This window comes from Ischnura elegans, chromosome 7, assembly GCF_921293095.1.
Source record: "Ischnura elegans chromosome 7, ioIscEleg1.1, whole genome shotgun sequence".
NCBI lineage: Eukaryota > Metazoa > Arthropoda > Insecta > Odonata > Coenagrionidae > Ischnura > Ischnura elegans.
In genome coordinates, this window is record NC_060252.1 from 13,644,143 (window position 1) to 14,797,575 (window position 1,153,433).

At 39.5% G+C, this 1,153,433-nt stretch overlaps 3 protein-coding genes and 2 long non-coding RNA genes across 5 annotated transcripts; 2 read left to right on the top strand and 3 right to left on the bottom strand.

The window, feature by feature from the left end:
• Nucleotides 1-22,350: 22,350 nt before the first annotated feature.
• On the bottom strand, nt 22,351-92,669 carry LOC124162474 (branched-chain-amino-acid aminotransferase, cytosolic). Its single transcript, XM_046539020.1, has 11 exons — nt 92,531-92,669; nt 92,337-92,437; nt 88,689-88,725; nt 82,772-82,842; nt 82,287-82,361; nt 42,864-43,067; nt 42,547-42,777; nt 37,508-37,696; nt 36,348-36,462; nt 34,104-34,258; nt 22,351-25,518 (listed from the first exon to the last, which is right to left on the bottom strand). The coding sequence occupies exons 3-11, from the start codon at nt 88,690-88,692 to the stop codon at nt 25,330-25,332; spliced, it is 1,233 nt and encodes a 410-aa protein (XP_046394976.1). The 5' UTR covers nt 88,693-88,725; nt 92,337-92,437; nt 92,531-92,669; the 3' UTR covers nt 22,351-25,329.
• On the bottom strand, nt 87,293-88,674 carry LOC124162476. Its single transcript, XR_006865582.1, has 4 exons — nt 88,433-88,674; nt 88,118-88,313; nt 87,922-88,003; nt 87,293-87,653 (listed from the first exon to the last, which is right to left on the bottom strand). It is a non-coding gene; the product is annotated as an uncharacterized LOC124162476 (long non-coding RNA).
• A 185-nt stretch (nt 92,670-92,854) lies between the features above and the next one.
• LOC124162475 (transcription factor SOX-6) lies at nt 92,855-813,070 on the bottom strand. Its single transcript, XM_046539021.1, is given in 15 exon segments — nt 92,855-96,932; nt 97,781-97,936; nt 104,751-104,801; nt 105,791-106,144; nt 108,099-108,208; nt 108,210-108,670; nt 110,622-110,846; nt 112,403-112,528; nt 254,203-254,476; nt 259,360-260,217; nt 292,524-292,605; nt 406,992-407,030; nt 491,279-491,346; nt 672,567-672,635; nt 811,718-813,070. Coding segments are annotated over 11 exon segments (3,285 nt in total). The 5' UTR covers nt 292,586-292,605; nt 406,992-407,030; nt 491,279-491,346; nt 672,567-672,635; nt 811,718-813,070; the 3' UTR covers nt 92,855-96,324.
• LOC124162477 lies at nt 100,730-101,609 on the top strand. The gene is made up of 3 exons (XR_006865583.1): nt 100,730-101,072; nt 101,186-101,353; nt 101,437-101,609. It is a non-coding gene; the product is annotated as an uncharacterized LOC124162477 (long non-coding RNA).
• Nucleotides 813,071-1,046,529: 233,459 nt separating the features above from the next.
• LOC124162655 (tigger transposable element-derived protein 6-like) lies at nt 1,046,530-1,047,642 on the top strand. The gene is made up of 2 exons (XM_046539248.1): nt 1,046,530-1,046,946; nt 1,047,037-1,047,642. The coding sequence occupies exons 1-2, from the start codon at nt 1,046,610-1,046,612 to the stop codon at nt 1,047,381-1,047,383; spliced, it is 684 nt and encodes a 227-aa protein (XP_046395204.1). The 5' UTR covers nt 1,046,530-1,046,609; the 3' UTR covers nt 1,047,384-1,047,642.
• Nucleotides 1,047,643-1,153,433: the final 105,791 nt, after the last annotated feature.

The window sequence follows — 1,153,433 nt, forward strand, 5'->3', positions numbered from 1 at the left end:
GCACAAAAACTTAATGTGTTCCGTAATAAAAATTCAATTAAAATTTTTTTATTCGTATTTTTATAATGTCCGCACTAAAACTTAGTTCTGTAATAAAAATTCTTTTTTGATGTGTGAGTTCAAATATTAGTCAACTCCGAACCAGAACTGTGTTCTGTAAGGGAAATTAAATGTATATGTGCGAATTCGTATTCTTATCATCTCCGCACAAAAACAATGTTCCTTTTTAAAAATTAAATTTCTAGGTGTCAATTCGTATTTTTATCACCTCCGCATTAAAACTATGTTCTGTAATAAAAATTCAATTTATACATGTGAATTCGTATTTTTATCATCTCCGCACTAAAACAAAGTTCTGTAATAAAAATTTATTTTCTATGTTTGAATTGTTATTTTTATCACATCCCCACAAACTGAGTTCTGTAAAAAAAATTTCTTTTTATGTGCGAATTCGTATTTTTTCATCTCCGCACTCTCTCCTGTGTTCTGGAATAAAAATTCAATATCCATGTACTAATTCGTTTTTTTATCACTTCCGCACTCAAACTAAGTTTTGCATTAAAAATTCAATTTCCCCGTGTGAATTTGCATTTTTATCATCTCCGTGCGAAAACTGTGTTATATAATAAAAATTAAGTTTCAATAAGTGAACTCATATTTTTATAACCTCCGCAATAAAACTGTGTTCTGTAATAAAATTTAAATTTTTGTGAGTGAATTCAAATATTATTCACCTCCGAACGAGAACTGTGTTCTGTAAGAGACATTAAATTTCTATGCGCGAATTCGAATTTTTATCACCTCCGCACTAAAACTGCATCCTGTAATAAAAATTAAATTTCCCTGGGTGAATTCGTATTTTTATTATATCCGCAATTATAATGTGTTCTGTAATAAAAATTCAATTTCTATGTGTCAATTCGTATTTTTATCATCTCCGCCTTAAAACTGTGTTCTGTAATAAATGTTAAATTTCTTTTTGCGAATTCGTATTCTTTTCATCTCCGTAACCAAACTATGTTCTGTAAAACAAATTTAATCTCTATGTGCAAGTTCGTATTTTTATCACCTCTGAAATAAAACTGTGTTCTGTCATAAAAATTAAAATTCCATTGTTCAATTCGTGTTTTTATCCTCACCAAACTAAAACTGTATTCTGTAGTAAAAATTATCTTTCTATACGCGAATTCGTATTTTTTTCCTCTCCGCATTAAATTGTGTTCTGTAATAAAAATTCCATTTTTATTCATGAATTCATATTTTTATTACCTCTGCACTAAAACAGTGTTCTATAATAAAAAATCAATTTCAAATTTGTGAATTAGTATATGTATAACTTCCGCAATAAAATTCTGTTCTCTAATAAAAATTTCACTTCCAGGTGCGAAATCGATTTTTTGTCACCTCCGCACAAAAACTTAATGTGTTCCGTAATAAAAATTCAATTAAAATTTTTTTATTCGTATTTTTATAATGTCCGCACTAAAACTTAGTTCTGTAATAAAAATTCTTTTTTGATGTGTGAGTTCAAATATTAGTCAACTCCGAACCAGAACTGTGTTCTGTAAGGGAAATTAAATGTATATGTGCGAATTCGTATTCTTATCATCTCCGCACAAAAACAATGTTCCTTTTTAAAAATTAAATTTCTAGGTGTCAATTCGTATTTTTATCACCTCCGCATTAAAACTATGTTCTGTAATAAAAATTCAATTTATACATGTGAATTCGTATTTTTATCATCTCCGCACTAAAACAAAGTTCTGTAATAAAAATTTATTTTCTATGTTTGAATTGTTATTTTTATCACATCCCCACAAACTGAGTTCTGTAAAAAAAATTTCTTTTTATGTGCGAATTCGTATTTTTTCATCTCCGCACTCTCTCCTGTGTTCTGGAATAAAAATTCAATATCCATGTACTAATTCGTTTTTTTATCACTTCCGCACTCAAACTAAGTTTTGCATTAAAAATTCAATTTCCCCGTGTGAATTTGCATTTTTATCATCTCCGTGCGAAAACTGTGTTATATAATAAAAATTAAGTTTCAATAAGTGAACTCATATTTTTATAACCTCCGCAATAAAACTGTGTTCTGTAATAAAAATGTAATTTTCACGTGTCAATTTTTGTTTTTATCATCTCCGTACAAAAACTTTGTGTTATAAAAATTCAATTTTTATATACTTATCGTCTCCGCAATAAAACTTTTTCCGGTAATAAAAATTAAAATTCTATCAGTAAAATCGTATTTTTATCATCTGTACACCAAAACTGTGTTCTGTAATAAAAGATCAATTCCTATGTGTGAATTCTCTTTTTTAACATCTACGCACTAAAACTGGTTATTGTAATAATTATTCAATTTCTATTTCAAATACGTATTTTTATCACCTTCAATAGATATGTATTCTGTAATTAAAATTCAATTTTTATGTGTTAATTAGTATTATTATTACCTCCGCACTAAAAATGTTCCCTGCAATAAAAAACTATGCGTTAATTCGGGTTTTTATCATATCCGCACTAAATATTTGTTCTGCAAAAAAAAATTTATTCTATGGGTGAATTCGATTTTTTATTAACTCTCATTTAAACTATGTTCTCCATTGAAAATTCAAATTCTATGTGTAAATTTGTGTTTTTATCATCTGCAAACCAAAATGCGTTCAGTAATAAAAATTCCATTTCCATCTGCAAAATCGTATTTTTATCATATCCGCCCTGAAACTGTGTTCTGTAATACAAATTAAATTACTATGTGCTTAACTATCTTCTCCGCACTAAAACTGTGTTCGGTGATAAAAATTCAAATGTAATGTGTGAATTCGTGTTTTTATCAACTCCGCACTAAAACCATGTTCCGTTAAAAAAATTCAATTTTTATCACATCCGATATAAAAATGTGTTCTGTAATAAAAATTTAATTTCTAGGTGCGAGTTTGTATTTTTTTATCTCCGGAACCAAACTATGATCTGTAATAAAAAAATTCAATTTCTATGTGTGAATTAGTATTTTTATCACTTCCGCACTAAATTTACACTCTCTAATAAAAATTAAATTTCTGTTTGTGAATTCGTATTTTTAACACCTCCGCACTCAAACTGAGTTCTGTAATAAAAATTCAATTTTTCTGTGTGAATTGGTATTTTTATAACCTCCGCACTGAAACTGTTCTGCAATAAAAATTAAATTTCTGTGTCAGTGTTTTTGTCATCTCCGTACAAAAACCATATTGTGTAATAAAAATTTTATTTCTATTTGCAAAATCGTATTTTTATCATCTCCGTACTAAAAGTGTGTTCTGTAATAAAAACTCTAATCTTATCCTTCTATTCGTAGTTTTATCAACTGCGCAATAAAACTGTCTCCGTGATAAAAATTCAATTTCTATGTGCGAATTCTATTTTTATTCATCCCCGCAATAAAAATGTGTTCTGTAATAAATATAAATTTCCTATGTGCGAATTTGTATTTTTATCACCTCCGCACTTAATCTCTGTTACGTAATAAAAATTCTATTTCTATATTTGTATTCGTATTTTTATCACCTACGCACTTAAACTGTTTCAGTTTTTACAATTCATATTCCAATGTGCGAATTCGTATTTTTATCATCTCCAAACTTACTTGTTAGGTAATAAAAATTCAATTTTTATGTGTGAATTTGTATTTTTTCACCTCCGAACTAAAACTGTATTCTATAATAATAATTATCTTTTTATAATCGAATTCGTATTTTTCTCATCGCCGTACAAAAACTGTGTTCTGTAATATAAATACAATTTCTATGAGTGAATTCGTATTTTTTTCATCTCCGCACTAAAACTGCGTACTTTAATAAATATTCAATTTCTATGTATGAATTAGTAATTTTATCACCTCCGCACTAAATTTGTACTCTCTAATAAAAATTAAATATCTATCAATGAATTCGTATTTTTACCTTCTGCGCACTAAAACTGTGTTTTGTAATAAAAATTCAAATTTTATCTTCAATTCGTATTTTTATAAACTGCGCATAAAAATTGTTTTCTGTAATAAAAATTCAATTCATATGTTCGTATTCCTTTTTTATCATACACGCACTAAAACTATGTTCTGTAATCAAAGTTCATATTCCAATGTGTGAATTCGTATTTTTATCATCTCCGTACTAATACCGTTTTCTTTACAGAAAATTCAATTTCTATTTTCGATATTTTGACCTCCGCACTAAAACTTTATTCTGTAATAAAAATTTAATTTCTATGTGCGAATTGTTTTTTTTATCATCTCCGCACTAAAACTATGTTCTGTAATAAAAATCAAATTTCTACGTGTGAATACGTATTTTTATAACATCCGCACGAAAACTGTGTTCTATAATGAAATTTCAAATGCCATTCGTGATTTTATTATCCCCGCTTAAAAACTGTATTCCGTAATAAAAATTCAATTTCTATGCGTGATTTCCTATTTTTATCATCTCCGCACTTAAACTGTGTTCTGTAATAAAAATTGAATTTCTATTTGTGAATTCGTGTTTTAATCATCTCCGAATTAAAAAGCTGATATGAACAAAAACTTAATTTCTATGTGTGAAATCGCATATTTATCATCTCCATAAAAGAACTGTTCTGTAAGAAAAATTCAATTTTTCTGAGTGAATTCCTATTTTTCATCTCCGCACTAAAACTGTGGTCTGTATAACAATTAAATTTCTATGTACATTCTTACATTCGTAGATTCTTACGTATTTCGTATCATATTTTATCTAGAACGTATTTTTTGACATTTGGCATTGACATTGTTATTTATAAAATAAATGTTTTTGATTCTTGAATGAATTTTATGATATAATTATATATTGATGTTACATTTACGATAGAATGAGACATTTTTGTGATTTTTCAGAAATTTTTAATGTAAAAAATTACGAAAAATTGATCACAAACTTATTTCATTAATGGTCAAAAACGCGAAAAATTCAGTTTTATTATCGTATACACAAATAAGTCTTTTGAGTTATAAAAATTTCCTTATTTCCTTATATCCTTATTTCGTTTGTTTCTTATTTCCTATTTTCTTTATTTCCTTTTTTTATTTCCTTTTTATCTTATTTCTTTTTTTTTCCTTATTTCCTTTTTTCCAGATTTACTTATTTCTTTCTAAGGAAAAAAGGAAATATGGATACAAGGAAATAAGGAAATAAGGTAATAAGGAAATAAGGAAATTATGAAATAAGAAATTTAAGAAATAAGGAAATAAGAAAAATGAACAAAAAGAAAAAAGGAAATAAGGAGAAGGGAAATGAGGAAAAAACGAAAAAGGATATAAGGAAATAAGGAAATGATGTAAATAAGGAAATGAGGCAATAAGGATATAAGGAAAAAAGGACAAAAAGAAAAAAAAGAATAAGGGAAATATAGAAAAAAAGAAATAAGGAAATAAGGAATAAAGGAATTAAGGAAATAAGGAAATTAGGAAATAAGGAAATAAGAAAAATGAACAAAAAGAAAAAAGGAAATAAGGAAAAAAGAAAAAAAAAGAATATGAGGAAATAAGGTAATAAGCAAATAAGGAAATGAAGAAAAAAGGAAAAAAGGAAGAAAAGTAAATAAGGAAATAAAGAAATAGGGAAAAAAGGAAATCAGGAAAAAAGTAAACAAGGAAAAAAGAAAAAAAAAGGAAATGAAGAAATAAGGTAATAAGCAAATAAGGAAATGAAAAAAAAAGGAAAAAAGGAAGAAAAGTAAATAATGAAATAAAGGAATAAGGAAAAAAGGAAATAAGGATATAAGGAAAAAAGGAAATAAGGAGAAAAGGAAATATGGAAAAAAAGAAAAAAGGACAAAAAGGAAATAAGGAAATAATGAAAAAAGGAAATAAGAAAAAATGGAAGAAAGGAAAAATGGAAATAAGGAAAAAAGTACGTATGGAAATAAGAAAAAAAGTAGAAAAGGGTAATAAGGCAATAAGGAAATGAGGAAATAAGGAAATACGGAAAAAAGGTAAAAAAGAAAAAAGGAAATAAGGAGAAGGGAAATAAGGAAAAAAGGTGAAAAGGAAATAAGGAGGTAAGGAAGAATGGAAAAAAGTTCCTAAGGAAATAAGAGAAAATAGGAAATAAGGTATAAAGGAAAAAAGGAGAAAAAGGAAAATAGAAAATGAGGAAATAAGGGAATAAAGTAATAAGGAAATAAGGAAAAAAGGACAAAAAAAGGAAATGAGAAAAACGGAAATAAGGAAAATAAAGATATAAGGAAATTTAAAATATGGAAATAAGGGAGTAAGGAAATAAGAAAAATAGAAAAAAAGGAGGAAGGAAATAAGGAAAGAGGCAATAAGGAATAATGGAAATAAGAAAATAAGGAAAAAATAAATAAGGAAAAAAGGAAAAAAGAAAAAAAGAAATAAGGAAGTAAGGAAATAAGGAAAGATAGATATAAGAAAGTAAGGAATAAAGAAAAAAATGAAAGAAGGAAAAAAAGGAAATAAGAAAAAAAGGAGAAAAAGAAAGATGGAAAAAAGGAAATCAGGAAATTATGAAATAAGGAAATAAAGAGAAAAGGAAAAAAAGAAGAAAGGAAGAAAGGAGAAGGGAAATAAGGAAAAAAGGAAAAATACATAAGGAAGTTAGGAAATAAGGAAGTAAAAAAATAAGGAAAAAAGAATAAAAGGAAAATAAGAAAAAAGGAAAAAGAAAAAAGGAAATAAGGAAAAAATGGAAATAAGGAGATAAAGAAAAAAAGAAAAAAAGGAATAAAGGATAAAAAGAAATAAGGAAAAAAGGAAAAAATAGAAATAAGGAAAAAAGGAAATCTGGAAAAAAAGAAATACGGTAAAAGAAATAAGGAAAAAAGGTAATAATTAAAAAAGGAAAAAAATAAAAAAAGAAATATGTAAAAAACGAATTATGAAACAAGGAAGTACGGAAATAAGGAAAAAATAAAAAAAGGAAATGAGGAAAAAAGGAATTCACGAAAAAAGGAAATAAGAAAATAAGAAAAATGGAAATAAGGAAAAAATGAAATAAAAAAAGGAAATAAGGAAAAAAGAAAAAAAATAAAATAAGGAAAAAAAGGAAATAAGAGAAAAAGAAAATAAGGAAAATAGGAAATAAGGAAAAAAGGAGAAAAAGGGAAAAAGGAAATAACGGAATATGGAAAAATAGAAAAAAGGTAATAGAAAAATTAGGAAATATGGAAAAAAGGAAATATGGTCAAAAAGAAAAAAGAGCAAAAAGAAAATAAAGAAATAAGGAAATAAGGAAAAAAGGAAGTAAAGAAAAAAGGAAATGAAAAAAAGGAAATAAGGAAGTTAGGAAAAATGGAAGTAAAGAAATAACGAAAAAAGGAAAATAAGGGAAAAAGGAAATAAGGAAAAATGGAAGTAAGGAAATAAGAAAATAGGAAAAAAGGAAGAAAGGATATAACGAAATAAGGAAAAAAAGAAATGAGGAAAAAAGGAAATAAGGAAAAAAAGATAAGGAAAATAGGAAATAAGGAAAAAAGGAAATGAGGAAAAAAGGAAATAAGGAAAAAAGGAAATAAGGAAATTATGAAATAAGATATAAAGAAAAAAGAAAAAAAGGAAAAAAAATAAGGAAAACTGGAAAAAAGGACATATGTCAAAAGGAAATTAGGGAATAAAAAAAAGGAAGAAGGATATAAGGATATAAAGAAAAAATGAAATAAGGAAATAAAGAAAAAAGGATAAAAAGGAAATACGTAAAAAAGGAAAAAAAGAAATAAGGAAATAAGGAAATCTGGAAAAGAGGCCATACCGAAAAAAAGAAATAATAAAAAAGTGAAATAAGTAAAAAAGGAAATAAGTAACTAAGGAAATAAGGAAAAAAGGAAATAAGGAAAAAAGGAAATAAGAAAACAAAGAATTAAGGATATAACGAAAAAAGGAAATAAGGAAAATATGAAAAAAGGAAATAAGGAAATAAGGAAAAAAAGAAATACAGAAATGGGAAAAAAGGAAAATCGGAAATAAGAAAAAAAGAAAATATGGAAAAATAGAAATATGGAAAAAAGGAAAGAGGAAAAAAAGGAAATAAGGAATTAAGGAAAGGAGAAATTAAGGAAATAAGAAAATAAGGAAATAAGGGAAAAAAGAAAAAAAAATTAGGAAAAAAGGAAATCTGGAAAAAAAGAAATAAGGTAAAAGAAATAAGGAAAAAATGTAATAATTAAAAGAGAAAATAAGTAAAAAAAGAAATAGTAAAAAACGAAATAATGAAACAAGGAATTAAAGAAATAAGGAAAAGAGGTAAATAGGAAAAAGGAAATAACGAAAAAAGGAAATAAGGAAATAAGGAAAAATGGAAATAAGGAAAAAAGAAAAGAAGGAAATAAGGAAAAAAGGAAAAAATAATATAAGGAAAAAAGGAAATAAGAAAAAAAGGAGGGTAAGGAAATAAGGAAATAACAGAATAAGGAAAAATAGAAAAAAGGAAATAAGGAAAAAAGGAAATATGGAAAAAAGGAAATATGGACAAAAAGAAAAAAAGGAGCAAAAAGGAAATAAAGAAAAAAGGGAATAAGGAAAAACGAAAAAAAGGAAATAAGGAAAAAAGCAAATAAGGAAAAAAGGTACTAAAAAAAGGAAATGAGGAAGTGAGGAAAAAAGGAAATATGGAAGTAAGGATAAAAGGATAAAAGGAAAAAAGAAGGTAAGGAAACAACGATAAAAGGAAAAGAGGAAATAAGGAAAAAAGGAAAAATGGAAATTAGGAAATAGGGAATTCAGGAAAAAAGGAAATAAGGCAAAATGGAAGTAAGAAAAAGGGAAATTAGGAAAAAAGGAAGAAAGTAAATAACGAAATAAGGAAAAAAAGAAATAAGGAAAAAGGAAAATCAGGAAAAAAGGAATTAAGGAAAATAAGAAATAAGGAAAAAAGTACATATGGTAATAAGGAAAATAGGAGAAAAATGTAATAAGGAAATGAGGAAATAAGGAAAAAAGGAAAAAAAGGTAAAATAGGATATACGGAAGAAAGAAAATAAGGAAATAAGGCAGTTAAGAAAAAAGGAGAAAGGGATATAAGGAAAGGAGAAAGGCATTTAGGAAAAAAGAAGAAAAAGGAAATAAGGAATTAAGGAAATTAGGAAATAAGGAAGTAAGGAAATTAAAAAAAATGAAAAAAAGGAAAATCGGAAATATGGAAATAAGGAAATAAGGAAAAATGAAATAAGGAAAAAAGGAAAAAAGGAAGAAAGGATAAAAAAGAATAAAGGAAAATAAGAAATAAGGAAAAAAGGAATCTGGAAAAAAAGAAATAAGGTAAAAGAAATAAGGAAAAAAGATAATAATTAAAAAAGAAAATAAGTAAAAAAAAGAAATAAGTAAAAAACAAAATAATGAAACAAGGAATTACGGAAATAAGGAAAAAAGGAAACAGAAAAAAGGAAATAAGAAAAAAAAAAATATAGAAAAAAGGATATATGGAAAAAAGAAAAAAGGAGAACAAGGAAATAAAGAAATAAGGAAATAAGGAAAAAGAAAAAAAAGGTAATAAGTAAAAAAATAAATAAGGAAATGTTGAAAAAAGGGAATAAAATAAGGAAATAAGGTAGGAAGGATAAATGGAAATAAGAAAATAACGAAAAAAAGAGGATATATGGTAGCAATGTAATATGGAAATAAGGAAATAAGGAAAAAAGGAAAAAAATAAAAAAAAAAAAGGGAGAAAAAAGGAAATAAGGAAAAAAGGAAATAAGGAAAAAAATAATTAAGAAAAAGGAAATAAGGAAGTAAGGAAAAATGGAAATATGGAAGGAAGGAAAAAAGGAAAAAAGGAAGTATGGAAATAACGAAAAAAGGAAAAGAGGAAATAAGGAAAAAAGGAAAAAAGGAAATAAGGAAATAGGAAAATAAGGAAATCAGGAAAAATGGAAGTCAGGAAAAAAGAAAATAGGAAAAAAGGAAGAAAGGAAATAACGAAATAAGGAGAAAATGAAAAAAGGAAATAAGGAAAAAAACATTTAAAAAATAGGAAATAAGGATAAAATTACATAAGGTAATAAAGAAAAAAGGAGAAAAATGTAATAAGGAAATAAGAAAATGAGAAAAAAGGAAAGACGGAAAAAAGGGAAAAAAGGAAATAAGGAGAAGGGAAAAAAAGGAAATCTGGAAAAAAAGAAATAAGGTAAAAGAAATAATGAAAAAAGGTAATTATATAAAAAAGAAAATAAGTAAAAAAAGAAATAAGTAAAAAAAATAATGAAACATGGATTTACGGACATAAGAAAAAAGGAAAAAAAGGGAAAAAGGAAATAAGGAAAAAAAGCAAATAAAGAAAACGGGAAATAAGGAAATATGGAAAAATGGAAATAAGGAAAAAAGGAAATAAATAAAGAAAATAACAAAAAGGGAGTAACAAAGTAAGGAAAAATGGAAATATGTAAGCTAGGAAAAAAGGATAAAAGGAAGTAAAGGAAATAACGAAAAAAAGAAAAGAAGAAATAAGGAAAAAAGGAAAAATGGGAATAAGGAAATAGGGAAAAAAAGTAAAAAGAAATTAGGAAAAATGGAACTAAGGTATAAAGAAAATAGGTAAAAAGGAAGAAAGGAAATAACGAAATAAGGAAAAAATGAAATAAGGAAAAAAAGATAAGGAAAATAGGAAATAAGGAAAAGGTACATAGGTACATAGGGACTAAGGAAAGAAAGGAAAAAAGGATAAAAAGGAAATAAGGAAAAGAGGAAGAAAGGAAATAAAGAAATAAGGTAATAGGGAAATAAGGAAATGACGAAAAAAGTATGTGAATAAGGAAGTAAGGAAATAAGGAAAAAAGAAAAACAGGAAAATAGAAAATAAGAAAAAAAATAAAAAACGAAGAAAGGAATTAAGGAAATAAAGTAATAAGGAAATAAGGAAAAAAGGAATAAAGGAAATAAGGAAAACAGGAAATAAGGAAAAAGGAAATAAGGAAAAAAGGAAATAAGGAAATAATGGAAAAAGGAAGAAAAAGGAAAAAAGGTAATATCGAAAAAAGAAAGAAAAATAAAAAAAGGAAAAAAGTATGAAAAGGAAATAAGGAAAAAAGGATAAAAAGAAATAAGGAAAAAAGGAAATCAGGAAAAAGGGAAATACGGAAAAAAGGAAATAAGAAAAAAACGAAATAAGTAAAAAAGGGAATAAGGAAGAAAGGAAATAAGGAAATGAGGAGGAAAGGAAATAAGGGAAATCGTAAAAAAAGGAAAAGAGGAAATAAGGAAAAAAGGAAATAAGGAAATTATGAAATAAGGAAATAAGGAAAAAAGGAGAAAAAGGAAATTAGGAAATTATGAAATAAGGAAATAATGAAAAAAGGAAAAAAGAAAAAGGAAATAAGGAGAAGGGAAATAAGGAAAAAAAGAAATAAGGAAGTAAGGAAAAAAGGAAGTAAGGAAATAAGGAAGTAAGGTAATAGGGAAGTATGGAAATAAGGAAAAAAGAAAAAAAGGAAAATAGGAAATAAGAAAAAAAGGAAAAAAGGAAATAAGGAATTAATGTAATAAGGAAATAAGGAAAAAAAGGAAAAAAGGATAAATAGGAAAAAAGGAAAAAAAGAAATAAGGAAAAGAGGAAGAAAGGTAATAAGAAAATAAGGTAATAAGGAAGTAAGGCAATAAGGAAAAAGAAAAAAAGGAAAATAGGAAATAAGAAAAAAAAATAAAAAAGGAAGAAAGGAAATAAGGAAATAAAGTAAAATGGAAATAAGGAAAAAAGGAATAAAGGAAATAAGGAAAAAAATAAATAAGGAAATAGGGAAAAAAGGAAATAAGGAAATAATGAAAAAAGGAAAAAAAAGGAAATAAGGTAATAATGGAAAAAGAAAAAAAAATAAAAAAGAAAAAAAGTATAAAAAGGAAATAAGGAAAAAAGGATAAAAATAAATAAGGAAAAAAGGAAATCAGGAAAAAGGGAAATACTGAAAAAAGGAAAAAAGGAAAAAAGGAAATAAGAAAAAAAGGAAATAAGTAAAAAAGGGAATAAGGAAGGAAGGAAATAAGGAAATGAGGAAGAAAGGAAATAAGGAAAATCGTAAAAAAAGGAAAAGAGGAAATTATGAAATTATGAAATAAGGAAATAAGGAAAAAAGGAAAAAAGAAAAAGAAAATAAGGAGAAGGGAAATAAGGAAAAAAAGAAATACGGAAATAAGGAAATAAAGTAAAATGGAAATAAGGAAATAAGGAAATAAGGAAAAGAGGAAAAAAGGAAATAAGGAAAATATAAAATAAGGGAAAAAAAAGGAAAAATGGAAATAAGGAAACATAGAAAAAAGGAGAAAAAGGAAATAAAGAAATAAGTAAATAAGGGAATAAGAAAAATGGGAAAAAAGGAAATAAGGAAAAAAATAAATAAGGAAATATGGAAAAAAGGGAATAAAATACGGAAATAAGGAAATAAGGAAAAATGGAAATAAGGAAAAAGGAAAAAAAGGAAATAACGAAAAAAGGAAAAATAATATAAGGAAAAAAAGGAAAAAAGACAAAAAGGAAATAAGGAAAATAGGAAATAAGGAAAAAAGGAGGAAAAGGAAATAAGGAAATAACGGAATAACGAAAAATAGAAAGAAGGAAATAAGAAAAAAAGGAAATAAGGTACATTGAAATAAGAAAAAAAGGAAATATGGAAAAAAGTAAATATGGAAAAAAGGAAATATGGACAAAAAGGAAAAAGGAGCAAAAAGGAAATAAAGAAATAAGGGAATAAGGAAAAATGAAAGAAGGAAATAAGGAAAAACGGAAATAAGGAAAAAAGGAAATTAAAAAAAGGAAATAAGGAAGTAAGGAAATAAGGAAGTAAGGAAAAATGGAAATATAGAAGTAAGGAAAAAATGGAAAAAGGAAGTAAGGAAATAACGGAAAAGGAAAAGAGGAAATAAGGAAAAAAGGAAAAATGGAAATAAGGAAATAGGTAATTCAGGAAAAAAGAAAAAAAGGAAAAATGGAAGTAAGGAAAAAAGAAAATAGGAAAAAAGGAAGAAGGGAAATAACGAAATACGGAAAAAAAGAAATACGAAAAAAAGGAAATAAGTAAAAAAGGAAATAAATAGAAAGGAAATAAGTAAAAAAGGAAATAAGGAAAAGGGAATAAGGAAACAATCAAATAAGGAGAAAAGCAAATAAGGAAAAAAGGAAATAAGGAAATAAGGAAAATAGGAAAAAAGGAAATAAGGAAAATATAAAATAAGGGGAAAAAAAGGAAAAAAGGAAATATGGAAAAAAGAAAAAAGGAGAGAAAGGAAATAAAGAAATCAAGGAAATAGGGAATAAGGAAAAAAAGGAAATAAGGAAAAAAACAAATAAGGAAATATGGAAAAAAGGGAATAAAATAAGGAAATAAGGTAGAAATGAGAAATGGAAAAGAGGAAATAAGGAAAAAAGAAAAATGGAAATAAGGAAAAAGGAAAAAAGGAAATAAAATGAAATAAGGGACTAACGAAAAAAGGAAAAGAGGATATATGGAAGCAAGGTAATATGGAAATAAGGAAATAAGGAAAAAAGGAAATAAATAAAAAAAGGAAAAGAGGAGAAAAAATGAAATAAGGAAAAAAGGAAATAAGGAAAAAAGGAAATAAGGAAAAAAGGAAATCAGGAAAATAGGAAAAAATGAAATAAGGAAAATAGGAAATAAGGAAATAAGGAAAAAAGGAGAAAAAATAATAAGGAAATGAGGAAATAAGAAATACGGAAAAAAGGAAAAAAAGAAGAAAGGAAATAAGGAAAAAGGAAAAAAGGAAAAATAGAAAATAAGGAAAAAAGGAAATAAGGCAGTAAGGAAAGACGGAGAAAAAGGATATTAGGAAATAAGGAAAGAAGGTATTAAGGAAAGTAGTAGAAAAAGGTAATAAGGAATGAAGGAAATGAGGAAATAAGGAAATAAGGAAGTAAAGAGCTAACGAAAAAAGAAAAAAGGGAAAAAAGGAAATATGAAAAAAAGGAAAAAAGGAAAATAAGGAAAAAAAAGAAATAAGGATTAAAGGAAATCAGGAAAAACGGAAATACGGAAAAAAAGAAATAAGGAAAAAAGTAAATATGTAAAAAATGAAATAAGTAAAATAGGAGAAAAAGGAAATAAGGAAATAAAGAAATAAGGAAATAAGGAAAAAAGGAAAAAAAGAAAGAGGAAATTAGGAGAAGGGATATAACGAAAAAAGGAAAAAAGAAATAAGGTAATAAGGAAATCAGGAAATAAGTAAGTATGGAAATAAAGAAAAAGGGAAATAAGGAAAAAAGGAAAAAAGGATGAAAGGAAATAAGGAAATAAAGTAATAAGGAAATAAGGAAAAAAGGAAATAAGGAAAAAAAGAAGAAAGGGAATAAGAAAATAAGGAAAAAAGGAAAAAAAAGGAAAAATAGGAAATAAGGCAATAAGGAAATAAGGAAAAAAAATTAAAAAAGGAAAAAGGGATAAAAAGGAAATAAAGGAAAAAAGGATAAAAAGAAATGAGGAAAAAAGGAAATCAGGAAAAAGGGAATTACGGAAAAAAGGAAAACAGGAAAAAAGGAAATAAGGAAGAAAGGAAATAAGGAAATGAGGAAGAAAGGAAATAAGGAAAATCGTAAAAAAAGGAAAAGAGGAAATAAGGAAAATCGTAAAAAAAGGTAAAGAGGAAATAAGGAAAGAAGGAAATAAGGAAAAATGTACATAAGGAAATAAGGAAAAAAGGAGAAAAAGGAAATAAGGAAATTATGAAATAAGGAAATCAGGAGAAAAGGTAAAAGGAAATAAGGATAAGGGAAATAAGGAAATAAGAAATAAGGAAATAAGGAAGTAAGGAAATAAGGAAAAACGAAAAAAGGAAAATAGGAAATAAGGAAAAAAGGAAAAACGGAAATAAGGAAAAAAGGAAGTTAGGAAATAAGGAAGTAAGGAAATAAGGAAGTAAGGAAATAAGGAAAAACGAAAAAAGGAAAATAGGAAATAAGGAAAAAAGGAAAAACGGAAATAAGGAAAAAAGGAAGTTAGGAAATAAGGAAAAAAGGAAGAAAGGAAATAAGGAAAAAGGGTAATAAGGAAATAAGGATGTAAGGTAATAGGGAAGTATGGAAATAAGGAAAGAATGATAAAAGGAAAAAAGGGAAAAAAGGAAAATGGGAAATAAGGAAAAAAGGAAAAACGGAAATAAGGAAAAAAGGAAGTTAGGAAATAAGGAAAAAAGGAAGAAAGGAAATAAGGAAAAAGGGTAATAAAGGAAATAAGGATGTAAGGTAATAGGGAAGTATGGAAATAAGGAAAGAATGATAAAAGGAAAAAAGGGAAAAAAGGAAATAAAGTAATAAGGAAATAAGGAAAAAAATAAAAAAAGGAAAAAGGGATAAAAAGGAAATAAGGAAAAAAGGATAAAAAGAAATGAAGAAAAAAGGAAATCAGGAAAAAGGGAAATACGGAAATGAGGAAGAAAGGAAATAAGGAAATGTGGAAGAAAGGAAATAAGGAAAGTCGTAAAAAAAAGGAAAAGAGGAAATAAGGAAAAAAGGAAATAAGGAAAATGTACATATGGAAATAAGGAAAAAAGGAGAAAAAGGAAATAAGGAAATTATGAAATAAGGAAAAAAGGAAAAAAGATAAAAGGAAATAAGGAGAAGGGAAATAGGGAAAAAAGAAATAAGGAAATAAGGTAGTATGGAAATAAGGAAGTAAGGAAATAAGGAAAAAAGAAAAAAGGAAAATAGGAAGAAAGGAATTAAGGAAATAAGGTAATAAGGAAATAAGGAAGTAAGGTAATTGGGAAGTATGGAAATAAGGAAGTAAGGAAATAATGAAAAAAGAAAAAAAGGAAAATAGGAAATAAGAAAAAAAGGAAAAAAGGAAATAAGGAAAAAAGGAAATAAGGAAAAAAGGAAATAAGGAAATAAGCTAATAAGGAAATAAGGAAATAAAGAAAGAGAGGAAAAAAGGATAAAAAGGAAATAAGGAAAAAAGGAAAAAAAGAAATAAGGAAAAAAAGAAATTTGGAAAAAGGGAAATACGGAAAGAAAGAAATACGGAAAAAAGGAAATAAGCAAAAAAGGAAATAAGTAGAAAAGGAAATAAGTAAAAAAGGAAAAAAGGAAATATGGAAATATGGAAATGAGGAAAAAAGGAAATAAGGAAAAATGGAAATAAGGAAAAAATAAAATAAGGAAAAAAAAGTAAAAAAGGAAATATGGGAAATAAGGAAAAAAGGAAAAAAGGAAATAAGGAAAAAATAAAATATGGAAAAAAATGAAAAAAGGAAATAAGGTAAAAGGAAATAATGAAAATAGGAAATTAGGAAGTGAGGAAATAAGGAAATACGGAAAGAAATAAAAAGTAATAAAGGATCGAGCAGTTTGATTTGACTTCGTTGGAATGTGTGCAAATTAGTTTCATCGGAAGGTGAGTTCATCAACATAGATTTCCAGAATATATTGGATCACCACAAAAATGAAAAATGGCTGATTGAGTGAACAATTTTGACGCTTCTAGAATGAATTCAAATCTTTTAGCTGTGTAGCAAACGAAGACGATATCACCAACTAAATATCTGAATATTTTAAGTCGTTGGACGTACCTTGCTTACCCAGGCATGATTTATGCTATATGTAGGGTCTGTGTGCATGATTTTTCGAAACCTGAAACAACCAAAACTATCCAACGGAACGCGCTCGGTGATTTAAAAAAAAATTATAATGAATGTGATTCACGCGACTTTACTCAAAGGAAAATTCAAAGCTGAGGAAATTCTAAATTCGAAGATTCCATGATCCCCACTTATACTCTGCCCTTTCGAGCTTAAACGTATTGAATTTCCAATTCGTGTTGCATTCGTGATAACGATTAATAAATCGCATGGTCGGTCTTTCAGTTTTTGTGATGTCTGTGCTCATGTGCTGCTGAAAACCCATAATTTTCTCATGGTCAATTACACGTGGTATGTTTAAGAGTCGGTAAACCGTCCGCTGTATTTCTTCCTTCGCTTCAAAGGCGCTGTTAGGAATTAAGGATAGGGGGGTTTTAGGCACAGCTAATACTACGGGTCTGTAGGGTATAGAAAACTCGCTAAGGTAAGCGAGAGGTGTGGGGGCCCTCCCCCAGTCATTTTTTGAGATAAATGGTTCAAAATAGTGGGTTTTGCGGCTGTATGAATCGTAAAATATGTTTTGTTTGTTACTCATCCGTTTCCCTAATATTAGTAACAGAAGTTTTTATAAAAAATTCTCTGTTCTTGGGGGGGTTTTAACCTCCCCAAAAAAACCCTCGCTGCGTCGTAGCTTCGATTCGCTATATTTATTTACCTTCATCCGCTTTGTCTTGCGCCTGATACCAAAACAAAAACTGTTGCTTATCAGAAGGTGCCTGACGCAAGACATTAAACTCGAATGTATGGGGCACACCATGGTGCGTTTACGCATGCAGCACGTTTACGCAGTGCATTTTTTCTAAACAGATACTATAACTGGCGCGCCTAGTCATTTGACACGAATGCTGCTTCATAATAGGGGCTTTTCCTACAGGATTTTAAGCATCAGTCAAGCGTCGGTCTGGCGTTGTGTTAACCTGCCCCGTCAACGGGCCAAGTTTACGCAACAGACTTGGACCTAAAAACATTTTTTTACGGTTAATAACACAAATAGCCAACAACTGAATGCGTATAATTTTTATTTCATTAACTGCTTTATAAAACCACAATGCCCAAAATTTTTTTACCTATTTTGATATTCATTTGCGTAGTTTTATTGAATTTGTATCCTTATTTTATTATAATAAATTAAACATGATTATAAACGATACAGCCGCTCTTGATTTATAAATGGTGTAACTAAACTGGAAGTTCATTGATTGTTAGGCGGTACGAAGTTCGCCGTGTCAGCTAGTCATATATAATACGTAATTTCACTTTTGAGATGATAAAAATGCGAAATTACGCCTAGAATTTAAATTTCTAATACAATTCGTAGTTTTACTGCTAATATAATAAAAATGACGTCTAGAATTTTAATATTATAATACAATTTTTAGTTTTACAGGTGATATGATAAAAATGCGAAATAAATCCAAAAATTTAAAACTCTTATACCATTCGTAGTTTTTCTGCCGATATAATAAAAATGCAAAATGAAGGCCTAAATATAAAACCCTAAAACAATTTGTAGTTTTACTGCTGAAATAATAAAAATGCGAAATGAAGCCTAGAATTTAAAATTCTAATACCATTCGTAGTTTTACTTCTGACATGATAAAAATGCTAAATGAAGCCTAGAATTTGAAATTCTAAAACAATTCGTAGTTTTACCTTTGAGATAATAAAAATGCGAAATGACGTCTAGAATTTAATAATATATTACAATTTGTAGTTTTACAGCTGAGATAATAGAAATGCGAAATAACGCTCAGAATTTAAAATTCTAACATAATTCGCAGTTTTACTGCTGAGATGATAAAAATGCTAAATGAAGCCTAGAATTTAAAATTCCAAAACAATTTGTAGTCTTACTTCTGACAGTGAGATGATGAAAATGCGAAATGACGCTTAGAATTTAAAATTCTAATAATAGAAATGCGAAATAACGCTCAGAATTTAAATTCTAACATAATTTGTAGTTTTACTGCTGAGATGATAAAAATGCGAAACGAAACCTGGTATTTAAAATTCTAATACAATTCGTAGTTTTACTGCTGAGATGATTCAGTTAATGTTGAGGAAAGCAATCACACATCGCACTGCTGACCTCGGCAGTGAAATGGGTGATTGCTTTCCTCAACTGCATATAGACCGATAATATTATTATAACCGGCATATAAAACCAATTCCATGGTGGCCTTAAGTGTGTACTAATTTTCAATATTTTTCTAAAGTATTTTTGTTTAAAATGAGACGAATTATTGTTGAAAATATGTGTGTATAATAATTGAGGTACATATTTGCAGATTTATCAATTTAACAATTGTGTTTGTAAGTTTGAATAAAAAGTTATAAAATGACCTGCAATTCTCAATTATTAGCATGCGTGTTGTAAGAGATCTTTAATCTCTTACGAGCCCACAATTTGAAACTCAAGCAACCCATGTATTTAATGCTGATATAATTTGCCAATGGCCGACACATCGAAGATAATGTTGTGATGATAATATTATTTGTAATAGGATGAATCATTGAGCCACTGCAAAAACTAAAGTAGAAATTGTCATGGAAGATTTTTTGTTTTGAGGAGGTATGTCTATATCTAGTTATGACAACAAATTGCAATTGCGATTTTACACAGTGCCCATATTTCGGTCCCTCCAACTGTGTAAAATCAAAGTTTTACTGTACAAATGTACACAAAATGTGTACATTGTATACATCCTGTAGAGAAATTGTATACAAAATTTTCATTGGGGAGAGATACATGTATGGAAAATTCTAGATGGGAGAAGATTTCAAGTATGTACAGTGAAACCTCGATATAACGACACCCCACGGTGCACTAATAAACACTCGCTATAGCGAATTGTCGCTTTACCGGAGGTGGAGCAAATAATAGCCAATATACCTGTTGCGAACAGATATACAGGAACAGGAGTGGTGCGGCGACAGATAAACATCTATTCAATAAACGTAAGCATAAATCCAGACGAAAGGCGATGTTTTTTTGCATCACTAAATTTCCTTACTCAAATAACGACTAACTATTCAAACAATTTATAAGCGCCGCACTGAATAAAAATCATGCAAAGCATTGTTTCGTCAATCATTATATTTATCGAACGACAGTTTACCACATAAATTTGAGACTGAGCACTACTTTAACTTCATTTCTAACAGATCGTTAGTAATTACAGAGGTTAAGGAATCTTCATGAAAGTCTTCCGGCGGTGAAACTCTCGCTATGGCGAGAGCCAACACTGAAAGGGTCTCGTATAAACGAATTTTTTAACACGCTTATTATAGGGTCAATTGACGGTGCATCGGCTATCTCTCGTAATAGCGGGGGTGTCGCTATAGCCCGTACTCGCTTTAACGAGGTTCCACTGCATACTAGTCTTGGTGATGCAGAGATTTAGAGACTGCATATGCTAAGAGAAATTTAATTATATTAATAACTGTCAAGAGAAATTTAATTATTAAAACTCTTAGATAGTCCAGGAAATGAAGCTTAAATAAGTGCAAAACCTTGCAATTTTTTTCAAGCTGAATTGATTTTCATAAAAATTTGGGATTAGGCTACTCTTCTTCAAAATCTATACATATTATGCCGGTGGGCACTTTTTATTTTTTGGGCATGCAAATTACTACTAAATGTGAAAAGTTAAAAACTGCATCTAAAAGTGTAAAATATGGGTAAAATTTAGTTTGTATTAGTTGAATAATGCTAGTTTTTTGCTTTGGAACATAATGTCAGAATATTTCTACCCTTAAAATCAACCCTTACTGGGGATTAGGAAGAAATTTCTTTTTAAAAATTATTAACCTTAAAAAAATAAATTATTCACCACAGTGTTTTAGGTTAAGACAGCAACATTGCCTTTAATATGTGCTAATTTCATTTTTCAACTTTTCCCCCTTGAAAACTACCTCAAATAATGGTGCAATACTTATCAATTAATTTATATGATATACATTGGTAAAACTTTAAAATCATACACAAACATTCATTAACAAAAATACAATAAATACATTACTAGACAAAAATAAAACTTAAAAAAACACTGATGAGAATAAATTAGTATAGTATAATCAATATTAATTTTTTTATATAAGTATCGTTGTCGTCATTGTCATAATATTTTAATTGCACATTGAATACCTAAAAAAATATGTACTTTATGAAAAAATGTAAAGGACCTTTTTTTGCTTAGAATTAGCTTTTCCATCAATTCCTATGATCAAAATGCAATAAAAAATTTCCACAGCCGGGGTAAAAGTGCTCATCAGCTCAGGGTAAAAGTGCCCAGATGATATCCTTGGCCCATTCCCTATTTAATGTCAAAACTTCAAGTTAAGTTTGAAAAAATTGTGAGCCAAACCTGGACTAAGAAGGAAGTACAAGATTGCAAAAACTGATGGGTAATTCTAATTAAAATGGTTTCATAAAATCTAATTAGAAAAATCACAATGACACTTAAATACTGACTAATACAAAAATTTGTTTGATTTCAAAAGGTTTCTGCATATAGAGGTCGAAGATCTAGGATAAAAGAGAAATTTTGTGAACCTCAATGAAATGATTCGAGAACAAATTGCAAGGGGTTCTCAAGAGACTCGCAGGACATTTTCCAACGTGCCTCATCAAAAGGTTAGGTTGGTTAGGATTTCTAATAGCTATGGAGAGGTCATCAACAGGATTTGTAAAGTTTTTGAATGTATAAGCATTACAATGGGGTTTTCAAATGTCGTACAAAACCTTTGTAGCCACCTTCATTCAGTGCTTTCACGAAAACTCCTTGGATTCCTCTTAAAAACCAAACAAAATATTGACTTTTGATTTTCATCAGGGTAATATACTTCCTCTGCACAAACACTAAGCAATCACCCACCAAGTCAAATCCGCTCATCTAGTTGTACTAGAGAAGTGCATAAAAATTTGTGTGTTCTATATTCTATTCAAAATTACTAATCTGTCAAAAACTATTCAAAATTAATTCTGAATTGGTGTCATTCTCCTCTTTCCTATCCCATTTCCCAAGTACTTCATGCAATCTGCCACACCCCTTCCCAAGTCTTCTTTCAACCCCTTTTCTATGGCAAAAATGAGGATTTCTGATTTTTCAAAACTTTCTATACAGCACAAAGTAATTTCATGAATCTCAATGAAGCCTCAATGGAGAGAAAAATTGAAGTGAATTTCTAGAGAAAAATTGCAATGCCAATAGGTTTTCAACTGGATTATCAAGGGTATTCTGAGAGGATTTGAAGAGGTTTTGGTAGCCATCAAGGAATCTGTAGTAACCGTATTATATCTCCTCAAATATTATTCATTCTTGATGGAGCACTTCAACAGGCTAAGGAGAGATAACAAGCCTGAGCAACCATGTCAAGCAACCTTTTAAAAAGTCTATTCAAAACCCCCAGCTTGGATCTGATGTACGTAAAAAATATTTCAAACATGGTAACAGGCAGGTCCTCCTCCTCTGGTAACCTTGATTTCCAAGAATTTCCAAATCCTTTAGGGATGACTGCATGGCATCTCTCAATGAATGCTCTTCTTCATGGTAGAAAGTATATCTTTTGGTATATCCTTCTGAATTGAAATCTCTGAATCTGGCCCTTGATTTCTTCTTGATGTTTAAAAAGTATCATTAAGTCAAAATACATCATATGCCACTAAAAATTTGAAAAAAGTGCCATTTGATTTAGAACATAATGATTCATAATTTATGGCTGCAACAGTTACTAATACAAAAGTAGTTAAAATAAATGCATTTTCTCATGATCAAAAAAGAAAAAAAATCATTTTATTCAGTTTCCAGTATTTACAAGATTTGTCCTATGTGCCACAATTTCACCATTCCATTGGCTAATGGTCCAGGAAATAAAAAAACAACACTCCCTGAGGCAAGATCAGCACATCCTTTATGTAGAAACTAATTACACGAAATTTTAACATAACATAAAACATAAACAGCTACAAGACTATGAAAACATCTACGCAAGGTGAAACACATTATCAGAGTATGTGATACACAGAATTCACTCATGCACCCAAATTGAGCATTTATCACTTTTGTACTTCTTAGGCAAACAAAACATAACAAACACACAAGAAATAATAATAATCATTGTCATCTCACAACTTGTCATTTATTGTGTGCCGACTTTTCACCAGCATTGATGCTTATATCATGTCATAATTCACATTAATAAAAGGGGTATAAGAGTTGCCAAAAAGGGGTAGAGGAAAACATATACTCTAAATGGAAATCCGTCATGATATACACAAACCTTGACCCTATTTCATTTTCCTAGCTCATCCCATTCCAAGGAATCAATAATAAATATTAAAAATTTAATCCAGAAATGGAATTATGATATACAACACAACAAACATTAAGGAATGAATGTCTGCAGCCTGAACTTGGGTAGATACTCCAACAATTAGTGCAATACACTTATAGCCAAGAATGAAAAATAATTTTATATGTTCCAGTGATATTAATTGACCAATGTGACACACAGTTTAAAAGTTTTGATTGTCAAAGTTCTCTCTTATTTTAACTTTTTTACTAAAATTGTGCTACTTTCCTCATAAAATGAATTTCATATAAAAATAAAATTCAATAAAAACAACCACCCTCGGGTTTGAGTACTTTTCAAACTTAACAGGATACATCCATAATATTTTTAGAGATACAATTTAATAAATCTGAATTTCAAAATATTATTTACAATAACTTTCATTATAATATCACTACCAAATTAGAGATAATTTCCCATTAAAACTTTAAATTTTGATTTTTAAAATACCAGTGGAAAGGAAGGAATCATTACAACAACCCAGGACTTATGCAAATACCAACTCAGTGTCAATTGAAAGCAGCAAACATGGAAATTAGGATCACAGAAATTAAACAACATGCAAATTTGACATAACTAGTAAATCTAAAAATGACTACTATTATACTCATATCTAATTCGTTGGGAGATTTATTAAGAAACCAGCAATTCTGTGCTAAATATTTCTTCTCATCTACATAAAAAACATTGTTCGATATGACTGTCATACGATCACATATGGTGAAATCCAGCAAGGCAGCAGGACAATATTTACTATCAAAATTAAAGGGTAAAACTCTGAAATATGTTTGAGTCTAAAAAATGGCAAAAAAATGTAATTTCCCCAGCGGGCCATCTGCAAAATTACACTATGGACATGGAAATAGACTAGACTTATACACAATATGGAAGCATTTCTAAGGATCATTCATGTTAGACAGTATTACAATCACCCAGTTGTTTAAAGCTTCACCTTTAAAAGTAAAACAACATAAGCCAGAACGAAAATAATCAGGTAACATTTTTTTAACAAATAAAGAGCAATATCAATTTACATTAAATTGGCCAAAAAGCTTTTAAAATTATACATATATTTTGTGGAAGTAACAAAGTGTCTGTTATTGATAATATGGAGCCCTTCCACCACGTACAAGCATCAAGTTTCGATTCAATTTTTAAAATTAGTTTTCTACTAAAAAATTTGACCAGCGTATACTAAGAATTGCAAACTTTTATTTACCAACAGTATATATTTGAATTTAATGCAACAAATTTTAAAATGCCAGCTGTAATATTTTTACACTTCCAATCATACTGTTGAATAAGTTTAAAAAATATATCCTATTATATACTATTATTGAAAAATATTAACAACATTAGTATGAGCAAAATGTTCCATATTTTACAGTATCTCACTAAAATAGAGATTCATTGCTTGATGATACTAGATAAAACTGAATGAATGGGGAGCCCTAGAAATAAATTTGAGCATCATTTCCTATAATATTTACATATAATCTGCAACTGTGAAAAAGTCACAGCCTCAAGTCACACCTTATTTGCTCAAGGATGCAATTCTAAGATAAACTTGAAAGAATAACAATGTGCCTCTATTACATTCGTGATTTACGAGGAGAAAAACCTAGCTCAATGAAAATGGTCCAAAAAGATATGGTTGAATAAAATATGAACTACACAGCCATAAAACCTCTATTACATAATGTATTCCATTATTAAAATCCCACATCAAAAGCATTGCCCATTTGAAGTCATAAATACTTAATAAATAAGTAATAATAGGTTAAGGCTACGCTCATTAACCTGAGCAAATATCTAGCCAATTTCGAACTGGCTTATGGATACAACTTCAAAGGTCACAAATATCCAAAACAGTAGCACTTTTACAAAGTGTTACATTACAACCACTTTTAGATGTGAATACTTTCCTGCAAAATTATTTGATCTTTTAAAGTATATTTGCACCAAAATTTTAAAGATATGTTTGGTCCACAACCACACAGCTTTTATTTTTACAAATATTTTCAACTCTCAAAAAATAGCAACCACTCTCACTTAGTTAAAAAATAGCTGTGAAACAAATAGCCCCATTCCCTTCATAGCAAAAACCAGCCTAAGGCATACTGCATCGGTCACTTTAATCATACCAAATCATTCAACCGAGTTTGTTCGAGTCTGGCAATGCATTGTCTTGAGAAACATTCTACATGGAAGTCTCAATAAATATGGAAAGGCAGCCCTAATTAATCTCACAAGGTAACTAATTTACCATAATTTCACAATAGAATTTTGTGAAAATCAAAGAGTTACTAGAATATCCAGCAATAATATTGAGCAAGATGGTGTAATCCATGCTCTGCAAAGTTGGAAGGATGAAATAATTTGATGAATCATTCGACGAGTATCGCCCAATGATGTTCCACACGGCCATACTGAATGTCTGAAAGAGATTTAAGGAACTTCTGATGGACTGGCAATTCATGATCCATTGTTGGAATGGTTAAAGTTTTTCCCTCAAAGTATATGGAAGACACAGGCGCCACAATGCAAGCTGTCCCTGCTCCAAAAATCTCTAGAAGCTGAAAAAAAAACAAACAACAGCAACATGAGATACATAGCAAAATCAATACCCACATATCTTTGTATCATCATGCACTTAACACATTGCAATACAATATTTATTTTACATACATGGGATGCATAAGATAAATCTAATTAGTATCGGTTTACCCTGTTATTTATATTCAGCTCACAATTCCAATATGCCTAATTAATAACAATGAAATGAGTGAGCATTAAATTTGGTGGTTCATAATTGCAATTATTTGATTTGCCGTGATCAGCGGTTAATATAAGAACGAAAAATGCATGAATAGCTTCCCGATCCCGTGGTTTCCAATTTTTTTTTTTTATAGAGTTGCTCATGAACATGCACCATTTCAGGATTCGTTGGTTTGTTGCTATTGCCGACATTTTCATGTTTCCGAGGCCGCTTAGCTATGTTCGTCGCAGCACCCGCGTGCTGGGCGTATCCTCCGCGCGGGCAAGGCTGACACAGCGGCCACTTAGGTGTGTGGCAGCCTTTATGCCCCAAGCAAACAAAACCAATTTGTAGATTTACGCAACAAGTATTTTAACACTTGAATTCTTCAAACATAGATAAATAGACATGCTTGTGTCATTTGATACAGTACTCTCGTTAATACAAACAACGTTATTACGAAGTTCTCGTTTTTATAAGCAAATCGTTGATCCCGACGAAAAGGCCTATGCAAGCTATAGTTAAAGAAACGTTATTCGTTTTTACAAAATTACGAACCTCAGTCCCGGTCCCAGCGGTTACAAAATGAACTTTATTACGAAGTTCTACACATAAGCTATGGCATTTAGATGGATATTCACTACGCTAAGTTTTAATAATCACGCCTCGTTTAAGTTCTCCTCGTGTACTGTGACCAAGAGCGTCATTTATGGTTCTTCCTTCACCATACACGCAATGTCATATAATAAGCTTCATTCCTGGGGAATCATGGTGACAGACTCATTACAGCTCGTAAATTTGATGTACAGTTACTTCTCTACCTACGCACATTCGGTTTACGAACTTTCAGAGATGCCAGCATTAAAAAATTTCGAATTTGGCCGTTACTACACGGTGCGGCGTAGAGGAAATCATACTCTGGGCATTATCTGAACAAAGTATCATTGAATCCGGTGTGAAGTTAGGTAGGTAGTCACTGTTCAGTGTTTCGCCTGTTGTTCCTTGCCGCGGAGAGCGATTTTTTTCGGTTCCGGCTGCGTTGCACGCCCAGCTAGATCAGTTGGCCACAATCGCGAGTTAGCGCACAATTGTTATGAAGTGTTGCATTCCGCAGGATAACCATACTCCTCGATGCCATGTATACAGTCCGGCCAGCGAGAGTTGTCCGATGACGGCACAATAGGAGGTGCAGATAACCCTGCGCCAGCACGGTTTGCAGCCAATCGCTGTCCCTCAAACGCACCTCACACCATCGCCTACTCATACAACGTTGTCAAATGCATAAAGAGCATCGAAATAAGCTTGATCCACTAAAACATGCCCTTTCTTCGAATCCCCAAAACAAGTGATTCTTCCTCTGGGTCCTTCACGCTCGTCGTCCTTTCCATCTCCTTTCTTCACGGAGCCCTTTGTAGGCCTTTCACTTTCTTACCTGGCGACGCTGCCTCGACCTAGACCATTCTGCCTGTCATCAGACAACTCTCGGCGGCCGGACCATAGGTTTATCAACTTAGGGAAAAGGTCTTGGAATGCATCTAGTTCGTAAATCGGACTTACTGTACTCGGGAAGATATCAACCCTCGATTACGTCATGCTGCATGCCGAAACTAAAACGAATTTTCCTGTTTATATATATTTCCGCATAATTTAATCGCATTTAACGCATAGGGTTTTTTCTGACGATTCCTAAAAGAAACGTTCATTCGAACTTCGTCATTACGAACCTCAGGTTTTTCGGTCCCGTGAACTTCGTAATAACGAGAGTCTACTGTAATACATAGTTTATTTTGTTTTACGTAGCATTGTGAGCCATGGTATTTAACTTTGCATCAAATGACAACAGAGAAGCCAAAGTCGTAACTTGAAACTTAAACCTTATTGAAAATCGAGAAAAACATAAGTTGGGACTTGGCAGCATGGTATTAGTTGATTTACAGCAAAAAGTAAACAATGTGTGAAATATTGGATTTACGTAACAATTCAATTTAATCAAAAACTGCATGTTAAGAAGAAAAATATGGCTAAGATTAATTGATAAAAAGATGTATTGAATACTGAAGAAAGGTTTAAGCTATTAAAACCAATTGATTATAATAAATGGATTAGGAAACATGAATTGGGGTAACATCTGTGAACATCATTGAATACAGGCGGTCCCCGACTTTCGTACACAATGCGTTCTCGAAAACTTGTACGAAAGTCGAACCATTGGCTTCCATACTAATTAGGGGTTACGTTCCAAAAGAGCGGAATATACGCACTAAAACCTTTTTTTTGCGGATTTTATTACAACTGACTTACTTTTAATAATATGTCAATAAAACTCCTCAAATCATCTTATTTCTTTCGAAAATACGCTGAAAATGCAAATAAAAGTTTAAAAAACAAGAACTCAGTTTGCTATCGAGTGAAACTTCCTCTTGGCGTTTAAGTTGACATTCCACTTATTACGTCCACTATAAATAAAAAGACATATCAAGAAGCATAACAAAATGTAGTTGTTGAACCCGCACTCTGGATACCTTTTAATTTTTACACCAAAATTCGACATTCGGCAGGTGACATTTGTGATCGCGTATGTATATTTCACATGTTATTCAAAAAAGACAAAAGACAAACGGAATTCGGCTGATATTCCGTGCAATATTGTTGCTGAAGGTGTACATGAATTAAACAGCACTCAAACGAAAAAAAAAATAATTAGAGAGAAGATCTTACAAGTTTTATTGAAAGCTATTTGATGATGTCTAGTCAACTTCTTTTGAAAAATATCTCCAATGAAGGCTTGCTTCTTCTCTTGATAAAGGAGCCTATAGCAGGCAGTCTCTCTCCCTAATAAATCACCTAGATTAGAGTCAACTACCATGAATTCCCTTCATTATATACATTCGTGTTGTTCGCATATACTGCCATTTGAAACAATTGAATGTTGGGTTGCGCAATATACATCCCGGGAATTTTTAAAAAATTACAGACCAACTTCCGAAAGTCCGAATTTAGCGTACGAAAGTCAAGTAAAAGGTGTCAATTTTGAACGTACGAAAGTGCAAATTGTACGAAAGTCGAGTGTACGAAAGTCGAGGACCGCCTGTATGTATAAAAAAAAGTCTATATGATAATATAATTAGCGAAATATTTCACACATTTTTTCACAATTTTGTTCAACAAAAAATGGAGACAATGATTTTTCGGAATTATATTATGAATTACCCAAGAGTGTAATGAAAAAAGCAGGGTGAACCATAACGGTAAGTTACTATGCACTCTCAACATCTGTTTCTGCAGATTCCAAATACATATTACTGTATTTCTCCAAATATAGTCCCCCTCTGAATATAGTCCCCCCCCCCCATGATTGTGAGGCTTCAGTTTCGGGAAAAGTTAAAAAAATGCGTTTCAATATAGTCCCCCTCCTTTACTTTTACCACAGGCATTTTTGGAAAAAAAAGGGGGGACTATATTCAGATATATACGGTAATTTAACCCTCACCCCAGCCCTCTCAACCAGTCCTTTTCCTTTCCGATAGATGTCCTCACTGTCATATTTGTGTACTTTGAGTGTAAATATAAGATGCATGCAAGATCAGTCACCTGACGATGTAACCAAGTTACGAAGCCCGGGTCGTGCCCATAATTAAATAACAGTGAACCTTACAAAGTTTTTATTTCTTTAATTCCAAAACTAAGAGAGATCAAATCATTGGTTGAACATACAAAATGAATCAAAACAATTTAGTTATAAATCAAAAATGCAATTTCAACGCATTGTAGTTGAATTTGTCAATTTTTTCCGCAAAATACTAATGTTCCTGAACTCTATTAATACGTCATGTATTCCACGGCTCCTAATGGCATTAGACAGCATGAAATGGACAGGGAACTGCAGTAAGTTCCTTAGTAAGAGTACCAAAGAGGTGAGAATTTCAAAATTAACTTCAGCTGTATTCCATTGATTTAATTTTAGCCTTGGTTCAAGTTACACTTAAAAAATTAACCCATTTATGTCTAGTGTTCCATTTTTGGAACACCTGATGCATCTTTCTAATTTAAAGTCTACGACTCATTTTACACCAATATGACAGTTTTTCTTTCTGTACCTCTTAATAATGACATATACAGGACGTAAATAATTAGTCAGTTTTGCCAACCCATTGCAGTCTGTGTGTTGAGAAATATCGGTCTTTATTTTCTAGGCAGTTTTTCTGAGACTATCTCAAATGTTATGGTAATAACTATTTGCCATTAGGCCCAAATGTTGTAAATTGTTCCATGCATGTTCAGTAATAGTTAACCTATAGTGCTTTAAGAAGAAAATTTTTAAACAATGTATTTTGTTTTAGTTATAACTGTTATAAGCTTTTATTTAACAGTGTTTCATTTTTGGAACGTACATTCAGGCGCACTGAAATATTCACTATAATTTTAAATCAAGTAAGCAATCAGATTTTATGAAACTGAGGGAAACTATGCAACGTCTTGGCTACAATCAGTTTCAACTTCAGTGAAAGAATAAATACATTGATATCCAAATGATCAATGGGGAACTTGCATGGGTCGTCGATTGTTCTAAAAACTATTTTTAATAAATAAAATGGATACATTAGCTTGCAAAAATACCTTAAGTTTCTCAATTCCTCATCAAAAGAAATTTAAAAAATTGACATTAAAATCGAGAAAAATTTCTCTAAGCCGACCGCTGCACGAAGATACCCAAGTGTTGCCGAGGCCAGGCATACACCTAAAATTCATCTACATCTACATAATATCCCGCAAGCCGCCTAAAAGGCTTGTGGCAGGGGGTGTTAGGTCACCAGCCTTTCTTAGGACACCAAAAATTGATGCCACGTCCCTCATGGAATTTGTTATGACAAATTATTGCTATGCATCGGCGGGAAATCAAGGTGTAAAAGAAACTTGAAATACTGGAGGATAACGATCGTAAGCATACGAGCTGTGTTGTTGAGTTTGGGAACACCGTATTAGTGGAGAAGGTAGTCCTATCCGTCCTATGGTGCAAATTCACAGCAAAACAGTCTGCACACAATCCACATGTGAGATCACGAATCAGTTCCGCTGCCAACACACATACAAGCTACAACCTATTTCAATAATATAGGTGAATCCATATACAAAATACTATCACATACCATAAAAATAATGAGGGAAATACAATTATCAAAAACTGGAAGTCACTACCATTCTTATATTCATCACGTACAACTTGCAATAACAGAGCTTGTAATGATGAATACAACTATTTATTCACTGATTTAAAACCTTAAATTAGCCCGTGCAAGTGACAAAGGTGACTTCTCTCACTAATATTCGTTGAAATAACAGAATAACAAACTTCACACACAGTTTTGATCTTGATAGCTTGATATTGAAATGTCATATCTACGGTGAAAAACGGAGGAGAACACGCCACTGACAATTTTTACACTACTGTCAGAAATTTATCGATAGCATAATAGCACTTTTTACAATTCAATCATGATGGAACACTGATAACTCTTGGCCGATATTTTTTAACCATGCCAAACTTTGTGCATTACAACCACTGGCACTTTGCTTATTAGCAGTAGCAGGAGATGTCACGTTAAAAATAATACTATTTTGGCACAAAATATGTTCCTAGATGTCTCCAATCAGCGAGCAAAAGTTGCATTGACTGTAATTCACCTCATAATACAATCACAGGCAGTCCTAAACGACGAATTCTCCAGTACCTATGAATAAATGGATGAAGTTATTGAATATAAAAGCATAGCAGACATTAGTAAACATCACAATCGTTCTAATTACATACTTAAATGAATGATATGCCGTTGATAACATCAACTTACAATTAACGTATCCCCCTTTTAACGGCCGTCTCAGACTCCTCCAACGATGTTATTTAGGTACCTATTATAACATTTTTGGTTTAACTGTTCCAGTTTGTTATGCCCTTACTCAGATATTACTATTATAAATAATACAACATGAGGGCTTCCGAGCCTCTATCATCGGACATTTTGCTTTAAATAGAAAATAATCCACACGTCTCACAAACGAAGCTCTCACAACTGCTGGCAACTATTACAAACAATCACAACAATTGCTTCGTGTGATGTTTAGGTACCTTTGACGTCATCGAGGCTTCATCGGCAGTAGCTTGGAGGGGTGAGGGAGTTTTTGGCACGCTTTAAAATTCGTTATATTTATCACTGAATATCTCACGAAGGAAAACTCAGATTTACATGCGGTTTTCTTTGCTGAATGCAGAAAATAATTTTCTGTCCGCCTGTGGAATAAAAAAAATTCATGAAAGTTCCACATTGTGAACACTAATCAATGAGCGAAGTGCGGCTGCTTGCACTCAATATTCTTCTCCATTTCTTTTTAGCAGAAAGTTCATCGTAGGTGTTCAAGCTACGCACTTGTCCTGCTCAGAATGGCACGTCGCCCCCCCACTCCTGCTGTATCGGCTTGAGGGTTTTTCCCTGGTAATGCTTATTCCTCTTCCTCTCCCTGTCTTAAGGCCGATACATGGTGAACGATCATGCGAATGATCATACGAATGATCATGCTGAATGATCATGTGAATGAAATCATTCGCCGTGCATAACGGAAAAATTTGCGAATGAACCATCATGCTCATGACCATTCAGTGAAAATTAGAACATGTTCTATTTTGCTCGCAAGATCCCATGAATGTTCCCGTGATTATTCACTGGATGCGTGCGCTTGATTATTCACCATGTATAGCAGCCTTAACAAAGGGACTTTTAGCCTTTTATTTGTGTGCAAATGGATGAAAGTCGATATGACTGCCCAGCCAGTAGGAGGAATAGTTTCAGAAGAACAAATCACGAAAATGAAAACAGAATATTTAGAACTCTTTCTGGGTATTGAAGTGATTGATGTGATTATCAAATATTCCAATTTATAAGCTGCAAGCAAGGGTGTAAAACTTGAAATGACTGTCAGGGAGTGTTCGTGATTTTTGGGAATAATTTTCCTGAGTGATTACGTCTCTTTTCTGAAACCGTGTATGTTTTGGGAGCAAAGACCATATTCGCATAATTCTCAAGTTAGCAATGCCATGAGACGAGACCAATTTGAAACAATACTTTCTGATTTGCATGTTGCTGACAATCCTAACTTGAACCACACAGACAAGTTTTCCCAGCTGCGACCTCTCATAGAGCAAATGAACACTTGCCTTATCCAAGAAAAAACCCGAACACTCAATGCCAAGAATATGGTGTAGGTGCTTCAATTGTTTTACAATTTACTGAGGCACTCACAATGCAGCATCCTGGTAAATACCATTTTGTGTTCGACAACTTTTTCACAAGCATTGCACTCCTTGATAAACTTCATTCAATGGGCCACCAAGCAACAAGCACAACAAGAAAAGATCGCGTAGACAATCCTCCTTTACTGTCTGATGCTACCCTAAATAAAAAAAGATAGGGGCAAATTTGGTCACCGAATCGATGGGAAAGGCAATATTGTTTGCAGATGGAATGATAACAGAGTTGTGACTGTTGCATCTTCTGGTGTCGGTGTCAATCCTTTGCAACAGGTCAGTCATTATTCTCAAAAGAAGAAAAGAAAGTACAAGTCACTCAGCCAAATTTAATCAAGGTCAATAATTAGTACATGGGAGGAGTGGACAGAGAAGATGAAAATATTGACAAGTATCACGCATCAATCTGTGGAAAGAAATGGCACTCGAGCCCTCTGTTATTCTGCTTTGAGCTGGCTTTACAAAATGCTTGGATTGCATAAAATAAATGATGTGAATTTTGAATCTTCTTGAATATCTTCTTGAATTTTGTCGCCGTGTGGCCTGTCACTATATAGAGACATATGGTAATACCACTGAGCTTGGTAGGAAACGTAGACCATCTATGAAGCGTAACCTTGACTCACGTCATGACAGCATGAATCATACAATTGCAAAGCAAGGAAAGCCAACTCGCTGTGTCTAATGTCACGAAAATAACACTTATCAATGTAAAAAATGCAATGCATCCTTGCATGTTAAGTGTTCACCTGGATATCACTCTTAAGAGTGAGTTAATAAATGTCTGGATTACATCATTTTCTTGATATCATTGAGTATGCCATGGTAGTGGATTTGCCTAGTGTTCCATTTTTGGAATACCTCGTAATTAATAATTGGCAAGAGATACATTGATTTTCCTTTCGTATATTGTTTGCATATGTATTTTTATCAATAATAAGTATGTATCAGGGTAAAATTCGTATTTTTCAAACCTTCAGCATAAATGGGTTAATAACCGTTCAGTTAAAATTTTGATTAACTGCACACCTATATTAAAAATACAATTTTCTATGTTCGATTCCATTACCTTACCTTCATGAGAGGTAACTAAGTAAAGTACTCACCCGTTTCTCAGAGAGCAATTTCTCCACTTCCGCCATCGTAATGGGTCTCTCAGTCACCTTAAATTCTTTCCATTCACGAGCCAACTCCAATATTGAAAGCCGGGTAACTCCCGGCAAGATTAATCCATTAAGAGGTGGTGTAATTAGTTCCTGCTCTGAAATTCAGAATAATAATGAGCTAGCAATCCATGTTCACCCCAAATTAAGTCATAAAATGAATTTCATGAAAAAGTATAAAATATGCTCTACTATGTTGTGAAGAAGAGCATATGTTTCTTCAGAAATTATACTTTCATTTTACTTTGGTAGGCTAATACCATGGTAATTCATTAGGTAAGGCATATTACACTTCCGTTCAGCATCATCAGGTACAAAATATTATATAATTCACAAGTAATATAAACAAAATAAGTGTGTCACTGCCAATAGTTAGAAAACGAAATTGGTAATAAAGGATAAACAATGCATAAATTGTGATTTAGACAGAACCTTAAATTTTATAATCAATTGATAAAATTTCCAGAAGATATAGCCCATTTAATACAAGAATTTATACAATCCTGAATTTGTATCAGCAGAGGTACAATGCTAAAATAAAATATTTGTATCAAATTAATTTTTAAAAATTACTAAAAAATAACATCCAATAAATTATGGAAATTGAAAGTTTGATTCCCCAAATCCACCTTCAGATCTTCTGACTTTTTCCTGTACATAAAATGGTGACAAAGGCAATGGAAATAGTGCATATATAATTCCATCATGAGCATAATTAGCAACCAATGTAGTAATGATATAGTATTCATGGAGTAGGTTTGAAGAGCAATGAAGCACGCCTGGTTCAATTCACCTTTGCACCCGATGGGGTGTGGTTATAGTAAGGGGGGTGAGTGGAGGTAAAGTATCTTGGCATGTGGCTTTCCCTAAGCCAATCAGAAGACAGCAGGTGTGGATTTGCACTTTGTAAATTCTATTGCTCTCAGACCTTTGCAGCATTAGCATCATGAATATGCCAGCAGTGTAGCTAAGGATTACAGTGCTCTTCTCTACTTCTATCCAAACCTAACCTACAATGTATGTACAGTAAAACCTCTTTACATCGTAATGGAGGGGACCAAAATTTAGGCAATTTGATGAATGGTGGTTAACTGTACAGAGGCACCATTTTATCATATCCTTCACAAATGAAAGGCACTACCATCTTTTAAACCATTATATTTATGTGTTTGAACAAACATGCATGCATTAGTGAACATATAATTATTATTTATTAATAACAGAAAGCGAGCACTATCGCATGAAATTTTTCCATGATTCGAGAGGAAAAGATGTGTTGTCTCATAAATCAACAGTCACTTAAAAAGATTTGGATAGTTGGATGTCTTTTTTCCTTATTTACTGTTACGTATGCTCTCATATCCAACAAAATGGTGGTAACTAATGATTAACGTGAAAACTACAGCACATTAAAGGTGTATAAGAAAAAAACAAGCGTGAAATATTTATCGCTGAAAATGTCATTCCATGCATGTAATTACAGCTCATTAATGGTCTCTAGTTGTCTTGGTACCATTTGCACCTTTATTTCCATTGAAATTTAGTAGACTCCAAAGTCAATTAAAATAAGAATTTTAAGTCTTGGCTCTGGTTTTTTGGTGGGCTATGCAACTCTTTGGTTGAGAACGCGAGATAGGTGACCATTTCTTGGGCTTCTGTGAAGAGTTTATCCCCAATCACCCCTAAATGAGTAGGTATTTAGTCTCGGAGCCCAAAAACTTGTGACCTCCCAATGATTCCTGCATTTTCTTCGACAAACAATGGTGGCTACGTACATTTGGCTAAGTTAAGTTTGATCCAGCTCTTTCTCTCTAGGTCCCACATACGCAAAGCTTATCAACAATGTCTTGGCTTTCACAAAAGGCATCCTCCCCAACTTGCTGCACCCCCTCAGCCGCAAAGATAAATTGAACCAGGCATAGCAGAGATTAACCCTCTTAGCGTCAACTTTCTTCCTAAGGTACTAGTGAGAAAAGTGGAGGGTAAAATGCAGGATTTAAGATAAAAAACATTGTGACGATTTTTTCTTTATCTTATTGCGATTTTTGAAATTGGTTATAATTTTAACTTTAACTTAACATAATTAGTTATAGTAATTTAGGTGCCGATATATAGGCCTGCCATAATAAGAGGATTAAATAAGATACATATATGATATAATACTGAGAGAAGGTTGTAAACACTTACCTCCATCATCATTAATGATAAATGCAAATATGTTCATTGTCCCTACTTCTGTCAACTGATGATCACTTCCATAAAGCCAAACAACTTGCTGCAAATCTTTTTTAAGAGCCACCTCCTGAAAACATACAATATTTGCATAAGACCTAGAAATAGCAACCTTCAAATGTAGTAGTTGGAGATAAGCTGTCATTTCAGGGCATTTCCCCAATTATCATTACATATAATTACATATGTACATACACATTTCCATAACATATACGAGACTTAAAAAATGCTACCAAAGCTGAAAAAATGGATATGAATAAAAATTATCCGTGCACAGGTAGTCCCTGGGTATGCTCCAGAGAATGTTCACAATTAAGACTGCGCCAAACCTTTTATAGATTGTTATAATATTAGTGATGCTTTACTCAAAATATTTTTATTTACTTTAAAAAATCAAATTGCCTACTTAATATAAGTGAATAATGAACACAAACAAGGGAAAATTGGCATTACAAGATATATGAAACAATACCATTGTTTTTAGAAAGAAATGTCTTAAAAATAATTTAATAATTTTAAATATCCTTCAGAGAAGCAATGAGTAAACATTTCCTACAATGCCATTAGTGTGATTTTATCAGTTGAGTCACCAAGAACAAAAGTAAGGGCTCATCTCATAAGAAACCCGTTTTACTCCTTATATGAGACTTAAGTTAAAAGGTGATGTATCTTACATACATCATGCCTGCAAGGTATGCTATTTTCTCCACTAATCAACTGCTTTACGCCTACAGGTAGACCCACAGGGCCAGAAAAGCTTTATTTCTTTTATGTACGATAATTACAAGTAATTTACTAGGGATTCTTCATTAAAAATTTTGTAGGTACATACTCATAATGTTAGGTAAAAAACCTTTTAGTGCTATGTTGCCATATCAATGCTCAGGTGGCCCCCATGCTTCCCAAACAATGCTGGTCACTTTTCCATGCTTCATCAGATTCCAGTGAAAAAGTGATCAGCATAGGTTGGGAAACGTTGTGGCAACTCAAACATTGCCATGGCAAAATAGCCCAAAAGTTATGTAACTAACATAAAAATTTACTAGGGGAGCACCAAAAAAAATGTTTTAGCTGCTACATATATGTATTAGGAAAACAAATTACACATTACATACCTGCACTCTGATGGTTGGAGCATAGTTGGACCCCATCTTACAGTCACCAACACCACCAGGCCAGGCTCTTACGTACTTCGCATCTGCCAGGAGGGAGACTGGTTTAAAGCCAGAAGCAAAATATGGGCCCACAGGGCAAAGCACCACAAACAGCAGGGCTGAGTCGGTCGGTCCGACTCCAAGTGTAGGCTGATCAATGAATGGCAGGAAGAGAGGAATGTTACACATGGCTGGGCAACAAACATTGAGACCAGTGGCTCCACAAACAACAATACCAAGTCAGGGAAGAGGGGAGCCAAAGAGGACATTATTAAAATGGGAGCACACATAAGACACAGGTGAACATTCAACACAGATACAGAAGTAAAAAGATTTCATCGAGCAAGCAAAAATATAATGATTTCCTGAGTGCTTGCTGAAGAAACAGAAGGAACAAAAACAAATGCATCTATTCTACTTCGACATATGACAAATATGTACCAGAAATTATTTATCAAAACTGTCCATAACTTCTACACCAACAATATTCATTGAAATACCAAACTAGATGTGACCATTGAAAGAGTTTCATACATGAAACAAGGTTAATTACTCATGGAAAATGAAACCTGTCATAGTTTCAAAATTATATCCACATCCAATGGACAGGGACTACTCTACTCACAATGATTACTTGATTGGAATTCACCTGTGTAGGCAATGACCATGCAATTTCTTTGTGCAAAAACTTCGGACAACTATGGAAATGATACAAACCACCTACTCCTACGTCCAATTAAGTATTTGAACAATATTTATCATTTACAGAATCAATTATACTTCTGCATTCAAGTGCTTGAATTTAGCGCATCAAAATCATCCAGAACAAGTGCATGAGAAAAGTATGAATGAAGTAAACAGAAGTTATTAATAAGGTGATGTATTTAATTTCAACTCCAACAAAATGAAATATCTTAACAATTGCTTACTTTCATTTTTCATCCTGACAGAAATGATGCTGCATAATTCAGACAAAGGCACAGTGTGCAATTATTGTGCACATTAACAAACACTGCAATACAGGGATACTACGAATACACCCTAGTAAAACTAAGTGAGCAGATTTGGTTCGATGGGCGATTGTTGAGCATTGGTGCAGTGGAGGTATCGAATAGGCTCTCTTTCACCATATATTTACTATAGTAGTTTGCAACAGAGTTAAAAAAAAATAAAGAGACCTATATTTTTCCGTTTTTTGATCTGTCACCAACTTCTAAAGCTAATAACAGTAAAATATTGATGGGCTTATGCCTTTTTCTGAAAAATTCATAACGCCTTTGACTCTTGCCGAGTGGCTCATCACTTCTCAGCTACTATGCAGCCTTTTGGATGCCTTTCATGTGGTTTTTTGTCATAAACACACAAATAAGCAATTCAATCCATAAAACATTGGGTCTCTCTGAACGAATAAATGAACCAGAACTTAAATGAACATCACTAACTCATGAAAGCAAGGCTGAAACTTTTGCATTTTTTCACTTTGAAGTTATGAGAAAATGGCTGAATGAGGAAGACATTTTCCATCACAACCTATCTTCCCGATTCATCTACCGAATTACATATTTTATTAAATAGCAATTTTGGGTCTAAGTGAATGACCTCATTCCTGCATTACTCCCATAAACCCTTGACTATCTCTCTCTATCAAGTTGTGGAATATTCCAACTCTACTAATGATTACTATTTTTCTATTTTTCCTAGAATTCGGTCAGTCACTCTATTGCTCAATTTGCCAACTATCTCTCCTTGAAATGTCTCAATATAAGTACCCTTCCAATATGAACCCAAGTTGAAGTTCAAGAAAATCCAGTGTTACGTAATTACCAGTATGAAACTGATATTTCCACTTTGAGCTCCAACACCAGTGCATTTCTTATTCGAACGAATTCGCTTCTTTTCCTTTGCAGTCGGAAATACATAATAAACAGCAGAGTGTACAAATAATAGAATGAATTAAAATCAAACATTATCATTAGAAAGATAAAGTATCTATGTTAACAGTATGATTGACTGAGTGGACTAGCATTAGTTACGTGAAAAATTCATATACACAGCTTGAAGTCATCAAAATTGTTGTCTAATACATAATACCACAATGTCCAGGATGAAACATCATGCATCCTTCACTCAAATGCAGACAGAGCACACAAAACTTCAACATAGTTTCGGACAAAATCATGCAAGATACATAAAAATACTTGAGGATACTCAAAAGGAATTGTAAATACACAATGATATCATGATGAATCTTATGAGTTTTTCAAACTAAAGCATCACTATTTACTTAAAACATTGGGTCTTTTAAGCAACTTCACCCAACTGGAAACCTAAGAAAATTTCATCATTTGCATTTGCTACTTCAGCGATGTTTCCAAAGGAAAAATGAGAATGACAATTTTCATGTGATTGGGAAAATGCTAGAATTTATAATGAGTAATGGTAAACATAGTAAGAGTAAATATAAAATGTTCACGAATTTACGGAGAAATGGGTAGCTTAGTGCTCTTTTGGCAAACAGACACATCTGTCAGTCAACTTTTAAATTGCATCAATATATGAAAGGCCTTGCACTGGTACCTTACTTAAGAGCACAAACGAGCAATTGAGTGGAGTCAGGAGGGACTGTTGTCTTGGGACTGATATTGCATTGAAGTGAACAACTTTCCTTTCCTGACCAGCAGCGTTCTAGCAGTGCATATACATTTTTCTGTTTGCAACATTTGAATTTGTTTTTTCCACTGCATCATTCACTAACCTCATATCATCAACTAAGTATGTTCCTAAAGGAAATTTCAGTTACAGAAGAGAAGGATATTGAAAATATGGATTTCATAGAATGAGAGAACCGACAACAACTCAATTATAATATGATATCTAAAAATGTTATTGACATAAAGAATTAGGTCTGGCCCATTCCAGGGAAATAAAGTGTTCTACCAGGAATCAAATCATGAATCGTGTCAAATAAATATTCAGATGAAAAATAACATGGATACTATAAAAATAATCTCCATAATGCAATAAGCTAACATTTGAATTTGGGTAGCTAAGGAACCAACTCAATTCAATTTTAGTACAGTTTTTGAACAACATTATGCCAGTAGTACTCAGAAGAGGAATAGATGGTGTCCATAATGTACAACCGCATGAACTATCATATCTGCATTGAAATCCAGAGCTGAGAATATAATTCCTCATGAATTACGTAATGATACTGATATATACATGTATTCAAGTACGATTTGAAAGATGCATTTTTTTCTGGCAAATGCATATGATGCAGCTTTCAGGTTCCTCTCACAGGGAATGCAAGTGAAACTGAACCATTTGTTTAGTTAGCATGATCTGGTGAAGTTTTCAGGAAACACTCATAGATCATGATTAACAAGTCATTGAATTTAGAATTATGGCTCCAAATTATCATGACATGCACATTAACACCAACAAACAATAACAGGTACTTAGTGACAGATGAACAAGTCTACCATTGGTCTCAAGCTGACTGATTACTGAAGGATACTTACACTTAAGCTCATCCACATAAACAGAACTTTCTACTAGTTAAAAACAGAGAATTCTAAAAAAGAAAGACGGCAGCATCTAATAAATTACACTGACAAGAGTTGACATGCAAACTACATTTTTTATGAACAAGTAACCTAAAGTCATGAAATCCTCCTGTTGAGATAGTTTCATCTACATTCAAAATTAGAGGGATATACAACTTCATTAATCATCACACTTATTATCATTGAAGATAAAGCTTTGTACCAGCAATTGCACAACAACACAAAGTATGCCGGGACTAGCCACGGTGATAACTTCATGGAGTCACCCGCAATGCACAAATTGTGGGAAAAATCCACAAAAAATATCATTCGCCTTGACCAGGATATGAACCCATATCCTGATTTCCAGTCGAGTGCTTTAGCCAGTTACGCTACCAAGGTATCATTCTTCTCTATGGAAATTTGAGGACTATACCGAACAAGGTTGTATGGACTGCTGAGCATATTATGCGACAAGCAGTCCACATCATGCACACAGCGCCACAGCCGGAGATCAAAGCCCGAACTTTGAACAAGTCTCTAAGTTCAAGCTCAACAATTTGTGCATTGGGGGTGACTCCGTGAAGTTATCACCATGGCTAGTTTCAGTATACTTATATTCATTAAGAGTGAACACCTCCGTGAGTTCAAAGTTCGGGCTTTGCTCTCTGGCTGTGGCACTGCACAGCACACTCACTAGAGAAGATTTCATATGCAGCATAAGCTTGGGGATCTACATTCTTTGGTCTGTAACAAAATTAATCTCAATCGAAATAGCAACTCCCTACACTTGTAAGACTACAAAATAGCCAAATGTATACTTGAAAATAGATTAAAAAATATTCAACCACTTCTTGCAATAAGCTAGGGCACACTTAATGGACAAATTTTACAATTTACAGAATGATAAACTATTATTGTCCCTTTTGTAGCAAAAAATAGCCATTATGAGTGAAATCACATAAAAGATTACATCAAATTTGTTACCAAACATCCATACTTTTTTCACCATTTTGAAAAAATATGTAGAAATTTTGGCATTTCCAATGTATTGCATAACATTTGACTAATAAATCTACCCTTCAGTATTTTTTTTTCTCCATTCAGCATTTAAAAGATTTAGACTCATCTCCAACAACACAAAAAAGGAATACATATAAGAAATTGCCTAATGCCATAATTTGCAGAAGTTGTTGATCTTCACTATAAACACAGTAGTGAAATCCACACTTTGGTATTTTAATGCAAAGCTACCCGGTATCTGCAGCTCAGAGCCATTTTTCAAGTTGAAAATGGAACTAAGTTATTTTAATTAAAACAAGCGTGGAGTTCACCATAGTGTTTTATTATGAAGAATACAAAAGGGAGTAAATACTAAAATTATATAACCTACCAATGCAATACAATAATCTTCTTCAATGAATAGGTAGCAACAATGTGACAATGACTTACATCTGTTCCTATGAGTGTTGGACGTATGTACAGGCTTGATGATTCAGAATGAGGAACCCACTCCTGGTCTATTTCCACTAGTCTACTTATACATTGGATGAGTTCATCTCCATCAAACGTGGGTAAAACAGCTGCTACGGCTGACCTGTTCATCCTCTCCATGTTCCGATCTGGCCGAAATAACCGAATTTTTCCATCTACTCCTCGATATGCTTTCATTCCTTCAAAGAGCTGTTAAGGAAAATTCTGACTAAAAATACACGCTTAATATATTGAACATCAAGTTTTCCCAGTCACAGGCAAATAGAAACACTCACCTCAAAGGCATAGTGCAACACTTTAGCTGCAGGATGTAAACTTATGTTTTGAAATGGTACAATTTGTGGATGCTGCCATCCTCCCATAGATTTTGAGTGGGATATTTGCAGCATGTGATCCGTGAAGTGTTTTCCAAATACCAGTTCATCAGGTTTGGGCTTCAGCTGTTCTGGCGTCGCAAGCTGCACTTCTAAATCTGAGTACTGAAAATACAAATAACACCCAAACAATCAATGCAGAGCTACTACATCTCATATTCAACACACAAATTATTCTGGGCATCTTCTCAGAAAAGAGAAACCACATAGCCATAGCACATTTATTTGAAAAGTAAAAATGCATATGCACGGTAAGTAAAAATCTAGCAGTGATGGGAGAATGCATGCTAACTCCCACTGCAATTTTATTCCAACGTTGAAATAGAAGAAATCCACATGTTTAAGAATACTCATTACAGCAATTTCACCTGTGGTACACGTAATTGTAGAAAGACTAGATATTGGTAAGGCAGAAATTTAGAATGAAGGCAGATGTAAACAACTTCATTGCACACACAAAGCACATGCACGAGGCTGTAGTAGGAGTAGCTGAGAAATGGTTATTATCAGTTCATGATGTCATCAATGGTCAACATGGTCAATTTTTTGTCATAAATAGCTTGAGAAATGGACAACAGATGGATATGATGAAAAATATTGGTCTCCTTAAGTTACAAATTATCTATGAGATGTGAGTGTAAGGGAGAAAGAAAAATACATTTTTGAATGTGGCTATGGCAAAGAATGGAAAAGATAGAATGGAATAACAAAGTCAGAAATTGAGATGTGTTTATTAAAATTGGGGAGCAGAGATGGAGTTGAAAGAAATTATGTGGAGGAAAAGAGACAAGGGCATATAATAAGAAGGAATTGTTTGCAAGCAAGACTCAATGAGAGAGAAGTCAATGGGAAGTTAGGAAGAGGAGGAAAAAGGAATGGAATGATATTAGACAAGTTAGGAGCAAATGCTATGAGAAGATGAAAAGACATCCAGAGGATGGAGAAGCTTGGAGATGGAGAAGGAAACTTTCCACTGAGATGAAAATAGGCTATGGAGTGGATTATAACAGGGTGACTTGAATGATGAGAACATGACCAAAATGGGTTAAATAGCTTGAATGATTAACATAAATAATTCGAGCAATTCCCAAACACCATAAGTGTGTGTGTTTGTTCTTGAAGCTATCATTAACCTCTAACAGATGATGTGACATTAATGCCATTCATTGTTGCATTCTGTGAAGGTTCGAAAAGAGATTCTCAGCCAAGGCATTGGAATCGTGTAAAAACCATTGAAAAAGTCTTGAGGATCAAGGGCACCATATTATTGAAAAACCATGAGATTTTCTCATGTTCCTGAAGTCAGAGAAAGGATTAAATGGGGGAACAGGACCGGTAACTTGAAAAAGCACATAATTATTTTTTGCTAACAGGCGCTTCCCATAATGGACAATTGCAAACACCAACATGCTGGATGGGTACTGTCTAGAGAGGTTGGACTCGAACCCACTACCTCCAGATTGGCAGGCCAAGAACTTAACACCTCTGTCACAAAGGCCAGGGGAGAGATTCGGTCCTAGGATCCAATCAATCACAGAAGGTGGAAGAGATTACAGGGAAGGTAAAGGAATGATGACAGCCAAATTCAGGGTTCTCTAGTCAGGTTTATTTGTTTATGATTGACAACAGCTTCAAAAGACCATTTTCGGTCCTCCGATCCGATTTCCTCTTCAGGTTGAAAGATAACAAACAACATACGCGGCTCTAGAATCCGCAATTTGGCAGTCATCATTAGCATCACTGTGGAAAACTACACAAGAATTTCAAGATAGCAGAATGAGAAAAGGCATTAGCACAGGAAGGTTTCAAAAATATTTAAAGATATGGCGTTGAGAAATTAGGATGAGAGTAGGTTGTTGGCATTTGAACTTAAGACAAAAAGTAAAGTGAGTTATATAGGATGGACAAAAAAAGAGAGAACAACTGGGAAGAATTCAGTGGATGGAGAGTGAGAGCATGAGGGTGGATAGAGGACACAGTGAGGACAAAGTTATTTTCCTCGAGGGCATTTTGCACAAGTACACACAGATGATGAGAATAAAAATTGAAACTTAGAAATGTATCTTCTAAAAACCAATTAAAATAGAAATCGATTCATCAAAAAACCGGTATAGATAAACTAGTAAATTTCACTTCAGCCACACATTCTAGCAAAAATATCATCAGAACAACCACGTTTTACAATGCAAGACAACCATGGTAGCTCTACGAATGAGAAAAATATGCATCTGCAAAGAATAATAGTACCTACGAATTGTAAAGCAATTTAAAACCTAAATAACATGAAGCATTTAGTGTAGTGTTGATTCGATTAGTTAAAGCGAATTTTTATTCGCATAAATTCATTTTCAGACGAAGAAATCATTTTCAATTGGTCACCAGAAGTTGAGTTCGATAAAAAAAACGATTAATCCTGAAGTATAACGCTAATGGAGTAGTTCAAGGACTGGCAAGTAAATGAATCATAGCGAGAATCGTCTGTGCGAGAATCTAACAGGCGCCCATGAATTTCGAGCGTGTTTTGCTAAGTTCTAGGCAAAGCGTAATATGGGGTTTACGGAGTAATAAATATGGCTCGGGGGATGGAAATCCAATGCCTTTATCCCTTTATCCATCACTCGGCACGTGCCTTTTTCCGTAGTTGAAACCCAAAGTGCGTATAATGGGCACGCACCTTGGTTGAAACCATCGCTGGTACCGTCTTTCAGCCAATCAGAACTTACGGTCGCTAACAGCGATTGCAACGCCCCTCTAGGCTCATAAGAAGTGATTCGTGAAAATCGCATATGCGATAAATGCGATACACGTGAATAAATGCGACATAGGCGCGATGACTGGACTTGCAAGATATTTAAACCTCAAAATTGCCTATGCGATGGCGAAATTAGTAAATTTAGAGACGAGCCCACCCCTCGCTACGCCATTGGACGCTGGGCCGTACTGCTTCATAGATGGTGACGCATGTATTTTCATCGGCAGCTAATGGAGAGGTTGAGAGAGAACCCTGGCAGCTTCTGCGGTGCTAAGCAAATACTTCTTTCCATCTGCCAAGGAAAAACTGAGTTTGGTAATTCTACACTCCACACAATCTGAACACCAGTTAGCAACGTGGATGCAGAGAGGTTTTTCAGCGAGTACAATCCAGTTGTGACTGACAGACGCAACTGGTTGAAGGAAGAAAGTGTTGAAACTTGTTCAATGTTGAACGTTCAACTACTGTAAATGATATTCAGGCTACAAATATAATTTTTAATTATTTACTTTATATCTTATTCCTTAATTTATTATTGTTATACCTCATAATTATTTAAACTATTCCGTATTCTTTCAAATAAATGTTTCGTCCCATTTTGCCGTCAACCACTATTGATACACCATGAAAATATATTAAAAAATAGAAGCTACAAAATGCTATAAACTGTAATTGAAAATGCCATAAAATTAAAATGAAAGTGCTATTTTCACGTATCTCTAGATACTTATAATAGTAGGACTGTAGCAAATACGGTAAGTGACGGAATGATATGGAAAAAGGGACGGTGGGGATGACCGTGAGATTCAGAAAATGATGGGTCGAGCGATTCTTGTTTTGGTCCCTGAAAACATATCGCAGGAGCGATAAGCGAGAAGGACGGAAAAAATTATCGTGTGATTCAGTCTTCATTGTACCCCATCTATACAAAACTTATTTGGCCTGTCCCTCCGTATTTTTCCTTCTGGTTTCCATTGCCACAGTTGCTTCGGGAGTATTTTTTTTACTATCCGTCACACGCGCTCGTATCACTTCGATTGCGGAGTTTTCATTCCATCTACTTTTGATTCATCGAGTCACATCCTTTACCTCTCTTTCTCTTTTTTTTAATTCGGAGACTGTTATTTGCATCAAGTTTATTCAACTCTGTGGAACGAGAAAAAATGATAGTGTAATTCAAGCTTAAATATTCAAGAAGTAAGCGCACATAATCACGACCAATCAGCGCCTTATTGTTCGCCGGGATATGAAGTATGGGCGGATTATTTTCTCTGGGCGTGACTTAAGAGAAGTACCCTTCCAACGCGAAGGAAATACGCGGTGAAATGCCAATGTAAAAAACAAACTTGAGAGAAATGATTGTTCTGCTTCGCTTGGGTGCATACCTATTTTAACGCCACTGAAATCCGAGCTTAAAGTCATTCATTCATCAAAGGATCAAATTCACTGGGGAAGTACAATCACACCAAATTACATTTTCGGCGTCACAATTCAAAACTGTCTTCTTACACTTATTAGTGCATGAGATAATGCAGAACGGAATAGCACACGCATGCACGTCGCAGCGACTCACACACGATACAAATGCCGTATCCGAAAGAGAAAAAAGATGTTATCCTTCCGTACGCAAACTCACCATTGCATCAAAAGCACGTAATCAATGGCAACTTCATAACTATGCTTGTTACTGATAACGTGATTTTGACGCAATGAAGAGACCGTGTACGTGGTGAGGACAACATGTATGACGCTTTAGAAAACGGATTAAGACGGCGTGTCGTCTGAGTACAAGTGAATTTAAAAAAGATATTTCATGGGAATTACTAAAATATGTTTTTACGTAAATTTACAGAAAAATATGCGGAAAAAATCTGCACATGCCCGAGAAAAAACAATGAAAATAACGGCACTCGGGGGCGGTCTGGGGTGTTTCTCATGGGGTGACTCCTAGGCTGGAGCTCATAATATGGCCCTCACTACCGGGATGAGGCGGTCCTCCCCCGGAAATGGATTTTGACGCTATGCCGGCTCTTAAAAACAAGATAAAAGTTAAAAATAGCAATTTCGTATAAAAAATACTATGAATTGTGAGAATTTCAGAGCTTATAAAATTTAATAATGTACTATGGTTATAATGCATATTTAGTGATTTTTTTCTATGGAACTTAGGAGAATACTAAAAAGATAACCTTGTAAATAACCTTTTCGAATAACCATTTCAAAGAAGCATCATGTTTTCTTTTACCTTATGACACCTGTATATAATCTTTTTACTCTGGGCATGTTGTAAAAAAAAAGCAAATAATGAAAACGTAGAATTTTAAAATAGAAAAAAAATTTGGTCCAAGTAAATAGTCTTTTTCATTACGTCTTTAATATACGCTTCACTTTAGACGCGATCGTTGTGGTCCCCTACTGTAAGCTTGTAGCCTTCGGCGATCCCGACCAGCCAACCAGGTCAGACCGCCCCTAATGGCACTTATAGCAGAAAAATCGAGATGCGGTCAGCAATGTTGAATCGACAGAGGTGGACGTATGCACGCGAGTAGGGTAATGGGAAGCGTTACACAATAAGATGAGTCACCCTTTCCTCAATCAGTTGCATGCTCTTACATCAGATCCCTTGCCTGTTAACCATCGCTCCAGTCCTACGTAACAGTAGCATTCGACGATCGAGTAGGAGGCCCTAACTAATGCGATTTGCATGACGCGTCCTCGTTCAATCGCAAGGTCAAACAGAAAGAATTTCAGAGAATCAACGGATAAGGACGACGTGCAAACATTCGCTACCCTATTTCAGGTTGTCTAAGAAACTATTAGCATAAATACGATTTTAATAATACTTTTAAAATATGCTATTCATACTGCACACAATTCATCGACTGATGGCAACAAAAATAGGTTTCTCGAGCTATATTCTAAGGTAATTTCATCAGAAAATCCAAAATTTCTTGTGGCGATGTCTAACTAGTCTAAAAATGTGATTTTTTTCTTAATAATTCAGGAATGTATGTGTCGCTTTGAAAAAATTTATATAATGTTGGTCATGCCTAAAAATCTGGCCAGAGTTAAGATGGCCGATCAGTGGCCATTGCCCAATGGCTCACGCTTAGTTACGTAAAAATCACGTCGTCAATAACAAGGAAAGTCATGAAGTTGCCATTGGTGATGTGATTTTTCCCTAATGATAAGTTTACGTATGGAAAGATAACATACTTTTCTATGTCGAATGCAGCTCGCTTGGCTGCTGATCGAAGACTTCCGGGTTCAAATTATGGGTATCGCCTCCGGTCAACCCCAACAAAACCACCGAATAGGAGGCTCAGGAGAAAGAACTGGCCCCCCTATCTTTTATGTGTGGAATTCACAAGACCGTGGCTAAGTCTGGTGAAGGCTCCACATTCTCTATCCAAACCAAAGCTTAGGGTTGTACCGCTTAGTGATATCTCAAAAATCATGATAAAAAATAAATTTGGGCTGGACAGCGGACTACTTAACTACATAAGTCGGAGGCGACAAGGTCAGATCCCTTGCCTGCTCATACCAACGTATTCGACTCTCAGCGTATCTCAGAGGTACATGGAATACCACGATTGTCCGTCAAGAAAGGAAAAAAACAAATGAAACCGGACGAGAACGCACATTTATCAACACTTAATCTCTTTGCCTTGATGAATGAACATTGACATACATAACATAGACATAAGTTTAATGACTACAGTGCATATCACAAAATATTTCTTACCCCAGAAAAGTTTGGAACAACTGAAAAAAGACCAAGTAGATAACCAAGCGGAAAATAATATAACCACAGATGCTACGGCGGATTGGGTGTTATGGCGGAAAAAAAAATCGTGGCCTCACGTGCCCAATTGGGGCAGCCACAGTTAGGAAAGGCCCAAGCGGGCGGGGATAGGTAAAAGGTTTCTAGTCCAAATCCCCGAAATTATACAGATATCCCGGAGATACAGTCATTAGCGTACCCTCTCTAACTGGCCTCCCCGACCCCGATATGTACCCCTTGCCATAGTGAACCCTCAGAGAAATTATCCTGGCCACTGTCTTTTAATTAAGGAGAATATTATAAAATTAACAACATCATACGTGATACCTAATCACTTAATACAAACGTGATTATTTTGTATTCGGCACTGAATATTTTGTTTTCATCCACGGTGATTGAAAAGCAGAAAAAGCTAATCTAACAAGCAGTCTATTTTCGTACAAAAGCTATTCTTAAAATCGTACCTACTCTCACTTGGCTGCTGTAATTGCGGTATTTTTTTTTTTGCTCTTGGGAACTAGTTCCGGAGTAAATTGGACTTTACTTAGCAATCGCAGTCCGATTCAGTTGGCAGAGGCGTGAATCTCCTCGTGTTCTCGGAGATCAACACTCGCAGGGCCGCCATCTAAAATTAGCAGTACCTACTTCACACTCTTTGACGATTAGCTCGGTTTCAGGACGGCCATCCAATTACGCCACACGCACCCGTGAATTCGATTCTAATGGCCGATTTACACGTGGCACGTCATTGCGCAGGTTTACACTGAAAACATTAGTTGAAATGGCGAGAATGCGAGATCGAAATTAGAGCAGGGGCTATTTTGCCATCTCACATACATGCATTCCAGCAATTCACCCCTTACCACGACGACATTTTGACTGCGCCTCCGTACATACGTCAGTTTGCGCAATGACGTGCGCCGCTTGAAACGGCCTTAAGCATCGGTAGATAAAAATGGGGCTCTAGGGACGGGCTCGGACGGGCCCTGGCGGGCTCTAACGGCTGAAAACGCTGAAAATGTTAACCGGCGTAAACAAAAACCCCTCATCAGCCTGTTTTTTTTTTAGATATAATATTACATTAATAAGGAATGCTGAAGATAAAAATAAATTAATTGCACCGCTACATAATACCAATGTGAATTCAGAATATTCAGAACGGCCTTTTGGAACGGTGTTTTTTGGTCTTCTGTATTATAATTTTGCATAAAGAATTGGTGTTATGAATTATAATTCATTATAAGTAAAATCTTGCCATATATGGAACTCCTTTCCTAAAGATTTGAGGAATATTAAGACAATAGAAAGGTAAAAAAATGTTGATTTAAATTTAACCTCAATAAAATTTTATATTTAAAAAAAATGACGCATGAAAAACGAAAGAATGTATTCAATTTTCCTGATGTAATCACTCTCATAAACATATAATGAATTCGTGCCAGTTTTTATCAAGTCATAAGGGTTTCATTTGATTACTTTGCGAGTATCGTTATTTAGAAGTTTCTAGCAACCGGCCATAAATCTAAATGTGTACAAGACTTTACACCTATTTCATATCCCTAACCCAAATTATTAATGCGTGTAAATCTAACCCATACAATGGACAATATTACACACATGACTTGCTGACATAATTTTTTTAGGAGATTACTCGTACTACATAAAAAATTAAACACTCCAAGAGGTAGCCAAGATATCGATCTACATTGCGGCGTACTTCTTGTTTTTGAAAAGGTATGAAGAAAAAATATAAAAATGAAAAAATTTAGTGTGTAAATGTGCCCTGGTCTCTCCATCGCCGACGGCAGTTGGGAGAAACTTAATTTTTTTAAAGTTACCAGCCGCAAGAGTTCGCTTTATTTAAATCTATGCATCAGAACGGGTAATCACGTGCAAACGTGCCACTATACGTAAAGCTGCTTTCCCGTACGGCGTAGGCTGCAAGCGATAGGGAGGGGAGGTTGGCTGACCGATAAGACACTTGGAGGAAAAAACGATTCGACAGGTTTGAGGATATATCATTGATACTGACAACCGGCTGACCCCTGACCTGCAGCCGTGAGGTTGTGACGGGGATTGCGATTTCCACTGACCCCTGAATTGTTCCGACGAGAAGAGTGAAATCTCGCACTGAAGCCATTTATGCAGAATCCAGGCTGATGCGATTCCAAGTCACCGCCGATAAGTCATTCCATGGACCGATTGGTTGACACCAACCATGACGGCATCATTCATCCTCTGTCCACTCGAGCGGCGGCTATCGCATTCATCCCTTAGGATTATGAGTAATCGTACATTAAACAGTAACCTGAGTATCCTCTCCACGAAACCATGCCTGCGTTAAGTCAAGAAAAAATAACACCACTTCATAGGCACGTGGCCAGAATGTTTCGGGGAGGTATGAGTAGCCAACACTTTTTTTTCAATTCGCTCATCGAAATCCACACCTTTCATTAAATCAGCTATACATTTCGTTTGCATAATGTTGAAATTTAAATTCGTCATTTTTTTAATCAGACGTTACGAAATGTACCCACATCGAAAAATGGAGAGTCATAGATGCCCTTTGGATAATGGTCTCCTCGGAAAATGTATCGCGGGTAGTCACTGCAAAATTTAGTGGGGAAGGAGGTAAGATATGGCCGCCTGATATCCGATACAGGGCTACCTGCATGCCACTTCAATCACCTCGAGTTTTCAAATGACAAAACTTTTCCTTTACCTACACTTCGGAATTAAATTCATTTCAATGTGGAGGAATGGATATTCTTGTAAATCCGATTAAAACAGAAAATACATATAAAATGATAACCATAGGTATTGACATGAGTATTGTACTAATAGTGAACAGTGTATTGTATTGATATAATGTTGCATAGTCCTCATATTAAGTGTATTCATAGTTTTAATTGGATTTTACGATTGATCCCTTGACGAGTGCCAAAAATGGCGACATGTTTAAAACTGTGTCAAACAGCATGCGCAAACTATACGTAATTTTTATTATATTCGGAAAAATTGCCAAACATATTTTCTGAGATTGTTCCATTACGGTCTACCCTGTTGAACATATTCGGATGAACATTTCTCAGACATTCATGAGAAATACTTATAGAAAAAATATACGAAATGGACCACTTTGTTAGGGATGTATCACGAAAATCCACTTAAAAATACCAGCGAGATAAATGTATGAAATATATGAGAAGCCTGAATGAATTTTATGAAACATTTCAGGTCAAGCTGAGACTTTTGAAAGAGTTTCATGAAAACTTCTAGGTCAATGAAATCAGCAATAATGCCATGAGACATTCCAGAACAAGCAACGAAATCAGAAAGTCAAGTCTTTACTTAAGACTAAGCTACAGTGTAGGGTGACAATTATCTAAATTCTATAACATTACTTGTTGTGCTACAACAAAAATTGCAATAGTGATCATAAAAGAGAGCCAAGCAAAAATGTCCTTTCATTCATTTCGTCATTACGTAAACTTCTCAATAGATCTCTCATTGTAAATTAAGTTTTACGTGGCTTTTTCATAACATGCACGCTTAGTGTTGCAATCCAAAGATAGGGAAACTGTAGCCCTCCATTTCTCAATTTCCACGAATACTTCTTTATCTATGCTTGGTACTTGTCCCTTGGTTTTCCTTTGGAGACTTATCAGACAATTTTTCCTTCTACTATTCCCCAGATACTAATTGCATTGACCTGGAACTGAATTTCTGGTAACTAGTTTCCTCATATTACCAGTACGTATGTGAAGAATGGTAAGCAGGAAACTATCCTAACAGCAAATTCTTGCTATAGAAGATATTGTCACAGGAGCTTCCGATAAATGGAGTTTGATTTGTGAGTGAGTTAGAAAAAAAAACAAAAAGCAAATTTTTATTTTTTTCCCCTAGCATACGGAGCGTCGCGGGATATCAACGCATTGGACTAGTTTCCGCCGGATGCCGAAAGCGTAGAAAACCTATTTTTCCCAGGCTTTCTTCGAATTTCCCGTGTTTCTCAAGATGAGCGAAATTCTTCATCTACATCTACATAATACCCCGCAAGCCGCCTAAAAGGCGTGTGGCAGGGGGTGTTAGGACACCAGCCGTTTACAGCTAAAAAAAAAATTAAGTGCTCAAACGAAGTTGGGACTAGCGTTTATTAAAGTCCTTTATGGTTCGGGGGAAAAACGAATTCGCATATCTATCCGTTCGGCAAAACATCTCTCTTAATTTATCACTTCTATCGGACCTGGAAATATAGTGTGGCTCTAATATTATGTTCTCTGTGTCGCTCTTAAAGATATCCATTCTCAATTGTTCAAGCAATCTAAGCCTAGCGCGCAGCCTCCGAGTCTCCAACGGCTCCCAGCCTAATTCGCTTAACATCTGGGTAACACTGTCTGTACGCCCGTAGCAGTTTTTGACGAAACGCGCAGCCTTCCTTTGAATTTTATTCAGTTCGCGGATTAAGTCTTTCTGCACCGGATCCCATATGCTCGCTGCATATTCAAGGTGCGGTCGGACGAGAGCGAAATAGCACCTTTCCTTTACTTTCTCATCCGAAAATCTTCCCACAATACGCTTGACGAATCCTAATTTCTTCAGGGCTGTGCCGCAAATATTCTTTATATGTGATCCCCACGTGAGGTTCGAGGTTATCGTAACTCCCAGGTACTTCACTTCGTCTGTTGCCTTTACATTAATGCCATCCACTGCATAAACATGGTTAGAGTTGGACGAATTCCGCAAGAAATGTACCGCCATGCATTTGCTCAGATTAAGTTTGAGTCCCCACTCTTGGCTCCACAAATGAACGTTGTTTAAGTCAGATGATAGAATTTCATAGTCAGAGTGATCATTAATTTCGCGATAGATGACAGCTTCGTCAGCAAATAAACGTATTTTACTGCTAATGCGGGAGCAGAGATCATTAATGTATATAATGAACAACAGGGGGCCGATTACGCTTCATTGTGGAACACCTGATGTAACGTTTACAACATCGGAGCTAATTCCGTCAAGAACAACTTTTTGTTTACGATCTCTGAGAAAGTCGCGTATCCAGTTTAAAACTGTCTCGTTTAATCCGCATGACTGTAATTTGTATAAAAGTTTGTTGTGAGGTACAGTGTCGAAAGCTTTCTTAAAATCTAGAAATAGTGCGTCAACTTGTCTTTTCGATTCACCAGATTTTATAACGTCGTGAAGAAAGAGCGCGAGCTGTGTTTCGCATGATCTACCTTTTCGGAATCCGTGCTGACAGTCATTCTTCAAGTGTTCCAGGCTTTTACCGATTTTCAAGTTTAGCGGACACCCTGATAAATTGTCTTCCATACCATTTGTTACTCCCACCCTTCCCGTAATAAATTCAAAGGGTATATCCGCTAGCCTCATAAGTCTATGTTTACCCGTACGTCTGTTTATTTCTCCAACTACTCTACTGTTTCGATCCAATTGATCTGAAATTTGGTAAACCAATAGTTCATGACTGGAGGAAAATAAATGCCATTATTTTATTCCGTGATAAAGTCCCCTTGATCTTGGACATTCCAAAATGTTATACCCATCACAAATACATTGAAATCGATGCAGTGGTATTAAAACTAACTTCATAGTTTAAAAAATCATTTCACTCTCAAGTGTACATTAGCAGATTTTTTTACATCCACAAAATTAGATTTATGAATGGGGAATCGAGGCTCATACTGCCTACGATTGAATGTAAACGGGAAAATAATGGTTACTTAGAATTTTTAGGCGCGTTTCTGACTGATGTAAACAAACCTATGAATTTAGCGCACGAGATAAAAAAGAGAGTAGTAGATGGGGATAACGTGTGTACACTTATGACGAGACGTGATGTATCATTGCCCACTGCCGTCCTGGTATTCCTTATTTCAATTAAATGCAGTACACGTAAAACAAGGTTCAGGATTAATAACGGACAGATTGAGTTAAGCCTAACAGATTCGCAACACGGAGAGATAAATGTGAGTATTATGGTTAAATAGAGCTGCCTATACCATGTCATTTTCTCTGCAGAGAAAGATTGGCCATGACATTTCATTCCTTTCCCCTCACGAGGAAACTCATGGACTCCTCGGAGTATCGGCTTACTCGTAAAAAGGACTTAGATTCGGAATTTCAGCAATATCAAACCATTCCAGTTTAACTTCATTATTTCAAAAACGTAGAAACGTGACCATATTGCTCCTAGCGAAAGACGTTGCGTTTAGCTCTTAATTTTGGATTGTAGACGCTAAAAAAAATATTACGGTAACACTTCCACGAACTCTGAGTAACTCCTTTTACAAGTTTTTTGGAATATACAAATCTTTAATATCTTCGAGCCGAATTCACTTACATTTCATTTTGCAAGAACATTAGATACGGTAAACAGATTTTGGCAGATTCTGCTAGGCACAAGTGATAAAAAAGAGGGTAGTAAATGGGGAAAAACGAGTATACCTACAGTAATAGAGCGGGACGTGCTGTACCATTGCCCGCTGCCGCCTTCGTGTTTCTTCGTTGAATTAAATGCAGTACATGTAAAATAAGGTACACGATAATATCAGCCTGACAGAAAAGGTACAGGCCCAAATGGTTTTAGTGTGTATGGAAAGGTAACCGAGCTAAGCTTTGTTATTAATAAAAAAAATCCAGAAATATGCGCAGGAATGTTGTTTTAAGCAATGAAGAGAAGAAATAAAATTGAGAAAGAATGTGTACGCGCGTAGAAGGAGAAATGAGTAGGATGAAGAGAAAAGAGCGAACTGAAAGTAAGCAATCAGCGGATTATTTGAGAGCGGATGTGTTAGCGCATGAGCTGAAGAGGGATAGAGTCTCTCTATTGACCGGGATAAACAAAAATTGCGATTTTAATTCATTTCAGCCGAAATAATAATTTCATGAAAACCTGTCATTTTAAAGCCATCACATTAAATAAGGAAAAAAATGTTGCTGAATCTGGAAGAATTTCTTCCCACAGTTAAAATGAATCGAAAATTATAACTTTACATTGAAAAGTGAAACTATCGTATCGAAAATACACGCAGGGTAAATTTTGGAAATAATGAAACTATTTCAATGTAAATCAACGTGACTTCACTGGTTGATTGGCACACTCATCAACTCACAAGCCCAAGCAACTGAAGATAAGCCACGAAACTTTAAGGATATAATCTTTTGTTGAGCATAGGAGCACTACGAAAGGATTTTTGTCAGAATCAATTTTTTGGGAAGTTAAAAAAAAAAAGCACTGAATTCCATTCGGACCACCTATTTGCTCTTTAAAATTATTTCTACTTGAGATATTTAGTGGACATTGATAGAGTGGAATTTATTTTCAATTTTCCGATAGAAAATGAAGAGAAATGGAGGATGCGTAAGCGACAAACATTTCTTATAACTCCGTAAACGATTTTCAGATTTTTCAGATAATTCCCAACGTTATTATAGTCGTCACGCTTACAATGCGTTTGTTTTTTTACGAAGTTTGATTCTTACACGCTCCGGAAAACATCTGAACTCTTCTTGAATTCCCGACGACTACCATACGTTAAAAAAATGATAACTGTCCATTTCCCCGTAAGATTCAAGAGACCGTTTACCAAATATTGGCGTGCATGGTGGAAGCGTATGCGAAGGGTGTAATCTAGAAGACTATGTACGCGATAGACAACTAATGCGGTGGATCACTACGGTGGCGCACAAATGCCTACTCGGCAGAAACCTCTACAATAAATGCTCACAAATATTCAGGTAATTGCAAAACAGAAGTGCATGAATAAAAACAAAAAAGTTGTCCATCCACTCTAGATACTCTTGATTTATTGTCTGTAAGTACCACCACGTCGCCCTGCATCATTGCGACAGTATACCTAGCTAACCTGCATAAAATTCTAAAGTAACTGCATCATTGCGACAGTATACAAAGCTAACCTATCTAAAATTCTAAAGTAAAATCTAAGTATGAATGAAATAATAACCAAATAACGATGCCTAATCATTGCCATTAAAAAATTGATGTATCAATGGGGATAAGGATAATATTTTATGATCCGTGTTAAGTGTAAGCTTGTGGAGTTCGAACGAGGTCGGGTCTAGCCCATCGTTAAGTAGTTGCATTGCTTTAGGACGGAGCGAAGGGAAGGAGATAAATGTATGCATATCTTTCCCATATAGTTCTCCAGCCAAACTCATTTTTCGGTGACATTCGAGCCAGACATTAAACGAAGATCGAATCATTCCCGGCTATTAGCGTCTTGCAATAACTCCCCACGTTTGCGAGTGCGATAATACTAAATGCAAATTTTGGCGAAGGACGAAGAAAGCGTTTTCCTAAAGCCTGAGACGGAAAAATTGATCGTGTGATTCAGGGTTAAAGAAACTTAATGCTAATATCGGCACATATACGAGCTAAAATCGATAAGGTTTTCGACCTCTAAAAGCATGAACTAAGTTGATTTAATGCTTGGCTGGTAGAAAATTTATAAGACTATTTAAAAAAGGAATTCAAACACCAGGGATAAGATCATCCTCAACGAAAATAGTTCACGACTACACAGTAAATGATCAGAATGAGTTGGGTTCGGATTGAGGCACTGGATTAATTTATCAATTGGCAAATACTGGAGCTCGATAGCCGGTGTTAGGCAATGTTATAGTGAAGGTAATCTCTCGTAGTTTTTTTTTTAGGTCAGTTTTCTAATTGACCTTCCTAACCTTGTGTTCCTCAAAATAAACATCAAATTTGAAGGTCGGTCATGAGAAAGTGTAAATTTTCAGCTAAAACACATATTGTATAAGTACATTATACGCCGATTTGAGTTTTTCACTCCATAATGCTCCTAAGTGTATTGTTTTTATATGTTGATTTACGGCACAATCCTGGGAATTAATTTAATTTCCTGCGAAGCAGCGAAATACTGTTTCCCTTTATTGCATTCAAAACCTATTTACACTTTGATTAAATGAGTAGAAGAACAAATGAATACTGGCCCACTGCACAAGAGAAGAAAAATAATGACGAAGCATGTGATCGCTGTCTATTTATACTGAGCGGTGAATGTATTTTGCATCTCGCGAGACTAAAGACGTACATGAATGCAAAATAACTACAAAAGTAGCGAAATTTGTGTAAAGCGAAGGATCAATGTTATTAAGGTATTCCACCCATTGAGGTAGGCTTCCATAAAGTATTTAACAAAGCATAAGATTCTCTCATAAGCTCCAACCAGTTCACGAACGTCTGATTTGCTGATGCAATTCTCTTCCTGATGTCCTACCTGTTGAATCAGTTTTCAGGTTTCCGAAAAAGAGGTCGGATGCGCCCAGTCCAATTACGTTATCATAAACTTATCCTCTCACGAATGGGAATCGCTTTCAAGCAACTATGAATGCATCACATTATTCCACTTTAGGTAGATAGAGTATTAATTCTGCAAGATGAATGAAAGTAACAATAGCAAAACATATGATATAAACTGACTGTAAGAAAAGGACGAAATAAAAATGCGTACTCCCCACAAAGGAAAATAAAAAAATGCGTTAAGTTCTTCGAAAAACAAATGAAATACCACTAAAACCAAAATTGAAATTTTCCTATAAGTTATTTTGAACACTATGATTATAAAATGTACATTTGTATTATCTTTGGATAGGTCACAGCCGGCCATCATGGGCTGCATTTAATCTTTTTATAATGAACAAAGGATAGATCTACAGATATTTCCCGTTATTTTTCCTTCTGGTTAAGATTTATAAACTCAAGCCTTCAAAAAACCAGTGAGATTCAAAACGACCAAAAGCGAAATCGTATGAGCTCAACCATGGTAGAGACCTTTTGAGGTTCAAAATAACGATTCTGACATCGAACTCCCAAAGTCACGGATCCAAATGGCAGCTTAAAGCATTAAAATGTGCTGAGGTGTTTGAAAAAATATACGATTTATGAGATACGAAATGACCAACGGTAGTGATTCAATTCCCAGAAGAAATACAATACTCGCAATAATTTAAGTTGAAGGATATGTAAACTAATGGTGAATTTCCGGAAAACCAGCTACCTGAACTTTCACCTTTCAACAAACATCAATCCGAAATGACCCGAGATATGAATCAGAAATAGGGCCATTTAAGGCATAAATTATCTATTTTAAGGACTTAATGTCGTCAAAGCGATTTGAAACATTGTACTTTGCATTTTAGCTGGGGATTACCGAAAAACACCCATCGTGTGACGTATGCGCTTCCAAAATCTGCGATCCAGGAATAGACACTGACTTGACAAGAAGGACAGGCTGAAAAAACACAGGGTGCATCGATTGCAAGGCCGTTCGGAACCCTACGTCATTATACTCCGAGAGGGAGTGTCACGAAAATAGTCCCCTCACAAGGCCAACTGCTTTTCCAACACCTCCCACCTCGCCAGTCCTGGCCCGTCACTCGCGGCTGGTGCGGAACTTCAAAAGGTATTTCTGCAGATTAAAAGTTACGGCATCTCCAATAACAATTACGGCATATGCCGACTTTCAACAAAATATCTCAGAGTAAATAAAAAAATAGCGATTTTCAGCCTCTGTGAATGCGGCCATGTTGAAATGGTAAAGCGAGTTCACGCATGGATCTTCACGGGTATGGTTTGCTGATTCAGATGATAGTGTTTGTTTACCATGTCGCATATTTCGTTTTAAAATTTTATACACGTCAATTTAATTACCAAATACGCCGAAACGAGATTTAAAAAAAACTACCAGTAAGTATTTTATCTTCTAATTCTTCCGTCAACAACAATAATACTGAAGTTAGAGGGAAACTATCCTCAGCTTTCAAAAAAACCCCAAGCAGCAACCTTGGGAATTCTTTTTTATACACACTGCGAGCAAAATATAGGTTTCCAACGTATCATTCGGGCGTAAGTTATTTTTCCAAACACCAGACATAAAATAGCGAATTATATTCCGACACTCAAATGGCAAATTGAAAAAAAAACTATAAATTTGAACTTTGGCTATAGGTAAGTCCACTTCTCTTCTGCTGTAAAGGAATTTTTCGCAAACAGCATCGCACGTTCGCTGAAAATATTGATAGGCACAAAAAATTGAAGACACCTGATGATGACAGGATAAGTCCAAAAGAGAGTGTCGTCACAATGTGAACTTGTACAATACTGAATCCAAAAATTTTCAATATATTCACGTAAGTAGTGGGTGAGAAGATCAAATGCAAAAAAATGCAACACCATAGCAATAAAAATCAATAAAGTTTCACGTCCACGGAAAAAATGAAGGATAAATGCTCCGAAAGCGACGATAAGATAACGAGCATACGCAGATTACTCTCGAATATTTAGTAATTTTGAGTTCTTATCGATATAATTTCATTAAAAAATGATATCATTTGTTCCATTGCAACATAAAATTAATCCCTTTCATTTCAATGAAGTTTACATTCAATCGTCTTTAATTGAAGTACACTGGGTTGTTTCCCAATAATTAAAATCTACAATGAAAGGTCTTGAATTCACCGCTGTATGCTCATCGATACTGAGTTTAAATATCGCTGAGAGCCTTCAAAAAATGACTTCAAAAACTGTGAAGAATAACAGCGTCAAAGAAGGCTATCATCCATTAATGGTCATCTCCTTGAAGCTTTCAAACCAATGCAGGCCAAACTAAAGTCACTAATTTCATTACCTTGATATAATTCTAACTCACGAGGATATCCCCTAACATTCTCCATTTCTTATCGAAAATTAGGCACGATAAACGCGCAAAAACCCATAACCAACTCATTCTAACTGGGGGATAGGTCGTAGCCGTCCGTCGAAAACTTAACAGCGCGCCTGAAAGGTATGCAGCAAACCATTTCTCTATCATATCATTTTCGGATTTCGCAATATACACAAAAAATGCAAACGCAAATGGCCGAGCACTAAATATTTCAGTGATTAAAGAAATATTTGGGTTGGAAAACCTAGATTTTCCAACTCAAATTCTAACTGGAGTGATACTACTAGAGTTAGTGATAAACAAAAAAAAACAAACACAATTTTTACATCTATTAGCAGTCAATATAACAATGGGTGGCATGTGATATCTATCGTTTAAATTCTCCGACTATTCACAGACACACAGAACTTATGCCGGCATACAAAAAAAATGAATTTTTTAACCAAAACAGAAAGGCCAAAAGTTAACGTCAAAATAAACGTAAGCGCCTCACTTAACCACATTAATTATAAGCATAATAATGCCGTCGTTGAAATGAGAATACATTTTTGATCATTTAAATTCCAAGAATGAAATATCATTGTCAGAGCGCAGAACTTAATCGCCTTATTTGAGAGAGGCTTGAATATAGTACCCACTTCAAAATGAGGAGGGGGGTGAATACCAAGGATATTCAGCATTTATAAAAAATCGCTGGCTTCGGTGGCGGCGGGGTAAAGTCCTCGCCTGCCAAACAAGAGATCGCGGGTTCAAGTCTCGCCTGGATAAGTTAATAGGATTGTAGAGCGTTTGTGCAGAGGGGGAATCGTAATAGATAAGAGTAGTATTACTTGAGTTATGTTTTCCCTTTGATCGAGTGAAGAGGTGTGCCTACCCGGCAGGATATCCAACCACAAAAGTTGTGTGACGTAACAAACGGTAATGAGAATACGACGCGTCGGACGCAACCGAAAGTATCACTACGGGGTTCGGGAGCATGGAATGCACTAATGCACAAATGTAATAACTTTGGACGCATAACGCGCTGCCGTATAGAAATTCATAGCTGAGAGACAAACGGACATACTATTTTATAAATGTAGATGAGTACTAAAGGTGAGGTGAGGTCTAAGAGGTCTGTAAGGATTGACACGCAATATTCATATCTAAAGCTTATCAGAACGTACGTTTTATTATCCGAGTGATGAAAAGCTTTTTTTCTAATTCTTTAAAAAAAATTTATTCCTATTTTCTACTTTCTAGGAGTAAATCATGTAATCGATTAAAGCAGAGCTGTAATAGAACTTTCCACCCAAAAATTTATAACTAATGCCATGTACTGAGAAATTTTAAAACTATATTTCCATTAGGAAATTTAGTTAATTAAATAGCACAATGGAACAACATTTCAAATGTCTTACCATTGAATACTGTACTGTAATCAGAAACAAGCAGGTGTGCAAAATTTCAAGCCGATCCGAAAATAAAAATTGGATTACAAATCAAAAACAATATTCCATGGATGAAACAGACGAAGCAAATTTAGCGTGAAAAGATGACCCTGTACATCTGTTCCCTCCACACGGTCGAACAGGAGGGGGCGACCCTCGTTAACTGCGGTCCATGTAGGCCAGGGTCTCATCCAACGACGCTAATAGAGCGTTGTTTGGCCTAGTCTGTAACATTACTCGGACAAGGAAGTGAAAACAAAGAGGAGACAGACGTGAGTATCGGGCCGGAGATATCGCTAGACTGCTAACAGCCCGTGGACCTGGGTTTAAGTCCCAGCGGGCGGTAGCAGAAACTTTTCCGAGGTTGTTCGAACCAAACTTTGTGGATGGCACTTCCACTCCGTCCGACGGATAGGACGTTGACCTGTGGTCCCCTTCGCGCCTTTCCTTAAGAGCAAGTTAATGCTGATGCCGGGTTTCTCTCCACCCTTCCCTCCCTACTTTTCTTCATGGCGCAAATAATGTACTCCAAAAACCGTACCTTACAAAGAGACAGATGTCACTCTTTCCTCGGACTATTACTGAAAATATTCTTCCCTACTTGCTCTGTTATCGACTTGAAGTTTGGTTTGGACAGGTGAGGGTGGAGCTCACCTCGAACTAAGCTACAGGCGTATGAATTTCACATAATCAGGGTATGGGGGTCAGTTCCTTTCCCTGGGCCACCTCGCACTTCGAAGAGTTTCTTTAGGGGTGTCTTCACTTGTGATTTGATGCCGGGACCCCTCAATCAGTGGGTCCCGGCATGCGCTCAACCCACTAGGCTCACAAGCTCCACCATATAGGTTGCTTGCCTCATAAAATTATTCCTGCATTTCACATTAACGTCTTCCCAAAGCTCATCTCCTTTATTTCCAGTTGTTTTTATATTCGTATGCAGGGCGCCGTATTGAGACAATAATGGGTCTTTAGGCAATTTAGCATTTAACGGGGCGGATTAATATGGAGGGAGAGGTAGCGACAACCGAATAATACACGGACACACGGCGAGAAATGGAACCACTTTGATATGCTTCTAAAAATCAAACGACCACTTTAGAAAAAAAGACAAGGCACAACTCCAACTGAGCCACCACAAAACAATTATCATCATGAAATTAATCTATGAAGCACTTTTCCAGCTCACTTTCGACGAAATATGCTGAACTATTAATAACTGGAATGCTTTTTGAAAAAGCAAAATCGTCGTCTTCACCCGAATGAAAGCGCAGAATCGACAGTTCGAGTGTAACAATGAGGAAAAGCGAAGACTTATTCGACCAAAAGAAATTCTCATCGCTTTCATCAACAATTTTTTTAAACTGTAAGCTTTAACAGAAGAAAGTTGGCTGTAATGCTTAAATTTCATTAAAAATACTTATTTACACGAAAAACAAAATTATATTATTTAAATTTATCGGGTGGTCTCCTAGAAGGTCTGTCCCTATATTCAACCGTCTCCGCGAGTCATGGAAAAAATACAAAATGGAAAATAAAAAATTCATTAGAGACAGTTACTGAATCGCAATTAGAATAGTCTTGGATTTTCAAGTCAGTCCAGTCGCGTCGCTTCCCAATGGAACACCCCCGCTACGTTCGCGTGTTACCGGTTCAATGAAAGATAATTTCCTTCCCCGACAAAATTTATGAGAAAGCTTCCACGAAACGGTTCATTCAAGAGTCGCGACATCCCCGTCTGGGTCCTCGCAATCCTTACGGGTGCCACGCGGTACCACCTAACGACGAAATGAGCGAGATTAGATAAGATCCTGCGCATATATGCACCATGCGAAGGAAGAATCAACGGGATTCCAAAATCTATTAAGCGATTTCAAGAATTTTTCAGACACTAAGAGATGAAAATGTAATATCCAAATATGTATATTTCTTTTCTTTCCTCGAAATTAAAAGAAAAAATTAAGATGAAAAAGTCCATTAATACATGTCCCTCCATTGATTTCTTCGTGTTTCTCTTTAACAATGATGCATCTTGAAATTGTTGTCTTGAATTTTAAGTATTCGAACTATTATGCATTGTATTTTCACACAATTATCACTCAATTTTTGCTAAAATGTTACGCATTTCATTTACAATAACATGTTTCATGTATATTCTTCTGTACTGTTCAAAGGGTTTATCCTGTAGAAAACGAGAGACTGGGAAACGTGAGCGCCAGCCAACCAACAACTATCCAGTCATGAAAAGAAGGCATGAGCACTATTAATTCCTCACCACAAGTCGATTACGATTCCCCAAAACTAGAACTACAGGAGGAGGTTACGTTATTACGACTAGTTCAAAGAGATCCCTAATTGGAATACAGATACACCTTTAATGCTCATCCAGAGAATTATTTTACGATAATCGAAAAAATACTGAAATTACTGATTTTATTACCAGCGAATCCGGGCCCAAGGGATGTGAAGCCCCCCACCTAAACTGGATCTCCTTAGCATCATTACATTACTGAGAAAAGTCAGGAAGTCTTTCAAGTTTCATTCGGGAATCAGGCATTTAAGATAAGGACAATGGATAGTGCAGTATAGGATCAATCCATGACGACAATAAAATAAGAAAGTACACCTATAGCTTAGTCGAGAATGAAAACACAGGAAAAATACGTAAAAATGCATCACGATGGGGAAAAGAGTGGTGCTTATGAAACCAAAGATTTGGCTATTCATGACGAAAATTAAAAGGATCAAATCTTCTAGGTAAGCCCAAATGCAGACCACGAAGGGAAGCCAAAGCTACAGAAACGATGAACGTATATAACCATAAAATCCAATGAAGGGTTGATGTTGCAAGGGTAAAGACATGCGACGCCAAAATGGTAATGAGAAAATTAAGAGCGAGGAATATGGAACATGGGGAAATGGCCTTCGCTTGCCCGGCGGAAGGTGCTCGATGGAAGAGTTGCCAAGGTTAATGAAACCAATGCACAATGCAGGGTTGGGCATGAAGAGTAGGGGTCTATTAGGGAAAGCTTGCAAGGTAATGTAAGGTTAACTTACGAACGCATAAGATACACCTTTTAAGGGTGACACCTATCGATACTACAATAGAAATAACTGCGAATAAGTCAAAATATATTTGACTAATGTTCCAATCCTGCCGCTTGAAATTCAATGGAATTGTCGTGAGAAAAATTCTCCTGGACCAGGAATGGAACCACGGACCTTTGGCTTTCTAGGCCACTGGGCAAACCACTACGACATCCAGGTTCCTAATTTCCTTGGAATAGTCATGGAAAATCAGGAACCTGGATAGCGTAGTGGTCGGCAGAGAATGTCAACGTTTCCAGAATATCAACGGAATATATATAAATTTTTCGTCCTTATTTCATTATTAAACATGTAATTAAGTAATGCGATTCATCATTCTGACGAGTGGTTACGTTCGAAAGATAAACAGGGAGCCAGGAAGGTCTCTGAAAATACTGCCGCCACACTCAGACTTAAAGATAAATTTTACATTCCCGTTCTCAAATACCTTGCAAGGGAACTTGTAAGACGTAATGCGATCGTTTAGGTTGACAAGATGCATATGAGCCTTGGTAAAAATACTTTTTCATAATCGCCAATGAAGCAGCGATGAGCAATATGATAATCCTAATTGGTCATCAATATAAGGAATTAAATATCTTCGATAGTAAGTATCTGGAGTACGAGGACCGATACAACGAACCACCGCACAGGTCTAAATTAATAATTTCCAAAAGTTGACGAGTCTTCATCGGTAACATATTTATTATTGGGAATAAAAATGGACAAAAGCTAACGTTAAATTTCCAAAAGCTAATGTTGACTGGCAAAACTAATACTTTGAGGAAGTATAACTAGGAAGAAAAAATTTTATACAATAAATATAAGCAATAATGCAGGAGAATATTACCTGCGAAGCACGGTATCTCTTACACATGCCCGCGAATGAATATGGAACATCTTTCGGCTTCCTTTCATTCTCGAAGATCCCCGCGGAATACGACTGATAAAATAAATCTGTACGGAACCCATTATGATTGTACGATGTATTTGAAAGGACAAAGTTAGGAACATTGATCGCCACTAACTCGTCGGAGAAAGGGCGAACTATTGCAATTTTTCGCCGGTGGCAGCCCTCACACCATCCGACAGACACGAAAAGTAGGAGAATGGGTCAATTCAATTTATTCAGCCCAAACGTAATCGAAAGTTAATGAATTTGCAAAAGATGACATCGTTACGCCTCCTAACATGACCATTATATTAATGAATTTTTACTCATTATTCTTCATAACCATACAATTGTTATTCGCATTCAATTACATGTACCTCAAGTGCATTCTTTTGGCTGAACAATTAGCATATGCATCAATGGTGTAAATTGGGGAAATAACGATTTCTGTCAGAAAATATCCTTCACGAGTTATGTTCTGTACAATTTACTTCAAAGATCTTTTTGCTAAGAAATATGTGTATCTTTTCTATTATTACACATTTTGAACATCTCTCCATATAAGGGGGACAAATATCTGTAATGAAGTCCCTTTTTTGTTATCACTGATACCCTAAAGCAAAAATTTTTTTAAAAACTGACCTCCTGAAAAAATAAGACGTGGATAAAATAGGTGCTCACCGATAGCCGAGGAATAGCGGTGGACCCGAAAAAAATAATACAGAGCTAAAAAAATTGTATAGACGGAAGAGCTCAGAGCGATCCATAATTGCTATCATAAACGCACATTCTATTTCACACCTGCAAGTTAATGCAAGCTACTAAAGTGAGAGAAAGCATTTGATGATTAAGCAGAGACCACTTTTCCTCACTCAGGCAACCGCTTTGCGCGAGCTGTGCCAGAATATCCAAGCATTTAAATGCTAAATGGGGGAAACTTAGAACTAAACGCAAACTGGCAAAATTAATTCTCACGCTGCGATACCTGTATCACGCTCAACTTCTCCTATTTCACGGCACTTTGCAAATAGCTTCGGTCAAAAATAGACATATATTCGAAGAAAAGCTGCCAGAACTTTAAAAGCTTACCAGAACTAAATAACAAACAATGGTGTACAGAAAAAAAACTAGACGCTAGTCTAAAATGGCCCCCTTTACCACTTGAATTATATGTGTTTCCACATTCCTAATTCATTGTTAACACTTGCTCACCAAATCTTAAAACTTATGGCGCAAATCCTTTCAGCAAAGAGCTTAAAAAGTTAAATTTACGAGTGCATGCATAACATTGATGATTTTATTGCGTTATTACTACCTGAAATCATCCGAAATGATAAGCAAACTCGTCCCTAAGTAACGTATGATAATATATTAACATTTTATTTTTATTTTAGAACAAATAAGGTCCATAGGATCCAAGTATTCCGAGAAGTTACACCTTTTTGTTCCTGTTCACAAGTCGTAATATTATAAAAATTTGTGCCTTTTTACACTGCTTCTGTAAACATAATTTTGTTATCTGCCGCATTGCATGCGTATGTGTGAAACCATCTGACAAAACCACGTGGCTTAATGCATGTAATAAAAGGATTACATATATCTGGATTTGAAAAACCTACGTTTGCACTTGCTATATTTCCACGTAAATAAAAAAAATAAAATTTAAAATAAGTCAATATGATTACGAAATTTTCAGTTAATGTTTACTCCTTCGCCCTAAACCGTCAAAGTCATCAGCAATAGGATTCATGGCATTGCAACTTCCCAATAACTCAAAATGTAGTACGGTGCGATGAATATGTTTTTTATAACATCACGATTGATAGCACCCCATAGATTTTGGTGAACACATTTACACCAAGGTGCATGCTACACTTTTGATACGCATACACAGGCAGCTTCGGAACAGCCTGGAATGAATTTTCCAAAAAATAAACCGTGGAAAGCTCCAGATTTTTACGGCTGATAGTTACCCACTATGATAAAGAAAAAATTTCTAGGAAATGACATTGACATAGTTTCTCGGAGCAGCTTCCTTAATTTCGTTAAGGTTTCTCCCGCACCTTGCATAGCAATGCATACTCGAGTTTGGACGACGGAAGAATAAGTGTTGCGAGATCAATACTGATAATTCAAGGCGGCGAGGTATACTTTAGAAATAGGGAAATGGAGAGGGGTAAACAATGAGATGACGTAGCAATTAGCTCCTCAAGGCAGCGTACAAAGAGGAGTGCTTAGGCACGGAGAAAATCCTCGGAGAAGTACAGTGAAAAATCGATCGACTCCTTTCGTCCTTGGCCCATTTTCCTTCCATTCTCTACTCTTTTGAGAATGGAGCATCCCCATTAATGAAACCAACACATTTAACGGACTAAATACTGAACATAGCTATCCCAGCTTGATACACACAGGTCAGTGCAATTATGCTTCCAATTTCATTTATAATTAAATAAAAAAGAAGAGATCGACCCATAGACAAAAACGTTTATTCCAGTGAATAGATGATTCCTCTCACAGTTGGTATGGGTCCAAAATGGTCGCCTGTCAGTCACCCATGGGCGGAATTTTGGGGGTACCAAGGGGAGGCCAGCCCCCTAACTAAAATGGGAATCTGTCCGTAAAAATAACGAAGCCTGTATTCAAGTACAATGAGGACGAAAATCTAAAAATTTTATATAAATTTTAATCTTAGATGATTGTATTCCTTAGGCCTTAAACCCCTGGCAGGATTGCTGGCCTACCCAAAATGAACTTCTAAACTTCGCCTATGCAGTCAACTCAATAGCAATACGCAAAATGGCGTCAAAAAATCGCAAAACATCACAAGACGCCGTTTTTAGGTCTAGATTCTATACAGCTTTATACTTAACAATCGCCAGCGTATTTCTGGTTTGGAAATAATCATTATGGAAATGAGCCTCTTAATTTGTTTCTCAACGATGAAATTACGTCCAAAATTCGTAAAAATCCCCCGCTCAGGAAAAAGTTCTCATTCCGTACAATGTGAGGCAGAGACAGAAATACGGTGGACCCCAACACCGGTAAATTATTTGATAAGTCGACAGTGTGAACTAAGTAACATTAAAAACTCTGAAATAGCGTATATGTCGAGATGGTAAACAACAATAGTTTTCAACAAAATATTGCTTAAACATGTAATAAAGATGAGTAACTGCAAGGGTCCGTACAATTTGATGGAGCCTCAATAAAATATTTTTAATAACAATGGGTTCAAACCGCAAGCCTTTTCATTAACACCTGTGCAAAATATTTCAAATTTACTTTAAAATCTATTAGGTAGTATGCATAAAAAGAATATAAACTCACTTAAATTATATTTCCGACTGAATTACTTCAAATGATTGCTAAAAACTAGGAAGTAAATGGACTTTTTGACAGAGAAGTATATTTAGACCCGAATGCTTCTGTTAAATACGCTAAGTTGTAAATTAATCACCCTAGGCGCTTTCCACCACTTAAAAAGGGTACAAAATGTAAACGTCAATATAAATATTATGCAAGCGCATAACCGATACCCGGTAATCAAAATACCTATAAGGTGGGGTTAACAGGCCCGACAATCCTGAATGATACTCTTATCATCTCATTATCTCTCGTTAACTTTTGATAAGGTGCTTCTAAAATGTATTTTTTTGCAATGACCAGTTTGAATAAAATTGTCGACCTTCGTGCCAACGCTTAGCGTACTCAGTAATTGTACTCAAGTAATTGGTCTGGATTCACTTAGGCAGAACTTTGTACCTTTATCATATAAATTAGAAGAAATAAATTGGCCCTATAGACAGACAGGTGTCCATCTTGGATGAATAGTTGTAATTCACCCTTTCCCCAACAACCGCATCCTGAATTATCTCTCCATCCGTAAAAATCATAGCTGTCTTTACTGGTGGCACTCGCCTACTGATACTTAACATCAGTTAAAGTGGTCATCAATGGTCTTTACCATTCCAACCTTAAGCCCCTTTCCTAAATACTGAGGCTTCGTCGGCAGTGGCTTGGGGGGTGAGGGAGTTTTTGGCGCGCTTTAAAATTCGCTATATTTATCAGTGAATATCTCAGGCAAACTCAGATTTACATGCGGTTTTCTTAGTTGAATTCAGAAAATAATTTTCTGTCCGCCTGTGAAATAAAAAAAAATTCATGCAAGTTCCCCATTGTCGAACCTAAAAACTAAATCGCTAAGCCTAAAAACTTTCTAATACTAACAGCGGGACCGGTTTAACTGAAGAGTAAGGAGCGAGTTGCTGCCAGTATTTTTAAACGATTAAAATTGAACTTTATAATTAACCTACAAAGCCCAAATTAGGAAGCGAATGACACTTCCAAGTTCCAAAAACGGTAAGGAAACATATTTTTACATTATTAATGCTTCCATCAAAAAATTTATTCGTGGTTACTAATAATTTGAGGTCAAATGTAATAAGATGTCAAGAAAAAATATTATTCTATAAAATCGTAGCTCTATTTATGTCTTCCCACATATGCCAACAGCACATCCAAGTTATTAACCCACAATTTTCAAATCTAACGCAATAATGAATAAGCGTACTTCAGGACCATAAGCTGCATGAACGACTTATTAAAAAATCAGTCCTCCTTTCAGAGTAACACCCAATATAAATTCGAAATACGAATACCTAGAAACCCTAAACACGTCAATATGATAATTTAAGAATTAAACTAGAAATGCGAGGCGAAAAAAAGACAAAACAAAACGAGTCAATAAGGAGTGATGCGTCCTCTAAATCGAAAAGACATCTAATGCGCACCGTTGCACAACCAGTAGGTACACTAAATTAGGACTTGACAAAAGACTGCGCGGGTGAGAGAAGATCGAGTGTCTCGTATGTCATGTTATCAAGATTCTTTCAATCATTTCAACGATTTACTTCATAAAAATCTCCTTCAATTGGATTTAAACGCATTACGCTGAATTATTCCCACCGTCTTCGAGTTTATTATCCGCAATCAGTACCCGATCACAACAGTAACCAGACGAACTACAATTGAATCATGACTTTTCTTTGATTTGTTCGGTCGATCATGACTGAATTTCCAAGGTTAAAGAGCATGTAAAAGAAATGCGCGTTAATTTTATAACGCCTATCGCAAGTCATTTTAGACCCGGTCTAAACCTATATAAGTACCAAGAACCAAGGATTCTTTCTTAAAGCTAACGACAGAAATATGAAATCCTTCAATATTCAAGGTTTTTGACACCTCGGAAGCAAAGATAGCTGTAACTCAGGCAGAAGAATCAATACACCAACAAAGAAAGATCGATGAGTCCTCAATTATGGAAGCTGAAATACATTCCAATCGAATGAGCGGTTCACCCTGCTCGCGGGATTCGCACTGGGAGATGAAAGGGAGAAAATATATCAGTACGTTAGTTAAACGTGAAGGGGGTCTGCGAGGTGTAAGGCACGTGAGGAAATACATATCGGAGAGACCGGAACAATCAGTTTTAAGAAATAAATACTACAATGAGGAGTTTAAAAGAAGTGACAATACACTTAAAGGGACTCTTACAAGTAGAAATATTTAATTAGAGAAGTCCAAAGGTAAGATGTTCAATTGTTATTTGTCTATTTTGCCGGCAATTTCGTTGCGCATTCCGTTAGATAAAGGTATCAGATGGAAAACTATTGAACAATAAAAAGTTATGGTACTTTTTCACACGATTTATTCTATACGACCGGTTTCGTCGCAGAGGCGACATCATCAGGTACAGAAATCGTTATAATAGCAGTTATGCCTGATGATGTCGCCTCTGCGACGAAACCGGTCGTATTGAATAAATCGTGTGAAAAAGTACCATAAATTTTTATTGTTCAGAATGGATTTTCACTAAGTAAAGCCAGAAACAATCGAATGTATGGAAAACTATTATTTTTTTCGCAGTAGAAGGATTTTAGAATAACTGGCAGCTGAATATTCTAGAGTTAGGGCGGTATGTATAAAACATTAAAAATAAATATAAAATAGGATTAAGGAATAGTTAGCCTCACATCTTCGCGATATTCATAGAAAATATTAGCGAGGACTGGACGTCGTCTATCAAGCTTCTGAAAAACTATAACAACAAACTTATGCAAAATGGCATTGAAATTGAGTCGAGCTGTTTCTTTGACGAATTGATTTCTTTTACGGAGTTTACTCCTCCATTTCATATTAGGCCCAAGTTATTTACATTTCCGGAGATGTCTTCTCACAAGATTCACGGTTATAAATAACAAAATACGATTGAAAAGCGCATTAAAATATTTAATACGACACTGAGCGTTCCAAATTTTAATACTAATTTTTCTGTTGATTTAAAATCGTCCAAACCCAACCTAACTCTCGCGTCAATTGCACCAGGTTCCGCGTTATTTTCTCCGACGAACGCCGTCATTGACATTAGGTTACTAGAATCTCCGCATTAAGTATGTATTCCGAATGGATGAATTAATTTTGTCTATAAACTGGCCTCTACTCCGCGTACATTAAGACTAGAGGTATTCCGACAACTCGGTGCAACTGGACACATTCTAAGGTTTTCGGACGGACTCAACACGGGAGAAATTGAAAGTCGAGGAATGAGCACCTCAAGCGATGCCTTAAATGGTTAAGGAAGATTAGGAACAGCAGGAAAAGAAATTGAGTCAGCGACGCTGGATACAGAACGAAAGAGGGACGTCTACGCCAAAGCAATGAGCTCGTTCAACAACTTTTCTTAATCGTAAACAGAGGTGGAGTTAGATAAATATGGGACCCTATTTTTCCTTTTCTATCCGTCACCTGCATCTTGAGCTACTCACCGCTTCTCAGTTACTCCTAGTCTCAACGAATTCTCCTCGCGAGGTTCGCGTCTGTCTTTAATCTTATGAGCGATCCCTTCCCTAAATATGAATTTCAACCTTAGCGAGTAAATGAGTCAGAACTCTAATAAAGTCACCAACTTACGACAATTGAGCGGCTCACTTCGCGATCTTTCATTTTAAAACAGAAGAGACTATATAGAATGCGGCTAAATGAAGATTTTTTTCGTCGTAACTAATATTTCTCTTTACAAACCGAATTCTGATAGTTAATTGCGACTTTAAGTCTGAGTTAGTCCCCATAGCTTCATAACAAACAAAGTATTGACAATTTTATTCCGAAATCTACTCATTACACTACCCATTATTATAATTACATTAACATGTAACTATTTTATTGACAAAGACGTTTGATATGAGACTGAAGTCACTAAAGTTACTCATACCGCTACGCAGCCCAAAAAACGAGACTCAGCGCAAATTATCAACGCCAACGCGTATGTGATGGCTAAGATTGCGAATAAGGCTAAAATTTAACTTATAAGCGTAAAAAATAAGCTTTATGTCCATATATACCTTATCTTCAAGCAACTATTAATGTAAGTTTTTGAACAACGAATGCTCGCAACTTTCTTCAAAGAACAACAAATTGAACATACGTTTTGAACCTCAAGTCGCTTGACTTTGGAAACGGGAATGTACATTACGCGTTGTTTACAGTTATGTTTACACTCTTGAGATCGGTTACTTCTGTCAGCGAGCGGATCTCTCTGAACGATTTATTAAGCCGTTAAGGGTAGTTGAGAGAAAAATTAGCCATAAAAATAACCTCACTAAAGCTCCAGGAACACCCGTTAAATTTTTTCCTCTCTATATTGTCCCTTACCGCAACAATCCTTTCTTTCCCTCACATTAGCTTAACTTACTTAACGCAACTTTATCCTCAATATGATTAGATCCTCTTAGTTTCGAAACTCGAGCTGATCGCCGTTTAATGACAGGAGACTCTTCATAAATATAATTAATGGAAAAACAAATCATCTTTCTATTTTCTCGCTTCGTGTTTCTTCGCGCACGACGAGGTAGAGTGGCCTATTTCATTGTTTCACCCCCCGCCTTCCTGTCCCTAAACGTTCTGTTATATTCAGACCCCCTTCTTCCATTAACTCCATTTCAAAATGCTCTCCCAATTGAGATCCTTTTTCATCCCTCATCTATCTTGCACCATCTCCATCGTAATTCCCCCCCTTCCCTCTCACACGCAAATTTTTAATACTCGCTGCAGACCAAAAGGCTCGTCGGAGAAAAGATTAGGGGATAATTTTTGTTCGAAATTATAAGCTCTGTTACTTTTTATCTTAAAATTTAGCAGTAAAAAGTTGATGAGTTTTCAGCAAAGCAAGGAAAAAATTATATATACTTCATTTATTACATTTTTCATCACAAAATTTAGTCAACACACTTTAGTTTCAGATTCGACAACCCAAAAAACCAAAGTTAAAGATAAAGCTGCATGTTTAATTGAGTTCAAGAATGTACTAGGTAAGCAATACCAAACCCAAAGAGCTCAAAACTGACCAAGAAGCTATAAAAAATGCCAAGTTCATGTCATATGGGAAACTATTTTTCTTAAGAGGAAATGTAAGAGTTGAAACACATAAAACGATCACATCGCATGAAAAACACAAAGGGAAAACCTGTTTGATTCGTGAATTTAGTAGATACTACAAAAAAAGAATAACTGATTTTGCACCAATAATGAAAACAAGATGGTTAGGATAGCACACATTTTGCTACATAGGTAATGTTAGATGAAATTACTACCAATATTATTATTTAGTGATATCTACGTAAAAGATCAAGGAATTCCATAAAAAAAGGGAATATGGGGATGAAACTAGAAAGATTCATGCCACAACCACTAATCTTTGAAAGATGTATTTGTCTATCCCTATATTAACGGTTTCTTATTTTCTGACTGAACCTGGAGCCTTTATACTCCAATGAACAACAGTGTATTTAGTGCAATGACCTACATAAACTCTTATAACTTGAATGGCCGCACGAACATATGCATAATTCTTAGTGTCATTATATGTACTCAAAGAAACAAACCGCCACATAGACTTTGAACGTGCAAAAATTTGATTGGGATATTCAGTCATGAACAGAATTTTAAGAGAAAACTTTAATCTGATGTGTGGTACCTGAAAACTTATTAAGAAGGTAGACAGCACAGCTGAATCAGAAGTGACATCCCCTTTGGGATTCAATTTCACAGAATAGCTGGAAGGGATAGACCATTGGACTGGTAATCGAAGGGTCAAATCTATGGTTGGAGCCTTTGGATGGCCCTAACAAAAATCCTTGTGGTATGATGGGGCCCAGGTAAAGGTACTCACTCACCTACCCTTTCGACGAGTGAATCATGTACCTCTGCCCGAGTCCACGGTGAGCTCTACCCTAAACAATCCAAGCAAGCTTTCAGCCTGAATCACTGAGTGAGCGATAAATAAATGCATCCTCTTTTTCACCAAATCATATACAAAGTAAACATTTACCTGTCAAGGGACTATGGTTAGCTTTAAAAAAGCCTCCATTACTGTGATTCGATTCAGACATGATCGTAAAATGTCAGTATGATGTCTAAAACATGTTCTTGTAAAAGCAAAAAATCTCTTTTCAATGACAGATTAACAATAGCATTAATACAGCAGAGGCACCCACCTAAACCACTCCCTCCCCTCGCAAGTCTGATACCTATCCACACAGGAAAAACCCTCCGCCCGAACCAAGGCTACTCCCCCTCCTCCTCCATTCCCTGCTTAACCCCCACTCATCCAATCCCTTACGATGGATGTCCTTACTTTCGCACTCAATTATGCATAAATATAAGATGCATGTAAGATCAGTCACCTGAAGATGTAACTACATTACAAAACCTGGGTCGAGCCTATTTAAATACACACGTGAACCTTACAAAGTTTTATCCTTTTACTTCTAGTATCATTGAGATTAGTAAATAAGACTTTACAATATTTCCATTGAGTTTTATTATGACACAACGTGTTTCGTCATTACAAACGACATTATCAAGTGCTGTTTGCAACGACGAAACGCGGAGTGTCATAATAAAACTCGGTGGAAATATTGCAATGTATTATTTTACAAATATTAAGAACTTGCACCATATCATGCCCAACATCATGCATGATAATCATTGAGATTGCTTGATAGCTTTGCATGCTGAAAAAGCCCACTTATATTGAGAAGCCAGGGTAAATAGTGGCAAAGAAACTAAAATATTCATTCTTTTCTAAACACTACTTAGCTAACGTAGCAATGTACCTGAGATGATTTAGATTGATTAACTTTTGATTGCATGTTAACAGAGGGCCTCAGGGTGAAATAAATGCAACTACTACCCTATTGGAAGGACAAATTATTATCATGTGGGCAGTTGTAGAAAGACAACATATAAGCAAGATATATGTACTGTGTAATTAACTCAATCAGTATTAGTAGAAACAAAAATAAAGTCGAATAGTGCCAAGACATTGCTATCCCGAACCATCCAGCCTTGATAGAAAAGAATGCCCACCTCACTGTTCATACGCAGTATTGCTACACTCCCTTCCATTGATCAGCTTTGACTCTGAAGGTTTTACTTGACAATAAACTAATTCCCCTGACATTTCTATGAGTTCTCTGACAGGTAAGAGTCCACATATACTTCTGACGAAGAGAAATGCAATTTAAATTCAGAAATGTATATCCAAATGTCAAATAAATTGGAATTAATATCCCAAAACATGATTTTTGGAGAGGGTAAGGCAACCATCATCAGGCTGGAGAATGCATCTTGACACCCCATATCATGTTCTTGGGTAGGATAAGATAAATTCTTCTTCCAAATGATAGTTGTTTAGCCAACCGAATAACTGGTTTCAGAGATGTTAATTCCAACTTTCATTGGCTTTAGGAGATTAATTGATAAATTTCATTTCAGCCACATGAGCAGCTCCACCCAATTTCGTTTAAAAATGCAAGTCTCTCAGGTACAGCACATGATTATTATCTCAACAGTTTCAACGTTCAAACAGCAAGAAGGCATCTGAAAGTGGCTTTACAAAAAGTTTTCACCTGGACCAAAGACGTTTTCAAAAAAAGAGAAAGTGTAATGTTGTAGTTTACAATGAAATGCATTACTCACCAATAAATTATGTGGAAAATTGTATAATGTTTATGAAAGTAATGTTTTCAAAAAGCATTGATTATTCTTCTCTTTGATTATTATGCTTAAAAGTTTTCTTGATTCAAAGATGGAATATTTAACAATGATTATAATAAGTTGTTGGCATACTATTTCAACATAGTAATATTTTCAAAACACACTGCATATAAAGGATAGTAATTCTGGTAAATAAACTTCCAACTGAAGTGTGCATGTGTGTTCATGAACTTACATCCTTTCACGGGCATAAGTAATGGACCTGACTTGGTATAGTCCTGCATTATTTGAGTATTAGAAATAATCTCTGTTCCTCCCACATTTAGCGTTATGATAACCAAGCATGTTTTCCTCACAGAGCAACAATTTTGAGGCAAAAGTCTTACACACACTTAAATAGTAGGAAAAAGTTCACAAGACTGGATAATTTCTGAATTACGGTTAAAAATGAAATGGAGAATTTTTGAATAAGAGTAGACAGCGTGGCGCTTAAAATTTATCATTCCTAAAATAAAATTTAATAGTAGAGCAGGAATAGCATCTATTTTAAAAAAAAATGCAAAATGTTTAGCATACATTTTGACTATGAATATGCTTCATTCAATTATAACTAATTAATAATAAAATCGCCCAATGTATGCCAAACTATCACAGTATTACAATAGATTTCATCTGTAGATGCAAAATGAGCAAAGAAGGTGCACTAGTGAAATGAAATCTATATGATCCATGTTTCTTAACTTGTACATTACAAATAAGTTTGTGATAGGTGATAGTTTTTGCTGCCTAGTTTGTGTTTCAAAGCAGAAATGATTGCCTACAGATTGAGAATGTTTTGGCATTTGCTGTATATCGTAAAATTAGTTTGACAAGATGCCATTTTCATCAGATTCACATTATGGACATTTGAATCATTTGTTGCAGTGCTTGGGGAAAAAAGATAAATACTGTACATGCTGAACAGAATTTAGCGAGTAGCTTAGTATACAGTCACAAATCCATTAACTCATTTAAAGCAAAATTCATTAATCTAAAATACCTATTATTTCTAAATGACCAACAGCAATTGGTAGAATTGGGTTCAAATCCAGGCTAAGACATAGAATATTTTACGTAGAATTGTGTCCTAAGTTTAAATAATATGTAACATTTGTATTATGAGATGTATCAATAGCTATCTCCAAATTTTACCACAAATGATTATTATAAGAGAAAACCCTGTGATTAGGATACACTGCATGTGTAATGCTCATACTTGTTTCCCAGTGAAAACTTGACAGGACATTATAAATAGGTTCCATGATTCTAAAATTTTTAGAGGTTAGTGCTATACCTTCTTAAGTGATGGCATATGTAAATGGTATCTAACGCTCACATAGTGTTGACAGCAACCAGAAAAATACTACACTCGAAAGTTTTCAGAGGATTGAATTGAACAATGAACCACATGACAGCGATGTGCGAGGCTGAGGAGTAGCTGTAACGCAGCACAGATGGATTGAAAAACTGAAACATGAGAGCCCCTTTACTTTCCAAACAATAGCATAATCAGCGAAAAATAATAAAAAAATATGAAACGGTCCATTAAAAATTTTCAAAACTAAAATGTAAAACTACTCCTGGTGATACTGTCATGGCTATTTCCCAACATAAATAGTCAAATAATCAATAAGGTAAAAATAAATTATAATAAAATTCATAAAAATATTTAATCTATCGTAGATATAAATGAGGAAGGAAAGGCTACAGAACAGATACTACTTTAAATGAGAAAAGTCTAGTTTTGGTGAAGCCTACTTTAAAGCTGCAGTGGGATAAGATTAGAAAGAAAGTGAGGCATTACTTTGCTAATTTCCATATAAACTGAAAACATTTAGGAGGAGAAAGTGTGGATTGAGTACATTCAGGGGAATAAATGAATGAGCAAGGGAGAAAACCTAGCAAAATAAGTGAATTTTAATGTGATGCTTTGTCCTTCGCTTTCTCCTTTGCACATGAAATTGTGCATTGCAAACTTGTGGACCAGGTCAGACTGTTACCCAGTACTTGTACTTTACATTTAAGATACATATTTGCAAGGATATGTACAGAGGAAACATCCAGAAATTTGGCAATCAGACAATTGAGGGGAGAAGGTCTGCTATGCCCGACGCTTCATAGGATTAAGAAAAATCTTTTTAAAAAGTACATATACTGATCATGTAGATGGAAAAAAAGTTTTGCAATTGGAAACAAATGATTTCATAGTTAAAGAATTCCAGAGGTGATTCAAACAGATGGGGAAACAGCATTTGAAAATCAAATCACAGCAACAGGAGAGTACTACAGGAGAGGTGACAAGCTTTTAGAGAAAATATGGAACAATTTTAAATACAGAAAAAAGGATTGTATCAATCAGAGAGAGCCAAAATGTTTGTATTGAGCTGTATACAGTGGGATACAAAAATAATGCCCAGAGACTGTGCACAAATGTGAAAATGAAATGCAGTAGACCCCACTTTACAATGGGTTCGACTAACTAAGGATAGGTCTTACGATCTGAGCTGATTTTGTATGTCCTCAAGTAAAATTTCAAATTTCACCAATCTTATTTCCACTTGCAATAATGTAATCACTTATTTAATTGTTCTTCTTGTTTGTGAACAAAATACATTTTAAACACAGAAAAAATTACATGCTCAGATGCTCTTTAATATGATTCCATGTGTATAAACAATGCACATTCAACGTACGATGGAATTGGCTTTAAGAAAGGTCCTCCAGAATGAATTTACGTTAAAAAGCAAGGATTTACTGCATAGTTTTAAAAGGAACTTTTGGTTTGAGGACTATATACTGTAGAAAGATAAGGCATTCAGAATCACTTGAGGAGAGATACAATGATAAACACTAGGGACATGGGGTGGATTAAAACAGAATGTGTACTTAAATCATTTTATCGAAGTAAACAATCATTTCCTATCTATGTAGGATACAACTCTCCTCATCTTAACCAATCCATCACTAAATGAGATGCTTTACTCAATCTGTGAGATCTTGATATGAAAAATAGATTTTTGTAGAGATTTAGGACTAATGGGATGACATTGTTTACACAACATAGCAGTAATACAGTGAGAGATCAAAATCACTACATCCTACCCTCTGATTTACAGAGCCCTGGCATGAAGCCTCACAAAGTAAAAAGAAGCCTCACAATTTGAACAAACACTGTCTAAACAGCCTCAGCCACCTCATGCAAACTCTCAATATGAATCACATTTTCAAAGTAGGTCGAGGCCATATAAGGTAGAGTAATTATACTGGAAAAACTATCACGGTGGAATAAAATGGGTGTAAATACATCACACCTCCCCTCAATGTAGACGAAAGAAAACACTTGCCGAAATGAATTAAACAATAAATAGTTATTAACACGGTCTGTATCCAAGTATGGTATTAAAAGAAAACAAGAATGTCAAATTAGCCTAAGTCTGAGGAGGATACTGGTAAATGTTGGTAGATATTCACCGGGTTTTTAGCATAAATTTGCATCATCACTGGAAGGACAAAAACAGAGCCTCCATAGATTAACTGTGTCAGTGGAGGACTGCCACCTGATATTATAAGGATATGAGCCATTAAGGAATAAGCAATTGTAGCAGTTGCCCATAGATGCTTTAATTACATAGAGGAACGTCAACTGTAAGTTAGGTGATTATCATTGGACATTACAGACAATACCAAGATAAATTTTAATACAATCTCTTAAATACCTAATCCTGAAATACATTGCACTCGGAAATTCCAAAAAAAAATCTCCCATAAAATCAACATGACTTCTTGATAAATGACAATAACTTGCTCTTTGTCAGCAATTTATACGAAGTTACACCTCTTGCAATAAAGAGGGAATAAATACTTTAATTCGATGTCTACAGCAGTGTATCACCAGATGTTTGAATGTTAGTGCATAAATATACTAACTTCTAAGTTAAAATATAGTATATGAATAAGCATCAAAGCATATTAAAAAGTAAATGCACATACATACAGCCACGGTGATGAGCACACAATACTCACCATAGCGTTATTTTCTCAAATCGGTAAACAGAAATGAAATTGCACGATAGCAGCCACAAACGAAATAGTGCGTGGGACCACCGACCTTAATTGCGCCAAGAACATTAATGGTATGAGGCTTAGGAAGGTAGAAGTGAGAATAACATTGAAAGGACAGCGAAATTTGAACTACCACTTCCACATACGAACTCCTAACACGGTTTTGACGGCAAGTCTGTCATCAGCAGATGTTAAGATTACAAACTGATTATCACAACCAGGGTTTTGGAATTAAGCTAGGTATCAAACAGTTTAAAAATTACATGGCAGTGTAAGAGGTAATAATAAAAATTCCGTAAAGGCATAATAGAAACGATCTTCTACAGTGAGAACTGAGTAACTTAGTAAATTCCTAACAAAAGGAAACTATGGCATTCGGTAAATATGGACATCAGGGCGAAAAATATTTACAAGAGATTGCACACGGGCCTCTTCCTCATTGCATTGAAATGGCGGGAATAGGTACCATAAAAGTTACCAAGTTTATAAATACTTACTTTGAAAGTGGTGTTTAGTTTTGTTGATAGCCATCTACCTCGTATCGATGGATTAAAAAGGGCTGAGCTGAAAAACTAAAATAAATGCGAATAAGCGGATAGTCATTTATAAGATAACGCTAACAAATATTAAAATTTTAGTCGGATTTTTATGATTGGGCGGTTGTCAACAGAAAGTACAAGGCTCAATCACATTTAACACGAAAGGAGATTCTCAAAGGCCAAGGGGTTAAACCACATGGCATTCTTGTTTTCTGATTGGTGACAATGAGAACTGACCCACAAAGATTGAATGTCACTATTGGCTCTTGAGGGAGGTGTGTCAAACTTAAGATGCAAAAAGTATGGGATATTTCCAAGGTCATGATAGTTGTAACACTAAGATAGCAACAGAATTTCAAAATTGCACAAAATCAAGAAGTGCTAAGCTATAACACAACGCGTGTACTACAATATGAGGCGATTAATTACATTCAAAATCATACCTTGCGCTGAAGCAACAACCTCCGTATGCTCACGAATCCGACCATGACTAAAGTGGTAGATTGCTTCGTCCATACATGGGACACTCAATACTAAAAAACGGGACCAGCGTTTGTAGCGCCACTGTGGGCGGAAGGGAACTATCAGCAGTAGAGCAATTTAGCCCCGCCCCCTTTCGTAGTGCAAGATGCCTACTTTATAGGATACCTCAATTGCCGCGTATTTCGAAAGGGAAAATGAGAACACAAAATAACATGTACTTGTTTTATTGCTCAAAAATCACATATCATGTAGTTACAAGCAGGATATCAGAAATAAACCACAAAACATGAAAGCAAACATCCAAATCATGTCGTAACACATGCAAAGTTAAAATGCGGTACAATGAAATCGAGTTAAATTTTAAGAATAACAGTAGTTCATTATACATCCCATAAAGCACAATACTAAGTTTTATCCTAGCGCATCATGAATTTAAGCGCTAATATGAATAAGACTTCTACACCAAATACAAGTAACAGTTAGTAACATTCTTTAGGAAAGTTACATATTACAATACCACCCATAAAATATCACGTATTAAAGTCAGTTATAATTATGGAAGGCCATAAAAGCATATGGATGTTTAAATACAAGGAGGTTTCAGTGTTGGAAAGTCACATCATAACACTCATTACCATTCATAAAAAATACTTTTGAATTAGGCTTATCATGAAAGCCATCAAAGCGTGGATATTTAAATACAAGAAGATTTCAGTTTTGCAAAGTGGTATTTTGATAACACTTTAAACTTACAAGGTAAGTAGCATTCGAAGGAAGGCTTATAACAATAGCATCACAAAGTGGTTGTGAAAACACAACATGCAGGCTTCAGTGTTATCAGCACCAATACTAACTCCTAACATTATAAATCACCAAGTGAACCAGGGATGGCCAACCTATATGACAAATGTAACTGTTGTAAGCCATTTAATTACAAAAATTTAATTATAAAAACTGGCAAAATCCGTCAGTACTCGTCAATTACCACGAGTAAATGGTGAATTATATTGGTTATCGATCATTTTCACCAGTAATAGGTGTATGTTTAAAGATAACTGATTATCTGTACAAGTTTTTTTAAAATTAGTTAATTCTTCTGTATTGATCAGTTTTTAGGTTCAATTTAGTACCACCACTAAAAATAGATTTATTAATGATATTAGATTGGCCACCCATGTTCAAAATTTATAATCCTAAGGAATGTGTCGATGCCTAAAGTTATTGATTCTCGATACCGATACCAAGTATAGGAATCAATGGTATTGAGAATCGACACATCCCTAATCGTAATCCTATGAAACAATTACTTGGGGTAGGACTTGTGAACTACATCTATGACCCACTTGTTTTACATTAGAAATTTAAATTAAATGAAACACAGATATACTCATGATACAAATGATAATAGAATACCACTATTTTATGAAAAATGAAATATATTGAAAACAAATAACCTTTCAATGAAATTGAAATCAAAGTGGAAGCAGAAGCACGACTTGGAAGCACGTTCGAGCATCATATCGAAACCCATATCCCAGGGAGAACACCAAGACCTATAAGACGTCTAGAAGACGTCTTATAGGTCATGATATGGTCAATGGTTTTACTTTGGTTTTGAAAAGAAAAAAAATGACCAGCAAAAATGATGAGCAAAAGTTTTTAAATGCGTCGCTTAGCAGTTCTAGTACATTCTGGAATCCATTTTCATGAAGATTACTCGTTAATTCCAAATTTATTTACTTCATCATTAATGTGGTCTATGTTTGGTTTTGAAGTGGTCTGGAAAACGTCGAATAAGACGTCTTCAAAAGAGGTCGAAAAGACGTCAAAAAAACGTCATTTAGATGGTGAGAAAATCCTCTCGATCTCATATTAATAATGCATATTCCCTATAAATTTTCCCTTCGCAGGAAATTTGCCAGCTTATATCAGGGTCCCGATCTTATTTTTTTCAAAATCAGATATTGTTGACCACTGCCGCTACAGTGGTTTTACTTAGGTATTGAAAAGAAAAAAAAATGACCAGTAAAAATTGTGAGAAAAAGTTTTTTAAATGCTTCGCTTAGCAGTTCTAGGACATTCTGGAATCCATTTTCATGAAGATTACTCGTTAATTCCAAATTTATTTACTTCATCATTAACGTGGTCTATGTTTGGTTTTGAAATGGTCTAGAAAATGTCGAATAAGACGTCTTCAAAAGAGGTCAAAAAGACGTCAAAAAAACGTCATTTAGATGGTGAGAAAACCTTCTCGATCTCAGGTTAATAATACGAGTTCCCTATAAATTTGCTCTGTGAGGGAAAGTTGCGAACTTATATCAGGGCCTGATATGCCATTTTTTTCAAAATCAAATATTGTTAACCACTGCCGCTATCCAAGGGAGAACACCAAGGTCAAAAAGACGACTTCTAGGCGTCATTTAGATGGTCGAAAAAACGTCTTAATACCAGGTCAATAAAACCTATTTCCTTCCCTCCACCGTGACCTAATCACGACGTCTTCTGGTTGGTCAAAAAGATGTCTTTAAGACGTCATTTAGATGGTCGAAAAAACGTCTTAATACCAGGTCAATAAAACCTATTTCCTTCCCTCCACCGTGACCTAATCACGACGTCTTCTGGTTTGTCAAAAAGGCGTTTTTAAGACGTCTTTTAGATGGTCAAAAAAACGTATTAATCCCAGGTCAATAATACCTATTTCCTTTGAAGGTGGATGGATAGATGAAGTCATAGTGCGCACGTGCACCAAAATGCATAGGCAACTTTTCTGGCAAATGTTCATAAAAGCGATTTAAAGTTGGGAAAACTCGTTCTTTAAATGTCTTTACTAAATATATAGCTATGTATATTCTAGAGAATACTAGAGTAGAATAATAGAAATTCTATAGCATATCTATTTTATGAAAGTATGGCTGTTGATTGGACTTCAAAAATACCAATATTTTAGATTATGTAATTAATTTGACAAAAAGATTATTTAAACAAATTATATATATTTGAAAAACAAAAATAGTTATAAGGAAAGAGCAGTCATCAACAATTTAAGCAAAATTTATAATTATTTACTTAATCAAAATTGATACGTAACTATGTACTGAATTAACTTAGTTACCATCAATAAACAAATCCAATTCAATGGAATAACAGGTATGTATCAAAATTCTAGTCTCTTCTTTTTTGTTAATGAACAACAATTCTTTTTTATTTTAATATTATGAATAATATCGCCATAAACTTTTATGTTTCATAATTATGTACTCATATTTATTCATAGCCCTGATGAAGGTGTTAAAATACATTGGCAAAACTTGCATTGAAAATACTTCAAGGCCTATACTGCAAGACATTGAATCAACATGAATGCATTCATTGATAATGCTGCAGATGCCTTTGAGACAGCTAATTAGAGATCTTAAGCTAATCTTAAGATATCTACATTATGTTTAGAAGGTGTCTTCAAGTTATTAAAGATATATTCATATTAGCATAAGATATAGACGCATAAGACATAGACATTTTGTCAATATTTGTGCTCTGTGGGAGTTTTCTACATTTTGTTATACCTTCCGTTTCTCGGACATTAATCTTTGTTTAGTTTTCTGTTGGTTATATAATTAAAAAATTACTTCATTCATTTCATGTTTTATCTCCTATTTTTATCTCCTAAGAGGTTTTCCTTGAATCTTGGTGGAGGGAAGAAAATATGTCTTCTTGGTTCATTTTTGAAAATATTTAAACCATCAAAATGTCGTATTTTTGATCAAAAAGAAAAGGTCGCGATTGGGTCATGGTGGAGGGAAGGAAAAAGGTATTGCTATCCCGGGATCGAGAGGTTTTTTGACCATCTAAATGACGCCTTAAAGATGCCTTTTTGACGAACCACAAGACGTCGTGGATAGGTCATGGTGGAGGGAAGGAAATAGGTTTTATTGACCTGTGATTAAGAGGTTTTTTTGACCATCCAAATGACGTCTAGAAGACGTCTTTTTGACGAACCACAAGACGTCGTGGATAGGTCATGGTGGAGGGAAGGAAATAGGTTTTTTTGACCTGGGATTAAGACGTTATTTCGACCATCTAAATGACGTCCCGAAGACGTCTTTTTGACGAACCACAAGACGTCGTGGATAGGTCATGGTGGAGGGAAGGAAATAGGTTTTTTTGACCCGGGATTAAGAGGTTTTTTTGACCATCTAAATGACGTCTAGAAGACGTCTTTTTGACGAACCACAAGACGTCGTGGATAGGTCATGGTGGAGGGAAGGAAATAGGTTTTTTTGACCCGGGATTAAGAGGTTTTTTTGACCATCTAAATGACGTCTAGAAGACGTCTTTTTGACGAACCACAAGACGTCGTGGATAGGTCATGGTGGAGGGAAGGAAATAGGTTTTTTTGACCTGGGATTAAGACGTTATTTCGACCATCTAAATGACGTCTAGAAGACGTCTTTTTGACCTTAGTGTTCTCCCTGGGTAGCTTCGAATGCTCCCACACTTATTTTCAAGTGGATCTGGATTTAAATTCCTTGGGGTAAGGTTCTTAAATCCAATGCTGTGTAAAGTTTGCCAAAGGGCCTTAATATTACTTCCTAGTCCTACCCCAATTAATTAAAGAGGGAGTCCTACTCTCCTTCTGCCCATGAATGAACACTATTGACTGCAGGAGTTTCTGAGCCTCACCCCAAAATTGCACATGCTGAGATGAAGGAGACACTGCACACCGTAATGGCTCCCCAGCAGGTGGCTTCAGGGAATCACCATTTATGCTATCAAAAAGCCTGTCGAAGAAGTATAGGAGCTCAGCTGTCTCCCCGGCTTCGACTCCCAGATCTCCATTTGCAGCTGGAAAAATAGCATGGAAATTGCCATAAAAATAAGGGACATTGTTGTCTATCAAATAGATATGAGGAGAAAAGGTCTTATTTAGAGGCAGAGTTCAATTGCTACTTCATCATTACAATCCTGAATGCATGTGTGTGATAAAAATTTAATTTTATGGATTTTAAGAACATTTTGTAATTTAGCAGGCTTCCCCACTTTTTAACACAAACTAAAAACAAAACAGACTCAATAATAAACATATGTATTCAAATATCTGAATAATACTCACGCAAGAGAGAAAGTATATATCCCACTGGAGGTGGAAGGGACTTCTTTCATTATAACCTCTCTAGCGGCATCCAATGGGGAATCTAAGAGAAAAGGCAAATGGAAATTTAGCAGGCCTCCCCACTTTTTAAAACAGACTAAAAACCAAACAGACTAAATAATTAACTGATGTACTCAAATCACTGAATAATACTCACGCCAATGCCCGAGTAATATTAAAGGTTTCTTCTTGTGAGAGCTGGGGAGTAGTTTCACTAAATCAAGCCCGATATTAAAAATTGCATTCTTCACTTGATCTTGACGACATTTTTGAAAACTGTCTGCCTTTTCGTCAAATCCATATACTCCCGGCAGCCATGTAACTGCTCCAAATCGGATGGCGAATGTGATAGTCTGAAACGGTATAATGAATAATAAAGATTTCAATGACAATATTTTAGGTTCACGCTTAGTGAAAAGTACGGCCGAATTTCAACGAACCTAACATTGAAACAATACACTGGATCACTTACCTTGTTCACAAATATCTGGCCTCCTGAGATGCTCTCCCTGCTTGAATCCGCCGGCGACCGTTAACGCCGGTTCCACCACCCTCCTTCTCGGCCTCCCAAATTTGAACTGCCTGTTTGTATTACTGCGCATGCGCGAAATTTCCTTCCAAATTCCAAGAGAGCTCATGTAGTACCCTTCCATACGTGCCTACTGCCCTGGCGCTAGCGTCGCGGGGGCAACTTCGGGAAGGGGAGTGCGCCCTGTATGGCTTCGTCCGCATATAGATGGCATTGACGCGGCGATTGCGATTGTCCTTAGACCATTTAAGTAAGTAGACGTGCCATTCGGGCGGAACGCTGTGGCCAACATCGCACGGCGGGGAAGTGAGTGGGATGAGGGAGCGTGACGTCACGGTTGGGACTGCAGACGATATTCCGTATGCGCGCTTGAGATATTTTAACGCTCATTCGCTGCAAAGTCGCCGAAAAGTGACGATATTGGGCACGCAAAATGATTATACACTTAATAAATATATTTTTACGATGAACTAAGGCATTTTATAGCCTTGACTGTGCGCAAAAAGCTAAATAAATCAAGATAAAGCTAGAAGCGATCGTATTAAATAAATTGATTAAGAATGTCATATGTAAACATGGGCGTACCCAGCGAAGGCCAGGGGGAGCAGCTGTCCCCCTAGAAGCAAAAATCGCAAAATTCTTTAAGCAAAATCAGTACTGAATTGGAACGAAAGTATTCAACAAATTTTCTTCAAACCAACGAAAAATGATATGTATTAGTATAAGTTAAGTAACTGAAATAAAACTATTTTTTCAAGGAAATGATCTCCTAAACTAATAAAGCGCTGTTATAATGTTCTTCATTCATCTTTTCCATGCTAAAATGTCTCAACTTGGCTTGCCCCCCCCTCCTAGAACATGGCTTCCCCCCCTAGACCATGGCTTTCCTCCCCCTAGACCATACCTTTTCACCCCCTCTAGGTAAAAAGAAGGGGTCCTGGCAAGTATCTCGTAATTTTTTCCGCAAAAACCAGTTTATTGCGATCTCGGTAATCTTCAATAAAAATAATTAAACAAATCGTTTTATTTATAAGCCCAGTACAATGAAGCCTAGATTAACGTATTTACACTGAAAATACGCATTTTGAAAAGTCCTATGTGAGATTAAAAAGAAGGCGTGGAGCAAAATCCCACGATATTTCACAAAGGGTGAAGGGAGGGGTCCATAAAAGGGCAAAATTATTTTTGAAATATTCCTTATTACTAGTAGATTAACCTAACGGTGACATTCCTAGAAAATGAATATTAAGACTGTCCCAACGGTCGTGTGTCATTTTTGACCCGTAATTTTAGTAACTTTGCATCGAGCAATATTCATAAAAATTGGCACACTTGTGGGGAAAGGTCCTAAGTTTTGTTGAGTTTAAGGAAATTTTTTACAATTTTGACCTTTTGACCTCGCAATGTGGGTCCAAACCAAAAATTTTAATTTGCCTTATGTGGTTTTAATGTAAAAAAATTGAGATTGAAAAATGTCTAAATTTCATTGACCAAAAATGTCAATTCTTGAGTTTTCGGACACAAGAAACCCGAAAAAAAACACTTAAATTTACGAAAATTCAACCGTTGACCCAGTAAGGTCACCGTCAAGGTCATAAGGGTGGCAAAAAGAATAGCATGCCAACAAAGGTGTCGATCCATGGATTTTATAGGGCACCCAAATCATTGATATTGTCCAAATACCCGTATTATTCACTAATTGACCTCCAAGGTTAATACGGAGGTCAAAGGCCGTAGAGGTAAACGTCCGGCCATCGTGACACCCAGGTTTCGAACCATATGTTTTCAAGGGTGCCAAAGTCGATTTTTCTGTTAATAGATCCGTATTGTTGATTTGTTGACCACCGAGGTCTCAATGGGGGTCAAAGGTCATAGAGTTAAATGTCTGGCCATCATGACAACCAACTTGTCAAACCATAGGTTTTGAAGGGTCCCAAAGTCGGTTACGCAGTTCATTCATCCGTGCAACAATTTATTTTGACCTCCGAAAGTCATAATGGGGGTCAAAGGTGATAGAGATTTTAGTCGACCGCTTTGACTTTCTGACCGCTTTTGATTCAGATATTTTAAACTTCATTCGCTACTTCGATTACCAAATTTTATCTCCCTCAATAACTTCAATAGCATTTAAAAAAAGGTGATTGTTTGTTTTTAAACTCTAGCTAAATTTGAGGATTCTTTTTCAAAACTCTCTTCTACAATTCTAGGACATTAAGCCTGATATAGAAAGTAGGAATTCATGGTGTGGTATAATTTAAAAATTCTATCTACAGCTGACGAAAGAGGTAACTAGCGCGTTTTACTGTAACCAAGTATTTTCTTATACATGCGACTTCCGCATTTTCACAAAATTCGTTCAGCATTTGAAGACGCACAGTGTAATGTAGAAATAGAAATATATTTTAATGACAATATTTTCCACATCTGCGGGCAACAAAACAGCAGCTGTTTGAACGGCCTTATGTATCATGTGCGCTGCAAAACCGATTTGATAACTTGTGATGTACAGACCTTAGATCTGAAGGAATGACTATAAAAAATAGAATGGAAATACATCCTTCTGCTAATGCTAGTTTCTTTTCTTCGTTTTCATAAATTGTTTTTACTTAAAATTTCTGTATTTTGGAGGAAGATAGAGCAGTATTTAAATATCTTTTATGGTCTTGCGTCTCCAAGTGCTTCGAAATATCATACTGCCGTGAAAAATAGAAATTTATCCGTTACATTTCACACATTTGACAGAGTAATCGCGTCTGGAATTTTTTAATAAAATGAGATTCACTTCTTAGATGATCTTTGAATCCACATCCTCTTTTCTTACGTATTGTGACAAGAATATAAAAAATTAAATTATGTCGTAAATTGTTTAAAGAATTTAATTGAAAACTCTGTAAGTACATACGTACAAAATTACATAAAAATATTTAATAAGTTATTCAATATATTAAATATAATTGATTGTTATAAAGCAAATTTATTTTTAAAATTATTTTAATCCAATCCTCTCTTTCTTTCTAATTATAAATATGTTAATAGGTATTATTTATTCCCAGAATTTTCCGTAGCGTACGTAAATCGTAGGTGTCACTTGCAAAGCCGGCGCTAGACCTTTTTCCACCATCGCAAAATATATATAACACGAGAGCTGTCTGCTAAGTAAAAAAATTATGCATTTATGAAATAACTAAATTACTTACCTAAATAATATGAATGCTGATTTGTTGACATCCCTTTTTAGTAGCGCTAGCACGCAGCTCAATTTGCATCGCATAATTGACCGTTTAAAAATTACTATATGCGAAGGCGTTGCCGCGTTACTTCGTGGACGACCGGCAAATTCTTTACACCATGACCCTTTTCCTCTCTAAAATTCCCCCGTTTACAACTTTTGTGCAAGATTTCATGTTTTTATAACGATGTTCCGAATGATGCTAGATCGCTAACGAGATAAGAAAAAAATCTGCGGAAGTTTACAAAGGGCTTTGTCTTCATTTTACTGCCACAATATTTTTTCGTCGCTGCCAATGACGAAAAATGCCACTGTTCATTAATTGTAAATTCACCAATCCAACCATGGCTGAGAGGATACTTCTCGTACATAACGCAATATATATTAGTACTTTTAATTGAAAAATCGCGAAGAAAATGGTCAAAATACCGCAGTGATACAGTGAATCCCCATTCGTTGACATGCGCTACGACGATGAGCGTCCCAACCGTGACGTCACGCCCCTTTAAAAGTGGGTGGGGAAGGAAGGGAGCGGAGGGGAGATGTTGGCCACACGGCGAGACATGGGTAGGGGTGGGGAATGGCGGGTCTAGTTCTTATATGGTCTAAGCGATTGTCAAATAACAATTGATAACCGAAATGCGTTCCTCAGTTATTATTTTAAATATGATTTAAAAGACGGATATTATAATTTTTTTAGATTTCGAATATTTTCCACACTGAAGGATATGTAAAAATTAATTATTTGTTATCAACTTATTTTTAGGGGACGACTTTTTTATATTCAGAGGTGCAGATTGTATTATACTTACTTTCTTGCTCCATACAGACGATATGAAATAGATTTCTTAGAGAGGCAATCCGCGAAAAATCTGCCGCTTTTTACCGATGAGTACCTTACCTTTTCCCGCTTGTTGCACTCGTAATGTACTTAATACTTCAGATTTTGATTTCTTTGGTGGTCTATTTATTTATCTTTTGGATGGAAGTGTTGTGCAGTAAATTCTACAACACCGTCACCATGGTCGTGTTACGATGAGCGTTTTTACTGTTCACTTTTGATATTTTAAGCCAACTTTTATTTGAAGTTGATATTTTAACCAATTATAATTTCAGGAAGGGTTAACATTGTTCAATTTCAGTATTTCAAAGTTTATTTACCATTTCAGTTGTACAATACAACAGTAAGACGACTATGACAGTTTGCATTTCTTCGATATCGAACGGCAGAGCTGGCTGATTGTGCACAAATGCTCTATAAGTATAGACTGGTTTAAAACTAAATTGAGTGTCGATGGCAGCTTTTATACCTTGCACTTTTACAGTCATTACATCCAATAAACAAATTATAACTAATGCAATTGTTCACATTACAATAGCACATTTATCACATATCTATTAACTGTTCACTCAATTTTCATGAAGGAAGTAGTATCATGCACGCTCACTCATTCTCTTTGGATTTTGTACATTATATTTCGGCTGCTGTCACTACTGAGTCATTTGGCACATAAACGAGCCTGCCACCGTGAGGAAACATTTCATTTCACCATTCTTGTCTGATGACAATAATGCTCTTCACGAGTGTCATTGAATCACCTATATGCTGAAGGAATATGCAGTCATGATGTAGATAAAGCATTTTCAAGACTGGGCATCACTGCATCATGGGAATACTGTATAAGTTATGAAGTTGCTTAACTATTAACCTCTTTATGTTGGGAACTTTTTACCCTTGCCATTTCAAGGCTTCTGTTGATCCATGGTTGAGTGAAATGAGACGGTAGTTTACACAATCATTTTTAAAATTCCTGAAATAGTAACATAAAGAGGTGCTTCAAATTATAGTTCATCAAATTATAAAGCTTCCATCACTCAAGTAATTTTAAAGTAGCATTTATTTGCTATAAATGCAATCTCTTATTTGATGGGCTAATGTAATGCCTGTTGAACGCCACTTGTAACACAATTTTTGGAGCCACAGACTTTAGCATAGCCCTGTAAAGGTAATGCATGAGCACCAGGTCTAATGATTACTTGGATGTTACTCATATTCCCGAGAACCTGCTTACATTCAACAGATTTCTAATATTTTATAATTGGTATAAGTTGTGGGTTGCTTGTTAGGCTACCAGCTGAATTGGAATCCAAAAATAGCAAATTATGATTCTCATGTAGCTGTTATGTTTAAATTTTCTCTTCACATTAGTTCTGAATGTGAAACTCACCCAAGACATCACACTATGTGTGGCATTTAAAGTGAGTTCCAAAATTATTAGTAAATAGTTTCCTATTGACTATGTCAATGTTTGTGGCTCAAAAATAGTTGATTGCTTTCTCTGGTACATTCAGAGTAGGTATCAACTCGAGATAATTGGTTTCAATTTTACAATGCGTAGAAAAATCATCAGAAAACTATTAGAACTTTTTTGAAAATTCATTTTTAAATAAGTATTTTCAGTTTCCTTGCCTTTGAAAAGATGTGCTAGTTGATTCTATTAGTAGCTGGTTATGATATTTGTATACCATCAATTATGTCAGCATATAGCTTTAGTTGCACAAAACAGTCAAACAGGCATACTAGGCTATATCACAAACATTAATACATTGTTGAAAATCAATATACCTTTGTTCGCCTGGAGCAATAGAAGGAGGAAGCTGTTAGATGGAATTATTTACTGTGTTTTACACCATTAGACCATAAATGCTACTTTTTACAACCATTTCATATAATTATTAGAAACACCAGAATCTCTGATTGCACAATATATAAGGCCATTTGTGAGGTAAATAATTGCATAAAATGTCCAAACTTTGAAATTAAAATTATATTTAACCATTGAAATGGCTGAAATGCGATGCAAATAAAACTCACAAATAAATAATATTTTGGTAAATAATCAATAGAGTGGCTGGGTTGTCGTCATGAATTTAGATTGTAAAAATAGGCCTAGTGACATATTTTTACCTATGTTCTACTCATTTGTCTTGCTTTTGTTGGTTATTTATGTATTTTAATACTTCTGGACACATTTTTTTTCATTCAGATAGCTCAGACAGATTAATTAAGGTTGGATTATTTTTTTCAAAGGAGACTTCTCTGAGAGAGTGCTGCAACTCCCATGCATTTTTGTAGCACAAATGATGAAAGAGGTAAATAATAGAAGATAACTCCATTGTATTCTCCAAGTATGCAAATGTATGTTCTGAGGCTATGAATAAAATGATACCCAATGAAAGTACCTAATTCATGATTGTTATTATAGAAAATTTTTAATGAAAATTGGACGATCATTGGCTCATTTTAGAGAAGTTAAAGCACAATCAACCACAGTGTTATTATATTTAAATACACAAATATGATCACCCTGATAGGACTTTTCAGAGCACAGTATCTAATAAATTATCCAAGAAAATGAACAATTATATATAAATTTCATATAACAGTAAACAAAAAGCTATAAAACTTATGATATTTTCACAAAAGAAAAATATGTACATATAATTTATCGATAAGACTCTTACTTTAATAGTCTTTAACTCAACAACGTCTAGCCTACTAACTTTACCAATTGGTCAAAACAACTAGAGATCTTCATTGGAAGTCATATTAATATTTACATTAGTTCACTCGTTATTTAAGGCAAACCTAATGAGGTGATTATGGAAAGTCAGCCACTTGAGTTTATCCACGGATATGAATGTTTTAGCATACTGTTCACTAATTACTCAATAAGTTATGCTAAAAATTCATTTTGCTCTTTGATATTTATTGTTGATAAATTGTTTTTATTTAATTTGTTCTGTTGAACAGAGCATGGAACTACCACTCATCTATTCCTCACAAGGCTGACATTCTCAAATACTTGAAGAGGCTCCAATTTCAAAGAATTACGCTCTCAGGAGAAAACAACCTATTGCTAAATAATGACAAAAATAAAATATTTGTGTTTACAGACTCTAAAACACCCATGACAGTATAACTTTATGAATCCACTTCTCAAGTTAGCAATATCAAAAAATTCCATCAGTTTCAACATCGCTATGAAAGCATATGCTCCAGATTGATTAGGTATATCAAACTCCATTATTGAACAGTTTCTTCTTGAAAAAAAAATTACGAGCTAAGTAATGGAGTTATCCCGTTGCCTGAAACCCATTCATGCTGTCTAATATAATGTTACTATACAAGATGACTTCATTTTAGAAAGCTAAATGATGAAATAAATAGGTAAGCGTTGTGTACTATACATAGATATTTAGATAAATGCTTTTTCTAGACATATTTTGGATTTCATTCTTCTGAAATCAATACCTTTTTCAGGAATGCGGAGGTTGGGCACTAAATCCACTTTCATGTCAATGACACAGTTTCCCTTTTTCCTTTCATTTAAACACAGTGTCCACAATGCATAAACTCTGTACCTGCCTTCTTGTTCACACAGCAGTTTCTTTTTCACTTTCTATCATGGCACCACTGCAATGTGTGGAGGAAATGCCATTGAGTTGGCCATAGGACATATTACTCCAAGTTTTCATATGACTCTATCCACAGCCTCACATTCCGTCCACTATTAACTATCCACTTCTATGGAAGCAGTCATTTTCAATCGTCTTCGTGTCGCAATGGACTTGAACCGAACACAGATGCAGAACTCCCAGCCGCTGTCGCTGGTGAGTAACCAAGGATATCGGATGGGGGAGAGAGACTGTCCGTAGGGTAAAAGAATGAGGAGGCATTAGCACCGATGCTGCCGTTGGCCATGCCTGAACCGGAACCACCCCCAGACGTTGAGTGAGAACCGGAGGGAGATGAGGCCGTGGAGGACGTTGGAGAAGACGTGGTCGCCGAGGTGGCCGACGCTGTTGATAGGGCTGGGTGGGAGCCTTGGACCATGAGGCCAGACCCCATGTGGTGCTCGCTACCACCAGGCCCCACCACCCCACTTCCCCCCGATAGGAAAGAGGGGGGAGGGAGGTCGGGCATTGGACCATTGTCCCGACACCACAGCTGGCGCATTTCCTGGCGCCTTTGACGCATTAACGACTTATACTCGGAAATTCTCATTTTCTTTCCATCAACAATACAAGTTCGCTTGGGCCTTGGTCTATAACGATAGTCAGGATGTTTCTCCATATGTAATTTTGAAAGCCTAGACTGTTCCTCGTAGAAAGGCTGCTTCTCTGCATTTGTCATGGCTTTCCATCTTGCTCCTGTGTAAATGATTGATTGAATTAGCATTCCAATGAGTGACAACTCAACCAAGTATATGAAATGTATATTAATACTTCAATTTAAAACTGGGAAAACAAATGTTAATGTTATTAAAATAGTGGATGTGTTAGAGTACAGGTAATCCAAATGCCAATCATAGTTGGAAGGAAAGTATGTCTATGGGCTTATAAGCGTTTTCATATTCTTTAAGGAAATCAAAAACAGGGAGGGGAATAGGAGTTAATCCACCATGGGTTTATATGGGTTAAAACTGCACTTGGCAGATTAATTGAAAGTCTAGTTTCCGAGATATTTTCTCTCCAACTTTGATTGTAATCAGGATTTCCTGTCTTTAGCCTTTGACCTTAATCAATTAGTAGGTACCTCAACTTAATAATTCCACCTTAAGTTAGGTTAATATTATTTTCCTTGTGTAAGCTACAATGCGATGGCAATCCATCTTAGATGATTTTAACAGTATATCTTAAAGATTATTGATATCATTTTGTTCTATCTTGATAAATTATATGAGATTTAGATAAAGACTAAGATGATGCAAAATGGTGTCATGAGCAGTGCATTAGTTAGTAGAAAAATGAAAATGTTTCACCATTCCAATAAAATTCCTAGAATAATTTTGAGAACGTATTGAGATTATTAAATTTTTGGAACAGGGAAATATTTCACCTTGTCAAATTTTTCCATTAATTTTCAAAAATTAACATTTAGATGAGATAATGCTGTATTTTTCTGGAAAAAATATCAAAAAGGTCAAAGCGACAGGTAGACCTTGGTGGCATATTTATCTAATGAATATCAAGATTTTATTATTATTAAATTAACTTACCTAGAATTTTGGAAATATTGGAATTATGCATGTCAGGACATGCTTTGAGGATTTTCCGGCGTTCATCTTTCGCCCAGACCATGAATGCATTCATTGGTCTCTTAATGTGTGGCTTGTTTTCACTTTCCCTCTTTTGCTGTCTGACTATTTTGGTTGCTGCAAAAAAGAAATGGCACTTAGTATATTTTATGCTGTTAATTTTACCATTACCTATATTTTCCCCATTGAAATGGATATATGTATATGTGTGGATCTCACCAGCAAGGCTATTGCTATAGGGCTACTTGATTTTTGCAAATGCAAATTTTGGGGATTTGATTATTGCTTACAGTTTTTACATGTGATGGTAAGGTTTGAATACCTTTCTTAATTGTGAAAAACATAATAAATTGCAGTATCAATGCTAAAAATTGATCCAAAATTGCAAACATTATGAAGTTGCAAAAATTTGGGTCTGTGCAAATCAAGGAGCCTCTGCTGCTGTGTCTGTGGTAGGGGCAGGGGGTCATGAGATTCAAACTCCCAAAAGTGATTGAGAGATACGATCATAAGAGTATACCCTCCAAATGAACCCCCATAATTGAATACTAACCCAAACAAGCATCACAAAGATTTCTTGCCAAGGACTCGATAACGAGTAGCATTTAGCTGGTAAATCACTTTGTATAACTTATAATCAAGGAATCAATTAAAAATTTTATTTCGATTTTCAATTGACTAATATAATTCATATGCATTTTTGGTGCATATTGTTAAATTATTCACTTACATAGACCTTATCTGTTTACGATAATACCTAATTTTCATGCGAATCATTGTTTATTTGTTCACTCATGTCTGTTAAATAGAATCATTCCCCTTTTTTGTCTTTATGTGGTAATTATTTATTATTTCAGCAAATTTGGAATTAAAAAAAATTTTGCTTTTTAAAATTTGGATGCACCAAAATTGACAAAAGTGTTATTTGACTATTATGTCTTTTCTTAACCAGTGCCGGAATGGCGTTCCGGAACCATGACACCACTGATGGGGTCGATGATGACATAAACCCTGGATGACCATTAAATCGCCAAAACAAAAACCCGAGAAGTGTATTATTTTGTAAAAAAATGATAGTTGAAATAGGCTGTTAAAGAGTTTCTTTGACAAGGGTTGCCTGTCAGTGGCGCCGACTCCATGGGGCTTGAGGGGGCCCGAGCCCCCTCAATAATTTGCTATGGGTGTGAGGAAAGAAGTGTCAGGCTTGTCGATTTTCCCCGGAGTGTCCAGATATCGAGATTGGAGTTCTCAGTGTTCTAACCCAAGGAGGAAGAAAAGTCAAAATGACATCACTTTGACCTCAAAATGACCCACGAAAAGTCACTATTCAGTCATAACCGTGAAGGTGACTTTTTGCGGGTCATTCTGATGTCAAAGTGACGTCATTTTGACTTTGAATTCATTTGTAGATGTTTTCATTAAAAGTGAGAGCATATAAAAAAATTATCAAATATTGTCTACGATACTCGCTCTCCCTGCATTCCAACCTGAACGTTGGTTTGGAAAGGTGAGGGTAGAGCTCACCCCTGACACTTAATCACACAACCGCGCATGCGAATATCACACCGTAAGGAGGGGGGGCAGTTGCTTTCCATGGGCTAGTTCTACAGATAATTATTAATTTTGGGGAGCCCAAAGCTTCACCCCAGGTTTGAACTCTTGGGACCCATCTCCCAATAGCTAATGGCTACATCCAATAGGCCACTAACTCAGTGGCATAGCCAGGTTTTAGGTCTAAATTTAAAAGCCTTAAAATTCTCCCCTCCTTCCTTTCCCCTATTGATACCCCAAGACGTGATTGCACCACTTGCCCAGGGCGATATGTATCGTGAAATATCGCGATAATTAATCATATCGGGCATACGAATTCGAGTTTCGTACATTATCGAAAAATCATTGTCCGATAAAAAGGGCCCAATAAAAGTATTGGGACTGATAGAATATCGGAACCGATAAAATATCACGATATATCGTCCAATAAAAATATCGGGTGTGATAAATTAACTGAGCCATTAAAAATATCGGAATCGTTAAAAATAGTCTTCCGATAAAATACTACGGAACTACTATTATAAGGTAGAAATATCCTTTCGATAAAATATAAAGATATATCATCCGATAAAAAATATTGGGCCTAATAAAAATCGCCATTTGATAAAATACTACGCTTGATAATCCGATAAACAATCGCCACTGCTAAAATATCGCGAAATATCATCCAATAAAAATTGCTGCTCGAATAAAATATCACGATTTATTGTCTTATAAAAGCCGCAGCCGCGATAAAAATCGTGATTTATCACCCGATCGCGTCGTCGCGCGCGATAAATTATCATGTTTTGGCATAGGGAAATTAGTTTGGGAAAATGTTTATGGCTGGAATATGTATAGGGTTGGCCTTTGTTTAAGCTAGACCATAAATCGGTGCGTTAAAAACTTACTAATGTATGGTATATCGCGATATTCAATAGGAGGTATTTTTTCGTCGAATTATAAAACGTGATATATTTTATCTGAAGGCAAATTTTTATCGGGCTGGAGATTTTTTTATGAAATGATACATCGTGGTATTTTATCGGTAGGCGATTTTTATGGGCCCTGACATTTGTATCGTCCGATACAAATATTGGTTTAGGATATCGTCATATTTTAATGGATATCGGATGATATTTATGATGATTTTTTTGTTCTCGATATTTTTATCGAATTTCGTCCGAGATTTAATGACGATATATGATAATTGTTCCTTAAAAATGGTCTATTACTCGCTTTTACCGCAAGAAAGTCCCCGGGAACGAACCTATTTCGCCAAAATATTTCGAAGGAAATCCGTGACGCGCCATTTCTAAACTAGAATGCGCCGCGGTTTCTTTAAATAACTCATCGTCGCTGATTGCTGTATTTGCGTAAGAAATAATTAAGCTTCTCCTCGTTTTCAATAATATTTTCGGTGAGAGCCCGTGCGTACGTCACTACGGGAATAATAGCCAATAATAAATATCCGTCTTCATTTCAAATCAACAATGGAGCGTTCGTTATCTGCCATTTCTTGATTTATTTACGTTTGTTTTTACAAACGAGACAAGAGATTGCAATCATACAGGAGAGGAAAAGGAAATGAAAATTTGCTTTATATTAATCCAGAAGATGGGATGTTTGAAGCAGCTAATATGCCAAAAGTTCTCTGGATGACGAGAAGGATTTAAACAACTTTGAAGAGCTCCTGAAAACCTCATCTCTCTTCAAATCATTTGTGAGTAAATTGACTGTTATCTGCTCTACATCATCCATCAAATTAACCCTTCTATTTTCCCTTCTTGAGCCATATGAAAAAGTTAAAATTTATTTTTGTTTCCTTTCTCACAGGTTTAACATCTTAGACAAATTGCAGTTGATCATACTGATGGAGTTTTCAGCCCATGCGACCAGATATATGTGTACAAATGAATTTTCTCGCTGCATCAATTGGGATGGAGAGCTTGGGAAAATTATGTTCAACAACCCCTACATCATAATACCTTAAGGCTATATGCAGTTAGTATCAATTTTTCTATTTAATGTATCATCAAAATTAGAAACTTTCAGCTTCTTGATGTTATTTTTTCCTTTGTTTGCAGTCCCACGATGGAAGAATTTCCCTGAGGATAATGTAATGAAAACGAAGGCAAAGATTCAGCGGTGGTTCAAGACAATTGCTTAAGCAACTAGAGGCAACTGAAGGGAAAGGAAATGCAACAGAATCAACTGAAATGGCCAATGTAGATGATTTTTCTCGATTTGTATTTGAAGAGGGAGAAAAGGAACCTTAAAAGGAAAATTAAAAACAAATCCTGAGGAATTTCTTCTTGTAAAATCTATCTGTTTTTTATGTTGCTGGTGGTTTTCGGGTATTGCTGTGTAGAAAACATTTTAACTCGACGTTTCACTCCTCCTACTGGGAGCGTTATCAAGAGAATGGAAGGAATTTATACTCGTCCCGAGCTTATTTATGTTTCAAGCGTTCAATCTCCCAAAGGCTTAAGGAGCACGAAAGGGCGTTAAAATTACATCAGTGGGACGCATCAGCTGTTGCTGAACATTTTGCCTCCAGCCCTGGGCATAGAATAATGTTTGACGCTACACGAGTGTTAGCGAAGACGGAAGAATACCATCCGCGTCTTATACGTGAATCCATCGAGATTGCGAAAAGACCTAATAACTTTAATAGGGAGGATGGGTATAACCTCAGCCGTATATGGAGAGGGTTCCTAGCACAATATAATGGCCAACGGCTATCGGCTAAAATTCAAATCCGGAACAACAATGAGTAGCGAAAAAAAACATAAATAAGCTCGGGACGAGTATAAATTCCTTCCATTCTCTTGATAACGCTCCCAGTAGGAGGAGTGAAACGTCGAGTTAAAATGTTTTCTACACAGCAATACCCGAAAACCACCAGCAACATAGATAAAAGAAGCTGTGAAAGTCTTCAGACGGAAACTATCTGTTTTTTGTTGCAATAAACCCTAATAAAGGTTGAGTTTCATATCTGAAGTGTTTAATTATCCCTAAATGACAATCTAAATACAAAAATTATAGTATGAATTGTCATTAGAAGAACAAATAGATTTGGTCACAAATAGTCAAAGTGAGGTCAAAATGAGGTCAAAATGATAGGTAGTCATTTTAGGTCATATTGACATCATCATGAGTCACGAAGGATGTCATTTCAAGGGACCATTTTGAGGTCACCGTGACTACCAAGCCATGACTTGAAAATGACATCAAGATGATGTCATAATGACTTTTCATTCCTCCTTGGGAATGTTGATCATATTACTCTTCTAAAATGCTTAAAAAACTTAAAACTCACTACTTATAAAATTTCCCGGAGAAAGATCACCGGTTTGGGCCCCCCCAATATTTTTTGTTAGTCGGCGTCCCTGTTGCCTGTCAATGTTCCTAACTACTTGCATATTCTGGAAGTTTAAGGAAAGGGTCATCTGCTAGTAAAATATGCTGCTGCAAGGTTCACACATCACCGCAATAAACTTAGCCATAAATACATTTGCATATCTATAAGTTCATGGAAAAGCTTAATGTTGAAATTCTGCTATACATTGATCCTCCTCATACTTCTGGGGGAGGAGCACCTTTAGAAACTCTAAACATTGCTTTTTGGCCCCATTGCAGAGTGTAACCACAGTGATGAAGAGAGAATGAGCCTGTCAGGACACTTCAGGAACGTTCTTCAAATCAAGTTAGGTGATTTTGGCCCTTCCGGTTTGCCTCTTTCTATTGCATATACTCAGGGTAATATAGTAAATTCTTAAGATGATGTATTGATAACATTATACCGGGGGGCATTGGAGGATTTAGGGGGGGGGACCCTGCCCAGATGCTTAAATAATATGAAAGATTTTTAATATGGTTATCATTAAGTTCGCTTTGTTTTGTGTATAATGGGGTCTCAATCATTTAATTTCATATAACAATTTTGATATTGAAATAAAGATAATATATTTCATACAGTAATTTTTATATCTTGTTTTTAATCTCAAGTATAAGAAAATCATTTACCTGTCAGGTCCTTGTGCCCTCTGCCCCCAGAAAAAATCTAGATCTGCCCTTGGCAGGAGGGCATTATCACGGTGTAGTTGGTTTAGCTCCTTAATAATTAGGGCACCACATGATATTTTACATTTAAAATCATGCTAATAATAACTTAAATGACTGGAGTTTAATTTCTTCCCACTGCCACATCTTGTTCATGTTTCATTGCATTAAATTCAATGCGCAAAGTATTCTGTTTTAAAGGTTGGAAGCTATTGAAGCAGATGATGTGACATCAGCTTTACAAGTATTTCCTACAGAGGCACACTAGATATGATATTACATGACTAAGAACACACCCTGTATCTTTTTGCAATTATTTTAAAGTTAGTTACTTACTTGGGGGGCAACCATTCATCAACTGAATACAAAACTTCTTTCAAGGTGTTACTTTCTTTCTCATTTTGAAATGTGAGAAACCAATGACATGATCTTTTATAAACACAATGGCTCTTTCACCATTTTTTATTATTACCGATTGCGATTTAGTTTGAAAAATAAAGAAACCTGCATTTTTTCGATTTTTGTTCTGTCACCTACTTCTCCAACTATTGGCTGAAAAATATCGATGGGCTTACCCCTTATGCTGATAAGTTCATGACATCATGAATATTGCAGAGTGGCTCATTGCTCCCTCACTACTTATCGGCCTTGTGCATCCATCTCACATGGATTGTTGTCATAAACACTAATGAGCAATTTTTTCCATCAAAGATTGGGTCTCTTTGAATGACTTATCAAACCAGAACTTTAATGACAAACCTTCAAAGTGGGTGGCAACTCTTGCATTTTTTCATATTCAAGTTGTGAGAAAATGGCTCCATGAGGAAGACTTTTTTTTGTTTTAATTTATCTTTCTCATCCATTAATGGAATTATCTTAATGAATCACTATTTTGGGTCCAAGTGAACAACCCCATTAAATTTTCTGTCCCTTGACTGCACAGGAAATTGCACATGTGTACCCACACATATTCTCTTTTTGTGGGGCTGAGACATACTTTATGTCTGTACCAAGACCCAATGGGCCATCGAAGTTAACCCTTTGTGGTCCAATGTCGAGACTGGCTCGACAAGTCTAGTGCTACGAGCGCTAGGCTTGTCATAGCATCAGGCCTAACTTTGAGTTGAGGGCAAATTAGGTAATCTCTTGAAACATTGCCATTGTATAAATCGCTTTGCCTTGATGCCGAGCTCAACTCAAAGTAAGACCTGATGTTATGACAAGCCAAGTGCTTGTAGCCCTAAACTTGTCAAGCCAGCCTCGACGTTGGACCGGAAACAGTTATGTAAATACCAATGATTATTTGATACCTAATGAAAGTATTAAAACCACCAACCTTTTTCACTGCTCTCCTCTGCCATTTTGAATGATGGGTCCTGTCCCCACACTGAAAATTAAATATAATTTGTATAAGAGCATTGATTATATTCACCATTGCATGTGGAATGAGAAATGCTGTTTTCAAAGAAAAAAAAATTGAAGAGCTAGTTAACATTCACGAGTAGATACTTTAAGGCCTTAGCCTAACTCATCAAGGTTGACACATCCATTAGATTGAATCAGATTCAGATATTACATCAAAGGTCATGATCTGAAATTTTACTCATTTTCGATTCATATGGAGGAACTGCGTGTATGATATTAAAAACTTTTACAATGGAATTCAGTTTATATATTAAGATGTAGAGAGAGTAGCATTCATGACCCCACACTACTGAAAATAGAAATGGCAAGTGGAAGCTGTGAATTGATGAGTGTAATTGATGAAGCAATGTCCAAATAGAATGCAATGGTAGCTATGACCAGTTGCTCATTGAAAGAAACACACTACATATATCAAATCAAATTCAAAAATGTGGTCAGAAATTCAAATTGTGACAGAACTAAGATCCCATTTGCGCATGCCATGATATGGTCTACACATATCAAGACTCCACTCCATGATACAACATCATCATTCAAAGTCCCTTTCAAAAAGACTAGCTTTTCCCCTCAGCAAGGAAAAACCACTACTAAAAGGCATTCAAAGAAATAACCATGGACTAGCTGTGGGCTATTTTTTTTATTCCTACCCATTAACAAGAGTAAAAGGGGTCAAAAGTTCCAATACCCCAAAAATATCTAATGAATAGTGTCTACAGTATAACTCCTCAAAATTTGACACCATGTGTCAAATGTACCTGATGGCTAGCTAATGGCCATTTCCTTGAGTGAAGTATTCTCTTTCCTAAAGAAAATACAAATATGTATAACTCCCCCTCAAATTTCTAGCTGCACTCCCTGAGCATTATTTAATGAATCTATCATTCCCATAGAAATGCACCTACGTAAGCTTGGGTGGGATTCATTTTGGACATGATTTGAATTGTGCCTTACTCTGACAAGCAGCAGCCATGAAATCTGCCTCTTCCTTCCTTGCCGCTTCCTCCGATGTCTGCTTCTGGGGTCTCTGGTGATGCGGGTGGTGTGGGTGATGAGGGTGGTGTCCACTGCCCCCCAGGTGGGATGGGGGCGGAGGGGGTGGAGGGGGAAGATACATGTGCAGAGGGAACTGTTTCTCGGCCGCAGCCGCCGCTGCCACGGCTGCCGACATGGCAGCCGAAGTGTTTGATGATGAAGTGGGAGGCATGCCAGTGGGGGGTGGGGGGCCTCCGTGCTGCTGTTGCTGGTGGGGCGGAGGTTGCATCGAGGGCTGCCCCTCCTTGCCTCCGGATCCACCGCCTTTCCCTGCTGCGGGAGCACAAATGGAAATACGGTTAGTTTGTAATTATACCACTGGGAAATGGTAGGTACTGCTGAGCAAACCTATTGCCAGCACAAATAGACAGTTTACCTAGAATTTATTTTTAATGTAATTCATAAATATCAATGGTATCAAGTGATCCCTAAAGGTGAAATGGGGAATGAAAAGAGGAATGGTGGGTTAAAGATTAGACAACATTGAAGAGATAATGAGAAAATCAAGGGAGGAGCTGTGAGCCATATCTGCAAACATGTTCAAAAACTGTTTCAAATAATTGGAGAAACATTGGGACAAGTGTATCAGTTGTAATGAGGAGTGTTGTGAGGGGAATAAGGTTGTTTTGTAAATATTTTGAAAATACACAGATTAAAAAAAAATAATTCCAGTTATTTTGGAGCTCCCTAGTATTGTACGATATGTCGTATATAAAAATTTAGGCACCATTTAACAAATAGAAGGAATTACTTTTTCATCAATTTTTTAAAACTACTTGGTACATTGCTATGAATAACATTAACTATCCAAAGTCTGGCCAGTTACAATTTCATATCCAGGTGATATAACATTTGTTTTTCATCTTTTATAGTGCTGATACCGAAAAGACAGAAAAATCTTTGTGTTTTCCACAGTTTTGTATCTACTGACCCAGGTTTCAACGAACTATATCATAATTAAGGCACAACTGCACATGATGTGAGTTAATTTATACATGTATTTTGGGGGAGGACGCGGGTGTTTCTATATTGGGCAGGGATAAAGGAGTATTGGACATATTTCTCATGGACAAAGAGCTTATGTGTTTGGCTTCAAGTCAAGGAGGCATGACAGTTGAGGTGAAGAGTGGGAAGGGCATCTATAGTAATATGTAGAAAGGTTTTCGGGTTCACCTTCGCGTCGATTCATCTTCATGTCATGACATCTAGATGAATTGATGCAGAGATCAACTTGAAAACCTTGCTACACATGCTACACCACTCTGCGAAAGTCTCCATCAACATCTAAAGTAATAATTAATAATAAAGGAAGGCTATAAAAGTCATTCATCACTCATAATTTTTTGTTTCGAAACACCATAGACATTTTAAACTGCTATTGCTTTTGGGGCAGCTAGAATGATTTTGTCATTACTTTCTGAAAACTGATTTGATGTGTTGCCAGGGAATATATTAACTGGCTGAAGTTTGGCCAGTTATTTTTGCTTTATCAGGCGATATTTTATTGGCATCACATTTTCATCAATTGTGATGATATCAAATTTTGATACACAGGGTTATTTCTCACAATATCTCTTCTTCATCATTTATAGAATTATACTATATTAAATCTTTTTTTTTTTTGACTTCGCTTTGACCTCTCCGTAATGTTGGTTAGGAAATAATAACTCTTTATCCCAGAATAATGCCAACATTTCAGTGAATGTATTTACATTAATCAGGGCATATTTATTTTTTTAAGGTAAAATTTATTTATTTAATTATTGTGAACAATGTGTTGTTTGCTATGGCTTTCTTCAAAGATATCAATAGATTTGGATCAATAATTCATATTACCAACAAATGTTAATTGATCGTTTATGTTAAATGTTTCGCATAAATATCCAAAGGGATATTTAAACAAAATCACTTTTTATTAATTATGAGGTGGAGATGTAAAAGTGACACTAAATTACAACAGTTAGGGCCTGTTTACATGATTCATCAAGCCATACGAGTAAATGGTAGTGCATGAAGGAACACAAAAATGTGCTGTGTAACCACCCAACTCGTGCGAATGCATGAACAAAAAATAGAACCTGTTCTAATTTTGTTCATACATTTGTACATGCTCTGTTCCGGTCCACAAAAATCATTTGAACAGACATTAATTCGTACATGTTAATGTGCAGTGTAACCAAGCCTTAAGAGTAAAATAACGACATGCGACACTGCTTGGGTGACTTACTGGTGGGCGTTAGGGGACTGAGGTGTGGCGGAAGACCGGCATATGGCAGGAACGCCCTCGGCATCACAAAGTTGGGTGGCAGGAGCTTGGGTGCAGTGGCGGCCACTGGCTGCTCTGCCGCACCCATCCCCAACCCCCCGATGCCCTGCGGGTGCAGACCGTGCGGCTGCTGCGGGAGAGGGTGGTGCGAAGACGGCGGTGACTGGTGCTGCTGGTGGTGGTGCACGCTGCTGTTGCCCCCTCCCTTGGGCTTGGACAGGTTGAGCGGCGCGTCTGGGTCTGTGGAGGGCAGGGCGTGGTGCGGGGGGCGATGAATGGGGCGGCATTGAGTGGTGCAGGTGGTGTGGGAGGTGCATGGGAGCGGCTAGGGAAACGGCGGGAGAGGGACAAGGAGAGTGGTGGACCGACTGTGACTGCGACGTCGGAGCCTGCTTGTGGTGCTGTGGGGCGCTGGCGTTTGCGGGCCCTGGCTGCTGTGAGGGTGCAAGGGGTGGCGGGGAGGCCTTGTCCGCGCTGGAGGACATGTGCCCCAACTGCGCCGAGGCTGACACCCACGGCACCTGCGGGATCAACTGCAATTAGGGATGACATGCAGGTGAGTGAGGTGCACAGAGAAGTGAAACATGTAAGAGATTCAAGTTTTGTATTTGTTGATCACATTGCTTTTAGCCTGAATCACACCACCATTTTTTCACGTACTAGTTCAGAGAACATTTTAGGTATGCTTACCCACTTCCACCCACTGGGGGGTCCGGGAATATTTTTGAAAACTTACAAGCCTGGAAATACATTTTACATCATTTTGACTATTAAAATTTCACTTTGAGTAAATTCAGTATTTATAAGTCAAAACTAGACAATAGTTCAAAATCTTTTTTTTTGTTTTCTCTAAGGCTTTGGGGGAATCTATCCCCCTCACCCCCCCATAGTTACGCCACTAAATTTTTCCATATCATACAGTCTTTTGTGGCGTCAGTGGTGGATTTAGGAGGTGTTCAAATGGGCCATGACCCCTCCCCTCAATTTTCTCGAAAATCTTTAATTCTTATTAGTTTAATAGTTGTTGTATCCTTAAAAGTTTGAAATTGTTCAATTTAATATGTTGTTAAAAAAGGGAAATTTTAGTCTCCAAATGCGTAAATAATAAATATTTTCATAAAATTTCCTCAAGGGGGTACTCCATACAAGCCGAACCCAGGTCATCAGAAATCAGGTCACCCTAAAATTTGATGCTGAATCTGCCCCTGTATGGCGTCCTTGACTTTTATTATCATATGGCTCAATGACATCGCCACACCATGCGTTTGGTCTCGTTCGCTAATTGTCTGCTGCTGCATTTCACCTACGTGTTCAGAGATGGAAAACGCGATGACAACAAATGTTCGAAATAGGGGTGGTGATCTCTATTATTGCTGCCATCCCTGAAAATGACCTCATACATCTTTGAGAGTTGAACTCTACATCCGCCATTCCTGAACTTGTACGTAAGAACGATCGAACGAAATTTAGGCTTTGTGGCTATTTTGCAAATTTTGTTTATTATTTATTTCTCTAAGAAGTGAGAGTGAAGCAAACCTTTCTAACAAAAGCTATACAATTTATATTATTTGGGATGTAAAAAACAGATTTACCGAAATTTTTCTTTTTTTTAACTGTATGTAAATGCCTGTAAAATATGGAATGAAGATAACAGTCAAAATTTAACCCAAATCGGTCATTTGTAGAGTTGAATGCATTCATAAATTTTTGGGGATGAACTTCCTGAGAGTGCAGGCAATATGCAACACGTAACTAGGCAACACTCAATGCACAACGAATTTATACTGCTATTTCGATGCAATATTCTCACTTGAGTACAGAGAGAAATGCCTCAAAAATTGTTTATTTTATTTTAAAATATTATTTTATTTTAAAATAAAGTACAACTAATTAGGGATAATTTATTATTGCGTTTGCAAAAGGCAGGAAAAAGCGTTTTGTCGATATTCATTTCACTGTGCGAATTTCAGCGCGTTTTTCAAGTTATGAAATGAATATCATTCAATTTACGATTTAGCAGCAAATCAATGGATTGAGAAATCAAAATTGAATGCATACATTGTAGCTAAAGCTATACTCAAGCAAAATTCCATTTTATCATCTTCGTCAATATTTCGGTAATCCATGAAAATGTAAAACAGCCTTATTTTCTGTTTGGCGTAATCTTCGAAATCGCCGTTTGGACAGTGTTCTTGCTTTCGAGTTCCTCTTTAAGTTTAACAAAAGTTATTTTTGTAAATAATAACCGTAATGGCTGCCTAGGAAACCCGAAGAACCAGTTGGTTGCCCTTGTAAAGCGGGCGATTTTCGACTACATTCAGATGAAATTTTCAAAAGCGATTCGGCAGCGTCAAATATTATGCGATCAACCTGATTTTTAGTTGCTTGTTTTATCACGAAACTAAACAAAAAAAATCATTCGAACTTGAAATTTACAATTTTTTTTGATTCGACTACTGAAATGACAAAAAGTATTGGACTTACGTTGGCTGGGAGCGAGGGTTTGTTCATGGAGACTTGCGGGAGCTGCTGGGGCGGGATGCCGGCGGCCGCGGCGGCGGCTGCAGCGGCTGCGGCGGCCGCACTCACGGGCGGCGGTAGCGTGCGCAACTGGTCCAGGAACGGGATGAACATGAGGGATGGAGGGGGTGGGCCCACCCCTGGGATACTCAGCCCCTTGCTGCCCGCGTATTGCGCCGAAATCTGGCTCTGTGAGAAAGGAAGTAGAGTGATCCCTCAGACGGTAATAATAATAATAATGAATGGGGTAACTTGCAATGTCATAATATTGCACGTAGAGTACGACATTTGGATGAAAAAATTAAGAAATTTTTAAAAAGTAATCCCAAAAAAACACAAAATTCTCGTTCATATTCTAATTAGCGTGTAAAAATGATAAAAGACATAGTTATCTCATTTCTTTATCAATAATCATACTTCTGCTTACAGAAATTTCATTCAACGGCAATGGAGATAGTGAGAACATTGGGCATTACAGCATAGGACAATGCCGAACTAAATTAAGGGAACCGCTTGGCTAAAATGGAAACGTAGAGCACATACGGCGCAGAATTATGAAAACAAATATTTTTCTGCTAAGCAGCATGATAGAACTCTAATAAATATCAGTCAAGATAGTTCGAGGAAAAAAGTGAAACATTTTAGAGAGAAAGCCTGAATGCATATGAAATTCCCTTTTATCTAATAATTTTCGCGTAAAAATAATAAAATACATAGTTATTTCTGTTCTCTATCGATAATCATACTTCTGTCAGGAGAAATTTCCTTCAGTGGCTACGGAGATTACAAAAAATGTACTTAACATTGCGCTCTCGAGCATAAAATAAATGCGATCAATCATGGTTATCGCGGTTAATCTTGAAGTGATAACCATAAGTGAGTCCATGACAGTTAGGAAAAATATAACAAAAGGCAAAAATTGGTCTTAACGCCGGACTAGCTAAATCTGTCTTTGGCTTCGTTACTGAAAACAGGAAGCAAGACCGAAAGTCGTATTTTTTTCCTATTTCTTTCAAATTGCGTATTTTTCATACACATTTGCGTACTTTTCTTAAAAAGATATTTCCTTTTTAGATATTGCGAATTAATTTGGTGATTTGCAATGTTAAATTCAGAAGGCTTGATAATTTGGCTTCATTGAAAAACCCCTTCCATGAAACAAATAACTTTGTACGCAGTAACGGGCACGACTGCAAATTTACAAACACCATTGATGAAATTAATCATAAACAAATCGTTTGGCTTACAATTAACTCAAACTCGAATGCGGATCCTGCGCCCATAAAATGTCTTTGTCGTTATTATTTTGTTTTTCAGTCGGGACTATATTGACATTACACCGGAGAGTGAATCAGTATGATCGCCACAATCACAAAATGAACCACATTTATGGAGATAAAATTTTAGAAGTTTCTATTTTCACAGCGCAGTAATTTCAAGCAAATGAAATTAAGTTGAATTAAAGACATTAAATGGGTTTTTTAAAGCAAGAAGTAAAAATTTCATATTAAATCACAAAACTACACCCTGAAACATAAATAAATATTTAACAGAAAATATTAAATTTTATGCCTGTAAAACTGCATGAGGACACAGTTCAAAGTTGGAACCTTAGAATCACTTTTATTCTTAATCATGAATTATCTGCATAAAACACACGCAAATGATAGAAGAAGTCTATTTAATCAAAAATGATATTATGCAGCCTTTTTGTCACATTTCAAGTGGTACCACCAAATGCCCACCTGTAATTCCTGAATTTTTTGCTGTTGATGAATGATGTGCTCCTGTTGTCTCTTGAGATGCTCCGCTTGCAGCCTCTGCAATTCCATCTGCTTTTGCGTCTCCGAAGAAATATGACTCGCGAACGCCTGGAATATGAGAATAAATGAAGAATCATTAGATAAATTGAGAAAATATTTTTCTACGGTTTGATATAATGCACCACTGATTTAGTTTCAATGGCTTTATCCAAGAAGGCACCAAAACTTGAGTAGTGAATGGGCTCTTCTAATGCAATTCGAAGAATAGTATAAGGATGAGAAAGCATTGGTAAATTCAAAAGCTATTTGTATGAATTACGTGTAGTTGGAGTCAATGATAGCCTATCAAATAACTTCATGTCACGTTGCTCAGCAATGACTCGGAAAGATGCGCCAATGAGGTGGCTACTCATTTCGTTTCTTCCAAAATTTTAATAATTGGCCATCATGTTACTTAAAAATTCTACAAAGCATCGCCGACTGGTTATTTTTTTTTACTCTTGGTCGTTGCTAGTCCCTAAGAATTATTTTATGATACGCATTTGAGGAGTATTCGTGGAAAATAGTCCAATTATGATTTCAATGAATCTCTGTACCCTATAGAGTTTCCAAGTAGGAGTCAGATTGAGATCACTTGAGGCAATTTCACGCATGTTGAATTGAAGATGTACGTGCAAAATATCAATTTAAATGTCGCTAATAAGTCAAATCCAAGTCTGGAAAAAATGGATATGAATCATTTCATGTACCATGCATCATGTGAAATAGCCTGTATTTAAGCCCATTTGATTATTAAACTTAAAAAAGTGATCGAATGAGAAATTTCGGCACAAATTTAGCTTTTCAATTTACGTCTTAAATACTACACTTTGATGCATCATGGAGTGGTCAAGAAAAATACGTACTTAATATTGTCTAGTTTTGACTTATAATAACCATTTCTGCTAAAATTTAAGATCATTTATTAACATCATGACAGTGAGACGAGTCGCTGAATAGTCACCGCTGACCGGACCTCCCGTTGCGTGGGGGGGGGGTCGCCCTCCCAACCCCCTTCATCACCCCAAAGCATATCCCTAGTTACGCCACTGCTACAACTAATATCATCTTTAAAATTTTCAGATCGCTTTTATAGCCGATAAAAATCTACAAAATTAGGAGTTTGAAATATATACTCACAAAAAATGTATTACTTCAAGTGCCTCCTGAGATTTCCTAAGTAATAAATTTCGATTGAAGATGACACAACTCAACGCAAGCGATTACAACGATTGACTACACAAAGCAATGAAAATTGGATGAGTAGGAGCTAAATTCTCTATAACTGGAGAGAGGATTTTAACATGTTGTACAATGTTTCTACATTTTCATTGCTCATGTATTACCTAATCCTAATATATGAAAAATGTGTTTCCGCTGCGACAGAAAGTCTTGTTTGGAGAGCATTTGTGAAGAGGCGACTTTCTCTCTTGTTGCGAATACGGGATGGAAAGATCACAGAATTACAAGCGAAGAAAAAAACAGGTCGTCTGACGATAATGGCGGCGAAAGAGAGGCACAGGAGGGAGGATCGCTAACGAAGGCAGCGCCAAAGGAGAGGCGCGGATTTCGATGAAAAAGCGGCGGCTGTCCGGAGAAGTGGAAGGAGAGGACGAATTTCCGTTTTCGTGTAGTCACAACGTCGAGGACAGACGGTGAGCCACCGAAACCGTTGGAGTGGACAAATAAGTTTCGCAGCCGAGGGCGTGCTTCTTTTTTTCATTTCGGAGGAAAATGGCGAGGTGCGTGAGGGTGGAAGGGGGCTGCAAGAACAACAAAGGGAAAGAAAATGGAGAGCGAGTTCCACAGGGTGCGGTGTTGGGCCCGGCGTGTTTTATTTTTCGGAGTGGCAGAGGAGCGTAGGTGTTGAGTGAAGGAGTGGGTGCTGAGGGGGAGAGGCGCTTTGGAATGCTGGGATCGCCCATATTCCAAGGAAAACAAGATCGGCGGGAATAATAAAAAAATGGCTGCCGCCCGGTCACTCTTTCTCGTCGTCCACGCATTTTGTTAATGAAATAACGAGTCGACTTCATCTTGGCTTTGAGGTCAACCGTCTGCCCACCTCTCGTCCCAGAGCACCAACTTTCCCCCCTCCTCTACCCCCCCCCCCCCCAACCTCCGACTGCTTCTGATTCCCATTCACGTGTTGTTCCCTCATTTCCCTCTGCCCTCCTTTCCATCCCTCCAGCCACTTCGCAAAAGCTGGATCTTCCACTTCCAGAGCTATTTTTAGCCCAACGTCTCGCTCAGGCCGCGTCCACCGCTTCACTTCGTATTTAGCGTTAATTTCCTACGTTGGTTTACGAAAAGTAATAAGTTGATACATCAAACCAAGAAAATAAAATTGAAATCAATGACAGGGAAGGGCCAATAGGACTACTAATAAGGTTATTTAATAATCCAAACAATACGTTAGCATTAGTCACAGTTACTTATTTACTTTAACCATAGGTCGTTCTTGTAGAAATATCAGATTCACTTCCGGCACTATAACGAAGCATTCATTTACCGATGAATAGTCTAATTCCATAGCTTCAAGATTTCTTCTCCGATAGAAAATTTGGATAAGTTATGGGCATTCATTCCATTCAGAAAAAATATGTATTCTCTCTTTAATTGTTCCGATACTAAGAATGGCGGAAAGACTTGGTTTCCATATTAAGTTTACGAAGAAATGTAATTTAGGCCGAGGAAAATCACGTAGAATATCAGTGAAAATATTTTATTTAAATTTCCTCCAAGATTACAATCACCATCACATAAATAAGAATTAAACGAGACGCATCATTATTGATTGACTTCTGCATTTCTTCCCTTGACTGGCACACATAAAATATTCCCAAGTAGCAATATTTGGCGACTAATTTTGTGACTCATCTATCAAAAAATCTTTCTCCAAGAAACGAAAATTTCCTCATTAATGATATCAATTGTAACAATGCTTACACAAAAATATAGAAAGTACGCTACCATCAAGTACGAATGCAAATGGTAAACACTATAATGAGGCATTTTTATGTCCTATTATTATCTCGTATTCATTATTCGTGATATAATGCGTCCACAATATTATTATGCTGTTTAAATCGGCTGACACGGCTTTCTCAGACATCTATTTAGACAATCGATTAAATTCGGATCGATCGAATCGTTTACTGCGGTGCATTAACCTCTATCCATTAAGCTTACTCCACAGGTTATGACACGGAAATAACATCTGTAAGAACACAAAGGCCATTTTATTTATAACACAATGAAAATTTCATTGGACCGTTAAAATATTGAAATTAGTGACAAAAGTAAATGTATAAATGAAAAATTGTGAAGCCATTCCATTCGTACTTTTTCTGCGATTGTAACCGATATTGCCAGCCGTGCACCTCGAAATTCGTTCCTCCCGCTCGCCATTTGATCCCATCTTAATCTCTTAAGGCCGTTTTACACGGGGCACGGAATTGCGCAGGTTAGAGCTGCATTAATTTCTAAAATGGCGTGGAATTGCGCGAATGCACGGACGAAATTAGAACAGGGGCTATTTTGCCGTCTCGCATCCACGCATTCTCGCATGTGCTCTAGCAATTCACCGCTTTACACGACGCAATTTTGATTGCGCCTTCGCACGTACGTCAGATTGCGCAATTCCGTGTACCGTGTAAAACGGCCTTTATCGACAACAATTCTTTCCACTTCGCCTTAAAACTCTTCATTTGTTTCCTCCGCTCGCATTCTCCAATGCCTTCGCCGCATCGACTCACAGAGTGGGCTTCTCATCGCACGACTATTTGACCTCACCCATCCCCCACTTTATCCCCCCCTTCCCCCGTTCCTTCCCGCTCGACAGCTAACCCGTCCGGTTCCATCACGGTAGCCGAAGCCAATTGATTCCTCACTCTTTCGGTTATGTTTTTGATTTACGCTACAGTTAGAACGGGGCGACGCACCCGAAGGACATCTGGTAACGGGAATGCGAAACGGAGTGGGAGAAGCTCACGGCGATTTGAAGACGGAACGAATTAGATTATAGAAATAAAGAAATAAGCCGTCAACCTCAATTTTTTTTTCGATTCCCCCATATTAGCGACCGTAATCAAATTGAACAGATAGCTATTAAGTCTTGAAAATTAAAAGAAAAAGTTTGTCGGTAACACTGAATGTCGCCAGTCTATTAGTAAAAAAAGTTAAATTGCGAATGCAGAATGGTAGGTAGATTTTTAGCCGTGTGACATGCTTTACTTGACGCGATTATTTCACGAGGCGACCGTAAATGGAGACTTTCATTACGCTTTGAAAAATTGGACGGCGCAAAGTGCACGATTGATATCCGAGCGATTACGTAACGCGGCGGTGGCTGCTTTCGGAAACCGCGTTTCAATTTGATTTCCACCGCAATGAATCGAATGGAAAGGCGGCGCGCGTCACTATCGCATTTTTTATGCTCCTCTCATTAATTGTCGTCGAAAAATTTTCATCGCATGTATGCTTTACTCATTTAATTTCCTTTTCCAACGGATTTGTCGTATTGAGAACTGCTGATGAATTGCAAGTCTGTGTATGGATGTTAAAATGCATTATTTGATCATCGCTCGCCGAGAAAAAAAAATATCTTCGAGGTTTAACAGACTACCTCGTACGCGGGTCAGGACGGACCCATTATCAAATACCTGAACAAAATCAATCACTCAAATGTATTCATCCTTTCATGAACTTAAACCAAATGTAAACAGCCTGAATATTCTTTTTTAAATTGAAAAACAGCATTAAGCAGCTTTGATAATTCCATTGTTTCCGTCTTCCTCATTCAGTACATACAAAAGCCAAATAGAAATACGCATGAATGAATCCTTTTATCTTTTTTTAATCTTATTTTTTAACTTACCACGTGGGGCAATGCCGGGCTCAATTAAAGGAACCGCATAACTAAAATGGAAAGGTAGAACACAATGCGGCGCAGAATCCTTAAAACAAATATTTTCCTTCTCAGCAACATGATAGAACTCAGAAAAATATCAGTCATTGTTTTCAAAGCACCCTATGTGGTGTTCACGGCATGTCCTAAACATACTCCTTTCATTTTAAAATTGATAAGTATGAAAGGGCAAGAAAATCCTAATTTTTACTTTTTTCTGGAGTAAACAATAAGTGAAACGTATTGTTTTCATAATTCTAAGCTTACTTATGCTAAGTCAATTGCGGGGTTATCAAGGATAATGCCTTCAATCTGATGACTGTAAAAAGTCGGAAAAGGAAATCATTAGGTATATAATTTTCTTCAGTAAGACCCTTTAATAAGAATTAAATTTTAATAGTTTTAAAGTACATCCCGAGTTTCTCAAGTATTTCATCAGGATGAAGCCCTCTATTTGATAATTGGAAAATAGTAAATGGTAATAAAATCATTATTTATACCACATTTTTCTTGAGCTACCCTTTTAAAAGATTGCCTTGTATATTTTAAAAGTATACCTGCGTCGCTCACGTGTTTCCTACGGATAATGCCCTCCATTTGATAATTGGAAAATACAGAGGGGCAAGAAAATCTTTGTGTATACATTTTCTTGGAGTGGAGTGAGTGTTGTAAGGGGAAACAAGGCTGTGGAGAAGAACCGTGGAGCGGTTCAAAGGAATGCAAAGTCCAGAACACACAAATGGCCGGCCGCGTTCTCGCAAACACGAAAAAGCTCGTCGGATTGACCTTTTACATCACCAAGAATGTTTCTCCTCTAAAAGTTCGGGGGGAGGGGGGGGAAACCCTACGGTCAGCGTGTAGCGTGTAGCTGGCCACTGGATGTCGCAGCAACGGTGTAGAGCGGGGGGAGTACAAAGCAGTTCAATTATCTTAACCTTTCACAGAGAGAAAGAAATCGGTAGGGAGAGGGGTGGGGACAAGCTCGGTTCGCACGTGGAATAAATAATTCCGTCACTTTTGGGTCGACCGGAGCGAAGTTTACGTAAGAAATGTCCAAAGTTGGACGAGGAAAAACGTCCGGGGGAGGAAAGGGGTGTTTTTTAAGGGGGGACAGAAGGGTTACAGGGGGTCCTGGACGGAGAAAGGGCGGGCGAAAAGGGAGTAGGATGGAGGCTGAGCTTGCAGTCAGCAAGAAAAGCTTTCAACAAAATGAAAATCCGAGCGACGTCACTGCTGCCTCCTTGTGGAGGAGAGGAGAACCTCTTTCATCGCAAAGCCTTTGCTCCCCCTTTCAAAGCGTCAATAACCCTTTCTCTGACCCCTCCTCCCTCACGGTCAGCTTTCCCTATGCTGCGTACCTCCTCCCTGCTCTTGTGTTTGGTCCACTTGCTCCCACTCTCATCAACCCTCGAACGAAGCAGATAAATATTCCATTTCCACTAAAATATTGTGACAAAAGGAATAAACTCGAGCGATCCTCCGTATAACATCCGCAAAGTGACAATAAAATATCATGTTTCATTATCATTACTTCTAAAATATCATCGGGATTGAAAGAGCTGTTTATGTAATAAGTATGTAATGCCATGATTTTTTATGATGGTATAATACATCGCGAAATGTAAGGTTCTAAATTTTGAGAGGCATTAAAATTAAGATATTGTAAAGGCCACAATTAGGAGTCAAAACTGCCGATAAGTCTTTTATAATACATAGTCACTTTCTTGCAATTAGGCGTCTTGCAATCATAGCAAATTAAGCAGTTCATATTTTTCGCCAACAGTTGATTTATTGTTTTGAAGTTCATCTCATCCGAAAAAGAAAAGAGAAATATATTGATCAATTGATCAATCATAAGATTTGAGAAATTCCACACGAAGCACAAACTAATTATTGACATGCAGAGAATATGCTAACCCAGAGGTAAGCCACCCAATGTAGGACAAAGTCCATTCGTTGTGAATAAAATGCGGTCATTTCCCTTTCAGATTTATGTATTTTTTATTCCAATAAAATTATTTAGGCAAACAAAAACCAAAAAGAAAGAGGGATAATTAATATATTCCATACATGGGCGTACCCAGAATCAAAACTAGGGGGGAGGGAAAAACTAGCCGTGGTCGTTCAATTTGTACCTTTTTTGCACAGAAAAGGCTAATGCAACCAAAATTTAAGGAAATTATGACAGCAATTTATTAGTTTTTATAATTATTTGCTAGAAAAAATAATGATTTTTATATTAGTTGTATGTCTTATACTAATACCTGTATCATTTTTCTTCAAAAGGAAATTTAATTTGTCCATAACTTTTGTTTTGAACTAAACTTATTTTTGCTTCTAGAGGGGGGCAGTTGCCCTCTTGCCCCCCTCTGGGTACGCCCATGAATGCATAATTAGCAGCAAGTTCAGGAAATGCAGTCCTTGAGAAAATAAGTTGAAAATATCTCGTCGTGCGTTTTTGAATTCCTGAACTTTAAGGCGGGGATTATTCTGTCCGTTCTGCCAACTTAGTTGCTTAAACGCGATAAAAGCACCACTAGCCACGAACAGCAATAGGATCCTAAAATCGGTTAATCCCAGTTCCCGTGAAGAGGACTCGTGCCATTTTGAATATCACGGCTTCGATTACTGAGAATAGCGTTATAGCGTTTTATCTCCTTATAGGAAAAAAAATCTTTATTACTCAAATACAAATATTTATTGCTGCATTTTGAGGCAATTCTATGACATACCCTCAGAGCCCAAAGTTAAGTAAAAAATAAATTAGTGTACGTTAGCTAAACCTGTGAACGCATATGGACCCCGACTTTCCAAAGGAATTTTCCATGCATGCATTCGATGATTCCTTAGTATTTACTTCAATGGGCAAATTAGGAGGGTTCCTTTAGCTTCTACAAACTGTCAAATAAAGATGTATTGGAGACATTCATAAAATTGCATTTCAAGGGCTGATTACTAAGATGCCTCTGGCTCAGAGAATCGGTAAATCTCCTTTGATGTTGGCAGAAACAATCTCAGTCCACGAGACGAGGAATTGAGAGAGCCTCCTTCAAAACTTATAACAAGGATTTTTTTTCGAGTGGTGAGTTCTGTCGCGTAGGAGGTGGGGATATATAGAAAAAGCGAAATAAGATGACGCTGTGAAATGGATATCCGTGGAAGGGAGGGGGAGCGGGAAAAGTTTGAGGGATGAGGGAAGCAAGCGTAAGAGGAGAGGGGAAGAGGGGGATTAAGGAATCAAAAAAATTAAAGCGACGAAAGAAAAAAAAAACTCCCACGGATTTTCAATCAGGCGCAGAGATGAGTTGTCTGTCTTGTTTGCATAACGCTTTTTTTTAGATTGAGAACGTCGTCTCTATGGAGACTGAAGACAATATTATTTACGAAAGGGCCTTGGTTTATTTTTTCATCGGGAGGAATATGCCTTTAAATTTCTCGTTTGGAAGTTTTGCATTCGAAATCAAGAAGAAATTTGTTGAAAACGATTCGAATGCGGCACATTTCTAATGAACCTCTCATGCAAAACCATTAATGATTAATATGTATGAAGAAGATCTTTGAGGAAAGGGAGTTAATCGTTGGAATTGGCACGTAAAACAGATAGAGCAAGCTTTTTCAGTAGCTCAGCATAAATAAGGAGAGAAGGCTGAAAATTTAACGGCGCAGGATTAAAGAGAAAGGAAGGATAATTATGGCTCATTGCCTACGGACGAACGGACAACAGCATTCATCTCCCAGGATAACCAGCATCACCACACAGATCTAGTTAATTATTCCCGCTAACGGATTTCAAGGCATTCTATTCCCAACTTAAACTGACTGATTGCCAAATATGCAGCGCAATGAGATATCTATGGCGGATGTCCAAGGATATTGGTCCGCCATCTCCCTTTCTCGAGACCGAGAAGCAGAACGGGTATCAGGCATTGAATCAATAGAAATTATTATTACACCCGATGGATAGTAGAGATAGGCTTCATAATGTAAAGAGAGGCACGGGCAAGTAGCAAACAGGTAAAATTGTATGATGATTTGTGATTACCTTACCGTCAGCGAATTTCATTCCGACTTGCTCTCGAATTTCAGACCGAACCAGGATATTGTCCATGTATTCGAACGATGGAATTCTCCTAAATATTTCTGGAAGGAATTCTGATTTATGGATGGAATTCTTCGGAGAAATCACACAGAAGATGATGGAAGGTGGAGTACATTCAGTGGAAAAATTGGAAGCAGCCAAAGTCTCTACTTGGCTCAAGAACGATATATTAATTTTTTGATAAGATTATGCGCTAGGCACATACGATCTCGTAAGCCTTCAAACAAAAAGCTGGATAACTATGAAAATGAATGACTTCGTAAACTTACCGATTTTTTTTATTATCTCTATCCATTTCAACGGCTTCACTAGATTTTCAAGAAGTTATCTTTCACCCATTGCCATTATCATTGTGACTGCAACTGAAATCCACAAAGCAACGTCTGCCTCAAACTATACGAGAAGTTCGTAGTTGTACATGTCTCATAAGACCTTAACGACGAGTATCGAACGACTAACATCGGGCATAAAACGTACACGAATCCTTCTCCGCTAGAGAAGGTAGGATGAAAAAGACCCCGCGAGACTTCCGCTTAATGTTTGTTATCACAGAGTCCATTTTGTTTGCTTTCTGCGAATGGAAGGGGGAGTGGGAGGGCGGTCGGCCCGCTTTCAGAAGCCACCGCACTGACACCATTTCCGTTACTAATTCGAGATGTTATTTCTTCTGGCCTCCACCCCGAAAAACGTTTTCCCGAACGGTAATTATTCCCATTTTCGTGTCCGTGCTCTGGCTCCCGAATGCGCGCGCATTCAGTGTCGTCCTTTGTTTTCCACACTTCCGCCGTTGCGGCGCTCGCGAAGTGGCGGGAGGCACGGAGCGCGACGCCCAGGTCGCAGTTCCAAAGAAAACACGCCGGGAGTTATAGTCGCCGGACGGTGATTACGCGGCGGCCATTTGGACAGGGAGCCCCGTGGACCAGAATCTTTTGCAGTCCCTCCCTCCCACGTGGGAGCATCTAGCGAGGAGATATTGCCTGCATCAACTGGATACACAATAAACTCTGCGTTTATTGGACGGTCGTAAGGAGCCCACGCATCGGTCGCGAGCATTCGCATCGCTAATACGGGGTACTCAATTTATCTTGGCATTATCCCACAACACGGATGCACATAAAATATTTTCCCAGGGCATAATAAAAGTTTGAGTCACAAGAAAATAGGAAAAACTAGAAAAATCGATAAAGGGGGCACAAGGCCCGACTCACCGAGGCATAGCGCTCAAATATTAACCCTTTATAACCCAATGTTGCTTCAAAGCAACATCATAAATGTTTAAACTTTCATCTCTATTTAGGAGATATCTAAACTAAATATTAATTTGTAGTGTAAATTTTAATGACGAAATATGTAGCTGCCACGATAATTATCATTGAGTGTTAAATTTTCTAGTTTTCAAAATGAAAAATCTTGAAATTTGATTTCTCCCAGAAACAGCTCTGGGTTAGAAAGGCTTAATATCAGAGGTTGGTCTTCTATTTTTGAATCATGCGACTCTACATTTATAATACAAGGCAAAGTGGAAAATATATCGAAATGGGTTAAAAATTTCATCCATACCTTAGATCACGAAATATTTAGGCTCACAATGCATATTATTATATAACAATGTGCAGTAACGAGTTCGATAACTTCTCATGCTTCGAAGTCGACACGCCAGAATTCTTGTTGTCAAGCGTGTTGCATGCCCCACAGGCGCCAGAACTACCTCAATAAGGTCGACCCTTACCTCCAGTAATTGAAAACAACAGCGAAAAAAACTATTTACGTGTATTTAGATACTTATGACTTTATCACCTTGCATAGTTATATTTTGATTATGCTCATGTTTACACTCGCCTAAACAATGATATATTATTTTGGGGTTTATCCCTCCAACTAACACAGTTATCCATTTCTCAAAAGTGCATACTACGAATTATTTTTAACCTAGGAAACCTTTATCGATACGACTGTATTATTTGTAAAACAAAATATACAATTGTAAAACCAAAACAATCCCATTCATCTACATGTCACTAGAAGGATGAATGACCTTCATGTAATTTCGTACAAGTTGCAACTCTATCAGATAGGCACAAACATGGCTTTAGTGAACACACAATGCTCTACATCCAGTAATGACCATATTACTAACATTAATGACTTCAAAAGAGCATATAAGATTTTTTTACTAAAAAATGGATTTTACTCTGCGTAAGAGTATCTTGTAAATAAAATATCAATATGATTAATGTTTTATTGCGAGATTATTTCCTTTGTTGATACTCTTGCTAACATTTTATGTACGTAATTGTCGAGTTCTAAGCTTGCGTAAATAAATCATTATGAAGAATAAAATATAGGCATTTCTGTTAAGGACCATAACGGGGAAAGGGTAGTACATAAGAAGGCCAGCACTATGCGCTGAAATGAAACAGTTACCCACCCACTTCCTCTTTTTCCCCCATCCCCCATCCAATATAAAATCCTCCATACCCCACCCTCCTCGTATCCACTCGCTCTATTTCGAGAGAGGCACCCCTCCTGTGAAAACAACAGGGGGCTGGTGTGTGCGGAAAAAAGGGGTGGTTGATTATAGCGGCCTTATCACACGCGGCTGTGCCAAAAGGATTCCTCGAATGGGGTGGACGGGGCGTTACTATATACGGGTGCCATGCAGAATCCTTGTGAGAAGAAAGGCTTCTTAGTTTTTTTGGGAGCAGGGGGCGTAGAATTCTGCATAAAACATGTTTCCAGATGAATCCGCAGTGCAGTTATTGGTGATAAAATCCAACTGATAATTTAAAACTGTCTAAAAATTAAAGTGGGGATAGTCTTTTTTAGTATCTCTGTTTTTTATGCATTAATAATGTATGTTATGCAAGTACTACACCAAAATTGGAGCTCTCCGACGACACATTTCGCCATTATCCCGCTGCTGAATTAATTCCTCCAACTTTCCTAATGACGCAATTATTCTCTAAGCATCGCATAAATAAACCAAGACGGTCAGTAGTATAAAAATCACCCTTTTTATCCATAAATGTTACGAAAGTCCTTCAGCGCAACGCAGCGCTAAGCTATTTGTTTTGGTTTTTAGTTCGTAGACGGCGGCATCGGTGCACGAGCGCTTGGACCTTAGGTAGGTACGTTCTGGTTTGCCAGTGCGACCCGAAGATGTACTTGATTAAGTACACGGTATATACTAAGGTGGTACACTTGGATTGGTATTCAGCCCAAGTCAACCATACCCTAATTTGAGGGCGGGTGGTAGATGCAGATCGCAGCATTCCTCAAGATCACTCGTATATTCACTGCCCCACACTGATGACTCCAAAGGCGGTAGGCACCAGAACCGCGATATCCACCGGCCGGCTTGCTTGCAACCCTCCGCTCCTTCCAGTAACGGCTGATAAAGGAAGGGCCGGCCAGAAATAGCAGCCGAGGGAAACAGAGAAAAACACACCCGAGGCTGAGTCGTGCATTCGATCAAGCATTTCCCAAGTGCGCGGGGCTGTTATCGCAATCGGCCACTCAAAAAGGGGGTGGAGCTGCGGGCGGGGGGAGGTTCTATTTTGTCTTCTTTTGGATGGAAGGAAGGGTTAGGAGCGGAAGACATGGGTGCCCATTTATGGGCCAAAGAGCGAAGATACGGGCCTCTTTACATTCGGGAATAATGAAAAAACGGAAATAAAATATTCTAAAAGGATTTAAACATCTTGCTCAGCTTCACTACTTATTTTAATTATTTACAATTCACCAAACCGTTTTATCAGAAACTCCTCCCCTTATTACCGAAAAAAATTATAGTCGAATGTAAGGTGGACGATACAAAAGCCATGCACTAATATATGTGTACTTCCGGTTTACTTGCAATAAAAACGAAGAAGCTAAATGTAATGAAACAATATTCTTGCTTATTTTAATAATATGAAAGAATAATAATAAGATCAAGGAAACCATGCAATTAAGTAAAAATGAATTTAATTCATAAAATGTTACACCAACGATTGGCTTTATACTCGTGTAAAAATTCCACATTGTTTTATCTAATCTAAAATGTCCCAAAAACGTACTCATAAGGCCTTGTAGTTAACCATCCAAACGGAAAGGATTTCTCGGACACCCTAAGCCAAAGACCAAATATTGCGGGTGCAACCATGGCAGAAGTGGAAAATTCAGAGTAAATATATCCAAAAACTTTCAAGTTGGCTTCGTAGTCACCAAAAGCCGAGGCCAATATTGAAACGCAAAACTTAAATTTTAGTTTAAGAAATACGAAAAGTTAGCAAAGAAAATACAGTTATGTGTAGCAGTAATCTTGATACTTCTCCTTCATTTAGCAATAAACTTTAATTAGACTAAAATTTACGATCACAAAAAATGACACGAAAACTGATGCTATCATCGGAATCGCTCGATGAGACCCATCACGTGAACTTCAAGTTGGAAATACAATTAAATTGTACAGAAATAAAACTTAAAATTGTACTAGAAAAACTGTGTGAATAAATGCTAGCGACGAAATCAGCCAAAAAACATCATACCCATCACGTGATCCCGGATTTTTCAATTTTTTAATTACATTATCCCGAATTTTTTGATCTTGATGGTATGCATAGAAGTCCAAAATTGTTCATGTCTATTGCAAACTCTGACGTAGGGAAGAGAGCGCTCAAGGGCAACAATTGCGAGGCTAGGGAAAAAAACGTGGGCATCGCCCCCGCTCTGGCTGCAGCGGAGTTCAAGAATAGAAGGCGTACATCGAGAATAAACAATCGCGGATGCACCCTCAAGTCGAGTGGCCTCTCTTCATCCTCGACAGCCCATACCCTCACTCCTCCCTTATCTTCGTAATAACAATTGCGTTCTCATTCTGTCAGCGACGCAGAGCAGTCTAAATTTTAAGCTAACAAGAACTAGAGATAACTTCAGCAAAGGGCAGAGAATATTTTAAAGACCGACCATTCAATATGCATAGAAAATGCTGTTATTGGCTTAGAAAAAATCGTATGATTTAACTCATATAGTTCAGTTCTGCAGAACGTATTATTACAAGTAAAACATAAGAGAATACTTATGATAAAACATACAAATAATGGAAAAGTACTTGAAAATTTATTGTAAGTAAAACATAAGAGAATACTTATGATAAAACATACAAATATTGGAAAACTACTTGCAAATTGCAGACAAAAATCTATCACAAGCAAAATTTCGCCAAAATGGTTACAAAATTAAAGTTTCATGAGAAAATATATATCTCTGATACAGAAAAAGTCTGTCTGTCTGTCGTGTTAAAAAGATTGCATCTCACATACCTTCCAATTAAGAATCAGGTCGGAAATGGTCGTCTTTCACACCTGTTGTAGAGTACTAAAAATGCTCAGTGGAAAATACAAAACCACAAGTATTCACTGCAGTATATGCCAACATTTATAAATTTGAAATATATTTTACGTAGTAATGAGTTCCTTTACTTTGAATTTATTGATTGAAAACTATCCTAATCTTGAAATGGGCATGCTATTAAAGGATACTTTATCGATAGCAATATGTGTCATCCAGGAGTATTCCAGTAAATATTGGAAAAACGCCGGCCACAGAGAGAAACGAGAGAAATTTTTTTTCCACATCAATGAAATATACCGGAAAAACAATTATTGAGAAGGAATGAGAGAATAAAAGTCACGCACTTACAGAGTCGCACTTCAAAGGAGTTCAGAGATCAGGAGGGAAGCAGTGAAACTCAAAGCATGACAAAAAATGGGGAGTACGATAGATCTTCATAGGACTCGAATAATTACCGTATTTTTGTGTGCCTGGGATTGACAAAAGTTTTGATGTAGCCAGCATTAGGTATTCACGGGCGGGCAAATGATCTACTAAGTTGATGGCAATGACGTGTTGGGCGGGGGCGTTCTAGCCTCCTTACTTCCCATCCCGCGAGCAGCAGCACCGCCCACTTTGCGGATAAGAGAGAAAGAGGTCTTATTTCGCACTTAAGTTTGAATTGAAGAATACATATGACTTCCACTAAAAGTTTGACTTGGAATTTGCTGATTGAAAACCAATCCCTCCTGGAAATGGTCATTGGTCATTATAATCAAGAATGATTTATTGATTGAAATGATGAGTAGTTCATCCAGGATGATTCCTAAAAATATTGGCAAAACTTCGGCTAAAGGATGAAAGGATGAGAGAATATTTCTTTAAATATACCTATGAAAGCTATGGGGAAAAACATTTATTGAGACGGATCGAGAAAACAGAAATGTCACGCACTAAGAGATACACATCAGAGGAGTCCAGAGACCAGCAGGGAAACTCAAAACATAAAGATAATGGGGAGTAGGCTAGGCCTCAACAGAAGTTGAATGATCACTATATTTGTGTCTCTCCGATTGTAATAAGTGTTTTATTCAGTCAAGATATGGTATCCGCGGGCAGTAGATTCAGTCAATAGAGGTGATAGGAATGATTAAAATGGGGAGTGGCCCTGGTCTCATACTCGAATAATCATAGTATTTGTGTCTCCCTGATTAAAGAACGCGTTTTATTTAGCCAGCATAATGTATCCGCGGGCAGGAGATCAGGTCGACAGATTTTAAGGGAATGACCTGTTGGGTGGGGACGTCCTAGGGCTCTCCTTTACTGTCCCGTGAACAGTAGCATCGCAAAGAAGAGAGAGAGAGAGAGAGAGGGGTCCATTCTCCTAGAGTTCACCCCTTCCCAACCCCCTCGTGTCCTCCCAGGGGAGGCCCATTGCCATTCCTCCCGCGTCCTCCCCGCTATAGTAGTGTGTCGCGCTACCCCCACCCACCCTCCCAGCCTTTCTCACCGGATCAAAGGCAGCGTGCTCTGAAAGAGATGCGACGCCGAGATAAGGCGCTGATGACGCCCCTGATGAATAAGTTAGGAGGGGGGAGGCATGCGGGATGGCTTTGGCTGAGGTGGTGAGGGAAGGGGAGGGGAATTATTACAGAATAGGCCTTCCCCTCCTCCTAGGGGTGGGGGTCCATTCCCCCCTCCCTATCAGCATGCGCCACCTTGTGCATTGTGACCCCGTGGCCGAGACGAGAGGGTTTTTTTTTTTACTTTTTACCCGATTCCCTTTAAAGGACACGGGGCTGAATTCGGATGGGCGACCCCTTTCCTTTTCAAGGGCCACACCTTTATCTTGGTCCTTCATCTCCTCCTCTCATGCCGGCCAGATATACAGGCTCTCTCATTGTCCTCAATGGCGATTGAAAATCCGCACTCCGTGCCGCCGAATTAGAATGAGGATCTAATGAGGATCGGGAAATGGGGAGGGCGAAGGAACGGATTGGTGCAACCATGGTGCCGGAGCAACAATGCGGAAGTTATTTGGTCGTCTTCCCGAAATGCCACATGTCGCCGGAATAGTTTGAAAAGATTATATCAGGCATCAAAGTCGAATGTTACATTTCATGGTACATCTCCTATTTGAAACACGACGAAATGATATACTGACTTTCTCCGCGATCGGAAGAAAAAAATTGACTAGTTAGCTGATAATTACAAATTTACGTAATTGGATCATCAATATAACAGAAGCAAGAAGTAAAATTCATGAAACTTATGCGGTTACAGTGAGAGCCCATTCAATGAATTGTGTCGCAGGAATCCGTGCACGTCGCGTCGAAAGGATGGCGGTTCTGACGGTCTTCACCGAGCATCTCCACATATGAGATGATATTTATCCACGAGCAACCTCAAATGATATGTCTCCAGGTCTAACCATTTTAAATGTGAGGAGTAGATGTGGAATAAGGTGGCCAAAAGGTTCTTACCTCAGATTGATGTAGGCACACGATTAATTTTGTCTAGAGGGTCTTGTAGTATAAGTTTTTAGTTGAGGTTTCAATCACTTTTAGAATCACTGTTTTTTCTCAAATAATTTTCCTTGAAAATGGCTCTGAAAATCCGTAAAAATTCAATAAAATATTCATAACGGGAAGTTAACTTCCAAATAACGAAAAATTGTGCTCCGCGAATGAAAATGTTAAGGGAGGTGCAGACTATAAGGCGATGATGGCTTCATTTTCTTTACCCGTGATTTTTATTATCATTTACTACAAAAAACATTAGATAATACTAAAAATTGAATTACTCATCACCTTCCAAATGATTTGACTAACAAAAGCTGTTACTAGGTTAAATATTGACAATTCTGTGTTCTTGTAAGTATCGTTGTTTATAGCTTATTTCTTATCCATTTTAAATTCAATAACCGGAACTTAAAAAATTAAAGTAATGTTCAGCTATCTGAATTTAATAGTGTTCGTAAAGCTCTGCAATACAGTAAACAAAAAATTGGTTTCAAAAATGCACTGACAGTAGAGAAAAACTCGAGCCCGCATTTGTCTTCCGCTGATGAGGATTTCCCGGATACATTTGATAATCCGAGTGTTCATTTTCCCCGTAATGGTTTTGATTCTGGCCGAGAATATCCACCCTACGAATCAACAATTTGTTAACCAACAAATCTCACGCGGATCCCTTTTGGATGACGCGAATGAAACACGGCATGGGGATGGATGTATTACAATCATCCCCGGGTCTCCCGCCCACAGTCATTTGTGAAAGCGAGACCGTAATTAGCGTTCCTTGTGCCGCAGTTGCGAGGGCGGACAATCGAAGACCCATCCCACAGCCGATTAGAGACTTTTGCGGATTGGGACGGGGAGAATAAATGCGAGGGCACACCTACCTATCAGCGGAGCTGAACCATGAATGCGCCCCACGAATTTCATTGATCCGACCGACGACTCCCGAGTTTTCCGGTAAAAGCACACGACTACACACTCACAAATCTGCAGAGACGAACGGATAGATAGATGGATAGGTGGATACTAAAACCCTCTCACCCCCTTTTGGCGACACAACCCCCTTTTGGTTTTATTTTTCCTTAACGAACGCCTAATACCGAAAAGCGGATTTCAATGCGAGGAAGAGCGCGCTCGCACACATGGCGGGAGGAGGAGGCGCAACAAACAAGGGTCTCCATGGCGACCCTTCCTTTCTTTTCCCGCGCGCGCGAGTTTTTGTTTCGCGCCGAGTCCCGCAGAGGGCAGGGCGCTCGCCTCCCATCGTGATGATCCTCTTTCTCCCTATCGGCCCCTATCCATCTGAGCGGGAGCACACCACCCCCTGCCACACACCCAATCCTTCTCCAAGCCCCCCCCCACTCCCCTCATCGTTCGCATTCGCCACAGTGGCTTTGATTTCCCGGCAATGAATGCGCTATGATGAGAGGATGTTCGATATGGGATGAGAAAGAGAGAGAAGGGAAGAGGGCCTCGCGGGGAGGAGCGGCCGGGCGCCGCCGATATGTGGGTGCGGGTGTGAGGGGTGCGGAGAGGAGGTAGGGGATCTTTCCCCCATCCCCCGTGACTGTGGGAAATAGAGCGAATGTAGAGACGACAAAGGAAGGCTTAGAGGTAGAAAGGGACGCTGTTAACTGGCTGTTTAATCCAAACGACCCCCCCCTCTCCCCTTCCCGCTATCCCACACTGCACCGCGCAACTAAATACACCCACATACAGACGGACAAACGTACAAATACATGTGCGTGTGTTCGTACGCAGATACACATGCACTCACGGACTTTAACTCGCGCACGCACCGCTGTATCTCTCTGGGGTCGGGCGTTGCGATCGGAAGCGGAGCCTCTTTTCAATTCATTCTTTCCCTCCCACTAACCCCTTCCTCCGCCGTGTCATCGTGGTCTCAATTAATCCGAAATGAATTATTTGAGCATGTCGGACCCAATTCAATATCAAACATATGATATTGCGAGTGTTAACGGGAGTGCATCAGAGGGAAGCTACAAGGGTTATGGCCATTATTAACATTTGGGAGTAAACAACAATTACTCCATCGGATCCATTTTATTTCGGATGCTTTTTATCTCAATACCCATAATGCACGCTAGTTTTCATAGAGGACGGAGAAAAGGCGCAAACTTCCGATTACGGAGAGGTCATTCAAATATTCTTACGAATGCGCGAAATGAAGAAAAAAATCGACACGAGAAACTACACTGATTTTAATCAATCAGCATGTCATTTCCCTAAAAAAATGCTTATATCAATATCAGCACATAAGGTCTATTTTTCTGGATTATGCGATCAATTACACGAAGAAATATACAAAATAAGTCGATCAAAACTAAGGAATTCGAATTTACTGGGCTAAAAATGGCCTACACAATGATCTCTTGAAAATATGAGCCATCTCCCACCAGAACACAGCAAGTATTTTTCTAAAAACTACTTCTGTTCTGGGAATCAATGACACGAAGAAAGGTACAGGCAATGCGATAAAAACAGAGAAATTCGCATTTACTGGGCTTAAAAAGGAAACTGAGCAATACTTCCTAATACGGAGGCTGACATAAATAAAGCAGTTCCGCAAATATATGCACCTAAGTTTCGGATTACCGCGTGGAAAACTTTTTCTTCAGTGCTTCAGGTAGGCAAACAGATGGCGTCACTATATGCGGTCAATTAATAAACAGGGCACGTGCATTAACGGCACGATTCTATATGGACACAGAGATGGGTTCAGATGACGAAAACATTGCGCATGGCGCACCCTTCCTTTTCGAACGATCAAAATTGACCATGCGTAACACTCATGGACCAATATGTGGATGTGTGGTCACTGCTGTCGATTCTTATCCAGTTTTCAACTCCAATAGCCGCCAAATATACGCAGAGCTCTCTATTCAGCACAATTCAATGACACAATTTAAAATATTTTTTGAATACACTCATATAATTTCAATCACGATTCTGTTAACCTCACGGTGATTTTAAATAGACTACATCCAAATAATAATGCTGCAATTTAACACTCGAAATTGTTAGGGAAGATATTTTGCAGCCTAACTTTTAAAATTCCATGCACAAACAAAATACTATCGGATTATATTAATTTTCAATGCAGTTAATAAAAATGAAAACTAAATGTTACTAAAACTAGAGAGCGTGATCACAAGTATCACTGGAAGAATTTTTAAAGAAATTTAAAGATGTTTTTGAATGAAAATTATTCTTTGACATTCTTCAAAAATAATATTATATCTTACAAGAAGGAAATAATATTAAGGAAAAGAAATTTATTGCTTCTCTTAATTGGATAAAAATCGTAATGAAAGAAAAAATAGTGAGATTAGGATTTTCAAAGATCAATTCAGTATCTTTAAGTACTATTTAATAACTGGGAAAAGGTTTTTCAACACGACATGAGGGAGAAGAAATGCATACCCTCTCGCAAGGAAGAATATGCTTGTTGAATACGGCAGCAGCTGTGCCGTTGGATCACGACACCGCAACATCACGTTCATACAACAACGTTGCAAAATGTTCCGCACCTCATAAGAATTATCGGGGACTGCGAGTGGGGGATGTGTATCCTAGCAACTCTAAATTGAGACGAATGCGACTTTGAGCGAACAAAACTCGAATTTTGCTACGCGTTCACCGAGGCGCACTCAATTTAATTTTTTATTTTCTAGCGATTTTCTTCTTTTTTCCATTTTCTCTATTCACTCCTCCGGAGACAAACACAAGTCGCGGCCCGAAGTCTCGAGGGTGAGCGTTGTTTACGGAAATTCTTGGCTCTGTCGGCAGCGCCTCTCTCTCTCTCGCGAAAGCGGTTCGGCCCTGTTCCATCACTGAAAGTCTTTTCTTCTTCTGCCTCGCGTCTTCCTCGCTTCACTCGAGTAGTATCAACTATGGGGTGCCCACTCACTTTGCTCAGCCGGTGAAAGGATTTTTACGACCTTCTGCTCTGGAACATTCCCACAAACACTTTTCACCGACTTCCCTCACCCCCTCTCCTCCCTTCCCTTTCCCGCCATTATTCCACAGACGCCCCCCAACGTCCCACTCACTCCAAACCAGGGTTACCACCTTTTCAGGTTTGATACCCACGACACAAGACCATCTCCCATCTTCAAAGATTGGAAAGGAAAAAACTTAAGAACGTCATTGATTTTCCTTTGATTTAAGCGAAAAAATCTAACAATGGATAAAAAGTAGTCCGAAAGTATTATGCCAATAGTAGCTTACGCGAGATGATTTAGTCACAACGTTTCCCGCTATTTCAGTTTTGAATGACGAGAAGGGAAAATTAAGAAACTTCAAACAGTGAGAAGGAAATTGGTAATTACGAAAAATGAAAAGCATTCGATTAAACACGGCAGCTTTCACGAATTCAACCATCGTCAGTTCCCTCAAACAAACACTTTACTGTCTTTTAAATCCCCTTCCTTTACTTTCCCGCCATTATTCCAAAGAACCTTCCCTCGCTTGTTCCCACCCCACATTTCCCACTTATTCAAGACCTGGGTCATCACCGTTTCAGGATTGAGGCCCAAGGCAAAAATCCCTCGCCGATCTTCAAGGATTGAACCGGAAAAAATGTTTGTATCCAGCTGAAGAGCACTCCTGATTTTATTCTGATCAAAATAAAAAAATCACGGATGAATTACCTAATAGCGAAAGACAGGCCTAAATTTTGGTATAGATCGAACCTTGCGCTAACCGATTCAGTCAGATTTTTTCATAATTGTTTCGCAGCGTATCAACTATCGGAGATGAATTCGATTCATGGCTCCATGAATGAAAATTATATTAAACCGAACATAAAAATCAAGAAGCCTCAAATACTACTACGGAATAAAACGGAACGGCTTCCGCAAGGGTAGACATTGCGAAAAGCAACGCTCTTTCTTCACGGTGTTCTCAAATCAGGCGAAACGACAACACAAGTCGACTCTTTATTTATAGACTTAAAGAAAGCATTGGATACCGCACCTGACAAAATAGTTGCAGTCATGCGGGTAAAACGATAAAGTTAGTAAAATTGCACATGAAAAGGGATTTAATGTTGTAATCTATGATATTAGTTCTGGCATTCATTGAACATTTGCATTAACTTTTTCAAGTTCACATTCCATTACTAGCTGGTTATTATTATCCGTCTTAATGAGAACGAGCACAGACCTGAAAGTGCTTGCCCACCAATCATACTCGGGGAAACACATACTACAAATACTTACTACAGCACTTTCTGAGTGATCGTTAGAAAAAAGTAATCTTGAATCCCCACCAATTACCAATGACAGTCCCAGAATTTCCTTGTTGAAGGCGAAAACTGCGGCTTGCATTAAAATAATCACAAGTCAGTCTTCTTGGGCGAAAAGAGCGAGGTCTGCCTCCTATAAGCTGGAGAGCACTTTTGATCTTCTTCAGAATGAAACGAATATAAATCATAGACAATCTAAGTGATGAAATATTTATAATTAAGTCAGATAGAAAGGCCTAAATCATAAGTCAATAGCTTTCGATAGGTAACATAACCACAATTTTTTCAGATATTTTTCCATCGCAGATGCCTTTGATACATGATTTATAAAATGCAAAAATAATAATTGCGGAAAAATCCAGAAGCTTCCAGGACGATTACGGAACTACACGAGAAATGAAGGGAAATGGAATAAGTTAGAAGTTCTCCAATGTTCACTCAGTATAATTCCACAAACTCTTTTCATCGTCTTTCGCATCCCCCATCCCTCCTCCAATGTTACCAATTACAACCCCCAAAATTATCAGTGATATTAAGTCCCTGGTACAACGGCTTGCATTCGAGTAGTCTCCAGTCAGATTCTTCGCGTGAGAGAGGACCGCCGTCTAAGAGAATCGTGTGCTCCCCCTCAATTCTCCGCACCTCCCGAAGCCTCCATTTTCTTCCGCCGAAACCGATGTTTGGATGCGCGGGGCGACCGAGGTGAGGAGTGAAGAGACTTGGAGTGAAGGGGAAGAAGCCGTTCCACAGTTATCGACAAAGGAAACAACAGCATCAGCCGACGCGCCCGCCGCTTTATGATCTACACGTGTCCCCGCCCTATTGTTTTTTTTAGAGGGAAAGATGTTCTGGTCTTAAAACGCACTCAAAAGACGCATATCATCACTGCAGCTATCGCTCTTCCCGAAGCAGTTCCTTGTAGACCTGCCGCTACAAGCGTGCCATAGCATGGATAAAGTTATATCGTCGATCACAGAGGGTGGGTGCTGTTAGAACGAAGGAACATAGGAAATTTTCGGCGAAATGCCATACAATCAACTGGATTTCTCACCGGTAGAGTAATAGTCAGGTATTTGTCTCCATGCACAGACCCTTAAACGTAGTTTTATTCAGTCGAGGGCACGTAGAACTATCCTTCAGAGATACCGTGGCCGGTGAAGAGATTTTTCTCCTCCAGAATTTAAAATTATGACTTAAAATCTTACAAAATACATATTTGATTATTAGAAATTGTTTTAACGCGTTACAAAAAAAAGGATGGGTTAAGACCGCACTAATAGGGTAGGTAAAGCTTTAAGATACGCCTGGAGGCTATGCCACACCGCTCGACGGCATTCCGAAAAATCCCAACAGGCACGAGTGCAGAATTATGGAATGAAAGGTTTTTAAAAATATCTAAGAGGATACTACCATAATCGTAACTATTCCCTCTCATAATGATTGATTGATTGACGAACGAAAGAGTCAAGTGGGATAGATTCCATTGCCGAAAAATCTTACGCGATGGAGAAAAAAGGTGAGTGGCTTTTGCAAAAATTATTAAACACAGTATAATAAATGATCTTATTATAGAGGATTTAAAAATATACGCAAAGTATTTCACAATATGTAAAAAAAATTAAGACGGGCAACATTTTCCCATTCAGTTCATAATTTACAAATGACCTCTAATTTTTAAACATATATGCAGACAGATGAACAAGAAGTATCTAGTGGATATAATTTTTAATGTACAAATTGTATAGGATTAAAACAACTGGTAAATATTTCACAACATTTAAAAGCTATAACGGTGGGGAATATTTTCTAATTAAGGGCTTCACAAACTATCAGTAATATTTCAAAACGTGTAGTATAAAATGAACGAAACAGTGATATATATACTGATCTTCTCTTTTGATTCCTTTTGATGTGCCTGGATAAACTTAAAACTCTTAAATTTTATCCGAGAAATTGATTACTTATAACGCTCTAAATAGTTTGATTTTTGTATTTGACGGTAGAGTGCTCCAAAAATTGTAGCAAAAATCAAGGTTGCAATTCGGTGAAAAATGATGACAGAAGATTCAAAGACAGCAAAAATATTTGAATCCGAGTCTTGTGTGAAAGAATAAAAGAGAATTTCAACGGTTTTCAGCAATAACGGCGCAAGGCAAACATCGTAGTGATCGCTTCCGTGGAGCGAGGCAGCTAAGTCATCTGCACAGAGAAGAAAGAGGAAGAAATTCCATTGATTATCACGGAAGGCAGAGTAAAGGAAAAAACAACTGAATCACGAATTTCCTCTCAGAAACGACAGCATACTCAATCAGAACTTTTCACAGTAGAAGTTATTCAAAGGGAACAAAAACGAAATGGGGAAAAATGATGAGGTCTGATAAAAATATGCTTAGAAATTGAATCTCTTGTTGTTCGTAAAATCAAGAAAAATGATGATTAATTATGATGATAGTAATGAAACTTCAAGACATATAATTAGGGGGAAACGAATTAAAAAATAATATTGATTTGCAGCCGCTAGAAAGAGCAATGAAATTTTAGTCACACATTCAAGGGAAATTCGTATTATTATTCTCGGTTTTCCAAACGTTGCTGGCAATGATGTAATCAATGATAGAATAGTAATATAAAAAACTTTTTTGGACAAAATATTGACTTTTTAACGAAAAATAAGAGTTTAAGGATAGGAAATCAGAGATTCACCGAACCGCACCTCCAAGTGCAAGAGGCAAGTGTCTTTAAGTATTTGTGTAAACGAAAGACAGAAGGAAGCTCAGGATTTCCAAAACAGGTCATTAAGAGCAAGTATACCTACTCACGTTGTAGTATGCATGAGTAGAGGTTCTAAATGGAGGAAAGAAAAGGCCAAGAAGTACGGAGGTATAAACAGAAAAAGAAGCACAACAACATTTTGGTTTAATATTATTCATTTCCCTCTCATGTAAATGATCCATTGCTATAATGCGGAGAATTTTATTCCACCAATATAACATTGCACCAAAATAACGTTGCTCGTGGTTCGTTTTGCTTCCTTAGAAGTCGGTAGTTAACGTCACGAACACAAAGTTACCAGTTATTATAATTTTTACGTTATTTGAAGAGAGATAATGGCGAATACACACCATTTAGTTTTTCCTGAGAACTTGAACGTTTTCACCTTGGTCAATATTTTTCCCTTGAAACGTATTCGCTGTTTACGTGATCAAAAGGGTGTAAAGGACTCGTGGTAAAGTTAAAAATATATATATCTACGTAGCACTCCATAAGTCGCGTGTAGTAGGGAGGTGATTACACCATCGTTCACAAAAAAATGAAAGACGCGTACCGAGTTCCTCCTAGCATTCATTGAAGTCCTTAATTGCGCGGAGGAAACGAATTCCTATTCGGCAATATACGCTCCTACATTTATCGTTTCTGCCGATTAAAAAACCTAAAAAATATAGTGAGGTTCTAAAATGATGTTCTCCGCGTTGTTTTGAAAGATATCTACACTTAATTTCTCAAGCAATCTAAGCCTAGCGCATAGCCTCCGAATCTCTAGCGGCTCCCTGACTAGGTAGTTCAAAAACTGTTCTATGCTTTTTGTTCACTCGTAGCAGTTTTTGACGAATCGCGAAGATTTACTTAGTATTCCTTTAAGTTCACACATAAAGTATTTCTGAGGTGGATGCAAATGTTCGCAGAGTATTCAAAGTGCAGCCTGACGGGTGCGAAAGAGAACCTTTCTTTCCCTTTTCCACCCGTAAACCTTCCTACTACACATTTGACGAATCCTAGCATCTTCACGACCCTGCCCGGCCAGCCAGGTAGAGCAGGGTGAGAGAACTACAGGGGACAACTTCGGGCGCGAACAACGCATTCGACCTCTTCACAAGGCAGGGGGCAAGAGCCACACCGTAATGGCCACCGCAGAAAAATAGAACAAACAGTAGGGGCTAAAGAACAGGAAAAAACACACAAAGTACATGCACATCCTTTTGTATAAACAAGGGTGGAGCCGTTGAGTCTAGAGGGAAAGAGTTAAGGGGTCCCTGAAAGATTGTTGGGGAAGATGTCGATGAAGAGAGACGATGGAAGAGATAAGGACGGATGAATGAATATGTGAGGCGAGGACGAGTCAGCTAGGAAAAGAAATGAGTGAGATAAGTGCGCACTCTTGCGGTGAACTGTGAAAGGGAGAGAGGTGATGATTTAGGACAGGATGCGCGAGAAACAAATGAAACTGAAAATGCACACGAGTATTAAAGAAGAGTAACACCTAGTTCATATTTCTGTCTTCCTCATTGACAGAAATAAATTTTGCACAAGCAACCGTCCAATTGCTGGAGAAATCCTAATCATTCGAGAATGACATTATAAAACCAAAATTTGTGGGAAAAAATGATCACCAGTTCAAGATAAAGTGCCGATTACAAAAGGTAATGTGAACCAGTTTTCTTTCTTGACTAGACCCATACGGCATTGGAACGATCTACCACCAAAAACATTTGAGCCCATACCGAAAAAGGAACTTATTTTTAAAATTCGGTTTAAGAAGCAAGGCTCAAGGCTGTCTTAAAATGTTTCCAACAGTTTTCATCACCAGAAAATGGCCTACTTGTTACGATTTACTAATAATAATAATATTCCTATCTCGCTGACTTTTTATCGGTGTGTTCACGAAACGTGTGGATATCAATTTCAAGTTACTTTACCGCGGATCTCAGGACCACATTGCCTATCGGATTATCTGAGCTTTCTTGTGAGGCAAGAATTTGAATTTAAAAATCAGCAGCTCTGTGGCAAAACCCCTGTCGAATAATAACTTGTAGGGCAATTTTGAAGAACTTCATTTTCCTAACTTCTTGAAGCATAAATATCGCCGATAGCTTTAGAGCTTGTAATCGAACGTGACTCCGCTAAATGTCTGGCTTTACCGAAACAGTCCGAACATCCATTCCGTAATGATCTATATGACTTATTTCCAATTTATAAACAACTTAATGAGACATTTAAGTAGTAAATTTGTTACTGACTGTTCAACAAAGAAATTCATTATAACCTGAACATTAGAGCATTTGAAAGAATCATAGATATATTGGGCCCCGTAAATGCATGAAATTAAGAGTAGACTGGAAAGGAAAATTATCCCTAGAGAAGAGAAAACAAATGAGTTAGTATTTGCATCATTACTAAGGTCATCCTCATCAAATGATGCATAAAATTTAATAAGTGTGAGTTCTATCGGCATTGAATGTAAGTTAACTCACAAAAAAAGAATTTAAGGAAAAAAGATCAAGTTTATTTTGATTCGAACTCATTTGGATAAAATGTCCACAGTGCGTTGCGGCAAAACGCATTCATGGAGGAGAGAGTCGTTATTCGGGAAACAAAATTCTCTCACATGAAATTTTTTTGGACAATGAAATCATCCGGTGCGCTCAAATGGAGATAACCTCGAATTATCGAGTGGCTGCCATGGCAAAACTCATTAGTTGACGATCGAAATGCGCTTAAGTGGGAGTGCGAGTGCATAAATCACGGCCGACGCGGGCTTAATGTCCGCTCCCCTGAATGTACCGACTCGGATTCACCCAGATTGATTTAACTGTGACTCATTGCGTCCACAAATAGCGTCTCTGCTGTTACACATTTAATTGACAGGAGGCAATGCAACGCGCCGTCACTAACCTCCCTTCGGCTCAAATATTTGGAGATTGCGTGCTCTATCTTAATCAGCATTTATTAATCCCGAGTACATTGTCCTTGTTTTGCTTCATATTCGAAAAAGTAATATTCGAGCTATTTCCAAGCTTTTAGGATTGAGGCTAAAATTTGGTTAAAGTAGATTTCATAACATGTAAACAAGAAAAATAAAAACTATTTTCGCAGAGCCTGTAGTGGGGACATTATATTTTATTTCAGCCCTCTACATTGTAAAAAATTGAATGCAATTTAGAGCAAAATTACATATCATTATATTGAAATTAAAATCAGAATAATATTTGCGGTAAGTAACTAGTTAGAAATGAGAACAACATAGGGAAAAGTGACTCGACCAAGAGCATGTATTTTCTACTAAATGAAAAAGAAAATTAGATTAATATAATCTCCACAATTTACTGGCTAATAATTCAGAAGTGCTACTCTTTTACTCTGAAAATTTTTACCATTATTTTATAGGTGAAGATATCCTTGGTTATGGTAGCCTAGGAAGCAGAGATGGAAAACCTCACCCAATGTGACACCCGAAAGATCTTCCGCATTATTGCTCGCCCGGAAAGCATAGTACATTGACTACGACTTTCATCGTACTTCCATTTATATTATTCCCTGAAGTTTTGAGATCAATGATAGTTTTATGGTGTATGAAAAGGTATATTAAATGCACCCATAGATATACGACTTAACGCTGAATGAGCCATGGATAATATTTCCACTTCTTTCCTTGCTCTTGTACATGCCTCATTTGACAATTCTCTCGTAAGCAATGACGTCCAATGAGTTGTGAATCTTTCCCGGGAACCAGATAGTTGTTTATAAACATTGGCTGCTATTAGAAATGTTATATGAGCGAGAATTGCATTTCTGAGAGATGTGGGCGGGGACAGAGCTTGTAGCCAATCGGCACAAAGCCTTGACTCAATTGTAAGTCTGATTGGTGCAGAACCCCCGACCATTCGTATCCCGCAGACTTTGTATCGATCAGTTCGCTAAACGCATGGACTGCAGTTTCAAGTGATTTGACCGCGGGTCGCAGGCCCTCATTCTGTCATTACACTCTCATTTCGATACCTTCTCATAAAATTATAATTTCATGTGCTCTCATTCATATGGGAGCGTGGTATCAGAGTGGGTAGAGTGAACTGCTGCAGTTCGAATGGTACTGGGTTCCAATCCCGCGAGAATATTTCGGACGATGAGGTCCCAAAGGATCCCTCACGCTAGCGGGGGTGGGAAACGGGAAATCTGACCGCTTCTAGTACAATTTCTACAACCTATACACAATGTAGCGGAATATTTCAAGTTTTATCATCGCCCTCGTTCGATTGCGATGAAATAAGAGGCGATGAACTGACCGCAAGGTTGTCCCCCACATATTTTACACAATTAATTAAAATATTTTCATATGATAACCTTCTATCCAGTATACAGTGGGAAAACCTTAAAAAGTCCTGTCCGCTGAACCTTTTATCTGTGCCATGGCTAAACCTCTTCTAAAAATAGGCCCTCACATCCCGCTAGCTAACCATGTAGTTCTACATTTACATAACACCCCTCAGGCCGGTTAAATAGATGTGTTAGGGCACCAGCCGTTTACTCTTCAGTGTACTAATAATAAAAAAATTTGCGCGACGAAATGACTTGACTTCCGAGTTCCCTCTAGTAATTAGTGAAGTCCATTTTTGCTCGTGGAAAAAACGGATTGCTATACCTGCCCGTTCGGAAAATTATGCTAACGTTTCTGTCGGATCTCGGCATATAATCAGGTTCCAAGTTGATGCTCTGCGCATCGTTCTGCGTATCAGTCCTAGATTGCTCAAGCAATCTGAGCCTAAAAACTTAGATCCTCCCTTTATATTGGCCCAGTGGCCGTGTGCCTGAAGTCATTGGCTTCCACCATGATTTTCAACTCCCAAATACTGCATTTTTGCCGGCCTCGGTGAGGGCTGGGTGAAATCCTCGCCAGCTAACCCAGAGGTCGCGGTATCGAATACCGCCTGGGAGAGTTTTTTCACCTCCCTGGGTTAGAATGCATGTGCATGTCAAAACAGGTTAAATGCTAGATTTCGATTTAGAAGACAATATTATACTCATTATCATTTATTCCTCGCCGAGAATATTCTAGCCTAGGACTCTGGCCAGCCGGGATGAGAGTGGCTGCAGATCACACGGCGCCTCTCCGGATCTTCCTATGTACTCTTCGCATCTACCTCCGACGTATTGCCCACCCCCAACGCCACGTAGCGGCACAACACACAAACACAAGAGGGAGGGGGTAGCAGATACACACCGCCCAACTCGATGTCCTTTGTGGACGTCCGGAGCTTATTTTCCAACCGGGTGACTCCCATGGGACAAGAACCTCGTTCTCTTTCTCCCGGACACAGTCCTTCCCCGACCTTCCCGCCTCAGTAAACTCATCCTCCGGCTTCCCTCCCCTCCCCGGGAAATATGCTCTTCCCTAATTTCCCTGAAGATGCTCGCTCGCGTTGCAAAATACACTCAGACAAACGATGGGAAAGTCAACTAAAATTAGCTCAAATATTTTGTCAGTTCCTTGCCTTGTATTCCATCCTGTTTTCGGAGCTGATAGCTATTACCTGGGATATCGCGGTAGTGGTTGTGGGTAAAGCGCTTGAATGCTGATCGAAGTGTACCGGAAAGCTTTAGAAACATACCAAACATAATTTATAGTATTTCGGGGTGGAAAGGAACTGGCCTTCGTCCGCTGAATATGAAACAAAATCGTACAATTAGTCTAGTGTGGGTCATATGATGGTTGAATGCTAATCGAAGCGTACCAAAAAGCCTAAGAGACATCCTAAACATCATTCGAAGTATTTTGAGGTGGTACAAGGAAAATACTTGGCCTGCCTACGCTGAATTTGTGACACACTCTCACCTGTGGCTTATCCTAGTGAGCTCTACTCTCACCTATCCAAAACTACCTCACTAAGGGATGATATACTCCCACCATTACTCCTCAATGAATATCAACGGCAACAGTGTAGATTCCATTCGTGTAACATTTCTAACCTTGCCATGTGAATGGCGGTGAATTATACAAGAATTGCCATAAGAAAAAATCCCCTGGAACGGGAATCGAACCACGGACCTTTCGCTTTCCGGGCCAATGCACAGACCGCTACGCTATCCAGGTTCTTTAATTCCCATGTCAATTATTCCGAGGCTCATGGTACTAGGTGTTAGGCCCTCGCGGTCCATCAAGGATGGCAACGCGAGGGAGAAAGGACTTCCAAGAAGCCACAACTAATAAGGAAGAGGAAGATATAATAAGGTGGCACTTGTTACTAGCCGATATTCTAGAGAGTGAGGCTCCAGTGAGGTATTTATAAGTTTCTCCGGATACGGAGGGTGAAAAAATATATAATGAAACAGGAATACAGGGTAGGCACAATCTTGGGGAAATGCTTTGATTTCGCAGATTAGAATCGTCCCTTGGAGTAATGAAATATGATTTATAAATATAAATATCTCCAGATTTTAATCAGATCATAATACGAATGCGGAACGAAGGAAAATACTTCAGCTTTAGGTGGTTGAGACATATGAATAAAATACATTGAAATAACCCGTGCATGTACAGAAGAAAGAGAGGAAAACGTTAGACATTCATTAAAATAACTATGCAAATAAGTGATACGACAAGCACGGATTAGGAGAGATAATACCTTATATCAAGGAAACAAAGATTACAATGCTATTCATATTATACTATGAAATAAATTCACATTTACATCTGCCCATTAATAGTCTTCATTGTGAAAATTTATGGGAATCGTTGCAAAATGAAAGAAAAATTTAAATCAAGCCCCATTGTATTCTAATTTTGTGTATTACCATTAAAATAATCAAGGAAAATAATACACTCTTGAAATAACGCAAACCTCAGGCATGGAAGTGATTTTCATAATTCACTCGAGACAGGAAAATTTCTGGCGTTGAATTCATTGGGAACAAAAGGGAACGGAATGAGGAAAATAGTGAATATTGAATTGAATAAAATGCAGTTCGGTCTTACAATGAAAGCTCATTCCCAATTCAGTCAAGTTTTTATAAAAAGGCTCCATATTATATATCTCTATTGAAATTATTTTCACAAAGGAGATTATTAAAAGAACAAAAACAGTAAGATCAAAAATAATGTCAGACTATTATAGAATACTAATTATGTTATGAATACTGCAACACGAATTCATTATTTCCATAAGCACACTTGAAGCTGGCCGAGTTAGAGATGTAATTTTTTAATCATCATACGTTGTCTGTAATTAAATGTGTGCACAGTATTTGACCTTTCCAGAGTTTCTCGTTGGTAATTGTTAAATGGGGATTCATCAGTTCCCTTAGAGAAAATGGCTCATAATAAGGTTCGCCAAACTTCAAATATCAACTGCGATGAACTCGACATAATTCTTTAAACAACAATATTGCATCACACAAATCCCAGCCCGGAGACAGTGGCGGTTGATAGGGTTAAAAGTGAATTCTATCTCGGGGTCTTGAGTTCGAGTTCTGCTTGGGGTTTTATCATCTCTTGGCGTAATTGATTGAAAACTTCATTTAATTTCTTCCCCTGAGACACCAGAAGACAAGTCAACTTTTGGGTACATGGATCACTAAAATTGCGTGAAAAAAATTAGAATACGAATTATAACGGGATTAGAATACGAAAAGAAAAGGTACAAAGTGAATACTTATAATTTTAAGTAAATGCTGGTTACTTACAAAATGAGAAGCCTTAAATCATCCATTGAAAAAGTAGTAATTCTGAGTTATGGACCACACCTGTTTCCAAGACAGAAAATAATGAACTCTTCAAAATAACAACGTAAGTAGCGTGGAATTAATTAACAATGCCATTCAGTAAAACAGCGTTTTTCAATGAATCATCGATGATTAATAAGATTCATAAAACAAAGCAAAAAAAAAAGGATGCTGATGACGAATGTATCAATGTGCTCCTCATTTAAAGAGAATTCGTATTCCAATGACGACGAAAAGCGTGAATGAAAGCGTCAAGGCGAGAGGGCGGAACACCTTAAAGCGTAGGCGCGGACATTCGAATAAAGAGTGAGGGCGGCAAATGCGCAATGGGAAGAGCAACGGGAAGCCAACTTGGACAGGAGATTCATGGCGTGTAAGGGGATGCCCAGGGAACCAATTTGGACGAGAAATAACAGTCGATGGATATAAATTCAGACAAATCTCGGTCTCAATTCACCGAGCTATCATCCGTGGGCCTTAAAAGAACAACTCCGATTACAGCGGACGTTTCCACGCAATAGCAAGCGGAAACCTGAGGTTTGGGCGAAGCAATTATTTCTTTTTTTTATTCTCACCCGAGATTATTTCCTCCTCGCCTTCCACTCTGGGCCATCCTCGCTTCCAATGATGCCATAAATTCACGCTCCAGCGAAAAATAATATGTATATATCCGTGGTGACACTTCCCTTTCCTTCCAGTGGTTTTGAGACCGAGCTTCCCCCAGTCGCCGCCACATCTCGGTGTCGCCCTCCGCGGGAACAAAGATGTCTCCCCTTCTGCCCGGAGCTCGCCGCCCCCTCCACCAAACCTCCTATTTTGTCGCTCCCGTGGGAATGCAAAAGCTTTCCTTCCCATGGCAACCAATCATGGGCAAGTTATTGGTTTCGTGCGGGGGATCCTCAGTTCCTCTTACTTCTTCTTCCTCCCCACCCCTGCATGTGGGCTTGCCCGCCCGCCACCCCTGGAACCCTCCTCTCCTTCTCCAGAATCTGCCTTTCATCTTCCCCAACCCCGCCCCGGCTATCTGTCCCGGTATCTTCGGTCACAAAAAAGTAAGCAACCACGTGCTCCATAGATTTTATGGAAGGTATATTTAAGAAGGTACCACCGTAACTACGCTGGTGAAATGAATAGGCACGATTTTCAAGAAAAAATGGATGAAATGATTATTTTTTTGAATACCCTATTCTCCTGTACTACAAATAGCAAGCACAGTAACTAGAACTAAGTGTCATAGTCATGGCACAAGTTTAGAAAATTGATGGATTAAATACCGCGTAGCATCAACCAAGACCCTATGTGGCTCAAACCGCGATCTGTATTCGTAAAATCTAAGAGTACAAAGTACGAACTATAATCATTTCAAAATGAACATTTTTTTCAAACATTTATGCCAGATGGATCCTCTTCCATTAAAAACTGCTTAAAGAAATTTATTCATGCTGCGCTGTATTTTTACCGTGACCATTAAATTCTGAAGTCCTATCATATACCTCCTTTTCCTTTGACTTACCCAGATCTTGATAAACTTCATTGCTGTAACTGTTTATCGCAACATCTCAGCGAATTAAGTTTAGTCAAACTTATTTACACACCCTGATCACGACGGACGAGTCGTCCGTTGAAACGTTGGCGAGATACAACGGATTTAACCGGCGAAAATCTCGAGAATATTTCACGCAGAAAAATAGAAAATAATTTGTGCTGACCAAAACTCCATAAGAAAAACGTCATACCGTAATTCTTGGTCAAGAATTACCGCCATTTTTAGAAAAAATATGGACAAATTCTTTTCAGTACGTATAGACACTGAGATAGCACGAAAACCTTTACAAAGGAGGTAATAATATTTACGTAAGATACGAGAGTTCTTGCAAGCAGTGCAGCAGTCGATTCTAGGCGCGCGGAGCATGACAGCGGGTATTTAATAATTGCTGGAGGAAATGGGGCGAGGAAGATTTTGGCGTGGCTTAAAGGGATCACGGGAAAAGGCTCGGGAACAATCTTCCTTGGAGTGCGTGGGAGCGGTGACTATTTTGGAAATCGCGGAGGTGTCCCCAGAGTCACGGCTCGGCCACCACCGACTCTCCTACTTGATATTCTACGCTGCACGAGCACGAATTTGAGCGAAGGCGTGCCTCAAATCTCCTCACTCAAAAAACCTAAGTTTCGAGCATATCCACGACGAGAAATTCCATGAAATGCCCTCCAAAGAGAGGGGTGCAGCTTTACGAAATGGCGAGCCGAATAAGTTCTCGAGTTTAGTCGAGAACTCAAAATGTATTCCGGGAAAAATATTTGGAGTGTGATATCCACCTACATAATATTAAGTGTGCGGGGAAGTTATTAGACGAATGACGATCACAAGATTCTTCATTGGAACATTAATGTTGTACCGCGAAAAAGTATAAATTAGAGCATTAATCAATGCTTCATTCGAGGCACCCATGATGAAATATAAACTACAAATGGCAATTTCCACACTTTAATATAAAACTCGACTACCGACCATGGTTTCGACATTCTATGTCATTTCAAAGCCTTGACAGTGTGAAAATTACCATTTGTAGTTAATATTTTATCATGGATATATCGCATTCCCACCACATCAAGCCTGAAACTATTTCTTTCGTCCATTCAAGGTGCTCATAAATTTTAGCGCAACGCAATCAGGGGGTACTTCCCTTCGGTTCCCGACAATTTTCATTTGCTCCTCAAATTTCTTTCCTTCCCTACCCAATAACAGCCTCACACTCACGATTCTTTAGGCAACTTCATGGAAAAAAATCCCAAAAATCATCACATATTTGTAAAATAAATTACAAATTACTGAATGTTTCTTGTCAAATGTATCATATAAAAAATATATTTCTTCAGGTGCTTTGATAAATGTTGATTATGATTTCGTCGAATCACTAATAAGATACGGTTTGACAGAATGAGGCAACACAAGTAATGAAAATAATTTTTTTTGATAAACTCACAAAATCGAATGTTAACATTAATACGTAGAGGTAAACATAATTTAAGAGATGAAGATGAGACTCCTTATATTCAACTAGAATACAAGAATATTAGTGTATTACCTATTGACAGGCTTCTTGAATACACTTCCACCAATAATTGAAAACTACTCGGAATATGTGAATGGTTAGAATAGAAATGAAAAATTCCATTAAGACAAACATGGCATTAAGTCATACTGAATTGCATGAAATTCCCAAGGCATACAATATACAAAAAATTGTAACAGAAGGGTGAAGGTAATTTCACCTAAATTTTTTAAATGTAAACTTATATAAGGTAAGTATTTCGGAATTAAAGGAAAGAGTAAAATTTTATTGATGGAAAATTAAGATAAGAAAGTTGCAATAATTTTTTTATGATGGTTACATGATTTTGTGATTGACTGTTAGGAGGTTTGCATCCACAAGGGTTATTTTTTGTTTATACAAGCAGCTCCTGACGAGCCAGCGGCTACGGATGACTCTCTGGTGTTCTTTTGTAGATTTAATTCAATTAATGTAGTGATGGGATGAAAATACTTTCCTTTTGCATTTTTGATTATTGATTGATTTGTATTTCTCTTTGAAATGAACGTACACTGTAGTTATAAATAGAGTAGTATTGTACTGTGATAAAAGCGTGTAATTAATACACAAGCGTAATAAAGAGACATTTTAATTATGAGAAATGTATAAATAGAAACGTTGGTGAACCTAAGTGTTTGTGAGCTCATCAACACCCCAAGAGTTAATCTAGAGAGAATATCTGGTAATATATTAATGAAGAGGCAAAAAATAAAAACAATGCTTTTAATCTATAAAAATGCAATGCAAACAAAATAATACAATACAATCCATCAACAATCAGAGGTTCTTCCTCTATACTTGTCGACTGGGTAGGTACTTCTAGTATTTGTTTTTCCAATCAATTTCTTTCACCCTTTCTTTACCTCCTTTTTCCTGACAGGGCGTCATTTTAACTCCGCAGAAGAAGGCGGGAGGGCGGGGCATTCGGGAACAAGAGAACATCGGTTGTGCCCGGGGTCGGGAAGGAGGGAGGGGGAAGAGGGGCGGTAGGGTTCAGGAGAAGAAGAGAATAAAAAAATAAGAAACAGTGCGGGCATAAAGGGATCGGAGGTGAGGGGGACTGGGATGCTGGAGTTATTTGAGGGGAGAAAAGGAAGGACTGAAATATTAACGAACGCCAGGAGTTCAAGTGTGCGGCTGTTGTGGTGCGGCTGTGGAGAGCGCGGTCCAAAGAGGGTGCGGGAGGGGGGTGTGCGGAGGGGAAGTGGGAGAGAGAAAAGGGTTCATTTTTTTACCCCTCTTCTCCTTTTATTTCCACTGTGGCGAGGGTTTCGGGGGAAAGGGGTATTCGTTTCCTCCTTTCGTTGCTGGCTGGGGTGGCGCGGTGGGCGACGGCAAACAAGGAGAGAGGCGGGAAGGGGAAGTGAGGGACAAAAGAACAGCGAAAATGCGAGGGCGCAAGGGCACAAAGCGAGCGCTCTCGGATGCTGAGATGACCCAAGGAAGGGGCAGGGAAGGAGGGAAGTGGGATGATGTATATCGAGAGAGAGAGAGACGTGAGGGGGTGGTCTTTGGAGAAGAAAATTCCCATAAAAGAGCAATGGCTGATGGCACGGGTCAATTCAACGAAGTTACCCCCAAAAAGCCTCCGCGATGTATTTGAATACGATGAAGTCCTTTCTTACCCTGCGAGCGGCCACCGTTCGCGAAGAATCCACTCATTTCGTGGCCACAGTTTGAATAAATGTGATTCCAGTGAATAAATGTGCTTCCTTCAAGTTTTCCTACGAGCGATGGTGAATTTCGAAATGTTTCTAAGACATACAAGAAAAAACTAGAATCTTATATAGCCCAGGGTTGAGATCACGAATACACACTTCTACATCTACATACTACCCCGCATGCCGCCTAAAAGGCGTGTGGCAGGGGGTGTTAGGACACCAGCCGTCTACATATTAAAAGCAGATGCTCAAACAAGGTTACGACTAGCATTTATTTAAGTCATACATGGTTCGGGGGAAAAACAAATCTCCATATCTATCCTCTCGGCATAATATCTCTCGTAATTTATCGCTTCTGTCGGACCCGGAAATACAGTGAATCTCTAAGGCGATGTTCTCCGTGTCTCTTGGTTTTTGCCAGAATGGAGTACAGTATATACGAGTAAGAGAGTAAGTCAGTCCCCACAGTCGGTAATTAATGGGATTCCACCTGGGCCATGAAGTCCAGACGCTATTCACGTTTCTCACTCACTCTTACCCCGTCCTCAGAAAAGTTAACTAACGCTCTCCTCTCCAATGATGATTGCTTAGCCACCCAAAAACAATTTTCGGAGACTTAATTCGAATTTTAATGAGGACATACACTTCTAAATTTCAGGGCACCTACTTACAGTTTACACATAAAAACCTGCCCAACAGTGGCGTAGCCAGGAGGAGGAGGGGTCCGGAGGGTCCGGACCCCCCTCCTCCGAAATATAAAAACACAATTATTTTCTTTCATAAAAAAAACAAGATATTGAAAATTCATGAATTTACACAATATTTTTTAACAAATGAAGTTTTTTCGAATATTAAAAGTGTTAAAATTAGTTTAAAACCCTGTTTTTCAAAAATTTTCCCCCTTGGTTTTGGACCCCCCCCCCCCCCGAACTAAATTCCTGGCCACTCCAAAGCTGGCCAACTAGTGAATATGTAAGCAGAGGAAATACGCATACACCGATGGTGTTTAACCTTCCATGAACACGAAGACTGAGTAAGCTCTCTCATTATTTCGCATTGAAAAAAAATTAAATTTTAGTGAGGACAAAGCAACTAATTACAGGGTCCATAATGGATGAAATGCTAATTAAAAAGACAGAATCTGGTGCTCTCCCGGCGAATAGACTGAATAAGGTTTTCTAAGGTTTCCAACCAGTGACGAGTGTCCATTTCCTCATACGTTTCGAGGTCCGACATGTGCCTCGTCATCAGAAGAAAGACTCAATCCGCGAACTGAATAAAATACAAAGGAAGGCTGCGCGGTTCGTCAAAAACTGCAACGGGCGTACAGACAGCGTTACTCCGATGCTAAGCGAATTAGGCTGGGAGCCGCTGGAGACTCGCAAGCTGCGCGCTAGGCTTAGATTCTTGGAACAATTGAGAATGGATATCTTTAAGAGCAACATATGTATTGTTAGAGGCCCACTGTATTTCCAGATCCGATAAAAGCGATAAATTAAGAGAAATATTTTGCCGAACGGATAAACATGAGGATTCCTTTTTCTCCCGGACCATAAAGGAATTTAATAAATGCCAGTCGTAATTTCATTAGAGCATTTCATTTTATATGCAAATGGCTGATGTCCTTACACCCCCTGCCACACGCCTTTTAAGCGGCTTGCGGGATAGTATAGAGATGTAGATGATGTATATCTGGGAATTAACCGTTCTTTGTAATCATTCCCTGAAGACAGGGAACATTATTTTTTCACAAACATTATTTCTTGCCTCCTCATTCTACTTTATAACCTAAATAAAAGTATCGCTCGCCTTGCATCACTAGATTTATTGTAGCTTCCATCCTTGCAAGCTCCCACTGATTGAACCCGTCGGTGGTTTTGGAAGAAGGCCATGCATTGCCATGGTCAGCACAGCCTCTTTCGCTTCCGTCCGGAACACATTGTTGCTTGCCCGACCGCTGCTGCCAGCGAAGCCACTCGACTCGCCGGCGTCCGATAGCTCTCATTCATTCGTCCGTATTCCGATTCCGCTGAAGAGGGACCAAGGCCTATGAAAAGGCAAACCTCTCGTCCACTTCATCTCCACGACCCACGGACTGAATGCGACTCTGGAGGGAAAACAAAGGGGAGCCCAATACTCGACGAAATATATGTATAAACGACGGCGACATTTATTTTGCCTTATACTGAAATGAGGGGTGTGAGGGGAAAAACACGAGAGACAGGGTTGAGCTTTTGGGCGAGGAGAGATAATTCAACGCATGGAAAATTGGGACAACGCTATTTAAAATGCAGCGCGAGCGAAAGCAAAAAAACAATGCAACGGTATTTCAAGCGGTTTTCTGAAAAAATAGGTATGCACTTTTTGACGGCAGAAGGGGATAATTAATACTAATATGCAGGAGCCAGAAGTTGATTTTTTCTAAACGTAAATAACGCTTGAAAATTTTGATTTTCGTATTGGAAAAGCGAAGTTTTATATGCCATTTACAGAATGAAAGAAAGCAGATAAGGTAAAAAAATCACTTGAATGGATTTATAAATCGAGAAATATAATAAAAGTACATTGTTTTACCATTTGAAGGAATTGTAAAAACTAAAATTTACGACTCAGAATGCGATTTAATTTGTAATCGCTGCGGAGAATTTTCATTTTCTGCCGTTTTTTCAGTGCTTACGGGGAAATGCATAGAGCATGTTAATGGAATGACTGAGGCCACTTAGCTAGTGCTTAGTATTATATCCACTTTCGGTTTAGAGATCTATACACGTAGAAAATCGGAAAATCTACCGGAAAATAGAAAAAGTAAAGGACAGTCCCTGCATAGTGAACATGTGACTTCAGGATAGTGACACCATATGCTTTGGCACATTAAGGGGGGTGGCTGTCGAAATTGTAACATTTGCTTTAGAATTCACAAAATATACGACCATTTTATAGGTGAAATATTTAATCAAACATGTGTCTGACAATAGTAAAAGGTTAAAAAACACACAGAGTTGCATGTAACAGTCGTCACTCAGGTTTTGGTCATCTCGAAGGAACTTCGGAACATGGATAAGGGCTAGTCTAGCAGCTAGTCGCAGCAGCTCTGCTCTGGGAGGCCTCCATTGTGAAATCCCTCTACGACGGGGGATTGTTGGGAAAGGCCAGCTGTATCAGAGGCGACCATCGCATCGCCGAGGAAGCTGTAAAGATGCTCTGCGAAAGTCTCCTTCTGCCCCTCTGCCAAAGAGCGTATATTACTAATATAGCCGGAGGGGAGTGTTTTCAATGCTTCCCTTTGTTTATGCTGTGACCTTTATGCTTGGCGATCGCCAGCGCACAGCAGCACTTAAATCGCATGGGGGAAGTGACATCACAATGGTCTTTTCTCCTCTCGCCAGCCGACTACTCATCATCGGCCGGGAATCGCGGAAGACGTTACTGTGGGAACCAACCGCTTGGCAGTGGATTCCCAAGAGATCTTCAGCGCACCACTGAATGAATGGCAGTTCCTCAAGAAGAAACAGCACTATTGCTCGACTTTCCATGCTTTGCATTGATTATCTGACATTTAACATGCTATTGATAACTTAAGCTACCACGGTATATAGAGCAAATTCATATCAAGGACAGTTTGATCCTCATACACGAACATACTTTACTCCCTAAGCCATGTGTGTTTCCAATTTCCCTCATATGCAAAGCTTCGCTGGCTTGACATTTCATTGAAGCTAAGTATAATATATGTAGTGCGTCTTTCCAATTCACTGTTTGCTATTAAAAAAACATGCATCTCACCAACCTCCTCAATTACCCTGTAAACACAACAATATCAACGAGAGTAGCCTATCAAGACTTTACCTACACGCCCATAGAACAACTATATAACAAATTCCCTTCGCTGTCATTGCAACCAACTTACATCACGACAAAACAAGGGAATTTAAGAGCATTAGCCGGTATTCATTCAAACAAAAATGTTTACAACTCCACTTCTGTCACAATTGAAGCAATAATTCGTGATGAATAGAAATTTTCTCAGTCTGGTTTGTGTCGCTCTGGCACTACTTTCACGATTTACTTGTTTAAAACCTACGCTATGATCTAGAAATTTTCTGGGTACATCAATATAAAAATTTGCATAATAATATTTTCTGCTCTACTGCAGCCAAATTTCCTTCTTGCAGGTGAACCAATATTTTATGCACAACTCCATTCAGGGCAAGGGTGCTTATGCTTCATAAAGCACACGCTTCTAATACGATTTGATACTTTCTCGGCGAATAATGTAGGCAAACTTTTCTCGGGATTCTCACTGGTTTAAATACTCCATTTTAACCAACGTTCCGAGCTCAGAATCGGGCCTCATACTCAGGACTACCATACAAACAAATAGAACGACAAACAAACGACATTTAAGTAGAAGCCAATTGTTGTTTGTCGCTATATTTGGGTGTACACATAAAACGATATTCAGCAGCCCTAAGAATGAGCCCCGGGCTGGAGCTCTAAACGTCGGCTATAACGCACTATTAACCCCGATGGGAATCCCCAGAACAGTTTTTCAACATGCTTATAAAATTCCTGTCGTCAAAATACTCGGAAATTGAAGGAGTTTTCGTCTTATGACCTCATAAGTGAAATATTTCGTTTGGCTAGAGAAAGGGGACTTATTCTAGACATTCTAGCGGAAGAAGAAAGCAAGATACAAATAGGATACAGGGTTATAAATGTGAGGCTGACCGAGTAGAGAAGAATTCATAATCCATCCCAGCTATCACTATCTTTCTCGCCCGGCGAGGTGGGGGTTAGTGTTACGAAACAAACGAAGGCATTATTATGAGTCGGGCCTCCAGGGTTCTCCCTCCCTCTGGACAGAAGGCAGGGATGATATGGCTGCGGTTTTGCTTTTTTTCTCTCCATCGTGAACGGAGCGCCATAGGATATTCATGCCGGAAAGATGAGGCGGAGAGACAAGAGGGCACTTGGTAGCAGAGAGATAGGAATGCCTTTGTTCAAACTACGAGGAGGAGAATATTACAAAGGGCAAACGAGGGACAGGACGTGAAAGATATTAAGGACAAGCAAAGAATGCATCGTCATCATCTATCCAGCATGAGTTCATTTAATTTTCAGTCCATTCTCACAGTACAAGGGAAATGACCAGATAGCGAGTTTCATATCAAAGGCAATTTTTGTGGTGAGCGATTTTACATTCTGAACGCGTTATTTTCGTATTTTATGAAAGTTTCCAACTCTTCAGTAAATATATTTTTGGCGCAGAAGCCGACAAGAGATTTTTTTATTTTCGCAATGTCATATATTCATTGCCAATTTTGCACGCTATTTATCTGCAGCCTATGAGCTAGTTGTAGACGCACGAGAAAAATAAGCCATTGTATCTAACCGAAAACGGGTATTCCCCGGCGAATCATGGAATACAAGTAGGCATTGAATGTCGAATGGAATAGAAGATTTACTCAAGAAATGATTCAAATGAGAATAATTAATTCTGCATTGTTTCAATTCATACGCAATCAGAAGCGTACATTTTATCTTTTTCACAGCTGATATTCCTCGATAAAGCCAAGCCAAATCCTTTGGCATCGAAGACTTCAATTTAAAGAAAATTCAATTTAATGAAATGTTCTTTCATTGTTAATTTCATTAGTACTATGATGATAAATATAAATTAAAAATTCTCGAGTACAACTGCTAAGAATGGTATTAGCGTTGAATATTGATACGCCTATACAGTCATAAAAATGTTTGACTCAGCTTCTAATTGAAAGGCGAAGATGGCTTTATACTTAAGAAGGTGATTATATTTCTTCAATAAATATAAGTGATAGTCCCAAAAATTATTTATGCTCACGGTACCGGAGCTGTGTATTATGATGCAATGATGCAATTAAAAAATGAGAATGATCGTCTTCGCCATAAAAGGATAAAATCTCTTAATAATAAAAGGAGTTAATGTTTTTTACGACAAAAAATACTTTTTTCGTTGAGTACTCACAGACGTACGTCGGTAAAAGGGTAGTCAAGTGTCTGCAACAGGCTTACCTGCAAAAACAAGAAAATAATTTTAGAAACGATTCAAAAATCAAGATTAAAATGAACCGTTATAAATTTAAGAGCATGACACCAACATTCCTCGGTTATAAGAAGCTATTAAGTGAGGAAAACACCAAGGAAGCCAAATGATAACCTCATTCAAACGTAAAAGACTAAAATTTTCGCCATCTTGCAGTCTGAGAGAAAATGCTTCACTGAAAAGTCAGATGAAAGGAAGGAAAATGATCACATGCCTTGCTAAGAAATTAACTAAACACCTTTTAGGCACATAATACAAATTCCTGAAGCATTGACACTGGTTTAGCACAAGCCTTATGTCAATGTAATTACTTCAATACAAGTATTATATTTTTAAGCTAACGGTCATTAAAGATGCGAAACAATTAAATATTACCATTACAATTAAAATTATTATGTTTGACTTTGAATTGAGTCGCTAAATTCGACCGGTCCTTCACAGTTGAAAAGAGTGTTTTTTTTTAAGGCAACGAGAATATTGTATCAGAGAATTCTCAAAGAGATAATTAAATGAGTAACCATTAATAAACGTGTACGGTTCGCTCAGAATACTGTTGCTATTTCCAGTATAGGAGGGGAACCCATGCATGCTTATTAATACTCATTTATTCATCGCTTTCGCAATTTCCTCACATCTCTGCATACTTGCATGTGTATGCTTCCATACATTTTCCTGTCTCCCTGTACCTCACAAAAAACAGATACGCGGCGCACAAATCCATTAATACTAAGGCTCAAATCTTGCTGAAATGTAAATGACAACGGAATATGCATCTCTCCACTCCGCTTCGTCGGGGATGAGATATTCATTCGCGTGGTGCCGGAAAAATTCCGCTTCAGGGGAAAAAGAGGCGCACACGAAAGGTTTTCGGATGCTAAAAAATGGATTCGCTCATCCGAGCATCGCCTTAGACGACGAGCGAAACGTGCATGCGACGTGCTGTCGCGAGTGCACGTCGGGTCACGGAGCGACGGGCCCGCACTGCACGGGCGCCGCGCGGAATGAAGCGAAAAAAGGAAACAAAAGAAGGAGAGAGGGCGCCCGAAAAAAAACAATGCGACTGCGCAGTACATCACAATGTCACCTACGGAGAGCAAATACGTAAAAGAGAGCTCAAGTTGGCTACGGAGATATCAAAAACCTGGACGGACATATATGTCTCCACATTAAAAATTAAAAGGAGAAATGGAAAAAGTTCGAATTAGAAACTCATAAATAGGGTTGGTTAAATGCCAAATATTTATCTTTCTTCGTAGATCGCCAATCAGAACCATCGAGCATTCTGGGATTTTGCCATTTTACTATTGGTCGTTGAAAATCTGAGTTACCTCAAAATCCGAAGCCAAAAATCGCTATTAGTGATATTTACCATGTGTGCCTTGTCAGAGTAAAAACAAGCATTAGTGCTTTCCTGCTTCTGTGCATGTGACCAGGATTGTGATGGAAAATGAATGATCACGTCATAGTTGATAGGTATAATTCGTCTTGCTGGCCTCAAGGAGTATTTACAGGATGCATTTACCTGTGTAAGTAGACGCTAGCAACTTCACCATCAAAATTGAAACGTGTGAACTTACAAAATTATGCAAATGTACGAATGCACGTCCAATAAATAGTTCAATTTATCTAACCGACCATTTGTCCAGCCTTGTAAATACTCGCAAGGGCTAACCTGTAAACAAGGCTTCAGATTTGGTTACTCGTCAATCACCTTATTTTAACTCATTCTGAGAATGTCGCCTTCATTGTTTCAGACACGCATACGTTGCAAACGCCGGAGGTAATGCCACCCTTTTAATTAGCAACTTCAACTTTCGGTTACAAGCTGCTTCTTTGGGGTCGTATGTCGTCGACAGTGGAAGGATGACGTGCGCTGATCAGAGAGGGATGCTCAGTGTGGCGGGGCGTCGAACCCTGAGCAGTATGCTGGAGAGGGGAGGAGAAAAAACAAGAGAGAATCGGGAGGAGAAATGTCCCATTCGAGGCATCCGAGCGTTCCATGTGTGAGTTTCGCGCAGGTGGCGTTCGCGTCGGGTGTGTTCTCACCGGAACAAACAAGGGTGTCGTGGGAGAGAAAGGATAATCCAAGAAATAATAGATTCCCACTGAAGTAACAGCAAGAAACGGGAAACTACTACACTACTTAGCTACATTAAAATAGCTATACTTGACAACATGGATATAAAACGGAATCTTATCTGCGCGTGGAGAAAAATGTAATTTAGCTATGTAATTTTATTTACTTTCCATAAAAAATGACGTATACTTACTACAGGAATTTTTGATGATTAATTAGAATAAGGTCAAGACAAGAGAAAAAGACTGATGCAAATTATTACGAATGAATCAGATAATAATTAAACTGAGGCATCGGAGAATACTACATTATCAAATATTACCTTACTAATCAACGCTAAATTGGAATGCTTCAAAATAAAATAATAATGCTTTAATTAAATGAAAATAACACTATATTAATTCCTTATAGCTCGAAAAATTCTTGGCTGAAACATCATAGATAAAAAATTGACAACGGAAAATGTTTTCTTCAAAATTGTCGAGAGAAAACTACATTCCATGACTAACCTGCATGCTACGTCATTTTAATTATGAAAATCGAAGGATGTCATGTTTGTCATTACCATTTTCACAAAGGTCATACTTAATCAATTTCGCGAGTAGAGCACAGATGAGAAGCTGTTCCTTCACCTGAGTCCAAGAAGGGCGCAGGAGTGCAATACTGATCGAAGAAAGATGGTAAATAAATAAACTGTCCAATAATAATTGAAATATTTTACTTCGGGCCGAACTGGATTCGAAACTTTCTTGGTGTTGTTTTAGGAGACTTGAAACCTGTGGGCACTATATGTGGCGTTCATGAGAAATCATAGAATGTGTTAAATTCACTGTAGCATAATTTCACAAAGTTGCCATGCAAGACAAATAGGATGAGAAGTGGTGATCGTCCTCCAAACCCACCCTGCGTATCGATCCGAAACCAAGTAAATTTGCATATCGTGACACTGAGGTTCTGCATATGAAATATCTCCTCTCAGTGGCCTAGGTTTAAGTGCCCTAAATACCAGATATGAGCTCATCATTATTTTAAATTAACTTATGAGAGCAAGGAGTCAATCCCTCTTCAGCAGATTGAAGACGAGGATTGACGCTAAGAGCATTACCCTCCTGTTGGCCCGGGGCGACCCCTCCAGGGGCCTGCCCCCAACGCATCATAATCCACCCCATCCCGCCCGCTCCATTGCTTTCATATAATCCATTTACGCCGACACCTCCTTCTCTCGCGCCCCCTTTCCCGTCATGCACCGCGCGAAACAGGGCCGCCGCCGCCGCCTGAGGGTGCATCTGCGCCCTTGCTCCCTCCGATGCTCATATTTTGTTTCACGCTCCCGCGCCCTCTTTATTCCTCCGCTCCGGCGGGCGATATGCGCCCATTGTTGTGCTTATGTTCCCAGTCAAATGCCCCCGCTCCGTCGAGCGGAATGAGTTCGATGTAGTGCGGGTGGTGGCGTTGGCCGCTGGTCTTGTACACCTTCCTAAGCGATTCTTAATGGCCGTTTAATTCCATCGAGTCAGCGCCCTGCGACCAAGATTTGCTCGACGATGATGAAGCATAATTTTTGTACAAAAGATAGGCTTTTTCAGCCAAAGTAGCCATCGGAGACAGTTAGCTGGTGCTCTTTCTGCACACTTTCGGATATCCTTCCTTCAAAACTGGCTTAGATACTAGACAGCCGTTTCCCGACCATCATGTCAGCATCTCCAGAGAGTGAGTCGTCAGCTAATCAGAGGGACATGTAATATAAATAACACTCGGCTAATATTCGGACCTCCGACAACAAAAAATAGGAAAGAAACCACTGCACTACCTTCCACCAGAGGAAGATCACAGAAAGATAAATTGTGATTGATTAACGCCAAAATACGCGAAAGAATACCCGAGACAATGCTAAAAGCTTCTGATCATTACTGCTGATATCTTGGAGCAGCCACATTCTATTGCAAGTGAACCGACCACCGAAAGTGCACATCTGCATATCTTGTTGGAATAGGTGACAGGTGATACACCCACAAAGCAAGGCACTAATATACTTTAGAGTAATTTTTATTTGGCCAAACCAGGCCATTATTTCATTTAAGTGCGAGTGACATGTACTACTGCACGCCTTAGCAGTGATTTAGGTGACCTCGCCCCCGAGTCGGTCATATAACGACGACAAAGAACCAGCAAAGCTGTCTTTTTAACTTCGTTATAGTTACGTGAACTGATTTTTCTACGATAACGAAACCGATTCGGAATCATTAGCAGTAGAAATTGACATTTCGAAGGAACAAATAATTCTCCAGTTCTATTGATAAAATATTTCTCACTCTCATTCATCTTCAAAACAATGCCCCAATGTTTAGCAAAAAAATTCTTCATTGTAAAGTCGACTTCCATTGAATAACATCCTGAGAGCGTATTGTTTTCGTAATAAGAGCATTTTAATACAACACTGCTTACAATTCCTCATTGTTCATATACATTTACAAAAATAAAACACACTTTTTATCTTTAGAATAAAATTCGGGGAACAATTATTTCGCTATCACAATACCATCATTTTAATAAAACGTACTTCAAAATTCACATTATGCCTATACATTTATCAAAATAAAATGCTTTTCTGGGTGCATTGAGTTCAGCAGAACTTATCCCATCCACTTGTCTTTATTAAAATATAATAAATTTGGACGAATAAAAGCCAAAAGGCACAAAGAGGACGCTTTGTGAGCGTGAGTACACGAATAATTGCTTTCCACCACGCTGGAGAGCAGAGCCAAAACATTGCGGGTCCCAACTTAAACAAAATTCAGCCGGAGGAAACCGACGAGAGAGCATGACAATCCGCTCAGCCCGCGCGCAATTCCAGACAGGCGCGCTTATTATTTCCGATCGAATATTTTTTTTAAACTTGCAACTCGAATCCACGGATGAAAGAGGACAGGGGACATATAAAAATAGCGCCACAGTGTCCCACCCCTTGGGCCGAAATAATGGTGGGTTTGCTATATTCGCCCCCCGAAAGACCCAAAAATACGTAATAAAATGAGTGAAAACTCGACGGCGGCAACAGAAATATATATATATTCAGACCGGAGAACACTTGAAAAACATGAGGAGAGTTTTCGGGTGAACACGGAGCAGGGGGGAGGGTGGGATAGTGGGGGAGGGAATGGAGGGGTGGTGGTAGGGGGATTAAAAAAAACTGACTGAAGCGTCGAAGAAAAGAATCCTTTGTGGCGGAACGGAAGCCGAATTTTCAAAAATTAATGTCAACCGCTACCACCCCGCGAGGGCTTCGCTCAATTCCGACCCATCAAATTTAAACAGGAGTGCGGAGGGGGTGGGGGGACGGAGGGTGGGAGGGGAAGGAAAACACCTCTCGAACCACCCCCTCCCACTTGCAAGGATGAAACACCAAGCCACGAAAAAATTTACAAAGATAAAAGGGACGCAGAGAGTATAAGATCACGCCTCGGCGATCACACGGCCGTCGGGTATCGGACTAGTCCTGCGCTTATACATATTATACAAATGTACACGCTCACTCACAGACACAAGACTCGAACATATATATATGCATAGGACTCAGCGGGGGATAAATGTGAGCGCTCCAGGCGTCTGCAGAAAAACAACGGGTCTATAAAAGTCAATAGTAAGCATTAATAATACCATAAATATCGATCATTAAATTGAAATGAAAAAAATAGAGGCAAGTATTTAAATATCCAAAACCTACGGTATTATTAAGAGAAATTGAAAAAAATATCACGTAAAATAATGATAAATATCCTTTGAGACAAAATCCCGATCATCCCCATTCGTAGATACTCAGTTTGATGAAATATAGTAACCAATTGAAATAAACAATAATAAAGCAAAGGTATTGTCCTAACCCACCAATCAGACTCATCAGAGATCACGTGACCCCAGATTTTGCCATTCTTACCATGACTGCATGCGCAGAAGCTGAAAATTGTCCTTGTTATCATGTTTACTCCGAGGTAAGGGAATGAAGTGGGGTCTCCTCTCGTAAAAACATGGCCGCCACGCACTGCACGCACGAATATTAAAATTATTGCGATACACGAACAGTAAAAGCAAATGCTAAAAGAATAATTAAAAATCATCCGGCCAATGAATGTGTTTTCACCGCGCCGAAATGGGTTGACAAAAGGCGCCACTCGCATCGCTGACGGGCAAAGTGATCCGATTTCACCGAGAAATATGGTATAATTAGAGCTCTTAGCCGAAATTAAATTCCTGAATTTGTGTCTGTCATGTTCTTTTTTCGTACAATTTTTCAATGCATTTCCTTACAATTGTAAATATAATGCATTGAAGACTGGGAGTAAATGGATCGGACAGGTCAGACATTTTTGCATCACAGATAAGTGCAGACATTTTTGAAAATCGATGACAATGTGCAATAAGTGGCACTCAGCGGTCGAGTTTCGGTAGACGTTGATAGTAGACGTAGACGGTAGAAGGCGTTGATGGTAGAGCGACGCGAATTTCATTGGGAAAGAAACTTTGATCTGGATTGATATCAAAATTTTATGTTTGATGAGATCCGACAAAAAACATAACTTGTCAACGCTATTCCTCGTGATTGAAAATATGTACCAAATTGTAAATATTAAAATAAACACTTGCAATTTTCCACGATTATAAAATTCATTACAACTTCGGTTTCAATATCACTACATCATCTTCAAGGTAACTGATGTAGTAACATTGATACCTAGGTCGTAATCAATTTTATAGCCGTGAAAAATTGCAAGTATTTATTTTAATATGGAAAGCTTCCACTCCATCACGCTTGAATATTTGGACTTCATTCAAATTGCAAATATCGGCAATAAAACAGACCTCTCTGCACTCATTGCCGCGGTGTGGACACTTTTGAAAACCTGATTAAAATGCGCCTTCAGAGGACACATGAATTGAGCTTCTACGGGTCGGACTGGAGCCTCCTCTTATGTCTTAGTTCCTTGGATTGCGCATATCATAAAAACCAGGGTCGGCCAGGCTGAAACCGCCAACGTTGGGGGTTGGCACGTGTTTGCGGCTTCTAAGTGGACGGGTTAGTGGAGAGAAGGGGATGATGACTATGATGATGTTAAAAAGAGGGGAGGGAGGGCAGAAAAAAACCCTCCTCCCTTGCCCACAAACCAAGGCATTCCCTCCGGAGCCACGCGCCGATGACGTAAGCGGAACCACAAAATCATCAGCAATCGCCGGTCGTCAAACAATGTGGTCCCGGGAGGGAAGGCTGCGGCACGTGACCTGCGCTAATACCCCCCCCCCCCCCCCCACAACGATAAAGAGGAGCCCTTCCTCCGACGCCGCCGCTGGCAAATAAGTATCCTGTCTCTCGCCGGAGTACCCTCAGCCATTTCCTGATCACGGTGGTTTGGCCGTTGTCTCATTACCAGCCCGGGGCGAGGTACAAAGGACCCCTGTCGGAGCTTCCGTCGGGCAATACTTAACTCCTTTCCGCACTCTCTCGGGTCGATAACTTCCCTCTAAATCTCCCCCCTCCCTGAACCCTGATTTACAATATGATCCTACCCTACCCCCCCAATATTCGACAACCTGCTTCAGCTTCCCCCAACTCTCCGGCCCAGAACACGATGACAACCAAAACATCTGAACTATGATCGCGAGCACAATATCCCGACCCCTTGATTTCCCTTTCCCCAGGACCCCTGTCGCCCACCTCCAACCTGGCTTGCTGGGTCGACCACTTCATGCTGGTAACCTTCCAACATGAGAACCTTACTTACCTTGCAGTACCCTACTCACTCCAAAGGAAAGTTAATTCGAGTTATCTCGATATATGACAAAGGCTAGAATAACAAATTGACTTACGATGTAAAAAATAAAATTGCCAGTGAATAAGTGAATCAACACTCCATATTTTGATGTTAAAGAGACAAGCATGTGCAAATAATTACTATAAAAATATCTATAATCAAATTTATTTGATCGTGAAAGAGCCGATAAAGTGTGTAAATTAATCACAAATACAGACACATTGGAGATAAATACGAATCAATAAATAAGTAACAATAATTTTAAGCGAGCAAAAAATATATTTCTCACTACGCCAGGTGAAATGGTCCATTGGCCCCACATATTACGCAATTAAGAAGGTAAGTCTGCTTCGATTGGGCAATATTTTCATTTTTATATTATTCCATTTTATTATCCATTTTATATTTTTGTGGTATCACTTCCTGGTCATATAGCTTCCCCAAATGCTGTACACCTCTATTCTCCTCTGATCCCTGGTACAACATGATCCTACCCTACCCATAATATTCGACAATGTGCCTCACCCAAATCCAGTCTGAACACGATGACAACCAAAACAACCGATTCATGATCGTGCGCACAATATCCCAACCCCTCGATTTCCCCCTCCCCCATATACTCCCACCCCACACTCAACCAATCTGGTTTGCCGGGCCGACCACTTCATACTGCTACCCTCCCGAACTGCTATCCTCCCTTCCAACAACGGAACCTTGCACAACCATCCCCACCCTACTCGTCCACTATTCTGCAAATAAATTATTCACTCGCGGGTTTGAAGCCCACCTTGGTCGATCTCGGGATGGGATGTTTGAAATCATTGGTTTGACGGATGAATCTATTAATTCGGACGAAAAAAGAGCAGTCAGGGCTCTCGAATCGAATAAAGAGTGGAAAAATAGCGCAATCGAAAAATATAATGGCTGAGAATAATGTAGTGATAGAAGCTGGTGTGGAAGGTAAGGGCTTTAACATGCCTAAAATTATTGTCAATTCATTGCATCGAAACTTGTTGAAAATAAGATGATAGAAACAAACTAACCCCGTTCAACAACGCTAGGAATATAGGTACCTCCCAAGGTTACGCTCCCTATTATACGCACCTTGGGTGCCTCCACCATTTTCACTGTTGTAGAGTCAACGCAAAGATAAAAAGAGTACAAAAAATGTGCGACAGCAAATGGCAAACATTTTCGATTAAAGATTCCATTATAAAACATGACAGCCGTAAGTAATTTATTATCAACAATTATTGCTATAAATGACAGGGATAATGACGGCTGCGAAGAAATTAAGGGTAAAGGCTTTTGAAATGTGTTGCTACAGAAGAATTGGATCGACCAAGTAAGTAATGAGGAAGCTCCTAGAGGAGTAGGAGAGAAGAGAAGCTTCACGAAGACCTTTATAAGAAGAAGGAATAACCTTATTGGCCATTTCTTGAAACATGATAGCTTGATGAAGACAATCGTCGAGGGAATAATAGATGGCAAGAACGGAAAAGGAATTTCTTGAATAAAGTGTATGAAACAGATAAAGAGAGATGTAAACAGGAAGATTTATGTAGGTGATAAAATATTAGCTAATGAGATAATTGAGCTGCGAGCTGAGTCAAACCAATTATAGGGCTGTAGACAAATTATGATGGAAACAAAAATATAGTGGTATGAGTTGGCCATTGGATTTAGACCTGCATTTTCTTACTCCAAAGATAAAGAAAATCAGTTTTATCCTTACCTTTTATTTATAAATAATAAAATAAATAATATAATAAAATTTCCGTCTGCGTAACAATCTCAATGGAATACCAAAAATAAGGCTGCTTTTCATTTCAAGTCTCCTCTTCTCCGGAGAAAAAATCCGAACGGCTCTCCAATCACGGGCTCAGGGTTTGCCCTCCTTTTACCCCGTCCCCGTGTGGCCTGCGTCCCACTTCATCCAAACACTTTGTCCCTCGATAATGTCCACCATCTACTTCACCTCTGCCCGCGCTAAATTTAATGAGCCGGCCACGTCCCCCACGATTACACTCCCTGCTATTAGTCAATCACTCCGCAAGCCACAATGCTTAGAGCCATCTTTTCCTAGCAAGAGGGGCATGATGATCCAGGTAAATCTTATTGCTAAATAATTGCAGTGAGCGCAAAGGATATATATTAAATGCATGAGATGGTTGCTACATGACGAATATATGACCCTATAAGTGAAAACTTTTCTTCCCTAGAACATAAGGAACTTACAGAAATTTAGAATAATACAAAGCAAAATGAATTCTTCAAACAGTCGGAAATATACGTGGCAGTTAAAGAAAAACACTACATGAATCCGTTAAATTATACAACGGCAAACAAGATACTAAAACATACAAGAGCAAAATTTGAACATGAATATTTTAATGGAAGGAATCCCAAGAACTCCGATAGCAAGTATCTTGCACAAGCATATATATGTACATTTTCGAATTTTAATCAAGTTTCTTTTATTCTTCCTCTCCGAAGTTCGAAAAATAAGTCACTAAGCCACTGAAATCATTCATTTTTCTATAATTTGCAAGCAATGGAATAGCTAATTGAATCTAGACTCCAAGTAATAATGTACCTACATACATTATAATGCATTTGGAAGGGTAATGGCTGTACCGACTTCTTTTTCGAATTTAAAGAATGACCGAAGTTGCCTTCGTTAGGGGTTCACAATCCCCATCACTACCGTTATTATAAATCTAGGTAAGTATACCTAGCTCAGTGATTTCAACATTTTTGGACTCGGTGGACAAAAGAGTTTGGCCTGGAATTGCGGTGTTTCATGATTCAAATTTGACTCAAATTCGACGGAGCAAATTAAGCTCTGCAGAGAAATCATAGCCGCACCAAACAAACGAAATTTCTGGTTTCCAATCATTTCTGCCATTTCGACTCTTCAACGACCACTCCTAGAGGGTACATTTCCAACGGTCGCAGCATGAACATGAGGAGCAGTTCCGCGGATCGCATTTCTTTTGTTTCCCACTCCTCTCAACTTCCACGTGCGTTCCATTCGAGCGTCAAATTCTCCGGGAGACAAAAAAATCATTTCAGCTCCATCCCCTCCACTCCCCTCTGAAAGGTCCAGATCACGTGGTTCTCTAGCGGGCAGCATTTCTATCCCTCCCCGACATTTGCTGCTAATAGAAAATCACTAGTGCTCCTAGGAGTGCGAAGAAAAACTCAGCATTTGAAAATTAATTAATTAATTAATTCGAATTAGTAGGTGCAAATGTTTTAAGCGACCCACGTCCGTCCGAAAAAATCAGAAAAAATATTCAAATCATGAACGCAAGTAAGGGTAATTCGTCCCTTTTAATGACAGCTCCAGCAATAGGTTTTCAGGGACCAAAGGAGTAATGGCTTGACCCTTTATTTTCCGAATTATACGCTCATTCTCACCGCCTCGTTTTGCATCGGTTATTCCGTCACCTTCCGTATTCATCACTGTTGTCCAATTAAAAGCCAATCGTGGCGTTACAATCGCGGTAAGCGTCCGAGCTTTCTGACAGGATGAAAGCAGAATCAGCAATCGTTTCAGCGACGGAAAAAGGGACGTGGCGAGCAATGGAAAAAGAGATATCGCGGAAAATGACAAAGCGTGAAATGGTGAGTGTTCACTCTCATTTGAGCGATCGCACGGAAGGGATGGAAAAGATTAAATTTCATTAAAAATGCATCTGCAACCTGCATTTACTAACTCTGCGCTCGTGAGGAATAATATTGAAACGTTAGTACTTTTGAATGTTATATCATCCAGGGGCGCAGCTAGGAATTAGGGCTAGGGGGGTTTTTAGGCGCAACTAATACTTACGGGAGTGGGGGAATCGCATACCCACCAGGGTAAGCAGGAGTTGCGGGTGCCCTCCTCCAGAAAAAATTGAAGAATAATGGTTCAAAATGGCGAGTTTTACGGCTTTCTAAGGGATCTTTGATATATCCTAGCACTATTCTTTAAGCAATACTGATCCAAATAAGTAAAATGGAGTAAACTAAAAAATTTCTCCCCCCCATCGCTGCGCCACTGATATCATCACAATTTCGATAAACAGCCCTAATTCGCTCGTATTTTCTCGGTATATAGCGTCTTAGCTACTCCAATATCCCGCTGGGTAAATTCGCATCTGAAATCGAATCTGAAAAATCATTTTCAATTAGTTTCAAGTATCGTGAAGTGAAGTTCATTTCATCAGAATCAGTAAAAAACACTCGCGAATTATCTACAGTGTTCGCCACTTGAGTGACAATGAACGAATTTGTTGGGATTTATTTCCATTTTTCCAATTGCTGGCCTTTGATTTGATTATATTTGCCGGTCTCGGTGGCAGAGGTGTAAAGTCCTCGCCTGCCAAATAAGTGGTCGCGGGCTCGAATCCCGCCCCTATCCACGGCATGGTTGTTCGTGCACGAGTTAATGTTATCTTATTAAAAACCCCGATGTATTATACAATCTGACGTTTCAGGCGAGATGGAGTGGAAACGGAACATAACACATAAGCAGGAGCAATTTCCACAATTTCCAATTCCAATTCACGTATTTGTATGCTCGTCATATCTCCTCACCGACTCCTTCGGTTTTTCCAACCCCTAAGCACATATGACTGTACACCCTTCCCTTCCCTTCTTCCCCTTCCTCCGTCTTACCACCCCCATCTTGCCTTCCCATATTCCTTGCCTTTGCACACCTTGTTATATGTACCTGATAATGCTATAATCGAAACCGGTCGTACAATAAATATAAAATTGTGGGAATTGCTCCTGCTTCTTTGTTACTTCCCGACGTATTAGACCATTATGAACTCTTCGGTGGTATGGGAATAAATAAACATAAAAAGATGATCTTGTGATTCTGGCTCACGCGTGAGTAAAAGAGGGTATGATGAAGAATTGTGGAATGATCGGGTGGCACGGAAATTGAGAATGTCGGTCGGTGGCTGGGTTTTTCGATTCTTGGGTCATCTTATCCCTTCCCCTCGACTACTAGCGCCGGATAGGATAGTGGACGGAGCAAACATAAATACAGATCTAAATAAAGCGACCAACTCTCTCTGCCTTTTCACACAAAACCCACGGGAACTTCTCCCCCTCCACTTTTCCCGCCCACCCGTGCTCTCCAAAAGTCCTCCTCTCCTCATTCATTCAAAGCCCTCCCCGCCGCCCCTGCACTTCTCCTCGCCGCTGGCCCTGCCTTCCCCGACAAAGCCCTCGACAGTGGCCTCGCGCGGGCCTTAATTGGAAAGTCCTGCCCGCTGCCGGCTATTGTGTCCATACTCTCTTGATTCCGCTAGCAGCAATTCTCCTACCGCCGCTGACTCCTAACCCCCTCCTTCTCTTCCGATAGAGGGAGGGGAAACACCTCTCCTTCCCCACCCCTTCACGCCATCCCACCAATTCTACACAATCTTTGCTTCCATTTCGCGAAAATCGCTGAAGAGGACGCGTCCCTTCCTCTCGTCCAGTCGCAGTTCGTCATTTTTGAAGGTTGTTCAATTAATCCTGTCAAATATATTCAATATGAATATGTCAATATTAATAATCACTGTTAGATGAGAACAATCAAATAAAACAAATTTCTTTAAAGCTTATGCTGTTAAAAAATTAACCGCGCTTAATGTCAATTATTGTGTCAAATTTTAAATTAATTTCAATCACAAATTTTTCTTTGTAAAAAGTAATCATTAGGATTAGAATTATACATCACGGTACATGATACAATCGCTGTTAATAATTTCTCAAAGACGGTGTGCTAGCATGCAAATCAGCATTGTAATTATTCTTAAATGTCAGTGGATAAATAATAATTAAAACGTTTGACGAAGGCACTTAAGTCTGTGGATGGGGTTGATATTCCTTACGATTCATCAGCGAGCGTGGAATTCTTATTTTCACTTTTTATCACTAAAATGTTACGCTTACTCAAATGTAAAATACGCTTACTCTCACGAGTTTTGGCGCAGATTACTATAAAAAAATTACCGAAGACGTAGTTCTTCGCAGTAATTCGATTATTTTTCACTCCGTTTTATCCTCTCACTGTAAAGAACGATAGACCCCTAACTGTATTTTCGTTTGCGAAAATTCTGATTGATATACAAACATGTTTCCTTCTAATCGTGACTTGGCGCTTTGGTGAAATTCGAAGAAAGAAAAAGAGATGATATGGAGAAAAACAGTTGACTCCCCAAGGATTGAAGCAGCTGAAATGAGCTACTTCGGATGCATTATTTTCATATCAGTCCACCGATGGCTCAATTAGTACTGCTCTGATAAAACTCTTCGACGCCGTAAATATCTCGGGAGAGTTAAAAGGAGAATGCGTTATTGCCTCATTCCAGGAGAATGCATATTAACGGAGTGAATAAATTAATTTCATTTCATTGAATAACAATGTATTATTTCCCTTCTCGATTTCAGAATGGAAATGCAGGCAGAAGGATTTGACACCAGAACAAGGTAAACCTGTCCTTTCAATGAACAACGTCCGTTGCTCGGAGATGGAAAATGGGAGGCAGTCTCCATTATTCACCCCTTAGCCAACGGCTCTTTTCTGTCCCCTGGACCGCAAAACCAACCAAGAACCCGAGTGGCCGCCGGCCCCCAGGCCGATGATGAAAGAAGGGAACACAGTAAGGAAATGATCATTCTCTTTTTCTTTCTTTTTTATTAAAATGGAGGGAGACAAAATGGCCTCCGCTCACAATATGAACAATGCGTTTCTCGGAAGGGCCGAAAGAGGGCAGGGCAAAGGGTTTTTTTAAATATTTTTTTCGAGGGTGCGGGTGGGAGGTTCTAGTCAGGGTAAGCAGGGAGAGGGCGCAAGGAGCGAGGGAAAGCATTGGTGGGAAGGGTTTCCCTTCTTTTTTTATGATTTTTTCTCCCTCTCTCGAGGATAAAAGTCAAGAGACGCTGGGGATGGGGAATAAAGGGAGAAAGATGGTGGAAATAATGCAAGGGACGGAATAAAGAAAGGAAAAAAAACGTACATTGTGATTCTTTCAAATGAGGAAAACCTTCTTGCCCGACGGGGCGCCCGCAAAAAGGCACAAAAACCATCGTCGAGGGGATGATTAGGTGGCGGCGCAAAAGATTCTTTCTGCGATAAACACGTTTGTTCTCCATCTACCCGCGCATTTTCAAGTCTGGTCTTTTGACTTCATGAAAGGAACCGGTTGGTTACAAAGCGGAGAACTGTAAGTGCAGGGGGTGATTGGTCTGCTTGACCAGGATACAATGAGGCAAAATTTGGCTCTCGAAAGAAAATTTCTCTGGAGTTTTTACGTTGGGAGTGGCATTCTTGAAATCAGTAAAGGGGTTGAATCGTGCAATAAACATTTTCCAAAAATAAAAGCATGCATTAACATTATAAAAATAAATGCCTTTTAAGATCAGGAAAATACAGAAAAAAGATTAAAATTGCGAAAGCATATGTAAATGGCTCTGGGGTGGTTGCATTTAAAATAAAGGGATATAAAATGTAGGACCAATTCAGCCAGAGAAGGATGAATAGCGATTTGACCAGAAACTAATTTACCGATAAGTAAAATTACTAACGATGAGACGAACGGCATCAAAAATGGTAGTAATCAAGCCTTCTTTTAGTCAAAATTGCCTATCGGTTTTGTTAATTTTAATTACTCAATGTGAACAACGGGACACGATAAAACAGTAATAATGTCGAAAAGAACATTAAATATGCTCGAACACGGAAAATGGCTTAAGGTTAGATACTATTATATACATTAGGGGTGAAATTCATTCTAAAAAATCAGTTGGCATTGCCGGGATTCGAGCCAGGATCTCCCCGTGCGCGCGAATGCGAGAAAAGCTACTTGTTCAATGAAATGCTTTGGAAAACGTCCCTTGCGGGAGAGCGGCGAAGTAAGATTTACTCCTCCGACAGTGGCTTAGTAAGCACGAGCTCAGTCTCCTGTACCAATGTGGACTTGAGACGTCAACACCTCGTTCAGTTCACCTAATAGGAAGATGAACTGATGCTATAAGTAACATTCCTGACCGGAAATCGAGTAGATTCTGGTTCGAATCCCGGTTAAGCCAGATATTTTTACATGGCGAATTTCACCCCTGTTATAATAATTTTGCAACCGTGCGGTAAAACACTTGCACAGTTGCCTGTTGCTCATGGGTAATATCGAATATTAAAATTCGAATTACCCCTTTGCATCGTTAATGACCTTAAGGCCCTTTTCACATAGACGCGGACGGTCCGCGTTCCGCGCTACGCGCGCTAGACGCGGAAGAGTGGTCGCCTGTCGACGGTCCGCACTCACGTGTAAGGGCAGGCTCGCACTAGCGCGACCGCGACCCCACCCATGATAGCAAAACACATTCACCGTCCACTTGCTCAGTTCGTATGGTCGGGTCGGAGTGAAGTCGGAGTCAGTGCGCGGCGCGCCATAAGAATGTATGTAATTTCTGGCCGCAATGACCGCTGAGTCGGAGTTCACAAATTTTGGTCGGACGACTCGGGTCCGACCAACGAGTCGGACTTGGCCGAGTGCGCGTCGCTCCATTGGTTACAATGCTAAAACTGGTCGTGTGCCGCAGGTCGTGGTCGCGCTAGTGCGCGCCTGCCCTAAGCTTCCATTATCGTCAATGGAACCTTATCCACGCGCGTAGCGCGGAACGTCCGCGTCCATGTGAAACGGGCCTAAATATGTACACTGATCGAGGTGTTAAGAATAGCGATTGATTATTTCAGTTATAAGACGATAAACATATGTAAATGAGGTTGAATGTCAGGCTGGTAGCGTTGTTCGACGTGCGGATTATCCTTTGAGAGACAAGGGGGAGTCGCATCGCTCGCTCTGGCTGGAATGTCCGTATTCCTCCACCCCCTCCTCTCGATACCCCACACTCCCCCTCCTTCTATAAATATAGTTGCACGACGAAGTTTTTCGACATTTACCCCGTATTTTTAGCCGTGCGCTCGAGGGACAGCGAGGCGGGTGGGAGGATGAAGACATGCGGCCGAAATGACAGCGTTTGAGACGGGGTGTGGGTGCGTGAAAGCGGAGGAAATCAGAGTGGGAAGGGACGGAGAATAAAATTATCGACAAAAGTAACGGCGGGGAGTATAAAACATAGCGGAATAACAAAAACGAGTTGAATGTGCAATCGATGATTCATGCCGCTGCTACATCACCGAATCCCAAAAAAATGACTGTTGAAATAGTATGAATAAGGACAACAATAGCATAACCATGACAACACTCATAAACGTCCAATCTTTACCCATCCTTTTCCCTAATTCAGACGTCCGTTTCAAAATTCATATTTTCTTTCATTACGGTTACAATAATCAGATAAGTAGATAATAATTCAAGCCTGATGATGATAATTGCCTGTTTAGATATTCTGTTTCAATGATCGGATGCTTGGAAGAGTATTTCCACTTGGAAAATGGATGTCTTTTTTTAATGCCTCGCCCGGCTGAAAACCCAAGGAAACTATATTCAGTGTCATCGCAGGGCAAGCACCAGATTTTTTTTAAATGTTGAAGTACTTTGAAAACGGAAAAATCCGGGAAGTGCCGTTGATATATTCGTCACTAATTGGTCCATTTTCACCAGAAGATGGTGACGTTCAACAGTTAAAGGCCAATTTACACCAGAATCGTGCGTTTCACAATTCACACCAGAATTGTGTTTCGTTTGCGCTTCTTGCTAATGGTGAAACCTAACCGCAAACATTGATTTGAAAGGAAACATTGATACAGGGTGGTTTTCAATTTCAATTTTGGAATTCGTAAAAAGTAAGGACAATCACTATTTGGCTCAAAGATATTTACGATGAAAATTCATATTTTACATAGAATCAGAATGAGAAACAAGCAAAAATTAAGGGGGAATCCCTCAAAATTTATCGAAATTGTAAGCCAACAAAAATATCTGGAAAAACTGAGATTTAGAACAAGGACAGAAATATAAAAAACAGGAATTATGACAGGAATATTAGATTTGCATAGGAAAATTGAAGGATGAAGAACAGTTCCCATGGAGAAACATAAATTAGATAAGATTGAAAGTGAATTCACAAAGTACTAATGCTGTAATACTAGCATATAGAGACAAAAAATACAATAAACCTATAAGTGACAGCAAGTTTTCATGTGCCAACACCAGTTCAAGCACATTTATTGTATTGATTGAAAGTGATCTTCACATTCTATTAACGGAATAGCAATACCATTACGCAAGTTATATAATGTACAAACATCTGCATATGAAAATGTTGTTTTTTCACGCACAGAATCCTCCTCTCACATATTTTTTATAATATGATAGCTTAATTAAGCTCTAAAAATAGCCCTCAATCCAGCAGTGTACAAGATAGAGACCATTGGAAGAGAAAATGAGCAATTCTAAATTATAGGTTGGGTAGCAAGTCAAAGGAAACGCAAGCGTCTTGCAAGGAACACTTCGCATCAAAAGAGTACATTCACACAAGACACCAACAAGGGATTCACATTCATATGAATGCGAGTATAATGAACTGAATCAACAGGATGGAGACACCAAAAGATGGGAGTGGTTCAAGAATTACAGGGCATCTTAGATGCATGCAGTAGATGTTAGTCTCGAGCAAGTAGTCGTCTTTCAAGCGTTGAGGGGCCGAATAATGATCGCCAAGATGAACAGCGATCACTAGGGCAGAAGGATTCAGAAGGATCCACAGAGGAGGTATGAATAGTTTTAAGAAGACCGTGCCCTTTGATCGTCTGCTAAGAAAGATTTGGGGCGGTCCAGGAGAAAAATACCGTTCTAAGATCCGAAAACCTATTCACCCCAGTGGTCATGGAGGCGGGGAAAAACATTTGGAGGAGAGACTGGGATCAAATTGCAGGGAAATCAACACTGCTCATCAAGTAGATATCAATGCCACACGAGAAGGAGCAACAAACTCTTAGAAACATGTCCGCCTTCGTATTCATTATTTCTGCTGAGGCCGCATGAGAATTTTCTCAGAGGGTTGTGTGAATACTAGACAGAAATTCCAATTTCAGCCCAGACACATGTTTGCAAGTCGCGTTCCCAGCACAACAAAGACTTTGCATAGTGCCCCAGGCTATCTCGTCAAAATTTAGTCATAAAGGATGAAAATAATGCATTTCCTTGCTCCACAAGACGGCTACTGAACGATAGCTCAGTAGGCTTTCATAGCAATCTTAATTTGTGTCACGGCATAAGGGCATTTAATACAACAGGAATGATTATGCATGGAAATTGATCGATCAAAATTAGAGCGACAAAACCGCACACACTAAGAGTACATATTTGATGTGTATAGAATAACTAACTTAACATTGGGCGACACTAAAAGTCATGTTGTGGTGATAACTCGAGCTACCGATACAGATTTCCCTTAAAATAGTCATAGAAACGTCAAGTGATACAGAATTTCGATTGGGGTTTTAAAGGCAAGCGCAAGACAGATCCGAGGACAATGCAGATATTGGACATAACTCCAATCGAACACGAGTAGTGAATTAGGAATTTTAAGGTTGTCTGTGGATGCCAAGGAAAGTGTAAAGAAGCGGCGTGCGGCATCAGGGAGCATTTGGGATCGGGAAAGGTGGAAGGAGGGGGAATGGGGTTGAATGAGTTGAATGGGGGGGGGGGGGAGGGTGAGGACTAACTCGTGGACTGACTCAGTCTGCGTTGGATCGGGCGAAATGGTGGATGTATGCGGGGACTGTTATTAGCAGTGCCGAAGGGACACGGGCTCTATAATAAGAAATCAACGGACCATTGAGGGAAACGCAGGAGTGAAGAGAAGGGAGGGATGACGTCGAATTGTGGGCTGGAGACGATTGGGACTGGATACTGGAATCTGATTGCTTCTCGACACAAGAATTCGCCGTTCTTGCTCTTGGTATAGCTCGAACGACATGAAATTTTTGGAAATCGAAATGCATAAAATTCAATCGGATAATTTATAAATAGAGAGCCCAAATTAAATCTTGATGCTAACTCTCTTTTACAATTAAACATTTGCACCAGGAAAGGTGTAATTAAAATCTTTATCACAGAAAAATTGGTTATTTTGCAAAGAATATGAGTTTAAATGTAACCCACATATCATATGATTGTTGATAAATCTCTCCATGAAGGCCTGAATAAAAATTCGAATAGATATCTAATTACTAAAAAAATATAGCCAATAAAGCACAAATGTTTTGGTTTGCAAACATTAAAGTTCAACCATAAATGTTTATTTGGAAATGCTCATAAATATTATATTTATTCCTTGTCCCGGAGGAACCTTCGTAACTGTTAGGGGTTGTTCCTAGGATAGAGTTCCGGCATCTTCCAAATGCCATTGATTTTCAAACATTAACATAGATTAAATATGTTACAACATTTATCAGAAATGAACCCCAAAAAAGTCAATCATTATTTTCCTTTGCTTCCCAATTACCTATCAACACAAGAATGGATGTAATACTTATACTTTGCTAAATACTTATTTCCTAAATAAAGTTGTTAAAAAGATGCCATTATTCTGGCTGAAATCCGCACTTAAATTAGAAATAGAAAGTCTCTTTTTGTAGTAGCCTGAATAGGAACGAAAATTCATTTTCAAATCACATTTTCAAATGTATAGTTTGAACCGCATTTATTTTTAATTTAAAATTTTTAAGCTTTGCAAGATTAGAGAATTAAATTTTGAAAGGTGGACGAATTCGTTATTCTGGATGCGTCGGCGTAAGTTGTAAGTAAAAGTAAAAGTTTTGCAAGCCGTCCTGGTAGCTCCCACCCGAGAAAGGACCTTCAGAACACAATGCAGCGGAAACGCGCGAATGAGGACGTACCATGAAAATTTCTTAGCAATAACATTTGTCCCGCTTCCCGGTGGAATGTTCTAAACTCATCTTCGAGGTGCTAATGGTTGGGGAGGAGATAGAGAAAGGGTAAAAGCGGGAGGGATTTAAAAAAAGCAGAAACGGAAGATGTTGTGGAGCGGATATCTCTTCTTAGGTCAGAGGAGATGGGGGTGAGGTTGTTCTATTCCGTTCGCACGCTCCCGATTCCCACTTCCGCGGATATCCACGCGTGTGTGTGTGCGTGTGTGTGGAGGGATTGCCCGGCATGAGGCTCGGGGAAGGGGAAACGGAGGGCGAGCGAGAGAATTTGTGATATTTCGGAAAAATACTTCCCCGACCCGAAAAAGAAATTGAGGGCTAAACTCGCCCTTTAATATCTTGGCATCCGGCTATCAAAAAATCGACTCCATCCATTTTGCCTTTTCTCGCGGCATCCTGTGGACCATTTTTTACATGAAAGCCATCCGTTCATAGAATCCTCCCCCGGCCCTAGGGTATATATCCCCATGCCGCAAATGCTCCGTTCCTGTGGCTAATGGGGGAAGGGGAGGGGATGGAATGAGGCAGAATCCAAAACGGGATCGGAAAACTATGAAAAATTTTCATATTCGTTGAATTCGCGTCGTCGTCCACCTGCCAAGCTAAGGGCGGCACGGAAGCGAGGTATTTTTGAGCGGAGGGGAGAGACACCTGGTGTCTCCATTTGAAATCGACACTCCCTGGGGACTGGGGTAATCCTCGTGGGTGAACGAAGGGAGGGGGGGTTGTGGGATCCTAGGGGTTGTGTAGGGGAAGGAAGCTGTAAGAAGATAGCGACTGGCCTCGGGAGGTGATTTTGACGCTGCTTGGAATTATTCCGAACGATATTCATTAAAAAGAATTAATTAAGATTGGTATGCGACGCGATCGAAATTTGTTGTTTCCACTCCTATGACTCACTGCAGGGGCTCATGTCGTCATCGGAATGAAAAAATAACGAATTCCGCACGCATTAAAAATCAATCGGACACAGCCGTTCCGAATAATTAAGATCAGAGTTTGTGGGCCAGGGAACTGATGAATAAGAGATTTGATTGAAATGATGTTACACCATAAATTCCAAAATTCGTGTTGATAATTTTAAAAATGCTGGATGCTTGGTATTAACGAAATAAAAATAAATATAGTTCTAATGAATATAATTGTGGAGGGACTTGTGGATGGCAAGAACGGAAAAGACAGAAGTCGGAGAAAACATACGATGAAATAGATCTGAAGGGTGTGGAAGAGAAGAAATGCCTAGTTTTGAAAAGATTAGATGAAAGGAGAATTGAGTGGAAATGTGTCGCTGAAAAATGTAAAATAAAATTGTTCCAAGTATTCCAAGTAAAAGTATTCCAAGGAAGATTAAGTCAGGGAATTTATACTTTCCGGTTCTAAACCTTAGTATTCGCAGTTGAGCCCATTAAAAAATTTAGAGCGAAAATTAGTTGTGAAGGGAAATAAAAATGCAGGAGAATAAGGGAAGGAGGAAAAACCGAGATGGCAATATTGGACCGATAGGAATCAGATATAAAATTCATGACGCATTATTTCAACTACCATCTGTTCAAAGGAAGAAATACAGGTTGATTGAAGATTAAGAATGATAGGATTTGTTAACAGGAATCAAGGGAGTGATAATTGTATCCAATATTGGATGCTAATGGCCTACATTTAAGCCCACTCATAACTTTAGCTAAGTCTATTAATTATCTCAAGAAATCCAAGTAAAAAGGGCCAAAATAGACAAGAATGGAATGTTGAGCGAAACACAGCGACACTGTGAATAACAATCTGAATAAAACTGTATTCAATATTTTTTTACTGAAGTGGTGCTATTTTGATTGAATGCATACCTAGATACAGCTATCAAAGTGAAGTCACTTGCTATGACTTATTTAGGGCTCCACAAAGTGGTAAACATATGAAATCAATAGATTTATTACATAGAAAAGTAATGCAGTTAATTATTTATTTTTTACAAGCCAACGGAAACTAGTTTCTAATCCAGATCTTTTTAATAGGAACGCACAAACAGTATATTCTTTCACAGAGATGAAATTATATTGACTTGAGACCAGATTTCGAAGATGTCGCAAGCAGAATCTGCAGTTTTGTGATTCCTGTGCTGGTTCGGTAATACCGCCCACGCGTTTATTCTTGATCGCGAAGGCTTAATCGCCCGTGGAACATGAGAGTTTAAAAATACATAAGCGGGTGGAGGACTTCATACGCAATATTAAAAGCGCTGGATCTCACCAATCCACGCCTTCCAGAGCTCATCTTTTGGGACAGGAAATAGTAAAAATATAGAAGACGTTGGGGGAGGAAACAGGAAGAAGTGGGAAAGAGGGGGTGGGGTGGCCAAAAGTTTAGAAGTGGTGTGTGGGGGGATGAGATTTATGTGTGATCAGGGTGAGAGCCAAGGAAGATTAAACTTCATCCCTATTGGCAGGTTAGTGTTTCAGTGAATGACGAAAGAATAACCGTGGGTAATTTAACAGGAATCTAGGAGAATATGGCCTTTTTACTTTATTGTGACTCGAAATTACTAATTGCAAGGAGAATATTGGTCATAATAATTAAAATCTTCTATAGACAAATGCTGGACCATCGGAAAAAATGATTAAGAACGAATGGAGGCCCACGAGACCTGGTGCTTGAGAAAGATGTTGATAAAATGGGCGGATAAGGTGTGAAATGAGGTAGTATATGGAATAATAAAAGAAGAAAGAACGCCATGGATAACTGAGCGCCAAAGACGAACACGGTGGATTGGTCACGCAACCAGACAAATCAGTTGAAATTAAAATTGGTGAAAAGACCCAGGAAAACCAGGGGAAAAGTACTTATGACACATGAAGAAGTATTTAGGGAATAAGAGCTTCTGGGAGGTATAAGAACTAACTTGGGATAGAGAGAAATGTAGCAAAAATCTAGTTGTACGAGTCAACATTAAAAAGAACATAAACTGCATCCTTAGCATATTTCATTTTATATCATTATGATCCACAACATCTCACCTCACACCATCGATTTCATGTGATAATTTTGGATATAAATTCTGTGGTGTATCCAAAGTCTTATCGAAATAAACAATGAATCGTAATCATCATAAATCAGCATGAAATTAGTTCGACGCAGTTCTCTTCGATCTCCCATCTATTAGCCTTTTCATAGTAACATATTTATTCTCTTTCACTTCCTTTATAACTTGCCCTATCTAACCCATTCGGGGTCGTCTCTTACCCTTCCCCCTTTCCACCAGTCCTTCTACGATCGTTTCCATCAGCAATAATGGATAGAAGGATAAAATGTTTGGAGAGACAATGATTAACGGCTTTCCTACATTTTTGTGAGTTCTCAAGAACACGATCAGCTACCAGGAAGCATAGGCGGATTAGGGGGAGGGGGGCACAGGGGCACGTGGGGGAGGGGCACAGGCCCCTCCCCCCCAGACCCCTACAAAATATGCGAGATTTTTAATACGGTCCCATTATCATTGCGTTCGTTTTGTATTACGAGGTATCCTTGTGCCCCCCCAGAACAAAATCCTGGATACGGCCTTGCTTGTGTCCCCCAGAAAGAAATCCTGGATCCGCCCCTGCCAGGAAGCCTCAATGATGGCAGAACCGATTTCGAATTCCAGCTTGAGTCGGTTGGCAACCCTGTGCGTCCGTTCCCGCGTGTCGTCACCGCTGGCACGGGTGGCACATTGGCGGCCTAGCGCACGTGTCCGCTGTCGCGCGGGGAAAGATGAACGGCGGCGCTGAAACGCGAGTGAATGGGGAATTGTGCGTGGAATGGGACGGGATGTGGTGAATGGGAGACGCAATGTCGCAGGGAGGAAGACAGGTGGGCAGCGATCGCAACTTAGAAGTCCTCGCAACTTACTAGACCCATATGCATTACATATAGAAAGTATGGCCACGGTACGACCACAGTCCGTACCGTAGAACCTTTATTTATATTGCAGCTTTGGACGTATTTTAATCTGTATTCAAAAATGTCCACCACGCGGCGCTGAATTCAGAGCGATACATTTATTCCCAGCGTTGATTGAGCCTGAAAGTTGACTGCCTAATTTGAAGCATTTGATATGGGGGAACACCTTGAAGACTTGGCCAATGGTTACCAGAGTTCAATAATGTTAACAAAAATCGGTTTTATCAATGATAACCTGAATTTTGCGAATGATATTTCATTTTTGCTGGACAGCTGTCGATTCTGTACTAGATAAGAGCGAAAAACGCTGAAGCTGCTGATGTTCGTACCCAGTGGAGTAACTAAGGGAGGGATGAGGGGATAGATCCCCTCCAAAGCACCGGGGAAATTTAAAAAAATATTTAAAACCATTGTCTTTTTTTTATATATAAAAACAATTTTAATGTTTACCTCCTCAAGAGAAAGCCGTCAATGAAATCAAGTAGAAAGCTTTGGGTGTCAATATCTACGGAGAAAAAATTAGTATGCTGCGATTTGCTGACGACATAGCAGTCATAGTCAAGACAGAGAAAGATTTGAAGAAGACTTTGACAAATATGGAAAGGAGAATGGCCAGATATCAGCTGAAAATCAACAAAAAGAAGACCGTTCTCCCGAAGAAAGGAGATCTTAGTTTGCAGCAAAGGAGAGGAGGCTAAGGCAAAGATTAACCTAGGAAAGCATTAGCTTGAAGAGGTGAAAGAGTTTTCTTACCTGAGAAGCCGAATTAACCCTGGGAAGAAATACGTCGTTGTAAAAAGGCTAGCGGATAGGAGAGAGAAATTGAGAGCTGCGTCAAACCAATCTTAGGATTGTTGACTAATGATGATGATGGACTAAGTAGCCTAGTCTTCCCCATCCGCTGTGACTAGGAAAGTACGAAAGGCAGATGCGCTGAGGGGCGTGGGAGATTAGCGAAGGAGGGGAGGCTTAAGGGAGGGATGCTGGAGAAAGAGAGAGAAATTGGTGGGGTTGCGCCGTTATTTTAAGTGTGTTGGGCGTGTCCACAGGCAGAGAGAGAGGTATTTTGGTGGGGAGTGGAAGAAAGCCGGGATCCGAAGGGAGGTGGGAGGGGTGAGGGGGCTGCCACCATTCTCATTTGCGCCATAGTGACGTCACTGTGCCAAAATCTTCGCCAATACGAAACCACATGGTAAAGCACCAAATCAGTCGGTCGTTGCAATCCAATGTTTTTGTACACTACTTGCTCGATAACAAACGTACACATAGTTTGTTTATAAGTATTCATTAAGGCATTGGGGTAATTCACTGACTTTACTAAAAACAATATAATCGAAGGAAGTACTATTATTAGAGATAGATTACTAGAAGTATAATTTCTATTAACAACGGAAAAGAATTTTTAATACAAAAATTTTTATGAAATAAATTGGAGAGGGCCAAGGATTGGGGAAACGATGTATTTTATTTTCGCACCTGCCCAAGAAACAATTAGCACACTGCTCGGCTGAATTTATGTTATCTTCCATCACGGCTTGCAATGAATTATCTCAGAGGAACAATAGAACTTTCCTTACCAGAAAATTATTGTAGTCCAAAATATAAATTATATAAATGGAAAATGTTGAAATAAAATACAGAAATTTAAGTATATCCTACCAAATGAAGCTCATCTTATGTGAATTTTATGTTTGTACCGAGATAAATTAGAGGATCGCAAATACACGTTCTGCAATTCTAATCGATCACTAAATTACATCGCTTTTTACTCAAGCTTTGATCAATGTATCGCGGAGCAAACTAACAGACTGAAATATCAAAAATTCCTTTAGGTATATTGTGATCAAATACTTTCACATTGTAGGTGCTAATTTTAAAATGGAATGAGCGATCTTCGAGTAATTGTTTCTCAAAATTAGGTGACAAAATTGTCCAACGCACAGTAGGTATGCCGACGCTCAATAGACTCTTCCACCGATTAGCTATGTAGATAAAAATGTTGTTTTCTCTACCGTGAGAAATCGCCAGGTACTGAACAAGCCCGATTCGCAGGAAAACATGCAGAGGGCGAGTATATATTTTTGTAAGTCACCTGGGGAATGGTTATATTGCGCTCTCATTCCCCGTGTTTCTAAGACCATTCATCCGGGCGAGGGAGAAAAGACACGAATGCGAAGTCTCTCTTTGACGTGGGAGGCATGTTCTCGGCGCTCATAAATTTGAAAGGGATTTGGTGCTGTGAATCTGGACACGGAATACGCCTAGCGGAGGCCAAAATGCTACCTAGTATTAAATACGAACCGGGAGTAGCTCGGCTAATTTCTTTTTTCGCAGATTAAACTGACATCATCCCTGTGTTAGTTGCAGTTAAGTAGTGTCTAGTGGCCACCGACTCGACTCGAAAAAGGCCGACGAAAGGCTCTTCTGTCATGCGATGCTCGTCCAACGGCTGTATTTACCGCCGTCTCTAAAATTATGTTCAAAGGCCCATGTAATTAGCGGTGAGACGTCCTGCAATAACTTACCTTGCGAAACAAAGTCGGCTTAGGATGTCGCTAAGCACGGGACGAGAGCACGCTGCCTCTTTATCCCCTGCGAAGAAATATATCTCAAATGCCAAGCGCTGAAATGCCAGAGATGGTCCGTCCTTTAGCCTATTCGATGGCAATATGTCATCCATTTTAGACAGCGCCAAGTAGCAGTCCTAGCTAGTCTGCATTTTTTCCAACACATTTTAATGCTTCAGTAGTATTAAAACAACACTATTTGAATACTTCATGAATCTCACTCAGTTTAGAGAACCTACAGAATGGCTACAAAGAAATTTACAATGAGAAATTCTTGGCCATTAAAAATGTTGACCGCAGATTTTCAAAGGAAGACTTTCAACAGATGCTTGGTTGCAGTGGCAAAATTCAAGGGTAGGGGAACAGTACGTAATTCTGGCAGATATTACAAGCACCAACGTGCTGCTTCAAAGAGATTCCAAAGTAAAAGATAGAATTAGTTTGATGAAACACAGCTTACAGATTTAAACCATTATTTGTCGAGACAGCAAGCATGGAAAGCGCAAATGCACTAAGAATCATAAGGAATATTTTGTGCTTCAACGTTACGTCGGTGAAATCTTTTCGGATTCGTCTCCAGTTTATCGGGTCCATTTTTCTCAACGTTACAATCAGGTCAACATGAAGACATCACAGCTTTCGGACCCCTGAAGACTATGGCCTAGTCAGCAATCAAAACTGTGAACAGTGGGCTGAAATAAAAAAAAGATAGGCCAAAACCCCCAAAGTCTCAAAAATGTTTTTTTTCCGACCTAAGAAGTGGAAACTTAGCAAAAACATTTTCAAATAAATTTTGAATAACATGCTTAGTTTATTAATTCCTGCTTCCACATGCTATAAATCTATATGAAGTCAAAGTTGAACAAAGGTCGCGATAAACGATTACCTTCAATTGAAAAAAAAAAACTATCAAATTTATCCTCTTGGTGTAGTTCAATGAAATGCTTTGTGGAAAAAATATATATCACAACCAATTAAATATGCAGTTCCTTTTCTTCCATCATTAATACTACCATTTTCTTCATTGATTGATTTACTTCAATTTATTATTAACTTTAGACTCATTTCTGGTCCAACGCGTTGAAAGTAGTGGCCCAGATGAACCGTAGGAAAACCAAAGAAGAGTTTATTTAATATTGTGCAAAATTCGAATGTTATAATGTTGGTAATATAAAGCTAGCTCTGCTCATCATTAATGATTGTATAATCTGGTTACACAGCTTCCTCATTTAGAGAACCCGAACCAGGCCGAGCCCTTCCTAATGGTTTGAAATGTTCAAAGGGACGCAAGCGGGCGTTCAAGTAAGAACCAAGGAGCCTTTGTATTGCGCGAAGAAAAGCGTTCGCGTCATTAAGGCATCTCTCGGAGGAGATAAGGGAAACACACATAGAGTATCTCTCTATATCTCAGCCTTTTCCTCTTGAGATCCCCTCGCCGAGCAAGAAGAAAGAGAGGCTGCCGGGAAGGAGGGGAAGAATGGGGAAGAGGTCAAAGGAGAGCGCCGCCCGAGGAAGGAGGGCGAGCGTCTGCAGCGTCGCGGCGCCTCCGCACGTTCAGCGCGGCTAGCTGAATGGAGTTCCGTGCCTCGGGGCCATCTACGAGCCCTACTTACGTGCCGAGATACGTGAGGGTACACGGGAGACCATTGTGAACTCGACGTGCAGCGGGAATAACGGGAGTATTTCCCTAATAACGAACGAAGTGGCGTAACTATGGGGGGGGGATAGATCCCCCTCATCCCCCATATCACTACTGTATCAGTAATATCAATCCAATTAAGTAAAATGGATTAAACTAAAAAATTTCTCTGAGCACTGGGGGGGGGGGGGGGTTATCCCCCAAATCACCCCCCATCGCTGCGCCACTGGATGAGGGGATAGATAGAAGTCCCCAAATCCTCAAAAAATTAAAAAAATATATTTTAAACTATTGTCTAGTTTTGACATAAAATAACTACATACGAATGCTATAAAGTTAAACATTTTAGTACCAAAATGGAGTAAAATGTATTTTCAGGCTTGTCATTTTTTTAAATTTTACCAGATTTTGCCAAGGGGGGAGAGTTCGCCATCCCATCCCCCCCAAGGCATTTTCTCATTCACGCCACTAAGTTTGTGCTTAAACACGAACGCGGGCAACTGATGCGGACCAAGTAGATTTGCCATTGGTAATAGAGCGAGCTCGTAGGTAACAGTACGAGTGCGTGTTTTCACCATGTATGGTGAAAAGGGAGTGGACATGCGAAAATAATAGTCTACTTTTGACACATAGTAAATTTTAACGTAACCTTTTCATGAAACCCAAATTTTAAGTGCCAAAATTATGTAAAATGTATTTGCAGGCATGTCATTTTTACAAAATTTTCCCAAACGGGGGGTGGGGAAGGGGTGGGAGGTAGCCCTTCCCCATCCCCCCCAAAGTATTCCTGGTTAAGCCACTGAACAAACGGATGAATCCTGCCTAGGAACAATTTAACCCTAAACCGGTTAATAATTCGAATTTTAAGGTTGAAGTATTATTTTATATTTCAGCACAATTAGTATAAAATAAAGGACAAAAAATATTGGTTTTTTTCGAAAAAAGTCTGATTAATTATTAATAATGGAAATTTTCTCCTGAGATTGCCCACTTGGACTTGATTTGCATTGGTGAAAAAGACATTCAAAAGAGACTACAATAAAGATAATACGGGATGTTACGAGAATAGGGTTTCCGCATGTGCATAGGCAATAAATTACTGAAACTAATCGTACCAATTATTCACGAGGTATGGATCTACTCACTGCCATTCTGAAATTCATGAAGCATCAGCGGAGAACGGGAAAACTCTAAGATATGGCGGTAGATTTATACGTCTTTACAACACGTATTTTCTACGAGATAAATATCCTGAACTGCAAAGACATGTGTGATCTCTTATGCTAGCCAGGTTGAATGGTGCATCGCACGAGGTACAATGGCCAATATAGAGTTAATACATTCTATTCATACGCTTTTGGACAGTAAAATACAATTTTTGGAAAACTGAAAGAGAAGAAGGAACCTTGATGGGCTGGCGGTCGACTGTGCGGTTGCAAATAGAACAGTTTCGAGTTCTTATCTGGTCCAAATCACCTCCAAGAGAGTTTTTCACATTAAGAGGAAGAGAATAAAAACTTTCTTTACTCTCAATATGTGGAATTCAAAAACTTTTGGCTGTGTGATGTAAGGTTGCAATTTTAATCGACTTTCACAGCATTACATTAGTATAGAGAAATATTGTACTAAAAGCAGAATATAGGCTACCCAGTGGAAAAACATTCTTGTTGCCAACATACATCAAATCATAGGTGTTAGCAACTTAATAACTGCAATGATATGTAAATTACATTATAAACTCACTATCTTAGAAAATCCAAATGGCGGTCCGTAAAAATATAATTCTAGTTATTTTTCCAAGTCGCAATGTAGTCACTATGAAGAAAAGAGAACGGATGGAAAAACAAATGCATTCCCAAAGAAGAACGAGAGAAATATTTTAAGGAAAAATGAAGAAGGCAATGGGAAATAAAAACGAAATGATTGAAAAACAAATCGCATGTGGCAGGGAATGATGGAAGGCAGCAATACACTAATCATACAATTTGGCGAGTACATATTAATGAACGCAAGAATCAGCTAAGAAGCGCACACTTTTTTTCACGTATACAAGACACGTGGCCGCAACTATTTCATTCATACTCACGATTCGTTCGTAAAAAATACATTCCCCATTCCCTCCATCCTCTTCACATCTTCTCCATTTCCTCCTCCCCTCTGCCTCCCCTCTCCTATCCCACCCCCTCCTCCCACCCACCCACCCCCTCCCGCATCCTGGCAAAGCCCACACGGCCAGTCACGCCCGATGCTAGCGAAAGGGAGCGGGGATGGAAGCCGCCAGGAGACCATACAGCCACCCACTCTCCCAATATACTCACACGAAAATATTACGAAAATCCATGTCGCACAGAAAAGTTTTCAATAAATCCCATCGTCATTACTGCAAGATTGGTTTGACGCAGCTCTCCATACCGCCCTCCAAGCTGCCGGCATTTTCAAACAGACGCATTAATTCTCATACATACACTGTCAATCAGTGGTGCAGCGAGGGGGGGGGGGGTTGGGGGATAAAGCCCCCCCCCAGAGATCAGGGAAATTTTTAATTTTAAATCCATTTTACTTAATTGGATTGATATTACTAATAGAGTAGTGTAAGGATTAATAAAAATCCCTCAGAAAGCCGTAAAACTCACCATTTTGAACCATTTACCTCAATTCCGCAATTTACTAATCTCGCACCTACCGCTTATCCTGGTGGGTATTCCATACCCCCAAACACCCCGGTATTAGTTGCAACTTAGCCCGCCCCCCCAGCCTTAATTCCTAGCTGCGCCCCTGCTGTCAATAACCACTCCTTTGTTGCTAATTCGGAGCCGTCCATTGCTCTTCTTCCCACCCACCTGTTCCTCGTTGATTGTATTCGTCAGGCTATCATGTCTCATGATAGTGCCGACTAAGTTGCCCCTAAGTCACATCGAATGCATTATCAAAAACACGGTCCTGTGTAGAATTTAACCTTCCACAGAAACAGTTGTATAAGTATCAAATCCATTAAAATATAAAACCATTAAAATAAGTAAATAAAGTATGGGGGGGGGGGGATGAGGGGATAGATCCCCCTCCAAAAGCCTCAGAGAAATAAAAAAAATATTTAAAACTACTGACACGTTTTTGCATATAATAACTGCATCAGGTTAAGGTTCAACATTTCGTGCCAAAATGGTGTAAAATGTATTTCATGGCATTTCATTTTTCAATAATTTTTCCAGATTTTGCCTGGGGTGGTTGCCAACCCATCCCCCCAAGGCATATTCCTAGTTATGCCACGGAGTAAATGTGACCTAAAATTTTATGCATTAGTAAGTGAACGCAATCATGAGTGAATTAGTTTATTCGGTACACATATTCTCATAAGTTCGATGTACTTAATCAAGATATTTAGTTCACGAATCCTCATTTTTGCTAAACAGTACGTGGTTGAGCAGCCACTCTGGACAGAAGATACAATATTTTTCCCTAACCATCAAAATGTGTAATTTTACACAATGCAAACGAGTTAGTTGACGAATAAAAGCACATTGTGTGAGGGCCGTCAACTTTAAGTGACTCCAAGTTTTTCAATAGTTTGAAATATTAAAGAAATAATGCATATCAATTTAAACGAAATAAATGTTCTCGATTAACAATAACATCCACAAATCCAGAGACGAATTGAGTGAACCATGAATAATTATTGATTTATGACTCATTCTTTTATTGGTTCGAAAATTATTCAGCCCGTAATGACTGATAAACGATTATAAATGACAGAAAAATAAGTCAAATATCGCAAAACAAAATGGGGAAACAAAACAAGTTATCAAGTTCGATTAAAACAAGAACAGAGGCCGATGAACTGAATTATTTGAAGCGATAATTAAATGAATTTACAGTGGTAACGTCGATGCTCTTTTATCTGATTCAGCTAGCAACTCACAAAAAAATAAAATAAACTTCCCTGGATACGGAAACAATAAAGTAATGTTTGTTGAAATATTATTCATTAGGCTAGTATCACTAGACAAGCCCTAAAAAATGTCAATCCGTTGATGCCTGTAATTTCAATTAATCGGGGTTAAATAACCTTTATTGAAATTGCTGAAATACAAATTGTTCAAATAAAATAGAGCTAAATTTAATTAGTGATGCTGTTTGTGTATATATGTGACATTAAACAAACGTAAAATTATCTTCCAGCTGTTTTGAAAGAGTCTACCATTGAAATATGTAATTAAGAACCGTGAAAATTCGCAATTTTGCATTGAATATCGTAACAAAGCTTTTAGATTTATCAGGACGATATGTAACGATTATAAAGGACCAAAGACAGCCAGATTATTATAAAATTTGAGTGACCAACATTGAATTTGTTTTCACTGTAACAAAAAATTTCTCTGCCTCTTGAAACAGTAAAGGGGGAGGATGGAGGATATAAATTGGCAGATTGCCTAATCTGACAGTGTACTATCACGCCCTAAATTTGGACCATATGTGATAACTTTTTAATGAGATTCATGGGGACCATACCTTAGACCTCATACGTTACAACTTCCACCGTAACAATTTGCCTAAACGATGCCATGAATGAGGTCCTAATCTGATAGCACAAACAAAGTGACATTAGTGTTCTGGATTGTTTCTAGTTCCAATTGTCTCACTGTTAAAGGGAATAAATGATCACGAATGTACGATCGAAAGTTCCTAAGATGGCCGGATGCGCAATTTCTTGGCATCTTCTCAGGAGGAGATATCGTCACTCCACAAAGAGGGCATCCTTTGATTACGAGAGGCATTTGGGGGAGGGGGTTAAAGGGGTCATGCCGATTCTCACCCAATCTCACGTCGGGGAAATAAGGGGATACTGGCAAGTGGCACGTAATTTTTTTCCGCAAGAAACGGTGTAAAAATGTGAAAAAAACTGGGTTGAAATGAGTAAAACCCGATTCTCTGTTAAAAACAATTACACAAATTGTTTTTTAATGAAACATAAATTAGGGTATTTACACTGAAAATACGCATTTTGAAAAATCTCACGTGACAGTAGTGGGAGGGGGTCGAGCCAAATATCAAATGAAAAATCTCACTACGGGGTCCGAAAATCGCCAAAATCATCTCACGTAATTAATAGAAGCCCCCTTGTATTGAGTTCAGTGGGATGAGGACACCGCCGATCTGTTGCCCACATTCGTAAGCAAAGGCGTAAGAAAAAAGTGCAACGAAGAGACAGTGAATATGAATAAGATTTTCTCGGGTTTTCAGCCGGATGAGTGTGTCCATTTTCTTCAACGTTTCGACGTCCGTCACGTTCCTCTTCACCAGGGTATGATGAAGGAAGTGATCTCACCTAGCTGTAAACCCTATAAAACTTTACGCAGTCTATTCCCAGGGAAAGCACCAGATCTTTCTCCACACAGTGAATATGTTCGTGAGAGACAAGAGAAGGGCAGGAAAGAGATAGATAGAAATACATATGTATGAGTAGGAAGGAGTTGGTGGGTGGATCTGTTCTTCGTCCTGTGATTCGGAGCTCACACAAAAAGACTTTTCGGTTGGAATGGGGAGTGGGGGTGGTGGCGAGTGGGTGGGGGATGACTGAAAGGGAGAAGGGTTTTATGGCGTGGAAAAACCTAAGCGTGATCCTACAAAGAGCACGGCCAGATAAAGGAGCCTCTGTTCCTCCGTCCATTATGGCTGACCTCTTCTTCAGAAACTACTGTTGTTTTTTGTGTTCCCACCAGTTCGCTCCGCATTCGGTGATGATTCTTCCTACGCTCAGCACACAAGGGAAAATAACTAAGAGAGTAAAAAAGGAAGGCCTTCCTCTTTCCCATTCCATTCTTCTTTCGTCGAGCTCCGATATCCATAGAAGCCCTTTCAGAAGACCAGGGAGAGAGACACGATCTCTTTGGCAACTGACGCGAGAACTTCCTTCGTATTCATTGACGCTGTTTTCTTTAAGGAGGACTTACCACTCCTACTACATTATTATTTTCGTGACGTTATTCTAGTTTAAAACACATGCCATAATCTCAAAAAATAGATCATATTTCAGGGTGCATAGAGTAGACAGCACTTCAATGAATTGGATTGTGAGGGCTCCTACTGGCATTCTTGTAAAACTCAAATTGCTATGTTAACTCAAATTTGGAGCACGATACAGATAAAAATGCAGTACCAAAACATTTTGAGTGATAATATCATTTATCAATATTGAAAGGTCACTCTTATGAAAACTCCCCTTGTCGCCGTTAGAATCCTGTCAAATAAAGGCTCCAATCTTCCTGTACCTCAAATATGCAATTATTACTCTCTGAGGTAAAATTTTCATATATTTTAAGTGAATGTTGGTAAGAGTCAAATGATTGTATCCTGTAAATTTCAACATTATTGCTCCAAATTTGAAAAAAGAAATTCGTTACAATAAAAAGACTGGATGAGCGGGATTGATGCGTAAAACGAAGCTTCATTCACAAGAATTGAGCTCGGTGCGACTCGATGAGACTGTCAAGCAAGGACTGTGAAAATAACGTCTGCAAGTCTCCTCGACTTCTCTTTTCTTCCGCGATCGCGGGCACGTCGAAAGTGATTGGGAGAGGAGTGTCACAACGCCACGCGAGACAAATGAAGAGCGCCTCTTCAAGAATGGATGGACTTATGGGGAGAGAAAATAAATGAATGAGAAAGGCGCGCAGGATGTGAGTAGGTGGGAGGGAGGGACAGCCTAAGCACGTGACACCGCAGACAGCACGATTTAGACGCACGATCACGCTTCAAGATGTATTGTTCTCAGAAGCATACGGCGCTACGTAAATTCGTCATCCAATGTAAGCATTACCATCTATTTTTATTAATGGTAGAGGATATTACCGCCTGAAATGCCATTGTAATAATAGATAAAAATACTTTGCGCAAATTTAAGAATGTAAAATATATTGCCGGGTCCATATGCAACGCGTTACAGCAGCATCATCAGGAATGTCCTACCAGTGCATCTAAACTAGGATAATCTCTATTGGTTACCTGGTAAGAGTGTGCTTATGCTGCTACAATGAATTTAAGAATGTCAACTCGGCAATAAATTCTATACTGGTATATTAGAGCAAAGTACTGTCCCTATTATTGTCCCCTATTCTATTTTATGACTTGCTACACGCTAGTCAGTTACTAATCCACTCACAAAACATTGCAGGAATTTTTACGAGGCCGACTATTGTATAAACCTTTAGTTTTACTTGGCTTTTTATACGAAGAATACATAGTGCTGCAAATGAATGAGTTACTATTGTTCGCTTAGGTGACAAAAATGTAATTTAAGCAAAAATATACATCTCATATCTTAACAGATGAACGTAACAGTAAGTTTAGACAAAGGATCAAAGCAAACACATGCAAATATATTATAGGCAAAACTTTTTCATTCCTCAACTGAAAATATCGCCATTAAATTACCTACTGTTTACGCGTCTTTCATATTTTTTCATCATAATTTGAAAAAATAGCTGTTTATCCCATTAATTTCCATGAAGGTCTATTTTATGAATCGGTTCCATACTGAACAGCACCTTTGAAAAGACAAAGCCAGGAAACATGCGGGGAGGCTCTCAAGACCCAAAGGTAGCTCAAAACTTGGCCGTCTCCATTTCGAATAACTTAAAAATTTCCCTCCGTCATCCGGATCTTCTTCAAAAGGACTTTCAAAATAACCCCCTCATTCATAAAAGTTCGAAAAAAAGTATCTCGATATTTGCACATCTGGGCTCGATCCGTAAAAACCCCGGCCAACCCTCTGGGGAGGAGAGTGAGAAAGAAGCGGGTTTGAATCCAAGAGACTGCAGTTATTAATAGGATGGGTTTAAAGGGAGTGAAAAATCGAGATAATATTCGGGATATTACAAGGGAGCCAAGATGAGGGCCGAGGGAGAATGAGAAACGGGGCATCAAGGAGAGGAAGAAACAGTGGTTCCTAAATAGATATTCTTCAGAGGATGACAAACTCGAATAGAGAGGGGCGGAGAGGGCTCAAAGACAAGAGGGAGGAGGAGGGAGCGAAGATAACTTATATTTATACGAAAGGGATACAAAAGAAGGCGACGAGAGGTGATGGGAATGCGAGGAGAATGAGGAGATGGCCAGGGACATATCCTAGGGCCGACGACACTGGGGCGCAGGGCTAACTTCATACTCGTGTCAACGGTCGAAATCGAATCGAATCTGCGATACAATAACTTTTCACCAAATATTTTGTTGAGAGATCGGAAATTGGAATGATTAATTTTTATTTAATTCTTTGAGAAACATTCAGGGGAGCGACACTGGGAGGCAGGGCTAACTTCATAGTCTTGTCAACGGTCAAAATCGAATCTGAGAGACAATAACAGTTCATTTAATATTTTACTAAGATATGGAAATTCCAATGATTAATTTTTATTTACTTCTTATAGACATATTCAAGGGGCGACACTGGAGCTCAGGACTAACTTTAAAGTCGTGTCAACGATCGAAATCGAATCCAATCAGAGAGATAATGGCTATTCATAAAATATTTTACTGAGAGATTGAAAATATTAATATTTAATTAATAATAATTATATGTAGATATTAAAGGCACGGGCGACATCGCGGCGCAGGGCTAACTTACTTCTGGTTAAGCGGTCGAAATGGAATCGAATCAGAGAGATGATAACTTTTCATTCATTTTTTTTGCCGGGGGAAGTTCTCCATTTAATTTTACCGAAAATTTGAACCGTCTACAATTTATGTTGATTAATGGTTAAGCATGTACTTATTATTTAGATCGACGAAATTGAGCTAGAAATGGATAATAGGTAAATCACTCGGTGGAATTGACGATAAATGATCATCCTTGGCCAAACGAGAATGCATGTGTCGTCATTCTTTCTTTTCTTCTGGCTTCACCGCGTGGATTTCCGATCTGGAGGTCGTTAGCACCGTCGAAACTGAGTCGAAAATTAATAAAGATAAGAAATAAAATCTGGGCACGAGGACCTCATCTGAATGGGAGAGGGAGAGGGGAAGTGAGGGTGAAGGATAAGGGAGGGGGAAGGGAATGAGTTGGTCGACAGGGAGCGACGAGTAAGATAAATAGGGGAGGGGGACGCCCTCGAAATGAATGGGAGACGAGGTGGGGGGAGGACAGGGGGTAGGAGTACTTTGGAGGGGAGGAGACAGAAATATGGCACCCCTGCGGGTCGGGAGGCTGAAGAGAGGACGCGATCGCATTATTCGGATCCACACCTCCACAGACTTATTATTATTAACAGAATAATTACCCATACCGGAATATCTCAATGACAACGGAGTTTGGTAAAGTGTTGAGCAAAGCACTTATTCTTTGCTCTCACTGATATGAATGCTGTTTTCCTTTCTCATTAATATTGACTCAAACGTAGACTAATTCCAAGAATAGGAACAAATATGGATAAATGCGACTGATGCATTAATTTATACGCAAAAGTCTGGCACGATCGACGGGACGAAATATTAAAATAACGAGAAAGTTCCGATTTTTACTTCTTTCTACTAATATAAAAGAGCGATTTAAATTCAGTTGAGAAGGGTTTTGTGGCGTATTGAATGTGCATACTGAGATTGAGTTCTCCAATGACGTCAGCAAAAGAGGGAACCTAAAATCACATGACAGTCACCGATTTTCCTATTTAGAGTGAATGCTAGGTGGAAACAAGAGGGGAAGATTGAAGCCGTTGAGCCCCGTTTGTTTCATTTTCAGCAGACATCTTTGACTTAAAAATTGTAAAAAAAAATAAATGTTGCGCCCGAACTCCATTTCGGAAATCCAAAGTGTAGAGGAATCGAGAATAATGCTTATTTTTCATTCGTCAGCCGTCAAAAGTCACTATAAAATAGACATAGCAGAGTCGACCCAGTTACAACTTAATTTAGTGCAGTACAGAGCTAATGAACCTCTTTCTCGCTCTCATTACTGCGAATACTGTATTGGTCTCTCATACAGCTTTAATCAATCATGTGTAAAGAAGTAACTAATATTGAAACAACGCATACATAAATATCATTGATGAATTATGTAAGTAGCAGACGTTTGGTACGGCCGACTGAACGAAATGCATAATCAAAACTAGCTTCATTACATTTTAATCTAGTCTTCTCGAATTAAAGAAAAAAATATACTAAGTTTCACGCTGCAAATTTTAACATAACTTAGTAAATTGCACGTGATTACGAAATGAACTTTTCCGTCCAAAGTGTTCATCCAGTTTCTCATTTTTTTGGCTCAGGATTCAGCAAGGCACGATCTATGGGTTCATAAGTTAGATATAGAAAGAAGACTAATTCCCATAATTTTACAATTACTTATCCGTATTCTAATTACCAGAAGTATCTACGATAACATTCTCATTTCTCCTCTCCGTGGGGCTCCAAAATGCTCGTCAACCCCTCCTTGACCATGGGACGTCACCGCGTGGTACCACAGGAGACCAGGGGGATTGAAGAAGTGTCTTGGCGAGTCTTGAGGGCCGCCCCGGGCGGTGGACGGGCGAAAAGGGGGGATTATGCATGGGGAATGATGAATGACAGCTGGAGAGAAACAATTGCCGGCGGGGGATCGCAAGAAGGTGCGAAAGTCCGCGGGCGGCCCAATTTTCGCTGGCCAAGCAATGAGTGGCTTTGTGATTAACTCTGTTTCATGGAAAGAGCATCAAACGAGCTTATAACTTTAATTAGAATTACAAAAAAAAACTCTACACGTAAGGGAAGGGAATTTGGGAAAAAATACTCATGAGAAAGGAAAAGGGATGAATTGCAGCATGTATGAGACACACCAGTTTGAAATGGAAACGCTGTTCAACCACGCTTGGAGCCACAACTAACGATGGCATTGGTAGAGGGGGAAAATTATGGAAACGATGCATTTAATCAACGTAGGTACAGCTAAAGATATATACGAAGATAATATAAAAACTATAGTATATGTAACTGGAAGAATAAATAAATGGAATAACTGACAGGAAATGAAAGGAAATGCGAAATTTACGCTTTCTACTTTCATTTATCGCATTGTGATATATTTTTCCATATTCTGATGTAAAAATAAATGATTAGGTATAATATCCGTATCACTATGCCATAAAATATTCGTAAAATGACGTAAAAAATAATAGATTTTTCGAAACGAGCCAACATAAGATTTTAGAAATAATATACAGAGATAATAGGATATTTAACTATCTTTAACTATAATAGGATATTTTCCAGCGAAGAGGAAAGACGATAAAGGCATTGAGTCACGTTTTCAAAAACTATAAGAGTCGACTTGAAATATGAATACCCGAAAATAGAATACAGCAGAAAACCTTACTCAAATTATGAAATTGGATAAGAAGTCACACAGTGATCCAACCAATTTGTGTCCCCAAGTAACACAGCCATGAAAATGTGATGCATCGTCCCTGGGATTCGTGAGTTTAATTTCTTTCTTCATCGCCACTGGAGGCCCTTGAAAATCTGCAAAAGCTGGGAATAACAAATTGTTTCTCTCAGAACAGTGGGTGGCTATTAATTAGGAAACTAGGAGGATGGAAAGGAGCGATAAGATGCAAGGGGTTGAATTTCCAAAGGGTGGATGTTGAGTGGACCCTCTGTAGAATGTCCGTGAAGGAAAGAGTGCGTGAGAAAAAACATGCGCCAAAGGAAATCGGAAACAAAAGATGAAGGGGTCCACGCGCTGAAATAAAGTTTTCTCAGAAGGCTTTCAGCATTATCGGACCAAAACGGAGACGCGACAGCTTCAGACACTTCGTAAAAATAGTGCTCTGAAAGGACGTCGACCTGGTAGGCTAGGTAACTCTAGGCCATTCAACAGACGCCACTATATTTTTAAGAAAGCTTTTTTCCCATAAAGTACGACAAATCTGGTTCGGCCCTAATTGATGACGATTTTTATAGGCTATATAGAGGTGAAAAAACTTATATGAATACGTAAAGAATTGAATGATTTTATCCAAGGGTAGATAGTTCAAAAATAAATAGGGATTTTTCTATAAAATTAATCCATAAATGAAAACCCTCTTTAATTAAATTCATGCTTATCTCGCGTGAATTCAGGGAAACACAATCTGGCATTTACTTTTCTCATTGCTTCTCCGCATCTTCAAATGATTTGAATGCTCATCACAAAATGTGGGAAAAAGGGAAGAAGATTATACTGAGGGATATAGGAAGCGAGAAAGAGGAGATAAACAGCATGATTCAAGCCTGGTACTTTTCCTCAGCCACCTTGCACTTGAAGAAATATAGTTGGGAGGATCCGAAGGCTTTCCCCGGGATTCGAATTGAGGACTCTTCGATCAGCAACAATGCGCTACCAAATTCCCCCATCAACCTATCGAGATGTATCCATGACCTTTGGGTTTCATTACTCATGGGTTTTTCCCTCTCCAATGTGTTTCAGTAGCTTACTTCGCTATTGTCTTTAGGAATGAAGAGTTCACATAACATCACTAAAAATTATGAAGAAGTCACTGAAAATTATAAGCTATCCACGCCTGTCGAAGAACAAACTTAAGTACCCTATGTACATACCTAGCGGGAAAATCTAGAATATTTCAAACTAGGCATACTGATTTCCTTCTAACTAACCTATGGGTATGAGGCTCTTACAACTTCTCCAATGATTGGGGGAATACCCCAATTAAATCATAATTGTCACGCCGAGTGCCCTTCCACTCTATCGCTTATTAATTTAAGATTTTATTCCCATCGAGCCATCCCCTCATTTTAATTCCATCCTCACTTTCATCCCCTCCCATCCATCCGTTCATTGACAACAGCAGCTAAGACCATCCACTGCCAACCATCCTGTCACCATGACACCCGTCCTCCGAGGGGTGCCGGCTGAGCATTGCTGAGGATCCGCTCGGCGTGACAGTGGCGCTGTTGTCGTTCTTCATTTCGTGGTGTTTCCGGCACGTTGATTTTTGGCGGGAGGAAGGGCGAAGCGTCATAATCGGGAGTTCGCTGGGAAACTATAGGGTGGTGTGCGCCCCACGCGCCATAAGTGTTCGATGAGTGTCTTCGAAGGTATTGTGGTGGGTTCGAGTGTGCGTCAAGCGACTTCATGGGCGAAAGAATAGAGGAGAGTAAAGAATTGAAAGAAAAATGAATTTCGTCATTGGGGTGAATTAGGGAAAGAGAAGTGTTCACTCGAACGCTAAATAATAAACCCAATTTCAAAAGATTGTAAGTTTTGGCAATGTGACTTCAACGATGACAGGATTTTCTAGTGGATTCCAAGCATTAGTTCGAGTGTTTCGATTCGAATTATTCTATAGCACTCTATTATCAATTACTGTAAAATTCGTCCTTATCACCGCCAATGCATAATCTTAAATAACACGAACGGCTTTGAAATAAAATCGAGACACTGCGTGGAATAAGCAGAAAATAACATGAAACGAAAGTTTACAGTGATATCCTCGTCAGTAAGCCAGGAGGGTTAAGAAATATATTAATTTCATCAAAATATGAGTTGACGCAATAACAACACCCATATTTTAACCAAATATGAATATGAAAAATGAGTATGATTGGAAGAAGAAAGATGTTTGAACGCGTATAAAGAACTGCCATGGGCAGAAAATATCAGTCAAAGACTTAAACGGGGAAGACATATTGTTGGTAAACTTAGTGCATCATTATCGGTGACATAGAAACCACATACCACATTGCGATTTTTTGGTGGAATTTGCCCCAAAACAGCAAAATTAAAAATAAAACATTGTATGCAATCGCGTAATGCCTTTCATATGATTCTCTACTTATGCTTACATCGACAGTTTTCGTATTCATTGGGTATAAACACTAACACATGGTTTATGGATGTGCTTTTTTGCATAAGTTGTCCTCTTAACTACCTTCAGCGTGATAATCAAGAGAAGGAAATGTATTCATTACTAAGTTACATGCTTAATATAGTGACATGTTTAGTTAATTTAGCACTTTAAATACGTACACTCTATGTGATCTACATTTTCCCGAGGCTTAGGCAAGTCCTGCTCTGAGATCTCGTAGAATCTTCATTGTGAATAAGAGACAAAATGTTAGGTGGCAAGAGTTATCTTTTTAGAGCGAAACTTCCTTAGTTTCATATCCCTTAGCATAGAAAAATGACGATGTTGTTGACACTCCAACCCAACAAGAAAGACGTTTTTTTATGCACGGGAGTACAATGAATACCCAAAGTGTCGTTTGGAGACGGGAGACATGGAGACACAGAGGATGCTGAGGAGCAAGAGATTCAAAAGGAAAGATGAGTAGAGCTGGGATGTATAAAGGAAGAGTGCTGTGGGAAGGTCCACTCCTGCAGCAACGTGTCCATTGTCGCTGCTGCGCAAGACGCCTCTCCGCGAGATGTCTCTCTCGTCTCTGGGGTTCCTCAAGGGTGCTTCCTCACTCCTCTTCCTTTCTTTTGAGGCATTTTTAATGAACGTCAAATTAACAAAGTCTGCTCACTGCCCTCCACCCCGATTACATGTCCCAATAAGCGTTTAAGGCACTCCATTCCTCGCTCGTCTCCCCGACGTTCTTTTCTTCGGAGACGCTGAGCCCTGAAGTCCGCACACAATGAATGGACGGATTCTTCGAATGCTGCAGCCGCGCTCCTGCCTCCAGAAATGAACAGATTCTGTTCTGAATGCCTTAATTACATCAATGCACGAGCCGGATCGTGCACCTGGAGGACCTTCACGTTGTCGCGACAAGGAGCGGGAGGCACTCGTGCGTTCACTGACGGGATACGTGCATCTGAAGATATTTCGCTTCTTTTTATAGTTCTCGAATTTTAACCACCACTTATTATTTTCAAAATGTTAACATCACAGTATTCCATTTAATGCTACACACAGAGCGACATTTAGATGGGTGATATACCTCCCCTACATGTTCGACATACATGTTTTTTAACCCTAGCAATTTCTCTAAATGTCATACTTACAACACAGTAGTACAACGTGCATACAATGTCAACGCAAAGGTATTTTCATTTTATTATCCAAAAAATTCTGTTCCATAATTTTTCCCAATATTTCTTCGTTTCAGCTCCCAACAAACACATAAACTTAATAAAGAATAATCCACTAATTACACAATATGAGCGACTCAGGTTTTAATTTACACAGTCGTTGTTGAGGATCCTTGGGCACTGATCATGCAAATTGTCCACGGAAAAAATGTTGCAACATTCAAATTATAGTTAGAAAGGTTATATTCTCTGAAACCGGTTTGTCAATTGACTTTGCTCGACAATCATCTAAAAGTAGTGAAAATAAGCGGATTAACTTTCTGAAGCCAAGGCTAAGAGAGCTCGATATTTGGCCATCTCTCGGCTGGTAACACGCAGATAGCCAAAGTGGCTATGTATATAACTGATTTTGGAGATATTAATCATTCAAAACGATAATCAAAATTTTGGATTTTGCTGCCTTCGGACATTTACACTCAAGCTCACTATGAACTCTGCTTAATTATTCTATGAATAATGTAACCGACTATCGGGAAGAAATGGACAATGAAAGTCTCTTCCTTCCTAAGAAGCAGACAAATAAATCGAAAATATATTTAAAATATCAAATCTCAATGAAAATAGCCTGCCAGAATTAACTTTCCACTCGCGAAGACTCCCGGATTTAGGAAAATAGACTCCGACTGCGGAAAAATTGTCCTCTGCACCACGCCTTGTACTCCAGCTAGGACTTGAACGAGTCGTCAATGGCATATATATGTATAGATACATTTTCGCGGGAGGAGGAGAAAGAATGGGAGGGAACCTCTTCAGCGGAGGCAGACGCGAGATAAGCCTCCCTTGAATGCGTGACGACACGGAAAATATTCGCGAGAACTGGCAGCGGGTTGCTTCATTGTCGGGAGGGAGGATAATTGCGTTCAATTAAATAACGTTGCGTCGACAGCCTGAATGGGAGGAAGACAGCGCCGATGCTTCGGGGAACTCCCTCCCGTGGATTGTATTCCTTCCCCACTCACCTCCTCCGGATACCATATTCATGCAGGGATAAAAAAAAAGCACAATAAGAGGCTCTCTTCTTTCCGCTGCCAAGCACAGAATGGCATCTCTCGCTAGCTCAGTTATTTATATTCCACCCATTTTTCTTCTTTTCAAAAAGACGTCCCTGGAATTTTTTAAGTCGAGGGAGAGAGAGACGCGGAGAGATGAGAATGGAAAGAGCAGGGAGGACGTGCGCACTACGCTTAAAGACACTCATTCAAATATATAAATGCATGCCTATTAATGTGTGGTTAAGAATTGATGCATACTTGTGCACACGAGCAGAAAAAGTGATAGTTTAATGAGGTGGTTGGCATAAATAAATACATAAATGCCTTATTTTATCACGAAAGCATACGGAGAGCGGTAAAAAGATCATCCTTAAATTAGCTTAGAATACATTATGCTTGCATTTTATCTTTAAAGCTGCATCCAAGAAAATATAACCGGTCGGCCTTTGCATTTTAAAAATGCTGATACGTACCCTTGATTTCGGATCTGCAATAATTGAAGTCTTTCTGTGAAGTGAGGGCCTTCTTCTTAAACCCTCCAACCACTTTTGTACACTTAAACTACTCGTTAATACTTGTATTTTGGGTGCAACAGCATTTGATTGCTAACTAATGCAGTAAATGCAAGTATACCAGTTAAATTGGAAAAGTGAGTCAGAACGCGGAAGCGAAACAGTTGTCTCAACGGATTACTAAATTCCTTATTTTACATACGTAATTTTCTTTTCTGTTTGATGATATCTGCTATATATTAAGGAATGTACAATTATTATTTTCCTACGCTTTATTTACCCTTTATAGCTTGGCTATCTTACTTAACAAGCAACTAAACTAGTGGGATAGGAATCCAATCATGAAGCTATTATCATACTATATGGCAATAAAAATCGATATCCAATGAAGAGTACGGTCAGGGTGAAAACGATCTTTAAATTCTACCTTTCTATTTCGCAATGAAGGTAAACCACACAATTAGTAGTGTAGAATTGTAAAATAATTTTTATATTAGAATCATTTTTGAACATAGAATTAAAGGTGGTGGAGCCGAGAATTGAACTTAAAAATAAATATGCAAATAACATACCATAAACCGTACATCATGTATAAAACAGCGAAAAATATTCCAAAAGTTTCTTTAAAAAGGGCTAAATTTAAGTTATACGCAATATTCACTTGCATATTAATTAAATAACTAATGGCGTTGACATGTAATGAGAAACTAAATTATTATGAATATTAATGTTTAAAAAAATTAACTTCGCAAAGCTATGCACATATTAAAAATGCGTAAATATATAAATGTGATGGGTGGAGGCGCGTTTAGTTTGAGAGGGGTAATTCTTTTGGCACGGGAGGAGCGTTGGAGGGGAAAAAAAGGACAGGGTGGGAGGGAGGTTTTTCGCATTTAAAAATGAAGAGCGTTGTGTTGGGCAGAGGCTGGGTAGAGGTAGGGTGGGACCCCTTTTTCTAGTGGAAGGGAAGGGGGCGAAGTGGAGGGGTGAGGAGGGTGGCCGAGAAGAGACTCGAGTACTGTTTTAAGGGGTGGTCGTCTGTCTCCCTCCCCCTGTCTCCACCCCCTTTGTATATATATAAAAAAAATTAGGAGGGCGTGGCCCCGGAAAAGAAGGGGAGGGGGGTTGCGGGGGAAGAAAAACAGACGCGCAACCCCCGCGAGGGCCAGCAATACACATCAGAAAACGAGAACAACGCCTTCGATCTTTAATTTTATACAGAAAAGACCACAGCATTTCGATCATCGCAAAGAATTTCACTAAATCACGAGAAATCGCAAGAAAATAGCAAAATGGGACGTGGCGAGGGGATCCACAAATATATAAAAATTGATTTAAAATGGCAAAAGAGTACAAAAAATCGACTCTTGCAAGGTATTACATAAAATTACGGTCCAGCAAAATGCATTACGTTAAAATGCGCACTGAAGCTGCAGGCAAGTCGGACAATATGGAAAGTCCATTAATGTTAACTATTTTTACACAGAAAAACACTAAAATACGTCCATTAACGCAAGGTTATACATTTGACAACGTCAAATGGCATAAGTACCAATTTATATCACCTTTCGTTTATGAGTTCCCAGCGTTTTGAAAAGATAAGGAATAAATCCCAGTGTTAACTTAAGGTTCAATTTTCATAAAATCGATAAACAGGAATTAAAAATGTAATTTCCTTGAAAAAACTGATAAGTAAATGAATCGGTCTATCCTCATTAGCACTGCGCTGTTTAATTTATATCATTTAAAAACGGAAAAACAATCTTCAACTCAATGTCAGGACTCTCCCTTTCAAAATGCCTTCCGGGTATAATGATAGTATTTCATACCATTTATGAACTTGAGGTATTCATGTGTATCCTTTATTTAATATTTTGCTAATGAAACCCAATGCACGCGTCATTTTACGCCATTGTTTATGAGTGATCAATATTTTTACGTATGGTACCCAACATAAAAGTCACGTTTTCCCATCGTCCAAGCAATTGATATCATTGAGATAACTAAATGTTAAAATAATATCAAAGGTTATTTTGGCATACCCATAATAGTAACTAATCGGTATCGATTTTCAATACCTCATATTTGATACAATATCGAATAGCATATTCCCACTCCTATAAGGTGGCACAGAATCGCGCATGGAATACACCACGGACGATGTTTTTAGTTCGCACGATGGCCGCACGGCAGGAGAGAGAGAGAGAGAGAGAAAAACATTGAAACTCTCGCCCCGCATCCGAGAACGTTACGAGTGTCTCCTCGCTACTTTTCATTTCACACAAACAACCTTGGCTGCGCGAACGTATTTGTGCGTGCACGTCAACGGGAGCGCCCAAAAACGCCCCGTAACAAGCTCTTCGTGCTTATTTAATTACTACCCTTTATATTTTCCCAGCGAAGCCACGATATAATAATAACTCCGGGGACGAAAACGCCGTTTTGCGAATTTAATTCCTGAAAGACAAATGCCTTTGTGCCCCGTCCACATTAATTGCGCATAATATTCAGTGCCGACGGCAGGAAAATCTTGAATGCCGGGAGTGGTGCAGCAGGGCTTCCCTTTGTGAGTCGACGTTTCATTATTAACCGAAACGAGAAATTAATTCCGCGGAGAATAAATTTAATCTAGGGACATTTGTGTCACCCTGGAATCGAGACTCCACGTATTTTATTTAGCCCCGCCTGATATATTATATACAAAAATACGACACAAGCAGGAGCTCGCGCTAAAACGGTCATAAATAAATTACTTAAAAGCTAGTTCAATGATGCGCAGTGTTTCAGAGCGAATTCATTACGGGATGGCATTATTTTTTTGGCGTCGAGAGTGCCTTGGTAATCTTTTGTAATGACCCACATGCGAGGAGATAATGACGAACGTCGCCGGGTAAACTGGCTCTGATTCACTGAACACATGGATGGAAATTAGTTGCTTATTAATATTCATCCCTTCATTTCTTTTGGCTTTCCAAATCAGCTCGGGGTTATTAAAAAAATGGCTGACGTTGCCCTTTGCCGTTTTACCCTTCGCTGATATTAATCATTACGGAAATATAATTGAAGCATGACGCGAGGTAAATTGAAAGCTTCCAAAGTTGAAAAATATCGCTTTTTATGGAATTCGTGAAATTAGGTCACTAGCATTTGAAAAATTCTCTTTCACAATGAAGGGTTAATGGTATTTCCGTTCCATCAGGATGGCTGCAGTGGAACGTAACAACGACATAACTGTCATGGAAAAATTTCCAAAGCTGTACTCACGCATACATTCGGCTATCTCCAAGAATGGGAAAGATAAATGCAAGGTTTAACTCAACATATCTCCGAGTCTCAGGGAAAAAAACAGTAAAATGTATGACTGCTTGAGAGACAAATAATATGGTACTCATTACAATATTTTATGCCAGCGCACTGAATCGAATGTTTTGAAAGTTATAGCTAAATGTTGAAAATATTAAAGAGCAACGAAAAGCTGATTAATGCCTCATATGGAGTAATTTTCAAGCTAATGATAACAGCATTAGCTCTATGCAACGACGAGCATTATGTTTCATTGACAGTTCTCAGTCTCATGGTAACATCAACTGAATATAGGAAAAAAATGTGCTAAACAATTTAAACTCGAGTATGGAGAGAACACGTTTAATGAGAGGCTCTCAAGCAATAAAGTAAGCCAACAATAAATGTAATTTCTATAATTTTTGATGAGGCGAAGTAGTTACCACAAAGTAAAGCCTCAAGTCATGAGCAGCTTTCAGAAAATATTGCGTCATTTCTTTCCCTAGTTAACCCTTTTAATAGCAATGATAAGGATGACAATTCTTCTCCATTGCAACTTTTTGATTCTTAAAGGTCTGAACGCTAGCTGGACCCGTTCCCATTAGGTACCGCCCCTCCCGCTTCCCTTGTCTTGGTTGCAAACCCAGGGGTGAAAGACAGAGATGCATCGGGCGGAAACGCGTAAAAAAAAGTCTAGAAGAAGAAGACAGTGAGAAAATCTTCTCACCTCGTCGGCGGGACGCATGGCTGCACCCTGTGACGAATAAATGGCTTCATCTCGGATGATTTCTTGCCTCTCCGAGACCGTTTCTTACATACAAATCACGGGTCACGCCAAAACGCCAAGACGAACAAAAGAAAATCCTGCTGGGCATTTTGCCCCGTACTGAGTACTCGTTGAAGGACTCGAAGTTCACGCCGCGCTGAATTTGTAGTGCTGCTTTTTGGGGTACAAATTGTTTCCCGCGTTGATTATATTCTCATGCGTTCTTGAAAAAAGATTGCAATGGGTTCGGTTCTGACGTACCTTTATAAAAAATACACGCAGCTAATGGGAAGTATAACATCTTTCGTGTTTCCGATTCCTATTTTCTATTGTGGCAATATGCTTTGGCGTAGAGAAATTAGTTTCCCCATGACTCGAGTTACAAAGTAAACCAAAATGTAGTAAGAAAGAGTTATGAATTTTCCCTACATGTAAAATTGATTTGTCGACGGGAAATTAGATGGCTAAAGAGGCAAAATAATTCTAAATGTAGTAAGACAGTGTTTTGAACATTCCCTAAAGCTACAATTGATCCGATTTCAAACTTAACATGCAGTTGATTTTCTTTATTCTATCATATATTGCTCATTAAATTAAAATGTTTTCTTAGCAGACACCGTCTCCCATCCATTTGAACAAGAACCAAATCCCAAAACACGCCCATCCCGTCAGCTTTTACAAAAAATATCTATAGGTCCGTCTTCATAAAAATGAACTCCACAAAGATATAAGAACGCACCCACAGTTGCGTGCATGAGACAGAAATAAATCGAAAATACCCAACGGAAACTTTCAGTACTATCACTTTCCCTCGAGAGCTTATAGAAGAGGAATTTCGCAAATACTTCTCTGTGCTTCGGACAAAAGGTGTAGAGTTCATTGATCGATTCTTCTTTTACATCGTATTCCATGAATGTAAAAGTAAAACGCATAAAAGTGACTTCCTACAGCAGCAAGCCTGGAGATAAACAAATTTTAAATAGGTAAATTATTACTTTACTATATCTATAAATTTATTCCAATAAATTAAATAGTACTAAAAACATGCATTCTGTCATTATTGTGCCTCCATACAAATTTGGAGGATATACAATTCCAATCTGATGATTACTCATGGAGTAAGAAATACGTTTGATACGATCGGTTATAAACATAAAGAAGTATAATAAATATATGTCCCACATCAGTCGTAAGATACCTATCTGAATGGAAATTACCCTCTTATTTAGAATTGGGTGGTAGGTATGCTTCGGTTATCGAGCGGATTTATGATCCAAGGAAAATGAGGAAAGTTTTTGTGGGGAAAGGAATATTTTGCTTAGTGAGCTCCATATACGTAGGGCCAATCAGGGCAATCGCCAATAGCATAAAGATGGGCGGGTGCTGGTAGGGTGCACAGAGTGAGTTACTCCTCTTTAGTCAAAGATCCGCCTCTAGACCTGAATCACACGATCATTTATTTCCGTCCCTCAGAGTGATAGCTTCAGCGATAGGGGCAAAAGAGTGATCGCTCCCGCCATCATTTTCTGAATAACACGGTCATTCTCACCGTCACTTTTTCCATCGCTTTTTCCGTCACTTACCGTATTTAAAAACTGTCATTCAATTAAAAGCCAAGTGTGCGTTATAATCGCTGATAGCGGCCGTTCGTTCTGATTTGCTGAAGGACAGTGGCGTAGCCAGGGAGGAGGTCAGGGGGGAGGTCGGACCCCCGCCCCCCGAAATATAAAACACAGTTACTTCGCTTCATAAAAGAAAACATAATATTAAAAATTCATGAATTTACTAAAGATTTCTTTGAAAAATGAAGTTTTTTTCGATTATGATAAGCGTAAAAATTACTTTAAAACCCATTACTTCCTACCCTTGTTTTTAAAAAAATTTCCCCCTGCTTTTGGACCCCGTACGAAATTCGCCGCTCCTGAAAGACGGACCCAAGGAAGGTTTCAGCGACGAAAATAGGGACGTGACGAATGATGGAAAAGGGATTGGATTTCCTTCACTAGAGTCATCGAGAAAAATGATTGCGTGAAACGGTCATTTTTTCTGACATAATTGAAGCGATCGCTGGAGCTAGCGTTCGGGTGGGTCGGAAAAAAATGAACGTGTGACAGAGGCTTTACCTTCTCCCACAAAAAAGAAAACCACGACCTCCTACCGTCTTTATCTCTCCTCCAAACCCATTCAAGCCACCACGAAAAAATAACCGCGAACCTTTTCAGGATAAGGATAGAGAGATACTGAACCGGAGAAGTGAAGAAAAGGAGTTTTTGTCGAGGAGGAAGGGAGGCAAAAATAAAAGACGTGACACATTTTAAGGTCCCGTGAAAACGGTTAGCACTGAAGACGAGCCCATCAACTTAGGTCATCATCAGCATCACAGTCAACCACATCTCTAAACACACACACACACGAACACAATGTTTAATCAAGAAGAGCAAGGCGACTACTAATGAGGGCGGTCGGTTGGGAAGCGCGCGCGCCCTCTGTACTCGTGTGGTCGCTTAAACGGATCGTAATTATTATCATCATTGCTCGCTCGTCGTCATAACGGCGTCCTCACAACCGCGCACCACTTCTTCCTGAGCCTCTGTCTCCGGCCCCGGCCCCACAGAACACTTTTTCTCCCCACACACAAGATGACGCGAAAAAAAATAAATAACCAACCAAGAGCATCCCTCCTTTTATTCCAGCCCTGCCGTTAAAAGAATATGTATATATAAAATATAATATACACCACTCCAAGGGAGGGACATTTTAATTTGTTTCCTTTTCCGCCGTGGGGCGCTCGAGGAGAGGACAGAACGGGGCAACGCGAGGACGGAAAAAGAATATGACCGTGAAGTAGGGGAAGCGAGGAGTGAACTCCGTGCCTCAATGGAAGCATTTATTCCGAAGAAACGCCCCTCCCCACCCTTCGCCACCCCCTTGGGTAAGCACATCGTCTCAGGAGGGGAGGAGCGCACAAAGAAGAGTTGGAGGAGGGGGAGGATAATTTTTTTCAACCAAAAGTGGGCGTATTTAAAATAAAATTGTTCTCGTGCAGAAGGTAAGGGAGGTGTATTAAAAAAAGAAAACACGAGACACTAAGAGGAGCCTCGTGCATCATCCCTTTTTTATGTAATGCACACGGTACGGAGGCTCGCCAACCCCATCCGCCCCCCATCCCACTGCACCCCTGCAACCCTTATAAGGGGCCGCGGGCGCCCACCCCTGTTGGTGCGGCCCCTGTAAGTCACCCTCGACCTCAACTCGAGATGGAGACACTCCTACACCTTGGAGATGGCCTTTCCCCTCGATTCCCCACTCCACTCTCCGTTCACCCTCCGTGACCTCCCCCACCCCTCTCTCCAGTCCCCCCCCTCCTTTAACCTCTACCTCAACCTCCATTCTCGCGAAACGTCATCTCCTCGAAAAATGCACTGCAGCTTCAAATTAACGGTTGTGTAATTATTTCTCGGGGGAAAAATGTTTTAAAAAATATGACAATTTAATTCGCCGAGGATGCTTTAATTACGAGAGACAAACGTGTCAAGTTTTCTTTTAGCGGGGACGAGAGCGGTAAATCGCGGGATGTCTCCCGCGGAACACGGAGAGGTGCAACCGGGCGGGACTATACTCTCTAGCCTCGCGGAATGTGGGACTCTGATTTGGGGAGACGAGGACAAGACTGGCGGGGAGGAGTCTGAGGAGAGACAGACGCTCGGGTGAAGGACTCACGGGAAATGAGGAGGGGGTCATCTGGTGCCGGAGAAAATCCCATCTTATCACTTCTAACGTAAGATTCCAGCTGACGATGAAAGATTACCCTCATTGCTTTTGCAGCTTCTTGATGAAAGTAGATTCGAGAGAACAAAATAAATCGAAGATTAAATATTCTCGAAATATTGCATCCAAATACCGAACGGAATATAAATTAATCATTTAAATAAAATGCATCGGTACGTTAGCTCAATATACGATTTAACAGATAAAAAATCCTCGGTATTATGACAAGAGTACATAGAAATAATATATAAAGCGTACGCAAAAAAGATAAATATATATATAAATAACAGTGGATCACTTTGATTTGAAAATTTGAAGGGAAAGATTGAATCATAATAAGGAAAGAAAGCGGTTAAATGTGGGTGAGGTGAAATATTATTTATTTCTCATGAATATCCAATATTAGAGAATTTTCTTAAATTATTAAATGAAATATTGGGGGCTGTTTCCTTATTTTCCGAAGAATTGAAGGAAAGCCTACGAGCGATGGAAGTACTGCACTGGATGCACTGCATTAAAAGAAGTGCATATACTCAACGTTTTCATTCTGTAAGTGGCTTAGGACGATAGGAGCCTTGTGCCTTGCAAAATTTAGAGTGCAAGTATAACCATATAAAAGAGCATCATGGGTGGGAAAGATGAGAATGAATCCAGAAGCGATTGCAAGACTTCCTGCGACCCACTCTCGCGAACTCTTGAGGAGAACCTTTCGATTCTCCCGTCAGCTCTGTATCCGAACAGAAGTACGCGCGTGTGAATATGGAGCATTCGACATTCGGACATTGAATCGTGATAAAAGTGTCGCAAACGACGCCACCTCAAGCCATTCATCCCTCTCCCTTCGCCCATTTACAAGTTCCCCGTCTCACTTTGTGTTTCTCCATAGCAACCTCAATAGTCCATTGAGTCGAGCACTAACGTTCATTTTTTCCATTCAGACGAGAACGCTCTTGTCTTCTCCTCTTCAATGATCATCACACTGCAAAGAGAGGATGCACGGTTCGCTTACTTGGCAAGAAACATGGGATATCAAACTCAAATCATTCGAAGAATATCACTCATTTCTCAGGGATTTAACCGGAAGGTTGGGTTGGACAGGTAAGGATGAAGATCACCCTGAACAACTCTGACTCAGATTGGCTCTCTCTTTAAATAGAGCGTGTGGAATACTTCACAAGCACAGGTGAGATCTCGTTATCGCATTTGATAAATTATATTTAAGCGTATACTAAACGTTTCAATATTATCGCCAATACCTATTTTCACGCTCATAATATCCATCATTTCCTTAGACAAGAAATTTGAAAAATCATTGGATAGGGGAAAGGCGACAGCAATCACTACCTTGATTATTGACCTTAATTGATGCAGGCAGCAATGAGCTGTAGACATTTAGAAAAACAACAGAATTTAAAAAAGATGAAATCATCTGAAACCTTGAGTTTTAGAATATTGAAAAAGACAAAAAGGACAGACAGAGTAAAAAACAATAATTTTAACGCCTAAGAATCGTCACGAAAAAATTATTTGGCATTGTGTAAGGACTACTTCACGGCGTACAACATTGGGTAATGATGGAATCATGTTGCGATTGGTTCATATTAAACCAATTATTAATTGTAACATCATGAAGGTATAATAGAACCGACTTCACAGTGCCATTTCTAAAAAAAACTTAAGTATACGCCGGATATTCGTATTTTTTCCTCGAGAGACCGCCGGTGGATATCCACAAAACGAGAAATACCATTGAGTTGTCGATAGCACATCAAGAAGTATCCTCCAGTGTGATCGGCGTGAATGCCTTACACGAAAAAAGGCATTCTAGAGAGGTATCTCGACAGTTTTACACTCGATACCGGAGTGCCACAGCCTCGCATGCAACACTTCTCCATCGCCTTCATATCTTCTACTTCCATACACAAACACAAATACCTTGCTAATACCTACATTGATTATTAACCATTATTGAGACCGGAATCGATGAGCAATAGGCAACTCGAAAAATTAATGAGATGATGAAAGAGCCATTTTTGAAGCATCGCACTTGGTAAGATAAACAATGACAAAAAGTACGATTAAAGTAATAAAAACATCTAGCATAAAATTCCTCACGGACAAAAATGCATAACGCCCGCTCACGTTACTTGGTAATGATGAAATTATGATGAGAGCTGCTCCAGTAAACCAATTATTAAATTTTATCATCCTCTATCATGTAAACTATTTCGATAAATACGACGACTTAGCTATACAATTTCTAAGTTCAAGGAAACCAATTATCAAATTTTAGCACCCCGCAGGTGTGAAAATAGTTCGATAAATAATCGACTTCACTATATCATTAATAAAACAATGAGATACCAAAGTTTTCCTCAAGAGTGTGACGGTAGATGCCAAGAAAAAGAAAAATGCCATAGAGTCGCCATTGTGACTTGAAGAAGTCTCCTCGAGTACGATTGGCGCCAATAATTTATACAGAAAGGGGCATTCTAGAGGGCGGTGGGTGTAATGTCTCGCCAGCACCAATGGGTCCCCTTTCGATACAACTCGATCATTCAGGCGAGAGCACCGCAATCTTGGGATATTGATACCGGAATAGATGAGCTGTTGGCAACTCGAAAAACTAATGGCGCGATGATAGAACCACTTTAAACCTTGTGATTTGGAATATTTAGAAAGATAAAAAGAGCGAATTAGGTAATAAGCAATGATCTTAAAAGCAAGGATGAAATTCCTTGGGATTCCTCAACAATGGGATAACGGATATTCGTATCTTTCCTCAAGAGAGCGACTGTGGGTGCCCAGGAAACGAGAAATGCCATAGAGTCGTCATTGGGACATCACGAAGCATCCTCCAGCGCGATCGGCGTGAATACGTTCCAGAGGGTGTCTCGCCAGCACCATCGGGTTTCCCTCTCGACACCCTCTCTTCTGAGCACCACAATCTCGCGTGGCTCCTCATCCATATATCCTCCTTCCACACACAGACAGACGTACGCGCGCATACATAACAGCCACTTAGTGCACACTCTTTGCTCACACAGTGCACCCCCCTCCATACACCCTTCAATTCACGCCCCCTCGCGGCCATTATGCGAGCGTATCACTCCGTCGCCATTCACGCTGGAGAGGAAAAAATAATAATCGTCGCATTGAAAGGCTCCCACCTGGAAACCACGAGAGAGTGAGAGAGAAGGATATATGCTAACTCCTCTTTTTTTACCATCGCCACATTTTCAGAAGTCATCTTTGGGGCGATAGGTGGGTATACGTGCGGAAATCGCCATTATGCCTCCGACGGGAGACGAATAAAAGGACGAAAAGCGCCAAATAATTGCCTTTCCGCGCCCTCAGCTCCTTTCTCGGGTCCTCGACGAATTGCGGATGCCAGCTCACGTCCTTTTCTTCACTTCAATACGCGCCTCTTTCCCTGCCATCCAATGCGAGCTCCCTGTCTTCTCATCGCAGTATAGTCGACTCAACGCCTGCTCCTGGTCGAAGCCCCATCCACAATTCCCAAAGCTGCAGTGGATAAACTCTCGCGCGGACAGGAGTCGAGAAGCAGAATTCCATTGAAGCACAGACTGTCACTATCGGGAGATTATTTTTCACTGCGGCCCAATCTCGAGTCCCACATTAGGCAGACGCTAATCCTCTCGACATATGACCTAATTCCTGGCTATCCACCTGCGACGGCCTCACTTTTCAAGCTGATCGCTGGTTTATTTCCCGATTTCTGGGAAGGAAAATCCGGAGAATAGCTTTTCGCCCACGCCAAATCCTGATTACAGTGGTGATACTGTCCATTGTTGAAATATCATGTTGAATGACGATTCCGGAGTAATTATTTATGATGAAAAAGCAAGAGAGACAAAAAATGAGATGGATAGCGTAAATCTACTAAACTATGAGATGGATAGCGTAAATATAGTAAACTTAGATCGACGCAGAAAATTCCTATGCTATTCAGGACGCCCTTCTCTCGTACATATTTTGACAGATACCCGGCCACTGCGGTCCGCATTGAAACGAAAAACTTCACTCACTGGCCGTGATTTATTTTGGAACAACTACTTTCGGACTTGGTATATTTTCAACGTGCTCTCGTAACTGGTGTAAGCGAAATGTTTGCTACTAATAAACTTTCAGTAAGGGGAATCGACGACCAACGAGGCATGCAGCTCAGCAGGATAGAACCTATTTCCCGGATAGGAGCATTGAGAATACTTTTCAACGCTTGGAATGGCCCGATTTTCAATTTCATGGGTCGTGTATTCCATTGACTATTTCGTAAGCTTTCGCTGCGGAACACGATGGTAATTCTGGCTGCATCCATTGATTTTTTTGAAAACACGTATAATCCTCCGGAAGGATTACAGAATACACCAATCTCTCCGATGTAGGAAAGATTTTATTCATTTGGTATTTCGGGATATTCTGAGACACATATTTCAGAGTGAACAACCATCATGCGACCATCGTGAAACTTCATGTTAATTCATGATTCCAGATTTATTTTAGCCATGAAAAGGCGGCTCGCATGATAAATGCAGGTATAAACCCAAAATTTTGAAAATGCGACAAAGATGCAGGTAAGTAATTATAAAAATTTGTTGGGGTATTTTGTGAATCATCAATTGCAAGGCTGTTTTAAAATAAATCATCGGAAGCAAGAAATTATCTTACCTAATCAAAGCATTAATTATTAAAGATTGTTCGGCTTCAGATTTACATGGCTGATATCCTTTAAAAATCAAATTATAGCAAGAATTCTTTTCTTGTATTAATGGTTATATTTTAATTTATATACAATACTACAATCAAAATAATATAAGAATAAGATTATGACTTCTTTTTTAATGAAACACCAATGGAGTAAACCTTTCGCAAACGAAAAGACAGGACGAAATGATACGAAAGAGCGATTTAGTTATAAATAAACTCCGAGAACCAGCACACCGAGAAGATTCAACCACGTTCCGCAGTTAGCTATATTTTGGATTGAATACATAAAGGAGCAAACAAACTTGCACCGGAAAAATCATGGTATTATCGCTAATAAGGAACATGAGACGCATGAGAGCGTTTTTGGAAATCCGTCACCGGGAAAGAAACCTCAACCGGTAAATTCCACCATTTATTTTTTCCATTGTTATAACATGATATTACGCCATAAAGGTGTTGGCAATTGCGACCAATGCGAGAAAAATACAATATTTGCAACATACCGAAGGCTGAGTTCTAACAACACGTATCTCGAAAGTAGCAACTTTTCAGGAGAGGAAAAAAACGATTTATTTTTTTAATTGTACAAAATTTTAATTGAAATAAAAAATATATATAACTGAAAAATAAGCACACATTTGAAAGCAAAGAGTTATTTTTTGCTTAAATTTTATTTTTTATTCACAGTATAAGTTGTATTAACTCAGACCGGCCAAATTTTGAAATACGTGTTGTTAGAACTTAGCCATCGATATAAAAGTGAACAGGTAACTTTCACAGAGAACTACAATTGATTCCGGTTAAGAAGCGATAAAATGTAGCACCTTAGCGATCGCGTTCCCTCCTTCCCTGCATGGCGTCTTTATACGAACCAAGGCACCAAGGCACCTGGCGCCACGCTCACCCAACTGAATACGATTGGCTGGTATGAAGAGAGGAAAAGAGACAGTGAGAGCATGAAACTGTAAGCACTGGTCGCGGGTATCTCTTTCAATGCATAGCTAGAAGGGATTTTCATTCACGGCCTCAAAAACGCTCAAATTGTGCGAGAACAGTCTCCAGGAGAGAGAAGAAAAAGACGCATTCACGCACTTCATTTTTCTCTCCCCCCCCCCCCCCCCATCCCATCCCTTCCTTTTATCGTCGATCGTTCGGGTATTAGCAAATGGCGGGTGTCGAGACGGGGTCCTCACCACTCGGGACTCGAGAGGGCTAATGATGGCGAGAGGAAGAGAATGAGAAACTCAAGAACACAACGCGCTCATTGAGAACACATCTGAAATCGAGTGGAAACGGTTTTGCTTGCGGACGTTGTTGAACAACCTCTCTCCATCGCTGTGAAAATTCCTTCGGAGTCCCTCCCCTTCGAGAAAGGCAATGGGATGGGTATGGTGGGTAATGTGAATGGAGGATTTAGAACTACTCCTCCAAAATATGAGGCACGTAGAAGAATGTTCGGCACCTTAGAGCCACAAAATTGAGGATCGACGGATCTATGGTGGACTTATCTGCACTAATTTAATTAAGTATACCGGGATTACCTTGAAAATGACACAAAGTGTCGAAACCATGGTCGGTCGTTAAGTGTAAAATTAAATAGTGTGGAAATTACCAATTGTGTTTTAACATGGATATAGCAATTTTCCACAAAATCAAGCCTGAAACGATTTCATAAGTATATCGGGACTAGCCATGGTGATAACTGTACGAAGTCACCTGCAATGCACAAACTATGCGAAAATTCCCAAGAGAAAAAAACCATTCTCATTGAACGGAATTCGAACCAGGATCCCCTGATTTCCGGTCAAGAGCTTTAGCCACTTAATCTACCGAGGTGTCATTCCATAGAGTAAATTGAAAATTCCACACAGTCGGCAGCTTATCTGGCTTATGCTCTCGACCGGAAATCGGGGGTTCAAATCCCGGTCAAAGTAAATATTTTTTCTCGGTGGAGTTTTCGCACAATTCTTTGCTCTAGTAAACCTTTCGATCAGTAAAACCGATTTAAATTTTTCAATAAAACTATGTAGCATATTTCCGAAGTTAATTCCAAGTGAGTACGCTTGTCATACTTTAATTAATTAATTAATTTTCCTCCTAGAGAAATAACCGGATAGCTCTAAGCTGGTATCTGCGAGAATTTATGTTTGCATGAAAATATGCACTTATATTGCACATAATCGGTAGAAAAAGATATTTATAATTATTTTTACATGATAAAACTTACCGTTACAAAGAGATCATGGCCATGAAAATGACCATGAAATTATTATTCCTACAGCTCCATCGCATGAATTTTTAAATATAATTCTAAACGTAAGTCTTATTCAATTGACTAAATTGAATGAAACTGGATTAACACTGACAAATTTTATGCAAGTTGCCTTCTTCTAGCGATATCTGACTCAAATTAGGCCAATTTTAATTGACACATCCGTAAGCCAATAGGAGATCGTAAATACATCAACCAATTAATAATTAAAGTGATAATTTTACTCAATTTTTAAAGTGTCAAGTGAAAATTTAAAAAATATACGAAAGCTGAATGATTTAATAATTACATTAGTAAGAACATCCGAATCATTTACTGTCAACTTAAATTCTTCCGCAAGACCTCGCGAAAGTAGATTGCACAAAAAAATTGTGAGCGTAAATCGAGATTTAGTGGGATGGTAAAAATTCAGAGTGGATGGGGGAGGTGGCCGGATAAGCGCCTACAGAAGCGCCACCTCTTCGGGGGGGAATCACCGCAGTCGCCGAGGCTTTGACGCGACGCCACCCAGGGGTGCGGTTAGGGAGAGGGGCGCAGGAGGAAGGCCTTATAATCCGATCAGGCGAGTGCTCGCTTCCTCATGGAGAGAACGGGACGCGTTTCTTGAGGTAAGGGCGAGTGGAGGAAGGGTTGGGGAGGGAAATTAAGACGGAATGAAAAAGAGTCAGGGGCCGAAAGGAAGAGGAAAAGGACGCTTGTGCTGCCCTCTCACGATGCTGTTGCGCGTTAAACATGGTCTCAAGACATTTGCCTAGTAGCTCGCCAAATGATCGCAAGCACAAATATTCGAGGGACCATAAGTCTCTGTTCTTCCTACACCAACTGGTACGGTTCAGTGGAATCGAATTCAATGTATCGAAACGAAAAGTTGCGCTGAAGGATACGGAAAGAAATGGAACTGTTGATCATCATGCGCCAAAAACACTAGCTGCCACGACTTGGAACATGAATGGTCGAAAAGTCGAAGCAAACCCCCGAGATAAGAGGAAAACCATCCGTTGCTGCTGTACATGTTTAAAAAATTATTATAACTTTCACCAATAAGAATGAAAAAATGCTATTTTTTTACTCACAGATTTTGAAAACTCGACAGTCGAGGACATTTTCAAACCTGACATGTAGGGAAGCGGAACGGAGGTACACTCACCTGAAAATAACAAGAAAGTATATTATTAAAATTTAAGTATATTATATCACATCGAAATTGACAGACGATAAGGTAGGGCAGGTATCAAAAATCATTATAATCACAGGTGGGCAAGGAGATAATTTGTCATCCAATACATTATATAGAATAAAAAATAGCTGTTAATTAGGTATGAGAAAAATTTAATGTAAATACACGAAAAGAAGTATACTTTCTTGACTCTACCATGCCTAAAACTGTGTGTTCTGTCACATCCCACTTTCTTTGACTTCCGATGTCGACAGATTTCGCCATTTCCTTTTCAACAGGAAGGAGTAAAAACAAAAACGCTGTACAAAAGGGGGGCCACTAGAGTATTAATTTATCTAGCTTACTGCACATAACTGGGCAAGTCTATTGGCCACTTCACTTGAAGCAACTTAACTATAGCCCTAATTGAGAATTGAACAATTGAAGGGAAGTTCACCGTTCGAGGGGGGAATGGCCGCGGCGATTCGCAAAATACTCAGTTTCCTAGCGGTATAAAACTTGGATAAAAATATTGTTCACGTTCATAAACGTTTTACGGAAAGGGAACTCATATGATGAAAGTGATGCCACTGAACTGGTGGAACAATATCGAATTTCACAAGAAAACATTTTCCCGACGAAAATGAAGGAAGGCCATGAACATTACCCGGGCGTCGTCATGTCGTAAACTCCCTTTCCCCTTTTTATCTCTCTCTTTTTCCAGAAGATATGAGTGCAAAAATATACTTGGAAATTGTCAAACTTCAACATATAAGGAATGAAATTTAACATAGAGAGGCCTCTTTTTACAACTTCTACAATTCTACTTATTTCTCATCTCCAACTAGAGATATAGGATATAGACAATTAAGTTAACAGGCGCTTCTATTTATCGAAAGCTATCGTTTGGATGTTTGATTTTCCTAGGTAATTCATCGAAGACATAATAAACTGTAAAAAAAAAGTTCGTTGATAATTTAAATAGCGGGATAAAGTGGAATGACGCACGTAAGAGAGGAATCATTGCAAAGTGATTTATTCAATCTTCAAAGAGAAAAAAATGGTGGCCCACAAGACTGAAGATTGCCAAAAAGCGATTGATCTCTGAGGAAAAGCAATCGACTGTCTTCCGTTAATTCACAAATCAAATACTCTCCCTCATATTCATATCGTGTATCAACCAAATTACACGACGGATTCAACGTAAAACCACACGGCAGTCAGAAAAGAGCTCTCAGATTTTCTAAAGGGCACGTTTTGCAGTCGAGGAATTCGGAGTCGCTGATGCAATAATGGAAATCGTAAGGCTTAAATTAATTTGGCGCCACAGAAGGGTGAATATCCCAGAGAGGACGATGCAAAATTATAGGCCCTCGGTTCACAACTGACGCCGGTAGGAATCAAAGGCTCCATTTCCAAGCATGCAAAACAAATTGCGTTAGCAACAAAATAAACCGCTGGGTGACTAATTAAACATCTGTTGGAAGTTAGGACTAGAAACTTCAACCTCGAAAAAGTATTTAGTTCATATCTACGAGCTATATCAAAGGATAGAGCAAATAGTTCAGTGGTAGAGGTTGAAAAATAGACGAAAATTGAGTTTCCGTACGTATTGCAGACCAGATACTCTCTAAAAATTACTCTATATGATGAAAGGCGAAATAAAATTTGGATAATAATTGACAATTTATCGACTTAAGTAATTTTTCAGTAAAACTTTTAGGAAATGGAAAAAATTGTTATGCAATAAAATGTTGGTAAGAAGTAACCGGTTAACATTCTCGAACCTGCAATGAACATAAGTTATTTCATAAATATGGCAACATGACGGCAAACATTTCCCAGTAACAGTGAGAAGGTGACTGAAAACAGGAAAATAGCATTTTCCACAGAATTAAAATACTAATCTACTCATTAAAAAACACCATGGCTAATTTAGGAAAACTACACGGCTTATCAACACTACTAATTTTGCTGGCACGGGTGGATTCATTTAAAAGGGGAAGCGAAGTCGGAAATGATATTTCTAATACAAAATAACATGCACCCAACGGGCATTCGGTAGAGCTATGTACCGACTACGTGTCGAAGTATTACCTCAGTAAACACAAGTCTATGCAAGACGCAAAGACCGTAGCACACCAGATAACTATCTGTTGGCGGGCTGAGTGAATTCTGGACAGCAGATCGACGCTCTCAAATCGGAGAGAAAAAAGCCCACAAAAGGCAAACACGCTGATAAATAATGCTAAATGCCATTCATCCTGCCGTGGGTCCACCGGACAGGGATCTTAATATATCCTCGACTATAGAGCGCAGAGTTGGGTAATGCAATTAATTGACATCCCTTACGCAGTAATCACTTTTTGCCCCGGCCGCATTTTTCTTCTTCCTCCTGCCGGGGTCCAGGGCACCGAAGAACGCGGCCTCCACCCCCACCTCCCCGGGTGGGAAAAGTTAGCGTTAATCAACGAACGGAAATTCCCTTGGATGTCTAAGGTATCTTTAGCCAACCAATTACCTATCATCCGACGAGGGAGCCGTAATTCGCCTCTCTCTCTCTCTCTATCTATCTACCTCAGCACCGCCTCGCCTCCCTCTGTCGACGAACTTTACTCGCAAACCCACCCCCAAAACCTCCCCCTACCCCCTTGCTTTCGCCCTAACGAAGCTAACGCAGGAAATCGTATTTGGCGGCTCAAGGCCCCCTGTCCTACGAGATGGAGAGATGGATGGGGAATTGCTAGAGGGCCGAAGGGAGGAGTTTAAAGGGAGATAGGGAGCAGGGTGGGAACGAAGGTGAGTGTGTCTGTCTGTGGGGAGGGGTGGGGGTGGGGGTGGATGAGGGTACACCTCTCTCTCCCTCCACACACATTGCGAACTGAGGAGACTGAAGAAAAAAGCCGCATGGGCGAATGAGTAAATAAATATGCATACAGCTGGCACGGGACGCTATTTAACACCATTGGAATGGAGCGGAATCCGGATTATTCGTATAGTAAGGAGCAAGGTAACAATTAGAACTGATAAAAATATAAAAATATCAATACAAATAATATTTTTGTACTTTTCCAAACAATTTTTTATTTAATTTACATTTTTATCGAGTTAACCTTCCTAGAAGGAACAAAAGTTTAAATAAGCTAGGACGGGGAGGGAAAAGAGTAGCATTTATTGTCAGAATGAAAGCAGTTCATTTTAGAGAATTGAAAAGGAAAATTCAATTTGGGACCGGCGTGAGTGATTTTTTAAATGCTCCATAAGAGCATATACAAAAGATATAGGGTAGAATACTTTTTATATGTCCATTGATTTGGTGAAATCCAAGCTTGTGGTACTTGAGAAGAGAGATGATTACTCCAAAAATTTAATACAAGTAAAAAAAGGGATTAAAATACAGACATAAATTGTTAATACTCTCTATAGTAATTGTATTACCAGCAGAAATTAAATTCAGCAATCATAAAATGCATAACTTGTTTCCATCATTTGATTAAAGGAAAATAAAAGACAAAATAATAGTACTTACAAGATTTGCAGGGATAAAGCTGATACTGAACGTACAGAAAGGTTTTAATTTACTATGATTTCGAATGATAACTATTAGAAATGTCAAAAGTTCCTCCAAAGGTTATCACAGGATCATTCAATGCTTAAGAAACACCTGAAATGTGTTTCCGCGAATGTGTTACGAGAACATCAACATCAGAGACATTGGTCAGATAAAACGGGAAAGTTAAAAGCTAGTAAGATGGACATGAAAAGGAGTGCCTCCAAGTGGAGGAAGGGCTTCCGGGTGAATATAATGGTGAAATTGGATTAAAGCGCTCATTAAAAAGTACTTGACGGTTGACTGATGCAATACGAGATAGTATTTACCTCCGGTGAGATCAGAGGGAAAAAATAGTTTTCCGGAATTTATCAAATGCTCTAATGTTTACTTTTTAAGGAGACAATTACCAGATGTGTGACATCGCATTCCTACTACCGCATTCGGTCAGGTATATAACCAAACGAAATGACATTCCAAAATGGAAAAATCGCCGATCACGTCTGAAGCTGAAGTTAGGGAGGCAATGAATCAAGAAAACCGACAAAAAGCCATCTTCGTGAGATTCCCTTTCCCCAAACCTTTAGGATACAATATATGCATTTGGAAGTTACAGAAATTCACTCTTTAGAATAACAAAAATACTCCTCAATATTAAATAAATAACCTCAGTGACTAAAACATAGGATTTCACAGTAAAAATTTATTAAAAAATAACAAACAGTCCTGTGCACTTGCTAACTATGCAATTAAAAACCACACTTTCTATTTTGATGATACCGAAAATTTGATTACAGAATGCAATCCATCAAAATGATTGTTTGAAGAAATAGTTTCTACATGCAAACACACAAAAAATTGTTAAAGAACTGACATAGATGGTTAAAGAAAAGTATTTTGTAAACTAATCACTCAAAATTGATGTTAATGTAAAAATATTATTATTGCAACATTGAAGCCAACGAACACACTACATAAATGGTACACCAAAAATGCTCTTTAATTTGTTTTTTTTTAATTTATTTGTTCAAATATGTTCTTGGATATTTTTCGCACGGTAAAATTAATTTTTTAATACTTGACCTTTTTTTATTCATTATACCTCTTATGTTTCATGTAATAAGTAGAGAAAATGAAAAATCAATATCCAAACTGTCGTTAAACTATGTAAATGTAAAGTGATCTAAACCTCAAGAGTTCACATTTAAATATAAACAAAAGATCAACAGCAAAAGATATATATGTATAATTTTAGAAAGAGTATTCACCCCAATCCTTTACTGATTGTAGACTCTCTCAAATTTCAACTTAACATTTCCAAGCCCATAAAGATGAGGTAGAGCAGTGCTATTTACCCTATGAAACACGGAAATCTAGCCCAGGAGTACTATATTTTTCCTTCAATCCCCTTCTTCCATGTTGAAGTTTCTCGTCCCCAGGGAAGGATTATCGATACTCCGCCAAGCGTCAACAATGTAGTTAAATCAAAGCGAGAAGCAACCACGGCAGAGCACACCGACTGTGAAAACGCATGAGGGATCGACTAGGAAGCCAGGAGGGTCTCTTTCACTTCGTCTCTTTCTAGTGAGAGGGGAAGGGAGATCAAGGAGCTAGGGGGAGATCTTGTGCATCGAGTTAATTAGGATCCACGTTTGCATTCTGGGTCTTAGGGGAGAGGCGAAGGCGTGCGAGGAAGCAAGCAGGCAGCGCCTCTAGTTTGCGCTAGACGTTTAGAGATTCAGATCGGAGATGGATCCAGGGCTGGATGAGACGAGAAATGCGAAAACCTCCCTTCTGCAACCCCCCCCCCCCCCCTCACCAAGGTTTTCCCATCCGGCAAATGGGGATTCGTTTGCGCTAATGGAGCGGTAGGAAACTGCGCGGGCGAAAAGATGTGCGCAGAGGAGCCATGTTGAGAGAGAGAACCCCTTCCGTGGCACGATGCACAGTATTTGCGAGGGTAGGTGAGAAGTTTAGGTGTGGGAATAGATATACACCCGCATAGTACCAGTACACCGGAACTAGCCAAGATGATAACTTTACAGAGTCACACACAATGCATAAATTGTGCGAAAATGCCACAGATAGAAATATTATTCGCCTTGACCGGGGGTCGAACCTGAATCCACCGATTTCCGGTCGAGGGCTTTAGCCAGTGAAGCTACTTAGTCATTGTTACCTCTGTGGAAATTTTTAGACCATACCTCCTATATCACTCGACTTTTTAGACTGGCTAAAGCCTCATACCCTGAACCGACACTTGAATCCCGGACTGCACTATTTTAGCTTTCCGGGCCAACAAGAGACCATTATTCAGGTTATTTTAATTGCACATTGTACACCTATAACATTCAATATATAAATCGAGTAGGCGAGTGATGAAATAAATAGAAGGAATGAATTCAAAATTTTACCATCTGCTGATGATATCATAAACTAGTTAGAGAAATACCTTCAAAACACCATGAATAATTCTTCAAACATATAATAAAATATTAAAAAAAGAAGAAGATCAAGCTCATATTGATCCACCTGGGTAGATGACCACGACCATTTCCCAAGATTTGACATTCATTCCTCCATCGCCTACGCACGGAACAGCGTTAGCTCGCTTCCCACCCGGAGGGATCGGGCGCGATTCTAAGAAGTAAAAGGAACTGATAAACTGACGAGTGAAGTGTATGCTGATTTAAACGGGATATAAATAGCAAGCTAAATTGAAATAAACCGGGGAACAAGAGTAATTAATTTCTTCTATTTGACATATCTCATCCCATCCACAAGTACCAATATTTTTCCGCATCATTCTCTTATGCAAGTCGTAACAAAACCTTTCCATGGAGGTCGCTATGCTTAAGCTGAAATATACGAGTACTAAATGCAGCATTTGATAAAATTCTGCAAGCATCACTTCCTCCTCTTTCGGTGCCACCCATGAATTACAGAATCATACCTATACATCAAAGGAAGTTATGGAGAACGAAAGAGTTGATGTCTCATGCTGAAATGCATAGCTTGATTCCGAGAAGACACCAACATTTCTCGGATATTTCGATCCTCTTTTGGGATTGTACCCCACGCAAACAAGCTTTTTAATAACTTAAAAGTTTTGTTTTTCCAAACAAAAAATAATGTAGGGAGAATGAAGTCAGGAGAATGAAAAAGTCGGGATATATATCTGCTTTATCGTTGTATAGTAGGTCATACTCATCATGTCTCAAGGAGGAGAGAAGAAGTCTATAGAACTTCTCTATATCGATTCTGGAGGCAGTAAAAATAGCAAGATATAATATCTCTCATGCACATTATAAGACTTATATGTGAGCAGTAAAACTGTGCTAAAATGTAATGACAAGCCATTGAAATATTTCACTTTGCTATTTCATCCGAAATGCTGTCCTAATTCTGGAGAAAACAAAAATGTCTGCACTTCCCCGGTCTTTGCATTATATTTTCATCTGGAATAACCAAAATATGAGTTGATAATGAATAAATCTACGCAATATATTAACCCAAGTTTGAAAACTAAAAACTCTAAACAGAAACTAGTTTTACTGAAGAGGCGTTCACTTCCTGTCCTTTGGCTCCAGAAATAGGGATGTAGAGAAATCGGTGTTTCCATTTGAGATCAAAGGCTTCTCTCGACTCCTCTGATCGCCAATGCATCCAGTTATGAATTCCGCATTGTTGAGCGTGGTTGCCGATGGAAGACGGGGGGCATAAACACAGTGCGATGCGGTGCGGGAGGGGGGCATGGGGAAGGGCTTTGCATTCAATCAGCCGTGGGCTCATGAGGGAAGGAGGGGCTGTTATGGATCCCTAGCCGGAAGAGATAATGGAGATGCACTGGTCGGCGGTCACCGCCATTCCACCACGCCACGATATGCTCCTGATAAAGCGTGCGCGCAGGGCGAGCGGCCGAGACTCACCGCTGCTAACACAGAGGCAGCCTCGGGATAACCTTGGAGCTAGGATTATAGCAACTTGAGCATTCGGAAATTTTGCTTGGGCTGAATGCAGTGTGTTTATTTGAGAGGCATATCACGGGTTGAAAAGGAAACGATCCTCTATATTATTTCTACTGTATAGATACCTTTTTCTCAACTTATACGCTACCAAACTCTACGAATGAGGTACCAAAATGCACAGAATTTATCAGAGAACATGCGACGGCATATCTTACTTCCTTAATATTGCTATTGCTTTCTAAAATTGGTTTTTAAATAATAAAAAAACAAAACAAAAAAACGGTAAATATTCCTGACGTTAACGGCGCACAAACTGATACATTTGTTCATTTGCAACAATATCTTGCATTCTTTAAATAACTTTTATCAAAATGCGGCTGATTCCACATTCAAGTCTCCTGTTGATACGTAAGTATGAGTCATCATGTACGTTTAACAGAGGATAGTGTAATTAATTCCAATGTTGTGTTTAAAGAGGTCTTCTGACCTCAATTTGTACATGAACATTCCAATTAAATTTGTACACAAGACCCTGCCTTTTTTTCTACATTTTAAAATTAGTAACGCGCCTATCCCTCTGTGGACCTGCATTGAAACGAGCGGGGGAAGCCCGCTGGGAGCGGGCGCAGCGCGCTCGTAATGTGTTATTCTTATCAACCTCCAGATTAATTTTCCATTATAATTTCATTATTATGGGTAAGCGTAGGTAGCCAAAATATAATTATTTGCCAAAGTTTCGGATTTAAATGACTTCCATTACGAGGGATTAGAATTTTTGAGGAAGAGTAGGTACTCAGTCATTACCAAGTTTCTTATCTTAAGTCAATCCCCAGTTTCTTATACAGAGCGGAGCCACTATTTATAATACCATTTTTAACTGCAAGCTTCAGACAAATCTATATTCCTTTCATTACTATAGTACTTCAACTATAAGATTATTCCCCCAATTCCTAAGTCAGTTCCTTATGATTATTCTCCTTCCTTGGGTATTTATTTACCTTCCCGAGTACTTACTATTTGACCTTCCTCAGGAGATTATTTTACGTTTCAGTCTTAACTTTATGGATATATTAACAGAAAATTAACATGCCGCGTTCTACACCGATAATAATATAATACCGAACACGATTTCGACAGATATCATATTCAATGAGTGGAACGTAGTCAATGAATTTTTTTCCTTTTCTCAGAGGGCTTTTCCTTCAATTCTCGCCAACATTCTTAGGTATTGTTTAAAATTTCTACATCAATAGTCAATATTCAGCGGGGAGATTCACTCAAGGGTGCATCTGCACAACGAGTTGTTATAATGACAACTTTCGCACCAAGGGATGCGAAATAGGTACGTTCTTTGGGGAAAAACTTATCCTTATCCCATCCCCTCACCACGGCACACGCAGCTACTTGAGGCAGGCTACGGAGTGAGTACTGGGTATGCAAATGGAGATAAGCCTGCGGCTCCCGGCGTGTACAGGAGGGGTCGCTGGATATCCCTGGAACGGGGCCTTTATGCAGGGATCTTGTGTTTGCTCTGCCCGCCGTGTGTGCATGGCGGCAGCACCGGCGGATGATGATGATGATGATGTGGTCGTGTATGTATGGCTGCTGAGGGGATGATTTGAGAGCTATGATGTGCTTATTTGTCTCTCTCTCTCTCTCTCTGTGGATATCGGCGGACGGATAGGCCCGGAGCAAAGGAGCTTCGCATTATGGTGGAGGAGGGAGAGTAGAGAATGCACACTCGGGCGATCAATTAAATGCTCTAAGTGCGCTCGAATCGCATCACTCGATTCCTATAGGGTACGTATTCATCAGCCCATTTCCCCATGGATGGCTGATAAAGCATTTCATAACAGCCCCGTAGCTAGGTCCGAGCGAAATAAATGGATGCGAACGCGGGAAAATGTCGATTATCCGAAACAAGGCTGCTGCCGCCGCTGAGCTCAAAGGGCTTTTGCGCGGCAAGGGTTGCGTTGAATGCTCCCGCCATTTATTTGCGGTCGCGTCATACTATAATCCTCATCCGTCGATCGATCGCATACACAAAGCAGGTGTGGCAGACGGTGCACGAGCTGGTGGATAGACAACATATGCAAGAGAGGCGCGGTAAATAATTGGGGAAGAAGAATCGCATCAAGTGCAAATCCATCAAAAGCAATCTTCTTCGTAATTGCATTGAGACGACATAAAATTCAATTGGAAGAGATATTTTTACCACGAACCAAACATTTAACTTGTAGTAAATTTCAGATCTTGAAACTATACAGTGTTTTGGTTGATTATTTGAAACTTTCATTATTCTACACAATATGGAGTTACAATCCTACTTATTTTCGGAACTTTCATCTTATTTTCGAGGCACAAATATGGCTTTTTTCTCTCGGGAATTAATATTTAATTACAGTCATATATACAACCTCTTTCTAGCGAACCGGTAGAATGAATAATTTTTTCCACTATACCTCGAGAGTTGTAATAAAACCTAAACGTAGGACTTGACTACCTTATTTAGTTATCACCAAATCAATAACGAAAACTAAGTAAAAGCATGACCGTAACATGAAAATGGCGCTAGAGTCGGTTAGAACAGATTCATTGAAACTGCAAATCTGACAGAATTAAATGAAAAATTGTTCCCAAAGAGTGGCAACTTGAAATTTAAGCATTATAAACGTTATCTTCAATATTATATATAATTTTGTGACCTCAATCAATTCCGCTAATAATGGTAAATATTTATTAAAAATGGTATATGCGAATAATAGGTATCCGTTTTGAGCTACGCAATAGAGGACATAATATACCTCCTTAAATTCATCGTTGATTTATTTCACACACCACCGAAAACAGCACTGTTCGGCCTTTACATCGGATAAGGGTAACTTACCCAGGCGGGACTCGAACCCGCGACCTTCGGTTTGGCAGGCGAGGACTTTACCCCGCCGCCACCGAGGCCGGCAACAAATGCATCTACATTGAACAGTTCGGAACCCTTAGGTTTGTTTCAAGTACCCCTGCTCCCATTTTGTCTTCCTCTTCCACTCTATCCAGATTACTACCGTCGCAAAGGGGTTAAGTTCGCTAAAATCCCTCACAAGACCCCAAAATGATTCTGACTTCTTTAAATACGTCTACGAATTTAAAGAATGAACTAATTAAGATCAAAGGGAATACTTTTGCACAAAATTTCCATTGTTATTTTATATTATATTCAGTTATTTGCTTAAAAATATCTTTACCATCAGATAGAGAAAGAGAGAGAAGAGAGGTTTCAGATGGGTGAGTGGTTTGAGACAAAACAAAATTTATGCTCGAGTGCGAAATTGAACGTTTTTCAATGGCTTTCGCTAGATAAGACAACTTATTTGTTTAAATAGTAAGATTTGCTCCCTTGAATCATGATAAAGTAACTGTATCGAGTTACAGTTATGAAATTATGAACGAAAATTGAATAAAAAGGTTAAAACTGCAAGGGAAAATGGTTATGAAATAAATTTCAGCAAGAAAAATAAAATCATTAATTTAAACTACACCGTAAGCAATTACCAATTAATTGGTTTCTGGCAACCAGCAGGAATGCAGGCATGCTCGCAGACAAGCAATATGCCGGCCTCGGTGGCGACGGGGTAAAGTCCTCGTCTGCCAAACCGAAGGTCGCGGGTCGAGTCCCGCCCAGGTAGCTTGCGCCTATCCAGGGAATGGTTGTGTGTGATAGTCATTGTTAAACGTTATTTCTCCCGATGTAAAAGGCCTTCAGTGAGATGATTTCGGGGTGATGAAGATAAATGTAAAATAAATAAAAAAATAAAATAATGGAATCCGACTTTGACGTCTTTTTGACTTAGAACATTGGAAACGAAAATGGAAAAAAAGGTTAAAAAACAAGGGAATAAGGTTATGAATTAAATTCAATAAAGAAAAAATAGTCATAAGTTTTTAGTTAACAACCACCAATTGGTTTCTAGCAACTAGCAGGAATGCTCGCAGACATTCATTATAACGGAATCTGACTTCGTCGTCTTTTCGACGTGTCTCCCAAAAATGTCTCCCTCCGGCATCCTTTGGTGCACAGAGCGCGACCGCACCACCACTCCCGCGCAGCACAAAAGCCTTCCCGCTCCCCTCCGCACCCCCATACCCCCCAACCGCGCCCTCCTCGCCAAACGACACCCCAACACCCTCCTCCCCCTTTTTCCGGCCACAATTCGGACTCCACCGGAATCCTTATTCCTCTCCTCCAATCCGAGAGCTCCGTCCACCAAACCCCTTCCCTCCCCCCCTCCCTCTTCATACCCATAGTGCCCTTCGCGAGTTGTGCGGGCGGGGAGGTAGAATATTTCTCTCTCTCCTTCTCCCTCTGCGCAGGAAAACAAAAGCAGGTGGCGGGGCGTTGCGCGGGCGTGGGGAGGGCGTCCCTGGTTCTCCTTTTGTGCGCGAATGGCTTGTGGTTGGGCCAGGGGGGGCGGCCGAGAAGAGGGGCCACTGCCCCTGCTCTCGCGCCTGCGGCCCCAGGCCGAAAAGAGGCAACTGAAGTGAGATATGACCAGGGGCGCGGCTAGGAATTGAGGCTAGGGGGGGTTTTAGGCGCAACTAATACTGGGGAGTTAGGGGGCATGGAATACCCACCCGGGGAAGCGAGAGGTGCGGGGGCCCTCCCCAGATAATTTTAAGATAAATGTTTCAAAATGGTAAGTTTTACGGCCTTCTGAGGGATATTTTTATAATCCTTACATTATTCTATAAGTAATATTAGTCCAATTAAGTAAAATGGATTAAACTTTTAAAATTCTCTCAGCTCTGGGGGGGGGGAGCGTTTTATCCCCCAAACCCCCCGCTCGCTGCGCCACTGATGATGACAAGTGATATTGGAGGCTGCGGAACATGATAAACCAAAGGATATTACAGAGAGGAAGACGCGTCCTTGCAACGCAACTCTAAAAATAATGGATGCAACATTTTTATTTACTTCCAACGTCCCAGTAAATATCCCTCAACGGCCTATTATAACGGGATTTCCGACACTAATAATGTACACCATGACCTGGAAAGAGACCACCAACCCAGACGGGACTCGAACCCGCGATCTTTGGGTTCGTAGGCGAGGACAAACCCCGCCACCACCGAAGCCGGCAAAAACATTGTGTTTCTACGTAATGTTATTACAGTATCTTCCATCGACTTCTTGATTTATATACTGATTAAAAATAACGACTGCAGGTCGTCAGATTGGGTGCTTAAATTTTCATTCCACACCAAAGTTTCGGCATTTAATGAATTCCAAATTCAGGGTCACATAGAAGGAATTACATGAATGTGCAAGACCTACATCTCAATGCTTATTTAACAAAATCGATACAATTTTAAGAGGCATGATTACCTTAGAACTTTTTATACTTGCGGGTACATCATTATTGGAATTGGCTGCTTAAAGAGGCAATGCAAGTATGCGTTCTTAGTTACAAAGTTACGTCTGTTTCAATGTATATGATAGAAATCAATGATAAAAAATGCCCAATTGAACATTATATGGTGTAAAAAAATAATCGTCAAATAACATGAAAAATTGTTCCGGGAATTTCATACAACCATTGAAAAATTGCAGAAATGATGGAAATTATCACACCATTGTTTTTATTTTAAATTCAATTTTTAGTCCTTTAATTAATAATTTGTTATTTTATTTATAATTATCTTCTCTTTGCTTAGAAAAAAATGAGTTCGAGTAATGCTGGAGAAAATCTTTTCGGGGGTGGCAGAAAATTCAAGTCTCAGGGAACAGCCTGAAGACGACCATGGAATGGAGACTCGTAGAGTAGGACGAGCAGGAAGGAAGGAGTGAAGAATGGCAGGGACAAAAGAATACGGTGGAATGCAGTGGGTGGTGGTACTTCGTGGATGGAGGCAGGGTGGGGCAGGGAGCGTCATAGGCTAAGAGGAAGGAAGGGCTGTCATTGGATGAGCGAAAAAGTGGAGTGGGAAAGAGATAAGGGAGAGGGTGGGGATCATCACTGGGATGACGCTGTCGGGTGGGTTTTGCTGGTCGCTTTAAATCCCCGTCTCTAAACTTCCCTTTATCCCGTGTGGGTTGAGGTAGGGGGAGGGAGAAGGCAGCCTCCTCGGTCATAATGGACCCCGCTCCGTAATACTGCTAATCTCCCAAGCGCGGCGCCACCCGCTCCCTTTTGTCTCCTTTTGAATGGCATCCATGGCACTAGCAGCACCTCATCGCACCCCATCCTCTCACTTGCGTGTCAAAAACTTCCTTCCCCTACCACCCGTGGCGCCACAAACATACACAAACGAAAGAGACACACTCGTGCTCCCTGCTACCTGTCTCTTTCTAGTGGACTCGCATGAATAAATCGAGCGTGCACGGCGCCCTCCCTTCTCGATATCGAACTTTACGATACATAAACGCGAGAGAAAGAAAGCAAGCCGTGTGGCGCACGACCAGTTCTCTTCTGTGTCTCATCTTCAGAATCACGCCAAGGGGACATCACACGAAACTGGTGCAGAAAAAGATCCTTTCAGAGAGTGATATTTGGACGAGGTAACCCCGGGGTTACCTTCTTTAAATTCGAATGATCGTCGAGAATCTATACAAAATTTATGTCTTCTATAAACCATACAAAATTACAAAAGAAATGAAAAATAAAAATTACGAACTATAAATGAAGCTCGTTTTTAATGCAAAAAGAGGACTTGGGAGTACAAGGAACTATCGCGGAGTGAAAAGAAGTCAAAGATAACCTAAAATTACGCACAAAATGGTGATATTGGTGCCCTCTTGGTTATAGTTCTACCCACGCATCACTAGGTAAAATTTTTCTCATTTATATGGAGAGGAGAAATTTTCCTTTTTCCTTTCCAAGCGTCAATAAACATGCATGTAAAACCCTGGAGTTGCCTTTAAATATAAATAAAAGCGGTCGTCAGTGAAACCTAGTTTGATGAGCTGCACAATGCAAAATAATCCCTAAGCATCAGTAAACCAGGTTGGCTCAAATGCAGCTGAAATACCAGAAACGATGATGAAATTCATTTCATAGGCAGGACGTTGTAAGAGGTCAAGGGAGTTCAACTAATAACGGAGACGGTGACGGAGCAAGTAAAGACTTGGTCGTAAGGATTGCAGAAAAAAATATCCAACGGAAAATAAAAAAGAGACAGAATGAAACTAGAAACTTAGGTGAGAAAGATCCATCAATACGTTTCATCAGAGATGCAGATAAAATTCAGTAAAATATACTCTGGGAAAATAAATGACGAAATAGCGAGAACAAATCGTGGAATGGATAAAGTTTTCGCAAACATCTTTTTCCATTCAATGTAATGGATTATGAAACGCGATAACATTTAAAGCCACTCTAAAAAATATGATCGATATATCCTACCATGCCAAATTACGATACCTTAAAGTTTCGGAATACATCATGCTAGCAGATGCGATGATTACCAAGAACTGTGGCACTAACAACAAATTTTAGTAAGTACAATAAAAATTATTAGGTAGTGTAAAAAAACAAATGCCATTCTGTGGAGACAATGATTGATTTATTTGAGAAAGCGGTTGATTTATCTGATACCATAGGTTCAACATATCAAAGCTTCACCGAGCCCCTCTAAGTAGATACGATGATTACCCATATAGTACAGCAGTGTTAAAAATTAATGCCATTCCGAGCAGGACAACGATTCATTTATCAGATCCCTCAGCTTCAACATACCCAGGCTCCACTGTTCACTGTGTACAGTAGATGCGAGGATTACCCCAGTTATATTGTACTAATAACACTCTTAAGGTTGAACAAAGGAATAATAATGGAAGTGGTGTTCGAAACGGTACCCCGTTGGGTGTAGGACAACGATCCAGCGGTGGAATGTCACGCCGGTGCATTGTGTACATATTTGCTGTCGTGTGGGAGGGAAGGAAAGGGTGGTGTTAAGGAGTAGGTACACGTTGTCACCGCAACCCCGTCACCACAACGACATCAATGCCGCGCGCCTTCATGCCTCATTGCGGCTCCCCGTGAGCCACCCAAACAACCAACCACCCACCCCTCTTGCACGGGATACAACACAACCACCTCATTCCACAACAACCCCTTTCCGACCCAGCCAACACGAGCCGAACCGCTCCAGCGACGGAGTTCTCTGTACCGCGCGCCTACCCCTCCCACCTCCCATTTGCAACGCACGCCTCCCCCACCCTACCCTAACCCCTCCCCTCTCGCCCCTCCGTCCCTTTTGGAAGCTCCCCCATTATCTCCACTGTTAACGGCAGCCCTCAGCATCCTCATTACTCCGTGCTTTGACACTGTTCCTTTCAGCGTCTCATCACCTTCCGCGAACCTCCAACACCCAACCAACCCCCTTTCCTTTCCTCTCCCACCCCATGTCACTGCGGGAGAGGGTGATTTTTATCAAGTTCGTTCTCCTCATGGGCTGCACCCCGTCGACTGTTAAGGCAAATCACTTTGATACCCATCCATTCTTCTCCATAATATATTCCATTTTGAAATATCAGGAGTAAAATGTATCAAGAAAGCGGATTTTTAAAAATGCAAATCACTTTGCTGTTTGCCTAATTCCCCTCCCAATTGTCCATTGGAAATAGAAAGAATAAAATGCATTTAAAATCTAAGTTTTTCAGCAAAAGTATTCAATTGTAATACTTATACTTATGCATATTTTTGTGCCAGTCTCAAATATATTTGAAACAGCAACAGCAAAACGCATCTAATACCAAAGTTTTGCTGCAGAGGTATGTATAGTAATATTCATATGCATATTCTTACTGTAAGCCTCGAACATATTTGAAATGGACAATATGGGAAAGGATTACATTGCAATTTATTTCGAGTACGTTCTACCAATAGGTTTCACCGTTACTGCAACCCATTTGAATTCCTCTTCAACTCCTATATTGAACACTTCGAATATCATTGAGACCGACAATGAAACAAAAATAAATCATAATACTACTACGTATTTCTGCCGCAAAATGCATCTTACACGACCACTTTTGCGAAATTGGGTCTTCTTTAAATTTAGCTATTTATAATCAACGCTGTCAATGCACTGATCTAATGTGTACCTATTTCTCGTACTGAAAATATATTTGAAGCTGAAAATCGGACAAAAATTATAAATAATATCATTCATGTTACGGCAGAAAAATTCATCCAAAACTTTTTGTGAATAGTGGTACAGTAATACCTTTAACCAGTGTAATATACGGTATGGGTAGGCGGCAACCTTTTAGCTGATAATACAGCCAAATTCGTTATCTATTACCCTCCCCTCTTCGTCCATTTTGTATATAACTGAAATTGACAATGAGGTAATAATAAAAAATACTTCCTGCACCATAAGGCATCAAAGGAGGCGTTTTTTGCGAATGGTGGTCCTGTTTCAAGAAAATATTTTAGGTTAATAATGCGCCCGAAAAATGGGTATTTAGTACTAATACCATGAAGACCAGGAGCGTGGTAGCCTATTGAGTACAGCATTTTAATTCTAATCGAGGGGTCCTAGGTTCAATTCGCGGGAGAAGCATTCGCACGCCCCCAAACACAAAAACTCCAAGTGCGAGGCTGCCCAGGGATGGGGAATACCCTGAATGTGTGAAATTCACACGTCTGTGACCTAGTCCGGGATGAACTCAACCCTCACCTGACCATACCAACCTCCGGATTGAATCACTCCGGTAGATATCATGATGACAAATATGATTGTTCATCATCGTTAACAAGAACAAAGGCTTTTCAGTGGGGATCACGCCGATAGCATTTTGTTGCGCGCACAGGCAAAGAAATAATCTGGAAAGATAGGCACAATAGACTCTGGGATGGGAAAAAAGTCGAGAGGCAGAGAAATCGTATTTTATGAGGCGCAGCGAGCATGGTGAGGGAAAGAGACAAACAAAAGACTGCGTAACAGCGCTGAGCGCATCTCTCACAAAGAGCACCGGGGAATCCAACAGTGCGTTTCATTTGTTCCCCCGTTTCGCGTTTATTTTTTTAGATGCAATTTTCCGCACATTCCTTTTCGTCCTTTGCGTTAAACTTTCGTTGTTGGTTTCACGTTTATTTCCCCGTGAAATCACCGCGACTGGCGTTCGTTTTTTCTTTTTGCTCGTTGGTTGAAAGGGGATGGGGTGTTGGAAACCGATTGGGATTTAAAAAAAGTTTTTTATTTTATTATTTCCTTTTGCACTGACATTGGTGCGGAATGACTGGCTTTTTTGTTTGTGGAATGAAGCGAAGAACAGAAGCACCACGAACTCTCATCGATACGAGTATTTAGCGCGAGGATTAACTCTAAGACTAGTTTTTATTTTTTTTATTTTTTTATCTCGTAGGTACATACGCACTCCCATGAAATGAAATATCTTTGTTATGACCGTTCATCGCAAAACAAAAGAACACGCGAGCTGATACAGTTGGCAGGGGGGTTTCAAAAGGTTTCCTCCTCCACACACCAATACTCATTTTGAAAGCATAGTGTGATTTGGCTTTCAATCCCAGCATCATAATTTAGAAAATGTCGGACAGAGGAAATAAAATATTGGAAGTACTCCAAATGTACCAAGTTTGATGCATTTTTACTTTCTCTGGCTTCATTTCCCTTTGTACTTAGGTTTCATTTTTTCTATTCTGAATTTTGGACGTTATATCTCCACAAAACACCACCGCTACATTCACCGGTGCGAGATGCACATAACACATACAGAAACCCATAAACAGAACATAGGATTGAACTTGTGAGAAGCCACCGCAACGCCGTAACCATAGCGACATCCATGCTTTCATGCTTCATTGCGGGTCCCCGTGAGCCACTCAAACAACCAACCCACCCCTTTCGCACGGGATACAACCATAGAGTACTTACTCAATGATACAACACAACCGCCTCATTCCTCAACAACCTCTATCGTATACCTCCCTTCCTCCCACTTCAATTTCCGAAGAATGTGAATAAATAAAATATAAGGATAATCGACAGAAAAAACGGAAAAATGTAGTTATTATATAAGTACATTGACAAAATTATCCATACTACACGCGACCTAATTTAAATAGCTAACAACAAGGATGTTAAACAGAAAGATATGGTATTTTTAACCACGAAGGCGAGAAGATAGATAAAATATTTTTTCTTAATCTCTTATTCTGCGCTGTAAATCTAAAAGGAATGAATCTATTTCACATTAGTGCCCGAAAGGAGAGTTGCTATGTACGTACTACGTACCTAACAATGCAAACAACCCAGATATATAACGGCGGTGTCGCTACGCGTGTCTTCGTCGGCCCGGAAAGCTTTCACGCGAGAACGACAATTATGTCGGAGAGGAGAGGTTTGTCGGTGCCTGTGTCTTTCGAGGTGAAGTGGATGGGTTTGAAGGGTTGCAGAGAATAACGAGGAAAGGACAGGTGGGGTAGGGGGAGAGAGAAAGGCGTGTTCATGGAGACGGAAAAAAGGAATTAGTGGGGAATGGTGTTGGGTGAGAGAGAGAGAGAGAGAGAGGCCTTCCTTTTTGGGAAACGGAACAAGGTTTGGAGCGAGTGCAGAGGGGCGTAAACACACAAATGTGGAGCTGGGAGGGAAGGCACAAGGGACGCACGGGGACGTGTGGGGTGCGTTTGTCGAGATGGGATATATTCTCTGAGGGACAGTGGCGGAATTGAGACACGACGCTTTCGTCCAGGTGTCGCGCGTTAAGTAGGTTGGAGAGTAAAACGCGCGAGAGGGTAGGTACGCGCCATTTTCATGAAAATTTCAAATAATGAATTTGGAATTGTACATACCAAAACGATTTCCTTTTTGAGCAATACATTTAGGATATAGCATTTAGGATATAGCACAGAAAATAAATATTTATAACACAGGCGATTAATGATAATAATAAATTAATTTAGTGTTCTAAGAGTGAACTTCTTTGGAACATAATATTAATTTGCAACGTGTGCAAGACAATTCATGACGGGAATAACCCAATGAGAAAATCAGGAAACAAATAAAGGAAATCATAGAAATTGAAAACAATAGGCATAAAGGCAAAAACGTAATCATTTAAGAATACGAAGAAAAGAAAGACTGAATTATGGCGAAACTTTGCAGTGTTCTATGACACTAAATCTCAAATTCATAATCAATCTATATAACAACGCTCATAGTAAATATCCAATGTTAATTATTATTTAGAGTCAAAGAATCAATTAGCAAAGAACTCCTAGTTGTCAACCCTTTAACCACTATAGAGGAAATGCATAACACGTGACAAGATAAACGTTAATTACAGCTGGATTTAATTAGTCACTCTGAAATAAATACTGCTAACCCAAGTTTTATTTGCCCTTATTTTTGATTTTTAATCTCGTTGGCTGACGTCCATATTGAATTTTTTTTTTCATTGATGTAGGCGGAAAGTAAAAGTGTTTTAAAAGTTTCAGTGATGACATTTTTTCTTAGCTGGTTTTTACATTTTTGTTTCCGAATCGAATTCGTAAATGTGAACTTTATTAACCCTCATATGGATTCGCTGCGCCTTAGCGGCGCTCGTGGTTTTAAAAGTGGTGTAAAAATTTTCCATTCCAATGAATCATTTTGAAATTTTCAGTAGTCTATTTTTTCTGCTTTGTGCGTCTAAATTTAAAATTTTGTTAGCGTTGTGTCTATAGTTTACATTTTATTGGCCTCTAATGGAAAAAGTTACGTCGTTGGATTTTCGGCGCCGCTGCGGCGCTCAGTATTTCCTCGTCGCTACGTCATTGACTGCACTCTCAATGTTAATGTCAAAGCAATTATGTTTCGTATGAAATGCTATAATATATTTATAATCATATTATTTATATTTCTAAACATTATAAACAAAATAAAATTGTTAAACAAAAGGAAAATATTACCATACCAATTTTGCTTTCTATTTTAGCTAAGAATCAATCTATTTGCCTCGTTATGATGTTCATTGACAAAACTTCATCTTTTTACGAGAATTATTCATAAAAACTCATGGCTAGTCAAAGTTGTTTTTTCATGGGCCTCCGACTTAGTTTTGCTTGGGCCGAGAATTTCCTCGTCGCTACGTCAGGGTCTGCACTCTCAACGCTAATGTCAAAGCAATTATGTTTCATATGAAATGCATTGCACATTTATAATCCTATTATTTATTTTTTTTAACTTATAAACCAAGTGAAATTGTTTAACAAAAGGAAAATATTACAATACCAATTGTGCTTCCTCTTTTAGCTAAGAATCATTATGTTTGCTTCGTTGTAATGTTCATTGACAAAACTTCATCTTTTCGCAAGAATTATTCATAGAAACTCATGGCTAGCCAAGTTTTCCTTGTTTTTTCCGTGGCTTCCGACTTAGCTTTGCTTAGCTCCGCGCCCACGTACCTGCCGTGGTGATAGTCACCTTTGGGTACATCCTAGGGTGACTCTGTTTAGAATTACTCCAAGCCGCAATTCTAAGAAAAATTTAACACAATGCATTATCCGAATTTGTAGAATAATGCTTCCTCACCGTTGTGTGAATATTTCTCGCTGAATGAGTAACTGTAACTTGCCAGGAGATTCAGAAATTTCACCGACTACCGTGAAGAACACATCGCACAGTTATTGTTATATGTCTTGTACCTTTCATTCGAAAAAAAGTCCCTTTGCGTCTAAGATAGTCTATACAAAATTGCAAGCGTTTATACAGTTATTGATGACGTGACAGTTTACCATTGGGGTGAAATCCAGATAACTACCCAACTAATTGTGTGATAGAAAATAATTTCTCTTTCCTGACGATGAGTTTAGACTTTACATGGTAAAAATTGTTTCATTATGAATAGGTGAAAAGACAATTTACCGTGAGGTGAAAATTTGTGAACATATTTCTCGTTTCTTTATGTACTGAAATGCACAGATGTTTTATGCATTGGGGGTGTTACTAACGTAAAGGGGTGAGTGAGGAGAAGAAAGGAGAAGGAATGCCAAGAGGTTGTTTTGAGGTGAAGTGGTGGTAGTATGTCGACTGCCAAGGATCAGGGAATACCCAGATCGTTAGGACAGGTAGGAGTAGAAAATCCTTATCGCGGAAAAGGTTGGGAGTGCAAGGAGGCAATTAGATACAAAAGCATGCTTTTTCTCCTTCCTTCCATCGCTGCACAAGGGACAGGGAACAAAAGCCTTGTCAAAACGCCCCGCGGTGGCCCTCCCTTCATTCCGAGAAGGTCTAGCTCGGGTGGGTCATTAGGGTGGAGAGAAGTTCAATCAAGTTTTGTGGGAGGGGGGAAGAAGGTGGTGAATGACGAATAAGGGAGCTTAGTGGGAAGGTATGGACAGTCTCAATGTTTGGGTCAGTGAAACGCTAAGAAAGAAAACGGAAAGAAAATGTAAGGGAAGTCCTTCCAAAGTGAGGGTATTTTTGTCACCACAGAGCATTCTTTCATTGGTTTCTCACGCAGAGCTGGACGAAAAAAAGGCAGCTGCTCCTTCTCCCCTACCACCAATAACACATACTTCTAAGAATTTATTTTTTTTGGATTTCCCACCAATCCAGGAGTAAAACCTAATCTGATGCACTCCCACGCAAAACATTTACCCGTCCATATCTAAGGAAACCTTTTCCTTGGGCTACACGTCCCCAGTGGGGGAATAGGGCTCCGTGGTAGGAAAAGAGTACCGACTCTTCTAGCTTCAACTCCAAAGAAGCGTAGGGTTCTTTGACACGTCGCTTGTCATCCCATATTATTTATATTTCAAAACCCATAAGACTTGATTTTTTTAATGCAGGACATAAGCTCCCAGAATATTCGTAAGATTTGTCTTGATCGCCAGAATCTTGTAAAAATCACGAAAGTAACACTCGTCTCTTCTCACTTAACCTACAGCTGTTACATTATTAACGTTTAATAACTTTTCCTTCTATATACACTGCAAAGATATAACAAATGGGTGGACGCAGTGAAGCAAAATTATGTCATATGGGCATAAACGAATTTTATTCGGTCATCATTTTTAGTATTTAGATACATAAAATTATAAAAAATATAAACATTAAAAAGCGGAGTTTGTCGAGCTCTGCATGTCAGAAAAATATTTCAAACAACAATAACACATGAAATTAAAACTTTCATTCACAAATAACAAACAAAGGGAACTGAAATAAAGAGCATTACGGCAAGAAAAGGAAAAGAATGCAGCGTTCAAGATTTTTTGTTATAACTTCAACAATAAGGGTTTAAATCTAGCAAAACACGGTAAGAAATAAAGATAATAGATGTATTTACCATTATTAATCGGAAAACTTATAAATTCTGGCTAACTTTGAAAGATAATAGCAAAAAATGACGCGGCGCCGCTACGGCGCCGAAAATCCAACGACGTAACTAATTTTGTAAATCCATATGAGGGTTAAAGGTAGTATGATTCTACCAGAGAAGCTTGAAAAAAAATTATTTCTTGGGCCATAGTATCTCGTTCCACCGCCACCGAAGACGTGAAAGCGAAACTAAAAAGAGAACTCATGACCTGTATCTTCTACAATGGCAGATACAGATGGGGGTACAGGGGGCGCTCGCCCCCCCCCCCTTGTGGGGCCGCCCATATTGCCAAACATTGCATAACCACAATTTCAACTTTTTTATATCATAAGATGGCATTGTCTTGCATTTTTACACAATCACTTCCATTAAAACTTCTTAAACTTTGCATGTGACTTGATTATTTTTTATTACAATAAAGTAAAGGTAACTCAAGTTTCTTTTGCGCCCCCATTTGAGTTTTTTCTGTATCCGCTATTGATCTTCCAGATGTTACATTTTAGAAAGTAAAATCTCATCATAGAGGAACGTATCTTCCGCGTCAATTTTGTAAGTCATCAATCATATTTTCTGGCCGCGTAAGGAAGCTTATTATTCGATTATGAGTAGGAAGAAAATTACAAAGCCTGTCCCCGCAATGTAGCTATTCTCCAGTTAACGGACAGGAATAAGATGAAGAAACACGGACAGACAGTGTGAGATAAAAGGGGAGGGGCACACTGGTGAATTGGCGCACCGGTCTGAATGTCAACGGAGGGCCAATCCCAAGGAGGGATGCCTATTATTGGGCCTTCAAGACGCAGGCCGGGAGGAGGGAAAACGGAACACAATGGCGGCGAAAAGCATTGTGGGAAGGCAACTCCCTTCCCGACGCTCGAGAGATTGGAGGAGAGGCGAGGGAAATGGAGGGGGGAGAGAAAAGGGGGGGAGGAAGAATCTTGGGGGAGGGGTAGCTTTGTATTCTCAGCGGAGGAGTGGAGGGGGAAACAAAGAGGGTAAAGGGGGGGGGGCGCCGCGGCGCCTTGGGGCGTCTGTGTACGGGGGAGGGGAAGCGAAGCGAAGGTCACGCGATGCGAAAGGCGGGCCCCGATTGGTCGAAGGAAACAAACGCCTCCCACGTGACGTCAAGTCCTTCCCGCCCCCTCCCACTTTAACAACCGCCTCCTCCCATTGTGCTGGCAAGGTGCGCCACAAGATATGTTGCAGGGGGGGGGGGGGGGTGGAGATGGGTCAGAGGGGTGGGTTGCGGAGGCCAGCCAGACTCCTCCCCCATTGAAGACGGGACTCGCTCCCCTCCCACGCAGTGAGCCCGGGCACAAGGTCTTTTGTCTTCCCACCTTCCGGCACACCTGCCAAGGCACACACACCTATGATGTGATCTAGCGACCCTCCCTCCCACTGCCATAATCTCTTAGACCTTATGCCTATTCTAGGGCGTTCGGACTGGCATAAAGTGGCGAACAAAGCACACTCGAGCGCTTTGCACCCGACGCAGGTGAGGGAATATCGATTGGTAGTCTTGTCTTGGGATTAAAGAGAGATGTGCATTATGGTTTAAAGCAAACTTGAAAGATCAACATCTCCATACTGATCCGCAAGCCGCCTCAATAGGCATTTGGCCGGGGGTGTTAGGACACTTGCCGTTTACAAAGAAAGAAAACAATGTACGCACCGAGTCTTATCTAAAATTTACTCTCATACATTGCTCGGTGAAACCAAGAATTCCCATACCTATCCGTTCGGCAAAATATCTATGTAAGCTTATCGTTTCTGTCGGAATATAGTTAGGTTCATTGTTCGCGGCATTCTTAAAGATATCTATCATGGGCATACCCAGCGAGGGGCAGGAGGGGGCAGCGCCCCCCTAAGAAGCAAAAATCGCATTAGTCTTTAAAGAAAATCTCACTGGATTGAATCGAAAGTTTTCACTAACTTTTCTTTAATATTAGTATAAGACATGTAACTAAAATTGTTTTAAGCAAATAATTTTATAAGCTAATTAAGCGCTGTCATTATTTTCTTAAAATATAGGTTTCATTCACCTTTTTCCGAGCAAAATGTTACAATTTGAACGACCATGGCTTGCCTCCCCCTAGTTTTGATCCCGGATCTTGATATATATTATAAATTGTTCAATCAATCTAAGCGTAACATGTAGCATAATGTAGCAGCTTCCACCCTAATTTGTTTAAATTCTGTGTAAAGCTTCCGTTTTGCTCTTTGCACTTTTCGACGAATCGCTGCTTTGCTTTGAATTTAATGTATTTTTTTAAAGTTTCCGAAGACTAAACGAGGTGAATTTTCTAAATCTCTTACGTAGGTTGGTATAACCAGCATGGACAACTACCAATGACAACGGCAATCAATAAACTCATTCATCTTTGAATCAAGATTAATGAATAAAAATTTCGCTTGGGTTTGTTTAAATGGTTTCTTTAATACAACTTCTTCACAATTTCCAAATCAGGGTTTTGGTTTTCATAAAATAGAATTTACGTAACCTGTGAATAAAATGTAATTGGAGAAAGATCAGCGAGTGCAGAGTTTGTTCATTTATTACTACTGCTGATGTTCACTCGTAAGTATATTGCTGTCTGGGGGACTGGGTCTGATGATGAATATCCGTTTTCGGTTAAAATTACGGCCCTCCAATGCGCCTGGAAAGTATGCAACACCCATTAACGCATTTGAATGATATGAAACTCCTTATCGTGGTGTTTTGAACTGATGGTACATAACTTGCGCTGAAGAACAACTTAGATGCCATTTCCTTGTTTCTCAAGTACTACGGGGGCCAATGGGGCCATCCTTCCGACCGCATTTCCTCTCAATCGGTGATAAACCCTGCAAAACTCCTCTACGTACCAATAGGGATCAGGCTTTCCATGAGAGCATCTCATCTGTGACTTCATGCGCTCCATTAAGCCAGAATGAATTACCTTCTTCATCGAATGGGATTATAAGACATACCTCCCAGCTGCGTAACTTTTTACCACTTTGTACATCACTCGAGGCGAATAGTTTGTCGATTCTTAGTCGATTTGTGTTCTGATTACCTCTATTTATCCCATGAGAAACACAAGAGGTATTCAAGAAGTCTTCAGTTTCGATTATACATTTTATCCTAAATTTTACGTGATTTTTTTTAAACGAAAATGAAATACCCGTCCGTTAGTTGGATTGGAAGAGTTATTTAGCCGCAGAAATATTATCATTTTGTACATTTCTCGAAACGAATAGTTCATCGGTTCATTGCAGCTTCATCTATCACTACATATATGATGAGAAACCGTGAAAATAGTTCTACGCCAGATAATAATAGTTTCTCAGTTTTCAATTGAAATAACTTCTCCTTCCCTTTAAAGTACCTTTCAGACCGTGAAACTAATAACCCTTCTTCCTTCAGTGAGCTCCTAGAATAGGTAAATCACCCGAGAAATATACAGCGATTACGCACATTTATTTAGCAGGCGTACTTATACGTACTTTTATACAGCAGCATCCATCGTTGCTGGCTTATATAATCTACCTCTACTCATCCTATGATAGACCCTAGTAGGCTCCTGAATCGGATAATCGTTTCCTCGTCTTTGATTAACATCATTACATCCGCACTATTACGCGCCTTTGACCCGTGAAACAATAACCCTTCATCCCTCAGTGATCCAAAAAGAGTGACTCAAAAGATTGATTCAACCACGGACGTTTTATGTATTTCTCTTCTTATTAAACCGAAACTTGAAGCTTTTACGTGGTGGAAGGGCTCCATATTAATAATGAAAAACACTTTGTGGAAGTAACAAAGCGTTTCTCATTATTAATATTCTCTTCTTATATTTCTCGAATATTTTGCCAATACATAGGTGTCTTTCCTATCATTACTTACCAGGTAGGATTTCATCGATAATAATTTTCCAGTAGACAATTCGTATTCGTATCAGTTGCTCTCAATGTTCTCATTCTCTTCTCATTCGACGAGAAACCCAAGACGAATTCTTAGTCGATTATAGTTTCCAAGTTTTCGATTAAAATCACTTCATCCGCACTGTTACGTGCCTTTGAGACCTTAAAAGTAATAACCATTCATAAAAGAGTGACTCCAAAGGGTAACTCAACCACAGAACTTTAACCTCTTTGCAAGTTTCTCGAGGCCAATATTTTGCCAATACATAGGTAACATTCCTATCACAACTTACAAGGTTAAAAATCAACGATAATTGTTCTCCAATGCACAATTCATCCACCTAATAGTTGCCCTAAATGTTCTCTAACCCTTCTTATTCGACGAGAAACTGAAGACGAGTTCTTAGTAGATAATAGTTCCAAGTTTTCGATTAAAATCACTTCATACGCACTCTTACGTGCCTTTGAGCCCGTGAACGCAATAACCCTTCTTCCTCTAGTACGCTAAGAGGAGAGACACAGCCGCGGAAGCTTTTTTTTTTATCCGTCATTTTGTACATAAATTCCTCGAGTGGTGTAGGGGGGCCGTTATTTCCAAACCTCCTCCTTTGCAGAGCGTCGTCCTTTGCGCCCCCCCCCCCCCGAAACCTCCTCTCTCCCGACGCGCCGTTTCCAAAGGATTCTCCCTCCCACCCAGCCATCGATCGGCGAGTTCAACCATGGCGCCTCTCCACCCTCGACACTAGCGCCACCACCTTCTCCTCTTCTCCCCCCCCCCCTCCGATAAACGCCCCTTTCTTTCGACCTGCTCTCGCACCGAAAAATCCACCCCACCCCACCTCCACCACCCTCCGACACACGGATGAACAGGGCTCGGTGTTTGCTCGATGGGAATTCACATCGCGGGTTTCCTGGATTGGCAAAAGGGGAAGAACAAACAGGCGAAGCGTTTAAAAGCGTGTACTCCCTCGCAAAATACAAACACGAGCGTCACTGATACAAATCCGAATGTTCCGGAATGTTGATTTTCTCTTTTCTCTCCCCCCACCCACCGAACCCCTCCCCGTCGCCTCCACCACCCTTGCCTCCACCCTTCAATAAAATCCCTCCCCCCCACCCTGCTAAAACGGTCGCTTACTTTTCCAAAACCTTATCCTTATATGTATAAATCCACCCTGTACCTCCCATTTTCTCTCCCCGAAGCGCCGTGCGCCATTGGCCCTTCACAAACCATCCCTCCCCGCCTCACAGCACCGCACAATCCAGCCATACACCCGAAAAACAACCCTCCTCCCCTCCGCGCGATATCCTCCCCCAACCCTGTCTCTCGGATGGCCAATCAATGAGCCCCGGTCGTCAGGACCGGAAAAGCACATCCACCACAAAACGGGTAATACGCGACGAACCTCTCTCTCTCTCTCTCCAGCTCGGGAGCAGCGGTGTCCCCTCGTCTCTATATATCCTTATCCCTCTAAAACCATGATTTCCACATCCGTGAGCACCCCTTTGAGAGTTCACGTGAATGTGACGAGCTCAGCGGAAGACGGGGAGGATAATGACGGGTGACAAAGAGAGACGATGGAATCCATAGGAGGGCGCTGAGGGGGTATTAGCCGGGATCTCGGACGGACACAAATATTGTGTAATATATTTTTATTTTAAGCTTCCGGAGCTTTGAAGATGGATTGCGTGTGGCACTATACAATGATCTGCAAACTCTCGGCTCAACGTCACCACGGAGGAATAATCGCGAACCGAAAAATGTATTCCTGAGATATGGCGTAAAGAGCCGAACCACGCAACGGAATACGGCTTACACAGCTAAATCAGGACTTATGTTCTTAAAAATGGTCACTCTCTGTTCTTCCGAGGCTTTCAATATGGTTCAGCAATGACACGAAATGTTTCTCTGCAATCTCTTGGTTTACTATAGAATAATAATAATTATAATGGCATTCAAATAGTTGAGATAGGTTTAAATGGAGTATTTTTTTCCGCCGTTGTCCTCTGTCTTCTGGAGGAGAGTCAGGAGGAGGAGTAGAGAGGAGTGGATTTAGCAGAGACATGGAGTGGAGACTCAACGCGTAGCGCCACTGAATACAGTATACCAGAGGATCTTAAATGATTTTTACTTTTGAATCCTTAAAACTTTTACTTGTGAATACGTGCGAACATAAAAAAAAAACATATTCGCAGATAAGACAGAGCATATAGAAAGAGCACATGTATTAATCGCATTAAAGAGCAGATGATATGACAATTTAGGGATATATAAAGAAACCAGTAATCAAATGCAGGAAAAGATATGAACAATGGTGGTACCAATAATAGTAAAGCAAAATTTGTACCTCTGAGACATGGTGTAACGACCAGAATATACTATGAGAAATGGTGTAAACACCGAAATTCGAACAAGTGCCATTTCAAAATGACGATTCTTAGTTGTCGTGTCTTCCTACAATCCATTACCTCATGCAGCCACAATACCGTGTCGATGCAAACAGAAACTAAAACTTTGAATCAGGACAAAAATAACAGATAATGGATAGTGAATTCGATAACCTATTTTTTCAAAAGACATAAATACAGCAGATGTCTAGAAAGAAAAATTTATAAATGGACTGGTATTGGTTATGTAGGTATGTGAAAAAGGCTGACAGCATATGACTTGACGTGAAAATAAATTTCATCGAGATGCTTAAACTAATCACATAGAGTGACAACCTACCACCAATGACTATCAATGCACGCTTGCATTTCATAGATAATTAAAAATGAATGGAACAGATTTATTCAGATATCTTCATGTTACAGATGAACAATTTGTTTTTAAAATAATCATTCCTAAAAATTTCCTCAACAAATTTTGAGGTCTCGCACACTGACAAAGTGACAGAAAATAATTTTGGGGTTAACGAGTAAAAGAAATGTCTAGACTTTAAACAGAATTTAAAATTAATTATCCCTCAATTTATTATATCTAAACGCATTGCTGCACATCCTCCGCTACAGAGATAGAACGTGGAGGATCTCCATTGTCTTGGCGCCGCGCAGTGGATTCAATTCGGTACGATTCCAGTCTGCGAGTTATTGATTTTAGATCGGGAAACATTGAAGTGCTACGGCATTTCTCTCAGCCATACGAAACACGAATTTCTTTAGACTTCCATAATTAGAACAGCAGGCTGGAAGTGATTGTTTTTTCTTCGGCAGCGAAGGCCTTCGAGTTGAAGGGTGGAGGAACGCGATGATTCTGGAGGAAGGTAAACAGCAGGAGGGAGAAGGAATGGCCGTGGACCAATGAAAGAATTACTTGCTCGAAGGGGGTTATAGGGGAATATGGGGAAGGGGGGAGGGGGTGAGGAAGGGCTAGGGGCGGGGCGTGGTGACTTCTAGAGGGAGGCGTAAGAAGCGTAAAGGACGTAATGGGCTTTCAGAGTGGGTGCATGATTTTATCCATTATTTGCAATGGGTAATTAAGAAAAGGCTAGCGGATAGGAGAGCTGCGTCAAATCAATCTTAAGGTTGTTGACTTGTGATTAATTAAATATTATCCAACTTTGTATTTTTTCAATCGTTTGGCATAAAAATTGTCAACAAATTCTGCCTTTTTTGTAGGAGTAAGAATTCTATCAGAGGTTGAATTAACCGTCGTCTTCGAAATTAATTACTCCAAGACTGGAGTCGGGAGAGGGCTTGAAATATGTTTTAGTACTTTACGAGTACAAGAATTCAGGAAAGAAAAATGATGGGTTTAATTTCAGCCATTATTTCCAAGAAGGGACAAGTGCAATCGGCAGTGATCAATGATGAACAGTTAATTTTTTATATCTTAGTTAAAGGTACGGAAGTTGCTTCGAAATTTTTATCATAAAAGAATATTACTTGGATGGACATGACTTACATAGAATTCATGTTCATGTGGAAAAAGAAGAAGTTTCTACTTCCTCGGTAAGTATTTACTCGGTACCTTGCAGCAGGGTCGCATAAATTGATCCTGGCCCCGTGGAGACCGGCAAAAAAATGAATTTGCTAAAGGATTTGTTGTATTTTGGAATTCATAGCTTCAATTCCATTGCGTTAATATGCCAGCTTGCAAGACTCCTCAATATGAGTACGGAAGACGGAGTTAACACCAGCTTTAAAACCCTATAATAGTGGCAATGGCATGCTAAATCCTAGGCGGCTGCAATAAAATTTCTGTGGACATTAAAAAATTTGTTCTTGCGATAGAGCTAGTCAAAAGAGTAACTAAATTCGTGAGAAAGATTGGGAATTGGAGCACGGACATACGACTTCCTCGGCGACTGCGTTGAACACTACGCTATCCTGGATGTAGGACAAGTCATGGTAATTAACGAAATAAATAACTTCAAAAAAAGGTCTCCCGGAACCATGGATACCGGGAGATTTGAATGATTTTATTTAATTTAATATTCGGGTTAATTGTGCTGCAACACGATAATGACGGAATCATATTCGCGCAGATCATTTCAATAATCGCAGAAGTCGCAAAATGCGAGGATGTAGTTATTCAGTAAGATGATTCAATTTTGATTGTCCCTATCCCTCTTCTTCTCGCAGGAAGGGCCCCGCCCAACGTGATTCAACTGTTCGCGAGAGGGTGGTTCGAGGGAGGATGGAGGGAGGGGGGGGTGAGAAATATGTAGTGAGAGGCGCAGAGAGAGAGAGGGAAATCTGGATGGAAAGTGTGGTGAGGATGGCATGTGAAAAGCACGAGCGAGAAAACAAACCGAGTGTCATATCTATTGGGTTGGTGGGGATTGGGAAAATATGGAGGGATACGGATGTGGAGGGAGTGGACGGGGAGACGATTTTGAGAGTAAAAGCAGTATTACTACAGCCCAAAGGTATGGTAACAATTACTTTTCAAGATATTTTTACTCGTAATCTATCATTTATGAAATTTTAACTACCTTACGACTGAGTCCAATTTATGGAAAACCTTAATGAAATTAATGAGGCACTTCTCAAACACTGCTCTTAATTACTCCGGAGAATTTTAAAAATAATTCAATAATGTTCAATATCTTGTGGTTCAGTACACTTTACCCCTGCATCAGGGTAAATCAAGCACTTCATTCAACCAAAAGTTTAAATTTTAAATAAATATTTAATAGAAATACTCTTCATGATAAATTAATTTGGTAAAAGTAGCTATAAAAATAATATGTTTATTAATTTGGCTAATTAAAAATATTTACAACTTGAAAGAATGGATTTGAATGAAATACTTATTTACAGCGAATCAATCTGATAAAGTTCCCTATCGGCTCAGTGTTGCTCTGAAGCAATATGTTGTGAAATATTCATGCGTGAGGGAACACAACTGCATCAACGTATTCTATTGGTTATATTTACACAGCCAAACCACAAAAAATAAATAAAACTCCGGGTAAAACAGTATGAATCTTGAAGAGTTAAATAATTAACGCGGACTAAACACCATTTATCTTCTGAAGCATCATTATTTATTCTTCTGAAGTAATAGCAACATATTGCCGTACACACTGAATTAAAATTGAGTTGAGTTGTTTCTTAAGTACCTCGATTTTTAATTTCTCCATTCCATTAATATTTCCATGTTATTTTCCTTTCCAAACTATCCTCCTCTATAATTCACGTATTGACACAACAAAAAACGGACGAAAAGAGCACGAAAAAAAACGACTGCCACAATGCGCGTTCCAAAATGTCACGCTAATTTTTCCGTTAATTAACTTAGGTTCCACGTTAATTATATATATGAATTCTTTAATTTAAATACAGGAGAGGATTCTTAAGTTAAATCCTACCAACGGCTAATTTAGAGGTAATATTTAACATAAATTGGACTTAACTTGTAATCCCCTCGTTTCAACGAGAATGAGCAACCGAGGAGAAATCGTAAATTCAATCGTAAATTATTTTTCAATTTAGTTATCCCTGAATGTCCACAATCACTCGGAATTCATAGATCTAACGGTTAATAACTTCATCAAGTTATCAGAATGGGTACAAGATTTTAACTGAATTCAACACTTCATATCACATTCGTTTGCACCGATGCCGAGTTAAATAGAGAAAGATGAATGGTATCACAAAGGAGGAGTGATGTTTGCTTTAGACAGTGAAATATTTTTTCTCTTAATGGTCATAATTGCTAGAAAAGACTAATTTCCAGCGTTTCAAACTTCGTCATAGCGCCCGGGAAAGAACGAGGCTTCTTAAATTATCCATTTTAATTTCCATGCTCAGATTCGCCTCGAGAAAATGGAGGAATGGTGATACAGGAGGAAATTACAGTCAGTGAGGGGCGTCTCATTCATATTTATCGCTGGCCGGCCCTTGGCCGTTGCCAAGGCGGAAGAAGTAAGACAAGCGAATGCAAAGAAGCGAATTCAAAGATTTACGCAGACATGTATCTTAGGACACAGGTAAGGATGGGGTGGAATTAATCCCTTGGAGCTCGCGAGAGGAATATATTTCCTTCATCAAAGAGCGGATGCGAATTTGTAATGCATGACGTTTACTTTTCCATTCGGGACTAAAGAAGTCTTGGCATCAAGGAAACGCTCCGACGTAAGATAATACGATAAAAAACTGAAAGAATTACCTACGCAGAGAAAAGGTTGTGTTGGATATGATGATAAATTGAGCTGAAAGAAATTCGCATACATGCATTAACTGGCGTTCCTGACGTCTTTCGGTGCTGAGTATTCCGAAATTTGCCACTTAAAACACCAAAGAGTATTTCCGTTGTCTTATTAGTATAGATGGCACTAAGACTATAGTTAGGAAATAATTCGAGCACAATTACTTGTTCATTGGTAAAATTCATACTTTTTAATGAAAAATGGATGATTTTGCATTATTTTTAAGATTAAGATATATATCATGTTTTAAGATTATAAACGCTCTCTCTGGGGAACTCCACGAATTTTTAATCAACGAATTTAATGACTGAGGTCAACTCTTTTCACAATGATTCTTTGATTTATCAAAGCATTGCATATAAAAATTGCCTAACTTTTACGCAGTCACTCGCACGGGTGCAAATTTATAATAATAAGACGACCATTTATCTACCTACGTTACAAGATTACCATGTAACATTAAGCATACCTAGGCGGCAGTCAGGAGATCCGGGTTTGAATCCTGGCTGAGCCAGTATGACGGTAAAACTCAATTCAGGGAATTGCTCATGACATTACATGGAGAAAATAATAATTTTGGAAATTAATATAATCACCCGGTGCGAGTCACACACCATTGACTCTTGAATTAACAGCTGAGAATATACGTTCCAATAACTCGACACTATTTTAATCAGGTTTTCTTGGGAGAAAGTCCGTGATAACACGAGGTAATGAGTAGAACAGTGATTCACAAACGGCGATCCTCGTACCGCCCGTTTCCGTACTGCCCATTTCAGTATTTATGAACCGCAGAGGATGAAATAAAGTTTGCAAACAAATTTAGATAAATATACCTTACGTTGAGCTGATTAAAGCTAGTTTCATGACGGATATTAACTAAAATTAACTCTGGTGGGAAACTGTTCAATGCGAAAAGAAAACGCAACGAACGAGAATGCATACTGTTACCACCAACGTTGTGCTAACGAACGAACAGAAAATAAAACCCGTTCTAAATTAGTTTGATGCATCCTTGTACATTCTATTCCGGTCTACCAATAATTCTACCATTCACTCGAAGTGTAAAAATATTATTTTTATGATCTTTTCGCCACAAAACTTTCCATAGGAATAACTTAAAATATTTTCCTTAGTGAATGGAGGCTAATAGGTTAACGTACGGTAGGCTTCAAATAATTAAAAATAGACAGTGAAAAAATTAGCTACCGTAAATATTGATGCGTGGAGTTGAAGAAGCGTATTTGGAGGGGGAGGAATTTATACTGACGGAAAGACGGTGGAAAAGAAAGAAATCCAAATAATCCCTCCATTAAAATGGACCCCGGAATTCTTAATCACTCCAAGACCCCTGCCCTTCCTCTCGCGTGCCTGAGCGAGGGGCGATAGGGAACTAGTATCAGGGGGGTGGGTGCTGGTTAGGCACCTCCCGCCATACACTCTCCGATTCCTCACCCCCCTATCCCTATTCGCGACCCTCTGAACATCCACCCCCGCGGCCATACCCTCCTTTTTATTTCCTTGTAATATAAAAGATACACAGTATGTACAAAATCTCTTAAAGAGGGAGCTGAATTATTCAATGGATGCTCATTACCAAGGTATAAGTGGACGCGAGTAACAAATCGAAGCCTAATGCATATCCACGCGCGACGCCCTAAAGAGAATGGCATTAATTTCGAAAGACGGGGAGAGAAAATTAAGGGATAAGAGAGAAAAAAATGTACACAACGGAGACTGCTTCAAATGGGATTTCATTTTTTCCTTTTTTTTCTTCTTCCAGAAATGGGTTCTTACGGATCTTGGATTACTTGGAGGACTTCTACTCCTATATTTCTTTATATTGGACAAACAAGAAGGAAGAAGCGCCCATGGTAGGAGGAAATGTAGACGCAGTGCGCCGTCTTCCCTTTCTTTTATTTCTTTTTTTTCACTCCCCGAGGAATAATGAAGAGGCAGCAGCGACGCCGGTGGCCGGGGGGAGAAACGCGACCTTTCGTTATTTCGCATCACTTTGGAGACATTGAATTAAGGAGGGAAATGAAAAAAAAGATACGACGACATTCCGTCGGTGTTTGTTCGGCTAAAGGAAGAATTCATCTTGCGCCTTTGGAATTGAAGATCGACCATCAAAGGAATCCTTTGATTTCGGCCGAGCTTCAAAAAGAATGCGAGGAATTACTAATTTCGATCAATTAATTATTAAACTTGACATAAAACTCTCTCATTTTTGTACCATTCCTATCAATTCTACGACTTTAAGGAGAGGATTACAAATGAGAAAGCTCAATGCCAACATCTCAACAGTCACTTACGAAAAAAATGAAACGCATGAGGACCCAAAGATGAATCATATCAGGTATTCCAAATGCATAATTTAACTGAGACGGATTAATTTATTTCCCGATGCATAGCAAAATGCAAGCACATGATCCAAACTCTTCATTCGATGTGTCGCGGAGTTACGCATTGAAAGTTGATGTTTGTTCCTCAGTGATCACAAAAATGAACAAACGGATTATGTAGGTACTAATTTTGAAAAATTAGCTTGACGAATATTTCTGTTACTAATAATTATGTTAAGTATAAAGTTTTCCTGCGGGTAATAAAGCTAATGCTAACATGAAAACTAGCGAAAATAAGTATTTGACATCCAACTCATCTACCATGCGCCAATAACAACCTATGATCGTTTTACGCAGTAACTAATTTTATGGAAATGTGGAATAATGAAATTCATGACGACACGGCGCTCGTTGAAGGGTTTCAGAATCTGATTACATTTTAAGTGAAGCTCACAATAGATTTATGCGTAAGACTAAGGTTTTGGATTTATTTAAAGCTACACATTATATATTCAAAAGAACAAAGGTATGAATTTATTATATCAATGAAAAATTTCACCCCATTTATTCGGTCGTCAATTTGGACAAGCTTACATGATTTTCTGTGACGGGTGTCTAACCATACTTTTGAGCAAATGAAGAACTTGAGTTCCTTGTCAGTTCCTGTTGTAATTCATTGTGGATTTGCATCAATCAAATTGATGTCCGCGCTTGAATGTCACAAAGCCTCTCCATACTCCAAGCGTCTTCCGCAAAGGGAAACTGTAAATTCCTCCGAAGAGACTGCTTTTGATTGGTGCAATAATTGATACGACATACAAGACGATGACACTATACACATAAATTCCTTTAATAATATGTATCATCATGAAGAACCATAGCCTACGCTCTCTCCTTCCTGGCTTCGGTATCGCAACGGGAAATTGAAAATGGTTGTTTTTGAAATAAAACAAAACTAACGTCGTTGTCATTCAATCAGATCCGTCAGTATCAACGCGTGATCTAGGATTCGGCATCCAAATCTTGCTCGTACTTCCATAAGCCGAAAATGGCCATCTTTTTATTTAACCTTGAAGTTCCACCTATAGTAAGAGATGAGAACTGCTTTCATTGAGCCTAACCTTGCTCTGCTGCTCCTGCTGCGCCAGCAATTGCTCCCGCACCATCTGCAGCTGCAGGATCATCTCGGAGAGGCGTCGCTCCTTCTCCGTGAAGCTGTCGCCCTGCAGCGCCTCCTGCAGCGACGACGAAGACGCGGGCGCCGACTCGGAAGACGCTGCAGCGGCCGCCTCCGCCGACGAGGAACCGCCGGGCCTCGAAGCCTCCTCGGCCGGCCCCGCTTTGGCCTCCTCGGGCGGCGGCGAAGGGTGCTGGTGTGCAGAGCTGCGGGAGCCGCTGCTTTCATAGGGGGGAGAAAAAAAAAAGAAGGGCTCCGTCATGCACTCGACCAAACTAGGATTCATTCTGATCAACAGATTGCGTGATTATCCACGCTCAAATTTTAATTACCACGACCAATTTCGAACCAAGTCAATACAGAGGCTGTAATCGAGTAGCCGTTTGTCGTAGTCTTTTGCATTAAAATAATTGAGTTTTGGTCGATTTATTTCAAATATATAAGGTTATCTCAAACGGATACTACATAGCAGCCTCTTAAAAATGGGGTTGAAAAAATATGAAACCGGTCAAAGAGAAATAGTTGAAGGTGTGGAAGAGTACAGTGTTTTTACTTCTAAATAAAAATAAAATGTGTTTGAGAAATGTGAGCATGCCAATAACTGCTCTTAAACAAAGCTTAACTTCATGCAAGAGTGATAAAATTATCTTAAAACTTTGAGAAGCTACACAATATTTCATAAACTCAGCAATTAGATTCCGTCTAGATTTAAGAACAGGATTGAATGGTGGAAGTACAAAAATATAATGGAAAAGGCGATACTTATACAAGTTGGATATTTGAAAAGGAAATTTCCTCTTTTTCACTGAAGTTAGGGAGAATATGGAAGCACTCACTTTTGTATAATTCAATGTATTTGGTAAAATATTACAATACATCAGTACGTAGAATTAAAGCATTAAAATATCAAAATATTTCACCCAGCATCAAATTTCAGCTTAATATACTAAAAATACTTGGTCGTATGCCCATTTTCTGTCAAAAATCGCCATCAAATCATTAAGCACTTCGAAAACCACAACAAAGCTTGCTGAAGGATGTTTCGTGGCACCCACGTTATTGCAGTTGCATAATCTCATTTCCTCCGTGAATGAATATTCCTCGAACGAGGAAACTAGATGCATGCAATTTCGTAATCATAGAACCGACGTCGTGCATTTAATTATGACGAGAGTTCCCTTGGACTTCAGAGGAAAAAACAATGTGGTGAGCTTAAGGTGAACTTTGCCCTAACAATTGCGAAAAAATAAAAGCCATTGAAATCGACAGTAAAAGCTGGCTCGTGAGAAATTACGTCAGCCCGGATAAGATCAGAGATGAATGTGTCGTGCACATAACGACCGCCAGATGCAATGTCGCGATGATCGAATAACCAGCATGCTCACACAAGGTGAAAATAACCCCCGGTGTCCTTTCCTCCAATTAAACTCACTTATCGGGGTTTCATTAACGTACACCGCTTAGCACCTCATAGCTTTATGAAACAGGATGAAGTAAAACTAGAAGTGCAAGCTTACTTCCTCCAATTTTTTTTTTCAATTTTTCGTCAAAAATTGAATACAACCGGGCATGTAAAGTTTTACGAAAAGTTAAAATAAGGCAAAATTACACCTCAATAAAGTTTCCATTAGTCCATGTACCTCCTTTCCTTGAAATATGCGTTTTTCATCATTTAAAGTATTCGAGCCAAGAAATGATATTCGGTAATGCACAGCAAATTTTTATGGCAACCGAAATTAATAAAATCCTTCATAATCAAAATACTGACATTGCAACATTTTCATTTTTTTCTTTACAGCCACCGGAAGATGATAGATAAGAAAGCTGAGAAGTTGTTCATTTTCAAAATATTCCAATGTTTTCCAACATAAAGGGAAATACTATATGTTTTCAAGAAGCAACACGGCTGTTCAGCTATCGAAATTGGAGAAATTAATGCTCCCTATTTTCATTCTAGGAAAAAAATTACATCTTTGATGGAACCTGACATCCCCATGAATTATCAATACGTTCGTGAAAAATGGCGAGTAATGGCTAGTATGCCGAAAACTGAACACCTCATCAAAAGGGAATTCTCTCCCATTTATGAATATCAAACAAGTAAACGGTTTGAGACAATAATTTAGACAGTGGTGGAAATATGTTTAATATAAATTACTCGATAAGATATTTTATATGATTTAGTTGATTTTTCTTCTAGCGCAGATGTTCTGGGGAAACATTTGGCAGTTTTAATTAATTCGAAAAATCTATTCTCCTTCACGAGCGGAAAGCCTGGTACTAATTTCACGTGAAAAATGTAAGCACAAACCCCTTACGCTATGGTTCGATGCATTTGAATAAATAATAAATCAATACCTCAACTTGAAACCAAAGATTTACCTGAAAAATGCAAGAAAGTTAACGGTATCCAATTATCCAAATTATCAATGCAAAATAAGAATTGAGAAGAAATGTCCAACGAGTCCATTAAGCCAGAAAACCGTCAGCACGAGTAGCAAGGATGTGGATTAAATTCATTGGAAGACTTCAGAATAGCTGAACAACATACAAGGTGCCGACAATAGGGAGAAAAAACCGAAATAATAAAATTATGATTTTATTTCCAGAGAGAATAACTTGCTTGTAACCCATGAAAGTTTACATTCTGTAATTGAATTAATGTGGGTATAGTTAGAAGGCCAAGTGTCCTAACTTCATCGAGAAAAAACCAATTTTGAGAAGGGTGCCGAGGGTAACGATGACATTGTAGCTGAAAAGTGGCCTTCATTTTCTATTCACAATAAGGAACACTGATTCAAATAATAAAAGTGGAAAACCATATTCAGAATTGTGTTGCTGGGGAAACATTTATGGCAAAGCCAAAGGAAAAATGTAGTTAGACAATCTTCAGTGGCTGAAAATGCTATAACAAACCCAAAGATTTTTCCTTACAAATTGACAGTAATTGCAAGTTTTGTGAAAATAAATCTGAAACTAGCTTCACCACTAACTTCGCCTTTCTGCAGCCAAATATTCTATCCACAAGAAGGTCGTGGCCCAGATGAATAGAAGCCCCATATTGTTCTTCTGTGCTCTTTCAATGTACTTGTGCTGCCAATAAATTCCTTTTAATTAACATTCATGAATTCATCAATGCTCAAGTTAAATTGAAAATTATCTAATGCTATCGAAGTTCTGTCGAGTCGTTACATGTCGAGTTCATTCCTACTGATGACTAAGAGTTAGATGAGGCGGCATTGCAACCGAAGGTAAGTATGATTGATTTTAAATTGATGGAACAGAAGAGATACATGGTGAGTTCTCAGTGAATGTACAGATGCAAAGTGGAATAGATAGAAGTTATCTATCGCGAAGAAGTTATCTGGAATTGCAGCATTCGTGAGAGATGTGCTTTGTGATGAAGCTGAGCGCATCAGAACAAGGCAGTTGCTAAGGTCATTAAGTTGAGAATAGGAGGAGCATCACACAATCACTATGGTCATTATTTCTTAACTCTGACCTTTCATTATCGCTATGGTACAGAGCAAAGACTATTTTCTAAGCCGACGGGTGCTTTGTGGATAGTCATATTGCAGGACTAGACGCGATTTCGTCATGGAAACTCAGAAAATATATTTGAAGAGGGTCAAAGAAAGGACATATAAAGATTTTTCTTCATTTTCTGCGGAAAAAATGGTCATCGAAGCAAAGGCAGTTTGAAAAACGATGTCTAATTCATAAGGCAGCAACAGTTATAACACGAAAGCAGAGATTACGAGAAATTAATCCGTAACTCACCAAGGACTTAAGGTCAAAGTCAAGGCCAAAGGAAAAATGTAGTTAGATAATGGTTGAATATTCATAGATAATGGTTGAATGCTATCTTGTTAACAATTTTGCAATGACGCCAACGTGTTTTAATATGCATAGTAACTAAAGAAAAATTAGTATGTTAAAAAACGCACAAATGCGATAAAAATTTTCCGAAAATATTGTAAGGCCAGCGGTTCATCCGACATAATTAAATGAACCTTTCCGGAGTACAGCACAATGCCAGTCATATTAAAATTTATACTAGGAAACACTTCATGCTGTTTCATTAATATTTCTGCTACGTCATACGGATTTTTTAAATTATGGACTCCTACGCCCTTGACGAATGCTACGATATATTTCTGCAACCGTGGATGGGCAACAGTATGTTAATCCTCACGAAATCTCACGTAAAATGTTTGAATTTGGGACCAATATATCGCAATAACGAAATGGAGTGCCAGAGGATAGATGCCCTGGGATTTTATTCTACAGAGCAGCTATATCGGGGCTTGTCACCACGGAAAGGAAAAATTTCGTTGCACAAAGCCCCCCCCCCCCTCCCGGCTATAACCCCATTAATAATATTAAATAAAATTTGCAGTAAAAGTTTTCATATATTGAGTTCTTATCCTTTTCCTGACCTCTATATATATAATATTAAATTTGAATCTAAGAGTATAGGTCTAAAAATATAGTTGTGGCACCGTGTAGTATAAATTAAATATTGTAGTCAATATAGTAGTCGTGCCATAAAATTAACCGTCAATATAATTTCAAAAAGCACTGATGATGGTTTATAAAAAAAGAAACGTCGGAAAAATTTGAATATCAATTTTAAGACATGCACTCCAAGAATCAAATTTAATAAGTAAAATTTTTCTTCCTTGCTGATAAAACTGTGATTAACATTAATGCTGTTACTCTTTCGTGAGTTGAACGTTTTTTAAACTTTGATCTTTCGCTACCTTTATTCATTGCTTACGTGTGCGCATCGCATTGTCTCCGCCAATTCGGAATATCAATAAGTATGTCAGTCCGTTCCATTAGAGGATAGCCGGGTTGCTGTGCCTGATATCTGCTGACGATAAACAATGTATCGCATTGCCAACTCATTAGATGGAATATTGTTATAAACTGATGGCTGAGTAAAACTCGAAACACTAGTAATAGACCGTAATAATAAAATTAGTGGACCGAGCAATACCTTGTTTACCATTCGATAAGTTCCACGATATCTATCCGCAAAAAGTTGACTTTACCGATATCATCCTTTTTAAATATGAGGGAAGTAAGCGCTACTCACGTGTGCATTGGTCGTGGAGATGGTGAGGACCTTCGCATCTCCTCGGCGAGGCTCGAGCTGTTCATCTTGGAGGTGAGCCTCTTGAGGACGTCGTCCATGGTGCGCTTGGGGTGCGCCCCCGAACCTCCGCCTCCGCCGCCCCCACCGCCCCCGGGGGAGTGCCTCTGGTGGTTGAGATGGTTGCCAACTTTCGACTGGGCCTCCTCCGAGCCCTTCCGACTCTCCGAGCCCCTCTTCCGCTCCATCATCTGCATCAACTGCTGCTGCTGGAGGTGCACCGCAGACAGGGCCGGCACCAAAGCTTCCTCCTCTTCTCCGGCCACCCCTGCCGCCCCTCGCCGGAGACGCTGCTTCTTCTTGCTCGGGGGAGAAGACCCGTCCTCCTCACACTCCTCCTCCACGTCCTCCTCCTCCGCGTCCTCCTCCACCGCCGCGCCGTCTATCGCGCCCTCCACCGGGTCATCCTCGCGGACTTCGCGGTCCTCGTCCTCTCGGACCCTTTGAAGGCCTTCGACCTCTTCGTCGTCCTCAACTTCATCCTCTTCATCTTCGTCCTCGTCTTCCTCGGAGGACCTCGGGGAGAACTTGTAGAAGGCCACTCCTCCGGGGGCCTCGGGTTCCGGTCTCCCGGAGGCCTCCTCCTCCTCCTCCGGGCCCGCTTCGTCCTCTTCCTCCTCCACGGAGGGTAGTTTGGCCACCCCCGAGGCCCGCTCGTCGGGAGCGTGCAGTTGTGCGGCGTCGGCGTATTCCGCGGGGCGGGGTGACTTGTCTCCCCGGGACGAAGGTGAGCAGAAGTCGGCGCTCGCCACGCCGTCAGACAGTTTGGTGGGCGGCGATTTCCTCTTGGAAGACATCTTCCTGCAAATTACAAGGGAGAGCAATTAGCAAATAATGAAATATCTTAGTCAGGCTATCCAAGCAGATAGTATAAAAATCTTTCCGTATTTAGCTGTGGGTTAGGCTATCAATGGCCTTTATGCAAACTAATTTCCTTAAATTCGCTATTTGGGGTGGTACAAAATCGATAAAAATACAAAATATCGTAGACTTTCCCGACGAAAAATATGGTTAAAAAATTCTCGAGTACGACACCGGGATACGGGATTGATCTTGATGACTAAAATTCCGTTAAATTCGTTATTAAGAGTGTAACATATTGAGGTCAGACATGTGGAGTGAGTAGAGCCGGAGTACAATATAAATTACATCACCATTTTGGGAATCACGGTCTTGGGGAATACGGGATAAGTAAAGTAGCTGTAGGAGGTGGTTTTACATCAATTATATTTAACCACTGGGCGGAAATGTCGTCTTGGAATACATTTTCCCGCAATTTAACTGACCGAAGCGAAGTATAACCGGAAGATAGACGATAATGCAGCTTCATACCAACATGGAACACTTTATTGGCCTCATTACTTTACTTCTCAATTAATCAAAAAAGAATCGGATACAGGAATTGTGGAGAAATATACTGCGTTAATCCATCTGACTTATTGAAGAGGTTATAATTCTCCACGGTCCATAAATATGATACTGAACAAACCGTGTAAGTGCTATAGATTACGATCACGCATAGAGTTAGCAAACGTATGATTATCAGCAAAAATGTATTTTTATATATTTCCATTTTTCAGGGTACAACTAAAGGAACGTCTTCACAATAAAACTCTTCAACTAATAATTTTGGATGCTCAGTTCGGTTTGGATGTCTATGGAGTTCCGCTTTTCCTTAAGGAAGCTTAGCCCGAATTTCTCGATTTATATACAAGTACAATGTAAAACTTTTAAACTTTTTCTTTTACGCAGTCAATATGGATTGATTATCTGTCGCAATACGATGAAATTGGACCTATGAATTCTCGTGGAATGGCTTTCAACGAATCATATACCACTTTACAAATGCATATTTCTCGACGTCATTGCGCGTCAACTACAGCCTCTGAGAATCCCTTTTTCCGTGCGAATATTCCCACAAGAATGGAGGTAGCACGTGCAAACGCCACTCCCCTTCTACACCGAAATGTACGAGATGCGAATCAATTAGAATCCGGTTAACAAGTGTTCGGAATGGCCGCGCCATGCATGTCCACGAATCTCGCGCAGCATCTGCGTCCCAGCGTCGGGGGGGCCTTTGTTGATCGGGTCCACCAGGTGGTGCTGGGGTCTTGGTACGTTTTGTCCGCTTATCGTCCACTCCAGTCTCATCCTCACCCTTGGGGCTTAATTGCCACTCGGACCTTGGGCCTCTTAGACAAGAGCAGCCTCTAAGACGAGGTGGGACCGGAGAGGGAGTGGCGAGTGATTCCCTCAAAGATTGGAAAGCTGTCCGAGGGAGAAGGGAGGGGAAGAACGGTTGTGTCCGTCCGTATCTTTTAGCTTCTGCGACCGAATGAAAAAAAAATACATAATTAATTCGATTGGTGCGAGAGTGTATTCCTTAAGGGTTGAAGCACGTTCCATCCTATTTAAGCCCTTATTTTCCTCACTCGCCTGGTGTTGGTGCGATTGTGCACGGGGCGGCAAAAAACTTGAGGAGCAGTACACGGGTCTCGTACGCCGTCGGAGTGCTAAATGAAAGGATTGGCCGAATAAGTCCCGAGAGAGGATCGCGTATAAGGCTTGAGAGTCCTCGGGACCGCGGGTACACGCAAATACTTGAGAGGAATAAATCGCTTAAAGCCTAAATCGCCGCCGACGATCACCATCTTCATAACTCAACACTCCTAAATTGAGGTTTGTTTCAAACCTGCCGCGTCGACGCCGGTGAAAATCGAATGGATTTCCGTGAGGCATAATTGCCATAGGAATTAATGAACATGGATAGTGTTGTGGTCTACATAGTGGTCCGGAAAGTCAAAGGTCCATGATTCGATTCCCGGCCCACGGGGTTATTTTCTTATGGCAGTCCCTGTGCAGCTCTCTATTCCACTCTCATATCCGCTAGAATTTTAATTTTGACGAATTTCTTCTCATTTACATCTTTTATATCCTATGTAACTCATTTGAGGCATGCCCTTACCCTTATTCCCTTCCCCCGTCCTTCTATGATCGTTTTCATCCGGCAATCATGCCTCTCAATGTGGCCAAATAAGTAGTCCCGTCTCCTTCTCAAAGTGTTTAGAAGACTTCTCTTTTCTCCCAATCTTCTGAGCACTTCCGCAACATAAAAATACATTATGAAATTACAGCTTTAGGTTTTACTTGGAAGAATTATTTATATCAATTTTAAAATTTATATTTACTATTCGACAATCTGTGTTTGTCCTAAAAATTAAGTTCGACTAAAGGTGAACCTGATGATGCCAGTATTGGTGAAACGCTTTGTGCTGAATTTAGACCAAACACTGTATAATAGTAAATACATATTTAAAAATGAACATTGTATAAATAAAATATTGACCTTGGATATACAGCGGAGGTCGGACACGAATGGCAGCTAATGTAGAGAAATGTTTGAGGCTTAATCTGGAGGAATTAAAACTCATACAAGTTAAGTTATCATCATTTTACCTTATGGAAAATTATAGTTTTTTCAGCTTCGGTGTGAATTATTCTCCAATTATAAAAATACTGAATCGAAAGTCAATAAAAGTGCATGACGTTATCGCATTACTGAATAAGTAGTGATCACAAGGAGGCTTCGATTTCTCCTTGGATCCTAAAAAAATATAAAAGCAATCATCTCCGGCGGGTTTGTGGGAGTTATCATTCTAATTAATGAAACACAATTGTAAATTACACAATCAAGAGTAATACTGAGATGCGACCACTGTACATTAGGCCGGCCCTTATTTTTCAGAATTGCGAAAAGTTATGTTTTCCTGGTCTCAAAATGATCCAAGTGGTGTTTATATTCACGTGTTAAAATTTGGTTACTTTAAAATAACGGCAACCCGTGCCCCAAGGGCCCTAAGTACTAAGGGCCCTCAATTGATTTTTTGGGGCCGAAAAAGCGCTATTTCTATGTAAAATGTAAAAGTAAAGTCCTTTAGAGCCGATTTTCTGTTTATTTTAACCTATCTCTAAGCGTTTAGGAGATATCGTCCGTCGTAATGCAATCCCCCCTAGGGCGCCACCCCGCACCGAGGCACCGCTGAGGTATGTCCCGCACCACTTACTAGAGACTTCCCCTCAACCCCCTCCCCTCCCTCGGCAAAGACTTTGCTCCTGATGTCAAGATCTAGCCTCTGAAGAAATGTGCTTACCTTAGAAAGAATTTAATTGCCATAACGATACTTCCAATCCAAGAGATCAATTTATTTTCACTCTGTCCATGAATTTCGGTACATTAACCAAAATAAAATATATTTTTCACTGACATCCCATATTTGGCAAATAAAGTGCCTTTCCGCACGTAAGGGTTGCATTGCGATGAAAAGTCACACTTATTGTTAGTAATAAATTTAGAAAGCTCTCTTCCTTCAACGTGACTGCCTAAAAATCTTGAATTAGTTTCACTCCTCTCGCTGCACAATCATTTCCCACTTAATGACCCCGAATAATTTGCAAATCGTTCTTATATGTTCATCACATTCTCACATGTTCACATCAAAGAATGCAATACATATTTACAATACATTAAATAGCTTTCTCGAATTAGTGATGACAAAATTTGGTATAGATACCTTAGTCATGTCTTTACGTTTATAGAATGCCTTCTTCGGTGGATCATATTTTCCTACACAAGACCACATACGGCGTATCACGTTTTTTTCACACCTAGCAATGGATCCGTCAAAGAATGACAGGCATACCAACTCCTCACTCATTTACCACAAGTGGTTTGAAAACCTCTTTTGGGCTGCTTTCGCTATGTCCAGGTTAACACTTTCCTAATTAACAAGTCTTTGTAGGAACTGCGGGTCACTGATGGGAGCTAATGCAACAAAAGGAGCGGAGAACCACATCTTTTCATTTCTTTTTGAATATATTGAAATCTACTCAACCAATAACTAACTGGATTTCGTTCTCCTCTTTATATGCGTAAGAACTTTATTTCTTCAGCCCATTCACATTTATCCGAGAGATTAACTGCACTTTCCTCCTAGCGCGTCAAAAATGCAATGGTACCGCTCCTTGCAATGTCAAGCAAATCATCAAGTTTTGTTACGAAAGATTCTCTTCTCTTCATATCCACTGTAGTTCGCGCTCTCTTTATGCCGTTGCACGTTCATCCATTCTTTGCCTCATTTTTCTAACTTTTCAATCGCCTTATTTTCCGTAACAACATGAATTCTAGTTTTATACTATGGATGAGACGCATTTCTCACGGTTTTTCTCGCACTAAGTCTTACAAATTTCGAACCCATTAGGTGATAGAGAAAACACACAGTACTTCTCTCACTGTGGGTAAATTTGAGCCGAGTATTTCTTCACTTTCTTTTCCAACCAGTTCAATGCCTAGATTTAGTCTTGATTACATGCTTTTCCTTGTTGGTCTATTCTTAAAATGAACGTCACGTTCATGATAAAGTATTTATTTCACCACTTCTCTCCTTACATCCTAAAAAACTTAGCACTTCCTATCCTTTGCACACTATACACAAGAACTATCTCTATCAATCCACAGTGATCTACATCCGTGAACTGACTGCCTCGTTTCTTCTTCCTTGAATATTTCTATCTACTGTTGGAGCCCTGGAAGCCCTGCTCATTCCCTTCATTCCTTTATTATTCATAGACACATTTGTAACACATCCTAATAATATTTTGTACATAAAAAGCACTTTGGAACAAAGCCTGCTGGAATGGTTCGCGGCCGTATGGCGGCAAAAATCAAGGTTTAAGGGGTCGGTACCCAGTACATAGGACGGCGTTCAAGGGTTAAAATTGACATTATAGGCTTTAACAACATTAATCATGACACAAGAGGAACAACCTATTCAATACTGTACCACTAGCATGTAAATCTTGTCATCAGGAGCAAAGTCTTTGCCGAGGGAGGGGAGGGGGTTGATGGGAAGTCTCTTGTAAGTGGTACGGGACATACCTCAGCGGTGCCGCGGTGCGGGGTGGCGCCCTAGGGGGGGATTGCATTACGACGGACGATATCTCCTAAACGCTTAGAGATAGGTTAAAATAAACAGAAAATCGGCCCTATAGAACTTTACTTTTACATTTTACATAGAAATAGCGCTTTTTCGGCCCCAAAAAATCAATTGAGGGTCCTTAGTACTTAGGGCCCTTGGGGCACGGGTTGCCGTTATTTTAAAGTAACCAAATTTTAACACTTGAATATAAACACCACTTGGATCATTTTGAGACCAGGAAAACATAACTTTTCGCAATTCTGAAAAATAAGGGCCGGCCTACTGTACATTCCATGAAATATTCAATATGGTAGCTTAAGTTTTAAAGTAGTGACACGTTGTGCATAAATCAAAATACATCCGGCTGTGTGGAAGTGATAAATAATTAAACACATTTAATGGCAAGCTTATAAGATGGCCGAGTTGAGAGCTACACCAACAAAATTATATCATTGCAGACCTACGATGAGGATACTTATTACATGTATGGAAAGGATAAAGCGACGAGCGGAAAAGTAATGCTTAACCGATAGGTGCGTAATTTATCATCAGGGTCCAAGGGCGGAGAATAAGCAGAGAGTTTCTTGGGCGGTCCATTGAAATGAAGGGAGGGAGGGCAGTGGGGGAGGGTTATATAGGGACTCTCCCGGAAGGGACGAAGGGAAATGGATGGGCCTCTCCTTATGTCCGTTTCTTCCAGAAGACGGGAATGTGCCAATCTCGGGGGCGACGGTCGTCAAAATAGACACTGCAGATGGGATCGCTGATGGAATGCCAAGGCACGGTGTGCATCCGGCCCATAAAGGAAGAAGAAGGGCGGCCAAGGTGATTTGAGACGCTCAAGACTTTGAATCCCGTTAGTCAATCAACATCGGCTCGGACGGGGGGATCAAAGGGCAGCAAATCATAGACGGAGATGATAAAACTACTGAGAAAAGACATATCAATGGATAATCTTTCCATAGTCTTCTGCTTACCGCGTATGAATTAGTTTCAACATAATTTAACGAGACAGTGCGATGACTTAATTTGGAATGGATTAAAATAGCTAACTGAAAGTGAGGAAACACTGTATTTGAGTATAAGGAAACACATTGAGTATAAAAAATGTCATTAATATACATGCACATAGAAACTTTTGGGTGCATATAAATGGAAAAAACACGTATAAAAATAACTACAATTACAAATTTTATGGCGGTAAGATCAAATGAAAAACATCCATTTGGAGTCCCTCCCATATCTATCTAGAAAGTATACTAATGGATTCTCATTCAAAAATTAGTGAAATAAGAAGCATTAAGTCCTATTTCGCTCAGGATGATGTGGCTTGTAAGGATCATGAGGGCAAAGATCATAAAATACTGATTCGAAAAAAAAAAAACTATTTTTTAGCAAAAAAAAAGCTCATTTAAATGTGTATAGAAATTCTTGCCAACAGAAGATTCATATTTATCTGGATATTTCATGAAAATTTTGAAAAGAAGAAATGAGGAAAAAGTTACTGCCACCTGATTCTGAGATCATCGTGATCATTAACCGATTCTCAAATCATTTCTTCTATTAATAATGGTGTTGATGTACCTCTTTAGTGAATGGCGGAGTACAGAAGGAAGATTACGTCTGCATAATGCTATAAGGTATATCTACCATGACCTATAAGCACGCTCGATGCTAATAGCAAGATTCCAATGTTCATGAATGTTATATTGATTTAATAGCAGATTCACTAGAGCGGCAGTAAAAAAAAAATATTATTACAAGAAGGTACGATGCTTGCGGTACACCAGGCTCATTTCTTCAATTTGTGTTATTTTTATGAAAAAATTTATTTTTCGGAGATATAAATTATAGTTTCAAATATCTGGGCCAATGATAATTCACCGCAACGTAGAAACATAACAAGGATATCGCAAATAAGACTGATAATTTGAATCGGGCACGTCCGCCTAAGCGTCAAAACTCACTGATTCGTCCAGCAATTGCCTCGGCCAATCTCAACGTAATTTCATCACCGCCCGGCCCTAAGATCCGCCCCTGGCCCGTATAAACATACTTTTCTCCGCCTTCGAGAGCCATTTCCTCGAGGAGAAGGCGGAGACTGGAGACGTCCCCAATTTCCTCTCTGCTAATGCGATTCCAGAGTCTGAAGGCAGTTACGAAGCAGAGACGATGGAGGACCCTCCGAACGGTTTGGTGAATAATGTTTGAGTTTACGAGATCCAGGCACGAGCATGGCACGGAAGCAGATAAATTCGAGGATTACTTAAGTAGAGGATGAAATGAATAAAAATATTCGTACAGTATACTATTTTTATTCATTAATTCCTAAAAATTAACTGAGTCTTTCATTGCGTAGCATTATCACCATGTCGATTAGTACTCTATCTAACTGACGTGATGATGATGATGCCAGGAATCGAAACGTGTAGTTAATTTTCGTAATAAAAAAAGTGCACATAATACAAACATTTCCATTTAATTCATTCGCCATGTTGTCCTACCACGAAAAATTAGGAGAGGTAAGGAAAAGGATTAGAATTATATAAGGCGTCATTAGAACATTAGGTATCAAGAAGATGAAAGAGGACGCAGTATCTTCTAGAGACAGTTTGCATATGCCTTAGAAAAGTTCACCTCGGAAGAAGACCGCTACAACTTAGCGTAATGATTCTGAAAGCAATTTTCTTTGCAGTCTTCCTCCTCCTGGTCGAAAAATTTAATAGAGCAATGGATCTGCAGAAAATATGAAGTTGTTCAGTCATGAAAGTCTATAGTTAAATCAGGCGAAGCGAGTGACTAACCCAAAAATAAATTGCTCTCTGATAAAATGCCTTTGGTTGCCTATGCACGACCTTGATGGTTAAAGATGAATTTATATCACATATTTATCCGATTAGCGGCTTTACATTTTAGTGGGGCAAAAACTATTTAAGTACTTAATCATTTAGGAGATAAAAAGGATGAATCATAAACGAAATATCTATAGCCAATCGGTGAATTGTTTCCTAAGGATGATGAAACACGGTAACCACTCAAGTTGCCATTTGTTTGGTATCAGCCAATTATGAGCCTCATAATCCAATTTAGTAAAAATCCTTTAGGGAACGCCGGAGAATAAACAAGGACGGAATCTTTTTATCCTTCGGGGCATCGGCACAAAATGTACACGAACTTGGCGAGCAAAAGGTAGAGGTAAAGCAGCTGTGTTTCGGAGAGTGGGCACATGCAATTAAATGCCTGTTTGCCTTTGCGCAATGATGCGCGTAACACTGAAAATGAAGAGCAATCTAGTGGAAATAGTGAATATCTCTCTCTCTCACTCCCTCGATCGCCATTTTGCGCAGTTCCCAGGGGAAGTCGGCAAACAAGAGCTTTGGATTTCGTGCTCCATGGAAACTCACGCTCCGACGGCTAAACATCTACTTTTTAACGTGAGCCGCGAAGCGCTGTCGGACGAAAACGACGCTTTTTTCGGACAAGGCAAGTTTTTTTTATTTCCATGAGGATTTGCGTCATTAACGCGAACAGGGCCAATAGTAAAACTCCCTTTGGAGTAGGAGCTCCCGTCGTTGGGTAATAATTCACGTGCGATGTGAAATATGAAAGGTGGAATCCGTCGAGAAATATTCTGCACACCGGATATTTGACAGCCGCAAAATAGTCAACACACACGTACACACATACACAAAAAATAGTAAAACTGGTACGAAAGAAACGAAAATAAATGGCAAACAAATAAAATTTTGAACAAATAAATAGAGGCAAACACGTAGTATTTCTGTGCGGAATAACGTTTACTTTCCGGTCCAGGAAACAGATGCGATCCTCAAGCGCGCTGCAACATTATGTCCCTTGAGTCCACAAAAGCCGCGGCACCGCACAGTAGAGTTTCATTTTCCTGTTGACTTTCGCTTTTTATGCAGAGCACGGAAGCCGCACGGCTGGGAGTATAACATTCTCCCGAAGTTATTCCAGCATTCGCTCATCGCACGAAAGAAGCGTGCGGTAGAAAAAGTTACTCGGTACGCCTGCATTTCTCGGACCACAGGGTAGGAAGAAATAAAGCATAAAAAAAAGCGGATATAAATTTTCAATCGAACCCAGCAATTAATACAGTAGCATGATTTATCGAATTATAAGCATTTTGGCACATGATACCTTTCCAATAATGCATCAGATCTCAAGAAAATATCGGTCACTAAAAATACTCATGCTGAGAGTACTAAATGGGTAGGAAATTGTAAATTCATAACCTGAATCCCATGAATTATTCTCCGAGAACGCAAAATGTCTAAAGAGGCATTGGGTTAAAGTTTAATTAAACAGAAAAAAGGGGAAAAGCTTTCAACCTTTGTGCGCATTATTTCAAAATTAGGCTTAATTTTTTAAAAAATCTAAAAAATAAATAATGATAATACCATTTTCTGAGTCGATTTTATAAATTTCTTTAATAAAACTTCACTGATAATTGCAATTAATATTAACAAAATATTTGATAAGCATTCCTAAACTGAAACTTTTGCAGTCGTGCTCATTCGAATAAGTATATCTGCAGCTAACCGCTCTACCATCTAGGCCACAGAGCTCATTCATTTCAAACATTATTAGATACCTATTGATGCCTTTATTTATTATAATATTAGAATACCTACAGATAAAGTTGACATTTAGCAAGTTGTTTGGTTTATCTAATTTAAAGCAGTGAAAATAAATATTCCGAAAAGAATTTTACCAAAATGCATTCCCTTAATTGAATCAATTATCAATGGGAAAATGAATAATGAATGGGAAACCATTAGAGCAAGTTAGAAGAAGTATATGTCTAGGAAGCATGCCGACAGAAGACTGGAGGAGTGAGACAGAGATCAAGTAAAGCTATGGCCAATAGCTATGGGAAAGGAAGCTTTTAATTAGAAGATAAATGTGTTATATAGCAGCATGGACTAAGTGCTGAGGAAGAGACTGGTGAAATCAGTGGCGTAGCCAGGAATTTCGTTCGGGGGGGGGGGGGGGTCCAAAACCAGGGGGGGAAATTTTTTAAAAACAGGGTACTAAGTAATGGGTTTTAAACTAACTTTAACATTTTCATAATCGGAAAAACTTCATTTGTTAAAGAAATATTTTTTAAATTCATGATTTATCAATATTTTGTTTTCTACTACGTAGGAAAATGATTGTGTTTTTATATTTCAGGGGGGGGGGTCCGTAACCCCCCCCCCCCCACTGGATACATCACTGGGTGAAATGTGGATTATGTGTGGAGTGCTGTGCTACATGGATGCGAAACGTGGTCATTGGGAAGAAGATATCGGGATGGTATCAACGCTTTTGAGATGAGGGTGTAGAGAAGGATAGATAGAGTGAAGTGGATGGATAAAGGGAGGAATGTGGAGTTGCTGGGAAGAGTTGGGGAGGAAATAACATTATTGTGAACTATACAAAAGAGAAAGGGGAATTGGATGGAGTATATTCAGAGAGGGAAGGGATTTTAAATACAACAATCGATGGAACAGAGGAAGAAGAAAAGAGGAGAAGCTAATGAAGGCAGATGACAGACGAAGTGAGGTAGGAGGGACCCCACAACGCTCGCGTTTATCGTGAAGCGTATATGAAAGGTGTAATAAAAAAGACTCAGGTTGTTTGGACTAAATTTTTTTGGCAATCATAAAATTCTACGTTTTCATTAGCTGCTTTATTTACAACATATTCGCGTAAAATAGTTGTATAAAAATAAGTGAAATAAAGTTGTCAGAAAATTAAAGAGAACTTGATGCTTTTTTTAAAAGTGTTATTCGAAAAGGTTTTTTTTCTGTAAATGTCTGTACAGTTTCAAGGAAAAAACGCTAAATGTATTTTATAACCATATTACGTTATGAAACTATATTATCTGAGGAATTCTCACTTTCATTGTATTTTTCTTATGAAAAAAGTATTTTTTAAACTTTTATCTAGTTTTTGAGAGCTAGAATAGCGTCAAAATCCATTTCGGGGACTATAATATCCTAAGATTTTCCGGGAGGAGGATTTTCCGAAGTGAGGAAGGTACAAGGAAACCAAAAAGGAGAAAGATGCAGAAGCAGGTGGAGTCAACTTTGGTGTTTGTTACCCTGCCAGTGGGCAGAAAACCGGTTTATGATGATACTCATAATATAATACAATCAAAAGATACAAACAGCTGTAGCAATTTTCCACCCTCATTTATTCGCTCAACCTGTTTCAATGTGATACGTCATTATCAAGAGCTGTCTAAATTACTGCAGTGGTTTATATCTTATCACAATGAATTGTCACAAAGTGAGCTCGTTAACAATCCATCTAATAATACAATCTCTCCAATTTTTTAACTTTGCGCTTAGAGACTTCACACGGCCACTGGGCAGAAAACTGGTTGATGATGATACTCTTCATTAATAATACGAGTAATAATTTTTAATAATGTATCTTAATATTTATGTATGTTAATAACTCGAGTACTCGTACAGGAATAAGATGCAAAAAATTGTATTGATCTTCCGCATTATTTTATTCGCTCGGTCGGTTTCAATGTTCACTAGTCATGATCAAGAACTGTCTAAATTACTACTGCTGTATCTATCTTACCACAATTTATAACTGATGACTTCAGGCTTTACTTTGTGAAACCTCTCCATATTGGAAGTAAAAAAATAAAACTTTGTGAGGTTCACTATTATTTTAATATGGGCACGACCCGGGTTTCGTAACGTGGTCACATCTTCAGGTTACCTGGCGATATTAAAATAATAGTGAACCTTACAAAGGTTTATTTTTTTTACTTCCATTATCACAATTTATTTCCACAGAGCGAACTCGTCAACAATCCATCTGATAATGAATATCTCCAATTTTTGAACTCGGCCAGCGCTTTGAGAGTTCACACCGCTGTTCAGCGTATCGGAGGGATTCTTTGGGGAGCAGAGAGGGAGGAGGTTGAAGAAGGGGTGGGTTGCGGAGGGTGGAGTGGAGAAGTAGGGTGAGGTTTTTCTTTTTTGAAGGATTGGCGATCGGATGTCCAGACGGACCAGCAACACTCGCACAGAGGGCGTGAAGGGAGCGTAAAAGGGAAGCGAGGGATGGATACGAGTGTGTTTGAGGAGGGGATAGGGTGGGGGATGAAGGGTTTAGAGTAAGTGGACTGGAAGAAGAAGAAGAAGCAGCAGCAAACCCCCAGCCACGGCCTCAGTGCATCCAGCGATGAGTTAAATTTCCGGCTTTGTCAAAGGGGCACAAGAAACGACCTTTCACTCTTTTTAGACCCGCGAAGAAGGAAGGGAGACACGGATGAAAATACTCATTTGTTTGCACGCGAGACGGACCGCCGAAGAGACTTCACGGATTCTCTTTTCCAACCCCGCCCCCAGCCCGCGCACCACCATTTCACCCAACTCCGACACATCCTACGCTTCTCTTCCGGCCCCGCCTTTTGCGTAGGCACTACCCCGCTTCGTGGATCCCTGCCTCTCTCCTCCCTCAATGCGCCGTGGTGATAAATCGCCTTCTCATCATCGTCGCCATTGCTGCCGTCACAGGATGTTTATCAAACATTTCAGGCGCTAAAAAGAGTTGCCACAGATTCCTACCTACTTATTTTAATGCTTCTGGGGAAACTGGACCTTCATTTCGATAATATTTTACCAAAATCGAGACAAGAAAGGGAATGACGAAATCATTTTCAACTGGTTAACAAAGACCTTTACACTATTCGTTCAGTAGCCAATACGCCGGACATTATGGATTCTGAAATGTCATGATGTATGGCTCGGTGAACAGAGATTGAAAGCCAACGGTAACTATCCCCTTACTGTAAAAATATATATCGTTTCAATGGATGCATATCAAATCGAATTATATATCTCAGCCGTCTCGATACGTGAAGTTGCCCTAATCCTTATCTACTAATTTCAACATTTTTGGGGAAACCTAAACATGCATTTGGTCATTTTTGTCTAAGCACACAGCTTTGCGAGCAGCAGGAGTAAAAGTTCTAAAACAAATTCTGAACTAGATTCGAAGTAAACATTGGAACTTGGGAAAACTGAAAGTGAGGAAGTAGCTTCCAATGATATGTAATACAGTTCAATATTTTCGCACTGCTGTCTTCATGGCTGACATTATGGAATCGGAAATGTCACCATGAGGCGTGGGCTTGAATAAACAAAACTACATAAGCAAAGGTGACTACGCTTAGTTTACGGATGCATAAAAGTGGTTTCATTGCATAACGATTAAACTAACTGCAATTATATTAAGTTATCCCAGATCCAAGGATACAGATTTCAATATTTCTGGGGAAACTGGCTCCTTAATTCGATAATTTTCGACCATAAAACTCCATGAGGGTACCAATTATTCATTATCATGGTTGAATCAAATTCGTGACAAAAGGAATTACCGACAGATAAAAAAAAACAGATTTACCCTAATATCTTACTCGTGAGGTTGTCCACACGGCTGTCATTAAATAATCGAAAATGTCACAATGAAGCTAAGTAAAACAGAGCTCTACAGGCCAAAAAGAATACTAACCTCCTTAAGATATACACCAACCAGTCGTTTCAATGAATGTGTGTTAAGTTGATTATGATGCATTAACCGCATCTATAAGCAAAATCACGCATCTTGTTAATATTTAAGAATGATTCGAAAATATCCCGGTAAATAAATTTACTATTTGACTTTACAGCAAATTGATTTTACGCACAAATATCTCTAAAAATGAGGAAAGGGAACATTTTAGAGACATCTCAATGGAAATGCCACTTTATTCGCAATTCATGGCTGATTTCCCACACCCTATTAGATCTAGCCTCGATGAAACAATCTTTCACCTGCGATAAAGATGCAAACGCGTCAGGTCAATTTGCTTTAATGGAGTACACAATTCACGGTTATTCATTAAATACCGCACAATCATTTCGAGTCTTCATCACTGAAGCGTAAGCGGCTTTTTGCATAACGATTTTTAGCGGGCGAAGCGTAACAAAGTTCGTCATTAAAATACACCGGCCACTCATGAAAAAAAGTCTCGTCACATTTCATTTTTGCAAAACTGATTCTGCAAACTTTATTTCAGATTTTCGGTGAAGTTGCGAGAGCATTTTCGTTTTTCCTCTCGCACGGCCACACTCTCGTATTTTTGCGGGAGCTGGGAGGGAAGTGGATTCAGAGTGGCGAAGGGAGGGAAATTATTTAATTATTTTAGCGTGAAAAAAAAACAAACAAAAATTCACGAAAAAAAATCCTTCGAGGGAAAAAAAGTGATATTCGCGAACCGATTCTGTATCGTGAGAGATAGGATGAGACACAATTAGGCATAGCAAACGATTTCAACTTTTTCTGGAGAATAGTACTGAGGAATTTTTTACGGGTTCTACTCCTGGTTAATTCAGTCGTATACGACGACGTTTCGGAAAACGACTTGTCTTCCATTCTCAAACGTGTTACTGAATGAACGTCAATTTCAATGTATGAAATTGGACATTTATTCGGTAACACGCCTTGAAAATGGAAGAGAAGTCGTTTTCTGAAACGTCGGCCTAAACGACTGAATGACCTTGGTGTAGATCCAGAGAATAATTCCTCATATAGACATAGCTTGAAAGGCAAATCCAGTCGTATACTAATATGGTATTGCAATGAAATGTGAAGATGACATTTTTACTCCTTTGCAAAGAATTAGAGAACTACTTATGGCTAGTAATTTGAGCATTACTGAAAAGTCTCATGGGCTGTTAGATATCAAATTAGAAATCACCAACAAAAATACGTGCACAGAATACATTAGAAATTCAATGTGACGTAAAAAACAGAAAGTATATGTGAAATTATAATAAAATTTTAAAGGAAAGGCGTTCAACCATTTTATTTGCGCTGTAAAAGGTTCATGCACGTTAGAATTTGAAAATTATTCGGTACATAATGATGCAAGATATATTGGCCTTTTGATTTATACATATTTTTCCATACACTCATTTATTTACGCTAGACAAACTAAACGCTTAGTTGAATTGCATTACAGACACTCTTTCCCGTGAAAGGAAGCGAATTTAGAAAGAAAGAGTAAGAAGATAGTGATAAATAATCGACTGGATTTGAAAGCGGAAAGTCAAAACACTAATACAATATGAATAAATACCGCGGAAAAACTATCGTAAGTTAATCACGTGACTAAATATCATACTTCGCCTTCTTTTAATGAAAGGTAGCCATGTTGGCGTGCAAGAAACTCAGTGATAATAAAACTAACTTCATTTTGGGAGCAGAAAGAAAAAATACTATCAAATCGCGAAAATATGAAAGAGTATAAAGTATCGTAGGTTTATCTAGTGACTTGTCCAGGACAGTTTACGAATACAATTTTATGCATGGTGACCATAAGATGTGTATGAAGACAAAGAAGAAAATGATGTATCAGGAATAATGTATTGCGTTATCACATGGAACACATAATTTCTTGTACAATCTTATCAGGAGGTTTTCCGTATCATTCCTCCCATATCACACCCTCCCATCAAAAACACCTTCCGTATCCGTTGCATTCCCTCTATATCCACTGTAGGGTGTCGTTTGTCGCGTGCTGTCCTTGATGCCGAAAGCAGCGGTTTCTATATTTTTTTCGTGGGGAGCGCTCCAGGGCAAAAGGGGTACGTGAACAGGGAACTGGGGAAGGTGGGGGGGGAGGGGGGCAAGTAGGGATGGGGGAGGCATGGAGCAAGCGGAAGACTTTGTGACGTGGCCAATGGGAAAACTGGAAAGGCTCAAAATATAAACCGCCTACAAGACACAGAACCCCACAAGGAGGAGGGGGAGCTGATCCCCTTCCCCTCTGGATCTCTCCCACCCCTTTTTCCGGGACCGGCAGTAATAACATCACCTGGCCCTTCCTTCATCTCGGGTATCCCTCAAAAAACCCGCCTCGCATCTTTTGCACCTCCCTCCACGCATTCAGATTCCAGGCCTCCCTTTTTTCCCGCGCGCGCCTCTGCTTCGGCCTTTCGGCATCTTTTATTACCCGCCGGGTGCGACCTCTCACGAAAGAAAGAGATACTAGAGGGAGAGACACACTGAAAGAGAGACGAGTCTTTCGCTCGAATGGTGTCCGCGCAGACTAAAACACACGCGGAGAGGGTTGGGGAATAAACGGGCGAAGAAGCAGGTGATATTTAATTCGCTTTTCACGCGAATCTGAAACAACACCGCGATGGGTTTGCCATTGGGAGGAGGGGTACTGCAACCCGAGCTGTGATCAGAGAGAGGTCTTTCGGAATCCTTTCTGTCTCTAGTCTCACCTCCGATGACGACATCTGTATTAAACCCAGCGAAACAGGTAAAAAGTTGGCCCATGAATCGTAAGGATGTAGGATGAGGGAAAGCAGATGCGAAATGAATTGAATGACTGTGGGCCCCCCTCTTTTTCTAGTTACATCAAGTCAACCATAATTAGAGTTTTTATATTCTCGCGGTATCTCGATAAGAATTCATCATAGGCTTTACATTAATCAGACGTAATAATGATATGAGGAGAGCAGAGACAACTGGAAACGAGAAATGCTCTATTAAGAAATACTAAAGAATAATAATAACAATAAATACTAAAGAATATAAAATAAATAAAATCACTACAGGAGTTAGGTAAAGTATAACTGATCTCCTATCATAGAACTAATTAATTATTTTACTCCTATATTTTTTATTCCAGTATTTTCGCTAAAAGTACTTACTTCATCGCATGTGCGCGACTCATTGACATTGGCGGCGGTCTATTTTATCAATTTAGCATTATTCCTTCAATAAAAAACATTGAGCCGGACATCAAAAATAATTTTGTCGAGTTATAAAGTGAAATTAGAGATTCAATTTTTCTCAGAGTTAAAAATAATTCCAGAAACGCACGTGACCCCGTGAGGCCGTGAACTTTTTCATTCCACTAACTAGTACTGATTTCTTAAATATTAGTAAAGGTAGCGGTGTTGACTTCGCGGAAGTATTTTTCATTCGAAGTGTGTGGAGAAAATGCAACGTTTCTGTTTCAAAAGGGTTTTATTGTGCCATTACGAAGTGCCAACATCAAGGGAAAAATGAAATAAAAATGAGCAACGTGTAATCTCTCGGAAATTTAAGTAGCGCTTATTTCGGATGCGTTTTACTAGAATTTTCGCCAAGAAATAATGCTCTGTAATAAAACCATGAACGGTAACATAGCAAAACCTCATACAGAATAGCAAAGATGCGATTCCTTCCGACTCATCCACTAATTCTAATTTCATTAATATTTTAGGAACTCGCTCGTTTGGTCAATGGATCATAAATTTGAATATCGGAGAACTTTGACACGGATTGCAAATCAGATGCATTGTTCTTCGCCTCCGCGCTATATTTTAAATAGTGTGGGGATGTCTCTCACCTCCCCTCTTCTGTTGCAGAGGTGTGGGAGTGTGGGGGAGTGGCTGGCGGCAGGGATCACAGGAGAAGGAGAAGTCGTCGCAGAAGGCCCCTTTCAAGCCGCCAACGGGTAAACTTCCTCTCTCCCGCCGCCCCCTCTCCACACACGCACATATATGCATTCCACGAACACGCAAAGGCACGACCCCCCTTCTCCTCAATAACCTTCACCTAAACACCCACCCATCACAAACACCTACATTATTTGCCAATATGTCATCATTTCAACTTCATTTAAAAGTCAACTTTTTGCGGAGAAATGTCGTAGAACAACACATCTAATGATCAACGAAGATTGCTTATTGCATGTGTTACGATTGTAACACAAACATCATCAGGTACTAACAATTGAAACATAAGTAATGCTCTGTTACAATAAAAATTGTGGACAATACGATACCTTTGTTGATCATTTTCCCATTTTAAAGGTTAAATAACTATATCAATAGCCATCAACATACAGATTTTTTGGAACAGCTTCGAGAGCTTTCAGCACTCACGCGTCACTTTGAAAAGAAAATACAACCTTTTCTCCCATCGCGAGTCATAATATTACCAATTTAGTTTTTTTCCTTTATCTTGACCTCAATTTTTAAAGTTTATCAGTGTCTTGGAGTGTAGGTCTTTAAGAATTACATGCCTACAAACTTTTTGGCCAACGTTTTGGTATATATGTATACCTTCATCAGGGCTATTTGCAAATGAATATGAATTATTTATTGATTGAAATCAATAAAGAATATTAGTTACCATCAATAAACAAATCATATTCGTTGCAAAAAATCTTGATGAAGGTATAAATATATACCAAAACGTTGGCAAAAAGTTTAGCAACGTTGCAACGTTAAAAATTACCAATGTTTACGGTGTTTGGAGGAGGAGGCGGAGGGAGGAAAGAAGGTTGTAGAGTAAGAGATTGACTACGGGGGTGAGTCAGGGGGCATACGCGACCAAATTTCTGGGAGTGGGGACGGGGACTTATAGTTAGTATAGAAGAGAAAGGTATAATGGTAACAAGTCGTTTCAAAGTAAGTTGACTTGAAAATTTCATGATATAATTAATTACCTTGCAATCTTTGGCCTCCACGCTATAGCCCAACAACCAGCGGCGGATACATACGGGGGCGCAGGGGGCACGATTAAAGTAATGGTAGCTCAAGGTATCTTTTGCACTCTCCCCTTGAGTTTTTTCTGCATCCAAAACTGCCTATAACCTCCTTCCTTTATTCTCCACTTTCCTCACCCCTTATACATAGGCATATCAATGACTCGCCATTGGTGAAAAAGTTGTATTTCCTCTAGATAATGCCACGGGAGTGTTGAAATCTTTGATGCTGTACGCTGTGTGGAATAGGCAATGTTATCAATATCAAAATTAACCGTTAGCTAGACTCTCGAAGTTAGGCCGCAAAAAGTTGAAGATATTCATTTTAAAACTAACTCGCCAGTCTCTCATCCTCACCAAAGAAAGGCCTCAAACATCTGCTTTTAATACCATAGGGCTACTCGCTATAATCTAGACGTCTGGGGATAAAAATATAAAATATCCAACTAGAATTTCTAATATCTAATCAATATAATGAGAATGGAAAAGAATTCACAGAAAGGTAGGTCAAAATTTTCAGAATATGCAAAACTAAACAATTACAAGGTTGAACACGCATTTTATCCCCTATTTAAAAATACTGAAATAAAATGTTATGCCCTATTTTGGATAGGATGGAGTTGTGATTCTACTGCAGTACAGGATGAAGATAAATAAAATGAATAACGTAGGAAAAGATAAACAATTTAATGAGATAGCAAGTTATGAAAACAGTGTTTTTTTACGAAACTATAGATTTCGCCAGACAAAGTTCACATGGATGAATGAAAGCAACATTCAAATTAACTGAAAAATAGGAAAAATAATTTTCCTATTTTCCCCCTCTTGGTTATATTCGTAGATTTATATGGTGAAGAGACCTTTTGTTACCAGTGTTTTTCAAAACTGCAAGAACTCACAATCGCGAGACAGTCTAAAACGCATTCAAGGGTGAAACGAGGGTCCCGGGGAAGGAGAAATCAAGAAGTGCAATAAGAGAAGCAAGAAGAGAAATAAGAAAGCAATTCGCGAGTATAGTATTCATGAGCAAGTGCCGAACAGAAACAGCTGAGTAAAAGCATGAATAGACGGCAAAGTTCTCCCGCATTGTGGAAGTTTACAAAAACAAAGTACTCAAAGTTTCTTGCGAATATTTCTCTCAACTCCAGAAAAAGAAAACAAATATATTCATCAAAAAAGAGAAAAATACGATGACCGAAAAACATTTATGCCAAGAACTTGACTGAAACATTGATAAGAATTATTTTGAAGGAGCTGGAAAAATATCATTTAGCAGCACGATCTTTTCAAAACGAACATTTTTTGCAAAATGCAATGAAAGCTAACAAATCAAAAATGTAAACCATCAACATTTTTAATCACTTAAATCTTAATTGATGCATGCAGACTGATCCGATATTTCCTACAAAAAACTAAATACTAGCAACTTATGCTTGTGAAAGATAGATGGTGGGTTTCAATAATAGCAGTTTTTGATTGATTTCCGCAATAAGTTTTAATTATGATATCCCCAAAACAATCTTCTGGCTTTGTGACACATGGTTTGATTGGATTTTACTTAACAATTAAATAAAACTTAAAAAACTATTTGTCACTTTTTCCCTATAAAGGTTTATTGGTATATATCTGATAAATAGTCTGAGAGTTGCCAAATGATACAGCTGATTGCGGACCCTTAATCAGAAAATAGTCGAATGTAAGAAAAAAAGGATTGTACAGCAAAAAAGAAAATGGTTGGTTAAATGAATGGCTTGGAACGGTGAAATTCGGTGATCAACGTTCTTTTCAATTCTTCACAAAACTTTAATCACACTATAATATCGGTAAGTACATTTATAGCCTTAAAAATGACATTTACCGCAGTTCGGTGGAAACTGGATATAGACGCGGGTCTCCGGCAAGATAACCACGAGGTGCGGCTTCTCGCCTCGTCACTCGACCTGGGTGCGGCAATGCATTTCGGGAGCGGGCGGCGAGGGATGAGAGATGTGGATGAGGAGGCACTGATGGAAAAGGGATAAGAATCGCTTGGAGGGTGACTGGCAGAGGGTGTCACATGCCACAAAAAGGGGTGGGGTTGAAGGATGTGGGCGATAAAGGGTATCCGATGGAGGTTATCACGTGAAAGGCAATGTATTCTCCTTCTTCTTTCGCGCATGCGCAAATCGGAGCTGGGAGAAAGGGGAGGGTAGGCTACCGTTGGCACCTTGGATCTGCGACGATCCCAACACACAAAGTGATGGATGACTTTTTAATAGCACGGCGCGGCGCCCCCTCTCGGATGGTCTATTTCTCAGCAACCCTCAGCACCTCACCCCTTCCCACCCATCTCATTGCGAAGCCCCCTTACACCTACCCTCCATTCTACACTTGCCTCACCCCTACCCGCGTGGGAAGGTGGGAATGGGTGGTAAAGAACCAGGATTTCCTGATCGCCCGAGCCCGAAGACCCGCGTTCAATATCCCCGAGGGAAGATAAGGTTGTTTCTTTGATAGAGAAGGTTTGGATCAAAATCGTGTGAATCAAAATTTCGAACAAAATGAAAATACGTGACAAAATTTTCCCATTGATTCTGGTCGTCCCTCTATAATCTTTAATTGCATTTCAAAATTATCTCCTGCGCAATCCGATCGAAAAGATTTAGGTATGAATTTGGGTCAGAATTTGCGCAAGTTTTAAGTGTTTAGCATCCGTATTTCACTGATTAAAATTTTTTTTTACTAGTACGAAAATAGTATCCAATATTTTTTACTTCGGATTTAAAAAATATTTATTTAGAACAAACTTTCGCTTAACGTTATTGCAACAGATATGGACAGCAGCGTACAAAATATTCATGAGAATTTTTTGTGATAATACAAATGATTTCGTTTCTCACTTGATATTGGAGCTATTTGAACTATGAGAGAAAATAATGATTGCATGCATTCAGTTCTCTTGGTCCTCAGCTCAGTTCTCCGATCAATATTTAATGTGCGTGAAAGTCTGAATTATATCCATCAGCATTCATTATTAGAGTTGAAGAAAAAATAGATCATAACATTTTATTATTGTTCCGTAGTATTATCTTCACTTGCGGCTTGCTTATGCCGCCATAAGCGTATGAATTGAGGGCCTGAAAAGCAACAGATTCAGGATATTTTTCTGTGGCGGAGGCAGAAGGGTCTGACCGGTCTTCTCATATTCGAGATTAAGAACAAAATACAACATTTACTGTAGATAATATTATCTTTATTTTGATTTAAAAGTTATGAATATTAAATTAAATGATAGAGGTGATGGTTTTCCGGGTTTACACCGCGTTGATACATGTTTTGCGGACGACAGTTTCGGGCGCGTTCCAGCTCCCGTCTTCGGGTCCAAATGATTTGCAGATCTGTGATCCTTATTTATTTACAGTTAGTCAGGCGGATGTTGATTTTTAATTCCATTGTTGGAAAAGCCGTTTGAAAGATGAGGATAAAGGATAGCCGTCTTCCCTATTGAAGTTCTTTGGGTGACTCGCTATTTCAATCGCCTCCCTTATCAGCCTAGGGAAATATTTATTTTCCCTGGCGATGATTTTCGATTCCTTGAAAAGTATGACGTGCCCAGGTTCCGACCATGCATGCTCTGCAACCGCAGAAAGACGAAAATTTTTCACTTAACAATCACTTGCCTTAGACCGAGACGAGCTCTATTAGAAATAAGTAACCGTCAGACTGATACACTGAAGGACTGGATTTTGAATTCAATAATGTAAATAATGCATCAGGAGTCCCGTGTTCTTATCCGTTGTGAAGACATCTCTTCCCACCATCAAATCCTGGGGATGTGGCTTCCTACTTGTCTTAGCCACTAAGCAATTTACTCTTACTATACAAGCCGTGGGTGATACAGGCATATTTGACCCAACTCTTCCCCCATGGCCTTAAAACGCTACACTCAAATGCTAACAGATTATTTACTAAATAATCTAATTTACTAATACTACTAGTAGTGATGATCCCTACCACCTAAAATAAGAAAATCCTTTGATACCTTGGCGTTAGTTTTAAGTCACACATCTATCGAGCTTGTGAGAGTGATTTATCTTCTATCAGCGTGATAACTTCCGAACGATATCCGTGCTTATTTGGAAGCGAGATACTTTCGCCAACAAGTCTTGTCCTGTGTTCTAATGAACGGCATAAATATTAACTTAACTTAACTCTAGACCCATTGTAAGCAAGTGATGCGCTCATTTAAAATTTACTTTACGCACAATTTCTGCTTTTCATGTCATAGAATAAAGTGGAAAATGTACTATTATGATTCAAAATGAACTATTTTGAGAAATTCACCCCGAAATATATTACCTTTTCGGGCGTGGTTAGTGCTTAGGGCAGTGGAAATTTAGTTACGATCATTTCGAGCATGAGATAAACCACTAGCAAATAATAAGGACCGTCATTATTTAGAAGGAAATAGACCCACGGCAAAATGCGTCCCAATGGGTCAGAGTCCCGTAGACTCATAAATCAGTTACGCTTCTTCGGCCTTCCAACATTTGGTGGCATAAAAGTGTGAGTATGCATAAAATTAAAGAATGATTCTAAAGCAGAAAAAGATGTTTAAACAAGGGAAATTGAAAGAATAAAAACAATACTTTTACCTAAGAAGCAATGGTAATAGTATTGTCAAATGAGTAAATTAAAATATGAGACATAATTTACGTTAACTTTCAAGCACATTTCGAGTCACGCATCTATTTTAACTAGGTCCTCCACTCTCCCAAGTAGCTACTCACACATAGTTTTCCATTTTTCCGTTCAGGGTTCAAGGCAAAATACGTTCATGGTGAGACATTTAAAATTGAATGCTTTATCAGGACGTAAACTTTCCTTTGCGTAGGTAGTAAATGTGACATGTTAAAATGAATAATTTCTTCGAAAATAGACCAACCTCCGAAAATAAAAATCGTAAAATGAATGGAAGCCGAGTCAGAAATCGTCATGATTATAAAAACCTCTTTCTTTTCATTCCTAAAATATTCTTTAAATGAAACGTGATGGGCTGATTAAATTTGTACGGAAATGATTTCTTGGATCGTTTTGAAATTGTAAAGATGAGAAATTAGGGCTTCCCTCTTGAAAAAGCAATAATAATAACTCCGGATGCAAATTAAGTATTGCCTATTCGATGCGTGGGTTCTCAAGTCCGCATTAACAATTTGGTCAAATGCAATTAAATGTTGTGTCACCACAGGAGAAGTAAAATAATATTGGTATTATTATCTTCAAATGTATTGTTTCCTTTGCAATAGCTTCTGCGGACTAAACTGGTGTATCACTCAATTAAATCAGGCTTCACGTCTAGGAACTTCGCAACTTTCAATAATGCCTTCCTGGTAACTCTAATTAAAAAAAAAATGAAATGCTAAATTCCAACCTAGATGAGCCGCCAACCATGATTTCATTATCTTCTTTTGCTATCGAAATTTACTGTCGTGTTATTTTTACTTATACCTGATTTGATAAGCACACATTTTTATTTAATGCGTTCCTCAAATATCGGTAGAACAATATTTTTGTAATCACCACCGTAGCTATGGCAATATGGCAGGAAATTGTCAACAACTTAGATCTTTAACCAATTAAGTACCCTCCTTCAACCATACCCTCCTTCCTAGCTTCCCCACCTTGGCCAGCCTTCCACCCCTACTTATATGTACACTGTATAAGGTCATGCTTTTCCTGTATTTGAACCTGGCGATGTCGTACAGGGACGAAACTGGTCGAGATTTAAGTCATCTATGTGAAATCTACTAAATTTTTTTCTACGTGCAATCTACAAATATTCAGCTATTAAATACCCTTAGGTGTCGCAGATTAGTCGCATAGTTTATTAAAATTTTGTTGAACATTATTAAGTCTTTACGATGAACATAATGTCCAACCCCTAAATGGAGGGTTGGGAGCGGTCATCAGGTCCGCATACTAGAGCAAGGAGGTCGGCATTAATTCTCTCCAATCGATCCATAACGCCGAGGTGGGCGGTTTAAGGGGGAGACGCGACCCGGAAGGAGCGGCCCTGATCCCTGGCCAAGAGACACGACTCGCTGGACAAGCGTTCGCTGATGACTCGATATTGTCGTCGCTCATGGGGCCCCGGTGTGGGGGGCGGGGGGGAGAGGATGGCCATGTGGGAAAAAGACGCCAGGATGTGTGTGGGTGAGGACAGAAAGGGGACGATGGAACGGAGCGGCTAAGGGATTAGTCTTAGGACCAAATGGGCGCCCCACGGATTAGTATCTTACGCGAACGTCTTTGCTTTAACCTCACCGGACAGTGGTCGTCCGTCTCTTGACCCATGAGTGATCTCCGGAGAGATTTGGAGTGCTGTGCCGCCAGTGGTCGTGAGAGTTGGGGGGGGGGGGGGGGAGAGATAAGAGGGGGTCACCGCAAGGGTCCGACGAGGGGTTTTTCGACCCTTGTACCCTCAACTCCCCCATTTATCCCTCGCTGAACGTCTTTTGTCGGAGCATCGCCTGTCGAGGCCCCTCTTAAGCGCCCAGAATCGGCGACTTCCTCTTGTAATCCCGCCGCAGTGGGTCGTCATTAATTCGTGCACGCGCTACAAGACCTTTAAATGCGTTTTCGAATCACATAATTAACTCCGGAATAAGGCGATAGCAATGAAGGTGTGATTATGTCTTTATGTAAACAATAAAATGCATGATAGCTAAATATTTAAGCACCTTTTAGGCTCTTGTTATTCTCGTGATGAGGAATGAGAAACGGAAATATTGTACTAAAGCCTTCTGCAAAACGGCAAGCATGATGAATATTTCCAGTTTTAAAACGGCACTCAAATGATCAGTTTACCCTTACCAGAGCAGCACTAAATAAATGATAAAGAAAACCCTCAATTAATTCATTCCCATGATATATATCGGATCGCGTTTGTGTCACGACGTTATTATATCTTATCTGCTTCTAACCACGAAATCCAAATAGCTGTGGCAATCAGATTAAAAGCTGACTAAGTATGACGATTCACTTAGTCAAATCTAACCCATCGTGAGTATCATTTTCAGCTGATTTAATATTCAAAACAAAATTTGAAATTATGCCCACTAATTTTTTTCTGCTTCATTCCGCGGTGCTAAACGCTTACTGTAAGTGCCTTGCTAGCTTTAGTAGTTTGGTTCACTGCGGGAAATCCGGGTCTCTCAATCAATCTAATGCCAATCTTACACCTCTGATTTTCAAAAGTGTGGTTTCCCATTTCTTTTTAATTGCCTCAATTGAAAGATTATTACTCCTGGAGTACGTATTTCACGCTTTTAGATTTTTCAATTACGATATCTATTTTTCGCGATTAACTGAATAGTGAAAATTTTCAAGCGCACGAAAACGCGACGGCTAAGTATGAATGCTGGGAAAAGCCCGTCTGACGTCATTCTGGATCCAGCTGCCTCTGTGTGAGGCCACCTTGGTAGGAGGCTATCAGCGCCTCTACGATGCAGGCAGGTAGCAGAGTACCCGGCTAGCAGGTAGCGCTTGGCTTAAATAAGGATTATTAATACCCTATCAAACGAAGGAAACCTTCTGACATAAGGCTACTTTAATAGGTGATTATTAAGAGTTTATTATTAATTATTATGATTATTAAGAGTTTATTAAGAGAGAGATTATTAATGTATCCCTGAGCTCTTTGCCTCATGCATACATTGGTAATCTCAGACGATCTATAACTTATGACTACTCGTATAGCCTCCGGGCCCCTGTTACTTCACGTGGAGTGGTTTCACATGGGCGGCAATCTGGCCTTTTTCAAATGAGGTTAAAATTGACCATTAACATTTGTCTAAATTGGCATTTATATAAAAAATTTGTATATTATGAATACACTTATGGTGGGTAACGAATCGCAATCAATGCCTTACTTTTTCTTTGATGAAGGAAACTACCCTATTGTGATATGGATTGGCGATTAGGCGTTGTTTGTCTATTTGAGATAGGCGAACCATTAATCCGGCGAGATGGGCCATCGGTTTCCACTCCCTTCCGCGTTTGGTTCGGAGGATGTCGATGGAATAAATAGGGGGTGAGCTGTGAGGGAAGGAAGCGTGGGAGGGGTGGACTACCATTGACGATTCTCAGTGTGTTCCCCTCCCACAGTGGGGGAGGGAGGCACTATATGCATTCAAAAAGTCGCCTCTCTCATGAAAAAATAAACAGGGGTGGGGAGTCTGGATGGGCTGCAGGGGTGGCCCTGATATATGGACCAGCGTCGCGGATGGCAGCAAAGGGGGTTGGAGGGGAAGTCTATACCATTTTTTCTCCCGATATATATTTTTTCCCACCGTATTTTTGATATTGATCCGGCTCGGTAGACCAAAGAATAGAATCCCCATCCCGATGGAAAACAAGACGGAATAAAAAGAAAGAACTGCTTTCGCGTTCGCCTCGGGATTCCTGGAGCGTGACCCCATTGAGCACTGCGCCAGCGAGCATGGCGTTCCGTGTCAGCGGATTATTGTGTGGGCGAAATGTATAGATGACTGTCTGACTGAATGGTGTTCCCTACGTATCCCCGTTGTTTTCGCTGAATGGTGGATCACTTATCGTTTTAAGTGGGGGATATTGTGGGTTGGATTCCTGCGTGATTCACGCTGCCTACAATTGTTTTTAATTCAATACAAGGCCTGGGGATAAAGGAATGCGATATAATGGAATATAAAGGTAGAATGGAACGAATACAATTTCCACCTTTATCGTGCACTAAGCTGGCATATTAAAAAAAGGAGGTAAGTGAAAAAAAAAATCATCACCATAATTAGAGCTGGAATCGGTTTTCATGCATTCATACAATATTTCGATATCGAACAACCTTTTCAATCAGAAAATCAAAACACCCAGCATTTTATGCGCACTAATATATCTTACATCATCGCTTTATATTTTATTATTCATTCACATGCCATGAATTAGACAATGCATCCCTAGTTTTGACCTTATTCGATGCAGAGGGCGATGTTGTTTCGTTGCAATTGTATCTGGAGTTATATTCTCTGAATGTATCCTTATGTACTCAAATCAATTGGAATAAGGGAATAAATATGAATTACAGGTTTACTAGTTATCTCATATTTCGCGGAATAACGAATATTTATGAGAGCAAGTTACCATAAACCTACTTTGCTAACAGCCAATATAATGCAGTTTTATTTTGTTGAAAAGGCTAAAAATTCACGGTGCCATCATAGAAAATAACGAATTAATTGGGAGAGAGGCAGAGCATTCCTTCTCAATCCTCCATCGATAAGAAACCCTAGGGATTAGTATTTCTTTCGACAAGCCCAAATATAAACGCACGAAAAATGAAAAAGTCCGAGAAAAATGATTGGAAAATTTCTACGGATTTATCTGGTAGTATAATCATTAGTTAATAAAGAAGAAAATGTTTGTAATGGCAATAAAATAATCTCAGCAACTCGTGCTGATAACCTAGTAGGATGAAACAAATGGTAGAGGAAAAAATAATGAATAGGACAACATTGCAATTGAGCATTCAATGTAAAAAATGGCGTTACCGTCAGTACAATGGCATGTAATCATCCCTGATAATCGCACAAGTTTGTTGAAACTCGAGTCCGTCGGTAATAAAATTTGGATTTAAAAGACATTTTTCACGTTAAATTCATTTAACTTCCACTGATCATAGAATTATTAGTTTCTTATGTCTTTAAAATAATTAAAACAGATTTTATTGTGTTAACGTAAGTCCAAAAAATAAATTTAAATTAAAAACACAATGAAAGCCAATAATTATCTTTGTGGCTAACGAAAGGAATGAAATTTATAGCTTATGAGTCAGGCACTTAGGTCGATGTAGTGGGACTATTCTATAATCCCATGTTGAATAAAAACATTCCAAAATTAATTTGCAAAAAAGTCAACTTAAAATTGCTAAAAAAGTGAAAAATTGCTTCCATTCTGCAGTGTAACTTTAAGTTTGCCTTCTCGAACTAGTGGAAAGCTGTTTTTATTCTGCAATGAAACTTATGGTTTGGCTTCCCGTTTTAGCCATTTCTGCCCCACCCTCCTTTATCATCGCCATTTCACCACTCCGATCTTCTGCTAAGTCCACGTTGTCTTCCTTGATCCGGCCACTTCCCTTCCCCAAACACCCTCTCGGACCATCCGGCGAATAAGCTCCGTGCTCATTCTTCCATGAAACACGTCTTCTCCTCGTTCAAAGAGTCCTCGCTTCGTCCTCGCGCCCCGTTGCATTATGGACCAGCTTCATCGGGATAAAAAGACTCTTCCTCCCCCTCCCCTCATGCTCACTTCTGTTGACCGGGAACATCCAAACTTCCGGGGGTCTTCCAACTGACCCCCGCGCCCAGAGTGACCGCATATGCGTGTGTTTCCGCCTTTCCGTAGTAGGGAGTGTTTGGGAGGGAGGTTACGATTTTTGCCGCACGTTGCCACGGGCGCCGAGTGTCGGAACATGCATTAACAATGTATGCCCTCCCGGAATCGCCCGTGGACACGCATTCATTCATACATATTGACGCTATTTTTGATCGTACGCCAACGGCCGGGCAAGTTCTTAAATTTTTCGTCGCCAGAAGTCTCACACTATAGCCAAGACCTGTACTTTTTCTCAGGAAAAATACCACGAGCGAAACCTCTCCAGTACCTAAGGAAGATAAGAAGAAGTACGGGGTAAATCTCTAATATGATCTGGTAATTTCCCGGCGCATAAACGGAATATTTTGGCTTCTTCACTTTTTTGAATCCAATCCATCGGGGAACTCACCCCAAGGAGAACCCGGGAGAAATGAATTTGATCAAATGTCGTTTTCGTAAAAATTTCCAAATGCACCTTTCGTTTTTTTGCGGCTACGTTTTTTTCATCCACTCAAACATATTGTGGATGGCCATTTTATTGTGAATAACTAGTGAAAATCCAAAATTCTCACGGCAGCGATTGCCCAAGAGTCAAAAAATATTACTATACAAATTAATAGGTATGCTAATGTAGTTTTCGCTAGCAGGGTATTTAGTGGGGAAAGCAGCCGTTGACAAATAAAAAGAAAATGATAAAACGAAGTTTGGCCAAATATCTATCCAAGTCCTATATTGTTCATGGGAAGTATGGAATTCCCATACTTATCCATTCGGTAACATATCCTTCTTAATTTAACGCTTCTGTAGGATCTGGAAATATATTGGAATTCTAAAATGATGTTCTTCGCGTTACTGTTAAAGATATCCATTCTCAATAGCCCAACCAATCTAAGCCTCCCGCGGTTCCCAGCCGTATTCGCTTATTTACAGCGGGGAGGGGGTTGAAAATTTCTGCGACAAAGGGAAGAGGTTTGGGTACTATAAGTGAGGATGAGGCTCATAAAGATGAAAGCAAAGAAAGCTTGCGTGAGGAAGATAGGTGGTAGAAGAGACAAAAGTCGGGCGTGGGGCAGCGTGGGTGGACGGGGTAATTACGACAAATGAAGGCGCAAGTGAGAAAGGAGAGTGGGAAGAAGAGGGGGAGTGGGGAGGTGGGGACTGTGGGCGAGGTGGACGAGGAGGTGTTGCCATCTATTTTGAGAGGGGACCCATTGGACGGCGCATTGTGTGAAGCGAGAGTCCCTCTGCCTCGCGGGTCGTCCCTCTCGACTCCAGCAAGCACCCGAGTAACTTTCGAATCGAACCAAAATCATAGGAAAAGGTGCCGGCTGTCTCAAATTTCCCTGAAAGCAACTTCCACTAAATAGCCATGATTACATCTAAGCTTCCCTTTGACATTCCCCGATCCTTGTATACGTGAATTGTGAATTTTGACGTTCTTACAGCGTATGGGAGACCGGGGCACGTTGGCCCGAATTTTTTAAAATTTTAAATATTATTTATTTATACATATTTAACTTTATGAAATTATTGCTAAGTTATAGAACAGTCTTTCTGAATCTGGATAATTAAACTTGAATATATGTGTTATAAATTAAAAAAAATAAATAAATACTGGGCATGTGACAGGTGGGCCAATCTGCCCCTACATCGGGGTAAGTTGGCCCAACGGCTGGGGCACGTTGGCCCATGTAATTTTTGATAAGCTGAACTAGTATGATTTTACTACTATTGCTGGGTTTGTTAGTTTTTCTTAATAAATTGTTTAATGTGTCATTGTGTAATGGCAGTATTGCTGTTTGCGACCAAATAAATAAATAACATCCTAGCATGATAAATACGTCTTTCATAAGCATCAGGCGCTTGTATTACCGGTATCTCTTAACCCATAGTCCAATATAACGATTACTTTAGCAATGAAAAACCTAACACATTGCTCAAAGCAGTGCATATTTAACTGTATAAAAGTCAATCAAGAGTAAAGCATATATTTATGGATGTATGTATGTGTACATGCAAATTTTACGGGGCATATTTCATATTTTTTTATTGAAAATTTTGATACCGGATACACGAGTACATTAAAAGTTTATGCATTTAATTTTGTATTCTCATCATTGGTTACGCTTCATTTTTAACTACAAATAATTAAAAAAGCGTATTTATAATCAAAAATGCAACGCCAAATGCGAATAACTGCTCTTGAGATGAGATAACAGTATATATTTACCTGGTAATTGGCAAAAAAGAGAAAAACCTATCACTTAAAGAAGAAATCGGGCACGAAAAATGTATAAATAAACGACAAAGCCAAAAAAGACAAAATAAGGATTACCTCGAGTGTAAAGGTCAGTTGGAATGCTGTCGGTCGTGACTAATTCTGGGAACTCCACAAATCATGAGGGCGGCGCGAATATTTAAGCGTCTCCGCGTGGCACCATTGACAAAATACATCAGGAGCGACATCCGTCTTTACGACGCGCCATCTTTAGCACCCATTAGGGTTGGCTCGCGGCCCGCGAAAAAGGTGTCCAAGCGGCGTGTAATGGCGGTCATTGTCAACGCTGTTAGAACGACCGAGCAATTCTGCTCCGCGGAAAAAAGAAAAGGCAAAGTTCGAGTTTCAAACTATAACGGGTAAGACTGGAAATAATTCACCGAGACACTCATATTTTGGGATGCATTAGCAGACAACAGGAAAACCGAAAAACGTGGTTGACTACGTGAGTGGGACGAAGGCATAACTATGTACCAGGAAATCCCTAGCTTCGTGACGATTAATTTAACTGCGCTCTTCTGACAAATGATCACATTTAATGAAATATTTTATCATACTATAGCTATTGTTAGCAAACATTCAGTGAAATAATTAAGTAAAATAAAAGTGCTTATTTGAGGTCATTAGGGATAAATGCCAAATATGACTTTATGTACAAACAAAAATAATCGCCTAGTTCCTTCATAAAATAAGTCATTGGGTAGCTTTCTAATTAGAATAGAATTAGAATTTCTATTGCAACGCATATAAGTTTTGAACAATTAAATTTAAGTGTGGTTATATTGGTGCCGGAAGCTCAAAACCCTTAAATTATCACTCCGCGGGAAAATAAAATTCTCTAGGGGCTATAATAAATTATGTTAAATACCACATTAAGCATACAAACAAACGTAATTGTACTTACGACACAAGCGGGAGATGAGAGCTCCTTCCCCGTGGCCTCAGGATGACGGAAGATATGCTCATCTATGTGTCGTGGAAATCACCTGGAAGTCCAAAAAGAGTACATGAGAACTCATAAACAAATGGGAAGATAATGGGGACCAATTATAAGAGCATAACAAAAAATCAAAACAAATCACTTTTTCGCGACGGATTAACCATGTACCTGCGGGTTCAAATCAAGGTAGGGTGCCATAAATGTATAAATGACAAAAGAATTAAATTTATAATTGAAGCTAAAAAATTTCAAAATTACCCTGCCATCAATAAATGTTTCAATAACACACCAAAATTTTGATACATTAAAATAGCTGTACAATACATTATATATATGTACAATATATATAGTTAATTTGGAATGGATTTTGGTAGAATATACAATTCATGAACAGGGCAGGAAGATGGTAGAAAGAAAGAAAAGAGGGAAGAAAAATGAATCCTTCGGAAAAAGGATTTTTGGTATGGCACAGAATATTTTCGAGAGGGCTGGAAACAGGATGTTCAGGTGCTTTTTCAAAATCAAGAGGGCGCCGGGGGTGGGTGTGTGTTAGGCTCCGCTCCGACAATATCGTATCCTCGGAGCAACGGGCCAAGAAGTGTATCGGCTTCCCCTTCCCCGGGATTTTCCGTGGATTCCCTTAATGCGATCGGCTGGGAGAATGTACCGAAGCGGGAGTGATGGAGAGGGAGGAAACCATTGGCGTCGGACGATGGGCCGTAAACTTGTGGGCGGGGAAGGAATGGATGGACGGATGGAGTTCTCTTGTGAGCACGGGAAGTGGCCGGAATGGATGTGTGGTCCCTCTTCAGGATTATGACGGATATGGAGACGCTGAAAACCAGGGGGTGGGGGAACGGCGGCGGCGGCAGGGTCGGTAGTAAGGGGTGGAGTGCTTAAGAGGATAGTGGAAGATATGGCAAATGGAAGTGGGTTTCAGGGAGGACTAGAGAGTATATTTATTTATTTTTTCATCAAATGCACATTATGGAGAAGTTAAAATTACAACTTTGTTATTCCACACATGTTCAATGCACAAATATTCAACGACCTAGGTTTAGAAGAAGACGTTCATCATCGGGCACGCTGTGCATAGAAAAAATTGAAAAGTTACACAATAGTAGAATAGATAAGCGTCGAAATCATAGACTTAAATGTAGTTTTAGTGTGAAATTTACTTTAGAGAGTAAATTTGAAACTATTAAGATTATTGTAAGTTAAATTTACCTAGTAAATTTTACTTTCAGCAATCGTGGTTCCACTAACTGAAGTCCGAAACGCTAAAGAGTACGAGGTATAATCCTGGGGTGAAGTATTCGGATACTCCCAATGAAATCCTTGCTTTGCGAGTTAATCCAGCAGGAGGAACTGGTGACCATGAATGCGCCTATCCAATGTAACTGAACTGATTAATTAGAATTATCTGATTATTAGAATCTTAGCGATTAGCATAAATTTATACCTTAGACACCTTCATTACTATGCGTAGCCTCGAAAATTCCACGGAGAACACAATATAGGACTCCAAGTGCATGGCGTGAATGATATGCATAAATTTCGAAAATTCTAAAACATGGTTGCTAATCCATCATCAATTGAGAACCTTGACTGGGGAAGTAAATCCAAAGAAACAGCAAGTTACGATGCTGTGGGATAAAAACATTACTCATATCTTAAAATAAATAATGGAATAAAAATTATATAACTAGTAATTTCCTGTCTTAAAAGTCAATTAGAATACGATATGTCATTTCAAAAAGGAGAAATTTCAAGTTGCCGGAGCATGGAATTACGTGCAGTAATTAATTGAGCACCTTAACCACTCGGAAATTCTGTGAACTTGGAAACCATTCAAATTGAAGGAAACCCACTGTACGAATTCCCTTTAGGGAAGGGCTTTGAGAATGGAAATACTAACGGAATCACGAAATAGATCACCTTAAAACCTTCACTGTGTGCCTGGGATAAAACTCATTATCTCGTTAGTACAAAGTATCTTCTCTCGCAACTCTTAATGACTAAATGGATCCATAACCTTCTCATACAACTATTACGTCGTCACAAAATTAGTAAACCATCGAATGAAATATTCGCAAAGGGTACACAGGCAACTGGAATTTGCTCCTTTGATTAAATGCCATCTATATGTGACTCGGATCCACGCTACAGTAAAAATTGGGCAAAAAATAATCTGGGTTGTTTTCTAAAAGAATTGGAGTGCAGGTTGTTTGATATCGTAGTACCAAGCAATATATAAACGGAGATCAAAAGTAACATTGAAGACATTGATTAACTCATGCTCACTTTATGGAAGAGTTTTCAACGGAACATTTCGGGGAGTGGGTGGCGAGGGTTCTCAGCGCCGTCAAGTGGTCATGAAGGCAAAGCGGAGGGGGAAGGAAGCTGGATTGAAAGGGCTGAAGAATGGTAAGACGTGAAGAGGCAAAAATGGCAAAAGCTTATGGCAACAAATGGGAAGACGTGAAGGAGACAAGTTTAAATCGTGAGTGGAAACTCAGTAGTTTAATTCTGGAGAAGTTTTCCGACTTCGTGACACGAGGATTGAACGGAAGAACTCCAAACTCTAGACGGCAGGAAGGAATTGGTCGATATCGCTGACTCGAAGTCACCCTGCATACTCCTAAAAAGTCTTTTTTAGGAAAGAATCTTAACCTGAGGGGAAAAATACGAGAGCAGATGAACGCAGCGTAAAAATCGGCATCCAGGTGCAACCCACAAAGAGGACTGAAAAGGGAAGCCTTTGTTGCAAGTTCCTGACCAATGTTCCCCAAAAAATTTTCAAGCAGAAATAAAAGTCTCACAATTTAAGCAGCTTATGCATATTATAATCGTTATAGGCAACACATACGCAACCAGTCATATAAGGATTTCAAAAAATATAACTGCTCGCCGAAAACGTATGATCTACTCTTAAGTTAATATGCTTAGAGTAATTATAACGGCCACTATTAAGTGAAAATTAAAAGAAGAGGTGTAAAAGGGTATAAAAATCAATTCAAAATGGTGAGGCAAAAATGCCATAATTTTTTTGCGCGATGAAGGGTTTGAAAATTACCCGCTCAGCTTAACGGATGTGCATGAAAATGCGAATTAAGAGGAGAAAGAATTTTGAGTGATCAATAATTTGACATGATTCCGGAGAATCAAGAAACTAAGTGGGCACTTAACAAGGGAGTAGCCAAGACCTTTGTCTCAGTGCAAATGAATTGAGATGCATCAGGCTTGATTCTCTCAGGTTCTCTTTGACGCGGGCAAAAAGCCAAGAGTAAATGAGGAGTCCACACCTTTGTGATCACAACATCAAGGTTATCCTCAAATGGAACAGAAATAGAGGCAGGCTCTTTGATATTTTGTATTGGCAAAGACAATACAATGCCAACGAATAAGGAGTTAATAAAGGTAACAAAAGATCAAAGTGGAAAAAAACTCAAAAAAGAGCTCACGAACAAGGATAACCAAATATTTTAAGATAAATTTATCAGCCAGGAAGAAAACTTTTTACCGGAGATTTAAGAAAAATAACATAGCCAGGCTCGTAGGTAGGAGGGAGGGGGACGTTTTGGCCTCATACCCCCCGAAATTCTTTCTTTCGTGGCGACTACCTTCGATAGGTCCGCTGTGGAGACTACCACTTGCAAAGGGGTGCCTCTGCCATTCCATTTTCCTGTGTAATCGCATTTCATACAGTCCGCAAAAATCATGCGATGAATTGAATTTATGCATAATGCAAACGGAATATATAGCGGATTTGATGAAATGATAAACATGTACTGATGGTGTTTACAAGCCAATCTAAACACGTTTTTGTAGATCTGTGAAATACATTTTCAGTGGGCAGTACAATATATTTGTTTATTATATGGTATGCTGTTCCTTAATATCTCCCCAGAAAAAGTCAACTTGAATGGTATGGTTTTCACATGCGTGCAAATGGTTAAAAAAAATATGTCAGTGTAGGCAACCCCCATATCATGAAAGCACCCCCCGAAGCAAATTTCTGGCTGCGTGCCTGACCATAGCATGATGCTTCCCTCACACACACCAAGTTTAAGCAAGTGAAATTTCTCTCTCTCGTAGGTAGCCACTGAGAATTCATTCATTATTTCAAAGCACTTTTCTGCGGAGAGGCTTTCTCTTCTTTTTTCAATGATTAAGATGAAAGGTCACGAGTCAAATCAAAGCCGGTGGGAGACACAAACAAAGGCCTAAGGGGTGAAAAACGAGGAAGATACATTCAGCCACAAATTTAGAATCGAGTGAGAGAGCGGAGAAGCTTAATATATAATTCCCATGATTCTCCTTTTGTGAGGACAAACAGAATGGCGACCTGGGTGGCATCCGAAGCAAAAGAAGCGACCACAGAACTTCCTCCAAATTCCGCCGCTGTGGCAAACAAATAAGAAGCGAAATTCCGAGCAAGAAGGATGGGATACACGGAAAATGGGAGGGGGTACAGGGCAAGGAATAAAGAAGGGCGGGTGACGTCACTACCTTGTTCCCAACACACCTCGAGCGTCTCAATGGTAACGCGTTATTGTGCCACGTGGCTTGCGTGCGATTATCGAAATGGTGCACTATAGCTATGAATTGAGTTACCATGAAAAAAAATTCATTTCAATACAGTCACCTTTCATAGGGGAATGAAGCTAAAAATATTTAATTTATACAATACAGGGTCATCATCATAAAATAGTACGCATTCAGTAATTCACGGGAAGATAGTAGGCATTGGGTTTCAGAGGTTTTTCAGAGGCTGCCCGATCCTCCTGAGTGTCTTGAGGAGGGCACTTCAAGTGCACCACTCCGACCGTCGGATGGGACGTTAAGTAGTAGTCCCTTGGGCGCCTTTCGATTGGAATAGGCTGATGTCGACGCCAGGTTTCTCTCTTGTCGATCCACTAAGGGCTCTCAAATTGAAATTAATTAAATATGAAAAAAAAACTGTTTGAGACGTCACATTAGAAAAATAAAATAGGATAATAAACTGGAAGTAATTCTATTTTAATGTTTGCATGTTCAAAACCACACCACTGTTAATGATAACCTGTACTGTATATAATTTTGATGAGTGCATGATATTTCCTCCCAGGCTCACTGATGTGTCAACAATAAGCGATCCATCCCACCGTGTTCTCAAGCTTGCTTCCTCGCTAAATTGCAAATATCGATGGCGAAGTTCTAACCATACGTATCTCAAAATTTGCCCGTTATGAGTTAACAGGGCTAATACTTTTACTAAAGAATAAAATACAAGCAAAAAAACAACTCTTTGTTTGCAAATGTATGCTTCTTTTTCAGTTTCGTGTGTTTTTGGTTTTTAATTTCAAATAAAATCATATACCATTAAAAAATAAATTTTTTTTCTGCTCTCCCGAAAAGTTTCTTTTTTTGAGATACGCGTTGCTAGAACTTATCCATCGATATAAAGGGGTAAAATAAATATGAATCCACCTGTGCGATTTTATCAGTTCTAGATTCATTACGGATAAAGAGCCGCGTTCCACCTTGAACTGTCGCGTAAAATGTAAATTTCCCACGTCACGGGGCACGTAAGATGTGTGCACGTTTTTTCCATGTCTGACACCCCATTTGGACCATGCTCATTTGGCTCACGCAATATATTCCACTGGCCAGGATGAACGAGGTGCAATACCCTAATAAAAAAATTCACACGCAATAATTTTAGGAAAATATTTTGTGGCTTAATTATTCTCAGTTGTTCATTATCCTGTTTCCATTCCTCAGGCTATTGGCGAATGCGAGCTTTCAGGGTACCCCTAATGATCCTTACTCCCCAGGAGTGTGGGGAAGAGCACTGGCGGGAAAGGTCACGTGATCACAAATAGACGTGCCATTAGAAATAATCCCAGTATGCCCCATTCTACGACGAAGCCTTCCGCGAGGTCCACAATATTTATGTCTTCACCACGCACTAAATCTCGGGGAAGACTCTCGAGGGCATTCTTCATCTGAGAGACGTCTAATTATTATGTTTCTTTTTTCTCCCCGACTTTATTCCGAAGGGGTTGGAGGCGCGGTTTCCTGATTCTCACAGCTATGCATACACACATGCGGTCCTGAAAGCGGTATTAATACATCTGTCAGCGGAAACTCAAGGGGTTTAAGTATAGCCTCCGTCTAAACCTCAGCTCACAAAACAGGGGTTCGACCTTTTCTCTTCCCGCTACTTCACAACAGCATTGCGGTCAACGCCACTATTTGCTCGGGGCGACGAACACAAGAACCGCCACTCACAAGCCTGCCCAGAACCGCAGGCGCAGGGGAGAAAGGGGGGGGGGGGGGCATGTGCCCTGGGCGGCAGATTTCAGAGTGCGGAAAATTTTGATAAGTTTATTAAAAAAAGTTATTTCATTTTACTAAATAAATTATTTTCCAATAATTATTACATTATACATTATTGAACAATAATATCAATAAATCTTCTTGATAGCAAACGCATGGTGTGTAATTTCAAATACCGATAGTCAAAAAATAGCTTGCTAAGATATTACATTTGAGGTATTATATTTGGGAAATGATCTTTGCCCCCCTGAAAAAAACTCGTAGTACCGGATCTGATCACAATATCACTTTTGCGTGTGCGCCCAATGGATCATTTCTTTAAACGATGGCGCTCTCTCCTGCCTGTTCTAATCACGCCATTTGGACTATGCTCAATTGGCTCATGCGATATATTACAGTGGTCGGGAAGAACGAGGTGCAATATCCTAATTTAAACATTCACACATGATAATTTCTAGAAGATTATTTCAAGGTGTAAATATTCTAGTTTGTTCCTGATATTAAATTAAATATGGTAATAAACGTAGAACACGATAAAGGATAAAAACGTATAAACGATCAGTTCAAAACGAATGAATTTGACTCTTACGAGCAGCTAATGATATGATGGTGGTAAGAATAGATATAAAGTTTCAAACTAAATTTTTGTCCGAAGAAAACTAACTTTTACAAAATGAATAAATTGTACATACATTATTCAATCCATATCTTATACTTCCTACAGTTTTTTTTATAGAATGTCATCAGTTACTCATGTCTGCAAATAAGTTTAGTCTAAGCCCAGGCCATTGATGTGAAGCCCATGAAGGTGCTTGAAGTTAATAGTTGTTTTCTTACATCAACGCTTGCCTCTAAAATTTTTACTTGCACATATTTTCAAATTTACCTATTTCTTCTTCCTAAACTTGAATATTCTTCCTAACCTTCAGATTACTCATTAAACACAAAATTGGCCGACTAAACTCCTGGAAACACAAAAAGGAAGAAACAATGTGATGATGAAAGGAGCAAAACCGATTTTAATTGTTTATAAGTGTCGCAAAACTTCCCTCCCCACCCTAGTACCCACTCCTGAATACCTACCAACAATTCCATTCTACTCCCATACGCGCTCCACCACCTTCCTCTCTACTTGCGCACCCTTTCGCTTCATTTCTCCCCTTCCGCCATTAATTCTCGAGCGACCGTCATGAGGGCTCCGTCTCCTCTCGTAAAACTTCCATGTCTTCATCCCAGCGAGACCGAGTTCATTATTCTCGGCCGTTTAATAGAGCAAATATGACAGCCGTAACCCTCCTTGGTCTTCCTTTCCCGGTAATTGCACTCTTTCCCACACCACCATACCACGGAATTAATTTCGTCGCACCTTTCAACGCAAGGGCAATTAAGCATCCACGCGAAATGACCCGAAATAATCCGGAGTCGATTTTTTTAAATATTATCCATGCAAATGTCTCCCAATAGCAAACCAATTACATGCCTCCAGATATTAAAGAAATGAGCTCGAATATTTAATTCCGCTTTTAGTCAAGAACAAGAATAAAAAAGTAAATATCCCTGAAATTTTTCTTTCTATTTTGGGATGATCATAAGATAATTGTAAGGTAAACATTACTTTCCATCTATTCGTGATATGCATGCAAGATTACTCCTTAAGAAAACATTTCACTCCTCCTTGAATTCATTGCTTTTGCTATCACCTAAGAAGTATCAAGGCATACAGAGTAGATTTGCTAATAAACAGGAACAAAATGCTTAAATATAAAATTACAATTTTTCTGAGGTAAAATTTACATACTAGGGGCATTATAGGTATTTTATGCCACAGACGTGTATTAAAAATGTAATATAAATAAGGTAAAGTAAGTTTTTAACTACGTAATACTCCAGCAACTTTTACGGAAAGTATGCAAGGACACGAGAGATTCATGAGAAAGTATTTTATGTCAAAACGTATAGCGTAAATTTTTACCCTTAGAACTGGTTAAAAACGGCAAGATGGTCACCAATATTCCAGCGTCATTCATACTATCAGGTCATTACTTAATATTTTCTCCTGCCCGATTTAAATAAAAAAAACGTTGAAAAACCAGACTTGTCTTGCAAGTTCGGTGCGTCCACTTAAGAGCTTGAGGTCGTGTTAATAGTGGTTCTGAGGTCGTGAACGGATAAATGTTGGGAAGGGAAGGGAGAAGGGGTTGGACGGTGGCGAAGACAGGGAAGCGAGTGGGAATGGAAGAAAAGGAATGCGTGCTCTGTGCGGTGCACGGGCGTGTGTGAGAGCGAGCGATTGTGTGCGTGTGAAGTAAAAGATGGAGAAATATGAAGGGACTAGAAATAGATATGAGTAACGGGGCCTCCTGCTTCGGGGGGAGGGGGGGGCGAGAGGGGGCGCAGTTGCCTCGCTGGAGGGATTCACGCTGGAGCGGCCCAAGTCCTGTGATTACAACAAAGAGAGCCAGAAAGTTCACCTACGCTCTATTCACCGCGAATATTAAAAACCAGTATTCTCCAATCGGACACTGGATGTGTTGCCACGTGAAATGGATTTACAGAGGTTGCCGCTTCAGTCGCTGGTGGCAGAGCGATCCGTAATTCACGGGGAAATAATCTATAATTATTAATGCTCAATTTCTATTCGTAATGACGCGATTTATCAAATTCATACCAATCCACCGCTATTCTTCACGATTTCAAATATTATGTGGTAAATTTTTGAATAAATTTTTCACTCATTTTATTTTTAAAAAGAGTGAAATCATTATTTATCAAAAATTTTCACTCATTGTAAATGGATATTATATTTATATTGTAAATGGATAGTTCTCCACTCATCGTGATACTGCGACAATTTTTAAAAATCGATTAAATTGAGCTCTAAGTGGCAACAAAAATCGACTTAAGCGGGATAGACTTATGCCTTCTGTATGTAGCCCTCTTGCTTTTTACTCTGGTTGGTAAATAGCCCGCTTACATTTTGTAGTTGAAACAGCAGCCAGAGCCAACCGTGGCTGAAACCGCTTAATACATAAAAAAGGCAATAAATTGAACTTAATGAGCACTTTCAGTGATATTAAATTTAATGGCGGTGTTCTTAGAAAAATCTTATCGCGGAACCTTGATGAATTGATGGGAAAATAAGCGTGTACTTCGGTTGATTTTGAGATAGAATGAAAGTTTTCGAGTGTCGGTAAAGTTTCAATTGTAAAATACAGTTTACTGTTTATTCATCTGATTGACAATCGAAATAAGTAAAACTTCACTCAAATTGACACTTGCACGCTAAAACATGCAGCGGTCTCTCAATTCTTGATAGGAGCCAGAAATTCGCACTTTATATGAGTATTTCTTACTCTATTACGAGTAATTTTCAAATATGTGATATTGAATTATTCTCCATTGAGAGTACATGCACTAAAAGTACCATGTAATTTTATTTTCATAATTTAGACTCACCACACACATCAAAGGATAAATAAAACAGCCATAATTTCTTTCAGACTAATTCAAAGCGACGGAGGGAACAGGCATACGCTTACAAAGTCTATCTGCTCCCAAATCACTGATAAAATTGGTTTAAGATTCACTTTTGGAGCTAAAATTACGAACTACATAACTTAGAATCCATACGTCTCGGATTCTGAATTTCCAATTGAAAGAAAATATAACTTATATCAGATTTATTTTAAAGATGGGTTGTTTTGAGGAATGGCTAAGGTTGCTTTATTTAATTTCTCGGCAATTGGAGAGGCAAGTTACCCTAACAAATAAGATTTAGAGACACATGTTTAAAATCAATCAGTAAATCTGCCATAAAAAATACCGCTGCACTCCACCGAAAAAATAATGCTGTCAATCCCAGTTTATTGAACTTTTGATTGAAATCCTTTTAATATCGGAGCAGAATCCAAATTCTATAAATCCAATTTTCATATTCCTATTCTTACCTCCGAACTGCCGTAACCAATGGCTCAGAATGCTGCATATCCACGTAATTTTAATCCCCAAAAGGATTCCTCCCCATTCATACGCACAGAGAATGGCGAAGGATGAATTATCACCCAAACCGTTTCCGGATTAACATTCCAATTCCCGATCGCAGCCTCCTTCCCCTCGCTCTCGCATCGCCTGTACATCCTCTCGTTCTGTTCCACTCCAAAGTATCGAATTGAAATCATTCCAGCGTCCCCAAAATCTCCAACCTCCCTCGCCGTCATTTATTTGCTTAGGCAGCATTACGGATTACCCAAATCGTTGCTATGCAACTTTTTATTTGTCTTGTTTGCGAATTCCCATCGTTCTGAATTGTATATTCCACTGCCGACGCATTTTCGCCCGAGTCCTCGGTCCCTAACGGCGAGCAAAGCGATGCGCTCATCCGAATAGGGCTTCTTTTGTTTTCCGTCGTTCAGCAGCATATACTCAGTCATCTCTCGCAATCTTTAAATTATCCATCAGACCCTCTGGTTTCATTTTTCCCTTTCTATCAACGCACTCTGAATCCCCATCTTTTGTTCGAATAAAAGCCAATCGTTGATTTTGGCTTTTCGTTATTCATTTATACAATGCATCGCAATCTTCAAGTAATTTTCAAATGAATTTTCATAGTGGATTTATTTAACCACACTGGAATTACACAAATCTAGTCTGAACTTTTATTTCGCCTCAAAATTACCCTGAAACACTTATGTGCGGGTACCCTTAGAAACAGAAGAATAATTTTCAAATGCAGAAATAATTAATAGATGAGGGCAAAGAACTGAGAGCAGCAAGGTGAGTCAGAATGAGAGAAAATCCTTCCTTTCATTGCATATATTACTATAATAGTAAAACAGAGATGAGGATGAATATTATAATGAATATATTAATGACTTGTGATTGGATTGATGAAAATTATTCTTCTGTTTCTAATAGACAATAACAATAACAAAGGCTTATAATGTCAAGAAAATAAAACTTTAGGCAGAAATATTTGCAGTACAGCTATTCAAATACACCATTCATTGTAATTAATAAATAATGAAGATTTATCAAAAATATGAACGGACCAAAACTGATACAATTTCATTTAGAGAATTATTGCCGAAACACTTTGTATTGAATTTAACTATTTAGCTCAGAAATTTATTTTTTCCACATCTAATATGAGTGGGTTGGAAGCTAAGGGGTACTGATTTCTAAGGGGGCTGATTTCTCTTTATGGAAAAGAAACGACATCAATTAGATGTTAAGTAGTGCATTTGATTTTCCACTTGACATCTGTACAGAAAAGAGACTCACTAGTTTCCCTTGGCAACCAGGTTTTTGTGTATTCTAACAATTAACTTTACCTAACTCTGTTAAAAAAAAACCTTGTACCTCTTGGCCTCCAACCCACTCATATATATTATTTTTAAAATATATTTATTATTAAGTGTCATTTAAACCTCTTACAGGCTATAACCCGCGCTCAAAAATCGAGACCCATGAACTGCTATGTGAGGTGACCGCGTCAGCGCATCGATTCCAGGAAATGCGTCTCAAAGGAACAGAACCTCCTTGATCCTGACGACCGAAAATAATGAATGACCCCAGGTCTCGAACATGGAACCTTGGACAGAGATGAGGATGCTTCAGAAGACACCACCGGCTCAAGGAGGAGAAATGCATACATTGTACTCGCGATGCCATAGTGCGTTCTCTTTCGTCTGGCCAGACGAATGCACTCATGAAGACTTCATTTGTTGACTGGTGGAGACACGCGCGTCCGTCTGGGTGGGAAAGGACTGCGAAGGAAAACGACAGGAAAGTGCAACGCATAGAAAGGATTCCTTTGGGAAGACCTCGGATACAAATCAAAGGGGTTATCGCGACTGTATTGGTAAACCTTATCTCTGAGTGATATTTGGGAGCTATTTTCATTCAAAGGTAGCATTCATGGCAAGAATATGTTTGCAGCTTCTTTCCTCTACCTAGAATAACCTTTTCATATTTATTTTCCTGCACGTTGTATACTTATAAAACTCAAATTATTAACATCCATATTAAGGAAAGTCTTCGAAATAATGGGTATTTTCTGAGCAATATTCCGCTTATGAGATTGATGCCGTTATATTTCTTCTTCTTTTGGGGCGATTTACATATGTATTTGGCTGGAGCCCTGTCTTATCAGTAAAATTTTCGCGTTCCCAAGAGCTGTCTTGAATACGTTCTCCATAATTTGAGTTCACTTTTGTGTTTTTTATTGCAACAAAATTATGAAAACTGGATTTTATCACTTCACAACTCCAGATCTCAACTCAAGTTCATAAAAAGTCTCTCACATTTCATTAGTTTTCACGCTCCATTTCCAATTCTCATGAGTTAAGCGCGGAGTAAGAATTCAGCACTCTGCGCTATTTCTTGAATCTGTCGCAATATTGTCCTTATATCTAGAAGGCGGACCGTAATGGGCGATTGAAGCTCCAAAAATGCATTTAAAAAATCATAGCAAGCTGCCCTTTGCTTCATCTTTCTGCAGTCGTTAACTATTAACCATTATACTTGCAACGTGAAAAGGATGAAACCAAAATTATTCTCAATGATTGGCACAAAATAATTAGACTAATACATTTCAGAGTTGAAAGATGCTACATACATATTAAGAAAACGAGAAATTTCAATGGAAAAGAGATGGCTCCCTCAATGATGGCTGCTAGAAATCTACATTTTCATTAGACTCGTACCGATGAAGTTTCTCTTTACGTCTATGATTTGATTACGAGTTGTTGGAAAGAGATATTTCGTAACCATAATTAATTCTCTTGAATTAAAATAATTTTTCAGAAAGGGTTCGCAAGAAGATTGCACTGATCAACGAGAGATATCTACAACTGTAATTTGAACCTGATTAAAATCGGAATTTATTCAGAGGGACTTTCTCGTCGACAACCTGGAAGAGCGCTCCATTCAATGGCTCTTAGTGTGAGATGCATCCCTGTATGATGCACCCAAAGTGCGCTCCTGTACATGACGCTGTAAGGAGCACTGGAGAGGGAGGAGGGGGGTGGGGAGGGCCAGGAGGGTTTTTTTTAAAGAAATTGGAGTCGGGGTCCGAATCTCAGAGAAATATAAACAAGAATACTTTTCGGCTTCAACGCATGCAATCAATGCAATAGCAAAATATAGATCTCTTGATCCCTGATGGGTATGATTGGCTGATTTCAACAAAAGCGTGAGTTAACTTCGATTGGGAATTTAATTTATGCTGAATTTAATGCTCACTTATGAGAAGTATCAGATTTTTAATAAATCGATTTGGAAGTCGGTGCTGGACACATATAACATCCATGGCGACGGACAATATCAATTTAAGTTTGAATCAAGTTTATTTATTTATGTTTAAATCAATTTTAACATTAAAAATTGAACTACTAGTAAATGAATGACTCATTATAATAATTCAACCAAGGAACAGTTTTTTTTTTAATTTTCCTCATTTTATGCGGAGATCTCCACAAATTTAATTCGCCTCTCCAATGAGAGCTTAATTTGTGTACTTTTCCATTGTCATAAAGATACTGGAGGTGGAGGTTTTAATCCAGGCCTCAGCTTTTGGCTTCTTGCGCAGTCAACTTAGAACACCTCTTTTTTCTCCACTCTGCGATCTGAATCGCACACGGGGGCGGGGACGGTCTGGTGAGTTGTTACTCCATCCTTGTGTCCAGAATCGGTGAGTGAGGGCGGGTGAGAGACGGTGACCTGGGAAATGGAATCCTTGAGTGCGCCCGCCATCTGTGAGTGCGGAGGGGAAACAGCGAGGGGGGGTAGGGGACGTCTGGGAAGCTTCGAGGACCGGAATAAGAGTGGGAAGTGCATCAATGCACCTTGTCTGTGCACTTCTTCTTGCGCAGCCCTTTCGTACAGCCCCGACGATGGCAGTCGACGGGACTCGTGAAACTCGAAGAGAAGAAAAAAAAAGAAAGAACGAAATGCGCCCCAGAAGGATGCCGCCGAACAAATGGAAATGGCCACTCAGGGGCCTTCGTAGGAAGTGGGGGTTAGGGACCCTTTGGGGAGGGCGCTGGTGTCGCGTCTGGCTTGGATTGGGCACGGGAGAGACGTGAAGAGGGAGTGAAGAAGGAGTGAAGGGTCGATCTGGGGACTTCATCACTCCGAAACTTCTCCGCGCGGTCCGCCAATTGGAGTGGCGAACTGCGACTCCCTGTAGAGTTTCGAAGCGGTCAAGTTCCTTCGTCGCGAAGTAGCTGAGAAAATAAACATCACGTAATGCAGTTCGAGATTTATACATATAAAAACAACTCTCTCGGCCTCAAAAGTGGAGCTAAAGTTGGTTCGTTAAGGACAAATTTTGTACCACATCCTCCCATCTTCCTATAGGAGCCAAAGAAGCCGTACTTCTACTCACCATGAATCTCCTCAGACCTCTCAGAACCTATAAATCATGGAGACGAGCATAGAATGCAATTAATTTTGAAATATGAGCATTCAAAAACGGTAATAGAATTCATATCATGTTTTCAGCAGGATGTACTTCAGATTGATATTTGAGGACGAAACGACGGTATATGAAACTGGCATGACACTTAATTTATATTAATGGAAATATTGGGAGCAATAATTTTAAGTTATGGATATAAAATGATACTTTACACATTCCTGCTTAAAATATAGTGCATCAATGCTCAGTATAGGAGCTCAAGTAATCGTACTGTTAGTCATCGGAGAACTTCCAAGGATGAGACCACACGGATAGGTACCTAATATGAATCATAGAAATGAGCAAGAAATTACTTAAATATTGCAAACAGACCATGATGTGAAGAATATAAAGTCCAGGAGACGTCTTTAGCAAAAGAAAAGGAAGAAAATTCGAGAAGAATGGGTCACAGTTGCAACTATGGGTAATTCCTCGGCATGCAATGAGGAGATGCATCAATGGATCATCTTGATCACTGCTTCGCATCCGGAGAAATATGCAATTTTTAACAGGAGTTATGAGAGTAAAATGATTCTGATGTATAATTGCCCTGATATGAACAGAAATTAACAATTTTGGGGACATCTAATAAAAAATCACTCATTAAATTTTGCGCGAAGAACAAAACCCCTAAGTTTTATCACTTTCACATCACTGTCAATACCTAAAATCCATTTTTACAATTGATTTTCATAGTAAATTGGATGGATATTGGGGAAAAAGTAATTGCTTTTTCTATTTTAGGTATATTAGGTAGGTATCTATTTAGTATATTATTAATAACAGAAATATATAGCACCAAAAAAGAAAATAACTGCAGGATGATGGCGAAAAAATCACGCAAGTGAAGCAAATAAGGAAAGAGCGTTGTGAAGAAGTTAAAAAGAAATATGGGAAGGAAGACAGTGAGTAGGATTGATCAGTGAGGAGCGGCAGTGCAACAATCTCAATCAAAGGACTCTATTGTTTCGCTCGATACCGCAGCGAACCTCCTTTCATTGACCTCTCTGTCGGAATCATCGGCTGGGAAGAGGATTGTGAGGCCTGTAAGGGGTTTGGGAAGAGGATGGAGGAATATCATAGGCGAGCCGTCCAGACGGTCCATAAACAATGACTACTTCGGGAAGACGAAGAGGGAGAGAGAGAGAGAGAGGGATACATACATGAAGGAAGCTTATAATCACAGAGAAAGACATTTGCCTACACGAAAAACATCACATATTGAGCTGGGAGAAAGAAAAACTGATGAAAGTAAAGACAACATGCTTCCTTGATTCAAAATAGAATGTAACCTGGGAAAAACTTTTACAATGTACAGGCGGATTACACAATTAAGAATAAATGCGAGTATTTTAACTCTTCTAAAAAAGGAGGCGCAATTTTGTGGTACATAGTTAAAGAGAGAGAAGGTAGAGATTATTCCTCGCTAGATTGACATAGAAGTAATTCAATGATAGATAAAAAAATGTTCGACTCAAAATAACAGAATCACTCGCTTATAATTGGAACTCCCAATAATATTCTACGCAACTTCGTTTATGAACGAAAGTTATCACGATGCATCTGCGATATTCTGTTGTGTTTTAGCTCGCAAGCCAATTTTGAGAAAAAATAAATCTTTTAACTATTACCCAACGATCGGATTTTTAAATTTTCTTTTATAGCAATAGCAATAGACAAAACGTCGTTAAAATTAGAGACGTGGTTAGCACCTCACACGTAAGACTCAACTCCACAACACTCGCAAGAAAGCCACTGAAGCAGGGCGTCGTGATAGATACATTAAGCGAGTCCATCCTCTGGCTTACAATCTCAATTATCCGCGTGACACTCAAGGACCAGAGAATGCCTTGCGTCAGAGCGGAGGTAGCATTATGTCGTCATTTAGCAGCAATTCGTCCGCATAATCCTCTTCCTTCACACGTTCACCTACCCGCCTTATGACGCTAATGAATGTCCTCCGCTGGAAATGGACACTAGAGCGAAAGTTGAACGGCTACGAAGGAGAAATCTGTTTCACAGGAACGGATTGGATAAAAAAAAAGATGCGGTAGAAGTGTGTAGAATGCTTTTACGCCTCAGATTATCATTGGAAGTCTCCCACACTGCGACAAATGGAGAAGTGAAACACTGGGTGACATTAGCGGCAGAAGGAGGAGAAAAGAGAAAAGTTAGTGTCAGGTAATAGAAAAAGGGGTGGATGGAACCAAACCGGAAGGTGACAGTGCGTAGTTTTACAAATTCAATTGGTAATGAGAAGTAATTAGACGAGAATGATGAAAAAAGGCCGCAGAAGAAAAGGCATTTAGCCTAACCTGGACTCGAAGGCGAATCTCCCTAATATGCTCCCAGTTGGTTCATAAACCACTTGAGCTACGAATAAATAATTTACTCAGAGCGAACGCGGGTATCTGGTTTGAGAATATGTCAGAGCAAACGAATTTTTCCTCTTAGCGCTTACTATTAACTTTGTTGAGCCCTCCGCGTAAGGCTACTCCATGGTAACCTGTTCAGCCTGTCTGGTTGACACATGAGTTGTTTATTACTATGCTTTAGTTTATGTAAACTATGAAGAAGGCAGTTCTAGGGCTTAGGAGGGGTCGGTTAGAGAGAGATCAGAGCCTACAGATGCTTTCTTTAAACGATTATGGATACATTAAATTATATCAATGAAGCAAAGATGCAATCTTTGGTAGTTGTTCTGAATTCGAACGAAAGGGTAAAAATGAGAAATAATGGTTTAGTAAAAACTATACAAAGGAATGGAATACACAAGCAACATCTTCTACAATATCACCTCAGGAATCTCTCTGCATTCATGTTAAACTAGTGAACGACGAACACTCCACTACATGGCATCGACTTGAGCCAAAATTCTAAGTTTTGAAATAGTTTTCTCGACCAAAAATACTGCCTTCTCCTGGGAAAACCCAATGGACAAAAAACCACAGAAACTTATAAATGACGATGAATGGCATTTCAAGTTAAGTATAAAAGAAAAATATCTTTTTCTGCTTAGCAAGAAATAATTTCAAGAAATAAAGGTTTTTTTATTGTTCTCCATCCAGCCAAATACGTTTGGCTACGGATGCTAACATTTGGCACTCCTTCCCAGTTGTTCGTAACCAATTCAGCTAAAAGGAATTGGGGAACTTATTCAGAAGCGAGGAATAACTTTCAAGACATTGAAGCGCTCGAAAAACTGGCAAAAAAGTCGGTAAAATAGCTCTAAAAGATCAAAAAATGGATGAGCGTTAAGATAAAATGGGAGGATGTAGCGACTAGGGGAGGGGGATGAAAATGGCCGGGGGTGGGGGAATGGGAGTGTGGCGAAGGAGAGCACGGAAACAAATGAGGGCGCATGGGCGTGAATTTATTCTTCTTGTTCCGCTTCGAGAAGGAGGGAAAAATTGGATTCGAAACCAAAAATATCTGGCGTATCCGAGAAAGAGAGGCAAGCATAACATGGAAAAGGGAGCTCGCGTGTGAGGCTCCTTGGGTGATATCCACCGCTCCATACACTCATCCACAGAAAAGAGAAATATCTGGCTATTAAGGGGAGAGAAAAATCGCAATCCGGTTTTGTCATTAAAAAAATCTCCCGTCGCCGGCGCGCTTTCGGGATTCGGCTAGATAAATTTCTTGTTCCGCTTGTCTAGCGGAGCCACAAGAGCACAAAAAGGATCTGAGGACTAAGGCACCGATTTTTTAAAGTCTCCGTTTATACTCTCACATTAGTGGAGGAGATGAATAGGGAAAAGGAGCTGTGGGCTCATCGCTGGCATCATGTTTCCAGCGCAACGAGCTGCAGATGATCGAGGCAACACATACCACACCAACACACCTAAGTTGTCAGCAACGTTACATGGTGGTCCCATAAGGACGCATTTCAGAGATTGACGCTCAAAATTCGTCCATCACCGTTATCAGACATTCATTTTAATAAAATAGGTTTCTTGTATTAAAAAATGAGTAGCGTCATTGAAGAGCTCGGGCTCTAATGATATAAATTAAAACAAGAGAACATACGTACCACGTACTCATACCAACTTTGTCCTTGAGGATTAAAAAAAAACATCTAGTTGCAGAAAGTATCACTTTAGCAGTTTTAGTTGTACCACATTTCACGCAGAAATTTAAGAAAAGAAATTTTCAAACCGTTACGAGAAAATAAACTTATTTTTTTTCGATTTAAAACAGAAAAATATGGAAGCTCACATGTACTCCATTCGCATACACGCATTTTCAAGGTGTGGCCAGACGAAAGAGAAATAGCGCCTCTCCTTTACTTTTGCATTCGAAAAATTTCTCACAACGTACTTGACGAATCTTAGGTTCTTCAGGACTTAGCCACAAACATTTCTAATATTAAAGTGATTGGTTCTTGGTTCGCATGTAGCATATTCAGGATAAAGACAAGAGAAAACATAAGGCAAATAAAATCTTAATTCATAGATAGTACAATCCGATTTTAAATTATTTCGTGAATAGTAAATCCTCTGTTGGGGTATATTTTGCCACACTGTCAGTTTTCCAACGTTTCATTCATCAAACAACGGATGGGCACTCAAGAAGCTTCGAGCGGTATCGCTTAGCGCTGAAAAACAGCATCCAGGGATGGTCATTGGGCGGCCAGCCGGCGAATCGAGTGATTTGAATGCTCGAATGAGTTTAAATTCCGTATAAGGAATGGAGGGGACGGAGCGGTCGGGAACAGGTTAGCCCCCGGACTGAGTGTGAATGAAGCGGCCTGCGGTGATAGTGGCTGGGAGAAGAGCTCTTCCTCGTCCTACGCCTTCCTCAAACTTCTTCTTCCAGCTCACGTACGAATTGTCCGCTTCGCCTTATCGCATCAAGGACGATCACCAGGAAACGGACCGGAGGAAATAAAAAACATCCTCATTAGACTTTTTTTTTGTATATTTTCCCTATCTCAGTTTTGTCGATCTTGCACCCATCCTTGCTTTATTGTCACCTTAGACTACGCCTTCGCAGGCGCTTAAATTGAGAGCCAGAATTGGATTTAAGCAGGCCTCTTAGGCTGTAGATCGGTTTAGAATTTTAACTCTCGCGCAAGTTTCCCAACAGCTGCTTCCCAATTTGGTATGCTACTGGCTGGAATCTCAAAGTAAAGATCTATGACTGAAGGAAGGAGCCTACCTGCTGGCGGAAAAGAAGAGGAGAAGATTTGAACCAGCAGTGAGCGGTAGCGAATTTCCAAGAAAGTGAACAGAAATACAAACATTCCACAGAAAAACAATTGCGCCTCTTTCACACTTCTTTTAAAGCACGCGCAAGGAAATGACTTAGTCCTGGTTCACGTAGTAGTCACCATCACCATCTTCATAGCGTGCAATGTCATTCAGCAGGATTTAGTTTTTCTTCACCGACAATTTCCCCTCTCAATCTTCAACGCGAAGTGTCCCAGTCTTAACTTCAGCCCACCCTAAATTTTCATACTCCTCCATTCTATTCAGCTCCTTACTTGTACTCTCCCTTCAACAATATTCTCCTCATGTCTCAGAAAGCGACCGACCCACTTGTCTTTTCACTTAAATATCACAACCATCAATTAACTGGCCTACATTAGGGTTTAGCCACCCACTTAGGATAAAGTGAATGCCTTTCTCTCGCAAATATTTTGTCACATGAGTAATCTAGTAATCATTCAGATGACGAAGATGAGTGGAGACTGTATGTATCCTGATAACACCACGTCGCGACGCTTTACTCCGAGAATTTCCGTAGGTATTAAAAAAAAAGATATCAGTTAAATGAAACTAACATTGACGTTGTCACAAAATCATCATCATAATGTTTCTGTAACAACAAAACGCGTCGAGTTCGAATAAATCAAGTGGAAATATTGATATGACTCATTATTAACTATTATGAAGAACTTTCAACATATCGTGTCGCTTACAACACAAGATATTTTTAAAATATAGTTTTACTCTGTTAAATATAAAAAAATCATGTAAAATTAGCGCCTTTACAACACTTAAGAACACTAAAAGTAAGTGTAAAATATTTATGGGGAATGTTCAGAGCAATTGGCATGCAATACAATGAAAGATAAGTATTTGTGAGTGCTTTATAGAAAGTAACTACCACGAAAAACATCATTTTCTTATTTTATCTTTTCTATTTTACCCAACTGTGCGCCCCTGTCTCTGCAACATAAAGGCTTTCTCCCCAATCCTACCGATAGCTGTTTCAACCACAGTACGATCCTACTCCAGCTGCGTCTTTTCCCAGCCTCCGCCCAGTGTTAACAGGCATCGCCAGTTGGTATCTCTCCTTAGATGAGGACGAGGTGAGGGAGGAGTACCTTTTTCCACCTAACATTGGGACTGTTCGTTTGTTAAAGGTCGACGGGGGAGGTGGAGGAGAGCGGGTTGGGGTGGGTCGGGGGTGTGAAGATGCGTGGGAGGACGGGGTGAGAAACACAAGAGGGTGAAGTGTCGCGTCCAGAGGGAGCTTCTCGCGAAAGCCGCTAGAGGGATTTTTTTTTTCAAACATCCCGCCGAACGGCAAACAGCGGTGGCGTCGTAAGTGGGAGACGGCGGTCGTTTTGAGTTGTCACCTGCTCCGTCGTGATACGCTCATTAAAAGGTCGTCTCGGTATGTTCGTACCTTCGAGGTTTCCCAACTGCTCGCTGTCGACACTTCCTTCTGTCTCCGTTTCCCTTATCGAATGACAGAGGCATGCAATTTTTGTCAACATCACATTCCTTTGATTGTAATTTCATACAGAAAAGAATTGATTTTCCATATCCATGATTAATAAATTTATTAAGGGAAAGAATAAACAGAGACTTGTGTTATGAGAAATTGCAGAAGAAAAAGTTACCAATAAAAGAATTCAATATTTTTGTAACAAACTAACGTATTCCTAAGTTTTTTTTAATTTTATAACAGTACTATAAAAATTAATAAACGTACCTATTTTAAGGAAATAAAAATATAAACCGGTATAGTTTAAATAAAAATAGTTTATACTACCCATTCAACTCAATATCTTGAAATAAAAAAAAACCGTTGACTACCAGAAAACAAGGAGTTGGCGAATGAAATAGCGATAGAATTCAGAATTTTTCTCGTAATTTTCCAGAAATTTACATTAAGTAACAAAAAAGTTTACAATTTTAAATTTGTACAGCCGCCACAAGTAACATACCTGTAGACTATCAAATCAAAGAATTATATTTATGATGGATACACTGAGTTTTGGAGAGATTTACGAACAACTACTCCATCAATACTCGGTCAACGAACCGCATACTTTTATGAGGACGTGGAGAAATGAACTACTTTGCCTCCGAAAACGGCACATTGTCATCTCAAGACGTCATCGCGCGGGCGGCAAACAAGTTCCGAATGCAGGAAGTAAAGACTGGAACAGCTGTCTCCACAAAACAATGAGTGAGTGGACAGGAGAGAGAAAAAGAGCCGAAAGGGGGCGCGTTTTCTTTTTCGGCAGCTCCTCACGGGACAAAAATATTGAATTTCCCAACACGTTCTGCGTGGGTATCCAATTTGCTTTGACTCATCAGAATGGAGAGACGAATTCGAGGCTCACGAGTGGACAAACAGCGGAATTAACGGGGAGGCAGGAGGGAGGGATTGGGGGGGGGGGGAGGGAAATAACAAGAGAAGAACGAAAACGCGGGCCTTTTATTTCGGAGTTGGTGGCCAAGCGTGCGTGTCCCGATGCCGAGAACACGGAACACACGTGATTTTGGCGAAGTGTAGTGTTTGCAGGAAAAGAAGATAAAGAGTCGCAGGAGAGGGTAAAATAAAGTTGTCGCACTCTCGGAGTGGATCGAATGAAGGTTTAATTACGGAGGCAAGCCAACCCTTGAAACGAATTAATAAGTTAAAAATATCAGGGTGAAAATCTAAGTTACAGTGCTCTTAAAAATATAAACGGAGTAAATACGGAGTAATAGGCGAAGTAAATAAAATATATTGCTGATGGTAAAATTTATTTAACTCAAACGAAAAAGCAATTAAACGCATTATCCAGATATTTTACAATGGAAACAAAGACAATTAAAACGAAGAAAAATTGTAAATTTATAAGGAGGAGCAAATCGTGAACGAATATCAAGCGAACGAAAACATTCCTGTGAATCTTTCCCATTCCATAATTTTTCTCTCATTCAAGTGTATCAAATTGAGGGAAACGAAGTCCTTTCAATGTATCAGAGAGCTAGTGATTGACATCATTAAAATAGCTTTTACACTCGACACTTTCATTCCGATGTTACGTTTCACTCTGATGCCACGTTTCCATGCTATCTCACTCGTGAGGGATGATGAACGTAACTTGTACGATCCGTGGATCCCGCCTTCAGAAAAATCACGCTCTACTCCCTTTGAAACGATTGTTCCCCGATACACCGAGGCTAGAATGCGGCAAGACACAGAAACCTCCTCGCCAAGAAAAACACGCAATAAACGGGGGTGGAGAGTGCACTGCTGCGAGATGGAATCAAAGGAGTCAACGCTGAAAAAAGGAGCATAATATATATAAAGGTGACGGTATACCAGAAGAAAATTTTCTTCCTCCGACCCTCTGATCTTTGCTTTCTTACCAGCTCATTGACGGAGCAGACAATGGGGAGAAATACGAGTATCAAAGTAGCTAAGCAGAAGAGGTTCCTTTGACAAAAGGCCCTGTTAGACATGGTGATATCCAGCGACCATGTGTAATAAGTGTGCAAGTTAATTAATGTTTCTATTCCTATAACAGAAGGATGCAAGCCTTTCTTCCAAAATTACGCATATGTAAATTCGAAAATTTAGAAATTACTTCTGCGGAAGAAGTGAAAAGACCCATATCTACCGCGATAAATTTTTATCCGTTATTCAACACGTTTAAGATTCTTCTATTCAACAAGTTTAAGATTCTTCTAATCCTCTTCCTCGTACTTCTCATGAAGAATATCATAAAGGATAACTGTTCAATAAAAAGAGGTATTTGACTGGGATTTCAAGTGAAATTTAAAAAATGTATAAAACTTCAGTTGAGCTCCGAATACCTACCCTTTTGCACAAAACGCTTTTGTGGAATATGAAATTGGAAAATATTAATTTTTATGGACCACAGATTCACGACTAAAAGTTATTGTTCTTTAATCAACTTTTTCCTATGCAGTCAGTCAAAACGTAGAATTTGAGACGGGTGCTCGAAAATAAAACTTTCATTTCAGACCAGATTGGACATGTTTTAGACAAAGATAGGAAAGATAATCGACTACACATAATGAAACACGACTTTTCTCGCCTTTTCACAGCGAAGAAGGGGCGAGGGAGTCCTTCGGCACTGATGGTATCGGCAGCGTCCTAGGCCCCCGAGTTCCACCTCATTTGAGTGGAAACCCAAAAACCAGATGGACAAACATCAGCCCTCACAAAAGCACAGGGGGACACCACAAAAATTCCAGAAACAAATGCCATTGTCGAGAAGACTCTCTCCCTCATCCCTCCCTCTCGAGAGGGGTGAAAATGGAGATGCGGTCCAAGGGGCAGGGGGAGGGAGAAGAAGAGGGTTGGCAGGCGTGGAGGGGGCTCAGAAGTTGACCCGACACCCCCTAATCCCTAGCACCCCCGACTCCCTCCCCCGATCAGGCCAGCCAACCTAAAAAACGAGAGCGTTCTTAAACTCAAATCTTCCAAGGAAATCTAAATGCTGACCCAACATATTGAGAAACTGTCATCCATGATCAGCCTTCGAGCACAGTCAACTATCAATTTTCATTGGGGTACCCCAATCATTTCATCAACTGAGACAACACATTGGATTACTTCATGATTCAAAAGCAAATCCTGGACTTTTAAATTCAATGTATCAACAAGGAATGCATACGTACCGTAACTATACATGGATTGTAGAAGCAAAGAATACATTTTTACAGTTGAAAAAACTAATTAAACATGGTTCCCCCCGTTTTAAATTAACCTCCGTCTACAGATATAAACATTTCCAGATTTAGACTGATGGTTACCGGGATTTACATCCTTCTCTCTACATTTGCCTCTACATCGAGGAAATAATCTTCGTTTTTCCTGATGACAGTAATTTTGTGATAATGGCGGAATTCTGAACGTTTTATGTCGCGCTAACATCAAAATATCATCCCTCACGCGTAACATTTTTTGACCAATGAAAGCACCGTAATACGTGGGTAACGAAAATACCTGAATCGTGCATGCCATAGTAAAACGTATGGACGCAGGTACGAAATCGGAGGTAATTTCAGAAAACTACGGCGATTTTTGCGAACTATATTTTGATAGTAATAAGTATATCTTTTAAATACTTATTACTATATATTATTATTATACTTAACAATATTACTATATACTATTATTACTATATATACTTTAGTATATATAGTTAATAAGTATATCTTTCAAGAGTATTTTACGAAAGGGTGAGTGTGAGAGTACGAAAGAGTGTTTTACGAAAGTAATCTGTAATCTGGAAAAAATAGGTTGAAAAAGTGTTTGAAACCATTGATAATAGTGATCTTAGTCGAATAAAAACGAAGACGTAGTCTTCTTTGTGAAAGCTAAAAAGGTTTTTATTCGCAATTTTACGAATACCAACGATCAGTCGAATCCATATTTTCGTTTCTATAATTAAAAAATACTTCCTTCATATGTATAATCCTTCTGAAAAATAAAATTCCTTCTCATGCAAATAGATAAACACTATTCTCGATACTTCAAACTAATGATACAGTTATGAAAGTTATTTTATGAGTTACTAACATTTTCAAGTGGTGATGCATGAAAATTTGTTTCCCGCACGCCTACAGATGTTCCTTCAGAAGCGATAAGGCAATGTCTATTATACTATTAATCTGAACATGAAAATATATTACATTATGCATTACATAATATATTTTAATATAATATACTTTCGTTCATATGTATGCTTTTTTCAATTTTACTCAAATTTTAGTATTCGAAGTGCATTCTAGGGTGTTTTATCATTCTGTTTTTGGCATACATTATTTCTAACCACAAACCAACTTCACTTTAGAGGCCAAAATATCATCGGAATTTACATTTCGTGGATATGTTACTAAGTTTTTTTTTTTTAAGGGAAACCGATTAAGAACAATAAAGAGAGCATTTATTTTTAAATATTCCACGAATATGAAATTCACTCCGTCTGCCGAGGGAGACTGCACAATTATAGATTCTTTTGCACCCTAACATTCCCTGACTCGATGAGTCCTCGTTCCATTCTCTGTTCACCCTAGAGGCAATCTTGTGTGTCCTGGGCGAGGATCGTGCATGTGGTTGCACTTCATCCCGTAAGAGTTCCGCCCCCTCCCCTCCGCCTGGCAACCCGGGGGCCACCGGACACCTCTCTCCCCCCAACCCCCCCACAACCCCCACTGTTACCCCTGCCGCCCCCTGCACGCCACCCCATTATTCCGGCCCTTCATCTTCCTTTCTCTCTTGAGAACGCCCCCTTTTGCCGTGAGACACGGGCGCATTATGGTTTCCATCTTTTCGGGGCGTCTGAATTAGCCCCTCGCCACACTCTTTCTTCATTGACAATCCTTTCTTCGCAAGTATCCGCAGACAGGCTAAGATGATGATTATTTTTAAAGTGGAATTTGCATCTCTTGCACTGTTTTTTTCCTGCAATCGTTTCCGGCATAAGACAGCGCTTTAATTTCGTTAGACCAAAATTTTCGTGACGGTTTGCTCGATTTTAACTTTTAATACTATAATATTTGGATATTTTCTGGATAGTTATATGGTAAACGCACTGGTAAACATTTGGCTGTACTTCCAATTCGAATAGGTTACCTCGATATAACCTTAGTATTGCCTCTGATGTAGAATTCTCACAAATACTAACTTCATAAGCCTTGAATATGTCATGATCAGTGATTCACTATAAACAAATTATGCGTCATGAAAAGACGGGAAAACAGAGACTGGTCGTTCGAGGGTGATGCATTGTCGTAATATAATATTAATCTTCCTAAGCGGATGTTTATTCACTTGAGTTCAGTAGTTTTAAGCCTATAAACTTACGGTTAATAATTAATAAAATTGCTGGAAAAATAAATGGAAAATAGTGTAAAAATTATAAGTGGGCATGCGATTAGAATATCATGCATGAAAAAAAGAATAAAATATACGAATGTTTTATAGTGACACGGCGGAATAAAAAGATTTTAATTAGGAATATTAAAAAAACAAGAATTAGATATCAATAGAAAGATAAAGTTAGTTTAATACGCGTAGTATGGCTTTCCTCGACCCTTAGGTTTAAAATTGCTTCAATTAACTATAAATTGAAACTTAAAATTTACCATTCAACGTGCGTTCCCGGATGATAAAATAGATTTTTAGTACCATATTTATACTTTGCCCGACCCGGTCTCATTCTAACATATTGGGGTAAAATTTTGGCGATTGTGATTTTTTATCAAGAAATATCCGCTGCTAACAACATGTATAAAGGCTGCAGGAAATAGAATGATATAATTTCCAAACATTGAAATTTCGTTCATTTTCAAGTCTATATTGACTTAAAAATCCTTAACTCCTTAAAAATAACAAACTTTGGTATTCAACATTGAACCATTTAAGAAACGCAAAAATGTTTTCGGAGAAATGATCTCATCGTATAAAATAACAACGCAATCAGACAAAAAATCTTTTGTCAGACGTTCGCTAGAGCGTCGCGTGATTGCTGTCTTAATGAAGTCGCTTATTCGGCGAAAAACAATCCGTTTATCACCGAGACCATGCTCATTGAATGGGACACCAAAAACTCCATTCTCCGGCAAATGCCTCGGCCGCAGATAATTACTTTGATGACTTTGGAATTATGAAGGTTTGGGCGGAGGGCGCACTTTCGAAAACACCGGAGCTTTGGCGAATTGGCAGACCACGACGGCGCATTTCGAAGAAGTAATTGATTGGAGAGGAATAAGAACACGGTAAACACAATGACCTTCGCCCGAAATGAGAACGCTAACAGAGGCGCCAATTAAAGACGCACTCGGGTGCAGCAAACTGGCGAACAGAATGGGCGAGGGGGAAAAATGCGATCATCGTATGAGACGAGCCGATTGAATCAGAGGGACTTGTCAGGGACCGGCAAGGAGCAGCGCAGTTGGCTATCCACTACCAGGATAGCAAGAAATGAATTGCATGCTATGACAAAGAAATAGAAAAGATCATTAATGAGCTGAATTTCAAATGTGAAAATATGAGAAAATCATCAAGGATGCCAAGTGGTGACAAAGTGAAGTCAAAAAGTTTGTATGAAAGAACAATATTAATAATTAAATACACCAAAGGATGACGTTAGCCATGAAAAAATGTTTGACTTAGCCGGAATTCGAACCCGGATCTCCCGATTGCCAGTCAGGTATGTAGCCAATTACACCACCAAGCCAGCGAACTTTTTCTTGAACAAGATTTTGACGTCTCAAGTCCACACTGTAGCACATGTGGCGAGGGTCGTGCTTACTAAGCTACTTACGGGGTGAAAACCCCCTATTGTGTCGCTGGTTGGCGACAAGGAATTTCAAAGCACAAATAACTTTGTACGCAGTCACGCGCACGAGTGCAAACCTAAATACACCAAAGGATAAAGTTAGCTATGAAAAATAATGATAAATAATTAATAATTAGATAAATATAGAATAATAAAGTTATTTAAATAAGAGGAGAATGGTGTTAATCGATTCATGCGTAAGTAATTGCTTCAATGACCTCTGAAATTCACATGTTTATCATTTAGAGGGTATTTAACGATGGTATTGCTTTGATATATATTGAAAAATAATGAGCAAATATTTTTAATACCATATAAAAGGTTCGCCATGCCCAGACTCTCATTCTAACATATTAGGGTAACAAAATTTATGACCTCCCCACGTTAAATATCGTATTTAGATCCCTGAGAATGATATTAACAGTAGTAAAAGTATTTGTCTAAATAAAATTCATTATGGAGTTCATGGTGCAACTTTCTTTGTTTGCGAAAACTTCCTCCATTTCTCGGCAAAACGTATTACCTCCGTTTGGCGCTCATATTTGTACCAACTTAAATCGCCGAATGACTCATTGACTCATTACTAAATGAGTCATTCCGCTTGAATTATATGATAACATATAGACCAAAATATCAAGGGTGTAACGCGGGTTCAACTTGGAATGCTTGGCAGATACAATCTTATGCACACACCCTTCAGCTGAGGCTTCCCCCACCCCCGAAATTTACATCGTAAGTTTCTCAAAACCTTTCTCAGGCTACGGCCTTGTCAACTATGTATTGAAAAACATGAAATGTAAATTTATGCAATGTATTAATATATCTGAGAAATTAGCAATCGAAGTTGAGCTTCTTGGAATAAATTTGCGACGGAGTGGTTCGATGCAAGGGCGTCAAAGTAAACTGAACAACCAATCAGCGAATTCGCTCACAAGATGAGGCCAACGTAATCGTGCTAATTGCTCGTAAAATAAGAGATTTCGAAGGCGTTGCTAAATTAACCACCTAGCCATGTGTATTTAGTTTTTTCACACGTGGCCATGGATGATACGATCCCCTTGTCTGGCCTTTGCCAGATATACAGCGGTCAGAACCCAGAAGAGACCAAATCCTTGACTAAGCAGGAGCATGGAACACGACACAATAGATAATAAAACATGGTTCATCCCTTCTCCCATTAAAATTAAAAAAAAAAAGGATCACTCTTTTGATTAGTTTTGGCGGACTCCAACGGAAATAGCCATATCTAAACTCAAAAAGGGTGTAATTATACATATTTACTTAAGCAAAACCGCTAAAAGTAATAATTAATTATTTTATTTTAGCTATCTTGTACTTGTAATTAACAATTGCAATTGAACTTTAGCATACTCGGAATTTAAACCACTGAATATTCATACAATAGAAAAAATAGAGCAATATAGGTCAAATTGAAATAACATCACGATTCATTTCGACGAGATTGAATTGTGCCAAGAATTGAAGAACATTAATATCTCTATTTTAAATAAGTTTTTTTATTGAGCCACAGATGAGTAACCAATTTTTTCATTGGATTGATGGGAATCTAATGTTGTGCATTAGATTTCACATTATTTACACTGATTTAAATTACCACCATAGTAAAGGAGAGCATTTTTAAAAGGAAGAGAGTTTTATTTTTCCTATAATGGAATAAAAAGGATAACGGCCATCTCAGGGTGATACCCATTGGCACAAAATGAGAACCGTCATTGAACTATATCAAATGGTCGAAGAAGGCTGCCAAGAAAGTTTAGAAAAAAAGAGGACGAAAAAATATCGTCGACGCCGCCATATTTTTACACTTAATCGAAAGGCAACGTCTGCACCACGCACCGATTTAAAGAAAAACGAAGGAAGAGAGAGAGAGGCGTAAGGGACCTGAAAAATAGTCACGGCTTGACACTTGGAACAACCCCTCACAGGCACAACGGGAATGGGGGCGGGGGAGGGGGTAAAATGGAGAGGTGGGGGGGGGGGGGCGACCACCGTCCTCTCAATCCTTGGCGAAGACACCGTGCAGACGGCAAGCTTCAGTCAACATGGGGGAAGGGGGAGTGCGAAACACATGAGGAGGGGGAGGGAGCATAATGCGAGGGGACGGGGGAGGGGAGACAACAGTGGAGGGGATGGGAGGAAGAAGAGGAAAAGATTGAGCCGAATGTAGTGCTGAAGTGGGAGCGATGATAATGGTGATGGCGGGACCAGTCGGCAAAGAGATTTTCATCTTTTCGTTTATTGAACGCCAAACAGAAGTTAAGGCCTTCACAATGCGTGCATAACAAAAATAAATGAATCATAAATTATATTTTATATAATGTTGTTTGATAATGCCGACGTGAATAAAATACAAAATTGTGCGAAAAATTCATAGAGAAATAAATCATTCGCATTGACCGGGATACGAACCCGGCATTCCTCCAGGTGCCTTTCCGTCCTCGGTTTTTTTTTCCGATCCATTCGAAGATGCTCCTCAAAATGAATAGTGGTGCGCACACTATGAACGAAGCTGCAAATTTCTCGCAAGTTTACGCCTTATTTTCAATTGGAACGGATTCTTGTCTTTTGATTGCTTAGAGTTCACGATTATTAGGCGAAGTACCGGAAAAAAATATTACCAGCGTAATTAAAGAAATACAAAAGTTTAATATACATATAGACTTAATGCCATATGTATTACACCTACTCGTACCAGCAGGTATGCATTCGAAGTAGGCTATTGCCTGGTGATGCCATGAGGTAGCAAATGGCAAAGAACAATTGAGGAGACAAAGGGCGTGTTCGAAAGGGTCAATAATCAAGCTGATCTGATTTCGGGTTCAATCGGTGACGCTGGACATCGATCTGAAATGACAATTTACGAACTACTTCAAACGGAGGAAGCATCAGGTGATCATCGCTTAGTTAAAAAAAATGAACATCGAATTTCCAAAAGTATCCATGGCACCGAAGTCTTGTCTGAGCAAGTGTACGGATTACGATCCAACAGGCAATAAAACACGTAAAATCCCTTATTTCATATAAAGAAATTAAAAAAAAACATCACTCCTATGATCATTTTTGACGGATGGCTTAGAAGCTATTTGCGCTTGATTATTTCCTATTAATACAAATATGTGTGTATGCATTTGTAAGTGGCTCTCAATGTCTCCAATGTCGAAATTCTTGAATCTACGGACGAATTGAATTATTATTTATAACTAATATTTTTATGTTCTTCACTTAATATTTTGTTATTCTTCATCCTGAGATGACTTCGTAGCTCCCTGGTTGAATTATCAGAACGTAATTAATGTTCTGAAACTAATGACTGCGAAACTACGCACCCAAGAAAATTCATGCCAATTAAAAATCGGTCAAACCTTGCGCTAGTTTTCTCATTAATTTAACCAGGTCCTACGCTTACGTTTTCAATTAAAGCCACCATTGACTTTAGGGCACAGTAATCTCATGCTATGCGCTCATTACATCTAATTTATTGTTTATTTTGCTGCACACCGACATACGCCTTCATCGCACGACGCTTGATTAAGCCTGAGTTCAATAAAAGCTCGATAGTATCTCAGGTTATCGGTATCGGAACTAATTTGGAACTGACTCCGAGAAGTAACGAATAATCGTCGACCAATCACATTACCTTCCACTGCCTCTGTATTGTTTCAGTGCCGATTGGAAAACGTTCCCACTATACTGACACTTCAGGGTACAATTCAATAAATGACTTTCAATAAAGTGAATAATATGCTAAAAAATAAACTTTTGACTTCCAGGACCCTCTAAATAGTTGTAAAAGTTTCCAATGAAATAAAGACCATAAAGGCATCTGATATCTTGGCCCAAAACTCCATAAGCCCGCGGTTGATTTCCCGCAGAACTTAACATGAGCTATCATAACCGTAGTTTTTTAAATACTATAGAGCGAAGACCTAACAGATAAGATTATAAGAGTTCCAACAATTACACTTTAAGAAACAGCCGTCGCATTCATGATTCTATTTTGACGAATAATCGGAATATCAGAGTTTCTTCCCTCGAGAAGTCCAATTTTCCATTGTAACATTTGTATTTTTCCAACCGCAGTCAGACGTGAAGAATGAGTCTAATAAAACAAAATTGTGCAAAAGACTCTTCGTATCGTGGGAACATTCGCTTGATATGAACACAGTGCCTGAATTCGCGTTCGAGACGGGGCCTGAAAGCGAGCCAAATCCCCAATGACTCCGCCATATGGCCCTGCGAGGTGATTCCGAAAGTCATCTCGGTAAATCCCGTCGTAAAGAATCGCCACGATGAAATCTAATGTGCAAACGGAGTTAGCTTGGCCACGCTCACTTCTCCAAAATCCTCACTCAACCCGCTTCAAAGCCCAACGTGTGTGTTTTCATAATTTAAATCCGTATTGTGCGATCAAAATTATTACGGATTGTTCGCAATCAATCACATTTAGCCATAGTATTAAAGTAATAAAAACTAAGCGTTGAGATGAAGTAGACCAAGACAGAATCAGGGAAATTGGTCACTTCAGTGGCTGAGCGTTCATCCACCACTAGACTAAATATTTTTATTGAGTTGTGAAATAAGTTTCCAGCGTTTTATGTTAGCAGGAATAATCTCAAGAACGGTTATCTCCAATATCAGGGTATAATAAATAAATAATAAAATTTAAAGCACGTAGAATATAATGAGAAACTCCTGCCGCCTCGGTTAATTCAGCAGAGAAATGTACTTCAACAAAAAAAGTCGATAAGCAACACGTGAGTCAAATTTCCGAGCTGCTTTTAAGACGGCCCTAGAACAGGACAACTGCCTTGAAAAAAATACTCCCATTCTTCAGGCATTGGATAAATACATGGGCGCCCATTCAGAGAGGCCAAAGGAAAGATGAATGGAGCAGAACGATTATCAAAGTTTTTTTACTTTATATCTTTTTTTTATCAGTCTCTAGGGAAACGTATATGCTTTTATTTACTCTGACAACTTTATATCTTACGAAATGCAACTTCATGTAACACCTTTAACAATATATCAACCCAATGTTTTACTATTACAGGATTAAATCAATTTGGAAAATAAAAAATGCCTTTCAATTAAATTAACTCACTATTTTTCTCTTAACATTTTAGGAGAGGGCTACTGACACCATCTCACACTTTCTCACCGATTACCTGCAAAATGGGCGCAGAAGGAAAGTTAATAGAGCCCATACATCCCTCTCGACTATATTTTGTCTCCAGTAATGATAAGAAACGCATTTATAACTCACGATATCATGTTAAAAATTCCAGGGTATTCTGAGAAGACACTTGCCAATATTTTCCTGTATCTCAAAAATAAAAAAAATTACATGTGAGTAAATACCAAGGAAAATTTTGAGGCGGAGGCAAATGCGACAAGAATCTACAATACATATTGTTAGGAGATGTTAGAAGTTACCATACCGTGAATATGTCACCAAAGATGAACAGACGCGGAATCATGGAAACCACTCCGCGGAAGCCTTCTTTTCAACATATTGTTATAATTGCAAGATAAAATCAACAGTTTTAAGCTAGTAATCCGTCACCAAATATGGCCGGTAGAGCTGGAAGTACCCTAAATCAGTGGAGACAAACAATATTGAATTTAATTCAATCCATCACCTTCGGGGAATGTCTAAGTTGGTTGTGTTTGATGCGGCCCGTTGCACCATCACTCGCGCCAACAACGGACACACCGACAGGGAAGTAAACGAGGCCGTAATTTCATTTTTATTTTTAAGTTCCCACCGCACACGCCTTCGCTTCCAAGCCAGCCTCTTCCGAGGTTTCCAGAGACAGCAGCCCTCAAGAGTTGAGCCGAGGGAAAAAAATCTGAGTCCTAAGAACAAAGGAAGTTGGCCGTCTCCAGTCGCCGCCTTTTCTTTACGGCCTCGGGTACTCGGCGGCGTCTCCCTCAGCATCTGTTTGCCATTACTCCCCTCTCAGCTCACTCTCTCTCTCTCTCTCTGTGAGCAGTTCCGCGGGTGGTAGGGAGAGGGAGTGGTTAGGGGGTGGGGGTGGAAGGGGGTGGGAGGGGCGGGGGGAGGATGTGAGGCAATGGGAGTCGTCTGGAGGAGTCAAAAGCATCGAGATGCACACTGCACGCTTAGCTGCCACCAAGGGTCCCTTCAATATTTGGAACTTTTCGGAAGGGTAACGCATTCCGCTCCTTAAGAGGGCGCGTAACTCCCGCTCATATTATTTATTCGCGGCGTATCATTCGTGTAAACCTTCTGAATTTAATTCTTCATTGACGCTTTCGCGGTCAATGATTTAATTCTTGCCGTCCTCGGTGGCAGCGGGGTAACGTCCTCGCCTGCCAAACCAGAGGTCGCGGGTTCGAGTCCTGCCTGGGAAGGTTCCCCTGCCCAGGGCATGGTTGTCCGTGAACATTTACTCGTTAAATTTCTTGAATTCCCCGATGTAAAACGGCCTATATGAGCTGTATTCGGTGGTTGGAGAATAACATAAAATAAACGTTTCGGGTGTTACCGCATGGTTCAGGTTTTATCCCGACGTTTCGCTACCCCTGCTGGTCGCTTCTTCAGAGATGATTGGTCAATATATCCTTCAATTGAATTCATTTTTCATCACCTCTGAAGAAGCGACCAGCAGGGAACGCGAAACATCAGAGTTAAACTTGAACCACGCGGTACGACCCGAAAACCTTATGATTTTATTAGATTGAGACACCGGGTACGCGCTGAGGACTTTGGGGCAAGTGCTGAAAAATATTAAGTTGGAGGAAGAAAATCGTAGCCAACCAATGGGGAGAGACCACGACTGCGATATAAATATAAATACAGGCCTCGGTCAATTACACAGCCAGCGGTATCCATGCGCCAATTTTTAATCTACCTTTTGTAAACTGGCTGGTTATGGTAAGTTTTGACTCACCGGTACAACTCTGTATACGCGCCTTCGGCGCTGATATTTAGTGGATGATTTATCAAATGCAATCATTACCTGATGATTGAATACCCGGAAAGATAGCGCATGGCTTATAAAGAAGACGCGTCACTCCCACTCAACTTGCATGTCTTCTTTCGGATCGCATTATTCGTGAAAAACTTTATGATGTTTCATGTTAAAAGGGTTTACATTGAACGTATAACATAGCCAAAAGGCAAATTAATGTCAACACAGACGAAGATCGGACCTGGTTTGCTAAGAGTTCCTGGACCCTTAATGAAGATAACACGGTGTATCACGTTTTTTTAAATAACCATTTGCATCGATATTTATGAAAGCCGAGCACAGTTTTTTTTATCGGTCGCTAGATGCTTGCCAATTACGCTTTACTCTGAGACGGTGGTGGGAATTGAACGGTTAGAGGGAAATGCGGTCTTTGCCCTCATTTGATAACAACCGAGAGTATATTTATATTGTTCCCATTCATACTCACTCGAATGCAATAAGAGATGGCGTAAGTCGAAATCAATCTCAGAGTGAATACGCGAACACAATGCTGTGGATGGCCTTGTGAGTACTCTGGGGAAGCTGGCCGATCGGTATGGCGGCTCTCCCGCTATCGCTGAGTGGATGGCATTTTCCTTAACACAGGCAAAATAAGAGACGGAGACTTGTGCAACTCCCCACCATGAATAATTTCATTTCTCACCTATTTTTTACTAACCCTTAACCGGTGACGTGCGGTCTGAGAGACCGCTGCGTTTCTAAAATTATGAATATTTTCAAAATTAAGATTTAAAAATATCTACAATTCTCGTTAGCTTCATATTTTTGCATAACAAGGACATCCCACTCTTAAAATTTAACGTTCCTTTTATTAATTTCTGTAAATTTGCAATTGAACTCGATTAGCGATCTGTGAGACCGCACGTCACTTACAAAGAATGCATCAAGAAAAGGAATAAGCGGGATAAATTTCATGGCTACTTACTACTAAGCCTTTCAACTTTAAAATTTAAGGCCTTTTTTGAATCTGGCGAAATATTGATATATAAATATAATAATTATAACTCAAGTGTTTTTGGCATCAGTTTTTTGATCCTGCTTCAAATCACAATTTTTTATGACAAATTCGTTCGTAATGGGAGTGTAAAAATTTTAATATAAGTTTTAAAATAGTTAAGCATCCAAAGAAAAATTAAACAAAACAATAAAAATGGCGTAGCAATATTTTATGAATTTTTGATTTATTGCGGTGTCCACGACCGCACGTCACTGGTAGTGTAACAAGAATTGCACGTCACTGGTCAAGGGCTAATTTTCAAAGAAGACGCCTGCATGCGGTAGGTACCGCCCGGGCGCCTGGGACCATCTGACCCCCCTCTATGCTCCTGAAGGGTTTGCTGAAAATCAAGGAGCGTCGAACACTCGCAGTGCTGCAAAGCGGGTGGAAAATTTGGAAGCACCTTGTTCCATCCTTCATCCACAACAGCATGGCTCTGCTCAGCGATATCCACGCGTGGAACACGCGACGCAGGGGAAACAAATTTCTGTTCCCAATCCATAGGACCTCGCGTATGGTGGGATCATTTATTATATGCACCTTTTCCCGCTCATTTAACGCCCTCTAGGATGACCAGAGACGCGACCGGTCAAGGACGAAGATGATCCGACTGCTGGAAAAAAAATACAATGTTGCCTAGCTACATAATAATATAAATCATCTACCATCATATTAATTTTTTACTGGTGCCTGTATTCTTTTATATCAGTAAATATAACCTTGTAAGGAGAACCCTGGTCCAGAGGAAGAGGGGGTCGGATTATGGCCTCATCCGGGCCAGGTAAGAGAAATAAATCAATCAAATCAAAACCTAGACCTCAACTTTAATTCCAGGCTGAAGGGCACTAATAATACGCTTATTACAGACAGGCGATTACGATCCAAGTACCCCAACTACACGTACCCTGCCTCACCAAGTTACTCTTCCATGAGTCTTTACTATTTCTTTACCTTCTTTTAATCAAAGTTTTTTATGGATAATTCTTTAAAAAATAACAAAAAAAAAAACAATCATAAAAATATTATAGAAATATAAACGAAACGAAAAAAAATGAAATAATTGAAAAAAGAAAAGAATGAGGGAATAATATTGTACAAACTGTTGATAATTCTTAAAATCGACGGCAAAAATGTTAAATATATAAAATTACTTATTACCAGAATGGTAATGCAAACTTCTGTCTGAGCTTTCTTGGAATATGTAAACAATTCCAGTTTTAAGTATCTACTTCACACAAACAACACAATACACAAACAGCGATACACTTGCGCAGTTTTTTTTTTTTTTATTTACCTACTGCAAACTGGTTGGTTGGGTTGAGTCAAAGCTCACTGGTACAGCGGAATATTCGCGCCATCAAGTGAAAGTAACGGAGACTTGTGCAGATGGTACCCCAATAAAGGGGTCTTGCCATGGCACCAATCGGAAAAATTTAGCAAAAATAATAATTAAAAGATTTTATCAAAACCTCGATACCTTTTCTATACTAATATCAAAATTAATGAACATGAAAATGAATGTAAAGAACATGAAAACTTGTATGATATGTGACACGATAAGGAGAAAGTTAAAGTTACATCAGTTCAAAAAAGATATTTCAATATTTCCACTGGAAATTGCAACGTCCTATTTGACAGACATGGATAATGACGCCATCGTCGTAGTTAGCCAATAAGACTCATTTTGTGATCTGAGACTCGCAATACTTTTCACGCCGCGCGTTCTTAAAGGATTCCCGATAAACCAATGTCGGCCACAACCAGTCATTAAACATGAAAATGATATATATATATAAACATAATAATAATATAATAATATGTACGCGAATATGTCTGGTTTTTGTGGGTATTGTGTTACTCCTTTCAAGACCTACATCTCTCACTTAAAACCTATTGAAATGGTAAATTGTCAACGTAGTTTTTCATTTAGAAAATTTGCAATAGCCAATGTAAATCCCGAAAGACAACTAGTGCATTGCTGAAATGAAATATTGTCAACGTAGCTTTTACAATTTTTCACCTCGAAAATTTGCAATAGCCTGAGTATATCACTAAAGACAACAATTGGATTACTGAATGGATGTTCAGAGGGCTCTGTCATTGCCGATGGACCCTTTGGAATTGTTTCCGAGTGGTCTTCCACTCTCTCTCCGAGCCGATGAGAGACTTTCTCACGCGTCCGAGACCACATTCATCCATCCGTCCCTGCTTAGCATTGCGATTGCTTCTTTTTATCAGTGCGAGGACAAATGGATAGGGCGGATCGGACACTAGCACCCATCACCCCACCCAACGCACCGCACCGCACCACCTACCTCCCACCTTCCCCATACCTCCCGCCTGCCTAATGAGCGCTAGCGAATCACCCCCCGGGGGGAGAGGGGGGGGACAGCGCGGATGGAAAGGGCAAGGGTGGCTGAGATACTGTGGGAAGAGGGAAGAGAGGGAAATTGCGAAAATGAAGAAGTGAACTGTAATTAAATGATGTAATATGGAAACCAAAAAAACATTTAAGAACATTATTTCCGTAAGTATGTTAAAGCAATGTGCGAAAAAGTGTAACATTAAGTTCATATACCTAGCAGTGGCATCCTGTCGTGGGTGCGAAAGGAAATAATCATTGTTTTCTTTAGATTGTGCTTCATCCCACGAGTAAATACGGTGATTTAAGAGAATTTGAATAAGGATATTAAGCCAATGATAGAAAAGAATCATCATTGGAAAAACTGCTTCAATTTAAATCATTATTTTGGACTTTTATCTGTTCATCAATACTTTCTAACTAAAAAAGTTTTTAAACGCATACATTGATACGTATGCATCGAAAAACTAAAAAAAATATTTCCCGCCTTTACAACAGTGAGGGTAGCCTAGGGGGTAGAACACAGTGGTCAGCAACCCACGTATTTCAAATTGCAGACTTCCAGTTTCATACGCAAAAAATAATAATTAATACATTTTATTTCACAGCACGGACACATATTGTTAACAGGATAAAACGATTAATGTAAGTAAGAAGGAGAGAGGATTTAACGTGCCAATAATAACATTTGCGGTTGACAAAATAAAAGCACTTTCGAAATTATATGCTCAGCTGGTTGCATAAATTTTGGCTCCACCATCTCAAAAAGTTGTCGACCCCAGGCCTAGTGGGTACAGCGTTTGGCTGCTTACCAAAGAGCCCCGGGTTTAAATTCCTGCGGACGCCCGGAAACAAATCCTCGAAGTGTGAGGGACAGGAACTGACACTCCCTACCCCCATTTTGCTATTAGCATGCCTGAGCCTTGAGGTGAGCTCTACCCTAACCTATCCACACCAACCTTCGGTCTGAAACACCGAGAGAGTGGGCACAATAATGAATAGAAAGGGTGAAAAATACTTTTTTATTTCCAAAGTAAAAAATGACAAGCAAACAGAGAACTGATGGAGTAACAATTTTGCAGCACAACAGCTTTCTCTCAGCGTAATTCAAGCAAATGATCACAAGAGACTAATGTAACAAGGTACGCGGAGATAAACAAATCAGCTCTCGCCACATTATCGCGACGAAGGGAAGCAAAGCATAGTATGCGCCACCCTTTCCGAGAGGCAGGTAGGTAATTAACGAAAACAAGAAGCTTCCGAGTTCCTTTTGTCCCTTTGCTTGCTAAAATGATGAAATCTCTCCGGGAGTGGCGGAAGACAGCAAGATGGAGATAAAGAGTGAATTTCAAGGCAGAGGAAATGCTTTGTTGGAGGGAGGTATGCATAATGAAGAATCCCAGCCCGAAAAAAACCAGTCAACAAGTTTTAACCAATGAGCCCGCGCGTACAGAAAATCACAGTGACAAAAGAAACTGCCAATTAACACCAGGGTTCTAACAGCGACAAATAATGATATCTCACGGAGTTAAACATTGTTGAGTAGGATCTAAAAGAGTCAGGTGGTGACGAGGAAGGCCAAAAACACAGCTAACAAGAGAACTCCCAGCTTCCGAGGAAAGCACTCGGGAAGGATGAGCTGAAACAAGCCCATCAACGTGAAAGAGAAGAAAATAAAATTTTTACGCATCCGGTTATACCCAAATACCAAATTCCGGAAAAGTGTCTTCCCCCTTCTTTTGTGAACACGATGGGTCACGTGAAGTGGATTTAAAGAGGCGTTCAGATAAAATGTACTTAAGTAATTTTCATTAGGACTCTATATATGGAGTTGTTATAAAAAAACTCAACTTGAATCGAATCTTATAAGGAACGAATGTTTTTGCCATTCTGATAAGGTCGTCAATTTGACGTCAGTCATCTCTGCAGTAAATAAATTCTTTCTATATCCTCTCAAAGATTTGGATGCATTGACGGTTTTAAGACGAGCTTTTAAAACACGGTTTCTTTAAGGATAGTGTTTAGGTTTATTTCATAACTGAATTTTTATGTTGGTCGCTCCCGCTTATATTAACCCGAATGAAAATGCTGATGGAACACTCCGCGTATGAATTTGAAGGCGAATCATGATGTTTTTGTTCACACCTGGCTTTGAAAGAATGGCTATTTCTTTTCACACCATGACTAATGGTATACTATTTTGATAAGTATATTTAAGTACTGATACTTTCAACCATCGAAAGTATTTAAAGACAATCGATGAGTAAAATATAGTCTTCCCACACCCACATCTATTATATTTCCATTGATTCAATAAACACAGAGGAGAAATAAAGTCCACATTATTACGGACCGCATTTAGAATAATTTAGAAATAAATATAAAAAAGGATAAACGAAAAAAATAGCTTCACAGCTTTGGGGCGATTATAGAAAAAAATTAGTTTGGGCTGAACGCCATCTATCATTTATCTTCAGAGCTACAACAGCAAAATGCCATACGATAGGTATTTAATTTTTTTGTTTAAGGGAGGCATACATACGAAAGAATCTCGGCCCGAAAAAAGCAATCGAAAAGTTTTAACCAATAAGCCCGAGAGTATAGAAAATCACAGAAACAAAATAAACTGTCAATTAACTCCAGGGATCTAACAGCGGCTAATAAAGACATCTCACGGAGTTAACTTTTGCTACATCGATGCCTTTTCCGGTATTTGCATCTAAATATCATATACTCTTATGTTACTCATTCCGAGGTGTCTTCTTCCAAGTTTCACGGTTAAAAATAATAAAAATCGAATGTAAAGCTTATAAAAAAAAACCAACGCACAAAGCGTTCTAGAGTTCCACGCTGATGTTCGCGCTAACTGCACCAGCGTCCGTCCTAATTCTTCCTTATACCATCTCTGTTGTCGCACAAGTACTGGAATCTCACGCTTATCACTGCTTCCGGACAATTTACAGCCAATTTTTGATATGAACATCATCACTTTCATTTAAAATCGAGGCTTTTAACATGCAACAATGGACGATTACCCATGTTCGGTATAGGGGCCTAATTCCCAGGCGCGACTCGAACTCGAGACCATCCGTTTGGTCCGCAAGGACTTTACCCCAACGAAGCACAGCTAAAAAAAATACACAATTTCCTTTTGTGCATATACGGTGCGAAAAATTGTAACAAAAAGCTCATCTGCCTAGGAATGGAATTCTGTCACGGGTGCGAAAATAAATAATCATAGCTTGCTTTACATTGTGCTTCATCTCACAAGTTAATGCTGAAGCTACCGAGGCCAGCAAATTAATCATTATTTTATTAATATCTTCCAGATTATTTAAATTTAATCGATGAGTAAAGGATATTTACATTTATATACTTAAAACACATTTCCTTGCCCAGGTCAATTAAATTTCAGTTGATTCCACCGGAGCACTGAAAAGGAATAGATTCCATACCTTACAATCCATCTCCTACATGTTTACACGGACTCTAAACGAATCCCATTCTCCACATCCCCATACCACACATATTCTCCGATCCCCTCACCCCACATCACGGGTCTTAACGCCCACCACAGCCCACAACCAAACCCACCCCTCCAACCTCCCTCTCCCCTTACCCTACCCCGCTATCTGATCCCACTGGGATCCGGTTACCCGCGTTCGAAGCCTCGCTAATTGACGCCCAGTCGAACTAAACCCCTTCCCATGATGCCCTTCGAATCCTCAGCCCCCCCCCCCTCCCCCACACCCTCCATCCTTCGTTTTCAACGAGAGTCCAACAACGATTCAAGGCTGGATTCTCTTTCTTAAACCCCCTTCCTACACACTTACTACACCACTTGCAAGCGGCGCACATCGCATGTGTTTTCGGAGTTGGGCTACAATTCTCTCCCTCGCCACACAGAGGTAGGCATTCGTTTTTTTGTCTTCTCTCTCTCTCTCTCTGGAGGAGGTCTGCTTTATTTTTTGTTCATCCTCCTTCCTGTTTCCAAGGGTCTCCTTGCGATCTTTTTTTTACAAAGAAAACTCATTCCCTCAATCTTTTCAACAGCGCGTCTTGGTCACCTCTCCACGTTGTAATTAATTAAGGTAGCACTTCACACGCATTCTTCCCGATTCGGAGCCACTGAGCAGAATCGAAAGTGGAGTCACACGCATGGAATAATGCTCCCAATCACTCACACAAATGAATATCAAGTGTCATGATTAAAAGGGTATTGCTTCCGGTGCAACTCTGTGGCAAGATGGTAAATATATATTCCCGACAAAAAAACACTAATAAGGCTCTAAATTATTATCGCTATGGAAGAAGAAATACGTATTTCAACACTAACGTTTCTGACGATAAAAATTATTTTTTTCGTCATACATATTAGTCAGTTTCAGACCTAATACCAACTATTTAAATGCTTAAAATCTTTAACTTTTCCAAAAAAATGCAAAGCTACTAGACAATTGAGGCAGTTCAAAAACTACCCTCCTAAAAAAAAGTTTTCCGAACAGCTTCGGAGAAATAAAATAAAATCAAGAGACTAACGAATTGCGACTTTCACTGGAGAATTAATTAGTTAATACTTAACTCAAAAGCTAGAATTATGAGGTGCTTAGTTCTCTTTTGAGCGCAACAAAACGCTTATTCCTTTATGCAATATAGATATATTTTTTCAAAACATCATTCACATCCACGACTGTAACATCTTTTCCTTGCACGGACGCTAGGCAAAAATAGCAAATATGACTATGTATTTTAACGTGAGGTATACAATAAAACGCGGAAAGCCTTCATTCTTCAACAACAGTCAATATAACACAACGACAAGGACATCTTTACGCAAATACGGCTCAACACTCCCGTATAAACTTGGTCCTTTTCCATGAAATATCATGAGTTTAATGTAAATATTTCCATTATCTTAGGGCATACAGAGAAAGGCACTGTGAATATTATCTAGCGTCTCAAATATAATACTTTAGAACTGCAAATAGAAATTAGGGACATTCTGCATATTTGAGGCTCAATAATATGTTAATAAGGCTAACTTCATACTAATTTACATCTACACACTACCCCGCAAGCCGTCTCAATAGGTGTGTGGCAAGGGGTGTTAGGACACTAGCCGTTAATCAATAAAAGGGGATGCTCCAACGAAATTACGCCTATCGTTTATTAAAGGCCTTTACTGCTCAAGCAAAAAACGAATTCCCACACCTATTCCTTTGTTAAAATATTTCCCATTTTTTATGGTTTCTGTTGGACCTGGAAATAAAGTGAATTTCTAATACGATGTTTTCCGTGTCGCTGCTTTCAATTCATTCTCAATAGCTCAAGCAATTGCAAAGCCTATCGCGCAGCCTCCGAGTCTCTATCGTCTACCAGCCTAATTCGTCTAATATCTGTGTAACGCTTCATGTATGCCGATAGAAGTTTTTGACTAGGAAAATACTCCTATACGAACGTTATTCTCTGAAACTATCATCAGCATGATTATCACGTCTCTCAAAATGACTGAGTGAGGAGTGATACGACTTCTTAAGGGAAGGAAACACTCCCCTCTGTTATCTTCCTAATAAGTCGTCGCCATGGTGACTATTTTCCTCCTCCACTCTCTCTCTCTCTTTCGTTCCTCCGAATAACCACTGCCACTCCTTTTGTTTCTCGACATTTTTTTCGCTCATCATTTATCCCTTTTTTATTATCCTCCTCTCCGACCCTCCCTTTCCTCATTCTCCCCCTCCTTCTCCTCTTCTTGTGCGTTACGTGGGCGAAGCCGATGACTTTCCGTTCGCCCCAGCTGCTTTTAATGGAAAAGAAGCGTAGCGTCGCGGGAGTTTTTTTTCCATTTATTATCTTTTTCCCCGAGCAGAGAGAGAGAGAGAGAGAGGGGGGGGGGGGGTATGAGGTTTACTGAGGAGTTGGTAGCATGAGGGAGGAGAAGGATGGGAAGAACAGTTTTTTTCTCATCCTTTTTTCTTCGTTTTCCTGTCCACCGTCCGCTGAATCCCTCTGCGATCGCGATATCTTTTGTCCGCGGCTGCGGGGAGCGGGCAGTTGAAGGCGAAGACTTTTGTTCCCGCGACGCGCTTGCCAATTATTCGCGAGGCCACCAACGCCCCTGGCGGGCAAAACACTTCTCCTTGGCCATTATCTCCCTAATTAATAACATCCACACACGGCCACAATGCGACGGATAACCGCGTCGTTTTCTCCCCCTCATCCCCTCCTCCGAAGATGTGTCATTGTGTGCCATCCTCAATGCGATCGCTGATGCGCGATTTTCTTCCCGCTAAACGCGCTAATACTGGCGTGATGTGAATGCACAGGAAACGGCCCGAACGACTCACCCACATGCTGGACTATATTGATAAAAGTCTCCGTGAGGGTATTAAGAAATAGTGTAATTAATCATAAGCGCATTCAGTTAAATCCCTAACATGTCATTCGACTCATCAGAAGCGTACGCTCACATTGTAATGGCTATTATTTTCCGCTTTTAAGATTATTTTAAGATCAGACATTTTTTAAAGTATTATCATTATTTTTTCTTTTCCGATCAGGAAGAACTTCTGACCTGAAGACGCTAGCACGATGCCTAAAAAAACTTTAGTCGCCTTTAGACAACGCTACGCGGAGGAACGCCCGTAAGCCGTTACTAATTTAATTTCTGATGTGCCACTTTTTGCTATATGAACAGGCTGTTTTTTTAATTTTACTCTTATTATATCATTTTTAACGGTATAATTAATGATAATTTTTATTCCAGAGTTTAGTAGCTGCATAGTCATTAATTTGAACAAATAACTACTTACCTTAAAGCCGTTATATCGGCCCGCGGGACTAAGTAGGTTAATTCAGTTTTACTTAAATAAAAGGAAAATGCATAAGGTTTAGTATAATTGCGTGAAAACGGAGTATATCAAAAAACTTTGTCAGCGTCACAATGTTGTTGCAATGGTCATTTTTTTTATTCATTAACGATGCTGTTGATAATGGGCATGCTTTTTGTCCCGCCCTTTGTAATATCATCACAAATCACAGCTATCCGCGACCTCATCTTTGGCATCGGGATTGCGAAGAGAAAAAAAAGTCGACGACGAAAGAGATCGGTCCCCTCCCCGAGTCCTCTGAATGGGAGGAAGGCGAGACGGGGCGGTCCAGCGGAGATGGAAGCGTGTGCGTGAGAGGCGACTTTTGTTGAGAGAAAACGCTTACCAACACCACCGCAAGACACACACACACGAAGGAAGGAAAGGGAGAAACAAAGGTCCCTCTGTCTTCTCCTCCCCCCCCCCACCCCCTCCCCATCCTTTTAAGGCCTTCTGGTGTGCTCCAGTCACTGTGACGGTGGAAGGGAGACAAGGAGGGTGGGGGGGGGAGGAAAAAAATCCCCTTTGGGGTGGTGGAGGGGTGTTTGATGGCAGGTTGCGTCTGGAGGCGTAGGCAGAGGACGACCCAAGCAGCAAAGGGTGCTGATGCTCCACATACATTGTTGCACCCAGGCCAGGATTCAGACCAAAGGGACAACATAGAGAAGGCACTTGACCGTTCCGTTTAAGCTTGACTGTTGTTTCCTCTTCGGGTGCGGGCAGGCGCGAACTGGCGCGACCACGACCACGACCTGTGGCACACGACCAGTTTTAGCATTATAACTAATGGAGCGACGCGCACTAGGCCAAGTGCGACTCCTTGGTCGGACCCGAGGCGTCCGATTACGATTTGTTTACGAGGCGTGTTTAACGATTTCTTTCGTCCATATAATTCAGCTGGCCAATTAAAACTGTCGCGTAGAGAAAAAAACAACAGGTAACATATTAGGATACTTTTTTAATATTTCAACTTATTTTGATTTCGATATTTTTATTAGAAAAGCTGATGTTAAAAAAGTATTTTTATCAGTAACTGTCAAATATTAAAGGACCCGATCAATAATTCAATTATTTTTTGTGCTTTCCTTCTAAGTCATTATGTGTTCTGGGACTCGTAAAATTTACATACAATATAAATAATTTCAACTGCATCAATACAACCAACTTCTACACATTTAAGGAAAGAAATAAAAAATTAGCAATTATGGTCAACTCTACACAATTGACATACTTTAAATATTGCTGATTTTTGACGCGAAGCCGAGCATTCAACAGTCTACCCGAAAACTGCTTTTGGGAGGCAGATGAGCTGGGATTTGAAATATCAACATGGAGAACATGCATACGTCAAATAAACAGAAGCAACGCGCCAGCAGAAAATCCAGAAAAATAGTTCAGGAGACCAATTTCCAAACTTTTTAGGATCATTTCATTTCAGAGATATATTTAAGATAGACAGTAGAGGTTTCCGTGGAGTCCTTCCACTTGAAGGGCTCAATCCATCCAAACTATCAGATTCGCGACTCGTCAAAAACTGCTCAAGGGCGTACAGAAAGCTTTACACAGATGTTAAACGAATTGGGTTGGGAGCCGCTAAAGACTCAGAAGCTGCGCGCTAGGCTTAGAGAGCTCGAGTAATTGAGGTTGGATAACTTCAAGAGCGGAGATCATATTAGCACCCCACTAAATTTCCAGGTACGACAAAAACGATTTAAAAAATGGAGATATTTAGGCGAAGGGATATTTGCGAGAACTCGTTATCTCTCCTGCACGACAAAGAACTTCAATAAATGCTAGGCGTAATTTCGTTAGAACATTTCATTTACATATGAATATGGCGGGTGTCCTGGCATCCCCCGCCACGCGCCTATTGAGGCAGCTTGCGAGGCAGAAAGCAAATGTAGATGACACCATAAAACTTTTACTAACAAAACGGCCTACTACATTTGCACGGTAGTGTCTTTATTCATCAAATAATTTGCCAAAAACTGCCGTTTTCGAGTCTTAAAAATCCTAAATAAGCGGGGGGCAGTTCCCCAGACCCCCGGTCCCCCGCCCTTTGGTCCAAAGTAAAATCCGCCTTTTGTGTCAGGCGTATCTCTGTAGGTTGTGAAATAGCAGATCGTTTCATTCCTATGTTTGCGATTGGCGCAATACGCATATTGAAAATAGAAACTAACAATAAGTGCACAAAAAAGTAAAATACACGCACAAAACAAACTAAAAAAACGCAATTATGGAGAGAAGAAAGAACCGCACGGAAAGTTCACTCGAAGCGCGTCACAAAAAGGTAGGTATTTTGAAACTACTAAAATGAAAATACGAATATTCCAACGTACCTGAATCTGTATTTAAACTCTCATTGTGTAGTAAATCGATACAGGAACCACTTTTCTTGTTCAACCAAGCACTGAAGTTTTTTGAGATATTATTAACATAAAAGGTTTTTCTTCTTCTCATTTCTTTTCTGCAAACCGCTTCTGTAAACACGTTTCATATTAACACTTCAAAGAGGATAAAACTCTCACTAACCAAACCAGCATTCACAGAACTACTTAGGTGTACTACGGATTTCGCGATCTGTATGTAGGGATGGGCAAAAAATACCGGTATTCGGTAGCACTGAGTACTATTTTTTTCTACTCCGGTAGTACCTGCAAGTATTTAAAAGCGGTACTACCGTATTGGTACCTAAAAATGCCGCTACTGGTATGGCCGGTACTTCGACAGCGTTGAAATGAATGAATTGAAGCACTCACCTGATGGCGTTCCCGAGACAACTTCACACTTATAATACAATAAGTAAAACATCAAAACTTAAAACGTACGCACCGAAATCGTTTGCATGACGTTGCCTTCGACGACGACTACGTCGCTATCACCCTTCTTACTATCAGATAATCGGGCATCCAATATAGTAATTTAATATTTGACTTATTCAGTGTATTCTTTCTACCTGGTATTCTAATTTGCCGAAAGACCGGATAATTAGGGTAATGCGAACGTTTATTGTCAACTTATTAATATATGTAATTATTTACGAAAGTCCCGGTATACCAGTATTTTTTCGCCGGTACCACCGAGGGAGTACTATTATTGCTTTTTAATACTCATCGCAAAAATACCTGTACTTTTTTAAGTACCGCAAATGCCTATCTGTGTGAGCAAAAATAGAGAATACTTGTGTGCGCGCGCAGCTTCCCCCCTCCAACAACGCTTCCTTCCCTACTTCTAGTCCTGGGAGAACTACTTGGCACTGATTCCCACGGTACCCTTTGTCAAAAAAACAACAAGAGAGATGTGTAACTATACCCAGACATTGTAATCTAATATTTTTTCTCGACGAATGAATTGGGGTGTCGACTACCCCTGCGGGGATATCAGGTTTCGCTACGGAACTGGAGGCTTTAGGAAGAGGGGACTAGGGAAAAAATGGAATGTCACATGATCCGTAGTGGTCCCCAAAATATACTGACATATGCACGGTCGCACTTGAGGTTTCCTCCGTGGTCTCATCTCACGAGGGAGATACACACGAGCTCGTCGTCGTATTTGGCCTATGCGTGGGACAAGAGAGAGAGAGGAGACGCGATCAGCGTCCCAGCGCCCAACGTCTCACAACCAGAATGGAAAGCAATTTTCAAGATAGAACAGTCGAAGAAAGATGCTGATTTTTAAGACTAAATTCGTCAACTCGCTGGTTTAAAACGGAATATCATCGAGACATTGAAAAAAATCTGAAGGCATAAAATCACTATGAATATTTTATTGGAATGAAATAAAAATTTCTTCAAAAAGCAGAGCGAATAGTAACTTGGCCGCAAATCGAGGATCTGAGTTCAAATCCCGTTCAGAGCGAATGATTTTTCCTCTCAGAAATTTCGCACAAATCTGCTAATAGATTTTTTCTAGAGGTTTCTGACCCCTATAAGAATGGACTGCATGCTGCCGAAATAAGATTTCCCTCCGCAAACTGGTGTTTTTGGAGAAAATTAGAGATGTGCGAATAGTATCCGCGAATACTCGAATACCTCGAATATTAGAAAGTATTCGACATTCGAGGTTTCGAATAGTTATGTGAAAAGTACCGCCTCGAATACTTTGAATTTCGCGTCATACACTGTCGCACGCACGTCGTTGGTAGTTGACTCGTAAAAATGTGGAGAACTGTAGTCATTTAGTACTCGCAGCGCCGTTTTACACAAGTTGACGAATTACATCAAATTCGTGGATTTTAGCGGTGAAAAGAGTTCGACGAGGGGAACCGAAAATGGTTGGGTGAAAAAATCCGAAAATCCCTGATTCCCCCCACCAGGAGAACCTCACAATCAGTGCCGTGGGATAGCAACCTTAGGGCATTTCCCACGATCCGCTATCCCCCTCCATTCAGCACTCGCCTCACCCACTCTGACGCTTTCCTCTTCTCCGAAATCAAACAAAAGGTCCCAGCTCGCGCAGGGATCGCATTACGAAGACCACTGCTTCGAAAAAAATATCGAGTTACGAGAACAATGAAAACGTGTTTCACGCCCTCCCCCCTTTTCTCACCCACTGACCTTTTTCTGGCTACCTGCTTCGAAGTTCCCCATTTCTGGAGGTCAACTGCTGTGTGAGTACCGTGGGATACTTACATTAGCGCATTTCCCAAGATCCGGTATCCCTCTCCATTCAGCACTACCCCCCCCCCCCCTCTGAGGCTTTCCTCTTCTTCGAAATAAAAAAAGGTCACAGCTCGCGCAGGGATCATATTACGAAGACCTTACAAATGTTAAAATACAGACCTTGTTAGCTTCGAAAAAATACCAAGTTACACGAGAACAATATAAACGTGTTTCCGGCCCTCCCTTTTCTCCCCCACTGACCTTTTTTTCCTACCAGCTTCGAAATTCCCCATTTCTGTGAAGGTCAACCGCTGCATGAGTCATCTATTAGCACAAAAGGTGTCTAAGAATGACTTTCGTCAATTGATGTAACACCTTTATTGAATTGAAATATTAGTAATGTGCGCGTAATTTCAAAAAGAATAAGACCAAACACGACGTATTTCTGAGTTTATTTAAGCATTTTACGCAAAGAAATAAATGTCAAAATACGACGGAGACTTAGCATTCTGGCGAAACTCGATATGAGCAGCAGAGCTTCTCGGAAGTTGATGCGGTATTTTTTTCCGAAAGCATATATCAAGTTACAATTAATGAGTGGTGCTATCAATCTTTATTTTTACAGTCCCAGACAAAGGAATATTTTCTCAGAATATTTGGTTTCTCCCTGATAGCAATTCCAATTCATCTTCTTATCTCGTGAGAACTCCCAAAGATGGACTGAAAATAATTGAAGAAAATCCGGTGGAAAAGAGCTTGTATTTTGCAAAATGCCTCAGATTGTCAGCTAGCACTTGGCAGCAGAAGTGGGGGTAAAGCGATATTAGTTGAATTAATTATACGCCCAATTGTTTCCATAAAATTAAAATATTCATTAATCAGCTAAATTCCTGTTCGAATCATTTAAAGGAAATCAAAATTACTCCCAAAAATCTTGTGTTGCCTGCTGCATAGGCAACCGAGTCAAACATTCCAGCATTCATCATTTAGTATTCGAGGTATTCGAAATTCGAGGTATTCGAAATTCGAGGTATTCGAAATTCGAGGTATTCGAATATTCGAGCAATGATTTAATATTCGAATTCGAGAAATCTGCTATTCGACCCATCTCTAGAGAAAATATTACGAATGAAGTGAGAATGAATGGCAGATGAATAAATGCCAATCGGATGATTCAGTATGGACTTTTTGATTAAATGGACTTTTGGCTAGCAAAATAACTGAAAGGAAAGTCAATTGTAGTTATACTTCTTCACAGTAACATCCTCAACACAATTTAGCGACATTATACTGAGTAACCTCACTAACCTCTGAACATGTGTCATGCAGGAAGTGGTACAATGTTATTTCAATTATAATCCGTATTTCTGCCGAGTTAAAGTGCTCTGCGCAATTTGAAATGCGCCATAACTTTTCCCTAGCAAGCCAACTATAAGAAGGATTGCAAGTGCCGCTGAGCGATACTTTACACACATGCGAGTATTATCCAAGATATTTTGGTCGTAGGAGTATGCAGTGAAAGTTTCCTTTTTAGAAAATAATTCAATTTCTGCAGGATAAATTTTCCAAGGTTACTATCGTAGGAAACAAGGAGAAGTAGTCAGCCATTAACACTCCCTAACATGGCTCAAAAGTCACGTTCATTCATTCAGAAATTGATCTTTCAGCAAAACTTCTTTTTTAAAGTTAGATAATTTATCGAAAAGTTATTGTTTAATTTTTTTTTAAATGTAATGCCTAATGAAAACGTTAACGTTACTTCGTCTTAACAGGAGGACAGTTTTAGGGATAAGCCATACCAAATACCAATTAAGGACATATATCTGCATTTCGAGACTTTCGAGAGTCTCGTGGATGTGGTATCGCCTCGTCTCATAAAAAAGTGGTCTCGTCTCGAATTCTATCCAACGGTCTCGTCTCGAAAGTCTCTCAGCTGGATAATCGGGAGTCGAAAACGAGACGAGACTCGAGACGAGACGAGAAAGTCTCTAGTCTCGCGGCAACACTAATCCCTGCGTTCATATTGATTACCTACGTCTGTTATTATTAGACAAAAAATCAATGGAAAAATATTCAATCGAATTTAAGAGCGATATTAATAAGGGTAAATAATGTAATCAGCAATTTGCTGGTTACATTATTTACGAAATATCCACGAAAAGACTAGAAAAGATGGAGATGATACATGAGACAACCATTCTTGGTAACTTTAAGATATGAAATCCACTACAGTGGATAGAAGAAAATAATTTCATAGGAAAAGAAGACGTAAGTACTCATAAATTGAAAGGGAATGCAATTCTACCGACAAAAAAACTCTTGGAGATATGAGGAAAAATAATGGGACATGCTTAGATATCATCAAGCAGTTCACTCGGCAGCAGTTCCAGAATTTTGCGACGCAAGCTTGAGAAAGCTGTGCAAAGAGTAATAATAAAGGAATAACTGTAAGCATCGGGATAGATAACGGAAGATTACGCAAAAGTCAAGCTATGAACAGCATCTTCAGCTGGAATAGTGGGTCGTGACTGCGATTAAGAATATCTTGAACGTGGAGAAATGAGAAACATAATTTTTTAAATCGCTATCTCTATACACAAAGTATTTGATTGAAATTTTCTGCCTACATGAACACATCCACGGGGAAATGTTTTTAATGATGTTTCTAAATATAAAAAAAAACTCATAAACAAAATTCTTCAGGTTATTTCTTCTATTATTGCTCTCCGTTAATAGATCAAAATTCAGATTACCTTAATCATAAAAAAAATAATAAACTGAGTAAAAAATAATTTGAAACGATTGAGTCAGAACCACTTTAATTAGTTTCAACTTGCGTAGACAAGGAGCAGAATACCACCGTAATTCAGGTATATTTAATATCGTAATATCACTCACTAGCATGCGCATCGCGTGCAGTTCACCTTATCATGATTATCCGTCACCATTGTAGTAAAGGTCCAACACATTATCATTGAGTTCAAGTCATTCGAAGAATGAATATCATTTATTTAATATTGGTAGCTAACCGAAATGTATTGATTATTAAGTTAAATAAACTTAGGTTTTCATTATGAAAATACTAAAAAATACCGAATCGATGAAATGAATCAAATTTTACTCCTACTAATAGGTATTGATAACGATTGTTAATCAACAGGATCTCACTGTCTTTTAAAATATTCTACAATATCAACATTACAATTTGTATCACCCCACTGAATTTGAAATACATGCACTTATCAATATGGCGAAATATCAACACCTGTCGATCCATTTGAAAGGTGACAAAAGAGGAGAGGATACCAACGGAAAAAATAATCACGGTTCAAAACGGTGGGAAGCAGACATCCGCCTCCACAATCACAGGTACGTAGTTATTCATCAAGGCTCATAATCGGAGTCTCTAATTAAAACACGTGGATTCATAATTGAACTCGTCAGGACTAATTTTATCTGAAAAGTAGCCTTGGCGCTCAAAAGGACTGGCGGAGGCTTCTGACGTCTTTCCGGCGAGTGATTCACTGGCCACTCATATGTAAGCGTCCTTCCAAACCGCCCCCTCCGCCCCCGAACTCCGTCCCCTACCCCCCAAAGCACACACCTCTTTTCCAATCTTGCCCCCGCGCGCCCCAATGGAATCTCCTGCCTGCGCGCCGCGGCGACATATTTATAAGCGCTCTTGCGCCCTGGCGATAGTCATTTGCCATTCCGGAACACCGTTTGATGCCGCTCCGCATTTGAATCGCGCCTAAGCCGCCGCCGCCGTTGCATTCTCTGGTGGCCTTTGGGGCGCGCGCGATGCCATCAAAATGAATGCGATGGAAAATGAAGCGGAAGAATGAAATTGTTAGGACTCGGGTCGACCCAATTCCGTTGCGGGAGCATCGCGAATACTCGCGGAGACCACTCGGAGGAATGTGGATGTGTTCTTATGAAAGAATGAGTACCGGTTTTACCAGATTAAGGACGAAAAATTATAAATAAATGAATTCAAGCGCGCGAGGAAAATCATAATTCTGTATTGGTTAACTTCTTTATGATCCAGGAATGTGCGACTAATGACATAATAGCCAATCAGTAAGAAACTATAAAAAGGGGTGCGCAAAGTTCGAGAAGACCCATTGACCACATGGTGGACAACATTTATTTTATGCAATGGTCAAAATCTTGAGAAAAATAAAGGAAAAAAGATAACCATAACCCAAACTGTATGTTATCAACAATTTTAATCAATTCCAAAAATTGTTATGTAAAATATTCCATAGGCTAATCGCAGGATATGAATATCCAATCATACGCTACTTCAAATTGTTAACAAATCTGAAAAACATTTCTAGCATAAACGCCAAGTAGTTCTAGTAGTAGAAAATTGGAGTATTTTCCAAAAACAAATATTTTAAGAGACCACTTCGCAATATACTGTCGTGAATTAATGGTATATTTTTACTCTATCTTGCGTATATTACCAAGATATAATTAAAAAATTACTCGAAAAAATTACCAATTCTGCGTTACATCAAACTATGCTATATATATTCCAATATTTAACCGTATTATTAAATAAGTTTCGAAAAATAAACGGGGAACAAAGTTTTGATGAGTTTGGGATAAATAAATTTCGGCTAAATATTTCCGGACTTCAAAGATAATATTGTGAATCTCTCATACATAAGGCTATTAAAGGGAAAGCATGCCCTAATGTAGCAGCGTTTATCCGTAATAGCAGATGATTTATTTCCCAAATATATCACAGATGCTTAGCAGTTATACTTTCTTTACGTATAATCCAACATATAAAATACTATCAGCTAAATTTCGAAAAATAAAGGGAACAACTTTTTAATGACTTCTGGATTAACTAATTTCGCTGGTTACTGTTCGTGCACCCAATAAATAGAGATTTTAGCCCTCTTTAATCGGACATCAAATACGGCATAAGTCCATACTTGCAATTAGCGTAAGAATTGTAAACTAATTCCATGCAGGATCTTCAATATGTATGCTAATAGTAAGACGTGACAGGGTAAAATGATATGTGCGGTGAATGAGGCTTTTGATACAGATTAGGAAGAGAGATGTAAGAAACATTGGCGCAAAGTCTCCATCCTTAACGCTGGCAGGGCTTTACTTGAGACTGCATGCGACGATGTGAGTCGCCGAGTTCACCGACGAGTCAAATCAGCGTCCAGCCGAATCGGAGAGCTTTCGCTCTTAATGCTCCCGAGATGCGAATGTCATCTCCTCGGATTAAAATTGCCCACGGCATTAGCCGATCTTGGCTCCGTTTCCACGGACGTTTGGTTATGGTCTCATTGCCAGTTGTCTCGATTAGTCTAATCTCCCGAACTACCCCAGCCATTTAGTATTCATCACTCCAATGCGTCGAGAGCATTCTGCGAAACCTCAGAATGCTACCAGGTATTCAGTTTTAGAAAAAAAAACAGAGGAACATTCGCCGAAGGCTTACAAAGTGGCAATTTAAAATATAGGTTACCGCGGAAGAACTGTTAGAAAATCAAGTCATTTCCTCAGTTCCACAAAAATAAAAAACAAAGAAACGAAAGATAGGCAGTTTCAACCATTATTTTGCCAAAACTATGTACATTTCCATGATCCAATTAAATAATAAGCTACCTACTTCACATGATATTGCCTAAATAAAATATCGAGGAGGCATATTTTCTCGTAGAATTCAATTCTGAGGTCCCGGAAGCATTAAGAGTGCACAGATTTGGCATACCATCATGCGTGGGCGTACCCAGCGAGGGTCTAGAGCAAAATTTGCAAAAGTTTTTAAGCAAAATTAGCACTAAATTGAAACGAGAGTATTCAACAAATTTTCTTTAAACCAACGAAAAATTATATGTATTAGTATAAGATATGTAACTAAAATAAAACTATTTTTCAAGAAAATAATCTCATAAACTAATAAAGCGCTGTTATAATTTTCTTAAACCTTTTCCATGCTGAAATGTCAAAACTTGGCTTGCCCCCCCCCCCCCCCTAGACCACGGCTTGCTCCCTCCTAGACAATGGCTTGCCCTCCCCTAGTTATGATCCTGGGAACGCCCGTGGGATTATGACGTGAAGATAGACATTCTGCAGGAGTTAGTTCATTGAAACCTCTCCGAAGGGTGATCTACGGAAGCAAAATAATGTATGAAAGACACTGCTAGAGTAAGAAGGCGGAATGTTCGCAATTTTGGATATTATGGCATCGCCAAGAAACGCTCCACATTACCTGAAAAACCCACCAGAATTAAAATAATTTCCTGAATTCCATCCTCACCATTATGGATTTCTGTTTACAGCCCTAATGGTAGCTTATTTCTTCGTTAAATTCGGAACGCTCTGCTTGTCAGTGGCGATTTTTGTAAACACATTTAAATGCACCGGATTGTTGAGGCCTTGTAGAATTTCATTTTAAGTTAGGAAGAATAACAAACTTGCTTTCTACAACTTAGACTTTCATCACGGACTGTATCATTTTCAAGTCCTAGTTTTGAAAATGATATAGTGCATTGAAATTAGTCGACGATTAATGGTTAATTTGTAGAGAGCAAAGTTGTTATTTTTCCTTACATTAATATTCACGGTTGGTCACAATACTGCTACTACTCGGGAGGCTGCGCGCTAGGCTTAATTTGCTTGAACAATTGAGAATGGAGGTGCGACACGGAGAACATCATCTTAGAGCCCCACTGTATTTCCAGGTCCGACGGAAGCGAAAATTTATAGAGATATTTTGCCGAGCGGATAGAACTCGTTTTTCTCCCGAACCATAAATGGCATTAATAAATACTAGTCTTAATTTTGTTTAAGAATTTTCTCTTTACATTTAGACGGCTGGTCTAAAAACACCCACTGCCACATATATTTTATGCGGCTTGTGGAGTAGTATGTAGATGTAGAACACATCTACAAGTGAAGGTACTACTACCAGAGTTAAAATAATTTTTCCTGAGATTTAAATGCACGGTTGGTCAGAATACTGCAATGGGCGTGCAGATAGCGTTAACCATAGGTTAAGCGAATTAAGCAGGGAACCGCTAGAGACTCGGAGGCTGCGCGCTACTCTTAGATTGCTTGAACAATTGAGAATGGAATGTAAGTGCGACGCGGAGAACATCATCTTAGAGCCCCACTATATTTCCAGGTCCGACAGAAGCAGGCGTACAAGAGAATCCTCCATTGTAATATTCGTCCAGCAACCACTGACGCCTTCGCCCGCCACCGGATGACGAAATGGAAGCACATGGCGACACGGAGGCCCTGGAGGAGAGGGAGAAAGAGAGTGGCGGAGGGTGCACAGCGCGAGGACGAGGGACGCAACAAAAAAAAGAGGAGGGAGCCTTTTGTCTTGAGAACTAGAGACGCGCAGACTGCTGTTGTTGTTCCAGAAGGCAAACAAACTACATGGTTGGGTTGGAGAGGGGGAGTAGGGCGGGAGGGAACGGTAAGGATAGAGGGAGGAGAAGTCTGTTATACTCTGCTGCTGAGGGAATGCGTCGCCTTGTACCAGGGGGGTTGAATGTCCAGCGCATGGAATGCACAGCGGAAGCCACAGGGTAGAAAGCTATCATTGCTTGCAGAAATTCAGAAAGTAAATAGGAAATTTAAAAAAATGCTGAATAATAAATTAAATGCTGGTAAATATGCAACGGTTTCAGCTTTGGCGGTGGATCCTTTGGGGTTATATCTACAAATCTAGTAGCTATCTAACTTGTAACTAGCAATTATAGTTAGGAACGCCTGCAACCATGATACCACCAACAATACGTCTCAAGGCGGCAGTGTGCAGACGTATCTTCGAGTAAATTAGCTCACGCCTAATGATCCGGCTAGCTGAATAGCGTGCAGATGTAAATGAAGGCAGTCGCTAGTTATTCTCTCATTCATCGGCTTCAAAAAATTTCGAAAGTAATTTTTATTTTCGGTTGGTGTGTGAAACCCTCTCCACTACTTTCTATAAATTTTCACATCGCGTTTACAAGCAAAGGCTGCTCTCACAATTCTCACTGCTTTGTCATGGATACTATGCAACTGTATTGAAATTTCAGCGTCTTATTCGGGGTAAAGAAAAATTATAACACGATATTTTATCCCTGGAAAGCTGATGCCAGTAGGAACAAAAATTAACAGTGATATTTAAGTCGAAAACACACCATTTTCAAATAGCTGATACTTTGAATCAAGCCCTCCGATTGGCAGCGAGTTTGCCCTATTGCTAGATGCTCTGGACAAAGAAAAGGGCAAAGGCGAATGCAGGCAAAGCACCGAAGTATAGAATTGTCCATAGCATTCGGTAGCAGGCAAACTCGCGGCCAATTGCAGCACTGGGCTCAATGATTCTGTTGTTTAAAAATTGTGTGTTTTCGACCTAAACATAATAAGTAATTTTCCTACTGAAAGTAGATTCCTACTGACCTCAGCTATCCAACGATCCAACGATTTGATCGGTGGATTTTTCTCTTTAATAGGAAAATATACCAAAATCGTTGGCACATTGATGGCTGATGCCAGATTTCGCTATTTAGTGGGCCCTTTCCGCTTCTATGGCGGTGAGGTGTTTACCCCGTCCCTCCCTTCCTTCCCTATCCCTATTCCAGAGGCGTCTTCGGGCTCCTGTCACGGCGGCGCCTCTTTCCTTGTTCCTTCCCATCCAAACCCCCCCCCCCCCCCCCCCGGGAAAGCGGGCGTATAAGTCTCGGACTTGGTTCTCGGCCCCGGTGCGCTGGAACCCTCACTTTTGTTTCCTGATCTCTGACCTCAGCTATCCAAGGTTAAAAATGTCGTGGCATAATTTTTCTCAACCTTTTATAAGGTCGGAATGAACTGCAGCATAGCAGCAAGCAAGCGATTCACGCGAGTGTGGGCAACGGGAAATAAAGGGAGATGAAGAGGGAGGCTGGGCCCGAGTGGGCGTCTGAAAACCCGCTGGGCAATAATGTAACACGGGCGGCGAGCGTTGGACATGCCGGAAGGAGCGCACAGTAGCGGGAAGCTGGGCCCCGGGCTGGCCGGAGAACGGTCTCCCATCGGCCGGGGTGTGAGTCAGGCGGGTACGGTGGGAGAGGCGCGTGGGCTTGGAGTGACGATTGCCCCAGAACATCTTCCTCAGGTGCGCCGGACACTCAACGGCAATGGCACCAAACGGGAGGAGTAGGCGGTGGGGAGGGAGGGACATCCGATGGCTTGGAATGCGGCGCGAGTGGGTCGCCGCCGAATGTCTGCAGGTTGTTTCTCAAGGGCGGGGCGCATTCCGCCCGAAACAAAAAAAGAACGCCGATTCAAAGCCGAACACGAAATCAGCGCCCTTGTTAAAACACCAACAATTGCCGTGAAAATCGGGCAAGGCCTGACACCCCATAATCTGGACCTCTTGACGATCTCTGCATTTTATTCGGATTCTAAGCGCGTCCGTAGGCTTTTGTTGGCAACAGTTTCGCTGAGATTGGCTGGAGTCGACCTTCGACCTTAAGACACTGACTGCAATGTTAGCGAATTGTTGTGAACAAAAGCCAACGGACGCGGGGAGAGCCCGAAGACAACGTAGAGGTGATCTGATCAACGCCGCGAAAACAAAATATCGAACCTACAAGATCTCTTTACATTTCCTCTACTCGCAAAAGTTCCGAAAGCCAGTGGCGTAGCAAGGGGGGGTCCTGGGGGTCCGGAAATAAAAAAGCAATTCTTTTCCTTCATAAAAGAAAGCAAAATATTGAAAAATCAATAATTTACAAAATATTTCTTTAACAAATGAAGTTTTTTCGATTGTGAAAAGTGTTAATATTAATTTATGACCCATTACTTAGTACCCTGTTTTTCAAAAATTTACCCCCCTGGTTTTGGACTACCACGGAACGAAATTCCTGGCTACGCCACTGCCGAAAGCTGCTATAGATAGAGTGACACCTTTTAAAAAAATAACCATTTTCGACCCTCATGACTAATGGGACATTTATCTCCTAATATTACTGACGCCGCGGGCTACAGTCACACCAGAGAGGGTTTTTCACCACTTAGGGCAAGACTTTATGTAAAGTTCGGTATTTCTTCGGTCTCCAGAAAGCCAGAACAAATTCGACGAATTTTTGGATTCCAAAGGGATTCGTGTCATCAGGATGGGTTGGGATTCAAAAGAAATATGAAAAATATCAACATCACCTCAGGTCACCAACCCTATGAGTGGCTTGATGCAGCTCTTCACTCATCCCACCTATAAATTAACTTTTCTATACAAGGGTGTACCCAGGATGAAAACTAGGGCGGGGGGAGAGCCATAGTTTTTCAAGTTGTAAGTAAGATTTAAGCATGGAAAAGGTGACTGAAATCAACATTATAAGGAAACTGTAACAGCTCTTTATTCGTTTTTAAAATTATTAGCTTGAAAAAATATTATTATTTTCCATAAAGACTTTGGCGATTTTAGCTTCTAAAGAAGGGGGTGGGCAGCTGCCCCCTCCTGCCCCTCGCTGGATACGCCCATGTTTCTATACATAAGTTTTAATTTTCTAAAAAGGAGAAACCCTCGTAGAACATTACACAATTTTCCTGAGAAATGCGCCCAAGTCTGGAGCCGAAGCTCTGGATTCAATGAGATTATTTACCCGGCTGCGAACCCGAGAAGAGTTCCCGAGCAACAATTCCGGGAAACCACCAAGTCGTACGTCGTACGTCATGAAAATGGTCTCATCTGTACCTTACTACGAGCATATTTTTTTCTTACAATGCCGCCTCGGATGTTCACGGTGTGACAACACTCCGATCGTGGCGAGGAGTTTAACGCTGGCGCCGACAATGGTTACGAGTGCGTTGAGAGTGTTGCGAGGAGGGTTGACGATTGTCGCCCCGTGTTTGCCTCGGCCATTAGCCGAGCGCCCGCTGCCACCGCGCGGTCATCCCATCCACCCACAACGCGGCCTGTTTGACTTCTCGCCTCGTGGTGTGCCGACCGAGCCAACACTGCTACACAACGGTCTCATTCTGGACCGCTCAATCGCTGAACTCACCTAATACTCCATCAAATGTATACACCCCTTGTCCACACGCAGCGTCCTGGTAGAGGCAAGCGAAAAGTTATTAATGGTTTCGTGATTACACCCATAACACTTATACTAATGACTACTTCACTCCTTAAATGCATATACGATCACCCCAGAGAACACTGAATGCTCAAATGATTTAAATGAATACACAAACGAGTATCTTGGTAAACTGTTTCCTTTCTAAGTACAATAGTGTTTTCGTTGCGTTCTGATGTTCTCCGCAGTTTATAAATTCAAAAAAATTCGCATTCAATAGTATTTAATGCTGAACCTGAGAACTTGGTTGCTACGTCATTCACCTTGGTGGCAATGGTATTCACTTACGGAATCATGGGATAATTCGAGTCATCTTGTCATTAGGGTATTTAAAGTATTGAAAGGATGCATCACTTACTTCGTCCTTTTGCCTTTCTTTCGCAACGTATTTCTCGGTTATAGGTTGTTCTACCATCTGGAAACTTTCCGAGAGAATAGAGAAGCATAATCATACAATGGCCGATTGTTGAGCGTTTATGCAGTGGAGGTATGGAAGAACAATGCCAAAATCTACCAGTATCTTAAGAATTTCATCGCACTTTTGTTATTCAACCTGTTGACTTGCTTGAATTGGTTTTGATGGAACTCACCCCGAACTGGGCTACAAGTGTACGAAATTCACACTTCCGGGGTGGAGATGATTTTCACTCTTGGCCGCTTCGCACATGGCAGATTTTTGTTTGAGGGTATCCAAAAGTTTCACCTGTACTTGAACCTAGATCACTGCGAGGGGAAGACTAAAGATCTACCCTAAGGCCACAACGCCACCTTTAAACGCATTACATAGGAAAGATAATATCCAGTGACATATTCACTTTCTCAAATTGAGTAAGAGTAAAAAAGTAATTGATCAATGCTTATTTAAGGAAAGTGAAAAATGTAAATTTACATAAAAACTGAATGATAAAATAGAATATAATCGAGGAAAAGATAAATAGAAAGAAAACAAGGGGTTGAAGGATGACAACAAGTAGTCTCATGCTTAAGTTTTGAATAGTTACTCTGATAAGGCGTTGGATAATTACGTAATTATAATCAATTTCATGGTAGTATTACGTTTAACGGCACGTCATGCATATATTTTGAGGCAGTGATTTAGAACCCATTGGATGACATTGAATTTTTTAAAAATATATCTAAATTATATGAATATAGCCGGCCTCGGTGGCGGCGGGGTAAAGTCCTCGCCTGCCAAATCGAAGGTCGCGGGTTCGAGTCCCGCCTGGGTAAGTTACCCTTATCCAGGGCATGGATGTTTGTGATTGTTAAATGTTATCAACTCCGATGTAAAGGCCGAATAGTGCTGTTTTCGGTGGTGTGTGAAATAAATAAACAATTCCGATCAGAACGGTCAATCTCAAAGCATGACCCGTCAGAGACCTTTCACCACGGCCGCAGGGTACAAAGGGCAGCTCCCTTCACGGTGATCTTCACTTGAGTGAGAGTGGTTACATAGGGTGCGAGGGGCGACGACTAAACATGGCATGGCACGGTTCAAACACCTGTGCCGAGTCAAGGGGTCCCGTGAGATATGAGGGGGGAATTGGGGGAAGGGGGGCGGTGAGGACATCCTGCGGAGGAAAAATGAATAATTGGCGCTCTCAGCGAGGCAGGAAATGCGCGGAAATATTTTTAGAAACATCGGGAAACGCGTACAAAGTGTCTTGACCGAGAAGCGAACCAGGCGGAGGCGACCAGAAGGAAGGGTTTAATCTGTTGCTAACGCTAAACTGTTCCGACAAATCACGACTGTCATGATTGATGATAATACTAAGGAGCACTGCATCAATTCCCACCACAAAGGTGACTAAGAACTTGGTGGGCGAAGTAAAACACGAAAATCCGTCAGTATAAGCCCTATTAAAATATCAAAGTCCATAAATTAATCATTTGCACGCTATATTGTTTCACTGGCACTCAACTACCATAAAAATGAAATTGATATCGTTTAGGAGATAATATAGGTAATGCTAATCTATTGGCATTGTGCATTTGTTAATCATAAGATTTTAGTCACTGCACTTACAAAAGCGGGTATTAACAGAGTCGCTTTCATTAATGGCGGAATGGTTGTACCTATTACATTCCACCCAAAACAACTACGTTAAAACGAATCAAACTTTTCTTTGATCTAGAACTCTGATACGTAATAAATTGATGTCTCTACGTTATACTTCTTGGAAATCGCATTGGGAAATCAGAAAAATATTAAGAGCTCGTCTCGTAACGCTCTCGCATCGAAAAAATAAATTCAGATAAGAATTACACCTTCACATACTTTGCCAATTTGATATTCAAATTCTTGAAATACACGTTTCCAACACATTGGCAAACGTCGCTATAATTTCCCTAACATGTTTAGATTTTTAAATATGATTTATATGCAAATATAACGACGAGAAACTGAAATTGAATGAACAGTACCTTGTAGGTAGTGATCAGTAAGAAAAAATAAGAAAAAAATTACTAAAATTATCTAAAAACGAGATTCGTTTGCCTTAAATTGGGCATAGGTCGCACGGGGCACTTTTTCGCGGAAGGGTACGTTTCATAAGGAGACTGGCACTGTCGTTATATCGATGAATTTGGATCGGCGGTGACGGCCACAGGAGACGGGCGCGGACATTCGGACAAGATACTCCCACGTCTTGGTAACGGCGCTGACCGCGGCTTGCAGTGGAGCCCAGCCTCATCCGGCGCCTCGCGCGAGCCGAGAAATGCAGTCTAATGGTATGAGTGGGCAGTGATTTTCCGAGGAGATAGTAAATGTTGAACCAAGAGTCACTTTTCCATGGCTTCGACCACTGGTACAGATATCAGCGTAAATATATATAAGTGCGCTCAATAAGGCTGCGTGGTCGCCTAATGGTGACCCCCCCCACTTATTAAATAGGTATTACTCTGCATAGTGAAAAAAGATAGATAGTCAAATACAGTGGGCGCTGCTTTGCAATGGAGTCCACTTGCCATGCATTCGGTATTTAACCTGAGCTGATTTTACGCGCGCTTTTTGAAATTCCAAATTTCACCAATTTTGTTGTCAATTCTTACGCCTTTTTTTTTCACAAAAGTTTTTCAACGTAGCAGCATGTATATTTACTGATACTCTTGAAATTGATTCTACGTCCGGGAGTAAACCGATTCAACAAAATTTATAATAGAATCGGTCCTCCGGAACAGATAAGCATCATCAGATGAGGGTATATTGCACGAATTATTTGCTTTTATTACCGTGCTGTTACCGCTCCTTTAATGTGAGTATAAGATTTATTGGAAGTAAATCTATGCAATCGAAACAAAAACACGAGGAAAAAAGTTCTGAAATGAATCAATTGCATCCCAGCCCGATGAGTAGAAGTCGAAAATCGCTTTGGTTTGCATTTTTTCTGAGGCAAAAAAGCCAATCCCGACTGGAAACTACTGATAGAAGAGGGAATGTAAGGGAATCGGGTTGCCATGGAAGCTGTAGGATTGGCTTCCAAACCCGTAGGTTTGCGTTCAAATCTCGGCAGTGGCTGATTTGTTTTCAACTGGTCTGATCCCAGCTTGAATGATGCGTGGAGGGCACTTCATGGACAGCACTCTGTGCGTCAGATGCGATGTTAATCCGCGATTCCCCCGGGCATTTCCTTAAGAGCAGGATAATTCTGATGCCGGGTTTCTCTCCACCTTCCCTTCGCTAACCTTCCTCCCTTACTCTGATGCAAACGACCAGAGCTACCGATGGCCTGCTCCCACAAACTAACGCAGAGTCCGGGCCACTGTGGTGAAGTGCATTTGTTATACGGGGCAAGTTACTGGTACTTAATCCGAACTTATCGGGTCCGAACCCTGTTCGGATGACCTTATTGTTCGTATTAGCGAAAATAATGGTAATAAAACCGTTTAGAAACGGAAGAACGAATCACAATTGTACAGTGCATAGGACCGCGTAACTTAATAATATGTTACTCGCACTACCCCTTCTTCGACGCACCACACTGTTGGCACAAGGTGCTTCCGATTACTGTAATTTATTTTAAAGGCAGTGTGGAATATTATTTGTAGTTTATAGTTTATAGTGTGTAATTATTATATTTTAAACTTAGTACATACATGAATTATTGTACTGTGCTTGAGGTCTAAACATTAAAGAAAAGAACTGTAGTGTTGATAACAAAAGAGCTTCGAAAAAAATTTCGTCTCGAGTCTGTTCGGATTTAGCGTATGTTCGGATGGAACGTATTTGGATCGGCGAAACTCCCCCGTGCTTGAAAAGGCATTAATAGTGGAACAACGGCAAGGAGGAGGATGGAAAAGTATACTCAACTGGAGAGAGACCCCGAAACCACAGCTCTCGACTGCTTCGTGCAAACCGAGGCGAGAGCAGAGCTGGATGAGTTGGAGGGACTCGGGTGTGTCTTACAAAAGAGCAGGAGGAGGGAGGGGGGGAGGGGGAGAAAAAATACAGGAGTTGTGGCGGGGTGGGGGTTGTGAGAGCGGCGTTGAGAAAAGATGAGACGGGACGAAGACAAAGGAGAAATAAACTTCTTTATATACTTCCTTCCATCTCGCCCCCCCCCCTCCTCCCATAACACCACCCCCCTACTACATGGCTCTCCCTCCCCCCTCCCTTCTTCTCCTCTATAATTAGCCCCCAGGGCCTTCAACACCCTCCCACCCCTTCCCCTCCATATATTCCCTCCTTTCTCTCCCTCCAGCTCTGTTTTTCCTTCGGAATCGAGTGAGGACCATCCCAAAACCCCCCCGTGGAGCCCTTCAGGATGAACCGGCATATTAGGCAAGCCCGATAAAATCTGCACCATATTTTGCATACGTCGTTTCTCTCTAGTTTCTCACAAACAATATACACATTTTGATATGTTGTAGACCATCGTTGGTTCTTACGGATCTGCGGCGTTGATCGGTTAAGCTATCAACTGTTTCTAGGCCTTCACCGCGTTAGTTCTTTGATTATTAGTCAGTTTTTTTAAATACTTCAGAGCGTCTCCCTGGAGTCAACCTTTAACTTGCATATTCTACTCGAAACCCCAGGGAAATCATCGATATTAACATAGAATAAAAGTTTAGCTTAACCTATAAACGATGGAGGTGGAGAATCTGTCTGTTTTTGCATAAATATACTGTAAGTTTTTCAAAACTGTTGGCTAAGGATTGCTTTGATAAGCCATTTAATTATTCATAAATATATTTGTTATAATGATTTCTATTGTGTTTTTATTGGGCGCTGATTTTGATATTTTTGTAATAACGGACACTTTGCTATGCATAAACTTTCCTTAATTTTGGTTTGCCTGTGCTGCCGTATGTATTGGACGGCAAACGCACCATAAGTGCTTTTCTGGGGTTCATAATTCCATTCTACTTTATCTGATGCCTATTGTATGCTGAGAATTATATAAACGAATGAAACAGAGTAAAGAGTCAGTCAGCGGTGCTCATCCCGTAAAACTCTCCACTGAATGTTCACCACACCGCGAAAGCCTACACAAGGGTCTGGGCTATTTTTCTCCATATTGAAAGGTGCACCCTGGCGTGTAAATTAATCGGAACTCTTATGACGTCAACAACTCACGACAAGTGGGCGGAAACTTTCGCGTTTTCTAACTACTAAACGAGATTGTGGCTGAATGGGGAAGTTTCCTTTTGCTTCATCGAAAATTAACTTTTCCTTCCATCAACCGAATTCGTTTGAGTGCATCTCCCGGATTTCGATTTTGTGTCTAATATATGTGAACGGCCTAATTTTGAGATCACGAATTGGTTACTACGTATTCACCTTCAGAGCTCTTGTATGCAGGTCCGGAACTAGAACATAGCTGGGTGGGGCACGTGTCCAAGACGAATGATTGCAGGGAGCATTTGAAAAGTTTATTAAAATAAATTTTTTTTTCAAAATTATCATACCACTACCTGTATTATATTTGATTTTGTTGCATATTTTCTCCAACTCCATTACACCAACATGGGAAAAAAAATTAACGTAACTCATGGGTCTGGAATGACTTTTTTTACTATCAAATGTACTACTGTTAGGGTGTCGGGGGCGCGAAAACAGTGTATTTTAGTGTATTAATATAAGTATAAGTAATTTGAGTGTCATTTATGTATTAATATGTATAAGTTTATTAATAAAAGTGTCATTAACAAGTGTTTTCCATAAATAAAAGTTTTATTAGCTAACATACATGGAGGAGGGGTAGGGATGTGGCAGGCAAATTGGTTTGCCATCCCCCCCCCCCCGACAAAACTCCTAGCTCCGGCCTTGCTTGCATGCTTTGACTCTGAGGTCGTCACTCTATTGTCTGGAGTTCAGAGGGCGAGGGTTAGGCTTCCACCATTCTGTTTCCCACGGACTGCGCCGCATGAACTATTCTAAGACGGCGAATGGAGAGGGGAATGCCATTGCGTAGCCATCGCCACGGATGCTCTTAGCCACCTCTGCCCCCACCCTCTCTCCCTCCGCCCCCGAACCACGCCCCCAGGCCCACCGAGGGAAGAATTCTCACACCTCGCCCCCAGTTTATTTTCCCCTCTTAAAAAGCCTCTTGGATTCGACGAGATGATATCTGCCGGCCTAGGAGGAAGAGAATCGTGGAGAGTGAAACGCAAAATCTCTAAATATCGGCAGGGCCACTGCGGGAAAGAGCATTTTTTTTCATCCCGAGCGAGTTACTGAGATTATAAACTTGAAAAGAAAATAAATCTCCCTCCCTTCGGAAATAATGGATTATAAAATAACTCGCGGGGGATAGAGGCGGCTCGGCTCTTATAGCGAGAATGCCTCGCCCAAAGTCTACGAATAGATAGAGTCAGACAAGCAGCATCCGAGCCAAAGAGCCTGGGGATAAATCATTTTGCGGCTCGGAAAAAAAGGTCATGGTATGCCCACGCAAAATAGTCGGTTCGGATTACTAGCTCAAAGGCTGCGAACGAATTGAAATCGTGTAGTTGTCCCCTACGATCGCGACATGCTTAAGAGAACGTCCGCATTTTTTTATACGACCGTATTCCGACGAAGCAACTTAGATTACCAGTAAAATTATTTTAACGAACAGGAAAGGGACAAAGAGCTCTCCTCGCACACAGCGGTTTATTTTACAAGCCATCGCCGGATCCACATCAGCAAAAGCGGGGAATATAGAAAACGCGTGCATTAATTAGCGGGTCGAGTTTTACAACGCGTCGTAACGATCCATTCTTTATCACTCCTTGTCCGCGGCTACGACACCGAAGACAGGGCCAAATCCAAGATGAGGTTTATTTTTAAGTGCTCCATCACAATGCAGTAAAAGAATAATAATGCTTAACTGGTAAGGGAGTGATGGGACGCCCTGGGGAACAACACAGTGAACAGTTTAATGCGCTCCCATGTGGCGCGGACAAGGGCAACAGGAAAAAAAACACAATCAAGAGTAAATAAAGGGAAGAGAAACATGTTGAAGGTGTGGGAGAGAAGGAGATGGAGAAGAAGAAGACAAACGAGGTGATAACACCACCACGGAGATGGGAGAAGGGAACTTCATAGTTTGTTTAAGACGAAAACAAAAAGAGTCGCAGCTCACTTCTCACAAAGAGCACTCGCGTGAAGTGTTGACGGTGGATCGAATGCTGTTGATCTCCTCGTCAAAGCATCCTCGCTCGACTCCGAGTGAGGTCCGTTTACGTCTCTGACGATAGGACCCGTGTTTTCTTTTCTAGATGCCTTGTAGCCCCCATATAATACTGCATCAGCGGAATTTGGAAACAGGCTCGCCGAAAAAAACTACAAGAGAACCAGCAAAAACTTTGCAAAGAAAACAGCAACTTTAATCCCTTGGAACGATGGAAATATCATGGAAGAGAGTATAAGAAGCTTTTTTGTTAACAATGACAAGAAATCGGTGACGTCGTTCTCAAAATAAGAATGCAATCAAATAAAGGGGGACCAAAGAAGTGGGATTAATCTGATAATGAGTCAATCGCATATGGATATCACATTTTGGGGGGAAGAGGCATGGTCACCTTGGACCCTCTCCTCATACTTGATTCCAGGGGGAATACTATTAGCAACTCTAAAACTGTTTCGGCCCTTATCTCTCCCGAGTACTTAGTCAGGTAGTGACTGGCATTGACTTACAATCCTTAAAAGTAAGGAGGCTCAATCAACAGGAGGTATATCAATATACGGCAATATACTCAGAGTCTTGATAATGCTGCAGTGCAGCGAAACATGCCAACTGTAGTTTAATAAATTTTTATATGGAAAGTGCAAAGTGTTTTTCTTCATATCTCATAATGGATCTCCACAAACTATCTGCCTCATCCATCCAATTGATTATTTCATTTCAAATATGTACACCTTATGATATTTTTTTCTTAAATTTATACGTATGTGTACATTTTTTTCTTTTCTATAGGGCACGAAAAAAAATTAACGTAACCCACTGGTCTGTAACGAGTGTTTTACTGTCAAATGTACTACTGTTATGAATTAGTTGCCTTAGCGCTCGGCGAAGTATCACTACCTTCAACGGCCATGTCATAGCACATGATTCATTTAACTATTTCTGGCTGCGGAACTTAATATTTTTCTTTATTTTCTCCATTTATCGGGGGAGTGAGTGGGCTCGTGCTTACACACGCTCGTGATCTGAATGCACAGGGGTCTGATTAAGAGAGGAGGAAGCTGGTTAAGGTTGAAGGAGGAGGGACAGAAGAAAACATGCGGTCTCTGAAGGTTTGGTTGGAGCGGGCACTCGGAGACAGTCGAACCGGAAAAGGTGAAAAAAGGAATCGCAAGGCAGAAGAGCAAAGAGAACAAGACGGAGGGAGGGATGGTTGGAGATGTGGAGGGGAGTGAGGGAGCCACTGGGGAGGGCGCCAGAAAAAGAGCACCCCATTGCAGTGGAAAGGGTGTAACAAAGGGAATGCACACACAATAGTGTGGGGGATTCCTTTGCCTCAACTCTCGAGTTCTCCCGGCCCCTTACTTGCTCACTGCACCGCAATTAAAATTTTTAAAGGTGAATTATCCCCACAATACTGCCTGTGCTCCCCCTGCTGTTTAGTGGGGAAACGCGGGGGTCGAGCGGAGGTCGTGAGAGTGGGAAGCGGTTCAAGGATGATGCACAGATAGTGTGGCATACGTAAAAGGAATACGTACTGTCATATGGGAGGAGGTTTGGAGGTTGAAAGGTAGTCACCGAGTTATGGACGATCCAGTTTAGTATTTTACCGATATTGTTTGAGCTAATAATAGTGACTCCAAAGCCAGGGAAATATATGGACAATGCTCTTTTTCTTGACGACTTGTACTTGAGATTACACCTTCTCATTTCTCGGAGGCTGGTCGGTAAATAAATAATCATTTCTTTAACCTAAGTTTTCGTTTTTTTTGAAGTAATAAATAGGGCTACAGAAATATTTTTATTAAAAGACTAGAATGACGGCGGTGAATTCGATTGTGTTTAGGGGAGAAAAAATCCTCTGAATCTCAGAGGATGATTTATATTTAATAGATTAATAGGATAAAAGTTGATTATGAAGTTGAATAAATAAATATCGAAAAACCTAAGATAAGTAAAAAGATGTAATTATTTAAGCATTCTACCGATTAAGGTAAGTTCCCATGGAGTATTGAAGAAGTATTCTGGCAGTCTTCCTTCTATTCATTTCAAAATAAGGTCTACTACCTTTCATTCTATCAAAAAATCCTATCTTCTTCCTTCCTCTTCCTCATTTACCATATACCTAATCCTGTTTTAAAAATCTCCACCCCCGCTCAGTACTCGCTCCATCCATACCTGTTCTTTCCTACTTATCTCATCTAAAAGCTGCCTCTCCTTATCCAATAAATTCAAATAGATATATAATTCATGTTGCTAAATCAGGATCGTAACTAGTCGAGAGAGAGAGGTGTTATCTGTGTGCTGTCGTTAATGCACGGGGGAGATGGAAGGTTTTTTCACTCCATCCATACCTTCAGTCTCTTACGTACCTCATCTAAAAGCTCTCTTTCCTCGCCCACTAAATTAAAACAGATTAAAATTCATATTACTAAATAAGGGTCGTAACTAGTGGAGAAACAGAGGCATTGCCTGTGGTCTGTCGTTGATGCAGGGAGATAGTGGTGGGATTTAAACGGGGGTGAGTGGTAAGCGTGGGGTGGGTTGGCTCGGCGACGGAATTGCCGGCAACAATATCGCCTCTTCGAGGGTTACTTCTTGGAGTGGCGACGTCGGTGGTGCATCGGAGGGGAGCAAAGGGAAAGGGTTTACCTCCGCTTGGCAAGGTGCATCATCACGACGGAGGCATTGTGGGTGGGGCAGGGGGAGCCGGCTACATCAAGGGAGACTGGTGCATGAGGGGTGGTTAGAGGAGGAACAAAAGGGCTGGATGAGCAATGGGAAGGATATCTCCCACCCCCCTCGCTCCGATGATGGAGACATGAGACTGTCAACGACGCGACGGTGGAGTGGAACAGGGAGAGAGAGAGAGAGAGTGGAATTATTTGCTCCGCTCTCGGAGCAGACGCTCATGCGACCTAAAATAACGTATTCCGGGAAAGAAATGTACAATCTGCCTTTTCATTAAAAAAATGCGGCAAATTTTAAGGTAATTATTTTAGGATGCAATCAAAAGTAAGTTCATTATAAAAAGCAAGGAAGGAATTGAAGGTAAGTATATCATAACAAACACGTGAGTTTATCATTAAAAACAAAGCATTCCCGGGAAAGAATTCTACAATCTACCTTTTCATTTTAAAAAGTTGCAAATTTTAAGATAATTATTTTAGGATATTATTTAAAGCATCTATGCAATTAAAAGTAAGCATACTATTCAAAGTAAGGATATTGTTAAAAGTAAGGCTGCCATCAAAAACATGTGAGGTTAAGCAATGCATAATTAGCCGGAAAATAATGCATGAGCATTAATTAATGACGGTTTGCTTTACAAATTTTTATATCAAAGTTGATAATTCTTATCCGTTCTGAATTCTCCACATATAAATTTACTTTTTTCAGATAATCTACCAAAAGCCATGAAGTTTTCAAAGTCTTTTGAGGATTCCCTAAGTTCATCAATCCTTGTCTTCTTTGCAATAAGAATTTTCACCTGATCCGCAATAACATGACTTAATATCCCGTATAGCTTATACGCAGACATGAATTCCAAAAATATAAAGCTTTACGAGAATAATATGGAGCAAGGAAAGGGCAGCACAAAATTAAAAAAAAAACTATCAGGAGCCCATAATTTGGCAATCGAAAGAAAATGGCTATTTTCCGATTGAATTCCGAACTTCATGGAGGCATAAAGATGGATGAAGAGATTATGAAGAAGATAATACTTGGAAATTAATTTTATCCGACGGATACACATAAAAAGGAAATTGCACCGAGTTATGGGTGTTCCGGTTTAGCATTTTGCCTACATTGTTTCAGGTAATAATTGTGGTTCTTTAGCCAGGGAAATGTATATGCAATAGGCTTTCTCTTGACGACTTTTATTTGTAATAATACCTTATTACTTCTAGGGGGTGGGTCGGTATTGTTTAAAATTAATAGTCAATTATCATTATTGTCTCCATGAGGAAATAATTCCATGGAGCTACGGTGGAAACTTACGTTCATCAAGTGGTCTTACAATCCTTATTTCTACGCAAGGGAGGTCCGGTTAAATAAAAAAAAGTGACGGGCCATTACATAAGGTGGACCCAAAATAAAAAGACAGCTTTTCCGGGTGACCTACGCGACATCGGAGCCTCCACAACATGACCTCCCTCACGATGCTGGCGAGGGCAAGGAGCCGCGGGCATTAAGTGCCCCCTTTTCCGCAGGGGTAGCTCGCAGTAAGGCCTCGAGGGCACTGGGTTTCCCACATTCCCACCACGGATTCTTTTGTGTGCAGGCCACCGTAACAAACGAACGCTAATGACTCCAGTGGTGACGAGACAATGAACTCCTCGCTGACGACGGGCAGATTGAGAGGGGGATGGAGGTGGATGTCGTTTTGGCGACAGCAGCGGCGTGGAGCTCCGCGAAACGGGGAACACAAAGACTGGAGGGAGGTCGTAATTGCAAAGCCCCACAATTGTTCCGCCATCTCGTGAGGCGACAATTTGAAACGGAGCCGAAGGGAGAGAGAAAGAGGAATTAGGAAACAAAAGAAGGAGTCAGGAGGGCGAAGGCGGTCGAGTGTTCATTTGAACGTCTCAAAGAAGACGAACGCGCGGAGGTGCTGCCGCCTACCTCGGCGATTTCTTCCGCACGCGCCATTGTTGCTCCCTTTGTCTCCGTTAGAGAGGTGGCTGATGACTGAGGGAGATGAGGGAAGCATTGTCTCCACTGGGTTAAGTACTCCTTCAGCATGAATCTCTGCGAATTAATGAAGGAATTAAGAATTCTGCCGTCATCTGTGTCAACAAGTTTCCCCTTTTTACCCGGACAAATGACTTTCCACAAGTTTTTCACTAAGGCACCGGCGAAGAAATGCATGGATTAATTATGCATCCTTCCCCATTTGGATACAATTGTTGAGGTGTTTTGATCATTCACGACATAACAACGGATCGAAATGGATATGGAACATAAAAAAGCAAATGTTCCTAAGTAAGACCCTCGTTTGTAAAATGAAATTATTACAACATCCGATGAATTTTTCAACACACGAAAAAAATATTTTAAGTGTAATATGTCCGATATTGGTTTTGGATTGCATGATTTCTCATTTCGCAGGCGATAATAAACTACTTAGTTGCCTTTACACTCTAAGTCATGGATCATAAACATATATGTACAAGAAATACATAAAACGCATTTAACTATTGAATCCTTCATAAAAGGAAGACATTTTCTTAATATTAATTGGTACGAAAATTGTGGTTTCGGTAACATCACTGCACAAAGTAATATATTTCCACCAGAAAAAAATATTAATTAATAAGAGTGGAAGAATTAGAAGAGTGTTGCTACCAAAGAATGATGAAAATATAATGGATCAACCGAGTAATTAATCAGGAAATGCTCAGAAGAATGGAAGAAAAGACAAGTATTATGCAAACCTTACGGAGACGATAGGCCAAATCATGAGCCATAATGGCCCAGTGAAAGCAATCGTAGAAGAAAGGTGGGTGGATGGGAATAAGGGCAAGAGACAGCCCCGACTTAATTACGAAGGGCAGATAATAAAGAATGCAAAAGAGAAGAAATACATCGCCATGCAATGACTAGCGGATACGAGATCGGCATGGAGAGCTGCGTCAAACCAAAGTTAGAATTGTTTACTTTGTTTACTTTTGAGAATTACTATTGAGGATATGATGACGAAGAATCTCGCAATAAAAACTAGAGGTTATAGGGCACCTCATAAAACTATTATAGGGAGGCATGCACCGGAGAAAATTCCATGCGAGCAAGATTTGCTTAAGTGATATCCGTAAATGAATATCACGGGGGCATCGGCGGACGTGTCTCGAGCGATTAGCAGCAAGCTCATTCGTGACTCGGGTGAGGACATTCTCCAGCTTACGCCGCTATCATTGTTCCACCGAGGACACTAAACATTAGGACAATTTGTACCGCTCGCTTTCTCGAAGATGGGCGCCACGCAAAACAAACGCATCCCAGCAGCGACCGCAAGTGCACCGGCTGCCCGCATGGAAACGCCATCGCTAAGCTATGCACTCCGACAAGCTAAATCTGATTAAAAGTAGCGGGCGTGACATGTAGTAATTCCTTTATCGTACGAATGAATAAAAAAATTTCTGTTTCAACCATGCGTATTATTCTTCTCCACCATGATTTCTTAAAGAGCACATTATCAAGGTAAAGAGCGTAGAAAAATTGAGCTTAATGTTTATTGAGCAATAATTTCCCATTAGTTCAAAACGGTATCTAACAGTGGAATTCGAACCCTACTTGGAAGGAGGAGTCAAAAGTTCATATCCTAAGATTATAAATAAATTTAAACCTCATAGTAATGCGTGGTTTGCACTTCAAAAACTTGAAGACTGAAGTGAGAGAATTTTGGAGGAACCGCAGAATTGTGTTCTAGTCAATGGACCACACCTTCCGGATGGAATACCAAGAAAAAATAGTTTAGCGGATGTCCCAGCTATTCAAATTCGGCTATATTACGGAGGTATTGTTCGGCCACATGGTATGAAGGATTTACTTGAAGTTTTCGATCGGCGGGCTACTCCCACTCGGTCACCGGGAAAAGGGTGGCCGCAATTTCCTCCTCCACACCATCGCCGGCACATCCGCAAATGAGTGGTCTACCATTCAGCGGAAAGAGGACAAGCGAGTTCGCAGCGGCAGATGATAATGACTGTCCACCCGCCCTTGACCTTGTTAGCGCCTTTGTTGGGGGATGGGGGGACAGTGGAAGTCATTAAGCTTTCTGCGATCACACCCACGGCGCGGGCGGCGAAGGAATGGAATGGTGTCCGCCACCTTCCGTCCGTCTCCCCCGCACGAGCACCAACAATGGCGCACGTGAAAAAATAGAGACGTGTTCGGCAGAGATAACCAGATCGCTGATATGCACCCGTTTACGTTGGAAGGAAAAATAACTCTCGCAAATAACTAGGACCGAGTCCAACGGAAAACAATGTGTGACTGCATTCCGTAAAGTGGTTTTAGTAAAGTTGTGCATTACCTTCTCAGACCACGAAAGAGGAAAGCTTTACGCAATAAATCGAAAAGGGGAATTCAAATCGTAATCATGGAAGATTGAGAAGAAATTATTATTATAGAAGTGAGACTATAGGAGGCAGTGGCGTAACTAGGAATATGCTTTGGGGGTGGGCGGGGGGGGGGGGGGGGGGAGATGAGATAGCCTGGGGTGGCGACCCCTTTCCCAGGCAACGGGATCCAGGAAATTTGAAAAAAGTGACATGCCTGGAAATACATTTTGCATAATTTTGGCACTAAAATTTTATCTTTAAGCTGATGTACTTCTTATATGTCGAAACTGTACAATAGTTTTAAATATTTTTTTTTAATTTCTCTGAGGCTTTGGGAGGGGGGATCTATAGTTACGCCACTGATAGGAGGAATAAAATTACAACAATTGAAACTTTATCCCCTATTACGGATTTATATCTTTGGTGCAATATATTTCCACCTGGGTTACAAAGTTACTCTTTCATTAGGGTAAATTAACTTGCTCCTAGTTGATTGCGATAAAACCGAAAAGTAGGAAACGGTGCTGCGTTGAGGAAATCTGAGTCGGGTCCATTATATTAGTGTGGAGTATAAGTAGAGTCTGTATCGACTTGAATTTAAGATTTTTCCACAAAGTTACGCGACTGCCATGAATGATGTTACCACTGAAGTGAATGAAATGCCTGCGACAGTTTGCAATGATTTCAAATAGCAAGCGGCCCAACTGATGATCAATGCCGTAAAAAGTTTGAGTTAACAGAAAAAAATCAGCAATTATATTAAAAAATTTCAGTAATCATGGCAATAAATACTTTGAATACATCAAACGATGTAATAATTGGCTATTTATTCACAAAATCGTATCTTTACTGTCTGTGGCAGCCAGCCCCTTACGGAGAGATAAAAGGATTTGATCTTACCCAAAGTAATGCAATTTCTTCATCCATGGAATCCAGGCCGCATTACTAATATGTAACTGAACAGTCCACTAATTTAACTGAAGTCGCAGTAATTTCTAGCCATCATTTTGAATAAGAGAGCTAAATAATGAAAATTCCATTATAATTTTGTTAAATATTCACTGACTGAAAGCAAAAATGCGAAAAACAATGGCCGAATGACTAGAGAATAACTAAGTCAAATGATTTTTATGCTATGGAAATTCTAGTTATGAAGTAAAAAAAGGCTAAAAAATTAACTTATAAGATTTACCAAAATCCTGGGAAACAGGAAAATTAGAATAAATATTGCTATGTCTTCAAAATATTTTTTAAACTATTATTCCAAGGTCTTCTCCTTCTTCTTCTAATGAATATTCTCCTTTCGAAGAACAAATTTATTAATGTATCATTATTTTTAAAACACGCAGTTGGCGCTCTGCGTCTCCTTCCGATAGAAAAAGAACAAGGGTTGACAAAAATGTCAACATAGTTTTGGAATGTCATTACCGTTACTTGATGATGGGGTGCATTCTGTTAATGACAGTTTCAAAACAATGACTCCTGGAAGTAATTAAAAGCCAGCATGACAAAATTAATTTTCGAGAGAAAAATTCTCTCTGTCTAACATAAGCATTTGGTCAGTTGGGCTACCGCTTCCAACATTCCAAGAGAACGCTTGGGCAGACAACTCGTTATCGCTTGAATACAAAGGTTTTCCAAGATAATTATTTCACGATAAAAAACTTTGTTTTTTTATTAAGGCAAGCAGAATGGTTTTTCAACGGATACCACTGGTTTACATTCCGACCAGATACTACTCCACTTCCTTCACCCAATGGTTGTACATCAAAATGACAAAAAATACTTAAACAAATGTGGAAACACTCAGTTCCATGCCTTCAAGTTATGCAAAACCCTACGTAGTCCGACTTTGTGGTACACTTTCGCAATGTCGCGGGGTAAAGCTCCTAGTATTCGATGGATAAAAACTGAAGCATCCCCTCTTAGATTCCTTCAAACTGACATGTGGAAATTTATCTCCCATCTTACTAATGGAACCCTGATTTGCTCATTCAACAATACTCTAGGGAATAAAATTTATACGAGCAGAGAAGAGTTCAGCGAGTACGATACGTATATTAAAGATAAAATATGCTTTGTAATTATTCAGCGGACACAGAGACGCCTAAACTCAAATGAAGTGGGGACCACACCTTATAAATCTTGCGATTTGAGGAAAAAATATTTCCGGGATGAACCAACGATTTACGGCAAGCCATGAAGCAGGGAATTTATCCTGAGGATTCAAAAATTGGCACATGATATATCTCTTATTCTTCTATTCAATCTCCAAGAAAACCGCTTATCTGAGGTTTAATCACGATTCACGGAAAATTTCTTTGGGCTGACATTTTAGTATTTTTCTAATTGTTTAAATAAGGAAGCTCATAAGGATAATATTAAGCAATAAGAAGCACAAAAAAGTTATTAAATGACTTTCAATAAAACACATAACTCAAATTTCGGCAGAGAATATTAAAATTTAGTTCCAATGTAATTTTCAGCAACTTCAGTAATGCAACCGCAGGCGATGCAGTTTTACAAAAAAGTCGTTGAGTTTAGGAAAATGAAACAAACGACTCACCGCAGAATTTTTTTTTTTAGTATTGCGGTGAGAAACATTAGGATAATCTCAGGGTTTATACCGCAAATAAACCCTATATTTATTTATTATTTCTGCGATTTGTGTACCATGCATTGTTCCTATGGCAATAGTATCGCAATGCAAATTTATGCCCTGTGGCAGCAATTATTTTTAAGGCGATATGGGATAATAATATCATATAAATTCTCAAGAGTTCCGATAACTTCCGACTTGGGTGTTTCATGTGAAAACTGTCCGTTGTGCGCTAATTTATCAATCTTTACAACGACCCAGCAGGAACAACGCTGACTAAATGGGCTTTTTCGCGTTTCTTTTGGTATCATATCGGACAATGACTCCAAAACAAAATCGCTCGAATTCAAAAGCGCGAACAATGCACTGGGTCCAAAACAATAACATTGATTTGGATGAACGCCATCTCAGCAAGCGACTCGAAAATGAAAATCACTCCACGACCAGAAGCGGAATGCGGTCATTTACGCGCAGCGCTCTTTTGTTTTTTTGTGCGGTCTGAGTCACTCGCATTTGCGATAACCCGGAGGACAAGTGCCCATCGGCGCCCCACATCCCAGAGACAATGGTGTCGCCCTGAGGGACACACACGGTGGAGAAGGGGGGGATTTATACACTGGGTGGGAGGTCGTAGCCTTGGGCACATTCGAAGAAGCTCCCTCACACACCAGCGGAAGAAAAGAAGTCAACGGAGGGAGGAAGTTATTGTTTTGAAGGATAATTTGATGCCTTGAAAGAAAAAGAAACGGCCATAGAGTTTAAAGTGATGAAAAAATCATATGATGTGTGGATTAAAAATTTTAGATCTTCCCAATGAATCACTCCGTTCTTCGAACTGAAGGCTGTTAGGTGTTGGTGAGGGTAAAGATCACCCCGAAAATTTTCAGAGGCATCCCCATTACACACATTCAGGGCATGGCGACCGATTCCTTCCCTTGGAACACATGGCACTTCAAAAACTTCACCCTGAAATTGATTCCGAGACTCTTCGGTCAGAAGCTAAACGCCAGCCGGCGTTTAGAAAGTCCTTGCCTTCCTAACGAAAGGTTGCAGGTTCAAGCCCAGCCAACGCAAGTTGCCTCTATCAAAAGTATGGATGTTCGTGATAGTCCATTTATTACCTATATTCAACCTCCCATATGTATTTGATTAAAAAGTAAGCGGTTCATAGACACTCAGGCTTCGTACTCACGATATTTTCCTCTCCGGGATATATGCGAAGCGGGTCGGAGTCTGTGCATCACCAACATTTCGCTGGAATACTGATTCAACTTTCCGACGGATGAGTGAAGATAAATTCCCGCCTCAGCCCTTGCCGGCCTCGGTGGCGCCGGGTTAAAGTCCCCGACTGCTAACCTAGAGGTCGCGGGTTCGAATCCCGCCTGGGTGGTCTGACCACCATCCAGGGCATGGATGTATGTGGTTTTCAAACAAGTTAATTGTAAGAGAGGACTATCTAGTCCTAAATTCACTTGTGAAATAAAGACGACATTATTATTATTATTAACATAGTGGAAAACGTCTTAAGTGTTAAGACATCGATACTGGATGATATGAGTGTACTTTCTCTTAAGACCGGCGAAGTTATCAACACTCAGCGGTAACGATTACAAATCTTAAAAATATACATACAGAAGAAACCAAGAACAATGAATACCCAACCTTTGATACACGCCTGTAAAATATATTCAATGGATTTTCTTGGAAATTGACTGGGGTTTGACATTGGCGAGTTTACCATTTTTTATAATCGAGGGCTGAAATAAGAGTTTGAAAAATAAAGAGACCCATATTATATCGCATTTCGAACCATTTTCTACTTTTCGAGTTATTAGCGGGGAAATATCGACGGGCTTACTCATTTACCTGAAAAGTTCATGACGTCACTGACTTAACGAGTAGCTCACCGCTCCTCCGCTGCTTCTCGGCCTCGTGCATGCGTCTCGCGTGGTTCGTTGTCATAAACGCTCTAATGAACGATTCTATCCATCAAAGATCAAGTCTCTGTGAACCTCTAAATGAGCTAGAACTTTAATGAAGTCACTAACTCATGAAAAGTGGTTGGCAGCTTCTAAATTTTTTTCATTATCAAATGTCTGCATGTAGAAATTTTTTTTGCGTTATAAAGTATCCTTCCCATCAATGTACCTAGTCATCATATTAAATTGCGATACGGAGTTTGAGTGCAAGACCCCATTTTAACTCATTATAATTGACGCGTTCCTTTCCCTGAGACAACTCGCGCTTCGGGGACTTTTGCTAGAGGGTGTCGGAAATCTTCACCGGGGATGAAAAACTAAATCGTCTCCTAATCATAACAGGTATATATTTAAATTCACGATGCCATATTAATTATGTGACTTCTATCACCTGTATCATGCCCCCATCCCAGTGGAAAATAGCATTGGAGAGAAATTCCATGCCACAATTACTTCTCTATCAATAAATTATCAAAATAATTTCAACTATTAAAGTTTCCCTTTCGGGGAAGAAAACCCTCTGAGGAATAAATATGAAGGGTGCGCATAGCATGCTATTACTTGTGAAGTGGTGCGGGAGGGTGAGTGGGATGCTTGCCGGCGACGACGGCCGCTCCAGCCGAGAGGAGGTGCGGCCGGGATTCGGAAATCGACCGCCGCGCCGGGTGCAGGCCGGGCCGGTACAAAGTCGCTGACCGTCGCTTGAGACAACCCGAGATAAGTGCCCTTGGACTAAAGAAGTAGATGCTCCGCCTTGCCTATTTTTGTAGAAATATATATAATGAGTCATTAAAGAAATAGCACCATATCGTTGGTGTTTTCACGGGCTGTAATCGAAAGAAATAATTATACTATTAATTCATGGCTTACATTTAGACGGGTCACCTACACAATCGGTAACCAGAGGGTTAAGATGACAAGTAGACCTTTCGATTTAAACATTTAAGTCATTTAATCACAGAATTAAATGAAATAATCGATCTCCACGGAAAATATGACATATCTCCATTCAAGAGCCATTACAGAATTATGATCGCAAAAATAAAGGAAAACAAAACACGCCTCTATTGTGGGGAAGAGGGTGCCCGATTGGTAGCAGTGCTTGGTTCCTGACTTAAGGGCCTTAGGTTCAAATCAGGGATTAATTTAAAATATACTACCAAGGAAAAAATCTCGCGGTGCGCAGTGGCCCAGGGAAAGGATATGGCTCTCGTACGCTTAAGAAATTCACGCGCCGGTGTTTGGGTCTATGACGAGCCCTAGCCCCGCCTATACAAACCAACCTTATCGCTTACACATTTGGTGATTATCAATGACACTTACCCGGAAGAATGACTGTAAGACTCGCCTTTACACTGGGTCTAAGGGAGGGTATTAGAGGAAGATATTAGGGTAGAATTCTCTCGTTCCGTGAGAGATATACCATGAGGGGGACTGTGGAATGCGGAGATGACTGGCGAGGGGAAACAGCTCGCGAAATAAAAACTCTTTCCACTGCAAATAATTATCGACAAGCAATTATCTCAGGGTAAAGATGACAAGAAACTACTCTCCTACTCTGAAGGCGTGAAGTTCACATGCTCGTGGCATAGTCCGGGGTGGGCTCTACCCTCTCCTAACTAAATCAACCTTCGGGTTGTATTACTGAATGAGTGAACTCACCAGTGGCGGACCTGGATGATATCATCTCGAGTTCTCAACTGAGTGAGTAGGTGGAAACTATTCTAACTAAAATATATCTCACCCACGATTGAATGACAACGAAGGCAAATGTATGACTGAATCTCAATTGAGCGGCTACCGCGGAAATATGGAATTATTTTTCGCGAATTGGTGACGAATTGAAAAAAAAATTGTGACAGAGTAAACAAGAGATAAATGAGAATAAAATCGATATACCTATGCATGTGAGAATATGACTACGGACTTGGAAAGTGCTTTTCACCGGGAAGCTTGATTTGAATACTGAATTTGATTCTTATGGTCAGCTAAGTTTTGGCAAGAAAAAAATCGTGCTTATAATTAGGGTGAAGGTTTCGTTAAATTTTCCGATTATCTCCTTGTCCAAATTTACCAGCAAGCCATTTAAATGGGCGTTTTGAGGGAGGTGATATGACAACAGCCGTTTTTCTGTAAGAGGATACAAACAAGAAGAAAATAATTAGGTTCGTATTTTGAGTGATCTGACGGCATCAGTTCATTGATTCAGGAAAACGAATTCCTATACTTATCCGAAAAAAATCAATCTCATTTCATCGTTAATGCCTCACCTGGAAATGAAGTGAGGTTCTTGGGAGATGTTCTCCACTCGCTCTGAAATATAACTGTTTTCAATGGGTCCGTTCACTAATTATATTTTATCGTCGATTGAGGTAAAGTACGAAAAATGAAAAGACACGACTTATTTCTATTTTTCGATCCTTCTCCTGTCTCCCGGGATATTTACGATGAAATGTTGACCCTTCGGCCAATAGGTTGATGTCATCACAAACTCATATCAAGCTGGTCACCGCTTCTCAGCTACCGTTAGCCCTTGTGTCTGGTTCCCGCGCTGTTCATCGCCGTCTAGACCCTTATGAGTGATTTCTCCCCCAAAATGAAATGATATTAATGAACTAGTACATAAAACAGAACTGTAAAGACTTCAACGACCAATGGAAATGGGGTGGGAACTTGAGCATTTTCTCATTGTAGACTTCTGAAAGACTAAAATTGAAAAAGGGAAACAGCAGTGAGCGAATTCTGTTATTTGGGAATAAGATGAAACTTGCGATGGTAGAAGCGAGAAACATTATATGTAGATCAGCACAGGTGAAGAGAGCATTCCAAAAAAACAATCTACTTACAGCGAGAAATTTAAGCATTGAAGTGAGGAAAAAAATTATCTGAACTCGCATTTGGAGTAGGCTTGATTAAAAAGTATGCGTATTTACGGAGGCGAGGCATTGGCAATGACAGTATCGGAAAAATCATGGGTAGACCCTTTCGAGCTGTGGTGCTGAAGAGGAATGATGCGGTTTAACCGAGTAAGTAATGAAAAAGTTCTTAGAATAGTACGATAGAAGAGACACCTCGTCGAAATCTTAAATAGAAGAAGGAAAACATTATCAACGATACCTTGAGGAATGATAGCCAGGTGAAGACAATCATCGAAAGACAAGTAGATGGCAAGATCACAAAATGAAGACCTCGTATAAAAGATACGGTACAGGTAAATAGGGATATGAAAGAGAAGAGGTACGAATGAATGGAAAGATAAGCTGAAAGGAGAATTGAGTGGAGAGCTGCTCTAATCAATCCTAGGATTTCTGACCAGTGACTTCTGAGAGAATAGCTGATTGGGCAAAACTTCTTCGTCGTAACTTATCATTCCCTTCCATCGACCAAATTATTCTATTGAGTTTTGATTTTGGATCTTAGTGAACGACTCCATTGCTCGAGAAAACTAAGCCCCGCACTCGACCAATGTGGATGCAGACGCTAAAGTGTCGGAATTAGAGCCCTGCCGTGCTCCTACCAAAATCGTCAACTTTCTCTCGGATGGCAGATGGATCGAATACGTGCATTCGAACCTCGAATTCAAGTTACCCGATTGCGGATGTGCTCGATAACTCACTTGCCCCGAGTCCACGGCCAACCGGCGAGTGTGAACGGCTTCGGGCGACTCGGCAACTTGTCGGGCCTTGGCTATCATATTTGTCAGCTCAAATCTATTAAGTTAGGAAAGATACCAAACTAATTTGCTATCCACAAATTAATTTTTAATTTTCCACTAATTTCAATACACTGTATCATTTTCAAGACTAGTGGTAAGATAAAGTGTATTGGAACTAGCCGAAGATTAATTTGTAGAAAGCAAAGTTGTTATTTTTCCTAACTTCAAATGGAACTCTACAAGGTTAAGGCCTAAACAATTCAGTGCATCAAATCTGTTACTACTAGGAGTATACTGGGGAGGTGCTTAAAGTGAGGTATATATTTAAATATTCGTTTAATAATTCAAAAACGGCCGACGCAGCATTTGCATTGAATATAAAAGTTATAATCAGAAGCTTTAACAAATATAAACTATAAAGAGGATAAAAAAAGATTCAGGAGGATATGGCTTTTCGAAACTTGCATCTTGAATGATCCGAATGGTATTAATAGATCCAGAAAATGATAATTAGACAAAATGGAGTTGAAAAGGGTAGGAAGTCTAAAAAGGTGATCTCTGGGAGAGAGAAAGACGGAATTTAAGTTGGTGTAGTAGGTGGTTATTACGAAAGGCGCGGGTGGGAATGTGGAGTGTAAAGAATTGAAGTATCTCTGAGGATCCGTACATGCCAATTACGGCATTGTAAATTAAATAAAGATCTTATATATTCCTACGAATGGATAGTTGGACCAATGAATAATGCGGCAGAAATCAATCCTGTAGTTATTTCTTTCGATTATGGTCCGCAAAAAACGCCAAAGATATGGTGCTATTTATTTAATGACTTAGTTAATATATTGGTACAAAAAAGGCATTACGGAGGCATTCCGGCATATTCATCGTCACTCTGAGGGCGCTTATATCATGTTGTAGTCTAAAGAGACGGTAATGATGGGACAACGGATGAGGGGAACCTTTCGAGGTTACAACGCACCGGGGCCGGGAACCAAGCCCGTGGCTTATACGCCCGATCACCCGGGGAGGGGGAGGAGAGGAAGGGAAAAGGAAAGAGACGCCGCCGCGATAGGAGCCCGACGACACCTCTGGGAAATGAAAGGAGCGGAAGGAACGGGACGGGGAAAAACACTTCAACGCTATATAAGCGAAGAGGGCCCTACTATAAGCGAAACCCGGGTATACATTAATATTCTAACGATCTTGGAAGATAATTCTATGAGGAAGAATGATCCAACGATCAAATCGTTAGATAGTAATGATGGGACAGACATTATTTCAGAGCGAGAAGAATTACGGAGGTGAGGGAACGCGACTGTATTCGATGATACGTCGTTGAGCGTAGCCGTACTCGGCTGCCGGTTTCCAAATACTTGGGGCTCTTCGTCCAATTTTCCGTAAAAAACCTAGAAAATGTCTCACTTGCAGCCGACCGATTGTGGCCGGGTGCGGAAGCTGTTTTTCTCACCTCAAGTCGGAACGCCGGTCTGTCGGCCGGGTGCGGCTTGAGCGGAGCAGAAGGCTGAGCTCACGAGGCGGCATGGAGCGGTTCCGCACCCGGGAAGAAAGCGTACACTTCTCCCTCATCCCCTTTTGCCTCACCCTAAGCTAAGAGAAGGAGCTGTTTGCCGTTTTTTCTCTTCTGGGCAAGGCGAAGAGGTCTACGAAAATTTGTCCCGATAAAATTTCGCATGAGACGGAAAACCATATCCACTCAAGCGAGAGCACACAGCAGCCGGAAAGAAGCCCAACGAAAATAGCGACGATAGAAAAAAAACTCGAGCAGGCCTCTGACGCAACTCATGATTCTTCGAACAGAGCTATGAAAGTAGTCTCTGATAAGAGAGAATAGAGTGTATAGTTCAAGAGAAAATATGTAAAGCGTTTGAGAAATCAAAAGATGGAACTGACGTTGATCCAAGGGAAACTTCATTGGCATACAAAAGGAAGGGTACATAAAATCTGTGATATGTACACTAGGAACTAATTTATGAATTATCCACAATTATATAACTTTAAAATTTTATCGGATAAAAATGATTCGATTCCCAGATTAGGCATTCCAAGTGTAATATCAACCAATAATTAGGACCATCAACGATGCGTCGACAGTGTAAACCGCATGCATACCAAGTATCAGAGCAGATAAAATATAAATCCATGATATCCATGTATAAATTATAACTATTACATGAGATTTCGTGCAAGCAGTAATATTCAACATGCAGTTATAATTTACGCCTATAATAATACCTCAATATTGTCCAATCATTCAATACTCTTCAGAAATTATCAAGGATGTTATCACGGAGAGTCAGCGAGCTCAAACTTTAAAAAAGTTATGTACTTTATAAACACCCATGTAAAATTTTCAATTCCTCAGTACATCAGGGACTTCAATTGAAATTCAAAAATTCATTCTTTTTATTTCATTAGCCGGCTCGTATTAGGGTAAGAGTATACGAATAAATGATATAAAGGTGGAGTTTTGTGATTTTGGTGACGAAATGTGAGGAAAATGTGACAGACTACGTATAAAATGAAACGAGAAACAACAACGGGTGATGGGATAAAACCGAAGTAAATGAAAATGAGAGAAGAAAACTGCATTGTTATACAATTACGGTGGGAACATCCTGAGGGTCTCATTGGAGAGGTGGACGAAACATACCGGAGAGACACATGTCAAGCTATGGAAGAGATTCAATGCAATAAAATGGGTCTACGAAAATAACAGATCTGAAAATGCTACTAATTTTTTTTGTATGCGTGAAGTTTAACAGGTGGATGAAGATGGAAAATTTTCATCGAAGTTGATCTCTTGAGTCCAAAGTAAAAATGAATACACAGAGGATGCATCGTTTGGCAAGTTATTGTATATTTTTTATTAATATGGAAAATAACTTAAAATTTACACGCAAATAACATGAAAGGCAGGGTATAAAAATTAATAAAAACATGTGACAATTATTTAATATGCAAGCATGCTTTTCATTTGACGATTAGTCTATGACTTTCAATATAAAGGACTCAATAATACTCAATTTCATGAGTTGTGCTCACTCGCAAGAGGTATTACATTTGTCATTACTTGTTCCTATCAACTGAGGAATGTTTTTTAAATTATCCGCCCGTGGATGAAGAAAGGCGAAGGACCTAAACTGGTCACACGATAAACCAACCCTGCCTAACAATATCTAATTGTAAGCCTTGCATCGTGAAAATATCTCATCACGATTAGTGAAATGCTGGTGAAGGATTTCGTGGGATGCAATAATCGAAAGAGATATCTTCCTCAGTTTATCTTTGCAAACGTATACATACATCAGAATCACAGTTTCTCCGACGAGCCCTTGTCAATCGAGGATGAGAATACCGCCGAGAACATCGAAAAAAAATGACGTTCCGGTAAATACGAACGTTCATATAGGAACACCCAAATGATTTACCACTTCAACTTCGGTAAGGGCAGATGATTACATCATTGGATAATCTTTCGCGTAATAAAACTATAAGGAGCTGCTATTGTAACCTTAATGAATCTTATGACGTCGTCAGCAGCTTCAGAGAACACGCCTTTCCAATAAATGTGAACGTTCGCCACAAGACCTGCTTCTTTAGCCGAGCTTGAGGGAGTCTTCTTCAAAACACTCTAATTCTATTGAATATGAACTTTCTAAGAGATGATCACATTTGCGAAAGAAATACTACTGCTGGACTGGTAAAAAAAGACTTCGATAGTTTCTATGGTGGAAATACCAATCTAATTAATATGAACGTTCACAAATACAAAGAATGGCGTCTACAACTGAGGTTATACAAGCCTAATGCCACAACGGATAAGCTGTCGTGTTGATAAACATAAACGTCCTTTAAAAATACCTACAAGACCTGATCCAAGAATCTAATAGAACCTGTGGATGACAGGAGAAGTGTTGGAGGAAAAAACCCATGCGACATATGTCCTCTTAACTATTGACAATAATTGAAGACCAATGACAACTTCAACAACAACAAAAAAAAATTAATCACTCAAATAACCAAGGCTTCAATAATTAGTGCTGTTATCAATATTGCTCAGTCAATAGAGAGATTAATACTGCAAAATAACCCCGGTTTAATTAATACATAGGCCCCTAAGACCTGTTCCTCAAATGGACCACTGTGTCGTATGCGATAAATATTATTTTGCACGGGTAAACTCATAAAAAGTAGTTACTTCAGAGTAGTGGCAGGGCGGAAGGCATGCTAGCTACCGAAGATTGAGGGGAGGACCGACTTACCGGCGACAAGTGACTGGCGGAACCGACGGCAGGGAGAGGTCGCGCACCCCGGGAGGCGAGGGTCCGGCGGCCGGGGAAGAGGGCGGCGTGTGCGCGGGATAGTCCGCCCACTCGACTCGTGCCTTTTGAGCCGGTCAGCCGTGGTGGCGCGAGTTCACACGCGCACCGGAACACCGAGGGAGTCTCCGCACGCGTCCATCGCACCCTCTCAAAAGACACTCAAGGAACACCAACGGATATCAGTCAACACGGTCAGAGAACGGTCAAATGGGGTCTTTTTCGCACCACTGCTACACACTGCCGAAAACTTCGTGATTGTTCCACGCGCTAATCTTCGCACCAAAACTCGACACCTCACGAGAGACACCGGTAGAGGCGTGTGCTTCCGGTCCAGCGTTCTCGAGACGGGTAGAATGGGGTTAAAATTCACCAGGGGCTGGTATCACGGATGGGAAACCTCCTTGGCGTAAGAATAGGGGGCGGAATTGGTCCAGATACTAGGGTGGCGAAGAACGCTGCTGGGAGAAGTCCCAGCGTCTTGAAGACGTGGGGCCAACGGGGAAATCCCCGAAACTACAGCACGGGAGCACTCGAACCCGGCATCCCACCGCCAGAGGCTGCCAACAGCTGATCTATGTCTCGCCTTCGCGATTGGCCCCTCTCACTCGGAGGGGAGGAGACGGAGGCCTTAGAGGCGGGAAGGGAAGGAAGGAAGAGGAGACAGAAGACGATCGCAGAGCGCACGACACCTACGCCCCCGTCACAGAGCTCCTCGCCGGGAACACTGCCTTGGCGACTCCGGAACCCAGAACAGAGAGGGACCCCTCCCCTCCTCCACGGGTACTTCCCCTACCCCCACCCCGCTCCCCCTACCAACCCCTCCCCCCTACCACAAGTCACCTACCCTTCCATACCCCTTCGCCCCCCAGCATCACCCCTGTACCCTAAAACCCTCGCCCAACACACACACACTACTCTCGTCTCCCCCTTCCAGAAGTTGGAGAGAAAGGAAGGATGAAGGAGGGAAAGAAAGATAGAAAAGCGTGTGTGTGTGTGGAGGAGGAGGATGAGAGGAAGGAGAGGGTGGATGTAGGAGAAGAAAGGGGTGCTTGGAGAGGGGAGGGGGGAGTAGGGTAGGATAGGGGTGGGGGTAACGACTGGATGCTCGCGTTGAGTGCGCGCTCCGAACTCGATGCTGATTGGTGGATTCGGAGACTTAGGCCTCTTCCCCCACCTCCTCCTCCTTTCTCCTCCCCCTCAGTATTCTCCGCCCCCCCTCCTTCCTTCCGCTCACTGTTCCATCTCTCTCCATTCTTACTCCAACTTTCCTCTCCTCTCCATTCTTACTTCCAGAGGTCCCTCATCCCATTCCCCTCCCTCCTCCCCCTCAGCTCTTCGCCCCCACTCCTCACCTTAACCACCCCTCCCATCCTCCTTCCACTCCTTCCCCTCCTATAGGGATCTGCTTTGTTCCTCTCCTGAAGAAGACATCCTCATAGTGTCTGAACGATACGCAGTACCCACAGTGGTGCTGCGTAGCAATGTTGGGTCATCCCTCCAATAAGCTAGCACGATTTATCAACACAAATTTATTACAAAAACAATTTCACGAATATTATCTCGTTATTCACAGGTGGGGAAGCGTGTTAGCCTAGTGGGTGGGGCATTTGGCTGATGATCCTGGGTTCGTATACCGGGTGAAGCCCTCGGACACCTCAAACGGATGTCCTGGAAGTGCAAGGTGGGCCAGGGGAAGGAACAGAACCCCCCTACCCCGAATGGATGAAGTTTACCCCTCTGCGGCCTAGTTCGGCGAGGACTCTGCCCTCGCCTAACCAAACCAACCTTCGGGTTGCATAACTGAGTGAGGAAACTCACCGGCGACGAACTTTGATGATGTTATGCAGAGTTCTCGACCGGCTGAGGTGGTAGGAAATGGTAGGTGACCTTTGCAGACTTAAATCGTTCTTCAAGGAGCGGTAGGGATATTATGAGAATCCCCAAAACATGCCAATAACGAAAAAACAACGTGAAGGACAGCCTAAAAGACAGGATAAATCACAAAATTCCAAAATATCGAAGCAAGAATCTACAACTACATTTCGATGGAAATTCTTTTATCGAAAAGAAGAAATTTGTAAATCTAACTTATGGAGTAGGTATAGACGACATCAAAGGGTTTTTAGTATAAAACTATCAATCGCAAATTTACGACCATTCCAAATGAATGATCATCCTTGGTAATCGGCCAGTATCGATATTTTTGTCAATTTCTGACGATCGAAATGGTTTTTCGACCCACACCATCCATATCGAATTTTATTAATAATTTTCACCTTACCCCGCTCGTCCTACTCCTCATAATATACGGTTCTACTTCGTTTTTCCTCAAAGTTGATATCCTCATGGTGTCTCAACGTACGTAAGAAGACGAATGGTGATGGTTAAGCGGCTAGAATGTTTTGGCTATGATTAACCGAATGGTAAGTAACAACTTGTTAGGGAGACTGGGACAAGATGATGAGGTTCACTTTAAACCATTTAAATTACTTTCATTTTTGATATCTAGATTTGAGGTCTAGAAAGATTGACTGTTTTATATCCGTTATTCTTTGGTGAAAAAATTATATGTATTTATTGTGAAATAATGATAACCATCTTTCAACTGATGGGATGAATCCGAGTCTTTTCTTACTCATCATCCTCAATAGCAAATTTAGAAAAAGTTTTAATTTACTCCAAAAGGTCTCGAAATCTCTTTTTATTGTAAAGGTCTAGAAATTTAACCTCTTTTGCACGGAGGACGGTTAGCACTTAGTTGAAGCAACATTGTAGCATTTGCCTTAATCAATATAGTTTCGTTTCGTAGAGATTTCATATTTATCACCATGTTTCAAACTGGGGCGTGGCGATAAAAAATATTTCTGGGGGTTTTCTGGGAAAGGCAGGGTTTACTTGTAAGGGGTACTTTCAAGAATGTACTTAAAAACGTTTCAGTATTTTTAACACCATTCAGCCCACCCCACACTTCGCTACGATACCTTAGTTTCAAGAACCATGCGAATTTATCGTCTCCGTCGGCGACGGACCTTACGGCATAGCAAGAGGAAGAAAGGCTGAGCATTGAAACTTCTCATTTCATTCCTTTCACAATTATTGTCACTTTATCTTCTCCTAGATAATTCTCAGCGCGACCTTTCACGGCTGTTATAAGCCATTACAAGGGAAAAAGGAATTTGAAAGACGGAGCATGCTTTCTTTCACATAGCAACACTGGAAGTGAGAGAAAAATAAGATGAAATCATCCAATTTCCGAGATACATATTTTGTACATCGCTTTTATTAAAGATAGAAGTAAAAGAAATGTGTTACTTTTCAGTTGGATCTCCGCATGAAAACTCGTGGTATAATTACAATATTTTCCCGCATTACTTAGCGTCTAAAAGCCAAAACGATCTGGATAAGATCGCAACACCAAAATTATTTCCCTTGATTTATAGAGTATGAGAATCCTAGCACGTACCAGTGGTATCCATACTACAGATTTTTCCAACGAAATTTAACTTGAAAGACCTTTCGTAATTATTTTCAGTTTTTGGTTGATGTTTTAAGGGAGAAGGGAATACAGGTTCACTCGAAAATTAAGAAGAAGTTGCTCAACACCCAAATTCTCCCTTTCCCGTCAAGTCTTACAGGACAGAGCGCCTTTCTCTAGTGACCTGGTAGCTGAGTGATCCCAGTTGGGATTATCCACCCGACTGCCCCCCTCCTTTCTTCCCATATATCGATCACCTATTAGACCCCTTTTCGGATTAGGACCCTTCCCTTCTGGCCGTGGTGAGCGGCCGCATCCACGGAGGAAACACACTCACCCTGGCCCATAAGCATTCTCTCCGAGTCGAAGCCGCAGTCAGTCGTTCACCCACCACGCGCTTTGCGGTCACTCCGGACTCTGCTGCCGCTGTTTTGCTTTTCCTTTAGGGCGCGCGTACGTCCGCAGGCGACAGAATGCATCGATCCCAAGCCGAGTCGGTGCACAAGACGACTGCCCACACACTGTCCTCCGCAGCTTTCATGCTCCTGCTTATATGCTTCCCCGCATTCGCGTTTCATCAAAATTCGACAACGGCGCTACAAGGAAGAGTACCATCTACGATCCCAGCTCAGATAGAGGATTGCGCTATTTAAATAACAAAATTCCAGAATTTTCGCAAGTATTATTTGAAAGATAATGGATTCACTGACGAGGCATCAGAGCGAAAAGAATCTTTCGAAAATATTAGTATAATAATAAATATAATAAATTTTAAACTCAATAAAACTATGTTGAAATAATTTTTCTTATAATTCACTCTTTTCTCGGCTCCTTGAGGCGTCATTAGCACAATTTCAACTTCATTAAAATAGCCTTCAAGCCTTTAAAATTCGGCATTCGTTCAATTATTTTTTAATATCGGCAAATGAAAGAGAATTCGGCCCACATACAACTCCGTACGACTTTCAGTAGTAATAGTTCATTTCAATGTGAAATGCACTGTGTATGACACAATTTTCAAAGTTGGAAGCCTATTATAAAATTATCGTAGGTGACAATGGATGTCACGGTGTCCTACGAAAATTCCGCCTATCGCGTAGAAGTCAGGACTCAAACATATCACTCATATAACCATGTATATCAGATTGAGGAATAAAAGCAGTTGGTGAAATAGGCAAGAAAAAGCGCTAACCGTCCCTCTCAGGCTAAAGAGAAGCCGATTACTGGCGATGCACTAACGGAGCAAGAAAGTCTTAATAGCCAGTAGAATAGTCCAGCCAAGGACGGCTCTCGACAAAAAAATAAGACTCAACATTTCGCTAAGAATTAAATCCCAGATGCATTGAAACAATTCATCAGAACGTAAATCCGAAGCAGGTTTCTATATTTCTGGTAAGCATGGGCGATATCGGTTGCTGATAAGTCATAGGTCAAAGCACTTGATACACACTGCATCAGGATAATGATGAAACGCAAACGGACAGAACGACATTGAAATGACGTCCTAAGATCAAAATATGAGCGCAAAAGAGAACCCTAAATTTTAATACTGCAATGAGAACTGGAAAAAAATATTAAATGAAATACAAAAAAATCTATTTTGTCTAATCCCTGACAGTTCTTCTTCGCCCTAAGTGTCTAATTGAATAAGAATAATATTTCCAAAGGAAATAAACAACGTGTAAACAAACGTTATCTTCGCAAACAGCCAATCAATCCCATCAGACCAACCACACGATCTGCGATATTTCCTCAGCAAATCAATAGCATGCGCAGAAGCCAAAAACTGTCTTGTTTACCTATATTTACTTAAAACTGAATCATTCGATCATTTTTTCCGTCCAATAGAATGATAGCTCTAGCTATAGGTTCTCAGGGATCGAAAAAGTGATCTATCGATCCTCATTTTCTGAATCACTCGGTCATTCCCACCCTCCTTTTCTCATCGTTTTATTCTCACCGTCTTATTCCGCAACTTTCCGTATTTACAACTGTCGTTCAACCAAAAGCCGAGCGTAGCGCTACAATAGCTGTTATGAGTTAAGCGTTCTGATTGGCTGAAAGACGGTACCAGCCTTGATTTTAGCGACGGAGAGAGTGGAGTGCGGGGTGTTGGAAAAAGGGATACGATTCCCATCCCTAGAGCCATCGCGGGCAATGATCTCTCGAAACAGTCATTTTTTCGCTATCATTGGGGCGATCGCTCGGAAGGGATAGAAAAAATTAACGTGTGATTCAGGCTTTAATACGGAGAGGTTCGTCAAACCTCTCCAAGGATTTCTGACCAATGAGGATGACTATTCTTTGTTATTATTGTTTGCTATTTGCCGGCCTCGGTGGTTGCCAAACAGGAGGTCGCGGGTTCGTCTTCCGCCTGGGTATGTTACCCCCAATCCAGGGCATGGTTTTATGTGAACGTTAAAACTGTTAAAATACTACTAACCCCGTCGTAGAAGGCCGTATGGAGCTGTTTTCGGTGCTATGGAAACAAAAAAGGAAATAAATTAGCAGCATGGATCTGAAATGGCAAGTATCCGATTACGGAGAGGGCAGTAGCACAATGTGAACATAGGAGAGACATCAGGAGGGGGAGTTCGGAGTGTCGCTGGAGGCGAAGACCGCGGCGGCGGGGGGAGGGGGCGGAGGGAGAAGTGGAGGGGGGGAGTAGTCTGAGGGCTTCGGTCGATATAGGGGTCGGAGGGGAGGGTGCGGAGGCGCAGGCGTCGGGTAAAGGCGCCCTCCACACAATCGACTCCTCTCCTAACATCCTACCACAATTTTATTTATTTTCCGCTTTTATTTCAATTATTTTATTCTGACGGCTGTCTTTTCCAATGCATTACTGATGATACCAGAAACTGCCAAATCCTACGGATTAAAATAAATATGTAGTGAAGTGACTGTTTACGCAATTAATCCATGATTGTTGTTCCCGGACGGGGAGATATTAGATGCTGTGTGAACGACTCTGTGATAATATAAGTATTTTATGTTCCAAGTGTAAGACCTTGAAGATAAATTTTGTGGTATTTTGGAGAAGGCGATTGACAGCTGAGGTCATTTGTCCCATTAGGGTTGGGTATGGGAGAAAGGTAGAGAGAAACCTGGCGTCTGTATTAACCTGCTCTTAATGAAAGGCGCCAAGGGGACCACGATTTTACGTCCCAGCCGACGGACGGAGTGCAGTACTTTCCCCAAAAAGCATTCAAGCATGAATCTGGCAGTCTCTGAAGCATCTCTGCCTCCGTCGGTATTTCAACCGGGACCGACTGGGTGGGAAGTCAACACTCTAGCCACCGCACAAACCCCATTTTCAAGCGATAAATTAGTCCATGAAGTCTAATGAGACGTCATACTCCAAGTAACACATTCCTCGTCGTCAATGCATTCGCGTTAAGTTGCGCTGCTGATTAATTCGCTTACCCGCACAATGAGCTGTTTATCAATCGTGTGTTCGTAACGCCTTTTTAAAAAGAGACATTATAACTACATTTCATGCACGCTTTTGCATAGAATTATAAAATGATTGATAGATGGTGAAATAAGGAAGTCCTAAGTGTGAGAGAAAATTGAACTTTCCTGAAACTCCTGCGGATGACACGTCACAAAAAGGATGCCCTGATAGACACTGTCATCTAAGGACATCTTTAAAGGATAAGACTGGCAAACAAAGACCTTGGATTAGATGCACAGAATAGATGAAGAAGGATGCTACAGAGAATTTTTCTGTGAATATGAAACAGTTAAAAGACGGAGAACTATGTCAACCCAATATTAGAATTCAAATGATTATAAACGTACCCGATACTGGACCATAAGAAGTGAAAGCCAATTACTTATAACAAGGAAGCATCATATTCACTACCTCCTTACCCGATCTGTCCTCATCCAAATCTTTCAAACTTATTGATTTTCTGCACAATTATGTCTATTAACCATCCGTCGGTCAAAGCCGGCCGAGGGCAAAGGAATCATTAAGGTGAAAAAGGCAAAGTACCAATTTATTAAGGATCACTTTATAACATTAGCGTGCATAATCCCTTGGCGTCGAGCTTGTAAAGCCTGAGCACTGACTTCATATCTTTGTCCTCCATAGCCGTTCTTTGGGTAAAATAAAACAAAAGAATATCGAGCATAAAAAAAACAAGGAAGGAGTCGGCTTCCTTGATCCCCCCTTCTTTTCATAGGGAGCCCCACAATGAACGGCCGCATCCCATTGGTTGGATGGCTGGCTCGATTGTTCCGCTATGGATGGTGGGGTGAGGCAGGTGCGCGCCGCCGCCCGCTTTTCCATTGTTCTCGCTTCTCCCTCCGACCGCGGTGGCGCCCCGGAATGCGCGCCACGCAACAAAGGACCCAGGGCGCAAGCATTGTGCGCTTGCGAAGAGAGGGGGAGGGCGGGAAGTGATTCCAGCGAAGTGGGGGATGATAGAATTGTGTGTACGGGTTTTCCGCGTAGTTTGCCGAGAAAAGGGTTTCCCGGGGTTGGAGGGAGGGAAGGCATTGGTTGGCTGGATAATAATGGGAGTGAGGGGCGCCAGGAGGGAGCTCGGCCAATGGAAGCCCTCGATTCAACCTCCTCCTCCTCCCCCGCAGCGGAGAAAACGGATGCTTTCGACCCATTGTTGCACGGAGACCTGCGTGCTGGAAGCATCGCCTCCCCCCGCCCCCCATTGTGTCCCCTAGCGACGAAGGAGCCGCCTTTCGCCCGAAAGACGACGCTAGCGCCAACCACAATCCATATCGGGAGGGCTGGGGAGGGGGAAGGTAGAGGAGGAAGAGAAGGGAGGGGCACTTTCGATTGTGGATTGCGGGGGATACTCAGCGGCCACTGAAGGAAAGCTCTTAACAAGAGTGTGCATTCATTGCTTCATTCGAGTTATGACTGTTAAAACTACTTATTAAACTTATTAAACTTATTAAACATATCAAACAATTTTATAAGCAGTGGCGTCGACTCCATGGGGCTTGAGGGGCCCCGAGCCCCCTCAAAAATTCGATATGGGTGGGAGCATAAGATGTGTCAGGCTTGTTGATTTTCCTCGGAGTGTCAAGTTATCGAAGGTCGAGGTCTCACGGTTCTAACGTTGATCGTATGACTCTTCTAAAATGCGTAAAAAACTTAAAACCCACTACTTATAAAATTTCCCGGGACAAGATTCCCGGTTTGGGCCCCCCAATATTTTTTGTAAGTCATCATCCCTGTTTATAAGAGATCTTTATGGCTGGTCGGGTTGGTTGAATTGATATTCTTAATATTTTTATGAACATTTACAATATCTACTCCCACTTATTCAGATTAATGGAAATCCGATCAACGGTCAGTTCCTTTAGAGCCCATTATTTTTACCAACGCTAGGTGTTTCTGGAGACTAGCTCTCCATATTTCATACGTAACAAATTAATAACTATTTTACGTATTTGAACAGTGGTACCTGTATCAGAATAAGTACAAACTTAATTTAACCTTTCGCAGAAATGTCTTCAAGGGTCACCAGGTGAATCATATAACTCGAGAAACAGGAAGCATTGAAGCAGGTGGGCTTAATTAGGACAATAGACGAGAAGGGGGGGTGGTTAAGAAACACAATTCCATTGTTCTCGCGTAACTTGATATTTTACTTCGAAGCAAATGGCAGGTGCTCTCTGTAACATGAAACTTGCGCGAGCCATGATCTGGGTTGCCGGGTGCGTGCTGGGTGGTCTCGGAAAAGAAAAAAGGGTAGGAGATAAGGGCCGAGGGTAGATGGGAGAGGGATAGCGGATTTTGGAAAGTGTGCGAGTATCGCACGGCGCTGAAGTTACCTCGATGGTAGTTCCGTCTCTTGAGGGAGATTCAAACTATGTGCCTGTCGTATATCGCCATGCCATATTCTGTTCCGCCTCCTCCACTGCTTATCTAATATCGTATCTAACAGTTCTTCAACATCCCCTACCCTATTAGCATACGATCCACGTACACCTTCCGTCCTCATTCACCCCGTCTCTAAGTTTCCTCTCCTCATCCACTATATACATTATTTCCTTATTTCCTTCACGCTATATCAGTGCCTGTAGTTGGACCGGTACGGCGTACCCCCTAAAATCCAAATTCGTTATGAGCGTACCGGTTAAACTACCATTTTAAATCTGTAAAAAAATAGCCCCACTGTAAATTTTCCAATGGATTTCATAAAGAAAAATCGGAAATGATTATTTACTTGTTCATAGTTATCTCGGCACAGCTTGGAACTAATGTAAGAGTTGGAGTTAGACATTTCAATCGCGGGCAGATGTATAATACATCTTCAGCTGTTGGCAATTTTTGGTGAGTACCGCCTATTTTTTCCCAACTACAGAACTGCGCTATATCATAGAGAAAATACATATGTAGAGGGCTCACCGCACGTGCAAAAATCGTATCTCTTTTTGATGTAGTCCTGGAAGAATTAGTCAGATGGCGGGGAACAATTTTTTGCAATTGTTTTTTAATTTGCTCGTTTCAGAAGTCTAAAAATATATTCTGAAGCAGAATGGGTCGCTACGTTTAGTGGATACAATAGTTAGTCGATTTTGTTCATAACAATAGTTATAAAAAATATTTCCTTGAATTTCGGCTAGTAACTTGACTTTTCCGAGTTTATATTCCAAATCCAATTTAATGTTGCCGCGAGGCGAGACGAGACTTGCGCCAGTCTCGTCTCATTCCCATTTTCCGCACTCAGGTATCGTCTTGAGTCTTGTCTCGTGAGCCCCAGTCTCGTCTCGGTCTCGAGTCTCGGACGAGACTCTCGTCTCGTCACAAAATAAATTTACGACCATAAAAAGCCGTTTCCTTTGCGAACTTTATCGCTAAATCGGTACCTCGAAATAGGAAAGCCATTGATATAAATTTTAAATTTATATTGATGTGGACACCAATCACGTCAATGTTTGTAAAATTATTTATTTTATTGATACTCAATGAGTCAACTCGTAGCATGAAATGAAAATTTTCTAAAAAGGGAATGTAGACACAAATATACTGCAGAGAAATCCACAGAAAAATATGACACATGACCAGTATCGTTGAAAACTTTTGGAAATATGCGTGATATAATGCGCTACTCTATGATAATTGTTCAAGCCATTTTCATAAATATTTATTGTTTTATATATCTCGTTCTCTAAACTAATGAATAAATTTTCAGTTTTCAAACATTTAAATTTAGCTTAGATTTAGCTGCGAGATCACTAACATTCCATGCATTTTTTTACGATTACTTATATGATGTAATTTAGTGATTTGGGTTGAAAATTTCATAACAATTGGATATTGTAGGTGGGATTACTCGTTTCGCCTACTTGAAAATTCATAACATTGGCCCATTTATTTGAATTTGTTCTATTATAACCGAATATTTCATATAGGTACTTACGTTCTGTTGCGTCAAACGTCAACATGGAAATTTTCAAATGACTTTACTAAGTAATTCTGCTTTGTATGGCATGATTGGAAGAAATTCATGCATACGCTCTCTGCACATTTTTCACTTCAGTACACGCTGTCTCTTATTTTCCCACGACTGACACAAACTGCTCGCCTCATTTGGGGGGGTTTCTTCATAGCAGCAGGAGTTCTCCTTAGGAAATGTCTTTCGGTGAGTCTTGATACTATGCTGTCAAAGGAGTGACGTCCATGTCCAAACTGTCCGTATGGAGTTGCATATTTAAAAAAAATATTACCTCAACCAGCTAGACACGAAGTGATAATAGGGCTAATTTTTTATCGTGTTTTCCCTGACATTTGAGAGGGTGAGAAGCCAAGGGGTACAAGTGATTTCTTTTCTTATACAGAATTAGGTACGGAAAGGAGGTATAGACAACAAACGAGATCAATTAGGTGTTTATTAGTGCATTTCATTTTCCACCGCCCACCGACCCCCGGTCCCCCACCCTTGGGTCCAAAGTTAAATCCGCCTTTTGTATCAGGCGTATCATTGTAGGTTGTGAAATAGTAGATCATTTCTTTTTTTTTGTTTGCGTTTTGCGCAATACGTATATTGAAAATAGAAACTAAGCGCACAAAATATTTAAATACAAGTACAAAACGAACTAAAAAAATAAATGCAATTATGGAGAGAAGAAAGAACCGCACGGAAAGTTCACTCGATACGCGTCACAAGACGGTATTTTTTAAACTATTAAAATGAAAATACGAATTTTCCAACGTACCTGAATCTGTATTTAAACTCTCATTGTGTAGTCAATCTATACAGGAACCACTTTTCTTGTTCAGCCAAGAACTGAAGTTTTTTGACATATTATTTTCATAAAAGAGTTTTTTCTTCTTCTCATTTCTTTTCTGCAAACCGCTTCTCTAAACACGATTCTTTTAACACTTCAAATAGGATGAAACTCTCACTAACTAAACCAGCATTCACTGAACTACTAAGGTGTACTAAGGATTTCGCGATCTATATAAGAAAAAATAGAGAATATTTGTGCTGCGCGCGTGCAACTTCCCCCCACAAAACCTCGCTTCCTTCCCTACTTCCAGTCCTGGGAGAACTACTTGGCACTGATTCCCACGGTACCCTTTGTCAAAAAAACAACAAGAGAGATGTGTAACTATACCCAGACATTGTAATCTAATATTTTTTCTCGACGAATGAATTGGGGTGTCGACTACTCCTGCGGGGATATCGGGTTTCGCTACGGAAGTGGAGGCGTTGGGAAGAGGGGACTAGGGAAAAAATGGAATGTCACATGATCCGTAGTGGTCCCCAAAATATACTGACATATGTACGGTCGCACTTGAGGTTTCCTCCGTGGTCTCATCTCACGAGGGAGATTCACACGAGCTCGTCGTCGTATTTGGCCTATGCGTGGGATAAGAGAGAGAGAGAAGAGACGCGATCAGCGTGCCAGCGCCCAACGTCTCACAAGCAGCATGGAAAGCAGTTTTCAAGATAGAGCAGTCGAAGAAAGAGGTTGATTTTTGAGACTAAATTCGTCAACTCGCTGGTTTAAAACGGAACATCATCGGAACATTGAAAAAACCTGAAGGCATAAAATCACTATGAATATTTTATTGGAATGAAATAAAAATGTCTTCAAAAAGCAGAGTGATTAGTAAATTGGCCGCAAATCGAGGAATTTGAGTTCAAATCCCGGTCGGGGCGATTCATTTTTCCTCTCAGAAATTTCGCACAAATCTGCTAATAGATTTTATCAAGAGATTTCAGGCCCCTTTTATAATGTACTGCATGCTGCTGAGATTTCCTTGCGCTAACTGGTGTTTCTGGATAGAATATGACGAATGGAGTGAGAATGAAGAAATGCCGATCGGATGATTCAGTATGGACTTTTTGATTAAGTGGACTTTTGGCTAGCAAAATAAGTCAAAGGAAAGTCAATTGTAGTTATACCTACTTCTTAATAGTAGCATCCTCGGCGCAACTTAGCGACATTATGCTATAAATCATCAGTAACCTCGGAACATATGTCATGCAGGAAGAGGTATATAGTTATTTCAATTGAGGGGGTGAGAGGCCAAGTGGTACAAGTGATTATTTTCTCGACAGATTTCGGTAAAGTCAATTGTTAGAAGAAATATACAAAAGCTTGGTTGCCAAGGGATTTGAGTGAGTCACTGTTCTGCGCTGACATCCAGTGGAAAATGAAATGCACTAATAAACACCTAATTGATCTCGTTTGTTATCTATACCTCATTTCTGTACCTAACTCTGTATAAGAAAAGAAATTATTTGTACCCCTTGGCTTCTCACCCTCTCAATTATAATCCGTATTTCTGCCGAGTTAATGTGCTCTGCGCAATTCGAAATGGGCCATCATTTTCCCCTAGCAAGCAAACTATAAGAAGGATTGCAAGTGCCGATGAGCGATACTTTACACACATGCGAGTATTATCCAAGATATTTTGGTCGTAGGAGTAAGCACTGAAAGTTTCCTTTTTAGAAAATAATTCAATTTCAGCAGGATATATTTTCCAAGGTTATTATCGCAGGAAACAAGGAAAAGTTGTCAGCCATTAACACTCCCTAACATGGCTCAGAAGTCACGCTCATGCATACAGAAATATATCTTTCAGCAAAAATTCTTTTTTTATAGTTAGATAATTTATCGAAAAGTTATTGTTGAAGTATATTTCAAATTTAATGCTTAATGAAAACGTTAACGTTACTTCGTCTTAACAGAAGGACAGTTTTAGGGATAGAGCTACTTATACCAAATACCAATTAAGGACATATCTATATTTCGAGACTTAAGAGACTCGTGGATGTGGTATCGTCTCGTCTCGTAAAAAAAGTGGTCTCGTCTCGAGTCTTGTCTCAAATCGTACCCAACGGTCTCGTCTCGAGTCGAAAACGAGACGAGACGAGATAGTCTCGAGTCTCACGGCAACACTAATCCAGTTGTCGGCGGACTTTTCGGTGATGGCCAAGAGGGAAGAGTAATGTAAAATAAGGATTAGGAAAACGAATGGAAAGAGGAGAAGCGCTCCCGCTCCTCTTAGCGACTATAATGAATTGGGACGCTCACCCTCTCACCTATACAGAAGTCACGCTCATGCATTCAGAAATTGACCTTTCAGCAAAAATTCTTAGTTACTAAGAAAATGGCGGTCCATAGCATTGACGACGGGACAGATTCTTAAGAATGTAAAATAGAAGAAATACGTCCCTGTGAAAAGGAAAGTAGATTGGAAAGCGGAGTGGAGATTTACGTTAAGCCAATCTTAGGAATGTTGACTTATGATGATGATGATTAATTATTTTTGTCACTATTATTTTGACTGCAATAGTGTAGCAGTCAAATTAGTGGTTGCCAGCACTCTTTCGAGAGTGGAAGCATTCGAAATGCGATGCTACCGAAGAATAATTAAGATAAAATGGATCGACTGAGAAAGTATTGAGGAAGTACTAAGAAGAGCGGGAGCAAAGGGAAGGCTTCTAAAAACCGAAAGCGGAATGAAAAGATGCGTCATACTAATCTTAGGATTATTGTTTTATGATGATGATTAATTATTTTTGCCATAATTATTTTTACCGTTATCATGAAGCAGTTTGTTTTCTACAAATGATTAAAATTAGAAAAACAAGTGTTTGTTGGCAAGGTGGATATGACTTTCGCATTTTGAAGAGAAGCAGAAGACGGGACGACAACTTAGGTGGCCGAATCAGGAGATATGATTGGCCGATGAACTGTGACGTGGCCCGGGGGAGGTCCGGGGGGTCCAAAACCCCCCCGAAATATAAAAACACAATTATTTTCCTTCATAAAAGAAAACAAAATATTGAAAGTTGATGAATTTAAACAATATTTTCTTTAACAGATGAAGTTTTTTCGATTATGAAAAGTGTTAAAATTAGTTTAACACCCATTACTTAGTATCCTGTTTTTCAAAAAATTTCCCTCTGGTTTTGAACCCCCTCCCCCTTAAACGAAATTCCTGGCTACGCTACTGCCAATTAGGACAATTGTTGGAGGAGGGGTGGACGGGAAGTGGGGCAAGGGACGGCCCCGAATATATTACATAAAACAGATTCTTAAGAATGTAAAATAGAAGAAATATGTCCCTGTGAAAAGGAAAGTAGATTGGAAAGCGGAATGGAGATTTACGTTAAGCCAATCTTAGGATTGTTGACTTATGATGATGATGATGAATTATTTTTGTCATAATTATTTTGACTGTAATAGTGCAGCAGTCTATTTTCTACAAATGATGTTAATTGGAAAACAAGTGTTTGTTGACAAGGTGAATATGACTTTCGCATTTTGAAGTGATTGAAAGAATATTTAACAGTTCCCATGATATTATTATACATTAAGATACACGAGTAGGTAAGTCTTAAAATGCACTCTTGATTAAAACGAAATGTTTTGAAAATGTTACTATAACTCTAAAACTTTCTGCAGCCCACAATAGACACAATTATGTTAGCATAACCCGTCATTAAATATCATATCTGATTCCCCCCCCCCCTCGAGAAATGGACCCGAATGAATAGCAAGAGGATAAGAAAATCGAAATTTTCCGAATTAAATCACTTCTCAAAACGCCTCTTGAGGTGAGGGAATTGATTTCCAATAATTTTTCATTGACTTCATTTCTGCCATGTATACATTTCCCTTAAATAGGCTACAAGGAACAATTACAAGAAAACGATGGGGAATAAAAACAGCTCGAAAATAAATCAACGATGGTAAATTTGTATCACCCAAATAAGGGGGAAATATTATAACGTCGAGGTACAACAATTTAAATGCAAGGAGCCATTAAAATGTCAAACCTACATGAAAAATTAGCCAATTAGCTGAAAATAATTTAAAGAAAAGCGAACCACTGAGACTTGAAGGAAACGCGCTAGAAGAACCACTAGAAGATTGAACTGATATCACAAAGCATTCATTTCGCATATCCCTGTGAACCCATTGCATCCCTCGAACGCTTTCAGGTCTTCAAAAGGGATCGAGCTGATATTTCATCCGAAAGAAATCGCACCACTCAGCATAAACATGACGGACAGAGAGGAACCAGCATTATACGCAGAACATTTATTCATCTCATCAACAATTTATGACGACCGCATATCGGGATATAAAGAATAGAAGCCCTATAAACTAATCAATTTGCACAAAAGCCACGGCATATAAACAACAAACAAACAATTCTATAGCCTTACGTGAAAGGGGCACATGCTAATAACAGTGGAAGGGGGTGGGGGCATTCAAAGCCAAAGCTTTTGAGTGCGTTAAAGCGTATTGATCATTGGCGGTGGGGAAGCATCGGGAGCTCACAATGAGGGAAAAATGCCCCATAAACTGTAAACGTAACTCTCTCTCTCTCTCTCCATATATCGCGAGCAAAAATTTCCGATAAATTGCGGAAACCGCCTCGTATTAATTCATGCAGTTGAATCGACAGTGGAAGGGGTGGATGGGAATGATTTGAGGTCGAATGAACAGCCCGTGTTATAACAGACCCCTCCCTTCGCGATATAACGTGCGCGTACATGTATATATAAATCTACTACATGTATCGACCAGTGAATCTTCAACAGCGTAACCCTCTTCTCTCTCTTTCACCCGACGGGCATCCGAGTCCGTTATTAGCGGTCTACCCTCACCGGTGCACCCCACACCACGAACCGACGGTACCAGCACCATTTCCCCCACCCCTCCCCGCCTTTCCAACCCCTCCCCCGTGACGGGTAACTCTCCGTCCAGCGATGCAAAACAATCCATGCGCCGGCGGGCGGCGAGCGACGCCGTAATAATGCCCCGATGGAAATAATATTGTTTGGCGAGCAAACGCATCGGAGTTGAATGCATAAAACCCATCGCGGCGGTCGCCGGATTAAAAGGATATATCAATGGGATATATCTCCTCTCTCCCTCACTCCACTACTCCTCCCCCACCCCCTCGTCAGCACGTTTCGCACCCTCCCCCTTGCAAAATGCACCTCCCTTCCGTGAAAGGGTGCAGAATGCGGGGGAGGGGGAGGAGGGTGCGGCGTCGGATTTGTGTGAATGCCAGTTGGATTAACCTCAAACCGCATCCAACGCAAACTACACTCTCGCGGGGAGTGGACGAGGGGGGAGGGGCTTTTGAATGGAGAAGAAGGGGAAGGTCTGTCTGCCACTGTATGCACGCGAACGAATTTGGGTATATATTCTCATATCACGGCGTATTTTTTCCACATGTTTTGGCCATCACCACCATTGTGCTTATAAATACGTTATTTACGTATTTATAAGCACATATATTTATATTTACGTCTACGTATTTGGGTATACTCGCATATCACGGCGTATTTTTTTCCACACGCTTATAAATACGTTAATATCTTTATCACTATAGTCTCAGGATCAACTTTGTGGAAGTTTATTGTAATTATAAAATAAAAAAAATCGCTTATTCCACCAATTTAGCTAAAGGCATGACTTATTTCGATGCAGCCATGTCATTATCATAACCTGGATCAAATATTAGAACCAAGCCTTGGATTCATCTCATTGTATCTGATTATGCCGCCGCTGCATCGAAACTAATCATACTTACCTTTAAATACTATTGGTGGAATAAATAAAAGTTTTTTTCATTTAGTTATGTTCATATATATTCCCTCCATTTAACATCTCTCCATTCTGGTGAGTGAAAATTATACGGGCATTATGTTTTAAGACACACAAAAAAATATACGAATGGAATTTAATATTCCCTAATATTTCGTTGGATTCAGCCAATCTGTTCATTGAAATGAAAAATATTCAAGTAATCCATTTCTCCTCGATTTATAATTCCAGTGACATTAAAGTAATTAAATGCTTAAGAATTCAATTTACATAGGTAATGATTGGAAGATCATTTGTTATTTCTAGCTAGGATCTTTATTATATAAGTGGAATCCACAAACAATCATTAATTAACGATGGAACGGTTCCACCACACGTATATATGAAGCACACTATTTTAACCAAGTAACTTGCAGCCAACAAAATGCCTGATTTAAGTCTTATTAGTATCATTTCTGTCTTATCGATAAAATAGATTTTATAAATGCATAATAGTCGGTTAACTTTGCATATGTGAGCTTATTGATGATATTCTTTCTCTTTATTTCCACTTTTTATCAAAATTACACAGCTATATGTTTATTCATCAAAGGCAATTCACCAAATTTTGAAGCATAGGTTTTTTTTCGTTTTTATGCTTATCTTCACCGCCCCAAAAACAGAGTATTTAAGGGATTTCCATCGGCGAAATCCAACGATAAACAACTTTGGATAATCATTAAAACCCATATCCTGATATGAATAACCTAACCACGCGGGGCTCGAACGCCCGACCTTCGGCTTGACTGGCCAGGACTTAACCCACTACCACGGAGGCCGGAAATCTTTCCTCTACTTAATTGGTTTATATCCAATCGGTTATCTTTTTTTCAAATTGTTTCACAATTGTTTTCAATCCAACGTGTTATTTCTATGCACTAATTAGTTTCCAACATTCGCTTTTCTTCCACGGACAAATATATTTATATATATCCAGCGGACACATATATGTATTTATATATATATACCTTTCCCTGAGGATAATTGGGGTTGGAGTAGACTTGCCCTCGTTGTAAGTGGAGGTTTGGGATTTTACACAAAAGGCTGGCGAGTTATATTGGAGTGGATGCGATTGCCGGGCGGAAAAAAATAACAGAAAAGAAACAAGTGAAGTGAGGGCAGCGCCCCTTTCGTCTGCGCGCGTATCACACGCACACGGAGCCACACGTGTGCGCGTAATATTATCGCCCACCGCCGGGGAGTGGGGGGGAGGCTGTGCTTTATGAGAATTATCGGCTGGAGAGAGAGAGAGGGGGGGGGGAATGCCTTTGATCACGCCCTCGCTTTTGATCGCTAGGAATTACGCGCTGCTCAAAAAAAGAAAAAAAAACACTAATCGCCAATGACAATTCGGTTTTCCACCTTACCTCTCCTACTCTCTTTCTCTCGGTTGGCCTTATCGACGCGAGTGTTTAACGGTGATTATAATTATCTCCATCGCTAAAACAGCCTGGGTCTATCCAATTCTGTTTTCGATTCCAACTAATCAATTACCATGTTGGCATCGGAATCGCAAGCTGGGCTTATTTTCGAGAATAGAAATTTTATTAACCGAGTCTTTTCACCAACGCTTATTGAAAAGCTCGTTGCTGTGGCAACGAAACAGTTGCAGCGTAATCTCATGTTTAATTTTTCTTGGAGAATAAAGGTTTTATGCATTATACAGGATAATGGTAGGTTCATGTGGAATATTTACCGAAATACCCCGACCTCTCCTAACTTGGAATTTCTACTTCAATTCACACTTACAAACCATTCAATTCAATTCACATATACTTAAGGCCAACTCCATTTCATTTTTTCTAGAAATTTTCCATAAATCCTACTCTCTTCCTTTCTCTTTTTCAAATACCAAATATTCTGAAGAGGTGATTAATAATATTTAAAAATATATCACCTGATCTTATCTCTAATTCCACCTTTATGTTGAGAAGTGTAACCGCTAATTGCGTGAACTTAATTGGGCAACCAAACAGTTTCCCACGGCCACCAAAACTCTAGTTTGTACGCCATTTCTATCATTTTTTTCGATAAAATATTTCAAAGTTGAGTTTTACCTAAACTCAGTACTTATATACTAATATAATAACTTAAAAATTGACTAAATCAACTAAAATATGTACCACAAACATAATTCCCTCCACTGAGTAACTGCACCGAGTAAAACACTGAAAAGACTGGGATATTACTGATGATGCGGTATGCGAAAGTATGCGAATTGGTAGGTATATTTCCCAGAAATATCCCATCTCCCATTCAAATTTACCATTCCTCACTACTTCTTCGTTATGAGTCCTATGAGATAAAATAATTATTTAGGTATATAAATTATATCAACCAAATATTTTAATGTTACACTATTATTCCTCGCAAGTTTTTTCTTCCCTTAGCTTTGGCTGATTTAAAGATGTTTATCAATTAGTCAACATTTATTGCAAAAATCTTTAGGGCTAGAATATATAATGTATTATGAAAATAAATGAATTAATAATAATAAATGCATGAAATCACTGTCAATTTTTCGCCCATGATTCACCAGCGAGTATGCATGGGTAGGTATATTTTTCCCTCAAATAAATACTCTCTCGTCTTCCGTGTATGTGATGCTCGGGCTCCCTTTGGCCCCAGCAATTATCCATTGTCCTCCCCTCTCGTCCCTTCCCCCTCCACCATCGCCCTCTGTCTTTCATTTATTTCAAACGCGTCCCTCGCTCTTCTTAATTCTCTTCTTTGCCCTGCGATACACGCGCCACCCTTGTCCTTCCCCTTCGAAGAAGAGCGCCACACAAAAACCCTTCGACACGACTCACTCGAGACACAAACTGTTTCTCTCCTCCTCCCGTCCTGGCTTTTTTTCACACACTGCTGCGTCGTTCCAAATCCACGTCGTTCATCCCCCTCTTCGGATAATAGTGACGATACATCCACCCCCTCACATCCCCACACCGCCCTCTTTTTCCCATTCTTCTCCTACCGACGGTGTCTCCGACGTCGCAAGGCCCTCCACCGTCCGACTTCGCCTCTCCTTTCCGCCTCGATCCACCGCATCTCTTAACACTCCCATCCAACCCGTAACACTGCTTTCATCTTCCACCTATTTCGCTACCATTCCTCACTATTTCTTCGCCATGAATGCTGGGAAGAAAAAAATTCATTCACGCACATCAGTCCTCTCGACAGAATGTTTTAGTATTCCATTATTATTCCTTGTTATTTTTTTGTAGTTTAAGTTTATTATTCCTTGTTTTATTATTCATTATTATTGTAGTTCCTTCCTACCCTGAGTTTTGTCTGATTTTAAGGTTTTTATCACTAAGTCTACGTTTATTGCTAAAAGGGCTGGGGCGGTAAACTAAAACGTGCAATTTTGTTATTCCTCTGCACATTTCATTAATAGTAACATTGAAATGGGTAAATGTAGCCAACCCAACTCGTCAGAGTACTTTCATCTTCCTCCTATTTTGCTACCATTCCTCGCTACTTCTTTTCCAGAAATCCTGGAATAAAAAAGTACATTCACGAATATCCGTTATCACGACAGAATTTTTTATTATTGCACAATTATTCGTGATTTCTTTCTTCCTAGACTTCTGGCTGGCTTTGAGATCCCACTTCGGCAACGTTTGCTGTTGAAAACCTTACAGTTGGAACAGTATCATACAACAAAAATTGTATGATTTTGGCGCATATTTGATTCAAAGTAAAATTGAAATGTGTGAATATAACTAGCCCATCCAACGCGTAACAGTGCCTTCATCTTTCTCGTATTTTGTAACCATCCCTCACTACTTCTTCGCCAGAAATCCTGGGATGGAAAAAATTCATTCACTCACATCCGTTATCTAGACAGAAATTTTACTGTAAAACCATTATTCCTCGTAGTTTCTTCCTTCCCTTTGTATTGCCTAATTGGAATGAATTAAGATTTTTATCTCCAAGATTTCTACAGTTATCTGGTTGGAAATGTTTAGCAATCGCTTCTCATTATTTTCATTGTCTTTCGGTCGATTTTTGATATTTTCATTTAGTTTTGCTGCTGACATTTTTGGATAAATCATTCAGAACCAAACGACACAGTACCTTTATTTAAATTTTACTACATATTTGATAATTTTTCTTTTTTGTCAAGTGTACTGTTTGATTTTTCATGTGTTTTCTGTTTTAATTCTACAAACATTTATTTTTCAAATATTCACGAACAATAAACCGTATATTCTGGAATTAGTAGAAAAATATGTACCTAAATAACTCGTGAAGAATAAAATTTAAATAGGCATATTTAATGTTAACCTTTACCAACATGTACCTAACCGAATCTTTCACAAACCTGTCCAATCCGAAGCAGAGATTTTTCCTCCCACATATTTAGTTCCTGTTGACACGGCATTCCTCGCGGTACCCACATCTTTCGCCATCAATTTTCGATTAAATAATTCATTTACGATTTGCCGATATCTTGACGGAAACATTTACAATTCAACTGTTATTCCTCGGAATTCCTTTCTTCCTAGTTTTGGTCGAGCTTTATCATCCTTTGTTACCATGTCAACGTTTATCGCAAGAATATTCAGGACTGAAATACAGAGTTTGTAGAAATAAGGTTAAAATTTCACGAAGCGTAAATATAATTGGTTAAATTTTACGTAAGGGAATGTGTAGCCATAGCAGTTCTAGGTAAAGGAAAGGAAGTGAAAATCAAGAGAAATTTATTTTTCATTTTGGAACTCGCTATTAATTTTACAACCTATTGGTACAGGCAAAGTCAATATTAGATAAATTTCATGCTTAGCACATTTCCAGAAGTCCGGGTTTTAGGGTGCTTTCTATCACTTACAGGTATGTGCTTCCAACAACAAACCATATTTCGTGTAGCATAAATGATGACCTCTTTTTGTCCCACAGGCCTAAATGATTTGGAGTCAAACGGTTTCAAACGTTTCTAGAAATCATCAGGAGATGGCTTCAAGATTGGTCAGCTTTAGATCTTTGTCCCCGCCCATTCCCAATTGGAACTACCCCTTGCCTTATGTGGGCTACAGAAATAATTTGATTTTTTACTTTTTCCTTCAGTTTAAACTTTTGATATCAAATAATTTTTATTGAATTTATTTATTAAATTAAATTTTTAAATACCATACAAATGTTATGTTTGCAATATGCCACTGTGTTAATAAATTGAACCTTCTGACAAACCTAATGGGTTAGAGGGCCAACTTTTATATGCAAATTTTGGAAAAGATTAATAATTAAGAAAATAAAAATCTTCTTTTGTTCATGTGGCAATGTCGTAGAAAGCCTGCCCAAGCATTAAAAAAATAAATAATTTTTACACATTGCACAAAACTAATGAGATTACTGATGTTAATTGATGCCAAATTGATTAATGCTAAATGGTAGTTGATGAATACTTATGATATTTTCCAAGCTATTAGAAAAATCACGTTTACCATTGCACATGCTGCAGTACCGCCAAGTAATATCGGTTATTATTTAATATTTGCCAAGACATAACAAAAATCACGTTATCAATTTAAAATGCTAGAGCACTTAAAGTACATAATTAATATCGGCCAGGCTATTTTTCAAAAATCACGTTTTCCATTTCACTTACTGCATCACAACCAAGTAGTGACAGTCCAGTTTAGTCTTGAAAGGGGGTTTGAACGCGGGCAGGGATGGAGAAGGATACGCGACCTCGCACACAAATGGGCACGAGTATTTTTTTCCCCACCTCTCCCGCTAAAGACTCGTGCGCCACCCACCACCCCACCTGGGAGGGGATGTTTTTGGGGGAGGAGGGTTGAAGGACTGCCAGAGAGGGGGAGAGACAAGTGGAAGAAACGTTTAATGACACGAGAGATTTACGCTGCCGGAGTGTGGGGTGCAATGGGAGCAACTGAAAGGTTCCATCCTCCTTTTTACCATCCCTCAGGGTTTTTTTTTTACTGCGGGACTCGAAAATTGTTGAAAACGTGGATACAAGGGAGAAAAGAAAAATCGAGGGGGGATGCCCGTTAAGGGAAGGACGTTATAAGGGGGTTGGTTGGTCTCGAGGGGTTGTGTGGTGTCGAAGGGTTCCTGTTGGAAGGGGCGGAAAAGATATCCTAACAGCTCGTATTGGTCGTGTGAGTCTTTAATGATGGAGCCTTCTCAGCCAAAGATATACATACACACACACACACACTTGCACAAAATCGTATATAAATGTGGTTACGTAAATGTATACATTTCTAAAAGATCACTGAACCATGCCACCGCTAAAGGTAAAAGAAAGCCTCCACTCTGATCATGGGTTTCAATCAATGTCCAAAACATCCGTCGTCACAAATGTGAACCTAACGTCATACTAAACATGAACAAGAGAGATTTTCGAGTTCTGCTCATGCGACCCGATAGAGAGATATGACAAAATCGCAGATCACGTGAAGGGGCTGATGGATCTGATAGGCCAAATCAATGACAGCGAATGCTTATGCAATGTTTATTTCGATCGAAAACTTGATTTTAACGTATTTGGACACTCGTGGAGGATATGAAGTAACAAATATTTAGTAAATTAATAAGCAAGTGTTGAATTTAATAAATTTCCACATCTGCCGTGCTGATGTTGAAAATAGAGGTTTAATGTTTGGCGTTAGCTAATTTTATCTGAGCAGTCCGCAGCCACTTTGAGAACTTTGATTTATATTTACTCAGACTGATAATCAAGCTGCCCTCCAGAAAGAAATTTTCTCACCAAACATTGATCAGTGAGTGTGAAACTGGACTTTTATTGAGTAAAACACACCCCTTGAAAATGAGAGACACGTCTTCCGAAACGTCGGCCTATACGACTGAGTTAACCCGGTTGAAAACCGGAGAAGAAATCATCAATATAATTCACCAGTAGAATATAAATCGTTTATTACTCACCTAACGGCCTGCAAAATCTACGCTCGTCTTTCTACTTCGGACCGAACCCGAACACCACACAATATTCGTTAATAATCACCACTCGTTCACCGAATTCAAAAGTTACTTTCCTGAAAGTGATTATAAAACCATTCTATGGTAATTGTTTATGTAAATTTCAACGCAGCACAAGTCCATTCAGCAATGTTTTGAATTAATAATTGATTTTTTATTTAATTAAAATGCTCTACTTACAATTATGCTAAGCATTAAGTTTATAATAATTCAAAGGCAACGAAACGGGGTGTCTTCTTTTTACTTCCATCATACCTCATTTATTGCTGTGTAAATTACTTCACTTTTGTACTACGGCGTCATGGAATAGGTGGGGTCACACACAGGCTAAGAATAGACACAAGAGTTCGCATGAATGCTTCTATTCTTAAAAATAAAAGGAAACGTAAGGGACGAAACCTATTATAAACGTCAAGTAGTGGGAAAGATAAGATGGCCATATTTATAGATTTTCATGAACTTGATTTTTAGTTTCGACTTTTTTGGGAGAACATCCTCAAGACAAAACTAAGGGATGAAACCTATTATGAACGTCACGTAGTGGCGAACAATAATACGGGCATATTTATAGATTTTCATGAACTTGATTTTTAGTTTCGACTTTTTTGGGAGAGCATCCTCAAGGCAAAACATTTCGCGCCAATTTTCACCCCGCAATCGAGGACTTGATCTCGTGACCTCCAAGCTCGTTCCCCTCCCACTATATAACAGCTTTCGTCCTCATCGGCTCTCAACAGCCAACAACGAGCTTCACAGGTTCATGTCATGGGCTCTTCCCCGCCCATGACCGCTCCATACTTCACCCTCAATCCCGCACGTACGCAGTTTCTGTTCAGCATAATTTTGAGGACGAACGCATGAAGGACAATAGAAAGTTTGGATGGTGAATACCATGCGATGGTCTCCTTTAATACTCTCGCGTGGCTATAATAAAAAGTAATAGAAAAGACGACTACGCGAGATGCCGAAAAATGATCTCTCTAAATGTTTCGATACCTAAAATTTCTCCATAAACTACGATAACTGTAAGAATATCACCTCCAAAATAATAGCTGGCCTCGTTGTTAAGCTGTCGTAGCTAATACTTGCGAAGGGTGCTGAACAACGATGAGTATATTTCTATTTTGCTCTTTTTGAATCTTCTATGACTTCTAACGTCTACGAATACTCCGAAACATAAACACAAAACAAATGGCATGCCTAATTCTCAAGCTGTCTTAGATTCATTTTCACAGTAGCTGAGGATTAGTAAAATATGATATGGATGATAACTTGATAACTTGATATGAATTTTTATTTTAAACTCCCCACTGCCAGCCTTAGTCAAAAACATTGCCCAGGCTAATTGGATTAATCTAAAACTTTGAGTAACATTACTTTTCACGCTTACCATAGTCTGCAGTCTTTTCTAGTTGAAATGCAGCTATACCTGAAAAATAAAGAAAAATACTATTAGTAAAAGCAACAATATACATAATGTAAACAAAAATAGTTTTTATTGTACATTCGACAAGAAAATGTTTACTTCTCGAATTTCATTTTGAGGCTCGAATTGTAATTCGTTCAAGCAAATATTTCCATTTTTCAGATCTTAACAGGGACTTTTCTCATAAAAATTTTTCAACAAATAAAAAAACACTCTTAGTACTTATGAATAATAAAACCTAATGCAAAGTCTCAAAAATCATATGTTTCAAGATTTAAGCCTTCGTACACCTTCTACAGCATTCTAGATAGTATCGTAACTATGGGTGGGGGGGGGGAGAAGGGGATATATCCCCACCCCCCAACAGTCTTCAAGAAATTCAAAAGTATTTAAAACTATTATCTAGTTTTGTCACGTAATAACTGCATCTGCTTAAAGTTAAACATTTAGTGCGAAAATAATGTAAAATGCATTTCCAGGCATGTCATTTTTCAAAGATTTTCCCGGATCCCGTTGCCTGGGGGTGGGGGGTCGCTACCGCAGGCCATTCCACCCACCCCAAAGAGCCTAGATATCCCTTGTTACGCTTCTGATTCTAGAAGCAGGCCAGGGAAAGGAACTAGCTCTCCAACCTTCAAGATTTGAATTGTATACGTCTGTAGTCCAGCCTTGGATGAGCTCTACCCTCACCTATCGAAAATAACCTTTGGTGTTTGGCCCCTTATGAGTTGATGCAGTCTCAGTGAATGAATCTCAGTGAATGCAAAGAACTAGTTGTTATCATGAATTTTGATGGGTTAATATCCATGGGTTATTTTTATGTCGTGGAGGAATGATCCGGGGTAAATCAATTAGTTCAATTTCTCATCCGGTTTGACTAAAAAGCAAACTCAGTCTGGAATCAACGATTGGATAGATGAATGTGTTTCGGATATGACCTCAAGCGAGATATGGACGAGGAAACGCCATGGGTTGGCGTCGACAAAGAATAATAGGGAAGTTTTTTTTCGGATGGAAGGAGTGGGGGGGGGGCGGTTAAATATGGGACGTTTCCCCCTCCCCTCAACCACAATCGGTCAACCGGTCACGGAAACTCGGGCAAGTAGGGTGGAAGAAAGGAAGACGACGAGGGCGGGGTCGCGGGGTTATCGCCGGCCAGTTGTCCACAAAGAAAATATCGAGAAAACACTGGAACTCTGAGGCGTCATTTTTCAAGTTCAAGCCACTAATTTCCAACGCAACGCCAGTATCCCGATGAATCTCAGCTCTATCAGCCCTCGTGTTGCAGGGGTGACTACGCAATTTTGTTCGCGAGGCATCAATGACTGGACTCTTGCGGCTTGACAATGCTGAGCACGCTATTAATCAGATGTGCAAATAGTAGAAGTATTCATTCAAATATCACTCTGAGAAATCACCGCAACTCGTAAATCAGGACAGCTGATCCCAAAAGAATTTTTGCAGATGATGCTGTCATTCTGATTAACTGACTACTGTCGAAACAAATTTTTCCATTGATTCATTGATATTGGCAAAATTTACTTCAAGGCGATATTTTAGTAATCTAATAGCTTTGACGGTGAATACTTTTGAATTATTTTCATACTTGTTTTTTAAAATTATATTTATATAATTTATTATGTTTATAAAACCCAAGATAGGCCTTAGTGCTGTTTTGGGAGTTAAATAAATAAATATATAATTACCAAATCATTTACGACAATTGCGCAATCTTACACTGGATTTTGGATTGACATGAATTTTTATAAGAAGTGAAAAAAGTGCTGGAAATAAAAGACAGAATGTTTATTTGAGGCATTAAGTTCTGATATCAACTATTAACGGCACATAACTTTGGACCAATATAGTTTGGTGACCTCTACTAACTAAAGGAAGCTCAACGTATTTTTATGCATTCATGTTATGATTCATCTCTTCGTGACAATAGCTTTGCCTTCATTACACTGTTTTATCTCTTCAAAACCTCTAAGAACATATCACATTCCTTTGCTCATTGTTTCCTAGTTCTCGTAATTTCCAAGTTGTAAGATTTCCTTAATTAGAATTTTCCAGTGTCTTATCTTCGTGTCGTAGTTACTTTCAATACATATTTAGGTGCTAAACGTCTTTCTATACCAGAATGTGCCTAAATGAAACATGATTTTTGTGCCTACGCCACGTTAAAAAAAATTTAAATGGAGGTTAACTTCTTGACAATAATATTTTCTTGCATATCCCAGTCTGGCCGTTATCATGGAGTGGTATCCCTTCGTAAAGCTTACAACAAACTGGTGAATTTATTTGGCTGCTTAATATTTTAAATTCATGATATATTCACAAAGGGTAAGCGCAATTTTCTAGCAATAATGACCTCAAAATAATCTAAAGACCTTTACAAAATTGGTCATACGACAGTCTCAAATCTTGCAGGAGTCTTTGGAGAAATATTTGTGCGCTGAAAAAATGCAAGGCGGCATAAGATTAATTTTGACAATAAATATTACTTACTTATGGCGAAATGTACTGAATATTTTTAAAAATTTTGTGCCATATACAATGTAAATTATATTTAGTATCAGAATGAATATCTAAGGAATCTGTTACATCACTTCAGCATCAATTGATGTCTCTGACATGATTAAGACCTAGAACATGTTACGTGCCTTATATGCCTTTTTTCTTATCATATCACTATGGTACAATGATCCCACAAATTCTCTGCTTCACAATGAACGCGCTGCTTGGGTTGGGGCCCAAAATTCATTCTTCCGAGCTCGATATCATACTTTATTGACTAACAAATGAATGTGACGAAAGAGCCTCTGTATGATAAGCGAAGAGACGGCGTAGTCCTACTATTATCTGGCGCTGTTCTACATTGAAATGAAAGAAAACACTCGACAATCGCGTTAAATGGCTCACTCCCTAGTGTTTTCTCTCATGGGATCACTTTCAAGAGTCTAACCTTTTCACCTAGCCTAGATTTTTACTGTCTTGAAACAAATAAAAGCAATAAAACAAGAGGAACTCAAGACAAGAATCAAGAGGGGCTTAAGTCTCTTTTCCCATGATTCCTCAAGTATTGTTGCCCCAAGTTGGCTTCAATGAAATGAACGGTAAACACTTATTCTACGATTGATCGAAGGCCACCTTGGATTTAATCAATTCCAGGAAGATATTATTCTTTATTGAATAACCAATTACATCAAAATCACTGATGGGAAAAATATGTACCCATTTCCTTCTACAATATCTAAGTTTTTAAGGATTCTTTGGAAAATGAGGGCCAGCATTCATCACATCAGATGGAAAAAATATGCATATTGCTACGCAATTTTTACATTTTAAGCGGGTCATGAGAAACACTAGGGCCAGCATTTATCACAATAGACTCAGTTTATTTATCATGCATTCAAAAAAAATGAAATGATGGAGCAATACGTAAGGATATCAAGTCAAAATAAGACAGTTCGAGCAGAAAATTCAATCTTTAAGCCGGACAACTACCTATGCATGTCAAATCCTAAGCGTTGAACCTTAAGTGAAGACAAGCTACTTAAAGTTTTGTAGAGGTTGCCTAAAGCACAACACTCGTTCCGTCGGATGGAACGTTAAGCCGTGGTCCTGTTGCCGCTTGTCGTGAAGGGCAGACTAGTTCACTGACGCCCGTTTTCTGTCCACCCTTCCTTCCCTGCCCTTTTCTCATGGCGCAAATGATCCCAGCTGTCGGTCACCTCCTCCAAATAACATACGAGCTACACGAATTCTTTGATTGGATTGTTCTGCAAGTTAGCGACGCAATTAGTGGTGCAACTTTTCGCCAATACAATAACGACAAGAAATGTCTCATTGAGAGATTAACCCCCAATACCCTTCATGGACTAATATATATCCCTTTGGGATGAAGTTGGTGCGGTGGCTCAGATGTTGGCCTCCCACCCTGTCGGTCCAGGTTCAAATACCAGGGTTGGCAAAGACGTTTCAGAGACCGGCCGATCCATGCTTGAGGGCTTCATGGAGAGCACGAGAAATACAGCACACCTTCCGTACAATGGGACGTGAACCCTTTAAGGCCCATAAAGATTGCAGCCATTAGAATGCATAACAAAATAAGTTTCAGGCTAATATCAATGTGAATATTTCAAAAACATATATGTGAAAGCGATAGCTGTAATAGTTTTTCAGATACAGTCTGAGACGTGAAATAATACCAATTCTTGTTCCCATTATGATCCAAAAGGGACATATGTGTCCCTTGATATAAAAACACTAATTTTGTGAAATTTAAGGCGTAAATGGGGATTTTTTCGTACTAAATCCACAGGCTGGGTACAAATGCATCATTAACCGAAAGTCCTGTTGTAATTAACCTTCTCATTGATTTGTTATAAATTATAATTTTTCCATTACGTAAAAAACATTTCAAGGGAAAATTCTTAAGAAAAGGAAACTACAACATCTAAAGGACATCACAAAAAGAATTTAAAACTAAAAGCCAATAGTCTGTTCTTCAATGCAACCAATAGGGTGGTTTCCTATTATTTTTTTATTGCCTAAATCGAAAGATTATTACTACTGGAGTACGTATTTCACGCTTTAAGATTTTTAAACGACATATCTATTTTTCGCGATTCAATGAAAAGTGAAAAATTTCAAGCGCGCGAAAACGCTACGGGTAAGTATGAATGCCGGGAAAACTCCGTGTGGCGTCGCGTCGTTCTCGTTCCCGCTGCCGCAAGTGAGGTGACCTAGGGGCGAGGCTCTGAGCGCTGATACGACGCAGGATGCTAGCAGGTAGCTAAGTACCATGCTAGCTGTTAGCGCTTGGCTTAAATAAGGATTATTAATGCCTTATCAAACGAGGAAAACTTTCCGACCTTGGATAGTTTTGATAGGTAATTATTAAGAGATGTTTCCATGAGCTCTGTGCCTCATGCATGCATTGGTAATCTCAGACGATGTAAAAGGCCTATATACCTAATTGTATAGAAACTAGGTCCCTGTGACGTCACGTGGAGTGGCATCGCATTGGCGCCAATCCGGCTTTTTTCAAATGAGGTTAAAATTGACCATTAACATTCGTTTAAACTGGGATTTCTAAAACCAAATAATTTGTACATTATGAATACACTAATGGTGGGTAACGAATCGCAATCAATGCCTTTCGTTTTCTTTGATGAAGGAAACTACCCTATTCTTACCATCTACACCTTGTAACTTTTTAAAATCTTTGCTGCTTTATAAACAAATAATTCCAATACTATTCGAAACAAACTCTATATTTTGAAACTTAGAGCATAAAACCAACATCAAAAGCCACCATGATATCACAATTCCATTTATATCTACCACCACCACTCTTCTGAACCACCGCCATGAACTGCATCAGCGTGGATCCTGAGTTCCGCTATATTCCTCTCCTCCCGCTCTCTTCTCCTCTCGTAGGCGCCTCCCCTTCTCTGCTTTCTCTTCCTTTCTCTGCTACACCGCCACCTTTCTTAGTTCCTCTCCCGATCCTTCCTTTAAACACGTCTGCCTCCTTCGACTCTCCATACACAACTCCCCGTTTCCCTTCACAACAATCCCCCGTCCCTCACTACCATTGTCAGTTTTAAATTATATAAAAACAATATGGTGGCTTGTTTATGTTATGTTACAACCTTCTCATTTAATTTTGAGAGTATTTTTAAAAAATTGGGACATATATGTCCCTTGGATCTTAAAGGGTTAAGCCGTGCTCCTATTGTCGCCTTAAGTGAGGAGCAGACTAACGCTAACGCCGAGTTTCTCCCACCATTCTTTCTCTGACTTTTCATCATGGCCCAAATGACCGCAGCTATAGGTCGCCTCCTCCAAATGCCATAACATATAAGCTACTCGAATTCAATCACTGCAGGAGAACTGTGGTCACGTCAAGAACCTCCCCTCCAATGCAGATCCAATGCCTCCCCCAACCCTTCCCCCACTGAATCCCTGTGCGTGCGAAACACATACCCTGGGGTCACAGACACAAACTCCGCGGGGCACCCTAGCGGAACCTTCCGAAAAACCCTCTCCTCTCTCGCTGCCTCCGCTTCAAACCCTAACGGCATTACACTATCTCTTGGCTCCTCTCTCCCAATTAAGGGCCCATAATTAAGGCCTTATTTTGCGCCCAGTGGTCGGGGGAGGGGAAAGGACAGACGCTCACCCACACGTACAAACATGCTGCCACACTGGGGACATCGTCGCCGAGCGCCTTTTCTGCCGAATTATCAGCAAAGCGGGCGGAGTGGTGTGGCGGGCCGTGGCGCGGTGGGAAGGGGTCTTCGGCGGGGTTGGGATCGCAATAGACGCGGCAGCGTTCCATAGGGGGGTGGAGTACATATTTATATAAATGTGGAGGGCTTCACAAGGGACGGAGAGTTTTGCGAGGATCCGAAATTTCAGGCTTGCCCGCTTTTCGGCGAGCGGGCGATGGGAAGTAGGTAGGCAGCAACCTGTGCCTGCTTCTAGAATAAGCGACAGTTAAGTCACTCACCACGAAACAGTGGAGCGAATAGGAAGAGCGAGGGCCCAGCACGCCATAAGCGGAAAATCTCTCCACTTTATTCCGTCAACCCTCCGAGCGACGACCTACCCCTTTCCCACCCCACCTCCAACGGGTCATCCACTAAGTGCCCCCGCCCACTTCACCCCGTACCCATAATGCTCCCCTGGATCCTCGTTAGCCGCCGACGAGAGGAGGAGATGACAACAGAGAATCCGAAAGGAAGGAAAATGGCTGTGATGCTCGTGATTAACTTGATCCACTAAATGTCAGCGCCGAAGGCGCGTATACACAAGCTGTACCGGTGAGTCAGAACTCACCCCCACCAGCCAGTTAGCAGAAAAAGTTAAAAAATGGCGCATGCGTACCGTTGGCTGTGTTATGTGTGGTTTGCGTGTAAAAGGAAACTTATATAACTAATAGTGTCGAACAATCCGTTACTGATACGGAATTAACTTTCATTTTCTTTTTGGCATTTTAAATAATTATTTAATTTTATTTATTTTTATACATAATTTTTGTATACTCCTTTTATTTTCGTTGTATTCACAATAGCAACACCGCCTCTACTTAAAAAACTGTCAAACTTCGATGGTATAAAGTGGATGCGTTGAAACAAATCCTTTTTATTGTACTTTCCACTCCTTGTACTGTTGAAATTAAATGCAACCAGGCACATATCCAGGTATTATCAAGCCCTCAAAACCACGCCCACCTACTTACTTACAACGCATTGCGTCGCTAATAGCCGTCATCAGGTAAAGTTTACGTTTATACAGATGCGTTGCTAGGTCAAATCATTGGTCCCACCATCAAAACCTTTTCACTCATTGGGACCTTGCCATGGGCCACACGCTTAATAAGTCACTTAACATCGGTATCAACTAGCAGTGGCTCGGTTTGATCTCAGGACGAGCTGTCTCAGCTATGAAGTTTATGAAGGGGCGTGACTGGTTATGCGCCATGGCAAAAAGAGTTTCCCAACATATAGGACAGCTCAGCATATCCTTATGGACGATTTTTTTTATTTCTTCTATTTCTGTATGTTATTCCAATACCAAGCCCATTAAGATCGTAATTCGAACACCGTAATGTCACATGCTCTATTTCGAAATCCGTAACGTCCACAGTTTATAAAATACCATGTAAACAAGCTCATAAAATAACCCTCATTGGAGCAGTCGTTAGTGAGCTAAAGAGAGTATTTCGGCGGCAAACAAAGTGCTTTATCTTATACGAGTTTTGGTGAGTTGACTAACAAGTTTATACATTTCTACTATGTAACATAGCATTCATACGTGTAATATGTCCTAACTGTGATAAATTCCTGACGCCTTAACAAGACCCCTAAATAATATTCCACGAGGGATGAAGCTGGAATTGCAACGATAGCTACTGTGGCGCCACTCACTTCGTTGGGAAACTATTATGATGCATGGTACAAAGCCATCGATTCCGATATCGAAGGGTAAAATCGTTTTCAATCAATCACTCGATTGAAAACGATTTTACCCTTGATGATCGCTCCACAAGAGGAGTTATGTATGTTTTCAGTTACGTTTAAGTTCTGTGAATTGAAAACTTGATTGACGATACGACTCGGTAGAAATCAAATAGAGACAAAGTGGTCAGATAAAGGTATTAATTGAATAATAATTGTAGCTGTGTTTCCCAAACTGGGATATGCCGGTCGCCACACGTTAATCACGTAACGTAAATTAATTGGCTTTTATGCGCATAAAAGATCATGACTTCCTACTAAGCTAAGCCGAGCAGTAAGCATACAATTCAAGCCATAAACTTTTTTAAGCATGCACACTCTTACTTGCAATGATTTCAAACGATAAGAAAATTAATGAGGAGATATGAAATGCGCGAGTATAAATTTTACTCGCGGCTTGGAAAATAATACCGAACGTTAACAGTCTCCACTTTCGTTTTCCAGCAATTGGGGGAAACCGTTGAAGCATCTTGTGTACCGATGAATCGTGATCATGCAAAATCGGACTGCGAATACGAAAATACCAAACCAACCGATTTTTCTCTGTTAGAAGAAAAAGAGCAACTTGCCAAAAATGAAAACGTGACTGTATCTGTGGAAAAAGAATCATAAAGATATTTCCATAGTGCACGATAGCTGAAATGCCAGGATGTGACATAGCAAGTATAAGAAAGACTATGTGGTCAAAGTAGTGATAGAAAACGAATACGAAATAACTATGATAAGTATGAAGTAACCAAACTGTATTCATTGCAATATATCGAATGAAATGAAGGATAAAGAAATAGGATACAAGCTATAGCTCAAAATTAACTAGGTGATCAATTATAATTTGCATAATTATATAGTCTTATATGGAAACGAAGGAAATAATTGCAGCAAAAGTGAAATTCGTCTTATAAAATTCATATGGCTTAGTCAATATTTGATCCTGGGTCTCAGGATAGCCGCTCATGTACACTGCCAGTTACACCTTACGAAGCCGAAAGTAGGATTGTTTTTTAAAGTTCTCTAAAGTTAATTATCTGGCCTGCATTAATCTCTAAGATAGGAGTTGGATAGAATATTACATATAGTGAATGATCACGAATAAAAATGCGAGAGAACTTCAAAAGATATCTTTTGCAACAAAACCTGATAAGCAGTTAATTAAAAATTTGAAGATATTGAAATACCTTGCCAAAGGCCTATAATTCAAGTCTTCATTGCATACCAATGATAACTATTCGCAATGTAGTACTCAGAGGCTGCGACAGAGGACAGTTTATATCATCAAACTTTAGACAGCAATAAGGTTAGCTCCATTATTCCACTTTATTTTGCCTGCAGTATCTACCTCTCTCTTTCATATTTAACTAGAATATACTGGCTGGATTCAAGCCCTTGATAGCAGAATCATTAAATGGAATTTCCTTTAGATGTTAATTATGGAGTAAAAATTGTAATTTACCGGCAAGTAATCAAGGAATTTAAAATTAATATCGCAGGAATTATATCTACGGAAAGTAAATATAAAATTTCTGCTTGAATTCTAATGCCTAGGCTTACACACCCATTGCTTTGAATGTGCCAGCGATGTTTGAATTTTCCTCTTGAATTTAAATACGGTGAAAATTAGTTATGCCCTTAAAAATGCATAATATTACACCAGATATTCCATATTTTTCGAGGTAATGGACCTTTTTGATGGAAATCCTCTAAAGATAAATCCTCACGTAGCCAGGAAGGCATGCATTTTGAAGGGATAACAAATTAATGAGCTACCCAATGAAAAAGGTTGCTATTTTTATCACCGAGCGGCCATTATTTCGAGATCCCCAAAAAATAAATGGCAATTACGAATTTTCTGGAACGAAAAATCGCAGTGGCATTAAAATTTACATCAATTAAAAAGCTTTTATCAGTTGTTTCGCAGCATCAAATATGAAAAAGCTCCCGCGCGTTTGTGGAACGTCTGATTGAAAAAGAACCGAGTCCGCAAGAAATTAAACTCGGATTAAAATCTCGTTCGACAGAAAAAATCAGGGGGGGTTATATATGAATAAAAAATGAGGGCGGATGGGCGCGGGGATTGGTGGGGAGGAGGAGATGATTCTAAACTTGTTTGGCGGGCTCCGCGGCGCTGGCACTGCGCGGGCGTTATTCACGAAGCTTCACGTCTCCGGCTGGCGAGCGAGTCTATGGCAGATGGTTTTTTGTTCTCCGCAGCGGACTTCACAATGCACGGCGATGCCACCGCCGCCTCCCGTGGGCTGTGTGAAACACATGTGCGAGCACGTATGAAATAAATGGGAGTTCCCAAGGCCCCGCACAAAAGCTGCCGGGATTAAATTAATTTCATGCAGTGGAAATACCACGTATGCATTCAGAGTTGGTTTATTTAATTAGTTGATTTCCCGATGAGTGGCTATGAAAAGGACACGTGAGGGAAAGCGGGGGACGCACAGGAGAGCAGTTACTCCTCTGGCTCTCTCATCCCTCCTCCCCTTCTCCGCCCCCTCCATCTATAAACCCCACTCCCCCAAACACCCCTCCATCCCTCTTCAACCTTCCAAAAAACAGGAAATATATGTGTGCATAAAAAAAGAGACCATCCTAATTTTCTCTCTTTTTCCGTTTATCGCTTCGTCCGTTAGCCTTTTAATTTTCCTCGGCTCTTCCCCGTGGAAAATCCTCGCGTTTCTCGCGGCGAAACAAGAAGGATCCATAGTGGAGGAGAGTCGGAACACGCGGCCCAAAAAACTAATGAACCCTCCGGCTCACTCCTCCGTGGTGCTGAGCAAAAAGGGCCCTCGCCTCCATTCTGATGACCCGTGGTTCAATTACTAGACGGCAAGAGTGATGCTGAAAAGGAAACTGAAGGGGCTGCCCTCCCCGCCAATAAGCTATTTTCAACATTACAGGCTCCACGGATCATTGGCAAAATTACGTGTCCACTGCGCGAACTCTTCAGGTTCAGCCAAGAATTTAACCACCGAAAGACAGTATTAGTAGAACGCATTTGCACAAAAAAGTCAATCCAGTGGAGTCCCGCTAATCTGAACTCTTTCAATCCGAGCATCCGCTTAATCCGAACAGCTCCGAGACCATGTTCAAAGAAAATTAACCTTTAGCTATTTACATCTACATCCAGTGCTCTAGTTGGGCCGGTACGGCATACCCCCTAAAATACAAACTCGTTATAAGCGTGCCGGTTGACTACCTTTTGAAATCTGCAAAAAATAGCCATACTGCAAATTGTCCAATAGAATTCAGAAAGAAATATCGGAAATGATTATTTATTTGTTCAGAGTTATCTCGTGGCACAACTTGGAACAAATATAAGAGTTGGAGTTTGACATTTCAATCGCGGCCAGGCGTATAATACACGTGCAGCTGTGGGAAATTTCGGTGAGTACCGCCTAAATATTTTTCCCAACTACAGCACTGTCTACATCTACATAATAAACTGCAAGCCACCTCTGGGTTGCTTGGCAAAGATTTATAAATCACCAGAATGCAACATGCAACAGGATTCCCACATGCAAACCATACGGACATAAAAATATTACGCACACCAACAGTTCCAAGTTCCAACGCTTCCAAGTTTATTCCAAGGCAAAACTTGCCAATTACTCATGGAGGCAGAACTGAAAATGCCTATGAAGATAGTACATGTAAAACATGTTGTTAGAAATACTAGGAAAATTCATAACCATACATTAAGGAATACAAAGTTAGTCGGCTACACTGAAAGTAAATGACCTATTAGTGAATCCTAACGTTTCGGTTATAGTCTCTTATCGATCGCGGAAAAAAACAACATTCCGAATCAATCTGTTCTACAACTTATCTCTCTTATATTATTTTTATGATGATTGCAGCACAGCTCTTACATCTCGAATTTAATGTTTAAGCCTTAAATACAGTACTATAATTTCTCTAAGTACAAAGTTTTAAATATAGTACACAATATAAATTATAAACTACGTACAATATTCAGTATTGTATTTAAAGTAAATTACAGTATTGGGTATTGACGGCTGTCGAGTTTGCTCGGCTCGCCTGTCAGGCAGCAGCGTGGTTTGTCGAAGAAGAATTAGTTTTTCCGTTTGAAAACGATTTTTTTACTATTATTTAGGCTAATCCGAACAGGGCTCTGTCACAATCGTTCGGATTAACGGGACTCCTCTTTAGTTTGAAGAGTCATTTGAAATTGATTCATTTTAAATTATTACTTGTAATTTGTAAATTTCGCTTACATATATATATATATATATATACTACTTCATTCATTCACACGGCGCCTTAAGCGCAAACATACATATAAATTCAGAGGTAAGGAAAGAAAGGAATAGGAACATGGAATAGAAAATGGACGAGGACAACGGTGCTGTGGTAGGTGGAAAAAAGCCAGAAATCAGAGGGTAAAAATGCGGCCTGACTGGGACTCGAACCCAGAACCTCCTGGTTGCCGGCCAGGTGCTCTACCAGTTGCGCTACCAGGACGCTTAGATTTACCATGATTTTCGGCGGGGGTTTATACACAGAAAACTCCCTTTGCTGTGGCCCACGAGAGTAACCAATAGATGGCACTGGGGCAGCTCACCACTCACCAAGGGAAGGAATGGACGAGGACACAAGGATGAAAGGAAAGGTACACACTCACACGATAGTAGGAAAGAGACAGGAACATGCGTTTCGGGGCACGCAGAGCCCAAGTGAAATAAGCCAATATGGCCGATACACTACTTCATTCATTCACACGGCGCCTTAAGCGCAAACATACATATAAATTCAGAGGTAAGGAAAGAAAGGAATAGGAACATGGAATAGAAAATGGACGAGGACAACGGTGCTGTGGTAGGTGGAAAAAAGCCAGAAATCAGAGGGTAACAATGCGGCCTGACTGGGACTCGAACCCAGAACCTCCTGGTTGCCGGCCAGGTGCTCTACCAGTTGCGCTACCAGGACGCTTAGATTTACCATGATTTTCGGCGGGGGTTTATACACAGAAAACTCCCTTTGCTGTGGCCCACGAGAGTAACCAATAGATGGCACTGGGGCAGCTCACCACTCACCAAGGGAAGGAATGGACGAGGACACAAGGATGAAAGGAAAGGTACACACTCACACGATAGTAGGAAAGAGACAGGAACATGCGTTTCGGGGCACGCAGAGCCCAAGTGAAATAAGCCAATATGGCCGATACACTACTTCATTCATTCACACGGCGCCTTAAGCGCAAACATACATATAAATTCAGAGGTAAGGAAAGAAAGGAATAGGAACATGGAATAGAAAATGGACGAGGACAACGGTGCTGTGGTAGGTGGAAAAAAGCCAGAAATCAGAGGGTAAAAATGCGGCCTGACTGGGACTCGAACCCAGAACCTCCTGGTTGCCGGCCAGGTGCTCTACCAGTTGCGCTACCAGGACGCTTAGATTTACCATGATTTTCGGCGGGGGTTTATACACAGAAAACTCCCTTTGCTGTGGCCCACGAGAGTAACCAATAGATGGCACTGGGGCAGCTCACCACTCACCAAGGGAAGGAATGGACGAGGACACAAGGATGAAAGGAAAGGTACACACTCACACGATAGTAGGAAAGAGACAGGAACATGCGTTTCGGGGCACGCAGAGCCCAAGTGAAATAAGCCAATATGGCCGATACACTACTTCATTCATTCACACGGCGCCTTAAGCGCAAACATACATATAAATTCAGAGGTAAGGAAAGAAAGGAATAGGAACATGGAATAGAAAATGGACGAGGACAACGGTGCTGTGGTAGGTGGAAAAAAGCCAGAAATCAGAGGGTAACAATGCGGCCTGACTGGGACTCGAACCCAGAACCTCCTGGTTGCCGGCCAGGTGCTCTACCAGTTGCGCTACCAGGACGCTTAGATTTACCATGATTTTCGGCGGGGGTTTATACACAGAAAACTCCCTTTGCTGTGGCCCACGAGAGTAACCAATAGATGGCACTGGGGCAGCTCACCACTCACCAAGGGAAGGAATGGACGAGGACACAAGGATGAAAGGAAAGGTACACACTCACACGATAGTAGGAAAGAGACAGGAACATGCGTTTCGGGGCACGCAGAGCCCAAGTGAAATAAGCCAATATGGCCGATACACTACTTCATTCATTCACACGGCGCCTTAAGCGCAAACATACATATAAATTCAGAGGTAAGGAAAGAAAGGAATAGGAACATGGAATAGAAAATGGACGAGGACAACGGTGCTGTGGTAGGTGGAAAAAAGCCAGAAATCAGAGGGTAAAAATGCGGCCTGACTGGGACTCGAACCCAGAACCTCCTGGTTGCCGGCCAGGTGCTCTACCAGTTGCGCTACCAGGACGCTTAGATTTACCATGATTTTCGGCGGGGGTTTATACACAGAAAACTCCCTTTGCTGTGGCCCACGAGAGTAACCAATAGATGGCACTGGGGCAGCTCACCACTCACCAAGGGTAGGAATGAACGAGGACACACGGATGAAAGGAAAGGTACACACTCACACGATAGTAGGAAAGAGACAGGAACATGCGTTTCGGGGCACGCAGAGCCCAAGTGAAATAAGCCAATATGGCCGATACACTACTTCATTCATTCACACGGCGCCTTAAGCGCAAACATACATATAAATTCAGAGGTAAGGAAAGAAAGGAATAGGAACATGGAATAGAAAATGGACGAGGACAACGGTGCTGTGGTAGGTGGAAAAAAGCCAGAAATCAGAGGGTAACAATGCGGCCTGACTGGGACTCGAACCCAGAACCTCCTGGTTGCCGGCCAGGTGCTCTACCAGTTGCGCTACCAGGACGCTTAGATTTACCATGATTTTCGGCGGGGGTTTATACACAGAAAACTCCCTTTGCTGTGGCCCACGAGAGTAACCAATTGATGGCACTGGGGCAGCTCACCACTCACCAAGGGAAGGAATGGACGAGGACACAAGGATGAAAGGAAAGGTACACACTCACACGATAGTAGGAAAGAGACAGGAACATGCGTTTCGGGGCACGCAGAGCCCAAGTGAAATAAGCCAATATGGCCGATACACTACTTCATTCATTCACACGGCGCCTTAAGCGCAAACATACATATAAATTCAGAGGTAAGGAAAGAAAGGAATAGGAACATGGAATAGAAAATGGACGAGGACAACGGTGCTGTGGTAGGTGGAAAAAAGCCAGAAATCAGAGGGTAAAAATGCGGCCTGACTGGGACTCGAACCCAGAACCTCCTGGTTGCCGGCCAGGTGCTCTACCAGTTGCGCTACCAGGACGCTTAGATTTACCATGATTTTCGGCGGGGGTTTATACACAGAAAACTCCCTTTGCTGTGGCCCACGAGAGTAACCAATAGATGGCACTGGGGCAGCTCACCACTCACCAAGGGAAGGAATGGACGAGGACACAAGGATTAAAGGAAAGGTACACACTCACACGATAGTAGGAAAGAGACAGGAACATGCGTTTCGGGGCACGCAGAGCCCAAGTGAAATAAGCCAATATGGCCGATACACTACTTCATTCATTCACACGGCGCCTTAAGCGCAAACATACATATAAATTCAGAGGTAAGGAAAGAAAGGAATAGGAACATGGAATAGAAAATGGACGAGGACAACGGTGCTGTGGTAGGTGGAAAAAAGCCAGAAATCAGAGGGTAACAATGCGGCCTGACTGGGACTCGAACCCAGAACCTCCTGGTTGCCGACCAGGTGCTCTACCAGTTGCGCTACCAGGACGCTTAGATTTACCATGATTTTCGGCGGGGGTTTATACACAGAAAACTCCCTTTGCTGTGGCCCACGAGAGTAACCAATAGATGGCACTGGGGCAGCTCACCACTCACCAAGGGAAGGAATGGACGAGGACACAAGGATGAAAGGAAAGGTACACACTCACACGATAGTAGGAAAGAGACAGGAACATGCGTTTCGGGGCACGCAGAGCCCAAGTGAAATAAGCCAATATGGCCGATACACTACTTCATTCATTCACACGGCGCCTTAAGCGCAAACATACATATAAATTCAGAGGTAAGGAAAGAAAGGAATAGGAACATGGAATAGAAAATGGACGAGGACAACGGTGCTGTGGTAGGTGGAAAAAAGCCAGAAATCAGAGGGTAACAATGCGGCCTGACTGGGACTCGAACCCAGAACCTCCTGGTTGCCGGCCAGGTGCTCTACCAGTTGCGCTACCAGGACGCTTAGATTTACCATGATTTTCGGCGGGGGTTTATACACAGAAAACTCCCTTTGCTGTGGCCCACGAGAGTAACCAATTGATGGCACTGGGGCAGCTCACCACTCACCAAGGGAAGGAATGGACGAGGACACAAGGATGAAAGGAAAGGTACACACTCACACGATAGCAGGAAAGAGACAGGAAGGAATAGGAACATGGAATAGAAAATGGACGAGGACAACGGTGCTGTGGTAGGTGGAAAAAAGCCAGAAATCAGAGGGTAAAAATGCGGCCTGACTGGGACTCGAACCCAGAACCTCCTGGTTGCCGGCAGGATTGTAGACAGGATTGTGATTGTAGACAGGATTCCTCTATTGGTTACTCTCGTGGGCCACAGCAAAGGGAGTTTTCTGTGTATAAACCCCCGCCGAAAATCATGGTAAATCTAAGCGTCCTGGTAGCGCAACTGGTAGAGCACCTGGCCGGCAACCAGGAGGTTCTGGGTTCGAGTCCCAGTCAGGCCGCATTTTTACCCTCTGATTTCTGGCTTTTTTCCACCTACCACAGCACCGTTGTCCTCGTCCATTTTCTATTCCATGTTCCTATTCCTTTCTTTCCTTACCTCTGAATTTATATATATATATATATATATATTTCTGGACGACCGGTTTAGTCGCAGTGCGAGATAAAAAGAAGGAATTGACATAAGTATTGAAAAGTACAGTATCAAAAATGCAGCATTTGGCGCAACCACGCATTTGAATGCAAATTAATTTACGTCGGTCATGATAATCGCAAGAAACGATCATTTGGAATAGCCGGAACTCGAACCCATGTGCACGTTTTGACGGACAGGTACGTTACCACTTACACACGAGGGGACTCTTAGGCGAATTTCAGACAGAATCTTTTTGAGGCCCAAAAAAAACTAATTAACTCTCCGGCTCACTTTACCGTTTCGGAAATTTTAGGTGAATTTCTGACTTTCCCGTCGCGGTAACGTACTAATTCGGAAATTAGTAGCTCCCTGTTTGATTCCCGGCTAAGAAAAATAATTTTTGCGCATAAAATTAAACCCTCGGATTAAAAATGTGATTAACTTTTAAGATTCCAAATGTCTATACAAACTTCGCATTCCCAAGTGTATTATTACCAAGGTCCAACCAAATGAGGTTTAAAAAGCATATCAAGTACCTTTTGGTGATGCTGTGCCATTGAAATGAGAGATACCAGGAATCAGAGGGAATTATTTAGCAAACAAATACAGTTAGAAAGTATTGTGATTCCTTGCTAGCCAAGTCCCCGACGATCACTAACATTTTGAATTCACTTTAATTAAGGAGCACAAATTTGAAATACAGAAGGTAAAATCTCTTCACTGGTTCACTTTTGGTCGGCACCGCTCTGAGCAAAAATCCCCTCATTGAAATGCTTTCGGGTTCAAGCAGAGGGAAAAAAGAGCAACTCTGAAAGGAGAATGGCGGACTCTTCCCATCGACGAATAATCTACCAAAAAAGAGTGTATTTTATTAAGGTCCTTTGAGTGAATGTGCCACCGAAGCTACCAAAAAGATACAACGATTGAAGCAAGCAAACTATAGTTTCAAATTTTTTATGAGTTGAAGTATCATAGGTCACATTTTGTTAAACTTTTACTCCCAGTTCATACCGGAAGTGGCAAATAGTAGATACTATAGATAGTAGTAATAATAATACCGGTCATTTACTGCTCCAACTTTAACAAATGAACTATGTCCTGAATTGTTACCCAGCTCTTATTAGCTATACCTACCCTAGTTATGTACCAGCCATCCTGTATGTAATAATAATAATTTATGTAAATATAGTACTTTCGGCTGAAAGTTCAATTAAAGATTAAAATACTTGCTATTCTGAATGCTTCTTGTTGCACAAAGTTTCCAAAAAAAAGGACCGTTCTTCGCTAAACTAGACCATAATTAAAATTTTGAAGGTTTAACCAGATTTATCAATCAGAAAACGTAATCAGTTCAAGTCAAAAGCCCTTTTCATGTATGCTGATTCCACTCGTTACAAGTATGGAATGCATTTATGCTGCACAGGCCCAGTGCCTTGTACTATCATATAGCTAACATCATGCTCCCATTTCATTCTTCCTTATCCATTCACCTCCAATATCATCTAATCTCAGGGTTATTAAAGCACTTTACATCTTCTTGAAATTTGAATGGACTAGTTTTTAAGATCTAACGTCAATAATTTTATTCACAAAATTAATGACGCAAGATGGTAATAGATGGAATTGACGTAAAATAGAAATATGAAACGGCATGGTTGGTAAGCATGAAAACGTGCGTGTATAGTATGATTACAAAACAGAAAGTGAAACAAAAAGGAATAAAATTCAAGTTTTAACGGACCCTCTTTTTTACTTGCCTATTGTCAAAGGATACATGATGTTAGTACAACATTTAAAGTTCTTTTACTTAGTTTTCCAAGCTCAAATCGTAAACAATTACTATATGCTTCAATTTTCCGCACTCATTGAAAGGCAGAAGCTTTTACGATGTTTCGACACCTGTACGACATACTTGATGGATAAATGTTTACGGAAGTTTAAATTTAATATGTGGGTGTCCTAAGGCTTCTCCTGGGATTTGAACGCGGGTCAGGAGCCAAGTGCTCCACCAACCAGATTAACACATTCCCCAGATCCTCAAGACATGATTAGTCTCGCGGAATAGTGGAAATAAAAAGGCTACGGCCATTAAAGTAAAAAGTACGTTAATGCAAGGGAGAACATGCATATTCGACGCTAGATTTATACGAAAAAAAATTAACACCGTGTTTACTGTGAATGCCATTAAGTCTTTAGGGGAAAGGTATACACTGTGAGATCGTCACTTCTTCCTCGCCTGAGATGTCCTGTCCGAGCGATATAATTTGAAGAATGGGGCTGTAGCATCCATTAAGTTTCAACGATCCATACTTACATATGAGGTACTCTATACGCATTCTATAATTGGAAAAAGCAATATGGCAACACATGAAATACTTCCCATGCAACTGACGTCAGTTATAAATAGAAGAGCTTATTTCTGATTCCGAGATTCAGCGACGTTTTGGCACTAAAATTAGCCAAGATAAAAAAAATAAGGGAGGTGGATCCTAATATTAGCCTTCGTTTCATCACAATTTATTTATTTGAGGTGGATTGACATGCAATCAGAAAAATTAAGATAGATTTCAGTAATGGACATACTGTTTACCTTAGCCTACTAAGGTATCCCGAGAGATAGCCATATTTATTCATTTTTGGCATCAAATTCAATAGAATTTTAGGATGGCGGCCAAAATAGCGCAGAGATTAGGAATGTTACGTAACCATCTGAGACGTCGGACATCTTTGGAGATTTGATGACGGGGGATATATGAACGGAAGTAAACAAGAAACAGATGATAAGCGAAGACCGAAATTTGAAGTGTGACGTTAAAAGGAGTGGAAAATTGTACAATGTATTGCCTTCGTTAAAAAAATTGCGAAGGTATTTCTGCGGGTGTCAACGCCTACTCCATAATGCCCAATAATCTTGCTTAAATGCCTATGGGTCCATCACTGGTACATAAAAAAATATCTCTTGTTTACTAAAATGGCGAGCCTTAATCGACTTAGCAAACCTTATAAAGGATGAAGCCATTCCTTGACACTAATAAATCATGCCACATCACGTATCTCTTACTCAATAGTTATCATTGCACGACGGCTTTACAATGAGCGTGTTTACGTAGAATGGCAACATAGTGACAAGGAGTGCGATTGGCACTCCAATTATAGGGTTTTCATGTTCTAATAGTGGACGACAGGGATCTTAGATAAGAGCAAGGGTGGGTTCAAGATTTTTTCTGGGGAGGACACGTGGATCCGACAGACCAACGGTCTCCTCATATTTGAGTTAAAAAACAGCATATATTTACGAAACAGCAATTATTATACGAAATATTCTCTGTGTTTTAATATGACAGTTATTAATATGAAATCAAATGATTGAGGCTCCGTAATACACAAAACAAACTAATGATAACCATATAAAAAATCTTGTCAATCCCCCCACCAGTCCGGCTGTGGATAAGATCATATGACATTACGGATTTTGAACTTCGATCGTGAAGGAGTGATAGGAGTGAACTAGGAATTACATACAGCAATAGAGGCGATAATAAATCGCCCATATTCCATTTAGGTTTACATACTAACATAGCGGGCCAATCCTTGATCACCCATCAGGCTCTTCTACAATCATTTCTAATAAATCCAAACTGTAACCACGATTTTTTTCTCCGTGCAATGAAAACTTAGTTTTCACTTTTTAAAATGGAAAATTGAAAAAAATGGGAAACATTATTTATTTTTATTTTACTTTAATTTTATTATAATTATATTTTTTTCTTATTTCTCTTAGCTGGTGGGTGTACCTAAGGGATTTTTGTTAAGAGAATATGGATTACGGTGTTCGAATTTCGATCCTCATGCGAATGAACTAGGAATATCATACATAAATAATAATTATAGTATAATTTATTGTTCTCAGATTATTACATCCTATTCGTATATTATTTACAAACATTTGGGAGCTCAGAAATCAGTGCAATATCTTGGTGTACTAATCAATGGGGTAATCAAAAGGTGGGGTTAATTTATACAAAAAAGTGGTGTATTTGTGTACATAAGTGGTGTTATTTTACCATAAAAATCGGTATTATTTTAACGACATGAAAAATTAATATCAAAATGCAGTTGAGGAAATCAAACATCGCCCACAAACGCACGTGGCGCCACTCTTATTTGAGAGGAAATATTTTTGACTATGCATATAGTAGTACATGCACGCATTTATTCCTGCTCCATTAAATATTACGAAGTCCCTTGCTAGTTCGCGAGTAGTTTTCCCGTGGGTGTTCCGCACGCCAGAGGCCAAACCGAAGGGAAGAAAACGCGCGCCCTTCATTTATGCAAATGCATTCATGCACGCACGGGGACACAGGGCAAGCGGGCCGCTCGAAAGCACACACACGCACACGGCCAAACTCTCGCCGACTACACCATTCCATGGGTGCCACCAAATCCTCTCCTCCTCATAAACTTGGATAAAAGGAGTTTCGGGAGTGTATACTGTGTAGCAGGTACCTGCCTTGCGGTTTCGCTCCCTCCAAAGGCATGCTTCCTCCTTGCTTCGCGACTCACAACACACTTCCCGGCATCCTCTTCGCAAAAGCACACCTCCCACCCCCTTCCTTACTTCTCCAAACTTGACGGCGCCCGGCCACAGGGCTAACTCTCCCAGGATACGACGACTTTACCCTGCCCCCTTTTCGAATGGGGCAAGAAATGGTGCTGTACCCTTTCGCCCCACTCACCTCGACACCCTGGCTCAGGATCTCCCCTCCGCACCCCTCTCGGTACACCCTGAGGACTTCGCCCTCCACCTGGAAAACTCTCAAGCGCGATCCGGGGGCTAATGGCCATTTTAACAGTGATACTGCCGTTCGCAATGTGCGCCGCAAGGTTTATTTAATGAACGACTCCTTCTGCGGGGCTTAATGCCTTGAGCTGATTCTGACACCTTCGGACCAGAAATGTCTTAGCGGCAAGAAGTGGAGACGCCGAGGGTGGGGACGGGATCCTCCTCTATGCCAAAGTTCGCGAAGCAGCGCGCATTTTTCAGGACGGGTGACTCTCTCGAGTTTGTTTTGAATAATTCACGCTCCGGCCGCACGGCGCCGCGTCTTTATCTCTCGCTGCGGCGGAGGACTCGTGTAGCGAACTAGGAACGTCGTCGCCTGGGACTCGCAAAGCAAAATGCGGTCGGAGAAATAAGAGCAAATTACGACAAATGAAACTTCAAAAGGGCTTGAATAAGGCCCGGTTCAAAAACTAAAACATCATCTTTAGGTTAACTGTCATATCAAAGAAACCTGTCAGTCGGAGTCCTGAAAGACAAAACGTTGCATTGAACGATAAGATGATTTCCATTGATAAATATAATACATCGACCTAAAAAAAACGGCCGGAACTCGCAAAGCAAAGTTTGGTCGGAAAAATAATAGCAAATTACGAAAAATGGAACTTCAAGGCTTGAATACAACAAAGGGCTTGAATAATGCCCAGTTCAAAAAACTTAAACATAATCTCCAGGTCAGATAAAAGAAACCTAAAATAACCTAAAAGTCGGAATCCTAAAATACAAAAAGTCAAGAAAAGGCAAGAAGATTTCCATTGGTAAATATAATACATCAACCTAAAAGAACGCCCGAGACTCGCAAAGAAAAATGTGTTCGGATAAATAAGATAAAATTACGACGCATGAATGTTAAAAAGGGTTTGAATAAGGGCCAGTTCAAAAACAAATGACACCATCTTTATATAAGTCATATAAAAGAAGCCTATCAGTCGGAGTCCTAAAAGACAAAAAGCTGCGAAACGTTGCATTGAAACGCAAGCAGATTTCCATTAATGAATAATATACTGTATATAGACCTAAAAGAATGTTTTGCAATCACGCACTCAAAAATGTCCCGTAGTGTTTTAATTAAGAGATCATCGAAATAGCTCCCAGTCAAAACTGGCAATTATTTCTTTGAATTCTATTTCTCAAGGGCCATTGAAAATATGACAAATCCGTTAATATCCTCCCGCTAACGTAAACTTGATAGTGTGTTAAATTTTTGCATGGTTCTACAGCTACTTTATAATTTAGAGTCTAATTCACATATCGATTATCATTGCTAAATATATTGAAATGACGCCATACATAGGCGGACTCGGGAGCACGTGCCCCCCCAGACGCTAAAAAAATTGACAAGATTTTTGATACGGTTAACATTACGTTCGTTTTATTTGGTGTATTTCGGAGCCTAAATCATGTCATTTAATACTAATAACTTTCATATCTAAAGAAAGAGAATATATTTCACAGTAATTACAGCATTTTGTTTTAAATCTCAGATATGAGATGACCAATCAGACCCTTGTGCCCCCCAGAATAAAATCCTGGATCCGCCCCTGACGCTACATGTGGTATTTACAGAAAGATCCTTTTTGCATGAAAAATTCGTATTATTGATTGTACTAAATTCTTCATTTTTTTACAAATAACTTGGTAGACAAGTAAGACGAAAATCTATTGTTACTGTATGTTAGCAGCCAGAGGAAGGTGGGCTATAAAGAGACAAAGAATTCAAGAAATCACCGCATCGTCATAATTCAAGTATAATTTGAGAAAAAAAGTTTTTTCCATGGATCTCGCTAGAAGATCCACAACAAACTGACAACTATCACCGCTCCTATGCAAGGCGGCGTACTGGTATCAGAGCTCTCAGAAAACTTAATTAGTAAAGCTAACTTAGTGCTTTAAGTTTATGAATTTCCATTTGATAGCTATGACAGTAAATTAGGAAATAAATAAAATGAGAAAAAAGGAATAAATTGGTCAATGATCAATGCGTGATCGGAGAAAGAAACCGATGGAAAAATGATATTACACTGCAATTAAGTATCAGAATTTTTTACTCTACTGTCAAGTCAAAAAACTATGACGCGATACATCAGGAAGAATAATCGAATCAACCTAACGATGAAGAAGAACTTTTGTTACACAAATTGGTAATTCAAGCGATGAAGTCACACGCAATCCATTGCTTTAGCAATTTTTAATTTCAGGTACCATAAAATACGATGACAGTAGCGAGAGTATCATTCAATTTTATACATCAAAAGTCAATCGCAACTTTTACACATCAATCGTTTGGGCAAGCGAAAATCTCCAGAGGAGAGAAGTACTTTTCAAAAACAGCACGTTAAAACATAATGAAGGAGAATTTTTGCTCGCATCATTATAAAAAGAAAATATCGGCGCTTCGCGAGCGACTTTTGTTTCATCCTCTCTCGTGTTCCCGCAGAATTAAATCCAGGCCTTATTCATAAAATACGGCGGAGTTAAAAAAAAAAAAAAAAATTGCCTCACCCAATGTAACATGTACTCGCTACGAGAGGGGGATGAGAATAAGGGACGAATTAAATTGAGAGGGAGGTGAGGGAGGAGAGAGATATAAAAAAAAATAAAAGGGCGGACTAAAGAGATTTTACGTGGAGGCTGTGGGCATGTGTTACTAATTACCGCAATTCGGAATTAAAACTTTCTACATATGTATAAGTCTATGTGAATAAGCACAAGTGTGTGGGAACGCGAATGTATATTTTTTTTAGGAGAGGAGGTTGGGAAGAGAAAGAGTGGATGACTTAAGGAGAGTGAGACAGTGTAAGGGTGAAGATGAGGCGAAGTGTGGTTGGGTGCAAAATGCAGCCGGGAAAACGTAAAAAAGGAGTACCTGGTATCGCAATGGCGACGACTGCATACATACAGGGGACTTCGCTTATTTGCAGCGAGCGAGGAGACCGCATATAATAAGCATCAGGAGATAAGAAAGGATGGAGAGAGAGAGAGAGAGTATGTAACTTCCTCTGTCCACTAGTTCATGAAAAAAGGACCTCTGGAGGGATATCCTGACGAGGAGGTGGAATGGAGGGGGGGGGAAGGGGTCGCGTAAAGAGGGACAGAGGAAAACCCGAAACATTTCCGGACCGAATGAAATTAGTCAACGTGTTGCCTTTGAAGCAGAGGCAGCGTGCTCGTATGTGCGTTTTTTTTGTGCCTTGCCGTAGTGAAAAAAAAATCAACGTGAAGGGGAGGTTGGGAGTGGTGGCTTGTGGGGAAAGGGGAAGATTCACTCACTCATACAAAGTCGCACACACAGAAACACGCTCGTACACACATACACACAAGAGTAGTCGACGACAAATTTCCGCCCTTTATCATCCTCAGCTACCGCCCAGTCGCATCGTCCTCCTCCCTCCGCTCTCAACGCCATCTCGACGCGCTTCCGTAAACCTGAATATACATATATCGGGTCCCCTTAATGTCCGATTTCCTTGCAATTGCGGGCTCGCCTTAAACCTCTTCCAAAACCCTCCGGCCCATAATTCCCTCCACTCTTTTGGGCCATTTTGTCTCCCCGGACACTCAATTCCTTCCCCACCAACCACTCGAATCTGCAGCTTTGCCCCGTGTCCCCTCGACAATAATCTGCTCGTCTAGGCTTGCCTCTTTTTTTCCCTCTGACATCCTCCCTCAATTAACTTGCGCGTCATCATGAGAAAGTCCATTCTTTTTGTTTCGAGAAACCCTTTTGCTGCTTTCGACCAAAAAAAAGAAAATAACCCTTCTCTTTCTCCCAAGCCCAATTATTTCTCAGCCTATGTTCTGAAGTGGGATCGCGTGAGACCGGAAATTATAAATTTCTACGCCAAGGTTCGAGTGCTACTCTATTTCTTTCTAATGAATTTGAACCTTCAACTTCGAAAGTGTCAATTATAATGAGAGTTGTTTTCACGCTGGCCCATATTTAGTCGAAATGCTACCTTTGCATAGTTTTCTCAGTAACCTGTTTAATATTATTGCTGGATTGGCTATGGGAAACCAATTCTTTATATCATAATAGGTACAGTTAGCAATGACGATTTGCAACATCTTGATAGTTCAACACAAGGTAAAGTTTTATCGTGAAGGGTTTTCGAATAATTAGAGCTGGAGCATATCTACTAAAAAGAGACAAATCATGATTAAATAAATTCTTGGGAAAACATATGAATACGATGAATAAATGAAGAAATTCTTTCAGCAATGTTACCACCGATGGCAGAATAAATCGCGATACGCTTTCAAAAGCCCATGGAATTTGCGCAGTGAATAGTGGTAAATTCTTAAAATTATCTTCGAGATGAACTGACTAGCTTTTGGTAAATAGAATTAACGCAATAGATGGTGACACTTTCTGAAAACATTATACTAGATGAAAATATTGGTCTTGTAAATGGAGCCATTGTATCACTTTTGAATCAATAAATTATTTACTGCTTTATTTGTAATCACTTAACTCTGAAAACGCCATATGATTATGATCTATTAAGTGAATAGAAAGAAGAAAGAGCATTAATTCATCCGTAATAATTCAGTTTTAGCGATAAGTAAAAACGAAAAGGAGGAGCTGATCCTAAATTTTAAAGGCAACTTCAGTTTCTCTGATGAAATTTAACTTTTTTAAGAGAACACTCTTAGCATATAAAATATCAAATGTATGTTCTCTTAATTTATTTACTGATCAAAATTTTTCCCATTATAAACCGTGATTATAATTTAACCAAAGATGTGATTTTTTCCTCGCAAAAAAGGCGTAAAATTTATCATTATAATAACGCTCTTTTAAAATATACTAAAATTAATCATCCATCTTACTCACAGCTCTATAAGTACCCACGCATTGTCCTTCAAGCCAAAGACCTTATCCTTCACCCTAAATGGCCCTGCTGTTCCGGCAGTCTCATAAACACACATACATAGGCAATGCGAACCATATTTGACCGCACATCTTCATAGAGCGACATCCGAATCTCTAAGCCCGGCATCGGCCCTTCAAAGGGGAGTAATCGGAACAGGAGAGCGTGGAGAATGATTCGGGGATAAAAAAAAGAAGGGGGTAGGGGAACGCTTACCTTGAGTTTCGGAATACACAAGTTGAAAAAAAAATGCATAAAAGGAAGCGATTCGCTCAAAACCGTTCGCTATCACAGTCCAACAAACCGTTTAAAAGAAAAAAAAATCTCCGCAAATTAAGGATGAGAGTTTTGGGAGGGACAAAACTCGGGATCGCGAAGGGGTGGGGAAGAGGGCGGAAATATGGGGGTAGGTTGGGGCGATAGGGGGATCAAGGGGAGGGGGTAAGTCCCCCTTTGGAAGGGAGTGGGCAGAAGGGGAGGAGGGAATATAATAAACTGAGCGAGCAAGTAAACATGTTTCCATCCAGACCTCTTTTATACTTTTCAAAATGTTTTATTCGCACTACCCTCCCCCCTTTATATCACCCCTCCTCCCTAATCCTCACCATCCTACCAACCCCTCTTCCCCCCTTTTACGCGCTCCGCTTTCCCCTCCCGCCGTTGAGATCGCCAATGCTCAAGTCAACGCAGCCTCCCATATTAGTCTTCTCTCCCTCCACAACTAACCCCACCAACTCTACCACAAAGCACCTCTCCTCTCTCGCAAGCATGAAAAATCTTCCACCAAGCTTGCTTGCTGTCCTCGGTGGTGTCAGCAGAGTTTATAATTTAATTATACCGGGACTAGCCACGGTGATAACTTCAGGGAGTCATCCGCAATGCACATGTTGTAAGAAAATTCCACAGAGAAACAAATCATTCGACTTGACTGGGATTCGAATTCGAATCCTCCTGATTTTAAGTCGAGTGTTTTAGCCAGATAAGCAACCCAAGGTGTCATTAACCTCTGAGAATATTTTTCCGGTATAGTCCACAAATTTCGGTGGAGGTGAATGACGCCTCGGTGGCTTAAATGATTTGTGCAGTATAGTCCAGAACTCGGGGGGTCCGGGTTCGAATCCCGATCAAGTCGAATTATTTTTTCTCTGTGGAGTTTTTGCATAAGTGTAAGCGAAGGGTCCTCACCTGCTAGAACGAAAATCGTTAGTTCTCATTCCGCTTGGACGAGATTAATGCCATAAAAACGATCCCTTCCATCCGTGAATCGGGAAAGTTAGTCGGTAAGAAATAACGGATAAGGACACGGTGAATGGACAATACACAATAGCGTATAGGAACTGAAAATGAGATGTAATGGCAATAGAAAAGATCAGAAGAAAAATAGGCAATGCGGTTGCAAGGACAAGCCGAGGACTATTTTAAAGAGAATGGCATAAATGTATGTGATGGCAAAACTTGTTAGATTCAAGAGAGGACTGCATTGTCCGATTACGCAGGTGGAATGAAAGGAGCCCAGCAAGAGGTATGCAAATTTAATATTATTAATCACAATCAGAACATTTATAGCTAGGAATATGTAGCATACGGAAGACGATATGCCTCTGGTTTTAACTTCCCATGCCCACATGTGAGAACCAACATAATCTCAAAAATTCCAAGCCGCATGTGAACTTTAAGATTAAAATAACAAAAAAACATTCATCACTCGATTTATGGATAATTATTTTCTCATAAAAATGCTCCATTTCATCAGGAAATAATCAGGTGAAATAACTGAGTGAATGAGCCATAAGTGAAAAAATAATACATCCCAAGGGTGGATAAAAATCTTTCAATGGATAAAAACGAACAAACTTTGTATTAATCCACCAATTTATAAATTTATAATTTTATAATTTATAAATTGGTGGATTGATACAAAGTTTGTTAGTTTTTATTTATTGAAATGAACTTCCACAAAGTTGAGCCTGTGACTATAGAGATTAAAAATCTTTCAAATAGTTACAGGACCCAAAGGGAAAATTTAGCGCAACGTTTGACCCCCTCCTAACGGGTCTTCACTAAGATCACTCACCCAACGCATCAACCCGAAGGTTAGTTTGGTTGGGTGAGAGCAGATTCCAGACTAACAATAAGTCTTCGCTGGTCCACGGTCCTCTGCTGCAACGATCGGGACTCGACCAATCCCACCCCTCCTGATGCCGAGCTTCAACGGTCACTTCAAGTTTTTAATCAGTTTCCTTGAGAATGGTTGACGAGACGAAACCCGAAACGTCGGCTGCCTCATTTTTTCTTACCTGCTCGAAAACCCGAGAGAAGTTTAAACAAATTCTATTAACCCAGCCTTAATGTTCTCACTCTCACAGAGGTTGATGTAGATATATCTAGAGAATTAATTAATATTTAATATTCGAATACCTATAGTTCAGATGGAAATCTAATGGTCAACTGGCATTTGGTCACTAATTTTTAAATGACTTACTGCATTTAAAAATTGACAGTCATGCCCTTCTTGGGATAAAACCCGCACTCTAAATGAACATCCCTATAGTGAGCCGTGATGGGATTAAAACAGGAAATCTGGGAATTTCGTTCGGGGGTATCCAAAATTAGGGGGAAACATTTTGAAAGACAGAGTACTAAGTAAAGGGTTTTAACTAATTTTAACACTTTTCATAATCAAAAAAACTTCATTTGTCAAAGAAAACAGTTGTAAATTCATCATAGTTCAATATTTTTTTTAACTTTTTAGAAAAAAATGTGTTTTTATATTTCGGGGGGGGGGGGGGGTCCGGACCGCCCAGATCACCTGGCTACGCCACTGGACTCAAAACATGGAGCGAAAATTGCAAACACAATCCGAATGAAGGCTTGTGAAAAGTTAATACAGCAGTTAAGTTTTGAACTGTGCAACTAACTACTGAGCCACTTAAGCAGCGATTTTCAATAGTTTACCCATTTAATACTAAAATTAGGAAGCAAAATCTAATGAGATGACAAAATGTAACCCCTACACTCAACAATTTAAGGATGAAAATGATTCCAACTCTCATTATACCGAAAAACTTGAACTTATCAAATGATTTTATCCCAATAAATTCATAAAATACGAAAATCAAATTGAATGACGTCGACGAAAAGTAATAACACAAATACCTACTCTTTATCTCATTAGAACGAATGGGAAATGAAAGCTTCTCATTAAGTACAAAAATCTCTAATACGTATGACACTTATTCATAATTTGCTATAATGCTAAGGTATAAAGTACTTAATGGGATAAAAGAAAATCAGTTTTTGCACAAAATGTATCCACTTGTGATGCCAAGTGAGGTTGTCTTTTACTAATGGTCTTCAATTAACGCCACCAATGCTTTTCAGAGATGGCGATGTTTTTCAGTATTAATTACTTCATAAAACCACACTTCGATTAATTTCCTAAAGCTGTCTCTAGCCTTGGTTCAATAGCCCATTCACTCCGAGTCCGGCTGCTTGCGTAAGTTTGTCTTTCTATATGGAAGGGAAAAAATCCACTTTATTATATGCAGACCTCGTCTTGTGCATTAACTTTTGGACTAAAAAGCTTCAAACCCCTCAGGTACGCCCATAAGTACAGACCCTCGAAATAACTTATGTATCGGAAATGAATATGCATCGAATATAAAAATATCATCGCGATTACCCGCTCTTCAATTAATGAATAACCTGACGCCGATTTCCATTTTACATCGATTGCCAAATAAAAAAAAAACCCACTCACCAATTAATTGAAGCGATACGTATCTCATAGTTTGGAGTAACTCGACGGATTAAAAATTAAACACTTCAGGCAGGTTTTTATATATACACACACAAACTAAATAAAAAGCGGAGGAGAAACAAATCAGCCATGAAATCGTTGACTGTGACACACAGTCCGGACGCGGGCAAAATGTCGAGTAAAACGCTTCGAAAGCTTTTATCGACTTAATTCTGAATGTTTTTTTTATTCACACGCTCTTGTTGGAGAAGCGAAAAAAGTAAACGAACCCTCCGCTCGTAATTATCTTTGACTCTAAAGTTGTCAGTTAATGCATATCAAAGCAAAAGAAGTGGTGCAAAAGGAATGGGGTGAATGACGACATATTCCGAGGAAAAGAAATCAGGAAGGAACGATAAATATTATTCGAATGAATTCAAATAAACGGCTTTAGTTACGAAATCAGCAAACACGAAGATTGATTTCCACCTAAGTTACTCGGACAAATCCAGGAGCGGGTATTAGTATAATTAAAATATTCTCTTGATTTTGTGAGGTATCGATGACACACATGTCCAAAGACTCACAAAGCCAAAAATAAACATTATAAGGGAAGAGGAACTGATATTGGACCAAAACCTATTCATTAGGGGGGACATACCTCAGCCAAAGAGAAGCAATCGTTAATCATCTTATTTTTATCGCCTTATTTATCATCACCATTACAGGATTACCAGTGTTTCAAATTAAGTTTCCATAAAAAAAAGAAGTTCTGATTAGAAAGTACAGGAAACTGATTGTTACCTATAAAACAAACCTTGTCATGTAGGCATAAATTCAATTGGGTTCTCTATTTCTATGAAAAAAGGCATTAAAATATTTGTGTAACCTAATAATTTCTGAAATTCATCAATATTTGAAGATATTTTCACTGACAGTCATGTAAGGATCAACGATTTGTTCAGTTACTGGGAAAACTCAACTCAATTAGTTACAAGAAAAGGTTGAAAATATATTACATAGTTATTGACAACGAAAATTTTCTTGTTTGCTTAAATGATATCCGTTAGATGAACGCTCCAATCTACTTCAAAATTTAAATGGAAGTAAACTACTCAACTACAGCCATGGAATAAAAATCCTTAGTCAATATTAGCATTTTTTCGCCAGTATAAGCATAGAAGCCATGAGGTGACGACGGAACGAAATATTTATCGTAATAATTTTACAGAAGCTAAAATAAAACGGAAAGAGAAAAATAAACAGAGTCATGAAATAGAAATGTAATTTACTCCAAAAAAATTATTGCTTCCAACATATGAAGAGTTTCGATTATTGGAAGATATGGTAGGCAATTTAACTCTCAATATACAAAAAAACATGGTCGAAAACAAAGTTTATGTTTACAATGAATCGAACCGTGTAGTGAGGACACTCAACAATGAACATCTTCATATCAAACGGGACTTGAAATGTACTGCAAAACCTACATTACTACATCCCTGCCAACTCTTATTCTCCACTGTTTGTCCACCCAATTTCAGTTAAGCCCAGGAGCAAATGTGATTCCGTAGGTCCTTGATAATGGAATTATGGCAGCGATGTGAATCATTTTGTTTTTATGGATAGAAAATGACAATGGTATGTAGAGATTTTGCTCAGAGAGCCAAATACAAAATGGCCGCCAAAAGAGCCGCCAAAAGAGCCGCCATGATATTAAAATTCCTCATTTGTGACGTCACTGACATTCTTTTAGCCGAATTATATGAATTCAAATTTTAAATAAATAAGCTGAAAATATTGGAAGAAAATAATTACACTTGATTTATTAGCTATTCAAAATGGCGTCATCCAAGATGACCGCCTCTGTTATGGGCGTAGTATTTATAACTTTAAAAGTTTTCTAGGGCTTAGATAATAAGCTAGGACTAAATTAGTGAAAGCGTAATAAAAATTGTCATTTTCACACGTTGAATTAGATGTGTGAGGAAAAACTCAATAGGGAAATGAAATCGAGTAAAAAATTAGTTCTATTAGGATTTAAGAATCCAAAAATTACATTCCTGAGGTGTAATCAGGATGCTATCACTGTCCACAGTCCTATTCATTCCTCAAACATGTGTTATTCAGTGGAGACCCGTTATTTCGAACTAAATGGGAACTAAACCTGATCGGATTACTTGATTGTACGGAGCAGCCGAAAGAATAGTATAAAACGGTTTGAAACGGAAGGACGTATCAAAAGCTTACGCAGTGCTTAGGAACGCGTAACTTGAAAAGCCTATGCTAACTTTACTTCTTCCGCGACACATAACACTGATGTCCATAGGCGCGCCTGGGTCGTTCGGCAGTCATCACTCCTCATTACTGAAGTTTCCTTTAAATACAGAGTTGAATATCGTAAGTAATTTATAGTTTGTATTTTGCAATATATTTTAAAATTTGTGCATTATTCAGCAGGGAAGAAATCGTTTTAGCATGTTTGAGGGCGGGTCACCGAGTCCTAAACCATTCATACCTCTTCACAGAAGAGAAAATTCAGCGTAGACTGCGATTGTCCACTTACGCGCGACATCTTCTGACGGGCTGTGAAAGATATCTGGGGCCTGATTCTGGTTCTTTCTGGCTAAAGCCAACGCGATTTGTCGAAAAGAACGGTGACTGAATTCGTATTCTCATTTTCATTCGCTAGCTATTTCGCCAGAAAAGCTTCGCTTCGCCCCTTTGGCGACGAAAAAGTAAGGAAAACCGCGAATGAATAAGCAATATTGTGCAACAATACTTAATGTATCAATTTGATAGTTTCACGCAATAAATAGACATGGCATAAAATAATTTATAAATATGATTTGAACTTACCAAATTGCTTCGCGCTCTTCATTTGTTTCGGACTGCGGAGGCAGTGTGATGATTGCTGAAATCATCATGTGCTCATTGACTTACTGGTAATCGTCATTGCCTACGTCACCGTATTTCGCCCAGAGAACGAAGTTACCCGAACTGAAGCGATAGGCGGGGCGAAAAGAACGAGAATAATCGCGGAGAAAATTTTCGCCTCGCTTCAAGCTGCCGTGGCGAAGCGAAGACCCGGGCGAAAGGAGAACGAGAATCACCCCCCCCCCCCTGGTCGCAGGGGTGAGTCATGACCTCGGAGAAAACCTAGCTGAAGTGCTAGAAGGTAACTCTAAACACGTCACTCGACTCATCAGATTTTACGATCAACTCACTCTTCAATAAGATGTGATTGGAATGATCTCAATATTTCTGCATTATTTTAAGACTAGTCTTGTTTTTATAAGAATTATTGTTTTTTTTCATTTTTAATAAGCGGTGCACAATGGGCGTAGTCGCCGACGCACCCTAAAGCCTAAATATTACTACTACTTTCACGTAAAGGTATTATTTTACTCTTCTTGAGCGCTAGATATTAAAGAAAAGAACTCTACTGTAAATAACAAAGGATTATTTTTCTCTTAAACAAATTCGTCTCGGAACTTTTCGGATTAAGCGGTACACCACTGTATGTGGTTTAAAACATGTAAGAAACATTAAAATACTTCTGAGGCCGAGAAAAAGTTCCCATACGCGTGCGGATGGATAGATTAGGGTGATTTGGGCAATGGGGACCAATCGCTCACACGTGAGGGATGGGGACCGGGGCGATGAGAATTGGGGGTGAGGGCGGCCACCCCCCACACAACTTAGGGACCCCCCTCCTACCCTACCTCGCCCCACCCCACCGCTCAAAACTTGCCCCGGAGCCCCGCCCTCTAGCGGCAAGCCACCCAAACTCGCCCCGTCGTGCACTTATCTCATTAAAATTTCGCAACACTGAGCACAGCGAGTGGCGACTGTCGGGCCCATTTCCACCCTTTAGCAGCGGTACATGTGTGTCGAGAGTGCATGGCTTGTGTGTGTCGGTACGTGTGACCCCTGAAGGGTGTGTTTTGCATGTGTTCCGTCAACGTGTGTGTGAGCATTGTAAGTACACGTGAGACGGATGAAGACGGAGTTGCGCGGATTGGAGTGTCGGGGGCAACTCCGACGATTTGAGACTTAACCACCGTCTCCTCCATCGCCCCCACCCCCCCTCAGATTCTACCCCAACCACCCCTGACCCCCCCCCCCTATCATCCACCCCTTGTACTGCAGGTTAAACATCCTCCTTCCCACTCCCCCATCTACAATCCCCTTCCAGATCCTCAGTACCCTATTAATCGAAAAATATAGCCCGACAGTGGCTGACCATTTTCAATTACTCGAAGTGGCGTAGCGAAGGAGGGGGTCCGGATCCCCCCTGAAATATTTGAACACAATTACTTTACTTCATTAAAGAAAGCAATATATTAAAATATCATGAATTAAAAGATTTATTTGTAAAATGAAGTTTTTTCCATTGAGAAATGTGTTAAAATCCGTTTAAAACCCTCTACTTAGTACTACTAGTAGTTTAAATTTCCACCCCATGTTTTGGACCCCCCCCCAACGAAATTCCTGGCTACGCCACTGATTCCTCGCTATGATTCTACTCACGCATTATACAAAGGGGAACACAAAAACAAATTGGGTGACACAAAATTAATCATCGGCTCAGCGGGGCATAATTTTTACTGATACATAAAATGAAAAAAAGTGCAACAGAATCATACGGTGTGGTCTAGAGTAATAATAAATACTGGCTTTTGAATTGCGTGCATTTCAAAATAAAATCTCTTACAGCAGTTACCCGGGAAAATAGACCGATACAATGAGAACAAGTGAGGAATCAATATTCTGATCTAGATGAGAAAAATAGGGGAGGAGTTACAATATCCTTCCAAATGAAGGGTATTCTGATACGGATAATTATCACCTTAGATACGAATGAGTCCGTGCACATAAATTTTACGGACAGAAATGTTACCCATTACGACTCCTTATTGGTAATAGAAGTTGGAAGAAGAAATTATAGAAACCTAGTTTAGTTACGCACAGTAGCGAATCCAGGATAAGGACAAGGAGGGGCTAAGTTGGGGGTTAAAATTCCAGCAGTAGTGCGGGTCGGAAAAAATTACCATTCTATCTAGTGAAAAATTGGATATCCAAGGGAGGGTCTGTAGCCCCCTTAGCCACCCCCGTAGATCCACCAATGGTTACTCATACTGCTGTAAATTTAAAAAAATACACATGAACCAATGTCAATTTTTGTACCAAATTCAATCCTTAACCAGGAAAAAATATTTATTTACAATAAATTTTGAAAATATTCTGTGAGATCAATGCGCGAGCACCCAATGGTGATTTTCTCACAGTTATTATTTAAGCACAATATATTTGCATAGCCAATGAACTGAATGGAATGGGTTTTGTCTAAGACTCCCAACGCAGGTAAAATTATCATATTTCTTCTCGTTCAATTGAGTGAGACCCTAGAGACTGCAGAAAGTAGAATATGTAGTGCATTTGCTAAAATTGAGAGGGAACCAATGAAAAAAACAAGAAAATTAAAAGTACCTCTATTTAATATTAGCCGTTAATATTAAGTATACTGTTGCAATTAGTCACTGATACATTTTCAACAATGTCCACGGATTCTATGATCAAAAACATGATTACTTAGCACAAATTTCAAGAACTTTAGTTACAGTGATGGTTCCATGTACTGTTGCTATTATTTGGGAGCCAATTGCACCTTATTTATGGTATTAGATGCCGTAAATAAGATCTGTATTTTTTTTAGAGATCCCATCCTTTTTTATCTCCGTTTCCACCTTTAAATTCTCAGGGCACTAAATAGCGTAGATAATTCCAGCATTCATAGTCAAAATGTTTCCAGTGAAAGTCCAGCATTCATTATCAATATTCTTACCACCTAATATATGAGAATTTAATCACAATAATTCTCGAATGTAAACTTTTTTGCATGAGATACAAGAAAATTTTCTCCAGGGTTTATCCAATATTCCCTCAAAAACTGAAATGAGGTAGCATACAATTTGAACGATAATACCCGAGAGATACAAAATGCGACCACCCAGCGTGAATGATACTTTCTCCGAAGTTATTCAGATATAGAATATTTTAATTTTGATGCGACAACACGCGACAAAATCGTCCAAAAAAATCAGACGACTGCAATTTTTACGACAATACCAGAGTTCAAGTGAGTGTCTCTCGGAGCGAAAACCTATATTCCATCTTTCCAATCCACTGAGTTTGGTCCTTTGAATCCAGGCACGGATTTTCCGGTTGCAGAGGAATGCGCGTCTCATCAAAGTTACCGCGACGAAGGGAGAGACAGAAGGAGGTTGGGGGTGGGAGATTGCGGAGATGATTCGCTGATGTGGGAAGGAAGAGGGGGGTAGGGCGAGGTGGAGAGGTAAAAGAATAGGGGATGAACAGGAGAAGGGGAGGGAGAGAGAGGCAGGGGGGTGGTGGGAAAGATATGGGCGGATGAGGAGAGGAGTAATCTGGTTTGTTAACCTTTGGGCCAAAGTTCTGTCTCTGTGCTCTGTGTGCCCGCCGCATTCAAGCGAAGGAGGAGTGGTTTAGTGGAAGTATAAATGGGGCTCGGGGTTGGGGGGGGGGTTGAAGAGGTGGAGGGGAGACTTTGGAGACTTGTCTCCAAAGCATCCCCCAACTCCACACATACTCTCCTCCAAACTTCCTCTCCTAATTCCCTGCTAACTGCCACCCCATTCTCCATATGGAGGTAAAATCACAACGGCGCTAAAGCGACATAACACATTACTTTAGTTTAATTAAAATAAGACATTGCAATATTTCCACTGAGTTTTATTATTACACTACGCGTTTCGTCGTTACAAACAACATTATCAAGTGCTCGTGATAATGTTGTTTGTAACGACGAAACGCGAAGTGTAACAATAAAACTCAGTGGAAATATTGCTATGTCTCATTTTAATAATATTAAGAACTTCCACCATATCGTGCCCAACATCATACAAGACATTACTTTAGCATACGTTATCAATAAAATGTATTGTATGAAATCGTTTTAGGCTGGACTTGAGGAAATGCGATATATCCAAAGTAAAATATAAATAACAGATGGTAATTTTCGCACTTTAATGTAAAACTCCGCAGTGATCATGATTTTGACACTAAATTCTCATTCATTCTCATCAATTCTCACTCATGGTTTCGCACTCCTTGAAAATTGACATGTCAAAACCATGGTCGGTGGCGGAGTTATGTGTAAAAGTGTGGAAATTACCATTTGTTGTTAATATTTTATTATGAGCATGCATTGACATCACAGATGAAATTCATTGCATTCAAAAATAATTATAAGAAAAATGTATTAAAGAATATTTAGACAACTATTGGCGTAACAACCAATACAAAAATGCAAATTTTAGAATACAATTTCCCGTAAATATAGCTCGTTTTCGTACCGTTGATTCGATGGACTGCAACTAGAAGAACATATTACAATTTTTAAAAGAAAATAAACAGGGAAAGAAATAGATAAATGAGGAAACTATAAGGAGTTGTACCTAGATACGTAGTTGAAATTGCAGGGTGACTATCGAGTCTCATACATCATCTCTCCCTTTATGCAATGCGGACCTATTTACAAACACCGCTTATTCATTAATTAAATGACTTACAGTAACATGAAACATTAAATAAAAATTATGAAATTTATTTCGCATAATATTTGTATACTATAATTTACATTGTTCAATCATCAAAATGTAATCTTCCCTCATTCTGTTTCATGCGTCGAATTACTATCAACGAAAGGAGTAGGTATTTTTCCAACGATAAATTCGAAAAGTTGGAATAAAGCACTTGATTTGAACTGCGCAGTCGCATGGGGATGTTCCTTACCTCCCTCCTCCAGCAAAACGTCCCAAATACGCCAAAATGCACTCACACCCCTCCCCAGTTCCCTTTAGTTTTCGGCCGAGTACGCGACCCTCGCCTCCTCATGCAAATTCCATGACATTTAATGCACCGCCGGGTAATTGCGTTATAATCTGAGACGAAAGAGGAACATCACAGAGAGGGAGAGGGCGGGGGTGGGTGGGGGGAAGAGGGGGTGTACCTACGGTAGCGCCATCGCGGAATGGCGGTCGTCGGCGGCATTATTGACGGTGGCGTCGGCGCTTGGAGGCGATAGGGCACCGCGGCGCGCGTGACGGACACCAATCGATACACAAATCGCGTAGCACAAATTTGAAGAGGCTCATTTCTCAATTAATAGCTACACATCTTATGAATGATGTAAATTCTGACGCTTACATCTTCTATATTATTTCTACTGTATAGATACCTTTTTCTCAACTTATACGCAACCAAACTCTACAAATGAGGTACCAAAATGCGCAGAATTTATCAGAGAACATGCGACGGCATGTCTTACTTCCTAAATATTGCTATTGTTCCCTAAAATTGGTTTTTAATTAATAAAAAAACCGGTTAATATTCCTAACGTTAACGGCACACAAACTGATACATTTTTTCATTTGCAACAATATCTCGCATTCTTTAAATAACTTCTATCAAAATGCAGCTGATCCCACATTCAAGTCTCCTGTTGATACATAAGTATGAGCCATCATGTGCGTTTAACAGAGGATAGTGTAATTACTTCCAATGTTGTGTTTAAAGAGGTCCTCTGACCTCAATTTGTACATGAACATTCCAATTGAATTTGTACATAAGACCCTGCCTTTTTTTCTATATTAAAAAGTTAGAAACGCGCCTATCCTTCGGTGGACCTGCATTAAAAAGAGCGGGGGAAGCCCGCTGGGAGCGGGCGCATCACGCTCGTTTTCTATAAGACGCCGAAGCAAGTTTAGAGTAATTTCAATCATGATGACTTTTAAAATTCGCGAAGGATTGCATAGAATACAATTACCTCAAAAATTTACTTTATCTTATAGTAAATCAACACATATATGACCACTTTTTTTTAGGAGGAATACTTTAAATTGGTTTAATTAGACTAAAACAAGAACGGATGAACTTGTAAAAAATCCCAACTTTAAATAAAAGCGAATGGATGAGAAAGATTAATTTCATGGTAAAAAGAAAAACCCCATAATTGAAAACTAAAATAATAAACAACAAGGGAATATACGTCTATACTTAGTGCGTCACGTATGTAGCGAAGAAGCAGGTCTAATATATGGGTTTGGTAATAATTTAGATATCCATGGAGTAATGTAATAGATATGAACGGTTACTGATAATAAGGAATGATATTCAATCTGATCATTTTTTGGGGATTACAATTTTTAATTCTATTGTATTGTCGATGCTTGGGTATAAAATTTTTAAAAATATCCTAGAGTCCAACAGCATCCTCTTCGCAAAAATATATGTTGATTAAAATACATGCTTTGAGGCAATGCCGATTACATTCTATACTGGTTAAAAACACCATTAGAGGTTTGAAGCTTCATTACAAGGGAGGTAATCTTGTGATCCTCACCCAAAATCTTTAGGCACAATTTTTTCCATTCAAGCTCTTCTTGAGTTTAAACAGCACTGAAAAGCCTTCTACGGAAAAAATATGCACTCTATTTACGTTAACACTAGTTTGGCTGTGACTTTTTAGGATTGTGTACTTTAACTTTTAAGGTAGCATAGGAGTGCTGATGACTAGAATGAGGTGATTGGCCTAAGTATTCCCAAAATGACTGTCTCTCTCTTAAAGCGAACAAATTTCACAAAACAACAATCACATGAATTATGCTCCAGTTCAAAGGAAATGCATCAACACAATTGGGTAGTAGGCAGGCGAAGAGCACCTTTTGATGGGTTAACTTAATATGTGACCTATGACAAATGAATTAGCTTTCGGAGACCAAAAATGAACGAGAATCAGACGAATAACTGAACTTTATTCTTATCTCGGGTTTTAATCCTGGAATTTCCGGTTTTTATCTATAAAAGTTTATCATCTCTGTATAGATTCAAAAATAAATATTTAACTGAATTAAAAAATTTAAATATTTAACTATTACCCCAGTAAGCACTAACGTTAACAAATTTGATTTTATTTTTATGTTACGTTATCACATTTATGTGGTAAATTTTTATCTTACTTTTTCTCCAATAATATACTTAGTGTATTTTAACTTCGGTGCAATATTTTTATTTCTTATAGCCAAGTGAATTGTGTCAGGTATATTTTTATTTTTATTGTTAGAGCAGAAATTGTTATATGTATTTGTACTTGGGAATTGGGAAACCAGGAGCATAAATAACCTCTGTTCATTCATTCATTTCGGAATGAATGGTAAACCTAATTCTACGTCGTGTTGTTCCAACTACAAGGTCGTGGGAACATAACGAGGCCCCTTCTGAGCATTCTTAAAAGAGCGAGGAAGCACAACAAATACCTGGACTGTTTGTGCATAATCAGCCTTTGTGAAACGCCGGCGCTCCGTCCTGGGGCCCCATCTTCCGCGTACAGCCTCCCCCTTTTCCCCTCCCTTCCACTACCCCCCCCTTCTTTGGCAACAACTGTTTGTTTCCCCAAGTAATCTCCTTCTTAAGACATCAAAGCGATTCATTCCATCCCGAAAAGGGGCTCCTCTCGTACCATCCCTTTCTCACAGTCTTCCACGGTTGAGGCAACCGACGAAGGGCTCTATTGCCACGACTATATATACGGAGGGGGGGGGGAAACCCTAACTACCCCATCCCCTTCCCTCATACACCCCTTCCCCCACATGGCGCAATCCACCCCTGTAGCCCCAACCCCTCTTGGAGAGATAGAACCCCCTCCTCCCCTCCCATTACGACGACTCCACCCCAATTTCACCCCTTATAACCCTTCTCTTACCATTCCGATTTGCCTCCCTCCCTCGACCCCATAAATCAGACCTGTTTAACCCTCTAACTTCACCCTATGCTGATGATGATGCTCCCAGTGTCAATTAACCCCCCATTACGCCTCCCTTCTCCGCGCCTGCTCACAAATTCGAAATCACTCTGCCCCCCTCCAACATATGACTGAATACTATATTTCTCCATCAGTTCTGGGAAAATGGATACGCTTTCATCGTGCTTAGCTGCGATGTTTTTTTTTGAAGTATTACCAAAGCCTATACTGTGGCGTCATCCCATGTAGTTTTCCCCATATCGACTTGCAGTGCGCCGAGCCCAGCGCCTCTGGTGGTGGGCGAGTATAGCCACAATGCACTATATCTATCTAATTAATTTGGGCTAATTAACGCCACCAGTGCCAGCCCCTAATATTCCCTTACTTCAGTGCTGGGAATTTTTCCCAAATTTTAGAACTTTTTGTAATTTTACTACAGTAGATGTATAAAATGATGAAATAAAACTGCCATATTTAAGATCTACCATCTACTGTATTTTCTATGCACTAATTTGTCTAAAAAGAGATTATAGGTAGATATCTGACCATAATATTACGTCGGCAATGTAAAAGACGATCGAAATTAAACAGACGTAATATTACTGACAAATATTTCTCGGGTTTGCATCCAGGTTAAAGCTTTTATGCAAGCCGACGTTTCGGAAGACGACTTGTCTTCCATCCTCAAGGCTGTGTTACTTTATCGAAGTTCAATTTCACACTGAACTGGATCGACCGTTTACCGAGGACAACAATACGGCTCACGAAATTAAACAGACGTAATATTACGTTGCTCACAGTTCTACGAAGTTCACAACTGCTCAAATCTGTAGATTAGCAATAAAATTCAAACATTCATAGTATTACTCGCTCTGCTACATTCCCTTCTTTTGCTTTCACAGTTCGTTTAATGGAGCGATCAGAGAGCTTCCTTGACCTTGCCATCTCAACTCAAAAGCCTTTCTTCTTCTCTCTGTCCCTAAGAAAACACCCCTCCCGGTATTCCACCGCCTAAAAATTTGCGTCTTCACAAGGCCTCTCCTTTTTGTATGAGATAACAAGGCAAAGAATAAAAAAGGAGATGGGTAATTTCATAATGACTGAGAAAACGACAGTTACGGACGATATGCTATGGAGCAGATCTCAACTGGAAACATGAAAGGCTTTGGGGGGAATTGTTCAGCAAAGAATGGGGCATGGATGAAAAAGTGTGGAGGGTGGCTCAGAATAATTTGATAAGAACGGGAGGGAACGCCAAAGGATCTGCTCTTTAACAAGAAGAGGAAACCATGAGCTGGAAGATAGTTGCTGAGAAATTGTCAAAGCGTTACGGACGATCTATTCGTTAAAAACGATATTTAACTCTATGGTGCCTTGCCTCCATACGATTCTTAGTCGCCTGAATTACTATGTGACGTATCTGCATCACAATTAGATTATGTAACGGTAGTAAAACCTCAATACTACTCGAAATATCATTAAGGATTAAATATACGAACGGAGAACGAATGAACGTAATCACTTCCACGGTGATCGTCATCGTCTATTTTGGTATATTTCACCTCGAGTGGACCCAAAACGTTGACGTGGCGAAATAACCCGAATAGTCTTTCATGAGCAATTATAGACCATTTTTAAATATATATGTCATAAGAGTTAAACTTAAGCTAATTGGCAACGAAAATTTCGAATGATAATCGGGAATTATTATTATTAAAGTAAGTATACTCTGGTAGCATGCATATAGCCCATTCACTCGAAAAAAAGATCGGTTGATGGCGAGGTAAATACTGGAGGCAATGCAAAGGAAACACAACGCTTCACTGCAGTATCGAATTACGACCGGCTAATTCTCAGGCTTGCTGAATAAAAAATATTTTCAAGAAAATTGAGTTTCTCAATTTTTGCACCTCTCTCTCTCTAATATTAAATTTCACCTCATCCTGTTCTCAGGATAGCGGACCTTCAAAGGCACAGCAATAAGCGGAACATAAATGAATGGGTTCAAGTCCCACAATTCTTTCAGCATGTCGCCATTCAACCCGCTTTGACCGAAAAATAAAACATGCTTCTTTGGTGCGATTGTTGAATTACAGACGCATCTAAAATAACGGAAGAATATCTTTTGAAGATAATAAAGTAAGTGAAGCGCACCTGTTCTTCGTTGCAATATTTTCGGATTACCCGTTCCCTCAATAATGACACCGTTATCTCTCAAAGTCGCATCTATTCTGCGCAAGCATTTCGTCCCGCGTGTCACGAGCGCGCGTGTCGCGTGAAAAGCCTGAGCCTTTTACGTGAATGGATGCGTTGCGGCACGAGACGGGAAAAAAAGTCCGCGTGGATTGCACTTGATGAATGGAGTGCCGCCTGGTGGGAAATCGCCGAAAGACTTATCTTAATCCCCCTTCACTTGTTTCCGTTGGGACGTCTTTCGGGAGGCGATGCGTCAGTGTTCTGCTCTGCAACGCGATATCTCCAAAACAAAAGAGTTCGAAGGAGCCACCTGGCCGCGAAGGGGTCCCTGGGATATTAAGTCGCCCATGGGAGGAAACAATCGGAGGGGTTCAGTGGCGGAGCGAGTGTAAACAACTGCTCTCTCAAGGGTTGACAGGAGGAAAGCTCACGGATACACTCAGTATGGCAGCGAAGATACAAAGAGAAACATGCACGAAGATACCATGCAATGCCTTTGAAATCAACTTCAATGCGCAGTACAAGACATGGCGCTATTTCGCGTGAAAGAGATAAATAAGTTTCAAAATGGTCGTGGATATTACCTCAATTCCTCCAAGCAAACTTGCTGCTTGCAATTGTGAAGATATTTAGTTACGTTGCTACAAGAGTCACCTCTACTACTCCAGTAAAAATTTTTGAGTTACTTCATCTTTTTTACAGAATGATCCGCGGTCACACTAGGTGTCAGAATCTAGTGTTGTTCAATTTCTAAGAGTGATCTTGATAGGAAAGGTGAATCTTCTGGGAAAGTATACTTTTGGATAAAGGAAGTTAAAATGATCAATGCAATGCCATTTATTGATTAATTTTATGATAATTGTATGTAATTCACAGACAGTAGGCGTTCATTTTGAATTTCATTTTTGCACCCGTCCCTTTCCGTCTTTGGGCTTATTTCAATCGGCTTCAAAATGAACTAATAAGTGGACTAGGTTACTGCAAGCTTCAACAATATATTTGTGACCATTTGACAGAAAAAGAGTGCGGGTTTCAACAAGAGCCTCATGCAAGAACGTACCCAGTGTCATAACTAGGGGGGGGGGGGGCAAGCCGTGGTCTAAGGGTGGGAGCAAGCCATTGTGTAGGGGGGGTCAAGCCATGGGATTTATGAGACTATTTCCTTGAAAAAATAGTTTTGTTTTAGTTACATATCTTATACTTATATATATCATTTTTCGTTGGTTTAAAGAAAATTTGTTGAATACTTTCGTTCCAAATCAGTACCGATTTTGCCTCAAGACTTTTGCGATTTTTGCTTCTAAGGGGGGCAGCTGCCCCTCGCTGGGTACGCCCATGGCCTCATAGGCTCAGAAAGGGAGAAGGTTGCCATATGGCTACGAAGGGCGGAAATGAATTAAACCTATCATTCCATATCACTTTTCTCTATACAAATAGTTCTAGATATACTGGTGCAGCTTGGCTCATGAGATTTACAACGCTTCAGTTAATCATAAAACGACAGTAACTCCGACATTAAAGCAGGGGTTTCGGGGATCGGGTTGGTGTGGTGGTTAGTGTGTTGGCTTCCCACCGGGCGGGCTCGGGATCAAATCCCGGCGGTTGAAGAGAATTTTCAGAGACTGCCCGATCCCTGCTTGAATGTTGTGTGGAGGACATTTCGAGCGCAACACTTGGTCCGTCGGATGGGACGTTAAGCCGCGGTCTCCTTGGCGCCTTTCGTTAAGAGCAGGCTAATGCCGACGCCAGGTTTCTCTCCACCCTTCCTTACCTACCCCTTCCCTCATGGCGCAAATGACCTAAGCTGTCGGTCGCCTCCCCCAAATACCATACCATACCAAGCAGGGATTTTATGATTAGAAGTTAAATGGAGGTAAACTTCTGCATCTTATCTTCACCGGAAACCTGCGCCATTAGAACGGCTCCTAGGAAACCAACCCTTTTTCCTACATTAGTTATACACTACTAGAAGTTAGCCTTATAAAGATTCCTAAACTTATTACAGGTCTTTCTCACTTCAAACAATCACGTTTCAAGCAAACGTGTAATCGAAGTAAAAATAAATCTAAGTTCGAAGGTGCCACGCGGTTGAAAGTTGTCACATTGTCCATAGAAGAATAAACTTAGCCACTTCTTCTGGGTTTCAATTAGCAGTTACGCCATTATCAGGTGGAAATGAACTACAAGACCCCTGTATGTTAGGTTAGGCAGAAAAAAATTCCAGTGTCAGAATTGAATTGCATTAGCAGGGAAAAGTTGGTTCTTCTCGCTCATAAAAAAGGAAAAAAATGAAATCGTGTCATATTACTTGCTCACACAGTTCGATCGAAATTTAGAGAAATCGAAAAACAGATGACTTTTTTCAGTTTTCAAATTACGAGTTATACGGCGTTCAAAATCGTGATTTGGCCTTCTTTAAAGACAATTTGCCTAACCATATTAATTAATCCCCACCTCTCCTATTTTTTAGACGGGCGTTCCAAATGAAAAAGCATAGATCGAAATTTCGAAAAATAGTAAAAAAATTACATTTTCCGCGATTTTATTTGTACGATTTACAACGATAAAGTGTATATACCTACAGTTTGTTTCAGGAGGAATCTGAAATAGTTCAGTAGGTGGTGGGGGAAACAATATTTTTTGTCCATAAACATGGGGTCGCAATTCCTTAGTTACCGAAGTATGTCCACGTAAACATTTTTTGGGTGCACTTATCAGTTACCATGAAAATGGTTTACCGACAGCCTTTTCGTCATTTTATTTAATAGTGTTGATTTTTAAGGATATTAAATAATTGAGGTTGGACGAAAATATGCAAATATACTTCATCTCAAAATGGGTGAGATTACGCAATTGTATTGCTGATACTCGCTCAAAGCTCTCCTTTAATTAAGCTCAAAGATAAATCGTTTAAGACAATTATAATCGCACATTTTTTTGTAACATTAATTATTTAATATCCTTAATAATTCGGTTTAATGAATTAAATGTCGAAAATTCTTGATAACCTTAAAAACAGTATTCATGGTAATTGCAAAGTGCATCAAGTAAATGTTTGGGTTGCCATAGCTTAGAAACTAAGGAGTTACGACCCCATGCTTATGGACAAAAATTTTCTCCCCTAGCACCACCGGAAGCATTGCAGATTCCTACTGAAACACCTTGTATAGTGAGGTTGTAGGGAGGGATGTGAGGTTGCTCAGGGATCAAGGGGGACGTATATAAATGTGATGGTTATGGGAAGCTGATATCATGAACAAGGCAGTTGAAATTCATCGCCAGGCGGATCGCTCGTTCCTCACCTCCGGGTGGAAGTCACCATAGTGACCATATTCAGGAAGGCGATAGCCGAAAAATCATCTTCGTTCTTGAAGCAAGTTTTGTGTTCGTTTGTCATGATGTTAACATTACGCCTCTTTTAGTCAATATCTGTTTCGTTTTTTACATGATATTCAACATAATCCACTTATTAAACATGTTTCGATAGGACCTCTAGCATTGATATAAATACGGCTCAACCTATTATTATTATTAATATTATTATTATTTATTATTATAATAAAAGGATGGATTACAAGTGTCTCCCGAATTGAGTTAAATGTCGATGCGTCCGACCATTATAATCAACAGTCATAAATCCCAGGGTGAGTTGGAGGTAGCTCTCCAGTCAACGCTCTCATTGGCTAATCTTTTCACCTACGCAAAACTCTTCTGCTTTACATCCTTCATCATCTACCCTTCATTAAGTATGTATCTTATCCGTGGTCTCCCTCTGCCGTTATTCCCTTCCACCTGTTCTTAAACGATAATTTTTGATTAAACATAATAATGCCAACAATGAACGTGGTTGAGAGCTGAAATTTTATTCAGCGCAATGGATGCTAAAATAGCTTACTGCAATATTTTTAATGCAAGCACAATTTGAAATTTCGATCGTAATTACAATGAGTGGTAAGGTGAGCAGAGAGTTGGCCCTGGGGAGGCAAAGGAGATCGTAGGTAGGTAGCGAGGTGGCTGGAATCTTGCCAATGGATGACCGGCGTCGAAGGAACACGCGAGAAGACGAAGAGCAGGAAGAACGGAGAAGAGGAGAGCGTGATAAACATGACGAGGATACGGCAAAAGGAGGCGAGAGGTTGGTATGGATGGAAACAAGAAATGCAAGACGAAGAGTAAGTGGAAAAAAAAGCAAAACGATGAGGAGTAAGGTCGGCGAAGAACAAGCACGATTTGCGAATTTAAAGCATACTTTAAGCCACTTTTACAACTTAACTTAGCACATGAAATCAACTGTTTGCGAGATTACTTCTGGGAATCGAGACATAATGGATTAAAAAGTAAAAGTTTGCTGTATTCCACACAATATTTATTAAAAGAATCAATCGGATTCAACCATCTCAGGTCATTATTTACAGTCATTATCAATATTATTTCTGGAAAATGACCTGATATGTCGAAAGCGGTTGATTCTTTTAATAAATATTGTGTAAGATACAAAACATTTTACTTTTTAATCTATCTTATCTTAGCTGAACTAAAATTATGATGAACCAGACCAATTAATAACATATTCCTTCATTAATGTTGTGCCCTATCGATCTAATCAGGCCAATAATTAACCCTCACCTACGTACAGTAATTCTTCTCCTTTATATCCGTATTCACATGCTCTATATACATATCTGATCCTTGACCTACCTCTGCTCTCCCTCTCTTCTACTTGTCTCTCAACGATAAATTTCATTATTCCTTTGTGTCTAATAATGTGGCTGATTAAATTTTCCCCTCTCCTACCCAGTGTTTTCGAAAGACTTTTCTTCTCCCCTACTTTTCTTAGACCTTACTCATTACTCACATGATATATTCACTTCATTTTCATCATTATTTTAAAGCACCTTATTTCGGAAGCATAGAAATTTTATTTCTCCACTGATGTCATCCTCCATGAATAATAACCGTCTAGACGCACGGTTCAAATGTAAGTCCTAAAATGCAAACGAAACAACATTGCCTCCGAAAATGAAGGAATCAAAAATGATCAACTGATTCAGGTGTGATATAGAGGAAGTTTGACGTTTTGAAATAAACGTCTGTTGCACTTTTCAGCGATGATTTAATTCGTACGAAGCGTTTCGGCTCACAGAGCCATCCTCTATTTATATCATAGTGGAAAAAAGTAACCGCCATTTAATTCAATATGAATTAAAAATGTCTGTTTAGTTATCTTGCTCCGGTCTAACATAATAAGCCCCCCTCATATCTAGGCAGCCGCTGAGTGGCATTTGTTGTGGAAAATTCTTCGGGTATACTTGGGCGAAACATGATTCTATTCCTAAAAGAGTTTAGCTGCCCGAGGCTGAAAAGCTAGGGGGCGAAGGGAATAAACGCCATCATATCACCCCTTCCCCTCTCAGACACTCAAAACCTTCCCGCATTCCTTTTTTTCCCTCCCTCTTGGCCACAAAACTACCCCGCCACTACATCCGGCGATACTCGCTCCGGCTTGCTCTATTCTCTTCCCGACTGCTCCTCGTAAACAATTGAGCCTCGTCCCACGCAACGCAAATAAGCGCAGGAGAGAGATAGCGAGGAAGATGATGCGATCATCTTCGAGAGAAGAAAACCACCGTTGTTTGTTTATCGACCACTCCCGAGCACTTTTCCAGCCGAGATAAAACTTCTCGATCTCTCGTGATGAGAAGACTTCGCACTTGAAGATGTACAGGTGTCGTCTGGAGGCTTTGATCACCCTAGACTTTCGATACTGTATTGGGATACATCGCTAAATGCCACAGCGGGATTTCATTGAATGGAATTCTACATAGTGAAAATTTAAGGCTTTCGGATTTGTCATTGCACGTACCAGTACATTCCCTGAGTTACTATCGTACACGATGCAGTTGAAAGGTCAATTCAATGTAATTTTCTTTCAAATGGCTCTTAAGAAATGAGCTTAGAAATATGATGAGTCGGAGTTATAGCTGATTTAACACTCAACCGGCTATGAGAATATCTGGTTTCAGATCCCGTTCGAGTTAATGGATTTCATTAAAGCGAATGACGGGATAAAGCCATCATTACTTTCACCACACTAGAAATGGCTAATGAAGGCATGAGGGTGAAACATGGAGTGGGTACCTACACTGACCTCGCATTTTGCTATTCCAATCTCCGTCTAATTACCTGCAGCTGAATACTTATCTCAGAACACAAATGACAAACATGGTGGAGAGATACGGCTCTAACCAAGGACTCACGTTTTTTGGCGAAAAGCGTCGCTGCTGACCATCATGATTTACGTAAGGATAATTTATGCAGCTATTACAAGACAGTGTATCGTATCGACAGTGTAAGCGCTGATAATGAAAAGAAAGAGATTCAAAACTAACGTTTCCCCTGTTTTTTTTTTTTAAACTCATATCCATGGAGTTTTGACCCAAAAAATTGAAGATAGCTGTTGATAGCCGCAAAAATTCTTCCATTATTGTCGAATGTGGACATAAAAAATCGCTACATTAATGAAAACAAACCCATATCACTGAAAATAGGGATATTTGGAAATTTTTCAGTTACACAGCGTTATCTACTGTATTAAAAATAGTACTTTGCTGACTAAATTTTACATTGCACATTCTCGATATAACTTCTTAGTTCAACGGAGTTTTGAACAAAATGAAATTTGGGGTATTGTCAATTCATAGTTTTGGGTCCTGTGACGCCGCCGATATTTCAGCTGTAGACGTAAAGGCGGTTAATAATCCTTGAAAATACTGAATATTCAACGCTGGATTACAACATTTCTGATAATCGATACATGGAAATTGCGATAGCTATCGCCTTTAAGGGTCCTTCTAATAAAACCGCTATAAATATCAAAATTACCATCCAGTAAAAATTTTCACTCCAGCAATACATCAGGATACATCGGATAATTTTGGGTGAAATATTGTATTTTTATCGCGCGGCAATTTTGTGTCGGATTGAGTATGAAGATATTTTTTTAACACAGACAAAAACTGTAGAAAAGCCATGACGAAGGAAGATGTATTGCCGAAACGACGTCAAAAAAATTGCATTCTATTTTTTTCAACATAAGAACTACACGACAAGAAACACATTTATTACTAAATAAGAGGTCAAGAAAGGAGGATGATGAAACTCATAATAAATATGTTCATGATATTTAGCGTGGTTTTTGTCATCGGACAACATAGGTATCGCGATTTATATCGGATCACCATAAAATTCTAATAGTCAGCACTCACTATCGGGTTCATGATATATGTAAACATAGTTGTGTATCTCAATATTCCAATATATGGCCCAGTAATAAGATACAAACAGCTGTACCAATTTTCCACATTATTTTATTTGCTCAACATTTACATGTCATTATCAAGAGCTGTCTTTTAAGTCGCTTTACACGGGTACGTCATCGTGCAATCTGACATATTTTCGAAGGCACAGTCAAAATTGCGTCGTGTAAAGCGGTGAATTGCTAGAACGTATGCGAGAATGCATGGATGCGAGATGGCAAAATAGCCCTTGCTCTAATACCAAGCTCGCATTCTCGCAAATTCAAAAAAATTTCATTGCTAACCTGCGATATGACCTGCCTCGGGTAAAAGGCCTTTACACCTTAAAACGGCTGTTGATAATGTGATAACGTGTAAAAGTTAGGACCGGTCGAGCGAATAAAATAGTGTGGGAAATTGCTACAGCTGTTTGTAATTTATGGCAATGAGTTTCCTTAAAGTGAAATCGTCAACAATCACTCTGATGACAGTGAAGGTTTCTAGGGGTATACACCGCGTCAGGTCCTCCATATCTCCTTCCAACGTTTCGACAAGCAGCTCGACCATCCTCTTCATGGATTCATGAATGCAATTTTGGATTGTGTTCCTGAATCCCTGAAGACAATAGGAAAGTTGCTGGTCGAAACGTTGGAAGGAGATATGGAGGACCTGACGCGGTGTATACCCCTAGAAACCTTCACTGCCATTGTTCGCCGGGAAAGAACCAAACGTTACATCAATCGATCTGATATAGCCCAGGCTTAGCGCTATTTATTGTCATTCTCCTTCTTGACCCTTGGGGAAAAAGGACTCAGACGATTCCGCCAAGTGATTCTGTCTCAAGTAGCGCGACTGCAGTCCACACACTAAACAACGCCAGCGCCACCATTGTGCGGGACGCAAATAAACACGCGAGAGTGAAGCGTTCCCGCGGTGCGGCAGCCCATTCTATGTCGCCCCCGCGAAGCGTAGACACAGTCGGTATTAAGACTTCCCCGGCACGACTTACGACCTCGCGTCTCGCAAATGAACAATTTAGCCCGGCGATTTATCGTTCGCACCTTATTGAGGAGTCGCCTCGAAAAAAACACGACGGTACTTGCATTTATCACCACCGTATCGACCGTGACTTAGGAGTGAGTCACGGCCATAGTCCGTGGAAATAGAATCGCCGATTGCCGATGCCAATGCTAGACAGGATTCGATGGACCTACTTCACGAAAAGGCCTCGAGGAAAATATTCTAAAATCTTCTTTTTATGCCATATACATCTGAATACTGCCTCGCCTAAGCGCCTTGATAGGCGTGTGGCGAGGGGCGTTAAGGCACCAGCCTTTACAAATAAAAGGAAAATAAAAAAGTAGATACGCGGATTGAGTCCCACCTGGAATTTATTTAAGTCTCTCATTTCTCGGACGATAATTTCAGATGAACATCCGTTCGGCAAAATAGCGCTCGAATTGACGAATCGTAGATGTTTCAGGGCGCTGTCGCAAATATTTCTTATATGCGTTCCTCGCGGTAGGTTTGAAGTTATCCTAATGCCCAGTTATTTCACTTTATATCTCGCCCTTATGCTATCACCATCTACAGCAGATACGTGGGTATAGTTAGACGACATACGAAAGAAACAGTCCACATATGGTCGAACAATAACCGCACCCTACATTTGCGAAAACCATTACACGATTTTTGGTGCATAAATATTAATTACATAGAATCATTTAGTTCAGGTAAATTCTTTTCTTTACATTAAAAATCGTGCCCATTTTAATACTAACACTGGGTTAAGTATATTGCCCTTTTAGTACACACAAAACTTGGGAAAATTTATTCGACAGGGATCAATGCATTCAAAAATTATTTACAACAACTTTTTATTACTGCATTATTGACAGCTAAATTGAACAATACACTGCTGCCGAAAATGGCTGGAAGATAGGGGACATCCTGCCTCAAGATCTTAATGCTAGCTAAATAATTGAGTAATTAACGATGTTCATTCATTACCATTTGTTAGGCAAAGCACCTAAGCATTAAAAAACTACCCATACTCTCATATGTTGCCATCAAATTTTGAAAGTGTCCTAACCCCTATGCTCTACAAGTAATGTAGCATGTGGAACTTAATATAACGTAACGTAGGAAAACAAAGCCACGAATACTCAGAAAAATTAATCCTGAGAATTTCAGAGGTTGCATTCCTCTCAGGTTCTGGCGTGAAGTGCTCAAGACTTATGAAATATATAAATTTCAAACTAAGGATCCAACAATGTGAGAGAAATATTTCGCGTTTCTAGAGACTAGAATGGTGCAACTTGCATGCGTGAGTCTCCAGGAACTAAACACATCTACATATCAGAGTATAATGTCCTAATTCTCAGGAGATATGCCTACGTTCTACCGTTTGTTTACTATGAAACTGGAGGATATCCTCAACTGAAAGTGCAACAATGAAACTTACCTCACCACCTCACTTAGGTACCTCCTAAAAATTAATTAAGTCCAGGAAGAAAGGTCAGGGGAAAGTTTAAGGATCTACCTGTCCATTTCACAATAATTTTAGACCCTCAAATAAATACTAGAGGAAGTGAGCCATACTGGCATCTGTAATTTCTCTTTCTCGTAAATTCGCGAAGAACTAGGCGTGGGTTGTGAGAGGTCCAGCAAGAGCCAGAGGAAGAAAACGGAAGAGTTAGGAGAACAGAATGATATTTACAAGAGGAACGAGAGGGCTGACCTTTCAAAATTAGAGGGAAAATATGTATTACCAAAGAAAAACACGGAAGCAGCTAGAAAGGAAGACATAGGATTGCAAAATAGGGACAACCAGTATCTCCAACTCCTTTAGAACGAAATAAATGAACGAACCCAAAATTACCTGCAATTCACAAAATAAATAATTTCAGAAGAATGGGTTTAAAAAGTTTGCCCACTAAAACTCTTAATTCGAAAGACAAATGTTTGGTCTTTTTCTCATTATGTGAAACCCCTAGAAATAAACCGGGTGAATCGATGGGACAAAATAATTTAAGTTTCCATTAAGTTCATTGATAAATATTTTCTGGAAATTATGAAATATGCTAAAAAACCGATTGCATATTTTTTCGTGGGTATTCAATACTTGGTATTACATCTGTGTCTTGGTTTTCAGCATAGGACCACTTCCCTCGTTCAATATTCAGGGTACAAGGGAAATAAATGACTCGTTCATCAGGATATACGACATTGACCTCTAAGCTACACACAATCAGAATATGTTACCTGTACCTTTCTATCAAAATCATGAAAAGTAAAATGAATTGAGTTTTTTGACAGTGAATCTTATCTCAACTACATGTTTTGTAGGGAGGTTTTTAAATGAGGGGGATTTAGAAATAATATAAATATGGGAATGAAATATTAGTTTTAAATTTATCTTTTCTCAAGTGATTGATGAAGCGTTGTATGTAATTCAAGTTTTTGAATGCAGGATATAGATATTAGGATACTTGTTACTTTAAACGTATTTCAATTGAGACGTGAACTTCCTTTACGCTATGCGATCGAGGAGTAAAGCGTTCACTCAAATCTCCTAACGTTCGCATGAAACGCAGATTAATCTGTGGAATATATTTGCCCATTTCAGTGATTCAGGTGCGCGGTTACAGTGACCGGGGCGAATTAATCTGAGAGGCGTGGGAGACATAAATATCGCGACAGTGCCTACCTCGCCCATTCCACAGGGGAGGCGCGATATATACACTGGCTAATTATTTTACGAGTTCAGCGTTTGAGGAGAGGGTCTGAATTCATTCCTGGAAGTGGTGAGAGGCTGAAGGTTAGTTGGAGGGAATGAAAGATATGTGGAATCGAGATGACCGAAATGATGGCCAGAACGACCGAGTGATGGAGAGGCCGTGGGAATGGATATGTGAATACCTACTGCTCTGTAAGCAGCCTATATAGGCGTTTTGCGGGGGTTGGAACACCACCCCTTACCAAAAAAGATGCGTGTGCGTAAAAAAAATACACGTACTGAGTTCCACCTGGTATCTATTAAAGTAATTATTTTTGGGAGGCAAAACGAATTCCTGTATCTCACTGTTTGGAAATACATCTCACTTAATTTATCGTTTCTGGCGGACCTGGAAATATAGAAAGGTTCTTAGATGATATTCTCTGTGTCGCTCTTAAAGATTTCTATTCTAGATTGCTCAAGTAATTTAAGTCTTTTACGTAGCCTCCGAGTCTCTGGCTGCTCCCAGCACGATGCATTCAAAATTTTGTGCTATGCTTTCTACTCATTCGTAGCAGTTTTAGGCGAATCGAAGAGATTTCATTTATACTTCATTTAGTGCACGGATTAAGGCTTTCTGCACCGAATCCCATTTGCTCGATGCGTAATCTAAGTATAGCCTGACTAGAGCGAAATATCACCTCTCCTTTACTTTTCCGCCTGAAATAACCTCCCATGACACGATTGACGAATCGTAGCTGCTTCAGGTCGTCACAAATATTTCTTATGTTATGCGTTCGTTGCTCAGATGTTTCACTTTATATGCCCTTTATATTAACACCATCCAAATCGCATACATGGGTATTGCTAGACGGCCTACCATTTTGCTGAGGAGAAAGGAGGTGCTAAAATCGTCGCTAACATTTATAAGAATTTAATGATATTTGGCTGCGATGCCGTCCTTTACGGGACTATTTTAACCGAGTGAATGCCACGGTTCCAAAAATGGGAAATAAGCGCGTTGTGCAATATTTGAAGAAACAAAATTGCAAATAATGGATATTTTCCATTGTCTCTATATTTCTTTCCTAAACTTTTATCGCAAAAATTAATACCTTTCGTTAATATTAATTTATACCGGGTTTCTCTTAATTTTGAGATAAATTAGTATCTGCATACTACTTCTTCAAAGCTGTCATGCATACGCCAAGATACTAGAGAGAATACTACCAGAGGTAATGTAATCACAAAGAGTTATAGAATTTATTGAAACCATATTACTTATAGCAATTGTGGCAAAACTTGGAATGGCGAATATCATCAAAATCTTGAGCTAATTTTTTGTGAAATTTTAGCTACTTTGGTGATATTATGGAAACAGGAGCATCTATGGCGGCTATGCCCTTGCCCAAAATGGTTTGAGAACTGAGTAGAAAGGTTCATCAAATGAATCCTAGAATTTCTAATCAACGGCGATGATAAGAATTTCCGTGTTCGCATTATATTGTCCGATTATAACGTATTATAATGATTTAACAATGTTTATATAAGTAGGTAAAATAATTAGGGTTATTAGTACAAAATAATTGGGGTTATAAGTACACTGTCTCAATTGTAGCATCCATGAAGATGAACTTCTTCAAAATCGACAGATTTCACGCGATTGCCATTCTGAATGAACCACATTTGCCGGGTTTCCGTGACCACTTCGAAAAAATTGAAAGCCAAAGAAGTGCGTATTTTGTGGACCATTTCCTGTGGAAATCGAATATACCATTCACTATTTCCCTTCAAACAGTAAAAAAATGACTAAATCCAGCTTTATTCCAGTTGCGTATCGAAGGGTAGGGGTCCGGAACCCCCCCCCCCACCCGAGATAAAAAAAAACAATTACTTTGCTTCATAAAAGAAAAAAAATTATTGAAAATCATCAATTTGCAAAATAATTTATTTGGAAAATAAAGTTATTTTCGTTTATGAAAAGTGTTAAAACTATTTGAAAACCCTCTACTCAGTACCCTGTTTCTCAAAAAAATTCCCCCAAGTTTTGAATCCCTCTCCTGAACTAAATTCATGTCTACCCCACTTCTTCACTCGAATCGGGACCACTGTGCGAGGGATCGGGTTGGTGGCTAGAGTGTTGGCTTCTCACCCCGTGGGCTCGGGTTCAAATCCCGGCGGTGGCAGAGATATTTCAGACTCTGCCCGATCCCTGCTTGAATGTTATGTGGAGGACATTTCAAGTGCAACATTCCGCCCGTCGGATGGGACGTTAAGCCGTGCTCCCCCGCCTTTGCGCCTTTCGTTAAGGGAAGGCTAATCCATGATTAAAGCACGAATGGAAATATCCACACTATTTTATTTATCACTTAACCATTGACCATTGTTTCGACACTTGTCATTTTCAACCTTGAAAATGACACCAAGATAAATAAAATAATGTGGATAATACCATTTGTGCTTTAATCATGGATATAGTATTATTCCACAAAATTAAGCCTGAAACGATTCTATACGTTCGGAAGGCTAAAGCCGACGCCGGGTTTCTCTCCACCTCCAAATACCATACCATAACACGCACTAAGTGGCGAGCCGCGCCACGAGTCACGGGCGAGTCCACCGTCGATCGCGGAGTGCGTGACTCTCGGTCGGCGTGCTTCCAGTCTTCACCGTTGCGTGCGGATAAAGCGCTGTCGGAGGAACTGGGGGAGGTGAAATGGGAGATTGTGGGAAAGGGGGAGAGGGGTAACACGAATACCCCTCCCCCCCCTCGTGGGTGAGAATCCGAAGGTTTTTGAGGATGGGAGAGCAGGGAATTGTGGGTAGGGACGCGAGGAGATGAATATAGGGAAAGATGGGTTGGCACTTATGAATAGCACGGAGGAACTAGGTCTCATAGCATCTAATTTTGTCGTGAGAAGACGTCAAGGAGAGGGGGTGGGTGGGTGGGGGGGAAGAGGGGAAGGGGGTGGTTCCTCTCTTGAGGGCAGCGGATTCATTCATTCATTTGTTCGAGGGAGAGGAGGGGGGAAGGGAGAGGTGGAGAGGGGGTGGGCCTCCCCCGCCGCGGGAGGGGAGGGATCCAAGGGTGGGGGTTGAGGGGAAGTGAGGGGAGGGTGACTGGGAAGGTCCCAATGCGACCACGGTAGGGTGGGTGGCTCACTCGAAGGGAGTCGCTAAACTATTCTACCTCTCCCATTCAATTAATTTGTCCGGTCTTGCTAGGTAACTCATTGTTAGTCCGAAAAAATGTGAAAGGAGTAGTCACCGACACGTTCCCAACATCTAGTGGCATCTACTGGGCAACAATATGTGAAGTGGCTCGAATTTACACGGTCAAGAAGTGGAATGGATAGGATAACTATGGGTTGGGGTTACCACACACCATCCCGTGTGTTTTATGCAATAATTACTCGTTCCAAGTTCACTCATCTCTCCTTAGGATAGACCACCCCTCACGCCTTAAATTCGCGAAATATTCAACCCCAACCCCCATTCATCCAACATATTCCACTTATTGCCCACATTAATTCCGGCTGATTAATATTTTACCCATCAGATGGCACTGGGCTTTGAATCCGGTTCGGTGCGAGTATAATATTTTTATGGACAAAAACCGAGTTATATTAATTATAACTTTCTCTTCCACGGTTTTTTTATAAGTATATCATGACCTTCCACGGTGACAACTTTACGGGAGTCACCCGCAATGCACAAATTGTGCGAAAAATCCACAGAGCCGAATCATTTGCCTTGATATTTTCCACGTTAAAAATTGATACTATTAGGCTTTCACCAAAATATAAAATTTTCTGTGACGCTAAATTGGTCTCAGGAAAGTGCTGGAAAAATACATTGCTGGTAGAGTCATATTCTATGGGTGTAAGTATGGGATGACGTTAAGAAAATATATAATAGGGATTGAGGAATAGGACACGTGGAGGTGGAGAATAATGTGAAATATCAGTTTGGTGGGCTTGAAGTGAAAGATGATGAGGAATTATCTTTGGTGGAGGACTGATGAAGCCGAAAAAGGAATAAAAAATGCCTTGCGAATATATTAAAGATATTGTTTGATGAAAATTAGAGGAGGCGTTGAAATGGTGAAAAGGAAGAGTAAAAGAGATAGAGGAAGAGGGAAAATGACGGATGACCACGTGGAGGAGAGAAATAAGCTTGATAGGGATGAAGAGGGAACCAGAAGTCAGAGTAAACTGGAGGACAGGCTACAAAATACCTGCTGCATAGTACATTGTCGTAGCCACGGTTTCCGGGTGACAATCCTCCCCTTCAGTCTTTAAAAGAGGCACCAAAAACGAGTAAGAAGGCCTCAATAAGTAACTTTTAATAAATAGTCCTACAAAATCACCTTTTTTGAGTCCTGAAAAATCACGTTTTCAGCATCAAAAATTCCAAAATTTTCCGAGTGAGGACCCCCATTTTGTCCTGGGGTGTTTTCCATACACCCTGGAAAGGCCTCGAAATTTCCGTTAAACCCCTCCATTTCCAAATCCTGGGTTCGCCACTGGCATAGCACTCTAGAAGGATGATGATAACCAATGTGTCGAAATAAGTATGAGGTGGAGGCAACCGACAGCTAAGTTAAATTTCATGATAAGGGAGGGAAGGGTTGAGAGAAACCCGCCATTAGCCATCTCTGAACACAAGGCTCCATGGGGACCATAGCTTAACGTCCCATTCGACGGACAGAGAGTTGCACTTGAAGTTCCCTCCACACACCATCCAATCCTCTACTACAACTGGTACTCAACCCCGGACCCCAACGCGGAAGCCAACACTCTCACCCCTAAATTAGTATAGCAACATTCACTGCTCAAAAATTTAAATGTAAAAAATTGAAACGCTCTTTTTCAAGAAAAATTTAATTTTTAATGTAATTCAATCCGCTAAATAATGATGATACAAAATATCAATTACATCAGCTTACGCAGTGGTACATATTATTGCACGGAGTCTCTATAGCCTTTTAATAGAAACTATTGAAGGGAATGACGAGTTAGGCTACTACAAATAAATTAAACGTAAAATTTTGACATCAGGAGTTTCTCCTTTGAATCCACGAATTGGTATATAGTTGTCACAAACCTACGGCAACATCAAAGAGCCAAGTAGAAAGCTTTTTCGCATCAAAGCAATTATTTCGCATTATCACTTCGTGATGACCTAACTCTCTACTGAATTAAGAGACCATTACCTCAAATTCAGGTGATTAAGTACTAGGAACCAATTTGGCTGGTGAGATTGCATGTTTCAAATGATGTGACAGCGTTAGTGTCAGACCAAATGAACATGGCTAGTTTTAAAGACACGTGGCATGGTTACGAGGGGCCGCTTACTTCAAAGCAGGGGCACCCAGCGGGCGACTGGCCTCGGTAGCTAAGCACATCGCGGTTGACGAGGGGAATTAGCCGAGTGCTGATAGGAGAGAGGGGACGATAAAAATGGACCACGCGACGGAAATATGATATCATAAATGCAAACATATTTTAGCCACCACCTTCTTTTTTTCGATGATTCGTGGGCGTGATCACCTGGGCTTTAGAGGATACAGCTTCTCAGGGCTGATTCTCACTCTGGGGACTTATATCTTGTCAAGGGAAATTAATTTGGCCAATACAAGGACTTTAAGAGTGGGTGGAAATGGGGTTCACTTTGAAGAAGAGGTCTGGCTCCCCATAAATAGATGACATGGCTACAAGTAAGTCCAATAACAAAGTATGTTGCCCTATGGTTCAATGATTTTTACTTGGCGGGTTCAGGGCTTGATGCACGTTCGAGGGAATCATGTAGCTGGAGCCGAAACCTAAAGGATGAAACATACGATCATTTTTTTTCATGCCCTTCCGAGCGATCTGATAGGCTGAAAGACGGTACCAACGTTGGTTTCGGAAAAAGGGACATGTCAAGTGATTGAAAAAGGGATGGGGTTTCCAATGCAGGCGGAAAAATGACCGTTTCACGCAATCATTTTCCGCGATTATAATATTACATATGTTATGCACAAAAAAGCCACTTTCACAATTTAGCAGTAAATCTCTTCACTCAATTGTTATTCCTATTCCCTATACCTTACTGTCATTTGACAAAGCAATGACAAGCTAATAATTAATATTGGCTCTGGATAATTATTTTACATGAAGGATCTCTTAAATAAATGTTTCCTAAAAACTAATTCTTCAAATTATTTTCCATATTTATGACAATTTTCGCTACGTAAAACTTACTCTTGTTCTCGATGAAAATTTAGATAAAGTTTGTTTTATGTATTCTAGGTTTCATAAGCGCTTTGCATGCAATCCATACATCCCATGGATGGTGCATGATGATGCGTGATGGTCCTAATTACTATTAGAAAACAGAAGCCTATAGAGATTTTCACTAAGGATTCCACCACTTGACTCGTCCCTTTTTCCGAAACCAACGCTTGCACCGTATTTCAGCCATTCAGAACGTACGGTCGATAACAGTGATTATAATACCACGCTTGAATTTTAATTGAATTAAATTTGTAAGTAATGAAATTTTCCCATAGGAATATATAATGTTCTATGGGAACGAAATTTAAAAAAATCATTAATGAAATTTTCCTATAGGAACATTAAAGTTTTCTATAAGAACATATGTTTCCCATTGTCAAATTACTATTGGAAAACAGTATCCTATGGAGATTTTCATCAGGGATTCCATCACTTGACTCGTCCCTTTTCCGAAACCAACGTTGGCACCGTATTTCAGCCATTGAGAACGTACGGCCGTTAACAGCGATTCTAATACCACGCTTGAATTTTAATTGAATGACATTTGTAAGTACGGAAAGAGACGGAATAAGCGATGGAATAACGGACGGAGGGAATAAAAGTGTGACGATTCCGACAATTCTCCGTAGCATACGAGTGCAAGCTTCGTGATAGAAATGCCTCCATGGATTTGTATACCGTGTTTCAAGGATTATCGCTCCAAAAAGTAATGCTCAATCCGAAATATGCTTTGAAACATCTATCTATACTTTATAATTTTTTTATTTAGTGATATGATTTATGAGGAGATTTGAAACTTTTTAATACTACCTAGGGTTTCATTGCCTCTAAATCCACAGGTATTTTAAGCATAAATCTTTTTTTTCCTCAAAGATAAGCGCCGAAATCGATCTCAAATACCCGCAAGATTTGGGCCCCATAACCGTCCAGCGTAGGAATATGGTTACGGGTCTTTTCTCGAAAAGGGTAAGGTGTATCACCAAAATACTTTTCAGGAGTGCTTTAGGTGGTCATGGGATTAAAATACATACCAAAATATTCGCAAAATTGCAAAACAAGGCGTTTTCTGAGCGGATATGGGTTACAGAATTGCGAGATTACTTCATAGCGCCCGGAACAACCATTTTTAAAGTCGTGGGAAGCGCCGCATTTGCTGTGGACGGTTGAACGGATGAGATCAAAGGAAAGGAAAACCCGGTCCGGGGACCGGATGCAAGCACCTCTCCACCGGAACTCAAGGCTGGCTCTTACCGGGACACGAGGGTGCGCGGTTATGCAACACGTAAATTTGGTGTTTAAAAGGAATCCAGCCGATTTTATAACCCTTCAACCGGATGAAATCCCAAGAAAATACTCAAAATACCCACCAATCATATGAGATTTATCACCTGACGCGAGGAACCTCATTCTGAGCCAACGGGGAGTGGGTTTTTGTCAGTCGATTCCACGTGGGAAATTTAATAAAATTTTTACAACTCGGTGGAATTTTTCTTGTATTTTTCACGTATAAATTTCACATTAAGCTTACCACATATTTTTAAGTTATTTAAGTATTTCAATGCGTAAAGACAATTTCAATGGGTTTAAAAATTTAGTTGAATTTTTTGTGAATCTAAAGATGAAGTTGAATATTATTGTGTGTAATTGAAGATCGCAAACAAATTTCTGATACATATAGTTAAATGTACAACAATTATAATTAATGCTCACATGGCTTATAAGGTTAGGAGTTCAGTTACCGAAGGTAAATTCTTGAGAGAAATATATTCGTAGTTTTCAGGGAATATTTTGCGATCTTTTCCTAAATATTGCACATAAAATTCCAAATATTGCCCTTGAAGGTAAATTTCAAGTCCGGAAAACGAATATACTATAACTTAAAAATCCTTCTCAAACATTTTCTATCATTTTTTGTGAAAATGGATTATACCGGACATGAAAATGGCCTTGAAAAGATAGGATAAAGTCTTTGAAACACTGGCAGTCGTCAATTTAGAGTTTAAAACTTTCAAAATTAGGAGGAATTTTGCTGTAGACAGCGACAAAAATATGGAAGAATTTCTCGCGGATTTGAAAGATTTGATTTGGTGCTCCTCGATCGTATTTTTGCTCCCATTATCATTCCCATGAATAACTTATTCTAGTCAAAATCCTACCATAATTTTCTCAGCGGCTATAACATCATTGCCGTTATGACGACTACTTTTTTCATGTAGGTTTCATGTTTTTATTTGCGTCATTATATTAATGTTCTATAAAACTCATGTACACCGAGAAAAGAATACAAATGCTGTTTAGGAAGAAAACATTTTAAATTACTTAATTACGGAGCATTTATAAGGGGATATTCTTGTTTTCATTTGACCTGTTCCCCGGTGCATCCCCTCACCCCTCTTTGTCGCAATAATAGCGAATGCTCCATCTATACAACACCCCCATCACTTCCCCTTTTCCACCGCTAACCTCTTCAAAGCTGCATGGTGCTTTTAGAACGCAATATTTAGCCTAGGACAACTACTCTACCCTCAAGCGCTTTGTCGACTTAATAACTTTTTTGGATCATCAGGTCATTTTATTGGTATGCTTTAAAATATATTTTCACACATAAGTGACGAAAAATTGATGGGGTGGAAAGAATACATAGTTAAAGACTATTCGATATTTAGTAATATTTCTTCCCTACAATATATTATTAAAATATAATCCCTAACTGTAAAATGCCTTTTGGCGGCTTGCGTGGTAGTATGTAGATTGTATATGTAGATGAAAACAAATCCTCAAATGGTTAATAGTAATCGTACTATTGATATTGCTTTTGGAAATTGAAATCACTTTGTTTTTTCTACCATATAACTTCAAAATCCATTTCCACCCAAAAATAACAAAAATGATACTTTCAATGAAATTTTTTTAAAGTTATCATTTAAGGAATATGCGATCTGAATGATTGAATTTCTGTCCTTATTCTACATTCTCCCCAGTGGATGCCACCCTCTTCCTCGTGGGAATAATGGCGAATACTCAACCCAGCGAACAACGCACCCCTCCCCTCCGAATACTCCGCTAAACACACTTCAGAACCCTGATGTGGTGCTCCTCGACCGCATTATTTGTTCCCATTATCGCTCATCCCCACATTCTCCAGCCTCCCCCATCCCCCGACTCGCCCCCCCCCCCCTCGACATCGTTGAAATAATAAAAGGAAACAAGCAAGCATCGGCCTTCCTCCCCACACAATTCCCTCCGGCTCCGGATCATTATTATTATTATTCTATTCTGCTCGGGAAATAAAGGGCGAGGCCTCTTGATGATCGGAGAGCACTTTAGATCCCCGCCAACCAATCACCGTTCTCCGCTCAGACACGCGCGCACCGGTAATGAACCCCCGTGACTATAACACTTCACGGCCCATTGGCTCCGCTGCGGATTAAAAAAAAAATAAAAAATTAAAGAGAAACGAAAAATAATGAAATAAAGTCCTTGCCTCAGAGATCCGATTGTGGGCAGAGGCTGTTTAAGGGGCGGCGATGAAAGCAGGCAGGGCCCTTGACTCGGCGGCGGCGCGCGCCCAACAACGTCAGTGTAGTATATCTGGAGTGCGGTTGCAACGTAGGTCGCCCGTTGAAGGGATGAGGGTTGGTATTCTAGGGGACGCAGAGATGGCATGGGAGAACAAAGGTGGATGGATTGTGAAGGAGGTGAAGGATTTTCACGATGAAATAGTTATTTAAGCATACCACAGATGGATTATGAACGAATAATCTAACATTTTGTTACGAACTTAGTTTCTGACAGTAGAATTTTCTGAATTGTAAAACAATTCACTTAAAGCTACGATTTTTAAAATCCGTGAAGTCTGATGGACCAGAAATAAGAAATAAAGTTTTGTTATAGCTTCCCGTTACTGCATCATCGTACAAACTCAAACACACTATACAACAAATTACAAACACACCGCTTAATTATACGCCCTATTGACAAAACCGCCAAAACATCAACCAACACACAAACGAATAGCAGCCACGGCTGAACATCGTCACATATGTGCACCAGCACAGCCCAACTGCCTGCCTGCCTGCCGTTACTGCAGCTTTGCTTCGATTATTTTCTAAAATTGGATATTATATCTACATAAAGATGCTACCCCGCTAACTGCCTCAATAGACGGGAGCTGGAGCGACACGATCCGTTCGCCTGTACATGTATTATACAATTAAGTTCCACTTTGGAGAGATTTGATTTAATTAAATTTTATTGTACTAGCCACTTTTTTCATCCTTATTGTCAGCATCTCCACTCTTACCAGACATATCGTTGGGAGTAACTGAACAACTGATCGACTGCAATATCGACTGAAGTGATGTGCATTTCTTTACTGATCTGACGATGAATAACATTAAGCAAAAAGGGAGAGAGGTAATTGATGATTCATCTACATCTACGAGGTGTCGTGCATGCCACCAGTAGGGTATGTGGCACGGGTTGATTCCATCCCTGAAATGCCGCACTCATCTTAGCCTTAATCAGAAACTCGCTCGTTCGCCGAATGCAGGCAATCAGGCCGGACACAGGCAATCAGGACAACGACACGCGGTCAGACCAGAAACGGGGAATAATGCTAAGCAAAAGGCGTAAGTATGGGGGGGAATGAGGGGATAGATCCGCCCCCAAAGCCTTGGAGAAACCAAAAAAGTATTTAAAACTAATATCTAGTTTTGACATATATTAACTGCAGCTGCTTCAAGTTCAATTTTTAGTGCCAAAATGATGCAAAAGGTATATCCTTGCATGTCATTTTTCAAAAATTTTACCTGATTCCGCCACCCCAGGCCATCTCATCCCCGCCAAGGCATATTCCTAGTTACGCCTCGGATGCTAAGGAAATGTGCATTCTACCATGCAAATAAAACTACTAGCTAGTAATAAAAAAAACAAAAAGTTATCGTATTAATGATACATGCATGGGTTATAACATGCGAAAAAATTCGTGGAGACAGTATTTACCTATACAAGAAAATATTAACCACACAAGCAGAGCCCATTTTGCCGTGCACTAATCAAGAGAAATAAAACAATTTTAAGTTTCAAGAAAGTCTCACAGGGTAAAATGACTAATGGATATCCTGAGAAAAAAATTTCTGGCAGGGTAGGCGTGTGTTTAACTGAATTTAGACGGCGGATTGGGCAGCAGAGTTTAGAAGGGATCTATTTCCCGTGATTCTTGGGAAAATACTTTCGTCCCTTCTGCTTTGCTTGCCCTCCATTGTGGCTGGAGTGTTTCCGCAAATAATGGGGGACTCGGGAGTGAAGTGTTTTTTTTCCGGGAATTGTTGAGGGTGGGGAGCGAGGGGGTGGGGAGGGGTTAACGCGGGGGTGACTCAGGGGGTGTGGGTTGGGGAAGGGGAGGGGGGGATAAGTGGAACCAGAGCGGTGTGGAGTGGCGAGGGGTTTTTCTCCCTTTCGTGTGGATTTAGAACTGCCCTGAGTTGACTTCCCACGGATAAATGCTCGCTTCGCAGTGCCATGTGTTCCGAAGGATAGGAAAGGATACCAAACATTATCACTAGATTGAGAGTTCTTCCTCTTGGAAATATCCACTGCTGTAAGGCACTAAGTATATTTTATGTAAGAAGCAGTAATGTGCCTAAAGAAATGGCCAGACATTGTAATCGTCGAAGAGGCTACTTGGTGCGTATGACAATTGTGTGCCTCACGCTTTCAATAGATCCTTTCGGTTCATGGGACCAAACCTGTATAATAAACAGCCAAAAGAATTAAAGAGGAAACGTTTGGCATGAATTTTCTTATATTAGCTAAAAAATGGTTGATGTCTTTCATAAACTTTGAAAATGGGATTCGCTAAGATTTTTTATCCTGTGTTTTGTCGCCAGAATTAAGTTTTATGTTAAATAAATGTTTTTCTGTCAAAATATCCTTGAATATAATGAGATTTACTAGAAATATTTGAGTAATGCATGTAAAAAAACTATTGGTATCATAAAAACAAGTATTTTGTCAAGTAGGGGACCTATCTTCCAAATATATTTATTAATATTAACGAATCCATTTGTTTTTTGGAAGAATAAATAATTATCATGCATAAATTGAGCACAAGGGTTAAATTCTTCCTTAAAAATGCAACATATTGACCAATTGATTGGAAAGGTACTGTCGTACGGAGTTCTGAACCTATCATAAGCAAATAAAAACAAATTGCACAATGTTAATGGAATAATTTTGATAATTTGCATCGTTATTAAATCATCAATGTCAAATAGAGTCGAAATTGTGGTCGGTCAACTTTAGTTAATAAATAAGCCCTCATTTTAGAAGAAGTTGAACGTGATGATAAATTCTACGTCTTTTTATGTTTGAAACACTGAATTTGATACCGCGGCGGAGAATACGACAGTAAACGAAGAATATTTTTCACGTCGTCTGAGAATAAACCTCCCCGGATTTGCTTAGCAAATTAGGCCTATATGTTTCTCTTCGCTGCTGCAAAGATTCTCACGCCCCTATGCAGCCAAAATCAAACTATTTATTAAGCTTTCCTTGTATTAGCAAGCTTCGGTCATTTATATGGACAACCCATGTCCTAGATTCTTGCCATAATTCTGAGAATTGACGCCACCGAGGCTGTCTGATTGGGGCCAAAGCCAACCCGTTGCTGGGGCAGACAATTTCCCTCGCCCTTTCGGTTGAGGGGACGGCTGCGAGGAGCGCGTTCAAGGGTCCAGCTGAGTGTCGAGTGGTCAGGGGTTGAAGAGGGGACGAGCGTCGCTTACGACTCGCGGGCCATTGTCCCGTGGGTATCGCCTTCAACCCCTCCCGGGAAATCGGAGCGACTCCGTGGGAAAATCGACTACGATCGAATGTGCGAGTGAAAAAATAGCTTAGGTTCATCGCAGTTTTACGGAAAATATAGCAAGAAATCATGAAAAACACCACGGCGTCATCCATTGGCAAGTGTGACTCCACTATCGCCATTTTATAATAGGTTACATTTTTATTTCTATGAAAATAATATCCCTACCAACCAATACACTTACCTATTGACATAATCAGAGGTAAACGAAAAGTAGAAAATAATAAAGTCAAAATAAAGTAAAAAATTTGAACATTCGCTGATGGCTCAATCAACAGTCAAAACAATAAAGCCCTCAACTACTAGCAACTTGACATCCTATAACCATAAAAAAAATCGGTTCCTACATTGTTAGATACTGGTTTCCATCACAAATAGGATATTTGTGGGACTTGACTTAATAAGCCCTATTCTAATTTATGGTCATAGTACAGTCTTAAGAAACTTTATTGTTATTAAAAACAATTATGTCCAAGAAGTCTCTTATACGGGAAGAAGCAATAGAGTTGGCGGTGATATTTTATGACAGAATGATCAACGGTAAAAAATAACCACGAGGTCCTACTACGGAGGACGTTCTTCCTTACAGTTACTTTTTAATCATAAAGCTTAGTTTATCCTCGAAACTGATTGAAATAGAAATAGAGTTTCAAAAGTTTGCTGATTCGACAAAATATAGCCAAAAACCATCATCCCAGTTCAAGCAATAAATGCAAATACTACTCAAGATACCTTGGCTGCATATCATATTTCCTTAAATATAATTTTAAACAAATATTAATGCGTACCCTAAGGGGCTAATTCACTGAAGAACCATTTATTACGTTGAATGGTACCAAAAAAAGGTAGTCATCGCTTTAAAACTGGATTATTTATAAATAAAGTGGACTAGTACTGTAACCTATATAGTTTTAATGATCCACGTGACCTTTTATATTTCCAGTTTTCATTGTCCTCTATTTGATTTTACAGAATCAAAGGGCATTGGTGAATCCAGGAAAATGTTAACATGCAGGCTCTAATTGTATGAAAACAGGAGCTCAACCACACGATTATGCAGAAATCGAACAATGGAGATACTTGATTATTGTGCCATAAAACACGGGAAAATACATATAACCTGCGCTCCACAACGGATCCATTCCCCCTCCGATGGATGCGTTCCTTCGGCTGTGCGTCGCGACTTTCAAATGGAACGAGAATAAAGAAACGATTTTTACTCACCCCTCCCCCTATTCGCTCCGCTGCCTTCGCCTCATTGATTTCACCCTGGCCCTGCTGCCGTGAATGGCGACTCCGCGGCAGACCGTATTATTTCCCGAGTGCAGTCAGCCGCGAAACATAACTAAACCAATTATCAAACGCGAACCGAGCGAATGTCACAATGTGTTTCCAGTATGAAATGGTGACTGCAGGGGCGGGAGCCATTGTGGCAAGCACCGGAGCTGATCCCTATAGTTTGCGGTGACAAGTGCGCTTCCAGTTGTTTTACTTTCCCTTCGCATCGGAGCATTTATTTAAAGAAAGGGGCGTTTACTAATGGTGCAGAGCTGTTGACAAAGTTATTGTAGCCACAATCATGGAGATAAAACCTCAAATACATCGGTCGGAACTCACCCGAACATTTGCGACAAAAATTAAAAGGCTTGGATTTCGCTAACAAATAGGACGACGATAGTCAAATGAAAAAAAGCGAGGCACCGGATTTACAGCATTTTCATTATTTAACTTATATTGGTGACCAAGTACAAGAGGTGCTTAGTTCCAGGGGAAAGTCTGCGAAATTTTTCGGGGATGATAATGATAAAATTATACAAATTTCACTAAGAGATTTATTGCTCGGTTGTTTATTAAATCATCTTCATTTTATGTCACTACCTGATAAGTCAATAAGTCTTTTAAGTGAAATTTAATGATAAGCGCAGTGTTACCATCATGAGCAGAAGGGCTGAATTATAGTCGAAGTAAAATACATAGGAAATTTATAGACTAGAAAATTTAACATTAGAATTTTCTTTTTTAAAATTCTAGTTTAGCGAGAATTCAATATTGAAGATCGAAGACGAATTTTTCTATAGGTCTTACCTATATAGAACAGGGCAGTATTTAAAGATGATTCCACTCAAGATATTTTCGCATGAGACAAATTCTAATCCCGAACTACGACAGCCAGTACTGGTTCTTTGAAAAATTACCTTATGTTTCGTGATAAGTAGATAATAATCTTTCATAAGTTGATGACTTACTGATACAATTTCAAAAATAAGCTCTTTTAGGATCCAAACCACAGATTTACGAAAATATGAGCATAACCATTAGTTGACGAGGCATACTTATGTAGCATTATAATTCAGAGCGTATACTTGAGCTTGTGAAATCTTTATTTTCAAGGAAACAGCCAATATTCCTCATTGCTCTATCCAAAAACTCGCAACAAATCTTAATTGAATTCGTCGAGAGGAATAATGCCTGCAGCGGGGCCATTCATAGCTAAAGATGTCTGCTTGAAACCATTATTCCGATAAAGAAACGCTCCATCAGCCATAGAGGGTACGAATAAAGAGATTCTGAGGCTTTTCAAGAAAGCTCACCCGTTATCCTTTCTCTCTGGAAGGAATAGTGAAGTCGAGGGAAACACATCCGGGGTTTTAAACGAGCCGGCAGACTCTGGAACAGATAAGCGAAATCCCTCTCTTCTTATCTGCCGTACCCTTTCATAAGCATCTCTCCCGGCGCGCAATACCCTTTACCTCATCTCTTTGGCCAGGCGAAACAAACGCGCCACACTGAATAAGGACTCCCTCCTTTTCTTCCAGGTTGCCCGCGGAAAATCTCCATCTAATTCACTCCCTCCGGAGAAGTTTTGCCGAATAAAATACGCAGGTATATGCGATGCAAAAGAGGGGGAGAGACTACTACTTTAATTCGGCATCTCAATTTGGGCTTTGGGCCCTTTGTGCGCGCCCCCTCCCCCCCCCTTGTCGGAGAAAAAGAGGGGAGCCTTAAAACCCGGATTACGGGTATCTCATTTGATTACGGGGGTGGTGGGGTCGGGCTCCTCCGGAAGGCTGTGTTGTGCGCAAGGGGATGGCGAGGAGAGACTACAAGGGGGAGAGAGTCGTCGGATGATGGAATTTCTCGGCGAGATGGACGCGGAGAATGGCAGGGGGTGCAAGTTGGGAGAACGGACGCGGGTCAGAGACGCCGGCGGATTAGTGGAAAGAAGAGTGTCCCATGGGATGGACACTAGTCGAAGGAAGTGAAAAGTTTGGAGAGATTTCTAAAAGAGTTTCCAGGATAATGGAAAACCTAGAGGTGGTATTACTCGAGTCTTCCGCCAACACGTTCGTCCAACAAAGTGGTCAAGAGGCCTGTGGCAAAATAAGAGATGTACGGCACAATGATCTAGGTTCTTTCTTGGTAAATTTCTCGATTTTAGAGACAGAACGAGCATTCACAGAGTCCACCTTCTCCTTCTGAAAAAATATACTAATTATGATCATAAGATTCTAAATTATTAATGCTTTTTCCAACTCTCCGTTCATATCGCTTGAAAAGACAACCTTTTGGCATCCATCCAGCCTCCAATGAATAAAATTGTAGGATCAAATGCAGTTTTAATAATCAATATATCGTCCAAAAATTTCTTTCTGATGGCCTCAATACGGTCAGGCCAATCACAATGGTAAAATGAGATGGATGGAAAGGTCAACATCAAAATCCGTGAATAACAGAAGAAAGGTTCTTGAAATCATTTCATATTCTTGAAATGAAAACAGAGTAACCATCACTACATAGAAAAGGTATGAAGGACTAAAAGAGCAAATAATATCTCACCTGCGTCCGCTGTAATGATAAAATGTTGTTTGTTCTTATAAGAGAGCAGATACTCTGAAAGGTGAGGTCTAATATGAATCTACAATTGAGAATCCCTCAGGACTAATGTGTGAACAGAAAATATTCCCAAAGAACTTCAAGAATGTAATATAGAAAAGGCATGATCACTGATGCGGTGCCGGAGTTGTCGGAAGCAAAGAAAAGGAGTAATACCGCAGGTAAAAATCTAGACATCAGTACTGTAGTCCCGTGAAAAGGCCTTCCTTATATTGGAGGGCAGATACTCTGAAAGGTGAAGTCGAATATGAATATACACGCGAAAATCCCTCAAGGCTTATGTGGAGAGAAAATACTCCCGGTGAACTTGAAGAATATAATATAGAAGAGGCACAATAAGGGTTCATACTGAAGAGGTGCCGGAGTTTAGCGGAGGCAAAGAAAAGGGATACGGTAGGCCAAAATGGCGCAGGTAAAAATCAAGACAACTGTTCTGCAGTCCCTTGATAAGGTCTTGTATTGGAGAGCAGGTAATCTGAAAGGTGAGACCGAATACGAATCTACAAGTGAGAAACCCTCAAGGATAATATGTGAAGAGAAAATAATACCGGAGAACTTCAAGAACGTAATAGGGAAGAGGTAGGAAAAGGGGTCATACTGTAGAAGTGTCGGAGTTTGGCGGAGGCAAAGAAGATAGATTTTCTGGAGCGAACCGGCGCTATTTATGAGAAACCTCTCTATCTCTCTGACTAAATCCCTCCTTTAAGTTTGTCACCGGGAAGAGATGCAAAGAGGAGCGGAATGGATGACGGTCCACAATCGCCTCTATAATCCGTTTCCCATTATGCAGACAGAGAGAGACACGAAGTTTTCAGGCGGTGGAGAGGGGGATCTCCTTGGGGATTATGGGAATTTCACGCAGATTTTCACCCATGGGGAGCGGGATGCGGGGAAGAGAAAGAGTGGGTGTTGGATTTGAAATGGGAAGAAGGGTGGATAAGAGGAAAACGGAGGGAATGGCGACAAGTGGAGGAGAGGTTAAGCAGGGGCCATAAAGGACGCGGAGAAGATGGGGTGAGGATGTCCTGAGAGAAGGGAAGGCATGCCGACTTGAATTACTCAAAAAAGTCTCTTATTTTCTGCGCATATAAGAATGCTTTTGAGATACTGATGACAATTTGAAAAAACAAGGTGTATAATATGGAAAAATTAGTACCTCCAGGCACATAATATACGATAATAATACCTAACAGAATCTACCTGATGATAATTGCAAGCTAATCGAAACATGTGTAGTAGAATTTGTGAAATGAAAATTAAGTGGACAGTGCGATATCTTTGCGTATTATTCACCAAATAGAACCACTCGAAACAAATTTAGTAAGGAGAAAGAGTTGAAAATCATAGCAGAAGTCAGCAGCTTTTTCAAAGAGTAAGAAATTACAAAAATTATAGGACGAAATTATACGGTTCACTTTTAAGAGGCTCACAGAGGAATTCCAGGCTCTTCGTGAGATGAAAAATTGAAAACTTTCAAGATAAGCGCCATACAAGTTTAATTCGACCACGATGAATAACCCGGAAAAAGGATCAGCACTTGATTGAAACAATTTCCGCAGTGAAAGCACTAAAACAATAAGGAGGGAAGGCTGGCAAAATAATGGGTATTACTAACATTAAATTGACTCCATTTTACCGTGAAAAAATCTCACCCAGTGATGATAAAAAAAAATAATATCAGGAGTTACCAATTGGCAGCGACATCCGTCCAACAATGCTCACATTTTTGGGAGTAATATTTTCATATCTCGAAGCTATTATCAAGCACGTTTAAGAGAGGGGTCAGCGCGAGGACAATCATGGAGGCAGAAGAGGTCTCAGGGAGAAAGAGGGACCAAAAAACCTCAGACGGCTCTTTTATCTGCACGAGAGACGAGATGGAGACGAGTTCTCGCTCGAATTTCGCTCTTCTTTTGTCACCCCGACGTTAATATTCGACAGTGTCCTCTCCCTTCCATCCTTGCGGTGCCATTGGAGCGTGCGTCTGAATGGGTCGCGCTCACAAGTGGGCGCGGATAATCCATCTCCCCACTCAAAGATTCGAACGGCCGAAAAAAAGCCTCATCCTTCGATTCCAACCACCCACTCTCCCACCCACTCTCCCTCCAAGTTTCAAGCCTCCCCCACAGACTCCAACCCCTCTGAGAATACATACATGAGAATCTCCGGGACCAATCACCCGACTCCAAAGCGGTTCTCTTCCTTCGGTAGCAGTCGGACTTAAATGAAAATGTGAGCTTATGCATTCAAAAACGGTCCTTTGTGTCGACCCGCGCGTTTGATTATTTTCCTACGCATGCATACAGTATATAAATAGGGTTCTATCCTCCTTCATTCTACTACCTCTTCTGTGTCGGATGGGATTAGCGTGCGGTTGGGTGAAATATAATGGAAATCTGAATAAAAGTGTTTCGGTTTCCTACTCGGGCTTTTAGGATGTTAATTGAAATTCGCAGAGGCTTTTTGTAATGTGCAGAAGGTAAAAAACGAAAAAAATATGTTTCTATAAGCCCCCAACGACATGAAATGGATCCGAAAATCTTTCAAGTTTCTAAAATGGATCAGCGAAATATAATAGATCTAATTCAATGGGCTGAGAAGCCTAAAATATGGAATTATTATAATTTAAGCAGTGTTTAAAGAAGGTTTACAGCAGGGTTGGTGAAAGAAAATTATTCCGATGCCTATGCTATGTGTACATTAAACATCTATATTATTTTCTTACGCATATTCTTCATCTAGGATGAATGATTACTGTAGAATCAATTTTAGTGTGGCAAAAATAAATTAATTTTACTAGCTTTCAAGCTAACTATTCAACCTGAAATAAAAACTATATTTTTTCAATCAATGGGATTCAAAAAGGTACCATTGATGGGGAAATAAAATCCAAGTGACATTGCAAAGGAATTCAGAAAGATTTTTGTGGTAATTCATCGAGAGAAAACTTAATATTCACGATAATTTAAATAAATATCGACAATGAAAATAAAATTTTACATAATATCCTTGACCAATATCGAAGTCCATGCATAATTTAAATCAATAATAGTTATCGAGATCTGTGATCTTTGGTGGCAAAACCAAATCATTTGTATCTCACTCACGGGTCCAAGGAGGTTTTGGAGAAGGAGCCAGAGGGGTCGCAGATATTAAAACATTCCAGAGCTCAAACAATAATCCGATCCAGGATTTGTAACACTGAGGGTTAATAGAGGAAAGTATTAAATAATACTTAGTGAGAAGTGGACAATGATATAATTAGTATTTTCTATATCAGAAAAAAATCCCGAGATTCAAACTACTTGCTTCCGTTTCCCTTGCCCACTTCACAGACATTACGCAGTCCTGGTTCATAAATGTCGTGGCTCAACCACGTCAGGTGTACTGGCAGACGAGGATGGGGACGCAGAAGTAATGAAATTCAAGGAGACCAAAGTATAGGACGAACATCAACGGAAATGTAGGGGTGAATGCATACAGGCTAGAGCAGTATTTATTTCGACTTATAATATGTGATTTGAATTGTGATTGAACTGCTGTAGATAATCACGTATAATTATTGGTTTCACACTGTCAGCGGCGTAACAAGGAATATATTTTGGGGGAGGGTACAGGGGGCTTCGGGGGAGGATGAGGAGATTTATTGGGGGCTATCCTCCCCCCCCCCCAGAAAATGGGGAGTTCAGGAAAAAATTTGAAAAATAGCATGCCTGAAAATGCATTTTACATCATTTGGCATTTTAAATTAAATTGAAGCAGATGCAGTTATTATATATCAAGTCCAGACAAGATTTTTAAACGATAGTTCGATTTCTATGAGGCTTTGGGGGTGATATATATCTTCCCCCCCATAGTTAAGCCACTGCACACTGCATTTTATCTATTATTGTGAAGTTTGTGAATAAGATTCAATGAATGATGAACTTATAAATGCCTCTATTCTCCGAAGAGCCGTTTTCTACCAATGCTACTGGTTTTGGGGCCCAATTGAGATAGCCACTGTACAGAGTGAAAGCAGGAGGGTGTCTGTAGCACGCGAAAACCACCAAACTGACCACGACGCGTGGCAAGAGGGTTCTCTCCGCCATCCGCTCGCCCCATTGCCCGCTGCCACGTTGGACGAACCCTCTCAATTAGCCCCTGCAGAGAGGGGGCGGAATTCCAATAAGGATACCTTCAAGCACCCGACTACAACCCAAAAAACATCCCACCTCCTCTCCTGACCAAATAGCTCTCTGGAACTGCGGCGGGCACATCTGAAGGGAGGTAATGGCGCCTGTACGACTAGTAACTGATACTTAAGTTCATATCTTTAAAATACCCTTGTAAACATAGGCGGATCTGGGGGGAGGGGAGGTACGGGGGCACGTGCCACCCCAGACCCTTAAAAAATATGCAAGAGTTTTAATACGGTCCCATTATCATTGCGTTCGTTTTGCATTACAAGGTCTCCTAGTGCCCCCCAGAACAAAATCCTGGATACGGCCTTGTTTGTGCCCCCCAGAAAGAAATATTGGATTCCGCCCCTACTAGTAAACAATAATGTACTCTCATCGACATCTTACCAGAAATAATAAAAAAAAACTCGCGAATATTTAACGCTATTTATCCATAACATAGTTCTTGAAAGAGTAACTTTTCTGGCAGGCTGGAGTCGATTTCAGTTTTGCTATTTATAATATAGGTAATACATTATCATTGTAGTTTAGGAATTTGAGGTATTACTTTGAAGAAAAAATGAAATTGCTCACGTAAAGAGGCTTATGCCTAATTTTTACCTTGGATCTCAAAATGCGATCCACCTATATAAAATATTTCGTCAAAATAACATTTATATTCATTTACATTACATACATTCGTTGAAAGGATTAACATAAAAGCCGGTAGAAATATCGAATTTTAAAACAATTTTTATAATAAATATTGCTCTAGTCTTGCAGGTAATAGCAGTACTGGACAGATCACATTAAGATTATCACATTTACTGTACTATTTTGAGTTTTTACTTTATTTTATGGTAATTTCAGTCCAAATGATAACGCTGCTCAATCAATCGATATGAAGTGGGAAAGAGTACGTGCAATTAATGTTATTATTTGCCTTATTTTCCAACATTGTTATGGTAATGAATGCAATAATATGTATCGAAAAAGGATACTTAAATAGTTTATGATTCTGAGAATACATATTTGTTTGAAAAACCGTTGAATTATTGAAATTGGATTGAAACGTACGTATTTTTCATTTCTCTGCTTGTAATATGATTACTTCGTTTCGTCTTACTCATCCCAGAGCATCATAAAAAGTTAATTCATTCATAGTTAATTTTTATTACCCATTTTCTTTTGTAATGACCATTTAAAAAAGTTTACATAGGCTCACTTTTATACAAAAAATAAATTATTTCTTTTATGCGAAAACGACACATCAACCGGATAGTGCACAATTAAACGTATTTTGAAATATTTTCAAAGACTATGCTCCGTACCCAAATCCGCTATTTTCAATATCGGAGGATGTCACCTTTGAAAAGCAACATATCCGACAATCCATACAAAAGTTTTGGTTGGCGCATTTGTGTCGGGTCGCGCAGTCACGGTGGGAACGCCTTAAAAGTGCCCGTCTCCCATCCATCTATTGCTTTCCTCTCTCTTATCCGCCCTCACATTTGCGCTCCAAGAGCCGAGGATTCATAAAAGGCTTTCGAAACCAAATAACGCGCAGTTGAATGCTTATCGGGCCGGGGGGAGGGGGAGTGGCGGGGGGGGAGGAGAAACAGCCACCCCCTGCTAGCACACATCCATCAAAAGCGCCAAAGCGCCAGGGCTTCTCTCGTTCCATCCCTCTCTCTCCGCGCGGAGAGAAGAAAACGAGGTTCGAACCCCCTCCACCCTTCCCCCCCCCAGACCCCCCACTCTCATCTTCGCAACAGTATTCCTCCACCCCCGAAAGGCAACTTCACGCCTCCCACCCCCTTTAACACAGCATTTCTCCCGCCACCCGACAATGCGACCGTGTTTGTCAATAGCTGTTAATGCCCTAAGCCATTAATCATCAGGGTTTCCCACACATACTCCCCCCTCTCCTCTGCCACACATAGTAGTTCCCCCATCAACCCCTTCCCACCCCCATCCTCCCACGCTCCCTCCCTCCCGACCTAATATCACAACCCCCGCGAAACCACGTCATTCTCCGCCACAAAAACCCTTCCCCCCGCCCCCTTCCGCCGTACCTTTGGCGTACCTTTGCTCCTTCTGAAAATCCTTCCTCCCTTCCAACCGTAGTTTCTTCGGCGATCGACAGAGGCATTCCTTCTCCTTCGCCGTACTTCCTTGTGACTTCCTTCATCCCAACATATTTCCTCGCGTTCAATTGGATGTAGCAATATAATCTCTTTTAACGAGGAAAAGGCATGATATTACCGTGAGAACACGATTAATATAAAATAAATTTTTTCGGTATTCCATTTAATTAATTTTTATATTAAAAATTTACTGCCAAACCACCGATTACAGCTCTATTTCCCTTTAATATCGGGGTTTTCATAACATTCAATAGTTATACTCTCTCAAACATCCATGCCTTAGATAGGGGAAACCTACCTAGACGGGACTCGAATCCGCGGATTGGCAGGCGAGGACTTTATTTTGCCAACACCGAGGTTGGCTATAAAATTTAAATATAATAAATAAAATACACATAAGAGAGGTGCTTCTTCTCACTCGTCCGACCACACCCTGACCATATGCGATGTGGCGCAGAGAATCTAAATCCATCAACCTTATAAAATAAAATTTATATAGAATCACCTGGAAATGGTGCAAAAGACCCTAAACTCAGGTTTTCTTTTTTAATTTCTTAATTTTATAAAAAAGTTGGGGGGAGCGTGGAGCGGGTAAAGGGCATGGCTGCTAACCTAAGGGTTCTGGGTTATTATTATATTATCCCGTGTGAACCTTTCGGAGTCCCTTCAAAAGAATAAATTCTCGACGAGGTTGCCGAGGGAAAGAAACTTGATCGTTTACCGCGAATTCACGATTTCTGTCATTACCTGGAAAAATATATCACTTGATAAAATTGCTGCGAAATACTTTAATTTTCGTAAGCACAACCTGAACACAATAATGACTCTAATTCAGGTTTTGAGGGTTGCAAAAAAACGCAAAAATAACTTGTCTTCGTGGAAAATTCGTCATCAGTTTGGGTGAGGCCACATTTTGTTCAGATGTTTTCATTAATATAGTAAAATGCTTGAGTTTTGGTGTCAACTTAAAATCTATAGTACTTATTCACCTCAATAATTTGGAATCAATTTTATTGAATTTTATTTTCAAAGACTATGCTGCGTACCCAAATTCGCTATTTTCAATATCGGAAGATGTCACCTTTGAAAAGCAACGTATCCGACAATCCATACAAAAGTTTTGGTTGGCGCATTTTTTAAATATTTTTTTTAACATGAATTTGAATTCACCCATTACACTTCTTTCTTAGCGCATATTGAAACGATGCACATTGTGGAAACCTCTTTCCTAACCCCCTGGTTCCAGCAACTTGCAATTCACAAGCACGAGATGAGACAACGTTGAACGCAAAGGTATTCACGAGGGCTCTTCCCTTAATGGGTATTGCTTCCCGGGATGGTGTCGGAGCTCAACTCTTTCATTTTTTGCCAGAAGGAAACGCGGGGAGGAAGTTGGGAGAAAGTTAGGGCGGCTGACGACGCTTGGAATGAGGTCGACCCGTAATTGTTAATTTTCCATCTAGACAAGGAAATGAAATGGGTTACTCGGCCTTTCCATCTTGGAGTAGCAGCCGGAATTTTTTTCCTTCCAAACCTCTTCAAGTTCCCGGTAGAGTTAGCAGGAAACTTAGCATGAGCGAAGGAACAGTTTCTTATAACAAACACAACTACTTACAGAAAATAGTTTTAGGAAAAAGTTATTGGACAAGAGATGTATGATGAAAATGCAATTTTCTTTGCGTAGTGGAACTCCTTTCCTCATCAAGAGAGAGATAAGGCCCATATTGCTAAAAAATTAACCTAGAAACTCGTAAAGAATGTTGACAGTTTTGTAACTCAACCTTTTTTTTTATTTACAGTATCTAAGTATTTAATACGGAAGAAACATGGCATAAATATAAACAGTTTTCAGTCTATTGAACCTACACATTATGGCATCACAATGGCAAACAAACTGCAGAATAGAGCACGGGAAATTGCGCAGTAAAATTTCATGAGTGAATGATTAATTTACCAAAATTGAGGTCGCACCAATTTGAAGGCAAATTTTCCCATTTGGCTGAAATTGGCTCGCTCTTACGAGCATTTGTGTTAGCAAGCACTTCTTAAGCTAATGCCCAAAATGTCTTCTGCCTGTTTTTTCAGCTCACTAGAGGTTATATATAGTGGCATTCATCCACGAAGAGCACTCTTCGCTAATTTTCCCACGCCTACGAACAGCATTCTCATTCTTATCTAACTCTCTCGGTAATTACACCCCACGGTAACTTCTTGATGGCTGAGGCCGCTGACTTCATGAAGCCATTCCGCACGATATCTTCGAAAGCAATTCATTCTCCCATAATTTCCGACTCATCTCCGGCGAAACAATTGCGTTTTCCACTTCAATCTCCTTCAATAAGATCACGAGAACTGAGGAAGATTTAGAGCTCTGGATTCAGTCGCTAATTTGAATCCTGCCAATCCAAACCCTTCTTGAATCACTGCCATGGATAACTAATCCTTCGATTAAATGCATATAAATTAAATTATTCTCAACACTATTGATTTTGAAAATTATAATCATAACATATACATTATTTATTTTTAAAGCTTATACAATGAAAATGGCGGTTTAGAATAGTCCTTACGTTTGGTAAATTTAAAATTATGAAGAAAATTCTTTGCATGGATTTTTAACCAAGTGCTTTTTTAAGTAAATATGCTACAACTAATTAATTGGCAGCAGAAATGAAGCCTAAATAAAAAAAATCAATCAAATCAACCTTTTAAAAACAAAAAATACTATTTTCAATTCTTTTAAGGAAAGCGAAAAGTTTTCATAATATTTTCACAGCCAATCGAATCTACAAAATCAAATTATAGACTACGTTCACTGAAAATTACTTAAAATAAATAGAGCTCAAAACTTAGTTTCGTTTCATTTTTTTACTTTCGTAATAAAATCACAAAGCAATTTCTGAGACCGATTTTCCAATATTTATTTTAACGCATAGAATTTTTGCTAGCGTCTGTTTGTTGGTAATACCTACTATTACTAAGTTTCACCACTACTACTAACGCATTTACAGCAGTAATTCATTAGAAAGCGATTATGTCTAGAATTTAGATAAATTTACGATTCCTTTGAGAATATTTACAGGGCAAAAGAGTTTTTCATTTCAGCATTGAATTGACCACTTTGAATCGAAGTAAATTTAAAAAATAAAATTTCACTCTTTATCTTCACTCCCTATATTGAATAATAACACAAAATTAGGAAGCAATGCAAGCAATGACTTGTGTCGACACTGCTCTCAGGGCAGAAAAGGGGAAAATAGATCGATCCTCCGGAAACCACTAATGACTCAGAACCCTTTTGCTGTCTCCGAAACAATACAACCGTTTCTGGCAGGGAATTGAAAAAAAACAGCCCAGCCGTTTAAATTCATCCCCCACTTGTCCTCCACCGGAGACTCTTCGCAGACAACCCTTTGCGCTTTTTCTCGCAATACCCCCAGGACCCCCCAGCCCACATGACTTCACCAATCGCACGAGGGATATAAGGGAGCTCTTTTTTCGGCGGTGATGGAGCCTTTTCACTTCGGATCCTATCGCCCCCGAGTCGTCCGAAAGGGGGAGGATGAGTGAAAAAAACAGCCGTGTTTGGTGTAGGGGGTGGTTGAGATAGGGAAGGTTGGAAAGGGAGTTTGGACGGGGGATGTGTGAGGCGGGAGGGGAGCGGGGGTTGTGTTGGGATTATCGGCCAAAGGGACAAGCGTGATGATTGAGCGAGGAGCGATCAGAGGCAGGATTGGCGAGGAGAATGGACGGACGACAAAGGTTGCCGGGGATGGATCCAGGATTATTCCGTACTCAAATCATACGTAACTCTTACATTCTGAAATATAAGTGGCAAGGAAAATATTGTCATATTCTATATCTAAAAATTTAATAGCCATGTAAATAAAATTTGACTAAAATTTGCATTTTACAACATAAAATGCATTATATATTGCGATATCTTGTGTATGGTATGAAATTTTAGAGAAATTTTTTATTATTTTTCTCAGGATGAATATAATATGAAATCCCAGCGCTCGAGCTGAGGATTCCAGTTGGTACACCGGTGAAATTGTCGTTACCTACAAATCCCACGCGGTGAAACTTAGAAGGCATGGAGACATTGGTTGACTCCTTCAGTCATGGTAAATTCAAAGCCCTTATGACTCAAAAAGAAGTATATCAATCCCGATATCAAGTAATTGTCTAGATGGTATTAATTTTTCAACTTTCTCGGAAATTTGAAAAGGTCTCGTATAAATCATGGAATTCAGTACAGTACCTATATTAAGGCCTCGCTGGAGTGTGGGATAATAGTGGAAATTATGGGGGGTGAAGAAGAGAAGGGTGTCACATAAGCAGTGGAAGGATTTCCTTGCAGACGGAAGGAAAAGCAAAAGGTTTGTGGCGGGAGGTGTGTCTCTGGAGGAATGGCGGGAAGAAGGGATTTGTGGCGGGAGGGTGCGCAACCCTTAAAAAACAAATGCTCGCGCTAATGCGTATTCTTCCGACGACATGTGCGGCGGCACCGTGGCGTGTATTCTTGGCTGCCTCCGAAACCGGATTCAACTGTCTCCCATTATGACTGGGCGTTTGGGAATGGGCTGCGATGCGACGGGGACCAAAGGGGCGACATTTAGGGTAGGTATATAGGAAGAGGGTGGAAGAGGGGGGAATTTGGGACATTCCAGAATGCATCCCCACGGAGCACGAGTGGATGCGAGTAAATGGAGAATTCCATTCGATATTCGAGAGGGCCAGAGATACGGGCACGTTCCGGATGTCCAGATGCCAAAGGAAAATGATTCTCGATATTTTCTGAAAAGAGAGGAAATCATGAAAAGATCTAATGCTCCTTTTCTGATGTTTCTTTCCCTGTGTATACTTATAGTGCTCCACCATATTATCTCCTCCGTGGCTGCCGACGTTTCGGGGTACGGGGCTCAGCCTCAGCCCTGAGAATGGAGTACGACTCGTACTCCGAAACGTCAGCAACCATTTACATCTACATAACACCCCGCAAGCCGCCAAAAAGTCGTGTGGCAGAGGGTGTTAGGACACCAGCCCTCTACTCATAAAAAATGAAGTGCTCTTCGAAGTTGGGACTAGCATTTATTAAAGTCCTTTATGGTTCCGGGGAAAAACGAATTCCCATATCTATCCGTTCGGCAAAATATCTCTCTTAATTTATCGCTTCTATCGGACCTGGAACTATAGTAAGGCTCTAATATTATGTTCTCCGTGTCACTCTTATAGATATCCATTCTCAATTGTTCAAGCAATCTAAGTCTAGGGCGCAGCCTTCGAGTCTCCAGAGGCTCCCAGTCTAATTCGCTTTACATCTGGGTAACAGTCTGTCGCAGTAGCAGTTTTTGACGAAACGCGCAGCATTCCTTTTGTATTTTATTAAGTTTGCGGATTAAGTTTTTCTGCACCGGGTCCCATACGCTCGCTGCATATTCAAGGTGCGGTCGGACGAGTGCTAAATAGCACCTTTCTTTTATTTTCTCATCCGAAAATCTTCCCACAATACGCTTGACGAATCCTAATTTATTAAGGGCTATGCCGCAAATATTCCTTACATGTGTTCCCCACGAGAGGTTCGAGGTTATCGTAACTCCCAGGCACTTCATTTCGTCTGTTGCCTTTATATTAATACCATACACAGCATAAACATGCATTGTATAAAATGCAGCAAAAAATGTACCGACATGCATTTGCTGAGATTAAGTTCAAGTCGCTACTCTTGGCTGCACAAATGGGCATTGTTTAAATCCGATGATACGAGGAGGGAGAATACCCGGTAAGGCACCCTAGCAGCCTTCTCTACGAGGGGAAATAATAGTCTATCGTTCATATCAGACGGAAATTTCGGTTGGATGAGTCAAACATTTTTTGGATATCATAATGTTAGTGTGGAAATTTGATTTCTCAAAAAATTAGGAGCTGAAATAATTATGCCGATAAATTATTTGAGTTAGTCACGGGAAATTTCGAGAAAGCATGTGTTAGCCCTCAGGAAGCTCTCGTAAAATCAAACTACAATGAAATTAGGAGTACAAGATGGCAGGGGAAATCCTAATAAAACAGCATTTATAAATTCTTTAAGTATCACCATGCTCGATATCAATCGAAGTAGATCTACGAAGATAGTTACTACATTTTTGAGTGAGAATTAGATTCTTCATTGAAATGAAATAGGGAAAAGAATTTTCTCTTTTATGGAAAATACGTTCTAGAGTCTACACAAAGAAGATAGAATTTTAAAGCTACAGAAATGAAAAATATGCTACTGTAAAATATGAAAATAGATTTTGATAGAGCTAAGTAGTGAATTATATGAATGTATACTTGCTGAAAACTTTTCTATTGAATAGCCGATGTAAACTTTACCATGGATTTAGTCTTAAAAAAAGGTAGATGGCTTAGCAGTGCAGAAAAATAAATTTCAATTTGGACCCGAGGACGATTGTGGACGAACCGTAGAAATTTAAGACTACAATTACTGTGGATATATGGAACCATTAAGACTGATATTACTTACCGCATAAGCAGATCTTTATGTCACTTTTGATATCACATAGATGAAGTTGCGGAAGAAGTTCTTGCTACCTGAAAAGTAGAAAAAATTAAAGTTATTTTTTTACACCAGATAGGATATGCTCATTTATCTAACAAAAACATTATTCATAAATTAGAGGTCAATGTTATTTAAAATGAGTTCATTAACTAAGCTTGACTTAACTGCATTTATATACGTAAAATAAAATAAGTGTAAGAGTAATGAGAATAAAATAAATAATACAAAATTATTCCATGCTAATTATAAGTGGTGACTTCTGAATTAAACTTATTATCCTTTAAGGACTACATTAATTTTAGATGCGTTTTTTATATAAAAGTAAATCGCACTTTTTTAAAAATCGACCACATTAAGGTCAACTGCTGTAGGTTTCTAAAACATAACTGAAAAATTACGAATAAACGTACTTTAAGTTATACTCATCCCATATACCAATGAAATTAGTACCCTGAAACATTGTTTGCTAATTTTTTCAAACGCAACTTACTTTCTGGATACGACTCGTAACATGGCACGAATAGGTTAATAACATCCAGCAAGGTGCGAAATTATGAGTAAAATGAGTTGTAGTGTATATAAGCTGCTCTACTTCGATAAATCCTTGACCGCGAAGCCAGATTTGCCAATCAAACCTTGACCACGATTTGCAGGTTAAGCACAATTCTTGGAAAGATAGGCGATGGTAAATTATTTTTACCTAAAAAAACTCGGTAATTATTTATAGCCCATAAAATAAAGATTTTCTTCCGTGATCCCAATAGCAATGAGGCTGAAATTTCACGAGAGTAATCGAATCCTTGGATGCCGTTGTTTGTGAGAGCACGGACCACGTGCGGGCCTCGAAGGGCTCCGTCATCCATCTCATAATATGATCCCACACCAGGCATCCGGCGTCTATTTCCGAAGCCTCGAAAGGAGAAGTCAGGCGTCAATTTTTCCGATACATCCCCTTTTTGTAGGAACTGGGAAACAAGGCGAGGCGAGTTCTATTTGTGCGCATCAGAGACAAAGGCGATATATCTCTTCGAAACGAAACGCTGCCGCCCCGAGTCGAAGATCGCTGTGAGTCGACGCACATGGGTTCAAAATAAAAAGGGAGATGGAACATAACAGGGGTGGATGGGGAATCGGAGACGCATATATGTGAGTTCGTATATGAATGGGGAAGAGACGGGGATATCAAGCGCGGCAGTGGAAACGCGTTCAAAAACAAAATCGGGCGGAAATATCCAGGGAGGAAAATAAAAAACGCGACACAATGAGGAAACGTCATAAAACGGCTAACTCTCGAAGAATACAAATCCAATGCCTATATATAATCTATGCTATGTGTATAATCAATGCTAATCTAATGCCAGTAACAAATCACTGACCACTTACAAAATTATAATACCACAACCTTTTTTACAATAAGAATAACAACAACAATATTTTGAGGAGGCGACCGTCAGCTGAGGTCATTTGCGCATTGTTGTCAACTTCCAAATCATGGAGCGATAGGAATGTCTTCTTGGCTCGTGTTTAACTTGTAACTGTAGATGTATCTTTGTTAACCTTCATTGCTATAACTCCACTCACGACGAATCTAAAACGCATTATTTTTAAAAAACATAAAACTTCAACTAATAACTTCAGGCTTTACTTTGTGAAACCTCTCCATATTGGAAATAAAGAAATAAAATTTTAATATGGGCTCAACCCGGGTTTCGTAACGTGGTTACATCGTCAGGTGACCTGAACCAAACTGACGATGTAACCACGTAACGAAACCCGGGTCATACCCATATTAAAATGATAGTGAACCTTACAAAGTTTTATTTCTTTATCTCCAATAAAACTTCAACTTATTTTGAATTCTTCCTTCTCGTACAATGACAAATCCCTGACCACTTACAAAATTATAATGCCACAGCTTTTTTACGGTAACAATAACATCAACAATACTTTGAGGAGGTGACGGTCAGCTGAGGCCATTTGCGTCACAAGGGAATGGTAGGGAGGGGAGGGTGGAGGGAAACCCAGCGTCAAGGGCATTAGTCTGCTCTTAACGAGAGGCACCAAGGGGATCACAGCTTAACGTCCCATCTGACGGGATGAGTATTGCTCTTGTAACACCATCCACGGAGCCCTCAAGCAAAGATAGGGTATTCTGTGAAAATCTCTGCCACCGTTGGGATTTGAACCCGTACCAACGGGGTGGGAAACCAGCATCCAAGCCACCAACCCGATTCGAGCCCCCGATATGTATTTGTTGAGATTAATAGTAACAAGTCTACCTTAAATAACATAAACATTCCAAATTAAATGCTGCCTTTAAATGCCAAAAACAAATTGTTAATTACTTTTTAAATTATAAAACCATATTTTTGATGGAATAAAACGATTGCAAATTGGTATTACTCAGATTATTTATGCAAAAATATGAACAAGCAATGAATGATGTAGCATTTAAATACTTAAGGAATGTAGTGAAAGGCTGCCCTGTAAAAAGGGCTATTCATAAAGGTCAACTCTGCGAAATAATGAAAAAGAGCTGATAATAACCCAATTACGGTAAAATTTTATGCTGGTCTTATGCAAATTAGGGAAAAATTCTCGTGTAAAATACATAGCATTAATCCACAGAAAATTTATCTGCAAAGAACATTCTGCAATAAAACTGATTGAAAATTTAACTGCAGCGATAGGTTCCTAAAGATGAAGCCACAATAACAGCAATCAGTGGTATATAAATAATATAATCGGCAAATTATATAGTGCAGTATTCCGAACCTATTTGAAAATGAGCGTAGTTCCAGAAAAATCATTTCTTCAAAAGGCAGTCAACTTAGATCTCATCCATTTAGGAGATTTCATACACAGCTATTAAGATTTTTAAGATATATCAATTAGACTAACAAATTTCGCGAGCAAGCGGAGTTTACGATAGATGTTAAAATTTATTAATTCAATTTTACTTACATACTGGACAAATTAAAGCACCAAAAGGAAAGCTAGCTACTGTAAAAAGATGAACTAATCCTAAAAGGCTTAACAATTGAAAGAGATAGTTTGATAGATACGAATCTCACATTTAAACGCGCCCATAAAATTTCCTTTCTAGAAGCTGAACACAGAAACAGCGACCACTCAGTAGCAGAGGAAACGAAATGTGAAGCCCGATGGCTCCAGAGCGTGAGTAATGCTTTGCGCCCAGTTTCTGAATGAAAATCCGAGGATATTTTCTGACTTGGGGAGGGAGACAAAATCCCTCGAAACCAAAAATATTCTTCCTGTCCCTGGAAACCTCTAAAGCCCAATTAAAATGTTCCCTCCCGAAATTCCATTCTTGAAATCTCTTACATCGCCATTGTGGGCGTGCTCCACTGTGGTCAAACGTCAGGAGCGCGTGATTTATGACACGCGGAGGCTGTCAGGCGAATGATTCTGTTTTGACTATGGCAGAATAAAGTCATTTAAATGGCTCCCTTTTAATCACTCATGACGCTTACTAAGACTCCCAGGAATTTTAAGACACGGGAAGTGCCAAGCTCATGGCAGATGTGGAAGAGTTGTATGCAAACAAGTTTTAATTTTAAATTACATTAACGCGGAACTAGCCTGAAATGTTTACATATTTCTGTTAATATTAATGAAAAATTAATTTTTATAAAAGTAATAATCCGAAATAGGAGAATTGATTATCAATTACATGTTTAATGCAGGACAAAAACCGGATGTGTATCATGACTCACAAATAAATAAGGCACTACAAATTGGAGCTCAAAATACAGTTGAATGGATGGATAATGCTTTCCTTCATCTACATATAATGCATTTTTTTAATTGCGTAAAATATAAAATAAATGTATCGTCCGGAGAAATTCCAAATTCTGGAATCGTGCCTTCTATTTACAAATTAACCAAATTTAAAAATAAATATTACACAACTTTCAACCGTCTTGTGTCTTTTTTTGTTTCCAAATCTGTCACATTAGTTGATTAAAAAAATATAGATCCTAATATAAAGCAGGAAGTATCTTTTGTCTCTTAAACTAAAACATCAGAAAAAATGAATATTTTCAGCAGATGCTAAGAATCAAAACGTGATTGATATTCGCAAGCACGCATCAGGATGTAAATAGCCCTTTAAATGATAACAACGACATTAACCACAGCTATAATAACCAACAGCATTAAGAACAAAACGTTCTTAATGCTGCTCGGCCGTTAGAACGAAGCAATAATGACTAAACCGGAGAAATATAGTGCCAGGCTTCTCCCACTTGGGGTTAAGTGGCAAGTGAACATTCAAAGGAGAGAGAGAAAAAGGGAGGGAGAAAGAGAGAAAAAAACATAGGGTAGGAGATAAGGTTGCGAGCACAAAGGCAGCAGAAGGAGACAGCTCGATGGACAGAAGAAGAACAGTGCGCGTTCCAGAGACGCTAATATGGCGGCTCTTTGAGGGAAGATAGTGAAGGGCGCATGAGGCCTGGCGGAGATCCCGTGAAAGCATTTGAGCAGGAAGAGTCTTTTAAAGAAGGCGGCGAAGAAGGAGGGACAGAAATGAGGTTGATGTATGGGGAGAAAGAAAGGAGAAAGTAATCCTAGTTTCAGTAATAAATGAAAGGTTTGATTGACACAAAAACGTTTTCGTATGATATGCTGTGGGGGGAATTAACCCCAAAAATCCCCACTGAGTTTGAATCCTTGAAACTTTGTTCAAAATTTTACTGTTTAAACTAAAAAAGTCGAATTTACTGAATATTTGAAGGTGTAAATTATTGGATAGATATGGTTAGTTTATTAAATTACTATTTTTATTTTTATAAACTTCCGTACATTTCCCCTCTACATGACTCAGAGGAACTCGCCACCCTAGCAAAAAATGTAACATTAACAAGCCTTTGGCTTTGTCCGGGGTGAGCTCTAACTCCACGGCACCTACATACGTATGACGACAATCATCCTGTGTTCCCATAAACATAAATTCTTAACACCGCTCTAAATAACAAACTATGCCCTATGTGTAATGATCTCAAAATTTTATGGACCGCTTCATAAAAGTTAGCAAAGGAACAAAATGAAATTAATTTTATTAAAAAATTGTTGAACGTGTACTATACTTTTTGTGAAATATGCTTCCTTGTATTTCTAAGTGAGTCAACTTTCATTCGATTTTATATTATTTCCCGAAAATAAAAGACATGATGTCGTAAAAAAACAAAATTAATAATTAAAAATATTAACTAGGATTAACTTAAAAAAAAATATTTTATCATTTAACGTATAACGTCTTATCAAAACCACATTATATTTCCAAGTCCGAAAGAAAGGAAAATTTAAAGAGATATTTTTCCGATAGGTAAATTCCGATTTTTCCGTATAGATAAAAGAAATCGTTAATTGTTGCGCGGCGTCTCATAGAGCCATCTAGTAATGGTTAAAGAAAATACACGCCATCATAGATAACTGTTTTAAGTACAAAAAATCATTCATATGATATTTAATTTCATGCATGGGAATCAAATATATGCATAATAATGATGGAGATATTCAAATAAATAACATAATTAAAACTCGTCTTTTTTACAGCATTGATAGTTTAAAAATTCACTTACTCAGTAACTCTATGTGATATTCCAATATAAGTTTTCTTGGAAATCACACTATTACTCATACCACTTCTTTTTTAAAAAGCGCGACCCGGGTTTTGATGAATTATCATCATCTTCAGGCGCAAATTATGATCTATTTATCTTATTCTTGTTACCTAGGTAAGGTGATAATTCATCGAAATCCGTGTCGCACTTTTTAAAAAAGAAGTGGTATGAGTAATAGTGTGATTTCCAAGAAAATTACAATAATAGTTTCATTCACGTGATATATTGATTACAATCATAAATGTGTCGCAAAAAAGTTGCGCAAAGAAAATTTAATGCTTTAAATATTTGTTAATAATGCTTGTATAAATTATTAAACGCACTAAAAATCTCTGCAAAGAATATCGCGTGGGAAATAGCATGCAACGTATTGTACCTAAGTTGTCGCGTGACGTGTATCAGAAGCCAAAAGCAACAAAATATTCGTATTAATTCTAGATATGTGACGAAACATAAAATCATATTGGTGAGTAAATCAAAAGCATAAAATAATAAGATACAAATGGCTCGGCGTCTGGTGGACGCCACGCGACCAACGGGCGGTTAAAAAATGTTAGAAAGAGCTTTGTTTGAGCATTTCCTATCTATTGGCTAAGGGCGGGTGTCCTAACATCCTCGCCACACGCCTAATTAACCCTTTATAACCCAATGTTGCTTCTAAGCAACATCAAAAATGTTTAAAATTTCAGCTCCATTTAGGAGATATGTAAATTAAATATTATTTTGTAGTGTATATTTAATGAGGAAATATTTAGCTGCCAGGGTATTTACCATTGAGTGTAAAATTTTCAAGTTTTCAAAATGAAAAATCTTGAAATTTGATTTCTCCCAGAAACAGCTCTGGGTTAGAAAGGGTTAAGGAGGCTGGCGGGGTGGTATGAAGATGAATGAAAAGGAGAATTTAAAGGCTGCAGAGTACCAATCTTTGGATTGAAGTATACGATGACCTCTTTTACCAGTTCTTCCTAGGTATTCACCTCCTGTGTCCATACTTTCCCAGATGCCAGGTGGAAGTTCGTTAGAGCATTTCTTTTTATTTGTAAACCGCTAGAGCACTAACACCTGCAGCCACACACCTATTTGGGCGGCATTTGAGGTAGTATGTAGATTTAGGTGAAGACTGCAAAATTCCACCGTAACGGACACAAAGTGAAGATAAAAGTTGTAAAAAAAAAGAAGAAAGGAGGGATGCGTGGAAGTGAGATAGGTAGAATGGGAAGGGGTTAGAGGAGGGGAGGGAGTGGAGAAAGGGTGGGGGGAGTAGGGAGGGGAGGGAGTCAACAGTTTTCCCGTGGTTCTTTTCGAGAGTGCCTTCCAAGATGGGGGACCAAAATGAACGGGGGGGGGGGGGGGGGAAGAGAAAGGGGTGGGAGAGGGGACAACCGCAGTGGATTCGTAGAAGACAAACTCCTTCCGGTCCAAATTACGTCCTCCAACCCATTCACCCATACTCTCCCTCCCTCTTCACCCCTCCCCTCAAATCCCTTCCCCTCAGCCCCCCCCTTCCCCCGTACGCACGATCTCCCCCTCCTCCCGTTCACGAAGGGTGCAGTTGTGGGAGTGGAGATGGCATGACTCGCCGGGTAAACTCAAGTGGTGAGCGAGGAGGTGGAGGTACTTGAATGTGGTACTTTGCGGCTGCTTCAATGAGGCTCCGTCGCGACTATGTTAACTCAAAGGAAACAAATAAATTCCAACTTTTCGAACGCATTGTTTAAAAAATAAGTATGTAATCGTTTCTCAGATGAGCCCCAAACCGATTGCTATATGTATCTGGCCCTCAAGTGGGCTACACTGCTGTTACCGGAGAGGAAATTTTCGGAGTTTACATGAAGGATTTTGTAAGAGGATCACTTGAGTGAACACCAATGATATGGTGCTACGAAGTAAAGGTAATCGAATCACCATTAACCACTATATCTTTGGTAATTTTTACTTGTAATTGACACACTTTCAAACTAACTTTTGATTGAAATCTACTTCAAAGGTCGTGCGAATAATCACTACATTTGAGCGATCGTCATATTCCAGATATGAAAATTGAAAAATTTTGAATTCCACGCACGCTGATCTAAGGCAATGCTTGCTACATTAACCTCATCCAAAGGGTATAATTTCGGTTTTCCATATTAATTTATGCCTAAAAACGTAATAAAATATTCCAATTATAATTTTATGATATATCATGGTGAAATAGTGGTATGGTTGAGAAAATAATGACAGCGATCAGATCATGTGCAGGAGCAAAATCAAAAGAAATCGTTCCTAAGGGTGAATTTTTCAAGTAGTAATTTGTGATTGTAATTAATTACAAATTTATCTGTTTTATTGTATTTGATCCCGATCACACTTTTCCAACACTTCTCCCAATACAGATTAAGTCCTCAGAATAGATGCCCATTTTGCGATTTTGCCGTCTTTATCAAAATAATACCCAACAATTCATTTTGCGATCATGGAAAGAGCCCTATATACTCGAGAAAAGTTTGTTAGAGGCCTTTTTCACGCCTATGCGTAAGATTAAAAAAATAAACGTATTCTGCCAATATCAGCTGCTATCTGGCTGAATATTATCTTTTTACTGTTGCAGCGCGCAGTAGGGAGCTTTTCAACGACCAAAATATCGGAATGATTACATTGCAATGAAATCGGCCCCCGAACTGCTGTTTGATAGTAAGTACGACCTTCAGACAGAAATGACAGAAGGAACTGATGCTTTCCAGGTGAACTACTGCGATAAAATTTTCTCCGGCTTTCGACCAGGATAGGCTCTCCACTCCTGCCATAGTTCTGCCATGCACAAATTCTTTGATCCAATTCTTTAACAATCGGCAATCGCCAAGCTCAAAAATATGTGTAACCATGGCGGCTTACACAGATATAGGGAACAATGATGTCAGCTGAAAATTTGATCGCACTTCAGGAGCATGTATAACGAGATAATGAAAAATGTTACAATCCCATTCTCCGAACACGCCAAATTTAAATATTCGCGTTATTTTCCGAACACTTCCTGTACACAGAGCGCACCATGATGTATGTGGAGAGGACTCGGATTTTAATGGACCCCTCCACAAACTTCAGTATCCGATATGCCACGAACTCTTAAGAGATTCTCTCGGCGGCTAGAGATGCGACGACTCCTAACCAACTCCACCCTTCCCCTCCCCCCCAAAACTAACTCTGGAAAGGGGAGAAGCCCCCCGCTCTATTTATACCCTCCGCGCGCATATTCACATCCTCCACACCCCTTTCTCTGATTCCGTGGGCTGGCCTCAACGAGAGGAGGGGTGGATACATGAGCGAGGGTTATAGTTATAGCGGGATATTTGGGCGAGGGGACGGTCGCTGGGAAGACCCAGTGGAACAGCAGGGAGAATAGGAGCAGCGTGTCCACCAGAATCGACATTTAGAATTCCATAAATTTTTCCAGGATATCACCGGAAAACTTGTTAGATACTGCCATCCAGTGACGTCGTGGCAAAATTAGCGGTGCCGTAACGCGCTTTCCTTAACTTTTTTACAATTGAAATACTACTTTGTGTGTTTCAATTATTTCTGCAAATATAGAATAAATGAATCGAAAAATATTTTTATTTTATATTAGAAGCTTTGAGGCAAAAAAATTGATGGAAGTGTTATTTGACTATTATACCTTTTCTTAACCAGTGCCGGAGCGGCGTTCCGGCACCATGACACCTCTGCTGCCATGCCTCTGCTGCCATCACGTAAGTGAAAACTCAGGTAAAATTCCCAAAAAAAGGAGGTTTTACGTATTTCGCCCGCTTTCTATACTTGTTAAGGTATGGTATTTGGAGGAGGCGACCGACATCTATGATAATTTGCGCCATGAGGGAAGGGTATGGAAGGAAGGGTGGAGAGAAACCCGGCGTCGGCATTAGCCTGCTCTTAACGAAAGGCTCACAGGGGACTACGATTTAACGTCCCATCCAACGGACGGAGTGTTGCACTTGTAATGTCCTCCACACAACATTCAAAGAGGGATCGGGAAATCTCTAAAAATTCTCTGCCACTGCCGGGATTTGAACCCGAGCCCTCAGGGTAGGAAGCTAAAACTCTAGCCACCATACCAACCCGATCCCCACTTTCTATACTTAATAAGTACATTCAATGACTCAGTTCGTCCGAACGATAATTTAAGAGAGATATTTTGCCGAACGGATAGGTTTTGGATAGGTTAGTTTTTTTCCTCGATCAATAAGGAACATTTATAGTCGCTAGACGGAATTTCGCTACACCATTTCATTTTTTTGTCCTAGATCACCCCTCCCCCCCGCCACACGCCAATTTAGGAGGCTTGCGAGATACTATGTAGATGTAGATGATTCAATAGGGTGGTTCATTCCGACACGAAATCCCATTCATTAAAAGAACAGACGGTAGATGGGAGGTAGAGATAAGTTCAAGCAGAGTCCTATGGATTGTTGATAATGCACTACATAGTGGGGAGGGAGTAGCGTAGAGAACTGCCATCCAGAGGACTCTGAGTTCAAGTCTTCCTGATTCAGCCGTTTTCTTGTAAATTTAAAATAAGTAAACGCGTCAGCGCGAAAGTTTGCATGAGACGATCGCGTCATTCAAGTTCTGTTTCATTTACTCGTTCATGGAAAACCTTTCACTAAGGATACGAATCGCTCACAAGAGAGTAAATAAAAAGGTACGACGTGAGGCCATGCACAAGACTGAAGAGAATCGGAGAAGCGCTGACCCGCTCGCTATGAGCTCGTGACGACATCAACTTACTGAGACAAGGTTAAGGCCGTCGATTCTTCGTCGCGAACGGCTCATAACGAAAAATGAAAAAATAACAATGAGTCGCCGAATAGAACGTGGTGGCACGGTATTTTATTCTAGACGCCGGCTCTCCTCAATGCTGTCAAATCTATCAGGAAGAATATCGAAGGCAGAGAGGGCTGAAGTAATGGCGAAAAAATACCAGTGCTGATGTTGATGAACTCATAATTTTGATTTGAGTCCCAAGGTTGATGAATTCATCATTTTGTTAAAAAGGAAATATTTTTGGGAACCATATTCTGAAAATGTTCTGTTGGGTAACTTGATTGTGTGTACCAATCGAAACCTTGAAATCAAATGCAACTTCCTTCTCCTCATGCTTCCAAACATTAGGACTATTCTACGCGAAGAGGCTACACTGAATGTCTTCCTCAACACTGGCGACCCTCGGATTGCCATAGCGACGCACACTGAAAACCCGAAGGAGTGGAAGGGGGCGTGGTCCATTCTATTCGAAAGAATGATACACACTTTGAACTCCTCCAAGTGGTCTCCATCCCTGCTTCCCCCCTCTTCACGCTCCCGCGGCAGAAATAGACGGCGCTCGTCCTCTTAAATACGATATGTGCGATCGTTCCGGCTTTCCGGAATAGTCGAAAGTCTTGGCGATCACTTCTCCACAGATTGTCGCGATATCTTAAGCGTTTGAATTGCCGCAGATATCTTCCTGGACACGTCCGGGGCAATTGCCGTTCAGGGAGGGGGATGATTGAATAAATGGCACGAGCTGAATGGGGATGAAGTCATCCCGTATCGAACTTAGTCACGATGCCAATGAGCGGTTAAAAAATGAAGAAGGCTAAAGAAAATGAAGTTATTAGGATCATTTATGAGAATTTGGTAACGGAGGGTGATTGTGAGGCACGAACAATATTGCCCAGCGATAGCAGGAAGTATGTACGCGGAGGGTTTGTAGGTTTTTAATAGGTGGCTCTGTTGGGCATTGCGTGTATATAATTGCATTGCGATTTATAATTTCTCCACCAATAACACTACTCAAATCTAGTTGAAAAAACTAGTCCTTTTACATAGGGAATGTTGATTTCAACAAGATTGCCATCAAAAAGATACTACGTGACATGGCGTGTTATGAATGTCAACAAGATTGCCATCAAAAAGATACTGCGTGACATGACGTGTTATGAATTTTGATTATATAATCAATGAAAGACTTCACTATCACCTATCATATCCTTCTATCACAAATAGGGTGCGAGTGTTTGTAATTCGAAAACTGAACATGGTAAAAAGTTTTCATGGTTATTTTTGGATTCAGCAGAAAATTTACAATGGAATAAATGTGGTTTATATTTAAAACTGAAATTAAACATTTTTGTACTCCAGTGAAACCTCGAAGAGAATTTTATCGGTCACTGTAAAAACAGCGGAATTTGAAGGATGTGATCTAGTGATTACCTTTTTCTAGAAAATTTCCCATGTATTTTAACATAGAGAATCATGTATGCGTACTAGATGGTATATTTTACGTACCAGCATGTGGCAATCAAAAGAAGAGGTTTACCCATATTTTTTAAATAGAGAGGAAAAATTTAATAAATATCACCGATAAAATAATGCATTACTTCTGTTAGAGTTAAAAGAAATATATATTTTGATGACCTTACGATGGAGTAGTGAAATGAGTCCCACAAAATCAGCGATCAATGTCAAATACTCAGTCATAAGAAAATTTAAGTTTACGAATAAAACGCATTTGTGAATAAGCATCGCTTAAGCATGAAACATACCATCAAATATAGAAATAAAAATAATATCATTCAAAATTATGCTTAGGAAGCTCACAGGACATTTTTTTATACCAACACATGAAACAGGGAGGCTAAGTGTGGATAGTTGAAGTGAAGTAGTGTTCACTACGATGCTCGGAAGGCGGGGTCGTTCACTCAAATTCGAGATTAAACATTAATAAAAGAATCCGGTAGAAAGAATAGAGAGATAAAAGATAAACAGGTAAAGTTACCGCCCTTCTCTTATGAGTTGATGGGGATATAAGAGTCTTGGTTCCTAAACTCGTGCTGGGAGAACCGCTGATTGAGGGAAGAAAGCAATCAGAAGAGTGTAACGAACAGCAAACCTCGTGATGCCGAAGGGCAAGGCAGAGGAGTAGGCCAGGAAAGAGGCACGAGTTCGTGACGTCATCAACGGATCTGAGGAAGGGCTCCGGCCGTCGATTTTAGGTATTGAATGCCTCGCGAAATACGATACGGATCGGAAAACGAAAAGCAAATACGTGTCTTTTAATTACATTTATTTATTTGTCCAGTCAGAGGAGTAGGCCAGGATTGAGGCACGAGTTCGTGACGTCATCAAAGGATCTGCGGAGGGGCTTCGGCCGTCAATTTTACGTATTGAATACCTCGCGAAATAGGATCGGAAAACGAAAAAAACACGTGTCTTTTAATTACATTTATTTATTTGTACATTCTTCACATACCGCAGGAACCTCATTGTGCAGTAAAAGTTTCCCACAGCTAGGAAAAATAAAATTTATTGCAATCGTCACATTGAAAAAAATTGGTGAGCGTGGGTATTCTTCCTCCATCACATAATGATAAAAAAATTATCTTCGGTGTACACATTCCTCACCGGACGGTGGAGTTAAAAAATTATAAAAGGGACGCACAGTCGAGCTCCAAACTCTTGGAACCCCCTTTTTAACTCTTTCGGCCGAAGGGAGAAACGCGCTTTTTGGTGTCTCGTCGACGCGACGCCTCGACAATGGTGGCCACATGCACAGACAAGGGTGCGGACAAAAAAGACCAAATCCTCATGACTGAAGAAGTCCCCCTCTCCTCTGGGTTAGCGTCGTTCCCGAGACAAATGCAATCGCAGGGCGGGAAGGGTGAGACTCCCTGCCGCGTCGGTGCTCTTCCAGTGCAGCAGGCAGAGGCGTGCATCCGAATATGATATATGGTCGACAATTGTCTCGTTTCGAGCAACTGATGAAGAAAGCAGACATGATACTTGAAGGAGGCGACCGATCGCTGAGGTCATTGGCGCCTTGAGGGAAGGGTGGGGAAGGAAGGGTGGAGAGAAACCCGGTGTTCACATCAACCTGCTCTTACCAAGAGACGCCAAGGGGACCATGGCTCAACGTCCAGTCCGATGGACGCAGTGCTGTTCCCAAAGTGCCCTCCACAGCTCTGTCAAGCAGGGATCGGGCATTTTGTGACAAATCTCCGCCACCGACGGGATTTGAACCTGGACCCACAGGGTAGGAAACCAAAATTCTAGCCACCACACCAATCCGATCATCAATAAAAAGAGGGAACATGAATTCTGGCACTTTTAATATAAGACACGGTCTCAGGCGTTATTTTGTGGAATTGCTTCATTATAGAATAAAATAAAATAACTTTGTTTTATTCCACACTTTATTTTAAATAGTACGACCCGGGTTTCAAAATCTAGTGTTAGCATCAGGGGGATGTTGAAACCCGGGTCGTACTATTTAAAATAAAGTGTGGAATAAAACAAAGTTATTTCATTTTATTCTGTGATGAATACTGGGTTACAGGTCACGTGAGCCGGCTACTAAATGTGCTGTCACCCGTAAGGTAAGGAATAAGTGTAATTCGTTTAACATCTGTGCAAAGGTTTCTGTACAACTTCCTTCCTTTGTTCTAAGCTAGAAAAGAGAGAAAATTACTCCCGCTACCAATGTATTGCATGTAATCCCCGAAACTTTTTTTTTCAAGAATGAGCGCGGTACTACGCTGTTTTCCTAGTAGAAGTGCCATCGGGGATACTCATGGCCGAGTACCGAATCCGGACGTAGGTGGAAACGATCTTCCGGAAGAAGGGACACGGTTGAGGGTCGACCGGATTTTGGGCCCGCTTGCGCGCATCTTAATTCACCTAAAGCGTCACTCATCACCCCACCACCCACTCCACTTCCTTTCGCTCAACAAACCCTCTGTTTCCACGGCAACGCCAAGAAAAACTCACGCCCAGCTCCCCTCGCCCCCTCTGTCCAAACAATAAAGGACCGATTTGTCTCTCTTCTCCAATATTCACTTCTTCGTAGCCCACTCACACTCCGGGCCCACCCAGGGGAAAGGAGAGTTTGGGAAGACTGAGAGTACATCCACCCCGGGCCACAAAATACACATTTTATTTCTATTCGATGAAATATTTCGGTTGACTCCAAGCATTGTTGCCTTGAGTGAATCAACAATACGTTTACTATACAAGTCAAATGGTCATAACTTTAGCGGTCCATATCGATGGCTAAATACTAAAAACACCTATCTCAAAAATAGCAAATTTTTAGGAGAGCAAAAAAAAACGATTATTATTTTTCTTGTACACTGAAATTAAAAAAACAAAAGTTCATAAAACCGAAAAAGAAGCAGTATTTTGAAAATAAAGAGCTGTTTTCGGTTTGTATTTTATTTTTTCAATGTTATTACACTTTGTTTAAGATACCTGTCTAAAACCGACCGATTTTGAGATACTTGTTTTTAGGACTTACGAGTCATCGATATGCATTTTATGAAAAAGATTTCGGGCTAACCCGTGTTTTGCAGTTTACATCCAATGTTTCCTCTCTTCTGCTGGAAACCTCTTCAGGTCTACTGGGTTTCGCATTGGCCCTGAAAAGGTCTTTAGTAGAGGAGAGGAAACGTTAGACTTTACCTTCAATATGGTGGTTAGCCCAAAAGCTTTAAATTACTTACACGCCACAGTCAACAGTATTACATTCACTTTAACATTAAATTTGCACTGATATAGCATTACTCAAAACGTTTTGAATCCCGCAATAAATCAGCTTGCCGGCCTCGGTGGTGGAAGGGATTGTAACGTGCATTTTTCCAAAAACTCTATTTTCTTCAAATTATAGTTTTTTTTGTTCTAATTTTTCTTCAAATTATAGTTGCCTTCATACTACAAGCAACTTTTCCTACTCCTCTTGTTCACAAATATCTCTCTAACCTCTCCAACAAAACTCCCTGACAACATTAAATAATACTGTGTAAAATATCAAACGCTACAGGATAAATCCTCGCCTGCCTATCCGAAGATTGCGGGTTCGAGACCCACCTGGGAGTCCAACGCATAGGTGGTTGTAAATCGCCACCATAAGTACAAGACCTAGTTAATCAATAATACCTAAAGTTACGTTACGGGCAAAAACCTGTTTATTTTTATTGATATATAACATTTAAATAACTGTTTTGGTTTTTAAATTCATAAAATTCCATTTTAAATATAACTTTTTCAACTGCACTATACGAAATACGAGGTTTTTCAACAAATGGCATAAAAATCTAATTCTTGTATAATGTTTGAGTTACAAAGTTTTACATTTGAGGTGACGAAATGTGAGTTTAAGATACGGTGGAAATGCTGGGATAGGTGACGCACTCAAGTATTAAGAGAACAGTAATGCAGACCACCCTGTGAGAATGGCGGACGGACGAGTGAGGAGATTATCTGCTGAGGAAGAAGAAGAAGAAGAGGAAGAGATGCGAATGGCGGGAGTGGAGGGGCGGGAGGGAAGGGGTGGGGGTGGGGAGGGGAAGGCGCCCGTTTCAGGGTGGTCGAGTGGTGTGACGCGAAACAGACAATAAAGGGGGGTGGGAGAGGGATGGAGTTTCTGCTCTCTCGTGGAGGGATGGAAGGGGGGTTGTGGGAAAATGCGTGGCGCGAGGGGGTGGGTAGGTTGCGAGGGGCGGGCCGAGGTGCCGGGGAAGGATCGCTGGTCGTTGCCAAAGTATCGCTGGGGGTAGGACGGGATGGTTTGCATTGGGATGCTGAGTGGTCGCGATGAATGAGGCGATCGCCGGCGAGCGCAGCAAAGAGAAAAAGAGTTCACCACGGTCCTGCGATGATGGACTCCTTCAAATATTTAGTGCTTTTCCGAAATTTTTTGAATTATTCAGAAGATGCCATTCTGGTATGGTATCTTATTTGGAGGATGAAATTGCTTGGTAAACCCAGTCTAAAATTCGCTTTGGGAGGAAATAGCTTGATACTGTAACTATTGGCATACCTGACCGGCAATCGGGAGATCTAGGTTCGAATTCCCGCTAACTCAAACGATTTTTTAATGGCGAAATTCATCTTTGGTGTACATAATAGAGAGACGATTTATCGATGTATTTTGCATCAAATTGACCGTGTTCTTCCACTAATTGACCATTCGGCGACCGACAGGTAAGGTCATTTACGCCACGAGGAAAGGGTATGTAAGGAAGAGTGAAGAGAAACCCGGCGTCGGCATTAAACAGCTCTAAACGAAATACCTCAAGGGGACCACGGCTTAACGTCCCACCTGACGGACGGAGTGTTATGCTTGAAATTTCCTCCACACAGGGATTGGGCAATCTCTGAAAAATTCTCCACCACCACCATGATTTGAACCCGCGCCCGTGGAGTGGGTAGTCAACTCTATCCACATGCCATTCTCAATCAGCATTATCATCATTGAGAGTCTATTCCTCCCCTACATAGATATAGAGATCGGCGTCTTCAGGTAAAAAATGTTGGCTTTGGTTTTTTTGTCTGGCATTCATAAGGCTAGTGGTCAACGCAAAGTCATTTGATTGGCTGAAACAACTAAAAAATGAGTGATCAATATTTCAAAACCTTCGACGCCCCACGGTAAAACTAGGTACGCATAATTTTTTAATAAATATATAGTATTGAAACTAACGTTGCCAAATTCCTTGCAATGTTGTATTCTTTCTAATAAATTTATTCATTTTTTAAGGATGTTGTAGATTTTTTGTACATGATATGTTCTATATTTTTTATTTACGAAAAATCATGCGTAACTAAGTTCACACTATAAAGTAACACAAACAATAAACAATTCTGTGAGAAAAATGTACTTAATGATGCCACGTAGTGGTGAAACATGTTGTAAATATTTAGGTTTATAGGAAGATTATGAATATAAATGACTTACATAAAGTGAAGCCTGGCGTTTTTAAACATATCCCAGTAAATATTAGCTTGTTATCTAAATTTGAAAACTTGACCTCACTTTTTTCTCACACGTAAGAATGCATACGCTTTGAATGGCGGCTTGTATTGGTAAATGTCAACTCTACAATATTCCCTGAAATTTTCAAGATGACGGTGTAAGTGCTAAATGAGTATTGCATTCCCGTGTTCCTGTTTCTTCTTAGGGGAATAATGGCTGAGGGGATTTTGAATGAGACCGGCAAGGGTTTATCCGTCAGTGGGGTTGGTAAAAATGCTCGTGGAGGGATGACGGCGACGATTGATGTGAAAATAGAATTGCGGCAATGAGAGACGTGGGCTGGGACACGGTCGGATGAGAAGGGGAACGTTTCGAGAGTCAGTGTTTCCCGAAAGCATTGGAAAGGCTACAGGAGAGAAAACAACGGCCCCTAGCCCGTCCGTTCCCCTCGATCGCCCTTCCACTCCGCGTATACCAGTGCTGGAGTGGTTGGATGCAGTCGGCACTCGAGCGCAGCAGACACTTTTCCGGTGACGCTTCCACTCCGGGGGAGTTTTCTTCGAAACTGACATTCAGCGATGTCCATGGATATTTCCCCGGTATTTCCGCTACAAGAAAAAACGGCGCGCGCGTAAGAAATAAGACATTCCCATGCAGGAAAAAACATTATCGGATCGCAGGTGCAATCGTCTGGAACAGAGCTGACATGATATCCAACTTGAGGACATCATAATCATTGCTTGAAAACAGTGTAGCGACATGGAAAAACTATGAATTTAATTTTAAAGTTAATATATTCTATTTATTTAATTAGAATAATAATCGGCTACGGGAAAATTTTAGCTATCCGAATTTACATTTCTTATCATCTTGCTTATGTTTTGTGATGAAGTTATAGTTATTAAAATATGAAGTGCTCAGCCACGCGAAACAACATAAAAGAAAATTTGTAATGAGTATCCGCGCATTTAATGTCTTCAGAAGTATACGGTTACAGTAATTTACACCATTTCATTGCACAGTTTGTGTACAGTGCTACGAACAAATAGATGACTTGAGACCCAACGTCGAAAACGAGGTTGCACCGCTAGTTGAAACATAAAGCATAAATACATCAGGACAGATATCGAGGAATTTGTTACTTTATATCACTTTTTTTCGAGAGATCCAATAGTTTTGAAAGATTGGAAAAATGGCGCATTAGATGGAAGCCAGCACCTATTCCGAGAAGGAAAATAATATCTCAAACAGATGAACATCCTACTACTGGAGTTAATTTTGAGCCTCTCCAGACACTAGCTCAACCTCTCGAAGGAAACGTTACCAAGGACTTTATGGAAATTAGTTCTACGTATTTCCTGAGACAGTGAGTTCTGAAAACCAATAGAATACACGCCCTGATAGATACACGAGCCAAGGGACGAAATGATTCTTTGGAAAGACAATGAAGTATTTTATTTATTGACTCGCTCAACTTCTTGTCATGGGAAAACTTCCAAAAATATGCCCTCTATCAACACATAGTATCCTTTGTCTCTTTTCTTATGAGAAGAGTGGGAGAAAAGAACCGCTTCTAAATAAAGGAGGAGCCGGACAACTTGTTTGGCCACATTATGAGGCATAGTGATCCGATGAAAATAATCGTAGAAGGATAGATGGAAGGGAAGAAGGACAAAAACGGCCACGAATGAGTGTTAAAGAATGTAAAAGAGAAGAAATACGTTACTATGACAACGCTAGCGGATGGGAGAACGGAATCAAATCAAACGTCAAATCAATGTCTATCAACCTTAGCATTGAGAAATATGATTTAATACTTTCCCGGCGAATAATGTGGGCAAACTCTTCTCGGGATTCCCACCGGGTTATTTTATCTATAACGACCAACGTTTCAAGCTCCAACTTGTGGCTAATTCTCAGGACTGAATGTTGTTTTATTATAACATAATAAATAAAACAACGAGAGTTTACTCACAACCTTAGCATTATTGACTCATGATGATGATAATGAACATCTTTTCTGCCATTTAAAAGCTCATCGTATTGCTAATAAATTGAAATAATTCATCACACATTGAACTTGAAACAATTCATCATAAATAAAAGACATGAGACGCCTTTCGTCTCCTAAACAAACCTCATTCTCGGCACAGATACTGTTAGAAAATTCACTTGGTCTCGAACACCTATCTATAAGTGCAGATTAAGAGCAGATGACTATGATCGTCAAGAAGTAGTGGAAAGAGGAGCATTGGTTATCCCAAACGGAGGGGGGTGAGCGTAGAGACAAAGGGAATGTCAGAGGAGGTTGGGGTGAACGTGACACGCAGAAACAAAAGCGAAGCGTTATGTGAAGGGGTAAGGGTTGGCGTGACATGCAAAAAAAACAAAAGCGTGGCGTTTGTGAAGGAATGAAGGGGTGAGTTAACAAGCGATGCGGACGGGAGAGGGGGTGGCAGAAAGAGGAGAAGGGCAGGGGGAGGGGGAATTGCTCGGTAGAGGGACGAGAGAGGAATGGGAGAACAAAGGAAGGGGAGAATGCGAGCGGTCAAAGGGAAAACGCGTGTATAATTGGGGCTTTTCCCGCGAACGATGCTAATGCGGGACTGGTAGCAATTTGTCTCCACGGCGCGCCACCACTCAAATAGCACCTTTTGCATTCTCCGACGAGAGACACTGGAACGAGAGAGCTTACAGTCTTTTAAAATAAAAGAAACGAGGGAAGGATATGGAGAAGTTAAAACAAATGCACATACAAAAGTAGTCCACGATGAATACGATTACGAGAATGTGCATTATCACCAACAGTTATCCATCCTAATATTGGTTTGATGCTGCTGTACACTCAATTCTCCTATCGGCAAATAACTAGTCACGCGATTACCGCGCCGGTGGCGCGAATATTCGGTGAGTCAAAACTCACCCAACCAGTCGGTTGACGAAAGCGTATAGAAATGGCGTATGTGCATCGTTGTCGGAGTAACATGTTGTTTGTGTGGAATAGGAAAATTAAATCTAGTAACAGGAGCAGCAATTGAGCTTTGCGTTACAAATGCATTACATTTGTATTGCATTTCATTTGATTATTTACTTATTTTTTAAAAATTATTTTTATTGTTTTTTAATTTTTTTATTTCAACTCCCCCTTAATACATCTGTTTTACATCATTCATCACCGTGCCTAATTATCTCATGCGAATGTTACTTCTGCCGATCTTCCACCGATTTCAGACTGGGTTTAGCGAATAAGGCGTTGACCTCTGAAGCCCACGTAGTGATACAGCAAACGGAGCTCCTTCTTACTGAGCCACTGTCGGGGATTTAACATAATGAACAGTACTTGTCTATTTCCACACTCATTTTTTCAAACCCACCCAGGTATCGGCACATAAGCCATTTTCAAGGCACTTTTCGGCCTTAACCCATTCTAACCCAGAGCTGCTTCTGGGAGAAATCAAATTTCAAGATTTTTCATTTTGAACACTCGAAAAATTTGCAATAAATCATAATTATCGTGACAGCTAAATATATCGTGATTAAAATATACATCTCAAAATAATGCGTAGTATAGATATTTCCTAAATAGAGCGAAAAATGTATGCATTTTTGATGTTGCTTAGTTAGAAGCAACACTGGGTTATAATGGGTTATGAATGTGGAAATAGACAAGAACTGTTCAATACATAAAACATCAAAGATTTCCATCAAATTACGCCTGTATCTTTTACACTACTTTTTCATGTGTAGGTGAAGTGAACCCCACTTAATATACACAAACGATGAACCTGTTCGGTAAACCAATTCTAAAATTCGCCTTCAAAGAAGATAGCATAGTGATGTAAATAGTAACATACCTGACCGTCAATCGGGGGATACGGGTTCGAATCCCCTATAGTCCAAATGATTTTTTAGCGGCGAATTTCATCCTTGGTGTATTAAGCAAAAGACAAAGCTTAGATATTTTCAACGAGTAGTCCGCGTTCTTCCTCCATAAGAATCGACCGTGGCAACAACGCACAAGCCGTACGCCACCTGGTATGCGGTATGAGGTCAGTCCCAAAGCTAGAGGAGCAAATTTTCAAAACAAGACGTTTCGATAATATTACTAATTGACTATGATGTTGACTGCATCAGCCCCGTCACGCAGAAGTGGAGTTCAGAACCGCCGATGTAATTTTCATATTTATAGGAAATTGGTTTCATTTCTATGGAAAAAGTGACTTCCAGATTTCGCTAGCAGCAGCTCGCGCCACCCGCATCAATGACCCGCACCCTCGTAACCTATCCTAACCCATTAGGAGATTTGTACTGCGCATCAAGGAAAAGCCCTCATTTCCATGATTCTTCCCAAACTGCGACTCCTTCTAAGGATGCAGAATAAAAAAATCCGCGAATTGTATATACTGCCTTCGAATTTGCACCCAGCGAGGTCGAAATACGTTCCATCCCACTGTCGAGGTAATTTGATCTTCGATAATCGCATTCTAGATTTTGATACGCTGCGTGAAAAAGCCTCACTAATTGAGCGTGTAATTCGTTTAATTGGTCAACTTGTGTTGGGTACATGCTCTTCCTGCATACATACATTCGGAGAAGATAACCGGGCACCTGCTCCATACAGCTGGTAGTTGCTTTACCCTTAGCCTCACCATAGGCACGAAGTTCGCATTATATTTACCTAATCCCAACCTGAGTTCGATAATATCATAAAGGGATAGAGATCGGCAAAGCCGTCATAGTCACAAAGTGAAATGCCAAGGATAACCAGGAGAAATATCAATTCGGTAGAACCGAATTGTTTCCTATATATTTGATTACAAATATTATAATGTTTTTATAGATTATAGCGTTTATTGTGATATGTTATTGTCTTAGCAGCTGGCTCTCTGCCACTGCTAGCAGTCAATTTAAAGGAAAAATCAGTTAAAACAAAAGAAAACTAAACTGAAAAATGGAATGGATATTAAAAAAGATAAAAAAATGAAAATAAATTATAAAAAAATCATTTAAAAATAAAAAATATAAAGAAAAACATAAAAAGATCTTAAATTTACTGTTTGTTGTCGATTCGGGCTCTTCCCGATACTATTGGTCGGTTAGGATTAGTTCTTTATAGATTTAGTGAGCATCACACGCGTTCACTAGTAGCCTGCCTTCCATTCCCTCCTTTACTGGCACTGGAAAGGTAACTCTGGTCAATTTACACTTTTTTGTGCTAGAAGTTTCTTTCGTGCATTCTGTTGCACAATCACCTCCGTTGAAGAGGTGGAAAATTTCTGTTTGGTGGCTGGCACACGACCCCCTCTGTATGAGCGGGGAGAAATTTCGAGATGGCCATCGTCGCAGGGACAGGGAAAAAACGACTTGGGTAGCCAATGAGAGGGTATCGGAGATAGATAAGAGACAAAGTAACTGAAGGGAGAGAGGAGATAAGAGTATCGGAGGCGGAACGCGTTAGTATCCGAGGGGGAGAAAGGTGACGAGAGTATCCCGGCGACTGAGTATCATGTTTCTTTCTGTATGATACCAAACTAATGATTTTAAGAGCAATTTGTGAACAACACATTATATTCACTGCAATATTTAAATATTATGATTCTCTTTTAAGTGATTCCTCGTCATTACATAGAGTCGATTCAACGTATGATGGGGATTCGCTTAACGATCGGATCGCCAGAACGGATTGAAATCGTAAACTCAAGTTCTTATCATCATAATAAGTCAGCAATTCTCAGATCGGTTTCTTCTCTTCACATCCGTCATAACCTGTCCATTGCAGTTCATTAGAGGCCGTCCCTCACCCTTCTTCACCATCCACCTGTCCATCTACGATTGTTGCCATCTGGCCACCATGCCTCATAATGTGGCAAAGTAAGTAATTCCGTCTTCTCCGTAAGGATTTTGGAAGACTTCTCTTTTTTCCCAATCTTTGCACTTCCTCATTACTTAATCGGTCGATCCACAATATCTTCATCATTCTTCGGTTGCCACACATATCGAATGCTTCCACTCCTTTCTTCTCTGCACCTGTCGACATCCAAGCCTCGCTCCCCTTGCGAAGTTCTATTGCGCTGAATAGGGTAGTTTCCTTCATCAAAGAAAACGAAAGGCATTGATTGCGATTCGTTACCCACCATTAGTGTATTCATAATACACAAATTATTTGGTTTTTGAAATACCGGTTTAGACGAATGGCAAGGGTCAAATTTTATCCTCATTTGAAAAAGGCCAGATTGGCGCCCATGCGATTCCACTCCGCATGACGTCACAGGGACCTAGTTTCTACACGAGAGGATAGGAGTTATGCATCGTCTGAGGTTACCAATGCAAGAATGAGGCACAGAACTCAGGGAAACATGTCTTAATAATCACCTATTAAAACTGGCTAATGTCGGAAAGTTTTCTTCGTTTGATAAGGTATTAATAAACCTTTTTTAAGCCAAGCGCTACCGTTCAGCAAGGTACTCAGCTATCCGCTAGCATCCTGCGACGTATCAGAGCTAAGCCTCGCCTCAAGGTCATCTCACCGGGCGGGAGGGGGAACCAGAAATACGACGTACGGAGATATTTCCCGACATTCATACTTAAGCGTCGCGTTTTCGCGCGCTTGAAAATTTTCACTTTTCATTTAATCGCGAAAAATAGATGTTGTCATTTAAAAATCTAAAAGCGCGAAATACGTACTCCAGGAGTAATAATCTTTCGATTAAGGCAATAAAAAAATAATAGGAAACCACCCTATTGTTGAGGCCTTAACCTTCTAGAATTCCATTTTAAGTTAAGAAAAGCAACAAACTTTGCTTTCGTGCAACTTAACCTTTAATCTTCCTTTCGCTAAATTTAATTTACAGGTTGAGTTGTAGAAGGCGCAGTTAGTTATTTTTCCGAACTTAAGTTAAATTGCACTAAAATAGTTTCTTGCGGTCGCCGGAGTAATAGTTTACAACCAGCTCCACACTCGCACGCTTTCCGTGAAAAGCAATCTCGGAAAGAAGCGATCTTGGACAGTTTCTCAGCCCGCCACATCCTTTGTCCTCTTTATGTCTTCTGTCCTGTCCTTCCATCTGCTCCATCTCGTCTTCCCCACTCCCCTCTCCGCCGCTGAATATGTGTGTCTCTATATCTCTCTTCCGAACGCCACCTCTTCAGCCAGCCTCCAATCCGGACCGCGGTGCCGCTGCCGTCTCCCGCCAGGCATCGTTTGATGCGGGAGTCGCTTGTCTTGAAGCAGTGCCAATTCCCATTGTTCCCCTTCTCCTTTGTTTTCTCCCGACCCCCTCCTCTACCCACCTTCCCCGCCTGCCAACCCAAGCAAGCCCTCCACAGCCGTGAAAGTGGGCACCGGCTGTCTCCCATCTTCCTCCACCACCGCCTCCCACCAATCCACTCCTCGCACAAGAGATATTCCAAAGGGGTCTGGTCAGGCCTCAAAAGAGGAGGGGGAGAAGAAAAAAACTGGCAGGCATTTCGGTGAATAAAAAAAAGAAAGTGAAGGAATAAGCGATCGCTTCCACACATCACATATTTCGAGCCTCGCTGCTCCGCAAGGAGAGACCCTACCTCATTAACGGCACTCATCAGCGGTCTCAAGGAATTAAAAATGAAATTCCTGCGGCCATTTCTAGTGTGTGTAGCGGTCGTTATTATCCGGGCACAGTTTCTACAAAGAAGACAAACTTGAACTCTTCTATCTCACAAATATGGATGGATTATTAAACCTAATGTTAGCGCTGTTGCTCTTTTATTTGAGGCTATTTATGTGTATATTTACGAATAATGTTAGCAAGTGTTGAAGAAATAACCCCTATTTTCTTTTAAAAGTTATTTTATTAGACAGTTCTTTTTTATAACTAAGTACTTCATTAATGTGGCTAAAGTATTGACTGAATATAATTACGTGTTTACAATTTTTAAGGTTATATTTTAATTAATAAACTTTAATTGCAAGCCTGGTATCATTTACTTAAATCATAAAAATAACAAACAAGAGGTCATGATTTATTTTGTGGCCGGTTTTTATCATGAAAAAGCTAACTTATAATATTCGGAATCAAATTTACTACTAAGGCTCTAAGAAAAGTTATTTCATTGGATTAATTAAGCTATAGAAGAAAAATTAACAGTTTACATGAAATTAGATAGTAAATTAGGGCAGGAAAATATCCTACACAATAAAAAAACACCGTTAACCATCATCATCATCACCATAAGTTAGCAATACTAAGCTTGGTTTCACGTACTTCTCCATTCCGCCAGCCTTTTCATAGTGACGCACTTCATCTCTTTTTCGCCCTTTATAACCCTTTGTCCTACGTAACTCATTCGGGGCCGTCCCTTGCCCTTTTTCCGTTCCACCTGTCCTTCAACGATTTTTTTCTTCAGACCACCATGACTCGTAATGTGACAAACTATGATTCCCCATCATCTCCTTAAGATTTTAAAAGACTCTCCTTAGCACTTTATAATTTCCTACTCTAAAAATTATAAAAAGCAGCACTCTCTTTGAAATAAACCACCACTAAGAGCATGTATTATAATTCCGGGTTTGCTTCAACCTTAGCACGATACGGCTGTATCCTTTACTTGAGAATATTAGAAAGTAATGGGGGAGTGAATTACTTCCGAATAGCGTTTAGTTAAACTCTTGATCTTAAATGGAGTAACTCATTAACTATTATTTTCATTATACGAAATGTTTTAACTAAGTAGGTATAATAGGCCCTAAGACGCAGTTTTACCACCTGTTTTAGTCAATAGCTCACCAGTAGCTCTTATCTCTTTATATACTAGCCAAGACTGCATCCACCCCATCCATGGACCCCTCGCTTCATCTGTGTCTCTCCCTTCTCGACTGACATATCCCCTTACCCCATCGCGCCGAACCAAAAGAGCGACCTCTCGCGTTGTTTCCGAATTTTTTCTCGCCTCATTCGCTCGCCCCGACACAAAGGACACGGACAAACAACACACGCGGCCATTTGGCCCATCTGCCGATCGCTCACTCAACGACGCAGACGGGCGTGACCGCGATATTGAACCGGCCACTCCGTCGTCCTTGGCCGGGTGCGAGGGAGGGCTGGGAGAGGCAAAGGGTGGTCTCATGCAGGAGAGGGTTGGGGCAGGGATGTGGGTGGGATCTTTGCACGATGGCAGCTTCCCGCACCACCAAGTTCACGTTTGAGTTTGCACTACCATGGACCACTGAGAGTCCTCTATCACACTTCTTATTTTGACGAAGGATTTCAGGATTCACCGGCGAAAAGAATTTATGAATTCTTCAAACATTTTATGCCTAGTCAGTGCCCATCTATCCTTACAGTATAGTGACCATTGTGTGGAGAGTGACGCAGAGAAAACCCTACAAGAATTCATCAAACTACTTTTACAATTCGGAAAGATTCAACTGAGAAACTCTCTGGAAATTGATAATCAATTTGATAATATACCAACGATAAAACAAACAAACAAAAGGATATCAAATAAATGAACATGTATTATGTGAAATATGATATGTTGATGAAAAAAATCGAATAAAATTTGACCAAATAATGCCAAAATTGTGGCTCAAAATATCCACCAAAAATATACATACATACAGAGAAATTATCAAAATAAAACCTTATTAAAAATTCATAACGGGCGTAATGAAATAATAATCCCTCGGTACAACAGAAACTGCGAAAGAATGCGTAAAATATTGTAAAATATAGAGATACACGGTGCAGATAATTCCAATTCACTAGCTCACTGAGTATTAAACAACAAGCACCAAAGATTGATCTTAAGCCTCTTTTAAAGATAGACTATGAAATATTTCGATATTATCACATCGATTCCATCAGCCTAGTTAGGCGCTGATGAAGGTTTCTCGAGCATAAAGCCGCCTGACCTTCCCCCGAATAACTCCCGCCTCCTTGGCTTATCTCCTGGAGCCCGCATAATGGACAATTAACTTGATTGGGATTCGCGCTCTTTTCCCACTGGATGAGCGACCGCTGTCACTCCCTCCACTTCGGCTCTGATACGATCGCCGTCGCACAGAATTCTGGGAAGTGCGGTTCCGGGATAGTGAGGCGGATTCGCATGTCGCAGTGTGGCTCGCTTTCTTCTTCCTTAACGCTCAAATGCTCGCAATAATCGTAATTGGAGTTGAAGGGGTGAGGGCGCAACCCTCAACCGTGTGCTGCTACATGTACATGAGGTTGCAAAAAAAATAGAACATCGCAGCCCGTCGGTCAGAATTTCGCCGTCAATTAAGTCCACGCGTACTCACCACCGTGTCCAGAAGTCTTTTCACCGTACCACATCAGAATAGGTATGCAAATGTACTTGTTCTAGATTCAGCTATAAGTAAGGAAAAAATTCCCTTACAGCGCAAAAAAGAAAAAAATAAGTAAAACAGAACTGGTTTCAATTTTCTGCGAGGCAAAGGATTTTGGCGGAAGAAAGTAAGTACAGCACTAGGCTACCAAGTGATTGGCCTCGGGCCTTGATCGAAATAGTCTCAGGACGCCCCCAACCGAAAATTTCGACAATAAAGGAGACACAGGGTCAGGAGGTGGGGATATATAATATTATTATAGAAGTAGTGTGCCTAATAGTTGAAGATATAGTAGTCTTCCGAAGGCGGAAAATCTCTGTTAAATCGAATTCAGATGCTCAGAACTGGAGTACTCCGACGCTGGGCTATGAAACTTTGGGAAAAAATATAAATGCAACCCATAGTCATTAAATTAATTTAAAACATAGTCTTAACTATTTTATTAATCATATTCAGTCTATTAAAAGTTTTCCAGATTATTATTGAACGATAACTATGTCAGGAAAAAATGCTGTGGAATCCTATTATACCGAAAGCGGTAAATAATGCAGATTTCATATTTTCTCTCATTCGAGACCTGGACTTTGACTTTTGTACCATCTTCGGTCGGATTATATTAAAATATTCCAAGACTTTTCCCAGCTGTACCTGTATATATTTTCCCGAAGCCCAATACAATATTGAAAGGGAGGTTTGATCGTTGGGGTCAACCAACGAAATGGCTTCAACTGTTGTCGTATGGAATCATGTTAAACCGGCGGATTCTAGTCCCTGCAGGGCGCCCGACTCATTGTGAAGAGCAAAACGTTTAATAGGGTGAGTGGAGTGGGTCGTATCGCACCCCAGTACGACCACCGCTTAGGTAAGGGGAGAGAGAAGTGGGAGGAGATTTTGATGCAGGGGTTGCTGACAAAAGACCGCATCCCCCCTGAGGTGACACGAACACATCCCTCGAGGGCCAGTTGATAGTCTGCCTCCACTTGTACGTCTCCCTTAAAAGCGACCTCAGACACTAACATTCTGATTCAACCCGAGAACTCGCTTGGTTAGGCAAGGGTAAATCTAATGATGGAAAAATCGATTTAGATTAAAATCGAAATTCAAGTCTTAATTATGAAAGATCGAGGAAATCGAAATCGAGCCGTGATCGTCGAGTTTTGATCGAAACTCGATTTTTCAACTGCGATCTTGACCATTTCGCTTGATCTGACCGGCATCATTATTGGTCTGTGATAATGTCATCCGTACCGATGGAAAGGCTTTTTCTAAGGCCGGAAAAATTGTAAAGGCACGCCCTCCATCACGAAGAAAAAATCGCAATCAGTTGATCTTACTTAAAAAATTTTAGTGAAGGCGAATGGTTTCAAGAGGTGCACCTAAAACTTTAATGTAAGTGCATATGTAAATATTTACTTCTAATAATTCAATCATACATTCAGCGTAGATTTATTTTCAATTATTTTTCTATTGCTCAAATGTGTGTTAGTAGTGCTTTTTAAATAAATAATAAGCATGTTTCTCACGGATCGATTTTTTTTCAAGAATTTGAGTAGAAAGAGGCGTATCGCACTTTGTGCGGCCGCTATTTAGATAGGCTTTGGGGTTTTGATGGAGTGGTTGCCGACAAAAGAACGCATCTCTGGGAGGTGACACGAAGACTTTCCTGGAGGACCTATAGCGACTACTTGAATACTTAGCTTAGTGAAAACTGTAAGACTCACTTGGAAGTATTTAAAAATAGTATCTAAAACTTTCCTAAAAAGTTAATCCATAATTTTAAATCGAAAATAAATACGTCATAATTACATGTTTATATTTGATGATGGCTTAAGATGTTTGCAAAGCACAGATGGAGATGCCTACAGTATCCGTTCGAATAGGAATTCCACGAATGCCAAAATTTCTGAGCATATTTCGCGCTCTAGTCCAAAAGTACATATCCTTTCCCGGATTAAAACATAATTCTTATCAGCTGGAGTAATTAATGTAGTACCCAATACAAAATGGGAATGAGGGTTACATAGTTGGGGTGGCTGTTGTAAAGCTGGTTTTTAATATACTAATCTGCACTGTTATCATGTGGTTTCAGCTTAGAATGGCGGATTATAGCATCTAGAGGGCGTATGATACATTTTAAAGGTAGAAACATATTGAATGGAGTAGGAAGGGTCTTAAGGCATCCTGTGCGGTCATTGTTGCGATAGGAGATGGGGATTTGATGGAGGGGTCGCTGGTAAAAGACCGCGTCTCTGGGAGGTGACGCCAAGACTTCCCTGGAGGACCAGTTGACAGACTGCGACTACTTGAATGCGTCCCTTAGCGGATGGGGGAGACAACGGCGATACAGAATGGTCGGGAAACAGGAAGAGGAGGGTGGGGGCGATCTTCAGCCCCCCTCTTCACAGCTCCCCGTTCTCCTGAGAGGATTCCTTGACCCTGAGAGACCCTTCCCCGTTGTCCAAGCGAAGGAATCGCGTCAACGTGTCCAAACAACCTCACCCCTCGACCCGCAGTATATCTCTATCATTCCCGTAGGTCTCACTGCGTGGATTGCAGCTTACTCTTTGGAACCCTTTACATCAGAGTTATTTTAAAACATAGTAGCACAGGGGAACGGTATGATATGTTGACTGAAATTTCAATATATTCCTTTTTTAAGGTACGAATACAATACCAGGGCCATTCAAACTGAGTTAAATATTGTAACTAATATTCTGGGAAATTACAGAAAAATTATCTCAAAACCAATATGAAGTCTTGAGGCGATGCGCATGAAAACACGAATAACGACTACAATATAGATGTCAATTTGACAGAAAAGACTGATGGTGCATGCGTCATAATATAGGGGTTCATTTTAGAGGGTAAGGGTAAGCGTCTTACAATACTACTATCGACGTTATTAACTCAGAAATAGCGGATTTAAGTCCAGGGACATTTCTAACAAGAAAGTAACATTTAAGTTATCAAATTTTATGAAAAAGAGATACAAAAATAATGTAATTTCAAAAGAATTTCTGGGTAAAAATTTATGTCATTTCAGCAAATTTACTCAATAGAGTAAGGGTGAATGAATAATGGGCGGTTTTCGCTAAGAGGTGGATTCCGCATAGTAAATTTCGAAAATTTCTATTGTATAAACACTGATCAGAGATGAGATGACGAAGAATAAAAAATATCAAATAATATTTCATAAATGAGGAAAGCATTCTACCTCGTTTAATCGTCATGAAAAAATAATTTACACTATGCTTATACTTCCTTCGTAAACGGACAACATGCCATATTTTGCAGACAGTGACTAGCACATGGCTCACAGGTACATTTAAATAATTTACCATCAACTAATATGTCTGAAGGGATGACCAGTCAAATGAAATGTGGATAATTTGTGATCTAGAAATTGGAAATTAGGATGAATGAAAAAAAAGGTAATATCTCGAGATATGCTTTTCGTACAGTCAAAGTTACCTTTATCTGTCGCTGATAGACGGGTGCTATTATTTTTATTATAGTTGTTAACCGCATCATATGATTTTCATTTGCCTGACATTTCACAGCGTAAATGGTTATAATTCATCGTACGGAACATTTAACTAAGTTATTACTGTTGATAGCACTTAAATGCCAACATTCTCTCTATCTCAAATTTGGTTCCGTTATCATGGAAGGCGATTTGCCCAGCTGAAGCCTGTGCAAAATTACGGCCATGTTGTGACACTGCTTACAAATAAAATGAAGCAGAGCGAGTGGCATTGGGATTATAGAAATTCGGTAAAAAAATATAGTTTCTTCTGAGACACCATTAACAAACACGAATCACTTTGTGATTGCCAGCCGTTTCCACGAGAAACAAAGGCACCGTGTGAGGTCTCCTAAACGGTTTAATCACCTGTCACTAGGACTCCCTTTGTTTCCCATAACACTTTCCAACCGAGATTCCCCCAACCTATTGTTTACGTACCACTTGTTGCCTCCAGATTCAAACTTATTTGATTTCCGAAGGGATTTTTTTTAACGCAGGTTCCTTTAAAGAAAAAAATACAACACCACCAAACCTTTCAGTAGTAATGGGAACTTGAATTATGTTCTATTTCAGCAAACCGTCCAAACAAAATTCATCGAACATTTTTTTCTGTTTTCATCCATCACTCCACGAAGGAAAATCTTTTGTTTTAAGAGAGAGAGAGAGAGAGGAGAAAAATAAATAAACAAGGCTCGTCCGATCAACTGTTTCCCTGCGCACACTTGAGCCCGATAAAAAAACAAAAGAATTCTTCTCCATTCTCTTCCATCTGGTTGCGGGGTAAGCCTCCCCCCCTCCTTTTGTGAAAAATATATCCCTCGAAATTTCTCCAAACCCAAGCGGCTGTTCTCGTGTTATCCCGCTGCGATAAAAGCTTCGAATTCCTCCCCCTTTGTGGCTTCTCAAGGAGGGAGCAGGGACCCCTTAGCACCCCTCCCCCAACACAAAGCCCCTAGAGAGTCAGTTCAGGCAGGGGGAAGGGGCTGGGGGGACAAACCTCTCCCTCCTCTGTCTTCTTCCGCATTCCGCCACGGCAATCCATTGTGGCCGTCCCCTCCCCATAGCACACAGTCAGCTCTGACTCCATCCCTCCGAAAGGAAACCCCTTATTCCGGGACATCATCCCCTTGGATAACAGAGCACCCCGCTGAATTCTTCTTCCTCCCCAAAAACGCCCACGTGTTGCTCTACTCGGAGAGAGAGAGAGAGGGCGAAGACAGGGTGTGGGGATGAGGAAAGGGCACTTAAAAAATAAAAGGACGGTGGGAGAGAGTGAAAAAAATGGGTATTTTGACTCGTATTCTTTCCGCTGTCTCCTCCCCTTTCTCCTGTCCTAAAGACCACTACGGATTCCCGCACACCCTGGCGGGAGATGGAGGGACTTTTGTCTACCCTACTCACACGCCCGCCCTCAGTCTTTTGTTTCCCCCTTCCACCTCCCGACCGCATCATTTACGACCGCTTTGTTTCCACTCGCTTTGCGTCCCAGCTGCTCCGATGTCCCGCGCGACTCCGCGGTGGAGGGGAAGGAGGAGGGAAGGAAGAGGGGGGGAGGGAAGTTCGGAGTGTGGGGAATGGAAGTTAGACAGTGGAAAGAGTGGAGAGGCGATCGAAGGGTTGTAAGCGAAGAGAAGGGACGCACGGGATAATCTCTTCGGATAAAAATATAAGGAAAAAATAGTATGATAGCATGTAACAACTTTTTCAACATGGTATGAGTTTAATTTGTCACAATACATGACAATTATTATTTTCTTTTTCAAATATTATCAATTTCTCAAAGAATATTTTTTACCATGCAAAAACACGCTAGATAAATTCATCAAAGTATTCTTTCCGTTAATAATCACGAAAAAATTCAATCAAATTCGGAAAACTCGTGCATGATCTAAACCTATGCTACGCTGGAAATCCAAATCGTTCCCAACCAAACGATAGGTGTCATTTATTCATATAGTTTATAGAAAATTAATAGGTATTTGCAAAGGAAATATTTTCCCCGTGCAAACAAATTCTTGAAACAATCGCTATCTGGCTGTTACAAATAAATGTTAATTGGAATATCACAACGATGAGACTTAAAATGTAGCGTTAGGTACATTCAATTTTCGTTCTATACTCCACTGAATCTACTCTTTTCTATTGACAGGATTTTGTTTTACGATGACTCTATGCTTAGGATGATTTGGCCATAATAAAAAAAAATCACACTGAAATAAGTGAGAAGTGACATGACTGCTACTAGCTAATAAAGTTTTTACCATGACAAATTGGGCAGAAAAACTATTTCTAAAAATAAAGGATACATTTAAGAAATTATATTGACTTCGAGAGTTATAGATGTGTTACACGTACTTAGAGGAAATTTGAAATAAATATAAGATATGGGGAACAGCATAATCTATATTAGGGTAAATAAATGGTGCAGTAATTCTTAAATGAAATAGAGTGAAAAATTCACATTGACTTTTCGTCTACAAATCAATTTTGTTCAACGTCATTTTTAAAGAATCCATTTATAAACAGTCGGAAAAATAATGGAAAAGAAAAGCCTATTATTCAATAAGTCTTCTGGAAATTAATACCAACGAAAAAGGGAATATATTTTTATGAATAAAAATAAACAATAATTTGAGGGAAAAACATTAATTACCTTTAATCAAGAGAATTATTATTAATTAAAAGAAGCAAGGGGCGTACCGTGCTACAAGTCGTCTAAAAGATGATATTACAGAAAAGTGAATAAATATTTATATTAAAAAATTAACGCTAATTAGAGGGAAAATACGTAATGACTGTGGTACGTTGCGCTTCAAGCTGTTACTGTAACAGTGAAGCAAGGGGCGTAACTAAAAAGAAAACCCTCTTTAATAAAAGAAACAAAAAGAAATTAAACGCGTGAATGAGTCGAAACAAGCAGCAGCTCCGAAGACAAAAGACGTCAGTGGTGCGAACAAAAGGGGAGAAGAGAAGAAGGGAGGGGAGGGAAGGCAAGAGGGGAAGTGAAGAGTGAGAGAGAGAGAGAGAGAGAGGGAGAGAGTGAAGAATGTCGAACGAGGGGTTTCGGATTTAAGCGTTGTCACTCAGGCGGGCGTGAGGGCGCGCTTTTAAGGGAGCGGATGGCTTGACGTGGGTGGGCGGAAGGCTCGTTTGGAGGAGTAACTCACGGCAGGGAATGGAGAAAAATACGGCGTGGTAGAATGCGCGGTATGGCTCGTCAAGAAGGATGAGAATGGTAGGGAAGGGAATGAGATAAAGGAGGTGGAATGCGGAGGGGGTTAAAGAATGATGATGGCGTGTGGGGAGGAGGAGATTAAGAGGGGATAACAAAGGAATGACACAATGCGCGAAGGCTTAAAAGGGGGGGGGGGAGTTAAATTGATGTGAAGACGAAAAGTGATTTATACTGTGTCGTCTATATTCTTTCCATTTGCTGGTCGGTGCATCCCTAAATTATGAAGAAACAGGTTCCATAATAAGCTATACAGGTTTATCATACAAGAATGGTACGGTTTTGGACATGATTAAAATGTAAACAGAAATCCTTTCTTTACTTATAGTTTACATTTTTATTTTTCGAATTCGTCGTCTCAAACAGTTTTTTCTTGATTTTTAATAAATTTCAATAGGTATGCCCTTAGTAGCTCCACATGAGATAAACCCGACGTTGGCATTATCCTACTCTGAATGAAAGGCGCCAAGGAGATCACGGCTTAACGTCCCATCCGACGGACGGAGTCTTGACCCTGAAGAGTCCTCCTCAAGGCACTCAAGCAGATATCGGGCAGCCTCTGAAAAATTTCTGCGATCCTATCTCCACTATTTTCCTATGAATTATTGAAACCGCACCATTCTCTTATGATTACCATGTGTCTTTTTCTAATATCGTGTAAACTCAAAATTCGCGCTTTTAAGGGAGGGGATGGCTTGACGAGGTTGGGCGGAAGGCTCGTTTGCAGAAGTAGCTCACGGCAGGGAATGGAGAAAAATACGGCGTCTCGAATCGACTCTACGTCAACATAAAATTGCAAATACTTTTCCTCACTCATTCAATTATTCAAGCCGAAGGTTGGTTTGGATATGCTAGGCTAGAGTTCACCCCTGACGCAACCACAGGAATGTTAATGTCTCACATTTTGGGAGAATATTCTCACATCTTTAGAGTCTCAGAAAGCTTCATCCAGGATTTCAGCCCGGAACCCAGCGATCACTCGCTAAACACTCAACCTACCATGCTACCACACTCTTAAATAAATTTCCTATACGACATTAAATTGAAATAACTTGTTAAAAACTAACGACTAACTAAGTAAAAATTCACCTTTTTTTGCTTCTTTCATTTCGCTATTTCTTAAGGCCGTTTTACACGGTAAACGGAATTGCGCAATCTGACGTACGTGCGAAGGCGCAATCAAAATTGAATCGTGTAAAGTGGTGAATTGCTAGAACACATGCGAGAATGCGTGGATTAGAGACGGCAAAATAGCCCCTGTTCTATTTCGTTCATGAATTCGCGCAATTCCACGCCATTTTAGAAATTAATGCAGCTCTAACCTGCGCAATCCCGTGACCCGTGTAAAACGGCCTTTATAATATGGCCAACTTGTCCCGTTCACCCACAGAAATACCACTCATAAAAAATCTTTTCTGAGTTGTCGGAGCACGATAATGGAGCGGTGTTTCAAAGGACGTGCGCAAATTGTCTGTTTTCAAGCAAATATGTTTTCGCTATTTGCAAACCTTTAAAAGTGCATAGTTTCTGTTATTACTTATATCTTCTCTCTACTTGTCCCTGCTGTTGTTACTTTTTCTCTCTCCTTATTCTTATTTAATTTTCACTACAATGTAACCACTTATCCTTATATTTTCCCCATATAAATTTTTGTTATTTGTTTATTACAAAGACTCGTCATCCCTGCAAAAATTCAGAAAATAATTGTATCTATATCTAACTAGTCGAGACTCATTGATCTTTTCAATGCTCTACTTTCATTTATGTATGCTCTTAAAATTTCAACTGCTGTATGTTTTTATTTGTTAATGATTTTCACTTTATTTCTATACTTAGACATTAAACCCTAATAATTATAGTAATTTTGTTCCTAAGGTAAGACAGGATGTAAAAATCAAATGCAATAAGTTTCATTCTGAAATGTAAAATATTTGCGATTCTTTTTTTGTATATTTTAATCTCTTTATCGATTTAAATTTATAACTATGTAAACACATTTAAATGATTGCTGAGCAGTAAACTAATTATCCAAAACGCTCAATTCGAATGTAAAAATCAGTGAACAATAAATTATATTATAATTTTTATTATGAACCCTGAAATAACCCCATTATGATCTTATTGGGCATATCCAAGACCAAAAAATCATATTATTAAATATATAATTAACGCAAAAAATTCTCCGAATTGCTAAATGGATGTGGAATTCAATGGAAACGAAGAGAAGAATTGTGATAGTGTGGGAGAAGTGAAGATTAAGAGGGGATAACAAAGGAATGACAAAAGGCGTCAGGGGTTTAAGAGTGGGGGGATGAGCTCTTTTGTCCCGCCATCCAACCGCGGTGAGTGAGTGAGTGAGTAGGAGAGAGCCGCGATCATTTACTGCTCTGGGCCGTGAAAGAGAGCAGTTTGACTCTGCCCGCTCGCTTCTCTCGGGGGGTTCAAAGGGAAGCGAATAAACTGGAGTGTTTGTGATTCAAGGTGGCGTGTTATGGGCTGCTGTTCGCCGGCAGTTTTGTCTCCCCTCTCCCGCGCGGCGGAGACGGTTGCGAAAAGAGGAGAAACGCGTAAATCATTGTCGCGCGACGGGGCGTCTTTATGACCGGGGATGGTAATCGGAGTGACAAGACATTAAAATGGGTGCTAAAAAAAACTGTTTTCCACCGGATGCTCCTAAAATGGTTGGGAAGTAAATATAAACTAATTGAGTTCCTAATATACTCCTGTAAGAGGCCTAATTAATTCTCTATTCGCAAAATATTTACGGATAAGCTACACTGATATTCCAGAATAATTAAAATAACATTCACCATGAGAATAATATAACCAGCACAGAGCATTAAACAATGGTAAAGGCATTGGTATCCAGCCAAACTTAAATGATGATAGTGATAAATTTATAAGTACCTACGTATCACATTTTTGCAAACATGAACCTAAAAACCTTATTATTACTTACACATTGAGATTGATGTACCTATATCCATTCTTTGAGTTTATATTTCAAAATTCAGCAAAATTGACAGATTTTAAGTATTAAAAAAACAATTTTCAATGCTCTCAGTGTATTTTCAAATTTGTTCACTGGAATTTTATAAATAAAAGACCTAGATAACTCTGAGAAGAGACTGTATGAAAGAGAAACAAATCGCAATTGCAGGTTTTTTGGCGATATTTAATCACAGTAGTCTTGTCAGATAAAATTTATTATAACTCTAAAGAGTGTCTAATTGACTGTTGTTCTAAAGAACTCAAGAAAGAAACAAAAAATAATAACCTGTGTCAATGGAATTAATTTAGTATATTCATTAATGGATGGGAATTTTATTCAACAAATCAATAGAAAAAGCTACCACCTTAATAAAACAGTCCATAAATGCGTGCAATTGGATCACAGAAATATTAGTCGAGAACCTCAACCTTGTCACGAACCATTATCTCGTTATTTACTAAACATTATTAATAAAATTGAGCATCCACGGCCATTCAATAAAAGCATTAACGTTCCGTACTATCCCGCTAATATTTCGCACGCATTTAGGATTGCTTCTTATCTATCTTATACGTAACCATATGGACAAAAGGGGAATATTTTTGGGTATTCTCGAGCAAGAGTCAGCAAGGATATGTCACTCACGGAGATTATCACAAAGTAATGATGGCTTTCTCGCTTCCTATCTAATAAAATTCAGCTTTTTGATGGATTTGGTCAAGAAATAACAATATATGAGACTCTCTTAATTTCATCCAAAGGAACAATATCCCAAGAACTTTATTAATATGTTAAAACAAAAATAGTCACAAAAGTAAGTCAAAATCTTAATCCAATCCAATTCATAAAAAAAATCCAATAAACATAATGAATAACCGTGGCGACCTTTTCTACTGATCAAAAAGTGAAAGAAAAACAAGAAAAATTAATAATTTAAAATATGGAAGAGATACCCTATTTTTTTGGATAAAATATAGATTACCAATAATAATAACAATGTTTTAATAAATTTATAAAGTCAATGGAAAAATATATTGCACTCACAACTTGAAACAGTGTGGACTAAATAATAAAAAAGATAAATAAATTTCAAAAAAGGTAGTCATCTTCGGTAAAAAGAATGTAGATGGTGGCCAAAGCTATAAAATCCGCAAAAATTGCTTAATAATAGGTTGACCCTGATGAATAAGTCATTGCCCTCGAGTCGTTCCTTTGGTAGTGCACGATCAGCGTCGCTGAAGCTCCTCCGGGATGCGAGGGCGAGGGAGTTTCCTGAACGGTAGGCATCACGCAGCGCAGCGTGCTCCGCGGACGTGCATATTTGCAGGGGCACGTGTTGGATCTGCTGGAGTTTATTCGCACTGTCTGCGGGCGATGCTTTATGAAAGGCGGACGCGTGCATCGCCCAAGACGAGGAACACCTGCACCCGTAAGATACTTTGACGTGAGAAATGATATTTCGCACAGGAATAGCTCCTGATGAGCAAACCCAATGCTCTCGGGCTCTTGTGACGCATAAAAGGCGTAATTATAGCATCCATCGTTTGCACAGCGTCCAGTTCTAAAGGATTGGGCCGAAGATTAAAACCACAAATAACTCAAACAAAGAGTTTAACATAATAGAATGATATAAAATGGAAAATACGAGACCAATTTTCACCAGAATTTCCGCTACTGCGCATTGGCCAATTGGAAAAAAAACAATTTCGTTCTCGCAATTCGTAGATCCATGAATGATAAGGATAATGCTAGAGTTAGAATTGCATATTTTTATAATATTAATAAATATATTCCTTGTCAATTCAGCAACGGTCCAATGAGTAACTTATAATTTGACGGCAGAATTATGAACTAACTTGGACACTACGTCTCACATCTTACAGCTCAGGTTCTCCAACGTTTGGGATGTATTTATGTATACTGACAAGAAGCAGTGCTTCCCTCAATTAATACTGGCATATTGAAAGAAAAATCTTATGAATAATAACAGTAATTTTGACAGTATTCTGTACAAAAAATAGAAGGAAAAAATGGACATTAGAAAACCATTACAATGGTGTTGAGTAGGTTAATCTTCCTCCATGAAGCATAATACGAATTTCACAAAAAATATCAAAATGATTTTTATTTAAATAGTATTTGTTAAAAAAATACAATTACACACATTGAAAAAAGTAAGTAAGATATACTTTTCAAATCCAATACAACGTGATTCCATTTTTTTAACTTTAGAATTCACATCAAACTATATGTGATGCGTAAAAGCTTCACATTTAAAACTTATACTCCGATAAAAAGGATGACATAGTTACTGGGCAAAGAATAAATGTAATATCAGACAGATATTTCAGGATGATCTAAATTTAAGGTTCTCTTTATACGGGTGGCTTACGTGGAATGGCGTTTCTCGCAATGAAAGTGAAGCCACGGAACATTATATACCCCAACCCCCACAGTCTTCCATCATCACTATACACGTACACCTCCCCCATCATACGCCCTGCATTAAGTGCTTCCCCGCCCCCTCAATCTTTCCTCCCAAACCCCACCTAAAACCACGCTCATCAACTTCTTCCCTCCGCCATCAATTTTTTGCCTTAGCGCGCGTGCATTTCCTCCACCAAAATGCTTCGCCGATCCATCTGCCGACGCCATGACTCCATTTCACCTCATTTTCCACAACGAATCACTCCCACCGCTCATCTGCAGTCCTGCCCCTGTCTCCCACGGCCACTCACGCACTTCAAGCGACCATTTAATCACCTAATCCTTTACCGCAATCCGCAATCCAAGACTTGTTTCACACACGGTTGTAAAACGCTAAGAGGGCTAAAGTGATAAAAATACATCTTGGAACATTTCACTTGTATTGCAGTGAAGTACCTCTTCTTTTGGCATGACGTATTTCACTTTGAGTTATGGACTTTCATCATTGCTAAACTTATTGTTGTTAAAGAGAGATTGTGCTTTATTCAAACTCCAAGAGATAGATAAACTGATAAAAATACACCTTGGAACATTTCCCTTGCATTGCAGTGAAGTACCTCTACACATGGCATGACGTATTTTACTTTGAGTTATGGACATTCAAGTTTGCTAAAATTGTTGTTATTCCAGAGAGATTGTGTTTTATTTAAATTAAAAGAGATATGGCGTTGTATCCATTTCCCGTACTTTAAAAGAAAGTGGTTTTCTAAATTTAAATGCCAAGAAATCGATCATTACTTTTAATGCTATCTAATCTTAAATATAGTATATACCGCAGAAATTTAAAAAATATTTACTTTCATTAAACCCAAAAACATTACAGAAGACCTTTTGCATTGGATTTGTACACAAATGGTTAAATAATAAAGTACAAAAAGAAACAACAACAACAACAAAAAACACGAATAAAATACACTTAGATATCACGTAATACTTCACTTGCATGAACGCCTCTTCCGCTTATTTGTAATTTAGGATGGGCAGATATAGTAAAGAGGGATTTAAAGAGGAAATTTCCTGATGGCGTTTTAAATGATGAGGACTATCACTGTGAGGCACGGAAACTATCTCTCAGATCGTCAAGTTCAAATTTTTGCACCATGAATTTTAGCGTAGAATTAAAATTTTTAATTCGCTTGTCGGTAGGGATTATATGAAAGAAGTTCGAATCGTGGCAATACAAAGCCCACTTTCATATTAATTTACGAAACTAACAAATTAAAATCGCCATCCCGATGGATGGAAATACCCTAAACAGGGCGAATAGATATTGCAAATGAAAACATTAATTAAAGTTCAGAAAGAGAAATATTCGTATTCGATAATGGTGCTTGGCTTACACTTTAAAATTCATTGTTATTACCTAAAAAGTTAAGTAAAATGTATATTTGAACGGGAAGTCAAAATGTTTAAAATAAATCTCCAATTTACTATAAAAATAAATCGTAATGGGGTAGATCTTCTGTGAGAGTTTATAAAAAAGCTAAGAATTTCCTTGATAAATCCGTACTTCTATTGTAGTTACGTTGATGGAGTCATTTCTTAACTCATTTCATCAGATCAACTATAAGCCTTATGAGAGCATAATATCATTTAACTTTAATTTCTCAAACATACTTGATCGCGTTTTGACAATGTAGATACTCCTACCAATGTTTGGTTTAAATTTGCCAGTGAATTTTCATGAATGCTTAAGATTCGTTTACTCATAAAATATTTTTTCCTTTCATCTACGATACATTCTGTATAAATTAATTATTTTGATATAAATAAACATATATGAAAATTCTCCTAAGGAAGTTAATAGTATTCAAATCCAGTCGGGTCTTCAACGAAGCTGAAATGTGCAATTTAACTGATAATTTGGATGAAAAGTTGTTTCCCATGCTAAGATAATGTATCGGGTGTGATAACTCTGCCATTGCTCATATACCTTGCATTAGAAATATTTTATATCTATCAGACGGCTTTCATCTCCTTCGGAACATTGGGATATAAACCCAATTCTTTCATGAATCGTGTTCTGCAATAATGCGGAAGTCTTCTTCCGACAACGGTATACTGCTCCATCCTTTAGATTAGCATCACAAAGGGAAGAATTAATCAGCCTCAGTTTCCAACCGGCGAAGAAATTATAAGGCCATCATTAATTCTCCCGGATTGCAAAATAAGTAAGCAAAAAGCAAATTGATAACTATTGATAAGGTGGTAGCGAGTGCGAGATTTTGTGAGTTAAACCCGTCAAATTTCCCTCGAAATATTTGGATGATACGGTCTAAAGCAGTGGTTCCCAAAGTGGGCGCAACCGCCCCCTGGAGGGCGTTACTGTAGTCTATGGGGGCGAAAAATGCCAAGGGGGCGGCAGGGGGGCGCCGGAGGGTCCTGACAATGTGACAAATGCGAAGGTTCCCTAACCTTCCTTTTGTCTTCGTTTTCAAGCTTCGCTTCTAAAGGTTACTTTGTTTCCCGCGTATGGAAGTAATTTAAACCATGTGTTTTCTTACTTTTTAAAGTAAGAACTGTTGAAAAATATTTCCAAGCCTTTCTTGCACAAGGGAAACGTTTGAAGGGATTTATTTTCATTTGGTCTATCGTTGGTACAACTTTACGACACAGAGAACTTAATTATTTATTCGTCATTTAATTAGTCATTGTTTTAAATTTAATTATTACAATGTTCCTCATTTGGTTATTTATTATACGGTTCAGATTATTATTTTAAAGATACCGAATAGGGGGGCGGTGAGTATAGTTTTATGGATCCAAGTGGCTCGAAAAAGTTTGGGAAACACTGGTCTAAAGGGCGTCCACTCCTAAGGAAATCACCTAAATACTGAACTCCAGAATAAGCTACTCTAAGAAAGGGATACATTTCAATATAAAAATCATTACCTGCTCACACAATGACATGTTTATAAATTTCCGAACGGCTTGAGTCGTATCCCCCTAGTTGATGTGCACTCAATCATTTTGTGCTTACCTCGGGAAAAATGTAGGATCTTTCATTCCTTAGATCGCGGCTCATTTCACCTCCAGTGTTCCGACTGCGAAATAATCGCCCTTTAGATTAGTGGGAAGAATTGAGTCGCGTAATATTTTCCTGCAGGCGAGCGAAACACGGAGCGGAGTGTCGATAAGTGCTTCCGGAGATGGCATTATGGTTGACACGCGATGCGGAAGGGGCGTGCGTCAATGGGGGAAGGGGCTAGTATCATGCTATACTAGAGAGAGGGAGAGAGAACCACCCACGCACACATACACAGAATACAGTGGGTGGAAGGGGAGAGAAAGGCCCCCTTACGCCTCCTGTCAGCCGGGTTGATTAATGCGTGTCTCTATGGGAATTGGGTGCCATTGCGGAGCGAGGGAAAGAGTGGGAGAGAGAGAAGAAAAAAGTGTCGGTGGAAGCATGGAGAGATGCCGTAACGAGTGTGCCGCGGGCCCTGATGGGCGGATAGGGTTGTAGTGACGGGGAAGGGGGCGAGATTAGATGGGGTGGAGAAAACACTGAAGCAAAGAACGGGGAGGTTAAGGTGTGTGCCAAATTTATGTGCCTACATACAGGTAATGGAGGACACAGACCATGATCGAATTCTCAAGAAGGAACTCGATTTCCCATATGATGCGACCAATGACAAAACTCATTTTATCGATCGTAACATAATTTAAGGACAGAAAAACTCCCATTTTTATCACAGTTTATTAATGGCATGACTATGTGAGCTAAGTCAAGTTCACGGTAGAATACAGGCGGCCTCTATATATCATTTTATGACAGTAAATATATTACTCGTTCTTTAGTTTTTGTAAGGAAAATAGCAAATAAATGGTATAAATTGTTGAGATGTATTGGATAAAGCCATTTTTTCAAAACGGACATATCATATATTTTTCAGAGTACTCGATCAGCATACGATTTCATAAATACCAATATGCGTTCACATTCCAAATTAACGCTGATACTTACGTCGGAGAAATTCTCTTTGATTGCCGCGGGAAGAAAATTTTCAACATAAGATTCATGCGCGAAATTCTTGAATTTTGAATATAAGAACTTTCATAAACACTGAACCAATTGCGTACAAGCATCACCTATAAAAGTTGTTTTGCAAAATATGCGATAGATTGAGGGTTTTAACTATGGAAAAATTTTCTCTACGAGGAATATCAATCAAAGAACGGGTGACTTTAACTCCATCTATTATTTGCTAGCAGCTTTTCTCGTTCTCATTGAATCAATTCGATTATAACTTAAAGCCAACAACATCATCCCAGATTTATAATGACTGTAACTACCAATAAGAATGAAATGAATAGTTATCTTCAGTCCAGGTCAAAGTGTTGGTCTAGCGATAGAAAGAATACGTTTTTACTTGAAGTAATTCTTTCTCGGCGAATAAATCAGTGAAGTATCCTCAGAATTTCCACCGTTTTTCAACGTTTTTTGTTCGATCAAAATTATTCTTTCACTCTGACAACAATGGACGAGTCGTTCATTGAATCTTTGTTGATATGTAAATCATAGAAATCCTTAGAAGCCTCCTCGCTATATGTTTCAACTATCCTTTCATAATTTAAAGAGTTGGGATTCTAAGAAGACTTATGATAGAAGAAGGTCGTTATACCTACTTCTATGCTGCAAAGAGCCAGCATTCACGACATCATTACACCAGAGAAAGAAAATACGCCTTCTTTCAGAGGATCCAGATGAGATGACCACCTCATCTTTTTAAGCCGTGGATGACCCTGGAGAGGCAAAGAGTCCGCCGATCTGAACCCGAAATAGCAGCGCCCTCGCCCGCGCTCCTGAATACGCCGCTGCAGACAAACAAGAGAAGGCCAGGCGCGCACAAAAGAACTCCATAATGAAATGAGCGCCTCCGTCGGGAGCTTCTCCGGCTCCTCCAAAACTCTTCGCCTTCAAAAGCGCGTTATCTTCGCCCCCTTTTAACCCCAGGACTCCCATATGCTCCCATTTCCTGCACCCACACCCCCAACAACCCCACACCAATCTACTGCTTCCTACAAACACGGTCCAATTTCCCTGAGCTATCCCATCCCCCCCTCAATCTTTCCTTCCTCTTAAACACCTCCCAACAGAGCGCACCCCAGAATTGTGCTGGCGAGAGGGGAATGAGGGGGGTGGACCCCTCCACAGGTTTTGTTTCCCATCCCTCCCCCATCTCAATGAATCATCCATCCCAGATTCGGCGGCGCCCTTTGAGGAGAAATTCCCCGCACGGAAGGCAAGTGCACCGGGCCAATCGCAGCGGTGATGGAAGGGGGGAAAAAATAGGTTTGCGCAGTCAGAATAACGCCGCGTGTTTGCATTTACAAATTAGGCTGTGATTTAGCTAAGAGCATTTAGCGTATTTGGTCCCAAGCGATGCGTCAGGATGGCGTAATAAAGGTCTCCCTATGTGCTCTTCCCGGCTCGGTCCATCCATGCCGACAGAAGGAAGAGAAACACACGCCCCCTTTTCAATGCCTGTGTTTCCTGCGAATCGATTTCAAGTGGAGTGCTTCCACGGGCCTTCTTCTTCAAATTCGAGGAAGGCTACTTTGAAGCGGGCCAGGAAAGTGCCTGCGATCCATTCAGCTAGGCAAAGAAAAGCTCGGAACATTAACGGCCTTGCGACTCCATACATCGCGGAGCGCTCCCGTAATTCTAAGAGGAACTGGACGATGATAGATCAGAATAATGGGGCACTGTTCCCTTGTATACCCACGAAGCAACACAGTGAAACCAACCGCAGTGGAACGAAAACTCTGGTATGTCTCTGCAAATGTAATAATTTAGCTGCTCACTTCATGTTCCGCCAGCAGTCATTTCAACCTTTAAATAGCTTAAATGCTGTACCTGTGTAAAGACGAGAGAAAGCAGCTAAGAGAACAACGAGGACTGCCGGAAAGGACGTCAGGAGAAGGCTTCGATTTAACATTGATGCAAATTGCACTCGAGATATTCGCGAACTGAGACTTAACCATACTATACTTTCCCCATGAATTAATTTTTCTAAGTGTTTCAAAACTAAAGCTATTGAGTATCCATAATACAAAACCGCACCGCATCTTATTCAATTCGTGAGATTCCAAGGCAGTCCACCATGTGCAGAATAGCAATATCAATATTGTTGGTTAATAGTTTGTAGTTCTCAATAGGAATTTCCACATTTCAGAAAGTAGATTTCATTATTAATCAATATGATAATATTCGGGAGTTAAGATCTACCCGTGTGTCGAGCTGTCTGCGAGTAAGAGGCACCAGAGCACAATACAATGCAAAAAACTTTTATATCCCCCATTCTTTAAAAATAAGAAAGATTTTAAGGATTCGCCATCTGAGATGTATCAACTCTTCCACTGATAGTACTTGCCTGCGTTAGGGCTTGAATGGAAATAATTCTAGGCAATAGCGGGAAATTAGATGCATAAGTCACAAAGGATGTAACATAATCTTACTCGTGCTAATCGTTTCATTGTCACTCTCCCGTGGATTGCTCGGAGACTTAGAAGCTTGTAATATTACTGCGGAACGTCAAATCCATCAAGAATTTCCGACAGTGGTTTAATTATTAAGGTAAAAACCACTAGAAAACACAAAGAATGGCATACGTTTGATTTTATAGGCACAAGAGCGTTGTACACGATGTTTTACCACGTAACTTTTAATGGCAACTCGAACCCCAAAATCTACAACTCATCCTAGGACAAGATGAGACAATATCATATCGATGGCTAAGTTCTAACAATACGTATCTCAAAAATTACAACTTTTCAGGAAATGATGTATTTTTTTTCTAAAAACTATTTATTTTTTTAATTGTATATAATTTTAATTGAAATTAAAAACCAAAAATACATAAAAAAGAAAAAGAAGCATACATTTGCAAACAAAGAGTTGTTCTTTACTTGCATTGTATTGTTATTAACAGTATTAGGAATATTAACTCGCACCGGTCAAATTTTGAGACATGCGTTGTTAGAACTTAGTCATCGATATCATAAATAAAATAATTGCCTAGGATACAGAGCTTGTCACAAAGCAATCAACACATGGATATACTCGAATGATAATATGAGGCTAAACATTGAAGACAAAGGGAGAAGTGGAGAGAATCCTGAGAGACACAGAAGACGGAAGTTGAGGAAGAGGAGGCGGAGTGATAAGATATTGGAGCTGTGGGCCAGGCAGGGGGGGAAGAAGGGAGGGGAAAAAGTCCTTTTGGCAGACAACCAATCGAGTTACCATCGGGGCCGTTCCATTTTCCCTGAGTAAGAGGCAAGCGGGATGGCGGGGAAGTTATTTTCGCCGCACGGAGAAAAACGAGAAGAATCGAGATTTGATAAATTAAAGGAAAAATGGAAATATTCTGAAAAGGGGTTCTTTCAACAAAAAGACGGGTAAAAAAGACTCGAGGAGAGTGAGAGGGAAAATGTAGGAAAAAAGGGAGATGGGAAAAAAAATTCAAACCGCCCTATGAATATTAAGGAAAAGAAATCAAATGAACGGTTGCAAAGGGGAATGAAGGAAGTGCTAACAGAAGTAGAGTGAGAAAATAAAGTGTGCGACGGCAAACAAGAAAGGAGGGGGCTGCACGGATAAGAAGTGAAAACCTCTGGCTGAAGACTCAAATTGCTGAGTTGTGTGTTTGTTTCTCCCTGAGAAAGTCGGCAATAAAAGTAGTAGAAATTCGTTTTATGGGTGCGTCGACAACAGATTCATTAGCACCGCTCATTGTTAATATCATCAAGGAAGCTTATTAATTTCTGATGAGAGCTTTCAATAAAAAGGGACCGCACCGGGACAATGTAAAATTATAACAACACATAAAATGGTAATGGAATTTCTGAACCATAGGAGAATCTTTTGATTAATGTACTTCACTTTCAAACCCTTAATCCCTTATTGTAATACGCTGATTTATGAGAAATAACTTCGGACCAGTTAGTGATGAGCCCACATGGAGAAACTCACAAGTATTACTTAAATGAAAAACAAATCCGCAGTGGGCATTTTACTTCACTTAACTAGGAATTGAAAATGAAATTTTAATGATTTTTGCTGAGTACTCCAACTTATTTAGCTAACAATGCGCCTTCATCAGTGTTTTATTTAGAGAACTCTTACTTCTTCTACTACTGCTTGGCATTTAGTAGTAAGTTTGAGATGCATTATGTAAGCTTTTACTCTTCAATATGCACTAATATTTAGCTAATACAAATACTGTGGCAAAATATTTTTGTCCCTTTCTTGGTTTTTTCTTTAACCCAAATAACTAATTTAGTTTGCGATTTGATAATGAAAAATAACTCCGCTCAAATCCACATTTAAATTTAAAAACCGACCCCAGTTTCCACATGGCAGAAAAGCAATACTGCAGCACCAATCCGGGTCGGTATCTAAATTAAAGTTTGGATTTAAGCGAGGTTAATCTTCACGTTAAATTTGACAAGCTTCCTCAAATCTAATCCCCGAACTATTACTTTAATTTATGAATTTTATCAATAAATGTCGAGTCGCGAAACGGTACGTACTCATGCCGCGATTTGAAAAAGGTTGCGAAGCGGTTTTCGTTGGGGTACTCTTTACGGGGGTCATAAGTATCTAGGCTTCCACGAGCGAGGAGAGAAAATGCGGAGGCACCCAATTCCAGGGTCTCAAGAGGTGCCGGGCCGATGAGGTTCTCTCTCTCGACAGAGCAGGGTGCAGGGAATGACGGGGGAATTCAATTCCATTTGGCAGACAAACGAAGAAAACAAAACAGCAGCTCGGGAATAAGATTTGCGAGAGAGAGAGAGAGAGAGAGGCAGGGAGGGTGGGAGGGGGGAAGATTTAAGGTGGGGGGGGGGGTGAGGGAGGGAGTCGGGGAGAGGGGAGGGGGAAGAGAAGACGGATCTGTGGAGTGAGGGAGACACACCCGGACGAGGTGCGGCACACAAGACTTTGCGAATGCCATTTGAGAGCACATTAATGGGAAATAAACCGTAAAGAAAGAAAGGCTTTGAACATTACCTGATTTTATTTTCGTTTCGCGGAATACTCGGCCTCTTCGAGTCACGATGGTGATTTGGATTCCGTGAGAAACCGGTAGTCTCTCAAACGATTAAAAATAAAATTATTTCCTCCAATGTTTTTCACACTGACACCTCAATATATCACAGAATCGAACCTATCACGTTCGTGACATAAATTGTTTTAGCAGGGCAAATTTTACGTCAAAATCGTGTTCGTTTGCAAGCGCAACGGTATTTTGGATAAATCCTCTAATGTCTATTTCGGTAAAAGCGATGAATGGCAAACCAGTATATGTATCAAAGGGCATATAAACTTTGGAAAATTTAAAAAAAACCTGGTGAAGAGTAACCTTCTATTTCCTTTATGTTCCCCAATTAAAAAGCTGAATGCATACGGCTATGATAGAATAAAGGTTGGAGTGCGTAAGTACAGCGGATTTGGAGTATAGATACTGATCATTGGGCCCTGTTTTCATATTCCGCCTTTGGGAATCACCACATTAACATCCTCATTGATCGAAGTGGATCAGGGAAGGGAATTGTTGCCCCTACCTTCAATGTGTGATAATCACACTCCTAAAAGCTAAGTCAGTTGAGCTTCACCATTATTCTTACATTGAGCCTTTAAAATTGAATCACTGACTAAGCGATAAGCACTCAGGTTTTTACCCCATTTAGAAATTGCAAACTGTGAATTCATAAAATTGCAAGTTGAAAATGACCAAAATAGGTAAAAATTAAAGTTTATCATACCATTCATTATTCCATAGTAAACTTAAAGCAACTACTAACATTGAAAAAGGAAAAAATTAAGACATTGCTTGGTTTAAATACCAATACTTAAATACATGCCAAGCATGACACCGAATTGAAAAAAAAATCAAAATAAAATCATTCATTACGACGGCCATTATATTTTAGATCCTTCAATTTCTATGCATGTCAAGGAAAGAGAGGAAATTAAAATATATTACGATAAGAGTAATGGCGCGGCCTATGTCCTTCATATTTATATCCTTCATAGATTTTGGGGTGCCAGTAAGAATGAGAAATTCTTACAGAATTTACTTTTTTATGGCATATTTTTATAACCATAGGTGGTGTTCCAGTTGTGACCATAAAGAATTACCAGGAATAGATAACTATATACACGTGATTTTATATTCGAAGAAAATTTCAATTTACGACACATGTAGACAGGAGATGATTTCATTATTTCACCTTCACCTTTGATGATTCAAAACAAAAAAATATCCTATCTTTACGTTTTAATACAAGTGTTGAAGTTCTACATGCATTCTAGCGAGAGATATTTCAGAGGCATATCAAAACTCAACCATTTTAAGAGGACAAATTAAATACTTCTCGAGGACAAGGAAAAACAAAAAAGATAGGATGAATAGGTTGTTAGAAAACAAAAAAGCTTACGCGGATTTAGTTTCGGAAGGCCGTAAACAAAACAACGCTCCCCTTCTTTTCCTTTTAATTTGCGCGATCAAATCCGACACCCCGCTTAAAATATTCATGGGGACCGCACCCCGTCTGTCTTACGCCACGCTTGGGGCGGAGCGCGAGGCAACGCGGCACATTGCACACTCGCGCATTCCCCCTCCGGGAGGAATCAAATCAGATACAACGGCAAACAAAGCTCATCCACGGCAGCACACACCAGGAAGCCTCCGTATTACGAGAGGAGGCCTCTGTTTTTTAGGGGGGGGAGGGAAACAAGGGGTCAGGGCCGCGGAGGGAGGGAGTGAACAGCAGTTGGGCAGCTTTGAGACCGCCGGGAAGAATGGGTGCCGTGGAAGGCCTATGCATTATTCGTCAGCGGTGGTTTGGCGGACGGGAAACTGGAGGTGGGGGAAGTGAATGTTTGGGACGGTGGGTGGGGTGGGAAATAGGGAGGGAGGGAAGAGGGTGGGTCGGGGGGTTGAAGTTCAAAGGTATTGAGGGGGGAGGAGATCTCTGGTGGCTGGTGGCCGAAGTTAAGGGAAAAGAATCGAAAGGGAAGAGAATATCAAAAGGAATAATTCAGGAGCCACTGGGGGTGGGGTGGAAAAGGGGGTGGTATTGTGGGAGGGGGAGGGGTTGAAGGGTGGGGGCGAGAGAGAGAGCCAGTGTCATTGTTCGTGCTCACTCCCCCGCCCCATTCACCCCTATTTCCATCCCCTCCCCCTCCTTGACAGTGCCTCTCTCTAAAAGATCGATTTTCTAAACATATCGGCCATACGGAACCAATATATGAAAATATATGTACGTACTAATGTTAAAATTTTTATAATAACATGGATATGCTCTTTTAGAGTATCTAATTGGAATTGGAATAATTGGAATAGTTATAATTCTTATTAACAACTTTTACTCGCAAATTTAGTGTTGCCATCCCTCACTAGTATTTCTGAAGGTCCAGTATTTCAGTAATTAATCTCTCGTATTGCATTTGTGGTAAACAAACCTGTCATGCTATCTAGTAAAACTTTTGACCATCCTTTACTTTGTGGACCATTGATTGCAAGTAGATTTTAGATGATTTACATTCCGTTTTATGCTCTAAAAAAAACAATATTTTTCTGGTGTCGATGTGTCGAGTCACTTTTGAGTTTTCTTTAGCAAAATTTTCATTAAATAATACTTAAATATTGGGAAAAAATATTTTATTAAATAAGGATTCATTAGTTATACATCTTTCTCTGCATCATTTTCCAGTACAGAATACTTAGATGAATAATGCAGGAGCTGCGGTGGGAAGGGAAGGGGAGAGGGTTTGGTGGGGCAGGAGTGGGGGAAATAAGGACAGGTGGGGGAGACAGTGTGTTGTACCTGTAAATACAAGCAGTGGAATTCACAAGGGATATTCTTTCCTTCCCTCAAGTCCTCTCCTTTGTGATTTTTCCATAAAGCTTGCATGAGCAAACAAGAGCCTCGTGGATCCATCACCACAATTCAAAGGCGCAGCCATAGATTGGTGTTAGATTATCGGGGAAAGGCAGTGAAAATTTGTATAGTTCACACTTAAAGGGCACCTAAACAAGAGCGTACATGACGGCGGTGCACAGTGGGCAGTAACTAAAAGCCAAAGCCGACATTAAAACCTCATTTTTCGCATAAATTTGGGAAATGAAATGAATGGAAATTAATTTTATTAGAATCCTGTTATTTATCCTTCGAGGTGAAAATTAAATGTTTACAAACATAATTTTTAATCAAAATAAACATTATAAAAAATCAATAACGTAGGGATTAGCCAATCACAGCCATCAGATCTATCAGGTGATCAAGATGTTTGCCATTTTAATCTTAGTCCCTGGCGAAGAAACACGTGCGCGCTGTAATATATTTTTCCTTTGAGAGTACATGTTCTTAACCCCCACCCTCCTTACCCCATCCATTTTGATAGTGTCCCATTTTTAATATTGATTTCTAATCATTTCCTTGAAAAAGAACCAATATATTGCCACGCCTTTTAAGTAAAGGCATGTATTCATAAAGATGTGGCTTGCTTATCCAAGATACACAAAAGAAATCTTTCAGCACAAAGGAATAAGGGCTTGGCAGAAGGAAAATATGGCCTTTGTGAATTACACTGGACGTATTCACAGGTAAGGTTTTGGAAAAAATTGTATTTACACAATCATATTGCTTTATGATCTGTCAGAAGGCCAATCACAAGTATGTTCCACATAAAGAAGACGAAATTATCATCCGTGCCCTGAGTGACATGTGAGACATGTGTGCCGAATAAGAATGTAGAGAAATTGCGTAAATCAAAGTTAAAGTTTATAAATATTTGCTTCCGTTAAGGAAAACTAGACATAGTCTAGATTAATATTATTTTGGATGCATGAAAAATAACCTCGAATATTGCAAATTCAGAGCCTTCTACGGAAGTATTCAATTAGAAGTCAAGTGAATTTATCTCTTGAATTACAAAGCTAATCTCTTCGCTAAAGCTTCCCAGGGACATGTATAATCCGCCGTACTTGAAGCCTAACGCCTTCATTTTTTCGCAATATCCATTTTTCATCAAACGTGAATATTTTTTAAAACATAGTTTAGGCTACTGAGTTCAATGACTAGACATAACCTACCGGGGTAGATTTATTTCCTGGGAAATAAAAAAATTTTGACTCCAGGCGTGGTGATATAATTAAAATTCGGTAATTGGGCATGTAAAATAGTAAAAAGTTAGGTTCTGGTGCGAATGGGATCCTCCAATTATATTCCACCAAAGATTTGAGTAATTTTGAATCCAAAACTGGAACATAACTTTGTACAACTTTGTTGATTTAACTGCTCTAATTTTCCCAAGTAAAGAGGACTTAACCATCGTAATCATGTGCTAGAGGAAATTCTCAATTCACTTCTATCTCGCTCCCAATGCTTCCACCGATTCGCGTCCTTTTTCAAATGACCCCTGGGGTCGGTGGCTCCTCGGCTGAGCCCCCCAACCCTCCAACCGGTCACAATGCCACTCGCCTCAATGACCCCCGGTCATTCAAATATCTACAAACCTCCCCTCGGGGTTCCACCCCTCCCTTGTTCCTTTAATCTTCGGCCGCCCCTGACTGCACAGACTGCGAGCATCACATACATACATCCGCATATCAGGTTCATTCCCACACGGCTCAATTAAACCTTTACTTAGCGCAATTCCGGAGGGGAGGAATACGACAACGCATTCGGCGTCGGCACTCCAAAAGCGACGGCGGACAACTAATGCGTACACTGTGATTGGGGACCGATTCGGAACAACAGTGGAGAAAAGATATAGGTAGAGGGCTCAATTATAGGTAAATATGATGAAATCATTGTTGGTATAATTTCCGCTTCCGATCCACTACGCTGAGCATAATTAGCAAGTAATTTCAAGCAAGATGGCACTCCTACTTCAAAGCGCTCAATCGGCGATCATTTTACGGATAAAATATGCCAAATAATGTGCTTACTCCCGTTACAAATAGAATAACCTTATTTTTTAATTGACCATTGGAATAAACGTAAGGTCATATGCTGTCCACCAAAATTCGTGCGGACTTAATTAATCTCTTCAGCACTCTCACAGAAATACATTAATAAAGTGCCATGAAATCATGTGCAATGATTTAATTGATAACAAACAGCTGGTAGTTCACTAAATTACCGTACACCTGAGTAAACCTTTTCATTACAATCTCCATTTCTATTAGAAATGCTAACAATATTTAGTTTGGAAGGATTTTGTGAAAAGCACTCGAAAATCATTATACACCTAGCATAAATTAAGGATCATCTCCTCTTAGCCTTGAACGTTTATTTTCGTGACAACACTATCATTGATTAAAGTTAAAAATATCTTATAATTTTCGGACTAATTATGATAACAACCACTGAGTACTCTATGCTCTATGCATAGGTTACTCTGTGGTTATATGTTACAATGCTACCGTATCAAGCGGCATTTTCATACATTGGCATTACCAGAAACTACCCGAAAATCAACACCGAATATGACATCAAACAATGGAACTTCGAGCTCAGAATACGAATACATTCGTGACAAAAAAGAGAGGCGGGTCGTGAAGATGAAGATACTGGCTTCGGAGAGAAAAGGCATAAGGTTGGAGGAAAAAATAACGAATTTCACGACTAGAAAAATTGGGAATGCGAATGAAAAGGATTGGGGGAATGAATGTGATGGGCGGGGTGCGAATGAAAGAAAATGATAGAGGGGGAGCGGAGGAAATACGTAACGACGAAAGGCGAAAGGAAAATATTCGGGAAGAGAACGGAAGCATTCCGGCTATTATGGGAGAGGATGAAAGAATTACATTTGCTGTGCGAGGAATCTCCAAAAGGAAAATAATGTGATGGGAAGGAAAAGGCCGTGGACTGTGTGGAAATGGTTGTTGGGATGGGGGGGTTGCGGGGGGTGGAGGTCGAGGGGGGAAAAGGGGAGGGGGGATAGGTGGGAACGGAACCGACGAAGAAGGAATAAAATGAAAATGGTAAAAAAAGAAGAAGAGCGCTTTTCGGGAGTCCGGATAAAGAAGAGGGAGGTTGGAGGAGAATTATGATGAGGGGTGGATTATAAGGAGCGCGGGTATTTGTTATTACAGGAGGCCGTGCCGCGAATAAGGCGAAACAGGGGGCCACCGGGGGCAGATTCAGGGCTGGGTGGGTGGATTATAAGGGGGTGGGGTGAGAGGGGAAATACGGAGGGGAAGGAAACCGTCGCCGGGTATTCCAACAAGTTTGTTTTCCTGAAGTGAAGCCTACCAGTATGTTCTTATGAGTAAATACTAAAGTATATAACCCATTAAGGTAGGTTCCCGTGGAGTCTTTCAATCGAAGGATTTCACATGGTGTAGTATTACGCCCATAGAACGCAAAAAGCCAAATTCCATCGGCGCAAAAAAGTTAAAACGCTGAACTTATAAAGTATTTGTAAGTAGTATGATAGTATTTGTTTGAAAATCTGCCGAGGATTCATACGGTCGTGTAATATATCGTTTTACTCCTTGTAAATTTCACTACAACATCAAATCATTAAAAAGTGTTTAAGCGTAAAAGTTTAGCTTCTAAGAAAAACACGCGATAAATAAGGAGAACGGTGAAACGGTCTTCTTCTTCATCTCGTCACGGTCAAAATATTTGATCGGTGTCCTTTTTTATTGCCTTTTTATAGAGAGAACGAGATCTTCGCATTACAATTAGTTTTTTAATTAAATTTTGCTCATTCCTTAATTTTTTAAATGGTCGAAAGGTAGATTCAAATTTCCGAGGGGTAGAAAAGTACATAAATATCGAAGAAACATGCTTTATGGAAAATATATTTCCAAACTTTTCAAGCAAGATGATGTTGACGTATAGTAGTAAATCTGCCCCGATGGTAGAGAGGGTGGGCGGGGCCAGTATCTATACTATAGAGGCTGTGGAGTGTAGCGCCGGCCCAGCCCAAGTGACAATACCTCGCTACCCGACGACCCCGGTCGCCTTGGCGGCGCGGCAGCGCTTGGAGGTCCCCGCATCACTGCTCCCTCTGTCTCCCGCACCTCTAAGCTCCCGAACTCACATCGATTTTGAACCAACTCCCACACCTCCCGGAGGAAAGCCGCCGAGCCCAGTTCATTTCATCGCAAAAGGCGCTCATTTCATTCGGCAAAACGCAACAGCTCCAAAACCACCCCCTCCCCATTTTATTCATTCCTCTCTCTCCCACGGCTGTGTTCTGTCACCACCAACCCCACCCAGGACCTTCCTGCTTTTGGTGTTCTCCGTTCCAGATCATTGTGTGAGGCTCCCACCGCCACCCTAGCGGCACACGCGGAGAATAAAGGCTGAGTCTGTGTGGAAGGCGGGATGAGAGAGAGAAGGGAGGAATTCCCTCCGCCGCGCTGAATACCTGCATTGACGTCAGAGACAAAACCGCTCCCGCCTTCTCTATACATATCTTTGTGTGCGAGGGTAGTTTTGGGTGCAGAGAGCAAAAGCGACAGAAACAAAACGAGGAAGCCGGCATAAAAGGAGACCTTCGTCAAAGCCACTCAAACGGGATTTTCCCCGAAAATAATGCTCCCCTCCATTTGCCGACAGGGTGCTTCCATATTTCCTCTCCCCGCCTTTATTTCGAAATTAAAGTAAAATAAAATGAAGCGTGGAGGGTGAAGGGGTGGGTAGGAAAAAGCTCTGCCATACCGAAGGCGGAGGAAGTTCGTACATGCGCGAGAATCTCGAATTATCTTATTTTTCCGGAATAATGGCATTTGTGAATTTCTGATTCAATGCAGGGTTCGGTTTTCGGGAGCGGGGGAAGTTGAAACGTTTCGGGGTTTTCCATTCATGGCGTGGAAAGGATTAGCAAGGTTCCCCACCGTCTCTCTCTATCTGTCGACGAAATTCAATGCGCCTGTCTACCTCATTCTCTCAACAGCGGCAAGCAAGCAAGCCTGGCGGCAAGCAAGAACCCTTTATGTCCCGACAACCACGCAGCTCTGCTCGAAGAGGACTCAGTCGGCGAGAGAACAAAAAACATACGACTCCGCGCGACGCGATGATGGCGTAAGGATGGTTTGTTCACGACTTGAGATCGATGTTCAGGCGAGGAAACGAAGAATATTACCGCCATCACAAAAACCTATCACCGCTACACACCACTAAAGTTCACTGCCACGCTAAAAAGAATTATTCCCTACCTTTCATAAGCATTTTCCCTTTAGTAATGTCGAGGGGAGACTGCGAAATTTTAAATCAATCTACGCAAAATGAGGAGAAAATCTAGGGTAGGAAAAGAAATTATTACGCCACTGATAAAAGCAACCATTTTTTTTTTCAAACATGAACACCATTTCTCCTATTTCAGATGAGAGCTACCTAAACATGTCACCATAAAAATTATTTTAAAATTAGCTCTCGTGGTGGAAATTACGACAGGGATCACCAGGATATAATTAAAGTATGATCGGAATATAATGGAAAAAGAAAGTCTCTAGTCACAGTTTTATGTTCTCCTACCGACGCTAATTACGTTAGTCTCTTTCACTAGAGCGACGCGGTTATTATGCTATGGTGACGTGAGGATGTTTTGTCAATGATTTGAGAACGATGCTCAGATGAGGAAGCGAAAATATATTGGCTTAGTCACAAAAATCTTTCTTTATCACGAGTACAGTTCACTGCCACGTTAAAAAATTATTATTACCGACCAGTAAAAGCCACTTCAAAACATTTCCACCTTATTCTTATGGATGATATACTGGGATCGTTTCATTATGTCTTCAATTAGAGAATGAAAAAATAAGGGATAGTCAAAGATATTGTCAAGTCGAGGTAAATTACGGTAGGTATTACAAAAAATTATTACTTTACCACTTACACATATTTTTCACTTCTCGTACATAGATACAGGACATGTATACCATAGTAAGAACATTTAAAAACATATTTATTCTGGCGAATGAAGTTTCAGAATCAATCAAGATAACAATCTGCAGAATAAAATTTTATCAGAGACCACGTGTTTGCTTTTCACATCAAGTTACGTCGGAAAAAGAAAAAAAAATGGGTCGTCAAGAGTTTCCATTATAGGGCAAATGATGGCGTTAGGAAGTTTCTGTTCGAATGAAGTATAAGAACGAAAAAATAAAGCCAACATACGAAACTAGATCCCGTGATGCATTATTGTATGATCATTTTGATAATTCATTGCACCACTAACAATAAAAAATAACTTGTTTCACCTAATCAAATAAAACTCACAACCAATCCATCGTGATAAAGAAATTAGGACCACCTTTTATATAACAGAATGATGGATATCTTCTTAAAACCGCTTAAGACATGGAAAATATTCTTAGATTTTACAACTGCTATTTTACTAATATTTTCAAACGGATAAGAGTTAACAATTACGCTTAAATTCTCAAATAAGCATATCAATTATAGAACATAAAGTTTGATTCAATCAACCATCAATCGGTGTGCTAAGTGTAAGCTCTTAATCTTAGCAGAAAAATATATTTGTAAACTTTGCATTTTTCCTTCCATTTATTAATACGTCTCCGTCGGTTTCAGCGTCTCTCTCAATGGAATACGTTACGTAATGGCAAAATGGCAGGCGGGCATAAGTGGTCCAGAGTTATGGCATAATTAAACAGATAAGTCTACCCATAGTCGGAAACCTACCACCTGATGACGTATCCAGTAGTAGTAAGGTTTCTGGATACGGCCATAGATATCATCCCAATACTACACATATGAACTTAAAATTATTGATGAATATTATTTTTACGAAGAAAAAAATTCCAATATTATAAATGCTATGGTGAGAATGCATGCCAAGTGAGGAAAAAGGTATTAGAACTGAAATGTCAAGACTTAGTGATTACTTACTCTCCAATTTATTCTATTTCATTTTTTTGCACAGTTTTCAATGATTTGGCCAAATTTAAATCTTTGTGCCAATTTGAGGTAGAAAAAATTGCAATGGAGTCCGTGTATGGGAATGTTATCTCCCAAATGATTTCCATGTGCCATAGACGAGGTAATGGACATTTTGATTGCCCAGTTTGCGCCTTCTAGCCGATGGTCGAGCAAGTGTCCGAAATGCTGCCATTAAAAAGTCCGGTGAGGAACCCCTTCCTACTAGTCGCATTTTGACCCTTTGGTACAGTAATGCTTATCAACAATAAATTTATGACTCCAAATTTCTTCAACGTACAACATTAGAAACAACAAAATGAAGGAGTTTTCGGGAACTTCGGTGATTAAAACACCAGAGTGGGAAGAACCATCCTTAAATTTAATGAAATGCTAGTCACATCGAATACTAATTTTTTACACATTAGAATCTCACGCAATCGTCTTAAAATTTTCAGGACAGAATATTTATACTTTTTTGAATTTTCAAATTAGAATAAAGGTCAATTTTTAGACAAGGCCCGCAACGTATACCCTAAAATTTAAATGATAGTTAAATTACTAATAAGGGGATAACACGCTAGAAGACCGACACAGCAGGAAGAATGCGTCCTGTTGACCACAGTGACGTAGGGAATAAAAAGCTAGGGCAGATATTTCAGCTTTCTGCATCTACAAATTGTTTCCGATACAAACACAGATAGAATTTGAACATGGCAGTTGTATTACGATCATGGATTTCAATAAAGGAAAATTTCAAAAATTAACTGTTTATAAATAAAAAAAGTTGTTCCATTCTCCCATGCTATATTTGCTACCGACGTTGTTACCCTCTTCCGAGTCAGTATTTGCATCCATATCTCACGCCGAGCCGTCCATCGAGAATGCACTCGCAAATTACTGGAACACGCGCGCGGTCGGCGAATGAAATGAAAAAAAAAAAGAAAACAAATTCCGCAACACGCAGCGGTAAACCGTGAACTCATTATTAAAAACACGCGCGATCGGGAGCACGCGTGGTGGTGAGGGAAAGGCCGTTTCACTCCGCGGCGTCAATATACATGGGAATCGACACCGCATTACGCCAAGTGGACCGAAGGGAAAAGAGGGGGGTGCGGGCAAATCAAACTTTCACCGTTCTCGCACGCGCTCGCTCCCCGTCACGCAGATAATTTCTCGAACGCGCAACTCATAACCTGATGCGTAGTGTGTGAAGCACGGTGGGCGTGAAAATGGAGAAAAAGAAATCAAAACATCTCGCCATAATAAGAGAATTTTTTATGGTCTTACCGCGCGATCAGGTGGGCCTGCCGTTCCGTGACCGGATGATGACTTGCCACGTCGAAAACTTGGGCGTACAGCATAAAATTGATGTGCAAATATGAAGTTATTTTGCATTTCATTACACGAATATTACGTTCAAGGATTCCGCCACAAGAATAGGGTGGTTTGCTATTATTTTTTTAATGGCGATATTTTTTTAAATATTAAATGACGATATCTATTTTTCACGATTAAATGAAAAGTGAAAATTTTCAAGCGCGCGAAAACGCGACGGCTAAGTATGAATGCTGGGAAACCCCGTGTGACGTCGTTCTGGTTCCCGCTGCAGCAAGTGAGGTGACCATGGCGCGAGGTTTTGAGTGCTGATACGATGCAGGATGCTAGCAGGTAGCGGAGTATCCTGCTACCAGGTAGCGCTTGGCTTAAATAAGGATTATTAATACCCTATCAAACGAAGAAACTTTCCGACCATAGGCAGTTTTAATAGGTGATTATCAAGAGACGTTTCCCTGAGCTCTGTGCCTCATGCATGCATAGGTAATCTCAGGCGATGTAAAACTCCTATCTACTCGTATAGAAACTAGGTCCCTGTGACGTCACGTGGAGTGGAATCGCATGGGCGCCAATCTGGCCTTTCTCAAATGAGGATAAAATTGACCATTGCGATTCGTCTAAACTGGGTTTCCTAAAACCAAATAATTTTTATATTATGAATACACTAATGGTGGTAAACGAATCGCAATCTATGCTTTTCGTTTTCTTTGATGTAGGAAACTACCCTATTGTTGTCGCTCCGCGCGCCATAAAATCAGATTTCAAAATCGCCACTCGCGGCGCTACCAGTCATCGACTTCCGATTTTCAAAATACACGGAAATAATGGGTAACTGAGCCAATAATTTAAATTAACCAAACATTTAATGCGTGCGAGACGATTGTCAACTAAAAAGACACCTTCCACTGCGGTTAATGGCGAGTCACACTGAACAAGATACGGTTGCTTAGAGGCGCCGCCGAAGAAAATGCGCGCGAAACGGAAACAGATGATGAAACTATACCGCCAAGTTCTTGGACCTTCTTTAATAGTCCTTCTTTAATCCTCCTTGGGTTAAACAACGGCACCAGTGACAATTGAATCGTTGCCTCTGAAAAAGCGACCAGCAGAGGTTGCGAAACGTCAGGTCAACCTCATCACGCGATAAAACCAGGAAAACTTTCTTTTAGTAAAACTAAGAACGGCGAGTCGCATGGTGGAATAACATCTCACTCACTTGAGGCAGGCGAGATATAATGTAAGGATATCCTGAGTCAACAAAAAATAGATGGTACTTTTGCAAAAGTTTATTACGAATCGTACAACGCCTTTCGACCTAATTTGAAATAAATTTAGAAATGGCCTAACGGTCGAATATATTCCATTCCAAAAATGAAATTTTTTACGGCTTGACTAACGACTGTTTCAACATCTTGCCGGCATCGGTGGCGGTGGGGTAAAGTCCTCGCCTGCCAAACCGTAGGTCGTGGGTTCGAATCCCGCCTGGGTAGGTGATCCCAATCCAGGGCATGGATGTTTGTGTTGTACTTTGTTAGTATTGGAAACCCTCGTTGTAAAAGGCCGTTATGTGCTGTTAACGGGGAATTTGATAATAAATAAAATAAAATCTTCCGGTGGATAATAGCAACTTTTACTGTTTTCCGAACACATTTTGTGAAATTCAACGCTTACAACTGCAAGTAGCACTATTATTCGGAGTATTTTGCGCAATTGTAAATAACTCGAAAATACACCAAATCATGATATATTTTATCCTTTGGCCAAATTCCGTTTGAATAAACAATCTGGTGGTAACTACTACGTCACAAAACGAGGAAGTTCTAATGGTTGAAGGAAGAAAGTTGACCCTTGTCTGAGGGATCCCATCCCCGCTTCAACGCTTACAGAGGGAACAAGGCATAATATGGCCAAAAGTCATATAAACTAACATCTGGGAGTATCATGACTATACCCCACTTTATTACTGTGGAGTTGTATTTTCCCCATTTCTTTCGCTAACTATGCTCATCATACACTTAATCCATCATTATTTCTTGCCCATTTTCCCAGGAATATTAGCTCCACCTAATGACATGTCGCGATGTACGTCATTCTCCAATCCACTTTTACGACTTCCATTTGCCTCGTCCTTGTTCTGAAATAATAAACCACATATATAGCCGGTAAAATTGTAACTGCAGATGAAATAAAGAGCAGCCCGTCTGATAACGAGCTTGAGAGATGTGGGGGGTTACTAAAAATTAAGAGAAAGAAGTGGTAACACGCTTAAGTTTATGATGGAGATGTTAAAGATCTCCATCGTATTTCCTACACGTTAAAAAAACAAATCCTAAACATCAGCAATACCTTAACATAATTATATGAGAAAGGTAAATAGCTAATTAAACATAAAAATTGGAAAAAATTTAATTAATAGCGAAAAGACTTGTCATGATGTAGATGAAATATTTTTTTTTGATGAAGCAACATATGAATGAATGATACTGCCACAATGAGTGATATTCCTTTTTATCACTGAGCTTTTCAACAGTGCTTGCTTAAAGTTTTTGGAACAAAGCCATTAATTATATGATCCTTGCAATGTCCTGAGTAGCTCATCTGAATTTCGAAAAGTGCCGGAAATAAACGAGCCTTAATTTTAGATAGTATACAAATAGGAGCCTCAGGACTCCCAATAACACTCTTAGGTGACTCTGAAATCATGTCATCAATTCGAAAGTCGGGATAGACAATGTTGAGGTACAACAATAGTATTGAAAAAATATCAATAACAATAGCAGAGCATGAAAAATTAATTACAAAAATTCCGCGGTATGAAATAACGATATGGGATTTAGTAAGTAGCCGAATTACGTTTATATGCGATTCATTTTTTCAAATTAAATGGCACGAATACTCCAAGCTATCAGTGGTGTCAATCTTGACTGCCTTTTCCTTATCGTTATATGATACAAAAACTGAGGGAAATATTTTTCTTGACAAACCCTTTTCTTGGTGCCGAATCGGATATATTTTATGGTTTCATACGGAATAAATTGAGGTAAATATTTCACACTTGGAGTTGGTAGCGAGGACATTATCAGCAGGAACTAGAAATGTAGAGTATATTTTCTAAGCCAACTTTTCCGTGCCTTTGAACACTTTCATCAAGAGAATACCAGGTATTGAAGTTGGTGAACATTTTCAACCTCTAAATGTGACACTGATAGGCTCCTCGTTACCAAAAGTGGTGATAATAGGCAACACTCACAATAGGAGAACAACTATAGCCAAATTTTCGGTGGATTTGAACCCTATCCTAAGGCCTTAATGTTGGCGGTGTAAAAATAGACCAAAATGTTGGCTTATAAAATATTTATACCCTCTGAATTTGACACAGGCGTCGTGATAATGGCCGCGGTCTGCAACAGGAGTACAAATAAATATTGTAGACGACAAATCCCTATTATTTGAGCCGGAAGACCGCAATTTCGCCCGCAAAGTTGAGACGTTTCATTATCGCCGCATCGATCATCAAAGCCGAAAACGCGTCGACGCCTTCCCCCTGAACCCCTCCTCCTTACGACCCGACGGGGGTCAGTTATTACCCCCACCCATCACACCCCCTTCCCCAGCCTCCCCTCAGCCAACACCCATCCGACATTATATCAACGCCCTCCTCTCTACGTGGACGTAAGCCTCTTCTCCACCCCGACGTAATCCTTTGTAAGTAGTTCTGAGAGAGAGGGAGTGGGAAGAGGGGTAAAAGAAAGAGAAGGAGGACGCCTCGGCGGTGAAGAAAAGCCTTCGTAGAGGATGGATTGGTGGTACGGCATTTGGAGGAGGCGATCGACTGCTGAGGTCATTCGGGAGTGTAGGGAAAGATGGGTGGAGAGAAACCCGGCGTGGGCATTAGTTTGCCCTGAAAAAAAGATGCCATGGGGATCGTGGCTTAACGTCCCATCCGACGAATGGCGTGATGTACTTAAAATGTCCCCATTAAAGTGTTTCTTGAATTGTTTTACTGGTAAAACATTTCATATTTGAGATACTAAAATATACTGAGAAAGGCCTACTCTATAATCTCTAGAAATTTCAAAATGATAGCGCAAGTTAAACAATTGATAACGCTGGAGAAACGGCCGATCAAGAGGACATTCTCCACACAGAGGACATTTTTATTTTATACTCAAGATTACGACTTCTTTGCGAGAGATAGTGAGTGCATGATCGGGATTTCTCTGAAAAAATCTGTCACCGCTGGGATCTGAACCAGGGCACACCGCATGAGGAGCCAACAAGCTGGCCACCATACCAACCAGATCACCAGTTTTCGAGAAATTTAATCAGGGATATCTTAGGGACTTGGCGGTTGGGAAGGGATTTAAGACCATGATGAGCAAGACGCTAGAGTTATAATAGGTTTGAAACGGAAGGAAACCCAGCGCAATAGTTTGAAGGTTACTCGTGCCACTATCAGCGAAACCTGGAAGCTTTTGTCCCTAGAGAAATGATTTACCATTCCAGTATTAACAGATGTATTCCAAAAAATTTTCTCACGTCACTTGTCTTTTTCTACGCTTCGCTCTGCACGTAACAAACATTTCTTACCTTGCCCCTGTCACTGAGGTAAATTTTTCAAACGCAAACGCATAGAGGCAATCGCTGAAAAAGGTCTACTCTATACACACCCTGAGAATGTCAAGATGATTGCGTACTTCCACGAGAGTAATATGACAAGAAAAATAAAAGATTTGTCGGGCGGGAAGATGTCGCGGTATTAAGGTGAGATGGAACGGCATTGAATGGACTCACTCTGCGGGGATTGAAGTTATGAGCTGGTGATGTGTGAAAGGGAGCGACTCCCCCGTCCAATGTGTTCCCGTGGGCCGACCGCCCACCAGCCGGCCGCTCTCCTTAAGCTTTATGCTTGGGATTACAACGTCTTCTGTGCGAGAGAGAGGAGTGCGTGGAAAAGATGGGCCGGGTGATAAGACGGAGGAAAAATAAAGAGAGGAAGTCCTCCATTGCCACCGAAGCACTTCTTCTCATCCCATCTTCACCTCTGAAGTCTTCTCTCCATTTCCCTTCTTCCTCATCTCTCACCGTATAATAAACCTTCTCACCGACATCTACAGTATAGGTATATTAATTCTACCCTTTTTCACAATTGCTAATAGTTAACCTCAATGGATAAACGAGATCGTTTCGGCTCATAATAAACTATAAAAGCGTCAATGGAAATAACTTCGATACGGAACTGGCAACATTGCCAAAATTGATTTAACAAACTACAAATCTACAAACCCCATGTCATAAGTATTGGTCTACAGGGAGGAGAAAATATGCGATCCGAAATTTTAACCATGGATAGCTGATGCCGGTAGAAACCAAAATTACCATTGATATTTAGGCCGAAAACGCTCCATTTACAAACAACAGTAACTTTCAGCCAAGCGCTCCGGTTGGCCGTGAGTTTGCCCTGTTGCCGGATGCTCTGGACAACTCGTGACTTGGAATGCTTTACCTGACAGAGATCGCGATGTATCCAAGGCATTCGGCAACAGAGCAAACTCGCGGTTTATCCGAGAGCTTAGCTCAAAGCTTCTGTAGTTTAAAAATTTTGCGCTTTCGACATAAACATCACAGGCAATTTTGGTTCCTACTGGCATCAGCTATCCATCGTTAAAATTTCGAGACTCAATATTTCTCCATCCTGCATAGGTACATAAAATCTACTCTTATTTTCACAGTTGCTATACGTCAATGAGCCTCAATGGGCAAATGAGGTCCTTCCATCGAATAATAAAATAGAAAAAGTATCGATGGAAATAACTTCGACACGGAATTAGCGACGATGCCGTAATTGTTTCAAATACTACAAACCTCTTGTCACACATATTGATCTATATTATGCATCGGCTAATTTCCTAACACCAGGGAATATGTGCACAAAAATACATCGGCCTTCAAACTATGTCAGGCTCGTTTTACTCCCCTTCAACGTTTTGTTCAGAGTTAAGGGCTCCTTTCTTAAACTCGCAGAGGTCAGACACACCGAAAGAGGAACTTCTCCTGACGCCCGGAGAGATGTACTGTATTCGGTAAAATGAGGAGAGATTCCTGGTTATTTCATGGAGATGAACACAGTGGTGAAGCTTGATAGATTTTCACCCATTCAAGTCGCCTAAAAGCACCAGATCGCGAACAGATTTCCAGGAAATATACTTCGCGGATTCTGTCACGAAGATATTTGGCAAGAATGAGCACTAAAGAGTAATATCTTCGGCGGAAAGCCATCAGGCGTGCGCTCCGCGCTTATGAGATGGATCTGGGGGGTTATATGGGGGAGAAAAATGAAGAGAGGAAGGCCCTTATTACCACGTCGCGGTTCTTCCTAATATTCTAAGCTGCCTCTCGGGCCTTCCTTTCTTCATCCGCTCCTTTTCCACCTTCATCTATCTTAAAGGTCCTTCCTCGTTCCACAATCATTTCTCACCCCATGTCCTCCTACCATTTGCTTTGATTTCTCGACAGACGATGGTGATTATCTTTACAATCAAAGATATAATGAAGCAAGTTCATGTAATAATATGTTCCTGAGATGTTTCACCAAAAAGTTTGAAGAATTGGTGACTACACGATTGCTACTCTTATATTAAATGGTACTTTTAAACCTCATTAAGTGAAAATGTTAACCTAACACGACATTATTCATAAGACTTTACTAACAACCCAAATTATGATAAGGCCTATAGCTACATCCTTTCGCGGCGTATTGCAGCCAATATTCTTGCACTATTATTTTGAAATTTATAGTGCATACATAACAGAGCTTATTTAATACATTTCTTGGTGCAAAATAATGACTATATGTATTGGACAACTCACGGCGTGCGTGAATCTGAAAACGGGAAAGCATGACATCATGGCAAGAAGTCCTTCTTGCACGACTGCTATTTATCGGTGACGTATTACTCGCGCAACACTAAAACTATTATCTTGAAAATTTCCGGGTGCGAAAAGTAGACTGCGTTTAATGTTGCATCTTCAAGTTGAAAATTTTACCTTAATATTTTACGAAATTTAAAACTTTAGTGTTCAAGATAAAGTCAAACGTTGGCGAGGGCTCAATTTAAACTTTTTCAAAAATTCAATATGAAATCCCAAATTATAAACAAACAATATTACGAAAAAATATGAACTTCGACCAGCTGAGCGTGGGTGATGCGTCCTCTAGACTAAGACTAAGACTAAGGACTAGAACTGAAGTGCAATATCTTTGGCAAAAATCCTCATGAAGTGCGGCCCGCACCAGCGATTATGGTTTCTCTGTCCTATAAGCACTCATCCATCTCTCTGCGGCAACAGCTTCCGTCGTAATCCACGCGCGGACAACGACTCTTAAGTCCCCAACCATCATTCTCCCCCCATCTCCCTAATCTCCGGACATTGCCCCCCCCCCCCACGACCTCCTCCCTCCATACATTCTCCCGCCAACCCCCTCAACTGTCACTCCACATCTTCCATTTGCGCGCTATATCGCCCACCGCCCCTCGCATCTGCCAATCCACTGCTTCACCCCTTGATAATCGCCCCCGCGTATAATATACCAACCCCCGCCCTTTGTCGCACCGCAGGAAATCCTTCCAATTTGGCCGCAATAAGCGCGACGAACACATAACGCCTCAGAGTCCTCTATATTGAACACTCAACACTACTTCCTACTTTGTAGCTACTATAAGGCAATCCAGAGGACTATCTTTAACACAACTGCATCGGTTCTCTTAAATCTTGATGAGTTATTGAGTGTATAAAGCTTTTAAATAACCACACCTCAACTTTTATGAACTGAACAACTATTTAGTTTGAGGAATAGGTTATATGGATCATTCATACCTCCTCTTTCCTCAACCTTAACCTAAAATTTGGTGAATATCAACGCTTCACTAACTGCTATCCTTATTTATAATACCCTAAGGATAAATAAATTGAGATTCTTCCTCTACTATCCACTGCAAAATTGTATCACCTAAGTTTGAAGAGCAATATCGCAATGACCGATCCTTCGATTTTAAAACATACGGGCGATTCCACGCGTCACGGACTGACCGTCACAATGCGTTTTTGAACTTTTAAGAACGCACGTAACGCGAACGGACTGACATACAAAACTTTTTCAACTTCCAAATTGCTGCAAAATGGTTTGAAGTTTAACTTTGGTCGATACACTGCTTTGTCTTGAAAAATAGAGGACTTACGTGACTTAAAATTCTCTGTCACGGACTGACAAAAATGAAACAAACTTTCAGCTCAGAGTAAAACCTCTAAGGTTTGCTCTGAAACAAAGAGTGATCAGAGTTTCAGTAAAATACATCTCAGAAAACCAAATGCAAATTTCATAATGCTGCAAAGCCCATTACAATAACTGATTTTACAGAGGAGTAATTCCTCTTGAAAAGCATCGTCACGGACTGACCAGAAATGTCACGGACTGACTTTTGTGATTCCCTTCTGGTATAAATTTATTCACTGCCAAAAAAATTTACAAAATAACCTCTTTAATTCAAAATAAACAAAACAAATTTGTGCAAAAACTCTTAAAATCATTCAAAATAATGAACGAACCTCAAAATAGAAAAAAGTTATTAATACAGTGGCCATAAAAATCAATTAGCAAAACAGATGTTTTTTGCTCGTAGATGACTCATTAAATTTAGTATGTGGCTAAAAACTGTGGTGAGCACATAAAAAAATTTCTCTTATCAGAGACACACGCGACTCATGCTAGTGTCAGGACTTAATAACGAAAGTCTAGACTTTATAGCACAAATTTTGATCCATATCAGAGCCTCCAACCACTTTTTTTATTTAACCAGTCAGTATGACATTTACGTGGAATTGCTCATACATCATATTAAAACTGTTTTATTTCTTCGTAGAATGATTGCATGGAATATATTTAGTTGAATATAACAATGCATTTTTCTGCAAGTTTAAAATTTACCAACCCGTTATTCTCACGCTGAACGCTCATTTTTTCTATGAACGTATAGCGTATGGGTAATGAAAGCTACCACTAAATGCTCCGCTCTAATAGTTCATCGCTAATTGCTTCTATGAATCGGCCTTAAGAAGGATAGTCAAATTCTCTCGGGTTCCCTACCAGATGGACGATTCCATCAATAGCAACGTTTCGACGACCGACTCGAGCATCGTCACCGCGGCTGAAATATGCCGTCTCTAAAGGCTGTCTTGTATTTTGTGGATTTCTCTCTTCTAATGCAGACTAATGTCTTGGTTTTCCCAGCTTCTCATGGGAAACATTTTGCCGAACATATGTGACACTAACAGTAAAGGTCCTACCTCAGTGTCGTCCAATTTTCAGAATCTCAATTTATTTATCCTGATAGTGTTATAAATAAGGATAGCAATTAGTGAAGCGATGATTTTCACCAAAATTGAGATTAAGGTTAAGGAAAAAGGAGGTATAAATGACAAATATAACCTTGCTTTTTTTTTGCTAAATAGTTATTCGGTACATAAAAATGTATATGGTTGTTTAAAAGCTTTCTATACTCAATAGCTCATAAAGATATAAAAGAACCGATGTAGTCGTGTACAAGCAAAATTCTCACCCGTCATTTGTGAAATCGTAGGTATTTAAAAAGTTGCTAACTTTTGTAAACGAGAAGGAGCAATCAAAGTTCTTGGAAATATTTCATAAGCTAAAGGCTCCCAATTTCAATTTTGCTTCTGCATTTTCCATTCCTGATACGTGACGAATCCCAAAGAGTCAAACAGATATTTATTTTGATTTTGAGCATTACTGACGATTAAAGCGAAACTCAAGATTTCTAATTGCCTCTAAAAAAATTCAGTGAAAACTTATGGATTTAAATAAACGGAGAAATATTGACCATATACACACGGGCTGATTTTTCAATCACCTACGAGCAGGCAATGTAAACATCCCAATTAGAGTTTATCAGAGGAAAGAGATGTATACTTCAGCTAAATGAATAAGATTTTATATTAGAAATAAATTAAAAATGAGTCACAAAAATAATTTTCTCCGAATATATATTTGGAGGGGTTTTGACATTTTCATGGGTTATATCAGGCATAAGATTTGTCCGAAAAAGTCGCAGATCAATTGACCATAAAGAGAAATTTAAGCCAAAATTGTAAAAAACGACAATTTCAGTGTGTTCGTGCCTGATACGTACAAATAAAATAATCCCTCAAAGAGAGTCCTTTAAAACACAGCAAAATTCTTTGTCACAGCAATTAAGGCTCATGGAAATTCGCGAATTCTTAGAACGAACGGAGAGTCATAAGTCAATTTTATGGAGTAGTCATGACCATGGTTGCGTCATCACTAATCGTAAAAGGAAATGTTGGTTCTTCAATTTAAATGGACGATTTTGCAATCATTCACTTAAACGGCGGAAAAATTCACAAAATATGGGGACTCAAAACAAAATATATGGAGCAAGTAAAGAATGGTGTGAAAAATAAGATATACGTAGGTGTGTAAAGATTAACTGATAGGAGAATTGAGCGGAGAGCTGCGTCAAACCAATATTATGATTTCTGACCAGTGACGATGATGATGATAAAATGCACAGCGAAAATGTGGCCACGTAACACCTCACATTAATGAATAATCTTAAAATCTCCTGTTTTTGTTTCAATACTCCTTTAGATTTTAATATCACAATATTGTTATTGAATTGATTAATGGAATTAAAATTTTGAATGTAATATAAATGTTATACTTGCAATATCCCACTATGTAATATAAATGGAACCTTCTGACAAGCGTTATGGCTTCGAAGTACCAAGTTGTATACGCAAATAAAGGAAATTATTATTAAAAATCGCCTCCAAATTAAAAAACGACAAAACAAGGGACGAAAAACCGTTGTAAAGAAGAAAAATATCCAATCATAATGGCAAGGAACAATTTTTTGCAACTTTCTTTTCGCCGGATCTACCCATCAGTGGGACATCCTAGACAAACAAATTGCGCAATTAAAAAAATCTCGTGGCGGCGAAGTATAGTCCTCGCTATCCAAACTGAAGGTCTCGGGTTCGAGTCCCGCTTGGGTACAATGTCGTTGTCGTTCGCTATATTCCCCCCACTGAAAATGCCTAAAATTCGTTTTTTTCGATGCGATGATGATAAAAAATATCTCAATGGGCGCATTCAGAAAGATAAAAAAAACTGAAGGCGTCATTAAACCATAGTCTAGGTGCGAATGTATCATTATCACACAGGGAATTGGTAGGTACCTCAACCTATCACTATGGTAAAGGTAAGAGAAAGGTAAAGATTAGCTTTGATTGAAAAATACGGAGTTTGTGATGAGATATTGAGCACATGTTGAACCTTGCTCATGTTAAACATCATGGAAACACAACATACCGATATTTTTCCGAGACTTTCCCCGAGTGTAACGTTAAGCATTCAGTATCTGTAACTGAAAGGTGCTTTGGATGGGCCTTTGAAAATGTTTGCTTTGGCCAATACTCGAATAAAAATGTTCGACGTCAAATTTAAAAAAAGAATGGAACAAATGGGAAAATTGAATTCTTATTGTTTTCATTATCATTATTAGTCAACAATGCTGACATTGGTTTGACGCAAGTCTCCATTCCTCTCCCCTCTCCGCTAGCTTCTTCGTAGCGACGTATTTCTCCTGCGTATATCTCTTTTGCATCCACTTACTGTTTTACAGAGCTTAAAATGCCTCCAAAAAGAGCACTGATATTCTATTTTTTGCTTTAAGTCCTCTATCGAGATTCGTCATTGTTATGAGAAAACAAATTCCGCTCCCAAGGCGGCATGGACACCACCAAGCGTCAATTGGTGCTTTGCCGCAGATATTTGTTTGCACATTCTCCAACCATGCACAAAATTTCAAGCCGCTAGTTGTAGTGTTACAGAATTCGAAGGTGACAGCTTCCACCTCTGCGGTACTCATGGTTTGCACGCACGCTTATGACGGCGGAGATACTATTTAAACCGTTCGGGAATCGCACCCATAAGGAGACATCGGGCGCAAACTCGCCACGTTCATGACGGGATGGAGGATGAGAAAAGACGGAATTAGCAGAAGGAGGGGAGGGAGGGTCTCCTGACGATAGGTGGGGGTGGGTGGTTTGGGTATTTCTTTCTCGCTTTGATTGCTCAACTTCCCCTCCTCCCTCCACCCCCTCACAATCCACCCCCTCAGAGACCTCAGTAATGTCACCTCGATCTTTCTCCTCCCACAACGTGAGAAATTACGCCAAGTGCCTGAGGAGCTGCCGCAGTGTGTAAGGAGAGCGGCATAACGCGGGTGTTTGATCAGTCAAGCGATCGGAAGGAATGAATCATGGGAAGGGTAATTAGGGGAGCGTTGTGCGGAGAGCGACACAGTGAATGGAAGTAGACGCAAGGTCTTTCAAAATCCGCCGCCTCACGGCATAAAAGCCTGCAGGATTACCTATATAAACCCACTCCTTGGGGGCACAGTGCGGGCGACAGTTGCGGCGTGGATATTGGCTGAAGCCGCGAGATAAGGGTGCGTTGGGATTAGATGGAGAACCTGGTCGGGGACACAGCGAAAGACAGAGGGTGCGAAGGAGTGGGAGGCATTTGGAGTGGAAGAAGTTCCAAAGCCCTTGTGGCAATTCTAATCCCGAGCAATATTTGCCGCACACCGCCTCAGAAACTCAAGACTTTTTCTCTCCTGTTTGAGAGATTAATATTGGGCTCCATTGAGAAACTCCGATCCGCAATAAACAGTGGTAGTTCAGGCGTGATGAACAGTCGTTCTTGTAGCATTTCTGACATTGATTAAGACTTTGAGGAACAAGATAGACGTCTTCCTCGCTGCTACCCCGTAAGCTACCTCAACAGGCGAGTGGTGGGTGGTGTTAGGGCACCAACCGTTAATGAGAGTACCAAAAAACTTTCGGTGAGCGTTTAAAAAAACTTGATCGCCTAAGTACGATCTAGCATTCATTAGAGCCCTATTTCCTCAGGTCCCTATTTGCTCATCCGATCGGCAAAGTATCTCTTCCATTATACTCTTTCCGTTGGACTTGGAAAATTGGTGTGATTCGGAGATATTCCATTTGTTAATCCAAAATATATCTATTCTTAATAGCCCAAAAATCTATGAGTTCCACATAGCTTCTAGCGGATCCAAATCTCATGCATATAAAAGCTGTGAAACACTCTCTGATCTCTCATTGCAGCTTCAAACGAATGATGTCGCTTTTCTTTGTTTAAAGATATACTTTCATGTTTCTGTTCCTGATCCAATGTATTTCCCGCGTCTTCGAGTAGCGACCTGATAATATCCCACTGTCACCGTGATTGAAAATATGTATAATTTAAATATTAAAATAAAAAAAGAAAAGATTTTTACCTGTGTAGGAAAGTCGTAGTATTAGAAACTTTGGTAGTCTATTTATCCATTTCTGTAATTTATTTGTTAAAATCAGTAGCTCGAGGGCATTGAACATTGAAAAATTTAAGCAAGGAAAAATATTTATCACTGCAGTCTTGAAGGCTAACGACTAAAAATTGGATGCGAAACATTGCGTGGAATTCATTCTAATCAAAAATATTATTTTGCAAAAAAGTATCAGAAGTATACAGCAAAAATTTAGGCGTGGAAATATAAATATAAGTTTTAAATAAGTTTTCATATCATGAGAAAATCAATAAAAAAATTTCAGACTAACCATATTCATTCAGGCAAAAGTAAAACTGCTCGTTCTCCGAAGGAAAAAACTCCCACAATCTATGAGAAGAAAGTAAAAACGTACAGAACTTTTGCTCACCCATAATTATGCTCTGATTATTCTAGAAGTTGGCATAACTATCTTAACATCCTGATAGATTTTGAGCTAACTGGCAGTAAAAGCGGCCAGCACAGTAACCTCTATTGAAGGAATAACCACTGTAATCAGTAACCACTGAAACAGTAACCACTCTTTCATAGGGACACTGATGTTTTGGAGGTTAATTCAATTTTTTTACTGGAAAATGAAAACATTTAAAAATGCTTATGCAGTCAGACTAGGAACGGTTTCAAGGTTGTACATCTTCGGGACTCACTTCACAGGCTACTTTCATCCTAACCAAAGTTATTTCTACGCACTGCCGCAATAAAAAATACAACGAATACTAAAAATAAACATTAAAATCTTATGAGGAAGCAAAAGCCTCCACGGCAATCCATCTAATGAGTAAAAATGTAATGAAAGGGGGAAAAGTGTTGTAGCAAAAAGAGCAGCGGTTCGGAAGTATCTAGCACACCGTTTTTATGGATGCATTCGTTCTGCTACATTGAAGACATCATTTTTCATAACTATATTTCACCCTTCACTGAAGGAATTCAAAAACTAAATAAAATGTAGAATCATGAAAAAAATGAGCCCTCGAATGAATGCCTGGATTTTTTAATGCATGCATTTCTTTTTATTCCAGACTTATGTGAATCAAGTGCCATGATTTAAACTGCAAATGCCCCACCAGTCCACTTTAGACCCAAGGAAGCCATGATATCGGCAAGGTTCAATATCCCGTGCGATATCAGGGTGTAAAATTAATAAAAAAAATATTACTCAATTTTTCTAATTCCAGGAAAGATCGTCCGCAGCACTATGACGACGCTAGGATTTTGATTTTAATGTTAAATTTTTATTTGTTGAAACAGACTAACTAAGTGAATTATACAAGGCAGCCTGAGCATTGGTTGATGCAAGAGTTCCAAAACTAACATCTGAAAGTAATGAACCAGATGACACACGCTATCTGCAAGTACAGCTTAACCTGAACATTTTGAGGAACCAAGCAAAACATTTTCTTGCATATAATTATCACTCACAATTGAACGAAATTTATATGAAATGATACAAGAGACTTCATAAAGTTCCACTGCGCAGGAGTAACAGGCACTCCCTCAAATCAGGAAAGATTCATTTCTAATCGCACTAGAGGACATTACTACAGAATTATTCCCTCCTAAAACGCAGAGTGAAATTTTTTTTTCAGATGAACGGAAATCGATACTTATTTTAAGAAAGACCTGAATTTAAAGAACGCACCTCCCACGCTAGACAAAAATAGGAAACAAATGGCAGCGAGAGGATATATTAACCAATGCTTCGCCTATAAACAGGACATAACTTGGGATGACCTCACTAACGCCCTCTAAATTGGGTGAAAACTGAAAATATTTGGGAAATGAGCAGTATACAAGAGGTAATTGACGCACGATTATCCAGAAGAACGCGGCATTTTTACGGAGAGACTCCCACCGTAAATTAACACCAAACTTTACGATTTCCACTCAATTCACCCCAAAAAGCGGAAGAAGGACCTGCTGTGGGCGCTGCTTATAACATTTTCCCCTCTCTGCCTCTCGCATATCAGCCTCCCAGCGGATTCCTGCGTGACATGACATTCCAGGAGAAGTTATCAACCCAGGAAATTGGACATAATAAGCGGGTGCAGCTCCTCTTCCACGGAAAAAGGGTTTCCACGCGCACGTCGCTTATCCCGACGAAAGATGCATAATTCTGTGAATGGACGATAGGGGCGCCCTCGGACGGATTGGGGAAAAAATCACGTTGGGATGAGGATTGAATGGATGGTGTGGGGAAGGGGTTAAGGGGTGTGGAGGGGTGGGGGGGCAAAGGAGATGAATGAAGGAGAGGAGGAGGATGGGAGAAGGAAAGGTGAAAAGGGAAAAGCATGATGAGCGGGAAGAGAAGAGTAGGAGGAGGAGGGAGTGAGGATGCCTCAGGAGGCAAAGTGTGTGTGGGAAGGATCAACGTAAGCAGAGATGTGGGGAGGGGAATGAAGGAGAAGGCATTACACCCACCTGACCTCTCCCAAACCTCATAGTTAATTAAATATTATCCCTCTTTTTGACGATATATCGGCTTTTACTTCTCAGCGGAGAATTGCCACTAGCCGAACTATCGGATTTTACGTAAAATGGATAGTTTGAGGCTTGACTTCGGGAATTGCTTCACGTCGAATCAAAAAACCTTGTAGATTTCACATTAATGATTTTAATAACGACCAGTTTCGTCGCTGTGCGACATCTTCAGGTGCAAATACAGGATACAGGGAGAGTATGACCTTATATTCATTATCGAAAGGGGTGGAAGGCTGCCCAAGGGGGAGAAGCTAAGAAGGCGGGTATGGCAGTCCTTAAGTCATATTAGAGGTAGTAAATTTTATTAGATTTTAGGTAGTTAATTTTTCAAATTAATAACTATGCAACAACCATACACTTGCATAAAAATCAATATTAGAGTAAATTTAAAAAAAAGTTAAAATACCAAAAATCGCATAATAGAAATGTTTTCCTCGAACATGTAAATTTTTATTTAACTTAATAAAATGTCTAAAAAATTAAATTATTAAGTTAAATAAATTGTTACATGTTCGAGGAAAACATTTCTGTTGTGCCATTTTTGGTACACCCACAAGCTCTTTTATTTACTCTAATTAACTACTCTTGGTATTTCTCGCCAGTGCCATTCCATTTTTAAAGATATAGCGATACCAATGGCGTAGAGAAAACCTACCGGGAGTGAAATATGAGCGTGGACTGGACGCCATCTATCAATCTTCCCCAAAATTATAACAGCAAAGTGACTCATATAAAGAATTATAATTGAATTTTTTGTTGAACACAACGATGTCTTCCGGATTTCACTTCTCAATCGTAGAGTATATCCACGTTATTTTTTCATTTCGAGGTGCCTTATTCCACAATTCACGTTTTGAAATCACAAAACACGGATTGATTGGCGAGATTGTACATTACACAGGTGTTGAGTAAATTAAGATGGGAGCCGCTAGAGACTCGTAGGCCGCGCTTACAAGTGCTTCAGCAATTTAGGATAGGTATCTTTCAGAGGGACGTGGGGAATACCATGTTAGAAACTCACTTTATTTTCAGGTCCGATAGAAGCGATAAATTAAAGGAGATATTTTGACGAACGGATACATATCGCAATTCGTTTTTTCTCCGAACAATACAGATCTATAATGAATGCTGGTGGAACTTCGTTATTCCCTTTCTAATTGCTAACGACTGATGTCCTAACAACACCCGCCACACGTCTATTGAGGCGGCTAGCGGGAGAGTACGTAGATGGGGATTCTACCCTGAAGAAGAGGGCGTGTGTGTGATTGAAGCCGTGGAATATCGGAGCGTGTGGGCTCACAATTCTCCCGGGGGAAGAGAAAAGGCGATGGGATTCGGGCGAAAGGAGAGAAAAAAGACGGGTCGTGTAAAAATGGGAAAGCGTGAGGGATGGGTGGGAGGAGAAGAAGGGAGAAGGAGGGGGAGGGGGTAGGCCACCCATGCTTACTCCCCCGGGAGTGTATTCCCCCACCCCCCATAGGCACAACTCTTTCCCTTCTATCTTGAGAGGTGAAGGGGTGGGAGACTTCCAGTTCCAGCGGGGCCGTGGATGAATTTTGACATGTGCTCTCCATATGAACCCCCTGCCCCTTCTCTCTCCCTCCCTGCCTTTTCCCTTCAATCCATTTCTTTCCTCTTCAAGAGACAGAGCACCCTCCCATCCACCAAACACGCCTCGCGCACCCTCAACAATCGGGAATCCCTTTAACCAGATACCACCCCCCAGCTCTTCCAGTCACGTGGATGCCTTTTTCTCAGTCGTGTCAAGGCGTCGCCTCCGCGTGAAGGGGTCGCTAGCATTCCACTAGTAGAAGATCAATTTGTGCATCGTTAGATTTTAACAGGCAAAAACGAAAACTAACCTGATAAAAAAATCAAGTGACATCGAATGAAGTGAATAAAAATTGTGATTTTGCTTGTTTGTGAAATTGTGAAAGTTTGCCGTAACTTAATGACGAACTTAATTTTTTTAAATCTATCTGGCATTCATACCCTCTGAATGTAGTTAAAATGCGTATCATGATGAAATATTATGTTGATTGTATAGAATGGAAGAGTTGAGCCATTTAATGAACTTTCAAAAACAGGTAAATATATAACGTACATGTACTGTATTCGCCTGTTAATCAGAAAACATCGATGTTATTAAATGATTTGATATTTTCGCGCTTGCAGAATTCGTTTTGAATTGTATCTCAAGGCATCCACTATTAGTTACGTGAAGTGAATCACTATGTAAAAATATATAAGATATTACAAATATAAAAACAAAAGATAACAATCCCAAATTCAAATGAATAAGGAGAGCTATTAGCTGTGAAGAAAAAAATTTCGGTCTAGAAATCTATTCAAACTACACATAAAATACAACAACAATATTTTCCATCTATTGGGAGGTACATTAAGTATTGATCGGGAAAAATTCAGGGGCAGAATCAACTTTTCCTGGTCAGATTACAAATTTTCCTCTCAGTATGGCATAGACAATTGAAACAACTACCCCAGAGATATTATTTCCTTTAAACCTATTGTATATAAGATATTTTTCTATGGGAAATATCCGCTTACAACTTTAATATTCACCAATAAATGGAAATGAGAATGTTGGCGATAAATTTAACGTGTTATAGTCTTCTACGCCCGCGAAAATTCTCCGCGTCGAAGGTCATGAAATTGCGGCGCTTCTTACAACAAGAGTCGGGAAGTTTCTTAACGACGAAAGGCGTCGCGGAAATGGGCGGAGTCTTCTAATTTTGGATTGACTCGGCGTCCTTTATATTCCAGTTTCATCCGAAAGGCCTGAGCCTGGAATCGAACCAAAATCACTCCTCCCACACAGCCACAAGTTCCATTTCCTCCCACCGCGGCGCTGCATTCCACACCGATCAACGATTCGCATTCACATAGCCGGCGTACGAAATTGGTGCCCACATGCAATATATGAGGTAACCCTAAGAAAAAGCGAAGAAGATATTATTTTCATGGTTATTTATAAAGAACCCCACCTTGTAGCAGACATCGGATTCATTTTAAAATACTCTGGCTAACAACGTAACAATTCCAGGAAATTACCCGGAATTCTCAAATTACAAATGATTCCTAAGGCATTCTTTTCCCGCGCGCCAAAAAATTGCCTCTGACCCGTATGAAACATTGCATAATTAAGTAAATACTAGAGTATTTGATTATCAATTGGAATATTGGTGCACAGTAATGAAATAACCACTTTTGAAATAACATTTGGAGGTAAAAAAATTATTCTGGTGCTCAACTCTATATACTATTGGTTTGAATAAAATTTCGCCATTTTCTGCAAGAAGAGCCGAAAAAGGATAAATTTAAAGGAAATGCGTTAATCAATTGGCATGCCATCTCATTTCAAAAATTTTCATTTTATAATCTAATTCCTTATCTGGAAGAGGATAATTATTTTTTTAATCTAACAGAGAGCTGCTTCAACTGCGAATGTTTTTCTTTGAACAGCTCAGTCCTGCTGGAATCTCACTAAATACAAAGGCAGCATACATTTTTTTTTAAGTAACGACCACTTAAAGGGAGAAACGGTTGCCACGACGGAACTATTGGTAATTACCGGGTGTTGAATGGCCACCGGGGCAGAGACTCTGGCACTCACTTCGGGTCTGCTTGCAGAGAGTTTTTAAGCAGATGTTTAGCCTTAAGGGTACCTACGACTTCACCATGCCTCGGTGTAGTAATTGCAGCTCAATTTATCAAGGATTTTACTTAGGTGTACACATAAATGTAGCTAACAAAGTAATGAAAATTTGATAGTGCAAGGGAAACTCTCACGAACGTTGTGAATTATTATACTTAAAGTGCATTTGAACGGGCATCTGCAAAATCAGGAGAGAACGAGGCTATTCATAGCTTCTACCAATTAAAGTAATTACCTTCGAAAATATTATTACCAACAGTTAGTTATGGTGAACTTCAGGTTTCGAGACAATGACAAACCTGACGTCAATTTCAATCAACTCTTTTGATATACTTTGATAATTCAAGTTTACTAGCACGTAAATATCGTAATAACGAATGACATGCTGATAAATACATGTTCTCTAGCTCTAGTTACCAGAACAGAAACTCTCAACTCGACTTAGCCGCGATCATATACGTTTAAAAATCCATCCTTGACTATTTTTTTGCTATCATCATAGTTGTTCATAGAAATCGGATGGACATAAATCATTATAAAACTTTGAATATTTTGCAAGGGGGAAAACAAAATGGGGTTTATTATCTACAAAAAACGCACGTAAAGATACAAGGGGAAACGAACTAAAATGGGATTTAAATGAAGGAAAAGAAGGTCGAGTATATTATCATGCACACAAAGCAATAAAAGTGCTAACTTTAACCTATCGTTTCAAATTTTTAAAGTTGTCAACTGACGTTTCGACCAATTACACTAAATCAATCCCGTCTGTTCCTATTTAAAAACCGGGAATACATGAACGACCAACAATTAATATAAATCCCAGCGACATTTATGTTTCGAGGGAGATATCTCCACTGAAAAATACACACGTTTCCATAGAAATCATGTATTCCGTCGGTCTGCTTCGGTTAAGGGTTCCACAGCAGCAACTGCGAATCGGAGTCTGGACAATACGTTCCCCGAGCTTCGGATAATACACGGGCTAATAAAAACGAATGGGCAGTGTTCTTTCTGTACGGGAATGAGAGGGGAAAAAAACACCGACGGAGCGGTTACGGGAAGCGAAATAACGTCTCAAAATATTAGATGCCGTACATCAGGGAAAAACGCGGCGTGGCCGCGAGGAAGGGGTGGACGGAAATAGAAAAGACAGGGAGTGTTGGGAGGGGAGGGGGCGGGGTGGGGGTGGAAGGCGGGTGGGAGGACTAAAAGCATATACCGATTATGAGGGAAAGAGGCAGAGAACGGCTTATGACAAATGGACACGGATTGAGAGAAAAAGATTGGGAAGGCTCTAGCGGCAAAGTAGTCTCTGCTTTATAAAGAGTTATATCTGGAGGCAGGAGGAAAAGAAGTCTCGAACGATAACCAATCCGGTGTCCGCCGTAATGGAATGAACAGATGTTGAACAGAATTGCCATTTCAATTTTCCGGGGAACATAGAGGGAATTAAATCAACTTTCGCATCTAGAAAACAACATATAAATAATTTGAAATCGTTAAACCCATATTAAGTACTAGACACAGCACATCAGGATATTGACTGAGTGGGGAATAAGATAGCGGAGATGAACGCAGGACTTAAAAGTGGTTACGATAAAAAACTGTAAAATATTAGATTACGATAGTAAAAGTAAAAATATTCCCAGTGGATGATTAACGTGAAGGATAAAATGTTTCATTTTAAAGCCTCGTGCAAAAGTAAAATTGAACTTGTATTACGAGAACGCGCAGAACCGAGCAATAAATCGTAATTCATTTTTTAAATAACACTCATTTGAATTCTTGATGAAAACCAAAGAATTTCACTCAAAATTGTATTTCTCAAATTAACCATGAATTTTCAAAAGTTGAGGTAGAAAGATAACAACTTACTCCAGCTTTGTTTCCCACGATATAGCCCGAAAATATCCCTCGCAAAAAGGAATACGGGAGTATTCACAAAACCACATCAGGTACGTACCTTTTAACAAAGTAGTAAGCAAAATTGGTTGTAACTACATGATAAATCATAAAACTTTTTCCCTTTTATACGTCACTTATGTCAGCACCAAATATCTCATCCACGCGAAATGGAAAAAAACGCGGCTTTACTCGCCGGGTTTGAACCCGGGCGTTTTTGAATTTTGATCAGAGCGATATCGCCAAATCTGACAGCCGAAAGGGAAGCTAGGTCGGAATTTGAATACCTAGCAATAATGGGAAGGGAAGGGCGTTGGGAGGAAGTCGTGGAAAATTTGAAAATATTAGCTTAACTACTTTGATAATCTAAAATAAATTACTTACGTCAACACAAAAAAATGTTAACTAACCTTAAATGCAGAAACAAAACTATTTCTCTACCCACTCGATTGGAACAAACAGCAAAACAAACCACTCTCGAAAATATAACCAGACGGTACAATCCGTCAAAATTAACCAATAATAAAAAAATAACACGTGACTATGAGCATCAGCTTTGAACACATCCGTTCCCATCAGAGCACAAGTTCGAAACCTGACAGCCGAACCAAAAGGCAATGGAACGGAATTGTGGAATGATCGGAAACCTTTGCTAAATCACGTAATTTCTAATCTCAAATACGTAATTTACGTCAACACAAAAAATCTAAACCTACCGTAAATACAAAAACAAATCTCTACTCATTTGGTTTGAACCGGAGCAATCAAGGCACTACGGCAAAAACTGAGTACCAAATCACTTTCAAAAAAATAGCTAATGGCCGCAAAAACCAAATACATTAACCAAAACGGCAAAAAACCACACCCTTTGGGTTTGAAGCCGGGTCATCAGAGTAGTAAAACGAATGCTGACAAGCGAACCGAAAGACACGTTGGAATGTGGATCGAAATAATGGGAACGGAAGGGTTGAGGAAGGAAGTAGTGGAAAGGGTGTGTAGGGTGCACGAAACCCCCTCTATTTCTCCGCCCCCCCTTCTCCCAAAGCATCTGCTCATCTTTTCACATCCTGCGTCCGTGGCCTCTCATATCTGTAACAAATGAGACACCGGTGTCTGAGGACAGCCCATCCCTCTGCAGTGCCGACACCCCCCCCCCCTCCTCAACCCTCAAAAAACTTCCCACTCCACCTACGCGAGAGATGGCAGCCTACTCACTGGGAAGGAGCGGCGAAAAACCTTGGATTTTATTCGAACACTCAGAATACGAATGAAAAATAAGTTGATTCACACTTTATCTGTTGTTATTCTAACGTATTGGTAAACTGAAAGAGACTACCAATTTTCCACAAATACTTTAATTTGACAGCAAGATCAATTTGAACACATTTAGGTTTATCAGTTAATTCATTCACTCAAAGCATTATGCAAGCGAAGAAGTCACCTAAACAGTAACTTTTGAAGTATCGAATACAAATCTATAAATGCTCAAAAGATAGCAGGCAGTTACCTACTTTTCATAGAAATACGAAAAGTTTAAAAATGCATACACAATTCCAATGTCCTCGACAGAAATGTAATGATGACGGCATTATAAATAATTAATTTGTACCTTGATGAGCTAAATAAATGATTCAATAGAAAAAAAAATTGTGACTAAAGAATATGGTGCAGGTGCCAAGATATTTGTATTGCGTTACTTTGCCTACCACTGGATGGAGCAACCTTTTTTCGTTTGTGTTTTTGTCTCTTGTTGATAGTGATCACAGAAGGAAGAAGAAGAATTCACGTTACTAATACAATTCAAAAGTTTATATTGATGTTGAATTTTTCTAAGTTTCTGCCAACTCCTTAACGCGTAAACAAATGGGTACGGTGAAAATAAATCGTTGCTGGCTCTGCAATACAAGGGTAAATTTAAGAGCTCTGAGCCCTCAATTGTGATACTAAAGGATGAATTCCATGGGCTGTAACGTTAAACTTCGATTCCGAAACGTACCTTTGACGACGTTTTAACAGTATGGCCATTGAAGATCACCATTTCGCATTTGAGTAATTTTCTTAAAAATGTATAAAAAAATACCCTGATCTTCGAAATATCCACTGCGCATTTATTGCAACTAAATATTTCATGAATAACGAATTTGAATTACCGATACATTTACTAAAGAGAGATTAATTAAAATCATACTTTTTGCTAAAAATCTGGTACACAACAATACGTTCCCAACAAAAAATGAAATGCCCCAATCATTGAAAATGAACTGGTTTTCAGTTTAAGCGACAAAAGAAAACTTATTCTGTTTGGGGGCCTTTAAATATACCACACACAAAAATGGCTCTCAAACCTTGCCACAATCGAGCACTCCATACGGCGAGAGAGACTGACGGGCAACGCAGAATCCATGGGTTTACCGGCAATTTTAAATCGTACGACGTGAACGAATACCGCTCTCGCTTGACAGGGTCTGACGCCCTGGCATTATTATTTTCTCCCGAAGGAGGAGGCAGATCTCTGTCGAGGGAGCAGCCTCCCTTGTTGGGAGGGCCTTTCCTCGTGAGGGGCGCCCCGGAGCGGACTCTTTCGCATCTGCTTCGAATGAAAACGAGTGGGAAAGGGTTGGTGGCTGCGAGGGGCTATTAGGGGGCGGGGGAGACGTGCCCACGCTTTGCACGCGTGTCATATTTTCCTCCGCCCTCGCGCCCTTCCCCCCCTTTCGAAGACAGCCAATGGCACGCCCATTCAAGACGAACCCACCCACGCTACCCTCGAACCCACCCTCTGCTTTTCTTCCGCTCTGAAGACACCAGTTTGACAGGGCTCCAATGAGACCGACTCAAAGGGATCGTTCATTCAGATTCAAAATTCCATTAATTACAAAACTTTAGTAAAAAGATGAGTATTTGGACAGTACCAATGACTTGGGCACCCTTTAAAACCTATGGATAGACAACTTTGTTGGCATGGCAATGTTTTTGCCACCCCTATGGCCTTAACTGTGACCTTACTGGGTCAATGGTTAAATTTTCGTAAATAAAAGTAACATTTTGGTCAATGAAATTCAGACTTTTTTCGAACTCCATTTTTTTATTTGTTAGAAGAAACACATGAGCGTACCGGGCGAGGGGCAGGAGGGGACATCTGCCCCCCCTAAAAGCAAAAATCGCTAATGCCTTTGAGGAAAACAATATTTTTTCAAGCAAAAAATTTTAAAAACTAATAAAGAGCTGTTACAGTTTCCTTAAAATGTTGGTTTCATTCACCTTTTCACGCTTAATCTTACCGATAACTTGAACAGCCATGCCTTCCCCCCCCCAGTTTTGATCCTGGGTACGCCCTTGAGAACAAATACACAAAAACTTGGTTGCCATGGGATACGAGTGAGTCTCTGTTCTGTACTGACATCGAGTGGAAAATCGAATGCACTGCTAAACATCTAATTGATCTCGATTGTTTTCTATGGCTAATTTATGTGCCTTACTTTGTTTAGAAAAAAGAAATCACTTGTACCCCTTGGCTTCTCACCCGCTCATATACCATGAAGCGTAGAATCCCATCCATAAGTAATTAATTTACGCCGAAATTCATAACTTGAAGAGAAAGCATTGGGCGATTGAATTATTTCTACAATATTCACAACAAATTCACACCAAAACGAGTGATTCACCGGCTAAAGTGAGTTAAAGAATGAATACAAGTTAATACGCATTTCAATAAATGGGTAATGCGCAATCTCATCTTATATTGTTTTTTATTTATCTTCATAGCCCCAAAAACAGCGCATTAACGGCTTCAACTGCCTGGAAATCTAACAGATAGCACTGTAGGACGATCGCAAACTCTCACGCCCTGGACAACCAACCTCGGCGGGACACGAACCCATGATCTGCAGTCTAGCAGGCGAGGACTTTACTCCGACCCCACCGATACTAGCTAGGTTGTCCCTATATTTTTCCAAACTATATTAGGCTTTAAAGCGTTGAAGCTCATCAAATAGGTAATCTATTTCTCTAGAAATTCATAACTCGGATAGAACGAAGGGGAAAAAATGGGACGATTGAATTCTTCCCACTTCCCGCGCAACTAATTCCCACCCGAGCGTCTCAGAGCATGTGGTCTGGTTCCCGGGCGCCCCTCTCACAATTCTTCATACAGTTAGGCTGGCGCACTTTTTCAGCCGCAACTATACCATCCCGCACCTCGCTCCGTTCCTCTCTGAAGCCATCCAAGGGACGTGAACCGAAATAAAGCATAAGGACGGCCGCTTCAGCCCCCACAACCTCTTAACGGCACGGCGGCGCCCCGTCTCGGCGTAGACCCTAATTGCCGATCCATCTCCGCCTATCGCGTTACGCCGCATTAATTGCCCCGAGGCACCCAACGCACACTCCCTGTTGCCGTGAACGTCACTCATACACGAACACGTCACTCGCTTCATATTTTTTTTCCTATCCATTCACCCTTTGGAAAACTCCACGCGCAAGAAACCAACTGCTGATTGATGAGATGCGGGGATGCTGGAAGCAAAATAGAAAGGACCCTACCGTCCCCGTGAAGACTTCCGTGGGTTGAACTGCGTGGAGAAGTCGCCCTTCCGGGTTCTACTACGCGTCTGTCCTTGTTTAGTCAATTAATAAAACTTTTCGGTTGACCCGCGTCTTGTGGCTCTAAAGTCAACGTTTCTTCACCTCTTCAGGACTTATGAAATTAGTCTTGAAGTAATCCCCGGAAGATGGGAAGCAACGTTGATTTTTAAGCGGCAAGACGTGGCTAAACGGAAACGTTACATTAGTTGACTACATATGGACTGAGGAAGTTTTAAAAACTTCATGACCATGGTTATTCCGGACAACAATATTCCGAATTGCCAATTTGCCAACAAACACCGACCATGAAACATTGCCATTGAAACCGTATTCTTCAGGTCGCTGAAGTAACGATGCACCATTCGGCACGGCAGGTATTCGATTCGTTTTCAGTGGCATCCAATATGTGTGAACCGGCGCGGTGTGCTATGATACCTGATAGACACCGCATACTACCGAATGCCCCCACTACACGAAACGGTTTCACAGGACCTACAAAAGGAGCAAATTCGCGCCAATGGCACACAATAAAAACTCGGCGTTCGCGCATACAAAGTTCAGTTTTCATCGTTGCCTGTGATTTCTGCCGTCCATAGGTTTTGCCATTGCTCCCCATAGGTAGAAAAATACTTCTGTATTTGTATCACATCGAAAACTCGAGCCAGCGCGGAAGATGACAGCGTGAAACGGTCATATTCCCTCCATTATTTTCCCTTAAGCTATCGCTCGGAAGCGACCGAGAAAAATGATTGTGTGATTCAGGCATTACGAATTATGCACACAAACTCTCTTGGGATTCACTCCAGTGGACATACGTACCAATTCAGAAATTTTCAGCAAGTTGATGAAAGACGATAATCAAGTAAGAAGTAGGCTGGAACTCACCTGAAAATAAAAAATGGCACTCATGAATGAAGGTATTAAATGAAAAATTGATTAGTTTACATAAGAAACTAACAGTAATTCATTAGTAATCCATTAAAAGAAGAGTATGAGCCTACACAGCAGAAATTTACCACATTCACATTATCATTCTAACACGTATAGGTAAATAGCTCAAAGAGTTAACTTACTCCCTCAAAAGATTCTTTTCCAAATTTATTCATATTCATGGCATATCGTACATAACTCTATCTCAGAACTAGCGGCTTTTTGTTCATACAGTTAAAAACATATAAGACCGGCATTGCGATCTCGATGTTGAACATCCATGGAGTTACACCTTAAGGTAAAAAATTATCATATTTTGGACTGAATTGATATTTGGGAGGATGTGAATATTCAACCATACAGAAATCTAGAAAGACACTCATTGTGCTGAGCGAGCTTTCCATCGTAGGGATAAGAACACACGATTCAACAGCTATCGTGTGCCACGACTTCTATTCACTTCTGAAAATGTTGATAAGCATGAAATTTGGCTATACATTCTGTTTTATACATTAATTAAACTAAATCCTACTACCCCGATAACACAATGGTAGAAATAAAGTTTAATGTCAAGAGTAAGACTGTAAGTAATGAATTAATTAAAATAACCCATCAATGAATATTTACAATAAAATCCAGTGCCTTGCGTCTGAAACCTTTTCAGCACGGTGTATTTTTTCCTTGATGTGTTAACGTCAGATAAGCAATTTTCTTATTAAAAGACAAGGAATCCCCACTCAAACTTCTAGCTTATCAGCATGTAAACAAAAGTTCCGATTCTCCGCAATTGAGTCGCCTTTTGATTGATTTCGATGATTCACCTTGTCCCGCACGAGATGATACCCCAAGATATCCTCGTTCTGTTGTTTGCCGTCTGAGTTTTCCTAAACGACGATGACAGACCTTCCTTTCAAAGCGGCACAACAATCAATCTAACAATATAGGCGGGGCTGCGATAGCGAAGAATATTTACCATTCATTGCAAGATAAAAGCCGCGAGCGAGGTGATAAGATATTCTATGGCGACGGAAAAAGAAGTATCAGCACCCAAGCCGCATTGAACTTCAACGAGTTTTCATTAACTTCGAACGGTTAAGATAACTCACAACTAGAGGGTAAGATAACCCAGTCCATATTTTGTATTTCTTGTGAATTTTTCAGGGTATATAAAAGTTTCTTGTCGGCATTCTTAAGAATTTTAAGCATTACAAATTTACGCACGTTAAAATTTTAAGGCAGAAGTTTCAAATTTTAATTGCATTAAAATACATCTAATGTGTATACCCTGAAATTTTTAAGGTGGTATTTTATGGCTTAAATGATTAATGTGTTATGAAAAAAGACCAATTGAGATCGTGTGATACGTCCTCAAAATAAAGATTCAGTTTTCACGGGGCGTAAATCTTACACCAACTTATTCTGTTGGCATCAATTTTAAAATCAGTTCAACCATCAAATAGTAAAGAAAAGCTTATAAATATAAAAAAAGGACTGCAAATTAAAAATCACAGTGCGTACGAGTTAGTGAAATGCTTTGAATATTTTCCCTATCGTATTTTAATAATATTTTCTTTGTATACCTAATTTCGCCGTAAATTAGAAAATAGGAAGAAGAATTCGATAAAAGCATTGGAGCACATCGGAAGGGATTGCGTTAAATCTGAAGTATACTTGAATTTATGAGTGATAAATAGGAAATTCGAAATCGTGTTTATATCTCTAATGCATTTTTTGTTCTAAGCACATGACAGTTTAGAATAAGGAGAGAGTTGCAAACAAAATCGATCACTCTGCCGCTTGATGTCCTTTTGACAACACCAAATAACGGTTGAAGTTACTTTTAGGATTCTTTGTTTGACTAGATGATAGACAGTCAGCGTATCATAAAAATGACGAAAGGTGTCAGGATAATAGCGAAGGAAATCGAGGCGTTTTGAGCAGAAAAAGTGGGACACAACGTTTTCAAGAAAAAATGGAAAGAGATTGTTTACACTCCGGGGTATGGAAGGCGAGGTTTCTCTGAGCGCAAACACTACACGATCTTTTTCAGTTGTAATCAAGTGATTTCAAAAATTTTCAACCACCAATTATTTACGGAAAGCGTATTTAAACAAAAAAATGCTGAAAAATAAAATAATAAAAGTATATAAAATTCTGTGAATATTTTGTCTTTGACTACATTTTATCAATTAAAATGCCTTTTCCCCACCATTTTGCCGAAAAATAAGGAAATAGGCTGAATTATTTATTCAAATCAATAACGCGACATATTTCTTTAAATCTGCAATTAAGTTGAACTTTTTCGAAAGTTGAAAAATTTATCCTTAGAATATTTAATTCAAGGTTTATACTCTACGGACAACACCGTAAAGGAGAATAAAATTTTTAATAAATTGTCATTAAATCGCATTAACATAGCGTTGCTAAGACGACAAAAATAGGATGACGGACGTACACAAGCAGTTGTTGGACAATATGACATCCAAGTGTACCTAAGATAGTACTTAAACTATCGAAAGAACAGCAAGGAAAAATCGAGACCCATCACGCAAAAAAAAATTGGGACAGAACGTTTCAGGAAAGAATGGAGGAGCTTGTTTACACTCTGGGGTACGGGAGGCGGGCAGTTTGGCTTGACGTGAAATGCCTTCGCGCAAGAGAGACAAGGATAGCATGGGAGCGAATATTTACCTGCCGAACATTTTATCTGGCTGGAAATTCTCTGCCGATGTGATATGACGATAGCTTGTTTGAACTGCAGCACTTAAGTGGCCATTCTTTGCCCTCTTGCCCCACCCACGGCAGTCACACCATTGGCTGCATGTGTCCCATGGACAGGCCGCAGAAAAGTTCAAGACGACAGCGTTAAGTTTAAGACAAGTAATGCGTCATGGAAAAAGACCAATAGACAGAAACAAGAGACGTACCATTACAAAGCATGCATGATTCTCCGAGCACAACATTTTGCTCAAAGATTGCACAATACTTCGTTGAGCCTCCAATTAAATTACGGTAAATGAGCAGACTGAAAAATTACAACGTATACAAAAGATAATAAAATGCTTTGAAAGGCTCGAATTTGATTGAAGTTTATGAAGGATAATAAATGTTTTTCCATAATTCAATTTCAGTAATATGAGGTCGCTCGTACCAAAAAAGGAAAAAAATCGTAAAAAAATTAATAATATCAACAATCACCTTTATAAAAACATAAATAGTAAGTCGTCTTCGTCAGGGGTAATATTCTCGCCTATGTTGCCTGTCAATATACCTGATTGTGGGAGTTAACCTCGGATAAAGGGGTTTCGTAGGGCGATTTTCATGATTTATGCTTCCGTGAGAGAAAAACTAGAGGAGATTACGCGCCCAGGATTAATTCAATAGCGAAGGAAAAGTTTAAAAGTCGAGTTATAGTGTTTTCAAAGTCGCATATCTTCCAGTAAGAATTTTGCTAATATTAGCAATGTGTGATTCCTTTAAAAACAGCTTTCTTTGTCGATTAACACAGGAAAACACAAGGGGGCTCTGTATTTAGTTTCTTTTCTTGATTTTTTTGTCCCATACATGCGGTTGCACCTGCTATCCGAAAGAACCGCAATCTACTGCATTTACTAATAAATATCAAATATAATTTAATAAATGTTCACCCTTTCATTTTAAGATGGCCCACAGTGAGCCGTCTTCGAGGAGTGGAGTCCAGCAACGTCAATCCAGGCGCGGTCCACCTTAATGTATTTTATTATTTTTTATTTTAACGGTTCAACCGGTGAAAGAGGAGTGGGAAAGAGGAGTGGGCAAGAGGACAAAAGACTCGGGAATTCCGTGGAAAGAAGGGATGACCACGATGAGGAAGGACTTATATTTAGGAGCGTTACACCCCACCCATTGCGACCAGTAGAAAGGCGATCCGTTATACACATTACGGCATCGGATGGCAACGGCGGACATACGCTGGCGAAAGTACTGAGAATAAAAAACATCGAATAGCGGAAAGTTACGCGTAAAAGAAGACTGAAATATCATTCTCTAACGTGGATGAGTAAATTTAACTACGGCAGTTACAAAATATAGTGATAAAATTACTATTAAATTTCTTTTTTTGAAAATTCCACTAATATTTTCATCCCTTTCACTGACGTTATCCTTCCACCTGGTGATTTCTTCTTGATGAACGCTTCTTGCGATATTAAATGCGTGCAAATATAGCACAATTGTGATTAACACTGCTTTATGTGAGAAGCAGCTATAATCATAAGTATGCTATATTCTCTATGGCATTTGACGCCATCAAGGATTAATATTATCTGACTAAAAGCAGAATGGAGTGAATATTGAAATCGGCATTGGCATCTAGAGTTCCAAGATTGAATGATCCATTCAAGATATGAGCATTAATGAGGGACAAATGAAAAGGGATGAGGAAACGCTTGACACTAGAGAGACAGAGCCGGGTTCACCCTGAAAAAGAATCCTCCATCACGAGAAGGGGAACGTCAGCGGAAGTGATAAAAATAAGCGAAATTCATTAATAATCAAATGTATTTGTAATCGATAGTCCACGAAACCCTCAATCATTAAATAATAATAAAATTAATGTGTTACTGAAACGTTATGACGACGGAAATGGAAGTGCTTAGAACAACATGTAAGATAATGTATACACCAATATTTGATTGAAGGTTTTGCGAATCATGACCATAAATTTGGAGGGTACATGGGCGCATTGAAGTAACAAAAGAACTGAACAAAGATTCTTCATACCAACAAAAAATTAAATAAATGGCTCAACGGGCGTGCCTAAGAAAACTCCTCCATTGCTGAAGTCAATCAAATTCTTGATAATTTCACTAGTTTTTGTATATTAATAACCATTTCCAATCGTAAAGTTCAAAAAGACTTTATCCACGCACTTAAGTTAATCATCATTAAAACGCTAGTTATGTATCTTTGTCTCCAAATTTTCTCTTATCATATTTTATCATTCAATCTATGTGTCAGCAAAGCATGCGTCAACGCTGATCCCGACAGTAGCCGAGAAAACCAGTACCTCTAGATAAAGAGGTTTACAAGAGCAACTCGAGATAAAGTCAAGAGTTGACAGATAAAATCGCCCAGCTCTTTAGCGAGCGAAGTCAATCAGTGATGGATACACGCACTTGAGTATCCGAGTAGTGTGAAAATTTGTAAGACTATGTCCATAATAGATTCATACCTCGTAGGCCAAAATTTAAGTAAATTACCCGAAGTGAGGAGCGGTTTTAATCACTAGTATGGTACATTCTCTATGGCATTTGACGCCATCAAGGAATAATGGATATTGAAATCGACATTAATATCGGGAATTTTATAGGCTGAATGATGAAATAAAGATAAATAATCGGAATAAATGAAAGAAGATATCATAAGGGAAGAGGAAACGCATGTCACTAGACTGACAGAACCGAAGCGACAGCTGGATGAGGAGGAAACCTATATTCACAGGGAATTTATTGGAAGGAGAAGAATGCCAAGCAAGAAATGTGATCTTCCCCCCTTCCCATGAAATTTTCAAACATGATACATTGGTTTAAAACGAGTGCTCAAAGCAGCCAGGTTTGGAAGTCAAGTAACTACCAGGACACTTAATGCAATTAATGTTTTTCCAAATAGGGCATGAAGTTATTTTGATAACCATTACCAGATTCATATTAACGTCTAATATCGAAAATGCAAATGATTAACCATACAAGACAAAGAATAGGATAAAAATAAACTAAAACTAATGTGTACAATCCCTAGGAGGTGTAAATCTCATTGATAAGAACTTATCTCTAAACTCCTGCTCACTCGAGATCAACTTGATCCCGTTGGGCAGTGACGAGGATATAACTCTTACACGCTCTAATAGTTTCACCTCTAACTATCCAGTTTTGGTTTGAATCCCCCCTCTGATACGATTCCTCTTACTTTTCCCGTTCCTCAAGTCTATGCTTCTCTCCAGCTACTTCGCACTTTGAACATACAATTTTCACAGAATTTACGTAGCTTTAACTCAGAGCAAAGGCCATAGCGAAGTTCCTTTGCTCCAAAAGTAGCCCTACTTGCCATAAAAACGATTTAACAGTCACAAATTCTTACCGCGCAATTGCCGTTATGCAACATTAATTTTGTAACTCAATGTATTTTTTGATATTTCGTGCTTATTTTCTGATTGCGTGCATATGAATCGTCTTTTGGCAAAAATATACTAATTATGCTACTTTCTATTTATTGATATTTATTTAATCATGCCGATTCATATTTCTGTTATCACCTTGTACTATTTATATTTACAGCAAAATTTATATGTAGTTTTTTCTTAGAAAAAGTTGTGTTTCCATGGGCAAGAGCAAGGAGAGCCCAGAAATGGTCAAGCTAAGGGGACTTTGTAATTAAAATTTCTAATATTCTCAAATTAATCTAAAGTAACAAAATAGTATTATTGTTCATAATATGGTACACAGCTATTTCCGAATTTGGAGTCTGGTTCAGTTCATTCCACTAAAGTTTCGCCAATTTTAGAGTGGAATAGAACTATTCACATCTCGATAGTCAACACGATAGTTTTTTTATTTATTAAAATACATTAATACTGAACTGAGCTGGAAAAAGAAGATAAGGTTTAAATTGAAATTTTACATACTCTGAAAGTTTTTGAAATAATATGCATTGGGAATTTTGCAGCCGTGTGGATGACGTAATAAGAATTTACTTTACAACATTAGAATTTTATTCCTCAATTCCTTTGAATGCAAATTATGCAAATCTTGTAATATGAGAACCTAAATAAAATATTTGCCTTACTATTATTAATTCATACGCAAAATAAAATTGAGGGGACAAAATTTACCATAAAATCAATATTCATTTAGCCTACTATAATTCATCTAAATATTTCCCAATTGAATTCCAATTTTTATATGAATTGAAAGAAAAGATTTACCAAGTACGTACGTGCAGCTTAAAGCACATAATTAAGTAATTAAGGCACTTTATTTCTTGCTATATGTATATGTGACTACATCAGAATGTGGATGATGTACTAAAAAGAAAATAATGAATTAATAAATTTTTTACTCATATGCCACAGGAAAGTAAATGAATAACACAAATTTGGCTCCAACCGAATAAGTTAAAGTTATTAAACTAATTAATATTCATGGAAATTAATGCTTTCACAATACATCTGGATTTTAAAATATGTATAGATCTTCACGAATAGACGGTTACCACAGTGAACGATAAACAAAGATGGCGACCACGCGAAACGAGTGGAATCGGAAAAAAGGGCGAAAAGATCCTTTCCCCATCGGTGACCGAATCACGTGGGCGCAAACCCAGCCCGAACTAATAAGCGCGGCCAGAGACGAAACAAAAGGCGACACTCGAGGCGAAAAAAATAATGATGAAAGAATGATAATTAAGGAAGCAAGAATAACTCTCTTTCTTTCCACCTTTCTCTCCTTCACCGAGCGAACAAGTGCAAACATGAAAAGGTGAACCAAAGCGACGACCTCTTTAGTCGACAAAACAAAACTCACTCCTGCCACCCCGTAAAATACTACCCCCACCCCTCGCTTATATTTCCCTCCGCCCTCGCCATTCTCTGAAACATTAAGACGCACGAACGAAAAAAAGGGAGAAAATAAGAGATTTAAGAACAAAAAAAACCGCGGCGGTAAGAAAGGCAGGAAAGTCGAGAGTGCACGGCGTGGAGGGGGAGTTTGTGAGAGAAAAGCCGGGAGGGAGTCCCAGGAGAGGCCGTGTATTTCTGTGTGTTCGCATGAACGTTTCGCTCGTCGTCAGAAAAGGCATCTTTCGCTGGAAAGCCCTCATTTATGGCCGCTTTGTCTCCGTCTCCACGACAACCTTTTTTTTTAATAAAAGGGTCCTTAAGAGCCGAGGCGCCGCGCCGCCGCCGCTTTCCTTTTGCCCGGCCCTGAGTTGAAAAGGGGAGAATTGAAATGAAACCGCCATTCGAAGAACGAGGTGGAGAGGGAGGGAGTGGGGTGTGCATGTCACTTTGTGCTTGTTTCTGCCTCCTCGTGTGTGTTTGTGGGTCTTACCACTAGTGAGGGCATTTAGCAGCAGGACAGGGAGGTCGGCGTGTTGTTTCGTTCGCGAGGGAAGTCCCTATTCCCCGGGTAGTTCTGTTTCCCACCTCCCCCGTGGACCCCTTCTTAGCCGCCCAGGAGAAAAGGGGTCGGACCAGTATAATTGGGTGAGGAGTGGGCAAAATCGGACAACTCCTCCCTTCGGGACGATATTTCTTTTTCGATTTAGATGTCTATTCAATGTATTTATTCATTCTGTTTAACGTATATCCAACGCATAAATCAGTATGCACATGCCAATATTTAGTAGGTATTTCCTGATAAATCTACGCTCACAACAAGATGACTTGACGAAACTTGACTGCTTTCGGACCAGACCAACAAGGGACAAGATCCTTAAATCAACCGGGAATTCGATATTTGAGGACTTGTTGGACTCATATTTGTACTCTTAGGACAGAAAGGTAGCCTGGTGGGTAGGGTTCTTGGCATCTGACTGGAATACCGCAGTTCAAATCTCGGTTGAAGCTTCGAGGCTTCCCAAACAGAAATCATTGAATAGCGAGGTGGCCCACAGAAAGGAACTGTCCCCCACCTTCTTTACCCTTAAAGCGTGAAAATGCACGTGGTTGCGGCTTGGTCTTGAGAGAGCGGGCTATATAGTTCCACGCATTTCTTGCAAGGGATGCCTCAAATCTACCCGGGCCGTTCTGATTTCCAACACCTCCGCTCGGGCCTCCGCTGTAGCTGCCAGAGAGTAAAGGGGTTTCTCCCGCATAATTGGGTGAGGTGAGGGGTAAAATCACCCAATGCCCTCTCTAATTCTTATATTTCTTTTTTTTCAAACGACGAGTTCCTGTATTTCATATTCATACGCCATGCAGAAGATATTTTGGTAAAGCCTCGACAACAATAACTTAACATGACGAAACTTGACTTAAAATGAACCGGGCCAATAAATGGCAGACTCCTTCAATCACGGAACAATCCGCGCGTCAGTCGTGAAGTCGATTTTTGTGAATTTATTATACTTACTTCACTAACCTCGAAAGATAGGGGTGCATGGTAGCCTGGCGGTTAGAGATCTTGGCCTCTTACCGAAGGGTCTCGGGATCAAATCCCGGCTGTAGTCATTGGTTACCCAAACAAACAAACATCCTGGTTGATCAAAGTAAACATCCAGCAGCCCATAGAGAAGAATTCATACATCTTCCCTGAGCGAATGAAAATTCTCACGCCTGCGGCTTGTCCCGAGGTGGGCAGATTGCTTTATTATTACCGGGAAACCTCTATTTCCCCCGGCTCTTCTGTTGAGGTCCAGTGCTATAGCGGCGGGAAAGAAAAGGAGTCGCCCTCGCCTAATTGGATGAGAAGGGGGAGAAATCCTACTCTTCCATTAGCCTGAAACCGTACCATTAGTGCGAAGGCATACGCAGCCACGACAAACATTCGTCAGCCTCTCGTTCCGATCTACATTCTCTTCTTGCGCTCATCATGCGGAGTGAACCTAACTATCTACGAGAATACATTTACGTAAAATACATTTGAAGAATACTAAAAATTCATTTTTCACATACTGGAGTAATCTTTCTCTTATGAAAATGAAAATTCAAAAGATAAAGCATCCCAGATTTTTTAAAAGATTTTTATGAGAGAAAATGTCTATTTCAATGTGAAAATAAAGAAGAAGAAATGTTATGCTAAGGAAGTACCATATATTTTTTATTTGGAAATGCGTTTTCACCCACTGATTATTCAGGCATTCCCCACAAACTCTGTCCAAGTTCTCAAGTTCGTGGCAATCTATTTTAAGATTGCGCCCCAAACATAATTTAACTAAGTTCCTATTATTGTGATGAAATACTTAAATTTCCCATTTTGTAATAGAAGCTATTTTTGTCAAAATTTTACATCATGCTAAGTAAAACGGATATGCATTTTCCATGATGATATATTAAAATAGTCATAACGTGATGACGATGACGAGAATTAAACTTTAAAAATCCTGATTACAAATAAGCAGAAGATTGGTTTTGAATAATTATGAAATTCTTCATGTTTAGTCTTTGCATTAGCATATCATATTAGGATGGTTATACAAAGAAAAAAAACAAGGTGAAAAACTGAAGACTCGATGATTAATGTATTCGACTCGTGTAAAAGTTTTAAGGTTTATTGACGGTTGAATAACCATTCTGTCAGCGCTTAAAATACGCCCTGGAAGGATAATTCCCTACCTTGGGTGCGTCAACTGATTCGAGAATTATGATCCTCAGTTAGAATACCGTTTTATATATGTTCCTTCCTCCTTTATTACTTACGACCCATCCTTTCCGATGGAATCCCACTGTGCGGAGCTTGAATCGCCTCCCATGTACGTACCAGACTGGTTTTCTCATTTCCTCTCCGCGCAACCAAAAGAGTTCCTTTCACCGGAGCACTTCCTACGTCTTCCCCCTCGCTACCGCCTTACCCCTCCCCCGCACTCCCCCAGCATCTACGAAGACGCCGGCGTCGTCGCAAGCCGGAAGAAAAGGCAATGGCAAAAAAAATGAAAAGAGAATGATTTTCAACGTGACCCGGTCAGGTTGAAAGGCTCGCGAATCCGAAGGAAGCGGGGACTCGTATGTCTTTGTGAGTGTAGTAGGGACAGAGAAATTTCCGCCCTAAGCGCATCAAGGACCCGAAGAGCCAGGAGGTGAATAGATTCCCTATTCATTTCGCTGCACCATTGTTTGCACTTTACCACCAGATATTCGAAAGAATAGTGGGTAGGCTGGGAAAAACGATTGGCGAGGAACACGGCATTACACCATCTAGTGCTTCTTGTTCTATCTCTTGTTAATTTTTAACAACCTCTGTGATGCTAAATCTTGCCTTCTTCCCAATTTCATGGTTGTATATTTGTATATCAGATAGAAAAATGAGCTTCCTGTTTTAAGTGGCGTAATGTAAAATTTTTACATCAGTAGAGATGATTGAGGTCAAGAGGACCACAGTTTTAAGTTCCATTCGACGGAAGGAGTGCTTTAGTTGAAGTGGGCTCCACACAGCACTCAAGCAGGGATCGGGCAGCATTAAGAATCTTCGCCTCCACAGGAATTCGAGCTCAGTGTAATAAATATCACAGTGCTCGAGATGACTGGTCGGCAACCGAAACCTGAGGCCAACAATGAAACTTTCAACTTCACGATTATTACGAAGAATGAAAAAGTTTGAACACGAAATATTTATTAATAAGTTTTATTGAAACCTTGATACAGCGAGCTCTTCGTGAATAATTAATGGATTGGGAACAAAATGACAAATTATAAATTTTATAAGTGCAAACTTTCTCCTCCCATGAGGTCATCCACGAGTCACCTTTATGCATATTATATAAATGGTTACGTATTGACTTCTAAAAGAATATGATTGACGCTTGCCTCGATTTTTTAAAGTAATACAAAAAAAGCAGTGGAAGCTAACAGCAATTCCATTCACATGACCAAATTAACCTCGACTAGTTATTCTGTTTATTATTCAGATACCTTCTCATTATGATGAGAAAAGAAATATTCATTGATATACTTTTATATAAAACTCAATACCTTGTATAGAATAATTTTCGTCAATTTTACCATGTTACTTGGATTTTTGGTGGACTGGGAGAGCTTATTCCCATGGATAACACAATCCATCAAGATTGGGTCATATACAGATTACACAACATACTACGCGCTGAAACCCGAGTCGTGATAAAATTGAAATTATAATTGAAATATGAAAGTTTTGTTTACTTCCACCATTCACATTTTTCACACAGTTACCCCTGATATAGTTCGATTTGACAATCATAATTAAAATTTAATGCCTATAAAGATTTTTTACGATTCATTAGTCCTCAATGAAGAAGTGAGGTAATTTTACTTAAAAATCTTAGTTTTTGGGCGAGATATTATGCAAGTAATAGAATCAGAACTGTTTCACAAAATCGATTGAAACGGCTTGGTCTTTTTTTCCTTCTCTGTCGATATAAATCCAATAGCCACCATAGCGAATCGCCAACGCTTATGCCGTTAATCTACTTACACAAGTAACGCGCGCGCTTAAACTTTCACCATTAGTGCGTAAAAGGCTCCGATCGCTATTTACAGAAGCCGAGCATTAACTGGTTGGCATCAGACTCCCCCGGGACAAGACGAGGGCTATGCTGCACCCAGCGGAAGGGACGCCATATCCAATGCAAGGGACTTAATGGACTATTCCACGTCCATACCTATCATTCGGGGGGCCCTTAAAGGAATTCCGTGCGGAGTCCAATCATCAAAATTGCCTCCTCTTGGGTCTTAGGCGCTGGGAGATTATAAACGGGGGATACATACGAGCAGGAAAGGCAAAAGAAGCCGAGGTGGAAGGAACACAAGCGAGCCTGTTGTGCTTATTGGTGGGTGAATAAGGGAATATTCCATAGGAGAGTGCAAATGAGAATGCTTGAGGGTTTATGGCTTGGTTCGTGACTTTCTTACCAGCGAATTGGATATTTTACTAGAAAAGGCATGAGTCAATGGGCCAGAAAAAGCAATTTTTTCACGGAGAAAAGTAGTAGGCTCTAGAGCAATATCCTTAAAAAAAATCGAATATTCTTGGAACATTTGGTGCTTGGTAGAAGTGTTCCTTCGAAATTTATATTATGATTTTTAAATGAAAGTATCTTGTACGTTCATGACTTAGGAATGGAATGGTGGTCTTCCGTTTCGTACTGAGACTAATTTTGAGAAAGAAAGGACAAAAAACAGCATCTTCGAGGGAACTCCTCTCATGAACCCTTCGGAAGTGAACCATTCACACAATTCACACGTGAAAATACATTCGCGAAGTGATGATTACATCGTCAGGTCGTAACATGGTAACATCGTTAGGCCTTAAATCATATGCTATATTTTGAAATAAGCAATATTTAACTAAAGGGATTGCTTTGCACTCAACGCTGCGCGGAAAACATTTTTGAAAACCGATTATATGTAATAGTTTTCGCCGTGATTTATTGGAACCGATACGTCTTATAAATGATCGCAGTGACTTCGTTGTTCCACACGAAAAAGAGTGATTTCCTTTATGTGGAACGACAAAGTTATCTTTAACCTTTTATTTTATTAAAATGCATCCTAAATTGAACTGAAAATCAAGCTTGCACGGGGCGGACTGGGGTTTGTCTTGTAGTTCCCTTGTGTGCAGCATTCTTTAGCGCGATCGATTCGGGCAGCGTACGTGGATAGTCCTTAGGATTATGTCGAAGCTCGGTCATCTCTCCAATTGGACGAAAAGCAGAGAAAATAACAGGAGAGTGACCAATCCGCCTCGTCCACCCGCAATCACAAAAACTCCACCCCCCACTCCCTCCCCTTCCATCCCATTCTCTCCCCTCGCCCCCCACCCCTTGTCCTCCACCCCCAACCCTCACCCAATGGCTTTCTCTCGGCGAGTGTCGCAGTGCGGAGAGAGAGACGAAGGACGACAAACTCCCTTCTCTGCTCCCCCCCACTATTCTGCCCCACCCCCTCCCTCCCCCATCTCCCCAACAGAGCATCTATACACCCACAACAGCCTCCTGCCCGCCCATCGCGTCCCTCTTCTCACCGAGTCCCCACTCGAGGGCTCCTCCTCCGTACATTTCTCCTCGGAGTCAAGCCGCGAGAAATTTTGCCAACCAAATATTTGATTCTAAAAATGTATCTAAGTAAGTTGTAGTAGCGGACGTGACTTGGTGAAAAACTTTATCGCATGAGTTGAATAAATTGAAACTTTAGTGTTTCCACATGGTGTTTTTTTTTCTTTCCGATAATGGTTTCGTTACAGATTTACGTTTTCAAGGTAAAGAGCACAAAAATATTGAGCTGTACAAGGTGTTTATTTCTGGTGTTGTATTCTTTCCGATATGGTGTTTTATTATTTCCGACCATAGTTTCCTTACAGTAAAATTATCGAGGGCACAGGAGAATTGATCTGTATATACAAGGTAGAGAATAATTGTGACACGAAATTTCATCCCTGGACAGCGAATCCAGGAGGAACCAAAATTAATAATAAGCGTAAAACATTTATATGATAAAATAATTTCATAGGGACAAACATTTTTAAAGGACCACTCCAAGAGACGCTAGGACAAAGGATGGCAAAAAGATTATAATAATCGATTAATCAAAGGTGCTCCCAGTCATTTTATAATCGATTTTAGTAGATGCACAAAGGTTAAGAAAACACTTAGCTGTTTCACAAAATAAAATATATTGCGACCGGTTTCGATACAGCGTATCATCATCTGGCAATTACAAGTATCAGTACACAGAATTTATACCCTTGAAGGCGTTAGAGGGGAGGTAGAGTGGAGGTGGTGAGTAGATTATCGGTTCGAAATTGAATCCTACATAAAGAAAAAAACGGCCCAAGGCTTGACGCACTCGAGCAGTTGGAAATTTTAGTGGGCCAAACCTCACCCAACATAACATTAGTTAACGAGCAGTTGTATTCTCACCATTCACCACTTTTCAATGTTTTTTCTGAGAAACCATTACGGATGACACTCACCACTCCATAACACCCCTCCCGGTATTTCGTCATCATACACCAACCCTCGGCTACACCGTGCAGTGACCCATCAGCGACGTACTTCCCAAACCTACCTTCCCTTCCCTTACCCTCTCCACCAAATAATACACCGCAATTCAAGACATCACTTCTCTCACAAACTATCAGCAATACATTGTATGCTTCACAGATTATGATTGATTCCATTGTCGAATTACAACAGGATGAAGGAGCTAAACACAATCAAACTAATTGCATCCAATAATGGGTACTCCGAAGTTCCCCCCTTTCTCCACCTCCATTCTACCTCCCCTCTAACGCCTTCAAGGGTATAAATTCTGTGTACTGATACTTGTAATTGCCAGATGATGATACGCTGTATCGAAACCGGTCGCAATATATTTTATTTTGTGAAACAGCTAAGTGTTTTCTTAACCTTTGTGCATCATGAAGGAGTTTCACCATGTTACGCCAACCACCATCGGATTTTAGTAGATATAATTCAGTTGGGGTAAACCCGCACGATTGTTAATTGAAAAACAATAAAAAATTGATATTATTACAAACAATTACAAAGTAAGTTACTTGAAATTATTTATATTATTACTAGGTGACAAATACAAACATTATGAATTCTTGATCATTTGAAATCTCCACATTAAAAACTCCTCTTTTTATCCAAGAGTTCAGAAACAATATTTTTGTAGTCAGTCTATTTCTTTTTTCATTACCCGTCGTTCCATCCTAGAGAATAATCGTTCAGCTGGCACGGAAGTACCTATAAGGTGGCAATATTTTTGCTAAGTTCATTAAGCCTAGGATAAATCAACTTCATTTCTTTCCGTGCTTCAATGTATTTTCCTTCAGTCCTATCAATGACATTAAGAGAGAACGCAACCTCGTCTTTGGGATGAGTATTTGCATTGCTGTCCAAATTCTTCTTTTTGTGAACGAGAGCCTTGTGTGCTGTCCATAAATCGAAATCCTCAGCACCAGATACTGATGTATCACCTGAACTTTCTGCAACAGCAGATTCGGAATCCGCTATGCCGTTCTGATCTTTTTGAGGACCGACGCTACTGCATGAGGATTGGAGAAACGTATCTTTTTAAATCCGGGATCGAGAATAGTTGCCAAAGCCGGCAGAAACATATTTACAGCTAGGCCAAATCGTCGGTCGAATTCCGAAAGCACTTTCTGTTTAAGAAATGTGGATACTGTTCCAAGCTCATTCCTAACAAATGAAGTACGTAATATGAAGCCACAGCTTAAATAAAAAATAAATAATGATTTGCTCATTCAGATTATTGATTATTTAGATTTATTTTATCAAAGTCGATTAATCATTCCATTAATTGGTTACTTATTATTATTAATCGATTAATCGAAAGGGAAAAATCGATTATTTCTATCAAACGAATAATCGTTGCATTCCCTAGCTGGGACGCGTCGGCAGTTGAACGAAAATTGTCCAATGTCATCGTGGGCTTCTTCCGCACTTGTTAAAGTTTTAAAAAATCTCATCGAAGTAACTGTATCAATTCAATTCACTGGTAGAATGCAAAATAAGGTTTATTTTTTACCTTGTGGAACATTATGGACAGTACAAAACTGATAAGGTATATAATAATAGATTATTAATGCATTCCAGCATTCAATTGATAACTGACACATCTGAACAATTAAGGCCTAGAGATGACGTTACCTCTGTGGGAAGAACTCGCCTTTAGAGATCATTGACTCAAACATTTTCCCAGGAATACTGCATACAACAAAGGAAATGTTACCTTCACGAGATGAAAAGCTACAGCAAAAGCTTTTAAAGTAAAACAAATAAGACTTACGGGTCCTCCACCAGGTTATTGGCTTTATTACCATCGACGTTACGGAAAAGGTCTTCCTATCAATTATCAATGAGTATTTATATCACCGTGTCCTATTTCACGGAATCGACCGTTGGTCACAGTCAGCAATTAAGTTGAGGTGTTGTCTGATTGGCTGATGCTCGTGATTTGCATTATTTTCTGTTTCTTTCCTCATGCGTTTAATAAAATTTACCATTGGCGTCCTAGCATTGTTGAGATGAAAATGGGAATCAAGTCGTTTTCCAAAACGTCTGCGGAAATGAAGCCGAATGAAGATTAAAAAAAAACCTTTGTAAATTTCCACAGAATGTTTTAAAAATTCAGTGAAAATTCACGAAGGCTGTTTATCTCCATTCAGCATGAATTTTCACCAAGTGAAAGCCGAAATTATCGATTTTATATGAAACTGAAGCCAATGACCCGGTGGAGAGCCTGAAAATATTTCCTAAATATTGTCGAATAGACTTTAATGCATACAATTTATTGAGAAATCAAATGAAAACTTCCTTTTTGAAAGAAAGCAATGCTTATTGTGTGTGGTGAAAGGGTGTAATGTAAGGAGAGTATCCTGGAGATGGCTGGAAAAAGAAGAAAGGTTAAGGTTTGAAGGGGGTGGGAAGGGGTGAAGGGTGAGGGGTGAAGAAAGGGATCGATGGGGCCGAGGAATGAAAGAAGGGCCGGCAGGAGGAGAATGCGCGGAGACCACCCCTGCGGCAAGGGTGGGTGGGGTATGGTAGGAGGGGGCCAAGGGTGGAGGGGGTTACAAGCATTCGACCAATCCGAACGAAGCGACCTCGGAAAAATAGGATGGGTTATTATATTCCACCCGGGACGAGGTCTTCTCCGCAAATAATATGGCAAACGACAAAGGAACCTCCATTCACTACCTATTCCTCGTGTTTTTTTCGTTTTTGTTCGGTGCCTCAGATATGAATGACCATTTTCCGTAAATACCACGCTCAAATAAATCCTAAAATTTCATCTACATCATAAAGACGATCTATTACCACATATTACATCAACTGACGTACGCTAATCTTTAAAGAATTGTGGCATTATGGGGCAACATTAATTTTCAGAGAGATGCATCATCTTGAGAATGACGCAATACCTTTAAAAAGGGGTTGGGTGCATAAATACATTTTTATGACTATTTATAGATACATCATTTCTCCCGTTATTGACGCTGATGATAACATACGAATATGTAACGCTATGTTTGATTATTTCATACTGCTCACAAAATAGTGCATCTAAGCATCATCTTCTCATGCAATCACCTTTAGTCACTTTTCACTTAATATTTTATCATATGCAGTGGATACCTTAACAGCAAATGACTCTAAACCTGAGCGGTCCTCAAAGCTACCCTGATATTCAATAAAAAATGATGTAATAAAAGTGAAATTTGAAAGATAAAGAATGTTAATTACTCCAGGTGATGAGTTGAATTGAACCCCCAACAGAACTTTTACAAAACCACAAACGATTAAACATTCAGAGATTATTATAATCGAAGGTTCCTATACCAGAGAGGGTAACATTAAATGGGCTTCTATGAGAATAACCTCGGTCAATTCACTTCCGCATTGACTTTCCTCTTTAATTCATAGCTGGGTAAATATCCTTTCATTGTGTGCGTACATACTGTTCTCTGATAAATTCTGGCGATGGACAGCATAATTTCAGAGCGTCCGGAAGTATAACCACCAGCATTTCCATGACTTTTCTGAAGGGTCTGGCAGAAGGATGAGTTAGTTAATATTTATCTTGACGAGGGGAAATTGTAAGAGAGCTTATAAAACAAGTCAATTATTTATATTGCAAAGATTATCATTAAATGTGCTTTAACTGGCTGCTCTACTTTGGGAGTAGGTAGACAATTACGGGAATCAACTCAATCTGAAATCCTCTCATATTGAGCTTCTTCAATTAACAATAATGCAAATATCTTTCGTTCAATACATAACCTCCTATAAAATTTAGAGGCAGATAATAAAATTTCCAGGGGTCACCTTATGGGGCCACCTTAGGGGTCAAATTATGACCTTTTTCATTTTCAGGCATTGTAGCAATATTATGTGCTTTTCGTGAGGGTTTAGGCGATATAGGAAGGAAAGTTAGCCACGCAAAATCGAGAAGCAAGAAATTTTAAAAAGAACTTTTACATAAATACAATTATTGCAAGATAAAGAGTTTATAATTCTTATATGCACTCTATCTGGCTGTCCTACTCTAGATTTCCATAGATAACTGAGACAATCAAAGCTCAAACTCCTGTCGTATTGAGCTTTCTCTCAAAATCATCTCGTTCTATAAATATCCTTCATTGAAATTTAGAAATGGACAGCATAATTTCAGAGTACCCAGAGATATGACCAATAAAATTTACAGGTGCTTCAGCAATATTCCGTGACTTTTCCGGGTTTTCCAAATCAGCGAAAATCTTCTACAGCCTAAGATATAAGATATTTTATAGACATCATGAAAATATTTTGTGCCGTATGGGTTGAGCGGTCGACCTTTTCGGTGGCCGCACACGAGCAGCGCAGAGCACATACGTAAACATGACACTCGACTCCCTTTTTCGCGGACGAAGATCACATTTGGACCCTGAGAGCAATTGTGGTACGTTTTAGGGATTGAATAAGGCCAGCGGATGGATATACATCGTTCGAGTGGGGCGCGTCCAATTAAAAGCTGATATGGTTTGCCATCCGCGGGGGAGAGCCACGAAGACAGCGCCGTGAGCGATTTGAACGTAAAAATAGGACGGGAACGAAAAAACCCAGAAGAGGAGAGAATCCTCAGTGTTCGCAAATATAAAATGGCATCAAGGATGGGAGGTAACGAGCGGAGGAGAAGGAAAGCGAACTCCCCGAAAATATAAAAAGGGCAAAATATGTATTCAGATGAGGGTGGCTACAAAAAAATTGGTTAGCGCCGGACATATACTCTATACTCATCCCGGGAAGGTAAGAGTGAAGAGGTGGGTTGGGGATGCGTTGGTGGGCTGGACAAAAGAAAGGAGGGGAGATAGGGTCAAGGGGAAGGGGAGATTTTTTTAAATAAAAGGGGGATGGGCACCCTACCTCGCTGTTACTGGAGTTGGTAGAGGGAATTGCGCGTATTACGTGTGAGGGGAAGAGGAAAAAACTCCCTCGCCCCTCCAACCCCCTACTCAAACTCCCTATACCTCAGCCTCTCTCTCTCTCTCCTTCGTAATGAGCCCCTGCCCAACCTTTGTGAACGGGAAAGAGAACGTTATTCTGAGATTCACAAATGGCCCGCCTACGCCCAGATAATACGAGTACATGTGTGCGTGAGTGAGTATATATGGACAGAGAGCTCATATACGTTCCTCGGTTCATCCTTGCCTCACAAACTCCTTTTCAAACCATGCTTTCCACCCCTTGCCCACTCCCCCTGCGCCCCGGTCCTTCAGCCGGGAGAGGTCTCCAGCATCCCATGCACATACATACACATCCCATTCTTTCCACCCTTTCTCCCACATGGCTACGCTGCCTCCGCGGACTTGCTCCTCTTCCTTATCCGTTCCTCACCGGAAAGAGTCCCACTCCAGCGCTCGAGGAGATGAGGAAGACGGAATGAATACGAAGAATATATAAGTATGTGTTCTTGTGTTCAAGGAGGCGATGGACGAGGAGGGTACATTTGTATGGAAAAAGACGGGACTGGTACAGTCCAGTCAGCGAGAGAGGTGGGCAATGGGCAATTGACATTATTAAAATTGTTATTTCCTACAAGTATTCCCTATTTTTAAGAATCAATTCTAAAAATGGACGCTCTTAAGTATTATATGGATTATACTGCTAAGAGGTTAAGTGTAAACATTGGGGGAAGAAAGTAATTTTTCGTTGAAAAGACTGATATAGTGAGTTGTTTCAGGTGTAATCTGTTGAAATTCCAACATATTTTAAATTAAAACATTCCGGTAGCTAGCAATATTCCACACTTATATTAGAATTATTCTGGTTGCTAGCAATATTCCACACTTAATCTGGTCACGCGACTGGTGGATAATCAACAATTAACATTATTACACTGCTATTTCCTTATAATATTGTCAATTTTTCAATCAATTTTAAGCATGAACATTCTTGAGTCATACTGTCACAATGCCGCCTATAGAAACTGCAGAAATTGGCAATAGAAGGTCATTTTTCCCTTGAAAAGATTCCCCTTGAACATTGTCAGTATGTTTCTCATTTATAGGAATCACGCTAACGCCATCTTCCTTTTTATTCAGCAAATTAATATTTGGAATAAGTGCCTGTAAATAAAATAATAATGTAAATAGACATTGTCAATTTTTAATCAGCTTCAGGCTTGGACGCTCTTGACTTTCTTTTCTTCCTTCTGCGTGGAGAAATATTGTAATCGATGGGCCGTGGGAAATCATTTTAAAATATCCCCCTTGAAAATCCATGCTTTTTTTCTTTGAAAGGAATTAACGTGATAACAAACTGTCTTCACTTTTTACCCCATTTATATTTCACACAGATGCCCGTATAAAATTAACATGAATAATATAAATGCATAATTCAACTCTCCACGCGAATAGAATGAATTAATGCTGGCTGCCTTAAATTTTCTTATCCGCGAGCAAACCCGAGGGAAGTTTATTCATTATATGAATGGTTTTCCCCATTTACTCAGATAATTACATCGCTAACATGTATGTACACCTTATACATAACACCTTAATGCCTATACACGTGCTATACAGCCCGCCCATACTCGCTGACTTGACCATCTCCTCTCACGAGCAGTTCTCCACTTTTCAGTCTTTTTCCATGCAAAAGTACCCTCGCCGCCCTGACCACCCACATTCGCACACATCATTCACATTCTCTCTCCTCCTCCTTCACCCTGCCTTCTTCTTCCTCTCCTCGATCACTGGAGTGGGAGTCCGTCCAGTGAGGGCCGCAGACAAGAGAGAGGAAAAATAAGGCGATGGAAAAATGAAGTGAATGGATGCGAAGAACGCGGATGATCATTGTGCGAGGCAGGCACACGAGGAGCGTCTGGCCTCCGCAGCGCATCCCGACGATTCGAAGGAGGATAAAGGATCCCGTTCCAGGATATACCCCTTATCCATTTTAATGGGAAAAATCCATTCACAATATAAGCACATAATAATTACATACAGGACCCTCTCAGAAATATATATTTATATGAGCTGATAAGTGAAGATCTCCGCGTCATTCCTATCCAAAGGAAAACACACACCATGAGGTTTGAATACGTGATCCTCGACATGTAGTCTCGGAGGTTGAACTTAAAATGAAAAAAATGAGGAAACACTGGAATTGATTGTACATTTTCTATAAGCAGTAAAACAAAAAAGGAAAGTTAAGAGTTTTTTAAACTTAAAACTGAGAAAATAATTGGCAATGTAGGCGATAAAGAACAATTGGAATACTGTTAATCTCCCATCGCGTCAACATTGACAATTTTTACTGCTGACATATTAGCATATGATCGCGTACATTTATCTAAGGTAATGCGAGGTAATAACACCATTCTAAACAGCTAATAATTACATGCAAGCACCTCTTTGAACGTGAATATTGAAGTAAGTTAGGTCTCCGCGAGATTTCTTTTAATAGAAATGCAACAAACTTTTCCAAAAGGAGTAATTTTCATGAAAAAAATCAGTTTCCACCGCCAATTGATTGCACCGCTTCTCCCAGACGTTAAATGACAAGAAAATTCAAGAGTGCCAGAGCCAAAACTGGTTTTTTTTTTAAATTGCCAATATAAGCGATATAGAATACTGTAAATAGTCCTTTACATCACCATTAAAATTTATCACAAGTTCAAATTTAAGTATTTACATAGGCAATGGGAAATGCCATACATAAGATACAACATGATTAAAAATGGATAAATTATTTTCCACCCTTTATCTAACGAGAATTATGAATTTTTTTAACGAAAGAAGGAAAAACATACTGTAAGTATACTGTCGATCGTTCAAGAAGGTAAATTCTCTTTAGTTATATACAAGTAGATTCGTGCACTTCATAAGTACTGTAGCATATAAGGGAATGTTTCTCGATTATTTTCTGATTTTGGTTTTGATGATAGAATCTACGCCATGTCATATTTCTTCTAAAATATGAAACTTTTCTCTAAAAAATGACAATATTACATATAAAAAATAGGTTTCCCAACGGACTATAATGATACTTTTCTGATGAAAAGACGAAACTAGTTCCAATTTTTGCAAATCAATTTCCTATTTAGCTTTAGCTTACTATATAAGTAGCGATAAATACGGCCTGTATCTTTTTAACGTGCAATACATTTGGAATTAAAGAAAATGTAGCAAGTAATACAACCACAAAATTTGGTGCTCCCAGGTTGGTGACCTTATTTTGACTCTTCCGAAACGTGGGTAAGACAATATGATCATCAAATTTCAATCCTACATCATGTTTCTGATTTTCGAATGACGCAACTTCTGAGGTACCAGCAGCTAAGAGTGGAAAATACACATTTTGACGGGAATTAAGTTCTTGATGGAAATAGAACCTATAGAATGCGTCATAATAAGAGGGACGGGAAGAAATATGAATGGAAAGAATGGAAGAACGTGGGAGACACAGGAAATGAGCACGGCCACGATGACAGCGAGTAATCATGCCGTGACAAACTGGGGTGAAGCCAAAGAAAGCAAACGTATTCTTCGAGTCTACGTCAAGGGGTGCTTAGAAGAAAGTACCCGAATAGAAGCCCACGCGTGAATGGAAGTCTGCGCCGACACCATATCGTGGGAAACACGTGTAAAAAATATTTGTAGAAGAGTCCTGAAGAAGCTGGGATACGTGAAGCATATTGTGGAAACATTTTCGGATGAAACAGTAAAATGGAGGCGATATTTTGCACTCGTACGGCCACACCTTTAGTATTTAGCAAGCATACGGGATCCGGCGAAGAAACAATCTGTCATCGTAATAAAATACTAAGGAGAGCAGCGCGATTCATCAGAAAGCGAACATAATGTTGAACGAATTAGGCTCAGAGCTGCTAGAGACTCTGAACCTGCCCTCTAGGCTTACATTGATTGAGCAATTGAGAAATGATATCCTTCAGAGCGACTCGGGGAGCATATTAGATATTGCCAATGTATATCATATATTTCCCACTATATTTCCAGATCCGAAAGAAACGATAAATTAAGATAAATATTTTGCCGAACGGTAGGCATGGTAATTACTTTTTTTCCCGGGCAACAAAGGACTTTAATAAATGCTTGATGTTATTTCGTTACATTACTTCCATTGTATTTATAAACGTCAAGCGTCCTAACAAGCCCAGCCGCACGCCTATTGAAGCAGCTTGCGGGGTGATTCGCAGATGTCGATGTAAATATCCGATGCCAGTGGCGTTCACGCCGAACAGAGATCCAGAGACTCCGAAAACAAGAAATAGACTCAAACTCGTTCCGAAAATTTTGAGTAGAATGAAGTTTCAGGGAAATCTCAGGTGTCTGGGAACGTACTAGTCGACATAAACTAGTCTGAAAGTGGGCGCACACGAGACTGCCGTTGTACTCCCAGTGCGCGGCTAAATAAGCCTCCAGTTCAGAAGGCTATAACATCACTGCTAAAACTCATATTTAATTCATGTAAACTGTACACAGAAATTTATTTTTAAATTTGATGCTAAACTACGCGTAATATTCATATATTTACTGAATGTTACGATGAAATGAGAACGAACAGGAGCGAACGTTAAATGTGAACACTTGGAAAAAAGTGACGCGCGATTTTACCTACATCTGCCCTTAAAACTCATTTGGATTATTTTCCAATGTTTTAGCTGTAAAATCCATTTTTAAGAGTTTCAAAACCGTGCCATATTTCTGAAATTATGCTTGAAAATTCAATTCGCAGAACATTTCAATAACCTGATCAAGTTTGAAAAGAACACCACATCAGTGTGGTGCATGATTTGTGGCAAAATGTGGTAAAAATTATAAATACTGGTTAAATTAGACATTTCAAAGTATATTCCAAAACCTATGTGGAGGATGCTTTTTGTAAATATTGTGGCAAGTCTAAATTATTTAGCAGTGCAGTATTTTATGCAACTTCCTTACATGCCCCTTATACGATAGTTTCTCAGCTTGAACGTAAAATATAAGCAATATTATTTCGCCATCATCCTATTCCTTATCACGGGAAGCATCTTTTTCATGATGAGGGACATTACACACGTTTACGGGCGAGGGAGAATATCAAGACTCAGCTTGAAACTGAGGACTCGAGAGCGCGTCGAGGTTACGGAGATAATAAACTCAATTGAGTTTTATTGCACGTTACATAACGGTTGCGAGCCATCCAACTAATGCTTTTAATGTTTATGGATCACTGATCCATCGTAAATTACGCTAGCCGCGGTAAAATGTGGCATAAATCTTTTCATCCACAGTTAAATAATATTTACGCCCACATATTTAATTCATAATGCATATCGTAATTCATTCGTTCCACCTCCATTCGCACGTATATTAATCCATAAATTTCTACTAATGCGCCAATAATTCATGCCTAACCAGAAATGCATCCATATGAACAGATTTAGGTGCTTATGTAATATGTGACAGAAAAGGACAATAAGAATCCATTTATGTCCTATACTTCAACTTGAGTCTGAAAACAATGACCACATTGACTGACAATGAAAATTACGAAGTGTAACCCCTTGTTTCAATCAAACTAATTAAAAATGAATACGTCCCATGGGTCACTCTATGGCGAGTTTACACTCTATGCGCTAATTCAGGCAGCAGGTAAGAAAGGAAATACATACATTTTTTCGAGGTCTTCCTTTTCTTTTCTTTCCATCTACTTGTCTATTGACGATTGTCTTCATCAGGCCATCACGTCTCAAGATAGAACGCAACGTTGACGATGCGACGATTATTATTCGACTCTTACAGTTAATGTTTTATTTATTCTTTATTATGTTTCTTGTGACTTTATTGAACTTATAATTCCTCGTAATGCTGGGAAGATCACAATATTAGGTGTCTTATCTCCTCTTACACTCCCTCTCAGTGGCGGCGGAGTGACGTCCTTGCTTGCCAAATTCGAGGCTGCGGGTATTCGTCCCGCCTGGGTAAGGACAAGGTTTCACTACCTTGCGCATGGATGTGTGTTATTTTTCAGCTTATCACATGTAAGCAAGGGTTCTTCAGTTCTAATTTTGCAAAATAATTGGTATTTAAGTAATTGTGTGATATAAAAGAAAACTTATAATGGAATACCACAGTGTTAATCAAGAGTTAGTGAAGAAAGGAAATCGCCCAGCTATAAGATATCAAGAAACCAAGGAACGTAACAGGAAAAATTGTTAGAAACTAACAGTAATAAAATGAAGCTTGTGGCCCCATGCCAATGAAGGATGAATGAATTCTACCTTCAACTTGATGGCCAAGAAAGAAAGCATATAATTTTATGCTCGCATTCTCCATTATAACTCCAGGGTTTGCCCAAGGAAAAGAGTCGTAAAGAAATACAAAACTTTATTACGGAAACGGACTGTCGCCTGCATCAACTCTTGCGATGCAGTGAAAGAAAACAATTGTGAAACCTAGAAAGGTACGCAAAAGCAATTCGAAGGGAACTTAATTTTTACGAATATTTCCAAACAAACTACTTCAAAGAAATTTCACGTAGCCATGCCTTCAGCACATCTCACATGTGTGTTCCTCTACAACCTATTTCCTTTTGGATGGCATTACCTTGAATTCTGCCCGTTAATCCAAATTTATTCTCGTTTCAGCAATTTAGTTCGTGGTTTTCCTAAGGAAAACAGCGGATAAAAACAAACGTATACCCTCGTAATGTGGTAAAATGAATCTGTATAAGTGAAAAAACTCGTTTGCAAAGTTCTCGGGATCGCCACCGGGTCATACCGGCCATCGTCCTCATATTTCACAGCCCGAGTCGGACATCGAAACACCGGCAGTTTTGCAGTTTCTGACCCGGTGGCGATCCCGAGAACTCTTCACGCAGCCTATTCACCGGGAAAACACTAAATCCTTCTTCGTTTGTGAAGCTTAATTTACTGAAAATTTAACCTAAAACCTACAAAAAAGCGAAAAAATTGGTTTTCATCAGTATATGTACTAATATCTCTCATTCATCGATGGAGCGATACAGGAACCCCTCTTGCGGAATTACTCTCAGGTTGATGAAGTCTTTTCGGGAAATCAGCCGCGTAAGGATTTATCAAGTCCATCATTCGCCCTGAAGACGAAGGCAGAGAAGGCCATTGAAGCGTTGGCAGCAATGTCCATCCTGACGCGGCTGATTTCCCGAGTAGACTTCATCAACGAGATTCGCCGGGAAAGCACCAAATCCTTCATTACTCTCAGGTTTTCTACCGGGTGAGGTTTTCCAAGCACGACACGTCGAGCCCAGCCGCTTATTCTCTTTTTCTTTCTTTTTTTAACCCTTCTTTTTTTAAAGCCCCTCCGAAAAAAAGGGTTCTGCCCCCACTCCTCCCCATCCGTTCACACTTTTTTAGATCAGCAGCACCCGGGGTAATCTTCGCCCGATCCCATCCACTTCCTATTCCACGCAGTCACAACAATATCCCCGTCGCCTCTCGTTATTCCGCTTTGCGTGTTGTTTTGGGGAGTCTTCTTGGCGGAGCGGGGGACTAATTTCTTGCTGCGAACGTGAGGACCGGCGCATACCCTTCCCCTCCACCCTAAGGGTTAAAGGGAGCACAGTGCGCTGCTGGAAAAACAAAAACAGCGCCCGGGACGCATAGTCACGGTACGTTACGCAGAGGGGGTAATGCCTGCCCCGATACACATTGAAATTACTGCCTGTTTAACAGGCATTTTTTACTGAACGTAAAATAAACACAAATTCAAAATTAACCACCAACATTTATAGGAGGATATCTATGTTCAAGAATTGTCAGAAAAATTATCAGAAATATTATATATTTTAATTTTAGAATTACATTTAAGGCAAATGACACCCAACTCAGGATTGACTGCTCAATGTTAAAGAGAAAAACTCCAAAAGAATTAATAACCAATATTGTATATTCAATACCTTGTAATGATTGTGAAACATTGAATAACGGAAAAAATTCACGGTACCTAATAAACAGAAAACCAATAGAGCTAGACAGAGCGGTGACAGAATTGGATAACGAATCATGGTCTCAGTAAAGGAAGGGAGTCACATATTAGCAGTGTTTTAATAAAATTATCATCGAGCTGAAGTAGAAGTAACGTCAGTGCCTATCCTTATGCATTTCTTATTCGTAATCATGATAATGCCTGAAATTTATAAAGGCAGGCCCTCGATCATGAAGAAAGTATCTCATTCAGTCGACCTTTCTTAAAATTTTAGTGAATCCGAATGGTTCCAGGGGTGGATATTAATACTTTAAATTGAATGCATTCGTAAATTCGTAATTCCAACATGTATTCTAAGTAGATTTTTTCTAATACTCAATTGCGTATTTTGTATTTTTAGAATGAATAATTAACATATTTTTCTTTAAAATTTGTTATTTTAAAACGAACCTTCGATTTTTTCGATTAATCGATCTTTTGGTTCGATTTTCGATTTTTGTCGAATAGTCGACATTTTCATTTCGATTAAAAATCGACCGCTCGAAAAATGGATTTTGACTGATATTTTTTCTTGTTTTCTCGTAAATGATCACAACGCGCGCCGCTTTGCCGTCGAGTAGAAAGCTGAGAACGCGATGGAACTTGCTCGTAGACGTCGCCGATGAAGTCGCATGGAAGCCGGCCAAGGATAAAAGTATATGTTCAAAAATATCGCCTTCTGGATGATCCATTCACTATGTACTACAATCTGCAAAAGAAAGTGTTTCACTGTGTGCATATTTACAAGCCTATAAAATAAGGTAAATCACCCCCTCAATAAGAAGGAGCTGTTGCGTGCGATTCAGTATTTCAAGCCAGGATTCAGTCTCATCTGCCATGCATTTAAATTATTCCTGATCAACCCCGATTAGATAAATATATTAATGGCGGGGTACTTGCAGTACATCTATTTGCATTAAAATATTTAATACGTATGTATCCATGAATACTGGAAGCATACAAAACAAGCCGCACTTAATTGAGCTGAATTGGCTATTTAAGAACTAGGAATACCATATTTTCAGGCAGCATTTCAGTCGGTCCAAAAGCCAATATTAAATTTTCTTAGGGATAAAAGAAATTGGCAACATGAAAATCATTTGATTTACAGGGCAACGGTTAAAATACTGACTACTTTAAGGCGGTAGCACCAAGCAGTCACAATGTTTTAATTACTACGTCAGAGTGTCACATAATTTTCAAGATTTCCAGGAAATCTTTAGCGTCTTTCTACAAAGGCGTAGAATCTGGCTGGTGAGAAAGTAATGTATGTACGTCTAAGAGTAATCCAGCGTTCTATTCCGTTAATGGACTCCGTCATGCACGCTACTTGCCCAAAGCCATAATTTTTATCGCCTCCCGTTGGATTCAGCCGACCAGTCGATGGCGGCAACTCTGAAAATTCCAACATTTAATTCGCGAGGAATTTACGACTTCCTAAGAGCCGGGACAGGAGTTATAAGACTGGGTGCATTAAAGAAAACATGTCTGATGGAATAGCTATAGGTTATTCAATTTTGAGGTCAAACAGCGAGGCGGACAAGGAAGGCCGTTGCCCCGAACGGTGGACACCGGCCGCTAAGTGGCACGGTCTCTCCGGTCACATCGCTCGTCTTGACCGGCGGCCTTACAACGTGACTACACAAAATGCGGGTAACTAGTGAAATATCAATCAATATTCGTAACAACTGGTGAAGTTACGTTTCCATGTTAGCTGATGACAAATTTGGGAAATAATGGCTTCTCTTGCAAAAGGACGTAGCTAGCAAAAAGCTATAACATAATGAAAGTACCTACTCGTCTATTTCAACTCTTGTTTATTTCTATCGACCCAGGTTTCGGCTAGTAATGCTATTTTCAAGGTAAAGTTTCACCATGAAAATGGCATTATGAGCCCAAACTCGAGTCGATAGTCGATATAGATGGATACTTTCATTATGTTAAATAAAAATATTTCCAACGAATTAAGTTGGAAACTGTATTTTTATTGAAAAAAATCCTAATCGGGGAAAAATTTAATTTGGTCTTTAATAACTTGCAAAATTAGGAGCTAAGAACCCTCGCTTACATTTATTAAGTTGAAAAATGACACACATCCATGCGCAAGGATGTGAAATCTTGTCTCTACCCAGGCAGGACTAATACCCGCAGCCTCGATATTGGCAGGCAAGGACGTCACTCCGCCGCCACTGAGATGGAGTATAAGAGGAGATAGGACACCTAATGTCGTGATCTTCCCAGCATTACGAGGAACTATGCGTTCAATAAAAACACAGGAAACATAAAAAAGAAGAAATAAAACATTAACTGTAAGAGCCGAATAATAAGCGTCGCATCGTCAACGTTGCGTTCTATCTTGAGACATGATGGCCTGATGAAGAGACTCGTCAATGGACAAGTAGATGGAAAGAACAGAAAAGGAAGACCTCGAAAAAATGTATGGAACAGGTAAAGAAAGATGTGAAAGAGAATAAATGCGTAGGTGTGAAAATATTAACTGATAGAAGAATTGAGTGGGGAGCTGCGTCAAACCAATCTTAGGATTGTTGACCAGTGATAATGATGATACATTGAGATAATCCAAAATGAAAATTTTAATCTGCACACCTATGTCCGCTTTAAGTGATGGAAAAATCGATTTCAATCAGAAAAATCGATTTTTCAACTTCGATCTTGACCATTTCGTTTGATCTCAGCAGAATCGCGACCGGCCTTTGATAACCTCAACATGTGAAATACTTTCCTCTCATGCCTGAAATTTATAAAGGCACGCCCTCGATTATCAAGAAAGTATCTCATTCAGTTCACCTTTCTTAAAAATTTTAGTGAGTCCGAAAGGTTCCAGGGGTCGATCTTAATATTTTAAATTGTATGCATTTGTAAATTCGTAATTCCAGCATGTATCCTAAGTAGATTTTTTCTATTACTCAGTTGTGTATTTTGTGTGCTTTTAGAATGAATATATACATATTTCTGTCCAAAATGTGTTATTTTGAAACGAACCGTCGATTTTTACGATTAATCGATATTTTGGTTCAACTTTATGTTGCGAAAAGTCTAGAGTCTCATTTCGATTAAATATCGACAGCTCGAAAAATCGATTTTGACTGGCATTATTCCTTGTTTTCTCGTAATTGGTCACAACGCGCGCCGCTATGCCGTCGAGTAGAAAGCTGAGAACGCGATGGAACTTGCTCGTAGACGTCGCCGATGAAGTCGCATGGAAGCCGGCCAAGAGCGCCGAGGTGGCCGTCATGAGACCCATCGCCCCAGGGTGCACAATCGCCTTCTGGTCAACTCTTATGTGCGCGCGCTTAGTAAACCGAAAAGGACGTCATATTCCCTTCGGCAAAAAAGAAAGCGCATGGCTACGGAAAAAAGATAAATATATATATATATGATCTCGCCATTACCTGTCACACAAAGCCATGGTAACAAGACAAGTACGTGTCTATCAGAGAGAGAGAGAAACAGGCCGACACTGACTGCGCAAAATAACTTTTATGTTACAGTTTAGGGCTTAATATCACTAAGGCAGCAGATTAACTCTGCTGTTAACTGTTGCCATATTTAAGGAAAACTTCTTTTTTTTTAGGTTAAATTCTGTATATTTTTCCAAGATATATTTGGATATTTTGCTAGCGTCAGAGTAAAAATGGACCAATTAATTTATCACTGGGGCGCCATTCCTATCTTTAGCACCTAGTAACTAAACCGCGAGCGCTTGTTAAGCGCATTATTTATATCAAGGTAGTTATAAGCTGCGGACATTATCATAATCACTGTCCACTGTACCTGTAATCTGTGTCCAGGTACCTGTACTAATGCACAAGCAGAGAGATAGGTATGTCATACTAGCTACATTAATGATAGCGCGTCCATTAAAACGCAGTTCTTTCATCAGTCGTTATAGAAAGAGCATTAAGAGCAGTTAGGGAAAGTAGTGCATGGAAATGGGGTTCGACATCACGAAAATCAATTATGAACATGGCAACAACGCAACCATCTGGCTAAAAGCCATTTTAATGATTCTAGAGCAAGGTATTTCCAGAAGCATCATGTGATCCGACAGATACAGGTATTGTAATACATGTCAATGCGCACATTCTAAAGGCCGCTACAGACGGTGAATGATCATGCGAATGAAATCATTCGCCGTGTATAACGGAAAATTAGCGAATGGACCGTCATGCTCATGACCATTCAGTGAAAATTAGAACATGTTCTATTTTGCTCGCATGATCCTGTGATTGTTCACGTTAATGATCACTCACCGTGTATAGCGGCCCTTAAGGCACAGGTATCGCAGGTATCATGCTATCTTGTTCTCAAATAAATTACCAAACTAAAGAGTATAAATACCTATAGGGAACCCGTTTGAATTCCCTTCGGGCAACAATATTCATTTAAAAGTTGTGTTTTTTACGCATTAGCCAATTCTATACGCTACTTCTGGTATTAAAATTTTGGAAGAGCATTTTGCTACGCACTACCAGCTACGTAAGCCACATATGCAAGTTTTTTTAATGAATGTCAGCTTAAATACGAGTGGAAATAGCTTGTACTACCTAACTTTTTACTTTCATCGAGAAAACACCTGCCTTTATTTCAATTTCGAAAACAAAGAGTACTGTACTGTCATCCTGCAACAAAATATCCTGGCTTAATCAAATATTTTTGACGCATGATCTAATTATGCTCGCAAATGCGGAAATGGCATGATTAGATGGACCTTTTTGCCTCACCGTAGCAACTCAGTCATCATACTATGAATAGCAGCCCAAATAACAGCTGAATTAGTCGAAAGTTCGTTTTTTATTTCTCGCTGCGAGATACAACGTGCTTTTATTACAATTTCTTCGAGACAACTCTAAAGTTCAAGCGAGTGCATGGTGAGATATAAAAGGAGAGTAAACACGACCGCCGCATAAATTCACGCACGTAGGTATAGCCCCCACTTTTCGATCGAGTGCGTGAGCCAATACATTTCATTATATTTACCGCACCCATTACCTTTCGCGCTGCGTAGGAACATTGAACGGGAGCACCTTGTAGATATATAGAGAGTCCCGGAAGGCGAGGTAGGCAGGCACTCAACAATGTGAAAGGGTGCGCTCACATGAATTTATTCAAGAATCTATAAGACCTCGTGTTTACTCCTCGGGAAATTTCAGAATCCGAAATCCAGCGATGGGAAGAAATGGCGCCATCCATTTTCTTCGGTTCCGCCAATGGGCAATGGGTCGGGAATACCAAAAGAGGCTGGCGGGCGTGTATCAGGGGGGGTGGGCGGAGAGGAATTCTTCGAGAGATATATACACAGAGAGGAAGGGAGGAAGGAAGGAAGTTGGGGGTAGGTTGGGGTTTTTTTCAGGAAAAAGGGTGTTGGGGGGAAGTGAGGTAGGGTTGGGGGAAGCAGTGGATAAAAGCGCACGAGGGGTGTGAGGGGGCGAAACGAAGAAATGATGGAGGGGGTGGAAGAAGGGCAGGGGTGGGAATATCTCTCGCGAGGGATGAAGCCTCTCCTTTGGGCGACCCGAGCTCTCCGGTCGCGGTAGTCTGCGGAAGAGAAGAGAAAATGTTGGGGAAGGGAAAAAGAAGTTTCCCAATACCTGAGGGAGAAATTACGGTTATTATCCCTTTGCAGATGCCTCCATTTTTGCGATTGGGGTGAATGGGGAGGCTGTTTTTTTTTTCGTTTTTCTTTTTTTTTGTGGGGTATGTGTGGGATGATGGAATAAAACTTTACGCCCTCCTCCCAGGCCGTATCGATTTTATTTTATTTTGCTTATTCCCTAAACCCTCCTCTTGGGGAAGTTATTTTTACGGGACATCGTACTCATTTCTCTTCGTCCGACCGCCGGCTACTCCCCCTACCCTCGCTCTCCTGCGTGCCGGGACCACAAGAGTATCGGGGGGAAGGGGGGTGAGGCGGACCACCTAACCACACCCACACCCCCGGTGGGCATCCCACCCGCATAGTATTCCGGCGTGTGTATTTTCCGCTTTTTTCCAAACTCCTTTATTTATAAGAGTGGCGTGGTGTGCGTTCCTCCCACGCCATCCATTCTGCATTCTTAGACCACACCACCACCCTCCCAGGCTCTACGCGGTGGGGGAGGGCGGGGTGATGCTATTGGAGTGGGGAGGAGGCTATAGATTGTTGGGAAAGGGTCCATGTTGGAGCAAAGGGTGGATTAGGGTCCGTTAAGGACAACGTATCGGATGGGAAGGGTAAAATTTCAGATACGACCCCGGTATAAAAGCGGTACACCTTTACGGAGTCACTCGCAAGTGCACGCAAAGTACGAGAATTCTATGGATAGAGCATCATTCATGCTAACCTGAATGCGAACTACAATCCCCAAGAAACACGCTGAGTATTCTACCCAATTATGCTACCAATATTTTCCCTCTACGGCAGTGGAGTAGCCGGGACTTTTGGGGGGGGGGGGGGGAGGGTCCAAAGGCAGGGGGAAAATGTTTGAAAAACAGGGTTACTAAGTAGAGGGTTTTAAACTAATTTTAACACATTTAATTTTAGGTAAAGACCAGTTTCGTCGCTGTGCGACATCGTCAGGTTCAAATACAACTCTCCCTGTATTTGAAACGAAACTGGTCGTTAGTAAAATCAGATGTGAAAAGTCCAAAGTTTTTTATTTACAATGAAGCGATTTCAGCAATTCACGCCTCACACCATCAATTTAATTTTAGCACTTTTCATAATCGAAAAAAAATTAATTTGTCAAAGAAATATTTTGTAAAGTCATGATTTTTCACAAATTTGTTTTCTTTAATGAAGGAAAATAGTCGTATTTTTATATTTCGGGGAGGGGAGGGGACTCCCTGGACCCTTCCCTCCGGGCTACGCTACTGCCCTAGGGTGAATTAGTCGCTCAAAGGATAAGGTGATATGAGTCAGTGAACGTTCTTCGGCAGTGAAGTAATTCAGTCGCGTGAAATAATTTCTTAAGCCAAACAAAATATAAGTTTCCGAGAACCACAGTTATTCCTCGATCACATTACTATCGTACCAGCGATCGTCCTAACTAAAGTTGGTGGAGCTAGACGTGTGAACGCAAGTGAGGACAACAGTACACGTACTGACGAATTCTCGTGTCTATAAAATCGCTTACAATTAGTAGCACACGTAGTTTCAAGCATTTGGATGCTCATCGAGGTGTCCCGGGTTTGAATCCAGAGTGAAGTATTCGGACATCCCCAAATGAATATATTCGTAATGAGGAGTTGTCCAGGGAATGGAACTGGCTCCCCTCCCCTGAATACGTGGAATTCTCGTCTGTGGCCTGGTCTAGGGTGAACTCTATCCTCACCTAATTAAACAAACTTTCGGATGGAGTCACTGAATGAGAATATACATTTCGTTCTAACCTCAATGTGTCAAATTCACATGCCTCTGGCCTGGCAAGGGGTGAACTCTACCCTCACCTAACCAAACAAACTTTCGGATAGAATCACTGAGTGATAATATGCATTTCGTTATAACATGAATGCGTGAAGATCACAGGCCTGTGGCTTGGTCCAGGGTGAACTCTACCCTCACCTAACCAAACAAACTTTTTCAATGAGTGAGAATGTGCATTTAGTTCTAATCTGAATGTGTGAAGATGGCACGCCTATGGCCTGATCCGGGTCGAATTCTACCCTCAAAAAATCAAACCAACTTTCTGGTTTAATCACTGTCTAAGAATATGAATTTCGTTCCTGTAGCGAAATTTTGTTTTTATTTGCACAGGAGGAATTCGTTTTTGAAATAATTAATATTTTGTCCGGTATATGATAAGTTGAAATTAAGTATTTGTTTTAAGTCACATAGTCGTGGTAGGTTCTTCATTAAAAGACCCTTCAGCCCCACATTCTGGTTCACTGTTCTCCACCCTCTTCCATGACACCCTATTCCACCCCCTTTCGCCACGCAGCCACTAACCATCAATTGAACTGTCAAATTATTAATATCCTACCCGAAACACATTTCGGTGTAGCCATTAGCAGTTTATGCGTAGGGACACACGCTTCACGATTTTAAGGGAATAACGGCAGAGATAGAGTGGATATCAATCTCAACGAAAAATGCTGCGTGAATGCCACGGATGAAAAAAGGAAAGAAACAACTTGACGCATCATTCATGAGTTGAATATGGGGCGGAGGCCGATATGAAGTGCTGTTTCAATGGCTAATATGCGCCTGAATTGAGATGGATAGATTCATCTCCATTGGAATCTCTGCATGAACTTAAACATCCAGATCGACCTGCTTCTCGACAACTTGGTAAGAAAGATTCCATCCGCGAGGTATGCAGGGGCTATGGCGGAAGAAAAGTATGGTACTTAACCAATAAGCTGAAAAATTAAATATCTTTAGACATGATTAAATGTCAAGCAAAAATGGAAGGGATAAATATGATAGAGATCATAAATATTTTTAGAGGATATATTAAACAAAATGTTGAAGATTAACCTTGCTAAATTTCGTGTTTTTGATTTTCTTGACATCAATTCATTAAAGAAAACTTTGCATTCATTATTATCACCACGTTGTTTATCCTTGTAGCCGATTTATTAGCTAAGTATTAAAAAAATATAAAATATAAAGCTCCTTATGCATGATGTTTAACCGCAACCAATAGATAAAACAAAATTATGGCCTATGATTACAGTTTAGCGGGATGCGAATAGGGGATTGTTACCCCGTGTTCAACTAAATCATCTTAGCAATTAATCAGGAACTATCCATTGAATTCTAATAAATTTCGCTCATAATTTTCCTCTTCATCACCTGCCAACCACCGAAACAGAGTCTAAATCATCAAAAGAATTAGGCGGTTTCCTATTTTTTTATTGCCTAAATCGAAAGATTATTACTCCTGGAGTACGCATTTCACGCTTTTAGATTTTTAAATGACGATATCTATTTTTCGCAATTAAACGAAAAGGGAAAATTTTCAAGAGCGCGAAAACGCGACGGCTAAGTAGGAATGATGTGAAAAGTCCATGTGACGTATTTCTGGTTCCCACTGCCGCCCTCTGAGGTGACCTTGAGGCGAGGCTTGAGCGTTGATACGACGCAGGATGCTAGCAGGTAGCAGAGTACCCTGCTAGCAGGTAGCGCTGGGCTTAAATATGGATTATTACTACCTTATCAAACGAAGGAAACTTTCCGACCTTAGACAATTTTAAATTTTAATAAGTGAGTATTAAGAGATGTTTCCCTGTGCTCTGTGACTTATGCATGCATTGGTAATCTCTGACGATGTAAAACTCCTATCCTCTCGTGTAGAAACTATGTCTCTGTGAAGTCACGTGGAGTGACATCGCATGGGCGTCAATCTGGCCTTTTTCAAATGAGGTTAAAATTGACCATTGCCATTCGTCTAATCTGGGATTTCTAAAAACAAATAATTTGTATATTATGAATACACTAATGGTGGGTAACGAATCGCAATCAATGCCTTTCGTTTTCTTTGATGAAGGAAACTACTATTATGACGCACGTGTATGTCCTGCAATAACTATCGTCCATTCACATGTGAAAGTTTTAACTGCACGGCAAGGGTTTGCCGCTGAAATATCTATGGTCGTCTCTTGAAACGGTCTCCTTCTTTCAGGCCATTAGGGACTCATCCAATCATCGGCCGAGTATCACCGCAATCACTTCTATATTTAAGGGCAAGAGTATCGGCGCCACTGTCGAGGAGAAGGCGCGGCAAACATGGGTGTGTGTGTGTGTGTTTTAACAGGCCACGCACCCTTGCCTAAGATCCGCACACACCTGGTGAACGAGGAGACGACTTCAATCTCTCGAGGCAAGGACGTGCTCTGTTAGGTGCAGAACCTTCTCAATGATACATAACCACCCTGGAGAAGTAGTCAATGGTCCACTTGGAACGAGGCGTGCGCGCGTATAAAAACAACCACCGAAGAGGCACCAAATGTAACTCGCCAATATACGGAATGAAGGGATAAATGAAGGCGGCGGCAAGACGATTTTGAACTGCTTATTCGGGTACGTAAAGATTCTTACGACTGCTTCGCCCGGATAAAAAAAAGATCTAGCCGATGTTTTATTTTCGAAAGGCAAGAGGAAGACGTGACCGAGCTAAGATTTTCACCAAGAGTCACGAGTGAAGCACGTGAAAGTGTCCCAAACAACCCGAGGAAGTACTTTTTTCTTTGAAAACCCTTGATGTGTGGACGGGTATATTCACGCGCAAGACCCTGTTTACATACTTCCCAGTTAATGGACGAGGACGGAAGCTAAAAAAAACTAGCTTAAGACAAGAAGATGAAATTCCTAGTATTAAGTAGTTTCTTCCTTCATAACCATCAAGTAATGACACCTGCAAAATTATCCCATCCTTATGGAACTTCGTACAGCAGAAGAAAACTCAAAAAAGATTAGAATATTATTTAACTTGTACTTTATAAAGCGAATTTAATATTTTTCTAGCAGGAGAGTTTAACGATGAGCTTCGTGAAATAAATATCTGACTGTATATAGGTCTACTCATTAGAGTTATTATAATTGGATGTATTTTTAGGACCATTATTCTAAACTCCTGCTCATTTGTGAAAATTGAGAAAATTAGTAAATTTAATTCCGTATAATCCTGAAATTATTAAGCAAGAATGGAAATTTTAAAAAAATCAACATTTGTCAAAAAGCACAAAGGTTGGTTGAAGTCCCATTCATTCCAACATTCTCGGGTTAAAGACTATCCATGAGTAAATCAAGATTATTGCAACTGCACAGAATAGCATTCAAAATGACAAAAAATATAGTATGTATCAAGTTATGAAAACACTTTTTCACACAACAACGACTGAAAAGAAATTCCAATTAGAACTATGCAATCCCTATATTTATATTACCCACAGTTTCCACATCCATAAACAACAGCCACGGCCACCGCCATTAATTCTTTTTAATGATAAAATGGAGTCTGCAAAAGCCCTGTTCCTTATTCGTCACGCATTTCGAATTCTCCCGCTCAAATCGCCCGTCCACATTCTTCACGCAACGCGTAAACATTTTAATTGCGACGTGAGGCATCGTTTAGCGGACGATTTTCGACCAGCACAGGTCACTCGACAAAAAAACACGCATTTGAATAAAAACAAAAAAATCAAAAACCGAGAAAAATATTTCTCGCTTTCTTAAAAAAAAAAAAACCTTCCCGTCTCTCTCCAGTACCCTGCAGTCATTTTTTTTCCTCCCCCACGGATGCGAATTTGGCGACAACGCGGTAAAAGCCAAGCGAGGAGGGGGTGAGGAGCGAATTCTCCCAACGGCGACGGAACAGGCAAAGGGGTCACCATGGCAACATGGTCGGAGAAATAATAATAAAAAAAATGAGAGGCGAGAGAGCGCGTAGCCAAGAAGAACACCTGGCATCGCAGTTGAGGTGGTGTGCTTCAGCCCATCCTCAGCGGCGGCAGTGGCAGTGGGAGTTGTGGAGAAAAAGCAGTGCTCCAGTCCCCACCCACCGCTCCGGAGAGAGAGGCTCGTCAAATTAATTTAATGAGGGACGGAAAGGGTGTTATGAGGTGGAGAAAGCAAGAGGCACGGGGGAGGAGAGAGGGGGGATGTTTGTGCATGCGGTTTTGTGGTCGGAGTGGGAATGTGAGGACAAGCGAAGAAGTAGGCAAGAAGGAGTGGAGGGTACTCAATGAAATTAGTGATGGAAAAATCGATTTCTATAAAAAGCAATCGATCGAGCGATCAATATTGATTTCGATTAATATAAAAATCGAGTTTTACATTCCTAAGATTTAGGAAATCGATATCGAGCCTCAATCTTCGAGTTTCGATCCAAACTCGATTTTTCATCGATCTTTACCATTTTTTTTTGACCGTCTACAGCGTCCCTACCGGCCTATGACGACATCATCAACCTTGATCTTCGAGTTTCGATGCAAATTCGATTTTTCAACTTCGATATTTACCATTTCGTTGGATCTCAGCAGTATCTCCATCGACCTATAAATACGTCATCCTTTTTATGTGGAAGACTTTTCTTTAAGGCCGGTAAATTTGGAAATGCATACACTCCATCGTAAAAAACTGCATTCAATTGCTCTTTTTTAAAATATTGCCAAATGGTTACAAGCCATTATCCCAAAACTTAAGTGTTCCTGCATTTTTTAAATTTACCACAAATAATTCACGTATGTATCCTAAATAGATTTTTTTGGATTTATTCTACATCTCAAATCTGGAGTTTTTTTCCCGAATGCAATTATATTAACTTTTCTATTTGCACAAACCGTATTTTTCAAGAATCGTAATTTTTTCGATTAATCTATATTTCTGTTCAAACTTAGATTTTTGTTGAAAAGTTGATATTTCAGTTTCGACTTGATAATCGATTGCTCAAAAAATCGATTATGACCGACATTTATCTAAATGGAATTGGATTCAGAACGTTTGGAATACACCAACGATTTTGATCAGCCAGTTAGAAATAGGGCGATGAAATAAAGGGTTATGATATAAGAATGGTGTTGTTTTGACAGGTTTTGAATGAAAAAGGATTTTTTTACCAGTACATATTTTTTCGGTTATCGAATTTGCTGTCTTTAAGGCCCTTGTAATCATAAAACATAGCCAAATTCCCAGCAATTGAATTTAATACAATTAAATTCGCTGAATTACGCGGAAGTATCCACAGATCGGAGACTCAAATCATACACATAAAATAATACGCAAAGGAGTAATAGCAATCAAAATATTAACCGGATAGTATACATGTGGTAAAATGGTGCCGCAGTATTACAATACTCCGAAAATGCACGGTTTTTATAAATGAATGGCGATGTTTTGACATTGGTTTACATGAAAATAGGATTAATTACGGTTTACATTTTTATATTTCGAGTTTTTTGTCTTAAGCAATTTTCTTGCATATTTAATACATTTCAATTTATTACTTAATATGTACCCCCTTAGACGCTCGATCAGATAGAAACCCGCCGTGGACATAAGCCTACTACTAAATAAAGGCGCCAAGGGGACCTCGGATTGACGTCCCATCCGACGGACATAGTGTTGTACTTGAAGTTCCCTCCTCAAGGCACTCCTGTAGGGATCGTGCTGGCTCTGGAAATCTCTCTTACCCTATCCCTAATATCTTCCTGTGAATTGCTGAAACCGCACCATTTTATGATAACCCTGCAATTAAAAGTGCAAAGATTTTTCCTACTATGACAATCATGAACAGCTTTTGCATATGCATTGTCTACATAGTCTCCCTGGTGTTCAATATAAGTTACCCAACGCTTTGGAAGTGCATTGGTAGCAAGTTGAAAGAAATCTTATGGCTCTCTCTATACCCAGTCGTGCATCGCGGTTTTCATCTCTTCGTTACTTGGGTAATATATGGCTCCTACTGCTGCATCTGTGCACCGAACACATTGAAGTCACTCACTGAGAGAGAGATTTGGTGTAGTCGTTCTTATAACTTCCGTCGCGAATTAAAACAAACGATTGTCATATATTAGGTTAAAAGAATTCGCTGCTAATTATAACATCCATTGCAGTTAAAAAAAAGGAAAATACACAGCATGGAAATAGATTGAATGTTTAAAAAATAGTTATTCCTCTCTTTACCGCTTAATAATCGTAAATTCCAGAAAATATAGCATGGAAAGCATATAGTATTGTAGTCAGGTCATGCATTACTTTCATGAGGAGCAAATTTGAACGATGCCATACACATGTTGTAGCGATATTTATTGACAGTAAACTTCCCTTAAGGTTGCTGATTGATAAGCATCAAAAGCTGATAGAGAAGGAGAAAATGGGGAAGAACACCTAGAAGATAAAGGCATTGGCTTGGAAAAACAGAATTTTATTATTTCAAATTGCATTATTCGGATTGTAATTATATGTGTTAATGAATGATCTCTCCTGTGATGATTGGAACTCACCAGCAGTAAATATTATTAAGTATTAAGAGTAAAATTTAGACCCAATCTTAAATAAATGTTTGGGTAACTCGGAATTTTTGTTGCATGTAATGCCTGTGGTCTCTAAGAGTGGTCTGGGTACACAGAAGGAATGTTAAGGGTGGAATTTTACTGGTGCGCCTGCATCCTGACATAAGCCTCTAACTGAGCGATTTCTTCGACTTTTCGTTGGCTTATCCTTCCTATTATTCTCTCGTGAAACCTCATTATGACTTCATCGTTAATGCATAGGAACCGCGTGAAAAAGGAATCGTTTCGGATATATAAGCAGATAGAATATAGACGCAATCAGCAAGATTTGTCAAAAACTGTTGCAATAAAAATAGTAATGTAACTAAATTAATTAGGATTCTAGAATGGGAAAGACTAACTGATATAAGGGAAATTTTAGATAAAATATTTTGCGGAAATTTCCAGTAGAATTATTTTTGCCATATCGATACCTCCACTGCATAAACGCTCAACAATCGCCCACCGAATCAAATTCGCTCATCTAGATAGCCCTTATTAGTACTAGATGAGCGGATTTGATTCAGTGGGCGATTGTAGAGCGTTTATGCAGCGGAGGTATCGATATGTTTAAGACTTTTTGAAAGAGACATCTGGGACGAGAGACATTTGAGAGAGAACTATATCTTTATAGACAGTCATATGGATAAGACTAAGGAAATATACTGCAGAACCAATAGATTTAAGGTGACTTTTTTCCGTGTACAATAAGTAAAATATCGCAAGTATTATCGATAATTAATATCTATGATAGCTTGACGTAGATTAGGTAAAATAAGCTCTGCATGTGTAGTTAATAACTTAATATGTTTGGGATACCAAACATTGTAATAACTTGTTATGTTAATAGCTTATTATGTTCGGGCATTTGTTCGCTTTTCTATTACTTATTATTAGTTTATCTGTATGAAAAAATGTTTATGTCCTTTCCACTCTCCTAGTTTCCGTTTTGACCGCCCCAACATTATTTGACGCGCCGCAGGCGCGATTCAGCTCTTCCGATGAGCCATCTCACCTTAACCAGCCAGTTCACAGTAGATTAAGTATTTTGCGCCTTTGAATGTGTTGTGAGTGTAGTGTTGGTTTGTGTGAACGGAAACTTACATCTAGACAATTTTTTTTGACATGAACAATTAAAATATAAAGCTATATTTTTTTAAAGTTATTTTTTAAATATTATATCATTTTTAGTACTTGCTTTTTACATTATTTATTCATATTTTTTTATTGCTTTTTGGTAATATTTTCTTTTTTTATTTTGCAAGTAGCAGTTATTTTTTCCTTATGAATTGCAATTATTTTTATAAAGATATTTTTAAATTATTTTTTACAAACAAAAATTTTGTGAAAAAGCACTGACAAAAATTAACTAAGACTACAAGAAGGAAAGACAAAGGAAAGACTCATAGACGAGTTATTTGTTGACCGCGTGTAGTTGTCCTGACTAGGTACTTATCCCGTGTCCGGAGAACGAGCGGGTTTCCAAAGCTGCGTTTATTGCGGCATGCCTTGCGTGAAATCACCCCGTGCCACTCACCATGACGGTTGATTGCACGGTATACTTCGTAGATGCCGATGTAGACGTTCCTTCGATTGCCGCGCAGCCACCAATCTGTGATGCAGGCCCCCGCGCCCGACATTGGCGCCTCATTTCGCAACACTCACCCGAAATGCATCCAGCGTGCAGCGGCCATTTCGCGCGGAACACTAAGAATAGAACAAAAAGCAAACGCCGTGGGGGAAGGAAGGAAGATCTCTTTGAGGTGACCATTGCGGTGGGAGGTCCCCTGCAGTTGTTCCTGTTCGTCCAATATGGAGGATGGACCTCACTCCCGCATGGACAACAATGCACTCAACCCCGCTTTCGAGAATCAAACTGGTGTGGCGGCTAGACTGACGGCTTCCCACCTAGTCGGCATGGATTCAAATCCAGACAGTGGAAGAGAGGTTTCAGACTGCATTGTTCCTGCTGGAGCACTCAATTGTACCACGATTAGTTATCTTATATGATTTTCGGCACGATGTGAAGGAATTCCTAATATAAGTTAAATGAAACATAGCAAATTTCCACAGGATTTATGCAAATAAATACCGTGTAAAATTTTCAGTGTCTCATTTAACGGACACGATTAATTATACTCGCTTTCTTGTTGGTGTATCTGCCCTTCCGGGAAAAATCTTCTTACACAAATTTCTACCACCCCCTGATTTGTGGCTGCGCTGCTAAATAAAATTATATTTTTAATTTTGCAACATTACTATAAATCGACCGGTATTAAGGGCTGCTTCACACGAAAAATGATCAATAAATTCTCCATGCGCGGCACCCGTAATTTGAAATGTTGGGGGGGGGGGGGGGGGGCGGGGTTTCAGGGCACTTCCGGAGTGTATGGCAAACATTCCGGGGCAAATGGGGGCAAAGATGTACTCCCCCCGGAAATTTAGGGATTTTTGATGTTGAAAACGTGATTTTTTGGACTCAATAACAATAATTGGTATAAGTATTTATTATAAGCTATTTATTGAGGACATCTTACACGTTTTTGGTGTCTCGTTTTAAGAGTCAAGGGGGGTTTGCAACCCGGGCACCCCCGGTGGCTACGCTACTGCACATACGTCATTGGCTGGGTTTACGAAAAAAATTGCGCGGAATTTGATGAAACAAGCACGAAAAATCAGCGTGGGGTTTCATAGATAACGAATTACCGGGATAATTACCGTGAAACTTAGGGACGCGCCGTGTCGTAGTAATTAACCCTTTCGCTGCTGCTCTATCTCCGAAAACATTCTCCTCACATGCGGCGAAAAGGTTAAAATGCGTTTCGTGGGCCCATGGAGCAGGTACTTATATAATGGGCGTGGTACACCATCCAAATGGATCGCTAATCCGTGACCCTATCCTCGAAGAGCTGAAGAAACAGGACCGTCTCATCGACCCTACCAGCGGGGGTCCACCCTCCCGAAAAGTGAACTGCAATTTGAAAATCAACCAATCCGATCATCAAAAAATGATTGTTTGCATCGCACTCCTGCCAATCAAGCAATCAAGTACGACTTTGAACCGTGTTTTTGCGATGAAAAATGACGAATTTGTTAACTTTGCTAAAAACGTGGCTGCGGACCACCGGAAAATGGCCATTTTAGCGAAGTTAACAAAATCGTTATTTTTCATCGCAGAAACACGGTTCGAAGACGTACTTGATTGCTTGCTTGGCAGGATAGCGATGAAAGCAATCATTTTTTAATGATCGGATTGATTGATGTTCAAATTGCAGTCAGAGCGGTCACTTTTCGGAAGGGAGGCTGGTAGGGTCGATGTGACGGTCCTGCGTGAGTGAGCTCCTCGAGGAAAGGGTCCTGGATTAGCGACGCGTCGAAGTGCTTTTGCAAAAGTGGCAGTGAATAAAAAAAGAAAAAGTACGTTCGCAGCAGTCTACCGTGCGAATGTACCAGGTACGCTCACTGCAGTGAAAGGGTTAATTTTCGTTTGCTTTGCATTCGTATTTTGTAAGTTCTAATCTTGAACGATGGAAGAAGACAGGTCTGAATAAGAAAAAGACGAGTATGTAAAAAGAAATTGCGAAGGGAACCTCACGAAGACTTCGATGCTGACAGGAAAGAACTGAACTCAATTTCAGTACGTGGTACGCGAAAGTTTGCTGTCATAGTACTACAGAAGAATGATAAATGGCGTGAAGTACACGCCAATTTTTTTCTATGAACATCTCAAAGCTGTGAAACTAATGTTTCCATTAATCCTAATTTACATATATTTATCATTTATCCAAGAGCGGAAAAGGAAAACCTCGAACAAAATATATGCATGGAACAAAAGAAGAAAGATGTGAAAGAAAATAAATATGTATACGTGAAAAAAAATCTGATAGAAGAATTGAATGAAGATCTACGTGCTGAGAACCAATCCTAGAATCGTTCACCAGTATTAATGATAATATATATTGCGGCTTTTTTTCAATAAAACAGGCTTTAGTGATGGATGGAGATATATTTCACTTCGTTTTGTGTTTAATCGCCACTCTGAGTCGTGAATATATCGCATGCTCAGGCATCACTTATTGAAACTACATAACTTATGTGGGAAATAAGTCACTTAGTAATGCTCCACAAAAACTTTTATTGTTCCGACCCAGGGTTTATCGACTAGTATATAGCCATTAACCCATGATTTCGACTATAATGACTATATACTAGTCGATAAAACCTTGGTTGTAACAATAAAAGTTTTTTTTGGAACATAACTAAGTGATTTATTTCGCAAATTAGACTCTTGGTCGTGCATTCTGTGAGATTCCTGATTTCCGTCGACTCTCGAGAGCGTGAGAGTTGCATTAAGCGCCGGGACCGGATGAACACCGGGGTCGGTTGGGGGAGGAGTTGGGAGATGCCTCGGATATGATATGCGGGAGGAGGACTGAAATAATGCCACACAAGTGCGAGGTGAGGTATTCCTGGTCTCCCTCTGGCTGGTCTATAAGCGTGCAGGTGGGACAGTCAAAAGGCAGGAAGCGGGTGGATCCGATGGGAAAAGATGGGAAGGGGGGAGAGTTTGGGAAGATGTCCAGCAAGAGTGTCCCCTCCTCCGCTCTGGAATACTGGAGGCGCGGCGGCTGGAGAAGGGGGAAGAGAAGGGTGGGGGAAGAGAAGGGTTGGAGAAGATGGAGGGGGAGAAAATGCCCACGGAAGCAGGGAAGGGGCGGGGCGATGCATACCGAAAGGGATGCGATTTCTGGTTGAGGTTTTAATAACACTTTAACGGATTGAAATTACTGCCCCATCAAAAAACTCTCCTACATTAAAGGTCATCTTTATTTTGGTATGGCATGGACACTGACTTCCTCAGTGATCGAACCCGAAGGTTGGTTTTTGGAGGTTAGAGTCGAGCTCACTTAATAATAAGCTACAGGTATAAAAGTAAATGAGGCAGGCGAGATGTAGTAGAATGATATCTTGATTTAATGAAAAGGGGAGATGGATATTTTTCCACAGTCGCAGCCGTAGTCCCCACTCATCCGAACAATGTAAATACCTCCAGCTCCTGATTTCAACAACTTCACATGGTACTTGAAAATGACCAAACGGTCAAAACGCTTCAACCGGGATCTGAACTCAGGTCCCCTCGATCAGCAACCAAGCAACCGTGGAATTGAATGGTATAGGTAGTAATTGGAGGAAGCGACTGATAGATAATATTATTTTCGCTCTGAGGTAAGGGTAGGAAAGGAAAGGTGGAGATAAACCCGCCGTCGGCATTGGCCTGCTCTTAGCGGAAGGCGCCAAGGGGAACAACGCCTTAACGTCCCATTCGACGGTCGGAGCGCTGTACTAGAAAAGCCCTGCACAAGGCACTACAGCAGAGATCGGGCAGTTTGGAAAAAATATCCAAGACGAGGAACGAAGAAGTGGGTATATGGTGGGTGAGGAGAGGCAGTTTCTTGACGAGATTCTGAGGAGACAGAAGTTATGGATGGAGCAAGTAATGAATGGGGGGGATGTTGAAAACAGTTTTGGAGGGAAGAATGTTGGGCAAACGAGGGAGAGGATGAAGGAGACTAGTATTTTTAGATAGAGTAAAAGGGATTAGCCCTTATTGAGATTTGGGTAGTGTAGTCAATGAGGGAGCGAAGACTGCCAGAATAATTCGTAAATAATTTTTGGAAACCAACCTTAACCGGAAGAATACTATAATGATTCAACATTTTCTGGAAATTTCTGAAAAGAAATAGTCTTAGGCCGCTCATCAAAAGCTTCTAGCCCACTTCCTCAGCCAACTGTCACTCCTCGGCCCCCATACTAGCTGACCCCTCCGCATCCCACAGAGGCGCCACTGTCGCTGCTCCTTCTCCCGTGATTCCCCTCCCGCCTCCTCACGCTTCGACAATCCCCTCTCCATCCACACCCTTTCCATAACCCTATCCCTTCTAAACAATTCCCGTTGATTCTCCGACCACACATTCATCCGGAATTCTATCAAAAAATCCATCTCTCTATAGGTAGCACTAGTAGCGACTGTGAGCAGATAGTTGTGATAGAATGGAGTATAACAATGTAGAATTCGATTTGATACATACGGAAGAGGATAAAAGCTCTCCATTACTTATCTGAAGTAATAATTACATATATTTTTTACTTTAAGACGATACTTGCGAAGTTGGATTGCCCTTGAAAATGACGTAATAGCCGTTGTATTCCAACCAAGGAAAACGTAGGTCTGAGAGGAATATACAGAGGCAGATTCTAAATTTGTGTACATGGACGTACCCAGCGAGGGGCAGGAGGGGGCAGCTGGCCCCACAAAGAAGCAAAAACCGTAAAAGTCTTTAAGGAAAATCAGGACCGGATTGAAAAGAAAGTTTCAACAAATTTCCTTAAAACCCACGAAAAATGATGTAAGTAAAAACATGTAACTACAATAATTTTTTCGAGCAAATACTTTCATAAATAACAAAACGCTGTTATAATTTTCTCACAATGTTGGTTTCATTCCACTTTTCCATGCTTAAATGTTACAACTTGAACGACCATGGCTTGTTCCCCCCTCCCCCCCTAGGTTTGATCCTGGGTGCGCCCTTGTTTGTGTAGAATTGTGCAAGCACACGGTTCGCGAAGGAATTTGTCACAGTGACATTGTTTTAATGATTTTCTCAATTGTATCGGCGGCTCACATGGGGTATATTTGCTTGGATTTGTATTGTTTTCCTTCTTTTTTATGTATGGCTCGATTTACTATTTTTAATTGTTAAGAAATGTTATTTTCTCAAGGGCCACGGGCTCACTACATAAATGAATCATCATCATTTATCATCATGAATCATTTATCATTATTATTATCTTTTTCATTAGAATTTATTCAGTTTTCACTGAGGTTTTTACGCAAAGAGTACGGGTTTGCACCAAAGTGACAATATACTCTTCTGTTGAGTAGTGACATTTTCTCTTCCTGGCCTTTTGCAGTTTGATGTATGCATTTGGATTTATGTTGAGTGTAATAGAACTATTTTGTATTTGTTTTTGTATGATACCAGTTGCAGATATGACATTAGTATTAATATAATTCACTTTTATAATTATCATTATTATAATTTTTATCATATTGTTCAAATTAAAGCATAAAACATGGACTGCAGTGATATCATGGCTAAATTAGCACTTTGGCCGGAACGCAATTTCCTTTACCTTTTTTAGAAGTGAAATATTACTCTATTTTTTTGTTACAAGTTATTATTTACGTTTTACCACACATTTTTTGTTTCGGTTAAGAATGTAAATATTTGAAAATTAGAGACAGCAAAATTGATAAAAGAGTTATTTGAGTATTATGTCTTTTCTTATTACTGCAGGAACGGAGTTCCGGTACCATGACACCGCTGATGGACTGGTAAAATAATAAAAATGGAGGACGGTGGTAATGGACAATTTGGCAAGGAGAGCAATTAAAACAGCAGAGTTGGGGAGAATAAAATACAAGGGATGAAAGAAAGAGCGAATGTGGAGGAGGGAGGGGAGCAAGGAAGAGAAAGAGAGGGGGGGGGTGGGAATCCGAGGGGAACGAATAAAAGAGCGGTCGCGTATAATTAAAGGGACAAAGATTCTCCTCATGGAAATCTGCCTCCATGAGCCTCCCCTCCCTCTCTCCAGGCTAAAACCTGCCGCGACCCCATTAAAAACAGCCAAGGAGATTTCCTCACTCGCACACACGGCGACTATCCCGGGCCACTTCCTGCCTCCCCCTCCTCCCTTCACTTTGATCACACTTTGTGTGTGCCCCATCTTCCCCTTTGGAGGAAACCGAAAGAGCGGCTCCAGAATACCCACCACTCGACTCCAAGCGCCTGGAGAGTGCACCTGGCCGCTGCACCCCTCCATGGAGCCGAAATAAAGCGTGGAAGCGGTAGTATTTCACCTCCTAAACCGAATTTTTGCACTCCCAAGTAAAGCAGACCTTTATTACGGAGGCTTCCGCGGTTAGTTGATTGGTGATGGTTTTCCGGGTATCAACGCGGTGTAAACCCGGAAAACCATCACCAAAGCAGACCTTTATTTATGGATACAAAACACGATAGCGGTAGTTTTATTTATATTTATTTATATCCACACCACCTAAAAGAGCACTATTCTACCTTTACATGGGGGTTTATAGATTAAGTATATCAATTGAAACGCACACAAACATCTATGGCCTGGATAAGGGTAACTTACCCAGGCGGGACTCAAACCTGCGAATTTTGGTTTGGCTAGCAAGGACTTCACCCCGCCGCTACCGAAGCAGGCAATCTGTGAGGATCTATCGTCAACTGTGCCGACAACCATTGATACACAACTTGCACCAAAGTACCAGTCAACGGAACTGATACAAACCCTATGAAACCAATGGTGCAAAATATCATTTGATTTCTCTCCGTACTCTGAAGTATGTTATCCCATATCACGGCCTGAACAAGAGACAATACTAGGAATATTGAGGATGACTGATTATTAAAAACGAAATATAACGTTAAGATCAAAATAAAATAGGAAAAAAAACTAATCGAGAGATTCTGACGAAGACAAATAAATATACATTGAAATTTTCGATAAACATCATTTTCGACAACAGTCACTGGACTACAGCTTCAGCCATAACACCAGTCCACCGCCACAGAAAAACAAACAATATATCGCATCGAAAGCAGTGTTAAATCTCTTCGACCTATATCCCTAATTTATCGATAAAATTTATTATACCACTAGCCGATTCTTTAAAACACAATTTTTTTAAAACCAGATAACAACAACCACAAAGATATCAAATGCAAACTATATTAACTTAATGAAAATCAACTTTCGGGAGACGAAACTTGTTTCCGGAAATCAGATGGCGTTGTAGGGGGTGATAGTCAGTAAAGGTAATCTTCCATTAACACTGATTTGCAAGGATCCAAGGTATTCAGTCTAAAATATACATAATTCATTCTTTCACCAAAAACTATCAACTTTTTTATCTTAAGAATAAACGTAAAAATGATATTTGTAAGACAAAATGTAGCGATAAAACCGTTTAATTATTAATAGATAGTGAATATATGCCACAACGGAGGAATGATAATTGTTAATTGAATCTTTACTTTGCTCAACGAGAGGGACGACAGCAAAGTTGGAATGATAAAATACTCAGCGACTTAATTTCTGATGAAATTTTACCTTCAAATCCATGGATAAATTGAAAGGAATAATATTAGCCTGCATAGATTTCTTTTCTGACGTAACACAAGATAGAGAGGGGCGCGAATTGAAGAAGGCTGGAGATAGTGAGGGGAAAAATATCGGTGAAAATAATTTTTTTGAGCAATCGAATTTTAATCGGATTGAAAAGCTTGACTTTTCAACAAAAAATCGAAATTTGAACCGAAAGATAGATTAAGAGAAAAAAATCGACGGTTACTCACATTATATACAGTTAGCACAAAAACCTGATTATTATTCATTCAAAATATACTCATGTTATTTAGGAAAAAATCCTAAAAATCCACTTAGAATGCACGCGTGATTTAATAATAGTTAAAATTTACCAATGCACCCTCATTAAAGTTTTGGGATCACCGCTTGGAACCATTCGGCTTCACTAAATGTTTTTGAACGATAAACTGATCGCGATGCTTTCTTGATGATCCTCTCCTCTCCAATTCGCTGACCATAAAGAAAAGTCTCAGACATGGGGCATATGACGTTATCATCGGCAGGTCGTGACGCTGCTGTGATCAAACGAAATGGTCAAGATCGAAGTTTAAAAATCGGGTTTGGTTGAAAAATCGAGGCTCGATCTCGATTTTCCTCGAAGTTAAAACTCGATTTTCGATTTTAATCGAATTCGATTATTCCATCACTATTTGGAGAAGGATATGCATTCGGTTTATTCGGTCAAGGAGGAGGGGTTAAGGTGAGGATATGGGAAGGGGTGAGGAGAGTGATAAAAGCTGGGAGTAATTGAGAGCAACTGGATACTGTGGGGGGAGGAGGTGGTATGTGACCGACAGGGTATTCGCGCTCCGTGGAAACTTCATGAGGGGGGCGTGACCATGTGCAGAGGCAAGGGGGTAAGAAAGGGGGGTAGAGGGGGCGTGAGAAGAGGTGTAATTGGCAGGAGAAACAGACTTCTTACTCCCTCCACAGTTTCTCCTTCAACACCCAGTACTCCAACTAGTCCTCCTTCCTCTACCGACAGCACTACCCCCACAAAGGGTGTATAGATGCACTAGAACAAGGGTCTTCAATGCGCTGTCCCCCGGCTAGTTTCTTGAGGTCCCTAGAGGCTTAAGATAATGTTGTATTGCGCCGTGCCCGCGAACGACACTCCGAGGACGCTAGCGACACCTAGTTAGAAGAGATATACAATTATGGTAAAGGTATGGTACTTTTTCACAGAATTTATTTAAGACGACCGGTTTCGTGGCAGAGGCGACATTATCAGGTACAGAAATCGTTATAATAACAGTTATTTTGTTGTTGTTTATCTGGTTGCTGTTACGCGTTGGTAGGGGAGGGTTGCGTTGGGGTTGGAGCGTTACTCAACCAAAAAAATGTGAGACCGGTGTTGGTGGGTTTAAAAAAATTTGAGTCAAATTCATTTCCTACCAACGCATGATAGCAAACAAATAAGCAACAAAATAACTATAAACATAACGATTTCTGTACCTGAAGATGTCGCCTCTGCGACGAAACCGGTCGTCTATAATAAATTGTGTGAAAAAGTACCATACCTTTTAAATTGTTTACATTGGATTTTCACGAAGTTAAGCCTGAGACAATCGATTTTATAGAAGAGATACACTCCGTGCTCACGCGTTATTCACTAAAATAAGCAGATTATCACACATTGGAATAATTTATGTTGCACTGATGTAATAGTTAAGTGATGTGGAGCATTGTGGCCTTCCGGAAGATGTGAAATAGATTTTTAGCCCTTAAATTAATAAAGGTTGAATACCCCTGCACTAGAATGTACCATTTTTAAGCCAATATGACGTAATATTCTGAAATGCAATGTAATAATGTTTTGATATAATTTTCAAATGCAATATTAACACTTAAATTTTTGACCTCAGTGCTGTAGATCTCCAGCCAAGTGCTGGCAATTTTCAATACTTTGTGTTTTTTTTCTTGTCAACCAACCTACGATGCGAGGAGTAGGAGTTCGGTATAAATTTTAAGAATAAATTTGGCTTTTGTTTTTCCATTTTTTTTTATCTAAAGGTTAGTACCACTTTCATAAAATATGTCAAACTACGATATTTCAAAAGACGGATGGCGTAATATTACGTACAAAGCAAACATCAAAGGATTTCGCGCCCATATCACGCAAATTGTTTATGTCTTTTGGGGTGACCCCCGTCAAGACTTTAGAATGCCCAATGTTTCCTCCGTTATTCCAGAGACCTCATCAGAGCTCACTTTATCATTAGCCTTGATGAGCTCTCAAGCATAGGAGGGGATATGTAGGCTATTTTAAAATCTTTACGCGGGTTGCACCGAAGGCCATTAATATTGACGGACATGGACCCCGACAGTTTTAGTAATTTGACGAATATAAAAGGTCATTGATACTGTGTCATGTGGGAGCATCTAAATAAATTAGCATCCAAAGTAAATATTGGTATTTTTCGATAACTTTAGCATGATTCTGTTGTAGACAGGTCGTAAGTATTACGATTCGCAGCATATTATGGCACAAGCATTGCTTCAGGCTTTATTACTTCAAAAAGCTTTTTTAATTTATAAATTTCTGCCGATAGAGCGGTTTAAGATGCGTTACTTTAAATTCTAAAATTTGAGAATGTTTGATTTGAGAGTTTTCTGATCTACTAAGGAGCTAGTCTCATTATGTAAGCTTTAAAGGGATTCATAAGTACCACATTTAAGCATTTAAAAATCCAAGTACTTAATTTATATTAGCGAAACAAATAAAAAATTTGATTTATGAGCGGAATTATTGGTTAACTTGATCGAAATAACTATGTGAAGGGAAAAAGTCTGATTAAAATACTACAGGTCTATTCTACTCCTCTCCTGTCTCAAATTGTACAGCGATAATTTTTAGTGGAAAATCGTAAACGTAGAGGATTTTATATATAATGTGTATCATATGGATCCACTACTGTCTTTTTTATGATTCTTGATTTTGTCTAAATATTTTTCAAAACTACACCTTATTCTCGTAAGGGACACCTAGAAGATTCTCCCCCCTATTCATTTTGCCTGTCGCCATCGATTGCGGTGAGCAATGTAGCTTGAATTTGTAACATCATTTAAGATGTGGAATTAGGTGCCATTAATTGTGAAAAACGTAATATCAATTGGCCATTTTAAAAATCTATTATTTTTGCACTACAACGCACTATTTTTAAGCCAATACAACATAATATTTTTAAAGGCAATATCATAACGGCTATTCAAACTGACTCATGAGCATCTACGCATCTAAGGAAATAATTGTATTTTTCTCAACAGTCTCTGAGCAGATCCACAGATCTCTATACTTGATTTCATTATCAATTTATAATTCTGTAAACGAAATATCTTTTGCGGATTAATATTAGATAATAAATATGTAGTAGTTTTTAATGCAATTCCGTTTAAATGTTCAAATACTGCTCGCGATGCAAAGACAAGGGCGCGAAGCGTGGGGAAAGATACAGTCGCTCATTATTATTGATAGAACAGGCAACCGAATAACGGAGAAATTTATGTCCACCGTGTTCGCAGGGGGGATGGAGAGGAGAGGGGGGTTCCAAGGGGGTGGGGGAGTGGGTGGGGATGGGGGTCGGGGTGGGGACACGTTAGTGTGGAATCGCTCCCCGCTGGAGCAAGTGACATAAAAAAGAGATCGGGGTGGAGGAGGCAATTTTTTGAATAATTGACTGACGTCCGGTTGAGAAATGAATTACTGAGAGCGGGTCACATGGCCTCCCGCCCTTCATGGCCGCCCTTAAAAATAAAAAAGAGAAGATCAGCGCGCGCGAGAGAGAGAGATAGAGGGAGGGGAGCTCTCTACACATAACACACGCCCGTACTCCCCCGGCTACACGCTTTTTTTATCAGCCCAGGCCACAAAAATAAGGGAAAAAATAACCCCACACGGTCTCACATAGACCAGAGCAAACCCCTTTATAACCAACTCCGCTACGGGAACCCTCGGAAGAAGTTAACCCCTGAATGCTGCCCCCGCACACTAAACCTCTGACCCCTTCGACACACATATGTGAAATATATGTAAAATATACATAAGGAATCCACAAACTTATATGATGAGACCTAAATTATATAAATACTGAACATCAAGTATCAGTCCACAAACGGTATGCATGTAATTGAATTGTGAAATACATAAATAACTTCTACGGAGATTCATATTTTTATACATAAATTATACTCAACCGCTATAAGAGATCAAAATTGGTATGAAATTAACACTGTTCGTACGAAAGCCCAATTTCTTTTTATAACAACGATGCAGAAAATATCATTTGCATTTTAAACAGGTATAGTTCTACTTAATTGCATGAGTTTTCTTGCTCCTATTCCCTATGGAGTTTCTGCTTGCATTTTTTATTGTGCCGTTTATTTTCATGCATCATTCCTTCAAAGTATTTTTTAATGCGTTAATGCTAGGTTTTCTACACTTACATTTTACCTTTTTATCATTCACAACAACACAGCATTAATCCTATTTTTTTAAAAATATTTATGCAATTTTTCCAGTTTCATGGATATAATTCCTTTTTTCGCATAAAAATCAGTTAAAATCGTAACCATATGTACCTAACGATCTCAAAGACGAAACAAGTATTACAATCATAAATATTGCCATTATGTAAAATTTATGTAAAAGCGAACGAATAGGTCCATACGCAGAGGTTATGTAAAAATGCTGAATATATATATTCGCCGAAATATATATGTATCGCACATCCATAAAGGATGAGCAGATTGTATATAAGGGATGTATAGAATGGACCCAAACTCGTACATTCGATGCGGTTGTGTGAGTCTCTTCTTTCCGTATAGACTTGGCGCTCACTCACACAAACGGTGAACACGAGTCCTTGCTCGAATAAAACACCTCTTCCCGCGGGATTTGCTCCTCCTTACTCCCGTTTCTCTTGCCCCCCCCCCCCAACCCCCACCCGATATTCCTGCCCCTCTTTCACGCATACGTGGAGCCCATCTCCCACTCAAGGGGGGAGGAGGGACAGGGGTATCGTACCCAGGGTACCCAATCCACCCACCCACCGCCTACAGCATCCTCACAATGTATTGACTCGTGCTTCTCCCAGGACCACGAGGGTGGGAGGGTGAGGGGGTGAGATGGAGTGGGGAGGAATACGGCAAGGGGTGAGGGGAGGGAGCGATGCTCTTAGAGGATGGCCGAATGTGAATAACGGACCCCTTTCCGCTCAAACGATGCGGTCGAGCTCAAAATGCCAGTTATAATCCCCATGTCTCTCGCCGATATCTCGCCTGCAAGACCCACCCCACCCCCTTCTAGCGCGGGCTATATGAACTACTAACGTTAGCCTCACCCTCCTTTTGCACTTTTATATTGTGCTACTTATTTTTATGTACCATATATATATGATATGGATATGTACCATTCCATAAAAGTATTTCTTTATGTGTAAATGAAAGATTATCATTATCATAAACCCAGGTCAACAATCCTAATCTTATAGAATTAAAATAAAATAACATTGTTTTATTCCACACTTTATTTTAAATAGCACCACCTGGGTTTCAGCATCTAATGCTAAAATCAGGTACAATTCGATGGGTGGCTTGCTCTTAAATAGGTAACCGTGGGTGGAGGGGGGGGACATGAAAAAGGGGGTGGGAAGGAACATTGATGACGGGTAAAGCTGTTTTTGAGGAAAGGGGGGGGGGGGCCTTGGGCTGGCTTGTATAGACTAAACAACAAGGAAAAAAGATTAAGGGGGGGGGTTCTCAAAAGGTTTAAAGGTATGAGGAAATCAAGGCTGAGGGTCGTAGGGGGATGGCAGTGTGGCGTTAAGTAATAGTGACTGGGAGGGGAACATATGATCATTACAAAGTTTAGTGGGGCAGTTCATTATCTCAAGCTGTTCTAAGAAGTCCATTTTTATCCACTTTTCTTCCCTGAGACCGTGTCTTATAATCCTAATCTTGTCAACACCTCGTTCGGTAAAACCCATCTCGAAGTTTGCTCTAAGAAAATGGCTTGGTGGTGTATCTGGTTACGCGCCTGACATCGGGGTTCGAATCCTGGCAATATTTTTTCATCGCGAATTACATCCTTTGCTGTCTTTAACCCTAAGGTTGGTTTGAAGCAGCTCTCCAATCAATTCTTCCATTAGCCAATCTCTTCACACCACAATGTAATTTTTCTCTTTCACAGCTTTCTTTACCTGTTCCATATTTTTCATTCGAGTTCTTCCTTTTCACTCTTGCTTTCCACTTGTCCCTCCACGATTGCCTTCACTTGAGCGCCACGCCTTAGCATGTGGCCTATAAGGTTGTTCGGCCTTCCTGTCTACGTTTTCATGAAACGTCACTTCTCTCCTGCTCTTTTTAGGAATTTCTCATTACTTACTCGGTCGATCGGGAGGGTTATATCTGCATTTTACCTCTTCTTCACTCAAAATGGCTTCTTCACTGAAAAATATCCTAAGTACGCCTTTGGTGGCTAGTGTTCCCTCACATCATTCCCAACTTGGCTAGAGCCATACGACTCCCGCAAATGAAATCCTCTTCCATACATCTCTTATATGAAATCTACACCTCCATTATGAAAGTGTAATGCACATGTGTTTTGGCGGATACAATTCACTTAGAAAATATACCGGCGGATATCACTCAAATACATAATACTGGCTTCTATTTCGCTCACTAATTGTTAACTTTGTGTTATTCCAGTATAAGTTGTCTTTGATATTTCTCTATTACTTATACCACAACTTTCTACTACTAAAGTAATGGTATATTTAAAATAAATGAATGATATAAATGGTATTGTTGAAATATCGAAGAAAACTTACTAGCTTCTACTTAACATAATTTGATGACATGGATCATGATTTTTACATTGTGCGTCATCCTCACCAAATTTCAGACTCCGAATAGAAAAAAAACTAATACTCTCAACAGCCTATGACATGAACTCAATCATTCAGCCCTGAATCATTTCGTTTGCATTCAGTTACGAAGAGCAAAACTAATTTCGATAAATAATTTAAATACGACATTGCTCTCGCAAAGTAACGTTACAGCCTTTTATGTTATAACAAGAGCATTCCTTTCTTGCATTTTCCCTCCCAAAACTCTTCTCCAGCCTCGCCGCGGGTCAACATCCATAACTGTCTCTCCTTGTTATCTCAGTGCCTCAGTGCTTCCGAGGGTATCATCGCATCCATCCAGGCGCCATGTGCCGTCCAATCTTCCTGATCGGCTCCGTGCATGTTAATGAATGGGACGTCAAAGCGTGGGCATCCGCGCAGCGCCCACCCTCCAGCGAGGCAACCAATCAGTGCAATGGGAAGGAGCGTGGTTAATATGCACGCGGGCCTTTGTCCTTTGGACCTCCCTCGTAGCGGGGGATCGGTCGAAAAAAGGGGCGCGATACACAGTAGCGTCGCGGCGCAGAGGGACGCCTCAGCAACGCCCACGACGCCACGGAGGAGATCCGATTCGTGGGGGAAGGGGAGAGAATTGAAAGCGCATCATAAAGGCCGTTTTACACGGGGCATGTCATTGCGCAAGTTAGCGCTGAAAACATTTTTGAAATTACGAGAATATGAGCTCGGGATTAGAGCTGAGGTTATTTTGCCATCTCGCATCCATGTATTCTCTCATTCCTTTCTAACAATTCACCGCTTTACACGACGAAATTTTTACTGCGTCTTCGTATATACTTCATTTTACGCGATGACGTGCCCAGTGTAAACCGGCCTTAAGAAATGGCTACTCCAAGATTGGCATATTATATTGGCAAGATATTAGCAAAATTAATGTGACTTTCATGCGCACAAAATTTCCGTCGGCCTCGGTGGCGGCGGGGATAAGTCCTCGCCTACCAAACCGAAGGTCGCGGGTTCGAGTCCCGCCTGAGTAAAATTTCCCCTTCCAGGGCATGGGTGTTTATGATCGTCTGTTTTTGATTGTTTAAACTCCCAATGTAGAGGCCAAATTGCGCTGTTTTCGGGGGTAATTGGGATAAATAAATGAACAGGCAAGAATCATTATCTGCAGAACTATCTATCAATATTTCAAGGAAATTTTACCCGGAACACGTAATTGCACAATCTGACGCAAGCAAGAAGGCGCAGCATTGCGTCGTGTAAAGTGGTGAATTGTTGAAACGCATGCGATAATGCGTGGGCGTGAGATGGCAAAATAGTTCCTATTTTAATTTCGTTGGAGGTTTCGAGCAATGTAATGCCCAATGTAAAACGGCCTTTAGTAAATAGGTAAAAAGAGAAGAATTTTTTGCGATTAAGAACAACGAACTTATGCCTTTCATAAGGTGAAATGAAAAAGAACAAGCTATTATCCCACCTGCGGTAAGATTCGTGCACCTGCAAATGAAAATTATAATTGCTTCCTCCTTTTCTATTAGCTGTGATTGTTAATTTATTCATTATGACCGTAATCCTTGCAATTTATTTTTAGTTTTTTTTCGCAAACGTATGAAATCTAGAGAAATGAATACTGTTTTTTCTCAATGAAGATAAGAGTCTTAAAAAAATAAGATACAACAAAACTTGACTCTCATGCCAAGAAACTTAAAAAATAGAAGGAGAAGATTTGACTTTTACGAGAATTTAGAAAGAAATTATAAAGTTATCAACATTTTTATTAACTTGGTGGGTTTTCTCAGCTTATAATATTTTTAAACTTTTCACGAGTCAGGTACCTGGATAAGCTGATGAAGACAGGCATTTCGATGAGTGATTCGGTTATCGTAATCAGGAGGACTGTATATACTGCAATATATTACAAGAAACATTACTACATAATTAAATGTAATGCCAATGATTGCCAGTAATTGCCAACAGGGTATGATAATTAATCTCACTCATACGAATTCGGTCACAATTGAATAAACGAATGGTAATGGAACTTCGGTTATAGATAATATTTGGTGGTTTGCAATGGCAAATAAAAATTTATAGGCCATGCATGGGGGAAATGGTAATTAAAAAATTCAATATATGAATAAAGAGTGGAAAAGATAATAAGCAAGCAATATTTCCCAAGACTTAAAAATCAACTTTTTAATCATACTTTTCACATATTCCGGTGACCCGTGAGAAACAGCCAAATAATCAAGTCTGAATTATTCTTCGAGTGTTTTAATAACCAATTCCTGAAAAAAATGAGGAAAAAAGGCTTGTTCACATTTTTGAACGGCACCTTTGATCAACAGTAACTGATGGAATATTTGATACAATTATAAAATTGCACAGCAAAAGTCGATATGTAACGTCCAATATTTTTCCAAGGACTCATAAAATTGACAGATTCAATCGCATCAATACGATTTCTAAATTCAATATCACTCCAAATTCAATAGATATATAATGTCTCACCATGCTGCGGGCTTCGTAAAACCAGTTTATTAATTCAAATTTGAGCCAGATCAGAGAGAGGAGCGTTGGCTATCAAATCTCCTGGCTGAGCAATAATGAAGGAGGGGAAAAAGGGGCAATGCAATAGTTTCCGATAGCAAGCATCATAACGCCCTCGCGCCCCAAGGACGTGACACACGCCGCGCTTGTGTATCCATAATTTCACGGATTCTGAAATGCTGGTGCTTTTGAAAAACTACTCGAATCGCAGATTCAGATCACGATGAATCAAAAAGGCTGGTCACGCCGCGAGCGTGTTTTTAGCAGCGAGTTAAACAGGAATATGAGTCATTCATGCCGTCAGTAAAAACCAAAGAGAGAACCTATTTGGGGGAGGGAGGGAAATAAATGAAAAAAGTCCCTATGAAGCTCAAATAGCATACTTCCCGAGAGCAGGAATAGTCGATGGATGGCCAATGGGGATGCTTGGGATTGCTTCGCTCCGGCGGATGTGTGTGTAAAAAAAAAAGCCCGTAAAACGGACATCAATTATTCTATCAAGATGGCCTCCATAAAAAAGGCAGGCGGATCAACGTTTTCCATTATCTCCCTTAAAACGAAAAAAAAAGGAGAAACAGGGGAGCTATGTGCTTACTAAGTGAACTGAAAATGAGGTAAAAAAGGAGAAAATAAATATTCGATATAATTGTCATGACTTATGGATATCATTCTTTATACTTTAACCAACAGTTTGGGACTTCGGAAGTATAAGTAGCAAGCATTCATTTTAGCACAAATTTTAAGCTCTAAAATATTTTTTGTTACAAATTGTTTTTTTTACAGTTTCGTTACAAAAAATATCTGGCGAAACATTGTGGAACATTTTTCTTCACTTTTGCCTTCCTTTCCTTTCTTACTTTTTATGAGTTTCATCGTAGCGCAACAAATGCTGCCGAATATTAAAAACTCTCCCTATACAAAACAACGCCAGCGATAATATCTTAAGAATTTTTACTGCAAAGTGACCACAATTAACTTGTTTTGAACATGGCCAAATTTGCATTGAGTGGTTCTCCCTTTTAGCACCCTCTGTTTCCTCTGAATTTACTTCCTCTGAGTTTACTCTCAGGAGAGGTTAAGAGTTGATTGAAGTAATGAAGAAAGAAACTATGGTATAATAAAGAGAGTTTTATTCGGTACTACTAAATACCCGATGTAAACCTATCTACTACCACGTGGTAGTTTAATAAATTCTTCGTTAGTTAAGCTATAAGTCTCAGGCCCTTTGATGGACGATATTTTTATTGGTACAATGATTTTACTTCTACAAACGGTATTTTATACTCAAAATTCCGCCTATAAAGGTCGGAAATTCATCATCCTCACAAACATCACCGATCGAAGGGCCTGAGACTTTCAGCTTCGCCAAAGAACAATTTATTAAAATACCAAATGGGTCCAAGTAGGATTGCATTGCAAATTTTGCCAATTTTTGAAGGCCTGGAATAATTTCATTTGAGAATAAAACATTGCCATCATCCATGGCGTATTATTCTCGTATCTGATTAAAAATTATATTCTATTGAAAAATACAATATTTATCATAAAATGAAATTATTCTAGGCTACTAGAAAAAATTTACCGTCACCTGCGTATGATGATTGCTCTGAGGAGACGTTAAGGTTGAGTGGTATGGTTTAGGTGTACGCAGACACAGATAAGGGGTGAGTGTTTCATTTTATCCAGCTCCTTTATTTCGTTTCCTCCCGGGAATCGGGAGAGAGGATTGAGTGATACATTGGATGAGTGTGTTGGTGAAAAATAAAGGGGTTTGTGGCGCGGATTGCATGGATGAAGCGCGTGTGGCCGCCGTTGGGGGAGTGTGGCAAGAGGAGGAAGCGATCACTGTGAGCCTACGGCCGAACAACTCGTGCATTCAAACCCCTCCACCCCCTTGGTCACCCGCCACGTTAATACGTTAGCCATACGATTCATCATTTAGAGAGAAGCGGAAGGAGGGGGTGGGTGGAGGCAAAGCTGGTCGGAAATCCATAGTGGGAAACAAAATAATTCGTGGTGTACAGAGCGAGGGAGAGAAAGCAAAGCGACCGATGGGACTCAATCGAGGATATTGCTTTGAGCGAAGCAGCGGAGAGAGAGAGAGGCAGAGAAAAGGTTTATCGGGGAAGGAAAGGAATGGGAGTTAATGCCTAAATTGGTGAACCGATTTCCGTGGCAACGATTACCGCTTTGAAAAGAGAAGGGATGATGGTTGGCGAGGCAGCGGCAGCACACAGGACGACAGCGGTCCATTCAGGCCGTGACGCACTCGCCAATGGGGGAGGGGGTCGGAACGGGGGTACACGCCACCCCCCCCCAGAACATTCTCTCCGAGGCTTGAAGGGAGATCAGTGCCCGCGAGCTCCCACACAATTGGGTTAGCGGAGAAGAGTGGGTGGGGGAGGAAAATGGAGGGGGGGGGGGGGGGGAACGACCACTGTTGCGGGTTTTTCATGGATGGAGAGAAAAAAAAGAAGAGTGAGAGTCGCAGGGGGGATTGAAGGGCCGTACCCTTCCCCCACTCCCAAATCTACTCTCTTTTGTTTTTTTTATTCCATCGGATCATGGGAAGTGGCGTGTCGGCGGTGGATAGAACGAAGGAAAAGGTCAGGAGAGGAGGGGTCGAGGAGTGGGGACACAACAAGCGAGACCGGGATGAAATGGCTTGTGCGAGGATGCAGGAGATCAAGGATTTTGAACGGAGAGAGGAGGGTGAGGTGGAAGATTGGGAATGAAGAATAATGATGGTATGAATAAATGGGAGGCTAAAATATCCCACTCAAAATTTTAAGTTAAGTCAAAAATGCGTTTATTTCCATTTCTGCCAGTTTACACGAATATTTTCCATGTAAGGCCAAGAAACCGAATTTATAGCGGACAACAAGGACGCCACTGTTGGAAAATATTTCTTTCCAGGGCTTTTAATCTCTTATACAGTTTTCATGAGCTTGTGGAGAACATAGTAAAAAAATTTAAAAAACTGGAACTCTTTTCTTCCGGCTTATGACCCTCAAAATATAACACATTTTTTAAAAAGTAATCGGCCTCGTGTACCCCGGAGACATAGTCGTAGAGATCACCAATCAGCATTCAGTAAAAAGGGAATATTCATAACTATTACGCAGTTAGAAGTGAAAATGCAAATAGCGGAAAAGAAAAGCCAAGGTAAAACAATATGACCGTTGACGATACGTTCACAATATTGGAAAATGCGGAGAGACTATACGGAAGGATTTATTTACGTAAACAAAAGGATTTGTAGCAATTTGTTTATATATAATGCAAAGAGGGAGATAGGAAGCTGACGTTAGCGTAAAATAATTTTTAATAGGCACACCGTCAGAATAAGGATTAACAATAATATTTGGCCAAAAACTACGAATCCTCGTAAGTTAGCCAAAAAACACTGCCCCTATATTTATTTTAAATCTAATAAGTTTAGAGAAGTGATGCGGAGGTGGTGGATAGAACTGAGAAGTATATCGCAGGATGGCGAGAATGGAGAAGCAGCATGCGACCGGGATTAATGGTTTCTGCGAGGATGAAGAGGATAGGGGTTTAAAAAAAAAGAGAAGCGAAAAAGGTTTGCGAAAATAGAAAAAGGGTAAAAGAGAAAGCAGGAGGCGGAGCATGATGTGAGCAATATGATTTTTATAGAAATGAAGCCATTTATTTTAACCCTTACACGCTCAAGGTGCCGATATAAAGGGTTTCAGTTTTCACCTTAATAACTCAAGGTGAAATCGGCCCCTATGTTTCTCCTCATCTAAATATTTATGCTTAAAATTATTTTTTAAATTATATTTTATAAAGACACGAATTTATATTTTGAATGCTAAATTTATGTAAAATTAATTAATTAAATTGATAGGACGGAGGAATAGATAGCATTAAAAATTGCACGCAAGAGGAGCAATCCAGGGACATTAAATGAGACACGGTTGTTGCGGTTTTTACGAGTATACGAGGGGCTGGAATAGTATTGGAATATTGAGAGCGTAGCAAAAGTGGAATTAGGAGAAAAAGAAAAGGAATAAACAGCAAATGCAAGAGAAAGCATAAAGTGAACACGATTAAAAGGAAAACATAATAAGAGATTGAAAAAGACTCAGGAAAGTGCAAAAGAGGTAGTCAAAAGTAGAATAGGTTATCCCCTCTCAATTGTCGAACAGCTCGAGTCCTTCTTCATTACCTTATATCAATGCAAGAGATATTAAATTTACCGGAAAACATAGCAAATAAACAAAATTAATTGCTTTCTGAAACCTTCAGCTAAACACCGTGATTTAACACACATTTTTTTTTAAACAAAAAGAGCTCCAGTATTCCAATGGAGAAAACGTATCTCCCTTCTTTACTTTTTATCCCATCAAATCATGAGGAGTGGTGTGGTGGAAATGCAGCACATGAGATGGAGTGGAATGGAAGGGATGAGAAAGAGGGGACAGGACTCGGATGAAATTGGCTGTGCGGAGATCACAGGGGGCGGGACGGCAAGGGTTGGGCGGAGATGTGGGGTGGGAGAGGCAGAGTCTATGGTAAAAAAAGAAAGGGTTGGAAGTCGCGATGAACAAAGGAACCAGAAGGATGCATGCGATGATGATAATATAAGGACCAAATGAATAGTACAGAAACAAAGAATGTGATAGCGATGGTCATGTGTACTTAGAGAATGTGGAATGATTAATCTCCAGAAGGCAAGCCTCAAAATAACCTCTAAGAATACTATAAATGAAGTATAATCCACTTATAATACTGTAAATACCTTACATCCAATAAAAATAGAGTTTCTACCTAAGAAATAATTGAACGAGCAAATGCTTGCATTTCATACAGTTGGGAATTGCGTGAAGATGTTCAGATTCGGTGAAGTGATAAATATTCAAGGTCTTCGAGTGAAAATACTTCTTCACAAAAATTGGAAGTAACATAGTTGTTTGAATCGCTTTGAAATAGTAAGCAGATACGAAGGTATATCATGAATATTTTAATATAGTTATTGGTGTACGGTGAAGAAAATTATATGGGAACAGATAGATCTTAAAAATAACTGAAAGTCACACAGCAACGAAAAGAGATGAGTGAAATAAATATATCGAGGAATTTTTAAGAACGAAATTATTGGAGGAGAGACACTAAGGATGTAAAGAAAAGAGGAAGGGTGAAAGAGGATATCTAGATGTATAACAAATAAGCAAGTCCAAAAGGTAATCACGGAAACAAGAGTGAACAATACAGATGGAGTTGGAGTAAGAGGATGAACTTGCATTAAAAAATATACTTACCAAGTGGAAGATATATTTTAGAGAACAAAAATGAACCACAACGCAACCCATTCCCATATCCATGTCATGGAAAGATACGTAAAGTGTCAGAATTTCGAAAGCGCCTCATTACACTTAAAACCTGGTCTGTTTGCTTCATTGATAAAGTGTGAAGTTGACCAATGAGTGTCCGTATTATTCAATTTGTAAACAATCAACATGGTATGGATAAGACCTATGAAGGACCAAATGAATAGTACAGAGGAATTTTTAAGAAAGAAATTATAGGAGGAGAGACACTAAGGATGTAAAGAAAAGAGGAAGTGTGAAAGAGGATATCTACTGCAAACAAATAAGAATAAATTTGTTTAAGGGAAACACTACGAGAAGAATGGTAGGGGAAACTGGAAGAGTTAGGCGCTAAGAATAGTAGACAGATGGAGTAGGAGTAGACAAAAAGAGTAAATATTCGTTAAAAAGTATGAAAAGTCCCAAGATTTAAATATGAAATGATGTGCTGATATTTAAAATGGGAGTAAAAGTAGGAACCTCAATTGGCTTGCCTGATAAACGAAAATAGAAAATAACGATTATTCAATTTTTTCCGAGGAATAAATACGATGTGCACAAGCTAAAGTAAAAGATAGTTTATACTCAGTGCATAAATGATATGTAAAATGCCTGAGATGTAACATTTATAAGAAGAATGAAGAAATAAAGAGGGAGAGAGAAATAAAGTGAGAGAATCACTGCTTGTTAGACATTTGTCTATGAAGATCACAATTAAAAACAGACAAAATTACCTGGGAATCATATTTTCACCTGCATTTTTATTTTTAAAATACGAGACCTAATTTAACTTCCTCAGTGCCGCGGGCAAATATGAGTATCTATCTTGCTTCTCTCTTTAGCAGCCGAAAAATGCTACGAGCCGAAATATAAACTTCGAGGTAGTCAATCGCTAAAATTAATAATTGTGCAGTGACAAAACTCTGCAATAAAATATCAGGTTTAATTATAGAGATAAGTTAATTTCAAAAGAGTAAACTTTAAAAAAAACAGCATGTTGACATGCTAAAAAAATTGGCATAACAGAAATTTTTTCTAAACGGTGCAACATTTTATTTTTATACATTCGAAATTTCCTGCCGGAGTCAATCAAGGTTGGAGAATCTATGAAGGTTGAAAGTGAGATTTTATTAATGAGAGAAACACTATGACTGTAAATGGAAAAAAAAGAAGATTACTTGAAATGGAGAAAGTGGGAGGAATCTCTAGGAATGGAGGAAGAAAAGGAAAAAGTGGGAAATAGAAGGGAGAGCGTGCAGAGGAGGGTAGGGTTGGCTATGAGGATGGCGAGGGTGGGTGGGGTCCGGACCCTTGTGTTTCCGCAAGAGAAGAGACAAGAGGAGGGGTGGAGGGGAGGGTTGCGGGGGTGGGGGCGAGGAATGACCCGGAAGGGGAGAAGGCAGAGCAGTCGGTGGACAGAAAAGGGCAGTTTTGGAAATTCATTTATTTTTCATGTTGTGGATTGGAGTGCGCTGCCGGTTGAAGCGACCGCATGAAGGGAAGGGGACAGAGGTTCCACGGGGAATTCGGAAAAAGAGGAAGCAGCAATGTGGCCATGCATGTATATATGTGTACGTATAGAAGAGATGGGACGAGAAACCGTGGGTTTGGTTCGGAAAAAATGCTCGTGGGACGCACGAGTTGCACGCCAGGATGAGAAGACCATCACTTCTCGTGGAAACATCGTCTGCCATGGAGGATATTATCCGGTGGAGCACCGGAGCAGCCTGAACTACCACTAACGACTTCGAAAAATCAAGAGTCATCGCGAGGGTAAAACAATTTAAAGCCCGACTCATCCGCGAAGCTATAGAAATAAAGAAGAGCAAGGACAACAGAGATACAGGATCGAGAATCAGCAGTACTTGGAACCCATTCATCCGCAACATTTCGTTATCTTCCCCCTCCAGTCCCCACCCCTCCCACCTGAAATAAATAAAGTCAGCAAAAACATATCCCAGCATCATTCCCTTGAAGAAGTGACCAGCAGTCGGTCGCGAAACGTCGGGGAAATCTCCATTACGACACGCGGCATACACCCGTATGTGACTCTTTTTAATCACAATGAGACGCGAAACATTCAATCAAGAAAAAAATCCTTAACTACCATCTTACGCCGGGGAAGCATCGGAGGTCTTTATTCCGTGGTTGTGAGCGTTGTGGCCAGCAAACAAACATCAAGGAGCCCCGAGTGTTACGGCGTGGACTTTTAGATAGCGTTTACTCTGAAACTATCCGTTCCTTCGTTAAGTTGAACGGTTGGGAGGGCTTAAATACCATTTTCACGCGTAAATTAATATTCACTACCTCTTGACCCGTGTATCAGTTTCTATTATTTACTTTATTCAATTGTACCGACTGCTACATGCAGTGGCGTAACTAGGAATATGCTTTAAGGGGGGTAAAAGATGGCCTGGTGTGGCGACCCCCGCCCCCAGGCAACCCGTCAACAGTAGTCCGGGCATGAGTCCGGGAAAACGCTTGAAAAATGGCATATTTTACATCATTTTTCCAATAAAAATTTAGCTTTAAGTAGATGCAGTTATTATGTGTCAAAGCTAGGCAATAGTATTAATTTATTTATTAGTTCTCTGAAACTTTAGGGGGGGGGGGGTCTACCCCCTCGTCAGTAACGCCACTGGCGCCATGATATGGTACGGACTAGAGTTGATCAACAAAATAAAATTTCTACGAACATACTCTTACGATGGCCACTGTTTAATTGATTTTTTTAGTAGCCTCCACTGCTGTGTCACAATCAATGGCAATATCAGAGAAGCAACACCAACAATAGTCATTGTAACAATATACAACACCGAGAACATCAAAGAAAGAGTTCATGAGAGCCAAATTTTATTTTTTTTGACGTTAAGTGATGGATCGCTGGGTTCAAAAATTGTAAATGTTCACTTGTGATAAGGGCTGAATCAAAAATAACCTGAACTTTGGCGAAAGCAACTGTTTTGGCCCTGCACATCGAAATAACCACCTGGTTCACAATATTTAGCACAAAATGTGTAAATATTCTTTCACATTAACGGAAATGGGTGCTATTCGAACATTTTCTTGAAAATACTGTAAATGAAGGAGTCTGCTTAGAAAGAATGTGTGAGGGCGTTTTCCACGTTTGAATAACGACTATTGTATTAGTGTTACTCATTGTGTTTTCAAGGCCCAAACACAGCAGTTGTCGGCAATCTGCTTTTTAATAAACCACAAAAAATGCAATAATGAAGCATGATATTTATGATGTTAGGATTGAAGAATTAGTGAAAGCACGTCGGCAAAAGAGAGGTTTTAATATTATTGGAATGTAAATTATTGCATCTTATAAATCACTTCACACTTTAATGTCAATAATCAAAAGAAAAGTCTGCGACAGACTAATATTCCTTTATGCTATAAAGAATGAAATATTTCAGCAAAGAAATGCTTTATTACCTCTGGAGTTAAATTTAAATTTATATATTTCCTCAATGAATGATATATAGAGAAGGGGCACGTACATACATGAGACCAAGTTATCAATCATTTATAGTAATATAAAGTCATGTCATATACTAAAGTTCTTTTGGCTCGTGAAGAAAAAATGCCCACTTGCGTCGAAAACATTTAATAATAAAGGAGCGCTAAAGATGTCGCACCATGTCATAAATAAAGGTTTTAATTTTCTATTCCGACGTAAAAAGAAACCATGGGACCCTTTTAATTTCTCTAATGCACTGCTTGCTTACATGGAATATCGAACACACTCCCAGTTTGAATTAAACATGGATAATAAAAGGGTCGTTTTATATTTTCCTCGAAAGGAGCGCGGTAAAAATGAGATGGCGCTTTCCCGTCCTTCATTTTTTTTCCTCATTTTATATTCGGCCACGGATTGATGGCGCATCTCCGGGATTTATGCTCACCCGCCAATAACCGCCCCACAATCCCGAAGCAATAATTAAGTATCGCAGAGAGTGGCAAAAGGCTAGCCAAGTGGAGGAGGAAAAGAGGAGGAAAGGGTACCTACCTACCTGCGCCGCGTTCCCTTTTTTTATTTATAGTTACTGCTCCGGCCACAACGCGGCGGTGGCGCTATCACTACCTCTCGCCGGCCGCAATGAAAAAAAAAGAGCGGGAAAAGAGATAGCCAGCCGGAGAGTCCGGATTGCAGCGGCAGCTCACGACCGCGACTGTGAGGAGGGTTGGAGGGACTGAGGATGGGTAACATTCGGAGCGGGTTATGCGAGTGATCTTCCCCGGCGATTCATAACCAGTTGCCTCTCCCGAAATAATTGAGAGCCCTCCGAAAACATTTAATCCGTGCAAGATGTATTGCCGAAGGGTTGAAAGACACTTTTTGCGATTGATAAAAGGCTCATCCTTGCGCATAAACTCGGCTCCGTCCCGTGGCGTATTTCCAATTTCGAACTTGGTAACGGTCTGCGTTCTTTTTTTATACACAGGTCTTCCTTTTTATAAGGCAACCAAATCCACGCCCCCTTCTCTCTCTCCTTCCGTATCTCTCTCTGTAAACTTCCATCGCCGCAACCAATTTGATTTCATTGCCTTCCCCCCTCTCCCATACTCAGACTTCGACTGTTGTAACCATGATAACTGCACCTTTTATCGTTCCTCCGACATTAGAGGATTTTTTTTCAAATAACCTTTTCCCTGCGGAATTACTATGTACATTAGTATTTCAACAGTACACAAACACAAGTAAGTTCAAAACAAGGATTCATCGATTTTAAAGTTTTTTTCCGATTTCGATCCCGACGTCGATACCTTTAATATCGATTCTTGATACTGAAATGTAACTCTAACAAATGTTTGGAAGGTTAGCGTTTTTCGATAATCAAATATATAAAAAGGACTCAGGACTCCACGCAATACAAAAAAATTGGTTAAATTTTCCTTCAAAGACGTTGGTAGAATTTTTTAAACTTTGTTTTGCGAAACAAGTACATCGCTTCTAAGAAATATAATATTTATCGTTTCCATGAATTTCAGGATATTTTTTCAAGTAATGTTTGCATTTACGCATATGCACAACATGTGGGTTGCATGCTCTTAGGCGTATTGATAAATTTCAGTTTTATTCCATACTGAATCCGGTTTCAATTGCAGTACCTTCGATTCTGATCCATAAGTATCTTGAAGTATTTATATTTTTCAATACCCTAAAAGTGATACAATTCCCCCCGCAAAAGAAAATTCAGTGAAAAATACATATTATTACATTTCACACTTGAGAGAACACATCAGCACACTAAATAAATCATTCGCCTTGACCGTGATACGAACCCGGATCCTTCGATTTCCGGCGGAGTGCTTCATCCAGTTAAGCTACCGAGGCGTCAATCCCCTCTGTGGAAATTTATGGTGATTACCGAACAAGATGGTCTTAACTGCTAGGCATTTTATGTGACTAGTAGCCCTAGTCGTTCGCCATAGCCGGAGGGTAAAGCCCGAACTTTAAACACTAGAGGTGTTTGCTCTTGAATGATACAAGTATATCAGGACTAGCAACGGTGATAACTTTGCGGAGTCACCCGCAACGCAGAAATTGTGCGATAATAAGAGAAACATAATTCGCCTTGACCAGGATCCCTTATTGATGATTTTTTCTCCGTGGAATTTGGAAAATTAAGTTATGTTATCCAATGAATTGATTATTATACAATTGTACGTATTAACTGATTCCCTCTTTCACGTATCCTCTCATTTTAAAAATCCACATATTTTACCGCTGAATGCAGTCCCTGCAGTAGGTTATCCTTATATATCGAATACAGCATTTGATATACATCATTAACTGCCATGGAGTCCAGTCCTTGTCCAAGCCCGTTATTCAAGCATCACTACGTGAAACATTTTCTCTCTGGTGAATAAAAGAGTTACTTTTTAAGCTCCATTTGTGAAGTTAAAAGAGCAGGTTTCTTGCGGTTAATGGGCGAGACAAGAGTTTCCTAGAATACTAAGAAACTGGTCTCGCCCATTGAAATTCAAAAGTTAGCCATCAAAATACAAATGCAGCAAAGTCAATACTTTCATGAAGAACTCTACAATCATTCTGCATTGATACTGCCAAATATAACATCACTATAATTTCCACTTTAGAAAATACGTCTCGTACTATTTCCTTAAAAAATGGCGAAAGAAGAAAGTCTTGAAGTTCTCATTTCAATTCAATCGAGAGCAAAAAGTGAGTCTGATGGATTTGTTTGAATTATTTAGGCATTCAATTAAAAATATCAATGGGATATTTTAAAAGCTTCAAAGGTCAACTCCAAGGTATTATAAGACACCTGCACCAGATTAAAAAATGAGCTCTCAGGCTATTCCTGATTCAAGTACGATATTTTACTTGAAATCCAAGAGAAAAAAAATGATGATGAAAAAATGTGGTAGAGGCAGATGAATATTAAGTTCATTTAAAATGAGAAAGAAACCCAATTTTATATTAAAAGTACCGGAATTCAGAGAAGCTCATATACATATTGGATAATATTAGCAAGTGCGCGAGTCTCTATAAAAAAAGAAATTCTTTTCATATAATATAGGGTTCATGAATTCACAAGGGCATAAGAAAACCGAACTACTTCCCATTGACTCATCAACACGAAAGGGAAAAATTCAATCCTTGGCGTATGTAAAGGGACTCATCATTGCCGCGATCCGGATTATGAGAAGTTACTTGATTATACATTGTATAATTGGAATGAGATCAATTTGAAGCCGGAGGGAATGAAACACCCGATTGACACTCAAGGACCCATCAAGATAATGCAATGAGTGAAACAGGTGGACCCTCTGCTACGATCGGGGTGTACCGCTGGCAATAATGAGCGGAAATTCAAATCGGTGTGGGGGTGAGGAATCAATTAATTTGTTCGACACAAGAGTGGCGCTGACGAGCCGAAGAAGTATGCCACGTGACTGACACCGCCCGCGCATCCTTGACGACTTCGTTATTTCCGTCGTGAGCGCCACCTCTAATGACTCGGGCGGCCTCTCTGCGATGCACATGTATGCTATAAAAGTGTATTGCCTTCCTCGGAAATGCCTCAACGGGCTTCCACACTTCGCAAAGAACCTCATTATCTACCACTTCAAATAGCTATTATAAACGGAATAATAAGAACACTTAAAAAGTCATAACAAGCGCTAATTTTACAGCAAAAATATTTGATTACATTGGTCTAAGTATCAAAACGTATGTTTTTAATTAATTTTAATTTCATCGTAACATCATCAAGCGATACGTTCTTCATTTGAGTTCGAAAATTTATGATGAGTATCATTTTGTGCTGCAAATTTAGAAAATTTTCTCAAGAACACTCAGGAAAAGCTGATAATGCGTTAAAAATTTTGTTCAGATCAAAACCTGCGAAGTTTTTTCCGGAATCTGAATTCCCAAACATGACAATTTAGCCCAGAGATAACTCGTACAAAAAAAGGACAGGGTCTTCTTGGAAGGAATCTGAACTCTTTCAGACCAATTATTGCTGCTCGAAATCACAAATTATAGTTAGAACAAGGACATACAAAAATCCTTTTTCTTCTCATTCACATAAGCTTATTGTAACACATAGAAATTCTTAGTTTCAATTCAATACACAACATTCTTAGTTCCTATTTAATTTAAAAGCCGATAAACATAAAATTCAATGAGGGCTATACAGCTAAAAAGCAAAATATTCAAGCTTGTCCTTTACCCAGAGGTAAAAAAGACTTAATCACATATTATCTCGCAATACGCGATTTTTCTTGTCACCTTCGTGTTTGTAGTCCTTAACCGTTTACAGTCATTTGGGAACAGATTCATAAAAATTGATGTAAGCTATATTTCACATCTGCGATTACTATAATACCTTTTCTTATGTAAATAAAGTACAGACGTATTTTTTAAAGAGAATCGCATGACTTTTGCATACATTTGCCGTCAATTAACGACGTGTATAATTAACGACAAATGTATGCACAAGTCATGCGACGCAACAATGTAATGAAAAGGATATGAGAAACTTCCCATAGGTAAAGTACTATCCTTCTAGGTTCTAAGACATAATTCAAATAAAGACGAAAATTGCTCCAAACAATTCTGCTATTTCTAGGTTTTAGGAATGAGAATCCAGCACCAGCTATTTTACCATGCCAAGTGACTGGAGTTTTTGCGTTTCCCTGAGCAATGGTCGAGGCAATGCTTTTGTGTTTAATCTATCCAAAATGTACTCCAGAAGATTATTGACGAAATCCTAGAAATGAACGGGTAAATATATATGTTAGTTTACTATCTCCTTGATGGCATCAAATGAGATGATAGTAAATGAGCTTAATAGAATTATATACCTACTGCTCATATCTATTAACCGTTTCCACCCACAGTGGGTCATCACATTTACATAATAGTTAATGTGCAGACAGGAAGTAAGGGAAGAAAAGAAGAAGAAGGCCAAATAAAAAAATACTATATTATATTATCTCCAAATAAAATATTTTTGGAGAAGGCCCAATTCCATCCCATAGAAGGCTGATTTATGTCGCCACTTGGGACGCATTTTAATAGGTTTACAAAAACGTGCGCGGTGATGAGTGCAATGTGATGTGTAAAATGATTGTAATTGCAAGAATTTAACATTGAAAAGTTTTGACTTTGATAGATCACATCATCATGTACATTATATAATTTCGGTTAACACCCCTAATTACATCTTATTTCCCCGCAAAACTCGAATCTCTTTGTCCATCAGAGACGCAAGTGGCGTCTTTCGTAAACCCATTTAAATGCGCGTTGGCTGACGACAGTTTTGAGGATCGGATCCGCTTTCGTAATATTCGTGATAGGAAGTCTCCCGTTTCCCAACATTTTCACTGGCCTTAGATCTTTGCAATGCCGCAAGCATGTAGAAGCATGAAATATTATTTATCTCCAACTTTACTACCACCAACATATTAGGTTCCAGTAATGTTATGGTACATTAAAAACAGCTAAACACTCTGTTCTCTCTTTCTTACGCAAGTAAATGGATGATTTTCATCTGAAATGGCAAAAGTAAAAATATACTCCACCACCTCATAAAATCTCACTAACCTATCAAACTAAAACTTAGATAGCCCACGGTATAATGACTGAACTTACGAATAAATCAAGTTTTCATCAAGATTCTATCCTACCTTGGCTTAATTTAAAGGCAATACACGAGATTAACAGCCTCTATTCTTGAATAGGTGTATACTGGTTGATATAAAACTATTCGGCAAGAGCATTGCTTTCGATTCCAGACCGGATTCAGGAATGCCATTTCCATTAAACGTAGCGGGAAACAATTAAACCTGCTTTCAACTGCGGTAATAGTTTTCCATCTAAAGAAGGCGAAAAAGAGGCAAGTCACGGAGAGAAATTTACACGCAACAGGACGACTTTGACGTTTACTGAGCGTATAAAAAAAGCAATGAGGCCGGCTCAAAACCACATACGTCTTCATCCAGACAATGAAGTTTCTTTGTATGGGGTAAAGTGCTGCGATTAGGAGTCCAGAATGTAACGTCAATCAATTAAATAATAAAAAGAACTCAATCCCTTTGATTGCTCACCATAACGAGATTCATCTCTTGAATGTCTACTATCATCACCTTTGCATAATAATACATGGAAAGTATAAATTATTACATCCAAAGAAAGCACATAAAATATGACAGTGTAAAATCACTGGAAAACCGTTAAAAAGTATAAATGACGTAAAAAGTAATCTATTGACGGAAAGAGCAGATGGTTAAATAAGAGAAAAAATACTCCTAACGATAAGGAGAGCGATAAAATATTTACAGGCGAGTAATTTAATTAGAGTACTGTTGCCGAAGTGGGTACGTGAAAAATATGGTGCATAAAAAAATCAGACATTTCTCTAAGTTTCCCTAACTGTAAGTACCGACATATACCTCCAAAAAACGTACACAACTGCGTAGGGGCGTCAGAAAAGCTAGTATTGGAACTGAAAAATATATTCTCTCAGCATTCTTGGCATAAGGATATAAGCATGATTTTTATAAAATAGTTGGCCTAAGTTGCGGTAGGGATAAGGTCTCCCTTGCCGAAATAAAGGTGGCGGGTTTGATTTCCGCAAGGGTAAGTGATTCCTTACCAGGGCATAAGCATTAATTTTGTGCATTTTTATTTTTGAAACCCTCGTCGAAAAGACAGTTATGCGTCGTTTACGGAGAAGTTGGAAATAAAAAAATTCCAGAATTAAATAAAAGATACATCGACTCGCGCTCGATAGACGAATTGAAACATTAATTACAATAGCTTCATGTGAATTATGATTCATGACGTTTTACACCACGTTTGAGGAAAGAAATGAGAATGTTATTATCATCTTCACATCTCCACAGTTAAAAAAAACCTTTCTCATTTGTTGTCACATTACTGTGTGATATGTTCGATGAAAACGGTCGTTTGAAAAAATCGAAAAATACCAATTTTCAAAATCAATTTTCTTTTCTGATAGGAAAGCAAATTCACTGTCATACGTTCAATTATCTAGGCGAACACAAATAAGAACTAATGCGGTTGTTACCAGCAGCGGAAAGAGTGTCACAGAAATCAAGAAATATGAGTTCTCCTGGGCCATTATGTTGGAAGGCAAATTGAGGATTTGGGCGTAGAATGGGATTGGTTAAAAATAAAGGCAAAGGAGCAAATCAAAGTGAAAATTCAGTTCTTCCTTGGCTTTCTTCCACCTGATTCCTTCCTCATCCAATTCTGTGACTTTTCCAACGAATATTAAGGTCTTCGGAAATTAATTTAATTCAACTAACGCAGATTATATCCCTAAACTAATTTAATTTTGACATGAAGGTGTGATTTTGATGCTGAACATGGTTTGGCCTACATAAAAGTTTCGCACTAAGCCCATTAACCCATTCTGATTAAGAGCCGCCGATTCGCCAGTTGCTTTGCAGTTGTGGCATTCTTAAAATTGTTTATAACTAACGCTTAAACATCATATATAAATTATTTAATAAAACTTACTAAGGGAATTATCTGCAGAATTTCCATGAAAAGAGATTAATGCATTAATTGATATGAAAGGAAATGGGAATTGATGGCAAAAAATCTTTAACCTTTAGGAAGATTACTTTTGCAGGATAAATGAACATTAATCGCATGTCTTCGTCCGATGGTCTCAATTTTAAAGAAGTGATGGGAAGGTCCGTGTGTTCCGAGGGTGACATCATCTTCCATCCACACTTCTGCGACTGTCACCTCCCTCGTTTCTCATACTCTCTCCTTTCTCATATCTCCTCCTTTTGAAACCTCCTCATCCTCCCTCACTGAATTTTGTCTTTCTTCTACCATTCATCTACCTTATCCATTTCAATATCGAGAACCTAGCTTTATCCAGCCGCTTAACTTGCCCACTGAAGGCCTCGGGGAATTTATTCAAGCTCCAGGGCAGTATAACGTTGAGCGAAAAATCCACAGAGAAAAAATCATAGCTCTAGCGGCTACAGAAATCGACCGGAAATCGGGAGATCCGGGTTCGAATCCCGGTCAAGGCGAATGATTTTCCTCTGTGGATTTTTCGCACAATTTGTGCATTGTGATTGACTCCGTAAAAGTTATCACTTATCATTGTGGCTAATGCCGGTATACTTAGTTAAATCAGTAAAACGTTCATCGATACATTATTTATGTACTAAAAAATTTAAATCACCAGCAAGTGACCTTATATAATCGATGAATACTAAAGTAGTAAAAAGATAACTACATAGCATAGACAAGATGAGAAGTAATAGTGGTTATTTCCTGTACATAAAAACTATGAGGAGATAACATATGTGATGGGAATTTACGATAGAAGTTTAGCTAGGCTCTAAAAATCTCGCTGAATTTTCTTGCATAAGGGAAAATTAATCACAAGTCTTCGTCTGATGATCTATATTTTAAAGGGATGATGGGAAGGTCCGAATCGTCGGAGTGTGGCAACATCTTCCATTCACACTCCCGTGACTGTCACCTTTCGCATTTCACCTCCTCCCGACATTTTCGACATTTCATCTCCTCAATCTCCCTCACTGATTTACATTTTGCCTTTATTCTACCCTTCATCCACCTCATCCATATCTATAACCAAGACCTAGCTTTACCCAATCCTTTAATTAGACCACTGATGATAAGAGGGAACAAATTTCATTCATCTACTGTGCGAGTATAGATCATTCACTAATAGGTGTGCTAAACAAGGCACTTTATTTGTAAATTAACTAAAACGATCAAAAACAAAACACTTCACTGTGAAACAAGGCACTTCACAATTTATGAATAACAAGAAATAAAATCATAAGGCTTAGAAGAAAAAATAACAGCCGTGGTTTCCTGTAAATCGAAAGATAAGCAGATGATAAATCAAGAGTTGAGATTTTATGATAGAAATTTAGCTATTTTAAAGAAAAATCAACTATTCCTGATCCCGAATATGTTGTTAGATTCTTTCTATCTCGTCAAGTTTCCTTAGGATAGCTGAATGTGTGTTTTTAATACAAGTAAAGTTGAAATTTATTTAATATACACACTGTGAGCATGAGCATGCGCAGGTGAAAATAAAGACAAGTCAAAAGGGAAAATTAATCACAAGTCTTCGTCTGATAATCGATATATTTCAAGGGGACGATGGGAAGGTCCGAGTGACTTCGCAGGGTGACAACATCTTCCATCCACACTCTTCCGTGACTGTCGCCTTCCGCATTTCTCCTCCTTTCAACACCTCCTCCTCCTCCTCCCCTCCACCCCCGTCAGCAGCCACCAAAACCCCCTCATTCAGACCCCCCTCCCCAAATCCCGCACATCCATTGCTTTTGACGGCGAGAGAGGAAATTGGAAAGAGATTGGCTCCGTCGTCCTTCACATCCGCAGTTAGAGAGCAGGGGACAGCGGCGGAGGGAGAAATGATATTATAGAAATGATTTCCAGTGTCGGGAGAGAAAAAGAAGAAAAAAGTGCGTTCGGGTAAGCAAGGGTAAGGGGAGTGGTAAGTAAGTTACGAGTGGTATGGGGGCGATATAAAAGTCATCCAAATGGCGACTGGATCGATTTGTTGAGGAAGATGAGTGGATTTCCGGAAAAAAAGATGGAAATGTCGGCTAATGATGGTAATTATTCGATGTTTGGGGAGAATAAGGGAAGGTCGTTTCCTGGCATAATGACTCATCGGAACCAGCTCGCGAATATCTGCATTCTTCTCACGTAATTATCGAGCGGATGGTGTGATTTTTATCTTACTCATGGATTGGCATCAATAAAATGAATTAAATTGTTTTCCTCACTCCTCACTCTGGGATGAATCAAAAGAAGTTTCAACTATCCGCATTATATTAAGGTATCCTTATGAAATGATAAATTATTGTCAAAATAGTAAAATTAATAACATATTTATGTTAACAAAGTTCCATGAAGGAAGCCACACAATAATTGGAAAAGTCTTAAATTTCTTAGATTCCCGTTGTTTTTTCCTAATTAATTAAATGAACCCTTTGGCGTCTTAAATTCCAACAATGCCAAAAAAGTATTCCAAATTAATTAATTAACCAATCACAGGAAGGAAAACTTCAAGAATGTTAGACTAAAAATGAAATAATGATCGTGATCATTGTTGATATGCGTATCGGCTCTGACGGAAATTTCCGCGCTATTCTTATTTATATAAAACGAAACGAGCGTGCTGCGTCCGCTCCCAGCGGGCTTCCCCCGCTCTTTTCAATGCAGGTCCACAGAGGGATAGGCGCGTTTCTAATTTTAAAATGTAGAAAAAAGGCAGGGTCTTATGTACAAATTTAATTGGAATTTTCATGCACAAATTGAGGTGAGAGGACCTCTTTAAGCTCAACATTGGAAGTAATTACACTATCCTCTGTTAAACGCACATGATGACTCATACTTACGTATCAACAGTAGACTTGAATGTGGAATCAGCTGCATTTTGATAAAAGTTATTTAAAGAATACGAGATATTGTTGCAAATGAACAAATGTATCAGTTTGTGCGCCGTTAACGTCAGGAATATTTACAGTTTTTTTGTTTTTTATTATTATTTAAAAACCAATTTTAGGAAACAATTGCAATATTTAGGAAGTAAGGTATACCGTCGTATGTTCTCTGATAAATTCTGTGCATTTTGGTACCTCATTTGTAGAATTTGGTTGCGTATAAGTTGAGAGGTATCCATGCAGTAGAAATAATATAGAAGATGGGCCATCATAAATTGTTTCATGTGAACGAGGAACTCGCTAAGACGGAAAAGACGAGCAATTCGGATAATTTAAATCAACTCCATGAGGCAACTTCCACTTCCCTTATGGATTCCACTCCCAACGCATTTAACTCCTTCCTCCAAAGCCACTTAGGTCTCATTTTTATCCTACCATAAGCAAAGGCAGAGTAAGAGACAGGTCATTGTTCCAAGAAATAAGTGATGGGTGGGTGTGTTGAGGAAGTTGTTAAAGGCAGAATCCGGCCGAACAGGTTCGCGACTACGGGAAGGAGGCGATGGTGGACTTATCTCGCGCTCCGAGCAACGGTGGATCGGATAGCCATTCGCATCCTCTGCATTGTGGCGAAAACAATAAGATGAAACAATAACTACGGACAGTAACTGAATAGAAGTAACTGTGCCGACGGTAAACGTCATTTTTGTAGTCTAGCTCACAACCTCTACGATTTAAAACGCTATTGTTCAGTGTACTCATAGCAATCTTAACTTCCCAATCGGTAGCTCTCGTGTTAAATTCATTGTCGATTTCTCCAGACATTTATCTGCTCTGTAACAATCAGCAGTTCAGTGACACTATTTCTTGATACCAGAAGTTGTGGTAACATTACTTAATGCTTGTTAATCCTAGACAGAGAATGCTTGCAATAAAGGTCTAAAAAATAACAACCAAAACCACACACTGACTAGCTAGAATATGTTCTAAACTTCCACGAAAGGTACTAATTATAGTTCGATTTTCTTTTTTCTCTTGTCTTGACCTCTTTTAATTAGGGATAAAAAATTCCTGGAGTATTGGTCATATAATGCAAAACGTTTTTTTTGCCAACGTTTCGGTTTATTTTAAAACCTTCCTTAGGGCTACGAACGAAAAAATGAGAGCACAATAAAATACAAAAATATACAATATTGATACATAAATAAGGTTACAAAAGTTTTTTTTCTTTTTTACAATAATATAATAAAAAATGAGAAGGGAAAGTGTAGTAAGCAATTATACTAAGTATAATTTACTTCCAAAAGTACCTCAGTATTTATTTAGACAATTTTCAAACTGATTAATTACGAAGATAACAAAGCAAAAGTGTGTTCGCAAGTAAGGATAATGAAAAACACCATATAAAATATCTTCACACTCTAACCTCTTAGAAAATTTTCGGAACTCTATCAAATTATTTGCAATCGTCACTATATTCTCTTAATATCACTGTTAGTAATCAAAATTGATTATACATAAAAATGAGTGACTTCTAATGCAACCACAGCCATCATCTCTTACTCTTATCATCTCTGAACACAATCCATACATAACCGAGCGTGGAGGTATTGACATTCCCAAGCACTTCCTCTCAATAGGAGGGGAATAAGGGCGGACGGAATCCATCCCCTTCGCATCCACCCCCGCGTGACAGCCGAAAAGTCCGCGAGCGACCTCCCCGAACCCCACGCCCCCACGCGGACGGCCATTGAAAATGCCATTTTGCCGAAAATTGGGAAGTCGAAGATGGGAAGTGGTCCACACGCGGCCGACTCCTTGGGACGCTCTCGACTCATCTTCCTGGAGCGATTGGCGCCGCGTGGGGGGACATTATTTCCGGCGCCCCTCCTCCAATGACATTCGCTTCGCCCCGGAGAGAAAGACGGGTCAACGGAGTGCGCCTGACGCAGCCTTCCGAGTACGAATGGGAAGCTTTGAAAGGATAAGGAAGGGACAGACGGTAGGCGCGGAATCGAAAACAAAAATTCGACCAAAAGATTCAGAAGTACTCTATTCAACGAGAACTTTTACACGCAGTAACACGCACGGTTATAAAGTATTTTTTATATTATTTATCAGCTCAACTTAACTATATTTATGTACGGACTAGGTGGCAAAACCGGAGGAATATCTGACTGGAAAACGAGAGAACCGAGTTCGAATCACGGCAAAGACAAACGTAGAAATTTCACTCTTTTTGTGAATAAAAAAATCCTGTTATTATTTTCCTGTTTATCATAACTAGAAAATTGAACAGAATAATAAGACTATAAGAAAGTATGCTGGCCCCTGTAATCATGGAAGCTAGCCAAATACCCAGAAATTGGAGATATACATTTACTGAATTACGCGGAAGCATCCACAACGCGGAGACTTAAAATAAGAGACAATACGCAAGAAATACGGAATAGCAATCAAAATATGAACGGATAACACATATATGGTGCATGTGTGCGGCAGTATTACACTATATCGAAAATATAGATAAAAAACAAATAGGGATTTATTTTTATAGGACTAAACATGCGATTACAGAGAAAATGCATCAAAGCGGACATCGCTTTCATAAATGCTAGTAAATATCCAGAAGGTGATAAAAAAACAAAATGATATCACTAAAACACAAGTAGGTAGGTACTATCATCAATGCATTGACTCTAAGCACATAGAAAACAGCGCATTCTAATTCATGTGAATTTAGCTACCAATAACTATAGTAAACGTATAATCTTTAATTTAGGCCTGAGGCTTTCATTCCATCATTAAAAATACTGAAAAATACATTTGATATAATGATACAGGAATAAGGAAAGCTCCCGCAACAACAAGACGACACCTATCCTTTTCCATTTCATACCTATTTTCTGTACGTCGAAGGCATTCATCATTTTGCGATAGGGAATAATCAAATCAAAGACGTAAAGTAACTTTTCCATGCACATCTTCGCGGGAATTTTCTTCTGCGTTAAACTTAACATTATAATGGATACAACATACGAAGATATAAAATTGAAAATCCAGCCAAGCTATTCTTTTGTTCTACATCTCTCTTAAATCGACGACATTATGGTTTGATTTTTCAGCTCATCCTCTAACATTCCAACTAATCTTATTACGTATTACAATTCTAAGCCATGTGAAATGCGGATAGTAAACCGATTGCTATAACTACCCTGTTACAAGACCTTATGTATCGCTTTATCAGTACCACCCTTATAAAAAACACTAATTACCCCATCCACACCCTTTAACAGCGAAAGTGCAACTAAGCCTTGGTTTCAGAGCACAAACTTGATAGCTATAAGTATAAAATTTTTAATGAAATTTTAAGCTAGTATCTCTCAAATACTTCGTCGATTGAAAATAAATAGATAAGTGTACAAATAAACTATCCCGTAAAATGTACAGCCATTTATAATAAATTAAATTTGAAAGTATTCTTTAAAAAATTAAAATAAACAGATCGACCGATCATGTACCGGACGATGTGATAGGGGAAGTTTTTATACGCATTATTAATAAAACTATTTTAGTAGTAAGTCAATTTTTAAACATTTGCAGAGGTCAAATGCACAATATTCTCTAAATTTTAGAAAACTTAAAAGTTTTAATTTATTAAAATTTCCGGTTTGATAAGTCCAATTTCATTCCACATTAACGTCATTACACAGGTCTGCACCTTCCGCACAACCCCGTCTTCCAACATTCCCCTCGAATTGAGCAAACAATTTGCAACCAAAGCACGATAATTCGCCGTCACACCGCAGAGGACAAGCAATTGGTCGGATGGGATGATTAGTGCGGTACATACCAAATTGCCCACGGCCCGTGATGTATCTCTCCGACGGAGGTATGACTGGGTGCAGCGCGAGTTAAAGTGGGCGTTGTCGCCCGTGGAACAGCGGCGGCGTCGTGTCTTATCGCCCAACGCGGCCACTATTTCTCCCGAGCGGGAGGTCGCTGGCAGAGGCAGCAGCCCGCTAAAGGGACAAGTAGGAGTCGGTGCACCGCACTCACGGGCCGAAGCACGCGCGTCGAAGCACTAAATTCTCTCCTCCACTTCCTGGCCGGGAGTCGAAGACACCTTCAGGCACGTCCGACAATATCCTCAGGGGCGCCTCACGAGTACATCACCCACGTGGCGGAGGACAAGACAACGAGACGTACGTCACTCGAGAGAGCAGTCTGAGAAAAGGGCCCCGGCGATGATAAAGGACTTGAGGAGACGGCAGGAGGGCATATTCCGATATCGGACAGAAGCGAAGAGTGGGCTTGTTCCTGATAAGGACTGGGCCAGAGAGTCGAAGAATAGGAGGACTTAGGATACGAAGGTACAAACTCAAATGGAAGTACGGTTGAAATACTTAAATCATCCGTAAAAACGTCGCTATGAGGAAAAATCGGCCAAATCTGGGAATTACAAACCTGTTCGCAAGTAAAAATATAATCGCATCAGCGATCAGATGGCCAGAAATATACAATATAAGAAATGAGTGTGGAAACTTATAAGTAATTAAGTCGTTATGAATAGGAACTGATATATTTTTAAACGTTATACACGGAATATATATTTACTATTATCAACGGCTTCAATAGAAAGGGGTTAACATTGATTTAAAATACTATGTCTACCCAGATACATGTGAATAGGGCAACACAGCAAATCCTGTCCTCTTACACTTCCAGCAAGATTCCTCGTTCGCATTATACCTCATGTAACCCTGTCTAAAAGTTAAAACCCAACCGTTTTAATTGAAAATGCCGTTCAGCTGTGGTAAATGGCGACCTGAATTTGCTTGGATGGAGCGCCTAAACTAAATGGATTCATGACAATGACTAAAAGAAAACTACGAGGAAGAAGCTTTCAAAGTGAATAATAAACGATTTTCATTTGACGATGGTTCATATTCAAAGGCTGTTGTTGGAAAAAGAGTTGACTAATTACCTACCAATACAATACACTAATATTTTTGTAGTGAGTTAAGCAAAGGAACAGCTGGGTGCGTGAATAATGAGAAAGATAATTACAATACATCAAGCTTGCGTTGAATGGTTCATGAGACCGAACTTTTTCGGATACGAAAGCTCTTTTCGGCCAGATAGGTTTTCAAATTGATCATGGCGAACACACAATAAGACAATTCCACAAAATTCCGAAGGGTTTGAGTTTGCGATCCACGCGTGTTTGGTCTTCGCGGAGGCACGTTAGGAATGTGGAGAATCAGCGACTGTTTGTACTAACCATGTGTTCGCAGATCCAGGGGAATGGAGTGGCGATAAAGGCAAGATAGCTATGGGATGGGGTGGTTGGGCCTCGGCTGCATTATAACTCACACTCTCGTACACGGGAAAATACTCATTCTTCTCTGCCCCCTCCACACAATCTTAAACCAACACTTCCCATTATGTGGTCGCAGAAAGTCTACTATTCTCCGTACCTAACGAGTCCTATTTATAATAGACACGGCAAAACTCAGAGGCGAAGGTATCTGAGTCCCGTTGCAAAATCCAAACCATTTGTCTCATGTAATTTATCTATGTATCTACAGTAAGTTTCGCTCGAAATGAAAAAATAAACCCAACAACAACAGAAAACTTATTGATAAAATACATCCTGAAAGCAACAAATAATTATTATTTAATTAAAGCCTTGTTATTAAAGAGAGGTATTGGCTATGCATGAACTTTTGAGTTAAAACTTATAGATACGTTGCAATATGACAAATATTTGGGACCTAAAAATTACAAAAACAAATTCTAAAATAATTGGGAATAGAAAAAAAAATATTTCAACTGTAAAAGTTACGAATCCCCTCTAAACTGTCATTTCTTATGCCACTGGAGAAACTATAAACTTGAGAGAAGGAAAGCAGCCCACGCAGTCTCAGAGTTATTTGAATAACGGAATTTATAGAAAAAAATGATTCACTAGAGGGTAAAAGGAGCATGTTGCTACATTCATAATGGTACAAAGTAGCTGATATGTTTCTATGACGAATTAATTCTATATTATTTTCATCTTCCGGTGAATTATATATATGTATACGCAAATAGGTGTGAAAAAGGAGATAAAAGGCTTTAATATTTTAGAACAATAGTGGACCAGGAATTAGTAATCCTCAGTTAACCGTTCCTAAATTCAGCAACTATAAACATTCTACAAAATTAATCACTTTTTAATAGAATAAATACCTATTCAGACATTCAGGGTATGGCAGCCAGTTCCTTTATCCGGGCCGCTTCGCACTTGGATGATTTTAATTGAGGTTTCAGACGGCTTCGCCCGGGATTTGAACCAGGGACCCCTCGATCTGGAAGGCAAGCGCTCTATTCACTTGCCTATCACGCTCCGATTGGTTTTGTCACCTCAAATATAAATTTTGTTCAACAGTCCTGATAAGAAATTGTTTTCCTGCGAATTTTGGATCGCCCCAACGTCAGCATCTCAAGCGGCAACTTTTGTATGCCCAATTAAATGAGCGGTAAGATAAGTTAAGTTAATTTTAGTAAGTTACATTTTGGGGCCGACTGAAGAATACTCCACTCCAACACTCGTGGCGACCACTTTAAATCACGTACCTAAAAAGCAATAGGTATAACGTTCTCTGTAATAATGTGAGGAGAAGTACCGGCTTGAATAACCATCTCAAATCAATGAAAGGATAACCCATGACTAGATATGCGTGAAAATCGCAAATGCGATAAATGCGATATAGATGCGATGACTGCACTTTTATGATATTTTTACCTAAATTTGCCTTTTCGACGGCAAAATTTGTACATTTTGTGCCGAGCGCAGTTTAAATGCTCCGCCGACACTCACCGCTTAAAGCATGATAAGCTGCTACTTGGCTGGGACTCTAAGTGACCGCAAACTACAAGTGGGCGCGGGCAAGCTACACCTCCGCCACTATCTGTCTTATTCCTTAATTTGTTATTGTTCTACAACACAATTATTTAAAATAATCTTTATTTTGTCATAAAAACTACTTTTCACTACATTTCATCCCCAACTACCTCATTATGAAAATAAAAAATAGACGCTACAAAATGCGATAAACTGTTATTGAAAGTGCGATAAAATATAAAATGAAAGTGCGATTTCCACGTATCTCTACCCATGACACATGTATCAAAAGCAAACTTTAAGGGGGTTTAATTTTAAAAACGAACGAAAAAAGAACGATGTGCTTGGAAAATATAAATGGAAGTAAAAAAAAATATTTTCTATATTCTTCATGGGCACCCAAATCCGAATTCAAATCACTTCGTTCTTTAAAATTCTGACCCCTCCGGGAGAAAGGAGGAAATTAAGAAATCAAAGAACAGAGGAGGACAGAGGAATGAGTGGTGTAGGTATATCAGCGTTGGCTGATTCAACACTGAAGAGCCATGGACACTCCTATCTATAACCGCCGCCCTGCCTGCCTGCAGTTTGTTTGGCTAAGACCACACTCGGGGATGATAATACCGGCGAACGTGGAAGGTGGGGTGGGAGGAATGAAGAATACGTGGAGGGGGAGCTAAGGAGATGGGGGAATGGGGATTGAGAAAGATTAAAAAAAAGGAAAAGAAATAATATCGCGAGGTGGATCAGCTGGACTGCTGCAAGAGCAAAGAAAACAGAAGTTAGTTCCAACGAGAAGTTATGTCACTGCCCACAGACTCCTCCTATCATCGTGGGCAATTAGGGTACCTGTACGCAAGGTTAGGGTTAAGTTAATTGTTTAAAATTCCCAAAGAACGTTTACTGTACCAGCTTCTCACGCTAAAATGCACGGCAGGTGTGACGACGATTAAAGAGATTATTGGAAACCGTAAAGTTGAAATTTTTCCATTCGATATTAGATACCAAGATATTGTCCTGTATAATTATTTTTCTTTAAATAGAACTCTACCCTGACGATCACTATAAGCATAGAGTAAGTGTATACTTACTCTATGCCATAAGCCAGTTGAAAAACGTGCAGTATGGTTTTCGAAATTTAAATTAGTAAACAGAAATATATCCTTGTATATCTTTTCAGCAAGCTGTTCTACGATGTCTTTCCCGAAAATCTTCATATGAAAATAAATTCGTTAACCAACTTTTCCCTTCTTTTGCCTGGAAACAGGTGCAAACGCTCTAGGAAAACTGACATAACTCGCGAGGGTAGAATAAAATATTTATCCTTTTCAATAAGTTGGATAAAATGCATTCACGAACGAAAATACGAGTATCCAATGGGAGCTATACTGTGAAATTGTAGCCATTATTTAGGACTTTTAATATTAATTTTTTACTCGATTATTGCAATAATAAATAGTAACAAGCATCATGGTACTGATTTTTGGTATTCCGTAGTACTACGTTTTTCTAAATACTATCCATAAATCTTAGTCCTAAATCCAATTTATGTTAGACGTGAAATTTGGCATAAATTATATTGATTTTTTGGACTGAAATAGGCGTCACTTTCTTCTATCAAAATAGACTTTTTTTCAACCCAGAAGTTACAATAGACAATGAACAATGCAATAAAGGTCTCTGGCTCCCGCATTTTACAACCAAATAGCTCCTCATTATTCAAAGTATATAGTTGCTCCTGATTTCAAATAAAGCGTTAAAAAACAACGTCGATTTTAAAGATAGCATTTTACAAAGGGAGTTGTTCCATTTCCTACAGTAAATTTCCCTCCGAACATAAAAATGTTATCCAGCTACAAAAAAGCAATTAACGAGCAGTACAAATTATGATGTCAATAGCCCCTGATAGTTTTATGAAAATGTTACAACTACGTTTAAAAATGCAATGTTACTGAAATGTGAAAAACAGTTTCTTGCAAATTATAAACAAAATCTGCCAGCCACTTAGGAGATGCAATACGTAAAGGAGTTCTTGGCGTATAAATTGCTCAATATGAACTAATAACAAAAATAGTCTATTATGGTATATTATATAGTATATTATATAGTATATTATAATAATTTTCTTTGTAATATGTTAATTTTTATCACCAAAAGACCCATGAATACGAATATTTAATTTTTCGTGGATTTGATCTTGCGCCTTCACAAATAATTCCTCAATTTGCCGTGGCACGAGTAGCAGTAACTACTACCACATGGATGCTACGCTAAAATGACTTGAAAGAGATAGTCATCGGGAGGAATGTAAAGGGAAGTGGACGAAGGGGGAGTGGTATTAAAAAGGCGAGTGGAGTTGAGCGCAAACCAAACAAAAGAGCGCTTGTTGACGCTACCAGAGTGATTCCATCGTTTGAAACTCATCGGCGCTGAGTCGAGGACTGTTGCCTGCGGCGATCCATTGTTCAGCGACAGAACAAATACAGTGCTCACATTAAGTGATTCGACCCGAGGGTTGGTTTGGGTAGATGAGGGTAAAGCTCACCCCAGACTAAGCCACAGCCATGTGAATATCACACATTCAGGATGGGAGGGTCCGTCCCTTTCCCTCAGCCACCTCGAACTCCGAGGATTTTATGAGGAGTGTTCTTGAGCTTCAACCGGGAACTGAACCAGGGACTCTTAGGTCAGCAGTACTCAATCCACTAGGCTACCACCATTGCCACAACAAAAAATAATGGATAAAAATACATAATGTGAGGAAGTCCGTGAAAAAGCAAACGGTTGGATTCCTCCGTAAGGCATGCGATAAAAGGCAAAGCAAGACTTCAAGAGATATATAAAATACTACCATGAATTAAAAAAACATCTAAATTTATAATATAAAACGGACTACCTGTGTATGGCTGCATGCCATCGTTCAAAGTAAAAATTATGTGCCGCATTTTGCAAAATTACCAAGAGATGTCGAGAAAAGAAGATGATAATGACGGATTACCAGACACCTTCCCCATTTATTGAGTGAAACATTGTCCCAATGATAAGAGCAAGGGAAGGGGAAGGAATTAACGCTCATTAATTAACAAGATTAAGTAAGATTCTTGCATACTATAAAAAAATTCTAAATGCACATGGATATCAGATCAGGTTCATATTAATTGCCATGGGAAAGAAATTCTCCATCAACGAAAATCGAACCAGGAATCTTCGGTTATCAAAGCCATTCCGGAAAGCACTATGCTACCAAAGTTCACTGGGCAGTAGCCAAAGGCCTTTGATCGCTTTCCAGGAGAAATATTTCCTATGGAAATTTATGAAAATTTATTGTCGTTTAATTACAATCAGGTCACATTGATTTCCCTCAAAAATTAAACTTTATAAATAATACCTACTGATTTTTCAATAATATTTTCTTCAAATAGTGGAGTTAAACAATGTTCAACTCTTGAAAAGGAAACCAAGCGTGCAGGGAAAAGACACGCCAAGATGTAGTTCTATCGGCTTTTTTTAACTTCAAATATGGAGGAAAGCATTTTGGGTCAGCAGTGTGTGTGAATAAGTAAACGATTTGAATGCTAAAATTCTCTATTAGGAATATGATGAAAAGACAATGTATGACACGAAATTATAGCATAATATATAACACTTTAACATAATAATATATATATGTATGATACTGTAGCAGAATAGGATAATGTAAAATAACAATAAATTTTGAGTGGAAGGTAACGCACGTACCCACCGTGGATAAAAGTAACTGAATCACAAGTGTACGTAAATCTTCCAAAATAGTATGAGGGGGTCGGGAGAGATCAAAAGGAAGAAAAAGGGGGAAGGAAGTATGCAAGTCATTAAACTCAAGACACATCACAAGAATTATAACATTAACATCATATGAATTCTACGATTCCATCTAGGGAAATTACATTTCAATTGCAACCAACAATGGTACTGCACGTGGGCGGTCCCAGTCTATCGTAACATTTTCATTTATTCTGCCTCTCTGCTCGCTTTTTGACCGTTTTCAAAAATCATCGCAGGAATCAGCGGCCATTTATTCCCAATGTTTGCAACAGGATGTTTTCACTGAGGAAAATCGTCGAAAAGTTATGATTTCAATAGGTTTCCACCGAAAAACTCAGCCAATTATTCAATCGAAGTTTGAGTTGGATAGACGCCGTGTTAATGTTCAAGAATCTCATATGTTTCCAGCATGTAAAAATGTGTCGAAATCAAAATCAAGATCGACCAGGTCAGAACGGATGGAATTCAATCTCTCGAAGTCAAATTTCCCTGCACTCTAATTGAGTTTTCCCGGAACAATTTAATGGATTACGAAAACACTTTTCCGAGCCGTTGCCGCATAATCTTCCCCACCCTTTTTAATGGTAGAAATCTCCGACTGCCTTCCCCCCAACCCCGGGGGGCAAATAAACGCCCCCTGCTGGGGGATGAGGGGGACGCACCCCGCAAACCATTGTTGCGCACGACACCCCTTCACTTCCAGTGGAGCGAGTGGGGGAGAGGGTAGGGAGGAACACGAGTCCCCCTGCTCCCTCTCATAATTCCCGACAGCATCATAATTCCCGGCCATCCACTTGCGGGCCACCGCCCTGTGTATACAAGCGCCCCGAGTCGTCATAACACCAAGAGTAAAGGGGAATGGGAAGTGGGTGGGGGAAGACAATCGTACCTATGGAGGCCCGATGGTGGGTGGCCCGCGGAAAGGACGGGGAAAAAGGCCACTCAACAGAAGCGTGGATAATGTACCATCTACTGAAGAACAACTGGAGAAAGATGACATCTTAGAGGGCCAGGTACCTCTAATGTTTAAATAAATCCGGTAATATATAACTAGCGTGTGAAAATTATAAAAAATGTAGAGTGGCAGGCTACGCACGTACCCACTGTGAGTGAAAGTAACTGAATTACATCGTAGTGTTTATATTTAAATTAATTTAAACCGGTAATCAATACGATTTCATGTGTGTAAATATTACTTGTAAACCGTTCATTGTTTTCTGAAAGGTGCCATTGCTTTCTTTTTATATTACCAGGCTAAACATATTTTTACCAACACATTTTTTGTTTTCTACATCAGCATGCAAACGTTTGCGTATGCTACTCTTCGGCATCGTACAGAATTCGTGAGTAACTACTCAAAAAAATGGAATCGTAAAGAATCAAAAATTTAATATTCGATTGAGAGTTCAATTAATGGAAGCAATGCTATTACCTGGGCAGGTTCTAGACATTTTTCTTGTGTAAGCGAACAGTATTCCGCCCCCTTCAATAATAAATCTGAGAGGTAGCAGGAATTCTCTCTGAATAAATTTCAAAATAAAAACAAATATTAAGGGAATAAGGGAATAACAATAATTGGTGTAAACATAAAATGTGCCTGCTCTTATATGCATATTGAATACTTATGATATTTTTAGAGCTTAAAAACTAATTATATATATCGATGACTAAGTTCTAACAACACGTATCTCAAATTCGGCCGGTTTGAGACAAGTAATAGCATTTTTGAAAATAAAATACAAGCAAAAAACAACTCTTCGTTTGCAAATAAATGCTTATTTCCTAGTTTAATGAAATTTTGTTTTTTAATTTCAGCGTACAAGTAAAATAAATTAATCGTTTTTTGGCTCTCCTAAAATTTGCTATTTTTGCGTTGTTGCCATTGCTTGCTAGTTGAGAATTTGCGACTTTTGAGAGTACGTGTTGTTAGAACTTAGCCATCGATACCCTACCGCACGCGGCCGCGTACTTAAACCGGCCCTGGATATTAGTCAGAAAGAATTAAGGTTTGGGAACGTGATGAGATATACATGACTCTCACTGCTGCGGGCGGGGATGGAGGAGAAGGAGAAAGTGGGAGTATTAGGCGTGAGGCCGGAAGGTAGGGGCGTGGTGGTGAGACAACAGTGGCCGAGGGTAAACAAGGAGAAGGAGAGGGAACGGAGAAACAATATCCCTGGCACGGGAGGACTTTGTAGGTGAGAGACACGGGGCAAACAAAGCAGCGAAGCGAACGGCAAACAAATGCCGGGACAAAGAGCGCATGATGGAGGCTGGGGAGAGGAGGGGTGGGGAAAATATGCGGTTGAGAGTGGGTAGTGGCTGGGGTGGGGAAGCAGGAAGAGGGAGAGAGATATGCATTGTGAGCCGTGAACATGCATGGTTTGCGGGCTTAATGGAAGGGGTGAGGTCGGGGTGGGTACTTCAACCTACCCATCCCAAAAAAAAGGCAAACAAGCTGCGGTCAGAGGAAACAATTAGCAGTAGCTCTCATCTTAAGAGCGAAACTTTTATTATCCAGTCGCCGGAAATAATAAGCGGGGGAGAAAAATAATAATGAAAAATGAACGTGAAAGAATCAATACCGAGGAATAAACGGCTTTTACGAGTATAGTAAATGATTCATTATATTTTTTCGCTACCAAGTTCAACTATTTGTTTTAACGCACGTAAAAACAGAACAGAAAATCCTCTCTCAGTTAATTCAAAATTTAGACATACGGGTACTCTGAAGCAAAATCGAATTAACTTTCAAATCAACTCGCCCTTTTTTAAAAAGATATATTGCAATTTCAATTTCCAATTGGTGGCACATCACTAAGCTATTTCCGAATAAATTAGTGTACAGTAACTTTTTTACCCGACAAATTACAAACTAAAATCAACCAACCCAAATCAGTCCAAAAATCAGTAGTCGGGGAAAAAAATTAGCGATAGCTCTCACCTTTAGAGAGACATTAAAATTACTCCCAAACAATGGCCAAATCAATACAGAAAATTAAAAGAAGGTGTAAAAATAAAATTACTGGGAAATAAGTGGGGTTTTGAAAAACGATGAACGATTTTTTTTTTCTTTCCAAGGTAAATATTTATTATGATTTCATCTTCAGGAATTTGCTCCTTCACAGCTTATTACTGTTATTCCATTCCATGGTAACGTTTCTTGCGATTGAGAATTTTATTTCTGGTGTTTCTGATCAACCCCTAAACGATTCCTAATTTGACATTAATATTTTCTCGTCATTCAATTCTAAAATAAAAGAGCGAAAGGCAGGAATGAATCTTAAATTATAAAGACGCTATTTGAAAATGAAACGTTAGGCAGTAATCACAGTTCATCTACATCTACATACTACCCCGCAAGCCGACTAAAAAGGCGTATGGCAGGGGGTGTTAGGACACAAGCCATTTACACATAAACAGGAAGTGGTCGAACAAAATTAAGACTAGATTTTATTAAAGTTCTTTATGGTTCGAGGGAAAAACGAATTCCCATGCCTATCCGTACGGCAAAACATCTCTCTTAATTTATGGAGTGATCACAATTCTACGCAAAATATTTCTCTTTGCGGTCCCCTTTTGATGACCATTCAATTATTCTAAAATATCTATACCATCTTCGGCATCTGTTAAAAAAATCATGTTCGCATTAGTATAATCTTAAAAAAAGTGCAAATACACACCATTTCACCTGCTGGGCGAAGTTCGTGTCTGGCGTTCTGAAGTCAGTACGGCGAAGGAAAATCACCAATCTGAAACAAAAAAATGGCAATGAAATATTTTGTAAATCTTCCAACTAGGCGATTTAAACACTTAGTCATACATGTAAACGTTGAAAATGAGAAAAAAATGAATACTTTATATCGTTTTTAACGAGAAGTCTGGAAATAGGATACTGAATCAGGATAACCTTCGTTCGAAAACTGCAGGAATGTTACTGCACCAAAATTCGTGGTAATACTTATGCTTTAAAATAATACAAATAAAGCCGTCCCCGGCCATTACATAAACTGAGGTCATATGCTAAAATATCTCTATTTTCCTGGAAATTGCAAGTGATACAAGGATCTTAGGTCTGCAGCTGCTGTCTGTTGCAGTATGACATATTTCGCCAAAGTTTGAAATGCTGTATGAATTTCGTCAGCAAAACATCAAGAAAACAGGAGAACACTCCCAACGGTCAATCCTTCTGAGTAATAAAAATCAATAACCATTTTATCTCTATTTTGTAAAGTAAACGCTAGAAGAATAATGCACTCTTAAACGCATGCAATTATTGTGTTATGCACAACTGAACTTTGTGCATAACAGCTCCATCTTTGTATGCAGAACGTTATCTACACTTCAAGAAACCATTGCTTAGTGATGAAGGAAGCGAAATCGTTGGTCTGACCAGCATTGCTGGAACTTAAATAATGAACCTCCCGAACCCTACACCCTCGCCTTACAGTCACAAAACCTTTCCCTACACACATCTCCTCGTAATCCTTCAGCGGAAAAAAATACCCGCAGCGAGAATATCCCCTCCTATTTTCGCCTCTCTTCTTTTAGGAACATCGTGGCCATCATGTTTTCCCTGACGGTAGGCGCTTAAAATATTCACGCTTTTCAAATACCTCATTGTTCCCGCCATTGAGTGTTCTCCAGCGACGACGACAAAGATCGGTGTTGTCTCCTTGTAATGAGAATTTGAGGTCGGCCTGCTGACAAGAGCGCGCAGAGGATTCTGGGCAGGCAGCGGGGGTGTGAGGGGAGGGGAGTGGGCGATGGCGAACAACTCGGGATGGATATAAGGAGAGATTACGGGAGCTTTGCGTGTGTTACGCCGTGTTGTATGGAGGGTGGTGATAAGACGAAGAAGAAGGCCTGGGAGACTGAGCAGCAGAGGTGGTGAAGGATTTGTGAAGAAATATAATGGGCAAGAGGAAGATGGCGGTTCTAAAGCGAGGTGGATGCATTGAATGGAGCACGATGTTTTTCTTTTCTGAAAGAAGTAAAATGGGGTCAGCCCAGGCTGCTCCGAACACAGGGAGGGACTCTGGTTCGTTGTTTGCTGGGTAGATGGGGTTGTCCTCCTCCTCTCTCTCTCTCTCCCAGCGCGCGTCTGACGAGACTTGTATGTGTCGTGTTTGTGAGCTTCCCCGGGGGGAAAGACAAAAGAATTCGCCGTGGGTGAAAAAGGACGAGAGTCCGCCACGAAAATTGCACCATGGATAATGAAATACGGCGAGAGGAGGGTGGAAGAAATAAGGATGGAAAGTTTTAAAAACACAAATGACATGCTAAACGTTTTCTAAAACGCTACACTCCCCTCCTAACCCCACTCCACCACCCACCCCACCGATCCAAACGTCGCTCCCCTCCTTTCTTTTATTTGGCGAGGGAAAAAAAGAAACACGGCTGCGACATTAGTGTGACGCGAGGACAGTGGTTGGGGGAGTCGTTATGGCAAAGGTCTGAGCGAGCTGAAAAGACCGGAGGCAAAACAGGGAAAACATTTCGGAGATGATAACGAAACTCTCTCAAGCACCCGGAAGATAAAACAAAAAAAAAACTGGAGGGAGGCGAAAAAATAAATCCTTCCGCACTGCTTTTTTTATTTCCCCTGCCCCGCGACGACGAAAAAATGAAGCGATGTAAAGACAATGGGGATGTTTCTGAAAAATACATGCTAGCGGGAAACGAAAATGGAGTAAACAGAGATGCCCTGACAAATGAAGGCAGGGAGATGAGTACGTGACAAAGGCAGCCAAATATAATGAGATGGTCTCGCATGCAGCGCCAGGAACACAATCTCGCGGGAGAACGAGGACACAGTCCGTGCAGTTCAAAACTCGTCGACGGAAACAAGGGAAACAGCGACAAGTTTTGGTCATCCGGGGGAAAAGGTCATGCCGAGGACAAAGGATGGTGCGGACGGAGCTCCAGCGTGATGGCGCTATTCTCGGGGAAGAACAATAATGCAAACTGGGAGCGATGTAAGTAGAATGAATATAAAGGATACAGCAGTCGCACACGGATATCATAGAGACATGAGCCCAGCGACGTGAGTTTTTCCATGACATCGTGTAACTTGCGAGAACAATTGTTATAAACAAAAGCCACGCTATGGAATCTCTCTACTTCTCATGCATTTTGATGATCTCTAAACTTGAACATGGGCAAGAGAGCTTTTAAAATAATAACTAAGCAAGCGTATACCTTTCTAAAACCCATTATAACTCGGAGAACCTAAAACAGAAAAAAAGGTTTCATATTTTATTCTTAAACATGCTTCAATGCCAAACATATTTTTAACTGCCACAGCTCACATAATAGTTCCGAGATTTTATTAAACTAAATTCTAAATGCAAAAATAACATTTATTAAGCAAAATACAGATTTTGGGCAACAGACAGACGACTGGGTGGGCCAAGAGGTTAGCATTGCCATGAAGTATACTCTCTTAAGAGGACGACAATTTTGCTCATATTTCTTTACTTTTCTTCAACTGATGCTCAGCAACGCGTCATGTCGACTCACTAAAAATACGTACCTATAGCGGAAATAAGTGCACGCTAATATTTAAAAAAAACTTCTAAAATCGGCTTTTCAGTCAATTCTTGTAAAAACCATGCTTTAGCTATCAGCAAAAATACTAAATTAAATCCTTCATGTAAATCTGATTCGAAAATTATCGCTACCAAGTCATGTCAAACCTGGCTTAAAAGTTTTCCGATTACATTCCACAGACACATTGACTCGAGACAAGAGAACTTCTACCAACCCATTTTTTAAGGGGATGACGCTGACTGATCGGTAGGTAAGATCTGTATTCAAAATGACAGCATACGAGGGAATATGTAGCATATTTACCATTTTCAACGTTTCAACCACTATTCCGAATAAAAACATTGAAGAATGGGGGACATGAGATTCGCAAAGTTACTGAGGTATACTCATGCAAAATTAGGTAGGGCGACCATATGAACCGGAGTAAGGCAGTATCTCCACAAATATATTATTAAATAAAAAGTGGGAACCTGGAAAGAAAAACGGCATCAAAATGCAAATGGATAGAACGATGACAAAGAGAGTTGAATTTTCTAATCATCAAGCATTGGTTATTCACTTTGTTATTCCATTGTATTATGAAGACAAACAATACGAGAAATACGGAATAAATTCAGTCAAAGAAACCGAAGGTCATGTTATTTGAATAGCCTCCATAGAAAACGGGAAAAGCGCTTATATGAAGGTATATGGGGCCACAAATTTGAAATGGATCAATTCCTAAGCCAAAATATTCTGCTTCAGGGCTGGGTTGCATTCTTGGTAAAAATGGAACTAGAATAAGATTGTAGAGAGAGAAACACGTTGAAAACAGAACTGGGAGAAAATAATCAATTAAATGGAAGGTTTTGAGACACTTAACCTTGAGTAGAAGCTTTAAAAAAGGGAGCTTCGTAACGAATATAGCAGGTATGTGAGCCCCTGTAATAAGACGCATCACTCCTGTTTTATCAGTCCTCTTTCCTTACGTAAATTTTAATACATGAATCCCCCGCTACCACCATGTAAATTGAGCAGAGTGAGTCGGCCTCTTAAGCTCGCTACATCTCGCGGCATCTCACACTCCGTCTCGCAAATCGCGATTATTCCCGCGCGCGCCTAATAGGTAGGTTCCCCGTATGGCCGCCAGGGGGAAGCGTGACCCGGCAGAGGGCGTCGCACTCTGCGATCATTGGCCGACGGAGGGGCGACACGGCCACTCACTCGGCTGGGGGCAATCGCAAACAAAGGGTTCCGTATAGGGTTTCGCACCCCTGCGATTCCCCGCCCCCCGCACACAATGGGGAATTGTGTTCTCGGAGGGGTGGATCGCGTGGGAGGAGGGGAACAAAAGCCCTGAGACAGATGAAAGGGAGCATGCGCCGTGGGCCAAGAAAGAGGCGGAGACAAAAGGCACACAGAGAAATGCGCACTAGCTTTATAAGCTCGTCAACAATTCTCGGGGATAACAGGTGCGATACGAGGGGGTGGAAATTGGAATCGGGGATTTTCAGAGTCGAACTGAACTGGAGCTTCTTAGCCCGTCACCATCCGATCCGGTAGGCAAACCATAGAAGCGTAATTTACAACGTGGGTCACGTAGACTAAAGAACATGGTAATCGAAGAGGACTTTATGATCCTAATAACGGAATATATTGAAGGTATTGTACTTGGAGGGGGAGACCGACAGACATGGTCATTTGCGCCATGAGGTAAGTGTGTGGAAGGAAGGGTGGAGAGAAACCCGGCGTCTGCGTTAGCCTGCTCTCAACGATAGGCGCCAAGGGGACCGCGGCATAACGTCCCATCCGACGGACGGGTTGTTGCGCTAGAAATGTCCTCCACACAACGTTCAAGCAGGGATCGGGCTTACTCTGAAAAATTTCTGCCAAAGCCGGGATTTGAACCCGACCCCAAAAGGCGGGAAGCCACACACTAGCTACCACACCTATCCGATACTCCCCGGAATAAATTGAGCAGACAGGGCAAGAGCAAATATTCACCATGCGGCACCAACTCAGTGCTTCACCAAGGAGGTAGGTGTGGACAGGTAAAGGGTACAGCTCGCCGCGGTATAAGCTACAAGCGAATGAAAATCACCCGTTCAGGGTTGGTAATGGCTCAAATCGTAAGAATATTTAATTGGACTGTCCAAATGCTAAAATCGGTTTTTGTACCGAGGACTAGGCTACCGTGTATCTATACCTTCCTTCTTCGGGAGTAGACTAAGTAGAATAATGAGTGTTTAAAATATTTCATCAAGTTAATGAAATCCATGAAAATATTTAAAATATTGCCCTATATTAGTCCTACGATGCTCATATATTGGACTAGCATTTATGAAAGTATTACCGACCCTATGGAATGTATAAAAATATAGTGATAAAATTTTGATAATATGAATGACCGGACTGTGAAGATTCTAAAGTTAAAATATAAATTATCGATTCTGCAACCCTCCTTTATCATATGAGCAAGTATACAATAATTCCTAAAGTCATTTTTAGCTGATTTGTTTCTCATACTTTCCTTCAAACAGCGGTCATTGGATTAGAATAAGAGGAACACCGCTTCCAAACTGTCATGAAAATAATATTCAATTCTTTCTCCGAGAAACTCTCTTGGAAGACGCGTAGCTCCCGCTAAGCCAAACAGGTATGTCTGTATTACTTTTTCTTCAAAGCTTATGCTATCACCATGACATTTAGAGAGTGATCCCAGTTCAATATGTACCTCTATCTGGCTCATGAAAGTATTACCTTTTTCCTATTAAAAGAGATGAAAGTATTTGACATAAATATTTTGTCCGGGGTATAATAAATATTTTGCGTATCCTCTTATCCCCTTCTACAATAAATATGTTGTAAATTTGTAGGTGCTAACGTTAGGGTAAGTAAGATTGGTAGTGCTCTTACCACTAGGCTACCACTCCCACTACTTTGAGTATATCATCTAGATTAAAATTCTCATATCTGAGATTTTAACACAGCAAAGACTATACTGGGCATACCCTGAAAATGTTTAGACTAGATTTAAAGTTTTTAAGCGTTATAAAGTCTAGAAATCGAGATCAAATACGACCTCGCGATATGAAAAAATAGGGTAGGCGGGGAGTGTAATGGCCTAGTGAGTACGGAGTGTGGTCACTGATCAAAGGACCTCGGGTTCATATCTAATGTATCTTGAACAGCCTCAGGGTTTATGCAGTTAGTGAGATATGACAAAGAGGGGGAAAATAGCGTCGCAGGGCGTGAGACTTGGCTTTATATATATAAAAAATGGGAAAGAGGCCAGAAGACAAAAGACGTCGTCAAGTTAGAGGAGGGATAGATGCAGTGCGGGGGTTTGTAGAGGCTTGCGGAAGGAGGCAATATTACCACGGCACGCCTGTCTGAAACAGAAGGCTCCCTCGGGCACTTACACGTCGGCAAGGGCCTTTTGTCGCTCAAGGCAGTGACCAGCCTGCCCCTGAATAATAATGCCTACCCCTGAACAAGAGAAGGGGGGAAAATTGGGCTGGCCCAGGAGGGGGCATATTGTTGAGGGTTCGGCTAATAATGGGGGGTGGAAGCAATTGGTGAGGGGGCTGGGAAGGTCGAGAAGGGGCCACGTTTGGAAGGCTCAGGGCTATTAAACGGTGGCAGCCATTGTTAGGCCTTCATTGGAGGAGGGGCGAAAGGCTTTAGATATAAAATCCTGATTTTGACAAGAGAATTATTGAGAAAGAGGGTAGGGGGAACAAACAGCGAGGAACTTCAAATTCAACACGTGAAATACACGCAAAAAAATGGATTTGAGAAAATAAAAGCATCGTAGTGTCCATAAGAAAGTGTCAATATAAGTTTGCAACTAGTCACATTTACAATCGTATTTTGAATCAGAGTGCTGCACGAAAATAAAGCATCATAGTCTACAAAGAAAATTGTCAAGATAAGGTTGCAACTAGACACGTATACAATCCTACCATGAATTAAAGTACAAAACGAAAGAAGTAATCAGTATGCTGTAAAGGGTTCGGGTGCGAACTAATTTAAAGCAAGGGTGTAAGGTAAGAATCGAATGACCATTTTTCACGTACAGGTTCAGGATTGACGGCAATGGCAGCTCAAATTATTTCTACAATATGCCATCATTTTCAGGAATGGCAGCAATGATAGGGATCACTGTCCCGATATCCACAATATTTTCCATCCTTGAATACTCACGACAAATACAGCAGCAGCCAATTAGCGCTCGAGACCAAATGCATATTGTGGCGATCCAATTGTGACGAACTTCTTGATAACTAATGAGTGTACTAAGCACGGTGATTGACGAACGCTTACATCAAGGGGTCATCAAATGTTCGTGAGATATGCCATCATACTCCCCGGAATTGAAAAGCACACCTGAAATGATCAATGAACTTGTGCGTAAAAAATGATCAGGCGAGTCAGGCTTAAATCGCCACAAAAAATCACATGGCTTAGCCGGGATTCGAACCTGTATCTCCGAATTACCGTTCAGGTACGAAACAAGTAACATCATCAAGCCATCTTCCTCAAAGGCGAAGTTCATAGCGCCTACCTCACGGGCAATTGGAAGATCCGGGTTCGAATTTCCGACACTCCACAAAGATTTTCTCATAGCGAATTTAACCTTTACTATGGATAACCGACCGCGGATACTACTTTCTCCTAAAATAAATACAATAAATAATTAAAAATAGGAAAAGATATCAAGTGAGGAACCACGATTGTGTATTGATCAGGAGCTGTCGCAATAGGCTTTGATAAAAAGGAATTATCAATCTCTGTAAGAAATTGCTCATGCAAACTTATATTACGACGTAAGAGAATCTCTTCCATGGATATTACGGTCCCCAACATATGAAAAAAAAAGTAAATAACGGAAATATTCTTTCTTTTCATTCAGCCAGTCACGACCAGAAATACCACACATATTACTCGAAACAGGACATGCCGGTCGTTAAATATTAATTGCACTGGAAAAAATTAAAATTTACCCTATTCTGTAATAAAAAAGATGCTTACTTACAAGGTAGAACTAAATAAGAATAACTTAAAACATAAGAATAGTGCTTTTAGTCGTGGCCTTATACTTAAGCATTGACGGACTCGAATCGATATTTACGACCGGGAAAATGAACTTTCCCAATGAGCAGTAAAACTTGCAATTATTCTAAAAACTTTAAGTTCCGGAAAATGGCTGCAAAATAAAAAAAAGGCCTCACGGAAAAGATCCCTCTTTTTTTAAACCAAACTTATTCCGAGACCGAAGAATATAAAACATGAAGATTGTCGCCGAGATTCTTGGGGAGAGAAGGGATTTTTTTTATTAGCATCCATCCGTGAGGAAGAAAAGCCATAAAAAAAGGCCGGCGGCCATTAACCGGAACGATATTTAATGCCGGCGTATCGCAAGTAGAAGTAGAAAGCAAAATAGGACATCGGAGACGACCGAGGCCATCGGTGACTTTAACATGCGAGTCGACGTGGTATGCGGCATTACAAGTTTATTAGCTCAGCCTCCCGATCGCAAGGGGAAAAAAATGCGTTTTTCTCCCACAGGGAGAGACTCGCTTCTTTTAAAGGAAATATATGTCCGTCGTACGCAACACACACGACGCCGCAGCAATGGATATAAGCCCTGTCGGGGGAGATTGCGAACACTGGTTTTGCTGAGATGCACACATCCGAGCATGAGAAAACGGAACGGTAAAAAGTGTCCAGACACATTACTTATTCATGGAAAACAGTAAAAGCGGGCGGCAATAAGGAGCGACTTGTGTCCCACACAGAAGATCGTCGAGTTCGCACGGACGTATCTCAGAATTATTGGAACGGAGGGATTGTCAGGGCGGGGACGGACGACTCCGGTGATCACCTCGCAAAAGCGGGAGTGCTGACTGCTGGGAATGTGGATAATGGAACAATGAGTGCTCAGGAGTCGTATAATTTTTATTGATGCTTCTCTTTCCGGGAGTGATCAATAAACGAAATCTTTTTCTCTTGAATATTCTAACATACAACCCGTTTCCTCGTTGAAAGGTGACCGTAAAGATATTATTCCAGTAAGATAAAAATCAGCCGTGATACCTGCTGCGGACAGTATTTTAAGCAGCCATATTTTCAATCTTCCGAAAAGTGGGAAGGGTGAGCACTCACTCTATACTAGATAAAGTTTACCGGGACGAGCTTCGGTGATCATTTTACGGAGTTACCCGTAATGCACAAATTGTGCGGAAAATCCTCAGAGAAAAAAAATCATTCGCGTCGACCGGGAAATTTCCGCTGAGAAAAATTACGCCTCGGTAGCTCAACTGGCTGATGTACTCAACCGGAAATGGGGGGATACGGATTCGAATCTCTGTCAAAGCGAATGATATTTTCTCTTTGAATTTATCGAACTCTATACTATTTTGGGTTCAGTAGGGACGAGTCACTGTGAAAGTCGATTGTTACAGAACCTGCTAGTTACAACAAACGTAAGGGTAATTTTACAATTTTTGGTGAAACTTGGTCCATTTGGAACGCATATTTACGCAATTCCGAATCATTCTTAGATATCAATGCTGATCATTAGTTTTTCACTAGCGGTATACGTATTCTAGGAGTATTTTTCTCCCCCAAAATCACACATAGTCAGCGTAAAATTTATAAGTCTCTTCCTACCTCTGCACATGAAACCAAGATTGAAACGCCAAACTCTGATATCACGTGATGGTCTAATTGGATTAATCCGTTTTTGGTTCTCTTATTCTCTATTACAATTTATTGATTTATTTATGTCGAATGTAACTCATAAGGAAAGAGAAGTATTGTGATTTTATAAATTCTATTATAGGCATTTATTACTCAAGCTCTCTCTATTTCCCAGAATAATAAACTTGGAAACTATATTATTCCCCTCACCTTTAGGCAACTGTGCAGCCACTTCGAAAACTCCTGCTTACATTAAGTTAGGAATCGAATCGCCAAAGCATAAGAAAAGGAATTCGCGTTCCCGCTGGTGTGAGAATACTCATTTATCGTATGGTATAGTGGGAGGTGACCGACAGCTGAGGTCATTTGCGCCATGACGCCACGTTAAGAGAAAGAAAGGTGGAAAGAACCGGCATTAGCCTGATCATAATGAATTTCGCCAAGGGGACAACGGCTTGACGTCCCATCCGACGGACGGAGTGCTGTGCATGAAGTGCTCTCCACAAAGAACTCTAGCAGTGATAGCATATTCATTGAAAAATCACCGTCACCGCAGGGATTTGAACGAGGGCCAACGGGGTGAGAAGCCAGTACTCTTAGCCACCGCACCAACCTCTGGCGTCGATCTATGAGGCGATATCTGTTAGATTTCAACGTCCGGTATCGGTGAGAATTAAGGCGAAGAAAAAACAGAGACAATTGCCTCACTGGACCGTATCCGCAAAAGAAAAGAAGGACAGCCTCCGAGGCTCCTGACCTCGAATGAGCTTTCCAAATTTTATAGTCTCCCGTTTAATTTCGTTCCCACCACTTGGCACCACCCTCCCCCTCTGCCCCCCTCCTCCCCGCCATAAGTATACTCGTTCCGCCGACCACCCCTTCCCCACAACATGCTCGTATCCCCCTCGCCCCCTCCCCCTAGCGCCCGCCCGTCTCCATCTCCACCTAGCTCTCCTCTTCTCCTCAAGCTTCCGGTTTTCTGGGATGGCTGCGATGGCATACTGAAAACATCTTAAGAAGACGCATCATCCCATCGAAAAACGGTCATTTTTTGCCAATTTTGGTGACGAACTACTCGCAGAAGTCTTATCGTCTGGAAATTGCCAGCACATGTAAAGAAGGTCCTTTTCTACCACCCTTTCATCTCAAATTAAAAAAGAAGTACAACTATATGCATCAAATATCAAGTAAATAGTTTTAAAGTTGAGATTCAGATCCCAAATTTTTTTCAGGTCTCAAATTTTCATTGCTCTCTGTATTCCTTATCTCCAATTCACTCGAGATATTCGTCTTTTGAGTATTTCTGGAAGACTCCAATCCAATCATTGCTTAGGCCATATATTGGCAGTGATATATCCTGGAGAACTTGAAAATTTCAAGAAGATAACATACGTTTTCAGGTGGCAATGTGTTGCTATAAAGGACCAGTTTCATAATGCTTTCTTTTGGCTTTTTACCTTCAGAAATTATATTGGAAGTCCTCGACTGGGTTCGAACAATGTTTAAAGGAGATCAGACTAAGGAGCAGAAAAAGTAGAAGTCTGTAATCTTCTTTGTAATCATCCCTCAACTGACATGTCGACGTTTCCCAGGGAGGTTAGGGTGGATTAGAGCAGGTAGAACCCATCCGGCCCTAGAATTCGCTAGCAATTATGAGATGAATCTTAGTCGTCAATAACGTATTGGGTGATGTAATGGTGGATCTTACAAATCACTGAATCAATATTTTTAGTAGACCTGGATCCATAAAATAAGTTAAATTGTTCTTACGAAAAATTCTCTTACGCAAAAGATTGACTTTAATTATTATTAATACGAATTAACGACCCACTTCAAGTAAACAGTAAAAATGCGTAGTAGGTATTGAGTAGGAAGGCTCTTTGCTCATGGCAATGTAATGCACCTCCAGCTGAGCAAAGGGGCATAGTATTAACGTGCATCTCTAAAGATATAGTGTAAAGGTGTGAATCACATGAACGTATGCGAAAATTCATTGACTCCAGGTGAAAAAATTGTGTCTAAACTAATTTGAAAGTGATTGCATGCCCCATTCAAAAAGAGTGCATTTATAAGATTTTAGAGTCTTATTTAAAACAGTGATTAGTTTTTCGTCTTCAGGTTGAAGAGGATGAATCCGGAAAAAAAACTGATTGGAACGCCCTTGAAGTTACCAAATGACATAATTTCAATATTGCTAGATTCTTCCTTAACATCCTCCAAAAGAGACAGTAACGAAACCTACAATATTTAGACGGACACGATGGATGGAAATTAAATCGCTATAATTCTCATTTACATTACATATTGAATAGAAAACTATAACAAACTCTTTCTTTACTCGTAAAACTTCAACATGAAACTAATTACAAATGGTTACTCAAGGTAAACTAATGGTAGATTGAACGGTGTTAATATACTAGGTAAGTTAAAACGTAGAAAAGTCAAAATAATTCATATTAATTGAGAAAGACATTAATTATGGCATCATGAAATTCATACAATTCGATATGAACAACAACGTCAGCATAGATTTGCAATGTGAAAAAGAAATAGGGAATAATGCAATTTATATGGGGCTAAATATAGTCTCACAAAAGATAGTTGAGTACAATATTAAGAGCAGGATGAGTCAATACAACTAATTAATTGGTTGAAGAAGGTACCTACATGAATTACGACGTATTCTTTTGGCTATACAATGACTCACATAAAATACCGTTTAAAAAATAGAACCATACCTGGGCTCATTCCCTAAATATTCACCACTTCAAGGGAATGAGAATTATTGACGATTAAGTTTCCATCCATCGTTTCTGTTTTAATAATACCAGGTAGTTTCCGAAACCTAGACCTTATTGCTCCTCTACTCGGAACCAAAACGGTAACTAAGAGTAATTATACAAAGACACTAGATGCAGACCACGATACATCCTGGAAACTACAACTGGCGTTAAAACAGTAGTATATTTTAAACTACGCATTTAAATTCATTTCACCGCGTGAAACCGAGCGCTGATCTGTAAACTCTTCTCGGGATACCGCGCGGGTAACATGATGTAAGAGCGCCGACGTTTCGGGTACCGACTCGCTAAGTCGCTACCCATTCTCACGGCTACTGACAGAAAATTTGAAGTGACCGTTGAAGCATTAGGAGGGGCCGGATTGGTCGAGTCCCGATTGTTGTCGCGGAGGACCGTGGACCAGCGTAGACTTAGCTCTGGCAATTATAATTCCTTTAAGAGTTCTATTCCAAGGGCTGCTGATCGAATATCCGGTGGCTCTGTTGACATTTTTATTCTCAAGTCTTATTTCAATAGCCCCTCCTAATGCTGGGCTTCAACGGTCACTTCAAATATTCTTTCAGTAGCCGTGAAAATGGGTAGCGAGTCGGTACCCGAAACGTCGGCGCTCTTACATAATGTTGCCCGCGCGGTATCCCGAGAAGAGTTTACAGATCAGCGCTCGGTTTCACGCGGTGAAATGGATTGAAATGCGTACATGTTTATACATGGCGTTTGCCGGGAAAGTGTAAAATCTTACGAACGCTGATCACTTAATTTAGGTTCATGTGAACTTTTTTCAATGAAAATTCACAAAATGTCACCGTCGTTCTCGCGTTAGCTTTGAAATTATGTAAATTTACAGCCAAGAACTAATTATTCAGCGTAAGTTACGACGCATACGCTCTTTCAAACGAGGTGAGAACTACAGGCAATTTGAAAAGCAGCACTGAATTCCCACCGTGTGTTTTAAAAGGCAACAGTTTCTCACGCATAAATCAATGTGTAAAAAAATTCAATCATCCTTGAGTCAATAATTTGTTCCACCTCTGAGTGACAGAGCATGTAAATTACGCTTAAGAAGGTGAACTTTCAGCGAGCAATTTCCAGAAAGGGAGACTTTCCAGGCGAAATTGAATTGTGATACTTTAAACGTTCCACTCGACGTTATAATTAGCAGCGAAAGACGTTTCCAATATTACCGAGCGCTCCTCTTGACCGTTTCGGAGCTCGTTAGCAGTTAAGAAAAAGTGCTCGGGCGGAGCGAGCAATGATCATAAGCTTAAGAGGGGAGGGAGACGCGCAAATGCAGGGGTGGGTAATGGAAAAAAAGAGGACCAAATAAGGGAATTATGGTCGGGGAGTAACGACGGAGAGGCCCCGATGAGTTGCGAGACGCGTGCGGTGAGGCACGATTCGCCATGGGGAGAAAGAAAGGAGAGAAGCAAGATGGCTGAATATATTTGCGTAGAGCTTTCTCGGGATTTCCACAAGTTTAATTCGCTGTAAATCATCAAATTTTCAACGGAAGACTCTTCCATCGCCATCAGCCTGAATGAATAAGGTTGACTGAACAAAAAACGCTGATAAATAAACCATAACCAGTTGTACCAATCAAGCTACTCCTGGGCGGTGATTCTCGTTCTCCTTTCGCCCTGGTCTTCGCTTCGCCATGGCAACTCGAAGCGAGGCGAAAATTTTCTCCGCTATTATTCTCGTTCTTTTCACCCGGCCTATCTCATCAATCAGTCACGCTTTTAGATTTTTTAATGACGATGTCTATTTTTCGAGATCAAATGAAAAGTGAAAATTTTCAAGCGCGCGAAAACGTGACGGCTAAGTTTGAATGCCGGGAAAACTCCGCGTGACGTCGTTCTGGTTCCCGCTGCCTCAAGTGAGGTGACCTTGGGGCGAGGCTTTGAGCGCTGATACGACGCAGAATGCTAGCAGGTAGCAGAGTACCCTGCTAGCAGGTAGCGCTTGGCTTGAATAAGGATTATTAATACCCTATCAAACGAAGGAATCTTTCCGACCACAGCCAGTTTTAATAGGTGATTATTAAGACATGTTTCCCTGAGCTCTGTGCCTCATGCATGCGTTGGTAATCTCAGACGATGTAAAACTCCTATCTACTCGTGTAGAAACTAGGTCCCTGTGACGTCACGTGGAGTGGAATCGCATGGGTCCCATCTGGTCTTTTTCAAATGAGGATAAAATTGATCATTGCCACTCGTCTGAACTGTGATTTCTAAAACCAAATTATTTGTATATTATGAATGCACTAATGGTGGGTAACGAATCGCAATCAATGCCTTTCGTTTTCTTTGATGAGGGTAACTACCCTATTTCGATTCAACGCATAGCTAAGTTTATACACAGTTTCTCAATTGAAAGTATTCTTATTAAGTCTGATCTCAATGAATCTTTACGATCCGGCCCCAGAAGCCGTAGGCACGGCAGATATATTTGGCGCTATTGCCTTTTATAGTGTTGTCCCTGTTTTTGCTATGTTCAGACACAGCAGACTTATCAGGATGTTCAAGTCTAAAATGCATCTTTCTCCTTAAGCCTGGTGACTATCGTTCCACCAGTGTCCCTCACGAAGATTTGATCACACTCCGAACAAATAATTGTTGCCACAATCGCTCTCGTTGATAATTTTTATTTTTACTTTATTTTTTTATTTTATTCTCGAACCACCGAATAAAGCTTATACTGGCCATTTTACATCGGGGTATTCAACGAACTTAACAATTAAAAGTACACGAACAACCATGCTGTGGACAGGGGAAACCTACCCAGGCGGGACTCGATCACGCTACCTCTTGTTTGGCAGGCGAAGATGTTACCCCGCCGCCACCGAGGCAGGCAATCTATCTCGCGGCTGTGCCCGCAGCCGCTGGGTTAGGCGGCTTTGGGGTATACAACCCTACCCCAAAATTATTTCCTTACGGCTACTACCCTCAAAACATCTTCTCGGGAGCACAGGATCATCTATCCTCTGACACTCCATTTTTCGATATAGCTACATTTCATGAAGTCTGCCAATTCTAACGATGAATTTGATACGCTAAGTTGTTGAAGCCTTTACCTTGTAGAACTCCATTTTAAGATTGGAAAAATAAAAAGTCGTGAAAATGATGTCATCGAAACTAGTCGACAGTGGTGTAGCCAGGGGAAGGTCACGGCGGTTCCGGACCCCCCTTCGAAATATAAAAACACAATTATTTTCCTTCATAAAAAACACAAAATATTGAATAATCGTGAATTTACAAAATATTTCTTTAACAATTTTTTTTCCATAATGAAAAGTGTTACAATTAGTTTAAAACCCTGTTTTTCAAAAACGTTTCCCCCTGGTTTTGGATACCTCCAAACGAAATTTCTGGCAACGCCACTGCTAATCGATGATTAAAGGTGCAGTAGTCGAAAGCAAGTTTGTTATTTTCCTATCATAACGATCAATTTAACCTCCAGCATTATTCAAATGTAATATGATGCTTATTAATGGAATTTATGGTTTTCCGATGCCTGCGCATTGGCAATTCATTGTCATTACATGCAAGGGCGGATCCAGAATATATTCTGGGGGGTGGGGGGGGGGACCAGCGTCTGACAGGCAAACGATCTTCTTATATTTAGAATCAAAAAGTACATGCAATAATTACTCAACGAAATGTACTCTTAAATTTAATATAAAAGTTATTAATATGCATGTATTTATAGCTTTCATATAATAATATAGATTTTTTTATTGTTCGTATTAAAAATCTCGTCTACCTGTTGAGCGTTTGGGCATGGGGGCACATACCCCTGTGCCCCCCCCCCCCCCAATTTGCCTGTGAGTACATGCAAGCCACATACCACCCAAGCTCCCCTCGAAGTAAATTTCTGTCTACGTGCCAGATCGAGGCATAATATCCTAAGAAGAGTAAAGTAAACGACATATTTTAATTAAAATGAGAGTAATTACAATTATTGAAATCATTAAAAATTGTAAATTTCTATGCGAATCGCTGCAACTGCCGAATTCGGCTTCGTGTAGCAATTTATTAGCAACCCGTTTTCTGGTATCACACATTACAGTCACATATTAAAGTAAAAACCAGAGAGCAATTTTGTTTCGAATATAACCCGTTACGTGACCTCCAGAAGCCCTTAACACGTTCCTGTAGGTCCAAAGTATGCACGAATAATTTCATAACCATGTGCAATAATGTGGACGTAGGGAAAATTGGTGGATGCAGACACATAAATAAATCTCGGGATTCCTGGAAACCGGTATTAATCACGCGGTCTTATGCTGCCTTATTGCGCAGTGACCAAAAATCACTCCGATCCATCTCATCTCCAATCACCAACCAGGAGGACTGTGTCTAACCTTATCAACCTGGATAGATAACCTAACTCACTCAGTGGTAGAACCTTTCATCCACATCGACATACTTCAAGGTAGACTAATCCTAGGTGGGAAGGGACACACATTCAGCGTATTGTGACCAGTTTTTGCCCTTGACCAACTTGTACTTCGACGATTTTTGTCTGGTGGTGTCCGAGGCATTACTTCGGGTTCCTTTGATCCGCACCACAGTTTTCCACTCATGTGGCTACCATGCTTCCGGATAGATTGCATATCTAGATAGCAGCATCTTAAAATTTATTTCCACTTCAGGTAGCTCAAAGTCATCCACTACATAGCGGAAGAAAAATCGAGATGGCAACGATGGAACTGTGAGAGAAATCGGAAAACGAAACTACGAATACCTAAACTGCCGAACTGTTATATCCCAAAGCTCTTGGACTTAATATTTTTCTCCACCGTGCGGTCACCGAGAAATGTCAATAAACTGATGCTCTTACGTCGATGGAAAGGCAAAATGGAAACTTGTCGGGCGAGACGAAAGGGTCTTTAAAGGAGTCTTGTGGTGCGAGAGGACACTCGAATGTTTCATAACTTTTCACAAAAGCACTTAAAAAGCTCGACAGTGGGAGAGAGACAGAAGGGGAGGCGGAGCAGCTCCCTCTACGACTTCTGCTCATGGAACAAGTTCTCTCCCTTGGAATAATTAGCAATAACTGGATGGGCAACGGCATTCAAACGGGTTAAGGGGGTCAACACCGAAGACGAGGAGGTGGCGGTGGTCATTGGAAGTGAAGGGGGGTTGGGGGGGAGGGAGGGTGTCCGAAGTATGAAGAGAGGGGGGACAGAGAGAGGAGCGCCAAGTCAACGACACCGACCAATCAGGGAAGGGGGATTCTAAAAAGTGGGAGGGGTAGACACGCTCGGGATTAATTTAGGGAGAGGCGCGAACGTGGAAGAATGCGAAATTAATTATTAATTTGCGATGGGAAGCTTATAAAGCCATGTCTGCAATGGATACTCGAAGCAATGATAGATAAGAGCGAAGTTTGTGTAGCGCATATGTAAAAAAATGTGAAATTAATAATTAATTTGTGAAGAGTAACTTATAAAGCTATGTCTGGAAATGGAAACTCAAATCAAGGATATCAAGGATCCATCTTACAAGCTTATCACCAGATGTTAAATAAAGAGGCTCTCTCAAGCCTCATAAAAAGTAAGTTTTCACAAAGAAAAAAGTAAGATTTTTTAAGTAAAACTTTGAAATGGAATACCACAAAGTTACGAACAAAAGTGGCTCACAGTCCGCCATCTATCTTTCAATAACAGCAAGTTCTACATTGATGTTATTTCAATTTTATCACATAAAGAACACCCAATCACTAATTTACCAACCGTTTTTCAAATTTTAAGTAGAAATTCGTTGAATTTTCTTCGCCAGTGTAACAAACCTTTTCCTGGTTTATGTGGTGAAACGATAATCGGTAAAAGTAGTAGGCTTTCCACGTTTCTCCGAAGAACTTCGGAGGTGGAGCTCAGTTTTTCTCTATGATTTAGCTGAATGATGAATTCAAATGGCAATAAATCTACTTCTATGAGCCGTTTGATTCTTTCGTCTAGCCGACGGAGTTCCGCCTACGAGACTCCAACGAGAAACGAGTAATGAGGGGGTGTTGAGCGGAGAGTTCCACGGGGTTACCTATCGGACGTGAGCTCATAAAAGCGGCTAATGTTGGAAAGCAACGGAAAATAATAAATTCAGAGGATTAGGCTCTGGCCAAAAATTCCACGTGAAAGACTTATGCCTGAATCACAAGATCATTTTTTCGTCCCTTAGAATGATAGCCCCAGGGATAGTTTTTTTAGGGGCCAAAAATAATGACCCACCATTTTCTGAATCGGACTGTCATTCCTACCGTTCTTTTTTTCAGCGCTTATTTTGTCACTCTCCGAGTTTAAAAATACAATCCAATTTAAAGGCAAGCGTAGCGTTAAAACCGCTGATAGCGGCGTTGCGCTGAGATTGGAAGAAAGACGGTACCGGCGATGGTTTCAACGACAGAAAAAGGGACGCACCGAATGATGGAAAAAGGGATGGCTTTGCCATCCCTGAAGGCATCGCGGAAAATAATCGCGTGAAATGGGCATTTTTCCGCCAGAGATAACCATCGAAAGGGATGGAGAAAATGATCAAGTGATTCACGCTTCTATGCACTATTTCAGAAAATCATGTGACTTTTACGATTTTTTTCATCTCTTACATACAAATAAAACATGTCCCTATTAACTTTCCACGAAGAATCGTGAGATAGAAATTATTTAAAGAGTAGGGTAGGATTTAAGATTCTTTGGTACAGTAAAATAAATACGACTTGAAGCAATTTGTTTTCCGAGACGTCACGATGCATCGGACCCTCTTAGATAAACTCGGTTGGGAATCTCTGTCAGACCGTAGATTGAAAAATAGACTAAACCTTTTAGATAAATTCAAGAGCAGTGTCTTTTTTAACGTAGTTAGCCATATCTTACGGACGCCAACATACTGCGGAAGATCAGATCATATAAATAAAATAAGAGAGATAGACTGTAGAACAGACAGATTCAGAATGTCATTTTTTCCACGATCAATAAGAGATTATAACAACGGCAATAAAACTCATAAATAGATTGGATGACTTGTTGTGTAGTCTACTAACCTATGTAAATCTTAATACATGTTTTTTATTTCATTATTATTTCTGTCAGCATATGGTAGTATTATTTGTCAGTATGCGTGACGTTTTTTGTACTGTGTGGTGTCCATGTGGGAGTCCAATTGCATGCTGCATGTTGGTGATTGATCAACCCCTGCCAAACACCCTAGAGGTGGCTCGCAGGGTATTATGTAGATGTAGATCGGTGGAAATGAAACCAATAACCTGGCGCAGAGCCTGAGGAGAATAATCTAAATACGTAAAGAGTACCTATTTTAACAAAAACATTCTATCAGCGTGGAAAGAATGAATATTACATCTGCAAGCATGAAATTAAATTGAAGAAGAGGTTATGAAACTGATGTGACCTTAAGATGTCATTTTCGTCCTCGAAACACCAATACCTCCCCAATAAAATAAATGTAATTTATATGATATTATTATTAAAGGGGGAGTGTGGTATTCCGGTGGACAGATGCCATGGGCACTATTCGGAGCGTTCGAAATTCAAATACTGGGAAAGGCTTTAGACCCCTCCTGTCAAAACTTATCGTATCCCGATGAGGCAGAGGGAAAGAAAATTAATGCTAGACCCTGAACGTGTGAGCGTTTGCCCTCCTATGGGTAAGACTTCTGTCTTGATTTCTACACCCATTTATCGCCTATAGTCATCGATTCCAATCAAAGAATGAGTGAAATAGGATCAACAGCACTAAATAAATTACCTTCAGCTGTGTTATGAAATACATCTCATCGCCCATACGGTAACCTTCTTCTCGGACAGTATAATTGAATTGAATTTAAAGGTATTAGTTCCCGCCATTCCATAAAACAAAAAAAGAAAGAAAAGAGTCCATAATATTTCCTTAAGCAATATTGTTAACATAAAAATTAGATCACAAACACATACTGTTTTTATTGACATTGGAAAAGCTATACTTATAGCATATTAATCAAAAATTTCCAGGCCTACAAAAGCCTATGACAACGTCCCACCATATCCCTATCAATTTGCAAGATGAGGTCATTCACTACGACTTCTATCAATGTCATTCAAAAATCACACCATTTCAATTACAACATCCATTAATTTAAAATTCTATTAGGTAAATATTCGTTACAAAGAAAGAATGCTCAACTATGAATTAACATTGAAGTTAAATAGATCAAAATAAATGAAAAATGAAGTATTTTTCTACTAATATGTGTATTTACTAAAGTAATATTTTATATATTCAAGAAATAAATTCTTTATCACTCAGCTGGCCACTTCTTAAATAATAATTCAATGATATTTATGCACGAGTATATACACGGAGCAGAAAGATAGCTTCACATAAATTTGGTTTCATAGCAACCCATACTGGAAGGAATCTTGGAAGTAACAACGGTGCATGCGACACCATTGTAACTGAACAACTATTGTTCTCGACCGGCGAATTCAGGATCCATTGCACTGAACAAGCAGGAGGAACAAAAGAGGACTAAGCGAAAATGTGCGGTCGTGTAGCTGGAAGTACGCGGAGGTGGGTGGATATATATTTGTCCGAAGAGTCGGATGAGAACGGAGGAGTAATTCATTTCTTGCTGGGGGAAAATATTTATTACGCCGAGCGTAGATTCCTACACCAAGATACGCCACGACATCGCGACGAGAGATTTCGGCTGTGATATCAAATGAGAGAAATAAGGAAGAAGAATAAAGCGAGGGATGGAGATAAGCAGAGACGAAGAGCAACAAGAATGTGCAATTGAATCAATCAAAGTTATTCTTTAGAAGTTCGTAAATAGCTAAAGGAATTGCAAATTTCTGTTTGGTAGCTGTTAAAAGAAAATTACGATCATTACGACACCTCCTTTTCATGATATTAAAAAGATGCGTCATTAAAAGTATGAATCGGTAAATATTTTAGGATCTGTCAACCCAATCAAAGCGGTATTACCTCTTCATTAACGATTGCTTCAGAGGCATTTACATCGAAAAGTGAAACACGAAAAAAGTCTCTACCGTACTAAAGGGTGAGAGATACAGGAAGTGATATTTACTTCAACAAGGAAAAGCAAACTTTAATAGTAAATTTATTAACAGTGAAATACAAAAATACAGACGTAAAACAAAATAAATCACAGAGAAAAAAATACTGTGATGGGGTTGCCATATAACAAAACTTTTGCCCGCCGACAACAAAACACCGCAATTATTAATACTGTTAAAACTATCAGAAAATAATAAAAAATAATACAGAAGAAAAATACGCAAAAAATGGAAGGATCAACCATTCAAAAATTTTCAAAAAATGTATCTAACAACTGGGTTGTGGAACCGTTTTATGAAATATATTAACTTAGAACTTTGTAGTACACTGTGCGACTGAAATAGCAAGTGATCTTCAATATTTTTTGCAAAAAAAGGCCATTGTTTTTATATTACAAAGGGACAACCACAATAGTTTTAAAAAGCATTTGTAGCCAGATATTCCGTTACTTTGATTCAGCAACTTCCCATCTCTGGAGATAAGAAAGATATGGTTGGAGTGTGGGGTAGGTGGTAGTGAGGGATGAAAGGAGATACAAGCAAGTGTCTTAAGTTATGATGCAGTAGGGGGGAGGGAGCGATATGTATCTGGCGGCGGCAAGAGTGATATCCTCGCGATGCGGAGGCGGCAGCAGAGAAGTGGCTGGGAAGGTCCGAATAAAGAAATCACTACTGCGTGGGGCTGAATGAATGAGCAAGGGGCCCCGGGCGGACCAAACCACGGCAGACACACAACAAAAACGATGACGCGGCGAATTATTACGGCCGAGGATGAGGAGGAAACGTGGGAATGGGAAAGAACCGAAATTGAAGGGACAAACAGGTGTATGTGAAAATTTGCAAGGTATTTTTTGTTTTTATCGTGCTCTAGACATTTTACACCCGTGGTGGGAACAGAAGAGAGTCATTGCGGGTGACTCCCGTAAATTTATCACCGCGGCTACTCCCGGTATACTTAAACTAGAATAATATTAATTGATTATTCAACTAAATTACGACCAAAGGAAAGCATTTCATTATTATTCTTAGATATTGAAAGCCTTACAGCATAAAGACGCATATATTGCACCAAATATCTTTCTCCCTCCGGTCGCTTAGTGGAAACGAAATGCAAAGCCTTTATTTTCCACAAAAAACAACAATGGCATGCGTATAAGTAAAGTGATGAGGAGGATGCCTTTGGTGATTTCTAACTGTTAGTTTTTTTAGAAGAGAATGTTGAAAATGAATAGTGATCTTTAACCACTGAATTAAAGGGAATAATAATACGAAACAGTACCAGTCGCAGCCTATTGATATGAGATGATGGTAACGGAAACACAAGATATCCCCTGGTTGTACCTACACTCCCCCGTGAAATTTGATTAAATTGTTCAACCTGTTATTTTGTACTTTGTTACGAAGAAATAAATAATAAATATATTATATTTATATTAATTAAATAAATAATTATACAACTACGCATAGAAACACAGAAAAAGTTTCACTCACAAATTTTTTTTCACAGACGTTTCGGTGGGGTGACCCAGCATTCTCAATGAGTAGGATAGAGTCCTGTCCAACTCAATGAGAATTGTGGTTAACCCCATCGAAACGTCTGTGAAAAACATTTCGTGAGTGTTCCTTTTTTCTGTATTTCTATGTGTAGCCGTCTAATTATTTATTTAACTTTAGTGCTATCACAATAAGCGTTTTCCTAAAGACCATATTCCATTTATGATTACATTTATTTGAATTGCATATGCCTGCACTTCATCGGAGGCAACTGAGCGGAAAAGGGCTACTTGGCTATGCTTTCGATTTCACATGATCAAACTTGCTATAATAATTCAATTAGCACTGGGAAATGAAAGAGACTTAATCAGGTGATCCTCCCGTCTTAGTTGGAGCTCCGAATACATTCAGGACGAAATTAAAATGAAATGCGTCCATGATATTGCGGCAATTAACATAAAAAGGTTACTGGGAATTGGAGGTTGAGACGCGTAACATTTCACAATTGAACTTTCACTGGCATGGAAAGTTCGAAAGAGGATGAGCATATGAGCTTTGATTCAACGTAATGGCTGAACTACTTTCAAAAAACAAGATTGAAAAGAGATACCTAATTATTAATTTGCTATTTCAATGACACATTTAATAGTGACCAACGCCCATGAGATGAGAAACTGACGATAACAAACTGAATTGCAACACAAATCATAATAAAAAGTATAAAGCTTTCAAGATTAAAGAAATATTTACTCCCTATTAGAAGGTTATGGCCAATCCTGTGTAAGTTATGAGTATAAGAATACAATTACTACCTATCATTCTAGCTCTTGAAGGTTCATTACAGGATTTAATCAAATGGCGCTTTTTCCGACAATTTTCAAGAGGCACAATGGTTGCGAATTGAATAAGCAAGAAAGAATAGATTTTCTGTGCCGTGCATGACGACCGATTCTTCCAGGGAAATCTTCTTACCTCAACTGTATTTGAGTGGATTCTAAAATTCACATAAAGGAGAAAATTGGCTTCTGCATGAAAATATCAAATTCCACAGAGCGGTACTATCCCAGCAATAACGTAATTTATCGTGTCATAATAACTGATTGACTTGTCCAGTGAATCGGTCTCCCGAATAACGTTGGCTATGCGAGGTTCAGAGATAGCTGAAGTGAGACAGGGCAGGTGGAGACCTAAGGAAGAGTCTAACTTATACAGGTGTATAGAAAAGAATATCCAAAAATTAATTTCAACCCCTATTTAAGAACACAAACCTCACAGCTGAGAAGCAATAACAGGTGAACGTAACGCTTACAGGACAGAACTTATTAATTATAGAACCAAAACCAAAACATCCGCTTACCCTGTGCAGGGTTGTCATAAAAGAATAGTGTGGTTTCAGTAGTTCATGGGAAAATAGCTGGGATAGGGTGGCAGAAATTTTTCAGAGGCGATATACGATGAACTCGAAAATTTACTCTAATAAACTAAAAAAAAAGTCACTCTAGGTGGCAGAGCGGTAACGTAAAGCTGAGGCCAACGCTAAAATCCTAAGATTCGCTATTAGCATGGGAAATAGGAAATATTTGAAAATAAATACTAGTAAAATCAAAATGTTACGGCATGGAAACAACTTATTAGTTATTATTACTGTTCATGGAAACTAAATTTTAGGATTGCGAAAAAAATCTAAATCGGTATCATCATACTCAGCCTATCGAACTTAAACCTTTATTTAGTATTTTACCAATTCAACCATTGTCACAAGCGCAGAACCCGATCATCCTTTTCGTTCATGTTAACTCTAAAAAGTCAAAATATACCTAACCTTAACATTATATCTCCATTAATTTACCCAGGTTTCGCTCCAAATGTTTTTCTACAACACCGCAATTAACCTCAGAACACGCTTAGCTCACACCAAGTGCTCCGGTGCGGTTAATCTACCCCTCATTTTTTCCCCACGAAACGGCCTCAGCCGAGGGAGGACTTGAATGGAAAGGCCGGGCATTTGGTCCGGCATTCAACCACGCACGGAAGAGAGCGAGTGCGCCGCCACATACATACATACATAAGCGCCGGCGGCGGCAGATAGCGATCGAAAGAGACAATCCCGCGGACGGGCGGCGAAGCTTTGGTTCGCGGGGAAGGAAAGGAGGAGGAAGGGGGGAAGGTCAGCGAAGAGGAGAGACACCGGAGCAAGGAGACAAGGGGTCGCGGCCGGGATAGAGAGGATTCTGCGCGTACTAGGGCTAGACAAGGGGCGGGGGGATAGATAAGGTAGGGAGAAGTGGCAGGGGAAGAAACAGGAGCGGAGATATGAGGGGGGAGGGGGACACAAGGGAGGGGAGGGGGGAGACATAGCAAGAAGAGGGAGCAATGTCCTCTTTATGGGCGGCGCGCCCGGTGTTGAAAACAAACGCGAAACGATGACCGGAGGGCTTTTTTTCATTTGCATCCCAACAAACAGGCTGACACGGAGAGAACGAGCTAGCAGGTCTTTCTCCCTCCCCTTCCCCCATCCTTCACTTCCCCTCAAAACCTCTTGTAAGTATGTACCTCATCCCTTTTCATTTTCTCCCCCCCCCCACTCCTCTTAAGACGGACGTCATTGAGTAGGTGGCCTCACGGGGTGCACGCTTCGATCCCACCACCACGAACAAAGAGATACGACAATCATGGAACCATTAGTACGCGAGCCAAAAAACTTCCGCTGGTGACCCGTAGTGTAGCAAGTGTAGTGGATATTGTACCGTTGAATTTTGACAACCGTTGCCAAATTTGGGCGTATTTTTATAGGTTTTCAAAAATGTCCAAAATTTCACTTAGCCTCCCGTCAGACGCAATGGATGCGACAGGTACAGCGCAGACGTATTTTCATTTCTCCTTTATAATAGGCGGCATAGACCCTTGATGCTTATAGTAGCTGTTCGTTTTGACATGCCATGCATGTACGCAGCCTTTTGCTTTTCGTATTTATGCCGACAGATAAGAGGCGGATTATTTAGCATAGTTAAACAAAAAAATGACTCAATGAAGCAAAATAAAAGCATTATTAGCTAAATAAGTTAGCAAAATAAAAAACACTGGCCTTAAAGAATTCATATGCTAAAATACATTGCATATAATAATACTTAATAGCCTACAGAGTACGTTAAAACGCACCTTGCTCGATCGGTCAGGGGCCATATGACGGCGTGTAAAGGCGAATAAACATAGCATATATGGCATCATTTAAGTGTTCGTTTACTCTAATAATGGTGCTTAAGACTTTAAAGGTGTACCACTGCACAGATGTACATTGCGCCTGAACTCAGCAATTCCAATATCGCGCCTAACGGAAGGTTAACTTAGAACCTTCAATAAGAAATATACAGAAGTTCCACCGAAATATTAGAAGAATAAGAAGATACAATAAGGATAGAATCAGCCACTTCGTAAAACATTCTTACATACCACGACCTCTCACGACGCTGATGGACATTGTGGTCCAACTATCACGGGGAAAGAAAATACTGTAAGGAGCGTTCAGCGATATCAATGCTAGCGATGATGGTATCCATCAAATTCCCGCCATTATATATTCTATTCCTCACGAGCACCGTTGAAGGTTGACATCCGTATCCAACTCTGGGCGAATTTTTATCGGTTAACAAAAATAACCAAAATTTACTCAAATAAAACCTTAATCGCACAGAAACATACGAAATTTCCACCGAAAGAAGAGTTGATCAAAATATAATTAATCACAAAATTTTTATGATGATCATGATATGTAAGTAAGTATGAAAATCTCGTTGAAGATTTAACTCATCCCTAAAGATTACATGATTTCTATGTATGCAAGCAATAATCTTTCATCGAGAAAGTGAGTGGGAAATATTTTTAGACTCACTATAGAAAGTTGTACAAGATCATTTCTTTACCAATCGAATAACTTTGTTTACAATTGTTAAAAATACAGCATATTCCACAGCAGTCCAGGACACAATATGCTATCCTGCAAGCCGCCTCAAAAGGTGTGCGGGTATTAGGACACCAGCCTTATACAATTAAAAAGGAAATACTCTGACGAAAATACGCCTAGCATTTATTAAAGCAGTTTATTTTTCGTGGGAAAAACGAATTCCCATACTTATCCGTTTGGCAAAATGTATCTCTTAATTTATCGTTTCTGTCGGACCTGGAAATATGGTGGGGTTCTAATAAGATGTTCTCCGTTCGTCAATACGTGCTCTTATCGCTTGAGCCAAATAGTTTTAAACCTGTAATTGTGGCCCTTGATAAACAATTCCCACTAGTCCTTAATATGCAATCCCTTACTCCAGGGCTGGGCATTTTTCTCATATTTGAGACTTTTTTAGTAATTTTACAACAGGACATGGAAAGTTGAAATAAAGACTGCCATAGCCGATACTCAACCATCTAGGGTATTTTCTACGCACCAACCCGTCTAAAGAACAATTCTAGGTAGATATCCGGTCGTAATATTACGGCGGCAATATAAAAGACAATCAAATTCAAACAGACGTAATGTTACGTTTACCGAATTCTACGAAGTTTCGCGAGAACGTAATATTATGATACTAGCTCTCAATTGCTGAATCCCGATGACCGTCCTTATATTCTCACAACTCTACACATATCTATTTCCCTAAGTCATACCACTACACACATCCATTTCCCCAGTCCCTTTGCATTTCCGATCCTCTTCACATTTATTTTTCATTTTTCCAGCCTCCCTTTCCCAGCCATTCCCATCCGTACGTTCTTTAATCCCCAGGCTTGCAACTATGGATGGTATCAGTCTGCACCAAAACAACAACTGCCGCTCACAGAGCGAAAGAGAGAGAGCCAGGTGCAGACACCGGAAACGTCACGCTCAGCCACACAAAAGTGACGCGATTCGATGCGCCGCGCCGCGGATAAAATTAATATTACGAGCGCGCATGTTTGTCCCCAAGTGCGATGATCTTTCCCATCCCGTAGTTTCGCAGAGGGAAAAAAAAACATTTATGTGGTAGATATAAAAGATCAGATGTTTATCGGCGCAACCTCATGCCTCTTTTTGATTGCTCAATTCCGCAAATATTATGACTTGGTTCCAATAAAAATGCTTTCCTCGCGTCGGGATAATTATTATCATTTAATTAATCTACCAGTTAAGGTAAGCGCTTACATCGAGTATTTTGTCATATTATTCCGGCCTGTCTCCCCACCGAACTTTAACTTCTCTTTTTAATTCACAATAAAGGGCGTTTTACACGGGGCACGGAATTGCGCAGATTAGAACTGCATTAATTTCTAAAATGGCGTGGAATTGCGCGAATGCATAAACGAAATTAGAACAGGGGCTATTTTTCCATTTCATGTCCACGCATTCTCGCATGTGTTCCATCAATTCACCGATTTACGAGATGCAATATTGATTGCGCCTTCGTATACACATCAGATTGTGCAATTTCTTGCCCCTTGTAAAGTGGCCTTAAGGCCTACTCCTATCACTTTCACTCCATCTACAAATCCTATGCTCTGCCCTCCTCAGCCTCGATTACCTAAAAGCCGCTATACACGGCGAATGAATTCATTCGCATGATCATTCAGCATGGTCATGCGCACGATCATTAAGTATGGTCATGCGCACGATCATTCAACGTGTATGACGGAATAATTCGCGAATGAACCTTCATGCGCATTATAATTCAGTGAAAATTAGAACATGTTCTATTTTGCTCGCTTGATCCTTTGAATGATCACGTGATCATTCACCGTGTATAGCGGCCTTAACCAGGGGCGCAGCTAGGAATTAAGTCTGGGGGGGGGGGGCTTTGGTGCAACTAATATCGGAGTGTGTGGGGGTATGGAATACCCACCAGGATAAGCGGTATGTGCGAGATTAATAAATTGCGGAATTTTAAGACAAATGGTTCAAAATTGTGAGTTTTACGGCTTTCTGAGGGATATTTTATTAATACTTACACTATTCTATTAGTAATGTCAATCCAATTAATTAAAAGGGATTAATCTTAAAATTTCCTCTGAGCTCTGGGGGGGTTTTATCCCCCAAACCCCCCTCCTCCCCCCTCGGCCTTAACAATCTCCCGTCTCACTCTTCACTCATCCATTTTTACCTTCCCGCTCAGTATTCGCTCCATCAATACCATCTGTCACTTCCGTATCTCATTCATAAGCTTCCGGTTATCATTCTCCACCTCCAGAACTTCGTCCTTTCAATTCACCTGTGTACACCTCAGGTAAAAATAATTTCAATATACAAAATTAACAGCAAGAATTTTGTTCAAACAAGCAAAAACAAACTCCTTTTTATACAGGTTATAAATAGTAAGTCGAGAAATAGCAAGTATGGTCATTTTCCCCTATTTAATTTAGCCGACTTCTAATAGAAAAAACAATTACCTACACAAACAGACACAAAACAGATGGAGAGCAAAAAACTCATCCATCGACGTGAGTAATATAACAGTGATGAGGTTAATGCAACAAGAATGAGCTTTTAATAGTTATAACTTAAAAATGCATATCCATGGCGTTGAATGGCTCAGCATTTTTAACTTGCCACAAATAGTTCCGCCTCGTTCTGCATCGTTACCTGCCGGTCGCTAGCTGTTTACTTGCATGCACAGATGTAACCAGTGACGTAACTATGGGGGGGGGGCGGTTGAGGGGTAGATCCCCCCCAGAGCCTCAGAGAAATCGAAAAAGTATTTACAACTATTGTCTAGTTTTGACACATAATAACAGAATCTGCTTGCAAGTGCCAAAATAAAGAAAAATGCGTTTACAAGCAAGCCATTTTTCAAAAATGTTTGACCCCCCCGGTTTCCCCAATGCCTGAGGGGGCCGCCTCCCCTCCAAAAGCATATTCTTAATTACGCCACTAAATATAAGATTCTCCGGTCTAACCCTATATGTGTCTACCACCGCGCATTTAACAAAATTCACATATCGCGTCCGTGACGGGAAAAGCGATTGAGGTGACAGAGACGACTGTCTCAAGAATTATAGGTATAGATGCTACTATTCTGCTGAACTACGCACGTATACGGTGAATTTCTAGTAAAAGTCTCATAAAAGTGGTGAAGACTATGAATCTTGGTTGAAACGTAAGAAACATTCATGAATTTAAGAACATGTGTTCCGCGAGCACGTCATATGAAAACGTCGCCCAAGAAGGCTGTGAAACCACAAAAGAATGCGGGCCCGCTTATAGGTGTGCCTCCGTCTGTAAAATCTGCCCCCGAGCCTCAATGCAAATCAGCCGCCACAAAAAGAATACTCAAAATGATGCATATCGGACAATATATTCACTCTCGGACGTGATATTTACAAATTTCCTCATCGAGGCCTGCCAATAATGCTACTTAGCATTTAGAAAAATAAATTGACACGTATATTAGCGAGAGGTGTGAGAAAGACAAGGTTTATGGAATACTGAATAACACACACCTTGTATTCTAAATTACCTGGAGAGTATGAGGCTAGATTATTGCAAACACCAAGGTATCGAGCAAAAATGAAGGAATTCCAAAAAATTATCATAATGATTGACAATTAGAGAGATTTAAAAACATTCAAGCAAAGAATGTTCTTCGCTAGATGTAGAACGCTCCACTCCACATAAATATATGCGTTTTTTCATAAAAGAATAGGGTTTGCTGAATTTTACTTTACTGTGCCTAAGATAAATCTGCCTTTCATCTTTCTGATTATTAAAATTTATACTTCAATTCAAACGAGAAATAAAAATATTAACTATTAATAGAACGGGGTTTTTATGCCGACTAAATGGTGCCGTATAAATTAATTCAGTAGCGATGTTTTAAGTCTAAAAAATAAGCGAATTATCCGATATTTCCACTTTCGTTTACGAGACTTCAAATTGCTCGAAGTTATATCAAATGATTATACATAACTATACTACCAAGCTTTAGCCACTTTCTAGAATAAAATAATGATTCGTTATTCAAAAAACTAATAACGACGGACTGATGCTGGATTTTCAATGATTTGATTTGCACAATATCTATGTATCATACATCATATAAATAAACATATATAATTAAAGCATTTTTTCTCTGACAAGCAAGGGCCGTTCATATTTTTCTTTGTGGTGTTTTTCAGCCTTCAATGTTGAGTAAGTTTCAAACCTAAACTAACAATTTTCTGTACCTTTACCTGTAAAATTTCCCGCCAGGGGATTCATAAATTTGACTCCCACCTTAGATAAGCCGCCGCGGCTTTAACAAGACACGCATGTTTACTGAGCTCTCTCACATAAACACACGTCTAGGACCATCCCCAAAATGAGGAAATTGGTGAAAAAGTTTTACAACTTTGTTTAATGAATCATGCGCTGTTGTATAGCTACAAAATACAGTGATATTTGATCGTATTTAATTTCGCTCTCATAAAATAAAATTTCAAATACCATAGGGTGGTCATGGAGCATAAAGCCAACAAGAATAATAATTAAAACTATGACGGCGAAATGTTTTAAAAATCTCAAATAATAAAAATTCAACTGTTGAGGAAAGGATAAAAAAAAACTCGGGACAGGAGTAAAGGGCCGGAAATGGCCCTTGATTCATATTTGAAGAATAAATATCCAAAATGGCACAGGAGGCCAATAGAGAGGACGAATAAAGCAAGGCCACACTCAGAAATTGTAGAAAAGTAATATATAAATATTATAGAGAACTCACTGAAGAAAAAGCACTGCACGAACAAGTGACTTTGTACGCAGTTACGCGCACGGGTGCAAAGTTAAATACACCAACGGATGAAGTTAGCCATGATAACATATTTGACTTAGCCGGTATTCGAACCCGGATCTCGCGATTGCCGGTCAGGTGTGTTAGTTCGCTCTGAGAAAATGGCTTGGTGGTGTAACTGGCCACAACACACCTGACCGGCAATCGGGAGATCCGGGTTCGAATCCCGGCTAAGTCAAATATTTTTTCATGGCGAATTTCATCCGTTGGTGAATTTCACTGGAGAAAGCCTAGCTCGCGCGCACCGTGGGCCATGCGATCATATGCGGGGGTGTACAAAGCCTTTACAATTGAGCGGGGTTGGAAAGAAATAGGTCTGAAGCGGGACTCACCCTGCTACGTAGGAAGGAAAGATCACAAATTCAAAATTAAGTTAAAAAAACAGAAGACAGACGTTTTGAAAAAATCCTTCCTACATAGAGGAATTAAGGAGTGGAACGACCTACGTGAAGTTCTTTTTAAGATTTTCCCTGCAAATGCGAAAATTTTTAGGAAGAAGTGTGCATCACTTATTTATTAATTACATAGTGGTTTAAAAGGGAGAGTGTGAAATTGTGTCAATGTTCATTTTTTAGTTGTATTATATTGGAATTAATGTATTTAATGGATTGTTTGAAATTGGATTGAATGGATTGGTTTATTGGGACAATGATAAATTCTTAGTTGTATGAGATTAGAATTAGTGTATTATTTTTACCATGGGTGTCTATTCTGTTTCTAAACTTTGTATTAGATTGATAGAAACTTGGTTTGTACACATTCGTTATTCATGTACATCTAATGCTGCCACCAGGCAATAGCCTACTTGCAGCCATGTATAATAATAATAAGCGAGGGGGCCGATAGGGTCTGGCAACCCGAAATGAGCATCCATTTATGATACTGGCTTCAACCCACCCCTTATCAATGACCTCCTGCGGAATATACATGCGCGGAGGAGCCGCAGAGTGTGAGCACATACTTATTTCCAATTCCGCGACCGCTTGTCTTCCGGACCGCGCGCCTTTGGGCTTTCGGAATTCGAGGAAGCTGTCGGAACGAGGAGCAGGCTCGGCGAGAGCGCCCTCTGCTGAGGAGAGGGGAGGGGGGATTGTGGGATAAAGGGAGGGGGGAGAGAGTTGAGTTCTTCTCGTCTGCATGGTTGCGACCCCACTCCACCACGGGAACACACTAGACCCCCCTCCACCCCCCCCTACATCTCCCAGTTATTATCCCGCTACATTCCCCCAACCACCACGGGAGGTGAGTTGGTGGGGGGGGTTTTCTTTCCTCTCCCAGTTCCCCTATCTTCACAGACAGCACACACAACTCGTCTCCCAACCCCTCATAAAAGGTCATCCGGGAAGTGGATAAGGTTGTATTGGGATCACACTAAAACAGGGGAGGAGGGGAGGATGGCAAGATTGGATTATTATCGAATAGAATATGTTTGTCGGATTTACATCAAATTTAGGATTTTTTTTTTACTTATTAAGCATTCTAAACAATCCAAAATATGAACTTGAGCGATGAGATAAACATTTAATTAATTTTGTATATGATACTTATCATGATTTTATTTATTTCACGCCTCCGAAAACAACATTCGGCCTTAAAATCGAGGTTTTGAAATCATTTAGCATTCAAACGTGTACAAACATCCATGCCCTGGATGAGGATACCGTGCGGACGGGACTCGAACCCGCTACCTTTGGTGTGGTAGGCGAGGACTTCTAGACTCCGCCACCGATACAACCTATGAGAATGATACTACGTTTTCATCGGCGGACAAAACATATGGCAATAGACGATGGAATCAACAAGCAGCCAAGTAATGTCATGCTATTTTACACAATTATTCAAAATCATATAAAATCCGAGTGAAGGGATATCGAATTGTTGAAGTGGGGGATAGGATATTGCTGGGGTGGAATGAGTATTTGGGTTGGGTCGGGGCATGGGGTTTGTATAAAGGGCACTATTTCCTCGTTGTTCCAAAGTTTGTACGCGAAAAATCATTTTCTCACGTCGACATAATGTATTTTCCGAAAGTGCACATTTAGTATAATATTCTTTCATTCCGCTGAACCGGTTATTGATTCATTCGTCCGTTGCCTGGAATGGAAACAGATTTAAAACGATATACCATTCCCTTATTAAGATAACTTCACACGCATCATCTATTTAATTGTGATCGCAGCGATAATATCCACATCTAGTATTTTATAGAAAGTTAGTTAAGTAATTAGTCCTCAATTTTGACAAAATCTGTCAAAAATTGGCCATTCGATAAAGCCCGACTGTCACCGGAGAAAGTAACACCCTTCGCACTCTAGTTCGTATGGTATGATATGTTTATTGGGGGGAGGCGACCGATGCGGCATGTGGGATGTAAGTAGCTGTACGGGCCCCCACAGTTCTCGGATCTAAGTTCTCTCGTGGTCCAAAAGCTAATAATTGGGTACGGTATGGTGGTTCCTTTTTTTGCCTTTTTAATGCGCTTCTAACAAAGAGATTTTAATTCAATTGGCACTGAGATGTTTTGACGGAAGGCTGAATAAATGAAGCCCATAATATTTTCCGATCAATTTTCTTTTGCGCCTAAAATTATTTGAAAAGTCATATTTTTAGCTGAAAAATAAAGCAACAATATTAGGCTTCCTTAACAACCACTAATAACGATTACGATAAGTTATTTTACAATTTTATAGGGGTAAGATATGAACGTTCATAACATTAACTATTTCAATTTTGCTTGTGGACTAAACACTATCCATTATTATGAACGTTTTAGGAGGAATAATATATGCTTTGTCTGCAAACAACATTAATGACTGGAATTGATTTGGATTCATTGATTTACTTCAGTTTGAAATATACTGCCAATCCGATTATAGGTTTTTTAGTTATCGATATCTATTCCTATTTTTATTTTTTTTTTATTTTTAAAAATATTTTATTATTATTATTTTTTGTATTGAGGTAAAGACAAATTCACGCATGAAGCAAGTACGGGCGCCAGGTTTAGCTAGTTCCCATGCATAAAACCGATCCCGTTCCACTCACCCTCATCAGACAGACTCCTGTGATTGCCTTTTCCGTTATTCCCATCTGCACCTGAATATTTCGCGCGCTCCCTTCACCGAAAATTTCCCTGAACTCAAAACATTCGAGGAAAAGAAGCAAGATTCCCGCGATTTGGTGAACCTTGCATGCACGCTCAACGCGGCGTACGCTGATAGTTTCATGTATGTATGTACGCCTCACAAGACTTTCCTTTCACCCGACACATGGATCGCGTGCCGACCTCATATTCACCTTTAGCCCCGACCGTTTCTGGTCAGGTGCGGAACCATAAATATGTTTGGGGCAGCGGGTTCAATCGCTAGCACACACCTACACAGACTTACAGTCATACAAAGCAGGGCTTTAAGGACCACCGCGTGCGTCACCTGGTTCGTCCGCATCAAATACATACACAAAAATCCCAAAATTAAAACAATAACACAATGCCTACACGACATCGCAAAAGCCTTCGAACACTCCCTGAACAGAACACAAAATACACTACTCCAACCACGATGGAACTAGCAAGAAAACCCACATTTCAAATACAATAGATCGAAAAGAGTAGTCACTCACCCTGAACAATAACACGCAAATAGCCAAATGACACATCCCAAAAAACACCAAACGTCGATTACCAGCTGAATCTTGGAGGACATAACTGCTAAACACAGTTACAAAAGCAGCGTTGCGTAAAGGTACTAGCTAGGTCAGGGACAGACTGGCCACATCGGACGAGAATCCTCGCCCGGATCCTCAGTTTTTACGAGGCTAGACATTTGTATCAGCTTTCAAGGGAGGCAAAGACAAAATTTTAGACATGCTTGTTCAGCTACTGAGACACCGCTTGTCTCCTCATTGTTTGTGCGTCTATTTTAGTTGTGCCTTCATTTTTGTGACCTCTCATGGGATTTAAATGTATGAGGTAATGTGCATGCAAAAACACGCATGATAGCAGGTGTTGCTAAGCGAAACTGATTTATTTATTTATATTTTTTATAATATATTTTAGTATCCCATCATGCATGCTGAAACATAATACCCTTCAGGATGAACAAATAATAGTATTTATTAGCTAAGTAAACAAAAAAAAACCATTGAAATTCCATAGCGACGGTCGACTTAGCGGAAAAAGATATATATCAAAGAATGGCCTTCAAAGCCTAGCACAACTGAACCTTCATTTACCACACAATCAGTGAACATTTTTTGCATGCACATTATCAGGAAACCTGGAAATTAGTCATAAGTAGGAAAACCTCATGTATTCCTTTCGAATTAGACAATTCTCTTTAGATTAAGAGGATATTACAGGCCACGGCTTTGAATTGGAATAAAAATTTAGAATCATAACATCAAAATGTGAAGACAGCATACATATTTGATGCTATAACTATGAACCGTCCCTTGCGAATCAGTTCCCTTCACTATTTCAATCACAACCCACGATGCATTACTCAAGTATTCAATGATAAGTCTATATGCTGACCGGAATAATGTACACAACCGGTGGTAAAATGTTACACCTGCGCACCTTCAATCGTGTCCAGATCGAATGATATATCTAGAGCGGCGCGTGGCGATAGTGAACCCCGTGCTCCGTGAACGGGAGCAGAGCCCTTCGCGATCACGTGAAAGGGCAGAAGCCAAACGTCTCCTTCACCGAGTCACGGATTGGAAGGATTGACACCAGATTTATTTCATTTCGATTCGCGTCCGCAGTTTATTACGAGCTCGACAAAAGAGACGGGAGAAAGTAGGAGAGGGCAGCTGGTACCTTGTGCCCACGCGTTTTAGCTGCCTTCTAATTGACACCGCAGTCGATGCCAGCTCCATGCTGTCAGCCAGTGGAGCGGGAAGCAGATATCGCTATCGGTGACCATTGGAGTCGCAGTTTGTTTCCTGATTAAGATGGACAAGATATTTACTGAGCAGAATTTATGCTTTCGATATAATTGAAGAACAAGCAATGATGTAATGTTTGGTTCTTTCGCGGCGAACAAAGAAGTGAAGATTTCTCGGGTTTAGCACCGGGTCAGGTCCTCAATGTCTCTTTCCAACGTATCGATAAGCAATTCATCCAACGTCTTCAGGGATTTAGGAATCCAATGCCATTTCATATACAGAGGCAAGAGCGGTTCAGCGTCTCCAAGGAGACGCTCCAGCGAGCTGAACTGCTCTCAACCACGAACATTTGCATATGTACCCCGAGAATGGACGAAATGGTATTGGATTCCCGAATCCCTGAAGACGATGGGCGAGTTGTTTATCGAAACGTTGGGAGGAGACACGGAGCACCTGATCCGGTGCAAAACCCGAGAAATCAACAAATCATGATAATTTCTCTCATGTTTTTTGGGTTTACGACGCGTTTTTTCATGTATGATGACGACATCTGCACCCGCAATGCCGCCAGTATCATACGGACAGAATAACTTCTGAACAGGTTATGATGATGGTGGAATTCTCGGTGACACTGTCGTGGACAGACATGGAACAACGCGGTGAAAATCCGGAAACCATGAGAAAATCTACTCATAAACTCGGAAGCCTTCGTAGGAGCAATTATAATAATTAAAATTTCTTAAAAATATTTCTTCAGGAGGATATAAGAAATAATAGGAATTATATACTCACAATCTCTACGAAATAATATTTTTTATGTCTTCCTACTTTTCATCTTTGAACAGTTTATGGGTTTAATCTGTTCATTCAAGATATAATCACCTATTTCACATCACATATGTACCTACAAATTATATGTATTATTTGATAATGTTTAAATTGATGAGAGATCACAATAAAATTTGTAGATCAACAGAATTTTATTTTTCATAACAGGCACTCGGTTTTTTAATTCGATTGTTTAATTTTTCTATTTCCTGTAGTAATCATCCACCTTCTGTCATAACGTTCTGACTGAGGATATTTATACCTCAACACATATTTTTTTTAATAAAAAGAGGAATAGATATCAAGCGCTTACGAAATTCGAATGAAAATGGAAGTATATTTCAAACTCAATTCATCAATTAGTAATCAATACCTATACTATTGGCATACAAGGTGACAATTATTCCTTCTATAACGTACACAACACTGGAATATGTTTTGTCCACAAGCAAGATTATAAATAGTTAGTGTCATAAACGTTCATTTCTTAACCGAATAAAAGAGTAAAATAACTATTTTATATTGATTTCTAAGTCTCTCTTAATCTCCGAAGGAATATTTGCACTGCATACAGAAACTAACACCAAGACTCTAGCCCGAGAAGACCTATTTTTCCTTCGACAACTATTGGTACCCTCGTCATCGTATCGCATTACACGTGAAGAGTGCCTATTGGCTAATTCAACGTAACGTGTTGCGTATAGAAGCAGTTTATCTTAGGTAGCGCACAGAGGTAACAGAACTCTGAAGACATAGCAGGGAAGTTCATTTTTGGAGATCCTTAATAAGGAGGCTAACTTTCAACCATAATTTTGTTTCCCCCCCCCGCGAACAATTGCAGTGAAGTTTTCTTGGGTTTCGCGCCGAGTCTTTTTTTTTGGGAAATGGCGGACCTGACCCGGTACGAAACCCGAGAGAACTTCACTGTAACTTTCAACCAGTTCTAAGGTTCAAGTATGACGTAAAGCTATTAACGCCAAGCAGTGAGGTAATACCTGTCAATTTTATAGTTCCATCCGTACACTTACTCGGGTGTTATTCATATGTAATGAAAAAAGCCTTACCGCCATAAAACCGTTGCTTATATTGAGGTGATTAATGCTTAGAAAGCTCTGAGCCTTGCGCTAATGGATGGAAGTAATTCTTTCCCGAAAATTCCAATGCGCTAATTTATTGCTCGTTAATATTTGGAAAGGCGTGATTTCTGGCGTAAACAGTTTCAGCATTCATTATCCTAGCGTGGTGCAAGGAAGAAAATTAATCTTGAACATGGAACAAGTTGGAATTTTCACTCAAAGACAAGGTAATTTTTTCGACACCTCAGATTTAAAATGATTTATTTGCGAGTCATTCCCGAGACGAATAACCGCAGATGCTTGAGAAAAGAAAGAAAAATTACTACGTAATGCCATGGACATACATGGAAAACCATTGGTGGCAATGAAACAATTGCCATCAAGCGATAGCTATTAACAATACCCAAAGTTAAAAAAATGGCTTTATTCTTATAATAAGTGGATTATAAAGGATTATGAGGTGAAATTTTATTAGTAAAGGGTATGATGACTGAAAATGCGATCTTAAGTCAACAGAAATTCACAATAGGGTGGTAACCTATTATTTTTTTTTATTGCCTAAATCGAAAGATTATTACTCCTGGAGTACGCATTTCACGCTCTTAGATTTTCGAATGACGATATCTATTTTTCGCGATTAAACGAAAAGTGAAGATTTTCAAGCGAGCGAAAATGCCACGGCTAAGTAGGAATGATGGGAAAAGTCCGTGTGACGTATTTCTGGTTCCCGCTGCCGCCCTGTTAGGTGACATCGAGGCGAGACTTGAGCGCCGATACGACGCAGGCTGCTAGCAGGTAGCAGAGTACACTGCTAGCAAGTAGCGCTTGGCTTAAATTAGGATTATTACTACCTTATCAAACGAAGGAAACTTTCCAACCTTAGACAATTTTAATAAGTGATTATTAAGAGATGTTTCCCTGAGCTCTGTGCCTCATGCATGCATTGGTAATTTCAGACGATGTAAAACTCCTCTCCCCTCGTGTAGAAACTAGGTCCCTGTGGCATCACGTGGAGTGGAATCGCATGGGCGCCAATCTGGCCTTTTTCAAATGAGGATAAAATTGACCATTGCCATTCGTCTAAAGTGGGATTTCAAAAACAAAATAATTAGTATATTATGAAAACCCTAATGGTGGGTAGCGAATAGCAATCAATGCATTTCGTTTTCTTTGATGAAGGAAACTACCATATTTGGATTCATAATTTTATTTTTTCCCATCCAGGTGATACTGTTGCTGCGTTTGGCTGACTTTATTCAAACATGCTCTCATGGTTTCCAAGATTTGTTCACCACGTTGTTTCATGTGTATTGACAACAGTTTTGCCTGCAATCCCGACAGCCCAATAGCAATAAGCAGTCTTCTAGCGATTTTGCGCTGAAGTCATCTGACCCTTCTGACCAGAAATCGCAAGCGAGATTATAGGCAAAACTGTCGTCATCAGGCATGAATAAACGCGGCGGAAACCCGAAAACTATAAAAGCATTTACCACTCATCGCGGAAGCCTCCGAAAGAACAGCAAGGCATTCAAGGAATTATATACCATGAATTCTATTCCGTTACCGTAAGAAGCGCAGTGAAATTTGAGAAGACTAATCACTTCCACGCGGCTATTCCTTTTTCGTGACGTAACTTATGTTGAAAATAAAGTGATCATCTTTAAGCTTTCAGGGTACTAAGATCGTCTCTCGTCAATATTTTCTGTAAATAAAACATGAAAGTTTGACCTAAGTATTTCTTGGTGTGTAAAATAATTTTTTTAGATACAAGCGAATTGCGCAATTCCTACTAAATACATCCAGAAAAGTTAGGCACGATAGCATTAGTTTTGAACAATTAACAGTTCACAAAAAAGACAAGAGTAAAGACCTGGCTACAGTGCTTCTTTGTCTGAAGGAAACATAGAAAAGGCGGGGAAAGGAACAAATCCAAGTAATTAATATACACTTGAAACGGCTATGCCGATGATTACACGTAAGCTCAAGGAAATGTGCAAAACAACTTTCCAGAGTTTTTGAATTTATGTTTTGCGAATAGAGACATGCTTTTTTTTGGTTAACATGCCTTTTATTCATCCTGGCCATACAAATTAAATTAAATTCTTCTTTACAAAAAATTTGTTGATTCCTTATATACAAATATCTTATCCACACATACCTTCCTTATCCTCTAGTTGCCAATGCAGTAGCCACCAATTCTACATGAAAATTACGTTTTGCGAGCAGTTAGAAAAAGAAAAAAGAATATTTATAGGTATCGATCAAATATCCAGAAAAAGAAAAAAAAATGACCAATGGAGAAAAAGTGTGTTTTAATATTATGAACCTTTTTGAGTTGAGTGCTTTGGACTAAAAAATAATCCAGAATTGTATGGAAGCCATCCATCATATGTAGCCCAAGTAGTCAATCTAATTTCAAATTGATTTGAAACTTCAATATAACAGGTACATTCTTCAAGAGTTATGTTTTACAGGTAGCGAGACATATTATCAGCAAGGTTTTTTGTGATTTGGGGAGGGCAGTCCATGATGGGATGAAAGTCTGCTAGAATACTTTTTAAATACTCCATGCAAACACTCCTTAAATAATAATAGTCTTTCCTTTCTAGGATTATGCGTCCAAAATGTACATTTTGATAACCAGATATAAGGGTTTGAATTTGAGCCCCATTCTAACCATAGGAATTACCTTAGTTAATATATACTTATGTTTGAGTTGTCTTAGTTTATGGGTTCGAGTCGCAGTCAGGCCGTATTTTTACCCTCTGATTTCTGGCCCATATACCACAGCACCTCTTTCCTTACCCTTTTTCTATTATATGTTCCTATCCATTTATGAATTTATCTGTAATACCTTTAGTACGTTATCCACACATACAGTTCTAAAACTTCAACGGATAAAAAATTACCAGAGGTTTACCGGAGATAGAAGAAAATTTCGAAAATAGAAGTACCGATGATAACTTTTAAAAATAAATAATTCTGTTCTCTAAGAAATAAATAATAAAAATATAGCACTTTTAAAGGCTTATATCCATCAACTACGAAATATCCAGGATTGAATGTTAGAGCACTATGTAGTTGAGTTCCTCGCCGCCACGGATTAATTCATTCATTTGTTTTTTCGTTGCCTCCCTCGGCCGATGGCCACTCCTCGGCCACTGAGTATTCCGCATTCCTGAAAGCCAATCGCGGCGCAAATCTATTTTTCTCTGCCTCATTCCTCAGATCTTTGTCTCGATCAGCATCCTCCTCGGCAGACAAAGCCCTTATTCACAGCACTGTCCCGTCACGGCTCCCTTTGCACCAAAAAGCGTTCTTCGCTTCCCGTCATTAATAAAACCAGATGAAGAGGCATTTCGGTCTTTACTCAACAAGCAAACCATTTCATTCTCAAATGAGAGCCTTTCCATAACATTCGTGCAGCTATTTCTGAATGCAAGGAAGATTTATTCCCAACCATTGCACAGCAGAAAAAAATTAATCGCTTTCTTGGAGAGGATAAAAATTAGGCCATTAATTGAATTAAATATCACTCCTTTCTATAGTGAAAAAAATACTACATACTCCGATAGTTGGACCAGAAATTTTACAGTCTCTTTTTTCAGTGCTTTTTGTTGTCTCTTTCCGAAGTTCAGGTCTTCAATGGACACATTTTTTGTTAGCCAGCATATTTTTATTTTAGAAAGCCAATACAAGTAGGCTCTATTCCGATGAAACATTCCTATCCTAATAATAGTGGCCTACGTCGACCCAGTGCATAAAGATCGATCATGTGCAGAATTGCAGATTCAAAAATTTTATGCTTAATCTGTGACTTAAGCCTCCGACATTTTTTTACAGGGCTGCGAAATATTTTTTATCATAATTTTTCATAAAATTGACTTTTTTAACCTAAAAGCGCGTGGAGAATATTGGCAAATAAATATTGATGCCTTTTTCACCAATAACCGTAATTTTCGACATACGTCCATCACTGCTGACTATCATTTTAATGAGTATATAATGGTAAATTTTTCACCAGTTTTTGTAAATTTCTTCAGCATAGGTAAAGCTTGAGCTAAGAAGCGCCAAGTTAAGAATATCCCTAAATCTATAACGAATCAAATGCTATTTATCTATTTCCCGAGTTAAAAATCTAGATTCTCTCTGCCTCGAGCTATCCACAATGAGACGGACACCAGATTCTTCAGGTCAAATCTTCCCATTACCTCGAGGAGAATCCACCGTTTCTGTTTCTCGCCACGAATGTTTGACTAGCCACCGCACTCAGCTTATCACTGCGACCAGTGCCAACTATTCCAGCCACAAATAACTCAAAACTATATGGACAATATTTCTTCGGGAGAAAAGAACTTCATACCATTTAAATGGGCAAGGGGTTATCGTTCGGTATTTCAGAGTGCTTGCGTTGCGGGAAATAAAAATTGGAGGATCGTTTCCACCAGTTTTCGGGAAAGAACCGCATTCACGAGCACACTCATCCAGTCGAGTGGTTAAACGGCTTCGTCCGTTCACACCTTCAAAGAGAACCGCGTCGAGAGGTTTGGCCACTTGAAGAACCTGCCCTTGGGGTGAATGAGATTACCTGAAACAAGCACACCCTTTCGCATTAACACTTTTTCAAAAAACTCGGGAACATCACCACCGCATGTTTTGTGCGCACACGTCCACCAAATGCTAATACGAGAACATGTATGAGACAATAGATTTTTCTACAGCATGACATGTCACCTACCGAATATTTAAATGATCGTAAGCAAAATTACTAGCTTAGATGTAGTTAAAGTGATATCCGATGTCTTCCAAGGATGTACAATTGGACCTCTTTTTTAATTACATGTATAAATTACGTCCATGCTTTATCCATGTAAATGACCTCTCCCCCGAAATAGCAGTGAAATACAGCCAACAGTCGTTCACTTTACGTGATGTAACCCACAGCGTAACTAAAATAAAAGTTTTTGATTAGCATTGATATAGTGAAGTTATATTCAGTGTCTCGCAAGGAAGCGTAATTGGCCCCGATTTGTTCATTGCTTTTATTAATCACCTCTTTTCCCGAAGTAACTATGAATTATACTTGTTTAACGACGATGTAGAGTGTAATATATATCGTGAAATTGTTTACTTCAACCCTAGATCAGCGCCAGTGACAATTTGAAAAACTGATCATTAAGCGAGAAACGTGGTAGCAAAAATCAGGCTTTTGCAGTACGGACTGCGCTCTCCTCTATTTGGTCCTCTTGGCCCCCGTATTTGCACCTTCAAATCAAACCGCGTAGAGAGCAAAAAGAGAGAGAGAGAGCTACTTGGAAAACCTACTCTCGGGAAAAATGCCATTAATCGCAACAATCCCGTCCTCCTGTACATTCTAAAGCTTTTACAAAAAAAAACCTCGGGAACAACAACACGGTAAGTTTCGCGGGTACAGCTACGCACACCCCCAACAACACCACCCTCACCGGATCATATCGCCCGTTGCCTCCTCTGCTCACGCGGCGGTTTATTCAATTGGCACCTACTCCGTGAAAGCAGTCGATTAAGACCCCAAGAGGCCGACCTAATGCTGAATGACGCCCGATAATTCGGTGAATAACGAGGGACTTGGGGCCGCGGGGCAGACTTCCTACCATCCGACCGCTGGTCAGGCAGGCATCGAGTGTGGAGTCGGGGGGAGGGGGTAGAGGAGGGGGAGGTAGACTTCCCCACACTCCTCTACGGACAAGGGAACAGGTGCCGGGAGCCTTGACCTTGGTGAGGCTGCGAGAGGAGATGAGGTGTCAGGAGGGGAACCATAACCTCTCCGGCGTGATCGGGTGGCATCCAACAGAGGCCCTCTGGGTGCGGTTCGAGCCTTTAATTCACTCAATCAGTGATTCAACCCGAAGGTTGTCTTGGATAAGTGAGGGTAAAGCTCACCCCAGACTAGGCCCAGGTGCGATTCGAGCCTTTAATTCACTCAATCAGTGATTCAACCCGAAGGTTGTCTTGGATAAGTGAGGGTAAAGCTCACCCCAAACTAGGCCCCAGGCTTATGAACTTCACACTTTCAGGGTAGGGAGGCAATTACTTTCCCTGGGACACCTAGCACTTCGAGGATTTAGTTTGGGGTTTTCCGAAGGCTTCACCCAGGATACGAATCCAGAACCCTTTGGTCCACAGCCAAGCGCACTACCCAGTAGGCTACAAAGCTCCCCTTTTTTCGAAGGCATTTATCCTTGAGAAAAAATTCATTTGAGGCGGAGAAGATTATAAATTAATGGGGAACTTGCATGAATTTTTTTTATTTCACAGGCGGACAGAAAATTATTTTCTGAATACAACAAAGAAAACCGCATGTATATCTGAGTTTTCCTTCGCGAGATATTTAATGATAAATATAACGAATTTTGAAGCGCGGGAAAAACTCCCTCACCCCCCAAGCCACTGCCGACGAAGCCTCGATGACGTCAAAGGTGCCTAAACATCACGCGAAGCTATTGTTGTGATTGTTTGTAATAGTTGCCAGCAGTTGTGAGAGCTTCGTTTGTTAGACGTATTGATTATTTTATATTTAAAGATAAATATCCGACGATAGAGGCTTGGAAGCCCTCATATTTTGCATTATTTATAATATTAATATCTGAGTAAGGGCATAAAATATAAAACTGGAGCAGTTAAACCAAACATTTTATAATACCTAAATAACATCGTTGTAGGAGTCTGAGCCACGGCCATTGGAAGGGGGATACGTTAATTGTAAGTTGATGTTATCGACGGCATATCATTCATTGAAGTAAGTAATTAGAATGATTTTCATGTTTACTAATGTCCGCTTAGCTTTTATATACAATAACTTCATCCGTTTATTCGTAGGTACCGGAGAATTCGTCGTTTAGGACTGTCTGTGCTTGTATTATGGGGTGAATTCCAGTCAATGTAACTTTTGCTCGCTGATTGGAGACATCTAGGAACATTTTTGTGCCAAAATAGTGTTATTTTCAACGTGACATCTCCCGTTAAGCTACTACTAATAATCACAGTGCCAGTGGTTGTAATGCACAAAGTTTGACAAGGTTGAAAAATATCGGCCAAGAGTTATCAGTGTTCCATCGTGATTGAATTGTAAAAAGTGCTATTACGCTATCGATAAATGTCTAACAGTAGTGTAAAAATTGTTAGTGGCGTGCTAATCTCCGTTGTTCACCGTAGATATGACATCTCACGATCACGCTATTGAAATAAAAACTGTGAGTGAAGTTTGCTATTCCATTATTTCAACGAATAGTAGTGAGAAAAGTAACCTGTGTCACTTGTGTGGGCTAATTTAAGGGTTTAAATCAGTGAATAAATAGTTGTTTTCATCATAACGAGTTCTGTTATTGTAAGTTGTACGTGATGAATATAAGAATGTGACAGTGACATCCAGTTTTTGATAAGAGTATTTGCCTATTTCCCACTATATTTTTATGGTATATGCTAGTATATTGTTTATGGATTTACCTATATTATTGAAATAGGTTATAGCTTGTGTGTGTGTTGGTAGCGGAACCGATTCGCGATCTCACATGTGGATGGTGTGCAGACTGTTTTGCTGTGAATTCGTACCGTAAGACGGATAGGACTACCTTCTCCGTTAATTCGGCGTTGCCAAATTCAACAGCACAGCTTACTCTAATGTCAACTGCACAGCTTACGATCGTTATCCTCCAGTATTACAAGTTTTTTTACAACTCGAATTGCCGCCGACGTATAGCAATAATTTGTCTTAACAAATTCCATGAGGGTCGTGGCATCAATTTTTGGTGTCCTAAAAAAAGGCTGGTGTCCTAACACCCCATGCCACACGCCTTTTAGGCGGCTTGTGGGGTATTATGTAGATGTAGATGAATTTCAGGTGTACTATTCGAACGAGTGGCAACGTTATCATCCATTTTTCTGATCACTAAAACATACGAAGTGAAACGCTTGTACTTCATCATCCCGATGCCGCATTATTAATATCCCAAGTAATAATCTAGGCACAATAGCAATAGGAAAACTTGCCCAAGAATAACAGAACAAAATAAAGTGACGATGAGCGGCTAAATACTCCCTCAAAAAAAATTTTACACCATGCGCTCAGCCTATTTTCCTACTCCCTACGGTTGTTTAGGCACCTATGACGTCACGCCTGGCCTCGGCAACGCTCGGGTGTCTTCGCGCAGTGGTCGGCTCAGAGAAATTTTTCTCGATTTTAAATGCAATTTTTTTATTTCTTTTGATGTTGAATGGAGAAACTGAAGGTATTTTTGCGAGCTAATGTATCCATTTGACTTATTCAAAATAGTTTTTCGAGCAATTTACGACCCATGCAAGTTCCTCATTATAAATCCACTTTGAAGGTAAATTAAAAACGACACTTTGTACTAGAAAAGTCATAGGGAATCAAATTAAAATGATCCTTGAAGAGTAAATCATTAATGAAAATTTAAAAAATGATGTATCTCCACTGTAAATAAACATAGTAAGTAAGTACAATAGAATCCTCTCCAATCAGCATAAATAAATGTCAGTTTGACTTTACACTTCAACACAGATGCTGGCAGTGAGTTAAAAGTGTGAATAATAAGCTGCTACATCTCGTGATAGTTCTTCAAGATTGCATCCTAAGTAACTTCGAATCCCAAAGGGATTTATTTTTAATAAGGGAATTGTAAAAATAATAAGGAATAAATTAAAAGGGAAACTTATTTAAGATGGCATCCGAAGTGAAGCGGATGAAACCCACATTTTTTATTGGAAACTTCTTAGCATGATGGCGACTATTGCATGGAACACCGATATTTAAAAAGGCGAGGGGATGCGCTAAGAAGAGCGAGTGACGCGATGGCTATAGAACATGGAAGATGACGCTCCAATAAATAGTCATTGGAAACTTAGTCATAGGAAAGTAGGCACTGGAAACGTTAGAAGAGTGTAATAAGTAGGGAATAAATAATGTTTATCACTATCACCATTTATCACATCACTATCACTCGTCGGAGGTAAACAGCAACTATTTGGAATAATGAATGTGTAAGATATATTATGAGTGTAAAATGTAAGGTAAGTACGGATATAAAAATGCAAACTAAACAATCATCAGCATTTCTCTGACCTTGATTGAAAATTCTAACAGCCGTTACTACGGAGGTGAATGGCATCTCCGTGGCATGTCCAGTTCTCTAATAAATCCCCTTTGTGCGCGTTATCCTATCCTATCTACAGCTTCTCACCTGTTCTTAATGACATCAGGTGTTCGTCCTTTCTCTCATGTAAACAACCTACCAAGGACTTCTTTTATGCCACAATACTGATGACTATTATTCTAAAAATATGTTGCCAGGCTGATCTCTACATCATTGGTCATTTCCATGGATTGCGCAAATTCAATGATCCCCAAGAGAAATGGGATAGTTTCTGGCTTACACTCAATACTTACAGATGAATGTGATAAATTGAAGTGCCCAGGGAAGCACCTGGCATTGGTTGGATGCTAATGCGAGACAGCAGGCAAGCATTCTTACGATTGAGGGATTAGCGATGACCCCAATGGATTCAACCGGTTTCACGTTAATCCTCGGTCAACTCTTCTCCGAGCAGAATATTTTTGTTTCCTGGAGACGTGGAGGAAGCTCACAAAAAACACTAACTCCCTCATCCTTCATTCGAACACCACTTTTTCCGAACGTTTCACCTCAGATTCGGTCAAGTCAGAAAAAAACAAAGCAGAGGAGAGGACCACATCGAATTTAACCGACCAGCATTGCCTAGTTATTGATCAACATATTCATCAACAATCTATCGTGAATTATGCTTTCACCATGATTGTTACACTTTACCCCGCGTTGATTTCAAACGTTGTTTTGAATTGATGAGGGTACAACTCACCCCAGACTTAGGCAATGGTGAGTAAATTTAATAAATTTGGTAAATTTATTCAAATAATTTAAATAAATTTAAAAATTTAAATAATTTAGTGTAATTAAGGATGGGCCCAGGATTTTATGAGAAATATTTTTTACTGAATTACTCTTTGGTTTTCCCTGAATATGAATCCGAAACCATTCAATCACTAGCTAACTCTTCAACCATTGAAGTATCAAGTTTTTGCGCCCTATGATGAAAGCACTGCAAACAGATTTCGTTTTGTGTCAGGTAGATAACGTTGAGCGTGAAGGGCCTGAATGCACTACTTATGATCAGTCTATAGTTCCCCTTCTTCTTGATTTACCTTTTTCCATCGTTTTTACATGTTCCCTCCCTTCATATGGATCAAATGATATATAAACCAAAGGCCACGAAGTGTCAAGAGTAGTGTTTCTATGAAGAGCCATTGCGCCACGCTGACCCGCAACTCAGAAGAATATTTAACTCCTCTTATTTACCCTCTCCTTTGGTACGTTGGCTGCCAATATTGGCCAAAAAAACTGGCTTGACAGAGCGTCTTCCTTCCTACTGGTCAGTTATGAATCAATGATTTGATAAATAATTAGTCTTTTCTAGCTCCCTTAAACCTCTACATCTCTTTAACCTTCCTCTTAACTTCCTCAGCTCTTACTTGCTTAAATTATTATCTTCACTTCATATTTTTCATCTCTGACTTTCTTAACTTGCATTCGATCACAGTTTGGGAATTAAAATTTTAAAATTGCATTAATGAATGTATGTTCTATGAAATGTAAGTCTATGACTAATACTCCTTTTTGCTTGTTAAGGGAGTAATGATAATGTTACTCGTGATAACTATATTCATATTGAAAATAGCACTAGCTTTTTAAACAAAAACTGATTGTGGTTTCGACAAAATAATGAGATGTTTGGTCTGTCAAGTAAGAAAAATCCTGTTGATATGAAAATGCAAACAGTGCCCAAAACAAAGGCGTTATTACATAAGTGTCGGGTATTAAAAGTGTTTCTTTTCGACCTAAGTGTACAATTCCTCCACAAAGTTGCACTGGAAACGATATTCCAACTTTAATTTACTAATCCATAGTTCAAAGCCTCAGGGTTTCAGCCAGTCAATCTTTAAAGAAAATGTTTCTCTGCAGAGCCTGAACGCCATTATCAACTGTTGGGGAATATTTCGTTCCTACCTACATGATGGCCGCTGACAGAGGCAAAAATTGCAATGGTGTAGTTCTTCCTTCCCCCTCGTCATCCATGCATTGATCACAAACAGTCTATAGTCCTTTCTTCTTAACCTTTTTCCCCTCTCACTTGCTTGAAATTTGTTATTCATGTCTCAACAAACGCTCGTAAAGTATTACACATTAATTCAAAAATAACCGAATAGAATTACGCCAACTCAGTGTCAATATCTCGGTGACATAAAATGCCACGAAAACCAGGATGTAGACGTATGGAGTATTTTCCTCTGCCTATAAGACGCACTTTTTCACTCACGAATTTACGCTACAAACAGCCATCAACTTATGGACCAAGGGTATAACTAAGCCATCTACCAGCTGCTTTAAGTATTAAACGTTACTTGTTAGTTACTTATTTTGAGTAACACTGAAATAAATACCTGCAATTATGCACGATTATCAAATTTATTACGACCTAAGTTTCAATGTTATTACAACATCTTAAATTTCATTATCTTGGAAATTGCAAGTATTTACTTCAATATGGAAAAATTCCACTCAACGCTTAATCTTCGGATTTAGTTGTTAGCAGAATTATTGACATACTGATTTATATACCAATATTTCACGCAAGAGATTTGTCTTCTTTGTAATGAGTGATACTTGGAAAATAGGTTCTTTCATCCTTCTCCGTCTGATTTAAGGAGTTTTCAAAAAATACAAACAAACAAATGACGGTGATTCCTTATCTTATAATTATAATTCGAGTCTTATACACCGAAAAATACGCAAATTATTTCAACAAAAATGTGTACTCCCTCCGCAAAGTTACACTGGAAACAATATCTTTTACTTAAGGGAAAAAAGCGAGATAAAAAGTCTGTTCCTTTCCCGGCGAATAGTTAGAATAAGTTTTTCTCGGTTTTCCCACCGGGTAAGAGTGTCCAAGTTTCGCCGTCGGATACGTTCCTCGTCGTTAGGGAATGATGCTTGTGCTATGACGGTGGCACTATATTTGCACCGCAGTTTTCTTCTCTTCCCATTTATTTGTTGGCACCAATTGTCATCCTCCGATGACTCGATGGATTAAAGCACTGGTCCTCAAGTGTTGCTGAGCGCGTGTCCAGTGTTTTTATTGAAATGCCGTTTTTTTCAAATCGGATTTCCATTGCCTCTTTTGATTTTCTTTCGTAATAATGGGATGTTCGGCAGAATTGGGACTGAAATCTAAAGATGCAACTGAAACGAATTTGGAAAACCGGCATTTCAATAAAGACACCACGTACGCACTGAGCAACACCTGCCAAACACTCCAGAGATGTCTCGCAGGGTATTATCATAGAGTAAGTATATATACTTACTCTATGGTATTATATATATATATGTAGACACTTGGGGGCCAGTGCTGAAGACTAATACGTCATTGGTGGACGAAAAAAGGTTCCAGCCAAAGCCACAACTGCGTTATAAGTAAGTATAAATACAGGCCACGGTCATGACACCAGCATCATTCCCTGATGACGTGAAAATTGTCGAACCGCAAAACTTTGGAGCAAATGAGAAAACCGTATTAAGTGCAAAGGGAGAGCTCGAAACCACAGGGTCTCACAAGCTTAACCCTTTTTTTTCTCTTGACACGTTGGGCAGTTGGACGGTGGCAAACAATTGGCTTGGTTCGGCCTCTTCCTTCCTTCTGGTCACCGCATTCCGCTCTGTCGAAGCGAGCGACGTAACCCGCCCAGCCACTCAACTATCCGGAGGAGGGATTTGTTGAAGGGTGGACGGGGTTGGGGGAAGGGTAGAATATTACGCCCTCGGTGAGACGGGCCGTCGCTTCACGGTGTCCGGGGCGACGGGACGTATGTGGAGGGATCCCGTCCGAATGAATGTCGGAAGGCAGCGCAAGGAACAACGGGGGAAGGAAACCGGTCACGGGTGATAGGGGAGGGGGGGTGGGGAAGGAAGCATGCACCATAAGAAGAAGGGAGTCAAGGCGCTCGCCACGAGATGTGGCATTTCAGACTCATTTCCATCATTCCAATCGTGGCATTTGGCTCACAGCAATCATTAGCATAGTCCGATGTGGACCAAACGGCCAGAGTGAATCATAGAAAACCTCTACATCTACATACTAACCAGCAAGCTGCCTAAAAAGGCGTGTGGCAAGGGGTGTTAGGTCACCAGCCGATTTCTTTGAAAAGGAAATGCTCTAAAAAAATTACGCCCAGAATTAATTAAAGTCTTTCATCATGCGAGGGAAAAACGAATTCCCATTTCTATCCGTTCAGCAAAATATCTCTCTCAATGCATCGTTTTTGCCAAACCTAAAAATGTAGTGGGGTTGTATTATAATTTTCTATGTGCCGCTCTTAAAGATGTCCATACTCAATTGCTCAAGCAATCTAAGCCCAGCGCGCAGCCTCCGAGTTTCTAGCGACTCCCAACCTAATTCGTTTAACATCCGTGAAACGATTTCTGTTCATTCGTAGCAGTTTTTGAGGAATCGCGAAGCTTTCCTATGCATGTTATTAGGGTTCTCGGATTAAGTCTTTCTGCGTCAGGTCCCATGCGCTTGGTGCATATTCAAGGTGTAGCCGGATGAGTGCGAAGTAGCACCCCACCGATTGCGTAGCAGCATTATTGTCGGATATGGACCAAACGGCCAGATTTAATCATAGAAAACCTTCTTGGAGCCTGGATGTACGAGTCATTAATCGTTAATCGGGAGAATGGATAAGTTGAGATTACATAATGCCGCATATCTTAAAAGGTGAGAAAAAATATTACCGGAGGTGGATTGGTAGCATCAGCGTATAACTCCTTCTTCTTCGATCGTAGATTGTCATCCGCGATAAATGACTAGTTAGTGACTCGTGAAGATATCTAAAAACTTTCAGGGCTTATAGAGAAATGATTGAAATATAATTCCCGCATAGATTAAGTAGCAGTTTTCCATTTTAGAAAATACTGAGGGACAATTTTCTAATTTGATACTCTAATGCATTCACACTAAAATTTTCGAGATGATAAGCGTTAAGTTTTACTCAAGTGATTCGATGCTAAAAATGGGAGAAAAATTTATGCGTCCCCCACATATTTCATTCTTTGTAGATAAAATTAGTACAATAAAGTGTTACTTTATCTGAAATTTTTTAGTGCATTATTTCTATCGTTGTCCAAGTCATTTGGTTCTAACGTTAATCAGCAGCGATTTGCTCATGAAGGGCACAGCTCAAAGCTACATTAACGCGAAATCGAAACGTATCCTTTGTATTTTATTCTTTGAGATGAAATGAGTGCATAACGGTTTTACTTCACGTGATATTTGTAAAGTTTATACGCTTAATTCATTCTACTGTGGTTCAAGTAATTTCGCTCATCCGGTCATTAACAGCGATTCGCTCACGAAGGGCGAAGCTCCATGCTCAAGTGATACAAAATAGATTCAGTAAAAATTCTATGGAAAAACAAAGTTTAAGTTATTCATTCAAAATGTGCAGCATATTCCACAATTATCGCCGGAAACCATCAGGTTTATACGTCATTAATAGCGATGTTATTATTTCATTATTGGACGTTGACGGATGCGTCATTATTTGAGAAACAATGAGCGCATTAAAGTGTCATTTCATGAAATTCTTAAAATGTATTCGTAATTCATTCTATCGTGGTTCAACCCGTTTGCTTCATTTGTTCATCAACAGCGATTCTCTCACGAAGGACACAACTATTGTATTGTGGCGTATTGTGGGAAGATTTTCGGATGAGAAAGTAAAAGAAAGGTGCTATTTCGCTCTCGACCGACCGCACCTTGAATATGCAGCGAGCGTCTGGGATCCCGTGCAGAAAGACTTAATCGGCGAACTGAATAAAATACAAGGGAAGGCTGCGCGTTTCGTCAAAAACTGCTACGGCCGTACAGCCAGCGCTGCTCAGATGTTGAGCGAATTAGGCTGGGAGCCGCTGGAGACTCGGTGGCTGCGCGCTAGGCTTAGATTGCTTGAACAATTGAGAATGGATATCTTTAAGAGCGACACAGAGAACATAATATTAGATCCACACTATATTTCCAGGTCCGATAGAAGCGATAAATTAAGAGAGATGCTTTGCCGAACGGATAGATATGGGAAACCGTTTTTCCCCCGAACCATAAAGGACTTTGATAAACGCTAGTCCCAATCTCGTTAGAGCACTTTATTTTTTTAGCTGTAAACGGCTGGAGTCCTAACACCCCCTGCCACACGCCTTTTAGGCGGCTTGCGGGGTATTTTTCAGATGTAGGTGTACGTGAACTATATGTTCAAATGATGTGAAATCGATGCGCCCCCTTTATACGTCATACTTTCAAATAAAATAAGTGTATTACGGGAACAATTCTCGGGCATTGAGCTATTTGAACTCTTGGTAAAAGTTACTGAGGCAGGCGAGATATGGAGGAGTAACATCCTGTTTAAAAAAAAAAGTGATGGCATGTTCACACAAATTTATTTAACAAAGCACGACGTGCTTCGACCGCCAGGTCATTTTCAAGTACAATATTCAATTTTCAAGTACAATTACATGTAGTATTTGAGAATGAACAGACGGGTGACACGCGTCACGCTTTGTGAAATAAAGTTTTGGGAAATTACCATCTCTCTCTCTCTTCATTAAAACTAGTCCAACGGTTTCGAAGGCCGAGTCTGCCGTCAAGTGGCGTAGCCAAGGGGGAGGTGGCCCGGGGGGTCCGGACCCTCCCCCCCGAAATATAAAAACATAATTATTTTCCTTCATAAAAGAAAACAAAATATTGAAAAATAATGAGTTTACTAAATATTTCTTTCACAAATGAAATATTTTCGACTATGAAAAGTGTTGAAATTAGTTTGAAACCCTCTACTTAGTACCCTGTTTTTCAAAAACTCCCCCCCTGATTTTGGATCCCCCCCTTCACCGGACAAAATTCCTGGGTACGCCGCTGCTGCCGTCGTGTTAATGGGCAGAATTCTATCAGTTATCTATATGCCTTCAAACTATATACAGAGAAAAATTCAACGTCTACACGGGTGCATTACATTGTTACTTTATGTGAAACTCGTTAAGTTTATGCGTAATTAATTCCACCGTAGTTCAAGTCATTTGGTTCATCTGTTTATTGACAGCGATTCGCTCGCGCTCCAGTGATGAGGCGAGGAGTTGGTGGAGGGGAGACGGGAGACAAAGAAGGGAAGAAAGAGAGGGAGATATGCAGGGGGGGGGTGGGGTGGGGTGGTAACAATCGTCCCCACCCCCCGCCCACTTCTCCCTCTTCTCTGTCCGAGGCGACCGAGACAACCATCTCCGGACGCTCGCTCTCTCCCAAGCCTTCAGCATTTTCCACCTCATCCCCCAACCCCCTGCCACCCTCCCTTCTCGGGAAGAAACTTTTTATGCACAATAAAGAAACCTACTCATTCTCCACACCTCCCCCTTCGCACTTTGCTCTGGAAATAAGGGGGTAGACATCGTTTAAGGCGTGAGGTGAAAATGCTTTTTTCCATCCTCCCTCGTTGCTTGAGACTACTCCGCGACGGTTAGCACTCGGCTTTTTCATTTAGAAGACGGCTCAATCCTCGCCCAGTGAGAACAGAGAGAATATTAATGCAGAAATAAGATAAGATAAACGATGAAATTATTCATTCGCTGTGATGTCACCAAGTGAAAGTGAAGAATTTTTTTGTCAATCAGTTAGCTCGCGACGTTTAAAAATAATCAAATGCAAAGATGGCTCTCATATTGGTGGTAAGACTTTTTCGTTCAAACTCCGCGTATCGGTCACGCAATTATGATTTTTGAGTTTCTAACTACGGAAATTAGGAACTAGTAGACGACATCATCATCATAAGTAAAATATCGGAAGATTGGCTTGACTTAGCTCTCCATTACGTTCTCTTCTCTGCTAGCCTTTTTATATTGACGTGTTTCTCCTCTATCATATTCTTAACAACCTTCCGTATATAGCAAAACTTAAATCATAAGTTAAGTTTTGTTATTAGCCCGTTTTCACGGATTTGCGTTATCTTTAAGTAGTCAAAACACTTAAGAACCCATATTCCTGTAGAGTTTCCCTTCTGAATGTAAATTCAATTTGGATAAAAGTGTCCCTTTTCCAACAACCTATAAAAAGGCATACATATGACAGCATTTGCTTCAGACGCAAATTGGATGCTGAATAGCATGAGGGTGAATGACATATTCGCCTTCAGATACTCAAAACAAAGTAATACGGATGAAACCATGTTCAACTACAATTTTCCTTCTACTTTTGAATCATTTTAGAATTCGATACTAAAGTTATCTTCGACTTGGGTCACTGCGCAGGCGTATAAGGAATTCGAAGCGCCCTAAAGTGGACAATGGTTAAAGACGCTCTATCCTTCCAATTTCCAATCTCCATGCAACGCGATTATCTCACAGTCCATAAATCCTCAAAACTCAAAAAGTCATTTCTTTCTATACTTCATGTTTGTATACATAAAAAGAGTGATTTTTGAACTTACTTCCATTCTGAGGTCTCCGGCAGAGGAGATTAAACGTTGGCCAGCCTTACAATTGACACGGGGAAACCCAAGAAAAATTATTTTATATGTGGACACCAAATGTGAAAGGACATAAGTAGTCTTAATATCTCCGAAATATTCAAGTCGTCTTCAGGTACTCAGTGAACCAGGAAAAACGGCTGAAAACTTGCTCCAATAGAATTAGCCTTCCATATCTGAGTTCATTTGGGATAATTTTTTGGGATTTGGGATGGATGTTGTTTCGTGCTTTGTAAAAGGCCTCAATGTGCTGTTTACGGAGAAGTTGAAAATAAATGAAATAAACATTGAAGATAAAACGTTAACGCAAACAATGAGCAGAATGGATGACTCCTAGTCTACCGCGGCAAATAGTAAGGGACGGAACGGATGATAATAGTGCTGCAGCTTCGGAAAGTAGGGAGACCTGGTCCCGCCTAGAGAGAGGAAGAATGATCATCTGGTGACGAGAAGTTTGGCTGGAGTAGGAGTGGGTCCAGAGAGGCGGGTGGGGAGGGGGTGGTCAGGAGAAAGAGGGGGCAAGGGGAAGTGGGGGGTGGGGGGGATTTTTAAGAGTGGGAAAGACGTGACCCTCAAGGTCACTGCCTCTGAGGAAGGTGAGACGCTCCGGAGGAGGTGATGCTCCACTTCAAAGACCGGAGAGAGGAGAGATGGGCGGTGACGTCATAAGAAAGTTCTCTTCTTATTCCTCCGCTTGGGTCACTGCGCAGGCGTATAAGGAATTCGAAGCGCCCTAAAGTGGACAAAGACAACGGTTTATAGCGGCCGAGGCAGGCCGAGCTCTTCTGCCGACGCGGGGATGAGTTGAGATGGGGAGGGGGGTCAAGGAAGGCGGGGGGGGGGGAGAGGAGGGAGGAATCTAAAGGCGGCGATGTAGCGCCAACCCGACTGAGTGAGGAGGAAGACCCGTCGAGTAAGTAAACAGGTTTCATATCCCGCTAAGCCGTAAGGGGCGTCACATTTTTTTCAATCTCTTATTAACCTCCTCCTCACCTCCCGCCCCTCCTCAAAAAGACTCTCCCAAGGCATTTGGTTAAAATAACTCCCTATTCCCCCCGACTAGAAACCACCGGATTTTTCATCAAGTCTTCAGATTGGCCCGCCACCGGTTGAAACCACGCTCGAAAATATGAAATACGTGAGGAAACAAAGGAATGATGAATATCGCAAACTTCACTAAACAGCACCTCTCGAAGCGTTCCATATAGCTAGCGAAAAGAGAACTTCGTACCACCGCAAAGTTAGAATCTGAATTGTTGGGCGGGAAAAAAACCTCTGCTATTTTCTTCAAATGGTTATCAGACTACAAAACCTACTCAAAACATGCATTAGTCTTCGATGCCAACATTAGGTCAGGAAAGTGCAGCTAATAATAGGATAACTCCGGATTTTAATGAAGTCTTTAGATTGGCCCGCCTTCGGTTGAAATTACGCACTAATTTTGAAATACGTGAGGAAAAAATGGATGATTAATAAAAATACCGAAAACTTCACTCAACAGCGCCACCAAAAGCATTTTGTAGAGCAAACAAAAAGAGAGCAATGTACCACCGCAAACTTCGAATCTGAAATTTTAGACGTGGCAATGCTCTTCATAGGGTTATCAGGCAACAAAATCTACCCAAATGCCATCTTACGATGCCATCATCAGGTCATGAAAATGTAACCCATAATGGTTTGACAGGGGTCTTTTATAATATTTTCCCTCTAAAGCAGTAAACTGTATACGCAGACAACGAAAAAACGTTGGATCATATGCAAATGCGGATCAACGCAATATATGGTATTAGCCGCGTGTTGACGTTCAACATTTAAACTTTCAAGAACATTTTTCTGGGTTTTTGATGAGGTTTCATCATATTTTTATGACATTTTTCGCAGTTTTTTTATATTTTGTTTCAGTTTTACGGCCAGAATATTTTAAATATATGAGGTTTGTATAAAAGCATGAGAGACTTACTTAGGAGGCAAAAATTAACCGTCATCGTGTGGAACTTCGTAAAAAGATGCAGATCACGCACAGTGAATACGCTGTTCCGCAGTAATCAAAGATTTAAACCAATATAGTGACAAAATATGGAATAGATTACGTACAGCATGTTTAAAATAGAACTGTTGAACAAATACTGGACTAGCTCGCCGGCACTGCGAGACAACTTAGCCGAAAACGCTCTTGAATATCGTCCCCCCGACATAATTACATCTACATCTACATAATATCCCGCAAGCCGCCTAAAAGGTGTGTGGCAGGGGGTGTTAGGACACCAGCCATTTGTACATAAAAAGGAAGTGCTCTAACGAAATTATGACTGGCATTTATTAAAGTCCTTTATGGTTCGGGGGAAAAAGGAATTCGCATATCTATCCGTTCGGCAAAACATCCCTCTTAATTTATCGCTTCTGTCGGATCTGGAAATATAGTGCGGTTCTAATATTATGTTCTCCGTGTCGCTCTTAAAGATAGCCATCCACAATTGTTCAAGCAATCTAAGCCTAGCGCCCAGCCTCCAGAAACACACTATGCTACATTCCTTTGAAGGTGAAGATTGCAAAAACTGCAGTGCAGTGTCTCTAGTAAGATTCTTCAGGACGTTCGGTAATTCTAAATTGTCAGCAATACACGTTAAAGGGTGCCAACCCAAGGCTAGGGTCCCATTCGCGACCCCCTTGGCAGTTTCATGCGGCCCGCAAATTATTCACTCCTTAAGTAATTACTTCAACACTTCAAACAAGGACAGGACTCTGAGAGAGAGGCTAAAGATGAATTGCAGTTTAATAATCTTCTTATCAAAAATACTCTTTAAATACATAATATTTTGCGAGACATCTAAGCGTTGCCGTTGGCAAATTAGGTCTGCCCCCAGGGGAGGATCCAGGATTTCTTTCTGGGGGGGGGGGGGCACAAGCAAGGCCGTATCCAGGATTTTGTTCTGGGGGGGGGGGCACAAGGATGCCTCGCAATACAAAACGAACGCAATGATAATGGGACTGTGTTAAAAACCTTGCATATCCCTTAGGGTCTGGGGGGGGGGCACGTGACCCCCCCTCTAAATCCGCCTAAGTCTCCCCCCATGAAAAGGTTGTCGACTATGGAATGTTGAGGCAGGGATCATTTAGTTTCCGTTTGCCTTATTTCATATCGCACTATACCAGACGACATTACTTGGTACCAGTGACGACATGGCAAAATTAGTCTAAAAGGTGAATTCTAACAACACCCATCCAATACTTTTTTTAGAAGTGAAATATTACTGTCTGTTTTTATTGCCAGCTATTATTTACATTTTATTACATTTTTTGTTTTGGTTACGAACGTAAGTATTAGAAATTTTGTGGCAACAAAATTGATAAAAGTGTTATTTGACTGATATATCTTTTGCTAACCAGTGACGGAACGGCGCGCCGCGGCGGCAACATTACCCACTGCTTGGTACTGAAAATGAGCGCGGGTACAACGCAGAACACGATTGCCTCAATGATGGTTATGAAGCGGAGCGTGGTGACCTAGTGGGTAGAAAGTGAAACATTTGGACCCCCCCCCCCACATAAAAATCCTACAATACCGATTGACCCAGAGATAGGAGCTACCAAGTAGATTAAGACTGAGGTGAATTCTAACAACACTCATCCAATGCAAACAGATCTTCGAAATACAGCACAGTGTACATTTTTACCACACCACCGAAAACAGCTTTTTGGCCTTTACATCGGAGTTTTCATAACATTTAACAATTAAACGTACAAGAACAACCATTCCCAGGACAATCTACCCAGGCGGGACTCGAACCCGCGTCCTTCGGTTTGGCAAACGAGGATTTTACCCCCCGCCACCAAAGGAGTGATGGCAACGTATGGTCAAGACACCACTCTAAATCAAAACTAAATCAAAGTTTTAATAGTAATTTCTTAAAATTATAATAGAATCCCATTCGAAAGTAGGCAGTTAAACACTACGTGCAGTGTGATATGCCGCAACACATAATTGAACACTCAAGGGTTCCGTAACTCCATCGGTTACCACGAGCTTCCCGTAAACATGTATTGCCTGAGACATACAACAATCGTGGCCTATCGGTTTGCTGAAAGATACGGATTTGGAATCATAGGTTATTTTCGCCTTGAGGGAAGGGTAAGCATGGAGAGAAAATGGCCGTCTGTAACAGCCTGCTCTTAACAAAAGACGCCAAGGGGACAACGGCTTAACGTCCCATCCGACGGACGGAGAGACGGAGACCTAGATATTACCTTCACTAAGTACTCAATGACGGGTCATAAAAAGAGAACTCGCTCCCTCACCACCGGGATTTGAACCTGGGCCGACAAAACAAATAGCCTGCTATATTTAAAATAAATTTTGCCTAACGGAGAGGTACAAGAATTGCATTCATTCCCCTATCCATTAAGGAGTTTTCATGCATGATAGATAGAGCTTAGTCGTCAAATCACTTCATAAGAGCGTCTTCTATACTTTTCTCCTTTTACAAACGGATAGGCAGAGTAAAGTCTTCGCCTCCCAAACTATAGGTATCGGGTTCGAGTTCCGCCTAGGTATTTTGCCCCTATTCAGAGCATAGGTGTTGGTGATCATCCTACGTTGTTGTTCGTTGGACTACCCCGCTGTTTAGGCCTAAAATGCGCCGTTTTCGATGCAGTAAAGCTGAATAAATACCCTGCTTAACGCTTATTGAGGCGACTAGCGAGGTAGTATGAGGATGTAAATCTCTTTGGCAAGACTCTTTCTGTTTCAACTGTGGAGTGGCACAGGAACGAGCATAGCATGTATGCAGAGTGGAGCACCCGATTTCTTCCGAAGAACTCGAGGAGGGGGGTGGAAGGGGTGAATGTGGGGTTGGGAAAGGGGGGGCCCTCTGGAAATGTAATCGGGTCATTAAGGCTTTCAATGATTCGGGAGCAGGGGGGAGGGGATGAGGTGGAAACGGCCTCCTAACTGAGGGCGCCTCTTAACTGATTTGATTAATGGCGCTGTCGAGAATAGCAGATCGCCGGGCTCTTCCTCCGAGAAAGAAAGGACGGAGGCAAATGAGTTAGGGTGGGAATGCGCTGCTCAGCGAGACAAACCGACCTCGGGAAGAATAGTGGGCGATAAAGCGAACATGGCATTTTTGGATGGGACAGCGGCGACGGCAGAGGAGGCATTTGAACGTCCCATTTGACTCGGGCTCATTAATACACACGCTGCTGGGAATACTTTGCCATTTTCATTCCCCTAACGTTTCTCAAAAACTCCGATACTTCATTTTCAAATCCAAAATGAAGTTTCAGGGGAAGGAGGCAAATCAGTTGTCCGCAGTTTTTAGGGTACAAATCCCAGATGAAGCTTTCAAATTCCCAATAAGCAAAGATGGAAACCATAAGCAAAATATTTGTTAGTGCATATATGATATTGATTAATTTAGTTATAATGTATCAAATAATACGAGTGTTGAGAAGATGAAAATGCTAATTGTAAGTATAAAGAGCAAGAGGGCAGATTTTTGTATCAACAGTAGGCAGCTGTAATCTGAACTTCTGATTTCATCACCACAGGAAATTCATTCAAATACAAAAGTTAATTTGTTTGGGACAGAGAAATTGCGTAAGGAATCTATTTTTTTGTCCAGTCGTGCAAATTCTGGCACAAATGAATGAATACTACTATATATTTCAGAATGGAGACTACATTCGCTATTGTTGTGATTCACATAGCAAAAATATAAAGTGGTTTAATGCATTTCAAACCAGGGTAAGAGACGTTTCCCCAACCAGAAAGAATGCAGATCGCACGCATTTGGTTTGCTCGCTGATTAGATCAGCCCTTAACTTTTCCATACCGACCTTCTGGTTGCACCACTAAGTGAGATGTAAAAGTTAATGAATAGCAATGACCCCTACAGTCCCTAAGATTATCAACAAAGACGTTCATAAAAAAGAAATAAGAAATAGCCAATTCTTCAAAATGGAAAAAAACTTTAAACACATCTCAGGGTTACTTTTTACAGCGCCTCTAAATAACCCGATGAAAGACACAAGGTATAGTAAAAATGAAAAAAATTGATAGTTGAGAAATTCTTGGACCTTTAAAAAATCACATGCAATTACAATTAAAGCGCAAAATTTCCACGTAGAATAAACTCATCTGCTTTGACCTGGGTTTGTACTAACTCGTGCAAAGGTCAAAGCTGAGCTAATGCTGTAAAATTGCAACTTAAATTATATCCAGGCAGCAAAATACATCCCTATTATTCAAAAGGAAAATAAATGAGCTATTGACTTAGTAAAGCAAAAATATAACTTTTTGGTAACACACACAAAACAGTCGCAAGGGACCGAAACGATGTTTCTCTAATAAAACCTGGTTGGTGTTAAAAACCTAGTCCAACCAATGAAGCGATTTCGGGTAAACTTAACAATTCGCTCCCACCTTTTCAGATCGTTATTCGCAGATTCAACAGGAAACGGAGAAAAAAAAGAGATTGACAGGATGAAGAATCATATCCGATGCTATCCTTCGATAATTTTCAATCAGAAATCAGCCTCCCATTTAATTCTAAGGGGGCTTATCCAGAAATGGCGATTGTAGTTAGATAGTTCTTCCTCTCGTATCAATCAAAACTGCGGTTTCACGTTCGAAACAGAACCATGGGAAGGGGGAGAAGGCGGAAAAGGATTATTAAAATGCATGAATCGACCGATTACTCTCCCGTCAAGGGTACGATGGAAGGGTGTTTGCCTCAAATCTATAATTGAATGCAGAATCGTCTGCCTCTTATAACGTAAATGGCGTGAAATTAATCGAAACATCGATTGGATACAGTTCTCCCATTAATTTTTTTCCGATAGATCTGATTATGATTTAAACTTACAACCAGTCACTCTTACGTGGGATTATAATCCCTATAACCACAAATACTTGGTGTACAGTCTATTCTACAGCAAATTTTTTCTTGGTTATCAACCAAAACAAAATGTATAAAAAATACTAATGCATAATAAAATTAATATTTTGTTTATCACTAGTGTGTATCGAAGCAATTTAATTAAATTTTATTTTCATTGTATTAGAAAAATAAAGCCATTCCACTAGGTAGACATGGATGCTATATTTATTTTTGGTGCAAAAATGATATCGATCACTTTAGTTGAGATGTCTCAAACAATGCGAGCGATATGCATTAACAAGATGTAAATATTAAGTGTGAAGTGTGAGAGTACAGATTTTTATGCCTCACAGATGGCAGCTCTAATCTCAAGTACTTCTGGTACTTCTTATTCCATCACCACAGGAAATTGATCAAGAAACAGGAGTTATTTTATTTCGGGCAGAGAAGTTCAGTAAGGGATAAATGTTTTCTTTCATTCTGCCATAGATTCTTGAATCCCACTTGATCTTTCAAACTGGAGATTACATTCGCTATTGAGGTCATGTATATAGCAAAAATATTTAATTATTTCAAGCATTTCTGAACCTTTCAAAGGTTAAGCAAAGCTGAGATAGGCAGATGGTGATTACGAAGAAAAACTTAAATAAATTTATTTCAGTTGACGCAAACCTTTGGCACGTTCTGAAAGCCGGAAAAGGTAGGCATTACAAACAAAAATCCATCATGAGTTGCCGGCCTCGGTGGCGGCAGAGTGAAGTCCTCGCCCACCAAACAATAGGTCGCGGGTTCGAGTAACGCCCCGTTAAGTTTGACCAATCTAGGTCATAGTTGTTTCTACACCTGTATTGTTAAGATTACCGGAAACCCCAATGTAAACGGTTAATGTACGGAGTTTTTGGTGCTGTGGGATTTTTAATTAATTTAAAAAATATTTATTTTTTAAATTGATTTAAAAAAATTTTTTATTAATTTATTTTTATTAATTTAAAAATAAATGAAGTTATTAAACAGCAGAATGAAAACGAGATGAAAGCTGCAACTGTGATATAATGATGTATGTTTTGATCTCGGTGGAAATTTGTACGAGATCTTACTTTCATGTGTATAGCCACGTTTCAATGAACCGCTAGGGTGGGTGTGAGGAGCATTAAGAAGGTGATGGAGGCAGAGGTTAGCTGCGGAGGCAGGCAGCACACGCGGGCTGGAGTGTGCCTTCGGGATATCCCACCGGGGGACACCAAGAGCATTCTGGGAAGGATGAAGCGGCGTGTCTGGCGGCGTGCGTGGCACGAGTGGAGTGCGCCGTCTTACTCCCGCGAAGTCACGCGATGACATCACGGTCCGCTACACATTTCGAAGGTACTTTCGCCTAATGACATCCATCGAGAAGCATCTTCCGATGGGCACAATGAATGGGGACTTAAAGACATACGTAAAGTTTCATACTCGGAAGATAAAACAAATAACTTTAACAAAACCCATTAAAAAATGCCTTTTTAACATACGTTCCACTGGTTCCGAGGTAACTTAGTGAACGCCAAATTCATGGTTAAATAAAATGTCAAAAGTTATCGAAATTCCGCGCAACTTATCTTTTGGTAACTCTAAACCGCTTCAACACTCACGCGTCAATCTAAATGAAGATAACCCAAGACTGATGGAAGAAAAAGCAAGTCATTTTTAAAATTAATAATTCATATTTTCTAAATTAATCGAAAAAAATCTTGCAAGATATTTAATCTACGGAATACTCACTATATATCCTTCTAAGATCATAGTGGTATACGTCCGCATCGGAGAGATTACGATGTAATTTCTAAAAATGCAGAAAGACGTAAGCATGAAAACGACCGAATTTTTAATACCAGCCGTATAATACAAGAGAAAAATTGAGTGCATGCTAGATGAGGAGTTTAAACGTATAATAAAGGTAGAAACTTCCCAAGGCTTTTATCTACAATCACTAATTTCACCATTGAGGAGAGATCAACGGCACTAATTTAACAATGATCTAATAATTTTTAAAGGGTTTCCACGAAGTGATTCATTACTACATATTTTTAGTGCTTAAATGATTCGTTTATTCTATTAACATACGGTTCTGTAGATAGCTTAACTAAAATATGTTATTATTCTCAAAAATAAGGAAAATATCTTCATCTTTCAGGATATAAGCAGAAGGTCATATTACTACCATATTATTGCCGGCCTCGGTGACGGCGGGGTAAAGTTCTCGACTGCCATACCAAAAGTCGCGGGTTCGAGTCCCGCCGTGATAAGTCACCCTTATCAAGGGCATGGATTTTTGTGCACGTTTGATTGTTAACTGTTAAAAAAACCAGAGTAATGCTGTTTTTCGGAGGTGTGGAAATAAACAAATTATATTTTTAGGAGCAGCAGAAGCGATAAATTTAGAGAGGTTTTTCCCAGAACGGATAGGAATGGGAATTCGTTTTCCCCCAAAAATGAAAGACTACAATAAATGCTGTGAGGAATTTCATTGAGCGTTTCCTTTCAATTTGTTAACAGCTTGTATCCTAACACCTCCAGCCACGCACCTACTGATGCGGCCCTCGGGGTAGTGGATGCAGATGAAGTGATCGAAATTAAAAGAGTCGAGCACTAGCTTCGCCAACGAAATCACAAACTGAAAGAGGTGCGTTGAAGATGCGTTGCGCCGCAATAACGTCTGGGACAGGTTGGGAGGCAGAAATGGTCGACAATGCTCCTCGCCGTCCATTCTTCCTATCGTTCGGGAGGGTGGAGGGGAAATTGGGGGTGGGGGTAAGGGAGAGGGGGGGAGGGGGAGGTCGCGCGTGTTTCCTTCGTCTCCAGTCATATTCCATGAGCAGCTGTCGCTAAGCCCTTCATTTGCAATCTGATAGGCAGGCAAGACCCACTCCCCTCCCGCTCCACCCATTAAATCCACGGTTGTGTCCTCCGACTTTTGGAACAGGTCCAGTGGGAAAAACGGATGGGGGAAGGAGGAGGAGGAGGAGGGGTGCGGTAGGGAGAGGGAATGAGGGGAGGGAGCGGAGGCCGTGGGTGCGGAATCAGACCAAAAGGTGAAAACTCGAGCATTGAAACCTGAGGGAAGACTCCAATTCTCAATATATTTCAACTCTCCACTTAGATCAAATATTTATTCAACTCAATGTAAATGTCCACAAAGGAGCATGAAGCCTCGGTATGGCTAAAGCACTCGACCGGAAATCGGGAGATTTGGGTTCGAATCCCGGACAAGGCGGATGATCTTTTTCTCTGTGGATTTTTAACGCAATAAGTGCATTGCGGGTGCCTTCGTAAAGTTATCACCGTGGATAATCCCAGCATATTTGTCAATATTAGTCAACAATCCTAAGTTTTTTGAACTAGTTCAGCATTATAATTAAAACTTAAAGTGTTTTCATTTCTTCTGGAGTCTGAGGAAATATGTCCACATTGATTCTTGACTTGCCTGCCGCAAGAGGCAGACAGTCTTTTAACACTTTTTTCAATATATGCAACCGGGAAGTTACAATCTTGAATTTAAAGAAAACACACTCGCTAGAGAGACTAATGCACGTGAGCACGAATGCATTTCACAGGTTTAGCCTTGATCACATCTAGGAAGGGGGGCCCTGGCGATTATACACCCTCCGTGGCTAGTCCGCCGCCCCTGCTGGTGGCATACCACCGTCACCATCATCATAAGTCAACAATCCTACTGTCTGTAGAAAAAAAGGCACCCGATTTTGAGGGACTCTATTGTCTAAGCGAGCTAATTAAATTAATTTCAATTAAAAAAAAATTATACGAAAGATAGTTTATTTCTACGTTGGATCATTTACTTCAAAAAAATTTCCATGCCATAGTATTCCCTGTACTTAATTTTTTATTAAAAAAACCGCTTTTTGCGCGTAAAATCAAGTTGCTCAACTTTGAGCGCTTGTTATTCCCGTAGTTTTAGTTCCAATAACTTGGAATTTTGTTACAAGGAAACCAGATCTATTATTGACAATATGCAGATAAGAAATTGTTTGTTTTGAAGCGGCTCTCCATTCCGCTAATATTTTTATAGAGACGAATTTCTTCTTTTGTCATACTTAGATGTAACCTGTCCTAAGTAACTAATTCGGGGCCGTCCCCTACCCCTCTTCCCTTACGCCTGTCCTCCTATGATTTTTGTCATCAGGCCATTGTGTTTCATCATGTGGGCAACTAACTTTCCCCGTCTTACCTTTCAGATTTTTAGACCTCTCCTCTTCCACTCTTGTTAGCAACTCGTCATTACATACTCGGTCGATCCATTTGTCTCTCAGGTTGCTCATAGAGAAGAAAATGGAGAACAAAAACACTTTCACAGTATTTGTCGACTTGGAGAAGGGAGTTGCACGTTTATTCCCTTAAAATTTGAGGATGCATTAAGCATTATTTAATATATACTGCTCCATAGAAGACTAGTCAGCAAAAGTTGTAAGCGTGAAGTGAAGTATAAATATGAAAAATCAGTTTGCCTCTGCCAATGCAATATGATGGTACCCCTTTTCCACGATTGCGTGAATCTAAAATACATGAAACTCATACGTAGCAGAATACATTTAGGTATATATTTTCAATAGATATGGACAATTTTAACAAAGACCTATTGCAAAAACCCTGACAATTTTGAGATGATATCGAAAGTTTTGAACAAGTAAGTCTTCATAAAAATGGCGGTTGAGCAGGAGTGACGTATCCTCTTTATAGCAATACAAATGTACCCAAGGCATTTAATTCTTTATAAAAGCTGTAACCCATGTCCAGGTGATTAATGGAGAATTTCATCTTGTGACGAGTTCGCAATGAGCTGTTAACTCAATCGCTTCGAGGAATAATTAATTGACTATATATTAATTTATAGTCCTCCAGCAAAACCATGCGGACGCATTAAGCTCATGCATTAATTGTACGTAAAATACGATTGGTCAAATATTAAAGAAATAAAATGCACTGAAAGTTATTTCTATGCAGAGTTTACAGCGGATGATGACGAGACACAAAAGGGAGAATGACTGTCAAAAATTTCAAAACGTCGGGTAGCTGCCACGCTTTTCATCCGTTGCTAGTGACGAAGCCTTGTGCCAGAGTTCCATTTTCACGCGAACGCCTTCGAGCGAGTCAATTACGTAAAGAAAGAATGATCTCGCTCTATGCCAGTAACTTCCAGCAAACAATCATAAAAAAATAGTTATGGCGAACAAATATTTCAAAAAATATTTGGAATATCCAACAAGAAAAAAGGCTCTTGCAACTTGAAATTGGAAAATTATTTGTTTCTTTGAAGAAACCACGTTGCTTAGGTAACAATGAGAATATCCAGCAAGAAGCACCTCCGAAATGATGACCATGATGATCTGCAATATTAAAAAATCTACGAATGAGTCCAAAATAAGTGTTTTCCAAAAAATATGCAACAACTTTCTTAACGATCAATAAGAAAAGAACATCTAGCAAAGAAGCATTAATCTGTAATTACTTGAAGACGCAAAAGATCAAATTAACCGGGATCGTGGAAAGTAAGGTGGCGCATAGAATAATAGGGTAGTTTCTTTCATCAAAGAAAACGAAAGACATTGATTGCGATTCGTTACCCAACATTAGTGTATTCATAATACACATATTATTTGGTTTTAGAAATCCCAGTTTAGACGAATGTTAATGGCCAATTTTAACCTCATTTAAAAAGAACAGATTGGCGCACATGCGATGCCACTCCAAGTGACGTCACAGGGACCTAGATGCTACACGAGTAGTCAGGAGTTTTATGAGAATACCAATTCATGCTTGAGGCACAGAGCTCAGGGAAGCATCTCTTAATAACCACCTATCAAAATTGCCTATGGTCGGAAAGTTTCCTTCGTTTGATAGGATATTGATAACCCTTATTTAAGCCAAGCGCTACCTGCTAGCCGGGTACTCTGCTACCTGCTAGCAGCCTGCATCGTATCTGCGCTCATGACCTCGCACCAAGGTGACCTCCCAAGGCGGCAGCTGGAACCAGAATGACGTCAAACGGGCTTTTCCCAGCATTCATCCTTAGCCGTCGCGTTTTCGCGCGCTTGAAAAATTTCACTTTTCATATAGTTGCGAAATACAGACATCGTCATTTAAAAATCTAAAAGCATGAAATACGTACTCCAGGAGTAATAATCTTTCGATTTAGGCAATAAAAAGTAATAGGAAACCACCCTATTAGGAAAGAAAATGCACCGAGGAATATCATATACTAAAGTTGACTAAGCTGGGACCAAAGTACGCGTGGAATAACATTAAGGAAATGCTGATGGAGAAGCGCAAAGGGAGGTAAAGAAAAAATTACCTGCGAAACGTAAAGAAACATATTGTGAAAATAATCATTCTCATGTATCTTGACGACACAGCAATCGCAGTTACATCACGGAAGGGAGACACTAACTTAGCAAAAGTCGTCACTCATTTAAAACATTCGCACTCTTAAAAAATGGAAAATTTAAATTAACGATTCTAAAAGCACACATTTACACTTTTCACAAGGCAGAAAATACCTACCAAAAATGAGTCCATTGGCTTAGCAGAGAAAGAATACCAAGAGAAACCACGCACAAATTCCTCGGCGTAATTCTAGGCAGGAAATTGTCTTTTTATGAGTATTTTCATTACAGTATTTCAAAAGCAATAGTATTTCCGTCAACTTTTTTTTCTCTTCTCACCCCAACTTCACTCCATCGAAATTCAAAGGATTCGCTTGTAAAAAAAAAGCAATATTCGCCCGGGGGTACCGTACGCATGCAAAATCTACGCTATCAAGACAACTATATGCAAAAAAATCATTCCAAAATATATCCAACTGCTCCCCCCTCCGTCTCAGTTAATAAATTTACATCATATTTCGGAAATTTCCACGAACTCCCAACCATGAATGACTTCATTTTCCATATGGTTAAATGGTTTCCAATGACTCCATTTCATGACCATATGGTTAAAAATTTCAAGTCCTCGATGAAAGAGCTAACATTGCACTACTTTAAGACATAATGGATTACGATCCAATGGAGCAGAGATGTAAAGCGATAGAATCGAGAAGGAAAGAGTAGGGAGAGGCTATGCTAGGAATATCGGGACTAGGGAAGGAGTTTAACCAAGAATAGAAATTGGCCTGGGCTAGAGAGAATACAAAACACATATAATATGGACGATATTTCAGACATTTAAAATACAATTTCCTTCAAAGCAAACGTTCAACTGCTCATATAAGTCCATTCTTTTGAATTTCATGCTTCCCCATCGGTGACGTATCAAGTACGTAGTGTCCAACTTTGTGTAAGTTTGGTAGGAACAAAGGGTATGGAATGAGAGAGAAGAAATATGATGAAGCAAAGCGGTAAAATTTGGAAGAGGGGAAGGGGGTGCCTATATGGACATTAATGGACTGGAGAAGAAAGGAGTTAGGGGAGGTTAGATGCCAGGAATTTCTAGGAACGGGGTTTAGGCAAGTATAGAAACTGACCTGGACTAGAGAGAATACAGTACTCATATAAGGAAGCTGACGGAGACTATAGAGGTTCCCAACATTTAAAACAAAATTTCCATCGACGAAATTTTCAATTGCTCTCATAAGCTCATTCTTATGAATTTCATACCACCGCCACGGATATGTTTCAAATAAATTCCAACTTTGCGCAAACTTGGTAAAAACAAAGGGGGCGGAATGATAGAGAACATTTATGATGAAACTAGACGGAGAAATGTGGAAGAGGGGAAGTGGGGGGTGGGTGGAATGTTGACGAAATGGATTATAAAGCAGTTATGAGAAGCTAGATGATGGTAACATCTGGACTATGGAAGGAGTACAGGCAAATATAGAAACTGGCCTGGGCTATAGAGAATATAGTGCACAAATAAGAAGGATATTCAATGGAATTTTAATAAAATAAAATTTCCTTCAAAGTACTGTTCAATTGCCTATAAAATTCCATTCTATTGAATTTCATGCTTCCTCATCGGTTATGCATCAAGTATATAATGTCCGATTCCGTGCACTTTTGGTAGGGACAAAGAGGACGGAATGATAGAGAACAGAGATGGAGAAACAAGACGGCGAAATGTGGAAGAGAGGAAGGGGGTGGGGTGGAAGTGGAGGGGGGAGAAGAAAGGAGTAGGGGAGGGGTGGCGAGATGCTAGGAATTTCGCCCAGTCACATTACGAGGAAGATGGCCGTTTGGGGAAGACTCGACAGGAAAGGTTTGTTAGTAGTGGTGGGGGGATGAGGGTTGGGAGGGAGGAAAAAGGGGGTTGGGGGTTTAGGGGTCTGGGATTAGAAGGTGGGAGGGGGTGGGGAGAGTATAAGGCTCCCATCTCGGTGGCCGTCCACCATGAAGAGCTCGCCTTCCTAAAAGCATACAGTTATTTAAGTTCGAAGCAGCGATGGACGGATGAAAATTTCTCCGCTCTTTCTTCCTTCTTCTGTTTTTTTTTAATCATCATCGCACGGCATGCCGGGGGAGAGCCACCCACTTGGAGAGCGGTCCCCGCTGACACCATTTACGACGACTATAGAGGCGAGATTCATTTTTTTTTGTGCGCCCGGTGAGTTTCGACTCTTCTCTTATTTGCCCCATTCGTTTTTCCTTTTCGCGTCTAGTCGAATGGGGCCGTTTTGGAATAAAACTCGAGAGGCGAATCCCGCCATTGTCGCTCGTCCTCGATTTTATTTTCTCGGTCGCTACCATGGTTTAACGATTCTCTGAGGGACGCGTTTCGACGACTTCAGCCCTCCATGGACGTTTTAGCATTCCTGAGTACACCACGTTCGAGTATCAGTAAAGCCAAGAAAATGAAGGATACTTGTGCGATTTACACGATTTCTCCACTGTAAGTGGATACCGTCATTTAACCAACTATTTACACTTTATTCTAACGGCAGTGCAGTTTTCCGAAGAATTAAGATAGATGTTAGTATGTTTCATGGAAACAATAGAGCTAACTCTATACATTTTTCATGATCATGGGTGGCGCAAAATTTTCAAGAAATATGAAATTTCCTGTCTCTCAGAATAACTATTTTTTGGAAATGAATACATTCGGAAGATCGGTAACGGGGCCTTTTTTGGGTTCCCAACTTATTTCTTTATAATACCATAACATATGCTAAAACGTCAATTTATTGGTATCTGAAAAATTAACATCGACTTTTTTAAGGTATCAAATAAATTACTATCACGAATTTATCCCTTAATTCGTCAAAAAATGTCAATTCCAAGGTAATAAAGTTAACACTACGTTTTATAGAGATGTAAAACTAAGGAGAAGTAACACTGTCGCCATGCTTACACATAACTTCACAAGCTTAGGGACAATTTTTTAATTGTAAACAAGAAAACTCTTCTTTCAGCAGATTTCATGACATTTATACCGAAGCGGCAATTTTATTCGCCGAGATAAATTTGGAAGTCCAACATTTATTGCGATGATCAAAGCATTTACACTAATAGGGTGGTTTCCTATTATTTTTTTATTGCCTAAATCGAAAGATTATTACTCCTGGAGTATGCATTTCACGCTCTCAGATTTTTAAATGACGATATCTATTTTTCGCGGTTAAACGAAAAGTGAAAATTTTCAAGCGCGCGAAAACGCGACGGCTAAGTAGGAATGATGGGAAAAGTCCGTGTGACGTATTTCTGGTTCCAGCTGTCGGCGTGTGAGGTGACCTTGGGGCAAGGCTTGAGTGCACATACGACGCAGGCTGCTAGCAGGTAATCGAGTACCCTGCTAGCAGGTAGCGCTTGGCTTAAATAAGGGTTATCAATATCCTATCAAACGAAGGAAACATTCCGAACTTAAGTAAGTTTAATGGGTGATTATTAAGAGATGTTTTCCTGAAGTCTGTGCATCATGCATGCATTGGTAATCTCAGACGATATAAACTCCTATCTACTCGTATAGAAACTAGGTCCTTGTGACGTCACGTGGAGTGGCATCGCTTGGGCGCATATCTGGCCTTTTTCTCATGAAGTTAAAATTGACCATAGCCATTCGTCTAAACTGGGAATTCTTAAACCAAATAATTTGTTTATTATGAATACACTAATGGTGGGTAACGAATCGCAATCATTACCTTTCGTTTTCTTAGATGAAGGAAACTACCCTATTAGCAAGTTCTTGGGGTATCACGTTCTAGTGGCGGATAGTGTATTGTCTTCCCTACCAGTGGGTTCGGATTCAAATCCCAGCGGTGGCGGAGATTTTTCAGAGAACTCCCAATCCCAACGCGAGTGCTTCGTGTAGGACACTTCATGTGCAACACTACGTCCCTCGGATGGGACGTTACGCCGTGGTACCCTAGACGCCTATCGTTACGAGCAGGGTAAAGCTGACGCTATTTTCCCTCCCAAACCTTTCCCTTGTGGCGCAAATGACTTTAGCAGACGGTTGCCTCCTCCGCGTACCTTACCACACCTGCAAATTCTATAGTAGCATCGTAGAAAAATTAAGTCAACACTGTGCTAATTCTACTTCAGAGAAAATAAGAAATTAACAGTAAATCAATCGATTCGGCTTTAACGTTGGGAAAATCCATGTTGAAATGAAAAATAAACAACCTTGTTAACTTTTCACCGGAAAATTTTATTGGTACGACGCGTTACAACGCTGAGGCGTCATTTTCACCGCGTAGGTACTTGAAAAATGTACGTACGCACTTGAAAATGACGCCTCACCATTGAAACGCGTCACACCAGTGAAAAGTTACCAAGGTTGTTTATTTTTCATTTCCACTTAAACAGTACACTATTGAGCACTACCTTAAGGCCAATTATAAAAATTACCATCCCATTCCATGAAAACCTCCACCAAAACTGATGACCGAAGGTTGAAGATCACAACTGTCTTTATCCATCTTTAACTGTCTTTCACCGAATTCTTGGGATACCTCTGCCAAAGTCACGATCCTGCCCCGTTGGTAACAGGTGGGCGGCACATCAAAATTAACGCCAAAACAGACAGCAATATTTCACCTCACACACAGGACAATGAATCCACAAAGGCGTCCTCACCGCCGGCACTGACTTTGGGCTGGCCACGGGATGGACGCGAGAAACTGATAAATTGGCTGTTTAGACAACTCAGTTTGTCTTCATGTTGCTCGTGAATGACTCGGCAATTTCACGGATACGAGAGGTAGATTTCTTGAGGACGTCATAACGGAAAAAATTGAAGAAAATGACATGGAAAGGGAGGAAAAGTGGGAATTGGAGGCGTGGTCGTGGAGGGAGTGAGCTAAGCACTTGAGGGAAGAACGAAAGGAACGGAGGCCGAGCGGTAATTGGGCGGCCCATGACGGAAATTACAACGGAATAACCCCCAAGACTGATTACCCTCTCTAAAACGAAGAAAATTATGGATATCCTCGAGTACGAGTGGTCGGTAACAACAGGATAACTTTAAACAACTTAATCAAATCATTTATGGATGCATAAATTCCCTAGTTTTGTAGGGTGCATTTCATTTTCATCATAGGGATGAAATTGTGTGAAAGGTGTCGTATGAATTCACTTTTTTCCAAAAGAAAGCCTCTATAATCAACATTTTTCGATATGATCCTTGTCATTCATCTATTACCTGGCCTCTGACGTATTCTCTGTTTCTACCCTTCGGTTTTTTTTATCCTTGTGAGCAATCTTACTTTAAAAAATCCAATATCGTTCCCTTTATGATGGTTTTGCCCCCTCCACCCAACTAATGCTTGACCAGTCCAGGTCATACCTCTCCTCCGTATCTCTTCTTGACGTTTCCTCCTCTCGCCAACCATATCCAAAAATTACTCGTTCTTTTCGCTTTTCATTCGTCCTTCGCCATTCTCCTCCACATCTCGAACGCCTCCACCACCTCGAAAGCCTTTGTTCGTACTCCACCTTAAGTGCCCACGTTTCTGCACTGTAAATCACAACCTAACTCTTCACTAGCCTTTCCTGAACGCTAAGGCCCTTCTCTTAGGTCCTTCCTACTCCTCATTATAACGAATTTCTATTCTCATATTAGCATAATGAAATGTACTTGTCTATTTACACGCTAATTTAATTCCAACTGACCCAGGTTTTGGCACATAATGCCATTTTCAAGGGGCATTATATGCCGAAACCTGGATCGGTTGGAATAAATAAGTGTGGAAATTAGGATATTTTTTCGGATCCGGATTCGGATCGGATCCTTGATTTTCGGAGCCGGATCTTTCGGATCGGATATTTTCGGATCCAAAAGCATTTTCAAATTTCTGGCACTGAGATTCCCCCGATGATTGTTCAATCTCTTGGGAAGAGTCGCACAGTGTGCCAGTCGTATTTTGCCTTTTTTATTTTCCACGGCTGAAATTCTCCTACGTAACCTCTGCAAGAGCTTTCATACAAAACGGTTCATGAGTAGGACAAGAATCGCATGCGACGGCGCATTCGAAGATAGAATCGGAACTCTTTCCACCCTCATGGGGCGTTGCATTCACTGAAGCTATTACTTAAAATTTCGGATCCAGATCCGATGTCTTCCGCGAGTTTGGATCCGATGTATCCGATGAAGGGCAATACCCGCGGATATTAGGATCCGAGGTATCCGATCCGACCATCCCTAGTGGAAATATACAAGTATTTTTCATTACGCTAAATACCAAATATTTCCACCAAAAAACGCCGGAAACTATCTTTTATCATTTTTTAATGTTCTTACATTACAGTCAGTTTTGTTTTTTTTTTTAATTTCTACTGAAATACTTTCAGTAAAAGTTTGAAACTATTTCTCAAGTTCGTGAAAACGTGGTGGCAACAAAACGGAGAGAATAGAAATAGTGTCGTAACAAGTAGGCGAGGTGTGGAGGAGTGGATAGAGTAGATACAAGCCCTCCCGGGATGGGCCCTCCATCCCGGCCTTCCTTATCATTCAATCGTCCATCCTCCCTTTCCCTCCTATTCTCGGAAGGGACTCCTCTCCGTCCGTCATCGCTCTTTTGTCACCACTATGTCCAAGCCCTTCCTCCTACCCCCTACCTACATCCCAAGGCTATTACGCCACATCGGGCTCTACGCGAAACACCTTTTAATGACTCACAGCTTAGTTAATTTATTCCTCCACATTGTCGTCCAAGGTTGAGAGTGGCGTCGGATTCGTTCCCTGCGCAGGTGTGGTCTATCTGCCTTTAAAGTGGCTACATTTACCTTTTACAACGGTGACTGCTCATTTCTCCTAGAGCCACGCAAAAGCAGGAAAGACAGAATTGTACTACAATACGTTATCTGGGAAGGTGAGTAACCAGTGGTGTAGCCAGAGAGGGGTTCGGGGGGTCCGGACCACTCCCTCCCCCGAAATATAAAAACACTATCATTTTCCTTCATAAAAGAAAACAAAATATTGAAAAATCATGAATTAAAAAAATATTTCTTTAAAAAATGAAGTTTTTTCGATTACAAAAAGTGTTAAAATTAGCTTACAACCCATTACTTAGTACCCTGTTTTTTTTAATCCCCCCCCCCCCCAGAACGAAATTCCTGGCTACGCCACTGTGAGTAATATAAGAGGAGTCCATTTATGAAGTGGAGTGGACTTCGGAAATGTAGTCATTGGAAAGCGAATATGGGTGCAATGGGTCGAGTATCGACTGACAAGACAAGAGGAAAGGGGAAAAAATAAAAACAAACAACTTATATCCATTTCTCTCTTCTTAGGAAACGAAGACATCGAGGAAAATATACGGAACAGGTAAAGAAGGATGTGAAAAAGAAGAAATACGTAGGTGTGAGAAGATTAGCTAATAGAAGAATTTGATGGAGAGCTGCGTAAAACAAATCTTAGGATTGTTGACCAGTGATCTCTCTTCCAACGCAAAATTTCTCCCTCCCACATCAGACTGCGGCGAGAATAATGGGGATAATTGCTAGACAACCAAGGACGTTGAGGCTAAACCGCAGGCGGAAGGACGGATCGTGTGGATGAGATTCCAGCCTGCCAGGTGAAAGAAAGCTTGATGAGTTAGGCAACGCGAATATTAATGAACAAAGTCTAATTTCTCAATGATTTTTGCTTCATTTCTAAGCACAAAACTTTTGAAACATGTAAAAGAGCTCCTGGATACGTGCAAAACTGCCCCAGAGATAGAGCAAATTTACCCACTTGATCTGGAAGGAGCAACGGTATTTTTATATTAAAATGCTAACAAACGAAAAAAATTGATAAAGCAGAGGGTGTAAAGTAAATTTACATGTATAGTGGCGTGAATTTTGGTCGTAAAACGAATTTGAAAATAAAAAACGTTTAGCCCAGTAAATGAGCTCCGGCCTGCCCTACGCTTAACGAAACGACTCGAGTAATCGAGTTTTTCGTGGGTTTAAAGAAAATTTGTTGAATACTTTCGCTTTAATGCAGTACTGATTTTGCTGAAAGACTTTTGCAATTTTTGCTTCTGGGGGGGGCAGCTGCACCCCCTGCCCCTCGCTGGGTACGTCCATGGGCACCAGGTACTTGCGAGGTAGGTAAGCAAATGAAGCTCAGGATATATGGAACAATTGTGCGAATTTTGTCGCGCGAAGAATTCCTAGACACCGCCTTTCAAGGTCCTTCGGTGCAACATAAAATTCTAACGACCACGCAATGGGTATAGGGCTCGGATGAAAAGTAGACGTTTTTCTCAGACGCTTTCATTCAATATTTATTACATGATCAAAATCCATAAATTGATACGTTAGCTATGATAATCCACCAACGCAGAAAAGGCGGATAAAAAATACCACATTTGCAAGACAAAGAGGGATTACTAAGCTGTACTAAAAAGTTGCTTGATTTTAATTCATTTACTCTAAGGATAAAAGCAATAAATGTCAGCTAAATAAGTTAATTCTATGCCCGACAAGTGTCCAACAAAATTCTAGCTGTCTTTCCTTCCCCGTCAATACACCGTCGAACACGAATACGAAGTCTTTGGCTGACAGACGGGGTAAAACGATGCAATGGAATCTGCGCAACTACCTCGACAGAATACTCTCTTTGCACGGACCATCTGACTCCACAGAAGTGAAACAAAATTACAAAGCCTGTTAGCACCCGAGAATAAAGTTTAGAGGAGTTCATTTTCACGATTCCGTTTTCCATAAGAGCGAAAATATATTGAAATCCGAGGCGAGGCAACACGGCGTTATTCCATGAGGATAAGCGAGGGAGAGCGGTAAATTGTATTTTAGCTTAGGCAGGAAAGAAGGTGGTGAGTGAAATGAAGAAGTTCTCCTAAAATATGACAGAGGGGGTAGGCGTCTCATTGGCGTATAGAAAATCCAGCTAGGCACGTCAACGAGTCGAGTTTAGCATAAAATGCGAATGGTATGGATATGAAGAGGCTGGCGGAAAATCCGCAGGCGAGGGAAAGCGTGATCTGGACAGGGAGTGAGTCTCCATGGCGATAAAGAAAAAAATAAAAGAGGCGATAATGGCGAAAGGAGAGAGAGAGAGGAGGTTGGACGGTGGTGAGGAGGATAAGAGATTTAAAATGCAAAGCAAAGGGAGCGAATGGAAGGGAGGAGACGATAAAAGAAGGTGGAAAGAGAAAAGGAGGAGGTAAGATAGCAGGGAGGACGGCAGCCGACGACATGGGAACAAGGAGAGGAGCAGTAACACCAATCATAAAACAGCCATCCCACGCCCTCGAACCCCCCCCCCCCCCCCCACCACCATTACCCACCCATCCTCCTCCTTAGCAGACCTTTTCTCTTCCTCTTGTTCCCCCCCACCCGCCCCTCTTTATCCTCACCCCCCGCACCCATTTCCCCATGAGGTTCCCCCCCTCCTAACCCGGTCTCAGAGTGGCACCCACCCCTCCCTTCGCTTTTCACCCTGTTGTCTTCTTCTTCACGCCCATTTCGGTGAGACATGTAATCAAGTTAATGCACAGGTGCTTTTGTGGGAGCTCCACAAACTCCTTTTTGTTTTGTACCAAATGTTTTGTCTCCGTATTTAATTAATTCGTAGTATAATAATGATAATATTGTTTATGAAATTCTCTCGGGCTCGCCACCGAGTGAGAAAAGTGTAGGCAGCCTAGCTCCGAATAGTTTCCCATTTTCAAGGCTACTTTAAAATTCTATGCTAGATAAATACAACATCACATCAATTTATAGACACCTATGAAATCGATAAGTTCTTCGTACCGTAAAATTGCTAAGAGGACAATAAGAAACCGTGAAAGACATAAATATTTACTTATTTGAACCAAGAAAGTATAAAATGATATATATATATGCATATAAAAGGTTAGAATTTGACAGTGTTTAAATGATGTGTTTAGCCGTTTCTCAAGAATATTGGAAGAACTTCCACTAAATGATTACAAACATCGGAGAGGTCCTGAAAATTAGGAGAGCAGAAGCAAGAATACAGGGCTGAGATGGATTAATTAGAGAAGAAAGTTGTGCAATAATTCAAAGTTCTATAAGCAGTCAAATACAGAAATTAGATCAGAACTGTGCCAAGGAAATATAAAAAATAAATTGGGAAACGTAAGAATTAGATGATATGGACATATTAAAACGATGAAAGAGCGCAGATTGGCAAAAACAATGAAATGGCTAAATGCAGGAAAACCTAGAGGAAGATCTATTATAAAACTTTGGAAAGGGGATGTACAAGAGAAGACAGGGAACAGAGGGTTGCTATGGCATCAAGTATAGAAAGGAAAATGGTGGGAAGATGGAGGAAGTAGATGGAGAGTGATCGTTAATACCCACACCTTTCAGTAGCTGGGACGGGATCACTATATCACCATATTATATCCTCTATCCCCTCTCCGAGAAAGGAACGTTTCGAAATTATAACGCACGTAACTTCCTTGTCCGTCATCGCTTGCCGGGGGAAGGGATGCCGTAGCTCCGCCTTTCGTCCTTCCATTGTTCTACCGGCCGATCGGAGGAGCTGAAGCGCACCCACGCGGCGACCCAAGAATAGGCGTGACTCAGCACTTTATCGTTAATCGTCTGGTAATTGCACCAGTATGCCTCGTTTGTCTCCTTGTGTTCACAAACAAGTGATCTCGGTAGCTCATTGCCAGAAGCAATACCTACCGTAGCTTCCGTCGCATTATATGGGAGACAGGAACACAGGAAGATACTAAATATTCTTAATTTTTGGAGACTGTACTTCGGGAGCTGCACTGTTCGAAGAGAGTCTAAACAAATATATTACATACTAAGCTTCTACAAGAAATCATTTAATATTCTATTTCAGTGTAATACATATAAATGTATTATATACAATCCATCTATAAGAAATCATTTATAATCCCGTTCTGGTTTATTACATAAGTATAAAAGTATTACACACTAAGCCTCTACATGAAATCATTCATTACCCTGTTAAGGTGTATTCCATTCAAATATGTATAGTACAGTAAGCCTTTACATGAAATAATTATTACCTTGACCCGGTTTCAAAGGAGAAATTCTACTTTAAAGATATTATTTTAGCAGAATTTGTATTTCTGTACATTAAAATCTGTATGGGATAATAAATATCTGTGTAAAAACTATGACGCAACATATTTACCTAACGAAGGATGTAACCAGTAAATATGTAATAGCCTCAATACGGGTTGCCTGCAGTGCTTAATTTCGGACGGAATGGAGTCCCAGCACCTCTTAAGAAGAATTGCGTCGCATAAAAAAATGTCATTTTTTTACATTTGGCAAAACATGATTCCTCGCTGTTATCTTTATTACAAGTTTAAAAAGTCGCAAGTTTTTAATGGTGGCCATTATTTGTATATGATGTGGATTAAATGTGATGGTGTACGTTCTCATAGCTAAAATTTTATAAAGTAAGCAATGATTGTAATCATGCATTGCATGCAGTAAACTTGCATTTGGTCTCACAACGTCTCGAATTCACTGCCAGTATTTTGAACCCTCGAGAGGTGTTAAAAAAGAAATGAAAAAAAAAAATTCGGACAAAATTGACTCTCTTGCATGGAGAAAACAATTCGTTTAAAATATTTTAGAGGAATTTGGTTGGGAGCGGGCAAAGTTACTTCGAGACTTTACTTACGGTAAGCAAGCTAAGGAAAATTTAGCTAATACATGTCCTGAATGTCAGCATAAAAATTGACTATGCATAAGAATTGAGGTCCAAAAGGAGCGAATCGGTGACGCGAGATGGGAAGAGAAAACGAGAGACACCCCAAAAGAGAGAAACGAGATGTCCAAAATAAGTAATTTAGGTAGATAAGTCAAACATTAATTTATAAATGACGATTTAGCCATTCGCTGAAAAATTGTTTTGCTGTTTTCCTGTACACATTATCAAATATGATATATCAATATATAAATAAAATAGATTACTTAAATCATGGCAACGGTCCGCCCTCCATGACATAGAAATCACATGCAACAAAGCAAGCCTAAGGATCAGTATTGAAATAAATACTTACATTTTTTCACGATTATAAAATTTAATACGGCCTAGGTTTCTATGTTACATAATCTTTTTCAAGGTAAAAACGGTGTGTAATGCATTCAATTCATACAACATATAACTGGAGTGGGAAAAGAAGAAATATGCATGAATTGAAAGCACTGCACACTATTTGTTTTTTTAAGATGATGTAGTAACATTAATGCCAGGCAGTGATAAATTTTACGATCGTGGAAAATTGCAAGTATTCATTTCAATATGGAAAACATCCACTCCATCGCGCTTGAATATTCTCATTTTATAGTTATCAGCGTCTAGACTGAGATGATAACTCGTATCATACCTATTTCTAAGGGACGACACAAGATTCTAAACTCATAATCGGGAAATAATTGTCTTTAGCAGTGAATTCTGATTACCTATCAAAAAATCAGATAATTTAAAAATTATCTTTTCATAAACCCGCCAATAAAAGAAAAGATTGGGGGAGGATTACGTGACCCTTAACAAAGAACCCACGGATTAAAACTCCATTTTCACAAGGGAAATTACTCATTTCATTTTATGCCTAGATGAAATAGAAATATTTATACGCGTACAGCCATACATATATTACCTTTCGATTAATTTATTTCTGTCAGCCGGCTGAATTCTCCCGAAAATAGCGCTCGAGACCATAAACGATATGTTCTTCTGGGAAGGGTGGGGGACGGGTATTGGAGTGGAGTGCTTCGGAGGAGAATGAGGAGAAAAACAGAAGAATAAATAAATTATCACTCTCGAAAAAAGTTGAAAGGTCTCGATGAGTTTTCGGGTGGTCCTCAAATATCGACGGAGCGGAGAAGCAGAAAAACAACTTTTTGATGATAAATAAAAATAAATATATATATATATATATGTAGAGGGCTCTCGAAGTGTAAGGGGGGTAAAGTGGAGTCGGAGTAAAATGGGATAATACGAGGGAGGGCGGAGAGGCGGTCGAATGGGCCGGGGAAGCGTAGCAGAGGTGCTCATGACACGGTTCACTCGACTCACGATAGCGCGGTTAGGCACGCGAAGCATAATGAGAACATAAAGGATTGCCAGTCCACACTACTTATTCCCCCATCCCCTCCGACCCCACTGCCTTTGCCTTGTTTGTGCGTGCCTCCTACGTGGCGGCTCCCGATTGGTCGGAGAAGAGAGAATGATGGGATACGAACGAAAATTATGATTGAGGAAATAAAAATGTCGGAAAATTTTCGGTCGGTTATGGTGGCCGCAGTGGAGAAAGGAAATTCGTTCGTTCGTTCGGATAAAAAAATCAATAAACGCCTTTTCCTTGGGTTTTCGTATTGGAGGAGAGAAGAGGGAGGAATAATTCAGTAAATAAATGGAGAAAATACAAAACGAGTAATTAATGCGTTCCAAACTCTCTCCCCTGCTTTGAGATTCTTTTATTTTTGCGGCGACTTCTCTGCAGCCACTTGATCAAAATGGCTCTCATTTTTCCTTTTTCCGCCACTTCATGACTCCCTCCCTTTGTATTACGAGTAAACATCGTACAAATAATTTTCAATTGTCGATGCTTCAAAATATTGATTAAAAGATATGCACCTTAAATCATCATAAGGGTACTTCAAGCAATCCTTTAGGTAATTGAAATGATTAAATACCCGCTTTCTTATCGGAATCTCTTGATGGAGCTCCCATATCTATAAGAAACCATTGTAAGAAAAATCGATCGTTTGAAACGCAAAGATTAAATATATTAAATGCATCTAAAGAAATTATATGATAACTGTATTAAAAATTGGGGCATTAAAATAAGCAGCAACAAGGACAGGTTTTAAAAAATGCACTTAGGTACAATAATATTTTACTCACAGTCAGATGTGGATTTCCAATTGACATAAAGAAAAAGCACTGCCTAATTTTATATCTGGTCATAATCTTATTTTGCTACTTTTACTTAAGTGTGGTTGCTCGGAGTGTCTAAAAATTTATTCCAAGAAAATTGAAATTTACTACGTTTTAGAAAGTACGAAATTATCTTTGTATTGGCTTATTCACACGCTATTAGAAAAATCCAGCGATTACCAATGCGCTCTATTAGCAATATTATAGACCTTAAAACACAATTTTTTTCGTTTTTTGGACTGTACTAAGTAGCAAAAATTCAGGAAACAGCTGAACATTTGCAGGCGCTACGGTATTTGGAATCAATCCTAATCTGTTATAAAATAATTAGTTACGTATGATTGGTTCCGAGGATTCTGCGATGATTAAATTAAAACTTGTTTTTCGAGTTAATACCGCGTTGGCACATTTTGGTGGAAGACAGTTTCGGACGCATTCCAGCTCCCATCTCCGAAAATATCGACGAGAATGCCATATGTTAAAAACGTAGTTAGCTTCTGTATCGCTATTAGCAATGGAATTGGGAACCGGAGGACGTAATAAGCTTTGGTATAACTTAATTCAACTCACTATGCATCTGGCATCCATCTGCGGGTTGAGACTACCCGATTCGTCAGCTTAATAAAAACTGAGAGAATTTAGGCCCGAAAAATACCGCTGTTGAATGAACTAACTTTTTACTTATTTCGGTGGAAAATGTAAAAGCTGTTCATTCATCATGGATACACAAAATTTGAAGAACTCCTACCATAAATTGATTGAGACATACATCCAATTTAATAATTTCCGTGCTTGTAATATTTCCATGGAATAGTGACACACAAACCTATGGACCGAAATAATGTGGGAATTGGGGTAGATGGGTGGAGGTATTTTCAAATTGTTCTCTGCAGCGAATAGAGAAAGGGTTGATCACCCCCCAGCTTGCCATTCCGAACATATCGCAGTTGCGACGGAGTTCTCGAGTGCTTTGCCAACCCTTTCGTGGGCACCTATGCTCCACAAGGCCAAAAGGGGAAAGTCCCTTGCTTTTACAACATACCCTCCCTCAGCACTCGAGAGGGTAAGAGGTAAAAAGTATCGCGACACCAACCTCCTACGATGAAGTACCATGTCGGTAGTCACTCTGAGTAATTGAAAATTGGCCTATTTCCTGCCCTACAGGTGCTCTACAAAGGTGACGAACGTTGTTGAATCTACACGATCAAACTTTCACCTTGATAAACCCTTACAGCCGAGTCATTGCTTTCGTATTGCTAGTTACTCTCTCATAATTTTTCGACATACCGTGCTCATTGTATCACCATATTCGAACTATGTAACCCAGTAACTTATACCGACTTCTTCTCCCATGAAAGCTTCTTGCTTTGCTAAATAAAATCAACTGAATGATAAAACTTCATGTCATGCATATCAATAAGGACTTCTCCGTGCAAGACATAGCATCGAAAGCTAGGAAATAGTAGGTACCTATTATCTTAAAATTGACTAAAATTGGAATTCAAAGATATAAGCATTTTTGTTCTTACATGAAGCCGGATGAATCCTAGAAATGATTCCTATGCTATTATGATTGCCCAAATTCAACTATAGCCGAGGTAATCGTTAGGGTACCGTCATATATGTCGGACCGTGGGTTGGTATTTACCCTGAATGTTGGCACCAGCAGAGAAGTCAAGAGTGGAAGCGTTCGAAACGTGGTGCTGCCGGAGAATGATGAAGATAAAATGGATTGACCGTGTAAGTAACGAGGAAGTGCTAAGAAGAGCGGGAGAAAAGAGAAGCCTCCTAAAAACATTAAGCAGAAGAAAGGACAACTTAGTTGGCCACATTTTTAGGCACGATGGCCTGATGAAGACTATCGTAGAGGGACAAGTGGAAAGGAAAAAGGGCAAGGGACGGCCCCGAATGAGTTACATAGGACAAAGGGTTATAAAGGATGTAAAAGAGAAGAAATACGTCGCTATGAAAAGGTTAGCGGATAGGAGAGAGAAATGGAAAACTGCGTCAAACCAATCTTAGGATTGTTGACTGATGATGATGATGAAGTGAAACTCTAAACGCTCAATTCCAACAACTGAATACGCTTACTGATTCCTTTGTTTCTGTAAAAATTATATAGAAAATGGCAAAATAAATGAAATTTCCTACGTCATTGGGTCGCTTTTCAACGAAGCTGACATGCGCTCCGACCTCCCTCACGTGACGTCATCACCCACGCCCTCCCTATATCCGTCTCTACTTCCCTTTTTTTCCATCTCTCTACCTATATTTCTATCCCTTCCACTGCAATGCCGTTCATCGCCGGTAGCCACCCCTCCCCACTCTCATTTTATGGCCACAACTCCCCCTCCCCTTCGCGCGCCCACGATCATTAAAAACTATGACAGCGAAGGTGTGGTGGGGCCATTCATTCTTAGACGAGCGCGGACGGAGCTACCCACCCCCAAGGCGAACCATGAATGAGAGGAGGGAACGAGGGAGCAGAGAGAGACAGCCGGAGGAGATACACGGCTCGGATAGTGAAGAGAACAATGAAATTATCTAACTTAACAAGTAATTAATGATAAAAAACAAGCTATGATGTTGAGAAAAATAGACATCGAAGATATAAGATAACATTCTCATTCATACGAAACAATTTTGGTGATTATTTCCTGCGTAATAAAGCTTTTAGAGATTCTTTAAGAACTACAAAGGTGAAAAGTAGATCGTAAACTTTCCAGGCCAATACTAATGATAAAATATTATCGGGTATGGCACTGGGCAAGGCTGTTTTAGGCAACGCTTCCTTGAGAAACTCCCTCATAGTTATGAGGGCTTACAGTGTTTCTGAACTAAGTTAGCCGTAGCCCTGATGACGATTAGGGAGTTAATTTCTCATCGAAACGTTGACCTTAAACAGCCTTAACCGGAGACAAACCCGAGAAGATGATATCAAACGTGATAATACCCTACGTATCTAACAAGGCTTCTGACTCGAAGAAATACAGAAAACTATAGGTGGATTTATGCAGTATTGTGGGAGTTTATTTTCAGAAACACTTAAAGAGCGAAAAACATAAGAAACATGTCAATCTACTCACAGTAAAACATTTTGTAACGTGGAGAAAATAGACACCGCAGATTTGGGATAACTTTCATTCATACTAATCCTACGAGGCAATAAGTGATCCTTCGTGACGAATGCTTACGAATAAATAATAATTAGAATTGGATTAATTAATTATTTTTGAGGGAAAATTTTGGGTGACACTAATATGGGTGAAAGGATATCATAAAGAATATCTGGAGAAAGGTGCTTAACTGGCAGCTTGAGATTTACTGGGTAGCAACTTATAGTAAGTATTAACTATTAACTTCATTTAATGGCTGCACACGATTAATAACTTTTACTTTCAGATTTAGCTTCAGCATTACAATTTTTTTCATTATTTAGGAGGGCGAAACTCTCACCCTAACACCTCGCGGAAAATAACTGTAGATAAACTAGTTTATGCTTTTTGCAAGGCACGGACACGGGAAAAATCTAGTTAGAATAACAAGGATCCTGGTTATATTTTACTACACAGGGTATTCAAATATGAACAAACTAGCCAGGATTCTGGTAAATTAAACCATGATACCCTTTATTCTACCCAAGAGGGTTGCAATCAAGGTCACTGTCGTAGTTTTAACTACATTTATTACTCCGTGGAAAGAGGATTTCAAATGATACATAAGATTTCATTGAAACGGCTCCAAGCATGGGATATGGAATGAATTCCAAGAACAAGCTGAGAGAATTTCCACTCATTGCCGCCACTAAAAAATACGATTCGACGAACCAACATATAAATCCTGTTTTCCGGTCTAAAATTTAAAGTGATTAGAAATGAAGACAGCATTCACATCGCGGCATTGGTAACGATCGAAGACTTCTTTTTAAGCACTTATTTCCAGAATGAAACATGGGAAATAAAGTCACGCGATTTAAATGCCTGTCTACGGGAACCATGTCATAAGCAATTTCACAACAAGTTAGTCATTAAAAAAATTTCAGAAGTAACGCCCCCCTCGGACAGCTTCCCGCGCCTCAGCGAGTAGCGACACCTAATGATAACTACAGTGTGATGATAGGTATCAATAATACAAAATTTAATTTCTCGATAGCTAAATAAACTCAAATCTCAAGACAACAGTTAAAATATTTTGAAATTAGTGATATGGGAACCCTTGTTATTTTGTGTGCCGCTTCATTTGCATACGAATGTTTGCATTTTTCAAGCATTTGTATGCAAATCCATCATTATTTTCTGATTTGGGATCATTTTTGACCCCACTTGATGTCTTGAATGTCTTGAATGTCTTGAATGTCATATTTTTCTACTGATTTGGTGGGAAAAACTTTCACAAACCCATATATGACATTAGTGTAAAATTTATTGAATGTAACAATAATTTTTATTAATTTATGACCAATCACAACTTGCAAAATTGGATGCGTGGATCCCAGGGGATGAAATTGCTGGTTTCGGACGGCGGAAATGGAAGAGGTTTTGTCTCTTATCTATCAAGAATTCGATGGCTCATCCAAGAATATTACAAAAGAGGTTCTCTCAAGTAGGTCTCTAAATGTGTTGTCACTCACCGCGCATTTAAATGGGTTTACAAAAGTCGCCACTCGCGTCGCTGACGGACAAAGTGACCCGAGTTTCACGGGGAAATATGGTATAATTAGTGGTGTTAACCGAAAATTATAAAAATTATGTGATCTATCCATTTCGTAACTTTTCAATGCTATTCCTCGCAATTACAAACAATATTATGAAAAATATTGGATCGCATTGCACCCATCACGGCGCCGCGGACATTTTTGAAAACCAATTAAAATGCGACCGAAGTGGCAACAGGAATCACCCTTCTATGGGAAGGAATTGGCCCTCCTCTATGCAATATCATTGGGCCCATCACTGCATGTATTTTTTATCTTATCTCTTTCCTACCTCTTCTTTTCGAATGCCCACCTCTTTAGTGGTAGTGGTAGTGCGGAATCCATTGCCTGCGGATGAAGTTGGCTCGTGGAATGGGGGAGGCGGAGGGAAATAGTATTTCGGAAGAAGGGTTTTCTTGTGCACCCATCATTTTCATTTTTTTTTCAAACCACAGCCGTGCGAGTTTCTGTGTTGTTCGTGGGGTCCATTTGAAGGTGGGAGAGCGCTTCCGGTTCCTCTTCTGAAGTCGACCCTTTTAGGATTCATTCTCTCCTCCCCCGCCCCCCCCCCCTCTCTCGAGAAATCAGCTTACCCTTTGCTTCCCTTCACTCATACCACTCCCCCCTCCTTATTTCCCGTATAGTCCGCCGCAGCAGCACCTGTCCTTCCTCTTCAAAAAAGTTGAGCATCTCCGTCCGCCCACCTCAGAGACACTCTTCCCCGCTCTCCCTCCTGACAAACCATCTCCTCACTGCCGCCAGAAGCACTCCTCCCACGCCACCAGCGAAAGAGATGAGCTATTATAATATTTCCCTGACTTTCGGCCATTAAAAATACTCCTCTCCCAGTCCACTTAGCACCCTGAGCCTCCCCTCCGAATCCATTAAGGGAGCCCTCTCTTTCCGAAGTAGCAAGCGGCCCCACAGGGGAGTCTACTCCACAACTCCATTGCTTCTCCTCCTCTCCTACCACTAGGGTGACCCCAAAGCGGTTGGAATAAAGAAAGGAGTTGCCATTGAGTGCTTTGGTGGCAATCGGATTGTTTTGGGGAACCGGTCGGTGAGGTGGTAGGAATATTGATTTCACGCTCTCAGGGCCCGCATAGTTTCGCAACTATTTCTTGCGATTTCCGACGATGTGTATAGAAGACTGTTGATACCACCACTCCGCACTTCAGTGACCTGAAGAAGCTAGCTACAATGCTAACGAAACTATCGTCCACACAGATGGACACACGCGGTGTATATCCCGTAAATCCCTCCACTGAATCGCGACTATTTATTTCAAAACGAGTACCTCTTGATTGTGTACACAGGGTGGATATCAATTTTGTCACGAAATTTTTACTCTGGATGGCCTGTGCCAGTAGTCACCAAAAATACTGATGATGTTTAATTCGAGAAAGCATCGTTTTTAAACTACAGTAACTTTGAGCCAAGCACTTTGATTGTCCGATAGTTTGCCCTATTGCCGGATGTTTTGGACAAACCATGGCTTCAAATTCTTTGTCTACCGGAGATCGCGATCAGTGGCGCCGACTCCATGTGGCCTTAAGGGGCCCAAGCCCCCTCAAAAATTCGTTATGGTTGTGAGGAAAAAAAGTGTCAGGCTTGTCGATTTTCCCCGGAGTGTACTGATATCGAGATTCGAGTTATCAGGGTTCTAATGTTGATCATATGACCCTTCTAAAATGCTTAAACAACTTAAAACTCACTGTTTACAAAATTTCCCGGGAAAAGATCCCCGGTTTGGCCCCCCCCCAATATTTTTTGTAAGTCGGCATCCCTGATCGCGATGTACCAAAAGCATCCGTTAAACTCGCGGCCAATCGGAGCGCTTGGCTCAAAGTGTCTGTTGTTTAAAAAGGTGCATTTTCGACCGAACCAGCATCGGTAATTTTTCTTTCTGCTGGCAGCAGGTACCCAGGGTTAAACTTTAGTGACACAATGTTTCTCCGACCTGTATAACTGAAAAATCTTCCACCACCAACAAAACATAAACAGGCGTTTCTAATTAAAGCATGCACTCGTTTTGTTCGCACATGGACAAGATGTTACATCACTATTCGGTTACCTTTACAGGATCGCTGATTTCTTTCAACATTTCGCAACTTAATTCTTCGTTCGGCTTGCAAGACTTCTCGCTACGAGACTATAAACATGACAGTTCGTGCAGCGTCAGAAACGCTGAATCATTTTGTCACCATTTATGAAATGAGTCGAATAATTTGTTGTATTAAAGCAATATTCAAGCATAAATACAAATCGGTTTGTTTCAAAATATCACTATATCGGATAGTTTTCTCTTACACACAATACTAAGGTAGCAGTCCCAATCTAAATATAAAATACGCTTCACAATTTTGCATGTTTTGAAACGTTAAGCAATGAAATATTCAACACGGTACTCGCCTTATCAATCTTCCTAAATTGCCACTGTAACCGCCGAGAGAGCCTCAAAACAACAACAGGAAATCATTTGTTTCCACGCATTGGAAAATATATGCATGCCAATGTCGTCGCCAATTTCTGGGAATAGATTGCTGTCTAGGTGCTTGTTAGACGGCAGCAGACACGTCCTTCGGCCGGTTCTCCAATTGCATAGCTCAAAAGTTGCTTTCTCCTGCAAGAGGCGCTGCGGCTCCCTGTCCAGTCTCCCAATAGCAAGGCATCATGCTCTAGATCTGGTCGTCGAAGATTAATGAATGCCATTGGAAATTAAGCTGTCATCGCTTGTTAGGATACGATTTATGTAGAAAAGAGCGAGCCTAGTGATTTACTCTGAACACGAAGACAAATGACTATGCAATAAATAATAACAGCCTTCCTGTAGGCCATTTTCCAATATCTAACTAATACACATACGTATGTATAATACTACATACAATATGTATTCGATTTCCACTGAAGAATATAATTTTTTCTCTGTTTTTAACAATTATTACATAGCAATCTACATAAACATGTTCACAAGGTCTTATTGTATTGAGATGAGATAAAGTAATGCCTACCTCTCAGATGAAAACGAGACGTTAGATATTTAATTATTGGTAGCCATTTAATTCCCGACATGATGCAATACTTGTTATAGAATTAATTCGATATTTGAGAATTAAGTGAATTAATATGTCATGAAAACGTTATTCTTCATGGTTATCAAGTTTTGAAAGTAATTCATAAGCATTCCCTTGGCTCACTACCTACATCATTCAGCCTTCGTTCTAGGGCAAGGGGATGAGATACTCAACCAACATGCCAATATACTCGGTTTTTCTAACTTTTTTCAACCTTAACTCGCATTCAGAAATGACTCCAATGCATTCCTATCCCTATCACCTGAAAATCACGATGAAAAATGAATCCACGTTGACTGAGCCCACGAAGCTAACGGGACAGGCTGATGCGCGATGACATGTGATTGGCTATTCTCATAGCTTATTAATGCACTTTTGGAGTGCCACTCAGGACTTATTTGAGCATAATAACCTATTGAAATTTATATTCGTCCCCGTACTGCGCTATGGAGAATTTCCAACTGTAGCATATGGAATGCTGAAGACCAGGGGTCGATCTAAAGTATCTACAGTGTTCATTCATTCTTCAAAAAGTGGATGCCGCCAAAAATATGTTCACCGCCTCTGTAATACTTCTACAAAAATGACTCAAATTCCATTAAAATTATGAATGTTTTAGTCACTGATATTACTTAAAACAAGATTTTTAAGAATCCCGATCACGCGTTACAAAGTGAAGCATGAAAATGGATGCCCATCATAGGGCTTTTCTGCAGAAGTTCAAGCTAGCCTGCCTTGAATCAAATTTATTTATCTCTTAATTCTCTAGCCTAAACTACGACATACCTATCGTTGTTTTTCAAATTGAGGGTAGATATATGACTCTATAATCACCCTAGGAACTGCCACCAAGCCTTTGAAAGTGAAATTTCAATACGTTATGTCAGTATTTTTAGATATTTCATCGAAATATGCAATGGCGCATCCCAAAATGGGACACAAAATTTCTAAGGTTGGAAAAAAATTGAGCGCCCTAACAATCCCTTGCGGTACAGCCGATGAAGATGACGCAAGACTGCGCACAGAGCGATTTTCACCACGGTTATGAGAAAGAGGTAAAAAAGGAAATATGAGGTCTCTATTAGAATTATATCAGAAAAAATGGAATAACAGTCATAATATCTTTAAGAAGTGAGAGTTCAACCCAATATAAAGCAAATGGTACATAATATGCGGATCGTCCGCACATATAGTACTTGGACAATACATAATAATGGTACAATAATTTTGGCTTGAGCAATGAACATTATGTTACATTAGTTTAACGAGAGTCAGAGTGGCTGCAAAATAAAATGAAATATTACGGCACTCTTTCCCTCATTTCGCATGCGTTACCTTTTTTAGCATCGCTTTAATAGATAATGTCATTCATTGAACCAAGTCGTGCCCGAGAAATGAAACTTCAAAATGGGACCATTTTAATATTTTTCACTCTTTTTTATTGTAATATTTGCCCAAATCTGCCATTTCTGAGGATGACGACGACTCAGAACATATACAAAAATATTCATAGTAGAACTCCTCACAGTAAAATGATCTTAAAAGTGAGTCAGTGGGAGAAAATATTGATTGCTGAAGGGTTTTGACTCGGGAACGGACATGGCAATAAATCCCAGCACAAATTCACCCGGGGAACGCGACCACCGGCTAAGCATCCGATTGGCAGTGGATAGGGGAACCTCCCGAGGGAAAAATGTGAGAAAAATATGAGAGACAAGAAAATGTCGAGGGAGAGAGGTGGGAAGATTTCTGAAGAGGCGGGGGGATATGCGTGGGAGTGGAATGAAGGCGAATTGGATTCTCTCTATTGACGTCACTTCCGCCGGAAACTACAAAAGCGTCGTCGCATGGACGGTGTAGTCAAAAATCGTGAGGGATGTCCACGTGGCGAGGAGGAGGGAAGAAGAGAGAAGACGAGGAAATATGAGGACAAGGAGAGAAGGGTGAGAAAGGCAGAGAAAGGCAGCCGAGAGACGAAGAGAGAGAGAGAGAGAGAGAGATGGAGTAAGAAGTGGGGAGAGAGATCCTGAGAAAAAGGAGACGTGATGTAACTCATGATTAGAGATACGTGAAAATCGCACTATCATTTTTATTTTATCGCACTTTCAAGAACAGTTTATCGCATTTTCTATCGTCTATTTTTTTCATAATGAGGTAAATGACGATAAAATGTAGTGAAACACAGTTATATGACAAAATAATGAATATTTTAAATAGTTACGTTGTAGAACAATAATAAATTAAGGAATAAGATACATAGTGGCGAAGGAGTAGCTTGCCCACGCCCACTTGTAGTTCGCGGCCACGTAGAGTCCCAGCCAACTAGCAGCTGGCCAGTCGCTCACATGCTTTAAGCGGTTAGTGTCGGCGGAGCATTTAAACTGCGCTCGGCAAAAAATGTACGAATTTTACCGTCGAAAAGGAAAATTTGCGTAAAATATCATAAAAGTCCAGTCATCGCATCCATGTCGTATTTATTTGCGCACATCGCATCTATATCGCATTTATCGCATTTGCGATTTTCAAGCATCTCTACTCATGATATACAAAATCTGCGGCCGTGCCATCCTTACAATCCCTTCCACAGCACCCAGCTCCTGAGCAAGCGACAGGTAGATGAATATACACGAGAATAATACTTTGCGAAAAGTTGCAGAGTAAAAAAACAATACATTTTCCGTAAAGACTGATCGTAGGGTTTACCGGCGATTTGAATCATGGTAGGTTATTCGGGATTCCACCGGGTTAGGTTCTCCAACTCCATCTTGGCCGACGTTTCGATGCCCTGATGACGATGGACAACTCGCGCATCGATGGAGTCGGCCGTGATGGAGTTGGAGAACCTGACCTGATGGAATACCCGAATAACCTTCCACGATTTTTCGCAAATATTATCCTGACCACGATATCGGCTAAATTTATCCCGGCCATGATAGCGGGCAATTGTCGTCGCCCGCCACAACAGAAGATCGTGAGTTCAAGCCCTGCCTGGATAGGTTGTCACAATTAAGGGCAGTGTTTTTAATCGTCCTAGATTGTTATTCGTTGCATTCCTACACCTTAAAATTCACATATGCACTGTTTTCGTGGCGGTGAAAATTAATATAGTAAAACTCGCTTATAACGAATTTCAGTGGATCATCGTTAAATAAAAAAAACGGGATTTCGTAATATCCATTATCATGGGTTTTGGTAGGTATATAAACAGGATTGCCGGCTAGTATTCCGTAAATTGCCTTTATTCAAGTAATATGTGCGTAACAATTTCCCAAGGGACCAAAGAATTGTTCGTTATAGATGGGATTTCGTTACATGCGTGATCGTTACAAGCGAGTTTTATTGTAATAAAGATATCATTGAGTATTTCAACTTCCTAAATGCAAAAATTATACTAAAACACCGCATCAACTAGTTTGCACAAACTGTCTTTTATTTGGTAATTAATGACAATTCAAAAAATTACTACCATAACATATCCTATAAACTATAAGTGAGGTACACGGTGAAAAGTTCCGTCGGAATAAATAGGAAATGGAACAACGATACCAAAAATTTAGAATCCTCGGATGATGGGTGCTGGATAACAGCTGGATGCTTCACCGTGAGCACGCACAAATGCCTCTTGAGAGGAAAGGAGGGATTACTTGGTAACTTAGAAACCACCGAGTGAGAGATGTCAGTGGATATTTGGAAAAAAGGAGAAGTTTCCTACGTATTTCGATCTGAATACGTTAATGATGTTCAAAACACCACATCACCCGAAGTTTTAGGCAAACATGCTTTCCAGCTCCTAATGAATTAGTCACCTGTCTTCAATAGTTTTCGTGCTAGCTACTGAAGATCTTCGAAAGTTCTACTCGACCTTTAGCCATTCTGAAATTATTTCTCTTGAAAATGACGTGTGAGGGCAGAAACACGTCGGGGTCAACAAAATAAAATCTTGTGTGGACTTTAGAAAGTTTAAATGTATTTAGTGCTTTCCCGGCGAATAAACTTCGTGAAGAGTTCTCGGGATTGCCACCGGGCCAGGAACTGCATTACTGCCGACGTTTCGATCTCGGCTATCGTCCTCACGTCCTCAGTCAACGGCAGTCATGCAATTCCTGACTAGTGGAGATTCCGAGAACTCTTCACGAAATTTAAATATATTTATTTAACAAAGAACTTGTCTCTTTGCTCAATAAATTTATGCTCGACCTGACTGTTAAAGCACGTAAAAGACACTCTTACTAAAACTCACACTTCTCATTATAGGTACATAATATTAAATTTTCATTACTACCTTCTCATTAGCCGCTAAATGATTTGACTGTGGATAACTTCAATTCATGCGACACAAAACTCCGTAGTAACTCAATCTTTAATTTTCCATAATTTAATAGTTTTAATTACAAATTTTTATAATCATTCTTAATTCGCTTGATAAGTATAACTGGTTCGTTCACTCGCACATGAAATCGTAATTCAGTGAAAAAAAAGGCTCGCCCACAATTAAAGTGAATGAAGATCCGCTCTTTGGTAAATCTAAGTTTACCAAGGGAATAATTAATGAAACATATATTCTGTATCCGTTCTGCTCCTATCATAATTAAGATAAGTGATAAATACGACACTCCAAAGGATGGTATTAAATGAAAGAAGGGTACCATGTTTTCCTTAAATATTGACTAAAGGGCTATGAAAAGTATAAGTGCTACAAAGAAATCCAACTGAAAACAATAATAGGAATTTCGCTCCAATGAAAACAAATATATTACGACAGGTACTCAAATTGTTGGAAGTATACATAATTAAATAATATGCAAAAAAAGGTTTTCGGACGCAAGCAGATATTAATACAATTTGATTTGAAGTAGTGAGCATAATTTTCCCTGCGTGTAGTTGCACCGCAGTTATCCTTCGAATATTATCCTCATCCAGTGATTAAGTTCAGAACTTCTATTTAACCGTCACTTGGTTTCCATTGCATCGTGAGAATATGGGTTCTGCAAAATGAAGAACCCATGAATATTCTCAAAACAACGTTTTTCTAAGGAACTAAAAAGAATAAAATAAATATTCTATGAGCCTGACAGACTAAATGTTTTGCGCAATAACTTTTATGGATACCAGGTACCCCGAGAAATTCAGCCATGCTTAATGAAAGGACTTTATCCCAAAACTATTATTGATATTAAATTTAAAAAATACGACGATTGTGATCTCTATGATTTAAAATTATGTTTGGCCTGAAACTGCGAGCTGAATGACCATTGAATTCTGCATTTCTCCTCTCAATTAATTATCACCATATCCAAATAAGAATGTGGAGATAAATATGCAAAGGGAGGAGTTCATGGGCGTACCTAGCGGGGGGGGGGGGGGGGGGCGGAGGAATTAATAGAAGGAAAATTAAATTTAGTTCCAAGTAAGTCTTGGAAACGTTTTCTTTAAACCCAAGAAAAGCGACATTAGTATAAAACACGTATTAAATAAAATAAAAATATTTTTTTCCGATCAAATAATTTTAAAAACTAATAAAGCACTGTTATAGGTTTTTGAAACTATGGTTTCCAGAACCTTTTCTGTGTTAAAACCTCAACAACCTCGGCCTGCTCACCTCTAGTTTTGATCCTGGGTACGCCCTTGGAGGAATTAAAACGATGTCAAGTGAAGGATAATACCCTGTTTGAAATACTGCCTTCTCGTAACTCTCGATTCATTTCGCGAGGACATTGAAAAGAGAATGCGGTCGAAGGGTTTGCCGAGGCCGGCACGGAATCGCTGGAGTCCCGCCGCGCCGGGATATACCGCGCCCCTGGAGCGTCGCGGAGCAAAATAAAACAGGCCGTCGCTACATCTACAGTGAGACGCCAGAACCACGCGGAGGGACGCCCGCGATTGTCGTAGCAACGGGTGACGTCGCAGTCAGGGGAGGGGGGACGCGCCAAAAGTCGGAGGGATACACCCTGGTGTGAATTAAAAAAAAGGAGGAAATCGAATGAGACGCCTAATCTGAGTAAAACCTCCGAAAAGAAAGGTCTTCATTGAGACAGCGTCGCCCCATGTTAATAACGCAAATCTTTCGAGAGCGTTTTTATTTCGAAGGATGATACGCGGATGTGCACATATTTTCAGCGCTTATATTTTTGCATTATAGCTTTTTCAAACAAATAACGTATTTGAAAACTAATTAAGATTAGGTATTCATTGAAAGTGGTAAATTGAACGACTGAAATAACACAAAATCAGGCAATGATACTTTTTATGTAATTGTATCAAATATATTAAACCAAATACCCCATGATTTAAGATCAATGGCCACAAAAGAAAAATTTATGATATGAATAAGGGATGGGAATATGTTAATAAATAAATATTCGCGCTTTAAAAATATGCATTTCATCAGTACATCAATGCATAATGTGTCCATATGTATATTATATACAATATATTGAGTTTTATTACAAATATTCTAATGTTTTTATAAAAGGAATGGAATGACAAACAGTGCTGGTGAGCAGTTTCGAAGACATCGTTAAGTGATAGTCAATGGTAGCAGAATTAAAATATCTTTAGGTTTGTATTTTGCATTCGAATGTGAAGTTAAACAAATTATTCTCGCTTATAATAATTGAGTGGTTTGGAATCCAAGGGTCACAAGTGATTTTTTTCTCAACAGTTAGGTAAAGTTAATTTTTGGAAGAAATACACAATGAGTGGTTGCCAAGGGATACGAGTGAGTCTCTGTTCTGTGCTGACATCAAGTGGAAAGTCAAATGCACGATATCAAATATCTAATTCATCTCGTTTGTTTTCTATACCTAATGTCTTCACCTTACTGTGAATAGAAAAAACAAATCAGTTGTTTCCCTTTGGTTCCAAACCATTGAATTCAAGGAGCTATTGACCGAAGCACACTAATATGTATATTGGCGGTACCAATTGCCAATATCTTATTTTTATCACTAATTCTGAACTGTTTCCAGGAAGATTAACTTATTCCCACATTCCAGGGAGATGTTATGTTAATAAGGAACCTTATTCTGTATCTTTATGCATGATTTATATTAACATTTACGATATCGGGTACCCTGGGCAATTCAGCACAATGGAAGGGCTGTTGTTCCAAAAACTATGGTTATTATGATTTAAAAAAACGACGGTTGTCACCTTTATGATTTAAAATGTAATTTTATTTCAAAAAATTAAATTTATGCTTAGCCTAGACCCACGGGCTGATTGATTTTGAATTGCATATTCCCTCCTCTCAATTATCACCACAAAATGCTTGCTTTCATAAAAGATTACAATAGGGTTTTGGGTAAGTAACAGAAGAAACGGGGAAGTCTGCCTATTTCATAGCCAAGACAACGCTCTGAAGATGAACATCTAAGTAAATTGTACAACATAGCATCCAAGAACGTCTTACACCATTGAATTCAGCCATGGCGAGCGACTTCAGAGCAAATATTACCGATCATTAGAAACCTCAATCAGAGTTGAAATATAATTTTCATAAATATTCCAATGTCAATTTAGTTCATCGTACTTTCATTGTACATTCATTGTCATAGATAATACCGATCGATAGAAACCTCTTTCAGCGTTGAAATATAATTTTCATAAATATTCCAATGTATTCAATTTAGTTCATTGTGTTTCGAAGAGTGGATCAATCTGTCTCTCATGGATAACGGCAAAGAGAAAAGGACCGAAAGTATGGTCGTCGGGTGGTAACTATGCCACGGAATGGAAAGATTACTCTACAGATATTGGTCGTCGTAGTTTTCGGTATTGAGGTGCATCGACTGCATATGTCATTCGCAATTCATTTGTATACATCTTGATTAATTACCGGAAAGAGTAACATACCATTTCGATTTCGTTTTGTCATAGCTATAATTATATTTTAACTATATTAATTGCCATATATAATTATGATATTCCACAGAACAGATCTGCCTTAAGTCGGAACACAATTATGTAGTCAATATCCATTGGGTCATCACCTAGGATTTGTTTCAGTGAACTGGCCATTGACAAGAGTTCATAGAAACGTCTGATATTTAAAAATTATTTTGAATACCTATAATGGTTAGTAGATAACTGCAACCTGGACATAAGAGTAGTTCTTTCTCGGTTTTAAAGAGATAGGAGTGATTTGATACGCTTAATCCAATCCTTAGGATAGTATTCCATCATAATAAAAATATGAAACGAGGTTATCCAGCTACGTGAACCATGAATCAACAATGTCATGACGACGCGAGAATAACTATAATAGGTACCGTAGCATTTGTGTCATACGATACTGGATATCTTTTAAAAAAATACCGAATGCTTCCAGCAATATGTGAGAATTTAACAAATCTTTATCGGAACTATGTGTAACACAGAACAAGTTCATGCGGTACCCAAAAGTAGGAATACATTTTACAATACATATATGATAAGAATTGTGCGTAGCAGAGCAAGTTCACATGGGACCCAATACTAGCGCAATTTTCACGGCTATTTCAGCCAGGATATAAAAGCGCGAATCCGTAGGGGTGTCAGCTTTGGACATATCTTTCACCCTCCACCCCTCAACACTCTTCCCCATTCACTAGCTCCATCTTTTAATATCTTTTCGAATTTGTAAGCGCCCTTTTTCTCGTGGACGGCAATATCCGGCCGTCATTCAGAAGAGCAGAACAGGAGGAAATAAAACAAGGTGGTTGCCAGAAATCCTAGCGTCTCTGCCATTGAGGGAACCTATGGCGACCAGGGTGCCAAATCTGTAAATAGGTTAACCTTAGGTCGGGAAATGGCCGAGGAGATGACAATGGAGTTTTGTTCAAGTGAAAAGGGAAGTGTTAAGAAGCCAAAGTTTAAAGCAGAATTTTTTTCGCCGGTAAACTCGTGACATGCAGTCAGTGACATGCAGAGAGACCTGATAAAAAATCTTGCAACATCGTTTGTAGTAGCTACATTGAAAGCAGCCGTAACGTAGATTTAAATGTGTATTCAATCTTAGAAACTGGGAAAACTATTTTTTAAGAAAGATTCGCATTGAAAGAAATAGAAAATAGTGGATTCTAATGTTATTGTCCACAAAATGTTTTTTCTGAACTAAAAAAAAAACGTGCAGTCAAGATACGCACAAGGTAGGGATATCTCTTATAATTGATCAACTAAACACGTAATCTTGCTGATAATTATTGCTGGGTGGGTGGGAATACTAATTCGCTATTCTATTTTCTATGTATATAAATACTAAGGCTAATTCCATCTGGTAGATTTCAAAATTATTAATGCCCCAAAAATTACCAAAACACTTTCACACTCATTAAATAAAATGACTGAATAGAAAGGCCATAAGGGAGAATAGTAAATTATGAAATCAGAACGAATGAAAATAATTTCGAAAAAAAAAAACATTACAAATGATGGGCACGACCCGGGTTTCGTAACATGGTTACATCTTCAGGTCTTTTTATCAGTTTATTTTTATCAGTTATATATTACAAATAATTGTTTCGATCAAAAACTTAAATATCTGGAGAGACTTGATTGACTTGAAGTATTAAATTCAGATGGGAGAAAAATCATTTGATTTACCCTTTGATCGTAATTTACTACGTTTCTCAAATGATGGACAAAAATCAACTCTTCGTGTGAAATAGCAAGTCAATACTTCCACGAGAGAGCCACAGCACCCAATTACATGACAGTGCACCATGGATAAAAAAAGTTTCTCAACAAAAAGAGTTACAACACAATCTCTATTTGTGAAAAATTCAGCTTCTCGTGTTATGCTAATCCTATAACTCACTGAGGTAACGGATATTCAACATAAGCTAAACGCACGCGAGAATTTAACTGTATGTCCATGGAATCAGGTTAAAGAACTTACTAAACTCGTGTAAAATGAAGCAATTTGTTTGAAAACAGCATACTCCATCCAACACCCTTAACAGCATTTCTCGACGGTCAATCAATATGTTTGTTTACGTAACATTGTGACAAAGAAACACAGAGGGCATCTTCGCACTTTTCAACCAAAGTATAGGGTACAAAGAGCACATTTTAAATATTTTATTTCAGTTCCATTATTTATAACTATTTCGTCTAGCAATCGCCGTCAGCGGATCTCTGCTTAGAGGACATTACGGCATTCGAATCTTCACACGAGTGGACTAGGAATAAGAAATAGAGGTAGAGGAAATCATAAATAGCCAACAAATGTAAGTGGAGTCATTTACCTTTTAGGGAAACTTTTTCGACCCATAGTATTTTATAAAGAAATCTTTTTGCTTCTATGCCGTGTTTTGCTTCATTAAAATCAAGCGGTATTTTGATTTTTCGTGCTTAAACTTTTTTGGCCTCTTATGTTTTCTGCATTTTTATATTACAAATTTTCTACCTTAACGTACTACTTTTATCTGTTTGTCATCCCCTCAGGTGAGGTAAAATTACGCTTATAATGGTGAAATATTTATCATAAGTCAGGAGAGGAATATATGGTACAGTTTTTTAAATAAATATAAAGGTTGAATGAATTATCCCATGAAATTTCAGGTTTTTAAACCTCTTAATAAGCTAAGGGAAAAAATCTGAAGCTTAAGCTCGTCATCTTCCCCACCTTCCCCCACATATTTGCCATCGCGGCCGCGTTGCCCGACGGTCGCTCCGTCCGCGATGTCCCGTGCATGCAGACACCCCCTGGCGACTGAGTCCACTCCACTCCGGTTAAGGCGGTGCTAAAGGGGTGGGATTAAACTATCGGGCGCGTATTATTTATCCCCGCGACCGCCAACCGAAGAGCTCTCTCCCGCCTCGCGCTTCCCCTTGTCACGTGATTAATGGAGCAAACCCTTCGGACTGCCGACCGCGAGAGAGAGAGGCAACACTCACATCCCATCCCACCTCCAGGTAAGAACATCCCTTCTTACCCCACCCCCTGCCTCCTCCACCTCGCTGCATGCATAAGATCCCTTTGCACTGTTCCTCCTCTTCCCGTGCGACGGGGAAGGAGGGAGTCCCCCGCCTTGGAACCACTCCCGCGATTGGTCAAAGAGCTCCGTGACCAGCCCTCTCATTGGGTGGAGGAAGGGCTGAGGACTCGCCGAGCGGGGGCGGAGGGGCTCTCTTTCCGCTGAGGAGGGGGCGGCGGGGGCGGAAGAAGTGTGCACACCGCGGCGAGGAGGGGGGAGGGAAATTGCCACCACCCCCTCCCACCTCCTTTCGTTTACCCCTCCCCTCCGCGATGCAGGCGCCAGAGCGGCCGGAAGGGTAACCACACGTTGCACAATTATCCGCCACCGCGCGCCGTCGCTTGCACCGGCATAGGGATATTGGTGGGGGGGGAAATGGAGGGGGGGGGGGGTTAGTAGAGGCAAGTATAGGAATGGAGGGAGACATTCCAGATCGAAGAGCGACGGCATTGAGGGAAGAAAATGGGGCCGTTGGCTGCGGCGACGGCGGAGACGCCTACCTGCGTGAGTCGGAAGTGCGACACTTGGCTGCTCGATTGGCGGCGCATTTGACGAGAAGCCAACTTATGTTCCGCGAAGAAGGTTTTTTTACCTAGCGGTCTGTAATAATGCTACACGATCTCTGTACTCCGGTATTGTATTTATTCGATACGTCCAATAATCCGCAGTCCCTGACTGAGGACCTCTTAGCGTCTACATTAATTTCATTGGTTTGAAATAAATAAAATCAATACCAGCTATTTCAATTTTTGTTTTATTAAAGACAGTTTTATTTCTGCTACAAATATTTCATATTTTTTTACCTTAGGGCCAGAATTAATGCTATATAATCCCTGTGTTCTGGCATTGCGGCAATTTGACAAGTCCAGTAATCCAGAGTCCCTGACTGAGGACCTCCTAGCGGCTAAAATAACTAAATTGGTTTTTAATGAAAATAAATTCAATGTATAGTGTGAATTATTTTGTTTTCTGATGGATAGATTTCTTTCTACATTATTTGTGAAAACGTTTTCCCTCAAGACTCACCATATCGGTGGAAGAAAACGTAATTAAATGAGGAAAAACTCCGGCGAGGGAGGGGGCATCAATTTTGCTGCATGACGATCCGTCACACTTCGTCAATTAATTCCAAAATTAATAAAATGACTTAATATAAATAATTATTTCAATAAGTTAAACTATAATTTCTAATTGATTTTTTTCCTGTTCCAGTAATTTCCAGTTATCTGGTGTTTTTGGTAATTCGGCCATTTCACAGTTGCACAACACTCGGAGAACCGAGATCGAAGTGTACAAAGTATCATTACTAATACTAAATATTTTAGCCGGACGAAAAACTTAAAGCCGTCAGATTACACTCGAATTTTCATGTATAAATTGATAATTCGTGAGATGAGCAAGAAACAAAAGAAAGCAGTAAAATACCTCACAAACTGCTACGAGGGAACAGGGCGTTTCACAGCTCTTAAGCGGATTAGGTTGGGACCCACGAGAGATGCGTAGACCTCGGGCTACACTTCGATTATTCAAGCAATTAATTGTAGACAGATATCTTTGAATCGCACTGTATCACAGTTCTGACAGAAACGATAAAATAAGTGTAAGGCTTCTACGGAGCGATAGGAATAGGCATTCTATTTTAGCTCGCCGATGAGAACTTTATCACATTCTAGACCCGCATTAAAACACCTTATTCACGTAAACCTTTATTTTTACGTAAATATAAGGGTTAAACCTACACAGTTGTTTTTAATTAATGGCTGGTGTCATGACGCCTTCCGCCACAGGCCCATTGAGGCTGTTGCGGGATAGTTTGAAAATGTCTTTTCAATTATGTTTATATTCCGCTAATAATAATTAAAATAAAATAATTATTCTATATTATAAAGTATCATCAGATCCCAATACGTTAAGTATGATTGAATACCAAAAGTATTATTCAACACATTTTTGAATCAATATTTCTCCCTCCAGCATGAAAGACTATTTGTATAATTTCCATCATATATCTAGTTATAATAAATTTTGTAGGCACATTATGACTTCAGATACAGCATTTATTTGCTAATAATTTTCAATTTACATGGCAAGATGCCAATTCGCACAGAAAAATATCATCGCAGAGCCTTCACATGAAAACAAAGTCATCAGCGTGATTTCCAAAAAAGATGCACAGGAATCCCAAGTTTTTCGCACAACGATCGATGAAATCCAATTTGAGAACAGCTTTAGCATATTTCAATGGATAAAGCAAGCATTTCCTCTTTTTCAAAAATTTCAAGTTTTCAACTGTAAGTAAATGTGAACGATCATTTATATCTTATACCCTGAGATATTCAATATTATATCGTGGGCCGTTCATAACTAGTCAATAATGCGTCAGAAAATAAACTATGTAGTACCAGTCGAGTGGTTATGTACACACACGTATGAGTTAAAGTCTAAATGTATGAACGAGAGAATGAACGCCAAAATGCACCGTGTAACCACCCAACTTGTGCGAATCCCTGGACATTAAAATGCAGCCTGTTCTAATTTTGTTCATGAACTCGTACATGTTCCGGTCCCGTAAACCAAAATCGTTCATGCAAACAGACTCGTTCATGGTAACGTATCTTGTACTCGGGCCTTGAGAATCGATTCGCGGCAATGCGATCAGAATCGATTCGACCACACACATCGAACGTGATCCGAATGATAGATGAAGGGAGAAGAGGAGGTTAGAAGTGTGGGGAAGATGGGAGGATGGTTGGGGGAAGGCTACAGTCCCCCCCCTCCAATGATGCCTTGTCATCATCACGGCACCCATTGTCGCATTAGCCACCAGCCTCCGGTCCCACAACCAGCCCACCCCACACCAGTTGGAAGGGAGCCTCACACAATGCCCACTCTACCCTTCTCAATATAAAACAATGTGTCCCCTCGCCGGAGCGGCCTCCTCCTGATTCACGCCGTCATCCTGACACAATATCCGTCCGACAACAAATGCCTCCTGCCCCCTATCTCTCTGGAGCAATGAATATCGCCCGAATGAAACGGAGCTTCTGCCGGGAATCAAGGCGCAGACTACTGAATGAGAACATCAACATTTTTTCGCGTAAATGTTTACATCTTTTATAATAAAATAATATAATTTATTGTTCTCAGATTATTAAATTCTGTTTGATTACTGTTTTTAAGTAGTTTAAAGCAAAGAATTCGGTTTGACAATTTATTTAAAAACAATTTGATATGAGCAACGAAGAAAAATGCACAACAATGCCGAACATACATACATGATTATACAGCGCTGAGATGGACAATTAGGTTGGGGCATATAGGAATAAGTTACTAATAATTTTTCTTTTTTTGCCGGGATGGTGGGTCTTTGATTAGTTTAGGATGGTTGTTCCATGCTTGTGAAACGGCCACAATTAATGATTTTTGAAAAGTTGTGGACCGATAATGATATATATAAGGATAGTAGGGTTCAGCCACAGCCACCGGTGGCTATAGTTCAGCACTCGCAACAACAATAGGCGGCGTTTTTATCTTGGGATAAAACTCAATGATACGCCGAGATTGATTGATATAAAACGGAATACAATAAATAGGCCAATTGATACTAGGCACGATATATCGGAAATTCTAATGTATTTACTAAGTAAGACATCGCAATATTTTTAACGAATTTCATATTTTCAAGTTCAATGGAAAATACTGAAATATCTAATGTAAATAATGAATGCCACCAATTCATCCTACTTACTATGTATGCTGTTACTTTTTATTTTTATTTTGATATATTCTTAAAGCGTTAAATTATTGGATCAAAGTGCCACTATGACATATTCACTGAATATTATTCAGCCCACTAGAGCTATTTTCATCGGCGTCTTTTATAAATCAGTTGTTCAAATCGATCGAGGACCTTCTAAAACTCTGAGGGAAGTAGAGATTAGAGACATTTGTTCCATTTGCCGTGTTTAACGACCTCAACGTGCTCTGTTTCCGGCTTTGTTAAGTTTTTAGGAGGTAAAATAGCAATTTAAAAATAAATAAACAAATTTAGCGGTTCATTAGTAAAAGAATTCTTCTAAATAATGCTGAGGAGATCTTGTACTTTCCATTGAATATGTGGGACTTAGTAATAGAAAAGATAACCATCCAAGTAGCAAAGAAAATATCCTTATTAACCCTGGTGTTGCACTATTATTTACACCCTCCATTTTCAATCGTACCTCTGAGCCCGAGCCATAATAAAGGATGCTCTTAAAAAAATGAAAGCTAAGAGGCCGATTACGGTTTCTCAGGCCACGCTGCAAAAATACATTCAGACATAGGCGAATATAGGGGGGGGCACGGAGGCACATGTCCCCCCCCCCCCCCCAGACCCTTAAAAATATGCAAGATTTTTAATACGGTCCCATTATCATTGCGTTCGTTATGTATTGCGAGGTATCCTTGTGCCCCCCCCCACCCAGAGCAAAATCCTGGATACGGCCTTGCATGTGCCCCCCCCCCCCAGAAAGAAATCCTGGATCCGCCCCTACATTCTGAGTACAGATTGATTGATAGGACACATTTATTATCCTATGACCGCAGGTCTTTTAAGAGTAACCACGGGGTGTATTTATATTCAAGAGTTAATACTTTTCAATTCCAACAATAATGAGTTCACTATTTTACAAGCGATACAAATCATCTGTGAAAGTTTTGAACATTGAATATGGACTTGAATTATATATATTATATTATAAAAATTATTTGAATAGGGGCTCCCAAAAAATCCTCCGAACAGAGTTTCAAATAAAATTTACACGGAAAATACAAGTGAGATCATCTTCAAAACCACCGGTAAACGAATCTGAATATAAGGGAAGGTAAGCCAACACACAACCCCAAAACCGTACCGCCTACGTTCATTTCTCTGGGATTTGCATCAAAGCGCGCCTCGACACAAAACAATATCGCTCCTTTAGAGAGGCCATTGTGGTCCGTTCATGAAATAATTTGCATCAATTCAGCGCGGAGGTTAGGGAGGCGCGACGGGCATTTCAATGCACACACAAGTTAAAGGGCAACGCTGGCGTGACAGACAAACGCCGAGTGTGGGAATGAGGCAAAAATGAGGAGAGGCACACAAGGCGATGGGACGGAGGGAGAACAAACCAATGTTCTGATTGCTTATCGTGTTGACGGAAAAGCCGGGTGTGAATTAACGCGGCATTCACTTGAGGGAGCAGTCGTCGGCAAATCCGAGTTTCGCTGCATCCATTGTGCGCCTGCTAAGGGATTTTAAGTGCAACGTCGCGTTTGGAAACGGGGTGATTGTGCAAAAGAATCATCACGTGAAGAAGGGTTCATTAAGAAAATTATGGACTGGAATATTCTCCTCGCAATCATTAAGTTCTTCTTCGTGAAATATATATTCGAAAAATAGTTGAGAAATAAATATTTAACGTCCAATTCAATTGAAAATAATTTAGAAAACAATGCTATTTTCGAAAAAAATATGTGTAAGGATCATCCTACCCCAATTTAACAGGCTTGTGGTCTCAGATAAAAATGAAAATTTCTGCATAAATAACCTCCCCCAACTACTAAGAGTGAAAGACTTTGTGAAAAAAATGCGCATTTTATGCGCATAGTATATCAAAATTTGTCAAAATGTGTAAAATATGTGTCAAAATAGTATATATAACATTTCTACGTAGCCTGTATCACAGCCATGTTTAAAAAAATCGTTCTACTGGACTCGAAGAATACGCTATTCGCGAAAATTCTTTACTTCTACTCACTGAGCGTGAGAAAAATAACTCGGAAATTACAAGCAGTGGTTCTGAAGGAGCATTTCAAGCTTCATTTTTAATATTTCACATCTACCTCCCAAAGTATGCAGATTATCTCTTTATTCTCCTAGGATCTTCAGTTGATTTTACTATCTTTACGAATTAATTTAAAACCAAATGGAAAGTTAATAAATTGAAGATAAACTATAAAGTGGAATGTAAAAAAAACTTTCGCAACATACTTTCAAATATTTTACATACATAACTAACCGAGGGACATAACTAACAGAGGATGAAGAGGACAGCATTTGTGTTTGATTTTATATTTATTATTTTTAGGGCATTTTACATAATCGGACGCATTAATGGGATCCCAATAAGATGGTTCGGAAGTGAGTTCGGAAGCACAAAAAAGAGTCGAAGCAACCAACAACAGTTAGTAAAAACTTTTGTTGGCTAGGCCAGCGGATAGGATATCGCAATGGAGAGCCACTTCAAACCAATCTTAGGATTGTTGATTTATGATGATGATGTTTCAGGAGAAGATAAATTTTAATTTAAAATTCGGCCATTCATTCAGATGGATGTACTTTTTGAAAAACCTGTAAATTTCCAAGAGATATACCTCAATTTTTAAACAATGAATACTTTGAAACAATCAGCACAAAACGTTGTCGTTCGAGCGGGAGTAATTCGTCCCGTGAATGTCTTCGTTGAGGCCCTGCTAAATGATTCCTCTCCTTTCGAGACAAACAGAGATTTTCCCACGGCACCACAATGTCACCAAATCAGAAAGGGATGGAGCGACAATTATCATCGCGGGGGGATGGAGGGAGAAGATGTTCGCGGGAGATGTGCGAGAATCGCTGGCGGGAGAGGCGCGGGGCGGATGCCGTGACATCTCCCTCGCAATCTCTCGGCACTTCGTAAAGACACAGGCAAGAGAAGAGTGTCTCCACTTCCGTCACCCAACACGAGAGGAGAGCGTTGTCGCTCCACTCATTGTTGCCGGCCCGTGGGAGAGAAGATGTTGAACCGTCCGGAAAAGAATTATCAGGGTGAGGAGAATGTAGACATTTATTTGGGGGAGGGGGGGAGATCTTCCTGGCATACTTGAATTTCTTAAACTTGAACGCTTGATGGTAATGTTTCAGTCATCAGTGTGAAAATTTCACGTTTTATTTCGGTGATGCATTGCATTTACATCTTTAAAAACAATAGATTCAAGTTTATCTGGTGGATTGTTTCAATTCATTAAAATTGAAATCCTAACTCCAAGAACATACCCAATTGTGATGGAGTAAAATACCAACTTAAGTGATGTTCTGCACTTCATTCAAATTTACGAACATATAGGTTTCAACGGGTAATCTTGAGAATGACGGTTACTCGTTGAAACCAAGGACGGTAAGTTTGAATACAGTGGGGACAGTTATTAAAGTTGGAATATTGTTCCATGATAATGATAAAAACATGTTTCATATATTACGGCGGCTACGGGGAAGCTTTATCGCGGCTACATATTGAGGGGACTTTATAATATCACACGTCATATATCTTCCAGTACCACTCTAAATATCGTCTGAGCGGAGTCGAGTCAAGAAATTTTATGAAATTTATTCCTAACCTTCCGTAAGAACGGCTCTGTAAATCACATTAATTGCCCTGGAAACAATTCATCAGAATCGGGTTTCGAACCGCAGATATTTGGCTTTTCAAAACACCGGGCCAAAGGTCAATGGTTCGATTTCCGGTGTAGGTGTATTTTTTTCCAATAGCATTATCGTGAATGTAATCTACGGTGTATTCTGGAGGGCGTTTATTCCAGTAATTTCAGGCCACATGCTAACTACAGCTCAACTTAGCAAAAAAAGGACAACAATGGCAGCAAAAATCGCATATTGTTTCGCTGAATGGAAGGAGCAACATAAAAACTAAAAAAAAAATAGAAGAAACTACTTCGTACTTTAGTGGCTCCTGGCACAAACCAAACCACAATAATTTTTCAATCTTCAATTTAATGAAGATTTTTAAAAATTTCAGTCTCGCCTTCCAAAATCCTTGTTTTTATCGCGCAGGCATTTGATTAAGTACGTAAAAACTTGTAAATATTTATTTCCCCGAAATTGACAGACTTCGGACAGCCCGAAGTGGAAAACTCTGAGTGCTACCCTCACCCTTCCATCCCAACCGTCGAGCTAAAAATACTGATTATGTGAACTAAAAGAGAATTATAAAGGATATTTGAATTATAGAAGCCTTATTTACCTGATGTTATAGAAGGATGCTGAGGATAAACGTATGAATCGAGAAAGATTGCGTATCATCGAATAGGAGAAGAATGGAATTCGTGAAGCACCATTCGCCATTAAAGAATACGAAGGGTAGGCCAATCAATTTGACTCGGGTATTTCTGGGAATCATAAGGGTAAAATTGAAGGAAAAGTCTTCCGTGGAAGACCTAGGAAACTTAGAGGTAAATAAAAAGGAAAATAACGTTAGTTTACTCGGTAGAGTTTTCACTATTCTATCATCATCATTGGTCAACAATCCTACGATTGGTTTGACGCAGCTCTCCACTCAATTCTCCTATCAGCTAATCTTTTCACACCTACGTATTTCCTCTCTTTCACATCTTTCATTACCTTATAGGTATATTTTATATATTTCTTTATATTTTGTATAAAATGGTAAACATACAGCAAGAAGTGCCACTTTAAAGTGCGACAAAGCAACATTTAAATGAAATAAAATTATACAAATAAGCTAATTACGATTTCAAATTGAACCTTAACATAACAAAAACAACCCACATATAACAGTTGCCAAAACCTCAGTATTTAGCGATTTATATAAGAATTTATAAAGACGGAAACTAAGGTAGAATAGAGGCGCTTAATTATTGATAGTCTGGGTATTGGCACGTGGTGTAATGAGGTCGACGGGTGTGGCATGAAGGTGCTCGAATGTTAAAGAAGGAAAAATAGGACAACCAAAGTGGGAATTAAGGGCATTTTAAATGACTAATATGTCTGATTTAAGTCGGACACGGGAGATACTGGGCAGTGATGAAGAGGATGTAAATGCATTTGTAAGTGACTCGCGGATATTTGAGCTTCAGTATTTTTTTTTAATTCATGCAAAAATACGTTGTGATATTGACACGGGTGTCAAGATTAGTAAAAGTATATCAATGTAATATTCTCGGTTCCGGCAGAAATTTATACATAGGGCAGACATGATGAAGTTTCCAAAGAAAAGTAATTCACAAGGAACCAAAGAAACTAGCCAAGGAAAGAGAGAAATTAAGGGCTACTTCATATCAAACCTAGGATTATTATACCACCAATAGAGTATGCTTAAATGATGTACGGGAAGAATATTAAACTATTCGGAAATTCTATGATAGTATTTTTATCATTTGATTATATCACATTATGTTTACAAAATTCGGTCTTTGGTATTTTTAACGATTCTTAGCCTTGGCATTAATGCAGCACAAAATCTATCGATGATACTCGCTATTTAAGAGTCAATTTATTATCCGATGCAATAACTTCGACCATGCTTTTACCAGTATTGTCGAATGTGTAGTATTTAAACAATAAAGAGACTCGCATTATTCCGTTTTTTTTTCAATCCGTTGCCTATTTATTGATCTCTTTGCAGCGATATAACGACGGCCTTCATCCTTTCGCCGATAGGTCGATGACGTCACCAACTTCTGACGAGAGGGTCTCCGTAACTCATTGTCAGCTATCCTTTGGGTCTCCCGCATATTCCTCGCGTGGTTCTTCGTGCTTACGTTCATGCTAGCGATACCTTACCTCAATGACGCCACCAACTCATTAATAGTGGAGGACGGCAACTTTCGCGTTTAATAGGGTAGTTTCCTTCATCAAAGAAAACGAAAGGCATTGATTGCGATTCATTACCCACCATTAGTGTACTACTCATAATATACAAATTATTTGGTTTCAGAAATACCGGTTTAGACGAATGGCAATGGTCAATTTTAACCTCAATTGAAAAAGGCCAGATTCGCGCCCATGCGATTTCACTCCGCGTGACGTCACAGGGACCTAGTTTCTACACGAGAGGATAGGAATTTTACATCTTATGAGATTACCAATGCATGCATGAGTCATAGAGCTCAGGGAAACATCTCTTAATAATCACTTATTAAAATTGTTTAAGGTCGGAAAGTTTCCTTCGTTTGATAAGGTAGTAATAATCAATATTTAAGCCAAGCGCTACCTGTTAGCAGCCTGCGCCGTATCAGCGCTCAAGCCTTGCCTCAAGGTCACCTCACTGGGCGGCAGCGGGAACCGGAAATACGCCACACGGACTTTTTCCCATCATTTCTACTTAGCCGTCGCGTTTTCGCGCGCTTGAAAATTTTCACTTTTCGTTTAATCACGAAAAATAGATATCGTCATTCGAAAATCTAAGAGCGTGAAATGCGTACTTCAGGAGTAATAATCTTTCGATTTAGGCAATAAAAAATAATAGGAAACCACCCTATTGTTTTAAACAGAGAGAATGGCCGATTGGGGTAGACTTTTTTCGCCACCACTTTCACCTCATCATCAAATACTTTTGGGCTCACTCTCAGGCCCCAAATACCGAAATTGTCTCCACCTCCTTCTGTGCAAGCCCTTCTCTTTGGTTTCCTAATATCTTTCTTTTAACCTCACTGCTTCTGTCATCTTCAGCCTTCTTCTTCTTCTTCCCTTTTCTCCTTCCACTGTCCCCTCGACAGCACTATTTCAAATGCCCATCTCTCTCAAAATAAGACCGATCCAATTCCCCTTTCTCTTCAGTATAGTTTAGTTAACATACTTCCATCTACCAAATATTTTAAATGGATCGCTATTTGGGGTCCAAATGAGCGTCTTGGTTCTCCACCAGCTCCTGTAGAACCGTCACTAAGAAGATGGAGCTTAGATGAATAGTTTGCCGAACTCACGCAGCGATACACACGGACTCAAAGCAAGAGAGACGGCGACTATAGAGGACGTCACCCACGGCTGCGCGACAATCACGGCCCCTCTATTGTTGTGCCCCCCTCCAGACAGCAGCGGCCCCCCCCCCCCCCCACTTCTCCTCTCCGTGTGACAACAGATGCGTTGGATGGGGTGCAGGCGTGAGAGAGAAATGGGCGGGATGAGCGATTCATCTGTTTCAACACGTCCTCCCGACACCTCCCCCCACCCCTCGTCTTTCTCATCATCCATTCATCCACGGCCCCCCTTCCACCGTGGCGACGAAGGCAGCGCGGAAAGATCTGTCTCTCTGGCGAGCGAGACCGTGTCGTGAATGCATCCGAAAGGGATGGATAGCCGAGGAGTGGGACGCCCGCTTGAAGAGTGGACAGTTGGGACTCATTGTTTGCCCAACAGCCGACCTAATTGGTAGTGAGGGGACTATGATACTTTTAGAGGCGCAAATAGATATACATGACTTACAAGGAGGACACTGATTTGGTATCACAGCTACTCTTGTTACTCTCGTCTTAAGGATGATTTATGTTGTCATTGAAACATTCACGGTTACTCGCAACCGATTTGTTCTCATCTTCTTAACCAACTAATTATTAGAAAGAATATTTCTGAATTAGTATGTGCCCTTGCGTTTCTGATGAAACTAACTTCAAGGCATCAAATAAAATGCCGTGCCTGCCACGATTATTGCGGCTCTTCGTCTATGAGGCCCTTCCTCAACCCCCCTGTATTAACCAAAAATACAAGCAAATTATTGGAACGATATTTCTAAAAGAGAGGCTTAAATAAGAACAGAAGGCCATTTCAATTCATTGCTCAGATTTGCCCATTCGTAACAATTTAATTAAGAGCTGTATAGACTGTACTATCAAAAAGCGTTATATGATGCGTCTTTTTTTTAATTCCTCAAGTACCATCTCTGGGAAGAGGGCTACAATGCATACGAAACCCAAGGACGGGCTCCCGGGGTAACTCTCCTGGGCCGAAGTCTGAAGCTATCAGCTTATCACCTCTGCACCGCAGGAGGGGGAGGACAAGGCATGAAATAGGAAGGAGGCGCCGCATAGTGGGCTGAAATCGAAAAAAGCTGGACAAAACCTCGAAAATGGTTTTTTTGAGTATGGAAGTTGAAACTTTGCACAGTTGTTGGCAACACATTAGTGAATTTTTTGACGTAAAATATTTTTCATAGACTAATTTTTATTTAAAATAAATAGCCTCAAAGTTGAACAAATTTGGCGCAAATTGCCCGCTTTGAATTTTCTTCGAAATTCAGCATGTTTAAACTAATGTCACATCTTTAAAAGTGATTCAATAGCAACAAAAATTTATAAAATTGTTAAACTGTTTGTTATCATCGATTACCATTAAGTTTCACGACTTATTTGTTGTATTTGTGACCAATACGATACAAAATGGCGGACCCTGTTTTTCGTCGAATTTTTGTGTTTATGTAGGATTTAAAAAAAAAGGATCACCGAGTTACCTCGAGATATTTACACCACATATACAACAAAGTATATAGATTATGATAATCGGAAGTTCAGCTGCGACCACCTGCGACGCCGATTTTTCGAACGTGTGGCACCGCCCGGAGCTGGCTGCTGGCCACGGGAATTGACGTATTCGACGGATGTTGGATAGTGAATCATTTTAAGCAAATTTATTGTATAAAAGCTATGATATATTATTACTACATTTATTTTCCTTTTGTTGTAAATTTCCTGTAAATTTAAGGTAACCGAACCATTTTAAAGTCCCTTCAAATGTAGTAACCACACCTAAGGTTCCTTGAATAATATCTATAAATGACTTAAGTAAAAAAATACGAAGAAAATAATTATGGCTGCAATAAATTATTACATTCCCATCAAAATATATCCCTAGGACACCTAAAGGAGGATAGAATCATAGTTTATCTACCGCGAGCATGAATAGATGTTAACTCATGCAAACCAGAGCAAAGTTGGGTGAAATAATCGTGGATGGGTGGTAATTTCCTGCTCAAACCAGGCCGGTGGAAAGTTTTAGATTGAAAGAAATTCACTAGAAATCCGAATTAACTTCTTACTGCAGAGATTTTTTTAAGGAAATAAAGGGTCTCCATATTCATAATTCTACCCTTGGATGGAACAAAAATAATTTCAACCCGACTGTACTTAATGATAGTGCAGCGGGAAGTTCCGTGACCAAGGAGACTAATGGGAAAATATTTCCCGCTTCTCTTCATCGTCCTTCTCTTTTACGATTTCTTAATTTACTCTGATGATTCCATTCTCAAAACACGCCATTGTCAGGAAACCTTAAATTAGACTGGTCAAATTTTTTTCTATAAAGATGAAAGCAATACTAATATATGAGTCATAGGGATTGTTTCCTTGCATTACAATTTCTCTCTCTAGTTTAAGTCTACCTATATCCGATCTGACGAAGCAATGCATATTTCAATTCATGAATTTGTTTCTCAGGCTAAGAGAAGAAGTTTCCGCAATTAATGATTAGGAAAAATAGAATACCCTGGATGGGCGCTACGTCTAAATAGATAAAAAGAGGTAATCCAAATGCCACGCACGGATTTTAAGTCATGATCATTGCCAACTCATGCATCATCACCACAGTCAGCAATCATAATATTGGTTTGACGCTGCTTTCTATTGAAGTCTCTCATCCGCTAGCCGTTTCAGTATTTCCTCGCCTTTAAATTCTTCATCACGTGTCCAACGAGACTCGCTCGTCCCTTACCCTTCTTCCCCTCCACCTGTAGTAGGAGCACTAGCTCACCCAAATACATGTACGAATTTATTTGGTAACAACTAGAATAAGTTCACTCTCTCCACAAGTCACTTAAAATTCATGCAAAGGGTAGTTTCCTTCATCAAAGAAAACGAAAGGTATTGATTGCGATTCGTTACTCACCATTAATGTATTCATAATAAACAGTTTATTTGGTTATGTACATCCCAGTTTAGACGAATGCTAGTAGTCAATTTTAACCTCATTTGAAAAAGGCCAGATTGGCGCCCATTGCGAAGCCACTCCACTCGACGTCACAGGGACCTAGATGCTATATGAGTAGTCAGGAGTTTTGCATCGTCTGAGATTACCAATGGATGCATGTGGCACACAGCTCAGGAAAACATCTCTTAATAATCACCTTTTAAAATTGCCTATGGTCGAAAAGTTTCCTTCGTTTGATAGGGTATTAATAATCCTTATATAAGCCAAGCCCTACCTGCTAGCAAGGTACTCTGCTACCACGCACTAAGGTGGCCTCACACGCCGGACCCAGAATGACGTCACACAGGCTTTTCCCAGCATTCATACTTAGCCGTCGTGTTTTCGCGCGCTTGAAATTTTTCGCTATTCATTTAATCGCGAAAAATAGATATCGTCATTTAAAAATCTAAAAGCAAGAAATATGCACTCCAGGAGTAATAATCTTTCGATTTGGGCATTTAAAAAAATTGGAAACCACCCTATTCATCCCTATGTTAAAACGAGCATGCATATACAGTATATATAGTAAGTAAGTGTACAAAGTACTATTGTCTTCAGTTTTCCAATTGAAAATATAAGGCATTATGATACCTGGAATGTGGAAGTTGACTAAAGGTATCGCGAAAACTATCAGTAGCAGTACAAGTTCGAATGTAACATGATGACATTATTCAAATTCACTGTACCACCTGACTCCTGATCTTGTCCCATTCACTACTTCATTTGATTTTTGGACGTCCTAGAATGATGGATGTACAGCCGAAGAGGGTAGACGAGAAATCAGTGCCCGTGATTGGAGATGGTTTCACATTTATTACCACGGGAAAAAATTCTCCTATAACCGGAATCGAACCAGAAACCTTTGGCTTTCCGGGACACTTCGCATACCACTACGCTATCCAGTATCCTTATCTTATTGGTATTTCAAGCCTGTTGCGTGAACGACAATGAAATTTACATATATTCTAACGGGGGAAAAACGTGAACATTCTTCATACTTACCGCCAAGCGCGGCGTTTGCACATGAATGGGGTTTATATTTAGTAGTGACTTCTTGAAAGCCCATATTCCCTAGAATTGCCATCTTAGATTAACCTCAAAAGCATAATATGTAGCAACCATAACCTCTGTAAAATTGTTAATAATGAAAGACCCTTTGTTTCTTCACAAGTTTATAAAACATTTCTATTTCATCATAAACTTGTGGAAGAAACAAAGTGTCCTTCATTATTATATGTAGCCCTTCCACCGCGTACGTGCTTCAAGTTTCGATTTGATCGGTAAAATTGTATTGGAAAATAAGGAACCTGGATGGCGTGGCTTTTTGCACAGTGGCCGGAAAACCAAACGGTTCGTTGTTCAATTCAGGGACCATGAGAAATTTTCTCCGAGAGAAATATACAGAAATATACACTGCCGGTCGCGTTGCAGGTTATAAATGTATCTTGAAGATTTTCGGAAAAGTAAAAGAGAGGTGCTAAATCGCACTCGCCCGCCCACACCTTGAATACGCAGCGATCATATGAGATCCGCCAAAGAAATACTTAATGCGTGAGTTTCATAGAATACAAAAGAATACACCATAATTCGTCAAAAACTGCCCCGGGCGTACTGAAAGCCTTACACTGATTTTAAAGGAATTAGGCAAGGATCCTTTAAAGACTCTGAGGGTATACGCTAGGCTTTAGATACCTTGAATAATAAAGAATAGATATTATTCCGAGCGGCACGGCGAACCGGTGGCGCAGCGAGGGGGGATTTTAGGGGATAAACCCTCCCCCCAGAGCTCAGAGAAATTTTAAAATTCAATCCATTTTACCTAACTGGATAAATATTACTTATAGAATAGCGTGAGGATTAATAAAATATCACTCGGAAAGCCGTAAAAATCACCATTTTGAACCATTTACTTTAAAAAATTTCTGGGGAGGGCACTCGTATTCCATACCCCCACTATTAGTTGCTCCTAAAACTCCGCTAGCCTTAATTCCTGCGGCGAACATCATATTAAAACCTCACCATATATTTGCGGATCTGACAGAAACGATAAATTGAGAAAGATATTTTGTTGACCGGATCACTCACTTAGTGAATCAACCCGAAGGTTAGTTTGGTTAGGGTATGGTTGAGATCCCTCGGACGTGTAACTAAAGGCGTGTGAAGTGTGAACTTCACAAGATTGTGGGTGGGGAGACCAGATCCTTTCTCTGGGTCACCTCGCACTTCGAGGATGTTGATTAGGGATTTCCGAAGGCTTCACCCGGTATTTGAACCCGGGAACCCTCTATCAGGAGCCAAGTGCTCGAACCACTAGGCTACCACACTCCCTGCCGAACGGATAGGGATAGAAATTCGTTTTTCTCCGAACAATGGAGGGCTTTAATTAATACTAGGCGGCAGGGGTGTAACTATGGGAGATGATAGGGATCTGAGGCTCTGGGGGGGATAGATCCCCTCCAGAGCCTCAGAGATATAAATAAATTATTTACAACAACTGTCTAGCTCTGACATATAATAACTGCATCTGCTTAAAGTTCAATTTTTAGAGCCAAAGTGATAGAAAATGTATTTCCAGGGATGTCAATTTTCAAAAATTTTACCATTTTGACTGGGGGGGAGGGGCCGCCATCCCTTCCCCCCCAAGGCATATTCCTAGTTACGCCACTGCTAGGCGGAACTTCGCAAGCGCATATTCATTTCTTTTTATTAACGGCTGGCGTTCTAACACCTCCCACCATACACCTATTAATGTGGCTAGGGGGTAGTATGTACTTTTCGTAGCGGGAGGCGTTGCTGCACCCACTGATGGAGGCGCGGGAGGAGCAGACGAGGAACACCCAACCGGGAAGCTTTCAATTACTTGTCCGGCACTCGCATGGTCCCATCTGATGGAGCTGGCACCCACTTACGACGGTGCGGGGATCATGAGATGTTCGGAGGGGGGGGGGACGGCAGGGGTCAACGAATTGGCTGTGACACCCCTTCCCCCCCCCCCCCTCATTTCAAACCCCATCGTCACCCCCGAATCTGTCCGGCCCGGCAGCGAGGTGTCGCCCCGCCCACCAACGTCAGAACCCTTCCGCGCCCCATTTAACCATTCTTTCCACCCAGGATGCATTTCGGTAGCAGGACTACCACCACACGGAATTGTTTCAGCGGCCTCCGCGTTGACCCACACCCGAAAGGATTGTGGAGGGGTTGAAAAAGGGTTATTTACACCAATATTAATTTACGCAAAGCCATTACGTAAGTTCGCACGACTGATAAGAGCAAAGGTTTAAGGCGAGGGAATACTAATTTATCTTTCAGGTTCCCTATAGTGCATTGAAAAAAAATGCGAGTCGTAGTCTAGTGGTTACGATGTCCGACTTCCACGCCGACGTCCCTCGATCGAATCTCGTCTGCCGGCCTCGGTGGCTGCGGGGTAAAGTCCTCCCCTTACAAACAAGAGGTCGCGGGTTCAATTCCCGCCGGGGTAAGTTGCCATTAGCAAGAGCATGGCTGTTCGTTCACGTGTAATTGTTAACTTATTGGAAAACCCCCGATGTGAAGGCCAATATGAGCTGTTGTCGGAAGTGCGAGAGAAAATAAATGATAAATAAAATGGTGGAAAGGTCTTAACCGAGTCACCGAATCACATCAATTTGTTGAGTAACTGGGCATCAATGGTTACGATAAACAATGCAATTATTAAACTAAACACCCGTTACCTATTGAAGATATTTCCAAATACACATTTTAAGCTTTGGTTAAAATTATATCGGTTAAAGAAAAAGGCTCAAACTCTTTGATTGAACATATTGAATTACAATGGACCATGTGGATATTGCATCCGGTACACGGAAGTTGTGATCAGTCCATTTAAACGCCATGATTTATAATTTTACTGGCTATTAAACTCGTCAAGAGCAAGTAAAACTTAGTTCCCCGCTTGAGATGTCGAATGATAAAAATAGGAAAACATTAGGTCACACCATCTAGGCAGCTAGGAAATCTGTATTACGTCTCATAGTGCTTATACGCATATGATGAACTCAAGGCAGATCCATGTCAAACAACACTCGTAACTTATAACAATCGATAACTTACTTGGTTTATAGTACGCTACTTATTTAATACTCAATATTTATTGTTTTTATGATTAATTACCAATTTTTCACACTTCCCCCTTAATGAGAAGGGATACACAAATCACGGAGATGACCAAAATGTACACAACAGAGCCCACTTCAGAACTCCATCCTACTCGAACATGAATCTTTTGCCGACCGACACTATTTCCAACACCCGCAATACAAATAAGTCTGCTTCCCAGTTCCCGACATATTTTATTTTGATTATAGCCCATTGACTTAAAATTGGAAACTAAATTACTCTTTAATGCTCTTTACCGAAAGAATAAGTGCATAGTTTGGCCACCGAAAATTCTACTAATACCCGTAGGTGGCATTGCAATCGCATTCCGTGTGTCCTACGTTTGAATTGAGGTAGCGCGCGAGATTTGCATCCCGCCGGCAATCTTTTTTTAATAAAAGCATCTTATCCCGTACCGTCAAAAATAATAATTTCCTCATTTCATCCTTAGTGCAATGCCAGAATAACAACGTCTCAAACGCTCTAAACACAATGGAAACGATTTAACTTCTGCTTCAAAAGAAATACAAGAAACGCTACGTAAAACAGGAGGTTCATGAATATAGCTTATCGCGGCACGCCACACCAGGTTGCTGACATTTCTAGTCGATCGAAAAACCGCGAAGCGCCCAAATAAAGCGATTCTGGGAGCCAAATAGTGATGCGCACCATATCAGCATGAATGGTAGGAGCACGAAATTTCGCCTCGATTGCAGAAATTTGTACAACACTGAGACATCGCAGGAAAGAATTAAAAATTCTTTTTTGGCATTGACTTCCAAATGTAGCAAGAAAAAATTCAGCGGAAAACCATCTCACCCAATTTTATTTATTCTTCTAATTCGTTGTGTCGGGCGAGGCTTCTTAGAATCGACTCTACATAATCAAATACAGAAAACTACAATTCCACATGGAATAGATTGTGGGGAGTAAAAAAGCCTTCAAAAAAGAGCAGGGTTGGAAAGAAATAGGTCTAAAGCTGGACTCACCCAGGTACATAGGAATGAAAGATCATAAATTCAAAATTAACATGTATTTTGAAAAAATATTTCCTACATAGAGGAATAAAGGAGTGGTACGACCTACCTGAAGTTACTTTTAAGATCTTCCCCGCAAATGCGAAAATTTTTAAGTAATAAGTCATCTATCATAAGTTCATTATTTATTGGATAGTTACGTAGTGGTTTATTATGGAGTGTTTGTAATTGGGTTATTAGGGTCAATGTTCAATTGTTAGTTGAATAATATTACTTAGAATTTATGTATTATTGTTTACTATAGGTGCTTTTTCTGTTTCTTACTTGGTTATTAGATAGGTGGATTTGTTATTGATGTGCGTAAATATAATGCTGTCACCATGCAATAGCCTACTTGCAGCAATATGTAATAATTATAATAATAATAATTTTATGCTGTCCGACTAGGGTTTCGAAGAGGCACGTCACTATCTGGTGACGGTGGCACGTCACCATCCAGATGAAGACGAAACACTTTGAAACCTGTGAATTTATATTGCCTAAATAGAAAGATACCTTTAAAACTTTCCGAACATAGGCAATTTTAATAAGTGATTATTAAGAGATGTTTCCCTGAGCTCTGTGCCTCACGCATGCATTGGTAAACTCAGACGATGTAAAACTCCTATCCTCTCGTGTAGAAACTAAGTCTCTGTGACGTCAGGTGGTGTGGCATCGCATGGGCGCCAATCTGGCCTTTTTCAAATGAGGTTAAAATTGACAATAAACATTCGTCTAAACTAGGGATTCTAAAACAAAATAATTTGTATATTATGACTAAACTAATGATGGGTAACGAATCGCAATCAATGCCTTTCGTTTTCTATGATGAAGGAAACTACCCTATTATATAGTTTTTTGTATTTTATAATCGACTAAAGAATCTCTTGAATAGATATGACACTAGACATATGGACTCCACAATAGGAGCAAGGCAACTTACCACCTGTTTGACGAGGCAAAAGACTAATGGAGAAGACTAGAAAGGTGAGGGCGCTGTCTTTGTTAGTTGTCGGCAGATTTCCACGCGGTTATCACTCCGTCCACCGGTTTGCTTGCGCCTTCCTCCTCCGAGAAGACATCGCAGTGCGGGGAACACGACGTCTCACACAGGGAGCACTGCGAACGTCACCGACAAGACGACGGCGCCTCAATCACTCTCCGCTCCACGGCAAAACCACCTGACCCACTCAACCGTAACACCGTGAATGCAGAAATCGCTCGTGGGCGAGAGTCGGATGAGCTGAGAAGAGGTGTTGGGCCTCTCTCCACACACACCCCACCCACCCTCGCGTGGATTATGCCAACAGGGGTGGGAGGGAGGTTAATAGGGGCAAGGCGGCAGGCCGGGGAGTGTCGGGCCCCTTAGGCGCCTGCGCCCTGGCCGCGGCAGGGGTGGTGCTAAAAGCGCCATCCACTGCCGCCCCTGCCGCCGCGTGCGGTTGGACAGGGAGGAAGGGCGCAGGTTAACAAGCATACGCGGAGACTCACTTCGTGGTGACATCGCTGACAACGGTTGTTAGAAAAGAGCAAAGTTTCACCATCATCTTAACCCTCTTGAAAGGGAAGCCTCTCATGTGCCACCACCAGATATCGTTCAAATTTTGTTAGGTGATAGGAAATGGATATTCACGAGGCGTAGTTTTTGTTTCAGCCGCCAAAGCTAAATGCTCTTTTTAGATTTTAGCGACGGAAAGAGTCAGCTAAGCGCCTAAATGCATGCAACCCACAGCACAAACAATATACAGTCACTGCTCGTCGTCCTAGCAACGGAGTATAAAGCCTGGATCACACAATCATTTTTTTCGTCATTTCCGAGTGATCACTCCAGCGATCTCTCCAGTGATCAATCGGAAATGATAGTCGCGCGCAATTGTTTTTCGCGATCACTCTAATGATGAGGATTTCCATCACTTTTTTCATCACTCGTCTGGTCGCTTTTTACGTCACTGAAACCGTTACTAAAACACCATATCAACCAATCAGAACGCATTCCCGTATGGAGCGATTGCAGCGCAACGTTTGGCAATCGTGGATACGACATAGGTAACGATATAGAGCTTTGATATCGGAAATAATGCGAGAAGCGACGCGTCGCGTGATGACCGTGTGATTCATAAAAATGATTGCTCGAGCGATCACTTTTCCGATCGCGAAAAGCGATCGCTCAAGTGATCACTAAGAGGGACGAAACAAATGATCGTGTGATTCAGGCTTAAGGCTCTAGTGCTATAACCTGAGTTGCGTAAATTTAGCCGTTTACCTGGTAATATCCGTCGCTAATATCTGAAAAAGCATTGAGCGCTCGCGGCTCAAACAACAGCAATACCTCATGAGTATCCATTTTCTATATCCTAGTAAATTTTGAACGAGATCTGGTGGTGACGCATGAAGGACTCCATGTTAGTGCCGACATGTCGACTTTGGCTTCTCAGCCGAAACGTCCCACGAGACGAAATATCGGATTTGAAGTAGTTATTTGTTTAAATTATTATTTACGCAGCAACTAAGCTTTTGAATAAAAGTTCAGGATATGTTATACCGTTAAAAATAAATAAAATAAGATTAAAATAAAAAATAGCATGCTGATTGACCAAATAAAAGCCGAATAGATCGATCAGCCACAATGTATTGGACCTTGAAAAGGTTTTTGCAGCAAAGAAACGCGACGTGCGCAAATAAATTCGATGGAAATATTTCAATGCCTCATTTAGCTAATGCTAATAACTTCGAAAGCATCATGGCGTATATCATAGAAGATACCTACTGTCGGATTGTCAATAAAGCCTTTGGGCTGAAATTTTCAGAGACCGATGCTTTAGCCAACAAGAGGACAAGGGGCCAGGCCTTTCGCCCGTTGCGAAGTCCATCAAGAGAGTTTGAGGACCAATAATTGAAACATATATTAGTTACCTGTCGAGAACTTGAGTAAACATGAAGCCATCGATGCTTCAAACACAAGTAGTAAATTTTATTCAACCACCCGGGGTTCAAGAAAATTTTAATGAATATCGTTAGCATTTATTTTTCTGGCACTGGAGTTGGTTCAGTAATATTTACTGAAGAAATTTACCTGATGCTATAATGGTATAAATAGCAAACCTTATGTAGATATTTTGATTTTAGAATCAAACACTTAAAGAGTCAACTCGCGTTGATGGGGAATAGTAACGGCTCCATCCAAAACTAGCCAAAATCGCAGTGAATTACACATATTCCACTTGGTCTAGTTACTTTCCCTGGGCTACCTAGCTTTTACGGGGGGTGTCCGGAGACTCCTGAGATTTGAACCCAGGACAGTTCGACTCACAGCCAAGCGCTCTATAATCTAGGCAATGATGCCCGAATTTAAGAATGGAGTACCCGCACCGTTTAACAGCTAATTAGTTTCAAGTATGCGCATGAAAAAAATATCCCAGTAAATAGGTGTAAGAAAAGTGTCGTCCGCGTAACGCAAGCCAGACAATTGGAACGCCGCATCTGCCTCTACTATGCTTTGAAATAAAAGACCTAGTAGCTGAGAAAATAATTTAAAAAATCGAGACGGAGTTAATATTAATTAGATCTTGTATTACTCAATGTTATTAACGATAATTTCTCGCGAATAAGCAAATCCACCGATGCATGTAATCCAACCATAGAAATAGGTGGTTTATTTTAGCCCAACTAATAAATCTTCAAATTAATTCCCCTTTCTTCCTCACTAACGAGGCTATGTGCCATGCATTTGTGTATGGACAATATTCCAAAAACTCGTCGTGTTGCGCTCGTGCCAAGAATTACAAATAAATGTTTGAGAACCAATTTGATTAACTTTAATTGTAGCTGAGGAGGGAGTCTATACCCCTATTCAGCCTGAGCCTTTAGATCAGATTCCGGAAAATGGAGGAGGACATATATCTAAGTGATATACCATACTTGTTACACTTCAAAATATTTGCACCTTACACGCAATAAAACTGGCCCCGTTATACAGATAGTTTCCAATGCTATTGCAAGCTAGGTGTGCATGGACTGACAATGAGAAGCAGGAATAGGAACCGACAAAGGGTGGTGGCGTAATTTTAACGCCCTGTAAGAAATCGAGGGCTGACATGAGAGGAGAGTCAGGAATCAACAGGTTTCTCTCGCGCAAAGATCAGACGCGCACTTCGGCTAGCAAAAATATTTTACAGCGCGCCTGGGTGAAACAACCGCAGACTTCTTGAGCATTTATCTATCCATAGAATTCTAGAATAGCAAAGGGCGAGAAGGGCTCTCTACAAAAAAAAAGAACGTACCTACAGCTAAAAATACAAGCATAGAAGGACGGATACAATTCTGCAGATACTACATATGGAGAATTTTTCTCCATGGGAACGTGGCCTGGATGTTGACAGGTGCAGAGAAGTCTAGATTGGAGGCATTAAAAATGCGGTGCAACTGAAGAATGATGATGATAGCATAGATCGACCGAGAATGTGCTCAGAAGAGTGGGTGGAAAGACAAGTCTCTTGAAAACATTAAGGAGAAGACAGTAAAACTTAGTTGGCCACATTCTCAATGAGGCATGATAGGCTGATGGAAACAATCATAGGAAGACAAGTGAAACGTAAGATGGGAAAAGGACGCCCCCGAGTGAGTTACACAGGACAGGCTATAAATGTTAGTTTCTTTAACGCGGAATTGTAGAAGACACTGGTTAGTGCAAGTGAAAAATGTAAATTCAGCTCAAGACACTTCATTTAATTAATATCAGAACAGAAGAGTATGGTTGCACAGAGTGAGCATAAAAACATTTGTTCGCTAATTAACGAACATCTGAGAATTACAATACCAACACCACCCCCTAACTGAAGATGTGTTACAGATGATGCACAATAAATTACATAAGTGGTCTTCATGTCAACGACACTGAGCAAAATTAACACCGTATGAATTCAGTCAAAAAGCGTGCAATCAATTGAAGTGCATGAATAAATTCTTCAACATTTCAATCAACTGAATTACCAATACAAACTTTGAGATGAAACTGTTTCAAATTAAATAAAAAGAATTATTAAGCCATACTTAAACCTTGCATGCATTTTTAATGTTTGATACGATTAAACCTTTTACATCCTATTAAAACAGTATTTTCTGCTAACTTGAGGGCATTCTGATTGTCCTCAAAAATAGTAATTTTTTCTTGTTCCTGAAACAATTTGGAAATAAGATATTCAAGATGAATTGCCTCTCTAGTAGCCTTAGAAAGAGCAATATATGTAAAGGAGAAGAAATACGTCTCTATAAAAAGACTCGCGGACAGGAGAGAGGAATGAAGAGCTGCGTCAAACCAATCTTAGGATTGCTTTATAACTTAACCCTCGCGGTGCCGCATACTTGGAGTCGCACTGGTATATTAACATTTTGTTTTTTTATTAAAATTTTACTATAAAATTTTTAGCTGTATAAATTACCGTGAATTTTTGTTCAAGAGCTTAATTGCTGCATAAGTTATAACAGCATAGTAATGATGATTATTATGAGCAATCGGAATATCCTCAATCATTAAAAAATTGAATAGGGTGGTTTCCTATTATTTTTTTATTGCCTAAATAGAAAGATTATTACTCCTGGAGTACGCATTTCACGCTCTTAGATTTTCGAATGTCGATACCTATTTTTCGCGATTAAACGAAAAGTGAAAAATTTCAAGCGCGCGAAAACGCGACGGCAAACTAGGAATGATGGGAAAAGTCCGTGTGACGTATTTCTGGCTCACGCTGCCGCCCTGTGAGGTGACCTTGAGGCGAGGCTTGAGCGCTGATACGACGCAGGCTGCTAGGAGGTAGCAGAGTACCCTGCTAGCAGGTAGAGCTGGCTTAAATATGGATTATAACTACCTTATCAAACGAAGGAAGCTTTCCGGCCTTAGAAATTTTAATAAGTGATTATTAAGAGATGTTTCCCTGAGCTCTCTGACTCATGCATGCATTGGTAATCTCAGACGATGAAAAACTCCTATCCTCTCGTGTGGAAACTAGGTCCCTGTGGCGTCACGTCGAGTGTAATCGCATGGGCACCAATCTGGCCTTTTTCAAATGAGGTTAAAATTGACCATTGCCATTCGTTTAAACTGGGATTTCTAAAACCAAATAATTTGTATTTTATGAAAACCCTAATGGTGGGTAACGAATAGCAATCAATGCATTTCGTTTTCTTTGACAAAGGAAACTTTGTCAATAAAAGCATCATCTCTATGTTTTTAAATCGTCGTACATTTTGTTTTCCCACTAACCTTGTGGGATGAACAAATACGGTATAAAAGTAACTCTATTAATACTTCAACCTGAAGACCGATTAAAACAGGTGAGGGCATTGAGCTTGTATCCTGGCTGAGTAACAAGCGGGCGAATTCTACATGCTCAAAGCTGTGTGGCCGCTTACTACCCCTAAAACATCTCGCACGGCGAGGATATTTATTATAATTAATATAGTAACATTGTTTTTACTATGAATTCTTTTCCATAAGGAGGTAACTGAGGCAGGCATATAACTTAAGACCGCAAAACTGCTGACTTCATAAGGCACTGCCATAGAAAACGTCCAATAACCTTTATTGCATAAGATACTTACTTTGTGCTAAAAAAATACGATTCGAACCGAAAGATGCGGTAAAGGAATTATTTCATTCACTTTCCCAATATAAATGCTAAGAGAACAAGCACGTGATAACTTTGAGCAATAAAAAAACGAAAGATATAGCCTAGTATTTAACTCATGACATTTGCGAGAGAAGAAAAGGAATACAGAATTCACAGAGAATATATTTGGTAAGAAGTTTTCGCAAAGAAAAATAATCTTCGAGGATAACAAATTGAATGAGTCTAGATGACATTGTTAAATGAATCCAATACTTTCCAGTTCAAAACTTGTAATTTTAGAAATGCATAGTGTTTTCAGTAATATCAAAATAAGAAAAGCAACATGAAAATTATTTGACTGCATTAAGCGTGTTATTTTCAGCCAAATCTCACAATTACCGGAAATCAAGCCAATAAATTAACTTCCGCTTTCAACCGGCGTAACCAAAAAAGCGTATGATGTATGTTGCTTTGTACTTTATAATGAAGTATGATTCGCACAGAAAAATGCGGTAAAGGAATAACTTCATTAAGGAGGAGCCTATAATTTAAATCATGGAATTTTTCTCCCTGGATTTTTCGCAGAAACTATTCATTGCAGGTTATTCCGTTAAGTTAAAATCACCGCGGCTAGTCCCGGTATACTTGAAATATTTAATCCATTTTTCCAATGTAAAACCGAAGAGAAGAAGCGTGCAAACACTTAAAAGAAGAAAAAAAGGAAGAAGGAGCCTCAGAAGGATTCAAACCACAGAATACACGAGAGAAGAAAACGAATACAGAATTTGCAAAGAGTTGATTAACAAGATATTTTCGGAAAGAAAAATAATCTTTGATGATAAATATTTAGATCACTGAGATGAATTCGATTTTTATTTTTATTTTAGATGATATGATTAAGTGATTCCTTCACTTACTTGTTGTTACAAATGTACTTTGATAAAAGGATGTAGTTTCCAGTACTATCAATATGAACGAATTATCGCGGAAATCATTTCACTGCAATAAGCGTGTTATTTTCATCCGAAGTTGACCCTCATGCCGACTCGAAACATTCGTTCCGCACCACACAATTGGCGGAAATTAAGTGAATAAATTGATGATAAGGGTTGATATTTATCCAAGAAATCATTTTTCGTATAATTGTTAGTATCAGTTTTAAGAATGTAAGCAAACGATTAGGAAGCAAGAAAGGCTTAGCGAGAAAGATTGTGCAAATGATAAATTTACAAAACACCCTATACGAGGAAAGTTAGTGGTGACCAGCGCTGACGGAATTGGATGCAATTCTTTTGTTACTCCAATCAATCAGGTATTTTTCAATTGACGGAAATGCATATCAAAACCATTTGTCATTTCATGATTGACACATCCATTTCATTGATTGATCTAAAGTTAATGATGCCAGAAAGCCAACATGTTGATTATTCACGGCGTCGTATTCTTAACGCAACCGCTTTCATAAAATAGGGTGGGATGCAGGAAGAGCGAAGAATACTCAATGCTGTCGTAATGCAAATATTTCAGCGATATCTCCCGTTATCACATTCGAAAAGTCGCCAAAACACGCAATAGAAGGTTCAAAAGTTAAAGGAAAACCAGGAAATTGCGGTGCTAAAATTACTAAACAAATGCAAGGTTTAAAATAATGAATATACAGAGTTAGAAAAATCAAAGTCAAAGAGCGACTAGTATTCTCTACGGTAACTATGATGCATACATGTATTTCACAGACATAAAAAAATGCAAAGCTGGAGGAAGACTCAGATAGCCATATTTATGACGGTTTCCGAAATAATGTGGGATTAAACTGAGAAATTCACAACTAGTTTTAAAAAAACGATTCTCCGGAAACAGGAAAATCTTTTAACCCTTTCATTGCGTAAAATTTTCTCAGAGTTGTTTCACATTGGCGGAGAATTTTTTTTCACTGCATTCACTTTATTTTTCGAAAATATGTAAACAATTTCAATACAAAAAAGATTTTTATATTCATTTCACTATTTATTAAACAATTTGTTAATGGCATCACAGTGATGCCATCCGCACCCATCTGAAACAATGCTCTGGAAATTATGCAACCCGTCACACAAACATTAGGTGACGACGGGCAACTAATCTTTACGTAGCAACTAAGAAGCTTAAAATAATTTCTTAAATGATGGCGGAATTGAATTATAAAAGAAGATAAATATATTCTCAGTTATCATCCAATTTCCATGCATCATATTTTGGGCAAATAAAAGTTTTTGAAGTTTAATTTTCACATTTATAAATTTTTAAATTCACCAGTAACTTAGATTTGCATGCAAACATATGAAAGTTATTTTATCTTTTTGACATTTTATTTTGCGTTAATGCTATAAAATCTAACTAATAATTGTGGAATTCTTTGAAAAAAGGCTTCAAACACGGCCCTGGAGCTTCTGCACATCATATATCATCAGAGCCACTTTTTAGTCGTTCTTAGAATGTGAGGAGTATTATTTTTCTGTTTGTCCTTAGAGTTTCAGAGGTGTGTCTTTTTTGAGTAACTCAATAGATATTTCAAGAGGTTATTATAATTTTCCATGCGTAAACTCAGCAGTGTTGCCACGGAAGGGGGGATAATGGGTTACAACCCCCGTTGAGGCGCCAAAAACGGGTAAGATGGCCCCCACACCCTTCGGAAGGGCCCTAAAATCTCCTGCAAAAACCCCTCATTTCAAAATCGTGGCTTCGCGACTGTATAACTGTGTCCACAGAGATGAAATCTATCGATTAATTTTCGCACGACTTTGTTTGCATGTCCCCTGCCTCCAACATCAGGATCCTTCACCCCTGTGTAAATTATAGCATCTTGCACGACGCCATTAGGCCCTGAAAGCATATATAATGTTATGCCGTGTTTGTGGCGCCAAAGCAACATGGACTCATGAAGCAGAGTTCTTTACCCGGATAGTAAATTTATTTCATTCTTTGAGTGAATAAATTCAAAAGGGGTCGAATTTTATGCAAGGGGTCTCTTGGTATCGGATCATCTACTCCAGGGTCCCTGCCAAAATGCATGCAACGAAAAATTAGTTGAAATCGGTCTCGGGAAAAAGTGATGTGAAGACAAGAAACATCGAAGATATTTTCCTACATTTTCCAATAATCTGGAATGGATGGCCATCTTGTAATACTTAATGTAATAATACATTAGGTATACCAGATTAAAAATATCCCCCATTCCCTACGAGTATTATCCCTATGCTCGGTCTTTTCTAATTATAATAGCTCTATTTGGTTGAAGTAAAATATGTAAATTGCTTCAAAGTTAAAAAAAAAACCCTTCGCGGAGAAGACTCAATGCAGTGTTCCATGCATAAACTTGAGTAAATTGTGCCAGAGGTAGTTTCATTGCGAGGAGATATTCTAAGCCTAGTTCACCAAAGGCTGATACATAAACGGTCCTTGGGGTTTGAGAATAGGAATAAAATTTAAAATAAAGGTTTCTCCCATATTCCACGTAAGTGGCTAAATATATGTAAAATCCTGAAATTTCCAATAGGAAAAGGCTATACGGTAATATTATAAAAAATAAAATCTCTATAGGGGAGTGAAAATGCACGCAATCGAAAGATGTCCGAAGTAGAGACTGTACTAATGGCGAGAGTCAAAAAAACTGAGCAGGAAGAGCTCACCTTCTCCACCACATGCACATAACAGAATACTTTGCATTTGCATGCATTTCTCATAAGAATGGCAAAAATACTTGTAAAAATAGAGATAACAGGAGACACAGAGTGACTTGTAGTCTATTCCGCGGTGACATAAAACGACTCTTATTTTTTGAGCCCCGAAATTTGATCATTTTTTCCCCAAAGATTTCCCCAATTCTAATTTCTCATTCAAAATGAAATAAATATAAAAGTTTTCCTCGAACCTTCAATATTTCCCGTGAATAACGAATTGGTGGACGTAATTATTCGAGCCTAGTAACTTCAACAAACTCAAACGAAATAAATGAGAAAAAGTCGAAAAAATCTATTTCTTTTTCCGAAACCAATATAATCAAACCCCTATTGATAGGATCGTTCAGAAAATGAGTTGCAAATATGTTATGGAAGAATGTTATGAGTTAAAACGGTATTACGTAAATATTAAGTTTAAACAATAATAAAAAGAGAAACATATTATTCAACTGGTGTTTAGCTTGTGTATTGTGACCGTATTTTGATTTATGAAAATATTTTTCGTCGGTGAGATGAAATGAAGATTATGACTAAATATTGTTTACAAAAATTTTAATACGACTAAAACGGGGATAATAACCTTCAAATATGGCAACATTTAGTACAAATATTCAGAAGAGTAAAGAAAATATCACATTTTAATTTTTTTGTAATGGCGAAAAATCTTACAAATTAAAAAGTACTCCATAAATGTAAAAATATGTACTAAAAAAATATAAACTTTTTTTCAAAAACGGAAGGCATATCAAGGTAGCCTAATCCAATGTGCGTGCGGGAAACCATCGTGAGAGTAGAAAGAACAGAGCGGAGGAGCGTAGGGAGCGATTGAAGAACATAGGCCGGCATGGCATCAATGTGATGCCACCCGCCCGTTGGCAGGACCTATGCTGGGCATCAATGCTATGCCATCCGCACTCAAAGGGTTAAACAGTGGGAAGAGAAGAATCATAACGCGTTCATTTTTAGGATTACTAACTGCAAAGTCAGATCCACCTACACGAAAGGCATTATTTATCTCCTCCTTTAAAATAATTTTTATTCCTTGTCGGTCAATTTCCCTCATCTCACCTCTAAGATAAGCCACTGTGGGTAATAATAACACCAAGGAGTTTCGATGCACATTTTTCATTTAAAACACTGCAATGAGAAAGTGAAGTTATAGCGTATAGGCTAATAAATTTCGATAACCAATAAATCAATGATCTAAACCATACGTTAAAATAATAAAAATACTGAATGAAATAAAATAACTGATATTACTAACCAATGTTAATATAACTGATGTCACCTGATGATAACACTAGATGTTGAAACCCGGGTCGTGCTATTTAAAGTAAAGTGTGGAATAAAACAATGTTATTTTATTTCATTCAATAATGAAGCAATTCCACAAAATAACGCCTGAGACCGTGTGTTATACTAATAAAAATACGCCTAAACATTTTATCTAAATTGGCAAACGTGATATTTTTCATCGACGAGGGCATCAATTAGTTTCACAATTCCTTAGGTGATGTAGTTTACGTTTCTTATGAGCTATTTTGGATCAGGCCAAATCAATGTGAGGTAATCGTCGATCAAAAAACCCGAAAGGTAAAACTGACCTGTAAACTAAGTGGTAATATTCAAAATTTAGATGGGCCCCGGATGAACAACTCCAAGTTTGTTAAAATTTCACGTTCTAAGGGAAGTAAGTTGTATTTCTAATTAAGCGCCTGCATGGAAATTAAATTGTTGGGTAAGCACTAAGAACGAGATACAAGGGATATTTAAAAGTATCCAATTATTAATTTAACTAGCAGCCTTATCAATTAAGTCGATTATACTGATATTAAATGTGAACACTGGTATTTTTATCCCTTCGTGAAAGAAAAATATTGATGAGGAAGGAGAATTATTGTAAGATTCATTGCGAATAAATACATTTATACGGCAATTTTTAATGCATAAATGCAAACTTTTTAATAAATTTTTGCACCACAACTCCCGTTAGAACACATTATCTCTTTCATTCCATGCACACATTAAGGATAAGAACTTTTAACAGGTTTAATGCATGAGCTATCAATGACTGACATTCCTAAAATGAATATGATAATGGAATTCTTATTCATTTCTCACAATTCAATATAATTAGGCCTCACTCACGATAACATTTCTAGGCTAGGAAGAAAAAACTCGTACATAAAACGTTTTTATGGAGAAATCTGCCTATGACGCATACTCAAATAAGATTAAATATTGCAGTAAAACCTTTAGATAGATTAACAAAAATGTACTTAAGTAGCTAATTATACTAATTAGCTTCGAGCCAGTTTCATTCGAATAAGAGGGATTAAGATGCAAAGCATAAAGCTGTCAATTATTATTCGCATGACATTTTTTCTACAATTTTTAGTTCCTATCCTTAAAAGATATCTTTCTTTCTATAGTTCATTCAATACAGGCAGTGGAATTAACGGAGAATTATTTGTTTCAGCCTGTACGCGAGCGGCTATTGTAAAAGAGGTGTTTTTCTTAATGCTGCTACAATATTTTTAGACCGTCTGAATTCTTGGAAAATAAAAAATTTACCCCTGTAAGTACACAGCAGAAAAATTATAGAATCACCATGAAATTAAAACAATTGTACTCCATGATCCGGATGTTCGGTCACTGTTACAAAGAAGTTAGAGGAAATTAGTTTTCAAGCAATATATAAACAATCACAGACTTAGATGAACGTGAGTAAAAAACAAAACGAATACTTGAGAACTCATGGTATTTTCCAAAGACATTGTCTTGCAATATGCACAACAATTCTTAGTCCGAGAAAATGAGTCACGGGAATAAATATTTCGCTTCCTTGGATAACTCGACAATAGACAAGCACCTTTCTCGGAGACCCCGCAAGACGACAGGGACAAGTACTCGAGGCAAATTAGTCGTGGAAATCTCCAGACCAGCCGGAAGTTTGATCTCGTGGATCATAAATATTTAAATTGATCAAAACAGGGAGTGAATAATGTCAAACCGTACGTGCCAAGTCGTCATGATCGAAGAACAGAAGAAATAAGGCAGGACAGCTCAAAGTTCACGAGTGAAAACATTCACCGACATCGAAAGAGTGAAAACCATTTCCTGCTTCTATGAGACTCGACTCACTTTCTATTTATGCCTAAGAGAATCGAAGCGCCTTGGCTTGACAGTAAAAGCAGTTGCTCACCTCAAACGGCGATAATGCTGAGTGCGCACTCGTTTGATACAAATTAAAACGAGAAGAGGCCAACTAGATGTGCTAGGTGCAGCGGGGAAAGGTGCACTCAACATCGGCCACTCAAGAGTCGCGAGTCTCACCAAGCGAGTGAGCTTACACTCTGACAAGTGAAGTGCAATGTGCGGATCACACAAGTTAATATTAATATTAGCTTTCACGTCGAATATAAGAGACCACATTTAACTACTGAAGTGTATTCTTCTGGGTGACTGAAGAATTAATGTCATATAATTGTCGGTCCAGATGGCTGTTCAGAAAGAATGGGCAATTCCCTGAAAGTTCGTTATCTTTTTAGACCAAATGTATGCTGAAATTGTGAGAGAAACAAAATATTATGCGACAGAAATGATAATCAACAATAAAATATTCTGCCAACCGTAAGTGATTCTATAATTATGAATGGAAGCTAAATAAAAAATATCAACTTTATCAGAAAACGAGTTTTTACGCAAAATAGTACAACGAATCGTATTCAGTTATTTACAAAGAAAAATGTAATAAAGCTCAAAGACACAGGAGTTTTCTTCCTTTAATACGAAATAATTCATTAGAATTCCTTTTTTATTAAATTAATGTGGAATATAGTCAAGATGTGACAAGGCGATATCCTGTTTTTGCTTCCGTTCTAGGTAATACTTTTATCACCCAACAATTTACTGATTCTTGAAAATACGTTTTTATCCTCATCCTGCAATACCTAGCAATGATAAAAATTGTTGCAAAACATTCTATAATATTTTGGTTGAAGACAGTGTTTCAGGATATAAATACAGAATCAAGCATTTCAAGATATAATTTCCGTAAAATCTACCAGAAATTGACATCTTATGGACAAGTTATGCCTGAGTTTAATGCAGAAACTTTAACGAATCAGAAAATTAAAGGCATAAAGCCGAAAATGAATAACTTAAGAATGAGCATAAACAGATTTTCAACATACAGAAAAGTATGCTACTGAACTTGGCACATATTTTTGTCGTATCATGGAAGTTAGCGTTGAATTCCAGCACAAAATGCAGTGATAGAAAGTCACATTATATAACAATGCGAATGAACACCTCAAAAATAATTCTACAAGCACGTGAGTGATGATCTGCCACTAAGTGCTTCAAATACTGCAGTAGCATGTTGGGTATCCTGGAGGTTCACAGATATATCTCGGTGGAATATCAGCATTAGATTGACAAAATAAAGCAACGAAAGCAAAGGAGAAGTGATATCGGTTATCGCCTTCCAACTTCGGAAAAAATCTATTCATGAAAGCACATTATGACGCATGCAATGGAACGAAATAAGAAATTGCACCAGACATCCTTGAGAAATAATCAAAACTGACGAATAAAGCACTCACTGCTTTGATACATTGAATTCACCAATCGTAAGGACGCATAATTGACAAGAAAATTCAAAGACCCCCACAAGGATGGGATCAAGTGAAATCGATAGAATCGGCTTTCACTTGGTGAAAATTCATGCTGAATGAAGATAAACCATTGAAAATTTCCACATAATTCACAGGATGTCGTCGTAAATTTTTACTTTAAATTCTATAAAAATTTAAAAAGGCTGCTTATCTTCATTCATTCAAAGAATCAAGTCTTTGCGAGACAAAGAAAATTTTGAAAGAACTACTAGTTCAGTCATAGTCTTCCAATGCACTATGTAGGGTCGTTGAGTTCTTCCAATCATATAATGATCAGCCTGTCTCAAGTCAGTATTGGCTGATTCCTGCACCAATTTGCCTTGTAATCTTAATTTTATCGATAACTAGGGTCCAAGTTTTACTCAAGGCAATTCCCGTTTCTATCTCAAATTCACGTGAGCCGAGCCACCTGAAGTAAACTGGGCATCATTTTGGTTGGCTAATTGAAATGACTGATATCAAATCTTTGAAAACCATGGCAGAGGTGATTACACAGGCCAACAGTGAAAGAACTTTTTTACTGAAAATACCTTATTCTTATGTTTTTTAAGTTGCTGAATCCAAATATGATGGTTTTAAAGTTGTATCACCCACCATTTATTCACATTTTACAGTTAAAGTTATGAAATCAAGCAATATTTTTATAATTTAACAGCTTTTTTAAAGTTATAATAATATTGAAAAAGTAGGTCTAATAAACGAAGATAATGGGGGATTACTGTTGGTACTTCACCGAGAAGTTCAGCAAGCGATTCATCGCAGCAAAAGCTACACAAGAAGCTTCAAGGAAAAAAGGGAAATAAAATGTAGACCAATTCCAGTTGACAAGTGAATCCTGTATTATCACGCTGTAGTAAATGCAAACAATTTTATCACGATGTAGTGAACAGTAAATACAAACAATTTTATGATGTAACACAGTGTTTCATTGATTTCCCTATTACCGTATAGGGGTGTTAGACTAAATATTAAAATACATATTGTTTGGAAACTATGGGTGATACAAAAAAACTAAGGCCAGTTTTGGATTCGGCACATAAAAATCTATAAAGATCAGCTATTAAAATAAAAAAAGTTTTCAAACTAAATGTTTTGTTGGCCTGTGTTATCGAACGGTGGTTTTCTTAAATATTCATCTCGGCTGTCATACTGTGAAGACTACCCATTCCCAACCAGGAAATCAACAAACCCTACATTCGGAATCGATTTTAATTCAGGGATTTAGAATTTTTAATCCTATGGTTTTGATAAATACAAGAATAGCTATGGGAAAGGTAGCATTTAATAAGAAGAGAGAGAGAGGTATTCTGTAGCAACATGAACTAAGGGCTGAGGAAGAGAATGGTGAAATGCTTCGTGTGGATTGCCGTGTTATATGGTTGAGAAACATGGACCTTGGGGAGAAGACATAGGGATTGTATTAACACTTTTGAGATGTGGGTGTGGAGAAGGCTGAATAGAGTGAAGTGGATGGATAAAGTGAGCAATGAGGAGGTGCTGGAAAGAGTTGAGGAGGAAAGAACATTAATGAAAACAGGAATTAAGAGATAAGGGAATTGGATAGGGCATGTTTTGAGAGAGAAGGGGATTTTGAATGCAGCAGTCGAGGGGACAGTGGAAGGAGAAAAGAGTAGAGGAAGAAGAAGTCTGAAGATGACGGACGCGGTGAGGTTAGGAAGAAGCTACAGGGTAACTACAGGGAAGCCTTGAACATAGTGAGGTGGGGACGACTCTGGTGTTTGGAAACTGCCAGTGGAGGGCAGAAAAACAGCCGATGATGATGATCTCATTTTGGATAAGTGGGTCGGTACATGATAATAATCTTATGACCATAATAGAATGAAGGTATCAAAATCAAAATGAAAACCAGTATGATTCCAAATCATGGCCTTATACATTTCTCTGAAATTTATCATGAATTAGGTAAGTCACGATGTCACGAGTCACGAAGTTTCTCAATCACTTTACATGTACTTCAAATAATAAAGATACCTTAAAGGCAGGGGCTCATATAATGTGTAGGCTAGAGAGCCCGCGTGTTTCCCAACCTATATTAGGACACCAATTAGTGTTCAAGCTGTCTACCGCCCAAAACTTTAAGCTTTAATTTGCACTTCCAACCCAAGACATAGTACTAATGTATTTCCTTCATGTATTAGCTTCACATTTTCAATCATGCATGTTTACAATTACATAGCATATTCTTGTAATGACCCAGGCCACCCCATATAATATGTGCTGCGATTCTGTCTCAAGGTCTTCTGCTACTCTTCTACCTACTTTGAAAACCGTTGTTCTTCATAGTAAAGTACGCCTTCCGTAAGTAAGAATAATTAAGAAAATATCATAGAGTGGGCCTGTTTACAATAAAATAATCTATTCTTGCAATGAACCAGACCAGCCCCGAAAATAAGGTGCTGCGATTCTGTTTCGAATTGATCTTCTACTCCTGTGACTACCATTGTTCGTCACAGCAAAATAAGCCTTCCATAGGTAAGGAGAATGAAAGAAGATGGGAACCTAGGTTGAAACCATTAGAAGGACGCGCTTGCTGCACCAGAAAGAATACATTCGCGCATCAGCCATGCTATTTCTTTTCCCCGAAATGCAGCTCTTAAAGCTCATCCCCCTTGGGGCACTACTGAAGACATGTGAGAACGTAATCCACGATGCGGAGGCGAAGGGTGAGGACAAGGCAAAGGGGGAGGGGTTGGGGCACGGAGGTTCGCGTGATGGAAGAAAAAACGTCAATGGAGGAAGTGGGGTGATGTGGTTTTCGGAGGTTTTTGAAGGATGGGGCAGGGATGAATGGGGGAGCCGCAGGAGGGGTGGGGAATTCGTAATGAGCGGGGGCGGGGTGGTGCAGCACGGGGAATCCCCCAGGGGTGGCACTCGAGAAAGGGGGATGACGGGAAATTCGTAAGAATCGGTCTAGGAAAGCCCCCATCCCTTGCTTCGACACAGTCAGGGGCTTTATACTCCCTGGAAACACGTTGGAGGGTGCCGAAAGAATAAGGGGGGGATAGAGTGGTTTAGAAACCCCCATCGTGCTCCCTCACCCTACCCCCCGCAAAACCCTCGTTGGGAGAATTAAAGAAACATCGCCGCAAATGCGCAACGCGATGTTCATTTTTTTTGTTTCCGTCACCTTTGTTCGGCGACGATGCTCCTTTCCACGGACTGCTCCCCGCGACACTCCCGATGACTTCCTTGCCTCTCCCTTCTCCGCAGCTGGTCCGATCCAGGGGAAATATTACCACGAGGAGGAAAAACCCTCGGTCGTAAACAACTGCCCAGCCACTTCACTCAACTACGGAATCTAAAAAAAATACGCGTCACTCATGTACTTCACTTCAAGGTTTTTCATTTATCATGACTTCCTCACAGAGCCAAGTCAAGGGAAGGTCTGAACTTACGACTCATGGATTTTCCCTGCAGAAATAAAAACTATTTCCTCTTACTCCTCTTCATGAAACTAAAGCACTCTGGTTTAAGTATTCAGTCGTTATAACAATTATAAAAAATAGTTTTGCCACGTCAATTCGAGCAAAGACTAGACTACTTTAGAGAACACATTCTAAGGTATCACTGAGCACAATCCTCCATGCACGATCGTCATTCTAGTTTAAATAAGACGCAAACAAAACACTGGCCTCAGCCAACAGGTGGCTTCCAAACACCCCTCTTCCGCAAGGTGTCAAAATCCTCCGCGATGCAGCTCGATTACACACCCGATATCACGCCATCCTCGGCCACTGCGATGCGCTGGACACACACGCGTGCTTCTATGCCACCTGTTTTTCCGCACGCTCCGTTCCGACAGCGTCACGAACCTGTCACGACATTCCGGCCGATGCTCTTCGCACGCACGCGTGACCCGGGCGAACCACGCGGTGTCTACGCGCCCGATTCAAAACGGGACGGCACGGGAAGCGGGGACAGCCGCGGAGGGCTCTCCCGGGAGATGGCAGAGGGAAATGGGCGAAGGGAGGAGACGAACACCACCGTCTAATCACGCGGCAACAGTACGGCTTGTATATGGAATAGGGATGAAATAACACGACGCAAACACAACACACTGATACCAAACAAACGAGCACTGCAAAGCGCACTTCCTGCTTCTGTCCTGGGCGCCCTCTTAGTAAACCTTACAGCAGTCCAACAAGTGGGTGAAGATTGTCCCAACAGTAAGCGGGGTCAATAACGTCCAAGCGTGTCCAGCGGCGGGTAGAGAGGGGGAAGGGGTAACACTTTGCAAACACAACACACAGTCACCAAACAAACGAGCACTGCATCGCACACCTCCTGCTTCTGTCCAGGGCGCCCTGTATCATATATCTTCCAGTAGTCCAACAAGTTGATAGTCCGAAGAGAAGCGGGGTGATGAACGTCCGCGGCCGGTAGAGAGGAAGACCGCGGCGGAGAAGAAGGTAATAGAGCGGCGGCCGGGACAGCGGAGTCTCCCGTGTTCAAGAGCTCCACGCAGACCGCGGTTGATCCAACACTGACCGCCTCTCACCACGAGTGGTTGGTTGGTCGGCTCCTGCCGCCGTGCGTGAGTGCGTGTGGGGGCCGGTGCGTGAGTGTGCGTGCCTCTCTCCCCCCTCCCCTCGTCCTCTATTCTTCCCCCCCCTCCGGAGCCACCCACCGCCTCTCCTCCCCCCCATTTGAATCTGCCTTGTCTTTCCCTCCCTCTCTTTCCTTTGCCCCACACACTGAAGCACTCTCAACCCCACCCCTCCGATACTTTCCCCCCCCCTTCCTCCTCCTTCCCAGCCTCTTATTCCTACCGACCTTGCTTGACGGGCTCTGTGTCCCCCGTGTTAAGGGGGGGTGGGGTGGGAAAGGAGGGGGGAGGGGTGACCCATCGCAACCATAACCTCTCCACTCCCTCCCCTTCCCTCCCCCCTCCACAGACGACACCTCTTTAACACTCCCCTCCATCTCCTCACACAATATCTTTTCATTCCTCTCCTCTTCATTCCTCCATTCTTCTTCCGCTTGTACTCTCATTATCCTTCACTCCCCTCGTCTCCGAGGACTAGATATTAGGTACTATTATATACGTACATTGTCCACGCTTCTTTAAGAGGAAGTGTTGAATTTACAAATGAATTATTATTAATTAAAGGTTAATTTCCATTAATAAAAAGGAAATACGTAGAGGATGTAGTATATACCCACTTTAATGTTTTCACGTACCTACAACTAATCTTGACGGTGTCATGCATCACTTTCGGGTACTCAGGAGAACCCGCGTACGACGAATTAATTTCATTTACATCATAACGTTCCACAACATCTCGCCTCACACAGTTGACTTCTTTCCATGGGGTGGTTAAGAAGTATTCTTGCAGTCCCCCCTCTCTTCATGTACTTCCCTCTTCAATAGACAATACGATACCTCCACTGCACAAACGCTCGACAATCACCCACCGACTCAAATCCGCTCATCTATTTCTACTAGGGCCACTAGATGAGAGGATTTGATTCGGTGGGCGATTGTTAGGCGTTTGTGCAGTGGGTGTATCGAATATGTTTGATTCCCTTTAATTATATGTAAAAATCCTACTCTCTTCCTCCATCTCTCTCGTTCACCCAACTTCCTAACCTTCAACTCTGTTTCCTTTGGGCTACAACTTTGCCGCGGTGGAAAGGCTTGCGCGTTCCTATGACATCTAGAGCTGCACTGGGGAGATAAATTCTTAATTTCTCTTCGTTGGGGCTCCCGTTACAGGTAGGTCGAAGGGTAGGAGCCAGACAAATGGCATTCCACGCGTTGATGTCACGTACAATAAGACATTGCTGGAATGGAAGTAGGAAACCCTACCAACTATCTCTTACCTGAATTATGGAGTATAGCAAATGAATCAAAATATATTAAATAAATTACAAATACCGATCGCGGTGTCAACTACCAAGCGTCAGAGTCTCAGTGCGAAAATTAATGATCAGGAATTAGCGATTAATACAAGTATCCATACCGATAAGGGCCATATTATTACGAATCGGTTTCTTCCATCCGCATTAGAGTTCCATGACAAATACGCTAAGCGATCGATATATTTGCAATACGGCAATGTGGAATATACCGTAGACAATGGCGTAGCCATCGGGGGTTTAAATACTCGTACGAAATTACTGTTTTTGAGTCCTAAAAATCAAGTTTTCAAAATATCTAAAATCCCTAAAATCCCCGGACCCCTCTTTTTGCGGGAAGAGCCACGAAATTTACGATAAACCCCCCCCCCCCCCATTTCAAAATCCTAGCTACGCAACTGGCCATGGACCATGAATGATTTTTGTCATAGAGTAACGCCCTATGGAATGAATCTCATCCGCCACTCAATGTAGCTTTGTCCACATCAAAATTATCTACTCCTTTTTGTTCTCAATTATGGGACTAAAGTTATTAAACATCGTATTCAGTCTTAATTATGTAAAAGGTATAAACGTTCTGGTCATTCTATACTGAGCTATCTATTAATTGGGTACATGAGTATGTTCTTTTCCTGTTAAGTAGGACGATTCCAATGTATACCAGTCATATAGGATGTACCCTGCGTTCTAAGAAGGGGCTGGTTTATAGAAAAGATTAGAGGAACGCAGGTATTGTCGTGATACGCACAACGCGACGGCCATTTCTTAAGGCCGTTTTACACGGTACACGGAATTGCGCAATCTGAGGTACGTGCGAAGGCGCAATCAAAATTGCATCATGTAAAGCGGTGAATTGCTAGAACACATGCGAGAATGCATGGATGCGAGACGGCAAAATAGCCCCTGTTCTAATTTCGTTTATGCATTCGCGCAATTCCACGCCATTTTAGAAATTAATGCAGCTCTAACCAACCCAATTCCGTGCCCCGTGTAAAATGGCCTTTAGGGTTAGGATCCGTTTGGAAGGTTCACATTCACCATCAATATTTTCCCACTTCGAATGAACTTCGAACTTCGAAGGCTCCGTAGATCCACCAATCCGTTGGCCACGCTTATGAAAAAAGCCGGAATTAATAGCAGATTGAATAAAAGGCAGCTGTACTTTTCTACGATTACAATTTGGTAGCCATAATAGGGTAGTCTCCTTCATCAAAGAAAACGAAATCCATGGATTGCGATTCCTTACCCAGCATTAGTGTATTCATAATATACTAATTATTTGGTTTTAGAAATCCCAGTTTAGACGAATGGCAACGGTCAATTTTAACCTCATTTGAAAAAGGCCAGATTGGCGCCCATGCGATTGATGCGTCACAGGGACCTAGTTTCTATACGAGTAGATACGAGTTTTACATTGTCTGGGATTACTAATGCATGGATGGATAGGGGAACAATAATCCTTACTTAAGCCAAGCGCTATCTGCTAGCAGGGTACTAAGCTACCTGCTAGCAGCCTGCGTCGTATCAGCGCTCAAGTATCGCCCCAAGGTCACCTCACACGCCGACAACTGGAACCAGAAATACGTCACACGGACTTTTCCCATCATTCCTACTTAGCCAACGCGTTTTCGCGCGCTTGAAAATTTTGACTTTTCGTTTGATCGCGAAAAATAGATATCGTCATTCGAAAATCTAAGAGCGTGAAATTCGCACTCCAGGAGTAATAATCTTTCGATTTAGGCAATAAAACAATAATAGGAAATCACCCTATTGTGTAACAAACACAGCTACCTTTTATTTTAATGAGTCGAATAACTTCCACCACATTACGCCTGAATCGGTTGAACTGAATTAAAGCAATGATGAATCAATTTTCTAAATTAATTAGTACGCTACCAAGCTTTATTAAAACAGAAAGTAAATAATTTCAATTATAAAATATTTTGTGGCTTACAATTCAGTTTTTCGGGATTAATTATTTTTCATCTCAAATGATCATAATTTTTAACGCGGTAAAAATGATTTTTGTGTCACTCTCAATTTTTTTGGCAAACGATGGAAAAAATAAATGGAACTAAATAATGTCATACCACTTCATATGCTACAGCATTTTCACTTCATTTGCAAGGCAGACTTAATTATTGAAACCCCAGATTATCACCAGCTTGAATTTTGTGTAGTCAAACTTGTTAATAATTTTTTGAAAGAGCAATCGCAGATATTTGGTTCTTTTTCAATTGGCATCGAAGGATAAACACCTGCCATCAAATATCTCCAGGCGAGCTAGTTGCAGGAATTATTCTCGGGTTCTCTAAATGGTGGAGGCCGACATTTCGATTCATTTGTAGAAACGTAGTTTAAGATAAACCTGACCCGGTGGAGAATCTAAGAAGAAGGCCGGCCAAAAAAGATAAATACCATCACCTCGCACACAATTTTCTCTGAATCTATCACTCGCTATCCTCTTTCGTAAGCCTCCCCTCAAACCCCCACCCTCCTTCTCCCTCTCATAATTTCTCATCTCCGTTTTTTCGTTACCGCCTGGCAGGGAGGCTTTCTTCTCTCTCCGGACCAAACACCTTCGTGACAGAACCGTTTAATTTTTTGTTTCCTTCCGTGATGTCTGCACTCCTGAACCAGATGGATTCATCCAGCGGCCAAGAGAACACAGAACCATCTCATCAGATTCTTTTCCCTGTTCCCATGGAGCTCTCGATGATTGCTGGCCTCGCTGGCGAGACTACTGACATGACAGCCACCGCCTCCCCCCGATAATCAACCGTGAGACTGTTAACCGTTTGACTTCTTAAAAAATCACTCAATCAATAAGTGCTTCAGACCCATTTGACGGGAAAACAAAACGGTGATCTTTTCGGCTCGCACCTTTTTACTTTCTCCGCTCAGAATGTTTCACGTTATGATTTTTTTCGGCGGTCAATAGGTTTGATAATTTCGGAGGTTGGACGTTGAATATTGGTAATTGATTGCCTGTCGTCGCCTGGAACAAGTATCAATACTCAAGGGGCTATGCTATAGGAAGGAATGAAATCAAGAAAATCTGGCAAACTGTCATTAGTTGCTCACCCAGAAGCTTTTTTCTCAGCAGCAATCAATTCATTTCCCTTCAGTTAAGCCCTACGCCAAGCATTTAACTTTCCTTTCCCATACCACTTTTAATTGAAATGAACTTCAAATATAGTTTTCGTGGGGATATGACAAGGATTGCGATGCCTTTTGGAAGTATCCGCTATGACTACATTTTGGACATAAGGCCTTTCATTGGAAAACCATATTGAGCCGGTGGGATAAAGAACTCCAGCTTCACTGACGATCTCCAAAATGTGACGTTATGTCATAATGAATAACTGAATACGTAAATGCCTTAATACGTATATTCTTTTCCTGAAAGTTTTTCGAAAAATCAGGGAGTAGGATATATTTTGTTCGCGAGTTTTTTACTTAATTTCTTCTTCAGGCTAGATCTCAGAAGTGCAACTACCACGGTATGTAAGACAATAAGGTAAATTGGTTACCCGTGATTGATTTTGTAAGAACGGTAGAATAAATTTGCAGAGGACTGCAATAAAAATCTTTTACGACTTGAAACTTTGCATTACAAGTTCAGGTAATTTTTTTGGTCAGTGATAAGAAAGTGATCATGCCAGTTTCCTGATGTAATACCACATCATTGGGTTATCTGATGATTTTTATTAGGTGATTCCTTATTGGATGATCTTTATCTCAGTTATCTAGAGTTCCTGACTGCTAGTAGCAGTATTCACTTCCCGGATGTCCACCAGAGTAAAAGTTTTATGTTTACGGGAGAAAGCTATATTTGTATTTAGTCCCCTCACTCCGTGATATGAATAAATGAGGCTAGCGCTCACAGCAGACTAAGCCGCATGCGTGTGAACATGTCACATAGAGTTCAGTACCCTGGGCCATCTCGCTTTTCGAGGAGTTTTACTTGGGATGTCCTAAGGCCTCAGCTAAGAATTGCACCCGAGACGCTCCACTTTCAGGGCTGCGAAACAATATGACCCAATAATCCACCTGAAAAGGGGTAGAATATGCTACCTTCACAGTGACTGAAGAACATTTGAAACATGGGTCAGACACGAAAAATCTGAGAACCGTCGCAGAACTGATTACTTGAATTTCAAAATTCACTAACTCTTGGTTAACCTTGTGGTATTCGATTATAAGTTTTTCCTGGATATACACAAGTACTTATACCACTTTTTTATAAAAGAGCGCGACCCGGGTTTCAACGAATAATCATCATCATCAGGCGCTAATTATATTAATAATTGTATATATCCAGGAAAAACTTACTTGAATTTCAACCTGTCGCATGCTGGAAGTCAGATATGTTACCCTTCTCGCTCCCCCCTCCTCCACTTTCCCCCTTACTCATCCACCCCTCCACCCACCCCACCTACAGTGACGCCAAACCCAGCTCCAACCCCAACCCTTACCTCCCCCTAACCAACGACTCCTGCTATATATATACTGTCAATTTACCTAAATCTTCACCTTGATAATGTTACTCTGTAACGAAACCATGGTCGGTGCTAATAAAATATTATGTGGAAATAGCAAAGTTCTTGATCCTTGTATTCGTGCAGATATGTTTCGTTCATAAGTTTCCAAATAAATTCTTCTGCTGGCTATATTTCAGATGTGGAGCTACCTCGATGTGTTTGATCATAAGGTAATTCGGTTAAGTGCCATGCGAATCAAATTTTCATTTGCAAAGATAAAAATGCCTAACTGTACGTTAGAGACCGACTGCCTTCCTTGATCCAGCTTTTCCACACCGCCGAGAAGGATCTTTTAAACGGCTAGATAATATTTCACATTGTTTATGCAGCCAGCCAGCTGTCCCCGGAACTCATGCATCTCAAATCCCTGGGGCGCGCTAGCAGCTCATTAGCTCAAGCCTTTCGCTGACACCTGCGCCTCTTCTCCGCATTTAACGCGCCAATGATTTGACCCGAGGATCAAAAAGTTAGCATCCCTTTCTTTCGTCCGCTTAAAGAAGCAGCGCGAGCGATACGCGGTTCACGAGAAACACTCTTAATGTGGATTGGGGTTAACACTGAATGAGAACTTCATCCTCAATCCTACTGACAAGGGGTCTGCAGAGAGCAGGTCCCAGTCCGTATCAGTAAAAGCTTGGTTGATGCTGTCTCTTCCCTAGTTTTTATTATCGGTCTGCAAAGATTACTGCATAGCGTCGATGAAGGCAGAGCGATCTATTGATTCCCAAAATTTTACAACACAATATTTGCATTCAAGAGGAGTAGCATTGGAAAGTTATGAATTTGATGTATTATATCGTTTCAAGCGTAAATTTTAATTAAACGTAAATTTTCTCTGTGGATTTTTCGCGCAATTTGTGCATTGCGGATATCTCTGCAAAGATAACACCGTGGCTAGTCCCGGTATTCTTAAATTATTTAATTAAACAGCCTAATTATACCTTTCCATTTAGGCTTCGGCAGGAGGTTTTGACTGTAGGCAGTGATTATTCCGGGTTTAACCATTCATTATGTCTCTTTTGGAGTGAAATGCTTTGTTTTAAGTTTGTGCCGTATGACTTCACTCCCACCTTTTTATATTTTTTATTTGGTCCGGGATTCGATTTCCGGTCCAGGGAGATTTTTTCCCACGGTAATCAGTTTGCTTTTCATCTCTGCTGCCGTTCGTAAGCCATGTGGGCCTGAGGAAACCAACCGGAACATTGGCGAAATATTATCCAGAAATAAACGCGGAAAGAAACCCATAGGAATTATTCCCAAATTATAGCTCATTTTCCGTGAAATTCGAATTCGATAAATGAGGCTTCTGGTAAAATTCATTTAATTTCTGATTGCCTCTGCGGTGGATATTAAGCTTTAATAGGAGCATTGGCTAGTGATATATTTCAAACTTGCTGCTCACGCGGCGGCAGTGATGAGCATCACGTTGATTGCCGTGGAAAAAAATCTCCTTGGACCGGATATCGAACCTGGGACAGAATAAAAAATATGAGCAGGTGGAAGTGAGTTCTTTAAACGTGTAACATTGTTTAAAAATGAAACGTTAAACAAAAGATTTCACTCCAAAAGAGACATTCCTGTAAGCAAAAGACCTTTGTTTACGGACGCATTTGAGAGAAAATCGTTGTGTAAAAAATTGTAATTGAAGTTGAACAACTTTATTACCTGTGTAAAACTCAGCATATCATTCTGAAATGCATAGGGTGTATATTTTGCACCATTTTAAATATAAACTGCAATTCAAAATTGAAATGTCTACCTGGATATTTTCTGAAATTTATTTTTCAGGAAATATTTATGATGCAGGCAGGTGCTGGAAATGGTTCAACGTATCGTTATCACTGGACAATAATTCTAAGATTGATTTTACGAAGCTCTCAGCTCATTTCTCCTACAGGCCAATCTTAAAAAAACTGTTGTAGGTTATCCATACAAAACTAGTTATTGCCAATCACAATGTCTTCTACATCAAGATTTTTTCGAAATGTTTTCAAAAATTACAGTTCAAAAATTTTGGATCGTTTTAATTCCGCAAATTCCCACACAGGGGATTGACGCCTCGATAGCATAACTGGATAAAGCACTCGACTGGAAATCGAAGGATCTGAGTATGTGGAAACAGTTATGCTAATGACAAAGAAATTGACAAAAGCTTTCTGTATTAATGTTATTTGTTCGCGTATTTAAATCAACATTTTCCAATTGCCATATACCCATACCTTTAGACTCAACCTGCGTTTCAAGTTGAGCTGCTTCAACTCCGCTAATAGGTCGATAATTCGAGACCACAGTCGATTCTTGCTTTCTTCGCAGTGGTTGAGTCCACACACACGAGTCGAGCTTCACAGTCGATTGCTTTAGCGGTCAGCTTCGACGTGCGAACCCAGTTTGAGAGCATCAAGTTTTGTCTTCGAAAGTATCCGATTGGACGCAGCCTTGTTACTCAAGTTTTATGAAGCTATAAGTTCCTTCTTTGCCTCACAGAGGCAATTATCTCGTTATAATTCCATGTAGAACAACCGTCATGTTCTGGAAACATTTACGTGTAACGTACAATTTTTTTTCATTTTCGTATAGATGCTTCATCATCTTGACTCGTACCGCAGTTGTCAATGAAGAAGAGTGGTTGTCTTTGTAGCGGGATTTTTTTCTAACGGTGGATCGTTGTGAAGCAAAAAATTGATTTTTTCAAATTTACTTTTATGCCCGAGATCAATCATGCATGTGATCAATATGTGCATGTGAGCCCGTATGGAATATCACGGCAACAGAATGAGGTGATCTGATAGATTGATTGGATACTGGATTAAGGGTCCTCGGTTTTAAAACAGCGGGTAGGATTTCTATATCTACATCTACACAGTACCCGGCAAGCCTGTAAAGGAGTGTGGCAGAGGGTTTTAGGACACCAGTCATCTACATAAAAATAGCATATGATTAAACAAAATTACGATTAGCATTTATTAAAGTCCTTTATGGCTCGGGGAAAAACGACCATGTGATTGATCGCGGATATAAATAATTTGCGCACCCCCAAATTAAATTCGATTTCGATTTAAATCGAAAATTGAGTTTTCATTTTAAAAGATCGATGAAATCGAGATTGAACCTTGATCTTCGAATTTCGCTCAAAACTCGATTCTTCGATCATGCCTTTTTATCTCAGTAGCTTCACTACCAGCCCATGATGACGTCATGCCTTCAGGGTGAGAGACTTTTCTCTTAGTCCGCTAAAATTGGAAAACACCCCTCGATCATCAAGAAAGCATCGCGATTAGTTGATCTTTCTAAAAGATTTAGTGCTTCCGATCGGTTCCAAGATAGAAGGATCACAAAACTTTAATGAGGGTGCTATTTTAAAATTTTACTTCTAATAATTCAATCATGTATTTTTAGTGTTCTTCGAATGCATAATAAAACATTTTTTGTTCGAACATTGCTTGAAGAAAAGGCCGTCGATTTCTTTTTATTAATCGATCTTGCAGTTCAAATTTCGACTCTTGTTGAAAAGTCTGACTTTTCATTTCCATTAAAAATCGATTGCTCAAAAAACCCATTTTGACCGATATTTTTCCACCACTAATCTCAGATTGAGCGTTTGGTCACTTCTCCGAGCCGTCTTTTCGGCCGCTACCTGCATAAACACTCGTCGCTGATAGGCGGAAGCTCAGTAATTTGTTTAAGATGGCCAATAGTGAGTTTCTTCATTACTCAAAAGCCCCTACGTAGCCCCCTCTCAACTTGTTCCATTCAGAGAGGCTGAGGATATGCTATGTAGCGGTCAGCTACCGTATTGAGTGAGAGCTCTGCGCGCTCACTCCACCTGAATACGCCAAATAAAGATGAATCAGTTTTTATCGGAGCAATATTTATGATATTTTCTGCGAGAAAATCGATTAATTCTATTTTCTGTGAATATTTAATTAAAAAAGAGAGCTTGAAGGGGAGAAAGAGACTTGAAATAAGCCTTTGATAACGTGGAATGTAATTCAATGTTTATAAATCTGAAAGAAGTTGGAGAGCTCTTCAATGATCGCAGAATAGCGCATAGTTTATATACAAACAAGTAGCTGTGATAAAATCTAGGCCCCATTGTGCAGAAAAAAATAGGAAAAGAAGTGGGATAAATAAGATAAGCATGTGCCCTGTCCCCATAGTTTTTAATGTCTACATCGAGAAAGCCATCAATGAAAGCAAAAAAAGACTTGGGGTGTCAATATCCACGGAGAAAGGATTAGTATGCTGCGATTCCGTAACTATATAGCAGTCATAGCCGAGGCAGGGAATGACTAAAAGGAGATGTCGAAAAATATGGAAAGAAGGATGGCCAGATATCAGCTGAAAATAAACGAAAAGAGCCCACAACACAAAGATATCAGCATTCTGCAAAAGAGAGGATGCTATGAAAAACTTTAGATCAATTACAAAATTATTGAATAGGCGAAAGACTTATTCTTGCCTAGAAAGTCAAATTACCAACGATGGACGAAGCAAGAAATATATAGTCAGTAGAATAGCACAAGCGAAGAGGGATTTCCACAAAACGAAGAACGTACATACACTTGATACAAGTATGAAGGTGATAACACAATTCAACAGATGCTACATATAGAGCATATTTCTATATGGGATCGAGACTTGGACATTAACAGGTGTAGACAAGGCAAAGGAATTCAGAGCAATCTTAATATTGTTAACTAATAATGATAACTAAATAATGATAATAACAAAATGATGGTAAAAAAATCAAACGAAAATTCTGCAAACAAAATGAACACGATGATTCTGCTTATCTGTGCTAATATAAAACATGTTGTACCTAAATTAAATTTTTGGCGAAAAAGTACGAATATCTAATTGTTAATGCTATTAAATTCCACACTGTGGATCCAGATGTGGTTTAACATAATAGCAATTACTTCCCCCTAGATCGAGTTCATTTTTTCTTTGAACAATCTCGAGTGGTCCAAACCCAACACCTCTGGCTGCGAGGATATTGTCCGCGAGTTTTTTATCTTCGAGTCCTCGACTACCTTCTTCCTAAACGCCACTTATCCTGCAAATCGCGAGCGCCTAGCTTCCGATTAAGTCTCCCACTGCCCCCACCCTTCGATACCACCTCTCTCTTCTTCTCCGCTTAAACAAGTTCTTCGATCCGTTATGACGCGCCCCGTCTGCATTCTCGCGAAGCAGTGATTCATCTGCATCCAAGCCACATCAACCAAAGAGCCGAACTACGTCAGAGGAGTGCAACGGAGGAAATGGGGTCGTCGACTCCGAAACGAACCATAAATTAAACGCGATGATCGAATTATTGTATATATTAAAATAAAAATTGAATTTTTTCTTTCTCTTGGCCGCATTTTTTAACTTTGATCAGTATCTTAGAGTGTAGATCTTTAAAAATTAAATACAAAAATTTTAGCCAACGTTTCGTAATATTTTAACCTTCTTTGGGACTATAAATAAATATGATTACAATAGCATGATACATAAATACATAAATGGTTATTACAATGTTTTTTACAATAAAAAATGTAAAGAATTCAATACCAAATTAATTAAAAAGAGACAGGAATTTTTACTTGCCCTTTTTCGCAATGAATACGATTTTTTCATTGATTGTTGCAAAGCTAATGCATGCAAGTCACAAATACATCGTAATAGTTACCTATTTTTAAAGGTCAACTATGACATGTACCTTAGATTTTAGGCTAAAATATAATTCTACCAAATTGATAGAATCGCTCCCATTTTACATCAACATATCTACTAACCCAAAAGCCGTATCAATAGGCGTGTGGCAGGAGATGTTAGGATACAAGACGTTGAAAAATAAAAAAGAATTGCTCTATCGGAGTTCCGCCTAGCATTTATGATAGTCCTTTAACGTTCGGGAGAAAAACGAATTCCCATATCTATCCGTTCTATAAGAAAATATCTCTCTTAATGTATCACTTCTGTCGGACCTGGAAATACATTAGGGATCTTTTAATTTGTTCTTTGTGTATCTTTGAAAGATATGTATTTTCTATTGATCAAACAATCTAAGCATAGCACGTAGCCTCCGTGTCTCTAAAGGCTACAAGTCTAATTCGTTTTACACCTGTGTTACGCTTCCGGTACGCCATTAGCAATTTTTGATGAATCATGCAGCTTACCTCTGCATTTTATTTAAGTTCACCAATAAAGTCTTTCTGCGTCGGATCCCATACGCTCGCTGCATGTTCAAGGTGTGGCCGGGTGAGTGCGAAATTTTAGAAAAGAGGTATCTTAAAATTTTCTGGCCATTCCAAAAGTTAGTTACGTCATCAGAGACCTGAAAAAGAGTGGAAAGGGGATTCTGACCAGCGCCATCAGTGATTTTAACTTTGTTAACGAGGGATGCCACATTAATTCTTGCCCATTCCCGTGAAGCGGTGGAGAAAATTTATATATCACCTCCTATTACGCGAAGAATGAACACAAGATCTATAAGGAGATAATCACGGATCATAAATTATGTTTGAATTCCTACAGAAACGGCAAAAAACAAAGGCAACCGTTAACAGTCATTTCAATTAAGTGGGAGATGGCTATGAAGGTAATTTCGCAAATGACAATGCAGTTTTCCGAATCGATCGACAATATCAACGAACCATTTCGTTTAAGAAAATTTTGATTGGAGAGAAGAATTTTGAATTATAAAAATGAGAATATTACTATAAAATACATCCATAATACATTATCTATTATCCATAATTGTATTTTACAATCGAAAGGTTTCTAATTTAGTCGATCAAGAGAGCTCACCCAGGCTTTTAAAAAAATCTTAATGGCATTGCTCTGACAGAACTTGAGACCAAGTATGCTAATAAAAAGATAGAATGGCTATAAAATAATCATAATACGATATGAAAATATATAGAAAAGTTAGAGCTGTATATAAGTTAATTCAATGCCGCCGCTGGCTTTATACAATGACGGTGAGCTACAAGTTAAATTAAGCCAACATTCAATCTCCATCGGAAGGGAGAAGTTGAATCGTGATTTATTTTCCCTTCCTAACTTCATACTCTTGATTTTATATGCACCGATTGTTGTTTCCACGGAGAACAAATGTTTTGTTGATTTCGTAAAAAACCGCCTCTCGTGACACAAATAATATGCTTATACGCAGTGGATTAATCCACTCCTCTTGTTAAAATTTTTGTTTCCAAACTTTTTCTTTCCATTTTTTCCCTTCTCTTCTGCCCTCACACACGTGTTACTCGGATGCAGAGCGCGTTTTGGAAACCGTTGCCTCGGCAACCTGATGCCCTCACTTTGTTTATCCGCGCGGGGCGGAATCAAACAATAACACTTGATTCACTCGGCCGCCCTACCCAGCCTCCGCCACGCCATTGTCTATCGCCGGCACGCCTTTTCGGCACCCTCCCCATCTCCGCGCCACCCCCTGGCGGGCGGGGTGCACACACACACAAGCAGAAACAGAGACTGGATCCCGGGAGCACCAGCCAACTCCCCCCTTCGCACAGTGACACAATGAAGCAATCATGAACGTAATGAGGGGACGATATCTAATTATCGGGGCTGTCTAGGGCAGGGAGGGGGGGGGGTTAAGGGTCGCAGCGGGGTACGTAGGGGACGAGGGGAAAACAAGGGATGGGAGACGGTGAGGGGTGCGAAGACTTGGCGTTTTAAGGGATGAAGGGTCGAAGTGTGGAGAGGAGTTGTGTGAGTTGACCCGTATGAGGGCTTACTTCGCCTCTCTCCTTCTCAGCTAGACCTGTCCACGTGTCTCTGCCCGTGCGGGGGTTGGGATGTCATGATAGACTGCGGTAGGGTCAAGAGAACGTGATGGGGGATGATGGAAAGTCCTACGAGGGATCAAAAGGTCAGAAATAAACCTTTTCTCGCAGACATTGAACTTTTTCAAGTACTTTCAATATCATCAGCCGAAAAAGAAAATTTTTCAAAACTTCTAATGTTTCAGATAGTATTTTTTCTTCTGTATGTAGTAAATCATCAATGAAAGTTTCTAAAAATCTCTCCTTTTTCATACAGTATTTTTGATTTCTATTTAAAAAAATTATCAAAGAAGATTTAGAATTTTTTTTACTTGAATCGCTGACTTTAAAATGAACGACAACAAACTTCTGCAGCCACCGTACAGGAAAGTGTAATGCAAACACACAATTAAATTTGCCAGTTGGAAGAGCATAGAAATGATGAGTATGAATCAAATGGGCAAGCATATGTGCTCTTTTTAGTTTTCCTGCACAATTTCATATTTTCTGGTTCCGACATCGTGGAGTAATCAACGCTTAGGGTTGAGGAGATGCTTAAGAAGCCATCATAATAATATTCGACAGATAAGGCTTCCTCTTATTAGTGAATGCAAATTTTTACGCGATTGCTAGTACTTGTAGCCCTATTTAAGATTTGTTACACGATTTAGAAAACTATTAGGACATTAATGCTAGTATTAAGATCTATGATAGTGAAAGCACGATAATTCACATTCACAAAAATCAAGATGCCCCGATGATTTCCTGTGACTCAGGTTCAAACCGGGACCCCAAGAAATCGTACTTAGAAACAAACCCTTATCCCTGAGTGACTTCTATTAGACTGTTGGAAAGTGAGCGCCAATAATAAGTGGTTAAAGAAGAATACTTTGAATGCAGCCATTTTTTCTGTAAATTTCTGTATTTTCCCGTATCAATGTTCAATAATTATTGGAACACCTCAACAAAAAAAATATCCCCAGTCATTTGGAATGAATCGACGGCTCAACTGTCATACTTGACCGGTTTCGTTGGAAAATCTACAGCTTTATTAACGAAAACCAGAGATACTAACCTAGTCTCCTGATAGTTTGGTAGCATATTAAGTACGAGAAGGTATTAAAAAGTATTTCTCGATGATCATAAAAATTTTCCTAGTTTACGAACTCATCGACGGATACAGAATTATAAATTCAGCTTCGTTTAGTAGTATCAAAACTTTATCAAGCGGATGTTCAGGATATATTGTTCTCGGGTTTTATAGCGGATAATATCGCAACAATACAAAAAAATTTTAATGGCGCTGTCTTTTAATTACAGTTCAGTACAATCGAGAGATGATGTCCGGTCAAAATCCCGGGGAATCACTCATTTGCCATGGTTATTTTTAAAGAATGAACGGCTTAAGAGAAAGCGTACATACTAACGGCGAATCCCTTAAAAATCCCTAACAATTGATCATTTTTATTCCTTCCGCTTCCTGCTTTCGGAGAATATCCGATAAGATACGGCATTTGTTCGATAAAATTTCATTCTTAGCGTAAAACAAAGGTGATGACCCATTTTCACCGAACACTGAGAATTATATCCAATCAAATTACAATAAAAATCTGCTTGGGAGATGCCGATTCTCCCTCCTCAACTTTTAATGACTGTGTTCATCTATATCTGCATTTTGTCCCGCAAGTCGTCTTCGCTAGGCATGTAGAGGGGATAATTAGGACACCAACGCTATGCAGAAAAAAAGAACTCGTCGCAGTACTGATTTAACCACCAAGATCCACCGAACATGCATTAAAGCCCTATATTGTTATAATGAAATTTCTACACATAACTCTTTGGTAAAATGCTTTCATTATTTTCTCTTTTCCGCCGGATCCGGATACATATTGAGTATCTACGATGATGTTAACGTTGAAAATGATGATGACGTAAAAAATGTCGGAGCCTAAGTGTATTGTCGTATTCTTATTATTAGTCTTCATATGATTATTACATTGGCATACGTATGTGTCATTTATTTAAGATCCTATGTGATCCAGAATTAATGTTAACAAGTGTAATCTATGATTACATGAGAATTTAGAATTAAAAATATTTCGTGGTCATCATGATCAGTAAAATATGCAAACAGCTACCACATAGAGCTTGAGAAGATGTTGGAAAGTGGTAGTAGGGGTCATAGTGTTAGTATTCGTACACAAAATGGTCTTCATATCTTATTTGATTATCAATTATCAAAATTCTCCAAACAAGGGGAGTCTTCTTCGAACAGAATTCAGCAAATAAAAATGTTTTTGCGACCACATAAGAGTGGATTTTAATAATAAATGGATACCTAGCTCTAAATTTATATTTTAAAAATTCTCTCCGTGCAAGGTGACCCTCTTAAAGAAACTTATTCCCTTCTTCGTGCGAAGAATCATGCGTCAGTGGCTAGAGTCTGGAATGTACTCTATTAAACTCAACCAGAGCTCCGAATCGCTGAGCTGGTAATAAGGTATTAAACTACATCAATTTTTGCGTTGAATGGCGTTTAAAATAGAAATTAAAACGCGAAAAATGCTCTCATGCAGACATTGCCCGTTTATTTACCTGACCGCCCGCTCCCATGGCCTCGGAATTCGCCCTTTCGTCATACCTTTAAATCAGGGATGGCTAGTGAAACGAAACGAAAATGTTTCGTTTCGACCCGGAGGGAAACGAAAATACGAGCCTTAGGTTTAGTTTCGTTCCCGCACGAAATTAAAGTCACCAAGGAGTTTAATTACGGCCCGGGACGAAACTTTTCTCCCGAGAACGAAACTAAATTAAACGAAAATCTGCTGCTCGGAGTTAAGTTTCGATCTCAGAAGTTGAGTGGAGGGGGAAAAGAGGGAATAGTTTCGACCCATTACGTTTGACATACGTGTAGAGAGATTAAAACATTGAGCTTAAAAATCGAATGGCCAGGTATGTTCACCATTCTCCTTTTAGTGGGAATGATATGAGTGCCCCATGCATCTAATGGCGATAGGCCAAACGTATACTTCATTCAACCATACTTCGTGCTCGGTGTGTGGGTCGAAACTAAACCGTTCGAAGGAGAAGCTCGTGGTACCTCCGGTGCGAAACTATCTGCGTTTCGTTTCGTTCCAGAGTTTTATTTTAGTTTCGACCAGAAGTAGTTTTGATTACGATTTCGTTTCGACCCTGAGTTTAGCTCCCCGGGTTAAAATACATTTCGTTCCGTTTCCACATTCAGCTCCCGGGAACGAAACTATTGAAACTTTACTGGTTTTTTACTTTCGTTTGGTTTCTGTTGTCATCCCTGCTTTAAATAGGCACACAGTCAACCCAGTCGCATTGATTCCCTTCCACACACGAATCCCGAGTAATTTGTGCGAGTTGGTGTCTTTTCGCAAGGGTAAGAAAGAAGGTAGTTGGTGCGTGGTTTGGCCGATGGACCGATTGGAGGTTATTTGTGCGCGTGGACCTCTCCTGTCGTGATCATCGGTCCGTACAAAGGGAAATCATTGAAGGGATGGTTGTCTCCAGGGAGATGAGGGGGTGGAGAGACCACAGGGTGCCTGATTGGTGCACGGAGGATGCGGTGGCTGGCAGGGGGTGGAGTTTGGTCGTTGAAGCCACTGGGTGCGAATGGAGTTGGGCTACCGAAGAAAAGGTGCAGTTGCTTGGATTGGTCCCTTACCTACATCTACGTACTTTGCCAAAATCCGCCTCGATAGGTGTGTGATAGAAGGTTTAAGACATAAGCCCTAAACCATTGTATGTGCCAAAAAAGTAAGGAGTGTGTTGTAAGGTATTTTAACAACGGCCTGGAATGAAAAAAATCCTTGTGGTATGTGAGGTAAGGAAAGGGAGTGGTGCACTTAAAAAAGAATGCACTCTTATAAGTTTAAAAATTCAGTTCATTATTCTATGTAGTCATTCTACTTTCTAAAAAATCAATAATATATATAATGCAATAAAGGCTTGAATCCCAATGTGATTAGCATTTTTCATTATTTCTGAGTGTCATCGTTAAGTTCTGACTCATCGAGTCAAGTGATCGTTTCATGGAGACATTATCATTTTATATTATATTAATAATTATCATTTTCCCAAAAATTTTCCAGTAGTAAGACGCAAGTAGAGAAGGCACACCGGTACTGCCATAAATCAAAGCAATAAACCTGATAGGATGGAGAGTCAAACATTTTATATTAGGTACATTTCCTCACAAACCAATTGACACATTCACATAGCAACAAGCTGTTTGACATATTTACATATATTATCGTTTTGGTAGAATGCATCGACTATAGCTCTATTCACGACATTAGCCCACATATATAGCACAGCATTTCTCTCAAAGCTAGACGATCTTCTACTCCCCTGAATAGTAAAATCCTCATATATAGAATAAAACCACTTAGTTAGGTTCACAGAAATTTCTATCGTATATCGACCAAGATTCCGATTGCAGGAGTTGTAATCAAGGTGATTGACCCAAAATTCCTCAAAAGCTTCCATCACACAAATTTTGAGGTGATTGTCTTACTTATTAAATACTCACGCAGACGATACCTAAGTCGGCATCATAAATAAATATCCTTGGGACTTAAAAAAAATATTTTATTCCATACATCGTGCTGTTTTTTATGAAAATGTATGCGGCAGAAGTGAAAGTTATGAGATGGATGAAGGGGAAAATAAAAAGAGATAGGATTAGTAATAAGACAATGAGGAATATGGCAGGAGTGGCTGAGATCTCAAGAAAGGTTGCAATGGATTGGTCATTTTTTAAGATGGGACGAGGTGTATGAGGGGAACATGATTCAAAATTTGCAGGTATATGGGGAAGAACAAAGAAAATATGGAATGATTATTTCGAAAATGATTTAAGTGAGAACGGTTTGACCGAAAGACATTCCCGGGGTCAGTGGCGCAGCGAGGGGGGTTTTGGGGGATAACCCCCCCCCAGAGCTCAGAGAAATTTTTAAGTGTAATCCATTTCACTTAATGGATTAGTATTACTTATAGAATAGTGTTCGAATTAATGAAATATCTCTCATAAAGCGGTAAAATTAGTAATTTTGAACCATTAATCTTCAAATTTTCTGGAGGAGGACCCCCGCAACTCCCACTTACCCTGACGGGTATGCAATACTCCCATGCCCCAAAGTATTAGTTGCGCCCAAACCCCCCCCCCCCCCACTAGCCTTAATTCTTAGCTGCGCCCCAGCCCAGGATCGGGTGACTTGTACGCGAGAAGTTAGGAATAGCGACCCCAAATGGGAATAGTAGGAGAGATATAAGAATCGTGATCTGGTTTCACAAGGTAGAGCCTGAGAATGTGGTATATATTTGTAAAATCCCTCTTGAAGCTATGCGGGGAGCTTATGCAGGGGCCTTAGCAAAAGGGGGTGCGGCAGAGATATGCAGAGGTGTCGTTAGTATGCTCGCACGGGAAGAGGTTAGGTGGGAGAGGAGCCTCCTGCTTGTGGGGAAGGGGTTGTTGGGGTGGATGGGGGTGGAGCAGAGAGGACGCTGATGACAATGGAGAGTTAATGAAGCATTTTAGGGCAAGGAGTGGAGAAAAACAGTTGAGAGAGACGGGGCGAGCGAGGGGATCCCACGCGCATCTCTACACACACACATACAATGGTGTAGTATGTGCCTGAGTGTGATTCGCGGAGACAATGCGGAGAGGGGAGGATATATACTCGGATTTGAAGGAAAAGGGAAGAACCCAGTGAGAGATAAAGCAGTGGGGAGGATGTTGGGAAGAGGAAAAGGATGATGATGAGGGAGTATCTGGTGAAACGTTTAATAAAAATTTCCCATTAAGTGATATATTTGTGTACATGAGTCGTGCTGACTTCGAGGATATGCGACTTATATTTGTAGTTTTTTTTTTAATTTCCATAATGCTAACCGGTTCCTCTGGCTACTAGTATTAATACTACTTCCCACTTATAAAGTGTATACACTCTTCTAAAGTGTATACACTACTGACGATACTCAATTCAATTTAGACATCCCATATACTGAGGAATCGATGAAAGAAATCTCTATACAACGTGATGGGATAACTAAACAACTACATTCGATTAAGAATAGTAAATATCCGGGTCCGGAGGAGATACCCGCGCGTATCCGCAAGGAGTTATGTCCACAGATCGCACCTTACTTAGAGATAATATTCAAGAAGTCACTATCAGAAGGAAAGTTACCGTTGGACTGGAAAATTGCAAGCGTTACACCCATATTTAAAAAGGGTAACAAACATGACCCGCGCAACTACCGTCCAATTCCATTAACATCGATTATAGGCAAGATACTTGAGCATATCGTCGTTAGCAATATCATGACTTTCCTGGACAGATGTAGCTTCCTCCATGACTGTCAGCACGGATTCAGAAAAGGTAGATCATGCGAAACACAGCTCGCGCTCTTTCTTCACGATGTTCTAAAATGTGGTAAATCGAAAAGACAAGTTGACGCATTATTTCTAGATTTTAAGAAAGCTTTCGACACGGTACCTCACAACAAACTTAAATACAAATTACAGTCATGCGGATTGAACGCGACTTTCTCAGTGATAGTAAACGAAAAGTAGTTCTTGACGGAATTAGCTCTGATGTAGTAAAAGTTACATCAGGTGTTTCACAAGGAAGCGTAATCGGCCCCATGTTGTTCGTTACATACATTAATGATCTCTGCTCCCGCATAAGCAGTAATATACGTTTATTTGCTGACGACGTTGTCATCTATCGCGAAATTATAGACCACTGTATGAAATTCTATCATCGGACTTAGACAACGTTCATTTGTGGAGCCAAGAGTGGGGACTCAAACTTAATCTGAGCAAATGCATGGCGGTACATTTCTTTCCTTCCCCCGGAAAATTTTAGGAAATTGCATGCCCAGACATGGATTTTGACGCTATTTTGGCTCTTAAGAACTACATTAAAATTAATTAAAAAATAACAATTTCGTAAGAGAAAATACTATTAAAAGTGAGAATATCACATTTGATTAAATTTAATGACGTATTACGGTTCTATGATGTATTTAATGAATTTTTCCCCTGAAACCGCACTGAAATCTAAAAGACCTCTAAAATAACCTATTCGAATAACCCTTTCAAAAAATGCATTAGCGTCCCTTTTATTTTCTGACACCTTCATTTTATTTATTTTTCACATGATAATTTTCCACTGAGTATGTTGTAAATAAAGCAACTAATGAAAACGTATAATTTTATTATTGCAATTAAACTATGGCATTTTTATTTATCCGAGGTCCAAAAATTGTTTTATGCTAGAAGCGGCAATATTCCGAGTGTTTCCTACAAATATACATATATAATTTAAGGTATGAGTCATTTGTTGTAACACACAGACCAAGGTTAACATTATATTAACGTTGCTTTGTTTACATGGGGCCAAAGATATTTAATTTACTGCCCGCTAAAATTCAAAAAATTAAATCCTTAAATAAAAGGCTAATATATCCTTAAGACTGGTTTTCTCTAAAGAAATAATTGAAAATTTATTTTGATGTTATTTCTTCAAAACACTTGTGTAAAAATAACTGAATTATATTTTGGTATAATATTTGTTATTTGATGGTGGCTCAATTCTGGTCTTATGACGTTGGAGACAACCTCAAACGCCTTCTCTTTGTTATCTTTGTTATTCAGCTATAAAATCAAAATGTAGGATTAAGTAAAATCATTATTATTATTATGCATCAATGAGCGGAAAACTTTTAGTCGGTTTTCATTGAACTCAATCTCATGCTGTAGAATATATCTTTAAAGTTTATGAAAATCGGAAAAACACTTTCCATGGAAGTGATGTGAAGTAGGTTTTTTTACTGAATTTAAATTAGTGTTGCAAAAACCAATGGGGTTAGGATATAAGTAGATTCATGATTTGCAGATTTCCGGGGAAAAATACCAGCGAAACGAGAAACACTATTGAAATCTTCTCTAAGCTTATTAAAAGCCTGTGGAAGCATGTTTGAACATTATTCTGAAAATTAAGATAAATTAGCAGCTCTATTTTGAGGACCTTTTAAGAAAATTGCTTTCAATTAAAACGATGTAATTACTTATCATTTGATATGGATAAACATGAAATATCACCTAACTCTTGTCAGCATTTGTGGAGGCGTCATCATTTAAATAGGAAAGTAGTCTATCCAGCAAGAAGTCATATGTCCCACCTTTTGGGTCATCCAGTGAGCAGGCCTAGGGTGCGTGTTTGTACGGTGTTTTGTGTGCAGCAATGACCACTCGCCGCATCTGTTTTCCACCAGATTCACTTTCAAAGTGCTTTTTATGAAGAAGGAGAAATAATCTAACAAAGGTAACATTGACTACGACATGAAGAATACCACATAAACAGAATAAAAGACACATCCTGTCACGCTTTAGATATTACCATCGCAGTGCGAACAAAAACAGTCACATATGTCATACGGATTTTCTGGAAAAAGTGAACGCACATATTAATAATAAATTCAATGTGAGGTAATTCTTACCGAGGAGCTATATAGAAGAGTCCGCATTGAGTTAAAAAAACGGAAGACAGCTGGATTCCAATAACGTGCTATTTTAGCAAAATTACCCACATTAAGTAAGTTATCAGAAAAATTTATGTAGGTTCAAAAGATACGTGGATGAATAACTGAGGAGGCGATTGTGTCACACGTAACAGCTGGGAGGCCGATGAATTGAAAGTAAGTTATTTACTCCACATCTACATAAATATAGACAAATTTATGTTAAAAGTTCACAAAAAAAGGAATGCAGTCCGTTCAATACTGTCTTCCCTGAGAAAGTAAACATCTGTGGCAGTGTTGCCAACTCAGTGAAGAATGCATATCAAATGTGGGATTGTGAGCAGCAGAGCAGCCCACGGTTTATATCTCAAACACCTTCACTGATCACCAAACCTTCCCCACCAGCAAAATACCCTCAAGAGTTTCAGCTCGCAAATGCAGCGACAAAGATGCCACTCGGTTATCTTGCACATATATGTTATATGTATACATATTCTTCGAGAGACAGAGAGCCTCTCCCTCCATATGCTGAGGTGCTTCCTTTAAGCCGGCGACAAGACGCGAAGCAGTCCCATCGTCCGAGGAGCGGCGAGGCCAACAGGGTGATATTATGTGGAATTTTTCCGGCATAAAAGGGTTGAGCGGCGTGAGTCGGCGATGGGAGGTATTGTGACGGAGCGGCGGGGGAGAGAAAGATGGCCGCGGGGCGAAGGAGCAAATAATAAGCCCACGTGCATTGGACGACGGGGGGAACTTCTGTTGTTGTGCGACGGCGTGAAGGGAAGGGGGAAGTAGGGGGGAAGGAGGGGAGAGACGAAGGTCTGAGGAAGACAGTGAGCATGAAAAGAAGACGAGCTCAAAGACGGGCGACAATGGATGGAGCTGGGGATGGGGTTGCTAAGGAACGGGCAGAGGAGGAGGTATCACAAAAGAAGACGGTGGAGTGAGAGGCAAGGAAAAGGACGGCGCCTATGGGAGGAGGAATTCGAATATTTATAAGCAGAAATGACGGTGGCTGCGAGGTAAGAGCGGCAAGCTAGACATTGCTCATAGACTTAATGGCTGGTGGCTTTAGTTGGATGCATACCATTTGCGGATAAAATGTCAGTATGTTACTACTCTTTATTTTTTATTTAAATGAAACATTTTAATATTTACACGGGATTTATTCGAACACAACGCATTTCTTTGTTATGACAACATTATCAAGTGCTATAGTTGTAACAATGAAACGCGTTGTCTTCGAATAAATTCTGTTTAAATATTGCAATGTTTCATTTCATTAACATTAAGAACTTCCACCATTTCGTGCCGCATATAATACAAGATACTCTTTGTCAATGCTGGAACACAATCATGAATTACATCCAGATGAAAGAACATCAATAGAATCCTGTATCAGCAAAAGATCTTTCTGTATATATGAATAGACTCAGTGGCGTAACTATGGGGGTGAGGCGAATAGATCCCCCCCCCCACCAAAGCCTCAGAGAAATGAAAGAAAAATCTTTAAAACTATTGTCTAGTTTTGACATGTTATAACTGAATCTGCTTAAAATTAAATCTTTAATACCAAAATGATGTAAAATGTATCTCCAGGCATGTCATCTTTCAAAAAATTTCCCGGATCCACGTTGCCAGGGGAGGGGGGGGGGGTCGCCACCCCAGGCCATCCCATCCCCCCCAAGCATACTCCTAGTTACACCACTGAATAGACTAACAGCAAAATCTCACAAGATCTAACTTTAAGGTGTGTTTACAATTAGGTACATGTTGTACAAAAAAGTTACATGTTCCACAAAAAGTTACAAATCCGTTACACGGATTTTTAACTTTTTCGTAGAACATGTTATAAGTAATTTGTTTATATAACATGTTACCCACAATCAGTGTAAACGCACCTTAAGATATCAAGACGACAGTCGCACAGAAAGGAACATAAGTATTCTCCCCTTATTTTCATGTGATCGATCAAGGTTTCGAATTTGAATATTAGAATATATCATAATAAAAATTTCCGTAATGGCGTTACATGGATCAAAATGTCTTTTTTATTCGAAATTACAAAACCGCCTTTATGAGCCATTATGCGTTCTGCCTAATTTTTCCCCGAGAAAATTGCCAAGTATGCTCCTACTAATAATCCTTTCAGACCTAACAGGAGTATTCATCGACATCATAAATGCGTTTCAAATTAATATTTACTACATCTGAGCCGTAGTTTAAGTATCCATAACAGTATGCAGTGGGTGAAATTTAGTAAGCAGCTATACATAGTTTATCTAGACTGGCAAAGAAATCGGCAATTAGAGTTTCGGAGAACAGCTCTCGGCACATATTAATGAAGCTGTCAGAGAAATCTTTCAAGGTCTTTCTCAGAAATGGAACTTCATTGCATTCCACGAATCATTATTTGGTTGACATAGATCACGACATTCAATGACAGAATATATCAAATCCGAAACTTGCCTCGTTTGCATAAAAATAATTGGAAACATAAAAAAGCGTTTTTGCGTTACTTTGATATCCATTAAGACTTTCTCGAAGGTGGATATTGTCATTTAACTTTAACTCATAATGGCCTTGTGCCCAATATATTGATCTGGAGTTCCCTCGATCAGCAGACCAACGTTTTACTCACCAGGAAACCACGCTCGTAGCTATGCAACATGCATTTTTTCTCTATCTGAGAAGAAAGATCAAGGGTCCTCGTCGCCTCTGTTTGTAGTCTCTTTTGGTGACATGCTAATTGTTGTTAACTTAAGGAGATCCTTGTAAACTTTTCCTGTATCACAAATTTGAAAATATCACCTCTGATGCAATTTTTTTTATACTAGAGGTACAAGAAATACGTGGTCGTGAAATAAGGGTATTCTCTATTGCCTCCAAAATTTTAAGATGACAACTGAAGAGGTGGAGCGTAGTTACTTAGTGGGTAGAGCGATGGGCTGGCGGTCGAGGGGTCCTCGGTTCAAATCCCAGGTAAAGCTTTCGGACAACCCCAAAATAAAATCCTCGACGTGCGAGGTGACTTAGGGAAAGGAAATGGTCCATCTACCTTGCTGTGTGACTGCACACACCAATGGTTTGATTCTAGGTGAGCTCTACCTTTACCTATTCAAACCAACCTTCGGTTTGAATCACTGAGTAAGTGAGTTTAAGTCGAGAAAATTTTAGAAGTCTCGAAATAGGCAAAACACGATCGTTAGATAAAAAAAAATGCGTTCTCTAAATTAGATTTGAGTTCGAATATAAAACTTTAAGTGAATGGAGAGAAGAGATAGGGAGAATAGCCCGACAGGTTTGATTGGGTTGCCATCCTACATAGAGAGATGGATGGGTGCAATTCAACGTATTTGCTCGAAGAAAGACTAATGAACGCGATGAGCTGTTGTGCGTACGTGCTATGTATGTCCATGTGGGGATTACCCGTCTCAATTCTCATCCTCATCTACTGGCAGGGCAGTGAGTGGCGATGGTATTGAATAATACCGTTATGCCTCAGCATCATTATAGCTCAATAGGCCTTGAAGGTGAGTGGCTGAGCTTGTCATCGGTTTTGATATTGTCCAAAGCACAATGCGTTGCGATTCTGTACTTTCGTAAGGCTCTTTCCACATCGCACTTCCGTGGGAATGAACGTGAAACGAAGGAATACCAAATAATCCATGATAAAATGTAAACTACAGATGGTAATTTCCACGCATTAGTATTTTTTATATTGCCGTGGGTATATCGCATTTCTACCACGAACGATTTCATACATACAGAATAATGTTCTTCTGAATTTAATGAATAAAAAAATATAACAAGAGGGACGCGATGTTGGCATTCAAATCGCACTTTTACTTTATGGGCATATTCATTCAACGCATTGATATGTTTAGAGATAGATAAATGAAAATTTTAACACTGTTCAGCCTTGTCTTTTGGCTAAAGAGTGTAACGTAATATCGAATTGATAAAGTCAACTTTTTGCGGAGAGATATCGAGGAACAACATATCAAATGATAATAAAAGATATCGCACTCCCCGCTAATTTTACTTTTCATAGCTTACAACACGGGTTTAGATAGCTAGACAATCGAAACACGTGAAATATAGTACCTGATGATGATTGTGTAGCAATTGCAACACGTCTTATAAGTCGTTAAAATAAAATTATTGGGTATTACGGTATTTGTGTTTATCAACCGAGTGGATGGTTGCATCTGAAAAAACACCGAAAATTCACACCCATCAAATTTCTACATCGTGCACTGAGAGAACAGGTTTGGATGCTACACCCTAAACCCTTTTGGGCGGGGAGATTTGGATGCGCCATCAAGAATCATGCGACGTCAGAACTAACTCTTTGGATGTGAGAACCAAAGACAAAGAATGTCACACCAAACACGTCCAGTCAACGTCCTTTGGGTGGGAGAACCAAAGTTATGGTTAGTGCACTCAACCGGTTTAGGTACGAAATCTAAATCTATTGTTACGCGCTCTGGTGGCAATCCCATGAAGCTCTCTAGCACCCGCAGTTCTGTGTTCAGCCGTGGAAGCCGTAGACACGTGTGGACTTGTTGTGGGCAAAACGGGCGAACTCTGCTGCCGCTTGTGCTTCGTTGCTCTTGCTGCTCGAGATTATGGACGAGGGGACGGCGAATTTCTTATCGAAGGCTGGACTTGGAGCCTATATCCATGTGTTTGCTGGTAAGTTGCGAGTTGCTGTTTATTCTCACGGCCATTTTGTGTTTATTCTCACCGCCATGTTGCATTAATTCTCATGCCCGCACTACCACCCTTTGCTTATGAGTTCTTCATATTCCCATTGTTATCTCTATATGCTTATTAAAACTAAGTTCAAACTCTCAGATCATATTTTGTCGGAAGTGCTGCTGGGCTTATTAACATTGACCTTTATTTATTGAGGTTAAATTGTCTCACGTTTCTTGTATTTCCCGATGATATTTATAATATGTTGTGATTGTATTTTAATAATATTTTATGTTATTGGCATAGAATTTGATAATGATATTAATTCACTGTGTTTTGTGCACTTTTTATGATATAATAACGGTGGATTCATCGAGAGTCTTGCGGAGTAATCATCGAGAGCGTTGGCACGGAGTTTATTGACGAGGAAAGGAGAATGAACAAGAAGAGATTGAGAAAAATTGTGTTTGGAGTGAATTTTATGTAACTGTGTGTTTATATATTGGAAATAAATGTTCTTTCTAGTGTTCTACAAATATGGATATTTATTTTTCCACCCGCGCATGTTACAATATGTTGAATTATGTGATAATAGATAAAATGAGTTAGGTTTTCTAATTTTTTAGTTGCACTGTCTTAGTGGCCCATTTCAAAATGTGTTGATATAGAACAATATTAAGGTGTAATGGAATTGAAAAGGAGGGAGGAAGTGGTAAGGGCGCCATCTTTTGGGCAGGTGATCTAAAGTTTTCATTCGGCATCCAAACGCTGTTCTGATGAGCTACCCAACGCTTTGGTTCTCACACCCAAAGTACTCGTCAATCTTCTTTGGATGTAGCAACCTAAGGAGTAGTTGGAACATCCAACTCCTCATCACCCATTCCCTTTGGGTGACACAACCAAATGTATGGGCAAGTCCTTTCCTTCACCTCAGCTTTGGGTGTGACACCCAAACCTACGATTCTCATATCCAAAGTGTTTTTTCAGTGTGGTATTATTTTGACACAAGTAACATGATCTGAAAAAAGACCGATCGAACGGATCTTGGCGACATCTTCAATATAAGTTATGAGTGGAAGCAGAGGATGAAGAGCACATAAATGAAATTTTTAGCACTGTTTGACAAGGGCGTACCCAGGATCATAACTAGGGGGGGGGGGCAATCCATGGTCTAAGGTGGTCATGGTCTAGGGGGGGACAAACCAAGTTGTGACATTAGTTTATGAGATTTTTTCCTTGAAAAATAGTTTTATTTTAGTAACATTTATTACCATACTAATGCATATCATTTTTCGTGGGTTTAAAGAAAATTTGTTAAATGCTTTCGCTTCAATTAAGTACTGATTTTTCATAAAGACTTGCGATTTTTGCTTCTTGGGGGGGGGGGGCAGCTGCTCCCCCCCTTGCCCCTCGCTGGGTACGCCCATACTGTTAGACCTTGGCCTTGGGCTAGAAAGTGTAACAATATACCGGGTGGATACTCGCGTCTGAAAAATACTGAGAATTCCACACCTAGTAAATCTCTACATTGTAGCGTAATTTTGATGTAAGCGACATGATATGAAAAAAAAGGAACCGATCGAGTTGAACTTTGCGACATCTTCAGTATAAGTTACGAGCGAAAGCAAAGGATTCAGTGTGGAGGGATTATGAGATGCGGATCGGACGAATAAGAAGAAGAAGCTGCAAGATTGTGTGAATGTGGAGTGAGGTAGATCCGCCACACATGGAGTCGAATAGCCGTGAGCACGTAAGCCCGAGTTATGCGCGGCGTGGAGGGGAGGCGACCATCGGTAGACGTGCATTCGTTAACAATGTCCTTGTGATTTACATACATGTGCGCACGGCGGCAAACGCAGCAGACTCTTCTTTCACATATCACAGCCTGTTCCCCACCCCCGCAATCTCGGCGTGTCAGGGGGCTGGGGGGAGGAGGGGAGGGCTGGCGGTAGAAAAGAATGGAAGGGTGGAAGGGGGAGGGGCACTTGGCCACCCTGTCACCAGGAGGCAGGGCCAGGGAGATGGATTGATGCCTCTCTATGATAAATTAACCGTTCAAACAATTGCGGCGGGCGCGAGAAAGGGAAAAAAATACACGCACGCAGGGCCCCTGCGAGAGTTTATTGAATGGGAAGAAAACGGCTGGCCGGCTCTCTCTCTATCTCTTTATATTTCTCTCCCTTCTCCTCCGCATTGATACTGTCCTTCGAAGCTTCTCACTCGCTCTGCTCTCCTCTTGTTCCCATGGCTACTCCCGTGATTTCGAGGCATTCCCCGACAGAGAGCTTCCTGCGTAGAAGCACAGGGAGAGGGATGAAATGCTCCGAGGGTGATAGGATGATTCTAACCTTGGGAAAGATGCCGGGGAATTTGGGTTGGATATAGAGCTACCCCTCCCCCCAACGTGCAAACCATTAGTATGTAAACCAAATTTTGCGGGCAAAAATGATCACCAATTCAAGGTAAAGTGCCTTTCACAGAGGAAAAATATAAAGCAGTTCACCATCTTTAACAGGAACATACGGGACTGGAAAGCTCTACCAGCAAAAATAATTGAGCCCTTCCCGAAAATGTGACGTATATTTAAAAATCGGCTCAAGAGATAGATTTGAAAGGTTTTGAAATAACGTTTTTATTACATTATTTCATTATTTGTAATAGGTACACCACATAAGAGTGTTTTAAATTCGTGGAAATATATTAAAAAATATTCCCATTAATTCCGCTATAAAATAAACTTGTACTGTGATTACATGTGACTAATATTTTAATTTTGTTCTAACACACGGAAAGAGAGTTTAAGATGCGTGGAAATAAATACAAAATTACGCATGCGTATACGTTGAAACCACGGTCGTGCAAATGTGCGAATAAATATTTCGTGTGAAAGCACAAAGTGTCTTCTTTTTCATTTTTCATAACGGATCGCTTTCACAAAGTTACGCCTCTAGCCATCAAATACAAAATCATTTCCACTAACACAACCTCAAAATTTCAATTAACCCCTTCCACTTCGATTGATTTTCTGAATATCGTGCTCCTATTCTCTATTTATTTTTTCTTAGGTTCTCTTTTAAATGATTGGTAATGCAATGATATATTGTAATCAACGTAGAACCGTATAATAAAATGTGATTATTACACATGGAGAACACAGCATTCGCTACTCGAATAAAATCATTTTAATCCTTCCAATGCATCATGTTTCATGAAATATGAATTATTCATGTATACTATGAAATTTTTAACATTGTTGAGCTTTCAAATTAATTATATTTTTCCTCTAAATAGTGCTAAAATTATGATAATCCGATGACGAGATACACTCGTCATTGAGCGGTTTGGCATTGAAAGTTCATGACGAGCTCGACTCGTCATTACAGCCCAAGGGGTTAAGATTATCCTATGCCAGGAGTCCCTTAAGCATAAACGTTTAATTTTTTTCAAAATTACTGGATATCAGGAGATCGATGAGATGTGATGAATAAGATGCTGGACCCCCTCCCACCCCCCACTGTGACCAGATTCAAATCCCGGCAGTGGCAGGTATTATTAAGAGTTCCCAATCCCTGCTTCAGTACTGTGAGGAGGGAACATCAAGTACCGCGATCCGCCCGTCGGATGGGACGTTAAGTCGAGATTCCCTCGGTGCCTTTCGTTAAGAGCAGGCTAATGACGAGGCTGAGTTTCTCTCCACACTTCCCTCGCAATGGCGTCGATGGCCTTAGCTGCCGGACGCCATAGGTACCATACCGTTGCCCGCAGGGACGGGGTTCGCGATCAAAACGAAACGAAAATGCTACGCTTCATTTCGATCGCGAGTTACTGTTCCCACCTGTGCATCTCGGAGACTGCGGGACTGAAATGACACACCAACAGTCCGAAGGAACCCGATTTCATAGCAGACAAATGAATGAGAAAATTTCCCTCGTAAAATTATGCGAAATTCTTGAGTATATCTATATAAAATTTACGTTTCAGCAAACAAGATAACGGAAAGAGCCATTGGAAGACAGCTAATCCTAAATAAATCGAGTCAATGCATCTAAAATGAATCTGTTTTTACCCTCCAGGTGATAGAACGTCGAATTCAATTTTTCCAATTTCTGATCTCCGTTCAAGCCGAGGAGAGAAAAAATTAATTTACACTCAACTTTCCTGTAACCTGAACAGGAAATAAAGATAACGCAATGTCATGCGGGTAATGATGTTGGGTAACAACGTTTCCCCGCCATTACGTCAGTGATCATGAGGGTTTAACTCCCGGCTACGGTCAAAGGGCCGGACGATGGTATGAGGGAGGAAAGTCGAGGAAGGATCAGAGAGGAAAGCTTTGTCTTGCTGTCTCGAAGAAGTGAGGTGGAGTGATTGATGGCACGAGCTTAGGGATTAATTCAACAATAACCAAGTCTCGCCAATGCAACTCCGAGAATGGAGTAGTTGAATAAATATACAGAATATATGTAATGTAAAACCGAACGTTGAAAATTTCCAACGTTTCCGACACAATACATGTATGCATGTAGCTGTAACTGCTTTTCGATAAACGCGCGTGGAAATCATGTATTTTAACTTCTGTTTAATAAATGTAACAATGTAACATTTACTCGCAACAATTACTTGGAAGAGCTTTCGAGTAGATGAGAAGTAAAAATTAATTTTTGAAAAATTTATCGATAACAAGTAATAATTATCAAATAACGTAAACCGGGAAACCTTTGCCAAGTGGGACAACTTTACCAGGTTTTGAAAAGTATTGTGTCGGGCGTCCTACCAAGTTCCCGAACTAACCAAGAGAGGCGCCTATATTTTCATCACACCAAGGCCATAGCCTTGCATCACACAGGCCATATAATTGACCCTCCTTACAATGAAACCCCAGGCATCTTTGCCTTTTCCGACGAAAATGCCTAAGTTCTCGTTTAATATTGAAGTCCGTAAATTTTAAACATTCCACTTTCAATGTTTTGAGTATCGCACCTTTCTTCATACTAAAGAGTTTTTAAAGTTCAAAATAATTTTTCCATTGTTTTATAGAGGTTTCTACTGATAAAAACTCAGTTGGTAAAGTTGCTTTAGTTTCAGGGAATCTTTGCCAACTATGTTTTTAATTTTTTAACGCACAATTTTTTTACTTAAGTTGTCATTTTTTCACACATTTTGAAAATGAGACCAAGACTAATGGCTTATTATGGTTTTAAAGCATTATCGTACCTTAACTTACAAGAAAGCAGTTGAAAAAGAAAAAAAGTGGCAAAATTGCCCCAGTTTACGGTATGATTTCTTAGGTCTCTACACATTAAATTGCCCGTACTATCAAAACTCGCACGGGTTAGAATCATGGCCAGTTGCTTTTCATTCTGTACGATTTTAACCGTACAAAAATATTATTTTGTCAGTGCCATTGAAAGGGAAACCGGGTAAAGTTGTTGCTATGTATCGTGATTAAATCATTGCATTATGAATGATTTATCGTCGTAGGAAAAGGCAAAGGAACAATGGACTTCACTGGGTTCATCCAATTAATCAGAGACGCGAGGAATTTTGTGTATCCCATTTCACAGGTTTTGATTCAGCAAGCGATATCAAAACTTAAGCGTCTATTCCTTCCATTATTGATATAAGTCCACCAAAACACACAAACTGAAATCAAACAAAGAACCAAGCCAAGAGCTCCCGCGCGAATAGTGTGAAAGTATGCATTTGGTTGCGTGGATCACTGAGCAGAAAGACGATACGGTAGCCGTGTGGGTCCAGTGGCACAGGACGGGAGCAATGCGGCTAAAAATCGTGCCCGTGTTTTAACCATGCGATGCGAAAGGTCTCTTAAACTTCTTCAGTGTAGTGGTAGAAAAAGGCCCGTCCGATTTATTCCCGCACGGGCCTTTTTCTTTTTCCTTATTTCCAGTGTTCTCCTGCAGGTAAGCAGCTGACAACCTAACATCGATATTGAAATGAGAAGGGTGGTAAATTTCCACACTAAACGTTTGTTAAACACCCGGCATGGTTTCAATACGTAGTGAAATTCAACTGAATCAGGCGTTATATAGTTAGGCGTTTTAAGTTCGACGTATTGAAATGAAAGGTAGTCGTACTTTTCCACAATAAATTAATTCGCACGACGCGTGCGAATTAAATTATTGTGGGAATTCCTGTTACTCTCTTATTTAGGAGAGTAACAGGAATGCGATTAGTTTTACTTCGTTGCACCACATAACTGGTTACGACATTGTGGTGTGCTATGTACGATGAGCATATGGACGTTGTCTCTGAAACCATCTACGCACTATCTCGCAAAACTCCTTTATAGGCGTGTGGCGGGAAGTGTTACAAACATATAAAATAACGTCAGGCTTTACTTTGTGGAAGTTCTGAATATGTATATTAAAATTAAAAAGCTGGTAAAAATCTTAAAGGTATTCCATACCTCGATATTTAAACTTTCCCTCCCTTTTTTTCTTTACTTAAAAAATTCATTTTATCTCTTTATAAGTCTTGCACCAGATGATGGCTCAGTGAGCTGAAACGCGTCCTGCGAATTAAATTATTTTGGAAAAGTACGACTACCTGTCATTTGAATATATCAAACTTAAAACGCCTAACTATATAATGCCTGATTCAGTTGAATTTCACTACGTATTGAAACCATGCTGGATGTGTAACAAACGTTTAGTGCGGAAATTTACCACCCTTCTCATTTCAATATCGATGTTAGGTTGTCAGCTGCTTACCTGTCGGAGAACACTGGAAAAAAGGAAAAAGAAATAATGTATGCGGATGATTTGAGTAATTTGACAGCATAAGTTCAGTTCAACCTTGCATTTATTAGAGCCAATATCGGCAAATGAAACCGAAATTTGATTCTGAATTAATTCACATCGCTCCTTATTTTATTCGGTAGGAGCAAAGAATTTAACAGCGGGAGGCGAGAGCTCCTATCGTCTAAATCAAGGGTCTTAAACCAGCAGCCCCGAGGTTGAAGACTTATTATTATTAGTCTTCAACCCGGTAAATTTCTCGCGACCACTAGCGGCTAAAGAAAATATTACATCGCGCCCGCGAACGATACTCCGAGGACGCTAGCGACAATCTATGAGCTTATTCACTATAAATAAAATAAAACAAAACATCGACACACTCGTCAAAAATTAGCAACGTCAAAACCGCATTCATCAGTTGAAATTTTTAACAGATAAAGATAATTTCACTTTGAAATTATACGTTTTTTAAAATTTGATATTCTTGATATGGTGTTAAAGTGACGTGGAGTATGGTGGCCCTTCGGACGATGTGAAATCGATTTTTGGCCCTTGCATCAAAAGAGTTTGAAGACCCCTGATCTAAATGATCGAAAAAAAAACGTTTACTGCATCGACAGTCAGTAAATCAGAGAGCTTCGCTCCTATCCCTCACTGCTTGGGTCACCCAACCTCCGAAAAGAAAAACGGTCCCGGGAGAGGGGTGTGGAATGGATGAGGGTTGGTGGTGGGAATTAGTGGCTGAATGAAAGTGCGGGGGTCGAGGAAACACGGCACTCTCCTTTCTTCGATGGTGTGGTGGCCCTAAGGGTTTGGTGAGGAGTCTGAGGGTGGGAGTGTCGCAGGGACTGATGGGAAAGAAAAGTGTGAATGGGAAGAGTGTTGGGAGGATGCATTAAGGAGAGGGGGGCGGGGGAGGAAGGGAAATCGAATTGGGGAGGAGAAGGGGAAGGGGTGGTTGGCTTAAGAATAGATTTTTTTGTCGGAGGGAGAAATGGATTGTGGGAAGGTAAGGGAACATGCGAATGAGAAGAACGATTGGAAAGAGAGTGAGGGTGGCGGTGCCAAAGTGACTGGCTGACGGAAGTGACGTCGGAGAGGAGGAGGGGGTGGATGTGACGGTGGAGCTATCTGGTAAGATGATTGGTTTCGATTGAAAATGATTCACAATACAAGGAGCACACCTTGTAAGAATAAGTTCAAATAAATTATCCGGCTCTTTGAGGAAGTATCCAATACTTACAATTACATTTTTACTTTAATGAAAGTGTGCGAAAAAGTACAAAATTTTATCACGAATGTCTTGTAAGAATTCCACCTAAAGCACAATTGGCTTGACTTTAGATTGTCTCACTATTATTACTCTCAGAATTAATGAGTCCAAGATCTCCTTTCACTGTTATGATCTCCTAAATATCTTCGATGGCTTGGATTCAGTTATTTAATCAGTATTTCACATGTTAGTGGTAAATTTTGTGAAATAAATCGAAAAAAAGCAGAGGAATACATCATATACCACCGTTATTGTTGGAGCCGCGCGCTTCAATCCATGAGAGAAGTGGAAGGAGGGGAAAAAGTGAAAAACTAATTATTTATGAGAGAGAACCAAAGGCAGTTAAACTTTGGCTTCAAGACTGACATGGTGTTTCCTCAACAGGTTCTCTTTCATCGTACCAACGCTAAAATATCGTTACATGTCGAAGTCTATTAATTGATTATGGTCTTCAACAGGCGATATTAAAGGTTGGTCATATACCTACGAAACGCAAAGAACTGGATACCAGGGAATAACAAATGGACGTATACCGCGCACAGAATTGGCTGAGGAATCAGCAATATTGAGAATGCATTCGGTCCATGCATTTTAAATGGAAGAAAAAAATGAAAAATCCAAGTGTTTGAAGATGTTGATGGAAGGGTCTCGGTTTTAATTCCCGGGCCAAAGCTTCGGACCCCCCGGAAAAATTGTCTACATTTAGGTTATCTATTGAAAGAGCTGGACACAACAGGGAAATCAAGGACCTTTTCGACTCGCCAGACGTCGTAGCTGAAGCAAAGAGCCGCAGATTGCGATGGGCAGGGCACATAATACGAAGAGAGCAAGAGGCACTAGTGAAACAAGTCTGGGCAGAAAACCCTGATGGAAGACTGAGAAAAAGATGCAAGGGTGAAGTGCTGATTGATATGGGGAAAATGGGAGTCAGGGAGGCGGATGCAGAAGTTAGAAAGGGCTGGAGGCAGACAGTTGTTGAGGCTGAATACCATTTAGGGTATAAAAATGGCCATGGGGGTGAGAGAGTGAAAGAGCTGAAGTATGACGTTTACATACCTTTGCCTTAGTCCGGGGTAAGCTGCAACCACACCAATTCAAAGTAAACCTCCGGTTTAGAAGTTGGAGTGAAAGCCAATACCACTGAGGATGTCAGTGTTTCGGGTTACTTTTTCTCGAGTTTCCACCAGGGGTAGGATCTGCAAGATGAAGGATGGATGCGTTGAAAAATTAAACCGAATCACTCAGGCCCGAAATCAGTCTTTTTCAACCAAATCTATATTCGAATTTTAATTAGTAAACAAAAATGCGTAAAGATATTGTCATAAAAATTGATACAGTGTCGTTATAATGGGTAAACTTCCTGGATTATTGAGGAAAAGGAAGCAAAGGGAGATATGGAGTCGGGTAAACAGAAAAAAAAATATTGAGTTACTCTAAACACGTATTTACTTCGGATATCAAATTTAGCGGGATACCAGGAGGTCTGAGACGCACTCGAAATTATTTTCCTTCAACTTGCGGAAGGGTATTTTTATTTCATTGCATTGAGTGCAGTTAATAGAGGGAACAGCTCTTGTCCTTAGTGGCTCCATCCTTCGACCTTCATCCCCATCGCCCCCTCACCCTTCCCCCTGCCTCTCTCTTCAGGATATCTCGCGGCTGAACAGAAGAGGGATGACGTCACCACCAAACCTCTCACCTGCCTCCTGCTACTCATCCACCCCCAGCATCCTAATAGCTGCGGAACAGCGACAACGCCAGCACTTGCATCACCACGTTCACCGAGTCAAGTACTGCGAGGGAAATTCCATTGTTAGCAATGAAAAGTCTCATTCCATAGTTGTTACCAAAGAAAATCTATCTAAGGACTATCTAGTTAGGAATAGTTGAAAATACCGTGGAAGGTGCTCTTTTAGGCTTGGATCACCGGCGCCGGCACAACAAGCAAACAAGTGATCGTTTGACTGGTAAAAATCCGGCGTCACCTCGCTTTAGGTTTGCCGATTCACTCATCAACAAATATATACTCAAATTTCAAATTTAAATTGAAATAAATTAGTGCTGCATACATTTCTTCTCTTTTATACACTTTCACCCTACTACATATTACTGAAATTCCTTATCTGCTTAAAATATTAAACTTAAATATCACGATTGTTTACTTTCTAGGAAATAGCATATCTGTTAAAACATAATAAAATATAATGATTATCTACTATATCAGGAATACCATAAGTTGCTCTTTTTTCAAATTTGTGTTCTTGTTATAATGGTTCCTTTTTTACTGTAGCGTTTTTTATTTGTTAAGTTATGAATACTTTATATATAAAGATAATAGATTAAGTAATTACTTCGTGTTCGCATTAAAGCCGTCTTGGTACGTATACCCATTTGCCGTTCTTTACTCGGGTTTCATGAATTCGTTATGTTATGAAATGGAAAAACCGTGGGTGTACATAGAAATTTCAAAGAATAAAAAGTTTATCATAATTGTAATTTTCTATTTTGTAGTTAATTTGCCTGAAAACTATATTATTTATCACTGAACTATTATTTTTGTTCATATGGATTTTGTTCCTGAACAATAAATATATTTTTCTATTCATCTGTCGCAAGGGGTGGATAGAGTGCAGTAACGGGATTCCTAGTGAGAAAAGGCGGTCTGGGGTGATTGGGGGCCCTCGGATGGGACTCATTATGGGGCCCTCATTCTCCCCCCGTCCTCCTACCCCCGGAAAGTTTTAGGAAATTGCATGCCCGGAAATGGATTTTGACGCTGCTCTGGCTCTTAAAAACCAGAATGAAAAAATTATCATTTCACAGCTTATAAACTGCAATAATTTATTATGGTTCTATTAGCTATTTAGTGAATTTGTTCCATGCAATTGCACTGTAATCTAAAATATCTCAAAAATGATCTTTTCGAATAGCCCTTTTAAATAAGCGTCAGGTTCTCTTTAATCTTCCAACAACTTTGTTTTATTTATTTTGTATGATATTTTCTCTCTCAGTATGTTGTGAATGAAGCTACTAATGAAAACGTAGAACTTTATCATTACAAAACAACTTTGGTTCAAGGAATCTTTCTCTGTAACACCTTTCATAGAGATACACTTCACGATAGACACGAGCGTTGTGGGGGGCCCTTAAGCTGGGGCCCTCGGCGATCGCAGACCAGCCGACCTGGCCAGACCGTCCCTGCAAGTGAGATAATTCCGTCCTCCTGTGCTCTCATCCCTCCCTTTCGCATACTCTGCTAGGTAGCAACTCGCCCTTATTTCTTATAAATACAGGGCATCCGAATGACGCGGGACCTAGTCCTCTTCCTGAACTATGCCTCGCCGGTCTGCGCCCTCGCTGGACCCGCGATTCCTTCTCCTGTCCCCGGCGACTCTCACCGTGCTTCGAACATCTTACTGCAATGTAAGTACAATAAATATCGGGAAATAAAGCAACTACTTTTCTTCTTCCCTTAATGTCACGACAACATATCTATCCACCACTGGAGTCCAAAAACAAAAAATAAAATAAAAACGGAAACATAAAACGGATAAAGAAAATATTACCATCACTGGTCAACAATCCTACAATGGGTTTGAGGCAGCTCTCCACTCGATTCTGCTTTCAGCTAACCTTTTCACATCTACGTATTTCTTCTCCGTCACATTTTTCTTAACCTGTTCTTATATTTTGTTCGAGGTCTTCCTTTTCCGTTCTTGCCATCTACTTGTCCCTCGAAGATTGTCTTCATCAGGCCATCATGCCTGATGTGGCCTATAAGGTTGTTCCATCTTCTTATTAAGAGAAAGTATAGTGCCCAAAATTTAGAAAAAAATATTAAGAAAAAATGTTTTGCATTACTGTGTGTATGTGCTGTATTACTCCCACTGTTGATTGGAGTGAGCCCTAGAAAACGAAGGGAAGTGGGTGGGAACGAAATGCATAAGAGTTGGCGCTTTCTTTGTCTCCCACCTGTCTCTCCCTCCCTTCATCCCTCCATCCACCGCTTCCTTTTATTTCGCCGAGCGCTGCCTCTTTATGTCACAGCGTCTCACCTCACAGAGATTCTCCCCATCAACCCTTTTCCCTCACACCACTCCCCGCTTAAAATCCCCACCACCCCCACCCCTTTCCCCATGATTCCCACGTTCCCAACATCCCCTCCCCTCCTCCACATTCCTCCAACCTTTCCCCCCTCCACTTCCTCCCAACCCCACCCCAACTCCGCTTCACTTAAAAAAATATCCTCCCAATGGTCGCCATTTCTTTGTGCTCGTTTTGTGCGAGGGATTTTTTTTCTCGAATATCGCTGTCTGCTAAATAATCTGCCGGTCGGCGCGCAATAAACTCTGTTAAGAGATCTAGCAAGGGATCGGCATATCACCGGATCTGTGAGTCGGAGGATGGAGGGTAAAGGGTGATGAGGCACACATACGAGGATTATGTTTTAAACAAATCCTAATGAGATGTAATTCTCGCAGGAATATAAAAATATACCTGAGGGACTTATATTTATTCTCGCCAAAACAGACGCCATTCGCCCTCATTTTGCGTGACTGCATAGGTACAATAAAATGCATAAGTAGATCTTGTAAGTGATATCCTACCAGTTGTAAAATATGAAATGTTACATTTGATGCGTGACAATTTACGATCCATTCATTTTCCTGCAATAGCAATCACAGTTAACGCTTTGCAATCGATGAACAATAAAAATAATCAAGAGCACGATAAAAACGAGCATTCAAACTTTCCAAAATCATTTAAAATATTATCTTTTTTTGGCGTGAGTAAATAAGAAATCAGTTTGTATTTATGTTTCTTCACATATGCAAGTTACATTTTAAATAGTTGTATCGATTGGAAATGAATTGAAATAATTCCCCTCCTATAAAGGAAGAGGAATAAAGGAGTGAAAAGACCTATGTACTGCAATTTTTGAGATCTTCCCGAAAAAAAATAAATTTTTAAGAGTAAGAGTTCATTGATTCTTGATTGATGGCATTGTGGTTCATTAGGGAGCGTTGGAATATTGGTTATTTGGTTCAAGTTTAATTTTTTTTGCATAGTATTCGCATTAGTTAATTTTTCATGCAATAAGGGTACTTGATGTTCCTTTACATTGTTCTTACATAGATACGTAGACTTTTAATTCATTTATTTTAATTCTCAGGTTACCACCAGGCAGTGGCATAACCTTGAGGGGATGAGGGGGATAGATCCCCCCAAACCGTCAGATAAATAAAAAATTTATTTAAAACTATTGTTTAGTTTTGACCTATAATAACTACATCTGCTTAAAGTTAAAGATCATTTATTAATATCATGGAAATGAGACGAGTCACTGAATACCGACCGGTGACTCAGGAGTCACAGGGGTGGGGTTGGGGGGATATGGAAGTGGGTCGCCCCTCCATCCCCCCAAAGCATATTCCTAGTTACGCCACTGCCACCAGGTGATAGCCATCTTGTGGTAACATGTATCAAATAAATGGCTCTCTCGTATTCTCCACGGGGAATATTGGGGACCAATATGGCTATAGCCTTTAATATAACATATGAATTTATTGCTCGAGAAAACAATCATGAACGTATAATATGATGTTACGTCTAGGTGCTGATAAACATCAAAGCTTATTTAAATAGGAGTTCAATACAGGATTTGCAGTAATTTGGCCACTTTCAACGGGACATGAAGGTAAAGTGGAATTTCAGTGGTTCAACATACACATGAATTTATAGCCATAGAAAACGTCATGAATATAGGTATAATATGATGTTACTTCTAGGTGTTGATAAACATCAAGGCTTATTTGAAGCGGAGTTCAATATACTTTTACTAATTTGGCCACTTTCGACGGGACATGAAGATGAAAGGAAATTTCAGTGCTTTTACTTCTAGTGGCTCCTAATTAATGTGGGTGTGAGTGCAACTTCATCTTTTTAGCTAGCATCAGAAATATAGAGCCCAAGTCAGGAAAATTAGCCAATTCCATACAAAATCAAAATAATTCAAGTGCAGATTTACATAGTGTCGGATACAGAAGGGGGGACGCCCCCCCTCTTGCGGGGCCTCCCACATAGCCAAACATTGCAGAACCAAAGTTGTAACTTTTTTATATCATTATATAGAATTTTCTTGTACACATATAAAGTTTAAATAAAAGTTTCTTAAACTTTACATGTAACTTGATTATTTTTTATTATGATATAATAAAGGTGACTCGAGAGATCCTTTGCGTCCCCACCCCCTTGGTTTTTCTGTATCCGCTACTGGATTCACAACATGCTTATTCATAGAGTCCCCGCCACTTGTTTTAAGGACTTATTCCAGTTTTCAGCTCTGGATAACAAACAGATGAAGATACTAGATTTAAAAAAAGTAAAATAACGCTTACGCCCTTATGAATTACAAGTTTTTATTCCTTCCGACGACATTTAGCTGTTCCATTACTAATTATTGAGGTACTCATTCAAGAGATTAGAATGATATTTCATCAGAAACTCTTCTCATTGGTGCAAACATTTTAGTAATGAAGCTTTTGTTTGGCTATGCTGAGCGCTTGGTTTCTTAAAAAAATTAAACTGTGCTTCATCCCACAACGCAGGATAGTTAAACTTAAGTATCAATATAACTCAACCTCCTCGGCTCATTTAAGCTGGCATTCCAAGCTTTGAAACCTTTACACCTGAATTCCTGAGGCAGGAAAATACATTTCTCGTGAAATGCAGAAAGGCCTATGTTTGCCGAGGGATAAGCTTTTAGTTTTCAGATTAATTTAGAGAACAAAACGACGCTTGGGAGAGCCTAATGGTCATAATGTCGCTGATCCGGAAACCAAAACAGTAATAGTTCTTCGGAACATTCTTTCAGCCATTTAAGCCCCCGGCCTTGTGATATCGTCGGAGATATTTTCCTGTGTTTGCCTCTTCCCGACCGCACATTAAACGATGCGGGTCGCTAAGGTTAACAAAGGCCTTCAGGAGTGAAACGGGCCTCGACCATTCCACATAAAGGGCTGGCGCTTCAGGTATTTCCTCTCGCCGGCCTTGAGATACATGAAGAATGATTCCCACCCATCACTACTGCTCCGGTATTTTTTTTCAAACCTTCCCTCGCGGGACAGTGCACTTATAAAGTGCCCTTCCCATTTGAGCGACCACCTCCACTTAAATTTGCATGCCTCGGATTCGTGGACTCGGAACAGGAAAATTCCACGCCAAAAATGATGGCGGTGATTTGTCCCCAGCGTCAAAAATGAGAGGGGCATGGGTGCCCCGCCACGGTAATAGAATTAATGAAACAATGAGAGGTATCGCTACAGATAAACCTCCATGTTTTAACTATAATTTCCCTTCATCTGTCCCAAAATGGGATGACCCATTCATTTGATCCTTATCTCCCTCATATATTTCAATGAATTCTACCTTGTTTTGATAGATAGGTAATACCATTATCTTATGAATTTTAATATCATTATCAAAATGAAAATCAACAAAAAGAAGACTAATATATTAGTTTGCAGCAAAAGAGAGGAGGCTAAAACAAACATCAACCTAGGAAAGCATAAGCTTGAATAGGTGAACGAGTTCTCTTACCTGGGAAGCCGAATTACCAGCGATGGACGGAGCAAGAAAGAAATACACAGTAGAATAGCGCAGGCGAAGAGGGCTTTCTACAAAAAGAAGAATCTTCTTACAGCTGAAAATACCAGCATAGAAGTAAGGAAACAATTCATCAGATGCTACATATGGAGTATGTTTCTCTATGGAAGCGAGGCTTGGACGTTGACAGCAGCAGAGAAGTCAAGAGTGGAAGCATTCGAAATGTGGTGCTACCGAAGAATGATGAAGATAAAATGGATTGACCGTGTGAGTAACCAGGAAGTGCTAAGGATAGTGGGAGAAAAGAGAAGCCTCCTAAAAACATTAAGCAGAAGAAGGGACAACTTAGTTGGCCACATTTTGAGGCACGATGGTCTGATGAAGACAATCGTTGAAGGACAAGTGGAAGGGAAAAAGGGCAAGGGACGGCCCCGAATGAGTTATATAGGACAGGTTATAAAGGATGTAAAAGAGAATAAATATCTAGCTATGAAGAGATTAACGGATAGGAGAGAGAAATGGAGAGCTGCGTCAAACCAATCTTAGGATTGTTGACTAATGATGATGATGATCAAAATGATTTTTTAATACGGAAGAAATTGTTACAGCACGATAAAAATAAAATCGTATTATATAATATAACAGCTGCTTGATGCTTTTTCTGAATTAAATCCTCGAAATAGGTGGTGTACTGCACTGCCATACTGCCATAGTTCTGCAATCCTAAGATTGATAAACTGCAGCTCTCGACTTATTCATACCCAAAGCTAGTTCTTTTAACTCCCTGAGGATCTCATTCACCGTGTCCTTATTGACTCGACCTAATTACTAGTCCTTTGGTCTTCCTCTCGGAACTTCTCAATCAACTTTCCCTTCCATTTCGTTCCCCACGTAACTGCTATTCCTCAGTACGTGGGCAATACGCTCTGATCTCCTTCGATGTACTGTGATCCTTATTTTTCTCTCTCCTCCTATCCTTTCATATACTTACCTCCTCATTTTTCACTCCATCCGTCCATTCTATCTACAGTCAATCAGTACGAATTCATATCATATCGGCACCAATCCTCCAATGCCTGTATGGGAAATAGGTTATAAGAAGTAGAACTAAAGTTCGGATTTTCAATAAATAAGGGAACCTATGCAAAGTGTTGACAGCGGCTTCACAGTCGCACTTAAACTTATATCGCGGATTCCTTATTTCCCATATTCACTCACACCCCTCCAGAACGTTCATCCCCCTTCCCCACCCTCAACATTAACAGCACTCCCGAACTTCAATCAACTCACCGACCTCCAACACTACTGCAATTCCTTGCTATGAGTGCACATTAGCGTTTAACAATGAAACCACGGACCTTAGGTCATATTTAAAACTATCATAGAGATAGACATAACTTGATGTTACCTTTCTTGACTAACATTGTTACAATTTAGTTCGTTCTGAAATTTTGGTCACTATATGCCATGCATTCAATGCAAATCCCTTTTCTCTACCCCAGCGCTTCATCATTCATTAATGGCATTATCAGGGCTTAGAAACTTAGTTTGTTAATACTACTATGTGTAAGACACTATCAATAACATACTACAGATGATTCTTCTGTGCACACAAACAAAAGTCTGAGAAAACATAAATAATCGTCGTTATTTACTCACTTGATACATGAGATTATCATAATATGATTAAAGATTCGTTTAGACAAAGAATCCATTTGCATCACTATAGAAATTATCTCGTATGGTCAAAGTATAAACATAAATGTTTAAAAAAATCATGCATGGCAGTGTCATCAACATATATGGCACATCGAGGAATTAATTCCTTTACAAGTGTCCGAAGACTCATCCGATATTTGAACGCAAAACCCCTGGGCCAGCAGCCAAGCGCTCCACCCAAGAGGCTACAACGCTCCCACGAATGGGAGGTGTGAAGCAGGATGAGAATTTGCATGAGTCGAGGGAGTCCAGAGAGGGCTTTGCGATCGTCTTTAACAGTCGCACTGGGGATTCTGTATTCTTCACTCTCCCTCACATCCTCCTTTTCCATTATATCCACCCTCTCTCCTCCATCCCTTAACTCCAATGGATAAACCCTCTAGTCTTACACACTACCAACCACCGTAACAAAAGCAATGAAACCAACTTAATTCCAAATGCTAACCACAATTTCACGAGGAAATGATTGGAATATATAGATAATATTCTTAATTTTAAAGCACAAGAGTGTTGTTGATCATTTAATTTTTATCTTTAGGGTATAAAAGAACGCTAGAATATAGAAGCAAAAATCGCAAAAGTCTCGAGCAAAAGCAGTACTGAATTGAAACGAAATTATTCAACAAATTTTCTTTAAACCCACGAAAAATGATATGTATTAGGATAAGATAGGTAACTAAAATAAACTATTTTTTCAAGTAAATAATCTCATAAACTAATAAAGCGCAGCTATAGTTTTCTTAAAATGTTGGTTTCATTCACCTTTTCCATGCTAAAATGTCATGGCAATTTAACACATTGTAGTACTATTATTTATTCAGTGCTGCATTCGGTAATTTATTCCAACCAATAATCCAACTTATTAGTCCCACAGGATTTTACAAATATAATATGCACGAGGCGAGGCAATGCGAGCGTCTCCAACAGTCGCGCAGGGACTTGAGATCGCGAAGTATCCATTCTTCTCCCACCCTCCCTCACACCTTTTATTCTCTGCTTTTTCTCCTTCCCCCTCCCCTACACTTCCCCAACCCCCCCCCCCAACTGTATACAACCCTCCCGTCTTTAATTCACCCCTTGAGATCCCAGAGAGAACCATTTCTCAAACCATTCTTATCCCCCCTCACCCCCCCCTCCCTGTCATTCTCTTCTCCTTCCTTCAAACTGAAGAGACGGCCCCAAGGAGGTCCCTCTCCACTCCTCCTTCCCCATCGGAGTCGTCTTCGCCTCTTTCCATTCCTTGGGCACTGCTGTTGTGGCGCGGGGACCCACGGGACATATCGAGGCGGTGGGAGATGTATAAAAGGGATGGGGCGCAGTTGACTCGTTGCTCAACAGGTATTAAAACGAGAGAGAGGCGAACCCCGTGGGATAATGGTGGTTGGAGGGATACTTAGGAGGTGAGAGACATAAAACGCGCAGGAGGAGGTTTCTGCGCGAGGGTAGAAGGCTTCGGACGCGTCACTCCCTCCCTCTCCACAGGTCGTATTCACTACTTTTCCCTTACGCGTCACTCCTTTGTTAGCTTTACATTTGCATCAACATTTTATCTGTAGGTTTCCAAGTTTTATCACGTCCTCCTCCTTATGTAGGCGTTTTCCTGATTATATTATTGTAATCTTTGGTTTTTATCGTTCATGTTTTATTATTTTATAGTTTTATCTTGTTTTTATTTTATATTGGTCGTTTTGCATTGTTGCCATGTATAAATGAGCAGTCATTCGGGTTTGAACGGAAATAGAGTGGACATCGTATTAAGTTCGGTTTTCTTATCTAGGTGTTTTATTTTAATTAGGTCTTAAGAACCCTTATTTTGGTATTTTGATCCTCCGATAGTATTCACTCCTTTTTCCTCACGCATCACTCCTTTGTTATCTTTACATTTACTTTGTTCTCAGTAGGTTTTCGCAGGTTTTTTCACGCCCCAGCTTTCTTGTGTGGGCGTTTTCCTGCAGCGGGTTTTTCAATAAGAACGAAATTCAACATCCTTAGGGTTTTCCCGCGCTTGTTCACATTCTTTTACTCTTGGAAAATGTAACATTTTTCACTTGGAATTTTTTATGTTGCGATTAAAAAGCACATTGCTATATTTCTTTTTTTCAAATTTGAATACATTTAACTTCAAGAGTAATTTAACAACGTATTATAATATTACAACAAATATTTATGCATGTCAAAGGGTTCGAAGAAATATGGGACTTTCTAGTCCCAATCACGCATAGTAAAGAAGAATTATTACTTTATTATTATTTGTATCTTACGATATCATCTTCAATTTTGACGTTTTCACTTTTTTGCAATCAAACAACCAACCGACTCTTAAAATTTAGTGGCCATAAACAAATATTTCAGAGAAGGCATGTCAAAAATTCAATTTCCTTTGTGTTAATTACCACCAAATTTTTTTATGATACCACTATAAATAATTGTAAAACACTTTTAAAAATGTTTATTTTTTATTTACGAGGTCCTTTTTTTTTAGGCTCCTATGGGGCATGAACAGAAGACGAAATGATGGTTAAAAATTATTTCATACGTAAATATTGAGCACACTTGTAGTGTGCTTTCGACATAATCGCCTCGGCGATTGAGGTATTGGCCGTGCCTGTGGACAATCTGTAATACACTTTCTTCATAGCATGTTGCCGCATATGACTTACAATGAATTTTGCCTTTGTTCTGCAGCTCATCGCCCGTTTGAAAACGCTTCCCTCCAAGCCACATCTTCACTTAAGCTTTAAGATTGAAGTCACGCGGCACTAGGTTGACATTGCACGGCGGGTGATCGAAAATGTCCCTTTGAAATTGCTCCAGGAGCAGTTGGGCTGCATCAGCGCTGAGATGGTGGGCGTTGTCAAAACACTTCCGGAAGCCAGCAGGTCTCTTCTTTTGTTTTTAATGGGAATGGGCGTCTTTTTTCACATCTCTAGCCACATTGCATTAAAAAATCTTTTTTATCAACATAAAGGCCAAGACATATCAATGCTGAAACCATTGGGGGAGTTTTCCGGCTGTCGCTCCCCAGTGCACATTTGGCGGGAGAATCAATTGAAGCAGTGTAGTAAATGAGACTGCAACTAACCTTAAACCAACAAATTACGGTCAGAAATTACTTGAGCGTGTGGTGCGGAGGACGCCCAGTTGCCCTATGTGCGTAGTACCCGCCTGTCGCTTGTGTGGTATTTTTACCGAGCTATCGGAGGTTGAAAAAACATGGCCCTGCTATATTTCATACTTGTATCCATTATTATTACAACAAAAAAGTCAGCGTCTTATATTCAGTGGCCACCATCATCAAACTATTATCTAGCCCAGCTCAGATGCTTCGGTAACAGGACGACTTTTCTTCATCGAGTACATTTCACAGACCGACATTCACAGAGCGCGAATATATGCTCGACACCAAACCTACAGCAAGAGTATGGAGAATAGAGAATAGTAAGTAGCCCATTAACCTAGGGTCTTAACAGGTGAGATGATTTGAAAATAACATCGAATATATCGGTGAATAGTATGGGTATCGGTATTTATATCGGTATACCTAGTATACCGCAATAAGTGTACCGAATATACATACTTCCCATACCCACTGTACACTCCTATTTGAGGTGGGTGCCCTCCTTGGGCGAAGGAAGTTATCTAGGTAAGATGATTCTATTTCCTTTAAAGTAATGCTCTAGAAAAATGATTACCTTTCGCAAAAAAATTTTGAGTGCGGAATGCACCAAATGAATTTTCGTAATTTTCAATCAAGAAATGAAAAAGATCTCTCATTTAAACAATAAATAAAGGTAAAAAATAAAGGAATGGATTACAAAGGACGTTTATAAAAACATATAAATATTAATGAAGACAGTCAATAATTTTCATTTATCAAACCTCTTTTCGTTTAAGAAAAAGCGAAACAAGTAAGAAATAATAAGAAATCTGAACCGAATCATGGAAATGGCATGTTTTTCATTCTCTGTAACAGAAGACGCAAATTAAAAAATGTCATAGAACGAAAAATTATGATGGAATTATGTCCTAGCAGTTCAAATTAGCCGGTATCCGAACAACTTCATTCATTATTGTTTCCGGGAAGGCTGGGTCTGTTGGACACATTTTCATTCATGTCGTATATTCTCTAAAATACTTCCTTGTTTATGAGAATGGGTAGTAACAAAAAAGGAAATAATAAATCTTCGAGATTTTTTTTAAATTTTTTTTATTTCTAAAAAGGCGACTGTGTAATAAAAAAATAAGACGACGGACGAAAATGAAATTCTGAATTAACTGAACTTTCTTAGGTTGCTGCGGTCATTGGAAGTGGAAGAGGCACTTCGACCGCCGTCCACTACAAAGGAAGCGGGGTCTATTCTTCTCCTCCCGCCACTCCTCCAGCTACGCGGTCGGATACTCATTTGTTTCGCGCTCATTCAATGCGCCGCCGCCTGCGAGCACCTCGCTCTCCATCACACGGCCACGCAGCTTTCCTTTCTTCCCGCCTGGGGAATCCGTCTTCTGCCGACCCGCCCCATGAGTGGAAGCGTAAGTCTTAGCGCAAACAAGCAACCGCAATGGTCCAGGCGTCCGAAAAAATGTACTCGATGAAGAAAGGGTCGTCCTGTTACCGAAGTGCATTTAAGCTGGGCTGGATAACATTTTGATGATGGTGCCCGCCAACTTTCGATGACTTAAAATCCATTTTTTCAATTATCGAGGATTTTAATAAGTTTACATTTACAATCCGGCTAAGTGAAATATTTTGTTAATTGCGAACTGCATCCTTTCGTGAGCCTACCTTTGCAGTTACTGATGGTCAGCGAATAAAGGAAGTACGGATGCTCTAATGTGATCGATTTTTCGAAATTGTTGGGAACCATAGACACTTTATCATTTGGCCAATTAATCCTCGCACCTGCCTGTGAGCGAAAAATTAAAACTATGAAATGCAGGTGATCGCTGATAAATACCACACTATCGCCTTCGAATTTAGTTTTCTATTGTCATCCGAGTACATCTGAGTGCATACTTAATTTTACCCATCGAAAGTCGACGCTCAAACATCGCATGCGTAGCACAAGCAGGCAGGTGACGAAGCCCTGCCTTTGCTGATACCTGAAATCCTGACTCACCTGGATTAAAAACCAGAGAAAATTTCAATTACGTCTGCCGAAAGGCAATGTTTAAAGTGGAGAGAGAGAGTCCCCGCCTTCCATCAAATATTCGAACTGATACTTCCCTTCACACACCTCATAATTTCAACAGGTGGTCCTATACTTATCATCGCAGAATACTGGCATAACATAGTTCATATTTTCACCAGGAAATCCTGGTCGCGGGCTGGTTTTCAGCTATAGGCAAGGCGTCGTGACGCGTGTATCGCTTGTGGTCTAGGAAACTTCCTCGTGAAAAAAAATTCGGGATCATTATTTAGCTGTGAGCAACGCATCTCCTGTTTACGTGATCGAAGGCATTCGACCTGGGGCGACTGATTCCCCATGTTGAGGAGATGAATGGCCGCTCTTTCGTCGTTAAGGGCTCCACACCAGTGGCGCAGCGAGGGGGGAGGGGTGTTTTGGGGGATAAATCCCCCCCCAGAGCTCAGAGAAATTTTTAAGTTTAATCCATTTTACTTTATTGGATTGATATTACTAATAATAATGAATATAATATCCCTTAGAAATCCGTAAAACTCACCATTTTGAACCATTTATCTTAAAATTCCTCATTTTATTAGTATCACACCTGTCGCTTATCCTGGTGGATATTCCATACCCCCACACACCCCGGTATTAGTTGCACCTAAACCCCCTAGCCTTAATTCCTAGCTGCGCCCCAGCTCCACACAGCTAGCTTTAACTAACCATCAGAAGATAGGATAACAACCGAGAAGACGATATATTCTGGTTCTTTTATCGCTAATGGCTATTGGTGAATGCAAGATTGCGGGTACTCCGACCACGTTTGTTGCTTGTGATTGACAACAGTTTCGAAAGCCATCTTACTTCCAACTTCAGGTCTAAGGTGATATGCCTGGATTATTTGCCGCTTTACAAGGTACTGGCCGTTGAGCGCAGATTGGTCAGCGCTCTCTTTTACACGTTCCTGATTTGGTAATGTTTATGTTATCAATCTTGTGGATGTTCAAAGCTTCCCTGATCTGCCTTGAATAATAGCAGCTCTCTTTTAACACTATCTTTGCTCTCTCAGAATCGATTTTGTGACCTGTCTCACTCCAAGCATGTTCTGCAAAGGCTGACGAATGGTGAGTTATTTTGCTTTGTGGATCTTGCATGCTCCTTCATCCTTGTAGCCAATCCTCGGAATGTTTCTCCAGCATTTGATATTGCGCACTTTGTGCATGCCTACGCACGGCTCCAGTGGGATACAGTGTTTTGGTCCAGCTATTGCTTCACTTCGGGTCCTTAACTCCAGGCCCACTCCAGATCACCACAGGCAACTTCAGGTAGCCATAAAAAGGGTAATAAAAAATTCGTAGAGAGAGTCGCTAATGTCATTGCCAAAATGAGTAGGCGACTGCTAATTATAACGAGAATGAACGCCAAAGAATCTACTCCTCTGCGTTGCCATTCCTCTTAAGACTTCAAGCTCTTCTGTGATCCCAAGTGTCCATCGTCCCCATCTGTAAGCGTCACCACCGCCGGGAAGCACAGGAGGGGATGGGGGAGAGCGGGGAAGTAGACTCGGACCCTTAAGAAAGGACAAGGGAAAAGGAGGAAGCCATTTAGAGGGGAAGGGGTTCGGTGGAGCAGCACTGTAGTGGAGGGTGATGTCGAGCGAGGGGTTTAGTGACGTTTGAGAGAAGCGATTCGGGAAGAGAGCCATCGGAGAAAGGAAACTATAAATAAGAGAGGAAGACGAAGAAGGGATTTCTTTGCGTCCATTATGATCGGCCTTTTTATCCCTAAACACAGCGAGCTTCCTCCCCCTCGCTAACATTCGCTTCCTCCTCCTCCCGAACATATCCCCGAGCCATCAATCTCTCCCAACGCATCACAATGAACAAACGTTCTCCATACACTAACAGTGTCCGCAACGAGACTTATGTGTCGAACAGTCTGTTTGAAATATGACTCTTGTGGAGCCTTCCATACTCAGTCAAGTAAAATACTAACGTGTAGCTAAGTACCTATCGTTCTAAGCGGAAATGGCAGGCTGTGATGGATTAGCAACAAAGAGATTCTTAGTGTACGAGTAGTGTGTTTATGCAGTATCGAGGGCCCTGATAACCCAAGGTCGAAAGTATTTTATGCCGACTTGTGGCATAATTTGCACCGTGCTTGTCATCAGAAAGAAATTATGACAAAACGCTATATGGAGTGATAAACCTCAGGCAGAGAAAGAACCAAGAAGCTTGTTTCACGACTACATGACTTAAATGCTGGCATGTTTTATAGCACTCAATTCTATTCGAGACTCATTTCTCGTAAAAAAAACTGTAATTCTTTCCCTTGCACAACCTATTTGCTAAGGCTAACAAACTCACATTTTATATTTTAACGAACATTTGGTCGCACTTTACGCATAAATCAATAGATATTGCTAAAAGAAATAACATCTATTTAGAATTTTACAATAAAATTTTTCTAAAAAAGAAAGGTAAATGTTCTTAATCCAATAACTAAATGCAACAATCATTTTCAAAAGTGGTATCTCAAGTGAACGCCCAGCTGTGAGAAGTTATTCGCTGGCATTCGCTATTACAAGCTGAAAACAGGATTTGTGGTTTGTGCGTAATTTTTTTTTTGTGAAAGAGCTTACCGTCGCAAGGGTGCCTTCGCCGAATTGCAAAGAGCAAGTTCAACTCCGCTGTGACCAACTTATAATTGAAGATATTATAGGATATCAACCACAAAATCATTGCCTAATATATTATTAAAATTATTGCCCTATATGTATTAAAAATTAAAAATATTTATCGGTGAGGTTAAAACATAAAAATTGACATAAAAATATGACACACTACTCAAAGAAGTATTTTCGGTCTTCCAACCAAGTCGAAATCTCTGCCTTTCCGAAATATTTTCAGGAAAAGATTTTCTACCCATCTGTATATCCTATTAACGCTTAAACATCCCATTACCCTTGACAATTGTGAGTGAGGTGTTGGACGAATCCTTAGTAAAAATGAAACGTGCAACCTCACTGGAAGTCTTAGATTCTATTTTAAGTTAATTATTACGGCCAATGAATTCTACAGTAATCTATAAAATATAGGCACGCGATGATAGTGATTGCTACCAATTGCGTTAACCAACGGACATTTAAAAAAAGTATGATAGCTTAAATAATCTAATTTTTGGTTTTTTTCCGGCGAACAATTGCAGTGAGGTTTTCTCGGGTTTCACACCGGGTCAGGTCCTCCATTTCTCCTTCCAACGTTTCGATGGACAGCTCGCCCATCGTCTTCAGGGATTCAGGAATCCAATACCAATTCGCTACGCTACGCTGTATTGGTAACTGCATCTCAAAGTCTCGGGGTATATATACAGAATTCTGTGGGTGAGGGCGGTTCAGCGTCTCCTGATTGGCTGCCAGTCCCCTCGTATTTTTAGGAGGCGGTCCCATATATGGCTTAAATTATAGCCGCAGTCTCTGTTGATGTTATTTCTGTTTTTCCGAATCTGAATAGATTCTTTTACTACGCGGTCCCAGTATCCATGAGATCGACAGAGCAGCTTCGCTTCTTCCCAGTGAATCATATGATTCTCCAGGATGCTGTGCTCAGCCACTGCCGATTTTTCCAGCTGTCCTAATCTTAGGTGTCTGCGATGCTCTTTCAATCTCGTCTCAATAGTGCGGCCCGTCTCTCCAATGTAGGTTTTGCCGCATTCACATGGTATGGCGTACACTCCAGCAATTTTTAGCCCGGATGGGTCTTTTGCCTTCACAAGTTGATCACGTAATTTTGGTGGAGCCAAGTGAATGGTGTGGATGTCAAACCTCTTCAGGATTCTAGAGATTTTCCCTGATATGGTGGAAATATATGGGAGGTATGCCTTGGTCGTCGCAGTGGACTCTTCCTTTAGTTGCTCATCGAAACGTTGGAAGGAGAAATGGAGGACCTGACCCGGTGTGAAGCCCGAGAAAACTTCACTGCAGCTTAAAGAATCCATTATTTTTTTTCCAAAATGACTCCCAGAACTTTTAAAGACACTAAATCCAAACAATGGTGCGTAGGAAACAATTAACAGCCCTCATAACGTCGGCAGGTTTGGCCAGCAGAAGAGAATTCAAGGAAATGAATTAGCTCATTGCGAGACACAATTCACGCCGCGCACAAAAACAAGATCAAACATACCGACGTTGGGGAGCTCAGAAGAGCGTAACGGTGGAGAAAAGGACGCTGCCTTTCTTCCCAACGCTCCCTTTTATCACGCGAGCCTCCTCAAAACGCGTCGCTTTTTCATTCGAAGTTTCATTAATGTGCGATGTCCGGAAGGCTTAAGACACTGTGCACGGCGTGTCCGCTAAATAAGGAACACGGGTCAAGTGGCCTCGGCTTCTTCGACTGCCTCTTTGAAAGGGAGATGCGGTTCTCAATGATGCCAGGAAATAATTTCCGAATGTTTGCTAAAATTTAAACGACACAAAAATGGCCTAAATAAACCGAATTAGATGAAAATTTCAAATATGAGGTCATTAGACATAAAATGAAAATATTATACTTTTAACTGTAGTTAATTGGAACTGATCCTCGAGGTAATAAATGTGATTGCAACTGAACCTCTAGTCAAGGTTATGTGATCGAAATTCCTCTGCATTCCGTTAACCATATAAGTTGAAGAAAGACTGAATGGGGAGATACTCAATTCTCTTGACTATAATCGACATAGGTTCCGTTTTGATCATATAATGTAATGAATAGATAAGAAGTTTCCAGTCGATTTTCACCAAACTCGATAAATCATCGTGAAATGCGCCGGGTATTTAGAAAAAATCATTTTCAACATTCAACCGTTCAATGTCCAATGTTGAACTTGTCTCAGTCAATTCACATCTTCCACCAGTAAAAGCCAGGCCGTGTATCAATCTTGAAATCAAATTTAACAGAATTTTGAATTGTTCATGTGGCTGTCAATATACATATGTATTTTCATTGCTACTGGCTAATTCAAAGAAAATTTTTATCTTTTTTTTTTCAATAAGATTTTTTATTTAATCTTTTCTTCTAAGGCGACTTACTCCAGTCACTAAAAGTTGTTGTGAATTAGTATCTGTTCTTTTCGTGTCTTCATCTCCATTGTTAGCCAAGAAGTACTTGTGAACGGGGCTAGATTCGTCCTCCAAGTCGTGCATACGCTTACTCACTCAGTGATTCAACCAGAGAATTGGTTTAGTTAGGTTAGCGTAGAGCTCACTTCGAACCAGGCCACAGGCGTGTGAAGTCTTCACCCGCGCATGCAACCGATATCAATGGCTAATTATCGTCACGCCTCGGCGTTCTCCTTCCATATTCTGTACATCCCTTTTTATTTCCCCTGTTCTGTCACATAGCACCCTTCCCTGCACTGTCTCCTTGCTTCAGCTACTTCACTCGACTAATATATCACTCGCTGTCTCCCCCTCTCCTCTCTCGACACCCCCCTTCAAATATCCAGCTTCCCCTCCATCCGGCTCTCTGTTTCCTCTCCACACTATTCAAGTCTCGATCAGAAACATCTATTTGTCTGCTACCGCACATATTTTTCTTCTTCAATCGATGACTAATGTTGAGGAATGCCACCTTGGGGGTTCCAGCCTCAACCTTTTTTGCCCTCGTTTTTTAAAGTCCCTTTCCCTTATAGTTTGAGGCTGATTTTTTTGCCACGCAGTTCCAATGCCCATCAACAAATATTGGTGTAAATTTTCCAGAAGCTTTGAATGGTTCAAGTGTGAATACAGCTGAAATGTCATTTGTGCTTTTTTCTGGATTTTATTCAATGGATGCTGTTGAGAAATTCACGTCAGTTGATGGAATTTCCTGATATCGATGAACGTATTATTTCAGTACTAATGACGTGACTGCTTTAGTATATCTCATACATGTACAAAAAGTTGTAACATTTAGAAAAATAGTTTTTCGTACCATGTTCGGATAACTGAGGATCCATCGGGACTTAAATTATTGCTTCTCCCTCCCTCCCTCGTTTCCCTCGTTAACCAGTTTTTTTAAGAAGAAATGTAAATCATGAGAAGCTCGGAGAAATCAGTATTTAAATGAGTGTGTGGTATTTGTTGAAGAATTATTAATTCTAGGTGAATGTTCTGATAATCCTTAATCATTCACAGAGAGTCTAACATAATAAATTCATCTTTGCTCAACCGATAGCGACAGTTGATTCACTAGCATATTGAAGAAAATGCAAAAATAAATTAATACCTTAATATTGAATTTTGGAGAAGTATTCCGCCGGCCGAAATCTGTAATGCAACAGAAAGCAAAAATCTCATCTTCACACTGTCATAAAATGCACATCATTAAAAAAACAATTTCGAGGAATATTGTACGAACAATATAAAAACTCATATAATAATAATTAGATTAAAAATTTAAAAATAAATAAAAAATAAGGCAACACGTGTAAATTTAATAGGAAAAGGTTTTATTGAATTACCATTGCTGCTTCCTAAAAAGTGATTTCAAAAATCCATAATACCGTCCTTTGACTCACGTTTTTACTATTCCACGGCATATGTCTCGCCTTTACTCTCAAAAGATAACAAAATCGTTAATCACTCTTTTACAAAATCAATAAGAGAATCAATAACAGTACACGCGCCCTTACAAAGGCGAAGAATTATGGTCCCAAGGTTCTTTGCCGTCGAAACCGGAGAAACTGCCAACGCGATACACAGGTTTGATGTTAAAAAATTGCGGAGCGCAAGCCATCGTCTCGGCTTTTATTTTCCGTGCCGCAAAGTCTTAAGGCGGGGGAAAAAATATATAAATCTCGATTTATCAACCCGAAAAAAGGAACCCGTGAGTGATTTTGTGAGAAAGGAATCCATTGCCACAATGCTGTGCCGCTAAAAATGTAGCAGTCGAAGACGTGGGTATAAATCAAAAAGTGGCGCACCATTCTGCTCTCGGAAGAGTAATGGCGGGAAGGAGAAACGGCAGTGCTCGGGGTGGAATGAAGGGGGGGAGAGTGAATTGGCCCGTGGCGGTGGCATTGCGGTGGAGGGTTATCTGTCTGTTTGGGAGGTTCATGACGAAGTGGATGAGATGAAAGACGGAAGAACAAATCATTGCATTGGCAAAAGTAAACAGCTATCGTCATCTCGGAAGTGAGAGGTAATATGCGCAGTTTCTTCTCTCGGTCATTTCTTTTCCCCATAGCGCTGCATGAAACAAGTGACTTAGTACGCAGTCACGCGTACGGGTTCAAAGTTAAGTACACTATAGAATGAAGTTTGCCATGAAAAAATATTTGAATTAGCCGAGATTCGAACACAGATCTCCCAATTGCCGGTCAAGAGTGTTAGCCAGTTACACAACCAAGCCATTTTCTCAAAGTTCATTCCGTAGTTCTCTCTGCGATACTGGATTGGTGGTGTGACAGGCTAACACGCCTGACCGGCAATTGGGAGATCCGGGTTCGAATCCCGACTAATTCAAATATTTTTTCATGGCCAACTTCATCCTTTGGTGTGTTTAATTTTTATCCATGTTCCTAAACCGGACTCCTTGATACCTGTGCGAACTATTCACCCCTCCTCCCGTAAGAGAGGTACCCCGGTGTCCACCCGATCCTTTTCTCACCTCCTAGTTCTTCATGCCCGTGCCAATATATTCTTCAACTCCTTTCAAATTACCGCGTCAAATTTTTGGAAATATATACAAGTTTATATCAAATCAATACCATTCTTCTTCCCATTGAATGAAAAATTATGTTGTTCTCTAACCCCTGAATTTAACTTTGTTTGATATTTTCTTTTTCTTGATGAATACTCTCTCCATGTAACAGTCTTTCACATGATATCTTTAAAACGCTAAAACTTAAAATTTTATACAATATTGATATAAAAATTTTTTTTATTAGATAGTTATTTGTTTCCGAGATGCCATGCTTTCCCCCGACCTTTTCAACCTATTCATAAACGACCTTCCTACCATACCCGGCGCAGGGACTTTCCTATACGCGGATGACACCACTTTCATTGCCCAGGGTTTAAACCCTAGAACGACTGCGGAACTGTTGCAGGGGAAAGTCGACGAATACGAAGATTTGGCTGACACTTGGAAGCACACCGCCAGCTCAAAGAAATGTGTACCTTTCCTCGACGTCCCAAGGCAGGCATAGGCGAACCAATATTCTACGGCAACACTGAAATTCCTCGTGCGGAGGAAGCAATCTTCCTCGTCGTAACCCTGGATCAACGAATGTGATGGAAGCAACAAATCCAATATTCTATCGGGAAAAACTTTAACAGCTTCTTCATTCATCGGTCTTCTTATGCTAAAAAACGCTCAAGACTTTCTCTGAAAACGAAAATCCTACAATACAATAGTATGCTGAAACCACTTCTAACTTATGCGCCACCAGTCTGGCTCATGGCGGCAAAAACCCAATTAAATAAAATTCAAATGACGGAAAATAAACTGATGCGGAAAATCGCCGGGCCTCCATGGTATATAAGAAAAGATATAAGAAAGGATCTGAGAATAACTCCTATCCATACCGAACTAAAGGCAAACCTAGTAGAGTTAGAAAAATATCTGGCCGCTGCTGATGATATTATAATCACAGATCTATGGCATAATTTTCCTAATACAAAAGACATGCATAAAACCCCCAACACGGGCTTTCCCTCCCAATACTTTCCCCTCCTTTCCCTTTCCTTCCCTTCCCCTCAACTCACCTATCTGACTTACTCATGAATGATAATTCCTGAAATGAAAATTACTGAAACCCGTTGTGGGTAGTCTGAAGACCGGGAATAGCGATAGCATCAATTTTCGACGTGGCTTGGCGACTAGTCGTCTGGCCAGCATTCCCGACCTCTTCAGATTTGAAGTGTTCACGGTGAACATCAGTAAATAGGGAATTTGTGCCTCGAGGATCTCCGGAAAAGGGGCGCATGGTCTCGTTACAGGACCAGAGTCTTCTGAATCTTCAGAGGAAGTATTTGTCGCCTGGTTCCAGCGCTATCAGTCACTGTTTGTCCCACGGTCGAACGGGGAACTCAACAATGAATCACAGTCCCCAGTATTGTGACTTGGCGACTTGATCGAAGAATTTCTGCTCCTGGAACAAGAAGAGTTCTTATGGTTCCAGTATGGCGAATCCCCAGAATAAACTACCTTGTTATGAGGCAACCAGCCAAAATAAAGAGGGATAGGAAGAGATTCACTATTTGAAACACGAAAATATGAGGTTTATGTATACCTATCTACCCGTAACGAAAACATATTCACCCTTCAGTACAATTTAGACGAAAAAATATTTATTGGAATGAAATAATGTGATCGACATTAATCTACATTCTGTTAAGTATAAATATCGAAGAAAGTTTCAATGGAAAATTTTCAATTCTTTTGATCATAATTGATATATGTTTTTGACTATTTTATGCTATGAATAGATATGAAGTTTGCGATCAACTTAGCAAAATCTTTGAATATGCCGAAATAACCGGATCAACTGCATGCAGTTTTCATTTCTAAATCAGATCAATCTGTTTTAGAACTCGTTACTTTCGTATTCAGTCGCACACAAACCGGTGGTAATTCCTTTAAAAATACCTAATATTATATCCTAAATAATAATATTTTTTAATGGAACATAATTAACTTTGGAATTTAAAACTTTGTAGTCAAATTTTTGGAATGAAAGAAGATGGTGACAGACTTCTCCAGGAATTGGAACCTTCATACTAATCTCATTAGCTTTTGAATGAAGAAGTGAATGAAATAGCTCTATTATGTGTGATAAATTTATTTATATTTATTAAGATCCTTTAAATGCATGTTCCAGTCTCATTTTCATATTTGATGATGAAAGAGATGATGACTGAATATAATCTCGCCCGACATAGACGGCTAATGGCATATTGATGAATGGCAGAAAGGAAGAATAATAAATCCCCGAAGTTTCTGATACATTTAAAAACCAATTATTGGACAGATTTTAGAGAGCCGGGAGAAAAACATACGGAAACATATAAAAAGATGCGGAAACTCAAATTAGTCGCGACCATCCAGCACCAAAGGCCTTATCTCGGAATGATCCGAGCGCCAAATTACCTCCGGATTCCCTTGGGCCACGATACTGAATCCCAAGGAATCTGACGATAATAGCCGAAAGAAATGAGAACTTGGAAGTGAAAGGTAGAAAGGGAAACACACGATGAAAGGGAATCAAAGAAATAAATGTGGGCAAAAAATATTCGCGGCGACCACCAATTTTTATCTCCGCATACTCTCGCTTCGAATTTATCCCATCAATCCCATCCGTCCATTTTCACTCTTCCCTGAACTTCCTCCTAATCCCTGTGTGCGTTCCAGGCCCTCTCCTCCCCTTAAAAAAAATCATCCTCTCGGAGATGTAAAGGGAGCGAGTTTCGGCTCGGACACAGGTGTTCCTAGGGGATGGGCCAACAGAGGCGGTCAATGAGGAGGAGGCGGAGTGATAGGGGAGAAGTATTGGAAGGAGGATAAGAGCGAGCGGGATAAGGGGTTTCGGTTGGGCATGGCAAGTTGAAAGGAAGCGATGCGGAGGACTTCGGCCGGTCATTAATAAAGGGGCTTTGGCGGACTCCAGGAATCAGAGGCTTTGCTTCAATCTTAGGCCGTCTCTTTTGAATGGTCGGGCGCTGAGACGCCGCCCCATTCCTTTTCTCCCGCAACACCCTCCGCCAAAGACTCGACACACAAACAAGCCGTACCTGCTCCTCTTCTCTCCGTCTCACCCATTAGCATTTATGACCACTTCATCGCTGCGTCTACATCTCCAAACTAGAACTTAATCTGAGCAAATGCACGGCGCAGGGTTTCTTGCGTAGGTCCTCCTTCAGTTCCCAAGTATATGTTGCGCGACAAATGGAGTGAGATATCTGGGAGTTACGATAACATCGGACCTATCTCGGGGAACATATGTAATAATTATCTGTGGCAGAGTCCTAAAGAAACTATGATTCGTCAAGCATGTTGCTGGAAGACTTTGGGGCGAAAAAGTACAAGAGAAGGGCTCTTTCGCACTTGTCTGGCCACTGCTCGTTTATGCAGCGATCACATGAAATTTGGTGCAGAAAGACTCAATCCATGAACTTAATAAAATACTGAGGAGAGCTGCGGAATTCGTCAGAGACTGCTTTGGACAAACTAAACACATATTTAAAACGAATTAGCCTGGGAGCCGCCAGAGACATGGATGTTATGTGCTCGGCTGAGATTGCTTAAATTATTAATAAAATGTAAGTGACCCGGAGATCATATAACTAGCCATATTTCCAGGTCCGACAGAAACGATACATTTAGTGAAAGATATTATGCCGAACGGATAGGTAGAGAAATTCTTTTTTTTTCCCGAACAATAAAGGGCTTTCATAAATATTAGGGAAAATTCACAGATATGTTTTCTTTTCTTATTGTTAATGACTGTTGTCCTAATACCCCACGCCACATGCTTTTTGAGGCGACTCGCTTGGCTTTACCTAAATGTAGTTGAACTGCGCCCACTCAAACTAACGTGAATCCTTTTCTCCACCCCACCCTTAGACTGTCCCCCTCACTATCCGGTTAAAAACCCTTAGGGTCGGCTAAAACAGACCCCATCCTTTCGATTCATCACTGAGGAGACGGCGGCACATCTCGGCGCAAAACTTCTCCCACCTTCCATTCAGACGTTCCTTTCTTCTTCTTGGGTGCCCCAAAGGGGTTTATCATACCGAAGAATCGCGGAGTATTCTAAAGCAGCCGATTCGTTTCCACTCTTGATACCCAGTAGCGGTTTATGGTTTCAATGAAGCTTCGACTTTTTACACTAACTTTGAAGGCCTCGTAGGATTAAAATCTCCCTCAGGGTAAACAACTGATGAAACAAAGAGCTACTCGCTACGTCTCTTTCAGGGAAATTAGCACGTGAAGCAAGACATCATACTTATCTTTCTAATATTATTGAAATGATGATTGAAGAAGAATGGCGTGCTTTCCCGGCGGATTAAGTTGGTGAATCCTACTCAGGTTCTCCATCGGTTGATGTGGTCCATTTCTCACAACGTTTCGATTTTACAACTTGGCAGTTGTTATCAGAACCCCTTGCACAAAATGGAACAGGTAAACAGGTTAAAAACTCAAATAATGAAAAGACAGCGCAAGCTTTATTATTTGTAATCAACCTCCTTGATTAGCAAAAACATTCTTTGAGCAGAAGTTTGGCCCCAATTATACAATGCCATCAGCCATTATTTGATGTTATTTTCATGAGCGAAAAAAATTATGCATACTTCGGCACACGATTTCAAAATAAACTCCATTTCATCACGGTCGAAGAATTAATTTCAAAAAATATTTTAGTATTCTCACCCCGGGAAATCTAAAAAAAACACCTAAAGAAATGACCAAGAATGCTTTCCTTGATCTTAAGACTAAACTTCATATCACTGATGCATTATTCTTATTTAAATCTTAAGTATATCATTTTATATAGTTATAGTTCAGCAAAAGTATTGAAATATGAATAATCTGGTTAACAAAACCAGGTTTACAAACCTGAAAACGCTTACTGCAATGCAGTTGGAACTGTCGAACGAATGTTGTATTAATCGACGCGGAGGACTACCTGGAAGCCAACTTACCCCTTACGCAAATTTGAATATGCAAATTTGAACCCCTTACGCAAATTTGAATATCCAGCAGCATTTATTGACTAAGTTTTCTAAAAGATTTATTAAAGGTATATGAACTCACCTAATGTACTAAAATAAGATAATTTGATATAACCGATTGAAATACTCATTTGATCATAACTGTCTACATTGAAACTGGCAAAAGAAATACTAATAAAATAATCTTCACTCTTCCATTTCATCAAATAATTAGTTGAAATACTTCTAAAATCAACTTTGAGCATTTGAAAATATAAGTAATTTTTCTTCATATTAAAACTTTTCTTTTTCCGCTACATTTAGATTCTCGAGCAAGCAAACAATCTGAACAAGACATTTTGTTTTTTCATTCCGAATTTCAACGAGATATTATCACTTCCCCTCTCTTTCCCCTACAATCTTTTGTTATAGCTATCCATCAGATTACTTCAATGCAAAAACGGGGAAAAGGGGTGAAATATTTTAAGCTATCTATATTTCCAAAATTGTATAAAAAACATGAAAGCAAAATGTCATCTCCTGCACTTAACTGATGGTTTTAATGTAGATAGTTAATGAATTTCAAATCTCGCACCTAAGTTTTTGAAGCTTTATTTGCCAAGGGGAACTTCTCGAAGATTATCGATTACAAAACAAATACCTACCCGTCGCATATCAGTGAAGTGTTCTCAAAATATTCTAAGTGACGTATTGTTACCAGAGATCTTCATCCTTTATCACATCCAACTAATAATATAACGTTATTTTAGAGCATTAAAACCGTATCCCATACCACCTAACCTAAATATTCATGCTCGATTCTTCAACTGGACTTCTGATGAAATATCTAGAAAACAATGCATTATTACCGTGTATCAGTGCACGGTGAGTAAAATAAGCTGTGTAGAGAGTAGACCTAGGTTGCTTCACGAAATTTACGCCTGAGAATGCAAGGTTTTTTGCACTATATTTTACAGAGATCGAAACTAAAATTCAGAGTTTTTGCATGCGTTTTCATGACGATGCTGCTTCAAGGATGAAAATAAAATTTTGATGACTATGGAAATATATACATGTCGTATCAGAAACCAGGTGCAAGTCTCTTGTGCTGTTAGTATCATGTAAAAAAAGTGGGGATCGGGTTGGTGTGGTGGCTAGAGTTTTGGCTTCCTACCCTGAGGGCTCGGATTCAAATCCTGGCGGTGGCAGAGAATTTTCAGAGACTGCCCGATCCCTGCTTGAGTGTTGTGTGGAGGGTATTTCAAGCGCAACACTCCGTCCGTCGGATGGGACGTTAAGCCGTGGTCCCCTTGGCGCCTTTCGTTAAGAGCAGGCTAATGCCGACGCCGGGTTTCTCTCCACCCTTCCTTCCATACCCTTCCCCCATGGCGCAAATGACCTAAGCTATCGATCGCCTCCTCCAAATATCATACCATCATGAAAAAGTGTGGTATTTAGCATGCTAATTCTATGGATAGATGATTTCGGTCAGCAGTTTCAATCATGATACTTAACGTACAGACCAAGGATGCTTCGCGATTACCCTCGCTCCTTTTCCCAATTGCTGCGTGTTCGTGATCACCCCTTACATCCCTCCCAATGCCTCACCACCCTCGCCCACCCTCTATTTCCCTCCCCCCTTTCATCAACCCCTTTTGAGTCCAGTTAGCTCCACGGCGAGCCTTCCCACAAACCACCTCCGCCGACTAATCTTTAAGATCACTCACAAGGAGAGACCCATCCCGCCTACCAAAACAACCCCTTTCGGATGGGCCACTTGCAAACGGGAAGGCAAGGAAGTGGGCCGAATGTGTGTATGCATGCATGCGTGGCTCCTTGTATCCATTGGGACACGCGCGGCCTTCGGCGTAAGAAAGGAAAACCACGAGATCCCCCCCTCTCTCTCTCATTCAGTCACTTCCTTCCTTCTCCCGAATCCTCAGTATCTTCACTCGGTCCCTTGAAACAAGTGAGGAGCGAAGAGCCTCTCCTTCTCAATGGATCCGCCGCCGCCTTTCTTCGAACACCCCCTCCCGTTCCTTCCACTTAGCCCAATGAGTTCCAAACATTTCAATCCACTTCCCTCCCTTCATCCACCGTCCTCTCTTTTTATCTTCATTTTTCTCCACCCCCACACATACATATATCCATTACAGCCTCCCCTTCCTATATCTCTTTTTTTTCTCCCTCTCTCCACGGCCCCTCCCAGGAAAACAACCAATCGCTCTACGATATGCCCCCAAAAAAATTAACTCACCCTCATATCTTTGTCCCTTTTGCGAGAATCAAAAAATACTACACCAATAGCGGAGTAAGCTGATATTCATGTCATATATTTTTGATCGGGAAGAAAAGATGAGTAATGTTTTTTTAGCATAGAAGGACTGGTTTCTATTTTCTTCTTCTGTCTCGTCAATGAAACTCCTTTCCATTCACAAAGGTTCTACTAACGAAGATTATGTCTATTTATATTGGCGAAATAAAATCTGTACACAACAATTAGTGAATATTATTCATCGGCATCAACATCGCTTAAAAATTCGAAGAATGGTTTGACGCAGCTCTCCATTGCTTCTTTAATAAGCCATTATTATAACACTTACGTGTGTTTGGTTTAACATGAATTATCACCTACTCTATTTACCTCATCCTAGCCTTTACTCTGCCGTTTTTCTCTTCCACCTGTCCATCAACGCTAATTATCCTTACCGATTATGTCTAATTATGTGGCCAGTCAAACTGTCCAGTCTCCTCTATAATTTTTTTAAAAAGATTTTTCTTCTTCCTAACTCTTCTTAGATCTTCCAGATTACTTCCATGATCCATCCATTCGAACCAAGGGCGTACCCAGAATCAACACTACGGGGGGGGGGGGGGGGGGGGGGGGGGCAAGCCAGGGTTGTGCAATTATAGGTAAGATTTAAGCACGGAAAAGGTGAACGAAATCAACATTTAACGAAACTGTAACAGCTCTATATTAGTTTTTAAAATTATTTGCTTTATATTATTTTCCTTAAAAACATAGCAATTTTTTCTTCTAGGGGGGGTGGCAGCTGCCCCCTCATGCCCCTCGCTGGATACGCCCATTATACGATCTTTATCATTTTCTACAACACCACATTTGGAAAAGCCTCCAACCTTGATTTCTCCGCTGCTGTCATACATCATGCTTCACAACCATGAAAAGTCATGCTACAAAATAATTACTCCCTTATTTCAGCGCCTGTATTCTTAGCCTTGATTTCTACACTGCTCCACATCGATCATGCTTCTCAGCCATAAAGAAACATACTTTAAAATAATAACTTCCTTACTTCTTCCCTTATAGTCACAGCTGTTATTATACATAAATATTAATAATAGGGTAGTTTCCTTCATCAAAGAAAACTAAATGCATTGATTGCGATTCGTTTCCCAACATTAGTGTATTCATAATATACAAATTATTTTGTTTTAGAAATCCCAGCTTAGACGAATGCTAATGGTCAATTTTAACCTCATTTTAAAAGCCTAGATTGGCGCCCAAGCAATGCCACTCCACGTGACGTCACAGGGACCTAGATACTATACGAGTAGTCAGGAGTTTTGCATCGTCTGAGATAACCAATGCATGCATGAGGCACAGAGCTCAGGGAGACATCTCTTAATAATCACCTGTTGAAATTGCCTATGGTCGGAAAGTTTCCCTAGTTTGATAGGGTAATAATAATCCTTATTTAAACAAGCGCTACCTGCTAGCAGGGTACTCAGGTACCTACTAGCATCCTGCGTCATATCATCGCTTAAAGCCTCGCCCCAAGGTGGCAGCGGGAACCAGAACGATGTCACACGGGCTTTTCTCAGCATTCATACTTAGCCGTCGAGTTTTCGCGCCCTTGAAAATTTTCACTTTTAATTTAATCGCAAAAAATAGATGTCGTCATTTAAAAATCTAAAAGTGTGTAATGCTTACTCCAGGAGTAATAATCTTTCGATTTAGGCAATAAAAATTTAATAGGAAACCACCTTCGGGACCTATCCCGAAGTTCGCTCTAAATATAAAAATATCCAGATAAATACGCAAAAGTTGTGCAAGAATACTTTTATCTTATGTACACAGAATTCGTACTCGTACCAAACGTTTGTTAGATATCTTTCCATCCATTTTACTAAACAGATATTAAGTACTTAAATAGAGATTTTTTTTTTTCATTTATTGTTTTATTTTTATTATTTTTTTTATTTTTTTTTTATAAACACATTACAATACATCAAAAATACATATCTCAAATATTAAAATATATATAATACACTAAAAACATTCCCTTTACAAATTCTTAACACGCTTTTCACTATATAACCAACACATATTCTGACTTATTGGGTAAGAAAAGATAAAAGAGAAAAACCCTGATATTACAAAAGTTAGAATAAAAAAATATTTTTACAATTAGGAGACCTTCTGAGCCAAAACAGGCTCATCAGCAGGTTCTCCATAATTCATTTACAAGAAGTTAAAAACATCTAAAAACAATGAAAGAAACGATAAAAAACTTAATTCTTAAAATTAAAAATTAAAGTCCTCAAGTAGATAATTTAAAAGTTTACTTTTGACATCCGAATATGTGGTTAAACCATGCATTTCTTTAGGTAATTTGTTAAACAATTTAGGAACGCTAACCACCATTTTGTTTTCACCGTATTGATTGAAGAATTTGGGGATTTTATATTGGTATAGATTCCTCTTTTCCATTTTATGAAAATTTTCTTTCAGTGTTTTGTATTTATTGGAAAAATAATTATCTATTACTAAAATATAGGTTAGAAGTTTTTCGAGTGGTAGTATTCTTAGTGTTTTATAGAAATTATTTGTATCGTGAGAGTCTGAGTTAGCTGACAAATTATTATCATTTTTTTTGTGGTATGCAATCGCTTTTCGATCGATATCAAAAATCGATAGCAAAAAACGTGGTAATAGTGAGGGAAACAATGAAGCTGACGCTATGAATGTCATTAAAGTAAAAAAGGGGCATTATAAATGTGGTGTGTTACATAACAGCAATTTGAATGCACGTCGATTTTATTAGAAGATACATCACATCAATTTTTCAGGAAAATTATTATGAAAAATCATGCAGCGAAGAATGTTAATGGCAATTAATTTATAATTAGTAGCATTAATGAAGAATGTGGAATTAAGAAGTGTTATATTATGCTAACAACTGAAAACTGTGGAAATCATTATAATTAATATAAAATTTTCAATCGTGAAAGAAACAAAAATTACAGTTATTTTTCCTGACTGCACATAGGAAATTGTACACGCGAGGTGTGATTGCTCCAGATATAATCGATAAGAGTGATAGAAAAATTAGCGACTTGATAAGTAGCTAGCTAATTTGTACTTTGATATGATTATAAGAAAATATTGTTTGAGAAAAGGAAGCAATTTTTCGGTATGAGCTGTAAAAAAAGTAAAATGACCGGGCGTATCGTAATGTATATACGCATAATATACCAATCAGAAGATTGGTATACTGCAGCCCTACAATTCCCCCTATCCCCAGCTAGATCTTTGACTTAATTCACGTATTTTGTCTTATTACGCGGTCAATCCATCATGTTCCTCTTCGGCCTACAGTGCTCAATTGTGCCCTTTCTTTTATATCCTTCTATATACCTCCTTCTTACTCATCCTATCCGTTCATTTTTACGCGTCCTTCTTCAGCTCCATCTCTCGAAGGCCTCTTTTCCTTTCTAATCATATTTTCCGATGCTCCAACCTTCTGAACCATCGAATGCCACTTCCCAAACGAATTTTTTTTCACGAGCTGTTTCCTCATCTCCATTCTCTTACTCTTCCAGCGTAGCTACATGATATATAGCATGCATTCAAAGCGAAATTGTTTTGAGTCGGTGCGCTCTCATGCTATGCACATCAGACGGATAATATCGCTTGATCCTTTTAATGGGAAACAAAATATATCAAACCATAAAGAGCGTAAATGAATAAGCTTATTCAAAATAGTACAATACAAACGCAAATAGAGATGATATTAGTGAGCGAACGGGTGGAAAAAAGTTTCATCTTGAAGGGATTCGCATCTGATTTAAGATTAAAGGGATATTTTTTACAAAACATTGCTTTTTTTACCAAAACCATCAGTACATAAAGAGAATGCCTTGACCCGAGGTTCGGGCACGCTAAGGGGGAGATACAATTTGAACGAGTGAAGTCTCGACGGGTAGAAAACGATGATAATGTCCGAAGCCATAAAATTATAATGGATCTTCTTTATTTTCACATGGAAATGAACAAAGCACACAAACCGAATTTTTTTCGCATCCAAAAAAGAGGTCATCGGAGCGAACGCCGATTGCCACTAAGAGTATTGGAAATGTTTTTCGCGAAAAAAAATCACCGAAGTGGTCAAGGTAGGGTGAAGAGAAGGATAAGAGAGGTTGCAAGGCCGAAGCGAGCAGGGGGGTCAAGGGATTGAAAACCCCCTCCGAAATTTTTGAGAGATACGGTCTTATGTGTAACCCATTCAGATAAACCCTCCACGTAATGTATTCACTTTTCTAATGAACCGCCTCCCCCAAATATTTTCTAGAGACGGCCTTGTTTGGATGCGAAGGCTTTTATAACTGCTAAATCAGCCGTGTTTTCCCCCTCCAACCCGATTTTCCCATCTCTTCCTCGGAAAGAGATCAGTCGAGGCCCGAGCGGGCCGCGATCCGATACACGGCGTCATTTAAGCGCAAAAGGACGCCTCTCCAACACATCGTCTCTTCATTTCATCTCATACATTTTTATTTTCACCCTCCTGCATCTCTGCTCTTTTCATACCGCCGTCGCACGCCCGCCGCGCACCACTTTTAGTAAACGCTTCATTAGTCGCTCATGTAAAACTTCCTCCCTCGTGAGGATCCAGAAAATAGGGAGTGTGAAGGGGGTTTACGAGGATTGCGAGGGATTTTTGACCAGGGGATTCAGGAAACTCGATTAGCAGATTCATCTTCCTAACGTTATTCGGCTACCCGTCGTCAAAATTGAAATCATTACTAATTGAAACGAATATCAATTGATAAATGTGACAACAGAAGTCAAAGCAGCAAAAAACATTTATCAGAAAGATGAAAAAGTATTTCCTCTTTACTTAAATCTCGTTACGTACATCCAATCTCGATTGCTCACTGTTCCTTAAGCTTTTTCATAATTGATATATGTTAACGCTTCTTATGAATTTTTTATTCAATTCAATGGCCAGATCAACTGTGTTTGAACGATCAAATTGGTAAATATAGACAACTCGATTACTTCATCACGACGTAAATATATACAGTAATTAATTATTTCTTGGAGTGTAGGCCAGTGAAATGAAATGCAAAATGTTTGCCGACGCTTTCATATTATATTATGTCTTCATCATATCTATAAATAATGGTTACAATAAATGAATACATGAATATATGAACATTTTTTTAGAATGATACGTTTTACAATAACAAAATAAAAAAATATCACTGCAAAAATTGTTTATATATTCATGTATTTATTTATTGTTACCATTCCTTATACCCTTGATAAAGATATGATATCAAATGGAAGCATCAGAAAACATTTTGCATTTAAAATCATTGACCAAATTTCCAAGAAATAATTAATTACAATATAGACAACAGAGTATGGCAGGTGAGCATTTTGTTCCTGAATCCTCATTGCTAAGTGCTCTCTTTTTCAATTCGTGTTCAAAATGTGACCTACTGCTCCCGAGTCCGAGATTGTGAGGCGCGTATAGTCTCCAAAGGAAGAAAGAAGTTGAACGGCGGCTTAGGAAAGGGGTTGGGAAGGGGATCCAATGAAGAAGGGAAGCTGTCCGCAAGGATTAATCAAAGAGGTTTGAGTGGAACGTGGACGGAGAATTGGAAATAGGTATAAAAACTGGCGAACTATAAAGGATAATGCTGATAATAGCCAAGATGACACTCGAAATTTTCTTTGCTTAGGATAAAGAAAAATAGTATTCAAAACAAATGAAAAAGTTTAATAAACATATATTTTTTAAACCATCACCATGTAGTAAAAAAATTATTTAGAACTAAGTTGAAGAATACCTATTTAAAATTATAATACGGAAGTTTAACACGAGGCATTCATGCGTACATTGATGCAAAAACCGAGGCATAGCCAATATGGGCAATGAAAAGCGTTAATACTTGAAAATGACAGGAGGAATACGATCATTCAAAACAAATTTGTTATTTTATGCGAATTTCGGCATGAAGCACTTGAATTTCAGCGCCTCGCGTAAAACGGCCTAAAGTGAGACACATAAAGAGAATGATTAACGCGCATATTTATTCTACTTAGACAATAAAAATATAACGACGCATGGAAAAAAACTATAAATTATTGCAGATGAAAAGAGAACAAAAGAGATTTTAACGACCGATCAATGCAAAGAAAACCGAGGGAAAAGAATTTCAACGATTGTTTAAAAAAGTTTCCTTTGCTGAAAAATGGATGGGCAGAATGCAAAAGAGCAAACCATAAAATTAATTAATTTGATAATAAAATGAGGACCTTACTTAATGAGAGAATCATGCTTCATAAAATAAAAATTACTTTAGTTGTACCGAATAACCCAATCGCTTTAAGGACGTTTATAATCAGATACTTAATACTGATGATGATCTCCTTGGGGGACGGAGGCACATTGGATGGGCGGAGGGAGGCGTTGGAGGAGGAGGAGGAAGTGTAGGCAACCGTGGAGAAAGGCGGTTTCTGTCTCAGGACAGAGAGGAGCAGCCGGAGAAGGGATCCGAGTTTGAAGACGAGCTCCTTATTCTCGCGACTTGTGAAATTCGGACGAGGACCATTCATACGCGGATGTCTGAGGGGGCAGAGTGGGAATTATTCAGAGAGGAGAAGAGAGGGTGGGTGGATTTTGTGGAGCCACCCAGCGTGCTTCATTGCCCAGGGCGCCCTCACAAACACAGAGAGAGAGACGGGAGCTCCTTATCTTGATGCCCGTTTCGTAATTAGCCCGAATGGGGGTCTTTAAGGGTTTCGCGCACAGGACATCTGCTCGAGATTTATCCTCACACGGGTGCCTCTAGGTCCAGATCCTGCGCTCTCTTCCTTATCTGGCTCCCAGGGTGCACCATTCCCAGGCCCCACACCAGCCACCACCGACGCAACTCCTCTTTATCTCCGTCCATCCAATTCTTCCGCCCATTGAGAGAGCGCTCCCGCTATTTTTCAGTTTCCGATAGGTTTGCCTCAAGATCACCTGGAGGAGCTCCGTTCGCTCATCGGCTCTCGTGAAACCCTTTTGAAGGGCCCTCCTCCTTGAAGGATCAATTGGGTAGGAGGGCTGTTTTGGGTATGTTACGGCGTGCTGCGGTCAAAGGGGTGCGTGTCTTGAGATTTCGACTCTTCAATGAGGGGGCGCTGCGCTTGTATCTCGCGCCTCGTTTTCCGGGTCGTCGGGCATTATGCGGTGATCATCGCGAGGGAGCCTAGTGCGCGTCTTGAGAGGCGAGAAGCGGCTGTCAAAGTGGACGTGGATTGGAAATGAGGACACTGAGGGCATGTGATCCACCCGCCCGTATAAGATGCCAAAGATGTAAGTGGGGAACAGAAGTCATCTCAGGAATTGGTGCGCGTTTACGAGGAATAAAGAAATGTATGTAATTAATCATAATATTAAAATACGATGTAGTTGCTGTTTTCCACAGTTATTTTAATGCGTACGGCGCGTCCCGCCTCAGAGAGTCATCATCTGGTACAGTGGCGTAACTAGGACTATGCTTTGGGGGTGGGGGTGGATGGGTGGCGTTCCCCTACCCCCGTTGGGGAAAGTTTTTGGAAAATAACATGCCTGGAAATACATTTTAAATCATTTTCGCACTAATAAATTAATTATAAACAGACACAGTTATTAAACGTCCAAACGAGACAATAGTTTTAAATGATTTTTTTATTTCTCTGAGGCTTTGGGGGGGATCCATCCCCCTCATCAGTTAGTTACCCCCCATAGTTACGCCATTGATCTGGTACAAGATAAAATATCTTGTCCCAGGCAATGGCTCAGACGAAACGCAACATATGTGTTAAAATAATTGTGTGAAGTGCAATTACATTGTATATCACGCTTGAATTGGTTTAAATAATCATAATTGTTTCTGAGGATTTTTCTAGAATAACGTACTCAGAAAACAGACGGGCAATTTTTCACCAAAATGATATGATTTACGATATAATGGATAATATTTTACTAATAATATTTAGCCAGTCACTGAGGCCAGGCGTTGGAGCCGAAGAAATGTGCAATGCTGCAGAATCGAGAAATGTTTTCTTTAAAGCCATAAGGATGATTCGAAAAGATGTCCGGTAATACTCTACGCATCGAATTATTATAACAATAATCGCATGAGCCATCTTTTAATCCTCTAATCAACTAGCAAAACTATTGTTTTTCACGGCACAATTTGCGTCTAAAATATTTTGTACAAATTAACATTCTATAAATGCCACCTTATCATTGATAAACAAACAAATGACTACTTCAGAGTAAAAGGCAGCGTGAAACCTTTATTTTCTGGTGCCTTCAAAATCACGTTGACTATTCCGCTAATAACCATTATCGTCTATTTCAGTGCTTTCATTCTTCAATATATTGATATGCACTGTGATCCATTCAGATTACTTTGGTAAATATTCTCGAGCATTCGACCGAGTTGGATGGCCCATCGCGAACACTGTTTCAGAGAAAATATTTTCCTCGTTCTATTGATATTTTTATGGCGTAGATAAGATTTCTACCTACAGATATAATGCGTAATGACCACGAATTGAAATAAATTGTTTTCATCATAGCAAAATATTTACGTCCCTGATAGAGTCAGGGATTTTGAAAAAAATGTTTCTCTTTTAACGCATTATGAATAATGAGTTAATTTGATGTATAACATGCTTTCTGGCATGACTGAACCAAACATTTTAACTGTCTCTTACGACTTTTTTCAACATTTTAGGAAATGTGTATGCAAATTCACAATAGAAAAAAGTAAGGCCCCACGGAATGATATTTTCATTCGCAAAATATACTTCAAAAGCAAATAAATAAGTCCTAAAATATTTCCATATTTTTCTGCAAAATAGTATCACTATGCTTGAAAGATAGTTGCTGTAATATGCCCACGAGATCTCACGGTTTTTCTCCCTTGTTAATTCATTAGAATCGGAACAGTCCGTCCCTTCCGTAATTATGTGTAACTCACACGCTTGCAAACAAGTCTGGGAATAGTTCTAACACCACCTTTCTCAACAAATCTCCTACTTAGAGCACTTACAACAAGAATTTCACTGTTAGATTAATGAAAATCATGACTCTCTGGGGATGTTTACTGAATCATCAACTACGCTTGAAAAATATCCATTTACCAATAAGCACATTTATCTCCCTTTCATTATTATATGCCAGAAAAAATAGCTATAGTAGCAGTCTTACAGTAGTAGGCAGTAATCGAAGCACCTCTCATCATTCTTAATTCGTAATATTTCTTCTTATTATACGGCCAATACCGAGGATTCAGAAATAAAAATAAATTTCTAGCAAACAGCTTGTATGCTTCTTGGCATTATTACCTTGGGATCGATCCATGGATTGAGATAATTCGTTAACCATTTCTGTTTGGATATATTATATCTGCATTATTGGCGGACAGCCCAGCGGGTGCACCGAGAGAGATATCCTTTTCCAATGTTTGGGTCCTGGGTTTACTTCGAAGAGAATCCTTGGAACAGCCCAAAATTAATTATCGTGAATTAATTTGGCCTGAGGAGAGGAACTTCCTATTTGGACGGCGTATTATTCACACGCCTTTAGTTTATCATGGGCTGAGATCTAGCCTCACCAGACCCTCTCCGTTATAAAGCCAATAGGTTTTTGAGGATAACTGAGGGAAGATCTCACCCTAGACTCAGCCAAAGACGTGTAAATGACATACATTCAGTTCCTCAACATGGACTATATCAAGTTACACAAATCTTTGTACAAGAATGTCTGTAAGATTCAACCAGGAACTGAACCCAGAACCCTCCAATCAATTAACCACTCGTGATCTCCATATCCGGGCTTACTGCAGCGTGGAATTAACTTTAATTTCTCAAAGTTTCGTTCTTCCCGTTGGGAACTTCGCTTGGAGACTTCACGCAGCACTAAACACGGAAATAGATGACACTTTAGTGCATCAAATCGCTGCGAAAATCGAAAGACAAAAGAAAATAGGATACCGCACTACCATCAGAAGGCTGACCCTCACCTATTCAAATAAATAGCCGATTTGCAGCAATAATTACACGTTTTTCTCTGCCAGATGTGCAGGGCAAAGCCCGCATCCGGAAGGAAAATTTTCCGTATTTCCCTGAAAAATATCAATTTATCAATTCGCTTATCGAGCGCACTCCGTTCAGAAATAAATATGAGACTGATTTTGGGCGTTACTCTTAGTCTTTGTTAATTGCTCTTTGTAATGTAATTACTCTTTGAGGCGCCTTTGATGATTCCGAAAAAATACACAATTATATAAAACACAGCCTTAGGTCTATCGATTTTTCCACAATTAAAAGTAATTCAATCTAAAACCTGATACGTACACTATTTAGGTTTTTAACCTCATCCATGACATGCTATCAATGTGATTATTTCATTTGTCATTTCCATTTGCATATATTTTCTCTGCAATGAAGTCTTTGAAAGCTCCAAAATTTTCGATTTCCTATTAGGTCTGAGTGAGCAAAATTGGCCACCACCAATGAGTTCATAATCTATAAGCATTTACCGCAATCTAAGGAGGGCTCCATCCTAAACTATATTAGTTTTAACGCTTCTTGCGTCATTTTCCCCAATAGATATGTAGTCAATGGTGCCATGGTGCCCGAACGCCCCGGAAAGGCGTTCCGGCGCTGGCTAACAAAAGACATAGCTATCAAATAACATTTTTATCAATTAAAGTGCCAAAACATTTCTAATATATACATTCGTAACTAAAACAAAAAATTGTAATAATAAAAATAAGTTGTAATGAAAAAAACACAGAGTAATATTTCACTTCTAAAAAAGTTAAGGAAAGTGCGTTCCAGCACTGCTAATTTTTCCATGACGTCACTGTATGTAGTACAGGAAACGGATTCCCGTAACGTTTCCGGATTTACCATCTTTCTAGATAGTTGTGGATAGACTTAGCCCTATTCTAAGACCATAAACTTAGCCAAAGACGTGTACATAATGCGCATTCAGTGCGAGCGGCTAGTTCCATACCATGGGCTACATTGTGTCACACATATCTCTTTGCAGGAATGTCTAAAGGATTCACCCAGAACCATCTGGTCAGTACACAAGTAGGATGCCTCGCTACCTGGAGAAGGTTGACCCTTACATAAATGAATCTCAGAGTTGAAGAAATTATTATGTTATATTATTTGATGGATATCCAGTACAAAGCTGGGTTCCAAGGAAATGTTTTCAGCTATATCATTTACGCTTGAAAAACATAAATGTATCAACAAGCTCATTGAGCGCCCTCCTCTCAGAAATAACTATGAATCCGAGTTTGGGCGTAAGTACTCTTTGAGGCACCTTTGATGATTCCGTGGAAAATAATGACGTGTGGGGTTGGGCGTCGTCACGTGCTCCCCGGTGGGGCGGCCTCCATCGCCGTCGTCATGCGTTGGAGATTCCGCCGCCAGGAGGCGTCTTTCAGCCTCCGAAGAGGGAGAGAGAGAGATCATTAAATCTTAAAATTTATTCACGTGTACGCATAGAGGAACATAGCAGAAGGCCGCCCCATCCCCCTTGTCTCTCAATTACACTACTTTCATACTATTTTCCCCGAAATTCTCAACGTCCTGCGCTTCAAAAGAGCCCTTGCGGAGTCCATCCGCAAACCGGGGCTATTCCACTCACACAGACGCACGAGAAACACAGACGGTCCGTCCCGAGTCCGTCCTCCTTTTATTTTGCAAATTTGAACAAGAAAATAGAAGCGGAGGAATAAAATACACAAAAAAGGAAGATCGCGAGGGGGGTTTAAGGGACGCCATGGTTCCTCCGCTGCTGCGGGCGCCCTTTCTACGGGGAAATATCTAAAGTAGACATTTGTAAAGAGAGAAAGAGAGGGATCTTGTATATATATGTATGTTCGGGAATAATTCCAAATGAGGAAAAGGAATGGAGGATGTAGTGGGGGAAGGGGGTGGTGGGGTGGGGGTGAAGTTTGAGGAAGGAGGGGAGGGAGAGACAGAAAGCCTTCATCTTGCTCTCGACAGTGGCCTTTCTGCTCCTCACCTCTTTATCCCCGATCCCTTTCCTCTTTTCTCCATATTCCTTGCGCGCTTTACGACTCGAGAATAACTCCACCCACCCACCCCCTTGGAAAATACCTCCCCAAGGATACGTGGGGTCGCTCTGCCGTGAGCCGAAATGACCGAGGCTACTACTTCCGCCCACAGAACCTCACCCCCACCCTTTAAGACCCCTCCGCCCACCCCACGCAAAACCGCGGGAGCCTCCCCCACCCCCGCTAAACGAGAGCCGGCGCAAAGCTTCCCCTACCCTCTCCTTTCCCTCTCCCTCCCTTTCTACCCCACCTCCTATTCATCTCATCCGCATCCCCCTTTTCAAAGGAAAGATTTCTGGCAACTTTGAATATACACACACACACACAGTCACAGTAGAGAGTTAGTTGGGTTCTGGCGGTGGTGGGGTGAAACAGAAGGGTCCAGGGCACATCGTACTTATACTACTCATCCGGACTCGCACACAGGACGAGACACAAAAAGCGAGGAGAGGGATACAAGAAAACATGAGCGCGCAAGGCGCACACAATCCCGGGCGCCCTCGCAAAAGCACCGCCCAACGCCTCCCTTCATTGCAAACAGGAAAACAGGCGAAGCGAAGACCCCGCGATGTGTGTTGGGGCACACGAACGGGAGAATGCGGGGTACTTAATTACCGGAGGAAATGAAAAAGGGAGGAGGAAACAGGACGAGGAAGAGGGACAGGGCGCTTCCTTCCTTCGTGCCTCGCATTGCGATCCTCAATTGTCTTTGAATTACTTCTATTCCGTAAACAGCTGACGCGTTTCCAGGACAAAATATTGGTCACGACATAAAATATTTTCATAGTGAGCTTGTGGGCATCGAAAGCCATTCCAGTTGCGCTGTTCTGCGGTGTAGGTTTCTAATAATGTATTTTCATCATCGGGCACATTTGATACAGAGGAAATTGAATAGTTGCAGAGACGTACTTCTAATTACTTGGGGACGAATAAAGGAAAGAGATAGGATGCTGTGGAGGCAAGATAGCCGGTAATCTAGGCATTTAGCCTGGTCTATCCCGACCGTTACGCATGTAACCCTTTTCAACCTCTTCGTCATACTCATCATTACGGACCATTGCCCCCATCCCTTTATAATTTAGTTCATAGATGGAAATCCTCTGTGTTTGCAATTGGGGCATTTTGCAAAGTATCACCCAGCGTTTGGGCTGGTAACTAAATTACAACCGATTGGGTGATAATGAGTTAAATATTGTATACATATATCATTATATACATATATCTTGAGGTTCCTTGTTCTTTCTTACCTCTGGAATAATGAGTCGTAAAAGAACAACTCCGTGCGTTAAATATATCTTACGTTAGCAATTAAGAGAATATATACACGTTAAAGCAGTTACCTCGAACCATCTTTGTCCGTCTTTTATGGTACGAGAAGGACTACTGCCTAAACCAATTAGAAGAGAAAAAATTGCTGTTCCGAAAACTTTAGCTGCCCCGGTAGTATTTCATTCTAACAATTTGGAATAAGACGTTTTTCTCAGGTATGGGAACAGAGTAGACAAAAATTAGCACTCATTGGTAGGAAATCTACTAATGCAGATTCGAATATTTCGTCCTCGCGGGTCTTAGGTTAACCGTACACCTGCCTCTCTGAAAAAGTATTCGATTCGGAAAGGTAATATAAAACCACTTTAGAGGAAATTATGGAGCTCCGCCCGGTCCGAGGTTCCTGGAATGTAACCCAGTACGGACATGTAATCTGACCCTTTTTTGAAAGGAAAATTTATCTCTATTCAATCCATCGACGACTCTGCAAATGTAAACCTATACTGGAAGTAATCTGATTCTTTATTTTACAAAAAAATAATAATATCCTTCTTAACCACCTGCAACTTCGCAAATGTTACCAAACACAGAAAGGCTATCTGATTAGACAATCGAGGGAAAATATAAGAGTAATGGGGACAATAAAAAACCGTGATTTTAGGCGCAGAGACTTACATCCTTTCATTCAACCTACAATGGTATATAAATACTGAAATTAAATCATACTAACGCACACAAAAGTGAAAGGACTGAAGGAAAGAAAGGTGGTTTTGCATAAGTGATGCTCAATGTGATTATAACGAAATTTTATTGAAAAACAGCTGCTCCGCGGATTTTCTGCAAAATCAGTTCGACTTGGGAACCGCCCCTACGGTTCAGAGGGGATCGCTAAGTTGCCAAGCACTCGCGTTCGAAACGGGACAAAGGTTGGAGTACGCTGTTCTAGATCGTCAGAACGGTTTTAGTAATTTGCATACTGAGAAACCGATCTTGACTTATCAGGCGCTCGATTTCTTCATAGCACCGATACAGCTGTTATTCTTGCGCTTCGATCACTTTCAGTTTTCCGTCAAACCTCACATGACTTTTTATCATAGAAACGCAGAGATTTTCCTCAGCCTGTTTCAGTTCTTGCTTAATTTCCCCAAAAAGGTTGCAGATATCCCCAAAAGACTTCATGATTACTTTCTTTTCTGTCTTCCACATAGAAGTTGGAGTGACGGCTCTGCGTGAGCGAGATGTCACACTTCGAACAATTCCAGCTTTGTCCACTAGCCCCCACTCCTGCAACATCTTCTTAAGATAGAGGTTTATCGGCACAAAGTCCATGGATTTTTCTAGAGCACTCATTGCAGGAAATGAACGCGGTATTTCGGGTAGACTTATGACAAAAATTACAACCTCGTGATAAAGTTACGCTGAACAACACTATTTTTACAAAATGATACATCCATAGCATGATATGTGGAACAATGTGGTGGAAATAAATAATATTCGCTAAATTAGATATTGCAATATATCCACTGAATTTACCATCGCAAGCTACGTTTCGTTGTTATAACAAGGTACTTGAAATTTTTCTTCTAGTTACTAACGAAACACGTCGTGCGATTCCACTATTCGATGGAAATGGATCCCTATCTTTCGAACAATGGAATACTCGACTGACAATTAAAACATAATCCCCCCTCGAACCGTTCAGCCAGATTACTCCATTCGTCACGTGGCTCGGTCATTGTGCTTGCGTTAGCAGTTACGCATTTGGGAAATTTAGCAAAATACCAATAATTTGGCACCCGATAATTTCCTTTCCCGCTATTTTAAAACTTTGTAGATTATTTTTCTGTCATTAGATTCAAGGATTAATAGCATTTCAAAATTTGAAAGAAATTGGAAGGGTTGTGTTTGAAAATGTTACTTTTAGGCGTCTACGTGGAATGAACCATTAATAACATCATCTTTTTGGAAAGCATTCGAAGCAATTATATACATTATATGGTATTACGACTTGTTGTCTACGAATTGTAAAATTACTTACAATCGATTACTGACAGAGAGCCTAAATAAACGGGCTTTCAACCCGAAATCTACGGTCTGGTGTACATTGTAAGGTCGGTGGATTAAAGTCGTCCTCTTACCGACAAGAAATATTTTAAATCGATGCGTTTTTTTCTTTCGGACGTAAGAATTCTCGACTGACAATTAAGTCACAATTCTTCGAGGAATTCTCCCGACATATTCATTTCCTCCCCCCGTGAACCGTTCTGCCAGCTCCATTCGCCATATGGTTAGGAAATTTTCAAAACACCACAACTTTGGTGTCCTTTGACATTATTTTCAATTGTTTAAAAACTCTTCAGCTTATTGTCCTGTCATTAGATCCGAGGGTTAAGACCATGACGAAATTTGGAATAAATTGGAAGGAATGGATTTGGATATGTGGGGTTGGGAGGAAGTGGAGGGGGGAAAGGTTGGAGGAATGTGGAGGAGGGGAGGGGATGTTGGGAACGTGGGAATCATGGGGAAAGGGGTGGGGGTGGTGGGGATTTTAAGCGGGGAGTGGTGTGAGGGAAAAGGGTTGATGGGGAGAATCTCTGTGAGGTGAGACGCTGTGACATAAAGAGGCAGCGCTCGGCGAAATAAAAGGAAAAGCGGTGGATGGAGGGATGAGGGGAGGGAGAGACAGGTGGGAGACAAAGAAAGCGCCAACTCTTATGCATTTCGTTCCCACCCACTTCCCCTTCGTTTTCTAGGGCTCACTCCAATCAACAGTGGGAGTAATACAGCACATACACACAGTAATGCAAAACATTTTTTCTTAATATTTTTTTCTAAATTTTGGGCACTATACTTTCTCTTAATAAGAAGATGGAACAACCTCATAGGCCACATCTTGAGACATGATGGCCTGATGAAGACAATCGTCGAAGGACAAGTGGAAGGCAAGAATGGAAAAAGAGGACCTCGAACAAAATATATGGAACAAGTAAAGAGAGATGTGAAAGAGAAGAAATACGTAGGTGTGAAAAGATTAGCTGATAGGATAACTGAGTGGAGAGCTGCGTCAAACCAATCCTAGGATTGTTGACCAGTGATGATGATGATGATTAGTCCTCTTCCTCTTACAGAAAAGAGAACGTAGAAATCAATGGTTTTCCTTATCTTTCGGACGAGAGAATTCTCGACAGACAGTTAGGACACCATTCTTCAAGAAATACTCACGGGATATTACTTTCCGTGAACTGTTCTGCTTCAGATTGCTACGTGGCTTAGACCATCATGGTTGCGTTAGGAGCTTTGCATTTGGGAAATTTTTCAAAATACCAAAACTCTGGTAAGTATTCTATAACTTTGTTTTCAATTGATTAGAAACTCTTTAGATTGTTGTTCTGCCATTTCATTCGAGGGTTAATTGCATTACAAAGCTTGAAATAAGTCGGAAGGGATTGATTTGAAAATGTTACTTATTTGATTCTAGCTGAAATAGAATGATTCATAAATAACATAGCCAATATTAAACGCATTCGGAGCAATTTCATATCTGTGCTTCGGAGGTGAAAGACACTATGTCCGTTTTCCTAATCTTTCAGGAGTTTTAAGATTAAAAAAATATCCGATAATTACTAGAAGGTTGAGTGACAAGTTTACAAAATTTTTATATCACAATGTTATTGGTATAGTATCCTATCCTTCTAGTAATAACTGGTTAAATTTATGAAAATATTAAAGCTGCTCTATTGAAACATTTGGAAAACGGACACAGTGTCCTCTACCTTCGAGGTACAGAGATATATTCTCATGTTTTCTTAAGTCCTCTTCTTACGGAAAAGAAATCGTAGAAATCAATGTGCGTTGGCTTTCCTTTTCTTTCGGGCGAGAGAATGCTCGAAGGACAATTAAGACACAATTCTTCGAGGAATCCTCCCGGGATATTACTCCCCCCCGTCAACCGTTCTGTCTCAGATTGCTCCATTCGCTCCGTGGGCTCGGCTATTGTGCTCGCGTTAGCAGTTCCTCACCCCATCCTCCCTCGGAGGTCCGACCATTATTGACCCCTTTCGGCTCTCTCCCCCCCCCCCCCCCCCCCCAATATCCCAATGAAGACGCACACCCAAACCCTCGCCCAAGAGCAATCCTACCCATAATCCCTCATTCTCCTGCCCCCCGCTCTTCCCGAGGCATTGCAGAAAGGCGCAGACAATAACTCGGAATTGTCTCACAATGGAAGATGATTCTCTTCCGTCACTCATTACCAGTGCTTTGTCGCGCGAATCCCCCTCCGTTCGACCGGGGTCGGGCTCAACGCTACGACGCGCCGGTGTTGGTGCCTATCCCGGTGTGAGTGGGGGTGGGGGCTGGTGAGTGAGTGGTGCTTTGGTGCCCTGACCCGATTTAGCACTCCGCGCGAGAGGCCAAGGGATCGATGTGAAGGGCCGGCTCGAGGAAAGTGGGCGTGAAGGAGAGAGAGAGGGAGGCGTTGGGGGGAAATAACACGTCCCATCCCACTGCACCTTCAGCAAACATTACACCCCCACCTCCTCACTTCCCCTCCACTACCCTCTGGTAGTCTTCCACTCCACTCCCCCGCCCACCCCGCCATAAAACCCCTAAAGACCAATTGTTAGCCGTCAATTGTGCTGGAAACACCGTAATTACAGCAGAAACATCGCCCCGGATGGCTGCATGTAATTTATAAGGGCTGAATTTATCGTTGATTATTCACGCTAGCAAAATGTATCAATGCCCGCAGGAAATTCACACCGATTGTCCAAGTGTATAGAACCATCCGGCGAGAAATCATTGAATTCAGTGATACATTTTGATTTAAAGTATTTGCTCTGATTATATTTTGTATGATGTGAGGCACGATGCTGTGGAAGTTCTTAATCTTACGAACTGAGATGAGTGACAAAAACCAGGTATTAAAAAAAAAGTATAAACACTAAACAATCTTGCAATACGAATGGGGAAGTTGCATGAAATTTTTTTTATCGATATAATACGTGATTCTTATAGCAATTTTCACCAGGAATCCATTTTCACCGATCAAAATTCTCGTAAACCATTGATTTTATCATTAAAATTCATTTAAAACAGTGAAATCCGTCTGCAAACGCGAAGTTAGCTCTGATTGTTGATGACGTCATTTCTCCCTACGGCGTTTTCGTTTTACATGTACGGCCGCAGAAGCTACAATGAAGCAGTCGTTGAGAAAGTGAATATTTCGGTATTTTTTTAATCCGTGTTTTCTCTCAGACATTTTATGAAGTTATTTAGTCACGTCAATTATATTTTATCCATTTTCTGTATTCGTAGAACAAGAATATATCGAATATATACGAAATGGAAGACGGTTTCGTGGAAAGGCTGTTGCGATAATCTCCCAGTGGTGGAATCCATAATGATGGCATTATATTTTAAAAGTAACCCAGACTTTTTGGCTGCAGAATTTAGAGAAGTGAAGGCTTCGCGGTGAGTTTTTCTAGTTTATTACGGCATTACTGGACCAGCTTTTACGAATACAGCAGTAGCTACTCGGCCTCCGTTGAAAATTTCTGCATGAAATGTTGATGCATCTAGTTAGTGCAAATATAGTTCATATGGTACAAGTTATGATTTTTTGCTTTTGATATCAGCTTTTTGATTCAGTATGTTGTGAAATGCTTTCTGTGTACAGATTAAAGGTAATTTTTCTGTACACATTATGAACATCATACTATGTACAGTTTTAAGATGTGTTCTGTATGCATACTGTCTGAAGTGAAGCACTTTTGGAACCGCTTTTATAGTGGCTGCTTAACGATAGGCATAAGAATAAGATAATACAGCTTTTAATGTTAGCTATGAAACTTCTATTAGATGCCTACAAAATAATTATAAGCTATTTAGCAAACGTATGACAAAATTCAATCATTTATGTTAAATAGTATTAGGTGCGCAACTAATCTCTCGCTGTTTTTCAAATCAAAAATACATCTTTATTTAAAAAAAGGTTATAAATAAAATCATTCAAAGTATTTTCCGTCGCTTCCTAAAAAATTTCCCCATCATTGAGGCAGAGCCTGAATATCGTCATGATAGAAGTGATTGTCTTTTAAAGCTATCCTCTAATCCTGCTTTTTTGCACCAAACGGTTATCAATGCAGGGCAAGCAACTTGTATTCCCTGACCTTTCTTATTACTCTCCCCACATGGGTCCTAAAGCTTTCTATTTGCTTAGTTAGCATAACTTCATCTTGAGAGCTCTTTACATTCTTGGAAACTCTTGGTGGTCTAATTAACTCTCAAATTTTACCACTGAATGAGTGAACAGTTAGTTTGAACGCGCGATCTACTTTTACCCCACAGCCTTTTAGAATTTGCTCAAGAAATCCAGTCTATGCGAATGACACTATCTATTGCCCGGCCACCATTACCCCTCGAAATGAAATTTTCTAAAGAAGAATCATATGATTTATTTTTTTTGATTGAGTTTAGATAGAAATATTTGAGCTATAAATTCATTGATTTTATAGTAATATTAAAAATGATTCCTTTTGAAATAATTGAGTTTGAAAAAACATTCTTTCTTTTTTTCTTCACTATCAGCAGTATAATGCACTTATTAGTACTGTAAAAAAACGGATTTAGTGATTCCTTCGCAATTCAATTTTTTACTTTATACCTATCGCAGCGTAATAAACTAATCGCAATTTGTTATACTGATCGCAGTAAAAAGAACTGATCCATACAATAGAAAATGTCACTCACTGCAGTGAGTACTGATCTATTTTTTTATGCTCCAATTCAGGTTAAACTTTGACAAATTGGGTTACCTGGCTTTTCAATTTCTATTTCTAAACAATCAATAGTTAACTCTACATGTGAAGGCGAGCAGGAAAGGGAATTGGCATATTAAGCAACATCTTATTTTTGTCAACCCAAAAAACTAGATTTTTCAAAAGACTAGCCACCGGAATAATGGAAGCAGAGAAATATCGTGCCGCTGTCGAGGGTGAGACATTGAGATCTTCTAGGCTAAAATATTGAAGGATTTGTTGAGTCTAATTTTCCTGAACATAGCAATAACATGTAACCCAGTCTTTCCTGATAGCATATCGGCAATAAAATAATTTTCACGATCTACTCTTAAATACAATGCTGCCTTTTTTCCAAGAAAAACACAATATAATTGACCCTTTGGCTACATATCTCCCTGTCTGATTCCATGTCAGTCACTAATCATATTCATAGGAGAAGTAGCAGCATTGGCGGAAACAGGTTTATTTTCTGAACACCAACAATTTTTGATTCTGGTTTCAATTGGCATGACTTTTCCTGACCTCGACTTTCCACCACTTCCTCAGGTTGTATTTCCTCCTATGGCTCTAAGTCAGTTGATTGGAGGAGGTAGTGATTATGCATCAGTGAGTTTCTTACAAATTATACACTGCTGGGTAGCAAATATGGTTTCGAGGGAGTTCAGTTGGAATCCTATGCATGTGAATCAATTGATTTCGGAGAGAGGGAGGGTAGCCCACTGTATGCACCCTTTAAGTATTCTTATCATGATTATTCCTTGACGAATTCAAAACATACAATAATTATAAGACATCGGGTACTACGAGAGCCGTCAACCTACGATAACTCAGCAAAAACAGCATGCAAGCGACAGGCGGGTACCGCGCGAACAGGGCAACTGCACGTCCTCCGCACCACACGCTCAAGTCATTTCTCAGCATAATTCAGTCGTAATTACTTAAGGTAAAGTGATCTTCACGGACAAATCCCGTCGTTTTCGTCGACAGATCGTTCTTCCTCTTCATCACCTTAACCCACTTCTTTCTTCTCGCTTTATTATTCGACATAAGGGCGAATATTTTATTAGTATTTCGAGATGTATTTTAACGCATAGTCACCACGCAATATTTATTATTCGATATTATAAACAGCACTTCACGTAGGTAAACATACCGTCTTCCTGGCGTACGTATACGTAGCCACCGAGAGACAAGGCCTGAGCAACCGTCCGTGACGTCACGACAAGAAGGGTTAGATTCTTGCCACTCGTCGTTCGCTTGAACGATCGCAACTGGACTGAGCATGATTCTTTCTAATTAGATATTTGAATTCCTTCGCATTTATTTTGCTGCATAAAAATCTTTACCATAAATATTTCAGATTTACTTTATTGAGCTCTCTACGTCCTATTTATTTACGATTGCAAACTAAACCACCGGAAGTAAGCAAACGCAATACTTGAACTTCTTATGCAATAACACATTCTTGCCGCGGGGAATTCTTTGAAAAGCAACAACACATTAGATCCTCCAAGTATATGATAAATTATTCCACGAGAAATTAATTAATATGTTTTAAAATGTAAATGGAATGAAGTAGCTGGCAAAGGCTTTAACCAAAATTCTCGGTAAATCACTCCGATAGTTTTAGACAGCTCACTTACTTGCCGAGCTCCTCTCCGATATTTATTATCTGGATACCATGGACCTGTTTAAAAATAAAGATCATAGGAGAGTGGAAGTGATGCATAAATAAGGATGTCAACAGTTGCGTATGAAGATGTTTATTATTATCATCAAAACAAGAGTGTAATCGTACTCATCGCAGAGGACATTCTCGAATGGTGCTGTACACATTTCCCTGGTACTTTTACTTTTGAGCAGAAGCTGAGAGATAGAGAGAGAAGAATTGCACTGAATATCTACATATCTGTGGAATAGTCAGGCTTATTATCAGATTTCAAGGACAGATGTTCCCCAGTAAAGTGATAACAGGGATCTCGGTCTGGCATGACAGATTTTCCATAATCAGAGGCAATGACTAAGGAGTCCATGCTATATCTACCAGAAGAGGCAGATCAAGACATTTGGGAGAAAATCTAACCTAAGATTCCAACATTATCAACTTTCTTGGGTAAGCTAAACTTCCCTAGTTTAAAAATTTGAACTTTTTCAGAATTAGCACTAACATTGCGTGCCTCGTTTGCCACAACAGAGTGCTAAATTCAAGGTATAGGATTGAGGACAATGTGCTCGGAACAAGTATGCCGTCATGCTTATGAACCACTGTCCAAACATTTCTCAAATCAAGAAACTGAAGCTTTTCTCCAAGATTCACTAAGCTTGAAATAATTTTCTCTCGGTCGTATGTCTCCTTCACCCTAATGCTTTCCTCCACCGCCTCTTCCAATGCACAAAATTCCTTCACCCTCCCTGGACTCTCCCGTATGCTTGCCTGGGAAGACAGGTAGCTGGGGCAATAGGGAAGTAAGGATGGCACAGCGTCTCAGTCGTGACCATTCCAATGGTGCTGAAAGTAATCTCGCTGTCCTCTCATCATACTTCTCTAATTCACAAATTATGCCATGAGGAGCAAAATTCTCTTCACACAAACCTGTAAAAGTAATGCAATTCACTATTTAGGTCCCAGTACAACAATCAAATTAAATATTTTACATCTTTACGCTCATATAAAAATGTAATCTCTCACTTCCCATTACATGATATTTTGGATGACTTTTAATTTATTTTACAGCATTTTTAAGTCTCTAGTCTACTGTTTTTCTATTCTCTCATGTCTTTAATATTTAACCTAGAGAAAACTAAGGCGTGTGTAGGGACACCAATGCCAAAAATATTTATTACGGGGGCTTCCGCGGTGAGTTAATTGGTGATTGCGTTTTTGGGTTCATCCCGCGTTGAATCATATTTTGCGGACGACAGTTTCGGGCGCGTTCCAGCTCCCGTCTTCGGGTCTAAATTATAATCAATGATAATGTCCAATCATCTGGACCCGAAGACGGGAGCTGGAACGCGCCCGAAACTGTCGTCTGCAAAATAGGAGTCAACGCGGAATAAACCCGAAAAACAATCACCGATAACAATATTTGTTTATCTATGAATAATTGAGAATTATGACTTACAGGAATTAATAAGAATTGATTCACCAAATAGGAGTCATGAATAAATACGATTTGACGAATTGCCCAACTTTTTAACTAGAAAGCAATGACTTTTCTCTCGCTGCGATCAATACAATAAGCCTTCCAATAAAAAAAGAGCGGTTAATAAATGCTACTCTAACCAATTGGATTATTTTATATTTGTTTAATTGCTACCACGGACGTGCTCCTTTTATTCACGATTAATTAAGTCAGTAATTATATGAATAATTGGCTAGCAAGACTAAATTGACGCTCTTAATCTTGGACTGCTGTTAATTAAATTAAAAGAAATTCTACTTTTTTTTAGTAGTATGTGAATGTTGCTATTCAACTCCTCGTCTCTTTATTTACAACCTGCAAGATTAATTGTACAGAGCCGTACAAAAAACACCGTCGACCTCTGAGAAATTCCATGTTCTGGGGCATCTACAATAACGATGTCAGGCAGTTTAACAAAAAAATGGTAAGAGTAAATATTTAAATTAAATCATGAAAGTATTTCATTCACATCAAAAAGTGACATAAAACAGAGATCTTTTATGCACTGGAGTAATTTCACCATGACTGTGCTACCTTTACTTACTACCGTATTAACAACCTTTCAGTAATTGCTTGAAGCAATCTGAATAAAATGATATCCTTCGATCCACCGAATGGGATTCATGACTAAATTAAATTTGCCGACTTACCAATTTAACAAGGAATAACTTTTCCGTCACTGCGATCATTACGAAAAGACTTTCAATAACTAATGCAGGAGCGTTTAATAAATGTTTTATCACTCAGGAGACTTTAAAAGTATCCATCGATTCATGTCCTTAAAATTTAAACTCGGCAAATTCATCGAGATAATTAGTAGTCAACTTAAACAATTCTTTTGAACACACTTTCATCAACACCTCTATAATACGTACCTTTCTGTTCTTTGTTGGCTCAAATTCTTCTCTCATAATGGCACGAATGCATTTTTCTCGAACCTCTGGATCGCTCGGGAAATTGAAAACAGACACCTTTGGCCCCGTCTTGTAATTTCCTCGGTAGTCAGAAACACTGCGGTAGTTAGGCTAATTGCACCACTTTTTACACTTTAGTAGAACTTCAGTAACATCCACTGCTACCATAGCACGAACCACTGCTAAAAACCTCATTATTTTCTTCAAATTATAGTTTGATTTTCACGTCTCACTCATTGCAGCGACTTCTGTTTACCTCTTCGACAATGCCACTATCCTTCCATCAACAACTCCCTAGCAACATTTATAACCCCACTCGTCCTGACGTCACCGACGTTCTCTGCTGGCTTGCGTAGGCCTTGTCTCTCGGTGGCTACGACGTATACCGCAACAATCTCGAAGCTCCACGCCTCGGACGTTAGCAACTCTGTTTGGGGAGAAATGACGTCACTCCTCTTGGACACACTACTTTCGTTCGCACCCCCCACTCCTCCACTTTGACCTTTAATATCTTGAAAACTAACGCTAGTATTGAAATTTCCCCCGGTAGATATTCTTTCCTAGAGGTTAACTACATTTTGACAGAGTTTTCAAAAAATGTGAAAATTCCCCATTGTGAGCCTTAGGTTGCGAGTAGTGACAATTTAGGTTAGAAAACCGTTATTTCTATCAACATATGTCCCTGAATGTCAGCACATAACGTGTGAGGGTTTAGTTTCTCGTTGCTTATTAACCCCTGTAAAATGCCCACTGGAAATTCTCGCGGATTGTCAAAGAATAAAGGACTTTATGGCAAGATACCTGAGAAATCACTGAATATATTTCAATGAAAAATCATCACCCTGCGTCTTAGCTTATCTTTAGACCTGAGTGCAGTTGCCTTAAACGTTTTTAAAAGCTCCTTAAATACAGATTGTGAGCCCTCGGTTGTTCTGGAAACACCGCAATCAGAACATTAACATCGCTCTAGTTATATCGTGCGAAGTCTGCATTTTTCGATGCTGATTCACGCTTGTGGAATGCTTTTGAGTCCGCAGGAAACCCACACCAAAATAACAGCATAATGTATCTTCCGGTATGAAATCTTGGGCTTCGGTGAACTTGTTTCACAGAGTGGAAAATCCTGAACCAAAGATAGTTTAAAAGGTTTTTAATTTCAAATCGAGGATAAGGAATTTTTCATCAAAGCAATCGTATCATTCCATGGTCAGACCGTCACAACGCTGTAATTTTTATATGGTTGGATCATTTTAATTCACTGGATATACAATAATAAATACAAATATACATGCACCATATATATTATACCACGAAACGAATATGTGAAATTAAAATATCTATGAAAAGGATTGAAGATAAAATTTTAGAAAAACGAAATATGGTGTATTAAATTGGGGGATGAATAAAGGCCGTAACAAAATCTTAATGAAATCTCACGAAAAAGTACTCATACAATAAATAGTATTTTTAACTAATAATACTCCAATTATTTGTAATGTATCACATTGAAAAGTTTCATTGGAGAAATGTCAAACATATCAGCAAGATAAGATACCGTGGGACTCGACCAAAAAAATTCGTAGCAAAGCCAATTAACTCGAGTGTTCGGCAAGGCTTCCCATATTAAGTAAGCCATTCTATGAAAATGTTATTGGAATATAATGTGATAGGTTTTAAGGAGTTTTTATACAATGTAATAGGTTTTAAGGATTTGTTACTAAAATAACAATTCCAAGGTATAACTAAGCATGACATAGAATTCAATAAAGTTCATCCCGTCATGGAGGTGACCGTACTTTGTAGAACTCCATTGAAAAAGGAAGTTATAAAACTTTGCAAATACCACTTCAAGAAATAATATTTATTGGAGTCAACATGTTTAACTGCAGTGCAGCGTCAATCGCAGTCCTCATATTTCTTGAAAGTTTTATTATTTACTGCTAAAGTTGATTCCACTTCTGGTTTATGAATTTTGCAGCTTCTTTTCTCTATGCCAGCAATATACCTAGAGTAAATGAAAGGTACTCCGCTATTTTCATTTTTTTCTATCAACCCTTCAGCATCGCTAATACAAAAGAGCAAACTTTTTCATAGATTGCACGAATATTACCTTAGGAAACGAAATATGATAAAGATATTGGCGTGGAAATATGTGAAAAAATATCATGGAAAGAGTGACACATAGTTTAAAATATTTTTATATTTATTAAAGTATACTGGACTAACCACGGTGATAACTTTTACGGAGTCACCCGCAATGCACAAATTGTGCGAAAAATCCACAGAGGGGAAAAAAATCATTTGTCTTGACCGGGATTCGAACCCGGATCCCTCGATTTCCAGCAGAGTGCTTTTCCATAGTGGATAATGACGCCACGGTAGCTTAACTGGCTAAAGCACTCGAGGAGCGGACGAGGAAATCGAGGGATCCAGGTTCAAATCCCGGTCAAGGTGAATGATTTTTCCTCTGTGGATTTTTCGTAGTTTAAAATATTTTCTTGTCCTCCCACTCATGATCTTTACAAGTGGAGGTAGCGTCACCCGAATGCACATTCTTACTGGTACTCCACATAGAGTGAATGCAGATTCCAAGTCTTCATTTTTTTATAGATTTCCTTGATATCGAAAATGGCATGTCACTATTTCACTCGTTAACCTTATTGGGCGCTCGGAACTTTCCCCGGAAAAAACGAGACTTTGTTTCCGGGAATAAATGCCGTCTTCGCTCTCCAAGAGGAAAACACTTGTGCTCTACCTTCTGATCCCATGCAATGTAGACAGCAAAGCCTACGTACTATTCGTCGATATATAAGCAACTATTGAGATGGAAACAAAAGTATTTAATTGATTAAGCCTGAATAATACGATCATTTTTCACGTATAAGTCCACTGATAATTACAGCTATGATTTTCAATGGCAAGGAAAATTTCTCCTGAAGCAATCATTGCCTTGTACGTTTGTTATCTATTACCATTTTCAATTATATTTTACTATTTTTGTCACCATAAAGCTCAATGGCGTCGCTACAATGTGCGTTTTTTCTCGTGCGCAGATTGGCTGCTTCCCCATTTCTCGTACGATTTCAATGATGGAAAACAAGGCGCAACAAATGATGGATACAGGGACGGTGATCCCAACAGTTTCTACCATCCTTGAAAATGATGACGTCCGAGAGTTATCATTTGAGTTGTCTTTGCCGGCATCCCTGAACTTATGCGTGAAGAATGATCACAATATTCAGGATTAAAATGGGAAGCAAGTAGTTTGAGAGTATTATTTCAGAATGGATAATTTCACTATTTTCCTTAAAACTAAGAGGATGTTTTTTTTATTTTCTATATCTATCAGTCATTTGAGGCGTCCATGATGTTTACTGTGTTCGTATTAATAAAGCTCAATGGCGTCGCCACAATATGCGTTTAGTCTCGTTCGCTGATTGGCTGCCGCTGTATCACGTCGGGTGCGTGGTGGTCTAGTGGGTAGAGCATTTGTCTGCTGATCTAAGGGTTGCGGGTTCGAATCCCGGGTGAAGCCTTCGGAAACCCCCAAAAGGGACTGGATTTTCTACCATGAATGTGTGACGCCTGTGTCCTAGTTCGAGGTGAGCTTTACCCTGACCTAACAAAACTAACGGAGTATTTCACGTAATTACGTGATTAGGGAAAGAAAACACGACAGGAGCAAATGATGGAAAATGAGTGGTCGAGCCTCATCATTCCCGACATTCCTGAAAATAATGACGTCCGAAAGTCATCATTTGAGCTGTCATTGATGCCATTTCTGAAAATATACGTGAAAAATTATCGTATTATTCAAAGTTAAACGAGGAGAAGAAACTACAAGCAACGGTGATGAAAGACGGAGCAGGTGTTTTTGGCGATAGCATGGGATAATTACGAAATCCAAAATAAAGAAAAGGCACATTAAGAACAAGTAATGCATGCATTAAAAGATTAAAAGTAATTTGAGATGAAGATACCGTGCAATAATTTCAGCCATTGAATTTCAGTCAGTCAGTCAATTCCAGGTCAATAGAGCCATTTTTAGCGTGGTAGAAACAATTTCAATCCGGCTAAAGGACTAAATGCATTAATATTCCCCTGTTGAGCGTGAACGAGTGCATTTTTCTAGTATGCAAATGCAACAAGGAAACTTAGATAAGCACATAAAACTTATACGTAAGCGACATAAACCAATTAAAATATTAATTGTAGTGTCCAAAACAGGTTTTTCGGTTGTCTAGGCAGCAATTATTGGGAAGGAAACTGTTTTACCCAGGGACAAGAGAAAATTACAGGAATTTTCGTTTCTTGAAAACAACTAAAAACCTTAAAAACAGTCCGCATTTCGTAGCAATTTCAAAAGCAGCTCATGAGCATTTCCTTCACTTTTTCCAGGTTTTCATCGCTTTTTAATGTGCTGGGGCGTCCGGGGCACTATGCATCTTCAACGTCTTCACGGCTATCTTGGAAATGCTCATAACACTCGCAAATTCTTGTTTTTACCATAGCAAACTCAGCCTACTCATTTTTTAACATGATTATTGTTACCATTTATTGTTATTTATTTGTACGCAAAGTTTGATACAAATTCTTACCTCCTTTTCTTTAACACACGAAAATCGCCGAGCTCATAAAAACATGTCTAACCTTAGCGGCTGTCTCGGACAAAGTAAACAATGAATACAGCTGAAATTTTTATCATACTTCAGGGGTATGTATACCAACATAATTTTAAAGAATTGACAATTGGAGTCTACAATACCGCGCAATTTAAAAATTTCCGTCATTTCATGAACATACCACGTACAAGAGACGGTAGGCGCGGGACAGGACATTGCGCACGGCACCTAAGAGGAACAAGGTTTGCGCATTCGCTTCACACACACAATCCTCAAGTGAGCACCAACGCTGCCGCTTTGTAACGAGATTGGTGCTGTCCGTGTGAGGAAAATTTGGATCGTTGGGAGAGAGGGGGGTGTGGGGGTGGTGGTACCCTTGACGCCGCTTTCTGACGCGTGATTGAGTTATTGATGGAGGCGGGGGAGAGATCATTATTGCGCGGTGAATGGTAACAGTGGCCACTGCTGTCCCTCGGGGCCCGAGCAGTGAGTGAGGTGGAAATCTGCTTTCGCAGCAAATCGAGACAAGATCGAGGGATATAGGGGGCGGGGCATTCAATGTGGCCGACACCATGACCCATCGTATGCGCTCATGCATTCTAAGTAAAACAGTGGTAGTGGAAGAAGTAGATTAGAGTTTCTGGAAACGTGGTCAAGGCCAACGTTAAAATAAGGAAACAAAACTGGAAGAGGTGAATGGATTATGTTATTTGGGAAGTGGAATAACTAGCGATGGAGGAAGCAAGAAAGAAAATCAGCAGAATGATCAAGGCAAGGAGAGCATTCCACCGAAAGTAAGATCTATTTACAAGGGATAACTTAACCATAGAAGTAAGGAAACAATTTCTCAGATTTTATATTAGGAGTATGTTTCTCTGCTGAGGCGAGGCATGGACAGTGACAGCTGCGGAGAAATCAAGAGAAGAGGCCTTCGAAATGTGCTGCTACAGAAGAATGATGCAGATTAAATGGATCGACCTAGTTAGTACTGATATTCCTAAGAAGAGTCGGAGATAATAGAAGTCTTATGAAAACCTTGACAAGAAGACGGAACAACTTTTTATGCGCAATATTTTGAGACTTGATGGCCTGATGAAGACAATCGTCGAGGGACAAGTACATGGCAAGAACGGAAAAGTAGGACCTTGAAAATATTTTTGGAACAAGTAAAGAAGGATATGAAAGAGAAGAAAGACGAGGTGTGAAGAAATTAGTTGATAAGAGGATTGAGTGGAGAGCTGCGTCAAACCAATCTTAGGATTGTTGACCAGTGACGATTATGGCAACTACGGCCATTAGCAACACGCACCTATTTGGGCATTTGCTTTTTATACATAAACGTCTGGTTTCCTGACACCCCATGCCACAGGCCTTTTCAGGCAGCTTTAGGGGTAGTATTTAGATATATATGTGTATGAACTCAAATACAATTAAGACCCATAATGCCTCAAAATTTGATTATAATTTCTGATCGTAAGTATTTATAAATAAACTTCAACGCCCCGGAAATCGTTTCGCGAAAATGTTTTTCCTCCTCCTTATTTGTATCACATACTCTCGCCAATTAATGTTGTATAATCCCTCGATTTTTTAATATAATGTCACCACATTTTGCGATTTTGTTTCCGCCTAGTTATAAATCCAACTAATTCGCTTGAACTTAGTCTTTAACTATTTGTGAGACATCAATTTTCCTTGCTCAAGCTATCTTACGTAAGCTGCTTTCAGTCATAAAGTAACGAAGGTGAAACGTTAACAAACCAAGAAGGACTATTTATATCCAAGGGTGACCGTAAGTATGAATAGCATTGAAGATACTAGTTTTCCGTCTCTGCTTCCTAGAATATCCATAGCTTTTTCCGTCATTTCACACAAAGATCGATTGGGTTAGACATAAAGTCAACAGAAACGTTGGCAGAACATTGCACTGAGGTATGGATTAACAGATATGGAGGAAGACTTGAAAAACCGGTGTCTTCAACTGAGACACCACGGAAGCCTTCCAGTAAATATCGCCGTTCACTCTGGCTTAAAATCGTCAATACCTTACAAGAATTCGGTAGGCGGAAAATGAAAATAAATTTGAACTGAAAAAAATATTCCCCATTCAGCCATTCTCACGAGGATTAAAAATAAGAAAACTGTAGCTGCCCAATTTTCATGACTCAGTGTAGTCATTACAGTTCTTCTCCATACGCTCGTTCTGAAGGAATTGGAGGAAAGGAATCCCCAATAATAACCCCCACAATAGCAGAAAACAATAAACCACACTCGGTAGATAAAAACACTCGGTATGTTCTCATGACGTCATCAACTTGCTTAAAAAGGGTTAAGGCAGTAATTTTTTCACCGCAAATACGTCGTCAACCTACCAAAAAAGGCCGTAATTTTTTAGTCGCTAATATTTAAAGACGGAATGAAAAACGGAAAAATGTCGGTCTCTTTTTTATCAAGGGCAATTACAATCCACGGTTAAAAAAATGATGAACGCGTGAACTGTAGCATCGAACTGAAGCTGCAGCATTTCTTCAAAATAATGGGGTGGTTTCCTATTATTTTTTATTGCCTAAATCGAAAGATTATTACTCCTGGAGAACGCATTTCACGCTCTTAGGTTTTTGAATGACGATATCTATTTTTCGCGATTAAACGAACAGTGAAAATTTTCAAGCGCGCGAAAACGCGACGGCTAATTAGGAATGCTGGGAGAAGTCGGTGCGACGTATTTCTGGTTCCAGCTGTCGGCGTGTGAGGTGACCTTAGGCCGAGGCTGATACGATGCAGGCTGCTAGCATGTAGCAGAGTACCCTGCTAGCAGGTAGCGCTTGGCTTAAATAAGGATTATTATTACCCTATCAAACGAAGGAAACACTCTGACCTTAGCTAGTTTTAATAGGTGATTATTAGGACATGTTTCCCTGAGCTCTGTGCCTAATGCATGCATTGGTCATCTCAGACGATGTAAAACTCCTATCTACTCGTGTACAAACTAGGTCCCTGTGACGTCACGTGAAGTGGCATCTCATGGGTGCCAATCTGGCCTTTTTCAAATGAGGTTAAAGTTGACCATTGCCATTCGTCTGAACTGGGATTTCTAAAACCAAATAATTTGTATATCATGGTTACAATAATGGTGGGTAACGAATCGCAATCAATGCCTTTCGTTTTCTTTGATGAAGGAAGCTATCCTATTAAATCTCCTAGATTCAGAGCTTCAACGATAAAAAATTGTGTTTACACGAAGGAGTGCAAAAGAGTTGGAGAGAGAGTGTTGCTCAGCGGGATAAGGGGGTACAGGAGTAAGACCGATTAATATTCTTTGATAAACATTACTAAAGGGAAAACAATTTATTAGACATTGCTTATAATATGGTTAATTATTTGCTATGCCGACGTTTACTCTTAGGCAATGCTCATTGCGGAAATAAATCAATTTTACTAATGCACCCTGCCTCTCCTTCGTTTGCCAATTAACCCTTCACAACCCCATGTTGCTTCTAAGCAACATCAAAAATGTATAAATTTTCTGCTATATTTTGGAAGTATGTAAACTGTGCTTTATCTCGTGGTGTAAATTGTAAGGACGAAATGTTTAGCTGAACATACATTTTAAAATATTTCCTGGAGATTAGGTCAACAAACCTGGAGTTGACCTAAACTCCAGGTAATATTTTAACATGTATTAAACGAGGTCAAGATGAGAAGAAAAAAATTATGAACATACATGATGATTTAGTGAAAAAATTTCAAGTTTTCATAGTGAAAAATCTTGAAATTTGATTTCTCCCAGTAACAGCTCTGGGTTAGAAAGGGTAAATGTTTTCGTGAGGAAGATTTGGAGAAAGGGATCCATAGAAGTGGAGGCTTTGCATTGCCATCGAGGCCATTAGGGTCTCCTCGCGTCACAATTAATTACGGCTTCGTCGAGAGGGTTGTCGCCACCTCAGACTGGCACGACGCTAAGTCAGAAAGGGGGGAGGGCGGAGACCAGGAAATATACGACTACTTCGTGACACCCTCAACCCTTTCGGCCTGTTCTGAAATATAAAAATCATCGCACGTAATTATAAAATAATGAGTCAGTTCGTGCCTTCGCGAGACGTTGGAAAGCCTTAATTTTTCAATCTGGGGAAAAGAAACGTATTTCAAAAATGTGACCGATCAGAAAGGAGTCTAGTGGACGATCCTCATTCGTTCGAAAGCAATTAAAAAAGTATTTTGAAGATCTGCGCGTGTTCTAAATCGCCGTTCAAGGAATGCCGCATATGTTCTTAATGGGACAGAGGCAAAAAATAAAGATTACGTACCACTTTTTGTGACCCCGGTTCAGCATGCTTCTTCAATAATTCATCTAAGGAATACGTTTGACACAATGTAATGGAAAAATTGCTCTGAAATTAGAATTACGAATTATGAGAGGCATTAAAATTCCTTGGTTTCTTCTCTTGGTGACCCAGCCCTAAAAATTCTTACGAAGCCTGAAATACTACTCAACATAATTCTATGGCATGAAAAACAAAGTTTTTTTATCGAGCTACAAAATTCCTTCTTACGCATATTTTACAGAGTTAGGGATGAATATAATCCCTAACAACATAATTCCTTTCATTGAAGTAAATATCGTGCGAAAATTTATTTGAATGTGTTCAATTATATGCGGAATAATAAATAGCTACACTAGGTTTTTAATAACTATTCTGATATTCCTATCTCGAAGAATAATTAAAAATGCCTGTAATCAAAAATATTCAACCATAGAGTTATTAGCGAATGAATGATGGAATAGAAAATCAAAGTTCATATCAATCTCTTAGATTTAATGAAAACGTCGTCACGGTAGCCATATAAATCTTGAAAAAGCATTATTTTGCAATGTAATTTTGATTTTTATGTAGATGTCATCAATTTCCTTATCAACTCCGGACTTCAAGTATAAAAACAATATTTAAGCATTCAACTATTAAATCAGTGAAATGATGATATTAATTCCGAATCTCAATGGTTTCGATAGTATGAATTTCAGTAGCCAAGGTTTCGCCAAATGTATAATTGCGCATATTAGAAAATTTTGAAGCATGCGGACAACCAAAGTTTGACCTGTGCGTTTTACATGAGTGCGCCGTCTACTTGGGAATTCGGGATAAATCAAGTCAATGGTTCGTGAGTTCACTTCGTGGAATGGTATCATGATAGATTAAAAAATAAACGTTGTTACAATCTATACAGTGTTTAATGAAAAACTACCGGTTTCAACCTTTTTAAGTCACCATCAAGAGGTAACAGAACTGTTACCTCTTAGTAATGACCTGATGAGGTCGAAACCGATGAAGTTTTCAATAAATACTGTGTGGAATATAACGTTCGTTTTTGAATCTATCAGGGTAAACATTTGTTTTCAGGCTCTCAGATTCACGTTGGATTCTCTTAAAGACATGGCGGAAGTTATTGAGGGTATAATATTGACGTTGCTGTAGATGAAGGCGGCCGATGAGAGCGGGTGTGTTAGTGGGGGGGGGGGGGAGGGGGAATATATAGGATACAGGGGAGAGGACAGGGGAGAAGAGGGAGTGCTGCCATAACGTTAATCCCTTTCATTTCCGCATTAAGGGGATGGGACGCCTTCGCCCCAGCCCGTAATACAGAAGAGAAGGAGGTCTGCTACCCCTCCGTATCATCCCCTAATAACTCCCCTCCCACCCTCACATCATTCCAAATCTTCTCGCCATTGTCCGCTGTGATGCCATCTTTCCCTCGTGTCGCAGCGGCGAGGAATACACTATGTTCGACGTCCCATTTGTAATCGGCTGGGGGAGTAAATATATACATGGGGATGAGGGGCACTGTGGCAGATGGCTTTGGCTCTGGCTGTCGTATGAATTATTGGAAGAGTAATAATAATATGTCTTTATTTGGGCGAGGTTGAGACTAAGAAGTCCCCTCTTCCACCTAACCCCTCGATGGCGTCAATGCAAACATTTTTAAAACGGTAGATTAGCGTTTACAATACAAAAGATATACACTATTTGTGACATGTCAAAAAAGATAAACAAGTATATGTGAAAATGTTGTGTAAGAAAAAAGATTTCAGTTTGTGGGAAAAAACATGAGGATAAGGTTGTAGCATCCTTCAGCGAAAAAACCCACTGCAGGTAAAAGGCCACACAAGAATGGGGGAGTGAAAAACCTGCGAAAACCTACTGAGTGAAAGCTAATGTCATGTTACATGCAAAATACAACATATTTAATGAGGTACATAGAATACACAAATATTACACATGCAATTAAGACATAAAATATAACATATATATAAATAGGAAGAGTGGATGAATCCGGCAGAGAATTGAAATACTCGAGTTTGAATGGGCTCGTTCTCCATTTTTTATCACTATTTTCGACTGCAATAGTGTTTAAAAAATAAAGAGGCCCATAGTTTTCCGTTCCCTACGTCTCGACCTATTTGCAGTAAAATTCGTAAGGCTAACCACTTTCGCTGATACGTTCATGACGCCATTGACTGTTGCCGAGCGCCTCACCGCTTCTTCGCCGCTTTTCGGCGTCATGCATCCATCTCTCGTCGTTCGTTTTCAGTAACACTCTAATGAGCGATTCATTCCGTCAATTATTGTGTCTCTCTGAACTATTTAATGACTAATAACTTTGATGATGTCACCAACTCGTTAAAATAGGGCGGCAACGTTTGCATACTTAAATTTTACAGTTATGAGAAAATGGCTGTATAAGGAAGAATATTTTTTTCGATATAAAGTTCTCATCTTTCTCATCTATCACTATATTATTTAATTAAGATTTTTGGTTTGAGGGTCCGACAAATTGTAGTCAAATAGCATATGAATTGCAATTAAATCAACTAGATATGGAAGAAAATTTATTTATACAATAGATTATCCCGTTACTTCACTCACGATAGTCACGGTCATTTACAGGCTGGCCTACACTCAAGCATCAATAATGTATGAACTACTGTATAGTACATATAGCATGGGGAACATCATATCAGAGTTTTCTCTGTCATATGTGGGAGAAGAAGATGGTGTATCCGTACCGATTTGTGAAAAGATACAATTATAAGTATGATCTATAAATTTGAGAAAATTATAAACAGAATAGTTCAGAGTTTGCAAATAAATTGGGCCTGCTTGTAAATGGATCAGATTCGCATGTATTATTCCCATTTAATGACTACAAACAAGGAGAGATCTTGTTAGTGATGTGGGAGGGGCGCTTGGTTGTTGAAAATAGGGTCCCGAGCTCAAATCTCGTTGAAAGCCTTTGGACACCCCAAAATAAAATTCTGGAAGAGCGAGGTGGACCAAGGGAAAGAAGTGGCCCCTTAACCTCAATGAGTAGCATCAAACTTTTGCGGCTAATTCTGGAGTGATCTCTACCCTCACATATTCACACCAACGTCAGGGTTGTATCACTGAGTGAGTGAAGGAACAACCAAACTGCATAATTCAAACTGATTGCTTGAAAGTAAGAATAGAAATTATTTGGAATCTGCAAGGTTACGCTCCATAAGCTTGCCCAAGAATGCAAGCCATCTGACCTTGTACTTCTAAGGGGGCTTGATCGAGTGAATTAGAGTACAGAGAACATTGTAAATGAATTCTAGGAGCTCCCTTCCTGAAGTACGGGGATTTTAGCGTGTTCAAGACGACGGATACCCCAGGATTAGAAATGCTCGGAAGAGAAGGGTAACGTTATGTATTCATAAATTTTACTATAAATTATTAAAGTAAAAGAGGCGGTATCAGGAAGATCATTTCAAATTAAATCCAGCGTTTCGACTTGGAAGCAGTATGGCTGTGCCCAGAAATGCAGTATACCACTCGTTGATCTCTCTAACTTTCGGGCTTTCGCCGCGTAGTTTGTCATAGTTCCTTACACGAATATTACAAAAGAGGATCCTCAATTCTGTCTCTAAATGTGTTGTCACCCTCAGCGCACTTAAATGGGATTACCAAAGTCGTCACTCGCGGACGGTCAAATTGATCCGAATTTCACGGGGAAATTATAGTATAATTAGGGGTGTTTACCGAAATTTATATACTTGATGATGTAATCTATAGAATTATTGACTTTTCCATGCCATTACTCGCAATTACAAACATAATAATGCAAAATATTGGCAAAAAAGGACCATATTGCACTTATCACCGCGCCACGGACAGTTTTGAAAGCCGATTAAAATGTGACCGAAGTAGCAACAGAAACCAGCCTTTTACGGGATGGAATTGGGCCTCCTCTATGCAGTCTTCTTGGGTCCAGGAGTCGACCTGAAACGCCTGGTGGAACTCTTGCGAAGCTGTTGTAAACCTATGACAAACAACGCGGCGAAAACCCGAACGATGGAGAGATCAACGAATGAAGAACGCCACGTAAGACTACGAGACTTTGCATTATATCATTTCAAATCACAGAAAACTGCAGTGAACTATGGCTGGACATCTATCATTCCTAAGTCAGTTACTCTAGGCTCACCTTACCTCCAGATATTCCCCAAATCTTGGCAAAGACAGCAACTTCTCCGCTGAACTCATCAATGCATACTATAAGATACTAGATCTTCTTCCTATGAATGAAGAAACCAAACGAGATTAAAAATCCTCGAAAATTATAAGGGAGCATACAATTTTAAAAGATTTTTATGGCTGCAACATAATGTTTTCGCAGAAATCATAGCTTCAACCTTCACAATGAGGTTTAGCGAAACTGCGTTGTAAAAATCTCGAATTGTCACTAATCTATACTGTCCCCTTGACCCCGTGCCTTGAAGATGGGGTAAGAGTCGTCACCTGAAACATCGGCAGCATTGCCTTCAGTCCCATAAGGGCTCATCACTGCAATTCACCGGGAAATCGTGAAATCTTACTTCCTGAGTGGTGACCAATGTAAACCCATTTTTTGCGTGGAAGGTGATGTATGTGGTGACACATTCGTCGAGGAAGCATTAAATCATGTACCGGTGGGACTGTTCTCCCATTCATTTTAGAAGACCATTTTGGAATAGAATCTTGCGTGCCCTGTGCGATAATTTTTGCTTTTTAAGATAAAAATAACAATTTAAAGAAATAAGTTGAGCCTTGCGTGCGTATGCTACTCACTAGTCCTATGCGGAAGGTAGCCAAAGACTCAATTTCAGCAACGCATTTCGGTAAACATTGACTGCGTTCTATTTAAAACTTACACAGACACACGCAAACATACATTCACTCCCGTCCAAAAGGAAAATGAACGAAAAAGAATAGTTCAGTTTCACCACCAGGATGTATCGTGACTCAACCTTGGCATATAATTCGAAAACAAAACTTTTTAAATTAGTTTATAGTAAAATTAAAAGTAAAATATATTTTCAACGGCTTTTTTAGTCGTAGTTCCACGAAGTATTAACCCTCAATAGGCATAAAAAAGTAAAACTTCAATGCCAAAAAAAATGCTTTAGCTTGACATTCTAACACAAGGGCCACAAATGCTCCCTCGTTTCACTGAAACCATATTGGAACGATGTATGAGAGATGTGGGTTTGACTCCCGGATGAATATATATATATATAATTTTTGAAAGGAAATTTCTACTTTTGATGAATATGCCTTTGCATCGATGAGTTGCGTTCTGCATAAGAAGTCTTTTGGGATTTTTAAGGAATAAATTACATTTGCTGTAAAAATAATCCAGCCAGCCAGGATTCAAACCTGGATCTCTATATGGCCGGTCAAGTTTACTACCAGTCATACCACTAGCAAGGGCACCAGTGGCGTAACTAGGAATATGCTTTGGGAGGGGGGGGGATGGGACGGCCTGGGATGGCGACCCCCCTGAGAAAATCCCGGGATCTGCGAAAATTTTTGAAAATGACATGCTTGGATAGACATTTTGCATCATTTTGGCACTAAGAATTTAACTTCTAGTGGATACAGTTATTTAATATCTAAAATGGACAATATATTTAAATATTTTTATTATTTCTCTGAGGCTTTGGGGGGGGGATCTATCCCCTCGTCCCCCCCATAGTTACGCCACTGAAGGGCACCATTAAGGTTAAGGGGTTTATGAACCTAGAATCCGCGATTTGAATACTGTAGTTTTTGTTTGACACAGTAGAGATGGTAATAAGCTGACGTTCGGTCAAACTTGTCCTTTTCTTATCGTATTTAGTTTTTTATGAATCGTAAAATCAGCATAACCATTGTTATTGCTACCGTATTGCTAGGTAGTTAGTTTGGGGGACAGCTAACTTAATTCCAAATCCGTTCTCGAAGAGCAATGAAAAAATTTACTTTTCTTCCACTTGCCATGAATTCATCAAAATATTTTCACTGTAATATTTTTATGTGCATACGACTATTTTACTGTATTTTCTTCGTATAGCAATGTCAGGGGTAGGGAACGTGGGTCGGCTGATTATACCACTGAAAAACAAAAGACTACAAATTGACCCTTTTAAGACACACTCTTTCAAGGCGAATTTCAGACTACGTTTTCCGAACAACTAGTATTACGCCGTGGTTTTGAAGGCATTCCAACTTCAAAATCCCCACAGAATTGCTGAGTCGATTTCATTCCGGCATTCTATCCCGGTGGGACACACTTTTACTTAAGTGCAAGATAAGAGACGGAAGAAAATAAAGCAGCCGGAATAAAACGTCCCGCTAGCAATGAGCTTTTAGAACGAAGGATAGAACCAGTTCAGTACTGCATTCTCGAGCCGAAAATAAATCGGGCCCATTAGCCGAGTGGAGCGGGCCGCAAAAAGGGGATCTCGGCGACCCAAGTGCGGCCCGCCGGCGTGGATGCTCCTCCCCAATCGTACGGCAGAATACGCTCAATTAATCCCGGGGAACGAGTCAAGGACAGAGGGTGGGGGAGGTTTTTCGGACGCGGAAACATTACCCGAACAAATGAAGGCGAGTTGGGCGATCGCTTTAATCTCTTCTTTCCTCCGAGGACTCGAGTCCGTCTCTTTTCTCCGCAGCGCGCAGTGCCGACAGTCTTTTATTTTCCTCCCGGCGCCCATTCTTCAAGGGAACCGAGACTCACAAAAGGTCGCCGGGGCGCCACTTGAACTGGAGGAGAGACACCGCCAACGCCGGGCCCTCTTTCTTCCCTCATTCCTAGATGGCCTTCCGGTCGTTTTTCCAAACCATAATGAGCGAATGAATGGGTGAGGGGAGGGGGTCTGGCAAGAGAGCGGAGGGTGCAATATGGCGCGGCTCAAGGGAGTGGGGAGGACAAGTGACGCAGGGTGCATGGAGCAGAGCGGAGCAAAGACGGGAAAATGTCCCAATTTGCCAAGTGCCTCCTCTTCTCTCAATGTCGCTTCCCTCTATCCCATTTGTGCATCCCTCATGACTTCCATTATTGTGGGGTACCGGCGTACCCAGCGAGGGGCAGGAGGGGGCTGCTGCCCTCCCATAGAAGCAAAAATCGCAAATGTCTTAAAGGAAAATATTTTTTCAAGTAAATAATTTTAAAAACTAATGAAGAGCTGTTACAGTTTCCTTAAAATGTTGGTTTCATTCACCTTTTCCATGCTTAAATCTTACCTATAACTTGAAAAACCATGTCTGCCCCCCCCCCCCTAGTTTTCATCCTGGGTAAGCCCTTGTGTAGTACGAACGTACCATCACAGGCCACATTGTGGCTTGGCCACAGGGGATGTAAATCTGGATGATTTTTCGAACGACCTCGTATTAGAATATTCGAATTAGTAATGTAATAGTATACCTACAAATGATGTAGATCTACATCAACGTACTCCTGATCTCCAACCCTATGATGAGACACTATATGTATTATTCTCCATGTCGTTTGTTCATAATCTCATATCTTCATTTCTATCGCCCCTCTCACACATATCACTCTCAAATTTTTTACATATGAAAGGTACTCACTCAGTTATCCCCCCCAAGTCTACTTTTCGAATAGCCCGCTTCTTAAAATACATGTTTAGAAGTGAGGAAACAATTTATCAGATACTACTGCATGTGGAGAATGTTTCTCTATGGGAGGTTTCCCTAGGAGAGTAAGGGAAACGAGGAGTCTTCTAAAAACCTAAAGGAGAAGACGGGACAACTTAATTGGCCATATTAAGAGGCATGATGGACTTGAAAACTGTCGTAGGACAGGTGGAAGGGAAGAAGGAAAAGGGACGTCCCCGAATGAGTTACAAAGGGTAGGTTTTTAAGGATGAAAAAGAGGACAAATATGTCACTATGTAAAGAGACCGGAATGGAAATCTGCATCAAATCAATCTAAGCACTGCTGACTTGATTGTTGATGATGATAATGAACCACCGCTTCCGAAATCCATTTCAGCATATACTTTCTCTAACTTGACTTCGACCAGTATTCCATCACACCAGTGTTTTTCCTACATTCTCCTTTGGAAAGAAAGAAAAATAGCTGACACGAGTCGTTTTGGGGACGAAAAGCAGAGGAAAAAAGCGTAATTCTTCATAAGGGTGGACAAAAGCAAGTCGCCCGTACGTAACACCCATTCACATTCCCCTCCTCCACTCTCGCAGCCCATTGGAGATGAAGCCAAGGGAAGTAGGCGACAACACGAGGACTTTGCAGTACACTCTCATGCAGCGGCCGGTGCCCACAGTTTTCTCGCGGCAGAGCACAGGGAGGGTGAGGGGAACGTTAAGTCTTTGGGGAGACAAACAGGTCGGTGTTGACGCATTCAGCTCGGACCATTCTTTGCGAAAGAGCGCCCTCTTTCTGTGCCTCAAAAACAATAGAGGGTCCGAAGAGAACATAGGCTCCTTTGAAGCGCAATGAATGGACTTCGGCGGCGCTTGACTGGAACTGGACCACCGGTCGGTCTCTCCTCTCGCGTCGAACGGTACTGGGCGTTAACGACCATGACTACGCTCCACAATAGCGAGGGGCAAATGATTAATAAAACATCACCTGTCCAACAAAACTATTGGGTCGTAAAACGAGAAATGAAAAGCCAGTTCAGGACGCAATGCCACGCGCAATTTGTTTCCGTGAATTTGAAAGTATTTTCATGATTTTTTCTGCCAATGGTATTCCACGAACATTATCTCGCTACTGCATTTCAATTAACTTGGAATCACTGTGTTTTTCAGTGAATGTGGTGTGTTATTATCTGGTTTCTCAGTCTCCCGGCACTTCATACAAAAATGAGTTATACGAACATTTTTGACCGCAGTGATTCTTAAAATGGACTCAAGAAAAAGATCAAATACTATGGAAAACAGAAATGATTTTCAAAGAATGCAAATCATATCATTGAATAGAACAACTTAATCTAAAAAAAGAGAGGCTGAAAAGCTTATTGATACGTTCAGTTTTCACCTACCCTTCTTAACGTCTAATGGGCTTGTTTAAATAAATGGCGTAAAAGCGAGTGAAGACCGGTAAGACGTTGGAAACCTCCAAAAGGAATCTCCAACGGGAAATTCGATAACAAGGGGATTACATAGTGGAGGCCTCAGTTTTTCCCTTCAAAGCATCACTTACGTTGCTGTTTAGGGTGCACTTTAATCGGTTTTCAAATATGTCCGCACTGCAGCGATCATTACAGAGAGAACCATTTAATCTCAATATTTGCAATGGTGAATAATAGCACTAAAAAGTTAAGAATTTGATGAGTCATATGATTAAAAATATGAGTTTCAATAAAAAATCATATTTATTGTCTATTTCCTCGATAAATTCTAATTGGTGACATTCAGGCTGGGAAGCATTTCAAGTACAAATATTTTAAAGTATGTTTTTGAAAATCATTTGTAATCCCTATTAGTTATTTCAAATACACGGCCTGAATGTATTTTGTATTTAAGTATACCGGGACTAGACACGGTGATAACTTTACGGGAGTCACCCGCACCCCCGTAAAGTTATCACCGTGGCTAATCCCGGTATACTTAAATTCGTCTAGAGCGAATACCTCTTCGTGTTCAAAGTTCGGGCTTTGCTTTCCGGCTGTGGCGCCAATTGTTCGATTTAGACCGCTAGTCGCATTATATGCTCAGCAGTCCAAACCACCTTGTCCAGTATAGTCCACAAATTTCCACAGGGGAGAGGATTTTCGCGATATTATCACAAATCGAGGGATCCGGATTCAAACCCCAGTAAAGTCGAATGAATTTTTCTCTGTGTATTTTTCGTACAATTTGTATTATGTAATAGGATCGAAGTTTTTCCCGGCGAACAAGTTGAAGGAATTCTTCTCGGGTTTTCCACCGGTTGAGGCTTCAATTTTGGCGGGCTTTTATACCCTTGATTCGTCCAACCTCCGGTGCGTATATATACCACCTCTCCGGCTGTGGTGAATTTACGCAAGTGCGTAAAAAGGGAATTTTGACTCAACAAGTGTATAGGGACCAGTGTAACCTTTCCAGTGTAAGTGAAGGAGAATTAGAAAGACAGGCTTCTAGTGAGCGCGTGCAAAAGCACTCTAAAAATTAATAAGACTACAAACTAACGGCATCGGAAGCCGGGAACGGCCCTTAATGGCCCCAAAATGACATTACAATTTTTACAATAGTATTTTTGAGCTTTTATTATTTTTATCATTTTTTTTGTCGCATACAATGCGTGTTTGCTCATTTTATATATTTTTTTTTGGTTCATTTTATCAGTTTTAATATTTTTTTGTCTGATTTTTAGCATTTTTATATTTTTTTTTGTTTAAGTTTTTTCATTTTCTTTTCAAACCACAATATAATTATTACCATAACAATGATTAAATTTTTGAAAGAAAAGACATAGGATAGAATTCGTTATCAGCGAAATAATATTTCTTTTGGAAGTCTGTAGCTTTTGAAGCGTTTTGAATGTACAGGGTAATCCCATAGTGTTTTTGTAAGCGTGTTACGTGGAAGGGAGTTCTGTAGTCTCACAGCTTGTGACTTGATGAACTCGTGTATTTTGGGTACTTTGTGAGCGCGTCTTATTTCAGTCATTGGCATGAGTCTACGTTGGTTTGTGATGTAGCGCAGAGTACGATTCTGGAATGTTTCTAAGTGTTTGATATTCGTGAGGGAAGTGTTGCCGAACACTTCGCACCCGTAAAGCAGCCGAGGACGAATATAAGATTTATACAGCGTCACCTTGTCCTGTCTAGAGATCCTAGATCTACTGTTAAGCATGCAGCTAAGAGAGATTTTAGCTGCACTGGCAGATTTCAAGGCTTGCTTTACGTGCGCGGACCAGAGCAATTTGTTATCGAAATGTAACCCTAAGAATTTGTGTGATGAAACCATTGGTACTTTACAGGAATTGAAGGTTAAGGTTTGGGAGATAGGTTTTTTTCGCCGTTGAAAGACGACAAGGCTGCTTTTGGCAGCGTTGATTGTCATCTTCGACGAAACAGTCCACTTTTCAAGAAGAGAAAGATGGGTTTGGATTTTACGCAAAGCGTAAATGCCGCTCCAGGATTGAGCCGCTATTGCGGTATCATCGGCAAACATGAAAGTTTGAGTTTGTGGAGAAGAAGGAAGGTCATTGACATATAGGTTGAAAATGGTAGGTGACAAAATGGCGCCCTGGGGAACGCCACAGTTCGTTTCTCTCGCTTGCGACAATTCACCGCCTTCGGCTATCTGGAATTTCCTCTTGTATAGGAAGCTCTGAATGAGTTTCGAAAGAGAGGGCGGAATGTTTGCCCTGCAAAGCTTGAGGATTAGGCCCTTGTGCCACACTTGGTCGAATGCCTTGGCGACGTCTAGGAAAACCGCTGCCGTATACCTACGGCGTTGAAAACCTTGGGCAACAAATTCGGCTAGTCTTAGGACTTGGTGCAAAGTTGAGATTCCTTGGCGGAATCCCATTTGCTCCGGGCGGAGTACGTCATTTGTCCGTAAGTAAATGTCGAGACGTTTTTTGATGACTTTTTCGAACATTTTTGAGATGTTCGAAAGCAAGGAAATAGGACGGCGGTTGAGGGGAATGGTAGGATCTTTGCCAGGTTTAGGAATTAGGACTATTCGCGCTGCTTTCCATGCAGATGGAAAATAACTGGCGGCCATGCAGTTATTAAACAGCGCTAGGAGGTGGAGAATGACAGGTCTAGGTGCATTCATCAATTGTCTGTTCGACACCTCGTCGAGTCCAGACGCTTTTCTAGGATTGAGATACTTGACGAGTAATCTCAATTCCGTCTCAGTCACAGGAATAAATGGAGGAGTTGGAGTATTCGCAAGTGCGGTATACTCTATTTCTGCTTCTTGGTCGTCGTCAGTCACCGACCAATCAGCTTTCATCGTCATTGTGGCCTGAAAGGCGTCAGCTAATATCTCTGCTTTGTCTTTAGCGTCATGGATGAACATGTCGTTTTGTCGTAAAGGAACCTGAGAAGGCCCTTTCTTTGATAGGTAACGCGCCAACTTCCAAATGGAGTTGTCGCTAACGGAAAGAGAATTAATTTTGTTCATCCATAATTCCCTACGATGTCGTCCAATTTCTTGCTTCACACGAGCGGCAAGGAAATTGTAAAGTCTTCTGTCAGTGACGTCATGTCTCCGAATCCAACGTCTACGCACTCGGTTTCGTTCCTTCATGAGTTCTAGGATATGATCGGGAAGGATATTTGGATCGGCCGGTGGCCGGAAATATGGAAGGGAAGAAAGGGCATGGGCGTCAAGGAGTTTTGATGTTATTAACTCGACATGCGCGTCAATTGCATCAGGAGTGGCTGAGTTTGGGATAGGAATTTGGGAAAAGGAATCGTTGGAGTGATTGACAAAAAATTGCCAATTCGTTTTCGCTGAAGGCGAAGGAATGAACTCTTCCGGCGAACACCAAATATGCATTTGGATTGGAAAGTGGTCGCTTGAAAGATCGTCAATTACTTTGGGAGTGGAAAGTCGGTGGATATTTTTAGTCACACAGAGATCGAGAATATCCATGTTGCCGAAGGTATCAACATGCGTCGCCGAGAGCGGCACTTCGACATTACACTCGCCATCAGAGACAAAACTATTAAGAATCATCCCACGCGAGTTAGTGCGTTGACAGCCCCAATCAACATGCTTTGCATTCCAGTCGCCGGCAGCGATGATTCTATGGTCGGCGGATAATAAGAAACGAACTTCGTCACTCAGGAGAGGTTTGGCCGCGGATTGGTACACAGAATACATATATAAATCACCCGTTGGAGTAGGAATACAAATACCAATGGTTTCTAGTGTGCTAAAGGCATTCGTAGGCAGTGCTTTGTGTTTGATGGAAGATTTTACTGCGATCAGCACTCCACCTCCACGGATGGAGCGATCACGCCGATAGAGTTTGAAATTAGGAATGTGGATATGCTGTGAGGGAATTAGATGCGTCTCCTGAAGGGCGATCACATCAAAAGTGCCAGAGTTAATAAAATTTAAGAATTCCTGTTGGCGGCGTCGGATACCGTTGCAATTCCAACAGAAAAAGTTAATACCGCTGAGACGATTAATTGTCATTCTCGAGCAGGGCGCACATCTGCCTGAGAAGAAACAATTTCTTCTCATTGGTCGTCTTTAGAAGACTCAATTGATCACTGATGGTCAAGAAGAAGGTGAAAAGGTTGTCGGAGGAGTTGTTTTCGGGTTGTTGGGTCGGGCAAGATGGAGTGCCGGCGGATGTCGGCTGAGGTACAGTGGGAGTAGGTCTTGGGCGAGGCTGGGCTAGAAGGGGAAAGCCACTTTGGTCCTTTTCGGGACCTCGTGACCAAGGATTGAAGGCAGGGGCAGGAGCAGGTTGAAAAGTTTTCCCTTGGGCTGATCCTTGGGATTTATTTTCGCGAGCCAATTTCTGTTTTTGCGCAAACTTAAAAGCCGCGCAACCCTGGTAATTGGCAGTATGTTCTCCTCCGCAATTAACACACTTCGGTGGTGTGGAGCGGTCAACTCGCAGACATTCAGCCGTTTCATGCGACCCGGCGCACTTAACGCAACGTGGCCGAATGTTGCAGTAATTTTTTGAATGCCCGAAACCCTGGCACTTATGGCACTGTAAAACACCTTTAGGCTTTTGGTAGTGAGATACTTTAACACGCATGCCAAGCAAGTAAAAAGGTTGATCAAGATTAATTTTGTTAGATTCTTTGGTAAATATGACATGGTACACGGGCGTGAGGCGCTTCGCGACCGAATTAACTCCTCGGTCTCTGTCTCTCTGAGTGGGCCTCGTAGTTGTCAATTGGACAACCGATTTAGGGAGAAAACCTTTTTTCTCTAGAGCTTCCTTCACTGCGTCAGCCGGGGTGTTCCGCTGAATGTCACGGAAACAGTAATCCGTCAACTTATCCTCGGTAGCTTGATAGGAATGGAACTCCATCTTCCTTCCCGTCAGCACCTTCCTGGCCTCGTTGTAATCTCTCGGGGATGAAGTTGAGATTACCACCGTAGTAGGGCCTCTCAGTTGACATTTTGGCGGAACCACCAGAGTTTCCTCCAGTGCAGCATACAATGGGACCCACTCAGAGACTCCATATACCGTAATGTTAGGCATTTTTGGGGACTTAGGTTGTTCAATTGTCCCAATTGGGGACTCAACAGCATTATCAGTTAACGTTTGAAACGAGTTTGCCGTGGGGACGGGCGCAACCGGAGCTACTCGGTTCCGCATGCTAGCGGCCTTTTTCCCTGAGACGACAGTGTAGCCGTCGTCTCCTTGGACATGCGCGGTTTGCGTAGTGTCGTGCGGCAATGAACGTGCAATAGGGGGGGCAGTACTCACCGCCGAAGAGGTGTATTTGGCCTTTCTCGGGTCCTTGGCGGCCTGTCTGGCGTATTTTGCGGCTGCTGCGGCGGCTGGAGAAGGCGGCATCTGGGGCGTGGTGACCGGCATTGCCGCGGTGGATGTCCCTGCAACAGGGAGGCCAGGGGTGGCTTCAGGGGCGGCTGCAGGCGCCGCCTGGATGTCCGACTGGACTGTTGGGTTGGCCAGTTGGCATGGAAGTGGCCCAGTCAGCGTCGTGGTGGAGGCAGCTGCAGATGTTGGTGCAGTAATTGCCAGTTGGCACTGTTGTCTCGCCTTGTCCATGATCCACATCACCTCAGGAGTCACCGGCGGTGGGCTAGGCATGGTCTCGGCGCCAGAGGCGCAGAGGCCGGAAGGTGGACCGCAGTCCGTATATAATTAGAAAAATTTCCGTCGGAAATTTTACGTGAACAGTCTCCGAAATGGTACGATACCCTCAGTACCCACGGACCGCTATCCGTAAGTTGCGTGAACGGTCTCCGAAATGGTACGATATCCTCAGTACCCACGGACCGCCATCCGTAAAGCGAATAGCGGTCTCCGAAATGGTCCGATACTTTAACTGTGGTCTCGAAAGAAAATTTTCGAAAATTTTTGCAGGTTTACGGAAACGGATTAAGCGTTTAGATCCTTAAACCGGCGAATCGTAGTTGAATGTCACACAGGTTGAGTCTTTTTGTGCTTCTTCATTCCACCCTTTTGGGCACTCTGAAGATGGAGCCTAGTTAGTGTCCTGCCTTCCAGGACTGGGATTTTTTATTTCCGGGGTTGTGGAATATTTGCAGCATCTCCCGTAGAAGACACTGGTCGACGGTAGCGGTCCCATGGGTTGGGAGTCGCTACTGCCATGGAAGCAATATCTGTTAATTGGGATGTCCTCGTTGTCTCGTAGAATCTTCTCGCTTCTTCCTGCATACGTTGTCCGATTGGTGACTCCCCCGCTGCTAGGTATAGGGCCTCGTTGCCAGCAAATCTCGGGAAGCTCATTATTTGGCGCAGTATGTTCCGGATGGTCTTGTCGAGTTGTTTGGTTGGACCTTTCAGTGCCAGTCCAGACCAAATTGGGGAGGCATATGTTATGCAAGGAAGTAAGACGGCTTTGAATAGTCTCAACTTTAGGTATTGAGGGATGGCGTTTGAATTCAGCAATGGTCTGAGGTGTGCTGCATTTTTATTGAGTTTTTGACGCAGTTCCAGCAGGTGGTCCTTAAATTGCAGCCTTTTGTCCAGCTTGACGCCAAGGTAGGTGGCAGAAGAGCTCCACTCTATTTTTTGGCCTCTTAGAGACGTTGGTGTCGCAGGTTTATGAGCTTTCCTTTTCGTGCGTGCAAACAGGACTGCCGTTGTTTTTCCTGGATTTAACTCGATTCGCCACTTTGCGTACCAGTTGGAGACTCGGTTTAGGGCTGATTGTAAGTATGTGGCAGCAAATTTTGGCCTTGTCGATCTGCAGAGTAGTGCTGCATCATCAGCAAACAAGCTGACTGTGGTATTCCACCCGAACTCCTTTGGGAAGTCGGCTGTGAATATCGAGTAAAGCTGGGGGCCAAGCACCGATCCTTGAGGGACGCCTGCCAGTATCAGACGGTCATTTGAGGTGGCGCCGTCCCAGGTGACCTTGAAGGATCTGCCTTGAAGGTAGTTGGAAATGATAGCGGTGATCCACGTTGGGTATCGGAAGGATTTCATTTTCCAGATTAGCCCTTGGTGCCAGACTCTGTCAAATGCTTTGCTGACATCTAAAAAAGCGGCGGCACAGCAGCCTTTATTGTTGAAGGATCCAGTGATGAAGTTGGTGACTTTTAGGAGAGCATGCGATGTTGAGTGGTGACTGCGGAATCCGAATTGAAAGGATGGTAGAACTTCCTCAGAGTCCGTGTGCTGCTGTAAGTAGACTTGGATGATCCTCTCCAGCATCTTTCCGAGTCCGTCCAGTAGGGAGATTGGCCTATAACTGGATATTTTTGATGGTGGCTTCCCTGGTTTTTGAAGTCCAATCACCTTTGCCTTCTTCCACACTTTGGGAAAATAGTGTAGTTTCAGGCAGGCCGTGAAGATGAAGGCGATTAGGATGCCAGCAGCTCTAGGCAGTTGCCGCAGTACTTCGTTTCGGATTCCGTCCGGTCCCGGGGCTTTCCTTGAGCGCAGTCGTTTTAATTCTCCCGCAATCATCGGTAGAGTGACTTGGGGCGGTTCTGTGTCTGCAGGTGGTAGTGGTGGTTCATCCTTTTCCAGCTGTTTTATGTCGGCTGCTAAGGGGTCCAGTGGATTGGGTTGGAAGCATTCTTCCAGGTAGTCTGCAAAGCAGGTCGCTTTTTCTTCATTGCTGCATGCGGTCTTTGATTGCGTGCGAATCGGTGGGATTTTGACGTATGGTGCTCGTAGCGATCTTGCCATTCGCCAGATGCTTCCATCATCCGTATGCAAGGACGAGAGTTTTTTCTCCCAAGTGCAGTGTCGGAAGTCGACGACCGCCTCGTGCGCTTTCCTTTTTAGTGCCTGGTACTTTCTTCTATCGCTGGGGCTGTGTGTGTGCTGGAACCTCTTCCTTGCGTTATGTTTCCTTTGCAGTAAGTCTTTGATCCCTGCTGGAAGAGTCAGGTAATCCGGTGGACTACGTTCTGCTACTGGGATTGCCGCGTCTGCAGCTTCCTGCATTTTCACTGTGAGTGTCGACACAAGGTCGTCAATTTGCTCTGGAGTTTCAGCGGACACCGTCTCTGGCAACGAAGATGCCAGTCTCGTTCTGAAGAGTTGCCAGTCAGCCTTGGCAAGATTACGATGAGTTGGTCTTGGTAATCTGGCAGGTTTTATTCCCATGTAGCAAAGGACCGGGTAGTGGTCGCTCTCTAGAGCTTCAATGGTGCGGCAGGAAACAGAGAGTTGCAGTTTCGCTAGCAGGAAGATGTCCAGTACATCACTGGACCCATTGAAGTGGTAGTGGGTGGGTTGTTCAGGTCCCAGAGCTCTGATGTCTGTGTCATTCAGCCAGGTCCTCAGTTTATTTCCTCTGGAATTGGGCGCTGTGGAATGCCAAGAAGAGTCTTTGGCATTTAAGTCTCCGCCGAGTACAGTCGGAGGTCCTCTCTGCAGTAGCGCAGCGTAGTCTCCTGCACAGAAGTCCCGGCCTGGTTTTTGGTATGCTGCAACTATGGTTAGGTCTCCAGCATTGGTAATAAGTTGAATCGATGTTGATTCAATAGAAGAGTTTTGAGGGTCAGGCAGCTGGAAGCCGCTTAAGCCTTCTCTGAGGAGGATTGCCGTTCCGCCGCTTGCAGTTTGACCTGGTCTATCAGTGCGGAAGACTTTGTATCCTGGAACGGTCCATTTGTGAGTGGGAATCAGTTTTGTTTCGCTGATTAATGCAGCGTCAACCTTGAATTCTTCAAGGAAGGACAGTAATTCAGGGGTCTTCCAATAAAGACCTCCGTTTGCATTCCATGTTGCAAGTATGAGGCGAGGTGGCAATTTGACGTATCTAGGGAACGCTGATGTTAAGAGCAGCTAGCACCCTAGACATTATCGTCTGTTGTTGCAGGAGTTGATGTTGTATCGCAGCGGTGACTGCGACTAGTGATTGGATGGCAGCTACCAGATCTGGTTTGTCATTAGAGGAGGTAGTGGCAGGCGTTGGTGTGGGTTCCTGAGTGCTTGTTAGGCCTGGAAATTCGGCATCCAAGCGTTGACGCGGAGTGGATGAGGGCCTCTGTGATGGCGCAGAAAGTCCTGTTCCCCAGGGGTTTTGGCGCCCAAGAGTCGGGATCGGCTTGGGAGCAGTCGGTGTAGTCGTGTTTGTCTGAGGCTTCTTTTGAGAAGCTCTCAGCTTCTCTAGATGCCTCTTGTAGATAGGGCATTTTCTGGACATTGCGGGGTGGTCGCCTTCGCAATTGCAGCATGTTGCAGGGGTTGTCTTTGGAACTTGACATTGGGATCCGTGGTGTGGGCCAGCGCAGGACCAGCAGCGTGGTGATGCTGTGCAATGCACACTGGAGTGGCCGAATCTGTTGCATCGGTGACACATTTGCGGCCGATCGTGTTTGAATGGTGAGAGCCGAAGATGGACTGGCCCAACCTTTTTAAGTGCTCCAATTTGCTTCGGTGTCCACTCAGCAGTGGGCCGAACGGTAAGGTGATATAGGTCCTTTTTTTCCTTTTCCCTAGTGAGGAGGGGCCTTATGGAAACGACGGGAATGCCTTCACCCTCGAACAGTTCAGCAAGATATTCCACGTCGAATTCTGCTTCCAATCCCCTTACTAGGAATGCAGTTGTACGCTCTTCGGGTAAGGCGTACGAGGATGCCTCTGCCTGCTCCTTGTCTAGCAGCTCTTTTAGGGCCTTGTGGTCCTCAATGGAATCGAGATGTACTCTAGTGAACTCTCGTCTTATGTCAAGGCGGAATTCTCCTTTTACTACTGACTTAATTAGTTCAATAGACTTCCTATAGTCTGAAATTCCATATATAAGGAATGGTGGCGGACGTTGTCGTCGTGGGGGACGCTTCGATGCAGCAGGTGCTGATGTCAGAATGGCAGCGTCCGGAGTTGGCTCATTAGATGCCGAGTCTCCATTAGAAACCGAATCTTCTACAATCGAGAGAGCATTGTATTTGTTAGCCATCACTATTTGTTTAGCAGGCTGCATCGTCGGTGGAGAAGCACGGCCTCTCTTCCTCCTGTTCCTCTGAACCGGTATAAATGCACCGGAGGGAACGTATGCGTCATTTGTTTCCATGTGGTCCTGAAGAGGACCATTATGGTCCTCATTAGGGCCGTCGGAGGCAGAAAGTTGCTGTTTCATGGATGTAGTGGAGGCATTAGGCGCATAGTAGACGTCTTTAGCAGATGAGCATGGAGCAGAGGCCCCAAAGAGGGCCGATGAAGAGGACCTTAAGAGGGCCGTTGAGGTTTCTTCCGTATTGTCGGAGTCTGGTGACTCGGGGGAGTCAAACGATGGTGGCGCAGTGTTGTTGGGTCCTCGAGGCAGGTCCCTGGCTGCCATTCTGGAAGCGTAGAGCGTCGGAAGGCCGTGAAACAGTGTCTCGGTGTCAGAGCCAGTCGACCGAGATGCTGCAGGTGTTGAGCCGGTGGATGCTGAGGCCGCCATGGATTCCATGGCGGCCAGACGATTCGTTGGGGAGGACAGGGAGGGCTTGTTTGGGGCCTAACACCCTAACGAGGGGACCCGACCGTGTCCCCCAGGCGTGCAATGAGTTAGACTCTAGTGCCTGGGGTAGCGGTCGAGACAACCTGGGCGTGTCGCTTTGGGCAAAGGCACCACCCGGAGGTGATAACCACAGTGACCGGGTTCGAAAGGTAGGTACGAGCCCAGTCAGCTGCGGCCCCCCGGGCGCCCCTTTAGCGACGGGACTCTGGAGTGATGACTCTGCTCCCGGCGGAAGCGGAGTGCTGTGGCGTGAAGTCCAAAAATCGTTGTCCGTGAAGGCGAGGTCAAACAGGTGGCGAAGGTCCAGACGAGCAGGGTCGAAATCGGTGGCGTAGTCGTTGGAGAGCGGCGGCAAAGATTAGATCAAGCTATGGTCTTTAAACCGGCAGTATTGAATGTCAGACTGAGGGTTTGATTCCCTTATATACCCTGCTTGGAGGTCAGGTGTCACGTGATTGGTTGAGGACTGGTCTCTTGGCAGCCAATCCGTTGATCCTTTGGCTTTTTTGAGCTGACAGAACGGTTGTATTATGTAATTCAAATACAGATTTTATGCAGGTATTTTCCAAATCTAAAATAAAAATTACATTTTTAAATACTTTAAAGCATCTCTGATAACACTTATGAAACATTACGCTTCAGAAATTACTTCTTTTTCTTTATAACCGTTTTCTTCATGTTTGCTATTATCCACAATATTATATTTTTTAAATGATCTCTTAATTTCCATGCAAATTTATTTTGTATTTCACATACATTTGGAGCGGTATTTTGTCTTTCAAATACTCCTCGGCCCAAGGGTGGTCTGGGGTGATTGGGATGGGGGCCCTCGGGTTGGACTCATTACGGGGCCCTCCTCCTCCCCGCGTCTCCCTCCCCACGGATAATTTCATAAAATTGCATGCCCGGCAATGGATTTTGACGCTATTCTGGCTCTTAAAAACCAGACGTAAGTGCTGAAAAAATATTATTTCACAGCTTATAAATTGAATAATTTACTATGATTCTATTGACTATTTAGTGAATTTGTTCCATGTAATTGCGCTGTAATCTAAAAAATCTCAAACACGACCTTTTCGAATAGTCCTTTCAAATAAGCCAGTTTCTCTTTAATCTTCTAATACCTTTATTTTGTATGATACTTTCTCACTTAATATGTCGTAAATGAAGCTACTAATGAAAACGTAGAACTTTATAATTACAAAAAAACTTTGGTTCTGGGAATCTTTTTCTCTAACACCTTTCAAATAGATACACTTCACGGTAGACGCGAGCGTTGTGAGGTCCCTTTAATGCCTCGTTCACATTACGATTATCCGAGCGATCGTCCCAACGATAGTTGGCCGAACTAGCCGTGTGAATGCATGTCCTGACAATAGTTGACGTAGATACGAAAGTTGCCACTTTACGATGGTTAGGCGCTGGGAGACCGGAAACGGGAGCGACAAGAGAAAGACGAAAAGCTCGTGAAGCTCTATTTTTTTCATGGATTTGTCCTAGGATGGAATAATATGGGCGGAAGAAAAATTATTCGGTAAATACACGTTGAACACAGTAATATCTTGTCCCTGCATACCTCAACAGCTTTGCTAACCGTCAATTTCCCCTTCACTTTAGATGTCAGCACTAGAGGGCAGCACAGATTTTAACAATCGTCGTGTGAATGCACGATAGTTCCGACAATCGCTGGAACAATCGTAATGTGAATGAGGCATGAGCTCGGGGCCATCGGCGATCGCCGACCAGCCGACCTGGCCAGACCGCCCCTGCCTCGGCCTGTATTTTGCCCAGACATGGTGTCAACTTATGTAATTCTTAAATGTGCGGTGGGTAACGACATATCTACTGGTCTACGGGAATATATTCTCCAGTAATACATTGGGTTTTGGGAATGTGACCATCACGTGCAGCGCTCTCTGCCAACGACGATCCAGTATTTATATCAGTTGATAGTATGTTGGTCACTCTGCCTGCTATGTGCTCAAGTTCCCCTCCGCCCGTTTATCTTGCCTCCTAACGCATTTCACTTCCACAATGAGGTCGTTCACTCGGACCCGAAATATCAACTCATAAAAAGAATTCGGTAAAATGATAGGAAAAATAAGTTACGATGAAGAAAATCTTCCTCATTCAGCCATTCTCTCACAACATTACAAAAACAACGCGGAAGTAGATGTCATATTGTCATTAGTGACGCCATTAGATTTTGGACTCTTAAATAAAAAGCATTTTTTTAATACTCCACCAATTCCTTTTAAGGTACCTAAGCATAAATATTTTCGACGCATCTGCGTCATCATTAGGTTCAAAGAGTAACACGCCCCTGCGTCGAAACTAGTTGTGCCTGAAAATAAATTGGTAGAGTATTACAATATTTCCCTTTCATTCTTAAATCATTTTACTCTTTGTACCTGAAGATGACGCCGTTCTGTCGAAATTAGTTGTATCTGTAAATAAATTGGTGGAATATAACAAAGTTTTTCTTTTCATTTACGATGAAATGAACTTCCGCAAGGTTGAGCATCAGACGATAGAGATTTTCGACTCATACCCATAGCCAGAAACTAAGTCAACCTTGAGGCCTCACTGTATCACAGTGGTTCAAACCTCTTTCTAAAGTTGAGTCAGAGTTCAATTTTAGGCGCATTCAACTCACTTGAGCAGAAGTAGTTTTGGTAGGGTGTAGTGGTTAAAACATACATCAAAACGCATTTTGCTCACACTATATCCATTCCTAGTCTCGCTCTCATCAAAAACTAATATTATTGGAGTAAAATATCACAGGTAGAAGTTTTTTTTACGATAGATATTTCATTTTAAAACGTCAGGCGACGGCAGCGGACATCTTCGAATTCGGCGATTATTCAATTTTAGTTGGAGCCATACTCATCTACTGAGGATCATGGTCTTTGCGAACTTCGGGACTGGAGTAGGGTCTCGTAATGCCAACGTGAGAAACCGATTTGATTTCGAGTAGGAATCAAGAATTGAGTAATGCTCTAGAATACAGGCCTTAGCCATCGAAACGTTGGGGTCACATACCCAAATCAATGCCCGGTGGGACACCTTGGAGATATTCCCTCAAACTACACACTGAGAAAATCTGCAAATCGTTCGGTCATTAATGCAAGGCCTTCAGACCTCCAGAGCCTTAGCTGTTAGCTCTAACAAAATATCTTCATCAATTGTTTAAGGTGCGGCACAAACTCATGGTTTCTTGATACGAGTCCCGGTTAATATTCAGCTTATATTCTAGAGCGACCGAGAACCCAATGATAGAACCTCACTATGCCCGTGGGACCGAGAGAAAAGATAAAATACGAGAGATATTTTAAGTAAAGGAGGGGCATAAGAGATTATTTCTCCACGGGACAATAAAGGACTTCAAATAAACGCTAGGTGAGACTAAGTAGTCGTATATCTCCTACGTATAACTTATTTTCTTCTCTTTTTTGTTAGCGTCTGTGTCCTAACACCCCCCGCCACTCGTCTATTGAGGCTGCATGCGGGATAGTTTTTAGATGCTGCCGCGCATGTAGCGCATGTTCGCTTTCGCGTGAACCGAAAGCGAAGTCACGGAGCGAGAGGAGCTTTGAGGACGGGGACACAGCAGGATCGGAAGAAGGGAAGACGTATGAAAGACAGAGATGGGGAAGAAGGGATGTAGCGGTCCAGACAGATCAAGGTTTTGACGCGACCGAATGGAAGGGACAGGCGTGGATTACTGCGAGTTCTCCTGGGACGACGTGGCGGTATAATAAGAGCGGGGGATAGCGGCGAGCGACTCCAATGGCTTCCTTTTCTCTCTGGTGTCGCCCGGCCGGGGATATTTCTTTTCTTCCGCAGGGAAGCGGAGGCGTCTTTAGAGATAGGTGTCCCTTTCTTCGCTCCAGCCGAGAGAGAAATGGAAGCCCCGGAAGAAGAAAAGCTGTCGGGCGCGTGATGAAGACTGGAGCGGAGATGAGAAGATTTGCTCCTTTCATTTAGTTCCACGGGTGGGCCAATCCCCACGGTACGAATCACACGTTCCATTCTTCTGCCCAATAACTGCAAATGCTATTTCTAAGGACCCAATAATGTCCACTACATCCAGCGAGCGGTTTCCAATGTTTCATTCATACTAGGTGTTACACAAGGAAATACGCTCAAGATAGGATCGGTTCAATTCAATTTACTTCATCATCGTGACACTTTCAAGCCCTTGAGGTATCATTAATATAATAGTTTAATTTGCAATAAATAAATATAAAATTACAATCAAACTTTTAAATCGAACGGAGATATGCCACAAATATGAAAATTATTGGTGGATATGCTAACATCTTAAACGGAGAAGAATGAAAAAATATCTCATGTGATAGTTAGATAAAAATGTGATAATTGTGTTGGAAGAATCAGCAGATTGGAAATGCAATTATACAAGTAGAATACACGCTTGAATTATTAGCTAAAGTTTAGAGATTACCGCTTGAGCTCCACAAAATTTTTAAGAAAATTCGACTTACTGAGATGTGTTCTTGATGATCGTGGGCGTACTTTCCAATTTTATTGACCTTTGAGAAAAGTCTCTCGCATGAGATGGATTACGTTATAATGGGCTTCGTGACGCTGCTGAGATCAAGCGAAATGGAAGTTGAGAAATCGAGTTTGGATCGAAATTCGAGTATCATTGCTCGATCTCGATTTCCTCAATCTTTGGCTAAATAAACACGGTTTTCGATTTTTATCGAAAATCGTATTTAAATTTCCACTACCAAATCTTGCCCACATTCACTTGTGCATCCAAAACTTTCTGAGGTAGAGTTAAAACCACGTCGTGTAAGTGTGAGGGATGTCAAGTCGACTGCGTTTCAAATGTAATTACTTGTTAGAACGGAATTTTCGAGCATGTATTTGAGAAAAGGATTCGAATGTAATGTAATTATCTTTGAATATTTGTACAATACATAGGTTTGAGCTGCAATTACGTGACAGGGCATATTTAACTTCTTACTCTTTGAAATAACCTCGGACATAATAGCATTTTGTATGCTATGGGCGCAATATTTCGCCTTGTGAAGCCTTGTAAAGCCTTCGATTTTTGCTACTGGCCTAATGTTGCGCCATCCGTCTTTAGAAAATTGCCGTAGTTTTCCATTTTTTTAAACGAATTAGTGAACTTAGAAATAGACAAATGCGAAAAAAAGCCAAAGCCAAATTCATTCTTTAAAATTATGCTAAACCTCTATTCCTCGCATCTAAAATTGGTTGTTGAGAAATAGCACAAAAGTATTGAAAATGGCCTGCACTGGTCCACAGATCCACAGCGCTAATTTAAAAGCACTGCAAAAGGCAAGCTCGCGGGACGACGCTAGTTAGGCGGAAGAGCAAAAACACACGAAGAATGGAGAGGAGAATGACGGGACGGTTTGCGGGTCGGAATGCAAAGCACAAAGCCAATCGTCGCTGGGCTGGAGGGAACTCGTCGACTTGCCGCATCAATCTTCGCGAGCACCTTGGAGAGGCGCGTTTCAGTTATGAGGCCAGTCATTGAAATAAATGGACGGATCGCTTCAAATCGATTACGCCATTTATTTCCTTGGCGCTATTTTCGACGCGATGAGAGACGGCGGAGTTCCTGTTAATAATTCACTCGGTCACATCCACGGCATCCATCTGCTTGCTCTCTTCCTTCCGTCGATTCCTTTAAACGTTTTTCGCCCTCCCCATAATGCCCTGCGCGCTCCCGGCTAAGTCCGAAGCATCCGTCTCGGTCAGCGGCAGCGATTAGTCCACGGGAGATGAAGGTGGGGGTGAAATAAAATATTTCGGCGATAGGAGCACGCGAGAATCCCACCCCAATTCCCGTGGTTGGCACCACTGAAGTCAATGCTACTGAATCACAATTCAATACCCATTCCTCGCACCACCGAAGTATCCATGATAAGAACTACAAATGGTAATTCCCACGCTTAAATACATAACTCAAATACCGACAATGTTTTCGACATTCTTTGCCATTTTCAAGGTATCGAATGTCGAAGCATTCCTTCGTGGGTCGCGTGGCGTCCGTCAGACGCCAAGCCATTTCACTAGCTCTTGATTAAAATTGCGGTTTTACAATATAAGTTTTCCTGGATATGACACAATTACTTATACAACTTATTTTTTACAGAGAGCGACTCGGGTTTCAACGAATAATCATCATCTTCAGGCGCAATTTATGATTTGCGCCTGAAGATGATGATAATATTTTGAAACCCGGGTCGCGTTCTGTAAAAATTAAGTGGTGTAAGCAATTGCGTCACACCCAGGAAAATTGCCATGCCATTTTCTTTCCTTTACTCATATCGTGTTTTCAAATTCATTAAACTGCCCTTCCTTGCGTCTTATTATTTTATGCTTCTGAATTAGACACCAATGTGATTTTACGTTTCGCCGCATTTCTTGAATAGGGTAGTTTCCTTCATCAGAGAAAACGAAAGACATTTGTTGCGATTCGTTACCCAACATTCAAATTATTTGGTTTTAGAAATCCCAGTTTAGACGAATGTTAATGGTCAATTTTAACCTCATTTGAAAAAGGCCAGAATAGCGCCCATACGACGCCAATCCATGTGATGTCACAGAGTAGTCAGGAGTTTTACATCGTCCGAGATTACCAATGCATGCATGAGGCACAGAGCTCAGGGAAACATCTCTTAATAATCACCTATCAAAGTTGCCTAAGGTCGAAAAGTTCCTTTCGTTTGATAGGGCGATAATAATTCTCAAGTCAAGCGCTACCTGCTAGCTGGGTAATTTGCGACCTGCTAGCAGCCTGCATCGTAGCGGCACTCAAAGCCTCGCACCACGGATGCCCCACACGGCGGCTGCTGGAACAGAATGATGTCAAACGGGCTTTTCCTAGCATTCATACATAGCCGTTGCGCTTTCGCGCGCTTAAAAATCTTCACTTTTCATTTAATCGCGAAAAATAGATATCGTCATTTAAAAATCTAAAATTGTGAAATGTGTACTCAAGGAGTAATAATCTTTCGATTTAGGCAATAAAAAATAATAGGAAATCACCTTTTTAATGCGAATATTTTGTTGCTTTTGACGTCTGGTAGACGCCACGCGACAACTTGAGGTACAACACTTTGTATGCCAATTCCTTCGCGATATTCATTGCAAAGTTTGGAAATGCGATCAATAATTAAAACAAACATTATTAACAACTATTTAAAGCATTAAATTTGGGGTACGCGAGTTTTCGCTACACATTTATGATTGTTAACATTATTTAGATGTAATAAAACTGTAAAAAAGTGTGTGAAGTATTTTATCAATATGAGTATCTCCACCATGATTATGCGCATATTTGATGCCCATGATGAAATTAAACATTATTTGAATGATTTTTTTGTTATTAAAACAATTATTTCCACTGGCTCGTATTTTCTTTAACCGTTATTAAATGGCGTTTGTGAGTCAAATTGCGTTTCAGAACGTGAGGCGACTGACGGAAGGTTAAGCGCAACTAATACTGGGGGGTCTGGGTGGTATGAAGTACCCACGAGGGTAAGCAGGAAGTGCAGGGTCCCTCCCCTAGAAAAAAATTAAGATAAATGCTTCAAAATGGTAAGTTTCACGGCTTTCTGAGGGATATTTTATTAATGCTTACACTAGTCTATGATTAACATTAATCCAATTATGTAAAATGGATTAAAATATTATTGTTTTATAGTAATAGTAATAATAATAAACAGAAATTTCAAAGAGCTTTGAAGCAAAATTACAGTACACTTTAAAATTACCTCAGTAAATATTTATTTAAGATCGCATAATTTTATATTTTTAATTTATCTGAACTCTTGGGGGGGGGTTATCCCTTATTATTTTAATTAGGATTCGTCAAGAGTATTGTGGGAACATTTTCGGATGAGAAAGTGAAAGAAAGGTGCTATTTCGCTCTCGTCCGACCGCACCTTGAATATGCAGCGAGCGTATGGGGTCCGGTGCAGAAAGACTTAATCGGCGAACTGAATACAATACAAAGGAAGGCTTCACGTTTCGTCTGAAACTGCCACGGGCGTACAGACAGCTTTACCCAGATGTTAAGCAAATTAGGCTGGGAGCCGCTGGAGACTCGGAGGCTGCGCGCTAGGCTTAGATTGCTTGAAAAATTGGGAATGGATATCTTTAAGCGCGACACAGAGAACATAATATTAGAGCCACACTATATTTCCAGGTCCGATAGAAGCGATAAATTAAGAGAGATGTTTTGCCGAACGCATAGATATGGAATTCGTTTTTCCCCCGACCCATAAAGGACTTCAATAAACCCTAGTCCCAACTTCGTTAGAGCACTTCACTTTTTTATCTGTAAATGGCTGGTGTCCTAACACCCCCTGTCACACGCCTTTTAGGCGGCTTGCGGGGTATTATGTAGATGTAGATATAGAATATATCCTCTGATACTGCGCTGTCTTCTCTCTCCTAATCTAACCGATAGAACCTTAGACTTAAAATGGACATCAAATTAATTTGTAATACTCTAAGCTCAACTAATCACTCGCCTGATCTCATTTCTATATTGAACTTTAGAATTCCAACTCGGTCAACCCACTCGCTATCCATAAGCCTAATCCCAGGACCTCCCTATCCAATCGCCTTCATATCACCTCTCATCCCTTCTTAACTCACTCCCTCTCTCCATCCATCCTTTTTACGGTCACGTAAAATTTCACCGCACAAGCTGTCTCATCTGTCAGCAAATTGAATATTTTCCTCTCTCCTTCGTTTTTATAAGGAAATAAAAGAATAAAATTATTTTTTTGCAAGCCTGGTAGTCTCTAAATTACTTGTTTCGTATGCAACGATAAACGCTGAGCTCATGTTAGCTCATTATAGCACTAAATTTTTACCTAACATCAATTAAAGTTTTATTAACTGTAGTTCTATTCATTTCGTTATAGTCTCAATAATTTAGAGACTCCGTCATGATAGCATAAAATTCATTTTATTTTTTAGTTACTCATAAAAAAGATTTTTTATAAAAATTTATTTTTATATTATTACGTAATCTGTATACTCTATGCTCGTTTTACCATTAAAAGAGGTACTATGCAGCGTAGAATAAATGACCTCTAAAAACACTTATAATTATGGTAAAATTTAAATACCCCGCTCACGCAATTATGAACGCAGATAACTAAGGAGGAATTAATTTGATTCTCTCGGCCGAAAAATGGGAATTCCAGACATTCTACTTTTACCTACACGTGTGCGCAAACGAGGTCAACACCACTGATTACGGATTCGATCGGTTTATCTATCGAACGAATTCATGAGATAAATATTTCCCTACGAACGCGAGTGGCTGACCTCACCCTTCAGCGCATAATTTCCTCCGGATCTCCGACAGAACTCAAGACGCCAATCACGAGGGAGATTAGCAAAGCAATAATGACAGATTGTTTTTATTTATCTCTTCCAAATCGCGATCCGACCACCAGTTCGACTTTACGTATGCCCTCTGCACTTCCCCATGACGTAACATCCCCGAGTGCCCACGAGGCAAGGACTCCTTCCGGCCACGCGATGGAGAAATGGCACGTGCCAGACGAAATATATCAGTGCAGACTGAAGGTTAAAAAAAGATGATATGAGCAATGAAAATAAGTAAAATTTATATTTAGAAAAATTGAACGACTGAGTTCTTCCGGGAGAAAACTTAATAACACAGGCCAACAATAAAAAACTTTTTTACTGAAAATACCTTATTCTTATGTTTTTAAAGTTGCTGAATCCAAATATGATGGTTTTAAAGTTTTATCGCCCAGCATTTATTCACATTTTACAGTTAAATTTATAAAATCAAGCAATATTTTTATAATTTAACAGCTTTTTTTATAGTTATAATAAAATTGAAATGAACGAAGATAATGGGGATTACTGTTGGTACTTCACCAAGAAGTTCAGCAAGCGATTCATCGCAGAAAAAGCTACCCAAGAATCTTCAAGGTAAAAAGGGAAAGAAAATGTAGACCAATTCCAGTTGACCAGTGAACCCTGTATTATCACGCTGTAGTAAATACAAACAATTTTATGTAACACAGTGTTTCATTGATTTCCCTGTATACCGTATAGGGGTATTGGACTAAATATTAAATACATATTGCTTGGAAACTATGGGTGATACAAAAAAACTGAGGCCAGGTTTGGAATCGGCACATAAAAATCTATAAAGATCAGCTATTAAAATAAAAAAAAGTTTTCAAACAAAATTTTTTTCTTGGCCTGTGTAATTATTCCGCTGTCATGTTGATTCCCATGACAATTTTACCGACGTTCATGGTGCTACATTGTTAGGCCCTGGGCAATTCATTAAAGACAGCAACGCAAGGGAATACGGTCTTCGAAGAAGCCAAAAGTGAGCCCCATCCCGTTGCTACGTGATCGAGAATTTGGAAATTTTTTAATTTTTTTTTCGACAAAGTAAATGTTTATTACGTAATTATATTTTTACTATTATGATATAGATTTATTGTAAGACTACTCCTTAAGTCGCGGTATTACTTTGCGACGATTAACATAATTTGATGAATATTTAATTAATAATTAATATGATGAATCAAATTTAATCCAGTGATGGCAATGCAATAAAACGAGAGTGGTCCTTTAATTTTTCATCAACTGTACGAAGCGATCCTCAATATACATTTTATTTAATAGATTATTAATTCCTTACTCCCTAAAATAAAAATATGATGAAGGAAAATTCACAATACGAAAAGATTTTAATTTCACTCGAATTCAGTCGTGGGAGGAGAATGAGGGAATGACTCTTTGCATTTCGCAGAACGAACAACTTCAGAGCTCATAGTTTTCACGAAGAAAGATTCCGACTTCAAATTAAACGGATTATGAATCTTAATATTGCTCAAGATAACACTGATCTCACTAACTTAACGTTTCAACTCGGAGGTTGACTGAATAGGTGAGGATAGAGATCACCCTGACATAAGGCAATGGCGAATGAATGAACATTCAAGTACGTGTATATTCAAAAGGGTCACCTGGATTTGAAAATTCCGATCAGTGACTATATATTCTACCTACTTACCCAGAAATGTCCGCTATAAATCATAAACCATTGTCGAATTATTTGTCCTGTAAGTCCAAGTGTCCTGCTACTTTTTCTTCATATCTCATTCCCTGGAGAACACAAAAAGTCGTGCACCTTCTCTGATCATGCTAAATGCCTCTACACTCATCCCAAACGCTAAAATAAACTTTTGAGAATAAAATGTACACAGGAGACTTTTTACGGAAATTTAGCTCATAATAAAAACACTAAAAACTTGTGATAAGAGAACAATTATTTTTAAATTTAGAAGAATTTAGATAAGTCTTTTCTAAAAAATTTGAAGATTTATTATATGCATATTGATTATACATTATTTATATATATTTTTTTAATTTTTACATATATCGGTTTTGACGGTTACCCCCAAAGGAGACATTAAATTTCTCTGAAAATCGCATCTGAAAAAAATAACCTTTGATCATAGGCCAGAAATCGAGAAAAATACGCTTTTATAAGGCCTTCAAGAGTCACAATACAAAAAAATTTACTCGTTGGCTCACTATTCATGGAATGGATTTAAGAAAAAGCGATGTCGAGTTCCTTTTCTCCGCGGAAGAAGTCAGTGCGAGTCCTATTCTGCGCGACCCCAGTGCGAACTCGACCGATGCGCGTCAAGTGAACCGTGCCCAAGGATGAACTTCCGCTCTGTGCATGTGTACACGCACTCTCACGGAGACACAGAAGGAGTACGTGACTCCGAGTGATTCCTCTTCACGCCCTTGGAGGCGTGCGACCCTCGCCTTGGCCCAGGGGTCTCCTATATTCCCCGACACTCACGCGACCAATAACTCACAACAATTACCCACTCGTGACAAGGGACGGAGCATCGTAATTAGTGTAAACAAAGGGGGGGGGGGAGGCGAAAAAGATAAAGAAACTCATTAATGCCAAAGGGCCTCGCTCCACGTGCACTTGCCCCACCCTGGCCGATGTGGCTATCGGAATTTTCCATGTGTGTCATAGTTGAGTTCTATGATAGCAGCTCCAACACCATGACTCCCTACAATTCATCACGGATTTGTCCCAATAAGTTTCAACATAGCAGAATAGTAAATATAAAAAGTTATGGTACTACTTCACACGATTTATTCAAGACGACCGGTTTTGACGCAGAGGCGACATCATTAGGTACAGAAATCGTTATTTTTACAGTTATTTTGTTGTTGTTTATCTGGTTGCTATTACGCGTTGGTAGGGGAGGGTTGCGTTGGGGTTGGAGCGTTACTCAGCTTCAGGGGAATTTCCAAGAGGGGGGAATAGTTGACAAAAATATTCTCATTAGATACATTTCCATTCCTGATGTGCTTTCTTATCTCCAACTCCTCCTAGCAGTCCATCCTTCTTCTCTTTTTCTCAAGGTGGAGAATTTCCGGAACAAAATCGCTCCTGTGGTCACTCTCACATAGATGTTTCGCGAAATGCGATTTGTCTATCTCCCCGTTTCTCAAATGCCTTCCGTGTTCCTCTGTTCTTAATCGGAACGAACGTCCAGTCTGGCCTATGTAACAGGTCTCACAGTCACAGCACTTGAGTCTGTAAATGCCACTTCTTCGCCTCTGCGACGAAACTGGTCGTCTTATAAAAATTATGTGAAAAAGTACCATAACTTTATATTGTTTACAATGGATTTTCACAAAGTTAAGCCTGAAACAATCGAGATTATAGCAGAATAAGAAAAAAATCTTGTTCGATTGATATTGTGAGTCCTCTCTAATTGGCCTCTTACTGTTTTTGGTCTGAATTACATAAATAAATAGCGACGAAAGAGAAATTATTCATCTTCCATGATTTGCGGGGCAATGCACGTAAATTTTAGCTCGCTTTCTTCAATTGACCTTGTAGATTGCGATACATCCATTATCATCAATTCCTAATGGTTTCAAATCTTCAGAGACTGCTTCAGTTACAATCCGCGCGTACCAAACGAGCGTATAAGCTTTTCATCGTGGACTGCTCTTTCAGTGAACTTTGATACGCAAACCCAGCTTAGCAGAGGCGTTGCGTAAGAAAGAGGGCACTTTGGTAGTGGTTGTAAGTATCCCTATAAACATCTTCCTTACCATAAGCGCTAAAATAAATTAGGATTATTAAGTAGGGATTCCGTTTTGTAAATTGTTCGCGTCAGCGAAAAATTCATATATTATCCAAAAAACGTGGTTGGAAATGTGCCTACTAATAATTTGTGTTACTGAAAGACTAGACGAGGCTAGAGCCAGTATTATCTCGGCATGGTGATTTACTATACAATTCGACGTTCAAGGATAATTTTGTGATCTGGCAAGCTCTATGTAGGTCATTCTTTCACCCTGATGACGATGGCCGAGTCGTCCGTTGAAACGTTGTGATATGCAACGAATTAAACCGGTGAAAATCCCGGAAAGACATCACACAGTTATTTCCAGTGATTACTTTTACGATAAATATATTCTGTATTTTGGTCATATATTGTTTCAAGTATCGCCCAGTGTCTCTTGCAATACTGCTAATATATATTCACTATAAATTCTATTCTGCTGCCGACGCCTTCATCAGCAATGAAACAACGCAAGAGGAATTAGCCTCAACAATGAATTTCGAGCGTAAAAAAGGCTGTCCACCGTTTTCCCCGCTCATTAATCGCATCAGGTAGGGAAGAAGGGCACAATCGTCAAACCTGCCTCAAATCCATATTAGTTCGCGAGAGGCATTTCTTTCCTCCGGCCTCATTCCTTCCGCGCTCGAATAGAAATGACAGCAGGGAAGAAGAGGAGAACTCCCTTGTTGAAACTCACGAAATCATTTTAGGCAGCTTTCCTTCTACATTCTAAAGTAGGAAAACCTTTGGTCCAATCTGTGGCAAACGTTTTCCCAATTTTGACCATTTGTTTAATTAGTAATAATAACAATAATTTATGTATTTATTTTCGTGAGCCCCTCGTCCGTGAGAAAAAAATTGTACATAGCTCTTAGCAATTGAAAATCGAGCCAAGCATAAAAAGAAAACATATTCGGACTCTCACTATGACCCATTCCTATGCAGGTAGCGCGGATGTTCAATATAGCACAAATTACACATCCCACATCCATGGGCGTACCCAGCGAGGGGCAGGAGGGGGCCGCTCCCCCCCCCCCCCCCCCGAAGCAAAATCGCGAATATTTTTAAGGAAAGTAATATTTTTTCAAGCAAATAATTAAAAAAAATAATATAGAGCTGTTACAGTTTCCTTAAGATGCTGGTTTCATTCACTTTTTCCACGCTTAAATCTTACCAAGAACTTGAACAACCATGGCTTGCCCCCACCCCACCACTAGTTTCGTTCCTGCGTATGCCCTTGCCCATATCGGTATTACATTTAGTCGGGCGTTTGCAGTCCTTTGTCTATATGCCGATCAAAGAAAATAAAAACAGATTAAACAATGGCAAAGAACAATGAATACACCCCTGGATGTATCAACACGTCTACTCATTAAGTACATTTACATGCAATTTGAAAATTGTATGTATTTGATCGATTTTTTCCACTTAATTTACCTAAGGGATACATATGGTAAATATGAAACAAGTAGACGAAAAGGGAATACATCGAGTACATTATGCAGCACTACAGTTCGTTATAGAATATCTAGTGATGAATATAAACTAGTGAATACATAAGAAAATAAGAAAAAGTGTTCCAAATTAGGCACCATTGTCCTATTACGCCAACGCCTGCATTAACAATGAAAAAAAAACAGGCAAGCGTTAGAAAAATGCTAATCGGCTGCTAATCGTTTAGCCCGCTCTTTCATCGCACCAGATCGGAAAGAAGGACATTTGTTCGCGAGAGGCTTTTCTTCCTTCCTGCCCCATTCTCTCGGCGATGAAATAAAAAAGACGGCAGTGGAGAAGAAGAAGAAGAGGGCTGCAGCCCTCTCTCTGACCATATCCGACCCCCGCTCACATCCTTCCCTTGCCATCCGCTGCCCCTGCTCGCGCTCTGCACCCGATAAGGCGGCCGAGCGCTCCTCTCCTGTCATTTGTCTGTCTCCCTCCCTCTTGCGTCACCGCCGCGGCGGGCCCCTCGCGGAATAGCAGAGGAGAGGAGCCGTTACTTTGCTCCTTCGGCGTCGACGGACGAGCCTCCCGCCCCGCCGCGTTTTTCGAGGTTGCTGAACTTGTTGTTCCTCTGTCGCTCTGCGGCCGCGACTTTTAATCGTCGTCCTCGAACACCTCTGCTCCTCTTGCCTCGCTCAACGCGAGAATGTCCGAGGGGATAAGCCGTATTTCTCAACCAGAGTGATTGAGATTGAATCTTTCAAGAATGCCGGAGAATTTTTTACATTTTTTTACGATTTTGATCAAATGTTATAAAAATTTCAATAAACAAGGTGTCCCATTTATCTTTACCACCCAAAATAACTTTTTGTCCAGATGGAAATTCAAAAATGTGTCAAGTAAATGTTCATTAGCCGTCAGGGGGACATTAATCAGCATGATTGCCTTCCTTGTAGCTTTGTTATTCACAAAGATATGAACAGCGGTATGTCTTTTTTCAATGGCACTCTATATTTTTTATTCTATAATTCATTTCCTCTCCTAAATACTTATTCAAAAATGTAGAACAGTGGACCATTAACATAAACTCAGTGTTATGGAAAATGACTGCCTCTCTAGCGTTAGTGCAGGTACTCGGGTATTGGAACTACTCCACTTGCTGGCGTTGACGGTGACAAAATGAAAACATAGTAAATTGCAAACCAGTCTTGAATGAGTTTCTTATGTTTTAAAAACGTTGTGTTTATGATAATGGTCCACTGTGCTACATTTTTGAATAAGTATTTAGGAGAGGAAATGAATTACAGAATAAAAAATATAGGGTGCCCTTTAAAAAAGACATACCGCTGTCCATATCTATGCAAATAACAAAGCTATAAGGAAGGCAATCATGCTGATTAATGTCCCTCTGACGGCTAATGAACATTTGCTTGACACATTTTTGAATTTCCATCTGGACAAAAAGTTATTTCAGGTGGTCAAGATAAATGGGACACCTGTATGTTGGAGCAATTTTTTTATTTCCACTTTTTATACGTAGTACGTTTCCAATAAAAATTTTCACATACATGGTTACCTGTTATGAAAAACTTGGGTATAATATTAAATTTTAATATTTATTGAAAAACAACCGGCCCATAGAACGGCAGGCTGGACCTTACAGGGTTAAATCCGGAATAATACCGAACCTCATTACACTTTTTACTTCCTTCTTAATTTATATTCATATCATGGTGGGTGGGGAGAGGCAGCTGATAGACGAGATACGGAGGAGAGAGAAGGTATGGATGGAGCGATCACTGAGGGGGGAGGGGATGTTGTCAACGGTGTTAGAGGTAGAATGTTAGGTAAACGAGAGAGAGGAAGGAAAAGATTAGGATTTTTACATAAAATGAAAGGTAGTAGGTCTCACAGTGAATTGAAAAAGGAAGCGTTTGAAGGAAAGGAGGCTCTCAAAATGCTTCTAAAGTGCTCCATGGAAAACTACCTTCATCAGTAGAATACTTTAAATGATAACCCCGAGAAATTCACAATTAGGCCTTGAGGAGCTACGTAACCAGCCGCGACTCAAATCCGCGACCTTCGGATGAGCAGGAAAGACTGGCATATAGAGGACTTCAGGATAAGAGAACTGCATGGGCATAATTAAAATATATTGGGCATGTAGATTAGACCAAAACCTTTCGTGGAAGAAATGACCATGTAATCGGTTGCATCATGAGACATGATAGAAAATTGAAATTAATGGTTGAAGTGCAGATGAATGTGAAAAACGGCAGGGGTAGGCCACGGATTGGATTCATATAGAGTAGGCAGTGTCGTAGCCTGGAATTACGTTCGGGGGGGGAGGGGGTCCAAAACCAGGGGTGAAATTTTTTGAAAAAACAGGGCACTTAGTAGAGGGTTTAAAACTATTTTTAACAATTTTCATAATCGAAATAACTTCATTTGTAAAAAAAATGTATTGTAAATTGATGTTTTTTTCAATATTTAGTTTTCTTTTATGAAGGAAAATAATGGCTCTTTTATATTTCAGGGGGGGATCGGACCCCCACCCTGGCTATGCCACTGAAATTAGGTGATGCAGGATGTAAAACAGACAAATAAAGTGGGTGTTAAAAGATTTTCTAATATGAGAATTGAGTGGAGAGCGGTGTCGAAGCAATCTTAGGATTGATGCCAGTCGATGATGGTGAGAATAGCCCCCTGTCAAATTTTTCCTGAGTCAAAAATACGAAAATTTTATCTCAGCATTATATCTAAAGAAATTTTTCAATATTTGACTGTGGGTTAATCCTGATAAGGGTTTGCCACGTATACCCTTAAAATATGGTTGTGACAAAAACGACCGGTCGAGAGGCAGTGATCCTAGCACGACTTTAGGATGAGTGTTTTTGTATCGTTCGACACTGATTCCGGGACGATATATTACCAAACGCTAATTACCCCACCACCTTGATGGATCACTTGCTTAGCATCGTATTCTGTCCGGAACGATTCAATCCTGAATAGGGGGGTGTGTGCTTGAAGCTAATTCGTCAACCTGTCTGTTCGACCGTCAACCTACAATATAATATATTAATATGCGGAAGATTACTATGCTACTACAGAAGACGGACAAATTCCTGGGATGATTTTTATCTCATTTTTTTAATGACTCTCGAGTCAAGGATCGAAACGTCGTCCTGACCCGGTGGACGACCCGAGTATATTTCTCCCCGATAAAACGCCAGGAAAGCACCAAATGGTATGATGTAAGAACGATGTGCGTACGATTGGCTTCAAGCGATATTACTCGTGTTACATGGCATTTTTCCATTGACCCAGGGAAGAGTTACCATCTCATTAGAGAAGGGAGCTTGCGGGAAGAGAGGAATAAGAAGATTAATCTCACGCAATAGCATCACTTGTTTGGTCGGAGAGATTGTTTTAGCTTCCCTCATCAAAGTCATCATCCCTCTCATACTGGACGAGAGATGAAAGGAATGCCGCTGCCTCGCAGCCCCATGAATTCAGGTGATGAGTCCGGCCAAAATTTTCATTTCCTCAGAGCTCCAGAGTAAATCTTGGATTCTGAATCTCATCTCTTAGCCAAGTTTGTGTATGCGAACGCATCGTCCAATTCCGTGCTGAGGCAGGTTAGGGCGGAAAACCCTGTTCATGCAAGAGGAAAAGTTTTTGATGAATATTTAATTGTCTTTTGATGAAATTTGAGTAAAGGACCGCGGTTCCATCGCGATTGCAAAATTTTCTAAATAAAAAGGATAACACTGGCATTAATATTGAAAATTTTCCTTATTATTATCGAAGAATTTTCTTATTATTTATATAGATAAACAATTTTTTCTTCTTAGTCATCACAAAAAATTCAACCCTACCTCTAAACTGTGAAATTCATAAATGAAAAATAAATATCGATTAATGGAGCCATTTTACCTCAGACATTATTTTATGTTGAATTAGATGTTAACTAAATATTAAATCTTTTCAAAGTAGCTAACAAGGCTAAGGATGGTACTCATCCTCCCTTTATAAATTCCAAAACATCAACACTGAATTTCTATGGACAGAGAAATGTTTCATCTTTAAGAATAAGAATATGACGATTGATTGCGTAACGTATAACGAAAAATAGAAAAAATTGGGGTCGGGGCCATATTTAGGAATTTATTTCTCACTTGGAAAGCAAATTTTCCTTTTATGGCTGAACTTTCTGGGAGGACTGAATTAAGCTATTTCAATGTTGCCTCTGCCAAGATAATAAGGGTCATTCAATCTTAATAAGGAATTGTGTCAATATGATTGCATATAAAAATATCTAATCTAAAATAATTCGTAATCGCTACGAAACTGCAGCCTCCAAGTTGATCACATACCAAATTAAATATCCATCAATTAATAAACCACCAAGTCGGTATAATGCAATGTAAAATCCAAGTGAAGGTTGTTTTGAGAAAGATGGGAGTAGAAATTGAGATGACAGAGTGCTTTAGAAATCTCTTTTTAATAACCTCACGAGCAGGTAAGCAGTCAGCAGAAGCACGATACTTTCATACGTGCCTATTCGGGAAAGGGAAAAAACAAGACCGTCGCGAATGATTTAAAAGGTGAATTACATACCTGTAATTGCATTTACCGCTGATATTGATAGTCCGAGAACAATGTTTTCCGCTTTCATTCTCCAATACATTTCGTATTTTAATCTCTCACGTAGCGATTTAACTCGAAGGGCCGGAGTATTGAATAGGTGAGAGTATAATTTACCTATTACTATGGTACAAGATGCTATAGGGCCCAACAAAAACGGGTAAAGATTAAAATTACCTAAAAAACGTAAATCTATAACATTATCTTTAAACATAAATCTATAACATTAGCAGTTACCTATTTTTTATAGATCTGAGATCTTAAAACATATCAGAAAATCAGAAAATAAGCCCAAATTCTTCGAAAACAAAATTCTTCGTACTGATATTGGCCCGGTATGTTTCCAAGGCACCTAGAGGATACGGATCAACAGAGTACTAAGAGTCCTCGACCAAGATCTCGACATCATAGCCCCAATTAAAAGCAGAAGATTAAGATTGGGTTGGCCACGTCAACAGGAGGGAGCTTCACTGCGCACTGAGGATGGTGGTAAAAATATTCCACAAGGCAGACAACCACTGGGGCTCAGAAGACCACGGCAAGGAGATCAAGGGCAGAAGATAGATATGCAAAAAGGCTCAACGTAACACCGGAGCTAATGCAGGACCGAGACGGATGGCAAGCAGGCCAAAAACCGTTTGGGGTTCAAGGGGTCCATTCAGGAACGGATAAAACAAGACCGCCTTAAAAGATTGAAAAGGTGAATTATATCTCCGTGGATTGTGAGGTAAGGCAAGGGCGTATGAATACCATACATTGAGGGCAAAATGGATAGAACCATACCCTGGAGCACCTTGCTCAGGAAGAGTTTTTATTGGGGGTGTCCGAGGACTTCACTCGGTATTTGAACCCAGGAACCTTCGCTCCACAGCCAACCATATATCCAAGAACCTACCACGCTCCTTATACATGCACTTGAGCAGTGGCGGATCCAGAGAGGGGCTAGGGGAGCTAAAGTCCCTCCCCCCGGGGTATCCAATTTACACCAGATAAAATAGTAATTTTGTTCAGTTGTCGGATATATATTGGAGAGGTGGCCCCCGAAAACCCATTTTACTAAAAATATACATAATTGTCTGCAATAAAAACTTAATTATTTGGAATATTAGTAATGACACAACCTTAAAGTTTTGTCACGAGCCTAGAAAGTATCAAAATTTTCGTAACCTCCCACTTCTGCTGTGAGGCTACTCCCCAGATCCCCAGCCTTGCACCCCCTTGTCCCTATCCAGGATCCCGCCACTAAGTATATACATGAGCATATCGTGCGATTCAGTCTGTACATTGCGGAATCTGGTGATAAAACATTTAGAGCATTTTCTGAAACTTTTTCCTTCACCTGAGAGAGTATGTCCAGCTTGAAAGCACATATTGCGTCGGAGATAATCTATTCGCTGCGCAGCTCATCATCATCGGGAAGGTCATGGACGAGGGCAACAATGGGTCGTCGAGCGGCGTCGGACGAGGCGCGATCCGCTACCTCGCAGCCGCCATCTCGGACACTCTGGGCCGGGGAAAAATCTTCTCTTCCTGCTCCACTTGCGGCTTGTTTTTCGCTTGCTTAGATTCCAACTGGGAGTCGGGGGGCGGCGGATAGGGATGAGGTGGGTCGGTCGGGGCGCGTGACGTCAGGAGGCGGCTTGAATGGAATGTTACAAAACTGCTTAATTTTTTGGAGCGCCGAAGGTTTTTCAACCTCGTCTCTCCGGGGGACCCCAAGGCTCCGTTCCGTTACAGGGGGAGTTACATCTCTCCTCCCCCACCCCTCAGCTCTCACTCAAGGCCGTTAAAAAGCAGCTTTGGGGGGGGGGAGTAGGGGGTTTAGATGGTCCTCCAGCTTGCCATAAAGCGTTGATTGCAATCCTGGTAGGGAAGAGGCGAACGGCCTTATGTGCGCTTAATTTCAATGTAACGGAATGCGGTTGTTTGCGAAATGTCCAGCTCCTTTTTGAGCCATGCTCAATTTATATTTATTTTAAACATGCCACGGCCGTTAACATTACGCACGCCAATTAAGAACCGTTCGGAAGCGGGAGGACGCCAAGCGGGGGCCAATAATAAAAAGCAACACTGAATTGATTCCGATAAAGTTGAGAGAGAGGTAATTTCAGATTACGAAGACCGCACCAACGGGTTAGGTGAGAAATCGGATGTATTTGCCGTTCATTGGACGAAAACAACGCGGGTATAGAGTTTAATGGCGAATGCATTAACTGTCAGCAGAAAGTCGGAATATACTTGCATTAAAAAATAAAGAATTATGACAATTTCAACCCATAAAATGTTGGACGTAGGCATTTTCCCTCGGAATAAAATCATTTTTGAGCATGGACCTGCGGTTTACGTCATCGTAAGAACGAGAATTTTTACGGGGCTCGAGAAAATACGGTATTCAAATCTAACAAAATGGAATGCTCGTCAAGTTGGCGCTTGATGCTGGACACAAAAGTCTTTTCCTCGTTCCTAAACAGGTCTCGCAGACCTCTCAGCTCTAAAAATGCGTGAAAATCGCATATCTATAGCAGAACCTGTTTTTTCACCCAAGCGCCGACTGTGGCTTCTGATACTCTGCTCCATGGATCAGCTCTTAGTGCTGGGATTTCACACGTGATGATCAAATTTTACACATATACTCAACCAAAAGGATCCCTTATATGTCGGGAAAAATATCTTCCGTGAACAGATTACGCTTCCTGATATTAACATCATCCAACTATGGGATCACTCGGATATATCATTTCGTGATACGTACCTACTGAAAACAATGAAATAAAATAAAAAAGACAAGACACTTTCTTTCCAAAAAACATTATAAAATCCACTGAAAAGTAAAAAATAAGCTTTTCATCTCTTGGAGAATAAAGCGTGGTATCTGATTAAGTTTATTAGAAAGGAGTGCAAAAGATCCTGATAGGTGAGTAAGGATTGGCTCTCACGCTTACTCTCCGAGTTATGAAAAGCTAATGTTTTTACTGTTTGGTATACACATATATTTTATGCTGTGTTTGTAAAATTGAGTTTTTTATCTTTTTTATTATATTTCAAATTTCCTAGTTTCTCTGTCTAGCTAAAATATTCACGTGAATTTTACATCAATTATTTTATTCATTATCATTTTATTTTCGTAATTTAAATTTATATAAGAGAGGCCTATAAGGCTAACAAATATTCCTCACAAAACGTGCAGAAATCGAAAGCACAAAGCAATGGAAGACGCTAAGTCAACTTGTAAATAACATTTGAAAATAGTATAAGGAAAAAGATCGATTTTTCCCGAATTCGAACCTGTAATCTTCTGTTTGCTATGCAGACATGTTGACCATCACACCAGATGACCCCTCCTCTGGGTGTGAAGAATGACATCATTAATACTTACCTTGAATCTGAGCGATAAATACAAATGTTAACTGTCGAAAAAGGTTGCTCATACCATACCATACCATACCATACTCATGTCTAGAGACCCAGATATTGAGTAAGACTGCATTGTCATCTGGTTCTGATCTGTACTGTTTACCTCAGGCCTATCCGACAATGGGAAGTGGAATAAAAATCAATAATAAGATTCCACATATGAAACAGACAAACAGATGGAGTAAATGAAGTACTGTTATTAAGTAACTGAAGGAAGGTGCTATTTGCTCGAAAAAAAACATGAGAAATATAAAAATAAGATTGAGATTTTACGATTTTACTAAATTAATACGATGTACTATGAAAAGCGCCATGTATCAAGTAGTTGAAAAAAATGTATTTTTCACGTTCTTGTCGAGACGAACGAAAAAAAATTTTTTTCAAAGGTTTTAGACACTTTAAACGTTTCGTATTCTTTGGGGTGCTCATCTCTGGATTAATTTCAAAATAGCCATTCACATTGGCGTTGAAACACCGGAAGAGATCATTTGTAGGTATTTTTTAAAGTACTTTGCACTTTTGATTAAACTAAGTAGGAAATATGGTGACAGTCTCATGTCAGACGTATACACAAAAACGTATACTTATATCATTCTTCCCTTGTCTGTAAGAATTGTTTTCGTAAAACATTACTTCGCGGCCTCTATCCCGTTTGTTACGGGAGACACGCCGCATGTTATTGAAGCCGACTAAAACTGATTTCTATTCTTTGCAGCCACATTAAAAATATTTTTGTAGCATTATTGAAGACATGAGAAAAATAGGCTATTTTTTATAATTCCCTAACACAAGTTGATAAATAAATTAAAGCAATTAACCTTAGTTATGCCTTTCTTAAGTTAAACCTTGGTGTAGCCTACAAAATCAGCATAGTGATATATATAAAACAATTAAATATTACACAACACAAAAACAATTGTATTTGCTTTGAGTATACACACCAAAACAGATAAAACGTAGCTGAAAACGTGCAATGATTCATTTGAGAACATTTTTCATGTCGTGCTGCGTATATCCCGCATAAGGAAAATGCGGTATGTGTATCGAAGTTCATTGCGAGAGCAAGAGAGCATTTCGAGAGCAAGCCCCTCTTCACAGATTATATAATCTGACGATCCTGACCCGTTTTTGCACCTGGAATCTTAGATGTCTAAGTCCTGAGTGGAGGAAAACACGCTCAGGCGGGACTCGAACCGGGGATCCCAGAATGAGCAGCCGATGAATCTACACCGCCACTACTGGAACGGATTTCACACTAAATGCACCGAAAATGCGTTTATTAATAATATATTGATAAAGAAATTTCATTACTTCATTTGTACAAGTCATGGAATGAAATAAACATCAGCAATAATAGAATGAAATTAGGCACCCCAGAAGAATACTCTTGTAGTGCTGTTGCCATCCGATAGCTATGGTGACACACACAAACAAAAATATCTAAGCATCACGGCAAGTTTATGAACAGAAAAGTGTTCAGTATTTCAAAAACATCAAAATCAGCGATAAATTAAAAACAAAACAGAAACCATTATCGTAAATAATTTTATGGATTCTAAAATTTCTGTCAAGTCAATCCCTAGCCAAGCAAAAGCTTTAAAAACGCTTTCAATATATCGATGGCTAAGTTCTAACAACACGTATCTCAAAAATAGCGACTTTTCAGGAGAGAGAACGATGGATTTCTTTTACTTTCACGCTGAAATTTAAACCAAAAGTTCATAAAACTGAAAAAGAAGCATTCATTTGCAAATAAAGAGTTGTTCTTTGCTTGTATTTAATTTTTTTGATGTTATTACACTTTTTTTAAGATACCTGACTCAAACCTGCCGAATTTAAGATACGTGTTGTTAGAACTTAGCCATCGATATATAGTTCGCCACTATCTATAATTATATAAGTCGGCTTTTCATTAATATTTTCACCACCGTCTCTTTTGAATGGAGACTAAATTTCGTGCCATTTGCGTTATCTGCACTGCCCAAAGCGAGGTCAGTCTTGAGTTTGCCCCACAAGGCATAAGTCACTGGATCGAAAACCGCTGCAGACAAAGCAAGGCGAAGAGGTCACCTCAGTCTGATGATAAGAAACAACAATTTGCCGCTATTAATTCCATTTAAGATGCAACAATGTTCAAGAAGCAAATTCCTTTGCCCAGTGATGGCTAAAAAAACATTTCTCTCAAGAAAAAACGATCGTAAGGAAATCCTCTTCCATTTCAAGGCCATTTACAAATTGAACGAGGCCAAGCACAGCAAATTAATGTGAATTGCCATGCAAACTAATCCATTTTCGTGCATGCAAGTCCTTCACAATAAATGGATATTAGTCTAACTTTTGAAGATATGAGCAGAAAATTTAATGCTTGTTAATGCTTGCAATGCATGTGTGAAAAACAAAACATTTTCTTTCCTACGAATCATGAAGCTTTGAAAAAATAAAATAACACTATCCGTTGCAGTAGATTTGAAGTCTACGATTAATATCCCGATTTATTGCCGATATAAAAGCGACAGTAATTAATACTATGACTCCCTGTACTCATTAATTGTAAACATAAATCGCAGTAAACAATATTTGACTCTCCTGCTATTTATAATTGGTCTATTTATAAAGAACAGCACAATTTTAGGCAAAGATATCATCACTCCATTAATTTTAAGTGCAACCTTTTTTAAAACATATCATTTCACAAGATCTGGTACACCAATTTCTGCAGAGATCCAATGACGTTGAACTCAAGATGGATCGCAAGTAAGATCGTTAAATAAGGGCATCATGAAAAGCCGTGGCTCTAGAGAAGTTGTACCTTTGATTTTTTGTTTTGTCAAATTATACTGTCTCTGAGATATTTCTCGAACTGACTGAGATGACAAGTCAAATTTGGAAAGAACCCAGGCTCATTTATTAATATACTAAGACAGGCACATTAATTTTGAGTTGAAGTGATTATTACGCGAAGGAACGGATGTTGCTATTTCATCTGAGCGGAAATCGTTGTAAGGTGTATGGGACGAGGTCATAGGAAGTATTTTTTGCCTCAAAAAGTTTTTTATGTTGATATAAAATTTTTTATGAAAAAATTGAGTTTTCCACAGATGAATACATACTTTACTACCACTTATTCTGCAATGAAGTTGACTCCCAAAGTAGGACTATATACAAAGTAGGACAATATACAAAGTAGGACATCACAAACTTCAAATACGCAAACAAAACTCCCATTGATGAACTCTCTATTTCAATAGGGAAAGAAAATATCTAACTAACTAAATATCTAGCTCACAAACACCTCAAACACCTCGTCACTATAGTCATAGTCAATCAGTAAGAAATTGCTTGCTTGAAACTGTAGAGGTTGAGTTTTTTCTCACTTCTTTAGATTAGGAACTGGCGCCAAAACACGAGAATTGATACAGGGATATTGTTTAGTGTATTAATATTTTCCTATTTTCTTTCTTTGTGTACTTAATTTCCATTTTTGGGAATTATATTTTCTTCATGTGTTTTGTATCTATTTTGTATATTTTGTTTTCCATCAGTTGGATGAAAGAGTTAAAAAGAGAATAAATGTATGCAGCACTGGCCAAATTGAAATTCTCAATTTGGGATTATTTGTTATAAAGTGAGTCGGAAAACGTAAAGCGAGGTGATAGTCTCAAACAAATTTATTTGTTACAATGTTACCATGTGTGTGGCCTAAGAACAATCTGCAACAATGAGGAAGCCAAAGTCCGACAAAGTGGCATTTCCATTTATTGTGAAAAATGTTTTACCGATATCAAGTATGTGAGAAAATTCTTGAGGATTTTAAGTGATTTATGCCTTTTCGGAAAACCCCCAACAGAGTTACCTTCACCCAATGAAAGGGGGTACGAGACGCATTTTTCCACCCCTGTCCAATTCGAGTCTTGAGCTCCCCCAGACATCTCTGGGGCGTAGAATTTGTTATGTTGACGCAAAGTTCAGCAGTTCATCAACTATGCCATTGATAATGTTTAATAATAATTTTATGCATTTAATATTAGCATATTCATTTAAATAATAAAATTGTATGTTAAACTTCTTACTTTTTTTATTGAAAACAATTAATTTCAATAAAATATTCTCTCTTTACTGAAGTGGTCCGAATAGTCGATTTTTGGATATTTTGCAGCCACCACGAATTTGTTATAAAAAACTCCCAGGATCAATTTTTCGGCAAATTTGTAATTAGATTCATATTAAATGGCCTAAACAAAAATATTTGGACATATTTCATCGAGCTACTTATAAAAATATGGAAGATATGATTTTTGACCACCTTTCTTCGATTTCAGCACACTGTGAAGCAGTCACAATGTTCGCTGCCTCAACATCAGCGCTCATCGCTTCGTTTTCCGGAGCATCTCAGAGAGTGGCATTGGGAGCGAGGGAGTGTGGCGAGGTCACAGCGTCGGCGGGTCACGCCCCCTTCCTCGAGCAAGGACAGCCATGAGGAGAGGGCGAGACCATAGGGTTAGACCGCCCGGCGCCAAGCCGCCTCTCCAGCCATGGCTACTGCCTCATTCACCCCTTCATCTGCTTCCCTTCCCGGCCTCAAGGGTACAAATAAACAAGGATGATTTCCTGTTTCTGCTCATGCGATCAAAAGTGAAATGGCGAAATCTCAGAATAGGGTGGTTTCCTATTATTTTTTTATTGCCTAAATCGAAAGATTATTACTCCTGGAGTACGTACTTCACGCTTTCAGATTTTTAAATGACGATAGCTATTTTTTGCGATTAAATGAAAAGTGACAATTTTCAAGCGCGCGAAAACGCGACGGCTAAGTAGGAATGCTGGTAAAAGTCTGTGTGACGTCGTTCTGGTTCTCGCTGCCGCAAGTGAGGTGACCTTGGGGCGAGGCTTTGAGCGCTGATACGACGCAGGATGCTAGCAGGTAGCAGAGTTCCCTGATAGCTGGTAGCGCTTTGCTTAAATAAGGATTATTAATATCCTATCAAACGAAGAAAACTTTCCGACCTTAGCCAGTTTTAATGTGTGATTATTAAGACATGTTTCCCTGAGCTCTGTGCCTCATGCATGCATTGGTAACCTCAGACGATGTAAAAGTCCTATTTAGTCGTATAGAAACTAGGTCCCTGTGACGTCACGTGGAGTGCGGAAAAATTCATTTCATTCTGGCGTATCTTGACTTTCTAGTCCATAAAATCGAATTCATAAAATTTGAGGCATGTATCTGAAATTTCGTCCGTAAAATTGTATGTCAAGATACTAGTCCACAAAGCCTTGTCTCGAAAAATCGACTCGTATTTAGATCAATCGTTTAATTTTCGTTTTTAGATCTCAATTTTAATTATTTTTATGATAAATACCGGGGTTTCAAATATTTGGCTTATGATTACGAATTCACCTGTTCGAGTGGCCAAGTGAGCTTCGGGAAATAAATTTTAACTTGAAATTTTCACAGAAAGAGTGATAGCAGAGACTATATTTTCTGAGGTAAAAAATTTCATCCTATCATTTATTTATTTTAATTATTGGGAAGAGATATGGCTTTGTTGACTGGTATTAGGACATACGATTTATGGATAAAATTTCAATTATGATTACATGGATAAATTTTACAAATGAAATTTTATGGACACGAAATTCAAGATACGCAGTCGATATACATCCATAACAGTTTTTCTGGAGGAGAGTGGTAGCCAATTCGTTTGAGCGTATGGCTGATGGACGAGGAGTCCTAACTTCGAATCCCCAGTAATGTCTTCGAACACCCCAAATCAAAAATCCTTTAAGCGCGAGGTGGCCCGGGGAAATAAAGTGCCCTGAATGTGTGAACTTCACACCTGTGACCTAGTCCAGGGTGAACTGTAACCTCCCTCAATCTAACCTTCGAGTTAGAACACTAAGAGGAAAAGTGAACAGCTTCCTTGTTAAATACGTTTTAGGGTGGTTGAAGGCACCTCCAAACTTTAAATTGCATCATAAGGTGGTATCTGCGACTGTGAGAGAATAGCGGTGAGCAGTGATTTTATGTCCCCAGTGTGTTTGCTCCAAGAAAAAAATATATTCAGAATAACTAGGATTCTGGCTATATTTTACTTATAAGAGTAGTAACATTTGAACCAACTATAGCCATGGTGCGAAGACCACACCGAGCACAGAAAATTAATTTAATCATTAAGCGCTGTAATATCTAACCAGAAGACTTTCTAATACACGATGTAGTAATTGTAACAATGAATCTAGCTGGCTAACATTTCACCTTGAAGTAAGAAATAGCTAGGATCATAGTTATTCTAAATAGATTATTTTTCGGTGTAGTTCTGAAACACTTTATTGACAAATGTTATGCACATAAAATTTGAATTGTCTATGAAAAATAAAGTAGACTTCCTGTTTCATAAACGTATGCCTTGAAAATTTCAAAACTATTGGTGGTAGTTTAACACAGTTAATACTTGAAAATTAGGCCAGACGAGCGACAATATGACCTCCCAATTAGACCACACGGGTTGCTTCATTCAATATTACCATTCCTCTTTTTCATCATGTTTATCATGAAACTACCAGGGCAGCCAGCGTTGCTCGGAAAGGATAGTAGGTGGCCATAGAAGTAGGAAATTTGGAACTTTGAACTCAAGATCACATGGCAGGATTTTTAGGCTTAGGAACAAAGCAGGTATGATGATGTTAAACAAATGCAACTGCATGCAATGGAAAAAATTATTTCTGTAAACCGTGCACGGGATAAGCTTAAACCCCGCATCAAACCACTGATCGTTATGTGTTTACAAAAACGTTATATGAACGCATATCCCCGCGAAAAGATGTGTACCGAGAGGATGAAGTGTACAATCCTATGTGTTATGTTTTCCCTTTTAGCGTGTCAAGAAGTGTACCTACCCGGCAGGATATCCAAGAATAGCAGTTATATGACGTGACGTAACAAATGGTAATGAGAAAACAACAAAAGGAGAGATCAGACACCACCAAAAGTAGCACTACGGACTTTAGGAGCATGAGATGCACCTAGGTACTGGCTTTTTTTTGCAATCTATGAAGCCGTATGGAAATAAATAGCAGACAGACAAACATACATCCTCTTTTATGTATATATTCATTCACACAACGCCTTAGGTGCAAACATAAATTAAATCCACAGGCAAGAAAAAAAAGGGATAGGAACATATAGGTAATAGAAAAAGGACGAGGACAACGGTGCTGTGAAAAAATCATCATCACGCATCATCATCATAAAATATGCATGCGTTTTCGCCTAAAGGAGGAGGAGAGGGAGAAGAGGGGTGGGAGTAGGATGAGGGGGTGGTGGGGGAGAGAGGAGCCTTCAAGAAGGAATCGTTTCCCAGAAAGCCTCTTTATAACAGCGAACCTTTTCTGCTTGTCTCCATCACCCGCCCTCCGTCCCAAGGAAAAACAGACAGTTATATACAGTGGGCGAGGAACACACGAGAGTGGATCGGTCAAACGCTTTTCCCGCTCTTAAAATGACGTGCTCGGAACTGACTCCACCACCCATACACATACGCCTTCACACCACACCTTACCCAATATTAGGGTGGAAGCAACTACGCACTCGATGTCTCCTACACCTCCTACCACGAAAACCGAAAACGGATTCATATTTCATGATAAACATGATAAAAAAGAGGAATGGCAATGTTGTATGAAGCGAGCAGTGTAGTCTAATTAAAGGTCATATTCTAGAGGGCTCGGCCTGATTTACTTAAGTATTAACTCTGTTAAACTACCGCCATCGTCTTGAAAATTTCATTCATGGGTCATGAAACAGGAAGTCTAGATGATTTCCAACTAGTTAGCATTGAAGGAGTTAAGCCTGCATTTAGGTGCCATTCTCCGCGTAACGCCTTAAAATATATCACGCACCACACATTGCGATATTCAGAAACACTCGCAGAGAGTAAGGAAAAGCGGGACCTGAAAGAACCTTGTGGTCCTCACGTGTGGGCGTGAGTGTAAATGAATTCGCCCCCCCTCTCCCGCCTTTTTCCCCCTCACTCCCCTCCCACCCATCCCACTCCGGATGTGTCTATTTGTTTTCAGTCGCCGGGTGCCTCGCTGTCTGGCGCGATCGCCACCAACCACCCCCTCCCCCTTTGGCTGCGTGGGAGATCAGAAGAAGGGAGGGAGGGCCCCCTCATCGTCAAAGGAACCGAAAAAAAGGGGTGCGGAGGCGCTGGGGGTGGGGGACGTTGGCATTTCCATATCGCCGATGGATGGGGGAGGTGGTTTAAAACGGTTTAAAGAGAAAGGGAAGGGGTGGAAGTGTAAACCGATGCGGGAGGGGTAGGGGTTGGCTTGTTGAGCGACATGCAGTCTGTTCCTTTCCATATACTCTTCGTGCCAGAAATTCCCGATCGCAGCGCACGTGCTCACAAACAGAGAAGGAAGGAAGGAAGTGAGGGAGAGCTTCCCTTTCCTGCGGGAGGAAATAAAAAGGTCGACAGATGGACCAAAACATTGGGAAAGTCAAATATATGGGAATTAAGACGAGCACAAAACCATTTCTATAGAACGCTTTTACGAAATTGTAATGCCACATTGTTGACGAAACTAAGATTCATCTGGAAGCAGGTTATTTATCTCACTATATATTTTTACACAAATGCATAGGTTCACGTACTTTCACCCATAACTTCCACCTATATAACGTGATGTGCCAAGAAAGACGAAAGATCTACTTACAGCTGAAAATACAAGTACAGAAGTAAGGAAACAATTCATTAGGTGCTAAATACGGAGAATGTTTCTCCATGGGTGCGAAGCTAAGGTGTTGACAGCTGAGGAGAAGTTAGGAGTGAAAGCACTCGAAATGCGATGTGACCGAAGAATGATGAAGATAAAATAGATCACTGAGTAAGGAATGAGGAAGTGCTAATAATAGTTGGAGAAAAGAGAAGTCCTGTAAAAAACCTTAAGGATAATACTGGTCAACTTAGCTGGCCACATTACGAAGAATGATGGCCGAATGAAAATAATCGTAGAAGGGCAAGTAGAAGGGAAGAAGGGCAAGGGACGGCCCCGAATGAGTTACATTGGACAGGTTATAAAGGATGTAAAAGGGAAGAGACATCTCACCATGAAAAGGCTAATAATAATAATAGTAATGTCGTCTTTATTTCACAAGCGAATTTAGGACTAGATAGTCCTTTCTTACAATTAACTTGTTTGCTAATCACATACATCCATTCCCTGGATGATGGTCAAACCACCCAGGCGGGATTCGAACCCGCGACCTCTAGGTTAGAAGTCGGGGACTTTACCCCGGCGCCACCGAGGCCGGCTTCACTAAGAGGCTTCACTTAAAGGCTAGGGGATATGAGAGCTGTGTCCAACCAACCCTAGGAATGTGACTTATGCTTATGACACAAAATGTTTAAGCAACATTTATCCGCTGAAATTTTTCTCCTCATTTATTTATTCAAACGTTCATATACTAACGTCAGAGCCACACAAGGAATGTCACTCTATGTTAGCATGTGAAGGCTAAGATGCTTTTACCGATACATCATTGCAAATATGTGATGTGATGTCGCGTATATTTACGATACCCAAATTTATCCACCGAAAATTTGTTCCTCAACGAACATTCATCATTGATATGCTTCTTAACGAGCATAGTTCTAAAGATTCAAGTGAAGCGTGATAAAGCGTTGGCATAAGAAAATTTAATTAACCAAAGATTGCGTTATCTGGAAATGAAAAAGGACCATTTATGGAGATTAGCCCAAAATAAAAATTGCCATTCCCACGATCGTTCGGCAGACAGAAAATTTCCAAATTTATTGCAAGCGCACTGTTATATAAAACAAAATATATCCGTGCATCAAACCGCCTATTTATTTCATATACCTATCATGCCAATGAAATCTTAAGGGTTGGCGTCATTGTCATTATTTCAATTTCAGCTATTGGTAGCACTTAGTAATAACACTTCCCCCTCCAACATAAAAACCAAGCATGTTTGACTTCGTTCATTCTGTCTCGATTTGTTCACGTCAAAAGTTGAGCATAAATATTTATTCCTATCTAATCTTTAAAAATAGCCATAAGAAAGAGACGGGACCAACATTTCTGCACCAAAAGCTACTAAAGTTCAAATAGAAATATGGTTAATTTACGATACCCAAATTAATCCACTGAAAATTTGTTCCTCTAAGAACATTCATTATTGATATACCTCGTTACGAGCATAGTTTGAAAGATTAAAGTAAAGCGTGATGAAACGTTGGCCTAAGAAATTTAAATTAACCAAATATTGCGTCGAACCAACCATAAATTAACCAAAGATGGTTAAAAATATATACAATTCATAGAAACCTCACAGGGGAAAAAATTCCATCATAAAATAACAACCATGTACCATCATCATAGGAAGAGGAGAGAGGAAAACCTCGCCATGGATGCTTCTAGGGACAGAGTCCTCTTCAGGTGTGCGCACATCCGATTAGGCCCAGCCACGTGCTGTAGAAACCAGTTGAAGGAACGATGAATGGACAGAGGCCGGGGACTAGAATGGAACACATGCGACGTTGGGAGAAGTCCCTACGAGGCAGAGAATCCAGTTTGGAAAAGAAATCGGCGGGAGATGGAGAGCAAAGGCCGTCTTTTCCCCCTGTGATTCTTCTCTTAGGTTCCCGGACCTGAGGGGCACTCCTATTTACATTTGGTGATTCGCCGGACCTTATTACCTATAACGCATTTCGAAGTGAGACTAATGAATAGTCACCGATTTTCCTACCAGTTTTTGCTCGAACAAAGCAGTGGATTATCTTCCGTTGCCAAGGTAAGATACTCAAGAATCTAGGGGTAGTATGGTAACCTGGTGGGTAGAGCGGTTGGCTGCTGATCGCGGTGTAACGGGTTCCAATTCCAGGTGAAGCTCTCGGAACCTAATAACAAAATCCTCGGAGTGCATGGTGGCCTAAAGAAAGGAGCATGAATGCCCCCCATCATGAATGTGTGGAATTCACGCACCTGTAGCTCAAATCGAGGTGAGCTCTACCATTTAGATGGCGTAGGCTCTACCCTTACCAATCCAAACCAACCTTTGCATTGCATCACTGAAAGTGTGAGCATAAGAAACGTGAAATTCGTGAATTTACAGGAGGCCAACCGAGCTGAGGCAAGGCAAGACCGCGAGCAACTTACAGGGTACCTATGGATTGCTTTCCCGAAAATATCGTTCAAATTCAAAACATAATTTATCCCTTTCAACCTTGAAGGGCATAGAAATGAAGTTAAATCTTCGATTGCATAATGATTCCAGCTCATGTATCAGGGAAATCACAAATAACCTACCTCAGTTAAAAGACGCCCAAATAATAGTTAATAGCGAAAAACAATTGCCGGTGACGATCATATGTGAGAGATCACTCTAGTGATCGCGATAGTGATCACTTTTCGCGACGAAAAAAATAATAGTGTGATTCAGGCTTTAGTGTTCTCGCGGATGTCTCCCAATACCTTTAATGACCTGTGACTTATGCGTGAAGTAAATGAATATAAGTAATTCGCAGCGATATCTCGGGAAAAACATGAGGGAAGGTTTACTATTAATAAAAGAGAATAAAACTTTTTAAGCGCTATGTGCAAGAGGATAACCAATAAGGCCACGTTCAGAGGCGCGTAATTTTATGAACTATGACAAGTGAAGGGGAAACACACAGTGTTACACACAATTATTTTCCAAATCTTTCGAATGAACGCTAGAGCGCCGGGGGATTCGTGCATCTATTCCCCTCAGAGCGCGTACTGATCCAGCACGCCTTCCCTTCTTCCTTTTTTGTGACCTGAAATTCCGTCGTTCCAAGTCCGATTCAGCATTTTTCGGTAAGTACTTAGAAATATGTTGAAAATCGTCAAAATTATGCCCTTTCCTTCGAGCGCCCGAGGATTCGTAGGTATGTGCCCTAGTATGCTCATACTGGTCCCGAAGTCCGATCCCCCGGATCCCCGAGGTTCATCTTTTTTCGCGATCCGAAATTGGAAACACAGTGGCCCCTCAAACCCGAGATGATTTTTGGCCCCGCCAATAGCACCTCGCCAGCCATCTCGGTCCTGTATCAGCTCTGGTGCTGCGTTGAGCTATTGCAAATCTTTCTGCACTTGATTACCCGACTGTATTGTTGGGCGCTTCAGTGATCGTCTGCCTCGTGGAAGATTTTCTGCAACCATTCTCAGTCCAGCTCCCTCCTGTTCACGTGACCAGGCCATGTTAATCTCCTGCCGTTAATTTGGGCAATGATGCTGGGATATTGGTAGAGTCCATTTTGCTCCTCACCCTTCACCATTGGTCCGTGCAATGGTCATATACTGGGCCAAGAATTGTGCACAAATTTTTGTTTGCGAATACTATGAGCCTCTTTACTCACTTCTTGCTCAGTGTTAAGATTTCAGATCCATGCAATACTCTAATGGATCCTTGCTTTTGCGTTTTTTACAGGTTTTACTCTTTAGAGGGGAAGAATTAGTTCTTGAATGTAACAGCACAAAAAAGAATTCTTCAGTCTTTGTTTCAGACTGTCAGACAGTGGAACTGACCACTTCCTCGCAAAAATAAACCTAAGACAAAGTCTGAATATGGTCGAAAAATTACCAAGATGGAATCTTCCCTGGAAAATAAAAAAGGAGGATCAAAGTAATGTAGTGATTAAATGAAATGAAAGAGCAATTATTAGACGTAAAGAAATGACAGCGGAATGAGGGAACTTAACAGAAACGTTTTTTTTATCTGTACGCCAACAAACATTGGGCACAAGGAGGTATTGTTAATTTGTATAGTAAAAAAGTTTATCGCAAGCAATAATTCAACGTTGAATACCAACTACTTTCAGATATCGACCTATATGGCTTCTGGCTGGGGCGCAGCTAAGAATTAAGGCTGGGGGGTTTTAGGGGGTAACTATAATACTATGGTGTGTGAATGCATCCTGCCAGGGTAAGCGGGAGTTGTGGGGGTCCTCCACCAGAATAATTTTAAGATTAATAGTTCAAAATGGTGAGTTTTACGGCTTTCTGAGGGATATTTGATTAATTCTAACACTATTCTGTTAGTAATACTAATCCAATTAAGTAAAATGGATTTAACTTCAAAATTTCTTTGAGCTCTGGGGGGGTTTTATCCCCCAAAACCCCCCCTTGCTGCGCCACTGGCTTCAGGTACATCAATAGTATTCCCAAAGCCGTCTTCCAGAGAACGGGGGTTAACAGCATCAGCTGGCACGGACGGCAAGTGAAACGAAACGAAAAAGTTTCGTTTCGACCCGGAGGGAAACAAAAATACGAGGCATAGGTTTAGTTTCATTCCGCACGAAATTAAAATCACAAAGGACTTTAGTTTCGACCCGGGACGAAACTTTACTCCCGGGAAGGAAACTAAATAAATCGAAACTCCGCTGCTCATAGTTAAGTTTCGATCCCAAAAGTTGAGTGGAGGGGCGTAAGAGGGAATAGTTTCGACCCATTTCATGACAGAATAAAGAGTTTAACACATTGAGCTTAAAAATCAAATGGCCAGTTTGCGTTCGCCGTTCTCCTGTTTGTGGTAAAAAATATGATAATAATAATAATAATATATTTATTTGCCCAGCGATTGAGTTACAAGGTTTGCACACAATATAAGGCACGTCAAGAATAATAATAGTAGAAACTATTTACAAAGAAGACAGCATTCCAATAAAGCAAAAATTAGCATTGATCAAAAATACGCATAAAAAGGGATCAGCTAAAACCTCATTGCCATTATAATTCAGCTAATTAAACAAAAGAATCTTTCAACTGTCTTTAAGAGTTGCAAGATATTTACACAGTATAAGCCATTTCAAGAATAATGATATTAGAAACTATTCACAAAGCGGACAGCATTCCCAACAAAACAATAATTAACATCAATCAAAAGTAAACATTACAAGGGATCACCTAAAAACTCATTGACATTATAATACAGCTTAATAAGCAGAAGATCTTTCACTCGTCCTTTAAAAGATTTGTCATTCAGCGATTTAATAGATAATGGTAGATGATTGTGTAGTAGAATTCCCATCCTTCTCAATCCATCTAAACATTTTGTAGTCCTGGCATAATCTACATGCAAGTCATTATGACTTCTTGTGAAATGATGGTGGGGCATGGGGCATTGTAGGGCTCTTTAGCCATTAGCCGAACAGCTCTTTTTTGTATTTTAAAGATATTCGTTGCATGATGGGAAGAGCCCCAGAAAAGAATACTGAATATCAGTGCCCCATGCATTTTATGTTGGTAGGCCGAACCTCTACTTCATTCAATCATACTTCGTAATCGGTGTATGGGTCGAAACTACACTGTTCGAAGGTGAAGCACGTGATCCCTTCGGTGCGAAACTTTAACTGCGTTTCGTCTCGTCCCGTGGTTTTAGTTTAGTTTTGACCCGAAGTAGTTATGACTCCGATTTCGTTTCGACCCTTAGTTTAGAAGATCTTCTGGTTTAAATCCATTTCGTTTCGTCTCTACATTTCGCTCCCTGGAAAGAAATTATTGAAATTTTACCGGTTTTGACTTTCGTTTCGTCTCGATTGCCATCCCTGCCTGCTGGTGATTCCAAGATAGAGCGCGTATTCAGATTGTTTTCACTTTAGTCAACGCTGTACAGTGCCCTTCTTCTCAGTTTGAAAAACGTTTCCTATGTACATGATAAACACAAAAATGGTAATTTCCACACTTTTTAATTTAACACTCAACGACCGACCATGGTTTCAACACTTCATGTCATTTTCAACCTTGAAAGTGAGTGTTAAATTAAAAAGTGTGGAAATTACCATTTGTGTTTTTATCATGGATATAGCAAAATTCCACTAAATCAAGCCTGAAACTATTATAAACGTTTCCTACATCCATCCGTTAAAGTTTGTCTCATTTAGTCTATCGTTTCTATCGCTCCTGAAAATGGAGTACGGCTTCAATTTAATTCTTTACCGCATCTTCCAGTTCGACAAAGAGCATCTCATTTTCTCATCCGCTCAGACATTTTAATGATTCTACCCAGTGGCGTAACTATGGGGGGAATGTATCCCCCCCAAACCCTCAGCGAAATCAAAAAAATATTTTAAAATCTTGTCTGGATTTGATATTTAATAACTGCATCTGCTTTAAATTGAATTTTATGTGCCATATGATGTAAAATACATATTTAGGCATGTTATTTTTCAATTTTTTTCCTGAACTACGCGATTCCTGGGGGGGATTAGCCCCCACTAACCCCTCTCATCCCCCCAAAGCCCTCTCATTCCCCCCGAAGCATATTCCTAGTTAGGCCACTAATTCTACCTACGCAGCTTTCGTCTATTCGGTGGTCCCCATACTAATCCGTGTATACTGTGTAACAATATCTCCTCCCTCCTAGCATTTTTTAAAACATTTCTAAGGGCATAAAATAGACTAACCTCTGGAAAAGAGCCACTCCCAAGCCCACTTAAACGTGTGGATAGCAGTCGAGGGAGAATTATTTGTCCCGACCGGTATTATAACGGATCCTACTACCTCGTACCAGGCGATCTCACCTTTTAATTCGGTAGGTGCCATTTTGTCGTGCGTTTACCATATGAACCATAGTAGACGAGATGAAGGTAAGTGGTTCTTATTCATCATGTTGCATTATATTGTACCCATATATTTCGCTATGGGGTGAAATTAGCAGTGTGGCAGTTTAAAAAATTGTTAAAATTGCAATATGATGTGTCTTCATATTTCCATATAATCGTTACATATCACTTATTGTCTGACAAATAAACTTTTTTGACGAAAGTACAAAATTACTCCATGAATAACCTTTATAGCCTTAATCAGCCTTAATAATCATAGTTATTTTCACACATAGCGCCGCATTCCTTTGAATTTTATTCATTGGATGGATTAAATATGTTCCAGAAAAGATATGAAGACGAGGATTTGGCGATAATTACTTTATTATCACTCGATCAAATGAAATATGCCTTCCGCATGCGCAGATTCAACCCTCCAAGATGATCCACAGGCTTCCGAGTTCGTCGCACTCGGGCCCGATTATATCATAATCACATAATCGCGGATCGGGTCGGAATTGCGCGCAATTACAGAAACAACACTTCCGCGCATTCCGCTGCTGCCGCCTGACCCCCCCCCCCTCCCACCGCTACCGCCACGGCGGACTTGGGCGCTTGTGAGGACAAGAAGAGAGAGAGATAGGTGGCAACGACCCCGAGGCACGGGCGATTTCTCCCGGGGCCCACATTTGGTGGTGGCCGAGAAAGGACATCTTCGCCTCTTCGTCCGCATTCCTCGCAAGGACTATCAGGGACGGACCCCCCACTCCTCTCCCTTCCCTTCCCCCCCACCCTCCGCCGAAAGTCATGCCACAGAGGCGCGTTGCGATAACCACGCATTCCAGTCCCTCCTAGTTTAAATGAGAGCCGCTCTTGGACATGTATTCCATGTTCGCGTGTGGCATGGCTAGGAGCGGATCGGAGGATGCAGGTCAGGAGAGAAAAAAAAGAGATCAGGGATGAGTGGACAGCTTTGTGATTCCAGCTTACGTTTTACGAAAGACTTTTTTTTCGACTGCCTCGTGTCATGCAACTGCATAAGCGCGCTCCAAAGAAATAAATGACTTAGTACGTGTTCATGCGCACGGGTTCAATTTTCGATACTCGTAGAAAGAAACAACCATTTAAATATGATTGCTTTTGTAAAAATGTCTTCCGGAGTAAAACTGAATTCGATGCTATGCTGATACCGTACGACTAATCGTATGAAATAGACCTATAGGCCCAGTGGTCTACTCTCTTGTATAAGATTAGGAAATAGTGTAAATGAAAAATTAATATTTTTCAAGGTAAAATATAACAAGATGACAATTTAAATTGGAACAGTATATGAAACGTCATGGACCTCTACTGATAAAGATAAAATGAGAGACTTCTATTAACATTGGATGTTAAAAGACACGTGAACTTAAGAGCTACTTACTACTGCTAAATTTTTACTCAAAAAAATGAATTTGCCTCGAAAAATGACTAATTCTTATGTATTTAGGCATAAATTCATTAGCAATTGCAATGTGAAAGTCGTAAAAGTGTTAGACAAATCCCAGGAGACTTAATTTAAAAATACATTGATTGCATCAGGCGATTTCATGAAAGATCAAAGGGTAAAATTGGCTAGAATAATTAAGTATGTATGTGACTTGAAAGTGTATGCCAAAATTTGTCGGGGATAAATCGTCTTATTACTATTAAATAAAAATTGTCGCCGTAATTATATGTATATAAATACTCAGACCCAAGAAGAAAAAACGGGCACAGATGGTCTTTGCGATTCAAGATTTTGTTTACCGATTGAATTACTCGGCTGGGCAGTATTAATTAAACTCCATGCGCATGCAATGCATAGATAAAAGACTTGGTGCGCAGTCGCGCGCACGAGTTCCAATTTAGTTTGATTATTATGGGAAAATTGATGTATGTCGACCATGAGGCTTATGGTGATGATAAAGCATAAATTTATAGACACATTGTCCTGTCTGACAATCTCAAAGAAAACGTCATAAAAATTATCGGAATCATATCAGGATCATAATTTCAAGTTCATGGGATTCCATTACAAATTGATATCCAATGCCAAACATTGAGTGTATTTACTAAGGGAGTGTCTTTTCATCCCTGAACTACAGCCACCCACAAAGTACCCATTTAAAAGAACCATCTTCTGCCTCAAACATACCTAAATGCATGGTAATAGCAAAAAAAATTTAATTCAATAACGCTCAATACTTGTCAGGTTAACGGCTGCTTTCCCATCACCACCGCCACGCGCCTAGGTAGGCAACAAACTGGCAGTATGCCGATGTAGATGTACTGATAAGAAACCATCCCACATGACAGGTGGTCACTTTTTTCACAACCCGAGAGCTCTTAGAATCACAAGCTATCTGCAGCTGCTGGGATAACCGAAGATTCTTTTGCAATACCGTTTTATTAATTTTCTTTCCATTTTTTTGTTGAAATGAATGAAATAACGGCGATAACAAGGGAACGTGAAGAGACATCTGTAGCCACAAGACCATATACGAGAAAAAGCAAAAGAAATATCAAAACCAATGACGTTCCTTCTCAAAAGCGATAGTTTTTCTTCGCGAAAAGAAGAGCGAAGCAGCAAATTGCAAAGGAATGCCACTTTTCTTCTTCCCGCTTTAGGCGTTCGGGGAAGAATGAATGTCTTCGTATCACGTGAAAGAGGGGGTGTTAGCTAATCTACGCCATTAGGATTGAAATGGCATCGTGATGTCAAGACGTACATATAAGTACATATTATAAGAAATTTGCAATTTAAGATAAAAAACTAAAAATGAACATTATAGCAGGGAAACGAATACAACAAGAGGTGAATGAATTCTGTTATTTGGACAGTAGAATATCCAGCGGTTGGAAAAGCAAGAAAGAAATTATCCACAGAATGGCCCTGTCGATAGAGTGCATATCACCAAAAGAAAGATCTGCTTACAGCGGATTGAAGCACAAAAACAGACAATGAATTTATCAGAACTTATATTCAGAATATGCTTCACTACGGAAGTGAGGAATGGACAATGACACGTGGGAAGAAACTCTGGAGGCTTCAGAAATGTGATATAGAAGAATGATGAGGATCGAATGGATAGACCGAGTTAGTAATGAGGAAGTCCTTAACAGAGTAAGAGAGAGGAGAAGCCTGGTGAAAACCTTGGTAAGAAGACAAAACCTCGGACATCCTCGGTGGCAGCGGGCTAGTCCTCGTCTGCCAAGCTGAAGGTCGTGGGTTCGTGTCCCGCCTGGGTATACTACCCCTATCCAGGGCATGGATGTCAGTTATGTCGTCGTTATGTTCTATCCCCCCGACGTAAAGGCCAATTAGTGCTGTTTTAGGGGTTAAGGAAATAAATAAATAAAAACTACCTCATAGACCATATCTTGAGACATGATGGATTGATGAAGACAATTTTCGAGTGGCAAGGAGATGGCAAAAACGGAAAAGGGAGTCTTAGAATAAGATAATATATTTATGAAATAAATAAGGATGTGAAAGAGAATAAATATGTTCATGTGAAGAGATTGGCTGACAGGAAAATTTAGTGGAGGGCTGCGCCGAACCACTCCTGGGATTGTTTACCGATGATGATGATGAGCTATGCATTTGTATTTCCCACTTTAATTTGATTGGAGAAATAATTCAGGTGAAAGACTATGCAAAAATAGGGCTCGCACTTTACATCTTTATGGTCTTTAAAATGGTATGGTACTTTTTACTTTGCAATCATTACATTTTCTTCGGAATGATTGTGAAAAGTGTGATGGCCAGGTAGTTTTGGAGATATGCATGGCTTTCGAACTAATTACTTTGGGACTCAATTCAAGGGGCACAATAAGATTTTATGAACACCAAAAATTCACTTTAAGTTAAATCCTTTCTCTTCCGATTACTCATAGACTGAGTGAGCCAAATTGCCATCCATTTAACCGGTTTAAATTAGTTGGTGCTCGAGAGATAGTATATAAATTGGCATGGTATCCTAAATATAGTAGCTCCTCACGTTGCCAGTCTACACTGACATAAGTGGAAATAAGATTTAAGAAAAGTAGCCGCATGGAAAAACTCTATTCTTCAGTGCGATTCTTATCACTCAAAGCTACGAATAAGCATATCAATTCGAAAGATAGAGAAATAATAGGTTCGATGAGAAAAATGGTAAACTATTCCTTTATTTAGTAAAATCCGATGCTTTCCCGGCGAATATATTCGAAAAAGGCTATTTGGGCTTCCAGCCGGGTATTCCTTTATTTGCCAGTCATATTTTGATGAAAAAAAATAGCGAAATTTTTCCGCTTGAAATAACAAAATTTGCGCTCAAAAACTTCATGACGTCATTAACACTACTCAGTTTCGTACACATGTCTCCCTGTGGTAATAAAGGGCTATGTATTACACTATATAATACCGAAGATTATTGGACGGAAGTGGAGGGTGACGTCAGTAGCCATTGTAGCCATTTCCATGTCTCACTCCAAGTAATGGTTAAAAAGCTAAGTCAAGTTGCCGATTACTCCAAACAGAAACAATGGATAATAAAATAAATCACGGGTCGATACACAAAAATGTTTCGGGTTAGGCCATTGCTTATTTACATTAACTAAGGGAGTGAATCAACTCTTGATTTAGGGCACTAGAAATTCGAGATAAATAAATTGTTGATGTTAGATCGAAGTATTTTTTCTACTCATTTTAATATAATTTATTTAACAAAACAATAACGAGAAAATAAATGAATAGCCTGATCAGAAACCTATCTTGGCTTCTTCTCAAAATTACAGATAGCAGGAGATTACCGATAAAGGTGACCAAAGAAAGAAATCTCCGAATGGGAAGTTTTTCCTCAGCTTCTCTGCTTAATGGCTAAAGAAGGCTAGCTCAAGAATCATAAACTCTGATGGAAATGCGAAAAGAAATTCTAAAAGCGGTTCGGCGTGTTTACAGGAATAGCCTCGAGCTCCAACGAGGAATGAGAGAGACCTACAAGACATAAGAATCCGCGACTGAGCACTTGTATTCCAAGTTTAGAACAAAGAGCGGCCCCTCAAAAGTGCTCTTATGGAAGTCAGCACCGAACATGGATTCCGAAAGTAGTTTTCCTCAGTCTAGGAAAGAAAGGAGGGTGATGGAGTGAAAAAGGAAGGCTAGCGTGGAATGAGTTTGAGGAAGTTTGTCAATCTCATTAGAAAGTGGAGCAGTGAGAGGAATCGTCCGAATGGCATCGTTCTCCTAACAATTGACGAACGCATGCCGTCTCCCAGGAATGAAAATCCATCTCTCCAAGCTGTAATCATTTCAAAACTTCCTCGTGAAAGTAAAATCATTTCTCACGTAACCTTTCGGCGGACATTGCCAGAGTAGGTATATTTAAGAACAATGCAATGCTGAAGGTGAAACAAAACATTTTCTTCGGTCGTTAACACTATACCTACTCGTAACGGGTATTAACTGGAGGTACTGTTCGCGACCAGAAGTATGTTAAAAATCGTCTCATTGTTAGAAGGAAAATAAGGAAACAAGATGAATAGGTATTTCTGGTAGATTTACTGTGTCTGGCATCGTTTAAGAGACTTAAAAGTCATTAAGGCAAGAATCAAACAATACAGAACTCGACGGATACGTAGAAGTATGACAAATGCACTCTTGAAATAGTTGTCGGCAATGTGGTTTGTTCAGATCCAACTAAAATGCGGGGAAATAAAGATGAAAGAGGTTGATGAGACATTTCTCTCCTAGATTTGAAATCCAATAATAAATTTCACCGTAGATGTTACAGTTATTCCAATGAGTTCAATCAACACCATGCAATCAACTGGAAATCGTATTTGAGACAGTATGCTTAAATTCCAATACCTGCTTTTGTATGCAACATTATCAGGAAATTCTGATATCATCGTAGTTCGCATAAGTAGAATCATAGAGTAAGTATACTTACTCTATGGTAGAATAGATGAAAGAAATGTAGTTCTTGTCACTTAAATATTTTGAAGGGGAGCGCGATGCTGCGATCTTACGTACGTTTAAATGAATTCCCATGTTCCCAAGTTCCCATGCATTTTGGTCAAATTTGACCTTCTATTAGCATACATGAAGTTTTATTTGATACCCAATATTCCTTAAAAAAAAATGAGAAACCTACACTATGTTTTCACCTAAGCAATTAAAACTGCGTGGCTTCTCAATCAAGAAGCGAAAATTTTATTTCAAAGAAAGTTGACCTATCAACCCGTCTCAAATAGAAATTATGCACCTAGTTATAGAAGGGATATAGATAATAATTTAATGTCTTTAATTAATTTAAGTGTCATTAATAGAAGCTGCAGATATTAATACAAGAGCGAGATCAATTATGCGAAGCATTTGCTACGGAAAACTAAGCAGACTTCTCCCCAAGCTCCATGACTTCCTGCACGACAGGGTTTTGACATTAAAGGAGGCTCGATAATAGAGAGAGAGGTCACCAATTTCCTCCCATGAAGTCTTTCAGAAATATTTCAGCCATTTATGGAGAGTAAGAAGGTCGATAGAGACTATATTTCATGAGGCGGGGGAAATAGAAGCCACGAAATTGCCTACCATGTTTGTTATGGACAAAATGATCAATATGTGCCCGTTACCTCCAACGAACTCAGCATCGCTCCAAATAAATCCCGGTTGACATCAACTTCTTGAATTGAATCTTCAGCGCAGAGCAAAATTCCAATCACAAACACGAACAAATTGCTACCAATCATCCAACATTCTAATGGGATTATTGTAGTGGAAGAGAAAACAGTCGTTGATGCTGTGCTTTCGCGATAGCTAAAAGAAATATGTGCACGCGGTCACTCGCTCCATCAAAGTAGCCACATATCCATATTTTTTGTGGCAACACAAGTTTAAAAAAAATAACATCTGGTCGAGGGGAAAATTGCAACAAATATGTAATCCATTTGATGCGCCTTGTAGGCATCATTCATGCTAAAATGACGGTAACGCAACAATGTCTATTACCATCCAATTTGTTCGTAACTACACTTGAGTAAAATTAATAAATTCACTAACGCGCTCAGCCATTCGATCCGCAGGTTTGGTTTGGATAGGTGAGGATAGAGCTCACCCTATACCTAACCAGCGGCGTGTGAATGTCACAAATTCGGGGTAGGGGGCCTCGGCCACCTCGCATCTGGAGGATTTTGTCTGGGGATGTCCTTAGGCTTCATTCGATATCTGTACCATGGGCTCTTCCATCATTAGCCAATCATCCTATCAGGGAGGCTAACACGTTTCTCAAAAAATTATAATTACAGAGACAAAATCAATAACTTGGTAATTCCATGCAATATATTTAATCTACCATTTTGCCAAGTAGAACGTCATCATCATGCTCAAAACGCAACGGATCTCATGGGCTACGCGCTAGGGTTAGGCTAGATTGCTGGAGAAATTAATAATAGATAATATTCAGAGCGATACGGAAAACATCATGCTAGAACGGCACTGTATTTACAGGTTGGACAGAAGCCATACATTAAGAGAGATAATTTGCGGAATGGATAGGCATGAGAAATATTTTTTGTCCCGATTAATGAACGTCTTGAATAAATGCTTAGCAGACTTCCGTGTGTGCGCATTTACTTTTTAAACGCTTATGTTAACGGCCATTGTCCTCACTCCTTGCCACAGTCCTATTGAGGTGGCTTGCGGGGTAGATGCAGATTAATGAACTCCACGAAGTCACACCTAAGACAATCACTTTCGTCAAAATAAACGAAAGAATATATGATCTTTAGCAAAAAAAATGGAGGGTAATGTGTCCAAATTTGGGCCGAATAGATGTTGAAAAGGAGGGACATTTCACCTTGATAACCGAGTAGTGCTCATCTCAGTTACGAATAATTTCCCTCGATCTCGTCCTCAAAGCTTAGGTATAATCATTTAAAAGATCACTTGTATTTAAATATGAGGACAGTTAGATATCAGCACAGTAACAGCATAAAAGAAAATAAGCACACAAAAACTAAAATATCTGTATGCAGCATAAGAGAAGAAGTCAAGATTAGCATTAAATTAGATAAGCACAAACTGGAAAAGGTGAAAGAACTCTGTTATTTGGGAAACGGAGTAACTAGTGATGAAAGGAGTAAAAAATGAATTATCAGCAATTTAACCGAGGCGAAGAGTGCATTCCCCCAAAAGAAAAATCTGCTTCCAGCGGGAAATTAAAGCATAGGAAACGTAAGTAAGAAACAGTTTATCAAACTTAAAAATGGGAGCAGGATTCTCTTCGAACTTCGAGTGTGATTTGTTCTTTTCTTGAAAGTGAGACATGAACAATATTGTCAGAGCTAATTATATTACCAACTAGATGACCCGGTGAAGATCGTATCACTTTCGTATCTATCCATAAATACAGAAATCAATTGCAGTTAGTTCTTCTCACTAAAACTCGAGATCTGCTAACCCGATTTGGCTGATTTTGATAGTAAAATATCTGTAGAAGTCCAAAAACTTGATGTTTGCCCCGTATTTCAATGCCACGCCACGGATTATCTCATCTTTGTGTTACAGATAATTATGTCAACAAAAAAGAACCTTCCTACCATTTTTTCGGTCAGTACCGTTTGTGGCCTACCACTATTAAATGAGGTCATTAAATTAAACTTCCTTATAATGCGAATGGATATAATATCTTAGTCTACATCTAGTACAACACTGATGTAATAAATTTCATCAATTTAAAGCTTTCTGACCAAATATATTTTTTAAGTGTGTACATGTACAAAGATAAGTGTAATTATTATGAAGCTTGGGAATTGTGAAAATGAAGACGCAGCATTAAAACGAAACTTGTTCCAATACAGTATAAAAAGACCACTTGCGCTAAACAGCAAATATGACAATTTTTTACAACAAATATATCAAATTTATTCAATTTAATTTATTCAAAACTGTTTTCATAATGGTTAATCGTAATGGAATGAAAAAAAACTTTGTAAATTTCACATGAATTTTATTGGCACGACCAGTTTCAACCAGCACGACCAGTTGGGAAACATTTCCCATAAAATAACCTCTTTATTTCCCAAAGACAGAATAAATCCGGCCTTCTACAACAAAAATTCACTACGTCACTTCATTAGCCACGCAAAAGACAAAACAGACCCACTACTCAAGAGCGGAGTGTATAAACTCACGTGCAATACTTGCCAAAAATTTTACATTGGGCAAACAGGGAGGAAATTCCAAACACGCATCAGTGAACATAAAGCATGTTTCAAAAATAACAACCCCACCTCGCTGTTCGCCAAACATTTACTCGAGAACAATCATGCCAGCACTTTTGAGCCGGAGATCCTCCATGTGGAGAGAAAAGGACCCAAGCTGGACGCCTTAGAGTCCATGGAAATTTTAAAAACGGTACGTCATGACAAAGAGTTGCTACTTAACGATGTCATTTTCCTTTCCCACTCCCCATTACTCAACCTACCTCTCACACCCGTCATTACTGACCATAATCCTAACCCTTATCCCACCCCCCACCTAACGACTTAGTGTGACACACCGCACCGCCTTCCCAGCCTTCCTCTTCCTGGGTTTTTTTCCCCCCACCTTCCCTCGCCCTCACTCAACCACCCACCTCTTGTCCAACACCCGTTCCCTTGTATCCCAGGGTATTTAAGGCCGTGCTCTCCTGTATATGCACCTGATGATGTCGCGCAGCGATGAAACTGGTCGTGCCAATAAAATTCATGTGAAATTTACAAAGTTTTTTTCATTCCATTATGAGGAAATTTCACGAAGTTACGCCGCAAACCATTCAATTGATGGTTAATCGTATTTTTTATACTCGGCATCAAATTAATTCTCTATAATAAATATGATATTATAACAGATATATATAGATTATGATTAGACACATAAAAGTGGTCCTTATCACACGGCAAAAACAGCACACAATTCTACGATCACAATATATAAAGCTACTTAAAGTATAGACTTTCCTATGCCTTGTCTACACTACACACTTAACTTAAGTGACTTCACTTAAATATAATCTTAAATGTGGTGCGGTAGCTACACTTGAGCTTTAAGTCGACTTCAGCACCGTGATTGTCTATATCGGGAAACAGTTATGTTGACAGATGGAGGTCTAGGAGAGCAATCAGTGATTCTTTGATTCAAAGCGACAATTATTTGAAATAAACTTCCAAACTCCGTGAATTAACCATTTTGGATTTAGAAGGTTAAAAGGAAAGACCGATTTCAGTTCCTGAGGGAACGCTATATGGCGAGAGGTGATGGAGCCAGAGGAATTTAGAATTACTAAGCGTGACTTCGTGGAATGACATATTCATTACGTAAAGTAAAACACTTATTGCTAGTCAAATTCCACTGCTTTATTAAAACCATTGATGTTAAATTTCAACCATTAATTCCTCCCACGTCCAATGAAATCGCCATATCTTATCTCCCTCGGCATCCCTAGGACTAAAATTAAAGCCCTATACAATAGTTTCAATAAGTGTGTGGGATGTTACTGAGTGCATTCTTTTAAGTTATTTTCGATTATGACACCATGGAAAATAAACTGTTTTACCGGATCCTCTGCTGTCGTCTCATTGTCAGTCTTAAAATTCCTTAAAACGTTTCTAAGTTTTATAAATCGAGTTTCACCGTGAGCAACAGGCATAGCAATTAGTTTTCACGGAAATAAAACCAACAATAAGATGAGAAACACTACAAAATAAATTCGTCGAATTAATATCCCCAACACTAGAAATTAACTAACGAAATAGAACGCTCAATAACCACATCATACAATACAGCACAACTTAGAACATAATCAACGGGATGATGTGAGATGGGTATTATGTGCCATTTACAACACATGAAGAGCTTCAACCGTGCGGAAACAGTTGCCTACGCAATTTAAGTTGGGTTCAAAGATGACTTAAGTGGAGGTGTACTTAAATGAAGCTGGTGACACCTACACTACCAACTTAAATACAGAGCCAACTTAAGTAGTCACTTAAGTTACTAGTGTAGACCCGGCACTAGTGGATGTTTCGAGTTTCTTCACTCACTTGTCCACAGTGTTAGAAAATACTCTCAACAAGTATTCGCATACACCTCTACATTCACTTTGCATTTATGGAAAGAGTATGCCCTAATTTTGTTATCACACAGTGGTAATGCACAATCCACTTTCCATCGTAGTGGTGAATCGCCAGTTAATTCATCATCAAATGTCAAAAATCCTAATATTGGTTTGACGCAGATCTCCTTCTCTCTCCTAAACCCGATTGCCTTTTCATAGTGACGTATTTCTCCTCTATCACATCAATAGGGTAGTTTCCTTAATAAAAGAAAACGAAAGGCATTGATTGCGATTCGTTTCCCACCATTAGTGTATTCATAATATACAAATTATTTGGTTTTAGAAATTCCAGTTCAGACGAATGACTGGTCAATTTTAACCTCATTTGAAAAAGGCCAGATTGGCGCCCTTGAGATGCCGCTTCACGCGACGCGACGTTACAGGGACCTAGATTCTATACGAGTAGTCATGAGTTTTACATCATCTGACATTATCGATGCATGCATGAGGCACAGAGCTCAGGGAAACATGTCTTAATAATCACCTATTAAAATTGCCTAAGGTCGGAAAGTTTCCTTCGTTTGATAGGGTATTAATAATCCTTATTTAAGCCAAGCGCTACCTGCTAGTAGAGTACTCTGCTACCTGCTAGCAGCCTGCATCGTAGCGGCGCTCATAGCCTCGCGCCAAGGTGGCCTCACACAGCGGCAGCCAGAACCGGAATGAAGCGTAACACGGGCTTTTCCCAGCATTCATACTTAGCCGTCGCGTTTTAGCGCGCTTGAAAATTATAACTTTTCATTTAATCGCTAAAAATAGACATCGTCATTTAAAAATCTAAAAGCGTGAAATACGTACTCCAGGACTAATTGTCTTTCGATTTAGGAAATTAAAAAATAATATGAAACCACCCTACTATAAGCTGTCCGATGTTACTCAACGGAGCCGTCCCTTGTTCTTCTTCAATTCCACCTGTCCTTAAACGATTTTTATTCAACAGACCATCATGCCTCACAATTTAGTCAACTAAGTTGTCCCGTCTCCTCCTTAAGGTTTTTAGAAGACTTCTCTTTTCTCCCACTCTCCTTAGCACTTCCTCGTTACTCACACGGTCGATCCATTTTATTTTCATCATTCTTCGGTGGCACCACATCTCTAATGATTCCACTCTTGCCCATTTAATTAAGACTTAAAGTATGATGAAAACAGAGCCTCCATCCAAGGGATTTTGAAAACGATCGTCCCATCACGCGCGGGAGCAGGTAACCTTAGCGCGGAGTTAAGTGCTCGCGCGCCTTCACGCATGAGAGTCGCGTGCGCTGGTGAGAGGGGGGTGAGGGATGGAGGGGGAGTCCAAGTATATTGGGGGTGGGGGCTGGGAGGGGAAGGGTTGACGCTTCACAGATGCTCGAGATGGGAGTTCCACGTAAACACGCACTGCGACAAAGGGGATGGAGATGGAAGATGTGACAGGGGGCGTCGGCTTGAAGCAGGAGCGGGATGTGAACTGGATTGATTCGTACTCATTCACCAATTTTCTTTTATTGCTGATTGTAATCGATTGAGAGTTTATAGATCCGTATTTTTCCATTTTTCGATCCGAGATCTACGTTTTGAGATAATCGTTACTATAGTCGACGGCATTGACCCTTTCGCAGATGAGTTGATGACGTCACCGAGTCCTGCTCAGCGGGTCGCTGTTTCTCAGCTACCTTTGGGTCATGTCCGCGGGCTCCATGCGGTTCATTTTTTTACAAGCTTGGAAGCGATTCCTTCCTTTAGTACATGTACGATTCCTACCGAGTCCATGAATGAAAACTGCTATTAGGTCACCATCTCATGAAGAATGGGCGGTTAATTTCATGATTTTATTTATTATTCCAAACTCCAGAGAGAATGGCTCATTGATGCAGAATTCTTCTTTCGTATTACCCCATTTTTCCCTTGTATCTACCCGATTCTTGAACTGAATTGCGATTTCGGTCTGAGTGAACGAAGCTATTGCCATGGAAAAATATTACCTCCTGACAAAAACACTACCACGGATCTCACGCATACAAGTTCCTCCACTTCCATGGCAATTTTATCAAAGAAAGCTTTGATGCAGTTCTTATTCCTTGTAAGACAGTTTTCATAATTCTCAAGGATGTATTTTTTTCATTTCCTAAAGATTTTGACACATAAAGAACAAACTCCAAGCTATGTATTTTTGCCATTGCTTAGGGTGATTGCATTTTTAGACGATTTATTAGTCTACTTTTAAAAAGATAAGTTTGCTCTATTTTTTTAATAGCAAACCTTCGAATTTAATGTTCAAAAAAGTTGGCTCTGTAAGCCTATATTGATTCAAAACGGTCGATCACGGGCATATTGATGGAAGATTGATGGAAGGGCATGTTTCTGAATAGTTTGATTAAATTTACAGTCCTAGCTATGGTTTGCGTCCTCCATTTATGCAAGTCAGGAGAAGTAGAACATATGGGTACAGTAATGGAAAGGATTAAACGGAAAAGTGAGCATATGGAGAAAAGACTGCCCAACTTTATATTTGAATCGGAATCACACTGAGCAATTGAGGCTGTCATGGAAAATGGAGAAAATACTTATTAGTCCCTACCTATCAGTTCCTTTGCTAACTCCGTTGAGAAAGGGACAGCGTGTTCCCTTTATTCCATTACATTCATCTATAAAGAGCAGGCCACTATATCACCTCAGCTTGAGCTATTAAAGACAGATAGAAATCTCTCAGATCAACTTGGAAAATATTATCTTGTAACAACACTATACTTCTAGGTCTAAAAGAAACGAAAAATAAACCAAATAGTATACCGAAAGGAAATGAATAAGAACTCGTTCTTCCCCCCTAGCAATAGGAGGCTTAAATAAATGCTAGGTGGGATGCAATTTTCTCGTGCATTATCAACCCGCGCCTTCAATATTCTTTTTTTTTAAATGGCTAGTGTCCTAAAATCCCCCGCCACACGCTTTTGAGGCGAACTGCAGGGTAGTATGCAGATGTAAATTGTATGGCGAATAGCTGGAGTAAATCAAATAAATTGAAGGCATGCAAGAAATTTCACTGTTAACAACTGAGTTTTTTTTTCTCTTTTTTTGATTGGTGTAGTATAGGATGTAATTGGAGTGTAGGTCTTTGAAAGCAAAATTTTTGGCCAACGGTATATTTATATACCTTCATCAGGGCCTTAAAGACTATGAATACATTAATTTGATACATGAAGGCATTAAAGGTTATCACAAAATTTTACAGTAATAATTTTTTTAAATAAAAATAATTCAATTTAAATAAATTTTTAAAAAATGGACAAGAATTTTAACATGCCTCTTTTTGCAATGAATATGATTATTTTACTGCCTCCAATGAAGCTAATACAGGTCATTGTTATTATTAGTAACGCAAATAGAAAATATTAACCCGCTTGTGCGGACCGTCCACCTCAAACAACCGGTTTTTGGGAAGTAAACAACTCTCTTAAAATCGTGCACAGCGAAATATATTAAGCTCATATACGGACTGTACCTACTGTTTCTCGGCAAAGTATTTTTCTTGTCATTTCTAGCCAGGAATCAAGAGTTTATCGTGAGATGGTAGGAGGAGGAGAGGGAGGGCGGAGGGGAGGCAGGAAGGTGCGGGGTGGGGAAGGGGTTGAGAGGAAGAGGATGCTGGGAAGGGCCCTGAGTCACATGGTAGGGACCGAAATATGAGTGAAGGCCATAGTAGTCCATAAACAGAGGAGTCAATCGTAAAGAATGACAGAGTGTTTGGAGGCGGCGAGAAATGAATTGTGAAAGAGGCTAGCTATCCCCTGAGCCGAATAGTTGAAAAGCTTCGAGGTTCAAAAAAAGGAAGATCAATAAATAATCGCGTCCGGACTGAGGTTTAAGGGCGGGGGGATACGAGGAAAGGAAACGGAGATTTTAATGACTTTCGAGGAAAGCGAAAAATAATATTCGACTCCAGAAAGTCTAAAATAAGCTCGCACTATACTTCTTGCAATCGCCTAAATATGATGATGTTATCACCTGAATCCCGAGAAGAACAAGAATGATGAGAGGTTTATGTGAAATAAACTATGAGGTTGTTCTAAAATATCACGATAAAAACCGATCCATTAAAGCTTCATTGAGTGGTAAATGAAAGAAATCGTTAATGTGGAAATGATAATAATATTTAAAATTAATTTGTGGATAGATTTTATTGAAATTGCCAATATAGGGGAAACGCTTCATGATATTTTTAGCAAAATAATCTCCTTTTATAGATTCCCATCTAACGTTACGTTGAGACACACGCATTAATATTATCAATCCAAACTAAATTTGAATTAAACAAATGCAGTTGATACTATGCTTTTCAGCATTAAAATAGGAGAAACTCTTTCTCCTTAATCTTCTTTCCTTGCCGGCATCGGTGGCGGCGGGGTAACGTACTCGCCTGCCAAACAAGAGGTCGAGGGTTCGAGTCCCGCCTGGGTAGATTTCCTCAGTCCAGGGCATAGTTGTTCGTGTACGTTTAGTTGTTGCATTTGTTGAATACCCCGATTTAAAATGGCCAATTTGAGTTGTATTCAGTGGTTTGAGAATAAAATAAAATAAAAATAAAGTTCGAAAACTCCTTAGGGGCAAAAATCATTTACCTTGAACGAAATTGGAACCAGAGTCCCGCAAATTTGGTCCAAGTCTTCTACCACTAGAACCACCAATACACCTTCTTCCTCCACGGTGTTATCTTTGCTTTATATGAAGATGTTTTTGTTGCCAAAACGTACAATGGAGCTCGAAACAAAGCAGCAAAGTTGTGCGAACTGTGACACATAGCGAAGGCTAAAGCTTGGCCTTCGAACGCTATGGCGTTCACTATAGACAGCCATATGACTCCGTAAATGTACACATATGGCTAATCCGCTGTTATTTCCTCATAGAAACTCTTTCCTGCCCAAGTATCAGCAATTACGAACATTTGAGGTATCGCTTTACACTTCCCTTACGTGAGGGACTCCCGATGAAAGATTCGAAAATTGTTTCCTGTTTGCCGTAAAACCCTGGGTAGCGGCCTTGGCGACAATACTCTAATGTCCTGAGTGTCCACTACAATCGCGAGGAATCCGCAACAATTCGAGGAAAGAGGAGTGTTCTATCAGACATATAAGAAATACCTTCCCCGCGTTTCTTAGCCGCAGACGTTAATTTGGAATGCAGTCCCACCAACCTCCCGCTGAGGAGATGAATCAAGATTCCTCTTGTCTTTTTTCTCGTCCCACTCAGCTCCGTCTGTGGAGGATTCTTTGTCCTCGTCCATTCTCAGAGAATGGAGGGAAAAAAATATATCATTTAAGCTCTCAGACAGTGGCGTGGTGTACGGCGGTCAATGAACAAAACATCCGATAATGTTTACGCTCAAACTTGTTCCTGCGTCTCAGGAAAGGTGTACTTCTAGTACAAGAACGAGCGGAGTTTAAAAAACGGGGTACGAGGCTAGGAAAAAAAAACTCGGATATTTTTCTCGAAAAAAATACAGAGGGAAAAGGGAAGGTTTTTAATTATCACTCATACCAAAGAGAAAAGATCATTACAGGTAAAGAAATGGTTGTCTGAGTAAGAAAGCGACAATTTTTTACCCGAATGAGTTACTTAAAGCTTTAGGCGGAAGCAGCCGTGCTAATTCTTTGTTGAATACCTTCGGGCTAGGAAAGCTTGAATGGAGACGAGAGAAGAAAAAGTGGAATCCATCGGCCGATTGTGTTTCAGGAGATATTTCCGACCAATTATCGCCCGAGGGAAACCCCGTGACTCTCCAACGTGATACATCGACGCTGATTACTAGTTTCTGGCGAGGAGATCACCGCTGTCGTTGGATTGGTTGTTAATTGGAAAAGTTCGAAGCCAAATGGGTTGGCGACCGCTAACAGTTAATTCCGCAGAAAAGGCACGCTCAGCCGGCAGTTAAATCACACCGAAGAGGCCATGGATTGAATATCTAAGCAGGCATGACATGTTCACCTGCTCCAAACTCAATCAAGTAAGATGATTGGGATTCACAATCAAGACGAATTATCGCCATTTAATCGCCGAAAGGTTTTTTTAATTAACAGTAATCATGTCATATGATTAGACCAGATATTCAAACAAAGACAGGTTAGAAGGTTTGGAAAAGGATATCTTTACCGTAGACACTAGAGCTTTCTTTTCCACGTATTGAGGAGGAAAGTATGCAATCTCAAGGAAAGACATCCTGAGGAAACCATGAATCAACACTCATATTTTTGCATCCCTTGATACAAAATAATACGCGGTATTTAAGGAAGAACCTGCAATACTTCAGGAGTTGGTAGCGCAGACGAAGCATTTTTTTCCATAGACATCTGGTCGCTTAGTTACGAAAATGTGTGACAGTTAATGCCTGAAAATATTAATCTGTTAGCTTAATTAAACGAGAGCTATGAGCGAGTAACAGCAATGCGATTGCGTAATATTTTGGGACTAATTGTTTCAGACAATTATAATAGCACATTTTCGTCCTAAGTTTATTATTGCCCTTAAAAATCCAAAGTATTAAATAAACAGCCAAAAACGCTGGATACTCAAGAAAACCCCTTTTCATGGTAATTGCAAAGTGCACCCAAAAAAATGTTTGGGTTGCAAAGGCTCACTAACTAAAGAGGTGTATCATCATTAGTCAACAATCCTAAGATTGGTTTGACGCAGCTCTCCATTTCTCTCTCCTATCCGCTAATCTCTTCATAGCTACATATTTATTCTCTTTTATAACCTGTCCTATATAACTCATTCGGGGCCGTCCCTTGCCCTTTTTCCCTTCCACTTGTCCTTCAACGATTGTCTTCATCAGACCATCGTGCCTCAAAATGTGGCCAACTAAGTTGTCCCTTCTTCTGCTTAATGTTTTTAGGAGGCTTCTCTTTTCTCCTACTCTCCTTAGCACTTCCTGGTTACTCACACGGTCAATCCATTTTATCTTCATCATTCTTCGGTAGCACCACATTTCGAATGCTTCCACTCTTGACTTATCTGCTGCTGTCAACGTCCAAGCCTCGCTTCCATAGAGAAACATACTCCATATGTAGCATCTGATGAATTGTTTCCAAGAGGTGTAACCAGATGTTAATGTACAGAAATGGTTAAAGTTGTATCCCATGCCGCCTTCTGAAGTATTGCAGATTCTTCCTGAAACACCCTGCATAATTTTGTATCAAGAGATGCAAAAATATGAATGCTGATTCATGGTTTCCTTTGCATGTATTTCATTGAGATTGCCAACTTTCCTCCTCAATACGTGGAAAGGAAAGCCCTAGTATCTACGGTAAAGATTTCGAGTGAGAAGCATGTCGTAACCGATCAGATTTCGATAACCGTACAGTGAACCATTTCTTACATCCGCTATTCCAAAGATGTGGGTGTTTTCAAGCATTTGAAATGACTTGTTATATATCTTTACCGAAACTTGTCCTCGTTACTGTATTCCTGCGATTGATATATTGCAAACTTTCATTTCTTTCTTTGGCAAGTCAGTTTCTTAAGTCTCTTGTCGTTCGTCTTCCTTGAGCCCTTCTTCATGTATACGATTTGCTGGGGTGATTTTTCTGTAAACATTTTCCTCCATTATATGTATCTGTCGTAGTCATTGTGTCTTACGATAATGCCTCACCACCTGGTTTTTGCCTTGCGCATGGTGCTTCTCAGTTACCTTTCTTCTGCTATTCTTCGGTATAGCTCCTCGCATCTCACCCTATCCGTCTGTGTGATCATCAGCAACCGCCGTCAGCACCAGTTCACGGTATTCTAATACTTGACGATCACTTTTCCCAATTATCCATGTTTCTAATTGTAAACTTATCATTAAATAATTTTTCCAGCCAGTTGGTGTTGCCACGCTACATTGTATGTACTGCAGTCCTTGAAGTGGAGCTCCTCAAAATTCACGTCTTCTCAACCGAAGGGTTACTATCTTTGTAATGAGGGCTGGTTTTTTGCTCTTAGTAATGACATTTTAGAATTTTTTCATAAAACCTTCGTTCCAAATCAATGATTGCTACTATTTGAAATATTTATTAAAATATTTTCAACAAATTTATCAGTGGAAGTAAATCCAGGTAATTGGTTTAATGCGAAGGAAATTTTTCTCCTTAAAATGTTTAATTCGTAGTAGCTTAGACAATAATAACTTGGCTTAAATATAGGTTCAATTAGTCCAAACAATAATTGTAAATGTTTAAAATCGTTAAAGAAGGATTAAAATTTCTATTACCTTGAGAGTTGGCAACATTACCAGTCATTAGGTTTCCATGATATATATCATTTAAGAGGTTGGTAATAAGAAGTTGAAGATGAATTCCCAAGAATTAACCAAAGATGTGCGCTCTGGTAACATGATTAATAGAAATTCAACGGTAAGTGAAGGCACACAAGTTACAAATCCAGTAATTAATCAGGTGCAAATCAATATGAAATATTGAATGAGCATCCTAGCAGTCCAAGTTTTTCCAAACATCGGGCTTTAAGAGGATCTGAAGTTGCGCTTGTGATAATTGTTCAGTTTAGGTGTCAATAATTATGGTCATGGAAATTCATATTATACTGACTTTTTCTATCTTAATCATTAAATATAGCCATCGCTAGGGTAAATTATGAAACAACAAGTAATTTTATAGTTGGTCATCTCATTATCACGTGACTATCCTTTTATTATGAAAAATAGTCAAATAAATTCTACCCTTTTTTGGGAAACGTGAGTTTATCCTGAAGAATCGTGTCGTGAGGATGGCCATTCATCCAACGTGGCTAATGATGATTCATTTGGTAATGCTTTCTGAGTAACCGCTTTTCATGGAATACAGATTTAATTTAAATTTTAATATCGGAAATTGACCCCTTATTTTCACCTAATGGATTCCAAGGCCGTAGAGCCTTCGTGAGTACATATGTAAGGGTACTATATGAATTTAAAATTTATCAAAAACACTATTGGAAACACCCTGGGAAGGCATTCAATTTCAAATATGTATGAATGAAATAATTGGCATCAAATATTCAATTCATCAATATAGAAACAACCCAAGCTGATGCCTGCAAAACGTTGAATTTAAAATTAATGCGTGTAAAAAAACGGCCAGACGCCCTTCCTCTTTCATTAATAAAACACCAACTTGTTAATTATCCCCGTTTTTTGGCCATTTTATACTAAGTTCGTACACCTTCAGTATTTTTGCAACCATCCACTTTCGTGAGTTGTAAATATATTCCGCGGTTGATTTACGAGTCAGAAAGTTTCCTTCTTAAAAGAATTCCTTTGAAAAAGATTAATGGGGCTGCAAAAAAATCATGTTTAAAATATTAGGAAAATTAATTGTAATACATAGTGCTTCTGAACTCGTAGTTCCGTACTATTTCAAATGTATGACGCTATTCATTATGACAATGTGTCATAAATTGATATTGTTACCGTCATTGTAAGATCAATGGTTTAGACAACTATTGTCAAAGTAAAAAGGATAATCGAGGAGAAAGAATTGTGGCCTAAACACTTGGACTTGCTGTCGTGACAATGTCATCAATATTTAACGCATATAATTGTAGATGAACTAAAACAATGAAAGTGAGAACCAAGGTCCTTAAAATATATTTTTTTAAGGACCATGAGTGAGAACGAGGAGAGAATTAAAATATTATTTAATGAAATATTGGAAATATATTCTTTATTTAACCACTTGTTATTCAAATTAGAATTCACAATCAGACCATCTAAGATTATGGAAAATCGTACCAAAATATTTTCCGATATTTCAAGCGCAGCATTCTGTCCATCGGATGGGACGTCAAGTCGTGGTCCCCTTGGCGCCTTTCGCTTGAAGTAGCGTAATCACGACGCCAGGTTTCTCTCCACCCATCCTTCCCTACCATTCCGTCATGACGCTAATAACTGTCAGTTCTTCACCTTCAAATACCATAACATTCGATCAAGAGTGCTTGAAACATATGTAAAATAAAAATATTTCATTTTATGTTTTTCGTCAACAGCTAACTAGTGAAGTACGATCTCGTCGTTCCCCGGCGAATGATGCCTTGCGGTTGATATCGGGCTGTCCACAGGGTGAAGGTCTCCATTGATGCGAATGATCCAAATCGTTTTTCGAACCGAAGGCGTTTTCAGGGCAAGAATGCAGCAAAGAGACAGCCCAAACAGCCTCGCCCTGGCCCTGATTTACGGCCTTAACAGCCGCACCCTGAAAACGAAAACCGAGTCGGTATTCGTAACGTCGGCATCAATGGAGAGTGCCACCCGGTGGACAGCCCGAGTTCAACTACAAGTTAACTAGTGAGTTTATTGTGTGTGCCAATCAATACATAAATATTCCTACCAGTAGAGTATAAAATCTTCTTCATCTTCTTCCTTCCAGGATTAGGCTACTAAGCCTGTTCCGGCTCCGCATTACCATCTTTTTCTTGGTCTTCCTGTACTTCTCTTGCCAAATGGTTGATATTCCATTGCTTGTTTTGGAATTCTTTCATTTAGCATTCGAAGTAAATGTTCTTTCCATCTATGTTTGTAGTCTTGTAGTTTGTCAGTGACTGCCTCGACACCCAGTTCATCTCTTATTTGGTTGTTTCATATTTTATCCAATCTTGTGCAGCCTTTTACTGATCTTAAAAATTTCATTTCTGATGATTCTATCTGCCTTAATTCATTCTTTTTTGGTACCCAACATTCTGATCCGTAGAGTAGAGTAGGGACTGCCATCACTTTGTATAATTTTATTTATGTTTCTTTTCTTGTTTTGTTTTTCAGAGTTCTTCTAATTGTGCCACATATTCTCTGGAAAGTGTTGACCTTATTTATAATATCTTTTTCCTCGTCATATGTTATATCGCATCCTAAGTACTGGAAGTGCGACACTTGCTCCAAGACTTGATCCTCAATAGCAATTTTTGCTCGTATCGGGTTGCTTCGGGTTGAGTATAAAATATCAATTAAAATAAGACTGAATCAGGAGCACTTTGGGAATATATTTTCAATTTTTCTAAATCACTGAAGTGAGATATTTGATCTCATCGTCAGTCTTTCACCGAAGTGTCCACGCCCCCTTGAGTGGCTCACTTGAGTGCGAGCTCCTGCCCCCGGCCAGTGGCGACGGCGCAGGGGCAGCAGGGAGCGGTAGGCAAGGCGGGGGCCGTGAAGGGGATCCGGGAGATAAGAAGGGCTTCCACCAAGGGAGAGAGAGAGAGGATGGGAGGTCGAAAAAGAGGAGAGGAGGGAATAAGGGGGAGGTGGAGGAATGCTTTTTTGAGAGGTCGCGACACTTAGCTGCGTTAATGGCGCTTGCCCATCGCTGCGACGACTCGGCGCGACGGCCTGTGCTCACGTCAGGGGAGGGATGCGTGGTTTGGCATGGGTTGGGGTAACCCTAAGCGCTCTATCTCCCGCAATAAATCCGAGGGAAAACTCCACAAATAACTCCCGAGGAATTTTATCGCCGTGACAAGGTAGCAGGCCCCTTGTTCGGTGAAAGTGGCAAGATACTCGGGGAAGGTGGGGAATACTATGAGATGCATAACGGATGGCGACTTTGTGCGAGCGGATGTTTCGTGCCCGTCTCCCGACGTGTCCGCAAGCGATCATCCCGAGGATGGAGGGTGGTCGGGGGGGGGGGGAGGATAAGAGGGTGGGAGGAGGATACGGAGGGTGGATTGGCGAGCGAGGAAGAGCAGTAGAAGGCAGAAAGGGTAGCAGCAGTCACCGCAGCATGCAGACAAATGTTGAGTTAGTTACACTTAATTCATCCTGGATATTTTAAGGTGATAACGATAAGTTTTATCAAGTTATTAGTCGATAAAAAAATATAAGAGCGTTGGGGAGAGTGATGTACCTTCATCGCTGACAGCAGTGGATAGTTGACGTAAAAATTTCCTGGGTTTTCATCCAGGTTTCATCCATCTCCATCCTTTCAGATGTTTCGATGAATGACTTGTTCATCGTCGATTCAGGGCCGTTGAAATACTGTTTGCGTCAGCTATTCGCCGGGAGAAAGATAAATCTTTCATAGTAGATAGTTTATTTTTATTTCCTGTACCACCGAAAAAAGCAGTCCAGAGTAGTACAAACTAAGTGGCGGGACTCGAATCAGATATAGCAGGCAGGGACTTTACCCCGCCGACACTGAGGCCAGCCGATTTTCGTTGGAAGAGTAGGCCACAGGATTAAAACTTTTCTTAATGGAAATAGCTATCCATATTTAAGCTTGAAATGTATTATGCATAAATGATATGCAGTATCGATTTGCTTTATTGTTCGGAATCATCAAAAGTGTACATTATTATGAAGTCGTTTCAATTGGTGAAATTTAGTAACTGTTTGTGCTGTCTGCAACAGCTACTAGTCAGCCATGACTAAATGTAAGAGAAGAGTCTTCCGTCCAAATTCAGCAACCAAGGCCTCGATTCTGTTTCATGTTTTGAATTACCCCTAAATTTTCTACTGTGAAATGCCAAAAAAAATCAGTCGCATATTGCGGAAACGTGTTACTATCTTTTATATTATATCTACTGTATTTTTCTCAACTTATTTTCCCCTATATATACCTTTTTCTCAACTTATACGCAACCAAACTCTACAAATGAGGTACCAAAATGCACAGAATTTATCAGAGAACATGCGACGGCATATCTTACTTCCTGAATTTTGCTATTGTTTCCTAAAATTGGTTTTTAAATAATAATAAAAAAACAAAAAAAAACGGAAAATATTCCTGGAGTTAACGGCACACAACTGATACATTTGTTCATTTGCAACAATATATCGCATTCTTTAAATAACTTTTATGAAAATGCGGCTGATTCCACATTTAAGTCTTCCGTTGATACGTAAGTATGAGTCATCATGTGCGTTTAACAGAGGATAGAGTAATTACTTCCAATGTTGTGTTTAAATGTTGTTATATGCTCTAACATGTACTTTGGACATAATCGGGATGATTTATATCTATGTACATTGTACATATGTATTCATACACAAAATTGTATGTGATGTGCATATTTGGGTTCTTGAGTGAATGTATCCGTGTATGTCATAGATTCTTTTTCATTTATTTTTGAGTTTTCTTGTGGGAGTGGAATTACGAAAAATATTTGATGTAACTCTGTATTTTTTTTTCTATACAAACTATCTTATTCACGGGTAAAATTTTCCGTTCACCTAATACCAGTTGACTTTTTATGTAATAGTCCGATCTTTAGGTTAAAAGTGGCACCTGCTGACAAGCCTTGTATGGCTTAACGGGACCCTATCATTTTTACCATGCATGTTAATCCGAATTTTACATATATATACTTTTGTCTATCTAAATAATAAAAAAAGAGGTCCTCTTACCTCAATTTGGACATGAAAATTCAAATTAAATTTGTACATAAGACCCTGCCTTTTTTCTACATTTTAAAATTAGAAACGCGCCTACCCCTCTGTAGACCTGCATTGAAAAGAGCTGGGGAAGCCCGCTGGGAGCGGGCGCAGCACGCTCGTCACGAGATTATTCTTTGAAATGGTTTCTTCGGATTATAAAAAAAATACTTTATTAATACCGTTTCTCTAATATTTAGAGTGAAAGAGAGAAATGGCACGTTTTAGGCTAGATTTTGACTTGTAGATGGCTTGTAGACCTGAGTACCTAATTTCCGACTTGCGGCCAATCGGGCGTATGACCAAGTTCGTTTGAGATACGTTTCCGGATCTTAAGTCGCCGAGTATCTGTAGATAGTCTATGCGCCAAGCCTGAAAACTCTCTTCAATCATACGATGATTTACATTAATAAGCTGTGGCTTATGACGAAATCAAGGGGAATAATTAGAGGAAGTTTCTGTCCTTTCGGTGGCAAGTTGATTCGTGTAGTCACTTGGGCGCATTGTATTCGATTTTCAACAATATTCGTAGCACGGCGAAGATGCAATCCTAGAAATTTTCCAACTTTTTAGACTGTATCAATGTATTTATTTGAAGGGAATATACTTAAGAGCGTGCCTCTCTAGAATAACGAGGGGTTTTGAACCTCCTCACTCCCTCTCCTCGCCAGATAAGCTTGACTAGCTAACAGTAGACTAGAACTGAGATTAGCCTTGTGAGGGAATAACGCCTTGCCGTCTCTTCGCAACTTTATTGCATTTTCCTCCTCATCCACCTCCATATTCTTGCCATTTTCTCAATTCGCGGACGTTAGGGCTTGACAGCAGCGGCGTGAAGTGTAAAGGACGCCTACCTGCCCACGAGACTCCAATGCCCTCTTCCACTCATTCTCTTCATATCGCGGCGAGGTCAAATTATCATTCCACTGTCAACACTCACAGGGCAGACAGCGATGCGGCCTAAAGGAGAATAGCTGGGAAAAATATGTAAATTGAAGTGCCGCGATGAAGATTTGCCCATGACAGACGTTGCATTATGAGCCATGAAATGGAGATAATATACTCCTTTCTTGCACATGATGGCGACATAATTATTTTAAACTCAAAATCCTTTTATATATGTTGCATTCACGTTTTCATCTACGGTGGATTATTCCTATAAGGATTTATGGGCCCATTAGTTGTCAAGAAATCTTTCGATATTTTACCTACCTATTCCTATGTATAAGGATTATTTACAATTTTTATCATATGAATGCATTGTAATTTCGAAATATTGTAATAATGAATAGTTGAGGCTTGAAAGGCTGGATAGGGGAGAGTATTGGATGGAACATTTTGTCTACTATCTTCCTTATAAAGAAGTTTTGATGCTGTTATTATGTTCGTGTATCTTTTCCATAGGCTACTGAAAACAGTCACATATAAATTTTGCTAAGAGATTACTACAGTGTCGTACTATATAAAATTGCGAAATTCCATGCCTTAGGCGGCATCAACCTCCTCAAGTGATAGTCAAACTTCGCATTAAAAGGCGAAAATATAACTCCGATCCAAAAACGAGGTCCGCAGTTATTAAATTACAGGAAAATTGAACGGAGCTTTCGCAAAAAACGAGGAGCGCTATGCATGAGATGCGAAAGTATTTTATTAATCATTAATCATATCAGAAACATTTGAAGAGCTTCATTGATATAGCTCAACGAAATATCCCGGAATGAGTGAATGAGTGATCTTATGCATATTTCAGTTTTCAGTCGGCTATCAATTATACCTTATTGTGGCCTATCGTAAACATTCATAATATCCTCTCGTAGTCGCCAACTGCCTCTCACAAAATTAAAAAAAGTTTGAACCAGAGTAATTCTTTAACAAATTCCATTCTAAGGTGATACCTTCAGTTTTAATTGCCATTAATTTTTTTGTGAAAAATTATGTATTAGCGTTTTCAATATGACAATTGGAGAAATAGAAAAAATCCAATCCCACCGCTTATTGCAGCGACGAAAAATATATAAAGTAAACGAGACGTACCGAATTTATACTATCTGAAATCTTGGAAACAAAATACATAATTCTTGAACAGCCTCGGTACAAAACGATTTATTTTGAATTCCACGGAGTTGGATTTGGCATATCGAAAGCAATATGGTAGACATTCTCAAAAACATAGCAGTGACTTGGTTTAAGCATTCATATCTAAAAAGAGGTCTGCATAAATATATCTAAGCAATTTTTGATATGATTCTAGCGCCTGGAAATTATAATTTCTTTCGTTTGTAGTTTAGTTTCAAGAGATAAATTTAAAAGCACCAGCTTCTCTGCCAACCAAAACGCACAAGAAAGCTTGGAATTCATAGAGCGATAAGAGGATTATGTGTCTGTGGAGAGTATGAAGATATCGGCGGGATCATGAGGGATTATGGGATTAAGTTGAGTGGGAAAAGTGGTCCTCAGTGGGACTGTAGGGGTGAATAGACGCGAGAGGGAGAGGAAAAGCGATCCAGAGAACCATTTCACTCGGAGGTGAGGCAACGGTAATCTCATGTGAACAGTCATATCAATAGAAACTGAAAAAAACTATCATTCTGAATAGTAAGAAACTGTAAGACTAAGAAAGCTTCTTTTCGATATGATAAGGTAAATTTAACCGGTATGGTCTGCCTTGCAAAGCACCTACAACTCGCAAGCAGCGCGACGAGGTTTAGAAAGATGTCCTTACCGCTACACATTACCATAGACAATGATTTCTCGTTGATTACCTATGAGTGATACCAAAACCTCCCATTGCCGCAACTAAACTAGATGCAGTGTGCTACAATATCAATAGCCTCGCCACTTATATGGCACTAAATAACCACACTGGCGGTTACTAACGCTTCCTTGTAATACGTCAGTGAATTTCATGAAGACCAAAATATTTTATTCTCCTCATAGACGAGTTTTTTCTAAGGAATAACTAAGCTAAGTTTGCCTACCAAGTATTATAAATTCTTTGATGGCTAGATGAGCCTAGAATATATCATCTGCAAGAGGCTGAAGGCTGGGGAACCGATTTCTCATATTCAGCGATTGTTTTCGACGCAAATCCGGCATTAATAGCTGTATCTTTGTGTGCCTCGGAGGATACAACTGTGGCCTACTTCCCTTTTATTCTTCAAGAGTGGCAATATCTGCATATTCTCGTAACTTAGTATCCTTAAGCCTAAATAAATCTCCAGGATCGACGCTCTATCAAGCGATATCGTCATTGCGTTATAGTAAGGAGCCGAAATAAATGTGTGATATGGGGGTATTGCTCTCTTCCCGGCAAGACATGAGGGAAATACCTCCTTTAAGATTGAAATACGGATGGTTGTATACCTAGATTTTTTGGAGAAGGATAAGTATTATTACTCAAGTAAATAACCGCGGAAAAGCAAGCGGCGTAACTCTATGGTGTTACCCGTAATTACACATTAAGTACGAAAATTCCGCTTGGGAAAAACATAATTTTCCTTGGCCGGTATTCAAACCCGGGTGCCCCGAATCTGCCTCCACTAAGAATTCTACTTGGGAGTCTTGGGAGTTCATGGTGGTAGAACTCCTGGGGCGAATGCCAAAGATCTGAGTCCGTATCCCGGCCAAAGCAAATAATTTCCTTCGGAGAAATTTTCTCAATTTCGGCTAGCTATAACTTTAAGGTATGAAGTAAAGCTATGACTTAAAAGTAATACCTATGTTTACCAATAAATCCTACATTTTCCTCAATATTAATTTGTACAGAGTGCAGACTGTGCACTGCACATTATTATGCATTTAGAGTTTTTAGTTCTTTAAAGTGGTGTCATAGGTGTCTTGTATGATCTAAGGCACAGTGTGGTGAATTTACTAATACTAGTTGAATAAGACATTGCAGTTTTTCCACTGAATTTATTTTCTCAGGACTCGTTTCGAAGGTAGAATGTTGCCGTAGCAACGAAACGCATCGGGCAAAAACAAATTCAGTGGAAACACTGCGATGTCTTATTTACTTAATGTCAAAGATGTATTTGCGTGAATATTTATCAAAGCACTGCACCTAGACCTAATAGAGAAAGGTAGGATGTGGTGAAGTTATCATTATTAATCAAATAAGACATTGCAGAATTTCCTCCGAAATCATTCTCGCACGTCGCGTTGACGCTTTTCGAATGTTGTGTTAGCAATGGAACGCGTCTGTGATGTCTCATTTACCTAATGTCACAGATATTTGTGTGTATATATATATATATATATATATGAAAGCACTATCATCTTGATCCAGTAGAGAAAGGTGGGAGGACAGTATATGGAATAGAGAAAAAGAGGAAGAGAGAGAATGGTTGGTGTTGCGGAGGAGTGCTTGAGAGAGAAGATTTTGAAGCATGCGCCAGAGCAGAGTGGAATGAGTTGAGGCGAGTTGGCAGGTTGGAGGTTTGTGCGAAGTGAGAGACAGGAGACAGGTCGAGCGGAGAGGAGGAGAGAATGGCGCGAAAGCAGAGCGAGGTGGATTTGGCGTGTGGGAGACGGGGATTATGGGAAAGGGGGGGAATCTATGGGAGGGTAGAGGGGTGACAATGGAGACGAAAGTAGTGGGATGGGTGGGGTGAGGGAACTGAAGGGGTAGCTTTGAAAGAGAGTCGGTTTTTATCATACAGAACATATAAATTCCTAGGTCAAATGATGTTTTATTAGTATGGTTGTTTTTCTACGATATATTTATCTTTTTATATTATTTTATGTTAATTAGTATGGTTTAATTCTTTTCTGAGATATATTTATACATAAAATACCCAATGAGCCGCCTCAATAGGCTAATTACTGGAGGTTTTAAGGGCACCAGATGTTAACCTGAAAGAGAAGAAAAAGGGGTGGTCGATGAAAGAGACTTCAATGCCTGAGTTCGACCAAATATTTATTAAATTTCTTCATCGGTCGAAGTAAAACGAATTTTAAACCTATCCGCTCACGAAAAAGTAATTATAATAGTAATAACTACAATAATAATGATAGTATATTACTTAATTTCATTTATTTCTATAATCCATGGCATACAATTAGTATCAGCGGTAAAATAATGTAATTAGGCGCTCAAGAAGAGCAGTCTTTTGTCGGGATTACCATCCGATACATACCGCAGAATAGGCAAGCAAATATATATCTAAATATCAAGGTAAGTTGACGCACAGAAAAATGTTTATTACTACAAAAATATTACAATCAGTGAAAAATTAAAAAATAGAAATCGTTATAGCAAAAATTATGGGAATACTTAAATTGCTTATCAATTCAATCCCTAGCTAAGAGTTCCAATATACTTTCATTATTTACTTTTATACAGAGAGCTGTTTCTGGCTTAATCTGGTTGTATTCCAACACATTGTATTTTCTCAACCGTTTCCATGGAATGAACGAGAATTCCCTTTCTTCTTTAGATCTCTGATGACATAACTAACTTTTGGAGTGGGAGGAAACTTTTTCGATGCCTCGTTTCTAAATTTCGCATTCGTGCCCTCAAACCTTGAATATGCAGCGAGCATATGGGATCAGCGCAGAAAGATTTAATCCGTGAACTTTTTGATATACCATTCAGAGCTAAGAGATTCGCCAAATACTGCTTCGGGCGAACGGACAGCGATACACAGATGTTAAAAGAATTAGCCTTGGAGCCGTTAGACACTCGCAAGCTGCGCGCTAGGCTTATATTGCGTAAGAATTGAAAATTCAAAGCGATAGAGAGAATATCATATCAGAACCCCACTTTATTTTCAGACCTGACAGAAACAACAAATTAATTGAAATATTTTACCGAGCGGATAGATATGCGAATTAGTTTTTTCTCCGAAAAATAAAGCACTTTTATAAATGCTAGGTTAACTTCGTGAGAACATTTCATTTTTATTTGTTTACGACTAATGTCCAGGCACTCCAGCAACACGCCTATTGAGGACTCTTACGAAGTAGTAGGTGGAAGCAGAAGTAATATATGTAAAATATACAGAATTAAAACAAAGAGGACAAAATTTTGTGATAGATTATGCGTCAAATAGAAAACTACCTGAAAATTTTTATTTCTCGTTGACTCAAGCCATGTCAGGGCACAAACTTAAAGTATTAATAGAGATGTTTAAAAAATAATTCCACTTAACTAACATTACCTCTGCTTTTTTAATGGAAACTGAATGTTGTTTTGCTTTGAAGAAACGTGGAAAATGTTAAGCTGTCTTTTTCCAATTCGAAATTTGAAAATAATATCAAGGTTATAAAAAATAGAAGTTAATAGGTCTATCAAAATGATATAGCAGCCCTATTTGCTGACCAAAAGGGCACTTTAATGTGCATTTATTTTACCCACCTATTGAAGTAACACAATATATCTTGAGAGGACTCAAAGCTAAAAAAAAATCACCGGTGGAGATCGAAAATAAGGCAGCTCAGAAATAAATAAATAAAGGATGTTCACTTTCGAGTAACAGACGAAAAAAGTAAAGAAATCACTGAATCAGTATCTTGTTGTTCAGAAAGCGAAGGAAATAAGTTACACGGGACAGAAGGAATGGAGAAATGTGTGGTGGTGGAATTTTCATCTTTTTCTTCGCGTAAACTGGGCTGAGAGCGAGCGGTGGCGGAGATATAGGGGAAAATATAACGTGTGGCGGTTGGGGAGGAGGATGTTCAGCGGCTGCGAAGGGGGTGGGGAGAAGATGGGGGGAGGGGGAACGTGGGAAATGGAACTGAACATTTCCAACGGGCAGAGTAAAAAGATAAATTACTTGTCGCGAAAAAGAATCGAGCATGAGTTATCCATTCCAAATGACCAAGATTTTGGATCTCCTCCTTGTCTCCGAGGGTGAACTGTGGGGAGGGTGCCGCAGACAGAAATGGCTGACCAAGGGAGACCCCCACCCACTCCCTACCCTCCCCCCCCCCCCCACGTCATCTCGGAGACTTCCTCCCCGGTAGATATTCATCGTTCATGAATGAGTCTTTCAAAATGTACGACTCACTGTAGTGAACTGAATCGTACTTCTCTGGTAAGATGGCAATGTATTTCATTCCTTCTTAAACCTTACAATATTTTCTAAGAAATTTTATCCAAATTAACGGATTAAAAGTACCACATGGGACCAATACTTGTATTTCAGTTACCATTTTAATTAATTTAACTAAGGCGGGCAGGTAAGGCGCTCATCCAGGGTCAGCAATTACACTACACATCATGCGATACTGTGGGGTGAAAAAGTTATTACTAAAAAAATGATTTTAGCGTTCATATTCAAAATGTGAATATAGATGCATATGATCATACTATGGCATAGTACAACTATGTAGAAGCTGACATCATTTATTAAAATTTTATAAAAAACAAAATTCAAACCTGTTTTAGCAAAAAATCAATTTCTTCATTGCTCATAAGCCATGTTCGTGCCGCTTTATTAAAATCCAATTCGGTCTCTAGCCTCGCCTCGTTATTTGGCAGAGAAAAATTCAATTTTGGTTTGAGGCATTGATCCGAAGGACCTCATTTGTAGGTATTGGAACTATAGAAACCTAATTTAATCTCGTAGATCAAATATTTGGTTTAGCCTTTTCGCCGCTAAACGTTCCAAATCAACTACCATTCACAATTGGCTACGTTACCAGAGTGTACCAATAACCGCCTGATTCAGCTGATAGACAAGTCCGCAGAAAATAAATTGTTCTTAATGAACGATTTATATTCAGCGGATTCAGAACTGTAGCAATATAAATTAAATGATAACCGTGAACAGGAAATTCCTTGGGGGACTGCAAGATCATCATATTTTGCCATCTTTAATCGATGTTGGCAGTGCCGAAAGGATCAATTCAATCGCCTTGAACTAATTTTGACTTTGCTCAGTTCGAATTAGACTTCGATTGAAATAAAACATACTGATTTCCTAGAAAGTGCGTCTATGATCACTTGTAAATTCACTCAGATCCACTACCCATTCGTCATGGATACGTGGGTATAGTCTAATCCAAACAATGGTGTATTTCTGCGATTTAGTTAGTCATAAGAGTGCAGGAAGACCACTGTTCTGGAAGCTCATGATACTCTGCCATGTTTTTATATCCTGAATTCGTCTGCATTGTCGACACCTGTTTATGCCCAATTCTGCTATACATAGCCATGAGATACATGGTAGATAAAATGCTCATCTGACCGATCTGCCACTAAATATAAGTAAGAAAGGTCCTCAATGATCTAGAATACGAATCCAATTTCAATCAAAGACAGCCAAAATGTCTTTAAAAATAAATTAAAAGAACTGCTCATTCAAAAATGTAACTTCAGCGTTGATGTGTTTTTGAGTGATAAATTTTTGAAGCCTGTATTTCACTGCTTGTCTCTTCTTTTGCATTACATTTCTGTAGGAATTTTCTTCTATGACTAAGTACTATGTTTTACTTGAATAACCAGTAGAACATTAGGTGTGAGTCGATTCCACTTTTTCCGATTCTGGTTCCAAATCCGATTCTTTCAAATCGATTCCCGATTCTCGATTACGATCCCATGTATTCTTATTCATACTAACAGGTGAGACATTGTTTTGTCAGTAAAATTGCAGCCATTAAAATTTAAGAATTGAATGGAAGAAAATAACAAAGGTAACTAAGTGGCCGAATAGTATATTTATAGCGAATTAGTATTATAGGAATATACTCGCACGCTCCGCGCGCTCGTTAAGGGGCTCCGCCCCTTAAAACCCCGGTTCCGGCTTCGCCGTCTACATTTGTGGTCGTTCGAAGACTTTTGAAGTTCGAATAATCTCAACACGGCTAGGGGCCGGCTTCGCCGGCCAGGGGGTAGGGAGGTGCCCCACTCATTCCTCGGAACGGCTTCGCCGTTCCTCGCTGAAGGGCGGCTTCGCCGCCTGGGGGTTTAGTGTGCCAGAGGGCGAGGGCATTTCGGAACTGTTTCACCGTTATTCGTTTAAGGGGCGGCTTCGCCGCCCAGAGGTGGGGGGAGTCCACAGCGGTTGCGCCGCTTGAACATCGGGGCGGCTACGCCGCCCGGGGGTTGCTGAAGCTCCCCCTCGCCTACGCCAGTCCCTCGTTGTGGGGCGGCTTCGCCGCCTTGGGGTTGAGGAACCCCCCCGCGGCTGCTCCGCCTAGTCCTTATAATCGGTCTTCCCCGCCGAGAGGGGTGCCCAGGGGGATTCGGGGATTTTAATGTGTTATGCATGCGGTCACCAAAAGTCCACAGTGATCATGTAGCGATGATTTTAAAAGGTAGTGCAATACGGATTAATAGTGGCGACAAGTACCCATAAAAGAAGACTTAATGGCAAGTTTTTCATTTTTTTTTCGGGGGGTTCCTACGGAATACCGGCGGTTTTATACTTGTGTTAAACCAGTGGTCACTAATAGTTCTCATAAATTCCGTGCCGATAAGTCCTAGGGGACCGGAAGAGTGGTCTTACGATTCTTTTCCCTGGAGAGGCTATTTATTAGAAATTTTTTGGGAGGTTTCACGGGGTTATCGGGGGTTTTAATAAGTGGTAGGGGCACCGGTTAAATTGTGTCGAAAACTATTCGGAAAGCCGAGTTTAAATTTGTTTTATTTTTTTTCGGCGATGTTCCAGGAGGTAATCGGGGGTGTTCTGGTATTTTTTCCCGTATGGTTTACGGTGGCTCGCCCTCACCAAATATTCCGGATCTAGAGCTCAGAGGGGACGGGTAGTGCGGCGTAATGTTTGCGAGAAGTTCCCAAATAGGAGACTAAATGACACATTTTACATTTGGGGGGGATTTCACGGGGATACCGGGGGTTTAAATGTGTGTACTCCTGGCGGTCACCATCCATTCACATAAATTTCGGGGGGATGAGTCGTTGGGGGCGGTGGAATAGTCACGAAAAGTACACAAAAAGTAGACTTAAATGCAAAATTTTATTTTTGGGGGGTAGGTATGTGGGTTTACCGGGGGTTTATAGATTTTTACTGCCAGCGGTCATCAATCGTCCACATCAATTCCGTAGCGATGAGTGGTAAGGATTGGAAAAGCGGCGGAATTGTGACGAAAGCACCCGAAAAGGCTAATTATATGCAAATTTTAATTTTTAGGGGGTTTCGGGGGGTTGAAAGATGACGATAGTATATGGTCACATTCATTTACTGTCATATCTAAAAGAAGTATGCCCTACGACATCCATATTTCGAGAGTAATACAATAAAAAGCAATCCAGTCCCTGAAAAAAGTGAGTAGTGCCCGCCATTTTTATTTTTTCGCGGTTTAATCCATTGAATCATTTATAAAATGTTTATGTTTAATAAAAGACAATGCATTGCTGTATGTAACTACAAAGTTTGAAAGAAATCGGTCAGGTAAAAATTGACAAAATCTAGTGTTAATCTTTTGGAAATCGTAATTTTCGGTGATTTTCGGAATATTTTAATTTTTTTCTGAGTAACCAAGGACGACGAAAGAAAATTGTTACCTAGATTTCTTAGAAGATGTTATAAGCATATATAATAATCATTTTCGTTATCCTACACCTTAAATTAAGTCGAAGGGAGCGGAAGTTATGATATTTTATTCGAAAAACGAATTTTTGGACGCCATTTTGGCTGCAATTTTCTTAAAAACAAATTAATATCATTACGTAATAACGTGCCCACGTTTAACAGCTTTCAGGAAATGCATTAATGATCCGTGTGGCACGCACGGTTCGCGCGCAGTAAAATAAAAACCGAAAGACGGTCCCCGGAAAAAGCGCGATTTCGGCCATTTTGTCGTCCTAGCAACGCCACGTGGCGGAAACTTCCGGTTTTCGGATTTTTCCTCCGGATCATTTCGGGTTCCCCGCACGCGTGCCAAATTTCAGCTCTCCAGCACTTCTAGAAGTGGTCGGGAATTTGTATCCATGAGTGAGTCAGTCACCACGCCGGCTGTATATAGATAGGACTCGCTGTAGCTCGCTAGGGGGCTCCGCCCCCTTAGAACCCCCGGATCCGGCTTCGCCGTCTAATTTTGTGTGTGTTTGGTGCATTTTTTTTACGAATAATCTCACCGCGAATGAAGAACGAGAGCCAACCCTCGGCTACGCCACTGCCGGTTTCGGCGTCGCAATCTTCGCAACGGCCTCTTGATTCGTCGAAGTTCTTTCCATTTAGTTCAAAAACCCCTTTTCCGTCCAGGGGGAACGCTAGCTCCCGCTTGAGCCGCCGTCGTAAGGACTCGGTCGGCCGAAAGTACGATATATGTTTTCCGAATCTTTTATTTATCGAAATTTATGTGATTTTTGGAATTGTTCTACTTACATCCCTGTAGCAAAGGGAGATTAAAACAATCTGTTGCCAACATCCGGTTGAAGATATTGCCAGCATGTATGGTAATCATTGTCATTATTCAACCCACGAAAATAAGTCGAGGGCAATGGAACGTATTCTTTTTTTCCGTAAAAGGTATTCACAAACGGATTATCTGCCGGCTTCGCAGAAACACCACTTGGAAGCTCAGTTCCCAAAATTACCGGGTTAGAGAAGGGCGTGGGTAAGGAAAACGCACCCTCTACAACGCTACGGTCTGCTTCACCGGCATTTTCTTCGGAACGGCTTTGTTATTCCTCGAATCTCTGTGCACAAAGTCCTCGGGGCCGTATTCGCCGTCCAGTGAGGAAGGATAGCGCACACCGACCCACCTTCTCCAGCACACTCCTTGGAACGGATCGCCGTTCCTTGTATCCTGTCCATATAGTTCTAGGTACCGGATCCGCCGGCCATTGGGTAGGGTTAGCACCCGCCACGTCCGTCGTCGCCAGCGAACTCCTAGTAACGGCTTCGCCGTTTCCTGATCCTCCGCTCCCAAATCCCCGCATATCAGAGCGGAAGGGGGAGGGGCGCGGCTAAGTTGACCTATTCCGAACTGTAATGCATACTTTCATGTAACTGCAAGCTTTGTAAGAGATCGGTCGTACGATAGGCGTCAATTTTTAATATAGAATCCCCTTGTTCGGCTTCGCCGTCTTAGTTGGTGGTTGTCCGAAGAATTTCTATTCGAATAATATGACCAAAAATTGAGAGGCACCGTCTTCGCCGGCCAGGGGGTAGGGAAGCGGACCCTTGGCTGCTTCACCACAGGCATCGTCGGCAAAGTCTTCGGAACGTTATCGCTCATTCTCCTACCGCTGTCCACAAAGTCCTCGGGGGATATAGGGCTCGAACCTGAAGAACCCACTTCGCGGCCAGCTTGGTCGGCCGCCTCCCCGAACGGCTTCACCGTTCCCTGCCACGGTCAGTCGGAGGGAAGAGTCGTTAACTGCGGCTGCGCTTCGTAAGGAATCCCCCAAAGCTGCGCTGCCTAGACCTCTAGACGGCTTCGGCATTCCTCATTGTGGGCACCACGCCGCCCGGAGATTAAAGCAGTCTAACCGGGGCTGCCGCGCTCATTCCCCTGGACGGGTTCGCAGTTCCTCGCTTAGTGGGGGCTTCGCCACACCCGGGGGTTGAGCGTGCCCCCCCGGGTGTACCCCGATTAGTCATCGTAACTGTTTCGCCGTTATTCGTTAAGAAGCGGCTTCGCCTCCCAGGGGGGGTAGGCCCCTACCGGTGCGCCACTTCTTCTTCCGGATGCCTTCGCAGTTTCTAGTAAAGGGTGGCTTCGCCGCCCGGGGGTTACTGACGCCCCCCGCGCCCACCTCAGTTAGTCCTCGTAACGGCCGTCGCCGTCTAATTTTGTGGGTGTTTGAAGAATTTTCATACGAGTAATGTGACCGAAAAGTGCTTGTGCAGAGGGGAGGGAAGCGGACCCTTGGATGTGCCACGACCGCCATCGACGGTGAACTCCTCGGAACGCCGTTCCTCGTACGTCTATCCACTAAGTCCCAGGGACCAATTTTACCGGCCAGGGGAAAGTAAAGCGCCCGCCGCAGCCAGCTTCGCCAGCACACTCCGAAATGACGTATAGTAGTACGCGGTACAAAATGCGTGAAATGAAATATTTCGTGAATTATAATAATGTCTGGATAGTATTATACTGCGTTACGTTAAATTGTAAGTTATCCAAACAATGATCATAGTGTACATACACGGAATTGCCGTTCTTGGAACGTAAAGTATGGCTTAAGTGTTTGTTTTTAAAATGCGGGTTTAACGCAAGATTCCAAATACAAATATACGTAAATAGAAGGTGATAAGAGTTATTCATTTAATGAAAGCTGTACAGTGATTCCGAAAATGTTGGTGTTCTTTTACCTCAAAAATGCGACTAAACATGACAATATTGAGAAATACTGCATTTTCTCCCGTTATGTGTACGATTCGGAAGCTTTTCGAAATGACTTACTTAAAAAACGAGTAAAGTAAATTGAAGAGAGCCTGAAAACATTCATTAACTTTCCTAGTAAACTGTAACCTCCCGTATAGTATCCCAAGGTCGGGAGTATGAAATTAATAGCATGCGTATTTTCGGAAAATAGTAAAATTCAAAGATGGTTTAATTCTTTTCACTGGAATAAAGGTTGACGGAAAGAAATTGTTATTCATGTTAAGTGGAGAACATTTTAGGAATGCATAAGGTATTACTTTACTTCGTCTTACTGTCACAAATACGAGGAAAGGAGCACAAAGTATTGTAAAAAGTACAAATTCTGCGTTTGAATGATGCTATGTAAATTAATTTTCTGTCGAAATAATAATAACGCTGCTGCGTGCATCTGCATAAGGCATAATTTTATAGGCCGTAATAACTTCAATTCCATTTCCATGACAGATAAACTTCCACAGATGTATTTGATTATGCAGCCTACTATTTGGCTATAGGAACGCGGAATAAAGTGAAACAGAAATATCACCAGACCTGTAAGTCTAATGTTTTCTAACATCTTTAAAATTAGCAATTCTAAAACTTTTTCTTCTACGTTATGCGAGACATGGCAATAGGAACGCGACTTATCGAGACAAAAAAACTATCACCAGGCATGTAAGTTATTTTCATTAACATTATAAATAAAAATAGGTATTCTAAAATATGTTTTTATTTCTTACGGGATGCATGGCTTCACGAACGCAAATCAGCGTTAGACTTTAGTAACAACCAGTTGCGCAAGGTATTTTCACTATTATTATCCATAAAAATTTAAATTCCAAAACATGTTCATTACTGTTACGCGAGAGAGGGCAACATTAAGGAAAATCAGCGTTAGATGACACCCATAACCACTAACTAAAGATTTTTCACAAACATTTTCCGCATAAATTTACATTCAAAACAACATTCATCACTGCTACGCGAGAGATTGTGCCAGGAAGGTAAAGCAAAGTACATGGGTGCGACAACCAGGAGGGTTATTTTTCTACAATATTAACAATTATAATTTTAATTCAAACCATTTTCATCGCCGCAGCGCGAAATATTGTGGTCGAAATTGGTCGCTTAGGCTTTCTGTTATGTAATAATGCGTGAAATAAATAGGCAGTTATTCTGGTTGAAACAAAAGAGTGCATATTGCATTGAAATCAGTGTGTTATTTACCTACTTTAGTTGAATTAAGTTATTTAAACTCACCTCGAAAAGTTACATCGCTACATCAAAGTCGCTTTCACTTCCACTCCATGGTTGAAATCGATCGCTTGCCTGAGCGTAGAGGTACCGTCAACAAAGAACACCATACGTTTCCTGTGGCTCCATTGATAATCGTTTCAGTCTCCGGGATTCCTGTACCCCAAACACTCTTCCCTAACTCCTACGCATGAGTGCACGGAGAGTACCTTTCACCACTGCTTACGCTTTCCAGATTGGTCATTTTGCATTGTTGCTATGAAGTAAGGCGTTGCATAAATAAATAAATAAATAAAAATAAATAAACAGTTATTCGGGACGGAACAACAAGAGAGTGCAAATTGCATTGAATTCAGTGTGTTATTCAACTCTTTTATTTTAATTGAGTTATTAAAACTCCCCTAAGATCCCTTAAGTATATATTTTGAGAATGTATTGAAAACAGTACATGCTTGCATTCGTATCTTTCCTTGTTTACTATAGCTGTCGATCTGATCTTTCATCTGCCGAGATTCGCCATATACATTAACCGCATGATTGCTGGCAGGGGCGCAGCTACGAAATAAGGCTAGGAGGGGTTTCAGGCACAACTAATACTGGGGGGTTTGGAGGTATATTGCATTACCACCAGGGTAAGCGGGAGGTGCGGAGGCCTTCCGCCGGAAAAAAATTAAGGTAAAAGGCTCAAAATGGTGATTTTTACGGCTTTGTGAGGGATATTTTTATTAATTCTAGCACTATTCCGAAAGTTATATTAACCCAAGTAAGTAAAATATATTTAACTTATTTAGAGCCTTGAACCTATCCCACATAACCTCTCCCCCTCGCTGCGCCACTGGCATTCATAGCAGTACATATTTGCATTCATATCTTTCCCTGTACAGTATAGCTTTTGATCTTATCTTTCTTTTGCCTAGATTCGCAAAAATGGAACCCAGTAAAGAAGAGTTCACTGGTTTCTCATTGACCTTCTTGGGCCTATGAGGCCCTGGAAAGGGTCCGGAGTCGTTTCCATAAGAAATGCAGATAAAGCTACTTTTTAATACCTGCAGACGTTTTTACTTTTGTATATTTCGAAACGAGATTCGGCGAAGCCGCGGCGCAACCGCGGGTAGCGACTCTCCCCTACGACCGACCTCGTCAAGTCAAATCTATTAGTAATGGTTGAGGGGCGGCTTCGCCTCCTCGGTGGTTAGACGGGTCTCCTCCTCCGACAGGGGCTCCAGAGGAATGTAGGGGTTTTAATGTGTGTTATACGTGCGGATAACAAAAATCCACATTAATTCTGTTGCGATGATTGGAAAGGGTAGGGCAATGTGGCGTAGTGGCGGCGACAAGTACCCATCAAAGAAAAACCTATTTGGAAATTTTAATTTTTAAGGGGAGGTTTCAACAAAATACCGGGGGTTTCATATTTGTGGTCAACCAGTGGTAATAAATCGAAATTCCGTGCCGATAGTCGTAGGGATCCGGAACAGTGGCGGAATTCTGGAGATAAATACCCAAATAGGCGACCTTTACTAAAATTATTTTTTGGGAAGTTTAACGGGGTTGTCGGGGGTTTTAATAACTCGTTGGTTTAGGGAACACTGATGAATGGTGAGGAAAACTACCCGTAAAGGCGACCTTAAAAAATTAAAATTTCCTGGGGGGTTCCAGGAGGTCATCGAGGGTGTTCAGGTTTTTCTCCCGTATGGTTTACGGTGGCCCTTTATTGGCAAATATTCCATATCTAGAGCTGTGACGGAACGGGCAATGCGGCGTAATGTCGGCCAGAAAGTCCCAAAAAGGAGAGTTAATGTCACATTTTACATTTTTGAGAGTTTCAGGGGGATACCTGGGGTTTATATGGGTGTACTGCTTGCGGTCACCAGTATTTCACGTGACCTCCGTAGGGATGATTCGTGGGGGTAGGGATCAGCGGTGAAATTGTGACGAAAAGTACCCAAAAAGTAGACTTCAAAATGAAAAATTCAACTTTTTTCGGGGTGTATTGGGGAAACGGGGTCACCAATCGTCCACATAATTTCCGTGACATGGTAGGGGTTGGAAAATTGGGGTAATTGTAACGAAAAGTACCCGAAATATGCATGATTTAATTTTTGTTGGTGTTTCCGGGGTTCGAAGATATACAGTCACATTTATTTACTATCATATGTAAGAGAGGATGCCCATATGGCATTCATATTTTGAGAGTAATACAGTAAAAAGTAAGACATTCCCGGGAAACAAATGAGTAGTGTCCACCATTTTTATTTTTTCGCGGATATATCGATTGAAATATTTCTGAAAACGATTGCCTTTCCTAAAATCATATGCATAGTTGTATATTATTGAAGAGTTTTAACTATATAGCCAGGAATAAGTTCAGGAAATCTTGTGTTAATCCTTTGTAAATCGTAATTTTCTGTGATTTTCGGAATATTTTAATTTTTTCTGAGTAATCAACGACGTTGAAAGAAACTGTTAACTTCATTTCGTAGAACATGTTATGAGGAAATATCATTTTCGTTATCCTTCACCTGATATTACGTAACGGGGATCGGGAGTTATGATTAAGAAGAGTTGATTGGTTTCTTATTGAGCTTCTTGGGCTCATGAGTCCCTGGAATGTGCCATGAGTCATTTCCATAAGAAATACATGTAAATTAAATTTTTAATGCCTGCAGACGTTTTTGTGTTTGCACATTAAAATTAGTGGAAATGGTCACATTAGGTTAAGCCACATATCATTCGAAAGGAAAAGAATTGCACTTTCTTAATGCTGCAGATCCACTTCATTTTATACCTGATTTACACTGAATTTAGAAGTAAACATCCAAAAAAGGTTCAAGTTTAGCGTGTTTCGCTTACTGTCCCCTTGACGACCGTCAATATTGTTTATGCCGTTTGAAATATCTTTCTATCACACAAAATTATAAATGGCATGTCCCAAGGAAATATATTACTACCACGAATCCCTATTATTCCGACAGATGTGCCAATTGAATACATACGGGTTCAATTTCTAATTAGATTGGCAATCGCAATGACAATAAATAAGACCAAAGTATCTCTGTTCGTGGCTTAAATATGGGAAAACCGTGTTTTTTACAGCGAAACAATTTTACGTGACATCTTTTATCGCGTGAGTAAACCATCCAGTTTTGTTTCTGTTGGCTGAAGATGGCCTTAATATAAATACCGTACTAAAAGACGAAAATATGGGGTAGGTACGGTTAATATGCTAGGAGAAAATGACACTTATCGATATAATTTCATATCGACATATCTTGAAAAGGGGATGTACTTCTGCAAAATATTTTATATGTATGAATCGTAAGTTACCTTCTAGCATACCGTTAAAAGTCTTATCCCAGCAACTATAGTGAAAGGTCTGCAAAAGGAATCTCTACAGTATACAATTTTATCGAACATAACGTCAACTATAACGACTGCATTAGTTTATTGAAACTTTTATCTTGTTTTGTACCTTTCTTTATCTACCGGTAAGAGTTTAAGTCCCTTTCATAATTAAATAAAAAAATATGTAAGCGACAAATCGAATTCCAGCATTTTAGATTCGATTTTTCTTGTTGGAAAACGGGTAGAGCGGGATGTTCATCATTGCTAAATGTGACCTCTATGGAAAGGATCATGTCCTTATATTTTTATTAATCTCGCAAAAGAGGAAACTTGTATAAAACGATATCGATATATCCCCATTTACTTAACATTGAAAATATATTTCGCCATAAAGTTAAAATTATGGTTTTCCACGGAGACCAAAAGATAACAGAAATCTTATATCACCAATCACGTACTATCCTAAAAATTTCAGACATCTACATTCAATAACAAAGGAGAAAATGAGGCATATCGATATTTTTTCATTTAAATATATCTTCATTATGAATCATTACTCATCAAAATATGTTACATGTACGTATAGTACGTTGCTGTCTAAGCAAATAATTACAAATTTTATCCCCGTAACTATGTAAACAAGTCTGAAAAAGACATGTATCGAATGCACCATTGGATCGATTATGACTTCGCTTCTAATTATTCGATCCGGCTGATTTAACTTTTGCCAGATTGAGCACGTCAACTTTGGTATTGCATTTGAATTACGATTTCATATCTTGAATAACAAAAAAGTAATTAGCGAAGAAAGCGTAACCAAGAAGATTGTTATCGATATAACTCTCACATGAATCGATCGAGTGGAATGGTTATCATTGAAAAAGTTGTCCTTTTTGATTATAGTATTACCCTGAAAATTTCATTCATCTAACTTGAACGGTTGCCAAGTTATTCAAGATCGTGTGCTTGTGAGGAAACTTGTATAAAACGATTTAGATATATCCCCATTTACTTTACATTGAAAATATATTTCGGCATAAAGTTGAAACTATGGTTGCCATGGAGACCAAAATATAACAGAAATCTTATATCACCAATCACGTACTATCCTAAAAATTTCGGACATCTACGGTCAATAACAAAGGAGAAAATTAGACCTATCGAAATTATTTCATTTCGATATATCTTCCAAAGGAATCATTACTCAACAAAATATTTTACATGTACGTATAGTACGTTGCTGTCCAAGCAAATAATTAAAAATTTTATCCCCGTAACTATGTAAACAAGTCTGAAAAAGACATATATCGAATGCACCATTGGATCGATTATAACTTCGCTTCTAGTTATTCGATCCACTTGATTTAACTTTTGACAGATTAATCACGTCAATTTTAGTATTACATTTGAATTTCGTATTCATACCTTGAATAACAAAATAGTTATTAGCGAATAAAGCGTATCCAAGGAGATTGGTATCGATATAACTCTCACATGAATCGATCGAGTGGAATGGTTATCATTTCAAAAGTTGTCTCTTTTGATAATAGTATTACCCTGAAAATTTCATTCCTCTAACTTGAACGGTTGCCAAGTTATTCAAGATCGTGTGCTTCACAAAATAATGGCGACAATGATTTTCTCACGTGCAGGATATTTTTCGGAATTTTATTATGAATTAACCAAGAGGGTTATCGGAAAAACAGGGTAGGGCGTGAGGGTACGGAGTACCCTCTAAGGGTTTTCACGGAGATTCCAAATTTTCATATGCCGAAGTCTCAAAGCCGAAATCCGAAATTTAATATTCGTCTCCTCGACAATGGAAAATCGAAAATCGTTTATTCCTCGGAATTCTTTCGACTTGTGAATATTCCAAGATAGCCAAAAAATCAAGCAAAAAATCTAGTATCTTGCGTTTCAAGGAATTTGTCCTACGATTATTGCAAGTTGGTCAAAAAAAATTCCAAAGTTAGTCCCGTAAGAAAAGCATTGGAAATTTTAAAAAAAATGATAAAAAATAGTAAATTAAAATACACCGTTATGACAACCGTACCAAAAAATCAATCAAAAAATCTAGTTTAAGTCCATTGAATATCATGTTCCTACGACGTTTAAAAATACGAAATAAAACCGAAAAAGTTTTAGTCCCATAAGGCTCCCATGTTAATTCAAGTCGATATATCTCGAAAACTAATCGACTTTTTCGAGTTTTCAGATTTTTCCTCCCGATGAATTTTTTTTTACTTTTACGTCCAATAAGTCAAATGTCCACACTAATCACAGTTTTGGCTGTGATTTTGTATCCATGAGTGAGTGAGTATGTCACACATCCCGCTGTATATATACGGGATTCTCTGATTTAATAAATAATGAACACTTTCACAGTTTCACACATTAATTGTTATTTTAACTTAAATAAAAACTTAATAATGTACAGCACACAATAGCTCAGATGTGTGGCGGTATTTATGCTCCAAGAAAATAGGCTATTATCAAAATATTTATCTTCCCGGAATCAATGGAATCGGAATCGACTTTTTGCGATCCATTAACGATTCCGATTCCGTGTCCAAAAATCGGTGGAATCAAGAAATGACATTTGGAATCGACTCATCCCTAATTATGATTATAACGAACGATTTGAAGAATCGAATCAATGTAACGAATCGAATCACGCGAACCGAATCCTCAAAATGAACCGTAACTCCTACCATTCTCCTTCCCAGCATTCCCTTCTCCTCTCAATGCTCCCCCTTCCCGCAAGACGTCCCAACCCGATACTCCGTAACACACTCACCCATCGTGATACCCACCCTCGCCAGTTCAAAAGTTGCGTCCAGAAAAAAGACAAGGCTTGCTGCTTGTCGTCCGAGTCGCCGTGAAGAAAGAAGAAATCTTACTTCACACACTCCGTGAAGGTCCGGACAAAAGGTCTTGGCTCATCGTCTATCTCTCTCTCTCTCGGCAAGAGTTATATACCCTCCACGGATCTAATTTGCATAGATTTTATTTCTCAGATTGCGACCGACTGGAAGTGATATTTGCCACAATAGCACGTCACCAAAATGTTTCCCGAATTTCGGATGAATTACTTACGCATCCCATGACATGTGAGCAAGATCCGATAGGATACCGACACATACATTTTTGGTTAAAAAAAATAATGGCCATGGTTCCGAAATGGCAGATTACACAAAATGTATTTCGTCATCGCTCTCTCGGTTTCCATCCATTCTAACCCGATAAAAATCTTTCTCCTACTCTAAAACATAATTTTTTGTTAGAGCACCAAGCTTTATAACGATATTATATCCTACCTACGTTAAGCATAGATTTTTTAAAATAAATTCTACCTTTAGAGGCCAATTGTCTTTCGAAATGAGTTATCATTTTATTTTCCTACTTATAGTCAGCCATCATTTACTTAGTATGGGCACTGAAATGAACAGAGGTAGTTATTTTTGTGTTTTTTGATATAAAAGTTTTTGTTTAGGGAAGTAAAAATGCATAATGCAATATTAATTGAAGTAATTAGAGCATGGAATATCATACCTTATCTGGCACGAACTTAAATATCAATGGGCATAGAGTCAGGGAAGGAGTACAAGAACTGAGAATTGGTTCACAAATATGACTTCATCTGTACACATGTGATCACTAGGGATAATTACACTCCATTTCCGTTATGTCATACTTACCCTTTGCTATACCTACACAAATTATTTTACTTATGACTGTGAGATGACTACTTATTAAAAACTACATGCAATCATATTATTCCGCTAGTTCCCAGAAACAAACCCTGAGTATATACCTTTCTCTAGAGACACATCCTTTTCAGCTACCATGTACCTACTCGGAAGCGATTGATGAGAACAGCACCTTACGAATCCAAGAATCGCAGGAAACATGGACAAATATTTTCCGCTAATTGAGATATAAGTACAAAGTTGTCGCTCGTCTTTGAGATATAGACATTTTGCAAGTTCACTTCCCAGTTTCCATTTTAAATGGAATGGCAAAATGACTACACCTTCCAATTTAGTGCCGGCATGAGCATTAGGTTTCAGCAGTCATTGGCATCTGCAGGTAACAACTGATTGATCAACTGTAACCATAAGGGGTAAACGCCATGTCACCAGATTCTTTATGAGTTCACCTGCTACAAAATAATCTCCCGTTAAAGAATGGAAAAAAGAAGGAAATGAGCTCCTGGGTATCGTAATTCAATCCTATTCATTCTACGCATGATGAATTATTATCTTTGTATTACTTTTATCGCGAAATTTCATCATTATAGAATTACAGAAATTGAATACACGCAAAATACCGACAGAAACCGTTTCACGAAAAAAGCAAAGAAGCGCGAGCCGAAAATCGCCAAGCTCATAAAAACACGTCTAACGTTAGCGGCTGCCACAAACAAATGAAAACAGCTGAAAACAGCTGAAAACTTTATCATGCTTCAGGGGCAATCTGTAGCAATATGATAAAAAAATTGACGTCGTACTATCACAACTGCTTACCGCAAAATTAAAAAATTCACGTTATTTCCTTAACACATTTCGTACACTGGAAAGGAAAAGGCACCAGGGTTTTCCAGCATGAAAAACGATGATAAAATCAAAGCGTTGTCATAATCATCACTGGTCAAAAATCCTAAGATTGGTTTGACGCAGTTCTCCACTCAATTCTTCTATTAGCTAATATTTTCACACCTACACAATTCTTACCTTTCATATCCATATTTTTTCTTGTTCCATATATTTTATTCGATGTCTTTCTTTTCCGTTCTTGCTATCTACTTGTCCCACGACGATTGTCTTCATCAGGTCATCATGTCTCAAGATGTGGCCTATAAATTTGGTCCGTCTTCTTGTCAAGGTTTTCATGAGGCTTCTCTTCTCTCCTACTCTTGTTAGGAATTTCTCATTACTAACTTGGTCGATACATTTCATCCTCATCATTCTTCTGTAGCACCACATTTCGAAAGCCTCTATCCTTGATTTCTCCGCGGCTGCCATTTTCCTATCATTGTCATTCTCACTTCCGTATAGGAGCATACTCCTAGTTTAAGTTCTGATAATTTTTTTCCTAACTTCTATGTGTAAATTTCCCGCTGTAAGTTGGTCTCTTTTGGCGGAATGCTCTCTTCGCCTAGGCTATCAACAGGATTCCTCCACCTCTACCGAGTTTTTGTTTCCCTATTTTAATGTTAGTCTTGAATTCTTCCCTTCTGCTGCATATTAATATCTAGGATTACTTTATTTTTATTTTCAGCTCATATTTTCCAATCACTCTACTCATATTAACCAGCATATTTTTCAAATCCTTCTCTCTCTTTGCTATGACGGCTATGTCGTGGGAAAATCTTAGCATGCTAATTTTTTCTCCATGGGTATTCACTTCCGAGGCCTTTCCTTTGATTTCATTAATGGTTTTCTCGATGTAAACGTTGAAAATTGCGGGTGATAAAGCACAGCCTTGTCTCACTCCTTTCCTAGTTCTTGCTTCTTCAAACTGTCCTATCACTGTCATCCTCACTTCCGTAGAGAAGCATAGTGCAAATGTAAGTTCAGAAGAACTTTTTCCTTACATCTGTAGTTGTGCAATTGTTGCCTCTAGCCTTGATTTCTCCGCGGCTGTCATTGTCCTATCATAGCCATCCTCACTTCCGTACAGAAGCATACTCCAAGTATACGTTCAGATAAACTTCTTCCTTACTTCCATAGTTGTGCAATTGTTTTCCCCCCCCCCTGGCGAGACATTGTGACCCCATCCCCTCTTTCCACAGCCCATCGTCTCCGCTCACCCCCTGCTGCTTTTGACCTCTCCTTCCAACCCCTCCCCTCCTCCCCCACACTCACCTTCCTCCTCTTGTTCTGCACCCGGAAATCCTGCTGTCCTTTCAAAGGCAACGCGCGCATCCAGACATGGGACGGATTGCTTCTTTCTCTTTGGGATCATCTCCTTTGCTGGAGAGAAGTAAGGGGAGGGAGAGGGGGGGAGAGGGAGGGGGAGATACGGACGCGCCCCCACCCCACCACATCATCCCCCTCCGTACCTCTCACAAAAACCTGAATTACTTCCTGCGCGCCTAAACCTCCTCCTTTCTTCTCCTTCTCCTTCCTCATCCATCGCCTCCTTAACAGCTCCACGGCGGAGCACATCATTTACTCTTTTCTGAGTCTCACAGTCGAGAAATTTAGGCGACGGACTGCGTAAAAAGGACAGGGAGCACACAAAAGGAGCAACATTAGCTTTAATACTCGTGAATTTTGAAAGTAATTCAATAAAAGTGGTTTTTAAGTAATACCGTAACAGAATAGGCATGGATTTTAGAAGTGTTTGACCTAAAGTCAATTAAATTGGAATTAAAATCTCCATTCCTACTTTAATAAGTTTTACGACGTACACTTGTAATATTCATATAATCTACTTTGCAGCTCCACTCAATGTTGCAGTACACTCATGGCGAAGCGGCCTCCGAGAGAAATTTCAAAATAATTTCGGCTGATCTGTGCAGAGTATTCATCCAAATTCGATTTTTTTGATGATTTGCACAAAAATGTGACTAACGACCACCTGCAATATCTAATTATTTAATAAATATATGAGAAAAATGTTATAATAGGACTGATAGAATGATATAACCTGAGGATTTATGGGGTATTTTTTTAAATTTGAGGGTTCATCGATAATACTGAAAAAGGCTTGAAAAATGTCACCAAAATATAGCTGAGGTACACCAAAATATGGCTGGAGATATAAACAGGTTGTGTAATAGCTTCCCATAGCCTTTTTGGGTCAAATATCTTTGATTTGCTGATTTGCAATGCTCAGCAGTATACTGCTTCTGTACAGCTTTGAGATCACGCATTTTGTAAGTAAGGACATGACAATGGTATGCTTCATTACTTGATCTAATGTTTGGACAATGACCGTGCGATGTTTTAACACCTGAGCTCAGAAAAAGTACATGGACAAGGATTTTCCGATTTCAGCCCACTATAGGGCGCTAGGAGGCCAAAGTGATTATGGTGATTTCAAACACGTCGTATTAACGCAGGTGAAATGAACTTTAATTGGCTATAAAAAGTATCCCACTAAACCTGAAATCGAATCACAGATCTTCAGCCCCCTGGGTCACCGCGAAAACTACTTAGCTATCCTGGTTCCCTAAGTCTTATGTAAATTATACAACGGCTCACCGCAACGCGTGTTCAGACAAGTGAATACAGGAAACATCCAACATCCAGATTCATGTAAAGACAAAAGTAATAATTACACGACAAAAAATACTTCGCCTGGATTCGTCCCGAATCACACGATTTAAATTTTTCGAGTTGTCCACTATTCTTTTAATTCGTCAAATTTTTAGCACATCGTCAAATTTTTAGCATAATGACTCACTACGATTGTAGATACATTTATAAGAGTATTGAGCAATGGATTTTCATTGGTTATTTGGTGGTATTAGAATAAAGAAGGGAATATGTCCGCATTAGGAATAAGACAAGAATATTAGAAATGTCGATCAAATTCATTGATTAGAAATTTTAATACACCTAAGATTGCGCGTTCTATATTCTTGTGGCAGTAATTTAAACTTTGCTTTTTGGCAATCTATTCAGATGATTTCAAATTAAAATACGGATACCATAAGGACGGAAGAGTCGTTTTAAAATCACTGATACACGAAAAAATAGTACAAATGATAATTAAATTTATGATTTGACTTTGGCAAATATGCAAATATAATTTGGATCAAAAATTGCAAGGCACATTGGAGTCCTTTTACAAGTTGCTGGATTAGAAATAGATCTAAATTTAAAAAAAAACGCTTAACACAAGTATAGAGTGACTCAAAATGAATAAAATTAGTTCATGGGAATTGGTTCTAGGCACAGGATTAGACGTGAGTCGAGGATGCAATCAAATTAAATCAACTTCAAGCCAAGGATTGGAGATTCAATCAATTCCGAGGAAATCACCCATTGGTAGCGTTACATCATGTAAAAAGTACCTTTGTGAATCCTGCGTTCCAAAACTTTGACAGTCTCAAAAGGAATGCATTGTATACGTTAAGTAGGAGCTTATCATTTTCGCAAGGTAGAGTATATCCCCTTTTTCTCTACTAGCGAGGTAAGAACGAGGATTTCTCCAGTAAATACGATAACTGTCGCAATAGCGGTGACTGCACATGAATGTTGACACCACCCGAGAGATATGAAATATGAAGCCTTTAAATTAATGTACACTGAAATGAAAGAACTATCGACACCTTTATTAGATCCTTCGATTTGTTTTATGATTTCGACGCGGTCCCTCAAACCACCAAAATGCTATCTTATTTTCTTTCTACTTATAGCATCCATCATATTCTGAAGTAGAAACTTTTTGTTGCCATGCGGAGGCACTTGAAGTGTTACCGTCCCCTTGAGTCCAAGGATGCAGTCACGTCACCGTATAGAATTTTAGCAGGGGGTTCACAGCAGACATTGGCGGGCGTGAGGCCGCAGTTCACGGGGCTGTAAGACCCCTTCCAAACGCATGGGGGCACAGATGTAGTTCGTATAAACATAATACCCCTACGAATTATTTACATGGGTAGTTTCCTTCATCAAAGAAAACGAAAGGCATTGATTGCGATTCGTTACCCAACATTAGTGTATTCATAATATACAAATTATTTGGTTTTAGAAATCCCAGTTCAGACGAATGTTAATGATAAATTTTAACCTCATTTGAAAAAGGCCAGATTGGCGCCCATGCGATGCCACTCCACGTGACGTCACAGGGACCTAGATTCTATACGAGTATTCAGGAGATTTACATCGTCTGAGATTACCAATGCATGCACGAGGGAGAGATCTCAGGGAAACATTTATTAATAATCACCTATTAAAATTGCCTATTGTCGGAAAGTTGCCTTCGTTTTATAGGGTATTGATAATCCTTATTTAACCAAAGCGCTACCAGCTAGCAGGGTACTCTGCTAACTGCTAGAAGCCTGCATCGTAGCGGCACTCTTAGCCTCGCACCAAGGTGGCCTCACACGGCGGCAGCTGGAACCAGAATGGCGTCACACGGGCTTTTCCCAGTATTCATACATAGCCGTCGCGTTTTCGCGCGCAAAATTTCACTTATCATTTAATGGCGAAATATATATATTGTCATTTAAAAATCTAAAAGCGTGATATACGTACTTCAGGAGTAATAATATTTCGATTACGCAATAAAAAAGAAGCAGGAAACGACCCTATTAATTAGCTTAGCTCTCGCCCAATGATTAGCCCAAATAAATTTCTTCCTAAATGAATTACCTCATAATATACCATTATTTATCTATCGTAGCTCCTCCATATTCCTTCAACAAAACTTTTGTGCGACGGGCTGTGGTATCCTTTACGTAACACCCTTGCGCGGACACAACTACAGGCGAGCGGTGAGCGTTACACACACACCTTTTACTTGAATTAGCCCAGGAGCCTCTGGAGACAACGACGTAACGAGCTAGTCTTAAATCTTTTTTTTTTTTTTAGCAATTACGGATACATATGGAAGCTGGAGTGAAAGTGGGAGGAATGATGTTGAAATCGGTAAGGTTCGCGGATGATCAGGCGCTGATTAGCCAGTCAGCGAGGGGACTACAGGCTCTAGTGGATGCGTTAGACGAGCGGTGCGAGGAGTATGGGATGAGGAATAATGACAAGAAGACTAAGGTAATGCGGTTTTGTAAAGTATCGCGAGGGAGGAATGTGAGACTCAAGATAAAGGTGGGTGGGGAAAAACTTGAGCAGGTTGAGCAATTCAACTATTTAGGCAGTACGTTAGAGGAAAACGGATACAGTAGTAAGGACATCAGGAAGAGAATAGCATTAGCGAAGGAGGCGTTCATGAACAGGAAGGAGCTTCTGAGAGGATCGTTGTGTAAGAGTTTAAAGAAAAGGCTGGTGAAGAGTTTGATTTGGAGTGTAGCTCTCTACGGTGCGGAAACGTGGACACTGAGGAAAGAAGACTAGAGAAGATTGGGGGCATTCGAGATGTGGGTATGGAGAAGAATGGAGAGGGTGAAATGGACGGAGAGGAAAAGGAACGACGAAGTGCTGGGTACGGTGGGTGAGGAGAGGCAGCTTTTAGATGAGATACGGAGGAGACAGAAGGTATGGATGGAGTTAGTGCTTGGCGGTGAGGGGATGTTGAAAATGGTGTTAGAGGTTAGAATGTTAGGGAAACGAGGGAGGGGAAGGAAAAGAATAGGATTTTTAGGTAGATTGAAAGGGATTAGGCCTTACAGTGAATGAAAGAAGGCAGCGCTGGAAGATAAGGTGGGCTTCCAGATCACTTCTTAAACACACCATGGAAACCTACCATAATCAGTAGAATACTATAGTAATCACGGATACATATCAACAAGGAGTAAATCATCTTCGAAGCCCTACCATTACTCATTGAGAGCTTTCTTTCTTCCACTCAGACGTCCATTCCTTTCAATTATTGCTCCATTCGGACCTCAGATTGTGACCAGTGCAATCAAATCTGACGAAAATTTAAAAATATTCCCTTTAACTCAGTATTGTCATAAAATTGATCAATAAGGATCGCCTGATCGTAGGCACTCGGAATACAATGACAATGAATGTCTTATGAAAAAAAGGCTGATACGTTAACTTCAATTTCCGGATGCTTCAAAATTAAATGCAAAATTGGGGGGGGGGGGTGTAGCCTCCTGGAGATAGCATTTGCATGTTGATCGAATGTTCCCGGGTTCAAATCCCTGGTGAGGCCTTCGGGCACCACCAAATAATTTTTTAAAAACCTCGAATTCCTAAGAAAAGGAACTGGCACCCATACCCGAAATGTGGGAAGTTCTCACCCCTGTGGCCTAGTTCGGGTCGAGCTCCATCCTGACCTAATTAAACTAACCTTTGGGTTGAAATGAGTGAGTGAAAATGAAAAATTACATCTGTCTGGGTATCTTGGAAAAAATAATTTATATCCATGATAGAATGTAAACAACAAATGGTAATTTCCTTAACTCCGTGACCATATTTTCGGCATTCAATGCTATCACTCTATGACTAGGTGAAAATGACATGGAGTGTCATAGTCAAAAATGACTGCCTCGAAAATGACATTTTCATGAGATATACATTATCCCTTTCGAACCCAGTGATGCTTTTGGAAGAAGTTAAATTTTATGACTTCTCATTTTTTAAATTTTTAAATTTTGTACTCAATAGTAATTATTGTGGCAGCTACATATTTTGCTATTAAACTTTAAAGCATAAAATAACACATAGTATCTTTCGTTAAATGCATACATTTTTAATTTTACATTTACATTTACATTTAATTTAATCAGCATTGAGTTTTAATGGGTTTCATTTTGGAAATTAACTTTTGCTGTTTATATTTTATCATAGATATATCGCATTTCCACAAACGATTTCAAGCGTAAATAATTTCTAGTTTTGGAGAATGAAATGAGAGAACTCGAAGCAGTCTCTTCTCTGAAGTCCTTGCACTCGTGCTTCCAATAAAAAAAAACTACTAAAAAATGAAAAAGAGAGAGATCCTACATTATTAAAGCCCTACCACTACTTATTGAGAGCTTTTTTCCCCTCCTGACAGGCGTCCATTGTTCTATGTTGCGGTTGCACGCGCTTTCAATCAACTCAACCGCCTCCCATGCACTCAGCGACCGCAATCACGCACGTGGAGGAGCGGAGAAAAAAAATATATATATAGAGAGAGAGAGGAGGAGGAAGCAAGTCCCGATTTCCCTTGTTCTCCGACCTTTTAAACTCTTCCATCACGGCGTCAGCAGGCCGAATTTAATACCGCTTTATCTTCTTCCCCATTTTCTTTAGCCTCCACCCGACCAACCCATTATGAGCCCCCTCTCTCCGGTCATTACCGGTGACTAGTTGGGGCACAACACGGTGACGCTAAGCGTTCTCCAAATTAATATTTTCCACCGCCGCCAACCCAATTAACGTTTTTTTTCGGACGATCGACGCATCACACTGCGGCCAATCCGGTTCCCCGGCTTAATACGACCCCGTGCCATCGTCACAGGGCATTCGTTAAAGCTTGCGGTGTGACTTCATGGGGTTAAACTGTAATTATATGAACTCTTATTTGTTTATTTAATTATTGCAGTCCAAAAAGAACACAAGACTAATTACAAAGGCCACATAATAGCAAAGAAAGCAATTGACAAATAGAAAACAAAACATAAACAACTATAGAAAAAAATATGTTCAGCAGTATTATCAAATAACAAACAAAGAAATGGTAGTATTCATAGAGTTGTGCGAGGAGTATGGGTGGAAATAACAATGGAGAAGACTTAAATTAAAATAGTGAAGGAGAAAGGCCAAGAGTTATATAGACAACAATGATATTCCCTCATTATAATGCCAAATGGTAGACACCTCTTGTAGAATTTTCTGAGTAATATGAGTCCCAACATTTAATACACTAAGGAGGCTAAAGCAGCAAATCGGTATTTAATGAAAATATTGGTCAAAATCCTTGAAACGCCAAAAATCTCACAAAAAATATGGGAAATTCAAGGAACAAATTTCAAGAACAATCTAAATGACTGGGTCTCTCCATCTAACGTTGTATGAGATTGTTGCGAGATACAAAGTACACACCCGTTTCATGAAAGTTTTTAAACCAATCAAAAATTGAGTTAACACAAAAGAAGTGCAAATTCGAATAACCTTTATTGTGCTATGAGGGTTGTAAATCTATCGTTATTAACTGACATTTCCTCAGTACTCTTTAGCGTTTTAGCTCTTTCTCCTCTAGCTCAGTTTAATCTATAGAATCAACACTCAAGCTAAAACAAAGACAAGTCGCCATCCGAACACCACATTTTACTAAATATTGTTCGATTTTCGTGATTTTTCCCTGTTTTCGTGATCCCTAGAGCTCGTGCACCTGCTCACTCCTACTCGTTTAGCTATAGCGGTAGGCGAGCGAGCATGGGATGTCCACGTCTCCGCAGATCAGATTCCTCTTCGCCCGGCCAACGCGGGGGGGAAGAGCGCAGTGGAGACGCCAGATGTTCCGAACGCTGGAACGGAACGAGTTGCTCACATATTAACAAGATATTCATTCTTCCGCGGGAGAGAGGTAAAAAATTATTACGCGCCGCTGTTTTGTTTCCTCCGCAACGAGAAGCTGCCCCTCCGTAAACAAAAACCGTCCCGCGGGAGACACGGGGAAATTATTCTCGGGAATATGTCTGCTCGATAAAGATTTCGCGAGTGCAGCGGGAGCGCTCATTGAAGCGTAAATTTTGCAGCAAAACAGAGGCCGTGTATTTTACGGCTCCGACATATATACTTTATAGTCTGAATTAATTACACTCGCCAGGTCTAGTAAGGCAAACGCCTGAACAGACAGCATTATTGATAATTCAGATTTAACGACGAGAGAAGGGAGGGGGAGAATTTAATTATCCGAAGTCCTATTTTACGGTATTAATGACGCTGAAATCTCGATGGTGCGCGTAGTATCCGAGCTTAAACATTGATAATCATTAGTCACGTGATGTTTTCCCAGCACCTTTCACTAGCAGTCTCTCTCTCCCTTATGTTTAAGTACTGTGATGCAATTTAGCATTCTAAGAATAATTCCGTGAAGGCTTATTAGCTTTCACGGAGTGCCAGCTTTTGCATTAAAGGCGTGAAAATCTCGTGGCAAACCTCAGCGTGCCATAAATATTCTTTTATTAGCCTTCACATAATTAATCCAAACTTTCAAAGCAGACAGGATTATGCTTTTCAAATCGTTTCCAACAAAAATTACCTTCAAACGTTATTCCCATAAAATACAAGACTTTACCCCTAAGGGGAAGGTGTTAATTGAATTTTGGTGAAAATATTGGTTTCACCGCGGCGTAGCGTTTTGGCGTTAGTGTTTATAGCAATTGCGTAAAAGAAATTAAAATAATCGGTCGTTCGTACGATAAAATAATAATATTTAAAAACATAGCTTACAAAATAGACCTGAAATGTGACCGCAACGACACCTTAGCTTTTTTATTGTTATCAGAATATAATTAGTTAAAATATTCGAAGCATTTGAGTGTGCAAATGGTCCGATTTTGAAAATGCAGAAACACACTCCACAAATTATCGAAATATTAATGACTGTCGTAGCAAAGTTGTAATTCATGACGCAATCCTAAAATTCCCTGCCATCGATATTTAAATGAAAACTTCCTCCGTTTATCAGCAGAAATGAATGGTATAAGAGCAACTCATAGCCAAAAACTAATAATAATTATATATGAGCTTGAAATTAGTGGTAATTATGGCAATTAAAGCCGAAAATGTAGAGTTCTGATTTGCATTGACACTCAGTTCCGCAAAATATTCAATAATGGCTGAGTTTACTGGGATCCTTGAGCTCCCGAAATAACTGGTTTCGCTATTGAAGGATTTTTACTGAAGAATTCAATTCCTTTTATAATCGTCTGAAAAGTATTATTATTTACTGGCATACTGCTTTCATCGGTACCTTTTTTAACAACACGGGTTTATTAATCTCAGTCGAAGTTGTAGCATGCTTCCTTCGCAATTAGATTAGTGATAAAGCTAATAGCTATCATGGATACATAATTAAGGCCTGTTGAGAGATACTATCTCTGATAAAAATAGGAGATATTGTCGTGAAAGTTTGTCCTTGCACATAATACCACACCACCAAAATACAAAAATCAAGTACTGAGACTGATGTCTATTGAGATTTTCTAGCAAGTACGAATTCCATAAAAATCATCACTCTCCGTAAATAATCTATTCAACATTTGACTACCTACCCGGTACCATTTTCTCGTTTTATTTGCAATATTACGGCAAATACCATGAAAATATGTAACGGTCAGTCACTCTACGTCTCAATTTACAACTGAATTTTGTTCACAAAAACCTAATATTCGCATCCAACTTAATTTTCCTCATCTATAAAATTATTATTCTCAAGTCTCAATCAAAAGTATTTCGATCAACCTTACTTCATCCAGTACTTGTAACGTGATCAATTTAGTGTACCAATTTTGTCTGCTCGGTTTTCTCGGAAATTCTTACAAGAGGAAAAGGAACGAAATATAATCACTGTAATCTTAAGCACGAGAAACAATTCTTACAAGAAGCATAAGGACTTAAGCCTCTATTCCTTAATATTTCCATAGAGGTTAGGATTCATTATAATTAAATTTTCATCCATCGTGGAATTTGCGTGGGATATTCAACTTCCAGGCATTCGCCTTTCATGTGTGTGATGGCGAATTTATGCATTTTGCACGGACACTGACCGCCTCGAGGGATAAAAACACTCCGGAAAATTAGATCCAACTCCTCCTTGATCCATATTTATGCTGAAAATAATGAACATTTTCACTCACTTTATATCCTTAGTCATTCATATGAAAACGGTAATTTGGAAAGAAGAATAAGTAGCAGGAGGGAATATTTAAATGGCAGAGCATAACTGCTGCACACCTGGTATTTTGTGGTAGCGTATTAATTGTTTAAATCTTACGCGGCCGGCTGAAAATTTTCTGTTTATATGGAGGTGATAGCTTCACTCCTATTCAAAATATGCCTATATTTAAAATATAAAAAAGTACTTCAGTATTTTCTCGAAGGAAAAATTTCTGCCCTTGAGATACTGTATAAAGTCGACATGGCTCCACTCTACATGCTCTGAAAATTTTCAAGGTGGTAGCTCTAGTTTCAAAAGAATTATAGCAATAAGGAAAACATGACGGGTTATGCGTTTTCTGATAAGCAACTCGTAGAGTGAATTAGGGACCCGATTATTCGACCCCGTAAGGTACTCGAAAATATACCATAATTTTAAATATGAAAAACGTAATTCTGTATTTTCTCGAAGGAAAAATGTCTCTATTTGAGAGATAGTATAATGTTGACATGAGCGTATTCTACATGCTCGGAAAATTTCAAGGAGATAGCTTTAGTTTTAAAAGAATTATAGTTATAAGGAAAACACGACGGGTTATGCGTTTCTCTGATAAGCAACGCGTTGTGTGAATTAGGGTCCCGATTAGGCGACCCCGTAAAGTACTCTGATAGTTGTCACATTGGCGAGAATGAGTAAAGGGCATTCTCCGAGCGGAATAAGGAGAAGAACACGGCCGGTGGAGAATAAAAACGAAGGGAGGGAAACTTTATCGAGTGATGCATGGGCGTGACTGGTTTGGGGAAGGAATATGAAAATTATGAAGACCAGCATTTTAAATATGGGCGGATGGTGGAAGATGGGAAAGGCCGACGTTTCCAGGGTAATTTATTCGCGGCAAAAGGGAAGGAGGGGATGGAAGATGGGTGGTGTGGGGGAAGGGGTTGGGGAATAATAAAAAGGTGAAGAGGCATGATGTATAGGTGGACGGGGAGGTGGGAGAGAGGGGTGGGGATGGAGGGGATGAGAGAGTCCGAGCCGGCCCTCCCTCCCTCCGCTAGCTGCCCACGACCTCAGAAGATAATAACTCAGATCCAGGGGCCGCAGCAAGGATTAATCCCCCACTCCCACCACCTCGGAATATAGTGCTCCCATCGCCACCGCGACCGTCTTCAACCTCACCCACCCTCCTCCTTTCCCCTCCTGCGGCCAATTCACCCCTCTACTTCACCTTACATTCGCCTCGTCCACGCCATTATTCCCACATTCAAAATGCTCACATCCACCACCTCAAAGTCAATTGCCTCGATTGTTATTGCAAATAGCACAATTTGATTTTAAATATAATCCAAATATTCAAGCGTGATTGAGTGGGATTTTTATGTATTGAAATAAATACTTGCAAGAGAGATTAAAATACTTGTCGATGGTCATCGTCAAATTAAGATGTGCTCGCAATTTTCCACCATCACTAAATTGATAACCACCTAGGTTTCTATGTTACTACATAATCTTCAAGGAGATGTAGTATACCTTGAAGATAATGTTAAGACATTTAAACATAGGGGAAAAAAAATTTCGATTCAGGGAAAAATGCAAGTATATATTTCAATACAATTTGATTTTATATTACTTTAGTATATTAATATTTAATTCATGATTTAATACCAGATTTAAATAACTCAAGAAGGGGGAATCCACAATATCCCAATTTCTTCCTATTTTGGTAACTATATTACCGTTCAGTTTGAATTATATTCTCTGTTTAAATCAAGAATTTGATAACGAATGAAGAAAGAAGCAACGAAAGCAATGTCGTGAAGTAACCCCTCCTCATCTTTTACCTAACACAATTCGTCTCCTTCACTCCATTATTTCCATTGAAAAATTCTCATATCCACCACCATCGTCAATTCTCATAATTTTTGCTATTGAGCGTTAAATTTAAATAATTTTATTATAATAAATAAATATTGAACCCGCAATTAAATCGGAGAATGCGATAGCCAAGAAGGTGGTAGTTGCAAAATTATTATTTCCTTCGATTTTGGTATCAGTGAGATCATTCAGTGTGAATTTGAAAATTTTAAATTTAATTAAATTCAAGAATTTGAATACGCAAGAAGAATAAAGTAGTAAATGGAATATTCTAAAGGAGAGAGCATTGGAAAAAGAGTGTCGCTACAAAGCTTGCAAAAACTTCGTACTTCATCGTCAAAGATGTTATCATTTAATAAGTTTGGTCCCCACTAAAAATTATTTCTTCGATATTTGTGGAAGATATGCTTATAATTTGGTATGCATTGAGAGATCGGCATCATTGGGACATATATTAACACCTGTTAAGTTCATTTTCCCTTAAGATAGTGCGGCTGTACGACCCTTAACCAAATATCAAAATTATGGAGCAATACAGAACAATAACCTGCAATTGAGTGCAAAACGTCACTTGATCACAATTGATCACTAGGGAATAGAGAATTGACAAAACATGAAATTTGCGCCCACCTGAAAATTCCTTGAGATCATCGGAAATCTAAGAGTACGAGATGGAAGGAGAATACGAAGTAGAAGCAATGGAGATTTGCCGGTTCCAGAGAGTTACGCCAGATTTTTGTTAAATTGATCGGTTAAAACTGCTAAGCTGGGTGGAAATCCAAATATATTTGAATGACAGCAGACAACGCCATTGACAAGGGCATGCTAAGCAATTATCGATAAAATGTCTTCTTCTTCATTTGAAAGTGTAATCTTCTTCGCTTTGCTGTTGCATTCTATGAAAACTCTGCATAAACAATATCACATGAACTACCTGCATAGATACGCCTACCAGCCAGCGAACGGCGTTACAGCCCCGTCCTCATGAATTTTCCCCGAGAGATTATACGGGAAAATTTTCACATGAACGCGATTGATTTGAAATTTTAATTTCGTAGATCACTACAGTTCAAATAAATCGTTCCTCTTGAGAGCCAAGTAAATTTTAATGTTATCTCCGTTTCATCTTCAGTTTCAATTCCAAATTAATTGACGTTCTTTCTTCACATTAAAAACCTTTAGACGTTCATTCTCACATGGTCCTTCAGTAGGCATAGTGAGCAAAGTAGAGATGTGAAACCCTTAACCCCAATATCAAATTGTCCATAGACCAAATAAAGGCAAGGCATATCTGTTTCCTCGCAATGATGTTTAAGCACAAAAATATTTCTGAGAAAATTGCATGAGATAATATATTTTTATCCTCGATTCAAATAGTACCTAGCATTTACGCGGAGTTTTAAATGTATTTAAGACAATAGTATGGGATAAGTAAGAGACTCTAAGCAGATGAATGAAAGCCTGAAAAAATGCAAAGGAATGTGAGAGGATTAAAACCAACTGAAAAAAATCTGGATGAAAGAGGGAAATAGATTCCTGGTCAACTTGAGCGGAAAAATTAAACGGTGGACGAACGAACGGAGAACGCAATTGACAAAGGAAAAGGCGAGAGAGGGACATCAAGAATAAAAAAATACACTTTGCGAGCCCGAATAAAAGGAAATAAAAAAATGACTCGGCACAATAAAACAGGCAATGGAAGAAAAATTTACGACATTTAAAAGCCGAGGCGGAACTTGGAAAAGAATGAAGAGAAAAGAAGATTTGAGCTGGCGAGTACAATGAAAACGGTGGATGAAGGGGAATAGAGAAGGAGTGTTGGTTGGGAAGGTTGGAGAGAAGGAAACGGAGGAGGAGTAGTAGCATGTATAGCGGTGAGGGTGAGGTAAGGAATGGAAGGAGTTGGGTGGCGGAGGAGAGGGATAGCGGAGGAATAGGGCAACAATGGGAGACAAATGGTGCGGGGAGGGGTGTGAGGGAGGGAGAGGATGGGGGAGACAAAGGAAAATAAGGGGAGGGGAGGTGGTGGTGGTCGGGGGAATAAAGTGGAACAGGTTTTTCGAGTCTGTGACGGGGCGAGAGGGGGAATGCTGGTGTGAAGGCTCCTTAGGAAGAGATGGGAGAGAGAGTGGTGGGGTTGATAACCAACGGGGATCTCCTCTCCGCGATGAATGACCTCTGCCCCATCCCATCCCCCCCCCTCCTTCTCTGCACCCTATAACCCCACCTCCCCACGCTCCCAGAAGAAACTTAAGTAATGCGCGGTGCTGAAAAAGGAATCGATATGAAGGCATTGGACATATTTGGAAAGTTAAAGGAGCGATTCTCGCGTGGCTATTCCATGAAGTACCTATTCTTAAAGGTTGACTAATTGAGGGAATATAATTTTATTGAATTAACTGTTGAGCCTTTAGTGGAAAAGAAAATATTCTAGGCAACGTTAAATGCGTATTTTAGCGGTGTATAGATTTGGAAATAGAAAGTTATGGAGATAAACTTCATGGAATAAAATCAGAAGAACTAAGCCTGATGGAGAAGAATATTGCAGTAAAGTTTTCTCGGGTTTTGCACCGGGTCAGGTCCTCCATATCTCCTACAAACGTTTCGATGAGCAGCTCTCCCACCATCTTCAGGGATTCAGGAATCCAATGTCATTTCCTCCAACCCTCGGGGTATATAATGCGACAAATTGCTTTGTGACTTTCAGATACTCTCGAGTCTCAAGTATTGATCACCCTACGTCAGATTTCTCTAACGACAAAAATTGGAATTGGCTCTTAACCTGGCACCAGTGTTTGCTCAGAGTAAAATATTTCCATTTTGAAAGAAGCACTTGCAATTTTCCACGATTATAACTATTATTATTATTATTTTGTTCCCTCAATTAGTTAATCTTTATGACTTTTTAAGCAAACCCATTTCATTCGCGGAATACTTTACTGCAGACAGGAAGAAATATGCTTTCATCGAGCATAGAGATAATCAGAGAACTATCCAAAAATGTAGATGGCCTTGCTTGATGGCAGATGAAGTAGGTGCTTCACAGACATGACCAACATAAATGAAAAACGATTTTCTTTTCCTAATTAAAATTTATAAAAAAGATATTTCCTTAAAAAGCTTCTATTTATACTCTCATAACAAAATGTGTTTTTAAGGGTGCACCTGCGTACAAGTAAATTATTCTTCATCATTTCTCGGCAAATGGTTTCAATGGACATCAATATCATGCTGGAATATTTCAATGTGATATGGGTGAACATCCCATTCATAGGTGGCCTTTTAAGGGCATGAAATTATGAATGAAAGGGAATAAACTGGAAAAGTAGCGTAAGGCCTGCGTATATGAACAGGAAACCCATAATCTGCAAGACATTGATGTGTGATACTCTATGTTAGAGAATTGGTGTATGTTCATCTTAACTCCTGTGCAAATGTAGTGAAAATATAGAGAAGGAAAATAGTTATATTATATCTCCAGACCATACTTCAGTGCCAGTAAAATTTAGGAGGAAGGATAATGTCTCATTGTGGGGGATGGTTGTGCGTAAGCAACGCCTGAAAATATTGATTACCCTTCTTTAGATTTTTCTAACGACAAAAATTGGAATCGGCTCTTGACTTGACAACAGTGTTTGCTAAATCTACGATGGCCCCGGGAAAGGCTGAATACTAGCAACTAAAAGATAAAACTTGTTCTGAAGAAATCATAATGGAATAAAATGCTGTGCTTAGATGTGCTGTATATGTAGTCTTTTAGCTTACTCACTTTTTGACATTTAAATTCTCTGTATCGGTGCCTATTAAACAACTAGTCTATTAGTGTAAAAATTAACTTGACTGATATACTGACGGATCGCTTAATTTTTTAATGCCAATGACAGTCTGATTACTGCAAATTCTTAGACTCTTAAAATCATTGATTTCATTCATTCTATTAACGTGACTCTCAATGTGCATCCTATATCAAGTATAGATTAACTCGTAGCAAGGTCGACCATGTGCTTCTTCAATTGATCATCACAAAATTATATGCTAAGCTTAAGCAAAGTACCCGTATGTTCCGGTTTGAGCATTTTTTTTAATCGAAAGGAAACCCAATAGACTCTTTCTCAGATTCTTTCACAGCATTTGATACATGATCGACTTTTGATCTGCTAGTCCACGATACTGTTATGCCAAGGCTCCTCTTCATATCGTTGTTAATTACGGACGCCAGCATGGATGAGTCACTACCTCGGTAGCATCTTACCAGCAAAGAGAACTCTCTAAGAAATATTTTTCATGGCCGCATACTCGTAACAATCCCGTGGTGTTCACCTAATGAAACTACTAGAACCTACACCGGTAAATTACATCCTTGCGTTCATACCAATAGAATGCAGACAATAGCAGGCACAATGTCTAACGATGATACTCAATTCTAGTAACACCGTTATATACCGATAAAATCAACTCTGATATCTACTAGGCGTTGTGATTTCGATGAACGCAAATGATTGTTACAAATACACATGATTGTTAATTTTTTGCATTTATAATACTTCATATCTCATGTCCTACTAAGTACTTCCGAAAAAACTATTTTAAAAGTAGGGCTGAGCTTCTTTATTGTTTACATTCACAGTTATCGAATTTAATATGATAATAATTCGAGTGAGCTTAGACCGCATAGGGGTGATTATTAATCATTCATTTATTCATCATTGATTATTGATTCATTAATCATTCATTAATTGATCATTAATTAATTAATTAATCATTGACTAATTATTTTATGCCATGGAATGCGGCCGAACAATACTGGAAATTTTACTCTAAAATTATTTTAATATAAGGGAGCATCACTTTTCTGTGAGAAGTTACAAAATATTAAAGATATTGATCTCTGCATTTTTCCAGGGTTTTCTTCCGCGTCAGGTTGTTGGTTGATTGACAACAGTTTCGCTGGCTGTCCTGCCAGCGTCTTCAGGTCGAAGGACAGCCAGCGAAACTGTTGTCAATCAACCAACAACCTGACGCGGAAGAAAACCCTGGAAAAATGCAGAGATCAGACCATCGCCGCGGAAACCTACGCTCTAATATTAAAGATATTAATTGAATGATGTAACATAGAATGCTGTTATGTTGGTCTTTCTGATGAGCGAAATAATTTAAAATTTCGAAAGATAATCTTTAATTATTTTCCATCAACAATGCCGACGATGAATAAGAACAAGACTTATATTATCATCTAATTTTGAGTATTTCATGAAATACCCGTTCCCATTTTTCATAGGCGTATCGGCAGTGTTAAGACTGAAAAGCACGACTATTTTTTTTGTCTCCTTCTAGCCAATCATGGCCCGCGATCACTCTCCGCGATGGCTCCAGGGATGGAAATCCCTTTTCCATCACTAGGCAAATCTCTTTTCCGTCGCCGAAACCATTGCGGGTACTGCCGTTCATTCAATCAAAATGCACGGCCGCTAACAGCGATTTTTTGTCAATATATTGGTGTCGTTTTACTGCTACACACTAAGTAAGTTGTTCGAATAAAGTTATACGTTTTTTATTGCTAAATTTGCTGTTAGATACACAAAATCATTACATAAACTATGACCGATTCATAGAAAGCAGTATCAAGATTTATTCAGGAACACATGGATTTTGCAAAAAGAGGGAAATTTATTGAGCTTTACAAAATTTGAAGAAATCAGCCTGCTATTTAAAACTTACTTTTGAAACTAAAACGGGATAAAGCGTCTGGTCAGAGTCGCAAAAAATCTAATACGCCCACGGTCGCGTCGCGTAAAAACATCGGTGGCAACGAAACAAAGCAATACTTTGAAAATCAACTTTACTTAGCGGTAGAATTACAAGAAATAATAGCCTAGAAAAAATTCCGATTTCGAACGACGTTATTTTATTAAAAAGATCATCTAAGAAAATCCAGTCGCGTCGGGCAATTGAGCGACGTTTGTAAGAAAGTGAATAAAATATGTAAAAAAAAAGGAAGTGGTGTTCTGACCGTGATGAAATCTTCTCGGTTTTCCAACGGGTGAGTTAGTTGTGGAGCATTGTTTCGATGTCTACTTCCGCCATCGTCCTCATGGTAGTTTCCTTCATCAAAGAAAACGAAAGGCATTGATTGCTAATCGTTGCCCACCATTAGTGTATTCATAATATTCAAATTATTTGGTCTTAGAAATCCCAGTTTAGACGAATGTTAACGGTAAATTTTCACCTCATTTTAAAAAGGCCAGGTTGGCGCCCATGCGATTCCCCTCCATGTGACGTCCTAGGGACCTAGATTCTGTACGAATAGTCAAAGGTTTTTCATCGTCTGAGATGTAAAAGTCCTGACATGAGGAACATATCTCAGGAAAACATCTTGTAATAATCACCTTTTAAAATTAACAATGATCGAAAAGTTTCCTTAGTTTTATAGGGTATTAATAATCCTTATTTAAGCCAAGCGCTACCTGCTAGCATGGTACTCTGCTACAAGCAAGCAGCCTGCATCGTAGCGGAGTTCATTGCCTCGCACCAAGGTGGCCTCACACAGGGGCAGCCCGAACCAGAATGACGCCACACGGGGCTTTCCCAGCATGCATACTTAGCCGTCGCGGTTTCGCGCGCTTAAAACTATATACTTTTCATTTAATCGCGAAAATAATTATCGTCATTTAAAAATCTAAAAGCGTGAAATGCGTACTCCAGGAGTAATAATGTTTCAATTTAGGCAATTAAAAAAATTGGAAACCACCCTATTACTATCATAAAAAGATCATACACCCTATTACATTCCTAAAAAGGTGCCATCTTACGTCAGAGGTCTGTTTCGCGCCAAAAGTTGTTAGGTTCTTTCTGATTGGCTCGCGCTAATTTTCTGCCTTTCTTCCTTGATTTTTCGTAGTGCTGGGTGCTAGATGGCGATTAACCCTTTAAAGACCGAACCGATTTACCAACCAGTTATTATCATTTTTTGCATATCTTATTTAATTTGCAACTCTTAAATACATATTATGATTGAAAATCCAAACAAAAATTTTTTAATCCGTTTTCAAGCATGTTCCCAAATGGGAACACGCCGAAAAATTTTGCTATTGCCTAAAAAATAAATTTACTCCTCGTAAAAAAAATAAGTTTAACAATGTAATATAGGTACATTGATTTTGATCGACATATTGACACATTGACACATGATTGACATTCATCGCCGGATGATGTTACCTGCAATGGCCGCTTAAGCTCGCGCGACAAAGCGCAAGACGCAGCCGCACCCGAAAGCCGTCGACAACAATGCATGTTGCTGCGAAAGCCTAAGTTCAATAACAAATCATCATTCGAATGAATGATGATTTGTTATTGGAGCAGCCGCACCCGAGAGCTAGTGTAGGGAAAATTATCGAATAAACCGCATGCTCACTACAGAGGTGATGAAAATAACCAAATTCGAAAAGATATAATTAACGAAAAATGTATACCTAAGTCGTGCGATTGTCTTTAAAAAATACTTCCATACTCCATTTACATAAAAAAAGCCATAAAAGTAATCACAGACACGGAAAATAACTTTCATCGATTTTTTAAAATCTGTTCTCAAATGGGAACTTTGGAATATAAACCGTAATTAAAGCGTAGTCTGTGTCACGGTAGAAATTTTTTTTTTATATTTTGGAAGTTGGGAATGACCGTGTGATTCAGAATATGATGGATCGAGCAATCACTCTACGTCACGGGTACCCAACCGGTGGTACGCGACAGACCAACTGGGGGTACGTCGAATGTAATCGGTAATAGTGGACGACAGGAACTACGTATCTCTTAACCAGGAAATATGTATGCATAATATATGGGGTATTTAAAACGAAGTTTCTATTTATACAATTATTTATCGTTAAAATTGTCACCTTCCTATAGTAAAATTATTTAATAAAATGTGCAAGTTACGGTTTTGGGGGGACAATATTAGTTAGAGGAGTACGGGAGGAAATAAAGGCTGAGAACCGCTGCCATGCATCAAGAAGAAACCACGAGGTTTCCCCGTAGCTCTTGGGTTTCAGCCACTGCAGAGCCTTGCCGAGCACCCCGTTCCTATTTTGCCTGAGGGTGTGAAGCTCCCAAGGGATGGCGTCGCATCGGTGGATTGACCGCTGCCCTCCGGGGGCTATGTCGACTGCTCCCTAGAGAAAGAATGGAAGAAAGAGGGGGTGCGGGAGGAGGGGGAGCCAGGGTAGGGGGTGCAAGGGTAGGGGGGATACCAATGGAGGGGATGGCACCGAGACAATTGACTACCGTTGTTTCGCGAGCGTGATAACTGTTCCGGGCGTGAATTTATAACGCCAGATAGTGGCGCGGCGGAGAATAGAATAGAATAGAATAGAATAGATATTTATTATGCTCTGGGAAAAAACCCTTGGAGCAAAAAACACAATTTACAAAAATAATGGCTCATCAAAGCAAAAAGTTCATGAAAAATGTCAAGTAAAGTTGTTTGATACGCACCTATAAAAAAGAAATAACACGTAACAAGGATTGAAATTTGACATCATAGGCAGACGGAATATAGTACATAATACATAATAATGATACATAATAGGCTGTATTTTCGTGGGAGTTTATTTTAGCTCTCCACTGAGTAAATCCATGTACAATTTAATTTTAAAAGCATGGATGGAGCCCCTCTGTCTAAGATCCTCAGGGAGAGAATTCCAGAATTTTGATCCCGTTATCAGAAATGATTTCTGGTAGATATTAGTACGTGGAGTAGGATAACATAAATAGTCATTTTTGCGAGATGACATATGGGTGGTTACTGATCTGTTCATAAAGATTTCCCGGAGATAATTAGGGATTCTCTCTCTGAAAATCTTAAAAAGAAGAGCACCGAGTAGATATTTCCTTCGATTACAAAGATTTAGCCAACCAAGGCTGATTCTGTACTGTGATACATGAACATCCTTTCTTAAATTGAATACATATCTTACACATGAATTAAGTAGCCTTTGTAACTTTTTATCCAGCTCTTTAGGCATGTCATTATAAACAAGACTACAATAGTCAAAGGAAGGGAATACCAGGGTAGAAATTAACATTTTTCGGGTGGATATAGGAAGTAAGTGCTTGTGCAGTTTTAGTTGATACAGTGTGATATTGACTTTATTACAGATTTCGTTCACATGTTGGTTCCAAGACAAATTTTTTGTGAGGGTTAGTCCAAGAGTGCGAACAGAGTCGCTGAACGGTATTTGATGGTCACCAACTACAACTGGAGGAAGGTGATTATAATCTATTTTGTTTAGGATCCTTGAGCTACCGATGATTATTGCTTTCGTCTTCAAACAGTTCAGTATGAGGTGGTTTTTACCCACCCATTTTGTGATTTCTCTCACGTCATGATTCACTAGATTAATACTATCAGCTATGTTTTTAATCGAAGTATGGATGTATATTTGAAGGTCATCTGCATATATCATATATTTACAATTTTTAATCGCAATTGAAATGTCATTGACAAATATAGAAAATAGCAGAGGTCCCAGGACAGATCCTTGAGGAACTCCGAAAGATACTGGAGCCCATGCGGATAAGTTATTTTCAGGTCCTAAGACTGCTTGAAATCTATTGCCTAGGTAGGAGCAGAACCAGTTTAAAGCTGAACAAGAGAAACCAAGCTTCACCATCTTATGGATTAGTAGATTATGATCAACTCGATCGAATGCTTTACTGAAATCAAAAAGAACTAGTATTGTAACCATACGCTTATCAATATGAAGTCGAATGTCATCGGTTATCTTTAGTAGTGCCGTCTGCGTACTGTATCCATGCCGAAAACCTGATTGCATAGCGTCAAGTTTGTTATTGTTATTTAGGTACTCTGTAACTTGCTTGAAAACAATTCTCTCCAACATTTTCGACAGGGCGCACAGAATAGAGATTGGCCGGAAGTCAGAAGGTAATTTTGCATTTTTTGTCTTCTTTATCGGACGAATAAGTGCTTTTTTCCACTCCGATGGAAATACTGAATTATCGAGAGAATGGTTGAAAATTTCAAGGATGTAAGGTAATAGGGCATATTTGGCAAGTTGAATAATCTTTACTGGAATGTCGTCAACTCCAGTGGCATTTGACTTGGAGAACTCCAATACTTCGATCAGAGTCTCAGGAGTTACGTGCTTAAAGTAAAAGTTGTTATCACTGAATGGTATAACTCGCTCAAGTCTGGAGTTAGCTGGGGCATCATTATGACTAATCGTAGTTGACAAAAAGTAGGAGTTTAGCTGATCGAGAGTTATATTTGGGGGTAGAGAAGAGTCCCGTCTTCGAACCAGCCCAAGATTTCGAAGCTCACGCCAAATCAATTTCGGGTCTCTCTGCGAGGAAAGCTTCGAGGAATAAAACTGGCGTTTACTGTCATTGATGGCTGATTTAACGCGATTTCTAAGTTCCTTGTATTTTTGTCGCAGAGTGGAACAACCAATGCGTCGAAAGGCACATCGCGCTTGGTTGCGTTCTTTAATCATGAGTTTTATCGTCTCATTCAGCCAAGGAGGTGTTCGGCGTTTAGGCCGACATACCCGTAAGGGAAAAAAAGTGTCAGAGCAACTAGCTATGTTTGACGTGAAACAACCAAGTTTTCCATCGATAGAACTAGAGTTAAAAACACCATTCCAATCCATCGCTAGAAGCGCATCATGAAGGCACCGGGAATCAATGTTTTGAAAGTCACGGAATCTGAAAGAGGTGGGTGTGACAGACATAGATAAACTGAAGTTGTAGGTAATTTCAATCAAGTCATGAGACGACAGGAAGGGGACAGAAGTCTGAGAGTATTTTGAAACTTTTTCCAGATCGTCGACGATACAGAGATCTAACAGGGTAAGACTTTTTCCTGTGTGATGCGTTGCAGCATATGGTACAAGATGGAGATTGTTGCAATGCACAAAGTTATGCATGTATTTACCATCATAATTATTTCGTATGAGGTCAGCATTGAAATCACCAAATATAACAATATTTTTAAAGGTAGGGGCATAGTGCAAAAATGCATTTTCAAAGTCTATGGGGAGTGCCGTTTTAGGAGGCCGATACACGACACATAGCAGTAATTTCGAGGAAATTTCACTATGTATTTCTGATATAATAAATTCAGAAGTATGGGAGTAGGTGCCGGGGGAAGTGGCAAGAACATTTACATTCAAATTCTTTCGTACATATACGCCAACACCCCCACCACCTTTACCAATTCTATCATGTCTAAATATATTATAACCATTCATTGTAACCATCTCATCTGGTATGCGTTCTTTTAGCCAAGTTTCGGACATGCAAATTATGTCGTAGGTTGATTCCTGAAAGAAGAGGCAGAATTCATCAAAATGGCCAAATAGGGATTGACAATTAACGTGGCACAGAGTTAAATCTCTTGAGATCTTCTTGTGAGCAAGCAATGACTGAGTGTTAAAAAAAGATTGGCAATTAACACAACATATCTTAATGCAATTAGATTGAAAAACTCTTTGAACCAGATGGCAGCCCTTGGGTTGACAAGTTGGTTGCTAATCCACCAATGAAGAAAGTTTATCAGTATCCTCCGTCGAAGAAATGGTGAGGCGCTCGGAACCGTCTTCTTTGCGAACGTAAATCCTTCCGCGGAGATGGAATAACAGGGGAAGATTTGGCGAGCAGGGGGGCCTTCTATCCGCGGGCAAATCGTTATTTGACGAAAAAAAGATCGCGGACGCATCGAGAACATTCCTCCTTGCTCCATATTTTTTTCAGTTGCTTAATTTTGTTCGTTGCCGGATGATAGTGATAGAGAAACGTACCAAAATACAATGGCAAATAAGCACCTGGAGAGATTTCTATTGGAGAGTTTTTTTAAAGGAATATATAGGCTTTATACAGAGATTATGAATATTTTTCTTTGATTATAAGGACAAAAATTGATATCGAACGCAAGTTTTCCATTTGATGGCGCAAAGTCAAATTCTCACCCTCCCAGCATCAACTAGCTCCACAATATTTTCGAGGGTAGGCAATTCCAAATTAATTCGAAAGTAATCCAATTTCTGGCTTCAGAAATGCATAGCCAGATTGTATTACTGCCAAACTCCCCTAAATTAGCATAAAATGGGTATCATTTGCATTGAAGAAATATAATTAGCTTTCAGGACTTTATCCAGTCACACTTAGTGGTTAGCCAAGCAAATGTCACCTCCGGTACTTAAAAGGAATACGTTTATTCTGACTTTTAAAACCATGCTATAGTAACGGCAATGGAGGCCTAGGAAATTAATGGAAGTATTAACCATGCTGGTGACTAATTCTATCAGCGGATTCGCAAATAAGAAAGTGTGCTGAGTTGACGAACATTAGCAACAATATGCGACCTTATGAAACCCAACTAAAGTAAAGAAAATAAAATATTCAAAAAAAGGACACTTTGAGACTGCTTCACTGCTGTGACTTTTTAAGGAAGTAACTACACAACAAGTTTACGGAAAGTAGAGAGAACTTAGCATTATTCCCGAATCAAGGAAAAGGTCTTTTAAGGTAAAGTTCACTCACCTTAGCGAAGGCGGTCATTATACTCAGTGAATGGTCTTCTCCGTAGACAATACAGCATCAATTTTACTGAATGCCGCAAGGAAAGAAAGCGGTCGTACGTCTTTTGTTTTTTGTCGGATTCCCGAAGCCCCGTGGTCTACTAGGGGGACTCGAGGGGAAATGCACGCACCAGAACCTTCTTACCCATCACAATCCCTTTATGTCCTTCCGAAGCGAGCGATCCCCTTACTTACCCCTATTCAGTTAGAGGTCCCGCCACGAAAGCATAATTCAGAGCCAATAATTTACTGTAAAACTTAGTAAATATTGTTAAAAAATATGGTGATTTCACACGTGCCATTTTTGATGATATGAAGCATGTTTAAGCTCCATGAGATGCATTTTAATCAATATTATTAAGGATATATTTCTTATCAAACAAAAGACACTTTGAAATGTTCCTCGACGAGGTAAATTACGTAAAAAAACCTAGGCTGGGCAGAATCTCAGAACACACTTTAAAAAAAGGATAAAAAACACTCACAGTAAGTACTAAATTTTCGGTGGCGTATTACCACCTTCCTCAGAGTTAGGTAGGATATATATAACATCGTTTTTATAAACTCGCTTTGTTGTTAGTCATCTTGTCCGGGTCAAATCTTGCAACTCAATTTTAGCCCACTTTCCGATTAGCAATAAAGCTGAAATTTTCAGTATAACTTAAAAACAGATGAGAATACAATATTCTAAAACTTTTATTATGGTTTTAACTGTATCTATGCAGAAACTAAAATTAAATGAGGAGATAAGTTGAAATGATGGTCACCAAAATCCAATGGGAGCGCTGCAATAATTTAAAGGAACGAGAAGATAGATTTATAACGACAAATTTGTTTACATAAGCGTCAATCAAAATTTAATTAACTATAGTTCAATGTATTTCGTAGTTTCATTATGTCATCACGTTAAGTATAAATTGAGTGTTTAGTGATAGTAAAACATGAGCCCCACGTTTTCCGTTGTGTGTAAAGCAATTCATGAAGACACTCTGTCATGACATGTCAGGCTAATAGGAAATGTACTGCATTCTTTTTAGTTCGCGATAAAAACGTTATTTTTTATAAAAATTTATTCCTTTTCGTCTTCGGAATTCAGTGTCTGTTGAGACTTGTCTGTTGTTGTATTAAACTGGTGTAACTGGGACTTGGCTTAAGGTGTATATCAGATTGAACAGAACACTACGCCGGGTATTAAAACCCGAAATTTGCTTAATCACATACATTTTTAGGATTCTGGGTGGGCGGGTGGTTCTACCTCCCTAACTCCCTCCCCCATCGTAACACCACTGCTACAGAGCACTGGAGGCATTAGACAGTCTTGAAAAATAATTCCTGAAATATTTCTCTTACGAACTTAAGCTACTATCAGAAATTTTTCAGGGCATTATAGTCGACCCAAGTAGACCCAACTGTTACCCATATCCCATGCATAAAGATTTTACCTTCACAAGAATACATAGGCAGAATTTTCATACTTGACACAGGTAAATGTTGAAAATTTTGTAATCGATATGCCTAGCATGTAAATTTCTGATGATACCATAAGTTCATAGCAATTCATTTCGCACTAAATAGACTAGGATTCATAATATATTACCTAGAAATTACCTAGCATTATTGGTGGTATTGATTCTTTTAAGTGACGCATTACGTGCGAAAAACTTACGCCATCACGTAACCATTTTCAAGGTTCATGTATTAAACCCTCATCATCATTTCCCTTCATATCAAGCATAAAAATCATGCCTTTTATTTTTAATTTTTTTCATAATTCACTAGTAGGCCACCGAGCGTTACTCGGGAAGGATGGTACCCAGAGAAGTGGGAAACTTGGAGCTTGGATTTTATGATCATATTGAATGTTTATGTTTTCCTCTTTGAGCATGTCAAGAGGTGTGCCTGCCCGGAAGCGTATCCAACGCAGAAGTTAAATGACGTGACGTTACAAAAGGTAATGGGAAAACGACGCAAGGGAATCGTCGGACGCAACCAAAAGTAGTGCTATGGCATTTGGAAGCTTTAGATGCACCTACGTACCTACTAACTTTGGTTGCAATCCGTACAGCCGTACGAAAATACATAGCGGACATACAAACAGACATCCTCACTTAAATATATAGATACATGAGATGCAGTCAAATATTGTCAAATGGTGCCCTCCATGCACATTGACAATTTCCAGATTATAGCCCAAGTAATACGAGACGAAAAATGACCGGTTGAAGGGGAGTGATGAGTCGTCATAAGTCCTCAGAGCTGACCGCATCTCGGAGTGTGTATAAGGGAGTTATCGATTGCGGGGTGCGTCGTTTATCGCTGACTGGACCGCGTCTCGCGGGGGCCGCACCATTAGTATTCCTCAGGTGGATGCAAGGGGTGGCCGCCGCCGCCACCGCCCCCGGGGGCAAAGGGGGGGTTCTCTCGTCTGTGCTCCGAGGCCATTCTTCGGATCGGTCCGTAATGGAGAGGGGGAGGAGATGGGAGAATGGCAAGATGCAGGGCACGTGGAGGGCATCGTCAAGGGAGAGGGAGGGGGCGTGACGCATGTCGCCAGAGGGGGAAGACCGCGTATCCACAGAGATCTATAAACGGCAATGCCTTTCCCAACCCCATTGTTATACTTACATACTTAAATGCTCTGCGCAATCATTACATGTCCTACTTTTTATTTTTGCAACCCTTCCACACTTCTTTATATTTTATAACATTCAGAGTCACTCTGAGGGATTAACAAAAATTTAAAAATTGAAAGAGGATGCAAATTTTATGCAAAAGAGAAATTTAAACTTCTATGAAATTTGTGAATGAAATGGAATTTAAAAAATGGTGGTAATTGAATACAAGTGACCGCACCCAAAATTATCAATCAATTACTATAGGCATTGCAGGGCTTAGAGAAATTAAATGGAGTCAAAGAACAGATAGAGAAACATCTATTAGAAATATTAACCTGTAAATTACTTTAATTTTTTCATTTAATAATTGCAAGTTGGTGAATGGAATTGAATTATAAAAATTGTGGAAATTGAATTAAAGTGACTGTGACCAAATTATTCTGTCAATCACCAAATATATTGATTGCATGGCTTAGGGGAATTTAAGGGGGCTAAAGTATACCTAGGGAAACATCTACCAGAAATAGAAACCCGTAAATTTTCATCTAATAATTCCAACTTAACATAAGCTACATCTTGAAAACGCTATTTTCACTGATGGATGATATATCAAGTATTGTGAATGTATCATGTCATGGTATTTAACCTTTAATACTCCATAATTTTCTTAACATTTTTTATTATTTTTTTAATTGTGTAATTTTAACGTGATGACAGCTTTACCGGTGCTAATTTAATATGATATTGTTAAATTGTGTTTTATCAATAGAATAACAATAACAATAATGTGATATTTGTATATTTTAATATGTATTTTATAATTCGTAAAATGTATATCATAATTATAAAATGAGAAAAGTAAAAGGTAAAGAACCTTCCGATGAGCAAATATGATTCGGAAGGACTCAAAATGTAATGGATATTATGGCCTTAAATAATTGGAGATATGAATCAGTGATATAAGTAACTTTAAACTAACTCCCACTTTCCATGAAGTCTTTCATCATAAATTCAAGCCGGTTCAAGTACATTTTCCATTACCTTCATAAGACTTCTTCACAAAACATAACTTCGTTTAAATATCCTGGATGGAGAACATGCACGGGGAGGGGCTGTTTATCCCTACGAATGATAATGGATAATCCTATTTTAACGAAAGGTTTTGAGAAGATATTAAAAAATATGGATTGAAACCCACCGTGAAGTAAAAATTTAAGTATTTGTGGAAAACTGCCAGTAAATTTTAATATTCTAATGTTGGAATTCCACTAAATTAAACCTGATTCAACTCTCTCTTTATACCGCACCAAGGCTTTAGGCAGTTCAGGGATCAGGGAAAAGGTGACCAACTGGCAGCATCAACCGCTTAAGAAATAATTTATTATAAATTCTCAAGTCAAATTAACATTAATAGTCTAATTAACATCAATAGATTAAATTTGAAGCAATATATTTGTAAATAAAAGAGAATGTATGAGCAAAAATTGAGCGATTTCATTTCCAGTTTTGCAAAAAGAATGTAGTAGTTATCAACAGAACGACGTAGACGTCTCCAATTATCGCTAAATATCCGGAAATTAATTTTGCTGTGACTAGGTATTCATAGATTTAAAAGGGAGAGACCTCAATCCCGCTCTTATTTAGAGATTCATGCATGAGGATGCATGCTTTTATTCCTCAGTCTTATTGTTTATTCATTCATATCGTCTCCTGTATTTGCACTCATGATTACATGTCTCTCTCTTTGTATTTTGTGATTCGGAAAATATTCTGAGACATATCATTACCTGAGATTTTGAGCATTCCTACGTTTGGGGTCAACTGGCCGCATCAACCCCTGGTAGTATAATTCAAATGTCTGAGTAATTTCAGACAGAATTTTAGAGTTAAGTTTGAACACTCCACTTCCTGTTGAGAAAAATATTATTTTCTTGATATCAATAGCATGAGTTAGATGTGTTCAATTTGCTCTCGGTGTTTATTAATTAGTTCAAACTTTATACTTCACGACCCCTTATTATATATATATATATATATTTTTTTTATATCACGAGATGTGGGTCAAAATCTCACACCCACATCTCAACCCACATCTCGTGATATATAAAAAAATACAGTGAAACCTGCCTTTAGCGGAACCTGAGTTAAGCGGAAACCTGTCTTGTCCGGAAAATTTTGTTGGTCCTGGCGGTCACATAGGGTTTTACGTGCATTGGTGCCCTCTGTTAAACGGAAACTGTCAAACGCGGAAACGGAATCGATTCTCGGGCACGTGTTTCTTGGTTAAGCGGAATTAAAAAATAATCCATGGACAATTTTTACCGTAAGGAAATAAAATCCTAAAATGTTTTGTAAAGCCCTCCATAGAAAATAATCCAACGGAACCAGCTAAATGTGTCTTACGTTCACTATGCTCTACGTCATTATTGACTGACATCATGTCGCAGGAGGGACTCAGGACAATATTGCATCAACCTTGACCAAAACACTTCCGCGTCTCCCTAAACCTAGTGCTAATTCTCTTCCAGTGCCTCGTGTCCATCGTCCCTAGTGTAAAGTGCAGTTTCGTTTCACGTACATTTTATCAAATGCTCCACAAAAATCTCCACCCCTCTTCCCTCCCGCCACCTCCTTTCTTAACCACTCCGCCAACCAATGCTTGCACACTTACCTCCCCTCCAACTCGTAGAACCCTCTCTCTACATGCTCAATCATTTTGTGCATCCTTACTCGCAACTGAGTAAGAAGGAGTCTTTCTCCAACGTCCTGCCGACAGCGTAAGAATACAACGCAGAATGCTAAGAATAAAGGGAACTGCTGATTGATTTCCGCCATGCCACGAAACGTATTAACGCTGAAAAATAAACTGGACTTGATTGAGTGCTTTGAACGAGAAAAGCTCTCCGTGAAGTAGATACAAGAGAAGTTTAAGTGCGGAAAGATTCAAGTTTACGAAGCAATTAAGAAGAAGGACGAAATTAAGAGACTTTGAAAGAGGTAGGTTCTAAGAAACATATTTCTTCTTTTCCCATGCCACAATAGTTTTCAAAACGACACACCATAAAATAATTGTTGTTTGCGTCGATTATTTTAGGCCTTAGTTTAAATTCAAAGAGGAAAACACCTCTCTGCGAATATGAAGAAATAAACGAATTAGTTTGGGAATGGTTTGTGCGAGCAAGATTGTCCATTTCATTGTTCCATTGTCAGGTCCAATAGTCCAAGAAAAGGCCCAGGAATTAGCAATTTCTTTGGGAAAATTGGATTTTAAGGCCTCCAATGGATGGCTAGACAGCTTCAGAGCAACACGCAATGTTGTTTGGAGCAGTGTTGTTGGCGAGTCAAATGACGTTGATATGGAAATCGTAGAGTGGAAATGTATGGTTCAAGTAAAAATTAAAGACTATCAACCATGCGATATCTACAACGGGGATGAAACCGGAATGTATTTTAGGGCTCTGCTGTCTAAAACACTGTGCGTAAAAGGAGAAAACTGCAAGGGTTTGTATGCATTTCCGGGTTCTACTTCTAGAAATTAGGGTAAAAATTCTAACAATGATGTCATATTTACACTTATTCTTTATTCTGTAGGAGGGAAGCACTCAAAGGAGCGCTTGACCATTTTCATTTGTGGGAATATGGCAGGGGAGCTTCTAAAGCCTCTTGTCATCGGGAAATCAGCTCTACCACGATGCTTCAAAAACGTTGAAATTGAGAAGCTACCGGCCAAATGGATACATAGTAAAAAAGCATGGAACACGGCTTCAATCATGGAAGAGTGGCTTAAAAGTTTCAATGCCGAAATGAAGAGGAAAAATAGGAAAGTCATACTTTTCCTTGACATTGCAACCTGTCACCCTAAAATTCACCTTACGAATGTGGAGCTAGGTTTCCGGCAAACACAACAAGCATCACTCAGCCAATGGATCAGGGAGTAATTAGATCGCTGAAGGCACAATATAGGAAGTACATGATGCGACCATTATTAGCTGGTGCAGATGCTGCGAATTCAGAATCGGAGGTGATAAAAAAATATCAGTGCTGGATGCCATTAATTGGATTAATTTGGCAATGAAAGATATTAAACAATGTTTCGCCAAAGCTGGAATTCTGCCAGAACTGATCCCCGAGAAAGGTAAGGAAAATAATTTATATCCTAATGTATCACCAATGTAAATGCATATTTACGCATTTACAGGATTATATATATATTGTTATTTTAGAGCCAATGGTGGATCAAAGCGAATTGCAGCAAGTAATAGGCATTGACATGAATGCTGAGACATTTGTGGATTTCGACAACGATCTCCTCACAAGCGATGAAGATGGTTCCTTAATAGCCAATAATAAAGAAGACGAAAGCTGTGACACCGACGAAGTGACCAAAATATGTGAAGAAAATAAAAAATCGTATAGAGAAATGTTGGTTTCATTAAAAGAATTAGAAGAATGCAATCTCAACAATGGTAACACTGATTTGTATAACATCTTACATGGGGCCATTGGCAACGTAGAAAATTGTATTCTACAGGAAAAAAAGGAAAGACAGACAAAAATGACTGATTACTTCAAATAAAAAATTTAAAAATAATGCGATGCTGTTCCTTTATTATTTCGTCTACGTGTAGAATTTGAGTCAAACCAACCTTTTAAGGAACGATTGCAATAGACGTGATATGACTTTCGCGGTCTTTTTTGAATTGTCAGACCCTGAGTTAAGCGGAATACTGTCTTATCCGGAAAAAAGTGAAGGTCCCGAGAGATTCCGCTTAAGACAGGTTTCACTGTATATATATTTATTAATTAGTTTCAAATGAAAGAACATAAGCTGATTTAGCAAAGAGTGGAGATTGAGTAATAATCGCAAATCCACCCTTGCACAGAAATCCGTTCACGCATTCTATTTCTTCCACGGCCATGTTGTCCCTTTCAACATGATTGCTGGCGAACATCCACTCTCTGTATGCATAACTTTTGTATTTCCTCCTTTCTATTTTCTGCAACTTTGCTAGCATTCCCGGTCATACGCTAGAAATTTAGAAGGCCCAGAGGATGCGAAAAAGGGGCGGTTTGGCCACTTCAACCTCTGGTAGAATAATCCGATAATCAAAGCCACATCAGAGAGAATTAAAGAGTGACATTTAAAAGAATTCATTCCTTGCTTTACGAAATATATTATTAGTAGAAAGTAAAATCATGGTTTGAAAACTTTAAAAGTTCACTGGTTGGACAGACTTTTGCTTCACTTTCTCCGAGGATTAACAGAATGAGCGAGAATGGAGGGACCACATACCCGCTATCGCACAAATATAAACGCACGGGGGAATACGTATGGTATGGTATTTGGAAGAAGGCGACCGACAGCTGAGGTCATTTGCGCCATGAGGGAAGGGTATGGAAGGGAGGGTGGAGAGAAACCCGGCGTCAGCATTAGCCTGCTCTAAACGAAAGGCGCCAAGGAGACCACGGCTTAACGTACCATCCGACGGACGGAGTGTTGCGCTTGAAATGTCCTCCACACAACATTCAAGCAGGGATCGGGCAGTCTCTGAAAATTCTCTGCCACTGCCGGGATTTGAACCCGAGTCCGCCGGGTGGAAAGCCAACACTCTAGCCACCACACCAACCCGATCCCCAGGGGAATGTTTTTCTTCCAAAATCTTATTGTTTCCTCCAATAACCCGTCTCATAAACTCGATGCAATGCATGGACATTACCTTTCTATCCTTATGTTTCCCGAAATTTTAATAACTTTCTGAGTCACGTGACAGGGACCAGATCATGGCTGCAGTTGAAGAGGAGTATACATACAATCCTTGGTAGAATAACCCTAATGTCAAAGTTATATTAGAGTGATTTTAGATATAAATTATAAAAACTCCACTTATCAATATGAAAAAATTATTCACCACGCATCATCAGAATAAATTGAAGATCTCAAATTTTCCCTGAGTCTCGACAAATATTTATTATTATTGCTTTGACTGAATTCACTGAGTTTACTAATTGACTCAGGTGAGAGAAGGCCAAAAATTCGCTATCACACAAAGATCCATACACGAGGATGAAATTCTTTATTCCCCAGGCTTAAGTGTTTCATCCGACAAGTCGTCAGGTGAACTTCCACTTACTGTTCAACCGTTATATTTCCTGCTTTTCAATTATATCACAATTTATGCCAATTTCATTGCATTAAAGAGAATTTTATGGCAAAAATTGATTCAATAAAGATTCAACTTCCCGTGCTGAACAAATTTTATGAGGTGTGAACAGCGTATACTGGATATTGTGAATATTTACGAGAAATTTACATTATATTTTCGGTGTAGCTGAGAATGCACTGATTGGCTGAAGAGGGGGGAGGCCATAAAATCACTGCCTCGCTGACACATTTAAAAATGGGAATGATATCCCTTATACTATAGTTCCTTCCTAAATGCCCTATCGTGAACTTACACTCACCGCACGATGATCATATCTCTTTACCATTGTTTTTTAATTAAAAAAAATGTAGAGTCACGTTTCATATCAGCGAGAATTTAAATAGTTAAATTTGTGCGAATTAAATTTCCATTCTGCACTTAGTCAATGTTTACAAACTATGCTCCATGTCATGGGACAGTTGAAAATTTTAGTCTTTTTCCGAACACGCAAAGTACTTAAATACCCAAATGAACATTTATTGAGTAGTTATACATTACAGGTTTACTTGATACCACGTACCATGGAGAGTATTCCGCATTAAATACTTTGTTATTAATCTAATATTCTACAAGTAATCTTCACCCGAAAGCCATTGACAAACTAATCCAAAGATTAATGTAGACTCATAGTGAAAATTGAATGCAGAAGTCATTTCCGGAGGATAACGATGGCTAAGTTCTAACAACACGTATCTCAAAAATAGAAGATTTTCAGGAGACCAAAAAAACTATTAATATTTGTTACATGCACAATGAAATTAAAAACAAAAAGTTCATAAAATTGAAAAAAAAACCTCGCTCGTATTTTAATTTTTTAATTTTACTACGCTTTGTTTAAGATACCTGTTTCAAATTGGCCGAATTTGAGATACGTGTTGTTAGAACTTAGCCATCGATAATCAAATCGATGCAAGAAGGTTATAAAAATGTAAAAATGTTTCATTGACTTCGTCTTGTAATGAGGATGAGATGCTACCGACGAATGGGCATGTTTAAAACGATAAAAATAAATATGAAAAACTAAAACATAATTCAAATGCAATATACGGCTCTGCGATTGTAAACAGCCGGCGGGCAGATCATAAGTGGGAAAAGCGAGAGAAGGGAGTTCCGCGTCAATGCGACGACGTTTATAATCCCTCCTTATTGGTCGAACGCTTCGTGGCGATGAAAATGCATTGGGTGCTGAGTGAAGTGGATTAATCTCGGTCAAGGAGTAATTACTTTCGGAACAAGAAATATTACCATTTCCTGTTCACAATGAGCACTTACGACAGCCATACAAAGCCTTATGACGGATGTATGTTACTTTTCTCATATATAATCCTTTCGGGGCCTTTGAAAGAGCCCGCATTTCTTACTCATCAGGACTCCGATAGACACTCGGCGATTATAAGGTGGCCTTGCTAGCCACACACTTTTACCCACGACACACGGAGATGAAAATGCCTGAGGAACTATTGGCAACCTACTCCGTAAATTACTCAACTAAGATTACTATGATAATTTGATCTGCTATTGAACCAGGTTGTCAATTAAATGGAATTTTTGACATTGAATAACTTTTTTATTTTCATCCTATTTTTAATACGACTCATTAAAAGTGCATAAAGATTAATTAGCTAATGAGATTTCCACCGTAAGTGTGACGAATTTTTCGTGAAAATTATGGAATAAGAGCACATGAATGAAGCTCTCGCGATGGACTTAATTCCAACAATTTAGAATTGTAAAAGCACGTCCATACATTAGAGGTAATCTTATTGCCCATATTAGGGGTAACTTCGAAACCGCGACTTTCGGATTAGCAGACAAGGAATACCACTCGCCACCACCGAGGCCAGAAATTTACAAACCAATCGCAATGATACCAATCGATATTTATTCAGGAGTGCCAATTACTGCTCAGAGTTAAAACATAATTCTTACAGAGTCCTTGAAAAACGCTATAAACGGAATCATAATTACAAAAATGATCGGTGCTCTAAATAAATATAGAGTGATGGATTGATTGTCATTGGTTTTTGCTATAATAAATAATCATTTCAATTATATTGAACACTATCGACAATAATAAAATACTCACGATAAGTATTAGACATAAACGTTTTCGAAAGCTGTTAACACTCAATTAAGGGTCAGGCGAACGTGAATTTCATTGAAATATGTGCAAACAAGGCTTAATGTTACCCGCTATGGCGGATATAGGAAATAATAGAGGGATGGATAACTAAAAATGATTAATTCTATTTGAATATTCATGATACACTAGGATCAATTTTATAAGCATGACAAGTTAATCAGCACAAAATATGTCCGTTCCAGAAATGTCTAGTTACTGAATAAATATTTTTACTTTCACTTTACAATACACCCGCAATAAAAACTTGGATTTCATACTTCAACCCTATTCAAGGCCTTTATCGAGATCATCTCGATAGAAATAAGAGAGCACATTAAAGTGGATGCCGATCGGTTATCGGTGTCTACCTTTCAAGGAATGTACTTGGTGAGACTACTTGGCCTGCATTCAGTCTGCTCCATCACTTCAAAATATTTCCGTTGGGAATCAACTACTCTGCTTATTTTCCAACTCCATTCAGTGCCGTAAAGGTCACCACTCAATCAACTACTAGTTATTAATAAACTATTAATTTCTACTATGCTTCATGTCATGCCACAGTTGAAAATTTTAGACTTTTCCCGCACACGTATAGTATTTAAATACCCAAATGAACATTTATTGAGTAGTCATACATTACAGGTTGACTTTATACCATGCACTATGGAGAGTACTGCGCATTAAATACTTTAATTCTTATTAATCTAATAGGTAATCTACAGGTAATCTTCATCCGAAAACCATTGACAAGCCAATGAAAAGAATAACGGAGATTCATTGCGACATTTGAATGTAGAAGTTATTTACGGAGGATAATCAAATCGATGTAAGAAGGTTATAAAAATGTAAAACTATTTCATTAACTTCGTCTTGAGTTGAGGATAAGATGCTACCAACGGCTGTACTACGATCCAACAGGCACGTTTAAAACGATAGAGAAATAAATTTGAAAAACTAAATCATAATAATCTAAATAATAATTAACTAAATCATTATTATCCTCTTGATACTATGCTGGAGGGCTGCGGAAGATTTTGGGAAGCGGCGAGCACAAGACACATTTGGCGTAATTGTTGTTTTTAAATAATCAACCTTTATTCTATCCTATTAGTTAATTGAACTAACATTTTGGAATGGCTCTTTTAGTATGTAGGTACTCGAACTTTGGAGTAATGAGAATTACAAGTGTTAAGATCTTTAGATAAAACCCTTCTGGGGTTTCCTTCGATTAATTCCCTCTCGTAATACGAGTTCTATTTGCATTCCAACCAGTCATGGTGCCAGAACGCCCCGGAACGCCGCGCCGTTCCGGCACTGGTTAACAAAAGACCCAATAGTCAAATAATATTTTTATCAATTTTGTGGCCACAAAATTTCTAATGTTTACATGCGTAACCAAAACAAAGAATTTTGTAATAAAATGTAAATTATAGTTGTAATGCAAAAATACGGAGAGTATTATTTCTTTTCTAAAAAAAGTTAAGGAAAGTGAGTTCTGGCACTGCTAATTTTGCCATGACGTCACTGATTCCAACGCGATATTTTGTGACGTCGCAATTATACAATACATGAACATGATGCATATGCAGCCGTCAGCTTCCTTGTCATTTAAATTTTGTATACTTTCCTCAAAGAAATCAAGTTGTGTGCAATGTAAAATGCCAAGACTAATAGTGATATCTGGGGTCCAGGGTCTTGAGCTCTAGAAAAGATAAGAATCAGTCATAGATAATCCTGGCCTGATTACTTTGAAATTATAACTATTTGCGGCATGATCCAAAGGCAATATAAAATAGGAAGTAAAATATCAGAAACTTGATTTTCATCTCAGTGAAACTTGAATGTCTTTCAAGCGTTGTCAGCAAACACATCAAAAAATCAAGTCCCTCCCCACACATGATTGCGTGCCGTAGAATCGGTTCTGGAGATATTATTACCTATATTAATCGGCTTTACTACGAATAAGTTCAGTAAGTAATGCAACATTATTTCTCAAAAATGAGGTTTGTTTTAAGCGGAATTCAAATACACCATGCTATTCCCCAATATTTAAGCTACACAAAACTATTTTGCAACGTAATTTAATGAAATAAATATTTATTTCAAAAGTCCACATACAGCAATATTTCCCATTTATAGTGGCCCAATAACAAGAAAATATATAGCAAGAAAACAAAATAAATATAGAGCAACGGGAATCAGATACATAAAATAAAGCCTGCCATAAATAAATGCTGTCGGACCTCGCTAAGAGTGCAACCTGGGACCCTGCTTAGAGCTGGATGGTCTCTCCTAAGGATGCCAGGTTATTTCACACTCACACTTCTGTAATAGTTTACGGAAATGTTACTTCCCCGCCAGGGACCACCACTGGCCATTCACATCACCCAGAAGTATCCTTTGCGGGGCTGTAGTGACCTCGCTAAGGTAATCTGGGTTATAACTTGTCCTTAGCAGAGATGTCTTGTGTAGTCTGCCAAAGAGTCGAATAAAATAGACACGCCTAACAAATTCAAGAGTCACACATTCGATATCAGAGTTACACACTGATAGAAATGAATCGCCTTCATTTCTTGCCAGAAAATAATTCTTCGAAACTCTCCTCTGCCGATAAAATACAAACGAGGGAAGGTAACCATTTTCTTCATTACTTCTCATCTGTAATGCTCTTGACTGACACTTTGGTACCTACCTTACTCAAAATAAATCCCATTACCAATCATTCTATAGTTTCCGAATTATTCGATCTTTGAATGCTCGTAGATATCGTACGTACTCGAGCTTTCCACGACGATTTTTGTGTTATAAATTCATTTGAGAATGCCAGTCACCACATTAGTTCGCTTAGGCAAAAAAATTTGATCATAGCCAAACGGCTTCAAAAATTGTACCCAAAATGTTACAATTTTGGACGGCCAGCCTCCGCGCAGGCCATATACGTACAGATCAAGAAATTTGTCTTCCATCTCCATCCGGATTTAACGAGGCCAATTTTCTTCGAACTTTTTCTTAACCTTACCATGATTTTAATTTTGAAATGCACGCTGGTTAAGGTATAGTATCTCGAGGCAATTTCCTCAACTCTTTTGGTAAATAAAACATAAACTGACTCTATCTTTTACCTCTTGTCGGAAATTAAACGAAGACTCATTTCGTAGCGCCGACATCTTCTGAAGAGAAAAAAAAACTGATCACTAACCACTCTATGGATACTGAAAATGACACTGAAGAAGAAGCGATTCTTTTGACAGTGGAATCGCTTAGTTATCAAGATTAAAAAATAACAAGGCCTGAAATGAGGCTATCAAGAAACGTTTCAAGATGCCAAACAGGATATTAAAAATCTGTTTACGAACTTGGTGGTGGGGCAGGGAGGGGTGGTGGAGTCCTGATGGAGCGCTTAAAAAAAGGAGAGAGTGAGGCTTTGCATATTTCCAGATAAAGAGACAAGGACATATGGAGAGGATAATTATCTCTTCCAATCTCCGTGATATGTAACCGGATCAGCTCAATGAAAAAGTTGATGAAAGTCAAGGGATTCGAAGAAAACATAGAAGGTAAAATTCAGGAAAACGTTTAATTATAAAACCTTCAAGTTGAAGGTATCAAATACAGAAGTTAACAAGAGTTCACTAAGGATTACCATTAATCTGAATGAATACAGTAATTCCTTTTGACCGTGAGCTATAAACTAGAATCAAACAATTTAAGGCGAGTGAGCTTCAAAATAAAATTCTAAGCTATTAACTGCAAAAGAAATTTATTTTGTGGTAAAATGTTTATAAAAATAAGGAAATTCCTTCTTAATTTTCCGATATTTTAATTTATATATTAGCTTGTAGTCGCCATCAAATAAGGGTTGTCAATTAAGTTTAACCACGCCCAAAACTAGTAAAAAAAAGGGTAGTTGCCTTCATCAAAGAAACCAAAAGGTAATTATTGCGATTCGTAACCCACCATTAGTGTATTCATAATAAAGAAATTCTTTAGTTTCAGAAATCCCAGTTTAGACGAATGTTAATGGAAAATTTTAACCTCTTTTGAAAAAGGCCAGATTGGCGGCCATGCGATGCCACTCTACGTGACGCCACAGGGAACCAGATGCTATGCGAGTAGTCAGGAGTTTTACATCGTCCGAGACTACCAATGCATGCATGAGGCACAGAGCTCAGGGAAACATCTCTTAAAAATCACCTATTAAAATTGCCTAAGGTCGGAAAGTATCCTTCGTTTGATAGGGTATTAATAACCCTTATTTAGGCCAAGCGCTACCTACTAGCAGCCTGCATCGTAGCGGCGCTCATAGCCTCGTACCAAGGTGGCCTCACATGGCGGCAGCCGGAATCAAAATGAAGTCACACGGGCTTTTCCCAGCATTCATACTTAGCCGTCGTGTTTTCGCGCACTTGAAATTCGTTTTTCGTTTAATCGCGAAAAATAGATATCGTCATTCGAAAATGTAAAAGCGTGAAATACGTAGTCCAGGAGTAATAATCTTTCAATTTAGGCAATAAAAAATAATAGGAAACCACCCTATTACTAATGTAGAATTTTATACGAAGCACACTCGCCTTATATTTGTTGGGTGATCTTCGTTTTCCTTTTTCAAATAGTTTTTCTCCACGCACTGTAAAAAAGAAATCTTATATTTATCCTATTAACGATGACACTAACCCCGTGAAACGTTGATTATTAACCTTGATTTGATTACTCGATTATAATCTGCCGATAACTTTATATGAAGAGGAACTGACCCTTTTGAAATGCATTGCTCGTTTAAAAATATATCCATAATCTTGAAATTTTAGGGGTGTCTAGATAATTTTCTTGTCCATTTGTTGCTATACCTCAAATAGGAAAATTTACACTCCATTCTTTTCTCAACTGCAAAATTTTTATGCTTGAGATAAAGGCAAACATTGGGAAAGGTTTACTCAATGTGGTTTGACATTTTTTAAGAGATAGCTTCCGCAGATATGTGTGCAATGCGTCAAAAGAGAAATCTTCAAATATGACCGGTTGAGCGGGAGTCATATGTACCTTGAATAGCACCCGTAGGAAAACCTGTGAAAGTGAAGGAGTGAATTAAGCAGTCAGTCACCATGGTAACGCGATAGATAAAAACCAGGAAGCGCAGGGGTATGGTTCATAGGGAACTGTTGTGAAGGAGGAGAAAGTACGTTGAGAGGGAATATTGTGAAGACAGGGTGGAAGATGTTTGAAGGGGGGGGATTCTTCTGCAGCTATGAGTATGGGAGAAGAGGATGGGTGTAAGGAGAGAGGGGGGGGGGTGGTTCGGGCAAATATACATACTGTATCTGCGAGGAGTACGCGGATACACAGGAGGTCGATGGCTCAAAGGAGCTCGCAGCACATCAAAGCGAAGCTAATGGGAGACACCCGCAGGCCAGCCGCTATCGACTGTTGCGCCCCAACCATGCATACACATCCACAGACATATTCAACCACCCACCCCACCCCAATCCATCCCCCCCCACCCCTCCAGCCGTTTTCCCCAAGCACCCTCGCTTGCGCTCTCTCCTCTCCGCCTCACGAATCTTCATCTGCTCCGCGCCCGGAATCATTTTCGCTCCCTCCACTTTCTCCGAAGAAGCTACTGACAGTACAAATGAATCCGTATGTTCAACTGATTAAGCCGTGATATTGTATAAGTCCGACATATTGAAATAAAAGGTAATTTCAACTTCCCACCACTATATGTACGACAATTATATAAAGTGGTTCAAATGAAGAAAGATTTAGTGCTTGCCCGGCGAATAGACTTAGTGAAGAATTCTCGGGATCGCCACCGGGTCAGGAACTGCATAACTGCCAATTGGCAGTTATTCTCTTAGGCATAGGCAGTAACTCTTCACTTAGTACAAATGAATTTTCATATAAAATGGAGAGTTAAGGTGAGATACGAGGTATTGAGATATGTGGAAAAAAGTAGAACGTTTTTACTTAAGGCTTTCACAGTTAAATAGTGTCATCATGTTTGTCGGGAAATTCTATCTCATTGTATGTTCTTGATTATTACTGTTCGTGGTCAATAAAGGCCACATCATCGGATAAATGCACAAGTGCTGATCTCCCAGACAGCATGGATATATTAATAAAGTGAGGAGCTTGGAGATTGAGAGCACGACATATCATAATCAACAAGCAGCAACGGAGCTATCCCCGAAAAAAAATATATGCTAATATAGTGAGGAGCTTGGATCAAACCCGGCTAAAAACGACTTTTTGAAAAGGCAAAAGTAACAACAAAAGAGATAAACTATTATCCCAGAATAATAAATCGCATTAGGTACTAAAAATTGAAATAAAATGTCTCATAAAAGAGTCCAACTAAGAAACTAATCTAATCAACAAGTAGTCCAGCAGAAAGACGGAAAGGGTGAACTGTATGGAAGCAGCGAAAACTGCAGGCAATAGCCATTGACTTGAAGATATCAGTGCCGATAATGACGAAAAAGTTGTCAATAAAGAGTCGAAAATACATACATTGGTACATCGAATTCCTGCATTAATTGTAATTGTCACCACGGTAAGTTTAAGTTTTTTTAGTATCATGTAACGCCTAATTTTATTACCTTCAGTCCCTGATACGTCAACAAGTACTTCTGGGAAAATTCTCGCGCCGACTTCCTCATCTCATGGACAGTCCATGCCACATCCCAACAAGGCTTTTAAGGCTGCTTATATTCTCATAAATTCGTTGTGATTACGTATCGAGTGAGAAATCAAAGAAAACGTAGATTTACCTGTTTGCATATGTTCAAATATTTATTAGCATACATAAAATCCGACTTTGGTTCTCACTTTTGTAATCTAAAAACAGTAACGTAAATAAGTAAATAAGTATGCTATAAGATTTATACAGCTTAAGGTTTTTTATTGTACTTCTTCGCGGAATGAGGAACTCTTTTCGAAATTAATTTCCCGTTGATACTTTAGACGATGTGGCACCCGTTGATAAGACATTTGATATTACATCCTTACTAAATATAATGTTCACCCTATACTAGGCGTTCTGTTTCATGGTATTAAGTGCAATTTGGATGCCTCTCTATCTAAAATAATTAAAAGATCAAACTAGCAGAGGTATAATTTTTAATACTATAGAATAAAATTTTCTTAAAACTTAGAAAGTGATCGAAGAAAGACAATTGTCCCATAAAGTGTAGCCAAGAAAGAAGATAGTTTTGCATAATTGTATGACACTAGTATCTGAAAAAATATACCAAATTGATATCTGACGAAAAATACTTAATAAAACTGAATGACACAAATCTCTTTTGATAACCATTGATTGCTTTGTAGTCGCTTTTCATGGTGCGAAATCCATTAATTGTAATTGTAAACCGAGGGAGTATTTTTACATCATACCACGCTTCTAAAGGGCATTCACAGCCATAATACGCTGCGCGCCACAGTATTCCTGACCAAAGCCGTTAATTCATGACTCCAAAAATACCTTACTCTGGAATGCATAATAGGTAGTCAAAATGGCAACAACAATGTGAAGAGAGGCCAAGTCCCTAAAATAAAATTTTCTCGCCCTCGAGAGATTTCAATGCATGCCATCAAGCCCAAAGGTCATAAATGCTATAAATGATTTTGAGAATCATGAATTATGCTACCAATGAAGTGGGAGGATATAGTTTGGCTGGAGTATTATGGATAACTAGTAATCTCACGTTAGACACCAGTAACACTCGAATGAAACTCATTCATCGAACTAACAAAAAATCTAGCAAGGACTAAAAGATGATGTACAAACAGATATTTTTCCAACCATAATTGTATTTTTATTTTCATGAACTCCAATTCTATTCTTTTCTACGATCCACCTCGTTTAACAAATCGTACATTTAAAAATATGCGCTGAACTCGACCAGATGCAGCTTAAAATATCCACAGCAGGCTTCGCGAGGATGGCGGTATCATTATGTCCCTTCCTAGGAAACATTTCTTTACTCACATGGACTATCTTCGTTTAAACTTTTTTCAGACGACAACTTAAGGCCATATTAGGCATCAGCATTTGTAGCAGTCCGCTTTACACACAAATCACTTCCAAATGGCGCGGCATAGCTAAAAAGTACGCATCACTCTCGCTCTATCGGTTGTATTTTGTCATATTTGATGATCTATTTCCTGTTTGAAACTTCCACAATCACGTTGAAATGTTAAGGATTTTCAGTGTAGACTTGTCCACAGGTCCACTTGTAAGGTCACTTTGTCTGAATATCAATTGTGAATAAATTTGTGCCTCCGCGGTAATACTAGTGTAAATTTTTCATATTGCAAGATCCAGATCAATGTTGTTCGGAAGCTAGTCTATCTACGCTTAAGCTTTAATTGTGATACACAAATAGTTTTTAGCAATTAATTTGCCACGAGAAAAGATAGGTTGAGCGGAAGTGAGACTTCCCCTTAAGATCCAGAGAAACTTATACTTACACCTTGACTATTGGACTGTTTTGAGTGGGTTTCCATATGCGTATTAAACATACCGATCGGTTATCACACAGCAGGCCTCGATTTTCCTAGGACCTTCTTTCTAGAGTGCATAAAACATAACACTGTGACTGATCCGGGTTGCAGGAGAGAAGAATTTTGATGAAAGGGTCCTTAAAGGATGTTTACATGGGTGCTATATAACTGAAAGATGAATGAAGTTGTTGGAAAATTAACAACTCCTTCGTTTACATCAATATAAAGATGTTCAAGGTGTAAAGATCTGTTGATATTTGATGCAGCAGAAGGAGGTGACCTTCATTCTGTAATAGATTTCGCTGTAATTAGAATTATTTCTGGCACTCTGATATTACCAAAAAAATCTTTAATAATAAAAAGAAATAGACCAATGAATAAGCTTTTCTGCGAGCCACGTTAAAATGATGGCTTTTATGCAAATTGCGTGATGTATGCCAAGAGGAATATTTCGGCATTAAGCGTCTGTAATCACATGGATGTGTTTCAATCTTATTCATCCACGAAATAAGTATATGAGAAAATTTTTCGCACTTATAATATGAATCCGAGCCCACGGATGTTAAACCGACTCCTAAACCACTATATTAACATTATATAAAATACTTGTGACAAAAAGTAGGAAATAATTCAGTCAAGTAATGCAGATATCTAGATAATAAGTAATGCTGATACTATCTAGATTTATTTACTGGCGCCTTTCTTGTATCCATAGTAGCTACGAATATAGTACAATACATACAAAGAGATAACTATTCAGAGAACAAAAGAACAAACAGCGGTTGAGCCTTCTGACTGAGAAATGAATAAAAGTGAAGGATCAAACCATAAACCATCATGAAATCGGTTCATTAGATTCATTATTTACAATTCTCCATTATTTACAACTTCATATCTCTTCATCCCTTCATCCAATCTGAATCGAGTAATTAATAAAGGCCAGAAAAGTGTAGGTACTGAATTTGGTGGAGAAACCCGACAACTTGGGCTATTTTCTTCATGAGGGAAGGGTTATTTAAGTATTCTACCCATTAAGGTAGGTTTCCATGGAGTACTGCTGAAGAAGAACTCTGGAAGTCTTTTCTTCCTTCATGGACTTCCCTCTTAAATTCACAACAAGGGCTACTTCCTTTCACTCTATCTATAAATCAAATTCTTCTTCCTTCCTCTCCGTCGTTAAACCATCATTCTACCCTATAGCACTATTTTCAGGATCTCCTCCCTGCTCAGCACTCGCTCCATCTATGCCTTCTGTGTCCTTTTTATCTCCACTTAAAGCTGCCTTTCCTCACCCACCATGTCCAGCACTTCGTTGGTGGAGGACGGTCGAATGGAAACCCCGCGCCGGCATTAGCCTACTTACGATGAAGGCGACAAAGTGACCATGGCCTTTCCTCCCATCCCAAGAACGGAATGTTGCAGTTGAGGTGCTCTAAACACAACATTGGAAACAGGAATTAGACAACCTATGAATAATCTCACCCTCGGATACTGCGCCAACTCTTGAGCAACTATATTAACATTATTCTCCACGAAAAACAGTAATGAGTACTTTGTAAAAATATATTATTTGAGTAGGTTTTCCAGTTGCTTGCCACGTAATTTAAATCAACGACATAAAACCAGAGCTATTCAATAACAAGTAGCTGCTATCCTTTTATTTCGCGATTATAATCATAACGTTTGCCAAAAATCAATATTGAGTAGCATTTCAAAGCATTCAATCTCATGAATTCAATGTAACGGGCTTAAATAAAAATCATAGTTTTTCAATTATAGGTAATCTTGGAAATAAAAATACCAAACGAATCATTCATCTTATATACTGACTCGATCCCCTATCGCCATCTCATGTCTAATGATAAATTGTAAACTTTAAGTGGACAGAAAAAACTTGTACACATACTTGTAGGCCACTAAACCACAGACACGTACCAAACCTGAAGCTTGTAACTTCAGGCATAGGAAATTAAGGGAAGCAAGTCATTGAGTATCCGCGTCGACGGGATCGAATGTAGGGTTGGGTTTGTGGGTAGAATGATAGGAAGGGAGGGGTGGGAGAGAATTGGAAGGGATGGGGTGAGGGAAGGAGAGGGGGGAGGGGAGAGAAGGTACAGCAAACAATCGGAAGTTGATGATCGGTGCCTTTGAAGTCGCTCCCGTTTGTGTACACGAATTGCTATGGGAACCAATGCACCCGTTCTCTGTAGCATTTATACCCGGCCCTGCTGAGAGACGGCAGCCCATGGAGGCAGGAGGTGGAGGGGGGATCTCCTTTGGTTGCTTCAGGGCAGGGCCTTGTAGGGCGAAAAAGTGTATCATCGGGCGGAAGGAACGCAAAACAGTGGAGAGGAGCACCCAGCATTCTCAAACGAGGGCTAAAGTGGGGACAACGGGACCCTCAGGGTAACGAGACAAATAAACTAACTTCCCATTGCGAGGCGCAATTCAAATATTTTTCCGCTATAAAGTCGTTGTAGCCGTCAGAGATGAGGAGAGGGTTAGCTGGAAGAAAATTTGCCTGGGTACGTAGGCGAGCGAGAGGAACCAATTCAAAAGCTCGACAGTCGATTGAGAACTATAATCGGAAGGCCCATGTAAATCCCATCCCTACATAAGGCCCATCCTTACACAAAATGGGTACTTGATTTACTTCGGGGGACATTAAAATAATTTTTCATTCAGATATACTGCTCAGTGAATAAAAAAAATTTCACATCAGCAATCCAGCATACAATGAAATAAAAATAAATTAATACGAGATGTTGCCCCGCGAGGGTCATGGGTGCTGCCAATGGACAAAACAAATTAATGTCGAATGAATATAATTAGAGTTACTGATCACAGATTAAAAATAGCATATCATTAAAATAACCTTAAAACTGCATATTTAATACAATGCACCACTTTATACTCTAGATATATTTTTTAAATAGGTTACCTTTTAAGTGACATAACTTTTTCCGTCTTTATGTGCGTGCCTGGAAAATGCCTGAATGGGAAGAGTATTGTGCTCAAGAGCAAGATTTCCTGGGTTCAAGGCGCGGATTAGCCTTATGGGGGGGAGAGCACAATCTTGGTTTTAATCTAAACTAAGCTTTACTCTCTCTTAGACAAACAAACCTACCATTTGAAACACTTACAATTAGTGAAACAGTTACTGAACTTCTCCTAACCGAGTTTTCTTCTTCCTAGGCTACTAATAACATAAATAAGAAACTTGCTTGCCTTCTTGAATCCACGATGACGATGAAACGCCTGAAGATATGACGACCCTGGAGCTCTTTCGTGCCATTTTATGGAGAAGCCTGGAATAAAAGGAAATTCTGTAACATTAAAATTATACTAATTGGGGTCTAACACCGCAACATGGCCGTAGTTTACTCTTTATGCAACAAATGTAATAATAGACTAAAGATGATAAATAAAATTAATGCAGAAAGGATTAAAATACTTTAAAATGTTATGCCTCATCAACGGCTTAAATGACATCCATACACTTGCAAGTAAAAGCTCTATCCACCGGAACTAAGTTTAAATGTCACTGATAAAAGCAAAAACCATTAGGGATTCCACATAACGAATGTAACACCAACCCAGGTTATTCCTACATTCCAGTTATTTTCAAGGAAAACGGAGCTATTTTGTAAGTTAAATATATGAGTCTCGGCTTTCGGGCGTTTCTCCGCGTTGAGTTGTCCATAGGTGATGACAGTTTCTCCAGCCATCCCGCTAGCGTCTTCAGGTCAGAAGTCTTCGCCGCGCCGCGGAAACCTCGGATCAAACTTCAAGTTAATCATATATATTGGAGGTTGTGATGTTTCAAGAAGGGTAGGGGGACATTGGGGAACACAGTTGAAGGGTAGTAGGAAAGAAGTAAGACGGGGTGATAAGGAGTTGATTGTGCGTATTGAGGAAGTAGATTTTGGCCGGGGAATTGATACAGACGGTATATGCGGATAGAATGAGGCATGGATAAATTCATTCAGCAGAAGAAGGTATTTGAAGAGCAATGGCAATATCTCCTCCATAAATGAAGGGAATAGAAATACTATTTGTGTACAAGTTCGAGAAAGTAAGTCGATTCCAATAAGAAGGATTAATTGTAATGAATAAGAATAAGGAAGAACCAAAAATACAAAATCGGTTCAATCAAGTTAACAGAAGTCTGATGGGTCCCAACAAAATATTATCTTCAATATACCTTTCCTGTACTATAAAAATCAGATAGCATGAAACAATAATTTTCCAAGTACTGCTTGACGAAAAAATCCTCTTTACCCTCTTTCTCCTCTATATTGTACCTACTCTGCTTTCCGAAGTCCATTGGTACCATAATATTGATACTGAGGTGATAGTAAATTTAGTGTGATCGAAAGCACCAATTCTTCAGAAAAGAAAATGTGGATAAATACCAACATTGCTACTTCTAAGTAATGCATGCACGCATTTATAGGATTAAAACCCAAAGATGGGTATAAAGTACAGTAGCCCTCCGGCTTTCCCTATCCCATGACAGTTCCTTTACCACGCTGCGGTTAATCTTCTCTAAATCCCTTGTATTCTAAAGAATGGTAAGTTAAAAGTATGACATAAAATTGAAAATCTTTATGAAATGGGTCTGTTTAAAACACACACTAAAATTGTGTGACCTTGAGTGACAATTCAAACTAGTATTCCAAGCAGTTATTTATTAGATGATTTTCATTGGTAACGGTAGTTATTAAATTAGTGATTAGCTGCTAGCCACTCTAAAATTTGAAATAATAAGCGTTACCGATTGGTCAATGAGTTTACTTTTATGAGTAGTGACTTTAACCAACTTAGGAAGCGCGCTAATTTTTTTCTTTCAATCTCTGATGGCCAGGAACGCGAGGGGTGACTTTTCCCCTCTCGCCGCGTGTGGGGCGATATTTGCACAAAGGCGCACGACCCACGGACGAATCCGGCGGGGTAAACGCAATCTGAGCTGGTCGCCTGAGGATCTTCCTAGTGTTTTCCAGCATAAGTTATGCATGCACTAATTACAGACCCGAAGACGAAAACAATCGGCGGTCGGGATCAAATGTACGGACGCGACCACTAGGGAAGGAAAAACCTCCTGGGAAGGCGGAGGGGGGCAGGGTGGAGAGGTCACCGATACATCGCCGCTTTCCAAGAAGGCGGAAGAAAGGAGGAGGACGATTCCGAGGAGAAACAAAAGAACGAAAAGTAGCGCATTTTGTTCTCGTTTGTTTCACCGTGAAGCTCCGATCACTTAAGGATATACTAGCCACTCCACCAGCGATGGAACGAGCGCAGATACCAAGGGGTCTGCATAGAAGAGGCTCAATTCCATTACACGGAAGGCTGATTTCTGTTGCCATTTCGATCGCATTTTAATCGGTTAATCCAAAAATGTCCGCGGCGCGGTGATGAGTTCAATGCGATCCACTTTTTTCCAATATTTTTCAGTATAATCTTTTTCACTGCGCGGAATAGCATGGAAAAGTTATGAATTTCATGGATACATCATCATATATGTATAAAAATTTCGGTTAACACCCATAATCTTCTATATTATTTCTACTGCATACATACCTTTTTCTTAACTTATACGTAACCAAACTCTACAAATGAGGTACCAAAATGCACAGAATTTATCAGAGAACATGTGACGGCATATGTTACTTCCTAAATATTGCTATTGTTTCCCCCAATAGGTTTTTAAATAATAATAAAAAAAAACGAAACAAAAAACAAAAAAACGGTAAATATTCCTGACGTTAACGGCGCACGCACTGATACATTTGTTCATTTGCACCAATATCTCGCATTCTTTAAATAACTTTTATCAAAATGCGACTGATTCCACATTCAAGTCTCCTGTTGATACGTAAGTATGAGTCATCATGTGCGTTTAACAGAGGATAATGTAATTACTTCCAATGTTGTGTTTAAAGAGGTCGTCTGACCTCAATTTGTACATGAACATTCCAATTAAATTTGTACATAAAACCCTGCCTTTTTTTCTACATTTTAAAATTATAAACGCGCCTATCCCTCTGTGGACCTGCATTGAAAAGAGCGGGGAAGCCCGCTGGGATCGGGCGCAGCACGCTCGTTATATCTTATTTCCCCGTGAAACTTGGATCACTCTGCACGTCAGCGACGCGAGTGGCGACTTTTGTAATCCCATTTAAGTGCGCGGAGGGTGACAACACATTTAGAGGCTACTTGAGGATCCTCTTTTGAAGCATTCGTTCCCCGGGCCTTACATTGCACTCCAAACTTTGCCAATAGTGGCGCAAGGTAGGTGTCAATGCATATGGCTTTGAATTCCCTTCAAAAATACTGGGGAATACAAATTACTATGGTTCATTACCTACGATATTCTACTCCCTTTCCCAGATTCCCAGATCGAGTATTGTCTGCAGTACTTTTATTTCGTAATTTCTTTCTACTTTTCCTTTTACAGAAGGTCCTATTCACAACTATTTTCATGATTTTCGCTGAAAATTTTATATTTGTTCATGGAAATATTTTTATGCCCATGCATAAAATGTTTAAGGGCAAAAGAATTAAAAGTTGCGCATTTTATTCTTATTTTTTCCATCGAGAAGCTCCGACCACTTTATGGAAAAATGAGCCAAGTTGCCAGAAGGGCAGAGCACAGATACAGATAGTCGAAGGAATATGAGAGAATTTTGGTGAAGTAAGAAAAAATGTCAAGCCTGCAAAGGTAGAGCGTTGCAGCCTTCAGGGTAGAGCGCTGAGCATTACCCAATCGAAAGATCCGAGGTTCAAATCCCTAGTCCCAGCAAAATACTGGCAAGATTAATAAATATAGAGTATTCGTGTGAGAACTGCATCCGTTATCATGAGTTTTCCATCTCTATATATGCTAGTAATTATGATAGCTGCTATTGAAGTTGTTGTGAATTCTTAAATAACATGTTGATTCTGTGTCTTGGATTACAGGTCTTGAATGTCAAATACAACTTTTTGCCAGCGTTTCGGTATATTATATATATACCTTTATCAGTACATCTAAAAATATGAAATATTCATATTTTCCTCTCTTAATTTGTCAAAATTATAGTCTATACTTTTTTTATTAATTTACAAAATAATTCTTTTTTTATTTTAGTTTTGCAAAAATCATAGATATAACCTTCAATGCCTTTATGAAACAAATTTTTGTACTCATATTAATTCATAGCCCCGATAAAGGTGTATAAATGTACCGAATTTGGCAAAATTTTGAATTTAAAATTCTTCAAGACCTACACTAATAGATATATCATAATATACTGATAGATAATCAAAATAAAACATAAAACTCAAGAGAATGAAAAAACAAAATATTTATAAAATAACATGGGCTATTATTTACACGGCGGTCTTCGAAACAAGAAATTTTTGGAGTACATGTTGGCATAGGGAAAGGAACTGACTCCGCAACCCTAAATGTGTATGAGCCACACGGCTTTTGCTTAGTCTGAGGTCAGCTCTACCGTTACTAATTCGAATGAAACTACAGCTTCAACCACTAACAAGGAAGTAAAGGATGCAACTATCACTTGCACATTCTATTAATGTCCCAGAAAGGAGCGAACTGATCCGTTAATATGTAATGAAGCTGTCTTTAATGTTAAAAAAAATGTGTAGGTAAATCTTTACGCAAAAAGCATTACACTTATTTATCGAGTTTATCTATAACCTCCTTCAATAACAGTGAGTAAGTCCATTTTACAATTCATAACTATTCTTTGAAGAAGAAAGTGATAGACGATCCCTCTGCTGATATCTTTGGATTTTAAATTGATTGATAGTTCAAAACCTAGGGGAGAAAGATAATTTTATGACTTATCTCGGGGCTTACGGGAATAAAAGTAGAATATACCTCTTAGCCTAAAGAAGCAAGTGATTTTCAACCTTCTCGAAGAATACAACATAACGGGGAATATTATTCCCTAAATTCTTTCCATCGAGAATTAATCCTTAATCGCTCAGGCGTGATGTCGTGGCATTTCTTATTATGTCAAAATAATAGCAATAACTTTTTTCCAGATACATTTGTTAAAAAAACTGCTTTACAAGTCAAATTTCGACAAATATCGTTATCATCAGGCCTTTTAATGACGATCCTTGCCTAAACCTAGGTCGTAGGAAAGTTTTGTATTAAATCTACGCGGAAAAACAAATTTATACATATTATTCTAGAATTGAACCTCATCGGTATTGGAGGTAAGGGTGAATTTGATTCGCGATTTGAAAGGGAAAAAGCTATGAGAGAAGGGAAAAGACACAGGGGGGGGAAAGCAATCGTTGTTGAACGGCCAATTGCGCCATTAACCGCGGATGTTTGCTTTAAACTGCGACTCCCCCGCCCCCTGCCGTGCGTCTGGACCGCTTGGCCCCCCACCTCTTCTGCTATAAGTACATATAAGCGCGTACTCCATCTCACGTATATGTATATGTGCGCAGGGGAATCGGGACAAACGGACTATCTATTTGTTTACGGCGGCGGTTGTCCTGGCAACACCGCGATCGCTGATTCCCCGCGTGCAAACACGCAATGGAGGCCCGAACAGTTGCAGGAAACCAATGGGAATCCATTCTCTCCCTCTCCTTGTATCTCTCTCGCTCCTTCCCTACCCCCTCCCTTGACTTCCAAACCCACCCCCCACCCCTCCCACAACAGAAACCATACATACATACACTACGCCACTCTATAAAGGACTCCGTAACCCTTGATCAAAGATTGTTCCTGAAGCGTGTTTGCTCGGGAAACGTTAAAGACAAAACGTAAATAAAGGGAGGCTGCGAGATGGGATTCCCTTCTGCTCACTGTTCCTCGCCCTTGCTCCCCTTCCCCCTCCCCTCCCCCTCCCCCGTCACTCCTCCTTACCCATCAGCCCTTCTCTTACGTACCCCGCCCTCTACACGGTGGAAAAAGGAACCGCCGCAAAGGCGTAGTCACATTAAGGAGGATCCAACATATTTAGCATACCCGATACAATACCTTGATTTTACCGCGCATTATTTTATCTCATAGCTGCATTATCTACTTAATATATTTCTCTAAAGACCGCTTTGCGCGGAGAACGTCATCGCGCAGGTTAGCAATGAAAACATATTGAAATTGAGAGTGCAAATTTGGGATTAGAGCAGGGTCTGTTTTGCCGTCTCGCATCCACGCATTTTCGCATGAGTTCCAGCAACTCACAAATTGAAAATTAAGTTAAAGAAAGCAGAAAACAGATATTTTTTAAAAAATCCTTCCTACATGTAGGAATAAAGGAGTGGAACGACCTACTTAAAGTTATTTTTAAGATCTTCCCCGCAAATGCGAAAATTTTTAGGAATAAGTGCTCATCATTTTTTGGTAAATTACACCGTGGTTTATTAGGGAGCGTTTGAAATTGGGTTAATTGGGTCAATGTTCATTTGTTACTTGTATGACATTTGAATTTAGTTAATTTATGGAGTTTTTGAAATAGGGTTATTTGGATCAATGTTCAATTGTTAGTAGTATGATATTAGAATTACGTTATTATTATACGTTATTACATTATGTTTTACTAAAGGTGTATTGTGCTACTTACTTTGTTATTAGATAGGCAGATTTGTTATTAATGTGTGTAAATCTAATGCTGCCACTAGGCAATAGCCTATTTGCAGCATTATTTAATAATAATAATATCACTATATTTCAACTGCGTTGTAAGCAGATAAGTAGGCTGCTTTGGACAGTGCTAGTGCTGGTGACAGCGATAGTGCGACAGATTACAAGGGGTATATGTGCGGGATCTGGATTCGAACCGAGGTCAATTCAAATGATATCCCCTGTCGCACGTAAACGGAGACGACTGGTGAGATACCATGTAGGCCTTGGACTCATCATACGCCCGCTAGTCCTCAGCATATTCATCGCCAATTCCATTATTCGCCTCAACAGCACATTCCGTCAAGATAGGGATAAGAAAATTCACATTTAAATAGCACTTTTTCCATAACTTAGTCATTCTTCTGCAAGAAGCCTTTAACATCGTTTTCAGGAGTAATGTAACACCTGCTATGACTTCTTCAAGGAGAAGAAGAAAACAGTTGAGGTGCCGGTCAGTTGAAATGGACTCCACGCTCTTTAAACTTTAGTGTAATTAAGGATTTTCATCCTTCCCTTCCACCGCAATATCTTCCCTTCTTAGAATGCAAGCAAGGAAATCGGATACCTTGATACATTGGAAAACAACTATTTTTCCATTTTTGTTTTGTTTAAGCTAACGCATTAAAAGCTTTCGCTTGAGGAAACAATATTCATTGGAATAACATATAGAATATTTTCCTCCACGTGGAGTGTTAAGCGAATTATCTAACCCCAGCGCCGGGTGTATCCAGCTATACTTGGCCTTCTCTAAATCGTGCAAGTAAATAAAATTAAATGGCGATCTGATTTAACCAGATAGAGATGATACTTTTTCACAATTTTGTTGCGTACCTTCTGGTCATTCTCTGTTTCATTGTCGAAACGGTCGAAATGCTTTGTACGATATGAAATAAACTTGTGTAACAGTGCCACCACTTTTTCGTTAACTAGGTTGTCCTTCCACTATATTTCTCCTGACTCACAATCAGTTATTTTTAAAATGGCGATCACTATGTCGGTATAGCTAGAGAGTTTTTGCGAATAAACGCATGTTTAGAGGCTTACTTACAGAGACGGGACTCAACCCAAAGAGTCAAACTCCTCTCCGTAGTTTCACCTTACTATACTCTGAAACTATAACTTTGAAGGAACCTACTTGAGAAGATCAATGCAGTTTTTAAAAATGTTTAAAAGAGTATCCTGTTAATCGCAGTGTTTTCATAACAATATTCAATAGATATAATTATTAGCGCCGGAAATTGTGCATATTTTATTTTCAGTGCTTAAAAACCTTCTTACAGGTACTTGATCAGCCAACGTTCACCCTAAGTAACATAACAGATAGCAGCATTCAAGCACCCACTCACTTTGGTGCCCATCAACACCTCCATCCTGCTGATAACTTGAAAAAACGTCATCACCAGCCATCGCGAAGAATAGCTACATATCTGTATCGGGGAGTTCTCGAGATCTCTCCATATGGTGACATAACCATTGCAGCATGTAATTAATTATGCTTCCGCTACAAAACCTCTGCTTCATTACATACTGTACGAATGGAATGTTGGGAGAATTCCCCGTACATTTTTTCATCTTCATCCCCTTTCCATTACTAGAACATTTCTTTCGCGGGCCTTCCAACAATCCCCAAGCATTATCATATACAATCTTACACTTTAGTAACTGTTACTCCTTAATTAGGCTGAAAAATCTATCACAACACACACCTTAATGTTTTTATTCCCCTACAAGTTCATACAACGACCCCCCAAATATTTCCAACATGGAGGGTCGTTGATCATATGGTCGACTTATAGCCCTCCATACGTCGGCTTACGGGGTAGAATATAGAGAGCGCTTTTGTTTACACATGCACTGAGACCCTAAGGTCTTTCGTCAAAAGAAGCAAGGGATTGGATTGTCCTTTTTTTTATTACTCAAGGATAATTCACTCAAAATACTTGAAAAAATAGCGCATAGAACTTTGGCACAGATTATTTAAAAACTTGAAAAAATAGAAATGTTTGATTCTTTCAGCAAGATACTTTGGTGATTATTTATTATTTATGGTCACCATAGAATGCTCTTATAATATTTACAACCAAATTTATTTTAAATGGCTCCATTATAGCATGTATATTACAACTGATTCACACTACCATAAAACTCATCGTCTTGGACATCTGATCAATACTTTTTTTCATTTCTTCTTATAATCACCACAGCATGTAGGCAGTGTTATCATACTTAACACGACTCTATGGTATTTTATTTTGCATTGCTTGGCTTTCTTCCGCATGCATGTGACAGCCGGTTCCGAGGATACTCAGTACTAGTATTCAATTAAAAATGTCACTGCTGGTATTGATTCTTCATGTCCTCTGTGAGCGGTAAAGTTTCAAGTGTTTATATTTTTCATCACCTACCTCAATAGCATCTTCTGAAAGTTTTCCCACTAGTTAGGGTAATGGTTTAATAATGTAAGCTTCATGTATTACCCATTACCCACAAAGGCGCTCATTCTGTACCAACCGCACAAATAAATAGCCATTTGTGCTGTATCCAAACATTACTTTTAAAAATTCTCATTTATGTAATGCCCGCATGAAATGAGGGATAATATATTCGCGAATTTTTCCATTGATTCCTTATTTGTTCCAGTTATTCCCGAAGAACTGCTGAAAAATGCCCGCGCAGTGTCACTCTACTCATCGCTACTTCCTCCACCTTGTTTAGGCGTGCCCACACAAACTGCCCGTGCTTCCGTGCATCCAGTGCCTAGGGCCAGTGAGGATATCTCTCCCGCTATGGGATCGCTAATGAATACGCACCGACTTCCCTCTGAAGGTGAACGCCTGGTAAAGATTTCGCTTCGGGTGATACACCAACGTATAGTGTGTATACAGTAAGTTGGCGCAGGGGCCCGCGAAGTATCTGTGCCGCGAGCAAAGGAGGGGAGGACCGACAAAAAGAACTGTATGGAATCGACACAGGTAGGTGGCGGGTCCGTTCGCCTGTCTCTTCCCCCCCCCCCCACCCCGAAGAAGGCAACTGGCACCTCTAATAGAATTATTAACTTTTTTACTTTCTCATAATATCTCTTTCTAAACAGCATATTTGTAAAGTACTAAAAAAAGCTAAGAATAATGGTAAAAAACACGAAGTGCTCCGATCATAAATAACGAAATGGACGATAGTTATTTTTTTAGCCGTTATACAGTATGTTTTGTTTTAACTTTCGACCATTTTGTTATTTATGATCGGAGCACTTCGTGTTTTATATCGTTCTTCTTAGCGTTTTTCGTACTTTGCAAACATTCTATTTAGATCGAGATATTATGAGAAAGTAAAAACGTTAATAATTCTATTAGCGGTGCTAGTTGCCTTCGTCGGGGGGAGGAGAGAGACAGGCGAACGGACCACCCAGCTACCTGTGTCGGTCCAATACAGTTTCTTTGTCGCTCCTCTCCTCCCCTCCTTTGCTCGCGGCTCAGATACTTCGCGGGCCCGTGCGCCAACTTACGGCATACGATAAGTGCTCAAACGTCTTCTCTCTCTCCTCTTGAGAACATTAAACTACCTTTTAAGATACAATGTATGGCAGACAGCAGGGAGGCGGCGAAAATATAACCACTCTCGGAGAATCCGTGATTGATTCCGAAAAATTATTCCGTGCAGCGAATACTAATAATAATTCTATTAATGCGGTTGGATCTGCATCCGTTGGCGAAATTTTTTAAAATAAATCTTCCCAAAGAACTCGTTTTCCAAAGTCATAACAGAAGCTGATAAAATAAAAATAGATTGGAAAATAACAGAAAGTGAAAATTTGTACGATGAATGTTGTTACAAATAGCGAAACTAGAAGAAGTATGTACATCAACCAAATCTGCCCATTCCACGAACTAGGTACAGATGATCGCAGATACACATTGTTTAGGTTACTGAAGAGTTAACATTTGAATGAGTTTAAACTCGATGTTATGGCACCCGAGTTGTGCTTTTTCAAATAAATTAGTGAGCCTAACAAAGTATATTTTTTTCATTTTCCATAATGATAAGGTTTCACACAATTAAGCCTGGTATCTTTTGTTATATTGTGCTATTTTGAAAGCGGGGTCTCGCATATTTTATCCGTCTACGATTTCCTCACACCCTCATGTATATTTTTTCCTTTGCCCTCTCCTGACCTCTAACTTAACTCTTGCTTTTTACCCAGACCCCTACTCCCCTTACCCCTTCACCCCTTTCAAAAAAGCCAACTCTTTCTTGAACATTTTCGTCTCATTTTCCATTTCCTTACCTGGTCGCACAATGCATACGTCCTCGGACTATCGGGTTCCGCCTCAGTGTAACCGAGGACCCTCCACAAGAGGGCAAAAAATCGTATTTTTCGTTTATCGCAGCACCACCTCGACTTACAAAAAGGAAATATTCACTCCCCCTCAGCACTTAGTCCTTTAGTTCCAGAATCAAATCTGATAAATTGTTTCCCAACTTAGGATTTATCCGATCCACGGTCGTAATTCAGATCTCAAATTACCACAATATCTCCGAAGAGGGCGCATAAATGTATTTATTTGTTTCCACGAAAGACTCAGACGACAGCTGAAGGTCGAGACGGGATAAATAGAAGGAAACGGACCTTTTCAGGTTTAAGAGCTTGATAATTTCAGATAACACCAATGTGAGGAATAGGTACACGTATTTTTGGGACTGAATTCCCGCATTAATAAATTTGACCTCCACAGGAAAATTTAAATCAAAGTTTCATGGTTATAAGACAATTATTTGAGATGATTCGGTAAATATTAAGTATCGAATACATTGTTTTATTACGCACTAACTTAGACAATTTGTTAATGCTACAAGTAAGCATGCACATAATAAAAAAAATGATTAATTATGAATGAAAAGCAAAAACTGAAGTTCTTACATAAAGAAAATATTTTATTTCTTTTTTTCTTGACTTTTATTTTATCAAGAAGATTATTTAAAGAAATGGTTTATTTATGCACAAAAAAATTAACGAAAGAATTGAAAAGATGTTTAACTAAAAATATGTTGTAGCTTAATTAATCAAAATAGATGTAAATAATTGTTGTTGCATAGCAACTAACAAAGGAATTTACTACATAAAAGGGTTTTCACATAAAGATTCTAAATTTGTTTTTAAACTTTAAATGTATAAGTTAAAATGTTTTATAGGTAATTTTTTCACGCTAATTACTTTTTTATGCTTTACTAATTTTATGTAGATATTGTACCTCTAATTTTTTTCCTATATACTGAACCTTGAGAATGGAAAAAAATTTCCGACACCACGGCAGAGCTTTTGATAAAAGTCCTAAACCTATAGAATTCATATTTTTATAGAGAAAATATTGTATTTCTTGATTTCTACGCCTATTTCCATTAAATGGTAAAAGGCTGAACTGGTGAAAAAATCATCATTTGAAATTATATTCCATTATGTAAAATCATTGAGCAAATCACACCTTATACTTGTATTATTTTGTAATTGATTTTATCCCACTACAGATATGCATCAAAAGAGAAGATTCGATTATTCCACATTTAAAATGCATTATTATTTATTAATATATTACATATTCTTTTCTATATTGCCGTTTCTCTGAATATGCATTACGTTATATATTCAATTTTTTTCTTCAAACAGTTCCATTATATTACACTAATGGATACCAGAAAGGCTTGTTCAAATCCATCTCCTAGGGCATTTGCTATTGGATAACTAATTTATGTATTAGTCCTAATCGATTACTGCCAATGAAATCAGCACATTTTTTCTCTGTAAATCCATGTGAAAGATCTTTGTAATGTTTATTTATTCCAGAATAATCAATTCTATTTTTAGCGTCTATTTAATACGGCTGATTCTATTCATAAGGAATTCTACCGCAAACTCAAGGACCTATTCATCATTTTTGCTCACTATAATCAAGTCAGTGGCTCGTGAATAATGTGATCAGTATGTTATATGTGAGCTAGTCGTACAACATCAGCTACACCGTGAAGACATTGCAACACTTCGATAAAGGTCAGATTTTTTCAGGATCGATGATAAGAATCGAAAAGTACACGGACCAGAAATTTGAAGTAATATCTCAATAAAGAAACTTATCAATTAAGATTCCAATAAAGTTAGCAAAATTTTAAGTTTCAGCACTATAAGATGTGCTATTTAAAAGTGGAAAATCGACGTTAATTCTCTCTTGGGGAAAACAAAATTAACCATCACAATCACTAATATGAATTCGAATCCTGGCTGAGCAAGATATTTTTCATAGCAAATGCCATCTTCGGTATTTATAACTTTGCAATCCATATACGTGACTGCGTACAAAGATACTTGTGTCATGCAAAGCTTTGAATTTTCTCCGCTGCTAACAAATTGGCAATCAAAGGGCTTACGGTTTCATATGCCGGACACATTCTTACAATCATTCAGGAGTAAAAACTACGTTCAGAGTAATTACTTTTAGTTAAAAAATGTTATGCTCATTGTTTCACGCTATTAACCAGTGTCTACGGAACTCGCGTCTATTTTCAGGATGGCCTCCAATAGGGTGGTTTCCTATTATTTTTTTATTGCCTAAAACGAAAGATTATTACTCCTGGAGTGCGCATTTCACACTCTAGGATTTTCAAATGGCAATATCTATTTTTCGCGATTAAATGAAAAGTGAAAATTTTCAAGCGCGCGAAAACGCGACGGCTAAGTATGAATGGTGGGAAAACTCCGTGTGACGTTCTGGTTCCCGCCGCCGCAAGTGAGGTGTCCTTGGGGCAAGGCTTTGAGCGCTGATACGACGCAGGATGCTCGCAGGTAGCATAGTACCCTGCTAGCTGGTAGCGCTTGGCTTAAATAGGAATTATTAATACCTTATCAAACGAAGAAAACTTTCCGACCTTAGGCAGTTTAAATAGGTGATTATTAAGACATGTTTATCTGAGCTCTGTGCCTCATGCATGCATTGGTAATCTCAGACGATGTAAAACTCGTATAGAAACTATCTACTCGTATAGAAACTAGGTCCCTGTGACTCCACGTGGAGTGGCACCGCATGGGCGCCAATCTGGTCTTTTTCAAATGCGGTTAAAATTGACCATTGCCATTCGTCTAAACCGGTAATTCTAAAACCAAATAATTTGTATATTATGAATACACTAATGGTGGGTAACGAATCCTAATCAATGTCTTTCGTTTTCTTTGGTAAAGGAAACTACCCTATTGTTGCATATATCTCCGGGCACCATGCATAAATATTTCTGTAATGCCAAGGTAGTTCTGGGAGCAGATGCGACGCTGTTTTGTCACCGTAGTCTGCCCAAATGGATCATCTTCCATGGTCTTCCATCAGAGAGACCGCTCCTTCGACCTCCCGCCTGCACACCCCTGGACTTACGAGCGTGTATACGCGATTGTGGATGGGACGGTCTGCGTACTTTACGAGTTCACCCTGCTCTCTCGCTTTTTAACCGATTTCATTATTTCTGCTGCTTGCTGTCGTCTTTCCTTCCTCTCCATGACCGCTGTTTTTCTTCCTCTGAAAAACCTCGTCGTTCTCATTCGCATCATCCTGAGGTCTTATCCTGCATGAAAAAAATTTTCGACTTTGTTGGTATTTTTACACGTACTTGTTTTGTTTGCGTATAATTGATGGAACGTACCAAAATTATTTACATTGGACAAACGTGTAGCAATTTCAAATCTCGAATAAAGGAACACCAAGCATGTTTAAAGAATAACAATCCCCGTTCATTGTTTGCAAAACATTTGTTTGAATCCAATCATGTCAGTGTTTTTGCACCGGAAATCTTCCATGTGGAGGCTGGATGCCATAGAATCCATGAAAGTTTTACATGGTTATTGAGGAATTTTACTTAATGATGTTCTTTTCCTATTCCATTCCCCTTTACTTAATCTCCCACCCCTTGCGGTAACTAACCATCCAATGAATGTATCTCCCTTTCTTACATTGTTGACTCAGGACAACCACATCTTCCTTTATTGCTGGCCACTTTCCCTCCACGGCGCGGCGGTCCAGATCAACCTTAGCCCCCCACCTCTCGTATCCTGTATTAGAACCTGACGATTTCGCACAGCGACGAAACTGGCTGTTATTAAAATCAAAAGTTTCCTATTACCTTTTTACTGCCTAAATCGGAAGATTATTACTCTTGAAGTACGCATTTCACGCTTTTAGATCGTTAAATTACAATATTTATTTTTCGCGATTAAATGAAACGTGAAAATTTTCAAGCGCGTGAAAACGCGACGGCTAAGTATGAATGCTGGGTAAAGCCCGTGTGACGTCAGTCTGGTTTCCGCTGCCGCATTGTGAGATGATCTTGGGGCCAGGTTGAGTACGCCGCTGCGATGCAGGCTGCTAGCAGGTAGCAGAGTACCCTGCTATCAGGTAGCGCTTGGCTTGAATAAGGTTTATTAATACCATATCAAACGAAGGAAACTTTCCACCATAGGCAGTTTTAATAGGTGATTACTAAGAGATATTTCCCTGAGTTCTTTGCCTCATGCATGCATTGGTAATCTCAGACAATGTAAAACTCCTATCTACTCGTATAGAAACTAGGTCCCTTTGACGTCATGTGGAGTGGCATCGCATGGGCGCCAATCTGGAATCTGGATTCTGGCACCTTTTTCAAATGTAGTTAATATTGACTATTTCCATTCGTTAAAACTGGGTATTTTAAAACCAAATAATTTGTATATTATGAGTGCACTAATGATGGGTAAGGAATCGCAATCAATGCCTTTCGTTTTCTGTGATGAAGGAAACTACCCTAATGTGAAATTTACAAAGTTTTTTTTATATAACAAGAAGCAAATTCACGAAGTCACGCCTCAAACTACTTATTTTAAAAATTGGAATATAATACAGATAAATATTTTTTTAAACCCTGTTTCTCCGAAGACAGTGTAAAATACACGTAAAAGTAAAAAATAAGCCTTTCAACACTCGGAGAAGATAGCACAGGTGCCATCCCTTATTCACCTTTCACTCTCTTCTACACTTGTTTCTAATAAACCTAATCAACATATCTCTTTTATATCATGCTCACTTATCTTCCAATACGCTTTTTCTACAATTTTATTCCGCTGCCGTATGTGATGGTGCTTCAAAAAATAAGGAGGAAGACTTTTCCCGTTTTCCGATCCATTTCCGACTCTTCGAGATATTCGTGACGAGAAATCGACCCTTTCATGCACCAGGAAATTTACATTTGAATTAATATCTTAATAAACAAATTTATGAATTGAAATTTCAATAAAATTAGAGAAGTTCTGAGTTTTAGCACTATGAGATGTGATATTAAAAATTGTAAAATTCATGTTAATTTTCCCTCGGGGAAAAGAAAATTAACCATATGAGATGATGACGTCACGAACTCATTCCGAGAGGAATCCCGCTTGTTCCCTACTCTTGGGCCTTGCGAATCTGCCTCCCGAGGTTCCTCGCTATTTATGCTGTGCTGAGGTATTCCATCCGTCAGTGAAAGCTACTTCATGAGCGACTATTAAAACCAGGAATAAAACCCGAAAGATCCAAGATTGACGGAGTGGAATTTTTTCCATACTTAATATACCTACTTTCCATACTTATTCCATATCCATTTCCATACTAATTTTACATACTCATACATATAATAAATACTTGCACTTTTCCACGATTATAAAATTTATTACTACCTAGGTTTCAAATGCACCTTGAGGATCCTGTAGGTAGTAACATCGAATTCTATAGTCAGGAAAAATTGCATGTACTCATTTCAATAAATAGACGAGGACTTTCGCGAAGACACCAACTCTTGGATTGAGATTGGAGGGAGAATAGGATTTTTAGATACAATTATAGGAAGTAGGCCTTATTATATATTGAAGAGAGAAGTCCCTGAAGAGATGGGAGACCGCCAGAATACTCCGTAAATACTCCATGAAAATCTACCTTAATGGGTAGAATACTTTAATTAAATAAATATTACAATCGAAAATAAAATGTTAAACGAGACCATTCCAAAATATATCTAATGATTTCAGACCTAACTGAAAGAAGTCTTTCCAAAATTAAAAATGATAGAATAAACTTTGTTAGGTTCACTTATATATTTGAAAAAGCACGAGCTCAGGAGTTTCATAACATAGTAAAAGGATACATGTGATGATGTTACTACATAATGAAACCCGGTTCGTGCTTTTACAAATCTGTTTCTTGGTGCTAAAACGGCCAATTTCAAAATCGCTTACTTTTCAGGAGAGAGGTTTGAAGTTACAGTGGAAAAATAAACCTTATTTTTAACTAAATCTAAAAAAGTAATCTACATGAAATTTTCATAAAATTATCACCTTTCCATTTTACGCTACATTGTTCCCAAGATTTAAAGTGCAATGGATTTTTAATTAAAGTGTACATTTTTGACGTTGGCCCTTTTAGCACCAAGCCACAGAAATATATTAGTGAATCTAAAGGTGTGTTTACACTGAGTAGCATGTTATATGAACAAGTTACGTATAGCATGTTTTATGAAAAAGTTACAAATCCATCTAACATGTGACATTTTGTTAAAAAACAAAACTTCGTGTAAACGCACCGTAACAAAGATTATTTTTTCAGAGATCATTCCAATTCAAATAGTCGATCCCGGTGCCTCAGAATGGGAAGCAAGCAGTCAAGGCAGCCCGTTGCCCGGGAGACGTGATGTTCAGACACCCCACCGATACCCTCCTCCAACTACTCCCTCATTTGCTGAACCCACCCCCCACCCCCTCTCCCCTCCCTCCTCCCCCCACCCCCCTCTCCGCCTACCGCCCGTGGTTTCCCCTGCCGGTGATTTGTTAGAAGGTAATGTGGAAGTGCATGTAGATTCCTATCTTCGCGGAGCGCCGTAATTCAGGCGAAGACAGCGATCTGTCTTCTGATTGGCCGCACCACCTCACCCCCCCTCCCGCCCCTCCCCGCTGCGGTTTCCAAGTTTCATCGCCACAATCCCCTTGTGTTCTCTCTCCGCGGGCCCTCATTATTCATCCACGATTTTTGACACCGCGGCCGAGACCCGCACTACCCCTCTCCCCTCCCCCAACGTCCCTTCTTCCCACGGCCAACTGCTCGCTTTACGCTCGGACCCTAAGAAGCACCTCGCGTGTGGACCACAGCCTCCCCAACCCCTCCCCCCTCTCCTTGCCTTTTTCCCGAAGGAATGATTCCACGGTCATCCGGCAAGAAAAGTGGAAGATAAAGGGCGAGTGCTGCCCAAAATCCGCATCCTTTGATTCGGTAGGTATTTTTAGTGAGCCAGAATGCGGATTAAGTGTTAAAATAGGGTGGTGTCCTATTATTTTTTATTGCCTAAATCGAAAGATTATTACTCCTGGAGTGCGCATTTAACACTCTTAAGATTTTCGAATGACGATATCTATTTTTCGCGATTAAACGAAAAGTGAAAATTTTCAAGCGCGCGAAAACGTGACGGCTAATTAGGAATGCTGGGAAAAACTCATGTGACGTATTTCTGGTTCCAGCTGACGGCGTGTGAGGTGACCTTGGGGCGAAGCTTGAGCGCTGATACGACGCAGGCTGCTAGCAGGTAGCTGAGTACCCTGCTAGCAGGTAGCGCTTGGCTTAAATAAGGATTATTAATACCCTATCAAACGAAGGAAACTTCCCGACCTTAGGCAATTTTAATAGGTGAATATTAAGAAATATTTCCCTGAGCTCTGTGCCATATGCATGCCTTGGTAATCTCAGACGATGTAAAAATCCTATCTACTCGTATAGACACTGGGTCTCTGTGACGTCACATGGAGTGGTATCGCATGGCCAACAATCTGGCCTTTTTCAAATGAGGTTAAAATTTACCATTAACATTCGTCTAGACTGGGATTTCTAGAACAAAATAATTTTTATATTTTGAATACACTAATGGTGGGTAACGAATCGCAATCAATGCCTTTCATTTTCCTTGATGAAGGAAACTACCTTATTGGCGCAAATAGTGAAGACTCCTAAGGTGCTCCTCCGGATCATGTCCTCCGTGGCTGAAGGCGTTTTTGAGTAAGAGACCTTTATTCGGTAGGTATTTTTTTAGCGATTCTAACGATTCAGCCCTGAGAATGGTGTACGACTCGTACCCAAAAACGTCGGAAGCCATAGAGGAGGTTATCCGGTGGAGGACCCGAACAGCCTTCACTACCAACATACGCCGAGAAAGCATCAGATCTTTTTTCTCTGGCGCAACTGTTCGACCTCAACCAGGCTATGCTAAGATGCATGATTTGTGGCACGATACGTTGGGAATTCTTAATACAAATTAAATTAAACGTGGCATAATAATAATGTTCGCAGGCTTTCCCAGCGTATCGAATCGTGGAAGGTTATTCAGGAGCTCCACCGGGTCAGCTTCTCCAACCCTGCCCTGATGACGATGGACAACTCGTGTATCGAAACGTCGGCTGAGATGGAGTTTGAGAACCTGACCCGGTGGAATTCCCTAATAACCATCCTCGATGGCATCATAATTCTATAAACTTTGTTTAAGCACCACCATGTAGGCTTACTACTGAACGCGTCATGGGTAAGTATATAAATTTTATGAATATATTGTGCAATGTCTAATTTAATCAATATTATACTAGTTTTAATCAATCACGTATAGTAGAGGCACTGAATTTTCGCGATTAGCAGTTTTAATAAAAGTGTATTTCAAAAATATTCTTACCCACTGTTGCAATATAAGGTGCAAACTATGACACTAGAGTATGATTGACAATTCATTCTAGTCAACAGCAAAACCTTATCACATACTCTTCAACTCTGATATTTCAGTATTCGTGAATATTTGGTACCTCTGTGCATATGATCTAAGCATCGTCATTCATCGTTTTACATTTATTAAGTATTTCAATCAAAATATATATGAACTAAAACCACAAACGGAAAATATTAGCCTCATCAGTCCTGCAATTTTTTGCAATATTTTTAAGCCACATAAAAAATGAAACACATATATAGACAGACTTGAAAAAAATAATTACAAAATATGAAGAGGCAATGGAAAGTATTATACGGCACGGGCAAGCTACTAGGATGGAAGTAAGCCGATTTCCAAGAGTAATGGAAAATATGATACATAATTTTAAGCCAAATGGACAAAGACTAAAAGGAAGACCTGAAAAAATATGGAAAGAAGGAGTACATTGGGGTGGGGAGTGGAGAGGGTTGCAATAGCTTCAAGTGGAGCAAGAAGGGAAGATAGAGATAAGTAGATAAAGAGGCATTGTCAACATCCAGCAGAATCTGGATCGGGATTGGCACATATTTTGGAGTTCAATATGGCGTGCCGTCAATAAGAATTTGACTAGATAAAAGTAATGATTTGGCGACACTATAGATAATAAGTTTAAAAAGTGATACTAAACCATATATGTGATGTGATTATACGAATTACCATAATTCATTCATATCGATTTAAGTTTCATCGAGCGTTCACTTAAGTTCATCTTATCAAACCCCCTCGTATTGTTTAGTTGAGTGAACTTCGCTCGTGGTCTTAACGACTTAAAACTCTCAATAGCACAAAGTGTAATGAGTGAACTTCGTATAACAGATGTTGGTAAAAAAATAATTCGCTCAAAAAACCATTCTGATATCGCAGCATCAAAATTAATCAATATATTACCTCAATGGGAAATAAGATATAACATGTGCTTAAGTTCAAAAGGAGAAAAGAATCCATTAAATAGCCTGAATAATAATAATAATGGCTAAAATCTGTTATGAGTACAGACGTGCCTTTCGTATGTATCGCTGATTATTGTATTCTAAGAGGGACGGTATTTTTTTATTGCTTGGTGAGTAGACAAGTACATGTTTAGGACGTATTGCCTTATTCAAAACAGAAAGCTAACGAGAGTTTGTATCCCGAATTTAGAAGAAAGGTAAGCTTGTACGGTGAAATATATTAGTTTCTGTGGATATAATTATAATATAAATCTGTGTATCTTTATGTTTATGGAGTGTTAACAAAACATAGTCCTTTTTCTCGGCGAAGAAAAGCTTGGAAATAACTCTCTCTCCACCATAAGCAAAATTATTCGCCCATCCTCCAATGGACAATGTGTCCATGGAATCGTACATAGTGGCGAGAAAAAAGTACACAATGCCATTGATGGAACCATTACAGCTTACCGTCTCTCTCCTCCGGAAAGTCATCAGTGCACAATCAGTGGGCAGTAACTGGGAATAATCCTGCCGTTCGCTCGGCCATTGGGAGAGGAGGAGAGAGTGGGGGAAATGGCGAAGAGCCAATCTCATGATGTGGATGATTTATCGACGCCGATGAAGAAGACGCCAGAGCCCCGGGAATATGGCCATTAGTGCGTCGCCGTTCCTTTGTTTTCGTTTTTACGACCACCGTCCACACACGGGAACATTCTGTGAGGAGGAGGGTAGGGAGACGGATAGCGCGAAATGATAAAAATAAAGGAACATCGCCACCCGGTGAGGAAGAATGTGGCGGGAGCGGGGAAATTAAAACCAGTTCACATCATAGCGATTGGGAAGAATTTTAACGGCCGGCGCAGCGGCGGTTGGGTGCACGAGGGGGATGCCGGGAAATCGAGCCATCGACGAGTCAGAGCCACGCAACGCCAGAGCAACAAGACACGCGCGCTCGGCTTGGATTACGCGAATAATTCACGCAGGTTTTCAGGACCACGCAAAGGGACCATGTATGTCTACATCTACAACTACATGATACCCTGCGAACCACCTCTAGGGTGTTTGGCAGGGGGTGATCAATCACCAGCATGCAGATGCAATTGGATTCCCACATGCACACCAAACGGTCCAAAAAACGTTACGCATACTTAAAAATTATACTACCACATGCTGTTGGAAATAACAATAAAATTCGGAAACATGCATTAAAGTATACATAGGTTAGTAGGCTACACTGCAGAGTCATCTAATCTATTTGTGAGTACTAACGCTGCCGTTATAATCTCTTATTGATCGTGGAAAAAAGACATTTTGAATCTGTCTGTTCTACAGCCTATCTCTCTTATTTTATTTATATGATCTGATCTACCGTAGTATGTTGGCGCTCGTAAGATATTTTTAACTTCCTCAGTGAAGACACTGCTCTTGAATTTATCTACAAGGTATGGTCTATTTTTCAATCAACGGTCTGACAGAGATCCCGATCCGAGTTTATCTAACAGGTCACTTGCACTAACATGGCTATCGTAATAATTTTTCACGTACCTGGCAGCACTTCTTTGCACGCGTTCTAACTGTTTTTAAGCCTATTTTATGAGGGTCCCAAACACTGCCAGCGTATTCTAATATATCTTGGGATGTGTTGCATAGAAAAATATGTGTGAAAATTTACTGGAACATTGATATATTTTAAATATACCGTTTAACTATGGAAATGGTGGGTAGTTGCACTTTTCTCCAACAATTGTTTAATCGAAATGCACCATTGTTGAATAATTTAGATTAAATAATTGTTGAAGAGTGCAAATACCTTTCATTTCAACATGTCGAACTTCCACTATACATACATATAATGCCGGAATCGATTGAACTTATACATACATCACAAATAACATATCCGCGTACCGTGATGCCCGTTCTAATTTTTATGTATCTGTACTGCTATTTTTTCAAGCATTTCCTAACTAAACTATTTCAGAAGCAGGAACGAGCTTTTTTGTGAAACAGATACGTTGATTAGGCTTAATTTCATTTTAATTAGTTACCTAAATCTAAAAAACATTTATAAGTTATAAAAATCGAATATTTGACTGAAAAAGTTAAATTTTCTTCGACATTTGATTAAATATTGTCTGGAGATATAGATATAAACCATTTCATTAATATATGCCTACATCCACTAATCCCTCGTAGGTGAAAGTAGATATTAATGATAGGAAGTTAAACTAATAAGAAATGCCACAGATCGTCAGAGTAAATCTTATAATAGTGTGGCCATCGTTCTGGATAAAATTATTCACTCACTTAGTCATTCTACCCAAAAGATTGGTTTGAAGATCACTGTAGTTTGAGCGAGCTTTTTCGTCAAATGATCTAAGTATGTAAAACATGTTGATTTAAATTTTATGCTCAGCCATCAACAATAGATGGATCATATTAAATACCTCATTGCTTATATTAAGTAGTCAAATAGGTAGTAATTCTTGTGCAAAAGGCTTATGCGTTATGTGCATAAAAAATTCGTCCTGAGAATTAACATTGCCAGGAGCATTGCACCGTATTTCACTCGCAATAGAGGAGCTACGTTAGAGAAAGGTATAGAGAAATCCATCGTCATCATTAGCGTGATTGCACTTAACCAAAGGCGCCAAGGAGACCACTGCTCCCATTAGCGCCTCCTTCCCATCCCATTTTAATCCAACCAAAATTTGCGTTCTGAATATTTTTCTTGTTTTTTGAAGTTTGAGTGAGTATTTTTTCAATTGGAGATGTCAAATATGTTGATTTGAATTTTGTGACCAGCCCTAATAAACATTCAAAAATAAACAGAAACTTTGATTGGACATAATTTCATTTTTAATTATTGACCTAAATCTAAAAAAAAGTATTCGCTAAGTTATAAAAATCGAGTATTTGAATGAAAAAAGTTAAATTTTCTTCGGAGTTCGACAAAATGTTGTCAGAAGAAGAGACCTTCATTGTCCAATAAAGAAACTTCATTTTAACACCGCAATTTACTCCATTATAAGTATTAATACTTTAAGCACGTATTGGACAATAAAACCACTTAAAATTCATAATACGCTTAAAGACCTCATTATTTTGAATCATATAAATTGAATTCCACTAAAAGCAAGATTTATAACCTTTGCTATTTCTATACTAATACATTTCTCCAGGATAATAAAATTATTTTCAACGTTATTTTTCCGGTCTCCGCGCTAAATGAAGTGGCCAACGCTTAAAAACAACAACAATCTACCTTTGCCGCATTGCAGACAAGTAAATCAGCTCTTAGATCAAAGGAATAAAGAATGACGTCGGAAAGGCAATTTCAAAAGGCTAATTCCATTCTCTTTTCGCACTTTCAATAACGCACAAGTCACGAAAACTTAGGAACGGTAACGATGAATGTATTTTGATTTCCTGTTCACTTAGGTAGTGAATGGTCACGCCAACCAACGGGAATGAAATGCGGCCTTTTTTAATTTTTCTTTGAAAGCTTAGGTATTACTCAAAGGTTTTCCCGTTCACTGGACATCAATTAGCACGAAAACCGTGTTTAGAGCACTCACTGTAGCAAATGTGAAAATTCAGTCATAGGTATGCAAGTACATTTTGTACACATGAGGAGTTCTTATATTGTCCAGAAAATATTTATCGCTGTTGTTTTCTCGAGAAGAATACTCACCTAGGGTTACAAGTAAAATCATGAATCAAGTCACAAATAAGATTTTAAAAACTGTAATTAGTCTCGGAAACGGAATGAACATGGCAATTATTATAGCGAAACACATTCCAAGCACACTCGATCTAGATGAACGAGCTGCATTCCGCAGGAATAAATAATTTTCTAATGAGTTCGTTAAAGGTTTCTATCTATCGGATTTAACGCATCAGTCATTCTCTACAAATGTATTTTGTTAACTGTAAGTAGTTACGATAATCATATCAAGAAATCCTCTTCCTCGTATCATAACGGAGAACTGCACTCATAAGAATAAATGAAGACAGAAAACTCCAAATATGGATCTAATAAAATGGCATTTTGGGAACTCTTAAAAAAACCATTTGATTACCTTTTACCGCTAAGTTATACCCAAGTCAATGTTTCTCTGAGGAAATTCTGCGCAAAAAATTAAGGTCCGTTTACATATTTCCCGTAATGTTTATCCTCAAAATTAGAGAAAATCATTTTGAAATTGGACGAACCCATTACAAACCAATCACGGACCCTATAACCTCTTTTCCCGCAACTGAGGATATTTTGAAATAATTATTAGATACTTCACGAGAAAATAAAACTTATGGTAGGTTCCTATGTGTATGGTTCAGGTAACATGGTATTACATGATTTCTTGGTAACTTTGGTAAAATTGGAAAACCAATGGAAATATTTCTGATCATTCCAGCTTGGAGCTAGTAAACTACGAACCTGCCATTTCGATAAAATTTTATATAACATCTCCGAATCCATTGAGATAAAACATAAAAAATGACTGCCCCTCATTTTGGTTCTAATCAATGAAAATAGGTACAAATTAATGCCATTAAAAATGGATGCTGGCAAACGATAATGGAAAGCACACGTCATACCAATCATTAGCATTTTTACCGCCTATTGAATGAGATAACATCAGGAACAACAGCAGAGGCCAACAGGACTATTTTGTGCTTGAAACAAAGGCGAATATAAAAACTTTATAAAGGAACAATATATCCAATTCGGCAATGAAACAAACGTGACTACCTTGATGGAAAAATCTAGGATAATACATTCCGATTCTTTGGTACCTTGTTCGATGAGATTTTGGTCCAAAAGGTTATAGAAGTTGTGAGTCACCTACTTCAAAAGAAGCCTAAAATAAGCTAAGCTAATTATGAACTTAATTGCTGCTGCTTTTTAAATCACGCTCCAACATATCTATGCTCTCTTGTGGATTGTTTAATTGAATTGTATTATGCACAATGAATTTTGAAAATCCTCTTTGTCGATAAACCCAGTGTTTCTAAGAGATCGGTTACTCGCGATTATATTCAATCTTATTGCATAATCTTATTGCATGATCCCTTATATTTTTATATATATACTTATACCCTTATATAAAAATATTTTAAATGTAACCATTGCATAAATTATATAGATTTCCAGAATCTCAATCAATCGCTTCAACTTTTTATGACTGCGACCGATTTCATTCAAACAAACGGTAAATATATGTATAAAATGATCTTTGGAGTCTCTTTCTTCGTCCAAGTATAGGGCCCTTCCATTCCCATTGCTTTTATAACAGCATTAGTGAGATTTCTACAACTGCAAGGGAATAAGTCCATACATCTAACAATTAAGATTGCACGATATAGAGCAGGAACTTTTTACAATGGACGGAAAGTGTGACCTTCTCCTCTATGAATAGGCAGGTGCAGATAAGAGAATACACACTCGCAAAGACAATCGGATGCATAAAGTCCTCCGAGTGGAATTAAAAGCCACATTTAATTCGTGAGAGCATCCACAACCCGGCTTTAAGGCAACTCATTTTCAGGGAGAGGTTTGCGAAGCGGTCCCATCATTGTGGATCCTTTGTTCATTGGCCAATAACGGGGGCACTGGCAGCACCTCTGCACATAAACGCCTCACTCATTAGCCATTCAATGCTTATCCGGCTTTCGAGCGGCAAATAAAAAGGACCGGATCCACATTCAAACGCGCGTCTGTTCATTTATTTTCTGGAAGTCCTTTCATCAACAGCAACAGCAACAACACCGCGGACTATTCCTCCGTTCCGATAACGACACAAAGCGGACGCAAGCACAAAAAAGCGAACCATCGAAGCATCCGAGCGGTCGACCGCGCGGTCGTAATTCAATTAAACGAATACACGGTCCAGCTCTTTCTATTCACAACCCCACCCCACGCCATAGCCTTTCTTTCCTTCTCTCCACATTACGACTGTCCATAAAAATCCCTCCCTCATTCCCATCGCCTTATCTGCTCTACCTACCTTCGAAGGCTCCCTCTCCAACGGCCTTCGATTCTCACTTGTTTTCCTCATCGTCTCCCACTCCTCCATCCGTGTTCCGTCGCATCTTGATCTTCACATGTCTAGCCCTCCGTGTCAACGCTCCGCTGCACGGGATACAGGGAGGCGAGAAAGGGGCGCAGGGCGTAGAAATCAATGAATCATATCAATCAACATTAACGTGGCCGCAAAACGAAAATATTTGTATTTTATTTAGGGATGCATTTTCTTTTGTAAATAATATAGTATGAGTTAAAATTCCTTAATTATTAGATTGTTTCGGCAACTTTTTTTGCAATTGTATTTCTTTTGGGATGGTTGAGTCGGTGACCTCAGAATAGTAATTTCCTCTAAAAAGAAAATCTAACTCCAGTGCATTAATTCTTTAAATTCTAGGGGTACTTTATAGAACGAATATGGAATACATTTACATTTATATGCCAATTAAAATGGACTTATGCTTCTTGCATGATGCATGTAAGCCCAAAGGACACAGTAAATTGATGATATTAACCAGTCCCATATCTCGTGATAGCATTTTGAGTTTGCAGACTCTACGAATCAATATCAATAAGGAAAAGTTTTGCGAAAAATTTAAGGTACCAATACAGGCGGAAGCAAAGTCACAGGAATATGAACATGTAAAATAGAAATGCCACATACGTCAATATGTTGAATGTTGAATATTGGAGACACGTAAAGTCGAATGTTGGATCGTTTAAGTTAGACCGTGGAGAAGACCTGGTTGAAATCGCAGGGGAAACCTTTGGAGTCCAAATATACCCTAAGACACTTTATAAGCATGATGTGACAAAGGGAAATGAATGAGTATAAGGAAATGGACCAACTACCCCGAACGTGTGAAATTAAAAAGCCTGTGGCTTAGCCCGGAGTTACCCCTTTCTTACCTCTCCAAACCAACAATTAGGTTGAATGACTGAGTGAGGTAGTGTGTGATAGAGAATAGCCCTTCGTGCTGCAGTGAATATTGGATAAATTTTACTCGAGGACCAGATAAATGATGTAAGCTCCCTACACATTTTCTCTGAAGTAGTTGAAAAAAAATTTCCCAAAAAAGCTCAGATTGGAATAAAAAGCAGTCAACTAATTCAAAATGTCAGCGTGAAATTGGTAATTTTATTCAAAGCCTTCTTGAAAAAAGAGTCACAAAACTACACTGATTAAAAATGTTGTGGACCAAGGTGCCCGTTATTTCATCGCACTAAATTCAGCTACTATTGAACATATTCGGGCAAGAAGGCCAAAATATTTCCCGCAATTACTGCTTTTTCTTCTTTTTTCATAGGTCACTCGGCATACCAATTCGAAGTTTGGTTTGGGTAAGTTAGGTTAGAGATCTTCCCAGATTAAGGTGACGTTCTCAATGGGTTTACCACGTCACATATTTGTAGGATTCAACTGCATTGTCGGCCACCTGTCATGTCTTCGCCACGATTTTCACACGCATGTCTGCTATAGCATCAGAAATTTCTCGATTTTTTTTAAGTAACATATTTTTCCCCTAACTTATGGAGCTTTACCAATAAATATGAACACTACCCTTTGGCTTCTTTTCTATTTACTACACAGATCTTGATCACACTAGTTTCTATGAACTCTATCGAGCAGTAAAAAGAGACTTAAAAGTGGAATGTAGACCGAGAAGTCACCTTCCTCGACCCAATACATGAATGAAATGCGTAAGAAATAATATTCATTTTTTATTATTTTTCAATCCCAGCCCAGTTAAATCCAATGGCGTAGCAGTACATAGCCCTCATATTAACATAAATAAAACCGTTCAAGTTGGCTGTGACATTCTTAACCGATATCTTCAATTTCAATGTTATTCTGGTAATTGGAAAAGGGTAGCCAATCAAATATGAAAAATAAATGTAAGTGCATTAATCGTTAATTTTATTTCCATCACTCTTAGTAATAATAATCAATGTTGGGATCTTAGTCAAAGCTTTTGATCACAGTGATCTTATTTTGTTTGCATTTACTCCGGGTTTTATGGTCACTAGTGACGTCATTGGGATTCACCCCTCACCATTTGCAATCCAGGAAGGTAATTGTGTATTTATGAGACCGAGGAGTCGTCTAACGAGCGCCGTCTTATTTTTTCCGCAAAATGGCGGCGGAGAACAGAGGACAGGAAGAGTCTGCCTTTGCAGCTCCTCTACTTCTTGAAGAGTCGGCGGCGTCGTAGAGGCAGTTCGAAAAATCGCCCTCCACCCCTCTCTATCTCTGCCTTGAACTTTAATGGCGCCGGCATCCGAGAGATTCAATAATGAAAGAAAGAGACGCAGGAGAATGGATTCAGTCGGATAAAAGTTTTCAGCGGAGGAAAAAAAAAGAAGGAAGGTAGCCGCATTAATCGGGTGAAGTACACAAGTTAACTACAGGAAGGAACGCAAGCGCTCAACCGCCGAGGAGAACGCCCGAGGAATAATAAAACACACGCGAACCAACACATACACACATGCTTTTAGCGGCCCTTCAGGCAGGCGGTCATCCAATTTTCCTTCCTCTTTACGGCGGATAGATTGGGGATGAATTATTCAGGACGTCCTTTATAGCACACACGGGAGCCGATCGGTCAATTGTGACCGGGGCATAATGCAATGGCATTCGTCGCAAAAATCAATATGATCAATATTTATCGATAACAAAAAAGTTTGAGACGCAGCAAGCATGGTGACACAAGAGTAGAAAAAAGATCGATATTACACAAATTGATTGACGCAGATCGCGAACGAAAAAGCTCGATTGAGAGTCACCAACAAATTAAAATAATATCAGAATATTAGATAAGTAAATATAGTTTTTTTCTATTAAGGGTTGAGGAAGAAACGAACTAATTAGAAAGATACGGAAGAACTGTATGATAATAAGAGGCTGAGGATGAATTTCTCAAAGGCACATCTAATCTTCGTCTAATTAGGTGAATCTAAGGAAGGCAATTGAGCTAAATTAATTAAAACTCCTCGGAACATACTTAAACAGTCCCCTTCCAACCCTGGAATAAAACATCTCATTTATCTCCGGTACCCTTCAGTCAGGTAAATTGAAAAACATTCCTGAGTAATGAACGGTAATTTTTCTCTCATTACATTTGAATTCTGCCGGATCATAAAGCAAATAATTTAGCCGAGGACAGTGACGACTTAATCATTCACGTATTAGGAAAAAATGTCTGCAGCATGACGATTCAAAACTATAAATACGATTAGTTTTTTGACGTTTAAAGTGGTATTTTAAAGCATCGTACATTATAAAATGGATACACACGTATCCATTTTAGAGGTCATTTTATCACATGTCCATGCCCTATACCATCCAATCCTGACTTATCTGCAAACTTCACCGCGGGGAAGTTTTGGGGTGAAAGTGAATAAGAAAAGAATTACAAGTTAATCAACGTCTATACACAGTGGCGTAGCCAGGAATTTCGCTCGGAGGGAGTCCAAAAACAGGGGGGGAAATTTTTTAAAACAGGGTACTCAGTAATGGATTTTTAACTAATTTTAATATTTTTCATGATCAAAAATACTTCATTTGTTAAAAAAATTATTCGTAAAAGTGAGTTTTCAATATTTTATTTTCTTTTATGAGGGAAAATAATTGTGTTTTTATGTTTCGGGGGGGTCCGGACCCCCCGGATCTCCTCCCTGGCTACGACACTATCTGTACACCTACCTACAATTACTACGTTGAATTCAAGCAAAATGCCAATCTTTAACCTTTATCAAAGCATTATTTTCTTGATTTGTAATTCCGCAGGGACAGCAAATGAGGAACAAATACGTGATAATGTATTTGGCTTAAAAACCATCAGTAGTAGTTTCAGCTATCTTGAGTTTATGAAGCGGAGCACGTCCAGGGAGTTCTTTGCGATCCGAAGGTATATGTGACTTTATCCTAATGGACTATCTTTCCGTCACGCTCTACATAGCGAAAACAATAGCTTTCGCAAAAACACTTAATGTGAAAATAACTCGATGTAATTGTTCACGTTTAAACCATACAGTCATCAGGAATGGATAACCTACTTACCTTTCAAACCGGTGTGAACGATTTTTACTGCTTTAACGTCCGATCGAAGTGGGAATATAAGACGTGGGAACGGCTACATAGGGTCATTATTGCGAATTTTATGTCTCTGAAGATGATGACCGACATTTGAAATCATTAGCGCTACTGATGCGTTAACAGATGTTGCTGCGATTATCCATGAAATAGGGAATGGAAAACAATAGAACGCTACCAACTGCATAGGATATTTTTTAGATTTAGGATTTCGGCGATTTTAGCGAACATAGTAACCGAGAATAGAAACTGTATGGGTATTTTGTGACTCAGATGTTTTTTGATAAGTTAATAACTTGTAGAAACGAAAGCGCGTCAGCGTTTTTTTTACAGTTCGATATATTCGATCAATTTACGGACTATATCAGACGGTCGTCCATTTCTTAGGACAGGGAAAGAATATTATAACTTTCTCCTGTGATTAAATCATCAGATATAATAGGTATATGTAATAAATATAACTTAATATCGACACCATAGTAGGTAGAAATGAAATTGGACATGAAATAATACGATTTTTTCCAATTTGTGCGTTGTAATAAGTAAGTTCTAAAAAAACATTGTCTAGATGTTGGCACGCGAGTGAATGAATTTTATACATAATTTTAAAGACGGATTACGTAATTCTTACTTAATTAGGATCCTTCATCCACACTTCCCATGTTACACGTAAAATTGAATTCAATGCGGTAATTGTTGCATTTAAGAAGTAGTCGTTTTCAGTTCTATTTTCTAAGTTTAAAAATCTTTTCGTTAAATTACCTCAGGTTTATATTGCAATCAAACCACTTTCTTTGATGCCAAGGATATTCCGACCATGAATGCTTACTTCGTCTCCTTCAGCAGAAGAAGAAAGCTATAAATGCATATTTCATAATTTTTTATCTATATCTGGCAGAGGTATGTTGAAACTGAGGATAAAATACAGATAATCAAGCATGAGAGAATAAAATCCATCGTGTATTATTAAATTTCATTTTCGTCATGTCTCCATGCTCTTAAGCCGTTATTTTCCTGATAAAAACTTAAAGTATGTGACTGCGATACAAATATCGACCGTGTCATGAGAAAAAAGTCACAAAAAACCACCGACGACAATACGGAGCTAGGAGACAGGTAAAATGAATGAGAAGTCTTGAAAGTTTTTTTGTATAGAAATAACTCGAATAAGGGTTGAATTGAGAGATCTGGCGAGAGAAATTCTAGATTATTATGTAATTCCTTCCCAGCGAACTATTTCGGAGAAGTTTTCCCGGGAATTCTACCCGTTTTAAATGATTAAAGAAAGAGATTAAAAACGACAAAATTCCTTCTTTTTACCCAAATTCCCAATACCCTACCGAACAATCAGGAGTAACTGGAATAAATAAATTGCTGTGGCAGATTATGGACACATCTGAGCGGATGTCTTACGAAGTCAAATTAGTTCACCCACCTAGATGGTGATGGACGAATCATCCGTGGAACAATAGGGTAGATTCCTTCATCAAAGAAAACGAAATGCATTGATTGCGATTCCTTTCCCACCATTAGTGTATTCATAATATACAAATTATTTGGTTTCACAAATCCCAGTTTCGACGAATGGCAACGGTCAATTTTAACCTCATTTGAAAAAGGCCAGATTGGCGCCCATGCGATACCACTCCACGTGACCTCAGAGGGTCCTAGTTTCTATACGAGTGGATAGGAGTTTTACATTGCCTGAGATTACTAATGCATGTATGAGTCACAGAACTCAGGAAAACATCTCTTAATAATCACATATTAAAAATACCTAAGTTCGGAAAGTTTCCTTCGTTTGATAGGGGAATAATAATCCTTATTTAAGCCAAGCGCTACCTGCTAGCAGGGTACTCAGCTACCTGCTAGCAGCCTGCGTCGTATCAGCGCTCAAGCCTCGCCCCAAGGTCACCTCACTCGGCGCAGGGGGAACCAGAAATACGTCACACGGACTTTTCCCACCATTCCTACTTAGCCGTCGCGTTTTCTAAGAGCGTGAAATGCGCACTCCAGGAGTAAGAATCTTTCGATTTAGGCAAAAAAAATAATAGGAAACCACCCTATTGGAGATGTGCCATTAAAATCGCTAGAAATTCCGAGAATACTGCATCAAAGTAATGCATTGTAGATGATATATAATAAAATTTTCCACCAGAAGAGTGCTAAAATGCATAGACATATATTAATGGCGAATTTTTCGAAAACAGTAACTTCATGTGAATCCTCGCCACTTCTGAAACACACCAGTTAGGTCATTACAATATCATCCAGGCCCTGAAATGTAATTCTGAGGTGGCAATTGTCATTGTGGATCGCATTAGATAGCGACCCGAGTTTGCCGCTCGTCCCGACCGAATGGATACGGTGACATCCCAGTCAGGTTGGCTTCTGATCCGGGACCCAGGTCCATGATAAATAATTATCATTTCCTCCCAAAAGAGGCGCTCTGAATGCTTTCCTTTCTTGCGACCGCCTCTACGCCGGATAAAGGATGGGCCGGGCAGAGGTAATGGGATTGGTCTTAGGTGGGAAGAGCATGAAAAATGAAAACGGTTGGCGAGGCGAGAGAGGGATGAAAGGCGGATGGCCAGTGAAGGGAGAGGGAAGGAGGGAATAGAAGCAATCGCGAGACTGCAGGAGAGAAACTATGATATTCCCTTTTCATTTTCTTTTCATCTTCATCACCCCGGAAACAGCACATTATAGGCGTAAAAACATCAAAGGAATTTAACAAACAACAACAATGGACAATCGCAAAGAGCGCGGTGATCTCTACCCTCAACTATCCAATCCAAACTCTTGTTTTAAACACAGAGTGTGGTTAGATTGAAAGATATTAGGGATCATTATGAACTTGAAAGGGAAATTGAAAGTAGGAGGGTGTGAGGCAAGTGTGATTCGTAAAATCCTTCTTGTAACCTATGAAACTGACAACTTTTTTCTGATCGTTGTATAGGGACAACTTATCCTGGCGGAACTCGAACCTGCGGCCTTCGGTTTGTCAGGCGAGGGCTATATACCACCGCCACTGCCATCCTTGATACCATACAAACTCTATGCCTGGAACCATCGCAGAAAATTCGCGGTTATTTCTCCGCCACCATTGGAGCGATCAGGAGCTGGAGTTGTCGCTCATGAGGGCAGGAAAAAATGAACGCACGATTCAGGTTTTACAATGCAATAGGGTAGTTTCCTTCATCAAAGAAAACGAAATGCATTGATTACTATTCGTTACCCTTCATTAGGGTTTTCATAATATACTAATTATTTGGTTTTAGAAATCCCGGTTTAAAAGAATGGCAATGGTCAATTTTATCCTCATTTGAAAAAGGCCAGATCGGCGGCCATGCGATTCCACTCCAAGTGACGTCTCTTAATAATCACTTATTAAAATTGCCTAAGGTCGGAAAGGTTCCTTCGTTTGATGAGGTAGTAATAATCCATATTTTAGCCAAGCGCTATCTGCTAGCAGCCTGCGTCGTATCAGCGTTCAAGCCTCACCTCAAGGTCACCTCACAGGGCGGCAGCGGGAACCAGAAATACGTAACACGGACGTTTCCCGTCATTCCTACTTAGCAGTCGCGCTTTCGCGCGCTTGAAAATTTTCACTTTTCGTTTATTCGCGAAAAATAGATATCGTCATTCGAAAATCTAAGAGCGTGAAATGCGCACTCCAGGAGTAATAATCTTTCGATTAAAGCAAAAAAAAATAATAGGAAACCACCCTATTCCCTTCCTCAGCTCCTCCCTGTGGTACAGTACAGGGAGGAGACAAGCGATAGCCAAGGTCATTTATACCATAGGGAAGGAAGAGACCCTAAGGAAAGGAGAGAAACCCGGCGTCGGAATTAGCCTGCTCTAAACGAAAAAGGACCAAGGCTTAACATCCCATCCAACGAATGGAGTTCTGAGTCTGGAATACCTTTATATTGTGAATCCAACCCTCTAGTCACTACATCAACCCGATTCTTCAGATCTTTCCTATAAGTATGTTAAATTGTGCCACTTTTGCCAGTGTGCGGCCATGGAATAGCCGCATACTCCTTACCCGCAAAACAGCAATATGTACCGCATATTTTATAATGAGGAAAAATCATCTGGACCTAAAATATAACCAGTGTCATCCAAGGAAAGAATTTAGGCTGCCCTGGACACAGCGTTGTTGAATTCTTCACAGATGCTCCGTTAGTGTGGAGGTATCCTTAGTGGTCAACGTTTCGTTGGCATCCTTTATCAGCTACATCGGCTTTGTGATGCCGTTGTTCTGCCCAGTCAGAGGCTATTATGACCCCCTTTTATCATCACAAACATGTGATCGTTCTGTCACCGATATTTATAGAATGTTTTCCGCCCTTTTAGTAAAATTAATCAAGGATTTTACGATTCACAAGAGCCAATATTTACACTCGATATGCACTTGCAAGCGACTTCTTTAAGATTCACAGATGAGGACGGAGATAATTTTCAACTGTAAAGAATATCATACGATATGTACTATGTAAATCTCTCTGGAAAATAAATTCAGCTGCCGTGAATTGGGAAAAGGGTATATTCAGAAGTGGTTCTTACGTCGCTTAAAATGGACTATTTGTGGATATAAATATATTAACGTCATTTAATACGACGAAATTACTGCATATTAAATAGCAAGGAACCTGTGTATATATATAAATTAGGTCATGCAATCTATTTATGAGTTCTATCGCTGCCGTTATAATCTCTTATTGATCGTGGAAAAAAAGACATTCTGAATCTGTCTGTTCTACAGTCTATCTCTCTTATTTTATTTATATGATCAGATCTTCCGTAGTATGTTGGCGTCCGTAAGATATGGCTAACTTAAAACTTATGGGTAGAAACCTTTAAAATGTGGTGCCACAGAAGAGTGACGAGGATAAAATGGTTAGATCGAGTTAGTAATGAGGAAGTCCTAAGAAGATTATATGAGAAGAGATGTCTCATGAAAACCTTGGCAAGAATTTGAGTATACCGGAACTAGCCACGGTGACAACTTTTACGGGAGTCACCGGAAATGCAAAAATTTTGCGAAAAATCCACAGAGGAAACATCATTCGCCTTTTTTCCGTGGATTTTTCGCACAACTTGACGAGAAGACGGAACAGCTTTTTAGGTCATATTTGAGAAATGATGGATTGATGAAGACCGTCGTCGAGGGACAAGTAGATAGCAAACATGACAGATATGGAACAAGTGAAGAAGGATGTGAATGAGAATAAATACGAAGGTGTGAAAAGATTAGCTGATAGGAGAACTGAGCGGAGAGCTGCGTCAATTCAATCGTAGGATTGTTTCTGCATTCTATTCGGGTTTTCACCGCGTCCGTTGTGTTTTGGAGACAGCAGTTTCGCTGACATTGCAGTCAGCCTTTAAAAATGTAAGCCTTTCAGCCTTTAAGTCAATTTTGTGCCTATGAAAGGCGGGAAATTTTCCGAGTTACCTCACCTTCGACCTGAAGACGCTGACTGCAATGTCAGCGAAACTTTTGTCGCCAAAACATTACGGACGCGGTGAAAACCCGAATAGAATGCAGAGATCATCTAATCAACGCCGCGAAAATCTTCGAACCTACAATCGTAGGACTGTTGACCAGTGATGGTGAAAATCTTTTAGCTTAGCCGGTATTCGAACCTGGATCTCCCAATCTGGTATGGCATGCCACCTGTCACACCACCAGTATAATTACTCCTTTCCCCACCATATTCCGGGAAAAGATTTATTTTGCATGTTGTGCATTCTAAAACCAATACTTTTATTCCCAGGAACGAGAAGGTTGCTGCTGCATTGAGAAGAATAGCAAACTAACGCGGATCATTCGGTTTGGGTAGGATGCGTCAGAAAAATGAAATGTGAAAAAGGAGGCGGACAGACGAACACTGTGGTGTGGTCCCATCCCTCTTCAGAGAGCTTGGGTGACCGCCACCAGGGTGAGAATAGCCGAGGAGAGATAGGGGGTGGAGGAGAGGGGAGGGGGAGGAAGTGGAGTGGGAAGGAGGGAGGGTAATGGAAGGGATGCCACAAAAGAGAGAGAGATAGAAGGACACACACGTCTTTTCCCGGATTAATGCACTTTGATTCCGACCTTTTATAACGCTCTGCTCTCCCAAAGCCACTCCCAAGGACTCTCACACCCCTCCCCACATCTGCCCTCCTTAAAAGATGTACAAAGCAGCACATTTCGGGAGGAGTCATTAATAACGTGTAGGGGGGGCGAGCTCTAAGCTGCTCACAAAAGAATCCCGGCGGACTCTCTGCGCGACAACAAGCGATGGCACAGAGAAGGCCTGCCCGCCCGCTCCCCCCATTCTCCTCCGCTCCGCCGCCTCCATTCATCACGGGAAGAAGGTGGCCATCCGTGGCTGCATTCCACCCCCCGTCATCTCCTTTCTTACACTGGACCACCTCTTTTCCGCCCCCACTTTTAATTCTTCCTACCCTCCTTCATAATTCCACCCACACACCCACCCTCTGACTCCGCGTTTGCACCCCCTGATACCTCCCACCAAACCCTCCCCTCACATTGCATTATTGCTAACCTTACTTTCTCCGATCTGGTCCTTTGAAATGCTAAATCTTACTATAAATATGCCGTATTTGTATAATACGACCTGTACTTCTTTTTCTCTTTTCCTGGTACTGAGTACCAGTCGCGCAGCTAGGAATTAAGGCTAGGGGGGGTTAGAGGCGCAACTAATGCTGGGGGGCTTGGGGGTACTGCATACCAGCCAGGGTAAGCGGGAAGTGCGGAGGCCCTCTGCCGGAAAAAAATTAAGATTGATGGTTCAAAATGGTGATTTTTACGGCCTTCTGAGGGATATTTTATTAATCCTCACACTATTCTATAAGCAATATTAATCCAATTAAGTAAAATAGATTTAACAAAAAAAATTCTGTGAGCTCTGGGGGGGGTTTTTTCCCCCAAAATCCCCCCCTCACTGCGCCACTGCTGAGTACAGTTGTTACTTTACGCATTTACAGAGGACTTGCAATGACAAAGAAAACAATTAACTAATAGTAAGCAAAACGTAAACAACGATTGACAGAGTAATACTCAGCAGTATTATCAAATAAAAAATATAGATTGATAGACTAATGTGGGCGCTTTCCTGCATTGGGTCTTCATCCCAACATTTGCAAACCTACCTCCTACATTGCCTTATTACTATCCTTACCTTTCTCCTGTATATTCATTTAAAATATTAAACCTTAACATAGATATGCCGGATTCCTATAATATGACCTGTTATTATGTTTCTGTTTTCTGGTAATGAGAGTATTTGTTGCTTTATGTACCTATATTATCCACAAACACATTAGCCCTTTCTTAGTATGTTTCCGCAGGTTTTTCTCACATCCCCCTTCTTGTGAGGGCGTTTTCCCATATTAGGTCTTTGTCTCAAACTTCTCCAGCCCTCCTCCTACACTGCAATATACTACCCTTACTCTCACCAATCTATTCCTTAAAAATGCTAAATCTTTCAATATCTCTGCCGGATTCATTTAATACGATCTATTCTTCTCTCTCTTTTCTGATACTTATTGTATTTGACACTTTATCCATACTATCCATAAACACATTAGCCCTTTCTTAGTAGGTTTTCGCAAGTGTTTTAATACCCCCCTTCTTGTGAAGGTGCATTCCTGAAGTTGGTGTTATCCCAAAAGGATATATCAAACATATTCCTAAGGTTTATCCCTAAAAATTCATATATTTAGATAAATTATATTGCAATTCTGTGCTTTGTAAGTATATTGTCATATTTCATGTGTTCTGTCTCTGTATTGTATGTGTTTTCAAGTCTCTGTACCGTCATGATTTCTCATGCAGTTTATCGTTTCAACCTGTGACAGTATTTAAAAGTTATTTGGTATTAATTAAACCAAACAACCTGAGATGGTATTTAAAAGTTTTCCGGAATTATTTCAATTATTTCACTATGCAAGCCACAGTAAATATTTACCGATATCATAATGGCAAGGGTTTAGATGAAAGGAGAAACTTCACAGTCTCAATCTACACCCAATAAAGCCGTTTCTTTATAACTAATTCTACTCAGTCCGCAACTAAGTATCTATAGCGGGCAACGGACAACTCAGGTCATTTGAGCCATAATAAGGAAAAGTAAAGGAGGCAACGAGAGAAACCCGGCGTCAGCGAGCCTGGTCCAAAACGAAAGACGACCAATTTTTATCGTCTTATCTGACAGACAGACTTTTATACATAATTAATTCTAATGATGAAAGTTACTTTGAGCTTAAGATTAAATTTTCATAAACAATCCTCACTGATCCGTGATTAAAGGCGTTAAAATCATAGTTTTCCATTGAAGTAAATCTCAAACGATATCCACGAGGTCAGTTTTGCATTGCTACTGCAAAAAAAGTTTTCCATTAAAATTTTCATGCGATATCACCAAATGTCGCCTCATAAATAAAAGTCAAGATGATTTATAAATTGCTAAAGTGTGTAGAGATACGCAATATTTGCTTGATACATTTTCAAAGAGGGTACCATTTAAAATGAGTTGAAATTCAAATAATTTGAATCGCTTAAAATGGTATATTTGTTGCAGGGCACAATTCTCAAGTCACCACATTCCTGCAGCCCAACAGAATGGTAGATCAGAAACCAAATCAAAAAAGGATACAACTTACCTCAAATTATAAGTTCTAATTTTATACAATACTGTTAAAATGGATAATAAATGAATAAATTCTTAATTATTTGTACCGCTGAAATCATACCTTCCGATTGAATGTAAATGTTTGAAAAACAACGGTTAAAGAGCAAAATAAACTTATTGTAATTAATAAAAATAATTTCCATATAACTAACAGGAACCCCTAGCAATTGCAAGCAATTCAATATAAGACAAACACATTTAAAACACCCATGCCCTGGATATCAAGGCGGGACTCGAACCCGCGGCCTTCTGCTTGACAGGCGAGAGGTCATCACCACTGCCACCGAGGCCGTAATTATTGTACGTATCGTATCCCGGTCGACGCGTCTTCTCAAAAGGAAGGATCAGATGCCGATATTAGGAGTCACACTGACCCAAAAATAGTGAAATTTTTTTCCTAAAGAATAGAGAAATTGTTCCACAGTCCCCAGCCGTGACCACCCCTGGCAACCCAGTAACTCAGCACCTAGCGTAGCTTGGCATGTCCTTTTAATCTCCCCCCGGGGAAGGTCCAAAAATGCCTCATATCAACCCCCGGTCCGAGGAATCCGCTCCTAGGGGTCAACCTGTGGACCGACATCCCACGATCACGTGCAGGTCATCCCGTGGACTCACCTACACTTTGGACTGACATGCAATGCTTGCGTGACAGCTTACTCGTAGCAATGGCTGATGCATGCTGCATGTGCTCCAAACACAAACTTTCTGGCGACTTGGGTCAAAATCTAGGCTCAAAATAAAGACCGCTGTCAAATTTAACAAGAGATTGAATTGAACCATTGAATTTAAATGTTATGCAACGGTTTCATAGCCAAATAAGTGAAATATTTCGCAGCGAATGGAGAAACACTAATTATAGAGAGCAGAAATAAAAAGAAATAGGAAACAAAGGAAGGAAGGCAGAAGGTCATTCGAAGGTGTAGGCATTGCCAACTGAGTAAATCTTTCCTCGTCGTGACATTAAGACTTACTCGCATAGAGTCACCATTCTTCATTTCGACGGGGCAGAAAGAAAGGGTGTTGCGTGGGGCTTTCCCTCCCACCGGTAAAGACGTTACATAAACACTGCGTATATCAGATAACAATCAAGTTCCCTGTTAGCCATTCTAATTTCAGTCAACACGACTACGGCCGACAAGATACGGAGCTCGCCTAATGCACCAGGAATCAAGCCAGGCGTCTTGCATTAATTTATAACGCGGTGTAAAAAATAAAGCCATTGATCTAATAGTGACACTTCACATAACTATATTGAACTACGCAAACAAAATAAAGACAAATTTGCTATACGAAGGCTGAAATCAAGATGATAGTCTGTAATCTCCGAATCATTTAACCAACAATGTGTATCTCTATTACATACCGATCGGATTTTAAAACATTTGGTGGCTACTTTTGGTTTTATCATGTGATCTTAAAAATTGGCTATGGTTGCAGTTCTCACTGATGCCATTACGTTTCCTACTTGTGTAGTAACAGTGGTACAATAGACATTCCATGAAACATGGAAAAAAGCTAGCATGTGAAAACCTACGGCTTTTTATAATGATAATTGATTGTTCATAATGGCTTGTTCACACAAAGATAAAGATAGTCGTAGGAATAGAATGAATAATAACTTTGCTATTTCCACATGGTCATTTATTGAGACCGACCATGGTTTCGTTACAGTGTACATATAATTGTCAACGCTGTAACGAAACCATGGTTGGTCTCAATAATTTACAATGTGGAAATGGCAAAGTTATTAATTCATTCTATTCCTACGATTATGGATTTCCACCAAGTTACGCCCAGTACTATTAAGTATAAAACTAATTAATTAGGTTTGTAAAATTTTACCAAGATTAGCTTAACAGGAAAGATTAATCAGTTTGACATTCCATTTGCAAGACACTCTTCCACAGAGTAAAAAAATGTTTTAGTAAAAAAATCTTATGTGCTCATTTAACGTTATTAATGTCAATAACGTTTTCATTACTTAAGAGCATTATAGATTTTTTAGAGCAACAACCTGGGCCTTTGCGATAGAGTTGTAACATGTACTAATTGGCATGAATACCTTTCGTTCTTCAAGGTGATATGTGGATGAAGGATATGTCTAGAATTGTACATTTTGTTTTACAAATATTAAATTCATATTGATAAAGGCTCTAGAGAATGTTATAGAATATTATTAGAATTACAGTATTTTATGCTGTTTGAAATAGTGATACTTTTTTCTTCTAAAAATGATATTTTAACTATCCATGATTATTCATTCTTCGAAAAACCGAAATATATTTAAAAATTATATTTTTGGGGAATATCACATTAAATTATCATTTGCATTAGCAACATATAATAATTCAAGTGGAGAGCTCAAAAAGGGTAATTTTTATCCAGAGAAAGTTATTAATTCCATGAAAATCAAAGTCTCGATAATAGTAAGTTAATTAAAAAATCAACTGCATAGATTATTAGTTTAACTTTGAGGAATGTTAAAAAACAAAAGGTTTTTCAGGCATTTCGCTTTACATTTTTACTTTCATCGTGAACATTAAGAGACCTTATCTTCGGAGAAAACTTACCACTGGAAACATTAGTAAATTTCGTGAAATGTATGCTGGATTATGGCCTGTCCCTTGTTAAAGTTGCTAGGGTAAGTAAATCGAGTTTGAGACCGACGAGTGGGGAGACGAAGACACCTGTAATAAGCTTAGGACAAACAAAACAGAAGCTGGTGCGCATGGGATAAAGGCACCTAGATACCCTGGTAACCGAAAGTCAAATTCAGATGAGACGTGCTCTATCTTCGTCCGAATCGTAGCAAATTTGCTTATCCGGGCGTCAATCTTCCGACCGCCATTATTCTCCGGGCGAGCAGAAAGCGTGCAACCCTCTCTCTCTCTCCCGCAAAACGGCGTGAATATAATTATGGGCTCAGTTCGTGTCCTCAAGGATCCGATAGGAGAGCGCTAATGGTGAACGCGCCGTGATCAATTAAGCATATAAAGCAGGAAGGGATTAATTGACGAAAGAGGGGCAGCAGATAAGGCGTTCCTTTGCTTTGCGGGAGCCGTTAGTGACAACTTAGAGGCGGAATGCCCCTCTCTGAGCCTTAAAACGGTCTAAATTATGCTTCAAGGGGCAGAGTAAAAGGGATACGGGGTATGTTTCAGCCCTAAATGCCTCGTTGAATGCAAGGAGCTAACATTTAATTTAAAAGACACGGCGATAATTTGAAGACATCCTCATTATAAGATTATTACTCTTTGGAGACTGGATATAGGATTCATATTTAAAACAAATATTAGTTTAAAAAATTGTTTCTATTCGCAAAAACACAAATAGTTTCAACAATAGTCCTGATATGCACAATGCAAGATAAATTTATTATAATTTTATGAACGTGAATTGACATGAAATCATTAATCTAAGATGGCAATTGAAAAATAAAATATTTCATCATGGCTATGTGACAAAATTTTAAGCTATTTTACGCAAAAGAACTGGTTGCTTTTTGCTCTACTGATTGCTACTATTGCTTTTGGTTTCTCTAGGTTTTCAAATACAATTTGTGTAGTCATTTTAGCCCTCTAAATTACTTAGAGATATGACTACAACCTTTTATATTTTATATCACTAATTTTTTAACACATTTATTCATGTATTTTCTTTCATGCCGTGATACTGGAGAAACGAAATTCCGAAATATTGGCCATACATCACTTTTTAACTAAAAAAATACCTATACTCTAAGAAATAATGGTCTACAAATATATGTCGAGAAAATTACAGAGATTATTTAGAATATTTACGATAATCACTTGCATTATTGGAAAAGTAGACAGCGATATGTATTAGGTGATTTTCGTACAACCATAGGATAATTACAGACCGATAATATAAACTAAATCATTATTTTTCAGTTTTTCGAGTATGGGTAAAGGTAAGTGTAACGATAAAAAATCAAAGACTACAATCGAATTTAAATTGTAATATCAACGACTTTCTCGGTCACCTTCTGCATCAGGGGACTCATGCCAACAAATTTTGATGCTGATCGATTAAGCATACATGACAATCTCATGAAATTAGCTTTCAACCAAAATTCTATTAAAGCCCCGATCCACTCATTACGCACAATTATATTATTTAAACATTTCAATTTTTTCATATATACGATCCATTAACCGAAAGGTTTAATAGAATGTATCCAACACATTGGCAATTCTACCTACTTGTGATAGTTGATGGATTACTTCCCACACAGCAGAGAGTAGAAAAAAATTAAAATTAGCTACGAATCAAATGGTCTCATTTGTAGTATGAATATAATACAGTACCACTTTAAGGCTAGATTTAGCCTTAAACTTAAATTTAAACTTAACCAGGTATAGACTGAGGTTTCAGGCGAGATGGAGTGGAAACGTGACATAATGAAAATGAAAAAGCAGGAGCAATTTCCACAATTTTACATTTATTAATACTACCGGTTTCGCTTTTCAGCATCATCAGCACCGGATGTAAAATTGTGGAAATTGCTCCTGCTTTTTCATTTTCATTAACCAGGTAGGTAAAAAAAGAATTAACCACTAGTAGAAATTGATAAGCATATAAATCATGAAAGGCATTTTACCGATGGGCAAAAAGTAAACAAAATAAAATCAAATATTAGCGCCATCTTCATTGGATTCTGAGATCGATTCAAGTGATTTCACGAGGATTGAGGGTGAAGCCGAACTCTAAAATTAATGGCGGCACCTTTACACGGTACCGAGATTCTGCTATCAAAGGGTAAAGACGATTCGTGGGCTCCGGTGAAATTAAAATCTTCGGAACAGTCACTGAGGCGTATTTCACTCGGGATGAATTCCTGCTCATAATTCAAGGCCGCAACGATTCTGCAAATTTTTTTAAATCGAGAATTTAGAAAATCTAATTTGAAAAATTGGATTTTCTAATTTCTCGATTTTTGCGACAAAATTCTGTTTATTTTTTGAAGTTGAAGCCTGAAGGGTCATTTCCAGCCCAGCATCAATAACACTCGTTAAATTTGACAATCCAATCGCCATGTAATTTTAACAATGTTTTCCTTTTCGCTTTCTTTGATTATGAGATGTACACCATTCATCTTCTTATTAAGGTTTTCATGAGGCTTCTCTTCTCTCCTACCCTTCTTAGGACTTCCTCGTTACTAACTCGGTCGATCCATTTGATTTTTAAAATATTGTTTTGGAGAGGTTCGAACTGCCGCCCTGGGACTGCTGCCGTGGCAAGTCTTCACCTTAACCACTAGTCCATCAAGACGGAACAACCTTATCGGCCACATCTTGAGACATGATGGCCTGATGAAGACAATCGTCGAAGGACAGACGGAAGGCAAGAATGGAAAAGGAAGACCTCGAACAAAATATATGGAACAAGTAAAGAAGGATGTGAAAGAGAAGAAATACGTAGGTGTGAAAAGATTAGCTGATAGGAGAACTGAGTGGAGAGCTGCGTCAAACCAATCCTAGGATTGTTGACCAGTGATGATGATGACACCATTCATGATATATTGCACATAATCATGAGTCAACAATCATAATATTGGTTCGACGAAGCTCCATTCTGCTCTCCCTTATCCGCTAGCCTTTTCATGGTGAAGTTATCTCTTCTCTTTTATACCTTTCATAACCTGTCCTACGTAACTAATTCGGGGCCCTCCCTTGCCCTTCTTCCCTTCCACCTGTCCATATACGATTGTTTTTAATTAATCCATCATGCATCATAATGTGGCCAACTAAGTTTCCCGTCTTCTCCCTAAGATTTTTAGAAGACTTTTCTTTTCTCCCACCCTTCTTCATTCAGGGTTCCCACTCTAGCTAAATCATAAAATTCACGGTTTTTTCCAGGTTTTCACGGTCTAAATATCATCAAATTCACGGTCTGTTGATAAGCCATTTTAAGCAGAAATATCGATGACGTAACAATCACCGCCCACACGTTAACTAAAAATTAATCAACCGCGACAGGCGCCGTGAATTCAAACGTAGCAATGAAAGTGCTATTTCTCATGACGTCACCTATCGATATCAAAATTTAGGTGTAGCTTAAGGTTGTGAGTCACAAATTGGAGGGAGCAGTGAGGTAAGGAAGTAAAGAAGTGTCTGATTTTTCGCCAGGGTTAATGAAACTGTTTGCCGGTCTTCCAATCACAGGCTCAAGATCAATGTGTCGTCATGGCACAAGGCAACAATAATTGCACTTCGAATATAAGTGTGGAGATGAATGTGTCTGTATGCGGCTCGACCTTGAAACATCTATAATATCTTTTTTTCTTTTGATCTGTCAATTGCAGTTCTTTTCTTACAAGTTTGAGAGATTTTTAAGGTTTTATGATGAAATTCACGGCTATTTCCAGGTTTTTTTCACGGTAGACGAAATTCACGTCTTATTAACGGTTTTAAGGTTTTTACAGCTGAGTGGGACCTGTCATTACTTCTTCTCTCCCTCACAATTACGAACTCGGTTGATCTATTTTATCTTCATCATTCTTCGGTAGCACTATATTTGGCTTACTTCCATTATTTACTTATCTGTAGCTGTCAAAGTCCAACCATTGCTCCTGTAGATATACATGCTCAATATGTTGTACATCAGGAATCGTGTCCTCCATTCGATGCTTGTATTTTTTGCTGTAAGAAGATTCTTCTTTTTGTAAAAACCCCTACTCGCCTGTGCTATTCTACTGACTATTTCTTTCTTGTTTCATCTATCGTTGGTCATTCGACTTACTAGGGAACGAAACTCTTTCATCTCTTCAAGCTTTCGTTTTTCTAGTCATATGTTTTTATCAGCCTCCTCTCTTTTGCTTTTAATAGCAAAGTCTTTCTTCTTGATTTTTAGCTAATATATGGACTTAGTCCTTTTCATATTCGTCAAAATCTTCGCTCTATCTCGGCTATAATTGCTATGCCGTCAGCAAATCGCAGGATACTAATTCTTCCTCCATGGACATTGACACCTTAGCCTTCTCTTAGATTTAATTGATGGCTTTCTCGATGTCAACATTAAAAATAACAGGGGACAGTGAACACTGAACACTCTTGTTTCATCCTTTTCCTATTGTAGCTTCTGCACAATTCTAAGATCATTTTAGAGCACTCCCATTTTCTGTCAGAATTCTAGGCATTGAATTACATTTCAGGTTATCAAAGGCCTTCTCCAATTCAACGTATTCTATGAAGGTAGATTTGTTTTTCATCCATTACCTACTCTATGGGGAACCTAAGGGCGGAAATGGCATCTCTAGTACCCTGTACTTTTCCTAAATCCGAATTCGTCCTAATACAGGAATTCTTCCGCTTTTTGTTCTGTTATCCTGTAGATGTTTCTTGTCAGTACCTTCGACGCATGAGTCATCATGCTTGTAGCCCTAAAATCTTCACACTTCTCTGCTCTTTTCTGTTTGGAAATACGAATAATTATGTTCTTTTCGAAGTCAATAGGTATATCTCCTGTTGAGTACGTATCGCAGATAGTCGGGCAGTGCGGTGGAAATTCTAAATAAATATTAAATTAGACACTGGAATATTTTCCATTATATTTATTTCCACACGACGAGTTTCATAGTCACTACAAAATTCTCAACTATTATATATTATTATATTACATACTATTATATATGGGGAGTATATTTTCCCTTTTCGTCGCTGTTTGCTGTAACTACCACGAAACAATGCCGCAGCAATGCAATGAAATTGCTTTCAATATATGGATGCTTCCATGTTATTTCATTGTAGAAGTATATTTATGACCCTGCGACACGGCCATTGTTTCAATGATCGAAAGACCAGAGGAGTAAGTATGGAAAGAGGAGCGGCAGATTGGGGGAGAGGGCGCTACTGGAGAGTTGGGAAACCACGGGAGGTCAGTTGTGCCTCGTTCAGATTACGATTGTTCCAGCAATCGTCGGAACAATTGTGCATTCACACTTCGATGGTTAAAACCTGTGCTGCCCTCTGGTGCTGACATCTAAAGTGAACGAGAAAATGGCATGGTTAGCAAAGCTGTTGAGGTATGCAGGGTCAAGATATTACTGTGTTCAACGTGTATTTACCGAATAATTTATCTTCCGCCCATATTCTTCCCTCCTACAAATCTATGAAAAAAATAGAGCGAAGAGAAATTCACGAGCTTTTTGTCTTTCTCTTGTCGCTTCCTTTTCCGGTCTCCCAGCGCCTAACCATCGTAAAGTGGCAACGTTCGGAACTGCGTGAACTATTTTCAGGACATGCATTCACACGACCAGTTCGGCCAACTATCGTTAGGACGATCGCTCGGACAATCGTAATGTGAATGTGGCATTGGAGAGGTGTAGGTTAATTGGCCCCCGCCAACCCTCTGGCAATAGCCCTCGAACAGGGACCGTGAGAGGGCGCCCAACTACGCCGTTCCCTCTATTGCAACTGAATGCGCCGCGCCGTAGGCACAGAGAAAAAACGCCAGTAGTAGAAAAAATAACAATATATTAACCGTAAGGAGCAGTTAGCGTGGGATTGCAGCACTCTTCGGTGAATCGCAAAATTACCGCGGAACCTGGTCACATTAACGGGGCAATTAGCGGGGCCAATGTTATTGCAAATTAGAAATGTGCTTGACAAGAGAGTTAGTTAGTTTTAGTGTGACATTACTAGAAATGAAAATTGTGGTTCGAGTAAGAATATATTCACTTTGGCTAAGAAGGGGAAGAAGGAACAGCCGTCGTGTCGCCAATCATGCTCAAATTTTCCCATTTGGTAGATCATGGCTATAAATTCAATATGCCGAAGCGAGACGACGGACCCCTCGTAAACTTTCGAGAAAAAAGCAATTAAAGATCGTAAAAAATGAAGCTACGATATATAACCAGTATTGATTGGTGATTCACATATGACAGCGACAGCCCAGTGGTTCTAAAAGAAATATTTTTCATTGCGGCAACGAAGATAAGAAAACAATCTTTAAAAATTTACACAATACAATTGGTAAAAAATAAATAAAAAAGTTCAGGGAGCGAGGATCGAACACACCATTATTACTTGGGTAGTAGACCGCCTTAATCGCTGGGCTATCGCTGTCACAACTCCTACGATCTTTAATTGATTTTTGTCGAAATTTTGGAAGAGGTATGTCGCCTGGTTTCGGCATATTGAATTTATAGATCCACCAAATCGGAATATTTGAGCTCGATTACTCATCCGACGGTTGTGCATTCTTCTTGTAAGATACAAGGATGAAAAATATTTACCGCTAAGATAAATATAAGAATTTATAGGATTTATAGAAAGGTGAGGGCGGAGGACACGTGATTTCTAAAAACCAACCAACACAGAATAGGCGGAGCCTAGCCTCTGGGAAATTCAGTCGCTTTCAGACCTCTCTTGAAATTTGAATCGTTGAAAAATATGGTCCGTCATTTTGTGTCGTAGCGGCACCAAATAATACAGATTTGTCGTGAGAGTTCCCAGGAATTAAAAATAATAAACTACATACTAATATTGTAATTTTTTCTATTGAATCACTGCAGAAGGTGTGGCACCAGTTTTAACATGCTGAATTTCGAAAAAAAATTCAATGCGGGCAATTTTTAAGAAATTTGCTCAACTTTGAGGCCAAGTTCTTTGTTTAAAAAATGAACCTATGAAAAACGTTTTGCGTAAAAAATGCACTAATGTGTTGACAAAAACTGAGCAAAGTTTCAAATTCCGCGCTAAAAAAATCGTTTTTGAGGTTTAGTCCAGCTTTTTTCGATTTCAGCCCACTGTGCGCCGCTGGAAACATTCCGAGCTTGCACGACTGGGCCACTCGTAAAGATATATGAAAAGGAACATATGTTTTTTCTCAACCGGAGTGCATGGAGGAATTTGCCGGCTTCGGTGGCGGCGAGAGAAAATGGTAAAGTCTTCGCCTGCCAAGCCGAAGGTCGCGTGTTCGAAACTAGTATGGGTAGATTAACCCTCTCCAGAGCACAGTATGTGTTTGCAATCGTCCCACGTTGTTATTTTTTGGATACCCCCGCAGCATTGGCCATAAATACGCCGTTTTTAATTAAAAATAACCCTCCTACCTGTTTGGGATAATCTCGCTTTAAGGAGGGTGGGAAAAGGACTCAACAGGTGCTAAGTCACGCCTCTTGCTACTCGCTTCAAGATGGCCGGGTGGCGTGATGGCCTCCTTCGTACTAAAACGGTAATACTTAGATCCCAGTGGATGTATTCGCAGTGAATTAGAACCTATTAACACCTTTTGAGGAACTTTTTTGTATTTTGGGTGGAGAATTTGGTGGCTGACTGAGTATAAATATTGGTTGACCCTTTCAGGCACCCCGAAATCAAAATCCTCGAAGTTCGAAGTGGCACTGGGTAAGATATTGTGACTTTTACCCTGAATGAGTGAACTTCACTCTCTTTCGGCTAAGTTCAGGGTGAACTCTACCCTCACCTATCCCTACTAACGTAATAAGCCACCTTTGTACGGTCACCAAGCTCACATTCCTGTCTGAATTTCCGGTGAAAACCTGCGTGTACCTAGTAGGTATTTCTAACAGCGTGTTTTACATTTTCTAGCTTCTAGGCACATTTTCGTCGTAAGTAGGATAAGGATTAATCCAATAGCTAATGTGTCATATGTAGCATACATGTTCCATAATGTATGTTCGAAACAGTATAGTAAAAAAGTAATTTTAATCCTCTTGTACATATTAGTGATGTTTCACCCCTAACCAAATATCTCTGTAGGTGACTTACAGGGTAATATGTCGATGTACTTAGATGCATTTCACTCATGAAAGTGATGAGTCCTCTTAGGAAAGTTGGAGGGAGAAACGAAGCATGTATCATTTTCTTGAAAACATTAGAGTCTTACACAAAGGGCAAAAGTATCGCTGTTGGGTGTCAGCAGTGGTTGGTGACCATCGCCGCGACCGAAAAACAAAACTCAGACGGGACGAAGAAAACCAGACAACTCCATCCCTTCAAGCGTTTCCTTACTCGCGAGCAAATACGAGCAGCATAGTGCGAACATTCCATAGAGCTAATTAACTTGCCGATCGAGGCTGACTCTAATTATCTTAAATGAACGCGTCGCTAATACACTCATTGACAAATTCAGAGAAAGTAGCTACTTCTCCCTCGTTACAACCTATTTGGAATACGCTGCCAGCGCTTGGGATCCCCATGAAATAGACTTAAAAACAGAGTTGGAACGTGTACAAAGCAGAGCAACCACTATGTGAAAAGCCGTTAAAATAGCCTTATTAGTGTTCCTGACCACTTAAAACAACTCGGATGGACATTACTGCCAGACCGTAGACCTAAAACTAGACTAAACTTATTATCTACATTCAAGAGCTGTTTACTTCCCGACGAAGTTAGACAAATCATACGAACGCCAACATACTACGATAGTTCAGATCATAAAATAAATAGACCGTATAACAGACCGATTAGGACTTAGTGATAGTTTAGTTGACTGGTAGTGTAGCTTACTAACTTTATTATTCCTTAATGCATGTTTCTGGATTTTCCTAGTAGGTATTTCTAACAGCGTGTTTTACATTTTCTAGCTTCTAGGCACATTTTCGTCGTAAGTAGGATAAGGATTAATCCAATAGCTAATGTGTCATATGTAGCATACATGTTCCATAATGTATGTTCGAAACAGTATAGTAAAAAAGTAATTTTAATCCTCTTGTACATATTAGTGATGTTTCACCCCTAACCAAATATCTCTGTAGGTGACTTACAGGGTAATATGTCGATGTACTTAGATGCATTTCACTCATGAAAGTGATGAGTCCTCTTAGGAAAGTTGGAGGGAGAAACGAAGCATGTATCATTTTCTTGAAAATTTCAATAGTGTATTCCAAATTTTTCTAACGATCAAATAAGTCTCCCAACAAATAAAGTGGAGGTATGCACGCATGCGGACGATTTTTAATTTCCTCAATTGCTGTGTGATATTTCCAGGTTATGCCCATGAAGATCAAAATTCGAACACCGAAATATCATATGATCTTAGCCGACGTCCACCGCTTTAGGAAAAGCGAGTAAGAGAGAAATTTAAAAAAAATATGAAAAATGTAATTTTATAAGCATATAATTTAAGAACAAAGGAAAAAATACATTTGTTACCATAGGAAATTACTCTATAGATATGCTATAATTCCACGATATAAAGGCTCTATTCCTCCTAGAGGCGCCCAAACGGGGGCAAACACCCGAAAGGCTATTCTTTTAGGGCTTTTGCATTGGATCGCGTGACGGAGAGGGTAGGAAAGTCTGCGTTATATTAGAAAATGTTTTTGAATCAGTCGTGAGATTAATTTTTTATGTGTTAAATTGCCAAAAGCATTTATTTTCTAATACGGAAAAAGATATTAATTTTATATATTCGTTATAAACCTACTATATTAAGCTAGCAAACACTCTATGCCTCCTCTAGACTTCCTGACGTGGACGAACACCCGAAAACCCCCTATCCAGAGCATGTTAATATTTTAATGTGTAGTTGTTTAATAAACCCCGACGTAAAAGGCGAATATGTGCTGTTTCGGTAGTACGGGAATAAATAAATAAATATTTTATATTTAATACAAAAACACTATTTGTACATGTGCTAGTTACAATTCCACGAGACCAAACCTTAAATAAGTATATTTACTTCCTTGAGAATTCTGAACGCGGAAAAAAGCCCGAAAACCTCTGCTTCTATCAGTTTTTCCTAGAGTAACTACGGTGGTGTGGGACAATTCTGAAAAAAAAATGTTCCGATGGAAAGGGTAGTTTAGGTCTGCGAGCGGTGTGTGCTCTCCACCGGACACGAACGCCGTTGTCGCGTTGATGACTTACTCTGCCCCTCGGACGCATAAATTGCCCGTGCTCTGGGCAAGCGGACGGGGAGGCTGCGACGGTAGACTGCCCCGTGGTATGGGGAAGGGGTGGGGGCGACCTTAAGTCCGAAGGGCGCGAGGGGAGGAGAGGGAAAGAAATAAAATACTCGTAGGGAGGGTAGCTTCCATACTCCGATCACAAATCGCGAGGAGGCAAGGAGTCGCCTTGGCTTTTATTTCGAGACGGATAGGCGTGTCACGTCTTAAATTATTTTCTCTGTTCCGCATTTCTGCTTCGCTCCGCTTTTTTTTACACTGCGCACGCCCCCCCCCCCCCCCACTCCCCGCCTCCTTCCATACTCCTTCTCATTCCTTTATCTCTCTCTTTCATTCTCTCATTTTCTTTCTTACTCTCTGCTCCTTGCTATGGTTTTACGCTGGCGAGCAATTTTTTGAGAGCACTGCATGCAACGAATAACTTTGTAAGCAGTCACGCGCACGAGTGCCAAGTTATATACGCGAAGTTCGGACGTCTTAAGGTAGGAGAGAGAGTGTTTTTAGGTCTAATATCGCGGACCTATAGCATATCCATGGAGTGAGTTTTTTGTGACAATTTTATGTTTCCCTTTTTCTCTTACATAATAGGGTAATGAAAGTATACTCTTTCAACTTTAATGAGGGTAATGAGAGTATGCATCATTCACCTTTAATTTCTTACTGAATTTTACTCAAGCGATGGACGTCGGCTAAGAGCACGTGAAATTTTGGTGTTCGAGTGTTCGAAAATCGTCACGAGCATGATCTATAAATAACATAGAGTAACCGATGAAATTCGACGTGAAAAAATAATTTTGCTTAGCAAGGATACATTCGGGGTATTACAATATGCATTGAAACCAGTCGTGAGATTAAAATTTTTGTATAAAATTACCAAAAAAATATTTTATCGTATATATTATGCTATAGCTAAATCACTAATCGCATACATTTGCTATGATTTCCAGAGATTAAGCCGGTAAACACTATACCTCCTGCAGACGTCAAAACGAGGGCGATCAGCGAAATTTTTTCTCGGCGAATTTCATCTTTGGTGCAATTTATGATTTATCTCTCTCGCATAAAATGATCTTTCGAGGAAGAATCGATAACTAAGGGCATCTGCACCATGACGGAAAGAAGGATGGAGAGAAACCCGGCGTCACCATTAGACGGCTCTTGCCCCGGAAACCAGTAACCCAGAACGTAGTAATGCGAACGCTGCCAACGGGATCACGGCTTAACGATCCCGTCTGTCGAACACGGCACTCAACTTGAAGCTCCATCCACGAGAAGCTCAAGCAGGGATCGGGTAGCCTCTGAAAATTTTCTGCCAACGCTAAGATTGGATCCCGGATCCTCTGGTTGCGAAGCCACTACACCAACATAATCCCCAATCTTTCCTGCTCTTTTATTCCTTTAAAACAACTGATTATTGTGGGCCTATTATTAACACGAATCCGTTTATCATTCGTTCTTTTCCTTTGGAGTACAACTGTACACTATCTGACGTTGAAGTCACCGTAAATTCTGATGGAATTGCGAATATTCCAATTTTATTTCTGCAAGAATTTCTTGAATATTCGTCGATTATACAATGAATAATGAAATTCATGACAAATGAAATTCATGAACAACAACTAGCGACAGAGTGAATAAGAAAGGTATACTAACGATAAAAAAGTCCAGGTGAAGAGAGCATTCTATCTAATTCCATGAACAAGTACAAATATTTTCCATCTAGACGAAAATTGTGGAAAACTCGCGTAAATTAGTAAAAATAATATTTAAAAAACCTACAACTTCTGGAATTGTGGAATGAGATGAAGAAAAATGACTCCGTTTGGTGTGAATATACCATCTCAACACGCTCGATGAATAATTAGTGTAAAATATTATGATTTGGTCGAAATAATTTATCAAAAATAAATTATTGCAAAAATTGGTGAAAATCCACGTTTTCATCAGGATGAATCGGTGGAAAAATTGTTATCTGAGATGAAAAACCACAACTATACATGGTATGGTGAGCCTAATTGATGGTGAATACTTATTTTAGATTTTCATTTCAGGGCCAAAATCCCTTTCTTAGAGGAGAGTTTAATTTCATGTAACCACCGCCGATATGAACATCTCTTTATAATTTTAAATAATTAATTAATTCGAAAACCAATTCATTGCCGTAATTTACGCATTAGGTAGTAGTAAATATCAGTATATTAATGCACTTTTTAGGGTAAATGCTCTCATATCTAATGCACTCGCATAATTCAGGAAATTAAAAAGGCATGGTATTTGAATGAATCACGAACTGTGGAATTTTCTGCTAACCAGACCCAGTCTAGCCTGAAATGATATCCCAGAGACACTTAAAGTGCACCCAAGAATTCGTGACCATATATTAGAAATAAAACGATGGTGAAAACGGCGGTGAAGAATATCGATTCCCTCTCAAGGCACCCAACCATGTCTCAGTGGACGGGACGGGTGCCTAGCACCACCCTTTGCACCACCTGCACCGCGGAACCCGTCACAAGAGGCGCATCACGGGAAGAAACAAACTCGCAACGCTCACCGCCGCCAGCGCCTCCGGCCGAGACACGGACAACACGCAAAGGATGAAGAAAACAAGCGAGCAACAGCGCCCGATGGCGTGCGCTCGAAATAAAACTCCCTCCGGTGACGGAATCGAGAAATAATTATTCTTCTTCTCCGTGGAGAAGTGAGCATCGTCGTCGCCCGCCTAGCTTCAAGACGAGTCTCCAGCCACCGAGCCTTAAATTGTGTTGCCGCACAGCGGTGCAATCGGGTCTGATGCATTGCGCGAGATTTGCTGCCATGAAGTGATAGCGGGGAATGCGAGTGCGTAGACACGATACGGGGTGGAGGGGGAGTACCTCACCTCTCTTCCGCTCACCACGGAACTCACTTTCAATTCAAAATGGCCGCGGCGGACGACACCTCCCCTTAAAGGAGACAGCAAGACGAACAAGTCGGAACAACATAAATTCTCAGGAGAATAGAAATCGTTTGCAATCGCAGCTGTGCCGATCTTAATGTTGTATTCATTTAAGACGGGTGAAATATATCATCATCAATGTATGAAGTAGAGCGTAGATATTTTGATATTGAATTCAATTATATTTGGAAGATTTACCTTCTATACATTTTCAACGACGGAGTAACAATGTCAGGAAAAGATTACTTCACACGTCGGGGCACATATCTTCACCGCCTTATGCGTTTACAAGAACCATTCTACTCCTCAAGCCAACTCAATGATAGTGTAAGGGTAGGGTATCAAAAAGAATATGAGGTCTCATTACTTAAGTTTTTTTGAGAATTTTGTAACTTTTGTCCGCTTCCCAACATTTCGTTTACTGCTATAGCTATTGCAAGAAATATGGAAGATGTATAAACAATACACTTTTCTTAGTAACCCATTTCCACCCGCCGTATCTGAATGGCTACATCCTAATATTCTGATCAGTGGCGTAACTAAGGGGGAATAGGGGATAAATCCCTCCCCCCCCCCCAAAGCCTTTATTATTATTATAGTATTCTACCGATTAAGGTAGGTTTCCATGGAGTATTCGAGAAGCGATCTGGGAGCCTCCCTTTCCTTCCAGCACTGCCTTCTTTAATTCACTGTAAGGCCTACTCTCTTTCAATCTATCCAAAAATCCTAATCTTTTCCTTCCATTCCCTCGTTTCCCTAACATTCTACCCTTCAACACCATTTTCAACATCCCCTCCCCGCTAAGTACTCGCTCCATCCATACCTTCTGTCTCCTGCGTATCTCATCTAAAAGCTGCCTCTCCTCGCCAACCATATCCAGCACTTCGTCGTTACTTTTCCTCTCCGTCCATTTCACCCTCTCCATTCTTCTCCATACCCACATCTCGAATGCCTCCAATCTTCTCTCGTCTTCTTTCCTCAGTGTCCACGTTTCCGCACCGTAGAGCGCTACACTCCAAATCAAATTCTTCACCAGCTTTTTCTTTAAACTCTTACACAACGATCCTCTCAGAAGCTCCTTCCTGTTCATGAACGCCTCCTTCGCTAATGGTATTCTCTTCCTGATGTCCTTACTACTGTATCCGTTTTCCTCTAACGTACTGCCTAAATAGTTGAATTGCTCAACCTGCTCAAGTTTTTCCCCACCCACCTTTATCTTGAGTCTCACATTCCTCGCTCGTGATGCTTTAGAAAACCGCATAACCTTAGTTTTATTGTGATTAATCCTTAGAGAAATAAAAAGTTTTTTTAAAACTATTGTCTAGTTTTGAACTTTTAACATTGTCTGCTTGAAGGTAAAATTTTAGTACCATGTAAAATGATGTAAAATGTATATCCAGGCATGGCATTTTTGAAAAATTTTCCCAAAAAAGTTGCCTGAGGAGAGGGGGGTCGCCACCCTAGGCCATCCCATCCCTTCACCCCCGAAAGCATATTCCTAGTTACGCCACTGATTCTGAGCATATTAGGTTCTTGAAGAAAACCCACACTCTTTTTTCTGTCGAATTGTCACAAATGTGTTTTTGGAGCTTGCAATTAATTAAATACCTTATTTGTTTATTTTTGAAGCCGGTCGAAATAATCCCACTGACTGAAAGAAGCGGGTCCGAGGCGGTAAGTCAATATGGACGCCGACTGTCTGTCAATTACATGGAATAGGGTGGTTTCCTATTATTTTTTTATTGCCTAAATCGGAAGGTTATTACTCCTGGAGTACGTATTTCACGGTTTTAGATTTTTAAATGACGACATCTATTTTTCACGATTAAATGAAAAGTGAAAATTTTCAAGCGCGCGAAAACGCGACGGCTAAGTATGAATGCTTATTTCGGCTAATAAATATTTCTTTATGCGTCGTGGCTTGCAACTTGAACTTTTAAAGGCTTAGGGTGCGTAATTCATGAACTTCGTCGCTCTTATTTCTAAAAGTATTTTCTCTACTACGTCTATCCTTATTTCCCATTAAAGAAAGGGATCGTTAGCATTAAAACTTCGTTTTTTTAAACAAATGGATAAAAATTAAGGTAGCAACAGTCTTCATATACTCCTCTCTTTTCTGTTTCGAAGTTTTTCGGTAAAATTCCTAAATTACACTCTAAAGTAATTTACAGGTGATTGTTATCGTTGGTCCCCCCAGACAGCTTTTCTACTTGAGTCGGTAAAATAATTTTAACAGGGTTACATTCCTCTGCAGTAATTGATTTTCAATGGCGTGAATTATTTGTACATAGTCACACAGCTACAGGGGCGCCGACTTATAAAAAATATTGGGGGGGCCCATATCGGGGGTCTTACCCCGGGAAGAGGTTAAATTCAAAGTGTGTCTCAGCACCGTAACACTATCATAATTCACACCACTTGTTTCCAGTTAACCTGCTTACTACCTTAAAATTATTTGTTTTAACACATTATTGAATGAATTTTAAAAGGTATCTATCGTCAAACATGGGAAAAAACCAATATATTTTTGTGATTTTCCCAAAGCATAATATAACTTAATTATTTTCTTGAATTATTGAGGGGGCTCAGCCCCCCCTAACGAATCTTTGAGGGGGCTCGGGCCCCCTCAGGCCCCATGGAGTCGGCGCCATTGCACAGCTATAAGGATATAAAATTAATCAGTATTGCACTTACGGTTTTGTTGAACTGAGATCAAACGAGTCACCCATGAAGTATATAAACCATAGAATCCTGGCAAAGGTGCGAGTGGTTCTCAAACAGGAACCCTGTAACATAGACTTGTATTTAATATGCATCAAACATTTACGACCTTTAGCTTAAGCAAATCATCTCACATTATCACATAGATCACATTTTGCATTATAAAAACTATACGGGTCAATAAAATTAACGTGAAAAAAAGTCACTGAATTTTTATACCTTTTAATGGTAGCTTAGAAGAAAATAGTACAAGATGAATTAAACTAAAAAAAATTAAACATTTACTCTGCTCCTAATTGCATACCGCAATTGCATATCATGAAAATCATTTCACTACCTTTGCGTCTCTTAAAACAGAGAATTAACACCATTTTTTTGTCCCAATTTCGTTTTAGATACCTACCTTTTCTCCCACCTACTCCTTTTAAGACTTTATTACCAACCGTTTACGAGTTTCCCACGATTATATAAAAGTATTATATAAATACATTAATCTTCGGTACTGACCTGGATTGCGTATTTTAATACTTGGGTTGGGTGTCTAACATTCAAGAAGCTAGAAACGTGCGCTCATCCTCCATATCTACTAGGGTTTCACAAAAATCATACCTGCCTATATTTAACAATGAGAATACTTTTGTTTTTCACAAAAAAATTATTTGGTACGTATGACTCGAAAAATATCACTTTTTACGCGGAATGCTTTGAATTAAGGAGAAAGCTGTGACCCGTATATCACCCAAACTTTCACGCATCGGCGTGTAGCATCACTCCAGATTTTGCCTTTTGGAAACCGAATTGGCGGTAAACTATCTAATTTCTCAAATAATATCCCATTATAATTATCTCTGTGATCTTTTTAAAGGAGATGAATCCCCTAATAAAGGCTAGACAATCGTTATTTTTTCAATCATTTGATGTTGATATGTGCCCAAAAAGCCATGCCCTGCAGTGTGGGCCAAAAGTGATGACCGGTAGTTTTAGCATATATTTACAGACCTTGTGCTTATTTAGCGAGACAGGTGGTGATATTGATACGTCGATGATGATGATGTTCGTGTACCAAGCAAAGACCTGCAACGTGTCTCACCTAAAAATGACCATAAATATGTTGGTATCATCGCAATTTAGGCTCTCCTTTAAAATGTTATGACACTGAAAAATAAAATCACCTTCACAGTCTATTTCCATCTTGCTCATCTACGAATTCACGCTAAATTGAAAATAATCATGCCATCTCGCACAATTTTACAGCAAATATTGGATCCTCATATAGGTTTTGAAATATTTTTTAGACCATACAATATGGTATAGGACACTAGGGAATAGGATTTCATTAGCAATTAAGGAAATTTCAAATTTTTGAAGAGACCGAGCCGAACAAATATAGTAGTCACAGCAGAAAATCCAATAAAAATAATCCCAGATAGCACAAAGCTCCCCATAGACAAGTTAAGGTCTAGGAACTCTATATAAAGATGATTTCGTGAAAGAAGAAAGAAGATAAGAAGCTAATAGCTAATATGCTAGGCGGCTTTGGGTAAGACCCACTTTTGAGCGCTCTTATTGAAATACGCTTCGACGTAAATTAGCTATTCTAATTCCGGATTCTACATTGTACACACAAAATCATAATTTTTCGGAAAAAAATATATTGTAATAAATCTCAAACCAATCTTTGTACAATAGGAAAAACCCGAGGAAAAGATTCCCGCTAGCTTAACAAATATGCATTCAGCGGGAATAAAAACCATTTCCTTTTCCAAAAAGAAATAAGAATATCTCTTCGCATTTTTTTCTCCGCCGCGGAAATAGAGTCTTGCATTCTCTTCTTTTTTTCGTTCTATGGATTCTCCGGAAGACGATATCGCCTTTCATTTTGGAAAAATTATGTATCATAATTGATTTCTAAGGAACATGAAAAGAACGAAAAAAAATATCCCTCATGCCTTTCTGACATATTCTTCTGCGCTGTCATCCTTTTTGGATCAACAATGAGACAAAAAAAGCATGAGAAGGGGACGCAATAGGGGGGTACGTTGGAGTACGCGGGAGGAAATTAGAAATTAAAAAAAGCGGGTTGAAGGCTTCTCAAGAACGCCAGAAGGGGGAAACCCAATCGGAAAGGACAATTAGCTCCTTTTAGGAAGAACGCGAAATCCCATTATGGGATCACGTTTTTCATTTTACGGCCAAAGAAAAATCCCGGAAGAAAAGCAAATGAGAAGTTCGCGACTGATTACGACGGTGGGAGGGTGTGGGTTGAGAGGGGACGGGTGGAGGGGAGAAATAGGGGCTAGGGAATGGGGGTGGAACGTCTTTGGAGCAGTTACGGGGGAGGGGAGGTCAGTTGGGAGGGGTGAGAGAAGGCGCTCCGAGGAATGGGCGACAACTCCCAAATACCTGCTCTACGAATATAAAAATTTGTGCTCTCACGGTTTTCGGAATTTCCACCACGTTTTTTTCTCAAGTCTAATGATGGCAGTTCGCCAACAATCAGCATTTTCGGATCAGAAGTGGAGTTTGATGACTATCCTTATGCATCGGAGACAGAGTCACGTACGATCCACACGAATTTTTCATCTCGTTTTTCCCAAAATTCAAAAACCAGCCTTCTCGTATAAGCCTCGTGAAAGCACGCATCGCACTTCGTTCGGCGAAGTAGGGGAACGATATGAAACCTGCGAAACTTGAAAATTGCGTTTACCACTTAAACAAAGTATTACAGCCCAAAATGGTATTTAGTCTGTGAAACTCAACCTCTTAGCCTTTAGCTGTGTATGCACCTGGTGCTTTATGGTTTATTTGTAGTTAGTAATTTTCTTATAACCCCTAATTTGCTGACTCAATAAATCAGTTTTTTGCTATTTCCGTTTGCTTCAAAAAATTCCGTTTGAGAGGTATTCTATACAACCGGTGAAGGTACCATTTTGTCATTCGGCAGGCTGGAATGCCATTATAGAAATGCATATATCTATTTCCCGTCATTTGGTAAGTGTCTGAGCAATAGCATCTTTAAGCTTTTTAATGCACATGAAGAAGTGAAATGAGAATTTAAAAAATATATTTTAGAGTATTTTTGGGAAATTTGTTTTCTGGTTCATACCCTTTACCCTCGTTGTGTACAAAATTTCTCAATTTACCCTATTCAATTATGGATTAATTACCCAATTATTCGATAATTCGTGGAAAGCCAGGAGGTTGTAGAGAAAGAACATGTTTTTTCATGACGGGATGCCAAAAATCAGAAAATCATTTGGATGGCCATTTATGGTACCTCATAATCCTGATGACTACATTCGTAATTCAAATAAGGAAATCGAAATTTTCTCTAATGCTGACTTCAGTGTCTACAACGTCTGGCGAAAATAATATTTTTCATATCTAATCCAATTAATTACCCATGACCTATTTTAAATATGATTTTCGTCAGAAGTTGTATTTCTCAAAGCCTAAAGAAATCAACAGTATGGTTATAAACATTAAATTCGATTTTTATTAGTGCAATATGCATTGCTGTTGTCAATATTTACTCTCAATCGATAATATTAGTAACTGATCAGCAATCGTTACTACCAACAATCAAATCAAATATCCTCGTAGAATACATAGATGCAAATGGCGCAAAGCAGTTATTCGCATTTTTGACCATGTTCCACCAATTTCAAAAATCTGAAAAAATTGGGATTATACTTTGATGTAGGGACAAAAACACATTTTTTCGAAGTATCGATTGTTTCCTAAACTTTTTAATTTAATTTTGAAATTTTCAAACTTGCGTAAAATTTTTGTTTTCTGTCATAAATTTTTGAAAAAAATCAGGATGGTAGAACAATAGCATATACATTTTAAAATCAATATAGCCTATTTACAAGTATAAAAACTGGAGATGTTAAAAAAACGAAAAATCGTATATCAATTTTTTTGGGGGTAAATTTCAATTGTTGAGGCCAGAATCTTTGGGAAAACACATTTGGGGAAACAAATTTTTTGATGCTCTTTAAGTGCGTATATTTTTTTCAAAAATATCTGGGGGCACTTTTCGCAAAACATTTTTATTTATGCCAAAATTGCCTATATTCAACGTCTAATTTATTATTGTTTTATGCAAGCCATTAAAGAAAAATTTTAATCCTGGATTTGATGCTATAAAATATTAACAGCGATTGGATTGTTAACAGAAGCAAAATTAAGATTAAATGTAATCGTAAAATTAATGTTCTTTTTCAAAGAGAAATTTTTAATTGTAATTTATTCAAAAACTTAACAGTACAGTTTTAATACATCCCGATTACATTTTTTCAATATTTTTGTGGAAAAAGTTTTTATCAGTCTTTTTAATATGTAATTATTGCACCAGATGAAGCATGAAAACGCTCTGGAATTCGATGTCGTTCCAAAAACAACCATCAGAAATATGCGCAGGAAAAGTAGACTATTTTACGAGGGGAAGGGTTTTATTGTCCATGCATTTTGGAGAAGGTTATCGCGGTATTACACAGAATCAATGGGTTGTTTTCGGTTCCGCCCGCGTTCGGCAGCTAATGCAGATGACTTCAGCAACTGTCTCGTTACTTTTTTTTCAAACCTTTGTACGAAGTGTTTGTTTCTTTTAGGCACGAGAAAAATTATTTATCACAAAATATAGTCCATAGTTGGATTATGTTCGAAACAATATTCTTATAGACCATAAATTACTGATTTTTTCATAACGTGTTGATGCCACGACTGACTTCATTTTTTATGAGCTTTTACGGTTTATCGTTGGAAAAAAAACATGAAAGTGAATTCATATATTATTTTCAATGCCGCAAGTTTGGCGTATTTTTAATTATTAATAGCCACTGCTTAGTTGAAGTGAGTTTCTTATATTTTTACCGTACCCTTGCAATAACAAAAAATATCGATCAAATTGTCCCATGATTACCTACTGCTACGTTATACTTATCATTCCCTGCATTTTGCATCTGTTAGAAAAGAAAACTAGCTTTATTTTCGTGCCAGAAGGGAATGAGTAAGTAAAGGGGGAGATTGGTTGTAAAGCAACTGAATGATTCCTTGCTCTTTTCTCCAAAGACTTTCCCATCGTAAACCCACGGTTTTGCTACCACTCGCGAAAAAAAAAATTTACAGCATGAAGGGAAGTCTGTGCCAAGATTATTTTTTACATTTTATTGCCTTTAAATGGCTGTCTATTCTTTTTGATTTCCATCAAAACCTTCGGTTCTTATGCAAGTATTATTTTAATTACAAGGAAAGTCGTATCATGTAAATTATCCAGCCTCAATGCAATTGTTCACTTAAATACTTCTTCTAAACGTAAAAGATTAGTAAGAGTAAGGTATTTACTTATTTTTAAAATAATGTATACTTAATGTGAATTTCTACAAAGTAAATTACCGTATTCTTTCTTCACTCTTCCCAAATTACACTATTCAACATAGATACATGATTAAATTCTTTCCATCACGTCTAGTTTCCTTAGGACAGCTGAATGTATTTTTTATTCTCCAACGATAGAAGTAATTTATTTCATTTAAATATGGTGGTAGCATAAGCAGGTGAAAATAAATCCTCTCTGTCAAAAACATGCTATTTTACGATGTTATGCCTTTCTATCCTGTCAACACATATTTAGAGCTGCACTAATATATCCTTTTGTTCTTAGTAATTCTGAATCATTTGCCACTCCACAGTAGTATGTGACTAACTGTCGGCACGTGAAGACGTTTGTTATTTTTTCTGAGAAAACTGTTTGAAAATAATTTTGCTCATAGAAAATTGCAGCTCATGGCTTTGTAATCAGTGTGAAATGGCGTAGCCTTTGTTATGCCTGGACAGTGCGCGAACCACCCTGATGACTTTTTTTACGGGAGCGATAAAATTACTTCAAAGGCTGAAAGACGGAATAGTACTCCCTTTTTGAGACAGTGTTATGTATTTTGACTGTCCGTTTGGTGACCGGGGTAAAGGATGGGCGCCTCATGTGACGTGTAGAACCTGTGTAAGACTTCTCATGAGGTTGAACTGAAGGAAAAAGTCACATGAATTTTGCCGTGCCCATGATTTGGTGGTAACATAAGGATCTTTTTCTAGACTGTTATTTTTGATTGACAAAAATTAATGGAATTACGCCATGAAAATTTTAATGAAAAACACAGTAAAATATCCAAACTATCTGGAATCTGCGATTCAACTTGTCCCTTACACCGAAAATTTATCAGTGCTGGAACCACCGAAAAATTGTTTATCTTAGCGAAGATTCTCAAAGTAATCAAGAATGTGAGAATGGAGTATTCGAAAACTCGAAGGACGAAATTTTCGGACCGAGTACTTGTGATCCACCTCTATTTATGTCGCAAGAGGGTTAAAATGAACTATTGCTTGATTTAAGTTTTTCCAAAGCATATTTGAATGTTAGTATTACTATTAAAGGTTTGGAAATTGCTGGATTCAAATAGGTATGAATATTTCTCTGTATCGATATCGTTTTGACGAATTTAAAATATTTTTGTCTCAATAAAACAACCTTACATTTTGCAATGATGTTCTCTCTGTAGATTATGTGGCGTCATAAACATATCAGGTAATCCCCCGCCGATATTTCGCTTCGAATAGCTGGATAAGTGTACGGCGAAACGAAAAACGAAACAATATGGGTCTCTTTGTTTATCAAACTCTATCTCAATCGACAGCAATTGAAAAAAAATGGATAACGAGCTAATTCTGTTCATAAAAAATTTAAATACAAGAAAAATGGTATCTTCATTTAACAAGAAAAATTATGTCAAGATGTTCCTCTCCCAATTTTCCCAGGATATTGTCAGATCCATGCCATATAAAGTGGGAACCTCTCGAGGGAATTCCATGAGGCAAAAAATTAAACGTAGGAACTAGGCAATGTGGTCACAGGATATATGGGAAAATATTTTCTTCATAATTTCTGACGGGAGGCCCGCAAAAGTTGCCAATGGTCAATAAACGATATTGGCAAAGTTTTAATCCAATAAAATAAAGTTAACCCCAAACTCAATGAGGGTAAAATTAGAAAAAAATTACGATGTTTAGCAAGCAGTCGATGTTTTTCCTCCATAAAATAAAAACCAATTGTCCTAGTGTCTGTTGTATACCTAATGTTGATTACTAAATTTTCTCAACAACAAAAAATGTCGAATTTCACTTAACCCAATTTTTACTTTTCCTCCAACCCAGCTACTCTCGTTTAAAAATTTTATTCAGTAACATAATCATACTAGACAGATTACGAATCTTGGTTAAATATCATCTCCATCAGTGATCACTGATCAACAACCCTAAGATTGTTTTGACTCTCTCTCTCCATTCCATTCTTCTCTCATAGGTGAAAAATGACATTATTTAAACAAGCATCCAAAAGTTCTGCAACAAATTTCGTTAATTTTGGGCCAAAACAAACATGAAAATATCCATAAAATTAAATAAAAATACTTTGTTCTATTCCAGACTTTATTTTTAATAGTACGACCCGGGTTTTTGCATATCATGCTGTCCTCAGGTACAATTCGGTGGGTGGCTTGCACTTTAATAAGTAGCCGTGGGTGTAGGGGGGATATGAAGAAAGGGGGGGAGAATGAACATTGATGACGGGTAAAGCTGTTTTTGAAGAAAGAGGTGAGGGAAGGCCTTGGGCCTGCTTGCATAGGCGAAACGACAAAAGAAAAAGAGGGGGTTCTCAATAGGTTTAAAAACATGAGGAAATCAAGGTCGTAGGGGGATGGTAGTGTGATATAAGGTAATGGTGACTGGGAGGGGATCATATGGTCATTACAAAGTTTTGTTCATTTATTATGGTTATTACTATTTAAAATAAAGTGTGGAATAGAACAAAGTATTTTTAAATTATTTTATGATGAAGCAGTTCCACAAAGTAACGCCGGAGACCGTGTCTTATATGGAAATACTCATTAAATGCCATAACAGTAATTTTTAAAAAGCTGTTGGCTATCATAATCATCACAATACGTCAACAAAAGAAACGGCCTCAACTGATAGCCTGTATATAAGCCTGTGACCTGAGCACCCGTTATTAATATGTCTATTATTAATCTAATATTAATATCTAATATTAATATGTTCTGAGGACGATGAAAAAGTATTTCATCGAAACGTCGGCAAAGTGGCTAACCCGGTGGGAAGCCCGTGAGACATTTACAGCCAGAGAAAGATAAGTTACTCTAAATGAATTAATTAAAAAATAAGTTAGAAACTCCTCACCAGCCTATCCGTCGTAACTTTAAAATGGAAAGAAAAGCGAAAGTTGCCGCCTAATTTTCCTGAGTTAGTGGTCGTCATTGGATCATTAACTCGTTCAGAGGGACCCTATCCTAGAGTGCGAAGGAAGGGTGTGTCCTTAGAACAGTACTTACAACGCACGAGGGCCGGGATCCATGTGCCAAAACTTATTCGCTCAGTCATCCTCGGGAGAAATGTGGAGAAGATAGGACAAAGGAAGGCAGCGCCGCCGCCGACACCTCCGGGGTGAGAATAGGGTTGGATGGGAGACGATAGGGAAATCCCAACGCCGCTACCAGGTCGGCGTGGGCCACCACTAGCGAAGCCATGATTTAGTGTTTCCATAGAAATGGAAGATTATTCTATAAATTAAAAAAATCCACAGCTTTTTTTCCTAGAAGCTGTAACGTTTTTTATTTTCTCTTCAATGCACTTACAAATATTCTTATTACACTTTATGAAGAAAATCGAGAGCAAAGAGACAACCGTACGCCACAACTATTACAATCCAACTCCCTTTTATACTCCATCCCGCGCCGTCAACAACAATTGCCTCACTCCCCTTCTGCTGCTCATTATTGCCCGCTTCATTGTCCTCCTCTTCCATCCTCACACCAAAATCCAAAACAAAACAACTCAAAATTAGGCGTTACAAAGCACTATCCTAGACAAGAGGATCGAGACACAAGGGAGGGGGGGGTCGCAGGGTTACACTCCTTACAGGGCCGGGTCTTCAGCTTTCGCTTTTTACTCCTGCACCACGGAAGGGGAGAGGACGAGGGAGGAAAAAAGATGAAGGCGCCGCCGCGAAAGGAGCCCGACGACGCCTCCAAGGAGAGGAATGGAGTGGAAGGGAAGGTAAGAGGAATCCCGCACCGTCACAGAGGGGGGCGGGTCCTGCTACTAGCGAAACCATAATTTAATGTTTCTATAGGAAAGAAAAAAATGAGGAAGGACATTTCTATGATTTTTCGTTGATCACTATCCTAGACAGAAGGAATGCCTCACAAGAGTCTTACCATTAAAAGAATCATGAGAGACGGATGATTGAGGTCGAATGGTGGCGGAGAAGCTGTGAGCCTCGTGGCGTCGGTGTGAAGAGTGTGTGAAGTGTCGGTGTGAAGTCGGTGTGAGAAGCGTGAGTCGGTGACGTCATTAACTTAACTGCGAAATATTAAGCGTAAGCGGCATTGGTTAATACCGTCGATTTTTTCTCTCAAATAGCTTGGGAAGTAGGCCACGATTCGGAAACGGAAAAAATAAGGGTAAACTCATTTTACAAAATCTATCATAATCGAAGCTAAGATGAAATTTGTGAGAGAGATAAACATAAAGTAGTATTCCGCGAATCTGCTGTTGGCTGGTATCAATGGCTATGGAGTCATTATTTTTGCAAAATATTAGCGAATTCCCATACCTATACCTCTCTTATTTTCTGTTTTCTTTTCGTAGACATTAAATTCTTTTGGCAGTTAATTTCAAGGCATTAGTCTGGAAAAAAGGCAATGCTTATAAACTACATACTAGCAATAGTGTATAGAATATATAAAAATAGGGAAAGATCATAGAAAACAGCGAAGTACGTATTTAATTGGCATAAGAGAAGTTAAATCGTGATAGAGATGATGGGAGAGTTACAGAGCAGCTGTAAAAGAAGTAGAATTTGCGGGTTGCGTAGAATAATCAAGAATAATATAGCATGGAGAGAGCTTCGAAAGGAACTCAAAGAGCCATCCAGATTCAGCAAAAGAGACCATTTTAGCAAAGAAAAACAGACATCAAAAAATACAAACGTCAAAAAGTTCAAATTCCTAAACATTACAGTTGTTGAATGAAACCAAATACTAGGAGTGTTTTTTATATCCTTGCGTTTTTCCATACACGCATTCAAAAGTGAATATGATAAATGCATGCAAAAATGAAAATTTTTCTGAGTAATCAATATCTATGTAAATAATTCTTGTTGTTTTTGATTTCCACATTTTTACCTTAATGTACAACCTGACAATATCCAATTTGCACTGATCCATGCAAATACATAAAACATTTCTGAAGATTCTTTTTTTAAGTCCTCGGTTTTAATCGTTAGATCAGCCCTTCCACATTCAGACTTCTACGCTAGTGATAGCAGGTACATTTTCCTTTTATTAGCCACTCGCATCATGACTCTGTATATACCCTCATTATGGCCACTGGTTTTCCCTTTGTAACTCTGTATTTATTGCTCTGTAGCAATTCAAAAAGAGAATAATTCTTTTTTCGCCATTATTAGATCATCCTCATTTCGTTTTAAAGAGCTTCTTGATGTCGCTGTTGTTGCCATTATTGTTCACGGAGTAAGCTAAAGATTTTTTTTTACATTTTGAACTTCTTTTTATTGTTGCCATTCTCTAACTTCCCTTTCTCGTTACCATCTTATTGCGGCCTTGCCGTTTTATTGCCTCAATTAAAAACTCGTTTCAGGCCCTCGTCGCTTTGCTTCGCATTGCAAGTGTCATTGGATCCCCCCACACCATGACATGTCCTCTTGACCGCGTTGCCCTTGCTCGGATGAGACAGTGGCAAGCCGTCACTCGCTGCAAACGTGATATAATGAGGCGCGCGGGTGGCCTTTTCCACGGTCTCTCCCACTCGCCCACGATGTTTCCCCAACTTAAGTTTGTCCCTTTTCCCATACCTCCACCAAAAGCAGGAAACGGAGAGCTGCTAGATATCAGAGAATCACGTTTCAGACATCAGACGCTGTGTTGATAAACATTAATTCTGGCTTATTCTACTAGTGGACAGCAGATATTGTCCTGCGCACGGATAACCAAGTAAAGATTTGACAGAATTTGCTTGACATTACTATGACAAGCTGCACAAACCATATAATACCACACTCTGCTTTCGCTTACTCTAAACGTCCGATAAACAGCATTTTCTACCTAAATGACCCAGACTGTTCGCCATGAACAGATATTTTCAACTGTTCTTTTGACTGAATAGGTTAAAAGTGAACGGTTCATCAAAATTAACAGTTTAACCCACCTCTTAACATTTAATATAAGTAAATTAATCGAGTGGGTTAGAAGCCAAGGAGTACAAGTGATTTCTCTTTTCTATACAGAGTTAGGTACAGAAATTAGGTATAGAAAACAAACGAGATATATTAGATAATAAGTAGAACATTTGATTTTCCACTCGATGTCAGCACAGAACACAGTCTCACTTGTTTCCCTTGGCAACCAGGTTTTTGTGTATTTATTCTAGCAATTAACTTTTCCTAACTCTATTGATAAAAAAATTCAGCCCCTTGTACCTTGTACTTGTACCCCTTGTCTTCAAACCCACTCAATTTACTTGTATATTTCAATAAATTAATATTTCGGATCTGAGTGAAAGGAAAGTGAGTTCTAAAGCATTTCCTATGGTGAGCATTGGGCGATTCAGTGATGGGCTGGATATGAAATTGGGCGCTGCGCTCACTTGCACAAGCAGAAGGCAGAATAAGAGGGGATAAATCGTTTCCCCCACTGTTCTCTTCCACCCTTCGCCTTTACTCTTTCTGCAGCTCATTCACTCTTCCGGAATAACGAAGTTAGCGCCGCCTGATTGTCCTCTCCCGATTCGCCGAGCGTATTTCCTCCAACACCCCCGGCATTGTGCCTCCGCGACCCTCCGTCCCCCATCTCCCCCAATGCCTCTCAACTCCGCTCTTCGACTTCCCATCTCGCTAGATCGACCGTATCGGTGAAGAGATCACCTGCTTGAGATCATTCGCGCCTTTGACGATCAAATTTCTTCACATGCAGAAAAGATTACCGGGTTCTCCACCGCGTAATTGCCCACATAGCAACGAACCTCTCCGAGACGTGCCACTATGGTCTCAAATGTCTCGAATATCACGTATGTATCAGAGATGTCTCGGAGATGTAATCGTGAGACGTTCAGGAATTAAAAAAAAACCTATTTAAACGCCAAAAATGCCTTCCATATATACATATATATATATATATATATACTACTTCATTCATTCACACGACGCCTTAAGCGTAAACATACAAATAAATTCACAGGTAAGGAAAGAAAGGGATAGGAACATGGAATAGAAAAAGGACAAGGACAACGGTGCTGTGGTAGGTGGAAAAAAGCCAGAAATCAGAGGGTAAAAATGTACCACAGCACCGTTGTCCTTGTCCTTTTTCTATTCCATGTTCCTATCCCTTTCTTTCCTTACCTGTGAATTTATTTGTATGTTTACGCTTAAGGCGTCGTGTGAATGAATGAAGTAGTGTATCGGCCATATTGGCTTATTTCACTTGGGCTCTGCGTGCCCCGAAACGCATGTTCCTGTCTCTTTCCTGCTATCGTGTGAGTGTGTACCTTTCCTTTCATCCTTGTGTCCTCGTCAATTCCTTCCGTTGGTGAGTGGTGAGCTGCCCCAGTGCCATCTATTGGTTACTCTTGTGGGCCAAAGCAAAGGGAGTTTCCTGTGTATAAACCCCCGCCGAAATAATGGTAAATCTAAGCGTCCTGGTAGCGCAACTGGTAGAGCACCTGTCCGGCAACCAGGAGGTTCTGGGTTCGAGTCCCAGTCAGGCCGCATTTTTACCCTCTGATTTCTGGCTTTTTTCCACCTACCACAGCACCGTTGTCCTTGTCCTTTTTCTATTCCATGTTCCTATCCCTTTCTTTCCTTACCTGTGAATTTATTTGTATATATATATATATATATACATAAATAGTTCAAGTTAATATCGATAAACACAGAGACACAAAAAAAAGAAACACTCACATTGAATAAATAAACTCGTCGAAGCTATCGAAGCACTTCAGGCTTCTTCGTCAGCTGAAGTATGAATGGTGAGGAAAGGAGAGGGTTGGAAGGGGGAGAAGAGGGGTAAGGGGAGAGGTGTGAAAATTTAAGATCTTATTATATCTTCTCATTTTTCTGTTTGATAAGGTTATGGAGTGGTGTGGGTATTAATGACGCTAGCCTATAACGTCGTGTCAATGATTTTTGGCGTAATTAATTATGCACTGATGTTTAACTTGTTTTTTTTCGTTATTTGTATGCATATTTGTATTTATTTTGGTGTTTTGGAGTTGAGCGCGCTATGGTGATGAGGAGTAAACAGGGGATTGTTAGAGAGAGAGTCATTTTTGGATGGAGGGGATAAAATAAAGCGCTTAAGAGTGTAAGTGATTATTATTGTCTCAGAGGTAAAAAGTTGCGACATCACAAGCCCTTCAATAAAAATTTCTATGAGGATTTCAAGAGCTTCTTGGAAACATTTAGCAACTACCAGTTATAGGCATTTATTCCAGTCTTGGTAGGCTGATGCTATTCAATGCATGCTTTTTTCTATCTTCCACTGCTTATAACTGAATTTTACGTGGTAAAAGGTCTGGTTGAGATATTTTCTTAACATACAGGAAACTAAAATTCGATGACCTTTTCCGATTGAATTTGTTTCACTAAATCTAAATCTGACTGTAGATTTAGGAACGAAATTATGGCAAAATGCTGAAATATTAACTTATAAAAGTAAAAAGGAGATTTTTCTGTGAAATTTTGGTGCTTTGATATTTTAGTGCAGCCGAATGAGGCCCGTGGATAAATCAAAGTGAATCAGTGAAAATATTTCAACGGTCATGGGAAATTTTCTTCCCATTTCACGAGGAAAAAAGAACAACGACCATAACTTTCTTTTTATTCCTTTTTTTCAATTAAATAAAACTGAAAAGAAGAAAACTGGTACTTGGGTAACACGAATATCTTCACTACTAATGAATTTCGGCTTTTATTACTTCAACATTGAGACGATGTGCCTGATACTACCATAGATGTTTGACCTGCCAATATCGTGGTTATAGCAATGTTTTTCTGTTGTCTCAAAGACTTAGTTCAAAAGTATTCCTCTATACACATTTATATTTATTTTTGAAGCAAAATGCATACTGGAACTTCAGTGAGGAATTCTAAAATTAAACAATGTGGGTTATAATGCGTGTTATATTTCGCCTTAATAGTCAAAACACTATTCAGCATTTATATTCCAGAAAGGAGAGTATGAGAAAAGTATTATTAATGCAGTGCAGAGATATTATTACTGTTCAACAGCTGTATCCCATTTCAGCATTATCACTTCCCTTCTCACGACGTTATAGCACACAAAATTTCAACCATCGCCATAATGACTGTGTGAGGCATTTCCACCGTGCAATAAACATCCGCTAAACCTTTTCACCCAACCACTAAGCATAAAGTTAAGTTAATCTTCCAACAGTAATATAGCCCAACATTCCTGCGAGTCCTTCTCGTCACAACGATGAAAGTGCGCCTGATAAAAAAAAATTTATATTCAAATCGTACTTAAAAGTTCCCCTCACAGCTTATAATAAGAGCGTTGAAGTTAGGAAGTAAAACATTAGGACCTACACGCGGGTAATGACAATTTATGGTAGCGAAGCGTGAGCGATGAAAATAGTGGAGAAATTAAGGTAGAAAGCTTCTGAAATGTGGTGTTATTGAAGAATGACGAAGATAAAAGAGATTGTGGTAGTAATGTGGGAGTTTTAGGTAGAGCAGGAGTGAAGACAAGTATGTTTAAAACCTTAGGTAAAAGATGGGACTATTTCACCGGCCACTACATGAGTCACGGGGGAATAATGAGTATTATCGCTGAAGGACAAGTGAAGGAAAGAATGGAAAAGGTAGGCCTCGGATGAAATAAATAGGGAAGGTAGTGAAGGATGCTATGCAGAAGAATTACTAAAATGTGATTCAGAAAGAATGGATATCTAAAAACCGTATTATGAACAAAAGTAAAAATTAAAGATTAGCCGATACGAGAGTTGTGAGGAGAGCTTTGTCAGGCCCATCTTAGGGTTATTCGTTAATTATGAACACATAAAGAACAAAAAATGTTCTCCTTTTCGTCGAAAAAGATAGGTTATCTTATTTTAAACCTCTCTCGCATGATAATAATACCGGAACAAGGAAATTTCATAGCGTGAAATTTCATTGCAATAAAGTTCTTCTTGAGTGACACAACTTCCGTGAGTGTCACGGACAACCAATACAAGAGAATTAATTGTTCCCACTTTTGAACTTTTCCCACAGTTGAACTTTTATTCAGAGAAGCCGAAGATGAGTAATGGATCCCTCCTTTGATGAACGGCATGTGTCATACTATATTCAAGTTATTTCCGCACTTTACCAAGCTTTCCCTAAGTTACTGCTTTATGTACTAATATTACTTGATTTCTAGTTACGTAGTCATCAACAAAAATCTGCACCCCTTTTTTCGATGCAAACTTTATTTTCAAGACATCAAATTCTGAATACAAATGACTGTTTATACTAGTGTATTCGTTTCTGAGCAACACACAGCATATTTCGAAATGTCTCCCCATCACAAAATAAAACACACTAGGCTCACTCATGAATATTCAGGACAATATGTTATTGTTTTTACGATAAATCATCATTTTCAACATTGAATAAGCAAGAAATGTTATAAAGAAGATAATGAAGATATGGTCTTACACTGTGATACGCTCAAGACTAAATACGTATACCTTGAACATTTACGAGATTAATGTCACTAATCAAAAGCAGTAAATATTAAATGATAAATAAATCCATTAGGAATTTAAATCACCAAAAAATTGTCAAATATTACACGGTAGGATTTTATGTACTTCATCACGAGCCATGGATGAGCAATATAAGAAAGAAGTAAAAATTAAAACACGAATGCCCTCACGGTTACGAAGATGTGTCTTACCCAGGCATACGCTCAATACTCGATGTGCTTGTATTGATTAATTATGATATCAATTACTAACTACACTAATAGGATGCAATAGTGCAATAATAATAAACCCATCTATGAATTGATGCCAAAGTTAAAACATCAAAAATGAAGTCGACCTTATCAAGCGACTTACCAGAAAAGTTTTGTTTATCATGGCAACCACTGAAAGTTTTTAACACTCACTGTGCTAACCTTAGTTCTGTACCCCGGCCATTTGCAATACTTTTGTGTTATTTCGTAAAAACCATCCCTTGATGTGAGGAAAACGAGTTTGGAACCATTTTAAAGAATGAATTTTGCTTTTTTTCACTCTTCGTTTGTTTGTTATGAGGTTCACCACTATGTTAAAAATGGTAAACTACGATTATTCAAAATACGGATGGCGTAATATTACGTTCGTATCAAAAATCAAAGGATTTCACGTGGCGTAATATGACGCCCATAGCACGCTAAGTTTTAAGGAGTAAAGACACTGAAAGTAAAAAAAATTACTTTTCAAAAATTTATTACAGCAATAGAATTACTCAAGATGTCCTCATTACTGGTGCGATCGTGTGCCCTTGAATACCTTCTTCTCGAGTGATCTAAGAAATATTGCCAACCACATCACGAAAATGGTTTAAAAAAATTAATTTGGACCAAAAATTACTTTAAATAAGCTTCATTTCTAATGCCATTAAATTTCCTTAATTACCAGTCATTGACGAGCAATCTTAGAAAAAACCGCAAACTACAACACGAACGGTAATGAAGATGTGTTCTAATGCTGTTGCTTTACTTCACTGAGTTTCTTCCTTCCCTTATCCTCTCTGGTTGTTCCTAGCAATTTTTTCTTGGTCTGTAGCCCTTTCTCCATTTCTCTTCGTCCTCAAACCGCTAAATACGAACGTATTGGACAAAGAGGACATCGCTTTCTTAGAGCACCTGTTCGGATACAAGGGGTGTGCAGAGTCGGAGGGACGCGAGAAAAGCAGATTGCGATGAAAGATGCATGCACGCGGCCAGCACGGAATGGGATGCATGGCAACGCGAAAGAGCGTGACTCTGCTGCAACCGCCATGCACGTGAATTGCCGCAGAGGTGCCATAAAATCTACCTTTATTGCCCCATAGCTTAATCTGCGATGCCCAGTAATTACCTCATTGCCTGCTTCAGCCGGGAGAAAGAACTTACCGAAAAACCCGTCGTCCCAAACCATCAGTAGAGATAATTTGAGTGCTGCATCTACATCCTCTCCAAATTAAGTCCAGTTTACCTCAGGAAGGATAGGAACTTGTTATTTTCAGGGTGGTCCAAGCAGGTGATGACGATGTCTCTCAATGACCAGTTTTAGCCCCCTCTCAGATAAAACCCTTATTATCGAACGCGCTCCTAATGTAATCAGTCCGTTTAACTCCAATTACAGCGCTCAAAGGGTAGAACTTAGGGACGCAGAAGCTTAACGTATCTTTATAATTGATCCATTGCAAAATTAAAATCAATGTCGATTGAATCGCACTGTCATGAGGTTCACATGAGGTATCATACATTTGCTAGTTAAATGATTGTTAGCTGTCTCTTAATAATATTTTATTATGCGTATGATAATGGAAAAAATAAGAATTAAAAAAAGAATAGATAGGAGGAATCGTAGGTCCAGAAAGAAGGTTACAAGATATGTTCCATGTGCTGTGATTTAACAAATTAGCAATAAAATTAACCGATAAATATAAATAGAGACTTAAAGCACTTCTAAGAGGCCTTTTACTCAGAAGTTGAAATATTAAAATACTATGATGTACATTAATTCTATTAACAAATTTTCTCCGGCATCATTATATTGATAAATAACCTAACCACATGAGAATAAGAAAGACAATAATCTTAGCATTATCTTACCCGACAACTACACTTAGAGTATTGAGTTTAGTAACCTTCTTAATAGTAAACAATATGTAAACCTATTGCGTAGCTAAAGAGCAAACGTGCTCCAAATGAGTTGCGTCAAAGATATATGTTCACATATTTATCGCTTTCTTGTTTTTAGCTTCACAAGATTTTGCATTCATTTTCGCTACAGTAGAGATAACTACTGTAGAAAACATTCAAGAAATACGTCAATTATGTTAGGAGCATTATGGAGTGAGAATTTGAAGTAAAATTCTCGAGAGGAAGACCTCGAGAGAAATGCAATCAAGAAGGATAAACTGAGGAAGACTCCCGCAGAAGTTCAGCATCTGACGACGGATAAAGGAAAAATGAGGGTTTAAGACCAAGGGACAAGTCTTTGGAGCGATCATTGAAGCTAAAGAGAAGAGAGGCCTCAGGGAATTAAAGCAAGTGGCAATGGGTAAAAAGAGAGCTGCAGTAAACCAATCCTACGATTGTAACAAGAGGCAATAAAGAGAGAAAAAATAGATTTGTGAGTAGACTCACCCAAACTAAACGTCGCTCCCAAAAGGAGGAATATAGAGGAGAAATCGTCGCGTTAGCCTTGACACGCAGGGGAGGGAGGGGGGTTGATGGGTGAGTGGGGAGGGGGGGGGTGGAACAAAAAATTGCGGGGAGGAAATTGAGCGGGAGGACGGGGGTGACGAGTCGAAAGCGAAGATTTCCAACCACCTCCCCCAACCCTCACCCCCAAACCCGAATTTTCTATCTCCCCACGACCTCGACAATGCAGATGCTACCGACCCGCCCCTACACCACCCCTAGCTTCCCAGCAGCGCCCCCCTGTGCCTTTTTGCGACCGCCCATCAGCCTTCCATCTCTTCGCCCTGTTCCAGTTCACAATCCACCCTTATTCGACTAAGAAAACCTCGTTAGCGAAGCAATGTCATTGTTGAGAGGGGGATGAACGCGGGGGTGATTGGAAGGTGGAGGGGGGGAAGGGAAAGGTAGGTGGGGGGGGGTACTCCGTCCCCCCTACGGATCCGGTCACAGACGACGTGAAAAATAATTCCCATTTTGATAATCGATTTGGTCTGATCGATTCCTTTAGCCAGACGAGAAAACAAGGGCAAGCTTCTTCCTCCCTCCAATGCCTTCATCACTCCCGATATACTGTCGTACGCACAATATCCGCAGCCACCGGTAAAATCAGGCGTCAATTTCGATCCGCACAGATGAACACGTGAAATTTTCAAGCATCGCGCAGCTAATGAAATCACATCTCAGTATCCAGCAAGCGCCCGAAGGCCTTTCAATACTTTATTCCAGGAAGGTTTATTATAACACTGAAACATCGTAAACTAACAAAAACAAAGCCTCGATGGCTTCATTGGGGACGATGTTTTGCTCTACTCCCGATTTTTGTGGTATACCAGAGTCAAAATTGTTCAAATATGGTTGATGATGTAATATGCATTCTTGTTGTCTGATTGCTATACTCACTCATAGGTTTATTCCTCCAAGGAGAAAGAACAAAAATACTGGCTTGAAATCTGCACTTTCCCTGCAGGAATTGTTTACTCAATCTTAAATTATTAATTGCAACATATCAAGGCAATTCTGCTTCACTTCTTTTAATTCCAAAATCCTGCAAATTCTTCTTACGCTCACTATGACATATCCCGATGAGAAAGTACAGCCGCGGATGAAAGAATAAATTCACTCAACTTACAATTACTTAGTACGAAAACTCAACGTTTGGATTTTAAAGTCGCAAATACAAATTTTCCTATTACTCTCTACGCCTTTAGAAATCCAATTCTTACTATCCACGCGGTTATTTATTTTATGAAAACGACATGTAAAAAAATTGATACATAGCTATTGGGCATAGAAAAATATTGGAATAAATTTATAGTACATATGAATATTAAAAAGTTGGAGATTAAAGTTAATGTAAAATGCTAATGATTAATGTATTTTAGAAATAATATTTTTCAATTCCTCCTTATTTCATTAACTCTTAGCTGTTTATACCTCAATAAAATGACTCAAATTTGAAAATGGTTGAATTTAAAATTCCATTCTCGATACACCAGCGATCCTGTTCATGCCTTTGCAAACGAGGTTGATTATTGCTTCTCAAATATTGAATCAAAATTTAAAAAAAAATGTAATATTCAGTACGCATACAATTCCATCACCTGTGTAGAATTTAGTTCAAAACACAAAAACACCATACTCTTAAGGGGTAATGGACATATGAGCATGTATTGAAATCGAACAGAATATATATCCATGAAGCGCACAAACTAATAAAATAGACTCTGAACCTTATCACTTACGATTATCACTACGCTAAAATAAAAAAACAGCTGAGGTAAGCTAAATATTGTTCGACAAAGAAAACAGCAAAAATAATAATGCTGTAGGTACTACATCAAAGAATGTTTTTCGATCCCCAGTTGATGAGCAGGGCGATCTATTGAGACCAAAACAAAGGAACTTCGATAATGAATCCCAGAGTTTACTCGCATCCGAGAGCAGAATCCCACGGCAACGGAGAGTAAACAAACGGTGGAGAGGAAGGAGGCGGCAGAAGCGCCGGCGCCAATGCATCTTCCCTTCTCGTTGGAATACAAAAAAGGCCTTGTTCGCTGAAAGAATTGAGGCCACAGAGATCGCGAGGCGAGAATGCGGAGATTGTGGGATGCATATAAAGGCTGACGAACCATCGGCAGAACACATCCCCCCCCCCAACTCCACTGAAAGCCTTACAGGCCGAGGGAACGCAGGGAGGAAAAAATCTTCGCATTTTTTTCACGATAACGGGGGGCAGCAGTGGAGTGAGGTGTTGCGAAGGGGAGGGAGGACAAAGGAAGAGAAGATCGAGTGAGGAGGTAGGTTAAACAAAAGACTGCGAAGTGCGCACTCTGAGAGTGGGAAATCGGCGGCGATGAGATTGGGAGAAATATGTAAAGAGCAAGGAGGAGTGGGAGGGTGGGGAAACGGAGCAGTATGGCCTCTGAGCGCTATTCAGAAGGAATATAAAAAAATGAGCGTCGAGAGAAAAGACGATCGGGTAGAAGGAGGAAAAGAAAGCGGATTGATGAGGGAGACCTCTGGCGTATTCTCTCGGCTCCCATTCATTCGCCTTCTCTCTCGACGTGGGGGTCATTACGGGCGCAGCGCGAAATAAAAAAGGGATCCCGTGATTGATGGAAGGGATTGTTCGACCTATCGAACACAATTATTCTCTTTCTCTCGCTGGCTCCACTTTGTTCTTCTCGAAATATATCGATCGACGTAATTGAGGGAAATATTATGAAGTCTTTTTCTCTCAACCTGTATGACGTGGTCTCATTCCTTTCTCTCAAAATGTTCCATATTCTACGCAAAAATAGGTGGAAATATTTCACCTTATAATATTAAAGTGATAGAATATAGCATATAAAAACTTACGCTGAGAACGAAAATTTCGCGTTTTTGAAAGGACTACCAAGGCTTAGTAATAAAAGTTTAAAAATTGAACAATCTTAGTACCATGGGCCACTACAAAAATTAAGCTTCTCAGAAACTTAAAGGTAATGTAGACCATTTATTGCTAAATGTAAAGTATTCTTCTTTGATGTGCTAAATCATAAGTATACTTTTTTAATGAATAAAAATAGTTTCATAGGATAAGTGGAAGTGCGACAGTGAAATAAAAGGTAGTTTATAATGCGCACGACGCGTTAAATAATTGTGGAATAGTGCGACTACCTTTTATTTCAATATATCGAACTTCCTCTATATAAAGCCTGAGTCGGTTGAATTTATTATTTTATATTGTTTAGTACTAACTATTCTCTTATATCTTAAGTACATTTGTATTCGCTACGGGAACAAAAATGGGATAAACAAACTTACGAAGAAATGTTGCCCATATTTTGTTATACATATTTATTTATTTCCAACTTCTCTGTAAACAGCGCAGAATGGTCTTTTCAACGGTGGTTGCAACAATCACATGCATCTCTGAGAGAATTACAAAAGCTGTCACAATGAAAGTTTGTAAAATTGCAAATTCTTAATACTAGCAGCCAGTACTGAAAAATTCACATTTAATTAAATAATTTAATGATGGCGCTGGATCAAAATATACCATGTCTACGCCAATCAATCCACTATCACCATAGTTTCCAACTCAAAAATCGATATCATGTAAATTTTCACGCTTTGAAAATTTTTAAACGATAATTAAAAGCCACTTCCAAATAATCATTTTATATCCTTCTCCAATATTCCGTAAATTGTACATATGTAAGGATGAAGAAAATAGAGGTTTAAAAAAACCAAGAGCGTATTGATGTCTTGGAGACTAATTGTTATGAAAAAATAGCATGGTTTCTAATCAATAATATAAATACAGCCATCAGGAATGATCATTTAGAGGTACAAATGCACATTTTTTTGGACTAGAGTACATTCGAGTAGGTACATAGAGTACTACCTGACCCAGTTCTTCTGGTTTCGCCATGAATCGAGGTAATGCAAGATATACTCATGTGGAAAAATGGAAACAAGTTAAAGTTGCTCTCATGGGGACTACTGATCCTCCCTCTAATGAGGATTCACCCTCGACTCCGAGCCTAATCCGTCCCTTTCCCGAGGACCCCAGCCCGCGAGAGACGAACCCAAAACTCTGGGAGGGCCCCCACCCATATGGGCCACATGTAGTACAATTTCCATTTCACAGCTCCTCTAGTGCTATCAACAATTCATTGCCTTTATCTTCTTCTTGATCACACCAGAGATACGGGGGTTTTTTGATCGTCATTCTACGATTGTTTAAAGAATTTTGTCCAATCTGCGACAAAAGTCTCCTTCTGACTTGGCAATGCTGTAGCCATCATCTGTGGGGTGGGGCGGGAAAGCCCCACCCCACAGATGATAGTAAAGGTGCAAAAATCTATCATATCTCTCTGATGGCTCTTGACTCACAATTTCATCTTTTACAACCATAGTGATATAAACATATCAAAATTATATATCAAAAGAAACTGATCAAAAACAGTCGTTAACCTTCAGAATTTGAATAAAACTGATTGTTCCAGGTGAGGTGTGATTGTAGTAAATAATGTTTTTGGGAAAGCTGCAAGTCTCTTTCATTTCAGAGGCGGAAGAGAACAAACATTCTGAGAAATAATGGGAATTCGTCAATAATAAAAAGGAAACAGAGCAAATGCCGTCAAAGATTTTCTCCGAGCCAAACAATCTTTCGCAGAAAGAAAACCGATTTTAACAAGCTCTCAATTTGTAATCTATCCGTCTGTCACGAGCAGAAGTGGAGCTGACTCGGCGAAGATGAAAAAAGTTTTGAAGAGCTCAATCATTTTCTTTCAATCCGACTGAAAGACGAGAAAGCATGTTTCTATTGAAAATTCTATTACTGCACACGATAAAGATTAAGACAGAAGTGAAACACAACCGAGACAAGGAAGAAATTGAAAATGAAAGTGAAATTGGCACGTCTAATTCTGAGCTCTGAGGTCTTCCCCAACGATTTGGACATGCCATAGAAATACGTGGAATATCAAAGAGATATTCATGATCACGATAATATAAGATCATTTCAACTTTGCGGATTACAGCTTTGCATCTGCTGGTTAAATGCGTTAAGAGGAACGTAGGTTCTTTCCAAACTCTAAAAAGGATTAATTCCAATAGTTTAAAAACCACTAATCATTTGTACTATGAGCTAGTCTTAAGCAACCTTACATTTAATTTAATTATCTAATGAATGATGTAAACAAATCATTTGGCTTCTGAAAATCTTAGTAGGGTAATAAGTATGGAAATTATGGCATATCTAAATGGTTGGGTTCATTTTTCCCTTAAAAGTGCCGCTAAAACTCGGTAAACGCATGGCTCGCAGTTCAACCCATTAGATATTTATATTTCAATATTTTCTTAGAGGAAATGCACTTTTTGACAATTAAAAACTTTCTTATTTTTAATTATAAGTTAATTATATAAATAATTTCTTCTTTTCTTAAAAAAAATCTTTAGTAAAAATAGCTGTAGCATATTCAGGAAAAATTGCATTGACTCTTACATCCAACCAAGCTCTGCCAAATCCAGACAAATCGCCCATGAATTCGAATATATTCAAGCATGAGCACTAATTTAAAGCTATAAAAAGCTTTCAACAGAATTTCAGAAAAAAACATTGAAAACAGTAAATTATAATCATCATGAAATGAGCTCATAACTGCCAGAGTACTCAAGGGAATTCACAGCAGTTGAAATAATACTAAACCGCGAAAGGAGAATATTTATTCCGTTAGTATTGGATTTCACCGAGGGTTCTTGGGGGCGTGTATTTCACATCTACATTTTTGTATAGGAGGGTAGTATTCAATTTGTTTCCTTACAATAGCGGAAGGAATTGCTGTTTTACTCCCTCCTAGGAGTCCATAAACCGGAGTACATTTTATTTTGTACACGCATTTGTTACCCGTCGCAGGTGATTTCTAAAATTAAGAATAACTATATTTGATGACAACCAGACTTTCCTCGAGGAATAATCTCCGTGAAAGAACAAAAAATGCGCATTACGCTTCTTAATTTCAATATTTCCCAGAAAGAACTTCTTGGGGCATTAAGTTTCTTTCAATTATAACTGCAGGTGCAATCGATGTAGATCTGGAAGACCTCCGAAAGATTCAAGAGTATTATCTCAATGGGAAACATGAAAATATCCCGCTCCGCTAATGGATTTACAAGCAGAAACGTATTTGACTTAGAAAATATGTTTGAGTTCTTTCCATACTTCCAAGTCCTTTAATATAACTCCCATACAGACTTATACTAAAAAATAACACATTCCTATGCCTTCGGACACTGTGTGATTCGGAAACCGCACACTTTTATCGATCCTTATCACCTCATCCGAGATGCGTTCTTGACCGTCATATTTCAGAAATTTCAAACTCCTTCCTCAAACGAAGGGCAATAAGCGAACGGTGTACATGTTCAGCGCAATATTGTCGTCGGGGAGAGAGGTTGGGTGCGATTATATATATCGGAGGGAAGCTGTCATAGGGATGCATCGGAAGGGGGGGTATTTTACGGGTGGGAGTTATGGGAAGGAGAGAAAGAACATTTTGTTGGCGGTCGACTGGATGGTAAAGGGTGGGAGGGAGGTAAGGAGTTGGCCCATTTGGCGGGAGGAGTTGGAGCAAAGGCTCGGGCGCCGCGGATGCGGATCAGATTTCTTCGAGCCAAGTGGAAATAAAAATGAAATAGGTTGGGGAAGGGGGAGAGCTCGCTTGCAACAGAAGTTTTAAAAGCAAGCTGGAGGGGGGGGGAGGGGGTGGTTGAAGGCGGGGGCGGAATGGAGGGAGGCCGCTTAAAATGTTTGCGAGTGGGGGTGGATTAGCAACTCAAGAGTTCGGTGGGAAACGGAAAGGCCGGAGAAAGAGTCAGACGGAGTGAGTAAGGAGCGGATAGGAAGGCATGTCAAAAGTTTGTGTGCGATTGTATAAATGAGATTGGGAGAGTAAAAGAGGGTAGGATGAGGGAGTAAAGGGGCGGCGGGGGAGGAAGTAAAGAGACTGCGATATATATAAAACGTGATTTCGGCTGCACGAGGAATGGCGGGACAAAATGGGATCGGGGTTCTTAAAATGGCGCTCGGAGACTGGTCCCGATGAAAGATAAGGGCGGGAGGGAGGAAGGAGGAAGAATGTGTATTTGAGAAAGGAATCGGCGTCGCTGCAGCGAACGCTGAAAAATAATAGCCGTGTGAGGGAAGCTGGCGAAATGCTCTGGGTAGGGGATGATGGGAAGATCGTTAAATTCCATCTATACGATAGTTCGCTTCAAATTACCAGGCGCGCAAGGTGGCGAGGAAAATATTTGTATGAGTGATAGCATTTCGGTGAAGCCTAGAAAAGTTCACAATAGACCACGCCAATAAACCGTAATTGTCTCCGAGTTATGCATGTTGATCGAATACCTCTTCCATTTTCCAAAAAATATTTTTGTTCGCTTAAATCTCCCATAGATATCTGGAAAGGTCATCATTGCCTTTGAATGATGGGCAGTGCTTCAACAGTTGTATGCCATTAGATATGTAATTACTTTTAACGTCTGCGTGATATATACATACTTACCCATTTGCAAATATGATACCATTGTTTAATTTTCACGATTGTTGGCCAAAAGAACTTGCTCCGCTTTATTCAAAATAAATTGAATAATTATCATCATTTCGCAAAATATTTGCTGCAAAATTATTTTGACAACACGATATGAAAAGATGCTTCCTTTATTTTCATTGATTTTTATTCACCCAATCACGGAAAAAGAGACTATCTTTGACATAAAATATATTTTTTCATGGGTCTTTCAAATAATCTAACAGTTTGGAATATATTACTCAAAATAGTTGTAATCAATTCATTCTCCCTACGATTTAAGAACTATTTGATTCAAGGGATAATTGGGTGGTTTCCTATTATTTTTTTATTGCCTAAATCGAAAGATTATTACTCCTGGAGTATGCACTTCACGCTCTTAGATTTCCGAATGACGATATCTATTTTTCGCGATTAAACGAAAAGTGAAAAATTTCAAGCGAGCGAAAACGCGACGGCTAAGTAGGAATGCTGGATAAAATCCGTGTGACGTATATCTGGTTCCAGCTATCGCCCTGTGAGGTGACCTTGGGGCGAGGCTTTAAGCGCTGATACGACGCAGGCTGCTAGCAGGTAGCTGAGTACCCTGCTAGCTGGTAGCGCTTGGCTTAAATAAGGATTATTATTCCCCTATCAAACGAAGGAAACTTTCCGAACTTAGGTATTTTTAATGTGTCATTATTAAGTGATGTTTCCCTGAGCTCTGTGCCTCATGCATGCATTAGTAATCTCAGACAATGAAAAACTCCTATCTACTCGTATAGAAACTAGGTCCCTGTGACGTCACGTGAAGTGCAATCGCATTGGCGCCTATCTGGCCATTTTCAAATTAGATTAAAATTGACCGTTGCCATTCGTCTAAACTGGGATTTCTGGGGAAACCAAATAATTTGTATATTATGAATACACTAATGAAGGGTAAGGAATCGCAATCAATGCATTTCGTTTTTTTTATGAAGGTAACTACCCTATTGGTGCGAAGGCTACCACGGTGTGGTGTAATGAGTCTCAGCATTTTCTGGGGCTTCCAATCGTATCCGTTGTTTCTCGTGACACTATTATGACACATCTTCGACACAAAACGACTACAACGAACACGGTTGGAAACCCCAGAAGATGCTACCATTCAAGGGAGAATTAATTAATTCACACTCAACAGTTGAAAAATAATAGTTGTACGATAAAAGTTAAAGAATAACCTCGGAATGGAGTGGATGAAGTGAGGGGAGAAAGCTAATTTTCATCTCCCCGAACGTCATTATCAAGCAAAGAGGCGGGAAGCGGGTAAAATTACTAACTATGGTGGGAGTGAGTGTTATGGTGAAGCAGATAACAGTCCACAATAGACCTCACCTACTGCATCGTAATTGTCATTATATGAGTCGTAAGTTGATCAACTATTGCTTCTATAATTCTATTTGGCCCAACTAGATGAACCACATATATCTGGAAAGGTTATCCGTGCTTTTGAGCGGTGTAATAGGGTCCAATCGTTTCACAAGCTCGGAAATATAATTATTATTTAAAATTGCATGAAATAGTTCCACTTTGGAAATAATGATGCGACTGGTTTTACTCTTACCGATTTTAGGCAGTAAAATTGTCATATATGCTTCCCAAAATAAAATTTAATCATCGTTTATTTAAAAAAAGAGCTACGAAATTAAGTTACTAACAAAAAAGCCATTAGAAAGATGCTTTTTCTTTGTGTCGTGTCTATGCAATACATTTTCACAAGTAGGTACTCTTGAAGCTATGTCATTCATTACCCTAAAAAAGGGTGGAGTCACTCTCGTAGGGAATATATTGGGCGAAGTAATGGTAGACAGAAGGCCCTTTATATACGCCAGAAATCACCATCGGTGTCCCTGTCATATAATTATTTTTTACTTCCTAGGTCACGTGCTAAGGATCTGACAATGAGTAGCAGCAGCTCTTAATCCTCTCAGACCCAGAGGCCGTCTAACCAAGGGTACATTTGCGCAGTAGTCTACCTTTGGTCAGTTATTTGTCAGTTATTACAAAATTAAAAATGCACTTCAGCAGATTAAATGTAAAGATGGAGAGTTTCAGGCTAGTGGGATGCCTGAAGGCAAAAACAATTTCCCCCGCATTCCTAATGGCGTTTCTGGGTTTCCTTGGCAGTTAGCTCAAGAGGCAGAATGCAGAGGGCAGCCGCAGTCAAGAAGGTGGGCGGAGGTCTTTACATGGAGGAAGGCTCAAAACCTTCTCAATTATTATTATCGCCGTGGAAACATAAAATCTAATCTCAATATAATGAAATGAAAAAATACATTTTTCTCTGCAAAAAAAAAGAATAAAAATTTCGTTGTCAGTATCTATATAAGCCATACGTTTCATTGAATCGGGTATTAATTTTGTTTGCATATTATTAAAAGTTAATTTCATCATAGTGTTTGTCATATATTACGACATGTAAATATATCTAGAGATGGAGTCTTAGGATTGGTGCCTCCTGGGAATGTGGTCTCCTGAGCAGATAAATCGCGGGTAGTCTCCGTAAGGGAAAACAATGCGGGGAGAGTTGAAGCCCGCTGGCTATGCATTTAATAACAGGAATAATATTTTATTTCTTCCAAAATATTGAGAGCAGTTTTACAATTTATACATGTCCTAAGACTCCTGATAGCTACCGTTACGTACAATTTTTAGCTTAAATTTTCCTTTTTAAGTACCTCTACTTAAACCAAATTTCCTTGACAAAATACCTAAGTTCCTACCAACTGCATGATTTTTATTAGCATACTGAATACCACGTAGAGAAAAACAAGTTAAAAGCGATATTTCCTAAGGAAACTGATCCAAACTTCCGACAAGACAAGACATACAGTGCGGAAAGGAAAGAACTTTCATTTTTAACACCGGAATAACATTCTGAGCTTTGCAGAACTTGCAATGATTCTTGTCACACGGCTAGACAAACTGCTCCAAACACTGCGATCGAGACGGCTCTAGCACATATTTTTGTACCTCTCAGATCAAAAGTCAATTCATAGTTTCTGAATTCTATTTAACTTTCACCTTCGCCTTTAACTTTCGCACCTCCGATATCCAAACTCGATGGGGTAAAAGTTGGAAACAGGAGTTCGGGACAACTAGCTGCTATTCGTCAATCTTCAATCGCTAGTGTTTCCATGTTCAAAGTTCACAGCAAAGTCGGAAATATGGAAATTTCCGACTTTCAGTAAATGTTTGGTATCGGAAACTTACATCTCTAGCCTACATTCGTGATCCAAACTGGTACAAAGAGCATAAAATACATTTCCCTATAATTAAAAATATTTGAGTGTGAATCACAGCATACCTCTCAAAAATTCTTACAACTAAAGTGGCGTAATTATCTATTTTCCTTTTTTACCAGTAACTCACGATTGCCTCATCATTCCAATATAGGACCCTATTTTCCAAAAATATACCTTCTGAGTTAGAGTCAAATACCGGAAGGTACCCGAAAATGAAAATTCTAATTATTAATTTTTATCAATGGAATTAAAACAACGATGCCATTAAAAAAGTATTTAAAATTATTGCTTAGTGGTTTCCTATTATTTTTTTATTGCCTAAATCGAAAGATTATTACTCCTGAAGTACGTATTTAACGCATTTAGATTTTTAAATGACGATATATATTTTTCGCGATTAAATGAAAATTGAAAATTTTCAAGCGCGCGAAAACGCGAAGGGTAAGTATGAATGCCGGGAAATCTCTCAGTGTGACGTATTTCTCGTTCCCGCTGCCGCCCTGTGAGGTAACCTTGAGGGAGGCTTGAGCGCTGATACGACGCAGCCTGCTAGCGGGTAGCTGAGTACCCTGCTAGCTGGTAGCGCTTGCCTTAAATAAGGATTATTAATACCTTATCAAACGAAGAAAACTTTCCGACCTTAGCCAGTTTTAATAAGTGATTATTAAGACATGTTTCCCTGAGCTCTGCGCCTCATGCATGCATTGGTAATCTCAGGCGATGTATAACTCCTATCTACTCGTATAGAAACTAGGTCCCTGTGACGTCACGTGGAGTGGCATCGCGTGGGCGCCAATCTGGCCGTTTTCAAATGAGGATAAAAATGGACCATTGCCATTCGTCTAAACCGGTATTTCTAAAACGAAATAATTTGTATAATATGAATGCACTAATGGTGGGTAACGAACCGCAAACAATGCCTTTCGTTTTCCTTGATGAAGGAAACTACCCCGTTGGCAAGTTGTGGTGAGCATTATTTTACCCGTACGAGTCTTCGGAGCGGCCAGTAGTGAGGAGATTGTGAATGCTAGCTTATGCATGGCTGTAACGGTTCATTTCCATTGGAATGAAATGGAAGAAAAATGGATCTAAAAATACAATTATCCCAGGAAAATGAAGCATGTTGAAACATCTAACAAAGGCATTAAATGCAATACTCCTATTACCGCACAATCTCATTAAAATAGACCCATTACCTCAAATGAAAGTAACTGAAAAGAGGTAAAGAAAAGAGGTCAGCGCCAATACCAATTTAATCTTATTCGAATGAAAAATTTAACGTTGATGGATTTTAAAAAACAAATAATGCTGATTATAATCATTTCTTAGTGACACTGGTAGTGTCTCCTGAAAATTATATGGCTGTAGTATTTAGTACCTCGAATGAGTTTATGAGAGGATTATTATGTAAGAGTTTAAAGAAAAGCTCTGGTGATGAATCTGATCTGGAGTTCAGTGCTTTACGGTGCGGAAGCAAGGAAACTCAAGGCGCATGGCGAGCTGGTCGAAAATCATGTTAGTTATAACACTTATAACTCGAGAACGGCTGCACCGATTTTAATGATGTTACGTTCTTAGGATTCGTCTCAGCCCTGGATAACATATAGGACATTAAAAAAATAGGATAATTTCACAAAAAAATTCATCTTTTTCTTAGGGATATGTTTTTAGGAGTTAGTAACACAACAACAATTGATAAGTCAGTTAAAACTACAAATTAAATTATTTGTTTTGTTTTTACCAATTTAATAACTAAAATTCGTAACAATATAACATTTTAATTACCAAATATATTCAAAATATTGAAATTGTATTTTTTAAATTTAATTCGAGCTAATTGTAAGCCCAGCTCGGGTTGACTCTTCAATACCGTGTTTGTAAATAAATCTCCAAGCAATTGTTGACAATCGGTAATGTCCGTGTTCCTGTCGAGGAATCCAGCAGTTTGATTTCACTTCCTCGGAATGTTTGCAAATTAGTTTTATCGGAAGGTGAGCTCATCAACAAAGTGTTCCAGAATATGATGCCGGCCTCGGTGGCGGCGGGGTAACGTTCTCGCCTGCCAAACAAGAGGTCGCGGGTTCGAGTCCCGCCTGGGTAGGTTTCCCCGGTCCTGGGCATGGTCGTTTGTGTACGTTTACTTGTTACATTTGTTGAACACCCCGGTGTATAAGAGCTGTATCCGGTGGTTTGAGAATAAAATAAAAATAAATAAATAAAATAAATGATTGACCACCACAAAAATCAAAATTGGTTGATTGAGCGAACAATTTTGACGGCCCAGAACGAAGATGTGGATTACTCAAAGTCTCAAACTAGGTAAATCAGGATAAAAAAGTTGGCACTCTGCACGAATTCAAATCTTTCAACTGTGTAACAAACGAAGACGAAATCACCAACTATCTATATGAATATTTTAAGTCCTTGGACGTACCTGGCTTACCAAGGCACGATTTAAAGCTAAATGTAGGCTCTGTGTTCATGATCTTTCGAAACCCTAACCAACCATAACTATCCAACGGAACGCGCTTGGTGATTTTAAAAAATTGATAATGAATGTGATTCATACGACTTTACTCAAAGGAAAATTCAAGGATGAGGAAGTTCTCATTCCGAAGGTGCTTGTCGCAAGACATTAAACCCGAATGTGAAGGGCACATCGTGGTGCGTTTACGCAGTGCATTTTTTCCAAACAGAGATACTATAACTGGCGTGCTTAAAGTCATTTAATACGAATGCTGCTTCATAGGGGCTTTTCTTACATGATTTTGAGCATCAATCAAGCGTCGGTCTGGCGTTGTGTGTGCCCCGTGAACGGGCCAAGTTTATGCAACAGACTTGGACCTAATAACATTTTTTTACGGCTAATAACACAAATAGCCAACAACTGAATAGTGTAATTTTTATTTCATTAACTGCTTTATAAAACCACAATGCCAAAATTTCTTAAGCTAAAACGTGAGAAAATTCATTGAAAAAATCCGCGTAAACGTGCTCCGATCCGC

What these genes read in the sequence shown, in the direction of transcription:
- LOC124162474 (XM_046539020.1), bottom strand. An exon ending in GGTTGTTGCTTCAGCGCAAG is followed by an intron (nt 82,362 to 82,771) that starts GTATGATTTTGA and finishes CATTTATTTTAG; the next exon opens with TTTTTCAGCTCAGCCCTTTT. An exon ending in CTCCAACCATCAGAGTGCAG is followed by an intron (nt 36,463 to 37,507) that starts GTATGTAATGTG and finishes GTATGTTTTCAG; the next exon opens with GAGGTGGCTCTTAAAAAAGA.
- LOC124162655 (XM_046539248.1), top strand. Translation starts at nt 1,046,610, where the DNA reads ATGGTTTGTGCGAGCAAGATTGTCCATTTCATTGTTCCATTGTCAGGT. An exon ending in AAAAGGAGAAAACTGCAAGG is followed by an intron (nt 1,046,947 to 1,047,036) that starts GTTTGTATGCAT and finishes TTTATTCTGTAG; the next exon opens with GAGGGAAGCACTCAAAGGAG.